Source organism: Ranitomeya variabilis, chromosome 1 (assembly GCF_051348905.1).
Source record: "Ranitomeya variabilis isolate aRanVar5 chromosome 1, aRanVar5.hap1, whole genome shotgun sequence".
Lineage (NCBI taxonomy): Eukaryota > Metazoa > Chordata > Amphibia > Anura > Dendrobatidae > Ranitomeya > Ranitomeya variabilis.
Genome location: NC_135232.1, coordinates 86,682,175 through 87,835,607, shown reverse-complemented (window position 1 = coordinate 87,835,607; position 1,153,433 = coordinate 86,682,175). Strand labels below are relative to the sequence as shown.

The window sequence follows — 1,153,433 nt, the reverse complement described above, 5'->3', positions numbered from 1 at the left end:
CTGCATCCACCACATTCACCCAGTGTGCCGTGATGGACACATAACGTCCCTGGCCATGCCTACTGGTCCATGCATCTGTAGTCAGGTGCACCTTTGTACTCACAGATTGCCTGAGTGCATGGACGATGCGCTGTTTAACATGCTGGTGCAGGGCTGGGATGGCTTTTCTGGAAAAAAAGTGTCGACTGGGTAGCTCGTATCGTGGTTCAGCGTACTCCATCAGGGCTTTGAAAGCTTCGCTTTCAACTAACCGGTAGAGCATCATCTCTAACGAGATTAGTCTAGCTATGTGGGCGTTAAAACCCTGTGTACGCGGATGCGAGGATAAGTACTTCCTTTTTCTAACCAGAGTCTCATGTAGGGTGAGCTGGACTGGAGAGCTGGAGATCGTGGAACTTTCGGGTGTGCCGGTGGACATGGCAGACTGAGAGACGGTTGGAGACGGTATTGTTTCCGCCGGTGCCCTAGATGCATTATTTCCTCCTACAAAACTGGTGATTCCCTGACCCTGACTGCTTTTGGCTGGCAAAGAAACCTGCACAGATACTGCCGGTGGTGCGGAAAATGGTGGCCTTACAGTGACGGAAGGGATGTTGCGTTGCTGACTAGCTTCATTGGCCGAGGGTGCTACAACCTTAAGGGACGTTTGGTAGTTAGTCCAGGCTTGAAAATGCATGGTGGTTAAGTGTCTATGCATGCAACTAGTATTGAGACTTTTCAGATTCTGACCTCTGCTTAAGCTAGTTGAACATTTTTGACAGATGACTTTGCGCTGATCAATTGGATGTTGTTTAAAAAAATGCCAGACTGCACTGTTCCTAGCATCGGATCGGATTTCAGACTGAGCTTTAACCGGATGGCCACGCTGTCCTCCAACAGGTTTTGGCTTTGACACGCGTTTTGGCCCAGATACGGGACCGGCAGATGGAACCTGTTGCGATGTTGATGCCTGCTGCGGCCCCTCCTCCACCTCCGCTTCTGAACTACTGCCGCCTGCACCCTGTTCCCCCAATGGCTGCCAATCGGGGTCAACAACTGGGTCATCTATTACCTCCTCTTCGAGCTCGTGTGCAACTTCGTCTGTGTCACCGTGTCGGTCGGTGGTATAGCGTTCGTGGCGGGGCAACATAGTCTCATCAGGGTCTGATTGTGGATCAGTACCCTGAGAGGGCAATGTTGTGGTCTGAGTCAAAGGAGCAGCATAGTACTCTGGCTGTGGCTGTGCATCAGTGCACTCCATGTCAGAATCTACTTGTAATGGGCATGGCCTGTTAAGTGTTTCACTTTCTAAGCCAGGGACGGTATGTGTAAAGAGCTCCATGGAGTAACCCGTTGTGTCGCCTGCTGCATCCTTCTCTCTTGTTGTTGTTTTTGCTGAAGAGGACAAGGAAGCGACTTGTCCCTGACCGTGAACATCCACAAGCGACGCACTGTTTTTACATTTACCAGTTTCAGAAGAGGAGGCAAAAGAGCTAGAGGCTGAGTCTGCAAGGTAAGCCAAAACTTGCTGTTGCTGCTCCGGCTTTAAAAGCGGTTTTCCTACTCCCAGAAAAGAGAGCGTTCAAGGCCTTGTGTAGCCAGACAACGAACCTGGCTCCACAGCTCCAGACTTAGGTGGAATATTTTTATCCCCACGACCACCTGATGCTCCACTACCACTACCATCATTACCAGCTGACAATGAACGCCCACGGCCACGACCTCTTGCACAAGACTTCCTCATGGTTTTAAAAACTTAACCAAAGTAACTTTATTTGTTGCTGTCAAACAACTTACACGGTGAGCTATAACTTCAGTATGATTTCAATATCCCTTTACAGGTAGGTGAGACCACAAGGAAAATCAGGCCCAATGTTACACACTCTGTTTTCTGTGGCACCAAATCACAGAGATGCCACACACGCAGGACTGTCACTCAAGCACAAATGTCAATATTAATCTCCCACCTATTTTATTTTATTTATTTTTTTCAGGGAGACTTTATAAACCAAATAAGATAAAATGATTTTTTTCAGGGACAATTTAGAAACCAAACAATAAAAAAAAAGGCTTTCTATGGCCCACTGAGTGAGAGATGGCACACACAGGAGTCAGGAGTGGCACACAAGCCCTGAGGCCAATATTTTTCTCCCACTGATTGATGTAGTGATTTTTTTTCAGGTAGATTTTAGAACCCAAATCAAGCAAAAAAATTAATAGGCTTTCTGTGGCCCACTGAGTGAGAGATGGCACACACAGGAGTCAGGAGTGGCACACAAGCCCTGAGGCCAATATTTTTCTCCCACTGATTGATGTAGTGATTTTTTTTCAGGTAGATTTTAGAACCCAAATCAAGCAAAAAAATTAATAGGCTTTCTATGGCCCACTGAGTGAGAGATGGCACACACAGGAGTCAGGAGTGGCACACAAGCCCTGAGGCCAATATTTTTCTCCCACTGATTGATGTAGTGATTTTTTTTCAGGTAGATTTTAGAACCCAAATCAAGCAAAAAAATTAATAGGCTTTCTATGGCCCACTGAGTGAGAGATGGCACACACAGGAGTCAGGAGTGGCACACAAGCCCTGAGGCCAATATTTTTCTCCCACTGATTGATGTAGTGATTTTTTTTCAGGTAGATTTTAGAACCCAAATCAAGCAAAAAAATTAATAGGCTTTCTATGGCCCACTGAGTGAGAGATGGCACACACAGGAGTCAGGAGTGGCACACAAGCCCTGAGGCCAATATTTTTCTCCCACTGATTGATGTAGTGATTTTTTTTCAGGTAGATTTTAGAACCCAAATCAAGCAAAAAAATTAATAGCCTTTCTATGGCCCACTGAGTGAGAGATGGCACACACAGGAGTCAGGAGTGGCACACCAGCCCTGAGGCCAATATTTTTCTCCCACTGATTGATGTAGTGATTTTTTTTCAGGTAGATTTTAGAACCCAAATCAAGCAAAAAAATTAATAGGCTTTCTATGGCCCACAATTTGAGAGAGAGAGATGGGACACCCAGGAGTCAAGACTGGCACACAAGCAGAAAGGGCAATATTAATCTCCCACTGTTTTAATTTTTTTTTTTTTTTCAGGGAGACTTTAGAAACCAAATAAGATAAAATGATTTTTTCAGGGACAATTTAGAAACCAAATAATTAAAAAAAAAAGGCTTTCTATGGCCCACTGAGTGAGAGATGGCACACACAGGAGTCAGGAGTGGCACACAAGCCCTGAGGCCAATATTTTTCTCCCACTGATTGATGTAGTGATTTTTTTTCAGGTAGATTTTAGAACCCAAATCAAGCAAAAAAATTAATAGGCTTTCTATGGCCCAATGAGTGAGAGATGGCACACACAGGGATGGCACTCTAGCAGAAATGCCAATCTTAATCTCCCACAAAAAAAACAAAACAACAGGGACTGTCCTACAATTACTATCTCCCTGCAGTAATCTCAGCCAGGTATGGCAGGCAGCAATAAGGAGTGGACTGATGCACAAATTAAATAAAAAGTGTGGACAAACAAAAAAGATAGCTGTGCAGAAAGGAAGGAACAAGAGGATTTGTGCTTTGAAAAAAGCAGTTGGTTTGCACAGTGGCGTACACACAGCAATACAGCTATCACGGAGCCTTCTAGGGCAGCCCAATGAGCTACAGCGCTGAGGAAAAAAAAAAAAAAAATAGCTTCCACTGTTCCTGCACACCGAAGGTGGTGTTGGACAGTGGAAATCGCTACAGCACAAGCGGTTTGGTGGTTAGTGGACCCTGCCTAACGCTATCCCTGCTTCTGACGAAGCGGCAGCAACCTCTCCCTAAGCTCAGATCAGCAGCAGTGAGATGGCGGTCGGCGGGAACGCCCCTTTATAGCCCCTGTGACGCCGCAGACAGCAAGCCAATCACTGCAATGCCCTTCTCTAAGATGGTGAGGACCAGGACCTATGTCATCACGCTGCCCACACTCTGCGTTCACCTTCATTGGCTGAGAAATGGCGCTTTTCGCGTCATTGAAACGCGACTTTGGCGCGAAAGTCGCGTACCGCATGGCCGACCCCGCACAGGGGTCGGATCGGGTTTCATGAAACCCGACTTTGCCAAAAGTCGGCGACTTTTGAAAATGAACGACCCGTTTCGCTCAACCCTAGTATTGACATAAATTGGGTAAAGACCTCCAAACATGCTATAGAGTAAGGTGATATACCTGCAGCTACCACTAGGTGGCGCTCAATGCAAAAGGATTTTTCTGGCTAGTTATTGAAGCAATAATATAGTCACATGCAGTGCCTCTAGTGGTGGCAGATAGTATTACGTGCTTTAAATGGATTTTTTTCCTTTAATCTAATTTTTTTGTAATTTACATACTATGAGCTCCAGGTGGACCCTCTCAGATCACATCTCTGCGACATCTCGGATGAGCAGGTAAAACTACCGTGATTCTAATAATTATTACTACATAATGTAGAATAGTAGTAGTAAATAGTGTTCATTAAATATTTCTCGCTCTTTTGTGTATAAAGTGTGGATTGTTAAAAGATTGAATAACCCAAAGTAATCTGGGAGGTGAGTGGTGAATATTGACCAATGGTCAGGTATCATGGGACCCACACCAATTACAAGAACAAGGGCACCATGTTCCTTATGTGATGGGAGCACTGGTGCTACAAAAGTAATTAGAATAGGAGGCGGATGTGCAGTACCCTGCCTCGGCCACTAGCAGAAGATGGCCAGCTCCGCCATGTGAGTACTTGCCGCAGACACCGGTAACAGCCGATCGGCAGGGTGCCAGGTGTCAGACCCTGGCTGATCAGATATTGATGACCTATCCTAAAGATGGGACATGAATCAGAAAATACTGGACAAGCCCTTTAAGTGTGCCATAAAATAGATATTTTAGGAAGGTCTATGAGCTATGACATCACCTCACTAATCTTTTTCTCGGTTATCTCTTCCTATATTTCTCCTCAGAATCTGGTCCTTTCTATCATCTGTTCCCAAATACTTCATGCACTCAGCTGGGCTCTGCATGTGGACATATACAGACACATGGCGTGTGACACGTATAACCTTATTTATTATAAACGACGGCCGGACCATACACGACAAGCACTTGTGAGCGCGGCCCTCACTCCTCCTGTTGGAATTGTATTGTGTTACTCTCTAATATCTGATATTCAGGGTCGGACTGGGGTGTCTGGGGCCCACAGGGGGAATGGACTCTAGGCAGAGCCGGGACCAGGGGTAGGAACCTGCCTAGGGCACTACCTCCTGCCTACCCGAGGGGGCGCCGGCAAGGAGGTGATTGATGTCAGTCACTGACACCGCTCACCCCTCTCTCTGTATTGTGCCCCGTCCATCGCTCCCTTCGTGCTCTCAATTGCATTTACATCTTAGCAGACGCAAATGCAATTGCTGTGTGCGTCGCCCAGGACGAGCTCAGAAGCTGTCATCTCCCCTGCTCCACCGAGATCTCCAGCGAGACGCAGGCTATTCATTCAATGTCATTGTGCCGTCCAACCTCCACTGCTGCACAGAGGAGACGGTGGACAGGAGCCAGCATTAGGGCATAAAATGAGTGAAGGGGCTGTACTCATGGGGGAATAAAATGAGTAGTGGGGCTGTGCTGTTGGGAGAGAGTAAAATAAGTGAAGGGGCTGTGCTGATGGGGGATAAAGTGAGGTGACTGGCTGTGCTGATGGGAAAAAAAATGAGTGATGGTGCGGTACTGATGGGGGGAATAAAATGAGTGGAGGGCTGTGCTGATGTATAATAAGCCCCATATATTACTCCATACAGTGTTATGGGCACCACATCGTTCTCCATACAGTATTATGGGCCTCATGTATTACTCCATACAGTATAATGGGCCCCAAATATTGCTCCATACAGTATAGTTGGCAGCATATAGTGCTCCGTACATTACAGTATATTGGCCCCATATAATGCTCCATACAGAATATTGGGCCCCATATATTGATTCATACAGTATAATGGGCCCCATATAATGCTCCACACAGTATATTGGGCCCCATATATTGCTGCATACAGTATAATGGCCCCATATATTACTCCATACCGTATAATGGGCCCCACATAGTGATCCATACAGTATAATGGACCCTATATAGTGCTCTATACAGTATAATGGGCCTCATATATTACTCCATACAGAATAATGGGTACCACATAGTCCTCCATACAGTATTGTTGGGCCCCATATATGGCTTCATACAGTATAATGGACACCATATATTACCCCATACAGTATAATGGGCCCCATATAATGCTCCATACAGTATAGTGGGCCACATATATTGTTCCATACAGAATAATGGCCCCATATGTTGCTCCATACAGTATAATGGGCCCCTTATATTGCCCTATAAAGTATAATGGGTGCCATATATTGCTACATACAGGATATATTGTCCCCCATATATTTCTCCATACAGTATAATGGACCCCATATAATGCTCCATACAGTAAAAAAACACTACCTCTGCTGTTCCCCACCGTGGGTGGTTCCAGCACAGCACCTAGCTCTCCCGACTCACAGATCCCACAGTGTACCAGTGTCTCCGGCGAGTGACCACCCCTCATTTGTCCAGGGCCCTTGCACTTGCCTGGGTGCGTCGGGTGGTGACACTGGCCCTGATTGTAGTGGCGGATGAGGTAATGAACTCTGCCTGAGCTTTTAAAGGTCTTGTGCCCTTAAAAACTTTTTGTTTTCTTCTCTTCACTCTTGGGCCCACCAGGCATTTCACTGGCACCTTGCCAGGCCAGTCTTACCCTGCTGGTATTGTTTGTACAAGTGTATTATAATTTGTAAATTGTGGCAGAATATGTTACCACTATATAAATAAAATAATTATTCTAAGGCCGGAGACACACTGGTGCGAGATACGGCCGAGTCTCGCAGGTTAAAAGCAAGCTGTGGCACCTGCACTCCGGAGCGGAGCGTGCAGCTGCATAGCAACACATGGAGCCGCACGCTCCGCTCCGGAGTGCCGGAGCCACAGCTTGCTTTTAACCTGCGAGACTCGGCCGTATCTCGCAGCAGTGTGTCTCCGGCCTAATTATTAGTATGCAAAGCCACGCCCTATTCACTAGAGCAGTTATCACACAAGTGAACTGCCTCTCCCATAGGCGTGAATTGAGCATTAACAATAAAAAGATCCACTGGATCAGAAAGACCCTGAAAATTACCTATAAAGACGCCAATGGAGACCAATAATATATGAAGTACAAAATATGTATTTTATTATCTCACATATATGGCAGGACAAAGACAAAATCTAGAACAAATGATAATAACAAAGTCATTTAAAACCATGGGAGGTGGAGGGACACAGCACATACAATGTACATAGTAAGTTCTGGACATGAATAATTATGATAAGTAAATTTTAACCATGATTGGATCATAAATAGACACCATCATAAAAAAGGGAGATGTTCACAAATAGTAAACCAAAGTATTAGCAGGTATATAGAATGGTGATTAATGCCCTAAAATATAACAATCAAATGGGCATCACAGAAAGTTCTTGTGTTATGCAACTGATATAAGGCCAAAGAATATAATGTGCAAAAATGAAAAATGATGTGCAGTCAAATAGGGTAATGGATCCACCAATAAGGATGCGGTCCATAATGATGTCCAAAAGAGAAATTAATACAGACCGAAAATCTCCATGTCCTGGAGCGTGCTGGGTGACTTCCACCTCTCCCCCAACGTGCGTTTTTGCAACCGATTCCTCAGGCCCTGATTCTCCTTTCTAAAATGTCATAAAGTATTCCAATAGTTTGGTAAGCTACAATACAACATAGAGTATAGGACAATATCTGTACGTACTGTCCGGTATCTTTACTCATCACCCACACACAACCATGGGATTCTCCCGGCTGTACCGTCTATACCACCCCAGCTTCTGTGTTCTGTCTATAAGAAGCACTAGAAACACAGCACAGGTATAAAAGGGGCAATTCTGTTACCTTTATTATCCTACTCACCTGGATTATAGGTTCAAGAACGTTTAAAAAACTCCTTCACAGACGCACTCATTAGAGTTAGTGTAAATAGATATGCAGGTCCCAGTTCATCGCCCGTGCCAGTAATCTGTGACCGCCGGATGGGACCACGAGAACTCCTCTTGGTATGTGCTGACTTATACTCTGTAATGTCTGATATTGTCTGGACATGTCGCCTCTGAATCGTAAAGTGTTGTGGAATATTCTGACGCTATAGAAATAAAAATTATTGTTATTATACATCTTTCCTGCCAAAAAAAAATCAGTGAAGGGCTTTTTACACAGGGCGATGACCTGAAGAATGATCATTTGTACAAACTATTATTGCACAGTGTACAATTAGACTCCAATGAAAAAAAAAATATATTGTTGGTTAGCAGAACAGTCATCTAATCAGGGCATGTGCTCCCTATAAGGATGTAAATCTTTTGGCATCAGAAAAAAAGGGCCCCAGCTTCTGAGCGCCGGAATATCTTACCACTGGACCCAGAATTCTACCTTACAAGTGAAATTTGCATCAGAACTAATCGCTATGTCTTCTCCAGAGGAAGGAATGGACTTCTTAAAAAGATCAGGAATAACATCTTCGCGAACTCTCCTTCCCATCTCCACCGGACCTTGGTTCCTCTTGAGGCTCCGGGATTACAACACTTGCTACATTTATATGGGTACATTACATTCCTGGAGTACATCTACTATCGTATCCGAAACAACGGACTTTAATATTTACCTTAATTTAAATATCCAAGAGGTTTCCTAGTCCACTTTCCCTCCAATTAGTCTTAGGGTCACCTATAGGTGTTCCCAGACACGACAAGCTCTCATATATTTCAAACACTACATTAATATGTAATTTTGTAGGCTTTGTATTCATTTTTATGATTATTAATGATTTTATTTCTAGGTGCTGAAATACTAAGTAAGACTTAGTGTATGTGTGCTTGTCTCTCCCCTTTTTTTTTATAGGGGTTTCTTTTTATTTCTTGTCCCTTTTCCTTTTTGCCCAAGTTTACTTGTCCCTTTCCTTCCCACTATTTTATCTTCCTTTCCCACTGCCCCTTATCCTATATCACTATCCTTTAAAATTTTATAAAACCAATACAAATTATTGGAAAAAGAGAAAAAACGACCCAAAGCTCTAAATCCCGTCCATGCACTTTAGATAGCTGTCCGCTGATTTTAGTTTGGCTAATTGTATGGCTGATAACGATAACTTATGCAACTCTCCCATACACAGGAGTGCTTGCTCTGCCGAGCACTCCTGTTTTCTCCATGGGAGAGTCACTGCCAGATATCTCTGGCAGTGGCTTATCTTGCAGAGTATAAAAAGATCAGTAGTCAGAAATCGGACATGCCAGTTCCTTCTGTCCCCCAACATTATCTGTCAGGGAACACTTAGGTGGCCCCCCTAAACATTAGACTGGCAGGATTGGATGACATTAGTGGGGTCCTTAAAAGGAAACTAGTCTCTGTCAGCAGCAGAAATCATGGTGATATAAATGTCTGCCAGAGCCTTACTCCTGAATAGTATTTCAGATCATTTATTGATTAATGAAGGATTGAACATAGATTGTTCAGATTTTTTAATCTGACGGATAATCTGACCCATTTAATATATTTGTAGTAGGAAGAGAGCAAATGTGGTCAATAAAATATACCTTATGTGCCCAAGGATTTCACACTTCGCCTGTTAAAGTGAACCTGTCACCAGAAAAAAACGCTATTCATCCGCAGGTTATTAGCGTTACTAACGCTATGTGCGGGCGCCGGCAGGTTAGTAATGCTATTAACCCCATATCTGCATGTTAACAGCGTTTTTTTCTGGTGACAGGTTCCCTTTAAATGGACCTGTTTATTTAGTATAACTGTATGTCATGCCTCCACAATGGCCAATTTGGGTGTTTTTAGCCTGGGCATTATATCACAGTGCCACCTAGTCTGCCCTAGTGACCCTGTACAGGTGAGTGACACCAATATATGTGCTGTACAATGACGCAAATAATTATTTTAGTGAGATTATCCTATAATCACATACTAAATTGGAACAATGTTACATCATTCTTAAAATTTTTATTTAATCCTCTATTATCATGATGTACAATAACAAATTGTATTGTGGTACCGTGTTAAAAATATAAATAATAAAATAATATAAATAATAAAAATCTTAATCCTCAAAATTCTGTTTTATTCCCAATGGTTAAAGTTACATATATAGGCAGAGTTGTTGCTGGTCTTTCACTCACCCAGGGAAAAGATTCCTTTTTCTGCTTTATCCCTGAACAAACAGACTTGGGTTGTTGCGCCCCTTACACCCAGCCCCCGGTGAGGACTCGCCATCAGAGCCTCCAACTATGCCCCTTTAATTCCTTTTTCAAATTCCTGTTATTTAGGTGTTTGATGGTTATATGCTGTATGTTTGGTGTTTAGCTCAGATGTTTTCTTACAGAAAGCAAATCAGCAGGTCACAAGATGAAAGCCTGATAACACCGGGAACACAGAAGTCAGTGATCGACTGCTCTAGGAAACCAATCTGTATCTAATCGGTGAATGTAGCTGTGAGCTGTTCACTGATAAGAGAAGGCAGATATTACTGACACCTGCCTAGTAATGCATAACACGGCAGTGACGCCATATAACTACTCATCCTTCAATTGTTGTGTGACTTTGTAATGACTGTCACCATTCTGTAAGCTTTTGATAGAAAAGGAGCTTTTTTTTAGAAGCAAAATCGGCAAAAGGAGCAATTTCTCAGGTGTCTTCACCACGAAGGGCTCTTACCTGGCAATATTAGGCTACTTTCACACACGACAATATTTTGCTTCCGCATTTGTAAATCAAAGTGGTTGTGCAGACCTTATAGAGCCCCCACCACTTAGGTTGTGCCTCATCCTGGTCTCTATTCTTCCCCACAGCTCGTTATATGAATCAATTAAATGTAAATTTTTTAAACATCAAGTTGACTTATAATGAGATACCAAAAGTCTGGGTTGCGGCATTTTTCCATCAACCAATATATAACTTGTAGCACACTATGCAACGTGTGGTTGCCCCAAAATTTATGTGGGACTCACTTCAAGGGAACTGAGGGTCAGAATTCGGAGCATGTGAGGGACAATGGTGTGGCCAGGACAATGCAGGACATTGCTGAGTTAAAAACAATCCCTCGCCACTTTAAGATTCATCATGATTTTAACCCCAAAACTTTTAAGGTACGGAGTATCGAGATAGTCCATAGTGTCATAAGGGGAGATGAAACCTACAATTTCCTGCTCAATGTGAAGCCAGTTGCATTGTTTCTCTTGGTACTTTGACTCCCTCTGGTCTAAATAAAAAACTAAATTTTTCAATATGTTGTAGTTGGTTCTCATTGGCATTTAGTTACTTTATACGCCAAGGTTTTCTGTACATGTGGTAATCTGCATTGCAGCCCGTATTATTTGCTGTTCTGATGTGATCGTTGTGCTTTTCGCGCCTCGTGCCTCCATTGACTTCTCGACATTTTAGTGCTGCCTGAGCATATCCAGGAGCCATGGTTATGCTTCCTCGCTCGTAGACATGTGCATTGACCCCTTGATGGCTGGAAGTGTTTGGTTGGTGTGCGCAACGTTTAGCGCATGTGCCGACGGACAGATGCCATTGGCTGACCTCTGGTCATGTTACCGGGGTCATTGGGATCATAAGATCCTGCAGTGCACTGTTTTTATCCACTTTCCCTTCGAAAAAGCTACTATAGAAAAGGCAAAATGCGCTTTGAGGACTTCGTACAGGTTTAATTGAGACTTTTATCTGCACAATGGGTAAGAATTGTCAGTCTTCATTGTGATTCATTTTTGACCATTGGTGGATACTTTTATGAGGAGTTAAGAACCATACTGTCTATTAAATTCCCCCCCCCCCAGTGTATATCCACCCCATTGATGCAGTGTTTGTCTCTTGTTTTCCTATTACCTTATTACCTATCTCTCTCTCTTTATATTGTGTTTTAACCTTTTAATTATGATGTATATAGAAAACATTTTAGCTCCATAAACTCCGGTGTTTTCTCCTTGTTTTTCTCATATTTTTAGTAGCAGCTCTTCCAATTTTCAAGGTTTACTTTGGTCAGTTATGGCCTGATTTGCTAGAATTTATTATGTATCAAAAACCAGAACAATGTTGTAGAGTCTTAGGCTACTTTCACACTAGCGTCGTACTCGGCCCGTCGTAGTACGTCGGGCCGACGTACCGACGCTAGCGTTGTATGCGCCGCACAACGGGGGCAGCGGATGCATTTTTCCAGTGCATCCGCCGCCCCATTGTGAGGTGCAGGGAGGTGGGGGCGGTCGGAAATGGCGGTCCGTCGGCAGCAAAAAACGTTACATGTAACATTTTTTGCAGCCGCCGGTCCGCCACAACACGGCGCAACCGTCGCACGACGGTTGCGACGTGTGGCAATGGGTCGCAAATGCGTCGCTAATGTTAGTCAATGGGGAAAAAACGCATCCTGCAAGCACTTTTGCAGGATGCGTTTTTTCGCCAAAACGACGCATTGCGACGTATTGCAAAAAAACGCTAGTGTGAAAGTAGCCTTAGTAAAAGAAAAAGCAAAACGAAAAAGAAACCCCTTAAAAAAATAGTATTTATTAGTATACGTAAAAAACACAAACAAATTCCTCCTTAGCAATTAAAAAGGGGAGCATAAGTGGGTCTGGTACAGGTTAACCCAGGAGAAAATACAAACTGAGATAAAAAAGAAAATTTGCTCCTAGGATTTGGCACTGGTTAATAGCAACTAGAATTTATTATGTAGCTGGTATATTTATTTTCAGCTAATTATATGTGTCGGACTGCTGTTACCAGTCACTGCTTTGGAAATGGTGCCAGGTAAGATTGTTTGTTTTTTACTAATTAAATCTCAAAATGTTTGAATAAAAAAACGCAAATTTCAGGAAATTGGGCATGAACTTGATTCGATCTGCTCATCTCTACTATGAACAACTTTAGGCTTTCAAAGTCGTGAAGCTGCTGAAAGAAGTGACCATTTTTCTGGTGATATCTACTAGAAAGCCACTACTATTTTATATATAGAAAGTAAAAAAAATAACGCAGGTGGTGAATCCGCTGCCAAAAATGTCAGAAATTAAGCTTCCAGAACAAAAAAAAAAATGCTGGTGTTTTCCTGAAGCATTTTCCTACTGCAAAACCAATGCGATATGCCTGTGCCTAAACGACGCCGCGTTCGTTACCCTCATTGTCATGCAGCCAAAGCCGCTGGGTAGCTCTAACCCTACTGCTCGGTGTGTGACTGTATCCTAAATGTGTGCATAGAAAAAAAGAAGGGAATCATCATCTTTACACTTTACCTTTAGACTTCCACGTGAGACTTTACGTTGGTTTGTTCCTTATTACCATAGTTGGGGAGTATATTATAGGTGACATCACATCAGACCATAGTGTGATCTCACTTGCATTCTCTGTAATGCTTAACCTTTAAGACAAACATTTAAAGAACATTGTAAAAGTTATTAAGCAGGTACGGCGTGATTACACAACATAGATTGCTGTCTCTGACATGTATGTGTAAAGTACACACTATGCAAACATTGCCAAACAATGAGAGTCGCAGTCTGGTCTGTTTCTTTGCCTTTATAAAGTGTATATCTAAGTATGGAGACTGAAAGGCCATGATTCCACATAACGTATACATTGCTATTTTTCCTTTGCATTTTTTTTGGTTTGCTTTGAAGAAAATCAGTCGCATTTAACCATCCAAAGTGGAAGCGATTTCAAGAAAACTCACATCCACTGTGCATTTAAAGACTTTGTTGAACTGTGTATTTTTCCCCCAGAAGGTTGAAAAAATATATGTAAAAAATGTAATTAAATTGAAAATGACCTGTTATTTAAATCAGGTTTTTGAGTTAAATATTTATGTAAAAAATATTTTGGCGAGATGTTTCTTTTTCATACTACAACTTTTATAAAATGAAAAAAAAATCAACTTGTAAATTTCACACTAGCTACTGGGTTTTTTTTTAAACTGATACTTCTGATCCTTCATGAAGAGTTTTCAGCAGGCTCATTATCATCCTAGGCAGATTTACAATGCAATGACTGACAACGCCTCTATATACGGCTGATAGTATAGGATTAATCACAATAGGCGATGTCACTGTGGAATTTGCTCCCTCTCCTTTTCTAATTACCTTTTCACAAGCTCATTAGATGCTGCATTGTAAAAGACCATGTTAGCGTCTGTTCATGGCAGCTAATGTACTTGTGGATTTCTTGATGCAACAAGAAAAAGGCCCAATGGCTGGGGTGAAAATTGCAGAATTTCTCAATTTTTATTTTAATAAAAAAATTGATATAAAAGATTTTAATTTAATACAAAAACCTGATTTAAACGATAGGTCGTTTTCTATTGAAAATTTCCCTGCAGAATCTTAGTTTATCTGCACTTAAAAATGTATAAAAATATTCTAAATCAAATCTGCACCATTAAAAAGGGTTAAATTGGGAGGGAAACATGCAAACATAAAATTGAAGGTTGGCTGTGGAGGTGAAGGTGTAGCGTCAAGTTAGGATCCATCCTGAAAGGATTAAAATGTAATACATTCCATTAAGTTCATTTGTTAGTTTCTAGAACTGTTTCAAGATTTGTTATAGCTCATAGGTTTCCTAAATTTAGTCCTTGTGATGGGATCTGGTGTCAAACATTAGAAACCAACACTTCATCGATTTTAGGAAATATCAGAACACTTCTTTTATTTTGGTGCATGAGTGTTGGATTTCCACCTAGTTTTTGGATACCTCAACATACCATATGTATCCAATGTACAATGTATCATCTCACCAGGTAACCATTATTTTGTATATAATGTCTGTGGCTACCTTTTAGGATCGAATCAAAGGCCCATTTCTTGCTAACGATTGTGTTGTTTTGGGTGTGAAGGTTGACTCCCATACTAACGAACGGTCCTAGAATTGGTAACACACATATTTCAGAGTAATGCTTTTAAGGTACCGTCACACTAAGCGACGCTGCAGCGATACAGACAACGATGCCGATCGCTGCAGCGTCGCTGTTTGGTCGCTGGAGAGCTGTCACACAGGCCGCTCTCCAGCGACCAACGATGCCGAGGTCCCTGGGTAACCAGGGTAAACATCGGGTTGCTAAGCGCAGGGCCGCACTTAGTAACCCGATGTTTACCCTGGTTACCAGTGTAAAATGTAAAAAAACAAACACTACATACTCACCTTCGCGTCCCCCGGCGTCCGCTTCCTGCACTGACTGAGTGCCGGCCCTAACAGCAGAGCGGTGAAGTCACCGCTGTGCTGTGCTTTCACTTTATGGCCAGCGCTCAGTCAGTGCAGGAAGCGGACGGCGAGGGACGTGACGGACATCAGAAGGTGAGTATGTACTGTTTGTTTTTTTACATTTTACACTGGTAACCAGGGTAAACATCATGTTACTAAGCACGGCCCTGCGCTTAGTAACCCGATATTTACCCTGGTTACCATTGTAAAACATCGCTGGCATCGTTGCTTTTGCTGTCAAACACAACGATACACGGCGATCTGACGACCAAATAAAGTTCTGAACTTTAATCAACGACCAGCGATATCACAGCAGGATCCTGATCGCTGCTGCGTGTCAAACACAACGATATCGCTATCCAGGATGCTGCAACGTCACGGATCGCTAGCGATATCGTTTAGTGTGACGGTACCTTTACACAGAGATTGCTCTTGCTTGTTTTCTGGATGCCAATTGTATCTAGAGCGGTTGTCACTGACTACTATTTGGACATCTTGCATTAATGGATGGCTGCTAAGCGAACTGATAGGTGAATAAGTAGATAGACTGCACCGACTGGAAGGACCAGTTTTTTATGCTGATGTCACAGATCTCTTATCTTGTCCCTTCCATGGCATTGTATGAATTCCTGACATCCCCTAACTCGAGGAATGTAGACATGTTTTAAACAGAATGTTTCCCTTTGTCATCTCATCACAGAAACTTTGTTGCTCTTCTGGTTCTTTAGAAATGTTTAGAAGAGCCCTGAGCTCTACCCACAAAAACAGACATTATAGAACCAAGTGATGGCTTTATGTCTGTGATCTGTAATTGTGTATATGATGTATATAAAAAACAGATACAAATTGCATTGCTTGACATGGTCACACTGCTAACCACCAGTTATTATGACTTAAGTCTGGTCAGTATAATCAGTCGAAACCAGAATGATGCCATGATTATGTCCCGTTCCAATCAATATCAGCTGAACATGCAATAAATACATCTGTACGGGTATTCCGAGCTCTGCTTCCTTCACCTTGGTCTGCTGCCCTGTTGTGGTCCACGTAGTGTTTTGTTGGATGCCTAGTGTGGCTCTGTGACCTCATCCCCATGATCCTATTTGAGGCCCATTAGGACACCCACTTGCTTCTTAGTACTGAGATTTAAGACTTTAGTTTGGTGTGCTCCACCTTCTGTGCACACCATGCCTTAAGCTGCTTCATTTGCTGCTAACTTCCACTTTATCCGTCCTTCTGTGCCATGTCCTCACTTCCTATGTGCCATCTCGCCAGCTGCACCAATGCTTGGGGTCCATGTATCAATACAGACCTAGGGCTCAGTACATCCACTTCACAAGGTGAGTCACACACTGACTCTCGGCAAGGTTAACCTTATGTCAATGAGTTTTTTGTATATTAAATTCTGTTGCACCCCAATATGGTGCACAGTTATACAGTATAGAAGTAACTATAGAATACAGTGCCAAATTTTCAGCAGCATACATATAATGCTTCCATGTACTATCCACAAAACATGTCACTGCCCTTGCCTTAATAAAAGTCTTATATAGTATTGCTGCTACCTTATATTGCCAAAAATGTAAAAAATTTGAAGTAACCGTGCTTTACAATATACCATTCTTTACTGAAATAATACCAAACATGACCAATCTCCTGTCATAACGTTATCTAATCATGGTATACCATGTCTAAGAAACAAAGTGTACTATAACAATTAAGAATTGCCGTTCTCACAAGTCTTGGGTACCAGGACATTTAATGACATTACTTTTGGCAGTGGTAGCTCATGTCCTCTACACGACCACACAGGTTACATAACACTTCAGCCGGTCATGCAGCCCCGATCCCTAAGATCTTCATGCTGTATCAGTCTTTCCATCACATCTGATGGAAAATGTGAGGAAGCCAACAGTCCAGAAGTCAACACTTCCTTTAGATATGGGACATCTTTGATACTGAACAGGTTTCATCCTTGCACAAAATTGCTTCTGTCCACCTGCTTTGCTGAGATTAACAAAACAGACCCATTCATTATTCAGAGCCTTGTTCTACATACTTATACAATGAATGACTGGAACATACACTGTGTAGAGAAATTGCCACCTGGGTTACAAACATTGTATCAGTAGCATAGCTTGGTACATGTGAGATTGCCCTAGAGGCAAAATTGTTAGGGGTGCAAAAATTCAAAAGAAGACAAAAGTAAGGTGCAGTGGTGTCGCTTGCTCTGAAGGTATTGCACATGCTCACTACTTCTCCAAATAAGTGCTACTTTGAACAGTTGGGTCCTGCGGCAGAGCAGAAATACGTAGGCTCCCCCACGCTCCATCCTGTAGGATGCAAGTGTGACGCTCCAGGGTCCTGGTAGTCACAGTGGCATTACTTTCCTCACGGGGAGAGGGATGTCACACTTGGAAGCAAGGGAAGATCTCTTCTATCAGGTAAACAAAAACATGCAACATGTTCACACTCCAGGCCAGAAGGGGGGAGCTCTGAACCTGGTTTTCGGGGGAACGTCCCTTGATATATATTCTGGCTGAGGCGAAGTGAGTAGTCTGTCAGGAGGACAGAGAAGAGAGCAGTCAGACAGTGAGTGTCGCAATGACTGAAGGGGCCGTACAGCCAGAGTTGCTTGCAGCTCCTGAGGAAAGAGAATTGAGAAGGAAAGAAGAGATTGTAGAGAGCGTGCAGGTGAGCAAAGTACAGGAAAGTGACATCTGGCAGAGCGCAGATTCCGGTAGCTGGAAGACAGAGGTTGTGTCAGACTCCAGAAGGCACAGCAGAAACCGTCAGGGCAGCTGGATTACATATCACCTGTCCACCCTAATACCCCGGAGACACAGTGGCACATAGAGCCCGGATCGTGATAGAGACCCTATAAAGAGGCTCGAGCCACCTGTCATACAGATTTGTGTCCCACCTTTATGGAGGACAGACAGAACTGTGAGGACCTAGATAGAAGCCACAGACAGCAAGGGACTACATCAAAGCGCTGGTAGGAAGACTTTCATCTCCATCTGGTAAAGGGGACTCCAAACTTGCTTCCAAGCTGGCCGGACCCTGCCTGTACCTGTGATCTGGTACCCTGGACTGTGGATACCTGAAGTCTCCAGTAAACCAGGTAAAGAGACTGTAAGCCTGTGTCCTCCGTTCTTTACTGCACCACTCACCATTTTCACCTACATACCATGAGCCCAGGGGACTTACTTAACCTGTGGACCCCTTTAAGCAGCGTCGGTCCCCACTGAATACCACAGATGGCGTCACGAACACAAACTATTCAAAACTCCTTTATGGACATTCCCTTTAACATGGGTGCCCAGGGCCACGGACCGGGTCGCCGCCACATGACATCCCCCTGTGAGTACCGGACCCCACGGCCCTGGCGGGTGACTCACATATGGCCAACAAGACATTCGCATCCCAGAGCTGGAAGGTCACTCTTGTCAACTTTTTAGCTCAGATTAGAGGAGTATAAACTTTATTTCTACTTTTGGGTTGCATGAAGGTGGCATTATTCCTTTTAAAGGGAGCTCTCAGGGGGCATCATTACTTTCTAAGATGACACTAAGTAGGCATTAATACTTTCTAATGCGTTCTATTAGGGGGCATTATTTATTTTAAGGGCCCATTTTTACTGAGTTAGGGAGCGCAACTGTGGCGCCCCAGGGTCCTGGTTGTCACAGTAGCATTGCTTTCCTCATGGGGAGAGTGATGTTGCGCTTGAAGGCAAGAAGGGATAACTGTAACCAGGTACCATAAGCATGCAACACATCCACACTCCAGGCCACCAGGGGGAGCTTTTGATCCTATTTACTAGGTGACTCCCCATATAAAAGGCAGTTTTGGAGGGAAAGTCAGTCAGTTCCAGGAAGGTCCTGTCAGTTCGTAATAGAGGGAAAGAGAGAACAATTCTTGCCAGGAAACAGACTGGATCAGTCTGAGGCAGACGAAGGTTTACGGAGCTGTGTAGCCGCAGTGCAGCAGTTCCCAGAGAGAGACATTCAGAAAGCCGAATACATTGCAGAGAACGTGCAGGAGAGCAAAGCACAGGAGAGGATACCAGGGGGAGACCTGCCCTGAGCAGGCTGCCTCCTTCTGAGGCGCAGAAAGCAGTAGCCAGAACACCAAGGATCGTAAGGCCCTCCACGACTTACATCAGAGACTGGCAGGACAGCTGAACTCCACGTTACCTGTCCGCCTTAGTATCCAGGAGGCACAGTGACACCCTTAGAGGCTGGGGCGTGCTAGAGTCCCTATAAACCTCAAGTCACCAGTCATACAGGTCATGTCCTATCCTATATGGGGGACAGAGAGAACAATAGAACACCTGTGAGGACCTTACTTGAAGCCCTAGGGAGTAAGGAACTACAACACCACGGCGCTAGAGGAAGGCTTTGATTTCCACCTGGGTTAGGGGACTCTTAACTTGCCTCCAAGTCAGCCAGATCCTGCCTGCCCTGTGATCTGGTGCCCTGGACTGTGGCTGCCCGAAGACTTCAGTAAACAAGGTAAAAAGACTGCAAACCTGTGTCCTCGTTCTTTACTGCGCCATTTACCATCTTCCATCTACACACCGGGAGCCCTGGGGATACACTTCACCTGTGGGAAGGTATACCATCTAGCTGCCATAACATCACCCCAGAGGACCCCTTAAGCAGCGTCGGTCCCCACTGACCGAATACCACAGGTGGAATCACGAACATAAACTTTATTCCCTTTAAAGACCTTTCCCTTTTACATGGGCGCCCAGGGCCACGGACCGGGTCGCCACAGTGACATCCCCCTGTGAAACTCAGGACCCGGTACCGAGTACCCCATGGCCCTGGCGGCCGACTCACAAATGCCTGCATTTCCCTGAGTACTGGCAACTTACGCAACACCACTGAATATTATGAGAATTGTATAAGGCAGTATTAGCTTGATACAATATCCCAATGTTCTGCAGTCATTAAAATAAAAGGTGGCTACTTTGAAGAACCTAGAATATAAGACATATTTTCAGTTGTTTCACACTTTTTTGTTAAGTGTATAATTCCACATGTTAATTCATAGTTTTGATGCCTTCAGTGTGAATGTACAATTTTCATAGTCATGAAATTACAGAAAAATCTTTAAATGAGAAGGTGTGTATAACCTTTTGAGGTCTGTACTGTATGTTCTGTATAGCAGAACAATTTAGGTCCCTTTAGTTCTAATGCGCTTTGATCCTGAGCATGTTAAAGTAATTCGAGAAGCATCTATCGGTTTATCAATATTTGACTACTTAGGTTTAGCACGGTGATGGCATTCTCTTATGACTTGGAAGGGTCTCTAATTACAGTCTTGTATGTAAACTGTTAAGTGTGAATGAAGCTGACTGGTTAATCATTAGTGTCCCCAGTTGACATAGTGATATAGTACAGTATTGTTTGCTCCGCTCGCATCACAAGCCTCAGGTTCAGTTTGTCTTGCAAATAATCTCCAGTGTTTAGTCCATGTTGGCGGCTCTGGTATCACATGTAATCTGCCGTCTGAGTTCCCACTTTGTTGGTCCCTTTTCCATTAGACAAAAATTGTTGAAAATCAATGATTCCAAACTAAACAACAGCTCGTTGGATGAAAACTTACAAACAAACAATCATTTGAGCTGACCGATCACAGGAAGTCATCATGTGAAATTAAGTCGTCTATGTTAGATTTGGATGTTGGATGATAGGTCATTTGTTTACAGACAGATTGTTAATACTTGAACAATCTTTCTTTGAAAGAATATTGTCAGAAAAATGGTTTGTTTTTCACTAATCATGTATGCCTCGGTATAACAACTATTACGGGCAAAATAGGCAATATAGGCTAAAATGTGCATGGCTGTGTGTAACACTGGTGAGTGTGGACCCACTGCGCCACACACTGGGCTTACTCTGGAGGGGCATGGCTAAGCAACTAACTTGTTTTCGCTAGAGCCTCTGGTGATGAGGATAGGCTTGGTCACAGGTAGTCGCCAGGTGTCACTCCAGAACTGCAGCACTTGACCCATGGGTCAAAGCAGTTACGCGAAGTACAGGAGGGTGAGACAGTAGCATAGTCAGACAGTCCGAGGTCGGGGCAGGCAGCACGGGTTCACTATACAAAGCCGGAGTCAGGAATGAAGAGATCATAATAGACAAGCCAGGTCGATAACAAAGGAGACTAAACAGAGGTACACCTTGGAAGGAAGCTAGAGACATATTCAAATAGAAACAAAGATGATGCAAAGGTGAGTAGGAAGGAGCTGCCTAATATATCCCTTGCCTGGCAGGGGATTGGCTGGGGAAGTCAAACCCTGCAGGACAGAGCAGGGTTAAATTCCTTCAGGATCTGGCCATGCCTCCCTATAGCCAGGTAATGAGAGCAGGGATATGCAGCAGAGTTTGTAAGTGCTGCATGAGGACTCAGCACAGAGGGCTGACAAAGGGAGGAGCACAGCTGCTAACACACTGAGTAGAGTAGCCCTGAATAGGCGTGACAGCCTCCGGTATGACACTGTGTTGGCATTACGACTGTTCATTAAACAGTTCTACTAGCAACATATTTTACATTCTTTTTCAATTGAACGTTTTTCTCATAACGTATCCTACCCATAATTTTCATGGATAATCTTGTACCCACATGTCTTTGTTTTTAGTGAACCATCTGTATGCAAAAAAAAAGTGTATGAGTTCAAGAAAATCACGGGCAGCATACAGATGACATCAGTCTGCCATCTGTGCGCTGACCATGATTAACACTGTAACGACCAGAAGAAGCTTTGTAATTTATTTGTTCATACATGAAAGTCACAGATTTGAAACCCTGATGGCAAAAATTGGCACATGGACCAAACACTGATGAAATCAGTCAAAATGCTGATGACACTCAGGCCATTTTGTTGTATACACAAAAAAACACTTTGAATGAGCCTAAATGTGTATAAGGACCTTAAATGGGTTGTCCACTGCTAGGACAACCCCTTCTCGATCTGAATGTTTGCCCCTGTGAAAATAAAAACATGTTACACTCACCTCCTGTGTCGGCACTCGCGGTCCTGGGGCTCACATGAGGTTGTCATGACATCTGAGTCCTGCACTCAATCAGTACTGTTGCTACAGTCCGCACCTTCAGACATATTAGTAATCAAGAGGAATGAAGCGGTCAGCCGCAGCTCCCACTTCCTGTTGATTTCTTTTACATTTCCATAACGTTTTTATTTTTCTGTTGATAGGGCTGAGTGAGAGACTATTTTTTTTCTTGGTGACCTTACATTTTATCAATACCTGTTATATGTACATACAAACATTTGATTGCTTATTACATTTTTTTAGGGAGGTGATGTGACCAAAAAAAATGAAATTCTGGTGTTTTGATTTTTATTTCTTTATGGAATTCACTGATCAGGGTGATTTATTTAATATCTGAATAGATGGAACTTTTACGAACACTGCAATGCCAAATATGTTTTTTTACTTTTTTTCTTTATTTTTAATGGGGAAAAAAGATGTCTTGAATGTTTATATTTTTAAACTTTTTTTTATATTTATAAAAAACTTGTTTTCTTTATTTTTTCCCCATTATTTTTTGTCTGTTTAAGGTACTTAAACCTGTGATGGTTTGATCACAGTATGGGTAAGTTCACACAGGGCATTTTTGCTGCATTTATTTGCTGCTTTTTTATGCTAATTTTCAGCTGCTTTTTACAGTACCAGCAAAGCCTATCAGATTTCAGAAATCTCATGCACATAAATAGTTTTTTTGTGTCATTAGTATTTTGTGCTTTGCTGCGTTTTTTGGACACATAGCATGTCACTTCTTTCAGCGTTTTTCAGCATTTTCCACCCATTGACTTGAATGGATGGTGAAAAAACGCTGCAAATACGCAGGTTGACTTTTCTTGCAGCGTATTTGCTGCAGAAAAGTCAAGGACAGCCTGATGTGACCTCACACTAGGCTCTGCTACCTCTAGATGGCAGGCTGCATGATGCATTCATGCAGCCTGTCATCCAGCAGGGCGGACCCGAACCCCATTCATTTGAATGGGGGGTCCGACAATACAGTGTTTGACACACTGTCATATGCAAGAAAGCGCGGCAAACACCGCTTCTGATCGGCGGGGAAATGAGTCAGAAGACAGCGGGAGCACTCAGCTGTGATCAGAGGTATAAACTTCACCTCCGGTCACTGGTGTCAGCTGATGGAACTACTGAACCCATCATCTGACACCTACAGCCGCTAATTACAGTGAGAGCAGGACTGAGACTATCGCAGAGCAGGTGCATTTATATGGAGACTTGATTACACACAGGTGGATTATATTTATCATCATTAGGCATTTAGGACAACATTAGATCATTCAGAGATCCACAATGAACTTCTGGAGTGAGTTTGCTGCACTGAAAGTAAAGGGGCCGAATAATATTGCACACCCCACTTTTCAGTTTTTGAATTTCCACAAAAATTTAAAATAACCAATAAATTTTGTTCAACTTCACAATTGTGTTCCACTTGTTGTTGATTCTTCACCAAAAATTTACATTTAGTATCTTTATGTTTGAAGCGTGATATGTGGGAAAAGGTTGAAAAGTTCCAGGGAGCCGAATACTTTCGCAAGGCACTGTATACCAAGTACCGTATATATACCAAGAAAGGGCCCAGGATAAGGGACATATACCATAATGGAGCCCAGGATAAGCGAGACATACCAGAGTGGGGGATATATGATATATATCAGGATGAGTCCCAGGATAGCGGACATATCCAAGGATGGGGATATATATACCAGGATGAGTCCAGGATGAGGGACATATGTACCAGGATAAGGGACATATACCATGATGGGGGATATATACCAGGATGGGGCCCAGGATAAGGTACACATATACCAAGATAGGGGATTTATATATCAGAATGGGGCATAGGATAAAGGACATATACCAGGATGGGACCCAGCATAATGGACATATATACCAGGATGGGGTAAGGATGAGGGACATATACTGTATATCAGGATTGGGGGGGTCCCAGTCCAAATCTTGCAATATACTTCCAGCTCACCAATCGGTTGAAGAGGTTGTCCCTTCAGCAGTGCAAGGACATATGTTGTGTTGGCAAGAAATTGAAACAATTGGAGGAAATTTTTCCAACTGCAGATCTGAAGGAGCTAAATAAAAACAACGGTTTATTGTTTTGTTCAAAATCCAAAGTTTCAAAATACAAAAAAGTAAAAAACCATCACATTCCTGGGCATGAGTGCAGTATTACGTGTTTCAAACTATCCTGTTCTTACTGAGATGTAGAAGGTAAGGGAGAGGTGGGTGTTGGGAGCTGATCACGCTGCAATTGTGCAAGGATCCATTGCAGTGAAAATAGCCTCTGGCGGGGGCCGTACCTGCTGTTGATTGCAGCTTGAAGAACTTGAAGAAAGAGGTAGTTTTTCAGCCCAACAGACCAGGTGAAATCAATTAGCTTTTATTGAAAAAAGTTAAAACATGGTTAAAAAAAAAGAAACCTCATGGCTTGATGCATTTCTGGCGTATTGGGACTCCCTTGATAATAGGATATCACATTGAGGTAATCAAAATTAAACATATTACTATTGCGCATATTAGTAATTATGATAACCATCAGGTGTGTTTGCGTCAAAAGAAACTGCGGTTTCTGGTCCAATTATAGACTGATATCTCTTGTTAATATAGACCTTAAAATATTAGCTAAAGTCCTATCCCAAAGATTGAATTCAGGCTTAGGTGCATTAATCCATAAAGACCAAGTAGGCTTCGTCCCGCGTCGACAAGCCTCAGATAACATGCGGAGGGTCTCCCACCTACTACACCTCTGCAAACACCGCAATATATCAAGTATGTTACTGTCATTAGACATTAAAAAAGCCTTCGTCTCTGTATCGTGGCCTTATCTGTTTGCGGTGCTGCGAAGATGGAAGTTTCACGACCACTTTCTCTCCTGGATCCACGCTCTCTACAGTTCACCTTCTGCCTACGTGCGCTATAACGGCTTTTCTTCTACACTTTTCCCAATCAACAGAGGTACCCGACAAGGTTGCCCTCTCTCACCCCTACTATTTCTCCTGGCGCTCGAACCACTAGCCATCCAGCTACACCCCAACTCCAATATACAGGGGGTAGAGGTAGCGGCGGTCCCACACAAACTATTCATGTTTGCAGACGACATCCTGCTCCTTCTATCGTCCCCTCAGAAATCTCTGCCGGCCCTTCTCCAAACCTTACAAGACTTTGGAGCAATATCCGGTCTGCGAATAAACACCGCCAAATCTTACGCTATGAATGTATCCCTCCCACAATCAACTATAACAAATCTCCAAAACGATTTTCCTTTCCAGTGGGTTACTAAACACTTGGACTATTTAGGAGTGAAACTGACGGCTAATCTAGACTCCCTCTACATGGCCAACTATCCTCCCATGTTTCGAAAACTTCACCTTTTACTACAGTCTTGGGAGAAATTGCACCTCTCATGGTTAGGCCGTGTGCGTGCCCTAAAGATCCCCTCGCACTTCCTTAAAATGGATCAAAGATCAATAGACGCCTTTGTTTGGAGGGGAGGCCTCCCCAGAGTTAACAAAGCCACTCTCTACCGACACCGCCTAAAAGGAGGTTTGGGAGTTCCCAACCTTTCTAAATACTACCGCGCAGCCCAATTAGGCCAACTGACCCTATATCATGCCTACATTGAACCCCCATTATGGCTATCTCTAGAAGCCGCCGAGCTACAACCCGATACCCTAGATACAATATTATGGATTCTCCCAACCCAACGCAAACATATTTCAAACCCCATAATAAAACATTCTCTCGCAATCTGGGATTCTCACAAGTACTCCTCACAATTAATCTCACCTTTTTTGCCCCTCGCCCTAATTTGGGGCAACACTCTATTTCCCCCAGGTATGGGTCCCCTTAGATACTTCCATAAGTGGGTTGAAGCGGGGATAACTAAAGTCCACAATCTCTTTAATGTTGACGGGATTATCCCATTCCCAGCCCTTAGAGAAAAATACGGTTTCCCCCCGGAGAGATTTTTTCGATATTTGCAACTTAAGAACTTTGTCAGCTCTTTACTGAAAAATTCTATTCCTCCATACTCCTTTGCCCCATTTGAACAAAGATGCCGTCAAAACCCTCATGCCTCAGGTACTATATCACTCCTCTACTCACAAATCAACTCCCCCTCACATAGGAATTGTCTAAAATACATTTCTCGCTGGGAGTCCGATATTGGGTCTACTCTGACTGACTCTGAATGGTCCCAAATCTGGTCCTCCTCAACTGGAGGAATCCTAAATACCTTTATGCTAGAAACTAATTATAAAGTGTTAACCCGTTGGTACCTGACCCCAGCGAGAGTTGCTAAGGCAGTGGCCAACTATTCCCCGAACTGCTTCAGAGGATGTAACTTCACTGGAGACATGTTTCATATCTGGTGGCTATGCCCAACTGTTAGGAGACTATGGATTAGAATTTACCACTTAGTTTTTTCTGTCACAAATGTAAACCTCAGAAAGAATCCTTGGGAGGCCCTACTTAACAAACGCATCCCCAACATTCCCAAACGCACCCAGGCTCTTATATCTTTTATATTTTTAGCAACTAAGCAAACAATAGCTTTGGCCTGGAAGAAAACAACTATAGATTTCTCCGCAGTCAAATCTCGCCTCTCCTGGTACATGATAAATGAAAAACTGTCGGCTATTCTCATGGACAAAGTTGGTAAATTTGAAAGAGAATGGCTTCCCTGGGCGGAATATACTAATCACACTCCCTTTGCGGTACCTACACTTCACCTAACTAACCCTGAACTATCTGATTCAGATTGACTCTTTGCAATTAGCGTATACAATGCTATTTCACCCTCGGGCCCCCCTTCCCCCTCCCCCTTTTTTCCTTTTTTCTTTTTTCTCCCCTTTTTGCCTTACTCCGTCTCCCCCCTATCCCCTATAGTTGTTAGATCAAAGTACTGCGCGCTATTCATTTATATGTTTTTGTACACATATTGTATTTACAGTTTGTAACGATACCTTTGTTATCGCATCATATGTAAAATTGAAAATATTTCAATAAAAATTTATTGTTGAAAAAAAAAAAAGAAATTGCGGTTTCCAGTGCAGTTAACCCCGTTAATGCTGTATGTGTGGGCGTGCATGCATATAACAGCAAATAGCAACATTTCCATTATGCTGAAGAGGAAAAAAGACCTAAGTACAGAAAAACAAGGCAAAAATTCCACTTGTTAATGCTGATTTAGCTAAAAACAGCAAGTGGTGCCTGCATGCTTAATTCTGACAATTTGAAAGCCTTTTGGAGGGTGGAATTAGGCTGAAAAATAAAATGAAAGGTATGCAATGTCACACCCGAACCACTTTCAGACCCACTGGCGTAATCAGCGTTGCCACTAGGAATTTCAGGGCCCCATACTGGCAAAATTTTTGGTTCTTCCTTGAGACTCTGCCTAGGCTCCACCCCAGGTCCACCTCCACCCTGCGAACTTTCCACAGTCCCACCGCCCACTCTTGGAAAAACTCCACTTTTGCACCACATCCTCACCTATCACACATTAACAATTCCCATTAAACACCAGATCACACACATAGCCAGCAGCTTTTGTTTTAGCCCAAAGACTTTTTAAGCCACCACCACAACATGGTAGTCTCTTTTGGCATGGTCCTACTCTAACCTATTAAACATTTCTTAAAATACTCAATACTCTTTTAGGTATATTTTTATTTATTTTTTGTTAAAGAAATGAGTCACATACATTTTTTAAAATGACCATTAATACCATATATTATGGACACATACTGCCACACTGTGACCAGACCACATATTACAACCACATAGTGACCGAATAATACCACATACAAGGGACAGATATCGCCACACCATGACCAGACCACATATTACCAGCACATAATGACCAAATAATACCACATACAAGGGACAAATATTGTCACACTATGCCCATACCACATATTACCACCACATACAGTAGTTACCGAATAATACCACATACAAGGGAAAAATACCACTACATAGTGACCGAATAATACCACATACAAGGGAAAAATACCACTACATAGTGACCGAATAATACCACATACAAGGGAAAAATACCACTACATAGTGACCGAATAATACCACATACAAGGGACAAATACCATCATACCATGACCAGATGACATATTACCACCACAGTGACCGAATACTACAATACTAATCATTAATAAATAAAACAGAATACAATACACAGGAGGTCTGTATATAGTATCAGTGTACAGGTAATACAGGTATCACCAGTGACATTATACATAGTAGCTCTGTATATATTGTCAGTGTACAGGAGCTCTGTACATAGTATACAGGTAGCACACTGACTCACCAGTGATGTCTTTAGCTGAAGTCCTTTATCTTTTTATTTTTCATCCAGCGCAGACCACCATTACTCTTTCAGCGAGGACTCGTCTCTGCATAAAATAACACACAGTTATCTAGAGCACCGCTTCCAGAGCACATTATCCACTTTTTCCCTTTCTTCTACACTACACAGCTGAATACAGATGTGCACCCACCATTAATACATAATTAGTTATTATGCCACCAACCATTCCAAATATAAATTGCAATTCACCACTCTGCCCCTACTAACTATACATTGCCACTTTTCCCACCTAATAAATATATAAACTATCATCTATAATATTTCCCCAATTCAATACAAATAACTGCATCCTCTACACTTCCTACTAAGTACCTCCCCCGATTAATTATATTTATATGCCCCTTCTGCCCCAATTCGTTATGTCATGTCTTCTCTCTCTCCTACCCCCACCCTCTATTCATTATTAACAGCTCTCCCCCACATTCAATGCATTATTTTCCACCACCCTCATTTTATCACTATTTGCTGCCCCACCCCCAATTCATCATCATTTGTTGTCCCCCTCTCAATTCATCATTTAATATCCCATCCCGAAATCTCAATACATCATCATTTACTCCCCCACCCTCAAAATTCCTCATTATTTGCTCTCCCCAAGTCATCATTTGCTTTCCCACCCCCATTTTCAATTCAATTGCTGTCCCCCGCCCCCACCCTCAGTTCGTCATCTGCAGGAACACTCGGTCAAGTCAATATTTCCAGTGTACGAGGGTGTCAAAAGAGATAGTTTTCCTTTGTCTAGATGCTTTTTACAGCCAGAGACACTGATCTTCATGTCCCTTATTCATTAGGGTCGATGCTCATGTGCTAATCATGCTCCATTGCGGTGATGGTTGCCCCGTCCCACCCCACTTCATCATTTGCAGTCCCCCTTCCCTTCCCTCACTTCATCATTTGCAGTCCTCCCACACTTCATCATTTGCAGTCCCCCTCCCACCTCACTTCATCATATGCAATCCCCCCTCACCCACTTACATCATTTACAGTCCCTCTCCACTGCTCACTTCATCATTTGCAGTCCCCCTCCCCCGCTTCATCATCTATTAACCAAGTATAAGTATATAAGGGGACAATACAAATATCTCTCCGAGGATCTGTTTATACCAAGGAATGTGATGGTCACAAGGGGGCATTCTCTGCGTCTGGAGGAGAGAAGGTTTTTCCACCAACATAGAGGAGGATTCTTTACTGTTAGGGCAGTGAGAATCTGGAATTCCTTGCCTGAGGACGTGGTGATGGCAAACTCAGTCGAGGGGTTCAAGAGAGGCCTGGATATCTCCCTGGAGTGTAACAATATTGTATCTTGGATTGGATTGGATAAATCACCTTTATGGATGGCGGAAAATGTTTTGCTGCTCCTGAATAACCTTGTTCTCGATAATATTGGCTGTGTTCTTATATTCCTTTCATAAGTTTTCCAGTTCTATAACCTATGTAGCAAATTAAACAAGCTCGACCTTCAATACAGTAGACTATATGATCCGATTCACATTTTATGAATGACAATGTAATATTTCTTCTGTCCTGAAAAAAATAATTTTTTCTGTTTACAGCATAATTACACACAATGCATCTGTTCCCAGAGCATTCGTAAAACCCTTCTATAGATAACCAAGAAGAGGCAGATCGAGGTTGGCGCGATAGTCTGGGAGACAGCATGTTGCCTATAATGCAACCCCTTTTGGCTACACATCTGCAGCCCCCTTTATTGATAGTTCGTAAAGTATTGTCTTGTTCACAATAGGGAAATATTTTTGGAATGATTTGCTTTCCTCATATCGGGGGTTGTAAGATGTTGAAAATGTAGCGCTGGAGTCCTGGATTCAAATCCCACCAAGGAAAGCATCTGCAAGGAGTTTGTATGTTCTCCCCGTGTTTGTGTGGGTTTCCTCCGGGTTCTCCGGTTTCCTCCCACAATCCAAAGACATACTGATAGGGAATTTAGATTGTGAGCTCCAATGGGGACAGGGATGAAAATGTGTGCATAGCGCTGCAGAATATGATATCGCTGTATAAGCAAAGCATAATAAATAAATACATTTTGTAGTCTCTATCCAATAATCTTTGGCTGAAATTGCATTGGTTGGTATTCAAGGACCTAGTGATTTTGGGAAAATGAATTGAATCGAATCCCCTCTTGATACAGTAGCACGTCGTCCACACATATTCCTTATCAAATTATGTGTGAAAAAAAGGATTTTTAGAAGACAAATAATATATCTAGGGATGGGGGGGAAAATTTAACCCATTGGGGCACCTAGTGTTTGCAAAACAAATTCTGACTGAAACATAAAAAAAAACTTATGGTGCAATAAATTATCCAATGGGGATAAAATAAACTATTTAAATTAACTTTTTTCAATTAAAAACTATTTGATATTACCTGGATAGTTGTTCTGAAAAAACTACCTCTCCTATCTACTATCCTGTTCTTAATCATCGTGCAGCAATAGTGCAGCTGCAACAAGATAGTTCAAAACACGTAATACTGCACTCATTTCCGAAAATGTGTTAGTTTTTTGTATTGTATTTTGAAACTTTGAATGTTAAAACAATAAACAGTTGTTTTAATTACCTTCTTCAGATCTGCTGCTGAAAAAACTTCCTCCATTTGTCTAGTTATTCCACTGACTACAACTTGTGAGGCATTGAGGAGAATCATATATGAAGTCAGCACTGTAATTATAACCAGAGCTGTGGCTACAACACAAAATAAAAGTGGGAGTGGACCTGTTCAAGCGATGTGACAAGTCAGATTTAGGAAAATTTGGCATGGGCTTTTATTTTTGGTGAGACCTATAGGAAAGTAGTGGGACAGATCTCTCCCTCCACTCCGGGTCTTGGAAGTGGCCCATGTCCATGACTCCCATTTAACTTTCAGGTAAGGCCTCTTTCACACTTCAGAAATCCATCGAGTTTTGAAAAAACAGGATCCTGCAAATGTTTCTGCAGGATCCTGTTTTTTCCCATAGACTTGTATTAGCGACGGATTGTGACGGATGGCCATCCTTTCCATCCGTCATGCACTGGATCCGTCGGAAAATAGAGGTCCGTCGTGCGGAGAAAACTTTCAGAGGAACGTTTTTTCTGCACGTTGGAAAATCGCTCAGCGACGCTTTCCATCGTTGGCTGTAATGGAAGCCTATGTGTTCTGCCCTTCCTAATGAAGGACAGGGGTTCGTCCAAGCATTAAAGTTTCACTGCTATAGTTTTGGTTTTGCTGTGTTATAGCACCACCCAGTGGTGGATAAATTTATTACCTGTGTTTTTCTTAGTAATCATTAGAGTGTTGCATTCTGGGTTGCACCAAAGCATCATGGGATAGGGGAATCCCCCATTTTTCTCTCTGTGTATTTTCCTGTACACTCGTGTTAATCTGCTGTGTTGGAACTACTTAACTTACTTGCCACCCTGGTTAGTTTATCCGGTAAGATTGCTATCCCTGTTCTTGCAATATAGTGTTCTATAGAATGTGATTGCTGTATAGCAACTAGTACCTGGGAAATCTATTATCTGTCAGTTACTGTATGTAGTTGCATGTAGAAGTTGCATCATCCTGTATGCTTTCCCTGCTAGTTATAAGTATCAGTTGTGCTGTTATTTGCCCAATACTTACCCAAATCATTTGTATTCTTATAGTTTTACCGCATTTCAATACCTGTTACCAATAAACAAGTTAGACTACAGAGAACAGTCTGCTTATTTTGGAAGACAGAAGTGGTTTATGCTGTATGTTGGATCACACACCGTATCAACGTGTATGAAGACAGAACAGTAAAACGGAGGCTAAATACCAGCGGAGGCCAGGAAGGAGGCTAGACGCCAGTGATAGCAAATACCACTTACGCAGCCACTTGTACCACACCGCACTGCCTGCAGATACCGCAGCGGCCGCTGTCACGATATGGTATGAAAAATCATAAGTTTAGTTCTCTTGTCAGCCCAGGATGTGGGCTAAGAAACCCCCCCTTCTCTTTTACTTCAGAGTTGAGCTGCCTTTCCACTGTGCATGGGGGAAGAGAGTTTTATTGACGAAAGGCATTTACGACCGGCATTTCCTGTAGTAGACAGTGCTCAGCTTTAACTGTTAGAGAAGATTCTAGAACACATGGAAGTTCTTTGTTCCATTTTTGTAAGATATTAGGCGAACGATTTAAAATACGAACACCAAAATATATCGTCATAATCACACTCGGAGGATCTACGCATCACTCTAACTACGGGCTTCTAACTCCATCTAAAAAAGAAGTAGTGATTGCTCTGTACATAATAGGACATATTTGATCTCATTAGAAAGCCCACGGTAATCTGAGATGAATGCTGGGTATGATATGATGCTGACATGTCCTGTAGCGAAGATACCAGCATTAGATATCTTTAGGGGACATTTAGTGACACTGAAGAAAGAGGCGGGCGATCTCAACACAGCCCTTTCTGTGAGGTCACAGGCTGTAGGTTATAAAGTTGCTGGCAGGCCTCCAGGGGGGAGTTGTGAGTTTTTACCTGAAGCGACCAGACTGCGAGTGCAAATGCACTGGGATAGATGGAAAGCTCTCCTAGCCTGTTGCCTGCAAATGCAATGATCTGAGAATATGTGAGTGTTACCTTTTCTTCATTTAATCCTTTTATTTTTATAATTACCTGGTACATATTTGCAATTGTCTCATTTGTAACATCTTTGTAAAATATTTTGATAAACACTGCATAAACTTTATGGGTATATTATTTCATGCCAGTTATTTCTCCATGCTCTAAAAACGTACCCTGTCTCTTGAAGGGAAAGTACGCTACTGTTTTGGGGTTTGCTTCGTACCCGTTTAATCGAGGCTGGTGGCAGTGATACCGTGTACTGTGCAGGCCTTTGGGTTTCACTGTAGTGACTGCGGCTTGATAATTATTGGTCCTGCCTGAGTGGGAGTAGTTATCGCGTCCTTGCAGCGCGCCCAATAGCCAGTACATAGCAGGCAGCCTTTCTGGCGACTAATTACCCTAGGTGCAGTACCTAATCTGACCTGACGGTAAGGGGGGCGCCAGAGAGCTGCAAGGTTCAAGTGGAACTGTAAGCGGGATACACAAATCCCTGCAGTTCATGGTATATTGAAGAGCAGTGGGATACCTAAAATAAGCCCCTGCTGTAACCTAAGAGGTCAATAGCATTGTGTGTGTTCTTTTCATCACATTGTGGCAGTGGAGGGATAACTAGGATAAGCCCCTCTGCACATGTGATAGCCGTCTGCTGGTCTAAAGTTACCCCGATCCGTGACATATTGTGGGCAGCGGCTAAGGGATCTTGACAGTCGCGGTGTGAATCGTGACATATTGGTGGCAAGGCGGTGGGATATTAGAGCATTAGTGATTTGGTTTGAGCAATCATTCCTCTCACTAAAAACTTGCAGAAAGTTCTTGCGAGAACTCTGCGCAAATAAGTTTGGAGAACGAACTCAGTGTTTATTAGTCTTGAGACAATTGTGTGTACTGGTGATTATCCCCTCCCTTTTTCTTCGTTTTTCTATCCTATCTTTTATTTGGCAACCATGGCAACGAAAGGAGAAGCCTGGTACAACCAGCAGAAGAAAGACACTCTTGCTGGGATATGCACGTATCATGGCCTGAACCCCCAGAGCATGACCAAGACTCAAATGGTCGCTGAACTGGTGCAATGGGAAGCCGCTCTAGACCACTCACAGAGCCCAGAGGCCGCAGATGCCAGCACCAGCGAACGTGGTGCTGCAGCAGAGGTCCAACCACTGAATACGGGCCTTACTGGCAACCAGGGGGGCGCAGACCTCCGCCTGCAGCTGGCTCTGCAACAATGCTCCGCAGATGACCTAGAGAGACGTCTGCAGCTGATCCAGCAATACCAGGAGCAAGCCGAGCGAGAGGCCCAGCGAGAGGCAGAGAGAGCCGAGCGAGAGGCCCAGCGAGCCGAGCGAGAGGCCCAGGCCCAGCGAGCCGAGCGCCAAGCCCAGCGAGAACATGAACTGGAGATGCTCCGGCAGGGGGGGACGCCTTCCACTGCCCAGAGCCGTGAGCCCAGCAGCGCTCAGACACCAAAGCCCCGGCCCGACCACTTTCCTGTTATGGAAAAGGATGGGGACTTGGACACTTTTCTGCGGGCCTTTGAGAAAGCCTGCAGGCAGTACCAGCTGCCTACACCAGAATGGGCACGATACCTGACACCAGGGCTGAGAGGCAAAGCTCTGGAGGCGTTTGCTGCCCTCCCTCATGAACAAGATGGTGACTATGAGGCCATCAAGCAGGCTCTCATAGCTAAGTACCAGCTTACACCCGAGGTGTACCGTAAAAAGTTTCGGACCCTCCAACGTGGCCCACACGACAGTTACAGTGATGTGGTGCATGGACTGGGGACACACTTTGACCAGTGGACCCAAGGACTGTCAGTGACCACCTTTGCACAGCTGCGAGACCTGATGATCAAAGACCAGTTCTTCCATCTTTGCCCAACTGAGGTGCGACAGTTCGTGATGGACAGAGAACCCAAAGACGTGACGAAAGCAGCGCAGATTGCCGATGCCTATGAGGCCAACCGTAGATCGGAAGTGCGGAAGCCAGTCACCTCCAGCTGGAGAGGGGGTAAGCCTGCATCCAACGCCAGTACCCCTGCCAGCCAACATACCAGAGGTCCTGTCCCCGCGGCCAACAGCAGCAGACCTACCACCGAACTTCGCCAGTGTTACCACTGCAGGCAGACTGGACACCTCAGTCACCGATGTCCAGCCAAGCAGAAGAACCCCTCATCCCAGGCCCCAGGGCCTAATGCAGCAGTTCTTTTGGTGGGTGGTGTGGCTGGGAGGGGGTGTGATAACGTACAGCCTGTCATTGTGGGAGGTCGTGTTGCTACAGGCCTCAAGGACACCGGGGCTGAACGAACCCTCATCCGACCCGAACTGGCAGCCCCTGAAGAAATCATTCCGGGGAAAACCCTAACTGTCACTGGGATTGGGGGCATCAGCTGTCCCTTGCCAATGGCCCGGGTTTTTATTAATTGGGGTGCCGGGAGCGGGGTGAAGGAAGTGGGGCTGTCTGATAATTTGCCCACTGATGTTTTGTTGGGGACTGATTTGGGGAGGTTGGTTGCCTACTTCGTGGATGACCCTCCTCCCCAATCTACTAATGAGTGTAAAGTTAACCCTGGTGATGATGATGATGATGATGGGAAATCGCATGTGTTACCTGACCATGCTTTATCTTGTAATGATGCATCTGTTAACCATTTTTGCGCTAGGATTGATGGGGGAAATGTTGTACCTGTGCCAACTGTATCTGATAATGATGTTTCTGTGAAAGTTGATGTGTCCATAGGTACAGGAGTGCTCAGCCACGTCGCTCTGCGGAGTGAGACGGCTGAGGAACCCCTAGCAGGGGCAAGTGTCGGTGCTACAAGAAATGGGGAGATACATGGGAACCGTGAGGAAGGTGATGCCATGCAATTGACCAGTACCACTGAGGAAGGTAACTGGCCCATAAGTAGCAATGCTCCTGAGGTAATGGGGGTGGATGGGGAGGTAGAGCCCATAGCAGCGTCGGCTGATGGGTCTGTAGAAACCCCCGGGGAGACAGCCTACGTAGCTGCTGTCACCCGCAGAGTGCCCGGAACGCAGATAACTGTTTGCCTCCCGGACCCTCAGTCATCAGTGTGACTGAACCAGAGGTGGACCCAGAGCAGGTCCAAGAGGGTTCCCGTGGGGAAGGGACCCTGACATCGCTTTTGGCTTCCCCTAGCCAGGAGTTTCAGGCCGCTCTGCACACAGATGCGAGCCTAGAGAGTTTGAGACAACTCGCCGGGATGTCATTCTCCGAGACTGATAAGGAGAAGGTGTTCTGGGAAGGAGGAAGGTTGTACCGGGAGACAGTACCCGGAGAATCACAAAAGGAGTGGTTGAGGGAAAGACAGCTGGTCGTCCCACAGCAATTCCGGGGTGAGTTGTTGCGGATTGCCCATGAGATCCCGCTAGCTGGACACTTGGGGATCAGCAAAACTAAGGCCCGGCTGTCTCAACACTTCTATTGGCCTAAGATGGGGACAGATGTGTCAAACTACTGCCGCTCCTGTGTCACCTGTCAAAGAGTGGGGAAGGCGGGGCCTGCTCTTAAGGCTCCCCTGATCCCTTTGCCAGTGATAGAGGAGCCTTTCCAGAGGATTGCGGTGGACATTGTGGGCCCGCTGGCCGTCCCCAGCAGCTCTGGAAAGCAATATATTCTTACTGTGGTAGACTACGCTACCCGGTACCCAGAGGCAGTAGCTCTGTCGTCAACTAGGGCAGATAAGGTGGCGGATGCCCTGTTGGCCATCTTTTCACGGGTAGGATTTCCCAGGGAAATGCTTACTGATCGAGGGACCCAATTTATGTCTCACCTAATGGAGGCTCTCTGTAAGAAAATGCAGGTGAAGCACCTGGTATCGAGTGCGTATCACCCACAGACCAATGGCTTGTGTGAACGCTTCAATGGTACCCTCAAACAGATGCTACGCATGCTGGTTGAGACGCAAGGGCGCGACTGGGAGCGGTACCTCCCACACCTGCTATTCGCTTACAGAGAGGTTCCACAGGCCTCGACGGGGTTTTCCCCCTTCGAGCTCCTGTACGGCAGGCGAGTCCGGGGACCCCTTGGGTTGGTAAGAGAATCCTGGGAAGAGGAGCCGAACCCTTCTGAAGTGTCCATAGTGGAGTATGTCCTGCGCTTCCGTGACAAGATGCAGACCTTGACGCAGTTGGTGCATGACAACATGACGCAGGCTCAGGCTGATCAGAAGCACTGGTACGACCAGAACGCCCGGGAGCGGACCTACCACGTGGGTCAAAAGGTGTGGGTGCTGGTTCCTGTACCAACGGATAAGCTTCAGGCAGCCTGGGAGGGCCCGTACGTCGTCCACCAACAGCTCAACCCGGTCACCTACGTGGTCACGCTTGACCACGCTCGGGGTAGGCGAAAGGCCTTTCACGTCAACATGATGAAGGCTCATCACGAACGTGAACCTTTCGTCCTACCGGTCTGCAGCGCACCCAAAGACGGGGAGGAAGACACCCTCCTGGACATGCTGGCCCAAGCCAAGGCCCGTGGGTCCATTGAGGACGTGGAGGTAAGCGCCTCGCTAGATGAACCACAGCGGTTGCAGTTGCAAACCACACTGGAACCCTTCCGGGTCGTGTTCTCCAACCGGCCTGGAAGGACTGAGTTAGCCATCCACGAGGTGGACACCGGGAATCACGCCCCACTACGGCGAACACCCTATCGAATCTCTGACCAGGTGCAGCAGATTATGCGCCAGGAGATCGATGAGATGTTGCAGCTGGGGGTGATTCGACGGTCAAAGAGAGCGTGGGCCTCACCTGTAGTTCTCGTGCCAAAGAAGGACCGGACCACCCGGTTCTGCGTGGACTACAGGGGGCTCAACGCCATTACAGCCTGTGACGCGCACCCAATGCCGCGCATCGAGGAGCTGCTTGAGAAGTTAGCTGGCGCAGAATACCTGACAATAATGGATCTGAGTCGCGGATACTGGCAGATTCCCCTGAGCCCCGAGGCACAGGAGAAGTCCGCCTTTATCACACCCTTTGGACTGTACGAGTCCACGGTCATGCCCTTCGGCATGAAGAATGCCCCTGCCACTTTCCAGCGGATGGTCAATCTCCTGCTTCAGGGACTGGAGAAGTACGCTGTGGCATACTTAGATGTCATTGCCATCTTCAGTCCCTCCTGGGATGAACACCTGCAGCATCTCGAGGAGGTGCTCGGGCGAATTCACCGAGCAGGACTGACTATCAAGCCGGGAAAGTGCCAGATGGGCATGAGGGAGGTTCACTACCTGGGGCACCGGGTAGGTGGAAACACCCTAAAGCCAGAGCCTGACAAAGTGGGCGTGATCGTGAACTGGCCCACTCCCAGGAACAAGAAACAGGTGATGTCCTTCCTGGGCACTGCAGGGTACTATAGGCGCTTCGTGCAGCACTATAGTAGCCTGGCAAAACCTTTGACGGACCTCACCAGGAAGAAGCTACCCCACATCGTCAACTGGACAGATGGCTGTGAGGGGGCCTTCCAGGCGTTGAAGACAGCACTGTGCAACGCCCCTGTGTTGAAAGCAGTTGACAGCAGTCGACCGTTCTTGGTACAGACCGACGCCAGCGAGTTTGGCCTTGGTGCTGTGCTCAGCCAGGTTCACTCGGAGGACCAAGAGCACCCCGTGTTGTACCTGAGCCGGAAACTTTTGCCGAGGGAAGTGGCCTACTCCACCATTGAGAAGGAGTGCCTGGCCATAGTCTGGGCCCTGCAGCGCTTGCAGCCCTACTTGTACGGTCGCACCTTCACGGTGGTGACCGACCACAACCCTCTGCGCTGGCTAAGCACCATGTGTGGAACCAATGGCAGGTTGCTACGCTGGAGCCTTGCCCTTCAGCAATTTGACTTCACCATTAAACACAAAGCGGGCAAAGAGCATGGGAATGCAGATGGACTCTCCCGCCAGGGTGAACCCACGGAGGTGCGCATGGAGGCATACCGAGAGGTTCTGCCGCCGTAGCGCACGCCAAAAGGGGGAGGTGTCACGATATGGTATGAAAAATCATAAGTTTAGTTCTCTTGTCAGCCCAGGATGTGGGCTAAGAAACCCCCCCTTCTCTTTTACTTCAGAGTTGAGCTGCCTTTCCACTGTGCATGGGGGAAGAGAGTTTTATTGACGAAAGGCATTTACGACCGGCATTTCCTGTAGTAGACAGTGCTCAGCTTTAACTGTTAGAGAAGATTCTAGAACACATGGAAGTTCTTTGTTCCATTTTTGTAAGATATTAGGCGAACGATTTAAAATACGAACACCAAAATATATCGTCATAATCACACTCGGATGATCTACGCATCACTCTAACCACGGGCTTCTAACTCCATCTAAAAAAGAAGTAGTGATTGCTCTGTACATAATAGGACATATTTGATCTCATTAGAAAGCCCACGGTAATCTGAGATGAATGCTGGGTATGATATGATGCTGACATGTCCTGTAGCGAAGATACCAGCATTAGATATCTTTAGGGGACATTTAGTGACACTGAAGAAAGAAGCGGGCGATCTTAACACAGCCCTTTCTGTGAGGTCACAGGCTGTAGGTTATAAAGTTGCTGGCAGGCCTCCAGGGGGGAGTTGTGAGTTTTTACCTGAAGCGACCAGACTGCGAGTGCAAATGCACTGGGATAGATGGAAAGCTCTCCTAGCCTGTTGCCTGCAAATGCAATGATCTGAGAATATGTGAGTGTTACCTTTTCTTCATTTAATCCTTTTATTTTTATAATTACCTGGTACATATTTGCAATTGTCTCATTTGTAACATCTTTGTAAAATATTTTGATAAACACTGCATAAACTTTATGGGTATATTATTTCATGCCAGTTATTTCTCCATGCTCTAAAAACGTACCCTGTCTCTTGAAGGGAAAGTACGCTACTGTTTTGGGGTTTGCTTCGTACCCGTTTAATCGAGGCTGGTGGCAGTGATACCGTGTACTGTGCAGGCCTTTGGGTTTCACTGTAGCGACTGCGGCTTGATAATTATTGGTCCTGCCTGAGTGGGAGTAGTTATCGCGTCGCTGCAGCGCGCCCAATAGCCAGTACATAGCAGGCAGCCTTTCTGGCGACTAATTACCCTAGGTGCAGTACCTAATCTGACCTGACGGTAAGGGGGGCGCCAGAGAGCTGCAAGGTTCAAGTGGAACTGTAAGCGGGATACACAAATCCCTGCAGTTCATGGTATATTGAAGAGCAGTGGGATACCTAAAATAAGCCCCTGCTGTAACCTAAGAGGTCAATAGCATTGTGTGTGTTCTTTTCATCACATTGTGGCAGTGGAGGGATAACTAGGATAAGCCCCTCTGCACATGTGATAGCCGTCTGCTGGTCTAAAGTTACCCCGATCCGTGACATATTGTGGGCAGCGGCTAAGGGATCTTGACAGTCGCGGTGTGAATCGTGACAGCCGCCATACAGTCACAAGTACCGAGAGTGCAGCCCACCAAGCACCACACGTCTCAGTCCACGCTGAAGTCACCCCTACCCGCTCTGAGATGTCCTACAGCCTGCAAACGGACATAAAATGTCTGCAAGTCAAACATCTTCACTCAGGATGAGGTCCCAAACAAGCCGCTCTAGCAAGTCTTCCTCGAAAAGGTCTGTCACCCTCGCCCGAGCGGAAGCTGAGGCGGCGAAAGTAAGATCCTCCTTCGCCGCACAAGAGATGCAGTTAAAGTTAAGACAAGCAGACCAAGAAGTAGAAAGCGCTCGCCTGCAAGCAGAAAGAGCCCGCCAAGAAGCAGAAAGAGCCCGCCTGCAAGCAGAGCAAGAAGCAGAAAGAGCCCACCTGCAAGCAGAGCAAGAAACAGAAAGAGCCCGCCTGCAAGCGACCTTAGAAAGGCTTTCCGCTGAAAAAGAAGCAGCAGCCGCAATAGCCAAAGCTGAGTTCTTAGAAGCCGTGGAGTTTCCTGAATCTGAGCGTGACAGTGACGTACGTGGACCAGACCTTGATCGTCAGGACTCTGCTCAACGCGTCTCAGAATATGTCCGCCAACATCCCAAAATAGAAGACAACTCTGATCCGTTACACCAACCAGCCTATACAGATTACCAGAGATCCTTCCTCCAAACACCGTACTGGAAGCAGGAAGGTATACTGCGAAACGACATTGACCACCACTACCGTCTTACGGAACAGAAGGTATGGCCTCCGCCCAGACTGACAGGGACACCCTTCGCCACTGAACGGGCTTATACAGACTTTCCTAAGCCAGAAGCTCCTACCAGGTATGAGGATGCACCACATACACTGCATGACAACAGCACACCAGCTCACGTTGGCACTGACTCAGCCACTATGAACTTTGCAAGGTTCTTTACCCACCGGGAGCTGGTGACCAAGGGACTTGTAAAGTTCACTGATCGAGCTGAAAGCTACAGAGCATGGCGAGCCTCTTTCCAGAATGTCACTAGAGACTTGCATCTTTCCAGTAGTGAAGAGTTAGATCTACTGGTTAAGTGGCTTGGGAGCGAGTCAGCTGAACACGCCAAAAGAATCAGGAACATTAACATAAAGTACCCACACACAGGACTTCGTATGGTGTGGGAGGGACTCGAAGAATGTTATGGGTCAATAGAAGCTATAGAAAATGCTTTGTGTAAAAGAATTGATGATTTCCCCAAGATAGCAAATAAGGGTTATCAAAAGCTCAGGGAACTGAGCGACTTGTTAATGGAGGTACATGCTGCTCAGGCAGAAGGTGATCTACCAGGGTTGGCATTCCTGGACACTGCCAGAGGTGTCAACCCGATTGTCCAAAAGCTCCCTTACAACTTACAAGAAAAGTGGGTCAGTCACGGGTCCCGTTACAAACAGGCTCATAAGGTACCATTTCCTCCTTTCAGGGTGTTTGTAGACTTTGTTGCTCAGCAGGCTAAAGTTAGAAATGACCCTAGTTTCGATTTCACTATGTCATGTACCACTGCCTCTGGTGTAAAACCCAGTAAAACACCAGTGGCAGTCCACAAAACTAATGTTACCTCCACAGGTTTTCCTTACAGGGCAAGTAAGTCTTCTCCAGAAGAGGACAAACCGCAGGATCTCAGCAAACACTGCCCCCTACACAAGAAACCTCATCCTCTGCTAAAATGTAGAGCCTTCAGGGAGAAGTCTCTAGAAGACCGTAAGAGTTTCCTAAAGGAAAACAAGATATGCTTCAGATGCTGCACGACAACCTCACACTTCGCCAAGAACTGTGAAACCAGTGTGAAATGCACAGAATGTAGTAGTGTGGAGCACAACACGGCCTTGCATCCTGGACCACCTTCAGGGGTATCATCGCGAGTAGAAGAGTCTGCCGAAAAACAGATGGACACTGACATGGACACCCCAGTGGTCACCTCTCAGTGCACAGAGATCTGCAAGGAACTCGTAGCAGGAAGATCCTGCTCAAAGATCTGTCTTGTCAGAGTATTCCCAGCGAGCCAAAGGGATAAGGCAATCAAGGTATATGCAATCTTGGACGATCAGAGCAACAGGTCTCTAGCTAAGTCCTTTCTCTTCGACACCTTCAACATTGCTGGTCCCGGCTCTCCGTACTCCTTGAAGACATGTGCAGGTACTGTCGAGACGGCGGGGAGGAGAGCAACTGGATTCAAAGTAGAGTCTATGGACGGTCAAACCTGCTTATCCTTGCCATCAATACTGGAGTGCAACCAGATTCCCGACAAAAGGTCTGAGATACCTACACCAGAGGTAGCAGCTTATCACACCCACTTGAGATGTATAGCTCACCTGATACCAGAGCTTGACCAAGGAGCTCCTATCGTCTTACTTCTCGGAAGAGACATACTACGGGTCCACAAGGCTAGAGGACAGATAAACGGCCCACAAAACGCCCCATACGCTCAGAGACTTGACCTAGGATGGGTCATTGTGGGAGATGTCTGTTTGGGTGGAGCACACAGGCCGACATCAGTCAACAGCATGCTCACCAATACCCTCGAGAATGGACGCCCGTCTCTCTTCCAGCCATGCGAGAGCAGTTTCCTGATTAAAGAATTGCCACACCACACCCCTCCACCTTGTCCATTAGCTGATCCTTCCTGTGAAGACCATGCATGCGACAGTGAGCAAAATCATATAGGGTGCACAGTTTTCCACAGGACAAGAGAAGACAACCAGGTAGCAACGTCCATAGAGGACAGACTGTTCTTGGACATCATGGAGCGAGAGATAGTAAGAGACGAATCAAAGAGTTGGGTCGCACCTTTACCATTCAAACCACGGAGGCAACGCTTACCCAACAACAGAGAACTTGTCTACAGTCGATTTGTCTCCCTTACACGCAAACTGCAGAAGGCACCAGAAACAAAACAACACTTCTTTACCTTCATGGAGAAAATATTCCAGAGTGGCCACGCGGAAATTGCACCTGTACTTCAAGATTCCGAGGAATGTTGGTACTTACCTATTTTCGGCGTGTATCATCCGAAGAAACCAGGTCAGATAAGAGTGGTATTTGACTCAAGTGCCAGATACGAAGGTGTTTCTTTAAATGACGTCTTCCTGTCCTGTCCAGACCTCAACAACAGACTTCTGGGAGTACTTCTTCGTTTCCGCAAAGATGCAGTAACATTTATGGCCGACATAAAACAGATGTTTCACTGCTTCCTTGTTAAAGAAGAACACAGAAACTACTTGAGATTCTTCTGGTACCGTGATAATGACCCCTACAAGGACATCGTGGAATATCGTATGAAGGTACACATCTTCGGTAACAGCCCTTCCTCTGCTGTCACTATCTATGGCCTTAGACATTCAGCCAGAGAGGGTGAAGCGAAGTATGGATCGGATGTAAGATCTTTTGTGGAAAAGGATTTCTATGTAGATGATTGCCTGAAATCCACACCCACAGAGGAGTCGGCAGTCAGTCTCCTGAAAAGGGCACAAGAAATGCTCGCTTCATCCAATTTGAGGTTGCACAAAATTGCTTCCAACAGCCAGAAACTAATGGCAGCCTTTCCCTCTCAAGATTACTCAACCGATTTAAAAGACTTGGATTTAAGCACGGACTCCCTTCCCATGCAGCGGAGCCTGGGTTTACTCTGGGATTTGAAAAAGGATGCATTCACCTTCCAGATCAGCGAAGAAGAGAAACCCTTCACGCGTAGAGGCGTCCTGTCCATTGTGAACAGCTTGTACGATCCTCTGGGATTTGTAACCCCTGTGACTATCCAAGGTAAAATGATGTTGAGAGACTTCACCCGAGAGACGTCCGATTGGGATGATCCGCTTCCCAGCGAAAAAAGAGACTTGTGGGTAAGATGGAAGAACTCTTTAAAAGCCTTGTCAAGTCTCTACGTGGCACGACCATATGCTTCTGTGCCATCAACAGAAATCAAGATCCAAAGGCTTTGTATCTTCTGCGATGCTTCAACCAAAGCAATTGCGGCAGTGGCATATTTGAAAACAACTGACATCAATGAACAATGCCACGTAAGGCTTGTTATGAGCCGGACAAAACTGGCCCCACTCCGTGAACACACAGTACCCAGACTGGAACTCTGTGCAGCTGTGCTAGCAGTAGAGTTAGCTGAGCTTATCTCGACAGAAATGGACCTGGAAATCAAAGAAGTCGAGTTCTACACTGACAGCAAGGTAGTGCTGGGGTACATTTGCAATGAAACTCATCGCTTCTATGTCTATGTCAGCAATAGGGTGCTAAGGATCAGGAGACCCACCGAACCTAAACAGTGGCACTATGTGTCCACAAACCACAATCCTGCGGACCACACAACCAGATCCGTTGAAGCAAGTCACCTTAAGGACCTTTACAGACGGCAATGGAGACAAGTCCAAAGTCTCTCCAATACCTTTTGGGACAGATGGAGGAAGCAGTACCTCTCCACCTTACAACCAAGGAAGAAGTGGCAGACCGACAGACCAAACATCAAAACCGGTGATGTCGTTCTCATGAAAGACAGCCAGTCTCACCGTAATGAGTGGCCACTAGGCCTCATCACTAAAGTATTCCCAAGCAAAGATGGGAAGGTCCGTAAGGTCGAGGTCAAAGTAGGCAAGTCCGGGGAAAGTAAACTATTCCTCAGACCGGTGGCGGAACTTGTCTTACTGTTTTCGCCAAAGGAACCTGTAGGTGGCATCGGTTGATGCCAAGCGGGGAGTGTTCTGCCCTTCCTAATGAAGGACAGGGGTTCGTCCAAGCATTAAAGTTTCACTGCTATAGTTTTGGTTTTGCTGTGTTATAGCACCACCCAGTGGTGGATAAATTTATTACCTGTGTTTTTCTTTGTAATCATTAGAGTGTTGCATTCTGGATTGCACCAAAGCATCATGGGATAGGGGAATCCCCCATTTTTCTCTCTGTGTATTTTCCTGTACACTCGTGTTAATTTGCTGTGTTGGAACTACTTCACTTACTTGCCACCCTGGTTAGTTTATCCGGTAAGATTGCTATCCCTGTTCTTGCAATATAGTGTTCTATAGAATGTGATTGCTGTATAGCAACTAGTACCTGGGAAATCTATTATCTGTCAGTTACTGTATGTAGTTGCATGTAGAAGTTGCATCATCCTGTATGCTTTCCCTGCTAGTTATAAGGTTATAAGTATCAGTTGTGCTGTTATTTGCCCAATACTTACCCAAATCATTTGTATTCTTATAGTTTTACCGCATTTCAATACCTGTTACCAATAAACAAGTTAGACTACAGAGAACAGTCTGCTTATTTTGGAAGACAGAAGTGGTTTATGCTGTATGTTGGATCACACACCGTATCAACGTGTATGAAGACAGAACAGTAAAACGGAGGCTAAATACCAGCGGAGGCCAGGAAGGAGGCTAGACGCCAGTGATAGCAAATACCACTTACGCAGCCACTTGTACCACACCGCACTGCCTGCAGATACCGCAGCGGCCGCTGTCACGATATGGTATGAAAAATCATAAGTTTAGTTCTCTTGTCAGCCCAGGATGTGGGCTAAGAAACCCCCCCTTCTCTTTTACTTCAGAGTTGAGCTGCCTTTCCACTGTGCATGGGGGAAGAGAGTTTTATTGACGAAAGGCATTTACGACCGGCATTTCCTGTAGTAGACAGTGCTCAGCTTTAACTGTTAGAGAAGATTCTAGAACACATGGAAGTTCTTTGTTCCATTTTTGTAAGATATTAGGCGAACGATTTAAAATACGAACACCAAAATATATCGTCATAATCACACTCGGATGATCTACGCATCACTCTAACCACGGGCTTCTAACTCCATCTAAAAAAGAAGTAGTGATTGCTCTGTACATAATAGGACATATTTGATCTCATTAGAAAGCCCACGGTAATCTGAGATGAATGCTGGGTATGATATGATGCTGACATGTCCTGTAGCGAAGATACCAGCATTAGATATCTTTAGGGGACATTTAGTGACACTGAAGAAAGAAGCGGGCGATCTTAACACAGCCCTTTCTGTGAGGTCACAGGCTGTAGGTTATAAAGTTGCTGGCAGGCCTCCAGGGGGGAGTTGTGAGTTTTTACCTGAAGCGACCAGACTGCGAGTGCAAATGCACTGGGATAGATGGAAAGCTCTCCTAGCCTGTTGCCTGCAAATGCAATGATCTGAGAATATGTGAGTGTTACCTTTTCTTCATTTAATCCTTTTATTTTTATAATTACCTGGTACATATTTGCAATTGTCTCATTTGTAACATCTTTGTAAAATATTTTGATAAACACTGCATAAACTTTATGGGTATATTATTTCATGCCAGTTATTTCTCCATGCTCTAAAAACGTACCCTGTCTCTTGAAGGGAAAGTACGCTACTGTTTTGGGGTTTGCTTCGTACCCGTTTAATCGAGGCTGGTGGCAGTGATACCGTGTACTGTGCAGGCCTTTGGGTTTCACTGTAGCGACTGCGGCTTGATAATTATTGGTCCTGCCTGAGTGGGAGTAGTTATCGCGTCGCTGCAGCGCGCCCAATAGCCAGTACATAGCAGGCAGCCTTTCTGGCGACTAATTACCCTAGGTGCAGTACCTAATCTGACCTGACGGTAAGGGGGGCGCCAGAGAGCTGCAAGGTTCAAGTGGAACTGTAAGCGGGATACACAAATCCCTGCAGTTCATGGTATATTGAAGAGCAGTGGGATACCTAAAATAAGCCCCTGCTGTAACCTAAGAGGTCAATAGCATTGTGTGTGTTCTTTTCATCACATTGTGGCAGTGGAGGGATAACTAGGATAAGCCCCTCTGCACATGTGATAGCCGTCTGCTGGTCTAAAGTTACCCCGATCCGTGACATATTGTGGGCAGCGGCTAAGGGATCTTGACAGTCGCGGTGTGAATCGTGACATATTGGTGGCAAGGCGGTGGGATATTAGAGCATTAGTGATTTGGTTTGAGCAATCATTCCTCTCACTAAAAACTTGCAGAAAGTTCTTGCGAGAACTCTGCGCAAATAAGTTTGGAGAACGAACTCAGTGTTTATTAGTCTTGAGACAATTGTGTGTACTGGTGATTATCCCCTCCCTTTTTCTTCGTTTTTCTATCCTATCTTTTATTTGGCAACCATGGCAACGAAAGGAGAAGCCTGGTACAACCAGCAGAAGAAAGACACTCTTGCTGGGATATGCACGTATCATGGCCTGAACCCCCAGAGCATGACCAAGACTCAAATGGTCGCTGAACTGGTGCAATGGGAAGCCGCTCTAGACCACTCACAGAGCCCAGAGGCCGCAGATGCCAGCACCAGCGAACGTGGTGCTGCAGCAGAGGTCCAACCACTGAATACGGGCCTTACTGGCAACCAGGGGGGCGCAGACCTCCGCCTGCAGCTGGCTCTGCAACAATGCTCCGCAGATGACCTAGAGAGACGTCTGCAGCTGATCCAGCAATACCAGGAGCAAGCCGAGCGAGAGGCCCAGCGAGAGGCAGAGAGAGCCGAGCGAGAGGCCCAGCGAGCCGAGCGAGAGGCCCAGGCCCAGCGAGCCGAGCGCCAAGCCCAGCGAGAACATGAACTGGAGATGCTCCGGCAGGGGGGGACGCCTTCCACTGCCCAGAGCCGTGAGCCCAGCAGCGCTCAGACACCAAAGCCCCGGCCCGACCACTTTCCTGTTATGGAAAAGGATGGGGACTTGGACACTTTTCTGCGGGCCTTTGAGAAAGCCTGCAGGCAGTACCAGCTGCCTACACCAGAATGGGCACGATACCTGACACCAGGGCTGAGAGGCAAAGCTCTGGAGGCGTTTGCTGCCCTCCCTCAAGAACAAGATGGTGACTATGAGGCCATCAAGCAGGCTCTCATAGCTAAGTACCAGCTTACACCCGAGGTGTACCGTAAAAAGTTTCGGACCCTCCAACGTGGCCCACACGACAGTTACAGTGATGTGGTGCATGGACTGGGGACCCACTTTGACCAGTGGACCCAAGGACTGTCAGTGACCACCTTTGCACAGCTGCGAGACCTGATGATCAAAGACCAGTTCTTCCATCTTTGCCCAACTGAGGTGCGACAGTTCGTGATGGACAGAGAACCCAAAGACGTGACGAAAGCAGCGCAGATTGCCGATGCCTATGAGGCCAACCGTAGATCGGAAGTGCGGAAGCCAGTCACCTCCAGCTGGAGAGGGGGTAAGCCTGCATCCAACGCCAGTACCCCTGCCAGCCAACATACCAGAGGTCCTGTCCCCGCGGCCAACAGCAGCAGACCTACCCCCAGGCCCCAGGGCCTAATGCAGCAGTTCTTTTGGTGGGTGGTGTGGCTGGGAGGGGGTGTGATAACGTACAGCCTGTCATTGTGGGAGGTCGTGTTGCTACAGGCCTCAAGGACACCGGGGCTGAACGAACCCTCATCCGACCCGAACTGGCGGCCCCTGAAGAAATCATTCCGGGGAAAACCCTAACTGTCACTGGGATTGGGGGCATCAGCTGTCCCTTGCCAATGGCCCGGGTTTTTATTAATTGGGGTGCCGGGAGCGGGGTGAAGGAAGTGGGGCTGTCTGATAATTTGCCCACTGATGTTTTGTTGGGGACTGATTTGGGGAGGTTGGTTGCCTACTTCGTGGATGACCCTCCTCCCCAATCTACTAATGAGGGTAAAGTTAACCCTGGTGATGATGATGATGATGATGGGAAATTGCATGTGTTACCTGACCATGCCTTATCTTGTAATGATGCATCTGTTAACCATTTTTGCCCTAGGATTGATGGGGGAAATGTTGTACCTGTGCCAACTGTATCTGATAATGATGTTTCTGTGAAAGTTGATGTGTCCATAGGTACAGGAGTGCTCAGCCACGTCGCTCTGCGGAGTGAGACGGCTGAGGAACCCCTAGCAGGGGCAAGTGTCGGTGCTACAAGAAATGGGGAGATACATGGGAACCGTGAGGAAGGTGATGCCATGCAATTGACCAGTACCACCGAGGAAGGTAACTGGCCCATAAGTAGCAATGCTCCTGAGGTAATGGGGGTGGATGGGGAGGTAGAGCCCATAGCAGCGTCGGCTGATGGGTCTGTAGAAACCCCCGGGGAGACAGCCTACATAGCTGCTGTCACCCGCAGTCAGAGTGCCCGGAACGCAGATAACTGTTTGCCTCCCGGACCCTCCTCAGTCATCAGTGTGACTGAACCAGAGGTGGACCCAGAGCAGGTCCAAGAGGGTTCCCGTGGGGAAGGGACCCTGACATCGCTTTTGGCTTCCCCTAGCCAGGAGTTTCAGGCCGCTCTGCACACAGATGCGAGCCTAGAGAGTTTGAGACAACTCGCCGGGACGTCATTCTCCGAGACTGATAAGGAGAAGGTGTTCTGGGAAGGAGGAAGGTTGTACCGGGAGACAGTACCCGGAGAATCACAAAAGGAGTGGTTGAGGGAAAGACAGCTGGTCGTCCCACAGCAATTCCGGGGTGAGTTGTTGCGGATTGCCCATGAGATCCCGCTAGCTGGACACTTGGGGATCGGCAAAACTAAGGCCCGGCTGTCTCAACACTTCTATTGGCCTAAGATGGGGACAGATGTGTCAAACTACTGCCGCTCCTGTGTCACCTGTCAAAGAGTGGGGAAGGCGGGGCCTGCTCTTAAGGCTCCCCTGATCCCTTTGCCAGTGATAGAGGAGCCTTTCCAGAGGATTGCGGTGGACATTGTGGGCCCGCTGGCCGTCCCCAGCAGCTCTGGAAAGCAATATATTCTTACTGTGGTAGACTACGCTACCCGGTACCCAGAGGCAGTAGCTCTGTCGTCAACTAGGGCAGATAAGGTGGCGGATGCCCTGTTGGCCATCTTTTCACGGGTAGGATTTCCCAGGGAAATGCTTACTGATCGAGGGACCCAATTTATGTCTCACCTAATGGAGGCTCTCTGTAAGAAAATGCAGGTGAAGCACCTGGTATCGAGTGCGTATCACCCACAGGCCAATGGCTTGTGTGAACGCTTCAATGGTACCCTCAAACAGATGCTACGCATGCTGGTTGAGACGCAAGGGCGCGACTGGGAGCGGTACCTCCCACACCTGCTATTCGCTTACAGAGAGGTTCCGCAGGCCTCGACGGGGTTCTCCCCCTTCGAGCTCCTGTACGGCAGGCGAGTCCGGGGACCCCTTGGGTTGGTAAGAGAATCCTGGGAAGAGGAGCCGAACCCTTCTGAAGTGTCCATAGTGGAGTATGTCCTGCGCTTCCGTGACAAGATGCAGACCTTGACGCAGTTGGTGCATGACAACATGACGCAGGCTCAGGCTGATCAGAAGCACTGGTACGACCAGAACGCCCGGGAGCGGACCTACCACGTGGGTCAAAAGGTGTGGGTGCTGGTTCCTGTACCAACGGATAAGCTTCAGGCAGCCTGGGAGGGCCCGTACGTCGTCCACCAACAGCTCAACCCGGTCACCTACGTGGTCACGCTTGACCACGCTCGGGGTAGGCGAAAGGCCTTTCACGTCAACATGATGAAGGCTCATCACGAACGTGAACCTTTCGTCCTACCGGTCTGCAGCGCACCCGAAGACGGGAAGGAAGACACCCTCCTGGACATGCTGGCCCAAGCCAAGGCCCGTGGGTCCATTGAGGACGTGGAGGTAAGCGCCTCGCTAGATGAACCACAGCGGTTGCAGTTGCAAACCACACTGGAACCCTTCCGGGTCGTGTTCTCCAACCGGCCTGGAAGGACTGAGTTAGCCATCCACGAGGTGGACACCGGGAATCACGCCCCACTACGGCGAACACCCTATCGAATCTCTGACCAGGTGCAGCAGATTATGCGCCAGGAGATCGATGAGATGTTGCAGCTGGGGGTGATTCGACGGTCAAAGAGCGCGTGGGCCTCACCTGTAGTTCTCGTGCCAAAGAAGGACCGGACCACCCGGTTCTGCGTGGACTACAGGGGGCTCAACGCCATTACAGCCTCTGACGCGCACCCAATGCCGTGCATCGAGGAGCTGCTTGAGAAGTTAGCTGGCGCAGAATACCTGACAATAATGGATCTGAGTCGCGGATACTGGCAGATTCCCCTGAGCCCCGAGGCACAGGAGAAGTCCGCCTTTATCACACCCTTTGGACTGTACGAGTCCACGGTCATGCCCTTCGGCATGAAGAATGCCCCTGCCACTTTCCAGCGGATGGTCAATCTCCTGCTTCAGGGACTGGAGAAGTACGCTGTGGCATACTTAGATGACATTGCCATCTTCAGTCCCTCCTGGGATGAACACCTGCAGCATCTCGAGGAGGTGCTCGGGCGAATTCACCGAGCAGGACTGACTATCAAGCCGGGAAAGTGCCAGATGGGCATGAGGGAGGTTCACTACCTGGGGCACCGGGTAGGTGGAAACACCCTAAAGCCAGAGCCTGACAAAGTGGGCGTGATCGTGAACTGGCCCACTCCCAGGAACAAGAAACAGGTGATGTCCTTCCTGGGCACTGCAGGGTACTATAGGCGCTTCGTGCAGCACTATAGTAGCCTGGCAAAACCTTTGACGGACCTCACCAGGAAGAAGCTACCCCACATCGTCAACTGGACAGATGGCTGTGAGGGGGCCTTCCAGGCGTTGAAGACAGCACTGTGCAACGCCCCTGTGTTGAAAGCAGTCGACAGCAGTCGACCGTTCTTGGTACAGACCGACGCCAGTGAGTTTGGCCTTGGTGCTGTTCTCAGCCAGGTTGACTCGGAGGACCAAGAGCACCCCGTGTTGTACCTGAGCCGGAAACTTTTGCCGAGGGAAGTGGCCTACTCCACCATTGAGAAGGAGTGCCTGGCCATAGTCTGGGCCCTGCAGCGCTTGCAACCCTACTTGTACGGTCGCACCTTCACGGTGGTGACCGACCACAACCCTCTGCGCTGGCTAAGCACCATGTGTGGAACCAATGGCAGGTTGCTACGCTGGAGCCTTGCCCTTCAGCAATTTGACTTCACCATTAAACACAAAGCGGGCAAAGAGCATGGGAATGCAGATGGACTCTCCCGCCAGGGTGAACCCACGGAGGTGCGCATGGAGGCATACCGAGAGGTTCTGCCGCCGTAGCGCACGCCAAAAGGGGGAGGTGTCACGATATGGTATGAAAAATCATAAGTTTAGTTCTCTTGTCAGCCCAGGATGTGGGCTAAGAAACCCCCCCTTCTCTTTTACTTCAGAGTTGAGCTGCCTTTCCACTGTGCATGGGGGAAGAGAGTTTTATTGACGAAAGGCATTTACGACCGGCATTTCCTGTAGTAGACAGTGCTCAGCTTTAACTGTTAGAGAAGATTCTAGAACACATGGAAGTTCTTTGTTCCATTTTTGTAAGATATTAGGCGAACGATTTAAAATACGAACACCAAAATATATCATCATAATCACACTCGGAGGATCTACGCATCACTCTAACTACGGGCTTCTAACTCCATCTAAAAAAGAAGTAGTGATTGCTCTGTACATAATAGGACATATTTGATCTCATTAGAAAGCCCACGGTAATATGAGATGAATGCTGGGTATGATATGATGCTGACATGTCCTGTAGCGAAGATACCAGCATTAGATATCTTTAGGGGACATTTAGTGACACTGAAGAAAGAGGCGGGCGATCTCAACACAGCCCTTTCTGTGAGGTCACAGGCTGTAGGTTATAAAGTTGCTGGCAGGCCTCCAGGGGGGAGTTGTGAGTTTTTACCTGAAGCGACCAGACTGCGAGTGCAAATGCACTGGGATAGATGGAAAGCTCTCCTAGCCTGTTGCCTGCAAATGCAATGATCTGAGAATATGTGAGTGTTACCTTTTCTTCATTTAATCATTTTATTTTTATAATTACCTGGTACATATTTGCAATTGTCTCATTTGTAACATCTTTGTAAAATATTTTGATAAACACTGCATAAACTTTATGGGTATATTATTTCATGCCAGTTATTTCTCCATGCTCTAAAAACGTACCCTGTCTCTTGAAGGGAAAGTACGCTACTGTTTTGGGGTTTGCTTCGTACCCGTTTAATCGAGGCTGGTGGCAGTGATACCGTGTACTGTGCAGGCCTTTGGGTTTCACTGTAGCGACTGCGGCTTGATAATTATTGGTCCTGCCTGAGTGGGAGTAGTTATCGCATCGCTGCAGCGCGCCCAATAGCCAGTACATAGCAGGCAGCCTTTCTGGCGACTAATTACCCTAGGTGCAGTACCTAATCTGACCTGACGGTAAGGGGGGCGCCAGAGAGCTACAAGGTTCAAGTGGAACTGTAAGCGGGATACACAAATCCCTGCAGTTCATGGTATATTGAAGAGCAGTGGGATACCTAAAGTAAGCCCCTGCTGTAACCTAAGAGGTCAATAGCATTGTGTGTGTTCTTTTCATCACATTGTGGCAGTGGAGGGATAACTAGGATAAGCCCCTCTGCACATGCGATAGCCGTCTGCTGGTCTAAAGTTACCCCGATCCGTGACATATTGTGGGCAGCGGCTAAGAGATCTTGACAGTCGCGATGTGAATCGTGACAGCCGCCATACAGTCACAAGTACCGAGAGTGCAGCCCACCAAGCACCACACGTCTCAGTCCACGCTGAAGTCACCCCTACCCGCTCTGAGATGTCCTACAGCCTGCAAACGGACATAAAATGTCTGCAAGTCAAACATCTTCACTCAGGATGAGGTCCCAAACAAGCCGCTCTAGCAAGTCTTCCTCGAAAAGGTCTGTCACCCTCGCCCGAGCGGAAGCTGAGGCGGCGAAAGTAAGATCCTCCTTCGCCGCACAAGAGATGCAGTTAAAGTTAAGACAAGCAGACCAAGAAGTAGAAAGCGCTCGCCTGCAAGCAGAAAGAGCCCGCCAAGAAGCAGAAAGAGCCCGCCTGCAAGCAGAGCAAGAAGCAGAAAGAGCCCACCTGCAAGCAGAGCAAGAAGCAGAAAGAGCCCGCCTGCAAGCGACCTTAGAAAGGCTTTCCGCTGAAAAAGAAGCAGCAGCCGCAATAGCCAAAGCTGAGTTCTTAGAAGCCGTGGAGTTTCCTGAATCTGAGCGTGACAGTGACGTACGTGGACCAGACCTTGATTGTCAGGACTCTGCTCAACGCGTCTCAGAATATGTCCGCCAACATCCCAAAATAGAAGACAACTCTGATCCGTTACACCAACCAGCCTATACAGATTACCAGAGATCCTTCCTCCAAACACCGTACTGGAAGCAGGAAGGTATACTGCGAAACGACATTAACCACCACTACCGTCTTACGGAACAGAAGGTATGGCCTCCGCCCAGACTGACAGGGACACCCTTCGCCACTGAACGGGCTTATACAGACTTTCCTAAGCCAGAAGCTCCTACCAGGTATGAGGATGCACCACATACACTGCATGACAACAGCACACCAGCTCACGTTGGCACTGACTCAGCCACTATGAACTTTGCAAGGTTCTTTACCCACCGGGAGCTGGTGACCAAGGGACTTGTAAAGTTCACTGATCGAGCTGAAAGCTACAGAGCATGGCGAGCCTCTTTCCAGAATGTCACTAGAGACTTGCATCTTTCCAGTAGTGAAGAGTTAGATCTACTGGTTAAGTGGCTTGGGAGCGAGTCAGCTGAACACGCCAAAAGAATCAGGAACATTAACATAAAGTACCCATACACAGGACTTCGTATGGTGTGGGAGAGACTCGAAGAATGTTATGGGTCAATAGAAGCTATAGAAAATGCTTTGTGTAAAAGAATTGATGATTTCCCCAAGATAGCAAATAAGGGTTATCAAAAGCTCAGGGAACTGAGCGACTTGTTAATGGAGGTACATGCTGCTCAGGCAGAAGGTGATCTACCAGGGTTGGCATTCCTGGACACTGCCAGAGGTGTCAACCCGATTGTCCAAAAGCTCCCTTACAACTTACAAGAAAAGTGGGTCAGTCACGGGTCCCGTTACAAACAGGCTCATAAGGTACCATTTCCTCCTTTCAGGGTGTTTGTAGACTTTGTTGCTCAGCAGGCTAAAGTTAGAAATGACCCTAGTTTCGATTTCACTATGTCATGTACCACTGCCTCTGGTGTAAAACCCAGTAAAACACCAGTGGCAGTCCACAAAACTAATGTTACCTCCACAGGTTTTCCTTACAGGGCAAGTAAGTCTTCTCCAGAAGAGGACAAACCGCAGGATCTCAGCAAACACTGCCCCCTACACAAGAAACCTCATCCTCTGCTAAAATGTAGAGCCTTCAGGGAGAAGTCTCTAGAAGACCGTAAGAGTTTCCTAAAGGAAAACAAGATATGCTTCAGATGCTGCACGACAACCTCACACTTCGCCAAGAACTGTGAAACCAGTGTGAAATGCACAGAATGTAGTAGTGTGGAGCACAACACGGCCTTGCATCCTGGACCACCTTCAGGGGTATCATCGCGAGTAGAAGAGTCTGCCGAAAAACAGATGGACACTGACATGGACACCCCAGTGGTCACCTCTCAGTGCACAGAGATCTGCAAGGAACTCGTAGCAGGAAGATCCTGCTCAAAGATCTGTCTTGTCAGAGTATTCCCAGCGAGCCAACGGGATAAGGCAATCAAGGTATATGCAATCTTGGACGATCAGAGCAACAGGTCTCTAGCTAAGTCCTTTCTCTTCGACACCTTCAACATTGCTGGTCCCGGCTCTCCGTACTCCTTGAAGACATGTGCAGGTACTGTCGAGACGGCGGGGAGGAGAGCAACTGGATTCAAAGTAGAGTCTATGGACGGTCAAACCTGCTTATCCTTGCCATCAATACTGGAGTGCAACCAGATTCCCGACAAAAGGTCTGAGATACCTACACCAGAGGTAGCAGCTTATCACACCCACTTGAGATGTATAGCTCACCTGATACCAGAGCTTGACCAAGGAGCTCCTATCGTCTTACTTCTCGGAAGAGACATACTACGGGTCCACAAGGCTAGAGGACAGATAAACGGCCCACAAAACGCCCCATACGCTCAGAGACTTGACCTAGGATGGGTCATTGTGGGAGATGTCTGTTTGGGTGGAGCACACAGGCCGACATCAGTCAACAGCATGCTCACCAATACCCTCGAGAATGGACGCCCGTCTCTCTTCCAGCCATGCGAGAGCAGTTTCCTGATTAAAGAATTGCCACACCACACCCCTCCACCTTGTCCATTAGCTGATCCTTCCTGTGAAGACCATGCATGCGACGGTGAGCAAAATCATATAGGGTGCACAGTTTTCCACAGGACAAGAGAAGACAACCAGGTAGCAACGTCCATAGAGGACAGACTGTTCTTGGACATCATGGAGCGAGAGATAGTAAGAGACGAATCAAAGAGTTGGGTCGCACCTTTACCATTCAAACCACGGAGGCAACGCTTACCCAACAACAGAGAACTTGTCTACAGTCGATTTGTCTCCCTTACACGCAAACTGCAGAAGGCACCAGAAACAAAACAACACTTCTTTACCTTCATGGAGAAAATATTCCAGAGTGGCCACGCGGAAATTGCACCTGTACTTCAAGATTCCGAGGAATGTTGGTACTTACCTATTTTCGGCGTGTATCATCCGAAGAAACCAGGTCAGATAAGAGTGGTATTTGACTCAAGTGCCAGATACGAAGGTGTTTCTTTAAATGACGTCTTCCTGTCCTGTCCAGACCTCAACAACAGACTTCTGGGAGTACTTCTTCGTTTCCGCAAAGATGCAGTAACATTTATGGCCGACATACAACAGATGTTTCACTGCTTCCTTGTTAAAGAAGAACACAGAAACTACTTGAGATTCTTCTGGTACCGTGATAATGACCCCTACAAGGACATCGTGGAATATCGTATGAAGGTACACATCTTCGGTAACAGCCCTTCCCCTGCTGTCACTATCTATGGCCTTAGACATTCAGCCAGAGAGGGTGAAGCGAAGTATGGATCGGATGTAAGATCTTTTGTGGAAAAGGATTTCTATGTAGATGATTGCCTGAAATCCACACCCACAGAGGAGTCGGCAGTCAGTCTCCTGAAAAGGGCACAAGAAATGCTCGCTTCATCCAATTTGAGGTTGCACAAAATTGCTTCCAACAGCCAGAAACTAATGGCAGCCTTTCCCTCTCAAGATTACTCAACCGATTTAAAAGACTTGGATTTAAGCACGGACTCCCTTCCCATGCAGCGGAGCCTGGGTTTACTCTGGGATTTGAAAAAGGATGCATTCACCTTCCAGATCAGCGAAGAAGAGAAACCCTTCACGCGTAGAGGCGTCCTGTCCATTGTGAACAGCTTGTACGATCCTCTGGGATTTGTAACCCCTGTGACTATCCAAGGTAAAATGATGTTGAGAGACTTCACCCGAGAGACGTCCGATTGGGATGATCCGCTTCCCAGCAAAAAAAGGGACTTGTGGGTAAGATGGAAGAACTCTTTAAAAGCCTTGTCAAGTCTCTACGTGGCACGACCATATGCTTCTGTGCCATCAACAGAAATCAAGATGCAAAGGCTTTGTATCTTCTGCGATGCTTCAACCAAAGCAATTGCGGCAGTGGCATATTTGAAAACAACTGACATCAATGAACAATGCCACGTAAGGCTTGTTATGAGCCGGACAAAACTGGCCCCACTCCGTGAACACACAGTACCCAGACTGGAACTCTGTGCAGCTGTGCTAGCAGTAGAGTTAGCTGACCTTATCTCGACAGAAATGGACCTGGAAATCAAAGAAGTCAAGTTCTACACTGACAGCAAGGTAGTGCTGGGGTACATTTGCAATGAAACTCGTCGCTTCTATGTCTATGTCAGCAATAGGGTGCTAAGGATCAGGAGACCCACCGAACCTAAACAGTGGCACTATGTGTCCACAAACCACAATCCTGCGGACCACACAACCAGATCCGTTGAAGCAAGTCACCTTAAGGACCTTTACAGACGGCAATGGAGACAAGTCCAAAGTCTCTCCAATACCTTTTGGGACAGATGGAGGAAGCAGTACCTCTCCACCTTACAACCAAGGAAGAAGTGGCAGACCGACAGACCAAACATCAAAACCGGTGATGTCGTTCTCATGAAAGACAGCCAGTCTCACCGTAATGAGTGGCCACTAGGCCTCATCACTAAAGTATTCCCAAGCAAAGATGGGAAGGTCCGTAAGGTCGAGGTCAAAGTAGGCAAGTCCGGGGAAAGTAAACTATTCCTCAGACCGGTGGCGGAACTTGTCTTACTGTTTTCGCCAAAGGAACCTGTAGGTGGCATCGGTTGATGCCAAGCGGGGAGTGTTCTGCCCTTCCTAATGAAGGACAGGGGTTCGTCCAAGCATTAAAGTTTCACTGCTATAGTTTTGGTTTTGCTGTGTTATAGCACCACCCAGTGGTGGATAAATTTATTACCTGTGTTTTTCTTAGTAATCATTAGAGTGTTGCATTCTGGATTGCACCAAAGCATCATGGGATAGGGGAATCCCCCATTTTTCTCTCTGTGTATTTTCCTGTACACTCGTGTTAATCTGCTGTGTTGGAACTACTTCACTTACTTGCCACCCTGGTTAGTTTATCCGGTAAGATTGCTATCCCTGTTCTTGCAATATAGTGTTCTATAGAATGTGATTGCTGTATAGCAACTAGTACCTGGGAAATCTATTATCTGTCAGTTACTGTATGTAGTTGCATGTAGAAGTTGCATCATCCTGTATGCTTTCCCTGCTAGTTATAAGGTTATAAGTATCAGTTGTGCTGTTATTTGCCCAATACTTACCCAAATCATTTGTATTCTTATAGTTTTACCGCATTTCAATACCTGTTACCAATAAACAAGTTAGACTACAGAGAACAGTCTGCTTATTTTGGAAGAAAGAAGTGGTTTATGCTGTATGTTGGATCACACACCGTATCAACGTGTATGAAGACAGAACACTATGGATGCAGGATCCGTCTGTCATGTCGGACACTGTTCAGACCAGGTCGTCTGACAGACAGCTGTAATTCCGCGTTTGACCACTGTTTGCTCATTGGCGTCGGCTAGTTTTCGTCTGGCTTCTCCGGGGTTAATTTATCTGATCCTCGGATTGGAAGCTGGGCCATGCCCATTTCCTTTAAATGGTTCTCCTGATCTTTGGGCGTCGCCGATTATAGCTTCTGTCTTATCCGTAGTTATCTCGGTCCGGAGTGGAGAGCTGGTTGTTGGAGAATCGTTGCTGGTGGTGTATTTTCCTTTTGTCTTATTTACTCCTACCTATATTTGTATTTATTTTGCCCTGCACCTTTATAGTGTATTCCTGATTGACTGCGGCGTGGTGTATATTTTCCTTTATCCTTGTTTGTTATAATTGTGGGTATTGGTCTATTGCATTCACTGGGTGGTGGGCGGTAGTGGTCAGTCTAGGGCTGAATCAGGAATCAGGGTGAGGGTGGAGACCTGAACATGCACACCTTCAGTGTAAACTTCAGGTAGAGGGTCAGACAGGGTTACCCTAGTCTGAGGGAAATTGCAGGGGCCCGGGTTATTAGCTCTCGCCCTCCTTGTATCCCCTTGACATTATAATCAGCCTAACAAAAAAAAAAAGAAAAAGGGGGTTCCTTTTTTTTTTCTTCTCTGTGTTTTGTCATGGATCCCATGACTTCCATAACCCGCCAGTTGGAGGCGCTGTCCCTACAGGTCACTGAGTTGAGGGGAGCAGTGCAGCAACAAGGACTAGCAGTATCTAATATACAGGCTGGAGCGACAGGAGGAGTTAATGAGCCCAAGTTTCCTTTGCCTGAATAATTTGCTGGGGAACGCAGTAAATTTGTTTCTTTTCGTGAAGCTTGCAAACTGTATTTCCGTATGCGCCCGATCTCCTCTGGTAATGAGGCTCAACGTGTGGGCCTGGTGTTGTCATTATTAAGTGGGGATCCCCAAGCATGGGCATTTTCGTTGCCATCTGGTTCTGCTGCATTTAACTCAGTGGAGGGTTTCTTTTCTGCTCTAGGACACATTTACGACGATCCAGACAGAATGGCTCTAGCAGAATCTAAGTTACGCACTATTTGCCAGGGGGAGCGCTGTTGTGAATTTGGTTTCTGGGCTCCCCCGGTGGTTTCTGGTGGTACTGCACTTGTGTGCTTCATCTCCTCTGTTCACCTGTTTTCCATCTGGATGTGGGAGTTTTCTATTTAGCCTTGCTCCTCAGTCATTTCTATGCCGGCCAACAATGTTACCAGAAGCCTTTCTGTTGCATGTTCCTGCTCCTAGACAACTATCAGCTAAGTTGGACTTGTTGTCCTAAGTTTGTTTTGCATTTTTGTTCCAGTTCTCTGTGATTGAATATTTCTGAGGCTGGAAGCTCTTGTGAGCTGAAATTGCCACTCTGGTGTCATGAGTTGATATTAGAGTCTTAAAGTAATTTCAGGATGGTATTTTGAAAGGGTTTTCAGCTGACCGTGAAGTTCCCTTTTCTGTCTTCCTACTATCTAGTAAGCGGACCTCAATTTGCTAAACCTATCTTCATGCTTCGTATGTCAATTTCCTCTAAAATCACCGCCAATATATGTGGGGGCTACTGTCTGCCTTTTGGGGAAAATTTCTCTAGAGGTAAGCCAGGTCTGTATTTTCCTCTGCTAGGGTCAGTCAGTTCTCCGGCTGGCGCTGGGCGTCTAGGGATAAAACGTAGGCACGCTACCCGGCCACTGTTAGTTGTGCGGTAGGTTTAGCTCATGGTCAGCTCGAGTTCCCATCTTCCAAGAGCTAGTCATTTTGTATGCTTTATTACGTTCTCTTGCCATTGAGAACCATGACAGAGCGCGTTGCAGAGGATTACTGTTCTGAATTTCGCCACTGGGCGGTTGACACTCAGTGGAATGAGCCAGCATTGTGGAGTCACTTTATTCATGGAGTCTCTAATAGGGTTAAAAAAGCCCTCCTGATGTACGAGACTCCTGCTTCACTAGATTCCGCTATGAGTCTTGTTGTCCGCATTGATCGCCGTTTGCGTCAGGGGAATCATGAGACGCCACCTGTGGGTGAAGGTTTAGGTTCACGTGAGGTTGCTGCAGGTGAGCCCACGGAATCTATGCAAATCGCAGGGGTGTCACATGTTAAGAATCGTACCCCTGTACTCAGGAAGCAGGGAGCCTCTTTTTTCTGCTGTAAAACTGGTCATTTTATTAATATCTGTTCTCTGCTGTTAAAGAAAAACGCAACAGCGGAAAACTTCTGAGCTCAGAGGGAGTGGAGGAGTCCAATCTGAGCTTATGTATATCCTCCATGATGATTTCTCAGTGCATGCTCCCTGCCAAAGTTGTTGTCGCTGGCAGAGAGATACCAATCACTATTTTTGTGGATAGTGGTTCCACCACAAATCTCATTGATGAGGAGTTTGCGCGCACTGCTGGTTTTAAGATTGAAAAACTGCCTCATCCTATTCGAGTGGTCACCATCAATTCTGCTCCTCTTCCACAGGGGGAGATTACTGAGTTCGTGGCTGAGGTTAAACTCCACATTGGGGTTCTTCATTTCGAGCAGGTCACATGTAAGGTGCTCAAGATTCTTCCGGCACAATTGGTTCTGGGTTTTCCATGGTTGTCTACACACAACCCAGTGATTGACTGGAAAACTCAGGACATAATCCAGTGGAGTGATTTCTGTCAGGAGAATTGCCTGGCCACATGTGTGTCCGCTGTGACTTCAAGCGTTCCTGAGTCACTTCAAGATTATGCGGATGTGTTCTCTGAGAAGGGTTGTTCAGAGTTGCCGCCACACCGCTCCTATGACTGTTCTATCAGGTTTAAACCAGGGGCCAAGTTGCCTAAAGCAAGGATGTTCAACATCTCCGGTCCGGAGAGACAGGCGCTCAAGGATTACATTTCTGAAAGTTTGAGCAAAGGGCACATCAGGCCGTCATCCTCGCCGGTGGCAGCAGGGTTCTTCTTCGTGAAGAAAGATGGCGGATTACGCCCGTGTTTGGATTTCAGGGAGTTGAACCAGATTACGGTTCGTGATCCATACCCTATGCTACTGATACCTGACTTGTTCAACCAGGTGGCAGGTGCTAAGTGGTTTACCAAGCTTGACCTCAGGGGGGCGTACAACCTCATAAGAGTCCGTCAAGGTGATGAGTGGAAGACGGCTTTTAATACCCCTGAGGGTCATTTTGAAAATTTGGTGATGCCTTTTGGGTTAACTAACGCACCTGCAGTGTTCCAACATTTCATCAATGATGTGTTCTCGCATGTTTTGGGGAAATTCGTTATCGTGTACCTAGATGACATCCTCATATATTTTTGTGACCGTGATGCTCATTTAGATCATGTCAGGCAGGTGTTACAGCTTCTCAGAGAGAATAAGCTGTATGCTAAACTTGAGAAATGTGTATTTTTTGCTCAAGAGTTGCCGTTCTTGGGTTATATTGTGTCTGCTTTTGGTTTTAAAATGGACGCCGCTAAGGTGCAAGCGGTGCTGCATTGGGAACGTCCTGATAACCTGAAAGCACTTCAGCGGTTCCTTGGGTTTTCTAACTACTATAGGAAATTTATCAAGGATTTTTCTATCATTGCTAAACCGCTAACTGACATGACTAAAAAGGGTACCAATTTCTCCATTTGGCCTGAGGCGGCTGTTCGCGCATTTGAATTTCTCAAGAACAGTTTTGTTTCAGCCCCCATTCTTGTGCAGCCAGACGTATCTAAACCCTTTGTCGTGGAAGTCGATGCGTCTGAGGTTGGTGTGGGGGCGGTACTATCTCAAGGCTCATCCTTGAGTGGTTTGCGTCCGTGCGCCTATTTCTCCAAAAAACTCGTCCGCTGAACGTAACTACGATATCGGCAACAGGGAGTTGTTGGCTATTAAGTTGGCCTTTGAGGAATGGCGACACTTCTTGGAGGGGTCGGTACATCAGGTCACTGTTATTACCGACCATAAGAATCTGCTGTATTTGGAGTCTGCCAAGCGTCTGTCTCCCAGGCAGGCTCGCTGGGCATTGTTTTTCATGCGGTTCAACTTTGTTGTCACTTACAGACCAGGGTCTAAAAACACTAAGGCGGATGCTCTGTCCAGGTGTTTTCCGGGGGAAGAACCTCGGGAAGACCCAGTACCCATTCTCCAAAAGGGTGTTGTGGTTTCAGCCCTCACTACCGAGGTTGAGGCTGAGATTGCCGAGGCTCAGGAGGAGGTACCATCTGAACTTCCCATCAACAAATCTTTTGTACCGCTTCATCTCCGCCTAAAGGTGTTGGCGGAGCATCATGATACTGTCCTGGCTGGCCACCCAGGGGTTAGAGGTACTTTGGAGTTGGTGTCACGTCGGTTTTGGTGGCCCAAAATCTGACAGGACGTGGTCTCATATGTGTCAGCTTGCACCACGTGCGCTAGGGCGAAGACGCCCCGCTCCCATCCTGTTGGCACACTACTTCCTCTGGAGGTACCTAGTAAGCCATGGACGGAAATCTCCATGGATTTCATCACTGATTTGCCCTCATCAGCTGGGAACACGGTCATTTTGGTGATTGTGGATCGGTTTTCAAAAATGTCGCACTTTGTGTCTTTGCCTTCTTTACCTAACGCTAAGACTCTTGCTCAGGTGTTTGTGCAGGAGGTGGTCAGGCTTCATGGAGTTCCGTCTGACATCGTGTCAGATAGGGGTACTCAGTTTGTAGCAAAATTTTGGAAAGCATTTTGCTCACGGCTGGGGATCAAGTTGTCTCATTCATCTGCGTTTCATCCCCAGTCAAAAGGTCAGACCGAGCGTATGCACCAAAATTTGGAGCAGTACTTGCGCTGCTTTGTCTCTGATAACCAGGAGGAGTGGTCTACCTTTCTTCCTTTGGCTGAGTTTGCCATCAATAATCACCGCCAGGAGTCGTCTGGGGAGTCTCCGTTTTTTTGTGTTTACGGGCTACATCCTCAGTTTTGTACGTTGAGTCAGAGAGGCTCTTCCGGCGTTCCGGAGGAGGATCAGTTAGGAGCACAACTGTCATCAGTCTGGAGGAGAGTGAAACAGCGCCTGTTGAGTGTGGGTGCTAGGTACAAACGTGTGGCTGACAGTCGGCGTGTGCCAGGTCCGGACCTGAGTGTGGATGACTGGGTGTGGTTATCCACAAAAAACATAAGACTCAATATACCATCCCTTAAATTGGGTCCACGGTTTATTGGTCCATTTAGGGTCACCGCCGTCATTAACTCAGTAGCGTACCGACTGGAGCTCCCTACGGTGTATAAAATACACAACGTGTTCCACAGGTCTCTTCTTAAGAAGGTGGTGGGTTCTGTGGACGCGGCGCCCATGCCACCTCCAGTCTTGGTGGATGGTAACCTAGAATTTGAAGTCTCCAGGGTGGTTGACTCTCGTGTGGTGCACCGCACTTTACAATATTTGGTACACTGGCGTGGTTATGGGCCTGAGGAGAGGTCCTGGGTACCAGCCTCGGACATTCATGCGGATCGGCTGGTCAGGTGTTTTCATCGTCGCCATCCGGACAAGCCGGGTCCTATAAGCCGTGAGGGCCCTGGGGTCCCTCGTAGAAGGTGGGGTACTGTCATGTCGGACACTGTTCAGACCAGGTCGTCTGACAGACAGCGGTAATTCCGCGTTTGACCACTGTTTGCTCATTGGCATAGGCTAGTTTTCGTCTGGCTTCTCCGGGGTTAATTTATCTGATCCTCGGATTGGAAGCTGGGCCATGCCCATTTCCTTTAAATGGTTCTCCTGATCTTTGGGCGTCGCCGATTATAGCTTCTGTCTTATCCGTAGTTATCTCGGTCCGGAGTGGAGAGCTGGTTGTTGGAGAATCGTTGCTGGTGGTGTATTTTCCTTTTGTCTTATTTACTCCTACCTATATTTGTATTTATTTTGCCCTGCACCATTATAGTGTATTCCTGATTGACTGCGGCATGGTGTATATTTTCCTTTATCCTTGTTTGTTATAATTGTGGGTATTGGTCTATTGCATTCACTGGGTGGTGGGCGGTGGTGTTCAGTCTAGGGCTGAATCAGGAATCAGGGTGAGGGTGGAGGCCTGAACATGCACACCTTCAGTGTAAACTTCAGGTAGAGGGTCAGACAGGATTACCCTAGTCTGAGGGAAATTGCAGGGGCCCGGGTTATTAGCTCTTGCCCTCCTTGTATCCCCGTGACACCGTCACTGACTGTGAAACACTGGAATCCAGCAACATATCCTGTTTTCTCATTCTGAGCATGCCCGGAAACATTTTCAAAGTCAGGGAATAATATCTCTCTCTCTCTCTCTCTCTCTCTCTCTATATATATATATATGGTGGTGCAGTCATCAATGGCAACAGACGATACAGTTTGGATTTATTTTGTAAGTTGGAAAATAAAGACATTTAAGTTGAACTTTCTTGGGACACATTACCGCATGGACGTGAAAGCCGCTGTCTTACAAACGCCACATACAGTTGAAACCAGAAGTTTACATGCACTATATAACAAGACACATCTGCATGTTTTTCTCAATATCTGACCTGAAATCAGAATAAACCTTTCCCATTTTTAGGTCAATTAGGATTACTATAATTATTAATATTTGCCAAATGTCAGAATACTGAGAGAGAATGTTTTAAGACATGTTTATTACTTACTGAAAAGTCAAAAGTTTACATTCATGTTGATTCAGTATTGCCACAAAATCTTTTCTCATGATACCATCTATTTTGTGAAGTTCACCAGTCCCTCCTGCAGCAAAACAACCCCACAACACGATGCAGCCACTCCCGTGTTTCACAGTTTGGATGGTGTTCTTATGCTTCCAAGCTTCTCCCTTTTTCCTCCAAACGTAATGATGGTCATTATGCTCAAAAAGTTCAATTTTAGTTTCATCACACCACAAGATATGTCTAGAAAAATTAAGGTCTTTGTTTCTGTGTGCATTTGAAAACATTAATCTGGCTCTTTTATCTTTTTTTTTGAGTAATGGCTTCTATCCTGGCAGAGTGGCCTTAGCCCATGTTGATAGAGTACTCATTTCACTGTGGATATTGATACAATCTTACCAGCTTCTGCTATCATCTTCACAAGGTCTCTTGCTTTTGTCCGTGCGTTGATATGCACAAAACATGTTCATCTCTGGGACACAGAACCCGTCTCCTTCCTGAGCAGTATGATGGCTGGACATTCCCATCTTGTCTGTACTTGCATATTATTGTCAGTACAGATGAACCTTCATGTATCTTGAAATTGTACCCAAGGATGAGCCAGGCTTGTGCAAGTCCACAGTTCTCTTCATGATATCCAGGTTGATTTCTTGAGACTTTCCCAAGATGCTACACAAAGAAGCAGTGTGTTTCAGGTGCTCATTAAAATACATCCCCTGGTGTGTCTCTATCAGAAGCTTCCAAACACATGACATCATCATATGAGTAGTGTTGAGCGATACCGTCCGATACTTGAAAGTATCGGTATCGGAAAGTATCGGCCGATACCGGCAAAGTATCGGATCTAATCCGATACCGATACCCGATACCAATACAAGTCAATGGGACTCAAGTATTGGACGGTATCCCTGATGGTTCCCAGGGTCTGAAGGAGAGGAAACTCTCCTTCAGGCCCTGGGATCCATATTAATGTGTAAAATAAAGAATTAAAATAAAAAATATTGCTATACTCACCTCTCCGACGCAGCCTGGACCTTACCGAGGGAACCGGGAGCCTTCTTTGCTTAAAATGCGCGCTTTTACTTCCTTCCGTGACGTCACGGCTTGTGATTGGTCGCGTGCCGCCCATGTGGCCGCGACGCGACCAATCACAGCAAGCCGTGACGTAATTTTCAGGTCCTCAATGCCTAATTCTAAGCATTCAGGAATTTAAAATTACGTTCCGGCTTGTGATTGGTCGCGTGCCGCCCATGTGACCGCGACGCGACCAATCACAGCAAGCCGTGACGTAATTTCAGGTCCTGATGCCTATTTCTGCATTGAGGACCTGAAATTACGTCACGGCTTGCTGTGATTGGTCGCGTCGCGGTCACATGGGCGGCACGCAACCAATCACAAGCCGTGACGTAATTTTAAAAATGCGCGCGTCTCCTGCCTCCCGTGACGTCACGGCTTGTGATTGGTCGCGTCGCCCATGTGACCGCGACGCGACCAATCACAAGCCGGAACGTAATTTTAAATTCCTGAATGCCTAGAATTAGGCATTGAGGACCTGAAAATTACGTCACGGCTTGCTGTGATTGGTCGTGTCGCGGCCACATGGGCGGCACGCGACCAATCACAAGCCGTGACGTCACGGAAGGAAGTAAAAGCGCGCATTTTAAGCAAAGAAGGCTGCCGGTTCCCTCGGTGAGGTCCAGGCTGCGTCGGAGAGGTGAGTATAGCAATATTTTTTATTTTAATTCTTAATTTTACACATTAATGTTGTTTCGATACCGATACCCGATACCACAAAAGTATCGGATCTCGGTATCGGAATTCCGATACCCGCAAGTATCGGCCGATACCCGATACTTGCGGTATCGGAATGCTCAACACTACATATGAGCAGTCCAGAATTATTTAGAGGCATAGTAATCTTAAATATTGAGAAAAACATGCATATGTGTCTTGTTATATAGTGCATGTATACTTCTGGTTTCAACTGTACATATTTAGAAAGATTTAAGGAATAACATTTTTGTTGCAAGTGCTTCTTTAAAAAGGGGTTGTCCATTAGTTAAAAAAAATAGTACAACACATAAAACTCCTTTAAACTCCCTCTGAAGAATTGTTTCTACATAAATATTGCATCGTTACACTTTTTCAGTTGTATCAACAAGTGTACTCAGCTAATCTTTTCTGTATGGTGATAAAGCTAAAATCACGCACTTATGAATACTTATGACTAAGGCTAGGGTCCAAAGACCATATTTTCTCTCATCCAAGAAAATTGGTCCGATTATGCTAATCACACCTTGATCACAGTTTGAGTGTGATCATAGCGTGATCCGATTTTCTCAAATAAGGAGAAGATGGAAAAAAAATGTCACAATGGAAGTATCAGTGTCAGTATGGAATAACAGGAGACACTGAACCTCAATTCTTATGCTAGGTGGGGGTGCCCGTGATTAGATGTTTTATCGATAGGGGATAATTCTTCAGCCTTCATGAAGGGTTGGCTGTAATGAAGATGCAGTATGGACTCACAGCAGGATATGGGTGATTTATTTGATAGCTGCATAAATACTGAACATGACCTTGTGCATATAGCCTAAGGGTACTGTCACACAGTCACACTTTGATCGCTACGACGGTACGATCCGTGACGTTCCAGCGATATCCATACGATATCGCTGTGTCTGACACGCAGCAGCGATCAGGGATCCTGCTGAGAATCGTACGTCGTAGCAGATCGTTTGGAACTTTCTTTCATCGCTGGATCTCCCGCTGACATCGCTGGATCGTTGTGTGTGACAGCGATCCAGCGATGTGTTCGCTTGTAACCAGGGTAAACATCGGGTAACTAAGCGCAGGGCCGCGCTTAGTAACCCGATGTTTACCGTGGTTACCAGCGTAAAAGTAAAAAAAAACAAACAGTACATACTCACATTCCGGTGTCTGTCCTCCTGCGTCTCAGCTTCTCTGCACTGTGAGCGCCTGCCAGCCGGAAAGCGAGCACAGCGGTGACGTCTGACGTCACCGCTCTGCTTTCCGGCTATGGCGCTTACACAGTGGAGAGAAGCAGAACGCCGGGGGACAGACACCGGAATGTGAGTATGTACTGTTTGTTTTTTTTACGTTTACGCTGGTAACCACGGTAAACATCGGGTTACTAAGCGCGGCCCTGCGCTTAGTAACCCGATGTTTACCCTGGTTACCCGAGGACTTCGGCATCGCTCCAGCGCCGTGATTGCAACGTGTGACCGCAGTCTACGACGCTGGAGCGATAATCATACGATCGCTGCGACGTCACGGATCGTGCCGTCGTAGCGTCCAAAGTGTGACTGTGTGACAGTACCCTTAGAGCTCATTAGAAAATGAAGGGGTTAATCCTATCCTAACAATCACATGGGCTCGTTTTTATTGACATTCCATTAGGGTGAATACATGTGCCCTGACGTAGCTGTATCTTATAATGTGACTATGAAGCTCATCAGCGTTTCTCCGCATATTGTGTAACAGCGAGTATCGGTGCTGGAGGAGTGTAATGTGTTTCTTGCATTGCTGTCATGTGTTTGGCCAGTGTTGTCACCTGGGAGTTTTCCACAGTCACACCTCTCTAAGTAAGCCGTCAGATTACAGATAACATATTCAGGATCTGGGAGTATTACTATTCATGGTGTAGTAGAATGTTGCCTCCGGTCATTTAAATCATCATGATGCAATCATTCCTTATACTGTTACTGCACAGGACATGATCATGGGATTCTATGAGAAATCCAGTGATATTCATTCTTTCTGTCAGAGGTACTGTATACAGGAAAAAAATCCTTTTTATATATACTTGTGATGGATGGCAATAAAGAAGTTGTGATGACACAGAATTTAATCTTAATTATCCAGACATCTATTTTCAGTTGGTCAAGAACCATAGACTGTTGTCATATGAGCGTTAAAAGTTGATTCTTGATCATTTTGAATGACTGCTGTTTGCCTCTTATATCAGCTCCTTTGCAAAACAGGGATGCAGCATTGAACAATCGATGTTTGAAAATATGTGGACTGACCATTGTGTGGGCCCTCTGGCTTGTTGACTTGCAAAACAGAGGAGGAAAAACTATGCAAATTGTTTAAATAGTGATACTCAAACATTGAAAGTTAACCTCATCCCATTTTCCCCCTGACCTGTGGATGATGACCTGAAACACAGATGTGGGTATAAAAAAGGATTTCTATTGTTCTGCAAGGAGAGCTAGAGATTCTTTTCAAAACCACAGTCGAGAACACTTTACAAGACAGCAGCCAGGACATTGTGGTTCCATCACGAGGGACACAGATTTGAAAATCTACTAGATTCCAGCTCAGGGTACCACGGCCCCAGCTGAAAGAATGCAGATCTGCTCCATTGACTGTCACTGAATACATGGATATGCATGGGGAAGCCAAGATTTGGACCAACTGGTCACCTGAGCCCCATGAATATGTTTGAGGAAGCCAGATTTGGAACCCACTGAACACCTGACTCCATGGAGATGTTGTGAGAAGCCAGGTTGTGAGCCATGACTGTCAGCTTCATAAGCTTGTCATTACCTCCTCTCTGTGCGTGTCACAGGTGGGTGTAGCCAGTCCTGGAAGCCCAAAGTTGCAGCTGCTCTAATCCTGGCAAGTCAGTGGAAGGGTGATACTCTGTAATTTGCACCATCTTTGGTATTTTGGTGGGTCTGCTCTATGTGTTATTGTCTGTTTTATGGTTCAATAAAATATTGCCACACTGTTTTACCCTCACCCTGTGTAGTCTGAGTTTTATTATGCCCACAGTAAAAAAGATCAGGCATACGGTGCGATGAGCCCTGGTCCATGTGGTCTCAGGCCAGCAGACGATAGCACCCACTGACCCCCCGTGTCTCCACTGTTACACCTGGTCCAGTCCCTGTACCTTTGCGGGGTCCCCGTCGGGACTCCCACTCTGTGCTAGCTCCACGCTGTCCTGGTGTGGTCTATGCGTCCCCTTCCTCCTCTGCTTCCTCGCGCATGGCCAGCAGGTTCTCAGGAAGAGTGCTTAGATCACGTGCACGCTCGCTCCCAGTCTCTTTAAGAGACAGCACGCATTTTTCAAAAAGGTACTTCTGACCAATGGCGTGTTTTGGATCTCTATTTCTAGCGCCTCCACCATAGGGAGGGCGCCGGAGCAACAAATATCCATTGTTGCTCATTTCCGGTTCCTGTTAGCATGTGCTTCTGCTTCTGAAGTTCTCTGCCACTGCTCTGCTTACATTGTCTGTCTCCATAGATCATCAGCTACCTATTACCCGGCTATCCTGGACGACGTCCGTTCTGTCTAAGCCAGTTTCGTCTCATCCCAACAATCTGCCATCCTCTACTCCGGACGACGCCAGTACCTGCTTCTACCCAAACACCTTTAACCATCTGGTTAGCTCTACGACACCTGTTAACCCGGCTAGTCCGCCTGTCCCGGTGGGGCAGCTGCCCCGAGTTTGGGGTCTAACTGGAGGTAGCACCCGTGTCCCTCAGGCATTCCATTCCGACCCTGTTCGAGGGGTATTACCATGGATGTCTGGGGCTCACGTAGTCATGCCCCCTTCGGAGCCCCCCGGACTGTGGTCCAGAGGTTCCACGTTAAACTTTAATAAAAATGAATGTGAACTTCACCACCTGTGCCTCTGTTTCCATTCGTTACATCCACATTTGGTGGCAGCAGTGGGATACTACACAGCCCATCGGATCCAGGGTCGCTGCAAGGGACTGTTGGTTTTAGACACTGTCCAAGGGTTCCACAACCAGAGAGGTATAAAGACAGACCCAGCAGACCATAGGGGAAGCATACACAACAGGTTTCGGATGCCACTATGCCCAACCCCACCAGCTCTGCCTTGGGAATATGACCAGAGTGGATTTATAACCACAAGAAACGGCAACTACGGGAACTGTGCCAGCTTTGACGGATTGAATACCAGGCCACCGACACTCGATTGGATTTAAACTAGGAACCATAGGGTGTGGAGGACGCCATGTATGGATGGTTCTCATCAATTATTTGTGGAGTTTATTTGCAAACAAGACCTGGAAAAGTATCTGAGGAAACTGGATGATACCAAGTTTTGTTCTTATGAAAGTGAGACCTCTTGCATTCATGTTTGTGCTGAAAGACATGCTGATGGACTGTCCCCAATAAGTGGAGAAGGATGATTGGAATCTTATCAGGTCTGGCTAATTAAGATGGAGAGCAATATGACGACACACCACTTAATTATCCAAATGTCTATTTTCACTTGGTCAAGAACCATAGACTGTTTTCATATCAGTCTTAAAAGTTGATTCTTGATCATTTTGAATGGCTGCTGTTTGCCTAGCATATCAGCTCCTACAGCTTATTGTCTTCTATCTTTGCAAAACAGGGATGCTGCATTGAACAATTGGTGTTTGAAAATATGTGGATTGACCATGGTGTGGGACCCTGTGGCTTGTTGATTGCAAAGCAGAGGAGGAAAAACTATGCAAATTGATTAAATACTCAAACAATGAGCGTTAAACATCCCACCTCCTCCCCTGACCTGTGGATGATGACCTGAAACACAGTTGTGGGTGTAGAAAAGGATTTCTATTGTTCTGCAAGGAGAACCAGAGACTCTTTACAAAACCACAGCCAGGAACACTCTACAGGACAGCAGCCAGGTCATCATGGCTCCAAAACAAGGGACACAGATTTGACATTCTACAGGATACCATCTTAGGGGATCATGGTCCCAGCTGAAAGAATACAGATCTGCTCCATTGGCCAATACTGAACCCATGGAGACGTTTGGAGAAGCCAGGCTGTGACCCTCTGGTCACCTGGCCACGTACCTCAATGGACTATCAGCTTCGTAAGCTTGTCATTACCTCCTCTTGGTGGGTGTCACAGGTAGGGATAGTTGACCTCAAAAGCCCGATGTCACAGTTGCTCTAATCCCAGCGAGTCAGTAGAATGGTGAAACTCTGTAATTTGCACCATCTTGTCTATTTGCTGGGACTGTACTATGTTATTGTCTGATTTGTGGTTCAATAAAGTATTGCTACACTGTTTTACCCTCACTCTGTGTTGTGTGAGTAGCATTCTTCCCATGGAAAAAGGACAGCAGGCATTCAGTGGGATGAGCCCTGGTCCATGTGGTCTTGAGCCAGTGGACTCTGGACGGCCACCCCACTTCCTTGTGGCGGGGGGAGTGATCCTTCCACTACGCCATGTCCATGAGTCGGAGGTTGGCGTCCATGGCGCTGCAGGTAACACATGCGTCAAATATGCTACTTCTTCATGACTCACCTATGAGTGGGAGATGGGGGTTGAACATCGAATATTGCCACGCTCAGGCACGATATGCGGGAAGGGGGAGTGTCTCTCTGTTGGTTCGGCCCCAACAGGTGAACCCCTTAGTGACAGCGTCAGTAGGTGTATTGACATATTTAATTATGCACACCCCCAGGATAGCATATGATCACTTAACATGGCTCTATAGCAATAGAAGCATACTGTGTGAAGAATATACAGCTATGGCAAAAATTAAGAGACCACTGCAAAATTTTCAGTTTGTCTGATTTTTCTCTTCATAGGTATATTTTTGAGTAAAATGTAAATTTTTTAATTCTATAAACTACTGACACAACATGAAGTTCCAAACAATACATTTTGCATTTATTTTCTGAAAATGAGAAATGGTCAGAATGACAAAAAAATGCATTGCTTGCAGACCTCAAATAATGCAAAAAAAAAAAAAACAAGTTCATAATCATTTAGAAGCAACAATACTAATGTTTTAACTCAGGAAGAGTTGAGAAATCAATATTTTGTGGAATAACCATGATTTTTAGTCACAGCTTTCATGCGTCTTGGTATGCTTTCCACCAATCTTTCACACTGCTTTTGGGTGACCTTATGCCACTCCTGGTACAAAAATGTAAGCAGTTCTTCTTTGTTTGATGGCTTGTGAATATCCATCTTCTTGTTGATTACATTCCAGATGTTTTCAATGGGATTCAGGTCTGGAGATTGGGCTGGCCATGACAGGGATTTGATGTGGTGGTCCTTCATCCACACCTTGATTGACCTAGCTGTGTGGCATGGCGCATTGTCCTGCTGGAAAACCCAGTCCTCAGAGTTGGGGAACATTGCCTGAGCAGAAGGAATCAACTGTTTTTCCAGGATAACCTTGTATGCGGCTTGATTCATACGTCCTTCGCTAAGATTAACCTGCCCAATTCCAGCCTTGCTGAAGCATCCCCAGATCAACACCTGGTCGTCTAATGGTTACACGAAGACCTGGAGAGGTATACAAGCCACAGTGTCTTGCACCCACTGTGAAATTTGGTGGAGGATCGGTGATTATCTGGGGATGCTTCAGCAAGGCTGAAATTGGGCAGGTTGTTCTTTGCGAAGGACGCATACAAGGTTATCCTGGTATTCCTTCTGCTCAGGCAATGTTCCCCAACTCTGAGGACTGTTTTTTTCCAGCAGGACAATGTGCAATACCTAGGTCAATCAAGGTGTGGGTGAAGAACCACCACATCAAATCCCTGTGATGGCTAGCCTAATCTCCAGACCTGAACCCCATTGAAAACCTCTGGAATGTAGTCAAAAGGAAGATGGATAGTCACAAGCCATCAAACAAAGATGAACTGCTTACATTTTTGTACCAGGAGTGGCATAAAGTCTCCCAAAAGCAGTGTGAAAGACTGCCAAGACGCATGAAAGCTGTGAATAAAAATCATGGTTATTCCACAAAATATTGATTTCTGAACTCTTCCTGAGTTAAAACGTTAGTATTGTTGTTTCTAAATGATTATGAACTTTTTTTTTTGCATTATTTGAGGTCTGCAAGCAGTGCATTTTTTTGTTATTTTGACCATTTCTCATTTTCAGAAAAAAATAAAAAATGAATCGTTTGGAACTTCGGAGACATGTTGTCAGTAGATTATAGAATAAAAGAACAATTTACATTTTACTCAAAAATATACCTATAAAGAGAAAAATCAGACAAACTGAAAATTTTGCAGTGGTCTCTTAATTTTTGCCAGAGCTGTATACACACTCCTACCCGATAATGCGATCGCACTTGTGGCCCCCTGGGATTAGCTACGTCAAGGCACAATAGAACAACTTTAGAAATAACTATATGCAGACAATCATGCGTGCATTTGGCAAACCCTAATGAGCTGGTCCTTGATAGACCCCCCAACCTCTGATAGGTTGGAGGCTACTTAAATAATGATGATGATCCCCTTACAGACACACCCCCAAGGAAGAAGCATCAGTAAAATGAGCGTCGGGGTGAGGGGAAACAGTGTGCGGTCACTAACCACGTCAGCTGTGATTGTTTCCACAGGTCACATAAACTTCTCTAAGTTTGTTAAAACACTGCCAGGAAAAGCACTGCCAGGATACATAGTTTCACTTGTCCTATTGAATGTGTATTTCTGCAGTAGATGTCGCATTGTGATACTATCTGAACGAAAATATTATGTTGGGGGAATTTTTTCCTGCAATAACTGTCTGTTTTTTTGCACTCAATTTGTACCCCATGTTATACCAGTAATTAATTTGCCTGGGCAACTGATCATATTGAAGTGCCAATGGTTCCAGAGGTTATTAAGGACACAATGAGACCTAGCTAAAGAAATTAATTTTGTTTACCCCAAATTTTGAGGGCTTTAGTATATTATCCTCATGGGGTTCCCCTGGCACTTGGAGGTGACTATTTCCTCATGCGGATATTGGGAGTCTGGAGTCTAACTATTTAGTTATGCGCATTTCTGACTTAAAGACTTACGGTACCTTGCGGTTACTTTACACTCTTGAATTTATGAGTCACAATGTGGATGACTTAAAGGCACAAAGGGTATTTACTGCAGCTGTTTTCCTTCTGTTTGGCTTGAGTCACCTTCCTAACTTTGAATGTATGGTTTTAAACTGTTATAAATAAAGAGTTGATGTTGACATGGTTTTATACAAACACATCTTGATCCTTATGTGACCCATGTGTCGTTTGATCTGTATGTTATCTATGATTTGGAGCGTTGCCCTCTCCTTAGTTGAGTGAATGGGCTTGGGTAGTATGCTTACTAAAAATTATTACCAGTATTACAGAAGGATACAGCACTCTTGAATTTGCTAAGATATCCTGGGGTGAGATCACGGAACCGTCAACGGTTTTGTTGCATATAGTCAACAGGGTCAGAAAAATACGTGTTGAGAGAAAAAAAGAAGACCATTAACTACCAAAAATTTGAAGAGATTCAAAAGCGAGCAACCAGTGGCCCATTATCCTTCAGAGCTGTCATATTTTAGAACTGCAGCATCCCGGGTGGCCCAGAAGTACAAGGTGTCCAGTGCTCAGAGACATGGCCGAGATAAGGGAGAGTGAAACCCAACCACCACTGAACAAGGCACAGAAGAGAAATGTCAAGACTGGGCCAAGAAATATCTGAAGACAGATTGATCAAAGGTTTTATGGACTGACGAGACAAGAGTGAATCTTGTCATTGATGAGAGAGTGACTCTCAGATGGATGAATCAGTAACGGGCACAGACCTCCAGCACACACCAGCAAGTTGGAGGTGGGGTACTGCTATGGGCTGGCATTATTAATAAGTTGCTAGCTGGACTTTTGAAGATGGACTCAAAATCAACTTTCAAAAATACTGCGACTTTTTAGAAAACCCTTTCTTCAAGCAGTGGTAAAGGAAAAAGTTTGCACCTTTCAAGAAAACCATAGTTGTTATGCAGGACAATGCTCAATTGTTGCATCGACGTCTCCACTGCTCGGCCGCCAGTAAGGGCCTTAAAGGAGAAAGAATAATGACATGGCCCCTTCCTCACCTGACCTAAACCCTATTGACAACTTGTGGACCATGCTTAAGCGTGAGATTTACGTTGAAGGAAAACAGTCCCCTCTCTGAGCAGTGTCTGGAGGCTGTGGTTGGTGCTGTCCAAAAAATTGATTGTTAACAGATTATGAAACTGACAGACTCCATGGATGGAGTTTATGATGGTTACTGAAAAGAAGGGCGGTCATAGTGGTCGCTTAAATGTCAGAAATGTATTTTTGGACATTTTGAGCTGCTTGGTTATTATTCTCATCTGCAATAATTCAACTTCAGCAAGGAGTTTGTATGTTCTCCGCATGTTGGTGTGGGTTTTCTCCGGTGCACCTCATTCCAAAGACATACTGAAAAGGAATTTATATTGTTAGCCCTAATGGGGATAGCTATGATAATGTATGAAAAGTGCTGAGGAATATGATGACACTTTATAAGAAAAGCATAATAATATTTGTCGAGCCGTGTAGATAGGCCAATAAATGAGTGATCCATGTATACCTCCTAACCTTTGAAGAACAGAAAGAGGTACAAAGTATGCCAGACACCTGGCCACACCATTTCTTTCTACCTGGCAGGAGAAGATGTGAAAAGGGCTGTGGCAGTGAGATAAAATCAGCAGACACCTGAAACTGCAGAGTGTAGACCCAATTCAGGGGCTAGCCACTGTATCCAGGATGGTTTTGAATACACTGTGTTCCAAATTATTATGCACAAAGAGTTTAGGAGTGATAAGGTTAGAATTTTTTTGTTTGTCATTTAAACTCATTGATGGCGATGTGTGTCAGGGCTCTTTATATCACTGAAAGCAATTGCAGATACCTGTGCAAATTAGTTTGGCAGGGGTGTCCAAATAAAGGCAAGACTACTTAAGAAGGCTGTTCCACATTATTAAGCAGCCTACATTTTTTGCCAAAATGGGAAAGAAAAAGGATGTGTTGGCGGCTGAGAAGCAACAAATTGTGGAGAAATTAGGTCAAGGCATGACTACAATCAACATTGCCAAGACTCTTCATCATGATCATCACACAATCAAGAAGTATGTAGCCGATTCCCAGCACACACGTGTGCGTGCTGATAAGGAAAAATTGAAGACTCTTTCCAACAGGCAATTGTGTAAGGTTAAAAGAGCAGCTGCAAAAATGCCTTGTCATAGCAGCAGACAAGTTTTTGAAGCTGCTGGTGCCTCAAACGTCCCCAGAACAGGGTCCTTCAGAGGTTTGCAGCTGTGCGTAAGCCATCCTGTCGACCACCTCTATCCACTGCACACAAGCAGAAACGGCTCCAGTGGGCCAAATGATACATGAAGACTGACTTCCAAACTGTTTTGTTCACCGATGAGTGCCGTGCAACGCTCAATGGTCCAGATGGATGGAGTGGAGGATGGCTGGTTGATGGACACCCCATGAAAACACGGCTAAGGCGCCAACAAGGAGGAGGTGGCGTAATGTTTTGGGCTGGAATCATGGGGAGAGAGATTGTTGGCCCCTTTATGATCCCTGAAGGGGTAAAGATGAACTCCATAATCTATGTGGAGTTTCTAAAACAACACTTCCCGCCATGGTTCAAGAGGAAGAACCGTGCTTTCCGCAGCAAGATCATTTTCATGCATGATAATGCACCGTCTCATGCTGCAAAAAACACATCTGCATCTCTGGCGGCTATGGGCATAAAAGAGGACAAACTTATGGTGTGGCCACCATCTTCCCCTGACCTCAACCCCATTGAGAACCTCTGGAGCATCATCAAAAGGAGTGTCTATGATGGCGGGAGGCAGTTCACATCTAAGCAACAGCTCTGGGAGGGTATTCTGTCCACATGCAAAACAATTGAAGCAGAAACCATCCAAAAACTGACAAATTCAATGGACGATAGAGTTCAGAAGCTTCTTTATAACAAGGGGTCCTATGTGCAAATGTAACATCACCTAGAATAAAGTTTTCACATGAAAACTGTTTGATTTCATTTTGTAATAAGCTGATAATGCTTATAACTTCACAATTGACCATTTTTTTGTTCAAAATAAAAAAAAAAGGTTGAAAACTCTGCTGTGCATAATAATTTGGAACATGCATTTTGAGTGTTTATTTTTTTTAAAAATATACTGTTTTCATAGGCAGTTTGTTCCAAAACATTGCAATTATACTAGAATAGTAGATGACTGGAAAATAACAATGACTGCAATTCAGATAGGTAATTTAGAGAAAATATGAGGAAATATTATTTGCATAATAACTTGGAACACAGTGTAAAGATAAGCCGATCAATTCACAGGTCTCTGGTGCATCGTCCGGGTCAGTGCTACCTGGCGTCTGGACTTTAAACCATGGGCAGACATACCGCCTGTTCAGCCTGTGCAACCGCACAGGGGCCCAGAGCGGGAGGGGGCCCCCGAATGGCATACAAAGCAATGAATGTGAATGACAGCCGGCGGTAGTATTACTGCTAACAGGAGAAGCAGGGGGGCCCGCTCTGTTGCACGCATGTGATATGACAGTTAAACGGGCCCCCTCCTCACCTGCTAGCATATATTATGCTGCTGTCACTGCTGCAGTCTGCAGTGAGGAGAGGGTTACTGGACCAGGAAAAGAGGAGGGAGGGGGAGGGCCTCTCAGTCACAGTGAGTTACTGAAACTTGCTCAGGACCTGTGATGAGGTCACAGGAGGGGAGGAGTCAGGATTCACATGATCCATCAGGGGCCTCCGTATATTGCAGGACTCTGCTATGCGTGCTGTCATGGTGCTAGACAGTAAGCTTATGTGTGGCGTCAGTTGTTTACAGTATGGATGTAGCAGGGCCGTGTGTGTATGAGCTGTACAGAGCAGAGCCATGTGTGTGTGTATGAGGTGTATGGAGCGGAGCCGTGAGTGTATGAGCTGTACGGAGCAGAGCCATGTGTGGTTATGAGGTGTACGGAGCGGAGCCGTGTGTGTATGAAGTGTACGGAGTGGAGCCGTGTGTGTGTATGAGGTGTACGGAGCGGAGCCGTGTGTGTATGAGGTGTACGGAGCGGAGCCGTGTGTGTGTATGAGGTGTACGGAGTGGAGCCGTGTGTGTGTATGAGGTGTATGGAGCGGAGCCGTGTGTGTGTATGAGGTGTACGGAGCAGAGCCGTGTGTGTGAGGTGTGCGGAGCCGTGTGTATGAGGTGTACGGGGCAGAGCAGTGTGTGTGTGTGTGTATGAGATGTGCGGAGCCGTGTGTGTGTGTATGAGGTGTACAGAGCGGAGCCGTGTGTGTGTATGAGGTATACGGAGTGGAGCCGTGTATGCAAGGTGTACGGAGCAGAGCCGCGTGTGTAGGAGTAACTATGTGTGGCCATTATACTGTACACAGTATCATGTCGGCCATCATACAGTAGGTAGCATCATGTGTGGCCATTATACAGTATGGAGCAACATGTGTGGCCATTATACAGTATGGAGCATTGTGGGGCCATTATACAGTATGGAGCACTGTGTGGCAATTTTACAGTATGGAGCATCATGTGGGGCTATTATACAGTATGGAGCACTGTGTGGCCATTATACAGTATGAAGCATCATGTGTGGCCATTATAGAGTATGGAGCATCATGTGTGGCCATTATACAGTATGGAGCACTGTGTGGCCATTATATAGTATGGAGCATCATGTGTGGCCATTATAGAGTATGGAGCACTGTGTGGCCACTATAGAGTATGGAGCATCATGTGTGGCCATTATACAGTATGGAGCATCAGGTGTGGCCATTATACAGTATGGAGCACTGTGGGGCCATTATACAGTATGGAGCACTGTGTGGCCATTATAGAGTATGGAGCATCATGTGGGGCTATTATACAGTATGGAGCACTGTGTGGCCATTATACAGTATGGAGCATCATGTGTGGCCATTATAGAGTATGGAGCACTGTGTGGCCATTATAGAGTATGGAGCATCATGTATGGCCATTATACAGTATGGAGCATCATGTGTGGCCATTATACAGTATGGAGCATCATGTGTGGCCATTATACAGTATGGAGCATCATGTGTGGCCATTATAATGTATGGAGCATCATTTGGGGCTTATACAGTATGGAGCACTGTGTGGCCATTATACAGTATGGAGCATCATGTGTGGCCATTATAGAGTATGGAGCACTGTGTGGCCACTATAGAGTATGGAGCATCATGTGTGGCCATTATACAGTATGGAGCATCAGGTGTGGCCATTATACAGTATGGAGCACTGTGGGGCCATTATACAGTATGGAGCACTGTGTGGCCTGTCATGATCTCCATGGCCAGAGAACTAGCATAAGCCTCTATAGGAACAAGCTCTTGGAAGATGTAACTATACTGACCATGAACTAAACCTACCGCATCATCTAGAAGTAGCCAGGTAGCATGTCCTACTTTTTATCCCTATATGCCCAGCGCCGGCCGGAGAACTAAATAATGCTAGCAGAGGGAAATATAAGACCTGACTCACCTCTAGAGAAATGCCCAAAAAAAGGAGACAGAAGCCCCCCACATATATTGGCGGTGATATGAGATGAAACAACAAACGCAGCAGGAAAATAGTTTTAGCAAATTTGAGGTCCGCTTTCTAGATAGCAGAAGACAGAAAGCATACTTTCATGGTCAGTAGAAAACCCTAACAAAACACATCCAGAAATTACTTTAGGACTCTGGCATTAACTCATAATACCAGAGTGGCAATTCCTGATCAACAAGAGCTTTCCAGACACAGTAACGAAACTGCAGCTGTGAACTGGAACCAAAATACAAAAACAAAACATGGACGAATGTCCAACTTATCTAGTAGATGTCTGGGAGCAGGAACAAGCACAGAGAGGCTTCTGATAACATTGTTGACCGGCAAGCATCTAACAGAGAAACCAGGTTATATAGCGACACCCAGATCTAATCAGAACAGGCGAACAGGGAAGATGATGTCACAAGTTCAACTCCACCAGTAGCCACCGGGGGAGCCCAGAATCCAAATTCACAACAGTACCCCCCCCTCAAGGAGGGGGCACCGAACCCTCACCAGAACCACCAGGGCGATCAGGATGGGCCCTATGAAAGGCACGAACCAGATCAGAGGCATGAACATCAGATGCAGTGACCCAAGAATTATCCTCCTGGCCATATCCCTTCCACTTGACCAGATACTGGAGTCTCCGTCTGGAAACACGGGAGTCTAGGATTTTTTCCACAACGTACTCCAACTCACCCTCAACCAACACCGGAGCAGGAGGCTCAACGGAAGGCACAACCGGTGCCTCATACCTGCGCAATAACGACCGATGAAAAACGTTATGAATAGAAAAGGATGCAGGGAGGTCCAAACGGAAGGAAACAGGGTTAAGAATCTCCAATATTTTATACGGACCGATGAACCGAGGCTTAAACTTAGGAGATGAGACCCTCATAGGGACAAAACGAGAAGACAACCACACCAAATCTCCAACACAAAGCCGAGGACCAACACGACGGTGACGGTTGGCAAAAAGCTGAGTCTTCTCCTGGGACAACTTTAAATTGTCCATCACCTGCCCCCAGATATGATGCAATCTCTCCACCACCGCATCCACTCCAGGACAATCCGAGGATTCCATCTGACCGGAGGAAAATCGAGGATGGAACCCCGAATTACAGAAAAACGGGGAAACCAAGGTGGCAGAGCTGGCCCGATTATTGAGGGCGAACTCCGCCAATGGCAAAAAAGCAACCCAATCATCCTGGTCAGCAGACACAAAACACCTCAGATATGTCTCCAGGGTCTGATTAGTCCGCTCGGTCTGGCCATTAGTCTGAGGGTGAAAAGCAGACGAAAAAGACAAATCTATGCCCATCCTAGCACAAAATGCCCGCCAAAATCTAGACACAAATTGGGTTCCTCTGTCAGAAACGATATTCTCAGGAATACCATGCAAACGAACAACATTTTGAAAAAACAGGGGCACCAACTCGGAAGAAGAAGGCAATTTGGGCAGGGGAACCAAATGAACCATCTTAGAAAAACGGTCACACACCACCCAGATGACAGACATCTTCTGAGAAACAGGCAGATCTGAAATAAAATCCATCGAGATGTGTGTCCAAGGCCTCTTAGGAATAGGCAAGGGCAACAATAATCCACTAGCCCGAGAACAACAAGGCTTGGCCCGAGCACAAACGTCACAAGACTGCACAAAGCCTCGCACATCTCGTGACAGGGAAGGCCACCAGAAGGATCTTGCCACCAAATCCCTGGTACCAAAAATTCCAGGATGACCTGCCAACGCAGAAGAATGCACCTCAGAGATGACTTTACTGGTCCAATCATCAGGAACAAACAGCCTATCAGGCGGACAACGATCCGGTCTATCCGCCTGAAACTCCTGCAAGGCCCGCCGCAGGTCTGGAGAAACGGCTGACAAGATAACTCCCTCCTTAAGAATACCTGTGGGGTCAGAGTTGCCAGGTGAATCAGGCTCAAAACTCCTAGAAAGGGCATCCGCCTTAACATTCTTAGAACCTGGTAGGTACGATACCACAAAATTAAACCGAGAAAAAAATAATGACCAGCGCGCCTGTCTAGGATTCAGGCGCCTGGCGGTCTCAAGATAAATCAAATTTTTGTGGTCAGTCAATACCACCACCTGATGTCTGGCCCCCTCGAGCCAATGGCGCCACTCCTCAAACGCCCACTTCATGGCCAAAAGCTCCCGATTCCCAACATCATAATTCCGCTCAGCGGGCGAAAATTTACGGGAAAAGAAGGCACAAGGCCTCATCACGGCGCAGTCAGAACTTTTCTGCGACAACACTGCCCCAGCTCCGATCTCAGAAGCGTCGACCTCAACCTGAAAAGGAAGAGTCACATCAGGCTGACGCAACACAGGGGCAGAAGAAAAACAGCGCTTAAGCTCCTGAAAGGCCTCCACAGCATCAGGGGACCAATTAGCAACATCAGCACCCTGTCTAGTCAAATCGGTCAATGGCTTAACGACATCCGAAAAACCAGAAATAAATCGACGATAAAAGTTGGCAAAGCCCAAAAATTTCTGAAGACTTTTAAGAGAAGAGGGCTGCGTCCAATCACAAATAGCTTGAACCTTGACAGGATCCATCTCAATGGAAGAGGGAGAAAAAATATATCCCAAAAAGGAAATTCTCTGAACCCCAAAAACGCACTTAGAACCCTTGACACACAGAGAATTAGACCGCAAAACCTGAAAAACCCTCTTAACTTGCCGGACATGAGAGTCCCAGTCATCCGAAAAAATCAGAATATCATCCAGATACACTATCATAAATTTATCCAAAAAATCGCGGAAAATATCATGCATAAAGGACTGGAAGACTGAAGGGGCATTAGAAAGACCAAAAGGCATCACCAAATACTCAAAGTGGCCCTCGGGCGTATTAAATGCGGTTTTCCACTCATCCCCCTGCCTGATCCGCACCAAATTATACGCCCCACGGAGATCAATCTTAGAGAACCACTTGGCCCCCTTTATGCGAGCAAACAAATCAGTCAGCAACGGCAATGGGTATTGATATTTAACCGTGATTTTATTCAAAAGCCGATAATCAATACATGGTCTCAAAGAGCCGTCTTTTTTTGACACAAAGAAAAAACCGGCTCCTAAGGGAGATGACGATGGACGAATATGTCCCTTTTCCAAGGACTCCTTTATATATTCTCGCATAGCAGTATGTTCAGGCACAGACAGATTAAATAAACGACCCTTTGGGTATTTACTACCCGGAATTAAATCTATAGCACAATCGCACTCACGGTGCGGAGGTAGTGAACCAAGCTTGGGTTCTTCAAAGACGTCACGATAGTCAGACAGGAACTCAGGGATTTCAGAGGGGATAGATGATGAAATGGACACCAAAGGTACGTCCCCATGAGTCCCCTTACATCCCCAGCTCAACACGGACATAGCTCTCCAGTCAAGGACTGGGTTGTGAGACTGCAGCCATGGCAATCCCAGCACCAAATCCTCATGTAGATTATACAGCACTAGAAAACGAATAGTCTCCTGGTGATCCGGATTAATACACATAGTCACTTGTGTCCAGTATTGTGGTTTATTATTAGCCAATGGGGTGGAGTCAATCCCCTTCAGAGGAATAAGAGTTTCCAAAGGCTCTAAATCATACCCACAACGATTGGCAAAGGACCAATCCATAAGACTCAAAGCGGCGCCAGAGTCGATATAGGCGTCAGTAGTAATAGATGACAAAGAGCAAATCAGGGTCACAGACAAAATAAATTTAGACTGTAAAGTGCCAATGGAAACAGATTTATCAAGCTTTTTAGTACGTTTAGAGCATGCTGATATAACATGAGTAGAATCCCCACAATAGAAACACAACCCATTTTTCCGTCTAAAATTCTGCCGCTCGCTTCTGGACAGAATTCTATCACACTGCATGCTTTCTGGCGTCTTCTCAGTGGACACCGCCAGATGGTGCACTGGTTTGCGCTCCCGCAGACGCCTATCGATCTGAATGGCCATTGTCATGGACTCATTCAGACCCGCAGGCACAGGGAACCCCACCATAACATCCTTAATGGCATCAGAGAGACCCTCTCTGAAAGTAGCCGCCAAGGCACACTCATTCCACTGAGTAAGCACAGACCATTTACGGAATCTTTGGCAGTAAATTTCAGCTTCATCTTGCCCCTGCGATAGGGACATCAAAGTTTTTTCTGCCTGAAGTTCCAAATGAGGTTCCTCATACAGCAAGCCCAAGGCCAAAAAAAACGCATCCACATTGCGCAACGCAGGATCCCCTGGTGCCAATGCAAAAGCCCAGTCTTGAGGGTCGCCGCGGAGCAAGGAAATCACAATCCCAACCTGCTGTGCAGGGTCTCCAGCAGAACGAGATTTCAGGGACAAAAATAGCTTACAATTATTTCTAAAATTCTGAAAGCTAGATCTATTCCCTGAGAAGAATTCCGGCAAAGGAATTCTCGGCTCAGATACCGGAGCATGAATAATAAAATCTTGCAAATTTTGTACTTTCGTGGTGAGATTATTCAAACCTGCAGTTACACTCTGAAGATCCATTATTAACAGGTGAACACAAAGCCATTCAAAGATTATAAGGAGAGAGAAAAAAAAGAAAGACTGCAGCATAGACAGACTGGCAAGTGATCCAATTAAGAGCACAGAAAAAAAAAAAAAAAAAAACTCTCAGCAGACTTCTTATTTCTCTCCTTTCTCAGCCAAGGATTTTAACCCTTTATTGGCCGGTCAAACTGTCATGATCTCCATGGCCAGAGAACTAGCATAAGCCTCTATAGGAACAAGCTCTTGGAAGATGTAACTATACTGACCATGAACTAAACCTACCGCATCATCTAGAAGTAGCCAGGTAGCATGTCCTACTTTTTATCCCTATATGCCCAGCGCCGGCCGGAGAACTAAATAATGCTAGCAGAGGGAAATATAAGACCTGACTCACCTCTAGAGAAATGCCCAAAAAAAGGAGACAGAAGCCCCCCACATATATTGGCGGTGATATGAGATGAAACAACAAACGCAGCAGGAAAATAGTTTTAGCAAATTTGAGGTCCGCTTTCTAGATAGCAGAAGACAGAAAGCATACTTTCATGGTCAGTAGAAAACCCTAACAAAACACATCCAGAAATTACTTTAGGACTCTGGCATTAACTCATAATACCAGAGTGGCAATTCCTGATCAACAAGAGCTTTCCAGACACAGTAACGAAACTGCAGCTGTGAACTGGAACCAAAATACAAAAACAAAACATGGACGAATGTCCAACTTATCTAGTAGATGTCTGGGAGCAGGAACAAGCACAGAGAGGCTTCTGATAACATTGTTGACCGGCAAGCATCTAACAGAGAAACCAGGTTATATAGCGACACCCAGATCTAATCAGAACAGGCGAACAGGGAAGATGATGTCACAAGTTCAACTCCACCAGTAGCCACCGGGGGAGCCCAGAATCCAAATTCACAACAGTGGCCATTATAGAGTATGGAGCATCATGTGGGGCTATTATACAGTATGGAGCACTGTGTGGCCATTATACAGTATGGAGCATCATGTGTGGCCATTATAGAGTATGGAGCACTGTGTGGCCATTATAGAGTATGGAGCATCATGTATGGCCATTATACAGTATGGAGCATCATGTGTGGCCATTATAGAGTATGGAGCATCATGTGTGGCCATTATACAGTATGGAGCACTGTGTGGCCATTATATAGTATGGAGCATCATGTGTGGCCATTATAGAGTATGGAGCACTGTGTGGCCACTATAGAGTATGGAGCATCATGTGTGGCCATTATACAGTATGGAGCATCAGGTGTGGCCATTATACAGTATGGAGCACTGTGGGGCCATTATACAGTATGGAGCACTGTGTGGCCATTATAGAGTATGGAGCATCATGTGGGGCTATTATACAGTATGGAGCACTGTGTGGCCATTATACAGTATGGAGCATCATGTGTGGCCATTATAGAGTATGGAGCACTGTGTGGCCATTATAGAGTATGGAGCATCATGTATGGCCATTATACAGTATGGAGCATCATGTGTGGCCATTATACAGTATGGAGCATCATGTGTGGCCATTATACAGTATGGAGCATCATGTGTGGCCATTATAATGTATGGAGCATCATTTGGGGCTTATACAGTATGGAGCACTGTGTGGCCATTATACAGTATGGAGCATCATGTGTGGCCATTATACAGTATAGAGCATCATGTGTGGTCGTTATACAGTATGGAGCATCATGTGTGGCCCTTATACAGTATGGAGCATCATGTGTGGCCATTATACAGTATGGAGCATCATGTGTGGCCATTATACAGTATGGAGCATCATGTGGGGATATTATACAGTATGGAGCATTGTGTGGCCATTATAGAGTATGGAGCATCATGTGTGGCCATTATACAGTATGGAGCATTATGTGTGGCCATTATACAGTATGGAGCACTGTGTGGCCATTATACAGTATGGAGCATCATGTGTGGCCATTATACAGTATGGAGCATCATGTGGGGCTATTATACAGTATGGAGCACTGTGTGGCCATTATAGAGTATAGAGCATCATGTGTGGCCATTATACAGTATGGAGCACTGTGTGGCCATTATACAGTATGGAGCATCATGTGTGGCCATTATACAGTATGGAGCATCATGTGTGGCCGTTATACAGTATGGAGCATCATGTGTGGCCATTATATAGTATGGAGCACTGTGTGGCCATTATACAGTATGGATCATCATGTGTGGCCATTATACAGTATGGAGCATCATGTGTGGCCATTATACAGTATGGAGCATCATGTGTGGCTATTATACAGTATGGAGCACTGTGTGGCCATTATAGAGTATAGAGCATCATGTGTGGCCATTATACAGTATGGAGCACTGTGTGGCCATTATACAGTATGGAGCATCATGTGTGGCCATTATACAGTATGGAGCATTATGTGGGGCCATTATACAGTATGGAGCATCATCTGTGGCCATTATACAGTATGGAGCACTGTGTGGCCAATTTTTTTGTTTATAATTATTGTTTATGAAACAGTGTGATCAGCAGTGCTAAATGGCTGTGGTTGGGGCATGGATATGGGTGTGACTAGTTGTGAAATGGGTGTGGTCAGAGGCATGGCTTAAAATTTGCTGTGGCGCACGCAGCACGCCGCAAACTTTATCCCTTCTTCCCCTCTTCAAAAGTTGGGAGGTATGGTTTAACTGCGCCCCTACTTGTATATGTTTGAGGAAAAGGTGTGTATAAATGGGTGTGGCTTAAAAAATGGGTGTGGTTTTCCTACACACAAACAGGGAACCTGTTGTTAAAAATCTGAATCCCACCCCTGCCTATATGTTTACATAACTTTGTTGTGCTATGGAGGAAAGGGGGGGGGGGGGCGGGAAGATTTCTTGCACAGGGGCCCTCTGCAGTCTCTGTCCGCCACTGGGTTAAACCCCTGAATATCTTACCCTGCTCTGCTGTTTATTAGCCTGGGCTGACGTGACATCATCTATGCGTTCTGTTCATCTCTAGTTGGGACCTATGGATTTATTTTTTGTTCATTCATTCTCAGTTGTAGCCACCGGAATGTTCTCATCTTTATGCAAGCTTCGCTATATAACATCTGGCTTTTTGTTGTCTGTAAGGTCGTGTTCACATATAGCATAAATACTGTGGGTTTTTTCTGCAGGTGTCTGCACCAAACTACGCAATAAAAATCTTTGATTATTGCATCTTTGCTGCATTTTCCCCCTTATTTGATGTATTTTTGGTGCAGATGTGAAGCCATGTTTTGAATGTGTTTTTTTATAGCACAGAAAAGTTTTGACTGCACTTTTTACAGTTTTTTTCAGGTTTCACATAGAAGCCTCTTGCAGCGTCTTTAGGGTATGTGCCCATGTTGCAGATTTTGCTGCGGATTTTTCCGCAGCGGATTTGGAAAATCCGCAGTGCAAAACCACTGCGGTTTTCACTGCGGATTTTCACGCAGTTTCTTCTGCGGATTCCTCTGCGGGTTTTCAACTGCACTTTCCTATTGGTGCAGGTTGAAAACCGCTGCGGAATCCGCAGAAAGAAGTGCAACTTCTTTTTTTCCGCAGCGTTTCCGCGCGGAATTTTCCGCAGCATGTGCACAGCGTTTTTTTTTCCCCATAGGTTTACATGGTACTGTAAACTTTGGGAAAACTGCTGCGGATCCGCAGCGTCAAATCCGCTGCGGATCTGCAGCAAAATCCGCAGCGTGTGCACATACCCTAAGACGCTCAGTGTGCGCCAGAGGTGTCAAACTGCATTCCTCGAGGGCCGCCAACAGGTCATGTTTTCAGGATTTCCTTGTATTGCACAGGTGATAATTTAATCACCTGCACAGAATGATTCCAGCACCTTGTGGAATGCTAAGGAAATCCTGAAAACATGACCTGTTGGCGGCCCTCGAGGAATGCAGTTTGACACCTCTGGTGTGCGCAGTTTTCATGAAATTACATCCACTTTGCTTGGACAGTTAAAGGCTGCAGAATTTTTCCATGCATGCACTTGACCTACTTTTAAGGGACAGGTCTGCTCAGGTCAGGGGCATACAGCGTCCAAGCAGACTGCAATGCCGCCAACCAGGGTCGTCTCCAGGTTTTCATGGGCCCTGATGAAAGAATCTCAGTGGGCCCCATTAACACATTCCACAATTCTTGATGCACAGATATGGTAGAGAAATATAGGTGTAGTGCAATAACAAACATTTCACTTACTTCTAAGGGTATGTCTCCACGGTACGGATGGGCGGCGTTATCGCCGCATTCTCGGCGCTAAGCCCCGCCTCCTTAATGGGACGCGATCATGCCGGATGTGTTAACTCTTCACATCCGGGATGATCGCTCTCTCCCATAGGGCCCTGTGATATGCCTTGCGGGGACGCTGCGTCCCCGCAAGGTGTACGGGCATGCTGCGATCTGAAAAGACGCGCAGCATGTCCGGAGTCGCAGGGCCGCCGCGTGCGGGTTTCCACGCATAGTGGAGACGGGATTTCATAAAATCCCCTCCACTATGCAGGGACATCTGGACGCTGCTTGTTTGATGCTGCAGCGCTGCGCAGCGTCAAACAAGCAGCGTTTCCTGAACGTGGAAACATACCCTTACAGTGGCGTATCCAGGGGGGGGCAGCCAGGGCATGTGCCCCGGGCACAGCCGACAGGGGGGTGCCAGCGGGCCGCCTGATGGTGCGGCGGTCCAAGGAGGCTCCTCGTCGGCGGCATTCTGCTGCCACCACACTGGGATAGTCCCGTTCTCTGAGCCGGCTGTCAAATTGACAGCCGGCTCAGAGAGTGCTGCGCGTCAAATCCCAAGTGTCAGCGGCGTAACTACCGCGGTCGCCGCTGCAACGGGGCCCAGAGTGCGTAGGGGCCCGCCCAGTCCAGCAGAGACTGGGCGGACCCATAAGCACTCTGAGCTACAAAATGGGCCGATGGCCCTTTAAATCTTCTGTACAGGCCCTGGTGCGGGTGCACTCTCTCAGTGCGTGCGCGATCACGGGTGGGACTGCACTTGTTCTGCAGCACAGCCCCTCCACCGCAGAGAGCCGCACACCACAGCTATTGCTGCCGCTGCTCTGTGCGCACAGGACCTGTGATGAGGTCACAGGAGGGGAGGAGTCAGGAGTCACATGATCAAGGGCCTCCGTGTAGTGCAGGACTCTGCTGGTTGTCATGGTGCTGGATGAGGGTAAGTTTTTGTGTGGGGTCAGGAGTGGTTTGTGTGGATGTAGCAGAGCCATGTGTGTACAAGGTGTACAGAGCGGAAGCCATGTGTGCAAGGTGTATGGAGTGGAGCTGGGTGTGTACAAGGTGTATGGAGCAGAGCCGTGTGTGTATGAGGTGTACAGAGCGGAGCCATGTGTGTACAAGGTGTACAGAGCAGAACTGGGTGTGTAGGAGGTGTATGGAGTGGAGCCGTGTGTGCGAGGTGTACAGAGCGGAGCCGCGTGTGTGCGAGGTGTACAGAGCGGAGCCGTAGGTGTACGGAGCGGAGCCGTGTGTGTATGGTGTACGGAGCAGAGCTGGGTGTGTACGAGGTGTACGGAGTGGAGCCGTGTGTACAAGGTGTATGGAGTGGAGCCACGTGTGTACGAGGTGTACGGAGCGGAGCCGTGTGCAAGGTGTACGGAGCTCAGCCGCGTGTGTAGGAGTAACTAAACTAGGTGTGGCCATTATACTGTATGCAATGTGTGTGTGTGTGTTTGTGTGTGTGTGTGTGTTTGTGTGTGCATGCGTAGAGCTGCGGGCGAATGTGCAGAGACGTAAATGGTTTTGTGTGTGTGTGTACGGGGAGGAGAGGCGAGGGCAATGATGAGGCTGACGGGGAGAGCGCAATAATTGGGATGGAGGGGGAGGAGGAAATAATGGATGTGGTGGAATGGGCAATGATGGGGTGGCGGGAGGAAATGATGGAGGTGGTGGAATGGGCAATGATGGGGGTGGGGGGTGGCAAGGATGGAGGTGGAAATTGGAATGGGCAATGATGGTGGTGAGGGGAGAATGCAATGATGGTGGGGAGGAGGAAATCATGGAGGTGGTGGAAAGGGCAATAATGAGGGGGGGAAGAAATGATGGAGGTGGTAGCATGGACAAGGATGGTGGCGGTGGAAAGCACACTGATGATATTGGAGGGGGAGAAAATGATGGAGGTGGTGGAATGGGCAAGTATGGTGATGACGGCGGAAATTACAATGATGATGGTGGGGGAAGAGAAAATGATGGATATGGTGGAAAAGGCAAAGGAGGAAATGATGGAGGTGGAATGGGAAATTATGGGGTGGTGGGGGAGAAAGCAATGATAGTGGTGGTGGAGAAGGCAAAGATGGAGGTGGTGAAGAGAGCAATGATGGGGTGGGGTAGAGGAAAATAATGGGCATATATGAGAAAACAGTACAGGAGAATGGGGGGCATATCTGAGGAAACAGTATGGGGGATGGGTGCAGATAGTATGAGGAGAGAACGGGAGAATGTATGTGGACACAGTATGAGTAGTGATGTGAAAAATGTATGTGGACAGAGTACGGGGAGTGAGGGTGATGGGATGTGTGCAGACACAGTATGGGGAGTCAGGTGAGCAGGCAGTATAGAAAGTGAGGGGGTAAATATATGAGGAGACAGTATGGTGAACAGGAGGGATGTGAGAGGAGACAGTATGAGGAGGGAGGAGAATAGTGTGAGGAGACTTTATGGGGGAGAAAAGTGAGTGGGCACAGAATAGAAACTGAGTAGTGGGGGCGTAGCATGGGGGGACAGTGTAAGAGCACAGCCAGGATGGGACAGTATACCAAGGAGGGGGAGTGTGATGAGAGAGTACAGTATAAATACTGGGCCCTATAAGGGGGCACAGTGTGAGAGGACAGTGTGAAGAGGCGGCCGGTATGGAAAGGAGAGTTCAGTGTGAAGAGCATGTACCTTAAGAGGGACAGTGTGGGGGTCATATTTTGTGCAGACAATATAGTGAGGGGCAATTTTTTATTCAGGAGCATTATAATGACACTTGTATCTTTAAGGGCATCATGTGGAGATTTTCTGCAAAAGAGCGGAGAAGATGGAAGTCTGCAGAGACGGTTGTGGATGAGAAAACTTGTCATGGGGTCTGGACAAGATGAAGAAAAGGAGAATGACTCCAGAGGCAACGTCATCTATAAGGTACCTGGATGTAAATGTTATTTGTGATACTAATTCTCATGTTTTTATTTATGTTAGGAGAATTAAAGGGGATGTCCAGGTTTGTAATGAGTCTGCAGTCATTCTTTGTGACTGCAGACTTCAGACTTCTCACAGTGCGCCCTGCACACTGTCAGGATTCTCTCGTGCTGGCGATTTACATACATGCGATCACGTGCTGACTAGACATGTGTGGCCTCAGTCAATGAAAATGAACTAGAGTCTAGTCGGAATGTGGTCAGAGGTATACAAATCACATGCTTGTGCTGACATGACTGTCCACCGGCAAGGGAGAATCCTAAAAGTGTGCAGTGCATGAGTTGTGAGAATTCAGAAGCTGCGATGTCAGGATTCAGCTCTGCAGGTTCCAGTAGTCATCACATGGACACTTCACTCATATGCGATTTTCATACTTATGGTCCTGTGACAACGAGCTTCTCTTCCTGCTTCTCAGTTTTTCACTGAATATTGAGAGCATTAGGGAGAGCGGCTCGTGGGGGGGGGCAAAATGTAATCTTGCCCCGGGTGCCAGAAACCCTAGATAAGCCTCTGACATCTTACATTACATGAGAGATATCTATTGTAAATTCTACGATACCATACGAATAGTATAATACATCGCATAGTCCTCCATATACAGTGGGTACGGAAAGTATTCAGTATTCTTGACGTTTGGTGGAGCAGCTTAGTTTTAATTTTTTTGCAAAACAACGTATCAACCAAATACCCTGTTGTTTTCATCTTTTTATTAGCACTTGCTTATTACTGTGATTTTTTTTTACAACAGAGTGTTTTTGTTCTTACTGTGCTCTTTTGTGTCTTCAAGTTTCTTCCTGTGTGAACATGTTCCTACAGACTTGTTCATTGTGCAAGTAGCCCATGTGTTTCGGTTTCCATAGTATAATACATCGCATAGTCCTCCATATACGGTGGGTACGGAAAGTATTCAGACCCCTTTACATTTTTCACTCTTTGTTTCATTGCAGCCATTTGGTAAATTAAAAAAAGTTCTTTTTTTTTCTCATTCATGTACACTCTGCTCCCCATCCTGACTGAAAAAAACAGAAATGTAGAAATTTTTGCACATTTATTAAAAAAGAAAAACTGAAATATCATGTGGTCATAAGTATTCAGACCCATTGCTCAGACACTCATATTTAAGGCTACTTTCACACTAGTCCGTCAGTACGGGCCGGCCCGACGTACCGTGTGTTAATTTAGCACAACGGGGGCAGCGGATGCAGTTTTACAACGCATCTGCTGCCCCATTGTAATGTCCGGGGAGGAAATTGGCGGACACGACGCACAAAAAAAATTACATGGAACGTGGTTTTTTTGCCGACAGTCCGCCAAAACACGACGTAACCGTCGCAATGCATCGCTAATGCAAGTGTATGGAGAAAAAAACGTATCCTGCGGGCAAAATTGCAGGATGCGTTTTTTCTCCAAAACAACGCATTGCGATGGACAGCAAGCGACGCTAGTGTGAAAGTAGCCTAAGTCACATGCTGTCCATTTCTTTGTGATCCTCCTTGATATAGTTCTACTTCTTCACTGGAGTCCAGCTGTGTTTAATTAAACTGATAGGACTTGATTTGGAAAGGCACACACCTGTCTATATAAGACCTCACAGCTCACAGTGCATGTCAGACCAAATGAGAATCATGAGGTCAAAGCAACTGGCCAAGGAGATCACAAACAGAATTGTGGCAAGCACAGACCTGGCCATGGTTACAACAGAATTTCTGCAGTACTCAAGATTCCTAAGAGTACAATGGCCTCCATAATACTTAAATGGAAGAAGTTTGGGACCACCAGAAGTCTTCCTAGACCGTCCAGCGAAACTGAGCAATCGTGGGAGAAGAGCCTTGGTGAGAGAGGTAAAGAAGAACCCCAAGATCACTGTGGCTGAGCTCCAGAGATGCAGTAGGGAGATGGGACAAAGTTCCACAAAGTCAACTATCACCGCAGCCCTCCACCAGTCGGGCCTTTATGGCAGAGTGGCCGGATGGAAGCTTCTCCTCAGTGCAATATAAGACTGTATAATTCACCGCCAATAGATCCCCTGCAGGTACTAAGATACCAATACTATATGATTCTCCCTTAAGGGTTATCCTAGGGTGTTTATAGATTAGCTTACAGGTACTATGAAATTAATACTAAGTAATCCTCATCCATATATTTATTTTGGATTGTTGCATTTCGACACATGTCATTATGTTATAATGTTCTACTGTACTGTATTACATGATACTAATATATGTATCCTTTTTTACAGAGTCGTTTATATTGAGCCTTCCTCAACTCGCATAGGATTCCTAGAGACTCCATCTGGGTTCCTCTCACTGCACGTCTCTCTACCGTTTTCATCTTTCCTGTATTAATATGTCTCACCACCTAAAGCCAGAGCCTATAAATCTGACCTACACCTATAATATGGCCGCTGGAACGCAAGCGCTTAGATCTTGGACTATCCATTTCCCTCAGCAGCGTCACAACCGCATTGACTACCCCCGCCCCCAGTTTGGTCACGTGCAGGGCTTGTAAGTCCCACCCTTTAGGCATTTATACGCACCATTTCACTTCCTGGCCAGCTGACGAGCGGTGGATGCCGCGTCACTGCCAGACACGCCGGCACATCTCCTATTGTAAGTGTAATAATACTGCCCATGGCATCACTTAGGACCAGGGTTTTGTTTACTGCAGCTGCTACGTTCCCTTGTAGGCCGCTCACCTATATTGGATATTCCAACGTGGACATTATGTATTGCTACAGCAGTTACTGGTAATACCATCACTTATTTCGTGATTACATCTGCACCATAGCTTATATATATCGGCACTTATACTGCTCTTACCTTCCACCAACATAGCTATTGTGCCGCTGATGCTTCATTGCGTTAATGAAAGCGCTCTTTTTTCCTGACGTTATTGGTAGGTTCTTTTTACAGTATCTTCTACTCGGACACGTTTTTTCTTGTAGCTACACTTCTATATCTCCAAGCACAATAGTTCCTCTATAGGCTCTTGTATGCGGCTTATACCATGTACTGTATTTTCTGAAATTTCCTGAGCAATATACATACTCTCCCTGCTAGAATGTTCTGAGATTTATTCAAAGGCCATTGTTTATTACTTTGTATATACCTTGTTTTTTTTTTATCCTTTATGTTTATATTATTCTTTTTTGTACACTGTTTGATGTTGGATGACCAACTGTTTATTTGTATATACACATTCTTTTTCATGTAGTTACTGAAGAAGGCCATATATTGAGGCCGAAACGTTTCATTTGATGACTACAATAAATTGAAAAATTACATATAAGTTGAGTGCCTTAGTCTATCTCTCTCCTCAGTGCAAGACATATGAAAGCCCGCATAGAGTTTGCTAAAAAACACATGAAGGACTCCCAGACTATGAGAAATAAGATTCTCTGGTCTGATAAGATGAAGATAGACCTTTTTGGTGATAATTCTAAGCTATATGTGTGGAGAAAACCAGGCACTGCTCATCACCTGCCCACTGCAATCCCAACAGTGAAACATGGTGGTGGCAGCATCATGCTATGGGGGTGTTTTTCAGCTGCTGGGACAGGACGACTGGTTGTCATTGAAGGAAACATGAATGCGGCCAAGTACAGAGATATCCTGGATGAAAACCTCTTCCAGAGTGCTTTGGACCTCAGACTTGGCCGAGGGTTCACCTTCCAATAAGACAATGACCCTAAGCACCCAGCTAAAATAACAAAAGGAGTGGCTTCAGAACCACTCTGTGACCATTCTTGACTGGCCCAGCCAGAGCCCTGACCTAAAGAGACCTGAAAATGGCTGTCCACCAATGTTCACCATCCAACCTGACGGAACTGGAGAGGATCTGCAAGGAGGAATGGCAGAGGATCCGCAAATCCAGGTGTAAAAAACTTTAGGCATCATTCCCAAGAAGAATTATGGCTGTGCTAGCTTACATGGGTGGTGCTTTTACTCAATATTGAGCAAAGGGTCTGAATACTTATGACCATGCGATATTTCAGTTTTTCTTTTTTAGTAAATTTGCAAAACTTTCTACATTTCTGGGGGTTTTTTCAGTCGAGATGGGGTGCAGAGTGTACATTAATGAGAAAAAAATGAACTTTTTTTTAATTTACTAAATGGCTGCAATGAAACAAAGAGTGACAAATTTAAAGGGGCCTGAATACTTTCCGTACCCACTGTAGTGCAATGCACAGTCCAAAGTCCTCCATATAGTATAATGTGCAGCCCATAGTCCTCCATATGTAATTCAAAGCCCAAAGTCGTCCATATAGTATAATGCATCCCCCATAGTCATCCATATTGCTTCATATAGTATAATGCACCTCCATATATAATGCACAACTTATAGTCCTCCATTTTAGTATAATACACAGCCAATATCCTTCATATAATATAATGTACAGCCCATAGTCCTTCATATAGCATAATGCACCTCCATATATAATGCACAGCCAATAGTTATCCATGTAATATAATGCACAGTCCATAGTCCTTCATATAGTATAATGCACATACCATAGTCATCCATGTAGTATAATGCAACGCCCATAGTCATCCATGTAGTATGATGCACAGCGCATATTCATCCATGTAGTATAAATCACCTTCATATATAATGGACAGTCCATAGTCTTTCATATAGTATAATACACAGCACATAGTCATCCATAACGTATAATGCACAACCCATAGTCATACATGTAGTATAAAGCATAGCCCAAATTCATATATGTAGTATGGTGCTGAGCTCATAGTCATCCATGTAGTTTAATTCACAACAAAGTGTCATACATGTAGTATAATGCACAGCCCATAGTCATCTATGTAGTATGATGCAGAGCCCGTTGTCATATATGTAGTATAATGCACAGCCCATAATCATCCATACAGTATAATTAACAGCCCATAGTCATCTATGCAGCAGTATAACCATCGTGAACTCACTGATTTAAAAAAAACCAACAAATACTTCCCATCTGCTCCCCCACCGGTGTTTTCTTCTGAAGTCTGTAGCTGACTTCAACGTCCAAGCGACAGGGGCTCATGATGTCACTGTCATGCAGTCCTGGTCACATGCACACTGACGTCAGCTGCTGGCCTGATTGTCCGGCAGTGTGTATGGCCACGCATGGACCCGATGGGTCTGTGTGCTGTAATACGCTTCAGATGAATGTGCTCCTGAGGACGCACATCCAGCTGAAGTATTTGCTGGCATCAGCGGGCCCCTCACTTGCCAGGCCTGGGTGGTCACAGCAGCAACCGCTGCGACCATGGTGAGTGGTCGCCCCGAGTTGAGTTACACTTGCCAGGGTGCACCGGGTGGTGACGCCGACCCTGCCACCAACATCCAACTGTCACTTAGGGAAGAGTCAGACAGTCGTGTAGCTTGGACAAGGATTGCAACACAATGCTCGGACTGGCCGTTCCTACCCGAGTGTGACAGCATGAATTTCTATGTAGCTGTTATGCTTGGGTCAGAAGAGTAGACCGCCAGTCCGAGCACTGCCTTGCGATCCTCGTTTTGAGTTAGGCTACTTTCACACTAGCGTCGGACGACGCACGACAAATTGCGTCGTTGCGACGTACCGACGCTAGCAGTGAATGCGCCGCACAACGGGGGCAGCGGATGCTGTTTTTCAACACATCCGCTGCCCCATTGTGAGGTGAGGGGAGGCGGGGGCGGAGTTCCGGCCGCGCATGCGCGGTCGGAAAAGACGGGAATGACGCACCAAAAAACGTTACAAGCAACGTTTTTTGGTGGCGACGGTCTGACGCAACACGACGCAACCGTCGCATGACGGTTGCGACGTGTGGCAATGCATCGCACTGCGTCGCTAATACAAGTCAATGGAGAAAAAACGCATCCTGCAAGCACTTTTGCAGGATGCGTTTTTTCTGCAAAACGACGAATAGCGACGTGCAGTGCACGACGCTAGTGTGAAAGTAGCCTCATATAACCATCTAACTAATTCCCTTAGGCTCGGTCCACGCTGTGTCTGTGACCACTGTCAGGGCATATATGCTCACAGTAAGGAGGTATGTGCCTGCCAGTGGGCACAGTCAAGATGGATGCCCGAGGCCTCTGTCTACCGTAAGAACACAATGTAGAGAGACATATTTTGCATGATATACGCTTCTTTGCAGTGGCCCTCTGTACAGGAAGGTGCAATCTGCTGAATCTCCTATACAGTTAAATAAATGGCATGGTCTCAAAATCAACACCCAAACCTGCCGCCAGTTTTGAGAAGACATTTTCTTTAAGCAGTGGTAAAGGAAAAAAGTCTGCACCTTTCAGGAAAACCATAATTGTTATGCAGGACAATGCTCAATTGCTGCATTGACGTCTCCACTGCTCGGCCGCCAGTAAGGGCCTTAATGGTGAAAGAATAATGACATGGCCCCTTCCTCACCTGACCTAAACCCTATTGACAACTTGTGGACCATGCTTAAGCGAGAGATTAACGTTGAAGGAAAACAGTCCCCTCTCTGAGCAGTGTCTGGAGGCTGTGGTTGGTGCTGTCCAAAAAGTTGATCGTCAACAGATTATGAAACTGACAGACTCCATGGATGAAGCTTATGACGATTATATTGGTCAGTTAAATGTCAGAAATGTATTTTTGTACATTTTGAGTTGTTTGGTTATTATTGTCACCTGCAATCATTCATCATCTGCGAGGAGTGTGTATGTTCTCCCCGTGTTGCTGTGACAGCATGTATTTTTATGTAGCTGTCACGCTTGGGTCAGGAGAGCAGACGGCCGGTCCGAGCACTGCGATGCGAGCCTCGTTCCGAGGTATATAAACGTCTGACTCTTCGGCCATCTCTGTGTCTGGGCATATGCTGACAGTGAGGAGGTATGTGTCTGCCAGTGGGCACAGTCAGGATGGATGCCGAGGCCTCTGTCCACCGTCAGGACACAATGTAGAGAAACATATACCGCATGATATACGCTGCTTTTCTGTGGCCTTCTGTACAGGAAGGTGCAATCTGCTGCGTCTCCTGTACAGTTAACCAAATGATATGCAGTCCCATACCTGCTTGTGCTTGGCAGAGGCTGAAAAAAGAACATTTTTGGCCCTGTCTGGTGAAAAGATGCCTATGGCAATGTTACAGTGTACGTCAGGAGAAGCTCCAGAAATACTGTAGGCTAAGTGCACAGGTGCCGTTTGCCTTTGATTTACAGCCCTTTAGCTTTCCTGCTCCACTGGCCGGACAAGAACAGACAAAGGGCCGGATGTGGCTCATGGGCCACAATTTGCCCATTTCTGATGCCCCGAGGGTCTTTAGTGAATACGGGATCTCATTAGACAACATGAATCTGACTTCTGCCGTCACTTTTTTCCTCCGCGACTCTTCACACAATAACCTCTTATGAGTGTGACTTATTAACCCTTCGTGTCTTTTGGTTTGTACATTCCAACAGTAAAGAATGAAGCACATGCAGCGCCTGTCAGCTTCTCCTACATCTCAGGCTCTTGATGTAGCAGCCACTCCCTGTAGGCAAGTGAAATGTGAGAAGGGAGGTGTCAGCCACTGACTCATTGCCCCATCCTGTGTGCAGCCCGACAGGTCTGCTCTTTCTCTGTGTCTAGGCAGTGGGACAGGTGCTGCCAGTCCTGGGAGGTAAGGAAATGGCTCTGCCTTTATTGTGCTCTTATCTACTGCATCTATATTGTACCAGTCATGCTTAACCCTCCCAGTGCACATAGTGGTGTGACTACTGGTGCCCGGAATATTCCGCTCTTCTATTGCAACTTTGTAACAGAAAGGTACGATGAACTCTGATTTGCCAGCTATGATTTTAGTAAGATTTTTAATTGCACGGTGGCTCAGTGGTTAGTACTGTTGCTTTACAGCGCTGGGGTGCTGGGTTCAAATCCCACCAAGGACAACTTCTGCAAGGAGTTTGTATGTTCTCCTCATATTTGTCTCGGTTTCCTCCAGTTTCCTCCTACAGTCTAACGACATACTGATAGGGAATCTAGATTGTGAGTCCCAATGGGGGACAGTGATGCTGAGATATGAAAAGTGCTGTGGAATATGATGGTGCCATATAAGCAATGTATAATAAGTAATTGAACTTCTGTGGCAAAAAAAATCCATGTGTTCACTGTAGATCTTTATTTGCTGCATGGAATAAAAATGTTTCCCTATCAAACCAAGTCATGTGTATGGTCGCATGGAAGTTTTGAAAATGGCTTTGGCCCTGAAATCCACTTTAAAAACTGCTTTAAATACTTTGAGTAGACTTTCTTTTGATTTCATTGGGAGATGAGAACAATTAATGTGGGAAAAAAGTTCACTGCAGGATCTGCTTCCAAATAATAGGGAGAGTTTTGAAAATGAGTTTTGGAGAAGAATCTGCTTCAAAATGTTCTTCAAAAACTCTGTATGAACGAACCCTAAAGGCAGAGTTATATATATTGGGCCACCTGAAGATCACGATGTCACATTGCAACATCCCAGCTAGTAATTTTTCTTTTTTTTTTCTTTTCTAAATAGGGATGGTTAAGGCCACGTTCACACATCAGTATTTCGTCAGTGATCAGTGTTTTTAAGCCAAAACCGGGAAGAAAAGTATAATAGAAACCTGTCACCACTTCTGTATTTATCACCCATTCCTGGTTTTGGCAAACTTAGATTTGATTGTGTTTGTCAAAGTTTGAGACTTTCTTTCTGCCAGAAGACCCAAAGAATTTGTGTTTGAAAAATAAATACATTTAAAAAGAAAAAAGAAAAAATTATTGGCGTCTTTTTGGTTCCAAAAATGTTGAAAAAAAAAAACCTTCATGTGTTTGAAGGAGCACAATGAAAGTAAAAAATAAATATGCTTGTGACAACTTGAGTATTACTTGCAGAAGGTGTATTCTGGCTCTGCTCTCTGAATGGACAGGTGTGGTGAGCGATTCATGGCTTCTCCTCCCATCTCCTACTCCTGGTTCAGGATACACGGCGCAGAGAACATATCTTATGTGTCAGACTGGCGTCATTGTGGCATCTGGTTCGCGGTCCGTATCATTTATAGACAAGAGCTGATCTGCGTTAGTAAAATATTACTGGCTCGGCTCAGAGCTGGACGGGATTTTCTTACCAACAAGTTTGAATTTTAAATGAAGTCTGGTCTGATTTGAATAAACATTTTCCTGGATCTTTTTATTTGCCTACTTGGATACAAAATTCATTACTTGCCGGCCATCGTAAGACCAAGACCTTGTCCAATAGAAAACACATTTGTATGAACTCTTGTGTTTTTTTTTTTTGTTTTTTTTTAATTTTGTGACACTTTTCTCCCATAGCGAGTTTTTTATTTTAATTCTTAACTGTAAAGTGCTGCAGAATATGTTGTTGCTATATAAATATTTTTTTTTTTTTTTTTTTTTTACCTGTGCGGTTTTTTTTAACCCCACAATATAACTCATACTTGTATGAGAGCTTGGAATTACATAATCAAAGAATGAAAAAAAAAATGCTGGCACTAAACACAATATGTTGTGTATTGAAGAAAAAGAAATACAACAGGAAAAATAAAGAATTGCAACAATAATAATAAGTTATCATGATACCTCTGCATTTTTTTGATGCTTTGGATTTTTAGCGAAATTTCTGCACTTGCGTTTTTTTTTGTTTTTTTTTTTATTTTTAAGTGACATCTATTTGTATTTGCTATGTATTATATGTAGTTGCATTATCTTAGCAACTACCAAATCTGCGGGACTCATTATTCCCAGATATCATACCGGTATTTCAGTATACTTTTGTATCTAAATTCCCTAGTTTTGGCTCTTTATTGTTATGAGGATGTGCATTCTCACGCTGTTTGCATGCGATGTCTGGGTGTAATTGTTTCCCTACGGACGTTTTAGCACGCGTGTACAACCAGGTAATTGAACTGCATGCATGCAAAGGTCTATTTCTGTGCACTACAGCTGCACAGGGATAAAACCATGATTCATTTTAAGCCATATGCGTGCTTTTTTTTTAAATACCTTTTTTATTTTTACATGTTTTGGTTTTTTTTTAACCTCTTCTTTTTTTTTTTTTTTTTTAAATTATTATTATTATTAGTTCAAGTTTGAAATCTAAAACTAGTTTCGGAACCCTCCAGCTTGATCAGGATCTAGATTCATAAATCTTTACAGATAGTCATATGTGGATCAAATGCACTTTTGCTGTGGAAATGCAATAAAAACACGTGCGTTTTTTTGATCTGTGGAATTTTTCATTCAAGTTTATGGAGATTGGAAAAAAAAAAAAAAAAAAAAATGTGTGTGTGTGTGTGTGTGTGTGTGTGTGTGTCATTCACTTTAGTTTCTAGATCCACTTTTGGTTTAGGCTTAAGGGTAGTTTGGCGTTGTGCTAAAGGTCTGCAGTCACGGAATGTGACTGCAGACTTGTGAATCCTCGCCTCTCGTGCACTGCATGCTGTCCGGATTCTCCAATGCAGTAGGCGGGCGGTCATGTGACTGTCTGCGGTTTGCATACTACCTACTAGACTTGTTCAGCCTTGCAGTTGCATTGATCAAGGCTGTGCATGTCTAGTCAGCATGTGACCACACTTATGCAAATCGCGGTCATACAACCGATGCAGGAGAATCCACACGGCGTGCAGTGTGCGCGATATGAGGATTCCCAAGTCTGCAGACACATAGAGTGCAGACAGTCTCTTTAAAGGGAACTTGCCTCTAGTGATGAGCGAGCGTGCTAATAGTGACTTTGGCGTGATCGAATACTAAGTTCGAGTCCCCGCTGCTGCAGGTCTCACCACAGTTCAACAGCCATAACACATGAAGGGATTGCCTAACAAACAGATAATCCCTGCATGTGTTGAGGCTGTCGAACAGTGGCGGGGACTCAAACATATTATTCGAGCAAAGTCACGGGGTTAGCACTCGAGCATGCTCGGATAACACCTTAACACAGTGGAAAATAACACAACGTGATGAGGTATTGCTGAAGACTTGCTTGTTAAGCTTGCTTTACCGGCTGGCTCAAGAAAATATCTTGCTAGCAAAACTGCAAGATGGCATCTACACAAGGTGGAAGTCGTACAGCAGGGGCAGCCTTCAGCGCATACGTATGCCCCCTAAAGTCTATGGACACGTCAGTATATATTTTGAGATGCTTGTGCGTGAATTTAGCCTAATCTTTGCCAATAGTGGAAAATAAATGTTTGGTCTAGAGGAATAAACTACACATAGGCTTCACTTGTTGGTGCGGTAGACACAAATGGAAATCACAGGAGCTGAGGAACCAGCGTATAAGGAGTTGTTATGTTGGGAATTGCATCCTCCTGAGACGACTTTTCCATTACTTTAATGTCATTTGTTCTGTATCCTCCCGGGTGACGCCAGGATTATGGCTTTTTACATTACCTGGGATACTGTGTATTGTAACTTGGAGTTGTCCTTCGTGAACGCTATAACATGAGCGCAGCCCCGATATCGGCAATATTGTGTAATGTATAGATTTATTTTCCAATGTATCTCTCTATCCCAGGAAAAACAAACAAACCGATATGTGATGTCGGCTTTAGAGGGAAGTGGAATATAATCTATTGGCAATCTTATTTTTGCATTATTATTCTGCATTTACCCAATGCTTGTGCCACTGAATAGACTGAGGCCTTGGGCCAAGTTCACACATGGATATGGCGTTCAGCTTTCTCTGTAGTAACGTCTGCATGTGATACATGTGGATTAAGCAGCAGATTTAACCCTTTTCATTGCAAAGGGTGAAATCTTTGCTGAATTCGGACAAAGAATTAACATTCTGTAGAAAATATCTGCAATATGTAGCTGAGATTTGTTGAAATCTGGTGTGGAATTACACTGTGGATTATCTGCCAGCACATTTGTGAATTTAACCCTAAGGTGGCCGTACGCAATACCTGAATATTGGCAAAGCTGGCTAATCATTACATGTGTATGGGTGGTGTCCCATATTTTCTCAATAGCAGGTGCTGGAGGGAGGGGTCAGCCATGTTGAATTGTAACATGGAGATTCGTGAGGTCCCAGGAAACAGATCAAATAGGACGGAATACATCAAATGAACATGATTTATTTAATCCTATACTTTTAGGAGGTTCTAAATGGGGTTTTGTATATTTTGTTGCGGCATGTACAGAATTAGGTTAAGTTCACACAGGGCGTTTTTGCTGCATTTTTTTTTTTTTTTGCTGCGCTTTTTATGCTAATTTTCAGCTGCTTTTTACAGTACTAGCAAAGCCTATGAGATTTCAGAAATCTCATGCGCACACATTGGTTTTTTTGTGTGATCAGTATTTTGTGCTTTCCTGCGTTTTTTTTTTTGTTTGTTTTTTTTTACATAGAGCATGTCACTTCTTTCAGCGTATTTCCAATGTTTTTCCACCCATTGACAAGAGTGGATGGTGAAAAAACGCTGCAAATACGCAGGTTGACTTTTCTTGCAGCTGCAGAAAAGTCAAGGAGAGCTGGATGTGACCTCACACTCGGCTCTGCTACATCTATATGACAGGCTGCATGATGCGTCCATGCAGCCTGTCATCCAGCAGAGTGGACCCGAATCCCATTCACTTGAATGGGGGGTCCGACAATACAGTGTTTGACACACTGTCATATGCATGATAGTGCGGCAAACACGGCTTCTGATCGGCGGGGAAATCCTCCCGCCGGTCAGAGAGCCGCGGCTCCCCGCTGTCAGAAGACTGCATGAGCGCTCAGCTGTGATCGGAGGTGTAAACTTCACCTCCGGTCACTGGTGTCTACTACTGCTCCCATCATGTGACACATACAGCTGCTAATTACAGTGAGAGCAGGAGCGGCGTATGGGAGTTTTCATCTGCCGCTCCTGCGCTATAAATTATTAAAAAAAAAACCAGCCAGACAAAATTCACAGCTGGGGGCTGCAACCCCCCACTGTCAGCTTCAGTAAGGCTAGTTATCAAGAATAGAGGGGTCCTCACGCTTTTTTTTAAAATTTTAAAAAACTGCGTGGGGTCCCCCCATTTTTGACAACCAACCTTGCTAAAGCTCACAGCTGGGGGCTGGTATTCTCAGGCTGGTAAGGGACCATTGATATAGGCCCCCCCAGCCTAAAAATAGCAGCCTGCAGCCGCCCAGAAAAGGCGCATCTATTAGATGAGACAATTCTGCCGCTTTGCCCAGCTCTTCCTACTTGCCCTGTAGTGATGGCAAGTGGGGTAATGAAGGGTTAATGTCACCTTCCTATTGTAAGGTGACATTAAGCCAGCTTAGTAATGGAGAGGCGTCAATAAGACACCTATCCATTACTAATCCTATAGTAATTAAAGGGTTAAATAAACACATGCAAGCACGCAGAAAAAAGTCTTTTAATTAAATAAAACACCACTCAGTTTTACCATTTTATTGTTCTGCCATTCCAAAGCGAAGCCATTGTTCTTCTGAAATAAAAATAAAATAATTAACCAAAAGTATACTCCCTGATCCGTCGTAGTCCGATATAACGAGTGTCCCACGCAGTATCTGGGGGAGATAAAGCTTACAACCGGGAACGCTGCTAATGTGGCCGCTCCCGCCTGTAAGTACTGGGGAATGAATGAGACGCAGTGGGCGCAGGCTCAGTAACTAGCGGTGACGTCACTGAGCCTGCGCTCCCTAACAGCCTGACCTGGGGTAACCTCTGCACCGTGGGAAAATGCCGGGGAAGAGGATACCGTAGGTAATGTGTCTATTCTATTCTATCTATCTACAGGAAGTTGTTGTTTTTTTTTTCTCTGTGTGCACTCAACTTTATTGGCATGAACAAAGAGGAAAAAAACAAATGGAAAAAAAAGCAGAAAAAAACGCACATAAACCTGCATTTTTGGCGCAGCTTCTATCCTGCCAAGAGGTTTTGCTGCAGAAACAAAACGCAGCAAAAACGCCCTGTGTGAGCTTACCCTTAGTGAGTTTACAAAATGGCACAAGTTTACCACTAGGAGGAGCAAACTGAGAATTAATTTTTACACTTGCGTAAACCTGTATACAGTTTGCTCCCCCTAGTGGCAGCCTTGTCCAGAAGAAATGTAACAGATCGGTGTTACAGAATAATTACTATAGAGACAGCTCCACAATTTTATGTCTTTTAGTCAATAGTAATAATGTATTTCCCCACTAAGCTTGTATAATGAATGGTGCTTGCTGCGACTGCCATGATATTATCCCCCTGTCTTTTCTGAATGTTCTCATGATTTGGATATTGCAGATGATAAATCTTCCTGCTCCTCGGTGTGATCAGTTGTTTATTCTGTGGATATAATAAGTTATTTTATACGTGGTTCTTTTATAAGATGAGGTCTTGGCAGAATAGCCTGAGTGATCCCTATCTCCCCTGGTGTGTGTACTCGGGCTGCCTACTCTTGGGTGTTGGCCTTGTTACTCCGCACAACATGAAGTGGCTACTGTGATGTTACTAAGGTGTGAGACGTCAGACCGCAGCACATAACAATGCCGCAGTACGTTCTGTACTGAGATCCAATAATCTGACTTTAATTAATATTTACAGACGTGACAACAGTGTGAGGAGGCTCGTATGCCTGGCGTTGTGGTGATATTATCTAGAGGGCCGTTTCCATTCTGTAGATGTGCACATTGCTAATATTTCTAGTGGCATATTAACGATAGTGGCCGGTAATACCGTAAGTAATACAGACCTTGCGGGACCAGAGAAGTTTAATGTTTCATCTGTTTACCATATTTTACTTAAAGGGGTTGTCCGACATTGGGCCACTGTGTAACTGCAGACTTGAGTCATCACATAGCATACATTACGCATGCTGAGGATTCTCTGATGCCGGCGGAGTGCACGGGACGAAGTATACGATTTGCATACATGTGGTCACTTGCCGACTAGACGCAAGTGTATTGAGCAAGGCCAGGCACATCTAGTCGAAAAGTGGCCTGAAAGTATGTAAATAACATAATTGCGGTCACATAATCATCGATTTTGGGGGTGACAGGTTCCCTTTAAGAACAGTTTATTAAGGAGGTCTAATAACAACAATAACTTCAGTTTATTAAACAATCATTGCACACCTGCAAATAATTAGCATCCGGGGTGATGGTCCTGGACTTCCATGGGCTCCATTGAAATACAATACAGCACAACACAGCAAAGAAAATGCAGAATGGATTTCAACAAAGGTCTCTGGGCCCAGTTTACTTCTCCAGGTTCTACAGGTTTGGTTCACTCATCCCTAGTCCCAGAGTACGGATTCTGTTCTTAGGAGTTGTCATTCCACTGAGCTAACAATAATTCTACTCTCATTGTGGTGTGTGTGGGCCTAGAGACCCTTATTCCACTCTCATTGTGGTGTGTGTCTGGGCCTAGAGACCCTTATTCCACTCTCATTGTGGTGTGTGTGGGCCTAGAGACCCTTATTCCACTCTCATTGTGGTGTGTGTGTGGGGGCCTAGAGACCCTTATTCCACTCTCATTGTGGTGTGTGTGTGGGGGCCTAGAGACCCTTATTCCACTCTCATTGTGGTGTGTGTGTGGGGGCCTAGAGACCCTTATTCCACTCTCATTGTGGTGTGTGTGGGGGGGCCTAGATACCCTTATTCCACTCTCATTGTGGTGTGTGTGTGGGGGCCTAGAGACCCTTTTTCCACTCTCATTGTGGTGTGTGTGGGGGCCTAGAGACCCTTTTTCCACTCTCATTGTGGTGTGTGGGGGCCTAGAGACCCTTATTCCACTCTCATTGTGGTGTGTGTGTGGGGGCCTAGAGACCCTTATTCCACTCTCATTGTGGTGTGTGTGTGTGTGGGGGCCTAGATACCCTTATTCAAATCCACTCTTTCTTTCATCCTATGCCTGCCTGCACCTGCAGTATATGTGTATGATACATAACTAGGTAGGGTTCACTCTTACTCTTGGTAGTCATAAGGGGACAGGGAAGGAAATTCATGCCCCAGATTCACTGCCACTGAAGTCAATGGGAGAGAGCGGAGCTGCTATGGCACTTCCGGCTCCTCTGACAGATTCTGACAGAATCTCACCTTTCTGCGGTTCCTTCTGGGCTTCCAGGACCATCTATCTCAGCCAGCAGCACCCTGCTTTTGGTGGGCTCACGCTGAGATGATAATGTATTAGATGTGACCTGCAGTCCCATGTAACTCCACAGATAATAGAGTGATTCTTTTGTGAGCACTGATAGCAGTGATGGCTCCTCTGGATCACACTGCTGCTGGTTCTGCATGTGCTGCTGTTCTGGGCTGGTGGGAGGAGTAAGGCAGAATCAGTGAGAGATGAGAGCAGACTAGATCTATCTATTGCTGATAATGGCAGACTGCTACAAACCACAGATCTTCAGCATTTTTGCAGTTTTGCACTAGGTCAACTGTAAATCACAAGTTCATCACATATAATGTGAACATCCTCAGCTTGCACCTCAAATATCATAGGTCTGAAACTTTGTGACGCTGCAATGGGCAATTTTCCTGTGGGGATTTTTCAGGGAACCATTTGAGTGCTGTATAACCTTAAAAAAAAAAATTGGTAGCTTTCTGCCTATACATAGTGTACACAAATTGTTGCCAATCAGTGGAGTGGGCAGGGTTACACAGAGAACTGGTAGCTCTGCAGCAAAGAAAACTGATTTTATGAAAACTGCAGCAAGCAGCCCAATAAGAGATGCATCACTGGAATTAGGGTCTCCGGCCCCACATCATGCTGCTCTTAGATAGGGTAGCAAAATTTTGATTACTTTTAAAGGGTATGTCTACAGAAACTTTATTTTTTATTAAGATGCTGTATATGTGCATAACAGTGGCGTAACTGTAAATAAGTAATTTATCTCCTATTGATGATAAGCTACAGTTAGTATCCTAGTCCGGCGCTCCATTCCTAATTCTGCTGGTTATTGCTGGAAGTGGTTAGCAAGCTTGTCTTCAGATGTTCTTTGCTCACTCATCTTAAGGGTAATGATGTCACCAAGTCATGTGAATTAGACAATCTGTTAGGAGTGAACCTCAACTGCTCACGCACATTCGGCAGCAATCTCTGCTGATTCCCCTGTGCACAGGAGCGCTCGGCTGAGTTTTGAGTTTTCATTTATGCTCAACTGAGAGAGGAGAAAGTCAAAGTGCCTGTACACAACACACGGTGAAGCGGCAGGTTCGGACGACCCTCACTGTGTGTCGTGAGACCCTGAGGCTATGTTCCCACAATGAGTATTTTTGATGTTGCCGATTTCCTGCTGCATTTTTGCACCCATTACGTAAATTAGGTTACTTGCGCTTTTATTCCATTGCATATATTTTTTATGCTTCGTTTATTTTTTCTCTTATTTGTATGTCGTTGTTTACATAAAGCTACCTTGTTCTTGATACTCTGTTATTTGACAGTTGACAACTTTATTGATTGTCATGTGCCGATTTATATGTGTTTAGTGCATTTCCGCAGCATGTGTTTCTTTTTTTTTTTTTCACTGCAAATTTTCCGCCTCTAATGCAATTCTAAAGGTACCTTCACACGAAACGACATCGCTAGCGATCCGTGACGTTGCAGCGTCCTCGCTAGCGATATCGTTTCGTTTGACACGCAGCAGCGATCAGGATCCTGCTGTGATGTCGCTGGTCGCTGAATAAAGTCCAGAACTTTATTTGGTCGTCCGATCGCTGTGTATCGTTGTGTTTGAAAGCAAAAGCAACGATACCAGCGATGTTTTACACTGGTAACCAGGGTAAACATCGGGTTACCAAGCGCAGGGCCGCACTTAGTAACCCGATGTTTACCCTGGTTACCAGCGTAAAAGTAAAAAAAACAAACAGTACATGCTCACCTGCGCGTCCCCCAGCCTCTGCTTCCTGACACTGACTGAGCGCCTAAACTGAAAGTGAAAGCACAGCGGTGACGTCACCGCTGTGCTGTTAGGGCCGGAGCTCAGTCAGTGTCAGGAAGCAGAGGCTGGGGGACGCGCAGGTGAGCATGTACTGTTTGTTTTTTTTACTTTTACGCTGGTAACCAGGGTAAACATCGGGTTACTAAGCGCGGCCCTGCGCTTAGCAACCCGATGTTTACCCTGGTTACCCGGGGGCCTCGGCATCGTTGGTCGCTGGAGAGCGGTCTGTGTGACAGCTCCCCAGCGATCAAACAGCGACGCTGCAGCGATCGGCATCGTTGTCGCTATCGCTGCAGCGTCGCTTCGTGTGAAGGTACCTTAAGGGGAGAGTCTGTACATAATTTCTCTTCTGGGTATCCTGAGTTTTAACATGTTGCGGACTTGAAGATTGCATAGGAGTTTAAGGTTAGCTGCTGGCAGGGTCAACGTTGGGGGCAGGCAAACTAGACAGTTGCCTAGGACCCCCACTCCCTCAGTGGCGTGCCACTTTATCACACAGCCACTATGGGGCCCGTGAGTCAGAGGTACTCGGCTCCATCATACACACCCTCCAGCCTCCGAATTGCGCATTCAACTGTATGGGCATCACAGATGCCGTTACAGTTAAAAGCAATGATGGAGGATAGAGCATCAGGTGATGTTCCCTCTCCCATAATTCCCTCTCCGCAGCTGTGAGGTGACGTCGCTTCATCGCGCGCCACAGTGTGGAGCTGCTGAAGGATGTGCCGCAGAGACGAGAGCAGTGGGGGAATGAGAGATACGTATTTTATTTTTTTTAAATCGTTGAGTCGTGGTGGCCATAATACTGGACTATGGGACTGCATTATTCTATATGGGGTGTGCATTATACTATATGGGGGGCTGCATTATAATGTATGGAGGACTATGGGGGATGCATTATACTCTATGAAGGACTATGGGGTGCATTATATTAAGGGGGTGCATTATGCTATATGGAGGACAATGGGGTGGGCATTATACTGTATGAAGGACTATGGGGTGTGCATTATACTGTATGGAGGACTTTGTCTAAAACTGTCCCTGGCTAAGGGAAAAAAACACAGTGGGCATGAGATCTCTCTAAATTCCATCCACTTGGCTGGAACTGTAAAACATTGCGTTTTTGACACAACAAAAATATGCACCGTCACAATCTCTCCAAAACTCTTAGAGGTCAGTTGTAATCTGTGGAGGAACCAAGCAGCCAATATTCTGTTCCCCTGCAGCGCCTCCATAGGCTACATGAGCCAATACACCACCCTTCCTAATGGGCAGTCTATTTAATGTACAAATGTTTGAGGTTGTCCAGAGAGGTGATCTTTGCAGTTTATTTCTGCTCAGCCTAATATGAGGGTCCTGAGGTGGTGACCCTCCCTCTTTGTGAGTGACATTTATATTGAGGCATTTAAGAACAACTTTACTAAATGAGAACCATTCAGTGGGGGACTACAAGTATCATGATGGTAGAGATAATATAATGGTTACATTATGTAGCCTTTATACAAGCACCACAGGTTTTACCATATGTTCCTCTGCTCTATCTTATTCCATGATGTGTACAGTCAGCAATAGGTTAGAAGGGGTTTCTGGATAGTCTCCGTCTTGATGTCTGATGGTCACTGGCTGACCCATTGATCTGCTGCAGCTGATCTTGCACTATAAGTAACCAGCCCCTTGAGAAAGCCCACGCGAAACGCACGTCGGGGCTGCTTGGTCTGACTACTTCTAAGGACTGATTTGGGTGAGATCTTCTTTTCAGTGCTAGATTCATAAAATATATATATATATATATATATATATATATATATATATATATATATATATATATATATATATATATATATATATATATATATATATATATATACACACTCACTCACTCACTCACCGGCCACTTTATTAGGTACACCATGCTAGTAACGGGTTGGACCCCCTTTTGCCTTCAGAACTGCCTCAATTCTTCGTGGCATAGATTCAACAAGGTGCTGGAAGCATTCCTCAGAGATTTTGGTCCATATTGACATGATGGCATCACACAGTTGCCGCAGATTTGTCGGCTGCACATCCCAAAGATGCTCCATACAAGGCAGGATGGATCCATGCTTTCATGTTGTTTACGCCAAATTCTGACCCTACCATCCGAATGTCGCAGCAGAAATCGAGACTCATCAGACCAAGCAACGTTTTTCCAATCTTCTACTGTCCAATTTCGATGAGCTTGTACAAATTGTAGCCTCAGTTTCCTGTTCTTAGCTGAAAGGAGTGGTACCCGGTGTGGTCTTCTGCTGCTGTAGCCCATCTGCCTCAAAGTTCGACGCACTGTGCGTTCAGAGATGCTCTTAGGCCTACCTTGGTTGTAACGGGTGGCGATTTGAGTCACTGTTGCCTTTCTATCAGCTCGAACCAGTCTGCCCATTCTCCTCTGACCTCTGGCATCAACAAGGCATTTCCGCCCACAGAACTGCCGCTCACTGGATTTTTTTTCTTTTTCGGACCATTCTCTGTAAACCCTAGAGATGGTTGTGCGTGAAAATCCCAGTAGATCAGCAGTTTCTGAAATACTCAGACCAGCCCTTCTGGCACCAACAACCATGCCACGTTCAAAGGCACTCAAATCACCTTTCTTCCCCATACTGATGCTCGGTTTGAACTGCAGGAGATTGTCTTGACCATGTCTACATGCCTAAATGCACTGAGTTGCCGCCATGTGATTGGCTGATTAGAAATTAAGTGTTAACAAGAAGTTGGACAGGTGTACCTAATAAAGTGGCCAGTGAGTGTGTGTGTGTGTATATATATATATATATATATATATATATATATATATATATATATATATATATATATATTAGTATTTATGGTGTTACAGCTGTGATAGCAATACTACATTTTTTTTTTATCCTAATTAAACCCATAGTATTATATTCATCTTATTTTTCTAGTATTGTGATAGTGCTGCTATATGGATACATCTATAGTATAATATTGTATCATGGAGTGTATTATGGTCTCTGTATTCCCGGTCTGTATACATTTGTATTAGTGTCAGACTTTTGTCTTTGCTCTTCACTGCAATTACTGTTGTCCAATTTTTCAATTTTTACAGCCTTTCTTGAATTTGATTATTTATAAATAATTAATAAAATATTAATATATTTTATGTGTATTTTTGTACTCCTTGTGTTTTTTTGTGTATAGCTGATCTTACACTATAATGTGTCTTTTCAGATTAAACAGGTGAGTTTCATCTGAGCGTAAAGCTCGCTATATTTCTCGGATAAGACCCTATTTTGCGCTGATCTCTCCTACAGTTTTCCTTGGCTATGGTGTGTACAGTAACATAGTTACTACCAGTGTTACAAACTCTCAATGGAAAGTGTCAGTAAACCACAACTGCATTTCTATCATTGTTTAATGACAAGAGATCGCCGCCAGAAAATGTCCACACAGCCCAATCCTGCTCAACCCGACCAACCGGTTCTCTTCACATTTTACTGCCTCCATTGTTTTTCCTGAAAAGTTTCTTTAATTTGCAAACTTAAAGGGACTTTGTCACCTGAATTTGGAGGGAACAATTTTCAGCCATAGGGGCGGGGTTTTCGGGTGTTTGATTCACCCTTTCCTTACCCGCTGGCTGCAATATTGGATTGAAGTTCATTCTCTGTCCTCCATAGTACACGCCTGCGTAAGGCAAGATTGCCTTGTGCAGGCATGTACTACGGAGGACAGAGAATGAACTTCAATCCAATATTGCAGCCAGCATGCAGCTAGCGGGTAAGGAAAGGGTGAATCAAACACCCGAAAACCCCGCCCCTATGGCTGAAAATTGTTCCCTCCAAATTCAGGTGACAGAGTCCCTTTAAGTTAAAACAAAAAAAAAAAAAAAAATTGTCAAAGCCAAAAATCAATTAAAATCTGTATCTGATTAATTATCGAGTTTAGTAAGCACTGGGATTTTACAAATATAAGTTTGTATCACATGTTCCCTCTCTACCTCCTGTAGTTGATGTAGATTACTCAGCAGTCGCACCCGGCCCTCGGGCAGCGAAGGATCTCAAGGCTTCCTCTGTCACATACGAACACATTAGTAATACAAGTGGCCTGGTGCAGATTTTGCATTGAAGCCAAGTACTTGCAAAGTATTGATTTATGCCAGAAAACTGGCATAAAATACTTGAAAAAATTTATCACTATCATTTTCTCAACCATTTTTGAGCAGCTCTGGCAAAATAGATAAAGCTGGTGATGAGCCAAGGTACGACAGGACCCCCTCAAATTAATCAATAGTGGCGGTATTTTCTCTAGTCACCTTCCACGACGGCATATGGAGGTTGTCTCTTTGCCCTAATGGGGAACAGGAAACACAGAGGGGTTAAAAGGACCTCCCACCTCCCACTCGCCAGTGTCTTTCCTGTTCCCCTTGGGACAAGGAGAGGTTTTTTTTCATATGCTGTAGTGGCCGGTGAACTGCAGTGTTTTTATGCAGGTTTTATCTGCTTAGCCGGGCAGCTGGTGTCGCTCCGTGCCTCTCCTTTTGCTGCTCCCATCGTCCTGTACTTCAGGTGCCTCGGGACCCCCTCCAGGCCTTCCTGCGCCCCCACGAGGGTAAAGCAGGCCTGGATCCCCAGCCGGGATCCTCTCTGAGCTTCCCGGCTTCTCCCCCTCCATGCGGCTGTGCTCGGCGTTCCGGAAGTGACGTCAGCGGTCACGCGCGCGTCACTTACGGTTTTCGTATGCTCCCTGAAGCTGGTACTTCCGGGTTTTACCGGCCGGCGTTGTCGGAGCGATGGCGTCCCACACGTGGATCCTGGAGGGGGAGATTCAGCCACTGGAGGCAGGTGCTGGGAGCGCTGCTCCATAAAAGCCTGCTGAACCACCACTGAGGTAAGACTAAAAAATCTTCAGTATGGACGGTTCCTTATGCCCTGCGTCTGCAGAGCCCAGCACTGCCCCTGCTACTGTGAGTACGCAGGGACGGGATCCGGGAGGTAGTTCCCTTAGGGGGTTTAGCTCCTCACTCTTCTCTCCCTTCTATTTCAGGGAGAAAAGTCTACCCCTAAAGCTACCTATAGGAAGAAGTGCCCGGTCTGTGCTGTTAAATTCCCTCCTAACTGGGATAAAAAACTCTGTCAGCCATGCACTGACAGGATAATAAAAGCTGAGCAACCATCCCTGCTAGATGAAATACGCTCTCTTGTTAAACAGGAGGTACAATCTTCCTTGGCAGCTTTCACACCTCCACCTCCGCAACCACATTCCCCAGCTAAGAAAAGGAAGTTCCAGGTTGTTGAATCTGATTCTGATTCAGACCACTCTCAAACTTCATCTGTTGGCTGGGAAGATCCAGCATCCCCTAAGGCTGAGATCAGGAAATACCTCTTCTCCTCAGAGTATATTGAGGACCTAGTCTCTGCTGTTCGTAACACGATGGGACTTGAAGAGGAACCTGTACCACAGTCCATACAGGATCATATGTTTGGTGGGCTCAGATCGGAGAAAAAATCAGGGTTTCCCGTTCACGCTAATGTTGTTAACATGATTGAGCAGGAATGGGAGCTCCCTGAAAAACGCCTTAGCATGTCTTCAGAGATGAAACATAGATTTCCTCTAGAAGGTGATTTTGTCAAACTTGACATTCCCAAAGTTGATGTGCAGGTGGCCAGAGTTGCCAAAAGAATGGCTCGCCCCTTTGAGGACTCTTCGCAATTGAAAGATCCTATGGACAGGAAGATTGAGAGTCTCCTAAAGAAGTCTTGGGAAACTTCTACGTCTGTTCTGAAGGCTAATATCGCCTCTACCTGTGTAGCCAGGGCCCTCTCCTGCTGGCTAGAAAAATTAGAATCTCACATATCTCAAGGTACCCCTAGGGGTGAAATGTTGGATTCACTCCCTATGCTGCATAGAACTACTGGGTTTCTGGCGGACGCTTCCCTGGAATCCGTTAGGATTTCTGCCAGATCTCTAGTACTCTCCAACTCTGCCAGAAGGGCCCTCTGGCTCAAACTATGGAGTGGTGATATCACCTCTAAGGCTAAATTGTGCGCCATTCCTTTTAAAGGAGACTATGTGTTTGGTCCAGCCTTAGACGATATTCTTGACAAAGCAACTGACAAGAAGAAAGCGCTCCCGGAGCAAACAACCGAAAAAAACGTTTTTTTCGTGCCCCAATATCGCAACCCTCTCAACCGAGAGGTAAAGGCAAAACCGGCAGGTGGAGCTATGCAAAAGGGAGAGGGAAAAATATTTTTGTCCCTCAACAACAGCAGCAGCAGCAGCAGCAGTCATCCCAACAAGATAAACAATGACTCCGACCCGGTGGGGGGAAGACTCTCAAAATATGTGGATCAGTCGGAAAACATCACCAGTTCCCACTGGGTCCTCAATGTTATCAAACAGGGCCTTTTGATCGAGTTAATTTCCCCCCCCCCCTCAGGGTCTAAAAATTACTACCCTTCCAACAAGACATCACAATTTGTTAACATTGGGTCTCAGAGATCTCCTAAGGTCAAACGTGATCTCCCCGGTTCCACAGTCAGAACAGGGTCTGGGACATTATTCCCGATTATTCCTGGTACCCAAACCATCAGGGGAAGTCTGTATTATTATAAATTTAAAGGGTCTGAATCAGCATGTGAAATATCGAAGATTCAAGATGGAGTCTGTAAAATCAGCCATTTCTTTAATAAATCAACACTCCTTTATGGCAACTATAGATCTAAAGGATGCATATTTTCACATCCCTATCCACCCGAGACACAGAAAATATCTCAGGTTTGCGATACAGGGAAGTCACCAAGTGGAGCACTATCAGTTTGGAGTCCTTCCCTTCGGCATTTCATCAGCCCCGAGGGTGTTCTCCAAAGTAATGGCAGAGGCGGTGTCATTTATCCGGAAACGAGGGGTCTGTATAGTGCCCTATCTGGACGATCTGCTGATAGTAGCTCCCACCGAGACAACCCTGATATCCCATGTATCAGCTACATTAGAGATATTGAAGTCTCTGGGTTGGATTCCGAATATGAAGAAATCTCAGCTTCAACCCTCAAAAACCAGGAAGTTTTTAGGAGTGGTTCTGACTCGGCGAAACAAATGTCCTTTCTTCCAGACGATCACAGACTACCGTTAGTAGTAAAGATCAGGAAATACAAGGAGATGAGATCTCCTACACTCCGAGAGGGAATGTCGCTATTAGGCTCTATGACAGGCTGCAATCAATCGGTGGCTTGGGCTCAAGCCCACTCAAGAATTCTTCAAACCCATGTCTTAGACAATTGGGATGGTCGTCCCAGCTCACTAACCAAAAAGGTTCGCACTCCAGGTCGGGTGAAAGCATCCTTAACATGGTGGATGAGATCCAAAAATCTTCTCAGGGGTGTGAGTTGGGTTCAGCTCCCAATAACTACAATCAAAACGGATGCCAGCAAGAGAGGCTGGGGAGCCATGATAAATCATGTTCCTTTGCCTGGTCCCAAAGACCCTGATATCAGAGGGAGATCATCGAATTTCCGGGAACTCAAAGCGGTGGAAGAAGCTCTCTTAGCGGCAAATCGTCAGATTTCTGGGCAACATGTTCTGATACACTCAGACAACATGACCACGGTGGCTCATATCAAACACCAGGGCAGTACAAAATTCGCCAGCCTAAAGAAGGTCTCTGCTCGAATTTTTGCTTGGGCCGAAAATCGCTTACTGTCCCTGACGGCAACTCACCTGAAAGGTACGGCCAATATTCAGGCAGATTATCTGAGCCGGCGAGATATCCACCCGGGCGAATGGAGTCTGGATCATCAAACATTCAATCTTCTAGTAAACAGGTGGGGTCTCCCGGAAGTCGACCTCTTTGCCTCTCACCAAAATGCAAAAGTCGAAACATATTTCTCCCTGAATCCAACAGACAATCCCAGAGCAGTGGATGCTCTAGTGCAAGATTGGCATTTTCATCTGGCCTACGCATTTCCACCAATCCCGATCCTTGCAAAGGTGCTACGGAAGATACGGATAGAAGGGACCCCAACTATTCTGGTTGCTCCATTTTGGCCCAAAAGAAGTTGGTTCAACTTGATCATCCAACTACAAGTGGACGGGCCGGTAATGTTACCGATAAAAGACAATCTCCTCTCTCAGGGGCCAGTTCTCCACTCAGACCCTCAGAAATGGAATTTAGCGGCGTGGTTTCTGAAGCCCAGGTATTGAAAGCTAAAGGGTTATCAATCCCTGTCATAGCCACCTTACAAAAATCCAGGAAACCAGTAACAAACACCATTTATAATAAAATCTGGAAAAAGTTTTCATCTTTTTGTCTACCTAACCTTCCAGACCCTCTCAGGCCGGATATACCTAGGATATTAGATTTCTTGCAGAAAGGCTTGGAGATTGTACTGGGTTTCAGACCTCTGAAGGTCCAGGTTTCTGCGCTCAGTTCTATTTTTGATCAAGATCTAGCAGGCCATCGCTGGATCAAAAGGTTCATGACCTCAGCAATCAGAATAAACCCTAGGCAACAAATCATAGTTCCTCCATGGGATCTTAACATTGTACTTCACGGTCTTACAGGTCCACCCTTTGAACCTCTGTCTTCCTGCTCCCCACAAAATCTTGCTTACAAAACTGTTTTTTTGGTAGCCATAACTTCAGCCAGAAGAGTGGGTGAATTACAGGCCTTATCAATAAGAGAACCTTATTTACTGGTTAGAGAAGACTCGATAGTACTCCGTCTGGATCCTTCTTTTCTTCCAAAAGTGGTCTCTGAATTTAATCGTTCTCAAGAAATCGTTCTGCCTACCTTTTGCAATAATCCTGCAAACTCAGAGGAAAGGAAATGTAACACTCTGGATGCTCGACGTATCCTGCTTCATTACTTGGATCAAACCTGAGATTTCAGAATTGATCATAACCTTTTTGTCCATTCCTCGGGGCAAAATAGGGGGAAGAAGGTAGCCAAAAATACCATTGCTACATGGATTAAAAAAGCCATAACAGAATCCTACCTTGCTCAAAATAAACTACCTCCAGTAGGGATCAAGGCCCACTCAACCAGATCTACGTCGGTTTCCTGGGCAGAAAGAGCAGGCGCATCTCCGGAGCAGATCTGCAGGGCAGCTACGTGGTCCTCACTCCATACTTTCTCCAAACATTATAGATTGGATGTATTATCCAATAAGGATTTAGTCTTCGGCCGCAAGGTTCTTCAGGCCGTTGTCCCTCCCTAGTGCCAAATTAGTTGGTATTCCTCCATATGCCGTCGTGGAAGGTGACTAGAGAAAATAGAATTATTCTTACCATTAATTCGGTTTCTAGGAACCTTCCACGACGGCGCTAAGGCCGGAGACACACTGGTGCGAGAGACGGCCGAGTCTCGCTGGTTAAAATCAAGCTGTGGCACCTGCACTCCGGAGCGGAGCGTGCGGCTCCATAGCAATACATGGAGCTGCACGCTCAGCTCCGGAATGCAGGTGCCACAGCTTGCTTTTAACCAGCGAGACTCGGCCGTCTCTCGCACCAGTGTGTCTCCGGCCTTATTCCCACCCTCTATATATTCCTCGATTAATCCTGGGATTCAGAAGGTAAACCGGTGCTATGGTCTCAGTTGTAAGTCACTGGCGAGTGGGAGGTCCTTTTAACCTCTCTGTGTTTCCTGTTCCCCATTAGGGCAAAGAGACAACCTCCATATGCCGTCGTGGAAGGTTCCTAGAAACCGAATTAACGGTAAGAATAATTCTATTTTTTTTACACCAGAAATGTTACTCCAGTATCTGACTGGAGCAGGCCTTCCACCTAAGCGAACTCCACTGATTAGATGCATCAAATCCATTGAGTGGAGAGTCTGCCTCTTATTAAATTCGGGGCATCCTACTCCAAAGTGCTCTTTCATTAATGAATCGTGGACTGCAGAAGTATATAAACTGCTCACAATAGTACAACTGTCCATCTGTTATTTTTTTTATTTTAAATTAAAGAATATTTCACCCAAAAGGAAACCAACAAAAAAAAAAAATCATAAACCTAGATCCTTGGTTTTCAGTGGTATAGGGTGGGTTGTCAGCGACTGATGCAAGGCAATGTATCCACTTAGTGACAGAGCCAATTTGATACTTAATGACCAAGCCAATTTTTCTGACCACTGTCAGTTTGAGGTTATAGCTGTTTTTTTCGTGACATATTGTACTTCATGTTAGTGGTAAAATTTCTTCAATATAACTTGCGTTTATGTATGGAAAAAAACGGAAATTTGGCAAAAATGTAGAAAATTTTGTAATTTTCAAACTTTTGATTTTTGCACCCTTAAATCAGAGTGGTGTCACACAAAATAGTTAATAAATTAAATTTCCCACATGTCTACTTTACATCAGCACAATTTTGGAAACAATATTTTTTTTTTTTGTTAGGACGTTATAAGGGTTAAAACTTGACCAGTGAGTTCTCATTTTTTCCAAAAATTTACAAAACCTTTTTTTTCTCCCTTTTTTTTTTTTTTTTAGGGACCACCTCACATTTGAAGTGAGTTCGGGGGGTCAATATAACAAAAAATACCATTTTTTTTTCTTATTTTCACAAGGGTATCCGGAGATAATGGACCACATTTCAGGGCTCAGAAGGGGAGGGTAAAGGGGAGGGAGCACCGTTTTGACTTTTTGAATGCAAAATTGGCTCGAATCCATGGTGGCGCCATGTTGCGTTTGGAGACCCCCTGTACCTAAACAGTGGAAACCCCCAATTCTAACTCCAACCCTTAGGCTGGGGGTTTAAACTTGAGAGTGTGATGCGAGAAACTCGCTCATCAATACCTGGCACTGCCGCTGGCGTTCAGGACTGGAGCGTTCAGCTGCATAGAAATACATGCAGCCGCACACTCCGGTATTGTCGGGTATTGATGCTCGAGACTCGCATCACACTCCCAAGTGTGACCCTGACCTGACTATAGCCCTAACCACAAACCTTACCCTAACACACCCCTAACCCTAATCCAACCCTAACCATGATCCCAACCGTAACCACAACCCTAGCCCAACCCTGACCCTAACTTTAGCCAAACTCACTTTAGCCAAACTCACTTTAGCCCAACTCTAACCCTAATGGAAAAATGGAAATGAGTACATTTTTTTTATTATTATTTTTAGCTATCTAAGGGGGTGATAAAAGGGGGGGGGGGGTTGATTTAACTTTTTTATTATTTTGATACCCTATCACAGTGATCAAAATGAACCAATTGGAAAAAATTCCTATTGGTGCCGGCTGGCAGATCTAGGCGGGTGCACTGTGCATGTGCCGCCATTTTCTCCCAGAAGACGAGGCCGGCAGCTCCGGGGGGTTTTATGGACAATGGAAGTATCGGGGGGGATCACGGGACCCTATTTCTCTCTCCTCTGATGTGCAATCACTTCAGTGGAGAGAGAAATTAAATGGAAAATAAGACTTTTTTTTGGCGGTCGCAGTTATACCGTTAATAACAGCAATTGCAACACCCAGGGTTGATAAATACCGACCCGAATCATGTTCGCTGGGGTCTCGGCTACCCTGTTTGAGCATTTTTATGGTTTTCACTACTGTTTTTGCTTAAAAAAAAAAAGAAAAGAAAAAAAAACCCCAGTTTCTTCATTCTTGAATTGAGTTAAAGAAATAAAATAAAATAAATCACGTAAAATGCCAGTAAAAAGACTCCCCAAAAATGCTGGAAAAACACTCAAAAACCACTAGATGTCAAAAATAATAAAAGTGCTCTCATGAAACTCCCACTCCCAAACGACAAAGGACGCCGGAGTGCATTTAAAATGGGTAATTGTTTTTTTTTGTTTGTTTGTTTTCTGGGAGTAATATAAACTCCAATTTTTAATTTTTCCTAAAAAGTTTTGTATTTCATTTATTTAAAAAAAAAAAAAAAATGGCAAGGTTTTCTGAAGCGTCTTTCCCTTGAAACACTCAGTGAGTTTGCTCACCTCAAATAGCTGTTGGGTGAACCTACTTTTTTTTTTTTTTTTTTTTTTTTTAAGGTCTTTTTGCTGAGTTCTTGGCGTGGAAACTGAGCAGAATCTTCAAGTTTATTTGAAAGTTTTGGGCATTTTGAGGAGGATTTAGAGAGTTTCTGTTCCAAAAACTCCTAGGGGTAACCCCTCCCCCCCAAAAAAAAAACAAAAAAAAAAACTTACCCTTAGGGCTCATGTAGGCATCATGAGCATTCGGTCCAAGCACAGACTGTTAATGACCGGAGCCTAACTGCTCCATGTATGCTATGTAGTTGTTCGACGCGGGTCCGGAGTACCATGGCCTGTCCATGCATTAGCGATCTGAGATCCCAAGATGTCTACATGACCCCTTAGAGGGGTTTCACATTCTGGAGGAAAGGGAAGATAAATGATTACACCTATGAAAGTGGTGATGAAAAGCATACTCATAAACGTTTTCTATAGCTGTATAAGCTATAACATTTCTCCAACTCGCGCGCACACACTGGGACAGAAGTGTAAGCACAGGATCCCAAGAATAGAGCATTCATGTATTTTCCTAGAAAGCTCCTGTTACTACCGGTCTTTGTATTTTATCTTGACACGTTTTGCGATACTTTAGTGTTAAACTATGTAACATTACTCTGTTAGTTTCAGTTCACTTCTCCCATTGTGAGTAAGCTTGTGTGACCACAGTATACTGGGGGAAGGAATGGAAGAATGTAAACTATTTACTTGTGGGAAGATTCCATTATAAAGAATGTCAGAAATCTTCTAGATTTGGTGTGGTCACATTTTAGATGAAGAACGGACAATTTTCTTATCCTCAATGGCAGACTTGCCATATAGTCAACTGCACAGGGCCCCGGTGGGAAAAGGGGCTCTCTGCTTTGTTCAACCAAGTATTGTGTGGCTCAGTATTGTTTATATGATTGCATGTGAGCGATTGTGCCAGTGGCACCATGGCTCTCAATTAATAATGGCACGCTAATGAGAAACTTTCTGTGGAGCCAACAAGGAGGTTCCCCTATGACCTGCACCCCTCTAGCATCTCCTTTACACCTGGAAAGCATAGGATACATCTCCTTACCTGCACATTCCCAATTTCCTTCTCCTTCCTTCATCCTTCCCTGTTTATACTCTTACACTATAATTAAAAATGTTTATGGCCAAACCAAAAGGGCTGATTCCAAATATTATGATACACTGGGGTATAAATTATTGGATCACCTGTAATGTTTTACATTAATTTATTATCACACAATGTCTGAAAGAAGCCTGGCACATCTATATGACCTATTTGTACTAGTTTGCTGTGCAACTATGACAGTCCGAGTTTAATTGTACCGTAATCTAAGGTAACAAGTTCATAGACCTACCCTATTGGTCGGGGGGTTCTTGGTAATGCAGGTTGGAGAAGTTTTTGCGACCTTCTCATCAACTATCTAATTTGGAAGGTAAACACATTGAGTGACAAATCCTCTGAAGACAAGGTTGGGGAATGTGGGAATTATGATTATAGTACCCACTAGGTAAATTCCTCAGGGGCATAGCGCAGTTTTTTTATTCGTTTTCCTGACTCGCTAGTTTTCTTTTCTGATAGACTTCCCTTTTCCATCATTACAGGAAGTCCTACAAAAAAAACATGGCTGTTCCACACTAAGAATTTCAATTAGCTCTTTCAAATCTTAAGATCACAAGATAAAAAAAACTGTAAAGGGGTTCTTCTTTGAATAGGTTATCAGTATTGGAATGGTGGGGGGGCAATACCCAGCGCCCCTATGATCAGCTATTTGCTACCCCCACGTTCTGTTTTTGGGTTATGCATCTCAGTTCCTAGACACTTGAATCCTTTACCGCCGGAGTTGCAATCCACTTTTTAGTGAGGTTACTGGATGTTAAACCCACCACCAGACTGATGTTGATGATCTACTTAGTGCATAGGCCATCAATATTTTAAACCTGGGAAATCTTTTCAGTCTGGAAATTGCTGTAACGGAATCTAATTTAAGATAAACGAATTGACTTTCAGGACTCTGTCCAGTGGTCATGCCAATATTTTGCGGTTGCCGGAGAGAAGCCTCATGAACAATCGCCTTCTTTCCGTAATCTCCGCTGCCTCTTCTGATGTGTAAGCCCATCGCGATGTCCTTGTTGTGGTGTGAGGCACACGTGACACCTCACTGAGCCTACTAATCAGAAGAGGTGCTGCAGCTGCCAGCTGGTAGGCGGTGGTTCACAGGGCTTACGTTTGGCGGCCATGGAGCACTGTAGAAACCACTAGAACAGGGTATTGCGAGTCAATTCATCCCTCTTTAAATCTAATGCATAATGAGGACTTGATATATTCTGTAAGAAAAAATTTAAACCTTTTCATATTTTCACAAATAATGTGCAACATTTGACATTTTTATGGAATTCTCAGCTCCTCTATGGCAATTTATTTGAAAAGTGTGTGTAGCTTATTAAGCAGGAGGGAGTCCAAATGTGGCTAACAGTCATCATACTTTATTAAACCTAATTTATACCACTTATCGTAGAAATTTACTACACGGGCAAATGGCAGTAGAAAAATGCAATAAGAGGTGCCTCTTAATAATATGGTGCATCTTACTCCAGCACGTCCTTCATCACGACTGGCATGCAAAATGTCAGTCTTAATAAATCGATGCTGAAGATGTGTCAGTTGTATTGACTTGGCATTGGGAACTATTTGACTTTGAGGCTATGTTTGCCTCATATTTTGAGCAAATGGTCAATGGCTCCATTAAGTTTCACATCTGAAGACCTGGAAAATGGTACTTGGGCATATTCAATGGTGGGGCCGTCAACTGTAATGATGAAGACAGTCACTGTGTACTCTGTCGGACATAATTTTAATCTATAAAATGTGATGTGACCATAGCCTGACATCCATCAGAAAAGTTCTGTAGATCTTCCAGATGGATGTGCTGTGGTCGGTTGTCCAATTAACCTTAAACAATGACCTGCAACCGTAAGCCACGTGATTTTTATACCCAGTACAGAATTATTTTCTGCCTATAAATCCAAGCCGAAGTAAGCCTATATGATTTGGTTGTTTTACAGAACACAAGAACATGGCCTTCAAGGACTTAACATCAAGAGCAGTGCTGCTTTATGACGAGTGGATTAAAGATGCTGGTAGGTGACAAACCATAAATTCCACATATTACTTTGACAGGTTTATCTGAACTTGGTTAATTTCTGAAGGTGTAGAACATGATCGTAAAAGATTGCGACTTCTCAGGTCCATAAGTCTTTTTTTGAAGGAAGCCGACTAATGAGATCACCTGCTCTACAGTGAAGCTCCACTATTGTCTCTGGAGTTTACGAAATTGTACAATAAACTTAGATTATACCGTAATACCCTTGTTTATTGCGGAAAATTGCTGTTATCAGTGTGGTGTCCCTTAGTGCAGAAAATGTCTCACTTAGGAAAGTTTAGATTGGTTGTTTGGTAGCCAACACTTTCTCTAAGTAACTTTTGTTGGCAGGAGCATCCCACTATGGCATGGGCAAGTATCTTAAAAGTAAGCAATCGTCACAAAAGTAAATGTTTACAGCTTTTTGCAATTTTTATTTTTCATATCATGATTATAAACACAAATTAAAATAGTAATATTGCTATCTTCACAATGGGTGTAGTAGTAATGGGTAGTAAATGGTGGTATAAAAAAAAGACTAAATTTTAAAAGAAAGAACATTTAACACACAAACTTTATATAAACAATCCAGTATTTTTTCAAGGCAAATTCTGTAGTGTAGACCCCATGAACTTCTATAATGGAAGCCGAGATGGCTCCAGGTGATGTGAAGGCAATCGGCATTCCATAGGAACGTAGGAAGCCAAACGGCTAAGTACAGGAAGATGAAAGTCATGCCGGGCCGGCTAATGCGCTCGCAAGAAGCCAACTGCTATTTATGAATAACAGAGCGGATTAGTGATTGTAGCTTGGATCTATACCTTGCTGGCTGAGGTTCAGGAGCGATGTCAAAGCCAATGTCCTTGGAAGACTACACACTCACAAGACCTCATGCCGGACTTTGTTTCTACGGCCATTTTTAGGATGTTTTCTGATTATTTTGAATATATACTGCCCTTTCATAGGGTACCTCTGGGCAGAATCTTACAGGGACGTGTCCCCTCTTCAACTATTCCTGGCAGAACTCCTTGTTGTGTGAATGATGCATCTTACTTTGTTGTGATGTATAAGTGATTAGCGTGTAATATTGCACTAAGGCACTGCCAACCTCCTCTTCCCGCTTCACTATCTGTAGCAAGTATTGCTGCCCTGCTAAGTACGTCCCTCCAGTCGGGGAGCACAGGGCACTTTTGTGCTTGTGAAAGAATAATGTGTTAATGTGTAACAAGCGGCTAAACACCTACAATGTGTAGAATTCTCCACGCGGGGCCGATGGCGGAGGTCTAGTTTTGAGGACTGTAATGCTTGATGCATTGTGACACGGAGCACAAAACTGTTACCGTAATTCTGTTATTTAGCACAAATGATTATAATATGGTTTTACATGGGACTGCATAAAATCTATTATTGCCCGACTCTACAGTGTTCCTCGAACTATAAATGTTATTTTAATTTTAGGGCCAAAAATTGATTTCAAAATCTACCATTGCAGGGTGTGTGTATATGTGTGTGTGTTGTGAGGCTGTGGCCTCTGATACAGCTAGGGGGCGCTGTTTGTTCTCCCCATGTGCAGGCAAACGGATGAAGTCCATAAGTGTGCATGAGAGTCACAGATTCCCGGTCTGGGTTTTCCATGTGGCTGAAGGCCACAGGTTTGTGTGTGTTTAAAAACCCTGCAGTAAGGGGTATGGGTGTATCAGGTGTCTGGTCAGGTGTGCGAGGTGCACATCAGTGTCAGTCTGGTGTGTGCTGGTCTGCAGAGTGCATGGAGGCCAGCACCCAGGGCAGCTGAATAGCCTGGCACCCGCAGCATACACAGAGATGCAAGTTGTCCATGGTACTGGTCTCGGATGTGGACAGTCCTGTGCCCGGAGGTGGACAGTCCTGTGCCCGAAGGAGTCTGATGTGGACAGTCCTATGCCCGGAGGTGGATGTCCTGTGCCCAAAAGAGGACTAGCATGTGCAATGATTGCAAACAGGTGGATATGGTGCCCGGCTGCTATCTGGAGGATATGCTGAACTGTGTACGACTGTGTGAGTAAAGAGACTGTGATACAGCGATGCAGGACACCCACGAGAACTAGTCAGAGGAGGGCTGGCGTGTGTAGTGTCTGCAACATATGAGGCTGTGTGTATGGAGATGTATAGAGACTGTGAGATGGTGTGCGGTCGCCCAGGGAAACTGGACAAGAAAAGTCTGGCCTGTTTAGGGACCGCAAATCTAAAGCCATGTGATATGTATTGCTTTGAACCGGTGTAAACTGGTCACTGATAATATCCACTGAAGTTATATGCATTTATGTGAATTGGACTTAAATGCTGTGAAGAAACACATTAAGAGACTTTTGTGTATGAATTTGTGCGTGTGTGTATGTGTGTATATGTGTGTGTGTGTGTATATATATATATATATATATATATATATATATATATATATATATATATATATATATATATATATATATATATATATATATATATATATATATATATATATATATATATATATATATATACACACACACACACAGTGGGGCAAAAAAGTATTTAGTCAGTCAGCAATAGTGCAAGTTCCACCACTTAAAAAGATGAGAGGCGTCTGTAATTTACATCATAGGTAGACCTCAACTATGGGAGACAAACTGAGAAACAAAAATCCAGAAAATCACATTGTCAGTTTGGAGCGCCCCCACACCGCCGCAGGGCCGAGGGGTACCCGGAGCCGGGCCTCTAGGTCTCAGTTCTGGGGTTGTCACGGTGGCTAGACCCGGTCCGTGGCCCTGTCCGTCAGTGGGGGACGTCCGGTGCAATAAGTGGTATTAATGGTAGCAATGGAGCGGTACGGTTGTGGGGTGTAAGTCGCGGTAAATAACGAGGACACCAGGCTGCAGTCTCTTTACCTCTTTACTGGAGATCTCTGAGTCCTCAGTCCGGAACACGGTTCACCAGGCTACGCAAGTCCGGCCGGTCCAATGGCACCTCCAGAGTTCTCCTCTCAGGTGGAAATCTGTGCCTTCCTTCTAGCGCTATGTGTTGTAGTCCTTCCCTGCTGTGCTCACGGAAAGTAACCCCACAACGGTTGTGTCTGTTTCTTAAGTTCCCTCACAACTCGATTTGATGTTCCTCTGTAATCCACCCCTTCCCTGTATTCAGGTTGGAATGGCACCCGTTTGTCAGGTAGGCCTGGAGTTCTTCCGGGACCCTAGAGTCGCCCCTCTCCCGCAATTGCCCCCCAAGACTTCATAGGTGATATGTGGTAGACAGCCCGCCTGAGACCGACTGTCCTGCCGCTGTTTGGAGTATGGCTTGAAGCTGTATTCTAATCCACTCCCTCGGCGTTCCGGCCACCGGTATTGCGCCTCAGCAGGGTGCTGCCTCTTTCAGCACAACCCCTGCTGGTATTCTCCTTCTGCTTGATCTCGTTTCTCACTCAGCACAATCTATCTCGCTTCTAGTCCTTTCTTGAGTCCCGCCGCTTCCAGGAGCCTGCGCGGACCCGTTACGTTCTTTCAATGCCAAGCCTCTGCCAGGATCCCACCCCTGGCAGAGACCCTACAGTCTCTCCCTTCACAACACCCCCTGCCACAGGGTGTTGCTCCGTTCAATCCCGTCAGCGTTCTCGTCTAACTTCCTGCCTGACCCCCAGTTTACCCACTATGGTGGGGAGTGGCCTAATGAATAGCACCCTTAGCTCCCCCCGGAGGCCCAGCTGTGAAACATATTGGTGTCTGTGATACCTGATTGGAGGAACTCCTTTGGTGCCATCGAACGTACCATGGCTCCCCTTAGCGGCGAAGCCACAGCACTGCAACGACCAGAACTCTGGGGCGCTGCATGTTTTTTTATCATTTTATTTGCATATTATGGTGGAAAATAAGTATTTGGTCAGAAACAAAATTTCATCTCAATACTTTGTAATATATCCTTTGTTGGCAATGACAGAGGTCAAACGTTTTCTGTAAGTCTTCACAAGGTTGCCACACACTGTTGTTGGTATGTTGGCCCATTCCTCCATGCAGATCTCCTCTAGAGCAGTGATGTTTTTGGCTTTTCGCTTGGCAACACGGACTTTCAACTCCCTCCAAAGGTTTTCTATAGGGTTGAGATCTGGAGACTGGCTAGGCCACTCCAGGACCTTGAAATGCTTCTTACGAAGCCACTCCTTCGTTGCCCTGGCGGTGTGCTTTGGATCATTGTCATGTTGAAAGACCCAGCCACGTTTCACCTTCAATGCCCTTGCTGATAGAAGGAGGTTTGCACTCAAAATCTCACGATACATGGCCCCATTCATTCTTTCATGTACCCGGATCAGTCGTCCTGGCCCCTTTGCAGAGAAACAGCCCCAAAGCATGATGTTTCCACCACCATGCTTTACAGTAGGTATGGTGTTTGATGAATGCAACTCAGTATTCTTTTTCCTCCAAACACGACAAGTTGTGTTTCTACCAAACAGTTCCAGTTTGGTTTCATCAGACCATAGGACATTCTCCCAAAACTCCTCTGGATCATCCAAATGCTCTCTAGCAAACTTCAGACGGGCCCGGACATGTACTGGCTTAAGCAGTGGGACACGTCTGGCACTGCAGGATCTGAGTCCATGGTGGCGTAGTGTGTTACTTATGGTAGGCCTTGTTACATTGGTCCCAGCTCTCTGCAGTCCCCCCGCGTGGTTCTGGGATTTTTGCTCACCGTTCTTGTGATCATTCTGACCCCACGGGGTGGGATTTTGCGTGGAGCCCCAGATCGAGGGAGATTATCAGTGGTCTTGAATGTCTTCCATTTTCTAATTATTGCTCCCACTGTTGATTTCTTCACTCCAAGCTGGTTGGCTATTGCAGATTCAGTCTTCCCAGCCTGGTGCAGGGCTACAATTTTGTTTCTGGTGTCCTTTGACAGCTCTTTGGTCTTCACCATAGTGGAGTTTGGAGTCAGACTGTTTGAGGGTGTGCACAGGTGTCTTTTTATACTGATAACAAGTTTAAACAGGTGCCATTACTACAGGTAATGAGTGGAGGAAAGAGGAGACTCTTAAAGAAGAAGTTACAGGTCTGTGAGAGCCAGAAATCTTGATTGTTTGTTTCTGACCAAATACTTATTTTCCACCATAATATGCAAATAAAATGATAAAAAAACAAACAATGTGATTTTCCGGATTTTTTTTTCTCAGTTTGTCTCCCATAGTTGAGGTCTACCTACGATGTAAATTACAGACGCCTCTCATCTGTTTAAGTGGTGGAACTTGCACTATTGCTGACTGACTAAATACTTTTTTGCCCCACTGTGTGTGTGTGTATGTATATGTGTATGTATGTATGTATATATATATATATATATATATGTGTATGTGTATGTGTATGTGTATATATAGGTCCTTCTCAAAAAATTAGCATATAGTGTTAAATTTCATTATTTACCATAATGTAATGATTACAATTAAACTTTCATATATTATAGATTCATTATCCACCAACTGAAATTTGTCAGGTCTTTTATTGTTTTAATACTGATGATTTTGGCATACAACTCCTGATAACCCAAAAAAACTGTCTCAATAAATTAGCATATTTCACCCGTCCAATCAAATAAAAGTGTTTTTTAATAACAAACAAAAAAACCATCAAATAATAATGTTCAGTTATGCACTCAATACTTGGTCGGGAATCCTTTGGCAGAAATGACTGCTTCAATGCGGCGTGGCATGGAGGCAATCGGCCTGTGACACTGCTGAGATGTTATGGAGGCCCAGGATGCTTCAATAGCGGCCTTAAGCTCATCCAGAGTGTTGGGTCTTGCGTCTCTCAACTTTCTCTTCACAATATCCCACAGATTCTCTATGGGGTTCAGGTCAGGAGAGTTGGCAGGCCAATTGAGCACAGTAATACCATGGTCAGTAAACCATTTACCAGTGGTTTTGGCACTGTGAGCAGGTGCCAGGTCGTGCTGAAAAATGAAATCTTCATCTCCATAAAGCATTTCAGCCGATGGAAGCATGAAGTGCTCCAAAATCTCCTGATAGCTAGCTGCATTGACCCTGCCCTTGATGAAACACAGTGGACCAACACCAGCAGCTGACATGGCACCCCACACCATCACTGACTGTGGGTACTTGACACTGGACTTCAGGCATTTTGGCATTTCCTTCTCCCCAGTCTTCCTCCAGACTCTGGCACCTTGATTTCCGAATGACATGCAAAATTTGCTTTCATCAGAAAAAAGTACTTGGGACCACTTAGCAACAGTCCAGTGCTGCTTCTCTGTAGCCCAGGTCAGGCGCTTCTGCCGCTGTTTATGGTTCAAAAGTGGCTTTACCTGGGGAATGCGGCACCTGTAGCCCATTTCCTGCACACGCCTTTCCACACCAGACTCAGTCCACTGCTTCCTCAGGTTCCCCAAGGTCTGGAATCGGTCCTTCTCCACAATCTTCCTCAGGGTCCGGTCACCTCTTCTCGTTGTACAGCGTTTTCTGCCACATTGTTTCCTTCCAACAGACTTACCATTGAGGTGCCTTGATACAGCACTCTGGGAACAGCCTATTTGTTGAGAAATTTCTTTCTGGGTCTTACCCTCTTGCTTGAGGGTGTCAATGATGGCCTTCTTGACATCTGTCAGGTCGCTAGTCTTACCCATGATGGGGGTTTTGAGTAATGAACCAGGCAGGGAGTTTTTAAAAGCCTCAGGTATCTTTTGCATGTGTTTAGAGTTAATTAGTTGATTCAGAAGATTAGGGTAATAGGTCATTTAGAGAACCTTTTCTTGATATGCTAATTTATTGAGACAGGTTTTTTGGGTTATCAGGAGTTGTAGGCCAAAATCATCAGTATTAAAACAATAAAAGACCTGACAAATTTCAGTTGGTGGATAATGAATCTATAATATATGAAAGTTTAATTGTAATCATTACATTATGGTAAATAATGAAATTTAACACTATATGCTAATTTTTTGAGAAGGACCTGTATATACATACATACATACATACATACATACATACATACATACATACACACACACACACACACACACACACACACACACACACACACACACACACACACACACACACACACACACACACACACACACACACACACACACGCAAACACACACACTGTGAAGCTGCAGTAGCATCGTACGCAGTGAAGAAGCAGTGACCCACAAATTATATACATAATATCACACACACGTAATATCACACACACACGTAATATCGCACGCACGTAATAACACACACGCGCACGCACGTAATATCACACGCACGTAATAACACACGCACACGCACACGCACGTAATATCACACACGCACGTAATATCACACACACACACACACACACACACACACACACACACACACACACACACACACACACACACACACACGTAATATCACACATACACACGTAATATCACACACACATGCATCGCCCCCAGACACAGGGCAGCGGGGTACTCGGTACCGGGTTGCTCTGTCTCGGTTCTGGGGATGTCACGGTGGCCCGACCCGGTCCATGGCCCTGCTAAGGGGCGCCCAATTAAAAGGTGGTAGTTGTGAGTTTGTCAAGTGTTTGTGATGCCACCTGTGGTATTCGGTCAGGGTGACCAACGCTGCTTAGGGGTCCACTGGGGTGATGTTATGGCAGCTAGATGGAATACTTCACCTGTGGGAAGGTATGTCCCCAGGGCTTCCCAGTAAGGTAGATGATGATGGTGTAGGTCACAGTAAATAACGAGGACACAGGGTTGCAGTCTCTTTACCTTTTACTGTAGACTTCAGCGTCCACAATCCAGAGCACTGCTAACAGGGCTGGCTGAATCTGGCCGGTCCGAAGGCACATCCAGAGTTCCCTTTGCAGGTGGAAATCAGTAGCCTTCCTACTTGCGCCTGTGTGTTGTAGTACTTCCCTGCTGAGCACCACGGGATAGTCCTCACAACTGTCGTGTATGTTTCTGTTCTTTCTCTCCGTCCCCCAGATGATATGGATAGGACGCACCCGTATGACGGGGTAGGCCTGGAGTTATTTTATAGGGACCCTAGAGACGCCCCTCTCCCACAATTGACTCCGTTGTCTTCATAGGTGTAAAGGTGAGACAGCCAACCTAGAGTTAACTGCCCTGCCGTTATCTGAAGTAATGCGTAGAGTCTATTACTCCCTCGGTGTTCCGGCCACCGGCTACGCGCCTCAGAAGGATGTTGCCACGATCTTAAGGCACGACTCCTTCCGGTTTTATCTCCTTTCTTGTTTCTCACTTCTCCACAATATACTTCGCTGCTTAGGATGCTGCCGCAATCAGGTGCAGGCGCAGCTCCGTAACGCTCTATCCTGTGCTAGGCCGCTGTCAGGATCCCACCCCTGACAGGTCCTCCCTGGGTCTCCGAGCCCAGTCAGCTTCTTACTAACTTCCTATCCAACTACCAGTTTTTTACCAGAGTGTGAGGAGTGGCCTAATAGATAGGACCCTTTGCTCCCCCTGGTGGCCGGAGTGTGAAGTGTAGTGTGTGACTGTGATACCTGGTCAGGTGAACTCCTTTAGTACAATCAGACGTACCATCACTCCCCCTGGTGGAAGAGCAACAATACTGCACGACCAGGACTCTGGGGCGCTACACACACACACACACACACACACACACACACACACACACACACACACACACACACACACACACACACACACACACACACACACACACACACACTATCACACACACATATAATATCACACACACACAATATCACACACAATATCACACACACATATAATATCACACACACACATATCACACACACACATATCACACACATTTTTTTTCTGTGATGGTTTCAAATCCTACAATCCTTTCTTATAACCCTTAAATTAAATTATCTGACTGTTAAATTTGCACTTCCAGTAAAGTGCATCCCAAACGGATGAAGACTGTAAAATGACAAAGCCAGATTGTACTCGCTCTCTGCTGCTGTTCCTGTCTGTGTTTATGGCTGCTGTGGTGATATCACGTTGACAGCAGACATCACCGCTGCAGCCGATCGCTGAGCTCAGTGGCTCTCCTGATGTAGACTGCTTGAACGGATGAGCTCAATGATTAGCTGCAGCAGTTGAAGTGCGTTGTCAACGTGCCAAAACAAACAGGAGCAGCGGCAGAGAGACTGCGCTGTAAAACAGGGCAGGATTAGTACCTCCAGTCTTTATTTTACCAGCTTCTAAGCATTTAGGATCCACCTTATTAGAAGTGGAAAACCCCCTTTTAAAGATTTGTGCTAAGTTTGGAAGTAAAACTTCCCGATCGCTCGGAGTCTGACTCTTCGCACCACCACCAATTTAAAACATGGGGCCCTGGAGAGCTTCACCTTCATTCTCTGAGGCTGTGGGAGAACGCCGAATGGCTATGCAACAAATCCTTTGTCTTTTTTAAGCACTTAAGCTTCTATAGTGATGTCTGCCGGTAGCCAGATTTTACCTGTTTAAGCCGTATCTTTCCTTTCACCCAAAACCTGTAGAAAAACTTGATCTTACTGCCCTCACAAGTTAAACTACTTTTGATGCACAAAGCATCTTGTATATTCAGAAACTAGCCATCTACGCTTGTTGAGTGGGTAGTTCTTTATCAGTATTTCTGCCAGCAGTATAGATGCTGGAACTTCCTTTGCCCTTACTTCCTGTCAAGCATTGCACTTGCCATTTTCCAATGGATTGTCTGCCTCTGTTGTGTTTGTTTGTAGTTTGTCTCTGCTCCTGCTCTCCTGTCTGCCAAAGATTCGCTCCTGGATGATTTTGAACTTTGTTGCAAAATAAAATGGCTCTTCAGTGATTTATGTATTATTATGGGATTATTCAGGGCAGAATTTTCAGCCTGAAAACTATGATGTTGATATTTACTGTAAATCAGACAGCTCTTGCAATATGCAAAAGTAAATCTCCTAAACCAGGTCTGTTCAATCTATTTTAAGTGTAAAAACATAAAGGTTGCTTTTTTTTTTTTCTAATGCTAAAATAAATTAACATTTCTTTCTTGGTCCTTTTGTCTTGATAGATCCACGAGTGCAGGATTGGCCCCTTATGTCCTCTCCGATTACCCAAACGCTCATCATTGGGGCATACATATATTTTGTCACATCATGTGGGCCCAGGCTGATGGAGAATAGAAAACCGTTTGACCTAAAGGGCATAATGGCAGCATATAACGCATTTATGGTCTTGTTCTCTGTATACATGTGCTATGAAGTAAGTGCTCAGTAAATGTATTTAATCATTGTGTGTTGGTAAATAATCTGATTAGTAGCTCCATACTAGAAGTTCTGTGCATGTGTGTCATGATCTTCGTTCATAACCTGGTGTGTTATTACGGGTTCCCATAGAGTTCAGCCATGGGTACTTTTGTTTAGGACTCTATTCTTGCCCTTAAATCTGCAGCTAAAGCCAATCATGATTGTAAACTGAACTGCCAACACAGTACATCGCCCATCTGTACATCTGGCTTCTTACCGTCTCCTTTCTTCTATTTCCTATGTTACATCGATCTTTGCGTTCAGCATTCTCACCCAAAGCAAAATACCTGCAAATATATTTGACATTTCATGTAAAACTAAACAGTGACGGATTGTAAATGTATTCTGCAAAAGCGTTATATGACACTGTAGATATTATTTTAGGTCTATAGTCCATTTCCCATTACTTATACGGTTCTTTATTTCCTATAAAATGGACACCCTTACATCTGCTCATAACCTTGTAATCTAATATTCCTAGTTCAGCATATGCCTTTTAGACATAATTATGTTGGAAACCCAATGTCTGTTTTTTTTTGGGATTAAAGTGTTATTTTTACCATCTGCTAGTTACATCTCAATCTCAAGGTCCATGGTCTGCGGAGGTCCATGGTCTGCGGAGGTCCATGGTCTGCGGAGGTCCATGGTCTGCGGAGGTCCATGGTCTGCGGAGGTCCATGGTCTGCGGAGGTCCATGGTCTGCGGAGGTCCATGGTCTGCGGAGGTCCATGGTCTGCGGAGGTCCATGGTCTGCGCATCCTATGGTTTCAACCAGACCTCCCTGTCTGACACTGCATCACCCTCGCAGATTGAAAACGTTGTTGGAAATGTGGCTTCTAGATAACCCTGTTTCTAACTGAAGTATTACCAGCATTTACCCTGGATATGTCATAAATGTCTGATGACTTGTGTATCATACCTCATTAGAAGCCCTCCATGAAAGGATCGGCCACGTTTTTCTGGTCATTGCTCTGGCTAGCTTAGCCTTGTATGGCCTAAGATTATATATCATAGGCCATACAGGGTATGTTAGCTAGAGCAATTATCAGAACTATATACATCATACAGGGATGTGATGCCCACTGTCATTTCTATATACTGAAATAGAAGCGATGAAAAGGGATTTATGTCATAACACAACCATTTAAAGGAGTGTTCCCAGAATCAAAACTATGGCCTATCTATAAGATCAGTGATTATTATCTGATTGCTGTAGGCCCCAACAGAGACCCTCACTCATCACAAGAACGAGGGAGTGGCAGCTTACATATCGCTCAACTGTCTATTCAAACTGATAACTTGAAACCCCTTCCTAATGTTTTTGTGATTGGCGCGGATCTCTGAGGTGGATCTCTAATGATCAGACACCTATCGCCTGTCCTGTGCATAGGAGGTAAGTTTTGATTCAGAGAATAGCCCTTCATACATAGAATGTCATGTGCCCTTGGTACAACTCTTGGTATAACTCTGCCGTTTGTTCTTTTGCTTAGTTCCTCATGTCAGGCTGGGCTACAGGTTACTCCTTTCAATGTGACATTGTGGATTATTCTAGGTCACCGCGGGCATTAAGGGTGAGTAATTTGCATTTATGATAACGGTGCTGTACAGTGATTCAGGTGTTTTACTGTGAGGCACATAGGACGGCAGTCAATCATTGTTAGGAAAAGCCCCGATTAGAGTTAAACAAATATAATATCCCTGATAGTATACATGATCTGCAGATTATCGCATCTCTGCTATGTTTTTCTTGTAGCAATGCCTAACACAGAAAAGATTATGCCCACTGTAACCTTTTTTGAACAAAAGGTTTTTCTATTTACACCCATGTCTGAGTGTAAAGTTTGGTCATGTAGGAAGAATAAGCAGCAATTTTTTTTTATTCCTTTTAGACTTTCTCTGAATTTGCGAAACTTATTTTCCATAGAAAGACCGGGGCCGGCCCGAACGTATAGGCGAACTAGGCGGCTGCCTAGGGCGCCGACCCTAAGGGGGCGCCAGAGAAAAAATAGAAAAAATTATAAAAAATCTTTTCAAAAGGTGTATGGAGCGGAGCTGAATGTGTATGAGGTGTTTGGAGCGGAGCCATGTGTGTATGAGGTGTACGGAGCGGAGTTGTGTGTGTATGAGGTGTATGGAGCGGAGATAAATGTGTACGAGGTGTACGGAGCGGAGCCACGTGTGTACGAGGTGTATGGAGCAGAGCGCGTGTGTACGGAGCGCAGCCGCGTGTGTAGGAGTATCATGTGTGGCCAATATACAGTATGGAGCATCATGTGTGGCCATTATACAGTATGGAGCACTGTGGCCATATTTTTTTGTTTATAATTATTCTTTATGAAACAGTGTGATCAGCAGTGCTAAATGGGTGTGGCTTGGACGTGGATATGGGTGTGGCTAGTTATGAATGGGTGTGGTCAGAGGCGTGGCCTAAAATTTGCCTAAACTTTGTCCCTCTTTCCCATCTTCAAAAGTTGGGAGGTATGTTAAAAGTAGTAGGGGCACAACAAAATAGTTTCGCCTAGGGCGCCGTAATCTCTCGGGCCGGCCCTGAGAAAGACCAGCAGAAAAAATGGACCCAGAGCTCAGCTAAGCATTTCTACCCCTTTTTGTTTTAGTGATTGCTCAAAACTGTTGTATTTTACTATGACATGTCAAAAGTTTGTGACTTGGTACCTTTTTAAAGCATACCTGTTGTTTCAAAATTAGGTTTCATGTGGGTATGTATGAGGAATAAAACTATTTCTGATGTGTATCCTACATTTTTCACTAGTTTCCCCTATGCAGCTTCTGTCTCCAATTTTCAATTCTCTCTAAAATACTGAGTAGATTCTGACGCCTTCCATAGATGATACACACAGACATAGATTCCTCCTGTTTTTTCTCTGTGTACCATACAGACAGAAGCAGCGTCAAACATTGAAGACATCATACAGAACTAGTGAGCAGTGTTGCTGTGGCTCCAGCACTAATGTGAAATTTGCTGGAAGATGCAGAATGATGTGCCAGTTCTATCTGTGCTGAGTGCTCCTCACTCACTGCTCCTTTCCCCTCCCTAGAGTATAATAGAAGGTGTAACCTGACGCCTCACCACGCTGGCAATCCAGTTTGCTTTGTCAAAGATGGAGTTGAGCTGTTTTTTGAGAGTGGATGATGAGTTTGGTAGGCAGAGGGAGGACAAGAAGTGGCTTATAATGAAGAATGAAGCTGTTTTCTCTGAGATTTATTACAAAGTTTCTTATATTTGCTTGTACTAATGATTTATGCAAAGTTTGTACAGTTGAGCTATGCAAATGGAGCCTGTATGACAACACCTGAAACCACAATGCCTCCGTCTATGAGATAGAGTGCTGCTTCTAGATGATACTTGCTTTTTAAGTATTTTCCAGAATGGCTGATTTTAAAGCGAACCTGTCAGCAGAATTGTGCACAGTAACCTACAGTGTCAGGTTGGCGCCGTTATATTGGTTAAAATGATACCTGGTTGATGAAATTCGTCTTGCGATTGTTGTTTAATCTGTATTTTCAGTTTTGAGTTAATGATATGCCTGTGCTCCAGGGCGGCCTGTGGAGGGTCCTCATGTGTTGCTCTGATTAGGTATTCATCAATATGGCTTCTGACATGTCATTGATCCCTCAGTGACCTGCCACCTAGTTTACATAATAAGTATTTATATTTATCTTGGGGAAGAAAAAAATCTTCTGCAGGCAGATATAAGGTGGATACGGAAAGTATTCAGACCTCTTTACATTTTTCAGTCTTTGTTTCATTGCAGCCATTTGGTAAATTCAAAAAAGTTCATTTTTTTCACATTAATGTACACTCTGCACCCCATCTTGGCTAAAAACTAAAAAAAAAATGTAGAAATTTTTGCAAATTTTATAAAAAAATAAAAACTGAAATATCACATGGTCATACGTATTCAGAGCCTTTGATCAGACACTCCTATTTAAGTCACATGCTGTCCATTTCCTTGTGATCCTCCTTGAGGCCGGTTTCACATGTCAGTGGCTCCAGTACGTGAGGTGACAGTTTTCTCACGTACCGGAGCCACTGACACACGTAGACACATTAAAATCAATGCATCTGTGCAGATGTCATTGATTTTTTGCAGACCGTGTCTCCGTGTGCCAAACACGGGACATGTCCGTGTTCGTGGGAGCACACGTATTACACGGACCCATTAAAGTCAATGGGTCTGTGTAAAACACATACCGCACACGGACGTTCTCCGTGTGCCGTGCAGGAGACAGCGCTCCAGTAAGCGCTGTCCCCCCCCCCCCAAATGGTGTGATTCATATCTTCTGTGCAGCAGCGTTTGCTGTAAAGATATGAATAATCCATTTTTTTTGTGGTATTTCGTGTTTAAAATAAAGCTCCATGTCCCCGCCCCCCCCCCCCTGCTGTTCTGAAAATACGCACCCGGCTCCCTCGTTGGCTGTCGCTGCTTCCTGTCCTGGCCGCACATTCTACTGTATGCGGTCACGTGGGGCCGCCGATTAGTCATGAATATGCGGCTCCACCTCCCATAGGGGTGGAGCCTCATATTCATTACTGTAAATACCGGAATTATCTGGACGTGTGGGACAGGCCTGAGATGGTTCTACTCCTTCATTGGAGTCCAGCTGTGTTTAATTAAACTGACAGGACTTGATTTGGAAAGGCACACACCTGTCTATATCAGACCTCACAGCTCACAGTGCATGTCAGACCAAATGAGAATCATGAGGTCAAAGGAACTGGCCAAGGAGCTCAGAGACAGAATTGTGGCAAGGCACAGATCCGGCCAAGGTTACAACAGAATTTCTGCAGTACTCAAGGTTCCTAAGAGCACAGTGGCCTCCATAATCCTTAAATGGAAGAAGTTTGGGAAAACCAAAAGTCTTCCTAGACTTGGCCGTCCAGCCAAAGTGAGCAATTGCGGGAGAAGAGCCTTGGTGAGGGAGGTAAAGAAGAACCCCAAGATGACTGTGGCTGAGCTCGAGAGATGCAGTAGGGAGATGGAAGAAAGTTCCATAGTCAACTATCACTGCAGCCCTCCACCAGTCAGTCCTTTATGGCAGAGTAGCCCAACGGAAGTCTCTCCTCAGTGCAAGCCTGCATAGTTTGCTAAAAAACACATGAAGGACTCCCAGACTATAAGAAATAAGATTCTCTGATCTGATGAGACGAAAATAGACCTTTTTGGTGACAATTCTAAGCGTATGTGTTGAGAAAACCGGGCACTGCTCATCACCTGCCAGATACAATCCCAACAGTGAAACATGGTGGTAGCAGCATGATGCTATGGGGGTGTTTTTTCAGCTGCAGGGACAGAAAGACTGGTTGTCATTGAAGGAAACATGAATATGGCCAAGTACAGAGATATTCTGAATGAAAACCTCTTCCAGAGTGCTCTGGACCTCAGACTTGGCCAAAGGTTCACCTTCCAACAAGACAATAGCCCTAAGCACACAGCTAAAATAACAAAGGAGTGGCTTCAGGAAAACTCTGACCATTCTTGACTGGCCCAGCCAGAGACCTGACCTAAACCCAATTGAGTATCTCTGGAGAGACCTGAAAATGGCTGTTCACCAATGTTCACCATCCAACCTGATGGAACTGGAGAGGATCTGCAAGGAAGAATGGCAGAGGATCCCCAAATCCAGGTGTGAAAAACTTGTTGCATTATTCCCTAGAAGACTCCTGGCTGTACTAGCTCAAAAGGTGCTTCTACTCAATACTGAGCAAAGGGTCTGAATACTTATGACCATGTGATGTTTCAGTTTTTTTCTTTTTTAATAAATTTGCAAAAATTATAGACTCTTCATGTCTTTTTTTTTTTTTTTTTCAATAATGTTTTTATTAAACTTTTTTAACAATACAAATATAAAAGTAGACAAAAAAGGGGGGGGGGGGGGTCAAGGAAAAACTGAAACAAGATATAACTTGCACATTCTCATATCAGTCAATGCTACGTCACATCTCGAGCAATACGGTGTGAGTAAATAAAATAATTTGCATAAACATAACAAATAAGCAAAATGACTAATTTTGAAAGGTCTGTTCTTGGGGGGGAGGTGAGGGGGGGGCGGAGAACATCTGGGGAAAAAGGGAGTGGGGGGAGGGGTGGAGGGGGAAGGGGGGAGAGCACACGGCTTCCACCTCTACATCCTCAGGTTTGCATGCCCCAATCCGCGAATCATCCTCACAAAGGCGGACGACCTGCTATTGTCTGTTCCAAGAACCAAGTAGTCATCTCAAAACAATCTCTGATTCCTTGCTTAGTGTGAGCCGGAAGAATCGCTATAAATGGTTCCCATGTGTCAAAGAATGTCTGAGTCCGTCTCTCTTTCTGAAGGGAAGCGTCTATCCAGTCCATTCTAAACAGAAAAGCAAGTTTCTCTAGGAAAAGTCGCAATGTGGGCACTTTAGGCGCCAACCAGTTTTGTAGAATTGTTTTACGAGCTGCAGCTGAGATAATAAAAAGGAATTTTTTACCATGGTATGGTACATGGACATCATTATCTGTAATATGACCAAAGAGAGCCCAGGCTGGAGTAAGTGTGATGTTATATAAAGTGTGCGTCAACACAAAGGTATGTATACGCTGCCAGAACAATTGAATTTGTGGACAAGCCCAGAAGCAATGATAGTGGTCCGCTTCAGGTTCCCCACATCTAGAACAGGCCGGGCTCGCCAGATTCCCCATCAGATAACTACGTTTTGGTGAAACATAGGTCTTGTGTAGGATCTGTAATGCCATTTCCCAATAAGAGACAGAAGGTATATATTTAAGTGCTTTCTGTAATGCCCGCAAGAGAAGAGATGGCGTAAAGGAGACATCATCCACCTGCCATTTTGTAATTCCCACCCCTACGGTATCATATTGTAGCAAAGGACGAAGGAATGTATAGTACTCCGAGACCAGGCCCCTATTCTGAGTGCATGTATTCAACTTGTTCAGTAATTTGTCCTGCCAGTCATCGTCATTGAAAGTGTGTATGACACTATGTGCGTAGCTTTGCAGCTGCATGTAGTGGAAAGGGTGTGCGCGTATATAATCAAACAAAGTGCATGCCTGAGCAAATGAAATTACGGTCCTTGTCTGTATGTCAACTATGTCTCCAATGGACCGTAAACCCTCCCTCTGCCATCTAGAGAAGATGGGGTGTGCCTTTCCATCATGGAAATTAGGATTATTGGAAAATGATTGTGCAAGTGAAACACCACTGGATAAATGCAGCCTCCTACGCACCATCACCCACGTCCTCCACATTGACATGAATAAGGGGTTATTTTTATGGTCTGATGTTAGTGAGGGATAAGGGGAATGTAACAAGTTTACCAGGGACCCACTACCTATCAGAGGTGATTCTACGGCATTGGAAGAATAAGTGGATGTACCGTTCAGCCAGTCCTTAAGGATCCGCATATTGGCTGCCAAATTATATAATTTAACATCTGGGAAATTGATTCCCCCATTAGTCTTAGGCTGTTGGAGGATGTACAGTCCAATTCTAGGTCTCTTTCCCTGCCATATGAAATTGCGGAATAGTCGATTGATGTTGCGTTCATCTACAGGTCTTAGATAGAACGGCAAGACATTAAACAGGTATAGCAGCCGCGGGAAGGAGATCATTTTTATTAGGTTTGCCCGACCTATTCTTCATGTCTTAGTCAATGGGCAAACTTACAAAATCAGCAAGGGATCAAATAATTATTTTCTTCACTGTATGCTTAAAAACCAAGGGAACTTTTTATCCATTTTTTTGAAAAAGGAAAAAAAAAACCCACAGCAGACGCTAGTCTATGCATAAGAAGCGGTGCCAGTATTGATGGGGCATTGAGCTGCACACAGACCCAGTTATGCCTGCAGTTTGTGGCCATCGCCGGTCTGAACATGGCAATGTTCTGCCTTTTATAATATATTCAGATGTGGCAAATTTTTTTAAAGAAATATTTGCAACTGAAAATTGTTCCTTCTACTTGAACGGGGTTATTTCTTCTGCTGCGGCATGGATTTCTGCTAGTCGTATTCAGCAGCAGAAATTTTGGATCTGACCATGTCAGTAGGCTGGATAAGACATTGTATGATTAGTATATGTAGCTGCTTCTGAATACCCATTGCTGTCCATTGTCTCCTCTCCGCCCATGTCATTAAATAAGCTCTTTGTATCACCGGCTTCTTACAGCTTCTTCACTGTGGAAAGAACAATGCTGCCTGCGGCATTAGATGTAACCAAGGGCGAATGGTTCGTTTAAAGGAGAAGTTCTAAATTCTAACCAGTCTTCCGATTTCTTCTCCTGCAGATGGCCTGGACGTGCTGGCTGTTCTACTTCTCAAAGTTTATAGAGTTGCTTGACACTGTGAGTATATTCAGATAAGACTACTCATCGACTTGTATTTTTAGCTATTTTTCTCAGATTCCCAAATTTAGTTATTTTAGTAAACTAGATAACAAAGTTTGACAAACATTGGCAATTTTCTGCTTTGGTGCTGCTGGTCCGTTTATTTAGAAAATGTCAAGAGAAGGTGAAACCCTAAGGGTAAGTTCACACTAGGCATTTTTTTTTTCTGCAGCAAAATCTGATGTCTTGGTATGAAAGAATCTGCTGGGAAAAAAAGCATGTATTCCCCATATATGCATACAAGCAGTGGTGAGTAGTAGGGGATGTGGGAGTGCTAAGCTGCTGGCGGTATGGAATAAAAGCTATCCAGGGTATAATGACATGGTAGCGGTTTTATTCTCAACATGTTTCGAGGTATCTGTAACTACTTCATCAGGAGAAAGTACACTAAACCAGTGTGGTGTCTCCTGATAAAGTTATAGATACTTCGAAACGCGATGATGATAAAACCGCTACCATTTCATTATACCGCGGGTTCTCTGGATATTTTTATGCAGACCAGCAGCACAGCACACCCACATCTCCTACTCTGTGTCTGATTATCTAGATACCTCCGTATCCGTCACAAGACAGGACAATGTATCCACTGGATGGTAATAATTTCCAATCGGAGATCTTGAAATCTGAGAAATTGATGCAATAAGTAATCATTTATTTAAATATTGAAACATTAAAAATATATCCTTCACATATGGAACCGGAATACCATGATATTAATCTATAATGGATTTATTAATGAAAACAATTTAAATATTTATCTTTCAGATCTTTTTTGTTTTACGTAAGAAGAACAGTCAAATCACTTTCCTCCATGTGTTTCACCACTCCATCATGCCATGGACTTGGTGGTTTGGGGTGAAGTTCGCGGCTGGTGAGTTGATCCATTTTACCGTACACCGTTCATGGGCAGGTTTGGTTCAGTTTATGGAAATTCTAAGAACCTTTTTTTCTAATGTCATTTACAAAATGCTCGCAGATAATTAAAATATATACAATGACATAACGATAAGATTGCAGCTATAGTCCCTCAGTCCTGCATTTCTTGTACCATACTCGTATGTATGGAAACGGAGACCGCTGTGATCAGTGAAAAATTCCATTTTTGCTGTTTCCCCAATATTCCTGGCACCGCAATTTTCAGGCAAAGACGAAGTTTTGCATGATTATCAAATCTTCCTACATGGTCTCTAATCTCCATGTCTGTTATCAATTATGTCTAATCATCCAATGTTCTGGAAAATTGTCAAACGATGTCCTACAGGTCATCACCTAGGAGTAGTATAGAAGCGTTTTAAAGTTTTTATATAAACTATAAAGATTTTCCTATACCTTACAGTGTTATTTTTTTTGCTGGTACACAGTCTGCAAAATAAAATAACACAGATATGTGAATAGCTCCATAGGCTATACAGGGTTTATGGTCTATCTGTGAAAACCATCGACTGTCACGTATTGCTCCATCCAACGTCAGTATTTCTATGCCAAACCCAGTAGTGTCTTCAAAACCCAGAACATGTGTCAATTTTTCAATTCCTAGTTTTTATCTGTATGTTCCACTCCTGGTTTTGGCGTACAAACTCTGATGAAAAATCATTGACTTCTAAATGAGCCGGAACAAAACTTTTATCCTTCTTGCAAAGTTACTGTGATTGGTGTGACAGGCCATCACCGTGATCATATAATCGGCACTGGACCACACATGGCATTGCAATCTGGTACAACAGAATGTAGTGGTGATTTTTGTTCACATTAATGATATTTATACTTAAAGGGGTATTCCCAACTCCAGGGTCATGTCCCAATATGTAGCAGGTGTAATAGTAATAATAATAATAATAATAATAATCACAAATACCTCCAATTAGAAATATAGTATAGTTATTTGGATAAGCTATGTTACCCCCATTGCAGTAGCTTAGATATCCTTGGTTACGACCACTAACAACTGTCACTATAAGTGTGGTCGTAATCATGGATACCTAAGCTACTGCAATCTTAGTATTACACCTGCAATATATTGCTTAATCAGAAGAACTATACTACATTTATAATTGAAGATGTTGGCGCAACTGTCCCTAGCAGAAACTTTTTAAAATGGTCTTTGGAGCAAAAATCAACAGAAGCCATAACCTTAATGTGATAAAGAAAAAAGAAGAAAAAGAAGGCCACGTAAAAAGAATGCACACCCAAAAGGGTATAGACTAAGTAGTCAAAAAATACACAAGTTTATTGAAAACAGAGACCGATGCACACAATAAAAACATATTAAAATCTGATAACCACACCCCTGGTCCCAGGATAAGTATTAAATAATAGATGGTACAAATATGCAGACAATGCACAAGAGGATAATAAGCAATATGCCACACAATAATGGTTATGGTATAACACTATATGACCTTAAAACCAATATGAGCATGGTGTGATATAGCTAAGAGAGTAGAAAACCCAGGTGAAAAAGTATTTTATATAGAATACCAAAGGACACAGGGTCTGGGCGTCCCCAGACCAACCCATAGGAGGCCCCAGTCAAAAAGTACAGCAACACCAATAAGGCATAATGCAGACAGTAAAATAAAATAAAACACAACTATTAGAGATATATATATATATATATATATATATATATATATATATATATATATATATATATATATATATATATATATATATATATATATATATATATATATATATATATATATATATATATATGGGGTCACCTAAATAGGAAAATCCTATAGCCTTGATTATGAGATAATACTCATAAGAATAGGGTAATGTGCCATAATGGTAAAAGGAACACAAAAGGGTAAGGAGTAGTGTTGAGCGATACCGTCCGATACTTGAAAGTATCGGTATCGGAAAGTATCGGCCGATACCGGCAAAGTATCGGATCCAATCCGATACCGATACCCGATACCAATACAAGTCAATGGGACTCAAGTATCGGACGGTATTCCTGATGGTTCCCAGGGTCTGAAGGAGAGGAAACTCTCCTTCAGGCCCTGGGAACCATATTAATGTGTAAAAGAAAGAATTAAAATAAAAAATATTGCTATACTCACCTCTCCGAGGGAACCGGCAGCGTTGTTTGCTTAAAATTCGCGCTTTTCTTTCCTTACGTGAAGTCCCGGCTTTGTGATTGGTTGCGTCGCAGTCACATGGGCGACGCAACCAATCACAGCAAGCCGTGACGTAATTTCAGGCCCTTAAGGATTTTAAAATTACGTCCCGGCTTTGTGATTGGTTGCGTCGCAGTCACATGGGCGACGCAACCAATCACAAGCCGTGACGTCACGGGAGGCTGGACACGCGCGCATTTTAAAATGCGCGCTTGTCCAGCCTCCCGGCTTGTGATTGGTTGACCGCCACGCAACCAATCACAAGCCAGGACGTCACGGGAGGCTGGACACGCGCGCATTTTAAAATGCGCGCGTGTCCAGCCTCCCGTGACGTCACGGCTTGTGATTGGTTGCGTCGCCCATGTGACTGCGACGCAACCAATCACAAGCCGGGACTTCACGTAAAGGAAAGAAAAGCGCGAATTTTAAACAAAGAACGCTGCCGCTTCCCTCGGTAAGGTGCAGGCTGCGTCGGAGAGGTGAGTATAGCAATATTTTTTATTTTAATTCTCTCTTTTACACATTTTTACATTAATGTTTCGATACCGATACCCGATACCACAAAAGTATCGGATCTCGGTATCGGAATTCCGATACCCGCAAGTATCGGCCGATACCCGATACTTGCGGTATCGGAATGCTCAACACTAGTAAGGAGTAGATCACCCAGCCAAGAAGTCCAGTCAATAGTGTGGGCCGTCAGCTGTCAAGGCACAAGGGCAAATGATCCCGGGATCCGAGAGGTGTGGGGGAGAGCCCCACGCGTATCGCTGCTGAACGCAGCTTCGTCAGGGGAAGCTTTTTTTTTTTTTAAATTCGAAAAAATGATGTTTTTCGCCATTTTGCTTTCATTTCTTACAAGTGTGAACTTTACTTCTCCTTTCTTTGAACCTATAAACCATGTCCCCAGACTTTGCCAATTACTTAGCTGATGATAATCTGCTATTTCACACACTAGGTAGGATGACTTTATATAGCTTTGTAGTCCCCGCATGTAATTTCGTTCCCTGTCTGTTCCTGTTTAGGTGGTTTGGGCACATTCCATGCGCTGGTGAACTGTGTAGTGCATGTGATCATGTACAGCTACTATGGCCTCTCCGCATTGGGACCTGCCTATCAGAAGTTCCTGTGGTGGAAGAAGTACATGACCTCGATACAACTGGTACGTTCTGCCCTTCACACAGTTTGATGACATATTGTGATAGATGAAAGGCATTTGGCGAGCATGCTTACGCATTTCAATGCTGGTGGTTGTTCATCGCTGCTATAGCTGCAACTACTTTAGTCGGCTGACAATTGTCCTTGTGGGGTAATGTAAATACGTTCTTTGAGTGATGATTGGAATAATGAAAACCACTTAATTTTACTAGTTAGTAGGATTTTGAGGGCAAACCTTCTTATTGAAGAGACCCAAGTATGGAGACTACGTTTCAAGACTTTTCTACATTGGGAAAAAATATGCAAAATATATTATGCCAGCAAGATCCATGAGTAGACAACTGTTTCAGGGTTTGTGCCCCTCATCAGGACAAAGACATGGCCGACTTGAGTGAGATGCGTTGGCTTCAGCTTAGGGAGGAGTACCTGCTCACTTTAAAGAGACCTAACTGTGATTTTATTAACTTTTCTTATCAACAGGCAATGTGGTAATAACCATAACTCGCATTTCACATCCCATATCATCATATTAATCAGGTGGACTCTTAAAGAAGGTGCACCAAATCGCATTATGAGGCAAACGTCTGTGGTGTATCTTCAGCTTTGTGTGCTCCACAAACCAAAATTGACAACTGCTATGGCCCTGCCCCTTCTTATACTAAGCCCTACCGCTTTTTAGACGTGTTGAGGTCGGCGGAAAAGGTGCAAAATATTGCAACTCATTGCTTGTACAAAATGTGACGTTTACCGCTTGAAATGAGGCACATTTATGAAGGGCCTTATTACTTAAAGGGAACTTGTCACATGAAAAAATGCTACCAACCTGCAGATACGGGGTTAATGGCGTCCTGAACCTGTCTGGCGCCCGCACTTAGAGCCCCGCTGCCAGGAGGAAATGAACTATGCAGTATTCGGGTTTCAGTGGCGCCAGTGAGGCTTCAGTCACTGCTCCGTATATAGAATGGCTGTAACCACACTTCCGGCACTGACTGACAGCAGCTCAGCATTAAGGCCGGCTGTCAGTCAGTGCCAGGTGGTTACAGCTGCCGCTGTATATACACAGACTGGTGACTGAAGCCGCACCGATACTTCGACAACTGAATCGGGAACGCTGCCGAGAGGAATAAAGTTAATTTCCTCCCAGCAGCAGGGCTCTAAGTGCGGGCAGCGGGTAAGTTCAGAACGCTATTAGCCTGCCGATTAACCCCATATCTGCAGGTTAATGGCGTTTTTGCAAGTGACTGGTCCCCTTTTAAATCTGAAACAATGATGCTGATACATGGTATTAATTTTTCCTCCTTGTTTTTGTCTCCCCTAAGATCCAGTTTCTCATGGTCACCTTCCATATTGGACAGTTCTTCTTCATGAAAGATTGTCCGTATCAGTTCCCGGTCTTCTTATACATCATCTGGCTGTATGGAGTCATCTTCTTGGTCCTGTTCCTCAATTTCTGGTTTCATGCCTATATTAAGGGTCAAAGGCTTCCGAAAGCCCATCAGAATGGGAAAGCCCATCAGAATGGGAAAGCCCATCAGAATGGATATGTGAAAGACAAGCACCATTGACCACACAAGAAGCTCCCCAGCTGTACCAGGCCGTGGTACTGTGAATTACTTGACAATCAAGCATACACTGGCTACCAATAAAAACAATATTTTTGCACTTATTTTTTTTTTCAACAAGACGTCAGACCTGTATTTTTACTGTAATTTATTTAGGATTGTATGCTGATGACAAATGTACATATATTTATCTGTTAGTCGCCCATGAAACTGAATACTTGACCTTTTGTACACACGGATAGATATGAGAAGTATTTTTTTACTTTGAGAAATCCCAATGAACTACAAACCAAAGCGATGCAAATGTCTGAGGCATCCGCCTTGAATGAATGACCATGAATGATTGTCCCAATTCTGAGACATGACACAGGCTGTAATAAATGCATCAAATGCTGCAAGTCAGCACCAAATATTCACTTTTGTATGAATTGTGCCAAAATAAAAAAAAAAAAGTATAAATCTGCCTGGAATCTTGTGTAATGTCAGATATTATTGTGGGTGTAAAACAATAGAATATGGAAATATCCAAATGTCACAATCTATCACACCTTATCAATGCATACAATGGTTCAGAATAAAGCATGGTGAGATCAACACATCCAAAAAGGAATACATGTGCAGGGACATCAAAATATTATAAGACGGTGTTCACACATTGCGTTTTTTTAATCTGCAGGCAAAACCTTCTCTTTGCCAGTAGAAGCTGCTTAATAGAGCAGGTTTTGCTGGGTTTGCTGTTGAAGTGGCTCTAATTGGACTACATTGTCCAAGCCCTTCCTAACTGACGTGTATATACATTTTTAAATCATTTTAATCGTAATATCTGATTTTGCCTTTTCATTTTGCTTAATAAAAAAAAAAATACTCTATCTGTGTGCACATATATTCTGCCCTGCTACCCTTTCTTGTTTACATGACTAATTTTGCAGGGTTGATCTAGCACCCTTTTAGCACTATTTGCTGTGCCCACTATTTCTACTGTATTTATTGAGATTTCTGAAATCTCATAGCTTTCATTGGTTACTGTAATTTAGATTTAAAAAAAAAAGCAGCATAAACACAACGTGTGACCATAGCCTTATACCACAAACTGTATTAAATTCTATTAAAAGAATTTAAAAGAAGAAAAAAAAAGTTCTTGATTTAATAGGCAAAAAGAACATATACAAAACATGTGGGTGAGCCAAAACCAGACCCAATGGTTCGAAGCCACAAATAATCTAAATGTTCAGATCCGGTATATGAACTTTAACCCCTTCATGATCCAGCCTATTTTGACATTAATGACCTGGCCATTTTTTGCAATTCTGACCAGTGTTCCTTTATGAGGTAATAACTCGAACGCTCCATAACTCAAGAACACTTCAGATCCTAGCGATTCTGAGATTGTTTTTTTTCATGACATATTGAGCTTCATGTTAGTGGTAAATTTAGGTAGATAATTTTTGCGTTTATTTGTGAAAAAAAAAAAACGGAAATTTGGCAAAAATTTTGCAATTTTCTTTTTATTCTGTTAAACCAGAGTTATGTGACACAAAATAGTTACCGTAATAAATAACATTTCCCACATGTCTACTTTACATCAGCACAATTTTGGAAACAACATTTTTTTTTTTTTGCTAGGAAGTTATAAGGGTTAAAATTTGACCAGCTATTTCTCATTTTTACAACAAAATTTACAAAACCATTTTTCTTTAGGGACCACCTCACATATGAAGTCAGTTTGAGGGGTCTATATGGCTGAAAATACCCAAAAGTGACACCATTCTAAAAACTGCACCCCTCAAGGTGCTCAAAACCACATTTAAGAGGTTTATTAACCCTTCAGGTGTTTCACAGCAGCAGAAGCAATATGGAAGGAAAAAATTAACATTTAACTTCAAAGTCACAAAAATGAACTTTTAGCAACAATTTTTTTATTTTCGCAAGGGTAAAAGGAGAAACTGTACCCTGAAAGTTGTTGTACGATTTGTCCTGAGTACGCCGATACCCCATATGTAGGGGGGGAATTACTGTTTGGGCGCACGGCAGGGCTCGGAAGGGAAGGAGCGCCATTTGACTTTTTGAATGAAAAATTAGCTCCAATCGTTAGCGGTCACCATGTCGTGTTTGGAGAGCCCCTGTGTGCCTAAACATTGGAGTCCCCCACAAGTGACCCCATTTTGGAAACTAGACCCCCCAAGGAACTTATCTAGATGTGTGTTGAGCACTTTGAACCCCCAAGTGCTTCACAGAAGTTTAGAACGCAGAGCTGTGAAAAAAAAAATAAAAAATTTCTTTCCTCAAAAATTATTTTTTAGCCCCCATTTTTTTATTTTTCCAAGGGTAACAGGAGAAAATAAACCCACACAATTGTTGTATAATTTTTCCTGAGTACGCTGATACCCCATATGTTTGGGTAAACCACTGTTTGGGGGCACGTCGGGGCTCAGAAGGGGGGGAGCACCATTTGACTTTTTGAATGCAAGATTGGCTGGAATCAATGGTGGCGCCATGTCGTGATTGGAGACCCCCTGATGTGCCTAAACCCCTCAATTCTAACTCCAACACTAACCCCAACACACCCCTAATCCCAACTCTAACCATAACCGTAATCACAACCCTAACCCCAACACACCCCTAAACCTAATCCCAACCCTAACCCTAATCCCAACACTAACCATAACCCTAACCACAAGCCTAACCCTAACCTCAACACACCCCTAAACCTAATCTTAACCTTAATTCCAATTCTAACCCTAATTCCAACCCTATCTCTAGTTCCAACCCTAACCCTAAGGCTATCTGCGTTGCGGATTCATGTGCGGATTTTTCCGCACCGTTTTTGAAAAAACGCACTGCGTTTTACTTGCGGATTTACCGCAGACTTCCAGTGTCCTTTGTGCGGATTTCACCTGTGGATTCCTATTGAACAGGTGTAAAACGCTGCGGATTCCACACAAAGAATTGACATGCTGAGGAAAATACAGTGCAGCATTTCCGCACAGTATTTTCCACACCATGGGCACTGCGGATTTGGTTTTCCATAGGTTTACATGGTACTGTAAACGTGATGGAAAACTGCCACAAGTCTGCAGCGGCCAATCCGCACCGTGTGCACATAGCCTAATTCTAACCCTAACCCTAATTGCAACCCTATCCCTAATTCTAACCTTAACCCTAATTGCAACCCTAGCCCTAAGGCTAGGTTCCCATTGCGTTAATGGGTGAGCGCTAACGGACAGCGTTGCACGGCGAAATTAACGCCGTGCACCGCATCCATTAGCGCTCCCATTGCCCGCAATGTTAAAGCGCATTGCTAGCCTGTGTCATTTTCGGCACGTGCTAGCAATGTGCCGGTCTTTTGTAGCACGCCTCGGACGCTGCTTGCAGCGTCCGCGGCGCGCCCGAGGTCCGTTCCCCGCTCTTGCAGATCGGGGATCTGCGCTAGCGGGGACGTTTAACGCGACCACTTAAAAGACATTGCGTTAGCGCAATCCGCTAGGGCTTAGCGCTTAACGGATTGCTCTAATGCAATCTGAACCTAGCCTAACTCTAACCCTAGGCCTAACCCTAGTTCAAAAATAAAAGTAAATATATTTTCTTTATTTTATTAGTGTCCCTACCTATGGGGGTGATAAAGGGGGGGTTCATTTACTATTTTCTTTTTATTTTGATCACTGTGAGGCCGGCGTCACACTGGCGAGTTTTACGGACGTAAGAGCGCAGAAACTACGTCCGTAAAACTCGCATTACATACGGCACAATTATTCTCAATGGGGCTGCTCCTATTAGCCGTATATTACGGTTCAGTATTATACGGCTTTCTACGGCCGTACAAAATCGCAGCATGCTGCGTTTGTCAGCGTATTGCGCTAATAATACGCCAATGAAAGTCTATGGGGGCGAGAAAAATACGGATTCCACACGGACCTGCAGTGTGACTTGCGAGAAATACGCAGCGGTGTTAGTGAAAAGTCGGTAATTCAATTGCCGGCTTTTTCCTTCTCCTTCACAAACCCGACATGATATGAGACATGGTTTACATACAGTAAACCATCTCATATCCCCATTTTTTTTGCATATTCCACACTACTAATGTTAGTAGTGTGTATGTGCAAAATTTGGGCACTGTAGCTGCTAAAATAAAGGGTTAAATGGCGGAAAAAATTGGCGTGGGCTCCCGCGCAATTTTCTCCGCCAGAGTGGTAAAGCCAGTGACTGAGGGCAGATATTAATAGCCAGGAGAGGGTCCATGGTTATTGGCCCCCCCGTGGCTACAAACATCTGCCCCCAGCCACCCCAGAAAAGGCACATCTGGAAGATGCGCCTATTCTGGCACTTGGCCACTCTCTTCCCACTCCCTGTAGCGGTGGGATATGGGGTAATGAAGGGTTAATGCCACCTTGCTATTGGAAGGTGACATTAAGCCAGATTAATAATGGAGAGGCGTCAATTATGACACCTATCCATTATTAATCCAATTGTAGGAAAGGGTTAAAAACACACACACACACATGATTAAAAAGGATTTTAATGAAATAAACACAGCGGTTGTTGTAATAATTTATTGTTCTCGCAATCCATTTGCAAACCCTCGCTTGGCAAAATAATAAACGCACAATATACATACCTTCTGATGTCAGATCACGTCACATGATGTAATCCATCTGAAGGGGTTAACTAATATTACAGGCAGGAGCCCTGCTAAATGCAGCTGTGCTCCGTGCCTGTAATCCCCCGGCGAATGAATGAAATGTAGGTCAATGACCTACATTTCCTTCAGTCGCGGTGATGCGCCCCCTGGTGGATGTCCTCATATGACCTGGAGCGTGGGAAAAAGTTCCCAGGCTGCAGTTCATGAGAACATCCACCAGAGGGCGCCTCACCGCGACTCATGTAAGTATAGATCACTCTGCTTTCCTTTCAGCACCCGGGGATTACAGGCACGAGCGAGTGGTTTATCGCAGCTGTGCCTGTAATATTAGTTAACCCCTTCAGATGGATTACTTCGTGGGACGTGATCTGACATCAGAAGGTATGTATCTTGTGTGTTTATTGTTTTGCCAAGCGAGGGCCTGGAAATGGATTGCGAGAACAATAAATTATTACAACAACCGCTGTTTATTTCATTAAAATCCTTTTTAATCATGTGTGTGTGTTTTTTTTTAACCCTTTCCAACAATTGGATTAATAATGGATAGGTGTCATAATTGACGCCTCTCCATTATTAATCTGGCTTAATGTCACCTTCCAATAGCAAGGTGGCATTAACCCTTCATTACCCCATATCCCACCGCTACAGGGAGTGGGAAGAGAGTGGCCAAGTGCCAGAATAGGCGCATCTTCCAGATGTGCCTTTTCTGGGGTGGCTGGGGGCAGATGTTTGTAGCCACGGGGGGGGGCCAATAACCGTGGACCCTCTCCTGGCTATTAATATCTGCCCTCAGTCACTGGCTTTACCATTCTGGCGGAGAAAATTGCGCGGGAGCCCACGCCAATTTTTTCCGCCATTTAACCCTTTATTTCAGCAGCTACAGCGCTGAAATTTTGCACATACACACTACTAACATTAGTAGTGTGGAATATGCAAAAAAAAGGGGATATGAGATGGTTTACTGTATGTAAACCATGTCTCATATCATGTCGGGTTTGTGCAGGAGAAATGAAAAGCCGGCAATTGAATTACCGGCTGTTCACATATCTCGCGCTGAATGAAATCTAAATACAGAATATATATATATGTGTCTCAATGACATATATATATATATATATATATATATATATATATATATATATATATATATATATATATATATATATATATATATATATGTTTTAATGAACATTTGAGCACATAAATCCATTAGATGTCGGTTTTGCAAGCCTGCGCGAAAATCTCGCAGTACGGATGCCATACGGATTACATACGGAGGATGCCATGCGCAAAATACGCTGACACACCCTGACTACGGATCACTATTTTGGGAACATTTCTCCGTATTACGGCCGTAGTACGGACGTACAATACGTGGCGTATTGTCTTACGCCAAGTGTGACGCCGGCCTGATAGGTTTTATCACAGTGATTAAAATGTACCTGGAATGAATCTGCCGGCCGGCAGATTCGGCCGGCACACTGCGCATGCGCTCGCCATTTTGGAAGATGGCGGCGCCCATCGCTGAAGACGGACGGACACCGGGAGGGACACCGGGACTTGGTAAGTATAGGGGGGTGGGATTGGACAGTAGGGGGGGGCGGAGGGGAGGCCGGGGGCAGGCGAAGGGGAGAGGAGGGCAGCGGAGCACAGAACGGAGAGGAGGAAAGACTGACAGCGGTGGCAGATCGCCGCTGTCAGTCAGTGGAGGGGGCAGATCGCGGTCTCCAGCCATGGCCGATGATATTACAGCACCAAGTTTCATAGGTGAAATATTACAAATTTGCTCTGATTGGCTGTTAAAAGTGAAACAGCCAATCAGAGCGATTGTAGCCATGTGGGGGCAAAGCCACCCCCCCTGGGCTGAAGTACCAGTCCCCCTGTCCCTGCAGATCGGGTGAAATGGGAGTTAACCCTTTCACCCGATCTGCAGGGACGCGATCCCTCCATGACGCCACATAGGCGTCACAGGTCAGATTGGCACCGACTTTCATGACGCCTACAAGGCGTCACAGGTCGGGAAGGGGTTAAACCCTCCTCTCCCCTCTCCTAGCTGCTCTCATGCTGTACCAAAAACCAGGGTCGGATCCTGGTATATGCAGACCCTTGGGCGACACACTACCAGTGGGTATCTTTGATTTTTATTTTTTTCCTCCTTGCCTTCCAAAAGCTATAATTTGTAAAACAAAAAAAAAGTCTTTGCGGTCCATACAACTTTCTCATCTATTTATTCTTTCTAGGACGAATAGTGAATAATATAAATAATTTTTGTTTCTATATTTTGACTTTATTTATTGTAGCAATTTTTTGTCATGGGCCTTCAATTTTTATTTTTTTTTTGGAGGGGGATAAAACTTTACTTTTGTACAAAGTTAAGATATGCAATTTGTATAAAGAATATGGTTGATGCATTAAAAAAAACCTACGTAAGATTTGTTCTGAAAAAATGTTCAAAAGTGCAGACTTCTATTTCACCTTTTAAATCTCCAGCAATGTCCAAGTTCAGCTCTTATCTGTCATCTAAGAGCGCCATAAGTCCAATTATGTCTGAATCCAATTTTGTACTTTTTTTGGGGGGTAAATATTGTAGGCCCAGACCCCAACAGAGGAAAACAGAAAATACTTTTTCTCGGTTGACTCATAGTGACAAAGGAATCATGGATTAATATGCTGCCACCTGGAGGCAGTCACTACAAATACATCTTTACAAAAAAAAAAAACGGAGTCCTCCCCAACAAGCTTCATCTGGGCAGCTGTTCAGTTTAGCTTTGGGTCTTTCGGAGGTAGTCATGAGTGTCAGACCTGTTTTGGCCTTGGTTATGAACTAGCCTTTATATATTTTTTATTTCTCTATCCCCATGATGGCACCACGGAGAGAGGGGTCCGCCCCCAGGGACAGGAAACCTACAGATGAAAAAGGGCGTACCTCTCTCCCACATCAGTTGGTTTCCTTTTCCTGACGGGGAACCTACAGCGACGTACCTGAAGGATTCTTCGTGGGATTCCAGGGAGCTGGCCGGTCGGTTCCTGACAGGGGGCGCCCTGTCACGGCTGTGCCCAGCCGGTTTTCTCCCCCCTTTTATCCGACCCTGATGCACCACCACGGGGGTCGGCGGGCCCTACGGGTGAGTGTTGCAGGGGAAGGCAGCGAAGAGGTTCGAGCCTGCCTTCCCCAAAAAAGAAAAAAAAAAAAAAAAAAGGGGGAGGAAAGAGGCAGGTGACGGCGGTCACCGATATAGCCTCTGCACCGCTAAAAGGTGCGTGGGGGTAGCGGCGGCTACGCTACCACTATCAGGCAAAGCGCCGCAGGCACCGCTGAACCGCCGCCCAAACCGGAAGTACGGGCCAGGCGGAACGCTAAATCGCGCGCACAGGCGTCCCCATTAATATCTTCCCTATAGGACGCCGGTGCCGCGAACCGGAAGTGACGCGCGCGCATGCGCAGGTGACCACTTTTCCCGGCGGCAAGTTTAAAAACAGCGTCCTCGATAGAGGAAACGTGGCAAATCCTCTCTACTTTGAGAAACACCACTATGAGCGATAAAGAGCAACAAGAGGCACAGGAGTGTGCACAATCTTCACCTGAGGAAGTACTACGTCCGCGCTCACAACATCAGCGCAAGGGGAACGCTTCATCCCAGCAGCGCAGCAGCAGTGGACGCTCAGGGTCACAACGCAGCCGAGTCTCTGGGGGAAATACACGGCCGGTGACGAACCCAGCGGATATAGTCCCGAGGCCAGAGACGGTACCTCTTAAACCGTAAGGGGTGAGTGATCTGCGTGAAAGTAATATTGTAATATGAGATTACTTTTTTATTTTTCCCTAGGGAAGAAAATGTACAGGCAAATCAAAGCACAAAGTGTGTGCGATATGTTCAGAAGAATTACCTCCCTCGTGGGAAAAAAAGCTATGCGGGTCCTGCATAGAAAAAACCATCCAGGAGGAATCTCCGGCATTCGCGTCAGACCTGAAAACCCTAATAAAAAATCAAGTAGAAAGTGCCCTCAAAGGCATTAAGATTCCGAGGAAAAAACATAGATCAGGTCATAAGTCTCCCGAGTCCAGTATAGACAAATCAGAAAGCGAGACATCTGACTCTGGTGATTCATCAACATCCGACACTTCCTCACTATCTTCGGAGGGAGGGCGCAGTTGCTTCCCCATCGAAGAGACAGACGCATTGGTAAAGGCCATCAGAACAACGATGGGTCTGGTAGACGAACGCCCTAAAAGAACAGCACAGGACATAATGTTCAGCGGATTAGAACAAAAGAAAAGAAGAGTATTTCCAATAAATGAAAAAATCCATTCTTTAATCAAAAAAGAATGGAAGAAACCGGACAAAAAAGTTCTCTTGGTCCCCAAGAGAAAATATCCGTTCGATGACCCAGCCTGCTCATCCTGGGGCAAGGCACCCAAACTGGACGTGGCTATAGCAAAAGCCTCTAAAAAGTTCGCTCTGCCCTTCGAGGACATGGGTACTCTGAAGGATCCAATGGATAAGAAGGCGGACACCTTCTTGAAAAACTCCTGGGAAGCGGCAGGAGGAGGCCTAAAGCCAGCCATCGCAGCCACCTGCACGGCGCGTGCTCTAATGGTGTGGCTTGAGCATCTGGATTCGCAACTAAAAGAGAAAGTCCCACGAGAAACAATACAAAAGTCAGTGTCCATGATGAAAGGGGCAGCAGCTTTTTTGGCGGACGCTTCGGTGGACTCAGCAAGATTGTCAGCCAGGTCGGCATCCTTCTCAAACGCCGCAAGACGCGCCCTGTGGCTAAAATGCTGGCCGGGGGACCTGCAAACAAAGACCAAGCTTTGCTCAATACCTTGCGAAGGCGAGTTCCTGTTCGGATCAACGTTGGACGACATCCTTGACAAAGCGGGAGATAAAAAGAAATCTTTTCCCGGGTTCCCCAACCAGTCATATAGGCGCTCCTTTCGGAACAGAAAGTTCATGCGCAGAAGACCTCCAAAAGGAAATAAAGACGGATGGGAAGACAGAAGAAACAAAAACAGGGGCTTCTTGTTCAACAAACCCCCCCCTCCAGATAATAAAAAATCCCAATGAAGGTACTTCCCGGGTCGGGGGGAGACTGGCAGAGTTCCTTCCAGCCTGGGAAAAAATCTCAAACAGCCCTTGGATCCTGGGTATTATACGAGAAGGCCTCAAATTCAAATTTCGCGTCCCTCCCGGCAACTCCTTCATGGTAACGCCTCAAAAACAGTCACTCGAACAGTCAGCTCTCCAGAAGGAGATCCTGACCCTAATCCAGAAAGATGTATTGCAAGAAGTTCCATACCAGGAAAGGGGCACGGGGTTCTATTCTCCCCTCTTTCTCCGGAAAAAACCGGATGGATCGTACAGAACGATCATAAATCTCAAAAAACTAAACAGTTTCCTGGAGATACAACATTTCAAAATGGAAACAATAAAATCTTGCGTGAGAATACTCTTTCCTCGGTGTTTCATGACTGTTTTAGATTTACGAGACGCGTACTACCATGTGCCCATACACAGAGATTACCAAAAATATCTCAGACTGGCAGTGAATATCCAGGGGGAGATCAAACACTTCCAGTTCCGAGCACTCCCCTTCGGGATAGCTATCGCCCCTCGAGTATTCACGAAAGTAATGTCAGAGGTAATGGCCCACATACGGGAACAGAACATCCTAATAGTTCCCTATCTAGACGACCTACTAGTGGTAGGGAACTCATTTCAACACTGCGAACAACAGTTGAATCTGGTCATTGCTTCTCTGTCGAATCTGGGGTGGCTACTAAACATACCCAAGTCCAAAATGGTGCCATCTCGGGTACAGGAATACCTGGGGATAGTCCTAGACTCAAACACGCAGATATGTTATCTTCCCCAGGAGAAAATACAAAAAATGACACAAGCCGTATCACAGCTGACGGCATCCCCAGTGACCACCCCGAGGAGAGCAATGTCACTCCTGGGTTCTATGACGGCCTGTATGCCGGCAGTTCAATGGGCACAACTACATTCCCGGGATCTACAATGGGAGACCTTAAATTTAGGCATATCTCTGCACGGAAATTTAGACGGGCGGTTAACTATTTCTCCAAATACAATACTCTCCCTAGCGTGGTGGGCAGACCCAGGGAATCTAGCCAAAGGGGTTCCTTGGGAGCTACCGACGGAAAAGATTCTAACAACAGACGCAAGTCCCTGGGGCTGGGGAGCACATATAGGCGATCAAGTGGCACAGGGAAGTTGGAACAAAAGTCAGGAGTCAGACTCTTCCAACATGAAAGAGCTGCTAGCGGTAAAACTGGCCCTAACACACTTCCTATATCTCCTGCACGGTCACCACGTAAAAGTGTTTTCGGACAACCAAGTTGTTGTGGCATATCTAAACCACCAAGGGGGCACCAGGTGTCGAGCTCTGATGGAGGTAACCCAATCTATCTTCCACATAGCGGAACACAGTCTAAAGTCCTTGACAGCTCTCCACTTAAAAGGCTCCGAAAACCAAACTGCAGACTTCCTGAGCAGAACATGCTTAAAACAGGGAGAGTGGGAACTAAACCAATCGGTCTTCGATCAGATCGTGAGTCTCTGGGGCCTACCAGTAATAGACCTATTCGCGAACAGCCAAAACCGCAAGGTAGAAACATTCTGCTCAATCGATCCCCGGGGGAACCCTGTAGCTCTAGACGCTTTGACAATTCCTTGGAACTATCACCTTGCCTACGCGTTCCCTCCAATGTCACTCATCCCCTTAGTGTTGAGGAAAATTCGGGAGGAGAGGTCTACAGTGATACTAATAGCGCCATTCTGGCCCCGCAGAATATGGTTTTCTTGGCTAAGAAAAATGTCCATATCAAGTCCATGGGTTCTACCAGACACTCCGAAACTTCTGTCCCAGGGCCCAGTGTTTCACCCCAACGTGAAAAATCTACACATGACAGCGTGGCTTTTGAAAGGAGGTTACTAAGAGACAAAGGGTTCTCTCCCAACTTAGTGTCCACCCTGTTACAAAGTAGAAAACCCGTAACCACTAGAATATACGGGAAAGTGTGGAAAAAATTCATATCGGTATCAGGGGCAGACCCATCCGGGGAAATTCCTATTGGGAAAGTCCTTGAATTTTTACAGAAAGGCCTGGAAAGAGGCTTGGCTACAAGTACTTTAAAGGTGCAGGTAGCAGCCTTAGCAGCTCTGTATAATTACGATTTGGCCAGAAATCGTTGGGTCATGCGTTTTATTAAAGCCTCATCTAGGTCTAGACCCATTCCCCTCCACAACTCTCCCCCATGGGACCTAAACCTCGTACTAAACGCTCTAACCAAACCTCCCTTTGAGCCCCTAACAGAAGTCTCTTTAAAAATTCTGTCTCTGAAAACCACACTCCTAGTGGCTCTAACCTCAGCCCGCCGTGTCAGCGATATACAGGCGTTATCTTCATGCCCGCCCTTTACCCAGATACTTGATGACAGAGTCATCCTAAAAACCGACCCAGCTTATCTCCCTAAAATAGCGTCACAGTTTCACAGAACGCAGGAAATTTCGTTACCCTCCTTTTGTCCCAAACCAAAAAATGAGGGGGAGAAAACACTGCATACCCTAGACGTAAGAAGGTGTCTAGTTAGGTATCTATCAGCCACTAGGGAGTGCAGAAAGGATAGGGCTCTGTTTGTCTGCTTCCAGGGTCCACGCAAAGGACAAAAAGCGTCGAAAGCAACATTAGCAAGATGGATAAGAGATGTCATCGCCCTATCCTACTCATCCTGTGGGACAGCCATCCCAGAGAACATAAAGGCTCATTCAACCAGAGCAGTGGCATCATCCTGGGCAGAGAGAGCTGGCGCATCAATACAGCAGATATGTAGAGCGGCCACTTGGTCTTCCCAATCTACATTTTTCAAGCATTACCGCTTAGACTTGACCTCCTCTGATCCTACCTTTGGGCGAAGGGTTCTAGAGGCAGTGGTCCCTCCCTAATAGCTCTATCTATTCAAATCTCTCCGTGGTGCCATCATGGGGATAGAGAAAATGGTAGTTACCTGCCGATAACGGTATTTCTCTGATCCCATGATGGCACCCGTATATTCCCTCCCTTTTTTTTTCACACACAGGTGTGCACATTATAAAGTATTGGTCATTAGCTTAGTCACGGTGCCTCTGTTAAGTTTAATAGGTTAAGTTTAAATTGTGTAAATATTGAGTTGCAGCTGAAGTTCTGTATAAGGCTCTGTAATCCAACTGATGTGGGAGAGAGGTACGCCCTTTTTCATCTGTAGGTTTCCTGTCCCTGGGGGCGGACCCCTCTCTCCGTGGTGCCATCATGGGATCAGAGAAATACCGTTATCGGCAGGTAACTACCATTTTTATTTTCCAGGAGCCCTGATTTCATGGTTAGTTTATTCCTCCATTAATGAAATCAGTATTTGAATTGATATGCAAATGAGGCTGAAGAGCTGAAGCCTCTGTCATTCCAGCTCTATTCTCCACCGAGCTCAACATCCTCGTGCTTGATTGACAACCTCTATGCTGTGTGACTTCAGGCAAAGGAGCTGTCAGTCAAGCAGGAGGAGGCAACATTGGGTAGAGAATAGAGCTGGAGTGACAGAGGCTTCAGATCTACATCATAGTCCTTAAACCTCATTTGCATATCTATTTCAAACACTGATTTTTCGGAAACTAAGGTATAGACTACACGTGTAAAGGTATTGCTGGACTTTTGAAAGATCTCCATGCACATATAAATAGTTTGGGGTGTGAAATCTTGCTGACAGATTCCTTTAAAGGCTCACTCTGCAAGAGCAGTAGAAGTCTCTTGACCTGAGAGGTCTTCAGATTTTCCCAGGAGGGATGTGGTCACAGCCTCACAGAAGCTGACTGCTGATTTACACAGCCCAAACTAAAGGCACCATGAGTTTGTGTGATGCAGTTATTTTAGGTAGGTATGTTTTACTTTTAAAATCCACAGAAAACATGCATTTTATAAGCTTGCCGGGAACCATAAAGCTCAGGTTACTATTCCAAAAGGCAGGTCCTTAGTGGCTTTTCCCTACCCTGTTCCACTTAAGTGCCAGGTTACTCCTTATATATGTGTAGAAGGAGAGGCCTGTCAGAGAAATGTGGACTGGGAGAAGTCACTGGGGGGCAGCGTGGCAACAACTTCCTTCATCCTCCTATGATGACTTTGATAGTTGATGCACTTTAACCCCTTAACCCCCAAGGGTGGTTTGCACGTTAATGACCGGGCCAATTTTTACAATTCTGACCACTGTCCCTTTATGAGGTTATAACTCTGGAACGCTTCAACGGATCCCACTGATTCTGACATTTTCTCGTGACATATTGTACCTCATGATAGTGGTAACATTTCTTTCATATTACGTGCGTTTATTTGTGAAAAAAAAACGGAAATTTGGCGAAAATTTCGCAATTTTCGCTAATTTCACAATTTTTTACAACGCATCCGCTGCTCCCCCAAGGAACTTATCTAGATGTGTTGTGAGAACTTTGAACCCCCAAGTGTTTCAATAAAGTTTATAACACAAAGCCGTGAAAATAAAAAAAAAAATTTTTTCACAAAAATAATTTTTTAGCCCCGGTTTTGTATTTTCCCAAGGGTAACAGGAGAAATTGGACCCCAAAAGTTGTCCAATTTGTCCTGAGTACGCTGATACCCCATATGTTTGAGTAAACCCCCGTTTGGGCGCACGGGAGAACTCGGAAGGGAAGGAACACTGTTTTACTTTTTCAATGCAGAATTGGCTGGAATTGAGATCGGACGCCATGTCGCGTTTGGAGAGCCCCTGATGTGCCTAAACAGTGGAAACCCCCCCCAATTCTAACTAAAACCCTGACCCAACCATAACCCTAACCACACCCCTAACCCTAATCCCAACCGTAAATGTTATCCAAACCCTAACTTTATCCCCATCCCTAACTTTAGCCCCAACCGTAACCCTAAGCCCCAACCGAAACTTAAGCCCCAACCCTAACCCCAACCCTAACTGTAGCCCTAACCCTAACTTTAACCCTAACTTTAGCCCCAACCCTAACCCTAACCCCAACCCTACAGTTGTGGCCAAAAGTATTGACACCCCTGCAATTCTGTCAAATAATACTCAGTTTCTTCCTGAAAATGATTGCAAACACAAGTTCTTTGGTATTATTATCTTCATTTAATTTTATACATTATCAAAATGGGTCCAATTAAATGACCACCTCTTAACTAGTATAAAGAACACCTATTTACCAGGAACATAACTGGCAAAGCATGAAGGCTGAGACAAAAGTAAAATATTATGTATTTTTATTAATATCCATAGATTAAAAAACATAGATAGACAAAACAAGGGAATTTCTTGAAAAAATGACCGATGGCAGCAAAAAGTAAGAATTAAGAAAAAATGGGATATATTATGTTAATTACTATAAATAAATGCATACAGTTGATATAACTTACAAATGTCCCTAAGCCCTTTTTACAGTAACCTGCATAATGCAAACAGTCAAATAAGGGCAAGCATAGTAAGGATAGAAGTGATATGCAGCAAAATATGAAACTAGAGAAACCTGCATCATGTTCTATAGGCAAATGCTGCTATGTATATAGGCATATGAAGTAAAGTGCATAGTGCTGTGCAAATATAAATGCCACTCGGACATCAGCAGCAGAACACCTATAAAGGTTTACCTCCGTAACAAAAAATCCCCATGAAATTAATTCTATTACTTACAGTGCATAACCACCGGAGACCCTGACAGCGCCGTTTCGCCACACAGGCTTCCTCAAATGGGGGCGTGTATGTGCGCTACATTATGTCGTGTTTTAAATACTCCCAGCGCGCGTGTAGTCACAGCTGATATGAATGTCAGTATCGCCGGCATCTTATTGCGCATGCGCAGTTTCACGGGTTTTCCTCCCATGTAAATAGTGACTTCCCGTACCGCACGCTTGGAACGCAGGCGTGAGACGCACTCCATCCAATAGAGGGCGGAATAAGAAGTCACGGAGTAAGTGTGATTTAGTTGTTGCCAACACCTGTTAGGTGCAACAGGTAAGTTACAGGTGCTGTTAATTACACAAATTAGAGAAGCATCATATGATTTTTCGAATTTTTTATGTTTGTGTGGAATTATATCCAATTTGGCTTTAGGACAATTCTTTTTGTGTTTTTTTCATTTAAGACAAATTAAATGAACATAATAATACCAAAGAATTTGTGTTTGCAATCATTTTCAGGAAGAAACTGAGTATTATCTGACAGAATTGCAGGGGTGTCAATACTTTTCGGCACAACTGTAACTGTAGCCCTAACCCTAACTTTAGCCCCAACCCTAACTTTAGCCCCAACCCTAACCGTAACTTTAGCCCCAACCCTAACCGTAACTTTAGCCCCAACCCTATCCCTAATGGGAAAATGGAAATAAATTCATTTTTTTAAATTTTATTATTTTTCCCTAACTAAGGGGGTGATGAAGGGGGGTTTGATTTACTTTTATAGTGGGTTTTGTAGCGGATTTTTGATTGACACTAAAAGACGCTTTTTATTGCAAAAAATAGTTTTTGCGTCTCCACATTTTGAAGCTAGAATTTTTCCATATTTTGGTCCACAGAGTCATGTGAGGTCTTGTTTTTTTGCGGGACGAGTTGACGTTTTTATTGGTACCATTTTTGGGCACATGACATTTTTTGATCGCTTTTTATTCTGATTTTTGTGAGGTAGAATGAACAAAAACCAGCTATTCGTGAATTTCTTTTCTATTGGGGGGGGCGCTTATACCGTTCCACGTTTGGTAAAATTGATAAAGCAGTTTTATTCTTTGGGTCAGAGCGATTACAGCGATACCTCATTTATATCATTTTTTTATGTTTTGGCGCTTTTATACGATAAAAACTATTTTATCGCTTTATTCTGAGGACTGTATCTTTTTTATTTTTTTCGCTGATGATGCTGTGTGGCAGCTCGTTTTATGCGGGAGAAGATGACGTTTTCAGCGGTACCATGTTTATTTATATCCGTCTTTTTGATCGTGTGTCATTCCACTTTTTGTTTGGAGGTATGATAATAAAGCGTCGTTTTTTGCCTCGTTTTTTTTTTTACAGTGTTCACTGAAGGGGTTAACTAGTGGGACATTTTTATAGGTCGGGTCGTTACAGACGCGGCAAAGCTAAATATGTGTACTTTTATTGTTTTTTTATTTATATAAAGAAATGTATTTATTGGAAGATTTTTTTTTTCTTTATTTAGGAATTATTATTTTTTTTTTGTACTTTGCCTTGGGGGGGGGGAGGGCATCACATTATATTGACAGATCGCTGATCGGACAGTTTGCAGTGCACTGCGTCAGATCAGCGATCTGACAGGCAATGCAGGGACGCTTGCTTGCAAGCCATCTCCATTCAGGACCCGTAAGGCCCCCCCATGGCCATTTTGTATCCGGGCCTGCAGGGAGGAGGTAGGAGACACCTCCCTGCGCGATGCTTCCTTGTGCCGCCGGAATGCTGCGATCATCTTTGATCGCAGTGTACCGGGGGTTAATGTGCCAGGAGCGGTCCGTGACCGCTCCTGGCACATAGTGCCGGATGTCAGCTGCAATAATCAGCTGACACCCGGCAGCGATCGGCCGTGCTCCCCCTGTGTACTATCCCTTCACTAGGAATTAAGTCCCAGGTCACCTCGACGGGAGTACTATCCCGTCACAAGGAATTAAATCCCAGGTCACCTCTACGGGATAGTACGTCATATGGGATAAAGGGGTTAAACAGACTTCAATATAAATTAGCCCTGTGTGATCACCATTCACACTAGTCAGGATCTGGTGTAAATGGTGACAATTAGTGATGAGTGAACGTGATCGGTGATACTTGGAAATTACTGGAGTACCTGGGAGCTTGGATGTGACTGGCACTCAACGAGCATTAGTTGGCGTTTGTATCTGAAGCTCGAATCCCTGCCCTGATTGGCACCTGTTAACACAGCTAATAAGCATGCAGAAATTGCCTGCCAGTCACTGCAATACTGTAGCCATCTTGGTAGTGGCATTACTGTGATTGGATGGCTGCATTTATCTCAACAGAGGTTATAAAAGAACAGGCACCGCCATGCTCGACTCACTGACGCCACTGCACAGCTCGGGATAGTTTTAATTGAAGGGACAGATCAGTTATTCAAACGTGTGCCCAGTTTAATCAGCGTCCTCTATTGTTGCTACTGGAGCTGATGCTGAACCCCTCTAAGGGCTAATCATGTGCTTTGCTGTTTTTATCAGATACATTCTGCATTTAGCCTAGGGTCAGTTGCAGGAGCAGAGAGAGTGGTGGAATACAGCCTCTAGGCAGGGATTAGGGCTTTTGCAGTTTGTTGCTAAATATATAGCTGCTGCACGTGACCACATTATTTATTTTTCCATAGAGTTTAACATGGTTAGTGTTACATTACGGTGGTATATAAAACTCAAAAAAGAAAGTTCAAAAATATTTTCTGGATTCATTTAGTCATCCATACAGTTTAACATGTACTGTGCAAAATTACGGTGGTTTAAAATTTTTTAAACTACTTGGCCTGCTACCGTTCACCAAATTTTTTGGTTCATTAAAAAAAAATTGTGTTTCAATTAATATTATAAAACATGGTTTACAGATACCTAGCAATTTGAAAATGTGTAAGATGTGCAGTAAGGGACGGGGAAGTGGAAGTGCTGATGATGCTGCACACAGACGCCAAGGATGTGGGGCAGGTGCGACTACACCTGTTGCTTGAGAACAAGAAACACGCCCATCCACACCACATAGTTTCCTGTCCCACTTTGCAGGGAGGCACGGGGCACCATTTCTCAAGCTACTCCAGTGCAAACAGGTGGTCTGGTGCATAGCAAGTAATGATTCCAGCATGTTTTCCAGTACCACCCAGTCTTCCACACGGACCAGTCTCACCAGCCAACAGTCTGGTTCACTTAATCTTCACCCTGATCCTCCTTCCTCCCACCATGATGAGTCCCAGGAGATCAGTGATCCCACACCAGGACAGTGTGAGGAGCTCTTTACAACATAATTTCTGGATTATGTCCTCTCGCCTGTTCTCCTGTGCTAGGTGCTTCACAATCCAATGTGTATGGCATTGGCTCAGATGCCTCCCACCTTGTAACTCTCCTTGCACATCCTGGACATCATTATCGGGCACTTGCAAAAAACTTGTCTCAGCATAGCGTTCAACTGTCACTACCCCATGACTTGGAAAGAAGAAAAGTCAGCTACAGCTGCCACCCTTCTGGCAGTCCTGCAGTAGCACATGCTGGTGTGCGACATCATCCCATTCTGGAACTCTACGCTGCAAATGCTGGCAAGACTTTGTTAGCAGCACCAACACCCGTTGGTATTCCAGGCAGGTTCCACACAAAACAACTGAAGAGTGGAAAATGATGTCTGACATTTGTACGGTTCTCCAAGACTTTGAGGACTGAACAAAGATGATGAGCAGCGATGACTATGCTGCTTCTGTGCCTACTTAAAAAAGTTGCTGATCACAATTAAAGGTGAAGCTTTGCATAAGTATCAGGTGGAGATGGAGGAAGACATGCGACAGGGAAACACTACTCAGTCCAGCCTCATCTCATCTGCTCAGCGTGGATTGAGTAACAATGAGGAGGTGGAGGCTGAGGTGGAGGAGAAGGAGGAGGAACAGGAGCTGGTTGCTGGCGCAACAGTGGCTAGTACCCACACAAACTTTGTCCCAACTCTCGTATATGGATGGGCTCAGGAGAGGAATGAGTAGAAAGAGGAGGAGGGGGATGAGGAGAAAAAGATGGAGGAGGAGATGGAGAGTAGTCATCATGGTAGAGACAGGGAAGTGTTGGCTGTAGAGAGCTTGGCCAACTTTATGTACCGCTACCTTTTCTGTGATCCTCGCATTACATTCATCTTGGCCAAAAAAGAGTACTGGTTGTTCACCCTGCTAGACCCAAGCTGCAAGGAGTACCTTGCATCTCACGCTGATAAAAATGAACAAAGCCTGCATTAGCCCCGAATTTTCCACACCACCATATGACTGCAGCACATAAAGTGTTTTTAATCATCAATTACACTTTTAAAATATTTGAATGAGGCCCGTCAGTTGTTGCCTTCAAGGTTGTATGGATGACTACATGGCCCTCCTTATAACTTTTTCCTAGCTTTGCACTGTGTGTAAAGCCTTTATGAGTGCAGAAGTTCCACAACTACACTTTGTTAATTTTTTATGAGGCACTCCAGTTGGTGCCTCCCAGGGTGAATACATGACCCTGCTTATAATTTTTTTCTGGCTTTGCACTGTGTTCAGATATTTTATGAGTGTAGGAATACTACAACTAAACTTTGTTCACAATATTTGAATGAGACACTACAGTTGGTCCCTTCAATTGTGTATGGATTACCCTGCTTGTAATTTTTGATAGGCCTTGCACTTTATGAGTACCACTACATGTAATCTGAACAGAATGTGTATGAGGCCCTTCGTTAAGCCTAACACAGGGTGTATCTGAGTCCCTCTTCCATCAAATTTTTGGCAGTTCTTGCTTACTTCATAAATTATACTAAATTTCCACTTTTTTAATAAAGATTTCAATTATGGTTTACTTAAATTATTTGTTTCAATAATTTTTAAATTTTGCCTTATATGCAAGTCATTACACAGGAAAGAATATTTCTTACCATTTTTTTCCTTGTAAACTTCAATTTCTCGTCTAAGTGGAGAAAAAGTGTGAAACCATTGTTCTCAACTGCGATCTGGGAGTCAGAGATGCTCACAGGGGTCTTCCCCATGCTGTTCTCCTTCCAGTGAGCACTTTTTCCATCCATTTAAACATTTTCACTGCCCTCCCAGACTTCCTTGAGCGGCCTGCGTGAAAAATGCTTGGTTTTCCCATTGACTACCATTATACTCGTTACTCGAAATGATAATCTGAGCATTCGGAATTGCACCCAAGCATTTTAGTGCTCTCGCATCCATAGTGACGATCTCTTTGCTGATATGCAACAAAAATTAATAATTACATGTTTGTTATGTTGAATAATGTGCCCCACAAATGTCATTTGTAGAGTGCTCTGGATTTGTAAGTGAATTATGAAACCTTTGAATAAACTGATTTACTTGAACCCCACATTGCCCTGGTGCAATCATGAAGCTCACTTGTTGTCTTCTTTCTATTCTTAGGTCTCATGAGACATCTAGTGGTCACTGTCTATTACTACACCTTAATTTCCTTTAAAATGTTCTCTTTATGTTCTGTTTCTTTAATTTTTAAGCACCGACGTGCGGTAGATTTTCCGCCACAGTATTGCATGTTGATAACTCACAAAAATTTTACAGAATCTCATCCACACAGACAAAAAAGAAATAGAAAGTAAATTGACCTGCTATGCAGATATCAATGAAGAGATAATAATAATAATAATAATAATAATAATAATAAAAAATTTTATTTATATAGCGCCAACATATTCCGCAGCGCTTTACAACTTATAGAGGGGACTTGTACAGACAATAGACATTACAGCATAACAGAAATCACAGTTCAAAACAGATACCAGTAGGAATGAGGGCCCTGCTCGCAAGCTTACAAACTATGAGGAAAAGGGGAGACACGAGAGGTGGATGGTAACAATTGCTTTAGTTATTTGGACCAGCCATAGTGTAAGGCTCGGGTGTTCATGTAAAGCTGCATGAACCAGTTAACAGCCTAAGTATGTAGCAGTACAGTTAGGTTAATGCGTTGAGGCGGTAGGCCAATCTGAACAAATGAGTTTTTAGGGCACGCTTAAAACTGTGGGGATTGGGGATTAATCGTATTAACCTGGGTAGTGCATTCCAAAGAATCGGCGCAGCACGTGTAAAGTCTTGGAGACGGGAGTGGGAGGTTCTGATTATTGAGGATGCTAACCTGAGGTCATTAGCGGAGCGGAGGGCACGGGTAGGGTGGTAGACTGAGACCAGAGAGGAGATGTAGGGTGGTGCTGAGCCATGGAGTGCTTTGTGGATGAGGGTAGTAGTTTTGTACTGGATTCTGGAGTGGATGGGTAGCCAGTGTAATGACTGGCACAAGGTAGAGGCATCGGTGTAACGGTTGGTGAGGAATATGATCCTGGCAGCAGCATTCAGGACAGATTGGAGTAATTGAAATCTGCATAAAATTTGTCGCATTTCTGCCAGTAAAGGCAACACAAGGCTCTATAGCTGTTTGATAGAAATGGAAAAGTGTGTTTATTTCATGTTTGTTTTTATTGCGTTTTTTACACTGTGTTTTGTCTCTTGTTGGTGTGTCGTGTTTAAAATAAAGCTGCTTTGTTTTTGATACTTCCTGGTATTTGGATTTGGCAAAACTTTATTGATACAGTCATGTGCTTGTTACATGTGCTTTTTTTGTTAAAGTGGAAGAGCACTATAAACGCATTTGTGGTTTTTACCTGCAGATTTTTGACATTTAACCACTTTCTGACATCAGAAGTACTATCCCATCGAGGTGACCTGGGCCCATATGACCATCGATGAGATAGTACGTCTTATGCGATCAGCCACGCTCTCGGGGGGAGCGCAGCTGATTGCGGCCGGGTATCAGCTGACTATCACAGCTGACACCCGGCACTATGCGCCAGGAGTGGTCACGGACCGCTCCCGGCACTTTAACCACCGGAACACTGCGATCAAACATGATCGCAGCGTTCCGGTGACATAGGGAAGCATCGCGCAGGGAGGGGGCTGACTGTGTGCTTCCCTGAGACCCTCAGAACAACGCAAAGTGATCGCGTTGTTCCGAGGGTCTCCTCCGTTCTCCTCCCTGCAGGCTCCAGAGCCAAGATGGCTGCGGGGTCCTTCCGGGTCCAGCAGGGATGTGGCTTGTCAGTGCCTGCTAAGAGAAGGCGCCGGCAAGCCTCCTGCAAGCCTCCTGCAGTGCCTGTCAGATTGATGATCTGACACAGTGCTCTGCAAAGTGTCAGATCACCGATCTGAGTTTACAGTGATGTCCCACCCTGGGACAATGTAAAAAAGTTTAAAAAAAAATATATTATACTGCGCAAAATTATATATTTTTTAAATTCCTAAATAAAGAAAAAAAATATTGTTCCAATAAATACATTTCTTTATGCAAAAAAAAAATAATAATAAAAGTGCACATATTTAGTATCGCCGCGTCCGTAGCGACCTGACCTATACAACTGTCCCACTAGTTAACCCCTTCTGTGAACACAGTAGAAAAAAAAAAAAAAAAAAACGAGGGAAAAAACAATTCTTTATCTTCATACCGCTGAACAAAAAAAGGAATAACACGCGATTAAAAATACGGATATAAAACATCATCTTGTCCTGCAAAAAAACGAGCAACCACACAGCATCATCAGCGAAAAAATAAAAAAGTTATAGCCCTCAGAATAAAGCGATGCAAAAATAATTATTTTTTATATAAAATAGTTTTTATTGCATAAAAGTGCCAAAACATAAAAAAAGATATAAATGAGGTATCGCTGTAATCATACTAACCCGAAGAATGAAACGGCTTTATCAATTTTACCACACGCAGAATGGTATAAACGCCCCACCCAAAAGAAATTCATGAATTTCTATTTTTGGGTCATTCTGCCTCCCAAAAATCGTAATAAAAAGTGATTAAAAAGTAATGTGCCCGAAAATGGTACTAATAAAAACATCAACTCGTCCCACAAAAAACAAGACCTCACATGACTCTGTGGGCCAAAACATGGAAAAATTATAGCTCTCAAAATGTGGTGATGCAAAAACTATTTTTTGCACTAAAAAGCGTCTTTTAGTGTGTGACAGCTGCCAAACATAAAAACCCGCTATAAAAAGTAAATCAACCCCCCTTTATCACCCCCTTAGTTAGGGAAAAATAATTAAAAAAAATTTAATTTATTTCCATTTTCCCATTAGGGTTAGGGTTGGGGCTAAAGTTAGGGTTAGAGTTGGGGCTAAAGTTAGGGTTAGGGCTAAAGTTAGGGTTAGGGTTGGGGCTAGAGTTGGGGTTTCGGTTTGGATTACGTTTACGGTTGGGGTTAGGGTTGGGATTAGGGTTAGGGGTATGTCAGGGTTAGGGGTGTGGTTAGGGTTATGGTTAGGGTTGGGATTAGGGTTAGGGGTGTGGTTAGGGTTATGGTTCGGATTAGGGTTAGGGGTGTGTTGGGATTAGGCGTGTGGGGTTAGGGGTGTGGTTAGGGTTAGGGTTGGAGTTAGAATTGTGGGGTTTCCACTGTTTAGGCACATCAGGGGCTCTCCAAACGCGACATGGCGTCCGATCCCAATTCCAGCCAATTCTGCGTTGAAAAAGCAAAACAGTGCTCCTTCCATTCCGAGCTCTGCCGTGCGCCCAGTGGTTTACCCCCATATAAGGGGTATCAGTATACTCAGGACAAATTGGACAACTTTTCCAGTCCAATTTCTTCTGTTGCCCTTGGGAAAATAAAAATTTTGGGGCTAAAAAAAATCATTTTTGTGGAAAAAAAAAATATTTTTTATTTTCACGGCTCTGCGTTATCAACTTTAGTGAAACACTTGGGGGGTTCAAAGTTCTCACAACACATCTAAATTTAAATTGGTAATTGATAAATTTCTTGGTGTGTCTAGTCTCCAAAATGTGGTCACTTGGGGGGGGGTTTCTACTGTTTAGGTACATCAGGGGCTCTGCAAACGCAACGTGATCATTTCATCAAAATCTGCATTCCAAAACAGCGCTCCTTCCCTTCCGAGCTCTGCCATGCGCCCAAACAGTGGATTACCCGCACATATGGGATATCAGCGTACTTAGTACAAAATGCACAACAAATCTTAGGGTCTAATTTCTCCTGTTACCCTTGGGAAAATAAAAAATTGGGGGGAAAAAGATCATTTTTGTGAAAAAAATATGATTTTTTATTTTTACTGCTCTACATTAAAAACTTCTGTGAAGCACTTGGGGGTTCAAAGCGCTCACCACACATCTAGATAAGTTCCTTAGGGGGTCTACTTTCAAAAATGGTGTCTCTTGTGAGGGGTTTCCACAGTTTAAGCACATCAGGGGCTCTCCAAACGCGACATGGTTTCAGATATCAATTCCAGCCAATTTTGCATTGAAAAGTCAAACGGCGCTTTTTATTTTTTGGCTCTACATTATAAACTTCTGTGAAGCACTTGAAGCACTTGGGGGTTCAAAGTGTTCATCGCACATCTAGATAAGTTCCTTAGGGGGTCTACTTTAACTCCGCATGTGCTTTCCCAGACCGCTGCCCGCAGTCTAGCACCATATGTAAGATTGCACTCACTATGGGGTAGGGGAATACTTGCTTGGCACGGGATTCAAGCACACGGGCACGGTTTTGCACACAAAAACAGTTCATATGGTTTATTTAAGGAGCTGTTCATCCTTTTAAGATCTACATTGACCACAAGAATCTGGCATACATCCACTCTGCTCAGAGACTTAATCCTCGGCAAGCTAGGTGGTCGCTGTTCTTTGCCCGATTTGATTTTGAGCTATATTTCCGTCCGGGCAATAAGAACTTCAAAGCTGACGCTTTATCTAGATCCTTTCTGACAGCCGATGTTGAGGAGGAGCCTTCACATATCGTGGATCCAAGCAAGGTCTTCTTGGTTGCTCCCGTTACCTGGACTTCATTACCTCCAGGTAAAACTTTTGTTCAAGAGCACAACAGAAAACAAGTCTTACGTTGGGGTCATGCTTCCAAGCTGGCCGGCCATATTGGTTTCAAGAAGACCCTTTCTCTGGTGTTGCGGTACTATTGGTGGCCTTCCCTTCCTCAAGACACCCGAAGTTTCGCCGCATTCTGTCCGTCCTGTGCAATAAAGTTCCTAGGCATTTACCCTTGGGCCTTTTGCATCCACTTCCGGTCCCCTCGGCTCCTTGGCGACACCTTGCAATGGACTTTATCACTGATTTGCCTCAGTCTTCTGGTCATACAGTTATCTTTGTAGTCGCGGATCGATTTTCCAAGAGGGCTCATTTTGTACCTCTTCCTGGATTACCTTCTGCTCCCGAATTGGCAAGAATTTTCATCGCTCATATTTTTCGGATTCACGGCTTTCCTCAACATACAGTATAGTTTCGGACAGAGGAGTTCAATTCACCTCTCGCTTCTGGCGTGCATTATGCAAACTAATGGACGTGACTTTAGACTTCTCCTCTGCCTACCATCTGCAAACTAATGGTCAAGCGGAGTGCACAAATCAAATCCTGGTCACCTATCTGCATCTTTTCTCTAACGTTCACCAAAACGACTGGTCCAGCCTACTTCCTTGGGCCGAGATTTCATACAACAACTTCACTAGTAAATTTTCTTCCAAGTCGCCTTTCTTTGTCATCTATGGGCAACATCCTGGTGTTCCTCTGCCAGTACCCCCTGCCTCGGGTGTGCAGGCGGCCGATCTTCTGTCTGAGGAGTTCTCCAGGGGCTGGCAGGAGACCAAAACTGCACTCGAACAAGCTAGAGACCGAACTAAAAGACATGCCGACAAGAGGCGCCTGGATTCTCTGTCTTTCAAGCCTGGTGATAAAGTATGGTTATCTTCCAGGTTCACCCGTCTTAAGATTCCTTCCTATAAATTAGGTCCACGGTATATCGGTCCATTTGAGGTCTTAGCTCGTATTAATGATGTTGCCTACAAGTTAAGGTTACCCTCCTCACTTCACATTCCAAACTCATTCCACGTTTCTCTGCTTAAACCAGTCATACTCAACCGCTTTCACCCAACCACTGGACAGTCGCCTTTACCCGTTTCCGCTCAGAATGTCTTTGAAGTTAGGTCCATTCTAGCTATGTAAAAATCTCGAGGGAGGACCCTCTTTTTAATTGATTGGAAAGGCTTTGGTCCTGAGGAGAGATCGTGGGAGCCTCGTGAGAACATCCAGGTTCCTCGAATTTTAGCTAGCTTTCTTTCTAATCTAACCTTTACATACTCACCTGTCCCGGCGCGCTGCTGCTGCCGCTTCTCCTGGGTCTTCTTCCGGCGTGAGTGTTCGGCTCTGCGCATCCCCGGAGTGTCCACGCGCCGCCCGGTCTCCTCTCTTCCTGCTTCTTCGCTGGATTCTGGTTCCCGGCGGCTGCGCGTGCTCACTTCACCTTCCTGCTCTGACTACGCACATGCACTCCCACTGGCTGGTCGCCGCTCGTGATCCCAGAGGTTACCTGACCCGGAAGTTCTTCGCTATTCGCCCCTCTTGTTTTGAAGAAGCCGAAAGGCGAAACGGCGCTCGTCGGGCACAGGAGGTGACCTGCCTTCCCAGTTCATCGTTACCCATCTCCAATCACCATCAGGTAAACACCAGTTCTGGCTCTGCTTCTAAAGGTACCATCACACTAAGCGACGCTGCAGCGATACAGACAACGATGCCGATCGCTGCAGCGTCGCTGTTTGGTCGCTAGAGAGCTGTCACACAGACCGCTCTCCAGCGACCAACGATGCCGAGGTCCCTGGGTAACCAGGGTAAACATCGGGTTGCTAAGCGCAGGGCCACGCTTAGTAACCCAATGTTTACCCTGGTTACCAGTGTAAAATGTAAAAAAAAAAACAGTACATACTCACCTTCGCGTCCCCCGGCGTCCGCTTCCTGCACTGACTGAGTGCCGGCCCTAACAGCAGAGCGGTGACGTCACCGCTGTGCTGTGCTTTCACTTTACGGCCAGCGCTCAGTCAGTGCAGGAAGCGGACGGCGGGGGGACGCGAAGGTGAGTATGTACTGTTTGTTTTTTTACATTTTACACTGGTAACCAGGGTAAACATCGGGTTACTAAGCGCGGCCCTGCGCTTAGTAACCCGATATTTACCCTGGTTAACATTGTAAAACATCGCTGGTATCGTTGCTTTTGCTGTCAAACACAACGATACACGGCGATCTGACGACCAAATAAAGTTCTGAACTTTAATCAACGACCAGCGATATCACAGCAGGATTCTGATCGCTGCTGCGTGTCAAACACAACGATATCGCTATCCAGGACGCTGCAACGTCACGGATCGCTAGCGATATCGTTTAGTGTGACAGTACCTTAATCCTTCTCCTCTTGTTCCCTCTCCGCTGGTTGTCTCCCTAAGGAAATTTACCCTCCTTCATGCCTCACACTGCCATCTAGTGGCCAACCTCCCCCACAGTTTATTGCTGCTACGTTTTTATGCACAGTAGTAATTATCAGTAGTAAATATCATTTTTACCTCCATACTACTTCAATAAAACCTATTAGCACTACAGCCAGAGCCATTTTCTATCTCCTGGTGTGAGGGTACCGTTTAATACACTTATCTATTATTAATTACTTATCTTTGTGTTATACCCTTTAATTAGATATTAGTTTGTTATGTGGTATCTGTAAAGAGACGTGTTCCACGCCCATCCACATAGACAACCTCGTCTTTTCTATAGGGATATTATTTACAGCATAGTAACACTTTATATGCATATTTAATATGTAAAATATATTGCTACTGGGAACCGTGGGTCACCACTTGTTTTATACTTGGAGGTCCAATTGTTTACATCACCCTATGTTTTTAAGAATTGTAATTTTAACTATTTGTCAATAAAGATCTTTTTACCGTCACTTACTAACATGTCACTTCATACCTCAATAGGTAAATTAAATTCAGCTCGCCCTATATCAGGTAGCCTCTCCCTCTGCTCCATGCCTGATTGTCATTTGCCTTCATTTGACCCAGGTCTCCTCTTTGCTCTGCGTCTTCATCATAGTTAGTCTGCCTTGTGTCTCCACCATTGTCAGTCTGTCCTGTGTCTCTGCCATAGCTAGTCTGCCCTGTGTCTCCGCCATAGCCTGTCTGCCCCGTGTCTCCGCCATAGCCTGTCTGCCCTGTGTCTCCGCCATAGCCAGACTACCCTGTGCCTACGCCATAGTCTGCCAGTCCTGTATTCCCACCGTACCCAGCGTGCTCTTTGTCCTCTCTTTACCCTGCTTATCCAGCCTCTTTCCCACTCCTACTTTCTGTCCCCGAGTATCAGCTTCCGCGGCAATAGTCTCCCTCGGGCCTGCCCCTAACGCTCCCTGTATTGGGGGTGGTCCACCTGGTCAGCTCACCCTTGGGAGATTCGTTGTCTCGGTACTGTGGGTTCACTCTAGGAGTTCCTGAAGATCTGACACCAATAGACCGTTTATTCTGGAAGTGGATGTGTCCTCTATTGGAGCCGGAGCGGTACTTTTACAGAGGTCTAACTCGGGTCGTTTAGCCTCTTGTGGGTTTTTCTCCAAGGCATTTTCTTCTTCTGAGCGTAATTATTCCATTGGGGACAAGGAACTATTGGCCATTAAATTAGCTTTGGAGGAGTGGCGGTACCTTCTTGAAGGGGCCGTTCCCCCTATCATCATTTTTACGGATCACAAAAATCTGGCCTACATTCAGTTCGCCCAAAGGCTGAATCCTCGGCAAGCCAGATGGTTCTTGTTCTTCGGACATTTTGATTTCGAGTTGCATTTCCGACCTGGTAATAAAAACATGAGGGCTGACGCTCTATCAAGGTCTTTTCAACCACTGGATGAGGTGGAGCCTCCCATCTTCATTCCATGACATCCTCTTCTGGTCTGTCTGCCCTGTTGAGGGCAGAGCAAAGTACTGCAGTGCGCAGGCGCCGGGCCTCTCTGACCTGTCCCGGCACCTGCGCACTGCAGTACTTTGCTCTGCCCTCAACAGGGCAGACAAAGTACACCTGCGCTGCAGCCACGAAGACCAGAAGAGGACGTCATGGAATGAAGATGGGAGGCTCCGGACCGGACCTGAGACACCCATCGGCCCCGGACCGCAGCGGGACCACCCCTGGGTGAGTATAATCTAACTTCTTTTTCTCCTCTTTCAAGTAACATCGGGGGCTTATCTACAGCATTACAGAATGCTGTAGATAAGCCCCTGATGACGGTGAGCTTACCTCACCATCGATTTTGGGGGTGACAGGTTCCCTTTAAGATTATTGTACGTTTTTATTATGTATACCCCTCCTCTCATGTAAATCGCCGGGCGCCGCTCCGTCTTCCACGTCCTTTGGCTGTGACTGTTCAGGTCAGAGGGCGCGATGACGTGTTTAGTGTGCACCCTCTGCCTGAACAGTCAGAGAGAGCCGGAAGATGAAGCGGCGCCCGGCGGTGGAACGAGGACAGGTGAACATTGCAAGTGCCGGGGGCCTGAGCGACGATAGGTATGTGATTTTTTTTTTAATCACAGCAACAGCATATGGGGCATAATCTATGGAGCATCTTATGTGGCCATCAACCATTATGCAGCATTATATGGGGCGTAATCTATGGAGCATCTTATGGGGCCATCAACCTTTGTGCAGCATTGTATGGGTCAAATATGTTTATGGAGCATCTTATGGGGCCATTATTAACCTTTGTGCAGCATTATATGGGGCCCATCATGAACTGTATGGAGCATTATATGGGGTGTATTTTGTATGGAGCATCTTATGGGGCCCATCATAAACTGTATGGAGCATTATATGGGGCTCCTTATTCAGTATGGATATTCAAAAACACTTAACCTACTGATGTCTCAATTAATTTTACTTTTATTGGTATCTATATTTATTTTTGAAATTTACCAGTAGCTGCTGCATTTCCTACCCTAGGCTTATACTCGAGTCATTAAGTTTTCCCAGTTTTTTTGTGGCAAAATTAGGGGTCTCGGCTTATACTCGGGTCAGCTTATACTTGAGTATAGATGGTATGTAGGTCCCACTAAATTAAATAAAGAGCTATGTGGAGTCCAATATATCAAATGAAAGCCTATGTTTGGCCCATTATATTAAATAGAGGCCTATGTTGGAACATTAAATTCAATTAAATGGAAGGCTATATGGGTCCCATTTTATTAAATGGATGGATATTTGGTGCCCATTATATTAAATAGAAGGTTTTTTTGGTCACAATATGTTATTTCAGTCTATGTGGGACCCATTATATTAATTGGAGAGTTATGCGGGTCCCATTATATTAAATAAAAAGCTATGTTGCCCTATATATTAAATAGAGGGCTATATTGGCTCAGTTAAATTAAATGGAAGGCTATGTAGTGCCCCCCTTTATTAAATGAAAGGCTATGTGGGGCACATTTTATTAAATAGAGGGCTATGAGGTCCCAATATATTAAATGGAAGGCTATGTAGCACCAATTATATTCAATTGAAGACTATTGTGGCTCCCTTATAATAATTATAATAATTGGAAGGCAATGTGTAGCCTGTCAAATTAAATAGAAGGCTATGTAGTGCCCAATATATTAAATTGAAGGCTATGTTTGGCCCATTATATTAATTAGAGGGTTATGTTGTTCATATTAAATTAAATGGACGGTTATGTGGGGCCCAGTAAATTAATTGAATAGCTATGTGGGGCCAAATATATCAAATGAAAAGCTATGTGGGGCTCATTATATTATATGGAAGGCTATGTGGTGCCCATTTTATTAAATGGATGGCTATGTGGGGTCCAACATATTAAATGAAGAGCTATGTGATGCAAAATATGGTAAATTAAAAGCTATGTCAGACCCAGTATATAAAGTGGAAGGCTATATGGTGCGCATGTTATTAAATGAACAGTTACGTGGGACCCATTATATTAAATAAAAGGCTATTTTGACCTCATTATATTAATTAGGAAGCTATGTGAGGCCGAAAATATTAAATGCACGGCTATGTATGGTCTATTATATTATTATTTATTTATTTATATAGCACCATTAATTCCATGGTGCTGTACATGAGAAAGGGGTTTACATACAGGGTTATAAATATCGTTTACAGTAAACAAGTTTACAGTGACAAACTGGTACAGAGGGGAGAGGACCCTGTCCTTGCGGACTTGCATTCTATTGGATAGTGGGGAAGAGACAGGAGGTCGGAGGTGCAGCAGCTCTGGCGGTGGTGAGGCGGCTGCTCTGGCGATGGCGGGGCGGCAGAATGGTTATTGCAGGCTGTAGGCTTTCTTGTAGAGATGGGTTTTCAGGTTCCGTCTGAAGAATCCGAGGGTGGTGGATAGTCAGACGTGTTGAGACATGGAATTCCAGAGGATGGGGGATATTCGGGAGAAATCTTGGAGGCGGTTGTGTGAGGAACGAATAAGTGTGGAGGAGAGTAGGAGGACTTGGGAGGATCGGAGATTACGTGAGGGAAGGTATTGGGAGTAGGGTTGAGCGAAACGGGTCGGCCATTTTCAGAAGTCACCGACTTTTGGCAAAGTCGGGTTTCATGAAACCCGACCCGACCCCTGTGTGGGGTCGGCCATGAGGTCGGCGATCTTCTGAATCTGGTATCGGAATTCCGATACCGAATTCTGATATGTTTGCGATATCGGGAATCGGTATAGGAATCCATATTTAAGTGTAAAATAAAGAATCAAAATAAAAAATATTGATATACTCACCCTCGGACGCGCCCTGGTACTAACCGGCAGCCTTCCTTCCTAAGAATGAGCGCGTGAATGACCTGCGGTGATGTCGCGGCTTGTGATTGGTCGCATGAGCGGTCACATGGGCGGTCACGCAACCAATCACAAGCCGTGACGTCATCTAAGGTCCTTCACTCGCTCATTCTTAGGAAGGAAGGCTGCCGGTTAGTACCAGGGCGCGTCCGAGGGTGAGTATATCAATATTTTTTATTTTGATTCTTTATTTTACACATTAATATGGATCCCAGGGCCTGAAGGAGAGTTTCCTCTCCTTCAGACCCTGGGAACCATAGTATCCCATTGCACTGCAGTGGGTTTCGTGTTTCGGCCGACCCCGACCCCGACTTTTTTATAGGATCGGCTGATTTCACTCGACCCGACTTTTGAGAAAGTCGGGTTTCGTGAAACCCGACCCGATCCTATAAAAATAAAAGTCGCTCAACCCTAATTGGGAGATTAGTTCAGAGATATAGGGAGGGGACAGGTGGTGGATGGCTTTGTAGATCAATGTTAGTAGTTTGAACTGGATTCGTTGGGGAATTGGGAGCCAGTGGAGGGATTTGCAAAGGGGAGAAGCAGGGGAGTAGTGAGGAGAGAAGTGGATTAGCTGGGCAGCAGAGTTGAGGACAGACTGGAGTGGCGCAAGAGAGTTAGCGGGGAGGCACAGAAGAGGGTGTTGCAGTAGTCGAGGCGGGAGATGATAAGGGCATGCACAAGAGCCTTAGTAGATTGTGGGGTGAGGAAGGGACGAATTCTGGCAATATTTTTGAGTTGGAAGCGACAGGAGGTGGCCAGTGTTTGAACGTGCGGTTTGAAGGACAAGGCAGAGTCGAGAGTTACCCCGAGGCAGTGGATTTCAGGTGCGGGAGAGAACGTGATGCTGTTTACCATAATAGATAGATCAGGTAGGGGGGATATGCGAGATGAGGGAAAGATGATGAGTTCGGTTTTGTCTACATTGAGTTTTAGGAAGCGAGAGGTGAAGAAGGAGGATATGGCTGACAGACACTCCGGGATTCTGGACAGAAGAGAGGCGACACCTGAGCCAGAAAGGTAGATGTGAGTGTCGTCCGCATACAGGTGGTACTGGAAGCCATGGGACTTTATGAGTTGCCCTAGGCCAAGGGTATAGATGGAAAAAAGTAGGGGCCCTAGGACAGAGCCTTGAGGGACTCCAACAGAGAGAGGGCGGGATGAGGAGGTAGTGTGGGAGTGGGAAACGCTAAATGTGCGGTCGGAAATGTATGAGGCAATCCAGGACAGGGCAAGGTCTTTGATGCCAAGGGAAGAAAGAATCTGTAGCAGTAGGCAGTGATCGACTGTGTCAAAAGCAGAGCAAAGGTCAAGAAGGAGGAGGATGGAGAACTGTCTGTTAGCTTTGGCTGTGAGTAAGTCATTAGTAATTTTTGTAAGGGCAGTTTCGGTGGAGTGGTGGGGGCGGAAGCCAGATTGGAGGTTGTCAAGGAGTTAGATGAGAAGTGGGAGGAAATTTGAGCATGGTCATGCTGCTCAAGGAGTTTTGAAGCAAACGGGAGCAGTGATATGGGGCGGTAGCTGGGCAAAGCAGTTTGGTCGAGGTTAGTTTTTTTGAGGATGGGTGTGATGATGGCATGCTTGAAGGCAGAGGGGAAGATACCAGAAGATAGCGATAGGTTGAAGAGATGGGTTAGGGCTGGAATGAGCATGTTAGTGAGGTTGGGGGGCAAGTGGGAGGGGATGGGGTCAAGTGCACAGGTGGTGAAGCTCTCCTTCAGTGATGTTGGAGAGGGAGGTTATTAGGGAAGGGCAGACGTCTGGTATATGGAGTGGTTGGGGCGGTGGAACAGTTAGGGTTTGCCTTGTTTGGTCGATCTTGTTTATTATTATTATTATTATTATTATTATATTAAATGGAGAGCCATGTGGGGCTCGTTATGTTAAACTGAAGGCTATGTAAGTCCCAGTATATTAAATGGAAGGCTATGTGTGCTATGGAGGCACACAAACGGGAAGCGGTGTGCTCCGGTGGTACCCCAATGGTAAAGGGTGTGCTCCGGTGACACCCCAATGGTAAAGGGTGTGCTCCGGTGGCACCCCAACGGTAAAAGGTGTCCTCCAGTGGCAGACCAAAGGCCAACGGTGTGCTCCGGTGGCAGGCCAATGGCAAAGGGTGTGCTTCAGAGGCAGACCAATGGAAATCGATCTGCTTCGATGGCAGGCCAACGGCAATGGGTGTGCTCCTATGGCAGACCAACGGGAAACAGTAAGCTCCGGTGGCAAGTCAACGGCAAAGGGTGTGCTCCGGTGGCAGACCAACGGGAAACGGTGAGCTTTGGTGGCAAGCCAACGGCAATGGGTGTGCTCCGGTGGCAGACCAATGGGAAATGGTGAGCTCCGGTGGCAAGCCAACGGTGTGCTCCGGTGGCACATCAATGGCAAAAAGTCAAAGACTGCACCCCGTGGCTAAATAGCTAAAGGTCACATATTGGGCCCCTCTAGTAGGCCTACAGCAAATGGTGTGCTCTGGTGGCACGTCAACTTCAAAGGGTGTGCTCTGGTTGCGCGCCAGTGGTAAAGGGTATGTACCGGTGGCATGCCAACAAAGGGGGCACTCTGGAGGCACCCAAACTGTAAAGGGTCTTGAAATTGCCACATGTGAAGACATACTCGCACAGTATCTCTTGTTACAGGGATTAAAATAGTGACAGTGCATCAAGATGTGGACAGTGAGAGGCAGAAGATGGTTGAAGGACAGAAAACAGCAAAACAAGTAGCAGCAAGAAATCAATCCAAGAAGTGCCGCAGCAGACATGTAAGTGATTGTGATTCTTTAAATGGTGAGGTATGGTCAGATGAAGAGGAATGCAGTAAGTTAGGAAATATGATTAACATGTTAATAAAGTGTCTGATCTGGTCCTTGTGATCAGGGTTTAGGATGTAAATGGCTGTTTAATGTCACCCCTACAGGTAAAGGCAGCAGATGAGACAATCAAACTGTGAAACTTGGAGTTACCATATTGGAGGAGAAATTAATGAAGGAAGTAAAATGGGAAGGAAAAAAATGGGGTTGGATGTACGTCTAGTCAGAGGGAGTTTTGTTCCATTTTGGGGAACAGGGAAAGTACTGAAAGATCCAGCACCTGTCCTATTCGACAGGATGGTCTTATAGTGCCTCAATAGGGAAAGAACTGACTTAGTTTCGCCATCAATCATTTGAGTGTGCAGTACTGTACTGATTAACGGTTAGGCTCGGGAGCTCAGAAGGAAAGGAGCGTCAGATTTTACTGTTATGATTTGCAGGTGCCATGACCCACTGGGAGAGCCCATGAGGTGTCAAAACAGCAGAACCCCACATAAGTGACCCCATTTTACGAATTACACCTCTCAATGAATTCATCTAGGGGTGCAGTGATCATATTGACACCATGGGTGTGTCACAGAATTTGATACCATTGCCATGCGGAGAGACTCGGGAGGAATGTAGCGCTATTTGTCTATTCAAGTGAATAGGTCTGTGCACATGTCAGCGTGTTTCCGTGTGTCCGTGGGCAAAACACACTGACATGTCCGTTTTTTAATGTCAGCACGTGCCACTAAACATCCAGCACACGTGCATATGCATAACACACATGGATGTCATCCATGTGACACGCATCGGCGCCGGGGAAGAAGCGTTACAGTAAGCGCTGTTCCCCGGCGCCGGGTGCTGAACACGACTCTCATCATTCTCCCCTGCTCTGCCAATCGCCATGTGAGGTCTTGTTTTTTGCGGGACGAGTTGAAGTTTTTATTGGTACCATTTTCAGGCACATGACATTTTTTGTTCGCTTTTTATTCCGATTTTTGGGAGATAGATTGAACAAAAACTAGCAAATCATGAATTTATTTTGGGGGGTGGGGCGTTTACACCATTTCACATGTGATAAAATTGATAAAGCAGTTTTATTCTTCAGGTTACTACGATTACAGCAATACCTCATTTACTGTATATACTTTTTTATGTTTTGGCACTTTTATACAATAAAAACTATTTTATATAAAAAATAATTATTTTTGCATCGCTTTATTCTGAAGGCTATAACTTTTTTATTTTTCCAGTGATGGAGCTGTATGGTGCCTTGTTTTTGCGGGACAACATGACATTTTCAGCGGTACCATGTTTATTTATATCTGTCTTTTTGATTGCGTGTTATTCCACTTTTTGTTCGGCGGTATGATGATAAAGCATTGCTTTTTTATGGTGTTCACTAAAGGGGTTAACTAGTGGGACAGTTTTATAGGGTGGATCGTTACGGACGCGGGGATACCAAATATGTGTACTTTTATTGTTTAGATTTTTTTTCACTCAAATATTTATTTATTTATAGAATAAATATTTATTTTTTATTATTATTCTTTAGTATTTTTAAAAATATTTTTACAATTATTTAAAAAAAAATGTAATTCATTCTTACTTTTACACTTTGTCTCACTATGGGACAATAATTTTTTGCATGCTGATCGCTTCTATAGCATGCAGATCTGCATGCTATAGAAGCTGTCAGCGCTGCAGTTTCTTTACACAAACCTGAGAGACTTCCCGACATGCACTGCACATGACAGGAAGTCTCTCAGCTCTGGAGGCCCAGCTGTCGTCATAACGACATCGGGTCTCCATAGCAGCGATCGGGACCCCGTGGCATGCCGCGGTGTCTCCGATCCAAAGGCAGAGGGGCTGTCAGCCCCTGTGCTGGCTCTGGAATGCTGCGATAGTGTTCGATTGCAGTATTCCAGGGCTTAAAGTGCCAGGAGTGGTACGTGACCCCCGTGACTCCCCGTGTGCGTGGCCGATCGGTAATGACGTACTATTCCATCAATAGGAATTAAGTTCCAGGTCACATGGACGGAATAGTATGTCTGATGTCAGAGAGGGGTTAAGGGAATGAGCCACATACATTGTTTTTTTAAATGACCATTAATACCACATACAAGGAACAAATACTGTCACACCATGACCAGACCATATATCACCACCACATAGTTACCGAATAATGCCACATACAAGGAACAAATTCTGTCACACCATGACCAGATCATATATTATCACCATATAGTTATGATGCCACACACAAGGGACAAATATGGCCCCACTGTGATCAGACCACATATTACCACCACATAGTGACCAAATGCTACCACTTACAAGGGAGAAATACAGCCACACCATTAGCAGGTCACATATTACCACCACATAGAGACTGAATACTAAAATACTGATCATTAATAAAAAAAAAGTGCCATTACACACAGGAGCTCTGTATTTCCTGTCAGTGTACGGGTAATACAGTGATTACCAGTGACATTATACACAGGAGCTCTGTACATATTGTAAAGTCTACAGGTAATACAGGGATCACCAGTGAGAATATACACAAGACCTTTGTACATAGTATACAGTGTATAGTGTTAGAGTACAGGTAACACACTGACTCACCAGTAGAGATGAGCCACCTCCCTAGTGTCCGGGTTCGGTTCGTCGAACAGGGACGTGTTCGACGAACACCGTCGAACCCCATTGAAACCAATGGCAGGCAAACACAAACACATACAAACACATGGAAAACGCATAGAAAACACCTTAAAAGGTGTCCAAAAGCTGACAAACTGCTCAGAAGACACAACAAACACATGGAAAAGTCACAACTACATATAGTCATGCGAAAAGAAAAGAGATGGAGGAGTAAAAGGAGGAGGAGATATAGGCATGTCATGCCCTTCTAAAATCAAGAAAGGCTGGAGTAAAAATCTAAACTCACTCTACGAACACCCAGACAAAAAAAAGAAAAAAAGAAATATCTTTAGGTAGAATGGCGGCGGGTTCATTCAGTACACTTTCCGTAGAAGACGTAGTGGTACCCCCCGTTGGGAGTTGTGCCAAAAAATGAACCCAATACATTCAGACTAATCCACCATATGTCATATCCAAGGGGCAGGTCAGTAAACGACGCGGAGCCAAGTACAGTACTATGTACTGTACCTCCTTTGACGAGGCAATCAGGTAGGTCAAGAAGTTGGTAAGGGGCACACTAATGGCCAAAACAGACATTGAGGGGGCGTTCCGGTTACTACCTGTGCCTCCGAATAGTGTCCTCCCATTGGGCTGCTTCTGTGAAGGAGCATACTACATAGATCGCTGTTTGCCATGGGGTGCTCCATATCCTGCTCACTATTTGAGGCGTTTATTTGCTTCCTCGAATGTGTCATCATGGACGTTTGTAAGGCGGCACATATTATCCATTACCTCAACGACTTCTTATGCCTGGGCCCAAAAGATTCGCCACAGTGTGAAAACACGCGGTAGTCCACCTGTGAGAAGGAGAGAGCTGGAGGGAGAGTGGACACCCCAGAGTCGAGGGCTTAGATTGAGAAAGAAAGAAGGTGGTGTAGCTTGCTTCATGGGTGGGGTACTCTGCTGAGTATCAGAAATTGCTACTAGGCCCAAAAGGATTTCCTGGGCCAGATGCCGTTACAAAATAGTAGTTAGGTAAACAGGCGGTGTAGCTTGCTTCATGGGTGGGGTCCGCTGCTGAGTAGCACCAAATTCTACTAGGCCCAAAAGGATTTCCAGGGCTTGATGCAGTTACAAAATAGTAATTAGGTAAACAGGCGGTGTAGCTTGCTTCATGGGTGGGGTACGCTGCTGAGTAGCACCAAATACTACTAGGCCCAAAAGGATTTCCTGGGCCAGATACTGTTAAAAATAGTACTTAGGTAAACAGGCGGTGTAGCTTGCTTCATGGGTGGGGTACGCTTCTGAATAGCACTAAATTCTACTAGGCCCCAAAGGATTTCCCGGGCTAGATGCCGTTACAAAATAGTAGTTAGGTAAACAGGCAGTGTAGCTTGCTTCATGGGTGGGTGGCTGGGCTACTCTGCTGACCAACAGACACTGAAGCTTTGGAGCAAACCTCTGAATCCCAGGCCATATTATGAGTAAACAACTCTGCAGACGACCCCACCCACCTGGAATTGACGATGGCAACGTCATGTAAAACTCAGCAAGGCGACTAAATAAAAGAGTCTCCATTTTTTCAAAAAATTTGGCCACAGACACCACTTAAGTGGCATAAATTTCGCCAGAGTTTTTTTTAAAACGGTTGGTGAGGTGTTTTTCAAAAATCATCAAGCTTTTAGTCTCCCCGAGATGACACAGGGGTAGAAAAGTCCTTGCGGATCCAGGATTTGTTCATCTTGATGAACGTTAGTCTGTCTACATTGTCACTGGACAGCCGTGTGCGCTTATCTGTCAGCACACCACCAGCAGCGCTGAACACACGTTCAGAGAGAACGCTGGCTGCGGGGCACGACAAGATCTCCAAGGTGTGAGTGGTGAGCTCAGGCCATTTTTCAAGATTGGAAGCCCAAAATGAGCAAGGGTCCAGTTCCACAGTCATGGCATCAATGTTAACTTGGAGATACTCTTGTACCTTCCTCTCTAGGTGTTGGCTGTGCGTCAGACTTCTTGTCTCCTGTGGCCTTGCAAAGGATGGTCTAAAAAAATCTTGAAACGATTGAAAAAAATTTCTGCTACTACCAGATACGATGTTACTGTTACGGTTAGAGTGATGACTCGATAGTCCCACGGTTGGCACGTTAGATCTCAAAGATTGACTACGTGCACCACTGGTGTTTTGTGGAAAAGCAGATGTTAGATTCTGTAACAGTCTCTGCTGATACTCCTGCATGCGTGAATCCCTTTCTATGGCAGGAATTATTTCGCCAAATTTGCTTTTGTACCGGGGATCTAAGAGTGTGGCAACCCAGTAGTCAGCATTACTTCGGATTCTGACAATCCGTGGGTCATGTTGCAGGTAGTGCAGCAAGAAGGCACTCATGTGTCTTGCACATCCAGGAGGACCAAGTCCTTGTTGTCTTGGTGGTCGCGAGGTGAGAATCATGCTTCCTTCATCTGCCCTCTCCCCCCAACCTCCCACAACAGAAATTTGATCAAGGTCTCCCTCATCTGATGAGTCTTCCATGCCCAGCGCCAGTTCGTCCTCCACTTCTTCCTCGCCTCCTACATCTTCCTCAACAGTTTGGCTGCTATAATGCGCCCTCGGTAATCCCTCTCCCCCAGCCTCCAATGCCAGCCGCCTTGGTGCTGCCAACCTTCTTGACCTTGGAGATATGATCCCTTCCGCATATGACTCCTCCTGTTCCTCCTCCTCCTCTTGTTCCACCACCTGACTCCGAACACTGTGTAAGGTGTGCTCCAGCATGTAAATCACCGGAATGGTCATGCTGATAATGGCATCGTCAGCACTAAACATCTTCGTTGCTATTTCAAAACTGTTCAGAAGGGTGCATAGGTCCCTGATCTGAGACCACTCCTGCAGCGTGATTTGCCCCACCTCTTGAGCTCGTTGGCCCAGGCTATACGTCATAACGTATTGCACCAGGGCTCGTCGGGCAGTGCAGACACTGCTCCTAGGCCCAAAATTATTAACTGGATCAGATTCAGTAAAAATTGAGATACACAGGCGGTATAGTTTGTTTCACAGGTGGGCTACTCTGCTGACATGCAGACACTGCTCCTAGGCCCAAAACTATTAACTGGATTAGATGCAGTGAAAATAGAGATACACAGGCAGTGTAGTTAGCTTCACAGGCGGGCTACTCTGCTGACGTGCAGACACTGCTACTAAGACTAAGCCCAAAACCCCAAAACGATTTACTGGGTTAGATGCAGTAAAAATTGAGATACATAGGTGGTGTAGCTAGCTTCACAGGCGGGCTACTCAGATGACTATCAGACAATGCTACTAGCCCAAAAGGATTGGCTGAGCTAGATTACACCAAATGCTGTGACTAACACTTGCACAGCACTGGCTCAGACCTGCCTGGCAAACAGTGGTATGAACTGCTGTAACCTACCCTGAACTACTCCCTAAACCTATCTCTCTGACAATTCGCTCCAAAAAAACACTCTTAGTCTGTATAGCACCCACAGCAGCAGCGGTGCCGTCTAACACTAAGCTGCAGCAGTGAGGAAATGGTGGCGATGCGGCAAATGGCTGGTTCTTATAGGGTAAGGACTAGGGTTGAGCGACTTTCATTTTTTAAAGATCGAGTCGGGTTTTGTGAAACCCGACTTTGTCCAGAGTCGAGTCGAGTGCAGTCGGCCGATTATCGCTAAAAGTTGGGGATCGACCGAAACACGAAACCCAATGCAAGTCAATGGGGAAGCATAGTCGGCAGTGAGTGGAGGCCAGGAAAACACCTACAGTGCCCATTTTAATGCCAAAAACATCCATTCTTGTTTCTGAAGCTTGTCAATCTTAATTAACTTTATAATAATAGTTGTTCAATGGAACTTGGGGGTCATTTGGCAAAAGTTGTGGGGGGTAGGGCTGGTTCAAGGTTTTAGTGGGCCCAGGAATCGTGGACTACGTCACGGCGGTTGAGCAGGGAGAGGTAAGTATTTCAACGTTGCAAGTGCTGCGATCCTAAGCAAGCAGTGGGGCACACTCGTTCGCATTGGCACTGGCACAGGGCCCCTCAAAGTACAGCGGTGTGTTTGCACGGCGGGGGCGCCTCCCACCAGCAGCGACACTTTTGTGTACTCTGAGGGGCCCTGTGCCAGTGACGTCGCCAACGAGTATGCCCCCCCCACCTGATGAAGGAACCTGCACTTTCATCTGCACCTTCCTCTTTGTCCCTGTGTAAGGTGGTATAACATGCGGGAAGGGGAACCTTACTTTCAGCAGGGTCAGATTCTGGCTGTGTAGAGTGCAAGGGGAATGTAGTGGTCTAGGTCAATGTACCAGCAGACTCATCTAGCAGTGGCTGGGCAATGGGCAGGATGAGGAGGAAACAGATATAGGGCCAAAGAATAAAGTAGGCTAAATGCAGTTCAAAATTGGTAACAGGACTAAACAGGCGGCATTGCTTTGTTCAGTGGAGTAGCAAACCCAGGAGCAGCAGACACTGTTTTAAGGGCCCAAACACACTAATAGGCCAAATGCAGTTTAATATCTGATACTTTAGGCCAAAAGCCTAAAGACTGAAGCTCAGCTTTATTCAGTTGAGGGCAAACACCGTTAGTAGGCCCTAACCACCAATTTTTAAAAACACAGCACTTAATGAGAGCCAGAAGGTTGAAGCTCAGCTTTATTCAGTTGAGGAAAAACACCAGGCAGGGGCAGACACCGTTAGTAGGCCGTAACCAAAGTTGAAGGCCAAATGCAGTTTAATATCTGATACTATAGGCCGAAAGCCAGAAGGTGGAAGCTCAGCTTTATTCAGTTGAGGTCAACACCAGGGAGCAGCAAACAGAGGTATTATGCCCCAACCAGCACTTAAAAAAAAAAAAAAAAAAATTAGAGCCAGAAGGTTGAAGCTCAGCTTTATTCAGTTGAGGACAAACACCAGGGAGGGGCAGACACCGTTAGTAGGCCGTAACCAAAGTTGAAGGCCAAATGCAGTTTAATATCTGATACTATAGGCCGAAAGCCAGAAGGTGGAAGCTCAGCTTTATTCAGTTAAGGTCAACACCAGGGAGCAGCAAACAGAGGTATTATGCCCCAACCAGCACTTAAAAAAAAAAAAAAAAAAAAATTAGAGCCAGAAGGTTGAAGCTCAGCTTTATTCAGTTGAGGACAAACACCAGGCAGGGGCAGACACCGTTAGTAGGCCGTAACCAAAGTTGAAGGCCAAATGCAGTTTAATTTCTGATACTATAGGCCAAAAGCCAGAAGGTGGAAGCTCCGATTTAGACAGTGGAGGACAATTTGAATTAGGGACTGCAGACAGACTTAGTAGGCTGTCCCCTGTGGACCATGCATCCACCACATTAACCCATTGCGCCGTAATGGACACGTAATCTTCCGTGGCCATGCCTACAGGTCCATGCGTCTGTTGTCAGGTGCACCTTTGTACTCACAGATTGCCAGAGTGCATGGACAATGCGGTCTTTTACATGCAGGTGGAGGGTTGGGATGGCTTTTCTCGCAAAAGAAGTGTCGACTGGTTAGCTTGTAGCATGGTACAGCGTAGTCCATCATGGCCTTATTAATAGTAAATAAAATATATAACTAGGCTCTATGAACTTTTAAATAGGTTCCAGGGGTACACGGGCAGCATTGGTGTGGTCAGTGGAGGAGTACTGCAAGTAGGGGCCGCAGACAGGCTAACAAAGGCCTAAAATAACAAACAATAGTCAGGCATGGCAGTTTTAAATCGGTTACATGGATACACAGGCAGGCACTCCAGGCAGCATTGGTGTGGTCAGTGGAGGAGTATTGCAAGTAGGGGCCGCAGACAGGCTAACAAAGGCCTAAAATAACAAACAATAGGCAGGCATGGCAGTTTTAAATCAGTTACATGGATACACAGGCAGGCACTCCAGGCAGCATTGTGGTCAGTGGAGGAGTATTGCAAGTAGGGGCCGCAGACAGGCTATCAAAGGCCTAAAATAACAAACAATAGTCAGGCATGGCAGTTTTAAATCGGTTACATGGATACACAGGCAGGCACTCCAGGCAGCATTGTGGTCAGTGGAGGGGTATTGCAAGTAGGGGCCGCAGACAGGCTAACAAAGGCCTAAAATAACAAACAATAGGCAGTCATGGCAGTTTTAAATCGGTTACATGGATACACAGGCAGGCACTCCAGGCAGCATTGTGGTCAGTGGAGGAGTATTGCAAGTAGGGGCCGCAGACAGGCTATCAAAGGCCTAAAATAACAAACAATAGGCAGGCATGGCAGTTTTAAATCGGTTACATGGATACACAGGCAGGCACTCCAGGCAGCATTGTGGTCAGTGGAGGAGTATTGCAAGTAGGGGCCGCAGACAGGCTAACAAAGGCCTAAAATAACAAACAATAGTCAGGCATGGCAGTTTTAAATCGGTTACATGGATACACAGGCAGGCACTCCAGGCAGCATTGTGGTCAGTGGAGGAGTATTGCAAGTAGGGGCCGCAGACAGGCTAACAAAGGCCTAAAATAACAAACAATAGGCAGGCATGGCAGTTTTAAATCGGTTACATGGATACACAGGCAGGCACTCCAGGCAGCATTGTGGTCAGTGGAGGAGTATTGCAAGTAGGGGCCGCAGACAGGCTAACAAAGGCCTAAAATAACAAACAATAGTCAGGCATGGCAGTTTTAAATCGGTTATGCAGCACCCCAGAGTCCTGGTCGTTGCAGTACTGTGGCTCCGCCGCTAACGGGAGCTATGGTACGTCTGATGGCACTGAAGGAGTTCATCTGACCAGGTATCACAGACACCAATACATTTCACAGCCGGGCCTCCAGGGGGAGCTAAGGGTTCTATTCATTAGGCCACTCCTCACATACTGGTAAAACTGGGGGTCAGGCAGGAAGTTAGACAGAAGCTGACTGGGTTGGAACCAGGCAACATCCTGTGGCAGAGGGTGTTGTGGGAGAAGATTCGGTAGGGTCCCTGTCAGAGGTGGGATCCTGACAGAGGCTTGGCAACTTGAGCGAACGTAACGGGACCGTGCCTGCTCAGTATAGCGGCGGTACCCAAGGAGGGATTGGAAGCGAGATAGATTGTGCTGAGTGAGAAACGAGATCAAAGCAACAAGGAGAATACCAGTAGGAGTCGTGCTGTAAGACCGAGGCAACATCCTACTGAGGCGCACAACCGGCGGCCGGAACGCCGAGGGAGTATTACAATATTCAGCTTCAAGCAATACTCTAAACCAACGGCAGGACAGTCAGTCTAAGGCGGGCTGCCTCACCTGAATCACCTATGCAGTCTTGGGGGGCAACTTGTGGAGAGGGGCGACTCTAGGGTCCCGGAAGAGCTCCGAGCCTACCCGTCATACGGGTGCCGTCCCAACCGTAACATCAGGGAGGGACGGAAGATTAGCAGAAGATCATCTAATCGAGTTGTGAGGGAACTTAAGAAACGGACACAACAGTTGTGGGGACTTTCCGTAAGCACAGCAGGGAAGGACCGCAACACATAGCGCTAGAAGGAAGGCACAGATTTCCACCTGTTAAGAGAACTCTGGAGGTGCCATTGGACCGGCCGGACTTGCGAAGCCTGGTTATCCGGACTCCGGACTGAGGACCCAGAGATCTTCAGTAAAGAGGTAAAGAGACTGCAACTTGGTGTCCTCGTTATTTACTGCACCGCACCACCACATCCACCTATCCACACCTATTACTGTACGCCCCTCAGCAGGGTCACGGACCGGGTCTAGCCACCGTGACAACCCCAGAGCAGAGACTCAGAGGCCCGGTACCGGGTACCCCTCGGCCCTGCGGCAGTGGGGGCGCTACAGTTACATGGATACACAGGCAGGCAGCATTGTGGTCAGTGGAGGAGTATTGCAAGTAGGGGCCACAGACAGGCTAACAAAGGCCTAAAATAACAAACAATAGGCAGGCATGGCAGTTTTAAATCGGTTACATGGATACACAGGCAGGCAGCATTGTGGTCAGTGGAGGAGTATTGCAAGTAGGGGCCGCAGACAGGCTAACAAAGGCCTAAAATAACAAACAATAGGCAGGCATGGCAGTTTTAAATCGGTTACATGGATACACAGGCAGGCAGCATTGTGGTCAGTGGAGGAGTATTGCAAGTAGGGGCCGCAGACAGGCTATCAAAGGCCTAAAATAACAAACAATAGTCAGGCATGGCAGTTTTAAATCGGTTACATGGATACACAGGCAGGCAGCATTGTGGTCAGTGGAGGAGTATTGCAAGTAGGGGCCGCAGACAGGCTAACAAAGGCCTAAAATAACAAACAATAGGCAGGCATGGCAGTTTTAAATCGGTTACATGGATATACAGGCAGGCACTCCAGGCAGCATTGTGGTCAGTGGAGGAGTATTGCAAGTAGGGGCCGCAGACAGGCTAACAAAGGCCTAAAATAACAAACAATAGTCAGGCATGGCAGTTTTAAATCGGTTATGCAGCGCCCCAGAGTCCTGGTCGTTGCAGTACTGTGGCTCCGCCCGGAGTATGATACCCCTAATTGCCACTTGCCGCCAGAAGTTCCCGCCAAAACCGCCGCCATTACAGCGCTAAGGAGAGCGCACGTACATGAGTGGGTCTCTAGTGTATATGATACTGAACTGTTTATTATCATTTTTAATTTTTAAATTTTATTTAGGGATATCATACTCTTATAAATCTGTTTAGTTTATTCTTTTACATATGTTTTATAATTTTTGTAACATTATGGTTTCTTCCTTTTCAGATTTAGTCCAGTGGTTCTCTCACTTGCTGGATACCTTGATCTCTAAAAGGTTTGTGGGACTCTGGTTCTCCTTTCTTCTGTTATTCCCTCCTTCTTTTCCTGCCACACACACATATCTGTATTGGGAGTCATTTCTTGCCCCATTTCTGCTCTCTCCCTTTGTTTTTTGCGCAAGCGCAATATCGTATATTCATATATGCTGGCATTTGTTTTTTCACAACGTAATACTAATGGCAACTCTGCCACTAGCCCTTATGTTGCCCCACTTCCGTCCTTTCCTTCCCATTGCGCAAGCGCGATATCTAGCATTTGCGCATGCGCAGTTACCTATCAGTACTTTTCCCTTCTTCCGGTCGCTCTGATTACTGACGCCATAAATAGGCGCCACGTCAGCCTCATTACACACCACGCACCTCGCCGGCTGTATCCGGGTTGCCCTGTTCCATTCTGTTCCTATTTTTCAGGTATGTTTTGTGTTTTTTCTGTACTTACCTTATTAGACTTCTCTTTCCTCATGCACTTATGGCTATATATTCTATTTTTACAGCACCATTTCCTATGTCGACATACAGGTAAACATGGACTCTATTTCCTTCTGTTTCTTCCACTGGACTCACTCTGACCTCCTAGGAGTATGTTCTCTTTGTCCTGCAGTAGTATATGATTTTTTAATATGCTATTTTGCAATATACAATTGTTATGTTTGGTTTTTCCTATTTTCCTGTTTTTCTCTTCAGTTATAGAAGAGACAAATAACTATGTCCTAGAGGAGGATATCCCCTGGGATGATTATGAGGATTACTATTATTCTTTATTATTTTGCATGTATCCTTGAATGACAACACATGCATGTTTTTATTTACTTCTGTTTTGTATTTACTTCTGATTTGGTATCTCGACCGTGTGACTAATACACAAAATGTGATATGTATTTAATTCTGTTTATTGTAATATGTTTATAGATAAAATTGCCGTGTAAAAGGCCGTTACAGGCCGAAACGTTGGCATTTTGTATGTCTGGTCGAAGATCTCCCCCCTTTCTTTCTTGAAGAACTCTAATAAAGATTTATGCTGCATATTTTGCCCTCAGATTGATCTATTTATAGTACGTTTTTTTTCTGAGGACAGTTTTAAATCAAGACGACATTGATCCCCTTGATCTATTAATGTCACACCTATTACTGTACGCCCCTCAGCAGGGTCAAGGACCGGGTCTAGCCACCGTGACAACCCCAGAGCAGAGACTCAGAGGCCCGGTACCGGGTACCCCTCGGCCCTGCGGCAGTGGGGGCGCTAAAACTTGGCGTCACGAACAGGATCTACTTAAGCCTGAAGAATCGGGTCATGTGTGCCTTGGAACTGTGAGTTATCGTGCTTGGACTGTGCTTTATTACAAAGACTGTGTGTTGCCACTTGCCGCCAGAAGTTCGCGCCAAAACCGCCGCCATTACAGCGCTAAGGAGAGCGCAGGAGAAGAAGATGGGCGTGGAAGTGGGCGTGAACAAGCTGGAGAGCGCGAAAGACAATGGCCGCCCAGTCTAAATATCTCGGCCCCTTGAGGACGTGTCCGTCAGCAGCCGAGATCCGCCTCCTGATCCTCAATGGTGGGCAGAGACAGAGAAAACGAAACCGCCCACGAAGGAGAGAGCGGGAAAAGGACCAGGAAGAAGGAGTCAGCGACATGGAGGACGCCATGGCGAGCCACCCGGAGTCGGAGCGTGGGGTCGGAGCCGAGGACTCCCCCAGCTACCCGGAGAGGCACCGCAGCCAGACCTCCGCAGCTGACGCTGACCTCCTGCAGATCGGAGCGGACGAGCTGACCCACCAACTCCTGCAGACACAGTTGAGCACTGAGGTCGGGTGGAAGAAGACCATCATCGGGAGCCTCGCCAGAAGTCGGTCGGCAGCCTCATCTGGTCCGGAGCGAGAAAGAAGTTCCAGCGCTCCGAAGCCAGAAAGCAAGGCCCTGCCGGAAGGCGAGATGCTGCAAGCAGAGATGACAACGTCGCAGCACGAGGCCCTGCAACCAGTGTTCTAGACCCCAGCGGAGGCAGAGCAGACCGGCACCGGAGGAACCGCATCTGAAGCAGGTATGAAGGACGACCCTGCCCTGACGACCGACACCCCTCCAGCGACTGCTAGTGCCACAGCTGCTGACTCCGTTCCAGTGACTGATCTTGCAGCAGCCGCTACCTCTGCTGCAGCAAATGCCCATACTCAAGCTGCGCAGACCTCCATAGCTGCGCATGATTTAACCGTACATGAAAGACGGATTAACGGCGTGTGTCCAGCACTGGGTGTAGCCCTGGACCTCACTTTTCCCAGGCCAGGAAGGGTTAAGTGCCAGGTGCAGCCCTGGAAGCCGTCCAACTAAACCTCGGAAACCTGAAACTGTACATAGTTAACTGTTTGTTTCCCTGCTTTTTGCTACTAATACCCGACCTGGGTTATTCTTAAAGGGATCCCTTAGTTTACCCGGGATCCCTATTGCTTTTATTTTTGTTTTTATTTTCCTTTTGCTCCTTGTTTACCCAAGTTTACAAAGAACTGCTGGATCATGAACAATGCATGATACAAACTCCTTGTATATAGTTTGCACCTCCTTAAAGGTGCTCCCTACTGGGTTATCAAAGACATTTTGTGAAGATACCGCACTGGAGCCTTTGCTGAGTATGGACTGGTAGCTTGAGAAGATGTGCTACCTCATAAAGACTTGGTCCCTTCTTAAAGGGGACATCCACTTGTTGCATTTAAAGAATGGTATTGCTTTAAGACTGAGAGATAGCAATAATGTCTTAAAAGAGAAAGTGATGATGATGCTTACTCGAAAGAGAGTAATAATGTAGGCATGAAGAAGTTAAATGTAGAAAACTGGTCTATTGTGAAAGTGTTTAATAATGTGTTACAAATAGAGGACAGGAAGTGAACCCGTAGGGGTTAGTGGTGAGTCCTCCTAGGAGCCATATAGAGATGGCTCAGTGCTCTTAAACTGAAAGTATGTTATGTTCTATACTATGTATAGTAGTTGAAAAGACAGAAGGCTCGGGCTGAAAGGAGCGGTCCTGTAAGAAAGGAGAGGCAGTAGGTCTGGTGCCGTTAGGACAGGCGGTCCTGCAGATATAACGAAGGAGAATGTAGCACAGTTGCTCAAGCCTTATAATGTGTTATAAGAAGGTCTTTAGTGGATTCAGAGTGTACGTCCTTAAAGGCGATGTTAGATTATTGTTAAAGAATTTGCACTAAGTAGAATACCCGGTTGGGTAACAGGAGTTGTTTATAGCCTGTAATTGATAATATTTAACCATGTTTGTAACGTTCAAGTGTCCTCACCTCCCATAAAGGGAAGCTCTGTTCAAGTATACTTATTGTTATTGCACTCAACAAAATTGTATGTCTTTTTGCTAACCTGTATTGTTGTTTTCTTCCCAGTCCCGGAGTACTGGATTTAACCGGGGGGGAGTGCAGTGCCCCAGAGTCCTGGTCGTTGCAGTACTGTGGCTCCGCCGCTAAGGGGAGCTATGGTACGTCTGATGGCACTGAAGGAGTTCATCTGACCAGGTATCACAGACACCAATACATTTCACAGCCGGGCCTCCAGGGGGAGCTAAGGGTTCTATTCATTAGGCCACTCCTCACATACTGGTAAAACTGGGGGTCAGGCAGGAAGTTAGACAGAAGCTGACTGGGTTGGAACCAGGCAACATCCTGTGGCAGAGGGTGTTGTGGGAGAAGATTCGGTAGGGTCCCTGTCAGGGGTGGGATCCTGACAGAGGCTTGGCAACTTGAGCGAACGTAACGGGACCGTGCCTGCTCAGTATAGCGGCGGTACCCAAGGAGGGATTGGAAGCGAGATAGATTGTGCTGAGTGAGAAACGAGATCAAAGCAAAAAGGAGAATACCAGTAGGAGTCGTGCTGTAAGACCGAGGCAACATCCTACTGAGGCGCACAACCGGCGGCCGGAACGCCGAAGGAGTATTACAATATTCAGCTTCAAGCAATACTCTAAACCAACAGCAGGACAGTCAGTCTAAGGCGGGCTGTCTCACCTGAATCACCTATGCAGTCTTGGGGGGCAACTTGTGGAGAGGGGCGACTCTAGGGTCCCGGAAGAGCTCCGAACCTACCCGTCATACGGGTGCCGTCCCAACCGTAACATCAGGGAGGGACGGAAGATTAGCAGAAGATCATCTAATCGAGTTGTGAGGGAACTTAAGAAACGGACACAACAGTTGTGGGGACTTTCCGTAAGCACAGCAGGGAAGGACCGCAACACATAGCGCTAGAAGGAAGGCACAGATTTCCACCTGTTAAGAGAACTCTGGAGGTGCCATTGGACCGGCCGGACTTGCGAAGCCTGGTTATCCGGACTCCGGACTGAGGACCCAGAGATCTTCAGTAAAGAGGTAAAGAGACTGCAACCTGGTGTCCTCGTTATTTACTGCACCGCACCACCACATCCACCTATCCACACCTATTACTGTACGCCCCTCAGCAGGGTCACGGACCGGGTCTAGCCACCGTGACAACCCCAGAGCAGAGACTCAGAGGCCCGGTACCGGGTACCCCTCGGCCCTGCGGCAGTGGGGGCGCTACAGTTACATGGATACACAGGCAGGCAGCATTGTGGTCAGTGGAGGAGTATTGCAAGTAGGGGCCACAGACAGGCTAACAAAGGCCTAAAATAACAAACAATAGGCAGGCATGGCAGTTTTAAATCGGTTACATGGATACACAGGCAGGCAGCATTGTGGTCAGTGGAGGAGTATTGCAAGTAGGGGCCGCAGACAGGCTAACAAAGGCCTAAAATAACAAACAATAGGCAGGCATGGCAGTTTTAAATCGGTTACATGGATACACAGGCAGGCACTCCAGGCACCATTGTGGTAAGTGGAGGAGTATTGCAAGTAGGGGCCGCAGACAGGCTAACAAAGGCCTAAAATAACAAATAGGCAGGCATGGCAGTTTTAAATCGGTTACATGGATACACAGGCAGGCACTCCAGGCAGCATTGTGGTCAGTGGAGGAGTATTGCAAGTAGGGGCCGCAGACAGGCTATCAAAGGCCTAAAATAACAAACAATAGGCAGGCATGGCAGTTTTAAATCGGTTACATGGATACACAGGCAGGCACTCCAGGCAGCATTGTGGTCAGTGGAGGAGTATTGCAAGTAGGGGCCGCAGACAGGCTAACAAAGGCCTAAAATAACAAACAATAGGCAGGCATGGCAGTTTTAAATCAGTTACATGGATACACAGGCAGGCACTCCAGGCAGCATTGTGGTCAGTGGAGGAGTATTGCAAGTAGGGGCCGCAGACAGGCTAACAAAGGCCTAAAATAACAAACAATAGGCAGGCATGGCAGTTTTAAATCGGTTACATGGATACACAGGCAGGCACTCCAGGAAGCATTGTGGTCAGTGGAGGAGTATTGCAAGTAGGGGCCGCAGACAGGCTAACAAAGGCCTAAAATAACAAACAATAGTCAGGCATGGCAGTTTTAAATCGGTTACATGGATACACAGGCAGGCACTCCAGGCAGCATTGTGGTCAGTGGAGGAGTATTGCAAGTAGGGGCTGCAGACAGGCTATCAAAGGCCTAAAATAACAAACAATAGTCAGGCATGGCAGTTTTAAATCGGTTACATGGATACACAGGCAGGCACTCCAGGCAGCATTGTGGTCAGTGGAGGAGTATTGCAAGTAGGGGCCGCAGACAGGCTAACAAAGGCCTAAAATAACAAACAATAGGCAGGCATGGCAGTTTTAAATCGGTTACATGGATACACAGGCAGGCACTCCAGGCAGCATTGTGGTCAGTGGAGGAGTATTGCAAGTAGGGGCCGCAGACAGGCTATCAAAGGCCTAAAATAACAAACAATAGTCAGGCATGGCAGTTTTAAATCGGTTACATGGATACACAGGCAGGCACTCCAGGCAGCATTGTGGTCAGTGGAGGAGTATTGCAAGTAGGGGCTGCAGACAGGCTATCAAAGGCCTAAAATAACAAACAATAGGCAGGCATGGCAGTTTTAAATCGGTTACATGGATACACAGGCAGGCACTCCAGGCAGCATTGTGGTCAGTGGAGGAGTATTGCAAGTAGGGGCCGCAGACAGGCTAACAAAGGCCTAAAATAACAAACAATAGGCAGGCATGGCAGTTTTAAATCAGTTACATGGATACACAGGCAGGCACTCCAGGCAGCATTGTGGTCAGTGGAGGAGTATTGCAAGTAGGGGCCGCAGACAGGCTAACAAAGGCCTAAAATAACAAACAATAGGCAGGCATGGCAGTTTTAAATCGGTTACATGGATACACAGGCAGGCACTCCAGGAAGCATTGTGGTCAGTGGAGGAGTATTGCAAGTAGGGGCCGCAGACAGGCTAACAAAGGCCTAAAATAACAAACAATAGTCAGGCATGGCAGTTTTAAATCGGTTACATGGATACACAGGCAGGCACTCCAGGCAGCATTGTGGTCAGTGGAGGAGTATTGCAAATAGGGGCCGCAGACAGGCTATCAAAGGCCTAAAATAACAAACAATAGGCAGGCATGGCAGTTTTAAATCGGTTACATGGATACACAGGCAGGCAGCATTGTGGTCAGTGGAGGAGTATTGCAAGTAGGGGCCGCAGACAGGCTAACAAAGGCCTAAAATAACAAACAATAGGCAGGCATGGCAGTTTTAAATCGGTTACATGGATACACAGGCAGGCAGCATTGTGGTCAGTGGAGGAGTATTGCAAGTAGGGGCCGCAGACAGGCTATCAAAGGCCTAAAATAACAAACAATAGTCAGGCATGGCAGTTTTAAATCGGTTACATGGATACACAGGCAGGCAGCATTGTGGTCAGTGGAGGAGTATTGCAAGTAGGGGCCGCAGACAGGCTAACAAAGGCCTAAAATAACAAACAATAGGCAGGCATGGCAGTTTTAAATCGGTTACATGGATACACAGGCAGGCAGCATTGTGGTCAGTGGAGGAGTATTGCAAGTAGGGGCCGCAGACAGGCTAACAAAGGCCTAAAATAACAAACAATAGGCAGGCATGGCAGTTTTAAATCGGTTACATGGATACACAGGCAGGCAGCATTGTGGTCAGTGGAGGAGTATTGCAAGAAGTGTCTGACACAGTTAGTACTCCCAAAAAATAAATAGATGTTAATGTCTCGCAAAACAACTATAAATAAAAAAAAGGGTGGCATGCTTAGGTACAGGGGTGGGCTCATCTGCAGAGTTTATGACAAAGTAATTTGGCAGTAAATTAGTATTTACTGGTGTCAATATAGGACACTGACCCAGACTACTTTAACTAGCATCATAGATGTCAACAAATTGGTATTGTTTGTCAGTGCCAGGCATTGAATGATGTCAGCGCATAGAATAAACATTGGTGGAGCTGTGCGAGATAATTTTGCACGTGGTAGAGCACAGTTTGAGCTGGGGGGGGAACTCTCTTGTGGCCGGCGGCACCGCCCCAGGGCCCTTCATGTTACAACGGTGTGTCTGACGTTGGGTGCGCACCACCACCGCCAGAGACACTACATTGTACTATGAGGGACCCAGTGGCAGTGCCGTCGACCAAAAGCGAGCACACCCACCTCTTCTGACAAACAAAAGTGTCGAGAGTGAGACAACGGCCCCGTGGGGGGAGTTTTCCCGCTGGGGGATGTGTAAACATGTCGTATGCTGGTCAAACAGCTGCTGCAAATTAAGAGATTTGAACACTCAGTAAGATCAGTCCACAAGCAAGACCTTTTTATAGGAAAGCTAGGTGTCAGCCGGGAAAGGTGGGGCAAAATAATTTGAAATCCAGGAGTGGTTCATTTTAATGAAGGTGAGATCATCCACATTTTGGGTAGCCAGACGAGTCCTTTTTTCGGTTAATATTGAACCAGCAGCACTGAATACTCTTTCTGATAGCACACTAGCTGCTCGGCAAGCAAGCTCCTGCAATGCATATTCTGCCAATTCAGGCCAGATGTCTAATTTGGATGCCCAGTAATCAAATGGGAATGACGGTTGAGGGAGAACATCAATAAGGGCTGAAAAATAGTTAGTAACCATACTGGACAAATGTTGTCTCCTGTCACTTTGAATAGATGCTGCAGTACCTGTCCTGTCTGCGGTCATTGCGAAATCATTCCACAACCTGGTCAGAAAACCCCTCTGTCCAACGCCACTTCTGATCTGTGCACCTCTAACACCTCTGCCCTGTAGCCCCCTGCAGCTTGTGTGAGAACCATCACCGGCGCTGTGTGCTGGGAATGCCTGAATCAAACGGTCTACAAGAGTAGCTTGTTTGGTTGCTAATATTTGTTCGAGGTTCTCATGTGGCATAATATTTTGCAATTTGCCTTTATAGCGAGGGTCAAGGATGCAGGCCAACCAGTAATCGTCATCGCTCATCATTTTAATAATGCGCGTGTCCTTTTTGAGGATACGTAAGGCATAATCCGCCATGTGGGCCAAAGTTCCAGTTGTCAAATCTGCGGTTGTGCTGGGTTGAGGGGCAGTTACAGGCAAATCTACGTCACTTGTCTCCCTTAAAAAAACAGAACCCGGCCTTGCAACGCCACTAATTTCTGTTGGCCCAGGAGAAGCTTCCTCATTAAAAAAGTACTCATCCCCATCATCCTCCTCGTCCTCCTCCTCCTCTTCGCCCGCTACCGCGTCCTCTACACGGCCCTGACCAGACAATGGCTGACTGTCATCAAGGCTTTCCTCTTCCTCGGCTGCAGACGCCTGCTCCTTTATGTGCGTCAAACTTTGCATCAGCAGACGCATTAGGGGGATGCTCATGCTTATTATGGTGTTGTCTGCACTAACCAGCCGTGTGCATTCCTCAAAACACTAAAGGACTTGACACAGGTCTTGTAGCTTCGACCACTGCACACCTGACAACTCCATGTCTGCCATCCAACTGCCTGCCCGTGTATCCTACCACAAATACATAACAGCACGCCTCTGTTTGCACACTCTCTGAAGCATGTGCAGTGTGGAGTTCCACCTCGTTGCAACGTCGATGATTAGGCGATGCTGAGGAAGGTTCAAAGAACGCTGATAGTTCTGCATACGGCTGGAGTGTACAGGCGAATGGCGGATATGCGAGCAAAGTCTGCGCACTTTGAGGAGCAGGTCGGGTAACCCCGGATAACTTTTCAGGAAGCACTGCACCACCAGGTTTAAAGGGCACCTGTCACCCCGTTTTTTGAAGATGAGCTAAAAATAGCGTTAAATAGGGGCAGAGCTGGGCGTTACATTAGTGTCTTTTGTGTGCCTTTATAACCTACCTAAGCTGCCGAAATACCTTTGTAAAGTCGCCTTTTTCTGCTGTCACTCACGCTGGTCTGGTCATATGGGTGTGGTGACAGCGCTGTTTCTCCCCCAGAATCCTGCTCATCATTACGTTGGTGGCATAGTGGTGTGCGCATGTCCAAAGCGAAGATCCACTGCCCAGGAGATTCAAAACAGCGCGGTCTTCGCTATTCGCAGTTTACCGGTGGGCGCGGCCATCATTCCTGTGCCGCGCGTGCGCAGATGGAGCGCTCTGCTGCCCGGGGCTTCAGGAAAATGGCCGCCGCGATCTCCATCTGCGCACGCGTGGAATCCCGCGGCCATTTTCCTGAAGCCCCGGGCAGCAGAGCGCTCCATCTGCGCACGCGCGGCCACAGGAAAGGTGGTCGCGCCCACCGGTAAACGGTGAATAGCGAAGACCGCGCTGTTTTGAATCTCCTGGGCAGTGGATCTTCGCTTTGGACATGCGCACACCACTACGCCACCAACGTAATGATGAGCAGGATTCTGGGGGAGAAACAGCGCTGTCACCACACCCATATGACCAGACCAGCGTGAGTGACAGCAGAAAACGGCGACTTTACAAAGGTATTTCAGCAGCTTAGGTAGGTTATAAAGGCACACAAAGACACTAATGTAACGCCCATCTCTGCCCCTATTTAATGGTATTTTTAGCTCATCTTCAAAAAACGGGGTGACAGGTTCCTTTAAGGTGTGAGCCAGGCAAGGAATGTGTTTCAGTTGGGAAAGGGCTATGGCAGCCATGAAATTCCTTCCGTTATCACTCACTACCTTGCCTGCCTCAAGATGTACAGTGCCCAGCCACGACTGAGTTTCTTTCTGCAAGAACTCGGACAGAACTTCCGCGGTGTGTCTGTTGTCGCCCAAACACTTCATTGCCAATACAGCCTGCTGACGCTTGCCACTAGCTGTCCCATAATGGCACACCTGGTGTGCAACAGTGGCAGCTGCGGATGGAGTGGATGTGCGACTGCGGTCTGTGGATGAGCTCTCGCTTCTGCAGGAGGACGAGGAAGAGGAGGAGGGGGGGCGAACGCCTACAGCCAACTCTTTCCTTGACCGTGGGCTAGGCAGAAGTGTCCCAATATTGCTGTCCCCTGTGGACCCTGCATCTACCACATTCACCCAGTGTGCCGTGATGGACACGTAACGTCCCTGGCCATGCCTACTGGTCCATGCATCTGTTGTCAGGTGCACCTTTGTAGTCACAGACTGCCTGAGTGCATGGACGATGCGGTCTTTAACATGCTGTTGGAGGGCTGGGATGGCTTTTCTAGAAAAGAAGTGCCGACTGGGTAGCTCGTAGCGTGGTACAGCGTAGTCCATCAGCGCTTTGAAAGCTTCGCTTTCAACTAACCGGTAGGGCATCATCTCTAATGAGATTAGTCTAGCAATGTGGGTGTTCAAACCCTGTGTACGCGGATGCGAGGATGAGTACTTCCTTTTCCTAACAAGAGTCTCATGTAGGGTGAGCTGGACTGGAGAGCTGGAGATCGTGGAACTAGCAGTGGTGCCGGTGGACATGGGTGAGTGAGAGAGTGTTGGAGATGGTATTCTTGCCGGTGCCCTACATGCAGTGTTTCCTACTACTAACCTGGTGATTCCCTGACTGCTTTGGCTTGGCGACGAAAGCTGCACAGATACTGCAGGTGGCGCGGGAAATGGTGGGCTTACAGTGACGGAAGGGATGTAGCGTTGCTGACTAGCTTCATTGGCCGAGGGTGCTGCAACCTTTAGGGACGTTTGGTAGTTAGTCCAGGCTTGCAAATGCATGGTGGATAAATGTCTATGCATGCAACTTGTATTTAGACTTTTAAGATTCTGACCTCTGCTTAAGGTAGTTGAACATTTTTGACAGATGACTTTGCGCTGATCATTTGGATGTTGTTTAAAAAAATGCCAGACTGCACTCTTTCTACTATCGGATACCTTTTCAGGCATTGCAGACTGAGCTACTTTAACCGGATGGCCACGCTGTCCTCCAACTGGATTTGTTTTTGCCACGCGTTTTTGGCCAGATACGGGCCCGGTAGATGGAACCTGTTGTGATGTTGATGCCTGCTGCGGCTCCTCCTCCTCCGCTTCAGAACTACTGCCGCCTGCACCCTGTTCCCCCATGGCTGCCAATCGGGGTCCACAACTGGGTCATCTATGACCTCCTCTTCTATGTCGTGTGCAATTTCGTCTGTGTCACCGTGTAAGCCGGTGGTATAGCGTTCGTGACGGCGCACCATAGTCTCTGCTGGGTTTGATTCTGCCTCAGTACACTGCGAGGGCAATGTTCTGGTCTGAGTCAAAGGAACAGCACAGTAATCTGGCTGTGGCTGTGCATCTGTGCATTCCATGTCCGATTCAACTTCTAATGGGCATGGCCTGTTAACTGTTTCACTGTCTAACCCAGGAACGGTATGTGTAAAGAGCTCCATGGAGTAACCTGTTGTGTCGACTGATGCATCCTTAACTGTTGTTTTTAGTGAAGGACACAAGGAAGCGACTTGTTCCTGACCGGGAGCATCCACTGACGATGCACTGCTCTGACATTTGGCACTTTCCGAGGAGGAGGCGAAAGAGTTAGAGGCAGAGTCAGCAATGAAAGCCAATACTTGTTCCTCCTGCTCCGGCTTCAAAAGTGGTTTTCCTACTCCCAGAAAAGAGAGCGTTCGAGGCCTTGTGTAGCCAGACAACGAACCTGGCTCAACAACTCGAGACTTAGGTGCTGTACTGCTTTTACCACGACCACCTGATGCTCCACCACCACTACCATCATTACCAGCTGACAATGACCGCCCACGGCCACGACCTCTTCCACTAGACTTCCTCATTGTTTGCAAAACGTAACCAAAGTAACGCTATTTGTTACTGTAAAACAACTTATCAGGTGAACTCAAACTTCTGTAGGATTTATATATACCTTTATAGGTGCCTGACACTGAAAGGAAAATCAGGCCCCATGTTACACACTAGGTTTTCTGTGCCCCAATAATTTGAGACAGATGGCACACACAGGACCAGAACTCAAGCAGAAATGCCAATCTTAATCTCCCACTATTTTTTTTTTCTGTGAGAATTTACCCTAAAAAAAAAAAAAAGGCCCAGTATTACACAGTGGTTTTCGGTGGCACACAATGAGAGACAGATGCCACACACAGCAATGGCACGGAGGCAGACTTGCCAATATTTATCTCCCACTAATTTTTTTTTTGGAAAAGGGAGAATTTAGCAAAAAAAAAAAAATGGCCAAGTATTACACAGTGTTTTCGGTGGCACACAATGAGAGACAGATACCACACACAGCAATGGCACAGAGGCAGACTTGCCAATATTTATCTCCCACTAATTTTTTTTTTTGAAAAGGGAGAATTTAGCCAAAAAAAAAAAAGGCCAAGTATTACACAGTGTTTTCGGTGGCACACAATGAGAGACAGATGCCACACACAGCAATGGCACGGAGGCAGACTTGCCAATATTTATCTCCCACTAATTTTTTTTTTGGAAAAGGGAGAATGTACCCCAAAAAAAAAAAAAAATGGCCAAGTATTACACAGTGTTTTCGGTGCCACACAATGAGAGACAGATGCCACACACAGCAATGGCACGGAGGCAGACTTGCCAATATTTATCTCCCACTAATTTTTTTTTTGGAAAAGGGAGAATGTACCCAAAAAAAAAAAAAAAAATGGCCAAGTATTACACAGTGTTTTCGGTGCCACACAATGAGAGACAGATGCCACACACAGCAATGGCACGGAGGCAGACTTGCCAATATTTATCTCCCACTAATTTTTTTTTGGGAAAAGGGAGAATTTAGCAAAGAAAAAAAAATGGCCAAGTATTACACAGTGTTTTCGGTGGCACACAATGAGAGACAGATGCCACACACAGCAATGGCACGGAGGCAGACTTGCCAATATTTATCTCCCACTAATTTTTTTTTTGGAAAAGGGAGAATTTAGCAAAAAAAAAAAAATGGCCAAGTATTACACAGTGTTTTCAGTGGCACACAATGAGAGACAGATGCCACACACAGCAATGGCACGGAGGCAGACTTGCCAATATTTATCTCCCACTAATTTTTTTTTTGGAAAAGGGAGAATGTACCCCCCCCAAAAAAAAATGGCCAAGTATTACACAGTGTTTTCGGTGCCACACAATGAGAGACAGATGCCACACACAGCAATGGCACGGAGGCAGACTTCCCAATATTTATCTCCCACTAATTTTTTTTGGGGAAAAGGGAGAATTTAGCAAAAACAAAAAATGGCCAAGTATTACACAGTGTTTTCGGTGGCACACAATGAGAGACAGATGCCACACACAGCAATGGCACGGAGGCAGACTTGCCAATATTTATCTCCCACTAATTTTTTTTGGGGAAAAGGGAGAATGTGCCCAAAAAAAAAAAAAAATGGCCAAGTATTACACAGTGTTTTCGGTGCCACACAATGAGAGACAGATGCCACACACAGCAATGGCACGGAGGCAGACTTGCCAATATTTATCTCCCTGCAGTTATCTCAGAAAAGTATGGCAGGCAGCTATAAAAAGGACTGCTGCACACAAAAGTGTGGACAAACACACAAGATAGCTGTGCAGAAAGGAAGGAAAAACAGGATTTGTGCTTTGAAAAAAGCAGTTGGTTTGCACAGCGGCATACACACAGGCACAGCAACGCAGCTATCAGGGTCAGGGAGCCTTCTAGTGCAGCCCAATAAGCTACAGCGCTGAGGAAAACAAAAAAGGTAGCTTCCACTGTCCCTGCAATCAAAAGGTGGTGTTGGACAGTGGAAATCGCTACAGCACAAGCAGTTTGTAGCTTTATGTACCCTGCCTATCACTATCCCTGCTTCCGAAGAAGCTGCAGCAACCTCTCCCTACGCTCAGATCAGCAGCAGTAAGATGGCGGTCGGCGGGAACGCCCCTTTATAGCCCCTGTGACGCCGCAGAAAGCAAGCCAATCACTGCAATGCCCTTCTCTAAGATGGTGGGGACTGAGATCTATGTCATCACGCTGCCCACACTCTGCGTCCACCTTCATTGGCTGAGAAATGGCGCTTTTAGCGTCATTGAAACGCGACTTTGGCGCGAAAGTCGCGTACCGCATGGCAGACCCTACACAGGGATCGGCTCGGTTTCATGAGACGCCGACTTTGCCAAAAGTCGGCGACTTATGAAAATGAACGATCCGTTTCGCTCAACCCTAGTAAGGACATGTGACATACACAGCCAATGACACATGCCCTTGCTTGTGTGCATCACATGCACATTGCTGTGTGTGTGTGCACTGCTGATAGGCTGAGAGACTGCACCACCCCTCTGTAAATGCGGGAAAGAAAAAAAAATGGAGATCGGCATTATTTCAGCACAGATCTATCCCCCCCCGCCCACTATACACTGAAACAGTCTATTAACAATGATAAACAGTTTTAATGTGCAAATCAAGCTAGGCTTTTGGTGAACGAACAGTTATCGAACAGAAACTCGAACAGCCGAATTTTAAGTAAATTGTTTGGGTTCGTCGAACGACTCGAACACCTTCCAAAACAGCTCGAATTTGAAATTGGCGAACAGTTCGACTCGAACACTGCTCATCTCTACTCACCAGTGACGTCTCTAGCTGAATTCCTTCATCTTTGCTTTTTTTTTTCATGCAGAGCAGACCGCCATCACTTCTTCTAGCCAGTACTCGACTCTGCATAAAATAACACATATTTACCTAGAGGACCCCTTCCAGAGCACATTCCCCACTTTTTCCCTTTCTTCTCCACTTACACAGCTGAATACGGACGAGCACCCACCGTTAATATATAATTGGTTATGTAATCCACCATTCGAAATATAAATTGTAATCCACCACTGTGCCCCTACTAACTATACATAGCCACTTTCCCCATCTAATATATAAATTAATTAGTGTAACAACTCTGCTGGCATCACGGCATGGCCTCTCATCTCTCACACTATCTTACCCACTGCTCCAGGTCATATTGTGGTTTCTGTTTCTTGCCAGCTCTGTTGTGAATTAGACTTTTTGGCTCCCTCTTGTGGTTACTAGTGATATGACTCTGGGATTTTCTTCCCTCAGTTTGCACCCAGCTGGGTCGTTAGTTCAGGGGTGTTGCTATATAAACCTCCTGGAACCTTAGTCCAGTGCCTGGCATCGTTGTAATCAGACACATTCTGTTTGCTCCTATCTGCATACAGATCTGCGCTCGGATTGCTTTACGAGGAACCCAATCTTGAAATTCAGGCAGAAAAAGCCTTGCTGGCTATTTTTCAGGGTCAGGATGAAGCTGAAGTGTATTGCCAGAAATTTCGGAAATGGTCCGTGCTTACTCAGTGGAATGAGTGTGCTCTGGCCGCAAATTTCAGAAATGGCCTTTCTGAAGCCATTAAGAATGTGATGGTGGGTTTCCCCATTCCTACAAGTCTGAATGATTCTATGGCGCTGGCTATTCAAATTGACCGGCGTTTGCGGGAGCGCAAAACTGCTAATCCTCTGGTGGTGTTGTCTGAACAAACACCTGATTTAATGCAATGTGATAGAATTCAGACTAGAAATGAACGGAAAAATCATAGACGTCAGAATGGGTTGTGTTTTTACTGTGGTGATTCTACACATGTTATATCAGCATGCTCTAAACGCCTAACAAGGGTTGTTAGTCCTGTCGCCATTAGTAATTTGCAACCTAAATTTATTTTGTCTGTGACTTTAATTTGCTCTTTGTCTTCTTACCCTGTTATGGCGTTTGTGGATTCAGGTGCTGCCCTGAGTCTTATGGATCTGTCATTTGCCAAGCGCTGTGGTTTTGTTCTTGAACCGTTAGTAAATCCTATTCCTCTTAGAGGTATTGATGCTACGCCATTGGCGGAAAATAAACCGCAGTTTTGGATGCAGGTGACCATGTGCATGACTCCTGAACATCGGGAGGTGATTCGTTTTCTTGTTCTGCATAAAATGCATGATTTGGTCGTTTTGGGTCTGCCATGGTTACAGACCCACAATCCAGTCTTGGATTGGAAGGCAATGTCTGTGTCAAGTTGGGGCTGTCGGGGAATTCATGCTGATTCCCCGCCGGTGTCTATTGCTTCCTCTATTCCTTCGGAAGTTCCTGAGTATTTGTCTGATTATCAGGATGTATTCAGCGAGTCCAGATCCAGTGCTCTGCCTCCTCATAGGGACTGTGACTGCGCCATAGATTTGATTCCAGGTAGTAAATTTCCTAAGGGAAGATTATTTAATCTGTCTGTACCTGAGCATGCCGCAATGCGTTCGTATATCAAGGAGTCTCTGGAGAAGGGGCATATCCGTCCATCCTCTTCCCCTCTTGGTGCGGGATTCTTTTTTGTGGCCAAGAAGGACGGATCTTTGAGACCTTGTATTGACTATCGGCTTCTTAATAAAATCACTGTTATGACCCCAATGGCAGAGGGTCTCAGGAATAATTGCTAAATCTGCAAACACAGAAAACCAGCTCATAGGGCAGTGGTAACTGGGCTGACCATATATCTAATCCTAGCACCACAAATACCAGCAGCCGGGGAACGTTCCTACGTTGATCCTAGACGTCTCGCGCCAGCCGGAGAACTACCTAACCCTAGAAGGGAAAAGAAAGACCTTTCTTGCCTCCAGAGAAAATACCCCAAAAGTTGGATAGAAGCCCCCAACAAATAATAACGGTGAGGTAAGAGGAAAAGACAAACATAAGAATGAGCTAGGTATTTAGCAAAGAGAGGCCCACTAGCTAATAGCAGAATATAGAAAGATAACTTATATGGACAGCAAAAATCCTATCAAAAATATCCACACTGGAAATTCAAGAACCCCCGAACCGTCTAACGGCCCGGGGGGAGAACACCAGCCCCCTAGAGCTTCCAGCAAGGTCAGGAATCACATTTAGTACAAGCTGGACAAAAATGAGAGCAAGCAAATAACCCAAAAAACAAAGAAGCAGGACTTAGCTTAATTTTGCACGAACCAGGACCAGCAGATAGGAGCAAACAGAATGTGTCTGATTACAACGATGCCAGGCACTGGACTAAGGTTCCAGGAGGTTTATATAGCAACACCCCTGAACTAACGACCCAGCTGGGTGCAAACTGAGGGAAGAAAATCCCAGAGTCATATCACTAGTAACCACAAGAGGGAGCCAAAAAGTCTAATTCACAACACAGCTCCATATTCTGTGCCTCTGCTCTCTGGCTGTCTGCATAGGGGGCGGCGCCTGAACTCTCTGGTTCTTATGGGAATCAGGTGCACCTGTCTAATCTGTTTGTGACCAATTACCAATAGGCCTCCAGTATTTAGTGCAGCTCCACCCAGTGGACTGGGCCTGTGCAAAGTGTTAGCTTAGTTTGTGTTTAGCTTCTGAGTTTGCCAGGCCTTGCTCTGTGTTATTCCCTCTCTAGAGGCTTTTCTCAGTGTCCTTGCCTTGATCTTGTTGTCCGCCCTCCAGGAGGCAGTATATCCTGGTCCCTGTGTCTTTGTTCTTGTTCCTTGTCTTGTTCCATTACATTGTCTGAACTTAGTCCCATCTCTGTCTCCTTGTCTGTGGCTTCCTTTCATGCTGTGTCTTTCCTTGTGTTCTCAGTCTGCTTATGCTCCGCACTCTTGCGGCTCTGCCTGCTCTGAACTCTTGTGACTTTGCCTGGGCTCCGCTCTCTTGCAGCTTTGCCTCTGCTCCGCACTCTTACGGTTCTGTTCCGTCCTACTCTGTTGCTGCAGAGACCTCTTGCTGCAGCTCCTTTCCGCATTCCTTGCGGTTCCGCTCTGCTTAGCTTCTGTTGCTGCTCCATCTCCTGCTGCTCTACCATTCTTATCCGCAGCCTTGTAGTCTCTTCCACAGCCTCTTCCTGTGTGAACAGGTCCCAACCTGTTCCTTCACACTCCATTCTTTCCTGCTTGTTTCCGTAACTGCATCTTCTGTGTGAACAGGTCCCTACCTGTTCCTTCATACACAACACCTTCATACACCATTCCTGTCAGCTCTGTGTCTCTGCCATTCCTGCCAGCCCTGTGTTCTCTGCCGTTCCTGCCAGCCCTGTGTTCTCTACCGTGCCTGCCAGCCCTGTGTCTTTGCTGTACCTGCGAGCCCTGTGTCTCTGCGAGCTCTGTGTCTCATCCGTACTCATCTGCTAATCCTGCATGATGCCTGCACCAATCCTGGTGTTCCTGTTTCCCAAGTGGGATCAGCAGCCACAGCCAGACACCACCCTGGATTAGCACCTGGCAGCTGCCTGCCGCACAAGCCTGACCTCACCATCAGAGGCTCCAGTGAAGACCAAGGCAGCTGTCATAGTCATGCCCCTTCCAGGGTAGTCTGGTTTGTGGCACAGTGGGGCCACAACCCCCCGAGCTCTCGCCCACCAGTCAGGGAGTGAGCATGACAATTAGCACCTGTACTCTTTCCCCTTTCTTTTCATTACCAGCCACTGCATCTTCAAAGCCCCCACTATGTGCCTCCCGCTCTAACCCTAACCCAGATTCATAATAGTTACATGCCCCTTCCGTCCCAATTCAATGTCATGTCTCCCACCCTCTATTTATTATCAGCTGCTCTCCCCCACATTCAATACATCATTTCCTCCCCACCCTCAAAATTCATCATCATTTGCTTACCCCAGTCATCATTTGCTCTCCCCACTCCAACATTCAATTCATCATTTGTGCTTCCCACACCCCTTCAATTCAAATGTTGTCCTCCGTCCCTCACACTCAATTCTTCACTTGCAGTCCTCCTTACCCCCACTTCATCATTTGCAGTCCCCCTACCCCCACTTTAATGTGCCGTCCCCCTTACATTGGCAATCCCGTATCCCCTCACTTAAATTTACAGTCCCCTTTACTTCATCATTTGCAGTCCCCCGTCCCCTCCCCACTTCATCATTTTCAGTCCCCCTCCCCACACTTTAATTTGCAGTCCTCCATACTTCATTATTTGCAGCCTCCTATCCCCCTCTCCATCATTTGCAGCTTCCCCTCAGACACACTTCATCATGTGCAGTCCCCCGCTTCATTTGCAGTCTCCCTCAGACCCACTTCATCATGTGCAGTCCCCCCACTTCATCATGTGCAGTTCCCCTCCCCCCACTTCATCATGTGCAGTCCCCCTCACCCCTCCACTTTATCATGTGCAGGCCTCCTCACCTCCCCACTTCATCATGTGCAGTCCCCCTCACCCCCCCACTTTTTCATGTGCAGTCCCCACCACCCCACTTCATCATGTGCAGTCCCTCTCACCTCCAATTTCATCATGTGCTGTCCCCCTCACCCTGCATTTCATCATGTGCAGTCCCCCTCACCCCTACTTCATCATGTGCAGTCCTCCTCACCCCCACTGCACATTTGCAGTCCCCCTCAACCCCACTTCATCATGTGAAGTTCCCATCACCCCACTTCATCATGTGCAGTCCCCCCCTCAACCCCCCACTTTATCATGTGCAGTCCCCCTCACCCCTCTACTTCATCATGTGCAGTCCCCCTTACCACCCCACTTCATCATGTGCAATCCCCTCACTTCATCATGTGCAGTCCCCATCCCCCACTTCATCATGTGCAGTCCCCTCAACCTTCCCCTTCATCATGTGCAGTCCCCCCACTTCATCATGTGCAGTCCACCTCACCACCCCACTTCATCATGTGCAGTCCCCCTCACCTCCCACTTCATCTTTTGCAGTCCCCATCCCCCACTTCATCATGTGCAGTCCCCCTTCCCAATTTCATCATGTGCAGTTTCCTCCCCACTCCCCCCACTTCATCATTTACAGTCCCCCTCTTTCTCCCTTTACCCATTTAACTCATTTTATAAAGAAAACAAAAATGTTTTTTATACTTACCTCATAGACATTCCCCTGCAGGCGTTTCTCTGCTTCCAGTCCCCCTCACCCCTACTTCATCATGTGCAGTCCCCCTCACCCCCACTGCACATTTGTAGTCCCCCTCACCCCCTCTTCATCATGTGCAGTCCCCCTCACCCCACTTCATCATGTGCAGTCCCCCTCAACCCCCCACTTCATCATGTGCAATCCCCTCACCCCCCACTTCATCATGTGCAGTCCCCATCCCCCACGTCATCATGTGCAGTCCCCCCACTTCATCATGTGCAGACCAATCTCACCCTCCACTTCATCATGTGCAGTCCCCCTCACCACCCCACTTCATCATGTGCAGTCCCCCTCTTCATCATGTGCAGTCCCCCTCACCTCCCACTTCATCTTTTGCAGTCCCCATCCCCCACTTCATCACGTGCAGTCCCCCTTCCCAACTTCATCATGTGCAGTTTCCTCCCCACTCCCCCCACTTCATCATTTACAGTCCACCTCTTTCTCCCCTTACACATTTAATTCATTTTATAAAGAAAACAAAAATGTTTTTTATATTTACCTCATAGACATTCCCCTGCAGGCGTTTCTCTGCTTCCAGCGTCATGACCGGAAGTACAGAGAAGACAGAGGGAGTGGGAGCTGCACACCTGTCAAGGTTAGACGGTCATGCACAGCTCCGATAAAACCCCCAGGCCCCAGTGCCAACGTGTGCTTCGCAGCGCACAGCACTTTAGTACACGATGGGGCCCGGTGAGCAGAAGCACAAGAGTGGGGCTTCGGACCTGCGGGCCCCCCTCTGTACTGCTGCTCACCGGGTCCCATACAGCAGTAAAGGCAGTAATGCCCTGATGGCGGCCCTGGGTGGAGGCAGAGATGGGGTGGAGCCTGGGCGAAGTCTCAAGGGGGCCTGAAAATTTTGCCAGTATGGGGCCCTTAAATTCCTAGTGGCAGCCCTGTGGACCGCACATGGATGATATTAGTGTTGCATCTGTTTACTGCTCACATGGTTGTGTGAATTAGGCCTAAAAAAGTGTCCAGTTTCCTCAGTGTCACTTTTTTTCTTCTGCAAAAAAGAATGTTACAGTTGGGAAGTTTTATGCAATTACAAGGTATTGTGTAATATACAATATAATGCTTTAAGTCAGCACTTCTCAAAAGTAGGCAGGAAACAAATAATTGAGAAATATATGCTGACATGGCAGGGAAGTTATGACATGTACAAACTTAAAGAAGGCATCTTCTTTTTTCTGCCAAATCAGTCGCTTTATCAAAATACACTTTATTTTAAACCGGTTTGTTTTTAGCCCCTACTACTTAGAACTAATTCAGATGTCTATGAATCATGTACATGTTATCCATTTTTTTTATCAATAGATTAAGTGTCCATTATAGTCTATGTAGCAGTTAATATTTCCGTATTTTTTTGCAGACTGTGTGTCCCCAGAAAGACCATGTTTGTTTTGGATCCAAGTTATAGATCAAAATCATCAATAAAAGTTTAGGGGTCCATGAAAATCATTGACAACAGACAGATGACATCTGGATGCTGTCCATTTTTTTACACTGCAATGGGTAGCAGAAGCTTTACAATTTTCTTTTTTTTTTGCATACAAGAAAATCATTTATTGTAAGAATGTATACACTGATCAGACAGAGATGAAAATCGAATCCAGTGCACTGCTGAAAATCCTTCCCTTTTTTCACTTTCAAGAAAAAAATGGATGCCTGTATATTCCTACCAAATTGGGCAAATTCCAAAACGTTTATGCAACTGCTTACCAATAAGCTTATCAAGGGGGAAGGCAGGTGGGGCATGTGCCCTGGGTGCAACCAGCAGGGGGCGCAGTCAGGCTGTTTGATGCTGCAGTCCAAGGTGCCTCCCCGGTTGCTGCATTTTGCCGCCCCCCCCCAGACAGGAAGTTGACGGTTCTATGAGCCTGCTTATAAGCTTACAGCCGGCTCAGAGAAGGTGCAGCACGCCGACTCCCAGGGATCAATTGAAGCCCTGTATTCCTATACTGATGGTGGTTCTTGTTATGTATTCCTGTACTAATGAGGGTTTTGTTGATGCTGTGTTCCTGTACTGATGGGTGTTATACCAAGGGCATTTCTATAATGCTGGTAATTCTAATGATGAATTTCTGTACTGCTAATGGTTCTGGTGATGTACTTTGGACTGTTGAGGGTTGTGATGCTGTGTTTCTGTACTGTTGGGGGATCTAGTGATGTATTTCTATACTGCTGGTGGTTCTGGTGATGGTTTCTTGTGCTATTATTGCTTCTGATCCTGTACAAATGTAACAATCCATAACTTATAAGATTACATGATACGTGGCTATATTAATAGTGCTGTGTCATCTGACAAGTTAAGGGTAACTATTAGTGCTGAGCGAGTGTACTCGTTGCTCGGGTTTTCCCAAGCACACTCGGGTGACCTCCGAGTATTTATGACTGCTCGGAGATTTAGTTTTCATCACAGCAGCTGAATCATTTACAGCTATTAGCCAGGCTGAGTGCATGTGGGGGTTGCCTGGTTGCTAGGGAATCCCCACATGTAATCAAGCTGGCTAATAGCTGTAAATCATTCAGCTGAGGTGACGAAAACTCAATCTCTGAACACTAGCAAGTACTTAGAGGACATCCGAGCGTGCTCAGGAAAACCCGAGCAACGAGTATATTCGCTCATCACTAGTTACTATGTTTTTATTTACATTAGAAGCATTAAAAGGCGTTGTACAAGTTTGTGATCAGTCTGTAGTAATTCTATATGACTGCAGACTTCTAAAATCACAAAGCGCGCCTTGCACGCTGTTAGGATTCTCTGGTGCCGGTAGTGAGAGTGGTAAGTCACGAAATCACAAGTATGCAATTTGCGTGCCTGCGGTTACTTGCCGACTAGACATGAGTGGCCTCAGTCAATGAAACTGTTATACTGAATTATATATTGGGAACAATTGCTTCCATGTTAAACACGTCATTATTTTTTTTACACTGAAACCAATCCCCACCCATCTTTATAATTAGGCAAACTTAGGTTGGTTGGAGCCCTGTATTCAGAGACCCCAAACTGGGCAAGGAAAAAAATGTGAGTTAAACCAAAAAATATGTTTCAGTTCCCACTATTTGGTTTAATGGGAATAATGTTCTCAATGCAGCGAGAGGAAAATTTTGTCTGGTGAAGGGGTTGTCCACTAATAGACAAATCCTTATTAATGGGTCTTTGGTGGAGAAAAAAATAAAAAAATTGATACTCTCCTTCCAGACCTGCCCTGCTCCTCTGTAGTCAGCACTGTGTCCCCTGGTGGTATTAACATCCGGCGGGTGAGGCAATTGAGCACTATAGCCATGGATTTGGCACTTTCTGGTGTAAAGTATAATAAATTAGTCAGGCCGTGTGTGGACCTCCACCTTTTTCCAACCTCCATTCACTTTTTACAAATGTGTAATGAAAGGAGAAAGAAAAAAAATGCAAATTATGGCATATCACACCCCATAATTTGTAAATTTTCTTTACGTCTAGCGGCAATGATAAATGTCTGACTTGGATCAGACAATCTATGAACACTGCAGCTGATCAGCAGATGCCCCCACCGGATGTTCAGCCCAGCAGTGGGGAGCTTTGTACGGAGAAACGGCTCCAGTCTGGGAGATATCAATTTTATTTTAAATTATTAGCACTTCCCTGAGGCGAATAATAAAGGAGTTGTATGGACAACCCCTTTAACCAGATTGGCAGATTGGCCGTATAAAGGGGAATCAGGTAAGGTAAAGCTTTTTATCTGACGTATTAAGAATATTGGACCTATTTAAAATTTATGTTGCGAGATGGCCGTTAGACAGGTCCTTGAGGGGAGATATGTATCATCCTGGTTGGTAGCTTCGGTGATGTGAGCTCGGAAAGCATGTTCCAGCACATATAGTGCAGAAAGAGTTATTAGGCCATTCCAGGGCCGGGTTTTATGAGCAGTCAAAAGAGATGGGTGGGAATAACTGCTCACATATCCCCACCAAAGGGGCATGGTTTGGCAGATTAAATGGAGTATCTCATTTAGGGTCTGTGACTAGAGGTGTGGAGGCCTCCTGTGTGTTTGCTAAAGACACTGACCTGAGTGGGCGACCTACAGTACTAATGGACTGTTGATTTTCTATTTGTTTTCACTTTGTGCCAGAGAAGGCTGTCCTTTGTTTTGCTTGTGTTTAAGCAGGTATATGAAATTTTAATATACCTCACTAGACATTTTTATGAAAACTGCTTCCTATGCCTACCTCAACCGCAGCTGAGTGAGTGCAAAATTATACAACATATATAATCACCTTTACCATCTTTGATTTTCTCAATGTTGCTAAATGTAGTTTCACTAATAAGTTGAGAAAGCTGATGAGCGGAGGAGGACTGAGGACAAACTGACGTTCATGACTTGTCTGATTGCTTTCCAGATTACTATCAGATAACCTGAGGAACAATGGTAGAAGGTGTCCAACCACGACTGTGCTGCGTTAAGGCCCCGTCACACTTAAGGTACCGTCACACATAGCGACGCTGCAGTGATACAGACAATGCCGATCGCTGCAGCGTCGCTGTTTGGTCGCTGGAGAGCTGTCACACAGACCGCTCTCCAGCGACCAACGATGCCGAAGTCCCCTTAGTAAGGGCCGCGCTTAGTAAACCGATGTTTACCCTGGTTACCAGTGTAAAATGTAAAAAAAACAAACAGTACATACTCACCTTCGCGTCCCCCGGCGTCCGCTTCCATGCAGTGTGTGAAACGATATCGCTAGCCAGGACGCTGCAACGTCACGGATCGCTAGCGATATCGTTTAGTGTGACGGTACCTTTAGCGACGCTGCAGCGATACAGACAACTATGCCGATCGCTGCAGCGTCGCTGTGTGGTCGCTGGAGAGCTGTCACACAGACAGCTCTCCAGCGACCAACGATGCCGAGGTCCCCGGGTAACCAGGGTAAACATCGGGTTGCTAAGCGCAGGGCCGCGCTTAGGGTGGTTTCACACTTGCGTTTTTGTCTGCAGCGTTTTTTGCACAAAAAACGCATGCGTTTTTTTTTCCTATATTTAACATTGAAAACGCATGCGTTTTTTTGCACATGCGTTTGTTCGCGTTTTCAAACGCATGCGTTTTTTGTCTGCATGCGTTCATTTTCAAAAATGCTACCTGTAGTATTTTCTTGCGCGTTTTTTTGCCGCGAAAAAACGCATGCGTTTTTTCGCGGCAAAAAAATACATTGCTGTCTATGTAAACGCATGCGTTTTTAAGCACATGCGTTTGTTTGCGCTAAAAACGCATGCGTTTTTATAGAAAAAACACAGAAAACACACTAAAAAGCCACCCACCACCATCAAGGTGATAACGGGATCCAAACCCTAACCCTAACTCTACCCCTAACCTCACCCCTAGCCATTTAATAAACATTTTCTGACAGTCATATTGCCATGTATTTAAGTGCCACGTATCACGTATTTCAGTGCCACTTATGCCACGTGCCACGTATTTAAGTGCCACTTAAGCCACGTGCCACGTATTTAAGTGCCACGTATTTAAGTGCCACGTGCCACGTATTTAAGTGCCACGTGCCACGTATTTCAGTGCCACGTGCCACGTATTTAAGTGCCACGTGCCACGTATTTCAGTGCCACGTGCCACGTATTTAAGTGCCACGTGCCACGTATTTCAGTGCCACTTATGCCACGTGCCACGTATTTAAGTGCCACGTGCCACGTATTTAAGTGCCACGTGCCACGTATTTCAGTGCCACTTATGCCACGTGCCACGTATTTAAGTGCCACGTGCCACGTATTTAAGTGCCACGTGCCACGTATTTCAGTGCCACTTATGCCACGTGCCACGTATTTAAGTGCCACGTGCCACGTATTTCAGTGCCACTTATGCCACGTGCCACGTATTTAAGTGCCACGTATTTCATTGCCACGTATTAAAATTACTATAACTACGTGGTTATACATGGCACTGAAATATCGTGGCACGTAAATACGTGGCACTTAAATGCGTGGCCACAGATTAGGGTTAGGGGTAGGGTTAGGGGTAGGGTTAGGGGTAGGGTTAGGGTTAGGGTTTTTTGTTTTTTTCTTGTTTTCTTGTGTTTTTCTATAAAAACGCATGCGTCTAAAAAACGCATGCGTTTTACCGCGTTTACATGCGTTTTTTCACACATGCGTTTTTTTAAAAAACGCATGCAGATAAAAACGCAAGTGTGAAAGTAGCCTAAGTAACCCGATGTTTACCCTGGTTACCAGTGTAAAATGTAAAAAAACAAACAGTACATACTCACCTTCGCGTCCCTCGCCGTCTGCTTCCCTGCACTGACTGAGCGCCGGCCCTAACAGCAGAGCGGTGACGTCACCGCTGTGCTTTCACTTTACGGCCGGCAGTCAGTCAGTGCGGGAAGCAGACGGCAAGGGACCTGATGGGCACCGGAATGTGAGTATGTAGTGTTTCTTTTTTTTTACATTTACGATGGTAACCAGGGTAAACATTGGGTTACTAAGCGCGGCCCTGCGCTTAGTAACCCGATGTTTACCCTGGTTACCAGTGAAGACATCGCTGAATCCGTGTCACACACACCGATTCAGCGATGTCAGCGGGACCTCAACGATCAAAAAAAGGTCCAGGCCATTCCGACACGACCAGCGATCTCACAGCAGGGGCCTGGTCGCTGCTACGTGTCAAACATAGCGAGATCGCTACTGAGGTCGCTGTTGCGTCACAAAACTTGTGACTCAGCAGCGATCTCGCTAGCGACCTCGCTTAGTGTGACGGGGGCTTTAAACTATATGACCTTGACAATAACTCAAGGTTTTATATATGTATGTAACTTCAAAGTTTCTCACAATAGAAATGTAACAATTGCATACTATACTGATTAAATCCAAAATTCCTTACCGAAAAGTAGTGCGGATTTTGTAAAAATGTTCTGGTATTTATTGAGATTTTCAGAGAATTAGAAAACTTGAGCCCCGAGCATAAAAATAAGACAGTTTTTAATATACACTTGTCAACTTTAAAATTTCAACAAAAAGAAGGATGTCACGGAATTATGGAAATCACAGTATGGATAATTATATGCAAATGATAACAAATAAAAACCTTTTTTTTTATTCAGCATCGAGTTTAATTTGCCACAGGCAAAAATTCCAGTACATACGTTGGCTGCTATCAATGAAGTATTATAGGTTAATAATGGTGATTAATGGTTGTCTGAGAGACGTTCTGCCATGCGGAATGCACTTGGACACACACATCATCACTATCTGCGGCTGGCAGCTCCCTTTGCAATCGCTGAACAACGACATCTCAGATGAGAGATAAGTCAGGAAATGCTGCAAAGCCATGGTAGCATGTTTAGGCCACACAAGCTACTTACAGTAGCACATAGGACTGGTTTGACGTTCACTCATGAAGACCTCTAAATGGTATTGCCTACGTGGTATCCAGATTAATCTCTGGCTGCTATTGTGTCCAAGACAAAAGCTGGACTCATCGCTTAAAAGGATAGACCTCCATTCCAGCCGCTAGACTCCAGCTGGAGACTACATGACAATGCAATGAAGAGACCTTCGCGAGGGAACATCACACTGGTCCTTCTCCTGGGATTATGGTGTGTGGTGGCATAATGAACAGTTGCTGGACCCCTCTTGTCTTCATTCCAGGTGCATTAACAGCTCGGCCTTACAGTGATTTGGCCATGGAACCAGTGGTATAGCTATTTCTCCAATGTGTCAATATCACAATGCCAGGCCGCATGTTGCTTGTGCTTCTGTCTTTATGGTCAGAGATTCCTGTTATACATGTCCTCCGCTGTGCTCTACATAATAAAAAATTCTCACTTTCTTGGAATCCCATGACGTGCCGGGAACTTATCAGTGTCCCTGCTATAGTGAGGCCATGCGACACCTATGCCTGGCATGCCAACACCATCTGCCAGCCTTTGGTGTGTATTGCAGTGCAGGAAGCCAGAGCATCTTTTTGCACAGACCTGGTCGCGGCCACACCCTTTGCAATCGTTACGCCCCTGTCTACCTCCATTCAACATGTAGCTGTCACTGATGAGTACTGCAGAATAGCTCCTATTCTCCTGTGTGAATCTGTCTACCGCCAGAGATGATAATGGCTGCATATATGCCCCCGTTCCTACTATACATGTCCCCCATCCTGGTAAACCTGTACCCCGTCCTAGTATAAGTGCCTCGCATCCTGGTTTACATGACTCCATCCTGGTAAACCTGTCCCCCATCCTAGTATAAGTGCCTCGCATCCTGGTTTACATGACTCCATCCTGGTATATCTGTCCCCCATCCTGGTAGACCTGTCCCCCATCCTAGTATAAGTGCCTCACATCGTGGTTTACATGACTCCATCCTGGTATATATGTCCCCCATTTTGCTATACATGTCCCCCATCCTTCTCACATTCTTCCAATCCCATGGTGTATGGTGTCTTCCTCTGTCGCCGGAGCAAAGGCCGGCAGCTGACATTGGCATGCCTGCTATAGTGAGGCATGACATCACTGCCATGCAACGCCAATGCTTTGCATGCCGATGTCAGGTGCCAGCCTATAATTGGCCAGTGGCGTGTATTGCAGAACAGGAAGTGGGAGCATCTCTGTGCCGCAATACCCTTCAGCTGAATGTGTGTCCTCGGACACGCATCAAACTCTGAAGTAGGCGTTGGGGTCGGCAGGCACCTCTCCTGCATAGGTCCAGTCACGGTTACACCCTGGTCACTCCATTCAATGTGTAGCTGCCACTAATGGATACTGCAGAATAGTTCTTATTCTCCTGTGTAAATCTGGCTGACACCAGAGCTGATAAAGGCTGAATGGTGGTCATTCTGGGTGTCGGACTATAGATAGATCATCAATATGTTGTCACTTGACAACTCTTTAAAGTCGTCCACTCCCGCCAGCTGATACAAGACCAGCTGACCATTTGATGTCTATTGAGACATCAGAGTCTTCTGAAACATGTTTAAATGCCTATTCCATTGCATATTGGGAGATAAGACCAGAAGTGTCTAGTAGAGATGAACGGATCGATTTGCGGGACTCTGTTCCAGTGTTCAGGTCAGCGGTACCTGGCAGATAGATGGAAGTCCTGTGAATTTCCTTTGACATCCCCGTAGCTATTGATTAGCCAGGACCTACACAGATGATGTAGCACCAGCCCTGAATAATCAAATGCTGCACTGGGTATGCCAGGAGATGAGATTTTTGGGCCTTCTGTCTACCTGCCAGGTACCACTGGCCTGGACTGAAGTGTCACAAAATCAATCTGCTCATCTTTAGTGTCTAGCAGCAGGGCTGTGGAGTTGGTAAGCCAAACCTCAGACTCCTCAATTTCCATGACCCTGACTCCACCAAAATGGGCTCAAACTCCGCAGCCCTGCCAGGGTTGTGGAGTCGGTAAGCCAAACCTCTAACTCCTCAATTTCCATGACACCGACTCAGACTCCACCAAAATGGGCTCCAACTCCTTGACTCCGACTCCACAGCCCTGTCTATGTAGCTCCGGTGCCTGTACCCCCGCGGGGATTACGTTGGGATCCCAGCTCTTGGTCCACTCCTCGCTGTCCATCCTCGGTCCCTGGCTCCCCTCCTGGTGCTTTCTGGTGCACAGCCAGCAGGTCTCCGGGTATGGCTCTGAGGGAGTGCGTGCTCCCGGTCTCTTAACGAGAGAGCACACATTTTTCAAATATGCTCTGAACCAATGATTGAATTGTGAGTACTATCTCTGGTGCCTCTGCAATGGAGGAGGCGCCGGAGCAACAAGTGTTTCCTATTGCTAGCTTCTGGTTCCCTGTATTGTTGTCTCTGTGCTCTGTCTGTTTACCGTCAGTGTCCGGCCAGTATCCTTCTAAGGGCTCCTTCTCACTTGCGAGAAATACGTCTGAGTCTCGCAGGTTAAAACCCTGCTCTGGCGCCGGCACTCCAGAGTGGAGCGTGCAGCTCCATGTATTGCTGTGCGGCTGCACGCTCCGCTCTGTAGCTCCGCTCTTCTCAGACTATGCTACCCAGGATGACATCTGTACTGCCAGTGCCAGTTCCACCGTGCTCAGCCGCTTGCCGCCGGTCAAGTTCATCACTACCTGTTATCTCGGCCAGTCCACCTGCTCCATTGGGCTAGCTGCCACACGTCCGGGGTCTAAGTGGAGGTAGCACCTGCGTCCTTTGGATATTCCAATCTGACCGTGCTCGAGGGGTCTTACTATGGGTGTCTGGGGCTCGCATAATCACTCCCCCTTCGGAGCCCCCCCAGGCCATGGTCCCACTAAAATAGCAATAAACAAATGTACTGCAACATCCGTGCCTCCGCTTCCATTTGTTACAGTCTAGCATTGGTTTTCCTTATTGACTAAACTTAAATACTCAGTCATAGTGATCATGGTGGAGTCGGAAGAGATATGTGTTGGCAGGACAAGACTCATGTCTATAGCCACCTTAGCATCCAGAAAGCCATTTTCCAAACTACTAAAAAAATGCAGCATACGTAAAGGCTTTTATAGCCTAAGCTAAGCCTCACTGAAAAGAAGTCATGTAAGAGATATTTTAAAATAGTAATGCAGATAGGACACAAATCCAGATAAATGTCATTTTCCAAAACTTTGGTTAGCATTGACTTAGAAAATCAAATCATTAAAATATAAACTCAATCTTAAATAAAAAAAAAACTGCAGGGGCAACAGTTTATATTCTGAGACCCCTTTGTGGTTAAGTTGTTCTGCTGTTAAAAGCTATTCTTATTCTTGGCCATTGTGCAAATTCTAAAGACCAGGATTGCTCCTCGGGGTCAGGCTTTTCTTGACTAACCGTGAGATCAGAATGCCATGGAGATCTGTGGCCTTCAGTATAGGAAGGCAAGAGGAATATAGAATGAATGTGATGTAGTGACAAGACAAAGATAAAGAATAGTGATGAGCGAGTGTACTTGTTGCTCGGGTTTTCCCGAGCTCGCTCGGGTGTCCTCCGTGTATTTATAACTGCTCGGAGATTTTGTTTTCATCGCCTCAGCTGAATGATTTACAGCTATTAGCCAGCCTGAGTACATGTGGGGGTTGCCTGGTTGCTAGGGAATCCCCACATGTATGCAAGCTGGCTAGTAGCTGTAAATCATTCAGCTGCGGCGATAAAAACTAAATCTCCGAGCCGTCATAAATACTCGGGAGATCACCACAGCGTGCTCCGGAAAACCCGAGCAACAAGTACACTCGCTCATCACTAATAAATAACAATGCATATGAAATAAGTTGTGACATTGCAAGTTGCATAAAAATTGGGCCACAATAACCAAAAGTGCAGTAGCATTAAAGAGCAGCTGTCATTTGCCATGTATATGCCATGCCAATTTTTTTAGCAAAACAACTTCAAGGGAACAAAAGCATTTAGACGAGGTAAAATATTGACATATTTATGGCAAGAGACAGATCCCGACAATAATTGGATGCCCTAAATCATCCTAGTTCTGCATCAGGTACAAGCCCCCCACACAGTCCCTGTCCCCCAGTTCTCCATTACCCACAGTTACAAGCCCCCTGCACACAGCCCCTGCCCCCCATTCTGCATTACCCACAGGTACAAGCCCCCTGCACACAGCCCCTGCCCCTCATTCTGCATTACCCACAGGTACAAGCCCCCTGCCCACAGCCCCTGCCCCCCATTCTGCATTACCCACAGGTACAAGCCCCCTGCACACAGCTCCTGACCCCCATTCTGCATTACCCACAGGTACAAGCCCCCTGCACACAGCTCCTGCCCCCCATTCTGCATTACCCACAGGTACAAGCCGCCTGCACACAGCCCCTGCCCCCCATTCTGCATTAGGCTAGGTTCACATTGCGTCAAGTACATGGCTTTAAACGGATCCGTTAAACGCATGTACAGAAAAGGATCCAATTTGTCGAAAAATCGGCATCACGTTAACGCTTGCGTTAACGCAGGTGACCGCGTTTTTCTCATTTGGATGTCCGTTCGCGAAGTATCCGTTTGTCTGCGTTTGTCACTGTCAATAAAGTTTATTTACTTTTTTTTTTCTCCTTTTGTCATCGTCGGGGTGTGGGTGCAGACTCATTCTCCATTTGAAAGCATTGAGTGAACTTCTGCTAGCATGAAGTTTTGTATCTGAGCTCGTTCGATTTCGCTTGATGCGGTTGCGACTTCGGCAGAGAAAGCGTAGTTCGCAAAGGAGATATTGGATCCACGAAGTGAATTTCTTGCGGAATACATATGGTGCCTTTCACACCCTGTATCTTCAGCTTCGGGATCACCCCTCCAAATTCCAACGCTATCTACGGATGTCCATTGAGACCTTTGATGTTCTGCTCTCACATGTGAAGGATGAGATACATCATCATCGCAGCACTTTCCGTGAAAGCATCTGTGCGGAGGAACGTTTAGTAGTGACTGTGAGGTAATTATAAATTTTTTTATCATTCTATTGACAAACACTAGATGTAGGTATCGTGGGGCATAATGTTCATTTAAGCAATAGTATATGCTATTGTATGTAGCCTTTTAGTTGTCCTTTAAAATCCTAAACTTTTTTTTTTTCTTTTTCAATGCCGACAGATATCTGGCTACCGGAGAATCTTTTGCGTCACTGCATTACCAATTTAGACTTGGAAAGTCAACAATTTGCCAACTGGTTCGGGAAACTTGTGATGCCATTTGGAGCAACTTGCAACCACTTGTGCTACCAACCCCGACATCAGAAATGTGGCTAGCGATTTCCCAACAGTTCGAGGATGTGGCTAATTTCCCCAATTGTATTGGTGCCGTGGACTGCAAGCACATTCGTATTCAGAAACCAGCGCATAGTGGATCCCTCTACTATAACTATAAGAAATACTTTTCTATTATATTGATGGCTATTGCGGATGCAAGATATCGTTTTGTAGCTTTGGATATTGGTGCGTATGGCCGGACAAACGATTCCAGAGTCTTCAGAGACTCCAACATGGGGAGATGTTTGTACAGCAACAATTTTAACATACCCTCATCACGACCTCTACCGGGGACCGAAGACCCAAGTTTGCCCTTTGTTTTAGTTGGTGATGAGGCGTTCCAACTTGGACAAAATCTCCTCAAGCCGTACTCAAGCCGTAGTCTGAACTCCACCAGGCGCATTTTTAATTATCGCTTGAGTCGGGCAAGACGTTATGTGGAGTGTGCCTTTGGTATTTTGACATTAAAATGGCGAATTTTACTAACTTGCATGCAACTGCAACCAGAAAATGTGGACCGTGTTGTGAAGGCATGCATCTGTCTGCATAATTTTATTGCCAGACATGAACCCCAGGTGGTTGACCCCGATGAATGTGAGTCGAATTGAATCTACTGCTGTTCGGTCTACAGCTCAAATAATGAGGATTCGTGACCAATTTGCACAGTACTTCACACATGAAGGGCATGTTCCATGGCAAGACAGACACGTGTGAAAATTATTTAAAGTCTGAAGTTGTGTCCTGATGTTTTGTTTAAAGTGTTAGGGGTTTTTCTTGTTTGTTTTATTTCCCACAACCTTATGTCTTGTAAAAAGTTACATTCATGTTGTTATGTTGTGCTAAAAGTTAGATTCATACAAGAATCGTAAATTTTAAACAGTTTACTAAATTTTCCGAATTTGCATGAAAGAACTGTTGCTAGACATGTTTAACATATGATATCCCATAGGGATGTAAAAAACACACACGAATTTGGGTGCAAAAAAAATAATTAACCAACAAAACGTGAAACGCAGTAATTGCACCTGGCTGGGGACAGTGAGCTGTACTATAGACTCTGGTATTGCGCGGGCGTATTGTCTGCCCAACTGTATGATGGACTGCTACTTTGTCTCTGATGTTCCATGCTCGTTTCACAACGGGCTCTATATTGAGGGTTGTAGGCCGGCATGTCTATGCTTCTTGTTCTCGATGGAGCGGGTTCCTGGGGGCCCACAAATTCCTCAAGAAGGTCATTCAGTCTTTGCCTAAACAAAAGGTTTCTGTGTGCCGGGATATTTTGTGCTACAGGCACATAGGACAAAAAAAGTAGCTTCCACTCATTTGCAGAATATACAGACTCGCGGGATTGCAAGTCGGTAATTTCCCGCCTCAGGTCTTTGAGTTCACTACGACACATGTCCTCAACCCGTTGGAGTCCATCGACAATAATGGCATCAGCTTCATCTTTTTGTGATGCTCGCTTGCGTCCACGCTGCGATTGCAACCGGGCACTCACACCTGAAGCTACAGTGCTTCTCTCCCCAGATCGTGGCTCGCTGATGCCAGACACATCTTCAGCGCCCGTCTGCTGGCTTGGTTCTAGTGGAGATGGCTCCAGTTCCTCTGCCTGTCTAGGCGCGGCGGTACTGCATATCGTGCTGTAACCCACAAAAAAAAAAAAATTATTTTGCTTGAATTAAAACATTTTGTCTCGCACACAGACCTATTTGTACTTACGAGGGCTGAGACACAGTTTTTTGCAGAAAGAGCAATTGCTCGTAATGCACATACGGGGTCACCCGTTTGGCACCTGATCCGCTTGGTGGATTTTGACTGTTCCGGTAGTCACGGACAAAGCGGTGCCTTATGATTTCCAATGGGTATGGACCGCATCTGCTTTAAATTTAAAAAAAAAAAATTTAAAAAATATATAAATAGTAGATAGATAGTTCTTATATTGATAGTTTAAAAATTGTGTATAGTTAGTTAAGATAGTTAATATATAGATAGTAGATAGATAGTTGATAGATAGTAGTTATTAGATAGATGATAGAGAAATAGTTTAAGAAATAGTGTATAGATAGTTGAGAGTTGAGACATAGATAGTAGACAATTTAACATCACCAATATTTACCAATTTTTTTCTTTGAGGTTGACGACTTCTCCATGTATCGGGGATCGAAGTGAGAGATAATTTGATCCCACAACTTGCGGTTCTTCACGATGTCATGGTGGGAGCTGTCGCTTTGGTCCCATATTGAGGGGTTGGCTTCCACAAGGTTGATCAGTGTCTCGTTGTGAATGGTCAACGGCTCTTCGTCAACCACAATCCTTTTCTTTTTTTTGGCTCGCTGACTTGGACTATGTAAACACAAAACGTTACCGTATTTTTCGGACTATAGGACGCACCGGACTATAAGGCGCACCCAGGTTTTAGAGGTGGAAAATAGGGAAAAAAATATTTGAAGCAAAAAAAAGTGGTAAAATATTTAATAACATAAATAACATCTATTATATGTGGTGTTATTATATATAATAGTATGTTATTATGTTGGAAGCTGCGGGACCAGTGTGGTGTCTGTGAAGTACGATATGAAGACGCTGGAGGGTGAGTATAAGGGCTCATTTCCACATGCGAGGAACACGTCCGTATCTCGCATGTGGAAACCAAGCTCTGGCGCCGACACTTTGGAGCGGAGCTGTGCAGCCCCATGTGTTCCTATGCGGCCGCACGCTCCGCTCTGGAGTGCCGGCTCCACAGCTTGGTTTCCACATGTGAGATACGGACGTGTGCCTCGCATGTGGAAATGAGCCCTAAGAATGGGTGCACAGGGCTTATAGTGAAAGCACCACTCCAGCACTGCAAAATAACACTGGAGTGCTGCTTTAAAATCCCATGGGAGAACTATAACTCCCAGCATGTCCTGCAGATCCTATGACATGCTGGGAGTTGTAGTTCACCAAAGGAGTGGCAGAGTGCTTTATTGTGTTTTGTAAAGACTGACCTCTTAATTGTAACAGCCAGCCACACTGTGCTGAGGTAAAAGCTGGAGCATCCCATGGCTGCACACACAGAGCCCTCCCTGTTGTTGTTGCCTCTCCACAGCGCAGGACATAAGAGGAAGCTGCAGATTCTAGGTGGGAGTCTGAGGGACCTGTGATGATGTCAGTAGAGGGAGGGCTCTGAGCTGCCATGTGATGCTCCAGCCCGCCCACTCCTGACATCATCACAGGTCCTATTTGTGCACACAGACAGCTCAGCGTCCAGCACAGGCAGGTAGGCAGCGATCTCCTGGCCCCTGCTGCTGCCTCCTCCTCCCCAGGACACACAGATTCTCCCCGGAATCAGTGCTGGGAAAACTGTGTGTCCCTGCTTAAGTGCAGTATTCATTTGCTGCTCCCGGCTCACCGCTCAGCTGATCGGTGGGCGGGGAGCAGCTAATAAATATTCACTGCACTTAATCAGCGGGGCCATGTGGTTTCCCAGCACTGATTCCGGGCAGCGGGGACAATCCTGAAGTGGGATAACAGTGCGATCCCACTCGCTGCTGCCCCCCTCCCCACATGCTATATCCGTACTATAAGACGCACCCACACTTTCCTCCCAAATTTGGAGGAAAAAAAGTGTGTCTTATAGTCCGAAAAATACGGTATGTTGAAAGGTTCAATTTCACTTTATTGGTAGTTTGATAGATACATAGATAGATAGATACATAGATAGATAGGTAAAAAGATAGAATCGATACATAGTAAGGCCATGTGCACACGTTCAGTATTTTTCGCGGTTTTTTTGCGTTTTTTTGCGTTTTTTTGCTATAAAAACGTGATAAAAACGCGAAAAAAACGCTAACATATGCCTCCCATTATTTTCAGTGTATTCCGCATTTTTTGTGCAAATGTAGCCTTTTTTTCCGCGAAAAAATCGCATCGCGGAAAAAAAAGCAACATGTTCATTAAAATGCGGAATTGCAGGGGATTCCGCACACCTAGGAGTCCATTGATCTGCTTACTTCCCGCACGGGGCTGTGCCCACCATGCGGGAAGTAAGCAGATTATGTGCGGTTGGTACCCAGGGTGGAGGAGAGGAGACTCTCCTCCACGCACTGGGCACCATATAATTGGTAAAAAAAAAAGAATTAAAATAAAAAATAGTCCTATACTCACCTTCGATGTCTTCCCGCCTCTCCACTGCACGCTGTCGCTTCGGTTCCTGTAGCTGGTGTGCGGTGAAGGACCTGCGATGACGTCGCCGTCTTGTGATTGGTCGAGACCAGTCATGTGACCGCTCACGTGACCGCGACGTCATGGAAGGTCCTGCGCGCACACACCATCTATACGGAACGGACGCCGGTGAGGAGATCAGCTGTCTGCGGGTGAGTATAAGCATTTTTCTTATTTTTTTTTTTATTTTTAAACATTCTATCTTTTACTATAGATGCTGCAAAAGCAGCATCTATAGTAAAAAGTTGGTCACACTTGTCAAACGCTATGTTTGACAAGTGTGACCAATCTGTCAGTCAGTTTTCCAAGCGATGCTACAGATCGCTTAGAAAACTTTAGCATTCTGCAAGCTAATTATGCTTGCAAAATGCTAAAAAAACGCGAAAAAACGGAAAAAGAACACAAAAAAAAATGCGGATTTCTTGCAGAAAATTTCCGGTTTTCTTCAGGAAATTTCTGCAAGAAATCCGGACGGGTGCACATACCCTTAGGGTATGTTTCCACGTTCAGGAAACGCTGCGTTTTTGACGCTGCGTTTTTCCGCAGCGTCAAAAACGCGGCGTCCAGATGTTACAGCATAGTGGATGGGATTTCATGAAATCCAGACTCCACTATGCGTTAAAAAATGCATGCTTTTTTTTCCGCGAAAACGCATGCGTGGTGCGTTTTTTCTAAACGCAGCATGTTGCTACTATGAGCAAAACACGCAGGTACACCGCAGGTGACCTGCCAGTGACCTCAGGTGCAGTTTTGGTCAGGATTTTACCTGCATAAAATCCTGACCAAAGCCTGAAGCAAAACTGAACGTGGAAACATACCCTTACATAGATAGATAGATACATAGATAGATAGATACATAGATAGATGGATAGATAGATAGATAGATTGATAGATAGATACATAGATAGATAGATAGATAGAGCGAAAGATAGAGAGCGAGATAGATAGTGGACAGTTTATAGATATAGCAGATAGAAAGTGAATAGATAGATAGATTGTTGATAAATATTGGATAGAAAATTTCTAGTTTTATATTTACCACTGGCAGTTGTGGCGACGACAGACGGCGAGGAACCTTCTTTCTCTTGTGTCCTCCGTGTGCCACAACCTATTGTGTATGTAAATGGAAATAAATAAAATTACATTTCTTGGATCAATAAATTTATGCTTGCAAAACTAAAAATGTCTGCCATGTACCTTTGTGGGTTTTGCCTGTTTTTTTTTGGGGGGGGGCCTAGCAGCCTCGGGCTCCGAAGACTCCTATTTGCAAAAAAAAAAACATGATTATACACGTGCTTAGCTCAATACACTGGAGTTTCACAGAACTTTTAGTGGTTTTTTAAAGTGCAAGCCTACCGACTGAGAAGAAAAAACCGCAGACACGCTGCTGCTGCTGCTGCTTCCCTCACTATCCGACATCTGCAACAAAGCAATACATTTTTAGTACACACACATCCGGACAATACAGACTCCCATGATGTATACAGATATATATATATATATATATATATATATATATACAATTGTACTTACATTTCCTGTGATCTCTTGCAATACACTTTCTCTCTCACGTGCAGCAGGCCTCAGGAAAAATGTGTGCTAGGGACATTAATGGCCGAAATCATGTTTCCAGTCACATGACCACATGCACCACCCTCAAACGCTATTAAAACGTATGGTTCTATTTGGAAATTTTTCAAGATTTGCGTCTGGCTGCGTTTGCCATAGCCATCAATGGCAGAATTAATGCTTCAGTTAGTATTGCGTTAGCTTGGCCGGACCCAAAAACGCTGCAAGCCGCGTTCCAATGTCCGTCAGAAAAAAACGTTATGGGACAAACGCATGCCAATTTTGGCATGGGTCACGATGCGTCAGACAATGCAAGTCTATGGCCGCGTTAGTATGTGAGTTATATTACGTTTTCAGTACTTAAAAACGTGTCCGTTAGACGGACTCGACTAGCGCAATGTGAACCTAGCCTTACCCACAGGTACAAGCCCCCTGCACACAGCTCCTGCCCCCCATTCTGCATTACCCACAGGTACAAGCCCCTGCACACAGCTCCTGCCCCCCATTCTGCATTACCCACAGGTACAAGCCCCCTGCACACAGCTCCTGCCCCCCATTCTGCATTACCCACAGGTACAAGCCCCCTGCACACAGCTCCTGCCCCCCATTCTGCATTACCCACAGCTACAAGCCCCCTGCACACAGCTCCTGCCCCCCATTCTGCATTACCCACAGATACAAGCTCCCTGCACACAGCTCCTGCCCCCCATTCTGCACTACCCACAGGTACAAGCCCCCTGCACACAGCTCCTGCCCCCCATTCTGCATTACCCACAGCTACAAGCCCCCTGCACACAGCTCCTGCCCCCCATTCTGCATTACCCACAGCTACAAGCTCCCTGCACACAGCTCCTGCCCCCCATTCTGCACTACCCACAGGTACAAGCCCCCTGCACACAGCTCCTGCCCCCCATTCTGCATTACCCACAGCTACAAGCCCCCTGCACACAGCTCCTGCCCCCCATTCTGCATTACCCACAGCTACAAGCCCCCTGCACACAGCTCCTGCCCCCCATTCTGCATTACCCACAGCTACAAGCCCCCTGCACACAGCTCCTGCCCCCCATTCTGCATTACCCACAGGTACAAGCCCCCTGCACACAGCTCCTGCCCCCCATTCTGCATTACCCACAGGTACAAGCCCCCTGCACACAGCTCCTGCCCCCCATTCTGCATTACCCACAGGTACAAGCCCCCTGCACACAGCTCCTGCCCCCCATTCTGCATTACCCACAGCTACAAGCCCCCTGCACACAGCTCCTGCCCCCCATTCTGCATTACCCACAGATACAAGCTCCCTGCACACAGCTCCTGCCCCCCATTCTGCATTACCCACAGGTACAAGCCCCCTGCACACAGCCCCTGCCCCCCATTCTGCATTACCCACAGGTACAAGCCCCCTGCACACAGCTCCTGCCCCCCATTCTGCATTACCCACAGCTACAAGCCCCCTGCACACAGCTCCTGCCCCCCATTCTGCATTACCCACAGCTACAAGCCCCCTGCACACAGCTCCTGCCCCCCATTCTGCATTACCCACAGATACAAGCTCCCTGCACACAGCTCCTGCCCCCCATTCTGCATTACCCACAGGTACAAGCCCCCTGCACACAGCTCCTGCCCCCCATTCTGCATTACCCACAGATACAAGCTCCCTGCACACAGCTCCTGCCCCCCATTCTGCATTACCCACAGATACAAGCTCCCTGCACACAGCTCCTGCCCCCCATTCTGCATTACCCACAGATACAAGCTCCCTGCACACAGCTCCTGCCCCCCATTCTGCATTACCCACAGCTACAAGCTCCCTGCACACAGCTCCTGCCCCCCATTCTGCATTACCCACAGCTACAAGCCCCCTGCACACAGCCCCTGCCCCCCATTCTGCATTACCCACAGCTACAAGCTCCCTGCACACAGCTCCTGCCCCCCATTCTGCATTACCCACAGGTACAAACTTCCAGCACAGTTTCATATTCTTCACAGGTATAAGCCTCCCCCCAGTCCCCAATCATCCGCAGGTCCAGGCCCCCCGCATTCAGCCTCCTCCTCCTCCGTATTGTGACTGCCGCATCCCTCCCCAGAGACGTCACGTGGTGTCACCACAGCCAATAGGCGGCCTAAAGTCCTACAGGTACAAGATTCAAACTTCTCTCGTCTCCTGGAAACACAGCAGCACCGGGGAGACGCGGCCGGGCCGCACCGGGGACATGGAGCACCGCATCATAGGCCCGGGCCCGTACAGAGCGACCAAGCTGGTGAGAGCTGCGTCATCCCCGGGCACTGCCTGGTGTGAGGGAAGGAGCCCACTCGGGAGGCTGCATGGGAATGTCCGCTGTCCTCTGTATAGTGCGCATTCCTATACACCGTCCTGACGACTGTACACAGAGCTGTGGTGACGTCACAGTGTGTGTATGTATATATATATATATATATATATATATATATATATATATATATATATATATATATATAGGAACGCGTTGTCCTCCTGTGGTCAGCAGCAGATGAGGGGGGCGCAGGAGCAGATGAGGGGGACGCAGGAGCAGATGAGGGGGACGCAGGAGCAGATGAGGGGGACGCTGGAGCAGATGAGGGGGACGCTGGAGCAGATGAGGGGGACGCAGGAGCAGATGAGGGGGACGCTGGAGCAGATGAGGGGGACGCTGGAGCAGATGTGGGGGACGCTGAAGCAGATGTGGAGGGCGCTGGAGCAGATGTGGAGGGCGCTGGAGCAGATGTGGGGGACGCTGAAGCAGATGTGGGGGACGCTGGAGCAGATGTGGGGGACGCTGGAGCAGATGTGGGCACAGGAGCAGATGGGGGGGACGCTGGAGCAGATGGGACGCTGGAGCAGATGTGGGGGACGCTGGAGCAGATGAGGGGGACACAGGAGCAAATGGAGGGCGCAGGAGCAGTTGAGGGGGATGCTGGAGCAGTTGAGGGGGGCGCTGGAGCAGTTGAGGGGGGCGCTGGAGCAGTTGAGGGGGGCGCTGGAGCAGATGAGGGGGACGCTGGAGCAGATGGGGTCGCAGGAGCTGATGGGACACTGGAGCAGATGAGGGGGACGCTGGAGCAGATGGGGTCGCAGGAGCTGATGGGACACTGGAGCAGATGAGGGGGACGCTGGAGCAGATGGGGGGCGCAGGAGCAGATATGTGGGGGTGCAGGTGCAGATGAGGGGGGCAGCACTCTTCTTGTGATATTTACACAATGTTTCATATTCCATAGTGTCAGGTCTGCGCTGGCTGCGGAGCCTCAGGTTGTGGCACTGTGTAGTAGGGTTGAGCGACCTTTGCGTTTTTTAGAATCGAGTTGGGTTTCGTGAAACCCGACCTTCTCGAAAGTCGGATCGCGTGAAATCGGACGATTCTAGTCAAAAGTCGGGTTTCGGATCGGAACACGAAACCCAATGCAAGTCAATGGGAATTATATTTTTCTCCCTCACTCCCTCTCTCTCTCTCTCTCTCCCCCTCTCTCCCCCTCTCCGTGCAAAGCATATGTTGTGTTTCACTGCGGAAATCGCTGCATCCCAAACGGTAATATGGCTCTATGACGCCGCAGAAACCAAGCCGGAACCTATGTCATCACGCTGCCCACACTCCTTCATTGGCTGAAAAAATGGCACGAAACGCGACTTTGGCGCCAAGATCGCGTACCGCATGGCCGACCCCACACAGGGATCGGGTCGGGTTTCATGAGAGGCCGACTTTACCAAAAGTCGGCGACTTATGAAAATGACCGATCCGTTTCGCTCAACCCTACTGTGTAGTATGAACGTGACACTTAGGCCCAGATTCGTCATTTGCAATTTCTTGAGGTCAATTTACTACTTTTTTAAAATGTATTTATTCTTGTCTTGTGGTGTTTAAATTCTAAAGGTGGTCTCACACATTACTAATGTCGACGGTCGGATGGCTTTTATGCTACTTTTGATCAAAAACAATATTACTAAGAACTCTGTTATTTGAATGCACTTTTGCTTATTTAGTTACAGCAGAGTTTTTGCTAATTTTTTCTGTTGTAGGTTTTGTATGCTTTATGGCCAATGTGAACATGCGTTTATGTGCTGCATGTATACCAACTGAAACCGAGCTCAATTTTTTATTTATTTATTTTTTTTTTTTACACATTACTAATGGTGCAATAAATGGACGATTAAAACAATACAATAGTTTCCTAGGGGAATGTGACAAGAAGTAATGTATCGTCATCTGGAAGAAGTGGGTAGATGCATGAATGATCACCCTTCCATTATATTATCTATAATGTGGATGCCTCATTTTTGTAGTGTTTGCTGAGGCTCCAGCGTATGTCTGTCTGATGTGTATGGCCACTGGTTTTTATTATTGGGATGTGCGCCCTTCCTGTGATGCCAGAGATAGGAGTCTTGTGATTTCTTCACTCAAGGGTTGTAAAACTGTTGTATAAATGGAGAGAGTCAATGAACATGACATGGTCAGATCCTTTAGTTTAGGCCGGTTTCACACGTCAGTGGCTCCGGTACGTGAGGTGACAGTTTCCTCCCGTACCGGAGACACTGACACACGTAGACCCATAAAAATCAATGCATCTGTTCAGATGTCATTGATTTTTTGCGGACCGTGTCTCCGTGTGCCAAACACGGAGACATGTCAGTGTTCGTGGGAGCGCACGTTTTACACGGACCCAATAGAGTCAATGGGTCCGTGTAAAACACGGACCTCACACGGACATTCTCCGTCTGGGGTCCGTGTGCGTGCCGGAGACAGCGCTACAGTAAGCGCTGTCCCCCCCACATGGTGCTGAAGCCGCGATTCATATCTTCCCTGTAGCAGCGTTTGCTATAGAGAAAATATGAAGAATAGTGTTAAAAATAAAGATCCATGTGTCCGCCGCCCCCCCACCCCCTGTGCGCCCCCCCGCTGGTCAGAAAATACTCACCCGCTCCCTCGCTCCTTCCTGGTCTGGCCGCGCCTCCTACTGTATGCGGTCACGTGGGGCCGATCATTTACAATCATGAATAGTCGGCTCCGCCCCTATGGGAGGTGGAGCCACATATTCATGACTGTAAATGATCGGGCCCACGTGACCGCATGCAGGAGAAGCCGCGGCCAGACCAGGAAGGAGCGACAGCCGACGGGGGACCCGGGTAAGTATTTTCTGACCAGCGGGGGGGCGCACAGGGGGTGGGGGGGCGGCGGACACATAGATCTTTATTTTAAACACTATTCTTCATATTTTCTCTACAGCAAACGTTGCTGCAGGGATGATATGAATCGCAGCTTCAGCACCATGCAGAGTGGGTACCACACGCTCCGTGTGGTACCCACTCGCCATACGGGCGGCACACGTGTGCCGCACGTATGGCCTCCGTGAGTTCCCAGGCACACGGACACGGATAACTCCGGTACCGATTTATTCCGGTACCGGAATTATCTGGACGTGTGGGACAGCCCTTATACTGCAAGGTGGTCACTGTGAGGTGCACTCATTTCCTGTGTGTGTGTGTGTGTGTGTGGGGGGGGGGGGGGGATGGGGGAAAAAAATAAATATATATATTATATTATGCACTCGTCACAATCTTTCACTCAGTTTTGCAGCTGAAAGAACTGTTTCACACTCACGTTCATTCCCAAAAAAGCACTTATTGAGCGGGCACCATCTGCATAAGAAGTATATTTATGGGGATCTCCACCTGCATACTATTGTATAAGTGAAACCAAACAAAGCAAAAATGTATGCATACAAACTGGGATCACCACAGCAATTAAGATCTGGTTGGTGTTCCCTCAATAAAGATACTTTTTGGATAAATTCTTAATTGCTGTGGTGATCCCAGTTTGTATGCATACATTTTTGCTTTGTTTGGTTACACTCACGTTCATTGCTGCAAGCATGGCAAAAAAAATGTTGGGAAGCAACTCTTTGCAACTGCGTTTTCTGGTCATGTTGTGGTTGTTCTGTCTGGTCGTGCCTCGATGGTCAGCTCATTTATGCAGTCATGTATCTGCTCTCTCTACTTTTGACAGTTCCAACTTGACAGGTTCCCTTTTAGGAAATCTGTCAGAAAGTTTTTATGTAATTTGAGAGCAACATAATGTAGGGACACAGACCCTGATTCCCAGTAATGTTACTTGGCTGCTTGTTGCAGTTTCCATAAAATCAGTGTTTTAGCAGCAGGAGATTATCCCTAGAGGACTAGTTGTCTAGTGCCATTTAGTCCTCCTCCTCTGTGTAACCCCCCCATCACTGATTGGCAGCTTAATTTCAGTGGCCACAGTATGTTGTCAATTTTTCCAAAGCTGTGTGAAAGTTGCAAATCTTTTGCCCCCCAAAATTACAACTTTTCATAGCGTTTTACTCCATAATTTTGCCGTAACTGCTCTGATGAATCTCGGCTGTTGTGTTTACATCCAGCGCTGCTGGAGCTGAAAACGGCTGCTCAGTGGGGGTGCCATGTGTCGGCCCTCTGATCGAATATTAGTGACCTGTTCGAAGGATGGATCATCAATATCTTAAAGGGGTTATCTCATGTTATTAAATGGACAAATTGTATGCAATTTACCTCTTATTAATAATCCTCTCCAATTCCACAACGTTATAGTCTAGTGCTTATTTCCTAGGCAAGGAGCTCGTGATTACAAGCTATATAGCTTGCAAGCAACGCTCTGAAGCTGGCCGGATTGCTGGGCACCTTCAGTCATCTGAGACCACATAGTTCGGGCCAGGAGCACAACAATCATCTGATGGCCGTTCTTCCGTGTAGATGACATGTTCCTGGGGTGGAGGACACTTCTCTGGACCAGTTGTGGTTTGGCGATTTCCTGTCACTAATCATACCCTGGTGTCTCCGCAGATTCTTGGCTGTGAATCCTCCACTTCTGCTATTACAAGTTCCTGCACGTTTCTAGTGTTTCATGTATTGTGTAGAGGAATGTGTTTTATGCCTCTTAAATGTACAGGCTGATTGACCCTCTTATGTGTTGCATTGGAAAAATACCCAAAATAGTCCATGAGCCAAGAACCAAATTTGACGATATCGGTACCAAGCGGAGTGACTAATTCTCTTTGGTATTTTTAGGTAGATGCATGTCTGTAGTTTATTTTTTGATATGATAGCCCTTACATATACGTAGCTTATTAACCCCTTCAGCCCTAGGCCTATTTGTACCCAAGTGCCTAAGCCAATCTGACCTGTGCCACTTCATGGGCTAATAACTTTGGAACGCTTTCACCTATCCAAGCCATTCTGAGATTGTTTTCTCGTGACATATTGTACTTCACGTCAGTGCTAAATGGGAGTCAATATATTTTACCTTTCTATATAAAAAAATGCTAAATATTCGGAAATTTTGGAAAAATCGGCAATTTTTTAACTTTGAAATTCTCTGCTTTTTACAAAAATACTGATACCCCCCATAATAGTTATTAATTTACACTCCCCACATGTTTACTTCATATTGGCATCATTTTGAAAATGAAACCTTATTGTTTTACGACGTAATAGGGCTTATAGTTTTATGCGCAATTTTTCACATTTACAGCAAAACCCACTTTTCAAAGGACCAAGTCACTTCTGAAGTCACTTTAAGGGGCTTACATAACAGAAACCACCCATAAATTACCCCATTTTGCAAACTACACCCCTCAAGCTGTTCAAAACTCATTTTTAAAAACTGTTAACCCTTTAGGTGTTCCACAGGAATTTTAGCATGAGCCAAGAACCAAATATGACGATATCGGTACCACCCGGAGTGACTAGATGTAGTATTTGTAACAAAATTTAATCCAAGTTATGTAAATACACACTGAACATGTCATGTGCATATATATATATATATATATATATATATATATATATATATATATATATATATAATATATATATATATATGTTACTCCATAATATCTTCAACATCGGACTCTGAATCTGACTGTTGTTCTACTGGCTCGTCTTCAGTACCCTTGTTCTGGCATGTCTGTAATCTGCACATGTCTGTGCACTTCAGGCCATTGCTGAGGCAAGTACACTGAGGAAGTTCACATGACCGCACACACTTGCAGGACAGTAGCTGTATAATAGCTTCTGGTGCTGGTGCCCCTTGCATCCACTTGACAACAAGCTTTCCGTCGTTATCTATCATCCAACCGCAGTCTGTTGGGTTTGCAACCCATGGCTGGCTCTGCAGACTTCTCCTCCAGATCGCAGCCTGGTAGTTTGCACGCAGTGCATGCATGAAAAGGCAGTCCTGGCAAGGAGGGAGTTGACTTGACTCTACCACTCCACGTCTGGCACAGAACAGCTGATAACGGAGCCTGTTTACCTCAGTTGTTTGGGTAGTTGGCAGGTACATGTGGCAGGTGATTTCCTGTAACTTCTCAAAAAGTTCGGTAGACACTTCCCATGAACGACCAACTTCCTGAAAGGCATCCTGGTATGTCTTGTTCATCTTCAACTGCTTGAGTGTCGTCATCTTCCCACGGCCAGCGAATGCACTGACGGTGTCACAGCCTGTAAATGCATGCATACCAATCAATGAATCACATACGCTGCCTCCCAATGTTCGGCTCAGAGTGGTGATATCCAGGAATCTTGTCCGGTTCTGTGTACCGCATTTCTGGAACAGGTGGGATGGGATTTTGTGGCACATGCCCAGACACAGGACCATGACATCAGTATCCTCCGAAGTGATGATGACCGACTTGTAACCAGATTCTGCTGCATGAAGAGCATGGAGAAGGAGGCGTGTGTCTGCTTCTTCTTGATTTGACTTAAGGTCAGCAGCCTCTTCCCACTGTTCTTTGGTGATCTTAAAGCAGAGCTGCTCACATGTGACATACAGCTCCTTCTCCTCAAGCTTCTCCCTGTGGTGTTTCGCCTTCCATTCTTCTACCAGAAACTTTATGAGACTTGCCTTGTTGGAGGAACTACTTAGAAGCTTTTTCCACTGCTGGATGTTGTGCCCATGTTGAATGTTCTTGAAATGGATCCCTGTGCCTTCATATCTGTTGACTCTTTCTGTATCTTTGATGGATGTCTCCTTGTAGACGTCAAAGACAATATCAATGCGCTTGCTCTTAGCACCCTCATGGATAGCGCGACTCATTGCTGTGCCTGCTAGCTGGCCAAATGTTGCATTGTTTCCCTTCAGTTTCTGAACCAGGCTCATCCCATCAATGATGGTTGCAGAGGGCTCGGGGATCACTTCTGCAGGACGAGCATTCCTCTCCAACTCCCTTGCGAGGGCAGCCTTGTTGGTCTTGCGGATAGACCCATCACCATTGGCAAGTGCCCATGGCAATGGACCCAGGGGATGAGTCAAGACATCACTCATTTGTAGCTTTCTGTTCTCAGCTACAAGTATCATCTGGCCAAATAGGTTTCTGTCAGCCTTCAAAATTACCTCCTTGCCAAGACCTTGTCTGCGTGTCTTCATTTGGATGTTAGAGAACGTTTTAAGTTTGTTCTTCGTCATCTTGTCATGAAACAATGTAGTTGGCTTATCGGTACCCAAACGCTCATCCTTGAATGTTTGATATGCATCCTCTCCTATACTGTATGCCCCTTGAAGGTCTTTGGCTACATCTGGTGGTGCTACAGTCGCTGTTGACAAACTGATAAGTTCACCATTATGCTCTTTGTTGAAGGGGTTCACCCAACCTGTCTCCAGCAGTTGAACGAAAGATTGGACATCGGCTTCATCTCTTCTAATCCTAGACACCTGTAGGTCTGAATGGCTGAAGTCAGTATATTGTTGGCCTACCAGGGCCCTCAGCTGCCTCAAGTACATACTGCGGTACTCTGATGTCAGGTAGAACCTGGAAACAGCTCCAACTTTGAGGCTGAAGCCTTTTGTGCCCCCTGGTGTCTGGGTGTCTTTGTTGATTGTCTCTTCAATGGTCTGGTCCACAGGAATTCGTCCAAAAGGATTCTTGCTACCGATCTGGACCGAAAAGCCACCTTGCATGAAGTATTCATGGACCTCTGGGTGTTCTATGGGCAGCCGAGACATTGTGGCATAGTAATAGGTTAGGTATCGGGCATAGTTGACCTTGTCATAGGCAAAACACCATGGTATCATCTGTCGGATTGCTCCTAGGTGAAGCATCCAGTTGCCTTCTCTTGAAGCTCGAACCAGGGCCAGCATGGTCTCGACCATGTCCAAGTATGACATCCAGAATGCTGAGAGTTGTTCATTTCTGAGGGTCTCAAGATAAACTTGAAAGAGCTTCAGGGTAAGTGTGCAAGATTCATTATCCAAGAGCTTTTCGAAGGATCCCTGCGACACACTGATGCGAAAGTTTGTGATGTTCTTCAGTGTTTCATCCAGATGGTGAAGGTCCCTTGCATGGTTTTCTTCTAGCCATGGAAGGAAGTTTTTCCATGCAAGCCTCATAAGTGCTTCATAGACCAGCTTGTGTAGTCTCACTGCTCTGTTGTACCTCCGGCCGTCCATCACTCCAGACACTGATCCTTCAGCGATTACACCGGATTCAACACACAGATCTCTAAGGCCTGCATCCTGAAATCTGTTCCCTATGATAGAGAGGAGATTACAGATTGTGTGGAAGACACCCATTCTAATTATAATGTTCTTGAACTTCTCCTGTTTCCAGATAACCTCGGCAGCTTTGGCATAGAGTGCTTGATCAAACACACACACAATTCTGTTAAGCTTCAGGGTCTGCATGATGGCATGTGTTTGCTCCAAGACTTCATTCACAGTGGACATGGCTGTTGCAGGAGCATTGATAGTGGGCAGGTAGCTTACAGTGTCCTGGGCCACTACAATGTCGCTGCGGATTTTTATGTTGAACCCAGTCCAACTGCTGGTGGTCTGATCCTCATGGTCTGACATTCTAGCCAGAAGCCAGATATGGTTTTTGGTTTTTGAATCCTGGACCTCCTTGGTAGTGTTAACATTCGAAGTCTCAATCCTGGGTGGCTCTCCCCGCTGCCCAACATTGTATATCGGTAGCATTAATTCTGTCAGAGTTATGCTTCTTTTCTTCGACTTGGTTACATCTGGCAGGACTTTCTTTGTCACAGAGCATGCAACATTGGACTGAACAGCAATGCCATTGACTCTATGAGATGTACCTGCTCCACTTAGTGTCTCCTCAAGTCTGTCAATGTTATCCCAGGCCAGGGTTGTGAACACACCTGGGTAGATACTTGCTGGCATTGGGATGTCATCCTTTGAACATTCCAACTTCTGGATACAAAGGGCTGTATCGATCTCCTCAGCCATTGAATATGACACACAGTGGCCAAGACGATTCAGAGTTCGAATCAGTTCTGTATTGCCGGTCAAAGACTTAACTGCAAAGGATAGCAGTACGTGCTTTGGTGGCTTTGTCTTTCCATTGGTAACAGCAAAAACCAAGTCACTGCCGAAGGATGTGGCAAGACGTTGAGCTCTTTCACAGGTAGTTTGGCACTCACAATCTCCTGTAAGCAGGGTTTGCAGGAATTGAGTGACTAATGCAGGAACGACATTCTGATCTGTATTGGGAGGCCATGGCTGACTCACATCTTGCTTCTTGATCTCATTCCTTAGCTGCATTGCTGCTTTGGTTACGATATCTCCAGAGTTAGCAGCTCTTGCTTCTTGCAGATCTTTTGTCATGCTGTGTACTTGCCGGACAAGGTCGTCCATTGATAGGCTACATGGATAGACTAGAAGCTTACCTTTCTCATCTGAGAGAAAGCGGAGTGATTCCCCAATCTCTGTTTCAAGTTTTCGTCGAACATGTTTCTTTGTCGATGGTTTCAGTTGGATGATACCACGGGATATCATTAATCTCTCAAGCCTAGATGTGAGGTTTATCATAGGCAGTACTTCTGGGTTTGGGAACAATTTAGTCCTTATATACAAGAAGAGTTCTTCAAGGGCCTCTTTCTCTGCCTCTTCGTAGCGTACTTCCTCGCTTTCGACCTGATTTTCAGCTGCACTAGACCTACAGGCCACTTGGGAATCATCTTTTGTGAATAGTTTGTAGCACGACTTGTGGTAGTGCCCCTCTGCAGCAACAAGGTCTCTGCTAAGTAAACCAAGTATTCTCTGTGTGCCTTTCCTTATCGCTGCTCTGCGGATCGTCTCATCTGCTCGTAGCTCAACACACTGGACAATTGGCTCCCTTGTTTGTTTTCCTTTTAGGTACTTGCTTGACTTCTCACAGAAGATACATACTTTGGCATACACCCTGCTATCACTGGGGGCACCCCTCGGTAGCTTCCTCATGGAGATTTTGCTTGCTGTTTCGACATTGACACCCTTGCCAAGGATAGAATCCAGTGACTTCTTCATTGTAAAGATACTACGACATTTACGGTGATATTGTATGTGTGGTATTTCTCCTTCTTCAAGGCCCTTAGCTGCTACCAGGACTGATTCATGCTGCCTGATCTCTGCAGCCCTAAGCAATGTTTTCCAGGAGTCCAAATCCTTAAGGGACGCCAGATCATCGCTGTCATCATTAGAGCAGTGTATGATACAGTCGATCCGTGATTTCTTCCTTGCTGGTACTTCCATCATGCCGTTAGATAGTCAGTAAACACCTGCAAACACAAAGAAAAACATTAAAATTTTATTTACCGTATTTCCTGGCGTATAAGACGACTTTTTAGCCATGAAAAACATGGCTCCAAGAGGGCGGTTGTCTTATACGCCGAATACAGCCGCCGGGGGGAAAGGCCGCCGCGCAGGGAAGGAGGAGGCAGGGGCCCACCTTCATGAGGCGCTCGTTCTTAGAGCTGGGAGCGCTGGTGCTAGGTGACTGTTCCCCCTCTCTCCACAAGTTCCTTACCAGCAGCAGCACACAGTACAGGACTACAGGACCTGTGGTGATGTCACGGCCATGTGATCAGTCACAAGCCTGGGAGGTGTCAGCCTCTACAGAGGGAGATAGGAGCTCTGCAGAGAAGACCGGAGAGTCCTGTTCAGCACAGAACGTGTATGTGTCAGTGTGTGTGCGTGTGTTGGGGCACCTCAGGGTGTCTTCAAATGTGACATAGCCCCCTAGATTTCTTCCAGTAAAATTTGCACTCCAAAAGTCATTTGGCGCTCCTTCCCTTCCGAGGCCTGCCGTTCCCCAATACTGCAGTGTACGACAACATATCGGGTGTTGTTGTGTTCGGGAGAGATTGGTGAACAAATAGTGGGGTGCATTTTTTGCTGGTACACCTCTTAAAAATAAAAAAATGAGCCTAAAATGACACCTTCATGTAAAAAATGCACTTTTTCCATTTTCTCAACCAAGTGTTTCCAACTACTGTGAAACACTGGTTGGGTCAAAGTGGTCACTATACCCCCTAAAAGATTCCTTGGGGGTGTAGTTTCCAAAATAGGGTCACTTTTTGGGGTTTCCACTGTGGGGGTACCTCAGGCAGCCTTCAAATGTGACATGGCCCCCTAGATTTCTTCCAGTGAATCCGCCACCCAAAAACCACATAGCGCTCCTTCCGTGTTGAGCTGTGCTGTGTGCCCATACTTTAGTTTACGAGTACATGTGGGGTGTTTCTATAAACTGCAGAATTAGGGTAACCAAGTTTGGGTTTGCCGTTAACCCTTGCTAGGTTGCAGGTAAAATTGGATTACAATGTAATATCTGGAAAAAAAATGAAATTTTGAAATTTCGCCTTCATTCTGCTAAAATTCCTGTGGAACACCTAAAGGGTTAACAGTTTTTAAAAATGAGTTTTGAACAGCTTGAGGGGTGTAGTTTGCAAAATGGGGTAATTTATGGGTGGTTTCTGTTATGTAAGCCCCTTAAAGTGACTTCAGAAGTGACTTGGTCCTTTGAAAAGTGGGTTTTGCTGTAAATGTGAAAAATTGCGCATAAAACTATAAGCCCTATTACGTCGTAAAACAATAAGGTTTCATTTTCAAAATGATGCCAATATGAAGTAAACATGTGGGGAGTGTAAATTAATAACTATTATGGGGGGTATCAGTATTTTTGTAAAAAGCAGAGAATTTCAAAGTTAAAAAATTGCCGATTTTTCCAAAATTTCCGAATATTTAGCATTTTTTTATATAGAAAGGTAAAATATATTGACTCCCATTTAGCACTGACGTGAAGTACAATATGTCACGAGAAAACAATCTCAGAATGGCTTGGATAGGTGAAAGCGTTCCAAAGTTATTAGCCCATGAAGTGGCACAGGTCAGATTGGCTTAGGCACTTGGGTACAAATAGGCCTAGGGCTGAAGGGGTTAATAAGCTACGTATATGTAAGGGCTATCATATCAAAAAATAAACTACAGACATGCATCTACCTAAAAATACCAAAGAAAATTAGTCACTCCGGGTGGTACCGATATCTGGCCCGGCTCATGGACTAAAAAAACATTTTATCATGAGGATTTTGCTTAAATGTCGGATAATGCCACAGAAGTACCGCAGCCTAAGCTCACATAGGCATCCTGCTCTAACAAGAGCCAAGTCTGTAGGGATATGAATCCTCTGGCTGTAAACACCACTGACCCCATTCACTGACAGCAAAGGGAGATCTTAGAAAAAGTGAGACTTTTTAATTTCTGCAATGATTAATCAATAATGACCAATATGTCTTTATACTAATGTGATGAAACACAGAATAGCCCCCCTACATATACAAAAATGCAGCTGGTGCAGTGTGTATTGTATAGCTGACATCCTGCTGTATCAGCCGTGATCAGTGTAGCATCAATCATGGCCCTTTAACCCCCTTGAATAGTGACAATGACATCTAGATGGGTTGACAGGTGGAGGAGGCTACGTCTTTAAAGACTGGGGTCCCGATGGTTGTCATGGTAACATGAGGCCACAGTGTGTACCGGCTTGTTAGAATGTTAGTGAAAATAATATAATTATTAATTCCGTATTGGGGTAACTCCTAGGAAGCACCTGAAAAGTTTATTTTTTTTTATTTATTTTTTTTAACAATATCATCTTTGGGTGATATCAAATATATATAAACCCTCAGTCACTACAAAACTAAATAGGTCCTTTTATGAAAAAAAAAAAAAAAAAAAAATTACCATAAATTTTATGCAAAAGAGAAAAGAATTACCACAAAACTTTTAACACCTTAATATCTAATCAAAATAAAGGAACTGTCTGGTTTAAAAATAGTTGGAATGTTGCAAAATGTTTTAAAAAATTTGTGACGTTTACAATATTTTTTTTTTAAATAAACACAAAACATCGACCTAAATTTTCTGCTAGGATAAACTAATATGTGTCATGAAAAATCTAACTCCGAATCACTGGGACATATTGAAACATTAGAGTTATTGCTACATAAAGTGACGTGTCAGATTTTGAATAATTGGGCTGGGTAAAAGGGCTTGTCCTGTCCAAAGTGACTGCAGACTTGTGATTCCTCCCAGCGCACACAATGCACGCTGTGAGGATTCGCCAGCACCAGGAATGGTGGTCACGTTACCGCATGTATGCAATATGCATATTCCTGGCCAGAACCCGAATAGACATTTTCGGTCGCGCTAAGCACAAGCGCATTGTGTGAGGCCGGGAACAGTCTAGTCGGGTTCTGGTTGGGAGTATGCATATCGCATACTTTCGGTAACGTGACCGCCGACATCGTCAAATCCTCACAGCTCACATTAAAGGTTGTCGTGGAGGGGTCTTCCTCACCTTTTCACAGTAAGGCTAAGTGCACACGTTGCGGATTCATGTGCGGATTTTTCCGCACCGTTTTTGCAAAATCCTCAATGCGTTTTACCTGCGTATTTACCACGGATTTCCTGCGGATTCCACCTGCGGATTCCTATTGAGGAGCAGATGTAAACTGCTGTGGAATCCGCACAAATAATTGACATGCTGCGGAAAATAAACCGCAGCGTTTCCGCGTGGTATTTTCCGCACCATGGGCACTGCGGATTTTGTTTTCCATAGGTTTACATGGTACTGTACAACGCATGGAAAACAGCTGCAGATCCGCAGCAAAATCCGCAACGTGTGCACATAGCCTATAGGTGTGTGATTCCTGGTCGTGCATCTGTTGGGGCCCACATTGATTCTGAATGTATGGGTCCTAAAGTCCCTTTGTGTGATTGCAGTGGCAGGGCGCATGCATGGCCGACACTATAGGTAGATTATGTTTATTTTTTTTAATCAGTATTATCAGATGCTTCCTTTAATTTCTTAAACTCTTGAACGACTTTTAAGCTCGATTTTGGACAAAAGAAAATTCCTTTGGAAAGGAAAAAACAAAATTAAAAAACTCCAACCTCCTTTCTGCCACGATTGTGTTTTTATACAATAGTGTTGTAAAATGAATGGTAAACTTTTTTTCTCTTTCCATTTACCACTAGGAAAATGTAGATTAGTCTGACATATAATTGATGAGTTCATCTTCCTTATCTTTACAGCGCACCCACTATATAAACCATAGTGACCCTTGCCTCTAACAATGTGTGCTCCATGACCTTCTGACGTCTGTGTATACATGGCTCCACAAGCATTGTATACATTGAGTCTTCTTTGTGTATGCCAGTTTACATACTGATCCAGCAAACTATTTTTTATTATAAGCTGGCGACTACCTTCTAAGGACAGGCTCTCCAAATGAAGCAGTCATTTCCCAGAGTAACGTGTCCGTGTATAGTAGATCGCTGTATGCAAATAGTCTCTTCAGAGAGAAAAAGAAAGAGGACAGGAACTCTAGTGCCACCTATTGGAAGTAGTAATCTTTGAAAGTCAATACTGACTGTTTAAAGGGCATTGTCACATGAATTCGAATAAGATGCCAGACCAGAAACTCCATTGGCAGACACTTGTTTCAGGATATTGGCCCCTCAGCAGTGCAAAGCATGAGAACTGGTTTGACTGAGTGAGAGGCCTTTAAAGGGACACTGTCACCTGAATTTGGAGGGAACAATCTTTATCCATAGGGGCGGGGTTTTCGGGTGTTTGATTCACAGTTTCCTTACCCGCTGGCTGCATGCTGGCTGCAATATTGGATTGAAGTTCATTCTCTGTCCTCCATAGTACACGCCTGCGTAAAGGTACCTTCACACGAAACGACTTTGTAACAATATCGCTAGCGATCCGTGACGTTGCAGCGTCCTCGCTAGCGATATCGTTTAGTTTGACACGCAGCAGCGATCAGGATCCTGCTGTGATGTCGCTGGTCGCTGAATAAAGTCCAGAACTTTATTTGGTCGTCCGATCGCCGTGTATTGTTGTGTTTGAAAGCAAAAGCAACGATACCAGCGATGTTTTACACTGGTAACCAGGGTAAACATCGGGTTACCAAGCGCAGGGCCGCGCTTAGTAACCCGATGTTTACCCTGGTTACCAGCATAAAAGTAAAAAAAACAAACAGTACATACTCACCTGCGCGTCCCCCAGCGTCTGCTTCCTGACACTTACTGAGCGCCGGCCCTAAAGTGAAAGTGAAAGCACAGCGGTGACGTCACCGCTGTGCTGTTAGGGCCGGAGCTCAGTCAGTGTCAGGAAGCAGACGCTGGGGGACGCGCAGGTGAGTATGTACTGTTTGTTATTTTTACTTTTACGTTGGTAACCAGGGTAAACATCGGGTTACTAAGCGCGGCCCTGCGCTTAGCAACCCGATGTTTACCCTGGTTACCCGGGGACCTTGGCATCGTTGGTCGCTGGATAGCGGTCTGTGTGACAGCTCCCCAGCGATCAAACAGCGACGCTGCAGCGATCGGCATCGTTGTCGCTATCGCTGCAGCGTCGCTTCGTGTGAAGGTACCTTAAGGCAAGATTGGTGCTCCCTCCCTTCCAAGCCCCGACGTGCGCCCAAACAGTGGTTTACCCCCACATATGGGGTACCAGCGTACTCAGGACAAACTGGGCAACAACTATTGGGGTCCAATTTCTCCTGTTACCCTTGCAAAAATAAAAAATTACTTGCTAAAACATAATTTTTGAGGAAAGAACAATTATTTTTTATTTTCACGGCTCTGCGTTATAAACTTCTGTGAAGCACTTGGGGGTTCAAAGTGCTCACCATACATCTAGATAAGTTCCTTGGGGGGTCTAGTTTCCAAAATGGGGTCACTTGTGGGGTGTTTCTACTGTTTAGGCACATCAGGGGCTCTGCAAATGCAACGTGACGCCCGCAGACCATTCCATCAAAGTCTGCATTTCAAATGTCACTACTTCCCTTCCGAGCCCTGACGTGCGCCCAAACAGTGGTTTACCCCCACATATGGGGTATCAGCGTACTCACAACAAACTGGGCAACAAATATTGGGGTCCAATTACTCCTGTTACCCTTGTGAAAATAAAAAATTGCTTGCTAAAACATCTTTTTTGAGGAAAGAAAAATGATTTTTTATTTTCACGGCTCTGCGTTGTAAACTTCTGTGAAGCACTTGGGGGTTGAACGTCCTCACCACACATCTAGATAAGTTCCTTGGGGGGTCTAGTTTCCAAAATGGGGTCACTTGTGGGGGAGCTCCAATGTTTAGGCACACAGGGGCTCTCCAAACGCGACATGGTGTCCGCTAATGAGTGGAGCTAATTTTCCATTCAAAAAGCCAAATAGCGTGCCTTCCCTTCCGAGCCCTGCCGTGCGCCCAAACAGTGGTTTACCCCCACATTTGGGGTATCATCGTACTCAGGACAAACTGGACAACATTTGGGGTCCAATTTCTCCTATTACCCTTGGGAAAATAAAAAAATTCCGGGCTAAAAATCATTTTTGAGGAAAGAAAAATTATTTTTTATTTTCACGGCTCTGCGTTATAAACTTCTGTGAAGCACCTGGGGGTTTTAAGTGCTCACTGCATCTAGATAAGTTCTTTGGGGGGTCTAGTTTCCAAAATGGGGTCACTTGTAGGGGAGGTCCAATGTTTAGGCACACAGGGGCTCTCCAAACGCGACATGGTGTCCGCTAACGATTGGAGCTAATTTTCCATTCAAAAAGTCAAATGGCACGCCTTCCCTTCCGAGCCTTGCTGTGCACCCAAACAGTGGTTTACCCCCACATATGAGGTATCGGCGTACTCAGGAGAAATTGCCCAACAAATTTTAGGATCTATTTTATCCTGTTGCCCATGTGAAAATGAAAAAATTTAGGCTAAAATAATTTTTTTGTGAAAAAAAAGGACTTTTTCATTTTTACGGATCAATTTGTGAAGCACCTGGGGGTTTAAAGTGCTCACTATGCTTCTAGATAAGTTCCTTGGGGGGTCTAGTTTCCAAAATGGGGTCACTTGTGGGGGAGCTCTAATGTTTAGGCACACGGGGGCTCTCCAAACGCGACATGGTGTCCGCTGTCATGATCTCTGCAGGCAGAGATCATAGCAAGCCTATAGAGGGACAAGCTCTCGGAAGATGGAACTATACTGACCATGAACTAAGCCTGCCGCGCAACTAGAAATAGCCAGGTAGCATTTCCTATTTATCGCTAGATGCCCAGCTCTGGCCTAAGACCTAAATAGCTAGCAGAGGGAAATATAAGACCTGGCTCACCTCTAGAGAAATATTCCAAAGAAGACAGTAGCCCCCCACATATAATGACGGTGAGTTCAGATGAAACAACAAACGCAGCAGGAAAATAGTCTTAGCAAATTTGAGGTCCGCTTACTAGATAGCAGAAGACAGATAGTATACTTTCATGGTCAGCAGAAAAACACTAACAAAACACCATCCAGAGATTACCTTAAACTCTGGCATTAACTCATAACGCCAGAGTAGCAATCCCTGATCAACGAGAGCTTTCCAGACACAGTAACAAAACTTCAGCTGTGAACTGGAACAAATAGGCAAAACAAAACATGGACAAAAGTCCAACTTATCTAGTAGTTGTCTAGAAGCAGGAACAAGCACTGAGAGGCATCAGATAACATTGTTGACCGGCAAGAAACCACCAGAGAAATGAGCTTAAATAGCGACACCCACTACTGATGGAACCAGGTGAAACAGGAAAGAGGATGACAAGTCCAATTCCACAAGCGGCCACCGGGGGAGCCCAGAATCCAAATTCACAACAGTACCCCCCCCTCAAGGAGGGGGCACCGAACCCTCACCAGATCCACCAGGGCGACCAGGATGAGCCCTATGGAAGGCACGAACAAGATGAGAAGCATGAACATCAGATGCATTGACCCAAGAATTATCCTCCTGGCCGTAACCCTTCCAGTTGACCAGATACTGGAGTTTCCGTCTGGAAACACGAGAGTCCAAAATTTTCTCCACAACGTACTCCAACTCACCCTCAACCAACACCGGAGCAGGAGGCTCAACTGAAGGTACAACAGGTACCTCATACCTGCGCAATAACGACCGATGAAAAACGTTATGAATGGAAAAGGACGCAGGGAGGTCCAAACGGAAAGAAACAGGATTAAGAATCTCCAATATTCTATAAGGGCCGATGAACCGAGGTTTAAACTTAGGAGAAGAGACCCTCATAGGGACAAAACGAGAAGACAACCACACTAAATCTCCAACACAAAGCCGAGAACCAACACGACGATGACGGTTGGCAAAACGCTGAGTCTTCTCCTGGGACAACTTCAAATTGTCCATAACCTGCCCCCAGATGTGATGCAATCTCTCCACCACCGCATCCACTCCAGGACAATCCGAGGATTCCACCTGACCGGAGGAAAATCGAGGGTGAAACCCCGAATTACAGAAAAACGGGGACACCAAGGTGGAAGAACTGGCCCGATTATTGAGGGCGAACTCTGCCAATGGCAAAAAAGCAACCCAATCATCCTGGTCAGCAGAGACAAAACACCTCAGATATGTCTCAAGGGTCTGATTAGTCCGCTCGGTCTGGCCATTAGTCTGAGGGTGAAAAGCAGATGAAAAAGACAAATCTATGCCCATCCTAGCACAGAATGCCCGCCAAAATCTAGACACAAATTGGGTACCTCTGTCAGAAACAATATTCTCAGGAATACCGTGCAATCGGACAACATTCTGAAAAAACAGAGGAACCAACTCAGAAGAAGAAGGCAACTTGGGCAGAGGAACCAAATGGACCATTTTAGAGAAACGGTCACAGACCACCCAGATGACAGACATCTTCTGGGAAACAGGCAGATCTGAAATAAAATCCATCGAGATGTGTGTCCAAGGCCTCTTAGGAATAGGTAAGGGCAACAGCAGTCCGCTAGCCCGAGAACTACAAGACTTGGCCCGAGCACAAACGTCACATGACTGCACAAAGACTCGCACATCTCGTGACAGGGAAGGCCACCAGAAGGATCTTGCCACCAAATCCCTGGTACCAAAAATTCCGGGATGACCTGCCAATGCAGAAGAATGTACCTCAGAGATGACTCTGCTGGTCCAATCATCCGGAACAAACAGTCTATCAGGCGGACAACGATCCGGTCTATCCGCCTGAAACTCTTGCAAGGACCGCCGCAGATCAGGAGAAACGGCCGACAAAATTACTCCCTCCCTAAGGATACCTGTGGGTTCAGAATTACCAGGAGAGTCCGGGTCAAAACTCCTAGAAAGGGCATCTGCCTTAACATTCTTAGAACCCGGTAGGTATGACACCACAAAATTAAAGCGAGAAAAAAATAAAGACCAGCGCGCCTGTCTAGGATTCAGGCGTCTGGCAGTCTCAAGATAAATCAAATTTTTGTGGTCAGTCAATACCACCACCTGATGCCTAGCCCCCTCGAGCCAATGGCGCCACTCCTCAAACGCCCACTTCATGGCCAAAAGCTCCCGATTCCCAACATCATAATTCCGCTCAGCGGGCGAAAATTTGCGAGAAAAGAAGGCACAAGGCCTAATGACGGAGCAGTCGGAACCTTTCTGCGACAACACTGCCCCAGCTCCGATCTCCGAAGCGTCAACCTCAACCTGAAAAGGCAGATTCACATCAGGCTGACGCAACACAGGGGCAGAGGCAAAACGGCGCTTAAGCTCCTGAAAGGCCTCTACAGCATGAGGGGACCAATTAGCAACATCAGCGCCTTGTCTGGTCAAATCAGTCAGTGGTTTAACGACATCCGAAAAACCAGCAATAAATCGGCGGTAAAAGTTGGCAAAGCCCAAAAATCTCTGAAGACCCTTAAGAGAGGAGGGCTGAGTCCAGTCACAAATAGCTTGCACCTTGACGGGATCCATCTCAATGGAAGAGGGAGAAAAAATATACCCCAAAAAGGAAATTTTCTGGACCCCAAAAACGCACTTAGACCCCTTCACACATAAAGAATTAGACCGCAGAACCTGAAAAACTCTCCTGACCTGCTGGACATGAGAGTCCCAGTCATCAGAAAAAATCAGAATATCATCCAGATATATGATCATAAATTTATCCAGAAAATCGCGGAAAATATCATGCATAAAAGACTGGAAAACTGAAGGAGCATTAGAAAGACCAAAAGGCATGACCAAATACTCAAAGTGGCCCTCGGGCGTATTAAATGCGGTCTTCCACTCATCCCCCTGCCTGATCCGCACCAAATTATACGCCCCACGAAGATCAATTTTAGAGAACCACTTAGCACCCTCTATACGAGCAAACAAATCAGTAAGCAATGGCAATGGGTATTGATACTTAACAGTGATCTTATTCAGAAGCCGATAATCAATACATGGTCTCAAAGAGCCGTCTTTTTTTGAGACAAAGAAAACTGTCATGATCTCTGCAGGCAGAGATCATAGCAAGCCTATAGAGGGACAAGCTCTCGGAAGATGGAACTATACTGACCATGAACTAAGCCTGCCGCGCAACTAGAAATAGCCAGGTAGCATTTCCTATTTATCGCTAGATGCCCAGCTCTGGCCTAAGACCTAAATAGCTAGCAGAGGGAAATATAAGACCTGGCTCACCTCTAGAGAAATATTCCAAAGAAGACAGTAGCCCCCCACATATAATGACGGTGAGTTCAGATGAAACAACAAACGCAGCAGGAAAATAGTCTTAGCAAATTTGAGGTCCGCTTACTAGATAGCAGAAGACAGATAGTATACTTTCATGGTCAGCAGAAAAACACTAACAAAACACCATCCAGAGATTACCTTAAACTCTGGCATTAACTCATAACGCCAGAGTAGCAATCCCTGATCAACGAGAGCTTTCCAGACACAGTAACAAAACTTCAGCTGTGAACTGGAACAAATAGGCAAAACAAAACATGGACAAAAGTCCAACTTATCTAGTAGTTGTCTAGAAGCAGGAACAAGCACTGAGAGGCATCAGATAACATTGTTGACCGGCAAGAAACCACCAGAGAAATGAGCTTAAATAGCGACACCCACTACTGATGGAACCAGGTGAAACAGGAAAGAGGATGACAAGTCCAATTCCACAAGCGGCCACCGGGGGAGCCCAGAATCCAAATTCACAACAGTCCGCTAAAGATTGGAGCCAATTTTTCATTCAAAAAGTCAAATGGCGCTCCTTCCCTTCCGAGCCCTGCCGTGCGCCCAAACAGTGGTTTACCCCCACATATGAGGTATCGGCGTACTCAGGACAAATTGGACAACAACGTTGGTGGTCCAGTTTCTCCTTTTACCCTTGGGAAAATAAAAAAATTGTTGCTAAAAGATCATTTTTGTTACTAAAAAGTTAAATGTTCATTTTTTACTTCCATGTTGCTTCTGCTGCTGTGAAACACCTGAAGGGTTAATAAACTTCTTGAATGTGGTTTTGAGCACCTTGAGGGGTGCAGTTTTTAGAATGGTGTCACTTTTGGGTATTTTCAGCCATATAGAACCCTCAAACTGACTTCAAATGTGAGGTGGTCCCTAAAAAAAATGGTTTTGTAAATTTTGTTGTAAAAATGAGAAATCACTGGCCAAATTTTAACCCTTATAACTTCCTAGCAAAAAAAAAAAATTTGTTTCCAAAATTGTGCTGATGTAAAGTAGACATGTGGGAAATGTTATTTATTAACTATTGTGTGTCACATAACTCTCTGGTTTAACAGAATAAAAATTCAAAATGTGAAAATTTTGAAAATTTCGCCAAATTTCCGTTTTTTTCACAAATAAACTCAGAAATTATCGACCTAAATTTACCACTAACATGAAGCCCAATATGTCACGAAAAAACAATCTCAGAATCGCTAGGATCCGTTGAAGTGTTCCTGAGTTATTACTTCATAAAGGGACACTGGTCAGAATTGCAAAAAACGGCCAGGTCAGGCTGGGTCATGAAGGGGTTAATGTGAGGTCTAAGAGGTAAAGTATCTCCTTTGTGGAAAGTGCCATGTTGGCATAGGGAGACTTTCCAGTATATGCTAAGTAATGCCCTCCTGGGAATATAAATATGGAAACTTGTATTTGCTGCTATAGTGGTAATTTGCAATGAGCAATGAGCGGTCTGTAATCGTATCCACCACTTTCTGACTGCACACGTGCTGTACAATATCTTAATGCTGACTGAGTACAGAGCATTGGTTGATGAGCTTGCATGAACTGGCCAAATTATGTGCTAAGTGTCTCATTTTTTCCTAGTATTCAGAAGCAGTATTGCTATATATATTTCACATTGACATGCCCTAGCACGATAGAGTGCAACTTTTTTTGTATATTTTATATGGAAGTGGCTGCTCCTAGTATGCACCTATTCAGACTAGCTTGGATGTGCCATTCAGTCTTTTGTTAATTATATTTAAGAGTATAGAGCGCTGACTGTTCACAGCCCTGGTGCCATCCAGATAACTGTAAGCAAGCAGCTGCAGGGAGAATAAAACTTTTTTTTATCCTACTGGTGAAATTCCAGTTAGGCTGATGCACATGTTTAAAACAGTATTATTATTATTTATTATTATAGCGCCATTTACTGTTTGGGGAGAACTTTGTTGGCAATGTACTTTATTATCTGTATTATTAATTTTACATTTGCATATTGTAATATACTGAACATGTGAATGTGGCTTTTACTAGTACACTTGCATACACAGTGGATATAACAAGTCTACACATCCCTGTTAAAATACTAAGCTTTTTTCATGTAAAAATTGGCCAATTCTGAGCACATCCCCAATTATACGGTAAGTGGATGTTTACAGTTTGGTTTTATTATTTTATTTTTCCCTCCCAAAATAATTTTTTGTTTATCAGTGGTATTATACAGATTTTGGGTGACATTAAAGGCAAAAAAAATTCTGAAACTATTTTTCTTGGTGTGATTTTTATTTTATTTTTTTGCATGTCAAAAACCTGTAATTTCAACAGGGGTGTGTAGACTTTTTTACATCCACATCATGCCTAGCATGTACAATAGGTGTAATGGTGATCATGCTCATCCTGGGGTGCATGTACTTTAGCAGAACACATGAAAACCTTTTCTTACAGTCAGCTGTATCTCTTCATGAATGCTTTTTTGCTTTTGCTTTGATCCTGTCCCATTGTTTTTACAAAAAATACACAAACTTAGTGCAGAATGTGAGTTTGTCTCTTCACTCACCAGACACCTCCACTGTTTATATTCAGAGACTGCGAGGTTGTGTTGGAGGTCAGAGACCCCTGTGATGTGGTCATCTGCTGGGCATGACCTATGGTGAACCTCTGGATGAGGTCATAAGCCTGAAAGTTATTCAGGCGGGAAATTTGATCTTGGTGGTTCCATCAGATTGAACGGTGGATTAGTGGAAGTTTGGTCTGGCACCATGTGCAGATGTCTGGTATGTGGTGTGGATGTTGGTGCAGGGGTCACTTTCACAGTTGGGACGTTAATGAATAATTGACCAATGGGTGCGGGTGAGAGAGCAATGTATTCCTGAAACCAGGCTGTGGAGAAATCTTTAGCATTCATGGCTCAATTTCACAGTGAGAAATTTCATGTTTCCTTTTCTTTTAAAGGGAACCTATCACCCCGTTTTTTCGGTATGAGATAAAAATACTGCTAAATAGGGCCTGAGCTGAGCATTACAATAGTGTAGTTTGTGGACCCCGATTCCCCACCCATGCTGCCGAAATACGTTACCAAAGTAGTCGTTTTCGCCTGTCAATCAGGCTGGTCTGGTCAAAAGGGCGTGTTGTCTTCCCCCAGATTTGGCGTAGTTTTCCGTTGGTGGCGTAGTGGTGTGCGCATGCCCAAGGTCCAGAATCCTCTGCCAGGGGATTTAAAAGAGCGCGCTGTTCGTTATTTCATTGGTGATCGGTGGGCGCGGCCATCTTCCTTTGGCCGCGCGTGCGCAGAAGCGGCGCTCTGCTGGCCGCGGCTTCAGGAAAATGGCCGCCGCGATATCCATCTGCGCACGCGCGGCATCCCGCGACCATTTTCCTGAAGCCGCGGCCAGCAGAGCGCCGCGGCCAGCAGAGCGCCGCTTCTGCGCACGCGCGGCCAAAGGAAGATGGCCGCGCCCACCGATCACCAATGAAATAACGAACAGTGCGCTCTTTTAAATCCCCTGGCAGAGGATTCTGGACCTTGGGCATGCGCACACCACTACGCCACCAACGGAAAACTACGCAAAATCTGGGGGAAGACAACACGCCCTTTTGACCAGACCAGCCTGATTGACAGGCGAAAACGACTACTTTGGTAACGTATTTCGGCAGCATAGGTGGGGAATCGGGGTCCACAAACTACACTATTGTAATGCACAGCTCAGGCCCTATTTAACAGTATTTTTATCTCATACCGAAAAAACGGGGTGACAGGTTCCCTTTAATGGTGTAAGCTTGAGAAAACTAAAACAGCCCCAGGAAATGAATTATTAGTTACCGTATTTACTTTTGAGGTCCAGGTATTGTAAACTTGGTCCTATTCTGTAAAGGGTGACTAAGATATTGATGACCCATGCTTAGGAGGATATACAACAAACGGGCAAAAGTATTGAATTAATCAATCACTGAATTTAGGTTTTTCATTCAGTCCCATTGCCCCCGGTGAATAACAGCACGTCTCTCGCCGTGCCGTCTGCCTTTACTAACATGTGTGAGAGAATGGGGCGTTCTAAGGGCCTCACTGATAACAGCGTGGTCCTGTAATAGGACGCCACCTATGTAATAACTCGATTTATGAATTGTCCTATCAAGTAACTGTAGAAAAAGGCAGGGACCTCCCATCCAAAACTCATATATTGATCCGTTGCTGCGAAGTAAAAATGTATGTAACTGAACATGCAGTTCTAAAGGGAACCTGTCAACAGGATTGTGCTCGGTAACCTACAGATACTGTCAGATAGGTGCTACTGCTCAGGCACCGCTTCCGCCATTTTAGTAGTCAAAAAAAGATGGCACCTGCGCAGTAGCATCTATCGTGTTCCAATAGATGGTACTGCGCAGGCGTTAGTGGTGATATCATGATGGAGCCTCATTTTTTTTTTCTCTACCAAAATAGCAGCAGTATCTGAGCAGTTTCATCTATCGCATTCCGATTGATGCTACGCCATCGCTGGTGCCATTTTCATGTAGCCTATTTTTTTTTTCTCTAGCAAGATTTTCTACAGCTGACATGTGCGCGCAATGTGCGTGAGCGGAATCGCGATCTGCCCGCGCCCACTAACTAGTTAAATGCCGTCAAGCGCTGACAGCAGCATTTAACTAGCGCTCCCGGCCGCGCGGCCGGAGGTACTCGCACCGCTGACCCCCGTCACATGATCGGGGGTCAGCGGTGCATTGCCATAACAACCAGAGGTCTCCTTGAGACCTCTATGGTTGTTGATGGCCGATTGCTTTGAGCGCCACCCTGTGGTCGGCGTTCAAAGTACACCTGAATTTCTGCTACATAGAGGTGATCTGTACTTCACCTCTATGTAGCGGGCGATCAAAAGAATGTATCTACACCAAAATGGTATCATTAAAAACGCCAGCTTGGCACGCAAAAAATAAGCCCTCACCTGACCCCAGATCACGAAAATTGGAGACGCTACGGGTATCGGAAAATCGCGCAATTTGTTTTTTTTTAGCAAACTTTGGAATTTTTTTTCACCACTTAAATAAAAATAACCTAGACATGTTAGGTGTCTATGAACTCGTAATGACCTGGAGAATCATAATGGCAGGTTAGTTTTAGCATTTGGTGAACCTAGCAAAAAAGCCAAACAAAAAACAAGTGTGGGATTGCACTTTTTTGCAATTTCATCACACTTGGAATTTTTTTCCTGTTTTCTGTTACACGGCATGGTAAAACCAATGGTATCGTTCAAAAGTACATCTCGTCCTGCAAAAAATAAGCCCTCACATGGCCATATTGACGGAAAAATAAAAAAGTTATGGCTCTGGGAAGGAGGGGAGCGAAAAACGAAAAAACGGAAAAAGCTCCGGGGGTGAAATGGTTAAACAACCACAAGATGGATTTCTTCAGCCCAGGTATCATTTTAATCAGTATCAGGTCCGCAACCTGCTGACAGGTTCACTTTAAAGCGAAACTGTTACCAGGTTTAACCTACAGGTGCTTCTCAAAAAATTAGAATATCATCAAAAAGTAAATTTATAACAGTTCAAGTCATTACAAACAGAGTGATCTATTTCAAGTTTTATTTCTGTTAATGTTGATGATTATGGCTTACAGCCAATGAAAACTCAAGTCATTAACTCAGTAAATTAGAATAAATAACAAACAACACCTGCAAAGGCTACCTAAGCATTTGAAAAGGTTGCTTAATCTGTTTCAGTAGGCTCCATAATCATGGGGAAGACTGCTGACTTGACAGATGTCCAGAAAGCAGTCATTGACACACTGCACAAGGAGCGAAAGCGACAAAAGGTCATTGCTAAAGAAGCTGGCTGTTCAGAGTGCTGTATCCAAGCATATTAATGGAAAGTTGAGTGGAAGAAAAAAGTGTGGTAGAAAAAGGTGCACAAGCAACCGGGATAACCGCAGCCTTGAAAGGATTGTTAAGAAAAGGCCATTCAAAAATTTGGGGGAGATTCACAGGGCATGGACTGCTGCTGGAGTCATTGCTTCAAGAGCCACCACACACAGACGTATCCAGGACATGGGCTACAAGTGTCGCATTCCTTCTGTCAAGCCACTCATGACCAATGCCAGAAGCGTCTTACCTGGGCCAAGGGGAAAAAGAACTGGACTGTTGCTCAGTGGTCCAAGGTGTTTTCAGATGAAAGTTAATTTTCCATTTCATTTGGAAATCAAGGTCCCAGAGTCTGGAAGAAGAGTGGAGAGACACAATCCAAGCTGCTTGACGTCTAGTGTGAAGTTTCTACAATCAGTGATGGTTTGGGGAGCCATGTCATCTGCTAGTGTAGGTCCACTGTGTTTTATCAAGACCAAAGTTAGCGCAACTGTCTACCAGGAAATTTTAGAGCACTTTATGCTTCTCTCTGCCGACAAGCTTTTTGGAGATGGGAATCTCATTCTTGGCGCCTGTCCACACTGCCAAAAGTACCAATACCTGATTTAAAAACAACAGTATCACTGTGCTTGATTGGCCAGCAAACTCTCCTGACCTTAACCCCATAGAGAATCTATGGCATATTGTCAAGAGGAAGATGAGACACCAGACCCAACAATGCAGACGAGCAGAAGGCTGCTATCAAAGCAACCTGGGCTTCCATAACACCTCAGCAGTACCACAGGCTGATCGCCTCCATGCCACGCCGCATTGATGCAGTAATTGATGCCAAAGGAGACCGACCAAGTATTGAGTGCATTTACTGAACATATATTTCAGTAGGCCAACATTTCGGATTTTAAATTTTTTTTTTTAAATCTGGTGTTATAAAGTATTCTAATTTACTGAGATAATGACTTTTGGGTTTTCATTGGCTGTACAACTTTTTTTTATTACTTGATGAGATATCCACATAGAAAAGAAGTTATAATATATAGCATTATACCAATATTTCTTATCCTGTTACGTTTCTATTCTTCTTTTGTTCTTTCAGTGGAATGAAACAATTGAACTTTTCCGCTCGGGAATGACCCAGAAGAAGCATCGCGTGCACTTTAAAACTTATGATCGGTGTTTCACTGCGACTGAAGCTGTGGATTGGTTGCATGAACTACTCCAGTGTAACCAAAATTTTGGTCCAGAAGTAACTCGAGGTCAGACAATCCAGCTATTAAAGAAGTTCTTGAAGAACCATGTAATTGAGGATGTGAAGGGAAGATGGGGTAAAGAAGACTTTGAGGATAGTAACAGCCTGTACAGGTAAACTCTGTGACTGTAAATGATGATCTGCACGGCTGGGTCTTTGTTGTTCAGATTACCTGTTTACCCCCTTCCTCTCCTTAATTTCCAACCAAAGCCACTAATGAGAAGGAACAAAAACGTGGAACCATAAAACATAGAATTAGTCCTAAAATGCTAATTATCATCTGATTTTAAAATGTTTGGACTGCCTCACATCACTTGACATATCCGCTTGTACTGTACAAAAATATTATTAAATGGGTGTGTTTGTATTTACATAGGTTTTCCTCACCATATTCTATCTCAAATTGGTATCCATTTTATATACATTTGGCACATATCTGTTTTTTATTTATTTTTTTTTTTTATGGGGTGCAAAAATAGGCTGCGCCTTTTTGAGCCTCTTAAAAGGAATCTGTCACCCCAATTTTCGCCTATAAGATGCGGCCACCGCCATCAGGGGCTTATCTACAGAATTCTGTAATGCTGTAGATAAGCCCCCGATGTAACCTTCAAGATAAGAAAAACAGGTTATATTATACTCACCCGGGGGCGGTCCTGGTTCGGTCAGGTCCGATGGGCGTCGCGTTGCAGGTCCGGCACCTCCCATCTTCATACGCTGATGTCCTCTTCTTTGCTTCCTGCCGCGGCTCCTGCGCAGGCGTACTTTATCTGCCCTGTTGAGGGCAGAGCAAAGTAGTGCAGTGCGCAGGCGTCGGGCCTCTCTGACCTTTCAAACAAGCAAACAAGAGGACGTCATTGTATGAAGATGGGAGGTGCCAGACCCGGATCACGACGCCCATCGGACCGGACCAAACCGGGACCACCCCTGGGTGAGTATAATCTAACTTGTTTTTCTTATCTTTCAGGTTACATTGGGGGCTTATCTACAGCATTACAGAATGCTGTAGATAAGTCCCTGATGGCGGTGGCCGCATCTTATAGGCAAAAATTGGGGTGACACATTCCCTTTAACAAAATATGGATGAAAATCATTTCTGTTTTTCTATAGCATTACTGTCTGTAGGAGACAGATGCATAATCGCAGTACCCCTGCGTTGCTTCCATGCTGTGACAGCAAACCTGCCTCTGCTTGCAGCCTTCGAGAGAGAGTTTGGTACAGCAGCTCAGCCGTGCTCCTGGCCTGATCTGTTAATCCCCATTCATGAGTGCACTGAATCCCGGTAAAGCAAGAAGCTGGAGGCAGGTAGTGGGGTGCTCCTGAAGGGTCATCTTGACACAACACCTGGATGGACAAATGTCTTTTTTTCGGCCTTGCTAACTATGTTACTATGTTGCGTTTTTAACTTGCTATTTGGGGAAGACTCCTTTATCCCCTGCCTTGAGAATGGGGCCCTGCAGAGTCCTGTCTTGAACAGAGTGATTCATAAATGCTCAATGAGACTTCCAGAAATAGTTGAGAACTGTACTCTACTCTACTTTTGTGACAGTCCCTTTAGACAATTAAAGGCATGGACGCTGAACATGCGCCCCTCCGCTCCTTGCCACACAGGTCAGCAGTCTGATTTTGAGCGATCTACAAATTGGCCCTAATGGCATTATTTGTGATTTTGAGATGATCCCTTTAAAGGGAGTCTGTCACCCCAAAATTCGAGTATGAGCTGCAGCCACCGGCATCAGGGGCTTATCTACAGCATTCTGTAAGGGTATGTGCACACGTCCGGATTTCTTGCAGAAATTTCCTGAAGAAAACCGGAAATTTTCTGCAAGAAATCCGCATTTTTTTTTTTTGCGTTTTTTTTCCGTTTTTTTCGCGTTTTTTTTTAGCATTCTGCAAGCGTAATTAGCTTGCAGAATGCTAAAGTTTTCCAAGCGATCTGTAGCATCGCTTGGAAAACTGACTGACAGGTTGGTCACACTTGTCAAACATAGTGTTTGACAAGTGTGACCAACTTTTTACTATAGATGCAGCCTATGCAGCATCTATAGTAAAAGATAGAATGTTTAAAAATAATTAAAAAAAAAATTATTATACTCACCTGCAGACCTCAGCGGCGTCCGTTCCGTATAGATGATGTGTGCGGGCAGGACCTTCCATGACGTCGCGGTCACGTGAGCGGTCACATGACCGGTCTCGACCAATCACAGGACAGTGACGTCATCGCAGGTCCTTCACCGCACACCAGCTACAGGAACCGAAGCGGCAGCATGCACCTGAGAGGCGGGAAGACATCGAGGGTGAGTATATCACTATTTTTTATTTTAATTCTTTTTTTTTTACCACTTATATGGTGCCCAGTCCGTGGAGGAGAGTCTCCTCTCCTCCACCCTGGGTACCAACCGCACATGATCTGCTTACTTCCCGCATGGTGTGCACAGCCCCGTGCGGGAAGTAAGCAGATCAATGGACTCCTAGGTGTGCGGAATCCCCGCAATTCCGCATTTTTAATGAACATGTTGCTTTTTTTTCCGCGATGCGATTTTTTCGCGGAAAAAATCGCAACATTTGCACAAAAAATGCGGAATACACTGTAAATAATAGGAGGCATAGGTTAGCGGTTTTTTTCGCTTTTATCACGTTTTTATAGCGAAAAAAACGCGAAAAATCCTGAACGTGTGCACATGACCTAATGCTGTAGATAAGCCCCCGATGTATCCTGAAAGATAAGAAAAACAGGTTATGTTAAACTCACCCATGGGTGGTCTTGGTTCAGGTCCGATGGGAGACGCCGGACCCCGACACCCATCGCCATGTGATGATGTCCTCTTCTTTTCTTCCTGCACAGGCGTACTTTATCTGACCTGTTGAGGGCAGAGCAAAGTACTGCAGGTGCATTGAGGATCTGCCATAAATATTTGTGATAAGAACCTCTAAAATGAGAACTGGTGTAGTGTTACAGTGGTTTTCTGAGACAATGCACATGTGATAATGTCCCTGACACCCGACTGTCCTCCAATCCATGGCCCCAGCAGAAATTGGATGAGATCACTGGAGGTGCTTGTACCACAGCCATGAGAGTTAGAACCATTGAATGGGTTGGCAGCTTTATCTTTTATTTTAACAAAAGTACTGAGGAAATGACTTTGTGTCGTTTCCTAATATAGAAGTATTGCAGGTTCTCCTCCTAATCTTATTAGTACCACATCCTGACTCACTGTACAGATCCTATGTACACAATATGGCCGCCGATGGAGAAGGAACATGTGACCAGACCTGTCCATCAGCCTCCTGCAGCGCCCCAGAGTCCTGGTCGTTGCAGTACTGATGCTCCGCCGCTAAGGGGGTATTGGTACGTCTGATGGCACTGAAGGAGTTCACCTGACCAGGTATCACAGACACCAATACACTTCACAGTCTGGCCTCCAGGGGGAGCTAAGGGTGCTGTGTATTAGGCCACTTCTCACAATCTGGTAAAACTGGGGGTTAGATAGGAAGTTAGTCAGAAGCTGACTGGGTTGGAACCAGGCAACATCCTGTGGCAGAGGGTGTTGCAGGGGAAGATTCAGGGGGGTCCCTGTCAGGGGTGGGATCCTGACAGAGGCCTAGCGAACAGAAAGAACGTTACGGGACCGCGCCTGCACTTCATTGCGGCGGTACCCCAAGAAAGGACAAGAAGCGAGTTTTATTGTGAAGAGTGAGAAACGAGATCAACGCAACAAGGAGAAACACCAGTAGGAGTCGTGCTGTAAGACGAGGCAACATCCTACTGAGGCGCGTAGCCGGTGGCCGGAACGCCGAGGAAGTATTGAGCTCCAAGTGTCATGATCTCTGCAGGCAGAGATCATAGCAAGCCTATAGAGGGACAAGCTCTCGGAAGATGGAACTATACTGACCATGAACTAAGCCTGCCGCGCAACTAGAAATAGCCAGGTAGCATTTCCTATTTATAGCTAGATGCCCAGCTCTGGCCTAAGACCTAAATAGCTAGCAGAGGGAAATATAAGACCTGGCTCACCTCTAGAGAAATATTCCAAAGAAGACAGTAGCCCCCCACATATAATGACGGTGAGTTCAGATGAAACAACAAACGCAGCAGGAAAATAGTCTTAGCAAATTTGAGGTCCGCTTACTAGATAGCAGAAGACAGATAGTATACTTTCATGGTCAGCAGAAAAACACTAACAAAACACCATCCAGAGATTACCTTAAACTCTGGCATTAACTCATAACGCCAGAGTAGCAATCCCTGATCAACGAGAGCTTTCCAGACACAGTAACAAAACTTCAGCTGTGAACTGGAACAAATAGGCAAAACAAAACATGGACAAAAGTCCAACTTATCTAGTAGTAGTCTAGAAGCAGGAACAAGCACTGAGAGGCATCAGATAACATTGTTGACCGGCAAGAAACCACCAGAGAAATGAGCTTAAATAGCGACACCCACTACTGATGGAACCAGGTGAAACAGGAAAGAGGATGACAAGTCCAATTCCACAAGCGGCCACCGGGGGAGCCCAGAATCCAAATTCACAACAGTACCCCCCCCTCAAGGAGGGGGCACCGAACCCTCACCAGATCCACCAGGGCGACCAGGATGAGCCCTATGGAAGGCACGAACAAGATCAGAAGCATGAACATCAGATGCATTGACCCAAGAATTATCCTCCTGGCCGTAACCCTTCCAGTTGACCAGATACTGGAGTCTCCGTCTGGAAACACGAGAGTCCAAAATTTTCTCCACAACGTACTCCAACTCACCCTCAACCAACACCGGAGCAGGAGGCTCAACTGAAGGTACCACAGGTACCTCATACCTGCGCAATAACGACCGATGAAAAACGTTATGAATGGAAAAGGACGCAGGGAGGTCCAAACGGAAAGAAACAGGATTAAGAATCTCCAATATTCTATAAGGGCCGATGAACCGAGGTTTAAACTTAGGAGAAGAGACCCTCATAGGGACAAAACGAGAAGACAACCACACCAAATCTCCAACACAAAGCCGAGAACCAACACGACGATGACGGTTGGCAAAACGCTGAGTCTTCTCCTGGGACAACTTCAAATTGTCCATAACCTGCCCCCAGATGTGATGCAATCTCTCCACCACCGCATCCACTCCAGGACAATCCGAGGATTCCACCTGACCGGAGGAAAATCGAGGGTGAAACCCCGAATTACAGAAAAACGGGGACACCAAGGTGGAAGAGCTGGCCCGATTATTGAGGGCGAACTCTGCCAATGGCAAAAAAGCAACCCAATCATCCTGGTCAGCAGAGACAAAACACCTCAGATATGTCTCCAGGGTCTGATTAGTCCGCTCGGTCTGGCCATTAGTCTGAGGGTGAAAAGCAGATGAAAAAGACAAATCTATGCCCATCCTAGCACAGAATGCCCGCCAAAATCTAGACACAAATTGGGTACCTCTGTCAGAAACAATATTCTCAGGAATACCGTGCAATCGTACAACATTCTGAAAAAACAGAGGAACCAACTCAGAAGAAGAAGGCAACTTGGGCAGAGGAACCAAATGGACCATTTTAGAGAAACGGTCACAGACCACCCAGATGACAGACATCTTCTGGGAAACAGGCAGATCTGAAATAAAATCCATCGAGATGTGTGTCCAAGGCCTCTTAGGAATAGGCAAGGGCAACAGCAGTCCGCTAGCCCGAGAACTACAAGACTTGGCCCGAGCACAAACGTCACATGACTGCACAAAGACTCGCACATCTCGTGACAGGGAAGGCCACCAGAAGGATCTTGCCACCAAATCCCTGGTACCAAAAATTCCGGGATGACCTGCCAATGCAGAAGAATGTACCTCAGAGATGACTCTGCTGGTCCAATCATCCGGAACAAACAGTCTATCAGGCGGACAACGATCCGGTCTATCCGCCTGAAACTCTTGCAAGGACCGCCGCAGATCAGGAGAAACGGCCGACAAAATTACTCCCTCCCTAAGGATACCTGTGGGTTCAGAATTACCAGGAGAGTCCGGGTCAAAACTCCTAGAAAGGGCATCTGCCTTAACATTCTTAGAACCCGGTAGGTATGACACCACAAAATTAAAGCGAGAAAAAAATAAAGACCAGCGCGCCTGTCTAGGATTCAGGCGTCTGGCAGTCTCAAGATAAATCAAATTTTTCTGGTCAGTCAATACCACCACCTGATGCCTAGCCCCCTCGAGCCAATGGCGCCACTCCTCAAACGCCCACTTCATGGCCAAAAGCTCCCGATTCCCAACATCATAATTCCGCTCTGCGGGCGAAAATTTGCGAGAAAAGAAGGCACAAGGCCTAATGACGGAGCAGTCGGAACCTTTCTGCGACAACACTGCCCCAGCTCCGATCTCCGAAGCGTCAACCTCAACCTGAAAAGGCAGATTCACATCAGGCTGACGCAACACAGGGGCAGAGGCAAAACGGCGCTTAAGCTCCTGAAAGGCCTCTACAGCATGAGGGGACCAATTAGCAACATCAGCGCCTTGTCTGGTCAAATCAGTCAGTGGTTTAACGACATCCGAAAAACCAGCAATAAATCGGCGGTAAAAGTTGGCAAAGCCCAAAAATCTCTGAAGACCCTTAAGAGAGGAGGGCTGAGTCCAGTCACAAATAGCTTGCACCTTGACGGGATCCATCTCAATGGAAGAGGGAGAAAAAATATACCCCAAAAAGGAAATTTTCTGGACCCCAAAAACGCACTTAGACCCCTTCACACATAAAGAATTAGACCGCAGAACCTGAAAAACTCTCCTGACCTGCTGGACATGAGAGTCCCAGTCATCAGAAAAAATCAGAATATCATCCAGATATATTATCATAAATTTATCCAGAAAATCGCGGAAAATATCATGCATAAAAGACTGGAAAACTGAAGGGGCATTAGAAAGACCAAAAGGCATGACCAAATACTCAAAGTGGCCCTCGGGCGTATTAAATGCGGTCTTCCACTCATCCCCCTGCCTGATCCGCACCAAATTATACGCCCCACGAAGATCAATTTTAGAGAACCACTTAGCACCCTCTATACGAGCAAACAAATCAGTAAGCAATGGCAATGGGTATTGATACTTAACAGTGATCTTATTCAGAAGCCGATAATCAATACATGGTCTCAAAGAGCCGTCTTTTTTTGAGACAAAGAAAAACCCAGCTCCCAAGGGAGAAGAAGATGGACGAATATGTCCCTTTTCCAAAGACTCCTTTATATATTCCCGCATAGCAGCATGTTCCGGCACAGACAGATTAAACAAACGACCCTTGGGATATTTACAACCCGGTATCAAATCTATGGCACAATCGCACTCACGGTGCGGAGGTAACGACCCAAGCTTGGGTTCGTCAAAGACGTCTTGATAATCAGAGAGGAACTCAGGGACTTCAGAGGGAATGGACGACGAAATAGAAACCAAAGGTAAGTCCCCATGAATACCCTTACATCCCCAGCTCAACACAGACATTGCTCTCCAGTCCAAGACTGGGTTGTGAGACTGCAACCATGGCAATCCCAGTACCAAATCGTCATGTAAATTATACAGCACCAGGAAACGAATAATCTCCTGGTGATCCGGATTGATACGCATGGTTACTTGTGTCCAGTATTGTGGTTTATTATTAGCCAATGGGGTGGAGTCAATCCCCTTCAGAGGAATAAGAGTCTCCAAAGGCTCTAAATCAAAACCACAACGATTGGCAAAGGACCAATCCATAAGACTCAGAGCGGCGCCAGAGTCAACATAGGCGTCCGTGGCAATGGATGACAAAGAGCAAATCAGGGTTACAGACAAAATAAACTTAGACTGAATGGTGCCAATGGAAACAGCCTTATCAAGCTTCTTTGTACGCCTAGAGCATGCTGATATAACATGAGTAGAATCCCCACAATAGAAACACAATCCATTCTTCCGTCTAAAATTCTGTCGCTCGCTCCTGGACAGAATTCTATCACACTGCATACTTTCTGGCGTCTTTTCCATAGACACCGCCAGATGGTGCACCGGTTTGCGCTCCCGCAGACGCCTATCAATCTGAATAGCCATTGTCATGGACTCATTCAGACCTGCAGGCACAGGGAACCCCACCATAACATCCTTAACGGCATCAGAGAGACCTTCTCTGAAAGTTGCCGCCAAGGCGCACTCATTCCACTGAGTAAGCACAGACCATTTACGGAATTTTTGGCAGAAAACTTCAGCTTCGTCTTGCCCCTGAGATAGTGCCATCAAAGTTTTTTCTGCCTGAAGTTCCAAATGAGGTTCCTCATAAAGCAAGCCCAAGGCCAGAAAAAACGCATCCACATCGCGTAACGCAGGATCCCCTGCTGGCAATGAGAAGGCCCAATCTTGAGGGTCACCCCTGAGCAAGGAAATCACAATCCTAACCTGCTGAGCAGGGTCTCCAGCTAAACGAGACTTCAGGGACAAATAAAGCTTACAATTATTTCGGAAATTCTGGAAGCTAGCTCTATGCCCTGTGAAGAACTCCGGCAAAGGAATTCTCGGCTCAGATACCGGAGCATGTACCACAAAATCTTGTAAATTTTGTACTTTCGTGATGAGATTATTCAAACCCGCAGTTACACTCTGGAGATCCATTATTGTCAGGTGCACACAGAGCCATACAGAGATTAGGAGGAGAGAGAGAAAAAAGACTGCAGCAAGGCAGACTGGAGGAAAAAAAAAAAAAAAAAAAATTCCAGCAGACTTCTTATAACTCTCCTTTCTCAACCTGGGTCTTTAACACTTTATTGGCCGGTCAAACTGTCATGATCTCTGCAGGCAGAGATCATAGCAAGCCTATAGAGGGACAAGCTCTCGGAAGATGGAACTATACTGACCATGAACTAAGCCTGCCGCGCAACTAGAAATAGCCAGGTAGCATTTCCTATTTATAGCTAGATGCCCAGCTCTGGCCTAAGACCTAAATAGCTAGCAGAGGGAAATATAAGACCTGGCTCACCTCTAGAGAAATATTCCAAAGAAGACAGTAGCCCCCCACATATAATGACGGTGAGTTCAGATGAAACAACAAACGCAGCAGGAAAATAGTCTTAGCAAATTTGAGGTCCGCTTACTAGATAGCAGAAGACAGATAGTATACTTTCATGGTCAGCAGAAAAACACTAACAAAACACCATCCAGAGATTACCTTAAACTCTGGCATTAACTCATAACGCCAGAGTAGCAATCCCTGATCAACGAGAGCTTTCCAGACACAGTAACAAAACTTCAGCTGTGAACTGGAACAAATAGGCAAAACAAAACATGGACAAAAGTCCAACTTATCTAGTAGTAGTCTAGAAGCAGGAACAAGCACTGAGAGGCATCAGATAACATTGTTGACCGGCAAGAAACCACCAGAGAAATGAGCTTAAATAGCGACACCCACTACTGATGGAACCAGGTGAAACAGGAAAGAGGATGACAAGTCCAATTCCACAAGCGGCCACCGGGGGAGCCCAGAATCCAAATTCACAACATCCAAGCCTTACTTCAAACCTACGGCAGGACAGTCAGTTATAGGCGGGCTGTCTCACCCAAAATCACCTAAGCAGACATAGGGGGCAACAGTTGGAGAGGGGCGACTCTAGGGTCCCGGAAGACCTCCAGGCCTACCCATCATACGGGTGCGTCCTAGCCATATCATCTGGGGGACGAAGAAGAACATCAGAATCAGTTGTGAGGGAACTTCAGAAACAGACACAACAGTTGTGAGGACTATCCCGTGGTGCTAAGCAGGGAAGGACTACAACACACAAGCGCTAGAAGGTAGGCACAGATTTCCACCTGCAAAGGGAACTCTGGAGGTGCCATCGGACCGGCCGGTCTCAGCCAGCCCGGTTAACCGTATTCCGGATTGTGGATCCTGAAGCCTTCAGTAAAGAGGTAAAGAGACTGCAACCTGGTGTCCTCGTTATTCATCGCGACCTGCACCACACCACAACATCGTCACTCTCCACTTTCACTGGATGCCCCTCAGCAGGGTCACGGACCGGGTCTAGCCACCGTGACAACCCCAGAGACAGAGAGGCCCGGTACCGGGTACCCCTCGGCCCTGCGGCAGTGGGGGCTTTCCACTCCTCCAATAGAAGAATGGAGGAGGCTGATGGACAGGTCTGGTCACATGATCCTCTGTTAGCTACCATGTTGAGGACAGGAGAACTGTATGTGACGAAAACTGCACTAACAAGAGCAGGAGGAGAACCGGTAATAATCTATTAGAAATTGCCACAAAATCATGTCCCCAATCACATTTGCTGAGATAAAGTGGCCAAACCCTTTAATTATACATTCTATTATAACCTCGGTAAGCCTTTATTTCAAGAGTGGGCACTGGTTAGGCCTCTCCGGGGGGCGGTTTAATTGAATATCTCTTTGATATTGTACACTCGTTTTATGTATTAGTTTGACAGTCGCTTTGACATCACAATTGTTTAACTTTATTGTTCATCTCTTGATTGTTTGTTTCTTTTTTATAATTTAAATTTAACTCCAGGTTTCCGCCAACATCCCCTCTTAAACCATATCCCAAAAGACCTCAGCTAAGAGCGGACCCTCTCCCATTCCCTCGCTGGTCTGATGAAGAGTCTGTGATGTCACACACTTATATTCCTGTGAAACCTCTTGTAATGGTTTGTATTATTTTTTTTTACCATGGTATTGTTTTTTGCGTCAGCCATATGTGAATAATTGTGGTACAGCAGCAAATTTCGCTACTATTGATAGTCAGTGCATTACAGGGACAGACTAATACTTGGGCAGCCACAGCTGGGGGAATCTATCAGTCAGGGTATTCGGGTGCTCTGGAGTGGGGAATGCCTTTTGACCTCCGATTATATAATTAATTCTATGATGGGAATAATCAATTATAAAGGCATCTCCCTTCCCGTAGTCCCTTAAGGGGCAAACATTTTGTGCCCTCCTCATGTCTCTGCACCATGTTATGTGTTTTTTAATTTTCAGAATGTTTTGTAAGATGCCGCCTGCTGCACTTCCGTCTGCACGGCTGATGCCCTATTATGCTGATTTATTCATTCCTCAGTGAGATAAGGGAAAATGTTAATCAAAGGCATTTCCTCTCCTTCCACGTATCAGCACTTCAGTTTTCAAGCACAAGACAAATTGCTCTTGTATGAAGTTGATTTTGTGGCTTACATACTCCTCCTGGATGCCGCAGCAATCGTAGAAACGCAGCCATGTCAATCATTAGGGCAGGTTCACATGACTGTATTTTCAATCTGAGTGCTGTCCGTTAAAACAAAAACAAACGGACAGCACTTGGAGAAATGTTATTCAATGGGACAGTGCAGATAAGCGGCTTTTTTTTTTTTTTTTCTTTAACGGACTGATTCTGGGCAGGGGCAAAAAAATTGCAGCATGCAATAGTTTCTTCATGCGTTGCATGAGACTTACCCATTCAAGTCTGTGTGCACGAAAAAAAACCCAGAGCCAGTATGTCACTCTCCACAAGGAGAAGCGTTATCCCTTAGACCTCAGTCCAGAGCTTCTCAAGTAGCCAAATCATATCTCATGCTTTGCACTAATGAGGGGCAATACCCCCGAAACACAGTCTGCAAATTGAGATTCTGATTTGGCTTTTATCCCAAGTCCCATTTCAAGGCCCGTTAAAGGATCGATAGTGACTTGTAGGATCGCTGCTTCGATCAGGTGGCTCTATAGCGTTCAAGTCCTCTACCTCTCTGATGAGATAATTTGCACAAAAAATATAAGGGTCAACCATATCTTATTCCTGTGGTACATGTGGTTTGCTTCCTGAAGAAGAAGTGATTGTAACTTTGAAACGCGTAGAATAAACCACAATCTTTTTCCTTAATCTACATCTGGATTGACGTCTTGATATACATATCCACAGAAATTCCTTTGATATAAAATTTATTGATTTTAAAATAAACTTTGTTCGGTGGAAGACCCCTTTAAGATGATGACTCCAGGTACTAGAAGGAGTAAGGCGTCTCTCGTACAATGAAATATTACACGTATTAAACAGGTCTACAGTAAGTGACAGAAGTCTAATTCTCTTCGGATAGGTCACGAACATTGGAAAAATTGTTCCAGTTTTTTTAGTATAAGGGGCAAAGCATGTCATATGTTTTTTATTTTAGCGTCACAACACAGTGCTTTAACACCTTCATGACATGTACCGTACATCTACGGCGCATGTTGGGTCACCCCCTTTTGATGTGGGCTCCGGCGCTGAGAAATTTTATAGCAAATTGTAATATTTATTTTCTTCTGTTACCCCCTCTCAAAATAAAAAAGTTTTGGCCAAAAGCAACATTTCAGTGGAAAAAATGGTATTTTGTTTCAGTGGTTTAAAATGCTCATTAGTCACCTAGATTATTTTCTCAAAAGGTGTAGTTTCCATGGGGTCACTTGTCGGGGACTTACACTGTTTAGGAACCTCAGGGCTCTGCAAACACGTGTGCTCAAACAGTAGTTTTCCCATCACATTAGGGTATCGGTGTATTTAAGGAGAAATTGCTCAACTAATTTTGGGGTCCATTTTTCCAGGTTTCAAGCCCTTTGAGGGGTGCGGTTTCTAAAATGGTGTCACTTAGGCCCTCAGAGCCACTTCAAATGTAGTCCCTAAAAAAAAATTGTTTTTGTAAATTTTGTCAGAAAAGCAACCAATTGCCGATCAATTTTGAACCCTTCTAACTGCCTAACAAAAAACATTGTTTCTTAAAAGGATGCTGATGTAAAGTAAACATGTGGTAAATGATAGTTAATAAATATCGTGTGATATAACTATCTGGTTTAAAGGCATGAAAATTAAGACATTTTTCAAGTTTTCATCAAATTACTGATATTTTCACAAATGACTGCAACAAATGTTTACCTAAATTTACCACTAACATAAAGTACAATGTGTCACGAAAAAAAGTCTCAGAATCACTGGGATCTGTTGGGGTTCCAGAGTTATTACCACAAAGTGACGCTTGCCAAATTGTCAAATTTTTTTGTAAATTATAATTTAAGTATACCAAAATGTATTTATTTTTATAAAAAAAAATTGGAACTTTCAGTGTAATTTATGAAGGAAGCAAGAAGTGACAAAAATTAAGGACTCAGATACACTCTGTATTAGTCATGAAGGAGGGCCTCATACACATTCTGTTCAAATTGTCATGTATTGGTACTCCTAGACTCAGAAAGGCTATGCACACAGTCTGCCAAAAATTACAAGCCGGGTCATCCATATACATCCATTCAATGCACCAACTGTAGAACCTCATTCAAACATTGTTAACAAAGGGTAGTTGTGGTGCTCCTACACTCATAAGAGCTCTGCACACAGTGCAAAGCCTGACAAAAGTTAAAAGCGGGGTCATACACCCTTCAAGGCACCAACTGTGATGACTCATAAAAAAAAGTATAGTTGTGGCATTACTGCACTCATAAATACTTTGCATGCAATGCAGAAAAGTTGATAAGGAGGGTAATACAGTCATCCATCTACCCTTGAAGGCAACAATTGGAGGGCCTAATTCAAATATTGAAGATTAAAAACACTTTATGTGCTGCTGTCATCTGGTGGTGTGGAAAAGTGGGGGCTAATCCAGGCTTTATTCATTTTTGAGTGAGACACGGAAAACCCACTCAGACAAGATGCTAGTGGCAGCACCACACCTCCAAAGCATAGAGGGACCGCTCATGCCAGGTGTCCAGCTTTGAGACCCAGTAGTTGAAGGTCGAAGATGAATGAGGGAGTACACTGGTTTGGTGAGCCAGGTATTGTTCGATCATCTTAGAAAACTTTACCCGCCTTGTCAAAAATACCTGGTCATCAGGGCATGGACGCTGGGAGGGTGTCATGAAATTGGCCCATGCCATTGTCAGTGTACCCTTGCCTCTGATGTGTGTGTTCCTCGCTTCTCCCTCTTGGTTGGACCAGAGGAAGCTTGCCCCCTTCCGCTAGCATCGTCTGATCGGAATTTTTTCAACATATTTTCCACAATGGCCTTCTGGTATAGCGCCATTTTAGTAGACCTTTCCTCCTCAGGAAGGAGATTTGCAAAGTTCTCCTTGTAGTTTGGGTCTAGCAGCGTGAGCAACCAATACTTTTTTTTTTTTTATATGCTACATATAATGCGAGTGTTACAGGAAAGGCAGCAGTACATAAAGTCTGCCATATGTGCCAAGATCCCTACAGCCAACACTTCCCTGTCTCCACCATGACGATGACTCTCCTCCTCGTCTGCCTCAGCCTCCTCATCGTTGTTACCCAATCCACTCTGAAGAAATGAGATGAGGATTGGTAAACGCCTAGCATAGGGGAAGAGGGGAGTGGTGTCACCAATCATGGACCCTGACATTTGGCCCACCAAGTCTGTAAATGACATGTGCCTGATAATGCTGGTGGTGGTTAGGCTCTTAGTGGTCAGGCCCCTGCTGATGTTGGTGCAGCGCCCCAGAGTCCTGGTCGTTGCAGTACTGTGGCTCCGCCGCTAAGGGGGGCTATGGTACGTCTGATGGCACTGAAGGAGTTCATCTGACCAGGTATCACATACACCAATACATTTCACAGTCGGGCCTCCAGGGGGAGCTAAGGGTGCTATTTATTAGGCCACTCCTCACCACTGTGGGTAAAACTGGGGGTCAGGCAGGAAGTTAGTGGAGAAAGCTGACTGGGTTGGAACCAGGCAACACCTTGTGGCAGAGGGTGTTGTGGGGAAGATTCGGTAGGGTCCCTGTCAGGTTTGGGACCCTGACAGAGGCCTGGCTACAAGAAGGAACGTCACGGGACCGTGCCTGCTCAGCATAGCGGCGGTGCCCTAAGAAAGAAATAGAAGCGAGATATATTGTGCTGAGTGAGAAACGAGATCAAAGCAAGAAGGAGAATACCAGTAGGAGTCGTGCTGTAAGACCGAGGCAACATCCTACTGAGGCGCACAACCGGCGGCCGGAACGCCGAGGAAGTATTACTATATTCAGCTTCAGGCAATACTTCAAACCAACGGCAGGACAGTCAGTCAAAGGCGGGCTGTCTCACCTAAATCACCTATGCAGTCTTGGGGGGCAACTTGTGGAGAGGGGCGACTCTAGGGTCCCGGAAGAGCTCCGAGCCTACCCGTCATACGGGTGCCGTTCTAACCGTAACATCAGGGAGGGACGGAGGATTAGCAGAACATCATCTAATCGAGTTGTGAGGGAACTTAAGAAACAGACACAACAGTTGTGGGGACTTTCCGTAAGCACAGCAGGGGAGGACCACAACACATAGCGCTAGCAGGTAGGCACAGATTTCCACCTGCAAAGAGAACTCTGGAGGTGCCATTGGACCGGCCGGACTCGTGCAGCCTGGTGGACCGGATTCCGGACTGAGGACCCAGAGACCTTCAGTAAAGAGGTAAAGAGACTGCAACCTGGTGTCCTCGTTATTTACTGCACCGCACCACCACTATCTACATCTATCATTGTGCGCCCCTCAGCAGGGTCACGGACCGGGTCTAGCCACCGTGACAACCCCAGAGCAGAGACTCAGGGGCCCGGTACCGGGTACCCCTCGGCCCTGCGGCAGTGGGGGCGCTACATTGGCATTGCACAGGTTGCAAATGACCATTATTTTTGTCTTAGAACTTAAAAAAAAAAAAAAACTCCCAGACTGGGGAACACCTAACTCTTTGACGGAGAAATCCAGGAGTGTCTTTGGGGAACAGTTGACAGTCTTCTCCCTCCGGTCACCCCACTGCGTCTTGCAGCCTGCTTCGAGCTACCGATCCCTCCCCCTCAGAGCTGCTGGCTTTGCTCTGCATGCCAGCTTCCCAGGTTGGGTTGGTGATTTCGTCATCCACCACCTCTTCTTCCATCGCTGCACTCTGGTCCTCCTGACTTGGTGGCTTAACAACAAGCTGACTTATCAGCAACTGTATCTCATCATCTTCCTCCCTTAACAAAATTTGTCGTTCCCACCGTCCTCTTATGGCTGTTTCTGCTCTAAGTTTTGTGCATCACTAAACAGCATCTCCTCCTGTCCCTGTTGGAACACTCAGGGTGAGAGGCCACAATCAAGAAGTGATGTTGTAAAGAGCTTCTCAGACTATTCTACTATGGGATCACTGGTTCACTGGTCTCCTGGGACTCAACATAGTGTGAGGAAGGATGATCAGGGTGAGAATTAAATGATCCAAGCTGTTGGTTATTGAGACTGGACTGTGTGGAAAACTGGATGGTGCTGGCAAGCATTCTGCTATCCTACTACTACTAGGACAATCCCTTCTTAAACTAAATGTTCGGCTACGATAAAATAATTGTCTATGCTTTCCTCCCGTGCTGGCGCTGTTCCCACGGTGTCGGCACTCGCTCTCCCGGGGCTGTTATGCGGTGGAATGACATGTGATGTTGCAGCCTATTCAGTGCTGGCATCACTGTCTCTGTCTTTGGACAAACTGAACATGAAGAGAAAGTCAGGGATCAGTTGCAGCCCGGACTTCCTCTTCCTGTTTAGTTTGTCCGAAGGCTGAGACAGTGACGTCAGCGCTGATTGGCTGGTGGGTATCAGATGTCATTCCACCGCAATCACATCCCCGGCAGCGCGAGTGCCAACAACGCTGGAACGGAGCTGGCATGGGAGGCGAGTATAGGCTTTATTATTTTATCGGGGCTGAACATTTAGTTGTACGGGTTGTCCTATAGTGCACAACCCCTTTTAGCGGCTGTGTCCGGTTCTCCAGTCTTCCTTGCATAAAACATGGTGCGTTTGAAAGAAAAACAATTAAAATAACCCTTGCTTGAGGGAGTTGCTTCATTTGGAGGGGTCGGGCAGTGCAATCACCGCCTGAGGTATTTGTATCAATCGTATTGGGATGGTCACTTTTGCTCCTTTTGAACATCTAAAACAGGAATTCAACTTGAGTAATTTGTAATTTTTCAGATTTCTACAATTTGACGCATGCAGTAAGAGCACAGGAAACTTTTTCTGATCTCTCCATCTCAGTCAATGGGATACTAGACTGTTCTGTCCTCACTAAATGAGGCAGGCTCATTGTAGCTATCCAGTCAGCTAAACCGCTATACCGGGGTCCAATAAGGAGACTGTGGTTGAGTCTGTGCTTTATTAAACGTAGTGGTATATTGATGCGGTGAAACTGTGAACAATGATATACATGGAATCAGTACATGGTATAGAACGATACATACTACACATGATAAACATTATGCATTACATTTAGAAGGCTAGTAACTGAACTAGGAGTGCAACTGGTTAAGCTAGGCTAATATAGAGCAGAAATATCTAGAGAAAAAACATAAAGACATACCGGCAATGCAATCGCAAGGGGAATGAAGTGTAAGCGTCTTCCCTGGAAGGCAAACTAGAGGAAGTGAATGAAAACTGGAGGGAAATGTGGGCTGAGCTACCATAATGCATTGCAAAGGAGGATCAGACATAAAAAACACATAGCAGAAAAATAGAACAGTCAACATATCTCTGACCGCTAGAGGGAGCCAAAGCACTACAGATGAATAAAGGCATGAATATATCAATACTGTATACTGAGAAACTGCGATTATGCAAACAAATAATTGGAGGCAACAAATTAGATGGCGGAGACAGAACACTCCCCGTCTGACATCAACGGATGTCACTACTCCTTTCTTCCGAAGGCAACAATAGGACCAGTTCAGATACCGGTCTGGAAAATGTCTTAGGTTCATTCCCTTTGGTCATCCTTAGTTCAACTTTGCGGACATTGCCATCCTTGCTGGGGAACGTTGCGGTAACTAGACCAAGTGGCCACTGGTTCCGGTGAATTTGACAGTCCTTCACAAGAACAAGGTCACCTACGTTCAGATTAGGTTTAGTAGATTGCCACTTCGTACGTGGCTGCAGAGTAGACAAATATTGTTTGCGCCACCTGTCCCAGAAAGTATTTGCAAGACTTTGTACCTGTCTCCATTGGCGCTTGTAGAGGTCCTTAGCGTCGAATCCTCCTGGAGGGGCACTGGACAGTCCCGTTTTCTGGGTAAGTAGAGTAGCTGGAGTCAATAACAAGGGCTCCTCAGGGTCGTTAGGAACTGGAACCAGGGGTCTTGCGTTAATTATAGCTGCAGCTTCTGCCATGAAGGTGATGAGGCTTTCATGGGTGAGCCTCGCTGCCCCTTCTTGAAGAAGAGTGGAGTCAAGAATTCTCCGTACTAGACCAATCATTCGCTCCCAAGATCCTCCCATATGTGAAGAATGAGGTGGGTTGAATGACCATGTGCAACTTTGGTCACTGAGGAACCTCTCAAGAGTCTTATAGTCTAGATTTGAAGGTATTCCCAATTCCTTTGCTGCACCGACGAAGTTGGTACCTCTGTCTGAGCGTATGTGCTTGATAGGACCACGGATGGCAATAAAGCGTCTTAAGGCATTGATGAAGCTTGACGTGTCGAGGGACTCAATGACCTCTATGTGGACGGCTCTGATTGACATGCAAGTGAACATGACTGCCCAACGTTTACTATTGGCTTGGCCGCCTCTAGTACGACGTGTAACAACTGACCAAGGCCCGAACACATCGAGACCAACGCTGGTAAAGGGAGGGTCTGGGCTGAGTCTATCTGCTGGTAGGTCAGCCATCTTTTGAGTTTGAGTCGAACCACGAAGCTTACGGCAGGTAATACATTTGTAGATGACACTACTGATGAGTCTCTTTGCACCAACGATCCACACACCGGCAGACCTGATGGCTCCTTCAGTAAATAGTCTTCCTTGGTGCTTGACCAGATTGTGGTAATGTTGTACGATTAGGTAGGCAACATGACATTTTCCGGGAAGTATAAGAGGGAATTTCTCCACAAACCCCATCTCAGCTTCTTTGAGTCGGCCTCCTACTCTCAGTAGGCCACTGTTGTCGATGAATGGGTCGAGTTTTCTCAATACGCTGCTCACTGGTATTGGAGCTTTGTTGATAAGACATTGGATTTCTGCAAAGTAGGATTCTCTTTGAACAGTGAGGATGATGTGATTTCTAGAGAACTCTAAGTCGGAGGTAACATAGGTATTTTTACAAAGATGCCAACCTTTACATTTTTCTGTGCCACAAGTTCTGGTGGTCTTGAATGAGCGAGCTATATGAGTCAGGCAGGTAATAGCTCGAGTAAGTGACTTCCAACTTAAGAATCTGTCGAACCTGCAAGATCCAAGCTGGATGACAGAGGTCATTGTATGAAGTGTAGACACCTGAGGGCGGATTTCAACATCTGAGTCCTCTCCTACTAGTTCAAAGGTGTCTGGAAAACATTCCTCAATGTGCAATAATTTTGGTCCTGACAGCCACGTTGTGCTTCCTAGTCGACTTGTGTCAACTGCTCTAGTTGCATGATCTGCAGGATTCTGGTCTGTGGGTATGTAATGCCACTGCTTTGGATGAACTGATCTCCTGATTCGTAGCACTCTGTTATTGACATAAACGTAGAATCGCCTGGTTTCGTTGTGGATATATCCCAGGACTACTTTGCTGTCCGAGTAGAACTTGGCCTGTGTCAGGTCGATATCCATTTCGGATGTGATGAACTCTGCTAACTCAATGGCTAGGACTGCGGCACAAAGCTCTAACCTGGGTATAGTGTGCTCTGGTTGTGGTGCGAGTTTGGCCTTTCCCATAATGAAACCAATGTGGCACTGACATTTGGAATCTACAGTTCTCAGGTAGGCAACAGCGGCAATCGCTTTGACAGAAGCATCTGCAAATACGTACAGTCTTTGGCTTTGTATTTCAGTAGATGGCACAGGGGCGTATGGTCTTGGCACATTCAGGTTGGAGAGTGCCGCTAACGAGTTCTTCCACTCTTCCCACTGGATCCTCTTATCAGGTGGCAGAGGTGCATCCCAGTCAGATGTTTCCCTAGTTAAGTCTCTTAGTAGGGCCTTGCCTTGTATAGTAACAGGAGCTGCGAAACCCAAGGGATCGTACAGACTGTTGATGGTAGACAGGACGCCTCTACGTGTGAAAGGCCTTTCTTCCTGGTTGACCTGAAAGGTGAAAGTGTCTGACTGTAGATTCCAGAGAAGCCCAAGGCTGCGTTGCATTGGTGCGGGGTCTGACCCCAGGTCCAGGTCTCTGAGACCATTACATAGGTCCTGAGAAGGGAACGCTTCCATGAGTTCTTGGCTGTTTGAGGCTATTTTATGAAGCCTAAGGTTCGAGCAGGCAAGCATGTCCTGGGCTCTCCTGAGAAGACTGATGGCAGTCTCAATTGAAGGCATTGCTTTGAGACAGTCGTCGACATAAAAGTCCTTTTCTATGAATCTTCTGACATCTTCTCCGTATTCTGCTTCTCCTTCCTGAGCTGACCTTTTGAGTCCGTAAATGGCGACGGCAGGGGAAGGACTGTTGCCGAAGATGTGCACTCTCATGCGGTACTCTGTGACTTCTTTAGTAGGATCATTGTCTCTGTACCAGAAGAATCTTAGGAAGTTCCTGTCTCTCTCTCTCACAAGGAAACAATGGAACATTTGCTGGATGTCAACGATGAAGGCAATGGAATCCTTACGGAAGCGCATAAGTACTCCCAGCAGTTTGTTATTGAGGTCTGGTCCTGTTAGTAGAACGTCATTTAGGGAGACATCATTAAATTTGGCACTGGAATCGAACACGACTCTAATCTGGCCTGGTTTCTTAGGGTGGTATACTCCGAACATGGGTAGGAACCAGCATTCTTCAGAGTCTTTGAGAGTGGGAGCTAGTTCTGCGTGACAGTTTTCAAAAATCTTTGACATGAAGGAGAAAAAGTGATCTTTCATCTCTGGTTTCTTTTGCAGATTACGTTTGAGAGAGGAGAAACGTTGTAATGCCTGATTTTTGTTGTTCGGTAGACGTGGTCTGTGGGTTTTGAAGGGAAGAGGTGCGACCCAGCTGTTGGTCTCATCTTTAACGAGTCCCTTGTCCATTACCTCTAAGAACAACTTGTCCTCTACCGACATTGCCACTTGGTTGTCCTGTTTAGTTCTCTGGAAGACTGTGCACCCTAACTGATCCTCATAGCTTCCCGACACTATACTGCTGTCGTGAGTAAAGTCTATTAAATGATTGGGCAGTTGGATGCTGTGTGGCAGTTCCCTGACATGGAACTCATTGTTACAAGGTTGAAACAGAGATGGTCGTCCTTTCTCCAATGTATTTGTCAGCATGCTTGTCACAGAAGATGGGGCGTGCATGTGTCCCAAGCATACGTTGCCAATTATGACCCATCCTAGGTCTAGCTTTTGGGCATAGGGAGCATTGTGGAGTCCATTGATATGACGTCTCACTTTATGAACCTGCAGGATATCTCTCCCCAACAGCAGAATTATCTGGGCCTGATGGTCGAGTTCTGGTATAAGGTGTGCTATTTGCTTTAAGTGAGCGTGATGGATTGCTACATCTGGCGTAGGGATTTCAGATCTGTTGTCTGGGATCTGGTTACATTCGATGATCGTAGGTAGTGGTAGGCAGAATTGTCCGTCTAATGACTCGATTTGGTAGTCTGTAGCTTTCCTGCCTGCTGTTGTCACAGTACCTGCACATGTCTTTAATGAGTAGGGAGTGCTTGGCCCTTTGATGTTGAATAGGTCAAAGAAAGTTGATCTAGCCAAGGATCGATTACTTTGATCATCCAAGATAGCATACAGTCTTACAGCCTGGTCTCTATGGCCTTTTGGGTATACTCTGACAAGGCATATTTTTGAACAGGACCTACTGTCTATTGTCCCTTTGCAGACCTCGGTACATTGTGAAGTGATCTCTGGCGTAGCTGTATCAGTGTTCCTTTCCTCCCCGCCATGCTCACTGTCAGCTGGCGTGTTTTGTGCACTCCATGGAGCTGGGCCTGGGTGTAGAGCAGTGTTATGGTCTGTGGTGCCACATTCTGTGCATTTTACACTGACCTTGCAGTCCTTGGCGAGATGAGTTGTGGACGAGCAGCACTTGTAGCAGATACCGTTCTCTTTCAGGAAGCTTCTGCGGTCTGGCATAGATTTTCCTCTGAAGGCTCTGCATTTCAGGAGAGGATGAGGCTTCTGATGAAGTGGGCACTGCTTGTCAGGGTCCTGCACCTTTGTCTCTGATTGGGAGCAGCCAGCAGACCTGTAATTAGAACCTGGAGAAGAAACATAAGTCTTGTGTACTGCCACAGATGTTCTGCGTGGATTTGCAGGTGGTGACGGTGTGGCATATGGCATTGCAAAGTCAAAGCTGGGATCGTTTCTAATTCTCGCTTGTTGGTGTATAAAGTCTACAGAAACGGAGAAGGGGGGAAATGGAACACTGTGTTTGTATTTGTACGTGGAACCATGTGTGAGCCACCTCTCCTGTAGATTGTAGGGCAACTTCTGGACTATAGGGTTAACACCTCTGGCTGTGTCGAGAAATGCAAGTCCCTGTAGGTCGTCCTCGTATTTGGCAACTTGGACTTCCTTTAGTAGGTCGCTTAGCTCTCTAAGTTTCTGGAGACCTTTGTTAGAAATTTTAGGAAAGTCATCGATTCTTTTGAACAAGGCTCTTTCTATTACTTCTGCTGAGCCGTAACACTCATCCAGCCTCTTCCAGATCTCTTTGAGGCCGGTCTCAGGGCGGTTTATATTAATGTCTCTGATCCTTACTGCGTGTTTGACTGACTCTCCTCCCAGGTATTTGACTAACAGGTCTATCTCTTCCCTGTGTTGTAGCCCCAAGTCTCTAATGACATTTTGGAAGGAAGCTTTCCAAGCTCTGTAACCTTCAGCTTGGTCAGTGAATTTCATGAGTCCCTTGGCAACCAGTTCACGTCGTGTGAAGAACTTGGCAAATTCTGTTGTGAACCGGTTGTCGGTGGAGTACACTGGTGATGGATCGCCCTGATAGTGATGTGAGGTGCGTTCATACCTGTTAGTGTCCTCAGGGTGGCGCCAGCCGGTGTCGTATTGCTTCGGTCTGACGTACGGTGTGTCAGAAGGGTGATCCACGTTGGTTACCTGGTGAGGGGCAAGGTAGTCATTAGCAGAGTCGTTTTGTCTCACGTTTTCGAGTTTGTTTCTGTCCTGGAGCTGAGCCTCGTGGTGACTCTCGCTCACTTCGCTGGAGACGTCGTATTCTCGTTCTGGTGCTGGTTCAGGGTTATAGTTTGGATCAGGAAGTTCATTAACATACTGAGATGTACGTTGTGGTGTGTCTTGTAGTGGAAACTCCAGACTTGACGTACTGCTTTGGCTATGCAGCTTGGGGCTTTGCGCGGCTTCTAGCGATTCCGCTTCAGCGAGGGCTGCGGCAGCTTCCCTTTTTGCTGCTAGGCTTTCTAAGGCGGCATCCACACGTGCCTTTTCTAACTGCATCCTTCTCTCTTGATCGGCTCTCTCATGATCTATGCGTGCTCTCTCTAAGCGTGACCTTCTCTCTTCATCATCTAGGCGTGCTTTTTCTAATTTAAGTTGCATCTCTTGGTCAGCAAAGCTCGCTCGTATTTTGGCGGCTTCAGCATTTGCGCGGGCAATGGCAACCGCGCTGGTGATGGATGTTGTCTTTGAGGAAACGGAAGTAACAGATCTTGTTCTATGCGATTTGTGAGACATGGTGTCTTGGGAAAGTGCTTGGCTGTGCAGAGATTGCTGTAGCTGTATTTAGTCTCTGAGTAGCCGGTGACTTGAATCCCACTAGTTGGATGGCTGCCGTTTCACTGTTCTGTCCTCACTAAATGAGGCAGGCTCATTGTAGCTATCCAGTCAGCTAAACCGCTATACCGGGGTCCAATAAGGAGACTGTGGTTGAGTCTGTGCTTTATTAAACGTAGTGGTATATTGATGCGGTGAAACTGTGAACAATGATATACATGGAATCAGTACATGGTATAGAACGATACATACTACACATGATAAACATTATGCATTACATTTAGAAGGCTAGTAACTGAACTAGGAGTGCAACTGGTTAAGCTAGGCTAATATAGAGCAGAAATATCTAGAGAAAAAACATAAAGACATACCGGCAATGCAATCGCAAGGGGAATGAAGTGTAAGCGTCTTCCCTGGAAGGCAAACTAGAGGAAGTGAATGAAAACTGGAGGGAAATGTGGGCTGAGCTACCATAATGCATTGCAAAGGAGGATCAGACATAAAAAACACATAGCAGAAAAATAGAACAGTCAACATATCTCTGACCGCTAGAGGGAGCCAAAGCACTACAGATGAATAAAGGCATGAATATATCAATACTGTATACTGAGAAACTGCGATTATGCAAACAAATAATTGGAGGCAACAAATTAGATGGCGGAGACAGAACATAGACTATATGGTGAGGGGTAAAACTAGGAAGGTATTATTTCCTTGATGTATAATTTTCTGCTACTAAGAGTCCTGGGAGACCTTATGACCGCAGTCCAAAATTGGTGGGAAAGAGATGTGGGACATATATCCATGGAAGAATGGGAGGACATCTTGTACTCAATGTGGTGGATATCGATTAACACAGCCTAGAGGAGGTCACAATTGTTCTTGATTCATAGTATATAAAACCCATAAAACCGCATATTAGATGGGTTTAAAGGGAACCTGTCACCCCGTTTTTTCTGTATGAGATAAAAATACTGTTAAATAGGGCCTGAGCTGTGCATTACAATAGTGTATTTTGTGGACCCCGATTCCCCACCTATGCTGCCGAAATACGTTACCAAAGTAGCCGTTTTCGCCTGTCAATCAGGCTGGTCTGGTCAGATGGGCGTGGTGTCTTCCCCCAGATCTTGCTTATTTTTCCGTTGGTGGCGTAGTGGTTTGCGCATGCCCAAGTCCAGAATCTACTGCACAGGGGAGGGAAAAGAGCGCGATCTGCGCTATTCCCCTGGTGATCGGTGGGGGTGGCCATCTTCCTGTGGCCACGCGTGCGCAGATAAAGCGCTCTGCTGCTCGGGGCTTCAGGAAAATGGCCGCGGGATGCCGCGCATGCGCAGATGAAGATCGCGGCGGCCATTTTCCTGAAGCAGAGTTCGCATCGCAGAATAGCGCAGATCGCGCTCTTTTCCCTCCCCTGTGCAGTAGATTCTGGACTTGGCATGCGCAAACCACTACGCCACCAACAGAAAAATAAGCAAGATCTGGGGGAAGACACCACGCCCATCTGACCAGACCAGCCTGATTGACAGGCGAAAACGGCTACTTTGGTAACGTATTTCGGCAGCATAGGTGGGGAATCGGGGTCCACAAAATACACTATTGTAATGCACAGCTCAGGCCCTATTTAACAGTATTTTTATCTCATACGGAAAAAACGGGGTGACAGGTTCCCTTTAAAAGCTGATTATTGCTGTGGGGAAGTGGGTTCATATCTGATTCACATGTTTTGGTCATGTTTGCAATTGGGGGAGCTATGGGAAAATGTCGGCAGACTAATTTGTGAGGTCTTTAACATTCCAATTTCCATTAATGCTAAGTCCTGGGTCTAGTATAGTACATTGTTAGATCTTCTCCAGTGTAGTTAGCCATAGCTAAAATATTCTACCATGTAATGAAGACTATTGCTAAACACTGGCTAAAAAGTAGCCCTCCCTTGATTGATGAACTAGTTGGGGGATTAAAGGAGTTGTCCACTACTAGGACACCTGTGGAGACATAGGGGAGGTTAGTGATTGCTCTCGTTGACGGCCTGAGGTCTCATGGACCAGGGATTCTCCCACTGAATGCCGCTCTTCATCCCCGTGGGCATAATACTCGGACAACACAGGGTAAGGATAAAGTAGAGTGGCAATACTTTATTGAACCACCAAACAGACAATGATATATACAACAGTCCCCGCAAAATACCCAAGATGGTGAAAAATTAGAGGCTCACCCTTCTGCTGATTCGCCGGGATTAGAGCAGCTGCGACTCCGGGGTTTCCAGGGCCGACTGCCCCCTCCTGTGGCACCATGCTTTTGGCCGGCAACCACAGAGAAGAGGTAACAACAACTTTAGGAAGCTGACAGTCCAGTGAGGTGCATGGCCAGGTGAGCAGAGGGTCACTACCTGGCTTCTCTGAACGTCTCCATTTAGCTACAGTAGGTGTCCAGTGGGTCTCAATCCTGGCTTCTTCAAATGTATCCATGGATTCAGTGCTGGTCAGTGGAGCAGAACAATATATATCCCTTTTTATATCCACATCGCTCAGTTATTAACTCTTAGGCCGGCGTCACACTAGCGAGTTTTACGAACGTATGAGCGCAGAAAATACGTCCAGAAAATACGCATTGCACACGGCCCAATGATTCTCTGTGGGCCAGCTCCTATCTGCCGTATATTACGCATCCGTAATATACGGTATGTTACGGGCGTAGAAAATCGCAGCATGCTGCGTTTGTCAGCGTATTGCGCAAAAAATCCACCAATGAAAGTCTATGAGGGTGAGAAAATTACGGATTACACATGGACCATGCGTGTGACTTGCCAGAAATACGCACCGGTGTTCTATAGAAAAACCGGTAATTCAGTGCGGTGTACAGTAAAATCACACTGACAGAATAGAATAGGTAGAATAAATGTGTACACATAGAATAGGTATATACACTAGATTCTAACGCATCCGGTATTGTAGAATATGTATGCGTAGTGTATAGCACAGCCCACGTAGTATATTGCACAGCCACGCTGCCCACGTAGTATATTGCGCAGTCCACATAGTATATTGCGCAGCCCACGTAGTATATTGTGCAGCCCACGTATATAGCAATGTGGGTATGATATCCCTGTTAAAAAAAAAAAAAAAAAAGAATTAAAATAAAAAATAGTTATATACTCACCTTCCGTTGGCGCCTGGATCCAGGAAGCGGTTACCGACGCTTGGAATCCACCGAAGCTCCGCCGAGCCACTCGCGCCGGACGCCATCTTCCATTCCCAGGATGCATTACGAAATTACTACCCAGAAGACTTAGCGGTCTCGCGAGACTGCTAACTCTTCTGGGTAATTTCGCAATGCATCACCGGGAATGGAAGATGGCGGCCGGGACGAGCGGCTCGGCGGACTACGGAGTGTGAGTATAGCAGGTTTTTTGTTTTTATTATTTTTAACATTACATTTTTTTACTATTGATGCCGCATAGGCAGCCTCAATAGTAAAAAAAATTGGGGACACACAGGGTTAATAGCAGCGGTTACGGAGTGCGTTACCTGCGGCATAACGCGGTCGGTTACCGCCGGCATTAACCCTGTGTGAGCGGTAACCGGAGGGGAGTATGCGGGCGCCGGGCAGTGAGTGCCAGGAGTAAGGAGCGGCCATTTTCTTCCGGACTGTGCGCATCTCTGATTGGTCGTGGGCGTTTTGCCACGACCAATCAGCTACTTGGATTCCATGACAGAATGACAGAGGCCGCGACCAATGAATATCCGTGACAGACAGAAGGACAGACAGAAAGATGGAAGTACCCCTTAGACAATTATATAGTAGATTTAATTCAGCACTAGATAGCAGAAAAGCCGGTTATTTAATTGCTGGCTTTTCCTATCTCCTTCACAAACCCTACAGGATATGAGACATGGTTTACATACAGTAAACCATCTCATATCCCTTCTTTTATTACATATTCCTCTTTACTAATGTAAGAAGTGTCTCTGTGTAAAATTTGGGGGCTCTAGCTATTACATTAAAGGGTTAAACGGAAAAATTGGCGTGGCTCCCGCGCAATTTTCTCCGCCAGAGTGGGAAAGCCAGTGACTGAGGGCAGATATTAATAGCCTAGAGAGGGACCATGGTTATAGGACCCCCCCTGGCTAAAAACATCTGCCCCCAGCCACCCCAGAAAAGGCACATCTGTAAGATGCGCCTATTCTGGCACTTAGCCTCTCTCTTCCCACTCCCGTGTAGAGGTGGGATATGGGGTAATGAAGGGTTAATGTCACCTTGCTATTGTAAGGTGACATTAAGCCTGATAATAATGGAGAGGCGTCAATTATGACACCTATCTATTATTAATCCAATAGTACAAAATGGTTAATAAAACACACATTATTAAAAAGTATTTTAATGAAAGACACATGGTGTTTTAATATTTTATTATACTGTACTCTTAATCCACCTGAATACCCTTGTCAGCTGAAATAAAGTTAAAAAAACCAAACCGTATTCCATACCTTCCGTCGTTCAATCTTGTCCCACGCTGTAAATCCATCTGAAGGGGTTAAATCATTTTACACCCAGGAGCTGTGCTAATGCAGCTGTGCCCCTGCCAGTAAAACTTCATGAATGAATGGAATGCAGGGGAATGTACTGTTGTTACCTCGAGTCGCGGTGATGCGCCCTCTGCTGGATGAACTCTTATGAACTCGAGCCTGGGAACTTTTCAGAATATTTTCTCTCGCTATCTAGCACTGAATTAAATATATATATATAAAAATAAAAATATATAAGTATATATTTAAAAAAAATATATATATACAGTGCCTACAAGTAGTATTCAACCCCCTGCAGGTTTAATAAGATGCAAATAAGTTAGAGCCTTCAAACTTCAAACAAGAGCAGGATTTATTAACAGATGCATAAATCTTACAAACCAAAAAGTTTTGTTGCTCAGTTAAATTTTTATAAATTTTAAACATAAAAGTGTGGGTCAATTATTTTTCAACCTCTAGGTTTAATATTTTGTGGAATAACCTTTGTTTGCAATTACAGCTAATAATCGTCTTTTATAAGACCTGATCAGGCCGGCACAGGTCTCTGGAGTTATCTTGGCCCACTCCTCCATGCAGATCTTCTCCAAGTTATCTAGGTTCTTTGGGTGTCTCATGTGGACTTTAATCTTGAGCTCCTTCCACAAGTTTTCAATTGGGTTAAGGTCAGGAGACTGACTAGGCCACTGCAACACATTGATTTTTTGCCTCTTGAACCAGGCCTTGGTTTTCTTGGCTGTGTGCTTTGGGTCGTTGTCTTGTTGGAAGATGAAATGACGACCCATCTTAAGATCCTTGATGGAGGAGCGGAGGTTCTTGGCCAAAATCTCCAGGTAGGCCGTGCTGTCCATCTTCCCATGGATGCGGACCAGATGGCCAGGCCCCTTGGCTGAGAAACAGCCCCACAGCATGATGCTGCCACCACCATGCTTGACTGTAGGGATGGTATTCTTGGGGTCGTATGCAGTGCCATCCAGTCTCCAAACGTCACGTGTGTGGTTGGCACCAAAGTTCTCGATCTTGGTCTCATCAGACCAGAGAACCTTGAACCAGTCAGTCTCAGAGTCCTCCAAGTGATCATGAGCAAACTGTAGACGAGCCTTGACATGACGCTTTGAAAGTAAAGGTACCTTACGGGCTCGTCTGGAACGGAGACCATTGTGGTGGAGTACGTTACTTATGGTAATGACTGAAACCAATGTCCCCACTGCCATGAGATCTTCCCGGAGCTCCTTCCTTGTTGTCCTTGGGTTAGCCTTGACTCTTCGGACAAGCCTGACCTCGGCACGGGAGGAAACTTTCAAAGGCTGTCCAGGCCGTGGAAGGCTAACAGTAGTTCCATAAGCCTTCCACTTCCGGATGATGCTCCCAACAGTGGAGACAGGTAGGCCCAACTCCTTGGAAAGGGTTTTGTACCCCTTGCCAGCCTTGTGACCCTCCACGATCTTGTCTCTGATGGCCTTGGAATGCTCCTTTGTCTTTCCCATGTTGACCATGTTTGAGTGCTGTTCACAAGTTTGGGGAGGGTCTTAAATAGTCAGAAAAGGCTGGAAAAAGAGATAATTAATCCAAACATGTGAAGCTCATTGTTCTTTGTGCCTGAACTACTTCTTAATACTTTAGGGGAACCAAACAGAATTCTGGTGGGTTGAGGGGTTGAATAATAAATGACCCTCTGAAAAAACTTTTCCCAATTAAAAAAAAAAATAAACAAAGAAATAACATTCTTTTTTGCTGCAGTGCATTTCACACTTCCAGGCTGATCTACAGTCCAAATGTCACAATGCCAAGTTAATTCCAAGTGTGTAAACCTGCTAAATCTGCAGGGGCTTGAATACTACTTGTAGGCACTGTGTATGTGTGTATATATATATATATATATATATATATATATATATATATATATATATATATATATATTCACGCTGTATATATGTTTTTAAGAATATTTGAGCCGATGGATCCATGATATGTCCATTTTGCAAGCCTGCGAGAAAAAAAATCGCCATACGGATGACACACGGATAAATTTGTGCGTAAAAATCGCATCCTCGCATTGAATACGGAACAGTGTTTTGGGACAATTGCTGCGTATTACGGCCGTAAAAAAACAGACCGTATTTTCATACGCCTAGTGTGACGCCGTTTGAGTATTTAATCAATCTGCATAGTTCATTCTTCTTTGTTTTGCAGATCAACAAACTAGCTTGACTTATACAATAGCTAATCAACATATTAACCCCTTCATGACCCAGCCTATTTTGACCTTAATGACCTGGCCGTTTTTTGCAATTCTGACCAGTGTCCCTTTATGAGGTAATAACTCAGGAACACTTCAACGGATCCTAGCGATTCTGAGATTGTTTTTTCGTGACATATTGGGCTTCATGTTAGTTGTAAATTTAGGTCGATAATTTCTGAGTTTATTTGTGAAAAAAACGGAAATTTGGCGAAAATTTTGAAAATTTCTCAATTTTCACATTTTGAATTTTTATTCTGTTAAACCAGAGAATTATGTGACACAAAATAGTTAATAAATAACATTTCCCACATGTCTACTTTACATCAGCACAATTTTGGAAACAAATTTTTTTTTGCTACGAAGTTATAAGGGTTAAAATTTGACCAGTGATTTCTCATTTTTACAACAAAATTTACAAAACCATTTTTTTTAGGGACCACCTCACATTTGAAGTCAGTTTGAGGGTTCTATATGGCTGAAAATACCCAAAAGTGACACCATTCTAAAAACTGCACCCCTCAAGGTGCTCAAAACCACATTCAAGAAGTTTATTAACCCTTCAGGTGTTTCACAGCAGCAGAAGCAACATGGAAGAAAAAATGAAAATTTAACTTTTTAGTCACCAAAATGATCTTTTAGCAACAATTTTTTTATTTTCCCAAGGGTAAAAGGAGAAACTGGACAACGAACATTGCTGTACAATTTGTCCTGAGTACGCTGATACCTCATATGTGGGGGTAAACCACTGTTTGGGCGCACGGCAGGGCTCGGAAGGGAAGGAGCGCCATTTGACTTTTTGAATGAAAAATTGGCTCCAATCTTTAGCGGACACCATGTCGCGTTTGGAGAGCCCCCGTGTGCCTAAACATTGGAGCTCCCCCACAAGTGACCCCATTTTGGAAACTAGACCCCCCAAGGAACTTATCTAGAAGCATAGTGAGCACTTTAATCCCCCAGGTGCTTCACAAATTGATCCGTAAAAATGAAAAAGTACTTTTTTTCCACACAAAATTTCTTTTAGCCTCAATTTTTTCATTTTCACATGGGCAACAGGATAAAATGGATCCTAAAATTTGTTGGGCAATTTCTCCTGAATACGCCGATACCTCATGTGGGGGTAAACCACTGTTTGGGTGCACGGCAAGGCTCGGAAGGGAAGGCGCGCCATTTGACTTTTTGAATGGAAAATTAGCTCCAATCGTTAGCGGACACCATGTCGCGTTTGGAGAGCCCCCGTGTGCCTAAACATTGGAGCTCCCCTACAAGTGAACCCATTTTGAAAACTAGACCGCCCAAGGAACTTATCTAGATGCATAGTGAGCACTTTAAACCCCCAGGTGCTTCACATAAGTTTTTACCGCAGAGCCGTGAAAATAAAAAATAATTTTTCTTTCCTCAAAAATGATTTTTAGTCCGGAATTTTTTATTTTCCCAAGGGTAACAGGAGAAATTGGACCCCAAATGTTGTTGTCCAGTTTGTCCTGAGTACGATGATACCCCATATGTTGGGGTAAACCACTGTTTGGGCGCACGGCAGGGCTCGGAAGGGAAGGCACGCCATTTGGCTTTTTGAATGGAAAATTAGCTCCAATCATTAGCGGACACCATGTCGCGTTTGGAGAGCCCTTGTGTGCCTAAACATTGGAGCTCCCCCACAAGTGACCCCATTTTGGAAACTAGACCTCCCAAGGAACTAATCTAGATGTGTGATGAGCACTTTGAACCCCCAAGTGCTTCACAGAAGTTTATAAGAGCCATGAAAATAAAAAATAATTTTTCTTTTCTCAAAAATGATTTTTTTAGCCAACAATTATTTATTTTCCCAAGGGTAACAGGAGAAATTGGACCCCAAAAGTTGTTGTCCAGTTTCTCCTGAGTACACTGATACCCCATATGTGGGGGAAAACCACTGTTTGGGCACATGCCGGGGCTCGGAAGGGAAGTAGTGACGTTTTGGAATGCAGATTTGATGGAATGGTCTGCGGGCATCCTGTTACGTTTGCAGAACCCCTGATGTGTCTAAACAGTAGAAACCCCCCACAAGTGACCCCATTGTGGAAACTAGACCCCCCAAGGAACTTATCTAGATGTGTAGTGAGCACTTAGAACACCCAAGTGCTTCATAGAAGTTTACAATGCAGAGCCGTGAAAATAAAAAATAATTTTTCATTCCTCTAAAATTATGTTTTAGCAAGCATTTTTTTATTTTCGCAAGGGTAACAGGAGAAATTGGACCCCAATAATTGTTGCCCAGTTTGTCCTGAGTATGCTGGTACACTATATGTGGGGGTAAACCACTGTTTGGGCGCACGTCGGGGCTCGGAAGGGAGGGAGCACCATTTGACTTTTTGAAGGCAAGATTGGCTGGAATCAATGGTGGCGCCATGTTGCGTTTGGAGACCCCTGATGTGCCTAAACAGTGGAAACCCCTCAATTCTAACTCCAACACTAACCCCAACACACCCCTAACCCTAATCCCAACTTTAGCCATAACCCTAATCACAACCCTAACCCCAACACACCCCTAACCACAACCCTAATCCCAACCCTAACCCTAATCCCAACCACAACTTTAACCCCAACACACCCCTAACCATAACCCTAACCACAAGCCTATTCTTAACCCTATTTCCAACCCTAGCCTTAATTCCAACCCTAAGGCTATGAGCCCACGTTGCGGATTCGTGTGAGATTTTTCCACACCATTTTTGAAAAATCCGCAGGTAAAAGGCACTGCGTTTTACCTGCGGATTTACCGCGGATTTCCAGTGTTTTTTATGTGGATTTCACCTGCGGATTCCTATTGAGGAGCAGGTGTAAAACGCTGCGAAATCCGCACAAAGAATTGACATGCTGCGGAAAATACAACGCAGCATTTCCGCGCGATATTTTCCGCACCATGGGCACAGCGGATTTGGTTTTCCATAGGTTTACATGGTACTGTAAACCTGATGGAACACTGCTACGAATCCGCAGCGGCCAATCCGCTGCGGATCCGCAGCCAAATCCGCACCGTGTGCACATAGCCTAATTCTAACGCTAACCCTAGTTCTAACCCTACCCCTAACCCTAGTTCTAACCCTAGTGGAAAAAAAAATATTTTCTTTATTTTATTATTGTCCCTACCTATGGGGGTGATAAAAGGGGGGTTAATTTACTATTTTTTTTATTTTGATCACTGTGATAGGTTTTATCACAGTGATCAAAATGTACATGGAACGAATCTGCCGGCCGGCAGATTCGGAGGGCGCACTGCGCATGCGCCCGCCATTTTGGAAGATGGCGGCGCCCAGGGAGAAGACGGACGGACTCCGGGAGGATCGGTAAGTATGAGGGGGTGATGGGGGGGTGGATCGGAGCACAGGGGGGGTGGATCGGAGCACAGGTGGGGTGGATCGGAGCACGGGGGGAGCGGACAGGAGGACGGGGGAGCGGACAGGCGGACGGAGGGGAGTACGGGACAGAACGGAGGACTGGGGAGGAGATCGGTGGCGTGGGGGGGGGGGCAGATCTGGATTTCCAGCCATGGCCGATGATATTGCAGCATCGGCCATGGCTGGATTGCAATATTTCACCATTTTCATAGGTGAAATATTGCAAATTGCTCTGATTGGCTGTTGCACTTTCAACAGCCAATCGGAGCGATCGTAGCCACGTGGGGGCAAAGCCACCCCCCTGGGCTAAAGTACAACTCCCCCTGTCCCAGCAGATCGGGTGAAATTCGAGTTAACCCTTTCACCCGATCTGCAGGGACGCGATCATTCCATGACGCCACATAGGCGTCATGGGTCGTATTGGCACCGACTTTCATGACGCCTACGTGGCGTCATGGGTCGGGAAGGGGTTAAAAAACCTGTTCAATTAACCTGCATTCCTAACCTCCTAGATAACAACACAATATGCTGCAACAAACGTAGTCTCGAGTCAACCTTAAAGGGAACCTGTCACCCCCAAAATCGATAGTGCGGTAAGCCCACCGTCATCAGGGGCTTATCTACAGCATTCTGTAATGCAGTAGATAAGCCCCCAATGTAACCTGAGAGGTTAGAATGTACTCACCCAGGGGCGGTCCCGCTGCTGGTCCGATCCGATGGGTGTCTCAGGTGTCTCTGCGGCTCCGACGCAGGCGTACTTTATCTGCCCTGTTGAGGGCAGAGCAAAGTACTGCAGTGCGTAGGCGCCAAGCCTCTCTGACCTTTCTGGGGCCTGCGCACTGCAGTACTTTGCTCTGCCCTCAGCAGGGCAGACAAAGTATGCCTGCGCCAGAGCCGCGGCGTGAAGACCAGGAGAGGACGTCATGGAATGAAGATAGGAGGTTCCGAAACGGACCAGCGACGCCCATCGTTCCGGGACATTACAGAATGCTGTAGATAAGCCCCTGATGACGGTGGGCTTACTTCACCATCGATATTGTGGGTGACCGGTTCCTTTTAAAGGCTCATACTAACAATAGTCTGTGTTTCTTGACCAACCAAAGAAAAGCACACAAATTCAAAAGTCAACATAAAAATAAGTATGCCTCCTGGCCTATTGAAAATAGACATCTGGATTATTAAGATTAAAAGGAATCTGTCACCTCCTCTTACCGCTATAAGCTGCGGCCACCGCCATTAGGGGCTTATCTACAGCATTCTGTAATGCTGTAAAGCCCCTGATGTAACCTGAAAGATAAGAAAAAGAAGTTAGATTATGCTCACACAGGGGGAGGTCCGGGTCCGATGGGCGTCGCAGGTCCAGTGCCTTCCATCTTCATACGATGTTGTCATCCTCCTTGCTTCTATCGCGGCTCCTGCGCAGGCGTAATTCTCTGCCCTTTTGAGGGAAGAGCAAAGTACTGCAGTGCGCAGGTGCCAGGAAAGGTCAGAGAGGCCCGGTGCAAGGAAGAGGACGTCATTGCATGAAAATGGGAGGCGCCGGACCCGGACTTGCGACTCCCATCGGACCCAAACTGGGACCGCCCCTGGGTGAGTACAATCTAACTTGTTTTTCTTATCTTTCAGGTTACATTGGGGGCTTATCTACAGCATTACAGAATGCTGTAGATAAGCCCCTAATGGCAATGGCCGCAGCTTATAGCGGCAAAATGAGGTGACAGATTCTCTTTAAATGCTGTCGTTACTACACCCCTTTTTGATCTAAATATTTAAAATAAAGAAGCCTGTGCTCGCCTACCATGCCTGTCCCAGGGTTGTCGTATGACATGTGGTGCCCGACGCCCATCAGTGCTGGCATCACTGGCCCCATCTTCGGACGTTTTGAACATGAAGAGAAAGTAGGAGATCAGCTGCAGCCCTGAATTCCTCTTCATGCCCAAATTGTCCGAAGAGGGAGACAGAGACGCCAGCGATGATTGTGCGCCGGGCACCTCGTGTCCTACAACCACACGAGAGCCCCAGGACCTCGAGTGCCGACACCGCTGGGACTGAGCCGGCACTGGAAGTGAGTGTAGGCTTTTTTTATTTTCATTGGGGCCAAACATTTAGATCAAGAAGGGGTTGTCCTAGTAGTAGACAACCCCCTTTAAACAATACAGTCCTAATGGAGGAAAAGGTATATATCAAAAGGAGAGCTGTTGGCAAATTTGGTTATCGATGGGGAGACTAGGTAAAATGCCTGGCAGTAGTGTCTGAACTATTGGGGTAATTTTCAATTTATTAGTGCTAGGTTGAATAATTCTTTAAAGAAGTTGTCCACTACTTGGACAACTCCTTGTCATACCCCATGCTTAGCACTTAAACTTAGCATTTAAATTTAAAAAAATTGTACTCCCTTCTCAGCGCTGTTTCTGCGGTGTCAGCACTCTCTCTTTTCCGGGGCTTCTATGCGGTTTGTTGTGACATGTGACCCTGGGCTGCAGCTGATCTCTGACTTCCTCTTCAATTTGTCAGAAGGCGGGGACAGTGACTACAGTATTGATTGGTCGGCAGCAGTCACGTGTCACAAGAACCGCACGATAGCCCCGGGAATGCGAGTGCTGACACCGAGGGAACAGCGCAGGAGGGAATTATAGGCTTTTTTTTATTTTATCGTTGCCAAACGGAGATATGAGAACCCCTGTAATTACTCTATAAGATTTTGTGTATGTATTTGAGCTCGAAGAGCCTGAGTGAGTCAATTAATTTCCACCTCAGTATACCAAGGGAAGAAAGGGTGGGGGGGAGTTATTGGGATTTGAAAGTTACTCCTATGAAAAGTTTATTTGCATGCTTGTTTGAAGATGTTTTTTGCTTTTAAAGGGAACCTGTCGCCCTGTTTTTTTAAAGATGAGATAAAAATAGCATTAAATAGGGGCAGAGCTGGGCGTTACACTAGTGTCTTTTTTGTGCCTTTATTCCCCAGCTATGCTGCCGAAATACCTTTGTAAAGTCGCCGTTTTGGGCTGTCACTCACGCTGGTCTGGTCAAATGGGCGTGGTGACATCGCTGTTTCTTCCCCCAGATCTTGCTTATCTGTCCGTTGGTGGCGTAGTGGTTTGCGCATGTCCAACTGCCGAATCCACTGCGCAGCTGAGGGAAAAGAGCGCGATCTGCGCTATTCTCCTGGTGATCGGTGGGGGCGGCCATCTTCCTGAGGCCGCGCGTGCGCAGATGGAGTGCTCTGCTGCCCGGGGCTTCAGGAAAATGGCCGCGGGATGCCGCGCATGCGCAGATGGAGATCGCGCCGGCCATTTTCCTGAAGCCGAGATGCGAACTCGGCTTCAGCGTGAGTGACAGCCCAAAACGGCGACTTTACAAAGGTATTTCGGCAGCATAGCTGGGGAATAAAGGCACAAAAAAGACACTAATGTAAAGCTGAGCTCTGCCCCTATTTAACGCTATTTTTATCTCCTCTTTAAAAAACGGGGTGACAGGTTCCCTTTAAAGGCATATTCGGTATCTACAACCCCTGGTAAATATTATGGAATCACCGGCCTTGGAGGATATTCATTCAGTTGTTTAATTTTGTAGAAAAAAAAAGCAGATCACAGACATGGCACAAAACTAAAGTAATTTCAAATGGCAGCTTTCTGGCTTTAAGAAACACTAAAAGAAATCAAGAACAAAAAATTTGGTAACCAGTAATGGTTACTTTTTTAACCAAGCATAGGGAAAAAATTATGGTATCACTCAAGTCTGAGGAAAAAATTATGGAATCACCCTGTAAATTTTCATATCCAACAATTACACCTGCATCAAATTAGATCTGCTCGTTAGTCTGCATCGAAAAAGGAGTGATCACACCTTGGAGAGCTGTTGCACCAGGTGGACTGACATGAATCATGGCTCCAACATGAGATATGTCAATTGAAACAAAGGAGAGGATTATCAAACTCTTAAAAGAGGGTAAATCATCACGCAATGTTGCAAAAGATGTTGGTGGTTCACAGTCAGCTGTGTCTAAAATCTGGACCAAATACAAACAACGTGGGAAGGTTGTTAAAGCATCAAGACCAGAAACTTAAAGCAATATGTCTCCAAAACAGGAAATGCACAACAAAACAAATGAAGAATGAATGGGTGGAAACTGGAGTCAACGTCTGTGACCGATCTGTAAGAAACCGCCTAAAGGAAATGGGATTTACATACAGAAAAGCTAAACGAAACCATCATTAACACCTAAACAGAAAAAAACAAGGTTACAATGGGCTAAGGAAAAGCAATCGTGGACTGTGGATGTCTGGATGAAAGTCATATTCAGTGATGAATCACGAATCTGCATTGGGCAAGGTGATGATGCTGGAACTTTTGTTTGGTGCCGTTCCAATGAGATTTATAAAGATGACTGCCTGAAGAGAACATGGAAATTTCCACAGTCATTGATGATATGGGACTGCATGTCAGGTAAAGGCACTGGGGAGATGGCTGTCATTACATCTTCAATAAATGCACAAGTTTATGTTGATATTTTGGACACTTTTCTTATCCCATCAATTGAAAGGATGTTTGGGGATGATGAAATCATTTTTCAAGATGATAATGCATCCTGCATAGAGCAAAAACTGTGCAAATATTCCTTGAAAAAAGACACATAAGGTCAATGTCATGGCCTGCAAATAGTCCAGATCTCAATCCAATTGAAAATCTTTGGTGGAAGTTGAAGAAAATGGTCCATGACAAGGCTCCAACCGGCAAAGCTGATCTGGCAACAGCAATCAGAGAAAGTTGGAGCCAGATTGATGAAGAGTATTGTTTGACACTCATTAAGTCCATGCCTCAGAAACTGCAAACCGTTATAAAAACCAGAGGTGGTGCAACAAAATACTAGTGATGTTTTGGAGCGTTTTTCTTTTTTGTCTGTTTGTTTTCCATGATTCCATAATTTTTTTCTTCAGAATTGAGTGATTCCATAATTTTCTCCCTATGCTTGGTTAAAAAAAGTAACCATTACTGACTACCACATTTTTTGTTCTTGATTTCTTTTAGTGTTTCTTAAAGGCAGAAAGTTGCCATTTGAAATGACTTTAGTTTTGTGCCATGTCTGTGATCTGCTTTTTCTCTACAAAATTAAACAATTGAATGAACATCCTCCAAGGCCGGTGATTCCATAATTTTTCCGAGGGATTGTATACCTGTTTTACTGTTCTAAAGCTTATTACTGATGTCTCAATAAGTAAACTTTTCTTGATTAAAAAAGGGAGGTAACATCAGAAAATGAATATTTGTTTAAATCAGGTTTTTGTTATGTATATTTAAATATATATATATTTTTAAAATAATGTAATATGGGGGAAAAAAAACAAAAAATGATGGCAAACAGCTGGTAATCCTGTAATATTCACATTGGGGCTTTTTTAAGGCTATGTTCACTCTCAAAGCAAAAAAACTAAGCTGGACTATAATCTAGTGTAGGTGCAAAGTGTAAGAGCTCATTCACACTGTGGCCATTTTATAGACGAAACCCTCTTTAAAAAAAAAAAAAAAAAAAGGGAGCATACACCCTGCAGTAAGTACCGTATATACTCGAGTATAAGCCGACCCGAGTATAAGCCGACCCCCCTAATTTTGCCACAAAAAACTGGGAAAACTTATTGACTCGAGTATAAGCCTAGGGTGGAAAATACAGCAGCTACCGGTGAATTTCAAAAATAAAAATAGATGCTCCATACCGTTCATTATTGCCCCAAAGGAGGTTCCATATAAAGCTGTGCTATATATAATGCTCCATACCGTTGATTATTGCCCCATAGATGATCCATATATAGCTGTGCCATATAGAATGCTCTGCACCGTTCATTATGGCCCCATAGATGCTCCTTATAAAGCTGTGCCATATAGAATGCTCTGCACCGTTCATTATGGCCCCATAGATGCCCCATATAGAATGCTCTGCACCGTTCATTATTGCCCCATAGATGCTCCTTATAAAGCTGTGCCATATATGCTCTATAGCGTTCATTGTGCCCCCATAGATGCTCCTTATAAAGCTGTGCCATATATGCTCTATAGCGTTCATTATGGCCCCGTAGATGCTCCTTATAAAGCTGTGCCATATATAATGCTCTGCACCGTTCATTATGGCCCCATAGATGTGCCATATAAAGCTGTGCCATATATAATGCTCTGCACCGTTCATTATGGCCCCATAGATGCTCCTTATAAAGCTGTGCCATATATAACGCTGCTGCTGCTTCAATAAAAAAAAAAAAAAACACATACTCACCTCTCTTGCTTGCAGCTGCTCAGCATACCGTCTCAGCGTCTCTCCGCACTGACTGTCCAGGCAGAGGGCGGCGCGCACACTAGTACGTCATCGCGCCCTCTGACCTGAACAGTCAGAGCAAGAGGACGGGAAGACAGAGCGGCGCCCGGCGGGTGGAACGTGGACAGGTGACTATAAAATACTCACCTAGTCCCGGCGCTCCCCCTGCCTGTCACACTGTCTTCGGTTGCCGCAGCCTCTTCCTCTGTCAGCGGTCACTGGCACCGCTCATTAGAGACATGAATATGCGGCTCCACCCCTATGGGAGTGGAGTCCATATTCATAACTTTAATGAGCGGTCCCACGTGACCGCTGAACAGGGGAATAGCTGCGGCACCCGAAGACAGTGTGACAGGCAGGGGGAGTGCCAGGAGCGCCGGGACTAGGTGAGTATGCGACAATCCTCTCTCCCCCTCACCCGCCGACCCCACCGCCGACCGTGACTCGAGTATAAGCCGTGAGGGGCACTTACAGCCCAGAAATTTGGGCTGAAAATCTCGGCTTATACTCGAGTATATACGGTAAATCAGTAACACTATTTTGAGCAAAATAGCATAAAGCCATCCCACCACGACAAGGTGTACCCTGCTCCGATGTCTCCAGTTTTATGCCTTCCTATGGTCAGAGCAGTGGGAAAGATAGTCCCATCTAAATTGGCTGAAATGAGTATAAGCTTTTACATTTTTTTTTCTTCTAGAAAATGAAACGCCTTCTATAATGGCTACATATAAAGCATCTTATGAACTAATCAGCCACCTTACAGTACATGGTGGGGGAATGGGGAAAGAATACTATAAATTACCCCATTCCTAAATATTGGCAATAATTGGAACAATTTTTTTTCTTTTCCCCAGAATTCTGAGATGTGGTATAAACGGCACAGTATAGCCATAGGAGAGGTGCCAGCCTGTCGGCTGCTATATCGTAAAGAGTTAACCGCAGAAAACATTGAAGAAATATGGAAATCTAGGACACTATTACGGTAAGTCAGTCGGGCAAAATCACTATGTCAGGGGCAGCATGGTGGCTCAGTGGTTAGCACTTCAGCCTTGCAGCATTGGGGTCCTGGGTTGAAATCCCATCAAGGACAACATCTGCAAGGGGTTTGTATGTTACCTGTGTGTTTGCATGGGTTTCCTCCAGGTTCTCTGTTTTCCTCCCACACTCCGAAGATCTACTGATAGGTAATCTAGATTGTGGGGACAGTGATGACAATGTCTGTAAAGCGCTATGGAATATGATGGCACTATATATATTATAGTAACATGCTAACATTATAGTGCCTACCTACCTTAGGTAGCTGACTGGGGTTCAAATCCTGGCTCTGCTCTGTTTTAAATAATAGTGGTCCTTGGGCAAGACTACTAACACCATTATCTACTATAGTGTCTACTACTATAAACAAGAGAGTTATAGCGGCTCGAACGTCACCCGAATTAACAAGGTCCGTGTCAGATGTTGAGGAACCAGGACAATCTGATGATAAATGGGCTACTGGAACAAACCATACATGGACAAGGCAAGAGAACCTGGATCTGATGAAATGCTACTATAACAGCAGACCAAATGATAGAGGATATATGAAGCATATGAGGAAACTCTGGATGGATGCAAGACTTGCATGTCCACTGACAGCTAGTCACCCAAAGTGTCAATGTCATAAAGAGAAAGCTATTATCACAATTTGAGATGAATTAAGTGCACTGCAGATCTACTTCACATGAAGACCAGGAAGAACAACATGTGCAACCCCCTGAAAATCCTGATCCAATCCTGCAACTAGAGAACACTGCAGCTGATCTGAAACAGAAGATCTTAGATAAAATAAATACCATCAATACCAGAGAACGACTGCCAAGGTTCAGCAAAGAAACATCACTGACATTGGAAGTCAACTCAAGACAACTAGCACAAGTGACCATTTAATGCGGCATATACCAAGGTGACAAACTGTCCTCATTGCTGTTCTACATAGGCTTGAACCCCCTCAGTCAGATAATTACAGAGTCTGGCTATGGATACAAGTTCCTACAAGTTCAAGAGTGAAAGCACCATCAGCCACCTCCTCTACATGGATGACATCAAGCTGTATGCGAAAAATGAACGAGACATCCATTCACTGATCTACAGTGAAAATATCGAGATGTCCTTCGGACTTGAGAAGTGTGGTCGTTTGGTAATAGAGAGGCAAGGTAGTCAAGACTGATGGCATGGAATTACCAGCAGGGCACATAGCGGATGTACAGACATGCTACAAGTACCTCGGCGTCCCACAGGGATACAGTAACCATGATGAAGAGGCAAGGAAAGCGGCAACATCCAAATACCATCAGAGGGTAAGGCAGATCCTAAAGAGCCAGCTCAATGGGAAGAATAAAATCTGCGCCATCAATACATATACCCTGTCAGTTATCAGATCTCCTGCTGGCATATTGTGCTGGCCAAAAGAAGAGATGGAAGCAGCAGATGGGAAGACACGAAAGCTCCTTGTAGCGCCCCCACTGCCGCAGGGCCAAGGGGTACCCGGTACCGGGCCTCTGAGTCTCTGCTCTGGGGTTGTCACGGTGGCTAGGCCCGGTCCGTGACCCTGCTGAGGGGCGTACAGTAATAGATGTAGATAGTGGTGATATTGCGGTGCAGTGTAGGTCGTAGTAAATAACGAGGACACCAGGTTGCAGTCTCTTTACCTCTTTACTGAAGGTTTAAGAATCCTAAGTCCAGAGCGCTGTCAACAGGGCTGTTCGAGACCGGCCGGTCCAAAGGCACATCAGGAGTTCTCTTTACAGGTGGGAATCAGTGTCTACCCTCTAGCGCTGTGTGTTGTAGTCCTTCCCTGCTGAGCTCCCGGGATAGTCCTCACAACTGAGTCTGTCTGTCTCTGATGTTCGTTCTCTCCGTCCCCCAGATGATATGGTAGGACGCACCCGTATGACGGGGTAGGCCTGGAGTTCTTCCGGGACCCTAGAGTCGCCCCTCTCCCACAGCTGCCTCCGTTGTCTGCTTAGGTGATTTGTGTGAGACAGCCAACCTATAATTGGCTGTCCGGCCATGGTTTGCAGTAGTACTTAGAGTCTCTTACTTGCTCGGCGTTCCGGCCACCGACTGTTTGCGCCTCAGAAGGATGTTGCCTCGGTCTAACAGCACGACTCCTTCTGGTCCTAATGCCTCTTTTCTGTATTCCCGTTGTTCACTGGTTAGTTCTGCTCTTAGGAGTCTGCCAGGATCCCATCCCTGACAGGTCCTCTCACTCGCTCTTCCCAGTTACTTCTCTCTCTGTCTTCCTGTCCAACCCCCAGTTTTACCAGAGTGTGAGGAGTGGCCTACTAGATAGAACCACCCCCCCTGGTGGCCGGAGTGTGAAGTGTAGTGTGAGTGTTACCTGGTCCGAGAAACTCCTTTAGTGCAATCAGACGTAACATCACTCCCCTTAGTGGCAGAGCGACATTACTGCAACGACCAGGACTCTGGGGCGCTGCACTCCCCCCCGGTTAAATCCAGTACTCCCGGACTGGGAAAACAAGAACAACAATACATGTTAACAGAAAACACACAAAATTTTGAAATAGCATAAACAATTAAACATAACAGTGCTTCCCTTTGTGGGAGGTGAGGACTCTTGAACGTTGCGAAAGTTAGGTCATGCACAGTTTATGACTCTCAGTTCAGTGGTTAAAACAGCGGGGACCCCGGGTAAACAAAGGGGTCCCTCTTTTGAAAGTTTTTGAGCAATTCACCGTCCATTACTCTATTGTCCATTCTAAAACCTGTAACAAAAGATATGCACACAAACATTTTTAATTAAATAGCAGCCCTTATTAATACCTCCAAGTTTTGTAGCGGAGGGGAGTTTGGTTCTGAGTGCTGCGTGTGGACCTTCGCAGCGCAGGGGTTGCTATTGGCCTAACAGGGCCCGCTATGCTTGCTACCGCTGGTGTAGTGCACTGTCTTCTAGCTACACTTCTAGTGAGTCTGGGTAGCACTGGCAGGTTGGGGCTCTCAGAGCTGCTGCTATCAACAGTGGGTACAGCAGATTCACCGATAGCAGAGGGAGGATTTGCCGGGTCAACGGCTGGCATGGCATCTTCGGGTAAGGCTTGTTGAGGTTGCGGGGCCGGATTGTCTGGTACCACCATTGTTTCTGGTGGGTCCGGCTGTTGAAACATTAGAACAGGTACCACGATGGCCTGATTTATCTGAGTCCAGGACTGGGGAAAGTCACCAAGGACGGTATGGATCATCTTCTCCTTTTCCACCGGCGGGGAGATTCCTGGGGCCGTGTCCCTCTCTCTCAACTTATCGGGGCAGACCTTAAGGTGATCCCTAGATACCGCTGTCGAGGTCTCCCCTCTGTCCTTGCTGATGAGACAGACCTTCGTGTTGTCGAAATCGGATGGCAGGATGGTATACGGTTCCGCTTCCCATTGGTCATCGAGCTTGTGTAGTCTCCTCTTTCGTTTAAGTACTTGCTCACCAGGTGACAGGGGAATCGCAGGAGCGTGCTGGTTGTAGTCCCTTTCTTGTTTTTGCCTAGCCTGGGCGAGACTTCTTTCCACGCACTCCTGTACTTTGCGGTACCTTCGCTGCCTTTCTGCATCCCAATCTGCATCCGGTGAGGTATCTTCGGGGACTAGGACCCCCATGTCCAGATCAACGGGTAACTGGCTAGGCCTTCCCCTCATTAGGTACGCTGGAGTACAGTTGGTGGAATTTACTGGGATGTGATTGTAGATATCCACCAAATCAGGCAACTTCGTCGGCCACAGGTTCCGTTCCTCTACGGGCAAGGTCTTCAATAAGTCGATCACCACCTGGTTCATCTTTTCGCACATCCCATTGGTTTGAGGATGGTACGGCGTGGTTTGGATCTTCTTACACCCGTACAGTTGGCAGAACTCTTGGAACACTTCTGCTTCGAATGCTGGTCCCTGATTGGTCAGTACCTTCTCCGGGTAGCCATGGGGCCTACAAAAGTACTGCTGGAAGGCCTTGGCGGCAGTCCTGGCCGTTAGATACTTGACAGGTACAACCACCAAAAAACTGGAGTAGTGATCTACGATGGTAAGAGCGTAGATATAGCCGGACCGGCTAGGTGTCAACTTCACATGATCCAGCGCGACCAGTTCGAGTGGCCGTTTGGTGATGATAGGCTGCAGGGGAGCCCGTTGGCTGCCACGGTCCTTCCTGCGTAGGCTATATGGGCCGCACTCCCGACACCACTTCTCAATGGCTCTCTTCATGCCAATCCAATAGAACCTCCCTCGGAGTAGCCTCTCTAGCTTCCTCCATCCGAAGTGTCCGGCTCCATCGTGGTAGGCTCCCAGGACCATGGGCGCATCTCGCCTTGGCACCACTATCTGCCACACCAATTCATGAGTACGTGGGTCGATGCTCCTCCTGCACAGCTTGTCATCATGAATAAACAGTTTGCTTCTCCCCTTCCACAGCTGTTGGGTTTCCTGTGGATCATCTGGGCCGGGATGCAACCCTGCCTGCGTCAAGAGCTCTTTCACCCGACGGACCGCAGGGTCACCATCCTGGGTCTCCGCCCACCCATGATGGGGCAGGGGATTCAGCGTGGCATCCGGTTGGTTCCTGTGCCTGTTCTTCACATGATGAGAGTTCTGAGTGGCTTTGGGGCGATGGAACGCAGGCAGCTCCACCTCTTCAAGTGCCTCTGGGTCTTCTCCCGTTTCTTGCAAATTGGGCATTCGGGACAAGGCATCGGCATTGGCATTCTTGTGTCCTGCCCGGTACTTGATGGTGAAATCGTAGTTGGACAGCCGGGCCATCCACCGCTGTTCCAAGGCCCCGAGTTTGGCAGTATCCAGATGCGTTAGCGGATTGTTATCCGTGAAGACAGTGAATTTCGCGGAGGCCAGGTAGTGTTTGAACCTCTCTGTCACTGCCCAGACGATGGCAAGGAATTCCAGTTTAAAGGAACTGTAGTTGTCAGGGTTCCTTTCCGTGGGACGGAGTTTCCTGCTGGCGTAAGCGATCACCCTTTCTTTGCCTTTCTGGACCTGGGACAGCACGGCTCCTAATCCCACATTGCTGGCATCTGTGTACAGCACAAACGGTTGGTCGTATTCGGGGTAAGCCAGTACCTCTTCTCCCGTCAGTGCCGACTTCAAACAAGTGAAGGATCCCTCCAGCTCCTCGTTCCAATCAAAGGGGGTGTTCTTCCCTTTGGTCTTCTTTGGTTGGCCTACCACCAGGTTTTGCAAGGGTGCGGCCTTCTTGGTGAAGTCCTTAATGAACCTCCGGTAATAGCCTACCAGCCCGAGGAACTGCCGGACTTCGTGGAGGTCACTGGGCTTTGGCCAGTCCTTGATCACTGTGACCTTGTCGGGGTCTGGGGCCACTCCTTCAGCGGTCACCACATGGCCCAAGTACTGCACTTTAGGTTTCAGCAGATGACACTTGGACGGTTTCACCTTTAAGCCAAAGTTGGACAGGGCTTCAAACACCTCGGCCAGGTGCTTCAGATGGTCTTCGTAGGTCTTAGAGAAGACAATGACATCATCCAAATACAGCAGCACGGTTTCGAAGTTCATGTGCCCCAGGCAGCACTCCATCATCCTCTGGAACGTTCCGGGAGCATTGCACAATCCGAAGGGCATGTAGTTGAACTCACAGAGACCCATTGGCGTCGTGAAGGCCGTCTTCTCTTTGTCCGCCTCCGCTACAGGAACCTGCCAGTACCCACTGGTGAGATCTAAGGTAGAGAAGTAGTTAGCAGATTTTAAGGCAGCCAGAGACTCCTCTATCCTGGGCAGTGGGTATGCGTCCTTATGTGTAATGCGATTCAACTGCCTGTAATCAACACACATCCTCATTGTACCATCTTTCTTTTTAACAAGGACTAACGGAGCTGCCCAGGGGCTACAGCTGTCTCTCACCACCCCAGCCTCCTTCATTTCCCGCAACATGTCCTTGGCACACTGGTAATGAGCTGGGGGTACAGGGCGATATCTCTCTTTTATGGGTCGGTGATCTCCCGTGGGGATATGATGTTGGATCCCTTTCACCTGCCCAAAATCTAAGGGGTGTTTGCTGAATACCTGCTCGTACTCGTGTACCACCCGGTAGGCCCCCTGTTTTTGATGGGATGGGGTAGAGTCAGTGCCCACATGCAATTCCCGACACCAGTATTTCGAGTGCTCTGCAGAACCGTTGTCCTCCGCCACGTTTGACGGGACCAAGGGTTCAGGTGTCTGTATCACACTATTATTAACAGTGAACAATTTGGCAAGCGTAGCATACTTGGTGAGGTGAACCTCTTCCTCCCCACAATTGAGGACACGTATGGGCACTCTCCCCTGGCGAACGTCGACCACCCCCCGGGCTGTCAGAATAGTAGGCCTATTGTCTGAATATACGGGTTCTACCAAGGCCTGGTAGTCCTTTCCCCTGAGGCCTATGGCTGCCCGACACCATATTAACATTTCACTCCTGGGGGGTATCGCGATGGGGTTTGAATCACTCACAGTGACACGACCAATCTCACCACCAGTCAGCTCTACCTGCTGTCTCTGCATCAGAGCTCTGATTTCCTTCTGTAGGGCACGTTGCTCACTGTGGCCAGCAGTTTCTGCCACCTGTTGCAACAAAACAATAACTTCTGCAAGACAATTTTCTATAACATTAGTACCAAGAGTCATCATGGGATTACATTCTCGACGATCAATATCAACAATCACAATCCCTTGGGCTTTCAATTCCACCCGCCCCACCTTGATGGTGACCTCCTTATACCCCACTTGTGGCAACGGCTGACCATTACTGGCTATTATGGTGAAATCATCGTCAGGGCCACGAGTAATATCGGTGTCCTCCCAATACCGTTTATAAAGCACGTAAGGTATAGTCGTCACCTGAGAACCGGTGTCCAGCAAAGCGTTCAAGGGGATTCCATCAACCACTACAGGGAGAACTGGTTGTCCTCCAATATAATTGGTTCTCCAATGCTGCGGGCCTGACCGTCCTACTCCTGGGGGTTGGCCCTTTGCCCCAGGGGTTGCTCGTTTAAAGGACAGTACCTTGCAAGGTGGCCCACCTGGTGATAGCGGCGGCAGATGGGTCGTCCGTCCGGATGGAAGCGATCGCTGTCCCGGCCTCTGGTCGGTGGGGTCCTCTTCTGTCGCATCCAGGGGACATCTTCTGGTCTGGAGGCTAGCTGGATCTTTTCCTTGGGGGCCTCCTGTAGGGACTGCACCGTCCGGGCTAGGGCAGCAACGCTCTTGGTCAGCTCCTGCATCTGAAGACGGAGTCCTGCAGGGGAGTCGTCCTCGAAGCTCTAGGCGTCGGCCTCCGCGGCAACTGGGGTATCCGATGCCACCTCCTGGTGGTATGTGAGAGCGGGGCGCCTGGGTGGTATTGCGCGGCTGGGCTGTCGCTCCTGCAATGCCTGGATAGCTCTATCTTTGAATTGCGCAAAAGTCAAGTCTGGATTTTGCATGGCCAGGAAGTGCAATTGGCCCCGCTGGTGACTGCACAGGAGCCCCTCAATGAACCGCTCCTTCAGGAGTTTATCCTCATCCTGCATGCTGCCGGGGTCACTCTGCTTAATGGCCCGCATCGCCTCCTGGAGATTAAGGGCATAGTCCCGTAAGCTATCCTGCGGTCTCTGTTTGCATCCATAGAAAGTCAGTTTAATTTCTGTAGCAGTGCGAGTATCGAAGGTGGCTTTAAGCTTTGCAAAAATCTGCTGTGCAGTTCCCTTATCCTCGGCGGGCCAGGACTTCAATTCTCTCAGAGCCGCCCCAAAGAGTTGGCCGGTTATCATATGAACCTTCTGAGGCTCTGTCAGGGGATAGAACTCGAGCAGGCTGCAGAGCCCTTCCTTAAAGTCAGTGAATGTATGCGACTCCCCAGAGTATCGTGGGAGCCAGGCCGCTCCGGGCAGGTACGGCATAGAGAAGGGCATTATGGCTTTTGTGTTAGCGGCAGCGTCTGACTGGCTGAGGGGAACAGCGGGTTCGGCGGCAACCGGTGGTTGTATTAGGGCCGCGGAGGTGCCCGCCCGGAGGTGCCCCTGCGTCCCCGGCTGCGGCCTCTTCCTCCGCTCCTCCCGACTCGGACATGGCTGGCCCTTCCTCCACTAACCTGCTGGAGATCGGAGTTCCTCTTCCGGGATCGGCACGTTACCGCGCTTTCTCGTTCCGCGCTTCTTTTTGGCCGGTCCCTCCCACGAAGCTGAGGCTCCTCCCTCCGCACACTGCGATGGCGAATCGTCGCGGGAACTCCTGGCGGCAATTGTCAACGCACAGTCTTTGCAATAAGTTACAGTCAAAGCACAATAAATCACAGTTCCAAGGCACACATGACCCGATTCCTCAGGCTTAAGTAAATCCTGTTCGTGACGCCAAGTTGTAGCGCCCCCACTGCCGCAGGGCCAAGGGGTACCCGGTACCGGGCCTCTGAGTCTCTGCTCTGGGGTTGTCACGGTGGCTAGGCCCGGTCCGTGACCCTGCTGAGGGGCGTACAGTAATAGATGTAGATAGTGGTGATATTGCGGTGCAGTGTAGGTCGTAGTAAATAACGAGGACACCAGGTTGCAGTCTCTTTACCTCTTTACTGAAGGTTTAAGAATCCTCAGTCCAGAGCGCTGTCAACAGGGCTGTTCGAGACCGGCCGGTCCAAAGGCACATCAGGAGTTCTCTTTACAGGTGGGAATCAGTGTCTACCCTCTAGCGCTGTGTGTTGTAGTCCTTCCCTGCTGAGCTCCCGGGATAGTCCTCACAACTGAGTCTGTCTGTCTCTGATGTTCGTTCTCTCCGTCCCCCAGATGATATGGTAGGACGCACCCGTATGACGGGGTAGGCCTGGAGTTCTTCCGGGACCCTAGAGTCGCCCCTCTCCCACAGCTGCCTCCGTTGTCTGCTTAGGTGATTTGTGTGAGACAGCCAACCTATAATTGGCTGTCCGGCCGTGGTTTGCAGTAGTACTTAGAGTCTCTTACTTGCTCGGCGTTCCGGCCACCGACTGTTTGCGCCTCAGAAGGATGTTGCCTCGGTCTAACAGCACGACTCCTTCTGGTCCTAATGCCTCTTTTCTGTATTCCCGTTGTTCACTGGTTAGTTCTGCTCTTAGGAGTCTGCCAGGATCCCATCCCTGACAGGTCCTCTCACTCGCTCTTCCCAGTTACTTCTCTCTCTGTCTTCCTGTCCAACCCCCAGTTTTACCAGAGTGTGAGGAGTGGCCTACTAGATAGAACCACCCCCCCTGGTGGCCGGAGTGTGAAGTGTAGTGTGAGTGTTACCTGGTCAGAGAAACTCCTTTAGTGCAATCAGACGTAACATCACTCCCCTTAGTGGCAGAGCGACATTACTGCAACGACCAGGACTCTGGGGCGCTGCATCCTCACAATGCATGGAGGTCTCCACCCTAAGTCTAACACCCAAAGATTGTATACCAACAGAAAGGAGGGTGGTCGAGGCTTGATAAGCATCCAAGCTTCAAGGATAGTGCAAAACTCATCCTGCAATTACAAAAAAAAAAGACACCGCGGAGAAAGGTGAATGGAATGTGTTATTTTAATTTTATTTTTTGAATGCAGAGGCAGAATGGAGAAAACGTATGTAAGGAGGGGGGACATATGTACCAGGATGAGCCCAGGATGTACAGTATACCTGGAAGGGGCCCAGGATGAGGGACATATATACCTTGAAGGGGCCCAGGTTGGGGGACACATGTACTTGGAAAGGGCCTAGGGTGGGGAACACGTGTACCTGGAAAGGACCCAGGATGGGGTGGGGGGGACATGTATACCAGGAAAGGGCCCAGCAAGGGTGAGATGTATACATGGAAGGGGCCCATGATGGGGGGGGGCATGTGCACTTGAAAAGGGCCCTGAATTGGGGACATTACTACATAATGAAGGGGGGTCAAACACGTATGTTTTTATAGAAGGGCCAATACATCTGACCAACATGCAAAGTGGCCCTAGTGCAAAATTTGGATTCTAGTTATGCAACTGGTGGGACAGCTACCCAGACACTTGATGTTGAAATGTGTCATTGAGGCATCAAGTGCACAATTTGTACCTTTTATTGCGAGTAAGGCTGCTTTCACACTAGCGTCGGTACGGGCCCGTTGCAGTGCGTCGGGCCGACGTACCGACGCATGCTGTGAAATAAATGCCCGACGTGGGCAGCGGAAGCAGTCTTACGATGCTTCCGCTGCCCCATTGCAAGGTCTGGGGAGGAGGGGGCGGAGTTTCGGCTGCACATGCGCTGTCGAAAATGGCGGAGTCGACGCACAAAAAAACGTTACATGGAACTTTTTTTGTGCCGGTGGCCTGCCAAAACCCGACGCAACCGTCGCACGACAGATGCGAGTGTGGCAATGCGTCGCAATGCGTCAGTAATGTAAGTCTGTGGGGAAAAAACGCATCCTGCAGACAACTTTGCAGGATGCGTTTTTTCTCCTGAACGACGCATTGAAACGTATTGCAAACAACGCTAGTGTGAATGTAGCCTAAATCACATTATGTCTAAGTACTTGAATGGTTAAGCATACCCAGCACACTGAATTATCAATGGATGGCCACCTTTCTTTACATGGCTATGAATTGGCATATATCCACAGGTGGCATCGTCTAGGCAGGATTACAGTAGGTTGCAACTATATAGAGGAATTAGAGCGCAAAAAATAAAAGCATCACTTTTCGTGAAAAAAATGCGTAGACTAATTTAAAGTTCGTTTTTATCACCCTCTGATTTTGGAGATCTGCCCCCATTTTTTTTTTTTTTTTTTATTAGTATATAGACATTATATGCGGCACTAATCAACACAAATCCTATGAAGTACTTGCCATCAGGATACTCATTGTCAGAGGATGAACTATTGTGTTTAGATCTGGTTCGCTCAGTGTTTTTAAAGGACATGTGGTCATCAGAAAATTATATCAGGTTTTTATGCTTACTTATTTTATTTATAACTTTTTTTGTCTGTAATCATATGAAAAAAATACAATTTTCACACTGGTGACTAGGTCTAATGTTAGACTTCTTAATCCTTTTAAGCTGCCACCTGAACATAGACCTTTCCTGAAAAAATATTTGTATAGCTGTCCACAATCCCTTATAATGAATGCTGGATCCTATGTTATCTATTTTGTGTGGAGGAGTTAAGGCCCCGTCTCACATAGCGATTTACCAACGATCACGACCAGCGATACGACCTGGCCGTGATCGTTGGTAAATCGTTGTGTGGTCGCTGGGGAGCTGTCACACAGACAGCTCTCTCCAGCGACCAACGATCAGGGGAACGACTTCGGCATCGTTGAAACTGTCTTCAACGATGCCGAAGTCCCCCTGCAGCACCCGGGTAACCAGGGTAAACATCGGGTTACTAAGCGCAGGGCTGCGCTTAGTAACCCGATGTTTACCCTGGTTACCAAAAAAACCAAACAGTACATACTCGCCTTTCGGTGTCCGTCAGGTCCCTTGCCATCTGCTTCCTGCTCTGACTGAGCCGCCGTACAGTGAGAGCAGAGCGCAGCGGTGACGTCACTGCTGTGCTGCGCTGTCACTGTACGGCGGCACTCAGAGCAGGAAGCGGACGGCAAGGGACCTGACGGACATCAGATGGTGAGTATGTAGTGTTTGTTTTTTTTTACATTTACGCTGGTAACCAGGGTGTAAACATCGGGTTACTAAGCGCGGCCCTGCGCTTAGTAACCCGATGTTTACCCTGGTTACCAGTGAAGACATCGCTGGATCGGTGTCACACACACCGATTCAGCGATATCAGCGGGACCTCAACGACCAAAAAACGGTCCAGGCCATTCCGACACGACCAGCGATCTCACAGCAGGGGCCTGATTGCTGGTACGTGTCACACATAGCGAGATCGCTACTGAGGTCGCTGTTGCGTCACAAAACTAGTGACTCAGCAGCGATCTCGCTAGCGATCTCGCTATGTGAGACGGGGCCTTTACTTTTCACTGTTATCTTTTCTGTGATGATAACGAGATTGCTGAAAAAGTCTTCCGTACAGAACCAGTATTACTCTAGTAGAAGGCCTAATGGCCTGTGTGAATAATGCTGGTTTTCTGTTGTTTTTTTTTCATGTAGATAGTGGTATGAAGAATTTTATTTATTTTGTACGGTTTTCTTCATTTTCACATAAAAACCTGGCTTATACACTGGGCCACTTTCTGATGACACTTTCCCTTTAAAGGGAAGGTACCACGTTTGTAGATCATTAATAAATCAATGTAATGTAGCATAACATGCTGTTATAACCAAGTTTTGATTGCATTTTAAACATATTTTGTGTGTTATAGGAGTTTAAAGAAGGCACTGGAGGCTGACCTCTTGCTTTGACAGTAGCAGCATGACACTTTCAGTGTCATAATATGGCACCCCATGGTCATAGGAGATAACAGACAGACACTGACCCTATCTATTGTAATAGAACTGTCACTGCTGTGAACTGGGCACAATTCACAGCAGTAGGAGTGTTCTGCTGCTATATTCATGGAGCCATAGGATCTGCTAACATAAGCAGTACTGCTTCCAGCAGTACAGATCCTAGATTGACTGTACCATTAGCATTGCCAGAGCAGGAGCTGTCAGCTGCTTGGCAGGAGCTGTGATTATTCCTTAGGATAAGATAAGAAGGAGCTGCTGGTCTGCAGTGAATGGTCAGACGTGGAGGGGGGTGGGAGATACATGTAATCTGGGTGAGAGAGACATATGAAGACTGATGGGAGAGAGAGTGAGACAGTAACTACCGATGATAGCAGATCACAGGGCAGTCACCCACAAAATGGCGTTGCCCTGTGATACTACTCTTCAGTCTGCCCAGGGATACTAGAACACCCAAAAGGGGAGGGTGATGTCAGCAGTTACTGCCTCAATTTTCCAGCTAACAGTAAAGCTGGTAAGTCTTTACTATAGCTGCTTGAGGTCTAAAACGGAAAATGCTACCCCTAATGGTAAATATATATATTTGTAAAAATATATATAATTTTTTTCATATAGAAATGTTTGCAATCATTGCATTAATACATTTTAATTACTATTTTAAGGTTAATTTCACAAAAAAGCAAACTACAAGAAAACTGGTGGCACCTTCCCCTTAAGCTGTCCAACGTGTATTTGTTTTTCATTTAGATCAGTCTCTTAATTTCAGTAAATCAAGCCTTCATGTCAGTGCTTTATGGGTTCAGATTTGCTTTTCCTTGTCTTACAGTTTACAAAAGATTTTTGGACTTGATTCTCTGGATGAAGTGATGGACATTAAGCAAACAAATGGGAAGCACGTAATGCAGAACGTGTACAATGTCAACAAGCAGGGGATCGTGGTGATGGATGACCGATCAAGTGAGTTGCTTCCCATTCCCCCTCCTTCCTCCGAGGCTCCACTGATCAGCGGTACATTAATGTACATCAGTGTCATTATGTGCATCAATGTATATGGGAAAACCAATGTGGCTGTGGTTGTATATTTGTGTAAGGCTGAGCTGCAGTACTGTGCCTGGGTACACTGTACAGGGGTCACATCCCAGCCTCTACGTTCTGCTCGGTAACACCGCTATGGGTCAGCCATCAATTAAAGGGGTTGTCATGTCACAACCTATTGATGACCCATCCATAGATGGGTGGATGATTTGGCGCAACCTGATATTGATGACCTATCAGTTGTTATAACCTCTGGCCACGGTCGAAAATAAACACCATGAACAGGATTGCAATTCACAGCTCCATTAATTTTGTAGTGGCGGCTGCCAGTTACTTCAGCGCAGCGGTTACACTCCTTTTCATGACAATAGAAGAATATCTGCAGTAGCCAGCAGCAACACAAGTAATGGAGCCTCACACTGCAGCTTTGTGTAGTGTCTTTACTTCTGGCTGCCACCAGACCTTATAATAGCTTGTCAGTAAAGGTGTCGGCCGCAACCAATCTTGTATTGACGATCTGTCCTATATCTTGTGACCATTTAATTGTCCTTGATAATCCGTAACTGGAAACATGCAATATTCACATAAAGGGAAGATGTGATCAGAAAGTAGAATATTGTTAACATCATCACATTTTTGAAAATGTGTATTGAAAAAAAGTTAGAAGTCTTTGTAATTTTTAGCTGTTTTTAGACTCACACTTCATCTCCTGTTAGAAAGCGTTTACAGAGAGACTGCTTATTGTTAAATGCAAAATTACATTGATGGGTAACACCTCGATACATAGCTGATAACACCGGATCCACCAATCACATAGCTGATGTCACAGGTGACCCTGCGCACTTTTACAAAGGCTCATTTGATGCTCGCTCAGGACCCTCATTCCCAATTAATGATCAGACACATTTTCAGGGTTTTTCTTACATGTGGTTTGAAGAGCTGTAAAAAAAAAAAAATTTTCTTCGGATTTTTGCATCTTTTTTTTTTCTTTCATGGAGACATGGGGCTTTATTTTTCTGTCATTTTACTTTATCCTACTCTATTATCAGTGCAAAAATAAATCTGAAATACTTTTGTGTTTTTCACCTTTTTGATTTTCTAAACTTGATTTTCCCTGTAACTGGGGATGGTATTTTAGCCCCAGTTAAAGTGGAAATGCAGCTCACTGGCTACATAGCCGAGCTGTCTGGGTCTACTAGAACCCAGCCAGAACTGTTCCTTTCCAAAACCAAGAGACCACACAACTGCTGGGTCAGAAGCAGAACAGAAAACACCACTAGCACTTCCTATATGATGTATGTAACGTTCTTGTGAAACGCCGTGCATACAGTAATCAAGAAGGCGGAGATGGAGATAAACCTTCTCTGTGCTTGACAGCAGACTGCGCAATCGTGTGTAGCTACTCTACAATGCAATGAGGTTTTAGAACATCACTGTAGAGTAGAACACGACCCCCTCGGATGTTTATAGTCTATGGGTGGCCCAGAAGCATTTGAATACAAAAGGTAAGGTCTGAATCTGTTCATTATAACTAATGTACTTGTGGATTTCAAGAAACAGGACGTTAAAGTCTAAAAAAGCCTCAGTGGCCAGTGTTAAAATAGAAACAGGATTTTTAATTTTTATTTAGCTGATACAGATTTGGGAAAAAAAAAACATTGCCAAAATTTGTTTAACCTACTAACTCCATCATGGAGCATTTCAGGGCCTTTGGCACGGGCTCATGATCAGAGCCCACTCCACACAGGGTAGATGCCAGCTGTAATATATAGTCGGCCTCTGCCTCTTTCCTCTTTCAGCAGCAAACCGTTGGGAAAAAAACGCAACAAAACCCCAAAAAATCAATTGTGGAATTGCCTTTTTTTTTTTTTTTTTTTTTTTTTGCAATTTCACTAAATTCTCGAATTGGCCCTTGGAAGAAAGTGAGGGAAGAATGATGGTGTAAAAATGAAAAACTGACCACTCCTTAAGAGGTTAAAAAATGTTATTTAAAAAATATAACACAAACCTGATGTAATCAATGGGTTTTTTTGAGGACGCTTTCCCTTTTAAAACCTATCCCACTGATTTTGTGTTTTTACAGAGGAGCTTCCCCATTGGCTGCTGTCGGCAATGAAATGCCTGGCGAAGTGTAAGTCTGCATGCTACCTTTGTCCTTCTTTAGGGGCGAGGTGTGATTTGGCCATACATTTATGCTTTAATAGTTGTAGTTTCCTTCCACTAAGATTCTAGAAACCACATGTGTGATCTGTCCCCCCCCTTGATTAGATTGTTAAAGGAATAGTCTGAAATTCGAAAAAAAGGGATTGCATTTTCCAAAAATGACACCTCTCTTGTACATGGATTGCCTTGAAGCTAGGGCCACCTTACACACTTACACATTAGATTAAAATCGCCTGGACCTGCAATCTGACGATGGGTATGGGGGTCGCCTACTGAGGATTTTCTGATTGTGTGGTGTAAGGTATATGGGCACCTGTAGCTCCATTTGCTTGACCAGGGATGACTTCCAGTAGCCAACGCTGCCCATGAAGAAGAGTGGCGCGGTTTCTGGTAGGGGGAGCAAACTCTCTCTTTCTGTTCTGTTCTGAGAGGCCGTTCTGTATATTTTTTCATACTATTGACTCCTTTCCTATTTGTTTAGGGCCAAATTGCTCGGAAATGAAGCAGCCAATGTATTTGGGCTTCGAGAGAGATGTATTTAGGACCATCGCTGACTACTACAGCTCTCTACAGGAACCACTTCTGACATTTCCGCTGTTTGATGTTTTTGTGAACATACTTGGTAAGCCAGTACATGAGTCTGATTTACTGAAATAACGAACTCATCCTTGCTTTTTTTTTTTTAATCTCTGTACGCTTCCATTATTAAATTACTGTAGCTTTCTGTGAGAAGACAGGACATGGAAGCGTTGCATCACGACATGTCTTTTATTTAGGACTTGTCTTGGGGGATTTATATTAACCATTGCTTCTGGTAGGTATCATTTAGGTTCTGAAAATTTATCATGGTCCCTTTAGTATACATTGATGTATTGCCATTTATGGGCATCTCTGGTCTTGATCCGGTGCCTCCTCTCTTATGATCGCTGTCCTCCTCCATGTTTCATGTGCATGACCTAATCCAGACCGTGTCTACCCATCGCGCTCTTGACCGGGCGCACTTCTGTCTGCCCTGTCGAGGAAAGAGCAAAGCACTGCAGTGCGCATGCGCCTACTTTACTTATGGTCATCGGCGCTCTTTGGCCTTTCCCCTCATATGCTCCCTACAGTAGAGTGCCGGATCAAGACCAAAGAAACTCTGATTTTTGGCGTTACAGTAAGTCTCCATGACCGCATTGCACCTAACAGAGAAGGGAAAGGGCTCTCATAACAATGTTTCTGTACTGCAGTCTCTGCCATTGGGCCTGTAACAACACAGCATAGAAATGACTTCTTTGGGCTGGAATACCCCTTTAATGGTTTATCACCACTGGATAGGGTGTGACACTTATATCTATGTCCGGTGCAGTAACCCCCACCGATTGCCAGACTTTCTTGCTCTGTGCCCCATCATTCCCTGCACTCAGATATGTGTCATAGATGTAATGGTGTGGCAAGATGAATATTCAACCAGTTACTCCATTCAACTCTGCGGTAAAGGGAACACTGGGGAGACAATTCTCATCTCATGCTTTTGGCAACAGATGTAACCTGTTATCACCCAACCAAGAGACATCTGGAGACCCCCTCCTTCTGTCAGCGACTTAGATGGCGCAGTTGAATCCCCAGCGGTTGCAGTGTTTGGCTATAGTGAGCACGTGGTTTGAGCTCCTGTACTTGGATCTCTGTGATGTATACATACATCAGTGCCCGGCAATTGCATGTTACTTATGACCTATATGTGCTTCATGGTGCACTGAAGGGTTATAGGGGTTGTTCAAGTTTAGGAAAACTGTAATTGGGTGAAACAATCACGTGGTAGATGATGGCACGTCTTCTCTGTAGCCAAGTCAGCAGGGAGAATCGGAGTGGCAGGGCCGGAATGGCAGGGGGATTTAACTTTTAACTAAAATATAGACAGACCGATCTCTCTCTAAGGCATTTATGTCGGGCATACTAAATACTCCTTTTTAGATGTATTTTTGGAGCAGATTCTTCCAACAGTGCATAAACGTGCTGCAGATTTTAAAATCCACGATGCCGGCCATTTGTGCGGAAATCCACGTGGAACAGCTACATCTACACTGTGTGAGCACTCTGATTGTAAGGGAATTTATGTGTGAAATCGCAACGCGAATGCGACAAGCTGCAGTGTGCATCTTTTCAGACTGAGATCTATTGTCTAGGGAAAGTGTTTTTTCTCTAATTAAATGATTGTTACCAAAAGTAGTAATATCACCCCGGCCAACTACAGCACTCCATCTTTTCCCAGTCATTCATTCTGATTCATGCTGTCTCAGGTCTTCTGCAAAAGCGGCCCATAGCTATTGAAGCTCTTCAGGTTTGCTGTCTGCTTCTACCACCGGAAAATCGTAGGAAACTGCAACTGCTAATGAGGATGATGGCGAGGATAAGCCTTAACGGAGAAATGCCACCTCTGTGTGACACTGCTGGGAACCGAGCGCTGGTATGTTATTAGTCTGGATAATGGAAGCTCCTTGACTGCTGTGCTCAGCACTATAGGAGTCTCTTAGAGGAGGCGCTGCATCTGCTAACAAAGGACTTCCATGTTTCGGCTTTCTTTTTTTTTCCTATGCCAGAGGTTGAATATGTATGTGTAAAAGATTTTTTGTTTAAAGAAAAAAAAACACTGTGTTGTAGAAGTCTGGGTACTGATACTGTGGATCCCCACTTAGTTTCCTGAGAAACACAAAGGTTCGTTACACATCCACCGCTGTGGATTTGTGGAAGAGGTGTCGCACATTTCAGTTTCTGAATGGCAATGAGTGTAATCTGTGCAGCGTACACTGACATACTGCTGAGTGCTAAACTGAAGTCTCACTTGCAGCGCTGATATTATAACTGGCAGAAGATTTTTCACATTTGAGTTTACTACTTGGAAACATAGCCTAAAAAATGGCAGCACTTCAACAAATTAACTTTTTAAACACCCAGAAACAAAGTTTCAGCCCAAATCACTAGGGCCTTTCTCGGTATTGAGAATGAGCACCATGTGCAGAAACCTCTGCACTTACAGCTATCATGGAGGTTATTAATGGTGGTTATGCCTTACTGAATGCGCTTGGGCCTACACATAGTCAAAATCCGGAGACAAGTTCTGAGACATGTTAAGGCCACACAGACTTAACATGACAATGCCAGACTGCATGTTGCTTATGTTACTGGGAGCAGTCACCTCCTGGGCCTTTTTAATGAAAATGGCCATACCATTGAATGGAGCACAGATCGAGCATGCGTACCTCTACTCAATTCTTAATGGGAGTGCTGGGGACAAGCTGAGCCAGTGCTCTGCTATCTCTGACGGTCCCATTGAGAAATATTTATTTATTTTTTTGGATCACCATTGATTCCATGAGGAGGTTGGAGGATCAGCAATATAGGACGATGGCTGGATGTAGAGGTCGGGTCGAGGGATAGTTTCTTCGGGAAAGGGGTAATTGTGGCATGCTTGAAAGCAGAAGGTAAGTTACCAGAAGTTAACATTAGGTTGAAGAGATGGGTTAGGGCCAGGAGAAGCATGGTGGTGAGGTTGGAGAGCAGGTTGGATGGGGTCAAGTGATGTGGGATTTGGAGAGAATATAAGTAAGCTCTCCTTCAGTGATGGTGGGGGAGGATGGTTATGGGGTAGGGCTGTTGACTGTTATATGTAGGGATTGCTATCTCTGGAGAAGGCTTAATCCGAGTGTTGTGAAGATGATTGTAGTTTGAGAATATATAATTCCAGAGAGGTCTAACTTCTTGACAGCTCCATCAAATATGTAATATTGATATAGCCGTACCGAACGCCTCCAGCATGCATCTGAAGCAGCTGGGTGTGTTCTGTGTAATTTGTCAGGCATCCTATACCAATGAGTCAATATCTTTAAAGTTCAGGGGAAGTACCTGCAGCTTCGGCGCTGTTGTCCGTTCTTCCATCAGGGGTAGACAATGTCCTCTCTCTCCTTCACTGCAAAGAGGGAGAACATCAAAGCGCCACCTTAGAAAGTAATATCCCCCTTTAAAAATATTTAAAATTTATGCGCCCTTCCTTCTTAGTCTTAAAAATAAAGAAAAAAATATATATTTGCTATCATAGTATCTGTAACAGGCCGATCAAGAGGTAAAATTATTTAACATCTACTATATAATTGTCTAAGGGGTACTTCCGTCTGTCTGTCCCGGAAATCCCGCGCCGCTGATTGGTCGCGGCCGCCACACAGTGACCAATTAGTGACCTGCACAGTCCGGCCGAGAAATAGTCCATCCCTACTTCCGTCCAGTCGGTGCCCGGCGGCCGCTCCATACTCTCCTCCAGTCAGCGCTGACACAGGGTTAATGGCAGTGTTAACGGACCGCGTTATGCCGCGGGTAACGCACTCCGTTAACGCTGCTATTAGCCCTGTGTGACAAACTTTTTACTATTGATGCTGCGTATGCAGCATCAATAGTAAAAAGATCTAATGTTAAAAATAATTAAAAAACAAAAAACCTGCTATTCTCACGTACCGCCGATGCGCGCGGCTGCCGCCAGCTTCGGTTCCCAGAGATGCATTGCGAAATTACCCAGAAGACTTGGCGGTATCGCGAGACCACTAAGTCATCTGGGTAATTTCGCAATGCATCTCTGGGAACGGAAGCTGGCGGCAGCAACGCGCGCATAGGGACAGCTTTTCTGGACAACGGCGGGTGAGTATATAACTTTTTAATTTTAATTATTTTTTTTTAACAGGGATATGGTGCCCACACTGCTATATACTACGTGGGCTGTGTTATATACTATATGGCCTGTGTTATATACTGCGTGGCCTGTGTTATATACTGCGTGGGCTGTGCTATATACTGCGTGGGCTGTGCTATATATTACGTGGGCTGTGTTATATACTGCGTGAGCTGTGTTATATACTATATGGCCTGTGTTATATACTGCGTGGCCTGTGTTATATACTGCGTGAGCTGTGCTATATATTACGTGGACTGTTATATACTGCGTGGCCTGTGTTATATATTACATGGACTGTGTTATATACTGCGTGGCTGCTATATACTATGTGCCCTGTGTTATATACTGCGTGGGCTGTACTATAAATTACTTGGGCTGTGTTATATATTACGTGGGCTGTGTTATATACTGCGTGGCTGCTATATACTACGTGGGCTGTGTTATATACTGCATGGGCTGTGTTATATACTGCGTGGGCTGTGTGATATACTGGGTGGGCTGTGTTATATACTGCGTGGGCTGTTATATACTGCGTGGGCTGTACTATAAATTACTTGGGCTGTGTTATATATTACGTGGGCTGTGTTATATACTGCGTGGCTGCTATATACTACGTGGGCTGTGTTATATACTGCGTGGGCTGTGTGATATACTGCGTGGGCTGTGTGATATACTGCGTGGGCTGTGTGATATACTGCATGGGCTGTGTGATATACTGTGTGGGCTGTGTTATATACTGCGTGGGCTGTACTATAAATTACTTGGGCTGTGTTATATATTACGTGGGCTGTTATATACTGCGTGGCTGCTATATACTGCGTGGGCTGTGTTATATACTGCGTGGGCTGTGTGATATACTGCGTGGGCTGTGTGATATACTGCGTGGGCTGTGTGATATACTGCGTGGGCTGTGTGATATACTGCGTGGGCTGTGTGATATACTGCGTGGGCTGTGTGATATACTGCGTGGGCTGTGTTATATACTGTGTGGGCTGTGTTATATACTGCGTGGGCTGTACTATAAATTACTTGGGCTGTGTTATATATTACGTGGGCTGTGTTATATACTGCGTGGCTGCTATATACTGCGTGGGCTGTGTTATATACTGCGTGGGCTGTGTGATATACTGCGTGGGCTGTGTTATATACTGCGTGGGCTGTGTTATATACTGCGTGGGCTGTGTGATATACTGTGTGGGCTGTGTTATATACTGCGTGGGCTGTACTATAAATTACTTGGGCTGTGTTATATATTACGTGGGCTGTTATATACTGCGTGGCTGCTATATACTGCGTGGGCTGTGTTATATACTGCGTGGGCTGTGTTATATACTGTGTGGGCTGTGTTATATACTGCGTGTCTGCTATATACTACATGGCTCCTATATACTATGTGGCTGCTATATACATACATACGCTAGAATACCCGATGCGTTAGAATCCGGCCACCATCTAGTGTTGTATAAATGCCATAAAGCACAAAAAAAAATTTTTTATATAATTTAGTCAAAACGTTAAATACTCCCCAAAGTGGAAGGAATGGAAACGCCCATTCACCATGCAATGAATAAGCTCTTGTGTAGCTCCATCAGCAGAAAAAAGAAATTGTTACAGATCTCAGAAAATGGTGACACAAAACACAACTCTTGTTTTTCTATTTTATTTTTGTTTTATAAATTCCTGAAAACATTTTTCATTACTGAGAAACAAAAGAAAGTACAAGTTTGATTTCATAGTAATCATACTGACCTGAAGAATCATGTAGCCAGGTAATTTTTACCACACAAATGAACGATATAAGACTAAACCCAAGAAACAAGGAATTATGGATATTTTTGTCCGTTCACCTTACTTGGAATATTTTTGCCATTTTCTAGTATATACATGGCAAAATGGATTATGTGATTCAAAACTACAACTGATTCAACAACAACAACAAAAATTATATGTTTATGAGGACAAAAAAACAAAAATGTTATGGCTATTAGAAGAAAGGATGGGAAAAAATGAACACAAAGGAATGAGAAAATGGTCCTGTCTTAGAGGTCTTATATGAAAAATGGAGTCCTAATCTAATGTATCATATATACATGTGGAATGATCTCAGTATGAGTCGCAGCGCGTTCTGGTGTCATCTTATGTGGATTTGTCACCCATCAGGTCATATTGGATGACTTTCTTTGGTAAATTTACCTTTGCTTTATATCTCCGTGTCATTGCTGTCAGATGGTGCAGACCTTTTCTCGCTCTGTCCTTCGCTCTAAAGAGGAGGTGGACCTGGGTGAACTTCTATCCACAAAGCTGGTAACCTTCATGATGGACAATTGCCAGGAGATTCTGACTGTACCGACATCTTATAAAAACTCTGTGGAAGATTACGTGGCACACCAAAGACGAGTCCAGGTACAAACTTTAATATGTTTTTGTTTTTACCATCCAGCCTTCCTTCCCCTGTACTTGATAGCATTTGCACTTTTGATCATGGTTTTCTCTCATATGGTTTCAGATAAAGTATCCAGGGGCAAACATCGACAGTACGCTTCATCCAGCTTTCATTAAGCCACGGGGTATAACACGTGAGTATGAATATCAGAAGATGAGCCAACCTCAGGATCCTGTGAAGAGTGCACTGGAGGACATCATAAATGACAAGTCTATGTCCTCCAAGGAAAAGAAGAAGAAGCTAAAACAGGTTCATATATTCTCCCTCATGTCACAGGTGTTGGAGTTGTCTTGGGGGCAAGTTGGTTTCCTCAGCTACTTAAGCGTTGTCCAATACTAGATAAAATATATTTTTTATTTTTTAAGGCATGGGTTGGCTAAAAATGATAAACAAAGGCATACTCGTCTTACAACGCCGCCACAGATCCAGCGCAGCCCATTCTGAAGATCAGTTCCTGAAGCTGTGTCTACACATTCAAAAGTCACATCTCTTCTGCAGCCTGAAATTGTCTGTAGCGGACAGGGGACACGAAGAGCGTGTCATCAGAGAAGCATCCAACGATACGCTCTTATAGTCAGCAATTACAGGCTGCAGTAGTACTGTGATTTCCAGTTGAGGCATATGTAGCGCCCCCTCCACCGCCGCAGGGCCGAGGGGGTACCCGGTACCGGGCCTCTGAGTCTCTGCTTCTGGGGTTGTCACGGCGGCTAGGCCCCGGTCCGTGACCCTGCCGTGGGGCGCACAGTAGAATGCAAGGTGTGGGTGTTGGTAGTAATGATAGCGATGTAGCGGTGCAGTTGTGGGGTGCAGGTCGCAGTAAATAACAAGGACACCAGGTTGCAGTCTCTTTACCTCTTTACTGGAGATCTCTGAGTCCTCAGTCCGGAACACGGTTCACCAGGCTACGCAAGTCCAGCCGGTCCAATGGCACCTCCAGAGTCCTCCTCTCAGGTGGAAATCTGTGCCTTCCTTCTAGCGCTATGTGTTGTAGTCCTTCCCTGCTGTGCTCACGGAAAGTGACCCCACAACGGTTGTGTCTGTTTCTTAAGTTCCCTCACAACTCGATTTGATGTTCCTCTGTAATCCACCCCTCCCTGTATTCAGGTTGGAATGGCACCCGTTTGTCAGGTAGGCCTGGAGTTCTTCCGGGACCCTAGAGACGCCCCTCTCCCGCAATTGCCCCCCAAGACTTCATAGGTGATATGTGGTAGACAGCCCGCCTGAGACCGACTGTCCTGCCGCTGTTTGGAGTATGGCTTGAAGCTGTATTCTAATCCACTCCCTCGGCGTTCCGGCCACCGGTATTGCGCCTCAGCAGGGTGCTGCCTCTTTCAACAAAACCCCTGCTGGTATTCTCCTTCTGCTTGATCTCGTTTCTCACTCAGCACAATCTGCCTCGCTTCTAGTCCTTTCTTGGGCACCGCCGCTAAGCTGAGCAGGCACGGTCCCGTTACGTTCTCTCAATGCCAAGCCTCTGCCAGGATCCCACCCCTGGCAGAGACCCTACAGTCTCTCCCTTCACAACACCCTCTGCCACAGGGTGTTGCTCTGTTCAATCCCGTCAGCGTTCTCTCTCTAACTTCCTGCCTGACCCCCAGTTTACCCACTATGGTGGGGAGTGGCCTAATGAATAGCACCCTTAGCTCCCCCCGGAGGCCCTGCTGTGAAACATATTGGTGTCTGTGATACCTGATTGGAGGAACTCCTTCAGTGCCATCGAACGTACCATGGCTCCCCTTAGTGGCAGAGCCACAGTACTGCAACGACCAGGACTCTGGGGCGCTGCACATACACCGCTTTTGGAGCCTGTGTTGACCTTCAGAGGGGCCTTCACCTAGATCTGTCCGTGTAGTGGACATCCCCTTTAAATTAGTGGCTATTTTATTTGTATTTTTTTATGTTTATTTTTTTATATTTATCTTTTATTTCTCATGTCACAATCTGTTTAAAAAAAAAAAAGAAATGTGAAATCTTCCAGATTTTCATACTTGTCCCTAAGTATAATAGACTTGTACTTCCTGTTCTATACAAGAAGCTACATGAAAATTGGCAACAATAGTCTGCTAGTGACTTCCTAATAAGGCTGTAATCTGGTAAATCGTTGTAAAAGTAAAAGGGGGAGGTGAGCTGTGACATCACCTAAATGGTGTATTCTGTGTTATCTACTGTATATAGAGGAGCTATGTCGTTATGATCATAAAGAAACCGATGAAAGGTCGTCTGTACAGAACAGGAAATCTGAGTAATATTAGGCTTAGTGGGCGAGTTTGAAAATTGCAAGATTTCTGTGTGGTTTTTATCTTGTGTATAAAGAATGTATAGATACTAATATGCAAAAATTGAAAAAAAATATGTATTTTCTCTTTTACTGCAGCACCCAGCACAATTGTCATGTTTTATAATTTGACCTTTGGGTTGTATATGATTGTTTAGTCATGTTAGATTGGAGAATATGATTTTAACCTCGACTGTTTTAAAAGAGAAAAAAAGAAAAAACCTGCCAGAATGCCGTAAAGTAATACTCTATCTACTCTCCCTGACACACAGCAACGTTTACTGAAAAGCAAAAGCATTCCGGCTCTCAGAAGCTGAGGACTCAGAAAAAAAAATGGTTTTACGTTTTTTTTTGGAGTTTTTTTGTAAGCGATTTTATTTTGCAAAAGAAGTGAAACCTGAAAAAATATAAAACACGTGAATTAAGTATCGCTATAACCGCATCAACCCACAGAATAACATGTTATACTCTAATCCTGATACAAAAGTACTATGTATTGTCTGTAGAATAATTCTAACATGTAATTTATATTGTGTTATTTTGTTTGATACATTGATGGACACATTTAAAAAAAGGAATGGCTTTCAAAAAAATGACAAGATAAATTTGATTTGGTGTATGTAAAATATAATATATATATTTTTTATTTTTTTTTAATTTCATATTTGAGATGTGTGTATGGACACACACACGTATTTGATATCTTCTGATTTTGCACGTTTTTCCACCTACAGAAAATGTAGATATCTGTAATTTTTGTAGTGGGTACACTTCAACTATGAGAGACAGAATCTATAACAAAAACAAAAAACAAGAAAATCACATTGTATGACTTTTAAATGATGAAGTTACATTTTATTGCATGAAATAAGTATTTGATCACCTACCAACCAGCAAGAATTCTGCTCTGACATGTAAATTTTTCTTTAAGAAGCCCTCCTACTCTGCACTCATTATGACACGCCAACCTCTCCACTATGGCCAAGACTAAAGAGCTGTTTAAGGACACCAGTGCCAAAATTGTAGACCTGCACAAGGCTGGGATGGGCTACAGGACAATAGGCAAGCAGCTTGGTGAGAAGGCAACAACTTTTGGCACAATTATTAGAAAATGAAATTAACACAAGATGACTGTCAATCTTCCTCGGTCTGGGGCTCCATGCAAGATCTCGGATCATGGCGTAAGGATGATTCTAAGCAAGGTCCGGAATCAGCCAAGAACTACATGGGAGGACCTGGTCAATGACCTTAACAGAGTTGGGATCACACTCTCAAACAATACCGTGCCAGCACGTTTGAAGTTCGCCTATGACCATCTGGATGATCCAGAGGAGGCATGGGGAGAAGGACATGTTGTCAGATGAGATCAAAATAGAACTTTTTGGTATCCACTCCATTTGCTGTGGTTGGAGGAAAAAGGATGAGTACAACCCCAAGAACACTGTCCTCACCGTGGTGGGGGAAACATCATAGTTTGGGGATGCTTTTCTGCAAAGGAGGTTGGACGACTGCACCGTATTGAAGGAAGGATGGATGGGGTTATGTATTGTAAGGTTACTTACCTCAGCAAGAGCTTTGAAGATGAGTCGTGGCTGGGTCTTGCAGCATGACAATGACCCGAAATACACAGCCAGGGCAATTAAGTATAGGCCCCGTGGGAAGCATTTCAAGGTCCTGGAGTGGCCTAGTCAGTCTCCAGACCTGAAGCAAATAGAAAATGTTTGTAGGGAGGTGAAACTCAATGTTGCCGAGCCACAGCTCTGAAACCTGAAAGATCTTAAGAAGATCTGTCTGGAGCAGTGGGCCAAAATCCCTGCTGCAGTTTGTGTATGCAAAGTTGGTCAAGAACTACAGGAGACATATGACCTCTGTAATTGCAAACAAAGGTTTCTGTACCAAATATTAAGTTCTGTTTTTCTATTGTATCAAACACTTATTTCATGCAATAAAATGCAAATTAATTATGTAAAAATCATATAATGTGATTTTCTGTTTTTTTATTTTTATATTCTCACAGGTAAAGTGTACCTACAATAAAAATGACAGACCTTTTCATTCTTTGTAGGTGGGAAAACGTACAAAATTGGCAGTGTATCAAATAATTTTTTTTTTCTTTTTCTCTTTCTTTCTTATATTTTGACAATGCTACTCGCTTGGGAGCTGAATTAGGTATCACAGGAACAGTTTCTATTTAAAAGTTAGGCTGGTTTACTTCACTCCTTACAAACCGCATCACAGCAAATGTAAATACAGCCCTTGTCCAGCACGAAGTGAAACATAAAGTAAAAAGCCCATACAATAGTGCGGGTTCTTCTGCTTGAGTAAGACTCCAGTTTCGTAGTTCTTTAGCAAAAGCACAGAATCCTGGAGATCTGCACACCTCCACCCACAAACATCTGTGAGACAAACAGGTCCCATTTTACAATGTGATTCACACCCAGGAGTGGAGATATGGTGACCTGCTTTCCCGCCCAACTCTTCCGGCTGCTCACATTAAACCCGGTCCCTGTCCTGACCGATTAGTAGTGATGAGTGAATATACTCGTTGCTCGGTTTTCCCGAGCACGCTCGGGTGATCTCCGAGTATTTATGACTGCTCGGAGATTTAGTTTTCATCACCGCAGCTGAATGATTTACAGCTACTAGCCAGCTTGAATACATGTGGGGATTCCCTAGCAGCCAGGCACCCCCCCCCCCATGTACTTAGGCTGGCTAGCAGCTGTAAATCATTCAGCTGAGGCGATGAAAACTAAATCTCTGAAGACTAACAAATACTCGGAGACCACCCAAGCGTGCTCGGGAAAACCCGAGCAACGAGTATACTCGCTTATCACTACCAATTAACCACTCTTTGTGTACTAGAGCATTACTCCAGGTTTACAGCACAGAGGACATCCACCTTTTGTGATGCATATCTCTCATCCACTATGTGGCCAGCAGCCAGCTTAACCCCTTAATCCCATTTGACGTACTATCCTGTCGAGGTGACCTGGGACTTAATTCCTAGGGACGGGATAGTATGTCATGGGCGATCAGCCGCGCTCACGGGGGGGAGCACGGCTGATCGCCGCTGGGTGTCAGCTGATTATTACAGCTGACATCCGGCACTATGTGCCAGGAGTGGTGACGGACCGCTCCAGGCACATTAACCCCCGGAAGACTGCGATCAAACATGATCGCAGCGTTCCGGCGGCACAGGGAAGCATCGCGCAGGTAGGGGGGCTCCCTGTGTGCTTCCCTGAGACCCTAGGAGTAACGCGATGTGATCGCGTTGCTCCGAGGGTCTCCTGCCTCTTCCTCACTGCAAGCCCCGGATCCAAAATGGCCGCGAGGCTCCTTTCATGTCCTGCAGGGAGTTGGCTTGCAAGCGCCTGCTCAGAGCAGGCGCATGCAAGCCTGCAGCACTGCCTGTCAGATCGCTGATCTGACACAGTGCTGTGCAAAGTGTCAGATCAGCGATCTGACACTATAACATGATATCCCCCCCTGGGGCAATGTGAAAAAGCGTTTTTTGCCTCTTTTTTTTTATCATATCGCCGAACAAAAAGTGGAATAACACGCGATCAAAAAGACGGATATAAATAACCATGGTACCACTGAAAATGTCATCTTGGCCCACAAAAAAACCATGCAGCATCATCAGCGAAAAAATAAAATAGTTATAGTCCTCAGAATAAAGTGATGCAAAAATAATTATTTTTTAAAATAGTAGTATAAAATAGTTTTTATTGTATAAAAGCGCCAAAACATAAAAAAATGATACAAATGAGGTACCGCTGTAATCGTACTGACCAAAGAATAAAACTGCTTTATCAATTTTACCAAACGTGGAACGGTATAAACGCCTCCCCCCCCAAAAAAAATAAAAAAAAGAAATTCATGAATAGCTGGCTTTTGGTCATTCTGCCTCACAAAAATCGAAATAAAAAGTGATAAAAAAAAGTCACGTGACCAATAAAAACGTCAACTCCTCCCGCAAAAAACACCTCACATGACTCTGTGGAACAAAATATGGAAAAATTATAGCTCTCAAAATGTGGAGACGCAAAAAATATTTTTTGCAATAGAAAGCGTCTTTTAGTGTGTGACAGCTGCCAATTATAAAAATCTGCTAAAAAACCCCACTATATATATATATATATATATATATATATATATATATATATATATATATAGATATGTGTGTGTGTATATATATATATATATATATATATATATATATATATATATATATATATATATATATATATAGTAAATCAAACCCCCATTAGGGTTGGGGCTACAGTTGGGGTTGGGGCTACAGTTAGGGTTACGGTTGGGGCTAAAGTTAGGGTTAGGGTTTGGATTACATTTATGGTTGAGATTAGGGTTAGGGGAGTGTCAGGGTTAGGGGTGTGGTTAGGGTTGGGATTAGGATTAGGGGTGTGTAGGGGTTAGGGGTGTGGTTGGGATTAGGGGTGTGGTTGGGATTAGGGTTAGGGGCGTGTTCAGGGTTATTGTTAGGGTTGGGATTAGGGTTAGGGGTGTATTTGGGTTAGGTTTTCAGTTAGAATTGGGGGTTTCCACTGTTTAGGCACATCAGGGGCTCTCCAAACGCGACATGGCGTCCGATCTTAATTCCAGCCAATTCTGCGTTGAAAAAGTAAAACAGTGCTCCTTCCCTTCCGAGCTCTCCCGTGCGCCCAAACAGGGGTTTACTCCAACATATGGGGTATCATTGTACTCAGGACAAATTGGACAACAACTTTTGGGGTCCAATTTCTCTTGTTACCCTTGGGAGCATAAAAATTTTGGGGGCTAATAAAACCATTTTTGTGGGGAAAAAATGATTTTTTATTTTCACGGGTCTGTTATAAACGGTAGTGAAACACTTGGGGGTTCATAGTTCTCACAACACATCTAGATAAGTTCCTTGGGGGTCTACTTTCCAATATGGGGTCACTTCTGGGGGTTTCTACAATTTAGGTACATCAGGGGCTCTGCAAATACAGCGTGACGCCTGCAGACCAATCCATCTAAGTCTGCATTCCAAACGGCGCTCCTTCCCTTCCGAGCTCTGCCATGCGCCCAAACGGTGGTTCCTCCCACATATGGGGAATCGGCGTACTCAGGACAAATTGGACAACAGCTATTGGGATCCAGTTTCTCCTGTTACCCTTGGGAAAATACAAAACTGGGGGCTAAAACATAATTTTTGTGGAAAAAAAAAAATAATTTTTATTTTCATGGCTCTACGTGATAAACTGTAGTGAAACACTTGGGGGTTCAAAGCTCTCACCTCACATCTAGATAAGTTCCTTAGTGGGTCTACTTTCCAAAATGGTGTCACTTGTGGGGGTTTCTACTGTTTAGGCACATCAGGGTCTCTCCAAACGCAACATGGCGTCCCATGTCAATTCCAGTCAATTTTGCATTGAAAAGTCAACCGGCGCTCCTTCCCTTCCGAGCTCTGCCATGCGCCCAAACAGTGGTTTACCCCCACATATTGGGTATCGGCGTACTCAGGACAAATTGCACAACAACCTTTGAGGGTCCAACTTCTTCTGTTACCCTTGGTAAAATAAAACAAATTGGAGCGGAATTAAATTTTTTGTGGAAAAAAAGTTAAATGTTCATATTTTTGTAAAAGCATTCCAAAAATTCTTGTGAAACACCTGAAGGGTTAATAAACCTCTTGAGTGTGGTTTTGAGCACCTTGAGGGGTTGCAGTTTTTAGAATGGTGTCACACTTGGGTATTTTCTATCATACAGACCCCTCAAAGTGACTTCAAATGTGATGTGGTCCCTAAAAAAAAAAATGCTGTTGTAAAAATGAGAAATTGCTGGGTCAACTTTTAACCCATAGAACTCCCTAACAAAAAAAAATTTTAGTTCCAAAATTGTGCTGATGTAAAGTAGGCATCTGGGAAATGTTACTTATGAAGTATTTTGTGTGACATATCTCTGTAGTTTAAGGGCATAAAAATCCAGTGTTGGAAAATTGCGATTTTTCAAAATTTTCACCAAATTTCCATTGTTTTCACAAATAAATGCAGGTAATATCAAAGAATTTTTACCACTGTCATGAAGTACAATATGTCACGAGAAAACAGTTGTCAGAATCACCAGGATCCGTTGAAACGTTCCAGAGTTATAACCTCATAAAGGGACAGTGGTCAGAATTGTAAAAATTGGCCCTGTCATTAACGTGCAAACCACCCTTGTATTTGTTATTACATGTTGCTTTTGTTTTTCTCAGTTCCAGAGAGCCCACTTTCAAGTCTACAAGGAGCGTTTCCCCACGCCAGAGAGTGAAGCCGCAATATTCCCAGAGAAAACAGGCCTAATACCTCAGCTCTCATTTTTCACTTTAAAGCGGCCTTTCCAGTCATTTCAGAGGACACGAAGCTTTCGCATGTAGGAGAAAGCTCTGACTCCACCATGAATCTACGTGACGGTTTACAACACATGATAATGATATTTACGTGCAGCGAGACACGAGATCAGATGACCACTTATCAGTATTCTATCCATTCAATAGGTCAGATGTTAACAAAAACTTGCATTTTTTTTTATGATGCAGACATTTCAAGACTTTTCCCTTTTGAATTGTGGATTTTAATTACGACTACTGAAAATCTAAAATTGTATTATTCTCGGGGAATGTTTTAAAAAACAAAAAAAAAACCTTTTTTTATCGTGTAAATACTTGAATCTCTAATACACTGGATGAATGTAAAATAATGTAGCACTGTATATACATTAAAATATTTTTGTCTTTAAAAACTTTTTAGTGTCATGAGTAAACATTTTATGAAATGATTTTTTTAAATCATTTTTAAAATTTGACTGAAAAAATAGAACGCTAAGCTCTACCAATTGATTAATATTAGCTAAACTTCTTCGCGATCGCACAGCACATTTCTTTTAATGTTATAATTAGGAACGTCTGGTAATTTCGGAAAATTCTTTTTTTTTCTTTTCCTTTCCTAATTCAAGACTAGCATATTATTCACAAAGCAAAAAAGAGAGCTGCATCCAATCCACGTGGGGAAAATGAAAAGCTCTTTATTCTGCCAGCATACAACGTTTCGACCAGCTGTGCTCTGAACAGTTCGGCAGTGAGCGGTGATCGCAGCCTGTAGTGTAGTACTATTTACAGGTTGCAATCACCGAGCCCCGGCATCTTCTGTCATCACATGCACTGAGCAGTGTGTTCGATGATGGGAAAAATTAAGCCCACACCATACGCTGTGGGCTACAACAAAATGGCTGCGATCTCCTCCCATAGCTGTGACTTGGCCAGCCCAGGAGGTGTGCCCAGGTCACAGCTAAGAGACAGGAGGAGCAACCTTAATGCAAGAGATGCGGTCGGTGTCCAACCGCAGTCCCTTATGCCCATGGCTGCCATAAGTGAGATGTGCAAGTGTCGTGCTCAGACACTTACACCATCACCAATGCAAAAGTTAAGAAATAAAAAAAATTAAAGTATTTCATTTTATTTTGTAATAAAAATAATTGATTATATAATCAATAATTATTAATACAAAAATTTAAATCACGGCACTTTCCCTTTAAGGCAAAAACAACAGTTTTTTGGAGAAAATGTTTGGAGATCAACATTGTAAAATTCTGTGAAGCACCAGGGCAATAATGGTGCTCACCACACATCTAGATAAATTCCTTGAGGGGTCTAGTTTCCAAAATGGGGTCACTTGTGGGGGTTTTCCACTGTTTAGGCACATTAGGGGCTCTTCAAATACGACATGACCTCCGCAAACAATTCTATCAGTCTGCTTTCCAAAATGCCATTTCTTTCTTTTTGTGTCGTGCCGTGCGCCCAAGCTGTAGTTTTCCCCCACATATGGGGTATCAGTATACTCAGGACAAATTGCACAACAAAATTCAAAATTTTGGACTAAAAAACATCGGCAGACCATTCCATCAAAGTCTGCGTTCCAAAACTTCACTCCTTTCTGAGCCCTGTTGTGCACCCGAACAGTAGTTTTCCAGCAGACATGGGGTATCTGCATACTCAGGAGAAATTGCACAATAAGTTTTGGAGTCTGTTTTCTTGTTACCCTTGTGAAAATAAAAAATGGGGACTAAAAGGATATTTTCGTGAGGATTTAATTTTTTGTTTTCACAGCTCTCTAAACTTCTGTGAAGCACCTGGGGGTCAAGGTGCTCAGCACAGATCTTGCTAAGTTTCCTGAGGGGGTCTAGTGTCCAAGCTGGAGTCAATTTTATGGGGTTGACACTGTTTAGGCACATCAGGAGCTCTTCAAACACAACATAGTGTCCACTAATTATTCCAGTAAATTTTGCATTCAAAAAGTCAAATGGCGCCCATTCCCTCCTTAGTCCTGCCGTGTGCCAAAACAGTGGTTTTCCCTCATATATGGGGTATCGACGTGCTCAGGAGAAACTGCACAACAAATTTTCGTGTCCATTATTTCCTGTTACCTTTGCAAAAATAAATATATTTAGGTCTAAAGTAAAATTTTGTGGAAAAAAAGTTAACCCCTTAACGACCAGAGGTATTTTTGGTTTTGCATTTTAATTTTTTGCTCCCCTTCTTCCCAGATCCATAACTTTTTTTATTTTTTGGTCAAAATGTCCACGTGAGGGCTTGTTTTTTGGCAGGACTAGTTGTACTTTTGAACGACAACATTGTTTTTACCATGTCATGTACTAGAAAATGGGAAAAAAATTCCAAGTGCCGTGAAATTGCAAAAAAGTGCAATCCCACACTTGTTTTTGTTTGGCTTTTTTACTAGGTTCACTAAATGCTAAATCTGACCTGCCATTATGATTCTTCAGCTCATTACGAGTTCATAAACACCAAAAATGTCTAGGTTCTTTTTTATCTAAGTGTTGAAAAAAAATCCAAACTTTCTTAAAAAAAAAAGTTTTTCAGATACCCATAGCGTCTCAATTTTTGGGTTGGGTGAGGACTTATTTTTTTGTGTGCCGAGCTGACGTTTTTAATGATACTATTTTGGTGCAGATACGATATTTTGATCGCCCGTTATTGCATTTAAATGCAATGTTGCGACCAAAAAAAGTAATTCTGGCGTTTTTACTTTTTCTCGCTACGCCGTTTAGCGACCAGGTTAATCCTTTTTTCTCTAGTCACCTTCCACGACGGCATACGGAAGTTGCCTCTTTGCCCTGATGGGGGACAGAAAACACAGGTTAAAAGGCCCTCCCACCTGCCAGTGTCTTTCCTGTTCCCCATGGGGCAGGGAGAGGTTCCGTATACTGTGGTGGCCGGCAACTGCAGTACCTTGTGTGTCAGGCTTTGCCTGTATAGCCGGGCAGCGGGTGGTCCCTCCTCGCCTCCTCCGAAGCTGCTCCCGTCGTCCCCTGTGTGGTGACCTCGGGACCCCTCCAGGCCTTCCCGCGCCACCAAGAGGGCAAAGCAGGCTATGGAAGTCACTTCATGCCCTGCGTCTGCAGAGCCCAGCGCTGCCCCTGCTACAGTGAGTGCAGGGAAAGGGTCCGGGAGGTAGTTGATTTTTAGGGAGTCCCCTTTCCTGACACCTCTCTCCCTCTTATTTTAGGGAGACCAGTCTACCCCCAAAGCAGCCAATTATCTCTATTGGATAAAAAGCTCTGCCAGTCATGCACTGACAGAGTAATCAGAGCGGAGCAACCATGCCTTTTGGAGGAAATTCGCTCACTGGTCAAAAAAGAGGTTCAATCTTCTCTGGCAGCTTTTACTCCTCCGCCCCCACCTCCGCCACCACCTTCTCCAGGGAAGAAGAAGAAATTACAGGTCAAGGACTGAGTCTGAGTCAGACCTGTCCTATACTTCGTCTTCCAGTAGATGGGAGGAACCCGTATCACCCAGAGCTGAAACCAGAAAGTACCTCTTCTTCTCTGACTATTTTGAGGAGCTGGTGTCCGCAGTACGTAGCACCATGGGACTAGAAGAGGAATCAGAGCCTCAGTCCATTCAGGATCAAATGTTTGGTGGGCTAAAAACGGAGAAAAGGTTGGGGTTCCCTGTGCATGCTAACATTCTTAATATGATTGCTCAGGAATGGGAGCTACCGGAAAAGCGCCTCAGCACCCCCTCGGAAATGAAACAGATTTCTCCAGGAAGGTGATTTTGTCAAATGGGACACTCCCAAAGTTGATGTCCAGGTGGCTAGATTTGCGAAAAAAACTGCGCTCCCATTTGAAGATTCTTCGCAGTTGAAGGATCCTATGGACAGAAAAATAGAGAGTCTCCTAAAGAAATCTTGGGAGACATCTACATCTGCCTTAAAGGCTAATATCGCCTCCACCTGTGTAGCTAGAGTCCTCTCCTCCCACTGGCTAGAAAAATTAGAATCACTGCTTATCCTTCTTAGGGCTACCGTGTTCCTAGCGGACGCCTCCATGGAAACTATTAGAGTTGCCGCCAGGTCACTGGTACAATCCAACTCCACATCTTGAGCCAGAGAGCTCTCCTTGCGGAGTGGTGACATCACCTCCAAAGCCAAGTTGTGTGCCATACCCTTTAAAGGAGAGTATGTCTTTGGACCAGCTCTAGATGGCATTCTAGATAAGGCCACTGACAAGAAAAAAGCACCCCCCTGAACAAAAACCTCCTTAAAACATATTTTTCGTGCCCCACTGTCTCAAACTTCCCAGGCGAGAGGGAAGGGCAAGACCGGGAGATGGAGCTACGCAAAGGATAGGGGGAAAAATATCCTCATCCCACAGCAGCAGCAGTCACAACAGGAGAGAAGCAATGACTCCGACCCGGTGGGGGGAGACTCTCAAGGTACGTACATCAGTGGGAAAACATCACCAGTTCCCACTGGGTCCTCAATGTTATCAAGGAGGGCCTATTGATAGAGTTCATATTCTGTCCTCCACAGGGTCTGAAGATCCCTTCCCTTCCAACTCCAAAAGATCATACAACACTACTAATAGGTCTCAGGGACCTTATAAAATCAAACGTGATCTCCCCTGTTCCAGAATCGGAATGGGGTCTGGGCCATTACTCTCGGTTGTTTATGGAATTCAAACCATCAGGCGAGGCCCATCTAATATATAAAGCTGAATGTGTGTGTATGTATGTGTATGTCCGGGATTGGCATCTGCACCGTCGCAGCTACAGCCACAAAATTTTGCACAGTCACACGTCTGGACCCCGAGAGCGTCAGGCTATGTTGTGAGGCAAAATTTTAACCCAGCGCGTTCCAATTCACCAAACAATTTTGCCCCTATCTACATAATGGGGAAAAAGTGAAAGGAAAAGTGTTGGAGGCAAATTAACAGCTGCCAGATGTGAACAAAGGGGACTTAAAGAGTGAGAGCGATGGCGCCAAAGAGTATATACCATACAGTTGCTAAGGTGTGGCCCCAACATGGGATACTCACCACACACTGGGATATGAACACACACACAAAATGCGCCACACACTACCACGTGCTTGAACACATATATCACCCTCAGCACACATTTCACCACACATACACCAACCTCGCCACATAAAAGTCGAAACACAAAAGTCGCCGCTCAAAACTCGCCACATGCAAAACTAGGCTCGCGTAAAACTCGCCACACGTGCAAAACTCAACTCATGGAAAACTCGCCACACGCAAAACTTGCACACGTGGAAAAATTGCCACATGCACAAAAGTAGCCTCACACAAAACTTGCACACGCGGAAAAATTGCCACATGCACAAAAGTTGCAACACATGCAAAAGTTGCCTCGCACAAAACTTGCCCATACTCAAAATGCACCACACATAAAACTTGCCACGCGCAAAACTCGCCATGCGCAAAACTTGCTGCACACAACTTGCTACACCCGTCACATGCAACTCGACACAAAAAAAGTTGCTACACGCCACACAAAACTCATCTCACAAAAGTCGCTACATGCATGTCGCGACACGCAACTCAACACACAACTTGACACATGAAACTCGCCCTAAAACACACACAAGTCTGGTATTATCCTTCAAAAATAAAAATCTGATTAATAAGCAGACAAACTACAAGAGCAACAAATGTACTATATAGGAAATACGGCAGCTGTCAGTCACATGACCTGTCTATTATGTGTATGTGTGAGCTAATATATACTGCCAGGGGGGTGGGCTTCCTGTTGGCTGTGGATTTATCAGGCTGCCAGTTGAGCTTACAAATACTGAGGTAAAAATACTGAGCAAATAACGTGTGAACGAGGTCTAATACAGGGGAGATGACACACACATATATACTATATACAGGGGAGATGACACACAGGTATATTCTATATACAGGAGGAGATGACAGATATATACTATATACAGGGGAGATGACACACAGGTATATACAGGAGGAGATGACACACTGGTATATACTATATACAGGGGAGATGACATACAGGTACATACTATACACAGGGGAGATGACACACGTATATACTATATACAGGAGGAGATGACACAGATATATACTATATGCAGGAGCAGATGACACACAGGTATATACTATATACAGGAGGAGATGACACACAGGTATATACTATATACAGGAGGAGATGACATACAGGTACATACTATATACAGGAGGAGATGACAGGTATATACTATATACAGGAGCAGATGACACACAGGTATATACTATATACAGGAGGAGATGACTTACAGGTATATACTATATGCAGGAGAAGATGACACCTTTATATACTATATACAGGAGGAGATGACATACAGGTATATACTATATAAAAGAGGAGATGACACATAGGTATATAGAGGAGGAGATGACATAAAGGAGGTATATACTATATACCGGGGAAATGACATACAGGTATATACTATATACAGGAGATGGCATACAGGTATATACTATATACAGGAGGAGATGACATACAGGTATATACTATATAAAAGAGGAGATGACACATAGGTATATAAAGGAGGAGATGACATAAAGGAGGTATATACTATATACAGGGGAGATGACATACAGGTATATACTATATACAGGAGATGGCATACAGGTATATACTATATATAGGAGGAGATGACATACAGGTATATAGTATATACAGAAGAGATGACATACAGGTATACACTATATACAGGTGGAGATGACACATAGGTATATACAGGAGGAGATGACATACAGCAGGTATAAGTGCAGCGCCCCAGAGTCCTGGTTGCAGCAGTAATGTTATTCTTCCACCAGGAGGAGTGAAATTACACCTGATGGCACTAAAGGAGTTCATCTTTCCAGGTATCACGGCATCACAACACACTTCACACTCCAATCCACCAGGGGGAGCCATGCTCCTATCTAGTAGGGCACTCCTCACAGAAGGGTAAAACTGGTGGTTTGGATAGAAAGTGAGAGAGAAGCTGGCTGGGCTTCGCCCAGGCAACACCTGTCAGGCAGACGGGGAAAGGAGGAACATCTGAACTGCAGACAGAGGGTCCCTGTCAGGGGTGGGATCCTGGCAGAGGCCTAGCACGAGATAGAAAGCTACGGAGCTGCGCCTGCCCCACGTGCGGCAGTATCCTAAGAAAGGACACGAAGAGAGGTGTATTGTAGAGAGTGAGAAACGAAGTCATAGCACAAGGAGAAATCACCGGGAGGAGTTCTGCCCCGAGACAGGCAGCCTCCTTCTGAGGCGCGTAACCGGTGGCCGGAACACCGAGGGAGTAATTGACTACGTATTACTTCAGAGACCGGCAGGACAGTCAATTCCAAGTTGGCTGCCCGACCTTAATACCTAAGAAGACACGGTGGCAAATTGTGGGGGTCGGGGCATCTCTAGGGTCCCTACAAACAAGCCCCAGGCTATCCCAGTCATACGGGTTGTCCTATCCATTCCATCTGGGGGACAGGGAGGAAGAAATAACAACATCTAGAACATCTACAAGAGTTGTGAGGACCTTACCGAGAAGCTCAGCAGGGAGGTACTACAACACACAGTCGCTAGTAGGAAGGCTACTGATTTCCACCTGGACAAAGGGACTCTGGAATTGCCTTCAGACCGACCGGACTCTGCCTGCCCTGTCATCTGGCGCTCCGGGCTGAGGATACCATCTGAAGTCTTCAGTAAACAAGGTAAAAGACTGCAAACCTGTCTCCTCGTTCTTTATTGCACCTTGCCCATATATAAACACTCTTACTGGACACCCCTGAGGGCCACGAACCGGGTCAGCCACCGTGACGTCCCCCGAACCACAGGACCCGATACCGAGTACCCCATTGCCCTACACTGGGGGCGATCCATTTTGGCGTCATGAACAGGATTTACTTAAGCCTGAAAAATCAGGTCATGTGCGCCTAAGAACTGTGCCAGAACTGTATGTGAACTGCGCTTTGCTTAAAGACTGTGTGTTGCAAATTGCCGCCAAAATCCGCCATTGCCGCGTGGGTGGAGCCAGCCGAAAAGAGCGTGAAGCAAGAAGACGGGTGCCGTGCTGCCGCCTGGGAAAGCCAGAAGTGGAGACGCCGTGCAGCAGAGCCACCAGAAGAGACGCTGCAAAGTGCCGATTCCGGAGAGGAGCCCCGACTTCCACCAGGCTAGCAGAGGGGAGGAACGGCCATGTCCGATCCGGGAAGGGAAGTAGGGGCGGTCGCAGCCGCAGACCTGGAAGCGCCTCCGGGCCCCGCGATGGGTGCAGCCGCAGGCCTTGTACCGCTGCCGGGTTCCGCAGAGCTTGCCGCTTCCATCAGCCAGCCGGGCACCGCCATGGCTACAGCGGCCATAATGCCCTTCTCCATGCCATACATACCTGGAGCAGCCTGGCTCCCATGATACTCTGGAGAATCGCATACATTAACTGACTTTAAGGAAGGGATCTGCAGCCTGCTTGAGTTTTATCCCTTGACAGAGCCTCAGAAAGTCCACATGGTAACAGGCCAACTGTTTGGGGCGGCTCTGAGAGAAGTGAAGTCCTGGCCCGCTGCGGATAAGAGAACTGCGCAGCAGGTCTTTGCAAAGCTTAAAACCACCTTTGACACCCGCACCGCTACAGAAATTAAATTGACGTTCTATGGGTGCAAGCAGAGGCCGCAGTGTTGTGAAATTGGATTCTGGGCTCCCCCGGTGGCCACTTGTGGAATTGAACTTGTGTGCATCATCCCCTCTGTTCACCTGCTCCTATCAGGATGTGGGAGTCGCTATATAACCTTGCTCCTCGGTCAGTTTCTTGCCGGTCAACAATGTAATCAGAAGCCTTCTGTGCTTGTTCCTGCTACTAGACAACTCCCAGCTAAGTTGGACTTTTGTCCTTGTGTGTTTTTGCATTTTGTTCCTGTTCACAGCTGCTGTTTCGTTACTGTGTCTGGAAAGCTCTTGTGATCGGAAATTGCCACTCTGGTGTTATGAGTTAATGCTAGAGTCTTAAAGGAATTTCTGGATGGTGTTTTGATAGGGTTTTCTGCTGACCATGAAAGTGTCCTTTCTGTCTTCCTGCTATCTAGAAAGCGGACCTCGATTTTGCTAAACCTATTTTCATACTACGTTTGTCATTTCATCTAAAATCACCGCCAATATATGTGGGGGCCTCTGTCTGCCTTTTGGGAAAATTTCTCTAGAGGTGAGCCAGGACTGTCTTTTCCTCTGCTAGGATTAGGTAGTTCTCCGGCTGGCGCTGGGCATCTAGGGTTAAAAAACGTAGGCATGCTACCCGGCCACTTCTAGTTGTGCGGCAGGTTTAGTTCATGGTCAGTATAGTTTCCATCTTCCAAGAGCTAGTTCTCATATATGCTGGGCTATGTTCTCTCGCCATTGAGAATCATGACAGTTTGACCGGCCCAAAAAAGGGTTAATTACTGGCTGAGAAAGGAGAGAAAAAAGAAGTCTGCTACAATTTTTTTTTTTTTTTTTCCTCTAGTTCTGAGTGTGCTCTTAATTGAATCACTTGCTAGTCTGCCTATACTGCAGCCTTCCTCTCTTTCTCTCCTTCTAATCCTTGAATGGCTCTGTGTTCACCTGTTTGAAATGGATCTTCAGAGTGTAGCTACAGGTTTGAATAATCTCGCCACAAAGGTACAAAATTTGCAAGATTTTGTTGTTCATGCACCTATGTCTGAGCCTAGAATTCCTTTGCCTGAATTCTTCTCGGGGAATAGATCTCACTTTCAAAATTTTAAAAATAATTGCAAATTGTTTTTGTCCCTGAAGTCTCGCTCTGCCGGAGACCCTGCACAGCAGGTCAGGATTGTAATTTCCTTGCTCCGGGGCGACCCTCAAGACTGGGCTTTTGCATTGGCACCAGGGGATCCTGCGTTGCTCAATGTGGATGCGTTTTTTCTGGCCTTGGGGTTGCTTTATGAGGAACCTCATTTAGAGCTTCAGGCGGAAAAGGCCTTGATGTCCTTGTCTCAGGGGCAAGATGAAGCTGAAATATACTGCCAAAAATTCCGCAAATGGTCTGTGCTTACTCAGTGGAATGAGTGCGCCCTGGCGGCGATTTTCAGAGAAGGTCTCTCTGATGCCATTAAGGATGTTATGGTGGGGTTCCCTGTGCCTGCGAGTCTGAATGAGTCCATGACGATGGCTATTCAGATCGATAGGCGTCTGCGGGAGCGCAAACCTGTGCACCATTTGGCGGTGTCTACTGAGAAAACGCCAGAAAATATGCAATGTGATAGAATTCTGTCCAGAAGCGAGCGGCAGAATTTTAGATGAAAAAATGGGTTGTGCTTCTATTGTGGTGATTCAACTCATGTTATATCAGCATGCTTTAAGCGTACTAAGAAGCCTGACAAGTCTGTTTCAATTAGCACTTTACAGTCTAAGTTTATTCTATCTGTGACCCTGATTTGTTCTTTGTCATCTATTACCGCGGACGCCTATGTCGACTCTGGCGCTGCTTTGAGTCTTATGGATTGGTCCTTTGCCAAACGCTGTGGGTATGATTTGGAGCCACTGGAGGCTCCGATACCTCTGAAAGGGATTGACTCCACCCCATTGGCTAGTAATAAACCACAATACTGGACACAAGTGACTATGCGTGTTAATCCGGATCACCAGGAGGTTATTCGCTTTCTGGTGCTGTATAATCTACATGATGTTTTGGTGCTGGGATTGCCATGGCTGCAATCTCATAACCCAGTCCTCGACTGGAGAGCTATGTCTGTGTTAAGCTGGGGATGTAAAGGAACTCATGGGGACGTACCTTTGGTTTCCATTTCATCATCTATTCCCTCTGAGATTCCTGAATTCTTGTCTGACTTTCGTGACGTTTTTGAAGAACCCAAGGTTGGTTCACTACCTCCGCACCGGGAGTGCGATTGTGCCATAGACTTGATTCCGGGTAGTAAATACCCTAAGGGTCGTTTATTTAATCTGTCTGTGCCTGAACACGCTGCTATGCGAGAATATATAAAGGAGTCCTTGGAAAAGGGACATATTCGTCCTTCGTCATCTCCCTTAGGAGCCGGTTTTTTCTTTGTGTCTAAGAAAGACGGCTCTTTGAGGCCGTGTATTGATTATCGACTTTTGAATAAAATCACGGTTAAATATCAATATCCGTTACCACTGCTTACTGATTTGTTTGCTCGTATAAAGGGGGCCAAGTGGTTCTCTAAGATTGATCTCCGTGGGGCGTATAATTTGGTGCGAATCAAGCAGGGGGATGAGTGGAAAACCGCATTTAATACGCCCGAGGGCCATTTTGAGTATTTGGTGATGCCTTTTGGTCTTTCAAATGCCCCTTCAGTCTTCCAGTCCTTTATGCATGACATTTTCCGCGATTATTTGGATAAATTTATGATTGTGTATCTGGATGATATTCTGATTTTTTCGGATGACTGGGACTCTCATGTCCAGCAGGTCAGGAGGGTTTTTCAGGTTTTGCGGTCTAATTCCTTGTGTGTGAAGGGTTCTAAGTGTGTTTTTGGGGTTCAAAAGATTTCTTTCTTGGGATACATTTTTTCCCCCTCTTCCATCGAGATGGATCCTGTCAAGGTTCAGGCTATTGGTGATTGGACGCAACCCTCTTCTCTTAAGAGTCTTCAGAAATTTTTGGGCTTTGCTAACTTTTATCGTCGATTTATTGCTGGTTTTTCTGATGTTGTAAAACCATTGACTGATTTGACTAAGAAGGGTGCTGATGTTGCTGATTGGTCCCCTGATGCTGTGGAGGCCTTTCGGGAGCTCAAGCGCCGCTTTTCTTCCGCCCCAGTGTTGCGTCAGCCTGATGTTGCTCTTCCTTTTCAGGTTGAGGTCGACGCTTCTGAAATCGGAGCTGGGGCGGTGTTGTCGCAGAGAAGTTCCGACTGCTCCGTGATGAGACCTTGTGCTTTTTTTTCCCGTAAATTTTCGCCCGCCGAGCGGAATTATGATATTGGGAATCGGGAGCTTTTGGCCATGAAGTGGGCTTTTGAGGAGTGGCGTCACTGGCTTGAGGGGGCCAGACATCAGGTGGTGGTATTGACTGACCACAAAAATTTAATTTACCTTGAGTCTGCCAGGCGCCTGAATCCTAGACAGGCGCGCTGGTCGTTGTTTTTCTCTCGGTTTAATTTTGTGGTGTCGTACCTACCGGGTTCTAAGAATGTTAAGGCGGATGCCCTTTCTAGGAGTTTTGAGCCTGACTCCCCTGGTAATTCTGAGCCCACAGGTATCCTTAAAGATGGAGTGATATTGTCTGCCGTTTCTCCAGACCTGCGGCGGGCCTTGCAGGAGTTTCAGGCGGATAGACCTGATCGTTGCCCACCTGGTAGACTGTTTGTTCCTGATGATTGGACCAGTAGAGTCATCTCTGAGGTTCATTCTTCTGCGTTGGCAGGTCATCCTGGAATCTTTGGTACCAGGGATTTGGTGGCAAGGTCCTTCTGGTGGCCTTCCCTGTCACGAGATGTGCGAGGCTTTGTGCAGTCTTGTGACGTTTGTGCTCGGGCCAAGCCTTGTTGTTCTCGGGCTAGTGGATTGTTGTTGCCCTTGCCTATCCCGAAGAGGCCTTGGACGCACATCTCGATGGATTTTATTTCGGATCTGCCTGTTTCTCAGAAGATGTCTGTCATCTGGGTGGTGTGTGACCGTTTCTCTAAGATGGTCCATCTGGTTCCCTTGCCTAAGTTGCCTTCTTCTTCCGAGTTGGTTCCTCTGTTTTTTCAAAATGTTGTTCGTTTGCATGGTATTCCTGAGAATATCGTTTCTGACAGAGGGACCCAATTCGTGTCTAGATTTTGGCGGGCATTCTGTGCTAGGATGGGCATAGATTTGTCTTTTTCGTCTGCTTTCCATCCTCAGACTAATGGCCAGACCGAGCGGACTAATCAGACCTTGGAGACATATTTGAGGTGTTTTGTGTCTGCGGATCAGGATGATTGGGTTGCTTTTTTGCCTTTGGCGGAGTTCGCCCTCAATAATCGGGCCAGCTCTGCCACCTTGGTGTCCCCGTTTTTCTGTAATTTGGGGTTTCATCCTCGATTTTCCTCCGGTCAAGTGGAATCTTCGGATTGTCCTGGAGTGGATGCTGTGGTGGAGAGGTTGCATCAGATTTGGGGGCAGGTGGTGGACAATTTGAAGTTGTCCCAGGAGAAGACTCAGCTTTTTGCCAACCGCCGTCGTCGTGTTGGTCCTCGGCTTTGTGTTGGGGACTTGGTGTGGTTGTCTTCTCGTTTTGTCCCTATGAGGGTTTCTTCTCCTAAGTTTAAGCCTCGGTTCATCGGCCCGTACAAGATATTGGAGATTCTTAACCCTGTGTCCTTCCGTTTGGACCTCCCTGCATCCTTTTCGATTCATAATGTTTTTCATCGGTCATTGTTGCGCAGGTATGAGGTACCGGTTGTGCCTTCCGTTGAGCCTCCTGCTCCGGTGTTGGTTGAGGGTGAGTTGGAGTACGTTGTGGAAAAGATCTTAGACTCTCGTGTTTCCAGACGGAGACTCCAGTATCTGGTCAAATGGAAGGGATACGGTCAGGAGGATAATTCTTGGGTCACTGCCTCTGATGTTCATGCCTCCGATCTTGTCCGTGCCTTTCATAGGGCTCATCCTGATCGCCCTGGTGGTTCTGGTGAGGGTTCGGTGCCCCCTCCTTGAGGGGGGGGTACTGTTGTGAAATTGGATTCTGGGCTCCCCCGGTGGCCACTTGTGGAATTGAACTTGTGTGCATCATCCCCTCTGTTCACCTGCTCCTATCAGGATGTGGGAGTCGCTATATAACCTTGCTCCTCGGTCAGTTTCTTGCCGGTCAACAATGTAATCAGAAGCCTTCTGTGCTTGTTCCTGCTACTAGACAACTCCCAGCTAAGTTGGACTTTTGTCCTTGTGTGTTTTTGCATTTTGTTCCTGTTCACAGCTGCTGTTTCGTTACTGTGTCTGGAAAGCTCTTGTGATCGGAAATTGCCACTCTGGTGTTATGAGTTAATGCTAGAGTCTTAAAGGAATTTCTGGATGGTGTTTTGATAGGGTTTTCTGCTGACCATGAAAGTGTCCTTTCTGTCTTCCTGCTATCTAGAAAGCGGACCTCGATTTTGCTAAACCTATTTTCATACTACGTTTGTCATTTCATCTAAAATCACCGCCAATATATGTGGGGGCCTCTGTCTGCCTTTTGGGAAAATTTCTCTAGAGGTGAGCCAGGACTGTCTTTTCCTCTGCTAGGATTAGGTAGTTCTCCGGCTGGCGCTGGGCATCTAGGGTTAAAAAACGTAGGCATGCTACCCGGCCACTTCTAGTTGTGCGGCAGGTTTAGTTCATGGTCAGTATAGTTTCCATCTTCCAAGAGCTAGTTCTCATATATGCTGGGCTATGTTCTCTCGCCATTGAGAATCATGACACCGCAGGATAGCTTACGGGACTATGCCCTTAATCTCCAGGAGGCACTGCGGGCAATCAAGCAGGATGATCCAAACAGCATGCAAAATGAGGATAAACTCTTAAAGGAGCGGTTCATCGAGGATCTCCTGTGCAGTCACCAAAGGGCCCAACTGCACCTCTTGGCCATGCAGAATCCTGACCTGACCATTGCGCAATTTAATGACAAGGCCATCCAAGTGCTACAGGAGCGACAGCCCAGCCGTGCAGTACTTCCCAGGCATCAAGCCCTCACGTTCCACCAGGAGGTGGCGCCAGATGCTCAAGTTTCTGCCGAGGCTGATGCCCAGATCCTGGAAGACGATTCCCCTGCAGGACTACGCCTCCAGATGCAGGAGCTGACCAAGAGCGTTGCTGCCCTAGCTCGGACCGTGCAGTCCCTACAGGAGGCCCCCAAGGAGAAGATCAAGCTAGCTTCCAGACCGGAGGATGTTCCCTGGTGACGACAGAGGAGGATTCCGCCATCCAGAGGCAGAGACGACGATCGCTTTCATCAGGACGGACGACCCATCTGCCGCCGCTGCAACCAGGTGGGCCACATTGCAAGGTACTGTCATTTAAACGAGCAACCCCTGGGGCAGAGGGCCAACCCCCAGGAGTAGGACGACCAGGCCCGCAAAACTGGAGAGCCAAGTACATTGGAGGACGACCTGTTCTCCCCATTGTGATCGATGGTATTCCCATGAACGCTCTGCTGGACACCGGTTCTCAGGTGACAACTTTTGCCTTACATCCTTTAGAAATGTTATTGGGAGGACACGGACATTACTGGTGGCCCTGATGATGATTTCACCATAATAGCCAGTAATGGTCAGCCATTGCCACAAGTGGGATACAAAGAGGTCACCATTAAAGTGGGGCGGGTAGAATTGAAGGCCCAAGGAATTGTAATTGTTGATATTGACCGACGTGAATATAACCCCATGATGACCATTGGTACTCAGGAGTGAAATGTTAATATGGTGTCGGGCAGCAATAGGCCTCAGAGGTAAAGACTACCAGGCCCTGGTAGAACCTGTGTATTCAGATAGTAGGCCCACCCTCCTGACAGCCAGAGGGGTGGTTGAAATCCGCAAGGGGAGGGTGCCAGTACATGTCCTTAACTGTGGAGAGGAAGAGGTCCACCTAACCAAATATGCCACACTTGCCAAATTGTTTACTGTTGATAATAATGTGATACAGGCACCAGAACCCTTGGTCCCGTCCAACCAGGCGGAGGACAATGGCTCTGCAGGGCAAACGGAAGATTGGTGTCAGAAATTACATGTGGGCACTGACTCTACCCCATAACACCAGAAACAAGGGGCTTACAGAGTGGTTCATGAGTATGAGCGGGAATTCAGCAAGCACCCCCTAGATTTTGGGCAGGTAAAAGGGATTCAGAAGTAGAAAGAACAGCGCTCCACCCGGGTGTTATTATCCAAACAAGAGAATCTTTATTCCAGCCATGGTAAAATAGCGACGTTTCGACCGGACATCCGGCCTTTTTCAAGCAAGCGCCGAACTGAAGAAGTGACCAATCCAAACTCTCCATATAATAGCATATGGCTAGAATCACCAATCCACTTTGTTCATTCAGCGAGACGTACTTACATCATCATTGGTTGCCACAACTCCGTCATTCCAGCCGGTCATTCGGTCTCAAAGCAGGTCGCAGTGAGCGTGTATCAGGTCACTTCTTCAGTTCGGCGCCATCAATTCTGATTAGTCAGGATAATACAGGAAATTCACCGTGGAGCTGAATCTATTGGCTAGTGATTACCATGGAGATGACGATACATCATGGAACCACATGGTTAACATGGGATAAACATTGCACTTTTTTACATCTACTGATTGATTATTGTATTGGTATATACGGCGGTAGTTTACTTATATGTAATTTGTATATGCACATATATCTGATGTCTATTTTTGTTTTCTTAAATATTGAACATTTTAATAGTGGGCTGACACTGGATAGTGATTGACTCCCTGCGTGGAGTGCACACTATTTAAGACAGCCCATGTCACTATTTTGTATGCTTGAAAAAGGCCGGATGTCCGGTCGAAACGTCGCTATTTTACCATGGCTGGAATAAAGATTCTCTTGTTTGGATAATAACACCCAGGTGGAGCGCTGTTCTTTCTACTTCTGGACATACGGTTTCCCAGGAGGGTTCCCTGGATTTGGAACGAGCGCCCCCAGATAGTGAGTGCTGTTAGTCAACTTGTATATTATTTATAGGTAAAAGGGATTCAACATCATATCCCCACGGGAGATCATCCACCCATTAAAGAGAGATACCGTCCTGTACCCCCAGCGCATTATCAGTGTGCCAAAGACATGTTGCGAGAGATGAAGGAGGCTGGGGTAGTGAGAGACAGTTGTAGCCCCTGGGCAGCTCCATTAGTCCTCGTCAGGAAGAAGGATAGCACGATGAGGATGTGTGTTGATTATAGGCAGATTGTTATGGACTGGTAATTTAGGAGCGACATGCGACTAGCTCTGGGCAGGTGGTAACTATACAGACCGCAGTTCCTGATCTTAACACAACACTAGCAGTAGCCGTGGAATGTTCCTGTCACTCCCTGGACATCTCGTCACAGCCGGAGAACTAGTTACCCCTAAAGGTAGAAACAGGAAAGGTATCTTGCCTCAGAGAAAATCCCCAAAGGATAGGACAGCCCCCCACAAATATTGGCTGTGAGAGGAGAAGGAAATGACATACGTAGTATGAAACAAGATTTAGCAAAGGAGGCCAATTCTAGCTAGATAGACAGTAAGGAAAGAAACACTGTGCGGTCAGTAATAAAAACTAGAAAAAGTCCACCGCAGAGATATGCAAAAATCTCCACACCTGACTAAAGGTGTGGAGGGCAAAAACTGCAGCCCAGAGCTTCCAGCTTAGCTGAATAGATCCATACTGATAAGCTGGACAAATGAGCAAAACATAGAATGTGCTGAACAATAAAGTCCACAACAAGTGGACAGCAAAAGGACAAAAGGACTTATCTTTGCAGAACTGGACAGAGTGTCAGAGAAATCCAAAAGAGCAGTGGCTCCAAGCAGGAACAATTGACAACTGGCATTGATTGAGGAATAAGGCCAGACTAAAATAGCCGAGCCAGAAAGACGATCAGTGGGAGAAGCTGCTGATGCTAAATCCAAGAAGCAGCTATACCACTCAAAACCACAGGAGGGAGCTCAAGAGCAGAATTCACAAAAGTGCTACTTACAACCACCGGAGGGAGCCCAAGAGCGGAATTCACAACAGCATTACACATAAAGATGCATAACCACTGCCCAGAATAGAAGAGTCCTTGGCTGCTTTAAAATCTGCTAACTACTTCTCTACCTTGGATCTCACCAGTGGGTACTGGCAGGTTCCCGTAGCAGAGGCGGACAAGGAAAAGACGGCCTTCACACCGATGGGTCTCTGTGAATTCAACTACATGCCATTCGGACTGTGCAACGCCCCAGGAACGTTCCAGAGGATGGTGGAGTGCTGTCTTGGACACAAGAACTTTGAAACCGTGTTGCTATATCTGGACGATGTCATTGTCTTCTCCAAGACTTATGAGGACCATCTGAAGCACCTGGCCGAGGTGTTCAAAGCCCTGTCCAACTTTGGCCTAAAGGTAAAACTGTCCAAATGCCATCTGTTAAAGCCCAAAGTGCAGTACCTGGGCCATGTAGTGAGTGCTGAAGGGGTGGCCCCAGACCCTGACAAGGTCACTGTGATCAGAGACTGGCCGAAGCCCAGCAACCTCCATGAAGTCCGGCAGTTCCTCGGGTTGGTAGGCTACTACAGGAGGTTTATCAAAGACTTCAAGAAAGCCACGCCATTGCAAGACCTGTTGGTGGGCCAATCCAAGAAAACCAAGGGTAAGAATACCCCATTTGACTGGAACAACGGACTGGAGGGATCCTTCACTTGTTTGAAGTTGGCGCTGACGGGAGAAGAGGTACTGGCCTACCCTGAATATGACCAACCGTTTGTGCTGTATACGGATGCCAGCAACATGAAACTGGGAGCCGTGTTGTCCCAGGTCCAGAAAGGCAAAAAGAGAGTAATTGCTTATGCCAGCAGGAAACTTCGTCCCACTGAAAGGAACCCTGACAACTACAGTTCCTTTAAGCTGGAGTTCCTCGCCATCGTTTGGGCAGTGATGGAGAGGTTCAAGCACTACCTGGCCTCAGCAAAATTCACCATCTTCACGGACAACAATCCACTGACACACTTGGACACAGCAAAACTTGGTGCCTTAGAGCAGCGGTGGATGGCCCGGTTGTCCAATTATGACTTCACCATCAAGTACCGGGCAGAGCACAAGAATGCGAATGCCGATGCATTGTCCAGGATGCCCAACTTGCCAGAAACGGGAGAAGACTCGGAAGCACTCGAAGAAATAGAGTTGCCAGCTTTCCATCGCCCCAAGGCTACTCAGTATTCCCATCATGTGGGGAACAGGTGCAAGAACAAGCAGGATGCCACGCTGAATCCCCTGCCCCACCACGGATGGGCAGAGACCCAGGACAGTGACCCCACGGTCCGTCGGGTGAAAGAGCTCCTGACGCAGGCAGGTTCGCACCCTGGCCCGGATGATCCACAAGAGATGCAAGAACTGTGGAAGGGGAGAGGTAAACTGTTTATTTACGATGGTAAGCTATGCCGAAGAAGCATTGACCCACGCACTCATGAGTTGGTATGGCAGATAGTAGTCCCAAGACAAGATGCGCCAATGGTTCTGGAAGCGTACCACGATGGAGCAGGACACTTCGGATGGAGGAAGTTGGAGAGTCTACTCCGTGAAAGGTTCTACTGGATTGGCATGAAGAAAGCCATCAAAAAGTGGTGCCGAGATTGTGGCCCATGTAGCCTACGCAGGAAGGACCGTGACAGCCAAAGGGCTCCCCTGCAGCCTATCATCACCAAACGGCCGCTTGAACTGGTCGCGCTAGATCATGTAAGGCTAACACCCAGCCAGTCAGGCTATGTCTAAGCTCTAACCATCGTGGACCACTACTCTAGATTTCTGGTAGTTGTCCCTGTCAAAGATCTGATGGCCAGGACAGCAGCCAAAGCCTTCCAGCAGTACTTCTGTAGACCACACGGGTACCCAGAGAAGGTACTGACTGATCAAGGACCAGCATTTGAAGTGGAGGTGTTCCAGGCATTCTGCAATTTATACGGGTGTAAGAAGATCAGAACGACACCGTATCACCCACAAACCAACGGGATGTGCGAAAAGATGAACCAAGTGGTAATCGACTTACTGAAGACCTTTCCTGTGGCGGAACGGAACTTATGGCCAACAAAGTTGCCTGACTTGGTAGAGATGTACAACCACACCCCAGTGAATAACATGAACTGCACTCCAGCATACCTGATGCGAGGAAGATCCAGCAAGTTACCTGTTGATCTAGACATGGGGGTCCTAACCCCAGAAGATACCTCGCCAGATGCAGATTGGGATACAGAAAGGCAGCAAAGGTACCGCAAGGTACAGAAATGCGTGGAAAGAAGTCTTGCCCAAGCCAGACAAAAACAAGAAAGGGACTACAACCAGCATGCTCCTGCAATTCCCTTGTCTCCAGGTGAACATATACTCAAACGGAAGAGGAGACTACACAAACTTGACGACCAATGGGAAGCGGAACCATATACCATCCTGCCATCCGACTTTGACAATACGAAGGTCTGTCTCATCAGCAAAGATGGAGGAGAAACTTCGACAGCAATATCCAGAGACCACCTCAAAATATGCCCTGATAAGTTGAGAGATACACTACACTGGGGGCGATCCATATGCATTCCCACCGATTTCCAATTCTGGCAAAAGTTCTACGAAAAATTCGAGAAGACAGGACCTCAACTATCTTGGTAGCCCCGTTATGGCCCAAAAAGGAGTTGGTTCAACTTGATCATCCAACTACAAGCACACAGCCTGATTCTATTACCAATAAAAGACGACCTCCTCTCCCAGGGGCCCATTCTTCACTCAGATCCTCAGAGGTGGAATTTAGCGGCGTGGTTACTGAAGCCCAGGTACTGAAAGCCAAGGGGTAGTGTTGAGCATTCCGATACCGCAAGTATCGGGTATCGGCCGATACTTGCAGTATCGGAATTCCGATACCGAGATCCGAGATCCTTCAGGCCCTGGGATCCATATCCATGTAAAAAATAAAGAATTAAAATAAAAAATAGGGATATACTCACCCTCTGACGCGCCCTGGTAGTAACCGGCAGCCTGCTTTGCTTAAAATGAGCGCGTTCAGCACCTTCCATGACGTCACGGCTTCTGATTGGTTGCGTGCCGCTCATGTGACCGCCACGCGACCAATCACAAGCCGCGACATCATACTCAGGCCCTAAACTCCTCATTCTAGGAATTTAGGACCTGAGAATGACGTCGCGGCTAGTGATTGGTCGCGTGGCGGTCACATGAGCGGCACGCGACCAATCAGAAGCCGTGACGTCATGGAAGGTGCTGAACGCGCTCATTTTAAGCAAAGCAGGCTGCCGGTTAACAGCGGTAAGGTGCAGGGGCCTCCAGACGGGTGAGTATATCAATATTTTTTATTTTAATTCTTTATTTTACACATTAATATGGATCCCAGGGCCTGAAGGAGAGTTTCCTCTCCTTCAGACCCTGGGAACCATCAGGATACCTTCCGATACTTGGTGTCCCATTGACTTGTATTGGTATCGGGTATCGGTATCGGCGATATCCGATACTTTTCGGGTATCGGCCGATACTATCCGATACCGATACTTTCAAGTATCGGACGGTATCGCTCAACACTACCAAGGGGTTGTCAATTGCTACCCTGCAGAGATCCAGGAAGCCAGTAACCAACGTCATCTACAACAAAGTCTGGAAGAAATTTTCATCCTTCTGCCTACCTGACCTACTGGATCCGCTTAGCCTGAATATATCGCGAATTCTGGATTTTTTACAAAAAGACTTAGAGATCGGCCTTAGACCTAGCACCTTGACGGTCCAGGTCTCTGCTCTCAGCTCTGTTTTTGACCAGGATCTAGCAGGTCATCGCTGGATCAAGAGATTCATGACATCAGCCGTCAGGATGAACCCTAAGAGACAGGTTGTAGTTCCCCCATGGGATCTTAACTTAGTACTCCAGGGTGTCACAGGTCTACCCTTTGAACCCTTGTCTTCCTGTTCTCCTCAAAACCTCGCATACAAGACGGTTTTCTTGGCGGCCTTAACTACAGCTAGGAGAGTAGGAGAATTGCAAGCCTTATCAATACGAATGCCCTATCTATTAATTAGAGATGACTCCATACTCCTTCGTCTTGATCCATCTTTCCTTCCAAAGGTAGTCTCTGAATTCCACCGTTCCCAAGAGATCATTCTACTATCTTCTACCCATATAATACTAGCAAAATTTCCGATAGTATTAACTTTATTGGGACAATCCTGCAAAACAACATCCAAAGGTGCTCATTTTAACAGGGTTGACACCTAAAGGGAATCTGTCAGTAGTTTTAGCTCCCCCTATCTGAGAGCAGCGTAATGTAGGGGCAGAGACCCAGACTCCAGCGATGTGTCGCTTACTGACCTGCTTACTGCAATTTTGATAAAATTTCTGTTTTATCTGCTACAGATCTAGAAGTTCTTTTCAATGCTGAGCTCTATATAATGTCGCCGACACCACTGATTGGTGGCTTTCTACCTATGCACAGTGTACAACGCTGCCATTCAGTGGTGGGGACGGGGTTGTGCAAGGAAGGAATACATGGCTGCAGGTTTATTAGTCCTCTAGTGATAATATCCTGGTTACAAAACAGTGATTTTAAAAATAAAAAATCAGCCCAGTAAGTGACACATCACTAGAATCAGGATCTCTGCTCCTACATCAATCTGCTCTCAGATTAGATGCCAAAAACATGATGACATATTTTCCCTTTAAATATCCTAAATTTTGCATAGTACCCCTTAAAATATCATCAGACAGCCATTGTATACTCAGCATTGTCTTACATTACTTAGACCAAACGCGTTCTTGTAGAATTGATCAGAAACTGTTTGTCCACCTCTCAGGACAAAATAAAGGGAAAAAGGTGGCTAAGAGCACCATCTCTAATTGGATTAAAAGAGCTATAACGTAAGCATATCTCGCTCAAAATAAGTCGCCCCCAGTGGGGGTCAAGGCCCACTCAACCAGGTCCACATCGGTTTCCTGGGCAGAAAAAGCAGGCGCATCTGCAGAGCAGATCTACAGGGCAGTAACGTGGTCCTCACTTCATACTTTTTCCAAGCATTATAGACTGAACGTATTGTCCAATAGGGACCTAATCTTCAGCCGTAAAGTACTTCAGGCCGTTGTTCCTCCCTAGTGCCAAATTAGTTGGTAATTCTCCGTGTGCCGTCGTGGAAGGTGACTAGAGAAAATATAACTAGACTTACCAGTAATTCGGTTTCAAGGAACCTTCCACGATTACGCTAATTCCCCCCCCCCCCCCCCCTATACTTCTGGATAAAATCTGGGATTCAGAAGGTAAACCGATGCTATGGTCTGTTATAAGTCACTGGCAAGTGGGAGGCGGGAGGGCCTTTTAACCTGTCTGTGTTTCCTGTCCCCCATCAGGGCAAAGAAGCAACCTTCATATGCCGTCGTGGAAGGTTCCTATAAACCGAATTACCGGTAAGTCTAATTCTATTTTTTTTATTGATCGGGCGCTTCTGAACGCGGTGATACCAGATGTGTGTGTGTCTTTGTTGCTTTTTTTTTTTTATTATTGTTTTATTTTGAATGGAGCGAAACGGAGGTGATTTGAACTTTTTTATATTTTTAAAAACATTTTTTTTTACTTTTGGCATGCTTCAATAGTCTCCATAGGAGACTGGAAGCTGCCACAACCCTATCGGCTCAGCTACATAGAGGCGATGGTCGGATTGCCTCTATGTAGTAGAATTACTTGCCGTGAGCACCGACCACTGGGTGGTGCTCACAGCAAGCCAGCACTGACAACCATAGAGGTCCCCAGGAGACCTCCGGTTGTCATGCCAGCACACCAGTGACCCATGATCACATGACAGGGGTCAACGGTGGGCGGATTTCCCACTCGATGGCCGGAAGCGAGAGTTAAATGCTGCTGTCAGCATTTGCCAAAACAGCTGACATGTACCGAGAAAGATGTGGAAAGATGTCCTGTAGTGATAATGTCACTTGGTTACCTTGACAGTGTGGAGCCAGAAGAACGCAGCGTTTGATTGCTCGTACTCCGGCGCTTTGAAGAAACACTTCTACTTCATTTTAAATGTGCTTATTCCTTCTGGCATGGCATTGCCCATGTTGGAAATCCCTGTGCTCACACCTGTGCTCGGTTAGCCACTCCTTTACTCTTTATAATCAGGGCTCTGATACAAATCCTTGACAGAGCTAGCCTTGTTGCTGCATGGCTAACGGTGGGAGAGGAGTTCATATGAGGAGAGTTGAAGGAGTTATTAGTGACTGTTGTTTGGTTTGTATATGTGGTAATTCCCTATCCTTCTCTATTTTGGTTTATTCCCCTACCTTCACACACCGATGCATTCCTCTGTTATATGTGAGTGAGTATTTTGTATGCCTGGCGTTTTCTGTTAACCCTTGTTTGTGTTGCCTTATTTGTCAGGTTGATGTGCTACGCTGCACAGTAGCGCCCCTCTTCCCTGGATGGGGAGGAGAACAGATGGAGGGCTGACTCAGGAGATAAGGAAAGGGCGGAGGCCCCGGCATCTTCACCTTCAGAAGTATCGCGGGGAGTAGGGGAGCTAGGGTGCCACCTAGTGTTAGGGACAGGGAATGAGCCCGTGGCCCTGTGTCACCCGACAGCTGTGTTGTGACAGATAATCTCCTGCGGACACAGCACTGATTAAATTGAAACAGCAAAATACAGCCAAGTAAGTGACACATTGATGAAATCATCATCTTTGGCCCTACATAATTCTGCTCTTGAATTACACTGTAAAAAACTGTTGACAGATTCCGTTAACGCCTGTTAAATAATTTGACACATTGTAGAAGTTTAGTGTTCTCTTCATCAAGACTGGCATACAAAATTCCAGTCTTGATTAATTGGGTCCTATGTATTTTTTGAACAATATCTCAACAAATTATCTTACTTTACTAATGTGCGTATAAATGTTTTCTTTGCTCCAAACTCTATAGTGTTACTGAGAAACCCTCAATATTCGATTATGATCCTTTAGCGTTGGTGTTATTTTGCTGTAATACTAGTATATTACCAGTAGAGGGCAGCATGGTCAATCTTATGGGGCCGTATAACTTGTACTTTAATCTACAGCTGCTGACATTTAGAAGACATAAGGATAGGTATGTAATAATTCTAGCTGAGATGGTACAATAAAGAACGGGGAAGACAAAGGAACGCGGGGTACTCTGGCAATTCAGAATATAATGTAGATCTTGCTGTGCAGTGATGGGAATATTTATGCTCAGAGGGGATTTAATACATCAGAAAACTAAAAAAAAAAAAAAAATTACGTACACACAGCGCATTTCCTCCAGCCAAACAATACAAGCCTTTTACTGAGACTTGATGTGGTTTAACTATGTGTGTGGCATGTTTTTACAAAGAAACCATAGGCCACCATATCTCAGCATAGCCCCTCTTCACCGTGAGCCAATACCGATATAATACTAGCAAAATTTCTTTATTGGGACAATCCTGCAAAACAACATCCAAAGGTGCTCATTTTAACAGGGTTGACACCTAAAGGGAATCTGTCAGTAGTTTTAGCTCCCCCTATCTGAGAGCAGCGTAATGTAGGGGCAGAGACCCAGACTCCAGCGATGTGTCACTGTACTGACCTGCTTACTGCAATTTTGATAAAATTTCTGTTTTATCTGCTACATATCTAGAAGTTCTTTTCAATGCTGAGCTCTATATAATGCCGCCGACACCACTGATTGGTGGCTTTCTACCTATGCACAGTGTACAACGCTGCCATTTAGTGGTGGGGACGGGGTTGTGCAAGGAAGGAATACATGGCTGCAGGTTTATTAGTCCTCTAGTGATAATATCCTGGTTACAAAACAGTGATTTTAAAAATAAAAAATCAGCCCAGTAAGTGACACATCACTAGAATCAGGATCTCTGCTCCTACATCAATCTGCTCTCAGATTAGATGCCAAAAACATGATGACATATTTTCCCTTTAAATATCCTAAATTTTGCATAGTACCCCTTAAAATATCATCAGACGGCCATTGTATACTCAGCATTTTTACTGACTTACTGTTTGCATACTGTCATGGTTTATCCCACTTTACAAATCTATAATACTGTATAATGCTGGATGCGTCATTCTGTGCGAAGCCGGTATAGACTGTGCCCGCACAGTGTGGCTGGAGTCAGAAGAACACATCCAGCGTTGAGGAGGAGGACGAGGCTGGAGGAGGAGGGTGGCTTTGAAGATCGAGATATGCGTAGGCGCTGACTGCATACCACAATCTCTGGCGAGGCTGGAGGAGGAGTTGGCACCTGCGCATAGCGTAATCTCCGGCGCCATTTTATTAAAGACAAATTTGCACACAGTGTCTTCAAGAAAATAGTGCTGGATAGAGCGGTATGTGCAAGTGCTGACTCCGGTAGTATTTTATTTAAATATTTAATGAAGACAAGGCGCTGAAAGGTGATTAGGTGTATTTTTTGTTTGTATCTACATGTGCTTCCCACAAAATTAGAATATCATCAAAAATTTAATTTATTTTAGTTCTTCAATACAAAAAGTGAATCTCATATATTAGATAGAGTAATTACAAACAGAGTGATCTATTTCAAGTGTTTATTTCTGTTAATGTTGATGATTATGGCTTACAGCCAATGAAAACCCAAAAGTCATTATCTCAGTAAATTAGAATACTTTATAACACCAGCCTGAAAAATTATTTTAATATCTGAAATGTTGGCCTACTGAAATGTATATTCAGTAAATGCACTTGGAGCGCCCCCACGGTCGCAGGGCCGAGGGGTACTCGGCACCGGGCTTCTCTGTCTCAGTTCTGGGGTTGTCACGGTGGCTAGACCCGGTCCGTGACCCTGCTAAGGGGTGTCCAGTGAAAGTTGTAAGTGGTGGTGCGCGGTGCAGGTCGCGATGAATAACGAGGACACAGGGTTGCAGTCTCTTTACCTCTTTACTGAAGGCTTCAGGATCCTCAATCCAGAGCACTGTTAACCGGGCTGGCTGAGTCCGGCCGGTCCGATGGCACATCCAGAGTTCCCTTTGCAGGTGGAAATCGGTGCCTACCAACTAGCGCTTGTGTGTTGTAGTCCTTCCCTGCTGAGCACCACGGGATAGTCCTCACAACTGTAGTGTCTGTTTCTGATGTTCCCTCACAACTGATTCTGATGTTCTTCTTCGTCCCCCAGATGATATGGCTAGGACGCACCCGTATGACGGGTAGGCCTGGAGTTCTTCCGGGACCCTAGTGACGCCCCTCTCCCACAGTTGCCCCCTATGTCTGCTTAGGTGATTTAGGTGAGACAGCCAACCTATAATTAACTGTCCTGCCGTTGGTTTGAAGTAAGGCTTGGAGCCAGTACTTCCTCGGCGTTTCCGGCCACCGGCTACGTGCCTCAGTAGGATGTTGCCTCGATCTTATGGCACGACTCCTACTGGTGTTTTCTCCTTGTTGCTATGATCTCGTTTCTCACTCTTCACAATAAACCTCGCTTCTTGTCCTTTCTTGGGGTACCGCCGCAATGAAGTGCAGGTGCGGTCCCGTAACGTTCTTTCCTGTTCGCTAGGCCCCTGTCAGGATCCCACCCCTGACAGAGACCCCCCTGAATCTTCCCCTGCAACACCCTCTGCCACAGGATGTTGCCTGGTTCCAACCCAGTCAGCTTCTCTCTAACTTCCTATCCAACCCCCAGTTTTACCAAATTGTGAGGAGTGGCCTAATACATAGCGCCCTTAGCTCCCCCTGGAGGCCAGACTGTGAAGTGTATTGGTGTCTGTGATACCTGGTCAGGTGAACTCCTTCAGTGCCATCAGACGTACCATCACACCCCTTAGTGGCGGAGCGATGTTACTGCAACGACCAGGACTCTGGGGCACTGCACACTCAGTACTTGGTCAGTCTCCTTTTGCATCAATTACTGCATCAATGTTGTGTGGCATGGAGGTGATCAGCCTGTGGTACTGCTGAGGTGTTATGGAAGCCCAGGTTGCTTTGATAGCAGCCTTCAGCTCGTCTGCATTGTTGAGTCTGGTGTCTCATCTTCCTCTTGACAATACCCCATAGATTCTCTATGGGGTTAAGGTCAGGCGAGTTTGCTGGCCAATTAAGCACAGTGATACTGTTGTTTTTAAACCAGGTATTGGTACTTTTGGCAGTGTGGACAGGTGCCAAGTCCTGCTGGAGAATGACATTTCCATCTGCAAAAAGCTTGTTGGCAGAGGAAAGCATGAAGTGCTCTAAAATTTCCTGGTAGGCGGCTGCACTGACTTTGGTCTTGATAAAACACAGCGGACTTACACCAGCAGATGACATGGCTCCCCAAACCATCACTGATTGTGGAAACTTCACACTGGACCTCAAGCAGCTTGGATTGTGGCCTCTCCACTCTTCCTCCAATCTCTGGGACCTTGATTTCCAAATGAAATGCAACATTTGCTTTCATCTGAAAACAACACCTTGGACCACCAAGCAACAGTCCAGTTCTTTTTCTCCTTGGCCCAGGTAAGATGCCTCCAGCAGCAGTCCACTTCTTGTCAATCTCCCCCAAATTTTTGAATGGCCTTAACAATCCTTTCAAGGCTGCGGTTATCCCGGTTGCTTGTGCACCTTTTTCTGCCACACTTTTTCCTTCCACTCAGCTTTCCATTAATATACTTGGATACAGTACTCTGTGAACAGCCAGCTTCTTTAGCAATGACCTATTACCCTCCTTGTGGAGTGTGTCAATGACTGCCTTCTGAACATCTGTTAATTCTGCAGTCTTGCCCATGATTGTGGAGCCTTCTGAAACAGGCTAAGGGACATTTTTAAATGCACGGGAAGCCTTTGCAGGTGTTTTTTGCTAATTATTCTAATTTACTGAGATAATGACTTTTGGGTTTTCATTATCTGAGGCCTTAATCAACATTAACAGAAATAAACCCTTGAAATAGATCACTCTGTTTGTAATTACTCTAATATGAGTTTCACTTTTTGTATTAAAGAATTTAAATATATTAACTTTTTGATGATATTCAGCTCAGGCATGATTGGGGAGCATATAATAGGATGGGGGACCAGGATGGGTGAGCATATTTTATGATGGTCACAACAGAAAATGAAGAGCCGGCACAGCTGCTGAACTTCGGGATAAAAAGGCCATAAATACACACCCCAAAGGATACGGGTGCCGTTATCAAAAAAGCATCAAAAGAAGTCATAAGTCCATGTGAAGAGAGCGGACAGGCACTCGCCGTTCCATACAAAATAATCCTTTATTGTGGAAACATAAAAACCACAGCAGGCGGGTACAACAGTGGAACTCATGTGAGACCATGATCGTTTCGCACTACAGAGCGCTTCTACAGGACCTGCCGAATGCAGCAGGGAAATAATTAACCCTGCCAGCTTCAATGCAGAGGGAGTGTCAGTCAGGGCCGCTGTATATACTCAGAGTGCTGACCCAACCCGCAGCGCCTCCGCCTCCATGACTGAAACTGAATGCTGGTGGGAAGAATAAAGTTAATTTTCTGCCCGCTGCATTCAGCTACGTGCTGGCGCCGGACAGCATAATAACGCTGGCAAGCTGCAGCTTAACCCCATATCTGCAGGTTATTAGCGTTATTTCTGGTGACAGGTTTCCTTTAATCTTGTAGTGCAAAACATCAATAAAATGGCGCCGGAGTCAGCGTGTGCATACCACGATCTCAGGCTCCATTTTTTTTTTTTAAGTGTCTGCAATAAAATGGTGAGGTATAGTGCAGTATGCGCACTCGCTGACTCCGGAGCCGTTTTATTGAAGTAATGTACTACAACGTCAACATAGCAGTGCGCATGCACCGCCCATCGCCATTATCCCTATGCGTGTACTGTGATCTCCGGCACAATTTTATTGAAGACACAGTGTATGTGAAATCACAGACAGTGTCTTAAAAAAAAAAAATGGTGCCAGAAATGTAAAGATAAAATTGCTCGCCACCCGGACATAGAACGGGTTCAATAGCTAGTTTATATGTAAGCCAATTCTAGCTAAAAATGATATAAGCCAGTTTGGCTGTGTGTGTGTCAGCCAAACCAGATCTCACGCTTTGCACTGACGAGGAGCAGTACGCTGAAACACAGTGTCTGCACATTGAGATTCTGGTTTTTATCCTAAGTCATGTGACTCGTTAAAGGGTCGTCATTGACTTTTAGCATTGCTACTTCCAATAGATGGAGCTAGATTTCTAGTCCTCTTCCTCTCTGAAGAGACCATTTGCAGACGTAAGAGCGAAAACAACGTCCAACGTCTTACAGTGACAGCTCTAGAAATCGTTACTAAACTGTCCAGAAATACAACCCCAAATATCTAGGGCTCCTGAGCAAGATGCGGAGGAGGAATATGGCTCGTAATCTGCACCATCCCTGATCGCTACCATTGCACTGACCCAACACAAAGAATTGTGATTATGCCTGACTCTGACTTCACAACAGAGTTGAAAGGTAAAGTATGAGTATATACAGTATACAAGATCCCCAGCTGATACTGACTGGACAACACTGAGGACTCTACACTATATTGTACGATGCTTTTGCAATTTTCACCAGAACAAAATATGTTGTACATGTAATAATGGACATTAAAATACCCCCAATTGACATAATGATAGTGGCCCAACACTAATGCAACGTTAATGTTCCCGAATGAATCGGCTCAGCAGTATATGGGTTAGAACAACGTTTTATTGGTTATAGGGTGTATTCATATGTTGAAGTTCATATGTGTTTTTTTTTTTTGCAAAATTACTATAGAACCATAAAGCCTGAATGCATCCGAATAGGGTCAGCATTCATTTACATAGCCTGAATTATTGCTGTATTACTATCTACAAGACATCATTCTTCCTTCTATTAGTTTTTTTACGTTTTGCTGTTTTTGCAATTGTTTTATTTATTTTACTTTTAATGTGTTTTATATTTTCACTTCTCATTGGTAAATGAATTGCATCATCTCAGTACTTGGTGCTATTATTCGATCCTTGCTTCTAGGTAGAGGGAAGTGCGTAGAGCTATGTGCATGTATAGTTTCAATCAAACATATTAAACCCTCCCCCCCATTGTAAACTTACTTTATTAACTAAATTTCAAAACTTTTTGCAGTTAAATAATGGCTTAGGGAACAATTGACATAGTTGAACACTAGTGATGAGCGAGTGTACTCGTTGCATGGGTTTTCCCGAGCACACTCGGGTGATCTCCGAGTATTTGTAACTGCTAGGAGATTTAGTTTTTGATTCCTCAGCTGCATGATTTGCAGCTGATAGACAGCTTGAATACATGTGGGTATTCCCTAGCAACCAGGCAACCCCCACATGTACTCTGGCTGGCTAGCAGCTGTAAATCATGTAGCTGTGTCAACAAAAACTAAATCTCCGAGCAGTAACAAATACTCAGAGACCACCCGAGCAACGAGTACACTCGCTCATCACTAAAGAATACAACTATTATAGCAAGTGGTCTCTCCAAATTCAGCACAAAATGCCACTTTTACTGACTTGCAGTCTCCCAATTATTCAATCCTTCATAAGTGTATTTAGTACTTAGTAGAGCACCCTTGGTCTTATGACCTGCTGCAAAAATGATGCTTAGCCAGATACCAGATTCAATCAACACTCCAGAGGAGTCAAACACTATTCCTCATAGGCAATGGCCTCCAGTTCACTAATATTTTGGAGTTTTCAAGAGACTTGTCCAATAGGACCTTTTACCAGTATGAACATGTTAAACTGGTCGTATCGTGCAATAGTGCCTGAAGAGCAGTTTCTATTTTTTAATATAAAAAAAATAATACAAAATCCGGCACTCAATAAGTCATGAAGAACTCTTTATATTTTCAATTTTTATTATCCCACGTAGTTAATTATAACGTTTCGGTCTTTATGACCTTCATCAGACAAGGAGAAGAAAGTTTTTACATTTTACTAATACACCGAAAATACAGTGGGGATTGGCTAATTTTGATTTCAACTGTCTGTATAATCCACGACAAGCGCACCATAATCTCGGAGCCTGAATATTATAGTCCGCTCACCCACAGTCCTGTGAAAAACGTTGTATACGGAATTGTCAAATGCTAGATCAAAATGTAGCAGTGCTGAACTGACCAGAGAGAGTTATTGCCGTTTGGCACAAACAAGTCCTATCACGGAAGTCTGAATGTGAATATCCTAGTTCTCCTTATCATGTTCCAAAACACTTCCCAAAACGATAATATGCAAACTGCACTGCACTGCAGCATATATTGTAGAGGACATGGTGGGCTTCAGCTGGAGTCACCTGCTGCACAACAAAGTGCGATCTATATAAATACCAAATGTCAGCATCTGAGATTGACTCGTGACATTTGGTATTTGCCTGTAGCGTCCGGTGATGTCTTGTCTGTTGCTCTCTTTTAGGCTGATGGGATCTGCCTGGTGCACAAAAATCTGAAGTTTAATTGTAACCTTGTACTTTTTTTTTAAAGGAAACATCAGCAAAAAACAAATAGCATTTACCTCCAATCTGGTGAAAATCTGGTCCAATCAGATGCATTCTAGTTACACCAATATAATCTTGACAAATTATAAGGGCTGGTAATAGTAGAGGTCTTTGGGTAAGAATGTAAGGTGAGTGGTCTATAAAAATGGCATATTTTATTCACATTTTACAATTAACATTTAATTTTAATTTTTTTATGTGATTATCAGTTTTAAAACCGTCAAAGTTTAGTAGTTTTGACAATGGCCATTAGAGCAGTCACAATAGGCTGGTAGCACCTGGACACTGCTTTGTACATAGGAGCAAGGATTCAAAGAGGATCTTTGGGAATGGAAAAAATAAAATACTAAAGGAAATGTCATTATGGATAAATTCCTAAATATTATAATTAGCAAATCATGTTCTGTCTAACGAGGTCATCGCTACAGAATTAAAATGGCCACCATCTTGTTACACTGGATGAAACTTGTCCTATGTCAGGTGTCTGTGAGCATGTGCAATAGAAAGCTCCATCCCCCTTCATCTGGAAGAAGATATGCTCCCAGTGGATATTCAGATATGATACTGGAGGCAGCAAGAATGCTGAGGTAAGAGGCTGCTCTCTTTGCTATCACTCTGTCTATCTGATCTGATACAGGAGATGTGAGATACCCTCTTTGCTGAGGTAAGAAGAAGATGCTCACACTGCTGTTCTCCCTGTTTATCTGATCTTATCTGGAAGATATCAGGAGTGCTTAGGTAAGAAGAAGATGCTCACAGTGCTGTCCACACTTCCTATCTGATCTAATATGGGAGATATCAGGAGTGCTGAGGTAAGAAGAAGCTGCTCACACTGCTGCCCACGCTTGCTATCTAATCTAATACTGTAGATACCAGGAGTGCTGAGGTAAGAAGAAGCTGCTCACACTGCTGCCCACGCTTGCTATCTAATCTAATACTGTAGATACCAGGGGTGCTGAGGTAAGAAGAAGCTGCTCACACTGCTGCCCACGCTTGCTATCTGATCTAATATGGGAGATATCAGGAGTGCTGAGGTAAGAAGAAGCTGCTCACACTGCTGTCCACCCTGTCTATATGATCTAGTATTGGAGATACCAGTGGTGCTGAGGTAAGAAGAAGCTGCTCACACTGCTGTCCACCCTGTCTATATGATCTAGTATTGGAGATACCAGTGGTGCTGAGGTAAGAAGAAGCTGCTCACACTGCTGCCCAGGCTTGCTATTTAATCTAATACTGGAGATACCAGGATGCTGAGGTAAGAAGAGGCTGCTCACACTGCTGCCCACCCTGTCCATCTGATCTAATAATGGAGGTACCAGAGGGACTGGGGAAAGAAGAGGCTGTCCTATATCATTCTAGGACAGTTTGTTGTTACCGGTCATTGTAATCCTGCCACTGATGCTATTAAGGCTCCTTAAAAGTCTTAAATAACTCTAGTGGCCACTGAGAAAATTGTAATATGTATTTTTGTTATTTTATCCAGATTGATTGCTTTTGCTTTAAGAAGTCAAGAGAAATTAAATTAATGGGTTAATTATTCCTAATTATATGTAAATATACAATTGCAAAATATTTTTATGAGATGAATATTTTGCTGTTTGGTGCCTGAAGCACATGCTAAATTATCATATTTTCTAGGATGTAGGATACTAAATTAAAATAATCATACGGTACTTGAATGTTCAGCCAAGTAGACTAAGAAACAGAAAACTCCTGGCATGGTCTATGTCTTGATTGTAAAATTTATGTTAAATATCCTTGGTGCCAAGTAGTAAAGGAAATGCATCAAGGAAATCTTGGCTATAGCTAATATCTTTGTCTGAGGGAGCAGTTACTGGGCTCGCCAACCTTACCCAAGATGGATAGACTCAACTACTGTTAATTAGAGGTGAGCGAACCTTTCAAGGTTTGGTTTGGTTCATTTCGCCGAACGTCCCAATGTACGAACGTATCTGAAACCCACTAGATTCAATGAGAGGCCAGGCCAAACCAAACGTATATGCAACACTTTAATGGGTGATAAAAAGCTTCCCAAACATAAAATTAGAGGAAGACACCATGAAAAGTCGCATCAATTTTTACAGAGTAGAAACAGTATAATAGGCCTCTGACACACTCCATCACAGGCAACACACCAGATGGAGACTCAACTCGGATGGTCTACACGTTCAGGGAAGAGTTGGATGCGCTTTTCCATCAGGACACCACCAGCAGCATTGAAGACACATTCTGAGAGAATGCTGGCTGCAAGGAATAACAAAACCTCCAAGGCTTGACAGGCGAGCTCAGGCCACTCTTCCATTTTTGAAGATTAAAATGCAGAAGGGTCAAAATTCCCCCTGATGGCATTTATAATAAGCTCAAGATACTCTTGCACCATACTCTCCAGTCATTCCCAACATGTAAGACTTGTACTCTGCTCTGCTGGTGCATGGGCTCGTCTAAAAAAGTGTGAAATGACTCATAGAAATTGCTTATGCCACTTACACTGCTGCTGCTTATGTTTTTGCGATGACGCCTGGACACTCCCGGGGTTGGAAATCTAGAACTGAGATGCACACTGTGTGCCTCACTGCTGTCTTGGGGAAAACCACTCTTAAGATTGTCTACAAGTGTGTTTCAATACTCCAGCATGCCCACGTCCCTTTCCGGGGGGCAAGCATCTGGCAAAATTTACTCTTAGAGCGGAAGAGAAGCTGCTTTGCCAAAGACATATCAGCGGAAGCTGCATAATCATTGGTAGAAGTGGTTTGTGACCACACTGAGCTGTCAGATTGTTGTCAGGCAGAATAGGGAGGTAATTAGCAACTACATGCAAGTAAGTTCTTAGCCTCAGAGGAAAAAATAAGCAAAGTGCCAGGCAACCCCTTTGAACATATTTATGCAGTCTGGCACAAGAGCATGCTGAGCTGTCTGTGTTTTGACAGCTCAGCCATCCACTCTGAGACAGGGAGGTGCTGAGCTACCATCAGGTGTTCCCTGCTCCTAATGATTACTCAGCTACTTAACTGGGCTGGCAGTCCCAGATAGCTGTCAGTTGTAGCTTCAGATTAGTGTGGTTTGTTTCTCTGTACCTTGTGCTTTTTTTGTAGATCTATTGCTAGTCGTTGGACCTTGTTCTGACCATCCATTTGCCTTGCCCCTTTGCTCTGATCCACTATCTTCCTGGTATTCTGACCTTAGACTGTTACCTGACCACGCCTTTTCCCTATGTTTATGATGTACTCCCCGGCTCTTGACTTGACCTAGGACTCTTTGATTACCATGACTCATGGCTTGTCTTTGGGAAGTGACTAAACGTCACAATTGGTAATTGGAAACGCGTCATATTGTGCATACAAAGTAGAGATCGATAGCTCAAAACATGTCACTGAATCATTGCTTTTATATGCTTGAAACTTGGGAAGTTGAGAAGTTTAATTCAAAGGACAGGAGATTGTTGGATATGTTGTATAATGCTCTTATTACTGGACACCGCTCAGTGTTTTCCTTGCACCAGGGAAAAAACTCCAGCCATATGGTAATCAAGCACATAGGGAACAAAGGTGACCTGGCACTTTAATATTTGCTCCGCATAAGAGAGAGAGAGAGATCTGTAAAGCACTGTAAATTTAAAGGAACACTAATCCTAGAAATAAATGTTTAAATAAAACAAGAAATAGTTATCCTCACAGTTTTTTCTACTGTAGCAATTTTTTGATCATGACCTAGAAACAGAAATCCTGCAATGAACACGGTGGTTAGTCACCGCTGATTCCATCTTTTTCAGGCTCAGCAATATTTTGTCCTGCTGCCATCATCCACATTACACTACAGGGAGGCTTATGCTGCAACCAGTTGTCTCACAGCCACACTCAGGGCAATGAGGAGGAGGAGGACATGGCTGATCTCCTGAAAAACACATAAAATTTTTTATATGTTTATTTGTCTGTTAAAGGGAATCCGTCACCGGGTTTTTGCTACATCATCTGAGAACAGCATTTTGTAGGAAGAGACCCTGATTCCAGCGATGTATCAGTTCGTTTTCTGGTTGCAGCAGTTGTGATAAAATCAGAGTTTTTACATCTAGCATGAGGCAGAGCTCAAAAGCTGCCCCCGCCCACACCACAGCTTTTGTGTATATTGTATCTTGACAGTGAGCCGCTTATCAGAGGAGGAGGCATGGTTGGATGAGGGCTCACGTGCACTGTGTTCCAGGCAGTGATAATCCCCTAGTGATAAAACATTCATTGTATAGAAACAACAACACACAGCCTAATATGTGACATGTTGCAGACATTGATTTCTCAGCACCCACCTCGTGCTGTCCTCAGATTGCATAGCAAAAACCTGTTGACAGATTCTTATTAATAATGCTATACTATTAAATCAGGCGGGCTGCCCAGCACTGTGTAAGTGCACAGCAAAAAGACAGACGCTTGCATTCCCCCAGCCAATATCGCAAGGCTTCATTTGGATTTGATGTCTTTTTCAGTGGATTGCTTTTAATTTTATTGTAGGATCTCACAAGACAGTAAGGACACTTGATGTGGACTGTGAGCTTGACCAAAATATCAATTAATGCTATATATATATATATATATATATATATATATATATATATATATATATATATATATATTTATTTTTTCACCTTCTTGGGATAAACACAATCCCTTCAGTGTTGGTTTAGGCAATTGTGGAGTGACAATGACTGCCTTCTGGACATCTGTCAAGTTAGCAGTCTTCCCCATGATTGTGGAGCCTACTGAAACAGACTAAGGGACCCTTTTAAATGCAACATGAACAGAAAAACACTTGAAATAGATCACTCAGTTTGTAATGACCCTATATAATATATGACTTTCACTTTTTGTATTGAAGAACTGAAATAAATTAACTTATTGCTGATATTCTAATTTTGTGAGAAGCACCTGTATCTTTCTCTCTGTTTCCTTAAATGTAATGCTTTGGTGTACATGTGAGAGCAGGTTGCGAGATACAGTAACAGACAGGATGGAAGGCAAGGGTTAACGTTAATTTTACTTAAACAGGGGAATACTGCACGCAGGGAGGAGAAAGGAGAGACAGGGGTATGGCAGATGATGTGAGCACAATAGGTGTGCAGAGGAAGTTAACTAGGGCAATAAGTATAGTAACTGTTCATTAAGGGTTAACTTATCAGTCTGATGGCTTCCGGATTGAAGAGTATTAGGTTAAAACGGTGGTGCCAGCGCTCCTAGCACATGATGAATCCGGTGTCATCCTGTAGTCGGTGATGATCCAGTTCCTGGTGGCAACGGTGAGTCCTCAACGGCTTGTGCGGGGTCCTGGGTCCAGGATTCGGGTTGCAGAGTGAAGTGCAGTCTCTAACACTGCTGGAGCTTGACGAAGCTCAACAGAAGTGTGCGGGTGAGAAAGAGAACAGTTCTCTGTGAGTCACCCGGTCTTTCTTAGGTGGCACATGCGGCATTTAGCGTTGGGTACCTTAAGCTGCGGGAGCCACCGGACTAAAAGCAGTTCTCTGGTCACAGTCTCTGTAAGTGGCAGCAGGGATACTATAGTGCGGACCTGTGCTGTCACGTTGCTCAGAGGACAGAGCACCAAACTTCCCCTGCTGCGTGCTTGCGCCAAGTCTGCCTGTTTTTAGCCTAGCCACGCCCTCTGCTGTCAAGTGCAAAGGTCGGTCCGGATTTGTAAGCTTTCCCCTAGACAACAAAGGTGACAGACCCGACAGTTCGGGCGCAAGAGAGGTACCCCTGGTCCGGTCCTTCTTATACGGACAGCTTTTAAGTGTGAAAGCTACATAGAATATTTAGGACAGATTTTCATCCTGTGAATGTAAACTATGAAGCTTCCTTTTATTTAACTGTAAGCAATAATTTTGAAAACCATGAAGAACTACTACACAAAAGGAATGTACACAAGAAAAGTCTATAACTGGCAACTGGCATATCAAATCCCCAGTATAACTTAAACAGGTTGTCCACTACTTGGACAACTCCTTCTCAAGCAGCCCCCAGTAAAATAACAACACTAAGGCCGGGGACACACTTAACGTATAAAAAAACGGTCCGTTTTTCACGGCCGAGAATCGCACAAATGTTTCAAAAACAGTGATCCGTGTGCAGTGCGAGGATGCGATTTCCTCGCATCAAATGATCCGTGTGACATCCGTATGGCATCCGTATGCCGAGATTTTCTCGCAAGCTTGCAAAACCGACATCTAATGGATTTATGTGCTCAAATGTTCGGGAAAACATATATACAGTATATACACTCACTGGCCACTTTATTAGGTACACCTGTCCAACTTCTTGTTAACACTTAATTTCTAATCAGCCAATCACATGGCGGCAACTCAGTGCATTTAGGCATGTAGACATGGTCAAGACAATCTCCTGCAGTTCAAACCGAGCATCAGTATGGGGAAGAAAGGTGATTTGAGTGCCTTTGAACGTGGCATGGTTGTTGGTGCCAGAAGGGCTGGTCTGAGTATTTCAGAAACTGCTGATCTACTGGGATTTTCACGCACAACCATCTCTAGGGTTTACAGAGAATGGTCCGAAAAAGAAAAAAAATCCAGTGAGCGGCAGTTCTGTGGGCGGAAATGCCTTGTTGATGCCAGAGGTCAGAGGAGAATGGGCAGACTGGTTCGAGCTGATAGAAAGGCAACAGTGACTCAAATCGCCACCCGTTACAACCAAGGTAGGCCTAAGAGCATCTCTGAACGCACAGTGCGTAGAACTTTGAGGCAGATGGGCTACAGCAGCAGAAGACCACACCGGGTACCACTCCTTTCAGCTAAGAACAGGAAACTGAGGCTACAATTTGTACAAGCTCATCGAAATTGGACAGTAGAAGATTGGAAAAACGTTGCTTGGTCTGATGAGTCTCGATTTCTGCTGCGACATTCGGATGGTAGGGTCAGAATTTGGCGTAAACAACATGAAAGCATGGATCCATCCTGCCTTGTATGGAGCATCTTTGGGATGTGCAGCCGACAAATCTGCGGCAACTGTGTGATGCCATCATGTCAATATGGACCAAAATCTCTGAGGAATGCTTCCAGCACCTTGTTGAATCTATGCCACGAAGAATTGAGGCAGTTCTGAAGGCAAAAGGGGTCCAACCCGTTACTAGCATGGTGTACCTAATAAAGTGGCCGGTGAGTGTATATACAGTGGGGCAAAAAAGTATTTAGTCAGCCAGCAATAGTGCAAGTTCCACCACTTAAAAAGATGAGAGGCGTCTGTAATTTACATCATAGGTAGACCTCAACTATGGGAGACAAACTGAGAAAAAAAAATCCAGAAAATCACATTGTCTGTTTTTTTATCATTTTATTTGCATATTATGGTGGAAAATAAGTATTTGGTCAGAAACAAACAATCAAGATTTCTGGCTCTCACAGACCTGTAACTTCTTCTTTAAGAGTCTCCTCTTTCCTCCACTCATTACCTGTAGTAATGGCACCTGTTTAAACTTGTTATCAGTATAAAAAGACACCTGTGCACACCCTCAAACAGTCTGACTCCAAACTCCACTATGGTGAAGACCAAAGAGCTGTCAAAGGACACCAGAAACAAAATTGTAGCCCTGCACCAGGCTGGGAAGACTGAATCTGCAATAGCCAACCAGCTTGGAGTGAAGAAATCAACAGTGGGAGCAATAATTAGAAAATGGAAGACATTCAAGACCACTGATAATCTCCCTCGATCTGGGGCTCCACGCAAAATCCCACCCCGTGGGGTCAGAATGATCACAAGAACGGTGAGCAAAAATCCCAGAACCACGCGGGGGGACCTAGTGAATGAACTGCAGAGAGCTGGGACCAATGTAACAAGGCCTACCATAAGTAACACACTACGCCACCATGGACTCAGATCCTGCAGTGCCAGACGTGTCCCACTGCTTAAGCCAGTACATGTCCGGGCCCGTCTGAAGTTTGCTAGAGAGCATTTGGATGATCCAGAGGAGTTTTGGGAGAATGTCCTATGGTCTGATGAAACCAAACTGGAACTGTTTGGTAGAAACACAACTTGTCGTGTTTGGAGGAAAAAGAATACTGAGTTGCATCCATCCAACACCATACCTACTGTAAAGCATGGTGGTGGAAACATCATGCTTTGGGGCTGTTTCTCTGCAAAGGGGCCAGGACGACTGATCCGGGTACATAAAAGAATGAATGGGGCCATGTATCGTGAGATTTTGAGTGCAAACCTCCTTCCATCAGCAAGGGCATTGAAGATGAAACGTGGCTGGGTCTTTCAACATGACAATGATCCAAAGCACACCGCCAGGGCAATGAAGGAGTGGCTTCGTAAGAAGCATTTCAAGGTCCTGGAGTGGCCTAGCCAGTCTCCAGATCTCAACCCTATAGAAAACCTTTGGAGGGAGTTGAAAGTCCGTGTTGCCAAGCGAAAAGCCAAAAACATCACTGCTCTAGAGGAGATCTGCATGGTGGAATGGGCCAACATACCAACAACAGTGTGTGGCAACCTTGTGAAGACTTACAGAAAACGTTTGACCTCTGTCATTGCCAACAAAGGATATATTACAAAGTATTGAGCTGAAATTTTGTTTCTGACCAAATACTTATTTTCCACCATAATATGCAAATAAAATGATAAAAAAACAGACAATGTGATTTTCTGGATTTTTTTTTCACAGTTTGTCTCCCATAGTTGAGGTCTACCTATGATGTAAATTACAGACGCCTCTCATCTTTTTAAGTGGTGGAACTTGCACTATTGCTGACTGACTAAATACTTTTTTGCCCCACTGTATATATATGTCATTGAGACACATATATATATATATTCTGTATTTATATTTCATTCAGCGCGATATCTGTGAAAAGCTGGTAATTCAATTGCCGGCTTTTAATTTCTCCTGCCTAAACCCGACAGGATATGAGACATGGTTTACATACAGTAAACCATCTCATACCCCCTTTTTTTTGCATATTCCACACTACTAATGTTAGTAGTGTGTATGTGCAAAATTTCAGCGCTGTAGCTGCTAAAATAAAGGGTTAAATGGCGGGAAAAATTGGCGTGGGCTCCCGCGCAATTTTCTCCGCCAGAATGGTAAAGCCAGTGACTGACGGCAGATATTAATAGCCATGAGAGGGTCCATGGTTATTGGCCCCCCCGTGGCTAAATATATCTGCCCCCAGCCACCCCAGAAAAGGCACATCTGGAAGATGCGCCTATTCTGGCACTTGGCCACTCTCTTCCCACTCCCTGTAGCGGTGGGATATGGGGTAATGAAGGGTTAATGTCACCTTGCTATTGTAAGGTGACATTAAGCCAGATTAATAATGGAGAGGCGTCAATTATGTCACCTATTCATTATTAATCCAATTGTCTGAAAGGGTTAAAAAACACACACACATTATTAAAAATTATTTTAATGAAATAAACACAGCGGTTGTTTCAGTATTTTATTCCTCTCTCAATCCATCAGCAACACCCTCGCTTGGAAAAATAATAAACGCACAAGATACATACCCTCAGCTGAACCGTCACATCCCACGAGGTAATCCATGATCTGAAGGGGTTAATTATTTTACAGGCAGGAGCCCTGCAAATGCAGCTGTGCTCCGTGCCTGTAATCCCCGGCGAATGAATGAAATGTAGGTCATTGACCTACATTTCCTACAGTCGCGGTGATGCGCCCCCTGGTGGATGTCCTCATATGACCTGGAGCGTGGGAAAAAGTTCCCAGGCTGCAGTTCATGAGAACATCCAGCAGGGGCGCATCACCGTGACTCAATGTAAGTACAGATCCAGCTTTCCTTTCAGCACCCGGGGATTACAGGCACGAGCGAGTGGTTTATCGCAGCTCGTGCCTGTAATATTAGTTAACCCCTTCAGATGGATTACCTCGTTGGACGTGATAGGACATCAGAAGGTATGTATCTTGTGCGTTTATTATTTTTCCAAGCGAGGGTGTTGCTGATGGATTGAGAGAACAATAAATTATTAAAACAACCGCTGTGTTTATTTCATTAAAATACTTTTAAATCGTGTGTGTGTATTTTTTAACCCTTTCATACAATTGGATTAATAATGGATATGTGACATAATTGACGCCTCTCCATTATTAATCTGGCTTAATGTCACCTTACAATAGCAAGGTGGCATTAACCCTTCATTACCCCATATCCCACCGCTACAGGGAGTGGGAAGAGAGTGGCCAAGTGCCAGAATAGGCGCATCTTCCAGATGTGCCTTTTCTGGGGTGGCTGGGGGCAGATGTTTTTAGCCACGGGGGGCCAATAACCATGGACCCTCTCCTGGCTATTAATATCTGCCCTCAGTCACTGGCTTTACCACTCTGGCGGAGAAAATTGCGCGGGAGCCCACGCCAATTTTTTCCGCCATTTAACCCTTTATTTTAGCAGCTACAGCGCTGAAATTTTGCACATACACACTACTAACATTAGTAGTGTGGAATATGCAAAAAAATGGGGATATGAGATGGTTTACTGTATGTAATCATGTCTCATATCCTGTCGGGTTTGTGAAGGAGAAATGCAAAGCCGGCAATTGAATTACCGGCTTTTCTATAGAACACCGCTGCGTATTTCTCGCAATGCACACGCATGGTCCGTGTGTAATCCGATTTTTTCTCGCACCCATAGACTTGCATTGGCGAGTCTCGGCCGAGATACGCTGACAATCGCAGCCTGATGCGAGTTCCCTCGGATCCGAAATACAGTGGAGAAAATATCGGATGATGGGAGCTGCACCATAGATTAACATTGGGCCGAGTGCTATGCGATTTTTTATCGCATAGCACTCGTCCGTATTACGGTCTAGTGTGACCCCGGCCTAATACTCGCTTCTGGTGCTGTCCCAGAAATGTCAGCACTGACTGTCCCAGGGATTATTTCATGCAATCCCTGCTCCCAATTAGAGCTGGCTTCACTCTCTCCGCCTATAGATGAATCGGACATCAAGAGGAAGTCAGAGCTGTGGCTGGCCACTCATTTCCACTTGACGTTGATTCATCCGTATGTGAAGAGCATGAAGCCAGCACTTGTTGGGCGCTGGGATCGCGTGACATAACAATATCCTGGAAAGCCTGTGCGAACACTGGAACAGTGCTGGAAAAAAGAGAATAAGTGTTGTTATTTTCTTGGAGGCAAGCACGTTGCTTGAAAAGGGGTTTTCCGATTAGTGGACCCCAGCTCTGTGGAATGCACTTCCCCAGATGATCAGACTGATACCTAGCCCCGACCTATTCAAGCGCGCTTTAAAAACCCATCTCTTCAAACAAGCCTACCACATCAACTACACAGTAGCTAACTTTACCCTGTTCCCTCCTTCCAAATATTACTCTGAATCTGCACCCTACTATTCATCTGTCTCCACACCCTCCATGCACACGATAACTGCACTTGATACTTGACTATTGCACTTAACCCCTTTCTGCCAGCTGATGGAATAGTACGTCAGCTGGCAGATCCCCTGCTTTAAGGTGGGCTCCGGCGGTGAGCCCACTTTAAAGCCGCGACATGTCAGCTGTTTTGTACAGCTGACATGTGCGCGCAATGAGCGCGAGTGGAATCGCGATCCGCCCGCGCCCATTAACTAGTTAAATGCCGCCGTCAAGCGCTGACAGCGGCATTTAACTAGCGCGCGCGGCCGGAACTGCTCGCACTGCTGACCCCCGTCACATGATCGGGGGTCAGCGGTGCATTGCCATAACAACCAGAGGTCTCCTTGAGACCTCTATGGTTGTTGATGGCTGATTGCTTTGAGCGCCACCCTGTGGTCGGCGCTCAAAGTACACCTGCCTTTCTGCTACATAGAGGTGATCTGTATTTCACCTCTATGTAGCAGAGCCGATCGAGTTGTGCATGCTTCTAGCCTCCTATGGAGGCTATTGAAGCATGCCAAAATTAAGAAAAAAAAGTGTTTAAAAATATAAAAAATATATAAAAGTTCAAATAACCCCCCTTTCGCCCCAATCAAAATAAAACAATAAAAAAATCAAACCTACACATATTTGGTATTGCCGTGTTCAGAATCGCCCGATCTATCAATAAAAACAAAGGATTAACCTGACCGCTAAATGGCGTAGCGAGAAAAAAAATCAAAACGCCAAAATTACGTTTTTTTTGGTCACCGCGACATTGCATTAAAATGCAATAACGGGCGATCAAAAAAACGTATCTGCACCAAAATAGTATCAATAAAAACGCCAGCTTGGCACGCAAAAAATAAGCCCTCACCCGACCCCAGATCATGAAAATTGGAGACGCTACGGGTATCGGAAAATCGCGCAATTTTTTTTATATTTTTTTTTAAGCAAACTTTGGAATTTTTTTTCACCACTTAGATAAAAAATAACCTATACATGTTAGGTGTCTATGAACTCGTAATGACCTGGAGAATCATAATCGCAGGTTAGTTTTAGCATTTGGTGAACCTAGCAAAAAAGCCAAACAAAAGTGTGAGATTGCACTTTTTTTGCAATTTCATCACACTTGGAATTTTTTTCCCGTTTTCTGTTACACGGCATGGTAAAACCAATGTTATTTTTCAAAAGTACATCTTGTCCCGCAAAAAATAAGCCCTCACATGGCCATATTGATGGAAAAATAAAAAAGTTATGGCTCTGGGAAGGAGGGGAGCGAAAAACGAAAAAACGGAAAAAGCTCCGGGGGTGAAGGGGTTAAACACAAGGGCTGATGACCGGATCATGCAGCTTTGTATGAAAATCCCTATGTATTATAATTGCCAGACCTGAAATAACAAGCACTTTTCACCTATTGTGTCCCCCCATTTCCTTGTAGATTGTAAGCTTGCGAGCAGGGACCTCACTCCTAATGTCACTGTTTAAACTGTCTTAACCTGTATTGAATTTATTGTTTGTACATGTCCCCGCTAATTGTAAAGTGCTGTGGAATATGTTGGCGCTATATAAATACAAATTATTATTATTATTGTTAGTGGACAACCACTTTTATGATAAATAGGGATGAACTAACCCAAACTGTAAACTTTGGGGTTCGTATCGGATACCTTGTGTTCGGTACCGAACCCTGAACATGGACTTCTTGTTCTATGTCCGTGTTACTGTTCGAGTTTGGTAGCCTAATAAAGCTTGTTGAAAGGCTGCAGGGCATGCTAAGTAATAGCATGGCTGTGATTGGCCGATGCACTATGTGACCCAGCCTGACAGTGTAAAATAAAGAAATAATTTTAAAAAACGATGTGCGGTCCCCCCTTGTTTTATAAGCAGCCAAGGGAAAGCAGACAGTTGTGAGCTGGTCTTATTATGCTGGGAAGGGACCAATATCCATGGATCTTACCAGCCTATTAGTTTCAGCCCCTTTTTAACATAATAAGACCAACTCACAGCAGTCTGCTTTCCCTTGGCTGGTTATTAAAAATAGGGGGTACTCCATGTCATCTTTTTCACTTATTTATGAACAAATACAGTAAAATGCACACGCAAGACACTGCTCCGCTCCTCCACTTGGACCTCCGCCTCCTGGTTCAAGATTATTATTATTTTTTTATTCTGTTATTTTAAGTCATTTTCCAATGAACACTTGTTTGCAAAGCAATTGTTCTACTTTTACCCCATTTTGCTTCTTTTTGCAACCCCTAGCCCTTACTACAACCATTTTACAGCACCAAAGTTCAGGACCCTATTGACAGATATGGCGTTTGAGTCCGGAGTCAAGTTCGGGTACCAGAACTGAACTTTGCATTCAAATTCGTTCAAACCCCAAATTCCACGGGTCCATTCATCCCTAATATTTTCATTTAAAACTGGACACAACACATTTATATTTACTTACATTTCAAAGCTAAACAGACATAATAAGAAGGTTGGTTTATTCCTACAATGATTTCGGTCTCGAAGATGATAAGGACAAAATTCTTAATTTAGTTTACTTTCAAGTCAAGAGACTCTTTATACTTCTCTCCAAAGGGCCTAAAATGCTATAAAACGGAGACAAACATTTAAACAATAAATTTGTTATGTAACTGATCAATGAGAAGTCAAGTGACAATAGATAATGTGTCTGGCTTGAAGTTGACACAGAGAATTGATTGCTGATCACAATGAGGCTACGTTCACACGATCCGGATTTTGATCCGGATCCGTAGCGGATTTTCAGCTGCGGATCCGGATCAGTTTTCCATGTTGGTTACAGTACAATGTAACCCAATGGAAAACCAAAACCGCTGTGCTAACGATCCGTTTTTCCGCTGGAAAATCCGCGCGGATTTTCCAGCGGAAAAAAGAAGTAGCATGTCAATTCTTTCAGCGGATTCCGCACCGGTTTTCCAGCAGCTCCAATAGGAAACTGCTATTGGAAACCCGCAGTGGAAAACGCTGAAGAAAAAGGATCAGAAAACGCAGCTCAAATTCACTGCGGAATTTAGCTGCCGTTTTCCAAAAACGGGCAGGAAAAAAAAAGGATGTAAATCCTGATCGTGTGAACGTAGCCTTAAGAAAAATCCATTCTACTTCTGCAGCCAGACAATCTATTACTAATTCTGCCCACCATGCGGCTTTCAAGTATTGAGTGGTGCAACGCTCTCGACAAATCATTATGTGGCTTTATCAATGTCTCTGATGTGGGAATCGGCATTGTCAATCTCACACATGACACGTGGCACATCAGCACAAAACACTTGTTTAACTTTATCAAAAACAAAGAAATGAGCTGGAGCATAAGCTGGTATATGTGCAATGTGTAGGAGATCATTCACACTGTGGCCATTTCACAGAAAAAACGCAAGAAAAAAAGCACCGTAAATGGAAAAATTGAGATGTTCCATATTACTAGTAGCTGTAAGGTACTATAATTACACATGGCTCCCAAAAGTCCATTGAAATCCACTCTCCTAAAGCCAAATTGCTCACTCCTTCTGAGCCCCTTGGTGTTCTCAAACAGTTACGTGGTCATTTATGGCATTGCCGCAGAGGGGAGAACCCAGTTAAAAGGATGACCCATCAGTTCTATAGGTCATCAATATAGAATCAGTTGGAACCCGACCTACCAATTAGCGGAAAACTGTTCCAGTATTGGCAGAACTAAGTGAGGTACAGATGGAGCACAGTAACACCGTATTAACGTAGTGGCTGCAGACTCCTGTTGAAGTGAATGTACTGCAGTACTCGGCAGCAGCCATTAACCTCTTGCTGACATGGTAAGTTATATGTCGGCTCCCTACCTTTTGATGCAGGCTCGCATGCGGAGCCTGCATCTTTTCAAGCAGATGATGGCCGATTTAATCTCTGCCCTGCCTGCAGTTGTTAACTTGTTAAATGCTGCTGTCAATCTCTGACAACAGCATTTAACACGCACCGGCAGGGTTGCATGTCATTCCACCCACCCATTGGTGCTCTCATAAAGTGACCATGGGGCTCTAATGGTTGCTATTTCTGCCAGAGGTCTGCTGTAGACCCTTCAATAAAAATAAAGCAATTAAAAAAAAACAAAAAAACTCACATATTTAGTATCGATGCATTCATAACAGTCCAATCTATCAAAATATAAAATACATTAATCTGATCAGTTAAGTATGTAACAAGAAAAATATCAAAATGCCAGAATGATTTTTTTCTGGCCAACGCAACATTGCAATAAAATGCTATAAGAGGCAATCAAAACATCATAACTGCCCCAAAATGGTATCAGTAAAAATGTCACCTCAGAGCGCAAAAAATAAGCCCTCGCAGCCCCATATCCTGAGAATTTAAAATGTTACGAGTCTTGGGAAATTGTGACAAAAGCAAAATGTATTTTTTTTGTTTTGTTTTGTTTTTTTTACAAATTTCTACAACTTAAAAAAAAAACCACCTCTATATGTTTGGTATCGGCATAAGTGTACTGACATGGGGAAAGATGGCAAATAAAAAAAATTGTGGAAATTCACTTTTTTGTAATTTCAACGCACTTAGAATATTTCCCACTTTTCAGTGCATAATGAATTTTTCCCACAAAAAACAAACCCTCACATGGTTATATTGATTGAAAAATATGAAAGTTATGGCTCTCTTGGAAGAAGGGGAGGAAAAAAACAAAAAACTAAAAAATGTAAAATAGAAAGGGGCTAAACAATGCACAGTGCTATTGTACACCGCACATACATCTTAGTTCTGGCTGTTGCCGTCAGTTTACAGCTGATCTTATATTGAGATAAGACATCAATTATTAAGACATCAATTATTAATTCCTGGACCACCTGTTTAGCAGTGTATGGATTGCGTGTCTCCAGAAGCATAAGAAGGTCGCTTTGTTTTGGTCACTTTACTGGGCTGCTTGGTGCAGTTTGGGTATAATTATAATTTTCACTGTTGTAGCTGTAGCAGAGCTCAGAATGCTGAGCTCTCTATAACCCCGCTCACCCCACTGATTGGCAGCTTCCTGTGTACACTGTACATTGTCAGCAAGCTGCTTATCAGTGGTGGGGGTGGGGTTACACAGATTAGCTGAACTGCTGACACATGATACCTTGTCCTGCAGTGATAATCTCCTGATGATAACACAGTGATTGTATTGAAACTACAGCATACTGCCACTTAAGTGACACATCACTGTAATCAGTATCTCTGCTCCTACATCGTTCTACTCTCAAATTAAATAGCAAAAACCTGCTGACATATTCCCTTTAACATTTGGAATTAATTAAATTGATTGGTAAATGCCATAACGAAAAGAAAAATCAAAATGCCAGAATAGTTTTTTTTTTTGGACACTTCACCAATGTAGATAAAGCATCATATGAATACAAAATTAGTATACATGAAAACCTTAGCTCATCACTGAAGAAAACAGCCCTCACTCAGTTCCATCCACAGGAAAATTAAAATGTTATGTGTCTCGGAAAATTGTGGTGGAAAGAAATTTTTTTAAACAATATTCAGATTTTTTTTCCATCACTTAGATTGAAAAAAAATCAAATCAAGTTTGGTATCGGCATATTCGGACTCATCTAGATAACCATGTTTCCAGGTCATTCATAGAGCGCAAAGAACACCGTAAAAGCAAGACCCAAAAAATAATTGCAGATTTTTATTTTGTTTTTACCAAGTCATTTCGATTTTTTTCCTTGTTTCTCTGTACATTATATGGTAAATTAAATGGTGCCATTCAAAACTGCAATAAAAAACTAACCCTTGTATGTCTGTTGACAGAAAAATAAAAAGTTATGGTTTGTTTTTGAAACGCATGCTGAGAAGTGTGTGACAGCTGCCAATCATCAAAATCAACTAGAAAACCCACTATTAATAGAATTAGCTAGGGTTAGGGTTAGGATCCCTAGAGTTAGGGTTAGGGGTAGCTTTTTATTAGAAGAATGTCCTGGTCACCAGGTCACTGATAAGCCACCCCCCACCATCAAGGTGATAAAGGGATCCAAACCCTAACCATAACCCTAGGGATCCAAACCCTAACCCTAGGGATCCAAACCCTAACCCTAACCCTAGGGATCCAAACCCTAACCCAAGGGATCCTAGGGATTGGCTATTATGTTGACCTGGAGACCAGGACATTCTTCTAATAAAAAGCTTTGTTCAATGTGGACACCCCAAGATATACGGTATTGCTATAGAGTACTAAAAATATAAACTCGGAGAGTATTCACTGTCATATTGTTAGGGTTAGGTGTAGGGTTAGGGTTAGGTGTAGGGTTAAGGTTAGGGTTTGGATCCCTAGGGTTAGGGTTACGATCCCTTTTTCACCCTGATGGTGGGGGGTGGCTTATCAGGGTGTATTCTTGTTTTTTTCTATAAAAACGCAAGCAAACGCATGTACGCAAAAACGCATGCGTTTCCATAGACATCAATGTATTTTTTGACGCAAATCAAACGCAAGGAATGACAGGAATGACTCTGACCGTTAGAAACAGCTGCTATTAACCCCTTTCTGTCATTGGACGTACTATTCCGTCCATGTGGGGTGGGCCCTACTTCCCAAGGACGGAATGGTACGTCCAGCACGATCGGCCGCGCTCACGGGGGGAGCGCGGCCGATCGCGGCCAGGTGTCAGCTGACTATCGCAGCTGACATCCGGCACTATGTGCCAGGAGCAGTCACGGACCGCCCCAGGCACATTAACCCCCGGCACACCGCGATCAAACATGATCGCGGTGTACCGGCGGTATAGGGAAGCATCGCGCAGGGAGGGGGCTCCCTGCGTGCTTCCCTGATACCCCCGGAGCAACGCGATGTGATCGCGTTGCTCCGAGGGTCTCCTACCTCCTTCCTCGCTGCAGGTCCCGGATCCAAGATGGCCGCGGCATCCGGGTCCTGCAGGGAGGGAGGTGGCTTACCGAGTGCCTGCTCAGAGCAGGCGCTTGGTAAGCCTTCAGTGCTCTAAGTGAGATCGGTGATATGACACAGTGCTGTGCACACTGTCAAATCACCGATCTGTGATGTCCACCCCTGGGACAAAGTAAAAAAGTTAAAAAAAAAATGTCCACATGTGTAAAAAAAAATAAAAAAAAATCCCTAAATAAATAAATAATAAAAAAAAATTATTCCCATAAATACATTTCTTTATCTAAATAAAAAAAAAAATCAAACAATAAAAGTACACATATTTAGTATCGCCGCGTCCGTAACGACCCCACCTATAAAACTACATAACTAGTTAACCCCTTCAGTGAACACCGTAAAAAAAAAAAAAAAAAAACGAGGCACAAAACAACGCTTTATTCTCATACCGCCAATCAAAAAGTGGAATAACACGCGATCAAAAAGACGGATATAAATAACCATGGTACTGCTGAAAACATCATCTTGTCCCGCAAAAAACGAGCTGCCATACACCATCATCAGCGAAAAAATAAAAAAGTTATAGTCCTCAGAATAAAGCGATGCCAAAATAATTATTTTTTCTATAAAATAGCTTTTATCGTATAAAAGCGCCAAAACATAAAAAAATGATGTAAATGAGATATTGCTGTAATCGTACTGACCCGAAGAATAAAACTGCTTTATCAATTTTACCAAACGCGGAACGGTATAAACGCCTCCCCCAAAAGAAATTAATGAATAGCTGGTTTTTGGTCATTCTGCCTCACAAAAATCGGAATAAAATGCGATCAAAAAATCTCCCGTCCCCGAACATGTTACCAATAAAAACGTCAACTCGTCCCGCAAAAAACAAGACCTCACATGACTCTGTGGACTCAAATATGGAAAAATTATAGCTCTCAAAATGTGGTAACGCAAAAAATATTTTTTGCAATAAAAAGCGTCTTTCAGTGTGTGACGGCTGCCAATCATAAAAATCCGCTAAATAACCCGCTATAAAAGTAAATCAAACCCCCCTTCATCACCCGCTTAGGCTACATTCACATTTGCGTTGTGCGCCGCAGCGTCGGCGACGCAACGCACAACGCAGGAACAACGCATGCACAACGCTGCGTTTTGCGACGCATGCGTCCTTTTTTTGCTTGATTTTGGACGCACAAAAAATGCAACTTGCTGCGTCCTCTGCGCCATGAAGCGTGCGCCGCAGTGACGCATGCGTCGCAAAACGCAAGTGCAACGCATGTCCATGCGCCCCCATGTTAAATATAGGGGCGCATGACGCATGCGGCGACCGACGCTGCGGCGCAGAAGGCTAATGTGAACGCAGCCTTAGTTAGGGAAAAATTAAAAAATGTATTTATTTCCATTTTCCCATTAGGGTTAGGGCTAGGGTTAGAGCTAGGGTTAGGGCTAGGGTTAGGGCTACATTTAGGGTTGGGGCTAAAGTTAGGGTTAGGGTTGGGGCTAAAGTTAGGGTTAGGGTTTGGATTACATTTACGGTTGGGAATAGGGTTGGGATTAGAGTTAGGGGTGTGTCTGGGTTAGAGGTGTGGTTAGGGTTACCGTTGGGATTCGGGTTAGGGGTGTGTGTGGATTAGGGTTTCAGTTATAATTGGGGGGTTTCCACTGTTTAGGCACATCAGGGGCTCTCCAAACGTGACATGGCGTCCCATTTCAATTCCAGCCAATTCTGCGTTGAAAAAGTAAAACAGTGCTCCTTCCCTTCCAAGCTCTCCCGTGCGCCCAAACAGGGGTTTACCCCAACATATGGGGTATCAGCGTACTCGGAACACATTGGAGAACAACTTTTGGGGTCCAATTTCTCCTGTTACCCTTGGGAAAATACAAAACTAGGGGCTAAAAAATAATTTTTGCGGAAAAAAAAAATTTTTTTATTTGCATGGCTCTGCGTTATAAACTGTAGTGAAACACTAGGGGGTTCAAAGCTCTCACAACACATCTAGATGAGTTCCTTAGGGGGTCTACTTTCCAAAATGGTGTCACTTGTGGGGGGTTTCTACTGTTTAGGTACATTAGGGGCTCTGCAAACGCAATGTGACGCCTGCAGACCATTCCATCTAAGTCTGCATTCCAAATGGCGCTCCTTCCCTTCCGAGCCCTCCCATGCGCCCAAACGGTGGTTCCCCCCCACATATGGGGTATCAGCGTACTCAAGACAAATTGGACAACAACTTTTGGGGTCCAATTTCTCCTGTTACCATTGGGAAAATACAAAACTGGGGGCTAAAAAATAATTTTTTGGGGAAATGTTTTAATTTTTTTATTTTCACGGCTCTGCATTATAAACTGTAGTGAAACACTTGGGGGTTCAAAGTTCTCACAACACAACTAGATAAGTTCCTTGGGGGGTCTAGTTTCCAATATTGGGTCACTTGTGGGGGGTTTCTACTGTTTAGGTACATTAGGGGCTCTGCAAACGCAATGTGACGCCTGCAGACCAATCCATCTAAGTCTGCATTGCAAATGATGCTCCTTCCCTTCCGAGCTCTGCCATGCGCTCAAACGGTGGTTCCCCCCAGATATCAGGTATCAACGTACTAAGGACAAATTGGACAACAATATATAGGGTCTAATTTCTCCTGTTACCCTTGGAAAAATACAAAACTGGGGGCTAAAAAATAATTTTTGTGGAAAAAAAAATATTTTTTATTTGCACGGCTCTGCGTTATAAACTGTAGTGAAACACTTGGGGGTTCAAATCTCTCACAACACATCTAGATAAGTTCCTTAGGGGGTCTACTTTCCAAAATGGTGTCACTTGTGGGGGGGTTTCAATGTTTAGGCACATCAGTGGCTCTCCAAACGCAACATGGCGTCCCATCTCAATTCCTGTCAATTTTGCAGTGAAAAGTCAAACGGCGCTCCTTCCCTTCCGAGCTCTCCCATGCGCCCAAACAGTGGTTTACCCCCACATATGGGGTATCAGCGTACTCAGGACAAATTGCACAACAACTTTTGTGGTCCAATTTCTTCTCTTACCCTTGGGAAAATAAAAAATTGGGGGCGAAAAGATCATTTTTGTGAAAAAATATGATTTTTTATTTTTACGGTCCTGCATTATAAACTTCTGTGAAGCACTTGGTGGGTCAAAGTGCTCACCACACATCTAGATAAGTTCCTTAGGGGGTCTACTTTCCAAAATGGTGTCACTTGTGGGGGGTTTCAATGTTTAGGCACATCAGTGGCTCTCCAAACGCAACATGGCGTCCCATCTCAATTCCTGTCAATTTTGCAGTGAAAAGTCAAACGGCACTCCTTCCCTTCCGAGCTCTCCCATGCGCCCAAACAGTGGTTTACCCCCACATATGGGGTATCAGCGTACTTAGGACAAATTGCACAACAACTTTTGTGGTCCAATTTCTTCTCTTACCCTTGGGAAAATAAAAAATTGGGGGCGAAAAGATCATTTTTGTGAAAAAATATGATTTTTTATTTTTACAGTTCTGCATTATAAACTTCTGTGAAGCACTTGGTGGGTCAAAGTGCTCACCACACCTCTAGATAAGTTCCTTAGGGGGTCTACTTTCCAAAATGGTGTCACTTGTGGGGGGTTTCAATGTTTAGGCACATCAGGGGCTCCCCAAACGCAACATGGCGTCCCATCTCAATTCCAGTCAATTTTGCATTGAAAAGTCAAATGGCGCTCCTTCGCTTCCGAGCTCTGTCATGCGCCCAAACAGTGGTTTACCCCCACATATGGGGTATCGGCGTACTCAGGACAAATTGTATAACATCTTTTGGGGTCCATTTTCTCCTGTTACCCTTGGTAAAATAAAACAAATTGGAGCTGAAGTAAATTTTGTGTGAAAAAAGTTAAATGTTCATTTTTATTTAAACATTCCAAAAATTCCTGTGAAACACCTGAAGGGTTAATAAACTTTTTGAATGTGGTTTTGAGCACCTAGAGGGGTGCAGTTTTTAGAATGGTGTCACACTTGGGAGATGTGGTCCCTAAAAAAAAATGGTGTTGTAAAAATGAGAAATTGCTGGTCAACTTTTAACCCTTATAACTCCCTAACAAAAAAAATTTTGGTTCCAAAATGATGCTGATGTAAAGTAGACATGTGGGAAATGTTACTTATTAAGTATTTTGTGTGACATATCACTGTGATTTAATTGCATAAAAATTCAAATTTGGAAAATTGCAAAATTTTCACCAAATTTCCATTTTTTTCACAAATAAACGCAGGTAATATCAAAGAAATTTTACCACTATCATGAAGTACAATATGTCACGAGAAAACAGTGTCAGAATCACCAGGATCCGTTGAAGCGTTCCAGAGTTATAACCTCATAAAGGGACAGTGGTCAGAATTGTAAAAATTGGCCCGGTCCATAACGTGCAAACCACCCTTGGGAGTGAAGGGGTTAATAAACAAATTTTTTCCTGGTTTGAACCTGCTTGTGCACAGCACAGCTTACTCAGAAACTAAATTAACCCCTTCAGAAAAAACCTTGTAACATCATGAATCCATATAACATAAATTAATTTTTATATTAATCCATATTGGTCTGTGTTCTCATGAGACCCCCCTTGTATTTTGCAAGGGGAGGGCTTCCAATCTCTAGCTGCTACAGGATGGAAATGGCAAATATGGCTGTCTTGCCAGTACCTGACTGAGCTTGAGCACTCACATCATACCCTTTAATGCAGGGGATAATGGCCCTTCGCTGAATGGCAGAAGGTTTTTCAAAACCATAAGCATAGATTGCTCTGAGAAGAGATTCTTTTAGGTTCATGTCATCAAAGTTGTCAACAATTTCATTCCAGTTGCTCTCAATGACACCATCAGGGTCCATTCCTTCAGGGCCGCCATGGTCTCTGGAATAATCCGCAGATTAGGAAGCAGGAAACCAGAACAGGAAAGGACTATCTGAGGGGGGTGCCCGCCATTTGTATATCCGGAACTACATTTCTATCACCATAATTTTAACCCCAACCAATCATAGTTTTAGTAGCCGACATTAAAAGTATAAGTAATGGCACAAGATAATTCCAGTTTTTCCTTTTATGCTCTTTACACTAAAGTGTGTGCACAGTAGCAGTGCTGACTTCAGCAGTAGATTTTCTGTGTATCCCAAAATACAAGGGATCTTATCTCTCTTATTCCCAGAAGACAGAAACACCCAGTGCTGTCGATAAAAAGATTAGCGAGACTGGATGATTAATCAACTATATCTGATATAAACAGTCTATGGAGCCACATGGGGAATTTATCCAGAGAGACCAAGACTGCGTGTGACACTGGAAGGAGAAAACAAGTCGTGTCCACATTACCCAGTAATTCTGCCGAGTCCATAGTTTTCATTAGAAGATCGGAGACGGGAGCTTATTTTGCTCTGCTAGTAATTTACTCAATGCATTTGATTTTGTTAAAACTGTAGATATTTTTCCAAGACATTACTTTATTACAAGACCGCTGCATATTATGCAAAGTGAAGAACCTAATATATGTGCATATTATATTAATTTTATCTAAATAATGAGCAATGGCGCTTATACAGCATAAGCACATACACTATATGTATTGGGACACCTCCATATTACACACACTGGGGTTTCATGACATTCTAAATCCAAAGATATTAAAGGGACCTCTTAGCAGATTTTGCCACTATAAGACGTGGCCACTGCCTTTCAGGGCTGATATACAGCATTCTATAATGCTGTAGATAAGCCCCTGATCTAACCTGCAAGTGAAGAAAAATAAGTTATATTATACTCACCCAGGGGGGCGATCTGGTCCAATGGGTGTTGCAGGTCCGGGTCTGGCGCCTCCCATCTTCTTGCGACGCCACCTTCCTGCTTCTTCATCACTCCCCAGCATCGGTTAAATGTTTTGAATAACTGTTTGGGGTTGTAGGATAGGAAAGATACGAGGGTTGTGAAGTAGGCCTGTTTAGCAGAGGGGAGAGCAGATGTAAAAGCGAGTGTTGCCTGTTTCAATGCAGTGCAGTGGTCTTGCGAATGTGTTTTATTCCAATGCCGCTCTGCAACCCTGGACACTTGCCGGAGCTTTTAGGTAGTGTTATTGTGCCAGGGTTGTCTAATGATACGTCGCACTCTGCCATGAACGAGAGGGGCAACCGTGTCAATAGCTGATGCGAGAGTGGCATTGTAGAAAGCAGTGGCACTGTCTGTGTCGTGGAGTGAGGATATGGATGCCAGTGGTAGGATAGAGTCAGAGAGTGTGTGGGTGTCTAGGTGGGCAAGGTTTCTGCGGGGGTGCGCATGTTGCTGGACATGGGTGACCGGTGAGGAGGACAGGGATGAAAAGGTGAGCAGATGATTAGCTTCGGAGGCAATAATGGCATATGCCTCCTCAACTGAGTACACCCTTTGTGACTGGGATGAGCGAGACATTGTGTGTGTGCATGTGTAAAAAGAAAAAGCTAAACTTTATCACAGTGTGTGAGTGTATGTGCGAGTGTTTGGTGAAACTTTCTACTTTCTATTGCAGGAGGGGGTTGTCAGGCATGGGGGGCTGGAGGGGGCTGTCAGTGCGGGGGGGCAGGAGGGGGCTGAGGAGATGCAGGAGTCGGCTGCAGCAGCAAGGGGGTGATCACAGGGGCAGGGGGTGAACACTGGGGAGGGGAGGGGGTGATCACTGGTGCGGGGAGGGGGTGATCACTGGTGCTGGGAAAGGGTGATTACTGGTGTGGGGGGTGAACAGCAGGGCAGGGAGGGGGTGATCACTGGTGCGGGGAGGGGGTGATCACTGATGCGGGAAGGTGGTGATCACTGGGGCGGGGAGGGATATTTGGGATATCCAAATGACTATACTTATGTGGTAGTAGGGAGCTTGCCACCCCTCAATATAGATTGTTGCACTGTCACTTTATATATATAATTGTCTAAGGGGTACTTCCGTCTTTCTGTCTGCAACTTCCATAACGGAAATCCTGCGTCGCTGATTGGTCTCGCCAGCTGCCTGTCATGCGCCCAATCAGTGACGGGCACAGTCCGATTAGTCCCTCCCTACTCCCCTGCAGTCAGTGCCCGACGCCCGCATACTCCCCTCCAGTCACCGCTCACACAGGGTTAATGCCAGCGGTAATGGACCGTGTTATGCCGCGGGTAACGCACTCCGTTAATGCTGCTATTAACCCTGTGTGTCCCCAACTTTTTACTATTGATGCTGCGTATGCAGCATCAATAGTAAAAAGATGTAATGTTAAAAATAATAATAAAAAAAAACTGCTATGCTCACCTCCCGTAGTCCGCCCAGGCGCGCACGGCTGTCGCCAGCTCCCGTTCCCTGAGATGCATTGCGAAATTACCCAGAAGACTTAGCGGTCTCACGAGACCGCTAAGTCATCTGGGTAATTTTGCATTGCATCCTGGGAACGGAAGATGGCGGCAGCCGCTCGCGCATCGCCAGAGCTTCGCTGGATCCCGGTGGGTGAGTATATAACTTTTTTATTTTAATTATTTTTTTTAACAGGGATATGGTGCCCACACTGCTATATACTACGTGGGCTGTGTTTATATATTGCGTGGCCAGTGTTATATACTATGTCGCCTGTGTTATATACTACGTGGCTGCTATATACTGCGTGGGCTGTGTTATATAGTATGTGGGCTGTGTTATATACTGCGTGGGCTGTATTATATAGTACGTGGGCTGTGCTATATATTGCATGGCCAGTGTTATATACTGCGTAGTCAGTGTTATATACTACGTTGCCTGTGTTATATACTGAGTGGCTGCTATATACTGCGTGGACTGTGTTATATACTGTAGTACGTGGGCTGTGTTATATACTGCGTGGCCACTGTTATATATTGCGTAGCCTGTATTAACTCATCGGGTATTCTACAATATGTATGTATGTATATAGCAGCCACATAGTATATAGCACAGGCCACGTAGTATTTGTCTACTATATACTACATGGCTCCTATATACTACGTAGCCTGTGTTATATACTATGTGGTGACTATATACATACATACATACATACATACATATTCTAGAATACCCGATGCGTTAGAATCGGGCCACCATCTAGTATACATATAATTTTATATAGTGGTTATTTTGGCTCTGGGATTATCCTTTCCCAATTCTTATGTCTGTGATGTGACACCATTTTTTACTGGTACACCTATAGCCGTATTCAAACAGCTCTGTTTTGACAACTTTTGTGATATATGTGATTGATTGTTTGTTATTATTTATTCTTTGTTATTAAAATTATATCTTTCTAATTATTACGCAATTCTTGGTGGTTGATACGCTTCAGTTTCTTGTACTTCAACAGTCTCTAGTACAGCCTGGGAAAGTCATAGTACTTTGTGGCATTGCTGCACCTCTTTCATCATAAAAACTCCCAACATAATTTCTCAATTGTCAGAAATGTAGCAGTTTCCGCCGCACTCCTACGCCACTACATTCACCACAGCTCAGTCCAGTCCTTGATTATAGTACTCCAGTAGCAGAAGCTGTACTTAAAAGTGTTGTCTTACGAGAGACTTTTATAGTATATCTATGGGATGCCGCTTGTGGGACCCACCTCTATGCCCAGAATGGGGGTCCAACCTTTCCTCAGCAACCAACGAACAGTGAATGGAAAGGTGAAAAGATGTCTTCTTCCATGCACCACTTTGTGGTCCATGCCGTAGTGGTGCGACTCCTCACTGAGTTGCCAGATTATTCAAAGTAAAAGAAGATCCAACGCACCAGACGTTCTCCTCCATGGGATCTCGCTATTGGCTACAGAAGGTAAAGCGTACAAGCGACATTTCAGCCACTTAGGGACTTTTTGAGGCCAAATAACACGCACACCTCTTATTATATTTGGCTTGAAAAAAGCTCTATGTGGCCGAAACGCAGCTTGTACTTTTTACCTTTTATATGCGGTAACCTTTGGAGCAGAACATCCGGTGCCTTGGTCCTTCTTTTATTTTTAGTAAACGGACAGGTAACAATTTCTGACACTCATTATTATAGGACTTCCCAGAATCGGGTAACTATCACCCCAAAAGTGCACTTTCACCCTCTTTTGGAGGTATTCAAAGGAAGTGACTGGGTATAGGCCTTGAAAAGTTCCTATTTTACCATCTTGGTATGCATTTATTGTGATCTTGGAATTCGCTTTACTATTAGAGGGGAATACTTCCGTGCATACATAGTCTGATAGAATGAGAACAGTATTTCAGTCCCATACAAAATGGGCCTAAATCATCGGGGCTCACTGGAAGGTCCAATATTATATATATACATATATATATATATATATATATATATATATATATAATTTTTTTTAAATGTGCATGACATTGAATCTGCTTCAGCAGCTTGACATCAGGCTCCTGAGCGCGTTTCTTGCATAAAAAGAATGGATACCAATACCGCATAAAACAAGTGCACCAAGAGAGCAAAAGCAGATGGTGTAAATTAGAGGAGCATTTCCCTTCATTGTTGTTGATTTAAAAATTCACATCTTGCATAGCTGACAACCGCCGTGTAATGAAATTTACATCAGGACGACAACTGCTCCAGCTAAAACACTGAACCAGTCATTAGAATTTTCATGAGCGCCATATGTCTGTGGCTTGTAGTTACTTTTATTTGCATATGAGTCATAGCTAAAGTAGGACATAAAACTGTTCCAAAAAAACAATGATATGATTCTTCTTTATAGCAATGTTTGACAACACTGTCTGCTCCACGAAGTTAGAGATTACGGTATATTCCTCGCAATGTGCCACCAAAGTGTGTAAAAGGAGCTTCCGTGCTGCAATGTTTATTTCTGCTGAAAAATGGGTAATATGACAGATTATGGAGAAAAATGTGAGCCAAAAAATTGGGAATATTCCCTCACACACAAGGCTATGATATATGCAATGACATAGACATATTAAAAAATGCATACTGCACTATATACAATGCCAAAGGACTTTCTTTTTGCATATACTTGGTCACTGGTGGTTGGCAGGGCTTCACCCTTCACTGGGGGTTGAAGCCCTGCCAAAAAAAAAAAGACTAAAAAGCCCAGATCTAATGTGTATTGAGGTTTCCCATCTCTCCCTTCATATTCTGGAAAAGAAACATCGTGCCTGTTGGATTTATTTTTTTTAAAGATATTTTAGATATTTTCCAGTGGCTCCCTCCCAGTAGAAAAAAAGGTTGATCTCCTGAGATGAGAGTGCATAAACACTGCAAAATTAATGTTCTATTGGCATACACAAGTTCAGAATATGTTGCACCTTTACATGTATTAATTCTTTCCCTCTCCATGGGGTATACAAAGTATATAAAGTGAGCAGGTGTATGGAGTGGGTTCTAAAGCTGAACCCGCTTCACACAGAGCAGGTGTCAGATAGCTTCACTCGCTCATGTTCAACCACTCAAAGGAATCTTTCAGCAGGTTTTTGCTATGTAATCTGAGGACAGCATGAGGTAGTGGTTATAACACAGCCTGACATGTGACACATCTAAGTGGTGTTCACTTACACTAAAGGTTTTATCACCTGGTGATTATCATTGCCTGGACTACAGCAGCATGTGGTTGGTAGTCAAACTCCGCCCCTCCTAAGCAGCTCACTGTCTCTAGCTAAGTACACTGAGAGGCGGAGTTAGCTTTCTCAGCTCTGCTGTATTGCTAAATTTAAAAGCTCTGACACAATAAAGAAAATGATACATTGTTGGAATCAGGGTCTCTTTGCCAACATAATGCTGCTCTCAGATGAAGTAGCAAAAACCTGGTGACTGATTCCCTTTAACTAATCTGACAGTGACATTTAAGTGGTCCAATCCTGGTGGGGCTTTGTAATTGTGGGCAGCTAATGCATTGCCATTACAGCCGGAGCCTGTTGAAGGGCCACATAACTGACATATTGGAGTTTGTGAGTTTTACTATATAGTATATATAGTGCATAGTAAAAATGATCAAGTCCTCTAGGGGGACTAAAAATAAAAATGTTTAAAGAAACAAAAAATACAGTATATATAAAAGTTTGAATCACCCCCCTTTTTTCCAATACAAAAATAAAGAAGCAAAAAATAAGTATATTCAATATGAAATATCAAAATCTAAAATTATTTCATCTATTAGGTATATGTCGTAAAAAAAAGAATTATTCCAGAATTGCAGTTTTTCGGTTACTGCAGCTCCCACCAAAAATATAATTCAAAGCAAACAAAATGTTATATCAACAGAAAAATGCTACCATATAGAAACTGCTCCTCGGTACAGAAAATTGAAGCTTTACATGTCTATTGATTAAAAAAAAAATTTTAACTCTTGAAAATGGCGACATAAACCAAATATTTTTCATTTTTAACAAAAATTAGATTTTTTTAAATGATGCTAAAGTAAAAATAATGATAATAATAAAAAAACAAACCTATGTAAACTTGGTAATGCTGTAATTGCACTGACCTGGGGAATCATGTTACCTGTTCATTTTTACTGCAAAATGAATGTTGTAAAAACAAAACAAAAAAGATAATTGGCAGTATTGGATATTTTTTCACCACAAGTGGATTTTTTTTTTAAGTACATTAGATGATAAAATGAATAGTGCCATTTAAAACATTTACAACTCATCCAGCCAAAAACTGGCCCTCAGATGATGATAAAAAAGATACTGCTCTTAGAGGATGAGTAAGAAAATACAGTAATTTTCTGCATCCTTAAGGGACTGTTTCTTGGGATTTTTTATTGCCTGTTAACTGGCTTAAAGGTATGATATCCCCTTCCCCCTGTGTTCCAGGAATCTTAGAGTAGTTGTCCTGTAATAACATATTGATGATCTTTCGAAACTACGTGCCGATGAGCTGTTGTTTGTGTTGGCGGCTCCTGGGTGTAAACACGGAACAGAGCTACAAATCGTAGCTCTATTCTTTGTGTATAACTGTGACCGTAAGTTTTGGGTGGCATAAATCTTGGTTTTCATAAAATTTGCTGCTACAGTGTTTTTACAGCAGAAAATAAATTTGCAAGGAACACACGGTTTGGACTGCAGAGGACTGAGGTAAAGATGTTTTCTGTCATGAAGCCTCCTTCAGACTGATTTTGACTAGGGTTGAGCGAAACGGGTCGGCAATTTTCAGAAGTCGCCGACTTTTGGCAAAGTCGGGTTTCATGAAACCCGACCCGACCCCTGTGTGGGGTCGGCCATGAAGTCGGCGATCTTCTGAATCTGGAATCGGAATTCCGATACCGATTCCCGATATGTTTAAGATATCGGGAATTGGTATCGGAATTCAGATTTAAGTGTAAAATAAAGAATTAAAATAAAAAATATCGCTATACTTACCCTCTGACGGGCCCTGGTACTAACCGGGAACCTTCCTTCCTTAGACGTCGCGGCTTGTGATTGGTCGCGCGACCGCCCATGTGACCGCTCGCGCGGCCAATCACAAGCCGCGACGTCACCGCAAGGTCCTGGAAGGCTGATTCTAAGGAAGGAAGGTTCCCGGTTAGTACCAGGGACCGTCAGAGGGTAAGTATAGCGATATTTTTTATTTTAATTCTTTATTTTACACTTAAATATGGATCCTAGGGCCTGAAGGAGAGTTTCCGCTCCTTCAGACCCTGGGAACCATTGGAAACCCAATGCACTGCATTGGGTTTCGAGTTTCGGCCGACCCCGACTTTTTTATAGGATCGGCCGATTTCACTCGACCCGACTTTTGAAAAAGTCGGGTTTCGTGAAACCCGACCCGATCCTATAAAAGTAAAGGTCGCTCAACCCTAATTTTGACATCTTGAAGAATGATTGTTGCACTACCATGAGTCCTGTGTCATGCCAGCAGTAAAGCCTCCTGAGACCATTCGTGTGCGAGGGCTTTTCATCCAAGGGAGTGGGCTCTCACAATTTTGCCTAAGAACACTGCCATGAATAAAGAATGCTAGCTAACCACCCTCCAAGGACAACTTCTCCCAACGAACCACGTACAATATGGTGATGAACAATACTTTTCCTAGCATGATGGAGACCATGTCACAAAGCAAAAGTAATAATTAAATGGCTCGGCTAACAAAACATTGAAATCTTGGGTCCACGGACAGGAAACTCCCCAGATCTCAATGTCATTGAAAACCTGTGTTCAATCCTCAAAAAGCGGATGGACAAACAAATATACTGATTAGTTAAGAATGGATTGTCATCAGTCAGGATTTGGCCCAGAAGCTGATATCCATCTGCCAGGGTGAAGTGCAGAAGTCTTAAAATACAGTATATAATGGTCAACATCGTAAATGTTGAGGTTTTGAATAAACCTGATATATTTGTCAATGAAAGCGTAAAAACGTATGAAATGCTAATAATTGCACTTCTTTTTAAAGATCTAAAAATAGTGAAGCAGCAAACTTTGTAAAATCCAAAATTTGTGTCAGCCTCAAAACTTTTGCCCACAACTGTATTAGACTCTGCCGTGTACTGCAGAACATCTCCAGTCAATAGAACAACTGCAGTACTTAGTAATAACTGCTACAGATGGACTGGAGATGCACTTCACAGCTCCAGTCCATGTGCTTACATCCACTGTAAGAGCTAACCAATGGGGGTGCCGGCAGTCCTTCGGCTAGGTCATCAATATCTTATGACAGGACAACACCTTTAAGAACAAGTTATATCTACAGACTGCAGTCTTTTTATCCTGATATAGCAGATGAGTCACTTTCTTACCAATTACATAAATGAGAATACTGTTCTCAACAAGGTCAAGACTTCAGGAAACTGCTGCCATACACTGAACAGTGCCCAGAACATCAATCAGGTACAGTTTATTAGACAAGTTAAACTGGGGGTCATTAAAGAGAGCGGACACTGTCAAGCAACCTGATGTGCTATTGTGTTAAGTTGAGATGTCACATAGCGAAGTGGTTTTTGCGGTATGCTGAAGGAAGGTTTCGTAGAAATCTCGGCCCTGTTCAACTAGCAAAGTGGCTTTCTCAGCTTACTATTTTTGACAGTTTTTTCTTAGTTTTTCAACCCACATAGTATTGCCCTACAGTGCAGAAATCATATTGCTAAATGCAGCCAACAAATGCAGCCAACATGATGCGATCAAATAGAGCCCAAATAATTAGCAGACTCCAAGAAATAGACCCTTAAATGTGTATTCTCAAGTTTGGAAGTCATTCCCTATTCACAGCACTGTGTATACAGATTCGGAAGCAAAAATGTAGGAAAAGTAATCAGATTGGCAGAAGGCCCAAACATGTCGCTTTCACTTTATTGCTAGCAGTGCAGTAGACGTCTAATTCTGAGCCAAGGGAAAGTAAATTCCAGGACAGGACAGAGCGTCCTTCACTGCAGGCAGACTGTGGAGGGGATATTTAGCATGTCCTAAAACACAATGGGGAATTCAAGCAGGCCTATAGTATGTGTGACAGCCGTGTTCTTTTTTGTGTAACCTGATTGTGCACATATGGTTAACTTATATTTAACGACTCTTCTGGAGAATTCAACAGGCTGCAGAGGCTCCAAAAAGAGGAGACTTCCCGGATTCCTTCTCTTTGATGCCACCAAAATGTTTCTTTTCTCTGACCCTATTATGCATTGTCGATGATCGACCACTGGCATCCAATTGTATTTTATCAGAAGGCACTGTATGTCGTGTGGCTTCAAAATGGAAAGTGGCTAAATTACTACATTAAGAATTCTCAAAATTTTCGTAAGTTTGGAAAATATAGGTTAAGGGTTGGAAGTGGGATCATGGTCTCATTGTTTTTAAAAATAATGAATGTCACAGAAATGGGACCCTTGCCTCTTAGGGGCATAGCTATACGAAGTTCAGTGGTGGAAGATATATCTTGGCCTGGTGGTCTCTACTTTCCTATTCATGATGTGACCATGACTAAAATCGCACACAGCATCTGTAGCATGCTGATGTTGAACTATCTGCACCAATGAAGCCTAAACGTATTTATCCTAGGAGCTGAATATATTCTATTTTCTTTATGTTGCAGCCCTATATCCTCCCCTACAATTATTGATTCTAGGAGAGTATATATCCCCATGATAAATGTGACCTCTGATTTCTGTGTTTTTCCATCACAATCTGGAGGACAAGCAGTGGTGTAACTCAAAGCTCTTGGGCCTCAATGCAAAATCCCCAATAGGGCCTCCAACTATCATGGGTCTTCATTAATATTTCTCAGATGGGCCAAATAGATCTATTTAACCCCTTAGGCTCCAAAGTCCTGGTGAAAATGCAACTCCTGCATCCCCTATAGTTACTCACTTGCGGACAAGTATTGTCGATTTATTAATATGCTGTTTCATACAGTGGCGGCCATTTTTCTCAATCCGAGCAGATGTAAATTTACAAAAAAAATCTACAGTTTGGCTATATATTAAGAGGTGTAACCTGACACCTTACTGTGCTTGTGATCCATTCCATCATAAGCAAGGTAAATGTGAGATCTTTTTTCAGAGTGGATGCTGATTTTAGGAGGCGGGGGAAGAGAAAAAATGGCTCATGAGTGGAGAAAAAAAACCCAGAATTCTCTGTTAAGATTTCTTACAAAGTTTTGCTTATACTCACTTGTACTGTTGATTTATGCAGTTTGTTGAAGAGTCTGTAACCTTTTATGTAGTTTAACAATGTGGCCCTCAGATCAGAATAGATTGTACCTCCGTGCTGTAATGACTTACACGCCATGTTAGCTTTGCTAAACTCTCTTCAGCCTTTAAAGCCATTAAATAAACTTCACCACAAAGCTCACATTTAATAAAACGCCTTGCAGTATGTCCCTTGTCACATTGCATTCTGAAAATGAGAAAATTGCACTTTTCCGTGGAACTAAATATCAAGTCTTACATTTATTAAGTTAAAAATCCCTTTGAGTTTATCTTGTTTCTAATTTTATCAGCATTGTGGAAAGGCTGCAAAAGACCTCGAGCATCATGTCTGCTTAAAAATAGCTACTTGATGAATCAATCTTCAATAGTGAGTCATGTAAGAAAAATACTGGGGATTTGATGTTGTGTGGTTATCTTACTACAGCTGCCATGGTTGGATCTTATATTTACAGTATGTGGTCCCTCTTCTTAGTGAGATATCCATTTTAGTTGTGAAAGAAATGCTAATGTACTAATCAGACGCAGCTGAAATGGGTAATAAAGGATGCTAAGATACGAGATTACAGTTGTTACCAATAAAACTTTACACAGAGGAAGAAAGAGAAGGGAGGAGCTGTGCTAGAAAAGCATTGGTGCCCCTGCACAAGTCCCCTTCCTCCTCCCAGCAGAGATGCCAGCGTGTTCACTTGCCCGCCCACGCTCCCTCAGCATCAGTTTCCTCCTTCCTGGGAGTGTGCTTAGGGTGCGTGCTCTCTTCCTTTTAAAGAGGCAGCGTGTGCTTCTGAAAACATTCCCAGGCAATAGCTGGGAGATGTCTGATATTTAAAGCACCCTCCCCTATTGGGAGATGCCTTAGCAACTTTAGTACTCAGTTTGATTCCTGCTACTGCCTAGTTATAAGGTCCCAATACCTGTGCTTGCCGAACCTGATCCTGTTCGTTCTGCCTGCCCTGTCTGAACCTGACTTTTCCATCCTACCTGCACTTCATCCTGTCTGCCCTTTCTGAAATTAATCCTATCCACCCTGTTCTAACTCATTCCTGAGCCTATCCTGCCCTTTCAAGTCCAGAACCTGATCCATCTTGTTCACACCTGTACCGCTATCCTAACCAGTCCAGTCTGAACCTGCACTTGTGATCCTGTACCAAAGCTTGTCCTGTGTTCCTGAACTTATCTTGTCCATTTCCGATCCAGTACCTGTCCCGTTTACAAGCCATGCAGTCTTAATCCAGAATCTGTTTTGTGTGCCAATCACACATCAACCTGTTAAACATTTCCAGGCAATCCTGGAAACCCCCTCTCCCTCCTCCCTACCACTACTGCTATGTTGAGGACAGTCTTGTCCTGAGAAGTGTATTGTACCTGTACAACCTGTCCGGATGCCGGTAGCACGACCTTCCCTGTCGGGTTTACCATCCACCTACTGGTCATATGCTGACATATTCAACAAGAAGGAAGCAGAGACGCTACCTCCACATAGGCCGTACAACTTCCCCACAGACCGGCTTCTGGGATCCTCCACGAGGCTGTATCTACCCCCCTGTCCCAGGACAAGACCCTAGCCATGTCAAAGTATATTAACTGGAACTGTCCTATCAGTTAAAAATATCATTTTATTCAGTGTCAGCTATGTATTCCCTAAATACTTATGTAACCCCCTGACTCCCCATGTGTCACCCATAAAAACCTTTTATATTTCTCCCACGATGTATGCTAAGAGGGTCCGTCCAGTCCGATAGGCGTGGCTTCGGTTCACTCACTCCACCCCTCTCCTTGGCTGCTGCACGCAGTCCTTAACGTGGATGATGCAGATCGCTGTGAGATATCACGCCTGTGCAGTCAAATGGTTTCTTGCGCGTGCGCACTTCTGCTTTTTGTCTTTGCCCACAGTTGGGCAAAGCATACTGAGCACATCAAAAACCTTGCAACAGTCTCCGAAAAATCCACCAGATGCCTTCTCAAACAACAGCCACAAACCACCATCTCCTAACCATGCAGCATAAGCTTGCTTTGGCAATGAGAGCTGACCAGGGCCCAGATTATATAGGAGATGGGAGTGGCTAATAATGAACAGCAGGGAGCCTTAATGCAGGAAAGCTTACAAGAGCTCTCAACTGAGCAGATTACCCCTACACTGCTAAAACAAAACCTGCACTGTTTAATATGGAGGTGATGTGCTTCTAAACAGTGCAGGAGTAGGAGAAATCAGACTCTGCGGTCTTCTGGCTCCACTCTGTTGCGATAAACCCGTGACACATAGGCAGAGTTCTCCTACAACAACCACGTAAGTATTTTTTATTGTCTTTGGGTATTAGCCAGGAATCACTCTTCTTGTTGTCAGTCGCTTCTGACGTACTAGCAGCCAATCCTTTCACAAAGGATTTCTCGAAGAAATGGAAAGACACCAAGGCCACTTTAAAGAAATCGTCTGAGTGTATGAAGAGGCATGCTGAGAAGAGACACTTATATCCATCTTGTTATCATCTAGTGGATAAGGTGTGGCTATCTTTTAAGTACATACATCTCAATATTCCATCCTACCAGTTGGATCCTCGCTTCATCAAGCAAATTAATGCCACATCCTATTAGTTGAAGCTTCAGCCTCTCTGCGAGTACTTAATTACCTCCCCATGTCCCTCCTGAAGCCGGTCATCTTGATTACCTTCTTCTAGGATCCTGGAGTTAAATCTGCTCCCATCAGTTTCCAGGATGTCTTTGAGGTGAAGAATATACTAGCCTTGTTGGTGTGTCACGCTCACGCCCTGACTGGTGGGCGTGAGCCAGGGGGTTGGGACCTACTGTGCCACAAACCAGACTACCCTGGAAGGGGCATGACTAGGACAGATGCTTTGGTTTTCACTGGAGCCTCTGATGGTGAGGTCAGACTTGTGCAGCAGGCAGCTGTCAGATGCCACTCCAGGGCGGTGTCTGGCTGTGGCTGCTGATCCCACTTGGGAAACAGGAACACTAGGACAGGTGCAGGCAACAGGCATAACTGGCAGATGAGCTCAGCAGAAACTCGGATGAGTAGGCAAGCAGGCACGGCTGAGACACAGGGCAGGCAGGCACGGCTGAGACACAGGGCAGGAGTATGGATTATGTAGGGTCCTGTTCACACAGCAGGTGCTGGTACTGATAGAAAGGAATGGTGTATGGAGAAACAGGTAGAGACCTGTTCACACAGCAAATACAGGTACTGGTACAGGCAGGAAGAAATGGAGTATGAATAAACAGGTTTGGACCTGTTCACACAGGAGGAGAACTGCAAGACTGCGGATAAAAGCTGTAGAGCAGCAAGAGGTTCTGCAGCAGCAGAACCAGAACGAAGCAGAACTGCAGGAGTATGGAGCACAGGCAGAGCCGCAAGAATACAGAGCAGGCAGAGAGACAAGGGAACAGAGCAAGCTGAGATGCAAGGGTGCGGAGCACAAGCAGGGTTGCAAGAGTACGGAGCACAGGCAAAGTCACAAGAGTACTGAGCAAGCAGGCCCGCAATAGTGCAGAGCATAAGCAGAGCTGCAAGAGTATGGAGCACAAGCAGAGTCACAAGAGTACTGAGCAGGCAGAGCCACAAGAGTGCAGAGCATAAGCAGAGCTGCCAGAGTATGGGGCGCATGCAGACAGGGAGGACACAGCAGGGAAAGAAGCCACAGACAAAGAGACAGGGAGACAGAGGTAGGACAGAGTTTAGACAAGGTAATGGTACAAGACAAGGTACAGGAACAAAGACACAGGGACCAGGATATTCTGCCTCCTGGAGGGCGGACAGACAAGTACAAGGCAAAGCTAGGAGTGAAGACTCCAGAGAAGGCGAAACACAGAGCAAGACCTGGCAGCTCAGTAGCAAGACACTAACTGAGTTAACACATTGCACAGGCCAGTTCCACAGGGTGGAGCTTCCCTAAATACTAGAGGCCTCTTGGTAATTGGTTAGGAGGAACAAATTAGACAGGTGCACCCTGATTCCTTAAGAACCAGAGAGTTCTGGCGCCTATGCACACAGCCAGGAAGCATGCAGAGAGCAGGCAGAAAGCAAGAGGAACAGAACATGGAGCCGGCAGCAGACAGAAATCACAACATGACCTGGAGAAGTGAGTAAGATGGTGTGTGAGGAATGTGAGGCCATGCAGTGATGCCGGCAGGGTTGTTACATGGTGAGAGAAAAAACATTTTTGTTAGTTGACTGGAAGGGATTTGGTCCTGAAGAAAGGTCTTGAAAGCCCAAAGAAAATATTTATGCTCCAATTCTTCTACAAAAATTCATAGTGGGCTTGTAGAAGAGGAGGCATAAGGAGGGGCTTTTGTTAGAATAGCATCGGTGCCCCTGCACAAGTCCCCTTCCTCCCAGCAGGCAACGTAGGCATGTTCACTTACCCACCTGCACTTCCTTGGCGTCTGTTTCCTCTTAGGACCTGCGCACGGCACACAGGCCTTCTGGGAGCATGCTTAGGACACACTCTCACCACCTTTTTAAGGTGGAAGACATCTGATATTTTAAGGCACCATCCCCTATTGGGAGATGCCTTACAAACTTTAGTAATCAGTGTGTTTCCTGCTACCTAGTTGTAAAGTCCCAATACTTATGCTCCCCCAACCTGATCCTGTCCATCCTGCCTGCACCTCATCTTGTCTGCCCTGTCTGAACATGATCCTGTCTGCCCTGCTGTAACCTGCTCCTGAGCCTGTTCTGCCTCTACCAAGTCCAGAACCTGATCCATCTTGCTCGCATCTATACCGCCACCTTCACCACTCGAATCTGAACCTGCACCTGTGATCCTGTGCCTGAGTCCGTTCTGTGTTCCTGAACTTATCTTGTCCGTTTCCGATCCAGTCCTGGTCAGAAATCCATTCTGTCTACCAGCTGTACATCCACTGTTAATCAGTTCCTGGCCAGTCCTTCTTCTCTACCCCTTTGGTGGTCAGCTTCCGCGGCTCTGGAGTAGCACCTGGCATCTACCTGGGTTCATGTCTAACCACACCCTCAGGGGCTCTAGTGAAGAACATGCATTTCATGCATTTTGAGGAAGGGACTTTACCTAGAATCTCTATTACGGAGCTATTAGGGGTGTTCTCCCATGATTATCATATAGGGCGGTTTTGGGTGGTTTCACCTCCCTGTTGAGCGGCGTTTGTTGTGCGCTCCAGAGCCTGGAAGTGACGAGATCCAAGTCACATGTGTGCTTCAAGCGCAGGAAGCCACGCCACTAATCGGACCCTGTAACCAGAAATCACATTCTTCCGGTCATGTAAGCGTTCCAAATAGGGGAAGCCACGTTATGTATGTGGTCTGGAAATGATGTCAGACTGACATGACTGGTTAGTCCCTGCTTTTGAGTCACCTGGCACTGCAGGAACTACCAATTTTTGGTCTATAAACCCCTTTTACCCTTACAGTTCATTTACTACCCTGATGAATCCTTTTTACAGAGGAAGAAACATGTTTGGATGCTTACATTTTCATCTTGCGGTATTACTAGGGCAGTATTACCCTTGGGTACTGCCCTTCTCAGGGCAGGAGCAATACATGTGGCATGACAGGGTATGATAGAGTCTTCTGTACAGGTCCGTTATACCGGACCCCTGCTGTTTTTCTAGCACAATTTTTCCACAACCATGTGCGACAAAGCTGGAGATAAGCTCCTCCTTTCCCCTCCCCTCAACACAGAATTTTAGAAAAAACTGCCATTTCTTATCTCAGTAATGTAACAATCTGTCTTCACTGAATACAGATTTTACCCAACCATTGAGAACTTTGAAAATTAATGATTAGTCCTGGAGGAGAAAGAAGCAGATTTCTCTGATAACGTAGGTTCCTTATTATGACGATTACTATTGATTTATGAAATAAAAATTAAAACAACGGTTACCCTTTAAGCATTCTCTATCATTGATCTTTTTTTCTTTCTTTAGAGACCACAACTTTAATGTTCCCATGTATTAAAGTGCTTCAGTATTGTTAACATATAATTCTGTATATGATATGTTTACTAAAATCACAATACCTCACTACTCATAGTGGCATACATAGAACCTTGAATTATCATTTTTTGCAGTTACTTTTTTTGTCAAAATCTGACTAACATCTTGGTTAAATTCAATTTGTAGTGAGAAGATGAAATACAGAAACCTAAAGAAACATTGGTGAGTTTTGATTAACCTTAAAAATAAAATTGTTCAGTATCTAATTCAGTTCTCATGCTAGAAAGCAAAATAAATAAAAAGACATTACTCCAAAAAATGTCTTGCCTTGTTTTCTTTTTCCTTTTTTTGTCAGTGATAATGTCCAAGTAATACCACACCCGTATACAGTAATTCTAGTATTGATGACTCTGAGAACCACACGGCCAATGTCATATCAGCCATTATGTCCATATTAGATGGAGATGCCTGAAGAAGGGAGTCTTGTATGTACTGATGCAAATAGCTTCTTTATAGTGGAAGAGTACGTAGACTCTAGTGCCACCTATTGGAGGTAATAACTCTGAGGAGCAAAAATCCCAAAACAAGTGTCTGCAAATGTAGCTTCAAGGTTTGGATTGTGCTGAAAAACTCAACTTATACACGAGTATATACAGGTAGGATAGCAAGCCAAACCTGAAGCTACATTTGCAGACACTTGTTTTGGGATTTTTGCTCCTGTGCTGGCAGTGAATTTTCACTTCTCTTATAATGCGCAGTTACAGCCGCAGCCTTCCTGCACACATCCTACTTACCTTCCTTGTGCGCCCTCGCTGCATCTGGGGCCGGCACCAGCAGCTCTTCCGACTGAGCGATCACGTGTAGGGTTGAGCGACTTTCATTTTTTTAAGATCGAGTCGGGTTTTGTGAAACCCGACTTTGTCCAGAGTCGAGTCGAGTGCAGTCGGCCGATTATCGCTAAAAGTCGGGGATCGACCGAAACACGAAACCCAATGCAAGTCAATGGGGAAGCATAGTCGGCAGTGAGTGGAGGCCAGGAAAACACCTACAGTGCCCATTTTAATGCCAAAAACATCCATTCTTGTTTCTGAAGCTTGTCAATCTTAATTAACTTTATAATAATAGTTGTTCAATGGAACTTGGGGGTCATTTGGCAAATTTGTGGGGGGTAGGGCTGGTTCAAGGTTTTAGTGGGCCCAGGAATCGTGGACTACGTCACGGCGGTGAAGCAGGGAGAGGAAAGTATTTCAACGTTGCAAGTGCTGTGATCCTGAGCAAGCAGGGGGGCACACTTGTTCGCATTGGCACTGGCACAGGGCCCCTCAAAGTACAGCGGTGTGTTTGCACGGCGGGGGCGCCTCCCACCAGCAGCGACACTTTTGCGTACTCTGAGGGGCCCTGTGCCAGTGACGTCGCCAACGAGTATGCCCCCCCCACCTGATGAAGGAACCTGCACTTTCATCTGCACCTTCCTCTTTGTCCCTGTGTAAGGTGGTATAACATGCGGGAAGGGGAACCTTACTTTCAGCAGGGTCAGATTCTGGCTGTGTAGAGTGCAAGGGGAATGTAGTGGTCTAGGTCAATGTACCAGCAGACTCATCTAGCAGTGGCTGGGCAATGGGCAGGATGAGGAGGAAACAGATATAGGGCCAAAGAATAAAGTAGGCTAAATGCAGTTCAAAATTGGTAACAGGACTAAACAGGCGGCATTGCTTTGTTGAGTGGAGTAGCAAACCCAGGAGCAGCAGACACTGTTTTAAGGGCCCAAACACACTAATAGGCCAAATGCAGTTTAATATCTGATACTTTAGGCCAAAAGCCTAAGACTGAAGCTCAGCTTTATTCAGTTGAGGGCAAACACCAGGGTGGGGCAGACACCGTTAGTAGGCCGTAACCAAAGTTGAAGGCCAAATGCAGTTTAATATCTGATACTTTAGGCCAAAAGCCTAAGACTGAAGCACAGCTTTATTCAGTTGAGGGCAAACACCAGGGAGGGGCAGACACCGTTAGTAGGCCCTAACCACCAATTTTTAAAATAACAGCACTTAATGAGAGCCAGAAGGTTGAGGCTCAGCTTTATTCAGTTGAGGAAAAACACCAGGCAGGGGCAGACACCGTTAGTAGGCCGTAACCAAAGTTGAAGGCCAAATGCAGTTTAATATCTGATACTATAGGCCCAAAGCCAGAAGGTTGAAGCTCAGCTTTATTCAGTTGAGGAAAAACACCAGGGAGGGGCAGACACCGTTAGTAGGCCCTAACCACCAATTTTTAAAATAACAGCACTTAATGAGAGCCAGAAGGTTGAAGCTCAGCTTTATTCAGTTGAGGAAAAACACCAGGCAGGGGCAGACACCGTTAGTAGGCCGTAACCAAAGTTGAAGGCCAAATGCAGTTTAATTTCTGATACTATAGGCCCAAAGCCAGAAGGTGGAAGCTCCGATTTAGACAGTGGAGGACAATTTGAATTAGGGACTGCAGACAGACTTAGTAAGTAGGCTGTCCCCTGTGGACCATACATCCAACACATTAACCCATTGCGCCGTAATGGACACGTAATCTTCCGTGGCCATGCCTACAGGTCCATGCGTCTGTTGTCAGGTGCACCTTTGTACTCACAGATTGCCAGAGTGCATGGACAATGCGGTCTTTTACATGCTGGTGGAGGGTTGGGATGGCTTTTCTCGCAAAAGAAGTGTCGACTGGTTAGCTTGTAGCATGGTACAGCGTAGTCCATCATGGCCTTATTAATAGTAAATAAAATATATAACTAGGCTCTATGAACTTTTAAATAGGTTCCAGGGGTACACGGGCAGCATTGGTGTGGTCAGTGGAGGAGTATTGCAAGTAGGGGCCGCAGACAGGCTCACAAAGGCCTAAAATAACAAACAGTAGGCAGTCATGGCAGTTTGAAATCGGTTACATGGATACACAGGCAGGCACTCCAGGCAGCATTGTGGTCAGTGGAGGAGTATTGCAAGTAGGGGCCGTAGACAGGCTCACAAAGGCCTAAAATAACAAACAGTAGGCAGTCATGGCAGTTTGAAATCGGTTACATGGATACACAGGCAGGCACTCCAGGCAGCATTGTGGTCACTGGTCAGTGGAGGAGTATTGCAAGAAGTGTGTGACACAGTTAGTACTCCCAAAAAATAAATAGATGTTAATGTCTCGCAAAACAACTATAAATAAAAAAAGGGTGGCATTCTTAGGTACAGGGGTGGGCTCATCTGCAGAGTTTATGACACAGTAATTTGGCAGTAAATTAGTATGTACTGGTGTCAATATAGGACACTGACCCAGACTACTTTAACTAGCATCATAGATGTCAAGAAATTGTTATTGTTTGTCAGTGCCAGGCATTGAATGATGTCAGCGCATAGACTAAACATTGTTGGAGCTGTGCGAGATAATTTTGCACGTGGTAGAGCACAGTTTGAGCTGGGGGGGGGGGGGACTCTCTTGTGGCCGGCGGTACCGTCCCAGGGCCCCTCATGTTACAACGGTGTGTATGACGTTTGGGTGTGCACCACCACCGCCAGAGACACTACATTGTACTATGAGGGACCCAGTGGCAGTGCCGTCGACCAAAAGCGAGCACACCCACCTCTTCTGACAAACAGCACTGTAACTAACGGGTGCTTGCGCCAAGTGTCGAGAGTGAGACAACGGCCCCGTGGGGGGAGTTTTCCCATTGGGGGATGTGTAAACATGTCGTATGCTGGTCATACAGCTGCTGCAAATTAAGAGATTTGAACACTCAGTAAGACCAGTCCACAAGCAACACCTTTTTATAGGAAAGCTAGGTGTCAGCCGGGAAAGGTGGGGCAAAATCATTCGAAATCCAGGAGTGGTTCTTTTTAATGAAGGTGAGATCATCCACATTTTGGGTAGCCAGACGAGTCCTTTTTTTCGGTTAATATTGAACCAGCAGCACTGAATACTCTTTCTGATAGCACACTAGCTGCTGGGCAAGCAAGCTCCTGCAACGCATATTCTGCCAATTCAGGCCAGGTGTCTAATTTTGATGCCCAGTAATCAAATGGGAATGACGGTTGAGGGAGAACATCGATAAGGGCTGAAAAATAGTTAGTAACCATACTGGACAAATGTTGTCTCCTGTCACTTTGAATAGATGCTGCAGTACCTGTCCTGTCTGCGGTCATTGCGAAATCACTCCACAACCTGGTCAGAAAACTCCTCTGTCCAACGCCACCTGATCTGTGCACCTCTAACACCTCTGCCATGTAGCCCCCTGCAGCTTGTGTGAGAACCATCACCGGCGTTGTGTGCTGGGAATGCCTGAATCAAACGGTCTACAAGAGTAGCTTGTTTGGTTGCTAAGATTTGTTCGAGGTTCTCATGTGGCATAATATTTTGCAATTTGCCTTTATAGCGAGGGTCAAGGATGCAGGCCAACCAGTAATCGTCATCGCTCATCATTTTAGTAATGCGTGGGTCCTTTTTGAGGATACGTAAGGCATAATCCGCCATGTGGGCCAAAGTTCCTGTTGGCAAATCTGCGGTTGTGCTGGTTTGAGGGGCAGTTACAGGCAAATCTACGTCACTTGTCTCCCTTAAAAAAACAGAACCCGGCCTTGCAACGCCACTAATTTCTGTTGGCCCAGGAGAAGCTTCCTCATTAAAAAAGTACTCATCCCCATCATCCTCCTCGTCCTCCTCCTCCTCTTCGCCCGCTACCGCGTCCTCTACACGGCCCTGACCAGACAATGGCTGACTGTCATCAAGGCTTTCCTCTGCCTCGGCTGCAGACGCCTGCTCCTTTATGTGCGTCAAACTTTGCATCAGCAGACGCATTAGGGGGATGCTCATGCTTATTATGGCGTTGTCTGCACTAGCCAGCCGTGTGCATTCCTCAAAACACTGAAGGACTTGACACAGGTCTTGTAGCTTCGACCACTGCACACCTGACAACTCCATGTCTGCCATCCAACTGCCTGCCCGTGTATGTGTATCCTCCCACAAAAACATAACAGCACGCCTCTGTTCGCACAGTCTCTGAAGCATATGCAGTGTGGAGTTCCACCTTGTTGAAATGTCGATGATTAGGCGATGCTGGGGAAGGTTCAAAGACCGCTGATAGTTCTGCATACGGCTGGAGTGTACGGGCGAACGGCGGATATGCGAGCAAAGTCTGCGCACTTTGAGGAGCAGGTCGGGTAACCCCGGGTAACTTTTCAGGAAGCACTGCACCACCAGGTTTAAGGTGTGAGCCAGGCAAGGAATGTGTTTCAGTTGGGAAAGGGCTATGGCAGCCATGAAATTCCTTCCGTTATCACTCACAACCTTGCCTGCCTCAAGATGTACAGTGCCCAGCCATGACTGAGTTTCATTCTGCAAGAACTAGGACAGAACTTCCGCGGTGTGTCTGTTGTCGCCCAAACACTTCATTGCCAATACAGCCTGCTGACGCTTGCCACTAGCTGTCCCATAATGGCACACCTGGTGTGCAACAGTGGCAGCTGCGGATGGAGTGGATGTGCGACTGTGGTGTGTGGACGAGCTCTCGCTTCTGCATGAGGAGGAGGAAGAGGAGGAGGGGGGGCGAACGCCTACAGCCAACTCTTTCCTTGACCGTGGACTAGGCAAAACTGTCCCAATATTGCTGTCCCCTGTGGACCCTGCATCCACCACATTCACCCAGTGTGCCGTGATGGACACGTAACGTCCCTGGCCATGCCTACTGGTCCAGGCATCTGTTGTCAGGTGCACCTTTGTAGTCACAGACTGCCTGAGTGCATGGACGATGCGGTCTTTAACATGCTGTTGGAGGGCTGGGATGGCTTTTCTAGAAAAGAAGTGCCGACTGGGTAGTTCGTAGTGTGGCACAGCGTAGTCCATCAGCGCTTTGAAAGCTTCGCTTTCAACTAACCGGTAGGGCATCATCTCTAATGAGATTAGTCTAGCAATGTGGGCGTTCAAACCCTGTGTACGCGGATGCGAGGATGAGTACTTCCTTTTCCTAACAAGAGTCTCATGTAGGGTGAGCTGGACTGGAGAGCTGGAGATCGTGGAACTAGCGGTGGTGCCGGTGGACATGGGTGACTGAGAGAGGGTTGGAGATGGTATTCTTGCCGGTGCCCTACATGCAGTGTTTCCTACTACTAACCTGGTGATTCCCTGACTGCTTTGGCCTGGCGACGAAAGCTGCACAGATACTGCAGGTGGTGTGGGAAATGGTCGGCTTACAGGGAGGGAAGGGATGTAGCGTTGCTGACTAGCTTCATTGGCCGAGGGTGCTGCAACCTTTAGGGACGTTTGGTAGTTAGTCCAGGCTTGCAAATGCATGGTGGATAAATGTCTATGCATGCAACTTGTATTTAGACTTTTAAGATTCTGACCTCTGCTTAAGGTTGTTGAACATTTTTGACAGATGACTTTGCGCTGATCATTTGGATGTTGTTTTAAAAAATGCCAGACTGCACTCTTTCTACTATCGGATACCTTTTCAGGCATTGCAGACTGAGCTTCTTTAACCGGATGGCCACGCTGTCCTCCAACTGGTTTTGGTTTTGCCACGCGTTTTTGGCCAGATACGGGCCCGGTAGATGGAACCTGTTGTGATGTTGATGCCTGCTGCGGCTCCTCCTCCTCCGCTTCAGAACTACTGCCGCCTGCACCCTGTTCCCCCAATGGCTGCCAATCGGGGTCCACAACTGGGTCATCTATGACCTCCTCTTCTATGTTGTGTGCGATTTCGTCTGTGTCACCGTGTAAGCCGGTGGTATAGCGTCCGTGACGGGGCACCATAGTCTCCGCTGGGTTTGATTCTGCCTCAGTACACTGCGAGGGCAATGTTCTGGTCTGAGTCAAAGGAACAGCATAGTAATCTGGCTGTGGCTGTGCATCTGTGCACTCCATGTCCGATTCAACTTCTAATGGACATGGCCTGTTAACTGTTTCACTGTCTAACCCAGGAACGGTATGTGTAAAGAGCTCCATGGAGTAACCCGTTGTGTCTCCTGACGCATCCTTCTCTCTTGTTCTGGGTGAAGAAGACAAGGAAGCGACTTGTCCCTGACCGGGAGCATCCACTGACGATGCACTGCTCTGACATTTGCCACTTTCCGAGGAGGAGGCGAAAGAGCTAGAGGCAGAGTCAGCAATGAAAGCCAATACTTGTTCCTGCTGCTCCGGCTTCAAAACTGGTTTTCCTACTCCCAGAAAAGAGAGCGTTCGAGGCCTTGTGTAGCCAGACAACGAACCTGGCTCAACAACTCGAGACTTAGGTGCTGTACTGCTTTTACCACGACCACCTGATGCTCCACCACCACTACCATCATTACCAGCTGACAATGACCGCCCACGGCCACGACCTCTTCCACTAGACTTCCTCATTGCTTGCAAAACGTAACCAAAGTAACACTATTTGTTACTGTAAAACAACTTATAAGGTGAACTCAAACTTCTGTAGGATTTATATATACCTTTATAGGTGCCTGACACTGAAAGGAAAATCAGGCCCAATGTTACACACTAGGTTTTCTGTGGCCCAATAATTTGAGACAGATGGCACACACAGGCCCAGCACTCAAGCAGAAATGCCAATCTTAATCTCCCACTATTTTTTTTTTTCTGGGAGAATTTACCCTAAAAAAAAAAAAAAAAAAAGGCCCAGTATTACACAGTGTTTTCAGTGGCACACAATGAGAGAGAGATGCCACACACAGCAATGGCACGGAGGCAGACTTGACAATATTTATCTCCCACTAATTTTTTTTGGGGAAAAGGGAGAATGTACCCCCCCCAAAAAAAAATGGCCAAGTATTACACAGTGTTTTCAGTGGCACACAATGAGAGAGATGCCACACACAGCAATGGCACGGAGGCAGACTTGACAGTATTTATCTCCCACTAATTTTTTTTTTGGAAAAGGGAGAATTTAGAAAAAAAAAAAAAAAGGCCAAGTATTACACAGTGTTTTCGGTGCCACACAATGAGAGAGAGATGCCACACACAGCAATGGCACGGAGGCAGACTTGACAATATTTATCTCCCAATAATTTTTTTTTTTTTGAAAATGGAGAATGTACCCCCCCCAAAAAAAAATGGCCAAGTATTACACAGTGTTTTCAGTGGCACACAATGAGAGAGAGATGCCACACACAGCAATGACACGGAGGCAGACTTGACAATATTTATCTCCCACTAATTTTTTTTTGGAAAAGGGAGAATTTAGAAAAAAAAAAAAAAAAGGCCAAGTATTACACAGTGTTTTCGGTGCCACACAATGAGAGAGAGATGCCACACACAGCAATGGCACGGAGGCAGACTTGACAATATTTATCTCCCACTAATTTTTTTTTTGGAAAAGGGAGAATTTAGAAAAAAAAAATAAAAAAGGCCAAGTATTACACAGTGTTTTCGGTGCCACACAATGAGAGAGAGATGCCACACACAGCAATGGCACAGAGGCAGACTTGCCAATATTTATCTCCCAATAATTTTTTTTTTTTTGAAAAGGGAGAATGTACCCCCCCCAAAAAAAATGGCCAAGTATTACACAGTGTTTTCAGTGGCACACAATGAGAGAGAGATGCCACACACAGCAATGGCACGGAAGCAGACTTGACAATATTTATCTCCCACTAATTTTTTTTTTGGAAAAGGGAGAATTTAGAAAAAAAAAAAAAAGGCCAAGTATTACACAGTGTTTTCGGTGCCACACAATGAGAGAGAGATGCCACACACAGCAATGGCACGGAGGCAGACTTGCCAATATTTATCTCCCACTAATTTTTTTTTTTTTGAAAAGGGAGAATGTACCCCCCCCAAAAAAAATGGCCAAGTATTACACAGTGTTTTCAGTGGCACACAATGAGAGAGAGATGCCACACACAGCAATGGCACGGAGGCAGACTTGACAATATTTATCTCCCACTAATTTTTTTTTTGGAAAAGGGAGAATTTAGAAAAAAAAAAAAAAAAGGCCAAGTATTACACAGTGTTTTCGGTGCCACACAATGAGAGAGAGATGCCACACACAGCAATGGCACGGAGGCAGACTTGCCAATATTTATCTCCCAATAATTTTTTTTTTTTTGAATAGGGAGAATGTACCCCCTAAAAAAAAAATGGCCAAGTATTACACAGTGTTTTCAGTGGCACACAATGAGAGAGAGATGCCACACACAGCAATGGCACGGAGGCAGACTTGACAATATTTATCTCCCACTAATTTTTTGGGGGGAAAAGGGAGAATGTACCCAAAAAAAAAAAAAATGGCCAAGTATTACACAGTGTTTTCAGTGGCACACAATGAGAGAGATGCCACACACAGCAATGGCACGGAAGCAGACTTGACAATATTTATCTCCCACTAATTTTTTTTTTGGAAAAGGGAGAATTTAGAAAAAAAAAAAAAAAAGGCCAAGTATTACACAGAGTTTTCGGTGCCACACAATGAGAGAGAGATGCCACACACAGCAATGGCACAGAGGCAGACTTGACAATATTTATCTCCCACTAATTTTTTTTTTGGAAAAGGGAGAATTTAGAAAAAAAAAAAAAAAAAGGCCAAGTATTACACAGTGTTTTCAGTGCCACACAATGAGAGAGATGCCACACACAGCAATGGCACGGAGGCAGACTTGCCAATATTTATCTCCCAATAATTTTTTTTTTTTTGAAAAGGGAGAATGTACCCCCCCAAAAAAAAATGGACAAGTATTACACAGTGTTTTCAGTGGCACACAATGAGAGAGAGATGCCACACACAGCAATGGCACGGAGGCAGACTTGACAATATTTATCTCCCACTAATTTTTTTTTTGGAAAAGGGAGAATTTAGAAAAAAAAAAAAAAAGGCCAAGTATTACACAGTGTTTTCGGTGCCACACAATGAGAGAGAGATGCCACACACAGCAATGGCACGGAGGCAGACTTGCCAATATTTATCTCCCTGCAGTTATCTCAGAAAAGTATGGCAGGCAGCTGTAAAAAGGACTGCTGCACACAAAAGTGTGGACAAACACACAAGATAGCTGTGCAGAAAGGAAGGAAAAACAGGATTTGTGCTTTGAAAAAAGCAGTTGGTTTACACAGCGGCGTACACACAAAGCAACGCAGCTATCAGGGAGCCTTCTAGGGCAGCCCAATGAGCTACAGCGCTGAGGAAAAAAAAATGTAGCTTCCACTGTCCTGCAAACAAAAGGTGGTATTGGACAGTGGAAATCGCTACAGCACAAGCGGTTTGTAGCTTTATGTACCCTGCCTATCACTATCCCTGCTTCCGAAGAAGCTGCAGCAACCTCTCCCTACGCTCAGATCAGCAGCAGTAAGATGGCGGTCGGCGGGAACGCCCCTTTATAGCCCCTGTGACGCCGCAGAAAGCAAGCCAATCACTGCAATGCCCTTCTCTAAGATGGTGGGGACTGAGATCTATGTCATCACGCTGCCCACCCTCTGCGTCCACCTTCATTGGCTGAGAAATGGCGCTTTTAGTGTCATTGAAATGCGACTTTGGCGCGAAAGTCGCGAACCGCATGGCCGACCCCACACAGGGATCGGCTCGGTTTCATGAGACGCCGACTTTGCCAAAAGTCGGCGACTTATGAAAATGAACGATCCGTTTCGCTCAACCCTAATCACGTGTCTCCGCTCTCTAAGGTAATGAATATCCATCTCTCTCCACACCCATAGGCTAGGAGTGAGTATTCATTACCTTAGTGAGGGGGACATGTGATCGCTTGGCCGGAAGAGCTTCTGGCGCTGGAACGAGATGCAGCGAGGGCACGCAGGGAAGGTAAGTATGATGTGTTTTTTTTTATAGGAACCATGCATACAAGAACAGGGATGGGGAGCCATGCATATAAGGATAGGGGATAAGGAGCCATGCATACAAGGACGGGGATAAGGTTGCCATGCATACAGGGATGGGGAGCCATGCATACAAGGACAGGGATGGGGAGCCATACATACAAGGACAGGGATGAGAGGACAATGCATACTCAGCTTATACTGGAGTCAATATGTGTTCCCAGTTTTTCGTGGCAAAATTAGGTGCCTCGGCTTATACTCGTGTCGACTTATACACCAGTATATACGGTATATCATTTGGCAAAGCTTGGTCGATATTGACGTTTAGGATTACTACTTCCAATAGGTGTAGTAATCCTTGAGTTTCTGGCTGCTTCTGCTCTGAAGAGACTATTTACGTATTTAAATTCCCACCTTTGTCAATTCGCACTGTCCACATGGAGGATTTTTAACATTGGATTCTCTGCATCTACTGAGAGTCATTTCAATATTTAGATTGATCATGTCCTTTGTTAAATGTCTGTTCCCACAGACTGATTAAATTCAATCTTCCCTCTAAAGCAGGCCATACACATGAGAGAGCTCTCCCAACGTCCCCATACACATTAATTCTCCGATAGGCCAAGGCCAAGAGTTAATGTGTTTTTGACTAGCAAAGGTGAAAAAGCCACTGCCACATTTTGCTGTCAGCTACTTATTTAGCGGAATTTTCAATTGCCATTACTTATCTGTATTAATAAAAATAGAAAACTTGCAATTTGTACCCTGGCTACTGGGGCTATTTAGGCTCATACTTTCTGTTCTTTCTGGAGTTTTCAGAATTCTCGTTATCATCAGAGGGAGGATTTCAATGACAGTTAACACCACTATACACAGCTGATATTGTAGAAGTGGTGGAGCTGATAGTTTGCTCCCTGAAACTCCAAAGGGGTAAAGGTATTTTATGTTTATATATGTTATAAAAGGATGACACCCACTGGGGCTGCAGTTAGCTTAGACAGGTTTAAGTTTAATATCTGGCCCAGTTTGGGAGAGGGAACTGCGAGTTATTGCCAAGTTCAGGAAGTGACAAGACAGTGTGTGGAGAGCAGTGTGTGAAGTAGTAGGCTTAAGTCAGAGGCTGCTAGGGACAGTGTGGGTCTAACACTCAGCAGTGGATTGCTGAAAATTCCCTGTGATTCCATCTAATGGCCTGTGGGTACCTTGAGATGGACATTGGGTGCTTGGGATGCACTCAGCCTGTGAAGCTACAGGGAAAGATGGACTCAGACTACATGGGGCGGAAGGTATTGCAATCTGAATATACTGCTAGTGGTGGAGATCCCCTAGGACTAGAGAAGCCAGTGAGAGGGACATTCTACCTATACCGAGAACCAGGACTGAAATAGTATCTGTTATATATGTTCTTTGAGTAGTGCTATCTCTAACATTCCCGGCGGTATTTAGCACTGAGTTCTTGTGCGGTGCTTCGCTCTATTCATATTTGCACTTTTTTCATGCACAGAGCCTTAGTCCTTCAGGACAGTCTTTGTGATTGATTTCAGTGGGTGGTTACTGCCCATATATAACATTTTACCTTTTCAGGGAGTATTTAATTCCATGATCCGGGCTCACCCATTAAAACTACCATCTGTCAACCTGTTCATTTGACTTGCCCTTGTCATGTAATGATTTAGGTGTATTTCTCCTTATCATAACAAATTGTATAGTCCTCTAGAACATACTCTGTGTATGATTTGAGTGGGTAATCTTGCCCATAAATAATATTTTTACATCTCTAGAGAGTATTTGACCTTATGACTCTGGTTCACCTAGTGCAACTATTATTTGTTAATCTTCTCACTGGATGTGTTTCTGTTATGTAACATTTTAGGCGCTAACTAGCAGCTAGAGTTGATCCGTATATAATGTAAAGTCTATTTTCATTCATGCTGCGAGTTGTGCCACATTAATATATTCATGTGTGATTAGCATAGTTGTGGTATTCCTTCAGGAGGACTGTTTATATTCAGATTTATGACAGCTATATTATTGTTTGAATATACCAATATATCATCGCGCATTTACTTGTATATTGCTTCCTATCACAACCATGTCCAGGGGGGTGTTTCCTTATTTGGAACCCATGATGGTTTTTAAGTGATTTTAATAGTGTGGTGTTCTTTGGTTGACAAAATAAAAATGTATACAATTTTGTACTATTTCTAGTAGTGGTCCCTATTATGTAGCCTGACGCTTTTTGTCTTTTTCGTACTTTATTGAATGTCATGCTTTGGGTTGAACCCCTTTTGGTGTTGCTATTATGCTTTGATGGTGCCCTCCACTCTCCCTTTGTTCATTAAAATCCCTCCTCTGGCACTGGCACTCCGGAACGGAGCGTGCAGCCGCACAGCAACACATGGAGCTGCACACTCCGCTCCCAAGTGCCGGCGCCAGAGGAGGGATTTCATCTGTGAGACTCGACCATATCTCGCGTATGTGTGATCCCGGCCTAATAGTTAGTGTAGGTCTGCAACTGTTCAGTCCACAACTCCTGAGAAACCAACAGTCCTTTTTAAGGATAATTCGGGGGTCCAGAGATTACAGCGCTATGTAGGATGGGGAGTCTATGTGAACATATCCACATAAGTGCAAGGCCTGCAGGCACTGTATGTGAGTACATTGCTCTCACTGCATACATATAAAGGTTCCATTGCTGTCTGCTGCTGCTTATGTAATATATACCTAGCTGCAGTTTTCTGTGGCTTTTTTTCCCTTCACCTTATACCTGCTCTTTTTATTCTAAAGCAATCCATAGCCCCCTTACTTCAACATTTATTTGCTTGGTCACTCTGCCTACTACAGCCAGGTTATTGTAATTGAAGAACGTGCAAATCTACCATTTTTTTTTGTCCCAGGCACCAGATGTGAGTGCGCCAAAAATCTTCTTTTTTTTTGTGTCATAGCCAACTTGTTGAGACAATTTAGTTGTGCCCCAAAAAATCAAGGACACATTTAGATCAGTCTCTTATCTGAGGCTGATGGCTGGTTTATTTGTGGTGGAAAAATCATAGCTTCCCAGGCATGTTACAGGTTATATATACTAGATTCCTTGATAGGGCGTTGATTCAGGGAACTAGTCTGATTGCCGTATGAGTCGGGAAGGAATTTTTTCCCCCAATGTGGAGCTTACTCTTTGCCACATGAATTTTTTTTGCCTTTCTCTGGATCAACATGTTAGGGCATGTTAGGTTAGGCTATGGGTTGAACTAGATGGACTTAAAGTCTTCTTTCAACCTTAATAACTATGTTACTATGCAGCGTCGGACTGGGGTGTCTGGGGCCCACCAGAGGAATGGACTCTAGGGGCCCACCCTACAGCTATATGCAAATATCTGTCATTATAGTGGAGCATCGGCTGTAAAACACCGGCGGCTGCTGCACATCTACCGTGTGCCCCAATAACTGGGATGTATAATTACGGTAGTTTACATTAATGTGGTTCTTGGTAAAACAAGTTATCACTGATCCATGGGCTCCACAGGATAGGTGATCGCTTAGATCCGACCATTAGAAACTGGGGAAGTTTTATCCCTGACAGGACACTTTTATCACTATTTTAAAATGCAGCGGCAGGTGGGATTTCTGACCGCAGCTCCATTCATTCTCTTTGGGGCTTCCAGAAAAAAACAAGTGCAGCCACTGAGGGAATGAATGGATCAGTGATCTAGTCGGACATGCCACTCCAGTCAAATGGGGATAAAAAGTTCCACATTTTGCTGAGTGGGTCCAAGCAGTCAGACCCCCACCAATCAATACGTTATCACTTATCCTGTGGAGAGGTGATTTCTTTTTTCCACAGGAAACCCCCTGTAAGTGCATCTCCGCCGCTGTGTACAAAGCATTAAAACTCTAATGGAAATAAAGAATCTTCTCCTAATTAATATCAGAGAGAACAAATGACCGCCATACACAACACAATCCACTATACCAAGACCAATATTACCACATACAGGAAGAAATACCACCACACCATGACCAGACTACATAGTGACCGAATAATACTACATACAAGGGACAAATACCACCGCACCATGTCAAGACCACATATTACCACCACTTGGTGACCAAATAGCACATACAAGGGACAAATACCACAACACCATTTCCAGACCACATATTACCACCACATAGTGACTGAATACTCCAATACTGATCAGAAATTAAAAAAAACAAAAAAAAACACAATACTATCACCATAAGGCTGCTGTCACACTAGCAGTATTTAGTCAGTATTTTACATCAGTATTTGTAAGCCAAAACCAGGAGTGGAACAATCAGAGGCAAAGTATAATAGAAACATATGCACCACTTCTGTATTTATCACCCACTCCTGGGTTTGGCTTACAAATACTGATGTAAAATACTGACCAAATACTGAATGTGTGACGGCAGCCTAAGTGACATTATACACAGGAGATCTGTACTTAGTATGCAGTGTCTGTGTAGAGGTAATACAGAGATCACTGGTGCTATTATACACAGGAGCTCTGTATATAATGTATAGGTAATACAGTGATCACTGGTGACATTATACACAGGAGCTCTGTATATAGTATACAGTGTATAGTGTCAGTGTATAGGTAACACTGACTCACCAGTGACGTCTCTAGGTGAAGTCCTTCATCTTTCATCCAGCACAGACCGCCATCATTTCTTCCAGCCAGGACTCATTTCTGCAGGAAATAACACAGTTATCTCGAGCTCCGCTTGCAGAACACATTACTTAATTTTTCACAACTTCTACATTACACCACATGAAGAAAAAAAGGCGACATAGTGTCACTCTACACAGTAACAGGATCGCCCCCCCCAATTAAAACAGTATACTCAAAAAATAAAATAAATACATCACTGCAGTAATAATATCCCTTAATTAGCCCCTATGGTAATAATATTCCCCACCCTGGCCCCGTGTGTCTCATTCCTGGCTCCAGCCATATGTTCTCGCATCCTGCTCTCATGAGTATCCATTCTACCCCATATGATCTCCCCATCCTGCCCCATCTGTCTCCATCGTATCCATCCTGCCCCATGATCCAATCCTGCCCCATGTCTTTCATTCTGCCCCGTGTCTCCAATCATGCCCTGTATCTACATTCTGCCCATGCCTCCAGTCCTGCCCCCAGTGTGTCCAGCAATCTACCCCAGTGTGTCCAGCATATTACCCCCAGTATGTCCAGCATATTGTCCCAGTGTCCAGCAATCTGCCCCAGTGTGTCCAGCAATCTGCCCCAGTGTGTCCAGCAATCTGCCCCAGTATGTCAAGCATATTGCCCCAGTGTGTCCAGCATATTACCCCCAGTGTGTCCAACAATCTGCCCCCAGTGTGTCCAGCGTTCTGCCCCCAGTGTGTCCAGCGTTCTGCCCCCAGTGTGTCCAGCGTTCTGCCCCCAGTGTGTCCAGCTTTCTGCCCCCAGTGTGTCCAGCGTTCTGCCCCCAGTGTGTCCAGCATTCTGCCCCCAGTGTGTCCAGCGTTCTGCCCCCAGTGTGTCCAGCGTTCTGCCCCCAGTGTGTCCAGCGTTCTGCCCCCAGTGTGTCTCCAGCATTCTGCCCCAGTGTGTCTCCAGCATTCTGCCCCAGTGTGTGTCCAGCAATCTGCCCCCAGTGTGTGTCCAGCATTCTGCCCCAGTGTGTCTCCAGCATTCTGCCCCAGTGTGTCTCCAGCATTCTGCCCCAGTGTGTCTCCAGCATTCTGCCCCAGTGTGTGTCCAGCAATCTGCCCCCAGTGTGTGTCCAGCAATCTGCCCCAATGTGTCTCCAGCATTCTGCCCCAGTGTGTCTCCAGCATTCTGCCCCAGTGTGTCTCCAGCATTCTGCCCCAGTGTGTCTCCAGCATTCTGCCCCAGTGTGTGTCCAGCAATCTGCCCCCAGTGTGTGTCCAGCATTCTGCCCCAGTGTCTCCAGCATTCTGCCCCAGTGTGTCTCCAGCATTCTGCCCCAGTGTGTGTCCAGCAATCTGCCCCCAGTGTGTGTCCAGCATTCTGCCCCAGTGTGTCTCCAGCAATCTGCCCCAGTGTGTCTCCAGCATTCTGCCCCAGTGTGTCTCCAGCATTCTGCCCCAGTGTGTCTCCAGCAATCTGCCCCCAGTGTGTGTCCAGCATTCTGCCCCAGTGTGTCTCCAGCATTCTGCCCCAGTGTGTCTCCAGCATTCTGCCCCAGTGTGTGTCCAGCAATCTGCCCCCAGTGTGTGTCCAGCATTCTGCCCCAGTGTGTCTCCAGCAATCTGCCCCAGTGTGTCTCCAGCATTCTGCCCCAATGTGTCTCCAGCATTCTGCCCCAGTGTGTCTCCAGCATTCTGCCCCAGTGTGTCTCCAGCAATCTGCCTCAGTGTGTCTCCAGCATTCTGCCCCAGTGTGTGTCCAGCAATCTGCCCCAGTGTGTGTCCAGCAATCTGCCCCAGTGTGTCTCCAGCATTCTGCCCCAGTGTGTGTCCAGCATTCTGCCCCAGTTTGTCTCCAGCATTCTGCCCCAGTGTGTCTCCAGCATTCTGCCCCAGTGTGTCTCCAGCATTCTGCCCCAGTGTGTGTCCAGCAATCTGCCCCCAGTGTGTGTCCAGCATTCTGCCCCCCCAGTGTCCCCCACTGCTCCGGGGGCCCCCCCGGCCACCCCCCACCCACCCTCCTTGAAGACGATACTCACCCTGCTGCCTGCTCCAGCGATGGTCTCGGCGTCTGCTCTGCACTGCATCTTCTTCCTGCTTGTGCTTGTGCGGTCATGTGATACTGATTAAAGTCATGAATATGCGCATATTCATGACCTTAATGAAGCGGTACCACGTGACCGCACAAGCAGGAAGAAGATGCAGTGCAGAGCAGACGCCGAGACCATCGCTGGAGCAGGGTGAGTATCGTCTTCAAGGAGGGTGGGTGGGGGGCGGCCGTGGGGGCCCCTGGAGCAGTGGGGGCCCTGCCAGCAGGTGTCAGTGCCTGGGCCCACCGGAGGATCCTCCGGTTCTCCGGTGGGCCAGTCCGAGCCTGTTAACATATATACACGTATTTCAGTGCCACGTATTTCAGTGCCACGTATTTCAGGTTAGGGTTAGGGGTAGGGTTAGGGTTTTTTGTTTTTTTCTTGTTTTCTTGTGTTTTTCTATAAAAACGCATGCGTCTAAAAAACGCATGCGTTTTACCGCGTTTACATGCGTTTTTTCACACATGCGTTTTTTTTAAAACGCATGCAGATAAAAACGCAAGTGTGAAACCAGCCTTACCCTTTATTTTACAAGCTACAGCGCCCAAATTTTGCACATACACACCACTAACAGTAGTGTGGAATATGCAAAAAAAAAAAGGGATATGAGATGGTTTACTGTATGTAATCATGTCTCATATCATGTCGGGTTTGGGAAGGAGAAATGAAAAGCCGGCAATTGAAATACCGGCTTTTCTGCTTGCTAGCGCTGTATGAAATATTAATATATGTGTGTCTCAATGACATATATATATATATATATATATATATATATATATATATATATATATATATATATATATATATATATATATATATATCTTACTGTATATATGTTTTTACGAACATTTGAGCCCATGGATCCATTGACTGTCGGTTTTGCAAGCCTGCGAAAAAAACTAGCAGTATGGATGCCATACGGATTACATACGGAGGATGCCATGCGCAAAATACGCTGACACACCCTGCCTACAGATGACATACGGATCACTGTTTTGGGAACATTTCTGCGTATTAAGGCCGTAAAAAACGGACAGTATTTTCATATGCTGAGTGAGTGTGACGCCGGCCTCATGCACACACATGTCGGTGCCACATGTTTAATGCGGCTGTCAGAGATTGACAGTGGTATGGCATTTAACATGCGCCATACATGTAAGGCGGATGTTGTGAAGGGGTCAAATATCTGAGGGCGTCTTCCCCACTGTGTCACCTAATTTCATGAGGGCCCCCTTCCCCACTGTGTCACCTAATTTTCTGTGTGCCCCTTTCTCCACAGCGTCACCTAATTTCCTGAGGGCCCCCGGGCCCTTCCCCACTGTTTCATCTAATTTCCTGAGGGCCCCCTTCCCCAGAGGTGAAATGGTGGGAGAGGTGATCCACAGTAAATTAGGAGACAGTGGGGAAGGGGGAGGGGACCACAGGAAATTAGAAATTTTCTATGGGGGACCCCCACCTTGTTGTGTCACCTTCAGATTGCAGGGGGGCCTCCCATAACTGACTCAGTGTCTCAAACTATGCTGGAGGCTGCCTGCAGGCATATTTTACTTACACCTTACTGACTGGCTGCGATCATCATCCCTCACAGCTCCAGGCAGCCTCTCCAATCACAGTATTGCAGACAGTGCGCGCCTGTGTGCCTGTGCTGCTTGGGCAGGAGGACAGACGACCAATCACAGCACAGCTCATTGAGGTGTGCTGTGACCTGACCTGTGAGGTCACACAAAGAAAACTAATGCTGATTGGCTGCTCCTGCCTGCATCTGTCAGCCAATCAGCATTAGAAATTTACACCCTTAGTCCAGACTCCAGTCAGACCACAGAGTTTTACTGATGAAGAGGCGGAGTCGAGGGCGGGCAAAGGAACAATAAACAGGTCGGTGATGATGAACAGTGCAGACTGCAGACTCAGTGCAGACAGTGCGTGCAGGTGCGTGTGTCCCTCCCTGTCTTCTCCTCTCTGACTCTGAGTCACACAGTCAGCTGTTTCCTCGGACTGTGCTGTGTCTGGCTGAAGTCAGTGAGGTGACGGTCGGCACTCGCACTGCGCACGGGCCACTCTAGACTGAGCCTCTGAGCACAGACTTGGCAGCAGGCCAGAGCGAGATGAGAGAGTGATCATTTCAGTTTCAGATGTGAAGGAGCGAGCAGCTGCCGCGCGGCTGCTTGCACAGCGCTGCACTTCACATTCTCTTCAGTACAGCATGTGCGCTGGCCGCCGGCTATACAATAATAAACTGTGCACCACCGCATGCAGGGCAGGGACAAATGAAGGAGGCAGGGGCTGGGGGCGGGGCCCACCGGAGGATTCACCGGTGTCCCGGTGCCCCAGTCCGAGCCTGTTACTATGTTACTATAAGTTTCATAGTTCTCTCTGCTATCCTTGTTGTACTCATTTTTAATTTTTTGCCAAATTTCACATACAAGATAAAAAAAAGTATACAGTCTGTTATCTGTGGCTGCGGTCTGGTGTATCTGTGGTGGAAAAATGATAGCTTCGCAGACATACGTATCAGGGTTCTGTGTGCTAGCCTTGTTCTCCTTTTTTTTTTTATTTAAAAAATTCACCAGCAAAAAAAAAATATTTTATACAGTCTGTTATGTCAGACTGAGGCCTGGTGTATCTGTGTTGGAAAAATCGTAGCTTTGCAGGCATAAGTTGCATAGTTCTGTCTGCTAGCCTTGTTCCACTCTTTTTTTAAATTCTCCAAAAACAAACAAAAAAATGTATGCAGTCTGTTATGTCAGGCTGAGGCCTGGCGTATCTGTGGTGGAAAAATTGTCATTTCGCAGGCATACGCAGCATAGTTCTGTGTGCTAGCCTTCTTCTACTTTTCTTTGTTCAAAAATTCACCAAACAAAAATAAATGTTATACAGTCTGCTATGTCAGGCTGAGGCCTGGTGTATCTGTGTTAGAAAAATCGTAGCTTCACAGGCATAAGTTGCATAGTTCGGTCTGCTAGCGTTGTTCCACTCTTTTTTTTTTTTTTTCTAATTCTCCAAAAACCAAAAAAATGTATACAGTCTGTTGTGTCTGGCTGAGGCCTGGTGTATCTGTGTTGGAAAAATTGTGGCTTCGCAGGCATACGTAGCATAGTTCTGTCTGCTAGCCTTGTTGTACTCATTTTAAATTTTTTGCCAAATTTGACAAACAAGAGAAAAAAAAATTATGCAGTCTGGTATCTGTGGCTGCAGCCTGGTGTATCTGTGGTGGAAAAATCATAGTTTTGCAGGAATACGTTGTTAGGGCTGGCGGAACGCACCGAGTAAATATAGAGATGTTATTTTGTGCGTTCGCAGCCCGGGGTCCACCGTGCAGGAAAAGAACCTGCTGCTGGCAAATGGCGGCACTATATGGTGGTAGAAGCGATCTCTGTTGCTTCACAGAGTCGCTATAAAGAAAGGACTATGTCCTGTTAAACTCCACAGGAATACACAGTAACTTCTGAGCAGATAGCAGCTTGTGGTCACGCAGTCAAGGAGGCAAACATACAATCTCCTCACCGGAGGAGCCGGTATTCTAGGTGGCTTATTTCAGCCGGGGCCCTGAATCCACACAAGTGTGACCACATTGGCGCAAAACTCATAACATGCATTGATACTAGCGCATGGCCATGCGGCCATGCGAACCTTATATAGCTGCAGCAAGTACAAGACCTTCCTAGAAAGACCAATGAGAGGCTGCCACAGAGCCTGAGCACCTTCAGGACCTTCCTGGAGAACCAATGGGCTTTGCTGCAGTATCCAAGCATGTGACCCTCGATCTCCAATGAGAGATCTTACCCTGGGCATGCTCAGAAGGAGAAAAGCAGGACTTAGTCCCAAAAGCATCTGCTCGCCACTGCCCAGCACTGGCTTCAATGGCAGAAGCTGGAAAAGCAGCAGTAACCCTTTGCACAGAGTCAGACTGAGCGAGACGCTGGGACCGACGTCTCCCCTGAGCAGGCTCCACTGCAGCAGGAGAAGAATGGGAGACTGCAGCGGAGATGGCCCGAGATTCCCCCTGTGCAGAGGCGGGAACTCGACCCCTAACATTGCCCCCCCCTAGGGCCCCCCTCCTTGGACCTCGCCACGCTCGAAGGCAGCAATGAGCTGCGGAGCCTGAATGTGCTCAGCAGGCTCCCAGGACCTGTCCTCTGGACCATAACCCTTCCAGTCCACCAAATAAAATTTTTTGCCACGTACCACCTTGCACCCCCAAATAGCGTTCACCTCGTAATCGTCCGTAGATGAACCCGATGTCCCGGCAGATGACTCGGAAAACCGAGACATGTATACGGGTTTCAAGAGGGACACATGAAAGGTGTCGGTGATACCCAGGCGTGGTGGAAGGGCTAAACAGTAGACCACAGGGTTAACCTGTTCGAGGACCTTGAAAGGGCCCAAGTAGTGAGGTGCAAACTTAGTGGACTCAACTCGCAGCCTGATGTTACAGGCGGAGAGCCACACCAAGTCACCAGGAGCAAAGGTCGGAGCGGGGCGCCGATGTGTATCGGTGGAGGACCTCATTCTCTCCTTGGAGGCCCGAATGGCATCCTGAGTGCGGTCCCAAATATCCCGTGCCTCCACAGCCCAGTCTGCCACCCTGGAGTCAGCGGAAGACACGGGCATAGGCACAGGTACCAGTGGATGCTGACCATAGTTAAGGAGGAATGGGGTTTGTCCAGTGGAGTCGGCTACGGCATTGTTCAGCGCAAACTCCGCCCATGGTAGCAGGGAAGCCCAGTCATCCTGCCTGGCTGAGACAAAATTTCGCAGATATGTGACCAAGGTCTGGTTGTCCCTCTCTACCAACCCATTCGTCTCGGGATGATATGCGGAAGAAAGATTCAACTCAATGCTGAGAAGACGACAAAGCTCTCTCCAGAACCGAGACGCAAACTGGGGACCCCAGTCACTGACAATTTTGTCCGGCATACCGTGTAGGCGGAAGATGTATTTTATGAACAACGCTGCCAAGGCCCGTGCAGAAGGTAGCCGTGGAAGCAGCACCAAATGCACCATTTTAGAAAAATGATCGGTGATAACCCAAATGATGATACAGCCACGAGATGTGGGCAAACCCACCACAAAGTCCATCCCGACCATCTCCCAGGGCCTGTCTGCCACTGGCAAGGGATAGAGTAACCCAGCTGGCCGTTGTCGAGGAGACTTATTTTTGGCGCAGGAGACACACGCCCGAATATAATCTCCGATGTCACGGACCATATGTGGCCACCAGTACGTCCTCGCCAGCAGCTCAGATGTCCTCTTTGTCCCAAAGTGTCCACCTACCCTGGACGAATGAGCCCAAGAGAGAACCTCCGGTCGCAAATTAATGGGTACAATGGGATACATTTGTGTTGAGCTTTTGAAATAGTTCAGTAGTCCATTTAAAATGGGCAAGACAAGGGGCAAGGGACAGGAAAGTGGATGTGATGCTGATGGTGCATGCAGAGGACGAGGTCGTGGCCAAGCTGAAAGTGGGCCACAACAGAGACCCACTTCTTCTCGCTCGACCTTCCTGTCCCAGTTTCTAGGGGATCGCAGCACACCACTATTGAAGCCAGAGCAGTGTGAAATGGTTACGGATAGTGCTTCCAGTCACTTAGCCACCACCGCCACCATGTTTTCCACATGGTCAAGTCTGAGTAGCCGTGAGTGTGGACCGGATATTCCTCACCCTGATCTTTCTCCCACCATGCTGAGTGTCCTGAGACAACTGATCCCACAATTGGACACTCCAAAGAGATGTTCAGTTTTCCCTTTCAAGATTCCGCACTTTCGGCCGGTCAACTTGAAGTAGGGCCAGATGAGATCGCATGTAGTGATGCCCAAAGCTTTGACCAGCCACAGTCACACGAAGGCGATAATGGGAAAGTGTCACAAGAGGTGGACGATGATGAGACACAATTGCCAGAAAGTCAGGCGGGGGAGCATGGTGCAGATGTGGAAGACGAGGTGGTGGATGACATAGTGACTGACCCAACCTGGCAGGAGGACATGCAGAGCGAGGACAGCAGCACACATGGGGAAGGAGGCATATCACCCCAAGAGGCAGGAAGAAGCAGTGTGGTGGCCACAGACAGAAGGCGTGCATCCGTTCCCCGTAACACCAACATGAGGGAAGTTGCCATTCCAACTGTTAGATCTTCCCAAGTCTGGTTATTTTGTAAAGACTCTGTCGATAACCCCAAACAGGCCATTTGCAGCATCTGCCATGCCAGCATCAGCAGGGGTAGCAAAACTACCAGCCTGTCCACCATCAGCATGATCAGGCACATGGCAGCAAAGCACCCGACTTGGTAGGCCGAACCCCAGGCTCCAGGAACACTGTTTGCAGGTGACACCACTGCTTCTTCCACTGTTTTGTGTAGAAGCCAATCCCCAGTCCACCGTGCATGTGAAGATGCCTCTAGCCCTGCAGCTGTTGTTGCCCACAGTCAAGCAGCACCATCATCAAGCCTGTCCACATCCTTGTACCAGCACAGCCTTCAGTTGTCTATACCCCAGTCATTGGAACACAAGCAGAAATTCACCAGCCAGCGCCCCACAGGCCACAGTACTAAATTCTAACATTTCTTTTCTACTTGCACTCAAAATGTTGTCTTTTAGGCTTGTTGAGATGGAAGCTTTCCGCAACCTGATGGTGGTGGCTGTCCCAAGGTACTCGGTCCCCAGTCGCCACTATTTCTCCCTGTGTGCTGTACCAGCATTACACCAGCATGTGTCCCACAACATTACCTGTGCCCTCAACAATGCTGTTACTGGGAAAGTCCACCTAACCACGGAGACGTGGACAAGTGCTTGTGGGCAGGGACGGTACATCTCACTGACGGCACACTGGGTTAACATAGTGGAAGCCGGGACCCAGTCGGACCTTGGGATGGAACACATCCCCCCCACGCCGAGGATTGCAGGCCCTACATCAATCAGGGTTGCCCCCACAGTCCACAGCTCCTGCACCTCCTCCTCAGGTTCCATCTCTGTAATCAACACATTGATCAGAAGCTGAAAGCACTGCAGCACTGCCTCAGCCAAGTGGCAACAGGCTGTGCTGAAGCTAATCTGCATAGGTGACATACTGCACAATGCAGAAGAGTTGTGGACAGCGCTGAAAGAGCAGTCAGATATTTGTATGACACAGCTGAACCTACAGCCAGGCATGGTCATGTGTGAAATGGCCAGAACCTGGTGGCGGCTCTGAGGCAAGGTGAGCTCACACACGTACCTTGTCTGGCCCATGTGCTATACCTCGTTGTTCAACATTTTTTGGAAAGCTACCCGGAGCTGCCGGATCTGCTAGTGAAAGTACGCCGTCTGTCTGCCCATTTTAGAAAGTCAGCTACAGCTTTAGCCGCCCTTGCCGTGCATCGGCAGTGTTTGCATCTGCCGGCTCACCGACTGGTGTATCATGTGGCCAGGCTTTGGAACTCTAAGCTGCATATGTTGGAAAGGATTTGTGAGCAGAATAGGGCAGTTGTTGACTACCAACATCAACAAGGCCGTCGATATTTAGTTCAGACTCCACACATAAGACCTCAGGAGTGGACATGGATGTCAGACATATGTACCATCCTACAAAACTTTCAGAACTGCACCAAGATGAGGCCATAGTTAGCATCACCATCCCGCTTCTCAGCATTCTGAAAACCCCTCTGCTCACAATTAAAGAGGATGCATTGCAGGCAGAGCACAAGGACATAGACCAAGGAACCATACAGGGGATTACACTCAGCCCAGCCTCATGTCTTCCCAATGTGTATTGGTAGGCAATGAGGAGGAGGAGGAAGAAAAGGAGCTACTTTCATGAACTATAGACGGTACTACAAGCACAGCTGTCATACCGTCTGTTCAGCGGGGATGGTCTGAGGACAGGGATGAGGAGGAGGAGGACAGCATGGGCAGTTGTCCTTTTGGTGAGGACACGGAAGTCTTGCCTGTTAGCAGTCTGGCACGCATGGTTGACTTTATGTTGCGCTGCATTTCACGTGACCCTCACATTATAAATTTTTTTGGTGACACTCATTACTGGTTGATGACACTTCTAGACCCACACTACAAGGAAAACTTTCAATCTCTTCTGCCAGAGACAGAGATTTGTACTAAAATGTTGCAGTACCAGACGGCCCTTGTAGCGGAATTACTTAGAAAATTCCCATGTGAGAACGATGGCAGCAGACATCAGAGTTTGTTGTACAAAGAAAGGTGTCCAAGCGAGTGAGACAGAAGTACAATCCAGCTCAGGCAGGGGAACAATGGCAAAGTTCTGGGACAGTTTTATCAGACCCTCCCATTGTGCTGGCACAGAGGCAAGGGATGCTGTCACAAGAAGTGCAATGTTTGGGAAGATGCTGAGGGAGTACCTTGCAGATCGTACAAATGTCCTCCTTGATTCCTCTGTACCTTTTAATTATTGGATATCCAAGCTGGACACGGGGCATAAACTGGCTCTCTATGCCTTGAAGGTCCTGGCCTGCCCTGCTGCTAGTGTTCTGTCAGAGCGGGTTTTTAGTGCCGCTGGTGGAATTATAACAGATAAGCGCATCCGCCTGTCAACTGAAAATGCTGACAGGCTGACTCTTATAAAAATGAACAAGGGCTGGATTGGGCAATATTTCTGTACACCACCAAGTGAAAACAGCGAAACATAACCTCTAATACAGTGTCTGTTTTGTGGAGGTGTATTGTCATGCACCTTTCCCCAACCACACATGGCTATCAGCTCCCTGATTTTGTCTGGTGTTATCCTCCTCCTTATCCTCATCATCCACAACCAGTACAACACCAGGGTGAACATATTCCGTGATGCAAAAGTCAATCAATTTTGTGCAAGGGTGTTTTTCTGATGCCCGTTACTAATTAGAAACAAAAATAAACTCCCCCAGGGGGAACTGTCATCCAAGTGAGATGCACATATATATTTCCCATTTATTCTTATATATTCCAGTTTTAATATCTTTGCCCTCTGAGGAAGCGGCAACACACGAACGCAAAACGCGCGTTGGGGTACGGGACCAGGACCCAGACAGGACATTTTTGATAGACATGGGTAATTAGTTTGTTTACCTTTTTATTCTAGTTCACATGTTTTGGTCTACATATATATGGTGCATGGCGGCGTTACTAGTCTAGTTTGTGTAACTATGTGATTATGCCACTTGTTCTATGTACAATATACCAGACTTACCATTATTCATGTTTAGGTACTAGGCACTTTGTGTTAAGATTGGATTCACCAGTGTTCTGTTCTGTACACCTGGATCGTTGGTTGCATCTATGGATACAGTCACTATATTAATTTTCTGTGAATTATCATTTGCTATACATTATGTGTATGTTTTAGGTGGAAATTAATAATTTTCAATAAATGTTATTTTTTACTACTTTTTGGCTAATTTTGACTCATGTTTCTCCGGTATAAATAATTTATAATTGAGTCGCCGTATGTAATTTATTAACTGACATCTATTTCTATAGACATCAGAGTTTGTTGTACAAAGAAAGGAGTCCAAGCGAGAGAGACAGAAGTACAATCCAGCTCAGGCAGGGGAACAATGACAAAGTTCTGGGACAGTTTTATCAGACCCTCCCATTGTGCTGGCACAGAGACAAGGGATGCTGTCACAAGAAGTGCAATGTTTGGGAAGATGCTGAGGGAGTACCTTGCAGATCGTACAAATGTCCTCCTTGATTCCTCTGTACCTTTTAATTATTGGGTATCCAAGCTGGACACGGGGCATGAACTGGCTCTCTATGCCTTGAAGGTCCTGGCCTGCCCTGCTGCTAGTGTTCTGTCAGAGCGGGTTTTTAGTGCCGCTGGTGGAATTATAACAGATAAGCGCATCCGCCTGTCAACTGAAAATGCTGACAGGCTGACTCTTATAAAAATGAACAAGGGCTGGATTGGGCAAGATTTCTGTACACCACCAAGTGAAAACAGCGAAACATAACCTCTAATACAGTGTCTTTTTTGTGGAGGTGAATTGTCATGCACCTCTCTCCAACCACACATGGCTATCAGCTCCCTAATTTTGTCTGGTGTTTTTCCCATTTATTCTTATATATTCCAGTTTTAATATCTTTGCACCATCCTTTTATGATCCAGTGTATACCTCTACAATATGAAAATATTGAAACACTATTATATATATATATATATATATATATATATATATATATATATATATATATATATATATTTTATATCCCTGTCTCTGAGCTGTTGCTAGGGACAAACATCTCGTTGGACACAATCTGGCATCATATATACGAACCTGTGTTCTCTCCTCCTATTTGTTATTTACTTTCATTGGTGGACTTGGATCACCCCCAAGGGCAGTGGGGTACTCGGTACCGGGTCCTTCGGATCTCAAGGGGGATGTCACGGTGGCTGACCCGGTCCGTGGCCCTGGGACGTCCGTATTAAAGAGAAAGGTCTTTAAAGGGATATGTTCGTGACGCCACCTGTGGTATTCGGTCAGAATGACCGACGCTGCTTTAAGGGGTCCGCTGGGGTGATTGTTGTGAAATTGGATTCTGGGCTCCCCCGGTGGCCACTTGTGGAATTTAACTTGTGTGCATCATCCCCTCTGTTCACCTGCTCCTATCAGGATGTGGGAGTCGCTATATAACCTTGTTCCTATGTCAGTTTCATGCCGGTCAACAATGTAATCAGTAGCCTTTCTGTGCATGTTCCTGCTACTAGACAACTCCCAGCTAAGTTGGACTTTTGTCCTTGTGTGTTTTTGCATTTTGTTCCTGTTCACAGCTGCTGTTTCGTTACTGTGTCTGGAAAGCTCTTGTGAGCGGAAATTTCCACTCTGGTGTTATGAGTTAATGCTAGAGTCTTAAAGTAATTTCTGGATGGTGTTTTGATAGGGTTTTCTGCTGACCATGAAAGTGCCCTTTCTGTCTTCATGCTATCTAGTAAGCGGACCTCGATTTTGCTAAACCTATTTTCATACTACGTTTGTCATTTCATCTAAAATCACCGCCAATATATGTGGGGGCCTCTGTCTGCCTTTTGGGAAAATTTCTCTAGAGGTGAGCCAGGACTGTCTTTTCCTCTGCTAGGATTAGGTAGTTCTCCGGCTGGCGCTGGGCATCTAGGGATAAAAAAACGTAGGCATGCTACCCGGCCACTTCTAGTTGTGCGGCAGGTTTAGTTCATGGTCAGTATAGTTTCCATCTTCCAAGAGCTAGTTCTCATATATGCTGGGCTATGTTCTCTCGCCATTGAGAATCATGACAGTTTGACCGGCCCACAAAAGGGTTAAATTACTGGCTGAGAAAGGAGAGAAAAAAGAAGTCTGCTACAATTTTTTTTTTTTTTTTCCCTCTAGTTCTGAGTGTGCTCTTAATTGAATCACTTGCTAGTCTGCCTATACTGCAGCCTTCCTCTCTTCCTCTCCTTCTAATCCTTGAATGGCTCTGTGTTCACCTGTTTCAAATGGATCTTCAGAGTGTAGCTACAGGTTTGAATAATCTCGCCACAAAGGTACAAAATTTGCAAGATTTTGTTGTTCATACACCTATGTCTGAGCCTAGAATTCCTTTGCCTGAATTCTTCTCGGGGAATAGATCTCACTTTCAAAATTTTAAAAATAATTGCAAATTGTTTTTGTCCCTGAAGTCTCGCTCTGCCGGAGACCCTGCACAGCAGGTCAGGATTGTAATTTCCTTGCTCCGGGGCGACCCTCAAGACTGGGCTTTTGCATTGGCACCAGGGGATCCTGCGTTGCTCAATGTGGATGCGTTTTTTCTGGCCTTGGGGTTGCTTTATGAGGAACCTCATTTAGAGCTTCAGGCGGAAAAGGCCTTGATGTCCTTGTCTCAGGGGCAAGATGAAGCTGAAATATACTGCCAAAAATTCCGCAAATGGTCTGTGCTTACTCAGTGGAATGAGTGCGCCCTGGCGGCGATTTTCAGAGAAGGTCTCTCTGATGCCATTAAGGATGTTAGTGTGGGGTTCCCTGTGCCTGCGAGTCTGAATGAGTCCATGACGATGGCTATTCAGATCGATAGGCGTCTGCGGGAGCGCAAACCTGTGCACCATTTGGCGGTGTCTACTGAGAAAACGCCAGAAAATATGCAATGTGATAGAATTCTGTCCAGAAGCGAGCGGCAGAATTTTAGACGAAAAAATGGGTTGTGCTTCTATTGTGGTGATTCAACTCATGTTATATCAGCATGCTTTAAGCGTACTAAGAAGCCTGACAAGTCTGTTTCAATTAGCACTTTACAGTCTAAGTTTATTCTATCTGTGACCCTGATTTGTTCTTTGTCATCTATTACCGCGGACGCCTATGTCGACTCTGGCGCTGCTTTGAGTCTTATGGATTGGTCCTTTGCCAAACGCTGTGGGTATGATTTGGAGCCATTGGAGGCTCCGATACCTCTGAAAGGGATTGACTCCACCCCATTGGCTAGTAATAAACCACAATACTGGACACAAGTGACTATGCGTGTTAATCCGGATCACCAGGAGGTTATTCGCTTTCTGGTGCTGTATAATCTACATGATGTTTTGGTGCTGGGATTGCCATGGCTGCAATCTCATAACCCAGTCCTCGACTGGAGAGCTATGTCTGTGTTAAGCTGGGGATGTAAAGGAACTCATGGGGACGTACCTTTGGTTTCCATTTCATCATCTATTCCCTCTGAGATTCCTGAATTCTTGTCTGACTTTCGTGACGTTTTTGAAGAACCCAAGGTTGGTTCACTACCTCCGCACCGGGAGTGCGATTGTGCCATAGACTTGATCCCGGGTAGTAAATACCCTAAGGGTCGTTTATTTAATCTGTCTGTGCCTGAACACGCTGCTATGCGAGAATATATAAAGGAGTCCTTGGAAAAGGGACATATTCGTCCTTCGTCATCTCCCTTAGGAGCCGGTTTTTTCTTTGTGTCTAAGAAAGACGGCTCTTTGAGGCCGTGTATTGATTATCGACTTTTGAATAAAATCACGGTTAAATATCAATATCCGTTACCACTGCTTACTGATTTGTTTGCTCGTATAAAGGGGGCCAAGTGGTTCTCTAAGATTGATCTCCGTGGGGCGTATAATTTGGTGCGAATCAAGCAGGGGGATGAGTGGAAAACCGCATTTAATACGCCCGAGGGCCATTTTGAGTATTTGGTGATGCCTTTTGGTCTTTCAAATGCCCCTTCAGTCTTCCAGTCCTTTATGCATGACATTTTCCGCGATTATTTGGATAAATTTATGATTGTGTATCTGGATGATATTCTGATTTTTTCGGATGACTGGGACTCTCATGTCCAGCAGGTCAGGAGGGTTTTTCAGGTTTTGCGGTCTAATTCCTTGTGTGTGAAGGGTTCTAAGTGTGTTTTTGGGGTTCAGAAGATTTCCTTCTTGGGATACATTTTTTCCCCCTCTTCCATCGAGATGGATCCTGTCAAGGTTCAGGCTATTGGTGATTGGACGCAACCCTCTTCTCTTAAGAGTCTTCAGAAATTTTTGGGCTTTGCTAACTTTTATCGTCGATTTATTGCTGGTTTTTCTGATGTTGTAAAACCATTGACTGATTTGACTAAGAAGGGTGCTGATGTTGCTGATTGGTCCCCTGATGCTGTGGAGGCCTTTCGGGAGCTCAAGCGCCGCTTTTCTTCCGCCCCAGTGTTGCGTCAGCCTGATGTTGCTCTTCCTTTTCAGGTTGAGGTCGACGCTTCTGAAATCGGAGCTGGGGCGGTGTTGTCGCAGAGAAGTTCCGACTGCTCCGTGATGAGACCTTGTGCTTTTTTTTCCCGTAAATTTTCGCCCGCCGAGCGGAATTATGATATTGGGAATCGGGAGCTTTTGGCCATGAAGTGGGCTTTTGAGGAGTGGCGTCACTGGCTTGAGGGGGCCAGACATCAGGTGGTGGTATTGACTGACCACAAAAATTTAATTTACCTTGAGTCTGCCAGGCGCCTGAATCCTAGACAAGCGCGCTGGTCGTTGTTTTTCTCTCGGTTTAATTTTGTGGTGTCTTACCTACCGGGTTCTAAGAATGTTAAGGCGGATGCCCTTTCTAGGAGTTTTGAGCCTGACTCCCCTGGTAATTCTGAGCCCACAGGTATCCTTAAAGATGGAGTGATATTGTCTGCCGTTTCTCCAGACCTGCGGCGGGCCTTGCAGGAGTTTCAGGCGGATAGACCTGATCGTTGCCCACCTGGTAGACTGTTTGTTCCTGATGATTGGACCAGTAGAGTCATCTCTGAGGTTCATTCTTCTGCGTTGGCAGGTCATCCTGGAATCTTTGGTACCAGGGATTTGGTGGCAAGGTCCTTCTGGTGGCCTTCCCTGTCACGAGATGTGCGAGGCTTTGTGCAGTCTTGTGACGTTTGTGCTCGGGCCAAGCCTTGTTGTTCTCGGGCTAGTGGATTGTTGTTACCCTTGCCTATCCCGAAGAGGCCTTGGACGCACATCTCGATGGATTTTATTTCGGATCTGCCTGTTTCTCAGAAGATGTCTGTCATCTGGGTGGTGTGTGACCGTTTCTCTAAGATGGTCCATCTGGTTCCCTTGCCTAAGTTGCCTTCTTCTTCCGAGTTGGTTCCTCTGTTTTTTCAAAATGTTGTTCGTTTGCATGGTATTCCGGAGAATATCGTTTCTGACAGAGGGACCCAATTCGTGTCTAGATTTTGGCGGGCATTCTGTGCTAGGGTGGGCATAGATTTGTCTTTTTCGTCTGCTTTCCATCCTCAGACTAATGGCCAGACCGAGCGGACTAATCAGACCTTGGAGACATATTTGAGGTGTTTTGTGTCTGCGGATCAGGATGATTGGGTTGCTTTTTTGCCTTTGGCGGAGTTCGCCCTCAATAATCGGGCCAGCTCTGCCACCTTGGTGTCCCCGTTTTTCTGTAATTCGGGGTTTCATCCTCGATTTTCCTCCGGTCAAGTGGAATCTTCGGATTGTCCTGGAGTGGATGCTGTGGTGGAGAGGTTGCATCAGATTTGGGGGCAGGTGGTGGACAATTTGAAGTTGTCCCAGGAGAAGACTCAGCTTTTTGCCCACCGCCGTCGTCGTGTTGGTCCTCGGCTTTGTGTTGGGGACTTGGTGTGGTTGTCTTCTCGTTTTGTCCCTATGAGGGTTTCTTCTCCTAAGTTTAAGCCTCGGTTCATCGGCCCGTACAAGATATTGGAGATTCTTAACCCTGTGTCCTTCCGTTTGGACCTCCCTGCATCCTTTTCGATTCATAATGTTTTTCATCGGTCATTGTTGCGCAGGTATGAGGTACCAGCTGTGCCTTCCGTTGAGCCTCCTGCTCCGGTGTTGGTTGAGGGTGAGTTGGAGTATGTTGTGGAAAAGATCTTGGACTCTCGTGTTTCCAGACGGAAACTCCAGTATCTGGTCAAATGGAAGGGATACGGTCAGGAGGATAATTCTTGGGTCACTGCCTCTGATGTTCATGCCTCCGATCTTGTCCGTGCCTTTCATAGGGCTCATCCTGATCGCCCTGGTGGTTCTGGTGAGGGTTCGGTGCCCCCTCCTTGAGGGGGGGGTACTGTTGTGAAATTGGATTCTGGGCTCCCCCGGTGGCCACTTGTGGAATTTAACTTGTGTGCATCATCCCCTCTGTTCACCTGCTCCTATCAGGATGTGGGAGTCGCTATATAACCTTGCTCCTCTGTCAGTTTCATGCCGGTCAACAATGTAATCAGTAGCCTTTCTGTGCATGTTCCTGCTACTAGACAACTCCCAGCTAAGTTGGACTTTTGTCCTTGTGTGTTTTTGCATTTTGTTCCTGTTCACAGCTGCTGTTTCGTTACTGTGTCTGGAAAGCTCTTGTGAGCGGAAATTTCCACTCTGGTGTTATGAGTTAATGCTAGAGTCTTAAAGTAATTTCTGGATGGTGTTTTGATAGGGTTTTCTGCTGACCATGAAAGTGCCCTTTCTGTCTTCATGCTATCTAGTAAGCGGACCTCGATTTTGCTAAACCTATTTTCATACTACGTTTGTCATTTCATCTAAAATCACCGCCAATATATGTGGGGGCCTCTGTCTGCCTTTTGGGAAAATTTCTCTAGAGGTGAGCCAGGACTGTCTTTTCCTCTGCTAGGATTAGGTAGTTCTCCGGCTGGCGCTGGGCATCTAGGGATAAAAAAACGTAGGCATGCTACCCGGCCACTTCTAGTTGTGCGGCAGGTTTAGTTCATGGTCAGTATAGTTTCCATCTTCCAAGAGCTAGTTCTCATATATGCTGGGCTATGTTCTCTCGCCATTGAGAATCATGACAGGTGATGTTATGGCAGCTAGATGGTATACCTTCCCACAGGTGAAGTATGTCCCGAGGGCTTCCCAGTGTGGATGGTGGATGGTGTGAGGTGCAGTGAAGAACGAGGACACAAGGTTGCAGTCTCTTTACCTTTACTGAAGGCTTCAGCATCCACAGTCCAGAGCACCAGATCACAGGGCAGGCAGAGTCCGGCCAGTTTGGAGGCAAATCCAGAGTCCCCTTATCCAGGTGGAAATCAGTAGCCTTCCTTTAGAACCTTGGTGTGGTAGTACCTTATTGCTAAGCCTCTCATAAGGTCCTCACAGATGTTGTAGATGTTATCTCTCTCTGTCCCCTAGATGGATAGGACAAACCCGTACGACCAGTTGCTTGAGGCTTTTTACAGGGACTTTATCATGCCCCGGCCTCTCGTGGGTGCCACCTTGCCTCCTGGGTATAGGGCGGATCAGTAACTTGCAATTAGCTGTCCTGCTGGTCTCTGGAGTAAGGCATAAAGGACTGTTGCTCCCTCGGTGTTCCGGCTACCGGGATCCTGCGCCTCAGAAGGAGGCAGCCTGTGCAGGGCAGAACTCCTTCTGGTTTCCACTCCTTTTGCTATGACTTCTTCACCCTCTCTACAATACAGTTCTCTGTTCGTGTCCTTTCTTAGGAACTACCGCACGTGGGGCAGGCGCAGCTCCGTGACCTTCTGTCTGGGCCTCTGACAGGCTCCCACCCCTGTCAGGGACCAACTGCCTGAGTGAAGCTCAGCCAGCAACTGCCTCACTTCCTCTCCAGGCCACCAGTTTTACCTAAGTGTGAATAGTGCCATAATAAATAGGAGCATAGCTCCCCTGTTATGGTTCTGGTGGTTAGGAACACATGAACTGACCAAATAAGTAAACCAAAAATAAGGACAAGCTCTGGGAATGTGGGAACTTTACTGACCGCAATCCTAATCCTATCAGCACACACTATAGGCAGCCGTGGAGCGTACCTAACTCGGCCTAGATGCCTCTTCACAGCCTGAGAAACTAGCTACCCCTAGAGAGAAACAAAGCCTCACTTGCCTCAGAGAAATTTTCCCCAAAGTGAGAGCAGCCCCCCAACAAATAATAACGATGGGATAAGGGGAAAACACAAACATAGAAATGAAAACAGGTTTTAGCAAACGAGGCCCGCTAATAACTAAATAGTCAGAGGATAGCAAGGAATCTGTGCGGTCAGTATAAAATACTACCAAAATTATCCACGCAGAGAATACAAAAAGACCCCGACACCGACTCACGATGTGAGGGGCGCAACTCCGCACCCCAGAGCTTCCAGCTAGCAATCAAATAGCATATAAGCAAGCTGGACTGAACTCATCATATACTGAGAAACATTTTCAGAAAGCAATGAGCAAAAATGGACTAGCATGAACTTAGCTTCTCCACGAGGAGACAGGTCACAAGGGAAGTCCCAGAGAGATCTGAACCAGTACTGAATACAACGACAGCAGGCAACAAGTAAAGGTCCAGATGGAGTTAAATAGGCAGCAAGCCCAGCAGGAAACGAGGCCGCTGGGGTCCAGCTACAGACCAGCCGTAACACTCAAAGCCACCAGAGGGAGCCATGAACAGAACTCACAAAGTACCACTCATGACCACAGGAGGGAGCCCGAGAACGGAATTCACAACAGTACCCCCCCCTTGAGGAGGGGTCACCGAACCCTCACCAGAGCCCCCAGGCCGATCAGGACGAGCCAAATGAAAGGCACCAACCAAATCGGCAGCATGGACATCAGAGGCAACAACCCAGGAATTATCCTCCTGACCATAGCCCTTCCATTTAACCAAGTACTGAAGCTTCCGTCTCGAAATACGAGAATCCAAGATCTTCTCCACCACATACTCCAATTCTCCCTCGACCAGCACCGGAGCAGGAGGATCAACAGAAGGAACCACAGGCACCACATACCTCCGCAACAATGACCTATGGAACACATTATGAATGGTAAAAGATGCTGGGAGGTCCAAACGAAATGATACCGGATTGAGGATTTCTGAAATCTTATAAGGACTGATGAAACGAGGTTTGAACTTAGGATAGGAAACCTTCATAGGAACATAACGAGATGACAACCATACCAAATCCCCCACATGAAGTCGGGGACCCACACAGCGACGGTGATTAGCAAAGCGCTGAGCCCTCTCCTGTGACAACGTCAAATTGTCCACTACGTGGTTCCAAATCTGCTGCAACCTATCCACCACAGAATCCATCCCAGGACAGTCAGAAGGCTCAACCTGACCTGAGGAAAAACGAGGATGAAAACCAGAATTACAAAAAAAAGGTGAAACCAAAGTAGCAGAACTAGCCCGATTATTGAGGGCGAACTCAGCCAATGGCAAAAAAGTCACCCAATCATCCTGATCAGCAGAAACAAAACATCTCAGATAAGTTTCCAAGGTCTGATTAGTTCGTTCGGTTTGGCCATTCGTCTGAGGATGGAAGGCCGAAGAAAAAGACAAATCAATGCCCATCTTAGCACAAAAGGACCGCCAAAATCTGGACACAAACTGGGACCCTCTGTCAGACTCAATGTTCTCCGGAATACCATGTAAACGAACCACATTCTGAAAAAACAGCGGAACAAAATCAGAGGAGGAAGGTAACTTCTGCAAGGGCACCAAATGGACCATTTTAGAAAAATGATCACAAACCACCCAGATGACAGACATCCTCTGAGAGACTGGAAGATCCGAAATAAAATCCATGGAAATATGTGTCCAAGGCCTCTTTGGGACAGGCAAAGGCAAAAGCAGACCACTGGCACGAGAACAGCAAGGCTTGGCCCGAGCACAAATCCCACAGGACTGCACAAAGGAACGCACATCCCGCGACAAAGAAGGCCACCAAAAGGACCTAGCCACCAAATCCCTGGTACCAAAAATCCCAGGATGACCCGCTAACACCGAAGAATGAACCTCGGAAATAACTCTACTGGTCCATCTATCCGGGACAAACAGTCTCTCCGGTGGACAACGGTCAGGTCTATCGGCCTGAAATTCCTGCAGCACCCGCCGCAAATCAGGGGAGATGGCAGACAAGATCACCCCCTCTCTGAGGATACCAGCCGGTTCAGAAACTCCCGGAGAGTCAGGCACAAAACTCCTAGAAAGGGCATCAGCCTTCACATTCTTTGAGCCCGGAAGGTACGAAACCACGAAATCAAAACGGGAGAAAAACAACGACCATCGAGCTTGTCTAGGATTTAACCGCTTGGCAGACTCGAGATAAATCAAATTCTTGTGATCCGTCAAGACCACCACGCGATGCTTGGCTCCCTCAAGCCAATGTCGCCACTCCTCGAATGCCCACTTCATTGCCAACAACTCCCAATTACCAACATCATAATTCCGCTCGGCAGGCGAAAACTTTCTAGAAAAGAAAGCACATGGTCTCATCACCGAGCCATCAGAGCTTCTCTGAGACAAGACAGCCCCTGCTCCAATCTCAGAAGCATCAACCTCGACCTGAAAGGGAAGAGAGACATCAGGCTGACACAAGACAGGAGCCGAAGAAAACCGACGTTTCAGCTCCTGAAAGGCCTCAACGGCCGCAGAAGACCAATTCGTCACATCAGCACCCTTTCTAGTCAAATCCGTCAAAGGCTTAACCACACTAGAAAAATTAGTGATGAAGCGACGGTAAAAATTTGCAAAGCCCAAGAACTTTTGAAGACTCTTCACCGATGTAGGTTGAGTCCAGTCATAAATGGCCTGGACTTTAACTGGATCCATCTCGATAGTAGAAGGGGAAAAAATAAAGCCCAAAAAGGAAACCTTCTGGACTCCAAAGAGACATTTAGAGCCCTTCACAAACAAGGCATTGGCACGCAGGACCTAAAACACCATCCTGACCTGCTTCTCATGAGACTCCCAATCATCAGAAAAGACCAAAATATCATCCAGGTACACAATCATAAATCTATCCAGATACTCTCGGAAGATGTCGTGCATGAAGGACTGAAACACGGAAGGGGCATTAGAAAGCCCAAAAGGCATCACCAAGTACTCAAAATGACCTTCGGGCGTATTAAATGCTGTTTTCCATTCATCGCCCTGCTTTATACGTACAAGATTATAAGCTCCTCGAAGATCTATCTTGGTGAACCAACTAGCCCCCCTAATCCGAGCAAACAGATCAGACAGCAGAGGCAAAGGGTACTGAAATTTGACCGTGATTTTATTTAGAAAGCGATAATCTATACAGGGTCTTAGAGAACCATCCTTCTTGGCCACAAAAAAGAACCCTGCACCCAAAGGTGATGAGGACGGACGAATATGCCCTTTCTCCAAAGACTCCTTTATATAAGTCCGCATAGCGGTATGTTCTGGTACAGACAAATTAAAAAGTCGACCCTTAGGGAACTTACTACCAGGAATCAAATTTATAGCACAATCACAATCCCTATGAGGAGGTAGGGCACTGGATTTGGGCTCATCAAATACATCCTGGTAATCCGACAAAAATTCAGGGACTTCAGAAGGAGTAGAAGAAGCAATTGACACCAAAGGAACATCGCCATGTACCCCTTGACAACCCCAACTTGACAAAGACATTGCTTTCCAATCCAGGACTGGATTATGAGTCTGCAACCATGGTAGACCCAACACGACAACATCATGCAAATTATGTAACACCAGAAAGCGAATAACCTCCTGATGTGCAGGAGTCATGCACATAGTCACTTGAGTCCAGTACTGAGGCTTATTCTTGGCCAATGGCGTAGCATCAATTCCCTTTAGTGGAATAGGGAATTGCAATGGCTCCAAGATAAAACCACAGCGCCTGGCAAATGACAAATCCATCAAATTCAGGGCAGCGCCTGAATCCACAAAAGCCATAACAGAGTAGGATGACAGAGAGCAAATCAAAGTAACAGACAAAATGAATTTAGGCTGTACAGTACCAATGGTGACAGACTTAGCGAACCTCTTTGTGCGCTTAGAACAATCAGAGATAACATGAGTGGAGTCACCACAGTAAAAGCACAACCCATTCTGACGTCTGTGATTTTGCCGTTCAATTCTGGTCAGAACCCTGTCACATTGCATAGACTCAGGCTTCTGTTCAGAAAACACCGCCAGATGGTGCACAGGTTTGCGCTCCCGCAAACGCCGATCAATCTGAATGGCCAAAGACATTGACTCATTCAGACCCGCAGGCGTGGGGAACCCCACCATAACATCCTTAAGGGCTTCAGAAAGACCCTTTCTGAAAATCGCTGCCAGGGCACACTCATTCCATTGAGTGAGCACAGACCACTTCCTAAACTTCTGACAGTAAACCTCTGCTTCATCCTGACCCTGAGAGAGAGCCAGCAAAATCTTTTCTGCCTGGTCTACTAGATTAGGTTCCTCATAAAGCAATCCAAGCGCCAGAAAAAACGCATCCACATTTAGCAATGCAGGATCTCCTGGCGCCAGGGAGAATGCCCAATCTTGAGGGTCACCACGTAACAAAGAAATAATAATTTTAACTTGCTGAGCAGGGTCACCAGAGGAACGAGGTCTCAGAGAAAGAAACAATTTGCAATTATTTTTGAAATTCAAAAACCTAGATCTATCTCCAGAGAACAGCTCAGGAATTGGTATTTTAGGTTCAGACATAGGACTGTGAACTACATAATCCTGAATGCTTTGTATCCTTGTAGAAAGCTGATCCACACAAGAAGACAGACCTTGAATGTCCATATCTGCAGCTGAGTCCTGAACCACCCAGAGATTAAGGGGAGGAGAGAGGCTAAACACACTGCAGAGGGAAAAAAAAACCTCAGAGCTTCTCTTATCCCTCTTTTGCGATGCATTAACACTTTACGGGCCTGCTGTACTGTTATGGTTCTGGGGGTTAGGAACACATGAACTGACCAAATAAGTAAACCAAAAATAAGGACAAGCTCTGGGAATGTGGGAACTTTACTGACCGCAATCCTAATCCTATCAACACACACTATAGGCAGCCGTGGAGCGTACCTAACTCGGCCTAGACGCCTCTTCACAGCCTGAGAAACTAGCTACCCCTAGAGAGAAACAAAGCCTCACTTGCCTCAGAGAAATTTTCCCCAAGGTGAGAGCAGCCCCCCAACAAATAATAACGATAAGATAAGGGGAAAACACAAACATAGAAATGAAAACAGGTTTTAGCAAATGAGGCCCGCTAATAACTAAATAGTCAGAGGATAGCAAGGAATCTGTGCGGTCAGTATAAAATACTACCAAAATTATCCACGCAGAGAATACAAAAAGACCCCCACACCGACTCACGATGTGAGGGGCGCAACTCCGCACCCCAGAGCTTCCAGCTAGCAATCAAATAGCATATAAGCAAGCTGAACTGAACTCATCATATACTGAGAAACATTTTCAGAAAGCAATGAGCAAAAATGGACTAGCATGAACTTAGCTTCTCCACGAGGAGACAGGTAACAAGGGAAGTCCCAGAGAGATCTGAACCAGTACTGAATACGACAGCAGGCAACAAGTAAAGGTCCAGATGGAGTTAAATAGGCAGCAAGCCCAGCAGGAAACGAGGCAGCTGGGGTCCAGCTACAGACCAGCCGTAACACTCAAAGCCACCAGAGGGAGCCATGAACAGAACTCACAAAGTACCACTCATGACCACAGGAGGGAGCCCGAGAACGGAATTCTCAACACTCCCCCTCCTGGACTGGAGTATGAAATGTGTTGTATGTTTTTGGTACCTGGTAAAGAGATCTCCTTTATTGCCTCCAAAGGTAACATCACTCTCCCCTAGAGGAGAATGATATTACTGCAATGACCAGGACCCTGGGGCGCTGCAGACTCACATTCTTTTTTTTTTTTTACTTCAGTATGATTTATCTTTATGTCTCCGCATTTTCCACCACTAGATCACCAGGCTTAATGTCTTCTGTGCCGCTACAGGCAGTCCAATTTTTGACAAAGGTGTCTATGATGCCCATAGTATATTTTTTTTAAATGTATCACCCTTGGGGAAATGTTTGTCAGCCTACGCACTGCGTGTATGGGCATTACAAGTCTAGGAGACATACTCCTTTACATTGTGCCTAATTTTTAATGAGGCCTTCAGCAATGTCTCCCCATTCTCCACCACTAGATCACCAGGCTTAACGTCTTCTGTGCCGCTACAAGCAGTCCAATTTTTGGCAATGGTGTCTATGATGCCCATAGTATATTTTTAAAAAATGTATCCCCCTTGGGGAAATGTTTGTCAGCCCATGCACTGCGTGTATGGGCATTACAAGTCTAGGAGTCACACTCCTTTTCATTGTGCCTATTTTTTCATGAGGCCTTCAGCAATGTCTCCTCATTCTCCACCACTTGATCATCACGCTTAACGTGTTCTGTGCTGCTACAGGCAGTCCAATTTTTGCCTAGCCTGTCTATGATGTCCATAAAAGATTTTTTGAAAAGGTACCCCCCTTGGGGAAATGTTTCTCTGACGATGCACTTCGTGTATGGGCGTTACAAGCCTAGTAGACCAGCTCCCTATCATTGGGCCTAGTTTTTAATTGTGCTAGTTGGGCAGGGGAGTCTATGTGCTCATGTCCACATAACTGCAAGGCTTGCAGGCACTGTATGTGAGTCTATACAGTTGTGGCCAAAAGTATTGACACCCCTGCAATTCTGTCAGATAATACTCAGTTTCTTCCTGAAAATGATTGCAAACACAAATTCTTTAATATTATTATCTTCATTTAATTTGTCTTAAATGAAAAAACACAAAAAGAATTGTCCTAAAGCCAAATTGGATATAATTCCACACTAAACATAAAAAAGTGGGTGGACAAAAGTATTGGCACTGTTCGAAAAATCATGTGATGCTTCTCTAATTTGTGTAATTAACAGCACCTGTAACTTACCTGTGGCACCTAATAGGTGTTTGCAATAACTAAATCACACTTGCAGCCAGTTGACATGGATTAAAGTTGACTCAACCTCTGTCCTGTGTCCTTGTGTGTACCACATTGAGCATGGAGAAAAGAAAGAAGACCAAAGAACTGTCTGAGGACTTGAGAAACCAAATTGTGAGGAAGCATGAGCAATCTCAAGGCTACAAGTCCATCTCCAAAGACCTGAATGTTCCTGTGTCTACCGTGCGCAGTGTCATCAAGAAGTTTAAAGCCCATGGCACTGCGGCTAACCTGCCTAAATGTGGACGGAAAAGAAAAATTGACAAGAGATTTCAACGCAAGATTGTGCGGATGTTGGATAAAGAACCTCGACTAACATCCACACAAGTTCAAGCTGCCCTGCAGTCCGAGGGTGCAACAGTGTCAACCCGTACTATCCGTCGGCGTCTGAATGAAAAGGGACTGTATTGTAGGAGACCCAGGAAGACCCCACTTCTTGCCCTGAGACATAAAAATGCCAGGCTGGAGTATGCCAAAACTTACCTGAAAAAGCCTAAAACGTTTTGGAAGAATGTTCTCTGATCAGAGACAAAATAGAGCTTTTTGGGCAAAGGCATCAATATAGAGGTTCCCTGATGTTTTGGGGTTGCTTTGCTGCCTCTGGCACTAGACTGCTTGACCGTGTGCATGGCATTATGAAGTCAGAAGACTACCAACAAATTTTGCAGCATAATGTAGGGCCCAGTGTGAGAAAGCTGGGTCTCCCTCAGAGGTCATGGGTCATCCAGCAGGACAATGACCCAAAACACACTTCAAAAAGCACCAGAAAATGGTTTGAGAGAAAGCACTGGAGACTTCTAAGGTGTCCAGCAATGAGTCGAGACCTGAATCCCGTAGAACACCTGTGGAGAGATGTAAAAATGGCAGTTTGGAGAAGGCACCCTTCAAATATCAGGTACCTGGAGCAGTTTGCCAAAGAAGAATGGTCTAAAATTCCAGTAGAGCATTGTAAGAAACTCATTGATGGTTACCGGAAGCGCTTAGTCACAGTTATTTTGGTTAAAGGTTGTGCAACCAAGTATTAGGCTGAGGGTGCCAATACTTTTGTCTGGCCCATTTTTGGAGTTTTGTGTGAAATGATCAATGTTTTGCATTTTGCTTCATTCTCTTTTGCGTTTTTTCATTTAAGACAAATTAAATGAAGATAATAATACCAAAGATACCAAAGAATTTGAGATTGCAATCATTTTCAGGAAGAAACTGAGTATTATCTGACAGAATTGCAGGGGTGTCAATACGTTTGGCCACAACTGTAGATCTCCCTGCATACATTAAAAGGCTCCATTACTGTCTGCTGCTGTGTGTTTTATATATACCTAGCTGCAGTTATCCGTGGCAATTATTTTTATTTTTAAGATTATACCTGCTCATTCCATAGCCCCCTTTTTTGACATTTATTTGCTTGGTCACGCTGTAGACTACAGCCAGGTCATTGCAATACAAGAGCGTGAAAATATAATTTTTTACCTATTTTTTTGGGGGGGGCCCAGGCATGACATGTGAGTGGGCCTAGCAATCTGTCCTTTTTTTAGGGGGTACTATCTAATATTTTGTAGTGTCTTATAAAATTTTTGGACACCATTTTGCTGCCCCAAAAAACTTTAGCTGGCCCCAAAAAAGTTAGCTACAGTTGTTATATTTTTCACTGTGTTGTACGCCACACACATCGCATATCATTGCGCTAAATATCTTAAAATTTTAGTACTCCAATTTTATTTTTGGGTGTCATAGCCAACTTTTTGACAAAATTTTGGTGTGCCAAAAAAAGGCCACATTTTGATCAGTCTGTTATCTCTGGCTGACACCTGGTGTATCAGTGGTGTCAAAATCCGTGCTTCTTCTGTTTGCAGGCATACGTTGCATTGTTCTGTCTGCTAGCCTTGGTGTACTCAGTATTTATTGTTTTACAAAAAAAAAAAATTTAAAGAAAATTTATACAGTCTGTTATGTCCGGCTGAGGCCTGGTGTATCTGTGGTGGAAAAATCGTAGATTCGTAGGCATAAGTTGCATAGTTCTGTTTACTAGCCTTGTTCAACTCATTTTTACTTTTTTTCAAAAAATCTGAAAAAAGCAAAAAATATTTATACAGTCTGTTATGTCACGGTGAGGCCTGGTGTATCTGTTGTGGAAAAATCGTAGCTTCGCAGGCATAAGTTGCATAGTTCTGTCTGCTAGCCTTGTTCTACTCTTTTTTTAAAAAATTCACCAAAAACCACCCAAAAAAGTCCTCGACTTCAACCAACACCGCCCGGTTCATCTTGATGCGCATTTGCTGTGTGATCTTGAACAGGTTCTGCAGAAGAGCATTCGCCTCGTCCTAATTTCTCCAGCTGTAAAAGAGCAGCCAATTATTCATATCTCGGGGGGCTGATCAGGACGGGACCCCTCTGCTCTCGCAACTAATCAGCAAACTGTGGATTATATTCAGCAGATTTGTCTTTTTACATGATTTATTTCCGGAGGTACAATTCTTCCTTCGAACTGTAGCAGTTCGGTATAGAAATTCAGCCCCCAGTCACGTAGCTCTTTCTGAACGCTCTTGCAGCGCCCCAGAGTCCTGGTCGTTGCAGTAATATTATTCTTCCACCAGGGGGAGTGATATTACGTCTGAAGGCAATAAAGGAGATCACTTTACCAGGTATCACAAACAACACAATGCACTTCACACTCCCGTCCACCAGGGGGAGCTATGCTCCTATCTATTAGGGCACTCCTCACAATTAGGTAAAACTGGTGGTTTGGATAGAAAGTTAGACAGACGCTGACTGGGCTTCACCCAGGCAGCACCCTGTGAGAAAGACGCTGACTGGGCTTCACCCAGGCAGCACCCTGTCAGGCAGCCAGAGGGGAAGAAGGAACATCTACAAGCTGCAGACACAGAGAGGTCCCTGACAGGGGTGGGATCCTGTCAGAGGCCAAGACAGAGGGCCACGGAGCTGCACCTGTCCCATGTGTGGCAGCATCCTAAGGAAGGACACGAAAGAGAATTGTATTGTAGCTGGTGAGAAACGAAGTCATAGCACAAGGAGAGGAATCCAGAGGGAGTTCTGCTCTGTAAAAGGCTGCCTCCTTCTGAGGCGCAGGATCCAGTAGCCAGAATACCGAGGTAGCAATCGTCTCCAAGCCTTGCTTCAGAGACTGGCAGGACAGTTAATTCCACGTTGGCTGCCCAACCATATACCCAGGAGACACGGTGGCAACTTGTGGGGGCTGAGGCATTGTAGGGTCCCTGTAAAAAGCCTCAGGCCACCAGTCATACAGGTTTGTCCTATTCATACCATCTGGGGGACAGAGAGAAAGAGAAATAACATCTAGAACACCAACATCAGTTGTGAGGAACTTACCTAGAAGCTCAGCAGGGAGGTACTACAACACACAGGTGCTAGAGGAAGGCTACTGATTTCCACCTGGACAAGGGGACTCTGGATTTGCCTTCGGACTGGCCGGACTCTGCCTACCCTGTGGTCTGACCCCCGGACTGCGGATGCTGAAGCCTTCAGTAAAGGTAAAGAGACTGCAACCTTGTGTCCTCGTTATTCACTGCACCTTACATCATCCGCCATCCCCCATCTATACTCTGGGAAGCCCTGGGGATACACCTCACCTGTGGGAAGGTATACCATCTAGCTGCCATCACATCACCCCAGCGGACCCCTAAGCAGTGTCGGTCACCCTGACCGAATACCACAGGTGGCGTCACAAACATTATCCCATAAAAACTCTTCCTTTCATTGGACTCCCCTCAAAGGGCCACGGACCGGGTCGGGCCACCATGACATTCCCCAAACCAAAGGAGCTGGTACCGAGTACCCCATTGCCCTTACGTGGGGGTGTTCCACTCTCATCCTTGTGTATGTGGTGGTTCATGAACTTCCCAACTTGCCGCTCCCTCTGTTCTGGTGGTAAGCGGGTGTGAACGGCCAGGTCTTTCATGACATTGAAGTCGTTTCTCATTCTGTCGGTCAGACCTGTTAGGTTACAGAACTCTGGCACCAGTACGATGGCTCTGTCTGTGGCTCCCAGCTTGAGCCTCTTGATGTTCACAATTAGCGGCTGGATCATGTCTTTCACTTGTTCATTATATTGGTTCTTATAGCAGTCCACAAATCTGATCTCGCTTCCATCTGCCTTCTTGAAGGTGGGCGCTGTAGTCATGTTCCAGGCCATCTCGTCTATATGGTAGGTTTTAGTGTTGGACTTGGTGAGGATGATTAATCCGATCAGCTCCTTGCAGCAGGCGTCCTGAAACCTCTGAGGGCCACACGAGGAGAAGAGGCTGCTAATGATGTCGTGCACAGTCTCATTCCTAAGGACTTTATGGCTTACATCATTGTTCATCATGATGCTGGACTCGTACTGGAGGATGGAGGTGAAAAACCCCGGGCAGATGGCGAGTCGGTGGTCTCTGACTTCGGTGGCATCGCTCGGGTTGTAATAGTTGCGTCCTATCTGCTTCATACCCATTATCTTCAGGAGTCTTCGGAAAATGATATTATAGAAATGGAAGCAGGTGAGTGAGATCGGTGGAGGCTTGTTGGTTAGGGTGATCCGCACTTTCTCTCCATTTCGAGTTTGGCTGAACACCTCGGTGACCTTATTCAGTCTTTTTGGTAAAAACAACACGGTTCCATCAAACGTCTGCGCCTTCCCGATGATTTCTTCATGCTGATACAGGAGGCCATACCGCAAATGCTTGGACTCCATGGCGGGGTTGAAGTCAACATGATACTGGTACAGGACCCACTGTGGTTGGGACACCAGCTTGATGTGGTCACAAGAGCAATCTTGGTTCCTTTTCCAGAGGTGCCAGCTTTCGATTTTTGGACGTGTTCGATAGTCTGCTGGGTGTTCACCCCGACGTCATGGAAGTCATGCCTACAGCCGCCCCGATCCCCAATAGACACTTCTGCAAGTCCAACTGACACCTGCAGAACCTCGGGCGATGGTCTCTCTGCTGCCGCTGCCAGGGTCCTCTCTGGCACCCTCTTCTGACAAGCACAGGCTCAGGCGCTGGCTGCTAAGATCTGACTGCTGGCTGGGGTCCTTGGGGCTGCTATACCTGTCCAGATGGTCTTTGTGGGGCGTGCTCCTGCACACGAGGTTGGCCGTGGGCCCGGGATCTTGCTCATCAGCTCATCTTTTATATCGTACACAAACCACGCACTAGTGTGTATTGTGCCTAATTTTTCATGTGGCCTTCATCAATATTTCCTCATTCTCCACCACTAGGTCACCATGGTGAGCATGTTGTATGCTGCTACAGCCATTAGATTTTTGGGCAAGGATGTCTATAATACCCAGAAATAATTTTTTAAAACTGTAACCCCCATGGGGAAATGTTTGTCAGCCCATTCACTTCTTGTATGGGCATTACAAGTCTAGGAGACACGTGTTCCGTGCTGTTACAGACAGTCAATTTTTGGCAAGGGTGTCTGTGATCCCAATTAAATATTTTTTAAAAATGCATCCCCCATGGGGAAATGTTTGTGTATGGGCATTACAAGTCTAGGAGACACACTCCTTTAAATTGGGCCGAGTTTTTAGTGAGGCCTTCCTCAACCTCTCATCATTTTCCACCACTAGATCACCAGGATTCCCGTGTTCCATGCTGTTACAGACATTCAATTTTTTGGCAAGGGTGTTTGTGATCCCCATTAAATATTTTTTAAAAATGTTTCACCCATGGGGAAATGTTTGTCAGCCCTTACACTTAGTGTATGGGCATTACAAGTCTAGGAGACCCGCTCCTTTATATTGGGCCTAGTTTTTAATGAGGCCTTCCTCCACCTCTCATCATTTTCCACCACCAGTTCACCAGGGTTCACGTGTTCCGTGCTGCTACAGACAGTCAATTTTTTGGCAAGGGTGTCTATGATCCCCATTAAATAATTTTTCAAAATGTACCCCCCCATGGGGAAATGTTTGTCAGCCCATACACTTAGTGCATGGGCATTACGAGTCTAGGAGACCCGCTCCTTTGTAATAGGACAGGTTTTTTTTTATGAGGCCCTCCTCCATGATTCTTTCAAGGAGGATAGGGGTGCATGCAAACTTGGGTCAAGGTGGCCCTTGCATTCAATGCATAAGGAAACAGTATGGCAGGACCAACTGAAGAATATAAAGTGGGTTTTCCTGTGGCCATCCAGTACCTGGGTTCAAAGGCTTATTGGGGTGCATATGACTTGGTAGCAGGGCAGGCCTTGCAGTTAATACATAAGAAAACAGTATGGCAGGACCAACTGAAGTATGTGAAGTGGTTTTCCTGTGGCCATCCAGAACCTGGGTTCAAAGGATTATTGGGGTGCATATGACTTGATAGCAGGGCAGGCCTTGTATTCAATGCAACATTTTTTCAAGAAGCTCTCCTGTACCTCTCGTGAAAGTGGTATTGGGGTACGTTGTAATTCTTTTCAGCCCAGCCACTCAATGCATAGGCAATAACAGCATAGGAGACACATTGTTTAATAATGGCCCTTTAAGAATATTAATGCAGCCTGATGCCCCTCTAAAAATAGGCTTTGTGACTTTTAGAGTCCCTCCTTCATAAATGAAACAAGATGTCTCTGCTTATGTGTCACACAACACATGGCCAGCTAGGCTTGTTAAATGTTACAAAGACATTTCCCAGTGAATGTATTTGTATTGGTTGAAAGCAATGTTAAAGTTGAAAAACGCATCATAAATGCTGCGTGTGAACATAGCCCAAGTGGTGGAGGAACATTTTGGTCTGGGGTTAATTATTTTGCCTTATATACAAGTCATTACCCTGGAAAGGATGTACCTTAACATATTTCCCAGCAAAATCCATTTTGGTTTTGTTTTTGTATGTTTTTTGGTGCACCTGTAAAAATGGAGTGAAACTCTGACAACATTGTTTACAACTGTGACCTTGGAGTAAGAAATGCTTCCAGGGGCAAGCCCCATGATGTTCCCGTGTCATTTGAGCAGTGTTTGCATCATTTTCAGATGTTTTTAGACCTTAAAAGGACCCCAGGAGGGGATCACGGTTAAAAGTACTCGGGTTTCCCATAGACTTACATTGGGCTCGTTGCTCAGGCCGAGTACCCAAGTATTCCAATTTGCTCGACCCGAGCAACGAGCACCCGAGCATTTTAGTGCTCGCTCATCACTACTACTGTACATACAGATGCTCCTCCATTAGGGTTCATTAGGTCTTGATGCAGAAGCATAACATATAAGGTATCTGCCGCCAAGTTTTTGCTGACAAATGTGAAAGCAAGATAATGTTAGGTCTGAGACCCTGATTCCAGTGCCTTACTGAGCTGCTTGCTGTAGTTTTGACAAAATCACTGTTTTACCTGCTGCAGCTTTGCTAGTCCACTAAATGATGAGATTAGCATAACCATCACTGGCACCTTTGATTGATAGCTTTTTATGTGCACTGTGTATAAGCAGAAAGCTGCCAAGCAATGTTGGTGGGCAGGGAAAACCAGAGCTCTGGAATATGGTGGACTACATAGCTTCAGGTTTACTAGTAGTCTATGTTTGGTCTTGTGCTGCAGTATATTTTCCATCTCATTGCAATCTGAAATACAATATTGACCTTCTAAATAGAACTTGTAAAGTAAATTAAAGAAATGTGTTTGCTTCTGATTCTACAAAAAGCTGCACTTAAGAGTAAATGACATCGTATATTGTATTCTTATCACTAAGAAATGAAACGTAGAAAAGCCTCAATTCAAACTTTGCACTGTAGTGTAGCTCAGATAGCAAAACACTGCACCGCAGCCATATACTGTATGTATAAATATGGTTCTAACTATGGTGGTGTACCCTAATAGTGAGTTTAGAGGTAACTCAGCAGATGACATGGTGTTACTGGAAATAGATCTCTATACAAGACCAATACAGATATTTAAAAAATGTTGAAGAAATCACTTGTAAAATGTAAAACTTCTTTTTTTGAGTATCCATGAAAAGAATTCTGGTGGTTTCACAGACACATCTCTGATGCGTTTCCGGTGTTAGATTACGCCTTTAGTCATAGAGGTATCATAGTGCCGTGTCAGAATCTATTTAAAACCATTGTCAACCAATCAGAATACACAAAACACAATTCATTATTATACATAGAAATTGATATCAAAATATTCATTAGTTATCTATACATCGATTAATATAATAGCATTGTGTCATTGTGAAAATTTAAGCCATTTGGCTGTTTAGTATCCACTTTAAGGGCTCATACTCATTTATGAGAAAAACGGACGAGTGCAATCCGATAAAAAATCGGATTGCACTCTGACCAATGTTATTCAATGAGTTACATCTCATGTGTGATTTTTTTCACATCTGAAATCGGACTGAGAAATCGCATGTTGTGATTTGCTGCGTATCTCGGACGAGACTCGCCAATGCAAGTCAATGGATGCGAGAAAAAACACACAGCTCTCGCACCATGCGAGTGCTGTCCTTTTTTTATGCACCGGTGTCCTTTGAAAAGCCGGTAATTCATGTACGGTGTACAGTAAAATCACACTGACAGGTTAGAATAGAATACCGTATACCGTATTTTTCAGACTATAAGACGCACCGGACTATAAGGCGCACCCAGGTTTTAGAGGTGGAAAATAGGGAAAAAAATATTTGAAGCAAAAAAATGTGGTAAAATATTTAATAACATACTATTATATGTGGTGTTATTATATATAATAGTATGTTATTATGTTGGAAGCTGCGGGACCAGTGTGGTGTCTGTGAAGTACTATATGAAGATGCTGGAGGGTGAGTATAAGAATGGGGGCACAGGACTTAAGAAAGCACCACTCCAGCACTGCAAAATAACACTGGAGTGCTGCTTTAAAATCCCATGGGAGAACTATAACTCCCAGCATGTTCTGCAGATCTTATGACATGCTGGGAGTTATAGTTCACTAAAGGAGTGGCAGAGTGCTTTATTGTGTTTTGGAAAGACTAACCTCTTAATTGTGGCAGCCAGCCTGTAGTGAGGTAAAAGTATCCCATGACTGCACACACAGAGCTCTCCCTCTTGTTGCCTTTCCACAGCACAGGTAATGGAAGCCTGCAGATTCTAGTGTTGGAGTCTGAAGGACCTGTGATGATGTCAAGAAGAGGGAGGGCTCTGTGCTGCCATGTGATGCTCCAGCCTGCCCACTTCTGACATCATCACAGGTCCTCCTTGTGTACACTGCACAGCACTCAGCTCCAGCCCAGGAAGGTACGCAGGGATCTCCTCTCCCCCGGACCCTGCTGCTGCTGCCTCCTCCTCCCCCGGACACACAGATCTCCCCAGCTGCTGCAGGAATCAGCGCTGAAGAATCCATGTGTGTCGCTGCTTAAGTGCAGTATTCATTTGCTGCTCCGGCTCACGGCTCAGCTGATAGGTGGGCGGGGAGTAGCTAATGAATATTCACTGCACTTAATCATCAGGACCACATGGTTTCCCCAGCACTGATTCCTGGCAGTGGGGACATTTTTCTGCCTCCTGAAGTGGGATAACAGTGCGATCCCACTCCCTGCTGCCCCCCTCCCTACATGCTACATCCCTACCATAAGACGCACCCACACTTTCCTCCCAAATTTGGAGGAAAAAAAGTGCGTCTTATGGTCAGAAAAATACGGTAGATAGAATAGAAATATACACATAGTATACAATATATATGTATTTATACTGAAAGATAGAAGAAAAGCTGGTAATTCATCTGCCGGCTTCTGTAAAATCCCTGCAGGAGCCGACAGGATAGAATAGATGGATTACATACAGTAAATACATATAGAATAGGTAGATATTTAGATGTCAGTGACAAATATAATTAGTACAGTGTGTGTTCAAATTACCGGACATGTATTTAATTAATAAACGATTATTTATTGGAAAAAATGACGTGTTCCCAATACCCCTTTGAAGAAGGGCCTCCTGAAAACAATGTTCCCATTATTAGGAAGTGGGTTTCCCATAGTGTTAGTGTTTGCCTATGCAGTGAATGCAAGGGCTGCCAAAAATTTGGAGGCACTACAATGCCCCTTGGAAGAGAAGTGGAGGAGGGCCTCAAAAGAAAAAAAGTTCTCATTTGAAAAGAGCGGGTCTCCTATACTTGTAATGCCCATGCACTAAGTGTATGGGCTGACAAACATTTCACCCTGGGGGGTATACATGAACATACTGCATAACATTTTTTTTCATAAACACCCTTTAAAAAAATTATGCGAGTGTTGCATCACAGACAACGATCACCCTGGTGATATGGGGGTGGAGGTTGAGGATGAGGAGAAGGAGGAGGACAACAGCAAATAGCCAAAATAAGGAACAGTACACCCATGTGTGCGTGTGAAGAGGTGCATGGAAATAGACCTCCCTAAAAAGACACCGGATTTGAGTTTATGTTACGCTGCTATCATTTGGTGGTGTTAAGAAGTCTGGCCCAATCTAGCCCTTGATCATTTTTATAAAAATCAGCCTGTCAGCATTTTGTGGATGTGCTTATCAGTTATAATTCTACAAGCGGCACTAAAAACCCGCTCTGATAAAATGCTAGCTGCAGGGCAGGCCATGACCTCCAAGGCGTAAAGAGCCAGTTAATGCCACGTGTCCAGCTTGGATACCCAATAATTATAAGGCACAGAGGAATCACGGAGGACGTTGGTACAGTCATCAAGGTACTCACTCAGCATCTCCCCAAACTTTGCACTTCTTGTGAGAGTACCCCGCGCCTCAGGGCCTGTGCAATGGGAGGGTCTGAGAAAACTCTCTCAGAACTTTGACAGTGTTCCCCTGCCTCTGCTGGATTGGAGTTGTGTCTCTCTTTCCTATACTCCTTGGTTGTCCAACAAAGTGTGACCTCTGCCGCCAGCGTTTTCAGATGGGAATTTTTTTAATAATTCCGCAACAAGGGCCTTCTGGTACTTACCATTTTAGTAGACCTGTCCATCCCGGGAATAAGAGATAGAAAGTTCTCCTTGTAGTGTGGATCTAGAAGTGTCACCAACCAGTAATGACTGTCACCCAAAATTTTGATAACGCAAGGGTCATGGTCAAGGCAGTGTAACATAAACTCAGCCATACGTGCCAGACTGCTAGCAGGCAAGACTTCCGTGTCCTCACCAATAGGACGACTGACCATGCTCTCCTCCTCCTCCTCCCTGTCCTCAGGACATCCAAGCTGAACAGACGGTATGATAGTTGTGCAGGTAGTACCATCTATAGCGCATGAATCTAGGTCCTGTTCTTCCTCCTCCTCCTACTTTTCCTCATTGTCACCCAATCCACATTGGGATGAGATGAGGCTGGGCTGTGTGTAATCACCCTGTATGGTTCCATGCTCCGTCTCATGTTCCACCTGCAATGCATCCTCTTTGATTGTGAGCAGAGAGCATTTCAGAACACAGAGTAGCAGGATGGTGATGCTAATTATGGCATCATCGCCGCTCACCATCTTGGTGGAGTCCTCAAAATTTTGGAGGATGGTACATATGTCTGACATCCATGTCCACTCCTGAGGTCTTATGTGTGGAGTCTGAACAGAATACAGATGGCCTTGTCGATGCAGGTAGTCAAAAACTGCCCTCTTCTGCTCACAAATCCTTCCCAACATCTGCAGTGTAGAGTTCCAACTTGTGGAAACATCGCACACCAGTCGGTGAACCAGAAGCTGCAAACGCCGCTGAAGCATGGCAAGGGTGACAGAAGCAGTAGCTGACTTTCTAAAATGGGCACACATTGTACTTTGACAAGCAGATCCGGCAGCTCCGGGTAGGTTTTGAGAAACTGCAGAACCACGAGGTTAAGCTCACTTTGCCTCAGAGCCGCCACCAGGTTCCGGCCATTGTCACACACGACCATGCCTGGCTGTAGGTTTAGCACTGTCAGCTCCTGCCATTGTCACACACGACCATGCCTGGCTGTAGGTTTAGCAGTGTCAGCTACAGATCTGCCTGCTCTTTCTGAGCTGTCCACAACTTTTCAGCATTGTGCGGTTTGTCACCTAAGCATATTAGCTTCAGCACAGCTTGTTGCCGCTTGACTGAGGCAGTGCTGCAGTGCTTACAGCTTGTGACTGATGTGGTCATTTCGGAGATGGAGGCTGAGGAGGAGGAGGAGATGGATGAGTAGATTGCGGACCTAGGGTCCACAATACTCAGCATCGGGAGGACGTGTTCCATCCTAAGGTCCGACTGGGTCCCGGCTTCCACTATGTTAACCCCTTCCCGACTTATGACGCATACGCTGCATCATGAAAGTCGGTGCCAATCCGACCGGTGACATAGCATATGCATCATGGTGGGATCGCGTTCCTGCAGGTCGGGTGAAGTGGCTAACTTAAATTTCACCTGACCTGCAGGAACAGGGGGACTTGTACTTTAGCCCAGGGGAGTGGTTTTGCCCCCCTTGGCTACGATCGCCCACTTCACCACCCCCCCAAATCTGATTGAAGCTAGCGTCCATGTGACGCTAGCTCTCCATTCAGATGCGGAGGGGCAGAGTAAACGATGGCTGCCTCACTGTCCAGCTTCATGCCGTCCATGGATGCTGAACAGCGAGGTCCCTGCATGCTGCCCTGCCACATACTCACCGTGATCGCCACCGTCGTGGCCACCACTGCCGCCATCACTGCCACCACCAGGTACTCCCCTCTGCTGCCCTCCACTCCCCCCGCTGTCCGAATCCATGCCCCTCAACCTCTGCTCCCTCCCCCCTGCCCCAGTGATCACCCCCTGATCACCCCCCTGCTATTGCTGCAGCCGGCTCCATCTCCTCCATCTGCTGCATCTCCTCAGCCCCCCTGTGCTTGACAGCCCCCTCCTGCCCCGGTGATCACCCCCTGCCCAACTGATCTCCCCCTGCCCCGCTGATCCCCCCTGCCCCTCTGATCTCACCTCTGCCCTGCTGATCTTACCCCTGCCCCGCTGATCTCCCTCCTGCCCTGTATATCGCCCCCTGCTCCGCTGATCTCCCCCTGCCCCGCAGATCTACCCACTGCCCCGCTGATCTCCCCCCTGCCCCACAGATCTCCCTCCACCCTGCAGATCTCCCCCCTGCCACAGTGATCACCCCCCTGCCCCAGTTTTCCCATTAGGGTTAGAGTTGGGCTAAAGTGAGTTGGGCTAAAGTTAGGGTTAGGGTTGGGGATAAAATTAGGGTTAGGGTTGGGGCTAAAGTTAGGGTTGGGATTAGGGGTAGGGATAGGGGTATGGTTGGGATTAGGGGTAGGGTTAGGGTCGTGATTATGGGTAGGGTTAGGATTAGGGTTAGGATTAGGGGTATGGTTAGGATTAGGGGAAGGGTTAGGGTTGGGATTAGGGGTAGGGTAAGGGTTAGGGTTGGGATTAGGGGTAAGGTTAGATTAGGGTTGGGATTAGGGGTAGAGTTAGGATTAGGGGTAGGGTTAGGGTTGGGATTAGGGGTAGGGTAAGGGTTGGGGTTAGGGTTTGGATTAAGGGTAGGGTTAGGATTAGGGTTTGGATTAGGGGTAGGGTTACGGTTAGGATTAGAGGTAGGGTTAGGGTTGGGATTAGGGTTAGGGCTAGGATTAGGGATAGAGTAAGGATTAGAGGTAGGGTTGGGATTAAGGTTAGGAGTAGGGTTGGGATTAGGGTTAGGGGTGTATTGGAGTTAGGGTTGGAGTTAGAATTGGGGGGTTTCCACTGTTTAGGCACATCAGGGGCTCTCCAAACATGACATGACGCCAGCAGACCATTCCATCAAAGTCTGCATTCCAAAATGTCACTACTTCTCTTTCGGGCCCCGACGTGTGCCCAAACAGTGATTCCCCCCACATATGGGGTATCTGTGTACTCAGGACAAATGGGACAACGTTTGGGGTCCAATTTCTTCTGTTACCCTTGTAAAATAAAAAATTGCAGGCTAAAAAAATCATTTTTGAGGAAAAAAAAGATTTTTTTATTTTCACCGCTCTGCGTTATAAACTTCTGTGAAGCACTTGGGGGTAAAAAGTGCTCACCACACATCTAGATAAGTTCCTTTGGGGGTCTAGTTTCCAAAATGGGGTCACTTGTGTTGGATTTCTACTGTTTAGGCACATCAGGGGCTCTGCAAACGTAACATGACGCCCGCAGACCATGCCATCAAAGTCTGCATTTCAAAACGTCACTAGTTCTCTTCCGAGCTCTGCCGTGCGGCCAAACAATGGTTCCCCCCCACATATGGGGAACCAACGTACTCAGGACAAACTGGACAACAACTTCTGGGGTCCAATTTCTCCTGTTACCCTTGTGAAAATAAAAAATTGTGGGCTAAGAAATAATTTTTGAGGAAAAAAAATGATTTTTTATTTACATGGCTCTGCATTTAAACTTCTGTGAAACACTTGGGAGATCAAAGTGCTCACCACTAGTGTTGAGCGATACCATCCGATACTTGAAAGTATCGGTATCGGATAGTATCGGCCGATACCCGAAAAGTATCGGATATCGCCGATACCGATACCCGATACCAATACAAGTCAATGGGACACCAAGTATCGGAAGGTATCCTGATGGTTCCCAGGGTCTGAAGGAGAGGAAACTCCCCTTCAGGCCCTGGGATCCATATTAATGTGTAAAATAAAGAATAAAAATAAAAAATATTGATATACTCACCCTCTGACGCGCCCTGGTTGTAACCGCCAGCCTCCGTTCATAAGAATGAGCGCTTGAAACTCCTTAGATGACGTCGCGGCCTGTGATTGGCCGCGGAGCGGTCACGTGACCGCAACGCGACCAATCACAAGCCGTGACGTCATCTAAGGTCTTTCAAGCACTTAAAAGTCCTTAGATGACGTCGCGGCCTGTGATTGGTCACGGAGCGGTCACGTGACCGCAACGCGACCAATCACAGGCCGCGACGTCATATAAGGACTTTCAAGCGCTCATTCTTATGAACGGAGGTTGGCGGTTACATCGGTAAGGTCCAGGCTGCGTCGGAGAGGTGAGTATATCAATATTTTTTATTTTTATTCTTTATTTTACACATTAATATCGATCCCGATACCGATTCCCGATATCACAAAAGTATCGGATCTCGGTATCGGAATTCCGATACAGCAAATATCGGCCGATACCCGATACTTGCGGTATCGGAATGCTCAACACTACTCACCACACATCTAGAATAGTTCCTTGGGAGGTCTAGTTTCCAAAATGGGGTCACTTGTGGGGTAGCTCCAATGTTTAGGCACACAGGGGCTCTCCAAATGCAACATGGTGTCCTCTATCGATTGAAGCTAATTTTCCATTCAAAAAGTCAAATGGCGCTCCTTCTCTTTTGAGCCTTGCCGTGCACCCAAACAGTGGTTTACCCCCATATATGAGGTATTGATGTACTCAGGAGAAATTGCCCAACAAACTTTAGGATCCATTTTATGATGTTGCCCATGTGAAAATGAAAAAATTGAGGCTAATAAAAAAAATTTTGTGAAAAAAGTACTTTTTCATAACTACAGATCAATTTGTGAAGCACCTTGGGGTTCAAAGTGCTCACTATGCATCTAGATAAGTTCCTTGGGGGATATAGATTCCAAAATGGGGTCACTTGTGGGGGAGCTCCAATGTTTAGGCACACAGGGGCTCTCCAAACGCGACATGGTGTCAGCTAACAATTGGAGCTAATTTTCCATTCAAAAAGTGAAATTGCGCTCCTTCCCTTCCGAGCCCTGCCGTGCTCCCAAACAGTGGTTTAACCCCCACATATGAGGTTTTAGCATACTCAGGATAAATTGGACAACAAATTTTGGGGTCCACTTTCTCCTTTTACCCTAGGGAAAATAAAAAAATTGTTGCTAAAAGATCATGTTTGTGACTAAAAAGTTAAATGTTCATTTTTTCCTACCATGTTGCTTCTGCTGCTGTGAAAAACCTGAAGGGTTAATAAACTTCTTGAATGTGGTTTTGAGCACCTTAAGGGGTGCAGTTTTTAGAATGGTGTCACTTTTGGGTATTTTCAGCCATATAGACCCCTCAAACTGACTTCAAATGTGAGGTGGTCCCTAAAAAAATGGTTTTGTAAATTTTGTTGTAAAAATGAGAAATCACTGGTCAACTTTTAACCCTTACAACTTCCTAACAAAAAAAAATATCTCTCCAAAATTATGCTGATGTAAAGCAGCATGTGGGAAATGTTATTTATTAACTATTGCGTGTCACATAACTCTCTGGTGGAAAATTGCTACATTTTTGCCAAACTTCTAATTTTTTCACAAATAAACTCAAAAATGTTTGACCTAAATTTACCACTAACATGAAGCCCAATATGTCACGAAAAAGCAATCTTAGAATTGCTAGGATCCATTGAATCGTTCCTGAGTTATTACCTCATAAAGGAACACTGGTCAGAATTGCAAAAAATGGCCAGGTCATTAAGGTTGATCTCCCCGAGGTCATTCATCCTTATGTTTATAGTCCTTTCACTAGGCACTGCTCCTAATAGCCAGTTTCCTACTCCACACTGATGAGGGGAAAATACCCCGAAACAGCTGTCTGTGGATGGATACCATGTTTTGGCATAGGTGGTTTTCCTTTCTTGGATGCTGCCCTTCCCGTGGTTGTTCCTTCCCGGTGAAAGACCTGGCTATTGATTGCTTGCATTGAGAAACATGTGAAGGGGTCTCCGCGGCTTTTCTACATGCATTAAGGTCAAAATAGGCTGGGTCATGAAGGGGATAATCCAGTGTGCCGTCAGTAAGATGTACCATCCCTGCCCACAAGGACTTGTCCACATGTTCGTGGTTAGGAGGACTTTCCCAGCAACTGCATTGTTGAGGGCACAGCTAATGTTGTGGGACATGTGCTTGTGTAATGCAGGGATGGCACATCCGTAGAAATAGTGGTGGCTGGGGACCAAGTATCGAGGGATGGCTGCCGCCATCAAGTTGCAGAAAGCTTCCATTTCGACGAGCCTAAAAGGCAACATTTCGAGAGCAAGCAGTCACGAAATGTGGGAATTTAGTAATATGGCCTGTGGGGTGTTGACTGCGTATTTGCCCTTGCGTTCCAAGAACTGGGGTATGGATAAGTGAATGCTGCACTGGGACAAGGATGTGGATGTACTTGCTGATGCTGCTAGTTGAGTGTCTGCAGCGACAGGTGCAGGGCAGGAGGCATCTTCGCATACACCATGGACAGGGGCTTGGCTTTCATGCACAACAGCAGAAGAAGCAGTGGTGTCATCTGCAGACACTGTTCCTGGAGCCTGGGGTTCAGCCCAGAAAGTTGGGTGCTTTGCTGCCATGTGCCTGATCATGCTGGTGGTGGTCAGGCTGGTAGTTTTGATACCCCTGCTGATACGGGCATGGCAGGTGGTGCAAATAGCCTTTTTGGGGTTATCGGCAAAGTCTTTAAAAAACAACCAGACTCGGGAAGACCTAACAGTTGGACTGGCAATTTCCATCATGTTGGTGTTACGGGGAACGGTCTGTCTGCGACCACCACACTGCTTCTTCCTGCCTGTTTGGGTGCTATGCCTCTCTCCCCCTATGTGCTGCTGTCCTCGCTCTGCATGTCTTCCTGCCAGGTTGGGTCAGTTACTATATCATCCACCACCTCGTCTTCCACTTCCGCACCGTGGTCCTCCTCGTGACTTTCTGACAGTTATGTCTCATCATCGTCCACCTCTTGTGACACTTTCCCACCGTCACCTTCGTGTGACCATGGCTGCTCAATTTTTTTGGGCATCACTACATGCAATCTCGCCCCGCTTCAAGTAGACCAGGTGAGAGGCCCGAATCTATAAATGGTAATGTGAACAGCTCTTTGGAGTGTCCAAGTGTAGAATCAGTTATCTCCGGGCACTCAGCATGGTAGGAGGTAGGAGAATCAGGGTGAGGAATATGCGGTCCAGACTCACGGCTACTGAGACTTGACCATGTGGAAGACAGGGTGGTGGTTGTGGCAAAGTGATTGGAAGCATTATCCGCTATCCAATCAACAACCTTTTGACACTGCTCTGGGTTCAATAGTGGTGTGCTGCAGTCCCTAGTAACTGGGACAGGAATGTCAGGTGAGAAAATGTGAATATTTGTTGTGGCACAATTTCAGCTTGCCCATGGCCTCGGCCTCTGCATGCACCATCACCATCACGTCCAGTTCCCCGTCTCTTGCCACATGCCTTGCCCATTTTAAATGGAGGACAATATTTTCCATGTTCATTACAAATGGCTGAATTTGGCGCAAACTTGTATGTGATCTGTGTGACGGACAAACCACAGTTTTAAATAGCTAGCCTGTAAGTAACTATTTTTAACAGCAAACTGGTGTCAATACTTCGCTAACACACTGGAACAAAATTTAAATGGCGGCCAGAAATGGCAACATTTTGAACGCACTTATATGTGATCCGTGTGATGTACAAACCACAGTTTTAAATAGCTGGCCTGTAGGTAATTATTTTTAACAGGAAACTGGTGTCAATAACTTCGCTAATACACTGCAACAAAATTTTAAATGGAGGCCAGAAATGGCAGAATTTTGAGCTCACTTATATGTGATCTGTATGATGGACAAACCACAGTTTTAACCCCTTATTGACATCAGGCATAAGAGTACATCAATGTCGGTATCCCTCCCTTTGCTGTGGGCTCTGGCGGTAAGCCCACATCTTAACGGGGACTTGTCAGCTGTTTTGAACAGCTGATATGTGCCCGCAATAGCTGTGGGTGGAATCGCTCATCACTAGCATTGATTCTTTCTCCTTTAAAGGTGATTCCATGCTGCACTGACAGTTCCTCTTTTATGTACAAGAATGTCAAAACTTCCCTTGGAGCATGTTTCTTGTGTTTTGGCCATCCCTGTATGACGATAGTGTTAAGGACTGTATTTGTTTCAGCTTGTCTTTTGACACTGTCAGGTATTCACACATATTGCAGCTCTCCATGTCTTTTTCTTCATCAGTTTTGATGGGTAAGTAATGTCTGCAATCAGTCTACCCAGCAGATGTAAAAATCATGAATAAAAACAGTAGAAAACACTGGCGCTGCACTACTCCGGCAATAGGACAACAAGGGAGAGGGAAAGAAAGGGAAGTAGTAGCTGCTGGTGAGGTGACAAAGTCTGTGCTATACCCTGTCTAAATAAGTATAAAATTTAAAAATAACACACCTGCGCTCTAGTTGATGACAAAGGTACAATAAGAAAGCTGTACAAAAGAGACCTAGCAATAACACACCTGCATGCGCGGTAATGTGTATGTAATCGGCAGATTATGTCCGTTATATAGATATTACTGCTTAAGGCATGAACTGCCTATAAAACAGTGCCTGTAGGTGCATATACACTTACTAGTATTGATGATGTAGATGGCTGTAGAGATCGGAGAATGTCCAAAAAATGCTTCTTGCTAAGCGCACTGTACTGCACCGTGCGGCTGGGGAGGGGAATTGTCCGCGCCTGCTATCCCCAGATGGATGGCTCACCGCTGGGTGTCCGGATGAGCAAATACCGCCAACTCCTAGCGTGCCCCGGCCGGAAGCAACACCGGAGCCGTAGTGGTGTGTGCGGGGGGCGTGGCTAAAAAAAAGTGACGTCACAGCATGGGCGGGCGCGTGTCAGGGGAACCAATCCAACGCGTTTCGAAGGAGGTACTCCTTCTTCGTCAGGGCACCCTGACACGCCCCCCGCACACACCGCTACGGCTCCGGCGTTGCTTCCGGCTGGGGCACGCTAGGAGTTGGCGGTATTTGCTCATCCGGACACCCAGCGGTGAGCCATCCATCTGGGGATAGCAGGCGTGGACAATTCCCCTCCCCAGCCGCACGGTGCAGTACAGTGCGCTTAGCAAGAAGCATTTTTTGGACATTCTCCGATCTCTACAGCCATCTACATCATCAATACTAGTAAGTGTATATGCACCTACAGGCACTGTTTTATAGGCAGTTCATGCCTTAAGCAGCAATATCTATATAACGGACATAATCTGCCGATTACATACACATTACCGCGCATGCAGGTGTGTTATTGCTAGGTCTCTTTTGTACAGCTTTCTTATTGTACCTTTGTCATCAACTAGAGCGCAGGTGTGTTATTTTTAAATTTTTAGATGTAAAAATCATATTTCTGAGGTAGTAAAAGCATCCGTTTCAGTATTTTAGGGGTATTCAGTATAGGTGTCTTTGTAATGATCTCCAAAGGTTTGTGCTCAGAATGGACCATACTTTGTTGACCATAGATGTACTGGTGAAATTATCCTGCTTACAAATGCAGTTGGCTGCGGCTCCAGAACTAATTTCTGAGGCATCGCATTTACTACCATTTCTTGACCTGAATCCAAATAATTCATGTTTGCTGTGTCTGCAATTGTCTTTTTCATTAACTGGAAATTTCTTTCCTGGATTTCTGTCTATTCCCAGAGAACATCTTTCTGAGTTAGCTGTTTCAGTGCTTGGCCAAATTTGTAAATTTACCAAAATCCTTGTATTCCACTTAGATCTATAGGGGTAGGCATGTCTTGGATTTTCCGCCAATCTTTTCAGGTTTCATGTTCAGACCCCTCCAGGTTTGAAGATGTCCAATAAATGGAACCTCTGTCGTTCTCGGTTGGAATCTTTCCAAGTTATTTGATTTACTCTACATCTGTTGAAAAATTGTGTCATCTTCTGATCAAGTCTTTTTATTGCAGATTCCTATTCTTCCTCTACTCCCATGATTAGTATTGTTTTTCACCTCAAAAAGTCGTTTGAAGACTTGGATCAATTTCTGTTGGAGTAGGACTTAATCCCACCGGCATACTTAGCCATTTATAGCATCCAAATGGAGAAGAAAGTGATGTCAAGAAACTTGATTCATCATCCAATTTCATGTGTCAACATCACATACAGAAAATATTTTAGCTGTTGACAAATCTAGTAGTATGTCTTCTATTGTAGGTACTGGATATTGATTTCTTTTCAGAGGCTTGTTCAATTGCCCATTAGTCGATTGGTGCGTAAAAATGGATCACATACTGTAATCTGCTTATCTATACAGTATGTAATTAGTTTTTCGCGGATACATTACAATTATTTAGGTAGAAAACTGCATTTGACCTTTATTTTTCATTACATTGTTCATGTAAAAATGGATGCCATACAGATGGACAAAATGAACATACGGATGACAAATGTAACGTAAAAATTGACACAATTATGGCATACAGATTGCATACAGATGACAACATGGAAGAAAAACTGTCAATTTTGTCTGGGGATAACACTGTTGATCTTGTATATGTTCGTGTGACTCTAGCTTTACTATGTGATCAATTTTGAGACACATTTATCACCTTTCCTTTAGATTTGTGATAAATGGCTTTCGTTGGAATACTGCTTTAAGGTAACAGATCTGCTAAGATCATAAAAATCATTAGTGTATGACTGTGTGTAACAAATCCAAAAACATGGCTAATATACTGAGGTTATTCACAAAAATTGTTGCATATTTAATAAAATAGTGATACTCTTTTCTAAAAGTATCACGTCTAGGGTGGATTATGGTGCCTACTGTTGGAACAACATGTAACTGTAAAATTGCATTTGTATAGTTCTCCTGGACCCATTTGTTTGCAAAACCCTTTTACCCAGGCCAATGGCAGTTGCAAAAAAATTGTCATTCGGGTATATGTTTGCCGATCGGCAGTCATTTAATAGCCAGTGTAGACAGTTCGAACACTGTTCTGACATTCACAGTAACAGGTTGTTTTGTGTGCATAGACTGTCATTGTTCTCTGCAAAATATGTCTGTTTACAAAGGATGTGTTGTGCTACCAAGAACATTAATTTTATAAGATAGCAAAAATTCATTTCACCTGACGAACAATCGATTTGCTAGTTCTACTGGCGATTGTAAGCTTGATTACACTGGCTGATTATTGAAATGCTTGTTTCCATATAATTATACAGTGTAAATGGCCCTTAGTCACACTTTAAAATATCACTTGTTACCATGTTACTTTGAGCATATAAGTTAAAGTGAACCTGACAGCACTTGTAAGCCCTCTGTCACAGCATACTAAAATGCTGTATATATGTCCCCAATATTCTCTGCACAGCAGAAAAAAGACCTGTTATAATACTCACCTACAGAGCGATGATGATCCAGTGTGTGTCTCTGGCCTCGATCCAGTGACTTGTCTCTTCTTGCGATCACCGTCTGCCTCCTTGCTTTGTGTGGATGACGTGTCCTATGTCATCCACACAGTGTCCTCCATCACTCTCCTGCGTAAGCTCACTTCAGTCTGCCCCAGGCAGAGCAAAGTACTGTAATGTGCATGCGCAGAGAATGTTCAAAGAGCGCCGGCGCATGCGCACTCCAAAACTTTGCTCTGTCCTTGATTAGCGACGCCCATCGAATCGGATCTCCCTGTAGGTGAGTATAATAAAAGTTATTTATTATGTTTTGCCGAGCACATTGGGGAATTGTATACAGCATTTTAGAATGCGGTATACGATGGCTTACAAGTGCTGGCCCTACTTTATAAGGGGAAAACCCTGTGACAGGTTCCCTTTAAACTATATGTGACTGATAGCAAATTGCACAATGTCTTTTTTTATCATAATCTACATTATAGAAAATTTATAGAAAGTTTCTCCAAATAGGTGTTTTCCTTTAAGCCTCAGTCCCAACTCAGGTGTCAGGTGACCCAGGACCAGGAGCTTACTCTTGGGCACCCTAGCTTGCCCTATTCCATGGGAAGGTGAAGATGGTGGGGCCTCCACCCTTGCCTTATCTCCTGAATCAGAGCTCCGTCTGTTCCCTTCCCCCACCCAGGGAAGAAGGGAGCTGCCGTGCACCGCAGTACACCAACCCGACGAACAAGGCAACGCCAACAAAGGGTAACTGAAAATACCAGGCATACAAATATTCACTCTCATATAACAGAGGAATGCAGCGGGAAGTGGAGGATGGGGAAAAAACAAAATAAGAGGAGGGAAGGGAATTATCACAGTTACAAGCCACGCAACAGTCACAGAAAACCGCACCAAACTCCTACTCATATAACCACCAAACAACTCTCCACCAAGCCATGCAGCATTAGCTAGCTCTGACGATGTGCTTCAACCAGGACCCAGATTATATAGGGGATCGGGCTGGCTAACCAAGCTCATCTGAGAGCTCAGTCTCCCAGAGCTCCAACATGGCTGATTAACCTGTCAAAAATAATAAAAACCATTGAAAAAGAAGGTGAATTGCTTCTTTTCAGCACAGGAGTAGGAACAATCAGACGCTGCAGTCTACTGGCTCCTCTCTGTTGCGGTAATCCCATGACAGCCTCATTTAGACATCCATTTTTTGCATACGAGTGCTATTCATAATTTTCACAGGTATTACTTGTACCTGTGATAGTTTTGGGGGTCATTCACATGTTTGATCTTCTTGGACCGAGTGGTCTGAGGAAAATATTGGAGGGTCGGATAAAAATCGGTAATACTTATCAATGGGTTTGTGAAAAAAATCCCCTTCCCCTTCATCAGTTTGTCGTCAGTGTGTCGTCAGTGTGTCATCTGTGTGTCGTCAGTGTGTCATCAGGTTTTCATCAGTGTGTTGTCAGTGTGTTGTCAGTGTGTCGTCAGTGTGTCATCTATGTGTCGTCAGTGTGTCATCTGTGTGTCATCAGTGTGTCATCTATGTGTCGTCAGTGTGTCATCTGTGTGTCATCAGTGTGTCGTCAGTGTGTCATCTGTGTGTCGTCAGTGTGTCATCAGGATTTCATCAGTGTGTCATCTGTGTGTTGTCAGTGTGTCATCAGGGTTTCATCAGTGTGTCATCTGTATGTCATCTCTGTGCTGTTAGTGTGTCATCAGTGTGTCATCTGTGTGTCATCATTGTGTCATCGGTGTGTCATCTGTGTGACATCACTGTGTCGACTGTGTGTCATCAGTGCATCATCTGTGTGTCATCTATGTGTCGTCAGTGTGTCATCAGGGTTTCATCAGTGTGTCATCTGTGTGTCATCGGTGTGTCATCTGTGTGACATCACTGTCGACTGTGTGTCATCAGTGTGTCATCAGTGCATCATCTGTGTGTCATCTATGTGTCGTTAGTGTGCCATCAGTGTGTCATCATTGTGTCATCTGTGTGTCATCGGTGTGTCATCTGTGTGTCATCAGTGCGTCATCTGTGTGTCATCTGTGTATCGTCAATGTGTTGTCAGTGTGTTATCAGTGTGCCATCAGTGTATCATCTGTGTCATCAATATGTTGTCTGTGTGTCGTCTGTGTGTCATCAGTGTGTCATCTGTGTGTCATCAATATGTCGTCTGTGTGTCATCTGTGTGTCGTCAATGTGTTGTCAGTGTGTCATCTGTGTGTCGTCAGTGTGCCATCAGTGTATCATCTGTGTGTCATCTCTGTGTCATCAATATGTCGTCTGTGTGTCGTCTGTGTGTCATCAGTGTGTCATCTGTGTGTTATCAATATGTCGTCTGTGTGTCATCAGTGTGTCATCTGTGTGTTATCAATATGTCGTCTGTGTGTCGACTGTGTGTCATCAGTGTGTCAAATGTGTGTCATCAATATGTTGTCTGTGTGTCGTCTGTGTGTCATCAGTGTGTCATCTGTGTGTCATCAATATGTTGTCTGTGTGTCGTCTGTGTGTCATCAGTGTGTCATCTGTGTGTCATCAATATGTCTGTGTGTCGTCTGTGTGTCATCTGTGTGTCATCAATATGTCTGTGTGTCATCTGTGTGTCATCTGTGTGTCATCTGTGTGTCGTCAATGTGTCGTCAGTGTGTCATCTGTGTCTTCAGTATATCAGCAGTGTCTCATCTGTGTATCCATTTTTTTACCATCAATGTTCTTCCAGTGTCGATAAAAAAATTAATTCATAGATTCTCCTATACTTTGCAATATTAAACATGGGCAGCACACAGACGGCACAGGAACGGCACACGGACGCCATCTTTGTGTTGTACGTTTGCTGTGCCTCTTTTTCAAGATCCCATAGACTTGTATTGGCCCTTGTCATCCTTACTGCCAGAAAAAAAAACAGACATGTGCATAGCAGCATAGATTACAATGGGTGCATGTGAAATCTGAAAAAACGCATCCTGGAAATATGAACAATTGAAGGAAGCCTTAGGGCTTGATCACTTGTTATGTTTTTGCCATATTTATCTCACTTTTTCACCCCATGTGTTTTTCCTGAGAAAAAAAAACGCATTGTTTTACCGAATCAGCAAAGTGAATAATCTTTCTGAAATCTCATGCACACGCTGCTTATTTTTTCCTGGCGGATTTGTCGATTCTTTCAGCGTTTTTGTAGAGTTTTTCACCTATTCTAATGAATGGGAAAAAATCTGTATGCAATGCATATGCAAAAATAAAGCGATTTCACGCGGTGTTTGTTTTTTTTCTTTTGCCAAGAGATAGGTTTTTCTTGCAGAAATGTCTGGTGCACATCCCATTAATGTCCTTTAGTCCCTCCGGGCGAAGAGTTTGCACTCCTGTGACGGGTGGGGGGAACGTGCGCCTTGAGGTGAGCATACATCTATCACCTGTCCTTCCTCCGTCTAGTAAACAATGGAGCTGTGAGCGGCTACCTGGCAGTAAGAGGTTGCAGGCTGCGATAAGCAGATTAAGGACGTGTAGGATCTGTGCTGTTCTGGCGCTGCCCTTTCAGTCCTTCGCAGCCAGTTTTACTAGTTGCACTTGGCTGTCTGATTGGAGGAGCCTTGAGCCGGGTTTCGTAAATTAGAACTCGGCTTGTAGGAGCATGAACACTACAGCGAGCTGTCCCCCGGGCCTGTCATTGCCTCTCTGCATGCATGTGTAGTTCCTAATAATCCAGCTAGCCTTGGATTCCCCCTTGTTCGCCTGCCACTTGCATCTTAAAGACTCTCTGTGAGTATTTTCAACATTTTTTAACTGTTCGACATCTGGATATTGTGTGCTGTCTATGTGATCTTGATAGAACCCGTATGGGATACTATTACCTTCGGTTAGTACTGATTATTGACCATTTTTTATGCATTTTCCCACTTTTGGTTTTTGCTATGTTGTGTTATTGGTGTGTGCATATGTTACTTGTCATAGCCCTTATATCCAAGTACAGGCCGTGCACTAACTTTGCATAAAGTCCTAGAGTTCTGTTCACCCCAGACGGGGCGTTATGTATAATGTTGGATTATGGATGGAGCCGCTATATGGAAACGATGGGGAATATATATCAATGCGTTTACGCTGAGAGCTACATTTTCACACTTTGGCAAATTTTCTATGAATGTCTAAAAAAAAAAAAAAAAAAAAAGAAGCACGGCCATCTAGCCGCACACTGTATATATAAACATATACATTACCGCAGGTGATGATCTATACCTGTGCAGCCTCTTATCTGCTCCATTGCACTTTATCAGCACACATGGTTCAGTAAAACTCCTTATTGACACTGAATACCAGTAAGTAAATATGTCCAATGCGCGTCCACAGATGTAGCAAAGCTCAATGTCTTATTTTACTATTTATTCCCAATGTGAAACCACTTGTAACACAATGGGGCAGATTTATCAATAGTGTCACCTGTGCTAAAATGAATTAATTTGATCGATTTCTGCAACAGTTGGCAAAATTCTCTCATTCAGCATTGACCAATATGGCTCTATTAGGGTCAGATTGGCCCCTGTGTCAGTCATGCCCACACAAGACAGAGGTTTAAATGGAATCTGACACCAGGTTTTAACCACGTAATCTGAGAGTAGCATGATGTAGGGGCAGATACCTTGATTTTAGCTATATGTCACTTACCGGGCTGCTGCCTGTGGGTCTAATAAAATCATTGTTTTATAAGCAGGAGATTATCACTAGAGGACTAGTAACCCTGCTGCCATGTAGTCATCGATATTCATGAACTCAATATAAACCTGTCCCCCACCACTGAATGGCAACTTTCTGCCTATGCACAGTGTACACAGAAAGCAGCCAGTCAGTGTTGTGGGTGGGGTTATACAGAGCTCAGCATTCAGAGAAACTACAAACTTTAAACTACAGCAAGCAGCCTAGATAGGATAGCAAAACCTAATGAAAGATTCCCTTTAATAACCAGTCCTAAAAGATAACTGTGCTGTTTAAAGGAGTGGTCTAGAACTAAAAGTTATTTTAATCCTAATCCTACTTACTGTCATAATATAATCTGTTTTCTAATATACTTTAGTTAAAAAGTCCTTACCTTTCCCTCACTACTCTAATTGCTTTTTTTAATAACTTCATTTATGATGACGTTTCATTTGACATCACTGCGGGGATGGCGCTGTTCTCTGTTTTTCCTGCACGCCGGGTATTTTTCTTACAATACGCACTGACAATGCGCTCTCTTTCCAGCTCCTTGTGATCAGAGCTGGCGAGTGCACTGTCACTGTGCATAATGAACAGTGATAAGAAACTAATGAGCATATGTCTCAATTGACAGACCACACATGCTTAGTACAGCAGGGATTAGCCTGCCCCTGGAATGGGCATCACTGATGACACTTTGTTTCAGAGAAGGGGCAGAGGCTGCGGCAGTCACCGTAATCTCTGCCCCCTGATCCCCTATTTTAACTATTCGAGCATGCAATGGTATTCTCAAATGAAGTGTCATGAAAGTGGAAATAGTAAAAAAAAAGTAAAGCAGTTAGGCTACGTTCACATTCACATTGTTGGGCGCAGCGTCGTCGACGCATACCGATGCATGTGTCATGCGCCTCTATCTTTAACATGGGGGGCGCATGGACATGCGCCGGTATGCGTTGTAATGTGTTTTTCGACGCATGCGTCATATTGACGCACACGGTGGGCGCAGAGGACGCTACTTGTAGCGTTTTCCCTGCACCGAAATTCCTGTTCCATACTATCTTATGACAACGCATGCGTCGCAAAACGCTGCGTTGTGTACATGCGTTGTTGGTTGCGTCGCCGACGCTGCGCCCAACAACGCAAATGTGAACGTTACCTTACAGTTAGAGGGGAAAGGGTAGGAATTTTTGCATTAAAGTATATTAGAAAACATATTAGATTATGACATTAAATATACAGGCATTTAATATTATAAATAATAAATTGTAATTCTTGACTACCCCTTTAATTATTAAAACAAAGACTCCTGAAACTCTTTCTAGTGTGCATTTCAGGGTTTTGAAACAGTTATTGAAGCCAAATCCAGAGTGGATTCCCGAAAACAAGTGTCAGTCTTCAAGTTATGATCTATTTCTGGGGTTTGGTTTTCAAAAACATTATCAAAAGACCTAAATGTGGAAACGTATAGCAGGAAATTTTGACAAAAATGCAGCTTGCCCTATTACTGATGGTACTATGACACAGTTATTGGTTACTTTTCTATTTTCTTTTGATACTGCATTATTTACTGTCTGTACATTGCACCTTTCATCTTTACATAATACTAGTAGTGTCCATTCATGCTTATCTCGGTTATCCAGTACATTTCCATGGCTATTTTGATTATCATGCCTGTTATGTGGGTTGTATCCCCGTGCCAATTTTTGGCCTAGGAAACAAGTTCTGCCGCAGTGGTGGAATTTTAAATGTTTATTTGTTTTCTTTAGGGTTTTATGTTTGTTTTTAATCAAATATTTACATTGTTCAAATTAGGAAGTGAAACTGATCTTTTGTGCGAGTCTTTGCTCTGTTTTTTAAATATTTTTTTCCATGTTCAGTTTTTCAAAAACTTGTTGGAAAAAAATAGTTGAAAAAGTAGTGAAATGTAAAGTAGATTTTCCACTGAAATGAATAGTAAAAGTATGCAAAACATATTTGAAGTGTTTTTTTTTTTATTATTTTTGCAGCGGATCTGCTTTAAAATCCTCCTAAAAAAATCTTAGTGTGGATATACCCGAAGAATACAACATATTTTTGCTCATGTCCTGTCCTAGTTCAAATAGCGTTTAACTCCTGCACCCATCCAGAATATAGTGCAGGGACCTGTATACAGATGCAGTCACGTCGGAAATGTTCTAATATAGCTTCCTGAAAATACAACATTTTCTGTGAATCCGGCCTTACATGGTCTAGTTGATCACCGCCATAGAGTCACACAAATTTGCTATGTGCATTTACTCCAGTTCTGAACCTAGTTGTGTTCCGCAGCACAGTGAGAAGTCATTGTGATATCTGGACGATATGTAAAAAGGAACAGTAAGCAGTTGGTATGCTCCAATGTAGCACTGTAGTCTCCGCTATTGTTCCCACAGATCATCGTTGTAAAATTTTGGTTTGTTAAGGTGGTAAAAGTGTTGAATACATTTTCATTTTCTATATGTAAAGTAGTAGTACAATAGTTATGGACTGTGAAACATGGATAACTAATTAACTGTATACCTGCAATAAAAGTAGACATTTGCATACCAAGAGCTACAAACACAATTTTGGACAACATAATGTGTACCTGCGCTTTCATGCAGAATAACTTTCATATGTCACCAATATATTATTTGTATTTTGCTTTTTAAAAAAAATAATAAAAAAAAATAAAAAGATTTCCCCTTTGCAGGCTCCAGTCACTAGAAGCCTCAGCAGTGTCTCTTTGCTCACTCTGCTTCTTTCTCCCTACGGCTTCATCCCCTTCTTATTTCCTAGACGTCTATATGCGGCAAGTGTAATTCAATCAAGCACTGAAGACTGCAGATTTCAGGACTCTCTGAGAGTAACTGATTAGTGCAGAATATGTGACTGATAAGTGAGGAAAGAGACATTTTTTCTAAGATATTCAGTTGATATAAAAAGTCTACATGCCCCTGTTAAAATACCAGGTTTGTATACTTAAAAATCATGCTATGAAGAATCATTTCAAAGCTGTTTCCACTTCTAATGTCACCTATAACCAGTGTCGGTGCCTTTTTGTGTCTCCTGATTAATGATCTGGGTATAGAAATAATGACAGGGCTGGCATCAGCACCCGGGCAAGTGCCGGGGCCCTGAGAAAGTGAGGGGTCACTCGCATTCAGGGATACCTGCACTCTATGGGGCCCGTGAGTTGGGGGAGCCCGGGGCAAGCACCCATGAGTGGGCCCCCAGCTTGCTCAGGGCCCCGACACTTTCAATACTTACCTCTCTCTGTTCCCCCGCAGCTCCAATGTCTTCTGAATTTTCAGACTCTGTAACATCTTAGGGCAGAGGGCGCAATGACGCCACTACTGTGCGCCCTCTGCTCTGAGCAGTCACAGTGCAGAGAGCCGGAAGACGGCGACAATGAGGAGTATTTGGGTTTTTTTATGCATGAAGCAATATATTGGGCCCATACTGTATGGAGTATTATATGAGGTTCATTCTGTATGGAGCAATATATGAGGCATATCCTGTATGGAGCAGTTTATGGGGCCCATTCTGTATGGAGCATTATATGGGGCCCATTCTATATATGGGGTCCATTCTGTATGGAGCAATATATAGGGCCCATTCTGTATGGTGCATTATATGGGGCCCCATTCTGTATGGAACAATTTACGGGGCCCATTATACTGTATGGAGCATTATTTGGGGCTCATTCTGTATGCAACATTATATGGGGACCATTATACTGTACTGAGCATTATATGGGGTTCATTCTGTATGGAGCTTTATATGGGGCCCATTATTCTGTATGGAGTATTTTATGAGGCCTATCATTCTTTATTGGACATTATATGAGGCCCATTAATCTTTATAGAGCATTATATGGGGTCCATTATTCTGTATGGAGTATTTTATGAGGCCTATTATTCTTTATTGGGCATTATATGAGGCCCATTAATCTTTATAGAGCATTATATGGGGTCCATTATTCTGTATGGAGCATTAAATGAGGCACATTATACTGAATGGAGCATCATATGGGGTCCATTATTCTCTATGGAGTCTGGGGCCCACAAAAACCTGGAGTCGGTCCTGCATGCTGATCTACCTGATGGTGAATAACTAGTCTACCACACAAATCAATTTAAAAATAAATGGAAACCTATTCAGACATAAAAGTAAAATTAAAATAATGTGCTTGCATAAATATGAACGATCTTAAACTAATACTTTGTTCAAGTACCCTTTGAAGTTATGATAGCATTTAGTGTTTTTGGGTACAAGTTTATCAGCATGGGACATCTACAAATGGCAATCTTTACCTACTCGTCCTTGCAGCAATGCTCCAAATCTGTCAGACTGAGAAGGCATTTCCTGAGTACAGTGCACCCTTCAGGTCAATGCACAGAGTTTCAAATAGAGTCCAGTTTGGGCTCTGTCTGAGTTATTCAAAAGCTTTGATCTTCTTCTGGTGAAGCCATTCTTTGCTGATTTGGAGGTATGCTTAGGATTATTGTCATGCCGAAAGTTGAAATTCCTCTTTATCTTTATCTTTTTAGCAGAGGCCTGAAGGTTTTGATGCAAAATTAGACCTTTGAAGCACGTCAACGAGTTGGCCTCTTTGAGCTCCCGTCCTTAGAATCCGGTGACGTCACCTAGGTCACGCCCCCTCCAAACTCCGCCACTGCTCGCCTCGCCTCTTACGGAGCTGCTGAATAAAATTCCAGACGTAATAAATGAAAGATGGTGGTTTATTCTACGCGTTTCGAAGTATTCAATTACATCTTCATCAGGAAATTACCACATGTATACAGAGAACAGAAAAACGTTTTTTTTTATGTTCTCTGTATACACACGGTAATTTCTTATTGATTAAATTACATTTTTGTGTCAGTGGTGGAATTTTTTAATGGCAATGCAATATGGAAAAAAACCATATCACAGTTTGCATTCAAAATAAAACAAATAAATATTTCAATTTTCCAGCTGTGTACTAATGCTTTTTTTAACTTAAAACTTCCTGTATCAGCTAATTTGCATGTACATTAGCCACATTGAAAAGACTCTGACTATATCTTTTCCATTGGGTTATCTAATGAGCGTGTGCGAAGGTCATTGTGATGGGGAGAAGGGTGAGGAGCAACGTCAGCTGTGATGTCGCCTATGTGAATGTTGGATCCTGTGTTATCACCTGTGTATAGTAGAGACGCTATCCTTCATTACAATACTGCATTTGATGACGAGGAAACTACTGTGAACTCTTCCGCTAAGGACAGGAAATAGGAGTCGGAAAATCCCCAGTGGCCAGTGTGAGAGTTGCAAGATTAGAATTTGTGTTAAAAATGATATGTAAAACAAAAACCTGACTTACACATTGTGTCATTTTACATTCCCTTTAAGAGCTAAAATAGGGGTTGCAAAAGATTAGGCACGGTAGGTTGGTGTCTGAGGGCAGTCCTGGGGGAAAGAACAGCCACCCATGAACATAAAAAATCACAGGTGTAGAAATAGGGGGTGCAAAAGTAGCAAATAAATCCCAGCCCTTGTACATGCAGAGTCCCGAATCCTCTTCTGCCTAATAGTGAGACACCAGTATTGTAACCCGTATGTGTTCATATATAATTTTTACGTAATGATATATTAAGTGGTCACTGTTGTTTTAAGAAATCTATAGTAAGAGAAAATATATGGAACTTTGTATTATATCTTATCAGGGAAAATACTCCTTTCTGCACTTTTAACACACTACTTCAACCTCCTACTCCTCCTTCTGAACTTATCATTCGCGATAAAGAATGGCTAAAATCCATCTTAGTCAATACAAGATGGACTGCCAGCTCACTGAGGTGTCAGATTACAGCTTTTTATTCAAAGTTCTAAAAATGCGAGGAAGAGTATGGAGCAGAGTAAGAGAGAGACACTGACTCACACAGATCAGCTGTTGCTTTTTAGTAACTGTTTTATCTCATCACAGTGCTGGATTCACAGCAATACTGCTCAGTACTACTCTATTATCGTCAATTCTCTATTTCCGAACATGTGCTACATAGAGTCAAGAGAATAGGGATCACTTATGCCATTATGTGCTATAAATGGGAGACATCAAAGCAGCTAGTCTCCACCCAGTAGCTCAGAGACAACTAAAATTAGAAAAAAACTTAGCAGTGGGGACAACTGATGAAACATGCAGGGTACAAGCCAATGGCCAGAAATAGTGTTAATACTCATATACACACATTACAGCCTATTCTGAGATTGACTTAACTGTGAAAGTGAGAGGAGGACACCCAGGAGGAAACAAGGGGAAGGTTGAAGAGGGTGCTAGATGTTTTAACCCCTTCACGACCTATGACTTATAGGTACGTCACAGGTCATGTCCCAGCATTTGATGCAGGCTCAAGCACTGAGCCTGCATCTTTTCAGGCACATAACAGCTGATAAAGGCCCACCCAGCGCCAGTTCCCAAAAAAATAGAGATGCTAGGGGCCTCTGAAAATTGCTCCATTTTTTTTTTTTTTCTTACAAACTTTGGATTTTTTTTCAATACTTAAATAAAACAGAACCTATACATGTTTGGTATCAACAAACTCATAATGATCTGGAGAATCATAATGACAGGTCAGTTTTAGCATTTAGTGAACATGGTAAATAAAAACCCAAAAAACTTTTGTGGAATTGCACTGTTATTGCAATTTCAACGCACTTGGAGTTTTTTCCAGTTCTCCAGTAAACTATTTGATAAAATCAATGGTGTCATTCAAAAGTACAACTCATCCCACAAAAACCAAGCCCACAAATGGCCATATTGATGAAAAAATAAAAAAGTTATGGCTTTGGAAATTAAGGGAAGCAAGAAATGAAAACGCAAAAACGGAAAATGCCAAGGTTGTGAAGAGGTTAAACAATGCATCACAGTGTTTTACTTTATCTTGTAGAAAAGAAAACCTTTTTAAAGCGCCAACCCATATTTAACAAGTTATATCTATGATCTTATTAAGGTAAACCGGCAAACTGTGACACCAGTCACTACTCACGGACAAGCCGTGAGGCAGGGTAGTGAAACCCTTCAAGGTTGATACCAAGAGAGCACATAGTAAAATAAAGGGGAAAGATGAAGTCGTAGTCAGGTCACAGTCTAAGTTCAAAATACAAGGAAGATAGCGGATCAGAGCAAAAGGGCTAGGCAAATGAACGGTAAGAACAAGGTCCATGGTCAGGCAACAATAGATCAACAAACAGAGCACATGAATACAAAGTAAAAATGCACCACCGAGCAAATGCTATGACTAGCAGAGATCTGGGACTGACAGCTTAGCTACTGAAGTAGCTGAGTTATCCCTTAGAACAGGGAACACCTGAAGAAAGCTCAGCACCTCCAAGTCTCAGACTGGATAGCTGAGTTGTCTATTGAAATACCGACAGCTCAACATGCCCCTGCACTATATTGGACATACTGAGCAGAGGAATCATGACACAAACTATTTGTAATAACAAGAAACTTTTCAATTTACGTGTTATTAAAAAGTCTCTCCATTTTTTAGAAGCTTGTGGCATAGGTTACAAGCCACTGCTGCAGTACAAAAGTGGTGGCTAAATATGCAGTGCTTACAAACTTTTTCTAATGGAGCTTGTAAGCACTGCTCTGAAGCTGGCTGGATCACTGATGTGCACTGATAGTGCTCATTTCCACAAGCATTCAGTGCTGCTACATTCCTGCAATGCTGTCAAGACAAAGCTGTCTAATATAGCAGCATTAGAGAGTGCACAGTTGACACATCTGCTCAATGATTTCGCTAGTGCAAAGCTGGAATCAGGGAGGCTGAAGAGTAGTATTTAGCTTCGAAATATCTTATAGCAACCCCTTTAAAGAGAATGTACAATCCAAAAATGATTTATTGTATAAATCATGTAATTATGTTAAACTTTTTTTAAGTTTTATTTTATAATGTGTCTTTAAAATGTGCCTTAAAATCTTGCAGTTATCTCTCTGGCCATTAAGCATCATTGTAGACTGACATTTCCTGTTCTGTACAGATCACGTCTCATTGGTTCTCTCATTATTATCAAATACAGGAAAACAATAAAAGATAACACCTATGAATAGTTTACAGAAGATTACACTATTCTCAAAAGGTGATGGTCACAGCTCACCTCCTCCCTCCCTCCAAAGCTAACAGAACACTCTGCCCATAAAAATCATTTACCATTTCTATTCTATCTTATCTATGACTCATGTGGCTGCTGTATAAGATATCTTTGCAGGTAATCCGTCAGTAGGATCAATCCTCCTATATCCCATATATGGACATGGAGGACATATAAAGTTTAATAAAATGATACCTTGTTTTCTGTTATCCAATATTTTATTCCAGAGAAATACATTTTTTCCTTAACCCCTTAATCCCATTGGACATACTATCCCGTCAAGGTGACCTGGGACTTAATTCCCAGTGACCGGATAGTACGTCCAGTGCGATCAGCCGCGCTGACTATCGCAGCTGACATCCGGCACTATGTGCCAGGAGCAGTCACGGACCGCCCCCCGGCACATTAACCCCCGACACACTGCGATCAAACATGATCTCACTGTTCCGGCGGTATAGGGATGCATCGTGCAGGGAGGGGGGCTCCCTGCGGGCTTCCCTGAGACCCTCGGAGCAACGCGATGTGATCACGTTTCTCCGAGGCTCTCTTACCTCCTCCTCGGATCCAAAATGGCCACGGGGCTGCATCCGGGTCCTGCAGGGAGGTGGCTTACCAGCGCCTGCTCAGAGCAAGCGCTGGTAAGCCTCCCTGCTGTGCCTGTGTGATCGCTGATCTGACACAGTGCACAGCAAAGTGTCAGATCAGCGATCTGTCAATATACGGTGATCCCCCTTCCCCCGGGGCAAAGTAAAATATTTAAAAAATGTTTTCACATGTTTAAAAAAATAATAAAAAAAAAAAAATTCCTAAATAAATTGAAAAAAATATATATATTGTTCCAATAAATACATTCCATTATCTAAATAAAAAAAAACAATAAAAGTACACATATTTAGAATCGCCGCATCTGTAATGACCCGACCTATAAAACTGTCCCACCAGTTAATCCCTTCAGTGAACACCGTAAAAAAATTAAAAAAAATGAGGCAAAAAACAACCCTTTATTATCTTACCGCCGAACAAAAAATGGAATAGCACGCGATCAAAATGACAGATATAACCATGGTACCGATGAAAACGTCATCTTGTCCCGCAAAAAACGAGCCACCATACAGCGACATCAGTGTAAAAATAAAAAAGTTATAGTCCTCAGAATAAAGCAATGCAAAAATAATTCTTTTTTCTATAAAATAGTTTTTATCGTATAAAAGCACCAAAACATAAAAAAATAATCTAAATGAGGTATCGCTGTAATCGTACTGACCCGAAGAATAAAACTGCTTTATCCATTTTACCAAATGCGGAACGGTATAAACGCCCCCCCCTGAAAGAAATTCATGAAAATAGCTGTTTTTTTTGTCATACTGCATCACAAAAATCGGATTAAAAAGCGATCAAAAAATGTCACATGCCCGAAAATGTTACCAATAAAAACGTCAACTTGTCCCGCAAAAAACAAGACCTCATATGACTCTGTGGACCAAAATATGAAAAATTATAGCTCTCAAAATGCCAATCATTGCCAAGCTGCCAATCATAAAAATCCTCTAAAAAACCCGCTATAAAAATAAATCAACCCCCCCTTCATCACCCCTTAGTTAGGGAAAAATAAAAAAATTAAAAAAATGTATTTATTTCCATTTTCTCATTAGGGCTAGGGCTCGGGTTAGGGTTAGGGTTAAGGTTAGGGCTAGGGTTAGGGTTAAGGCTAGGGTTAGGGCTAGGGTTAGGGTAAAGGTTAGGGCTAGGGTTAGGGTTGGGGCTAGGGTTAGGGTTTGGATTACATTTACGGTTGGGATTAGGGTTTGGGGTGTGTCAGGTTTAGGGGTGTGGTTAGGGTTGGGGTTAGGGGTGTGGTTGGGATTAGGGGTGTGTTTGGGTTAGGGTTTCAGTTAGAATTGGGGGTTTCCATTGTTTAGGCACATCAGGGGCTCTCCAAATGCGACATGACGTCCGATCTCAATTCCAGCCAATTCTGCGTTGAAAAAGTAAAACAGTGCTCCTTCCTTTCCGAGCTCTCCCGTGCGCCCAAACAGGGGTTTACCCCAACATATGGGGTATCAGCATACTCAGGACAAATTGGACAACTTCTGGGGTCCAATTTCTCTTGTTACCCTTGGGAAAATAAAAATTTGGGGGGGCTAACAAACCATTTTTGTAGGAAAAAAATGATTTTTTATTTTCACAGCTCTGCGTTATAAACTGTAGTGAAATACTTGGGGGTTCAAAGTTCTTACAACACATATAGATAAGTTTCTTGGGGGTCTAGGTTCCAATATGGGGTCACTTGTGGTGGGTTTCAATTGTATAGGTACATCAGGGGGTCTGCAAATACAAGGAGATGCCTGCAGACCAATCCATCTAAGTCTGCATTCCAAATGGCACTCCTTCCCTTCCGAGCACTGCCATGCGCCCACACGGTGGTTCCCCACCACATATGGGGTATCAGCATACTCAGGACAAATTGGACAACAACTTTTGAGGTCCAATTTCTCTTGATACCCTTGGGAAAATAAAAATTTTGGGGTCTAAAAAACCATTTTTGTAGGAAAAAAAATATTTTTTATTTCCACGGCTCTGCGTTATAAACTGTAGTGAAATACTTGGGGGTTCAAAGTTCTTACAACACATATAGATAAGTTTCTTGGGGGTCTAGGTTCCAATATGGGGTCACTTGTGGGGGGTTTCTACTGTTTAGGTACATCAGGGGCTCTGCAAATGCAACGTGACGCCTGCAGACCAATCCATGTAAGTCTGCATTCCAATTGGCACTCCTTCCCTTCTGAGCTCTGCCATGCACCCAAACAGTGGTTCTCCCCACATATGGGGTATCAGCATACTCAGGACAAATTGGACAACAACTTTTGGGGTCCAATTTCTCTTGATACCCTTGGGAAAATACAAATTTTTGGGGCTAAAAAAACATTTGTTTATGGCAGATGTCAGTAAGGGGTTAAACAAAAGGAGTTAGGGCCCTGCTGTGTCTTTTACCATCTATAATGAACAATTAGAGACGATGAAAAAGACATGGAAGTGCATGGAAGGTGGAGGGGCACATTGTAGAAGGGACCAAATTCTGTAAAAATTTAGGAAAAAAGAACAGAAACAACTTAGTGAAGTGATAGGCTACATCGATGTGTTTTAGAGCATGCTTAAAACTGTGGAAATGGGAATTAACAGGATTGTATGGGGTAGCGGATTCAAGAGAACAGGTGCAGCACTAAAGAAGTCTTGGGGATTTTCAGATTACAGAAGATGATAATTTTAGATTACTCTAGGACAGAGAGTGCAGGTATGGTGATAAACAGAGATGAAAGAGGTAAATTGTATCAAGGGGCTTGAGACACTTATGGCACACTTTTACTTTTGGAATGACTATTGTTAAATCATTGCATATTCGAGTTTTACATGAACTGCACTTGTTATTGAAGGTTACTGATTGCAGTCTATCTATAGTCTTATTGGTATTGTGTTTTACTCTTTTGCCATCATCTCATTGTGTTTACTAAAATAAACAGTTTTCTGCTTGTATTGTTAAGAGATTATTCACGCTACTTATTTTTACAAGGGCTCGTTTTTATATGTCTATTCCATCGTGCTTCATAGATTTTTAATGATCACATTTAATTTAGATAAAATATAATAATATTTTATTTGCTTTACTTGACATGATGATTAACGCCTTGGTACACAGGTCCACAAAGCACTTGAGAAAGTTAATGATTAGAATGGCATCGAATTAGAAGGTCATGGTGTATGGATTAAAAAGGTTGGACTTAATTGACCAATGTCTTTTTTCGATGTATATAGCTAAAAAAAATGGTCTGCTTTTAAATTTGCTTGTATATCCAAGTAGACCAAGTGAGCAACTAATGGCTTACAGACCATATGTGGTCTGCAATGTCATTTGATCTGGCCATTGGGCAGATTCTTGGTGGGCCACAGTGCTTTGACGCCGCGGTTCATGTAATGCAGGTATATCATCTTCAGCAATGGGTCTTTCTTCTATCTTGGATGCAATAATGACTAGAGATTTGCCTTGAGACCATGTGGGCAAAGCCATGAAGAGTCCTTCACAATGGATCATCACACTGGTCCTATTCCCAGGATTACAGAGTGGGGTGGCATAATGTAAGGTAGCTAGACTCCTCTAGTCTTTATTCCAGGAACACTAAGGCTGGGAGCAGACAAGCATTGATTTTCTCATATGAGAGAATCGGGTCGATTATTTTAATATCATTTAGCTCAAACTCTGATCAGAGAGAATCGCAGAACAGGTGTGGAGAAGATGAAGAAGTTAATTTCTCCATCTTCTCCATTGTCTATGTTCTCATCAATTTGACAGCACTCGGATGACAATCAAGTGCGGTCTGATGTTTAAAACGCACCGATAGACTTGAATGGGTGCGCGTGCTCTGATTTGAGGAGCCACTCCCCCATGAGAAAAAAATTGCAGCTCTGCACTGCCCCATAGCATAACATAGCCAAGTGCTATATGATAAAACATTGGATAGCGCTCGTCTGATGAAGTGTGAGCCACCCTAACAGCTCGCTGTTACATTAACTTGTTCATGGAACTGTAGCGCCCCCACGGCCGCAGGGTCGAGGGGTACCCGGTGCCGGGCCTCTGAGTCTCGGTCCTGGGGTTGTCACGGTGGCTAGACCTGGTCCGTGACCCTGCTGAGGGGCGCCCAATGAAAGGTGTGGGTGGTGATGATGTAGTGGTGCGGTGCAGGTCGCAGTAAATAACGAGGACACCAGGTTGCAGTCTCTTTACCTCTTTACTGAAGGCCTCAGGATTCTCAGTCCGGAATACGGTTAACCGGGCTGTGGGAGTCCGGCCAGTCCGATGGCACCTCCAGAGTTCCCTTTGCAGGTGGAAATCTGTGCCTACCTTCTAGCGCTTGTGTGTTGTGGTCCTCCCCTGCTGTGCTTACGGGATAGTCCCCACAACTGTTGTGTCTGTTTCTGAAGTTCCCTCACAACTCGATTATGATGTTCTGCTTCGTCCCCCAGATGATATGGCTAGGACGCACCCATATGACGGGTAGGCTGGGAGCTCTTCCGGGACCCTAGTGTCGCCCCTCTCCAGTTGTTGCCCCCTATGTCTTCTTAGGTGATTTGAGTGAGACAGCCCGCCTATAACTGACTGTCCTGCCGTAGGTTTGAAGTAAGGCCTGGAGCTCAATACTTCCTCGGCGTTCCGGCCACCGGCTACGCGCCTCAGTAGGATGTTGCCTCGTCTTACAGTACGACTCCTACTGGTGTTTCTCCTTGTTGCGTTGATCTCGTTTCTCACTCAGCACAATAAACCTCACTTCTTGTCCTTTCTTGGGGTACCGCCGCGATGAAGTGCAGGCGCGGTCCCGTAACGTTCTCTCTGTTCGCTAGGCCTCTGTCAGGATCCCACCCCTGACAGGGACCCCCCTGAATCTTCCCCTGCAACACCCTCTGCCACAGGATGTTGCCTGGTTCCAACCCAGTCAGCTTCTCACTAACTTCCTCTCTAACCCCCAGTTTTACCAGATTGTGAGGAGTGGCCTAATACATAGCACCCTTAGCTCCCCCTGGAGGCCAGACTTTGAAGTGTATTGGTGTCTGTGATACCTGGTCAGGTGAACTCCTTCAGTGCCATCAGACGTACCATAGCCCCCCTTAGCGGCGGAGCATCAGTACTGCAACGACCAGGACTCTGGGGCGCTGCAGAACCAATAGTTGAGTTCAAGTCAGGAGACCTAAATCATGGTCCATATTTGAACTGTGATATTCAAATACCTGAATTCTTTTAATTTTTTTTCATAGTGAATTCACTCCTGGATTTGAGTAAAAAATTTTTTTTGCAAATTTCAGGGTTTTTGATACCACTCTAGGAACCTATTAAAAAAACCCTTTATCATTTATTTGACTTATAATCCAAATTTTTGTTATGCCCCACGCTGACAATATTTAAGGTTCCTCTAACTGGACTCTGGTGTTTGTTTGATTATAGTGGCTTAACATCATGTTACTACGTCATCCAAAAACTCCAAGGTGAATATCCTATCACTGTGGTCCACAGGTCCGGATTTAACAGTCTTGTGATATTATGACACCATGTCATTACATACTGTAGTTACTTTCCTTCACAATGGACCAAGGAGAATTGTAATTATTTTGAATAATTTTGAAATGTTAAAGTGATTATCCACATTCCATAAACATCCTTTTGTTAGTATCGTCTGATCATATTAAGTAGTCCCTCGCGATAAAACATTGATTATTTCCTTGACAGTCATTGTAAGTTGAAACTAATGTAACTAGAGACCATAGCTCTGTGAAAAAACTAGAATTATTTTACAGAATCACCAAAATGTCAATCCAAAATATCACAACATGAATATTACAGAAAATAATACAGGTACGTTACACATACCAAAGATATAACAGAGCTGCACTGTTAGGGTATGTGCACACGTTGCGGATTTTGCTGCGGATCTGCAGTGGATTTGCAGCAGTTTTCCCTGAGTTTACAGTACAATGTAAACCTATGGAAAACAAAATCCGCAGTGTACATGCTGTGGAAAAAACCGTGCGGATACGTAGCGTTGTTTATTCTGCAGCATTTCAATTCTTTGTGCAGATTCCGCAGCGGTTTACAGCTGTTCCATAATAGGAATCCACAGGTATAAAACGTGGAATCCGCAAAAAAATCGCGGTAAATCCACGGTAATTCCTTAGGTAATCAGCAGTACGGTTTACCTGCAGATTTACCAAAATCAGTCCGGAAAAATCAGCAACACTTTCCGCAACGTGTGCACATGGCCTTAGGGCTGGCGGAACGCACCAAATAATATAAAGGAGGCTATAAGGTGGGTTAGCAGCCCGGGGTCCACCGTGCAGAGATGTTACCTGCTGCTCGGTAATGGCGGACAGTATATATAGTGGTATAACAAGAACACACGGGTTAACGTCACCCGTTATGTATGGAGACGGACCCTGTTGTGTCACAGAGCCGCAATACCGCAGAGTGAATTCTAGTGTTCGGTCACAGGACTTTGCCCCAAGGACACGGGGTTAGAGTCCCTCTAGACCCACTAGCGCTCGGTGCCGCACCTGTGGTGCCAGAAGAGGCTAAATAAGATTTAGTGCACTGAGTGCGCGCAGCGCCACTCTGGCGAACGCCACTAACCACCCTAACTAGGTAGGAAAGTGCACTAGCTGCGCATGGTGTCATACTGGCAAATGCTACTTATTTGATGCTGTAGAAATGTGCACAGTGCTGGATGGCACTAACTGGCACTAGTCAGCTCCAATCACCCACACTCAGACAACAATGCTAGGGAAGGGGTTCAATTAGGAGCTTTCATCAGAACATACATGCTTCCATACACACCACGATTTGAGGTTATACTAGCACATGGCCGAGCAGCCATGCAAACCATTTATAGTTGCAGCCTTCCGGGACCTTGCCATTGGTGCAATCAGAGCCACTTGAGGACCTGGGCATATGATTTCCGACCTCCAATGAGAAGTCATCCCACGGGCATGCTCAGTAGGCAAAAAGCAGTCCCAGGAGCGTCTGCTCTCCCCTGACTAATGCTGGTTACAATAGCTGGACCTGGGACAGCAGCAGTAACCAGAAGCGCAGCATCAGCTTGAGCAAGACGCTGAGGTCAACATCTCTGCTGAGCAGGCTCCTCTGCGGCTGAGAAAGAATGGGAGACAGCAGAGGACTTGTTCGATATTCCCCCTGTGCAGCGGCGGGAAATCAACACCTAACATGTGGTGTCCAAAGGAGCAGTTCAGAGGGCAAATACAAAACATGTAGCACTGAATCATACTGTAGAAAGGCACCACTAGAAGACATATTGAATGTGCTTTCAATCACAGTGCCCAGGAATGACCATTGTAACTTCATGGATCATTATAGGTCTTGCTGTTGGGATCCATTGCAATCGGTTTGGAAACCACACAATTTCACTACCGCATGATAAATAAGTCATTATGTTCTTCACAGACAAATTGCAATGTATGAATAAGACAGGTCCTCCAAGCCAAATAATTTTGTTTCTAGCTACCTAAAGCTCTTGTTAATAAATGAAGGTTGTGTCTAATGTAAGAAAGCAGGAGGTAAAGTTCTGGTTGGCAGATATGTGCTGCGGAGGTGATTGGCCTCAGTAAAGTCTGTACCAGTAATGCTAGGTGTTCTCTGGATTTTGGATTTAGGAGCAACCAAAAGAGTCTGAGTGAAAAGGGTAGTTTCTATAATCCAGACTGGGGCTTGCAGGCCTAATAACAGCAGCTGGGTTAGCTCAGCGGTGTGGAATTGTGATGGAGCCGAGCAGAGCTTTGTTTGTCTGATGAACACCCTTCTTGGGCCGCTCCCAGCCTGGAATAAAGAGATTTGTGAGGTTGCTACATTTACCTTGTTTCACTGTGCCTGAAGGAAGGAATGTTTATTATTCACTTTTCCTGGGGAAAGACTGATTTCAAACTGTAAAGTTTATGATGTACAATAAACTTAATTCTGTTTTGATGTAAAAACTCTGTGTTGTTGCGCATCCAAATGGCTACCTGTTGCGCATCCACATGGCTACCACGGAGCTAAAACCCTTCTATACCAAGGACAATGCTGCCTTTGGAAAATTCAGAAACTCTGTATTTTAGAGGCCCAAATCTTGTTATTCTTTTGAGCCAGCTATGAAATATGGAGCACTACATCTTATTCCACCTATTATCAGCAAACACCATTAATGCTGTTAGGAGATGTGAGATAGAGAACACAAAAGCCTTGTGACTCCTGTTAGCTCTGGATTTGATTAAAACACTTTGAAAGCTTTGCTTCTGCTTGTTCTCAATACACATAAATTGGATTTAGTGAGTGGCTCACAAACACATCAGCCATACAGGACGCTGCTGCTGCTCCTTCTTGTACAGAATATTCTTCTCTTACGTGGGTGGTTTGTTCTCATAAAGGCAAAGGCATATAATATTTCTGAAAAGTCCTGACTGTGACTTTACACAATCTATTGACCACAAACACTGCTGTAGCTGAGATATCGGACAGGAGACCCAATATTGTAAAAGGTAAAGATTTTTCTTGTGAAAATACCTTATCGAAGTCACTGTTTGCGAATATCCTGATCATCATATATTAATCTTATTAGCATATAATAATAATAATAATAATAATAGAAAACAGCATCCCAGGCCCTGTTTTCTTGCCTGGCTTTTTGATGGTTTTGCATTTTACTTCTGCTTCGATTTCTCAAGCAATCAGGCAGGCAGAGCAGCAATGTAAGACATGGAGACATAAAAAGTACAGATGAATAGTATTGTTAGACACAGCTATCCCCTGTTTAATGTGCCTGTGTTGATCCAGAATGCAAGTGCCGATGCTGAAGCACGGTCAGGACTAGTGACTAGGCGTACTTGACAAAGTCCAATGATGGTTTGAAGCCCAACACGACAAGTCATTTTTTTTAAGTAAATGGAACCTGTTAGGTCTGAAGACTAGCCCATAGCACTGCTAAAGTAGTATGCATACTGATTTCATTAGCCTCATAAAATCTTTTATGTGTTTTATAAACTCTGTTATCTTTTAAAAATGTACTTTTATTGTCCATCTAGTCATATGCTAATGAAGCAAGACTAGTCTCGCAGGGCATCGCTTCCCCAGACTTGGATCCTGTAATCACACCTCCTTAGCCATGATTGACAGCATCCAAACAATCCATGTCTTGGTAGAGCCACTGTAAAAATTTCTCGCAAATTTAAGGTGTCAGCTATCCTACTAAATACAGGGTTGTAAAGAGGCTGACAGAAGCCTGGATGGAGAAAAAAGTGCATGTTACTATATTGAATGAATACAGAATCCACACCGACCTAGACTGTCAAATCAAGAAGCTGAAAACAAACTCTTCAAAAGTTGATCAAAACTCCTCAATGTTTTCAGAAAGCAAAAAACGTAATCGGAAAATTCCACAAAATGAAGCGTATTTTTTTTGCTTGAAAAATTCTTTGCTTTTGAATGCTTCAAAAAACTCTTTATGCTTATACCCTTATGTGGGCATGGAGTTTTCTAGTGGAAACCGCTTTAGGAAATATCTACTTTTTGGGGAATATTTGCTTCCCCAGACTTGGATCCTGTAATCACACCTCCTTAGCCATGGGGAATATTTGCTGAAGCTCTTGGTTTCCTGAAGTGTGTCCTGAAGCAGTTTGAAGAGTTTTTCATCAGTTTTTGAAGATTTTTTTTTTCATTAAGTGTTTTTTGCATTCTTTTGATTGAACAGTGCTTGGTTTAGAGCAGTATTTCCCAAACTCCAGTCCTCCCGGCTCCCAACAGGTCATGTTTTCAGGATTTCCATAGTGCTGCACAAGTGAGAGAACTCCTAATACTTCCATCACCTGTGCAATACTAAGGAAATCCTGAAAACATGACCTGTTGGGGTCCGTGAGGACTGGAGTTTGGGAAACACTGGTTTAGAGCATATTCAATCAGAGGTAAATTCAATGAAGTGACATGTACTTTCTTTTTTTCTCACCAGGCATTTTTCAAAATCTAAAATAAAAAAAAATGTCAAAAGATTGAACAAATCAACATCAAAGTGGTTTGACAATAGAAATAAATAGGTATCATTTTTAAAGCGTTTTTAAAGCAATTTTTCAGACTTTTTTTTAGTGTACCTGCTTCAATACCCGCAAAAATCTCTGTGTTCAAATCCTTTTATTACATTAAAAAAACATGGGAAATTGATCATACTAATATCAACGATATGTAGATATTATATGTACGCACAACTAATGGCGCTGCTGGACTGTTATCAGTAGGAGATATCAACGAAATTGGGGTTGCCAATATCAAATTGGGCAAGAAGAGACAGTGATACAATTCACGTTTCCTAAAAGAAAAATACAACATCATGCACTAAATAGCTTACTAGTGAGAAGGTATCAAGTACATGGTATCAAGTATATAGGATGAGACACGCAATGCTGTTTCTACCAACCCCTCTACATGTTACAAGAAATAGACAGGGAGTAGTGATGAGCAAGTGTACTCATAGTCATAAATATTCGGAGGTCACCCGAGCGTGCTCGGGAAAACCCAAGCAATGAGTACACTCGCTCATCACTAGCAGGGAGTAGAGAAGGGACATGAACTAACTAGCCATTTTCAGCTCCTTTAGTGATGGTAAGTACCAAGGTTCCTCAGGGGAAAAAATTGGAGCCATGTAGCATGGTGTAATAAAAAGACATAATAGTCCAGCTCATATGACGCCTGAGGAACTTGGCTTTATTAGAGGCCAGTGAGAGACAGATGACAAACAGCAGAGGCCCCATTTTGTTTGATTTTTAGGGTGAAGGGCTCCTTCTTTGGTAAGCAGGGGATTGAACAAAAGGTCATTATACGGCTAGTTGGCCCATGTACATTTTCACTTCCTTCCCATTTGTTGTAACATGTAAAAGGTTGGTAGACCACTGCATTATGTGTCATTCGATGCAGTTGATACCTGACCTCTATAAGGATATTAAGTCTGGGGTGCTTGAATTTTGCATTTTTGGATATCGTAATTGTACTATTGTCTCCAAGACCAGGGCAATATTGCAGAAACCCAATGATAGCGATATGTCCATCTGATCTCTGCCCCAAAACACTGATATTTGTGTATATATCTACAGATTTTGAATATTGGTGTGTTCAGTGTCCAGTGTTGGACCTGTTTTAAGTGATTGTATAATAAATGTTGGATTTTAGATGTTTTTTTCATATTGTGTTTATTCAGCTGTGAACCCGTTTTCTTAACACATATTTTATTTCGATATACAGTTTTGCTCAAAAGTTCAAAAGTTTACATACCCCGGCAGAATTTTTGCTTTCTTGACCTTTTTTCAAAGAATATGAATGATAACACCAAAACTTTTTCTACACTCATGGTTAGTGGTTGGTTGAAGCTATTTATTGTCAAACTACTGTGTTTTCTCTTTATAAATAATAATGACAACCCAAAACATCCAAATGATCCTGATCAAAAGTCCACATACCCCATTTCTTAATACCGTGTATTGCCCCCTCTAACATCAATGACAGCTTGAAGTCTTTTGAGGTAGTTGTGGATGAGGTTCTTTATTTTCTCAGATGGTAAAGCTACCCACTCTTCTTGGCAAAAAGCTTCCAGTTCCTGTAAATTCCTAGGCTGTCTATCATGAACTGCGCGCTTGAGATCTCTCAAGAGTGGCTCAATGATATTGAGGTCAGGAGACTGAGATGGTCACTCCAGAACCTTCACTTTGTTCTGCTGTGGCCAATGACAGATCAACTTGGCCTTGTGTTTTGGATCGTTGACATGTTGGAACATCCAAGTACGTCCCATGCACAGCTTCTAAGCTGATGAGTGCAAATCTGCCTCCAGTATTTGCTGATAATGTCCTGCATTCATATTTCCTTCAACTTTGACCTAGTTTCCTGTACCTTTGTAGCTCAAATATCCCCAAAACATCAGCAATCCACCTTCGTGCTTTGTAGTAGGAATGGTATTCCTTTCATCATATGCCTTGTTGATAGTGTTGAGCGATACCTTCCGATACTTGAAAGTATCGGTATCGGATAGTATCGGCCGATATCCGAAAAATATCGGATATCGCCGATACCGATACCCGATACCAATACAAGTCAATGGGACACAAGTATCGGAAGCTATCCTGGATGGTTCTCAGGGTCTGAAGGAGAGGAAACTCTCCTTCAGGCCCTGGGATCCATATTCATGTAAAAAATAAAGAATAAAAAGAAAAAATATGGATATACTCACCCCTCCGGCGGACCCTGGACCTAGCGGTGTTAACCGGCAGCCTCCGTTCCTAAGAATGAGCGAGTAAAGGACCTTCGATGACGTCGCGGCTTGTGATTGGTCGCGTGACCGCTCATGTGACCGCTCACGCGACCAATCACAAGACCGCGACGTCATCGCAGGTCCTTCACTCGCTCATTCTTAGGAACGGAGACTGCCGGTTGCAGCGGTTACAACCAGGGCGCGTCAGAGGGTGAGTATATCCCTATTTTTCATTTTTATTCTTTATTTTACACATGAATATGCATTCAGATCCCGATTCCCGATATCGCAAAAATATCGGAACTCGGTATCGGAATTCCGATACCGCAAATATCGGCCGATACCCGATACTTGCGGTATCGGAATGCTCAACACTACTTGTTGACCTCTCTCCAAATGTAATGTTTATGGTTGTAGCCAAAAAGTTCAATTTTGGTCTCATCACTCCAAATTACCTTGTTCTAAACATTTTGAGGCTTGTCTCTGTGCTGTTTTGCGTATTGTAGGTGAGATATTTTGTGTCATTTGCGCAGTAATGGCTTTCTTCTGGCAACTCAACCATGCAGCCCATTTTTCTAAAAGTGCCTCCTTATTGTGCATCTTGAAACTTCACCTTATACTATATATGTGACACAGAGCACATTATATTTTGTGATCTACCCGAGGAGTTGCCACATGGGATAGGTGATCTTGATTTGCTCTAAAATGTTGGCACACTTTTAACAATTAATATGTCCCAAAGTGTCTGCAGCATTCCAGTAAGGCTTAGCACTTATTCATTTTCATAAATAATACAAATGGTAGCAGTAATTCTATTAGTATTCATTAATCTACACAAAATAAATTGCTTCCTGCATGATGTGAATAATACGCTATATCCTCAATATTTCCCATTTTGAAAATTTAATAATCTACAAGCAGAGGATTAGTATTAGAAATATATTAGAATAATATGTATCCTTCATATAAATGTTTCATGAGATTTAGGACACAAGTGCAGTGAAAGTATTTTCTAAGCCATCTGTTTTCCCAGCGCTGTGTTACATATTCTTTCTGACAACTGTGTGGTTTCTTACTCATAGGCAATTAAAGATTTGTGTTATTTTGTAGGTGTTTACTATGTTACATTTATAGTGTTGTGTCTGGAAATGTAGACTTGCAGTCCGGAGGATACTGCCAAGAAAGCTAAATATGTGTGTACTAGTAAGAATAGGAAACACTGAAGAAGTGTACAGTATATATTCCGAAGTTATGCAGGGGTGGTCCAAAATCCAAAGTAATTTTCTTCCTAAATCCCTATCTAGTTAGTGACATAATCTACACTATTTTCTAATATACTTGAATTAAAAATCCTCTATCCTTCCCTAACTACATTATGTAACTGCTTTTCTATTTTTTTTCCACTTCCTTTTTGATGACACCTCATTTGAGAATCCCACTGCATGCTGGGATACTCAAAGTGTCATCAGTAGACAGCGGCTATGATAATTATCACAGCCTCTGCCCCCTCCCAGAAACTAAACATCATCAGTGACATCATTACAGAGACTGGTCTAGTTCCTGCGCGATGTGCACAATGACAGTGCACTTTCTGTTGTCGGCTCAGATCTAGCATTAATCTAGCATTAATGAGCTGGCAGCAGAGTGTGTTATCAGAATACCTGGTGTGCAGAGATCAGCGTTGCCTCCACAAGTGAGGTAGCTGGTCTCTGCACGTTGGGTATTCTGACAAAACACTCCTGTTTCCAGCTATTTACAGCTAATCTGAGCCAAGAACAGAGAGCGCACTGTCATTGTGCACATCAATAGGCAGGAACTATCCCAGCCCTTGAATCAAGCATCACTGATGATGCTTTGTTTCTGGGAGGGGGTAGGGGCTGTGGCAGTGACTGCATCCTCTGCCCCCTGATGATGCTTTGTTTGAGAATACCAGCATGCACTGGGATTAAAAAAACTCCCAATAGTTAAATAGTGAAGGACATGGACTTTTTAATTCACGTATATTAGAAAATAGCTTAAATTATTGCACTAAATAGATAGAGATTTAGAATGAATATTACTTTGGACTCTGGACTACCCCTTTAAAGGGAATCTGTCCGTATGATCAGCACTCCTAAGTAATCTATATGAGCATGAAGGACATAGGGAGCTGAATAAAATAACACCTTGATGTAATGACACCGATGGTGTCACTGGTGCAGCCTAGGGGGCGCTATCAGAGGGCACGGGAACGAATGCAGGGAGTGGGGGAACAAGGCACGCAGTGCGCAAGGACCTGAGACTAAGCAGTGAGCAAAAAACCTGGAGCAAAGCAGTCACGTGATAACAGGGGGCAGAGTCACCACACGTGCAGCCAGAGAAGGCAGCTGGGAGCGCGGAGTACAGGGCACAGAACGCAAACGTAGTCAAAGGAGAGCCGAGGGTCAAAAACAACACAAGAGAGTGGTACCTAGGGATAAGACAGAGAGTAAACCGAGATGAGCCAAGGGATCAGATAACCAGGAAGGACAGGGCAGTACAATGCAGGATACAGAGGCAAAAGTCAGGGGACAAACCGGGTCATATACAGCAAAAGCTCACATGCACAGAGGCACAATAATTACGAACGAGTAACCTGGGTCGGCAACCAGAAACGTATACGGAAGTATCACCGACACCAAACCCAGGAACTACCAACATTAAATAGCCGTCCCAGAACCAAAGAGAGGCGGACTAGAATTAACCCTGACCTGACCAGGATGGAGGCGGAACCATCCTGTCAGAGTCATGACACTTGATTTCTGCGATCCCATGTCTTATTCCTGAAAAATCCATGTTTTTCATACATGTGAATGAGCTCTTAAGGTCCATGGTCGGGACATAAATCTCCCAGAGAATCTGCTTCCAGAGGTTATTTTAGATAGTATCACTGCACAAAAAGGTCATAAATAGTATTTATCTATTGTCTATTTTACATCAGTATTAGTGATGAGCAAGTGTACTCGTTGCTCGGGTTTTCCCGAGCATGCTCTAGTGGTCTCCGAGTATTTGTAACTGCTCGGAGATTTAGTTTTTGTTGATGCAGCTGCATGATTTACGGCTGCTAGACAGCCTGAGTACATGTGGGGGTTGACTGGTTGCTAGGGAATCCCCACATGTATTCAAGCTGTCTATCAGCTGTAAATCATGCAGCTGAGGCAACGAAAACTAAATCTCTGAGCACCTACAAATACTCGGAGACCACCCAAGCATACTCGGGAAAACCCAAGCAACGAGTACACGCGTTCATCACTAATCAGCATCTATTTTCAGACGTCATTTTTTTGTTAGAATGGTTAAAAGTTAAAAATGTGACATTTTTTCAAGGAAATTTACAAAGCTTATTTTTTTAGGGTTCGATTATTTTTTAAAATAATCTCTTTCACTGCCAATGTCAGCGTATATAGCACCGCACTCGGATGATCTCTGAGTGATGTGCGTTGTGTCACTTGCACCCACAGACTTATATGGGAGCAAGTGAGCCGAGACTCGGCCGAGTCACAGTGCCAATTGCAGCATGCTGCGATTGTTCTCGCATGCTGATTCGACATGAGAAAATAATCACAAATGTGAGCTGCCTCATAGAGCAACACTGGGCCGAGTGCTATGGGATGTTTTATCACATAGCACCAGGGCTGCCACTAGGAATTTCGGGGTCCCATACTGGCAAAATTTTGGCCGAGCTCTACTCTACTCTATCCTATTAATCATTTGTTTAAATATACAATACAATTTAGGTATATTTGTACTTATTTGTCAATTTTTAAAATGACCAATAATATCACATACAGGGGTCAAATACCACCGCACCATGACCAGACACCATATTACCACCACATAGTGACCAAATAATAGCACATACAAGAGATAAATACAACCACACCATGTCCAGACCACATATTACCATCACATGATGACCAATAATACCTCATACAAGGAACAAATACCACCACACCATGACCAGACCACAAATTACCACCACATAGTGACCAAATAATAGCACATAGAAGGAACAAATACCGCCACACCATGGCCGGACAACATATTACCACCACGTATTGACTGAATACTAAAATACTGATCAGTAATAAAAAAAACACAATACTAATATCACCATAAGTGACATTACACACAGGAGATCTGTACTTAGCATGCAGTGTCTGTGTAGATGTAATACAGTGATCACTGGTTACATTATACACAGGAGCTCTGTATATAGTGTATAGTGTACAGGTAATACAATGATCAGTAGTGACATTATACACCAGAGATCTGTACTTACTATGCAGTGACTGTGTACAGGTCATACAGTGATCAATAGTGACATTATACACAGGAGCTCTGTATATAGTATGTAGTGTAAAGTAATACAGTGATCACTATTGACATTGTACACAGGACCGCTGTATATAGTATACAGTGTATAGTATCAGTGTACAGGTAACACACTGACTCACCAGTGACGTCTCTAGGGCTTTAATCTTCACTTTTCATCTTCATCTAGCACAGACTGCCGTCACTTCTTCCAGCCAGGGTTCGTCTCTGCAGGAAATAACACAGTTATCTAGAGCACCGGTTGCAGAACGCATTATTTATTTTTTTCCCAAATTCTAAACTACACCAGATGAAGAAAAAAAGGTGACAGTGTTGCTCTGCACAGTAACAAGACCACCTCCCCATTTGAAACACTATCCTCAAAAAATAAAATAAATACCTTACTGCAGTAATAATATCCCCCATCCTGGCCCCCGTGTGTCTCATTCCTGGCTCCAGCCATATGTTCTCCCATGCTGCCTCCATGTGATGTCCCATCCTGCCCCATCTGACCTCCCCATCTGTCCCATGATCCTGACCCATCTGTCCCATGATCCTGCCCCATCTGTCTGATGATCTTGCCCCATGAGCCTGCCCCATCTGTCTCCATCTTATCCATCCTGCCCCATGATTCTGCACCATCTGTCTCCATCCTGCCCCATGATTCTGCATCATGTGTCTCCATCCTGCCCCATGATCCTGCCCCATCTGTCTCCATCCCTTCCCATCTGTCTTCATCCTGCCCCATGATCCTGCACCATCTGTCTCCATCCTGCCCCATATTCCTGCACCATGTGTCTCCATCCTGCCGCATGATCCTGCCCCATCTGTCTCCATCCTTTCCCATATCCTGCCCAATTTGTCTCCATCGTATCCAACCTGCCCCATGATTATGCACCATCTGTCTCCATCCTGCCCCATGATCCTGCACCATCTGTCTCCATCCAGCCCCATTTTCCTGCACCATGTGTCTCCATCCTGCCTCATGATCCTGCCCCATCTGTCTCCATCCTGCCCCATCATGCTGCACTATCTCTCTCCATCTTGTCCCATATTCCTGCCCCATCTATCTCCGTCCTGCCCCATGTCTCCATTCTGCCCTGTGTCTCCATTCTGCTCTGTGTCTCCATCCTGCCCCATGTCTCCATCCCGCCCCATGTCTCCATTCTGCCTGAGTGTCTCCACTCAGCCCCAGTGTCTCCCATCCTGCCCCTGTGTCTCCATCCTGCCCCTGTGTCTCCATCCTGCCCCCATGTCTCCATTCTGCCTGAGTGTCTCCACTCTGCCCCAGTGTCTCCCATCCTGCCCCTGTGTCTCCATCCTGCCCCTGTGTCTCCATTCTGCCTTTTGTCTCCATTCTGTCTCGTCTCTCCCATCCTGCCTCTGTGTCTCAATTCTGCCCTGTGTCTCCCACTCTGCCCCCGTATCTCCATTCTGCCCCATGTCTCCATTCTGCTCCGTGTCTCCATTCTGCTCCTGTGACTCCATTCTGCCTCCGTGTCTTCATTCCACCCCCATGTCTCCAACCCTGCCCCGTGTCTCCCATCCTGCCCCATGTCTCCATTCTGCCCCGTGTCTCCAATCCTGCCCCCGTGTCTCCATTCTGCCCCCATGTCTCCAATCCTGCCCCTTTTCTCCATTCTGCCCCGTGTCTCCATTCTGCTCCCGTGACTCCATTCTGCCCCGTGTCTCCCATCCTGCCCCCTAGTCTCCATTCTGCCTCTGTGTCTCCATTCTGCCCCATCATGTTGCACCATCTCTCTCCATCTTGCCCCATATTCCTGCCCCATCTGTCTCCATCCTGCCCCATGTCTCCATTCTGCTCTGTGTCTCCATTCTGCTATGTGTCTCCATCCTGCTCCATGTCTCCATCCCGCCCATGTCTCCATTCTGCCCCGTCTCTCCCATCCTGCCTCTGTGTCTCCCATCCTGCCCCTGTGTCTCCATCCTGCCCCTGTGTCTCCCATCCTATCCCCATGTCTCCATTCTGCCCTGTGTCTCCCATCCTGCCCCATGTCTCCATTCTGCCCTGTGTCTCCATTCTGCCCTTTGTGTCCATTCTGCCCCGTCTCTCCCATCCTGCCTCTGTGTCTCCATTCTGCCCCGTGTCTCCATTCTGCCCCCATGTTTCCATTCTGCCCCATGTCTCCATTCTGCGCCGTGTCTCCATTCTGCTCCCGTGACTCCATTCTGCCCCGTGTCTCCCATCCTTCCCCATTGCCTCCATTCTGCCTCCGTGTCTCCATTCTGCTCCCGTGTCTCCAATCCTGCCCCTATGTCTTCCATCCTGTCCCGTGTCTCCAATCCTGCCCCTTGTCTCCATTCTGCCCATGTGTCTCCAATCCTGCCCCCGTGTCTCCAATCCTGCCCCTTGTCTCTATTCTGACCCTTGTCTCCATCCTGCCCCCGTGTCTCCAATCCTGCCCCTTGTCTCTATTCTGCCCCTTGTCTCCATCCTGCCCCCATGTCTCCAGTCCTGCCCCATGTCTCCATTCTGCCCCGTGTCTCCATTCTTCCACGTGTCTCCATTCTGTCCCTGTCTCCATTCTTCCCAGTGTTTCCCATTCTGCCTCCGTGTCTCCATTCTGCCTCCGTGTCTCCATTCTGCCCCCATGTCTCCAACCCTGCCCCCATGTCTCCAATCCTGCCCCTTGTCTCCATTCTGCCCCTTGTCTCCATCCTGCCCCGTGTCTCCCATCCTGCTCCCATGTCTCCATTCTGGCCCATGGGAGAATATTGCTTTCAATATAAAAAAAACTTTCTTATTATCTGGCCACACTCCTGCGGTGATGATGATCCCTCCAGGCATGTCAAGCACGCACTCACCGGCGAATGACAATGATGACATACGCTGGCGATGTGCGCGCTGGCGTCAGCTGCCAGCCTCCGATTGGCTGGCAGCTTTAACTATTGCTGTGCGAGTCCGGGCCTGCATGGCAACCGATGGCAGCCCTTCCTATCACTCAGCTGTATTGTACGGTAGTGTGACTCCGGCCTTACTCTGCTTCTCTACCATGAAAAGCAGGTACCAGAAGCTAGCAAGTTTTTCCTTTATTCTAGAGCCTAAAAGCTTTGCAGGATGTTTAAGAAGGTCCAAGTCCCTGACAAAATTATTTTATTTGAGCTGTGAAAAAATCAGTGGGAACCTAATGACACCAGAATCATCCACCAAAAGTCACACATGGGGTGAAAGTATGGTGTAAGAAAAAGCCTATGGAGTCAGTGTTTGTGAAAAAAATGTACGTGATGGATTTATTTTCGATATTTTTACTGTCCAGCTATCAAAAATATATAAAAATCACCTCTTACTTTTCAAACAATTTTACCCTTGCAGATCTGTATAATCCATGCAGTTTGTATTGTGAAATTTGGTACCCTATCCCTATAAATGTCTTAGGCTACGTTCACATTTGCGGTGTGCGCCGCAGCGTCGGGCGCCGCAGCGTCGCCGCCTGCGTCATGCGCCCCTATATTTAACATGGGGGCGCATGGACATGCGTCGCACTTGCGTTTTGCGCCGCATGCGTCCCTGCGGCGCCCGCGTCTGGGCGCAGAGGACGCAGCAAGTTGCATTTTTGCTGGGTCAAAAATCAATGAAAAAAAGGACGCATGCGGCGCAAAACGCAGCGTTGTGCATGCGTTTTGCTGCGTTTTTGTTTGCGTTGTGCGTTGCGGCGCCGACGCTGCGGCGCACAACACAAATGTGAACGTAGCCTTAGTTCATAGCAGCTTCCGTTGCGGTGTTGTCCATATGCCCTAATAGACAATTTCTTAACCTATTCCATAATACAGAATTGAGGATGCAGCTCTGAGGGAAGATGGATGCAACTCAAAGAGAAGCGAATCGACAAGGCAACATTATAGATTTGGCATATAAATTTGTTTATTGGAGCAGATGACACCGGGTTTTATATCGCTGCGCTGGTGTAATATTGTGATGATTAATGTGATCTATTTTCAATGATGAATTTTGTTAATTTATGTTTTGGGGGAAACATTGTAAACCATCACTCAGTACACAGATCTCCGGGGCCGATAACGACATAATGGAACCTTCTGTGTATGTAATGTGTCTCCAAATATTATGTTTTGGAAGATTTCACATCTTGTGCAATACTGCATAGAGCCTCCTTTATCTGCTCCAAGAAAACTCATAATAAAAGCAAATGGTATTGAAAAGACCACAAGGTCCCAACAAAAGTCCCATTATAATGTGCACGTAATATGGCAATAATTGATATGGAATATTTTGTGCCTTGTCTCTATGACATTTTCTGTTTTGTCTAATGGAACATTACTTGTTATACAGAGGGGCAGTGTATTTTTTTTTTTTTGGGGGGGGGATAAGCGATGCTGTTAATACTGGTGTAGCAAAGCTCAGCTATCATTGAAGCACAACGTGCTATAGAGCATGTTTTTTTTAAAATTATTCTCCGTATGCCTCCAACTAAAATTATTAATCCTTTTAGTGAGGTAGAACAGTGGGTAGAAAAAAAAAACACAAGGTCATAAACTCTGCAATGCTACATCTGTAAATGCAAGTAGTGAGTTTCTTGAAGGATTCATGCATAGAGATTTGTCCTTCCAAATCTTTCCTCTTGGCTCGAAATATCTTGAGATGTATAGGTCAAAATGACAAGCTACAAAAAATAAATAAACAAAAAAAAATTGGGCTGGTTTGTTGAGCTTTGAGTTTATTCTCTAAAGTTGGTTATCTAATATAAAGTATCTGGGAATATCTGAAGTCAAGGGCAAAGGTCAGAAAGGACACATATGTATTACATTTCAGGAAAAGCAAATAACATTAGTAAACAAATTTGATAATTAATAACTACAGATTTTAGAAAGTATTTTCCATATGTAGTGTATACTATATGGACAAAAGACTCAGTGGTTAGCACTATTGCTTTCCAGCGCTGGGGTCCTGGGTTCTATTCCATGCAGGCTCCGGTGATGAGCCCGCATGTTTTCCGGAACTTGACAGCTGATTCGATCAGCTGACGTGTGCCCCTAACAGCCGCGAATGGAATTGCGATCCACCCGTGACTGATAGCATGTTAAATATCACTGTCAATCTCCCACAGCGACATTTAACATGGTCGCGCTGGAAGCACGGCACTAATTCAGCCCGTCGGCGCCCCTTTCACATGGGCTGGCATGACAAACCGGGGTCTACAGGAGACCCCTGCAGTTGTCTTTGCCGCTCTGCTATGAGCGTCGCCCAGTGGCCAGCATTCATAGCAGCTGAAACCCTTCTATGGGTAGCACAGGCGATTGGATGATCGTAGCTTCAAGTCTCCTAAGGAGACTATTGATGCAAGTATAAAGTAAAAAATAAATGTTTCTAAAAATATAAAGCAAATATAAAAGTTTGAATCACCCCTCATTTTCATCATTCAAAATAAAACAATAACAAAAAAATTTAAATGCACATATTGCTGTGTTCAGAAATGCCCAGTTTACTGGCATAGCAAGAAAAAAAAATCAAAACTCCAGAATTAAATATTTTTGGTCCCCGCAACATTGCAATAAAATGCAATAACAGATGATCAAAAAACATATCTATCCCCAATGCTATCAATAAAAACGGCAGCTTGGCAAGCAAAAAATGAGCCCTCACGCAGTCTCAGATCCTCAAAAATGGAGACGCTATGGGTATCAGTAAATTTTACATTTCCTTTTTTTTTTTTTTTACAAACTTTGTTTTTTGTTTTTCACCACTTAAGTAAAAAATCATAATGGCGGGTTAGTTTTAGCATTTAGTGAACATGGTAAAAAAAAAAAAAAAAAAGTTTGTGGAATTCCACTTTTTTTGCAATTTTATCACATGAATGTTTTCCCCATTCTCCAGTACACGATATGGTAAAACCAATGATGTCATTCAAAAGTACAAATCGTCCTGCAAAAAAACAAGCCCTCACATGGCCATATTGAATAGAAAATAACAAAAAGTTATAGCTCTGGGAAGAAGAGGAGCAAAAAATTAAAAAAGGAAAAACAGAAAATTCCAAGATCTTGAAGGGGTTAAAGTATATTTTCTCTTCGTTCATAAAAGTCCAAACTATCAGCTATGTTGAGTTTGGGTCAGAAGAGCAATGACTGGTCTGTGCATTGTGGTCCACGAAACATTGATGTGTGAAATTGGCCTAGCAAGTAAGAATGATAAAGTTTTGGGATTTTATGAAAACATTGTAAACCTAGATGTGAATTCACTGTATCTGCAAATGTGCTACCCAAGGCCATTACACAAAGCCATTAAACTAACTGGTCTCAATACTGTAATGGAAAGCTACATTGTTCCAGTGTAACCCAGCGGGCTGCCACTTTTACGCCTCACGTTATATTTTGTTTCTGGTCTCTGATGAGACTATATTTAGTACTTGGCTGCTTTGGGCATCCACATAATGACCCTGCTCACAGTTGTTGGGGGTTGAAAGGAGCAATTAAGCTTCATTTTACATTCACCTACTACTTGGTCCTTTATCTTAACAAGCAGAATGATCTATACTTTAATTACAATGTCTCAGGTTTAATTGGCAATCTCTCAGTGGGGCCTCCAAATCTGCATAATGCATTATAGCTTACGATGAATTTACAGAAATGTAAGTGGCTCTGGCGGAGAATGTAATATATGTGTATAGTGATGGTGACTTTGAGCTGCTCGGTGAAGTGTCTGTACTGAATGCATTAAGGATCATTGCAGAGTATAATTCTGAAACAAGAAAAATACTTGAAGTTCTCCAGCAGCGACTATGAGGGTCAAGTTAGATGGGGCGACACTGGTGCAATTGTGAGGTGTCGAAAAAACGTGATGACTTGGAACCACTGCATTTTAAGAAAAATCAGGGTTATATGGTTGCATGATTTTGCCAGAAAACAGGAGTTTTTCCTGTAATATCGAGCATACAGCCTATTGAAATGCCCACTCTTTTTTGAATGAAAGATAATTTCTGGCAAAATTATGTGTCCATCTAACAATATCTATAACCCCTTCACTTCACAGCCTATTTTTCTTTTTTCGCTTCCATTTTTCCCCCCCTTCTTCCCAGAGCCATAACTCTTTTGTTTTTCTTTCCACGTAGACATACGAGAGCTTGTTTTTTTTGCAGGATGAGTAGTACTTTTGAATGACCTAATTCATTTTACCAGATAGTGTACTCAAAATTAAGAAAAGAATTCCAAGTGCAGTGAAATTGGGAAAAAAAAAACACAATTCGGACATTGTTTTTTGGGAATTGTTTTTACTGTGTACTTTTTGTGGTAAAAATGATCATTCAATATCATTGTCCAGTTTTTTAATATTTTAGTGGTGATAAAAAAAATCTGAGGTTTGCAAAAAATTTTTTTGGGTAGGCAAGAGATGTCCAGGAGACCACAGACTGGCAGGTGGGATGCTGGAAACTGCTGGCAGGTGGTAGACATCCAGGAGACCACAGACAAGCAGGTGGGAGACATCCAGGAGACCACAAGCAAGCAGGCAGGATGATGGAAACCATTGTTAGGCGGAAGACATCAGGAGACCGCAGGCAGGTGAGAGGCTGGAAACCGCTGGCAGGCAGGAAACATACAGGACACCACATGCAGGCAAAACTTTGGTGACCACATTGAAGTATCTTTACTGATTGCTGTAGAAGGTTCTATTGAAAGGAAGTGTTAAACATTTCCAGAAGGATTACTGAAAATCACTACAGTTTTGCAAAATTTACATGTATCCTTTAATAATTTTGATGTTAACAAGAACAGGAGAATTAATTTCTTTCGGACTCCCCGATTTTGAAAATACCTAATTGTTAGAAGGGTTCCTTGACAATAAACAGATCACAAGGTTCCCCCCCCCTCCTTTTGGGACCCCCATACACTCAAATGTAATCTCTATAAAAACCTGGCAGTAGGTAGGTGTTTCTTCTTCTCTTCAGCGCCAACTCAGTGGAAATGAAACAATACACCGTGCCTATTCATATCATTGATTTTGATCATCTGTGCACCTTCTGATCTACATGAGACTTACAGAAAATCCTGTGCTTGCTGTAGAAACAAACTATTTCTAAAGTATGAAGCCTATGTTCAGCTGCAGAAATGTTTGCAATAAATCAGATACTTCTGAATTCACCCCGAAGGTCTTATAGTGTGCAGCACTTTATTGGGCTGATGACTTCAGTTGACATAAGGGCTGTGACAATGTCCTTATGTGCCGAACAAGAACTGTTTTGTTTATAGTTTGTTTACGCTGGATTAAATCCATGTTCCAGTATAACTGTAAGCAATCAAGATTCCAGCAGTGGAGATGCTCAATGGTCCTTTCTGTTTGCACTACATATTTATCCTGTTTTATAGAGCTTAGCAGCACAAACCTACGACAGTCTGGCATTTCATTCTTTTGTGGCACATGGCATCTTTCCCAATACCTTTTGGTTCTAGCATCGACAGGCTTTTGTTACTGAAGCCTTTTAAAAGAGAATGTGTAATCAGAACTTGACCTATTGTGTTAAATTAATTTTTATTTTTTTGGCAAAGTTTTATTCTATATCATAATCTATATTAAAAATAAAAACTGTCAATTTTGCAATTTTTACACTGTTCACCGTGACTTTTTTTAGACTCAAACTTCCTATTCTTTCAGGAAATCTACATGTACATTATCAACAGTAAACTGACTCTGACCCTATCTTTGTATTGAATCATCTAATGATCGTGCTCAAAGGACATTGTGTTATTAGCTGTGTTTAGAGGTATTACCTGTAATTGTAATCTTTCCTCTGATGATAAGGAGACTGCTGTAAACTCTTTCTGAAAAGTCAGGAAATATAAGTCTAAAACAGCCCCCGTGGCCAGTGTGAAAATTGAAGATTAATAACTTTATTCTTTTAATACTTATTGTTACATTGAAAAAAAACATTTCCCAAAATTATTAAATAAATGTAACACAAAAACATGATATACGCAATTGTATATTTTCTAATAACACATTCCCTTTTAGTGAAAACTGTACTGTATGTCTTTTCAGATTTGAGGAGTTATCAAGGGATATTAAAGGGGTTGTCCGGTCACGAGATATTGATTTGATGACCTATTTCAAGGACATCGCCAAGGATTTTAAAAAATGCATGTCACATAAAAATTAGATTTTAAAATAAGTAATTTCCTGATACATTTAAGACAATAATGTGAGCACACACCTGTTTGATGGATCATTGTGTGTTCGACTATTCCTTAATTTTTAGCCATAGGTTCTCTGAATGTTTTTTGAACAGGGTGCCATCTGGTTACGTATGTTAGTTTTTTCTGCTGGATTTTTACATAATCTGACAAAGAAAGATTTGTCAATATAGAGGGGAGAATTTATCATGTTAGTTTTGTTTGTGAATCCGTTGCTGACATTTGCACTTAAAGTATCAAATTTGGTGCATTACCAAAGCTGTTTTCATTCCTTCTTGGAGGGAAAATTTAAGCTTTTTTGTGGCTTTTTAAAAGTTGTGTAATATTTCATAAACCTGTCTTAAACCTTATTTGCCTTGCTAACCATGCCCATTTGTTCACACATTTCTGGTGAAAATAGTGGTGTAAAAAAGCAAAACAAATGTAAAATTTTTTGCGCAAAGATGGAGGGGACAAGATTTGTGATTGCTTGATACTAAAATGCTAAGGCTAGGTTCACATTGCGTTAGGGCAATCCGTTTAGCGCTAGCGCTAGCGGATTGCGCTAACGCAATGTTTATTTAGGGGCCGCGTTCAGGGGTCGCGTTAACGTCCCCGCTCTCGCAGATCCCCGATCTGCGAGAGCGGGGAACGGACCTCGGGCGCGCCGCGGACGCTGCAAGCAGCGTCCGAGGCGCGTCACAGAAGAACGGCACATCACTAGCGCGAGCCGAAAAAGGCACGCGCTAGTGATGCGCTGCAGGCGAAATTTACATTGCTGTCAATGGGTGCGCTAACGGACCCGTTGCACGGCGTTAATTGCGACATTTTCGCCGTGCAACGCTGTTTGTTAGCGATCACCCACTAACGCAATGTGAACCTAGCCTAATGCAAAAACCTTAATGAATTCCCCCACAGAGTATCCTGTGTACAGCAAGGAGTTCGTAAAGAGCCAAAAACCTTCGCGATCCTCAGATCTAATGTTTACTGATTTCTGCTCATTTATTTTTTTATTCATATTTTTTTCAAAGTATTTTCATTCAGACCTCATTGAGTTTTCTTCTTTGCTAAAAAACAAACCAATTTTCATCAGACTTTGGATCAGATTTTCAGCAGTGTGTCATCATTGTGTCGGGTTTTACCATCAGTTTCATCATTTTTTTTGTGTTCCAGAAGGTTTTGAAGCTTTTCCTATGAAATAAACGTAAAAATCATAAAGCACACGTATGGCATCTGAGCGTTGTTCGATATTTTCATGAACTCATAAATTTGCACTGGCGAGCTTCATCCGTGACTCGAGTCAAAATCAGACACGTCACTCGGTCTGCAAAAAAACAAGAACATGTGATCAGCCCCATAATAGTAACAAAAGATTCATTAAATATATTGCATTTCATTTTATTAAATATAGACACCAAACAAGGACAAATATTTTAAAAAATAATTGACAAGACATGATAAAAAAAGGAAAAACAAATAATAAAACCAAGGGGGGACAGGTCAGAATACACAGCACTACCAGTAATTATAATATGCAGGTGCCAGAAATTTAAATTTGAATCTTTTGTTATTATTATTTTTTCAAGTAGTCTTTTCTGTTTTGAATATTACAGATAGAACTTGTGCCTGAAAAACTGTTGCAGGAATCAGGAATGTCCTATTAGTGTAGAATCCCAGATCTGCCGTACAATGACTATGTTAGTGGTGGATGCAAAAAAACAATCAGTATTTTCTGTTCCGCTGCATTTGTATCTGTTTTTACTCTTAGAGTAAATGAGATTAGATTTCAGTTCGCTATCGATGGAGATGAATAATGTTGGTAAAGCCAGGGCAATACCTTCTCTCATCAACAAAGTTGCATCTAAATTGCTTTGTAATTGAATACAAATTTCCATCATTAAATGCATGCATTTATTGAAAACAGATGGAAAATGGACTAGTATAATAAGTAGGAAATGTAATTTATCCACAGATGATGAATAGCTTCTGGACGAACCAAGTATATATAAATCTATGTATGGAGCGCCCCCACTGCCGCAGGGCCGAGGGGTACCCGGTACCGGGCCTCTGAGTCTCTGTTCTGGGATTGTCACGGTGGCTAGACCCGGTCCGTGGCCCTGCTGAGGTGCGTCCAGTGAAAGGTGGTGTTGTTGTGGTGCGGTGCAGGTCGCAGTAAATAACGAGGTTATTTACCAGGTTGCAGTCTCTTTACCTCTTTACTGAAGGTTTCAGGATGCTCAATCCAGAGCACTGTTAACAGGGCTGTCTGAGACCGGCCGGTCCAAAGGCACATCAGGAGTTCCCCTTGCAGGTGGGAATCAGTGTCTACCTTCTAGCGCCTGTGTGTTGTAGTCCTTCCCTGCTGAGCACCCGGGATAGTCCTCACAACTGATTCTGTCTGTCTCTGATATTCATTCTCTCCGTCCCCCCAGATGATATGGATAGGACGCACCCGTATGATGGGGTAGGCCTGGAGTTCTTCCGGGACCCTAGAGTCGCCCCTCTCCCACAGCTGCCTCCGTTGTCTGCTTAGGTGTTTAAGTGAGACAGCCAACCTGTAATTGACTGTCCGGCCGTGGTTTGAAGTAATGCTTGTAGTCTCTTACTTGCTCGGCGTTCCGGCCACCGACTGTTTGCGCCTCAGAAGGATGTTGCCTCGATCTTACAGCACGACTCCTTCTGGTCTTATCGCCTCTCTACTGTATTCCCGTTGCTCACTTGTTTGTTCTGCTCTTAGGAGTCTGCCAGGATCCCATCCCTGACAGGTCCTCTCTCTAGCTCTTCCCAGTTACTTCTCTCTGTCTTCCTGTCCAACCCCCAGTTTTACCAGAGTGTGAGGAGTGGCCTACTAGATAGAACCACTCCCCCTGGTGGCCGGAGTGTGAAGTGTAGTGTGAGTGTTACCTGGTCAGGTGAACTCCTTTAGTGCAGTCAGACGTAACATCACTCCCCTTAGTGGCAGAGCGACATTACTGCAACGACCAGGACTCTGGGGCGCTGCACTCCCCCCCGGTTAAATCCAGTACTCCCGGACTGGGAAAACAAGAACAACAATACATGTTAACAAGAAACACACAACAATTTGAAATATCATAAACAATTAAACATAACAGTGCTTCCCTTTATGGGAGGTGAGGACTTCTTGAACGTTGTGAAAGTTAGGTCATGCACAGTTTATGACTCTCAGTTCAGTGGTTGAAACAGCGGGGACCCCGGGTAAACAAAGGGGTCCCCTTTTAGAAGTTTTTGGAGCAATTCACTGTCCATTACTCCGTTGTCCATTTTTAAAACCTACAACAGAAGATATGCACACAAACATTTTCAACTAAATAGCAGCCCTCATTAATACCTCCAAGTTTTGTAGCGGAGGGGAGATTGATTCTGGGTGCTGCGTGTGGACCTTCGCAGCGCAGGAGTCGCTATTGACCTAACAGGGCCCGCTATGCTTGCTACCGCTGGTGTAGTGCACTGTCTTCTGGCTACACTTCTAGTGAGTCTGGGTAGCACTGGCAAGCTGGAGCTCTCAGGGCTGCTGCTGCTAGCAACAGTGGGTACGGCAGGCTTGCCGATAGCAGAGGGAGGATCCGCCAGTTCAACGGTCGGCATGGCATCTTCAGATAGGGCTTGTTGAGGTTGCGGGGCTGGATGATCTGGTACCACCATTGTTTCTGGTGGGTTCGGCTGGTGGAACGTTAGAACAGGTACCACGATGGCCTGATTTATCTGAGTCCAGGACTGGGGAAAGTCACCAAGGACAGTGTGGATCATCTTCTCCTTTTCCACATGCGGGGAGATTCCTGGAGCCGTTTCCGTCTCTCTCAACTTATCAGGGCAGACCTTAAGGTGATCCCTGGATATCGCTGTCGAGGTCTCCCCTCCGTCCTTGCTGATGAGACAGACCTTTGTGTTGTCGAAATCGGATGGCAGGATGGTATACGGTTCCGCTTCCCATTGGTCATCGAGCTTGTGTAGTCTCCTCTTTCGTTTGAGTACTTGCTCACCAGGTGACAGGGGAATCGCAGGAGCGTGCTGGTTGTAGTCCCTTTCTTGTTTTTGCCTAGCCTGGGCGAGACTTCTTTCCACGCACTCCTATACTTTGCGGGACCTTCGCTGCCTTTCTGCATCCCAATCTGCATCCGGCGAGGTATCTTCGGGGACTAGGACCCCCATATCCAGATCAACGGGTAACTGGCTAGACCTTCCTCGCATCAGGTACGCTGGAGTGCAGTTGGTGGAATTTACTGGGATGTGATTGTATATATCCACCAAGTCAGGCAACTTTGTCGGCCACAGGTTCCGTTTCTCTACGGGCAAGGTCTTCAATAAGTCGATCACCACTTGGTTCATCTTTTCGCACATCCCATTGGTTTGAGGATGGTACGGTGTGGTTCTGATCTTCTTACACCCGTACAGTTGGCAGAACTCTTGGAACACTTCTGCTTCGAATGCTGGTCCCTGATCGGTCAGTACCTTCTCCGGGTAGCCATGGGGCCTACAAAAGTACTGCTGGAAGGCCTTGGCGGCAGTCCTGGCCGTTAGATCCTTGACAGGTACAACCACCAAAAATCTGGAGTAGTGATCTACGATGGTAAGAGCGTAGATATAGCCTGACTGGCTAGGTGTCAGCTTCACATGATCCAGCGCAACCAGTTCGAGCGGCCGTTTGGTGATGATAGGCCGCAGGGGAGCCCGTTGGCTACCACGGTCCTTCCTGCGTAGGCTACATGGACCGCACTCCCGACACCACTTCTCAATGGCTCTCTTCATGCCAATCCAATAGAACCTCCCTCGGAGTAGCCTCTCTAGCTTCCTCCATCTGAAGTGTTCGGCTCCATCGTGGTAGGCTCCCAGAACCATGGGCGCATCTCACCTTTGCATCACTATCTGCCACACCAATTCATGAGTACGTGGGTCGATGCTCCTCCGGCACAGCTTGCCATCATGGATAAACAGTTTGCTTCTCCCCTTCCACAGCTGTTGGGTCTCCTGTGGATCATCTGGGCCGGGATGCAACCCTGCCTGCGTCAAGAGCTCTTTCACCCGACGGACCGCGGGGTCACCATCCTGGGTTTCCACCCACCCGTGATGGGGCAGGGGATTCAGCGTGGCATCCGGTTGGTTCTTGTGCCTGTTCCTCACATGATGGGAGTTCTTAGTGGCTTTAGGGCGATGGAATGCAGGCAGCTCCACCTCTTCAAGTGCCTCCGGGTCTTCCCCTGTTTCTGGCAAATTGGGCATTCGAGACAAGGCATCGGCATTTGCATTCTTGTGTCCTGCCCGGTACTTGATGGTGAAGTCGTAGTTGGACAGCCGGGCCATCCACCGCTGTTCCAAGGCCCCGAGCTTGGCGGTATCCAGATGCGTAAGCGGATTGTTATCCATGAAGACGGTGAATTTCGCTGAGGCCAGGTAGTGTTTGAACCTCTCTGTCACTGCCCAGACGACGGCAAGGAATTCCAGCTTAAAGGAAATGTAGTTGTCAGGGTTCCTTTCCGTGGGACGGAGTTTCCTGCTGGCGTAAGCGATCACCCTCTCTTTGCCTTTCTGGACCTGGGACAGCACGGCTCCCAATCCCACATTGCTGGCATCCGTGTACAGCACAAATGGTTGGTCATATTCGGGGTAGGCCAGTACCTCTTCTCCCATCAGTGCCGACTTCAAACAAGTGAAGGATCCTTCCAGCCCCTCGTTCCAGTCAAATGGGGCGTTCTTCCCCTTGGTCTTTTTTGATTGGCCCACCAACAGGTCTTGCAAGGGTGCGGCCTTCTTGGTGAAGTCCTTGATGAACCTTCGGTAATAGCCTACCAGCCCGAGGAACTGCCGGACTTCGTGGAGGTTGCTGGGCTTCGGCCAGTCTTGGATCACCGTGACCTTGTCGGGGTCTGGGGCTACTCCTTCAGCGCTCACCACATGGCCCAGGTACTGCACTTTGGGTTTCAGCAGATGACATTTGGACGGTTTCACCTTTAAGCCAAAGTTGGACAGGGCTTCAAACACCTCAGCCAGGTGCTTCAGATGGTCTTTGTAGGTCTTAGAGAAGACAATGACATCATCCAAATACAGCAGTACGGTTTCAAAGTTCTTGTGCCCCAGACAGCACTCCATCATCCTCTGGAACGTCCCCGGGGCATTGCACAATCCGAAGGGCATATAGTTGAATTCGCAGAGACCCATCGGCGTCGTGAAGGCCGTCTTCTCTTTGTCCGCCTCCGCCACGGGAACCTGCCAGTACCCACTGGTGAGATCTAAGGTAGAGAAGTAGTTAGCAGATTTTAAGACAGCCAGGGACTCCTCTATTCTGGGCAGGGGGTATGCATCCTTATGTGTAATGCGATTCAACTGCCTGTAATCAACGCACATCCTCATGGTGCCATCTTTCTTTTTAACAAGGACTAATGGAGCTGCCCAGGGGCTACAACTGTCTCTCACCACCCCAGCCTCCTTCATTTCTCACAACATGTCCTTGGCACACTGGTAATGAGCTGGGGGTACAGGGCGATATCTCTCTTTTATGGGTCGGTGATCTCCCGTGGGGATATGATGTTGGATCCCTTTCACCTGTCCGAAATCTGAGGGGTGTTTGCTGAATACCTGCTCGTACTCGTGAACCACCCTGTAGGCCCCCTGTTTTTGATGGGATGGGGTGGAGTCAGTGCCCACATGCAATTCCCGACACCAATCTTTCGAGTGCCCTGCAGAACCATTGTCCTCCACCATGTTTGACGGGACCAAGGGTTCAGGTGTCTGTATCACACTATTATTAACAGCGAACAGCTTGGCGAGCGTGGCATACTTGGTGAGGTGAACCTCTTCCTCCCCACAATTGAGGACACATACGGGCACCCTCCCCTGGCGGACGTCGACCACCCCCCTGGCTGTCAGGAGAGTAGGCCTATTGTCTGAATACACTGGTTCTACCAGGGCCTGGTAGTCCTTACCCCTGAGGCCTATGGCTGCCCGACACCATATTAACATCTCACTCCTGGGGGGTATCGCGATAGGGTTTGAATCACTCACAGTGACACGACCAATTTCACCACCAGTCAGCTCTACCTGCTGTCTCTGCATCAGAGCTCTGATTTCTTTTTGCAGGGCTCGTTGTTCACTGTAGCCAGCGGTTTCTGCTACCTGTTGTAACAAGACAATAACTTCTGCAAGACAATTTTCTATAACATTGGTACCGATAGTCATCATGGGATTACATTCACGGCGGTCAATATCAACAATTACAATCCCTTGGGCCTTCTATTCCACCCGCCCCACCTTGAGGGTGACCTCTTTATACCCCACTTGTGGCAACGGCTGACCATTACTGGCTATGATGGTGAAATCGTCATCGGGGCCACGAGTAATATCAGTGTCTTCCCAATACCGTTTATAAAGCATGTAAGGCATAGTTGTCACCTGAGAACCGGTGTCCAGCAGAGCGTTCATGGGGATACCGTCGATCACAACAGGAAGAACTGGTCACCCTCCAACGTACTTGGCTCTCCAATGCTGTGGGCCTGATCGTCCTACTCCTGGGGGTTGGCCCTTTGCCCCAGGGGTTGCTCGTTTAAAGGACAGTACCTTGCAAGGTGGCCCACCTGGTGACAGCGGCGGCAGATGGGTCGTCCGTCCTGATGGAAGCGATCGCTGTCCCGGCCTCTGGTCAGTGGAGTCCTCCTCTGTCGCATTCAGGGGACATCTTCTGGTCTCGAGGCAAGCTTGATCTTTTCCTTGGGGGCCTCCTGTAGGGACTGCACCGTCCGGGCGAGGGCAGCAACGCTCTTGGTCAGCTCCTGCATTTGGAGGCGGAGTCCTGCAGGGGAGTCGTCCTCTAGGCTCTGGGCGTCGGTCTCGGCGGCGACTGGGGCATCCGACGCCACCTCCTGGTGGTATGTGAGAGCGGGACGCCTGGGTGGTATTGCGCGGCTGGGTTGTCGCTCCTGCAGCGCCTGGATAGCTTTATCCTTGAATTGCGCAAAAGTCAAGTCTGGATTCTGCATGGCCAGGAAGTGTAATTGGCCCCTTTGGTGACTGCACAGGAGCCCCTCAATGAACCGCTCTTTCAGGAGTTTATCCTCATCTTGCATGCTGCCGGGGTCACTCTGCTTAATGGCCCGCAGCGCCTCCTGGAGATTAAGGGCACAGTCCCGTAAGCTATCCTGCGGTCTCTGTTTGCATCCATAGAAAGTCAATTAATTTCTGTAGCAGTGCGGGTATCGAAGGTGGCTTTAAGCTTTGCAAAAACCTGCTGTGCCGTTCCCTTATCCGCGGCGGGCCAGGACTTCACTTCTTTCAGAGCCGCCCCAAAGAGTTGGCCGATTATCATATGAACCTTCTGAGGCTCTGTCAGGGGATAGAACTCGAGCAGGCTGCAGATCCCTTCTTTAAAGTCAGTGAATGTATGCGACTCCCCGGAGCATCGCGGGAGCCAGGCCACTCCGGGCAGGTACGGCATAGAGAAGGGCATTATGGCCTTTGTGGTAGCAGCAGTGTCCGACTGGCTGATGGGGGCAGCGGGTTCCGCGACAACCGGTGGTGGTATTAGGGCCGCGGCTACGTCCGCTGCGGGGACCGGAGGTGCCCCTGTGTCCACGGCTGCGACCGTCGCCTCCACTCCTCCCGACTCAGACATGGCTGTCCCTTCCTCCCACTAACCTGCTGGGGATCGGAGTTCCTCTTCCGGAGTTGGCACTTTACCGCGCTTTCTCGTTCCGCCCACGAAGCTAAGGATCCTCCCTCCGTGCGCGGCAATGGCGAATTGTGGCGGGAACTTTCAGCGGCAAGCGCAATGCACAGTCTTTGCAATAAAGCACAGTCCCGAGTATAATAAATCACAGTTCCAAGGCACACATGACCTGATTCTTCAGGCTTAATTAGATCCTGTTCGTGACGCCAAGTTGGAGCGCCCCCACTGCCGCAGGGCCGAGGGGTACCCGGTACCGGGCCTCTGAGTCTCTGTTCTGGGATTGTCACGGTGGCTAGACCCGGTCCGTGGCCCTGCTGAGGGGCGTCCAGTGAAAGGTGGTGTTGTTGTGGTGCGGTGCAGGTCGCAGTAAATAACGAGGACACCAGGTTGCAGTCTCTTTACCTCTTTACTGAAGGTTTCAGGATGCTCAATCCGGAGCACTGTTAACAGGGCTGTCTGAGACCGGCCGGTCCAAAGGCACATCAGGAGTTCCCCTTGCAGGTGGGAATCAGTGTCTACCTTCTAGCGCCTGTGTGTTGTAGTCCTTCCCTGCTGAGCATCCGGGATAGTCCTCACAACTGATTCTGTCTGTCTCTGATATTCATTCTCTCCGTCCCCCCAGATGATATGGATAGGACGCACCCGTATGACGGGGTAGGCCTGGAGTTCTTCCAGGACCCTAGAGTCGCCCCTCTCCCACAGCTGCCTCCGTTGTCTGCTTAGGTGTTTAAGTGAGACAGCCAACCTGTAATTGACTGTCCGGCCATGGTTTGAAGTAATGCTTGTAGTCTCTTACTTGCTCGGCGTTCCGGCCACCGACTGTTTGCGCCTCAGAAGGATGTTGCCTCGATCTTACAGCACAACTCCTTCTGGTCCTATCGCCTCTCTACTGTATTCCCGTTGCTCACTTGTTTGTTCTGCTCTTAGGAGTCTGCCAGGATCCCATCCCTGACAGGTCCTCTCTCTAGCTCTTCCCAGTTACTTCTCTCTGTCTTCCTGTCCAACCCCCAGTTTTACCAGAGTGTGAGGAGTGGCCTACTAGATAGAACCACTCCCCCTGGTGGCCGGAGTGTGAAGTGTAGTGTGAGTGTTACCTGGTCAGGTGAACTCCTTTAGTGCAGTCAGACATAACATCACTCCCCTTAGTGGCAGAGCGACATTACTGCAACGACCAGGACTCTGGGGCGCTGCATGTACTCATACAGATGTAGCCGACTTGAGTTTGATATTTAGTGTAATTCAGGAGTGGGTCATATATACCCTTAAAACATCAATTTTATTAGATATTATGTAGCGCCCCCACTGTCGCAGGGCCGAGGGGTACCCGGTACTGGGCCTACGAGTCTCTGCTTCTGGGGGTTGTCACGGCGGCTAGACCCCGGTCCGTGACCCTGCCGTGGGGCGCACAGTGAATGATAGGTGTAGATGTTGGTGGTGCAGTTGTGGGGTGCAGGTCACGGTAAATAACGAGGACACCAGGTTGCAGTCTCTTTACCTCTTTACTGGAGATCTCTGAGTCCTCAGTCCAGAACACGGTTCACCAGGCTGCGCAAGTCCGGCCGGTCCAATGGCACCTCCAGAGTTCACTTCACAGGTGGAAATCGGTGCCTTCCTTCTTAGCGCTATGTGTTGTAGTCCTTCCCTGCTGTGCTTACGGAAAGTACCCCACAACTGTTGTGTCTGTTTCTTAAGTTCCCTCACAACTCGATTAAATGATGTTCTTCTAATCGTCCGTCCCTTCCTGATGTTACAGTTAGAACGGCACCCGTTTGTCGGGTAGGCCTGGAGTTCTTCCGGGACCCTAGAGACGCCCCTCTCCCGCAATTGCCTCCCAAGACTTCATAGGTGATGTGTTAGACAGCCCGCCTTAGACTGACTGTCCTGCCGCTGTTTAGAGTATTGCTTGAAGCTGAATGTTATAATACTCCCTCGGCGTTCCGGCCACCGGTAGTGCGCCTCAGTAGGGTGTTGCTCCGGTCTTACAGCACGACCCCTACTGGAATTCTCCTATTGCTTGATCTCGTTTCTCACTCAGCACAATCTATCTCGCTTCTAGTCCTTTCTTGGGCCCCGCCGCTTCCCGGAGCTGGCGCGGACCCGTTACGTTCTTTCCAATGCCAAGCCTCTGTCAGGATCCCACCCCTGACAGAGACCCTACTGTCTCTTCCTCCACAACACCCTCTGCCACTAGGTGTTGCTTCGTCCAATCCAGTCAGCTTTCTGATCTAACTTCCTGCCTGACCCCCAGTTTACCCACTATGGTGGGGAGTGGCCTAATGAATAGCACCCTTAGCTCCCCCCGGAGGCCCTGCTGTGAAATGTATTGGTGTCTGTGATACCTGTTCAGATGAACTCCTTCAGTGCCATCGGACGCACCATGGCTCCCCATAGTGGCGGAGCCACAGTACTGCAACGACCAGGACTCTGGGGCGCTGCAATTATATATAAGGACAGCATGGTGGCTCAGTGGTTAGCACTGCAGCCTTGCAGCGCTGGGGTCCTGGGTTCAAATCCCACCAAGGATAACATCTGCAAGGAGTTTGTATGTTCTCCCCATGTTAGCGTGGGTTTCCTCTGGGTTCTCCGGTTTCCTACCACACTCCAAAGACATACTGATAGGGAATGTAGATTGTGACGGATGATCATGTGTGCAAAAACTGTAAAGCACTGCAGAATATGTTAGTGCTATATAAAAAATAAGGATTATTATTATTAAATATATAAATAATATTACATATGATTTACTATGTTTGATGACCTTTGATAGACTATATTTTGTATTTTATGATTCAGGGGTGGGATTAAAATTTTTAACAGGTTCCCTGTTTTTGTTAAGAAACCATGCCCCTTTCAAAGCAACGCCCATTTTTACGCCATACCCATTTCATGCACCCTTTTCTCAACCACAAAATACAAGTAACAGGAGCTAAAAGTAAAAGCGCTTTCCCCTTCTTGCCCTGCACGTACCTTCATTTACAGTCTCATTTCCTCCTGACTAGTGCACATTGTCCCAGTCACTGTAAGTCACTTCCTACTATGGTGAAAAGGCATTAAAGAATTTTGTACAAGTTTTTAAAAATAGTACTAAAGGTATCTGCTCAAATTGGAAAGGACAAGCACCCGTCCATCTGCCACCTCAACTGTCTGGTGCACCTAATCTCTGCCGTCAGCAGCCACAGGAAAATATATGTGAAATATTACCACATATTACCACCAGAAAGTGACCAAATAATACCACATACAAGCAACAAATACTGCCACACCGTGACCAGACCACATATTACTACCACATAGTAACTGAATAATACCACATAAAGGTACCGTCACACATAGCGACGCTGCAGCGATAGCGACAACGATGCCGATCGCTGCAGCGTCGCTGTTTGGTCGCTGGAGAGCTGTCACACAGAACGCTCTCCAGCGACCAACGATGCCGAGGTCCCCGGGTAACCAGGGTAAACATCGGGTTGCTAAGCGCAGGGCCGCGCTTAGTAACCCGATGTTTACCCTGGTTACCAGTGTAAAAAGTAAAAAAAACAAACAGTACATACTCACCTGCGCGTCCCCCGCCGTCCGCTTCCTGCATTGACTGAGCTCCGGCCCTAACAGCAGAGCGGTGACGTCACCGCTGTGCTTTTACTTTCACTTTAGGGCCGGCGCTCAGTCAGTGCAGGAAGCGGACGCCGGGGGACGTGTGACAGACATCAGAAGGTGAGTATGTACTGTTTGTTATTTTACATTTACACTGGTAACCAGGGTAAACATCGGGTTACTAAGCGCGGCTCTGCGCTTAGTAACCCGATATTTACCCTGGTTACCAGTGTAAAATATCGCTGGTATCGTTGCATTTGCTGTCAAACACAACGATACACGGCGATCGGACGACCAAATAAAGTTCTGAACTTTATTCAACGACCAGCGACATCACAGCAGGATCCTGATCGCTGCTGCGTGTCAAACTAAACGATATCGCTAGCCAGGACGCTGCAACATCACGGATCGCTAGCGATATCGTTTAGTGTGAAGGTACCTTAAAAGGATCAAATATCGCCACACCATGACCAGACCACATGCTACCACCCCATTGTGACTGAATAATACACATACAAGGGGAAAACACCTCCAAACCATGATCGCCTGTATATTACCACAACATGGTGACTAAATAATAATAACACATTTAAGGAACAAACACCCCCACACCATGACCAGACCACATATTACCACCACATAGTGACCTACCAATACCACATACAAGGAATAAATACCACCACACTATGACCAGACCACATTTTACCACTACATAGTGACCGAACACTAAAATGCTGAGTATTATTAAAGTAAACACAATACTAATAACACTAATATCATCACCAGTGACATTATACTCAGCAGTTTTCTATATAGTGTATAGTGTACAGGGAATACAGGAATCACCAGTGACATTACACATAGGAACTCTGCATATAGTGTAAGTGTACAGATAATACATTGATCACCAGTGCCATTAAAGACAGGAGCTCTGTGTATAGCATTAATGTGCAGGTAATACAGTGATCACCAGTGACATTATACACAGGAGCTCTGTATATAGTGTACAATATAGTGTATAGTGTTAGTGTACAGGTGATACAGTAATCACCAGTGACATTATACATAGGAGCTCTGTGTATAGTGCCAGTGTACAGGTAATACATTGATCACCAATGACATTATACACAGGAGCTCTGTATATAGTGACAGTGTACAGGTAATACAGGGATCACCAGTGACATTACACACAGGAGCTCTGTATATAGTGTCAGTGTACAGGTAAAACAGTGATCATCAGATACTTTATACACAGTAGCTCTGTATATACTATATAGTGTATAATGTGAGTGTACAGGTTACACATTTACTCACCAGTGATGTCTCTAATTGAATTAATTCATCCTCACTTTTCCTGTTCATCTAGCGCAGACCGCTTTCACATCTTCCAGCCTGCTAAACATAACAGTCATCTATAACTGATCGCTTCTAGAGCATTGTTCACTTTTCCCCCCAACTTCGACACTTTACCAGATGAAGAAAATAAGTGACATAGTGCCCTGGCAAAGTAACAGGACATCCCTTTTGTTTCCCCATTGAAAATAGTAACCTTAAATGTAAAATATATTACAGGATGAATAATGTGCCCTAATCTAGACTAATTAAGTCCCCCCTTACCACAATAAGGCAATAATCTATGTTCCTCACTCTTGCCCCATACAGTAATTATGTCCCCTATCCTGGACCCTTCCTGTAATTATGTCCCCTATACTACACCCCTTCCTGTAATTATGTCCCTCACCCTGGGACCTTTCCTGTAGCAGTGTCTACCATCCTGATCCCCTTCCTGTAATAATTGCTGCCATCCTGGGCCACATGTTATGTCCTCCATTTTAGGCCAAAATAATGTTCCATCCTGCACCCCATATAAGGCTGGTTTCACATTTGCGTTTTTTGCCGCTGCGTTTTAGCGCAAAAAAATGCATGCGTTTTTTTTCCTATATTTAACATTAAAAACGCATGCTTTTTTTGTATGCGTTTTGCCTCGTTTGACGACGCATGCGTCGTTTCTATGCTTGCGTTTTGTTGCAGAAATGCAACATGTAGTAATTGCTGTCTATGTAAACGCATGCGTTTTTAAGCACATGCGTTTGGTTGCGTTTTAAACGCATGCGTTTCAATAGAAAAAAACAAGAATACACACTGATAAGCCACCCCCCACCATCAAGGTGATAAACGGATCCAAACCCTAACCCTAACCCTAGTGATCCTAACCCTAACCCTAGTGATCCTAACCCTAGCCCTAACCCTAGCCCTAACCCTTGGGATCCTAACCCTAAACTGTTGTCTGAAGCATTGACTTTTCTTGTAGGACGAATATTTACCTCTAATATTATCTCCTACAGTTTAATTTCTGTTATCTTTGCAAAAAAGTAATGCATGGTTACTAGTGTTGAGCGATACCTTCCGATATTCGAAAGTATCGGTATCGGATTGGATCGGCCGATACCGGCAAAATATCGGATCTCGATAAAGAATTAAAATAAAAAATATGGATATACTCACCCCTCCGGCGGCCCCAGGACCTTAGCGATGTAACCGGCAGCCTCCGTTCCTAAGAATGCAGAGTGAAGGACCTTCGATGACGTCGCTGCTTGTGATTGGTCGCGTGACCGCTCATGTGACCGCTCATGCGACCAATCACAAGCCGCGACGTCATCGCAGGTCCTAAACTCACTGCATTCTTAGGAATGGAGGCTGCCGGTTACATCGCTAAGGTCCAGGGTCCGCCGGAGGGGTGAGTATATCCATATTTTTTATTTTAATTCTTTATTTTTTACATGAATATGGATCCCAGGGCCTGAAGGAGAGTCTCCTCTCCTCCAGACCCTGGGAACCATACACTGGGAACTTCCGATTCCGATATCACAAAAATATCGGAACTCGGTATCGGAATTCCAATACAGCAAATATCGGCCGATACCCGATACTTGCGGTATCGGAATGCTCAACACTAATGGTCACTGAACAATTATGTCTTCTGATATGTTGATTACACACATTGTCCATGCCAGCCTGTTTGTTGTCATTCCAAACAGAGGAGACGGGGCTGTGGAAATAGATTGCATAATTGAAAATGCAGGTTGGCCTCATTCACACCCTCCCTCTCTGACCTCTGGATGCTGGTTGAAGGCCATTTATGAACTATATAGACTTTTTCTTCTGGTCTGGGTGACTCTACAGGATATCAGCTTAGGGAACTATGGCCGCAGTTAGAAGAACACAGAACTGCTTCATTGACCATCACTGAAACCCCAGAGACCCAGATTGGGGCAATTGGGTCACCTGGCCACATACCACATTGCTCTCAGTTAGCTTCCTAAGCTTGTCGTTACCTCCTCTCTGTGGGGACCTGACAAAAGCAGGGAGCCACTGATTGGGGTATTCGGCACTGGAAGCATCTTTAATCTTGGTGAGTCAGTGGAAGAGTGAAACTCTGTAATTTTCACAATTTTGGGTATTTGCTGGACTGTTCTGTATGCTATTGTGTTTTGGTGGTTCAATAAATTTTACCCTCACTCTATGTTGTCTGAGTAGTATTCTGCCCATGGGGAGAGAGCAGGTATTTAGTGGTATGAGCCCTGGTCCATGCAGTCTTTCTAAAGACAGCTGGGCCAGTGGACGAGATCACCCATTGACCCCCGTGTCTCCACACTCATCATAGGCCCCATATATCTCGAATCTGTAATGTATTAAACTAAAAAAAAGATTCTTCTTACTTGTCCATGGTTCAGCAGCATTCTCTTACAGCTTTATTTGTGTTGCGGAGATGTCGGCGCATGGCTGTGATGTCATACACTGGCGATATGCACGCTGACGTCAGCTGTTGAGCTGATGGTTATTTTAACTATTGCTGTGTGAGACGGGTACCTGCATTGTAATATGTCAACTGAATGTGCGTCCGATGAAGCATACTCAGTTGAAACTGCCTGGATGGCCTCCGGAACCAGATCAGGGCCCTGCTTTCTGTCTGTTCAGGGAACTAGTACTACAAACCGCTAGGAACTGACTAAATTCTACCCATGGTATAATTCAACTGACCAGTCTATGTAATGCAGTATATATCTAATAATATTCTTATGTAGCAGCAATTTTTTTTACACCTGTCTACATTTTTTGTACAGTACTGTATGTACAGTATGCTGTACATACAGCTCTGGCAAAAATTAAGAGACCACTGCAAAATGTTCAATTTGTCTGATTTTTCTCTTTATAAGTATATTTTTGAGTAAAATGTAAATTGTTCTTTTAGTCTATAAACTTCTGATAACATGTCTTTGAATTTCCAAGTAATACATTTTGATTTTTTTCTGACAAGGAAAAATGGTCAAAATAAAAAAACCCAGTGCTTTCTTTCAGACCTCAAATAATGCAAAGAAAACAAGTTAATAATCATTTAGAAAGAACAATACTAATGTTTTAACTCAGGAAGATTTCAGAAATCAATATTTTTTGGAATAACCATGATTTTTAATCACAGCTTTCATGCATCTTGGCATGGTTTCCACCAGTCTTTTACACTGCTTCTGGCACAAAAATTTCAGCAGTTCTTCTTTATTTGATAGCTTGTGACTATCCATCATCCTCTTGATTACATCCCAGAGGTTTTCAATGGGGTTCAGGTATGGAGATGGGGCTGCCCACGACAGGGGTTTGTTGTGATTGTCTCTTAATTTTTGCGAGAGCTGTATAATACAGGTTGATCTTAGTTTCATCAACGTTAATTGGCTGGCTTCTTTAGATATTTTTTGGCAAGTCTAATCTGGCCTTTCGTTTTTTAAGGCTGATTAATGGTGTGCCCCTTGTGGTGAACCCTCTGAGGATATAGCTGAGGTGGTAGCAGGGGGCCCGTTAATAGCGAACAAACGAAGCACTAGATTGGGTGACAAACTAGTGAGAAACCGCATTGAGAAAGAGGATAAAAACTGGTTAGAAAAAATTGCGGTCCCCAAGGGCAACCATAGATGCGGCCATTGTTCCTTCTGTGAATTCCACATCACTAGTCGGGTTTTATGTATAGGGGCAATTGAATATCCAGTAATGGATTTCATTACCTGTAAAACAGATCACGTCGTATATGTTCTTTTCTGCCCATGCAGATTCCACTATGTAGGCAAAACTATACGTCCATTGTATGTGCGCTTCCGGGAACATTATAGGTCGATCACAATGGGTAAAGGCATTCTGAGATTAATCACCCATGTAAGAGAGGTGCACGGGGGGAATCCAGGAGTCCTCTCATTCGCAAGAATTGAGAGGGTCCGCCTACCTGTGCGGGGTGGGGACTGGAATAAGCTCCTCCTTAGATGCGAGACGAGATGGATAATGCGCACTAACGCAATGGGACCGACGGGATTTAATGACAAGTTGGACATGTCGGTATTCTTGTGAAGTAACTAAGGAGAGTTTTGGTGTACCACCATTTTATATTGGTAGTTAAAAAGTGCTCTCCTTGTCATGGGTTTACTGGTAAGATGGAGGGTTCTGAATGGGGAAAGAGAAATAACAACTATTGTCTCAAATATTTGTGCTTTTGAAATTGTTTGAATCATCTGGATGCTCTTTTCATATGTTTTAATGTGTTTTTAAATGTTTCTTGAATTCGGTATCTCATGGCCAGAGCCGGGAATGGGAGGAGCATACCGCTGCTGGGGCATATGTTCCTATCACCCGACATCCTCCTACATACAGACCCGTGGAAGCTCAGAGAGAGCGCGAAACGGCTGCCGTCCGTACACTGCTCAAAAAAGCTCCTTGTTCATTCTCCCGGCCATGATGTTTTAAATGGACATTTAATAAAGACAAGTCAAGTTCCAGTTCGGTGAGTGCCTTCCTCTTCTTTCTTTGTTTTGCAACAAACCCTCTGTGTTTGCTTCCACGAAAACTTCTCTTTAGGGTAGACTTATATACTGAAACCCATACTTCCTGGGAACTGTTCTTCACTTGTGTGAATGTTGTAAAGGGGTCTTTCTTCACCATGGAGAGGATTCTGCGATTATCCCTCACTGTCGTCTTCCGTGGAAGTCCAGGCCTTTTTGAGTTCCCAAACTCACGAGTGTGTTTTTTTTTTACAGAAAGTAACAAACTGTTGACTTGGCCACTCTTAACATTTCTGCTATATCTCTGATTAATTTCTTTTTTTTAGCCTAATGATAGTATGTTTCTCTTCCAATGAGAACTCCTTTGACAGCATGTTGTGGGTTCACAGCAACAGCTTCCAAATGCAAATAACACACCTGAAATCAGCAGCAGATCTTTCATCTGCTTAATTGATGATGGATTACCAAAGCGAATAACCCATGCATCCCATTACAGAGCTTTTGAGATAATTGTCCAATTTCTTTTAGTCCCTTTAAAAAGAGGCAGATACATATTAAAGAGCTTTTATTCTTAAATCCGTACTTTAATTAGTATGTGAATACCCTCAAATTAAAGCTAAGAATATGCATTTTGATTGTATAACTGTATCTAAAACATGTGTAAATAGCTAAAATAGTTACATAGTTATTAAGGTTGAAGGAAGACTTTAAGTCCATCTAGTTCAACCCATAGCCTAACCTAACATGCCCTAACATGTTGATCCAGAGGAAGGCAAAAAAACTCCATGTGGCAAAGAGTAAGCTCCACATTGGGGAAAAAAATTCCTTCCCGACTCCACATACGGCAATCAGACTAATTCCCTGGATCAACGCCCTATCAAGGAATCTAGTGTATATACCCTGTAACATTATACTTTTCCAGAAAGGTATCCAGTTGTAATGAGCTGGCCGGCTGTGACTGTTCTGTTATCATTGACATAGAAGAATCTGTGACAGACACTGCCCCCGTGTGGCCAGAAGTTATACCTATGCCGAATGTGATTACAGAGAAACAAACTGTATTGGCTAGACTCCCCCCTGTTATGTCATGTGACCAGGAAGGAGGGAGAGAAGGAGAGCCCGGGAAACTTTTCTGTGCAGAGAGAAGTCTGTGTATGCTGGTGCCCTCCTGTAGATGCGACATAGGAGATTGCCTGGACGATTCCCCTCTCTTGGAAGCTGACATCCAGATTGTTCCCAGCTCCCACACTGCGGAGCACTCAGCGGTGACATCTTCACAGATCCTGGAGCCCATGAACTGTAAGCGGGTCCTCTGTTGAGAGGCCGAACACCCCACCTTTACCTGCTGAACCCCCAAGGATTACAGTCTGGACCTGAGAGACAGAGTTTTGTTTACTCCCTGTTGTTTTCCTCTTTGGCTGGAGCGTCTCCCTGCAGTGACAGACAGGCCTGCAACGTGGGAAGATAACCTCCTGGAGTAAAGGAACTGGTAACGTGTGGATAGGGACAGTGAGGGATAGTTTGTTATTACACGTTAATTCTGTGAATAGGCATTTTTTGTATTGTCTACAATTGTGTTCCGCTGTGTTAAGAAAATGTTTAACAGTAAAGATACGTTTGTTAAGATGGAATCTGAGTGTGGAAGTTTTGCTGGGCCAGATCATGGATATGCATGGGCGGCCTTGCCCTCGTCCACTTCATCTGGCATAGTCAGCAGGATCTGTGCCCAGCAGGATTCCCACCCAGGCCCAGTATACAGTCAGAAACCGCCGCCGGTGTCCATTGTAAACCAGGTCAGGAAATTTGGAGGGCGAAACTACCCCGTACCAGAGTGGGCAGAACAAGTGCGGATACTGGGAGAAATGTATAATATTGACCCTAAGACCTTGGCAGAAATGGCGGTACTGACGCTAGAGGGGGAGGCATGGACGACAGTCAGACTGGAGACGGTCAGGGGGCAGCGTGTGTTGGAGAATTTGGTGTGGGTGCTGGAAAAGACCTATGGACCTACTATGTACCAGGGAACACTGCGGTACCTGTTCTTCAGACGGACACAGCTTGAATGGGAGGACATTCCCCAATATGCAAATGCCCTTCAGGTACTCCTTGAACAAGTCTGTGCAAGAGGGGAACAACTGGCTACTATAGCTCCTCGTGACCTGGTACTGAGAGACCAATTCGTTATAGGGCTGAGAGACCAGTATCTTAACCGTACGCTACAGGACTTGATTCGGATGACGCCGACTCTCACCTTCGCTGAAGTCAAGCAGGAAGCCATAGAACGTTCTAGGGGACCCGTCATGGATGTGGGGACTCAAAGCGCTGCATGCAGATCCATATTAAACAGTAACCAGCCCAACAGAGACACCGAGGAGCTGAAAAAGATGGTAGCAGATTTACAGCAACAGGTGTCACAGTTAACACTAGAACGACAGAGAGACCAGCGGATACGACCTAGCCGTCCCGCGGGACCGTGTTGGTCATGTGGTGACCCTCGCCACAGGGCGAATCGTTGTCCTCAACGAACAAACCATCAGTTACCACGACGAACAGAATATCAGCTACATCCACAAGCAGAGCCACCACGCCAGGTCTCACCACAATGGCCGCCGTTAAACTAGACACCCCTGCAGCTGAGGTTCGAGCAGCAGGGGGGGACAGAGAATGGGGTGTAGAAAAACAGAACCAGCAACGGAGTACTCTTGCCTTGAGTAGTCCTATACTTGAAGTTATTCTGGAGGGAGTTGCGGTGCAAGGATTGATGGACACTGGGTCGCAAGTGACCACGATCTCTGAACAGTTTTATGAAAAGTACCTCAAACCAAGAACTGCTTGTGATCCAGATACCACCATTAAGATAATTGCGGCTAATAACCTACCCATTCCAGTAACCGGAGTCGCCTGGATGGATACGAAGGCCTGTGGACAAGACCTAGGGAAACGAGGAATCGTCATTGTCAAGGAAGGCTTCGGCTCCGATACCCCAGTAATAATCGGAATGAATATCTTGAAAGACCTGGATCTTATGCTGTTGACAAGAAAAGGGCCCAAGTACTGGCAGAAAGTTACCAAACATAAACCGACTCGTCTGGCGTTCCAGCGCGTAATCCGGACCGTTGGACTTCAACAGATGGCAAAGGAACAACTACCCCTAGCAGCCATTAAAGTGCCCCGCTGTACTCGGATTACTTTGCCCGCTGAAAAAGAGACAGTCATTTCCCTGCCTCTTAACACCAACCGACAACTTGAAGGAGTTGAAGTGTTAATCGAGCCGAGGGCTCCAAGTGGGGGTAAGCTAAACCCGCTGGTCGCCCGCACCCTAGCCGTCGTGAGGAATGGAAGAGTCCCTGTCAGGCTAAACAACACCGCAGACGTAGGTGTAGCTCTCGAGGCTGGCACGCAACTTGCCAGAGTATATGCTCTACCCACAGAAGTGAACCCCATGGGACCCTTACAATTCACCCCGTCTACAGAAGATGGCCGGACGGTAACTGTCTCAGCCATGAATGCTCAAGCAGATGATGAAGACATTGGGCGAAAACTACTGGAAAAAGTGCAACTGGACCCTTCCCAGTACACCAAACAGGAAGTGTCTCAAGTGGAGAAACTACTGCGAGAACACCAAGACTCCTTTGCAAAGCATGACACCGACTTCGGGTACACCGCTAGTATCCAACACGAGATTCCCACGGGCGATGCTGCTCCTATTCGCGAGAGGTACCGACAAATACCACCTCAACAATACCAGGAGGTGAAGAGCCTCTTAGAATCTATGCTACACGCCGGAGTGGTGCGGGAAAGCCAGAGCCCATGGGCTGCACCCGTGGTGATAGTCAAAAAGAAAGATGGATCCCTGAGATTTTGCGTAGACTACCGTCGGCTGAACGCTTGCACGATCCGGGACTCCTATCCACTCCTCCGGATCGAAGAGTCACTGACCGCCCTGAAAAAGGCCAAATATTTTTCGTCTCTAGACTTGGCCAGTGGATATTGGCAGGTCCCCATGAGTGAGAAGGACAGAGAAAAGACCGCCTTCATCCTTCCCATGGGCCTGTACGAGTTTGACCGGATGCCATTCGGCTTGAGTAACACACCAGGGACCTTTCAGAGACTGATGGAACGCTGTCTGGGAGATTTCAACTTCGAATTCACGCTGATATACCTTGATGACATCGTGGTATACTCCGCCACCTTCGAGGATCATCTTAACAAGCTTGGCAAAGTGTTCCAGCGCTTGAAGAAACACGGCCTGAAGTTGAAGCCCAGCAAGTGCCGTCTATTCCAGCAGGAGATCGATTACCTGGGGCACCGGATCTCGGCCGAAGGTGTCCAACCCTCTCCAGAGAAGATAGCAGCTGTCCAAGAGTGGCCACATCCAACTACCATCAAAGAAGTCCAGGCTTTCCTGGGGCTAGCGGGCTATTACCGCCGATTTGTCAAGGACTTTGCCCGGCTTGCGGAACCACTGCATGAGACCCTCCGAGGAACCGCGAACAGTCCCAGAGGACGACGCATCAGCTGGGGGCCCAACCAAGAAAAATCCTTCCGGGCGCTTCAAGCTGCTCTGACGTCACCCCCTATTCTGGCATTTGCAGACTACACCTTGCCGTTCCAGTTATACACCGACGCCAGCCTTCAAGGTCTCAGGGCGGTTTTCTCCCAAGTCCAAGATAACAAGGAACGCGTAATAGCCTATGCCAGTAGATCCCTCCGTGACACCGAAAAGAACCCCGTCAACTACAGCTCTTTCCGCCTGGAACTCCTGGCCCTGACCTGGGCTATGACAGAGAAGTTTGCTGGCTACCTGACAGGGACGGAGGTGCTGGTCGTGACAGACAACAATCCTCTTGCTCACCTAGAAAATGCCAAACTAGGGGCAATGGAACAGCGCTGGATGGCAAGGCTCTCTAGATTCCAATACAAAATTAAATACAGAGCGGGGAAGGAGAATCAGAATGCTGACAGCCTTTCCAGAGTGACCTCATCCCCGCCGGTAGGGGACCGGGATGAAGAGTTGGAGGGAGATGAACTGCCCGACTTTGCCCGGCTAGCTAAACAAATAGAAGATAGCCGCCAGTATGCTGTAGGTGGAATCGAAGCCGTAGTGGGGTCCCCCCTGTCCCAACAAGAATGGGCCAAGCTTCAAGATCGAGACCCTGAACATGTCTTACTGAAACAGTATGTGAAGACACAAGAGAAACCACCCTCCGAAGTAAGAGCCCGACTATCAACCAGGGCCTCTGCCCTACTTGCCCAATGGGATCGGCTGATCGTGAAGGATGGAGTCTTGTATCGCAGGGTCCTTTTATCCCATATGCTGGAAGAATGTTTGCAGATTGTCGTCCCGGTGCAGCTAGCCCATGAGATGGTGGCTGAAGCCCACAGAAGGAACGGCCACTTCGGCATAGACAAGACCCTCCGGTGGACCCAGCAATTCATTTTTTGCCCAGGACTTCGTAAGCTGGTTGAAAACGTCTGCCTAAGCTGTCGTACATGTGAACTCCACAAGTCTACTGAGCAGCGTGCACCCGTCCAGACTATTAGCACATCCAGGCCCCTCGAGTTGTTGATGGTGGACTATCTGTTGATCAGAACGGCGAATAGTGGCTACCAGTACTGTCTGGTGATGGTGGACCACTTCACGAAATTCGCCGTCGCTGTTGCTACCAAAGATCAGACTGCCGAATCAGCTGCACAGGCCATCTGTCAACACTTCGTTCGGGTCTACGGGTGTCCGGAGCGGCTGCACTCGGATCAGGGGGCGTGTTTCAAAGGGCGAGTCATTGAAGAACTTCAGCAGATGTATGGAATCAAGAAGTCCAGGACCACCCCGTATCATCCACAAGGGAATGGCGCGTGTGAATGTTTCAACCGGACTCTCTTACAACTGATCCGAACCTTAGCAGAAGACAAAAAGCCCGACTGGCCTCGATTCCTCCCAGAACTGCTGTGGGCCTATAACAATCAAGTCCATTCTGTCACCGGATACACGCCTTACACCCTCCTTTTTGGCTGCCCAGGCAAAGGCATCCATGAGCTACACCTGTCTAACCCTGATGAAGACACCTGTGGTACCTATCCTTCCTGGCTACAAGCACACCGTCAAAGGATGGAAACTGTCTACCGGCTGGTGGAACAGCAGATCCAGGACCAGGTCCACACTGATCCACTTCCAGTACAAGAAGACCTACTGAGTGTGGGTCAACTAGTCCTAGTTCGTGTAAAGAAACCACAAGGAAAACTCCGGCCCAAGTGGGAGACCGAAGTCTATCGAATCATTGGACACCCGTACCCTGGTGGCCCCGTCTACCAAGTACAAGGCGAAGACAGCAGCAGCCTCCGCACCCTGCACCGTAACATGTTGCGCCCCTGTCGTTCTCAGCCTGACTTCCCTCCTATAATGCCTAGAGAGACAGATGTCACTAATACTGTGGGAGACACCGATACCGGGGATGTAGAGGTGGAAGACATCCCTACCCCTGCTCGCCTGACTGACACGTCTGCACCCCTTACCTCCTCGACTGACTTACCGACTGGGGCGGAGAGTGGAGTGACTGATCGGGGAGAGAGACTAGCACCCGTTAGGCGGACAGCGAGGACCACCGCAGGAGTGCCCCCGGGACAGTCCTACAGAGACCAATATGTGTGGCCCTTTTCACAGCCGGGTCCTACAACCTCCACAGCCATCGCCGCCCTGGAGTCAGTCGTTGACAGGGACTGCCAACCTTCAAGTGGGGGGGCATGTAATGAGCTGGCCGGCTGTGACTGTTCTGTTATCATTGACATAGAAGAATCTGTGACAGACACTGCCCCCGTGTGGCCAGAAGTTATACCTATGCCGAATGTGATTACAGAGAAACAAACTGTATTGGCTAGACTCCCCCCTGTTATGTCATGTGACCAGGAAGGAGGGAGAGAAGAAGGAGAGCCCGGGAAACTTTTCTGTGCAGAGAGAAGTCTGTGTATGCTGGTGCCCTCCTGTAGATGCGACATAGGAGATTGCCTGGACGATTCCCCTCTCTTGGAAGCTGACATCCAGATTGTTCCCAGCTCCCACACTGCGGAGCACTCAGCGGTGACATCTTCACAGATCCTGGAGCCCATGAACTGTAAGCGGGTCCTCTGTTGAGAGGCCGAACACCCCACCTTTACCTGCTGAACCCCCAAGGGTTACAGTCTAGACCTGAGAGACAGAGTTTTGTTTACTCCCTGTTGTTTTCCTCTTTGGCTGGAGCGTCTCCCTGCAGTGACAGACAGGCCTGCAACGTGGGAAGATAACCTCCTGGAGTAAAGGAACTGGTAACGTGTGGATAGGGACAGTGAGGGATAGTTTGTTATTACACGTTAATTCTGTGAATAGGCATTTTTTGTATTGTCTACAATTGTGTTCCGCTGTGTTAAGAAAATGTTTAACAGTAAAGATACGTTTGTTAAGATGGAATCTGAGTGTGGAAGTTTTGCTGGGCCAGATCATGGATATGCATGGGCGGCCTTGCCCTCGTCCACTTCACAGTCCCCTCTTAAATTTAAGTAATGAATCACTCAATACAACATCATACGGCAAAGAGTTCCATAGTCTCACTGCTCTTACAGTAAAGAATCCGCGTCTGTTATTATGCTTAAACCTTCTTTCCTCCAGACGTAGAGGATGCCCCCTTGTCCCTGTCTCAGGTCTGTTTAATAAGATCATCAGAAAGGTCTTTGTATTGTCCCCTCATATATTTATACATTAAAATAAGATCACCCCTTAGTCTTCGTTTTTCCAAACTAAATAGCCCCAAGTGTAATAACTAGGGTTGAGCGACCTTTACTTTTATAGGATCGGGTCGGGTTTCACGAAACCTGACTTTTTCAAAAGTCGGGTCGAGTGAAATCGGCCGATCCTATAAAAAAGTCGGGGTCGGGGTCGGCCGAAACTCGAAACCCAATGCAGTGCATTGGGTTTCCAATGGTTCCCAGGGTCTGAAGGAGCGGAAACTCTCCTTCAGGCCCTGGGATCCATATGTAAGTGTAAAATAAAGAATTAAAATAAAAAATATCGCTATACTTACCCACTGATGGGCCCTGGTACTAACCGGGAACCTTCCTTCCTTAAAATCAGCCTTCCAGGACCTCGCGGTGACGTCACGGTGACGTCGCGGCTTGTGATTGGTCGCGCGGCCACCCATGTGACCGCACGCGCGACCAATCACAAGCCGCGACGTCACCGTGACGTCACCGCGAGGTCCTGGAAGGCTGATTCTAAGGAAGGAAGGTTCCCGGTTAGTACCAGGGCCCGTCAGATGGTAAGTATAGCGATATTTTTTATTTTAATTCTTTATTTTACACTTAAATCTGAATTCCGATACCAATTCCCGATATCTTAAACATATCGGGAATCGGTATCGGAATTCCGATTCCAGATTCAGAAGATCGCCGACTTCATGGCCGACCCCACACAGGGGTCGGGTCGGGTTTCATGAAACCCGACTTTGCCAAAAGTCGGCGACTTCTGAAAATTGCCGACCCGTTTCGCTCAACCCTAGTAATAACCTATCTTGGTATTGCAGACCCCCCAGTCCTCTAATAACCTTGGTCGCTCTTCTCTGCACCCGCTCTAGTTCAGCTATATCTTTCTTATACACCGGAGACCAGAACTGTGCACAGTATTCTAAGTGTGGTCGAACTAGTGACTTGTATAGAAGTAAAATTATGTTCTCCTCATGAGCATCTATGCCTCTTTTAATGCATCCCATTATTTTATTTGCCTTTGTAGCAGCTGCCTGACACTGGCCACTGAATATGAGTTTGTCATCCACCCATACACCCGGGGTCTTTTTCATTGACGGTTTTGCCCAGAGTTTTAGAATTAAGCACATAGTTATACATCTTATTACTTCTACCCAAGTGCATGACCTTACATTTATCCCCATTAAAGCTCATTTGCCATTGATTAGCCCAAGCTTCTAGTTTACATAAATCATCCTGTAATATAAAATTGTCCTCCCCTGTATTGATTACCCTGCAGAGTTTAGTGTCATCTGCAAATATTGAAATTCTACTCTGAATGCCCCCCACAAGGTCATTAATAAATATGTTAAAAAGAAGAGGGCCCAATACTGACCCCTGTGGTACCCCACTGCTAACCGCGACCCAGTCCGAGTGTGCTCCATTAATAACCACTTTTTGTTTTCTATCCCTGAGCCAGCTCTCAACCCACTTACACATATTTTCCCCTATCCCCATTATTCTCATTTTATGTATCAACCTTTTGTGTGACATCATATCAAAAGCTTTTGAAAAGTCCATATACACTACATCTACTGGGTTCCCTTGGTCCAGTCCGGAACTTACCTCTTTATAGAAGCTGATCAAATTAGTCTGACATGAATGGTCCCTAGTAAACCCATGCTGATACTGGGTCATGAGGTTATTCCTCTTCAGATACTCCAGTATAGCATCCCTTAGAATGCCCTCCAGGATTTCACCCACAGTAGAGGTTAAGCTTACTGGCCTATAATTACTGAGTTCAGTTTTTGTCCCCTTTTTGAATATTGGCACCACATTTGCTATACGCCAGTCCTGTGGTACAGACCCTGTTATTATGGACTCTTTAAAGGTTAAAAATAATAGTCTATCAATGACTGTGCTTATTTCCTGCAGTACTCGGGGGTGTATCCCATCCGGGCACGGAGATTTGTCAATTTTTCTGATTTTTAGATGCCGCCGTACTTCCTGCTGGGTTAAGCAGGTGACACTTAAACGGGGAATTTTTTTTATCACTGATCATATTGTCCGCCATGGGATTTTCTTTTGTAAATACTGAGGAAAAAAAGTCATTTAGCATATTGGCTTTTTCCTCATTCTCATCCACCATTTCACCCAGACTATTTTTAAGGGGGCCAACACTATTATTTTTTAATTTCTTACTATTTATGTAGTTAAAGAATATTTTGGGGTTATTTTTGCTCTCTCTAGCAATAAGTATCTCTGTCTCAATCTTTGCTGCCTTGAATTCCTTTTTACAGAATTTATTTAATTTTTTGTATTTAATGCCTCCTCACTACCTACTTCCTTTAATTCTCTAAATGCTTTCTTTTTGTCGCCTATTGCACCCCTTACAGCTTTATTTAGCCATATTGGTTTCCTCCTATTTCTAGTATGTTTATTCCCATACGGTATATACTGTGCACAGGTCCTATCCAGGATACTAATAAACGTCTCCCATTTTCTTTGTGTATTTTTATGTCTCAGGATATCGTCCCAGTTAATTGCACCAATCATCTTTCATCCGTTGGAAATTTGCCCTCCTGAAGTTTAGTGTCCTTGTCACCCCTCTACTACACATCTTATTAAAGGATACATGAAAACTTATTATTTTGTGATCACTATTCCCCATATGACTCCCAACCTTTATATTTGCTATGCGGTCTGGCCTGTTGGTTAATATTAGGTCTAGCAGTGCCCCCCTTCTTGTTGGGTCCTGAACCAGTTGTGAAAGGTAATTGTCTCTCATAGTTGTCAAAAACCGATTACCTTTGCTGGAACTGCAGGTTTCTGTTCCCCAATCTATTTCAGAGTAGTTGATGTCCCCCATAATAATGACTTCTCCTTGAGTCACAGCTTCATCTATTTGCTTTACGAGGATATTCTCCATTGATTCCATTATTTTTGGAGATTTATAACAAACCCCTATCAGTAATTTATTATTTTTCCCCCTCCCCTTATCTCCACCCACAGGGACTCTACATTTTCATTTATTTCACCTATATTATCACGCCGGATGGGTTTTAAGGACGATTTTACATATAGACACACCCACCCCCTCGCTTATCTGTACAGTCATTTCTGAACAGGCTATAACCCTGCAAGTTAACAGCCCAGCCATGGCTCTCATCCAGCCATGTTTCAGATATCCCCACCATGTCATAATTATGCTCCAAAAACATTAATTCTAATTCGTCCATTTTGTTGGCGAGGCTTCTGGTATTAGTATACATGCACTTTATGTATCTCTCTGTACCTCTATTCTTTCTTAAATTATTAACTGTGATACTGTCCAAATATTTCTGGCCATATGGACATAATTGTATGTGTGTATATATATATATATATATATATATATATATATATATATATATATATGTATATATATTGTGGTATAGCGACCCCTGTGGCAGCTAGGGGGCACTGTGTGTGCTCCTTGAGATAGGCATGTATATGGTGTGCAAGGACCTGTGGTGATGTCACGCTCACCTGACTAGCCATGTGACAGGTACCTGGGTGTGGTTACACCTATGTAAAGGAGGCGTGTGGAGCACATGGAGGAATGTGAGTCAGTGTCTGTCAGGACACTGCAAAGTGGCCTGTGTGCTGGACGGTTCCAGGTGGGAACAGACGTCCTGGAAGCACACAGTGACCATTCCAGGCTGGAGAGCCTGCGTGCTGGACATAGCACGGACGGTTGGTGTTGGAGGCTCATGCGAGTGGATCCTGGAAGCACCTGGAGACCGTAGACCTGGGAGGTCTGTGTTGAAGACCTGGGACTGACCTGAAGTCAGTGTGAGAGTGAGAAACGTCTGACGGATACCTCTGTGGAGAAGAGGGATCCGGAAACCTGTGCGGCACCAACAGGTAACGAATGGAGATTCGTGTGACACTGACAGGGGTCAGAATGAGAGACATTGTGTATGGGCACCTCGGAGGCCAAGGGGTGTCCAGGAACCCGTAAAGGTTGCCAACGGGTAACGGTCTGAAAATCGTGTATAACGCTGACTGGGATTAGAGATGAACTGTCGTAAAGTTGAATATGTCCAGATACTGTTCAAGCTGTTACTAAGTTCCCCAGGCCGTGGTTTACATTATGTGAAATAAACCGGAAAGACTGTATTTTTGATAGAAAACCGTGCCCGAGTGCTTTAATCCTGCTGCCAAGCGAGTGTCCCCCAAGACACGTAGTAGGCGCTATGCTACAATTGGTGCTCGAAGCGGGCAAAACGGTTCCCTAAAAAGCACATGGGCGGTGCTGGCTAAGCCAGAGGAGTCGAACGGTCTGACAACTGTGTGATACTGGTCGGGATCAGTGAGCAAAATGTATTTGAACAGTATTGCCTGTAACTCGGCGGGGTTACGAAGGTGACAAGCGTCTGGCTGAAACTCGGCGGGGTTACGAAGGGGACAAGCAGCGTCCTGTGGATTGGCAGGTCCACGAAGTCGGCGGTAGAGCCTTGTGGAGCGTAGCTGCAGTTGCGGCAAGAGGTTCCACAGCAGGCGGAGCTCAGTGGCTTGTGGTTGGCAGCACCTGGAGGTGCCGGTTGTGTGTGACTGCAGCTGGAGCTGCGACAGTGCCAGCAGGAGCTGGTGAAGTGTTGAAAAAAAAAACAAAAACAAAACAAAACACATTTTTTTTTCCCTTGCAGTCTCTTAAAGGGCCGGTGTGACCCAAAGAGACGTGTTTTTTTTCTCTGTACTGTGTGAGCTGTACTGTTGGGTGTACCCCAGGGAAGGGGTGGTGTCCCTAAAGGGTAGCATCCCCAAAAATAGGGCGGAAAACCCAAACAGGGAGGGTTGCAAAAAAGGGGCGGAGTCCCAAAAGGGGGTGGTATCCCAAAAGGGAGTAATTGCCCAAAAAGGGGTGGTAACCCTAAAGGGGGTGGAATCCCAAAAGGGAGCGGTAACCCGGGGAATGCCAGTGTCCAAAAAAGGGGCGGAGCTTCCTGAAGTTAAAGGGGTGGCGCAGACTGGTGGTCCCCAGGGAAAATTGTATTATGCGGGTCCATGTTATACTGTGGATTGCTCAGCTAATGGTTTATCACGACAGTGCTCCTTTTTGTTGGATGGAGAATGTGTGATAGGACTGATAGTCCCAGGGAGTAAAGCGACTTTGCTGAGAACCCCTTCTGAATACACTGTGTCACCTGGGTTAGGGACAAGAGTGAATGACACAGATGGGGACGTTAAAGGACATTTGGCAGCCTGCCTGTACATTGACATGACAGAGGAGACCACGTATCATGATGTAAGAGTAGTCCCGGACTTACTGTACACTATGGTAATAGGGCGAGATTTGGAAACCCAGTGGGACTGGTGGATGAAAGGGAAAGTGTCTGTGGAATTAATGTGTATGAAAGTTAATGCAGAGAATACACCCCCTATAGTTGACAGTCCTAAGTTAGGCGTGACCGAGGAAAATGGTGGACGGTCCCAACTTACGGACATAACATCACCTGATGTGTGCCACAATATGACTGTTAGTGATGTGGTAGATAAAACGTGTGGAGCTGACACCCGGAAAGAGTGTGACTTGGGCGTTCACCATACTGTGGGGTATGACACAGACTATGCGGGTGACTGTGACTCTGATGAAGTAAGGGAGTACAGTAAAGAAGAGCCCCACCAGAAAGAAAAGTCCTCTTGTCGCCGGAGACGTAAAGGATGCAAAGAAGTGGTACCAGTTGCACCTTGTGAAGAAGTGGAGGAGGCCACCAAAGGAGTTGGCCCTGAAGTAGATTGCACCTCGCGTGATGAAAGCTCAGCCAATCCAGAGGATGGGGGGAGCGAGCTAAGCATGGTCCAAGAGGCTGTGGATACCCGTTTGAAGCAAGAGGAGCTTCGGAGACAGGCCGCTGAGTGCCGTGTGAGTGCCTTAGAGAAAGAGGTGGCGGAGCTCAGAGGTCGCCTGAATGAAAGCCAGTCAATGTATAAAGCAGCCTGGGAGAAGGTGGAGCGGCAGGTGTCTATCCTGGCCAAACGTCTGGAAGCTGGTGATGTTCAGAGGAAGTTGGCTCTGAAAGCTGAACAAGATGGGTGTCTAATGGCAGCTGAAGAGAAGGAGAGGTCCTTGTTCAAATGTATAATAGACGTACCTGAAGACCTGAGAGAGGCCTGTGCCAGGGAGTCTATGCATGAAGGTTTCAAGAAGGCTGTGGGGGCGTGTAAGGTGAACTGGACCCCAGGAACAAGTCAGTTAGTGATACTGTCCACAACTGACGTCACAGCTAAGAGGGTAGCTACCCTGAGTGACATGCACCTGAGATATGTGCGTACAAAATGGATGGCCCAATTGCGGAATGAAGAAGCTGCTAGACAATTAGAGCATGTGAGGAAAGCTCGGAGTCTTCGAGAAGATATAATACAGGTGCCCGTTTCTAGGGTGAAGAAAGTCATTGGAAGGAATGGTCAAGCCATGCAAGAGATGGTGGATAAGTCTGGAGTGGTAAGGATGAGAATACCTGGTGTCCATGAAGACCAAATACCACGAGAAAAGGGTATGGTTCCCTTCTTCGTTGTCGGAACCTTGGAGAGTCTTAGCAAAATACGGACTCTGCTGGAGTATCGCTTGGTATATCTGAAGGAAATGGAGCAGTTAAGTGTTGAAGGACGGCGCCTTACAGGACTGCTGCGCCCAGTTGATGGAAGATGGCGGCCACTTTCGACCCGAAATGTAGACAAACAAAGGGGTGGAAGTACCCAGCCTGAAGGAAGAGTTAGAGGCAGTGACTCCTCAGTTAGTTCAGGGCTGAGTGACTTACGTGGGAGACCCAGTAGCGGACGTATGTGTGCAAGTGGATTGCGACGCCAGATGGACTATGTTGCCCAAAGCCAACTGAGACGGTCCTCTCGACTGGTAGGACAAGGTGACTTGCGTACCCGGTCTCGAGATCCTGGGTGTGTGACAAGTGTTCAACCCTACGGGTTTGAACAGAGGGGGGGAATATGTGGTATAGCGACCCCTGTGGCAGCTAGGGGGCACTGTGTGTGCTCCTTGAGATAGGCATGTATATGGTGTGCAAGGACCTGTGGTGATGTCACGCTCACCTGACTAGCCATGTGACAGGTACCTGGGTGTGGTTACACCTATGTAAAGGAGGTGTGTGGAGCACATGGAGGAATGTGAGTGAGTGTCTGTCAGGACACTGCAAAGTGGCCTGTGTGCTGGACGGTTCCAGGTGGGGACAGACGTCCTGGAAGCACACAGTGACCATTCCAGGCTGGAGAGCCTGCGTGCTGGACATAGCACGGACGGTTGGTGTTGGAGGCTCATGCGAGTGGATCCTGGAAGCACCTGGAGACCGTAGACCTGGGAGGTCTGTGTTGAAGACCTGGGACTGACCTGAAGTCAGTGTGAGAGTGAGAAACGTCTGACGGATACCTCTGTGGAGAAGAGGGATCCGGAAACCTGTGCGGCACCAACAGGTAACGAATGGAGATTCGTGTGACACTGACAGGGGTCAGAATGAGAGACATTGTGTATGGGCACCTCGGAGGCCAAGGGGTGTCCAGGAACCTGTAAAGGTTGCCAACGGGTAACGGTCTGAAAATCGTGTATAACGCTGACTGGGATTAGAGATGAACTGTCGTAAAGTTGAATATGTCCAGATACTGTTCAAGCTGTTACTAAGTTCCCCAGGCCGTGGTTTACATTATGTGAAATAAACCGGAAAGACTGTATTTTTGATAGAAAACCGTGCCCGAGTGCTTTAATCCTGCTGCCAAGCGGGTGTCCCCCAAGACACGTAGTAGGCGCTATGCTACAATATATATATATAATATATATATATTATAATATAATATATAATATAATAATTATATATATAATATATACAGTGGTGTTCAAAAGTCCTGCATAGGCAAAGGATAAAGTGATTGATGGATTTTTCAAGTTTTAAACGTTTTCTGTCGAATATCTTCGATGCTAATATGACATATTATATATGGTTTTGTTCAGAATACAATTTTGCATTCTCTCCCTGTAATATTTTTAGTTTTTGAAGCAGTTTTGCCTGAAATTATTGCAACAATATGGGAATTGAAAGCAGAACTAAATATTGTACAGCTTCAGATCCAAAATTAGCCAATCACAGATGAGGTTCTTGTGACCAATCATAACCTGGATATGGCAGCCAATCACATTGCATTACATTGCATCACATCTGCTGCTTTGTTTGTTTGTTTTATCTGTTGGTCTATTTAGTGAATCATACTGTAGAGTTTTATGATGGGAGCCTTCAGATTTTTGTCAGCGGAGGATCATGTGCGAGTTGTGGTGCTACATGAAGAGGGTTATACTGGCCCCCAGATCGCAAGGAAGGTTGGCTGTAATCAGAGTACAGTCGTAAGAATTTTGCAGAAACATAAGCAGCTTGGAATTACCCAGGACAGGCCCAGATCTGGTCGGCCCAGAAAGTCAGCTAAAAGGGAGGATAGAGTACTGATAAGAACATCCCTTGCCAATCGAAAGCTCACCTCTCCTCAGCTTCTGCGAGAATGGCAAGAAAAGTGCAATATTGAGGTAGCAACATCAACTGTTAGGAAGAGATGTTTGGAAGCAGGATTGAGAGGGTGCAAGGCCCGAAAGAAGCCATTGATGACAGCCATACAAAGACAAGGGCGAAAACTGTGGGCATTGAAATATTTAAAATGGAGGAAGGAGGAGTGGGAAAAAGTGCTATTTAGTGATGAAAGCACTTTTTGCATTTTAGGAAATGATGACAAGTCTTATGTGAGAAGGTTCCCACATGAAGAGAACAAGCCAGAGTGTTTGAGCTTCTCTGTGAAACATCCGATGAAAGTAATGGTCTGGGGCTGTATGACAGCCAATGGTGTTGGAAGGCTTCATATTGTGGAGGGTATGGTTAATGCAAAAAAATACATAGACATCCTTAATAAGAAAATGCTGCCTTCTGCTTAACACTCTGAATTGAATAAAAAATAATAAATCTTAAAAAGTAAAATTTAAGTCTGTGTTACCTTGCATTGGAAGTTAATGAACTTAGAAACCTGTTCACCATTCTACACACTGTACTGGTGTAGGTATGGTTATGCTGTAAAAAAAAAATATCAAAAATGCGCATACCATAACAATTTGTACACTTGGGACATTCAAAAATGAGTATGGCATACAATGAGGGATTGCAAAAACATATATGTTCCACCAGTTTCACTGTGGAGATGCAGAGGTATGAAACATATAGTTTTCTTCACGCCTATGCAGGACTTTTGAACACCACTGTATGTGTATATATATATATATATATATATATATATATATATATATATATATATATATATATATATATATATATATATATATATACACAATGCCTACAAGTAGTATTCAACCCCCTGCAGATTTAGCAGGTTTACACATTTGGAATTAACTTGGCATTGTGACATTTGGACTGTAGATCAGCCTGGAAGTGTGAAATACACTGCAGCAAAAAAGAATGTTATTTCTTTGTTTATTTTTTTTTAAATTGTGAAAAGTTTTTTCAGAGGGTCATTTATTATTCAACCCCTCAACACACCAGAATTCTGTTTGGTTCCCCTAAAGTATTAAGAAGTAGTTCAGGCACAAAGAACAATGAGCTTCACATGTTTGGATTAATTATCTCTTTTTCCAGCCTTTTCTGACTATTTAAGACCCTCCCCAAACTTGTGAACAGCACTCATACATGGTCAACATGGGAAAGCCAAAGGAGCATTCCAAGGCCATCAGAGACAAGATCGTGGAGGGTCACAAGGCTGGCAAGGGGTACAAAACCCTTTCCAAGGAGTTGGGCCTACCTGTCTCTACTGTTGGGAGCATCATCCGGAAGTGGAAGGCTTATGGAACTACTTTTAGCCTTCCACGGCCTGGACAGCCTTTGAAAGTTTCCTCCCGTGCTGAGGCCAGGCTTGTCCGAAGAGTCAAGGCTAACCCAAGGACAACAAGGAAGGAGCTCCGGGAAGATCTCATGGCAGTGGGGACATTGGTTTCAGTCAATACCATAAGTAACGTACTCCACCGCAATGGTCTCCGTTCCAGACGAGCCCGTAAGGTACCTTTACTTTCAAAGCGTCATGTCAAGGCTCGTCTACAGTTTGCTCATGATCACTTGGAGGACTCTGAGACTGACTGGTTCAAGGTTCTCTGGTCTGATGAGACCAAGATCGAGATCTTTGGTGCCAACCACACACGTGACGTTTGGAGACTGGATGGCACTGCATACGACCCCAAGAATACCATCCCTACAGTCAAGCATGGTGGTGGCAGCATCATGCTGTGGGGCTGTTTCTCAGCCAAGGGGCCTGGCCATCTGGTCCGCATCCATGGGAAGATGGATAGCACGGCCTACCTGGAGATTTTGGCCAAGAACCTCCGCTCCTCCATCAAGGATCTTAAGATGGGTCGTCATTTCATCTTCCAACAAGACAACGACCCAAAGCACACAGCCAAGAAAACCAAGGCCTGGTTCAAGAGGCAAAAAATCAAGGTGTTGCAGTGGCCTAGTCAGTCTCCTGACCTTAACCCAATTGAAAACTTGTGGAAGGAGCTCAAGATTAAAGTCCACATGAGACACCCAAAGAACCTAGATAACTTGGAGAAGATCTGCATGGAGGAGTGGGCCAAGATAACTCCAGAGACCTGTGCCGGCCTGATCAGGTCTTATAAAAGACGATTATTAGCTGTAATTGCAAACAAAGGTTATTCCACAAAATATTAAACCTAGGGGTTGAATAATAATTGACCCACACTTTTATGTTTAAAATTTATAAAAATTTAACTGAGCAACAAAACTTTTTGGTTTGTAAGATTTATGCATCTGTTAATAAATGCTGCTCTTGTTAGAAGTTTGAAGGCTCTAACTTATTTGCATCTTATTAAACCTGCTAAATCTGCAGGGGGTTGAATACTACTTGTAGGCACTGTGTATATATATATATATATATATATATATATATATATATATATATATATATATATATATATATATATATATATACACAGTATTGTGCAAAATTTTATGAACAGAAGTGAAACCTGAATCAAATCAGTATTTGGTGTGACCGCTCTTTACATACAAAAGAGCATCAAATTATTAATTCTCTGCACTTTTTAGAGCACCACAGCAGGGAGGTTGTTCCAAACATCTTGGAAAACTAACCACAGATCTATTAAGGATGTATGCTTGTGCAAATTCTTCTGTCTTTTGATATAATAAATATACATTATATTTACCTGTTGCTAATAGTTAAAGCATAGACGGTTTGGATAATAAACATTAATTATGGAACCTGTCAAGGTTTGGTCAGTCAAGACCATCAGTTCTTGAAGATGATATGTTGTAGGCAAAAAAGGGAGCAAGCATTAGGATCGAAGTTATTTTGGCAAGGCTACATTCAGAACATGTTCCTGGTTTACAATAGTTAGTACCAACCAAATGTGGTCCAAAGAAGGATAACCAGGAAACTGTTGACAGTGTCACGTGCATCCAAAGATCATTGGTGTGCTAAGGAAGCATACAGCTAGCATGTTTGAACCTAATCTCACAGAAGAGTTAGTAGCTTAAATATCTGGAAAATGTTAATGTTTGGCAGTCGCTGACAGACCCATGGACAATGAATGATGTTGTACATGCTGGATCTCTGAACTCTGCTCCATTCAGACAGGACTCTGCAGAATCCCATTCTCAAGATCAGAGGTTGTGTTATAGGTCAGACCTCTGATAACAAATATGTTTCACCTATCTTTATTGTAATATGTGATAACTAAAAGAATTGGGTTAAACATATCAAGACACTAGAAGTATGTAAATCTTAGTAGCCACCTATGTAAAACATGTACCATCCTATTGCTTGGTTTCCTGTGTTCCAGTGACCTGTGGGAAAATCAGGGATTTTGCTTTATTGTACAATACTCAGATTATAAGGTGTAAAATGGAGCAAGACTGCATTAAATGTTGATAGGGGAATAGGAAATTGGAGACAGTTTATTATATTTTCGGCTGGGGTTAATGTAACGTATACTGAAAATGGAAATAAAATGGAAGCAGATCTATTTGTACGCACAATTTACAGCAAAGTTAACAAATGATACACTTAATAACGTATTTTGTCAGGAAGGAAAATGCAATAGTTTAGCTGAAGTAATTGTGAACGACGTCTCCAAAACGATAATGATGTCTTTTCATTGCTGCAGTTACTGTCACGGAGGCCGATTTGCTGCGAGATTCACTTCTGTAGGATGCAAATCATCCCATTATAATTTCAAATATGTCAAGTCATCAGATAAACAACATGTACACATAGCAATTACCTTAGAGGAGAACCACACAACAAAAAAAAGAATCATAAAAGTTAAGTTGAGATGAAAGTGGCGATTGTCAAAAGAAGTGATGTTATTCCAAGTACATTTCTTGGCCATTTCACTTTGTAACGAATAATGTTATTCGTTTTCCTTGTTGTTTTGAATTGTTGTATATTGAACTTTAAGGCCTGATAAACAGATTTTATTAATAGGTGAAGTTTTTATGCATTTTTTTTGTATCTTGAATAAAAATATCCGACTGCTGTGTGCCCACAGCGACTATACAGGCCTTGAATCTCATTGATTACAGACTACAAACAAACCGTATGTGTATTAGGAGGCACACAAAAAAAATTAGTGGTGCCGGCAGGGTCAGGGTACATACAGGCATACACGAAGTCACAAAAGGATATACCTCTCACTTTTTAATGACAGAGAGAAGAACATCTGTTGCTGCGTGTACACCTGAAAAAAAATCTTTGTATCCTAACACCTTCTTACTTCAGAACTGCAAAAACTCTTACTGTTGCTCAGATTCATTCACATCTTGACCATGTACAATCATTACTAATTAGTCTTCCTCTCACTAAACGTTCTCCAATCTATCCTTAATGCGCCAGCCAGGCTCATATTTCTCTGCAGCCGCTACACCAATGCCTCCATGCTGTGCCAGTCATTGTACTGGTTGCCCATCCTCTTCAGAATATCATATAAACCTATCACACTCATCCACAAAGCTCCCCACAGTTCTGAACTTCTCTATATGTACTTCCTAATTATTGTGTACCACCATACCTGATCTGCCCATTCTTTGAATGATTTAAGATTAACATCTACCCTCATCTCCAAAACTTTTTTCATGCTGCACCAGTTCTCTGGAATACATTACCCCAGAGAATCCAAATTATTCCTCATGACAACAGTTGTAAGACTGCAGGAAAAGCATTTCTCTTGTCACATCACCTCATCAAATTGTTTTCGGTTTGATGGTAGTCTGATCCAAAATATGGATCATAATGCATGCTGTGAATTTTTTACACACTGTCCATCGATTCGTGTGTAATAACGTTCATGTGAACTAGTACATTATCTTTAATTTTTTGGTGTGCTGACTGTATGCTACCTTTTTGCATTCAGACAGCACACAGATGTTTAATATGTACATCTGAACGAGACCTAAAATTTGCTATAAAAGTTGGCTGTATGATACAATGTCAGCACTTTTAACTTTTTTGTGGCACACCCATCTTCTCAAAGTTTGTAAGCTCTTGTGAGAAGGTTCCTCAAGCTGTCACAGGTTTACCGCGAAAGAGAGGAGAAAAAAGACCACAGAGTCTGATTTCTCCTACCCCTGCACTGATTAGAAGCACTTAACCTTCATATTAAAAGGTGTAAGCTTCTTTTAGCAGTGCAGGGGTTAATCTGCTCAGTTGAGAGCTCCTGGAAGCTTTCTTACATTAAGACTCAGCTGTTCACTGTTAGCCAGTCCCATCTCCTATATAATCCGGGTCCTGGCTAGCACTCATTGTCAGAGTAGCTTATGCTGCATTGCTGAAGGTTGTTGGTTGTTATTATTGGCAAATGCGTTGGGTGGATTTATCTGTGATTGTTGCTAGGTATTGAGTGAGTCATAATTCCCTTTCTTCTGCTACTTTGGCTTAACCTCCTTGTGCATTCCTCTATTGTAAATGTGGGTATATTTGTATGTTTAGTATTTTCTGTTATTTTTTGTATTAGCTTGTTAGTCTGGTTGGTGTATTACGGTACACTATTACTCCCCTCTTTTCTGGGTAGGGGAAGGGTACAAACTAAGGGGGATTCAGGAGTTAAAGCAAGGTACGTGGCCCTGGCGTCCTCACCATCAGAAGTAATCTGGGGAACAGAGCGAGCTAGGGGCCCCTAGCAGTAGGAACAGGGACGATGCCCCTCGTCCCGGGACACACAACAACACATCAAGTCTGAAGTGTTGAGGTATGTGTTAAGTTGGGTTCACACGAGAGTATTTCATGATCCATATAAAGACTGCCATGTCTGGAATGACTGCAGGTCTCCCAACCTGAGCATATGGCCTCATAGACACATAAAATGCTGTCAGTTTTGGTCAGAAAACCCGCGATCAGCCTTGGCATTGCAGTTTACATACAGACCTCGCTCATGTGTACTAGGACTTACTCTGTAATTTCTGATATTATTTAAGCACGTAAACTCTGAATGGTAAAAAGGTTAATTTCTAGGATACAAAGAATATAACATACACACATAATTTAATTTCAGTAGTCCCTTTTCCCCTCTGCGGCCATGTCATTGTTGGCTCTGTTCACATATAATTGTGTGCGCTGTGACATGCACAGCTCTAGGGAACACCTTCAGCAAACAGTAGGGAGAGTAGAGCTGGCTCGGATGACGTTGAGGCTGTTTACTAAGAACGTCACATCCCCTTAGGTAGGAGAAGAAGTGTTCTGGTAGCTGAATGTTATTAATTACTTAGCTTATATCTTGCTGGCATCTTCACTGCTATACTTCTTTCAGTTTTGCATGTGCGTCATGCGTTAAGTAAATATACATGAGACTGATCTACATGTAACAAGTAGCAGTGCAACATATGGTGATGAATGTGTAGTATTGCCTATGAGCAAAATGCAGAAGCACGCTAACCATGGTAAAGCTTATACCAGTTTGTGTCCACCATCGAGAGTGAAAGCACAGCTACAATGATGTCCAGCAAACTTTTATTGTTTGGTTGTTTGTGCATATTTGTGTTTCATCAGAAACTTTGTTAAACCATGCCTGAGGAAGGAACCTAAGAAGTCTCGAAAGCTTGCTTTGTAACATAATTTATTTTAGTTTTTTTAGCCATTAAAAGGTATCATAACTAGTGTTGAGCGATACCGTCCGATACTTGAAAGTATCGGTATCGGAAAGTATCGGCCGATACCGGCAAAGTATCGGATCCAATCCGATACCGATACCCGATACCAATACAAGTCAATGGGACTCAAGTATCGGACGGTATTCCTGATGGTTCCCAGGGTCTGAAGGAGAGGAAACTCTCCTTCAGACCCTGGGATCCATATAAATGTGTAAAATAAAGAATTAAAATAAAAAATATTGCTATACTCACCTGTCCGACGCAGCCTGGACCTCAGCGAGGGAACCGGCAGCGTTGTTTGTTTAAAATTCGCGCTTTTACTTGGTTACGTGAAGTCCCGGCTTGTGATTGGTCAGGGCGGCCATGTTGCCGGGACGCGGACCAATCACAGCAAGCCGTGACGAAATTACGTCACGGCTTGCTGTGATTGGTCCGCGTCCCGGCAACATGGCCGCCATTAACCAATCACAAGCCGTGACGTCACGGGAGGCTGGACATGCGCGTATTTTAAAAAGCGCGCGTGTCCAGCCTCCAGTGACGTCCCGGCTTATGATTGGTCACGGCGCCATGTTGCCGGGACGCGGACCAATCACAGCAAGCCGTGACTAAATTACGTCACGGCTTGCTGTGATTGGTCCGCGTCCCGGCAACATGGCCGCCCTGACCAATCACAAGCCGGGACTTCACGTAACCAAGTAAAAGCGCGAAATTTAAACAAACAACGCTGCCGGTTCCCTCGCTGAGGTCCAGGCTGCGTCGGAGAGGTGAGTATAGCAATATTTTTTATTTTAATTCTCTCTTTTACACATTATTACATTAATGTTGTTGCGATACCCGATACCCGATACCACAAAAGTATCGGATCTCGGTATCGGAAATTCCGATACAGCAAATATCGGCCGATACCCGATACTTGCAGTATCGGAATGCTCAACACTAATCATAACTATGAGATTATCTTGTTTTTCACACAGCGAACATTACAGTATAATTGAAATTATAGAGTACCGTATATACTCGAGAATAAGCAGACCCGAGTATAAGCCAAGGCACTTAATTTTGCCATGGGAAACTGGGTAACCTTATTGGTATAAGCCGGTTACGCATTGTCTCCTCATTCCTGTCCTGCTCTGTTTGGTTCCCCCATCCTGTCCTGCTCTATGTGGCTCCCCCAGTCCCCTCATTGTATGAGTGGCTCCCCATCATATGGGTGGCTCCCCCGTCCTCCCCCGAAATATGCGTGGCTCCCTCATCATATGCGTTTGCTCTTCCGATCCCCTTGTTGTATGCAAGCTCCCCCGTTCACCCTCGTAGTATGTATGGCTCCCCTGTTCTTCCCCATCATACTGACCCTCCTCGGTCCGTTGCTGCATGTCCCTGCATCTCCGTTGTCCCGGCCGGCGCGGCACTGGCAGCTCTCCTGTGCTGTGCGGTCATATGGTACCACTCATTAAGGCATGGGAGTGGAGATGCATACATATTCATTACCTTAATGAGCAGTACCACGTGACCACTCAACACAGGAAGAGCTGCTGTGCCAGGACAACGGGCATGCAGGAACGTTCAGCGATGGACCAAGGAGGGCCAGTATGATGTCACAGCCGCCGACACCTGCCGCTGCTCTGACGCTTCCCTCCCCCTCCCCTGCTAACTTTCTGGGACAATGACTCATGTATAAGCCGAGAGGGGCATTTTCAGAACAAAAAAAGTGCTTAAAATCTCGGCTTATAAACGAGTATACACTACCGTTCAAAAGTTTAGGGTCACACAGACAATTTTGTGTTTTCCATGGAAAGTCATACTTTTATTAATCAAATGAGTTGCCAAATGAATTGAAAATCTAGTCCAGACATTGACACGGTTCGAAAAAAAGATTTTTATTTGAAATAATAATTTTCTCCTTCAAACTTTGCTTTTGTCAAAGAATGCTCCTACCTACTTTTTACTGACTTACTAAAGCACTTTTTTTGGTTTTGTAACCTCATTGAGCTTTTAACTTCATAGCTAGGTGTATGCAATCATGAGAAAAGCTACTCAAAGTGCCCACTTGCAAGTTGTTCTCCTGTTTGAATCTCCTCTGAAGAGTGGCATCATGGGCTCCTCAAAACAACTGTCAAATGATCTGAAAACAAAGATTATTCAACATACTGTAGTTGTTCAGGGGAAGGATACAAAAAGCTGTCTCAGAGGTTTAACCTGTCAATTTCCACTGTGGAACATAGTAAGGAAATGGAAGCACACAGGTACAGTTCTTGTTAAGGTCAGAAGTGGCAGGCCAAGAAAAACATCAGAAAGGCAGAGAAGAAGAATGGTGAGATCAGTCAAGGACAATCCTCAGGCCACCTCCAGAGATCTCCAGCATCAACTTGCTGCAAATGGTGTCACTGTGCATCGGTCACAAACCAAAAAAAGTGCTTTAGTAAGTCAGTAAAAAGTAGGTAGGAGTATTTAAAACAAGAAAATGATAAGGGTGCCCATACTTATGCACCTGTCAAATTTTGTTTGAATGCAGATTGCACATTTTCTGTTAGTACAATAAACCTCATTTCAAGGCAGAAACATTACTGTGTCCAACAGTTATTAGATATATGAAACTGAAATAGCTGCTGCAAAATGAACCATTTTTATAAAACATTAAGCTTAAGATTAATAGGGGTGCCCAAACTTTTTCATATGACTGTAGTTGCAGCAACTTCAGGACCTTCCTAGAGGACCAATGGGAGTTGCTACGGGACCTGAGCCTGTGACCCCCAACCTCCAATGAGAAGTCTTCCTTCGGGCATGCTCCGAAGGGGAAAAGCAGGACTTAGTCCCAGAGACGTCTGCTCGCCGCTGACAAGTACTGTCTACAATAGCTGAGCCTGGAAGAGCAGCAGCAACCAAGCGCAGAGTATCTGCCTGAGGCAGACGCTGGGACCGACGTCTCCGCGGAGAAGAAGGGGAGACCGCAGCGGAGGTGGTTCGAGATTCCCCCTGTGCAGTGGCAGGAACTCGACACCTAACACACAGCTCCGTAAACCCTCTTCTGCCTCAGACTGATCCAGTCTGTTTCCTGGCAAGAACTGAACTTGTTCTCCAAAACTACCTTACATATGGGGAGTCACCTAGTAAATAAGATCAAAAGCTCCCCCTGGTGACCTGGAGTGTGAATGTGTTGCATTCTTGTGTTTACCTGGTTACAGTTATACCTTCTTGCCTCCAAACGTAACATCACTCTCCCCATAAGGAAAGCAATGCTGCTGTGATGACCAGAACCCTGGGGCGCCACACATGCAGGAGGTAACATCAGGAGATCAAGGCTGTATCGTTACATCTCATCCACTGAGAAATCCTATGGTGAGGGTGTGTTCTTTATTTCTTTGAGTGTTTCTGCCTACTTATGATTGGTCAGCATTATACAGTGAGAAAAAGTACAAGCTCCAGTGAAAACAATCACCTGAAACAAAAAATATATTTTAAAATGGATCAGTCACAATATTTCACAATACTGGCTGTATTATTATATAGAGCTCCTAGACTTGATGCACCCGGTGTACTAACTTTAAAAATCTGTAATCTCAGAATGGCTGTTTAATCGCCTACTGAAGTTTTCCCATTTAATATTACAATTATCATTGTTAGTTTCCTAATGTGAAATTTGATGGCAGATCTCATGTCTGAAGACCATGGCCACCTCTGGGGACAAATTTATGTTATTGTTTAGTATCATAGAAAATGAAAAAATTAGGAAACTGCAAAAGGACGTTAAGAAAACATTTCTACCATTTTGTGTCTGCAGGTAAGCTATGCAGAGTTGTATTTCACTGTATTAACTACCTTTCATAGTTTGATGCTGTTGTTATTTTCTTTTGCATCCTCGATCTTCTAAATGTGTGCTAGAATGATGTAGAATATCTTGCAGGAACAGATCATGCATGTTTTATTTGCTCTTAATACGGAAACACATTCGTCTAGATTGCAGCTGCCGACAAGTGAAAGAAAAAAATGTCAGCAAAGCTGTTTTTTTCTTTTTAAAAGAAGTGGAGCAATAAAAAAAAATGGTTGCACAGGTGGAGATAACTTTTAAGCAAATGATTCTTGGATAGTTTGAGGAAATTGTCAAATCTTTTATCATATGGATTTTTAGGTGTGCCCAGTATGTGGAGGATACCTTTCTACAATTGTATTCTGCAGTATTCTTGTGATAGACATGGTAAGAACAAAGCAAAATGTAATACGTGTAACATCACAATTCTTGATTCTTACATGATTGGCGGTCTACAGGCTGTCTGGAGCCTTAATAAAATGTGGTACTTGAGTTTTGCACAAAATTTTGTGGCATATTTATTAAGACTCATAATTAGGGTTGAGCGAAACGGGTCGTTCATTTTCAAAAGTCGCCGACTTTTGGCTAAGTCGGCGTCTCATGAAACCCGATCCGACCCCTGTGCTTGTCGGCCATGCGGTACGCGACTTTCGCGCCAAAGTCGCGTTTCAATGACGCTAAAAGCGCCATTTCTCAGCCAATGAAGGTGAACGCAGAGTGTGGGCAGCGTGATGACATAGGTCCTGGTCCCCACCATCTTAGAGAAGGGCATTGCAGTGATTGGCTTGCTGTCTGCGGCGTCACAGGGGCTATAAAGGGGCGTTCCCGCTGACCGCCATCTCACTGCTGCTGATCTGAGCTTAGGGAGAGGTTGCTGCCGCTTCGTCAGAAGCAGGGATAGCGTTAGGCAGGGTCCACTAACCACCAAACCGCTTGTGCTGTAGCGATTTCCACTGTCCAACACCACCTTCGGTGTGCAGGGACAGTGGAAGCTACTTTTTTTTTTGTTTCTCTCAGCGCTGTAGCTCATTGGGCTGCCCTAGAAGGCTCCGTGATAGCTGTATTGCTGTGTGTACGCCACTGTGGAAACCAACTGCTTTTTTCAAAGCACATATCCTCTTGTTCCTTCCTTTCTGCACAGCTATCTTTTTTGTTTGTCCACACTTTTTATTTAATTTGTGCATCAGTCCACTCCTATTGCTGCCTGCCATACCTGGCTGAGATTACTGCAGGGAGATAGTAATTGTAGGACAGTCCCTGTTTTTTTTTTTTTTTTTTTGTGGGAGATTAAGATTTGCATTTCTGCTACAGTGCCATCCGTGTGTGTGCCATCCCTGTGTGCGCCATCTCTCACTCAGTGGGCCATAGAAAGCCTATTTATTTTTTTGCTTGATTTGGGTTCTAAAATCTACCTGAAAAAAAAATCACTACATCCATCAGTGGGAGATTAATACTGTCCTCAGGGCTTGTGTGCCACTCCTGATCCTGACTCCTGTGCGCGCCATCTCTCACTCAGTGGGCCATAGAAAGCCTATTTATTTTTTTGCTTGATTTGGGTTCTAAAATCTACCTGAAAAAAAAAAACACTACATCCATCAGTGGGAGATTAATACTGTCCTCAGGGCTTGTGTGCCACTCCTGATCCTGACTCCTGTGCGCGCCATCTCTCACTCAGTGGGCCATAGAAAGCCTATTTATTTTTTTGCTTGATTTGGGTTCTAAAATCTAACTGAAAAAAAAATCACTACATCCATCAGTGGGAGATTAATACTGTCCTCAGGGCTTGTGTGCCACTCCTGATCCTGACTCCTGTGCGCGCCATCTCTCACTCAGTGGGCCATAGAAAGCCTATTTATTTTTTTGCTTGATTTGGGTTCTAAAATCTACCTGAAAAAAAAAACACTACATCCATCAGTGGGAGATTAATACTGTCCTCAGGGCTTGTGTGCCACTCCTGATCCTGACTCCTGTGCGCGCCATCTCTCACTCAGTGGGCCATAGAAAGCCTATTTATTTTTTTGCTTGATTTGGGTTCTAAAATCTACCTGAAAAAAAAACACTACATCAATCAGTGGGAGATTAATATTGTCCTCAGGGCTTGTGTGCCACTCCTGATCCTGACTCCTGTGCGCGCCATCTCTCACTCAGTGGGCCATAGAAAGCCTATTTATTTTTTTGCTTGATTTGGGTTCTAAAATCTACCTGAAAAAAAAAACACTACATCCATCAGTGGGAGATTAATGCTGTCCTCAGGGCTTGTGTGCCACTCCTGATCCTGACTCCTGTGCGCGCCATCTCTCACTCAGTGGGCCATAGAAAGCCTATTTATTTTTTTGCTTGATTTGGGTTCTAAAATCTACCTGAAAAAAAACACTACATCCATCAGTGGGAGATTAATATTGTCCTCAGGGCTTGTGTGCCACTCCTGATCCTGACTCCTGTGAGCGCCATCTCTCACTCTGTGGGCCATAGAAAGCCTATTTATTTTTTTGCTTGATTTGGGTTCTAAAATCTACCTGAAAAAAAAACACTACATCAATCAGTGGGAGATTAATATTGTCCTCAGGGCTTGTGTGCCACTCCTGATCCTGACTCCTGTGCGCGCCATCTCTCACTCAGTGGGCCATAGAAAGCCTATTTATTTTTTTGCTTGATTTGGGTTCTAAAATCTACCTGAAAAAAAAAACACTACATCCATCAGTGGGAGATTAATGCTGTCCTCAGGGCTTGTGTGCCACTCCTGATCCTGACTCCTGTGCGCGCCATCTCTCACTCAGTGGGCCATAGAAAGCCTATTTATTTTTTTGCTTGATTTGGGTTCTAAAATCTACCTGAAAAAAAACACTACATCCATCAGTGGGAGATTAATATTGTCCTCAGGGCTTGTGTGCCACTCCTGATCCTGACTCCTGTGAGCGCCATCTCTCACTCTGTGGGCCATAGAAAGCCTATTTATTTTTTTGCTTGATTTGGGTTCTAAAATCTGCCTGAAAAAAAAAACACTACATCCATCAGTGGGAGATTAATACTGTCCTCAGGGCTTGTGTGACACTCCTGATCCTGACTCCTGTGAGCGCCATCTCTCACTCAGTGGGCCATAGAAAGCCTATTTATTTTTTTGCTTGATTTGGGTTCTAAAATCTACCTGAAAAAAAAACTACATCCATCAGTGGGAGATTAATGCTGTCCTCAGGGCTTGTGTGCCACTCCTGATCCTGACTCCTGTGAGCGCCATCTCTTACTCAGTGGGCCATAGAAAGCCTATTTATTTTTTTGCTTGATTTGGGTTCTAAAATCTACCTGAAAAAAAAAAACACTACATCCATCAGTGGGAGATTAATACTGTCCTCAGGGCTTGTGTGACACTCCTGACTCCTGTGCGCGCCATCTCTCACTCAGTGGGCCATAGAAAGCCTATTTATTTTTTTGCTTGATTTGGGTTCTAAAATCTACCTGAAAAAAAAAACACTACATCCATCAGTGGGAGATTAATACTGTCCTCAGGGCTTGTGTGCCACTCCTGATCCTGACTCCTGTGCGCGCCATCTCTCACTCAGTGGGCCATAGAAAGCCTATTTATTTTTTTGCTTGATTTGGGTTCTAAAATCTACCTGAAAAAAAAAAACACTACATCCATCAGTGGGAGATTAATACTGTCCTCAGGGCTTGTGTGCCACTCCTGATCCTGACTCCTGTGCGCGCCATCTCTCACTCAGTGGGCCATAGAAAGCCTATTTATTTTTTTGCTTGATTTGGGTTCTAAAATCTACCTGAAAAAAAAAACACTACATCCATCAGTGGGAGATTAATACTGTCCTCAGGGCTTGTGTGCCACTCCTGATCCTGACTCCTGTGCGCGCCATCTCTCACTCAGTGGGCCATAGAAAGCCTATTTATTTTTTTGCTTGATTTGGGTTCTAAAATCTACCTGAAAAAAAAAACACTACATCCATCAGTGGGAGATTAATATTGTCCTCAGGGCTTGTTTGCCACTCCTGATCCTGACTCCTGTGAGCGCCATCTCTCACTCTGTGGGCCATAGAAAGCCTATTTATTTTTTTGCTTGATTTGGGTTCTAAAATCTACCTGAAAAAAAAAAACACTACATCCATCAGTGGGAGATTAATACTGTCCTCAGGGCTTGTGTGCCACTCCTTATCCTGACTCCTGTGTGTGCCATCTCTCACTCAGTGGGCACTGGGCCATAGAAAGCTTTTTTTTTTTTTATTATTATTATTTGGTTTCTAAAGTCTCCCTGAGGAAAAAAAAAAAAATAGGTGGGAGATTAATATTGACATTTGTGCTTGAGTGACAGTCCTGCGTGTGTGGCATACCTGTGATTTTGTGCCACAGAAAACAGAGTGTGTAACATTGTGCCTGATTTTCCTTGTGGTCTCACCAACCTGTTAAGGGATATTGAAATCATACTGAAGTTATAGCTTACCGTGTAAGTTGTTTGACAGCAACAAATAAAGTTACTTTGGTTAAGTTTTTAAAACAATGAGGAAGTCTGGTGCAAGAGGTCGTGGCCGTGGGCGTTCATTGTCAGCTGGTAATGATGGTAGTGGTAGTGGAGCATCAGGTGGTCGTGGGGATAAAAATATTCCACGTAAGTCTGGAGCTGTGGAGCCAGTTTCGTCATCTGGCTACACAAGGCCTCGAACGCTCTCTTTTCTGGGAGTAGGAAAACCGCTTTTAAAGGCGGAGCAGCAACAGCAAGTTTTGGCTTACATTGCAGACTCAGCCTCTAGCTCTTTTGCCTCCTCTTCTGAAACTGGTAAATGTAAAAGCAGCGCGTCGCTTGTGGATGTCCACGGTCAGGGACAAGTCGCTTCCTTGTCCTCTTCAGCAAAAACTACAACAAGAGAGAAGGATGCAGCAGGCGACACAACGGGTTACTCCATGGAGCTCTTTACACATACCGTCCCTGGCTTACAAAGTGAAACACTTAACAGGCCATGCCCATTACAAGTTGATTCTGACATGGAGTGCACTGATGCACAGCCACAGCCAGAGTACTATGCTGCTCCTTTGACTCAGACCACCACATTGCCCTCTCAGGGTACTGATCCACAATCAGATCCTGATGAGACTATGTTGCCCCGCCACGAACGCTATAACACCGACCGACACAGTGACACAGACGAAGTTGCACACGAGCTCGAAGAGGAGTTAATAGATGACCCAGTGTATTGACCCCGATTGGCAGCCATTGGGGGAACAGGGTGCAGGCGGCAGTAGTTCAGAAGCGGAGGTGGAGGAGGGGCCACAGCAGGCATCAACATCGCAACAGGTTCCATCTGCCGGGCCCGTATCTGGCCCAAAACGCGTGTCAAAGCCAAAACCTGTTGGAGGACAGCGTGGCCATCCGGTTAAAGCTCAGTCTGCAATCCCTGAAAAGGGATCCGATGCTAGGAAGAGTGCAGTCTGGCATTTTTTTAAACAACATCCAATTGATCAGCGCAAAGTCATCTGTCAAAAATGTTCAACTAGCTTAAGCAGAGGTCAGAATCTGAAATGTCTCAATACTAGTTGCATGCATAGACACTTAACCACCATGCATTTTCAAGCCTGGACTAACTACCAAACGTCCCTTAAGGTTGTAGCACCCTCGGCCAATGAAGCTAGTCAGCAACGCAACATCCCTTCTGTCACTGTAAGGCCACCATTTTCCGCACCACCGGCAGTATCTGTGCAGGTTTCTTTGCCAGCCAAAAGCACTCAGGGTCAGGGAATCACCAGTTTTGTAGGAGGAAATATTGCATCTAGGTCACCGGTGGAAACAATACCATCTCCAACCATCTCGCAGTCTGCCATGTCCACCGGCACACCCGCAAGTTCCACGATCTCCATCTCTCCAGTTCAGCTCACACTACATGAGACTCTGGTTAGAAAAAGGAAGTACTTGTCCTCGCATCCGCGTACACAGGGTTTTAACGCCCACATAGCTAGACTAATATCGTTAGAGATGATGCCCTACCGGTTAGTTGAAAGCGAAGCTTTCAAAGCCCTGATGGAGTACGCTGAACCACGATACGAGCTACCCAGTCGACACTTTTTTTCCAGAAAAGCCATCCCGGCCCTGCACCAGCATGTTAAACAGCGCATCGTCCATGCACTCAGGCAATCTGTGAGTACAAAGGTGCACCTGACTACAGATGCATGGACCAGTAGGCATGGCCAGGGACGTTATGTGTCCATCATGGCACACTGGGTGAATGTGGTGGATGCAGGGTCCTCAGGGGACATCAATTTCGGGACAGTTGTGCCTAGCCCACGGTCTAGGAAACAGTTGGCTGTAGGCGTTCGCACCACCTCCTCCTCCTCCTCCTCCTGCAGAAGCTACAGCTCTTCCACAGACCACAGTCGGCCAACCACTCCATCGGCAGATGACACTGTTGCACACCAGTTGTCCCATTATGGGCCAGCTACTGCCAAGCGTCAGCAGGCTGTATTGGCTATGAAGTGTTTGGGCGACAACAGACACACCGCGGAAGTTCTGTCCGAGTTCTTGCAACAAGAAACGCAGTCGTGGCTGGGCACAGTAGATCTTGAGGCAGGCAAGGTAGTGAGTGATAACGGAAGGAATTTCATGGCTGCCATCTCCCTTTCCCAACTGAAACACATTCCTTGCCTGGCTCACACCTTAAACCTGGTGGTGCAGTGCTTATTGAAAACTTATCCTGGGTTCTCCGACCTGCTCCTCAAAGTGCGTGGACTTTGATCACATATCCGACGTTCGCCTGTACACTCCAGCCGTATGCAGACCTATCAGCGGTCTTTGAACCTTCCCCAGCATCGCCTAATCATAGACGTTGCAACAAGGTGGAACTCAACACTGCACATGCTTCAGAGACTGTGCCAACAGAGGCGGGCTGTTATGTTTTTGTGGGAGGATACACATACACGGGCAGGCAGTAGGATGGCAGACATGGAGTTGTCTGGTGTGCAGTGGTCCAAGATACAAGACATGTGTCAAGTCCTTCAGTGTTTTGAGGAATGCACACGGCTGGTTAGTGCAGACAACGCCGTAATAAGCATGAGCATCCCCCTAATGCGTCTGCTGATGCAAAGTTTGACGCACATAAAGGAGCAGGCGTCTGCACCAGAGGAAGAGGAAAGCCTTGATGACAGTCAGCCATTGTCTGGTCAGGGCAGTGTACAGGACGAGGTAGCGGGCGAAGAGGAGGTGGAGGACGAGGAGGATGATGGGGATGAGTATATTTTTAATGCGGAAGCTTTCCCGGGGGCACTGGAAATTGGTTGCGTGGCAAGGCCGGGTTCTGGTTTTTTGAGGGACACAAGTGACGTAGATTTGCCTGAAACTGCCCCTCAACCAATCACAACCGTAGATTTGACAACTGGAACTTTGGCCCACATGGCGGATTATGCCTTACGTATCCTAAAAAGGGACACACGCATAACGAAAATGATGAACGATGACGATTACTGGTTGGCCTGCCTCCTTGATCCACGCTATAAAGGCAAATTGCAAAATATTATGCCACATGAGAACTTGGAACTAATATTAGCAACCAAACAATGAACTCTTGTTGACCGTTTGCTTCAGGCATTCCCAGCACACAGCGCACGTGATCGTTATCACACGAGCTCCAGGGGGCAGCAGATTAGTAGTGTTAGGGGTGCACACATCAGAAGTGGCATTGGACAAAGGGGTTTTCTGACCAGGTTGTGGAGTGATTTTGCTATGACCGCAGACAGGACAGGTACTGCTGCATCAATTGAAAGTGACAGGAGACAACATTTGTCCAGTATGGCTACTAACTATTTTTCATCCCTTATCGATGTTCTCCCTCAACCGTCATTCCCATTTGATTACTGGGCCTCAAAATTAGACACCTGGCCAGAATTGGCAGAATATGCATTTCAGGAGCTTGCTTGCCCGGCAGCAAGTGTCCTATCAGAAAGAGTATTCAGTGCTGCAGGTTCAATATTAACCGAAAAAAGGACTCGTCTGGCTACCCAAAATGTTGACGATCTAACATTCATTAAAATGAACCACAACTGGATTTCAAAATCTTTTGCACCACCTTGCCCGGCCGACACCTAGCTTTCCTATGAAAAGCTCTTGCCTGTGGACTACTGTGAATTACTTTTCTAATGTCTAATTTTCTGCAGCTGATTGTCCGGCATATGACATGTTTACACCTCCCTAAATGGCCAAACTCCCCACACGGGGCCGTGGTATCGCGACATGGCGCAAGCACCCGTGAGACAGCTGTTTGCCTGAAGAGGTGGGTGTGCTCGCTTTTGGTCGACGGCATTGGTACTGGGTCCCTCATAGTACAATAAAGTGTCTCTGGCGGTGGTGGTGCGCACCCAACGTCAGACACACTGTTGTAACATGAGGGGCCCTGGGCCTGTACCGCCGGCCACAAGAGAGTTCACCCACCCCCAGGTCAAACATTGCTCTACCACTTCCACAGTTATCTCTCACACTTCCACCAATGTTTAGTCTATGCGCTGACATCCTTCCATACCTGCCACTGACAATACCATTGTGTTGACATGTATGATGGTACATAACATAGTCAGGGGCAGTGTCCTCTATTTACCACAGTAAATACTTTGCGCTAAATTAGTAGGTCTGAAACAACGCAGAGGATCCCACCCCTGAACCTAATGATTGCACCCTTTAGTGTCTTTGTTTTAATGCGAGACATTCACATTTATTTGTTGTTTTTTGACTACTAACTGGCAGACACTCATTACAATCGGCCTCCGTTGACCACACCACTGCTGCCCGTGTACCCCTGGAACCTATTTTACAGTGCCTACAGCCAGCCCATTTTATTATGTTAGGCCTTCGAAGCCTGTCTGCGGTCCTTCCTTCCACTAGGCCTCCACTGACCAGACCACTGCTGCCCGTGTACCCCTGGAACCTATTTTACAGTGCCTACAGCCAGCCCATTTTATTATGTTAGGCCTTCGAAGCCTGTCTGCGGTCCCTCCTTCCACTAGGCCTCCACTGACCAGACCACTGCTGCCCGTGTACCCCTGGAACCAATTATAAAGTGCCTACAGCCAGCCCATTTTATTATGTTAGGCCTTCGAAGCCTGTCTGCGGTCCCTCCTTCCACTAGGCCTCCACTGACCAGACCACTGCTGCCCGTGTACCCCTGGAACCAATTATAAAGTGCCTACAGCCAGCCCATTTTATTATGTTAGGCCTTCGAAGCCTGTCTGCGGTCCCTCCTTCCACTAGGCCTCCACTGACCAGACCACTGCTGCCCGTGTACCCCTGGAACCAATTATAAAGTGCCTACAGCCAGCCCATTTTATTATGTTAGGCCTTCGAAGCCTGTCTGCGGTCCCTCCTTCCACTAGGCCTCCACTGACCAGACCACTGCTGCCCGTGTACCCCTGGAACCAATTATAAAGTGCCTACAGCCAGCCCATTTTATTATGTTAGGCCTTCGAAGCCTGTCTGCGGTCCCTCCTTCCACTAGGCCTCCACTGACCAGACCACTGCTGCCCGTGTACCCCTGGAACTAATTATAAAGTGCCTACAGCCAGCCCATTTTATTATGTTAGGCCTTCGAAGCCTGTCTGCGGTCCCTCCTTCCACTAGGCCTCCACTGACCAGACCACTGCTGCCCGTGTACCCCTGGAACCAATTATAAAGTGCCTACAGCCAGCCCATTTTATTATGTTAGGCCTTCGAAGCCTGTCTGCGGTCCTTCCTTCCACTAGGCCTCCACTGACCAGACCACTGCTGCCCGTGTACCCCTGGAACCAATTATAAAGTGCCTACAGCCAGCCCATTTTATTATATTAGGCCTTCGAAGCCTGTCTGCGGTCCCTCCTTCCACTAGGCCTCCACTGACCAGACCACTGCTGCCCGTGTACCCTGGAACCAATTATAAAGTGCCTACAGCCAGCCCATTTTATTATGTTAGGCCTTCGAAGCCTGTCTGCGGTCCCTCCTTCCACTAGGCCTCCACTGACCAGACCACTGCTGCCCGTGTACCCCTGGAACCAATTATAAAGTGCCTACAGCCAGCCCATTTTATTATGTTAGGCCTTCGAAGCCTGTCTGCGGTCCTTCCTTCCACTAGGCCTCCACTGACCAGACCACTGCTGCCCGTGTACCCCTGGAACCAATTATAAAGTGCCTACAGCCAGCCCATTTTATTATGTTAGGCCTTCGAAGCCTGTCTGCGGTCCCTCCTTCCACTAGGCCTCCACTGACCAGACCACTGCTGCCCGTGTACCCCTGGAACCAATTATAAAGTGCCTACAGCCAGCCCATTTTATTATGTTAGGCCTTCGAAGCCTGTCTGCGGTCCCTCCTTCCACTAGGCCTCCACTGACCAGACCACTGCTGCCCGTGTACCCCTGGAACCAATTATAAAGTGCCTACAGCCAGCCCATTTTATTATGTTAGGCCTTCGAAGCCTGTCTGCGGTCCCTCCTTCCACTAGGCCTCCACTGACCAGACCACTGCTGCCCGTGTACCCCTGGAACCAATTATAAAGTGCCTACAGCCAGCCCATTTTATTATGTTAGGCCTTCAAAGCCTGTCTGCGGTCCTTCCTTCCACTAGGCCTCCACTGACCAGACCACTGCTGCCCGTGTACCCCTGGAACCAATTATAAAGTGCCTACAGCCAGCCCATTTTATTATGTTAGGCCTTCGAAGCCTGTCTGCGGTCCCTCCTTCCACTAGGCCTCCACTGACCAGACCACTGCTGCCCGTGTACCCCTGGAACCAATTATAAAGTGCCTACAGCCAGCCCATTTTATTATGTTAGGCCTTCGAAGCCTGTCTGCGGTCCTTCCTTCCACTAGGCCTCCACTGACCAGACCACTGCTGCCCGTGTACCCCTGGAACCAATTATAAAGTGCCTACAGCCAGCCCATTTTATTATGTTAGGCCTTCGAAGCCTGTCTGCGGTCCTTCCTTCCACTAGGCCTCCACTGACCAGACCACTGCTGCCCGTGTACCCCTGGAACCAATTATAAAGTGCCTACAGCCAGCCCATTTTATTATGTTAGGCCTTCGAAGCCTGTCTGCGGTCCCTCCTTCCACTAGGCCTCCACTGACCAGACCACTGCTGCCCGTGTACCCCTGGAACCAATTATAAAGTGCCTACAGCCAGCCCATTTTATTATGTTAGGCCTTCGAAGCCTGTCTGCGGTCCCTCCTTCCACTAGGCCTCCACTGACCAGACCACTGCTGCCCGTGTACCCCTGGAACCAATTATAAAGTGCCCACAGCCAGCCCATTTTATTATGTTAGGCCTTCGAAGCCTGTCTGCGGTCCCTCCTTCCACTAGGCCTCCACTGACCAGACCACTGCTGCCCGTGTACCCCTGGAACCAATTATAAAGTGCCCACAGCCAGCCCATTTTATTATGTTAGGCCTTCGAAGCCTGTCTGCGGTCCCTCCTTCCACTAGGCCTCCACTGACCAGACCACTGCTGCCCGTGTACCCCTGGAACCAATTATAAAGTGCCTACAGCCAGCCCATTTTATTATGTTAGGCCTTCGAAGCCTGTCTGCGGTCCCTCCTTCCACTAGGCCTCCACTGACCAGACCACTGCTGCCCGTGTACCCCTGGAACCAATTATAAAGTGCCTACAGCCAGCCCATTTTATTATGTTAGGCCTTCGAAGCCTGTCTGCGGTCCTTCCTTCCACTAGGCCTCCACTGACCAGACCACTGCTGCCCGTGTACCCCTGGAACCAATTATAAAGTGCCTACAGCCAGCCCATTTTATTATGTTAGGCCTTCGAAGCCTGTCTGCGGTCCCTCCTTCCACTAGGCCTCCACTGACCAGACCACTGCTGCCCGTGTACCCCTGGAACCAATTATAAAGTGCCTACAGCCAGCCCATTTTATTATGTTAGGCCTTCGAAGCCTGTCTGCGGTCCCTCCTTCCACTAGGCCTCCACTGACCAGACCACTGCTGCCCGTGTACCCCTGGAACCAATTATAAAGTGCCTACAGCCAGCCCATTTTATTATGTTAGGCCTTCGAAGCCTGTCTGCGGTCCCTCCTTCCACTAGGCCTCCACTGACCAGACCACTGCTGCCCGTGTACCCCTGGAACCAATTATAAAGTGCCTACAGCCAGCCCATTTTATTATGTTAGGCCTTCGAAGCCTGTCTGCGGTCCCTCCTTCCACTAGGCCTCCACTGACCAGACCACTGCTGCCCGTGTACCCCTGGAACCAATTATAAAGTGCCTACAGCCAGCCCATTTTATTATGTTAGGCCTTCGAAGCCTGTCTGCGGTCCTTCCTTCCACTAGGCCTCCACTGACCAGACCACTGCTGCCCGTGTACCCCTGGAACCAATTATAAAGTGCCTACAGCCAGCCCATTTTATTATGTTAGGCCTTCGAAGCCTGTCTGCGGTCCTTCCTTCCACTAGGCCTCCACTGACCAGACCACTGCTGCCCGTGTACCCCTGGAACCAATTATAAAGTGCCTACAGCCAGCCCATTTTATTATGTTAGGTGTCATGATCTCCATGGCCAGAGAACTAGCATAAGCCTCAATAGGAACAAGCTCTTGGAAGATGTAACTATACTGACCATGAACTAAACCTACCGCATCATCTAGAAGTAGCCAGGTAGCATGTCCTACTTTTTATCCCTATATGCCCAGCGCCGGCCGGAGAACTAAATAATGCTAGCAGAGGGAAATATAAGACCTGACTCACCTCTAGAGAAATGCCCAAAAAGGAGACAGAAGCCCCCCACATATATTGGCGGTGATATGAGATGAAACAACAAACGCAGCAGGAAAATAGTTTTAGCAAATTTGAGGTCCGCTTTCTAGATAGCAGAAGACAGAAAGCATACTTTCATGGTCAGTAGAAAACCCTAACAAAACACATCCAGAAATTACTTTAGGACTCTGGCATTAACTCATAATACCAGAGTGGCAATTCCTGATCAACAAGAGCTTTCCAGACACAGTAACGAAACTGCAGCTGTGAACTGGAACCAAAATACAAAAACAAAACATGGACGAATGTCCAACTTATCTAGTAGATGTCTGGGAGCAGGAACAAGCACAGAGAGGCTTCTGATAACATTGTTGACCGGCAAGCATCTAACAGAGAAGCCAGGTTATATAGCGACACCCAGATCTAATCAGAACAGGTGAACAGGGAAGATGATGTCACAAGTTCAATTCCACCAGTAGCCACCGGGGGAGCCCAGAATCCAAATTCACAACAGTACCCCCCCCTCAAGGAGGGGGCACCGAACCCTCACCAGAACCACCAGGGCGATCAGGATGGGCCCTATGAAAGGCACGAACCAGATCAGAGGCATGAACATCAGATGCAGTGACCCAAGAATTATCCTCCTGGCCGTATCCCTTCCACTTGACCAGATACTGGAGTCTCCGTCTGGAAACACGGGAGTCTAGGATTTTTTCCACAACGTACTCCAACTCACCCTCAACCAACACCGGAGCAGGAGGCTCAACGGAAGGCACAACCGGTGCCTCATACCTGCGCAATAACGACCGATGAAAAACGTTATGAATAGAAAAGGATGCAGGGAGGTCCAAACGGAAGGAAACAGGGTTAAGAATCTCCAATATTTTATACGGACCGATGAACCGAGGCTTAAACTTAGGAGATGAGACCCTCATAGGGACAAAACGAGAAGACAACCACACCAAATCTCCAACACAAAGCCGAGGACCAACACGACGGTGACGGTTGGCAAAAAGCTGAGTCTTCTCCTGGGACAACTTTAAATTGTCCATCACCTGCCCCCAGATATGATGCAATCTCTCCACCACCGCATCCACTCCAGGACAATCCGAGGATTCCATCTGACCGGAGGAAAATCGAGGGTGGAACCCCGAATTACAGAAAAACGGGGACACCAAAGTGGCAGAGCTGGCCCGATTATTGAGGGCGAACTCCGCCAATGGCAAAAAAGCAACCCAATCATCCTGGTCAGCAGACACAAAACACCTCAGATATGTCTCCAGGGTCTGATTAGTCCGCTCGGTCTGGCCATTAGTCTGAGGGTGAAAAGCAGACGAAAAAGACAAATCTATGCCCATCCTAGCACAGAATGCCCGCCAAAATCTAGACACAAATTGGGTTCCTCTGTCAGAAACGATATTCTCAGGAATACCATGCAAACGAACAACATTTTGAAAAAACAGGGGCACCAACTCGGAAGAAGAAGGCAATTTGGGCAGGGGAACCAAATGGACCATCTTAGAAAAACGGTCACACACCACCCAGATGACAGACATCTTCTGAGAAACAGGCAGATCTGAAATAAAATCCATCGAGATGTGTGTCCAAGGCCTCTTAGGAATAGGCAAGGGCAACAATAATCCACTAGCCCGAGAACAACAAGGCTTGGCCCGAGCACAAACGTCACAAGACTGCACAAAGCCTCGCACATCTCGTGACAGGGAAGGCCACCAGAAGGATCTTGCCACCAAATCCCTGGTACCAAAAATTCCAGGATGACCTGCCAATGCAGAAGAATGTACCTCAGAGATGACTCTACTGGTCCAATCATCAGGAACAAACAACCTATCAGGCGGACAACGATCCGGTCTATCCGCCTGAAACTCCTGCAAGGCCCGCCGCAGGTCTGGAGAAACGGCTGACAAGATAACTCCCTCCTTAAGAATACCTGTGGGGTCAGAGTTGCCGGGTGAATCAGGCTCAAAACTCCTAGAAAGGGCATCCGCCTTAACATTCTTAGAACCCGGTAGGTACGATACCACAAAATTAAACCGAGAGAAAAATAATGACCAGCGCGCCTGTCTAGGATTCAGGCGCCTGGCGGTCTCAAGATAGATCAAATTTTTGTGGTCAGTCAATACCACCACCTGATGTCTGGCCCCCTCGAGCCAATGGCGCCACTCCTCAAACGCCCACTTCATGGCCAAAAGCTCCCGATTCCCAACATCATAATTCCGCTCAGCGGGCGAAAATTTACGGGAAAAGAAGGCACAAGGCCTCATCACGGCGCAGTCAGAACTTTTCTGCGACAACACTGCCCCAGCCCCGATCTCAGAAGCGTCGACCTCAACCTGAAAAGGAAGAGTCACATCAGGCTGACGCAACACAGGGGCAGAAGAAAAACGGCGCTTAAGCTCCTGAAAGGCCTCCACAGCATCAGGGGACCAATTAGCAACATCAGCACCCTGTCTAGTCAAATCGGTCAATGGCTTAACGACATCCGAAAAACCAGAAATAAATCGACGATAAAAGTTGGCAAAGCCCAAAAATTTCTGAAGACTTTTAAGAGAAGAGGGCTGCGTCCAATCACAAATAGCTTGAACCTTGACAGGATCCATCTCAATGGAAGAGGGAGAAAAAATATATCCCAAAAAGGAAATTCTCTGAACCCCAAAAACGCACTTAGAACCCTTGACACACAGAGAATTAGACCGCAAAACCTGAAAAACCCTCTTAACTTGCCGGACATGAGAGTCCCAATAATCCGAAAAAATCAGAATATCATCCAGATACACTATCATAAATTTATCCAAAAAATCGCGGAAAATATCATGCATAAAGGACTGGAAGACTGAAGGGGCATTAGAAAGACCAAAAGGCATCACCAAATACTCAAAGTGGCCCTCGGGCGTATTAAATGCGGTTTTCCACTCATCCCCCTGCCTGATCCGCACCAAATTATACGCCCCACGGAGATCAATCTTAGAGAACCACTTGGCCCCCTTTATGCGAGCAAACAAATCAGTCAGCAACGGCAATGGGTATTGATATTTAACCGTGATTTTATTCAAAAGCCGATAATCAATACATGGTCTCAAAGAGCCGTCTTTTTTTGACACAAAGAAAAAACCGGCTCCTAAGGGAGATGACGATGGACGAATATGTCCCTTTTCCAAGGACTCCTTTATATATTCTCGCATAGCAGTATGTTCAGGCACAGACAGATTAAATAAACGACCCTTTGGGTATTTACTACCCGGAATTAAATCTATAGCACAATCGCACTCACGGTGCGGAGGTAGTGAACCCAGCTTGGGTTCTTCAAAGACGTCACGATAATCAGACAGGAACTCAGGGATTTCAGAGGGAATAGATGATGAAATGGACACCAAAGGTACGTCCCCATGAGTCCCCTTACATCCCCAGCTCAACACAGACATAGCTCTCCAGTCAAGGACTGGGTTGTGAGACTGCAGCCATGGCAATCCCAGCACCAAATCATCATGTAGATTATACAGCACCAGAAAACGAATAGTCTCCTGGTGATCCGGATTAATACACATAGTCACTTGTGTCCAGTATTGTGGTTTATTATTAGCCAATGGGGTGGAGTCAATCCCCTTCAGAGGAATAAGAGTCTCCAAAGGCTCTAAATCATACCCACAACGATTGGCAAAGGACCAATCCATAAGACTCAAAGCGGCGCCAGAGTCGATATAGGCGTCCGTAGTAATAGATGACAAAGAGCAAATCAGGGTCACAGACAAAATAAATTTAGACTGTAAAGTGCCAATGGGAATGGATTTATCAAGCTTTTTAGTACGCTTAAAGCATGCTGATATAACATGAGTAGAATCCCCACAATAGAAACACAACCCATTTTTCCGTCTAAAATTCTGCCGCTCGCTTCTGGACAGAATTCTATCACACTGCATGTTTTCTGGCGTCTTCTCAGTGGACACCGCCAGATGGTGCACTGGTTTGCGCTCCCGCAGACGCCTATCGATCTGAATGGCCATTGTCATGGACTCATTCAGACTTGCAGGCACAGGGAACCCCACCATAACATCCTTAATGGCATCAGAAAGACCCTCTCTGAAAGTAGCCGCCAAGGCACACTCATTCCACTGAGTAAGCACAGACCATTTACGGAATTTTTGGCAGTAAATTTCAGCTTCATCTTGCCCCTGCGATAGGGACATCAAAGTTTTTTCTGCCTGAAGTTCCAAATGAGGTTCCTCATACAGCAAGCCCAAGGCCAGAAAAAACGCATCCACATTGCGCAACGCAGGATCCCCTGGTGCCAATGCAAAAGCCCAATCTTGAGGGTCGCCGCGGAGCAAGGAAATCACAATCCCAACCTGCTGTGCAGGGTCTCCAGCAGAACGAGATTTCAGGGACAAAAATAACTTACAATTATTTCTAAAATTCTGAAAGCTAGATCTATTCCCTGAGAAGAATTCCGGCAAAGGAATTCTCGGCTCTGATACCGGAGCATGAACAACAAAATCTTGCAAACTTTGTACTTTCGTGGCGAGATTATTCAAACCTGCAGTTACACTCTGTAGATCCATTATAGACAGGTGAACATAGAGCCATTCAAAGATTAGAAGGAGAGAGAAAAAAAAGAAAGTCTGCAGCATAGACAGACTGGCAAGTGATCCAATTAAGAGCACACTAACTACTAGAGAAAAAAAAAAAAAAAATTTTCAGCAGACTTCTTATTTCTCTCCTTTCTCAGCCAAGGATTTTAACCCTTTAGTGGGCCGGTCAAACTGTCATGATCTCCATGGCCAGAGAACTAGCATAAGCCTCAATAGGAACAAGCTCTTGGAAGATGTAACTATACTGACCATGAACTAAACCTACCGCATCATCTAGAAGTAGCCAGGTAGCATGTCCTACTTTTTATCCCTATATGCCCAGCGCCGGCCGGAGAACTAAATAATGCTAGCAGAGGGAAATATAAGACCTGACTCACCTCTAGAGAAATGCCCAAAAAGGAGACAGAAGCCCCCCACATATATTGGCGGTGATATGAGATGAAACAACAAACGCAGCAGGAAAATAGTTTTAGCAAATTTGAGGTCCGCTTTCTAGATAGCAGAAGACAGAAAGCATACTTTCATGGTCAGTAGAAAACCCTAACAAAACACATCCAGAAATTACTTTAGGACTCTGGCATTAACTCATAATACCAGAGTGGCAATTCCTGATCAACAAGAGCTTTCCAGACACAGTAACGAAACTGCAGCTGTGAACTGGAACCAAAATACAAAAACAAAACATGGACGAATGTCCAACTTATCTAGTAGATGTCTGGGAGCAGGAACAAGCACAGAGAGGCTTCTGATAACATTGTTGACCGGCAAGCATCTAACAGAGAAGCCAGGTTATATAGCGACACCCAGATCTAATCAGAACAGGTGAACAGGGAAGATGATGTCACAAGTTCAATTCCACCAGTAGCCACCGGGGGAGCCCAGAATCCAAATTCACAACAGTTAGGCCTTCGAAGCCTGTCTGCGGTCCCTCCTTCCACTAGGCCTCCACTGACCAGACCACTGCTGCCCGTGTACCCCTGGAACCAATTATAAAGTGCCTACAGCCAGCCCATTTTATTATGTTAGGCCTTCGAAGCCTGTCTGCGGTCCCTCCTTCCACTAGGCCTCCACTGACCAGACCACTGCTGCCCGTGTACCCCTGGAACCAATTATAAAGTGCCTACAGCCAGCCCATTTTATTATGTTAGGCCTTCGAAGCCTGTCTGCGGTCCTTCCTTCCACTAGGCCTCCACTGACCAGACCACTGCTGCCCGTGTACCCCTGGAACCAATTATAAAGTGCCTACAGCCAGCCCATTTTATTATGTTAGGCCTTCGAAGCCTGTCTGCGGTCCCTCCTTCCACTAGGCCTCCACTGACCAGACCACTGCTGCCCGTGTACCCCTGGAACCAATTATAAAGTGCCTACAGCCAGCCCATTTTATTATGTTAGGCCTTCGAAGCCTGTCTGCGGTCCCTCCTTCCACTAGGCCTCCACTGACCAGACCACTGCTGCCCGTGTACCCCTGGAACCAATTATAAAGTGCCTACAGCCAGCCCATTTTATTATGTTAGGCCTTCGAAGCCTGTCTGCGGTCCCTCCTTCCACTAGGCCTCCACTGACCAGACCACTGCTGCCCGTGTACCCCTGGAACCAATTATAAAGTGCCTACATACAGCCCATTTTATTATGTTAGGCCTTCGAAGCCTGTCTGCGGTCCTTCCTTCCACTAGGCCTCCACTGACCAGACCACTGCTGCCCGTGTACCCCTGGAACCAATTATAAAGTGCCTACAGCCAGCCCATTTTATTATGTTAGGCCTTCGAAGCCTGTCTGCGGTCCCTCCTTCCACTAGGCCTCCACTGACCAGACCACTGCTGCCCGTGTACCCCTGGAACCAATTATAAAGTGCCTACAGCCAGCCCATTTTATTATGTTAGGCCTTCGAAGCCTGTCTGCGGTCCCTCCTTCCACTAGGCCTCCACTGACCAGACCACTGCTGCCCGTGTACCCCTGGAACCAATTATAAAGTGCCTACAGCCAGCCCATTTTATTATGTTAAGCCTTCGAAGCCTGTCTGCGGTCCCTCCTTCTACTAGGCCTCCACTGACCAGACCACTGCTGCCCGTGTACCCCTGGAACCAATTATAAAGTGCCTACAGCCAGCCCATTTTATTATGTTAGGCCTTCGAAGCCTGTCTGCGGTCCCTCCTTCCACCAGGCCTCCACTGACCAGACCACTGCTGCCCGTGTACCCCTGGAACCAATTATAAAGTGCCTACAGCCAGCCCATTTTATTATGTTAGGCCTTCGAAGCCTGTCTGCGGTCCTTCCTTCCAGTAGGCCTCCACTGACCAGACCACTGCTGCCCGTGTACCCCTGGAACCTATTTTAAAGTGCCTACAGCCAGCCCATTTTATTGTGTTAGGCCTCCGAAGCCTGTCTGCGGTCCCTCCTTCCACTAGGCCTCCATTGACCAGACCACTGCTGCCCGTGTACCCCTGGAACCTATTTTAAAGTGCCTACAGCCAGCCCATTTTATTGTGTTAGGCCTCCGAAGCCTGTCTGCGGTCCCTCCTTCCACTAGGCCTCCACTGACCAGATCACTGCTGCCCGTGTACCCCTGGAACCAATTATCAAGTTTATAAGCGTGTCCCGAGGAACACTCCGGTATAAAACATCAGAAAATATAAAAATAAGTATTTTGCTTATAATAAAGAAAATACTGGAGAGATATCAAATGCATACATTTTAACATTAAAAACAAAAACACATACAACCAAAAACTGGTACAGTACCAAAATTGGCCACCAGCTACAAAAACTTTCTCCTGCAAGTAGTTAACTGAAAGGTTTTTTTCCATTGAAAACACAGATATGGCATCCACCGAGTGTTGTCCTGTCGCGTCTTCTTTATATTATTGCAAAGAAGCTGCAACTGAATAAAGCTGTGCTTCAACCTTCTGGCTTTCGGCCTATAGTATCAGATATTAAACTGCATTTGGCCTTCAACTTTGGTTACTGCCTACTAACGGTGTCTGCCCCTCCCTGGTGTTGCCCTCAACTGAATAAAGCTGAGCTTCAACATTCTGGCTCTCATTAAGTGTTTTTTAAAAAACAAAATGGTGGTTAGGGCCTACTAACGGTGTCTGCCCCTCCCTGGTGTTGCCCTCAACTGAATAAAGCTGAGCTTCAACCTTCTGGCTCTCATTTAGTGCTGTGTTTTTATAAATTGGTGGTTAGGGCCTACTAACGGTGTCTGCCCCTCCCTGGTGTTGCCCTCAACTGAATAAAGCTGTGCTTCAACCTTCTGGCTTTCGGCCTATAGTATCAGATATTAAACTGCATTTGGCCTTCAACTTTGTTTACGGCCTACTAACGGTGTCTGCCCCTCCCTGGTGTTGCCCTCAACTGAATAAACCTGAGCTTCAACCTTCTGGCTCTCATTAAGTGTTTTTTAAAAAACAAAATGGTGGTTAGGGCCTACTAACGGTGTCTGCCCCTCCCTGGTGTTGCCCTCAACTGAATAAAGCTGAGCTTCAACCTTCTGGCTCTCATTAAGTGCTGTGTTTTTAAAAATTGGTGGTTAGGGCCTACTAACGGTGTCTGCCCCTCCCTGGTGTTGCCCTCAACTGAATAAAGCTGAGCTTCAACCTTCTGGCTCTCATTAAGTGCTGTGTTTTTAAAAATTGGTGGTTAGGGCCTACTAACGATGTCTGCCCCTCCCTGGTGTTGCCCTCAACTGAATACAGCTGAGCTTCAACCTTCTGGCTCTCATTAAGTGCTGTGTTTTTAAAAATTGGTGGTTAGGGCCTACTAACGGTGTCTGCCCCTCCCTGGTGTTGCCCTCAACTGAATAAAGCTGAGCTTCAACCTTCTGGCTCTCATTAAGTGCTGTGTTTTTAAAAATTGGTGGTTAGGGCCTACTAACGGTGTCTGCCCCTCCCTGGTGTTGCCCTCAACTGAATAAAGCTGAGCTTCAACCTTCTGGCTCTCATTAAGTGCTGTGTTTTTAAAAATTGGTGGTTAGGGCCTACTAACGGTGTCTGCCCCTCCCTGGTGTTGCCCTCAACTGAATAAAGCTGTGCTTCAACCTTGTGGCTTTCGGCCTATAGTATCAGATATTAAACTGCATTTGGCCTTCAACTTTGGTTACGGCCTACTAATGGTGTCTGCCCCTCCCTGGTGTTGTCCTCAACTGAATACAGCTGAGCTTCAACCTTCTGGCTCTCATTAAGTGCTGTGTTTTTAAAAATTGGTGGTTAGGGCCTACTAACGGTGTCTGCCCCTCCCTGGTGTTGCCCTCAACTGAATACAGCTGAGCTTCAACCTTCTTGCTCTCATTAAGTGCTGTGTTTTTAAAAATTGGTGGTTAGGGCCTACTAACGGTGTCTGCCCCTCCCTGGTGTTGCCCTCAACTGAATAAAGCTGTGCTTCAACCTTCTGGCTTTCGGCCTATAGTATCAGATATTAAACTGCATTTGGCCTTCAACTTTGGTTACGGCCTACTAACGGTGTCTGCCCCTCCCTGGTGTTGCCCTCAACTGAATAAAGCTGTGCTTCAACCTTGTGGCTTTCGGCCTATAGTATCAGATATTAAACTGCATTTGGCCTTCAACTTTGGTTACGGCCTACTAACGGTGTCTGCCCCTCCCTGGTGTTGCCCTCAACTGAATAAAGCTGTGCTTCAACCTTGTGGCTTTCGGCCTATAGTATCAGATATTAAACTGCATTTGGCCTTCAACTTTGGTTACGGCCTACTAACGGTGTCTGCCCCTCCCTGGTGTTGCCCTCAACTGAATAAAGCTGTGCTTCAACCTTGTGGCTTTCGGCCTATAGTATCAGATATTAAACTGCATTTGGCCTTCAACTTTGGTTATGGCCTACTAACGGTGTCTGCCCCTCCCTGGTGTTGCCCTCAACTGAATAAAGCTGAGCTTCAACCTTCTGGCTCTCATTTAGTGCTGTGTTTTTAAAAATTGGTGGTTAGGGCCTACTAACGGTGTCTGCCCCTCCCTGGTGTTGCCCTCAACTGAATAAAGCTGTGCTTCAACCTTCTGGCTTTCGGCCTATAGTATCAGATATTAAACTGCATTTGGCCTTCAACTTTGGTTACGGCCTACTAACGGTGTCTGCCCCTCCCTGGTGTTGCCCTCAACTGAATAAAGCTGAGCTTCAACCTTCTGGCTCTCATTAAGTGTTTTTTTAAAAAACAAAATGGTGGTTAGGGCCTACTAACGGTGTCTGCCCCTCCCTGGTGTTGCCCTCAACTGAATAAAGCTGAGCTTCAACCTTCTGGCTCTCATTAAGTGTTCTTTAAAAAACAAAATGGTGGTTAGGGCCTACTAACGGTGTCTGCCCCTCCCTGGTGTTGCCCTCAACTGAATAAAGCTGTGCTTCAACCTTCTGGCTTTCGGCCTATAGTATCAGATATTAAACTGCATTTGGCCTTCAACTTTGGTTACGGCCTACTAACGGTGTCTGCCCCTCCCTGGTGTTGCCCTCAACTGAATAAAGCTGAGCTTCAACCTTCTGGCTCTCATTAAGTGTTTTTTAAAAAACAAAATGGTGGTTAGGGCCTACTAACGGTGTCTGCCCCTCCCTGGTGTTGCCCTCAACTGAATAAAGCTGAGCTTCAACCTTCTGGCTCTCATTAAATGTTTTTTAAAAAACAAAATGGTGGTTAGGGCCTACTAACGGTGTCTGCCCCTCCCTGTTCTTGCCCTCAACTGAATAAAGCTGAGCTTCAACCTTCTGGCTCTCATTAAGTGCTGTGTTTTTAAAAATTGGTGGTTAGGGCCTACTAACGGTGTCTGCCCCTCCCTGGTGTTGCCCTCAACTGAATACAGCTGAGCTTCAACCTTCTTGCTCTCATTAAGTGCTGTGTTTTTAAAAATTGGTGGTTAGGGCCTACTAACGGTGTCTGCCCCTCCCTGGTGTTGCCCTCAACTGAATACAGCTGAGCTTCAACCTTCTTGCTCTCATTAAGTGCTGTGTTTTTAAAAATTGGTGGTTAGGGCCTACTAACGGTGTCTGCCCCTGCCTGGTGTTGTCCTCCACTGAACAAAGCTGAGTTTCCACCTTCTGGCTCTTTTTTTTTTTTTTTTAATTGCTGGATGGGGCCTAATAGCTCTGTTTGCTCCTCCCTGGTGTTTGTCCTCAACTAAAAAAAGCTGAGCTTCAACCTTTTGGCTTTCGGCCTATAGTATCAGATATTAAACTGCATTTGGCCTATTAGTGTGTTTGGGCCCTTAAAACAGTGTCTGCTGCTCCTGGGTTTGCTACTCCACTCAACAAAGCAATGCCGCCTGTTTAGTCCTGTTACCAATTTTGAACTGCATTTAGCCTACTTTATTCTTTGGCCCTATATCTGTTTCCTCCTCATCCTGCCCACTGCCCAGCCACTGCTACATGAGTCTGCTGGTACATTGACCTAGACCACTACATTCCCCTTGCACTCTACACAGCCAGAATCTGACCCTGCTGAAAGTCAGGTTCCCCTTCCCGCATGTTATACCACCTTACACAGGGACAAAGAGGAAGGTGCAGATGAAAGTGCAGGTTCCTTCATCAGGTGGGGGGGGCATACTCGTTGGCGACGTCACTGGCACATGGCCCCTCAGAGTACGCAAAAGTGTCGCTGCTGGTGGGAGGCGCCCCTGCCGTGCAAACACACCACTGTACTTTGAGGGGCCCTGTGCCAGTGCCAATGCCAATGAGTGGGCCCCCCTGCTTGCTTAGGATCACAGCACTTGCAAACTTGACATACTTACCTCTCACTGCTCAACCGCCGTGACGTAGTCCATGTTTCCTGTGCCCACTAAAACCTTGAACCAGCCCTACCCCCCACAACTTTTGCCAAATCACCCCCAATTTCCAGTGCCCAACTATTATTATAAAGTTAATTTAGATTGACAAGCTTCAGAAAACAAGAATGGATGTTTTTGGCATTAAAATGGGCACTGTAGGTGTTTTCCTGGCCTCCACTCACTGCCGGCTATGCTTCCTGTTGTGATTTTGCTTTTTGCTCCCTCTAGTGGTCATTAGTGATTTGACTCTGGAGCGTCTGTCTTTTCCTATATCCTCACCTGGGCCGTTAGTTCAGGGGCGTTGCTATATAAGCTCCCTGGACCTTCAGTTCAATGCCTGGCATCGTTGAAATCAGAGCTAATCTGTTGTGCTCTTGTCCTCTGATCCTGGTTCCTGTTTTTCAAGCTAAGTCTGCTTCTTTGCTTTTTGCTTTTGTTTTGTTTGGTATTTTTGTCCAGCTTGTTCCTATCTGTATCCTGACCTTTGCTGGAAACTCTAGGGGGCTGGTGTTCTCCCCCCGGACCGTTAGACGGTTCGGGGGTTCTTGAATCTCCAGCGTGGATTTTTATAGGGTTTTTGTTGACCAGATAAGTTATCTTGCTATATTCTGCTATTAGTAAGCTGGCCTCTCTTTGCTGAACCTGGTTCATTTCTGTGTTTGTCATTTCCTCTTACCTCACCGTTATTATTTGTGGGGGGCTTGTATCTTGCTTTGGGGTCCCTTTCTCTGGAGGCAAGAGAGGTCTTTGTTTTCTTCTCCTAGGGGTAGTTAGATTCTCCGGCTGGCGCGAGTCATCTAGCGATCACCGTAGGCATGATCCCCGGCTACTTCTAGTGTTGGCGTTAGGAGTAGCTATTTGGTCAACCCAGTTACCACAGCCCTATGAGCTGGATTTTTGTATCTTGCAGACTTACACGTTCCTCTGAGACCCTGTCCACTGGGGTCATAACAGTATGCCAGGCCACTATTAAATGTTTAATGCATTGCAGAAGTGGGATTATAAGAAAGAAAATTTTGAGTTTTTTTTTTCCCTCTCTCATTTTTTTTTTTCTTTTCCCCTTTACCTCAGAGTGGCTTAAGCTTGCTGCAGACATGAATGTCCAGACCTTGATTACAAGTGTGGACCAGCTTGCCGCTCGTGTGCAGGGTATACAAGATTATGTTACCAGAAATCCTAGGTCTGAACCCAAGATTCCGATTCCTGAACTGTTTTCAGGAGACCGATTTAAGTTTAGGAATTTCAGGAATAATTGTAAATTATTTTTGTCCCTGAAACCTTGTTCGTCTGGAGACTCTGCTCAACAAGTAAAAATTGTTATTTCATTCTTACGGGGTGACCCTCAGGATTGGGCTTTTTCGTTGGCGCCAGGAGATCCGGCATTGGCTGATATTGATGCGTTTTTTCTGGCGCTCAGTTTACTTTATGAGGAACCCAATCTTGAGATTCAGGCAGAGAAAGCCTTGCTGGCTATGTCTCAGGGCCAGGACGAGGCTGAGGTGTATTGCCAAAAATTTCGGAAATGGTCCGTGCTGACACATTGGAACGAGTGTGCACTGGCCGCTAATTTTAGAAATGGCCTTTCTGAGGCCATTAAGAATGTTATGGTGGGTTTTCCCATTCCCACAGGTCTGAATGATACCATGTCCCTGGCTATTCAAATTGACCGGCGGTTGCGGGAGCGCAAAACCGCAAATTCCCTCATGTTGTTGTCTGAACGGACACCTGATTTGATGCAATGTGATAGAATCCTGACTAGAAATGAGAGGAAAATTCATAGACGCCGGAATGGCTTGTGCTACTACTGTGGTGATTCTACACATGTTATCTCAGCATGCTCTAAACGTATATCTAAGGTTGTTAGTCCTGTCACCGTTGGTAATTTGCATCCTAAGTTTATTCTGTCTGTAACTTTGATAAGATCACTGTCAAATTTCAGTATCCTTTGCCGCTGTTGTCTGACTTGTTTGCCCGGATTAAAGGTGCCAAGTGGTTTACCAAGATAGACCTTCGTGGTGCGTACAACCTTGTGCGCATTAAGCAAGGGGATGAATGGAAAACCGCATTCAATACGCCCGAAGGTCATTTTGAGTACTTGGTGATGCCTTTTGGGCTCTCTAATGCCCCTTCAGTTTTTCAGTCCTTTATGCATGACATTTTCCGGAACTATCTGGATAAATTTCTGATCGTTTATCTGGATGATATTCTGTTTTTTTCTGATAATTGGGACTCGCATGTGGAGCAGGTCAGGATGGTCTTTAAAATTTTGCGTGAAAATTCTTTGTTTGTCAAGGGCTCAAAGTGTCTTTTTGGTGTACAGAAGGTTCCCTTTTTGGGGTTCATTTTTTCCCCTTCTGCTGTGGAGATGGACCCAGTCAAGGTCCGAGCTATTCTTGATTGGACTCAGCCCTCGTCAGTTAAGAGTCTTCAGAAGTTCTTGGGTTTCGCTAACTTCTACCGTCGTTTTATCGCTAACTTTTCTAGCATTGTGAAACCTTTGACGGATATGACCAAGAAGGGCTCCGATGTGGTTAATTGGGCTCCTGCTGCCGTGGAGGCTTTCCAGGAGTTGAAACGTCGGTTTACTTCGGCGCCTGTTTTGTGCCAGCCTGATGTCTCGCTTCCCTTTCAAGTTGAGGTGGATGCTTCAGAGATTGGAGCAGGGGCCGTTTTGTCGCAGAGAGGCCCTGGTTGCTCTGTTATGAGACCTTGCGCCTTTTTCTCTAGGAAGTTTTCGCCTGCGGAGCGAAATTATGATGTGGGCAATCGGGAGTTGTTGGCCATGAAATGGGCATTTGAGGAGTGGCGTCATTGGCTCGAGGGTGCTAAGCATCGTGTGGTGGTCTTGACTGATCACAAAAATCTGATGTATCTCGAGTCTGCTAAACGCCTGAATCCTAGACAGGCCCGCTGGTCATTGTTTTTCTCCCGTTTTGACTTTGTTGTCTCGTATTTACCAGGTTCAAAGAATGTGAAGGCCGATGCTCTTTCCAGGAGCTTTGTGCCTGATGCTCCTGGAGTCGCTGAACCTGTTGGTATTCTTAAGGATGGTATTATCTTGTCAGCTATTTCTCCTGATCTGCGACGTGTGTTGCAGAGATTTCAGGCTGATAGGCCTGATTCTTGTCCACCTGACAGACTGTTTGTGCCTGATAAGTGGACCAGCAGAGTCATTTCCGAGGTTCATTCCTCGGTGTTGGCAGGTCACCCAGGAATTTTTGGCACCAGAGATCTGGTGGCCAGATCCTTTTGGTGGCCTTCCTTGTCTAGGGATGTGCGGTCATTTGTACAGTCCTGTGGGACTTGTGCTCGAGCTAAGCCTTGCTGTTCTCGTGCCAGCGGGTTGCTCTTGCCCTTGCCTGTCCCTAAGAGACCTTGGACACATATCTCCATGGATTTCATTTCTGATCTTCCGGTGTCTCAGGGCATGTCTGTTATCTGGGTGATATGTGATCGCTTCTCCAAGATGGTCCATTTGGTTCCTTTGCCTAAACTGCCTTCCTCTTCCGATCTGGTTCCTGTGTTTTTCCAGAACGTGGTTCGTTTGCACGGCATCCCTGAGAATATTGTGTCAGACAGAGGATCCCAGTTCGTTTCCAGATTCTGGCGATCCTTTTGTAGTAGGATGGGCATTGACTTGTCGTTTTCGTCTGCTTTCCATCCTCAGACTAATGGACAGACGGAGCGAACTAATCAGACTTTGGAGGCTTATTTGAGGTGTTTTGTCTCTGCTGATCAGGACGATTGGGTGACCTTCTTGCCGTTAGCTGAGTTTGCCCTTAATAATCGGGCTAGTTCCGCCACCTTGGTTTCGCCGTTTTTCTGCAACTCTGGTTTCCACCCTCGTTTTTCTTCGGGTCATGTGGAACCTTCTGACTGCCCTGGGGTGGATTCTGTGGTGGATAGGTTGCAGCGGATCTGGAATCTTGTGGTGGACAACTTGAAGTTGTCACAGGAGAGGGCTCAGCGCTTTGCCAACCGCCGCCGCGGTGTGGGTCCCCGACTACGTGTTGGGGATTTGGTGTGGCTTTCTTCCCGCTTTGTTCCTATGAAGGTTTCCTCTCCCAAATTTAAACCTCGTTTTATTGGTCCTTACAAGATATTGGAAATTCTTAATCCTGTATCCTTTCGCCTGGATCTTCCTGTGTCGTTTGCTATCCACAACGTGTTTCATAGGTCCTTGTTGCGGCGGTACGTTGTGCCTGTGGTTCCTTCTGCTGAGCCTCCTGCTCCAGTGTTGGTTGAGGGCGAGTTGGAGTACGTGGTGGAGAAGATCTTGGATTCTCGTCTCTCCAGGCGGAGGCTTCAGTACCTGGTCAAGTGGAAGGGCTATGGTCAGGAAGATAATTCCTGGGTGGTCGCCTCTGATGTTCATGCGGCCGATTTAGTTCGTGCCTTTCACGCCGCTCATCCTGATCGCCCTGGTGGTCGTGGTGAGGGTTCGGTGACCCCTCACTAAGGGGGGGGTACTGTTGTGATTTTGCTTTTTGCTCCCTCTAGTGGTCATTAGTGATTTGACTCTGGAGCGTCTGTCTTTTCCTATATCCTCACCTGGGCCGTTAGTTCAGGGGCGTTGCTATATAAGCTCCCTGGACCTTCAGTTCAATGCCTGGCATCGTTGAAATCAGAGCTAATCTGTTGTGCTCTTGTCCTCTGATCCTGGTTCCTGTTTTTCAAGCTAAGTCTGCTTCTTTGCTTTTTGCTTTTGTTTTGTTTGGTATTTTTGTCCAGCTTGTTCCTATCTGTATCCTGACCTTTGCTGGAAGCTCTAGGGGGCTGGTGTTCTCCCCCCGGACCGTTAGACGGTTCGGGGGTTCTTGAATCTCCAGCGTGGATTTTTATAGGGTTTTTGTTGACCAGATAAGTTATCTTGCTATATTCTGCTATTAGTAAGCTGGCCTCTCTTTGCTGAACCTGGTTCATTTCTGTGTTTGTCATTTCCTCTTACCTCACCGTTATTATTTGTGGGGGGCTTGTATCTTGCTTTGGGGTCCCTTTCTCTGGAGGCAAGAGAGGTCTTTGTTTTCTTCTCCTAGGGGTAGTTAGATTCTCCGGCTGGCGCGAGTCATCTAGCGATCACCGTAGGCATGATCCCCGGCTACTTCTAGTGTTGGCGTTAGGAGTAGCTATTTGGTCAACCCAGTTACCACAGCCCTATGAGCTGGATTTTTGTATCTTGCAGACTTACACGTTCCTCTGAGACCCTGTCCACTGGGGTCATAACAGCTTCCCCATTGACTTGCATTGGGTTTCGTGTTTCGGTCGATCCCCGACTTTTAGCGATAATCGGCCGACTTCACTCGACTCGATCTTAAAAAAATGAAAGTCGCTCAACCCTACTCATAATGAAATATTGGCTGTTCCAGGTCTTTAATGGACAGCTCCTTCATCCTGTTATTCCAGAAGCGAGAATTTTGTCTGACTTCTGACATGATTGCCATCTGTTAGTTTGCTAACATACAAATTTTATAATTACATGAACAGGCAGATGAGCTACTAGTCCAAGTCAGCAGTTCCACACTGACCCACTCATATCCACCCTGAGCAGATGGTGGAGTCGAATTTGAGTTACGGACAACACACAAATCGAGGTTTTTAATTATCACCATGTCCCATTTCTTATAGAAAGCAGCCTAAAGCCTGACATGATTGTCCTAAAGTACCGAGAAATGTAGTTGTGCGTAATTACATATTAAATGAGTGGAATATATATACAGTATATATATATATATATATATATATATATATATATATATATATATACTAGCTATTGAACCCGTTCTGCGCCCGAGTGGCGAGCATTTATATTGGTATATGGTCTCCATCCTGGTATGTGCTGCTCCCATCTTGCTTCCCCATCCTGTCATGTGCTGCTCCATCCTGCATCCCCATCCTGTCATGTGCTGCTCCATCCTGCGCCCCCATCCTGTCATGTGCTGCTCCATCCAGTGCGCCCATCCTGTCATGTGCTGCTCCATCCAGCGCGCCCATCCTGTCATGTGCTGCTCCACCCTGCGCTCCCTTCCTGTCATGTGCTGCTCCAACCTGCGTCCCCATCCTATCATGTGCTGCTCCATTCTGTGTCCCCATCCTGTCATGTGCTCCCATCCTGCGCCCCCGTCTTGTCATGTGCTGCTCCCATCCTGCACCCCCATCCTGTCATGTGCTGCTCCCAACCTACACCCCACCCTGTCATGTGTGCGCCCCCATTCTGTCATGTGCTGCTCCCATCCTGTGCCCCCATCCTGTCAAGTGCTGCTCCCATCCTGCACCCCCATTCTGTCATGTGCTGCTCCCATCCTGCGCAACCATTCTGTCATGTACTGCTCCCATCCTGCCCCATCCTGTCATGTAGTGCTCCCATCGTGCGCAACCATTATGTCATGTGCTGTTCCCATCCTGCAACCCCATTTTTTCATGTGGTGCTCCCATCCTGCGCAACCATTCTGTCATGTGCTGCTCCCCTCCTGTGCCCCCATTCTGTTGTAATGTGCTGCACCCATTCTGCCGGTTCCTGTTTCCATTCTGCCATATGTTGCTCCCATCTTTCTCTTTCCGGCTCTACTACCCGAGTGCGGCTGTGCTGAGTGCGGCTGTGCTGAGTGCGGCTGTGCTGAGTGCGGCTGTGCTGAGTGTTACTGTGCTGAGTGCGGCTGTGCTCAGTGCGGCTGTGCTGAGTGCGGCTGTGCTGAGTGCGGCTGTGCTGAGTGCGACTGTGCTGAGTGCGGCTATACTGCCTGAGTGCGGCTATACTGCCTGAGTGCGGCTATACTGAGTGCAGTCGTACTGCCTGAGTGCAGCTGTAATGCTTGAGTGTGGCTATACTGAGTGCGGCTGTAGTGCCCAAGTGCAGATATCCTGCCTGAGTGTGGCTATCCTGCCTGAGTGCGGCTATACTGCCTGAGCGCGGCTATACTGAGTGCAGTTGAACTGCCTGAGTGTGGCTGTACTGCCTGAGCGTGGCTGTACTGCTTAAGTGCGGCTATACTGAGCGCGCCTTTACTGCCTGAGTGTGGCTATACTGAGCACGCCTGTACTGCCTGAGTGCAGCTATACTGAGCGCGGCTGTACTGCCTTAGTGCGGCTATACTGAGCATGACTGTACTGCCTGAGTGCGGCTGTACTGAGCGCGGCTGTACTGCCTGAGTGTGGCTATACTGAGCACCGCTGTACTGCCTGAGTGCGGCTATGCTGAGTGCGGCTGTACTGCCTGAGTGCGGCTGAGTGTGGCTGTACTGCCTGAGGGCAGCTATACTGAGCGTGGCTGTACTGCATGAGTGCAGCTATACTGAGCGCGGCTGTACTGCATGAGTGCGGCTATACTGAGCGCGGCTGTACTGCATGAGTGCGGCTGAGTGTGGCTGTACTGCCTGAGTGTGGCTATACTGAGCTCGGCCGTACTGCATGAGTGCGGCTATACTGAGCGTGGCTGTACTGCATGAGTGCGGCTATACTGAGCGCGGCTGTAGTGCATGAGTGCGGCTATACTGAGCGCGGCTGTACTGCATGAGTGCGGCTATACTGAGCGCGGCTGTACTGCCTGAGTGTGGCTACACTGAGCTCGGCCGTACTGCCTGAGTGCGGCTATACTGAGCGTGGCTGTACTGCCTGAGTGCGGCTGTACTGCCTGAGTGCGGCTATACTGAGCGTTGCTGTACTGCATGAGTTCGACTATACTGAGTGTGGCTGTACTGTCTGAGCGCGGCTATACTGAGCGTGGCTGTACAGCGTGAGTGCGGCTGAGTGTAGCTGTAATGCGTGAGTGCAGCTGAGTGTGGCTGTACTGTGTGAGTGCGGCTGAGTGTGGCTGTACTGTGCGAGTGTGGCTGAGTGTGGCTCTACTGCGTGAGTGCGGCTGAGTGTGGCTCTACTGCGTGAGTGCGGCTGAGTGTGGCTGTACTGCGCGAGTGCAGCTGAGTGTGGCTGTACTGTGCGAGTGTGGCTGTACTGTGTGAGTGCGGCTGAGTGTGGCTGTACTGCGTGAGTGCGGCTGAGTGTGGCTGTACTGCATGAGTTTGGCTGAGTGTGGCTGTACTGTGTAAGTGTGGCTGAGTACGTGGCTCTACTGCGTGAGTGTGGCTGTACTGTGTGAGTGTGGGTGTGGCTGTACTGTGTGAGTGCAGCTGTACTGCATGTGGCTGTACTGTGTGAGTGCAGCTGAGTGTGGCTGCACTGTGTGAGTGTGGCTGTACTGTGTGAGTGCGGCTGAGTATGGCTGTACTGCGTGAGTGTGGCTAAATGTGGCTGTACTGCGTGAGTTTGGCTGTACTGTGTGAGTGTGGCTGAGTACATGGCTCTACTGCGTGAGTGTGGCTCTACTGTGTGAGTGTGGCTGTACTGTGTGAGTGTGGCTGTACTGCGTGAGTGTGGCTGTACTGCGTGAGTGCGGCTGAGTGTGGATGTACTGCGTGAGTGCGGCTGAGTGTGGCTCTACTATGTGAGTGCGGCTGAGTGTGGCTCTACTGTGCGAGTGTGGCTGTACTGTGTGAGGGCGGCTAAGTGTGGCTGTACTGCGTGTGGCTGTACTGTGTGAGTGCGGCTGAGTGTGGCTGTACTGTGTGAGTGCGGCTGAGTGTGGCTGTACTGCGTGCATGCAGGTGAGTGTGGCTGTACTGTGTGAGTGCAGCTGAGTGTGGCTGTACTGCGTGAGTGCGGCTTAGTGTGGCTGTACTGTGTGAGTGTGGCTGTACTGTGTGAGTGCGGCTGAGTGTGGCTGTACTGTATGAGTGTGGCTGTACTGTGTGAGTGTGGCTGAGTGTGGCTGTACTGTGTGAGTGTGGCTGTACTGTGTGAGTGTGGCTGTACTGTGTGAGTGCGGCTGTACTGTGTGAGTGTGGCTGAGTGTGGCTGTACTGTGTGAGTGTGGCTGTACTGTGTGAGTGTGGCTGTACTGTGTGAGTGTGGCTGTACTGTGTGAGTGCGGCTGAGTGTGGATGTACTGCGTGAGTGCGGCTGAGTGTGGCTCTACTGTGTGAGTGCGGCTGAGTGTGGCTCTACTGTGCGAGTGTGGCTGTACTGTGTGACGGCGGCTGAGTGTGGCTGTACTGTGTGAGTGCGGCTGAGTGTGGCTGTACTGCGTGAGTGTGGCTGAGTGTGGCTCTACTGCTTGAGTGTGGCTGAGTGTGGCTCTACTGTGCGAGTGTGGCTCTACTGTGCGAGTGTGGCTCTACTGTGCAAGTGTGGCTCTACTGTGTGAGTGTGGCTGTACTGTGTGAGTGTGGCTGTACTGTGTGAGTGTGGCTGTACTGTGTGAGTGAAGCTGAGTGTGGCTGTACTGCGTGTGGCTGTACTGTGTGAGTGTGGCTGTACTGCTTGTGGCTGTACTGTGTGAGTGTGGCTGTACTGTGTGAGTGTGGCTGTACTGTGTGAGTGAAGCTGAGTGTGGCTGTACTGAGTGTGGCTGTACTGTGTGAGTGTGGCTGTACTGCTTGTGGCTGTACTGTGTGAGTGTGGCTGTACTGTGTGAGTGTGGCTGTACTGTGTGAGTGCGACTGAGTGTGGCTGTACTGCGTGAGTGCGGGTGAGTGTGGCTGTACTGCGTGAGTGTGGCTGTACTGTGTGAGTGTGGCTTTACTGTGTGATTGCAGTGAGTGTGGCTGTACTGTGTGAGTGCGGCTGAGTGTGGCTGTACTGTGTGAGTGTGGCTGTACTGTGTGAGTGTGGCTGTACTGTGTGAGTGTGGCTGTACTGTGTGAGTGCAGCTGAGTGGCTGCACTGTGTGAGTGCGGCTGAGTGTGGCTGTACTGTGTGAGTGCGGCTGAGTGTGGCTGTACTGTGTGAGTGCGGGCGAGTGTGGCTGTACTGCGTGAGTGTGGCTGTACTGTGTGAGTGCGGGCGAGTGTGGCTGTACTGTGTGAGTGCGGCTGAGTGTGGCTGTACTGTGTGAGTGCGGCTGAGTGTGGCTGTACTGTGTGAATGTGGATGTACTGTGTGAGTGTGGCTGTACTGTGTGAGTGTGGCTGTACTGTGTGAGTGTGGCTGTACTGCGTGAGTGTGGCTGTACTTACTGCCTGAGTGCGGCGCTGGCTATAATGGATACAGGACCCCAGCAGCCAGCACTGCGAGGGCTGACTCCGCCCACTCACATCACTGGTCACATGCTGTTGACATCATCAAAGGTCCTGGAGCTCCTCTGGGCTCTGCATCTACCCTGACCGGAGCTGCAGAGCAAGGAGCCCCCATGGCCTCTATATTATGGGGCATACGGGGGTGTGTGGAGCCCCCATGGATGGTATATTGGGGGGGATAAGTAAGTTCGGATGCGTCACTCTGGTCCAGACTGCGCAGGCACGGTGCGTCGCGCTTGCGCTGTCTATAAAGGCTTCGGACAGAGTGACGCTCCCACCGTTATATTATAGATATACATATGCAAATATACAGTGGCATGTAAAAGTTCTGTACCCCAGATCAAAATTACTGCTATTGTGAACAGTTAGGCAAGTTGAAGATGAAATGATCTCTCGAAGGGCTAAAGTTAAAGATGATACATTTCCTTTATATTTTAGGCAAAAAAAATAATCTTTTACATTTTAAACTACAAAAAGGAAAATAAATGGGCTGATGCAAAAGTGTTGGCACCCTGCATGGTTAGTACCTAGTAGCATCCCCTTTTGAAGGTGACACAGCTTGTAATAACTTTTTTCAGTAAGCCAAGAGTTTTTCAATTCTTTTTTGAGGATTTTCATCCATTCTTCCTTGGAAAATTCTTCCAGTTCTGTGAGATTCCTGGGTCGTCTTGCATGCACTGCTATTTTGATGTCTAGCCACAGATTTTCACTGATGTCCAGATTAGGGAACTGTGAGGGCCATTTAAAAACTTAAAGCTTGCGCCTTTTGAGGTAATCTATAGTGGATTTTGACGTGTGTTTAGGATCATTATTAGTGATGAGCGAGTATGCTTGTTACTCGAGTTTCTCCGAGCATGCTCGCGTTGTCTCCAAGTAGCTCAGAGATTTAGTTTATGTCGATGCAGCTGCATGATTTGTGGCTGCTAGACAGCCTGAATACATGTGGGGATTGCCTGTTTGTTAGGGAATTGTTTGTTAGGGAAGATTTTTGCAGATTTGTCATAAATTTCCATCAAAATTCAAGCCTGAATTTGCAGTTAGTAGAGGTAATCCTAACAAATAACAATGTACAATGCATGATAGTTACAATCAGCAGAATTTTTATGTAGCTTTGTACCTTCATAGGAGCTCAGGGCCAGGGATAAGGGTAGCTTACTGATCTTTCGAGTTATAACTACTAAGACTTTAGAATGGGACTCTGCAGAGGTAAGTGGAGATGCGTATGCTCGATCTTCTCTCTATTCATTGTTTGTGGCACTGCTCAGCCATAGGTCAAGGCGAACAGAGATGTTGCATGGTGCCCCAGATCAATGTCGATTGACAGTGATTTTGTATTTCTTCAATTTTCTTACTATTTCACCAACAGTTGTCTCCTTCTCACCCAGCATCTTGAGTATGGTTTTGTAGCCGATTCCCGTTTTGTGCAGGTCTATGATCTTGTCACTGAAATCCTTGCAAACTTCTTTTGGTCTTACCCATGTTGTAGAAGTTTGACTGATAATTGAGTCTGTGGACAGGAGTCTTTTATAAAGGTGACTATGTAAGACAGCTGTCTTTAATGCAGGTAACGAGTTGATTAGGAACATCTAACTGGTCTGTAGGAGCCAGAACTCTTAATGGTTGGTAGGGGATCAAATACTTATTTCTCACTGCAAAATGCAAATAAATTTATATAATTTATACAATGTGATTTTCTGGATTTTATTTTTTATATTTTATCTCTCAATGTTAAAATTAACCTACCGTTAAAATTATAGACTGTTCATGTGTCATGTCGGACGCTGTTCAGACCAGGTCGTTCGGCAGACAGCGGTAATTCCGCTTTTGACCACTATGTGCTCATTGGCGTCGGCTAGATTTTATCTAGCTGGTCCGGGGTTAATTTACCTGATGCTCGGATTGGAAGCTGGGCCATGCCCTTTGCCTTTAAATAGTTCTCCTGAACATTGGGCGTCGCCGATTATAGCTTCTGTCTTGTGCGTTGTTATCTCGGTCTGGAGTGGTGAGCTAGTTGTTGGAGTATCGTTGCTGGTGGTGTATTTCCCTTTGTCTTATTTACTCCTTCCTATATTTGTATTTATTTTGCCCTGCGCATTTATAGTGTTTTCCTGAGTGACTGCGGCGTCGTGTATATTTTCCGTTATCCTTGTCTGTTCTAACTGTGGGTATTGGTGTATGATCTTTTCACTGGGAGGTGTGCGGTGGTTTCAGCCTAGGGTTGAAACAGGAGACAGGGCGAGGGTCGAGGCCTAGACATGCACACCATCAGTGTAAACTCTAGGTAGAGGGTCAGTCAGGATTTCCCTAGTCTGAGGGAAATTGCAGGGGCCCGGGTTATTAGCTCTTGCCCACCTAGTCTCCCCATGACATTATAATCGGCCTTTAAAAAAAAAAAAAAAAGGGGGGTTTCCTTTTTTTCGTTTTGTCATGGATCCCATGACTTCCATAACCCGCCAGTTGAGGGCGCTGTTCCTTCAGGTCACTGAGTTGAGGGGGGCAGTGCAGCAACAGGGAGTAGCAGTATCTAATGTGCAAGCTGGAGCGACAGGTAGAGTTGCTGAGCCTAAGTTTCCTTTGCCTGAAAAATTTGCTGGGGAACGCAGTAAATTTGTTTCTTTTCATGAAGCTTGCAAACTATATTTCCATATGCGCCCGATCTCCTCAGGTAATGAGGCTCAGCATGTGGTCCTGGTGTTGTCATTGTTAAGCGGGGATCCCCAGGCATGGGCGTTTTCTTTGTCATCTGATTCTGCTGCATTTGACTCTGTGGAGAGTTTTTTTTCCTTTCTTGGAAATATTTACGATGAGCCTGACAGAATGGCTCTAGCAGAATCTAAGATACGCACTATTCGCCAGGGGGAGCGAGTAGCAGAGAATTACTGTTCTGAATTTCGTTGCTGGGCAATGGATACACAGTGGAATGATCCGGCGCTGCGGAGTCAACTTATTCATGGGGTTTCTGGAAGGGTTGAAAAAGCCCTTCTGATGTACGAGACTCCTACTTCTCTAGATTCCGCTATGAGTCTGGTTCTCCGCATTGATCGCCGTTTGCGTCAGGGGGAGCATGAGACACCGCCTATGGGAGAGGGTTTAGGTTCATGTGAGGTTGCTGTAGGTGAGCCCACGGAGCCTATGCAAATCGCAGGGGTGTCACATGTGAAGCATCGAGCCCCTGAGCTCAGGAAGCAGGGAGCCTGTTTTTACTGCGGTAAAGGTACCGTCACACTAAACGATATCGCTAGCGATCCGTGACGTTGCAGCGTCCTCGCTAGCGATATCGTTTAGTTTGACACGCAGCAGCGATCAGGATCCTGCTGTGATGTCGCTGGTCGCTGAATAAAGTCCAGAACTTTATTTGGTCGTCCGATCGCTGTGTATCGTTGTGTTTGACACCAAAAGCAACGATACCAGCGATGTTTTACACTGGTAACCAGGGTAAACATCGGGTTACCAAGCGCAGGGCCGCGCTTAGTAACCCGATGTTTACCCTGGTTACCAGCGTAAAAGTAAAAAAAACAAACAGTACATACTCACCCAGCGTCATACCTCCCCCAGCGTCTGCTTCCTGACACTGACTGAGCGCCGGCCCTAAAGTGAAAGTGAAAGCCGCTGTGCTGTTAGGGCCGGAGCTCAGTCAGTGTCAGGAAGCAGAAGCTGGGGGACGCTGGGTGAGTATGTACTGTTTGTTTTTTTTACTTTTACGCTGGTAACCAGGGTAAACATCGGGTTACTAAGCGCGGCCCTGCGCTTAGTAACCCGATGTTTACCCTGGTTACCCGGGGACCTCGGCATCGTTGGTCGCTGGAGAGCGGTCTGTGTGACAGCTCTCCAGCGACCACACAGCGACGCTGCAGCGATCGGCATCGCTGTCGCTATCGCTGCAGCGTCGCTTAGTGTGACGGTACCCTAAGAATGGTCATTTTATTAACATCTGTCCTCTACTGTCTAAGAAAAATGCAACGGCGGAAAAACTTCTAAGCTCAGAGGGTGTGGAGGAGACCAATCTGAGCTTATGTATATCCTCCATGGTGGTTTCTCAATGCATGCTCCCTGCTAAGGTTATAATCGCTGGTAGTGAGCTGCCAATTACTGTGTTTGTGGATAGTGGTTCAGCCACAAATCTCATTGATGAGGAGTTTGCGCGCACAGCAGGTTTTAGGATTGAAAAACTGCCTCATCCTATCCACGTGGTCACCATCAATGCTGCTCCTCTCTCACAGGGGGAGATTACTGAATTTGTGGCTGAGGTGGAACTCCACATTGGGGTTCTACATTCCGAGCAGGTTACATGTAAGGTGCTCAGGAATCTTCCTGCTCAGGTGGTTTTGGGTTTTCCATGGTTGTCTATGCACAACCCAGTAATTGACTGGAAAACTCAGGACATAATTCAGTGGAGCGAATTCTGGCAGGAGAATTGCCTGGCCACATGTGTATCTGCTGTGACTTCAAGCGTTCCCGAGTCACTTCTGGATTTTGTGGATGTGTTCTTTGAGAAGGGTTGTTCAGAGTTGCTGCCACATCACCCCTATGACTGTACTATCAGATTTAAACCAGGGGCCAAATTGCATAAAGCAAGGATGTTTAACATCTCCGGTCCAGAGAGACAAGCATTAAAGGATTACATTGCTGAAAGTTTGAGCAAAGGGCACATCAGGCCTTCATCCTCGCCTGTGGCAGCAGGGTTCTTCTTCGTGAAGAAGAAAGATGGCGGATTACGCCAGTGTTTGGATTTCAGGGAATTGAACCAGATTACGGTTCGTGATCCATACCCTATGCCACTAATACCAGATTTGTTCAACCAGAACCAGGTGGCAGGTGCTAAGTGGTTTACCAAGCTTGACCTCAGGGGGGCGTACAACCTCTTAAGGGTCCGTCAAGGTGATGAGTGGAAGACGGCTTTTAATACCCCTGAGGGTCATTTTGAAAATTTGGTAATGCCATTTGGGTTGACTAACGCACCTGCAGTGTTCCAACATTTCATTAATGATGTGTTTTCGCATGTTTTGGGGAAATTCGTTATCGTGTACCTAGATGACATTCTCATATATTCTTGCGACCGTGATACTCATATAGATCATGTCAGGCAGGTGTTACAGCTTCTCAGAGAGAATAAGCTGTATGCTAAACTTGAGAAATGTGTTTTTTCTGTTCAAGAGTTGCCTTTCTTGGGTTATATTTAGTGTTGAGCATTCCGATACCGCAAGTATCGGGTATCGGCCGATACTTGCGGGTATCGGAATTCCGATACCGAGATCCGATACTTTTGTGATATCGGGAATCGGTATCGGGATTAATATCAATGTGTAAAAGAAAGAATTAAAATAAAAAATAGGGATATACTCACCTCTCCGACGCAGCCTGCACCTTACCGAGGGAACCGGCAGCCTTCTTTGCTTAAAATGCGCGCGTTTACTGCCTTCCGTGACGTCACGGCTTCTGATTGGTCGCGTGCCACCCATGTGACCGTGACGCGATGAATCACAACAAGCCGTGATGTAATTTTCAGGTCCTGATGCCTAATTCTAGGCATTCAGGATTTGAAAATTACATCACGGCTTGTGATTGGTCGCGTGCCGCCCATGTGACCGCGACGCGACCAATCACAACAAGCCGTGACTTAATTTTCAGGTCCTGAATGCCTAATTCTAGGCATTCAGGATTTGAAAATTATGTTACGGCTTGTGATTGGTCGCGTGCCGCCCATGTGACCGCGACGCGACCAATCACAAGCCGTGACGTAATTTTCAAATCCTGAATGCCTAGAATTAGGCATTCAGGACCTGAAAATTACGTCACGGCTTGTTGTGATTGGTCACGTCGCGGTCACATGGACGGCACGCGACCAATCAGAAGCCGTGACGTCACGGAAGGCAGTAAACGCGCGCATTTTAAGCAAAGAAGGCTGCCGGTTCCCTCGGTAAGGTGCAGGCTGCGTCGGAGAGGTGAGTATATCAATATTTTTTATTTTAATTCTTTATTTTACACATTAATATGGATCCCAGGGCCTGAAGGAGAGTTTCCTCTCCTTCAGACCCTGGGAACCATCAGGGATACTGTCCGATACTTGAGTCCCATTGACTTGTATTGGTATCGGTATCAGATTAGATCCGATACTTTGCCGGTATCGGCCGATACTTTCCGATACCGATACTTTCAAGTATCGGACGGTATCGCTCAACACTAGTTATATTGTCTGCTTCTGGTTTAAAAATGGACGCCGCTAAGGTGCAAGCGGTGCTGCATTGGGAACGGCCTGATAACCTGAAAGCATTTCAGCGGTTCCTTGGGTTTTCTAACTACTATAGGAAATTTATAAAGGATTTTTCCCTCATTGCTAAACCGCTAACTGACATGACTAAAAAGGGTACCAATTTCTCCGTTTGGCCTGAGGCTGCTGTGCGCACATTTGAATTTCTTAAGAACAGTTTTGTTTCAGCCCCCATTCTTGTGCAGCCAGACGTATCGAAACCTTTTGTTGTGGAAGTCGATGCGTCTGAGTTTGATGTGGGGGCAGTACTATCACAAGGCTCATCTTTGAGTGATTTGCGTCCATGCGCCTATTTCTCCAAGAAACTGTCATCCGCCGAATGTAACTACGATATCGGCAACAGGGAGTTGTTGGCAATCAAGTTGGCCTTTGAGGAATGGCGACACTTCTTGGAGGGGTCGGTACATCAGGTTACTGTTATTACCGATCATAAGAATCTGCTGTATTTGGAGTCCGCCAAGCATCTGTCCCCCAGGCAGGCTCGCTGGGCATTGTTTTTCACGCGGTTCAATTTTGTTGTCACTTACAGACCGGGGTCTAAAAACACTAAGGCGGATGCTCTGTCCAGGTGTTTTCCGGGGGGTGAACCTTGGGAAGATCCAGTACCCATCCTCCAAAAGGGTGTTGTGGTTTCGGCTCTCCCTACCGAGGTTGAGGCTGAGATTGCCGAGGCTCAGGAGGAGGTACCATCTGAGCTTCCCATCAACAAATCTTTTGTACCGCTTCTTCTCCACTTAAAGGTTTTGGTGGAACATCATCGTGCTGTCCTGGCTGGCCACTCAGGGGTTAGAGGTACCTTGGAGTTGGTGTCACTTTTGTTTTGGTGGCCCAAGATCCGACAGGACGTGGTCTCATACGTGTCAGCTTGTACCACGTGCGCTAGGGCTAAGACGCCACGCTCCCGTCCTGTTGGCACACTCCTTCCTCTTGAGGTACCTAGTAAGCCATGGACGGAAATCTACATGGATTTCATCACTGATTTGCCCTCCTCAGCTGGGAACACGGTCATCTTGGTGATTGTTGATCGGTTCTCAAAAATGTTGCACTTTGTGTCTTTGCCTTCGTTGCCTAACGCTAAGACTCTGGCTCAGGTATTTGTGCAGGAGGTGGTCAGACTTCATGGGGTTCCGTCTGACATCATGTCTGATAGGGGTACTCAGTTTGTGGCAAAATTTTGGAAAGCATTTTGCTCACGGCTGGGGATCAAGTTGTCTCATTCTTCGGCGTTTCATCCTCAGTCAAATGGTCAGACTGAGCGTATGAACCAAAATTTGGAACAGTACTTACGCTGCTTTGTCTCTGATAACCAGGAGGAGTGGTCTACGTTCCTTCCTTTGGCTGAGTTTGCCATCAATAATCACCGCCAGGAGTCATCTGGGGAGTCTCTGTTTTTCTGTGTTTACGGGCTACATCCTCAATTTTGTACTTTGAGTCAGAGGGGCTCTTCCGGCGTTCCGGAGGAGGACCAGTTAGGAGCACAATTGTCACCAGTCTGGAGGAGAGTTAAGCAGCGCCTGTTGAGTGTGGGTGCTAGGTACAAACGTGTGGCTGACAGTAGGCGTGTGCCAGGTCCGGACCTGAGTGTGGATGACTGGGTGTGGTTATCCACAAAAAACATAAGACTCAAAATACCATCCCTTAAATTGGGTCCACGGTTTATTGGTCCATTTAGGGTCACCGCCGTCATTAACCCAGTAGCGTACCGATTGGAGCTTCCTATGTTGTATAAGATACACAACGTGTTCCACAGGTCTCTTTTAAAGAAGGTGGTGGGTTCTGTGGACGCGGCGCCTATACCACCTCCAGTCTTGGTGGATGGTAATTTGGAATTTGAAGTCTCCAAGGTGGTTGACTCTCGTGTAGTGTGCCGCACTTTACAGTACTTGGTACACTGGCATGGTTATGGGCCTGAGGAGAGGTCCTGGGTACCAGCCTTGGACATTCATGCGGATCGGCTGGTCAGGTTTTTTCACCGTCGCCATCCGGACAAGCCGGGTCCTATAAGCCGTGAGGGCCCTGGGGTCCCTCGTAGAAGGCGGGGTACTGTCATGTCGGACGCTGTTCAGACCAGGTCATTCGACAGACAGCGGTAATTCCGCTTTTGACCACTATGTGCTCATTGGCGTCGGCTAGATTTTATCTAGCTGGTCCGGGGTTAATTTACCTGATGCTCGGATTGGAAGCTGGGCCATGCCCATTGCCTTTAAATAGTTCTCCTGAACATTGGGCGTCGCCGATTATAGCTTCTGTCTTGTGCGTTGTTATCTCGGTCTGGAGTGGTGAGCTAGTTGTTGGAGTATCGTTGCTGGTGGTGTATTTCCCTTTGTCTTATTTACTCCTTCCTATATTTGTATTTATTTTGCCCTGCGCATTTATAGTGGATTCCTGAGTGACTGTGGCGTGGTGTATATTTTCCGTTATCCTTGTCTGTTCTAACTGTGGGTATTGGTGTATGATCTTTTCACTGGGTGGTGGGCGGTGGTTTCAGCCTAGGGTTGAAACAGGAGACAGGGCGAGGGTCGAGGCCTAAACATGCACACCATCAGTGTAAACTCTAGGTACAGGGTCAGTCAGGATTTCCCTAGTCTGAGGGAAATTGCAGGGGCCCGGGTTATTAGCTCTTGCCCACCTAGTCTCCCCGTGACATCATGTCTTCGTCAGTGGGCAAACTTACAAAATGAGCAAGGGATTAAATACTTATTTCCCCCACTGTACATTTTTTTTCTAATTTGTTTATTATGATGATATTTTGAGGTTTGTGAAAAAAAACCAAAAACAAATGTATACTAAGATTCTAGATGCTGCTTAATTAACTGTAGGGTATCCCAACTAATGTAAAACGTTTAGAATTCCATTTACTCATGTCTAATTGTTAGATTTAGAATTCATTTTATTTATATTTATACTTTTATAGGCATTTTAAAGTTAAAAATTTTACAAAAGCCCTAATCACTACTTTTATTTGTATTCTCAGTTTTCCGCTTTACTATCCAAATCCTTAATTTTCTTGGGTCTCTTGAGAAATGCATAGCCATATCATTTAGTTATACCGCTGCTAAAGGTCAGTACCTGACACAAGGTCACATAACTACTGTAAAAGTCTACAGATGGAATCTCTTATTGATCATCATGATAAATGGTGGTCATTCTCCATAATAGATGGATAGTGTGATTGGTAAATTATGAATCGGCCTCAAAATGGAATACTAAACTGCTGTATAAGAATTGCAATCATAAACTAATAAAGCAACTGAGCGAAATATTGTATATTTTAGATCAGATAACCAGATTAATTTGTTTTATGTGATAGACTCATGCCAGCTATATTTTTGGACAGGAAAAAAACCTGGTCATCAGTTTTTCCATGGAACATCAACCCTAGCAGCAGAGTTTCACCTTTCAAGGTGATTATTCTCCTCCCCTTGTGGTGCCAAATGTGTGGGGCCAGATAGATCTGGAATAAGGAAGGAGTAGAATCATCACATCATAATGATAAGGCCATGACAGCTCTGTTATACTGCTTTAGCCCTTGATATGAAAAAGATTATAACCCTATTATACATATAGAAAAGACATTGAATGGAAGACTCCCAAACTGCTAACTTTTGGGTGGTGATATTCAAGACTATTACAGCAAAAATATTTGCCCTCTGGGAGTTATTGTAAAAAATCTGACAAATGTGAATTATTCTACTAATCTATGACATTTATCATTTGAGCCATAGTACCCTTATATATGGTCCAATAATCTGCCAAAAGTTTGTTTCTGATCATTGGTTCATGTAAACATGGAATCAGTCAACGAACAAGAATACTTGCTTGCCATTTGATCAAGGGTGTAACGATGGAGATAACAGGGGTGCGAATGAGAGGGATTGGAGGGAAAGAGAGCTACCACAGACCCCAAGGCAGGTACCACCTTATACTGTATACATATTTTCATGAAGCACATACACAACACTTTGATGGAGCTTTTATCTCCCTGCTTCGTTACCAGCTTTGGGAAGTCACATGCTACTGCGGCCTATAAGAACTCAGAAGTGTGCAGTGGAAGTCAGGCAACGAGATGATGTCTCATGATGCTACCAGTGCCTGGCTGCAGGGAGAAGGAGGATTTTGAAACTCATCGTGGGAATGGGGTGGGATGCATTTGACTTTTTTTCACACTCCTCAACATTGAAATTGCTACACCAAGAAGGAAACGTAATGGAGCTATGGAAATCACTGGATGGATAAAGAAGTTAATGATATGTAAATTTTGAAAAAATGCAGACATGTTTTTCAACCATCTCGATTTATTCAGCGTAGAGTATGAGCACCATGAGCAGAAATACCCACACTCACACACCTTGGCTGCTATTAATGAGGTTGTTAATGGTTGTCTGAGGAATGTTCTGCCACGTTGCCTGCACTTTGACACACGAGTCATCAAAATCCTCTGCTGACAGCTCCCTTTGCAATTACCAACCAATGACGAGAGGATCTTGATGAGAGACAAGTCTAGAGATGCTAACGGCCATGGCGGCATGCTTAGGCCAAGCAAGCTGCTCATAGTAGCATGTGTAAAATGCAGCCTGGCATTTTCATGCTGCAAAATGGCTTCTTGGACACTTTGAAGAAATCTCTGGTTCTATGACCGAATCAATATAAATCCAAGCTGTTAATGTACCTGGAATGAAGATTACCTGGAATGAAGATTAGAGGGATTTAGCTCCTGTACATTGGGCCACCCCACATCTTAATCCTGGAGGGAGGACTGGTGATGATCATAATTTCAGTTGTTTCACACTTTTTTGTGAAGTATATATAATACAATTCCACATGTGTTATTTCATAGTTTTTATGCCTTCAGTGTGAATGTACAATTTTCATAGTCATGAAAATTCATAAAAATCATTAAATGAGAAGGTGTATCCAAACTTTTGGTCTGTACTGTAGGTCTTGGATGTTTTGGGATTTCACAATGAACCTAGCTGCTACTACTCTCTTGCTGCTCTTGTCCCCTCGTGCTTGTGTGACTTCCGGCCCCGAGGCCCTGGACTGCTGGGCTCCTCTTAAATTTGTTCCTGCAACAACCTTACTGTTCTTCATCCCACTTTCTAATTGACTAAACCCAGAAAGTGTCTCAACTATCACTACTCTGGCCCCTCCTAACCTGGAAATCCCCTATTTCTTAACCAGTTCTTATCCTAACCTTATCTGATCTCCTAATCTACAGTGCCCCTACTGTACTAAACCGTATATTACCCATTACTATTACTAAACCTTACTCTTATACTGTTATCTCCCGATCTCTATCCCTAGTCCATAAAGATACATAACTTACACATTACACAAACATCATAATATCATATATCATCTTATTACTCAATTAAACATTACCATGTAATAGACCATTTTACACATAAATGTATCTGCTTTATCAGGAAGGGATGTGAAGGGATGCTGGGCATAACTCAACCCCCAACACACCCCTTATAATAGCCTCTTAAATCACCATATTTTTGCACTTTTTTCCTCCAAAATTTTGGAGGAAAGTGAGGGATATGTCTTATAGTCCGGAAGTACATTATCTTATAGTCTGGCTGTGGCTATGGATGGGAGGGGGGGACGGCAGCAGTGGAGCACCAAGTCATAGGAGGCAGAAGCAGCTGGCTCAGCTAACACGTTTGCCCACTGCTAAAAAAAATTAATATTCACTACTCCCCACACCCACCTTTATGCACTGAAGTCAGCGCCGAGAGGTGGGAGGGACCATGGGCATGTGGAACAGTGAATATTCATCTTCTTTAATAGCAGGCACACTGTTAGCCACAGCTGCTGGCTTCCTGCAGCTGCTTGGCAATCACGTGTGTCCGCTATTAAAAAAGATGAAAATCCACTGCTCTCCATGCCCATGGGAGTGGAGAACAGTGAATATTCTGGCAGCTGATTTCAGCATGTGAGGATGCATGGCAGTGACTTCATGCCCTGTTACATGCTGAAATCAACTGATGGCATTAGCACAGGATGCAGTGCTGATGGGGGCCATGGATACCAGGATGGGGATATGGTGGCCATGGATACGAGGATGGGGATATGGGGGCCATGGATACCAGGATGGTGATATGGGGCCATGGATACCAGGATGAGGACATGGTGGCCATGGATACCTGGATGGGGATGTGGTGGCCATGGATACCGGGATGGGGATATGGTTGCCATGGATACCAGGATAAGGATATGGTGGCCATGGATACCAGGATGAGAATATGGGGGCCATGGATACCAGGATGGCATTATGGAGGCCATGGATACCAAAATGGGGACAAGGTGGCCATATATACCAAGATGAGGATCATATATACCAGGATGGGGGATATTAGGAGAGAAATGGGGCACAATAACCCTATAACAGTGTCAGCAGCAGATCCCCCCATAACAGTACGTTATGACCATATTTTTTCCTTTCCTTTTTTGCATTTTTTTCCTCCTCTAAAACCTACGTGCATCTTACAGTCTTAAAAATAGGGTATATCACATCACCACTCTCAGTATCTATCATAGTGCAGAGAAAGACAACAATGTGGGCTAGTCCAGAGATGTGTACTCTTCAGCACTGGGTCCTGCTTTTGTTTTAAAGGCAATAATTGTAAGAGATTGGTGTGGAGACCACATAGCCAACATCATAAAAAGGCCTCTTACTCCTGGTTTTACCCCCTTGGGAACGACCTGTTGTGAATTCTGTTCTTGGGCTCCCTCCGGTGGTTATAAGTGGTAGTGCTGCTGTCTCTGGATCACAGCATTCATCAGGTGTGTCCACTTTTTGCAATTCTGACTGGGCTATTTAGTCTTGCTCTACCCTTTAGTCAGTGCCAGTTGTCCATTGTTCCTGGAGGATTCACATCCCTGCCTGGTCTCTCCTGCTTTGCTGTTCATTTCAACAAAGATAAGTTCTGGCCTTGATTTTTGCTGTCCACATGCTGTGGGCCTTATTGTTCAGTTCTTTTCCATGTTTTTGTCTTGTCCAGCTTGGTCTGTATAAGGATTTGTGTTAGCCAAGCTGGTATCTCTGGAGATGCAGATATACCCTCCATATCTTTAGTTAGATGTGGAGATTTAGTATTTTCTGTGGTGGATATTTTCTAGTGTTTTAATACTGACCTCATAGTACTCTGTCCTATCCTTTCTATTTAGCTAGAAGTGGCCTCCTTTGCTAAATTCTGATTTCAGTCTGTGTATGTTTTTTCCCTCTCCTCTCACAGTCAATATTTGTGGGGGCTGTCTATCTTTTGGGAATTTTCTCTGAGGCAAGATAGTTTTCCCTTTTCTATCTCTAGGGGTAATTAGTCCTCCGGCTGTGTCGAGATGTCTAGGGAGTGAAAGGTACATTCCACGGCTACTTCTAGTTGCGGTGTTAAGTTCAGGGTCTGCGGTCAGTACAGGTACCACCTTCTCCAGAGTAGGTCTCATGCTGCTCTTAGGCCACCAGATCATAACAGTACAACTGGCCAACAATGATTTAACCGCATCTCAGAAGAAGGGAAGGAAAGTGCTGAGCCATTTTTTTTTCTGTAGTCTGTTGTGTTTTTTTTTTTTTTTCCCTCTTTACCTCTGGGTGGCTCAGGAGTTTGGCGCTGGCATGGATGTTCAGGGATTGGCTTCTCGTGTGGATCAACTTGCTGCTAGAGTACAGGGTATTTCCGATTATATCGTTCAGACTCCGGTTTTAGAGCCTAGAATTCCAACTCCTGATTTGTTTTTTGGGGACAGGTCTAAATTTTTGAGCTTTTAAAATAACTGTAAACTGTTTTTTGCTCTGAAACCCCGTTCCTCTGGTGATCCCATCCAGCAGGTTAAAATTGTTATATCTCTGCTGCGTGGTGACCCCCAGGATTGGGCATTTGCCCTGGAACCTGGGAATCTGGCTTTGCTTAATGTAGACACCTTTTTCCAGGCGCTTGGGTTATTGTATGATGAACCTAATTCAGTGGATCATGCTGAGAAGACCTTGTTGGCCCTGTGTCAGGGTCAAGAAGCGGCAGAATCATATTGCCAGAAATTTAGAAAATGGTCTGTGCTGACTAAATGGAATGAGGATGCCTTGGCGGCAATTTTCAGAAAGGGTCTTTCTGAATCCGTTAAAGATGTTATGGTGGGGTTCCCCACGCCTGCTGGTCTGAGTGATTCTATGTCTCTGGCCATTCAGATTGATCGGCGCTTGCGCGAGCGCAGAGTTGTGCACACTATGGCATTGTCTTCCGAGCGGAGTCCTGAGCCTATGCAGTGTGATAGGATTGTGTCTAGAGCTGAACGACAAGGATTCAGACGTCAGAATAGGTTGTGTTTTTACTGCGGCGATTCTGCTCATGTTATTTCTGATTGCCCTAAGCGTACCAAGAGAATCGCTAGTTCTGTTACCATCAGTACTGTACAACCTAAATTTCTGTTATCTGTGACCCTGATCTGCTCATTATCGTCATTTTCTGTCATGGCATCTCCCTTGACTTGGTCTTCTCCCGACTTTGCTCAGTGGATGATTTCACAAACACCCCTCTCCCGCTCTCTGACCACAACCTTCTTTCATTCTCTATCAAGAACTGCCATCCCGCTCAGGTCACCCCCACTTTCCACACTTATAGAAACATACAGGCCATTAACACCCAGAAACTTATGAAGAACTTGCAGTCCTCATTGGCCCCAATCTCCTCCATCTCATGTCCTAATTCTGCTCTGAACCATTACAATGAAACCCTGAAAAGTGCCCTGGATGAAGCTGCTCCTCCTATACATAGAGCAACTCGACACAGATGGCGACAACCGTGGCACACGCTGCAAACACGCTTCCTGCAGCGATGCTCCAGGTGCGCCGAACGTCTGTGGAGAAAATCTAATCTACCCGAAGATTTCATCCATTATAAGTTCATGCTAAAAACATACAACTCTGCCCTTCACCTCTCCAAACAAACCTATTTCAACACCCTCATCACCTCACTGTCCAATAACCCTAAACGTCTCTTCGATACTTTCCAGTCCCTACTTAACCCAAGAGAGCAGGCCCCAACCACAGATCTCCGCGCTGACGATCTGGCCAATTACTTCAAAGAAAAAATTGACCACATTCGACAGGAAATCATCTCCCAATCTCTTCATACCAGGCACTGTCCTCCCTCCCCCACTGCATCTAGTTCACTCTCTGACTTTGAACCAGTTACTGAAGAAGAAGTAAGCAGGCTCCTTGCATCTTCTCGCCCGACCACTTGCACCAGTGACCCCATTCCGTCACATCTCCTCCAGTCCCTTTCCCCGGCTGTCACCTCTCACATAACAAAAATATTCAACCTTTCCCTCACTTACGGTATTTTTCCCTCCTCATTTAAGCATGCCATCATACATCCATTACTTAAAAAACCCTCCCTCGACCAAAACTGTGCCGCTAATTATAGACCTGTTTCTAATCTTTCCTTCATCTCTAAACTCCTGGAACGCCTGGTCCACTCCCGTCTTACCCGCTATCTCTCAGATAACTCTCTTCTCGACCCTCTTCAATCTGGCTTCCGCTCTTTACACTCTACTGAAACTGCCCTCAATAAAGTCTCTAATGACCTACTAACAGCTAAATCTAATGGTCACTACTCCATGCTAATTCTATTGGATCTTTCCGCAGCATTCGACACTGTGGATCATCAGCTCCTCCTCACTATGCTCCGCTCCATCGGCATCAAGGACACCGTTCTCTCTTGGTTCTCCTCCTATCTCTCTGACCGATCCTTCACTGTATGTTTTGCTGGTTCCTCCTCCTCTCACCTTCCCCTTACTGTTGGGGTTCCTCAAGGATCAGTCCTAGGCCCCCTCCTCTTCTTTTTGTATACTGCCCCTATTGGACAAACAATCAGTAGATTTGGGTTCCAGTACCATCTCTATGCTGATGACACCCAATTATACACCTCTTCTCCTGCTTTCACTCCGACCTTCTTAGAAAACACCAGTGATTGTCTCTAACCGCTGTCTCTAACATCATGTCCTCCCTCTATCTGAAACTGAACCTGTCCAAAACTGAACTCCTCGTGTTCTCTCCCTCTACTAACCTACCTTTGCCTGACATTGCCATCTCCGTGTGCAGTTCAATCATTACTCCAAAGCAACATGCCCGCTGCCTTGGGGTCATCCTTGATTCCGAGCTTTCATTCACCCCCCACATCCGATCACTGGCTCGCTCTTCTTATCTGCATCTCAAAAACATTTCTAGAATTCGCCCTTTTTTTACTTTCGACTCTGCAAAAACTCTTACTGTTTCTCTTATTCATTCCCGTCTGGACTATTGTAACTCTCTACTAATCGGCCTCCCTCTTACCAAACTCTCCCCGCTCCAATCTGTCCTGAATGCTGCTGCCAGGATCATATTCCTCACCAACCGTTACACCGATGCCTCTACCTTGTGCCAGTCATTACACTGGCTACCCATCCACTCCAGAATCCAGTACAAAACTACTACCCTCATCCACAAAGCACTCCATGGCTCAGCACCACCCTACATCTCCTCTCTGGTCTCAGTCTACCAACTTACCCGTGCCCTCCGCTCCGCTAATGACCTCAGGTTAGCATCCTCAATAATCAGAACCTCCCACTCCCGTCTCCAAGACTTTACACGTGCTGCGCCGATTCTTTGGAATGCACTACCTAGGTTAATACGATTAATCTCCAATCCCCACAGTTTTAAGCGTGCCCTAAAAACGCATTTGTTCAGACTGGCCTACAGCCTCAACGCATTAACCTAACTATCCCTGTGTGGCCTATTTAAAATAGAAAAAAACAAACACATAATCAGGTTCCTTGCATCGTGTTCTCATACACTTTATGCAGTTAATAGCCCTCTGTGTCTGTACTGCTACATACTTAGGCTGTTAACTGGTTCATGCAGCTTTACGTGAACACCCGAGCCTTACACTATGGCTGGTCCAAATAACTAAAGCAATTGTTACCATCCACCTCTCGTGTCTCCCCTTTTCCTCATAGTTTGTAAGCTTGCGAGCAGGGCCCTCATTCCTCCTGGTATCTATTTTGAACTGTGATTTCTGTTATGCTGTAATGTCTATTGTCTGTACAAGTCCCCTCTATAATTTGTAAAGCGCTGCGGAATATGTTGGCGCTATATAAATAAAAATTATTATTATTATTATTATGGCATTTGTGGATTCAGGCACCGCTCTAAATTTAATGGACTTAGAATTTGCCAGACGTTGTGGTTTCCCCTTGCAGCCTTTGCAGAGTCCTATTCCTTTGAGGGGCATTGATGCTACACCGTTGGCTAAAAATAAACCTCAGTTTTGGACACAGCTGACCATGTGCATGGCTCCAGCCCATCAGGAAGATTGTCGTTTTCTGGTGTTGCATAATTTGCATGATGCTATTGTGCTGGGTTTCCCATGGTTACAGGTGCATAATCCGGTATTAGATTGGAAATCTATGTCTGTGACTAGTTGGGGTTGTCAGGGGGTTCATGGTGACGTTCCTTTGATGTCAATTGCCTGCTCCCCCTCTTCTGAAATTCCTGAGTTTTTGTCAGATTTCCAGGATGTATTCAGTGAGCCCAAGTCCAGTTCCCTTCCACCGCATAGGGACTGTGATTGTGCTATTGTCTTGATTCCAGGCTGTAAGTTCCCTAAGGGCCGACTTTTCAATCTGTCTGTGCCAGAACATACCGCCATGCAGAGCTATGTTAAGGAGTCTTTGGAGAAGGGGCATATTCGGCCATCTTCTTCACCATTGGGAGCAGGTTTTTTTTTGGTGCCAAGAAGGATGGCTCCTTGAGACCCTGTATTGATTATTGCCTCTTGAATAAGATCACGGTCAAATTCCAATACCCTTTGCCTTTGCTTTCTGATCTGTTTGCTAGGATTAAGGGGGCTAGTTGGTTTACTAAGATTGACCTTCGAGGGGCATATAATCTTGTTCGTATTAAGCAGGGTGACGAATGGAAAACTGCGTTTAATACGCCCGAAGGCCATTTTGAATACCTTGTGATGCCATTCGGACTCTCTAATGCTCCATCTGTGTTTCAGTCCTTCATGCATGATATATTTCGGAATTATCTTGATAAATTCATGATTGTATATTTGGATGATATTTTGATTTTTTTCAGATGATTGGGAGTCTCATGTGAAACAAGTCAGGATGGTATTTCAGATCCTTCATGATAATGCCTTGTTTGTGAAGGGGTCTAAGTGCCTCTTTGGAGTACAGAAGATTTCTTTTTTGGGCTTCATTTTTTCTCCCTCATCTATAGAAATGAATCCGGTTAAGGTTCAGGCCATTCATGATTGGATCCAGCCCACATCCGTGAAGAGCCTTCAGAAATTTTTGGGCTTTGCTAATTTTTATCGCCGTTTCATTGCCAACTTCTCCAGCGTGGTTAAACCCCTGACCGATTTGACGAAGAAAGGCGCTGATGTGACGAATTGGTCCTCTGCGGCTGTTTCTGCCTTTCAGGAGCTTAAACATCGATTTACTTCTGCCCCTGTGTTGCGTCAGCCGGATGTTTCTCTTCCTTTTCAGGTTGAGGTTGACGCTTCTGAGATTGGGGCAGGGGCCGTTTTGTCTCAGAGGAATTCTGATGGTTCCTTGATGAAACCGTGTGCCTTCTTTTCTCGAAAGTTTTCGCCTGCGGAACGCAATTATGATGTCGGCAATCGTGAGTTGTTGGCTATGAAGTGGGCATTTGAGGAGTGGCGACATTGGCTTGAGGGGGCCAAGCACCGTATTGTGGTCTTGACCGATCATAAGAATCTGATTTACCTCGAGTCTGCCAAACGGCTGAATCCTAGACAGGCCCGATGGTCCCTGTTTTTCTCCCGTTTTGATTTTGTGGTCTCGTATCTTCCGGGTTCTAAGAATGTTAAGGCTGATGCCCTCTCTAGGAGCTTTTTGCCTGATTCTCCTGGGGTCCTTGAGCCGGTCGGCATTCTGAAGGAAGGGGTGATTCTTTCTGCCATCTCCCCTGATTTACAACGGGTTCTTCAGGAATTTCAGGCTGATAAACCTGACCGCTGTCCAGTGGGGAAACTGTTTGTTCCTGACAGATGGACTAGTAAAGTGATTTCTGAGGTTCATTGTTCTGTGTTGGCTGGTCATCCTGGGATTTTTGGTACCAGAGATTTGGTTGGTAGGTCCTTTTGGTGGCCTTCTTTGTCACGGGATGTGCGTTCTTTTGTGCAGTCCTGTGGGACTTGTGCGCGGGCCAAGCCTTGCTGTTCCCTTTTGCTTTTGCCTTTGCCGGTCCCTGAGAGGCCTTGGACGCATATTTCTATGGATTTTATTTTGGATCTTCCGGTTTCCCAGAGGATGTCGGTTATCTGGGTGGTTTGTGACTGGTTTTCTAAGATGGTTCATTTGGTACCTTTGCCTAAATTGCCTTCCTCTTCTGATTTGGTCCGTTGTTTTTTCAGCATGTGGTTCGTTTGCATGGCATTCCGGAGAATATTGTGTCCGATAGAGGTTCCCAGTTTGTTTCTAGGTTTTGGCGGGCCTTTTGTGCTAGGCTGGGCATTGATTTGTCTTTTTCTTCCGCATTTCATCCGCAGACAAATGGCCAGACCGAGCGAACTAATCAGACTTGGAAACTTATTTGAGATGCTTTGTGTCTGCTGATCAGGATGATTGGGTGGCTTTCTTGCCATTGGCCGAGTTTGCCCTTAATAATCGGGCTAGTTCTGCTACCTTGGTTTCACCCTTCTTTTGTAACTCTGGTTTTCATCCTTGTTTTTCTTCAGGGCAGGTTGAGCCTTCTGATTGTCCTGGGGTGGACTCTGTGGTTGACAGGTTGCAGCAAATTTGGGCTCATGTTGTTGACAATTTGGTGTTGTCTCAGGAGGGGGCTCAGCGTTTTGCTAACCTTTGTCGGTGTGTTGGTTCCCAGCTTCGGGTTGGGGATTTGGTCTAGTTGTCTTCCCGTCATGTTCCTATGAAGGTTTCTTCCCCTAAGTTTAAGCCTCGGTTTATTGGCCCTTATAGGATTTCTGAGATTATCAATCCAGTGTCTTTTCGTTTGGCCCTTCCAGCCTCTTTTTCCATCCATAATGTTTTTCATAGATCTTTGTTGCGGAAATATGTGGTGCCCGTGGTTCCCTCTGTGGATCCTCCTGCCCCGGTGTTGATTGATGGGGAGTTGGAGTTTGTGGTTGAGAAGATTTTGGATTCTCGTTTTTCGAGGCGGAAGCTTCAGTATCTTGTCAAATGGAAGGGTTATGGCCAGGAGGATAATTCTTGGGTTGTTGCCTCCGATGTTCATGCTGAGGATTTGGTTCGTGCCTTTCATTTGGCTCGTCCGGATCGGCCTGGGGGCTCTGGTGAGGGTTCGGTGACCCCTCCTCAAGGGGGGGGGTACTGTTGTGAATTCTGTTCTTGGGCTCCCTCCGGTGGTTATAAGTGGTAGTGCTGCTGTCTCTGGATCGCAGCATTCATCAGGTGTGTCCACTTTTTGCAATTCTGATGGGCTATTTAGTCTTGCTCTACCCTTTAGTCAGTGCCAGTTGTCCATTGTTCCTGGAGGATTCACATCCCTGCCTGGTCTCTCCTGCTTTGCTGTTCATTTCAACAAAGATAAGTTCTGGCCTTGATTTTTGCTGTCCACATGCTGTGGGCCTTATTGTTCAGTTCTTTTCCATGTTTTTGTCTTGTCCAGCTTGGTCTGTATAAGGATTTGTTTAGCCAAGCTGGTATCTCTGGAGATGCAGATATACCCTCCATATCTTTAGTTAGATGTGGAGATTTAGTATTTTCTGTGGTGGATATTTTCTAGTGTTTTAATACTGACCTCATAGTACTCTGTCCTATCCTTTCTATTTAGCTAGAAGTGGCCTCCTTTGCTAAATTCTGATTTCAGTCTGTGTATGTTTTTTCCCTCTCCTCTCACAGTCAATATTTGTGGGGGCTGTCTATCTTTTGGGAATTTTCTCTGAGGCAAGATAGTTTTCCCTTTTCTATCTCTAGGGGTAATTAGTCCTCCGGCTGTGTCGAGATGTCTAGGGAGTGAAAGGTACATTCCACGGCTACTTCTAGTTGCGGTGTTAAGTTCAGGGTCTGCGGTCAGTACAGGTACCACCTTCTCCAGAGTACGTCTCATGCTGCTCTTAGGCCACCAGATCATAACAACGACCATAAAAAGTAGCACTAAATAAAAAGGCACATATCTCTGAACCATATGCAGATTTAAAACAAAACAAACAAAACAACAATTGCAGAGTTGATAAAATATGAGCAAAAAATGACATTTGACATGGTGACAGGTCCTATTTAAGTGTTATGGCGGGCATAGAAATAATGATTCTTACATATGTTAGTGGTTACTTTATGTTCGGTTAATAAAACTGCAAGAAGTTTCAGTCTGCAATCTTCATTCCTTCATTTTCAGACCCCCTGATATGCAGTTTGCAGCCTGATCCAAGTTTTAGATTTTTCTCTTATGGGAGTGTCCCTCTCTGTAATATAGGCTGAATGGGAGGTCTGTGCATATCCAGGGTTCTATTGTCTTCTCTTGCTTTCATACATCAGCACTACTCCAATGCTGAACTTTCCATTTCTTATGTTTCCTCCTTGTCTCTAGCCTATTTTTTGTGCCCTGCAAGATGCTATCTTCCCTCTCCAATGCAACCACTACCAGCTTCCCTCATCTATCTCTAACACAGAGATAAGGGAGGAGGAGAGGAGAGAGCTATCAGGAGCAGGAGCGCTGTGAGATTTTAAACATTTCAACAGAAAAATTGTAGACCTTTTTTATTTCATTTAGAAAGATGCTTTCATTTACATTTAAGAAGCAAATTAAATATATCGACAGTACAGAAAGGAAATCTGTAGTATGGTCACCCCTGGGAAGGGTGAAGAATATAAAGAAAAAGGTATGATATTTAAAGAAAAATCTTTTCTACATCACATCAAATTAGTAGAGCCAAGTTACAGAAATGCAAAGATAAAATTAATTAAAGCCTTTCACCCTATAAGCTAGTAGTCTGCAAACCAATTCCTGTTAACTAGGACATCAGGCAGTAAAGTTATAATTTTAACAAATTTATAGAAAACCTTCAAATGGGAATATTTTGCTCTCTTAGAAATAGCTTCAGAAATACAGCCCCTGTTAGTGTCCCACTATGTATAATAAATAACTCTGTTCCCTAATATTAATATGCATGATACTTATTACAATAGACTGCATGCTGTGCCTTACAAAATGAGATTTTCCCAGGGAGTTTCTCATTTTCTTTCTCCTTTTGATTTCCGACATTTCGTTCTTGTCAGTTCGCCATTAAGCTGTGGATGCCTTGGGTGGTGAGACTTTGTCATATTGCTTGGTCGTTATAAATCACTATTAATTGGCTGGTTTCATTGTTTAAGCCTATGTCTCATAAATAATATCCATAGTGCAGTCATTTGCCTGCTGAGCTATTCTTGCACACAGACTTCTGTAGGTGAAGGTTGAAGCAGTTTTTAATCTTAGATGAGATACAATATGCAGTATCGAGAAATTTCTTGAGCGTTGACTCCAAAATAAATATAGAAGCTTAAAAGGGAAAAGGATGACCATACTTTATTTTCCAACTTTAAAGGGGTTGTCCAGTAAATAGACAACCACATCTTATATACTATATTCCCCCTTGTAAAATAACAATATGCTGTACTCCGCTTCCGTACCAGCAATATTGATGCCGGGTCTCCCGAGGGTCAGTGTTTTAGAGTGCAAATTATGAAAATAATTTATAACCCTGATGTCATTTTAATTGTACTGACCCGAAGAGCAAAGTCATCAAATCACGTTTATCGCATGGTGAAAAGCGTAAAAGGGTGCAAATAAATAAAGACAATTCACGAATTGCTTTTTTATTTGTTCATTTTGTTCTTTGCTATTTGTTCATTGGAATGAAAATCAAATAAAAAATGTTATACACCCCCAAAATGACACGAATAAAATCTTCACCTCATCCCTCAAAAACCAGAAAAATAGAGGTTGTCAATATTTCTAATAGCTCTAAGGTCCTGGAAAAGCAACATGGCTCCCAAAAAACAATCCAATAAAATCCAAGCTTGGGAAGCTGAATGGCCCTTCTTCTGAGCCCCGCAGCATGCCCAAACCCCACATAATGCCAACATATAAGCACTGATGGGAGAACACACAGGAAGTTGGTGGGGATCTGACACCAATACACCCACATATTAGCTGAAAACTACTCCGTCAGGGCCGGACCTAATAGATGTACTGGCAGAACACAGTAGCCCCACACATTGCTTAGTAGCTTCATTTGCTGTTGAAGTGAATGTATTGCAGTACTCAGGCAGTGGCCACCAAGCATTGTATGGTTTCTGCATAGCCCATACATCGCTTAGGCTTGGTGCACACTGCTTCCATGCACCTAGCCTTCAATATACTTATGGAAACTTTTCGAGATGTTTTCTGTAACATCACCATGGCCAACCATTCTCCAAATGCGAGGCCAAAAGTTTCAATTTTCAACCTCTACCTGGCCGCCATGGTTTATTTAACTATTTAGGAAACTGCAGCAGATTGCTCTTTTTTATACAGGAGGACGCTGCAAAGAGATGTATCCCATTACATGGAATAACTTCTCATTAAAGTGGGTGCCTATCGTGAACAGATGCTTTGGGATTCATCCTGACATTGCCCATTGAAAGGTACATACCTCCTGCTGAGCATATGCACGCAATTGTGTCCACAAGCACAATTTCAACCTAGCCTTAGTTCAGGCCACAGTCAGAGCTGCTTCGCCTGATCGTGAGAGTGTTAGACCTTCATCAATCTTATATTGAGATGAGTCGTAATTTGTAAGTTTCTGGACATGTGGCCACTAAAATGGCATATTTGCAATTTTCAATCTGCAACATGAATTGCATAATAATTTCCGGAAAACGCCTGTGGGGTCAAAATAGTCAGTACACCCCATGATTATTTACTTGAGTGTAATTTACAAAATGGGGTAACTTTTTCCTGATTTCTGCCATTTTAAAAGCTTAGGGGCTCTGCAAATAATGCCAACAAAGTAGTCCACAAAACTCTGCTCCCTGAAAGTCAAATGGCGCTGGCTCTCTTCTGAGCCCTGCCATATGCCCAAACAGAAGTGTATGACCACATATACGATATAGCTGCATTTGGAAGAAATTGCTTTATTAGTGTTTAGGTCCATTTCCTACTATTATTCTTAGTGAAAATGAAAAGTTTGGGGCCACAGCAACATTTTTGTGTAAAAAAAAAAATGCAATTTTTCATTTTCCCATCCCACTGTTATAAAAATAGTCAAAACTTAGTAGATAAGTCAAAATGTAAGCAAAAAAAGTAATCACAGAGCTCCATTGAAGGAAAGTTTAAAAAGTTACAAATTTCAAAAAATGGTGACACAAACTACATTTTTTGTAACAAAGGTCACCTAGAGTCATGCGCAGATAGTGCCAGATTATACTAGTGTCGGGGTATAGTCTTAGGGTGAATTTTCTAACTATATGTTCTCTGATAGGCTGGAGCATTTGGGTTTTAAAACCAAATGTATGAGGTATGATATCTCAGAAAGGGGCGAGCTTCCTTTATTACAGTACATAGTGTAGTGTGCTTCACTGCTGGTAATTAAGGAATGATGTAGTGCAAGATGGGATGTATTGAAGGGCCTGAGATGAGATATATACTGTAGAATTGGGCTGTAAACAGGGGGCTGAAAGGAGAGATATACTCCTGGAGAGGGCTTTCTGCACATTGACTTAGATTAAATAAACTGTGTTTGTTGATTGCTGCTGAAAAATCAATTATGTAAAATTGTAAATGCTGCTCTGTTGATGCATGTGTCAGAAGATAACCTTCTGCCATATGCATCAGCATTTGTAGTTTCTCATCACTGATCTGTCAGCAGCAGGCAACAACCACTGCCTAGAAGCTAAAATCAGAATTGCAGGAGAGTTTTAGAGAAACTAGCTATCAATTATATAAAGCCAAACTGGTAGTTATACTCATATAGGTAACAGAAGATATAAAAGGGTCAGGCAAGGTATTGCACAGGAGCAGGCAGTGCACAGAAGGTGAATTCTACACTTAGATAAGCTTAATGGTAACTCAGATGCAAGCAAGTGCTGTTGGGAAATGTAGTTTTAGGAGATAACAATATTACTACCCATTTAGCTTTGTGAAGCTGAATGCACAGAGGGACAGTTAGAGGTGAAAAAGGTCACAGTGTTACGGATCTGCAACACAGGACTAAGGTAGAAGGGGGAAAACTGACCCTGCACTATGACTAGGCTGAAACCCTATGATGGAGTGGGCGGCCCATTCCTTGCAAATAGACCCACCGACGATCCTAGGTTAATCTCAAGCCTCAAGCGAAGACCTATAGTTAAGGGGAAAGGGTTCCCTAAAAGAACTAAGGACTGGGTACAAAAGCGGGTCACCGCCTAGTAAAAAACACAGAGAAGGCTGCAGAAACCAATAGAAAACAGAAACTAAGGCTAGCTGAACCAGAGGTACCAGCACTGCACAAATAACACACACAGAACACAAAGCAAAGCACCAAGCTAGAGCTCAAGCAGATTAACACTGTTGTCCAGCAAAGAATGGGAGGCAGGCAGGGGTGGATTAAGGGTAGCCAGGGCCCCGGGCTGTTCAGACACTGTGGGCCCCCCCCCGGTCATGTGACGGGGGTCATGTGACGGGGGTCATGTTATACCCGAACCAGATTATTCCAGAAAAAAGGCCGGGCCCTACTCTACTGTAACCTATTAAATATCTGTTAAAATCTACAATACAATTTAGGTTTATTTTGACCAATAATATCACATACAAGGAACAAATACCACCGCGCCATGACCAGACCACAAATTACAACCACAGTGATCGAATAATATCACATACAAGGAACAAATACCACTGCACCATGTCAAGACCACATATTACCACCACTTGGTGACCAAATAGCACATTCAAGGGACAAATACCACAACACCATTTCCAGACCACATATTACCACCACATAGTGACTGAATACTACAATACTGATCAGTAATTAAAAAAAAACAAAAAAAAACAATACTATCACCATAAGTGCCAGTATTCACAGGAGATCTGTACTTAGTATGCAGTGTCTGTGTAGAGGTAATACAGAGATCACTGGTGACATTATACACAGGAGCTCTGTATATAATGTATAGGTAATACAGTGATCACTGGTGACATTGTACACAGGACCTCTGTATATAGTATACAGTGTATAGTGTCAGTGTATAGGTAACACTGACTCACCAGTGACGTCTCTAGGTGAAGTCCTTCATCTTTCATCCAGCAGACCGCCATCATTTCTTCCAGCCAGGACTCGTTTCTGCAGGAAATAACACAGTTATCTCGAGCTCTGCTTGCAGAACACATTACTTAATTTTTCACAACTTCTACATTACACCACATGGAGAAAAAAAAGGCGATATAGTGTCACTCTGCACAGTAACAGGACCGCCCCTTCCATTTAAAACAGTATACTCAAAAAATAAAATAAATACATCACTGCAGTAATAATATCCCTTAATTAGCCCCTATGGTAATAATATTCCCCACTCTGGCCCCGTGTGTCTCATTCCTGGCTCCAGCCATATGTTCTCCCATCCTGCACTCATGACATGAGTATCCATTCTACACCATATGATCTCCCCATCCTGCCTCATCTGTCTCCATCGTATCCATCCTGCCCCATGATCCAATCCTGCCCCATGTCTTTCATTCTGCCCCGTGTCTCCAATCATGCCCCGTGTCTACATTCTGCCCATGCCTCCAGTCCTGCCCCCAGTGTGTCCAGCAATCTGCCCCAGTGTGTCCAGCATATTACCCCCAGTGTGTCCAGCATATTACCCCCAGTGTGTACAGCAATCTGCCCCAGTATGTCCAGCATATTGCCCCAGTGTCCAGCAGTCTGCCCCAGTGTGTCCAGCATTGCCGCCAGACAGTGTCTCCAGCAATCTGCCCCAGTGTCTGACTCCAGCATATTGCCCCAGTGTGTCCAGCATTGCCCCCAGACAGTGTGTCCAGCAATCTGCCCCAGTGTGTCCAGCAATCTGCCCCAGTGTGTCCAGCATATTACCACCAGTGTGTCCAGCAATCTGCCCCAGTATGTCCAGCATTGCCCCAGTGTGTCCAGCATATTACCACCAGTGTGTCCAGCATATTACCACCAGTGTGTCCAGCAATCTGCCCCAGTATGTCCAATTGTCCAGCATTGCCCAAAGTGTGTCCAGCATTGCCCAAAGTGTGTCCAGCATTGCCCACAGTGTCTCCAGCATTGCCCCAGTGTCTCCAGCATTGCCCCAGTGTATCCAGCATTGCCCCAGACAGTGTGTTCAACAATCTGCCCCAGTATGTCCAGTATATTGCCCCAGAGTATCCAGCATTGCCCCCAGTGTGTCCAGCAATCTGCCCCAGTGTCTCCAGCATATTACCCCCAGTGTGTCCAGCAATCTGCCCCAGTATGTCCAGCATTGCCGTCAGTGTGTCCAGCAATCTGCCCCAGTGTCTCCAGCATTGCCCCAGTGTCTCCAGCATTGCCCCAGTGTCTCCAGCAATCTGCCCCAGTGTGTCCTCCAGCATTGCCCCAGTGTATCCTCCAGCATTGCCCCAGTGTCTCCAGCATTGCCCCAAGTGTGTCCAGCAATCTGCCCCAGTGTCTCCAGCATTGCCCCAGTGTCTCCAGCAATCTGCCCCAGTGTGTCCTCCAGCATTGCCCCAGTATGTCCAGCAATCTGCCCCAGTGTCTCCAGCATTGCCCCAGTGTCTCCAGCAATCTGTCCCACTCTCTCCAGAATTGCCCCCAGTGTGTCCAGCAATCTGCCCCAGTGTCTCCAGCATTGCCCCAGTGTCTCCAGCATTGCCCTAGTGTGTCCTCCAGCATTGCCCCCAGTGTGTCCACCGTTAGCTTATCAAAAAACAAAACAAAAAAAAACAAACAGAGTCTCCTCACCTGACCAGCGCTCCAGGCGGCGATGTTGTGAAATTGGATTCTGGGCTCCCCCGGTGGCCACTTGTGGAATTGAACTTGTGTGCATCATCCCCTCTGTTCACCTGATCCTATCAGGATGTGGGAGTCGCTATATAACCTTGCTCCTCTGTCAGTTTCTTGCCGGTCAACAATGTAATCAGAAGCCTTCTGTGCTTGTTCCTGCTACTAGACAACTCCCAGCTAAGTTGGACTTTTGTCCTTGTGTGTTTTTGCATTTTGTTCCTGTTCACAGCTGCTGTTTCGTTACTGTGTCTGGAAAGCTCTTGTGATCGGAAATTGCCACTCTGGTGTTATGAGTTAATGCTAGAGTCTTAAAGGAATTTCTGGATGGTGTTTTGATAGGGTTTTCTGCTGACCATGAAAGTGTCCTTTCTGTCTTCCTGCTATCTAGAAAGCGGACCTCGATTTTGCTAAACCTATTTTCATACTACGTTTGTCATTTCATCTAAAATCACCGCCAATATATGTGGGGGCCTCTGTCTGCCTTTTGGGAAAATTTCTCTAGAGGTGAGCCAGGACTGTCTTTTCCTCTGCTAGGATTAGGTAGTTCTCCGGCTGGCGCTGGGCATCTAGGGTTAAAAAACGTAGGCATGCTACCCGGCCACTTCTAGTTGTGCGGCAGGTTTAGTTCATGGTCAGTATAGTTTCCATCTTCCAAGAGCTAGTTCTCATATATGCTGGGCTATGTTCTCTCGCCATTGAGAATCATGACAGTTTGACCGGCCCAAAAAAGGGTTAAATTACTGGCTGAGAAAGGAGAGAAAAAAGAAGTCTGCTACAATTTTTTTTTTTTTTTTTCCTCTAGTTCTGAGTGTGCTCTTAATTGAATCACTTGCTAGTCTGCCTATACTGCAGCCTTCCTCTCTTTCTCTCCTTCTAATCCTTGAATGGCTCTGTGTTCACCTGTTTCAAATGGATCTTCAGAGTGTAGCTACAGGTTTGAATAATCTCGCCACAAAGGTACAAAATTTGCAAGATTTTGTTGTTCATGCACCTATGTCTGAGCCTAGAATTCCTTTGCCTGAATTCTTCTCGGGGAATAGATCTCACTTTCAAAATTTTAAAAATAATTGCAAATTGTTTTTGTCCCTGAAGTCTCGCTCTGCCGGAGACCCTGCACAGCAGGTCAGGATTGTAATTTCCTTGCTCCGGGGCGACCCTCAAGACTGGGCTTTTGCATTGGCACCAGGGGATCCTGCGTTGCTCAATGTGGATGCGTTTTTTCTGGCCTTGGGGTTGCTTTATGAGGAACCTCATTTAGAGCTTCAGGCGGAAAAGGCCTTGATGTCCTTGTCTCAGGGGCAAGATGAAGCTGAAATATACTGCCAAAAATTCCGCAAATGGTCTGTGCTTACTCAGTGGAATGAGTGCGCCCTGGCGGCGATTTTCAGAGAAGGTCTCTCTGATGCCATTAAGGATGTTATGGTGGGGTTCCCTGTGCCTGCGAGTCTGAATGAGTCCATGACGATGGCTATTCAGATCGATAGGCGTCTGCGGGAGCGCAAACCTGTGCACCATTTGGCGGTGTCTACTGAGAAAACGCCAGAAAATATGCAATGTGATAGAATTCTGTCCAGAAGCGAGCGGCAGAATTTTAGACGAAAAAATGGGTTGTGCTTCTATTGTGGTGATTCAACTCATGTTATATCAGCATGCTTTAAGCGTACTAAGAAGCCTGACAAGTCTGTTTCAATTAGCACTTTACAGTCTAAGTTTATTCTATCTGTGACCCTGATTTGTTCTTTGTCATCTATTACCGCGGACGCCTATGTCGACTCTGGCGCTGCTTTGAGTCTTATGGATTGGTCCTTTGCCAAACGCTGTGGGTATGATTTGGAGCCACTGGAGGCTCCGATACCTCTGAAAGGGATTGACTCCACCCCATTGGCTAGTAATAAACCACAATACTGGACACAAGTGACTATGCGTGTTAATCCGGATCACCAGGAGGTTATTCGCTTTCTGGTGCTGTATAATCTACATGATGTTTTGGTGCTGGGATTGCCATGGCTGCAATCTCATAACCCAGTCCTCGACTGGAGAGCTATGTCTGTGTTAAGCTGGGGATGTAAAGGAACTCATGGGGACGTACCTTTGGTTTCCATTTCATCATCTATTCCCTCTGAGATTCCTGAATTCTTGTCTGACTTTCGTGACGTTTTTGAAGAACCCAAGGTTGGTTCACTACCTCCGCACCGGGAGTGCGATTGTGCCATAGACTTGATTCCGGGTAGTAAATACCCTAAGGGTCGTTTATTTAATCTGTCTGTGCCTGAACACGCTGCTATGCGAGAATATATAAAGGAGTCCTTGGAAAAGGGACATATTCGTCCTTCGTCATCTCCCTTAGGAGCCGGTTTTTTCTTTGTGTCTAAGAAAGACGGCTCTTTGAGGCCGTGTATTGATTATCGACTTTTGAATAAAATCACGGTTAAATATCAATATCCGTTACCACTGCTTACTGATTTGTTTGCTCGTATAAAGGGGGCCAAGTGGTTCTCTAAGATTGATCTCCGTGGGGCGTATAATTTGGTGCGAATCAAGCAGGGGGATGAGTGGAAAACCGCATTTAATACGCCCGAGGGCCATTTTGAGTATTTGGTGATGCCTTTTGGTCTTTCAAATGCCCCTTCAGTCTTCCAGTCCTTTATGCATGACATTTTCCGAGATTATTTGGATAAATTTATGATTGTGTATCTGGATGATATTCTGATTTTTTCGGATGACTGGGACTCTCATGTCCAGCAGGTCAGGAGGGTTTTTCAGGTTTTGCGGTCTAATTCCTTGTGTGTGAAGGGTTCTAAGTGTGTTTTTGGGGTTCAAAAGATTTCTTTCTTGGGATACATTTTTTCCCCCTCTTCCATCGAGATGGATCCTGTCAAGGTTCAGGCTATTGGTGATTGGACGCAACCCTCTTCTCTTAAGAGTCTTCAGAAATTTTTGGGCTTTGCTAACTTTTATCGTCGATTTATTGCTGGTTTTTCTGATGTTGTAAAACCATTGACTGATTTGACTAAGAAGGGTGCTGATGTTGCTGATTGGTCCCCTGATGCTGTGGAGGCCTTTCGGGAGCTCAAGCGCCGCTTTTCTTCCGCCCCAGTGTTGCGTCAGCCTGATGTTGCTCTTCCTTTTCAGGTTGAGGTCGACGCTTCTGAAATCGGAGCTGGGGCGGTGTTGTCGCAGAGAAGTTCCGACTGCTCCGTGATGAGACCTTGTGCTTTTTTTTCCCGTAAATTTTCGCCCGCCGAGCGGAATTATGATATTGGGAATCGGGAGCTTTTGGCCATGAAGTGGGCTTTTGAGGAGTGGCGTCACTGGCTTGAGGGGGCCAGACATCAGGTGGTGGTATTGACTGACCACAAAAATTTAATTTACCTTGAGTCTGCCAGGCGCCTGAATCCTAGACAGGCGCGCTGGTCGTTGTTTTTCTCTCGGTTTAATTTTGTGGTGTCGTACCTACCGGGTTCTAAGAATGTTAAGGCGGATGCCCTTTCTAGGAGTTTTGAGCCTGACTCCCCTGGTAATTCTGAGCCCACAGGTATCCTTAAAGATGGAGTGATATTGTCTGCCGTTTCTCCAGACCTGCGGCGGGCCTTGCAGGAGTTTCAGGCGGATAGACCTGATCGTTGCCCACCTGGTAGACTGTTTGTTCCTGATGATTGGACCAGTAGAGTCATCTCTGAGGTTCATTCTTCTGCGTTGGCAGGTCATCCTGGAATCTTTGGTACCAGGGATTTGGTGGCAAGGTCCTTCTGGTGGCCTTCCCTGTCACGAGATGTGCGAGGCTTTGTGCAGTCTTGTGACGTTTGTGCTCGGGCCAAGCCTTGTTGTTCTCGGGCTAGTGGATTGTTGTTGCCCTTGCCTATCCCGAAGAGGCCTTGGACGCACATCTCGATGGATTTTATTTCGGATCTGCCTGTTTCTCAGAAGATGTCTGTCATCTGGGTGGTGTGTGACCGTTTCTCTAAGATGGTCCATCTGGTTCCCTTGCCTAAGTTGCCTTCTTCTTCCGAGTTGGTTCCTCTGTTTTTTCAAAATGTTGTTCGTTTGCATGGTATTCCTGAGAATATCGTTTCTGACAGAGGGACCCAATTCGTGTCTAGATTTTGGCGGGCATTCTGTGCTAGGATGGGCATAGATTTGTCTTTTTCGTCTGCTTTCCATCCTCAGACTAATGGCCAGACCGAGCGGACTAATCAGACCTTGGAGACATATTTGAGGTGTTTTGTGTCTGCGGATCAGGATGATTGGGTTGCTTTTTTGCCTTTGGCGGAGTTCGCCCTCAATAATCGGGCCAGCTCTGCCACCTTGGTGTCCCCGTTTTTCTGTAATTTGGGGTTTCATCCTCGATTTTCCTCCGGTCAAGTGGAATCTTCGGATTGTCCTGGAGTGGATGCTGTGGTGGAGAGGTTGCATCAGATTTGGGGGCAGGTGGTGGACAATTTGAAGTTGTCCCAGGAGAAGACTCAGCTTTTTGCCAACCGCCGTCGTCGTGTTGGTCCTCGGCTTTGTGTTGGGGACTTGGTGTGGTTGTCTTCTCGTTTTGTCCCTATGAGGGTTTCTTCTCCTAAGTTTAAGCCTCGGTTCATCGGCCCGTACAAGATATTGGAGATTCTTAACCCTGTGTCCTTCCGTTTGGACCTCCCTGCATCCTTTTCGATTCATAATGTTTTTCATCGGTCATTGTTGCGCAGGTATGAGGTACCGGTTGTGCCTTCCGTTGAGCCTCCTGCTCCGGTGTTGGTTGAGGGTGAGTTGGAGTACGTTGTGGAAAAGATCTTAGACTCTCGTGTTTCCAGACGGAGACTCCAGTATCTGGTCAAATGGAAGGGATACGGTCAGGAGGATAATTCTTGGGTCACTGCCTCTGATGTTCATGCCTCCGATCTTGTCCGTGCCTTTCATAGGGCTCATCCTGATCGCCCTGGTGGTTCTGGTGAGGGTTCGGTGCCCCCTCCTTGAGGGGGGGGTACTGTTGTGAAATTGGATTCTGGGCTCCCCCGGTGGCCACTTGTGGAATTGAACTTGTGTGCATCATCCCCTCTGTTCACCTGATCCTATCAGGATGTGGGAGTCGCTATATAACCTTGCTCCTCTGTCAGTTTCTTGCCGGTCAACAATGTAATCAGAAGCCTTCTGTGCTTGTTCCTGCTACTAGACAACTCCCAGCTAAGTTGGACTTTTGTCCTTGTGTGTTTTTGCATTTTGTTCCTGTTCACAGCTGCTGTTTCGTTACTGTGTCTGGAAAGCTCTTGTGATCGGAAATTGCCACTCTGGTGTTATGAGTTAATGCTAGAGTCTTAAAGGAATTTCTGGATGGTGTTTTGATAGGGTTTTCTGCTGACCATGAAAGTGTCCTTTCTGTCTTCCTGCTATCTAGAAAGCGGACCTCGATTTTGCTAAACCTATTTTCATACTACGTTTGTCATTTCATCTAAAATCACCGCCAATATATGTGGGGGCCTCTGTCTGCCTTTTGGGAAAATTTCTCTAGAGGTGAGCCAGGACTGTCTTTTCCTCTGCTAGGATTAGGTAGTTCTCCGGCTGGCGCTGGGCATCTAGGGTTAAAAAACGTAGGCATGCTACCCGGCCACTTCTAGTTGTGCGGCAGGTTTAGTTCATGGTCAGTATAGTTTCCATCTTCCAAGAGCTAGTTCTCATATATGCTGGGCTATGTTCTCTCGCCATTGAGAATCATGACACGGCGAGCTCCCTCCAGCAGCGCACACTCGCCGGCGACTGACAATGATGTCAGACGCCGGCGACGTGTGTGCTGTGGCCGACTTCAGCTGCCAGCCTCCAATTGGCTGGCGGCTGTTGTTAACTATTGATGTGCGGGCGCGTGCCCGCACATCAATAGGAAACCACCGCAGCCCCGGAAGGGGCCCGGTGAGCAGATGAGAAGGGGCCCGATGCGGGCCCCCTCTCTCTGCCCACCGGGTCTGGGGGCACATAAATGCCAGCGGGCATTCACAGTCACACTCCGGCGGATTATCAGAGGGTCAATCTGTGCGGTAGCCCAGGGCCCCCCCACACCACTGGGCCCTGGGCTACTGCCCACATTGACCCTCTGATAATCTGCCCCTGGAGGCAGGTGCTGGTTAATAAAGAGTGATACAAACACCTGACCCAAGACAAACCAGCACCAGGGGAAAAAGACCAGCAGCCAGAACTCCACGAGAAAATGCCAGATAGTAACAAACTAAACAGATTCTAACACACAGAGGTAGAAGGAAAAAAATTGATGTTGGGCTTAGTCTGTATATTAATACTGTATATTAAAAATAAGTTTGCATTTACTGTGCTTTGTGAATGTGATTGTGGGAAAAGTAAGCAAATGAACAATTTAAAAAAATGCTGTACGATGGTGAATACAATCTTCAATATTACTGTATTCTTATTCCAACTATAGAAACGGTGGTAATTTCCACAGTTCAATTAAATAAAAATGCATTTTTCTGTGTCCCCCTCCACAAAAGGTGTAAATGTATGTCTACATACAGTCATATGAAAAAGTTTGGGCACCCCTATTAATCTTAAGCTTAATGTTTTATAAAAATTGTTTTTTTGCAACAGCTATTTCAGTTTCATATATCTAATAACTGTTCGACACAGTAATGTTTCTGCCTTGAAATGAGGTTTATTGTACTAACAGAAAATGTGCAATCTGCATTCAAACAAAATTTGACAGGTGCATAAGTATGGGCACCCTTATCATTTTCTTGTTTTAAATACTCCTACCTACTTTTTACTGACTTACTAAAGCACTTTTTTTGGTTTTGTAACCTCATTGAGCTTTGAACTTCATAGCTAGGTGTATGCAATCATGAGAAAAGCTACTTAAAGTGGCCACTTGCAAGTTGTTCTCCTGTTTGAATCTCCTCCGAAGAGTGGCATCATGGGCTCCTCAAAACAACTGTCAAATGATCTGAAAACAAAGATTATTCAACATAGTTGTTCAGGGGAAGGATACAAAAAGCTGTCTCAGAGATTTAACCTGTCAATTTCCACTGTGAGGAACATAGTAAGGAAATGGAAGAACACAGGTACAGTTCTTGTTAAGGCCAGAAGTGGCAGGCCAAGAAAAACATCAGAAAGGCAGAGAAGAAGAATGGTGAGATCAGTCAAGGACAATCCTCAGACCATCTCCAGAGAGCTGCAGCATCAACTTGCTGCAGATGGTGTCACTGTGCATCGGTCAACTATACAACGCACGTTGCACAAGGAGAAGCTGTATGGGAGAGTGATGCGAAAGAAGACGTTTCTGCAAGCACGCCAAAAACAGAGTCGGCTGAGGTATGCAAAAGCACATTTGGAGAAGCCAATTTCTTTTTGGAAGAAGGTCCTGTGGACTGATGAAACCAAGATTGAGTTGTTTGGTAATACAAAAAGGCGTTATGCATGGCGGCAAAAAAACACAGTGCGTTGTATAGTTGACTGATGCACATTGACACCATCTGCAGCAAGTTGATGCTGCAGCTCTCTGGAGATGGTCTGAGGATTGTCCTTGACTGATCTCACCATTCTTCTTCTCTGCCTTTCTGATGTTTTTCTTGGCCTGCCACTTCTGGCCTTAACAAGAACTGTACCTGTGTTCTTCCATTTCCTTACTATGTTCCTCACAGTGGAAATTGACAGGTTAAATCTCTGAGACAGCTTTTTGCATCCTTCCCCTGAACAACTATGTTGAATAATCTTTGTTTTCAGATCATTTGACAGTTGTTTTGAGGAGCCCATGATGACACTCTTCAGAGGAAATTCAAACAGGAGAACAACTTGCAAGTGGCCACTTTAAGTAGCTTTTCTCATGACTGCATACACCTGGCTATGAAGTTCAAGGCTCAAAGAGGTTACAAAACCAAAAAAAGTGCTTTAGTAAGTCAGTAAAAAGTAGGTAGGAGTATTTAAAACAGAAAATGATAAGGGTGCCCATACTTATGCACCTGTCAAATTTTGTTTGAATGCAGATTGCATATTTTCTGTTAGTACAATAAGCCTCATTTCAAGGCAGAAACATTACTGTGTCCAACAGTTATTAGATATATGAAACTGAAATAGCTGTTGCAAAAAAAACAATTTTTATAAAACATTAAGCTTAAGATTAATAGGGGTGCCCAAACTTTTTCATATGACTGTATGTCTATATATTGTTCACATTTCATACTTCCAGAGGTAACATGGAAGGCATATCAAGAAATCTAAGTGTCATAGTAGCACATGAGCCCTGATTCATTATTTGAATTTTTTAAGCCAATTTCCCTTTTTGTGTTTTGATATTAGTTATTGTTTTTGGTGCCAAAGTCATTAAAATGGCACACGCGATTTATGAATTTGGCACAAAGTAAAACAAAAGGCTTTGTTCCTCTGTTGAACTGTTTTGATGACTCTTGGAACTAAAAGTAAAAGCAAATTGAGCCAAAAGTTTGGCGTATTCAAAAATACACCTTGGGGAGGACTGAATTGAAGTTATGCCAAATTTCGTGACTTCTTAAAAAGTTGTAATTGATGAATCAGGCTGGAATTGCTAGAGTCTGTCCACAACACAGAAAACAAACGAAAAAAAAAACAAGTGAGCACAATATAAAATAGAATTAAAAAAATAATGAATTGGGTGCAAACAAAGAAAAAGATACAAAACACTCCAAACTAGACAAAAAAATAGGCTCAAAGACAAACGATGAACAGGGCCTTAGTTTTTTAGGAGGTGAGTAATTTCTTCTTTGAAGTAAACATGCGCGCTTGGTAGATCTGTGCTTGCATGCTTATAAGGGAACTCTTTTGGCTTAATATTATGGACACTTTAAGTAAGACAGTCTGCTCATTCCACTTGCAGTGCAGTTCAAGTTTAATTTGACATTTAAGGGTGGGTGTACAATGGTATCAGCCTTGTTGTTGCTCTAACACCCCTTAAGAGAGTGTTCCAGGCACAATTTGGTCTTATCACATATTTTAGTGAGTTGTAAAAGCCTAAGCAAGAAATTACCCAAACATTTTGGAGAATTAATAAGAGCATGGAGCATTATGTTCATACATGCCAGGTTTTCCCTGAACATTCAAGAGGTTCTCCCACAAAGGTGAACCCACCAGAGGAGATTGTGAATCTCACATGAATCTTAGAATGCAGCACTGCTAGATGGAGCCCAAAGGTACATTTGGGGGAGGTGTGAATGTGGTATGGAGTGGGCACAAAAAAGGCATGATGAATAAAGGGAAACACCACAACCAACATTCTTCCTGAGAGAGGCGAATACATCAATATAAGCTGGCATGTAGGGTTAGTCCATGAATTCATGGAATTAACTAATCACCGTTTCTTAATTTTTTAGTTGTGTGATTGTGAATACTCTGGATTAAATATGTCAGGCATCTGGGTTCAAACCATTGAGTCTGTGCTTTGTGGTCTCTGGGTGTTTAGTTTCTGTTCTCCTTGCTTCAGTCTTTTTAGGGTAAAAGGTGTTTTCATTTGCTCATTTATCTGCCCTATCACCTTTTGGGTGCGGCTTTACATGCTTTCCCCCTGCTGGTATTTCCTGCTGGTGATAATCTCATTTGGATGACCAGTCATTCTGCTGTAGTTTAAGCCAGGCAGTGGAAGACCAGCTAGGGTTTATTTATCTCTCTGCTGTTTGTGTTCTTTTCCCTTCACCTATCTTCTGTTTCTTTTTAGGAAGTAGGCAGCATATTCTATAACAGTATGTACTTAATCATTTATTTTGTACTCCGTTGTTTGTTTTACTCACTCTGGGATCTCTTTCTATTCCAGCATACTTTCCCTTCTGAGGGTAATTTGCAATCTGCTCTGTCGTCCGCTTTTTAAGGAGGAACGTGAAGCACTCAACGGCCTTTCAGGCAGTATAAGTCTACCTTGCCATAGTGTAGGCTGTGGTTAGGGCTATCTCAGCTCACGCAGGAACCACTAAGAACTGTAGGGTCAGGATCTCTAATCTGTGCAGGAAACGGCAGGGTCAGTTGCAGTTTTCAGTGTGTTACCTATTTTCCTGAGTGAGTTGCTAGACTATCATAACAAATGGACAGCCCATTTATTCCTTTAATCTTTGCCTGTCCTAATAAAGCGTAAATGGTAAATGGTCAATTTTAACCCTGAGTTTAAATTTTCTGTGCCCTTAAAATCAGGATTATGATGCATTACAAAGCGCAAGTGTCACAGAAGTAAGTGATCTCTACAATATATGGACATCAACAACCAATAAACTGTAACTTATGAGAATGTTTTAATTTTTTTGCATTATTTTTATTTGTAATAACAAGTGTAAATTCACATTTATGGAGTTATTTCCAGTGTTATCTAATTGTGACCTCAGTTTTTGGTTCATGGTTTGATCTATTGCATTGGATGAATCAGTGCACCATTTATGTGGTGCATTTACCATGAATGACAAGTTAGATGTAGACAAGGAAGAGAGCAGCATAGTAGTCCAATCATGCTGTAAATGATCTACAGACTATTGTTCCTTCAGCACAGCCGCTCTTGAATGATGCATGGATGTAATTTTTCTGCAAGAAAACCCTGTTCCAATTATTGCATCTGATTTAAAGGCAGAAAATGTTTCTGGTTTCTTGCTTGTTAAATGTAAAAGTTATTGTAAGACATATATCCACATGCTGAGCTCATGGCACTTCCAACCAATATTCCTTGCTCAAATCATCAGGAAGCCTCATAGTACAGAAGCGTGATAAATGGCTGTTCAATGCAATACAGCGGAAATAAATGTAATAGTCAATAGGTCTGCCACGGTTGGCTGTTTCGGGGCTTTGCTTCCAGCATAGAGCTCTAGATAAAGTTCTACTCATACAACCTTATTAATCTGATAAAATAAAAAATAAAAATCCTGTTTGCATTTTGATCGGGAACTTAAATAATCATCAGTTCCCCTTCATTTTAAAGGTAATCTGTCAGTCCGATTTCACTAATGAAACTAGTCTCATGGCTGTATAGAACAACAATAAAAATGACTTCTTTATTGTAGAAATCTGATGTACAAGGGCTGAGAAATCAAGCCAGTGTGGTAGATCGACTCACTCAGCAGTACAAGGAGGTAGACATGAGAACACTGTCTCTTTAAGAACTTCTTTTGGTTTATTATATTATATGTGGCATAAACCAAGCTGAAGCAAGACAAACACGAACCTCTGGGCAAAATAGGAAAACAAAACAAAATGGTAGTGCAGCGCCCCAGAGTCCTGGTCGTTGCAGTACTGTGGCTCCGCCACTATGGGGAGCTATGGTGCGTCCGATGGCACTGAAGGAGTTCATCTGATCAGGTATCACAGACACCAATACATTTCACAGCCGGGCCTCCGGGGGGAGCTAAGGGTGCTATTCATTAGGCCACTCCCCACCATAGTGGGTAAACTGGGGGTCAGGCAGGAAGTTAGATCAGAAAGCTGACTGGGTTGGAACCAGGCAACACCTTGTGGCAGAGGGTGTTGTAGGGGAAGATACAGTAGGGTCTCTGTCAGGGGTGGGATCCTGACAGAGGCTTGGCAACGAGAACGAACGTAACGGGACCGTGCCTGCTCCGGGTAGCGGCGGTGCCCAAGAAAGGATTAGAAGAGAGATAGATTGTGCTGAGTGAGAAACGGGATCACGCAAAGGAGAAATACCAGTAGGAGTCGTGCTGTAAGATCGAAGCAACATCCTACTGAGGCGCACTACCGGTGGCCGGAACGCCGAGGGAGTAGAATAACATTCAGCTTCAAGCAATACTCCAAACAGCGGCAGGACAGTCAGTCTCAGGCGGGCTGTCTAACTCAAATCACCTATGAAGTCTTGGGAGGCAATTGTGGGAGAGGGGCGTCTCTAGGGTCCCGGAAGAACTCCAGGCCTACCCGTCAAACGGGTGCCGTCCCTACCCGAACCTCAGGGAGGGACGGAGGATTAGCAGAACATCATCTAGTCGAGTTGTGAGGGAACTTAAGAAACAGACACAACAGTTGTGGGGTAGGTCACAAGCCGCAACGTCATTCTCAGGTCCTAAATTCCTAGAATGAGGAGTTTAGGGCCTGAGAATGACGTCACGGCTTGTGATTGGTCGCGTGGTGGTCACATGAGCGGCACGCGACCAATCAGAAGCCGTGACGTCATGGAAGGCCCTAAACACGCTCATTTTAAGCAAAGAAGGCTGCCGGTTACCAGCGGTGATGTCCAGGGGCCTCCGGAGAGGTGAGTATATCAATATTTTTTATTTTAATTCTTTATTTTACACAGTAATATGGATCCGATACCGATTCCCGATACCACAAAAGTATCGGATCTCGGTATCGGAATTCCGATACCGCAAGTATCGGCCGATACCCGATACTTGCGGTATCGGAATGCTCAACACTAGTGGTGAGTTCTCCTTCCATGGAAGTTTTCAAACAGAGACTGGACAGACATCTGTCTGGGATGATTTAGTGAATCCTGCTTTGAGCAGGGGGTTGGACCAGATGACCCAGGAGGTCCCTTTCAACTCTACCATTCTATGATTCTATGATTCATGTAAAGCTGAATGAACCAGCTAACAAGCCTAAATATGTAACAGTACAGAAACAGAAGGCTATTAACTGCATAAAGTGTATGAGAACATGATGCGAGGAACCTGATTATGTTTTAAGTTTTTTGAATGGGCAACACAGGGATAGTTAGGTTAATGCGTTGAGGCGGTAGGCCTGTCTGAACAATTGCGTTTTTAGGGCACACTTAAAACTGTGGGGATTGGGGATTAGTTGTATTAACCTGGGTAGTGCATTCCAAAGAATTGGTGAAGCACGTGAAAAGTCTTGGAGACAGGAGTGGGAGGTTCTGATTATTGAGGATGTTAACCTCAGATCATTAGCTGAACGGAGAGCATGGGTAGGGTGGTAGACTGAGACCAGGAAGGAGATGTAGGGTGGAGCTGAGCCATGGAGTGCTTTGTGGATGAGGGTAATAGTTTTATACTGGATTCTCGAGTGGATGGGTGACCAGTGTAATGACTGGCACAAGGTAGAGGCATCGGTGTAACTGTTGGTGAGTAAAATGATCCTGGCTGCAGTATTCAGAACAGATTGGAGCGGGGAGAGTTTGGTAAGAGGGAGGCCGATAAGTAGAGAGTTACAATAGTCCAGACGAGAATGAATGTGTGAAACTGTAAGAGTTTTTGCAGAGTCGAAAGTAAGAAAAGGGTGAATTCTAGAAATGTTTTTGAGTTGCAGATAAGAAGAGCGAGCCAGTGATCGGATGTGGGGTGTGAATGAAAGCTCCGAATCAAGTATGACTGCAAGGCAGCAGGCATGTTGCTTGGGAGTATTGGTGGAACCACACACGGAGATGGCAATGTCAGGCAAAGGTAGGTTAGTAGAGGGAGAAAACGCGAGGAGTTCAGTTTTTGAAAGGTTCAGTTTAAGATAGAGGGAGGACATGATGTTAGAGACAGCGGTAAGACAATCACTGGTGTTTTCTAAAAAGGCAGGCGTGATATCAGGAGAAGAAGTGTATAATTGGGTGTCATCAGCATAGAGATGGTACTGGAAACCAAATCTACTGATTGTTTGTCCAATAGGGGCAGTATACAAAGAGAAGAGGAGGGGACCTAGGACTGATCCTTGAGGAAGCCCAACAGTAAGGGGAAGGTGAGAGGAGGAGGAACCAGCAAAAGATACAGTGTAGTAGCGGTCAGAGAGATAGGAGGAAAACCAGGAGAGAACGGTGTCCTTGAGGCCGATGGAGTGGAGCATAGTGAGGAGGAGCTGATGATCCACAGTATCGAATGCTGCGGATAGATCCAAGAGAATTAGCATGGAGTAGTGACCATTAGATTTAGCTGTTAGTAAATCATTAGAGACTTTATTGAGGGCAGTTTCAGTAGAGTGTAAAGAGCGGAAACCAGATTGTAGAGGGTCAAGAAGAGAGTTAACTGAGAGATAGAGGATAAGACGGGAGTGGACCAGGCATTCCAGGAGTTTAGAGATGAAGGGAAGATTAGAGACAGGTCTACAAATAGCGGCACAGTTTTGATCGAGGGATGTTTTTTAAGTAATGGATGTATGATGGCATGCTTAAATGAGGAGGGAAAAATACTGGAAGAGAGAGGAAGGTTGAACATTTTTGTTAGGTGAGAGGTGACAACCATGGAAAGGGACTGGATGAGATATGATGGAATGGGGTCAATGATGCAAGTGGTCGGGCGAGAAGGTGCAAGGAGCCTGATTACTTCTCCTTCTGTAACTGGTTCAAAGTCAGAGAGTGAACTAGATGCAATGGGGGAGGGAGGACAGTGCATAGTATGAAGGGATTGGGAGATAATTTCCTGTCGGATGTGGTCAATTTCTTCTTTGAAGTAATTGGCCAGATCGTCAGTGTGGAGATCCATGGTCGAGGCCTGCACTCTTGTTTTGAGAAGGGAATGAAAAGTGTCAAAGAGAAGTTTAGGGTTATTGGACAGTGAGGTGATGAGGGTGGTAAATAGGTTCGTTTGGAGAGGTGAAGGGCAGAGTTGAATGTTTTAAGTATGAACTTATAATGGATGAAATATTCAGATAGATTAGATTTTCGGCGCACTTGGAGCACCACTGCAGGAAACGTGTTTGCAGCGTGTGCCACGGTTGTCGCCGTTTATGCAGAGTTGTTCTATGTATAGGAGGTGCAATTTCATCCAGGGCACTTTGTTTTGTTTTTTTACGCACTCAATGACGCATGGCTGCGCATAATTGAGGCCTCAAAAAATGCAACATGTTGCGTTCGCTGGACACCGCGAAACGACACGTGCATACGCATCCGCATGTCCCTGTGTACACCATGTTAAAGATATATACGCATGACGCATGCGGATCTATGAGAATCAAACGCTGCGCACAGATACGTAAATGTGAACCCAGCCTTATAGAATGTTAATTATTGGGAATATAAAATAATTACCCCAAGTAATAATGGTTATGTATTCTACCTCTGCAAAGAAAGCGCTAAATGTAACAATTTAGCATTGTATTTCATCACTCATTGTATTGTTTTATTGCTAGAGATGAGCGGATCAGTCAAAATTCAAATTTGCTGTGCTCAGGGATTTTCCTGGAAAATGTAAGTTACAGAGAAGTTATTCTCATTGAATTGAATGTCCCTTTTTATGTTCTAGGGTCTCTTCGAACCCCACTGCACAATAAACTTAAGACCTAAAAATAAAAAAAATACTTCGATGCACCTCACTGCTCACTTCTTTGGCCGCTCTGCTTCACACCAACACCCCATCCAGTCTTTGTCGCATTTTGTATCACTCCTGTGAGCTCTGAAATCCCCGAGCCTCATCACACTAGTCCAAGACTTCCAGCTGCTGAGGCCTACGACAGTTCTGCACATGTAAAGTCACAATGTCCTGATTTGACAATGTGTGCCGTAATGGTAAGCCTACGTCTGCCTCATCAGAGATGGAAGTCCCAGCCTAACGTGAGAGGCCAGTGATTCCAGCATCTCGATTTCATACAAAGAGGACCGGACAACTGAGAGTGAGGAGAAGAGCGTCCGGTGAGGTAAGCGGTAAGGTGAAAGTAAGTATTTTTTTATTCTTTAACCTTTTAAATCCCCTTTATAGTTCAGCAAAATGGCAGATGTTCAAAATCTGCTTGGATACAAGTTGCAAAAAATCCACATTTTGGCAAATGTAAATTTTTGTAACTCAATTCTATTGGAATATATACTCTCATCTCTAGTTATTACTATTTTATTTTATCAGTTTTCATTTATTCGTTTGTTTCATAGTGGGAAGCCGGTCTTTAAATATAAGATTGTAAATTCCACATTGAACTTTTGATGATAATAGCAACTCAGAATAAGTGACCTTACCACAGTTATATAAATTTTCTGTGGGTTGCGAATTTTTATATCTATTAAAAAAAACATTGATAATTTGTAATCTTCCAACGAGCCGTGCAGTTTTGATGGTAACAGATAGCATTTTATTGCAGACCTATATACTGTAAATCTTTTATTCTCTGGTGCCATGTGCCTTTCACAAATAAACCTGTGGCAAACTGGAAGCTGCAATGTTTAATCAGCATTGAGCCTTACACAATTCTAATAAGAAGAAAAGTCAATGTTGACATAGATGTACATTAACCCCTTAACCCCCAAGGGTGGTTTGAACGTTAATGACAGGGCCAATTTTTATAATTCTGACCACTGTCCCTGTATGAGGTTATAACTCTGGAACGCTTCAACGGATCCTGATGATTCTGACACAGTTTTCTTGTGACATATTGTATTTCATGATAGTAGTAAAATTTCTTTGATACAAATTGCGTTTATTTGTGAAAAAATGAAAATTTGGTGAAAATTTAGCAATTTTCCAAATTTGAATTTTTATGCCCTTAAATCACAGAGATATCTCACACAAAATACTTAATAAGTAACATTTCCCACATGTCTACTTTACATGAGCAGAATTTTGGACCCAAATTTTTTTTTTTAGGGAGTTATAAGGGTCAAATTTGACCAGCAATTTCTCATTTTTACAACACCATTTTTATTTAGGGACCACATCATATTTGAAGTCACTTTGAGGGGTCTATATGATAGAAAATACCCAAGTGTGACACAATTCTAAAAACTGCACATCTCAAGATGCTCAAAATCACATTCAAGAAGTTTATTAACCCTTCAGGTGTTTCACAGGAATTTTTGGAATGTTTAAAAAAAATGAACATTTAACTTTTTTTCACAAAAAATTTAATTCAGCTCCAATTTGTTTTATTTTACCAAGGGTAACAGGAGAAAATGGACCCCAAAAGTTGTTGTAAAATTTGTTCTGAGTACGCTCATACCCCATATGTGGGGGTAAACCACTGTTTGGGCGCATGGCAGAGCTCGGAAGGGAAGGAGCGTCGTATGACTTTTCAATTCAAAATTTACAGAATTGAGATAGGACACCATGTCGCGTTTGGAGAGCCCCTGATGTACCTAAACATTGAAACCCCCCACAAGTTACACCATTTTGGAAAGAAACCCCCTAAGGAACTTATCTAGAAGTGCTGTGAAAACTTTGAACCTCCAAGTGTTTCACTACAGTTTATAACGCACGAGCCGTGAAAATAAAAATTCTCTTTTTTTCCACAAAAATTATTTTTTAGCCCCCAGTTTTGTATTTTTTCAAGGGTAACAGGAGAAATTGGACCCCAAAAGTTGTTGTCCAATTTGTCATGAGTACGCTGATACCCCATATGTGGGGGGGAACCACCGTTTGGGTGCATGGCAGAGCTCAGAAGGGAAGGAGCTCTGTTTGCAATGCAGACTTAGATGGAATGGTCTGCAGGCGTCACATTGCGTTTGCAGAGCCCCTGATGTAACTAAACAGTAGAAACCCCCCACAAGTGACCCCATATTGGAAACTAGACCCCCCCAGGGAACTTGTCCAGATGTGCTGTGAGAACTTTGAACCGCCAACTGTTTCACTACAGTTTATAACGTGGAGCCATGAAAATAAAAAATCATTTTTTTTACACACAAATTATTTTTTAGCCCCCAGTTTTGTATTTTCCCAAGGGTAACAGGAGAAATTGGACATCAAACGTTGTCCAATTTGTCCTGAGTGTGCTGATACCACATATGTTTGGGTAAACCCCTGCTTGGGAGAGCTGGGAAGGGAAGGAGCACTGTTTAACTTTTTCAACGCAGAATTGGCTGGAATTGAGATCAGACGCCATGTCGTGTTTGGAGAGCCCCTGATGTGCCTAAACAGTGGAATCGCCCCAATTCTAACTGAAACCCTAACCCAAACACACCCCTAACCCTAATCCCAACTATAACCCTAATCACACCCCTAACCCTAATCTCAACCGTAAATGTTATCCAAACCCTAATTTTAGCCCCAACCTTAACCCTAACTCTAGCCCCAACCCTATCTTTAGCCCCAACCCTAACCCCAACCCTAACTGTAGCCCTAAACCTAACTTTAGCCCCAACCCTAACTTTAGCCCCAACCCTAACCCTAACTTTAGCCCAAACCCTAACCCTAACTTTAGCCCAAACCCTAACCCTAACTTTAGCCCTAACCCTGACCCTAACCCTAACTTTAGCCCCAACCCTACCCTAACCCTAACCCTAATGGGAAAATGGAAATGAATACATATTTTTAAATTTTATTATTTTTCCCTAACTTAGGGGGTGATGAAGGGGGGTTCGATTTACTTTTATAGTGTTTTTTTTAGCGGATTTTTATGATTGGCTGCCGTCACACACTAAAAGATGCTTTTTATTGCAAAAAATAGTTTTTGCGTCTCCACATTTTGAGAGCTATGATTTTTCCATATTTTGGTCCGCAGAGTCATATGAGGTCTTGTTTTTTGCGGGACGAGTTGATGTTTTAACTGGTACCATTTTCGGGCACGTGACATTTTCTAATCGCTTTTTATTCCAATTTTTGTGAGGTGGAATGAACAAAAACCAGCTATTCATGAATTTATTTTGGGGGGGCGCTTATACTGTTCCACGTTTAGTAAAATTGATAAAGCAGTTTTATTCTTCGGGCTAAGAACGATTACAGCGTAATTTATATTTTTTTATGTTTTGGCGCTTTAGTACGATAAAAACTATTTTATATAAAAAATAATTATTTTTGCATTGCTTTATTCTGAGGACTATAACTTTTTTATTCTTTTGTTGATGATGCTGTATGGCAGCTCGTTTTTTGCAGGACAAGATGACGTTTTCAGCGGTACCATGGTTATTTATATCCGGTTACACATTGTGCACGACATCTGAGAATGTGGCTATATAACTATCAGTATTGGCAGGGGGGCCATACGTTGAGAAAGAGGGACGTTACCCTCGAAACGCATCGGGATTGGCCCCTGCTTGTGTCCGTCTCACGGACAGGTGATGTCACCGCTAAGTCACGCCCCTTACTCGCTGCGCTACTGTTCTGCAGTGCCATCGGCCGAGGCACCTGCCGACTACCTCAGCGGCGAGCGGTTTGGGGATTTTAGCACTACGGGAGGACGCTCACTTATAGATTTGTGCAGTACCAACACCACGGTCCTTCCAGCAATACGTAGGACGTCTTTGCAGCAGCCGACCTCCTTATTCAGGGGACATGCCAACTTCTATCTGCAAGGTAGGGTATTGGAAGTTATTCACTCCACAGTCATAGTTTCTTTTTCTAGTGTGGCACCCTCATTTAATTATCAGCAATATCCATAGCCCCTTCCCATCCTAACAATACCAGCCCCCAGCTGTCTGCTTTAGCTAGGTTGGTTGTCACAATAATAATTTAAAAAAAATGCATGGGAACCCTCTATTCTTGATAACCAGCCACGATAAGGCTGACAGCTGAGGGCTGCAGCCTGCACCTGTCAGATTTGCCTGCACTGGTTATCAAAAATAGAAGAAATCCCACATAATTTTTTCTTAAATTGATTTATTTATAGCACATGTGCCGGCTGATGTATACTATCATCAGTCAATGCCTGTGATCTGACAGCATGGGAAGCGCAGCCCTCTGAACCGCAATAATGATCTTATCACTTATCAGAGCCCGTGTTTGTAGCACTGACACACAGATGACAAGGTGGTAAACAATGGCTGTTCGGGCCCCCCCATTCATCTGAATGGGGTCTGTGTTCAGGTTTGAGTTCGGGTACTGTTTTGGTCCAAACCCAAACTTTTTTAAATGATGGCATAACCCGTCAGACCCAAACATCCCCGGATTCGCCCATCAGTAGTGAAGAAGGCTACATATCTTATACTGCTTTGAGTTTGTGTTATGAAATCTGGAGACAGATCCGCTTTAAATAATATGATTTGTGCAGCCTTGAAATGTTATTTGGCCATGGAACTCCGTGTCGGATTTTAATTTTCTGAGAATTTACAGTACTGGGTGGACATTATCCCATATATCTACAATCCGTTAGTACACACAATATATATTCAACACACAGATTGCATTTGTTTGTTTTTTCACTTTTTGGTTTGGTATAAAATTGTAAATCGTGTTTGCAAGTCATACATTTTATTGTCAGGCACTGAAGCACTTTATCAGTGAAGTTATACATACTATGCAGAGGAGAGATGAGATCTGATGCTTGGCAGCACACCAGAGAGAATTTATTACACATTTTCTCTTTGAAATGAGCTTTTTTTTTTTCTCGCTCTGTAGACGCATCAATGAAAGACCCCGTAGGCTAAACTACAGCAACCGCCGGACCATCTTGTACATCGCTCTCAACTCATTTGCCAGGGAAAGCTGCCAGCTTGGAAGGCCAGCTCTTCAATGCTTAACAGGCAGAAGAGCAAAAAAATCTCCAGTGAACCTGAAGTTCTGTTACACTGGGAGCTGTCTATTGACCAAAGTTGGTCATGGCTTCATGAAAGACATGATGCGAGGTGATGAATGCAGAGGTTAAATACAAAGCTTTTTTTCTATTTTTCACCTAAGTCTTTAAAGTGTACACAGGATTGGATGATGTATATTTCATGGGGTCTGGCATTTTAGAGCAGTAATGTTAAATGTTTGGCTTGGTTTGTGCTTTGTGGATTGGATAAACAGACTTCATATAGATAAGGGATGTCAAACTCAAATACACAGTGGACAAAATTAAAAATTTGGACAAAGTTGCAGGTCAAATTTGATATTTATTCAGAAAATGTCTACAATTGAGGAAGTGTTTCCTTCTCATCAAATATATATGAACCTTTTCAGATGGAAACAAACTTAAGTTTTGCTTAAACATTAAATATGGAACAATCAAAGCTTAAAGGGAATCTGTCACAAGGTTTTTGCTGCCCCATCTAAAGGCAGCATGATACAGGGGCAGGGACCCTGATACCAGCTATGTATCACTCACTGCTTGAAGTAATTTTGAGAAAATTGGAGTCAAGATGGTGTTAACAGGTATGCTGATGAAACCGAGCAGACACTGATGAGACAGTGGTACTTAACCCCTTCATGACCGGAGCTTTTTTCGTTTTTGTTTTTTTGCTCCCCTCCTTCCCAGAGCCCAAACTTTTTATTTTTCAGTCAATATGGTCATGTGATGGCTTATTTTTTGTAGGATGAGTTGTACTTTTGAACAACACCATTGGTTTTAGCATGTCATGTACTCGAAAATAGGAGAAAACTTCCAAGTGAGGTGAAATTGCAAAAAAAGTGCAATCCCACACTTGTTTTTTTTTTTTTTTTGCTAGGTTCACTAAATGCTATTACTGACCTGCCATTATGATTCTCCGGGGCATTACAAGTTCATAGACACCAAACATGTCTAGGTTCTTTTTTATCTAAGTGGTTTAAAAAAATTCCAAAGTTTGCTAAAAAAAAAATTGCGCAATTTTCCGAGACCCGTAGCATCTCCATTTTTCATAATCTGGGGTTGGGTGAGGACTTATTTTTTGTGTGCCAAGATGCCATTTTTAATTATACCATTTTTGTGCAGATATGATCTTTTGATCTCCCATTATTGCATTTTAATGTAATGTCGCGGCGACCAAAAAAACATAATTCTGGCATTTTGATTTTTTTTTCTCACTACGCCGTTCAGCGATCAGGTTAATCTTTTTGTTAATTGATAAATCGGGCGATTCTTAACACGCCGATACCAAATATGTGTATGTTTGATTGTATTTTTATTGTTTTATTTTGAATGGGGCGAAAAAGAGGTGATTTAAACTTTTATATTTTTTTATTTTTTTCATATTTTTAATCACATTTCTTTTTTACTTTTGACATGTTTCAATAGCCTCCATGGGAGACTAGAAGCTGCCACAACTCGATTGGCTCTGCTACATAGAGGCAATGCTGAGATCGCCTCTACACTCACTGGCCACTTTATTAGGTACACCTGTCCAACTTCTTGTTAACACTTAATTTCTAATCAGCCAATCACATGGCGGCAACTCAGTGCATTTAGGCATGTAGACATGGTCAAGACAATCTCCTGCAGTTCAAACCGAGCATCAGTATGGGGAAGAAAGGTGATTTGAGTGCCTTTGAACGTGGCATGGTTGTTGGTGCCAGAAGGGCTGGTCTGAGTATTTCAGAAACTGCTGATCTACTGGGATTTTCACGCACAACCATCTCTAGGGTTTACTGAGAGTGGTCCGAAAAAGAAAAAAAATCCAGTGAGCCGCAGTTCTGTGGGCGGAAATGCCTTGTTGATGCCAGAGGTCAGAGGAGAATGGGCAGACTGGTTCGAGCTGATAGAAAGGCAACAGTGACTCAAATCGCCACCCGTTACAACCAAGGTAGGCCTAAGAGCATCTCTGAACGCACAGTGCGTCGAACTTTGAGGCAGATGGGCTACAGCAGCAGAAGACCACACCGGGTACCACTCCTTTCAGCTAAGAACAGGAAACTGAGGCTACAATTTGTACAAGCTCATCGAAATTGGACAGTAGAAGATTGGAAAAACGTTGCTTGGTCTGATGAGTCTCGATTTCTGCTGCGACATTCGGATGGTAGGGTCAGAATTTGGCGTAAACAACATGAAAGCATGGATCCATCCTGCCTTGTATGGAGCATCTTTGGGATGTGCAGCCGACAAATCTGCAGCAACTGTGTGATGCCATCATGTCAATATGGACCAAAATCTCTGAGGAATGCTTCCAGCACCTTGTTGAATCTATGCCACGAAGAATTGAGGCAGTTCTGAAGGCAAAAGGGGGTCCAACCCGTTACTAGCATGGTGTACCTAATAAAGTGGCCGGTGAGTGTATGTAGTAGAATTACAGCATTGCTATGAGCACCGCCCACAGGAGACCTCTGGTTGTCATGCTGATGCACCACTGACCCCCGAACACGTGACAGGGGTCAGCAGTGCGCGTATTTCAAGCCTGATGGCCGAAAGCATGCATTAATGCATTTAACCAGTTAATAGGCGCAGGCGGATCACGATTCCGCCCGCACCCATTGCGGGCACATGTCAGCTGCTGAAAACAGCTGACATGTCGTAGCTTGGAGGTGGGCTCACCGCCGGAGCCCAGCTCAAAGCGGCGCTTCTGATGTCGGACGTACTATCCCGTATCCCGTCCGACATCAGAAAGGGGTTAAACCAACAACTATTTATTCAATTAACACAATCACATAGGGTGCCCTTAGCACAATATCAGGGGATAGTGCAAAAGATGAAAATGAAACAAGTTTTGTTACAAGAAGAATACAGTAATTCAGATGAACAGAATATTGATTCAATGCTATTTACACTCTATTGTTCTATTATTACCATTAAGTAACTATTATTATCAGTGATGTCTTAGGCCTAATACCCCCATCCTAAAGGGTGTCACTGTCACCACTGGGCCCGTCACCATCGTCACTCGCTAGGCAACAGAAAATGTCACACAGGCACTAATGGGAGTCGACGATACTACCCGCTAGGCCTCAAGTCCCAGATTGGTAAGTTACTCAGTACCCTTGCCACACTGGCTCCCTTCATTCCTTGAAGCACAGCCTCGGTCCTCACTTTGTACTGTATATCTACACTGGAAGTGACAGCTCACATGAATGTTTCTCCTCTGCGGCCTAGTCATCGCTCTCTCTTCTTTGAATCTGCTCACTCGGCTCAGCTCTCTCAGCTCTGGTCTCTCCCAGCTTCTTTAGGCCAGAGTCACACTACCGTATAATATGGATGAGTGCTATGCGATAAAAAAAATCGCATAGCACTCGGACCAGTATGGCTCTATGGGGCAGCTCATATCGCTGAATTTTTTCTCGGCCGTTTTCAGTGGGCAAGTGAAATCGCAGCATGCTGCGATCGTCACCGACACTCGGCCGAGTCTCAGCTCACTCGCACGCATATAAGCCTATGGGTGCAAGTGAGACAATGCACATCACTCGGATATCATCAGAGTGATGTGCGTTATACGCTGACCCCGGCAATGGAGGAGATGGAGAAATTCATTTCTCCACCACCTCCACAGCTGTGCTCTGATCCGCTCTGTGCGAGAGGCTCGGAGCACAGACGCATGACACTCCGTTCCTGCTCGCAGCAGAGCTGGAGCTGAGGGTCATTAGCATATCGCATCCGATGCAATATGCTAGTGTGACTCCAGCCTTACTCTGATCTGTTCTGTCAGCTCCATTACTCAAATATGGTCTCTCAGCTCCTTTACTCAGACCTGGTCTCTCGACTTTTTTACCCAGATTTGTTAATTTGGCTCCTTTACTCAGATCCGGTTTCTCAGCTCCTGAACTTGGACCTGGTCTCTATTTTTTACTCAGATTTGGTCTCTCCTTTACTTGGATCTGGTTTCTCAGCTTCTTTACTCGGATCTGGTCTCTCGACTCCTTTACTCAGATTTGGTCTCTCATGATGGCAGCTATAAGCCAGCACACTGTATTGCACGTCAATCCTGCTACAAGTTCGGGTGCAAACTCCTTTGCTTCACTGGCCTCCTGGGCCTGTTATAATTACTAACTACACCACAGCTATCACATGACCTGGTATGTCCTCCAATCCCTTCCCCGAGGGAACATGTACTTCTCCCTTGAGTTCCTACTAATGCAATTCTTTCTGCTTTCACTTTTTCATCTTTGACCAACAGATGGCAGTGTGCGCTTGTATTCACTTTGTTAGGCATTATCTGCGTGCGTCTTCCTATTTGTCTACCTCTTTACAATGGTAGGGAGTGAACAAAAAGGTAAGATCTCAATACAAAGTGAATGGATATACTGTAAATGTACAAAAAACAAAGCAAAATGGAGAATACCTGGAAACCCCACTAGAAATGCCCCCTCTCTATCAGGTCAGTAAAACTTAGCTTATATTATTCTACATTAAAATGCATTGTTCTACATTGAAACACTTATTTTATGGGGTAATTAACTAAAATGACAAACCTATTTTGTCATAAATAGATTAGATGATTCGATATGTGTATAGTCTATACACATCAAGATTATTTAGAAAGTTGCACAACTTTGTATATAAGAATCAAGTAAACAATAAAAAAAATTCTGTGCCAAAGTAGGCTTTATAGTCAATATCCTTCACTTAACAACTTTCTATTTAATAGGTCTGTGTTTTATTCCAAAAAAATTCTATGCAGATTAATTTCTTAATATTTCTTTATATTAGTCATGGTCCTGTGTTCCTGATCCAGGTCTCCGGATCACCTGCATAGACTTAGAATTCAGTAATAAAGAGGGAGCTTACTGCATATGATTTCTACATTGAACTCAATAAGAAAATCGTATACAGTAAGCTCCTCTAAGTGGCGTCTGCCAGCAGCTGGAACATTTCATTCTATGTCTACACAATGGGATTTAGATATATTAAGGAGTGAATCAGCAGAGAATGTGGGATAGAAAAATGACTTGGTGTTTAAAGGGAAATGTACTTTTATCCTGTTCTGGGGCCTAAATTATGACAGATTATTTATTATATTATTATTAGCGTGTGATGCTTTAAATGAAAACAGAACTTTAAATCTTCATAGAAAAAGCTTGATCACAAAAAGCAAACTCCATTGTCTTCTTTAGTTCACCTCATCAGAAAATGACTATTGATCTATTATTGTCCGACAGTTGAGGTTGATCGTGATCTCATGCTCTTAATATTTCAGCACTGGTTCTCCGAAAACCTTCAGGGCTCTCCCCTGTCACACAGCTCAAGTATCAAGAATCATTGTCAAAATAGAAATATTTGGAGTTTTACGTGGTTAAGGTAGGGCTATGGATTATAATAATAGCAGCTGGTTGGGTGCAGATAGATATGTTATGAAATGAGACCGAAATATGCTCAACACCCCACCCCGGTATTGTCTACCAAAATGTTTATTCTTTTCTGGTATACTTGATTGTTTTCATAGTATAAAGTGGAATAGCTACAAAAGTTCTTCAAAACTTTTAAACTGTGTTCAACTTGTTAAAATTTGACTAGTGGAAAATTTCAAAATAAAATTCAACATAAATGCAATTTGTAGAAAAAAATGTGCAAAGCAAAATTCATAAAGCTTTTGTAATTATTTATTGCCAATGCTTTATGTGTATATATTTTAATTATAATATTCGGATTTAAGGGTAACATTTCTCCTTGTGGAGAGTGACATGCCTGGCATGCAAGTGTAAGGAGGCTTATAAGCCAGACATGTCACAAAGAGAAACATTACCGCTCAGCCCCCAACACCCTGAAACACTGTGTCTGCAAGTTGAGATTCTGGTCTGGCTTTTATCATACGTCATGTGGCTTGTTAAAGGGTCATTATTGACTTTTAGGATTGCTACTTCCTATAGGTGGCGATAGAGTTCAAGTCCTCTTTCTCTTTGAAGAGGCAATTTGCATATAATAATATTTTCTATTTTGCAAACTGGTTTATAGATTTTATAAGTGCACAGTCATTTTATGAAAGAAAATTCTCCAACCTACTGGATGCTACAAAACTTCATCACCAATATATCAGGACATAACAGGAAGTGTGTTTTACTGACAGTGGCAGCTAGCGAGGACTACACATGCTCTAGGTTTACAGAATCCAAAAATGACAGTGCCATATTGCCTCACCTCTCAGTTCACATGTAAGCTTGATCAACTGACTGGATAGAGTATACACATTTATGAACATCCTCTAATCCTGTCTTCTCAGTGCCAACGGACTACATCTTCCTGCTTAGGTGATATAATAAGCTATGCAATCTTGTGACATATTCTTTCTACATTACATCTCTATTATGTAAAGGAGTGGAGATGCTGCCAACACCCCGTTGAAGAGCTTGAGGTTATATATTTAATTTGTATGTTTTAATGTAAAATAAAAAAATAATATTGTGGTACCATGTCAGCCAGAAAAATCTAAGCAAATACTTTTATGCCCAAAAATGATAAAAGTATTCTATGAGTGATATCTTTATTGGCTAACAAAAAATATACATACTTTCATCAGGTAGGTTTATATATAAATTACTAAGACAAAAGCACAACATTAGCACAGGCTGAAAGGGCGACATTACTCCTTGGCTGAGCAATGCGATTGGCAGCTGGCCCGTGTAATAGCAGTGCGTGTTGCAAGTTACAGCTGACACCGGCAATTGTCGCCTCAATTGTCTTCAGTGGTTGTCACCTTACTTGCCTCTGGAGGTTGTCGTCTTGTCTCTGGTGGTTGTCGTCTTGTCTCTGGCGGTTGTCTATTGCAGTTGTCCTCTTGTCTATAGCGGTTGTCATCTTGTCTCTGGAGGTTGTCATCTTGTCTCTGGCAGTTGTTGTCTTGTCTCTGGTGGTTGTCGTCTTGTCTCTGGTGGTTGTCATTTTGCTTGTCTCTGGTGGTTGCCGTCTTGTCTCTGGTGGTTGTCGTCTTGCCTCTAACAGTTGTCATCTTGTCTCTGGTGATTGTCATCTTACTTGCCTCTGGCGGTTGTCGTCTTGTCTCTGGTGGTTAACATCTTGCTTATCTCTGGCAGTTATCGTTTTGTCTCTGGTGGTTGTCATCTTACTTGCCTCTGGCGGTTGTCATCTTGTCTCTGGTGGTTGTCATCTTGCTTGTCTCAGGTGGTTGTGATCTTACCTGCCTCTGGCGGTTGTCATCTTATACATGATCCAAATATGTATAATTACATATCAGCAGCCCAATTAGCTATATTCGTGAACTGGCGAACAAACTAATTCTAAGTGAGACAAGAAAAGAAGTATAAAAAAAAATAGTGTCGAAATTATACAGGCTCTTGTCACTATATGATGTAAGGGACCACATATTATGCAATAGATGATTTAGACAAGGTTTGCAGTAAAGACATTAATACAAAAGAAAGGACAATTTTTATTTTTCACAAATGTTTGCAATTAAGACACTTGTTGCAAGTTACAGCTGACACCGGCAATTGTCGCCTCAATTGTCTTCAGTGGTTGTCACCTTACTTGCCTCTGGAGGTTGTCGTCTTGTCTCTGGTGGTTGTCGTCTTGTCTCTGGAGGTTGTCGTCTTGTCTCTGGTGGTTGTCGTCTTGTCTCTGGTGGTTGTCTATTGCAGTTGTCCTCTTGTCTATAGCGGTTGTTATCTTGTCTCTGGAGGTTGTCATCTTGTCTCTGGCAGTTGTTGTCTTGTCTCTGGTGGTTGTCGTCTTGTCTCTGGTGGTTGTCATTTTGCTTGTCTCTGGTGGTTGCCGTCTTGTCTCTGGTGGTTGTCGTCTTGCCTCTAACAGTTGTCATCTTGTCTCTGGTGGTTGTCATCTTGCTTGTCTCAGGTGGTTGTGATCTTACTTGCCTCTGGCGGTTGTCATCTTATACATGATCCAAATATGTATAATTACATATCAGCAGCCCAATTAGCTATATTCGTGAACTGGCGAATAAACTAATTCTAAGTGAGACAAGAAAAAAAAATAGTGTCAAAATTATACAGGCTCTTGTCACTATGGGATGTAAGGGACCACAGATTATGCAATAGATGATTTAGACAAGGTTTGCAGTAAAGACATTAATACAAAAGAAAGGACAATTTTTATTTTTCACAAATGTTTGCAATTAAGACACTAAGTGATTTTTTTTTTATAAAGCTATGGTACCTAACCCAGAATACTATTAGATAAGATTTCACAATTTTTCCAAAAGGGGATGTTAAAAAGTTTAGAGGAACTTAAACAGGATGTAGGGAGAAAAACACATGTCCATTTAGATATTTATAGATAATGAATGCAACTTTAGCAACACTAGATGAGGGCACACTGATGGGGAAGGATGTATATATATATATATATATATTGTTGCGGGCACATGTCAGCTGTGTATATCAGCTGTCATGTGCCCGGAAAGGTGTGGGCTCAGCATTGGAGCCCACACCAAACAGGGGGTGTCCGACATTGACGTACTATTACGCCCGATGTCGGAAAGGGGTGAATATTGAGCACACTGGTAGCTGCAGCTGTCGGCTTCCTGCAGTGGCTGGGCTGCTAAATGGAATGAATATTCACTTCTCTCCACTCCTATGGGCGTGGAGAAAAGTGAATATTCATTCTCTTTAATAGCGGGCACACGTGATCGCTCGGCCGCTGCAGGAAGTCTGCAGCTGCTACTACTGTAACTGCTATTAAAGATCAATGAGTATTCACTGCTCTCCATTCCCATGGAAGTGGGTTTTTCCCAGACAGCTATTTGCCCACTAAAGACCTAGGGCAGAAGGAACTTTATATCTGGTTCAGCAGTAATCGGTCTTTGTTATGCAATAGTTGTGGTTGATCTTTTAGAATGATCCTCTAGATGAGAATAACACATTAGAATCCTATAATATGGTGTGTTAAAAACAAATATAAAAAGTATATAAATTTGAAGAAATTAGATATGAAAAACATTCTCAGAATAAAAAAAAGTGCAGCCTGGAAGCATATTATACAGTTGATGTGGTTGTGTTGTGGAAAAAAAATCCACAGGCAAGAGATAGATTTCTGCTGTCATATTGATAACCCTCAGAGTCTTTTTCTCTTTGTTTATTCTATGATTACGAGATTGATGATAGAGGCTGGCATGGTGATGTGTGTTTGGAGATATACTGATCGATGGATTAATAAAGGAACTTGAGTGATATTTCAGAGAAGAAAACCCAGATATGAAAAAATAGGTCAGGTGTCATGTATTTCCCCACCTTCACATAAGCAAAGCATGATGTATGTTGACGTTTTCACACTTTGTTAATTCTGTCCTTACTGAAAGTTATACCATCCTGACATGTCAATCGTCTCTAGTTATCTTCAATATAAAAAACAGGCAAGAAATCAAGCAATATACTGCAAACATATCTGCTACTGGTGTTAACAGGTACAAAGAGGTAGCGACTCAGAGGATGCAAACTCAGTGGTTATGAAATAACAGCTTATTATTTATTAAATATTTAAACAATAAGGCAAGTCGCTACTTGGAGAACCCCTTTTGAAATAAAGTAGTCCCCCTTCTACTATATAATTGTCTAAGGGTCACTTCCGTCTTTCTCTGTCTGTCCTTCTGTCTGTCTGTCACGGATATTCATTGGTCACGGCCTCTGTCTCTCATGGAATCCAAGTCGCTGATTGGTCTCGCCAGCTGCCTGTCATGGCTGCTGCGACCAATCAGCGACGGCCACAGTCCGATTAGTCCCTCCCTACTCCCCTGCAGTCAGTGCCCGGCGCCCGCTCCATACTCCCCGCAGTCACCGCTCACACAGGGTTAATGCCAGCGGTAACAGGCCGCGTTATGCCACGGGTAACTCACTCCATTACCGCCACTATTAACCCTGTGTGACCAAGTTTTTACTATTGATGCTGCCTATGCAGTGTCAATAGTAAAAAGATCTAATGTTAAAAATAATTTAAAAAAAATAAAAAATCATTATATACTCACCTTCCGCCGCCTTTCCCGCTCCTCGCCACGCTCCGGTGACCGCTCCATGCAAGCGGCAGGTTCCGGTGCTAAGGATGGTATGTGACAAGGACATGCCGTGACGTCACGGTCATGTGACCGCGACGTCATCACAGGGCCTGCGTGAGAAGGACCTGCCTTGACGTCACGGTCATGTGATTGCGACGTCATCACACCCTGGGACCGGAAGCTGCCGCATGCACCGCGCACAGGCGACAGAACTACAAGGGGCCCTCGGATCGGAAGGTGAGTATGTTTATTTTTTATTTTTTAACCTGTGACATACGTGGCTGGGCAATATACTACGTCACTGGGCAATATACTACGTCACTGTGCAATATACTACGTGGCTCTGTGCTGTATACTACGTCACTGGGCAATATACTACGTCACTGGGCAATATACTACGTGGCTGGGCAATATACTACGTGGCTGGGGAATATACTACGTCACTGGGCAATGTACTACGTAGCTGGGCAATATACTAAATGGCTGGCAATATACTACGTGGCTGGGCAATATACTACGTGGGCTGTGCAATATACTACGTGGACATGCATATTCTAGAATACCTGATGCGTTAGAATCGGGCCACCATCTAGTATAGAATAAAATCACAGGTACTCACCGCCTGCATCGGTGCCATTCCAGCGATTTCTAATCAGCATTCCCTGTTGGGCAGCTGCGCTCTCACTACTTTAATCATCCATCATTCATCCAAGGGGAGTGGTTGCAGAGCAGCCAAATATCGGACATTAATTAGCTGCAGGACTCGCATAGCTTAACAATGTCACACAAGCCCTGGGAGACCCAGCGCTGACATGGCTGGAATGGTACCAATGTGAAAGGTGAGTATATGTTATTTTTATTTCCCAGAGGGGAGTACTTGTTTTAAAAAAGGGGTTGTCCAGGTAGTGAACAACCCCTTTCACACGGTGCACATAGATTACTTGCATTTACTTGACATATGCTGATCACTGAGGATTTCCCTTTTATTTAGTGAATAAAATAAATTATAAAATAATAACTTGAGTATAAAAATTCTGTAAATGTGATTGGAAAAAAAAATTACATTTAGGTAAAAAACCTGTTTGTATATGTACAATAAATAATACCAAAGAGAGTATTTACAGTAAGAACTATCAATTACAATTTACAATATTCTATATGATATAAAAAAAAACCCTGCATATTAAAACATGCTGCAGGGTCAAACTGATCGAGCATGGAGAAGGGAATAATGATACCAATGCCCCAGTTAAAGTATAGTTTTCTCATTGTCCATAATGTGACCATAAATTGGTGACAAAGCATTGAGGCAAGAAAAAGATAAAAATACTGACAAAGTGGCCAAAAATTGGAAATATAATATTTAAGAATCTCATACACAGAAAGAAGAGAAAAAAATAGAAGTAGTTTCCCCACTGCTGCCTAGGAAGGAAATAAGGCAAAAGCTGCTGTTACAGATAGGATAGTGGTCTGTGGGTCTGCGATGTAATAGCATGTCACTTCTGATATGGAGCGAGTTGCATCATTTCATACAACTGTACAAACAAACCAATTATACGTTTAGTCACTAAAATACCGAGACATTAGAGATCAATGAGATTTATCAACTTTAGGTTTAAGGACTCAGTGTGGATCGCGATCCACTTTGTCCTTTATAAAACAGTCGCACAACCTTAAGCTTTCCCTAAAGGTGACCAAAGTTTGTGATGATCACAAGAATTCTGATTGTTTTGAAATTCTTAAAGGGAATATCTTATCAGACTCGTGCCGCCCAATCCACAGGCAGCAAGCATCAGTCACCAGGTAAGTAGAGATGAGCAGATCACTTCACACAACCCCGTTCCATGGTTCAGGTCAATGCTCTTTGGCTGTGGACAAGAACTGCATGAATTTCCTGAGTTTCTTTTATGGCTGGACCAATTCTTTTATACGAGAATGCAGAAGCTGTTGATAAACTTTAAAAATTAAACCCCTAGTAGTTTTGACTGAGGTTATTAAATCTAAGATATAAACCTTTTGTATAATTAGATCAAGTAAAGTGAATTGGGTCTGAAACTAATGCCGTAATTATAAATATTAGAAAAAGAGATTTGGTGGTAAATTAATTCCTGTTAAAATGTGTCAAAGCTTTTAAACACCCCCTTTTTACATCAAATGGTATAAAGTTTTTATTCCCCTCTCTTCTCACCCTCCTAATTCTGGCAATTTAATAAATTCCGCTAGTTGAGGATTCTGTCATATTAGGCTAAATTTGAAATAATCAGTAATTCTCAGTAGTTGTTTGTCCCTGTCCCAGACTTTATACTTTAATGATAAGGTTGGATTATCATACAAGTCAAGTGTTTGCTTCCAATGCATATGCAGCTCTGGCAAAAATTAATTAAGAGACCACTGCAAAATGTTCAGTTTGTCTGATTTTTCTCTTTATAGGTATATTTTTGAGTAAAATGTAAATTGTTCTATTATTCTATAGACTTCTGACAACATGTCTCTGAATTTCCAAGCAATAAATTTTGTATTTTTTTTCTGAAAAGGAGAAATGGTCAAAATAAAAAAAAAACCCCAGTGCTTTCAGACCTTAAATAATGCAAAGAAAACAAGTTCATAATCATTTAGAAACAAAAATACCAATGTTTTAACTCAGGAAGAGTTCAGAAATCAATATTTTGTGGAATAACCATGATTTTTAATCACAGCTGTCATGCGTCTTGGCATGCTTTCTACCAGTCTTTCACACTGCTTCTGGCACAAAAATGTAAGCAGTTCTTCTTTGTTTGATGGCCTGTGACCATCCATCATCTTTTTGATTACATTCCAGAGGTTTTCAGTGGGGTTCAGGTCTGGAGATTGGGCTGCCCATGACAGGGTTTTCATGTGGTGGTCTCTTAATTTTTGCCAGAGCTGTAAGCTTGAGGTCCATTTTTTGTCTTGTAAAACAAGACGTCCTGTTTTGTACATGCTCTCTCTCCTTTCCCAACCAAGAAACTGTTGCATCTGGGATGCTATGAAATAGATCCATGGGTCCGGTATTGCCAATCCCCCTTCCACTTTATCTCTCTGGAGTATTGTTAATTTAATTCTTTTTTGTCCCTTGCGCCATATTGGTGCCTGAACATGTGAAATAGGTATAAAACACTAGTGCTCAAAAATGGGGATTAGACTGGCTGGATGCTGCTGATAGTTGAGATGGATCTGTGAAGGAGCACTTCTCTGCCCTGCTAAGGGCAGAGCAAAGTATTGTAGTGCACACTTTTGAGCCTTTCCCCACTCATGCCCACTACAATGCTTTGCTTTGCCCTCAAGAAGGCAGAGAAGTGCGCCTGCTCATTAGCACGATGCCGAGGACACTGTGGGGAGAACGTGGAACGCATCATTCATGCAAAGCAAGAAGAGAGGAGGTGCCGGATCAAGACTAGCAATGCCCATTTGACCGGACTGCCTCATAGGCGAGTGTAATAAAAGCTATTTTTTGTTTTATGGAGAACGCATTGGGGACATATAGACAGCATTCCAGAATGCCGTCACATAGGGCTTACAGGTGCTGGCCCTACTTTATATGGGAAAACCTGGTGACAGGTTCCCTTCAAGTCCTCCAACTTGCATTGTTAAGGACATCCAGGACAGAGCTGCAGTCATTAATGGCTGAGTATCAATCTCTGAGGGTTGGATCTTTCTCCTCTTTGAGTATATTTGGGCACATTGATGTTTGTCCTCTGAGGGGTTCTGTCAGACACCCTAACCTACCTGGCAGGGCAAATGTCCCTCTGAGTATGCGAAGGAGTCCTACTGTCACGGAGTGACTGACCCAGTGTGACACAACCAAATGGTTGGTCGATCACAAAACAACACAACAAACAGGGGAACACCAGGGACACAATAACAACGGTGGGCCCTGACAATAGGGAATGGGGAAATGCACACCTCCTGCACTCCCCTGAGGCTGTACCCTAATCTCCCTAACATCCCTATATGGGTCCTTTCACCCCGTCACCGAGCAGGATACCTAGTCCCTCACTTGCCCTGCTCTTATCCCTAAGTAGGGAACTGGCAGGTGAGAGCACTGGTCCCACCACTGCACTAATCCAACAAAAGGTAAGAACAGACAGACACCAAAAGAGACAGGCTAAACAAAACATGCTACACTTAGCTCCTTCTGCTGCAAAGCACTGAATAGCAGAGATAAGACACCAGGAAAGCAAACTCAGCAAAAGCACAACTGCACCCAGTGAGTTCACTGTAGAATGTTTTCTAACACCGGCAGTCAACTGATGCATCAGGTGACCTCTTGAAGGACAGTGGGAGTGGTCACCACCCACATCAGCTGACCCAGCAGCAATGCAATTACACCAGCTGGCCACTGAGGAAAAACTGCATTAACCCCCTGATGAAGGAAACTCTTTCCAAAGCGCGCGTTGGGGTGAGCGCACCATAGAGACCAGGTTGACCTTAAAGGTATAGACCCCCTAATTTGTATTTTCACCTGCTTTTGTCACATTGCACTTTGCTCCTATATGGAGACCACCATTTGTCTTTTTCTTTTCTAATGTGACACTCTTTGTACTTTATCTCAGCACAATTATAGGAATTTTTTCAGTTTTTCTATTTTTTTATATACATTTTTTATACATATTATGGGACCACAATCAAATTGTTGGTCTGGTAGGAGGTACCTTATAAGGGTCCAGTGGGTCATTTTGGTCTAATTATACATCGTAATTTCTATTGGTCTATTGGTCTATTTGCTTGTTTGATTTTAATTTTTGTATATACTGTATTTAATATGTTCTATGTTGTGTGCACATTTTAATTTATTATCTCTACTGCTATATGTATTAATAAAGGCATTTTTTATTAGTATTACCTTGTCTGGTATTTTATGGTCATCCATAGTGTTTTGTTTTTTTTATTAACCCCCGATGGCCTGAAAGGTAAAAAAAAGTTTTAATCTAGAGGCCAGATCTGCCACAGATCCAAAAATGGATCGTGACACCTACATTTCCATTGCAAACCCCTCCAGTTTGGTTGCAGCCACCTCTGCCGCCCTTTCTCTGGCTGGAATGCGGTGTGGAGGCGCCATCTTGGATGCCTCGCTGTCACGGTCTATTTCCTTCTGACTCTTGCTGCAGGTCATCTCCAGGTCCAAATTTCACCGGCGACTGCTCCCACAGTTCCAGGCCGCTTCCTACAGAGCAGGAACTAAATAGTGGGTAAAATACATGATGGATTGTGGTATTATACCAGGAGACTGAGCGGAAGAGTAGCTCCGTGCATCTGCTTTACAAGGCTGTCATGCCCCTGAACAACCCTTTTTAAGGAAAACAGTTAAATGGTATGCCAATATTAGGGCCGGTGCACACAAGCATATTTTAGGTGAGAGTGCGATCCGACAAATCAGATATCACGCTGACCAATGTTAGTCTATGGGGAAATGCACATCTGAGTTTTTCCTTGGATAGAGGGTGTACAAGGAAAAAATCGCTGCATGCCAAATTGTGGTCCAATATTCAGATTGCACTCGGCCATGCAATTCAATTAGTGCATTGAAAACATGGTACTACACTTAGATGTCATCTGATTGCAGCCCAATTTCCATGGACTGACAGAATGAAGAAAAAGGAGACATTTTTTCTCCATTTTCTCCTCATCTGGAATGATTGGATCACATTATGATAATACTATGCTGACAGTGATCACAGTTTGATCAGACTGTTATTTACAAAATTGGCCCGATTCTCTTGGACGAGGGAATATACGCCCATCTGCACCTGCCTTTTTATTACCAACAATTTAAGATAACATTTCCAGTTACAAGTTTATTAAACTGGTTGTCTGCTTTTTACAATCCCTTTAACTGTTAGAAACAATATGATTACAGACTGGTCCATCCAGCTATTCGCTTTAGGCTACGTCCCCAAGAGTAGCTTTTAATGAGTTTTTGACCCTGCAGAATTTGTGCGCCTATAATTTAAAATAGGTTACTTGTAGTTTATCATTGTGTTTTATTAACATGCGTTTTTATGGCGTTTTAATGCTGTGTTTTGGGTTTTTTTTCATAAAGGAGGAATTCAGCGAGGAAGCTTGAAAATATTTTTAAATCTGAGCTTTTAATTAAGCCATATAGAAAGCTCCATTGAAGAACCAGTAGACTATTAGACAGTACAAAAAATGAGGTCACAGACCTACACATTTCGACAGAGTGCCTTAATCATGGTCTTGAGACTATTCATAGCAATTTTTATCTTTTTAAAAATGTAGACTAAAGGGTACGTTCACACAATTTTTTGAGGAGTTTTGGAGGAGAAACTGAGTGGAACCTCTCCAAGTCCTACTTAAAAACTCCAAACTCTTCAAAAACGTTTTCTCCAAAAATTCGGGAAACTATTCAGTGTGAACATAGTATAAGGCCGGAGCTACACAAGCGTATGTTCTCTAGTGCGAGAGAATCAGGGTCAATTTCAGATGTCAGAGTTTCAGCCAAGAGTCAGTGCTCTGTGCTCCGATCCTCTCGCATGAGTGAATCGCAGGACAGATGCGGAGGAGACGGAGAAAGTAATTTCTCCATCTCCTCCATTGCTGGCATCCACGATAATCGCACTGCACTCGGATTGCATCCGATTGCAGTCCGATGTTTCACGTCCACTCATAGACTTATGTGGGCAAGTGCGATCCGATTCACAGATACACTAGCACCATACACCACCCCATAGAATAACATTGGGCCGAGCGCTATCAGATAAAACATCGCATGACACTCGACCGTGTTATACGCTCGTGTGAGTGAACCCTAACAGTGCACTCCTTATCAAAAGGGAATATGGTTAGGCAAACCTATGGACCTTCAATGGACTTTCGGCTGTTTGCCTATGCTAGGCATGAACCCTGTCTAAATTCTGGCATTCTCTTTTTAGGGATTGGGGCTTACAAAGGGTTAAATGGTGGAGATCAGAGGAACCCCTGTGTAGAAGTGCTGCCATTGTTATTAGGCTGCCGTCACACTAGCAGTATTTGGTCAGTATTTTACATCAGTATTTGTAAGGCCGGGTTCACACTCAGCGTAGGGAAATACAGTCCGTATTTTACATGCATAATACGCAGAAATGTTCCCAAAATAGTGATCCGTATGTCATCCGTAGGCAGGGTGTGGCAGCGTATTTTGCTCATGTAAACCTCCGTATGTAATCCATATGGCATCCGTACAGCGAGATTTTCTCACCGGCTTGCAAAACGGACATACAATGGATCCATGGGCTCAAATTTTCGTGAAAACATATATACAGTCTATATATATATATTTATATGTCAGTGAGACACATATATATATATATATATATATATATATATATATATATATATATATATGTATATTTCATACAGCGCTAGATAGCAGAAAAGCCGGTAATTCAATTGCCGGCTTTTGCTATCTTCTTCCCAAACCCGACAGGATATGAGACATAGTTTACATACAGAAAACCTTTTTATATCCCTTTTTTTTGCATATTCCTCACTACTAATGTTAGTAGTGTGTATGTGCAAAATTTGGGGGCTCTAGCTGTTAAAATAAAGGGTTAAATCGCTGAAAAAACTGGCGTGGGCTCCCGTGCAATTTTCTCCGCCAGAGTGGGAGAGCCAGTGACTGAGGGCAGATATTAATAGCCTAGAGAGGGACCATGGTTATTGGCCCCCCCTGGCTACAAACATCTGCCCCCAGCCACCCCAGAAAAGGCACATCTGGAAGATGCGCCTATTCTGGCACTTGGCCACTCTCTTCCCACTCCCGTGTAGCGGTGGGATATGGGGTAATGAAGGGTTAATGTCGCCTTGCTATTGTAAGGTGACATTAAGCCAGATTAATAATGGAGAGGCGTCAATTATGACACCTATCCATTATTAATCCAATTGTCTGAAAGGGTTAATAAAACACACACACATTATTAAAAATTATTTTAATGAAATAAACACACAGGTTGTTTTAATATTTTATTGCTCTCTCAATCCACCTGAAGACCATCGCTTGGCAAAATAATAAACCCACAATATACATACCCTCTGAAGAACTGTCAGGTCCCATGAAGTAAATCCATCTGAAGGGGTTAAATCAATTTACAGGCAGGAGCTGCGCTTAAGCACTCGCTCGTACCTGTAAACCCCGGGTGCTGAAAGGAAAGCTGGGTGATCTGTACTTACATTGAGTCGCGGTGAGGCGCCCTCTGCAGGATGAACTCACATGAACTCGAGCGTGGGAACTTTTCTAAGGCTGCAGTTCATGAGAACATCCACCAGAGGGCGACTCACCGCGACTCAATGTAAGTACAGATCACCCAGCTTTCCTTTCAGCACCGGGGGTTTACAGGTACGAGCGAGTGCTTTAGCGCAGCTCCTGCCTGTAAATTGATTTAACCCCTTCAGATGGATTTACTTTGTGGGACCTGACAGTTCATCAGAGGGTATGTATATTGTGGGTTTATTATTTTGCCAAGCGATGGTCTTCAGGTGGATTGAGAGAGCAATAAAATATTAAAACAACCTGTGTGTTTATTTCATTAAAATAATTTTTAATAATGTGTGTGTGTTTTATTAACCCTTTCAGACAATTGGATTAATAATGGATAGGTGTCATAATTGACGCCTCTCCATTATTAATCTGGCTTAATGTTGCCTTACAATAGCAAGGTGGCATTAACCCTTCATTACCCCATATCCCACCGCTACACGGGAGTGGGAAGAGAGTGGCCAAGTGCCAGAATAGGCGCATCTTCCAGATGTGCCTTTTCTGGGGTGGCTGGGGGCAGATGTTTGTAGCCAGGGGAGCCAATAACCATGGACCCACTCTAGGCTATTAATATCTGCCATCAGTCAGTGGCTTTACCACACTGGTGGAGAAAATTGCGCGGGAGCCCACGCCAATTTTTTCCGCCATTTAACCCTTTATTTTAGCAGCTACAGCGCCCAAATTTTGCACATACACACTACTAACATTAGTAGTGTGGAATATGAAAAAACAAAAGGGATATGAGATGGTTTACTGTATGTAAACCATGTCTCATATCCTGTCGGGTTTGTGAAGGAGAAATGAGAAGCCGGCAATTGAATTACCGGCTTTTCACATATATCGCGCTGAACTGAATATAAATACAGAATATATACACTCACTGGCCACTTTATTAGGTACACCTGTCCAACTTCTTGTTAACACTTAATTTCTAATCAGCCAATCACATGGCGGCAACTCAGTGCATTTAGGCATGTAGACATGGTCAAGACAATCTCCTGCAGTTCAAACCGAGCATCAGTATGGGGAAGAAAGGTGATTTGAGTGCCTTTGAACGTGGCATGGTTGTTGGTGCCAGAAGGGCTGGTCTGAGTATTTCAGAAACAGCTGATCTACTGGGATTTTCATGCACAACCATCTCTAGGGTTTACAGAGAATGGTCCGAAAAAGAAAAAAAATCCAGTGAGCGGCAGTTCTGTGGGCGGAAATGCCTTGTTGATGCCAGAGGTCAGAGGAGAATGGGCAGACTGGTTCGAGCTGATAGAAAGGCAACAGTGACTCAAATCGCCACCCGTTACAACCAAGGTAGGCCTAAGAGCATCTCTGAACGCACAGTGCGTCGAACTTTGAGGCAGATGGGCTACAGCAGCAGAAGACCACACCGGGTACCACTCCTTTCAGCTAAGAACAGGAAACTGAGGCTACAATTTGTACAAGCTCATCGAAATTGGACAGTAGAAGATTGGAAAAACGTTGCTTGGTCTGATGAGTCTCGATTTCTGCTGCGACATTCGGATGGTAGGGTCAGAATTTGGCGTAAACAACATGAAAGCATGGATCCATCCTGCCTTGTATGGAGCATCTTTGGGATGTGCAGCCGACAAATCTGCGGCAACTGTGTGATGCCATCATGTCAATATGGACCAAAATCTCTGAGGAATGCTTCCAGCACCTTGTTGAATCTATGCCACGAAGAATTGAGGCAGTTCTGAAGGCAAAAGGGGGTCCAACCCGTTACTAGCATGCTGTACCTAATAAAGTGGCCGGTGAGTGTATATATATATGTGTGTCTCAATGACATATATATATATATATATATATATATATATATATATATATATATATATACATACTGTAGATATGTTTTAAGGAACATTTGAGCACATAAATCCATTAGATGTCGGTTTTGCAAGCCTGCGAGAAAATCTCGGCAAACGGATGCCATACGGATGTCACACGGATCATTTGATGCGAGGAAATCGCATCCTCGCACTGCACACGGATCACTGTTTTGGAAACATTTGTGCGATTCTCGTCCGTGAAAAACGGACCTTTTTTTATACGTTGTGTGTGTCCCCGGCCTTAGAGGAAAAGTATAATAGAAACATATGCACCACTTCTGCATTTATCACCCACTCCTGGTTTTGGCTTGTAAATACTGATGTAAAATACTGACCAAATACTGCTAATGTGACGGCAGCCTCACTCCTCCTGTAAGGTCACATTCCCACGTTCAGTATTCAGTCAGTTTTTTACCTCAGTATTTGTAAGCCAAAACCAACAGTGGAAAAATCAGAGGAAAAATATAATAGAAACACATCACCACTTCTGTATTTTTAACCCATTCCTGATTTTGGCTTACAAATACTGAGGTAAAATACTGACTGAATTCTCAATGTGTGCACGTGACCTTACACTTTGATCTTAGGTCTGTCAAAAAAAAAAAATAGAAAACAACAACAGCAACAAATTCTTGAAAGAGATACTTCAATGTAACTTTCACATTGACCATGCAGTTAGTCCTGTCAGTGACATGTTATAAAGCAGAATGAGCTGAGCAGATTGATATATTTTTATGGGAAAAGATTCAGAAAATCTTGTACTTTATGCATTGATATCTCTGCTCTGTCTGGGCTTAGGACAAGGAGTGGTCCTAATTAGTGATTGACAGCCTTCCTGTGTAAACGCATATGGATAAATGGCAGTCAGCCACCAATTAGCTCCACGTGACTGCTGAGCCCAGAAATATGAATTACTAAACTGTAAGTTCTGCAAAACTTTTATCAATCTGCTCAGCTTCTTCTGATCTATATTGTGGTAACGATAGCATTCACAGAAATAGGCCACTTTCACACATTCAGCATTTGGTCAGTATTTTACCTCCGTTTTTGTAAGTCAAAACCAGGAGTGAAACAATCAGAGGTAAAGTATAATAGAAACTTCACCACTTCTGTATTTATCACCCACTCCTGGTTTTGGCTTACAAATTCTGATGTAAAATACTGACCAAATTCTGAACCTGTGAACGTGGCCTAACAGTAGCTGTCTGCTATCTTTTATAATTAGTATTAAGATTTTGCTGTTGTACTTTGCACTTTTGTTGTAATAGTAGAAGCCTACTTGCTTATTAGCAATATTTATTTTCTACCGCAGTAGTGTTCCCCAGACCTCCAGAGCCAACAGCAGGTCATTCTGTTTTCAGGATTTCCTTAGTATTGCCCAGGTGATAACTGCATCACCTGCACAGGCCATCAATCCATCACCAGGGCAATACTAAGGAAATCCCGAAAGCATGATCTGTTGGTGGCTCTTGAGGACCAGAGTTAGGGAACACTGTTCTACTGTATACTTATTTGTTGTTTTTTTTTTCTACTACTACAACTAGCATTATTATTTGCTTCCTATGCTGTTGCTATATCTTTTTTTGTTATTAGTAGTTTTGCAATTTTCGATTTGTATCATGATTATTAGTGTTTAAGGGTTGTCCAGTACTTGGACAAACCCTTCCTAAGTACGATATTCTCCAGTAATAATATATACTAACCTTCCGCACCGGCACCGTTCTAGGGGTGTCCTCACCAGGTCTCGCGTGATATTGTTATTCCACGTGTGCGCTGTAGACAATCAGCGATAGTGCTCTCATTCTTATTTTTTCCCTTGTAATCCATAGTAAGTTCCCTAGTAGGCTTTTTTCAGAGTCCTCATGACTTTTTAGCTTGCTGATTATCCAGTGATTATGCAAGAATCACAAAATCAGTCATTTGCAAACAGGGAGAAAACACAGGCACTGACAATATTGGCAGGAATTACTTCTGGCAGGATCCAATGTGACAGAGAAGATCCTTTTCATTTACAGCTGAGAGGTCAACTAAACCAATTTAGTTTCACTTATTCTCCTCCACATAATAACCTTTATTTTAGAGGAAATGAACTCAGCAGTAGGCACAACCGCTCAGCTTAGATCCCAGCCCCTCAAACCATTTAATTGCAGAAATAGTTCCATGTAAGTATAACGCACATCATATGCAAGGATTATCCTGGGACCTCATCAATGGACCATGGGACAGAAATCTCCATAGTTGATCCTTCGAAGAGGTAAATGTTGTGTATCTCTGACTTGGAGGTTGTAGGTGTTTGTCTGCTTTTTATGCTTGTATTACATTTATGGAAGATTTCTCATTGAACCTGCTCACAACTGTTCATTTTCAAATACTGTAAATGCCAATGCTATTAATTTATTGATGCCTGGATATACATAAACTGCATGTACAATCCTTTTTAGCTGATTATAATGGTGGAGCAGAATTGATAGATGTTGTATATTAAGTGTGGTCTTGGCTTGTCAAATATATGTAAATTTCTGTAAAAATATGCAATATGGCTAATACATTTATACTGAACAAGCCTGTGTAGGTTATTGTGGTGGCCACTTTAAATGATATGGACGTTTTCACGGCTATTTTTTTTAATCTAAAGGGATTTTATAGGCTTCAGAGCAGAGACAGACTGCCGTATTTCTTGTGCGAGAATTGCATCGCACTGCATGGACTGGCCTGGCACCTCTCCTGACCTGAGCAAGACAGCGTGATGGATTACTATGCAGCTGTGAAGCTCAGGTCAGGAGAGCCACAGCCAGTACGAGGGTTACGATGCGATTCTCCCACGAGAAATACGGCAGTCTGTCTCTGCCCTTAGCTAAATTTCTGCAGTGCCTCCAAATGATTGCAGATTATTGACTCCTAACAGTGTGCTTCCTGCATGCTGCAATGATTCCCCTCAATTGCCCAATCGATATATTTGCAGTTTCTATTGACAGACATGGATAAGAATCTATATAACCTATAAAAAGTTTTCCATGGCCAAAACGGAATTTAACCTCTTAGGCCCATCATACATACCAACAAGTGCTCAAAAGAAAACAAAATATGGGTCCATGTACTAATTATACTATACAGTGGAAAAGTAAACCCTGTAATATAAAATATATATATCAAGGATCCCAAGAAAACAAAAAAGTTGTTTGGTTTTTTTTAGTGAAAAAGTATAAATTTTATTAAACATACATCATATAAGAATATGACAAAAATTCCAAAAGGAGGGTATATATAGGTAGAATGCAGCTCAAAGGTCGCTGGCACCATACAGTTGACAATATTGGTGCCAACAATAAGAGAAATGAACGTGTCTCAGTGGGTACAGTAGCACACAGTATCCAAGACGATAGACAATTATGATAATGTCCAATTAGTAACTTGCCATTATGTAATTAGATATATGTTTAAATCTACACCGTTAGCTGGGTTGAGAGAGCTGAAAACCAATTGACATACCGCTATGAAGGATAGCTCAAAATCTCAAAATATAACAGGTACCTGGTAGTCAATAGTGATTGGTGCTCTCTTGTTACTAGTAGTCACTCAATATTACCCAGCAACAGCGGTTATTTAGGACTGGCAGTTAGTTTAATCTAAAGTCTTAGAGTAAAGGCAGCGGGCCATATTACCTTACCTTGAGAAATAGTGTTCCTTGTGTGCCGCTGTGTCTGTGAGACACGTTATGCCTCGACGCGCGTTTCACCACCCACGGCTTCGTCAGGAGGCGTCAATGGATAAGAATCTAGTTGGCATGTCACCACCAGTATGTAAATCACATGTGCCCACAAACTTTGGCAATTGAGGGGAATCATGACAATGTGTCTAATGCAGGGGTGGGGAATCTTTTTACTGCCAGGAACTATTGGGATATTTAGAACTTAATTTGAGGGCCTTATTATTATTATTATTTATTTATATAGCACCATTATTTCCATGGTGCTGTACATGAGAAAGGGGTTACAAACAGAGTTACAGATATCATTTAGAGTAAACAAATTTACAATGACCGACTGTTACAGAGGGGAGAAGACCCTGTCCTTGCGGACTTACATTCTATGGCATTACAAAATTATCAACTTAAAAATTATCCTGCAACATTTAATTAACTTACGCTAATGTGACAGCTAGAACTGCTTCACCTTGGTGAGGCACGTGATGTTAGGTGGCATGGACGATATTGTTACTCATAACTACTTCTTCAGGTTTGCTTCATTCAGGAATGTAGTCAACACTTTGTGATGATAAGTTTTGAAAAGAACTGCTCACAGCAGTAGTTCCAAACACAAATGCATATTTAAGTCTATGTCTACTCAAAGTGGTAAATTTGTCACTGCTTAATGTAATGTTTATATAACTCAAGCAGTACAAAGTCTGCTGTATACATCACATAGTAGATACCGAGACTGCTGTTTCACATAGGAAACACTGACACTGTTTCTGTTGTATATACATCACTTAGGATACTCTGAGACTGTTGTATACATATCACATTGGATATACTGAGACTGTCGTGTATACTACAGATGATCCACTGATAATGCTGTAAACATCACGCAGGATACACTGAGACTGTTTTATATACATCACATAGGATAGACTGAAACTCTACTGCTTGCATCATATAAGATACACTGAGAATCTGCTGTACACATCACATATGATCCATTGAGACCGTTGTCTGCATCACATAGGCTACAATGAGACTTCTCCGTGCATCACATATGAAACACTGAGGGCAGTATGGTGGCTCAGTGGTTAGCACTGCAGCCTTGCAGCACAGAGGTCCTGAGTTCAAATACCACCAAGGACAAACATATTCACAGAGTTGTATGTTCTCCCCATGTTTGCATGGGTTTTCTCTGTTTTTTTATTTCCTCCCACAATCCAAATACATACTGATACTCTTACACTGATACTGATATATACTGTATACATCACATTGGATGCACTAACATCCTGCTGTTTATACATCACATAGAAGACAATGAAACTGTCATATACATCACATAGAATACACTAATACTGCTGTATATGCGGCACCCCAGGGTCCTGGTCGTCGTAGTGGTATTGCTTTCCTCTCGGGGAAAGTGATGCTATGTTTGGAGGCAAAGAAGGATAACTGCATCCAGGTATCACAAACATGCAACACATTTCACACTGCAGGCCACCAGGGGGAGCTCTTGCTCCTATTTATTAGGTCACACCCCACATAGGTAAAACTGGTCGCCTGTAGGGAAAGTTAGTTAGTTAGTTGCTGGCTGAGCTCCACTCAGTTAGTTGGTCCTTGGCAGGGGTGGGATCCTGTCAGAGAGCGAAGGAGAAGGACACGGAGCTGTGCATGCCCTCAGAGCTGCAGCTCCTAGAAAGAGACATCGAAGGCAGAATTGTATTGCAGCGAGCGTGCAAGGAAGTCGTAGCAAAGGAGTGGATACCAGAAGGGGACCAGCCCAACACAGGCTGTCTCCTTCTGAGGCACAGAATCCTGGTAGCTGGAACACCGAGGGAGTAACGACCTTTATGCCTTGCTCCAGAGACAGCTAATTTCACGTTACCTGTCCGCCCTACACCCAGGAGGCACGGTGGCACCCATTAGAGGCTGGGGCATGATAGAATCCCTATAAACCGCCTCAAGCCACCAGTCATACAGGTTTGTCCAATCCTATATGGGGGACAGAGAGAGAGACATTACATCTGTGAGGACCTTATGTGAAGCCTTAGGCAGTAAGGAACTACAACACTGCAGCGCAAGGGAAGGCTACTGATTTTGACCTGGACAAGAGACTCTGGACTTGCCTCCAAACCGGCCGGACTCTGCCTGCCCTGTGATCTGGTGCCCTGGACTGTGGATGCTGAAGTCTTCAGTAAAGGTAAAGAGACTGCAACCTTGTGTCCTCGTTCTTCTCTGCGCCTCTCACCATACCACCATCTACACACCGGGAAGCCCTGGGGACATACTTCACCTGTGGGAAGGTATACCATCTAGCTGCCATAACATCACGCCAGAAGACCCCTTAAAGCAGCGTCAGTCACCCTGACCGAATACCACAGGTGGCGTCACAAACACAAATTTTATCCCTTTAAAGACCATTCCCTTTTACACGAACGTCCCAGGGCCACGGACTAGGTCAGCCACTGTGACATCCCCCTGTGAACCGCAGGACCCGGTACCGAGTACCCCACAGCCCCATGGGGGCGATCCATATATATTGCATAGGATACAGAGACCACTGTATACATTATATAGGATAAACTGAGACTCTTCTGCACACATCACATAGGAGACACTGAGACACTTGTGCATACCACATATGAAACACCAAGACTGCTGTAAACATCACACAGGATAAACTGAGACTTTGTTTCATCCATCACATAGGAGACACTGCAACTACTGCATACATCACATAGGAGATGTGTGACTGCTGCATAAATTACATTGGCCAGAGCGCACTAACTCCAAAAAAAAGGAATGTTCTGATGCTGCGCCACAGCATTCAACAGTGAATGTTGAGTTCATGCTGTACAGAAAATGAAAGGGCAGGCACCAGAAGAAATGGGGCCATTGGCCCATAGGAAAAATCGGACATCACTCACATGGTCCGAGTGCTGTGCAATTTTTTTTTTTCTTCCCTCGCACCCTTAGGCTTGCATTGGCGGGTCTCGGTGACAATCGCAGCATGCTGCGATTTTACATGCACACCAAATACGGCTGAGAAAATAAATGCTGATGTAAGCTGCCCCGTAGATTAACACTGGGTCGAGTGCTATGTGATGTTTTCTCGGCTGTATTCTACGGTAGTGTGACTACGGACTAATAATAATTGTGGTACAGGCTCTAACACGAGTTGAGAGTGTAACACCATTAGGCTGCAAGTTCCTGATTGATGAGTCGTTCTGATCATTGGTTGTGCTGGCTGTCTACGCTCCCTGAAGCTTGGTGCCCTCTGTATCATAGTTGCCCACCTCGAGTAACAGATTTTGAATGCTCCTAGTTTTCGTCTTAATAAACTTTGCACTGTCTTATTTATCCATAATGGTTTCTTTTTATGCCTGGAAATTTTATTGACAGAGGGTATAAGTTTTCTACAGGATTCTAGTAGCATCCTTTAACATGCCCCAATGTGTGTTCAGTATCCCCAGTTACCATGACACTCTCCCAGTCTACTCGATTTAGCGCTACCATTAATTTGTTGAAATCAGCTTAACTAAAGTTCCAGGTTATTGCATTTCCCCTTTTGAGTGTTTCATTGAAAATTACATTGAAACTTACCATACTATGGTCACTGCATCCCAAATGCTCACTGACCTGTAGATCTGAAATTGTATCTGGTCTATTTGACAGAAGCAGGTCCAGCAGATTACCTCCCCTGGTTGGTTCATCTAACAACGCAGTGCGGAGTTCCTGCGGATTTACCAAAATCAGTGTGGAAAAATCCGCAGAGTAATCCACAACGTGTGCACATACCCTAAAGCTACATTGAGACCGACATGTTTTTGATCAGCATGATCAGACAGATCCGTTTCTGGACTGACTGATTTTTAGTTTTTTAGTTTTTGCACTTTCGCTTTTTTTCTCACCTTTTTCTAAGAGCTGTAACTTATTTTAATTTTTACATCTAAATTGCCATATGAGGATTTTTTTCCTTGCAGAACAAGTTGTAGTTATGAATTAAATAATTCAGTTTACCATATAATTTAATGAAAAATGGGAAAAAAAATTCAAGTGGGATAAAAGTGTGAAAAATCTGCAATTCCACCACTTTTTTTTTCAGGTTTTGTCTTTACAGTAGTCATTGTCCAGTACAATTGACTGGACAACATGATTCTCAAGGTCAGCATAATAACTGTGACCCAAAACAAATTTATACATATTTTTCATATTTGATGTAGCAACATGTAAGAATTATTTTTCCATGCCGAGCGAACACATTTATTGATACAATTTTGGGGTACATGGGACATATTGATCACTTCTTATTGCATTTTTTCGATGCATGGATTGGTGGTGATTGAAAAAAAAACACAAATCCAGCACTTCTTTTTTTTTTGATGTTCAACATACGGTATGTTTTTAGTAGTTTTATATATTGATGGACTGGAATTTTATGGGCACTGTGATACCAAATATGTTTATTATTATTTTTTTATTTTTAAATTTTAAAACCAGGAAAGAATGATTTTTTTTTTTTACTTTTAATTTTTTTTTTAGTCCTCCAAGGGGACTTTAACCTGTGATCATTTGATCACTTATACTATATACTTGCATTATATGCTAGAATACGTGTTATCATTTGTAGCTCAGCCTATAGGTGAACTTCAGAGAAGTACCAAATTGGCATTAATGGAGACCTTCCTCAGGCCTCCGGCTACCGTGGTAACTATACTCATTGCTCAGGTTTTCCCGAGCACTTTCGGGTGGTCTCCGAGTATTTGTGACTGCTCGGAGATTTTGTTTTCCTTGCCGCAGCTGCATGATTTGCGGCTACTAGACAGATTGATTACATGTGGGGGTTCCCTAGCAACCAGGCAACCCCCACATGCGCTCAGGCTGTCCAGCAGCCATAAATCATGCAGCTGAGCCAATAAAAACTAAATCTCCGAGCAGTCACAAATACTCGGAGACTACCCGAGTGTGCTCGGGAAAACCTGAGCAACGAGTATACTCGCTCATCACTAGTGGTAACCCATTGGTGCCCCACTATCACATTGCAGGTGGGGTGGTGGGTGTTGGACACGGCAATTGTGCTACTTAAATGCCGCTGTCAGTGATTGACAGTGGCGTTTAAATAGATGAACAGCAGCGATCGTGGCGAGCGCCGATTGCTGCTGTTACTGATGGAGGTCGTCTATATTTTTAAGCTGCCATCTGCCCCGTATGAAGCAGGCACAGACCCTAAGCCCTCTCCATACACATGCACCCTGACTGGGACGTACATGTATGGCAGGGTTCTCGAAGGGGTTAAATGGCAGATAACTCCTGCAGCTGACCGTGATGTGAACCAGTGCACTGAGCTGCACATGTGCCCAGTCAGGTTTACTCATTTTCAACTAGTTGACTTCACCGGCCAGATAATTGCCAAAGTCTTGAATTTACTGTGACATTCACCAATGACGCCAAGTCCTAATGTATCATATTGCATTTATTTTTAAATTTATCATCTCGTGTGATTTGCATGTAGGTCTTCATTTGTACATCTTATGTTCCAAGGAAAGAAAAATATAAAAATTTCTTAATTATATTTTCTACAGTTCAAACTGATGACACACTACGTGTCCATCAGAAGAAAGAGACATTCTTAGAAATAACTGAGGACATTTTTAAATTATAAATTGAAGCCTACACATACAGCTACTCGCTCCACAGCTATACTCAAAGCTGCTTCACTCTTGCATTAACAAATCTCTATAATCTAGGGATTTTAGGAAACTGCAAAATGTGGAATTAATGTGGGAGTCATGAGACCTATTAAGCATTCTGGAAGATTTGCAGAATAAAAGCCCAATTAGCTTAGCGGTCCTTGGAGGAGAGTTAGATCCAGAATTCCTCAATAAAGCTGAGAATGAATACACAATGAGTGTGTGTGTATAATATATATATATATATATATATATATATATATAATCACACACGTGTATATATACTATATGTTGCCACATTTATTTTTTCATATATTTACAGTAGGTACAGAAAGTATTCAGACCCCTTTAAATTTTTCACTCTTTGTTTCATGGCAGCCATATGGTAAGTTCAACAAAGTTAATTTTTTTCTCATTAATGTGCACTCTGCACCTCATCTTGACTGAAAAAAAACAGAAATGTAGAAATTTTTTTCAAATTTAATAAAAAAGAAAAACTGAAATCACATGGTATTCAGACCCTTTGCTCAGACACTCATATTTAAGTCACATGCTGTCCATTTCCTTGTGATCCTCCTTGAGATGGTTCTACTCCTTCATGTGAGTCCAGCTGTGTTTAATTAAACTGTTAAGATTTGATTTGGAAAGGCGCACACCTGTCTATTTATACCTCACAGTGTATATCAGACCAAATGAGAATCATGAGGTCAAAGGAATTGGCCAAGGGACTCACAGACAGAATTGTGGCAAGGCACAGATCTGACCAAGACTACAACAGAATTTCTGCAGTACTCAAGGTTCCTAAGAGCCTAGTGACCTCTGTAATCCTTAAATGGAAGAAGTTTGGGACCACCAGAAGTCTTCCTAGACCTGACGGTCCAGCCAAACTGAGCAATCGTGGGACAAGAGCCTTGGTGAGAGAGGTAAAGAAGAACCCCAAGATCACTTTTTTTGCTGAGCTCCAGAGATCAAAATATTCCAGGTTCAAATCCACCAATGGGGACTAACTGAAAATGTAGAGAGCATAAGACATATTTGGAAAAATAACAGCATAAATGTTTAGACCACCACTTTTCCCTAAACACAATGAAATGTAAAAAATTAAAGAAATTAACATACTGTATATACTCGAGTATAAACATGCTTATACTCGCATCATTGTCCCAGAAGACGGAGAGGGAGGGGGAGCAGGGGATCACGGGAGGCATGAGCCTGGTGGCTGTGGCTTACTCCTGTGCCTGCTGCTAAAGATAAATGAATACTCACTGCAATGGCAGTGAATATTCATTTCTCTTATAGCATGTATAGTGTCAGCCACAGCCGCCAGCTTCCTGCAGCTTCCAGGCTATCACGGGTGCATGTTACTTAAGAGTTATGAATATTCACCTCTCTCTACTCCCATAGGCATGGAGTGGAGTGAATATTCATTACCTTAATGAGAGGGGACATGTGATCGTTCAGCCGCTGGAGCTGTGGGCACCGGAACAAGATGCAGTGTGGGCGCGCAGGGAAGGTAAGTAGGATTTTTTTTTAATGCTTTTCTCATGGGGGCCATGCATACAAGGATAGAGATGAGGAGCCATGCCTACCAGGACAGGAATACCATGCAGACAAGGATGGGGATGAGGAGCCATGCATACAAGGATGGGGATAAGGAGCCATGCAGACAAGGACAGGGACGGAGAGCCATGCAGACACGAATGGGGACGAGGAACTATGCATACAAGGATGGGGATAAGGAGCCATGCATGGATAGGGATGAAGGGACAATGCATACCTGGCTTGAGTCAATAAGTTTCCCAAGTTTTTCATGCCAAAATTTGGTGCCTAGGCTTATACTTGGGTTGGCTTATACACAAGTATATACGGTATTTGGAATTTCCATGTGCCTAATTGTTTGAATTAGTAAATTGTAAAAATATTTATCCCATAAAATGAACGTTGAAGTGAAATAAAAATCCAGATGCCAGAATTTCAGTTTTTGAGACGTCATAATCCGTCATAATAAAATAATAATTAAGGGAATTTAATTCCCTTAATACATGGAATGAAAATATCATATAGACCCTAAAATAAAAGTTCCAGATCTCAAAAACATGGCTACACGAGCAAAATACGTTTTTTTTACAAAGTGTATAACATTTTAAACCACTAAAAAATAACCTTATACATTTGGTTTTGCATTAATCATAGTGACCTAAAGCATCCTATTGCTCAGTCATTTGTACCACACAGTTATTTTTTTTTTATTTTTTTTTTCAGTACATTAAACGATAAAATAAATGGTGTCATTCTAAACTAAAACTCATCCCAGAGAAAACAAGCCCTCATATGGCTATAGCAATGGAAAAATACAAATTATATGTCTTGGAAGTATTGTAAGAAAAAAAATAGTTTTGAAAGATTAGGCATTTAATAATTGAATATTTATTTTTCAAGAACATATTAAGAGAAATTGCTGCTCAGAATTAAGATACTGGGTCTTCAAGTCTTGCAAAGATCATAGTGTCTTCACCTTGTTCATGCTCTTTAAGATTGTTCATTAAAAATTAATGAATTATTAATCATATAAGTCATATACATAATTAAATATGATTTACATTTCTTGTGTGTGAAATATATATGTAAATGTTTGCAGGTTAATGGAAGTTTAATTTACATGAAACATAATTATAATTAGTCACCGAGGTGAATCAGGTTCATGATTTGAAGTGGATAGATCTCTATTGATTAACTGATGTAATTAAGATTGGATGAAAGTCTCGAGAGGGGAATATTAATCAAACTGCAGATTACTATTGATAAATTATACCATATGTACACTTGTATGGGATAATTTGTGAATTGGAAGAGAACATTGGGGTAGAAAGCAGGTTTCAGGTTAGCTCTCCACCTTGGTAAGAAAAATTTTGGCATTTTATCTGATCCTATTGCCTCTATAGGCTGGTAAATGTTTACATGTTCACATGCACTTAGGTACTTTGTAGCCTTCTATTTTCGGGTTATTTGATTGTTTATGCCTATTTATTGAATGCATATCAGCACTTTAGAACTATAATAGGCTGGCAAATGTTTACATGCACTTAGGCACTTTGTAGCCTTTTTTCTTTGGGGTCATTTGATTATCCATGCTTATTTATTTGATGCATACCAGAACTTTAGAAGTATAATACAGCAATGGTCATTGTATACTTGGCCCAGAGAATTTAGAGGAGATATCTTTAGGATTTTGCAGTGATCAATTTCATGTGTACCATGTGTGGTTTCTGAATTATACCTGTTTCTTTGACAAGAGGCATCTTCATCATTTTTTTTTAATTAATGTTGAATTTTGTATCATAAATTATTATGATTATTATTATTATTATTTATTTATATAGCACCATTAATTCCATGGTGCTGTACATGAGAAAGGGGTTACATCAAAATACAAATATCACTTACAGTAAACAAACTAACAATGAAAGACTAGTACAGAGGGAAGAGAACTTAGATTCTACAGGATTATGGGGAAGGAGACAGTAGGTCAAGGGTCGCAGTAGCTCCGATGGTGTTGAAGTGGCCGTGTGGTCATTACAGGCTGTAAGCTTCTTTGAAGAGGTGGGTTTTCAGGTTTCTTTTGAAGGATCCAAATGTGGTGGACAACCGGACGTGTTGGGGCACAGAATTCCAGAGGATGGGGGATATTCGGGAGAAGTCTTGGAGGCAATTGGGTGATGAGTGAATAAGCGTGGAGGAGAGGAGGAGGTCTTGGGAGGACCAGAGATTTATGTGAGGGAAGATATTGAGATATTAGTTTGGAAACATACGGAGGAGAAAGGTTATGGATGGCTTTGTAGGTCAGTGTTTCTTGTGATGTGCCTACAAATATCAGTAATTAAAAAAATACATTCTACTTGGCTGCTGTGAGAAAGGTGGCGCACAGATTTTTACTAGTTTTTGCACTCAGTCTTACATTGACCTGTGACTTACGAATCACCCAGCAAAGTGGTCAGCATGGCTATAGTCTTATTTTGTCCAGAACAAATATAAATGATTGGTGATCCATACAATCAGTCAGACTGGTAAGAAGCCGACACAAAGGCCAACAGCAATGCCGGACCCCTGATCAGATACATATGACCTATCCCACCGAACCCCATTACGATCCACACCATGTACATACACACTACTTTTTATAAAGTTTTCATCCTTATACATTCCTTGTCTGTCCAGTATCTTGGATGGTTTCATGGTCATACATGGTATAGTGGAATGTGATGTTTTATGTTGAATTGATTTGGACTAGTATGTATACAAATGTATGTATATGTATGTTTTTTTTATGCAGTACTTTATTATAGTTAATGGGGGGCCATTTGATTACCAGGGTTTCCTGATCAGTAATATGATGCAGCCGTCATCTGTTATTAAAAGGTTACTCTCAAGTTGTTAAATTGTTTTAGATAGTTAGACAGTATGATTCTAAGAAAGTTTGTAATTGAATTGCTTGTTTTATCTGCTTTCATTATCCTGCTGAGAGCTTTTATTTCACATAGTGTACAGCTTCTTTTTAATTGGCATGGCCACCAGAGCCTGGCCAAATTTGCACTATACGTAGCCTATCGCCGAGGAGTTAATTCCTACAATTCCAGTCAGCGGTCTCTGGCCCATTGACTTCTATACTTCATTTAGCTGCTCACCTTCTCCCCCTCTGTGTAAGCCTTGACTGAGATGTTCTTATCAGTCCTGCATAATTTCAATTCAACTCCCACCATTGGTAGTTTCCAGAGCAGTTCTATTAGTCATGACTCTCAATTTCCTCAGCCATGTACTTGTTTCAAGTGCACTGTGATCTCTATATGCAAATATAGTGATAACAGTGTAGACTTCAGAACAATTACAGTAGCAGAAGGAAACTTACCGTAACTGTCACTCAAGGAGGACAATTAATTAAATGAACGGTTGATTACTAATAGGTTGCCAGCCATTTTTCTAGTGAGGTCACTTTGACATTATTAAAGGCTGTGCTTGCATTAAAGAAATTGAAAGGGCTTAGATGCAGTTCTAGGAGATGTCAGAATGTTACATCTTTTCAGGACAATTAGAGTACCTGTGATTAGCAATGAATTTGCCACAAATCAAATGTTTGTGAAAAAAATTGCTCAACCTTGCAAATTTGAGGTTAACAAGATTTGATCATCTCTAGTTTTGATTGTACACTACGGTAAGCTCAGAGCTGGAAACCGTGAGTAATTGATACTGAAAGTATGTTGTAAAATTGTATAACTGGTACTGGAAAAGGAATATCACTTTTCTTTATACAAAGAATAACATTTACGGTATTTGCCATAATTGTAACATTACTTTAAGGCAAAAAAATGGTTATTGACAATTTCGTATTGATGCAACAGCAGGTAATAGATTGAAAAAGATACACTTCTGACTTTCTGTTCAAATAAATCTGATTTTATTCCATCCCCTTACTCTGATATTAATAAATGCAAAAATAAAAAATCCATATCTCTACAGAGAAGGCGATGCTACCAATGTTTCCAGCCTATTAACAAGGATGTTATGTTGTCCCTAAGCCACATGGTAGAGCTATGACTGCATAACTCTTTGATTTATTCCTCTCATTTACAAAGTGTTTTCTAGACTGAACGGGAAGCTGAGACACATAATTGTACTGATTTTCTCATTTTGTTAGTGAATAGAACCTTGTCTTGCCACTTGTTTGAATTAAAATCTATTGATTGAGTAAGTACAGCAGTCCAAACAGATCAATGCTTGACATTCAGCCTTTTTGGGAAGTTTAAGCTAGATTTACTGTGGAAGGTTAACACATGGGAATGAATAATAGCCAGAAATAACTGATTTAGTTTTTATTGAGTAACACAACAACTGAGAACCATGCTGCTCTTACATAAAAAGCTTGTCCAGTGAAAATAAGTTATCATCCATACTATGGATTCCATCGGGTAGGCAATAACTTGTGGCTCAGTTGGAAGGGAGGTCTATCTGCTTGCACCTGCACTTCTCGGCAGAATGGGGAAAATTCCCTTTAGAATGGAGCAGCAATGCACATATAAATCCTATGCTCCATTCATTCCCTCAGGGGCTTTTGAGGACTCAGCTTTTACCTACAGCCCCACAGAGAATGAATGATGCTGCGGTTGGGCGTCTGACCTGCCATGGCATCTTATAATAGGGATGAAATTTACCCGATCTGCCAGTCCGTACATGTCGGACAGACACCAATCAGAAAGCTATTACCTATCAACCAGATTAGTGATAACATACTTTTAACAAACAACCTTTTTAATATACATGTTATGAATTTGCAGTGACTGACTAGACAAATTTGAATTTCTATACCAAATATCAACGGACTGATTCAGCAAAAGACCATTTCCGCGTATGGTTTATGTGTTTTTCCTCCTTTATTTTATTCTCTCACAATGCCTTTTTACTGAAGTAAGCTTTGCTAATCAAATGGAATTTTTATAGCTACAAATATTTTTGTACACTGCTGAATCAAAACTCTTCTCCTCCCCCTTTTTACTTCATTGTATGTTTGAGGTTTCTGGCCTGGAGGATTCCTTGCCCTAAATTATAGGCAATTATGGCATTTCTTTCAGTTCATTGGTAAGCTGATGTACCCTTTTTTTCTTGTTTCCAGACATCTTAGTTTTTACAAAATGACCAGACATTTATCATGTAAATTTTTATTATGGGAAAACATCTTTAATCATCCTTATGGTAAAGTTTTCTTTCTGCCCTTCGTGGACTACTTTTGTGTCTACAAACACTGATGGGCAGCGCGTACATGGTCTAATACAGTGTTTTTCAACTCCAGTCCTCAAGAACCCACAACAGGTCATGTTTTCAGGATTTCCTTAGTATTACATAGGCAATGGAATTAATGCTTGAGCAGGTGATGAAATTATCACCTGTGCAATACTAAGGAAATCCTGAAAACATGACCTGTTGTGGGGTCTTGAGGACTGGAGTTGAGAAACACTGGTCTAATAAGTAACGAGCATTTATTCCAAAATGTTGTTTCAGGTAGATTAGTCTTTAGTAGTGTTGAGCGATACCGTCCGATACTTGAAAGTATCGGTATCGGAAAGTATCGGCCGATACCGGCAAAGTATCGGATCCAATCCGATACCGATACCCGATACCAATACAAGTCAATGGGACTCAAGTATCGGACGGTATCCCTGATGGTTCCCAGGGTCTGAAGGAGAGGAAACTCTCCTTCAGACCCTGGGATCCATATAAATGTGTAAAATAAAGAATTAAAATAAAAAATATTGCTATACTCACCTGTCCGACGCAGCCTGGACCTCAGCGAGGGAACCGGCAGCGTTGTTTGTTTAAAATTCGCGCTTTTACTTGGTTACGTGAAGTCCCGGCTTGTGATTGGTCAGGGCGGCCATGTTGCCGGGACGCGGACCAATCACAGCAAGCCGTGACGAAATTACGTCACGGCTTGCTGTGATTGGTCCGCGTCCCGGCAACATGGCCGCCATTAACCAATCACAAGCCGTGACGTCACGGGAGGCTGGACATGCGCGTATTTTAAAAAGCGCGCGTGTCCAGCCTCCAGTGACGTCCCGGCTTATGATTGGTCACGGCGCCATGTTGCCGGGACGCGGACCAATCACAGCAAGCCGTGACGAAATTACGTCACGGCTTGCTGTGATTGGTCCGCGTCCCGGCAACATGGCCGCCATTAACCAATCACAAGCCGTGATGTCACGGGAGGCTGGACATGCGCGTATTTTAAAAAGCGCGCGTGTCCAGCCTCCCGTGACGTCACGGCTTGTGATTGGTTAATGGCGGCCATGTTGCCGGGACGCGGACCAATCACAGCAAGCCGTGACGTAATTTCGTCACGGCTTGCTGTGATTGGTCCGCGTCCCGGCAACATGGCGCCGTGACCAATCATAAGCCGGGACGTCACTGAAGGCTGGACACGCGCGCTTTTTAAAATACGCGCATGTCCAGCCTCCCGTGACGTCACGGCTTGTGATTGGTTAATGGCGGCCATGTTGCCGGGACGCGGACCAATCACAGCAAGCCGTGACGTAATTTCGTCACGGCTTGCTGTGATTGGTCCGCGTCCCGGCAACATGGCCGCCCTGACCAATCACAAGCCGGGACTTCACGTAACCAAGTAAAAGCGCGAAATTTAAACAAACAACGCTGCCGGTTCCCTCGCTGAGGTCCAGGCTGCGTCGGAGAGGTGAGTATAGCAATATTTTTTATTTTAATTCTCTCTTTTACACATTATTACATTAATGTTGTTGCGATACCCGATACCCGATACCACAAAAGTATCGGATCTCGGTATCGGAAATTCCGATACAGCAAGTATCGGCCGATACCCGATACTTGCAGTATCGGAATGCTCAACACTAGTCTTTAGGAGTTCAACATTCCAGTAATGGCTCTTCTTGGTAACTTAATGTGAAGCTAAGGAACTGGAGAAGGGAAGAGGATCTTGGACTTTCCGGCTGTATAATGTGGGAACACGCAGATTATTACAACACTCCTGAGACAAGAATGAGCTGCTCCTTTCATGGATCCATAACAACCTATATGACATTTACTGTATAAAGGTCTATGCAGTAATGATGAATCATGGAGCTCTAGAACTTGGGATGGGCTTTCCGCCATGTACTTCAGCCACAAGGAAGTTCAAAACATCAATAAGATATTATTTTTTTTGTATCATCCCTGTTATTTCTCTACCTTTCTTTGGTCTTCTGCTGATCTGTGTCCAATATTTCACTGGTGCACAGTGATCACAAACCACATGGAGCCTTTGAGTGATGGATTGCAAACTTTACATCTCTGGTAACCATCTCTTGCTAAGGTCAGGCTATATCAAGTTGGATTTATAACTCTGTTGGAAGCAGAAAATTGTTATAGGGATATATTTTTCAGTATTCAGTAGATAAGATTATTAAATTATACAAAATATCAAGTCAATTTTAGAAAAGGTTAATGTAAAAGAGAAAAGAATTATTACACATTTTATGGAAGCATTAATTACATTGTTCACCATTGTCCATTTAAAAAAATGAAAGAAAACGCAGTAATAAAAATTTACTGGATGTAATGTAACCACTGAGGAATTTTTGACCTATTGAGTTGTCAGGATTTGGGAATATTATTTTACTGTTGTACAAAATATACGGACAAACTAAAAAGAAAAGTTGTGCCTCAATTTTGTTTGAAAAAAAAAAAACAACACAATTTCAATTTTCTTTGCTAATACTTAACTGGAGTCTAAGGCTACGTTCACATTTGCGTTGTGCGCCGCAGCGTCGGCGCCGCAGCGCACAACGCAAACAAAAACGCGGCAAAACGCACGCTAAAACGCTGCGTTTTGCGCCGCATGCGTCGTTTTTGGCCGCAAGTTGGACGCAAAAAAAATGCAACTTGATGCGTTTCTTGCGTCCAACGCTTGCGGCCATGCGGCGCTAAACGCAGCACAACGCATGTCCATGCGCCCCCATGTTAAATATAGGGGCGCATGACGCATGCAGCGCCGCTGCGGCGCCCGACGCTGCGGCGCTGACCGCAAATGTGAACGTAGCCTTAGTGGGCATTTCTGGCACATGTGATGGCAAGAATAGCACAATACAGTTTCTCCTTTTTGTACTCGATAGTGGCTACATCAGCACCATGGACCTGTGCATCCGCCGTCTTACAGGACAAGTATGTGCAGATTCACAGTTAATGGTCTGGCAGATTTCCTGTACATGTGCAGTATCCAAATTTTGTGAAAAAAGTGGCAGAAGAATTAGTCTTCAATAGTCAATCATGTGGTCACATTGTGCTCAGTGCTGGACCCCTAATATTCCATTCATTATGTAGGCAATGTCATGGAGCCCTGGGTGAGAAGAACCAGTAATGGAGCGCACAAAGGAGATGGGTGAAGGATCAGTTAAGGCACAACACATTGGCTAGGTAACTTTTTTAACCCTTTAGTGACAGAGCCAATTTGGTACTTAATGACCGAGCCAATTTTTACAATTTGGACCACTGTCACTTTATGAGACTATAACTCTGGAACGCTTTAATGGTTCCTCTGATTCTGAGAATGTTTTTTCATGAAATATTGTGCTTCATGTTAGTGGTAACAATTCTTCGATATTACTTGCGATTATTTATGAAAAAATGGAAATATGGCAAAAAAAATTTAAAATTTTGCAGTTTTCAAACTTTTAATTTTTATGCCCTTAAATCAGAGAGCTATGTCACACAAAATAGTTAATAAGTAACATTTCCCACATGTCTACTTTACATGAGCATAATCTTAGAGCCCCACTGCTGGGAGGAAATTAACATTATTCCTCCCTGCAGCGTTCAGATTTAGTCACTGCTCAATGAATAGAGAGCGGCGGCTATAAACGTACCCAGTGACTAACAACCATCCCTAATACTGAGCTGTTGTAGGGTCAATTCCAGAGGCGTGGTCGCTGTTCACTATATACAGAGTGATGACTGAAACCGCCCCGACATTGCCATTGAGACTTATACCCAAATTCTTCCAGGAAGAATAAAGCTAATTTCCTCTCGGCAGGGGAGTCTAAGTGCTGGCACCAGGCAGGTTCAGAACATTACTAACCTGCAAATTGATCCCATATCTGCAGGGTAAAGGCATTTTTTCATGTGACAGGTTCCCTTTAAAGCGCATATATAGCACTCTGAGATCTGTAGGACTGTTTTTATCACTGTACTGCAAACATGGCCTTAGTAATGTCAAAGTAACCTCAACATATATGGTTATAGGTAAACGAATCATAGCTGTTCTTCACTGCAGTGCTGTCACAACCTATCTGTAATGTTTAGACAGTTTTTTTTTAGTTTTTTTCTCTTTATTGCTATTTCCAAGTTGTGATGTCCTTTCATTATTCAGATTGACAATAACGTGGCAGCTGCATTCCCTGCCTCTGCTTTTATACATGCTGTGATAGTAGCTGATTGTTTTTACTATCTCCTGTGTTGTGATTGCTACAAAACATTATTGGGAAGACTGCCTTTTCTGGCTGATGTAATCATCAATTTTGTGCAAAATGGCAGTGGGTATTTTTTTATTGATTTGTACAAATCGAACTGCACATTGTTTGAATATGAGATGTTTAGTAAATTTCTTAAAATTTTACATGACTTCTATTTGCATTGTTTTATTTCACTCATCTCCTAATATAACTAATTGACCACTCTTTAACCCCTTAATCCGATATGACATACTATCCCGTCAAGGTGACCTGGGACTTAATTCCCAGGGACGGGATAGTACGTCATAGCGATCGGCCACACTCACAGGGGGAAGCGCGGCCGGGTGTCAGCTGACATCAGTCACGGACCACCCCCAGCACATTAACCCCTGGCACACAGCGTTCCGGGGGTATAGGGAAGCATCGTGCAGGGAGAGGGCTCCCAGCAGGCTTCCCTGAGACTCTCGGTACAAGGCGATGTGCTCACCTTGTACCGAGCGTCTCCTCCCTGCAGGCCCCGGATCCAAAATGGCCACGGGGCTACTTCCGGGTCCTGCAGGGAGGTGGCTTGCCAAGCGCCTGCTCAGAGCAGGCGCTGGTAAGCCAGGAGCAGTGCACGTCAGATCGCTGATCTGATATAGTGCATTGCAAAGTGTCAGATCAGCAATCTGACCTTATAACATGATGCCTCCCCTGGGGCAATGTTATAAAGTAAAAAAAAAAAATATTTAGATGTGTAAAAAAAAATAAATTCCTAAATAAAGAAAAAAAAATATATTGCTCCCATAAATACATTCCTTTATCTAAATAAAAAAAACCAAAATAATAAAAGTACACATATTTAGTATCGCCACGTCCGTAACAACCCGATCTATAAAACTGTCCCACTAGTTAACCCCTTCAGTGAACACTGTATAAAAAAAAAAAAAAAGAGGCAAAAAACAACGCTTTATTATCACACCGCCAAACAAAAAGTGGAATAGCACGCGATCAAAAACACAGATATAAATAACCATAGTACCGCTGAAAACGTCATCTTGTCCTGCAAAAAACGAGCCACCATACAGCATCATCAGCTAAAAAATAAAAAAGTTATAGTCCTCAGAATAAAGCGATGCAAAAATAATTATTTTTTCTATAAAATAGTTTTTATCGTATAAAAGCGCCAAAACATAACAAAATATAACTGAGGTATCACTGTAATCGTACTGACCTGAAGAATAAAACTGCTTTATCCATTTTACCAAACGTGGAACGGTATAAACGCCCCCCCCAAAAGAAATTCATGAATAGCTGGTTTTTGGTCATACTGCCTCACAAAAATCGGAATAAAAAGCGATCAAACAATGTCACATGCCCAAAAATGTTTCCAATAAAAATGGCAACTCGTCCCGCAAAAAACAAGAACTCACATGACTCTGTGGACCAAAATATGGAAAAATTATAGCTCTCAAAATGTGGTAACGCAAAAAAATATTTTTTGCAATAAAAAGCGTCTTTTAGTGTGTGACAGCTGCCAATCATAAAAATCCGCTAAAAAACCCGCTATAAAAGTAAATCAACCCCCCCTTCATCACCCCCTTAGATAGGGAAAAATAAAAAAAATTTAAAAAATGTATTTATTTCTATTTTCCCATTAGGGCTAGGGTTAGGGTTAGGGTTGGGGTTAGGGTTAGGGCTAGGGTTAGAGTTGGGACTAGGGTTAGGGTTAGGGTTGGGGTTAGGGTTTGGATTACATTTACGGTTGGGATTAGGGTTAGGGGTGTGTCAGCATTAGGGGTGTGGTTAGGGTTATGGTTGGGATTAGGGTTAGGGGTGTGTTGGAGTTAGGGGTGTGGTTAGGGTTGGAGTTAGGGGTGTGGTTGGGATTAGGGGTGTGTTTGGGTTAGGGTTTTCCACTGTTTATGCACATCAGGGCTCTCCAAATTCCACATGGCGTCCAATCTCAATTCCAGCCAATTCTGTGTTGAAAAAGTAAAACAGTGCTCCTTCTCTTCGGAGCTCTCCCGTGCGCCCAAACAGGGGTTTACCCCAACATATGGGGTATCAGCGTAGTACAAATTGGACAACAACTTCTGAGGTCCAATTTCTCTTGTTACCCTTGGGAAAATAAAAATTTGGGAGGGCTAAAAAAACATTTTTGTGGGAAAAAATTATTTTTTATTTTCACGGCTCTGCGTTATAAACTGTAGTGAAATACTTGGGGGTTCAAAGTTCTCACCACGCATCCAGATAAGTTCCTTAGGGGGTCTACTTTCCAAAATGGTGTCACTTCTGGGGGGTTTCAATGTTTAGGCACATCAGGGGCTCTCCAAACGCAACATGGTGTCCCATTTCAATTCCAGCCAATTTTGCATTGAAAAGTCAAACGGCGCTCCTTCCCTTCCGAGCTCTGCCATGCAACCAAACAGTGGTTTACCCCCACATATGGGGTATCAGCGTACTCAGGACAAATTCTACAACATCTTTTGGGGTACAATTTCTTCTGGTAACATTGGGAAAAAAAATTGGGGGCGAAAAGTTCATTTTTGTAAAAAAATATGATTTTTTATTTTTACGGCTCTACATTATAAATGTCTGTGAAGCACTTGGTGGGTCAAAGTGCTCACCACACATCTAGATAAGTTCCTTAGGGGGTCTACTTTCCAAAATGGTGTCACTTGTGGGGGGTTTCAATGTTTAGGCACATAAGTGACTCTCCAAACGCAACATGGCGCCCCATCTCAATTCCAGCCAATTTTGCATTGAAAAGTCAAATGGCCCTCCTTCCTTTCTGAGCTCTGCCATGCGCCCAAACAGTGGTTTACCCCCACATATGGGGTATCAGGGTACTCAGGACAAATTGTACAACAACCTTTGCGGTCCATTTGCTCCTGTTACTCTTGGTAAAATAAAACAAATTGGAGCTGAAGTAAATTTTTTGTGAAAAAAAGTGAAATGTTCATTTTTTTTTTTTAAACATTCCAAAAATTCCTGTGAAACACCTGAAGGGTTAATAAACTTCTTGAATGTGGTTTTGAGCACCTTGAGGGGTGCAGTTTTTAGAATGGTGTCACACTTGGTTATTTTCTATCATATAGACCCCTCAAAATGACTTCAAATGTGATGTGGTCCCTAAAAAAAAATGGTGTTGTAAAAATAAGAAATTGCTGGTCAACTTTTAACCCTTATAACTCCCTAACAAAAAAAATTTTTGTTTCCAAAATTGTGCTGATGTAAAGTTGACATGTGGGAAATGTTAATTATTAAGTATTTTGTGTGGCATTATCTCTGTGATTTAAGGGCATAAAAATTCAAAGTTGGAAAATTGCAACATTTTCAAAATTTTTGCCAAATTTCTGTTTTTGGAAGATGTTCGCTTTTTGGTGTTGCATAATTTGCATGATGTGGTCGTGTTGGGTTTGCCATGGCTACAGGTCCATAATCCAGTATTGGATTGGAAATCAATGTCTGTGTCCAGTTGGGGTTATCAAGGGGTACATGGTGACGTTCCGTTGTTGTCAATTACTCCTTCTGAAGTCCCTGAGTTTTTGTCGGATTACCGAGATGTATTCGATGAGCCCAAATCCAGTGCCCTACCACCTCATAGGGATTGTGATTGTGCTATTAATTTGATTTCTGGTAGTAAATTTCCTAAGGGACGGCTTTTCAATTTATCTGTGCCGGAACACACCGCAATGCGGAGTTATATAAAGGAGTCCTTGGAGAAAGGGCATATTCGCCCATCATCGTCACCGTTGGGAGCAGGGTTCTTTTTTGTGGCCAAGAAGGATGGTTCTCTGAGACCTTGTATAGATTACTGCCTTCTTAATAAAATCACGGTCAAATTTCAGTACCCTTTGCCTCTACTGTCTGATTTGTTTGCTCGGATTAAGGGGGCTAGTTGGTTCACCAAGATAGATCTTCGAGGGGCGTATAATCTTGTGCGTATTAAACAGGGCGATGAATGGAAAACAGCATTTAATACGCCCGAGGGCCATTTTGAGTACCTGGTGATGCCATTCGGGCTTTCTAATGCTCCATCTGTGTTACAGTCCTTTATGCATGATATCTTCCGAAAGTATTTGGATGGATTCATTATTGTATATTTGGATGATATTTTGGTCATTTCGGATGATTGGGAGTCTCATGTGAAGCAGGTCAGAATGGTGTTCCAGGTTCTTCGTGCTAATTCTTTGTTTGTGAAGGGGTCTAAATGTCTCTTTGGAGTTCAGAAGGTTTCCTTTTTGGGTTTCATTTTTTCCCCTTCTACTATCGAGATGGATCCTGTTAAAGTTCAGACCATTTATGATTGGACTCAGCCTACATCTGTGAAGAGCCTTCAGAAATTCTTGGGCTTTGCTAATTTTTACCGTCGCTTCATCGCTAATTTTTCTAGTGTTGTTAAACCGTTGACTGATTTGACCAAGAAAGGTGCTGATGTGGTGAATTGGTCCTCTGCGGCCGTCGAGGCTTTTCGGGAGTTGAAACGTCGTTTCTCTTCGGCCCCTGTGTTGTGTCAGCCAGATGTTTTGCTCCCTTTTCTGGTCGAGGTTGATGCTTCTGAGATTGGAGCAGGGGCTGTTTTGTCTCAAAGATCTTCTGATGGCTCTGTGATGAAGCCATGTGCTTTCTTTTCTAGAAAGTTTTCGCCTGCTGAGCGTAATTATGATGTTGGCAATCGGGAGTTGTTGGCTATGAAGTGGGCGTTCGAGGAGTGGCGACATTGGCTTGAGGGAGCCAAGCATCGCGTAGTGGTCTTAACGGATCACAAGAATCTGACTTATCTCGAGTCTGCTAAGCGGTTGAATCCTAGACAGGCTCGATGGTCGCTGTTTTTCTCCCGTTTCAATTTTGTGGTTTCATACCTTCCGGGTTCTAAGAATGTGAAGGCCGATGCCCTTTCAAGGAGTTTTGTGCCTGATTCCCCGGGAGTTCCTGAGCCGGCTGGTATTCTCAAAGAGAGGGTAATTCTGTCTGCCATCTCACCTGATTTGCGGCGGGCGCTGCAGGAGTTTCAGGCTGATAGACCTGACCGTTGTCCAGCAGAGAAACTGTTTGTCCCTGATAGATGGACTAGTAGAGTTATCTCTGAGGTTCATTTTTCGGTGTTGGCTGGTCATCCTGGGATTTTTGGTACCAGAGATTTGGTGGCTAGGTCCTTTTGGTGGCCTTCCTTGTCACGGGATGTGCGTTCTTTTGTGCAGTCTTGTGGGACTTGTGCTCGGGCCAAGCCCTGCTGTTCTCGTGCCAGTCGGTTACTTTTGCCCTTGCCAGTCCCGAAAAGGCCTTGGACGCATGTTTCCATGGATTTTATTTCAGATCTCCCTGTCTCTCAAAGGATGTCGGTCATCTGGGTGGTTTGTGATCGCTTCTCTAAGATGGTCCATTTGGTACCCTTGCCTAAATTGCCTTCCTCCTCTGATTTGGTTCCACTATTTTTCCAGCATGTGGTTCGTTTGCATGGCATTCCGTAGAACATCGTGTCGGACAGAGGTTCCCAGTTTGTTTCAAGGTTTTGGCGATCCTTTTGTGCTAAGATGGGCATTGATTTGTCTTTCTCTTCGGCTTTCCATCCTCAGACAAATGGCCAAACCGAACGAACTAATCAGACTTTGGAGACCTATCTGAGATGCTTTGTTTCTGCTGATCAGGATGATTGGGTGACCTTCTTGCCATTGGCTGAGTTCGCCCTTAATAATCGGGCCAGTTCGGCTACTTTGGTTTCGCCTTTTTTTTGTAATTCTGGTTTTCATCCTCGTTTTTCTTCAGGGCAGGTTGAGCCTTCGGACTGTCCTGGTGTGGATTCTGTGGTGGACAGGTTGCAGCAAATTTGGATTCATGTAGTGGACAATTTGACATTGTCCCAGGAGAAGGCTCAACGTTTTGCCAACCACCGTCGCTGTGTTGGTCCACGACTTCGTGTTGGGGATTTGGTTTGGTTGTCTTCTTGTCATGTCCCTATCAAGGTTTCTTCTCCTAAGTTTAAGCCTCGTTTCATTGGTCCTTATAAGATTTCTGAAATTCTCAATCCTGTGTTGTTTCGTTTGACCCTTCCAGCTTCTTTTGCCATCCATAATGTGTTCCATAGGTCGTTGTTGTGGAGATATGTGGCGCCTATGGTTCCCTCCGTTGACCCTCCTGCTCCGGTGTTGGTCGAGGGGGAGTTGGAGTATGTGGTGGAGAAGATTTTGGATTCTCGTATTTCGAGATGGAAACTTCAGTACCTGGTCAAATGGAAGGGCTATGGTCAGGAGGATAATTCCTGGGTTTTTGCCTCCGATGTCCATGCGGCCGAGTTGGTTCGTGCCTTTCATTTGGCTCGTCCTGATCGGCCTGGGGGCTCTGGTGAGGGTTCGGTGACCCCTCCACAAGGGGGGGTACTGTTGTGAATTCCGTTCTCGAACTCCCTCCTGTGGTCATGAATGATACTTCGGCGAGTTCTGTCTGTGGACTCCCTCTGGTGGCTGTGAGTGGAACTGCTGGTTCTGAGGTTGCTTCCTCAGCTGCCCTCGTTTGCGGCTAGGCTGGCTTCTCTATTTAACTCCACTCAGATCGTTACTCCATGCCAGCTGTCAATGTATCAGTACTGGTTCAGATCTCTCTCGGATCTTTCTTGTTCATTTGTTGTTCATTGTGTACTGAATATATTTCTTAGTACTTGCTAAGTTCTAGTCCAGCTTGCTAACATGATTGTTGTGAACTCTATTTTTTGGGCTCCCTCTAGTGGTCACAAGCGGTACTGTGTAGTGTTGTCTTTCTGCAGGTTGGCTTCATCACCTGGTTCGTTATCCTTGGTTGGTTTCCTATTTAGCTCACCTGGATACTCAGTTCCTTGCCTGCTATCAATGTATTCAGTGCTCTTCAGATTCCTGGTGACTACCTTGCTCCCAGTCTCTCCAAGACAAGCTAAGTTTTTGTTTGTTCAGTTTCTGATTATCAGCGTTCATCATGTTTTTTGTCCAGCTTGTTAAAATGTGATTTCTTACTTGCTGGTTGCTCTAGGGGACTGAGTTTCTCCCCTCACACCGTTAGTTGGTGTGGGGGTTCTTGAAATCTCAGTGTGGATATTTTGTAAGGGTTTTTTACTGACTGCATAGACCCCTTTTCTATTTTCTGCTATCTAGAATTAGTGGGCCTCTTTTGCTGAATCTGCTTTCACCCCTGTGTATGTGCCTTCCTCTTACCTCACCGTTATTATCTGTTGGGGGCTTCTATATCTTTTGGGCATTATTTCTCTGGAGGCAAGAGAGGTCTTTCTTTCTCTCTAGGGGTAGTTAGTTCCTCAGGCTGGCTCGAGACGTCTAGGATTTTAGACACATTCACCAGCTGCCTCTAATGTGGTTGGATAGGTTCAGTTTTGCGGTCAGTCCAGTTTTCCACCTCCCTAGAGCTTGTCCTATGTTTAGTCACCTTGCTGGAGTAATTTGTGATTCTCAACCACTAAGGATCATAACAGTATAGCAGGCCAAAAAGTGTTTTTTGCATCGCAGAAGTGGGATTAAAAGAAGACCTGAGTACACTTTTTTTTTTTTTTTGTGCTGCAGTCTGTCTAGGTTCTTTCATCCCCTTGAACTCTGAGTGGTTTTGAGCTCAGCTGCAGACATGGATGTTCAGACTCTGACTTCTAGCGTGGATCATCTTGTGCACGGGTGCAAAGTATTCAGGATTTTGTTATTCATAGCCCTATGTCAGAACCAAAGATACCCATTCCTGAGTTGTTTTCTGGAGATAGATCTAGGTTTCAGAATTTTAAGAATAATTGTAAGTTATTTCTATCTCTGAGACCTCGTTCCTCTAGTGATTCCGCTCAGCAAGTAAAAATTGTTATCTCCTTGTTGCGTGGCGACCTGCAGGATTGGGCTTTCTCTCTGGTGCCAGGAGATCCTGCATTGCTTAATGTGGATGCGTTTTTTCTGGCTCTTGGATTGCTTTATGAGGAGCCTAATCTTGAGAATCAGGCAGAAAAAGCGTTGCTGGCCCTCTCTCAAGGGCAGGATGAAGCAGAGGTGTATTGTCAGAAATTTCGGAAATGGTCAGTGCTTACTCAATGGAATGAGTGTGCCCTGGCTGCAAATTTCAGAGAAGGTCTTTCTGAAGCCATTAAGGATGTTATGGTGGGGTTCCCCACCCCTACAAGTCTGAGTGATTCTATGGCTTTAGCCATTCAGGTTGATCGGCGTTTGCGGGAGCGCAAATCTGCTCATCCTTTGGCGGTATTTTCTGAACAGGGACCTGAGTCTATGCAATGTGATCGAACCCTGACCAGAATTGAGCGACAAAGTCATAGACGTCAAAATGGGTTGTGCTTTTACTGTGGTGATTCTGCTGATGTTATCTCAGCATGCTCTAAACGCTTAAAAAAGGTTGCTAAACCTGTCACCATTGGTACTATACAGCCTAAATGTATTTTGTCTGTTACTTTGATTTGTTCTTTGTCGTCCTACTCGGTTATGGCCTTTGTGGATTCGGGTGCTGCCCTGAATCTGATGGATTTGTCATTTGCCAGGCGCTTTGGTTTTGTCCTGGAGCCTTTGGAATTTCCTATTCCTCTGAGGGGAATTGATGCTACGCCATTGGCTGAGAATAAACCTCAGTATTGGACGCAAATGACCATGTGCATGACTCCCGTTCATCAGGAGGTGATTCGCTTTCTTGTTCTGCATAATTTACATGATGTTGTCGTTTTGGGTCTGCCATGGCTGCAGGCTCATAATCCAGTTTTAGATTGGAAAGCTATGTCTGTGTCTAGTTGGGGTTGTCAGGGAATTCATGGCGATACTCCGTTGGTGTCTATTGCTTCTTCCACTCCTTCTGTGGTCCCTGAGTTTTTGTCTGACTACCAGGATGTATTTGATGAGCCCAGGTCCAGTGTCCTGCCCCCTCATAGGGATTGTGACTGTGCTATAAATTTAATTCCTGGTAGTAAATTCCCTAAGGGACGACTTTTTAATTTGTCTATACCAGAGCATGCCGCGATGCGGAGTTATATAAAGGAGTCTTTGGAGAAGGGACATATTCGCCCATCCTCTTCCCCTCTTGGTGCAGGATTCTTTTATGTGGCCAAGAAGGACGGTTCTTTGAGACCGTGTATAGATTATCGCCTTCTGAATAAAATCACAGTCAAATTTCAGTATCCTTTGCCACTATTGTCTGATTTGTTTGCTCGGATTAAGGGTGCCAGTTGGTTTACCAAGATAGGTCTCCGTGGTGCGTATAATCTTGTGCGCATTAAGCAGGGAGATGAATGGAAAACAGCATTTAATACGCCCGAAGGCCATTTTGAGTACTTGGCGATGCCTTTTGGACTCTCTAATGCTCCTTCTGTGTTCCAGTCCTTCATGCATGACATTTTCCGAGAATATCTGGATAAATTTATGATTGTGTATCTGGATGACATTTTGGTTTTTTCTGATGATTGGGAGTCCCATGTGAAGCAGGTCAGGATGGTGTTTCAGGTCCTGCGTGCTAATGCTTTATTTGTGAAGGGCTCAAAATGCCTCTTCGGAGTACAGAAGGTCTCCTTTTTGGGTTTTATTTTTTCTCCTTCTACTGTGGAGATGGACCCAGTAAAGGTCCAGGCTATTCATGACTGGACTCAGCCCACGTCTGTTAAGTCTTCAGAAGTTCTTGGGTTTTGCTAATTTTTACCGCCGTTTCATCGCTAATTTTTCTGGTGTGGTTAAACCTTTGACGGATTTGACCAAGAAGGGCTCTGATGTGACTAATTGGTCTCCTGCGGCCGTGGAGGCCTTTCGGGAGCTTAAGCACCGGTTTTCTTCAGCTCCAGTCTTATGTCAGCCAGATGTCTCTCTCCCCTTCCAGGTCGAGGTTGATGCTTCCGAGATTGGAGCAGGGGCTGTTTTGTCGCAGAGAAGCTCTGAGGGCTCTGTGATGAAGCCGTGTGCTTTCTTTTCAAGAAAGTTTTCGCCTGCCGAGCGAAATTATGATGTTGGTAATCGGGAGTTGTTGGCTATGAAGTGGGCATTTGAGGAGTGGCGACATTGGCTCGAAGGAGCTAAACATCGTGTGGTGGTCCTGACTGATCACAAAAATCTGATTTACCTTGAATCTGCCAAGCGCCTGAATCCTAGACAGGCTCGTTGGTCGTTGTTTTTCTCCCGTTTCAACTTCGTGGTCTCATACCTGCCTGATTCGAAGAACGTGAAAGCTGATGCACTTTCTAGGAGTTTTGTGCCTGACTCTCCGGGAGTTTCTGAGCCGGCTGGTATTCTCAGAGAGGGAGTGATTTTGTCTGCCATTTCTCCAGATTTGCGACGAGTGCTGCAGAAATTTCAGGCGGATAGACCTGACCGTTGTCCACCAGAGAGACTGTTCGTCCCGGATAGATGGACCAGCAGAGTTATTTCCGAGGTTCATTCTTCGGTGTTGGCAGGTCATCCTGGGATTTTTGGTACCAGAGATTTGGTGGCTAGGTCCTTCTGGTGGCCTTCCTTGTCGCGGGATGTGCGTTCCTTTGTGCAGCCTTGTGGGATTTGTGCTGGGGCTAAGCCTTGCTGTTCTCGTGCCAGCGGTTTGCTTTTGCCTTTGCCTGTCCCGAAAAGACCTTGGACGCACATTTCCATGGATTTTATTTCGGATCTGTCAGTATCTCAGAAAATGTCTGTCATCTGGGTGGTGTGTGATCATTTTTCCAAGATGGTCCATTTGGTGCCCTTGCCTAAGCTGCCTTCCTCCTCCGATTTGGTTCCTCTATTTTTTCAGAATGTGGTTCGCTTGCACAGCATTCCTGAAAATATTGTGTCTGATAGAGGATCCCAGTTTGTGTCCAGGTTTTGGCGAACTTTTTGTGCTAAGATGGGCATTGATTTGTCTTTTTCCTCAGACTAATAGCCAAACCAAGCGAACTAATCAGACGTTGGAGACTTATTTGAGATGTTTTGTTTCTGCTGATCAGGATGATTGGGTGACTTTTTTGCCATTGGCCGAGTTTGCCTTTAATAATTGGGCTAGTTCTGCTACCTTGGTTTCGCCTTTTTTCTGCAATTTTGGTTTCCATCCTCGTTTTTCCTCGGGTCAGGTTGAGTCTTCTGACTGTCCTGGGGTGGATTCTGTGGTGGATAGGTTGCAGCAGATTTGGAGCCATGTGGTGGACAATCTGAAATTGTCACAGGAGAGGGCTCAGCACTTTGCCAACCGCCGCCGCGGTGTGGGTCCCCGACTTCGTGTTGGGGATTTGGTGTGGCTGTCTTCTCGGTATGTTCCTATGAAGGTTTCATCTCCTAAGTTTAAGCCTCGCTTCATCGGTCCTTATAAAATCTTGGAAATCCTTAACCCGGTGTCTTTTCGTTTGGATCTCCCGGCATCGTTTGCCATCCATAATGTGTTCCATAGGTCTTTGTTGCGGAGGTATGTGGTACCTGTGGTTCCTTCTGTTGAGCCTCCTGCTCCGGTGCTGGTCGAGGGCAAATTGGAGTACGTGGTGGAGAAGATTTTGGATTCTCGTATCTCTAGACGGAGACTTCAGTATCTGGTTAAGTGGAAGGGCTATGGTCAGGAGGATAATTCCTGGGTTGTCGCCTCTGATGTTCATGCGGCCGATTTGATTCGTGCCTTCCACGCAGCTCGTCCTGATCGCCCTGGGGGTCTTGATGAGGGTTCGGTGACCCCTCCTCAAGGGGGGGGTACTGTTGTGAACTCTATTTTTGGGCTCCCTCTAGTGGTCACAAGGGGTACTGTGTAGTGTTGTCTTTCTGCAGGTTGGCTTCATCACCTGGTTCGTTATCCTTGGTTGGTTTCCTATTTAGCTCACCTGGATACTCAGTTCCTTGCCTGCTATCAATGTGTTCAGTGCTCTTCAGATTCCTGGTGACTACCTTGCTCCCAGTCTCTCCAAGACAAGCTAAGTTTTTGTTTGTTCAGTTTCTGATTATCAGCGTTCATCATGTTTTTTGTCCAGCTTGTTAAAATGTGATTTCTTACTTGCTGGTTGCTCTAGGGGACTGAGTTTCTCCCCTCACACCGTTAGTTGGTGTGGGGGTTCTTGAAATCTCAGTGTGGATATTTTGTAAGGGTTTTTTACTGACCGAATAGACCCCTTTTCTATTTTCTGCTATCTAGAATTAGTGGGCCTCTTTTGCTGAATCTGCTTTCACCCCTGTGTATGTGCCTTCCTCTTACCTCACCGTTATTATCTGCTGGGGGCTTCTATATCTTTTGGGGAATATTTCTCTGGAGGCAAGAGAGGTCTTTCTTTCTCTCTAGGGGTAGTTAGTTCCTCAGGCTGGCTCGAGACGTCTAGGATTTTAGACACGTTCACCGGCTGCCTCTAGTGTGGTTGGATAGGTTCAGTTTTGCGGTCAGTCCAGTTTTCCACCTCCCTAGAGCTTGTCCTATGTTTAGTCACCTTGCTGGAGTAATTTGTGATTCTCAACCACTAAGGATCATAACACATGATATTGCCTTGCTAGCCGGAAGCTCTGGGTTGCAGAGTGGCACCTCCACACCGTGAGTCGGTGCGGGGGTCTTTTTGCTCACTCTGCATGGCTTTTTGTAGTTTTTTGTGCTGACCGCATAGATCCCTTTCCTATCCTCAGTCTATCTAGTAAGTCTGGCCTCCTTTGCTGAAACCTGTTTCATCCCTGTGTTTGTGACTTTCCTCTTAACTCACAGTTAATATATGTGGGGGGCTGCCTTTACCTTTGGGGAATTTCTCTGAGGCAAGGTAAGGCTTATTTTTCTATCTTTAGGGGTAGTTAGCTCTTAGGCTGCGAAGAGGCGTCTAGGGAGAGTTAGGTACGCTCCACAGCTATTTCTAGTGTGTGTGTTATAGGATTAGGATTTGCGGTCAGCAGGGTTCCCACTTCCCAGAGCTTGTCCTGTCTTCTAGTTTAACCATCAGGTCATTCCAGGTGCACCTAACCACCAGGTCCATAACAGTACCCTGTTTGTGTTAAAATATCTATATTGGTGTGCTTTCCTGACAAAGGGGACAGTTCACTGCCAAAATGCATTTGTGTGAATTTGCTTCTGGCATCCCTCACTAGGTGAGTGAACCCGAACTTAAAATAAAAGTTTGCGGTTCATACAGTTAATATCCGGTGCTAAACGCTGAACACTGACTTCTGCCGGAAGACCGTTGCAATGTTCAGAGTTCTGGGGAAAGTCAATATTTAGCATTTAGCACCACTTCTCAGTGGGGTTTGGGTTCTGGTTCAGTCTTATATAAAGAATAATGTTCAGATCAGGTACCAGAACCCAAACTTTCACGGGTCCGTTCATCCCTATCCCTCACCATCCCCTCGTTTTTATCTCCACTCGATTTTGGAGAGGGCGAAGCAACAGCTCGTTGGTTTCCTTAAAGGTCTACGTGGATATTATGTTCCCAGCGAATGTTCATATAGTGAGATTTTGTCTTTGTTTCACCCTATATTGATATCAATACTGTTTCCCTATTAGGAGACCTCTTTTTTTTTTTCTTGCCGTTCTCTACCCTTTAGTAAATTTTCACACATCCCCGGCATACCCTTTAAGCTATGAGCATTTTTTTCAAGCACTTGCTTTTTCAGTTTATTAATGAGCAGCTCCACTGTGTCCAAAGAGGACAGTCACTCTTGACACTTCGATGTCAGTGGGAATGTGAACGGCCATTTAGAATACAAACTACATTGTGCAGAGAGAGCATCTGTGTCCATAGATAAAAATTCCCATTGTGTTGGATTTCCACACAAGTCTTTCAAAACTTGATCTATGTATTTTTTTCCATCATACAATAAGTTGTCTTTTTCCAGGAAACAGTTCTTTGATAATAGGTAATGTTTTTATGGCAATTTTTTTACTCTGCTAAAAATTTTATTTTATATAACACATAGTCCATATATAAATCAACAATAATTTATTTCACTTTATACAATATCTCATTAATCATTTTCATTATATTTTTGAAAAATAAAATATTTATAACTGCGCATTGTTGCTTTTTAAATCAGAACTTATGAATAAAACCTTAAACACTATTCTTTGAGCAGACTCTCAACAACTCAATAGCACAAATATAAGAGACATACTGTATAAGATCACTGAAGGATCAGATTACAGTTGTCTATTGAAGTGAATGAATAGGAGATAGGGGATGAAGAGGGGAGCAGAGAGAGAAGAAAGACGGCATAGACACTGAGAGTGCTTCTTTTTACTTAGAATTGAGAGTCCTCAGTGGTTGATACCTTATAATGGCTAACTGAAAAGATGGTAACAAATTGCAAGCTTTCGAGACTACTCAGGTCCCTTCATCAGGCATAGACTAATACAAATTCTGAAAAAACATATTTATGCACAATACAGCCCAGAAATAATGCCATAGATAAGACAGGTGACGTGAGTCAGAACTACCATTATGTGAGAGTAATAAATAGTTATGTCTAGGGTTGAGCGACTTTTGCTTTTTTAGGATCGAGTCGGGTCTCGTGAAACCCGACTGTCTCGAAAGTCGGATTGTGTGAAATCGGCCGATTATTGCGAAAAGTCGGGGGCCAACCGAAACACGAAACCCAATGCAGGTCATTGGGTTTGTTTTTTTTTCCTCTCTCTCTCTCTCTCTCTCTCTCTCCTCCGTCCCTGCAAAGTTTGTGTTTCACTGTGCAAATCGCTATGTCCCAAACGTTAAGATGGCGGTTTTACCCCCTGTGGCGCCGCACAAAGCAAGCCGGAACCTATGTCATCACGATGCCCACACTCCTTCATTGGCTGAAAAAATGGCGGGGAAAGCGTCATATGAAACGCGACTTTGGCGCGAAGATCGCCGACCGCATGGCCGATCCCACAGTGGGATCGAATCAGGTTTCATGAAACCCGACTTTGCTGAAAGTCGGCGACTTTTGAAAATATCCGATCCGTTTCGCTCAACCCTAGTTATGTCCATAAATATTGGAACAGTTCATAAATAAGGAAGTCTTACTGTTTTATGGTCCTCTGAATGGGTCTAGTTATATCTTGTGATGCCCCCACAGGGTCTGAGGAGCAAATTCCTTAATTGATGTAAAAAGACATAAATCCATGCTACACATTCATTCCTGCACAGTGTGTCAAAGGTTGTCATCAGTTTATATTCCCAAACTTTTCTGTCTCTCTGAGATTTGAAGTTACCTTTTAATACAAGTAATTTCATGTCTATAATGCTGTGATCAGGGAGACAAAAATGTATTGCCACAGGTAGATCCATTCTTTTTTCTCTTATTGTGTGGTGATGAGAGTTCATCCTTTTTCTAAGTTTTTGCCCTGTCTTTCCCCACATACAGACCCCCAGTTGGACATTTAGTACAAAAAATTAAATACACCACATTAGATCTGATGCAGCTAAAAGTACCTGGGATCTTGTAGTCCTGATGTGAGTTGAGGATCTTTATCTTGTCCGTAGTCATTATAAATAGACAGGTTTTACATTTTTTCTAGTTGCAAGGAAAGGTTCCTGCAGCTGTTTGAGAGGACAGGGAGTTTCTGACAATGATACTTCTTAGATTTGGTGGCTGCCTAAAACACAGTAGTTGGGGGTCTGGAAAAATGGATTGTAAGTGAACTTTTTTTGTAGTAAAGGTTGTAATTTCCGTGCAGCTCCCCTTAGCACCTCCAGATTTGGATTGTAGGTGACTACTAGAGGCACCCAGTTGTCTTTTTCCTTAGCTTTTTAATGTAGCAGGTGATTCCTTGATATTCTAGTTGCTCTGATAATTTGGTTTTGAATTGTTCTTGCATGGTAGCCCTGATTCAAAAAGGTTTTTCTGAGGCGACCAAGGTGTTCATCCCTATCCATGGGGTTGGAACATATACAACTGTATCTCATGGCTTGGCTGTAGACAATAGAGTTTTTTATGTGTTTTGGATGGAAACTGTCCCATTTAAGGTATGTTGGGCGGTCGATTGGCTTCTGATACAGGGATGTCTCTATTTCATTTTTCTGTGGCTTGATAATGGTGTCCAAAAAGTTTATTTGAGTGCTGAAGTGATTGAGTGTTAAGTTGATTGTGGGATGAAATTGATTAAACTGTCCGTCCAGATGATTAAAATATCATCAATGTAGTGGTAGTAGGCCAGAGGCCTCATGGGACATGAGGACAAAAGGTCACTTTCAAGCTTGGCCATGAAAAGATTTGCATACTGTGGAGCCATCTTACTTCCCATTGCTGTGCCAGTCTTCTGTAGATATATCTTGTCAAATTCAAAGTAATAGTGGTTGAGGATGAATTTTATAAGTTTCACCACAGAATCCGCATCAGTCCCTGTGTTTTCCAGGAAGAATTTGCAGGCATTTAATTCATCCTGGTGTGGGATATTAGAGTACAAAGTTTCCACATCCATGGTGGCCAGGATGGTTCCTTCTGGTAGAGGACCTATTGCTGCTAGTTTATTCAATACGTCAGTTGTGTCCTGAATGTAGCTGGGTGTATCCTTTACCCGTGGTTTAAGAATACCCTCTACTAGGGTTGAGCGACTTTTCATTTTTTGAGATCGAGTCGGGTTTCACGAAACCCGACTTTCTCAAAAGTCGGGTCGAGTGAAATCGGCCGATCTTATTGAAAAGTCGGGGTCGGGGATCGGCCAAAACACGAAACCCAATGCAATTCAATGGGGAAGCATACTTTTTTAATATTTGCTTCAGCGCGATAATGTTGAAAAGCTGGTAATTCAATTGCCGGCTTTTCATTTCTCCTGCCTAAACCCGACATGATATGAGACATGGTTTACATACAGTAAACCATGTCATATCCCCCTTTTTTTTGCATATTCCACACTATTAATGTTAGTAGTGTGTATGTGCAAAATTTCGGCGCTGTAGCTATTACATTTAAGGGTTAAATCGCGGAAAAAATTGGCGTGGGCTCCCGTGCAATTTTCTTTGCCAGAGTGGTAAAGCCAGTGACTGAGGGCAGATATTAATAGCCAGGAGAGGGTCCATGGTTATTGGCCCCCCGTGGCTAAAAACATCTGCCCCCAGCCACCCCAGAAAAGGCACATCTGGAAGATGCGCCTATTCTGGCACTTGGCCACTCTCTTCCCACTCCCGTGTAGCGGTGGGATATGGGGTAATGAAGGGTTAATGCCACCTTGCTATTGTAAGGTGACATTAAGCCAGATTAATAATGGAGAGGCGTCAATTCTGACACCTATCCATTATTAATCCAATTGTATGAAGGGGTTAAAAAAAACACACACACACACACACACACACGATAAAAAAGTATTTTAATGAAATAAACACACAGGTTGTTTTAATATTTTATTGCTCTCTCAATCCACCTGAAGACCCTCGCTTGGAAAAATAATAAACCAACAATATACATACCCACTGATGAACTGTCACGTCCCACGAGGTAAATCCATCTGAAGGGGTTAAAATAGTTTACAGGCAGGAGCTCTGCTATAATGCAGCTGTGCTCATGCCTGTAAACCCCGGCGAATGAAGGAAATGTAGGTCAATGACCTATAGTTACCTTCAGTCGCGGTGATGCGCCCCCTGGTGGATGTCCTCATATGACCTGGAGCATGGGAAAAAGTTCCCAGGCTGCAGTTCATGAGGACATCCAGCAGAGGGCGCATCACCGTGACTGAAGGTAACTACAGGTCATTGACCTACATTTCCTTCATTCGCCGGGGTTTACAGGCACGAGCACAGCTGCATTATAGCAGAGCTCCTGCCTGTAAACTATTTTAGCACCTTCAGATGGATTTACCTCGTGGGACGTGACAGTTCATCAGAGGGTATGTATATTGTTGGTTTATTATTTTTCCAAGCGAGGGTCTTCAGGTGGATTGAGAGAGCAATAAAATATTAAAATAACCTGTGTGTTTATTTAATTAAAATACTTTTTAATCCTGTGTGTGTGTTTTAACCCTTTCATACAGTTGGATTAATAATGGATACGTGTCAGAATTGACGCCTCTCCATTATTAATCTGGCTTAATGTCACCTTACAATAGCAAGGTGGCATTAACCCTTCATTACCCCATATCCCACCGCTACACGGGAGTGGGAAGAGAGTGGCCAAGTGCCAGAATAGGCGCATCTTCCAGATGTGCCTTTTCTGGGGTGGCTGGGGGCAGATGTTTTTAGCCACGGGGGGGCCAATAACCATGGACCCTCTCCTGGCTATTAATATCTGCCCTCAGTCACTGGCTTTACCACTCTGGTGGAGAAAATTGCGCGGGAGCCCACGCCAATTTTTTCCGCGATTTAACCCTTAAATTTAATAAATACAGCGCCAAAATTTTGTGCATACACACTACTAACATTAGTAGTGTGGAATATGCAAAAAAGGGGGATATGACATGGTTTACTGTATGTAAACCATGTCTCATATCATGTCGGGTTTAGGCAGGAGAAATGAAAAGCCGGCAATTGAATTACTGGCTTTTCAACATTATCGCGCTGAAGTAAATATAAATATATATATATGTGTCTCTATGACATATATATATATATATATATATATATATATATATATATATATATATATATATATATATAAAAAACGAAACCCGACTTTGGATTACAGATCGTGTACCGCCGTCCCGATCCCAGAGTGGGATCGGGTCGGGTTTCACAAAACCCGACTTTGCTAAAAGTCGGCGACTTTTGAAAAGTGCCGATCTGTTTCGCTCAACCCTACCCTCTACCCATCCAGATACCAGCTCAATAAGGGTGCCCACACATGAAATAATTGGTCTTCCTGGATTTCCAGATTTGTGGATTTTGGGAAGCATGTAGAATGTCCCTATTCTTGGACTTTCTGGTATCAGGTCATCGGCTCTTGTGGATTCGTCAGGCAGACAAGATACCAACTTGTTTAGTTCCTTGTAATAGTCCTGTGTGGGATCCAACTCCAATTTTTTGTAGTAGCATGTGTCCATAAGTTGTCTGTTTGCTTCCTTCATATAGTCTGATGTGTTCATCATGACTATTGCACCACCCTTGTCAGCAGGTTTAATGATGATTTCTTTGTTGGTTTTCAAAGATTGTATGGCCTTTCTCTCCCGGATACCGATGGTGGATGCTTGTCATTAGTTAGTATCCATGATGGTGGATTTTATCCAATGTCTGAAGGAGTCTATATATTTATCCAAATGAGGGTTGCGTCCTGGTGGAGGTGTACAGACTGACCTCTTCTTGGTTGTTAGGATCCCTTTTCCTTCAGTCCGAGTGTTTTCTGAATCTTCTGTATCATCAAAATATTCCCTCACTCGTAGGATAGATATATATCTCTTCTTTTTATTAGCATTTGCTTTATCCCACATCAGTGGAGGATTCCCAGCTTAGTTCTGCTGTTTTATAACCTCCATGCTGTTGCTACTTTTTAACATTTGCTACATAGACGTAAGAGAGCAGGAATCTCCACCCACTAGCTCAGAGACAACTAAACAAAAAGGCCTGCAAAGGGGTTAACTAATGAAAAATGTAGACTACAAGTGATCAATGGTCAGAACTAGTTAATCTGTGATCTTATTATTATGAAGCAAATGAGCCACTTCTTCTGCTATGTTTGTCGCACCAGAACTGATAGACCTTATAATAAGCTGACTTGTTGACTCTGATATTTTGTCTGGACATCAACCTCTTGGCTTTTAAATGGATGATCGGACTTAATTGTGTATTCTATCAACTATCATGGCTTTCATATGATGCTGTCTGGCAATTTTCTTGGCCGAGAGACAGCTATTGATGAGCTGGATGATGCTGTTTCTCTTCTCTTGGAAAATCTTATTCATGGCTGCTCCTCGATTCGATCTAGTAACCTTTCACTTGGGAATTGTTAAGCTTGGTGATTGTGAGATAATCAACTGCTAGCCAGCAAGAGCAGTGTGTTGGTCATGCTTGGCACTAACCATCGCACTACCGCACACCCTTGAGGGCTGGGTATACTTTTCACTCACCTCCCGGTCCTGGCAGGGGGGAATTTTAGCAGAGCCCTTCCCAGGCAGAGAGCAGCATGGTGGCTGGTGACCGGACACACAAACATTAGACAGGGCAAACACACTAGAACCAAAAATTGCTGTGCAATTGCATAAACTAAGGTGAACAATGATAAACCAAGCACAGGCACCAAAGCATGAACCTCCTCAGAAGCACTGAAACACTGATCTTAACCACCCACCAGAGCTGAAATAATCAGTAACTAAAGAAGGAAACGGCAGGTTTAAATCTGCCTCCCAGCGGTCACCTGACCTTGCTGGGGCAACACCCAATCTCCACCCCCAGACCACAGAGACACTGGAGGAGGGTAGAGAAGACTGGAGGGAAACTCCCACCATCTGACTGCCCCAAAATTCCACCCCCTTGGCAGCAGCTAATACCAGGGTTCCCACACAGCGTAATTGCTGGAAGTAGTGGCGTTACGCCTCTCAGCGATGCTAGGAGTCTATCTCCTAGAAAGTGACATCCAGGACAAGCGAGCACTCCCGCAAGCTCCACTGCTGGAGGTTACACACCCGCCCCTCATGGCCAGTGAAGGACGACGGGTGACCCGCCGGAGAAAAGTAGCCTGCCCAGAAGTGCAAGGGTCTCGCTTAGGTACGATGCTACCATTCCTGACAGCAATCAACCTATTAATACACTGAGCTGTTAGGGAATGAGAGAACAGGTTGTAATTTACAGAATACAGGAAGAAAAAGATGTGTCCTCCACCAAGAGCAAAACGGTGACATAAAAATAATCTGCATAACTAGTCACATGCAAAATAGTTGAAAGCCAACTTTATGTATGAAATGGCCAAGACAATTGTCTGTAAAATGATGGTCATCTCATGTTTCAAGCAGTAGTGGATGGTGAGATATGGAGCCTGAAAGTCAAAAGTTAAAAAGTTAAACTCTTCAGTGTAACTTGGGATCCTCCAGAGCCGAGAGCTGTGTGTGATGCCATTGTTGCTAATAGAGAGCCAGCTTAGATAATTAAAATGGTGAGAAAAAAAGTATTTTTAGTAAGTTACACAACTTTTAATTTGTTCCATAAATGAATAATTTGCATAAAATTGTAGGACTCCTTACTCTGCTTCCTCTAATTGACCATTGACATAATTAAGAATACTGATACCGAAAATATTTTTCATCTCATCTGAAAGGGTTTAAGTTACTATACGTCTGTGATATTACTCATTTATACAAAAAAACTTGAAATTTAAAATAATTTTCAATGCATGACTTTTCTTCATATTAATGACAACTATCAGAGTATGATATATTTTAATAAATTAATGCAATCCTTATATTTGTTCTAAAACACCTTGATCACTTCACTGCACTATCCACTGGTCTGTCTGCCCATTGTCTGCTATTAGTTTTGTTCCTTATCTATCCAATTTACTTTTATAGCTTGCCAGATCCTGATAAAAATGTAAGTCACATTCCGCTGCCTGCAAAACTGCGCAATTTAGAAATGATTGACATGAAGCCCCGTCCAATTTGACGATTTATTCTCATGAACTTCAACAAGTTAAATTTGGCTTAAACAATGCATTTTATTTCCAAATTGTTAGAGCTATAAAAAAAAGCCTATTCCCTTCTCACAAGGAGCGTTGTTACTGGTGTCTGCAATCTGCTTACTGTAAGGTTGCACACAGGACCTGCACACATACTTTTTATTTGGGTCCTTTGCACATTGCAATTCATGGCAAAAATCACAAGAAAACTTAATTGTACATACAATCTTTTCATTACTTTCTTTAAAAGAAACTTTCTCCCCAAATCCTTTTTGCGAGGTGGCTCACTACTCGGTTTCCTACTGCATTCAATAAAAATATTTATTGTAATTTACAGATTTATTAAAACATTTATTTTTAGAGAGGTTGTTAAAATGGTGGACCCAACACTGGCTATGCTTTACAATGATGAAGTAAGAAGTACTACTTAATCCTCTGGGGCTTCATCATAGCCTCTTCAGTGCTCCCTGCTAGACTTTGTTTTCAGTGCTACAATGGTAATGTCTCATTTACAAAAGATGAGCAATGTGAGAGAACCCTTATTTTAAAGCATAATCAGCATTGGCCCCATTTTTGTTTAAAGCTAAACAATTCCTTGAATATTTTTTATGTATTTTGAAACTATTTTTCTGAAAAGTAATGATGAAATATCTTTTCACAACAGTCACTGAAAAAAATACAATAGGCTGACATTTCCTGTTTTCTAAGGAGCATACGAAAAGCGAAAAAGTGGAGCGCACTCACCGGTGTTGAACTGTCAAACTTTTATTCGGACATAACGTGATACAGCAGGGAGGGGTGTGAATACGGACGTCGGCCGTTTTGTGCACGAGGCACTTCAACAGGTCCTGATGACAAAAGGAAGTAAGGAGGGCCTTTTTACCTATGCAGTCTTTTGGCTCCTCCCACTTCTTAAAACGTCATAGTGGATAAATAACCGCTCATCAGAATATAAGTGAAATAACACACAAAATAAAAAAATTAAAAACATTGTACATATCACCAAAACATGATCAAATAATTTGGATAACATAAATTATCAATATGACCTTTTATAGAAAGACTGACATGTCGATCTTCTCGTTAAGCCCTATTGGTCCTAATGCGCCTGCGCGCAATATCCACCTCGCTTCTCTCCTCAACAGAAGACGATGCAAGTCTCCTCCTTGTTGCGGTAAGGAGACTTTCTCTAACCCAGCAAATCGCAATACTTAGATATTACGTTCATGATGTTGCCTTCCATGATTGATTAGTCGGGGCACCCCCTTCCCTGTGCGTATAGAATTAAAATGTTCCCTTAGTCGCACGAACAGGGGACGGATCGTTTTGCCGATGTAGAAGAACCCACATGGGCAAAAGATCACGTATACAATGTATGTGGTCCTGCACGAGATGAAGTCACGTACTACATGATGGATTGAACCAACTTTTACCGTGTTACCTGTAAGATGATACATACAAAAATTACACTGGCCGCACTTAAAATTGCCTTTTGGGACACCGGCTCCCAACCAACTCACCTGATTTGACACAAAACGATTGCGTACCAAGCAATCTCTAATGTTTTTGCTACGGCGACAATCAAACAAGGGACCTTTTTCTACCATCTCTTTTAAATCAGTATCTTGTCTCAAAATCTGCCAATTTTTTCTAATTGCTGACCTGATTTGCATATCCATTGGTCCAAATTTGAAACAAAACACAAATTTCTTATCTTTCACTTCCCTTTTAGCTTTTTTAGTTGATATATTCCCCACATGTGACTCAGCCTTTTTCAACGCTGCATCAAGAATCAGTCGAGGATAACCTCGCTTTTCAAATCTACCATATAATTCCTGAGACTGTTGTCTAAAGCCAGTGACGCTACTATTAATCCTTCTAACTCTTAACAATTGGCTGTAGGGTAAAGCATGTTTTGTGTAAAGGGGGTGGGCACTATCAAAATGTAGTAAGGAGTTAGAGGAAGATGGCTTACGATAGACCTCTGTATGAATACCTTCTAATCCCACCCTCAATTTGACATCTAAGAAAACCAATTCTGCACCTCCAAACTGAGAAGTGAACTTCATGTTCATGGTGTTGGATAGCTCTAGGTGCTCCACAAATTGTGTGAAAGTCTCCCGGTTGCCATCCCACACCATGAACATGTTGTCCACGAATCTTATGTAAAATTTAATGTGTTTTAAATAGGGGTTATTAGAAGAGTAAATTAACTTATCTTCAAACAATGCCAAAAACAAATTAGCCAGGGTACAAGCGACCGGAGTACCCATGGCAGTACCCTCTGTCTGCCTGTACCATGTATTGTCAAACTTAAATCCATTGTTTTTTAAAATGAATGACAATCCCTCACAAATATAGGCTATTGTGTCTGCATCAGTTGGCGTGCTCCTCAAAACCTCTCTAAAGGTACCGTCACACTTAGCGACGCTGCAGCGATATAGACAACGAGCCGATCGCTGCAGCGTCGCTGTTTAGGTCGCTGTAGAGACGTCAAACACAGCAGCTCCAGAACGATGCAGGAGCGATCCTGTGACGTAACGGTGACTCACTTATCGTTCTCACAGGTCGTTAGCTCCATGTAAAACATTGCTGGCATCGTTGCTTTTGCTGTCAAACAAGACGATACACGCCGACCTGATGACCAAATAAAGTTCTGGACTTCTAGCTCCGACCAGCGATATCACAGCGGGATCCAGATCGCTGCTGCGTGTCAAACACAACGAGATCGCTATCCAGGACACTGCAACGTCACGGATCGTTGTCGTTCTCGTAAAGTTGCTGAGTGTGAAGGTACCTTAATTGCTTCAATCCCCAAATCCTGTGGAATCCTGTTATACAGGCTTTCAATGTCTATAGAGGTAAGACAAAAGCCTTCCTGCCAGATGAAGCCTTTTATGGCCTTTAGGAAATCCTTAGTATCTTTAACAAATGATGGCACATCTCATAAAAGCGGACGTAGTAACCAATCAAGATAAGAGGACAAGGGTTCTGTTATAGAGCCTACCCCGGACACAATAGGGTGCCCTGGTGGCTCAGTTAGGGATTTATGTATTTTCGGTATGTGATACCAATGAGGCTTCTGGAAATAATTTTTCTTCTTGCTTATTAGATAGAATCCCTCTTTCTACATAGTGTCTTAGAAAAGAGCATAATACGTTCTTAAATTTAACTGTAGGATCCTCTTTCAATACTATATATGTATCACTATCCGACAACTGCCTTAGAGCTTCTTTCACATAATATTCCCTCGAAAGTAGAACTGTGTTGCCCCCTTTATCAGTGGCTCGTACTATGGTATCTGACCATCCCTGTATTTCTTTCAAAGCATGGGATTCCGCTGATTTCAAATTACTAAAAGACTTTCTATATAACAAGGCTTCTACGTCTTTAATTACTTGTGCCTCAAAGATATCTACAGGATTGCCAGGAGAAACTGGTGGCATGTAGGTAGACTTCACCCCTCTCATGAAAGGTGCAGAAGGTACATCTCTATTACTAGTTACAACTGTGGGAGAACCTGTGAGACTTAGAAGTAACCGTGCATCATCCTGTACGTTGCCTAGGGGATCCTCCGTTATCATAAAACCTAAAGGGCCCACTTTGCAAGGTACCTCAGCTGGATATATGACTGAAGAAGTTTGTTTTGGCAAATCAGATCGTTTTGATGATGCAAATGATTTGAATAAATGAATCTTTCTCACAGCTTTATAGAGATCAATCTTAAATATATATTTATTGGGCAGCACGGTGGCTCAGTGGTTAGCACAGCAGCCTTGCAGCGCTGGAGTCCAGGGTTCAAACCCCACCAAGGACAACATCTGCAAAGAGTTTGTATGTTCTCTCCGTGTTTGCGTGGGTTTCCTCCGGGTACTCTGGCTTCCTCCCACATTCCAAAGACATACTGATAGGGAATTTAGATTGTGAGCCTCAACGGGGACAGTGCTGATAATGTGTGCAACCTGTAAAGCGCTGCGGAATATGTCAGTGCTATATAAAAATAAAGATTATTATTATTAGATTATCTACATCGGCAAAACGATCCATCCCCCTGTTCGTGCGAGTAAGGGAACATTTTATTTCTATACCCACAGGGAAGGTGGTGCCCCGACTAATCAATCATGGAAGGCAACATCATGAAGGTAATATCCAAGTATTGCGATTTGCTGGGTTAGAGAAAGTCTCCTTACCGCAACAAGAAGGAGACTTGCATTGTCTTCTGTTGAGGAGAGAAGCGAGGTGGATATTGCGCCCAGGCGCATTAGGACCAATAGGGCTTAACGAGAAGATCGACATGTCAGTCTTTCTATAAAAGGTCATATTGATAATTTATGTTATCCAAATTATTTGATCATGTTTTGGTGATATGTACAATGTTTTTAATTTTTTTATTTTGTGTGTTATTTCACTTATATTCCGATGAGCGGTTATTTATCCGCTATGACGTTTTAAGAAGTGACAGGAGCCAAAAGACTGCATAGGTAAAAAGGCCCTCCTTACTTCCTTTTGTCATCAGGGCCTGTTGAAGTGCCTCATGCACGAAACGGCCGTCGTCCGTATTCACACCCCTCCCTGCTGTATCACGTTATGTCCGAATAAAAGTTTGACAGTTCAACACCGGTGAGTGCGCTCCACTTTTTCGCTTTTCGTATGCTCCTTTGATGATTTGTCTCTTGGATGCAGCACCCGGTTTGTCTTTCTAAAAGGGGTGTTAATGCGGCTAAACAGCAAAGAAAGGTTTGGAGGCATTAGGGTCTTTTTTCTTGATTTCCTGTTTTCTGTAGCTTGTTTTTCAACTTTTCAGTGTAGACTTGGAGACAGTTCACAGAGTCATCTCATTAGAGGGATATAATCTCAAAATATAGCTTTATTGTACTGCTGGATATGTAGATTATTAATTGATATTTGTTGTACATATTAAAGAACAACTAAATAATTTTGATATAGTATAGCCTGAATTCAGTACTGCTGATCTGTTGGGGTCGGTGCTTTGAGACCTCACCAATTTCTCTAGTCAAGGGGAAGAAGCATTTTGTTTATCCTCAAGCACAGGTAAAGTATTCTATGGCACTCTTAGACTTTTTATCAAGCCCATTTACTGATTCAATAGTGGATATACAGAGAGCTTCTGTTGCTTGATTTGAGTGATCTATTGGAGTCTCCGAACCCTCCAAAAGAGCAACACTACTGAACATGAGCTGTAACATACAAAACAATAATTATGAGATTAGCTATTCTTAAAAAATCAGATTATAGGAAATTAAAAACAAAAAAATGATATTGATTTATATTTTTCTGAGATATGAAAATGAATGAGCTTCATAACTTGAAAAATCCAACTTTGCAAACTTGCCACCAGAACCAGGGTCAAGATCATGACTCAGCCCTTGTATTCCAGGGAGTTACTCTGTTCAGGAGCAATGTTCCCTTGGGACTGCTGGGACTGGTTGTTGTGGAAACTAGACATGTCAGTCTGGGCTTGTATACTCTCCTAATTCTAGAATAATGAGTCACCTTTATTGGCAAAACTGCAACAAAGTCTTAAAAACATTCTTAAATATTAATTTAAAATGTAGATGTCTTAATTTGGCTGTGGTCTGAGTTTCCTTGGTGTAAGTAAAACATGTAAAAAAATATTAAATAAAAATATTACAAGTTAAAATAACTGATCACTGAATTTGCCAAGTTGTATCCAAGTATTTCTATTCAGAATTGTAGTGTTTCTATAGTTAGAAGTAACCTTTCAGTAAGGTCGCAGTGCCTTATCAGAGGGCAACATAACAAGGAAAGAAGGGGAAAGTAAGTTTAATAAGAGATTGTAGCCAGTGTAATTTGCTATGTACACTGTGCCTGAACCATGTGTGGTACATAAGGCGTGCAAGAATAAATAAGTACACCCTTTTTGAATCATATAGTTTCACATATCAGGTCATCATAAAAAATCCAGTCCATAGAGGTTCTTAAAACTAGGCAAATGCAACTTGAGTTGGACAACAATGCATGACAAATTACACCATGTCCTTTTTTATATGTATATGTTGTCAAAAATATCTATATGGCTCCATTCCCCTTTGGTGGCCAAAGCGGTGGCCCCCATCAGGCTGGTATATATTGGTACAATGTCTTGTTTACTATATAGGCAAGAACAGTAGACAATAGTCAGAAATTTCTCATTCAATGAGTCACTGCCTTTTTTTTTAGGAATCCATGGGCAACATATATCACTGTATACCTATAGTGTCGTGTGGTAGACCACTGCATTCCCCCAACATAAACCTCAGATGAAAGATTAGAATGCAGTGAGCACAGAGATTTAGCAAAATGGGTAAAAAAAATCCTTATACTTGCCTTGCCAGTCACCTCTACAGCCCCTCCGTTTCTCACCGCCATCCAACCGGTTATCACTACATCTTCTGTTTTCCTGCTGTTCGGTCTGGAATCCCCGGGATTTCTGGATTTCCTGATACTGGTCAGGAGTGTTCTGTGGATCCGCATGGAAAGTCATGGCACAAGTCGTGATGATGTCATGATCCTGCGACCTTCTGCACACTTGCACAGAAACTGTTTTGGCCTTATTAAAGTCAGAAGTCCCAGCTCAGTGTGAGAGGCCTGGGGATTCCAATTGGAGCTGCAGGGAAACAGGATATGCAGCGAAGACCGAAGAGGAACAATGAAGAGCAGAGGGGTCGGAGAGGTGAGAGATAAAAGGAGCCATATGTTTTGTGCCAATAAAAAGCATCAAGTGGCATTTGCTTCATATTCATGAACTTTTGAAGCCAACATACAGGGGGAAAATAAGTAATTCACACACTGCAGATTTTGCAAGTGTTCCCACCTACAAAGAATGGAGAGGTCTGTAATTTTTATCGTAGGTACATTTCACCTGTGAGAGGCAGATTCTAAAAATAAAAAAAACAGAAAATCACATTGTATGACTTTTAAATAATTAAATAGCATTTTATTGCATTAAATAAGTATTTGACCAGCTACCAACCAGCAAGAATTTTGTCTCTCACAGACCTGTTAGTTTTACTTTTAGAAGCCCTCCTACTCTACACTCATTACCTGTATTAATTGCACTTAAAGACACCTGTCCACACACTCATTTACACTCCAACCTCTCCACCATGACCAAAACCAAAGGGCTGTCTAAGAACACCAGGGACAAATTTATAAACCTCCACAAGGCTGGGATGGGCCAGAGAACAATAGGCAAGCAGCTTGGTGAGAGGGCAAAAACTGTTGGCACAATTATTAGAAAATGGGTGAAACACAAAATGACTGCCAATCTTCCTTGGCCTGGGGCTCCATGCATGGTCTCGCCTCATGGGGTAAGTATAATTCTGAGCAAGGTCAAGATACAGCCCAGAACTACACAGGAGGACATGGTCAATGACCTGAAGAGAGCTGGGACCACAGTCTCAAACATTACTATTAGGAATACACTACATGTATTAAAATCCTGCAGAACACGCAAGGTCTCCCTGCTCACACCAGCACATGTTCAGGCCCGTTTGAAGTTCACCAATGACCATCTAGATGATCCAGAGGAGGCATGGGAGAAAGTCATGTGGTCAGATGAGATCAAAATAGAACTTTTTGGTATCAACTGCACTCGCCGTGTTTGAAGGAAGAAGAAGGATGAGTACAACCCCAAGAATACCATCCCAATCATGAAGCATGATGGTGGAAACATCATATTATGGTGATGCTTTTCTGTAAAGGGGACAGGATAACTGCATTGTATTAAAGGGAGGATGGATGGGGTCATGTATTGCTAGATTTTGGTTAAGGTAACCTCCTTACCTCAGTAAGAATATTGAAGATGGCAATGACCCAAAACACATAGCAACTAAGGAGTGGCAGTCAAAGATTTGTCTCTTATACTATTCTTAATAAACACATAGAAACAAATATTACATTTCTCTTTTCTCTCTGCATGCTGTTTGCTTTTAAAGTCAATAATAAAACATTGTAAAACAAGCCTGTAAGCACCTCCCCCTAGTGGAAACTCAGAATTCTATTATTTCGCTATATGTATACAGTTAGGTCCATATATATTTGGACAGAGACAACATTTTTCTCATTTTGGTTATAGACATTACCACAATTTAATTTTAAACAAAACAATTCAGATGCAGTTGAAGTTCAGACTTTTAGCTTTCATTTGAGGGTATCCATATTAAAATTGGATGAAGAGTTTAGGAGTTTCAGCTCCTTAACCTGTGCCACCCTGTTTTTTAAAGGGACCAAAAGTAATTGGACAATTGACTCCAAGGCTATTTCATGGACAGGTGTGAGCAATCCCTTCATTATGTCATTCTCAACTAAGCAGATAAAAGGCCTGGAGTTGATTTGAGGTGTGGTGCTTGCATTTGGAAGGTTTTCCTATGAAGTAAACATGCGGTCAAAAGTGCTCTCCATGAAGGTGAAACAAGCCATTCTTAAGCTGTGAAAACAGAGAAAAAACCCATCCGAGAAATTGCTACAATATTAGGAGTGGCAAAATGTACAGTTTGGTACATCCTGAGAAGGAAAGAAAGCACTGGTGATCTCATCAATGCAAAAAGACCTGGGCGCCCACGGAAGACAACAGTGGTGGGTGATCGCAGAATAATCTCCATGGTGAAGAGAAACCCCTTCACAACAGCCAACCAAGTGACCAACACTCTCCCGGAGGTCGGCGTATCAATATCCAAATCTATCATAAAGAGAAGACTGCATGAAAGTAAATACAGAGGGTTCACTGCACGGTGCAAGCCACTCATAAGTGTCAAGAATAAAAAGGCTAGACTGGACTTTGCTAAAAAAACATCTAAAAAAGCCAGCACAGTTCAGGAAGAACATTCTTTGGACAGATGAAACCAAGATCAACCTCTACCAGAATGATGGAAAGAGAAAAGTATGGCGAAGGCGTGGTACAGCTCATGATCCAAAGCATACCACATCATCTGTAAAACACGGCGGAGGCAGTGTGATGGCTTGGGCATGCATGGCTGCCAGTGGCACTGGGTCACTAGTGTTTATTGATGATGTGACACAGGACAGAAGCAGCCGAATGAATTCTGAGGTATTCAGAGCCATACTGTGTGCTCAGATCCAGCCAAATGCAGCAAAACTGATTGGTCGTCGTTTCATACTACAGATGGACAATGACCTAAAACATGAAGCCAAAGCAACCCAGGAGTCTATTAAAGCAAAGAAGTGGAATATTCTTGAATGGCCAAGTCAGTCACCTGATCTCAACCCAATTGAGCATGCATTTTACTTGTTAAAGACTAAACTTCAGACAGAAAGGCCCACAGACAAACAGCAACTGAAAACCACTGCAGTGAAGGCCTGGCAGAGCATCAAAAAGGAGGAAACACAGCGTCTGGTGATGTCCATGAGTTCAAGACTTCAGGCAGTCATTGCCAACAAAGGGTTTTCAACCAAGTACTAGAAATGAACATTTTATTTAAAATTATTGAATCTGTCCAATTACTTTTGGTCCCTTTAAAAACAGGGTGGCACATGTTAAGGAGCTGAAACTCCTAAACCCTTCATCCAATTTTAATGTGGATACCCTCAAATGAAAGCTGAAAGTCTGAACTTCAACTGCATCTGAATTGTTTTGTTTAAAATTAATTGTGGTAATGTCTATAACCAAAATGAGAAAAATGTTGTCTCTGTCCAAATATATATGGACCTAACTGTATACAGGACGTCATATAGCTAGATATATTAATAGCTTTTCTGACATGTTTTGCCACTGCTAAAATAATTAAATAATATATCCTTACCTTTTTACTCCCCACCATTCCAGCGATGTGTTCCCAATCCTGCTCTTCAGTTTACTGTGTTTTCAGAGGTGGTATCCCATATACTCTAATTGAAGGCTGCTGACAATCATTGGCCTCAGAGATAGAGCAGGAGATGACTGAGGCCAGTGATTGGCTACAGTGGTCATATAGGGCATGTAGGACATCACTACTGCAACCAAGGTAAAGAGACACCAGCAGGAGGAATAGGGGGTGCAAATGGAACAACAAATAGTAGAAGGATAAGAATATACTGTATTATTTAGATAAGATACTTAAATATCCTGGTCACATTTCGGCCTTTTACGCTGGAGTTTGATGACCGCAAAAGACAAAATAATTCACCAGGGCATCCATTTATGGCAAACCACTTTTATATAGCAATAAAAAGAACATGGCCCTCTGAGGCAAGCCTGAGAATATATTTTGCAAAATTCTAAAAATCATTGCCTCTCTTGCATGTCAGATTTAGTCAGATCTATAGGGAGCATTCTGAAGATCAGAAAAGCTATTTGCTTCCTGCAAGAACATTATTCTGTCAACGCGGGAGCATAAGTGTTTCAGCATTTATATCTTCTCTTAGAATAACCTCCGTACTGAATATTTAACTCATACCAGCAAGTCGTCTTCATGTGTAACCAAAGGCAAACACTGGTGCTTGCTTTATATTGAAAGGTGTCAGTCTAGGATACTAGCAAGACTGCTGAGCCGTGGAATAATACTGTGAGCTTTATAAGATATCTAGTCTGTAGATAACTTTTGTATACCTGGCATAGTGTGTTCATGTGTGATATTTATGTCATTGCAGAGTTTAGTGTCCAGAGTCCCCACAGGTAACCCACAGGCTGCAGAAAAAATATGGAAAATTGACCTGCAGGTTTTTGCTACTCCATCTGAGAGCTGAGATGATGAGCGAACCTTTCAATGTTCAGTTCGGATTTGCCGAATGGACAACCATTCGCTGACCAGTTCGCTGAACGTACCCGAACGCCAGTGGATTCAATGGGAGGCAAACTCAAATGCATAGACAACACCTTACGACGTGACAAAAAGCTTCCCGAACAGCTAAAATTAGGGGCACACACCATGAAAAGTGGCATAAATTGACCCACAGTAGAAATTTGCAAATGGCACAGCATCAGTCAGCCATGAGCCATGCATGAGACAGGGTCTAGATTTATAGGTGTAGCCTTCTTAGCTGGGAGACCTCACATGTCATGTAACAATTTTTTTTTTTATTATTCCAGCCACACTCAGATGGCGCAAACATCAGGGTCATATACTACTATTGATAGAAAAATGTAAGAATAGAAACACAAGTAATTAACTGAAAGTAAGTGCAGGCCTGCCTGTCTGGGAGCCCTACTTAACCCACCAGATGGAGACCCAACTTGGAGTCTCCACATTTCAATAAATAATTGTCACACAGCACTAAAGTGGCATCAATTTCCACAGAGTATAAACGGTATAATAGGGCTTTGACACACCTTCTACGGCAGGCAACCCACAAGGTGGAAACCCAACTTGGAGTCTTCACATTTAAAAAAAATGTTTGTAACATCAGCAGCCGTAGCAACAGCAGGCACAGAAGACACTACAAAGATGGCACAGACTGCAATAACACGAGATTAATATATGAAACTAAAAACGACACTATCGTGTAGTCTGTCCAATCTGTGGCTGGGGTGATAAAGTCATTGGAGAACCATGACTTGTTCATTTTGATTAAAGTTAGGCAGTCTACACTTTCAGGGGACAGCCAGATGTGCTTACCTATCTGGAAACCACCAGAACTCTGGCTGCCTGACATAAAAAATCTCCAAGGTGTGACAGGCGAGCTCAGGCCACTCTTCCATTTTTGAAGACCAAAATGTAAAGGGTCCAAACCCCCCCTTATGGCATTGATATTGAGCTGCAGATATTCCTGCACCATCCTCTCCAGTCGTTCACAACCTGTCAGACTTGTCCTTTGTTCTGCTGGTGCACTGGCTGGTCTAAAAAAGGTGTTAAACGACTCACAGAAATTGCCATTTACACGGCTGCTAATGTTTTGGCAATGACGTCTCGATGCTTCTTGGATTGGACGTCTACAACTGGGATTCACACTGTGTACCTCACTGCTGTCTTGGGGAAAACCACTCTTAAGATTGACTACAAGTGTATTTCGAAACTACAGCATGCACACATCCCTTTATAGGGTGGAAAGCATCTGGCTAAATTTACTCTTGTACCATAGATCTAATAGAGTGGCAACCCAGTAGCCAGCACTATTTATAACACTAACAATATGGGCATAGTGTTGAAGATAGTGCAGCAAGAAGGCGCTCATGTGTTGGGTGCTTCCATGAGGTTCAAGTGTTGGTGTTGGAGTAACAACACTCAAGGTTGCTTCTGTTAGAATCTGTTTTGTTTTTGACCGTCCACAATCTTGTTGTGGTTTTCTGGCTGCTGGTCTTTTTCCCATGGTGCTGGGTTGTCTTAGGTCAGGTGATTGTATCACCCTTTATTACCCAGCACCTGCCTCCCAGTCCTTGCTGGACAACAGTGTTAATCCGCTAGAGTTCTGGCTAGGTGCTTTGATAGCTTTCTGTGTTTGATATTGTGCAGTTTTGGGACCTCTGGTTCTGCTATCCTTAGTTTCTGTTTTCAGTTGGTTTCTGCAGCCTTCTCTGTGTTTACTATTAGGAGATGACCTGTTATTATACCCAGTCCTTAGATCTTTTAGAGACCCCTCCCCCCTATCTATAGGTCTCCGCTGAGATTAACCTAGGATCGTCAGTGGGTCTATTCGCAAGGAATGGGTCGCCCACTCCATCGTAGAGTATCATCCTAGTCTCAGTGCAGTGTCAGTTTCCCCCCTTCTTCCTTGAAGGTCCGTAACAGCTTCCTCCGTTCCCTCCCACTAACCACGGACAGAGAGTGTATCGCTATCCTCTTCATCTCTTGACCGTTGCGTATCCATCACCTCATCCTCAATTTGTTCCTTGGCATTAGAGTCATTAGAGGACTATGTGGCAGCGGGTTTACTAGTCATCTAATGACAACTTGTTTAAAGTTTGATTTTTATCAAAACTACAGCAAGCCAAGCAGTCCAGTAGTTGTCACATTGCTGGAATCACAATTTCTGACTCTGCATTATGCTGCTCTCAGATGGCAAAAAGCTGGTGATAGATTGCCACTTATGCTGATTTCATTTTTCACAATTTTCATGTACCGTTACTTATGCAAATGTTGCCTCTGATTCTTCACAAAGGTTCTTATACATATTAGATGAAAGTTGCCAAATGGACCAGTCAACAATTTGATGTGTTTGGGGGCCTCCTGACTATACCTTGCAGACGATGTTGAGGGAGACGAGGTTTGGGCAGTTATAACTTCAATACCTGCCTTTTTTTCCTTTTCAGGGGTGATAACTCTCTTTCTGAGGTTTCAGGTAGTTTCTTTCAGGTAGTTTTAGTGGTAGTTTCTTTCCTCTTTTGCTGGGAAAATACATGTACACTCAGCCAAGCTCCCATTTGTTTGATAAAGTTTTCTCACAAAACTACACTGTTTTCACAATTATTAGGCAAGTGGGTATTTTGACCTTATCATTTTTTATGCAGATTTTAAGCAGATTTTCCAACTCTAAGCGGTAAAAACTTGACTATTTATTGGATGAAACAGATCAGCTGATGTGTATTTGTTTATTTTCTTAGGTAGCACCCACCTCATTACCCAGCCTTTATCAAGGTGTGCAGAATTACTAGGCAGCTTGTTTTCCCAAGACAAAATAGGCCAAAAGATTTAACTCATTTTCTGGATTATAAGAACCATTTTTTTCCTTCAAATGGGGAAGGAAAATGAGGATGTGTCTACTAATATGAATGTAGTTACATAGCCATCCTATGTGCTGCCAATACACCACCCATGCTACATCTATATTGGGTAGCTGACTGAGACTAGCCTGTAATCGTCAAAAGTTGCTATATTTTGCACAACTTATAAGTTTGTGCACAGGTTAACAAATTGACCCTTATATGTGTGGCACCCCAGGAGTGCAGTTGCCACAGTGGCATTTCCTCCCTCACAGGGAGTAATATCATGCCTGGAAGCAAGGAGGGGTCCCCTTACCAGGTGTCAGTAGTACAGAAGTAGAGCAGAATCTGGAGAGTGGAGCTGTAATTAAACTCGCCCCAGAACTGAGCGCTAGGAACTGGATACCGGAGTCCATGGTTGCGTGGTGCAGGTCTCTTGACCCAATCTAATACTTGGCGGCACAGCAGCATACCAGAGCCTGGAGCCGACACACAGGAGCGGCAACTGTGATAGGCTCGAGCTGCCTGCCATGCAGGCAACGTTTAGTTTTTTTTAAAAAGAGAGAGAGACCGTTAGCAGCAGGAGGGTGAGCTGTAAGGCAGCAAGGAAAAACCAGTACCCCATTCTGTACTATCAACCATCAAGTAGACGAAAAGAAAACTACATCCCTTGTGTCATTCAGTGATCTCTTGCGCCCTAAGGCTACTTTCACACTAGCGTCGGTACGGGGCCGTCGCCATGTGTCGGCCCAATGTATCGACGCATGCTGTAAAATAAAAGCAAAATGGGGGCAGCGGATGCAGTTTTTCAACGCATCCGCTGCCCCATTGTAATGTCCGGGGAGAAGGGGCGGAGTTCCGGCCGCGCATGCGCGGTAGGAAATGGCGGACACGACGCACAAAAAACGTTACATGGAACGCTTTTTTGTGCTGTCGGTCCACCAAAACACGATGGATCCGTCGAACGACGGATGCGACGTGTGGCCATACGTCGCAATGCATCGCTAATGTAAGTCTATGGGGAAAAAAACGCATCCTGCAGACAACTTTGCAGGATGAGTTTTTTCTCCTAAACGATGCATTGCGATGTAGGCAAAACAACGCTAATGTGAAAGTAGCCTTAGTCCTGCACCACAAGGTACATGAAGCCTGACATATACGGGACCAGTATCCCTGGGGCCCCGCTCCACCTGTGAGGAGCAGAACCATCCCAGTTACGTGACTATCAGCCCCAGAGGTCTCCTTTAGCAGTGTCGGCCATTCGTTGCCGAACACCAAAGGTGGCGTCACGTTAAATCCCGTATACATATTCCCCGTTTTACGGCACAGCCAGGACCACGGAGTCAGGTCACAGCCCTGTATTTTCACCAAAGAACTTTCCAACCCAGTTCCGAGTACCCCATGGCACTGGTGGGCATGTTATATGTACAGTTTTTTTCAATATTTTTGGGGTTTCTCTTCCTATCACTATGGCTAAGCTGTAAGCTGTGACATTCCTCTACTATCCAGATTGAAGCTAAAATGGGTGCTACATTTCCTGCTTATGCTTTTATGCAGGCTATGATACTCCCTCCAGGTTAGCTGTGTTACACCATTAATAGTACGGCTACAAACCTAATCTTCTGCAATGTGTAAAATGGTGGCAGCCTTTTTAGGTGATTTGTATGGAGCTAACCGCATAAAGTTTACATTTTCTGGTTCCAGCAAATTACTTGCAATTCTGTACAAATTCAATTTGAATTTATTTTCTCATCTCTTTTATATACCAACAGAAGTTATTTTTATTGTAAAGATATTTTTTCTGGTTTTCTTTTTTTTTTTTCTTCACATGGTTATAAGGACAGATATCCTGATTGAGCTGCTGTTCAATCTAAGAACAGTATTTCCAGCAGCCAACTGGACATGAGAAATCTAAGACAAAAATGGCTTACTGGCTTATACAGTGAAGTGTTATGAACATGTCCTGTCTAATAAGCTGACAGGAAAGCAGGAGATGAGCCGTCCTTTGAAAGGAATAAATTGGCTCGGATACAAATATGTAAATTTATATTTTTCAAAAATATTTAATCACATCTAGAATTGCATACTTATTTATAATTACAATTCATTAATCATCATTTTGTTTTATTTATTTTTTTTAGTTATTGAAGTTTTACAGACTTTTCTATATTACACAAAATTTGACTTTACTTCAAGTATTTGAAAGACGTCAAGAGATTAGTTGATTCCCACAGGAACAAGATAAGGCATAGAAAAAATAACAACGAAATGAAACAATCTATAATACTGGAACAGAGAGCCACAACCAATGGATTTTATGTTTCAGCCAAGCATTCTGTCCTTAGAACAGTATTACAGAATATAAACGTAGCAAAGATTGAACAAGTCAATAAGTCATGTCCCAAACACCCACAATTGCCATATTTAAAGGGAATCTATTATCAAAACTTAACCTATTATTTAATTAAGTTTTTTTGTAATTTGTTTGAAACATTTGGCAATTTTTTACATTATGATTTTTATTAAAATACAAAATTAATAATGTTGTTTTAGACTCCTATTTCCTGACCTTTCAGGGAGAGGTTTCAGCAGTCTCATTATCATTGCAGGCAGGGTTACAATGACAAGTACCATCTCTATACATAGCTGAAAACATTGGAACCCCTACTCAAAATAGGTGATTTCACATCCAACCCTATTCCCCTTCCTTCACAATAATCTTTGTACAGGTTCGTTAAATGCATCAATACAAACAATAGGGTCTGAGTTTGTTCACTGTGGCTATGCACAAGTAGATTTCCTTAAAAGACTGGATGTTAAAGTAAAAATTGCAAGATTTTTTTAATTTTTAATGCAGATTGTAATATAGAAAAAAAAGCATTGCCCCCAAAAACAAAAACACCCAAAATATTTAATATAGAATGCTGATTTAAGCAATAGGTTGTTTGCTGATGAAAGCTATCCGTTAACCACTTCCCGACATATGACGTACAGTTACATAATAATTTGGGTCCCTGGCTTTAATGAGGGCTATCAAGCCGAGCTTGCATATTTCCCAGCAGATGATGGATGAATTATTCAGCCATTTTCTGTCAATAAAAGCTGCAGGTGTCAATCTTTCACAGCAGCACTTAACATGCGCCATCAGGGGGCGCATCATTCCACATGTCCATGTGATGGCAGGACATCGATGGGTTGTCGTGACAGTGTGGGGGGGGTCTGTTGAAGACCCCTGTGCTTGTCATGATGATTCTCCTGTGAGATCATGATTTTTGCTTTATCTGAAGCACTGCTATGTATAGTACAAGTGATGAGATGATCGTAGGGTCAAATACAGTAAAAAGTTTTTAAAAAATATGAAGAAATACAAAATTCAAATCACACCCATTTGCCCCAATAAAAATAAATCAATTAAAAAAATAAGCTATGTGTAATAATGTGAAGTGACAAGTAGAAAAAAATATTGCATGTATGAAGAAAGAGAGGTGCAAAAAGCCATGGAAAGTCATGACACAAGCTCAAATCTATAAGTAATTAGAAAGCAATCCGGCCATTTAGTGAAAAATAATATCAGCTGGTTTAACTGATGGCCAATAAAAAGTTGTCTCATCACCAAGGTGACAACAAGAAACATGTCATGATGGGTAAAACCAATGAACTGTCTCAAGACCTTTGCAACTCTATTGTTGCAACACATACTGGTGGCACTGGTTACAGAAACATTTCTAAACTACTAAAGGTTCCAGTGAGCACTGTTGTGGCCATAATCCGAAAGTTGAAAGAACATAATTTCACTAAAAATCGGCCACCACTACGTGTTCACCACAAGATTTCAAACAGAGGAGTGAAAGAAACTTTCAGCAAAGTTGACCAAGAGCAAAGGACCAACCGTGGAGAGCTACAGAAAGACCTGAAATCAGCAAGTAAAATTGTTAAGAAAATTATAAGTAGTGCACTTAACCACCATGGTGTATGCATGCTCGGCATGCAGGACTCCATTGCTGAACCAAAAACACGTTCAAGCGCGTTTAAAGTTTGCTCAACAATATTTAGAGATTCCTGTGAAGTAGTGGGAGATTATAGTCTGTTCAGATTAGACCAAAATTGAACTCTTTGGATGCCATAATACACACCATGTTTGAAGACCAAAAGGCCCTGCATATCACCCCCAAAACAACATAGCAACAGTGAAGTTTGGAGGTGAGAACATCATGACGTGGGCTGTATTTCAGCAAATGGCACTGGCAAACTTCATATAATTAAAGGAAGAATGAATGAACAGGACAAATGTGCTGAGATATTTTTGATAAAAATCTGCTGTCATCTACCAGAATGATGAAGATGAAACGAGGGTGGACATTTTAGCAAGACAATGATCCCAAACAAATAGCTAGAATGACCCAGCCAATCCTGAATCCAACAGAAAATCTATGGAAGGAACTAAAGCTCAGAGTTCATAGGAGCCCATGGAATCTTCAGGATTTGAAGAATGTTTGTGTGGTAGACTGGCCAAAATCACACCTCAGCAATGCATATGATATGACTATTTTGTCCATACAGGAGGTATCTTGAAGCTGTCATCTCCAACAAAGGCTTTTGTACAAAGTATCAATTAAATTTCAGTAAGCGTGTTCACTACTTTTTCCCTGTTTCATTTCCCATTATTGCACATAACCTAATTTATGAACATCTATGGTTTGATTTCTTTGCTTGTATGGATTGGATGGGTGAGAATTTCATGTTAGTAGCACCTTTAGAAATATATTTTCTTAGAAAATTGGTGATATGTTCAATACTTATTCCTCCTGCTGTAAATAGTATTTCTATGTTCGTAAAAGTCCGATCTTTCGAAATATAAAATAGATTAATCTGATTGCTAGATGGCGTAATGAGAAAGAAATAAAAATGCCATAATTATGCTTTCTGAGCTGCCAGAACATTGCAATAAAATGTAATAAGAGGTAATCAAAATATCGTATCTACCCCTAAGTAGTATGCATAGAAACATCAGCCCAGGTTGCAAAGAATAAGTCCTCACTGTTAGGGCTGGCGGAACGCACCAAATAGATATAAAGATAATAATAAGGTGTGTTCGCAGCCTGGGATCCACCGTGCAGAGATGTTAACTGCTGCTCGGTAATGCTGGGCACTATATGGCGGTATAACACCTGAGCACACTCGGGTTAATAGACACCCGGTGTGAACCGCAGCAGAGTCTGTTGCTTCACAGAACCACTGTAAAGTAAGATATGAGGTCCGCACCCTGCTAACTGTCACAGGGCACAGCACTAGCTGAGAATATTTAGCGCACTGAGTGCATGCAGTGACGCACTAGTGAATGCCACTAACCAAGGCTAACTAATAAATTTAGCGCACAGAGTGCGTTCGCGTCTCAGACTCCAACCACCCAGACACAGTCACAACACGTGGGTAGGGGATTATTATGAGCTTTCACCAGAGACATTCACACTTGCACTTGTCTTCCACTCGTCCCCCTCACGGATGCGTATCAGATTATAGGCGCCCCACAGATCCAGCTTAGAAAAATACCCTCGCTCCCCCACAAGCTATTGAAGAGTTCCCAAGTTAGAGGCAGAAGGTATTTATTCTTAATGGTTATAGCATTAAGACCCCTGTAATAATAATAATAATTTTTATTTATATAGCGCCAACTTATAGAGGGGACTTGTACAGACAATAGACATTACAGCATAACAGAAATCACAGTTCAAAATAGATACCAGGAGGAATGAGGGCCCTGCTCGCAAGCTTACAAACTATGAGGAAAAGGGGAGACACGAGAGGTGGATGGTAACAATTGCTTTAGTTATTTGGACCAGCCATAGTGTAAGGCTCGGGTGTTCATGTAAAGCTGCATGAACCAGTTAACAGCCTAAGTATGTAACAGTACAGACACAGAGGGCTATTAACTGCATAAAGTGTATGAGAACACGATGCAAGGAACCTGATTATGTGTTTTTTTTTTTTTTCTATTTTTAATAGGCCACACAGGGATAGTTAGGTTAATGCGTTGAGGCGGTAGGCCAGTCTGAACAAATGCGTTTTTAGGGCACGCTTAAAACTGTGGGGATTGGGGATTAATCGTATTAACCTAGGTAGTGCATTCCAAAGAATCGGTGCAGCACGTGTAAAGTCTTGGAGACGGGAGTGGGAGGGTCTGATTAATGAGGATGCTAACCTGAGGTCATTAGCGGAGCGGAGGGCACGGGTAGGGTGGTAGACTGAGACCAGAGAGGAGATGTAGGGTGGTGCTGAGCCATGGAGTGCTTTGTGGATGAGGGTAGTAGTTTTGTACTGGATTCTGGAGTGGATGGGTAGCCAGTGTAATGACTGGCACAAGGTAGAGGCATCGGTGTAACGGTTGGTGAGGAATATGATCCTGGCAGCAGCATTCAGGACAGATTGGAGCGGGGAGAGTTTGGTAAGAGGGAGGCCGATTAGTAGAGAGTTACAATAGTCCAGACGGGAATGAATAAGAGAAACAGTAAGAGTTTTTGCAGAGTCGAAAGTAAGAAAAGGGCGAATTCTAGAAATGTTTTTGAGATGCAGATAAGAAGAGCGAGCCTGTAGTCAATGTATGGACGTAACTCCCCGTTCTTCTTCTGCACAAAGAAGAACCCAGCCCCTGCAGGTGACACTGACTTCCTAATGAACCCTCTTGCCAGATTCTCCTTGATGTACTGAGACATTGCCTCCATCTCCGGGAGAGATAAGGGATAGACTCGACCCCGGGGAGGCTCAGCACCATACAAGTGATGAATAGGACACTCCTAGGGGCAGTGAGGCAGAAAGGTCTCCGCAGCTCTCTTGGAGAATACGTCTGCATATGACCAATAGTGTTTGGGGAGAGAGGAAAGATCTGCGGGCACTGAAGTAGAAGCCACCTGAACGCCCTCCCTCTGACATCTACCCTCACAAGACTCACTCCATCCCAATATTCTCCCAGAGGACCACTCTATATGAAGAGAATGGTGACGTAACCAAGGTACCCCTAATAAAACCTCATCAATACCCTCAGGTATGACTAATAGGGAGATTATCTCCTAATGGGCTGGAGACATGGTGAGAGTGAGTGGGATGGTCTGGTGTGTGACCTGTGAGGGCAATGTTGACCCATTTACCACACAGATGGTGACTGGCTTGGTGAGCATCACCAGAGGTATTGTGTGCTGTTGGGGGAAGGCTGAAAATTGCCCTCTGCCCCGAAATCCACATAAACCTCTACTGCGTGAGTGGATGGGCCTATTGTAAGTGTCCCTTTAAAGGACAATTTGGAGGAAAACGCCGCTGTGTCTAGTGAGCCTCCTTCTATAGCTACAAGACGTGGATGATTTCCCGACCGCTGGAGACATCTGGTGGCAAAATGTCCTGAATGCCGACAGACATGGCAAACCAGGGGTACACGAGCGTACCAAGACTTAGATCCCACTCGTGACACTTCCATGGCCTCCCGAGGCTCTGACACCTGGACCGGAGATTCCAGAAGCTTGGCAAAGTTAGGAGCCAACCGAAACCTCTGCCGACACTGAGCTCGCTCCAACCTTCACTCGGAAAAATGAAGGGTGATGTGAGTGGAGATTGATATTAGCTCCTCCAGTGTGACCGGAATCTCCCTAGTGGCCAGAGCGTCATTAACATGGTCAGCCAGCCCCCTCCAAAAAATAGGGATGAGGACTTTAGCATCTGAGCTGGAGTGGCCTAATAAAGTCTGGAAGTGGACAGTGAAGTGACTGACCATGGATGAGCCCTGTGTTAATGCCAGCAGTTGGAGCACTGTAATCATGGGTGACTCGCGGTTCCAAGAAGACCTGTTTCAGAGTGCCCAGAAACCACGGAGCACTCTGCACCACATGATCGTCACGCTCCCACAGCGGCGTAGCCCATTCCAATGTCCTGTCCGACAAGAGGGAAATAATAAATCCCATTTTAGCCCACTATTGCAGCCAGCAGCTCAAGGTGTATCGCACACTGGTTCAAGAATCTCCTACATGACTTGCTATCACCTGAGTACTTATCAGGCAGCAGGGGGCGGGATAAGGTCAGAACAGGGGTGGCAGCAGACATACGGGCTGCAGCCTCACTAGCTGCCTGAACAGCTACTGCAGTAACATCCACAGCTGAGGTTGTATGCTCGAGAGCCGCCAACCTGCCCTCCAGCTCCTGGATGTACCGCTGTAGACACTGCTCGTCTGCCTTTACTAGCCAGACCCTGGCGCTAGTATAATGTTAGGGCTGGCGGAACGCAGTAAATAAATATAAATATAATAATAAGGTGCATTCGCAGCCCGGGGTCCACCGTGCAGAGATGTTAACTGCTGCTCGGTAATGGCGGGCACTATATGGCGGTATAACACATGAGCACACGCGGGTTAATAGACACCCGGTGTGAACCGTAGCAGAGTCTGTTGCTTCACAGAACCTCTGTAAAGTAAGATATGAGGTCCATACCCTGTTAACTGTCACAGGGCACAGCACTAACTGAGAATATTTAGCGCACTGACTGCACGCAGTGTCGCACTGGTGAACGCCACTAACTAAGACTAACTATCAAATTTAGTGCACAGAGTGCGCACAGCGTCACACAGGCGAACACCACTACCAGACGCTATCAATCGGGTTTTGTGCAATGCGAGTGAACGGCGTCGCGCTAGCAAAGCCACTACTAGGCGCTGTCTCAGACTCCAATCACCCAGACACAGTCACAACACGCGGGTAGGAGATCATTGGGAGCTTTCACTAGAGACATTCACACTTGCACACACACCACAATATTAGCCAAAGATAGACTCTGGGACTGATGTCTCTGCTGAGCAGGATCCTCTGCGGCTTGGGAAGAATGGGAGACTGCAGAGAACATGACTTGAGTTTACCCCTGTGCAGTGGTGGGAACTCAATGCCTAACGCTCATGCAGCCCTATACCCCAAAAACTGAAAACATTACAGTGACACAAGCAACATTTTTTTCTCAAATTACCGAATTTTCACCACTTAACTTTACATGTCTAGTGTCTGTGTAATGGTACTGACCTGGAGAATTATATTGCCGGTTCACTTTTACCATATAGTGAACATGGTAAAAAAAAAAAAAAAAATCAATTGTGGAATTTCAATTTTATTTGCAATTTCAACGCACTTGGATTTTTGTCCCCTCTTTCCAGTGCATCGCATGATAAAATGAATTGTGTCATTGAAAAGTTCAACTTGTCTCACAAAAAAACAAGACCTTATATAATTATGTGGATAAAAAAATAAAAAATTACGGCTATATCAAGGAGGGGAGGAAAAATCGAAAATTAAATCAGGAAAATAGCCTGGAGGTGAAGGGGTTATGTAAAGCAGGACCTGGTGACACAAATGTACTACAGCAGGTTTATTAGTCCTCTAATGATTATCTCCTTTTGATAATGATTTTAACAAAACTACAGAAAGCAGCCCAGTAGGCGACAAATTCCCTTTGGGTCAAATTATTTTGTGGAATGAACCTTCTGATCACGCTACCACTGAGTACCTTACAGTAGATCCCCTAGTAAGATCCTCTAGGCAGCCAATCAGAAAACCCACCAAACAATCTGTCCTAATAGAATGACCATTGTCTATGCACCATATGTTGACCCTGTATTAGCCATAGCAGAGCTTTCATTACATGGGTTACAATTTTTTTTAAAGTGGAAACCATGAAATTGTGCATTTCCCAGGAATAATCTCCAGCCCCTTGCAGCATCTGTTGGTTATAATAGCTCCTTATTTGCAGAAGACGATATTCAGTTAGAGCCATCCTTTAAAATATGCAAAAAGCCTCATCAGATAGGACAAACCGGAAATGAGGTACTTATTATTATATAGATGCTTTTATTCCTTTTATTTTTGCTTTTAAAGATGCTAAACTATGTTTTTTTTATCTACGCTAGTATTTTCTCTCACAATTCAAGCACATTGACTGATCTGTCTGTGACTCAGTGACTATCCCTGGTAATTCTCATCATTAAAATCTCAGCAAACTCTGCTCTTCCTCCACTCTGCAAATAAAAGTTGTCAATACAGGGACAACCTTAGTGGTAAACTGCAGTTACAAGGAATGAATGTGCATGATTATTTCACAGTCTGTTTCTTTGCAAAGCTACTTGAATAATATTAACTATTGTAATCCACATATGTTAAAGTTTAGAGCTAGATAATTAAATAGGGATTGTCCACTTGTGAGGACATTAATCATTTTTGTACTTGGGTTTCATTAAAAATTTTTTTGTAAAATCTGTGTTGTACTGTCTATTGCTGTCTCATTACAAACATATTTAACTCCACAGTTGTCCTCTCATAGTGCTGCCAGCTCTGCTGCAGAGCAGTTCATGATTACAACTAGCACAGTACAGCAGAGTTGAATCTTGTCTCATTACAAGAACAGCAAGCACATTTGCAGCTGTCTTCTCATAGTGCTGTCAGCTCTGTTGTACTGGCCCTCACCCCTACACTGGCTGTGTATCAGATGGAAACTAAAGCCTTATGAGAGGACTGCAGCTGCAAATGTGTTTGTTGTGTTTGTAATGAGACAGGATTCAGCTTTGCTGTACTATGCTGGTTATAATTAGGAACATTGACATTAACATAATTAGGTGAGTGGACAATTGTAGATACACATTTTTTTTATAATGAAACACAGTTCACTTCTGTTGTACTGTATTAGTTGTGATCTCACTGAAGAGCTGTGTGTGATTATGAGATGAGACTGTCAGCCATTACATGTCTCACACTGGTAACTCCCCCTTTCATTTAAAATAAGTTCTGGAGGCAGATTTTCAGGGAGATCTGTTTTCGGTCTATTGATTTACATATAAGAAAAATATGGACATCTCTGGAATAAGACATCACATTGCAGATGTCAACTTTCTATGATCTACACGCCCATGTAGACGGCTTAGAGTTGATCTTACAGAAAGAATTCCTTTAACTGAGAATCCATCAGTGAGCTTTTTTGTCATTCCTATGGGAGAGTTTGTTACTCTTTCATATATTCTTTTTCTGAGCTTTTTTCAGGTGACTTATGACAACAGACCATATCAAAGTTAAATAAAAGTCAAACGCAACATTTTTAACCCTAGATTGCATACCTGGGGCCTCACAGGCCTGCCAGGTTACTTGTTTTCTATTTTCTGTAAAAGTCCTTTAGTTAGAATTTTGAAAATCTAGGTAATCCTCAGGTATATAGTTGTTAGTAATTTCCAGTTATTCATATATTTTTATGCTCCAGACATTTCGGTATAACAACCTTTTTTGGGACTACCCCATATTCACGCACCTGGGGCCTTTTAGGCCTGAACTAGGTTTACATGTGATACTCAGGCTTTTTGTCTGTATTGTTGCTGGGGAAGAACTTTTATGACTCTGCTACTGCTGGGAAGAGTGTGGATTCTGCATGACAACATGGTCATGTGATCTTGTCCATCAATAGATTTGAGGGTATTCGGAGATGCCTTCGTTTTGATGAAAAGAGAACTCGCCCTGTGAGGTTGGCAACCGATAAATAAGCACCTATTAGCTATATCTGGAATCTTTTTATCAAGAGCTGTACAAAGCTTTACCATTCCAGTGATAATGTGACAGTGGACGAGCAACTTCTTGCCTTTAGGGGACGTTGCAAATTAATTCAGTATATGCCCAGTAAGCCAGCTAAGTACGGCATAAAAATTTTCTGGATGTGCGATTCAGCAAGCTATTATGGGATGAATGGTCTGATTTACTGTGGCAAAGAAGCTGATGCTCCAGTCCAGAAAGACCTATGTTCCAACATAGTAAAAACAGTTGCTCGACCAATTTTCAATTCAGGAATAAATATTACAATGGATAATTACTTTACCAATTTTGAAATGGCCAACTTTTTGCTTCAAAAGCAACTTACACTTGTTGGTACTATGAGGCCAAACCGCCACAAAATTCCTCCAATCATGAAGCACAATGCACAGCGAACAGTCTGCGAGAGTGTATTCGGTTTCTGCAATCAAGCAACAATGGTGTCTTATAAAGCCATGAAAGAAAAATCCGTGATATTACTGAGTACAATGCATCATGATGGAAGTATTGACACCAATGACAGGAAACAAAAACCTGAAATCATACTGCATTATAATAAGACAAAAGGAGGTGTAGATAAGATGGACGAAATGATTGGAGAGTATTCGTGCAAAAGGCAGACTAAACGTTGGCCTGTTGCCGTTTTTTCCAATATCCTTGATGTGTCAGCCCTCAATAGCTACATTGTTTATTGTCAAACTAACCCAGAATTCCATGCCAACAGGAAAGACAAGAGATGTCTATTTTTGACAGAACTTTGTTATGAACTTTTGATGCCTACTATGATGGAGAGAAGCAGCATGATATGCTTATCAAGGCAAATTACGGAGGCAATGATCCGATGTGGAATACGCTTTCTGGAACATCCAGAGCAAAGAGAAAAAAAAAGAAAGCGCTGCTATATTTGTCCAGCAAAGAAGGAAAGAAAATCGGAGCGTTTCTGTTCTACTTGCGGACAAAATGTATGCAAGGAACATTCAGCCGAAAAAATAATATGCGAGAATTGTCGGGGGAATATGTAAAATTACAAATAAATATTCCTGCACCAAGTTTGCTACAACCAAAAAATGTTTTCATAAAAAAAATTGCATATAGAATGCCTATATTTGGCGTGCCCATTTACTTACTTTTTTGTTGTTTTATGCACATAATTATGTTTTCAAATATACACATCTTAGGCTGTGTTCCCAGTAGCGCTGGGGTTCGCCAGAAGGGGATCCATAATGGATCTGACCTCCTGGTAACTCCGGGATTCCGCCAGCCTTAGCTGGGGTCACCAGGAGGTCAGATCCATTATGGATCCCCTCCTGGCGGACCCCAGCGCTAGTTGGAATGCATCCTTACCTTGCAATTGTAAACTAAATTTTGAAAAGTATTTTTATTTGAGTTATTCCGTGTTATTTGCACACAGGCCTAAAAGGCCTCAGGTGCGTGAATATGGGGTGTGTCACAAAAAAAGATTGTTATACCGAAATGCCTATAACATAAAAATATATGAACAACTGGAAATTACTAACAACTATATACCTGAGGAATACCTAGAGTTTCAAAATTCTAACTAAAGTAATTTTACAGAAAATAGAAAACAAGTAACCTGGCAGGCCTGCGAGGCCCCAGGTATGCGTCTGCGGCACGCCCCCACACCGCCGCAGGGCCGAGGGGTACCCGGAACCGGGCCTCTAGGTCTCAGTCCTGGGGTTGTCACGGTGGCTAGACCCGGTCCGTGGCCCTGTCCGTCAGTGGGGGACGTCCGGTGAAATAAGTGGTGCTAATGGTGGTGTAGCGGTGCAGTTGTGGGGTGCAGGTCGCGGTAAATAACGAGGACACCAGGTTGCAGTCTCTTTACCTCTTTACTGGAGATCTCTGAGTCCTCAGTCCAGAATACGGTTCACCAGGCTGCGCAAGTCCGGCCGGTCCAATGGCACCTCCAGAGTCCTCCTCTCAGGTGGAAATCTGTGCCTTCCTTCTAGCGCTATGTGTTGTAGTCCTTCCCTGCTGTGCTCACGGAAAGTGACCCCACAATGGTTGTGTCTGTTTCTTAAGTTCCCTCACAACTCGGTTTGATGTTCCTCTGTAATCCACCCCTCCCTGTATTCAGGTTGGAATGGCACCCGTTTGTCAGGTAGGCCTGGAGTTCTTCCGGGACCCTAGAGACGCCCCTCTCCCGCAATTGCCCCCCAAGACTTCATAGGTGATATGTGGTAGACAGCCCGCCTGAGACCGACTGTCCTGCCGCTGTTTGGAGTATGGCTTGAAGCTGAATTCTAATCCACTCCCTCGGCGTTCCGGCCACCGGTATTGCGCCTCAGCAGGGTGCTGCCTCTTTCAACAAAACCCCTGCTGGTATTCTCCTTCTGCTTGATCTCGTTTCTCACTCAGCACAATCTGCCTCGCTTCTAGTCCTTTCTTGGGCACCGCCGCTAAGCTGAGCAGGCACGGTCCCGTTACGTTCTCTCAATGCCAAGCCTCTGCCAGGATCCCACCCCTGGCAGAGACCCTACAGTCTCTCCCTTCACAACACCCTCTGCCACAAGGTGTTGCTCCGTTCAATCCCGTCAGCGTTCTCTCTCTAACTTCCTGCCTGACCCCCAGTTTACCCACTATGGTGGGGAGTGGCCTAATGAAGAGCACCCTTAGCTCCCCCCGGAGGCCCTGCTGTGAAACATATTGGTGTCTGTGATACCTGATTGGAAGAACTCCTTCAGTGCCATCGAACGTACCATGGCTCCCCTTAGTGGCGGAGCCACAGTACTGCAACGACCAGGACTCTGGGGCGCTGCACTCCCCCCTGGTTAAACACAGTACTCCGGGACTGGGAAGAAAAACAACAATACAGATTAGCAAAAAGACATACAATTTTGTTGAGTGCAAAACAATAAGCATACTTGAACAGGCTTCCCTTTATGGGAGGTGAGGACACTTTTAACGTTACAAACATAGTCAACTTTATAAATTACAGGCTATACATAACTCCTGTTACCCAACCGGGTATTCTACTTAGTGCAAATACTGGAACAATAAATTAACATTGCCTTTAAGAAACTTACACTCTTAGTCTATCAAAGGCCTTCCTATAATCACATTACAGGGCAAGGTAACTCCACATTCTCCTTCTTTGAACCTGCAGGACCGCCTGTCCCTATGGCACCAGACCTACTGCCTCTCCTTTCTTTTACAGGACCGCCCCGTTCAGCCAGGGCCTACTGCCTTTCGCTACTATACATAGTATAGACATAACATTCCTTTCGTTTAAAGAACTCTGAGCCAGCTCTACTCGGCTCCTTTAAGGACTCACTCTCTAACCCCTACGGGTTCGCTTTCTGTCCTTAGTAACAAAGTAACTTTCTATGGGGACGCAGGGTTTACCTTCTATCCTCACCTTCATCATTACTTCTTTACTTTCAACTATGCAGATCTCTACTTCTACCCCTGCGGGCTCTCTGCATCTTTTCCTTTTACAAAACATTATTTTTAGATTTCACAATTCAAACAAATTCAACACATATAACTTTTCATGTAAAACAGTTACATTCTTTTCAAAGCATCATCATATTACCGTTCTAAAACAGTATCGCTTTCAAGTTCAATTCCACGCATCCCCTTTAAGAGGGGACCAAGCCTTTCTGAGGTAGCTCGTCTTCTCAGCCTACCAGTCCACGCAAAGGCTCCGGAATGGCATCTTCGCAAAGTGTCTTTTAACTAAAACCAGTAGGAAGCACCTTTAATAAGGTGCAAACTATTTACAAGAAAGTTTGGATCATGCACTGTTCATGATTCAGCAGTTTTTATAACATTGTGGAACAAAAAGCAAAAATGAAAGTGAAAGCAAAAAATAAAAAGCAATAGGGATCCCGGGTAAACAAAGGGATCCCTTTAAGAGTTAACCCAGGACGGGTTTTAGCAGCAAAACAGCAAGGAAATAAACAGTTAACTATTTACAGTTTCAGGTTTCCGAGGTTTAGTTGGACGGCTTCCAGGGCTGCACCTGGCACTTAACCCTTCTTGGCCTGGGCAAAGTGAGGTCCAGGGTTACACCCAGTGCTGGACAAACGCCGTTAATCCGTCCTTCATGTATGGTTAAATCATGCGCAGCGATGGAGGTCTGCGCAGCTTGAGTATGGGCATTTGCTGCAGCAGAGGTAGCGGCCGCTGCAAGATCAGTCACTGGAACGGAGTCAGCAGCTGTGGCACTAGTAGTCACTGGAGGGGTGTCGGTCGTCAGGACAGGGTCGTCTTTCATACCTGCTTCAGATGCGGTCCCTCCGGTGCCGGTCTGCTCTGCCTCCGCTGGGGTCTGGAACGCTGGTTGCAGGGCCTTGTGCTGCGACATTGTCATCTCTGCTTGCAGCATACCCCTTTCCGGCAGGGCCTTGCTTTCCAGCTTCGGAGCGCTGGGACTTCTTCCCTGCTCCGGACCAGACGAGGCTGCCGACAGATGTCCGGTGAGGCTCCTGATGATGGCCTTCTTCCACCCGGCCTCAGTGCTCAGCTGCGTCCGCCGGGGTCGGTCGCTGAGCTCGTCCACTCCGGCCTGTAGGAATTCAGCATCAGCGGTGGAGGCCTGGTTGCGGTGCCCCTCCGGGTGGCTGGGGGAGTCCTCTGCTCCGACCCCACGCTCCGGCTCCGGGCGGCTCGCCATGGCGTCCTCCATGTCGCTCGCTCCTTCTTCCTGGTCCTTTTCCCGCTCTCTTCTTCGTGGGCGGTTTCGTTTTCGTTGTCTCTGCCCACCATTAAGGATCAGGAGGCGGATCTCGGCTGCTGACGGACACGTCCTCAAGGGGCCGAGATATTTAGACTGGGCGGCCATTGTCTTTCGCGCTCTTCAGCTTGTTCACGCCCACTTCCACGCCCTTCTTCTTCTCCTGCGCTCTCCTCAGCGCTGTAATGGCGGCGGTTTTGGCGGGAACTTTTGGCGGTAAATGGCGCAGCACAGTCTTTGCAATAAAGTACAGTCCAAGCACAATAAATCACAGTTCCAAGGCACACATGACCTGATTCTTCAGGCTTAAGTAGATCCTGTTCGTGACGCCAAGTTTGCGGCACGCCCCCACACCGCCGCAGGGCCGAGGGGTACCCGGAACCGGGCCTCTAGGTCTCAGTCCTGGGGTTGTCACGGTGGCTAGACCCGGTCCGTGGCCCTGTCCGTCAGTGGGGGACGTCCGGTGAAATAAGTGGTGCTAATGGTGGTGTAGCGGTGCAGTTGTGGGGTGCAGGTCGCGGTAAATAACGAGGACACCAGGTTGCAGTCTCTTTACCTCTTTACTGGAGATCTCTGAGTCCTCAGTCCAGAATACGGTTCACCAGGCTGCGCAAGTCCGGCCGGTCCAATGGCACCTCCAGAGTCCTCCTCTCAGGTGGAAATCTGTGCCTTCCTTCTAGCGCTATGTGTTGTAGTCCTTCCCTGCTGTGCTCACGGAAAGTGACCCCACAACGGTTGTGTCTGTTTCTTAAGTTCCCTCACAACTCGGTTTGATGTTCCTCTGTAATCCACCCCTCCCTGTATTCAGGTTGGAATGGCACCCGTTTGTCAGGTAGGCCTGGAGTTCTTCCGGGACCCTAGAGACGCCCCTCTCCCGCAATTGCCCCCCAAGACTTCATAGGTGATATGTGGTAGACAGCCCGCCTGAGACCGACTGTCCTGCCGCTGTTTGGAGTATGGCTTGAAGCTGAATTCTAATCCACTCCCTCGGCGTTCCGGCCACCGGTATTGCGCCTCAGCAGGGTGCTGCCTCTTTCAACAAAACCCCTGCTGGTATTCTCCTTCTGCTTGATCTCGTTTCTCACTCAGCACAATCTGCCTCGCTTCTAGTCCTTTCTTGGGCACCGCCGCTAAGCTGAGCAGGCACGGTCCCGTTACGTTCTCTCAATGCCAAGCCTCTGCCAGGATCCCACCCCTGGCAGAGACCCTACAGTCTCTCCCTTCACAACACCCTCTGCCACAAGGTGTTGCTCCGTTCAATCCCGTCAGCGTTCTCTCTCTAACTTCCTGCCTGACCCCCAGTTTACCCACTATGGTGGGGAGTGGCCTAATGAATAGCACCCTTAGCTCCCCCCGGAGGCCCTGCTGTGAAACATATTGGTGTCTGTGATACCTGATTGGAAGAACTCCTTCAGTGCCATCGAACGTACCATGGCTCCCCTTAGTGGCGGAGCCACAGTACTGCAACGACCAGGACTCTGGGGCGCTGCACGTCCGCCAGCCTTAGCTGGGGTCACCAGGAGGTCAGATCCATTACGGAATCCCGTCCTGGCGGACGCCTGCGCTAGTGGGACTGCATCCTTACTTTGCAATAAACTTTGAAAAGTGTTTTTATTTGAGTTATTCCATGATAATTGAAAACAGGCCTAAAAGGCCCCAGGTGCGTGAATGTGTAGATTTCTATGGGTTTGCGTTCTAGAGTTAATGAAACATAGGCTTGGTATGTGACATTCAATTTCACTTGCAATACAGAATGGATCGCTAAGTGCCATTCTTCTAATCTGACGATTTGTCCACACAGAGGTTTGCTTCTGTACACCTCTTGCTGTCATTCTAATTAGTAATTTTCTCCCAACTATTGGGACATGCAACTTTAAACACCCATTGTGATCTGCCAGGCTGATAAAACAAGGTCTCTTAGTTCATGGATTCTGTCCCTCCCATTTTGCAAGTGGCTATAACTGGCACGTTGACGAAGAAGAGGCATTGCACAATCATCTCACAAGACTTGACCTGATTTTTGAAGGCCCCGTCTCACATAGCGAGATCGCTAGCGAGATCGCTGCTGAGTCACTAGTTTTGTGACGCAACAGCGACCTCCATAGCGATCTCGCTATGTGTGACACGTACCAGCGATCAGGCCCCTGCTGCGAGATCGCTGGTCGTGTCGGAATGGCCTGGACCTTTTTTTGGTCGTTGAGGCCCCGCTGACATCGCTGAATCGGTGTGTGTGACACCGATCCAGCGATGTCTTCACTGGTAACCAGGGTAAACATCGGGTTACTAAGCGCAGGGCCGCGCTTAGTAACCCGATGTTTACCCTGGTTACCAGCGTAAATGTAAAAAAAAACAAACAGTACATACTCGCCTTTCGGTGTCCAGGTCCCTTGCCGTCTGCTTCCTGCTCTGACTGAGCAGCCGTACAGCGAGAGCGCAGCGGTGACGTCACCGCTGCGCTCTGCTCTCAGTGTACGGCGGCTCAGTCAGAGCAGGAAGCAGACGGCAAGGGACCTGGACACCGAAAGGCGAGTATGTACTGTTTGTTTTTTTTGGTAACCAGGGTAAACATCGGGTTACTAAGCGCGGCCCTGCGCTTAGTAACCCGATGTTTACCCTGGTTACCCGGGTGCTGCAGGGGGACTTCGGCATCGTTGAAGACAGTTTCAACGATGCCGAAGTCGTTCCCCTGATCGTTGGTCGCTGGGGAGAGCGGTCTGTGTGACAGCTCCCCAGCGACCACACAACGACTTACCAACGATCACGGCCAGGTCATATCGCTGGTCGTGATCGTTGGTAAATCGCTATGTGAGACGGGGCCTTGAGTCTTTAATGTGTATTTTTTAAAAAGCGCATTCATTCTGTCTTTTATGCTACTCCGACATGTCGTGGATTAGTATTAGGTGCTTGAAAGTTTGTTTTTTGGGGGCAGATCTTACCAGCATCTGTGTCTTCCTCGCTTTGCAGAACCTTACTGTAAATAGAGCTATTTTTTGGGTGCTAGTTTTATTTTTTATTGGTATTTGAGAAGAAGCAACCATAAATTTTATATAAATACACACTATAGTCCTATGGTTTCCATATCATGGACTCAATGACAATCCATGTGCTATTTGTGAGGCACGATAAGTATGCTTGAAAGGAATATTTTTTGTCTTTTTCTGTCAGTCCCATAGACAATTAATAGAGAATATTTATCATGTGCCACTCCACTCCATTCAAAGCTGGTTTTGTAGAGCTCTGATATTGTGTCTTTAGACCACATTCTGTGGATTGCTGAATATACCAGCAGTCAGACCCCCAGTAATCAATAAGTTATTTCCTATTCTGTAGAATTAAAGTGATAGCTAAAAAGATAACAAAATTTGTATCTCCTAGAGGTTAAAAAAGGCTAAGGCTACTTTCACACTTGTGTCGTTTGGCCTCCGTCGCAATGCGTCGTTTTGGGAAAAAAATGCTTCCTGCAAATGTGCCCGCAGGATGCGTTTTTTCCCATAGACTTGTATTGCCAACAGATTGCGACATATGGCCATACGTCGCATCCGTCATGCACTGGATGCGTCGTGTTTTGGCGGACCGTCGTCACGAAAAAACGTTCAAGGGAACTCCGCCCCCTCCTCCCCGGGACTTTAGAATGGGCAGCGGATGCGTTGAAAAACTGCATCAGGTGCCCACGTTGTGCCAAATTTTCACAATGTCCGTCGGTACGTCGCGCCGACGCTTAGCGACGGCCGCGTACCGACGCAAGTGTGGAAAAAGCCTACGCTGCAAAACTACAGTATGCTGATGGATGGGTAGAACCATGTTAAGTAAAGTTAGAATTGAAGTTAAGGAAAAAGATTTGCAAGACCCTAGTTCAGCATCTACATTGGTAGTCTGTAGCCACCACATCAGAGGCCCACAAATCTCCTTCTAATTCCTTGCACTTCTCCTGATTAATATGCATGGTGTACGGTCATTGTTTTATACACATGATATCACGCTTAGCCTACTAATCAGAAGTTGGGGGCATGCCGGCAATTAGGTGGAGACCTGCAGAGCTCTCATTCAGTGTTCACGGACTAGCAATGTGATCACTGAACCAGAGTCTTGAACTTTTTTTCACTGAACTCTAATCAATAATTAGCCCATTGTTTATAAGTCTGACACTCAAACAACGATAATCATGTTGTTACATTTCAATATTTCTATATCTAGCTCAATGTTTCATTCCCAATAAGTGATTGAACTTTTCTGCTAATTAACGTTTTTATGTAATTGAACCCAATGAAAGCGTTGCCTTTGTCAGAAGCAATCTACCTCACTGTCAATCATTCACTTTAATTTTATGCCTCCAATGTTGTCTCCAGCTGCTCTGACTTGACATTCTGTCATTATTGGGAAAAAAAAATTGGGAGGATTCTTATTTTTTTCCTCTGCTGTAAACTCAATTACCTTTTAACTGATTTCAGAGTTGCAGTTAAATGACCCATAAAGCTCGAGAATGGAAATGAGTGCAAACATCTCATTCTGTAATGGTTAGAATAGCACTCTTCCGGGCAGGGGGGAGCTTCAAAAATAGCCTGTGACTAATATCCCCATGGCCACATCAGTGTGCAGCATTCATTCCTGTAGAGACTGAGTTCTTTGAGGTTTGGCTGCTGTGGAGTTCACCAGCTCCGTCAACTGACAGCTTATGATTACTCTCTTATTACATCGATGTACATGGCTTCCTTTAAAACAAAATAGATCCTAGTGGAAATAAAGTATAAAAATAGCTACACAAATTCTTTCCAATATATTGGTTAATGGAATATAGAAGACGTTTTACATTGCTACTAAACGAGACACATTTTAATTGTGTATCCAGAAGGGAATTGTTTTTTGCTTAATTATTGCTGAGGTTAGGAACATATTTAAAGGAATAGTCCACATTTACAATGACCTGGCTGCTTTCTTTTAAAAACAGTGCATGTCCACATGTTTTGTGTGGTGTGTTAGGTCAGCTACATACAAACAACTGAATGCAAAGAAGCTGAGCTGCATCAGACACATACAATAGCTTTATTCTGGACCAGAGGAGTAGCTAGGGTTTTGGTTCAGGGGGAACGAAGCTTCTGAGTGGGCACCTAACCAGGTAACCTTGATTACAACTCAGTGAGGCCCCCTAATAGTGGAGGAGAACCTCAGCAGATGACCACGCTATTACTGAAGATAATCTCTATACAAAGACCAACATGGATATTACTGCCATATGGTTAGTGGTCGATACCAGTCCTACAGAACATATAAGAGATCACAGCACAGTTACAGATAATGACTTACCGCTCACGTCTTGTCAGGACTCTGAACATTTTTTATTACCTTTTGTGCATTACTGCCCTTTTCCAAGATGGCGTCTTTGGTCTCATGTGCACTGTGTCTTCCTGCTTTAAAACTCCACCCCAGCCTTCAGCCTGTGCTAGAGTATTCTGCCTTGCATCCAGCTCCTGACCTCTGGTGACTCCCTGGCTATATACCTGCTCCTGTGAACCTGTGGGGTTATCCTGCTACCCTGCTCTGAGTTCCTGCTGCATACACCAGTTCCAGTAATCCTCCTTCATCTGCTGCTCGTGTTTACTTCCATCTGCATTGGCTGGACATGTAAGCTGTTGCTGCTCTGCAAGAACCTGAGACTATTACCCAGGCCTCATCGTCCAGGGGATGAGTGGAAGACAGCATTCAGATGCTGGTATGGACACTTTGAATCTCTTGTGATGCCCTTCAGGATTTGTAACGCCCCTGCAACGTTTCAACACCTTGCTAATGACATTTTCAGAGATTTGTTGGACCAGTTTGTAGTGATCTATTTGGACGATATACTAATCTTTTCTGACTCTCTACAGGAACATGAAGAACATGTCAAAACTGTTTTAAGATGTCTGAAAGAGAACCATCTGTATATTAAGCCGGAGAAATGCGAGTTCCATCGTTCTGAGATACAGTTCTTAGGTTATATCATCTCTCCCCAGGGGCTGAACATGGAATCTGGTAAGATTCAGGCTATCCTTGACTGGCCGGTACCCAAGAATGTTAACGAGGTCCAACGTTTTATTGGTTTTGCAAATTTCTACAGACGCTTCATTCGAAATTTTTCTGACATTGTCCGTCCCATTACTTCTTTGACAAAGAAGGAAAAGCCCTTTAAGTGGTCATCACAGGCTCAAGAAGCTTTTGATCGGCTTAAGATCTGTTTTACATCAGCACCGCTGTTGATACACCCAGATCCAACACTTTCTTTCATTGTGGAGGTGGACGCTTCTGATAATGCTTTGGGGGCTATTCTCTCCGAAAGAACTGGAAAGAAGGGTCTGCTACATCCTTGTGCTTTCTTTTCCCGTAGACTAACCTCAGCAGAGAAGAGTTACAATGTGGGAGACAAGGAATTGCTGGCTATTATTGCGGCTTTCAAAGAATGGAGGCATCATCTGCAAGGAGCTGCACAACAGATCATAGTGCTAACTGACCATCGCAATTTAGAGTTCCTTAGATCCTCTAGATGTCTTTCTCCTCGTCAGGCTCGTTGGAACTTATTTTTAAATCAATTTAACTTTGTTATCTCGTACCGTCCAGGTTCTCGTAATGGGAAGGCTGATGCTTTATCCCGAATCCATGCTGCGGATTCCGTACCTGGAGCCCCATCCAAGACCATTCTATCTGATGCCAATTTCATCAGAGTTATCCACGATCAAGACTTGTGGAAGGAGTGCAGGGAGGCCTATGACGGTGATGTATTTCTGGCCAACCCTCCTGTGGATATTAATCTTGTCTTTAACGGTGGCATATGGTTCAGAGATCGACGTATCTACATCCCTGAGGTCGTCCGTCTGCAGATCCTCAAGTTGGTACATGACTCCAAGTTGGCTGGTCACAGGGGGGTACAGAAGACACAAGAGTTCCTGACCCAATTCTTCTGGTGGCCAACTTGCCTGAAGGATACCAAGGACTATGTTCTCTCTTGCGAGGTATGTGCTCGTTACAAGACTCCTCATGTGGCACCTACGGGTCTTCTACAACCATTACCTGTTCCGTCCCGCCCTTGGGGGTCTATATCAATGGACTTTATTGTGGAGCTGCCTACATCGGGGGGCATGAATACAATCATGGTGGTAGTTGATCGCCTGACTAAAGCTGCTCATTTTGTTCTGTGCACCGGCCTCCTCTCAGCTAAAGATACAGTGAACTTGATTATACAGAATGTCTTTCGGTTGCATGGGGTTCCGGATGAGATCATCTCTGACCGTGGAGTACAGTTCACTTCAAGATTCTGGAAGGGGTTTTGCTCTGCACTCAATATTAATTGTTAAACACAGACTACCCAGAATGATCCACAGAATTAATTAGATCTAAAGAATATTCTTAATAAAAATATGTGACCGTGGTCAGGGTGTACTGTGAGGTATTACCAGTGGGAACCACTGTAATAGAGAAATGAACACCAAACCACCAAGGATAGGAGACCACCAGAAAATAAATGAGCTTGGGAATAAATTAGAAAATATGCCTTTATTCATAAGATTGGCAACAATTACATAATATTTGTATATTGTATTTTTAAAATAACAATTAAAAACATATATAGTTTTTATTTGCAAGGTCCAGGAAATGTATACTCTTAATTGCACAACTCCCAGTATGGTAACTCCTTTTTAGACTATGCTATCATAGGGTACACAAGGTTAAAAAAGTGATATAACACCCAAAAAAAATAAATGAACTAAATAATGTGCAAATAGCGGTTTAAATTTATAGTGCTGTGCAAAAATTGCAAAAAAAGTGCTTCAAAATACTGTGCAAATAGTGCAAAAGGGTGCTTGTTAGCAAGGGATAAAAACAGCCCAATGATATAAAGTGCACACGTGTATCTGACTGTGATCAGACCAAACAGTCCATAACCATATGTAGATAGTAGATAGCACAGCACTATATGAAAGAAAATATATTGTTATATATACCTGGGGGGTAAGAGAGACCTGGACCTGCGTGCGCCCGACGCGCGTTTCGGATTTATGTCCTTCGTCAGGGGGAAACGCGCGTCGGGCGCACGCAGGTCCAGGTCTCTCTTACCCCCCAGGTATATATAACAATATATTTTCTTTCATATAGTGCTGTGCTATCTACTATCTACATATGGTTATGGACTGTTTGGTCTGATCACAGTCAGATACACGTGTGCACTTTATATCATTGGGCTGTTTTTATCCCTTGCTAACAAGCACCCTTTTGCACTATTTGCACAGTATTTTGAAGCACTTTTTTTGCAATTTTTGCACAGCATTATAAATTTAAACCGCTATTTGCACATTATTTAGTTCATTTATTTTTTTGGGTGTTATATCACTTTTTTAACCTTGTGTACCCTATGATAGCATAGTCTAAAAAGGAGTTACCATACTGGGAGTTGTGCAATTAACAGTATACATTTCCTGGACCTTGCAAATAAAAACTATATATGTTTTTAATTGTTATTTTAAAAATACAATATACAAATTTTATGTAATTGTTGCCAATCTTATGAATAAACTCAATATTAATGTCTGTCTCTCTTCCGCTTACCATCCCCAGACAAATGGTCAGACTGAGCGTACCAACCAGACGTTGGAACAATATCTAAGATGCTATGTCAGCCATCTCCAGGATGATTGGTTGGAGTTGCTGCCGTTAGCCGAATTTTCATATAACAATTCTCAGAGCGCCTCCACTAAATTTACACCTTTCTTTGCCAATCAGGGTTCTCATCCGTGTATCTTACTTAGTCTCCAATTAATTCTCCGGTTCCGGCAGTGGAGGAAAGGCTGACTGCGGTGAGGCAAAATCTGGAGGTTCTGAAGGAATCCCTGACCACAGCTCAAGAACGTTATAAGAGATCGGCTGAGATTCCGTAAACCTGCACCCATGTTCAAGGTAGGAGATTCCGTGTGGTAAGCAACTAAGAATCTGAAGTTAAACGTTCCTTCACAAAAACTTGGACAGAAATTCATTGGCCCTTTCAAGATAACGGTATTGTGAGCTCTGTGGCCTGCCGGCTGAAGCTGCCTAGGACTATGAAGGTACACCCAGTTTTTCGTGTATCTTTACTAAAGCCTGTATCTCCTAATATCTTCCAGGGAAGTGTTGTGCCACCTCCGCAGCCTGTGGTGATTGATGGGCAAGAACAATTTGAGGTGGAGGAAATTGTTGATTCCAGGATTCGCAGGAATTGGCTCCAATATCTGATATGATGGCAGGGATATTCCCCTGAGGAAGACTCTTGGGAACCTGTGGAAAACATCAATGCCCAACAGAAGATTTCTCATTTTCATCAGAGATTCCCTGAGAAACCAGGTCCAGGATCGTCCTGAGGCCACTTCTAAGGAGGGAGTAATGTCAGGACTCTGAACATTTTTTACTACCTTTTGTGCATTACTGCCCTTTTCCAAGATGGCGTCTTTGGTCTCATGTGCACTGTGTCTTCCTGCTATAAAACTCCACCCCACCCTTCAGTCTGTGCTAGAGTATTCTGCCTTGCATCCAGCTCCTGACCTCTGGTGACTCCCTGGCTATATACCTGCTCCTGTGAACCTGTGGGGTGATCCTGCTACTCTGCTCTGAGTTCCTGCTGCATACACCAGTTCCATTAATCCTCCTTCATCTGCTGCTCGTGTTTACTTCCATCTGCATTTGCTGGACATGTAAGCTGTTGCTGCTCTGCAAGAACCTGAGACTATTACCCAGGCCTCCCTGGTTGAGCTAAGATATTATTTGAACTGCCTTATAAGCATATCTATCTGTGTTTTGGACTAAGCAAGGACTTATTCGTGTCAAGTATCCTCAAGAATAATTGTGCTTTATAGACTTTCTGCGTGATTGCATTTTCCTCTGAAGTTTCCTATAGACTGCTAAGCTGCATTTAATATTTACACCAAGTGTTGTGGACTTGAGATTCTCTCTGCACCTGTTTGAATCACCGTGTGATAATATAGACTTTACCACTTATAAAACTGTGTCCTGTAGTTGTCTTGTTCCATGCAAAGAGTCTCCTGAGTTATCCCCTATAATTATTAAACGTCTTTTCTGATGGAATCTTTCACTTTTCAGTCTTTTCCATCTGGCCCAGACCGACACAACAACTTCTTCCAGCCACGACTCGTCTGCAGAGAACACAACAAAGATACGTTTCACTTCTCATATTCCAGCCATCACCATCTATTCCCAACCTGCACAAACTCCTCATCCTGCTGATACTGCTGCCGTATGTGTCCCTATTACTGCACCTGATACCCCAATACTGACATGCTGCTGCCGTGTCTGTCCATATTACTGCACCTGATACCCCAATACTGAGCCGCTGCTGCCGTATGTGTTCATCACCTGATACCCCAATACTGAGCCGCTGCTGCCATATGTGTCCCTATTACTGCACCTGATACCCCAATACTGAGCCGCTGCTGCCGTGTGTGTCCCTATTACTGCACCTGCTGTGCGGTTCTCTATACCCTCTAAATTCTAAAGCAACTCTCTATAATATAGTAATGCTGGGTGAAATTGCTCTAGAAACAGTGCCCACATTTTGCCCCGTAGAAAGTAATATTGCCCTGTGTGCCCCTTTGATAGTCACAGTAACCCGAGTTCCCCTATAACAATAAGTGCCAACTTTGCATTTAATAATGTCCCGAGTCTCCCTTCGTACAGCCCCCTATACACAGTAAAATGCCCCCTAACTGTATAGTACCACACACACAGTATACTGACCCCTTAGTAGCCTCCAAACTGTTTGATGGCTCCAACACTGTATGATGGCCCCTTCACTGTAATCCCCACACTGTATGATGGCCCCATAGATAACCTCCTTATAGTATAATGCACCAGATAGTCCTCAATATAGTACAAGGCAGCACCCCATAGGCAGACCCTGTAGTATAAGACAGTACCCCTGTAGGCAGACCCTGTAGTATAAGGCAGTACCCCTATAGGCAGACCCTGTAGTATAAGACAGTACCCCATAGGCAGACCCTGTAGTATTATGCAGCACCCCCATAGGCAGACTCTGTAGCATAAGGCAGCACCCCCCCATAGGCAGACCCTGTAGTATAAGGCAGCACCCCCCACAGGCAGATCCTGTAGTATAAGGCAGCACCCCCCATAGGCTGATCCTGTATAATAAGGCAGCACCCCCCATAGGCAGATCCTGTAGTATAAGGCAGCACACCCCCCATAGGCAGATCCTGTAGTATAAGGCAGCAGCCCCATAGGCATATCCTGTACTATAAGGCAGCGCCCATAAAAAACACAATAAATAAATACTCCTCTCTTCCTCCTTGTTCCAGCAGTGCTCCGTGCTCCTGCTCATCTCCTGACAGTGGGCACAGGGCAGTGATGTCATCGCGCCTGCTGTCAGTGTCGGCGTCTGCGATGTCAGACGCTGATGGGGATGATGGGGGAAGGAGCACAGCGCTCCTTCCCTCATCAATGCGGTGAGCTGTATCGGCTAGATGCCGATACAGCTCACCTTGCGATGACAGGCGGGGGCCCAACTGCTGGCACCGGGCCCCCCTGCCTGCTCAGGGGCCCCATAGCGGCAGAGCAGGGAGATCGATTCTCCCTGCTCTGCCGCAGAATGTAACTGTATCGGTGCACTGCACGCGCCGATGCAGTTACAGTAGCATAGCTCTGAGTGGGCCCCTCGGTGCGTGGGGCCCTGGGCTACTGCCCCATCTGCCCCCCCGGTAGCTACGCTACTGTCCTGGACAATTCTGAGTCAAGAGAAATTCAATGAAGATAATAATAGTCTTTAAAAGCAAATAGTTTTCACTACATTCCGTAAAAAAGAAACAACCATATATAAAATTGGCTACATATAAGTAGTTAAAGCCTAATGCTATTTTTACATACCCAACATTCCTCAATTTAAGTCAGGAGAACTACGACCAGTCCAGACTTTGTGAATGACAGACGTGTGAAATCAGCCTTAGACTTGATCTACATGGTGACATTATGACAGCAATGCTCTGAAAATTTGAGGTGTTCAACTCTATGGAAAAACAAAATATTAAAGTGGATAGCCCCCTTAATGTGCATTATTCTCACAGGTAGATGCACAGTTTTAACTGCATGGTTCTTCTTCACTGCCCAACCGTTTTATGAGGTTGGCAAAATCTGTTCTGTGTTATAGTGCCAAACAGGGGCGGACACAGAGAGAAGAAGGTCGAGCTTAAATTTGAATTCACTGGTTTCACTGAATTATTCCCAAAAGATCTCATTACTGCAAAGCCTCTAACTGACATGAAAATAGGTGTATAACACCCAGAGGTCTCCTATGATTGTTTTGAACAAAACCTTATTAATGTACTTTACAAGTGACCTAAATCTATCTGGATAGGGAAAAACAGATAGCAACTGTTGACAATCAACAGTCTATTTAATAACACACTGTGGTATGACATTAGGCTTTTTAATGAGAACCATACAATGGAAAACATGTATCAGACACTGGCTGTGTGATCTTGGCCAGGTATTTTGGAATATGAAACATTGCAAAGTTGTTAGAGAACAACATAATTTAAAAGCTGCCCATTCCCCTGGAGTAACAGGTCTCTCTGCATAAGGAGACATCTACCAATCCAGGGCACTGGTTGAATCCATCGGAGATCTACCTGTCTGACTAGTCTCCTATATGGTTTGGTTTCTGGCCACCTTTAAAGTATACTGTTCTCTGAAATGCCACAGAGTTTTAAGGTCTAGCATACCTGAGATCATATAGCCAGTGTCTGATACATGCTGCCATGTCAGCTGTCAGGTTCTTTTTAAATTGTATAACCAGTGCAATAATTATCCCTTTTATGGGCAGATACTTGCCTTGTTGGTTTTTATAACAGGTGGTGCAAATTGAAGAATTTGGGGCTTTATCCCTGTGTTTTGTTTGCTAAATGAAGAAGTAAAAGGTTTTTCATAAAGCATCCACAAATTATCCGTTATTAATATTTTGGCTGCAAAAACATGTGCTCAGAACTTTTGAAAGTGAAGACGTTATGACTTATCAACCATTAGTGAAAATTAGTGAAAATTATCCTTTTTTGGATCCTAAACGGTTTTGTCATTTTTAAAATGAGTAAGCAACTACATAGGGTTTTTAATCAAGCCTTTAAAATATTATCCCCTTTTAAGGAGAAGGAACAGGCTAGCTGTTTTCAAAGTGAAGAAGCAACGATTTGTTGGCAACAAATCTTTAACAAATCAGCCATATTTTGTCAGCTGTTTGTGTTCCCTCAACAGAGTTTGACATCAGCAGTACAGTCTATCACTAAGGCTGCCATCACACTAGCAGTATTTGGTCAGTATTTTACATCAGTATTTGTAAGCCAAAACCAGGAGTGGAACAATTAGAGGAATAATAATAATAGAAACATTTGCACCACTTCTGCATTTATCACCCACTCCTGGTTTTGGCTTACAAATACTGATGTAAAATACTGACCAAATACTGATAGTGTGACGGCAGCCTAACAGAGAGTGCCTCAAGGAGATTTGTGTCTGGTGTAGCTGTGTAGTCGAGAGTTAGCACAAGGCAGACAAGGAGATATATGTCAGTATAAGACTAACAATGGAAGGCACAGGAGCAGCAATATGGTTTAGCAATATACTCAGTGAGCAGGCAGTGAGAAGATGTGTGGCTGGCATGGATGGGCAGTGGTAGCAGCCGCAGTATAGAAAATTAGGTTGAGCAGGCAAGTAGATGTTACGCAGTGTAGGGCTAGCAACAGCAACCCTGTAGAAGTATTACTACGGTATAGATGACATGATGTGTAGGGAGCAGACACCCGGCTGAGCGCTCGCCTGTGGCACTAGCGGCAGCAGTAAGGTACATTCAGGCAAGCAGATTTTATGGCCAATTTAATCACTGACATCTGCTGACAGTGAATGAAAGTCGACACTGATCCCTGTCTGTTTTACTTTGGGAAATGTATGGCTTTCCATGCTTATAGTGGATAACCTGGCTTTCTTGGGTGTGACAAAGCATGGGTTGTGCTGAACACCCTCTCTCACGTTACACTGGAGGCTGGATATTAAAAATTGCCAGTAGCAGACTCATCATATGGACAATTCTCCACTGCCATGTTGCCATACATCGGTCTCTCCTGATGAACCTGTTTTCAAGGGGAAACGTGTTGAGAGCTTTGAAGTAATCTGTTCGGTGTATCATGGCCTTTAGTCGCTTGGATGCTATACCAAGAATGGGCAGATAAGTGAAACTATATTTATTGGATTCATCTAGGATTGAATTTTTATCTGCCAGTATTTAAAATATAATGACTATGGTGGTCTCCTAGCATGGCCATAGGAAATATTTTTCCATGCAGGAATATCTTTTTCTTTATGTGTGAGATCCAGTTACTTTGTGCATTGGCACATAACAACATGTGATTTTCTCTGAATTTGTATGCTTTGGATTTGTCCTGTATCATGGTGGTCCACTGTGTGATTTTCATCAATCCTTGGAAATAAGAGTATTTGTCATCCATTTGTGGTATAAGCAGCCTAAATATTTAATTACGTTTGATCGGTATGCGTTGTTTCATATGGATGTATATTTCCAAATAATCACATGTTGGTTTGGTGCTAAGTAACATCTAGATATTGGAACTTTTACATTCCTTCCCTGATCTTAGGGTGCTACAATATACGGGGGTATTTATTCTTTGCATCAAGTGTGAATGAACTGCATGTGTGGGAACTATCTCCCTTTACTATATAATGATTTTTTCCATTTTTGTACCATTGTATTTACATATTGGATACAGGCCATCTGGCCCTCTTTTTCTAACTATACGTCTGTTTAGGGTCAGATAGGAGTAAAGGGATAGCCGTCGTACGAGCGGGGGTGCCATCTCTCGTCATCTTAGGATGCCAACCTCCGCATCTAGGTAGGATTTCAGGCAGGTGCAAAGACAGGGTCATATCACTCCTTTCGGCACTTCGGCTGTGTAAGAATGTTATGTGTTATGCACTATTATAGAACAATATAGTCTATTACTCAGTATGTATATATTGTATATTCCCCAGGTAGTACCCAGGACCGCAGGGTTATTGTGTGAGGTTAAGTGTTCGCAGGGGCTACACTCTGCACATTTCTACCATAGCAGAGATTGTTTTATTAGACACAACAGTATCCTAGAAGTATTTCTTTAATCCCGAGGCCATCTTTCTATCATTAATATAGATTCCCTTGGGTGGTAGATAGCCCTGTATATTTTGTATTATCATTTATTTGCTACACTTTTTTGTGTTTTTGTTGCGCACACTGTGTCACCTTCAATTGGTAGATAATTAGGTTTTTTCTGTTTTATCAACGCAATAAAAGTTATATTTTAGAGAGGGTTTTCTAGCAGTAAGCAGTTATTTCTTACCCTTTAAATACATTGCATATTTGTAAAACAGTAGCAAACTGGACCAGTTCTTGCCATTAGTCCAATCTGCTGACCCAGAAGTTCATGGTATTGGGGCTCATGATAGCTGATGAAGCTGATGCATTTCAGTCTGTGTATCCTTTTGCTGACGCATGTCAGGTTATCAAAATGGCAGATGAAAAAAACTAGTTTGCGTGAGATACTCTGGCTGTTGCTGCTTCATCAACTTGTTGTAGGCCTTACAGTGGCACAAGTGGAAGAGTGTTGGATCTGAGGGGATCGCTGAAGGATTTGCTGGTCATTCGTGATGCTAACAGGTGTCTCATTGTAGAAAACTTTGCAGAGGCGGTAACACAGCTCATCCTAGTAAGATATTTTAGGCTTCCTTCTGGAAGTCTGAAATAAAGTCCCCCATTTTGCTTTCGTAGAGAGGGTCTAAAAGCATGTCTATGCAATAGTCATCACTTTGCTTGATGTTTCTATACACCTGTCATTCCACAAACATGCCAGCATACAGCTTGCCATGCTGCCCAAGATGACCAGGGGACATGTTGGCTTATTTTCAATATCTACTATGATAGTTGGTTGTCGTGACCAATGTCTCTCATCATTCTTTTCACTCTAAATGTCATCTTTGACATCTGGCTTTACCAACTCCATATTTCCCTCCATAAATATTTTCTGTTGCTCATCCCCCTTCTCCTCCAAATCATGTTGCATGTAAAATGGACCTTGAGGGCTCCCAACAGATACAGGTTGGCTATTAACAGATGAAAGTTGCTGTTCTTCCTCCATGCACTCTGCATTATGGGGAGTGTTTAATCCAGGAATGAGGAGACAATATTGTTGATTCCCCTCTTGTTTCTGCAGACAAATTTAGTATTCTCTTTGAATTGTTTCAGCATGCAACACACATCCCTCATCAGTAGTCAACGGCAGATCTCAAAGTAACCAAACACTCTAGTTTGGCGTTTGCTTGATATAGTACACTGTTCATACAGCTGTTCCAACAAATGCAGCATTCAATTCCAGAAGGCTGCAACATTGTAAATTAGACACTGCTCAAGCAGACCATTCTGCTTTTGCAAAGTCAAGAGAGAATGCTTTATCTCGTAAGAATGGTTGAAATGAGCTAGCACTTTCCTGGCCATAGCCACCACCCTTCCCAAGTGGTTATGTTTGTGAAATAAATTTTGCACTATTAAATTTAAGACAAGGGCCATGCAAGTTGTGGGAGTTACTTTGCGCCAACTGTGAGTCATTCTGGCCATTGTTGCTCGCAATAATTCTCACCCCCTGTTCACGGGAAGCCAGCCAGCGTGTAAGATGCCTGTTGATGCACAACAGCAACTAGTCCTCTTTATGGCTTTTGCCTCCCCCCAGCTTTGATGGCATAAAACTTTATCTTTCATGAGCGAAATGAGTGAAGTCAGTGTGTTGAATCAACATTGTATCCCATTGTGGTAGGGTAGTAGGTTATGTCTGATGTGTATGATCCAGAAGATGTGTGGGAGGAGACAGATAATCACTTCCTAGAATCGGATGTAGCTCCCAGTCACAGAGGCTTTACCACTTGTTCTGGTTGCAGTGGTGAATCGCTGGTGCTACAAACATTCACCCAGTGGGTTGTGAAAATCATGTATTGCACATAGTTGTAGCTCAAGGTATCTATAATGCAGTGCACTTTGGGACTCAAAGACTAGTTAAGAGTATCTTCCAGTGAGGCTGAGTGCATGCCATAATTTCTCGAAAGCCAGCCTACTTCACAAGGTGGTACGGTAGCGACTGCACCACTAGCAACTTGACAAGGTGAGAATTTAGTTGGCAAATTAGCGATGACTAGTAGCATATGCCTGTTTCCACAGAATGTGCCACAACACCTGCTCCAGAGCTTACGAAAATTTTACATCTGCTCCTCTGATAATATCACCCTCTCGGCATCCATGTCTAATTCCCAATTCATTGTCCACCTCAGAATAATCATAATTGTTCTGGAATTGAAAATTGACTTTGTGTGGGAAATAGCATGAGATCCTCACATCCTCACAAGATTCCTACCTTGCCCTGGCTTAGAGCACTACTACCACTTCCAGTGTTTCTACCACCATGGCTCTCAGAGTCAGTAACACTGCTTGGCATTAAAGTTGGGTCCTCAATCTTCTCAATCTTCTCCATCCTCATGTCTTCTAAATAAAGAGGCTGACGGTTCATCTCTTGCAATAAATCATATGGAAGGAGTTGTTCTGGTGTACAGTTCTGCTGTAGGATCTTTCTTAGTCACCAGTGGTGCTGAGTGTTATGGGACTAAGGGACAGAACAGAAACAAGGTGTCAATGACTGAATGTTAATTCTGCTCAGTACAAAATTGAGTGTTCCTGCAATTAGGAGGTGGACTGTGCAGAACACTGACTCCAGCTGATGGTGGGAATGTCAGAGGCGACATCATGCTGCTGTGTCTGAGATAAGTTTTGTGACATATAATTCATTATGCCCTCTGCTTCTTCTCCACTAATATGAGAGAGGAATAAGCAAAAGAAGGACAGTTGTGTCCTGTATTTCATACTTCTGTTTGTGGTTGCTGACTGAAGGGCTCCAGGAGCTGCTGCAATCATATTTATCACCATGGTATGGGTAGATTTTTCTCTCATGGTACCATGTCTGTTGCCTATGCCACATTTTGGTTTAGCACGCATTTTTAACACAAGTATAACATTTAAAGGTTATCCACTAACTCGACCCAGTTACTAGTTTTGCCATAAATGCTTAAATATCCCAATATACTATTCTGCTAACATTCATAATGTTCTATTCCTTTTGGCTTTGCTTCTTGTGTGTCACATCCGTGTCCAAACATGCCACTGTAACCCCTGCCCTGGTGGTGGTGCCATACTAACACTACGGTGTTTAGGCTTCAGATTGCTAAAACTAGTGTCCCCTTTGTTATCCACTTGTGTTTTGTTGCAGTCAACTGGTAGGTAATTAGCACTCTGCTAGGTGCCATGGCTGGGGCTCCCATCTGTATAACTCCAGCAGACTGATTCTAGGTGTCAGTTATTAATTTGTGGGTTAAAGATAGTACTAGGCTCTTTGACCTTACTCTGACCTTGGCTCTTGTGATTGTGATCTGTGTTGTTTTTTCTGTCTTCTAACTCCGGCTTGAACTCTGACTACCCACTTGCCCCCTGATTTTGTCCTTGATGTGACTTCTCTGCTTTGACCTTGCTTGACAACCCTTCCTGCCTTCGGTTCATATTTCTGGATGGCAACCCTTTTCCATGGAATCAATCCAATGGACCCTATTGTAAGTCTAGATTCCTTTATAGGAAACTGCCAGATGGAAAGGCTTGTGCCAAGTCCGTCCGAGGTAGCTTTTTTGAGCCTGTGATTTCAGACAGGTGTAACGCCAGCGCTGCCAAAAGCTCTGTTGTCATAATAATCACTTCCTCTTCAGAATCTTCTGCTCCCATCTTTCTACAATTCCCATCATTCCGTTTGCTAGGCTGCAAGCCAGCAGTGAGAAAACACCTTTAACTTCACCTAAACCCATCCCATTCCTCTCGCAAAGTTACAAACAGGCATAGCTTGTATAGGGCATGGAAGAGAAGTAATTTGCAAAGTACAGAAGGGAAAGGAAAATATAGCAACTGCATGTAGTGTGATCTTGGGATATATGATTTATAAATTGTACTTTTAAAACAGATATTCCAAAATGTAAATCTGTCCATTATAGAAAAGAAAAAAAATGCATCTCCCGTTCTTTCTAAGAAAAAGAGAGGGACAAGAAAAATAATTAATTTAGCTTCCCATGAGCGAGCATTTTATTCACTTATTCAGGTGCATGTGCATGTGAACAGAACCCTATACAGGCCTTTATTGTGCAAACATATACTAACCAGTCGCCCCCTCCAATAATTGGTAGGCTGAGAGTGGCTGTCTGTTTAGTATTTTGCACCTGTTTTTCCAACATCTTTGCTACATGGGCTGGCTGCATCCTGTAGTGCACCTGTTCAGAGACCTGGGCAAGTAAGTGATGCTGCCCTTTTTCAGCTATATTTGAATTTTTGGAGGATTTTTAGTCCTCTTTTGTGGCTTTCCTACTAGTTCAGTTATTCGGGTGGCCTCTATGGGTATAAAATTGGGCTATTATAGCAAAGAAATGTGCAACAAAAATATATTTTTTAACAACTTCCACAGTTTGTGAGGTGCACAATTTGTTTTAAATTTTGGGATTATTGAGATTTATATACCATATAAAAAAAAATCATGGCTTCACTGCTTATGAAACTCAAGCTTAGGCTTCAGGATTCTTCTTAATCGTACAAATTAGGACACAGGGTATTAAATTGTCCTCCTAACTGGCAATTGCAGTGTATGAAGATTTTATAAAATGCTGTTGAGGTGCTGTGCTGTTCCTGCAGTATATCACAGATCAATTCATTCACAGTCACGCTAACTTTTCAGGTACGGCACCTCCCTATGTCAATGAACTCACAGTCACGCTAACTACGCAGGTAAAGCACCTCCCTATCTCAAAGAATTAATAGTGACAGTAACTATTCAGGTAAAGCACCTCCCTATCTCAAAGAATTAATAGTGACAGTAACTATTCAGGTAAAGCACCTCCCTATCTCAAACAATTAATAGTGACACTAACTATTCAGGTACAGCACCTCCCTATTTCAATGAATTCCCAGTCACGCTAACTACGTAGGTACAGCACCTCCCTATCTCAAAGAATTAATAGTGACACTAACTATTCAGGTACAGCACCCCCCTATCACAACGAATTCATATTCACACTAAGTATTCAGTTACAGCACCTTCCGATCTCACTTGAATCTTTGGATACCAGCAGAATTACTAGAGGAACATTTGCCCCTGATAGGCTAGTTACAGGCCATTATGGGAAAGCCCGTCTGGCCACATCTGACCCCATTAGCCGGCTTTATGCCTCTTCAGCAGTGTGTGAAATAACGCTGGGCATTTTTTTGAGGGTGGGTGGGGGAGGAGATCCACACAAATCGAACTGCAATCTGTTTGAACTTGCGAAAACATTCAAATTTCAGGAATTTGATTCGCCAAAGTTATATCCAACCCTTGGTGCCATATATCCTGTGAATACTATGGTTACTAGCCCAAAGTAAGCAGTCAGGTTATATCACGAGCAGACATATCTGCACAGGGGCCCAAGAGGTAAGGGGGCCCACTTTCAAAGCAGGTGGAACTGTGCACTGTGATGAGCTATTAGACTACAAAGGGCCAATGTACCGTTCTTGCACAGGGACCCTTTTTTGTGTATATCCGCCCCTGAGTTGTGTGCATCCATGCATACATTTTCAATGGTTAAAATTGTAATTTAATGGCTACTAATTAATTTTGCCAAGAATTATTAGTTGCCCAAGAGACAGCTGAAAGCAAAGGAGTAGAAAGTTGAATAGACCATAACTAAATACTTAATGTAACATTTTATGACATACAAATGAAAAGATTACTTTGAATAATAGTTCAATTCTAATCTTTTTATTCTTATCCTGAAATGACTAAGCAATACTATTCAGCATGAAAACACCTCTGGAAAATGTTTGCTTATAGGGTTCTTTCAAGCATATGTGACTATAAAAGGCAGATGTTCTTGTGTCTCTGCTCTGATTGATGTGGGACTTATCTGTGCACTTGTAATAACTTGGCCATTGTTTGTACGTAATTGCTGCAGAAATCGTTACACATTTCTTTATCTATAAAGGTCACGTAGGAAATGCAGCAAAAGTGTTATTTTGAACAGCAGTAAATAGGCGGCTTCACAAAAAAGTAAAGGCCTGCTCTATAAATACTATACAGAGCGCAAAGCACAGTTTATTAAGTCATTCAAAATGTCAAGGTTAAATGCTGCTTTCCCAACAAAGATTTTTTTTATTAATACGAGCTTTTCTTTCTCTAAATGAGGCCATTGACGCTATACAATGCAATGTCATATAAAGACATATTCGGACAACTGATTTTTTATGAGCGAAAAATGGTCCTAGTACCATCAGTGTTTTCATCTGATTTTCATCATTGTTTTTGATCCGAGTTTCATCAATATTCGGTCAGTGTGTCAGATTTTGCCATCATTGTTTTATGGCCGGGGTCACATGTGCGAGAAACTCGCACGAGTCTCAATACCTGGCACTGCCGCCGGCACTCGGACCGGAGCGTTCAGCTGCCGAGAAATACATGCAGCCGCACACTCCAGTCCCGAGTGCTGGCGGCAGTGCCGGGTATTGAGACGCAAGACTCGTGTGAGTTTCTCGCACGTGTGACCCCTGCCTATCGGTGATTTCAGCAAATCACTTGCAAAGCTTCTCCTATTCATTACAATGTTAATTGCAGACAGCACAAGGGTGCCATTCTGTGTGATGGTGGCATTTTAAAAAAGATGATAGACTTGTTTTAGTAATTTTGATCCGTAATGCGGATCAAATATAGACATGGCTCCATGATTTTTTTGCCGGCACTCTGTTTGCAAAAACCAGACATGTGAACAGCTTTATAGATTATTCTAAAAACCACAAAATGAATGCATATGTGATTCACGGACATCTGGATGAGGCTTAAAGGGGTTGTCCAAGTTTTTCTCGAAAGTCTGCAGTCACTTTATATGATTGCAGAGTTGTGAATCCTCAATGCGCATGCCCACGGTGAGACTGGGTAGCCGTGTCAGGCATGAGGCCCATCAGAGAACATCATTATTGGGGTCTACCATCCATTCACTATAGAAATAAGAAAGGTTGAAGTCTGCAGCAAAAAGAAAGTCAGCGATGTGTACATTAAGATAAATAGCGTGAAACTAAATATCAGAGATTTCTTTCAATTTTCTTATGACTGTATGGACTACATTGGATTTGATGGACTTCGTTGGATCTAATTGATTAGTGATTTTTTTTTTTTTTTCAGTTTAGTATTTTTGTTCTGTGTAACATTTTTAATTTCCGCATTAGTAATAGACATATCTGACACCTTTAACTTATTCTCACTGATGTTTAGTGTCAGTCAGCATTGTATTTTTCTTCAAAAGTTGACAATCTCCCCTCACTATTAATTCACTGCCCAATGCACCAAGGGAATTGGGAAGGAGTTTATTACCCCTCAGAAATAGACCATCCAATGTGATAGTTTGTGCCAGGGAAAAAAATATTTTTAGATTATGAAGTAACTAGCATCTAAGGACCGTCCTATCCCAATAGAATCAGTTTGTTGATGTTGGTTTTGTGTTGGCTGGTTATGAAAATGTGCAGACTCCCCCCAAAAATGAGTGAGTAAATAAATAAATAAATAAATGAAAATCATAACCAGGGGCTCAGGAAGGTAAAAATGCTTGATTCTTCATATATGAATTGTTAGAAAACAAAAATAACATGGGTTCCACTCAGCTATATGTATAATTACCTAAGGGGTACTTCCGTCTGTTTCTAACTTCCGTTTGTCTGTAATGGAAATCCTGGGTCGCTGATTGATCACCGCCGGCCGGCGGTGAGCAATCAGCGATATTGGGGCGGGATTGAACACCGCTTCACTTTTTACTATTGATGCTGCCTATGAATAATAATAATTAAAAAAAAAACAAAAAACATTATATTCTCACCTTCCGAAGTCCGCCGCAGCCTTTTCCGCTCCTCGCGCTCTGGTCCCATGAATGCATTGCAGCAATGCCGCGAGATCACGTGGTGGTCTCTCGAGACCGCTACATGATCACGGGTTATTGCCACTAGGCATTACTGGGAACGGAGCGTCGCGAGGAGCATCGCTAAAGGCCTTGGCTGGATCCGGGGGCCGACGGAAGGTGAGTATATAACTATTTTTTATTTAATTGTTTTTTAACAGGGATATGGTGCCCACATTGCTATATACTATGTGGCCTCTGTTATATACTGCGTGGGCTGTTATATACTGCGTGGGCTGTGTTATATACTACGTGGGCTGTGTTATATACTACGTGGGCTGTGCTATATACTACGTGCCTGTGCTACATACTACGTGGGCTTTGCAATATACTACGTGGCTTTGTTATATACTGTGTGGGCTGTGTTATATACTGTGTTGGCTGTGTTATATACTATGTGGCTGTGCAATATACTATGCGGCTATGCTATATACTATGTGGGCTATGTTATATACTACGTGGCTTTGCAATATACTACGTGGCTATGCTATATACTACGTGGCCTGTGTTATATACAGGTCCTTCTCAAAAAATTAGCATATAGTGTTAAATTTCATTATTTACCATAATGTAATGATTACAATTAAACTTTCATATATTATAGATTCATTATCCACCAACTGAAATTTTTCAGGTCTTTTATTGTTTTAATACTGATGATTTTGGCATACAACTCCTGATAACCCAAAAAACCTGTCTCAATAAATTAGCATATTTCACCCGTCCAATCAAATAAAAGTGTTTTTTAATAACAAACAAAAAAACAATCAAATAATAATGTTCAGTTATGCACTCAATACTTGGTCGGGAATCCTTTGGCAGAAATGACTGCTTCAATGCGGCGTGGCATGGAGGCAATCAGCCTGTGACACTGCTGAGATGTTATGGAGGCCCAGGATGCTTCAATAGCGGCCTTATGCTCATCCAGAGTGTTGGGTCTTGTGTCTCTCAACTTTCTCTTCACAATATCCCACAGATTCTCTATGGGGTTCAGGTCAGGAGAGTTGGCAGGCCAATTGAGCACAGTAATACCATGGTCAGTAAACCATTTACCAGTGGTTTTGGCACTGTGAGCAGGTGCCAGGTCGTGCTGAAAAATGAAATCTTCATCTCCATAAAGCATTTCAGCCGATGGAAGCATGAAGTGCTCCAAAATCTCCTGATAGCTAGCTGCATTGACCCTGCCCTTGATGAAACACAGTGGACCAACACCAGCAGCTGACATGGCACCCCACACCATCACTGACTGTGGGTACTTGACACTGGACTTCAGGCATTTTGGCATTTCCTTCTCCCCAGTCTTCCTCCAGACTCTGGCACCTTGATTTCCGAATGACATGCAAAATTTGCTTTCATCAGAAAAAAGTACTTGGGACCACTTAGCAACAGTCCAGTGCTGCTTCTCTGTAGCCCATTTCCTGCACACACCTGTGCACGGTGGCTCTGGATGTTTCCACACCAGACTCAGTCCACTGCTTCCTCAGGTTCCCCAAGGTCTGGAATCGGTCCTTCTCCACAATCTTCCTCAGGGTCCGGTCACCTCTTCTCGTTGTACAGCGTTTTCTGCCACATTTTTTCCTTCCAACAGACTTACCATTGAGGTGCCTTGATACAGCACTCTGGGAACAGCCTATTTGTTGAGAAATTTCTTTCTGGGTCTTACTCTCTTGCTTGAGGGTGTCAATGATGGCCTTCTTGACATCTGTCAGGTCGCTAGTCTTACCCATGATGGGGGTTTTGAGTAATGAACCAGGCAGGGAGTTTTTAAAAGCCTCAGGTATCTTTTGCATGTGTTTAGAGTTAATTAGTTGATTCAGAAGATTAGGGTAATAGGTCGTTTAGAGAACCTTTTCTTGATATGCTAATTTATTGGGACAGGTTTTTTGGGTTATCAGGAGTTGTATGCCAAAATCATCAGTATTAAAACAATAAAAGACCTGACAAATTTCAGTTGGTGGATAATGAATCTATAATATATGAAAGTTTAATTGTAATCATTACATTATGGTAAATAATGAAATTTAACACTATATGCTAATTTTTTGAGAAGGACCTGTACTACGTGGCTGTGGATTCTAGAATACCCGATGCGTTAGAATCAGGCCACCATCTAGTTTTATATAACCAACCGAGGTAATAAGGACAACAACAAACTCATACTTTAAATGGATATTGCTCCATTCACACCCTAAACACAAAAGCTAGCAGTCACCCTACAAGTGAACTGTCACATTGAATGGTCCAATTCTGTGGGTGAGGCCAGGGTCCCACTAGTGTTGTTAATATTGGTCTGATTTTGTTCCTGAAAAGTCATACAAGTGTCATTCAAGTGGCATGCAATTTTTATGCAAGCACAATCCAATTTTTAGCACCTAGCATCTGAATAATAGAGTGATATATATGATCAGTGCTTTGTGTGTGTAGCTTACTGTAAATGTATTTTATTACTAAATAAATTAATTTCCCCAAAAAAATTAAGTGGCATCCCCCAAAATTCTATTAACCAGCGGAAGGAAAGCGGACAGCTGAGGGCAGCTGTTTATAGCCTGGGAAGGACGTAATACCCAGGGGGCTTCCCAGGCTATTAATATCAGCTCACAATTGTATACTTAACCTTTCCTGGTTATTAAAGTGGGAGACCCCCCCAAAAAATGATGAAGGGTACCCCTATAATTAATAATCAGCAAAGACTAGGCAGATGGCTGTGGGCTGATTTTAATAGCCTAGGAAGGGGCCATGATATTGACACCTCTCCCTCACTTAAACCATCAGCTCTTAGCCACCCCAGAAAAGGAACATCCATAAGATGTGACAATTCTGGCGCTTAGCCTTGCTCTTCCCATTTGTCTTGGTGCAGTGGCAAATGGGGTGATAGCATTAGGGTTGTTGTCACCTTTGTATTGTTAGGTAACATCAAGCCCAAGGGTTAGTAATGGAGAGGCATCTATAAGACGCCCCCATTCCTAACCCCATAGTCAAATTGTAAAAAAAGTAACACCCAGAATAAAGTTCTTTATTTGAGATAATGACACAGACTCTTTTATTGAATCTAAATTTACCAAAATCACTTATACTCACCTCAACGCCCAATCCACTGAAGTCAATGTCCTCTGTAAAAGAATTAAAATAATAAACAACCATATTCCTCACTTGTCCACCAAGAATATAATAATCTAATTTTCCGGCGACATGTCTAACTCTGCTACATTTAGATGGCAGGCTGTATTGTTGCATCATGTGACTATACAGCCTGCCATCCAGCAGAGACACTGCCTTGCTGTGAACTCCTTTCACCCCACTGATGTCACCGTGAGTGTGAAAAAGTTCATGCTCATGTATTCATGAGTTCATGTATGTGGTAATTTCCTGATGAAGTCATTTGGACTTTGAAACGCGTAGATTAAACCACTATTTTCCATTTTTTATCATGTCTGGACCTGCATTTTTTAGCAGCACGGATTATATCCACAGAACTCCTTTTAATTTATCAATAAGCTTACATTCACACGTTCAGTATTCGGTCAGTATTTTACATCATTATTTGTAGCCAAAACCAGGAGTGGGTGAAAAATGCAGAAGTGGTGACGTGTTTCTATTATACTTTTCCTCTGATTATTCCACTCTTGATTTTGGCTTACAAATACTGAGGTAAAAAGCTGACCAAATACTGAACATGTGAATGTGGCTTATGAAGAATGAAATAAAACTCTTAGGCTATGTGCACACGTTGCGGATTTTGCTGCGGATCCGCAGCAGATCTGCAGCTGCGGGTCCGCAGCAAATTTCCATTTGTTTACAGTACAATGTAAACCTATGGAAACCGCAATCCGCAGTGCCCATGCTGCGGAAAAAAACATGCGGAAGCGCTGCGGGTTACATTTCGCAGCATGTCAATTCTTTGTGCGGATTCCGCTGCGGTTTACACCTGCTCCACAATAGGAATCCGCAGGTGTAAAACCGCAGTGGAATCCGCATAAAAACCGCAGTAAATCCGCAGGTAAAACACAGTGCCTTTTACCTGCGGATTTCTAAAATCCGCTGCGGAAAAATCCGCAGAGGTCAATTCTACGTGTGCACCTACCCTTATATTGCAGCACTAAAAAGGTTCGGAGAGCAGCACAGTCATGGATGTTAGTGCTGAAAGTTTACTTCACTCCTCAAAACAGAACCACATACACCCAACAAGAAATATAGGATCATTAACAAATGTAATCTCCAGAATATCTTTCAAAAATGTATTAATACATATCAGAAAAGGACAACGCACAAACAAAATCTATGTATAACTTAAAAGTTCCATCTAATAGATTGGGTCCACAATTCCCTACTGACCCAGTAATGCAGCAGAGCCACCAGTATAGTAATAAAATACTTTGTCAGTAAACAAACTATTACAGATAAGCACAATGGCAATAAACAGGGTTCTCTAAGGGACCCAGTTTGTATCTAAATTTTGGAGGACTTTTTTTGTTCTCACCTAGAAGTGCATCTATCTTTTCCTCAGCGTTTCATCATCAATCAATTGGTCATACCAAACATATGAACCAAAGCCTTGAGACATACCTTAGGTGTTTTGTTTCTGAAAATCAGGAGGATTGGTCATCATACCTACCCTTGGTTGAGTTTACTCCTAACAGTCGCCAAGTCCATTCGCAAGTCACCATTCCTTTGTGAATGCAGGTTTCACCCTCATTTCTGTAACTCAGTAGGGAGGAAGCTTCGGGGTTCCTGGGAAGGAATGTTTTTCTTCGTCACTCTCTTCCGTGTGGCATGATGTACAGAACAACTTGTAGGTGACGGGAGATATTTGCAAATGTATTGCTGATAAAAAGGTATGCCAGGTCCAGACCTGTGTGTGAATTACTTTGTGTGGTTGTCCACCACGAACATTAAGTTGAAGGTTCCTTCCTGGAAACTTGGCCCCAGGTTCATTGGTCCATATAAGATAACTATCATTATAAAGCCAGTGGCGTTTCATTTTGAGTTGCTTCTGGCACTTAAAATCCACAATGTTTTTAACCCCTTCATGACCCAGCCTATTTTGGCCTTAATGACCTTGCCGTTTTTTGCAATTCTGACCAGTGTCCCTTTATGAGGTAATAACTCGGGAACGCTTCAACGGATCCTAGCGATTCTGAGATTGTTTTTTCGTGACATATTGGGCTTCATGTTAGTGGTAAATTTAGGTCGATAATTTCTGCGTTTATTTGTGAAAAAAAATCGAAATTTGGCGAAAATTTTTAAAATTTTGCAATTTTCACATTTTGAATTTTTATTCTGTTAAACCAGAGAGTTATGTGACACAAAATAGTTAATAAATAACATTTCCCACATGTCTACTTTACATCAGCACAATTTTGGAAACAACATTTTTTTTTGCTAGGAAGTTATAAGGGTTAAAATTTGACCAGTGATTTCTCATTTTTACAACAAAATTTACAAAACCATTTTTTTTTTAGGGACCACCTCACATTTGAAGTCAATTTGAGGGTTCTATATGGCTGAAAATACCCAAAAGTGACACCATTCTAAAAACTGCACCCCTCAAGGTGCTCAAAACCACATTCAAGAAGTTTATTAACCCTTCAGGTGTTTCACAGCAGCAGAAGCAACATGGAAGGAAAAAATGAACATTTAACTTTTTAGTCACAAAAATGATCTTTTAGCAACAATTTTTTTATTTTCCCAAGGGAAAAAGAGAAACTGGACCCCAAAAGTTATTGTACAATTTGTTCTGAGTACGCTGATACCTCATATGTGGGGGTAAACCACTGTTTGGGCGCACGGCAGAACTCGGAAGGGAAGGAGCGCCATTTGACTTTTTGAATGAAAAATTGGCTCCAATCTTTAGCGGACACCATGTCGCGTTTGGAGAGCCCCCGTGTGCCTAAACATTGGAGCTCCCCCACAAGTGACCCCATTTTGGAAACTAGACGCCCCAAGGAACTTATCTAGATGCATAGTGAGCACTTTAAACCCCCAGGTGCTTCACAAATTGATCCGTAAAAATGAAAAAGTACTTTTTTTTCACAAAAAAATTATTTTAGCCTCAATTTTTTAATTTTCACATGGGCAACAGGATAAAATGGATCCTAAAATTTGTTGGGCAATTTCTCCTGAGTACGCCGATACCTCATATGTGGGGGTAAACCACTGTTTGGGCGCATGGCATGGCTCGGAAGGGAAGGCGCGCCATTTGACTTTTTGAATGGAAAATTAGCTCCAATCGTTAGCGGACACCATGTCGCGTTTGGAGAGCCCCTGTGTGCCTAAACATTGGAGCTCCCCCACAAGTGACCCCATTTTGGAAACTAGACCCCCCAAGGAACTTATCTAGATGCATAGTGAGCACTTATAACCCCCAGGTGCTTCACAGAAGTTTATAACGCAGAGCCGTGAAAATAAAAAATAATTTTTCTTTCCTCAAAAATGATTTTTAGCCCAGAATTTTTTATTTTCCCAAGGGTAACAGGAGAAATTGGACCCAAATGTTGTTGTCCAGTTTGTCCTGAGTACGATGATACCCCATATGTGGGGGTAAACCACTGTTTGGGTGCACAGCAGGGCTTGGAAGGGAAGGCACGCCATTAGGCTTTTTGAATGGAAAATTAGCTCCAATCATTAGCGGACACCATGTCGCGTTTGGAGAGCCCCTGCGTGCCTAAACATTGGAGCTTCCCCATAAGTGACCCCATTTTGGAAACTAGACCTCCCAAGGAACTAATCTAGATGTGTGGTGAGCACTTTGAACCCCCAAGTGCTTCACAGAAGTTTATAACGCAGAGCCATGAAAATAAAAAAAATTTCTTTTCTCAAAAAAATTTTTTTAGCCCTGAATTTTTTATTTTCCCAAGGGTAACTGTTTGGGCACACGTCGGGGCTCGGAAGGGAAAGAGCACCATTTTACTTTTTCAACGCAAGATTGGCTGGAATCAATGGTGGCGCCGTGACGCGTTTGGAGACCCCCTGATGTGCCTAAAAAGTGGAAACCCCTCAATTCTAACTCCAACACTAACCCCAAAACACCCCTAACTCTAATCCCAACCCTAACCCTAGTCTTACCTCTAATTCCAACCCTAACCCTAAGGCTATGTGCTCACGTTGCGGATTTGTGTGGATTTTTCCGCAGTTTTTGAAAAATCTGCAGGTAAAACGCACTGCGCTTTACCTGCGGATTTACCGCGGATTTCCAGTGTTTTTTGTGTGGATTTCACTTGCGGATTCTCATTATGGAGCAGGTGTAAAACGCTGCGGAATTGCACAAAGAATTGACATGCTGCGGAAAATACAACGCAGAGTTTCCGCGCTGTATTTTCCGCACCATGGGCACAGCGGATTTGGTTTTCCATAGGTTTACGTGGTACTGTAAACGTGATGGAAAACTGATACGAATCCGCAGCGACCAATCCGCTGCGGATCCGCAGCCAAATCCGCACCGTGTGCACATAGCCTAATTCTATCCCTAATTCCAACCCTAACCCTAATTGCAACCCTAATTCTAACCCTAATTCTAACCCTAATTCTAACCCTAAGTGCAACCCTAGCCCTAAGTGCAACCCTAGCCCTAAGTGCAACCCTAAGTGCAACCCTAACCCTAAGTGCAACCCTAGCCCTAAGTGCAACCCTAAGTGCAACCCTAACCCTAAGTGCAACCCTAACCCTAAGTGCAACCCTAACCCTAAGTGCAACCCTAAGTGCAACCCTAAGTGCAACCCTAGCCCTAAGTGCAACCCTAAGTGCAACCCTAGCCCTAAGTGCAACCCTAAGTGCAACCCTAGCCCTAAGTGCAACCCTAAGTGCAACTCTAGCCCTAAGTGCAACCCTAAGTGCAACTCTAGCCCTAAGTGCAACCCTAAGTGCAACGCTACCCCTAACCCTACCCCTACCCCTAACCCTAACCCTAATGGAAAAACAAAAATAATTATATTTTCTGTATTTTATTATTGTCCCTACCTATGGGGGTGATAAAGGGGGGGATTTATTTACTATTTTTTTTATTTTGATCGCTGTGATAGAACTTAGATAGATAGATTCGCACTGCGCATGCGCCCGCCATTTTCCAAGAAATCGGAGGACCTGGGGAGCGGACAGGAGGAGCCGACAGGAGGGAGGAGAGGAGCGGAACGGAGATCGGGGCAAAAAGGACGACTGGGGAGGCGATCGGTGGGGTGGGGTGGGGTGGGGGCAGATGCTATTGCAGCATCGGCCATGGCTGGATTGTAATATTTCACCATTTTCATAGGTGAAATATTACAAATCGCTCTGATTGGCAGTTTCACTTTCAACAGCCAATCAGAGCGATCGTAGCCACGGGGGGGTGAAGCCACCCCCCCTGGGCTGAAGTACCACTCCCCCTGTCTCTGCAGATCGGGTAAAATGGGAGTTAACCCTTTCACCCGATCTGCAGGGACGCGATCATTCTGTGACACAGCATATGCGTCACAGGTCGGATTGGCACCGACTTTCATGACGCATACGCTGTGTCACAGGTCGGGAAGGGGTTAATAGGTCAATCATTGCTCAAAAAAATATATGACGTCGTCTGAACCAGCCTCCTATCATTGTAAATAGCAATTTAGAATTTCAGGTTGCTAGAATTGTTGATTCTCATCTTGAGCATCACTCTCTCCAGTACCTGGTGCACTGGAAAGTTATGGTCTGGAAGAGAGAACCTGGGTACCCGCATCTTACGTTAATGTCAGTAGATTATTTCATGCTTTCCATATAGCACATCAAGATAAACCTTGTCCTGAGGGTTCTGAGGCCCTTCGTAGAAGGGAGGGTACTGTCATGAATGTTCATACGAAAAAAGAAAAAAATGCGTCACTCACCCTTTTGTTGCAGTGCGTTCGTGTGCTTTATTGGATAAAACTATAGCCGGTTACAAACATCCAAGCTTGGACATCAGGTAGACGAGAGGGTGCAGAGATGGAGCGTGGACAACGGCCGTTTCGCACTTGTGTGCTTCAACCACCGGAGGGAGCCCAAGAGCAGAATTCACAACAGTACCCCCCCTTGAGGAGGGGTCACCGAACCCTCACCAGAGCCCCCAGGCCGATCAGGACGAGCCAAATGAAAGGCACAAACATAATCGTCAGCATGAACATCGGACGCAACAACCCAAGAATTATCCTCTTGGCCATAACCCTTCCATTTGACAAGATACTGAAGCTTCCGCGTCGAAAAACGAGAATCCAAAATCTTCTCAACCACATACTCCAACTCCCCCTCAACCAACACCGGGGCAGGAAGATCAACAGAGGGAACAACAGGCACCACATATTTCCGCAACAAAGATCTATGAAAAACATTATGTATGGAAAAAGAGGCCGGAAGTGCCAAATGAAAAGACACCGGATTGATAATCTCAGAAAACCTATAAGGACCAATAAACCGAGGCTTGAACTTAGGGGAAGAAACCTTCATAGGAACATGACGGGAAGACAACCAGACCAAATCCCCGACCCGAAGCCAGGAACCAACACACCGACGACGGTTAGCAAAGCGCTGAGCCTCCTCCTGAGACAATACCAAATTGTCCACAACATGAGCCCAAATCTGCTGCAACCTGTCAACCACAGAGTCCACCCCAGGACAATCAGAAGGCTCAACCTGCCCTGAAGAAAAACGAGGATGAAAACCAGAATTACAAAAGAAGGGTGAAACCAAGGTAGCAGAACTAGCCCGGTTATTAAGGACAAACTCAGCTAATGGCAAGAAAGCCACCCAATCATCCTGATCAGCAGACACAAAGCATCTCAAATAAGTTTCCAAAGTCTGATTAGTTCGCTCGGTTTGGCCATTTGTCTGAGGATGAAACGCAGAAGAAAAAGACAAATCAATGCCCAGCCTAGCGCAAAAGGCTCGCCAAAACCTAGAAACGAACTGAGAACCTCTGTCGACACAATATTCTCCGGAATGCCATGCAAACGAACCACATGCTGAAAAAACAACGGAACCAAATCAGAAGAGGAAGGCAATTTAGGTAAAGGCACCAAATGAACCATCTTAGAAAACCAGTCACAAACCACCCAGATAACTGACATTCTCTGGGAAACCGGAAGATCTGAAATAAAATCCATAGAAATATGCGTCCAAGGCCTCTCAGGGACCGGCAAAGGCAAAAGCAACCCACTAGCGCGGGAACAGCAAGGTTTGGCCCGCGCACAAGTCCCACAGGACTGCACAAAAGAACGCACATCCCGTGACAAAGAAGGCCACCAAAAGGACCTACCAACCAAATCTCTGGTACCACAAATCCCAGGATGGCCGCCAACACAGAACAATGAACCTCAGAAATCACTTTACTAGTCCATCTGTCAGGAACAAACAGTTTCCCCACTGGACAGCGGTCAGGTTTATCAGCCTGAAACTTCTGAAGAGCCCGTCGTAAATCAGGGGAGATGGCAGAAAGAATCACCCCTTCCTTCAGAATGCCGACCGGCTCCAGGACCCCTGGAGAATCAGGCAAAAAGCTCCTAGAGAGGGCATCCGCCTTAACATTCTGAGAGCCCGGGAGGTACGAGACCACGAAATCAAAACGGGAGAAAAACAGGGAACATCGGGCCCGTCTAGGATTCAGCCGTTTAGCAGACTCGAGGTAAATCAGATTCTTATGATCAGTCAAGACCACAATACGGTGCTTGGCCCCCTCAAGCCAATGTCGCCACTCCTCAAATGCCCACTTCATAGCCAACAGCTCACGATTGCCGACATCATAATTGCGTTCCGCAAGCGAAAACTTTCGAGAAAAGAAGGCACACGGTTTCATCAGGGAACCATCAGAATTCCTCTGAGACAAGACGGCCCCTGCCCCAATCTCAGAAGCGTCAACCTCAACCTGAAATGGAAGAGAAAAATCCGGCTGACGCAACACAGGGGCAGAAGTAAATCGGCGTTTAAGCTCCTGAAAGGCAGAAACAGCCGCAGAGGACCAACTCGTAACATCAGCGCCCTTCTTCGTCAAATCGGTCAGGGGTTTAACCACACTGGAGAAGTTGGCAATGAAACGGCGATAAAAATTAGCAAAGCCCAAAAATTCACAGAAGTGGGCTGGATCCAATCATGAATGGCCTGAACCTTAACCGGATCCATTTCTATAGATGAGGGAGAAAAAATGAAGCCCAAAAAAGAAACCTTCTGTACTCCAAAGAGGCACTTAGACCCCTTCACAAACAAAGCATTCTCACGAAGGATCTGAAATACCATCCTGACTTGTTTCACATGAGACTCCCAATCATCTGAAAAAATCAAAATATCATCCAAATATACAATCATGAATTTATCAAGATAATTCCGAAATATATCATGCATGAAGGACTGAAACACAGATGGAGCATTAGAGAGCCCGAATGGCATCACAAGGTATTCAAAATGGCCTTCGGGCGTATTAAACGCAGTTTTCCATTCGTCACCCTGCTTAATACGAACAAGATTATATGCCCCACGAAGGTCAATCTTAGTATACCAACTAGCCCCCTTAATCCTAGCAAACAAATCAGAAAGCAAAGGCAAAGGGTTTTGGAATTTGACCGTGATCTTATTCAAGAGGCGATAATAAATACAGGGTCTCAAAGAGCCATCCTTCTTGGCAACAAAAAAAAAATCTGCTCCCAATGGTGAAGAAGATGGCCGAATATACCCCTTCTCCAAAGACTCCTTAACATAACTCCGCATAGCGGCATGTTCAGGCACAGACAGGTTAAAAAGTCGGCCCTTAGGGAACTTACAACCTGGAATCAAGTCGATAGCACAATCACAGTCCCTATGCGGTGGAAGGGAACTGGACTTGGGCTCATCAAATATATCCTGGAAATCTGACAAAAACTCAGGAATTTCAGAAGAGGGGGAGGAGGAAATTGACATCAAAGGAACGTCACCATGAACCCCCTGACAACCCCAACTAGTCACAGACATAGATTTCCAATCTAATACCGGATTAAGCACCTGTAACCATGGGAAACCCAGCACAATAGCATCATGCAAATTATGTAACACCAGAAAACGACAATTTTCCTGGCGCCATACACATGGTCAGCTGTGTCCAAAACTGAGGTTTATTTTTTGCCAGCGGTGTAGCATCAATGCCCCTCAAAGGAACAGGACTCTGCAAAGGCTGCAAGGGGAACCCACAATGTCTGGCAAATTCTAAGTCCATTAAGTTTAAAGCGGCGCCTGAATCCACAAATGCCATGACTGAAAATGACTAGAACGAGCGAATCAGGGTCACAGATAACAGAAATTTAGGTTGTACAGTACTGATGGTAACAGAACTAGCGATTCTCTTAGTACACTTAGGGCAATCAGAAATAACATGAGCAGAATCGCCGCAGTAAAAACACAACCTATTCTGACGTCTGAATCCTTGTCGTTCAGCTCTAGACACAATCCTATCACACTGCATGGGCTCAGGACTCCGCTCGGAAGACAACGCCACAGTGTGCACAACTCTGCGCTCGCGCAAGCATCGGTCAATCTGAATGGCCAGAGACATAGAATCACTCAGACCAGCAGGCGTAGGGAACCCCACCATAACATCTTTAACGGATTCAGACCCTTTCTGAAAATTGCAGCCAAGGCATCCTCATTCCATTTAGTCAGTACAGACCATTTTCTAAATTTCTGGCAATACAATTCTGCCGCTTCTTGACCCTGAGACAGGGCCAACAAGGTCTTCTCAGCATGATCCACTGAATTAGGTTCATCATACAATAACCCTAGTGCTTGAAAAAATGTGCCTACATTAAGCAAAGCAGGATTTCCAGCTTCCAGGGAGAACGCCCAATCCTGAGGGTCACCGCGCAGCAGAGAAATGACTATTTTAACCTGCTGGATGGGATCACCAGAGGAACGGGGTTTCAGAGCAAAAAACAGTTTACAGTTATTTTTAAAGCTCAAAAATTTGGACCTGTCCCCAAAAAACAAATCAGGAGTTGGAATTCTAGGCTCTAAAACCGGAGTCTGAACGATATAATCGGAAATACCCTGTACTCTAGCAGCAAGTTGATCCCCACGAGAAGCCAATCTCTGAACATCCATGCCAGCGCCGAACTCCTGTGCCACCCAGAGGCAAAGAGGGAAGAAAAGGCACAACAGACTACAGAAAATAAAATAGCTCAGCACTTTCCTTCCCTTCTTCTGAGAGGCAATTAACTCATTGTTGGCCAGTTGTACTGTTATGATCTGGTGGCCTAGGAGCAGCATGAGACGTACTCTGGAGAAGGTGGTACCTGTACTGACCGCAGACCCTGAACTTAACACCACAACTAGCAGTAGCCGTGGAATGTACCTAACACTCCCTAGACATCTCGACACAGCCAGAGGACTATTCCTAAAGATAGAAAAGGGAAAACTATCTTGCCTCAGAGAAAATCCCCAAAGGATAGACAGCCCCCCACAAATATTGACTGTGAGAGGAGAGGGAAATAACATACGCAGACTGAAAACAGGATTTAGCAAAGGAGGCCACTCTAGCTAAATAGAAAGGATAGGACAGAGTACTATGCGGTCAGTATTAAAACACTAGAAAATATCCACCACAGAAAATACAAAAATCTCCACATCTAACTAAAGACATGGGGGGTATATCTGCATCTCCAGAGATACCAGCTTGGCTGAGCAAATCCTTATACAGACCAAGCTGGACAAGACAAAACATGGGAAAGCACTGAATGATCAGGCCCACAGCATGTGGACTGCAAAAAACAAAGCCAGAACTTATCTTTGATGAAATGAACAGCAAAGCAAGAGAGACCAGGCAGGGAAGTGAATCCTCCAGGAAACAATGGGCAACTGGCACTGACTAAAGGGTAAAGCAAGACTAAATAGCCCAGTCAGAATTGCAATAAGTGGACACACCTGCTGAATTCTGCGATCCAAAGACAGCAGCGCTACCACTTATAACCACCGGAGGGAGCCCAAGAGCAGAATTCACAACAGAATACCTCTTACTTCCCCTTTCCTTAGTTCCTTTGTGTTGCTTTTCTACCTCATTACTGTGCTCCCATCTTCCCTTTCTATTTTATTTTGTGTGCCTGTCATGTGCATTGATTTACCCCTGTCTGTCCAGCCAGAGTTGCCCCTTTTATTTCTGCGTCTTTCCTCCCTGGGGGATAGGATGGGATCTGCTTACAATTTTGTAGAATCACAGAGAGGAACGAGAATCGGGCATTTCTGCCTTCAGGCATTACCCTGGGATTATGGATAGACTAGGGCTTCACTAGATTAGGGGCAGAATAGGGTCCCTCTTCTCTGGCATCCCTACAGTCACAGCATGACAGGTGTACCTAGCCTCCAAACTATTCCCAGCCTAGTGCCACAACACAGAGGGCAGCCTGATTCCAGACTGGTGTATCTATCCTTGAAATTACTCTCCAGCTAGCACCACTACACAGAGGCAGACTGAATCCAGGGAGGTGGACCTATCCTCCAAATTCTTCTCCTACTAGAACCACAACAGAGGGTGGGTTAACTACAGGAAGGTGTACCTATCCCGCAAATTATTCCTCAGCTAGAGCCACAACAGAGGGTGGGCTGACTCCAGGGAAGTATATCTATCCTCCAAATTATTCATCACCTATCGCCATTTCTATGTGGTTAATCAGTATCTGTTTAGTGTTGCTGATAATAGGGATATAGCAGTGCTAATCAGACATCAATCAAGACCATGGTGTAGGAGCTGGCAGGGGATAATGTGGAGAATCAGTGAAATAGCGGGAATTGGAACACTCTCGGTGCACTTACAGCCTCAAAGCCTGTTTTCATGGCAATGAGAAATCCATTTGTGGCCGAGAAAGTTTTTTTCTAACTTGACTTTTACTGCCCTGTCCAGGTTTGTAATTTGTCATTAGCTCTAAAACTTGACAGGTTCCTGCTAATATATTAATTTCTTCTTGATTATATAGGGACAACATATTCCACAGCACAGTACAGAAGTCAGCTGAGTATAATATTAGGTTGGTAGGTTCTACCAGTGAAAATAACCTTTTACTTCACTGAATTTTTAATTTCACATCTACAACTTTTTCTTTTGAAGTATACAAGTTGTTTTATTTCTTTTTAAGTTTAGATTTCTGCCATGGCTCCATTCATCTTTATCACATGCTGCACTTTCCTTGGATTAAAAGAACAAAATTGAAATTCAGTTTCAGCTGTGACTGCACATAGATTTCAAGACCAGGGAGAGAATATATTATTATTATCATCATCATCATCATCATCAAGAGAGACTGAGATCAGAAGCTATAAGAACTATACTAGAAAATGTATTTTTAATATGAAAAGCATTCTGATTCCTGTTAGGCTTAGACATGTGTATGAAAAATGGTTTGAAAAATGGACGATTTTCATCTAAATGGTCTTCTGTATTCCATCAATATATATGTTTTTTTTTCTTTTTTTGTTTTTTTACATCCGTGTGGCATTAGTTTTTTACACTAGCATTTAAAAGAATTTACTAGATTAAATATAGCAGTGTCCCATCTCAATAAGTGCAATGTATCCATAAAAATCGGATGCTATGCTGATGATCCCTATGGGATTTCTTTTTCTTGTGCACTTATAGACTTGAATAGATGAGTCGCATTTGAATTATGGCAGATGTTAGTCCTTGCCTTGGATTTTGCAGATATGTTTCCATTTGAAAAAACATCTGAACAACTCTACTCAATAACATTGGTCCATGTGCTGTTCGTGTACTATCCAATTTTAACATAGACATCAAACTTATGTCTATTATGCTTGCATTAAGGAGTCCTATGAGCTATGTATGACCTTGTGCTGATTTCTTTTTAAGAAATGCTAAATTAATCAAGTTGCTAAATAGTTTTATTGAAAATGCCCTGCCATTTTGTTGATGTAGACTGTGTGTGTGGCCCCTGTAGACAAGCCAATAATCTCCATCTTGTTCCTGCCTATTGGCCATGTAAACATGCCGGCAATCATCTGATGAACATGCCCAACTCTTATTCATCGAGTGATTTGATTTTCATGCTCGCATATAAATCATTGCTATCGCCAGCACATTGCCACAACTTAGCAGATGATGTGTTGCCGATAATATGTACTGTAAGTGGGGAATAATGATAGTTTTGGTAGTCATTTTGTCCCCATTTTTGCTCCTCAGCCTTTGTAGGCTGGTCAATATATGATCGCTGAACAACGTGAATATAGTCTATTGGCGTTCAATACTGTCCCATGTAAATGGACCTTCAATCTTTTACCTACCTAGCTGGTCTGCCTGCAGTATTGGACACAAATCTCTCAGAGCTTCACTCCCAGCTTTGACTGCTCTCTTTGCTCTTCACTTTCCTTCTTCCATAGATTTCATTACGGCTGTGGTGGAGTTGTGATCAGAGGTTAGAAAATAAGAAAGCATCTTCATTTTCAGGAAGAGCAGAGAAAATAAGCTGCATTTAAGAAGGATAGCGTATAAAGGAGAAATCAATCCAGGAATTAAGCAGGGTTCCCAACTGTCTGTAATTTCCAGGACAATTCAGGCTAACAAAGGTAAAGAAAAAATATCACATCAACTCACCCTGTCCAGGTATCATTCAATCTAATAAGGGTGAGGTGCACGTATAGAGATATAGAGACCATGGGCCGGCTCCACGGTGAAAATGAGCAGGTAGAAAGCAAAAAAACATCCAGCAACAGCAATGGAAAGAAATACTATATAAAAACATATAATGAGAGGACCTCTTTAACCATAAGAGCTTACACTTTACAGGAGAGAGAGACTTACCCAGTTACTCTGGAGATGGAAAGTGACTCTGCCACACAAACTGTGCTTCTCGGGGAGCTGCTGATCTGTGATGGCCCAGGTCCTGACCACCACTGTTCAAAGTATGATACTTTGTAAGTACAGATGAGCGAACCCGAACTGTGCAGATCAGGGAGTAGAGAGAGAGAGAATTTCCAGCTCCAATATTTGGGTCCCCACTGATTTTCTATGGGGTTCATGTTCAGGTTCAATTCCGGGTACAGTTCTGGTACCCAAACAGACTAAAGTTTAGAAGAACCTGAAATTCTAAAGGGTCTGCTCATCCCTATTCGTAAAATGACATAGGAAATATGGGGAAGCTCGGGGGGGGGGGGGGTGGAGGCAACATAAAATGACATTAGCCCTCTCTCTAATTTATCAGCAGTGTGGAAAATTATGACGGGCAAATTTTTTTTGCAAATTTGACGCACTCATCCACAATCATCCGCATGTGCATTATTGTGCAATATTTGACGCCTCAAAAAATGCAACATGTTGTGTTCGCCGACCATCGCCGCGCACCACGAAACGATGTATGTGTATGCATCCGCATGCGAACGCATGCAAACTCATATCCCTATGTACACCATGTTAAAGATATGTACGCACGACGCATGCGGATCATATACTGCGCACAGAAACGCAAATGTGAACCTACAAGACTGGGCCTCTACCCTACAAGATTATTCATATGGTCAGCTTCTCTGATGATTGACCTTCCTGCAGTTTGAATTTGGAACTTGTATTGATATGGATTTTTTTGCAGGTATTATTTCCTTTCTGAAAAGTGTTCAGATGGACGAGTATCCTGTACATTTGTGGATGTTTGAATTAATAATCAAAATATAATTTTTACATTTTTTAAAATTTCAATGAATTATTTAAACACCCCACTGATCTTTTCCAAACATATCAAGCTGGTAATCAAAGGGGGATTAGAGTGATCTGGAACAGATAGTGGTGACCTAACTTTCTAAGCAGATGGCCGGACCTACAGGCAATCATTGGAACACAACATTATGCTGTTAAGTTCCAGAGATTTACTGGATATATTTGAAAATCCACCCAACTAAATTCACTTTTACTGCACAAATAAAGGAATACAATAAATGTCTATGAATAATTATGTCACCCATATTAGTGATTATGGCTCTGGGTAGGTTTTTTCTTTAGTTTTGCAAAGACAGAATTACCTATGATGGTAATTGGGAATATAAGCATGCAGATTGCGAGTGCTCTGGGTCGTACTGAATGACATTTTGTTGGATGTATGCTTTAAATTGTCAGAAACATTGCTTATGATCAGGTTTTGACAACAGATCTGGACCAAATTTTCTAATGAAATATTAACTCTCGGAATACATATTTATACATTTACCCTCTCTGAAAGTAAAGACTTACAAATTGACCTTGACAGTCATCAGTATGTGACAGGAAAACAGATTATGGTATGTGAAAACTCTCTGGAGTAATCTGTTTCAAGAGCCTGCCTGTCAGGCATGAATATACATTAGTGGGGATCAGGTGAAGGAGATTATGTGAAGAAAATGTGCAAAGCAACTGGCTGACTATGTGTTTTCCGAATTGTCAATGTATTCTCTTTAAGCATGATGTGGCTGTGTGCATTATTTGCCATGCAGGTGTTTTGGGGAAATCTGAGAGCAATTGAAACTGATATGAAATGCAAGAAAAAAAATGTAAATTTAATGATATGAAATAATTTTTGTTGTGAAAACCAGTAATACATGGGTCGGCAGGCAAAGGCATAAACTAAACTGTGGGCAGATGTACATGACAGATGTTACATAAGCAGTAAATCCTGGTGGGTTATTAGTTATGCTCATCTCATTCTGTAGGTATTGGTAGTTATTTGATTTTGCAAAATTTCTAGTTATAGAAATGTGTAATTGCTAAATATCTGCCAAGCAGACAGTGAAACAAATCCATTTGTTCTGAATACCTTCTGTCTGATATAATCTTTGGCCTGATACTGTCTTATTTCCACAGAATAGGTAATTAATGTACACTCATGGACAAAATTGTTGATACCGTTTTGTTAAAGTAAGAAAACCCCATAATGTTCACTGAAATAACTTGAAACTGACAAACATAATTTTCAATTTAAATTGACAGAATATTAGCTAATGAAAATCAGACATTGCTTTTGAATCGTGGTTCAACAGAAAATTAAAAAAAAATAATAATGAAATTGGCCTGGACAAAAATAATGGTACCTCTAGAAAAGAATAAAAATAATTTGACTATAGATGTGTCCTTTAATTAGCATCTGAGATGTCTACAAACTTGTAATCAGTCAGTTTGCCTAATTGAATAGTGAATAGTAGCCATTGTGCTGTTTGTTTAGCTTCAAGTTATTTCAGTAAGCATTGGGATTTTTTAATGCAATCCAAAGATGACCAGTAATCCAGCACTTCGGTATATACAAGCTTTTATTTTATATGTTAAAACATATCTGAAATGTCAGACAAAAAGTTGCTATGGTTGGTGCTTTCCGAAGTAACACTTTTTAGTAGTAACTGTTATAACTGGGGGGCCTTTGGCACTCTTGCTTTAAGTCTGAGGGTTTTGCTAATGAAACAACTTCTTTAAAGAGTAACTAAACTTTTGACTTATGTTATATACTTTACACCCTTTAAGTGTCTGTAAATCCTACCACCTCCATCAATCACACAAAAGACCTCTGGGAAGTGAGCAGCTCTGAAGGTAGGAGCACACAGCTCCTGGCTAAGGAGCACACACAAGAGAGGCTGTTCCCCAGCAAGCAGGAACCCAGGAGGATGGAGATTAGAGTCCTCCTGAATATTATGAATCCAAACCTTTAATGACAAATATTTCTATTGCATTTTGGGTCATAATAGTTTCTAGGGGAAAGAAAGTTGATGCCAGCATTCCTAGTGATATTGAGTAGTAGAGTAGATAAGCGATTTGGTTTGATTTGAATTGAATTCCAGTCAAAACTGAGGAAATTTGCAAATGCAGGAGAATTCAAAGAAATTGCAATTAGATTTGTGCAAATAACAAAAAACGATGTCCAACTCCATTTTGCACATTGCAGAAGATTGTTTTAGCCACAGTATGCTCATATAACTCCAAGATTTGCTGCATAGGCTTCCACATAATGCCTGCATCACATGGCATAACGAAGTCAATCAGGATTGACTATCGCAGCCAATACAAAAGCTGAGGCAGGGAAGTCAGCAGATATTTTAGGTTTTACAGTCTAGAAAGAGGACCTCAGAGCACACAGCTCGGCATTAGATATAGGTAGAAAAAGCCATCACTGCCATACTCTGGTGCGTCCGTGCCTCAAATGAATCGGGGAGAGGATGCCGCTGGACCGTGGCCGGTAAGGAGAAACATTTCTTTTTTGTAAAACCATTCTATGGGGGCAGCATGAAGAGACATGGGGGCAGTATGGAGAGACATGGGAGCAGTATGGAGAGACACGGGGCAAAATGGAGAGACATGGGGGAAAAATGGAGACACAGGGGCAGAATGGAGAGACATGGGGGCAGAATGGAGAGACATATGGGGCAGAAAGGAAAGACATGAGGACGCTATGGAGAAATATGGGCCTGGAATGGGAGAACATATGGGGGCCAGGAATGGGAGTACATATGGGGCCAGGAATGAGACACGTGGAGTCCATAATGAAGTATGTATGTGAGCAGGTTGTGGGACATTATTACTGTAGGGGCTAAATAAGGGATATTATTACTGCTGTGATGTATTTTATTTTCGACGATACTGTTTTCAGTGTGGGGGGTCCTGTTACTGTGCGGGGTGACACTGTCACTTTTTTCTTCATGTGGCTTAGTGTAGAAGTTAAGGAATAATTATTTTCTAAATTATTTATTTAGAGTATTGGCGCCTTCTGTTGAATACTCCCATCAGCTGCCAAGTGCTTTCACTGTTGTTAGCGGGAGCAGGTGTAGACTGATCTGAGTAGTAGACTCATCAGCCGTCGCCCATGACCGGAGTTAAACTTTATAACTCCAATTACAGCTGTGGGCTCACGCTGTCATTTGACAGCATGGGAACTACGGCTGTCTTACTGGCAGTAATGAGTTTACCGCCAATCAGAAGTCGTGTTTGATGTGCATGCATGTGCATGACAGCGTGACAAACACCCTTTGTTCGAGGGTCCGATCCCGAACAGTAACACGGACTTCCTGGTGAAGTCTGTGTTCGGTGTCTGTGCCTGATCAGTAGGTGTTCGGTACGGATGCCAAACCTTACTGTTCGGGTTCGGCCATCTCTACTCGTATGTCTATGTAGACAGATAAATAAAAAAGGTATGGCTCTGGGAAGAAGGCGAGGAAAAAACAAAACCGCAAAAATGAAAATTGGCCACATTTTTAATGGGTTAAAAAATATGTTTTATCTTAACTGGTGAGTTCTTTCCTGTTCTTACTATATTTATTAGTGTTTTACATAGATAAAGCACGGTGGCTCGGAGGGCAGTACGGTGGCTCAGTGGTTAGCATTGCAGCACTGGGGTCCTGGATTCAAATCCCACCAAGGACAACATCTGCAAGGAATTTGTACGTTCTCCCTGTGTTTGCGTGGGTTTCCTCCGGGTTCTCTGGTTTCCTTGAAAAACTACAAAGACATACTGATAGGGAATTTAGATTGTGAGCCCCATTGGGGACAGTGATGATAATGTCTGTAAAGCGCTGGGGAATATGATAGCACTATAAAAGCAATGCATAATAATAAATAAATAAAAAGATAAACATACACATCTAGCTTTTGCAAACTTGTTTCACTATTCCAATTTGAGAATCGTACGTGCCACTACTACATACCACTGCCACATGTTGCTTGTTTGGCATGTTCCTACTTATTTTATCAATTTTATCAAAGCGATGGGAAGATTTTTAATGCTGTCACATTTTGCTTTCTGGGAGTGTATCTACTAATGCCTCATTTTTAGCAACAACCTTTTTGTTAAAGGGGGAAAGGGAAAGAGTGTATAATAAAAGAAAAAAATATGTTTAACTTTCTGCAGACCTATTTCAACTTGTTCAATCTGACAATCACACGACACAACATAATGCAGACTTTTGCCGCATTTTACATTCCAGGTGTGTACCTGCCTGGCATTTTTTTAAGTACTTTTTGGGTAGTGAAATTTAATTTTGCTAGCAAAAAATAGATAAAAAAATAAACTAAATCCACATACATAACTGTGCAGGACGGTTTTAGCCCACCTGATTAAGTACTCAAATTTGAGGCGTGTGCATGCCACACCAATGATATGGACGGGTTTCAGAGAAAACATGATAAAAAAGCCGGCCAGGTACTGTATGGAGAAACCTAAATAGTCTGAGGTGGTCCAAAGTAGTTTCTCCCCACACCACTCCAGTTGATTGACAGTGTCTCCCATGTACACATATCCAAAAGTCATCCAGAAACTATGGGGGGATATCTTATTAGTCTGATCAGTCCTCAATTGGCTATGTAGTTACATGGGAGAAACCTGTCAATTAACGGGAATGGGACGAGGAGAAACTGGTCGGGGACTGCATCCCACTAGTTGCTTCTCTTCCTACAGACCCAGGCTTGCTTTTCAAACTATGTTTTCTTTAAAACCCTGCATGAATGTAATGACAGGTTCCCCTTAAAATCATTTTCTCACGATGGTTCTTTGAGAAGACAACCATTCAATAGACTCCACACCTTACAATAGTTTTTCTATTCCGATCCTAGTCTTACTAGTCACTGGCTAAATAATTCCTAAGCAAATTGCAATGAGTCATAATGAGCCTGCTGTCACTGAAACAACTGAAGCTTACTGACAGCATGTATGTAGCCATGACATGTGAGGGACGGAATACGGCACTGCGCCTGTGAAAAGTGTTCACCCATTTCATCTTTACTTGTTTTACTATGTAACAGCCTTGACAGTTACAACATGAGAATGGATTTAATTAGACATTGATGGAAAGAAAAGACTCCATATCAGCAGAGTAAAAATAATCTACAGTACTTTCACTGCAATTCCTAACCACAAACAGATTGAACGTACCGGCTGTGTACAGTATCCACAAAGAAAAATGTAATTTTCCCCATTTTTTGTCCACGTGAAAAAAAAAACTGAGACACATCTTGCTTTGGTCCAATGAATTTGAATAATGGATCCAACACAGCGATGAAAAATTGCCCTTTTTTTCAGCCCTGGAAAATCACTGATGCGTGGATAAGGCATTACGTTTTTTGTTAATATGTATGATAGGAAAAATTACTTTCTTGGTCAATTTAAAAGTACGGTCCGGCATTACTGGTACAGTCCATCTGATTTAGGCTGTATTCAGACAAGTGATGTAAAACTTGTCTGTGTTTCAACAGTAAAAAATGGCTGATTCTCCATACAAATTGAATCAGTTTTGTTTGTTTTTCTCAGACCCATTGACTTTGCATAATGGAGACCTGTCCAAGTATCAGACCAAAGTATAACACACTGAGATTGTTTTTCTGTACAAACCTAAAGTCCATAAAGAAATTCTCATAGCTTGACTATTGCTTTTAATGGGATACTGTTCAGTTAAGGCCCCATATACAGTTTGGAGAAAAGGAATTTAGTCAGCCACCAATTGTGCAAGTTCTCCCACTTAAAAAGATGAAATTACCTCTAGACATAAGAAGCTTGCCGGAACCAGGCAGTGCGCAACCCAATGGGGGGCAAATGTGTGAATGCGCATTCCAGGGGGCCTGGCCATTGCTCATCCAAGTTTTAATACAAATCTGATGTAGAACAGCTCCACATCGGTCACAGATTATGTCTAAGGAGATATTATACTTATGAACATTATATTCTAGATCCAACGCTGATCCTACAACTTGTTTCTTGTTTCCAGTTTTCACAGAGCAGCACACAGACTCCAAAACGTTCCATGAACTGTGTCTACTGTAGCACTGTTCTACAAATGATCGATATGTAAGAGATTTGTGGCAAATCTGCTTCACTTGTTATTTCCTTACAAAGTCAATAAGTTCTTGAGCTGTTTAAGAAAAGTTTTCTTTGCAACCCAATTTCATTGCTTATCACAAATACAGCATTGTGCAATAACTAGAACACAACCTATTGTGTGGTAGTGCAGTGGTGTACTAATACTTTGCTACTTGAGATCCTGAGCAACTTGCTGTTATTAAAGGGGATATGCCATCCAGTGCACATCTTGCCACGTGTATGCAATCCTTGATCAGCCAGTCGAGGGTGCATCCTGCTGTGCGAGATGTGAGCACGTTGTGCATTTGGAAGCCCAGATTCTGAATCTAAATGAGCAGCTGGCAACACTGAGATCCATAGACAATATGGAGAGGAGTCTTCTGCTCACTGAGCAGACGCTCAATGGGATAGATGTGGGGGAGGATGGTAGGATGGAGCTGCAGGACAGTGGAGCAGCAAGCTGGGTGACAGAAGGCCGGGTAGAGGGAAGAGTGCCAGGGAGGCTAGTCCTGATCTGGCACACCCCAATAAGTTTGCTAAGTTGGCAGATGCGGGGAGTGCCAGTACAGAGTAGCACTGCTGCAGCCACGCAAGTCCTCTAAAAGCCGGAGGAGTGTCTGCTCCAGTAAGGTAAGGGGGAATAGGAGAGCAGGGTAGGCCAGACAGGTGCTGGTAGTGGGGGACTCAATTATTTGGGAAACAGGGCAATCTGTCACAAAGACAGGGATCGTCGAACGGTGTGCTGCCTACCTGGCGCTCGAGTCCGACACATCACTGATCGGGTGTACAGATTACTGGGAGGGCTGGTGAGGACCCAGCGGTCATGGTGCACATTGGCACAAATGACAAAGTTAGAGGTAGGTGGAAGGTCCTAAAAACGATTTCAGGGAATTAGGCTGCAAGCTGAAAGCAAGGACCTCCAACATGGTATTCTCTGAAATACTGCCTGTACCATATGTCACGCCAGAGAGGCAACGGGAGATTAGGGAGATAAAGAAGTGACTCAGAAATTGGTGTAGAAAGGAGGCGTTTGGGTTCCTGCAGAACTGGGCCGACTTCTCAGTTGGCTACAGGTTCTACGCTAGGGACGGGCTGCACCTCAGTGGGGAAGGTGCAGCTGTGCTGGGGGAGAAAATGGCTAGAAGGTTGGAGGAGTGTTTAAACTAGGAATTGGGGGGAGGGTATTCAATTTATAGGAGGGGAAGATAGTGCAGATAGAGACCTGGGCACAAATAAGGAAGTAGGGGGCGGCGGTGGCATGGGGGGGTGGGGATAGAACAGCTAATATTTTAAAGAAGAGTAGAGGTAAAGAGAGATACATAAAGTGCATGTATACTAATGCCAGTAGCCTCGCCAACAAAATGGAGGAATTAGAATTAATTTTGTTGAAACATAATTATGACATGTATTAATGGCTGGATGAGAGCCATATCTGGGCTGTTAATTTACAGGGCTATAGTCTGTTCAGAAAAGACCATACAAACAAGCGAGGGGGAGTTGTGTGTTTATATGTAAAATCATCCCATCCTGTGTGATAATATAGGTTAATCTAAAGATAAGGTATCGTCGCTGTTGGTGGAGATAAGGGGAAAAATAATAAGTTACTGACAGGGGTTTGTTATGTCTCCAAAAATAATGGAAGCAACGGAGAATATCCTCCTTTAGCAAATATATGAAGCAGCGACAGAAGGAGAAGTCATTATTATGGGGGACTTCTGAAATACATTGGGGAACAGAAACCTGCAGTTCCAGCAAAGGTAATAGGTTTTTGACAACTATGAGAGACAATTACCGTATATACTCGAGTATAAGCCGACCCCCCTAATTTTGCCACAAAAAACTGGGAAAACTTAATGACTCGAGTATATACCTAGGGTGGAAAATGCAGCAGCTACTGGTAAATTTCAAAAATAAAAATAGATACCAATAAAAGTAAAATTAATTGAGACATCAGTAGTTTAAGTGTTTTTCAATATCAATATTGAATCAGCAGCCCCATAAGATGCTCCATACAAAATACGCCCCATATAATGCTCCATACAAATTATGATGGGCTCCATAAGATGTTCCATATTAAAATATGCCCCATATAATGCTCCACAAATGTGGATTATGGCCCCATAAGATGCTCCATACAGATAATTGCCCCGTATAATGCTGCACATGGCCCCATACAGATATTTGCCCCATATAATGCTGCACATGGCCCCATACAGATATTTGCCCCATATAATGCTGCACATGGCCCCATAAGATGCTCCATACAGATAATTGCCCCGTATAATGCTGCACATGGCCCCATACAGATATTTGCCCCATATAATGCTGCTCATGGCCCCATACAGGTATTTGCCCCATATAATGCTGCACATGGCCCCATAAGATGCTCCATACAGATAATTGCCCCATATAATGCTGCACATTGCCCCATACAGATAATTGCCCCATATAATGCTGCACATGGCCCCATAAGATGCTTCATACAGATAATTGCCCCAATATAACGCTGCACATGGCCCCATAAGATGCTCCATACAGATGCCCCATATGCTGTTGCTGCGATTAAAAAAATAAAAAATCACATACTCACCTCTCAGGCCCCCCCGACACTTGCGATATTCACCTGCTCCCCGTTCCACCGCCGACCGCTGCTGTGTCTTCCCCGTCCTCCGCACTGACCTTCAGGCAGAGGGCAGCGCAGACTAATTGCGTCATCGCACCCTCTGACCAGAGCGTCACTGCAGAGGAGGCGGAATACGCAGCGGCGCCGATGGTGGAATGGGGAGCAGGTGAATATCGCACTCTGCCTTATACTCACCTGCTCCTGGCGCGATCCCTGCATGTCTGTTCCCTGGTGCCGGCAGCTTCTTCCTGTAGTGAGTGGTCACATGGTACCGCTCATTACAGTAATGAATATGCAGCTCCACCCCTATGGGAGTGGAGTTGGGTCCATATTCATTACTGTAATGAGCGGTACCATGTGACCACTCACTACAGGAACAAGCTGCCGGAGCCGGGGTACCAGGGACGTGCAGGGACCGCGCCAGGAGCAGGTGAGTATTATTACACAGCTCCGCTCCCCCTCCCGTCCCGTGTGTATGACTCGAGTACAAGCAGAGAGGGTTACTTTCAGCCCAAAAAAGTGGGCTGAAAATCTCAGCTTATACTCGAGTATATACGGTACCTCTCACAACTGGTTCAGGACCCAACAAGAAGGGGGGCACGGCTAGACCTAATAGTAACCAACAGGCCAGACCGCATAGCAAATATAAGGGTTGGGGTCACTTGGGTAATAGTGATCACAAAATAATAAGTTTTCATGTATCCTTTAATAAGATGTGTAGTAGAGGGGTGACAAGGACACTAAACTTCAGGAAGGCAAATTTCGAATGTTTGAGAGATGATCTTAGTGCAATAAACTGGGATGATATCCTGAGACATAAAAGTACACAAAAAAAATGGGAGACGTTTTTTAGCATCCTGAATAGGACCTGTGCACAGTATATATCGTATGAGGATAAACATACTAGAAAAAGGAGGAAACCACTATGGCTGAACAGAGCTGGTTGCCCCCTTAAAAATAGTCTGGGTGAAATGGTGGATGAGGATGAGGAAAAAGCAAATATGCAAAATTACTTTTTTTCAACAGTTTTTATACAAGAAAGTCCCATGACAGACAACATGATCAGTGATAACAAAAATTCTCCATTAAATGTCACCTGCTTAACCCAGCAGGAAGTACGGCGGCGTCTAAAAATCACTAAAGTAGACAAATCCCCAGGCCCGGATGGGATACACCCCCGAGTACTGCAGGAATTAAGTATAGTTATTGATTGATAAGTTAATCATTAACCCCTTCATGACCCAGGGTATTTTACTTTTTCCGTTTTTCGCTCCCCTCCTTCCCAGAGCCATAACTTTTTTATTTTTCTGTCAATATGGCCATGTGAGGGCTTATTTTTTGCAGGATGAGCTGTACTTTTGAACGGCATCATTGGTTTTAGCATGTCATGTACTAGAAAACGGACAAAAAATTCCAAGTGCGGTGAAATTGCAAAAAAAGTGCAACCCAACACTTGTTTTTTACTTGGCTTTTTTTCTAGGTTCACTAAATGCTAAAACTGACCTACCATTTTGATTCTCCAGGTCATTATGAGTTCATAGACAACAAACATGTCTAGGTTATTTTTTATCTAAGTGGTGAAAAAAACTCCAAACTTCGCTAAAAAAAAATTGCTTCATTTTCAGATACCCGTAGCTAGGGTTGAGCGACTTTCATTTTTTTAAGATCGAGTAGGGTTTTGGGAAACCCGATTTTGTCCAGAGTCGAGTCGAGTGCAGTCGGCCGATTATCGCTAAAAGTCGGGGATCGACCGAAACACGAAACCCAATGCAAGTCAATGGGGAAGCATAGTCGGCAGTGAGTGGAGGCCAGGAAAACACCTACAGTGCCCATTTTAATGCCAAAAACATCCATTCTTGTTTCTGAAGCTTGCCAATCTTAATTAACTGTATAATAATAGTTGGGCATAAGGAATTGGGGGAAAGTTGTGGGGGGAGTAGGGCTGGCTCAAGTTTTTCGTGGGCCCAGGAAATGCGGACTACGTCACGGCGGTGTTGCAGGGAAAGGTAAGTATTTAAAAGTTGCAAGTGCTGTGATCCTGAGCAAGCAGGGGGGGCCCACTCGTTCGCATTGCCACTGGCACAGGGCCCCTCAAAGTACGGCGGTGTGTTTGCATGGCGGGGGCGCCTCCCACCAGCAGCGACACTTTTGCGTACTCTGAGGGGCCCTGTGCCAGTGACGTCGCCAACGAGTATGCCCCCCCACCTGATGAAGGAACCTGCACTTTCATCTGCACCTTCCTCTTTGTCCCTGTGTAAGGTGGTATAACATGCGGGAAGGGGAACCTTACTTTCAGCAGGGTCAGATTCTGGCTGTGTAGAGTACAAGGGGAATGTAGTGGTCTAGGTCAATGTACCAGCAGACTCATTTAGCAGTGGCTGGGCAATGGGCAGGATGAGGAGGAAACAGATATAGGGCCAAAGAATAAAGTAGGCTACATGCAGTTCAAAATTGGTAACAGGACTAAACAGGCGGCATTGCTTTGTTCAGTGGAGTAGCAAACCCAAGAGCAGCAGACACTGTTTCAAGGGCCTAACCACACTAGTAGGCCAAATGCAGTTTAATATCTGATAGTATAGGGCGAAAGCCAGAATGTGGAAGCTCAGCTTTGTTCAGTTGAGGACAACACCAGGGAGGGGCAGACACCTTTAGTAGGCCGGAAAAGCCTATTGCATTTTTTAAAATGGTAATTTGGAGCAGAAGGTTGAAGCTCAGCTTTATTTAGTTGAGGGCAACACCAGGGAGGGGCAGAAGCCGTTAGTAGGCCCTAACCACCATTTTTTTTTTTTTTAAAACCACTTAATGAGAGCCGGAAGGTTGAAGCTCAGCTTTATTTAGTTGAGGACAACACCAGGGAGGGGCAGAAGCCGTTAGTAGGCCCTAACCACCATTTTTTTTTTAAAACCACATAATGAGAGCCGGAAGGTTGAAGCTCAGCTTTATTTAGTTGAGGACAACACCAGGGAGGGGCAGAAGCCGTTAGTAGGCCCTAACCACCATTTTTTTTTTAAAACCACTTAATGAGAGCCGGAAGGTTGAAGCTCAGCTTTATTTAGTTGAGGACAACACCAGGGAGGGGCAGAAGCCGTTAGTAGGCCCTAACCACCATTTTTTTTTTTTTTAAAACCACATAATGAGAGCCGGAAGGTTGAAGCTCAGCTTTATTTAGTTGAGGACAACACCAGGGAGGGGCAGAAGCCGTTAGTAGGCCCTAACCACCATTTTTTTTTTAAAACCACTTAATGAGAGCCGGAAGGTTGAAGCTCAGCTTTATTTAGTTGAGGACAACACCAGGGAGGGGCAGAAGCCGTTAGTAGGCCCTAACCACCATTTTTTTTTTTTAAACCACATAATGAGAGCCGGAAGGTTGAAGCTCAGCTTTATTTAGTTGAGGACAACACCAGGGAGGGGCAGAAGCCGTTAGTAGGCCCTAACCACCAATTTTTTTTTTTTTAAAACCACTTAATGAGAGCCGGAAGGTTGAAGCTCAGCTTTATTTAGTTGAGGACAACACCAGGGAGGGGCAGAAGCCGTTAGTAGGCCCTAACCACCATTTTTTTTTAAAAACCACTTAATGAGAGCCGGAAGGTTGAAGCTCAGCTTTATTTAGTTGAGGACAACACCAGGGAGGGGCAGAAGCCGTTAGTAGGCCCTAACCACCATTTTTTTTTTAAAACCACTTAATGAGAGCCGGAAGGTTGAAGCTCAGCTTTATTTAGTTGAGGACAACACCAGGGAGGGGCAGAAGCCGTTAGTAGGCCCTAACCACCATTTTTTTTTTTTAAACCACATAATGAGAGCCGGAAGGTTGAAGCTCAGCTTTATTTAGTTGAGGACAACACCAGGGAGGGGCAGAAGCCGTTAGTAGGCCCTAACCACCAATTTTTTTTTTTTAAAAACCACTTAATGAGAGCCGGAAGGTTGAAGCTCAGCTTTATTTAGTTGAGGACAACACCAGGGAGGGGCAGAAGCCGTTAGTAGGCCCTAACCAAAGTTGAAGGCCAAATGCAGTTTAATTTCTGATACTATAGGCCGAAAGCCAGAAGGTGGAAGTTCCGATTTAGACAGTGGAGGACAATTTGAATTAGGGACTGCAGACAGACTTAGTAGGCTGTCCCCTGTGGACCATGCATCCACCACATTAACCCATTGCGCCGTAATGGACACGTAATCTTCCGTGGCCATGCCTACAGGTCCATGCGTCTGTTGTCAGGTGCACCTTTGTACTCACAGATTGCCAGAGTGCATGGACAATGCGGTCTTCTACATGCTGGTGGAGGGTTGGGATGGCTTTTCTCGCAAAAGAAGTGTCGACTGGTTAGCTTGTAGCGTGGTACAGCGTAGTCCATCATGGCCTTATTAATAGTAAATAAAATATATAACTAGGCTCTATGAACTTTTAAATAGGTTCCAGGGGTACACGGGCAGCATTGGTGTGGTCAGTGGAGGAGTATTGCAAGTAGGGGCTGCAGACAGGCTATCAAAGGCCTAAAATAACAAACAGTAGGCAGTCATGGCAGTTTTACATCGGTTACATGGATACACAGGCAGGCACTCCAGGCAGCATTGTGCTCAGTGGAGGAGTATTGCAAGTAGGGGCCGCAGACAGGCTATCAAAGGCCTAAAATAACAAACAGTAGGCAGTCATGGCAGTTTTACATCGGTTACATGGATACACAGGCAGGCACTCCAGGCAGCATTGTGGTCAGTGGAGGAGTATTGCAAGTAGGGGCCGCAGACAGGCTATCAAAGGCCTAAAATAACAAACAGTAGGCAGTCATGGCAGTTTTACATCGGTTACATGGATACACAGGCAGCTAGGTGGTGAGTGGAGGAGTATTTAAAGTAAGGACCGCAGACAGGCTATCAAAGGCCTAACATAACAAACAATAGGCTCATGGCAGTTTTACAGCGGTTACATGGATACACGGGCAGGCAGCTTGGTGGTGAGTGGAGGAGTATTTAAAGTATGGACCGCAGACAGGCTTCGAAGGCCTAACACAATAAAATGGGCTGGCTGTAGGCACTTTAAAATTGGTTCCAGGGGTACACGGGCAGCAGTGGTCTGGTCAGTGGAGGACTAGTGGAAGTATGGACCGCAGACAGGCTTCGAAGGCCTAACACAATAAAATGGGCTGGCTGTAGGCACTTTAAAATTGGTTCCAGGGGTACACGGGCAGCAGTGGTCTGGTCAGTGGAGGCCTAGTGGAAGTATGGACCGCAGACAGGCTTCGAAGGCCTAACACAATAAAATGGGCTGGCTGTAGGCACTTTAAAATTGGTTCCAGGGGTACACGGGCAGCAGTGGTCTGGTCAGTGGAGGCCTAGTGGAAGTATGGACCGCAGACAGGCTTCGAAGGCCTAACACAATAAAATGGGCTGGCTGTAGGCACTTTAAAATTGGTTCCAGGGGTACACGGGCAGCAGTGGTCTGGTCAGTGGAGGCCTAGTGGAAGGAGGGACCGCAGACAGGCTTCGAAGGCCTAACACAATAAAATGGGCTGGCTGTAGGCACTTTAAAATTGGTTCCAGGGGTACACGGGCAGCAGTGGTCTGGTCAGTGGAGGCCTAGTGGAAGGAGGGACCGCAGACAGGCTTCGAAGGCCTAACACAATAAAATGGGCTGGCTGTAGGCACTTTAAAATTGGTTCCAGGGGTACACGGGCAGCAGTGGTCTGGTCAGTGGAGGCCTAGTGGAAGTATGGACCGCAGACAGGCTTCGAAGGCCTAACACAATAAAATGGGCTGGCTGTAGGCACTTTAAAATTGGTTCCAGGGGTACACGGGCAGCAGTGGTCTGGTCAGTGGAGGACTAGTGGAAGGAGGGAGCGCAGAAAGGCTTCAAAGGCCTAAAATAACAAACAATAGGCTCATGGCAGTTTTACAGCGGTTACATGGATACACGGGCAGGCAGCTTGGTGGTCAGTGGAGGAGTAGGGACCGCAGACAGGCTATCAAAGGCCTAAAATAACAAACAATAGGCTCATGGCAGTTTTACAGCGGTTACATGGATACACGGGCAGGCAGCTTGGTGCTGAGTGGAGGAGTAGTGCAAGGAGTGTCTGTCCCAGTACTCCCAAAATATAAATAGATGTTAATGTCTCGCAAAACAACCAAAACAAAAAAAAAGATGGCATACTTAGGTACAGGGGTGGGCTCATCTGCTGTGTTTCTGACATAGTAATTTGGCAGTAACTATTTAATGGTGCCAATATAGGACACAGACACAGACTACTTTAAGTTGCATCATAGATGTCTACAAATTTGTATTGTCAGTGCCAGACATTGAATGATGTCAGCGAATAGACTAAAGATTGGTGGAGCTGTGCGACATAATTTTGCACGTAGTACAGCCCAGTTTGAGCTGGGGTAGGGGGGAACTCTCTTGAGGCCGGCGGGACCGCCCCAGGGCCACTCATGTTACAACGGTGTGTCTGACGTTGGGTGCGCACCACCACCGCCAGAGACACTACATTGTACTATGAGGGACCCAGTAGCAATGCCGTCAACCAAAAGCGAGCACACCCACCTCTTCAGACAAACAGCAGTCTCACGGGTGCTTGCGCCAAGTCGCGATACCACGGCCCCGTGTGGGGAGTTTGGCCATTTAGGGAGGTGTAAACATGTCGTATGCTGTACAATCTGCAGCAGCAAATTAGACATTAGAAAAGTAATTCACAGGCAAGAGCTTTTCATAGGAAAGCTAGGTGTCGGCCGGGCAAGGTGGGGCAAAAGATTTTGAAATCCAGTTGTGGTTCATTTTAATGAATGTTAGATCGTCAACATTTTGGGTAGCCAGACGAGTCCTTTTTTCGGTTAATATTGACCCTGCAGCACTGAATACTCTTTCTGATAGGACACTTGCTGCCGGGCAAGCAAGCTCCTGCAATGCATATTCTGCCAATTCTGGCCAGGTGTCTAATTTGGAGGCCCAGTAATCAAATGGGAATGACGGTTGAGGGAGAACATCGATAAGGGATGAAAAATAGTTAGTAACCATACTGGACAAATGTTGTCTCCTGTCACTTTCAATTGATGCAGCAGTACCTGTCCTGTCTGCGGTCATAGCAAAATCACTCCACAACCTGGTCAGAAAACCCCTCTGTCCAACGCCACTTCTGATGTGTGCACCCCTAACACTCCTAGTCTGCTGCCCCCTGGAGCTCGTGTGAGAACGATCACGTGCGCTGTGTGCTGGGAATGCCTGAAGCAAACGGTCAACAAGAGTTGATTGTTTGGTTGCTAATATTAGTTCCAAGTTCTCATGTGGCATAACATTTTGCAATTTGCCTTTATAGCGTGGATCAAGGAGGCAGGCCAACCAGTAATCGTCATCGTTCATCATTTTCGTAATGCGTGTGTCCCTTTGTAGGATACGTAAGGCATAATCCGCCATGTGGGCCAAAGTTCCACTTGTCAAATCTCCGGTTGTGATTGGTTGAGGGGCAGTTGCAGGCAAATCTACGTCACTTGTGTCCCTCAAAAAACCAGAACCCGGCCGTGACACGCAACCAATTTCCTGTGCCCCCGTGAAAGTTTCCGCATTAAAAATATACTCATCCCCATCATCCTCCTCGTCCTCCACCTCCTCTTCGCCCGCTACCTCGTCCTGTACACTGCCCTGACCAGACAATGGCTGACTGTCATCAAGGCTTCCCTCTTCCTCTGGTGCAGACGCCTGCTCCTTTATGTGCGTCAAACTTTGCATCAGCAGACGCATTAGGGGGATGCTCATGCTTATTACGGCGTTGTCTGCACTAACCAGCCGTGTGCATTCCTCAAAACACTGAAGGACTTGACACATGTCTTGTATCTTCGACCACTGCACACCTGACAACTCCATGTCTGCCATCCTACTGCCTGCCCGTGTATCCTCCCACAAATAAATAACAGCACGCCTCTGTTCGCACAGTCTCTGAAGCATGTGCAGTGTTGAGTTCCACCTTGTTGCAACGTCTATGATTAGGCGATGCTGGGGAAGGTTCAAAGACCGCTGATAGGTCTGCATACGGCTGGCGTGTACAGGCGAACGTCGGATATGTGAGCAAAGTGCACGCACTTTGAGGAGCAGGTCGGAGAACCCAGGATAAGTTTTCAATAAGCACTGCACCACCAGGTTTAAGGTGTGAGCCAGGCAAGGAATGTGTTTCAGTTGGGAAAGGGAGATGGCAGCCATGAAATTCCTTCCGTTATCACTCACTACCTTGCCTGCCTCAAGATCTACTGTGCCCAGCCACGACTGCGTTTCTTGTTGCAAGAACTCGGACAGAACTTCCGCGGTGTGTCTGTTGTCGCCCAAACACTTCATAGCCAATACAGCCTGCTGACGCTTGGCAGTAGCTGGCCCATAATGGGACAACTGGTGTGCAACAGTGTCATCTGCCGATGGAGTGGTTGGCCGACTGCGTTCTGTGGAAGAGCTGTAGCTTCTGCAGGAGGACGAGGAGGAGGAGGAGGGGGTGCGAACGCCTACAGCCAACTGTTTCCTAGACCGTGGGCTAGGCACAACTGTCCCTAAATTGATGTCGCCTGTGGACCCTGCATCCACCACATTCACCCAGTGTGCCGTGATGGACACATAACGTCCCTGGCCATGCCTACTGGTCCATGCATCTGTAGTCAGGTGCACCTTTGTACTCACAGATTGCCTGAGTGCATGGACGATGCGCTGTTTAACATGCTGGTGCAGGGCTGGGATGGCTTTTCTGGAAAAAAAGTGTCGACTGGGTAGCTCGTATCGTGGTTCAGCGTACTCCATCAGGGCTTTGAAAGCTTCGCTTTCAACTAACCGGTAGGGCATCATCTCTAACGAGATTAGTCTAGCTATGTGGGCGTTAAAACCCTGTGTACGCGGATGCGAGGATAAGTACTTCCTTTTTCTAACCAGAGTCTCATGTAGGGTGAGCTGGACTGGAGAGCTGTAGATCGTGGAACTTTCGGGTGTGCCGGTGGACATGGCAGACTGAGAGACGGTTGGAGACGGTATTGTTTCCGCCGGTGCCCTACATGCAATATTTCCTCCTACAAAACTGGTGATTCCCTGACCCTGACTGCTTTTGGCTGGCAAAGAAACCTGCACAGATACTGCCGGTGGTGCGGAAAATGGTGGCCTTACAGTGACGGAAGGGATGTTGCGTTGCTGACTAGCTTCATTGGCCGAGGGTGCTACAACCTTGAGGGACGTTTGGTAGTTAGTCCAGGCTTGAGAATGCATGGTGGTTAAGTGTCTATGCATGCAACTAGTATTTAGACTTTTCAGATTCTGACCTCTGCTTAAGCTAGTTGAACATTTTTGACAGATGACTTTGCGCTGATCAGTTGGATGTTGTTTAAAAAAATGCCAGACTGCACTCTTCCTAGACTCTGATCCCTTTTCAGGGATTGCAGACTGAGCTTTAACCGGATGGCAACGCTGTGCTCCAACAGGTTTTGGCTTTGACACGCGTTTTGGTCCAGATACGGGCCCGGCAGATGGAACCTGTTGCGATGTTGATGCCTGCTGCGGCCCCTCCTCCACCTCCGCTTCTGAACTACTGCCGCCTGCACCCTGTTCCCCCAATGGCTGCCAATCGGGGTCAATAACTGGGTCATCTATTACCTCCTCTTCGAGCTCGTGTGCAACTTCGTCTGTGTCACTGTGTCGGTCGGTGGTATAGCGTTCGTGGCGGGGCAACATAGTCTCATCAGGGTCTGATTGTGGATCTGTACCCTGAGAGGGCAATGTGGTGGTCTGAGTCAAAGGAGCAGCATAGTACTCTGGCTGTGGCTGTGCATCAGTGCACTCCATGTCAGAATATACTTGTAATGGGCATGGCCTGTTAAATGTTTCACTTTCTAAGCCAGGGACGGTATGTGTAAAGAGCTCCATGGAGTGACCCGTTGTGTCGCCTGCTGCATCCTTCTCTCTTGTTGTAGTTTTTGCTGAGGAGGACAAGGAAGCGACTTGTCCCTGACCGTGAACATCCACAAGCGACGCGCTGCTTTTACATTTACCAGTTTCGGAAGAGGAGGCAAAAGAGCTAGAGGCTGAGTCTGCAATGTAAGCCAAAACTTGCTGTTGCTGCTCCGCCTTTAAAAGCGGTTTTCCTACTCCCAGAAAAGAGAGCGTTCGAGGCCTTGTGTAGCCTGACGACGAAACTGGCTCCACAGCTCCAGACTTAGGTGGAATATTTTTATCCCCACGACCACCTGATGCTCCACTACCACTACCATCATTACCAGCTGACAATGAACGCCCACGACGACCTCTTGCACCAGACTTCCTCATTGTTTTAAAATCTTAACCAAAGTAACTTTATTTGTTGCTATCAAACAACTTACACGGTGAGCTATAACTTCAGTATGATTTCAATATCCCTTAACAGGTTGGTGAGACCACAAGGAAAATCAGGCACAATGTTACACACTCTGTTTTCTGTGGCACAAAATCACAGAGATGACACACACGCAGGACTGTCACTCAAGCACTAATGTCAATATTAATCTCCCACCTAATTTATTTATTTTTTTTTCTCAGGGAGACTTTAGAAACCAAATAATATTAAAAAAAAAAAAAAAAGGCTTTCTATGGCCCACAATTAGAGAGAGAGAGGTGGCACAACCAGGAGTCAAGACTGGCACACAAGCTGAAAGGGCAATATTACTCTCCCACTGTTTTTTTAGGTTTTTTTTTTTTTTTCAGGGAGAATTAGAAACCAAATAATATTAAAAAAAAAAAAAATAGGCTTTCTATGGCCCACTGAATGAAAGGGAGAGAGGTGGCACACCCAGGAGTCAAGACTGGCACACAAGCTGAAAGGGCAATATTACTCTCCCACTGTTTTTTTAGGTTTTTTTTTTTTTTTCAGGGAGAATTAGAAACCAAATAATATTAAAAAAAAAAAAAATAGGCTTTCTATGGCCCACTGAATGAAAGGGAGAGAGGTGGCACACCCAGGAGTCAAGACTGGCACACAAGCTGAAAGGGCAATATTACTCTCCCACTGTTTTTTTAGGTTTTTTTTTTTTTTTCAGGGAGAATTAGAAACCAAATAATATTAAAAAAAAAAAAAAAAAAAAAAAAAATAGGCTTGCTATAGCCCACTGAATGAGAGATAGCACACACAGCAGTGGCACACAAGCCCTTACTGAGGCCAATATTTTTCTCCCACTGATTGATGTAGTGTTTTTGTGTTGAGGTAGAATTTAGAACACAAATCACGGAAAAAATAAATAGGCTTTCTATGGCCCACTGAATGAAAGGGAGAGAGGTGGCACACCCAGGAGTCAAGACTGGCACACAAGCTGAAAGGGCAATATTACTCTCCCACTGTTTTTTTATGTATTTTTTGTTTTTTCAGGGAGACTTTAGAAACCCAATAATATTTAAAAAAAAAAATAAATAGGCTTTCTATGGCCCACTGAATGAGAGGGAGAGAGGTGGCACACCCAGGAGTCAAGACTGGCACACAAGCTGAAAGGGCAATATTACTCTCCCACTGTTTTTTTAGGTTTTTTTTTTTTTTCAGGGAGACTTTTGAAACCAAATAATATTAAAAAAAAAAAAAAAAAAAAAATATAGGCTTGCTATAGCCCACTGAATGATAGCGCACACACAGCAGTGGCACACAAGCCCTGACTGAGGCCAATATTTTTCTCCCACTGATTGATGTAGTGTTTCTGTGTTGAGGTAGATTTTAGAACACAAATCACGGAAAAAATAAATAGGCTTTCTATGGCCCACTCAGTGAGAGATGGCACACACAGGGATGGCACTGTAGCAGAAATGCCAATCTTAATCTCCCACAAAAAAAAAACAAAAAAAAAAAAAAACTGTCCTACAATTACTATCTCCCTGCAGTAATGTAAGCCAGGTATGGCAGGCAGCAATAGGAGTGGACTGATGCACAAATTAAATAAAAAGTGTGGACAAACAAAAAAGATAGCTGTGCAGAAAGGAAGGAACAAGAGGATATGTGCTTTGAAAAAAGCAGTTGGTTTCCACAGTGGCGTACACACAGCAATACAGCTATCACGGAGCCTTCTAGGGCAGCCCAATGAGCTACAGCGCTGAGGGGAAAAAAAAAAAAAAATAGATTCCACTGTTCCTGCACACCGAAGGTGGTGTTGGACAGTGGAAATCGCTGCAGCACAAGCGGTTTGGTGGTTAGTGGACCCTGCCTAACGCTCTCCCTGCTTCTGACGAAGCGGCAGCAACCTGTCCCTAAGCTCAGATCAGCAGCAGTAAGATGGCGGTCGGCGGGAACGCCCCTTTATAGCCCCTGTGACGCCGCAGACAGCAAGCCAATCACTGCAATGCCCTTCTCTAAGATGGTGGGGACCAGGATCTATGTCATCACGCTGCCCACACTCTGCGTTCACCTTCATTGGCTGAGAAATGGCGCTTTTCGCGTCATTGAAACGCGACTTTGGCGCGAAAGTCGCGTACCGCATGGCCGACAAGCACAGGGGTCGGATCGGGTTTCATGAGACGCCGACTTAGCCAAAAGTCGGCGACTTTTGAAAATGATCGACCCGTTTCGCTCAACCCTACCCGTAGCGTCTCCATCTTTCGTGATCTGGGGTCGGGTGAGGGCTTATTTTTACTTGCTGAGCTGATGTTTTTAATGATACCATTTTGGTGCAGATATGTTCTTTTGATCGCCCGTTATTGCATTTTAATGCAATGTCGAGGCAACCAAAAAAACTTAATTCTGACGTTTCGAATTTTTTTCTCGCTACGCCGTTTAGCAATCAGTTTAATCCTTTTTTTTATTGAGAAATCGGGCGATTCTGAATGCGGCGATACCAAATATGTGTATGTTTGATTTTTTTATTGTTTTATTTTGAATGGGGCGAAAGTGGAGTGATTTAAACTTTTTTATATTTTTTTCATATTTTTTTAAAACATTTTTTTACTTTTGCCATGCTTCATTAGCGTCCATGGGAGGCTAGAAGCTGGCACAACTCGATTGCCTCTGCTACATAAGAGCGAAGCTTAGATCCCTCCTATGTAGTAGAATTACAGACTTGCTATCCAGCATCAACAACCATCGTGGTCTCAAGGAGACCTCTGGTTGTTGTGCCGATGCATCGCTGACCCCCAATCACGTGACGGGGGTCAGCGATGCGCGAATTTCCGGCCGGATGGCCGTAAGCGCTAGTTAAATGCCGCTGTCAGCATTTGACAACGGCATTAAACTAGTTAATAGCGGCGGGTGAATCACAATTCCACCCGCTGCTACTGTTGGCACATGTCAGCTGTTCAAAACAGCTGACATGTCCCGGCTTCGATGCGGGCTCATCGCTGGAGCCTGCATCAATGCAGTGGATCTGACCTTCGACATACTATCCCTTCCGAGGTCAGAAAGGGGTTAAATATTCCATAATAACAGGGTCTGTACCACAGGACTGGCATATAGCAAATGTGGTGCCAATATTCAAAAAGGGGACAAAAACTGAGCTAAGAAATTATAGGCCAGTAAGCTAAACCTCTACTGTGGGTAAAATCCTGGAGGGTATTCTAAGAGATGCTATGCTGGAGTATCTGAAGAGGAATAACCTCATGACCCAATATCAGCATGGGTTTACGAAGGACCGTTCCAGTCAGACTAATCTGAACAATTTCTATGAAGAGGTAAATTCTGGACTGGACCAAGGACATGCAGTGAACATAGTGTATATGGACTTTTCAAAAGCTTTTGATACGGTGCCACAAAAAAGGTTGATACATAAAATGAGAACAATGGGGATAGGGGAAAATATGTGTAGGTAGGTTAAGAGCTGACTCAGGGACAGGAAAAAAAGGGTGGTTATTAATGGAGCACACTCGGACTGGGTCGCGGTTAGCAGTGGGGTACCACAGGGGTCAGTATTGGGCCCTCTTCTTTTTAACATATTTATTAATGACCTTGTAGGGGGCATACAGAGTAGAATTTCAGTATTTTCAGATGACATTAAACTCTGCAGAATAATCAATACAGAGGAGGCCAATTTTATATTACAGGAGGGTTTATGTAAACTAGAAGCTTGGGCTGATAAATGGCAAATGAGCCTTAATGGGGATAAATGTAAGGTCATGCACTTGGGTAGAAGTAATAAGATGTATAATTATGTGCTTAATTTTAAAACAATGGGCAAAACCTTCAATGAAAAAGATCTGGGTGTATGTGTGGATGACAAACTCACATTTATTGGCCAGTGTCAGGTAGCTGCTGCAAAGGCATATAAAATAATGGGATGCATTAAAAGAGGCATAGATGCTCATGTGTTGTGAATTGTATTTCTTGGCTCCCTCTTGTGTTCTCTAGCGGTATTACACTTGGATTGTCTTTCTCCAGGTTTTTACCCATCTGGGTCGTTTGGCCTGGGTGTTCCTATTTAGACTTCCTGGAAACTCAGTATGGTGCCTGGAATCGATGTAACCAGTCTAAGTCCTTTGGCTCCTGTCTCCTGCTTTTTGCAAAATAAGCTAAGTCCTGCTTCCTTATTTTTGTTTATTTGCATTCTGATATTTTGTTCCAGCTAGTAATAAGTTGATTCTGATTTTTGCTGGAAGCTCAAGGGGGCTGATATTCTCCCCCCGCACCGTTAGTCGGTGCGGGGGGTTCTTGGATATTCAGCGTGGATATTTTTGGTAGGGTTTTTGCTGACCGAATAAGTTCTCTTTCTATTTTCTGCTATTAATTAGTGGGCCTCACTTTGCTAAATCTAGTTCATACTTACGTTTGTCTTTTCTTCTTACCTCACCGTTATTATTTGTTGGGGGCTTGTATCTTACCTTTCGGGTTCCCTTCTCTGGAGGCAAGTGAGGTCTTATTTTCTCTGAAAGGGTTAGTTAGTTCTCTGGCTGGTGCGAGACATCTAGAATCAACGTAGGTATGTTCCCTGGCTACTGTTAGTTGTGTGCTAGGATCAGATATTCGGTCAGCCTAGTTACCACCTCCCTTGGAGCTAGATTTTGTGTTTCGGACTTAGTTTGTACATTTGAGATCCTCTACCACTAGGATCACAACAGTATTCCAGGCCTTTAATGCATTGCTGAAGCGGGATTAAAAGAAAAGAAGTTCTGAGTTTTTTTTTTTTTTTCTTCTTCCCCTTTTTCTCTGAGTGGCTTGAAGCTCTGCTGCAGACATGAATGTTCAGACTCTGATTACTAGTGTGGATCAGCTTGCTGCAAGAGTGCAGGGCATTCAGGATTTCATTACTAGCAGTCCTATGTCAGAGCCTAAGATACCTATTCCTGAACTTTTCTCTGGTGATCGATTTAAATTTAGGAATTTCAGGAATAATTGTAAATTGTTTCTATCTTTGAGACCGCGTTCGTCTGGAGACTCAGCTCAGCAAGTTAAAATTGTTATCTCTTTCTTGCGCGGCGACCCTCAGGATTGGGCTTTTGCATTGGCGCCAGGAGATCCGGCATTGGCAAACATTGATGCGTTTTTTCTGGTGCTCGGTTTACTTTATGAGGAGCCCAATCTTGAAATTCAGGCAGAGAAAGCGTTGCTGGCTATCTCTCAGGGCCAGGATGAGGCTGAAGTGTATTGCCAAAAATTTCGGAAATGGTCCGTGCTCACTCAGTGGAATGAGTGTGCTCTGGCCGCAATTTTCAGAAATGGCCTTTCTGAAGCCATTAAGAATGTGATGGTGGGTTTTACTATTCCTACAAGTCTGAGTGATTGTATGGCTTTGGCCATTCAGATAGATCGGCGTTTGCGGGAGCGCAAGTCTGCTAATCCTCTGGCAGTGCTGTCTGAACAGGCTCCTGACTCAATGTTATATGATAGAATTCAGACTAGAGCTGAACGAAGAAATCATAGACGTCAGAATGGGTTATGTTTTTACTGTGGTGATTCTACACATGTTATCTCGGCATGCTCTAAACGCCTAACAAAGATGATTAGTCCTGTCACCATTGGTAATTTAAATCCTAAGTTTATTTTGTCTGTGACTCTAATTTGCTCATTGTCTTCCTACCCTGCTATGGCGCTTGTGGATTCAGGTGCTGCCCTGAGTCTTATGGACTTATCATTTGCCAAGCGCTGTGGTTTTGTCCTGGAGCCTTTAAAAAATTCCATTCCTCTTAGAGGAATTGATGCTACGCCATTGGCGGAGAATAAACCGCAGTATTGGACACAAGTGACCATGTGCATGACTCCTGAACATCGGGAGGTGATTCGTTTTCTTGTTCATTGAAGGCAATGTCTGTGTCTAGTTGGGGTTGTCAGGGAATTCATTGCGATTCCCCGTCGGTGTCTATTGCTTCTTCTACTCCTTCTGAAGTTCCGGAGTATTTGTTGGACTATCAGGATGTATTTAGTGAGTCCAGGTCCAGTGCCCTTCCTCCGCATAGGGACTGTGACTGCGCTATAGATTTGATTCCTGGTAGTAAATTTCCTAAGGGACGTTTATTTAATTTATCTGTACCTGAACATGCTGCAATGCGTTCTTATATAAAGGAGTCTTTAGAGAAGGGACATATTCGTCCATCCTCTTCCCCTCTTGGTGCGGGATATTTTTTTGTAGCCAAAAAGGATGGGTCTTTGAGACCTTGTATAGACTATCGACTTCTGAATAAAATCACGGTCAAATTTCAGTATCCTTTGCCACTGTTGTCAGACTTGTTTGCTCGGATTAAGGGTGCTAAGTGGTTCACCAAGATAGATCTTCGTGGTGCGTACAACCTTGTGCGCATTAAGCAGGGAGATGAATGGAAAACTGCGTTCAATACGCCCGAAGGTCATTTTGAGTACTTGGTGATGCCTTTTGGGCTCTCTAATGCCCCTTCTGTGTTTCAGTCTTTTATGCATGACATCTTCCGGAATTATCTAGATAAATTTATGATTGTTTATCTGGATGATATTCTGGTTTTTTCTGATGATTGGGATTCTCATGTAAAGCAAAGTCAGGATGGTGTTTCAGGTTTTGCGTGATAATGCTTTGTTCGTGAAGGGCTCAAAGTGTCTCTTTGGAGTGCAGAAGGTTTCCTTTCTGGGTTTCATTTTCTCCCCTTCTACAGTGGAGATGGACCCAGTCAAGGTCCAAGCTATTCATGATTGGACCCAACCCACGTCCGTTAAGAGTCTTCAGAAATTCTTGGGTTTTGCTAATTTCTACCGTCGTTTTATTGCTAATTTCTCTAGCGTTGTGAAACCTTTGACGGATATGACCAAGAAAGGTTCTGATGTGACTAATTGGGCTCCGGCAGCCGTAGAGGCTTTCCGGGAGCTGAAGCGCCGGTTTACTTCGGCGTCTGTTTTGTGCCAGCCTGATGTTTCACTTCCCTTTCAGGTTGAAGTAGACGCTTCTGAGATCGGTGCAGGGGCTGTTTTGTCGCAGAAAGGCTCTGGTTGTTCTGTGATGAGACCTTGTGCTTTTTTTTCTAGGAAGTTTTCGCCTGCGGAGCGGAACTATGATGTGGGTAATCGGGAGTTGTTGGCCATGAAGTGGGCATTTGAGGAGTGGCGTCATTGGCTCGAGGGAGCTAGGCATCGTGTGGTGGTCTTGACTGATCACAAGAATTTGATGTATCTCGAGTCTGCTAAGCGCCTGAATCCTAGACAGGCTCGTTGGTCGTTGTTTTTCCTCCCGTTTTGACTTTGTGGTTTCATACCTGCTTGGTTCGAAGAATGTGAAGGCAGATGCTCTTTCTAGGAGTTTTGTGCCTGACTCTCCGGGAGTCTCAGAGCCAGCTGGTATTCTTAAAGAGGGAGTAATTTTGTCGGCCATTTCTCCTGATTTGCGACGTGTGTTGCAGAGATTTCAGGCTGGTAGACCTGACTCTTGCCCACCTGACAGACTGTTTGTTCCTGATAAATGGACCAGCAGAGCTATCTCTGAGGTTCATTCCTCGGTGTTGGCAGGGCATCCTGGGATTTTTGGTACCAGAGATTTGGTAGCTAGGTCCTTTTGGTGGCCTTCCTTGTCGCGGGATGTGCGTTCTTTTGTGCAGTCCTGTGGGATTTGTGCTCGGGCTAAGCCTTGCTGTTCTCATGCCAGTGGGTTGCTTTTGCCCTTGCCGGTCCCGAAGAGGCCCTGGACACACATTTCCATGGATTTCATTTCAGATCTTCCGGTTTCTCAAGGTATGTCTGTCATCTGGGTGGTGTGTGATCACTTTTCCAAGATGGTCCATTTGGTGCCCTTGCCTAAGTTGCCTTCCTCTTCCGATCTGGTTCCTTTATTCTTTCAGAATGTGGTTCGTTTGCATGGCATTCCTGAGAATATCGTGTCTGACAGAGGATCCCAGTTTGTGTCCAGGTTCTGGCGATCTTTTTGTGCTAAGATGGGCATTGATTTATCATTCTCATCTGCCTTTCATCCTCAGACTAATGGCCAAACGGAGCGAACTAATCAGACGCTGGAGGCTTACTTGAGATGTTTTGTTTCTGCGGATCAGGATGATTGGGTGACCTTTTTGCCATTGGCTGTGTTTGCCCTCAATAATCGGGCTAGTTCCGCTACTTTGGTTTCGCCATTTTTCTGCAATTCTGGTTTTCATCCTCGTTTCTCCTCGGGGCATGTTGAATCTTCTGACTGTCCTGGGGTGGATTCCGTGGTGGATAGATTGCAGCGGATTTGGAGTCATGTGGTGGACAACTTGAAATTGTCACAGGAGAAGGCTCAGCGTTTTGCCAACCGCCGCCGCGGTGTGGGTCCCCGACTTCGTGTTGGGGATTTGGTTTGGTTGTCTTCTCGGTATGTCCCTCTTAAGGTTTCCTCTCCTAAGTTTAAGCCTCACTTTATTGGTCCGTATAGACTTTTGGAAATCCTTAATCCAGTTTCTTTTCGTTTGGATCTTCCGGTGTCATTTGCCATTCACAATGTGTTCCATAGGTCTTTGTTGCGGCGGTATGTTGTGCCTGTGGTTCCTGCGGTTGACCCTCCTGCTCCGGTCTTGGTTGAGGGCGAGTTGGAGTACGTGGTGGAGAAGATCTTAGATTCTCGTCTCTCTAGACGGAGGCTTCAGTATCTGGTCAAATGGAAGGGCTATGGTCAGGAGGATAATTCCTGGGTGGTCGCCTCTGATGTTCATGCGGCCGATTTGGTTCGTGCTTTTCACGCGGCTCATCCTGATCGTCCTGGTGGTCGTGGTGAGGGTTCGGTGTCCCCTCCTTAAAGGGGGGGTACTGTTGTGAATTGTATTTCTTGGCTCCCTCTTGTGTTCTCTAGCAGTATTACACTTGGATTGTCTTTCTCCAGGTTTTTACCCACCTGGGTCGTTTGGCCTGGGTGTTCCTATTTAGACTTCCTGGAAACTCAGTATGGTGCCTGGAATCGATGTAACCAGTCTAAGTCCTTTGGCTCCTGTCTCCTGCTTTTTGCAAAATAAGCTAAGTCCTGCTTCCTTATTTTTGTTTATTCACATTCTGATATTTTGTTCCAGCTAGTAATAAGTTGATTCTGATTTTTGCTGGAAGCTCAAGGGGGCTGATATTCTCCCCCCGCACCGTTAGTCGGTGCGGGGGTTTCTTGGATATTCAGCGTGGATATTTTGGTAGGGTTTTTGCTGACCGAATAAGTTCTCTTTCTATTTTCTGCTATTAATTAGTGGGCCTCACTTTGCTAAATCTAGTTCATACTTACATTTGTCTTTTCTTCTAACCTCACCGTTATTATTTGTTGGGGGCTTGTATTTTACCTTTGGGGTTCCCTTCTCTGGAGGCAAGTGAGGTCTTATTTTCTCTGAAAGGGTTAGTTAGTTCTCCGGCTGGTGCGAGACGTCTAGAATCAACGTAGGTACGTTCCCTGGCTACTGTTAGTTGTGTGCTAGGATCAGATATTCGGTCAGCCTAGTTACCACCTCCCTTGGAGCTAGATTTTGTGTTTCGGACTTAGTTTGTACATTGGAGATCCTCTACCACTAGGATCACAACACTCATGAGGAGAACATAATTTTACCTCTATACAAGTCACTAGTTCGACCACTCTTAGAATACTGTGTACAGTTCTGGTCTCCGGTGTATAAGAAAGACATAGCTGAACTAGAGCGGGTGCAGAGAAGAGCGACCAAGGTTATTAGAGGACTGGGGGGTCTGCAATACCAAGATAGGTTATTACACTTGGGGCTATTTAGTTTGGAAAAATGAAGGCTAAAGGGTGATCTTATTACAATGTATAAATATATGAGGGGACAGTACAAAGTCCTTTCTGATGATATTTTTACCTTTAGACCTGAGACGGGGTCAAGGGGGCATCCACTATGTCTGGAGGAAAGAAGGTTTAAGCATAATAACAGATGCGGGTTCTTTACTGTAAGAGCAGTGAGACTATGGAACTCTCTGCCGTATGATGTTGCAATGAGTGATTCATTACTAAAATTTAAGAAGGGACTGGATGCCTTTCTTGAAAAGTATAATGTTACAGGTTATATATACTAGATTCCTTGATAGGGCGTTGATCCAGGGAACTAGTCTGATTGCCATATGTGGAGTCGGGAAGGAATTTTCTTTCCCCAATGTGGAGCTTAGTGTTTGCCGCATGGGTTTTTTTTTTGCCTTACTCTGAATCAACATGTAAGGCTATGGGTTGAACTAGATGGACTTAAAGTCTTTCTTCAACCTTAAATACTATGTTACTATTTTTCTTAAAAAAAAAAAAAACAGCAGAAAATTCTGAAACACTACTCACCTCTTCTTTCCTCTGCCAATCTAGCATATGACCTCTGCAGCCAATCAATAGCTTCAGCTCTCATTTTCCCTTCTACCACTATATTGGCGCTACAGTGAGAGTTTATTCTAGCTGCAGTCACTAGTGATGTTCAAACCCCTTTTGAAAAGAGAGAAAAAGAGAATGATTGCAACTCAATGTGTTCTTCAATGCGAGTTCAGCAGTAGAACACGATGGATGCAATTTTGTCCTTTTTCTGTCCGTATGCTCTCTGATTGCTCTCCTTACTCTTTAAATGCATAAAATTATGCTATTTGACTGGCCCCATCTTTTATACTGACTATGGTAGTCCCTCCTTATTGGCGCTCTAGACCATCACTTGTGAAATGCTGCAGAGTTTAATGAGGAAGAGCGCCACTTGTCATCATTGGCCTTCTCTGGATCTCTTCACCAGTGTGTGAAATGGAGTTGGGAATTTTTATTTTTGGCCAATCAGATTCAAATTTGCAGGGACCTGCGAATTTCAGAAAATTTAACTCGAATTTGATTCACCACAGATCAATCTGATCATCTCTATTGGCCAGGTGATTACTGATTGTAAACGTAAAAGTCTATGAGAATCCCCTCTTTCTCTTTTGCCGCAATTGCAGCTTTTTTATTTTTTCAAAATTGGGCAACCCAGATAAAGAGTTCATCACTGACTATAATACTGGTGGATTCTCCTTGGCATGGGCTACTGGTCGATGGCAGTCTGACCACAGCACAGACAAATTTCTTGTTCTTACTAGTCGCTAAGCCTGGTACTGCTCTTCTTCCTTCCCAAGTCAGAGGCAAGCTAGACTTACCTATACTGTACATTAAAAAAGGTAGACTGTTGTATAACAGTGAGTGTCCTTTTTGGCATCTATTGGGCTTACAAGAGTCTATTGACCCTTTCAAGCCATTATGGTTGATTCATGAACATAGACCAACTTTTTTTATAATATTACATTTTGTTCCAACTCTAAGAACTATTCTGAGTAACAAATATACAAGACCGGCGTAACAGGCTATAGTATACCCCGAGTCCAAATTATACCCTGAGTTAAAGAGGTCTAGGCTAGATTATACCCAGGGTATATTATGGCCTTGGTCAATTTATACTCTGGGGTATAAATTGTCCTAGGCCATTTCATACTCCCTCATGCCAAATTATATTCCCCCCTTGATAACAGCAGCTTTGAGTAATATACACAAGAATTACTTAATTTTTCAACACCATATTGGAGGTTCAGGTTTGTCAGGTAAGTTATGTGAGAAAATAATTCTGGTTCTAAACACTTAATCTTTTATTGCTTGAACCAGAAAAACTTTAATCAGTAAAATATTAGACTTCCACAAAGATATAATGAGGTAACAAGTTCTACCGCACTTCTAAGTAGTTCCACATTAAAAGCAGCTGTGTGTCTGTGTGTTCACTTTTCAAACAATCAGATAGGGTGAGAAAACCAGTGAAGTGATAAGATCAAGTTATAATTGCATTCTATGGTAAAAGCACTTAACTTACTGGACAACAGTGTAATCTCAGATGTAATGACTGTTGTCCGTTACCAGTCACATTGTATTGTAAAATCAATCTTCATCATGTGATTAACAGCACAAATACCTTCCCACTGCTTGTAAGTCAGCTTTAAGTTATTAGAAAATGGCATCTAAAATCTAATGTACAAGGGCTCATAAAATAGAGGGGTATATTGTTGCCTGGATGGGTATGGTTTGCCTAGACTATTTTATACCCCAGGGTATAGTTTGGCCTAGTACAGTTTATACTCTGTATACTCTGGCCAGCTACATCGGGAACATCTGGAGGAGGGTAATTTTTCTTTAATTTCATTGTCTATACGTATTCCTGTATAAATCTGTCCCTTGAATGTTTTTGGACCATGCAGAGATGACTTTTGATGCCACTGTTTAGCTCACTTGGGAAGGGAATAAAATTAGCTCTGTTACTCCGCAGGACAGTGGATTCCCTGATGAGTCATGTATAACGCATGTGAACACATATACATTTGTTCATGACACTTCAAGAGCTTAGGGGGGGAAATTGCTAAGCTGAAGACTTAGTCATGGCTCTAGAAATCTATGAGCAAGTGAGTTTATAATAGATCCCTGTCAAATTAGAAAATAACCACATCATTTCCCACACATTACAACAAGCAGATTTTCTGTGAGACTTTGAAGAGCAAAACTACTGAGAACAAGAACAAGTACTTGGCAACTTCATACTTTATGTAGAAAGGAATTATGATTTCAATAATGATAATATTTCACATTCATCTTTAGTCTGGAAATTTTCAAGCTTTTTTAAGAGGGGGTTGAATAAAAAGTTGCTGTTTTTGTTTAACAAACGGCATTACTTTCACTTATTGAAGGTGTCTGGCATCGTAGCTCAACTACAATGGTATGTCAGGCACTTAGGGTACCTTCACACTGGTCGATTCTGCTACGATTACGACGCATTTGCGTCATATTCGACATCGCAGTACGAGCTCGTAGCCAGCGGTCACACTCTACGATGTTAACGCTTTTTCTGACGTAGTTGCGATGTGAACGTCACGCGTCGCAATCGTACGCTACCCTTCACACCGCCATAGTCCTACGACTCCGAGCGTGACGTATTACCAGCATGGGCGTGCTAAAACGTCACGCCCAATCAGGAGACAGGTATGCGGAAGCCCAACCCACGTAGTCGCATTACGAGCTCGTATGACCGCCGTCACATACTACGATTTCGACCGCCACAGCGGGACATTTACGACGAAAGAAAGTTCTGCTCTTTCTTTCACATCGTACGATGCTGGGCTGCGTCGCAAATCGTAACGCCATGTCACACTTTGCAACCTCGGAACGAGGACGGATAAACGTCACAAATCGAACACTCGTTCAGACTTTGATTGCACAGTGTGAAGGGGCCCTTACTGTACTTGGCTGTCCTTGGAGACGGGTTGCCTTTCTTCACAATGCTACTGCCCTGTCGGTACCTGGATGAACATGCTGCATTGTCATATAAGGCTATCGTATAAATTGAACTTTGGCTGCTGAATATTGAACCTGACTTCTCAAATCACAATCTTGACTAAATAGTACTATTCTTTTAGGTTTCATGTTCATTATTATCAATTTTTTCATTATTTTAAAGCACCATTCAGTTCTAGGGCTTAGATACAGTGACAAGCAAAAGTGTAACAATTAGTGATGAGCGAGCACTAAAATGCTCGGGTGCTCGTTGCTCGGGTGGAGCAGATTGGAATACTCGGGTACGCGACCCGAGCAACGAGCCCAATGTAAGTCTATGGGAGACCCGAGTATTTTTACCGTGATCCCCCCGGGGGTCCTTTTAAGGTCTAAAAACATCTGAAAATGATGGAAACACTGCTCAAATGACACAGGAACATCATAGGGATCGCCTCTAGAATCATTCATAAAGTGAATGATTTATTTATTTATTTATTTATTCATCATTCATAAAGTGCACAGCTTTAATCATTTTTTCCGAGATTCATGCAATTTTTCCCAGTTCAACAAAAAACACACTAAAACAAAACCAAAACGGATTTTGCTGGGAAATATGTCAAGGTACATCCTTTTGCAGGTTAATGACTTGCCTGTAAGGCCAAATTATTAACCCCAGACCGAAATGTTCCTCCCCCACTTAGGCTTAGTTCAGATGCAGCTGTTGTGAAATTGGATTTTGGGCTCCCCCGGTGGCCACTGGTGGAATTGAACTGGTGTGCATCATCCCCTCTGTTCACCTGTTTCCATCAGGATGTGGGAGTCGCTATTTAACCTTGCTCCTCTGTCACTTCCATGCCGGTCAACATTGTAATCAGAAGCCTTTCTGTGCATGTTCCTGCTGCTAGACAACTCCCAGCTAAGTTGGACTTTAGTCCTCGTTTGTTTTTGCATTTTGTTCCAGTTCACAGCTGTAGTTTCGTTTCTGTGTCTGGAAAGCTCTTGTGATCTGAAATTGCCACTCTGATGTTATGAGTTAATACTAGAGTCTTAAAGTAATTTCAGGATGGTATTTTGATAGGGTTTTCAGCTGACCATGAAAGTGCCCTTTCTGTCTTCCTGCTATCTAGTAAGCGGACCTCAATTTTGCTAAACCTATTTTCATACTACGTTTGTCATTTCATCTAAAATCACCGCCAATATATGTGGGGGCCTCTGTCTGCCTATCGGGGAAATTTCTCTAGAGGTGAGCCAGGACTATATTTTCCTCTGCCAGGATTAGTTAGTCCTCCGGCCGGCGCTGGGCGTCTAGGGATAAAAAACGTAGGCAACGCTACCCGGCTACTGTTAGTTGTGCGGCAGGTTTAGTTCATGGTCAGTTTAGTTTCCATCCTTCCAAGAGCTAGTACTTATGTTTGCTGGGCTATGTTCTCTTGCCATTGAGAACCATAACATGCAGCGTTTTTGAAGCGTTTTTCAACTTTAACATTGCTTTCAACCACTACAAATGCATTCACTGTGAAATGTCATTGTAACATTTAACACCCCTAGCTGGCCATGTGATGTGTGACACATAAGCAGACCCATCTTGTTTCATGTACGAAGGAGGGACTCTTAAAGTCACAGAGCCTCTTTTTACTGGTGCATCAGGCGGCATTAATCTTCTTAAAGGGCCATTATTAAACAGTGGGTCTCCTAAGCTGTTGTAGCCTGTGCTGTGAGTGGATGGGCTGCCAAGAATTACAACGCACCACAATACCCCTTTCATAAGATGTCCAGGGGGGACTCCTGAAAAAGTGTTGCATTGAATTCAAGGCCTGCCCTGTTACCAATTCATATGCACCCCATTACGCCTTTGAACCCACATACTGGATGTGCCCATGAAAATCCACTTCACAATATGCATTTTGTACTCCCGCACTCCTTTGTTTTACACATTGGCAGCAAGGCCAGCCCTGCTGCATAGTCAGTCATATGCACCCCATTACGCCTTGGAACCCACATACGGGATGGACCCATGAAAATCCACTTCACAATATGCATTTTGTACTCCCGTACTCCTTTGTTTTACACATCGGCAGCAAGGTCAGCCCTGCTGCATAGTCATATGCACTCCATTACGCCTTGGAACCCACATACTGGATGGGCCCATGAAAATCCACTTCACAATATGCATTTTGTACATCCAGAAGTCGCCAATGATGGACATAAAAGGTCTAAGTTAATGTAACCAAGTGATTATTAATGGGGCTTTAGTGCAAGATTTCCAACATATTAAAGTACCGTATTTTCCGGCGTATAAGACGACTTTTTAACCCCCGAAAATCTTCTTAAAAGTCGGGGGTCGTCTTATACGCCGGGAATCGACTTGTACGCCGGTGTATATGGTGGGTGGGGAGGGGGAGTGATCCTGATGACGAGGGGGCGTCTCACAGGAAAGTGAGTAATCCCCATTACCTTATCCTAGCGGTGCAGCGTGGGGGTGTCAGTGCTGGGAGCGGCGGCAGCTGCTGTGTTCTGGTGCGGCGGCTCCTCTTCTGTGTGGGGCCTCTGTGCTGTGAGGTGGCGGCGGCAGCGGCGTATCTTTATCCAGTTGGGGCTCCTCCGGCATCTCCTTAGCCCTGGAGGCCCCGCCGCAACTCCATCGGTGCAATGTGGTGGCCTCCGGGAAAATGGCCGCTGCTCAGATTCAGATCTCGTGTCCCGAGATTTCGGGACGAGATCTGAATCTGAGCAGCGGCCATTTTCCCGGAGGCCACCGCATCGCACCTATTGAGCTGCCTCCGGGAAAATGGCCGCTGCATTGCACCGATGGAGTTGCGGCGGGGCCTCCAGGGCTAAGGAGATGCCGGAGGAGCCCCAACTGGATAAAGATATGCCGCCGCCACCGCCACCGCACAGCACAGAGGCCCCACACAGAAGAGGAGCCGCCGCACCAGAGCACAGCAGCCGCCGCACCAGAGCACAGCAGCCGCCGCCGCCGCCACTCCCAGCACTGAGACCCCCACGCTGCACCGCTACGATAAGGTAATGGGGGATACTCACTTTCCTGTGAGACGCCCCCTCGTCATCAGGATCACTCCCCCCCCCCCCAAAAGGCACATATTCACCGGCCCTATAAGACGACATAGGGTGTATAAGAAGACCCCCGACTTTTAAGAAGATTTTATATTTTAACTGGTAAAGTTGGGGGGTCGTCTTATACGCCCAGTCGTCTTATACGCCGGAAAATACGGTAAATGGCATTTCCACACCAAAAAAATTACACCTCCATGCAAAGTGTTCATTTTCTTCACAGAAACACTTGAAGATCATTAGTTTTTTTTCCGACTGTTATTGTATCAGACAAAGAAAATAATGTTGCTTCCCTGAAATCGTCTTCTGATGGAAAAGAAAAGCATTCATTGAACTGTTAAACTGTAGGCCAAGATCGTACATTGCAAGATAGTGGCCGTTAAACAAGGCATAGTTCCAAAAGATTTTTTTCAAATGTCAGAAAAGTGCGTTCTTCCCCTACCAAATCCATTTCTCAATGTTCAAATAAAAAATCACATATAAAATCACACAGAGTTATGGAGAACTGACTGCAAGGAAAAAAAGGAAAGGATCTGTATCTCTTCCACCAAAACTTGCTAAAAATTCAGAGTTGTGGCTGATAAAAATATCACCAATTGGTCCAAAAGTGAGTGAAACAGAATACTTTAAATCCTTGCAAGACTATAAAGTTTAGTAATGTGACACAAAATGATGTTTGTTGTAAGTTAAGATTTTGATAATACCCAACAATGCAGTCTGAATGACGTGATTGGAGACAGGAGACTGTTATTTAAAAAAAAATTGTGTACCATGAAGCCTCAAGCTGCCAAACCCTTCTAAAATGGTAATGAAATCCTGACAATATGTTGAGAGCAGGACGCACTACATTGAAGGACGATCAACTTTTTGTATCCTTAAATGGTCTTTGCAGAATTATTAACAGGAGAATTTTTCAATTTTATTAGCCAAGTTTTTAACACTAAGGTTCACATACGGTTTTAACCCCTTAGTGACAGTGCCAATTTGGTACTTAATGACCGAGCCAATTTTTACAATTCTGACCACTGTCTCTTTATGAGGTTATAACTCGGGAACACTTCAACGGATCCCGCTGATTCTGAGATTGTTTTTTCGTGACTTTTTTTACTTCATGTTAGTGGTAACATTTCTTCTATATTACTTGCGTTTATTTATTAAAAAATGGAAATATGGCGAAAATTTTGAAAATTTTGCAATTTTCAAACTTTAAATTTTTATGCCCTTACATCAGAGGGATATGTCACACAAAATGGTCAATAAATAACATTTCCCATATGTCTACTTTACATTAGCACAATTTTGGAAACAACATTTTTTTTATTAGGGAGTTATAAGGGTTAAAATTTGACCAGCAATTTCTTATTTTTACAACAAAATTTACAAAACCAATTTTTTATGGACCATCTCTCTTTTGAAGTTATTTTCAGGGGGCTATATGGCAGAAAATACCCAAAAGTGACACCATTCTAAAAACTACACCCCTCAAGGTGCGCAAAACCACATTCAAGAACTTTATTAACCCTTCAGTTGCTTCACAGGAACTGAAGCAATGTGGAAAGAAAAAATGAACATTTAATTTTTTTCACAAACATTTTACTTCAGAACCAATTTTTTTATTTTCACAAGTGTAAAAAGAGAAAATGAACCATAAAATATGCCGATACCCCATACGCGGGGGGAACCACTGTTTGGGTGCACAGCAGAGCTCAGAAGGGAAGGAGCGCCATTTGACTTTTTCAACACAGAATTCCCTGGAATTGAGATCGGACACCATGTCGCGTTTGGAGAGCCGCTGACAGGGGCGTAACGACCGCGGTCGCAGCGGTCGCCATTGCGACCGGGCCCCGCAGGTCAGGGGCCCCGGGCCGGCAGGTCAGGGCAGGGCCGGGCTGGACATCGGGCACTTCTGGCAAATGCCAGAAGAGCCGATGCCAGTAGTGGGCCGCTGCACTGTTCCTCCCCGCCGCCGCCGCCGCCGCCGCCGCATTTAACTATACCGGCGTCTATGACACCGGTATAGTTCAATGCAATGATGGAGGAGAGCGTCACCTGACGCTCCCTCTCCCATCATTCCCCGCTCTGCCTCTGACAGTACACTGCGGGTGCGCGATGACGTCATATCATCGCGCACCTGCAGTGTCCTGGGCAGACTGCAGCCACCAGGAGCAGCGCGGGCAAAAGGAAAGGTGAGGAGAGTTTTTTTTTTTCTTTTTCACCGGACTGTGGGGCCATTATCGGGGGGGGGGGGGGAGGAGATGAGATGCGGGCTGTGCTCTATATACCCCTGTGCTGGCTGTGCTCTATATACCCCTGTGCTGGCTGTGCTGCATATACCCCTGTGCGGGCTCTGCTGTATATATCCCTGTGCGGGCTGTGCTGTATATATCCCTGTGCGGGCTGTGCTGTATATATCCCTGTGCTGGCTGTGCTCTATATACCCCTGTGCTGGCTGTGCTCTATATACCCCTGTGCGGGCTGTGCTGTATATACCCCTGTGCGGGCTGTGCTCTATATACCCCTGTGCTGGCTCTGCTGTATATACCACTGTGCGGGCTGTGCTGTATATACCCCTGTGCCGGCTGTGCTGTATATACCCCTGTGCTGGCTGTGCTGTATATACCCCTGTGCGGGCTCTGCTGTATATACCCCTGTGCGGGCTGTGCTCTATATACCCCTGTGCGGGCTCTGCTCTATATACCCCTGTGCTGGCTGTGCTGTATATACCCCTGTGCGGGCTCTGCTGTATATACCCCTGTGCGGGCTCTGCTGTATATACCCCTGTGCGGGCTGTGCTGTATATACCCCTGTGCGGGCTGTGCTCTATATACCCCTGTGCGGGCTGTGCTGGATATACCACTGTGCGGGCTGTGCTGTATATACCACTGTGCGGGCTCTGCTGTATATACCCCTGTGCGGGCTGTGCTGGATATACCACTGTGCGGGCTGTGCTGGCACCCAACACCATGTTGCAGTGCAGGAGATTCCTGCAACAGTCCGAGGCGTATCTAGGGGAAGGGGGTGGGGGGGCGTCACGGAGGTAGGGGGGGGGGCCCCATTTGGAAGTTCGCACCGGGGCCCATAACTTTGTAGTTACGCCACTGGCCGCTGATGTGCCTAAACAGTGGAAACCCCCCACAAGTGACACCATTTTGGAAACTAGAGCCCCTAAGGAACTTATCTAGGTGTGTGGTCAACACTTTGAACCCCCAAGTGCTTCACACAAGTTTATAATGTAGAGCCGAAAAAAATAAAAATCATATTTTTTTCACAAAAATGATCTTTTCGCCCCCAATTTTTTATTTTCCCAAGGGTAGCAAGAAAAATTGGACCCCAAAAGTTGTTGTGCAATTTGTTCTGAGAATGTCGATACCCCGTATGTGGGGGTGAACCATTGTTTGGGTGCACAGTAGAGCTCAGAAGGGAAGGAACGCCGTTTGACTTTTTCAACACAGAATTCCCTGGAATTGAGATCGGACACCATGTCGTGTTTGGAGAGCCGCTGATGTGCCTAAACAGTGGAAACCCCCCACAAGTGACACCATTTTGGAAACTAGACCCCCTAAGGAACTTATCTAGTTGTGTGGTGAACACTTTGAACCCCCAAGTGCTTCACCCAAGTTTATAACGTAGAGCCAAAAAAATAAAAATCATATTTTTTCACAAAAATGATCTTTTCACCCCCAATTTTTTATTTTCCCAAGGGTATCAAGAGAAATTGGACCCAAAAAGTTGTTGTGCAATTTGTCCTGAGTATGTCGATACCCCATATGTGGGGGTAAACCTCTGTTTGGACGCACTGCGGAGCTCGGAAGGGAAGGAGCGCCTTTTGACTTTTTAATCTCTTAATTGCGAAAGCGGACGCCATTTTGGGTTTGTAGATGTGCCTAACAGCAGAAACACCCCACAACTGACCCCATTTTGAAAACTATACCCCTCAAAGATTTTAATCAGTGGTATATTGAGCAATTTGAATCCACATGTACGACACAGAGTTTGATAACATTAGGTCGTCATATTGGAAAAAATCATTTTTTTTCACGAAAATCTTGTTTTAGACCTGAATTTCTCACTTTTTTCAGAAATAACACCAAAAGTGGACCCTACAATTCGTTACCCACTTTATTATGAGTGCAGCAATATCCCATATGTAGTCAAAAAGTTCTGTTTGGACAAATGGCAGGGCTTGGACAGAAAGGGGCACAATGTGACAAATTTGGCTTTATTTGAAATAGATTGTTATACTGGCAGAGCCTGTATGGTTCAAGAGCAACAGAAATCCCCCATAAATGTCTTTTTTATAAATTGTACCCTCTAATCTATTTATCTAGGGAGGTAATGAGTAGTTTGATGCCACCATTTTTTATGCAGTTGATGCAACACAAGCTTGAAAATTTACAATTTGCATTTTTTTCACTGTCTCTTTTATGATTCTTTTTTGTAAGTTCCAAGGAACACACCTCAAATTTTATTTCACTAGTTTTTAAGTGTTCAGAAATATATCCTATATGGCACCAATCTGAGTACTGGTGACAAAGCAGTGTGTATAATAGATGGCACACCATTTGGGCTTTAGGGTGAAATTGAAGATCCAGGACCCATTCAAAGCTTCTAGAGACGTTGAGCAAACAAGAAAATCCTTCCAGGAATTATTACTCACAGAGGAAGGCATGCTCCTAAAACACATTGGCTGATTATAAAATTGGTCTTGCTAACAAAACCGTTGTCCCACATTTGCGTATATTGTAGCAGGAAGAATAAACTGTACTGGAATGAAGGGCAAAATGTGGAGGAAAATGCAGCCAACTATGTGGCAAAGCGGAGCTTGTTCCAAAGATAAAAGAACACCATCAGGGCTAGAATGGCAGACACTTTCAGAGACTGGTTGTACAACGTCCTTTTAGCTCCATCAATCCCTATATGAGAGACGAATGTGCCAATAGACGTGGTACACCATAGCAAGCTCCCACCCGCCAAGGTCAGAACCGCTATATGCACAAAACAACCAGTTCTCTATAGAAAGTATTGTCTGGTACCAGAGGTTCGGCAAGAACCATAAAGTAAAGCCCATACTGTATAAGTACGGAACTTCCTAATTTTTTAGAAATCCTACAATAAAATGATCATGCCCGTATCATTAACATAAATATAAGTAATATAAATGGAAGCCAAAGTTTTGTGTAGCAAGACAGTCGTAAAAACAGTCAAAGTTAGATAAATGGTCAAAAATGTTTGTGAGTAATCAAGTCCTAGAATTCATTTTCAGATGATCTCACTTTTCAAGATCATTTCTGGGGTCCACATTCTAACGCTTATTGACTTGGGTACATGGACGAGAATTTGTTGGAATAGTAGTTTGGTATGGGATTGATCAAGTCCTAGAATTTTCAGATGACCTGACTTTGCAAGAACATTTGTAGGGTCCACACTCTAGAGCGTACAGACGTGGGTACGTGGACGAGAATTTGTTGGGATAGTAGTTTGGTATGGGATTGATCAAGTTCTGGAATTGTGAAATGGGGTAAAATGGGATCTACTAATTAAAATATTCTTTATCAATTGTTCCAAATTGCTCTACTGGGGCCACTGAGCAGAAAATAAAAATTATTGAAAAAACAAACAAACTAATAATTGTAGGTGGTGTGGTAGGTCTCAAAACAGGGGGAGATACAAAGGCCTGGTTGGGATGGGCATGTGGGGCAATAGAATCGGGAATCACTCCGTCTGCCATGCTTTCTGCAAACTCTGCATCTTTTTTGAGGATACCTTTGGGTGAGAGTGACAAGGACAGGGTGAGGAAAATGGCATTCTGCAAGTCTCCGGGAATCCTCAGAGTCAAAGGCTTCCCCCGGTGCCATTGACTCAAATATGAGGCTCTCTACAATTTTTTCCTGAAAGTGCAGGAACGTAAGTGGTCCTTGGGACTTTTTATACAGGACAAAGCTGTTATATGTGGCAGTTTGAATAAGGTAGATTGCCACCTTTTTGTACCAGGCCCTGGTCTTCCTCTTGACCAGGTATGGTTGCAGAACCTGGTCTGACAAGTCTACGCCACCCATATATTTGTTATAGTCTGTGACGCAGACTTGTTTTTCCTTGTCCCTGGTGGCACCCCTCTCTCTGACTGTCACAGTGGTGTCCGCATGCAGTGTGGAAAGCATGTAGACGTCCTTCCTGTCTTTCCACTTCACTGCAAGAAGTTGGTCACTTGCGAGTGAGAATGAAGCCCCCCTCTCCAAACGTCTGGACACCAACTGTGACGGAAACCCCATTCTGTTTTTCCTGACTGTCCCACAGGCCCCTGTATTTGCAGCATGGAGGGATTTATATAGGGGGATGCTCGTGTAGTAGTTGTCAGTGTACACGTGGTACCCTTGATGGAGAAAGGGCGTCATTAGCTTCCAGACAATTTTGCCTGGGATACCAATTGTCTGGGGGCAGTTTGGGGGGTTTATTTGGTGGTCCCTACCTTCATAAATTAGGAAGGTGGACGTGTACCCTAATGAGCTCTCGCAAGTTTTGTATAATTTTATGCCGTATTTGGCTCTCTTGGAGGGAATAAATTGGCGGAATGACAGACGGCCCTTGAAGCTCATCAAGGACTCGTCGACTGCCGCATTTTGCTCTGGGGTATAGGAATTTAGAAATGAAGTTTTTAGGAGGGAAATTAGGGGTCTCAATTTATTTAGCCAATCGTAGTTGGGGTCAGTTCTTGGGGGGCTTGGGAATTGTCACTGAAGTGAAGGAATCTCATCAGGGCTTCGTAACGGACACGGGACATGATGGCTGCAAATACAGGGGTGCTGTGGACAGCTTTTGTTGCCCAGTAAGAGCGGAGTGTGGGTTTTTTACTAAACCCATATTCAGGGTGAGGCCTAAGAATTTTTTTATTTTTTTATTTCGGGGACATTTGTGGGGATCCAGGAACGGGAATGAAAGGCAGTGGGTTTTTGGGAAATATATTGCCGGGCATATAGGTTTGTTTGGTGGACGATTAATTGCAGGACTTCGAGGCTAATGAAAATTTGAAAAAAATCAATGGGGGTAAAATTGGTGACATCTACTCTTATTGCAGGGACTGCAGAAAAACTGGGAATTTGAGGGGAAAATGAGGTGTCTTTATACCACAGCGGTGGGGGGACTGCGGTACTTGGTCCTGCCTCTGAAGCTTCAGCAGTGACGACCGACTCCGCTACCATCGGGCTGGGGGATCCTGTGGAAGAAGAGTCGTCATCACTGTCTGAAAGCTGCTCAGCTTCAGAGGCAGATTCTGTTTCACTGCTGGAGCAAAGCAGGCTGTAAGCTTGCTCCGCGCTGAAATTTATTTCCTCTGCTAACCCTAATATGTGTAACCCTAACCCTAACCCTAATATGCATAACCCTAACCCTAACAAATAAAAAAAAAAATTATTAGAAAAATTTTTTTTAAAAAAAGTTTTTTGTTTTTTTTAATAATGTTTTGCTGATGATGCAGGGATTACAGAGAACAGGGGTGGGTAAATGGGATGCTGCCAGATGCAGAAATTATGTCTTATCACTCTGACAGGGCAGCGCTTGAACTGTAGTCTCTCTCTCTTCTCTCCCAGAACAACTACAACGAGAGAAGAGAGAGGTACAGCCCAAGTGCTGCCATATTTATCAAATATTAGGGGTTTTGATCACTGTGATAGGACATATTACAGTAATCAAAACCCAGCAGCCAATTAGAAATTTCTCACTGGTTGCCAGGTGTCTGCTGGCAGATCTTGGCGGAAGCACTGCGCATGCGCCCGCCATTTTCTTCCAGCCGAGAAGAAGAAGGGGGGCCGGGAGCTGTGAGCCGGGGACCTGTTGTGAAATTGGATTCTGGGCTCCCCCGGTGGCCACTTGTGGAATTGAACTTGTGTGCATCATCCCTCTGTTCACCTGCTCCTATCAGGATGTGGGAGTCGCTATATAACCTTGCTCCTCTGTCAGTTTCTTGCCGGTCAACAATGTAATCAGAAGCCTTCTGTGCTTGTTCCTGCTACTAGACAACTCCCAGCTAAGTTGGACTTTTGTCCTTGTGTGTTTTTGCATTTTGTTCCTGTTCACAGCTGCTGTTTCGTTACTGTGTCTGGAAAGCTCTTGTGATCGGAAATTGCCACTCTGGTGTTATGAGTTAATGCTAGAGTCTTAAAGGAATTTCTGGATGGTGTTTTGATAGGGTTTTTTTTGCTGACCATGAAAGTGTCCTTTCTGTCTTCCTGCTATCTAGAAAGCGGACCTCGATTTTGCTAAACCTATTTTCATACTACGTTTGTCATTTCATCTAAAATCACCGCCAATATATGTGGGGGCCTCTGTCTGCCTTTTGGGAAAATTTCTCTAGAGGTGAGCCAGGACTGTCTTTTCCTCTGCTAGGATTAGGTAGTTCTCCGGCTGGCGCTGGGCATCTAGGGTTAAAAAACGTAGGCATGCTACCCGGCCACTTCTAGTTGTGCGGCAGGTTTAGTTCATGGTCAGTATAGTTTCCATCTTCCAAGAGCTAGTTCTCATATATGCTGGGCTATGTTCTCTCGCCATTGAGAATCATGACAGTTTGACCGGCCCAAAAAAGGGTTAAATTACTGGCTGAGAAAGGAGAGAAAAAAGAAGTCTGCTACAATTTTTTTTTTTTTTTCCTCTAGTTCTGAGTGTGCTCTTAATTGAATCACTTGCTAGTCTGCCTATACTGCAGCCTTCCTCTCTTTCTCTCCTTCTAATCCTTGAATGGCTCTGTGTTCACCTGTTTCAAATGGATCTTCAGAGTGTAGCTACAGGTTTGAATAATCTCGCCACAAAGGTACAAAATTTGCAAGATTTTGTTGTTCATGCACCTATGTCTGAGCCTAGAATTCCTTTGCCTGAATTCTTCTCGGGGAATAGATCTCACTTTCAAAATTTTAAAAATAATTGCAAATTGTTTTTGTCCCTGAAGTCTCGCTCTGCCGGAGACCCTGCACAGCAGGTCAGGATTGTAATTTCCTTGCTCCGGGGCGACCCTCAAGACTGGGCTTTTGCATTGGCACCAGGGGATCCTGCGTTGCTCAATGTGGATGCGTTTTTTCTGGCCTTGGGGTTGCTTTATGAGGAACCTCATTTAGAGCTTCAGGCGGAAAAGGCCTTGATGTCCTTGTCTCAGGGGCAAGATGAAGCTGAAATATACTGCCAAAAATTCCGCAAATGGTCTGTGCTTACTCAGTGGAATGAGTGCGCCCTGGCGGCGATTTTCAGAGAAGGTCTCTCTGATGTCATTAAGGATGTTATGGTGGGGTTCCCTGTGCCTGCGAGTCTGAATGAGTCCATGACGATGGCTATTCAGATCGATAGGCGTCTGCGGGAGCGCAAACCTGTGCACCATTTGGCGGTGTCTACTGAGAAAACGCCAGAAAATATGCAATGTGATAGAATTCTGTCCAGAAGCGAGCGGCAGAATTTTAGACGAAAAAATGGGTTGTGCTTCTATTGTGGTGATTCAACTCATGTTATATCAGCATGCTTTAAGCGTACTAAGAAGCCTGACAAGTCTGTTTCAATTAGCACTTTACAGTCTAAGTTTATTCTATCTGTGACCCTGATTTGTTCTTTGTCATCTATTACCGCGGACGCCTATGTCGACTCTGGCGCTGCTTTGAGTCTTATGGATTGGTCCTTTGCCAAACGCTGTGGGTATGATTTGGAGCCACTGGAGGCTCCGATACCTCTGAAAGGGATTGACTCCACCCCATTGGCTAGTAATAAACCACAATACTGGACACAAGTGACTATGCGTGTTAATCCGGATCACCAGGAGGTTATTCGCTTTCTGGTGCTGTATAATCTACATGATGTTTTGGTGCTGGGATTGCCATGGCTGCAATCTCATAACCCAGTCCTCGACTGGAGAGCTATGTCTGTGTTAAGCTGGGGATGTAAAGGAACTCATGGGGACGTACCTTTGGTTTCCATTTCATCATCTATTCCCTCTGAGATTCCTGAATTCTTGTCTGACTTTCGTGACGTTTTTGAAGAACCCAAGGTTGGTTCACTACCTCCGCACCGGGAGTGCGATTGTGCCATAGACTTGATTCCGGGTAGTAAATACCCTAAGGGTCGTTTATTTAATCTGTCTGTGCCTGAACACGCTGCTATGCGAGAATATATAAAGGAGTCCTTGGAAAAGGGACATATTCGTCCTTCGTCATCTCCCTTAGGAGCCGGTTTTTTCTTTGTGTCTAAGAAAGACGGCTCTTTGAGGCCGTGTATTGATTATCGACTTTTGAATAAAATCACGGTTAAATATCAATATCCGTTACCACTGCTTACTGATTTGTTTGCTCGTATAAAGGGGGCCAAGTGGTTCTCTAAGATTGATCTCCGTGGGGCGTATAATTTGGTGCGAATCAAGCAGGGGGATGAGTGGAAAACCGCATTTAATACGCCCGAGGGCCATTTTGAGTATTTGGTGATGCCTTTTGGTCTTTCAAATGCCCCTTCAGTCTTCCAGTCCTTTATGCATGACATTTTCCGCGATTATTTGGATAAATTTATGATTGTTTATCTGGATGATATTCTGATTTTTTCGGATGACTGGGACTCTCATGTCCAGCAGGTCAGGAGGGTTTTTCAGGTTTTGCGGTCTAATTCCTTGTGTGTGAAGGGTTCTAAGTGTGTTTTTGGGGTTCAAAAGATTTCTTTCTTGGGATACATTTTTTCCCCCTCTTCCATCGAGATGGATCCTGTCAAGGTTCAGGCTATTGGTGATTGGACGCAACCCTCTTCTCTTAAGAGTCTTCAGAAATTTTTGGGCTTTGCTAACTTTTATCGTCGATTTATTGCTGGTTTTTCTGATGTTGTAAAACCATTGACTGATTTGACTAAGAAGGGTGCTGATGTTGCTGATTGGTCCCCTGATGCTGTGGAGGCCTTTCGGGAGCTCAAGCGCCGCTTTTCTTCCGCCCCAGTGTTGCGTCAGCCTGATGTTGCTCTTCCTTTTCAGGTTGAGGTCGACGCTTCTGAAATCGGAGCTGGGGCGGTGTTGTCGCAGAGAAGATCCGACTGCTCCGTGATGAGACCTTGTGCTTTTTTTTCCCGTAAATTTTCGCCCGCCGAGCGGAATTATGATATTGGGAATCGGGAGCTTTTGGCCATGAAGTGGGCTTTTGAGGAGTGGCGTCACTGGCTTGAGGGGGCCAGACATCAGGTGGTGGTATTGACTGACCACAAAAATTTAATTTACCTTGAGCCTGCCAGGCGCCTGAATCCTAGACAGGCGCGCTGGTCGTTGTTTTTCTCTCGGTTTAATTTTGTGGTGTCGTACCTACCGGGTTCTAAGAATGTTAAGGCGGATGCCCTTTCTAGGAGTTTTGAGCCTGACTCCCCTGGTAATTCTGAGCCCACAGGTATCCTTAAAGATGGAGTGATATTGTCTGCCGTTTCTCCAGACCTGCGGCGGGCCTTGCAGGAGTTTCAGGCGGATAGACCTGATCGTTGCCCACCTGGTAGACTGTTTGTTCCTGATGATTGGACCAGTAGAGTCATCTCTGAGGTTCATTCTTCTGCGTTGGCAGGTCATCCTGGAATCTTTGGTACCAGGGATTTGGTGGCAAGGTCCTTCTGGTGGCCTTCCCTGTCACGAGATGTGCGAGGCTTTGTGCAGTCTTGTGACGTTTGTGCTCGGGCCAAGCCTTGTTGTTCTCGGGCTAGTGGATTGTTGTTGCCCTTGCCTATCCCGAAGAGGCCTTGGACGCACATCTCGATGGATTTTATTTCGGATCTGCCTGTTTCTCAGAAGATGTCTGTCATCTGGGTGGTGTGTGACCGTTTCTCTAAGATGGTCCATCTGGTTCCCTTGCCTAAGTTGCCTTCTTCTTCCGAGTTGGTTCCTCTGTTTTTTCAAAATGTTGTTCGTTTGCATGGTATTCCTGAGAATATCGTTTCTGACAGAGGGACCCAATTCGTGTCTAGATTTTGGCGGGCATTCTGTGCTAGGATGGGCATAGATTTGTCTTTTTCGTCTGCTTTCCATCCTCAGACTAATGGCCAGACCGAGCGGACTAATCAGACCTTGGAGACATATTTGAGGTGTTTTGTGTCTGCGGATCAGGATGATTGGGTTGCTTTTTTGCCTTTGGCGGAGTTCGCCCTCAATAATCGGGCCAGCTCTGCCACCTTGGTGTCCCCGTTTTTCTGTAATTTGGGGTTTCATCCTCGATTTTCCTCCGGTCAAGTGGAATCTTCGGATTGTCCTGGAGTGGATGCTGTGGTGGAGAGGTTGCATCAGATTTGGGGGCAGGTGGTGGACAATTTGAAGTTGTCCCAGGAGAAGACTCAGCTTTTTGCCAACCGCCGTCGTCGTGTTGGTCCTCGGCTTTGTGTTGGGGACTTGGTGTGGTTGTCTTCTCGTTTTGTCCCTATGAGGGTTTCTTCTCCTAAGTTTAAGCCTCGGTTCATCGGCCCGTACAAGATATTGGAGATTCTTAACCCTGTGTCCTTCCGTTTGGACCTCCCTGCATCCTTTTCGATTCATAATGTTTTTCATCGGTCATTGTTGCGCAGGTATGAGGTACCGGTTGTGCCTTCCGTTGAGCCTCCTGCTCCGGTGTTGGTTGAGGGTGAGTTGGAGTACGTTGTGGAAAAGATCTTAGACTCTCGTGTTTCCAGACGGAGACTCCAGTATCTGGTCAAATGGAAGGGATACGGTCAGGAGGATAATTCTTGGGTCACTGCCTCTGATGTTCATGCCTCCGATCTTGTCCGTGCCTTTCATAGGGCTCATCCTGATCGCCCTGGTGGTTCTGGTGAGGGTTCGGTGCCCCCTCCTTGAGGGGGGGGTACTGTTGTGAAATTGGATTCTGGGCTCCCCCGGTGGCCACTTGTGGAATTGAACTTGTGTGCATCATCCCTCTGTTCACCTGCTCCTATCAGGATGTGGGAGTCGCTATATAACCTTGCTCCTCTGTCAGTTTCTTGCCGGTCAACAATGTAATCAGAAGCCTTCTGTGCTTGTTCCTGCTACTAGACAACTCCCAGCTAAGTTGGACTTTTGTCCTTGTGTGTTTTTGCATTTTGTTCCTGTTCACAGCTGCTGTTTCGTTACTGTGTCTGGAAAGCTCTTGTGATCGGAAATTGCCACTCTGGTGTTATGAGTTAATGCTAGAGTCTTAAAGGAATTTCTGGATGGTGTTTTGATAGGGTTTTTTTTGCTGACCATGAAAGTGTCCTTTCTGTCTTCCTGCTATCTAGAAAGCGGACCTCGATTTTGCTAAACCTATTTTCATACTACGTTTGTCATTTCATCTAAAATCACCGCCAATATATGTGGGGGCCTCTGTCTGCCTTTTGGGAAAATTTCTCTAGAGGTGAGCCAGGACTGTCTTTTCCTCTGCTAGGATTAGGTAGTTCTCCGGCTGGCGCTGGGCATCTAGGGTTAAAAAACGTAGGCACGCTACCCGGCCACTTCTAGTTGTGCGGCAGGTTTAGTTCATGGTCAGTATAGTTTCCATCTTCCAAGAGCTAGTTCTCATATATGCTGGGCTATGTTCTCTCGCCATTGAGAATCATGACAGGGACCGTGGACTGGGGGACAGCATCTGCGGGAGCTTATTAGGTACTGTGGGGGGCTCGGCTGACCTTACTTCTCTCCCCTCTGATGTGCGATCACATCAGAGGGGAGAGAAAATGCAAAGCAAACTTTTTTTTTTATATATATATATATATATATATATATATATATATATATATATATATATATATATGTTATATGGGGCGAACGCAACCCCGGGGGTCTGTAAAGACCCCCGGGATTGCGATCGCCCCTGGGGTCAGTAAAAACCGACCCCAATCAACTCCGAAACCCTGGGGAAGCTAGATTTTGGCGGGCGCTTCTGCACATGCGCCCGCCATTTTCTTACTGCCGGAGGAGACGGAGGAGGACCGGGGACCGGGGGACAGCTTTTTCGGTACATAAGGTACTGTGGGGGGCTCGGGGGACCCTATTTCTCTCCCCTCTAATGTGCGATCACATCAGAGGGGAGAGAAAATAAACGCAAAACCGGATTTTTTTTTGCGATCGCCGGTAAACGGTTAATTACCGGCGATCGCAAAAGCGGGGTCGGTAAAAACCGACCCACATCATGTTCTCTGGGGTCTCGGCTACCCCCGGCAGCCGAGACCCCAGAGAAAATCGGACTCTGGGGGGCGCTATTCACTTTTTCCGCAGCGCCATTAATTAACGGCGCTGTGGTTTAAGTACCCTTAATGACCGCCGTTAAAAGGCGTATCGGCAGTCATTAAGGGGTTAAAGAAGGCTAATACTTGCAATACAACGCAATTTTATTGCAAAGTACAAAATTAAAGGAATAGTATGAGTGAATAGTATGAGTGCGTACACTTTTGTATATGTTAACATGCAAAGGTTTAGTACATATACATTTAATGATTAAGTATATATAAAGATTAACTACATACAGCATATTACATCATCACCAAGAGGCTTTTAAACATCATCCGTCTGGAATATCAGAGAAGCAACACCAAGACAGAGAACCACTATGAGATTCACTACACTGCATGGGAGTCCCCAAAAATGCAGGTATGAGCACACTGTACATGTACAGGGACCCCAGTGTTTGCATCTGTCTTAGTCATGTTTCTCTGGTCTTATATAGTGATTAACACTATGTAGTAACTCTAGTTTCACCCAGCCCTTCAAGTGGCCAGCTTTCAAGGTCGGATGAAACTGAGATATCATGGAGTCATCAGATGAGGGGCCATAAACCACTAGAATGTAAAAGCCACATGGATTTAGATAAAATCACCACAGGCAGCATTTCAGTAAACCTTAATGTTTTCCAATGACAAACAACAAAGATATAGGAGCTTAGAACTGATTGTAAAGTTATTAAACTAAAATTTCTCAAGATTGTGTCACTATGAGCATTGTCTGTCACATCTGTAAATGTTTTACAAGAAATACAGCTATGTAATTGTCTGAATGCATTTGGTATATTTCAATCTGGATTCAAAATCGCCATTTGTATATTCACCATTTGTATATTTGATGCAGCCAAAGTTATGGCTCTCAAGGAGAGAAACTGATATAGTGGATAAAGAAATATTTGTAATCAACTCCTGAGCCAAACTAACAGCATTGATTTATCACATTTATATGAAGTGTATTGTGTCCAATGTGAGCAACCAGGCAACATAAAAAGGGGCTTTTCAAGTGAGCTCTTCAAGGTACACAAATGTTATGTCTTTGCCAACAAGGATGTGGTTTCACCAATGGGGGGTACCTTTTCTAAAAATATACTATTGCCATCACAGCCCCCTTGCCCAAAATTCAGTGGCCTATAACAGTACAGAACTTGTTCACCCAGGTCATGTAGTCTGAGATAAGGAAGAGACATTGCAAGAAACCGAGTTAAGAAGTAGGCCCAATGTAGGGGTGTGGGTCTCTGTGACTTGTAATGGAGTGCATGAGCTGACAAACAATTCCCCAATGGGGGGTCATTATTTAATAAATAAAATAGTGACATCACAGCCCCCTTGCCCAAAATTCACCGGCCTATAACAGTACAGAGCACGTTCACCCTGGTCATCTAGTGGCAGGTAAGGAAGATACATTGCAGGAAACAGAGTTAAGAAGTAGGCTCAATGTAGGGATGTGGTCTCTGAGACTTGTAATGGAGTGCATGGCCTGACAAGCATTTGCCCATGAGGGGTACATTTTAAAAAAATATTTCGTGAGGATCATAAACACCCTTGCCAAAAAATTGACTGTCTGTAGCAGCACGGAACACGTGAACCCTGGTGATCTAGTGGTGGAAAATGATGAGAGATAGAGGAAGGCCTCATTAAAAACTAGGCCCAATTAAAAGGATTGTGTCTCCTAGACTTGTAATGCTCATACGCGCAGTGCATGGGTTGACTAACAATTCCCCAAGGGGGGTACATTTTTTAAAAACGTACTATGGGCATCATAGACACCCTTGCCAAAAATTGACTGCCTGTAGCGGCACAGAAGACGCTAAGCCTGGTGATCTAGTTGTGGAGAATGATGAGACATAAAGTTAAATCATAATGAAATCAAACAAATAAAAAAAAATGTGAATCACCGATGTAAGTAAATAACAAAAGGGGGGGCCAAGACAGGTTCATAGATTTGAAGCCAGAATGTGTCCAACGAGATATGTTTGTCCCCGGAAACAGCTCACAGACAGGGCAATATATAAAAATATATAATATAAAAGTCTTTGAATAATTTTTTATTGTAGAGGTATACACTACCTCATTAGAGGGCTCTCCAGAGATAGGGAAAATGGAATATATAAGAATAAATGGGAATAATAGACATACATCTCTTTTTTATGACATTTTCCCCTGTGGGAGTAACATTTTGTTTTGGTTTCCAATTAGTTGCGGCATCATATTTACACTCTTGCAAAAAAAAAAAAATTATGACTTTGGCATCACGGAATCCGTTCACCCTGGTGTTCTACTGGTTGTGGATGATGAGGATGAGGATAAGGAGGAGGATAACAACAAACAGACCAAATCTGGAAGCGTATACCCATGTGTGGTTGTGAAGAGGTGCATGAGAATACACCTCCCCAAAAGAGAGAATGTATTTAAGATTATGTTTTGCTGTTTTCACTTGGTGGTGTACAGAAGTCTTTCCCAATCCAGACCTTGTTCATTTTTATAAGAGTCAGCCTGTCATCATTTTCAGTTGACAGGCGGATGCGCTTATCTGGTATAATTCCACCAGCGGCACTAAAAACCCGCTCTGGCAGAACGCTAGCAGCAGGGCAGGCCAGGATCTCCAAATCGTAGAGAGCCAGTTCATGCCACGTGTCCAGCTTGGATACCCAATAATTAAAAGGCACAGAGGAATCCCGGAGGACGTTTGTACGATATACAAGGAACTCCCTCAGCATATTCCCAAACATTGCACTTCTTGTGACAGCACCCCTTGCCTCTGTGCCGGCACGATGGGAGGGTCTGAGAAAACTGTCCCAGAACTTTGCTATTGTTCCCCTGCCTGAGCTGGATTGTACTTCTGTCTCTCTCGCTTGGACTCCTTGGCTGTACAACAAACTCTGATGTCTGCTGCCAGCGTTCTCACATGGGAATTTTCTAAGTAATTCCGCTACAAGGGCCCTCTAGTACTGCAACATTTTAGTACACCTCTCTTGCCTCTGACAGAAGAGATTGAAAGTTCTCCTTGTAGCATGGGTCTAGAAGTGTCACCAGCAGTAATGATTGTCACCCCAAATTTTTATAATGCGAGGGTCACGTGAAATGCAGCGCAATATTAAGTCAGACATGCTTGCCAGACTGCAAACAGGAAAGACCTCCGTGTCCTCACCGACAGGATGACTGACCGTGCTGTCCTCCCCCTTATTCTCCTCCTCCCTGTCCTCAGGCCTTCCCCGTTGAACAGATGGTAGGACAGCTGTGCTTGTAGTACCATCTATAGCGAATGAAAGTAGCTCCTGTTCTTTCTCCTCCTCCTCCTCCTCCTCATTGCCTACCAATCCATGTTGAGAAGACATGAGGCTGGGCTGAGTGTAATCCCCCTGTATGGTTCCTTGCTCCATGTCCTCGTGCTCTGCCTGCAATGCATCCTCTTTAATTGTGAGCAGAGAGGTTTTCAGAATGCTGAGAAGTGGGATGGTGACGCTAATTATGGCATCATCGCCGCTCACCACCTTGGTGCAGTCCTCAAAGTTTTGGAGGATGGTACATATGTCTGACTTCCATGTCCACTCCTGAGGTCTTATATGTGGAGTCTGAACTGAATATCGACGGCCTTGTTGATGTTGGTAGCCAACAACTGCCCTCTTCTGCTCACAAGTCCTTTCCAACATATGCAGCGTAGAGTTCCAGCACACGGGGACATCACACAACAGTCGGTGAGCTGGAAGCTGAAACCGCTGCTGAAGCATGGCAAGGGCAGCTGAAGCTGTAGCTGACTTTCTGAAATGGGCAGACAGACAGCGTTCTTTCACTAGCAGATTCGGCAGCTCCGGGTAGCTTTTCAGAAAACGTTGAACCACGAGGTTAAGCACATGGGCCAAGCAAGGTACGTGTGTAAGCTCACCTTGCCTCAGAGCTGCCACCAGGTTATGGCCATTGTCACACACGACAATGCCTGGCTGTAGGTTTAGCAGTGTCATCCAAATATCTGACTGCTCTTTCAGCGCTGTCCACAACTCTTCTGCATTGTGCTGTTGGCTGAGGCAGTGCTGCAGTGCTTCCAGCTTCTGACTGATCTGTTGATTTCAGAGATGGAGGATGAAGAGGAGGAGGAGGTGGTGCAGGAGCTGTAGATTCTTTGGGCAACCCTGATTGACGTAGGGCCCGCAATCCTCAGCGTGGGGAGGATGTGTTCCATCCCAAGGTCCGACTGGGTCCCGGCTTCCACTATGTTAACCCAGTGTGCCGTCAGTGAGATGTACCATCCCTGCCCACAAGCACTTGTCCACGTGTCAATAGGTGGACTTTCCCAGTAACAGCATTCTTGAGGGCACGGGTAATGTTGTGGGACATATGCTGGTGTACGGCACATCGGGAGAAATAGTGACGACTGGGGAGCGAGTACCTAGGGACGGCCGCCTCCATTAGGTTTGCGGAAAGCTTCCGTCTCAATGAGCCTAAAAGGCAACATTTCTAGCGCAAGCAGAAGAGAAATGTTAGAATTTAGGACTGTGGCCTGTGGGGCGTTGGCTGGGTATTCCCGCTTGCGTTCCAAAGACTGAGGTATAGACAGCTGAAGGCTGTGCTGGTACAAGGACGTGGATGGGCTTGATGACGGTGCTGCTTGACTGTGGGGAACAAAAGGTGCAGGGCTAGAGGCATCTTCACATGCACGGTGGACGGGGGATTGGCTTCTACGCAAAACAGTGGAAGAAACTGTGGTGTCACCTGCAGACAGGGTTTCTGGAGCCTGGGGTTCGGCCCACAAAGTCAGGTGCTTTGCTGCCATGAGCCTAATCATGCTGGTGGTGGACAGGGTGGTTTTTTTGCTACCCCTGCTGATGTGGGCATGGCAGATGCTGCAAATGGCCTGTTTGGGGTTATCGGCAGAGTCTTTGAAAAATAACCAGACTCGGGAAGATCTAACAGTTGGATTGCAACTACTCTCATGTTGGTGTTATGGGGAACGGATGCATGCCTTCTGTCTGTGGTCACCACACTGCTTCTTCCTGCCTGTTGTGGGGATATGCCTCCTTCTCCATATATGCTGCTGTCCTTGCTCTGCATGTCCTCTTGCCAGGTTGGGTCAGTCACTATGTCATCCACCACCTTGTCTTCCACATCTGCACCCTGCTCCTCCTCCTGACTTTCTGGCAATTGTGTCTCATCATCGTCCACCTCTTGTGACACTTTCCCACCATCACCTCCGTGTGACCGGGGCTGGTCAAAGCTTTGGGCATCTCTACATGCGATCTCATCTGTCCCCACTTCAAGTTGACCGGCTGAGAGTCTGGAATCTTGAAATGGAAAACGGAACAGCTCTTCAGAGTGTCCAAGTGTGGGATCAGTTGTCTCAGGGCACTTGGCATGGTGGGAGGAAGTAGGATCAGGGTGAGGAATATCTGGTCCACACTCACGGCTACTCAGACTTGACCGTGTGGAGACATGGTGGTAGTGGTGGTGGCGGCTAAGTGACTGGAAGCATTATCCGCTATCCAACCAACAACCGTTTCACACTGCTCAGGCTTCAATAGTGGTGTGCTGCGGTCCCCTAGAAACTGGGACAGGAATGTTGAGCGAGAAGATGTGGGTCTTTGTTGTGGCCCACTTTCACCTTGGCCAAGGCCTCGTTCTCTGCATGCACCATCAGCATAACGTCCACTTCCCCGTCCCTTGCCCCTTGCCTTGACCATTTTAAATGGACTACTGCACTATTTCAAAAGCTCAACACAAATGTATTTAATTGGAGCTAAATTATATCTGATCAGTATGCCTGCAGTGCTACGATTTTTCAAACACAAACACCAGGCCTCAGCCTGACATAACAGACTGTATTACATTTTTTGGGGATTTTTGGTTAATTTAAACCCCCCCAAAAAAGAGTGGCACAAGGCAAGCACACAGAACTATGCTACGTATACCTTCTGAAATATGATTTTTCTAAACCAGATACAACAGAACTCAGCCTGACATAACAGACTGTATTAGTGTGTTTTTTTTGTGTGAATTTAACCCCAAAAAATTTGACCAAGGCTAGCACACAGAACTATGCTATGTATGCCTGTGGAAATACGGTTTTTCAAAAACAGATACACCAGGACTCAGCCTGACATAACAGACTGTATTAACTTTTTTTTAGGGTTTTGTAGAATTTTTAAAATAAAAAAAAAAGAACAAGGCTAGCAGACAGAACTATGAAACTTATGCCTGTCAAGCTACGATTTTTCCACCACAGATACAACAGGCCTCAGTCTGACATAACAGACAGAATTTTTTTGTGTGGTTTTGTAGAATTTAAAAAAAAAAAAAAAAAAACAAACCAAGGATAGCAGACAGAAGTATGCTATGTATGCCTGTTGAAATACGATTTTTCAAAACCAGATACGACAGAACTCAGACTGTATTAATTTCTTTTTGGCTTTTGGATGAATAAAAAAAAAAAAAACAGTGGCACAAGGCTAGCACACACAACTATGCTACGTATGGCTGAAAAACTATGATTTTTAAACAGATACACCAGGACTCAGTCTAACATAACAGACTGTATAATTTTTTTTGGGGGGTGAATTTTTGGAAAAAAGAAAAAAAAAAAGAAAACTGCAGCTAGGTATATAGTAAATAAGCAGCAGCAGGCAGTTATGGAGCTTTGGGAGGGATGCAGTGGGAGCTATGTATGCACTGATGTGGATATGCTGTCCCCTGCCTACCTAGTGCTGTAATATCGGGACCCACGAATTAGCCCTAAAAAGGACTGTTGGTTTCTCAGGAGTTGTGGAATTAAAGGGAACCTGTCACCACGTTTTTGGAAGATGGGATAAAAATAGCGTTAAATAGGGGCAGAGGTGGGCGTTACATTAGTGTGTGTGTTATGCGTTTATTACCCACCTAAGTTGCCGAAATAACTTTGCAAAGTCTCCGTTTTCGCCTGTCAATCAGGCTGGTCAGGTCGCATGGGCGTGGTGTCTTCACCCAGATTTGGCGTAGTTTTCCGTTGGTGGCGTAGTGGTGTGCGCATGCCCAAGGTCCCGAATCCTCTTCCAGGGGATTTAAAATAGCGCGGTGTTCGTTATTGCATTGGTGATCGGTGGGCGCGGCCATCTTCCTTTGGCCGCGCGTGCGCAGAAGCGGCGCTCTGCTGGCCGCGGCTTCAGGAAAATGGCCGCCGCGATGCCGCGCGTGCGCAGATGGATATCGCGGCGGCCATTTTCCTGAAGCCGCGGCCAGCAGAGCGCCGCTTCTGCGCACGCGCGGCCAAAGGAAGATGGCCGCGCCCACCGATCACCAATGCAATAACGAACACCGCGCTATTTTAAATCCCCTGGAAGATGATTCGGGACCTTGGGCATGCGCACACCACTACGCCACCAACGGAAAACTACGCAAAATCTGGGGGAAGACAACGCCCATGCGACCTGACCAGCCTGATTGACAGGCGAAAACGGAGACTTTGCAAAGTTATTTCGGCAACTTAGGTGGGTAATAAACGCATAACACACACACTAATGTAACGCCCACCTCTGCCCCTATTTAACGCTATTTTTATCCCATCTTCCAAAAACGTGGTGACAGGTTCCCTTTAACAGTTGCAGACCTACACTAACTATTAAAAGCACAATTCTGACCCTATTTCGGCAGGAGCTCTCCCTACACTAGCTAACTCTGGAGCTGAATGCAGTGAGCAGGGCGGCACCAGATCTCTTATACTCGTGATGATGTTGTGCAGCCAAGCCAATCGCTGCACGACCACAACAAAGATGGCTGCGACGTTTCATGGCCTGGCAGATAATTCCTGCAGCGGGATTGGATCTCTAAAGTCTGCCAAAAATTCTGGATGGAGACCTCACTTCCCGCCGAGTAATCCCAGAAATGCTCGCTGCTCGCCGAGTAGACCGAGCATAGTGATACTCAGGCAAGTAATGTGTAGTGGCGAGCACGTTCGCTCATTACTAGTAAAAATGTTTGGAAAGCGACTTTCAGAAAAAAGGGGAATACAAATCTTGGAAATAATTATGTATGGAGCAAAGAGGGAAAAGATCAGAGATGGTGGTCTTGAGTTGATCCGAGGTTACATGTGAGAGAAAACAGGGAGATCAGGGCAGTCTTTTATGCCATATTTTTTATTTTGACGTGACTTAGTCGGGCCAGCCATAGTCATAGGCAGAAGGGAAAAGCAATGAAGAAGCAAAGGATGATGTATAGAAAAATAAATGGGCCCTTGGAGTGAAAGATCTTGCAACTTGGTGCAAGAATATTATATAGGATGGCACAGAGAAGGATGTTACTGTAGTCTAGGCAGGATATGATGAGAGCTGACAAAAAATGTGACAGTAAGAGATGGCAAGGGCTTACATTTGCAGTTCAAGAAACTGAAAAATCATACGTTATCCTGAGATAGCGGACGTGTAAGACTGGTGAAAGTGGGGACCCATTATCTGCTTCATAGTTCTTATTGAGTACAATAGAAAAAGGTGATGAATTCAGCTTGAATTCTCAACAATAATCATCATCCCTAAGAGATGTATATTCAGCACTATACACTGAGTATTCTATTTAGATACAGAATAGTTCTAGACAAAATGTTTATACAAAAAAAAAACTAGCAAATGATATCATCACATAAACAACATATTTAAATACAGACATTGCTAGACGCTACTTTTGTCAAATTGGTGCATCATAGATGCCTATCGCATGTGGGAGGACTGAAAGAGTAATGGCCCCTTTAGTTGGTCCAAACTGGAACAATAAAAGACTCCTGATTGGCTATATGTAAACTGTCTGACAAACATACTGTGTTCACATAATGATCATTAATATGATCGATCTTTACCCACAGAATATCATGTTATTAGCAGCATATCACCTTTTTACAAGTGTCAATGAGCTGCTGAAAATGATAACTTTTAAACCTGCTTAAAAAAACATCATCGTAGGGAACTAGTGCTTCTAAGAATGTTCGTTCCTCAATTATTGGCTTGTCTAAGTGGTCCATAATTGTGGAATGTATGAAACAGTAGATGCTTCGGTTTCATAAAGTGAAGGTATATAAGGAATAACAAAATACTCAGAAAGTGATTATAGAGGACTTTCATCAAATTTTTCATGTACTGCCCCTCCCTCTAAGGGGCCTGATCTGAAAGGTGTTATTAGTCATCTGTGCTTTCTAATCATGCTGGAGGTTAGACCAGGAGAGCAGGAGATAAGGGCTGTGTCATTACATCTCACACATTGAGAAACCTATTCTAAGCTATGTTAGGGACCTGTTCCTTCCTTTGAGTGCTGCTACTTGCTTTTCATTGGTCAGCACAGTAAAGGAAGGAGAAGAACACACCCCAGTGAAGACTGTCTGATAACACCCACTTTGAGTATAAATAAGTTAACTCATTAGGTGCCAAATTGTTTGATTGCAAACATCTCCACATCAGAGAGGCGAAAAAAAAAACAACAACAAAAAAAAATTGATTCTGCTCTGCAGTCAGTATTACATCAGTAACAGTGAAATGTCCTTTTGAAATCCAAGAACATTTAACATTTTTTTAACTTCATGGTTATTCAGGAATTTGCTATCTGGAATGATGAGAGCAGTTGAAAAGAAAATGGATGAACAATTACTAAATTGATGACAAAGAGGGAGAGATCGGTTTGACAGGTAAGAGTAGGAACAGAAGCTGGTGAAAATAAAATCTAGGTTGTAGCCCTTCTTGTAAGCGACTGTGGAGGACAATTGGCAAAGGTCAAAACAAGTGATTGAAGTTTGAAGGCAACTGAATGGCAGGAGTCAAAATGAATGCTGAATTTACCGTAGCCATAATTATGATGGTGATATCCTTTGAAAAGGAAAGTAGGAGCCAGTTAGTAAATAAAGATGATAAAAGAGTAGATACAGAGTGTTCTTCAAAAGAAGGTAGGATGATGAGTGAGGGCAGAGGTGGAATTGGGTGGAAGGAGCAATTCACTGATGTGAGCTCTGGCTATTCAGCTGTGATTGTTGTCACTACGGGAAATTTGACTGAATTGAAAACTGATATAAGAGTGAATCAGGGAAGGCAGTGCTGGAGGTTGTTAACCGTGTTTCAGATTCACCAAGAAAGCATTGGTTATGAGAAATAAATGAAAAGAAAAGACTTTATGATTTATACTTTACCATTTGTTTCCCTACTGGAATGGAAAGTGTATAAGAATTGCCATTATGCTAAGATTAAATACTAACAGTAGCTACCCTCGCTGTGTTCGTCTATCTCTGACATTTTAATAATGTAGTTTCAGTGAAGCCTTTTCTGTTTTTCATGTGTATAGCCTTATATCCAAGATTGAAAAAAAAAATCTAAATAATATATAAGACCTTTACATTCAATTGATTTCTAGATGTTTGAGAACATATCTGAAACAGCACTGAGATCAGCATGAATAGTTTAACAGAAAAACAGAAAATATCAGAGGCAAATGTTTTTCCATAATCATTGTTATTCCCACAAATGTTAATATATGTACTGTATATATTTATTAAATGTAAAAAATACTCACCCATGCTCTATGTATTATGTGATGTATAATTTATTATCCAGTGTTTGGCTTGGGGTTGAGCTGCCTCACTGGAAGTTATTATACAATACTTGTGAGTAGCCGATTGAAATCAGGGCAGATGTTGACCTGAGAGTGTCTTGGATTCTTCATGGCGCTAGAACCATCAGTCTTAGAACCAGGTTAAGATGATCTCTCGCATGGAGCATTAGCCTCCTGGAATTATCCATAAGTAGATTGGCAGAATGTGCCCATTTCATTAAAATTATTCATTATTATTCAGGCCTTGCAAGAAAAGTTTTACACCCCATTATGAAATCATATTCAATGTAGACTATTGATCCAAACCAAGAAAAATTGTGGCCTAGGGTGTACATAGGGACACACCATCTGGCTGCTGTGACTTCTCTTTGGTGGGTCTAATCCCCTTTTGCCACAAGGTGGAGAGAACATGTGCAGAACCCCTCTATACTGCGTAACTATATTGTGGACAAATAGAGGGTGGAAGGGTCATTAAAAACTGTGACACCAAAACAAAAATGGGGGCCTATTTCTGGTCCAAATCAATAAGTCTGTAGTCACTCTGTGTGAATGCAGATTTATGAATCCCCCAGCGCATCCACTTGTATTGAGTGAGTCTGCGCCGTGTCTAGTGGTGCGGCCGACCAGTGGGTGTGGCCGACTAGAGGCCTTGGTCTCGCTCCATCCAATGTTTGGAAGTGAGGCCATTCCCACTGACAGGGAGTATGTATAATGCATACCTATCCTCTGGTCCTCGGTCAGAAACTGGCAAATCCCCACAGCACACAGTGCTTGCGCTGGGGGGGATTTATAATTCTGCAGGTGTAAGGAGGTGGACCATCACTGTGCCCTTACACTCACAGTAGCCCCCACACTCTTTAATGGTCCCCACACTGTATAATAGCCCCCACAGTTTATGACAGCCCCCACAGTAGCTGTATATAGGCCCTACACTGTATGATAGCCCCAAGAATCGCCATCAAACTGTATAATGACTCTCACATTAGCTCCCACACTGTACAATGGCTCTCGCTTAAGCCTCTATGCCGTATAATGGCCCTCGCATTAGTTCCCACACTGTATAATGGCCACTAAATTAGCTTCAATGCTGCGCAATTGCCCCCACATTAACTCCCATGCTTTACAGTTGCCCGTGCTTTAGCTACCATGATGTATAATGGCCCCTGCATTAGCTCTTTCAGCTTGGATTCTGGTCTGTCTGTCCCTTTCTATGGGCTGCAGCTTCCACAGCCCTAATATACATGAGAAAAAGCTAAATAAAAGAAAATAGAAACAGCCAGTAGGTGTATAGAGGTCAGCATATGGGTATAGCTCCCTGAATATTGCCAGGTAACCCTAAAAAGGAATACTCTTGTATGGACAAGATCCCAAAGAGGGGAACAGACAGAAAGAGAGAATCGGAAGAAAGAGGGGAAGGTAGAATATTACACATGTAGAGAAGAAAGTGCGCCTCCTGGTTCGTCTTCTCCTGTCTTTCTCCCGTCTCTCTCTTGAGGGTCATGTTGTCTAGACTGAGACATTCAGAGGTCTACACCTATATGGGATTCTCTATATGCACCTCCTGGCTGTTTCTCGCACGCCGAGCCCGCATCTTGTCTGAGAGCCATCACGTGCCTCTAACAGCTGTGAGTGTAGCGGATACATATACTTGGTATCGCTGCGTTTGTAAAATCCAATGTATCAAAAAATATAAAATAAATCACTTCAATCTGTAAACAGTGTAATGAGGGAAAATTCACGCCAGAATTGTGGTTTCTCGGCTACTGCAACAACAGAAAATAATGTAATAACATGATAAAAATATTGTCCCTACCCCAAAATGAGATCACTAAAACCTTTGCCCCAGACCACAAAAAAACAAGCTGTAAGAAATACCGTAACTAATTTAAGCTCATTTAACTACAACTGCAAACCCTTTAAGATGTTAATCCTCAGAATATATTAGACTATTTTATTCTTTTCTGTCAACTCAACTTTTGTGGATGCAAAAAATTAAATCATCTGTGTTTGCCTGTTTCACGGCTGCAAATTCTTTGTTCTCATTAATCATGTGCCTTGGCAGTAAAAAAAAAGAAGGGTTCCAGTCAACAGTGAGCTCTGAGATATATCTAGCCTTATTGGAAAATAATTTGAATCAGTCATTGTGATTTATGAATACAAAGTCATAGTGCCATATAATCCAGGGCTGCTGTGACCTTTTGTCCAATAAAAGCCGATCAATGTACTCATGTCATGATGCTCAATTCCCAATGCACCAGTTACAGCCAAAACTACTGATACAAATGGCAGACATGTTCTTTATAAAGATGTTATTTGTAGTGCCGGCATGCTGCCCCTCTCCCCCCGGCAAGGATGCCGACTCACTTATCCCCAATCTCCACACTCCCTCCTCCTTCTACTGCTGTTGCCTGGGGTCTGCGCATGGCTCACAGATCCCCAAGCACTGTGCATAGGGCGTGCGGTCCCGCACTTCTTAAAGGGACAGCGTGTTGTCCTACAGTGTGCCCAGCCAATGGCTGGGAGACATTATTACTTAAGGCACCTCCACCTGACAGTAGGTGCTGTGCAACATTGTTAGTTTGTTTCTAAAACACGCTTACTAGTTCTCAGGTCCCAGTGCTCGTATGCCTGCTTGTCTATCAGCTGTGCCTGCCTGCCTATCAGCTGTGCCCGGTTGCCTATCTGCCATGCCCGCTGCCTGTCAGCCATGTCTGTCTATTAATCAAGCCCACCTGCCTGTCTACTAGCCGTACTCACCTGTCTGTCTATCAGTCATGCCTGCCTGCATGTTTATCAGCCGTGCCAGCCTGCACCTGTCTGCCATGATACCAGTCTTGACTGCCAGTACCTACCTGCCTGCCTGTATGTCTGTTGTGCCAGTCACTATACCACCCATGCGAACGACAAGGAATGGTAGACTTGCCAAATTCTGGTGTACTTTCCAAGTTTACCATTCTTGGCCGTTCGTGCCTCCTTTCCCTAGGGGGTCAGCTGCCATCCGACCAAGGTCAGTCCCGGAGTAGCACCTGGTTCCACCTTCATGGTGCCTCCTTGGATAGTGGTATCGTCAATCGCTGTGCACCCGAGGTTGGACTTGGTGAGACACTTAGTCACGCCCCACCAGACTCTCTTGGGATCATGGCACAGTGGTTCCACAACCCAATTCGTTACATTGGTTACATATATTTTATAGAAGTTATTTGTTTTCGCAAAAAATGATCACGAAATTACATAATTAGCAGGGATTGTCCCATCAAGCCCTTATGCCCCTTAGTACATATGGAGATCTCATAGGCAGGTTGATGAGCCAGAGCAAAGCACCTCTAAGAAAGAATAGCTCCTGATCAGGAGGGTGCAGCCATTAATGTAACTTGACTTTCATAGTAGCAAGAGGGCAGGGAAAATGTACCCTATGGCTGCCTAAAGATTACCCTGATAAGAGCTGATTTCTAAGGATTTGAAAGCTGGATTCATGCCATCATCTAAATGACAGGGCTCCTACTGTACTTTTTAATATCTTCTCCAAACTGTACACCCATGCTGATTAAACCTTTCTTGCCCAGGCTTTGAGAAGAACAACCATGGTTCTGTCTTACAATTTATTACATCAATATACCACTTGCAAGTGACCAGCACATGCTATCATAAACATCACTAAGGATGCAACAAGGAATTTCCCTACACTAATATCCCCGTTCTGTGCTTGCATCAGCAACATCGCCAATGATGAAATCTGGTGACTCTCTACACTAATGTCCCTCTTCCTGTGCTTACATCAGAAACATCGCCAAGCATATATTCTGGGGACTCCCTATATCAAAATTCTACAGATTTGCTGCAGATTTGACCCTTTGTACAATGGATGAAATTTCACTCTCATTGTTGGTACTATAACATCTGATGTGATTTGTTTTAAAATACATGCAATGTCATGTCTCTATGATCCCATAGGAAAATGCTTGCCTAATATTAAAATGAGTCCAATACTAGTTGATATTATTAAATTTGAGTATTTTCTAGCCATTTTGACACTTTTTACAGTAACTACATCAGCCTAATCAAGCCTAAGAGATCTATTAATAATAAATAGTTTGTATAATGACATCTGCTTTACCAGTTTAAAATATCATTAAAAAGGGTTTTTTTTTCATTGGAAAACAATGCTTATAGAAAAGTTTAGGCAATGGCAAAAACAGATGGGTTGATTCTGCGCTGCCGTAGGAAGAAGAATGACGGATGCCAATCTAAATAGAAAGTTGTTTGTTCGTCAACGCGTTTTGAAGCATATAGCTTCTTCATAGTGATAACCTCAATGGGTGTCCTGATGAAGAAGCTATATGCTTCGAAAAGTGTTGAATAAAAAAAAAATTCTGGACAACACCTTTCCTTTTAATTTAATGAAATAAAAATCGACTTTTATTCATATACAGCATATGGATACTTTTTCCCTTTTTTTGGTCTAAATTTCTTTGATGGTCAACAGACTTGGATCCTGGCTACACTGTTGAGCAGCAAACATACATTCATCACACAGTGAGGTTTATTTCCTAAATTATACTTTTCTTTTGAATAAACCACTTTCTATTTAGATTGGCAACCGTCATTCTTCTTCCTACTGCAGAGAAGAATTAACCCATCTGTTTTTTCCATTGCTTAGACTTTAATTCCTCATGGGTCTGCAGCAGCCTCAAGCGTTTTTAGTGGTTGTGTATACACAACCCAAATCAGGTGAACACAATTTTGTTTTTTTTCTTCATATCTGTTTTCCAGATAAGACCCTATTTATTCATCTTCTCCTTCTAGTCTTTCTATAGAGAAAGTTGACTCTTGTATAACACCAGGTATCCAAGTCCGAGACACATGCATAGGAGTTCAGACATTATTTATTATGTATTCCTCCTTTTCTCCTCGGTGAAAGATAACCTGTGCAGTCAATTTGGTGACTGTGGTGTTTGCAGATAGTACAGATTTATCTCGTCGAGCAGCATGCTGAGCGTTTGAGCCCATGCCCATGATTACATATTAAATTCTCTGCTTTTCCTTTGAGCGATTTTTATGCTATTGCTAAAGTCTCAACCTCCAAATCCATGCTCTTGTGTGTCAGCTTATGTCATCCAGGACTTTAGAGATATTCTTTGTATTTCAGGGAGTCATAGTCTTCCTTTTATTGCATAAGTCCAAGGTGACCTTATGGAAATCACTTTGTATATCAATGAGATAAATGAGTGTCGTATTGCTTATACTGTATTGCTTGTACTGTATATGACATTGCGAAATGTCCTTGAGGGCTATACAACAATAAATAGAGAAGAAAAGCCCCTAGGATTTCCTAAAATTAAGTTCTTCCAAAGAAGTTTTGACATTTAGTCAGCGAAGGGTCAAGCACACAAACTTGTAAACATTTATATAGCATTGTCTGCTTTCATTCATTGATTGGGGTGAAGTTCATTCCCCTCCTGCCCTTCCAACAATATCCATCTTGTTCATAATCCCTAAGGTCGTTTTAAAGGTTAATACTAGTTTGCTAAATAATCAGAGAAGAATTCACTTTGAAGGAAGGAGATAATGAAAAAGAATCTTTTCAGGCCACAGTCCACGAATGCCGTCTTTATTTAGAAACCAGGAGGGAAATCTTGCCAGCGTGAAGTTCTTGTTCCCTGAGAAGCTTCAATAGATTGAAGTCAATAATTATTATATTTATCACGTGGATATCATTTAAGCCATGGAGACAAATTGCAGTCTTTTAGATTCTATGACACAATGATGGACTTTTATATGTATAATCTAGGAAGGTAGTAGGGCTCCGTGGTGGTTTTGGACACATAAATGTCATTTTTGCTTTACTGGAGTAGGTAAATATGACGTCTAAAGCAATAAAGATGTTTTCTGGTTCCTTCAATTTCATGACTTATTTGTCACAAGTTATAATTACATTGAATGTTACAATTCCAACAGAAAACCAGATATGCTTTAGAAGAGAAATTCCTCATAAGTTTTAAAAATTGGGGAAAATTGATAGACAGTACCAGTCTTGGCTCAGAAACTGTAGGCATGATTAAGATGATGGCAAGAGATGAACCTATATCTTGAAGAAAGAATTGGTTCTGTAATGGCTGCATGATGTCAAATGGACCATCCCCAAGTCTTCTTCATATCTGCAGAAAGTCAAATTTGCAATAGAGTTGGGAATGGGAAATTGGCTTGTACTGGGCAGAGGAAGAGTTTGCAGAGGGTGAGGAAAAGCTCCATTAAAGATGTGTTTAAAGGGAAGTTTTCAGTAGGATTGTTCCTCCTAAGCCATCTATATGGACATGTACAGGGTGGGCCATTTATATTGATACACCTAAATAAAATGGGAATGGTTGGTGATATCAACTTCCTGTTTGTGGCACATTAGTATATGGGAGGGGGAAATCTTTTCAAGATGGGTGGTGACCATGGTGGCCATTTTGAAGTCAGCCATTTTGGATCCAACTCTATTTTTTCCAATGGGAAGAGGGTCACGTGATGAATTAAACTTATTTTTTTGGTTTTAACATAACTTTATTCTTTCATGAGTTGTTTACAAGTTTATGACCACTTATAAAATGTGTTCAAAGTGCTGCCCATTGTGTTGGATTGTCAATGCAACCTTCTTCTCCCACTCTTGACACACTGATAGTAACACCGCAGAAGAAATGCTAGCACAGGCTTTCAGTATCCATTGTTTCAGATGCTGGGGTCATCTGAAGGCAATTGCCTATGCTGTGAAGATAGGAGATGTGAAGCATCTGAAACAACGGATACTGGAAGCCTGTGCTAGCATTTCTTCTGTGGTGTTGCTATCAGTGTGTCAAGAGTGGGAGAAGAGGGTTGCATTGACTTTGAACACATTTTATAAGTAGTCATAAACTTGTAAATAACTCATGAAATAATAAAGTTATGTTAAAACCAAGCACACCATTGTTTTTCTTGAGAAATTGTCAATAAGTTTGATGTGTCACATGACCCTCTTCGCATTGGAAAAAATAAAGTTGGTTCCAAAATGGCCAACTTCAAAATGGCCACCATGGTCACCACCCATCTTGAAAAGTTTTTCCCCTCCCATATACTAATGTGCAACAAAAAGAAACTTGATATCACCAACCAGTCCCATTTTATTTAGTTGTCTCCATATAAATGGCCCACCCTGTAGATCATATGAAGCTGAAAAAAATAATACATTGATATCTGCGATCTGATATCTTATGCTCAAGAAATTCACATTTTTCTTATTATGTAAATGGAGTGTTATGATCTATGAAACAGACACAGGTCACCCTGATAATTTGCCACCTGAGATTATTTTAAATAAAAGGTGGCATTACCAGAGTGAGACATGTAGATCAGGAGAGCAGACTGTTAGTCATTACAATATTCTCAGGAAGATCTATGTCCACCCATAAATCTTAACAGTTCATTTACATTTGAAGAATAAAAATTAATACTCCTTTTAAAGCTTTTTTTTGCCTCCATCTGGCTGGTATGACACATGACTCATGGTAGCGCTCATCTTTTCTTCTCCAGACAATCATTCTTCCAGATGAACCAAACAGTCTGAAGGAGACATCATCAAAGAAAATATCTTTATCCCACTCATCTGCAGTCCAATCTCAGAATGATGAAGCCCCGTTCAGACTGGTTGAGACATCTGGAAGAATGATTGTCCAGAGAAGAAAGGTGAGGACATCCATGAGTCCTGATTCATGCTAATAGTAAAGCTTCTGGAGAGCATTCATGATGGGGGTTGCTTTTAATCCATGGGGTGGACTCCCTCACATTTAAATATCCTCCAAGAGCAACTTCTCCCATTGATTCAGGTGCCATGTGGTGATGAACAATGCTCTTTCCTGTATGATTGAGACCAGATCACAAGACAAAACTGGTGAGAACAAAGTGGCTTGGTGAGCAAAACATGAACATTTTGGACCCATGGTCCAAACTTTTGACTAAAAGATTTACAAATAATGAATCAGCAAACTTTGCCAAAACCACACTGTGTCAGTCTCAAAACGTTTGGCCACATTGGTATATTATGAGCTATCGGCTTTTTATAGGTGAACCTCTATGTAATGACCCACAAAAAATTCAAGTTTGTTTTTTTTCAAGCCTTTTTCATAGCAATAATGCATTGAATTTAGCACACACAAAGATAAACACTGAATATAAATACTTTAATGTGAATATTAATAGTATGTAATATCATTCAGCTTGCATTATCCGAACAGTTTACAAAAAATGGACCTTTATTATTTCAAAGCTGACATTTATTACCATGTTTAAAACAAAGACTATTGATCAGAGAAGCGTTTAACCGACACCAAAACATTATGAGAAATCAAAGTGTGCCATTTAAATAAAAAGCCGAGCTTTCACCCTTTGCTTAATGCGGAACCCTTTGGCCCTAGGATTGATTCTGCATTCATTGGTTTTAATATATGTTCACTTTTCTTTTAATGTTTCTGATCATGGATGCTTAAATCTCTTGGACCAATTTGTTAGAACTCAGAGGAGATTCAAAATTAGTAAATGTTATTGAATGAAGGCATTATTTCAGGAGCATTGGAAGAAAAGGGAATGTCAAGAGCGACATGTAGCATGCTGGCATAATAATGAGATGAGATCTGCAGAATAAATATGAAATACAGTAATGTTGGGGCCTCTTGCTTGATGTGATGATGGTTAGCTCTGTCTCCGCAGAGGTGTATATGAATAAAGGTTTTGCATATTGTTAGGAATCCCTTTTGTGCTATGATGGTGGGCTTTTTTTTATCACCTTTCAGCTATGTAAGCATTGGGTTACACAGAGGTCTGAACATAAAAATAACAAATACAAGGTTCTTGCCCATTACTGCTCCACCTCTTCCTCTCTGTTATTGCATCTGGTCTTTGTTGATATGATTGCATTGTTAATGTAGTATTGACATTAGGTGCCTATTCTAGCCAAGAACTGTGGTGATGCCGTTAAATGGAGAATGACCAGATGGTCATTTTCTTCAGTAAGTTTCTGTAATGGTGTTTTCATGTACCCAGTGTTGGTAGTTTTCAGTACAGTGTTTGGCTCAAACAAATCTATTACATCACCAATAGTGCATAGTTGTTTGGTAAATGGTCACTGTTATTTTATTATTGTTATTCTTATTAGTATTATTTCTTTTTAGAGCACCATTGATTCCATGGTGCTGTACATGAGAGGGAGTTACGTACAAATAAAAGTTACAATGAATATACATAGAATGACAGACTGGTAGAGAAAGGAGAGGGCCCTTCCCCTTCCCTTACGGGCTTACATTCTGTAGAAATTAAATTTTGCATAAATAAAAGATACAAGGGAATATAAGAAACTTTATAGTATATCTTATCAAAGAAGATCGCTCTTTTTTCCACTTATAAGACACTTCTTTTCCTTCCTCTCCTCCCCTGTACTCATCACGCACTTTGGGAAAAGCTCAAGTAGGTCTTAGGCAAAGCAAATCAAAGCAACTTTATGGAACAGTGGTCCCAATACTTCAAAAATTAGATCAACGCTATAATTACCCCCTCTCCAAAAATACTACACAGACATTGTGCCTCCAAAATAATAGTGTTCCAAGGGAAATTGTTAATGGCTCCTCTGTGCTACCTAGAAAATAAAAAATATCCTTTATGCTCTTTAGAAGGTTATAATGCTGCAAGTTCCCCATTCAGGTAATAATGACCCGTTATTGTCCTGGGTTGTCCCACTAACATAGAGGGGCAGTCTGCTCTATGGGACTGCACACTTGTGAATCGTGACAACATGCACAATGCACGCTGTGAGCATTCTCCGGTATCAGCACCAGAAACGGCAGTCACGTGATCTCAAGTATGCGATATGCATACTCCCTGCCAGAATCCAACTAGACTGTTTCCCGCATGCTTAAAACAAGTGTATTTCATGAGTTTCTGCCCATCTAGTCGCTCAGGCTGGGAGTATGCATATCGCATACTTACGATCACGTGACCACCGTTCCTGATGCTGACACCGGAGAATCCTCACAGAGCACAGTGTGCACAATTGTGAGGATTCACAAGTCTGCAATCCTGATGGCAGACTTGTCATGTTAGGCCGGACAACCCCGTTAAAGTAAAAAATCTCCCGAAAAAGGTAACAATTCCCAAAGTGTCACGTAATAAAATAAATTCACCAAGTGACCCCTTAAAAATAACAATACTCCAAATGCCCCCATAAAAAGTAATAATGATCACATTTAAATAAATAAGGCTTCACAGTATTATGATGTAGCTTCAACTAGTTCACTAAGCCAGCAATCCAGTGCCACATCTCAAGGGCTCACTAGCATTCACTGTGTACTTGCCTGCAGTAAAGTCGTACGATCTACATATTAGACTACAGCAGCAAATCACTGGTTCTACACTATACATTGCCGAGGCTAGCAATTGGCGTGTTAGAATTGATGGTGTTAGAAAAGTGGGTGTCATACTCATAGATTTGATTCTTTCAGTTTATGTTCTGTGGTCGCTTCCCTTTCTGCCAAGCCACAGGAGATACACCTTTTCTTTGGGTATTTGGTTCCTGCTTTTCTGGCTGCAGTCTGCTTAGGTGGACAGATGAAAACACCTGTTTTAAGCTATCACCTTTTTGTTGCAGCTTTATATTCTGTCCCCCTGCTGGCATTTCCTGCTGATGATAGATTCATTTAGATGTTCTCGCATTATATTGACGTTTGGAGCCAGTCTGTGAGAGTCCAGCAAAGGGTTTTTGCATTTCTGTTTCTTTGCTATACTTTGCACATATCTTCTGGTTATCCTTGGGAAGTGGGCAGGAAATTTGTTAACAGTACTTGTTTTATTCTTTACTTGCTATTTTGTTATTTACTTTACTCACTCTGGGATCTTTCCTTTGTTCAGTACACTTCTCTTCTTGTAGGTATTTCACACTCAGCTCTGCCCTACAGTTCTTTAGGAGAGACGTGAAGCAACTCGTCTGCTTTTAGACAGTTTAGGCTAGAGCTGCCATCTCCTAGTCTGAGGTTAGGTCTGTCTCCGCACCTGCAAACACTACCAGTGACTGTAGAGTCAGGATATCTAGTCTGTACAGTAATCAGCAAGGTCAGTTGCAGTTTTTAGTGTCTAACCTATTTTTCTGAGTGAGTTGCTCCACAGGCATAGCTATACTAGGAGCTGTTAGGAGCATTCAGGGTGAGCCGCTGTTGAGTGGGGGCACCATTGCGTTATCTTAGAGTGATAAACTCCGTTGTCAAGGAGGGACAGACCAGGGTCAGAATTGGGCTTTTACCAGTCTGAACAGGGATCTGTTCAGGTATTTGTCCCCCTTGTTTGTATGCTACCCGTGTGCTTGTGCAGTCATAACAGTGGGTATTTTGACAGGTAAATATATTGACTATTATTATTTTACAACATTTTCCTATAATGTCAAATTAACCCCATTAATTATTCAGACCAGGACTGGCAGTTACAGAGTTACTTCATTTCAATTTCCATAATTCCTTGTTATTGAGAAGGATAGATTTATTTTTGATTGACCTTTTCTATGTTTGTTTCATCATGATTGGATTCACATGATTATTCGTGATAAGGTCCCCAATTTTTCTCCATCATTAAAAGGCCAAAATAATTGAGCCACGTAACTTCAACATGCCGCCAAACCTTGACTCTATGTTGCCCTTTTCTGCATGTAAACATTATAAATTTCCATGGTAACTGGATATAAAAGAGGCTGACCTTTAAACGTTCAAGTATATAGCATTTAATATATTCATTTCAGCTAGCAGTGCTTTGGTGATCTTCAAGTCATCACACTTGTAAACTAAGACAATCCAAATGAGGTTTCACTTACAAAATAATGCTGTGCATTTATTTATGTTCAGGCCCATTTCCGAGTAGCATTGGATAAAAATTGTTTAGTAATGGGTCAACTTTCCTTCTTTGCAATACATTCCAATATCACCCATGCTAAGACACAAAAATAGAGTATTATATATGAAAAAGAATGGATTTTTGTCTATGACTAATAGTCCTTCTATACATTTTTTTTTTCATATTAGATTTTTTACAAAGTCTATAAAAAGAAACCATAGGAATAAAAGTCACTCAAAAACAATCAGTGGAGTAAATATCAAGCTGAAGGCTAGGGTTAGGATGGTCACCTTCAGCTGCAGATCAATACAGTACAAATGTAGATTATTTCTGGCCGTTCTCCTGGTGAAGATTGAGGATCCAATACAAACAATCGAAGACTAAAAAATATAATGTATAAGTTACCAAAAAGTCGTTTCTAGGAGCTTGAATATGTCAGATAAAAGATGGGGGATACCAGACCAGTAATTGAAAGGAAGTAGCTACCAAAGGATTTTTAAGACTGAGAGGTACCTTCATGGGTGATTAATGTTCCACCATATGCTGTTCAGAATGATCAAAATAGCTCACTATAGCTGAAAAAGTGGTGGGTTGAATCTTATCAAGAGAACTATATGCTAATAGTTATTGCCTAGAGATATGTAAAGATTTAGTGATAGATTTGGTAGATTCGTAGATTTGCAAAAAGTCAATATAAGAGAAACTACGGGAAATGTGATAATCAACATGGAGCCAAATTATGCTGCCATTACTATAACCAAAATGAGGGAATGAAACTTATTGCTCTCAATTGTGAATGATTAACATGCAACCATTTGAAAATGTAGGGTGTAAATTAATGCTCAGGAAGAATTGAATATTTCCGTTACCTTTGTGTGAGATCGGCCATCATTTATGATGCTACTTTCACACTTCTCTGTCATGAATCCCAATGGCTAGGGATAGCAAGGGACAAGCAAAGTAATACAAAATATCGGACGAGCTCTAGGGTGATGGAACCTGGGCTGACCGCTGCCCTACGCCTGACAAACGCAACTAGAGATAGCCAGGGAGCGTGCCTACGTTGGTTCTAGACGCCACGCACCAGCCTAAGAGCTAACTAGTACTGCAGAGAAAATAAAGACCTCACTTGCCTCCAGAGGAATGAACCCCAAAAGGTACAGTTGCCCCCCACATGTATTGACGGTGAAATGAGAGGAAGGCACACACATAGAGATGATATATATAGGTTCAGCAAATTGAGGCCCGCTGTAAACTAGAAAGCAGAACGATACAAAAGGGGTCTGAGCGGTCAGCAAAAAACCCTAATCAAAAAAACCATCCTGAGATTACAAGAACCCATGTGCCAACTCATGGCACATGGGGAGAACCTCAGTCCACTAGAGCTACCAGCTAGCATAGAGACATAATAAGCAAGCTGGACAAAAAACCAAACAACTGAAAATCAGCACTTAGCTTATCCTGAAAGATCTGGGAGCAGGTAGGCAGGAACCAAACAGAGCACATCTGAATACATTGATAGCCGGCAAGGGAATGACAGAAAGGCCAGGTAAAATAGGAAACACCCAGCCTCTGATGGACAGGTGGAAACCAAAGGCCGCAACCCACCAAAGTCACCCAGTACCAGCAGTAACCACCAGAGGGAGCCCACAAACAGAATCCACAACAGTACCCCCCCTTGAGGAGGGGTCACCGAACCCTCACGAGAACCCCCAGGGCGATCAGGGTGAGCTCTATGGAAGGCGTGGACCAAATCAGTCGCATGAACATCGGAGGCGACCACCCAGGAATTATCCTCCTGACCATAACCCTTCCACTTAACCAAATACTGGAGTTTGCGTCTGGAAACACGAGAATCCAAGATCTTTTCAACAACATACTCCAATTCTCCCTCCACCAGCACCGGAGCAGGAGGCTCAACCGAAGGAACAACGGGCACCTCATACCTCCGCAACAACGACCGATGGAACACATTATGAATAGCAAACGATGCTGGGAGATCCAAACGAAAAGAAACAGGGTTAAGAATCTCCAAGATCCTATAAGGACCGATGAACCGAGGCTTGAACTTAGGAGAAGAGACCTTCATAGGGACAAAACGAGAAGACAACCACACCAAATCCCCAACAAGAAGTCGGGGACCCACGCGGCGACGGCGATTAGCGAACTGCTGAGTCTTCTCCTGAGAGAACTTAAAATTGTCCACCACCTGATTCCAAATCTGATGTAGCCTGTCCACCACCACGTCCACTCCAGGACAATCCGAAGGCTCCACCTGACCAGAGGAAAAACGAGGATGAAACCCCGAATTACAAAAAAAAGGAGAGACCAACGTGGCAGAACTAGCCCGATTATTAAGAGCAAATTCGGCCAGTGGCAAAAAAGCAACCCAGTCATCTTGATCAGCAGAAACAAAACACCTCAAATACGTTTCCAAGGTCTGATTAGTTTGCTCCGTCTGGCCATTCGTCTGAGGATGGAATGCAGACGAGAAAGACAAATCAATGCCCATCTTGGCACAAAACGTCCGCCAAAATCTAGACACAAACTGGGATCCCCTGTCAGAAACGATATTCTCCGGAATCCCATGCAAACGAACCACGTTCTGAAAAAATAAAGGGACCAACTCAGAGGAGGAAGGCAACTTAGGCAAGGGCACCAAATGAACCATCTTAGAAAAGCGGTCACACACAACCCAGATAACGGACATTTTCTGTGAAACCGGGAGATCAGAAATAAAATCCATGGAAATGTGCGTCCAAGGCCTCTTCGGGATGGGCAAGGATAACAACAACCCACTGGCCCGAGAACAGCAAGGCTTAGCTCGAGCACACACTTCACAAGACTGCACAAAGGTACGCACATCCCTAGACAAGGAAGGCCACCAAAAAGACCTGGCCACCAAGTCTCTAGTACCAAATATTCCAGGATGACCAGCCAACACAGAAGAATGGACCTCGGAGATGACTCTACTGGTCCAATCATCCGGAACAAACAGTCTTTCTGGTGGACAACGATCCGGTTTATCCACCTGAAACTCCTGCAATGCACTTCGCAAGTCTGGGGATACGGCGGACAATATTACCCCATCCCTAAGGATACCAGTAGGCCCAGAGTCTCCAGGAGAGTCAGGCACAAAACTCCTGGAAAGAGCATCTGCCTTCACATTCTTTGAACCTGGCAGGTATGAAACCACGAAATTGAAACGAGAAAAAAACAACGACCAACGAGCCTGTCTAGGATTCAAACGCCTGGCAGACTCAAGGTAAATGAGATTCTTGTGATCAGTCAAGACCACCACACTATGTTTAGCACCCTCAAGCCAATGACGCCACTCCTCAAATGCCCACTTCATGGCCAAAAGCTCCCGATTACCCACATCATAATTGCGCTCGGCGGGCGAGAATTTTCTAGAGAAGAATGCACATGGCTTCATCACCGAGCCATTAGAAGCATCAACCTCAACCTGAAAAGGAAGTGAAACATCTGGTTGACACAACACCGGAGCAGAAGAAAACCGGCGCTTAAGTTCCTGAAAGGCCTCCACGGCCGCAGGAGACCAATCAGCAACATCAGTACCCTTTTTAGTCAAATCAGTCAAAGGTTTAACAATACTGGAAAAATTAGCAATGAACCGACGATAAAAATTAGCAAACCCCAAGAACTTCTGAAGGCTCTTAACAGATGTAGGTTGTGTCCAGTCACAAATCGCCTGAACCTTGACGGGATCCATCTCAATAGTAGAGGGAGAAAAAATGTACCCCAAAAAAGAAATCTTCTGGACTCCGAAGAGACACTTTGAGCCCTTCACAAACAGAGAATTGGCCCGCAAAACCTGAAACACCTTCCTGACCTGTAGAACATGAGACTCCCAGTCATCAGAAAACACCAAAATATCATCCAAATACACAATCATAAACTTATCCAGATATTCACGGAAAATATTGTGCATAAAGGACTGAAAGACTGACGGAGCATTGGAGAGTCCAAAAGGCATTACCAAATACTCAAAATGGCCCTCAGGCGTATTAAATGCGGTTTTCCACTCATCACCCTGTTTTATCCGCACCAGATTATACGCACCGCGAAGATCTATCTTAGTGAACCACCTAGCCCCCTTAATGCGAGCAAACAAATCAGTCAATAATGGCAATGGATACTGATATTTGACTGTAATCTTATTCAGAAGGCGATAATCTATACAAGGCCTCAGGGAACCATCTTTTTTTGCCACGAAAAAAAAACCTGCTCCCAGAGGGGACGAAGATGGACGAATATGTCCCTTTTCCAAGGACTCCTTAATATAATTCCGCATAGCAGTATGCTCTGGCAGTGACAGATTAAATAAACGACCCTTAGGGAACTTACTGCCAGGAATCAATTCTATAGCACAGTCACAATCTCTATGAGGAGGGAGCGAATTGAGCTTAGGCTCCTCAAAAACATCCCTATAGTCAGACAAAAACGCAGGGATCTCAGAAGGAGTAGATGAAGCGATTGAAATCGGAGGTGCATCATCATGAACCCCCTGACATCCCCAGCTTAACACAGACATTGTTTTCCAGTCCAGGATAGGATTATGAGTTTGTAACCATGGCAGACCAAGCACTAGTACATCATGTAAATTATACAGTACAAGGAAGCGAATCACCTCCTGATGAACGGGAGTCATGCGCATGGTCACTTGTGTCCAATACTGCGGTTTATTCATAGCCAATGGTGTAGAGTCAATCCCCTTCAGAGGAATAGGAACTTCCAGAGGTTCCAGACTAAAACCGCAGCGTTTAGCAAATGACCAATCCATAAGACTCAGGGCAGCGCCCGAATCCACATAGGCATCAACGGAAATGGAAGACAGTGAAAAAATCAGAGTCACAGACAAAATGAACTTATGCTGCAGAGTACCAATGGCAAAAGATTTATCAACCCTTTTTGTGCGTTTAGAGCATGCTGATATAACATGAGCTGAATCACCACAATAAAAACACAATCCATTTTTCCGCCTATAATTTTGCCGTTCACTTCTGGACTGAATTCTATCACATTGCATAGTCTCAGGTGCCTGTTCAGAAGACACCGCCAACTGGTGCACGGGTTTGCGCTCCCGTAAACGCCGATCAATCTGAATGGCCATAGCCATAGACTCATTCAGACCTGTAGGCGTAGGGAACCCCACCATAATATCCTTAATGGCCTCAGAAAGACCATTTCTGAAGGTTGCAGCCAGGGCGCACTCATTCCACTGAGTAAGCACCGACCATTTCCGAAATTTTTGACAATATATTTCCGCTTCATCATGCCCCTGAGAGAGGGCTAATAAAGCCTTTTCAGCCTGAATCTCCAGGTTAGGTTCCTCATAGAGCAATCCCAATGCCAGAAAAAACGCATCCACACTGAGCAATGCAGGATCCCCTGGTGCCAATGCAAATGCCCAATTCTGAGGGTCGCCCCGCAGGAAAGATATTACAATCTTGACCTGTTGAGCAGGGTCTCCAGAGGAGCGAGATTTTAAAGAAAGAAACAATTTACAATTGTTCCTGAAATTCAGGAAGGTAGATCTATCTCCAGAAAAGAACTCTGGAATAGGAATTCTAGGTTCAGACATGGGAGTGTGAACAACAAAATCCTGTATGTTTTGAACTTTTGCCGCGAGATTACTCAGGCTGGAAGCCAAACTCTGGACATCCATGTTAAACAGCTAATATCAGAGCCATTCAAGGGTTAAGAGGAGGTAAGAAGCAGCTAGACAGCAATTAAGGGCTAGGCAGCAAAACTCTGAAGGGAAAAAAAAAAAAAATTTCCCTTAAACACTTCTTTTTCTCCTGCTTCAGCCCAAACAATTAACACTTTGTGGGCCGGCTATACTGTCATGAATCCCAATGGCTAGGGATAGCAAGGGACAAGCAAAGTAATACAAAATATCGGACGAGCTCTAGGGTGATGGAACCTGGGCTGACCGCTGCCCTACGCCTGACAAACGCAACTAGAGATAGCCAGGGAGCGTGCCTACGTTGGTTCTAGACGCCACGCACCAGCCTAAGAGCTAACTAGTACTGCAGAGAAAATAAAGACCTCACTTGCCTCCAGAGGAATGAACCCCAAAAGGTACAGTTGCCCCCCACATGTATTGACGGTGAAATGAGAGGAAGGCACACACATAGAGATGATATATATAGGTTCAGCAAATTGAGGCCCGCTGTAAACTAGAAAGCAGAACGATACAAAAGGGGTCTGAGCGGTCAGCAAAAAACCCTAATCAAAAAAACCATCCTGAGATTACAAGAACCCATGTGCCAACTCATGGCACATGGGGAGAACCTCAGTCCACTAGAGCTACCAGCTAGCATAGAGACATAATAAGCAAGCTGGACAAAAAACCAAACAACTGAAAATCAGCACTTAGCTTATCCTGAAAGATCTGGGAGCAGGTAGGCAGGAACCAAACAGAGCACATCTGAATACATTGATAGCCGGCAAGGGAATGACAGAAAGGCCAGGTAAAATAGGAAATACCCAGCCTCTGATGGACAGGTGGAAACCAAAGGCCGCAACCCACCAAAGTCACCCAGTACCAGCAGTAACCACCAGAGGGAGCCCACAAACAGAATCCACAACACTTCTCTAACTCTCCACTGTAGCATGTTAAAACACCCACCTAATAAGAAAAAAGAATATGTAAGAAAACTGGTCATTCTGCCTGGTCACATTGTGGTCATTCCCATTTGTATGCTAAGACCCTTTTCCCCTTATATCTCTTGCTATACTTTCACTCCCCTGGCTGTCTTTTTTGTCATATCGTCAGCTGATGATTTCAACTCCAGCAGGTTGATCAGAATGTGTTCAAAGTAAGAACAAATATTGTGCCAATTTCCATTACCCAACTAATGCCACACAGGTTGGTCCTCCTTTGATGCTAGATCACTGGCTCTATATCAGTACTATTGATCCAGAGAAATTATTTGCATATCTTGGAACAGGAAATATGAAAATTGCTGCTTTGAATACACAAAGTATCTTTTGTTTGGTCTATTGAATATGCGTGCCAAAGATTATGATAGATAGCATTAAAAGGTCCAGAAAATGCCTTTGCAAATTGGCAGGAATATGGTAGTGGAAAAACTAATGTCAAGATCTACCCCAAGCATAAAGTGGGCATTCCCAGTGAAAAATATCATGTCCACAAGGCATTTGCACTACAGATGTATTATTCATCCTGAATTCAATGGACAGTCATAATTGTCTGCTAGGATGAGATATAATGGAGCTGTAGGATTGATCATGGTTTCAACATCTCACACTCCTTTCACCCCACATCTATCATACAGTGTGCCAAGGCTGCTGTAATCACAGGACTTTATTAGTTAGCAAGCTTCATCTGTGCACACACAAATTATGTGCAATTGCAAATTTAGGTAAGTTATTCAAGTTGTAAAGTTATCTCATCAGAAAGGGCAGATCTTAAAACATCAAGGGCCAAAGCTTCAAAGTACATGTCTCCCTCCCCACTATTCCCGGTATGGAAAAGAGAATCTATACATATATAATTATTGTTAACCCTGAAACACACAATAAAAGGACCAAGATCACCAAAAAACACTTCTATACAAGCCAAAATAGTACTTCTACATATTGTAGACTATTATTACCACTACAGAGTGAATACATAATAGTATGTACTGTCCATTAACTCTACATAAAACACTCTGCACAAAAAAAACACTGTTACTAAATAAAACATACAAACAAAAAACCCATGATATTAAAAAGTCCATTATTGCTATTGTACAGTGACCTTATAGTAGAAGATACCAGTCCTGTCAACCATATAGTATAAGTGATTACTGTTCAACTAAGTACAATATCATGATTTATAGTGATGTTGCTTCCGATTGGAGTCGTTTATTTTTCTTGTCTTTTCCACCTATTCCAGGGTGACTTGACAACATTTTCAGCCACAACATGACTACAGAGATTATAAAGTAATAAGGACCCTTTGAATCATATAATGTTACAAATCCTACTTTCTGGCAATAAATAGCCTTGAGAGCTCCCTTAACCCCTTTCCGATATCGGGCGTAATAGTAAGTTGATGTCAGACTCCCCCTGTTTGGTGCAGGCTCTGGCGCTGAGACTGCACCTTTCCAGGCACATGACCACTTTGCAGACTTCTTCCTGGGCCTTCAGATTCTAGGACCCAGTGACAACCCTCCCCTGGCTTTAGCTGACACACCTGGACCAAGGTGTTGTGGTTGATATTTCTATTTCCAGTTGACTGATGCGGCTTGGAGCTATTGCAGTCAGCTATCTTCCTCCTTGTTGTTACTTGGTGATGTCAGTGTTTCTCTCTGAGTCTACTCAAGCTAAATGTTCCCTCTTGGTTGTGTATCCTATTTGTCTTTAGTGGTAGTGGGGATTGACTAGCGTTGATCCTGTCCTTCCTGGTGCAGGGCTTATCAACAGGGTCAGGCAGGGATTAGGTATCCTGCTTGGCGATGGGTATAGAACCTATATAGGGGCAATAGGGCAAACAGAGTGACATTAGATCTGTCCTCTCCCCCCTTCCCTAGTATTTGGTTCCCTTTCCCTTATCCCTTTGTGTTACACTTAGCCTTTCCTACACATTGCTTGACAGATTCGGGTGGAATCGCAATCCACCTGTGGCTGTTAACTAGTTAACCCTAAAACGCATACCTGGGGCCTCGCAGGCCTGCCAGGTTACTTGTTTTCTATTTTCTGTAAAAGTACTTTAGTTAGAATTTTGAAAATCTAGGTAATCCTCAGGTATATAGTTGTTAGTAATTTCCAGTTATTCATATATTTTTATGTTACAGACATTTCGGTATGACAACCTTTTTTTGGGACTACCCCATATTCACGCACCTGGGGCCTTTTAGGCCTGTACTAGGTTTACATGTGATACACAGATTTGCTTATCAAGGCAAATTACGGAGGCAATGATCCGATGTGGAATACGCTTTCTGGAACATCCAGAGCAAAGAGAAAAAAAAAGAAAGCGCTGCTATATTTGTCCAGCAAAGAAGGAAAGAAAATCGAAGCGTTTCTGTTCTACTTGCGGACAAAATGTATGCAAGGAACATTCAGCCGAAAAAATAATATGCGAGAATTGTCGGGGGAATATGTAAAGTTACAAATAAATATTCCTGCACCAAGTTTGCTACAACCAAAAAATGTTTTCATAAAAAAATTGCATATAGAATGCCTATATTTGGCGTGCCCGTTTACTTACTTTTTTGTTGTTTTATGCACATAATTATGTTTTGAAATATACACATCTTAGGCTGTGTTCCCAGTAGCGCTGGGGTTCACCAGAAGGGGATCCATAATGGATCTGACCTCCTGGTAACTCCAGGATTCCGCCAGCCTTAGCTGGGGTCACCAGGAGGTCAGATCCATTACAGATCCCCTCCTGGTGAACCCCAGCGCTAGTTGGAATGCATCCTTACCTTTCAATTGTAAAATAAATTTTGAAAAGTATTTTTATTTGAGTTATTCCATGATAATTGTAAACAGGCCTAAAAGGCCCCAGGTGCGTGAATGTGTAGATTTCTATGGGTATGCGTTCTAGGGTTAAATGCCACTGTCAATTTCTGACAGCGAAAGGCTATTAACTCACGCTTACTGGAAGCACGTTGCTAATCCCGCCCATCGGTGACCCTGTCACATGATTACGGGTCACCAATGGGTCGGCATGACAACCAGAGGTCTGAAACAGACCTCTATGATTGTTATTGCTGGATTGCTATGAGCGCCGCCCTGTGGTTGGCACTCATAGCAAGTGAGCATTTCTGCTACAAACAGGCGATCTGATCATCTCATGTGTAGCAGAGGTGATTGAAGTACTGCAGCTTCTCCTATAGAGACTATTAAATCATGCAAAAAGTTAAAAAAGTGATTTTTTTAAATTTACAAAAAATTAAAAAAATGTAAGTTCAAATCACCCCCCATTCGCCTCATTCAAAATAAAATAATAATAAAAATCTAATACACATATTTGGTATCACTGCGTTCAGAATCGACCAATCAAAATATTGTATCTACACCAAAATGGTATCAATAAAAATGTCGGAAGATGGAGCCATTTTTTTATTTTTTCTTTACCAAATTTTGGATTTTTTTTTCACCACTTAAATAAAAAGAACCCTCATTTCTGTCTATCGGCCTAGCCGACCGCTGCGCTCTGCAAATGACTTTCGACTAACCTCTGCACTAATCCGTACCTCCCACTCCCGACTCCAAGACTTCTCCCGTGCTGCGCCAATCCTCTGGAATGCTCTTCCCCAAGATATTAGGACCATCCACAACTTGCATAGTTTTAGGCGCTCGCTCAAAACACATTTGTTCAGAGCGGCCTACCACGTTGACAAATCAAAGTCATTTTATGTGTGTGTGTGTGTGTGTGTGTGTGTGTGTGTGTGTGTAGCCCATTCACTATCCCCATCTATCCCCCACCCCCTGAAGATGGCTGGACCATCACTGTAAATACATCATTGTAAACAGAAACCTGTACTTTGTATCTCCCCCACCTCATTGTAGATTGTAAGCTCTCACGAGCAGGGGCGGCCTATTGTGCTTTATTATTGTATTGTTAACGTTGTTACTTATGACTAGTGTTGAGCATTCCGATACCACAAGTATCGGGTATCGGCCGATATTTGCTGTATCGGAATTCCGATACCGAGTTCCGATATTTTTGTGATATCGGAATCGGAAGTTCCCAGTGTATGGTTCCCAGGGTCTGGAGGAGAGGAGACTCTCCTTCAGGCCCTGAGATCCATATTCATGTAAAAAATAAAGAATTAAAATAAAAAATATGGATATACTCACCCCTCCGGCGGCCCCTGGACCTTACCGATGTAACCGGGAGCCTCCGTTCCTAAGAATGAGGAGCTTAGGACCTGCAATGACGTCGCGGCTTGTGATTGGTCGCGTGAACGGTCACATGAGCGGTCACGCGACCAAACACAAGCCGCGACGTCATCGAAGGTCCTAAACTCCTCATTCTTAGGAACGGAGGCTGCCGGTTAACACCGCTAGGTCCAGGGGCCGCCGGAGGGGTGAGTATATCCATATTTTTTATTTGAATTCTTTATTTTTTACATGAATATGGATCCCAGGGCCTGAAGGAGAGTTTCCTCTCCTTCAGACCCTGGGAACCATCCAGGATAGCTTCCGATACTTGTGTCCCATTGACTTGTATTTGTATCGGTATCGGCGATATCCGATATTTTTTGGATATCGGCCGATACTATCCGATACCGATACTTTCAAGTATCGGAAGGTATCGCTCAACACTACTTATGACTGTTGTGTTTGAAACTGTTAAACTGTAAAGCGCTGCGGAATATGTTGACGCTATATAAATAAAGATTATTATTATTATTATTATTATATGTTTGGTGTCTATGAACTTGTAATGACCTGAGAATCATATTGGCAGGTCAGTTTTAACATTTAGTGAACATGGTAAAAACAAAAAACAACTGTGGAATTGCACTTTTTTTTGCAATTTCACTGCACTTGGAATTTATTTCCTGTTTTCCAGTACATGATATGTTAAAACCAATGGTGTCGTTCAAAAGTGCAACTTGTCTCGCAGAAAACAAGCCCTCATATGGCCATTTTCACCAGCATGGAGAGCAGTGAATATTCATTCTCTTTAATCGAGGGCACACGTGATCTCACAGCCTCTGTAGGAACCTGGCGGCTGAGGCTAAAACCGTTCCCGCTATTAAAGAGAATGATAGCTCTCCACTCCCATGGGTATGGAGAGCACTGATTAGTCATTCTGTTAAATAGTGGGCACACGTGATCGCCCGGTGTCAGACTCAGTGGCTAACGAAGTGCTCGCTATTAAGGAAAATAAATATTCACTGCTCCAGATGTCCATAGTCACTCCCATCTCTCAGCGCTGACTTCAGTGCATAGAGGTGCGTGGGACTATGGGTGTGGGGAGCAGTAAATATTCATTTTTTTTAACAGCAGGCACAGTGTTAGCCACAGCAGCTGGCTCCTGCCTCCTGTGACCCGATCCTCCATCCGCTGCTGCTCCTCTCCCATCCACAGCCGCAGGGGACAAATATATAAGGTACATCGGGACTATAAGATGCATCCCCCACTTGGCTCCAGAATTTTCGAGGAAAAAAGTGCATCTTATAGTCCAAAAAATACTGTAATTAGACTCTGTTCCCCAATCTATTACTCCAATGTATTTGAAATTGTAAAGCCATACAGCGGCATAAATATGCCATTGGCCATAATGTAAAAAAACCCTGAAACTATTTAGCAAAGCACAATCTGCTGCACTTTCCTAGGCATTAAAACGGTATATGAATACGCACTAGCATGACACAAAACGCTTACTGTATTTGCACCTGTCTAATAAATAGGGGTCGATGACTACTTTACAAAACAAAGCTTGACTTTAAAAAATTATGAACATTTTGTCAGTAACTGGACAAGTTGCCTCTCTTGTGTGGTACTAGCCCCTTTGTTGATGATTTCTTTTTATATGTAAACCCTGATTTTATATATTTTTCCAATTTTTCTATTTTACATTTTGTTCATCATCATAAAACAGTATTGAGCTGATCATGGTGCACTAGTTGCGACCTTACTGCCATCACATCTTAAACAATTGTATTTCAAAATGACAGCATACTTTGAATCACTTGGTTTATGTCTGCCAATATTTTTCTTCTGTGTTCTCTTTCATGCTACTCAAGAAAACAAGACATCCCCGGGGTGCTACGCTGCAGCTTTATACTTCTCTTATATATTACATGTTTGAGGAGGGAGAGAATAAAGTTATAATAATCTATTTTATCTATCCAAACAGACCTTGAAGTGTCATTGAACAAAGTGATTGTGCATTGCAGTTGCAAGAAATGAAGTCGCCTAATACTATGTACTAGAAACAAAAAGGCGTAGAATGGTTATGACACTGGTATTGTCGATGTTTTTGGTGGGATAACCCCGTATTAGTTTTACCCCGACTAACTTGCCTGATAACTCCGCTTATTACCCCTTAAAATGAAAATGATGACACCATAAATTTTGGATAATTATGGCCACAGCAGTCTTTATTTAAACAAGCATACAATGATAAAAAACACAAGATAATATAGCACACTGGGAGGGGTCCTTGAAGCTCCCAAAATCTGGTGATTACCAAACCTAAAAACGTGAACATAAGATAGACCATAATTTACTCCCAGATGTTACCCCACTGGCTCGAGAGCATCATAACCACAAGGGTTCCATTATTCACTTAAACTTCCCGTATTCACTTAAACTTCCCGGGGATCCTACAATCCTTTGCCGTAAATGCCCCCAGAAGTTCACCAGATCCAGAACCATATTGAATTCCAAATAGAGGAATCCATATCCCAATGGATCACCCAGACCAATTTATAATCAATTCAAGGACTCTCCCAACCGCCAAACAGCCACCATGACCCAAGGATTGCCCATAAAGTCCACACCGAAAACATACCAAATGACCATGAAGGGCAGGCGGGACTATTCTTGACCCCTGTGAGCGGGAACTGAGGGGCCCCTCCCCTAACTTGGCCATATAAATGACACCAGGACAGTACCACCCTACTAAATTGATGCCCCATCCCCTCCAACCCATTGTCATGCTGACCTCCTAAGCTCTAAAATGATGACAAGGGGCCATCCCCTATGTCTAGACTAAAGGAAAAAAGGTTTAATCATCATCATAATGGAGCGCCCCCACACCGCCGCAGGGCCGAGGGGTACCCGGAGCCGGGCCTCTGGGATCTCAGTCCTGGGGTTGTCACGGTGGCTAGACCCGGTCCGTGGCCCTGTCTGTCAGTGGGGGACGTCCGGTGCAATAAGTGGTGTTGTAACGGTGCAGTTGTGGGGTGCAGGTCGCGATAAATAATGAGGACACCAGGTTGCAGTCTCTTTACCTCTTTACTGAAGATCTCTGGGTCCTCAATCCAGAATACGGCTCACCAGGCTGCGCAAGTCCGGCCGGTCCAATGACACTTCCAGAGTTCTCTTCACAGGAGGAAATCTGTGCCTTCCCCCTAGCGCTATGTGTTGTAGTCCTTCCCTGCTGTGCTTACGGAAAGTACCCCACAACTGTTGTGTCTGTTTCTGATGTTCCCTCACAACTCGACTAGATGATGTTCTGCTAATCCTCCGTCCCTCCCTGAGGTTCGGGTAGGAACGGCACCCGTTTGACGGGTAGGCCTGGAGTTCTTCCGGGACCCTAGAGACGCCCCTCTCCCACAATTGCCTCCCAAGACTTCATAGGTGATTTGAGTTAGACAGCCCGCCTGAGACTGACTGTCCTGCCGCTGTTTGGAGTATTGCTTGAAGCTGAATGTTGTTCTACTCCCTCGGCGTTCCGGCCACCGGTATTGCGCCTCAGTAGGATGTTGCTTCGGTCTTACAGCACGACTCCTACTGGTATTTCTCCTTTGCGTGATCCCGTTTCTCACTCAGCACAATCTATCTCTCTTCTAATCCTTTCTTGGGCACCGCCGCTACCCGGAGCAGGCACGGTCCCGTTACGTTCGTTCTCGTTGCCAAGCCTCTGTCAGGATCCCCCCCCTGACAGAGACCCTACTGTATCTTCCCCTACAACACCCTCTGCCACAAGGTGTTGCCTGGTTCCAACCCAGTCAGCTTTCTGATCTAACTTCCTGCCTGACCCCCAGTTTACCCACTATGGTGGGGAGTGGCCTAATGAATAGCACCCTTAGCTCCCCCCGGAGGCCCGGCTGTGAAATGTATTGGTGTCTGTGATACCTGATCAGATGAACTCCTTCAGTGCCATCGGACGCACCATAGCTCCCCATAGTGGCGGAGCCACAGTACTGCAACGACCAGGACTCTGGGGCGCTGCACTCCCCCCTGGTTAAACACAGTACTCCAGGACTGGGAAGAAAACAACAATACAAGTTAGCAAAAAGACATACAATTTTGTTGAGTGCAATAACAATAAGCATATTTGAACAGAGCTTCCCTTTATGGGAGGTGAGGACACTTGAACGTTACAAACATGGTTAACATTATAAATTACAGGTTATAAATAACTCCTGTTACCCAACCGGGTATTCTACTAAGTGCAAAATTGTTGAACAATACTTTAACATTGCCTTTAAGGACATACACTCTGTATCCACCAAAGACCTTCCTATAATCACATTATAAGGTAAATTAACTTTTTTCATTCTCCTTCTTTGAATCTGCAGGGCCGCCTGTCCTATCGGCACCAGACCTACTGCCTCTCCTTTCTGTTACAGGACCGCCCCGTTCAGCCAGGGCCTACTGCCTTTTCAACTACTATACACAGTATAGAACATAACATTACTTTCAGTTTAAGAGCACTGAGCCATCTCTACATGACTCCTATGAGGACTCAGGGTTTACCTTCTATCCTAACTATCTATCAACATTATCAAGCATTTCCTTCTGAACATTAAGCCTTCTCATTATCTTTCTTTCTATCATGCATGCTGAACTCCACGTCTATCCCTACGGGTCCACTGCATCCTTCTTCTACCTTTCACCTTTTTACTTCTCAGAGCACATCATCAGTATTTCTTCACATTTAACTAATTAAACACATACAACTTTCTCGTACAACATTATCATCACTTTTCTCTCCTCAACATTATTGCTACTTGTCTTAAGCAATATTTCTATCGAAATGCGGCAAATGAACATCCCCTTTAAGAGAGGACCAAGTCTCTGTGAGGTAGCGTATTTTCTCAAGCTACCAGTCCATACTCAGCAAAGGCTCCGGTGTGGTATCTTCGCAAAGAGTCTCTTTCTAAGTAAAACCAGTAGGAAGCGCCTTTAATAAGGTGCGAACTATTTACAAGAAAAAGTTTGTATCATGCACGGTCCATGATTACTGCAGTTCTTTCAATCTTGTGCAAACTTGAAGAAAAGTAAACAAATCAACAAGGATCCTGGGTCAACAAAGGGATCCATAAGGAATTAACCCTCGACGGGTTTAGCAACAAACAGTAAAACAACAAGCAGTCAGAGAACTATTTACATATTAGTAAAGCAATTATGCTTATTCATCCTTCGGTAGCCCCCACTGAGGCTTTACCTGGCAGGTGGCCCTCTGCGGCCCAGGCAGGTCGGTCTCCAAGTTCACTCCCGCGGCCAGGTGCACCCCGTGGGTTCGGGTCTCCTGCACGACCAGGTCGTGCGCTACAATGAGGGTCTGTGTGGGCCGATGAATAATGCTGGCAGCAGCAGCAGCGGCAGCGGCGGCTTCAGCGGCAAGCTCCTCCCCCTCGGTGCGGGATACTGCCAGAACGGCGGTGCAGCGCTGCATGTCCCGAGCCCACCATCCGCTCCCCTTTAGGTGCCGACGGTAGGTGACTACATCCCCCGGCTTCAGGAAGGACTTGGCGCCGTCTCCACTCAGGCAGGGCTCCACTTCCTCCCGGGTGATGCGGACTCTTAGGGCAGTCCCGATCTCCTGCACAAAGCCCTTTCCCGTCTGGGGCAGGTATACAACCACCACGCCCCACTTCGGCAAGGAGCCCTCCAGCAGCTCACCTCGCGCCTCCCGCTCCACTTCACGCTGGAACTCTGCGATTAGATGGTTCTGATATTCCCCCCAGGGGAAGGGCCCGAGGTCATGCCCCCCCGGTGCATTGGTGCTAGACGGTGGGGACATCGGGGCGCCACCGGTCGCAGCAGTGACCGGGTCGTGTGCAGAAGTGAGGTGGCCATCCCGGGGATCGCGGCACTGGGAACCTCCACTTGCGGTAGCCCCTCCTGGGGAAGGCGTATGAGTCGGGGACCGTCCAGGCCCGGGATGCTCCAGCGGCAGCTCCCAAGGATCCAAATCCTCCAGCGGAGGCATGTCAGAATAATCCGCTGGTGACGGGGGTCGATGCGGAGCCATCCTTTTCTGTAGGCCTGTCCTGGTCTCCAGTTCCACCTCATCTGAGTCATAGTTTCGTTTCTTCGGTCTTCGCCCGCCATAGAAGATTAAGAGGCGGATCTCTCCTGTCGACGGGCCCGCCCTTAGGATGCAGCAATATTTAGACTGGGCGGCCATTATTGTTCGCGCTCTCCAGCTTGCCTACGCCTACTCCACGCCCTTCTTCTTCTCCTGCGCTTTCCTCAGCGCTGCAATGGCGGCGGATTTTGGCGGTAAATGGCGCAGCACAGTCTTTGCAATAAAGTACAGTCCAAGTACAACAAATCACAGTTCCAAGGCACACATGACCTGATTCTTCAGGCTTAAGTAGATCCTGTTCGTGACGCCAAGTTGGAGCGCCCCCACACCGCCGCAGGGCCGAGGGGTACCCGGAGCCGGGCCTCTGTGATCTCAGTCCTGGGGTTGTCACGGTGGCTAGACCCGGTCCGTGGCCCTGTCTGTCAGTGGGGGACGTCCGGTGCAATAAGTGGTGTTGTAACGGTGCAGTTGTGGGGTGCAGGTCGCGATAAATAATGAGGACACCAGGTTGCAGTCTCTTTACCTCTTTACTGAAGATCTCTGGGTCCTCAATCCAGAATACGGCTCACCAGGCTGCGCAAGTCCGGCCGGTCCAATGACACTTCCAGAGTTCTCTTCACAGGAGGAAATCTGTGCCTTCCCCCTAGCGCTATGTGTTGTAGTCCTTCCCTGCTGTGCTTACGGAAAGTACCCCACAACTGTTGTGTCTGTTTCTGATGTTCCCTCACAACTCGACTAGATGATGTTCTGCTAATCCTCTGTCCCTCCCTGAGGTTCGGGTAGGAACGGCACCCGTTTGACGGGTAGGCCTGGAGTTCTTCCGGGACCCTAGAGACGCCCCTCTCCCACAATTGCCTCCCAAGACTTCATAGGTGATTTGAGTTAGACAGCCCGCCTGAGACTGACTGTCCTGCCGCTGTTTGGAGTATTGCTTGAAGCTGAATGTTGTTCTACTCCCTCGGCGTTCCGGCCACCGGTATTGCGCCTCAGTAGGATGTTGCTTCGGTCTTACAGCACGACTCCTACTGGTATTTCTCCTTTGCGTGATCCCGTTTCTCACTCAGCACAATCTATCTCTCTTCTAATCCTTTCTTGGGCACCGCCGCTACCCGGAGCAGGCACGGTCCCGTTACGTTCGTTCTCGTTGCCAAGCCTCTGTCAGGATCCCACCCCTGACAGAGACCCTACTGTATCTTCCCCTACAACACCCTCTGCCACAAGGTGTTGCCTGGTTCCAACCCAGTCAGCTTTCTGATCTAACTTCCTGCCTGACCCCCAGTTTACCCACTATGGTGGGGAGTGGCCTAATGAATAGCACCCTTAGCTCCCCCCGGAGGCCCGGCTGTGAAATGTATTGGTGTCTGTGATACCTGATCAGATGAACTCCTTCAGTGCCATCGGACGCACCATAGCTCCCCATAGTGGCGGAGCCACAGTACTGCAACGACCAGGACTCTGGGGCACTGCAATAACACATGGCAGTCAGACTGTGCAACTCTCTGCCACATGAACTTACATTGGTGGACTCACTAAACAAGTTCAGGAAGGGCCTGGATGACTTTCTTGATACAATATATATAATATTACAGTACAGTATATGGTTTCCAGATTCTTGAGAGGTAACTTTGATCCAGGGAACAAGTCTGCAATAATTGAGAGGGACATATTTTTGTCCCCTCTATTATTAACATCTGGGATCTTTGTCTTCTGGATCAACAATAGGTAATTGGTTGAATCGAATGGACTTGTATCCTCTTGTATCTTTCAATGTTAAAAACCCCTTTCTGACCTTGGACGGGATAGTACATCTGAGGTCAGATCCCCTGCTTTGATGTGGGCTCCGGTGGTGAGCCCACATCAAAGCCGCGACATGTCAGCTGTTTTGAACAGCTGACGTGTGCGCAATAGCGGCGAGCAGAATCGTGATCCACCCGCCGCTATTAACTAGTTAAATGCTGCTGTCAAACGCTGACAGAGGCATTTAACTCTACTGCTTCCAGCCGCGAGGCAGGAAATGCGCGCATCGCCGACCCCTGTCACATGATCGGGGGTCAGCGATGCGTCAGGAATTACCTTTTGAAATTGATTTTTTTTTCAGTCTATGTGATACACAATTCTTTTTCACTCAAGGAGAATGTAACAGTTTCTTCAATGAAAATGATTAATTTTTGTAAATTAGTAGATAGTGTCTTGTCCGGCATCTGGAATAATTGGCATCCACTGGTGCAAGCTGAAATAAACCCCAAAAATATCAAGTGTATTACAAAATGCACCCATTCATGAGACATCAGATTTTGAGGGCGGTGAAAAAGAAGCATCTTCCCTTCTTGGCAACTGTGCTTGGGAATAACATCACTAGTGCTTTATTGGTGCAAAGACTTGTCCGGCCACAGTCTACGAGTCTGCAGTCACTCCATGTGAATCCTTACATTGGGCGCACTGCGAGTATTATCTGGTGACGGCTCTGGGAGTGCAAGGCACGTGACCACAAGTATGTGATTTGCATATATGTTGTCACGTACCGAATAAAATGGCGCGGCCTTGCTCAATGCAAGTGTATTGGGAGAGGCCGAACACAGTCTAGTTGGAATGTGGCCAGAAATATGCAAATCTCATACTTGAGGTCACATGTCCGTCTGCTCCCAGCGCCAGCACCAGATAATACTCACAGTGGACAGTGCACACGATGTGAGGATTCACAAGTTTGAAGTCACATAGAGTGACTGCAGACTTATAGACTAAGGCCGGACAACTCCTGTAATGTGTTTCAATATATGTCTTAAAAAATCTTCAGTAACATGTACACAGCTCTCCAATAATTTAATCTTTTACTTTATTGCCTTCTGATAGACCACATGCAACTGTCATAAATTCAAGCAGAGCCTGGGAGTTGTACTCACACAAACACGCTCCCATTGTTTTGCACCACGCCACTTTCACGGTTCTCAGGCCGTCCTTGTATGGATCATTGATTCGAATAATTACACTCAATTCTTTATTTTTCTTTCCAACAATGAAAATAAAATTGTTGTTGGGTGATAATGTATTAGTAGGTCGTGTTTGGACTACAAACACAAAAGCATTCATGTAATGCACTGACCCATGCCGTAAAGCTGTAAATTCGGTCACTCTGAACTTGACTCACTGAAGATAAGGCATTTTATTATATACTTTTTCTTAATTCCCACAATGGTCACACACAGCTCCTATGTACCATACAATAAAATATACACATGCTGTAGTCACCGCCTGTAAAGGGAAAAGGGGCAAAAAGCCAGCTCACCGACAGCCACCACAGGTGCACTGAACTCCGTCCTGACAAGAAGTCATAGATACGAAGAAAAGGGAAGTTGGGTTCCAGCTGCTTAAAATTTCCGGCTTTATTAATCCATTTTAAAATAACAATGGTGGGTGCTCCTAAAATCGCAATCGTGATTTTAGGATTGGTTGGTGCATACCTTAAATGTCCATGCTGTCTCAAGGAATGTAGCTTTGATAAAGATCATCATTACTATCAAAACGCAATGCTCGTTTCCCCTTGTTCACACATCATGAGGAGCACCCACCATTGTTATTTTAAAATGGATCAATAAAGCCTGAAATTTTAAGGGTATGTTTCCATGGTCAGTAAACGCTGCGTACAGCTACAGCGTCAAACCCGCAGCGTCCAGATGTTACAGCATAGTGGAGGGGATTTCAATAAATCCCATCTCCACTATGCGTTAAAAGACGCCCGCGGCTCCCTGCATAAACAGACATGCGGCGCGTCTTTCCAGACCGCAGCATGTCTATTTATGTTGCGAAGACGCTCAGTCTCCACAACATAAATTTGTCATAGACTATCATTAGATGCAGTAAAACCGCATCATCTTTATAGTCACATGCGAGAAAGCTGGACCGCGAAACGCGCATCAGGGGCACCTGGGAGGCCATGGGAGACATCCCTATTCATGGGTAAGCGCTGATTTAGCTGCAGTAGTTCTGGACCTATGGGTGATATAGGACCTATGGATTGTACGATAGATTTTTGATAGGCTGAGTCCTTGAACTCTGCATGATGTGATTGTAATCATGCTGATACCATGAGGTACAACATTTTGTCTCCGACTTCCTCCCTAGTTTATCACTAGTTTTTTCCTTTTTACCTCCTGTGTGTTTGGGTCTGTATTGTAATACGTATATTGATGTATTTGTATGTACTATTTAATTGAATAAAAATAATGTTTTATAATAATTGGTGGGACATTTAGTTTACTCCATTTTTTTGTATACAGTATATTGCACTCGGGAGTAGTCTCTTTCAGTTACTTTTCTCTGGTGATTATGATGGGAGAGTGATACTTGTTCACTCTCGGCCACAGCGTTACATTGTGCTTAATGACTTTTCCATTGAACATGCGTAGTAAGTGCAGAAACGCAGCTAACTATGCATATGTACTAATTTAAATAATGTATTACACTGTTTCAGCCAGAAGTTCGCGTACACTGCAGTTCTCGCGATGAGATCAGCTGACCGCGATGACTGCCGGACAAGTGACTGCTGGGGTTATCTCCGGTCACTACCAAAGTTCTCACGGTCAGCTGATCATGAGTGTCACGCCGTTCTGTCTGTATCTGGTTTTCGGCATGAAAATGCATGTCTTTGCTTTAACCCTTTGCTCCTTTCCCCCTAATTGAGCTGGGATACTGTTGGCTGTTACCTGTATGGAGCCTTCTCAGTTCCCTGCTTTGCTGCGTAGCCGTACATGGGTGGTTAGGTCTTTGCTCTGCTGCATGACCATCCGCTTGTGTGGTCCCTGGTTGCCGCTGTGGAAGCTGTCCGCGGGTTGCGAGGTCATTTGCCGCATGACTTTCCATGTATGTCAGTGCATGCAGTCACAGCCAGGTGGCCTAAGCCACAGTTCCTGCACTGTAATGGTGTCTGTTTGTGCTAAGGGCATGCGTGGACACACCTCCCCTGCTTTTATCAGGGTTAGTGTGCGTACTTGAAATGCTGTCCCCAGCTAATTGCTGAGGGGCAGCTCCTATATAAAGTTTCCCTACCCTATGGGCGGGGCCTGAGCTACTCAGAAAGCTCCTGAACTTTGCTATGTGTGTTTGTGTTCCTGCACCTCTCCTGCCTATGTTTTGGTACCAAAGTCCTTGCCTTGATTCCTGTTTTGTCCTGTTCTGGCACCTATCCTGGATGGTATATCCAGGCCCGAATCCATGATCCTGTACCTGAACCTGTCTTTACTGTGTCTGCTGTGATTATATTCCTGGAATCCCTTTGCATCTGGAGCCTTGCACCCAGTGACTTTAAGTCTCTTGTAACCGGTGTTTCTGCTGAGCATCTACTACTCTGTGCTCTGACTACCATGCGGTGCTAGCTCCTGGCAGGTCCAGTAGTCCTGCGTTTCTAGCACCATTCCACTTGAGTTCCTTCCTACGTCCGATGCCCGGAGCCTGATGACCGCAGTCTGGAACCTGATGACCGCTGCCTGAAGCTTGGAGCCTGATGATTGGTGGAGCCTGTAGGTCGTGTCGTATGTCCAGAACCGAACGACTCCTGTCTGATGTCTGCCGGTGACAATGGGTCCAGATGTCCTGATGTCCTGTCTGTACCCTGATGTCTTGCCTGCATCCTGATGACCTTGTGTAAAGGTACCTTCACACGAAACGACTTTGTAACGATATCGCTAGCGATCCGTGACGTTGCAGCGTCCTCGCTAGCGATATCGTTTAGTTTGACACGCAGCAGCGATCAGGATCCTGCTGTGATGTCGCTGGTCGCTGAATAAAGTCCAGAACTTTATTTGGTCGTCCGATCGCCGTGTATCGTTGTGTTTGAAAGCAAAAGCAACGATGTCAGCGATGTTTTACACTGGTAACCAGGGTAAACATCGGGTTACCAAGCGCAGGGCCGCGCTTAGTAACCCGATGTTTACCCTGGTTACCAGCGTAAAAGTAAAAAAAACAAACAGTACATACTCACCTGCGCGTCCCCCAGCGTCTGCTTCCTGACATTTACTGAGCGCCGGCCCTAAAGTGAAAGTGAAAGCACAGCGGTGACGTCACCGCTGTGCTGTTAGGGCCGGAGCTCAGTCAGTGTCAGGAAGCAGACGCTGGGGGACGCGCAGGTGAGTATGTACTGTTTGTTTTTTTTACAGACAGAGACGGGTTTCTTTAGTGCAAATAGTGTATTTGTAACACAGCAAAAACACACAAACAATATACTGATAATGAAACAAGTCCCTTAACCATATACAGCAAAACAGAAGAGTTCTTAGGCCAAAGTCCTTGGCAAGGTGAGTGAGACGGGTGACGTGCAGATCCAAACACAGCTGGTGCAGAAAGAGTCAAATCCGGGTATGAAGTAAACACAGGGAATTCCAGAAACAAGTCCTCAGGTTAATCCCAGGTGTGGGATGAACACGGGAAAGTCCTGAAACAAGTTCTCAAGTTTATCTCAGTTGTGGCATAAACACGGGTAAGTCCAGAAACAAGTTCACATAAAGAATTATACTGGTGTAATTTCCAGTAGCTCCCACCGGGGGGAGTAAATAAGGATTAAGTAGCAAACACAGTCTAAGTCCAGCAGCAAGCTCCAAACACAGTTCCCAAACAGAGTTCTTACCCGGAGAAGAGAACCAAGGGTTAAGTTCCCAAGCCAACAGACTGAGAGCGTAACTTACTTAGGCAGAGAATGTCCAGAGCCATGGGTAGAAGCACAACAGACAAGCAGCTGAGCTGATGGAGAAACCAAGCAGAATACTCCAGCAGAGAGGCTGACACCTGACCCGGGTTTTAAACAAATAAACAGGAAGTAGGGCAGACAAAAACAGCAAACTCCATCTTAACAAAGGGCAAAATCATTCACAAGGTAACTTGGAAAACCCGGAATACTGACACCTTGTGTACCCTGATGTCCTGATGTAACTGATGCCCTGGGCTGCCATGCCAGTGTCCCAGCCGATGACCTGGACTGCCACGTCATTGTCCGAGATGTCTATCCGGTATTCCTGATGTCCTGATGCCCTGCCTGTATCCTGATGTCCTTCTTGTGTCCCGATGTCCTGATGTTCTGTCTGTACCCTGACGTCCTGATAACCTCATGTACCCTGATGTCCTGCCTGTGTCCCACCTATGTGTGCCTCGGTAATCCGTTGGTACCTTGGGGTCCACTGGGTGGTACCCTTCTGGAGGTGTGGAATCGGGAGCCTGGCATAGTCATGTTTGGCTTATGTACTGTGTGACTTTACTTTAGTAAACTTTTCTTTCTCTATACTTGAAGTTGTGCGGTGTAATCAAGTCCTATGTGTCTCTTTCTTTTTCCACATGCTCAGCTGCCACAGAACCCCAGTCTCTGCCCTCCACTAGTTCGGGTAGGCCCGGGTCCCCCTCTGCGGTATAAAGAGTTCGTATTGCATCCCCGGGGATGCGTGCCCCTTGCCTTCTGAGGTCAATCGGCTTGGGGGCGTCTATGGGATGGGCCACATCAGCGGCTGCAGTTGACTGTGACAATGAGAACTGCTGTGCAGGTGACCGCCGGAGACCGAGTTATCTATGGTGGTCATCTACAAGCTCTGCTGTGTCTGGATGTCAGGCTGGATGGTGGCATAATGGCACTGTTAAGCCAAAGGCATCCAGATGTAGCAGAGCTGGACTCGTCGTGGGACATTTGGTAATTGGACTACGTCGGACAGGGAGTATTTGTTTTGGTTTATTTTGTTTTTTTGCAGGAGATCGAGGACATTGTAGATTACAAATGCAATAAGTATGGTCAGGGGTGGGATTCAAATTTTTAACAACAGGTCCTCTAAGTCGCGGCGGCCGGAATTTTGGCCACGCCCATTTTCAATAACCCCGCCCATACTAATAAGCCACGCCCAGTGGCACGATTCATATTTTTGGAAGCAGTTTGTCTCCCTTAATGACAAGAATACGTTGTGACATACGGTATTAAAGTCATTCAAAGAAACAAACGACTAAAGCAAATGTACTGCACAGGACAATTGTCCGTGTACAAGGTGCTTTAGCTGATCAGTCCACAACATCCTTAGTTAAATTACTAAAGTAGAAGTATGAAACAGTAAACTATGTAGTACTCACTTGAAAGCAAAAACAGTATTCAAGGATTCTAACCAAAGAAAAGTTTAATACTGTAATATAATATAAAAAAGTTTAATTTTCTTTTATAAAAGTATTTAAAAGTTTTATAATAAACAGTATACAATATAAACCTTACAACAAGGTAAATCGAACTTTACAGCCCACGGATCGCAATATTAACAATATTAACAAAAACAATGCCCTCTAAAGGGAACCTGCCACTCACTATAAGTCCTCTAATCTAGGTTATAGTACTCAATGGAGAATCCAGGGAGGTATCCCTTTGACTCAACTGAAGTGCTATCAGAATTACAGCAATGACCATATAGCTGTTGAATGATCATCATGCTGAATTTTGGGGGCTTTTCACACTCTCTGGTCTGTGGCAGTATGGTGTTTCTTCCGTAACCAGGATTTGACATATTTAAGCGGCTCCCAATCCGTCACAGGTTTCCCAAGTATCTTCACAGTCATCAGATGCGATATATTAGATACAGTGAGTGCGCTTCTCTCATGTGTAGCTATATTGTTCATAATACTGAACCCTCTTTCTGCCTCTGCACTACTAACAGCGATGACTCAAACTATTTTTTTGGCCTGCTGAATGGAAGGCGGCATAGAGCGATTTGAAAGATATCGGTTATCAACAAAGTCACGGAAATCGTTTATTGGAATCTGATATTTGACTAGCTGACTTAATTGTTCCAATTTGTGTTCCCCTTCTCGCCACGGTGACAATGTAACATCAGCTGGCCACGATTCAGGCTCAAGCAAAGAGAATAGGGACAGTAAATGTTTGTAGTGGTCCGCATTGTGTTCACGTGTGTCACTGTCCATTAGTCGACTATTTGCAGTGGAAAACAAGCGGCTTTGCATATTGTCTATGACACACTGAATTAAGAGCGCTCTTGGAAGGGCAGTATTTTTCTCACTGGATTCAAAAGGAATACTTTTAAATGGCTCGGTTTGGATAATAGTACCAGCCTGTACCTCATACTTTCCGGGACAATCTTTTAAGTTTTGAAGTGCCCTAATGCACCTGCAGAGAAGTCGGTCAGCTTTCACTACAGATACCTCCTTTTCTTGTAAAGCAAGTGATAAAAGTGCTAGTTCATCTAGAATATCAATCATTAAAGCTAGATCTTTTAAAAAAGAAATGTTAGCCATCTTTTTTGCCATTCCGATGAGAGACTTAGAGCTGGAAAAATGCTGGTACAAAGCTGGATATGCTCTCCTGTTATGACCCCAGTGGACAGGGTCTCAGAGGAACGTGTAAGTCTGCAAGATACAAAAATCCAGCTCATAGGGCTGTGGTAACTGGGTTGACCAAATAGCTACTCCTAACGCCAACACTAGAAGTAGCCGGGGATCATGCCTACGGTGATCGCTAGATGACTCGCGCCAGCCGGAGAATCTAACTACCCCTAGGAGAAGAAAACAAAGACCTCTCTTGCCTCCAGAGAAAGGGACCCCAAAGCAAGATACAAGCCCCCCACAAATAATAACGGTGAGGTAAGAGGAAATGACAAACACAGAAATGAACCAGGTTCAGCAAAGAGAGGCCAGCTTACTAATAGCAGAATATAGCAAGATAACTTATCTGGTCAACAAAAACCCTATAAAAATCCACGCTGGAGATTCAAGAACCCCCGAACCGTCTAACGGTCCGGGGGGAGAACACCAGCCCCCTAGAGCTTCCAGCAAAGGTCAGGATACAGATAGGAACAAGCTGGACAAAAATACCAAACAAAACAAAAGCAAAAAGCAAAGAAGCAGACTTAGCTTGAAAAACAGGAACCAGGATCAGAGGACAAGAGCACAACAGATTAGCTCTGATTTCAACGATGCCAGGCATTGAACTGAAGGTCCAGGGAGCTTATATAGCAACGCCCCTGAACTAACGGCCCAGGTGAGGATATAGGAAAAGACAGACGCTCCAGAGTCAAATCACTAATGACCACTAGAGGGAGCAAAAAGCAAAATCACAACAGTACCCCCCCCTTAGTGAGGGGTCACCGAACCCTCACCACGACCACCAGGGCGATCAGGATGAGCGGCATGAAAGGCACGAACTAAATCGGCCGCATGAACATCAGAGGCGACCACCCAGGAATTATCTTCCTGACCATAGCCCTTCCACTTGACCAGGTACTGAAGCCTCCGCCTGGAGAGACGAGAATCCAAGATCTTCTCCACCACGTACTCCAACTCGCCCTCAACCAACACCGGAGCAGGAGGCTCAGCAGAAGGAACCACAGGCACAACGTACCGCCGCAACAAGGACCTATGAAACACGTTGTGGATAGCAAACGACACAGGTAGATCCAGGCGAAAGGATACAGGATTAAGAATTTCCAATATCTTGTAAGGACCAATAAAACGAGGTTTAAATTTGGGAGAGGAAACCTTCATAGGAACAAAGCGGGAAGAAAGCCACACCAAATCCCCAACACGTAGTCGGGGACCCACACCGCGGCGGCGGTTGGCAAAGCGCTGAGCCCTCTCCTGTGACAACTTCAAGTTGTCCACCACAAGATTCCAGATCCGCTGCAACCTATCCACCACAGAATCCACCCCAGGGCAGTCAGAAGGTTCCACATGACCCGAAGAAAAACGAGGGTGGAAACCAGAGTTGCAGAAAAACGGCGAAACCAAGGTGGCGGAACTAGCCCGATTATTAAGGGCAAACTCAGCTAACGGCAAGAAGGTCACCCAATCGTCCTGATCAGCAGAGACAAAACACCTCAAATAAGCCTCCAAAGTCTGATTAGTTCGCTCCGTCTGTCCATTAGTCTGAGGATGGAAAGCAGACGAAAACGACAAGTCAATGCCCATCCTACTACAAAAGGATCGCCAGAATCTGGAAACGAACTGGGATCCTCTGTCTGACACAATATTCTCAGGGATGCCGTGCAAACGAACCACGTTCTGGAAAAACACAGGAACCAGATCGGAAGAGGAAGGCAGTTTAGGCAAAGGAACCAAATGGACCATCTTGGAGAAGCGATCACATATCACCCAGATAACAGACATGCCCTGAGACACCGGAAGATCAGAAATGAAATCCATGGAGATATGTGTCCAAGGTCTCTTAGGGACAGGCAAGGGCAAGAGCAACCCGCTGGCACGAGAACAGCAAGGCTTAGCTCGAGCACAAGTCCCACAGGACTGTACAAATGACCGCACATCCCTAGACAAGGAAGGCCACCAAAAGGATCTGGCCACCAGATCTCTGGTGCCAAAAATTCCTGGGTGACCTGCCAACACCGAGGAATGAACCTCGGAAATGACTCTGCTGGTCCACTTATCAGGCACAAACAGTCTGTCAGGTGGACAAGAATCAGGCCTATCAGCCTGAAATCTCTGCAACACACGTCGCAGATCAGGAGAAATAGCTGACAAGATAATACCATCCTTAAGAATACCAACAGGTTCAGCGACTCCAGGAGCATCAGGCACAAAGCTCCTGGAAAGAGCATCGGCCTTCACATTCTTTGAACCTGGTAAATACGAGACAACAAAGTCAAAACGGGAGAAAAACAATGACCAGCGGGCCTGTCTAGGATTCAGGCGTTTAGCAGACTCGAGATACATCAGATTTTTGTGATCAGTCAAGACCACCACACGATGCTTAGCACCCTCGAGCCAATGACGCCACTCCTCAAATGCCCATTTCATGGCCAACAACTCCCGATTGCCCACATCATAATTTCGCTCCGCAGGCGAAAACTTCCTAGAGAAAAAGGCGCAAGGTCTCATAACAGAGCAACCAGGGCCTCTCTGCGACAAAACGGCCCCTGCTCCAATCTCTGAAGCATCCACCTCAACTTGAAAGGGAAGCGAGACATCAGGCTGGCACAAAACAGGCGCCGAAGTAAACCGACGTTTCAACTCCTGGAAAGCCTCCACGGCAGCAGGAGCCCAATTAACCACATCGGAGCCCTTCTTGGTCATATCCGTCAAAGGTTTCACAATGCTAGAAAAGTTAGCGATAAAACGACGGTAGAAGTTAGCGAAACCCAAGAACTTCTGAAGACTCTTAACTGACGAGGGCTGAGTCCAATCAAGAATAGCTCGGACCTTGACTGGGTCCATCTCCACAGCAGAAGGGGAAAAAATGAACCCCAAAAAGGGAACCTTCTGTACACCAAAAAGACACTTTGAGCCCTTGACAAACAAAGAATTTTCACGCAAAATTTTAAAGACCATCCTGACCTGCTCCACATGCGAGTCCCAATTATCAGAAAAAAACAGAATATCATCCAGATAAACGATCAGAAATTTATCCAGATAGTTCCGGAAAATGTCATGCATAAAGGACTGAAAAACTGAAGGGGCATTAGAGAGCCCAAAAGGCATCACCAAGTACTCAAAATGACCTTCGGGCGTATTGAATGCGGTTTTCCATTCATCCCCTTGCTTAATGCGCACAAGGTTGTATGCACCACGAAGGTCTATCTTGGTAAACCACTTGGCACCTTTAATCCGGGCAAACAAGTCAGACAACAGCGGCAAAGGATACTGAAATTTGACAGTGATCTTATTTAAAAGCCGATAGTCAATACAAGGCCTCAAAGATCCGTCCTTTTTAGCCACAAAAAATAATCCCGCACCAAGAGGGGAAGAAGACGGACGGATGTGTCCTTTCTCCAGAGACTCCTTGATATATGAACGCATAGCGGTATGTTCAGGTATCGACAGATTAAACAGTCTTCCCTTAGGAAATTTACTGCCTGGAATCAAATCTATTGCACAGTCACATTCCCTATGAGGAGGCAATGCACTGGACCTGGACTCGCTAAAGACATCCTGATAATCAGACAAATACTCCGGAACTTCCGAAGGCGTAGAAGAAGCAATAGACACAGGCAGGGAATCCTCATGAATACCACGACAGCCCCAACTAGACACTGACATAGCCTTCCAGTCAAGGACTGGATTATATGTCTGTAACCATGGCAGCCCCAAAACAACCAAATCATGCATTTTATGTAGAACGAGAAAACGTATCACCTCGCGGTGTTCAGGAGTCATGCACATGGTAACCTGTGTCCAATACTGCGGCTTATTTTCTGCCTGAATCTCAAGATTGGGTTCCTCATAAAGTAAACCGAGCGCCAGAAAAAACGCATCAATATCAGCCAATGCCGGATCTCCTGGCGCCAACGAAAAAGCCCAATCCTGAGGGTCACCCCGTAAGAATGAAATAACAATTTTTACTTGTTGAGCAGAGTCTCCAGACGAACAAGGTTTCAGGGACAAAAATAATTTACAATTATTCCTGAAATTCCTAAACTTAAATCGGTCTCCTGAAAACAGTTCAGGAATCGGAATCTTGGGTTCAGACCTAGGATTTCTGGTAACATAATCTTGTATACCCTGCACACGAGCGGCAAGCTGGTCCACACTTGTAATCAAGGTCTGGACATTCATGTCTGCAGCAAGCTTAAGCCACTCTGAGGTAAAGGGGAAAAGAAAAAAAAAAATGAGAGAGGGAAAAAAAAACCTCAAAATTTTCTTTCTTATAATCCCACTTCTGCAATGCATTAAACATTTAATACTGGCCTGGCATACTGTTATGACCCCAGTGGACAGGGTCTCAGAGGAACGTGTAAGTCTGCAAGATACAAAAATCCAGCTCATAGGGCTGTGGTAACTGGGTTGACCAAATAGCTACTCCTAACGCCAACACTAGAAGTAGCCGGGGATCATGCCTACGGTGATCGCTAGATGACTCGCGCCAGCCGGAGAATCTAACTACCCCTAGGAGAAGAAAACAAAGACCTCTCTTGCCTCCAGAGAAAGGGACCCCAAAGCAAGATACAAGCCCCCCACAAATAATAACGGTGAGGTAAGAGGAAATGACAAACACAGAAATGAACCAGGTTCAGCAAAGAGAGGCCAGCTTACTAATAGCAGAATATAGCAAGATAACTTATCTGGTCAACAAAAACCCTATAAAAATCCACGCTGGAGATTCAAGAACCCCCGAACCGTCTAACGGTCCGGGGGGAGAACACCAGCCCCCTAGAGCTTCCAGCAAAGGTTAGGATACAGATAGGAACAAGCTGGACAAAAATACCAAACAAAACAAAAGCAAAAAGCAAAGAAGCAGACTTAGCTTGAAAAACAGGAACCAGGATCAGAGGACAAGAGCACAACAGATTAGCTCTGATTTCAACGATGCCAGGCATTGAACTGAAGGTCCAGGGAGCTTATATAGCAACGCCCCTGAACTAACGGCCCAGGTGAGGATATAGGAAAAGACAGACGCTCCAGAGTCAAATCACTAATGACCACTAGAGGGAGCAAAAAGCAAAATCACAACACTCTCCACACTGCTTTGGCAGCACGGACACTACATGCCACCCACCGAGGTCCTAGAATTCGACCTATCTTAATAATCTCCAATTCTAAATCTGCTGCAATATTGTGGAGCTGAGAATATTGTTTGTTAGAAACATGGTAGATGCTGTAGATTTTTTCCAGAAACATTTTAAAGTGATTAACTTGAGAAACTGTTTTAACAGCATCATCAAGTGCAAGCTGTATTCTGTGGCTTAAGCAGTGCCATATGACTACATTTGGGAATGCTTTTTGAATTTTGGAAGCCACACCAGACTTACTCCCCAACATGGCACTAGCCCCATCAGAGCAAAATCCAATTAAATTTTCTTGCATATACTGCTGGTCAAAGCCATTCTCCTTCAAGCAGGCAAACAGGGCATTGGTTATTGAGTCAGCACTAGTACATTCAAGCTCCTTTATATCTACAAAGATGTTAACAGGCTCTGGAGCATCGGGAAGCTCACAACGGATGTAGATCACAAGCACACTTTTCTGTGACACAGTTGACGATTCATCAGTTACAATGGAAAATTTAGACCTGAAACTAATTATTTTCGAAAACAAAGACTTCCTCATTTCGGAGGATATATGCTGGATTATTGTTATAGCAGTCTTCCTAGAATGAAGGCCTACTCCAAGGTCCACACCAATGGTTTGCAACAGTTCAACGTGCCCTTGTATGTCAGACATAGGCCGATTATGCAGCGCTAGGCTATAAACAACATGAAAAACATTTACAGTGGAAGCCAATGCCTTCTCATGGACCCGGTCAAGTGCCTTTACTAGTGCATCATTTTTAGCGGCATTAACAATTTCCTCTGCTTTATTATGAGCTTTGGACATTGCATGTTCTCTAATTTTTTTGCGAAAAGAGGATTGCTGTTTTTTTTTCAGGGTTCCACATGGCTTCACTGAAAAAGTCTTCCACTCCTCAGAAAGATGACATGATTTGGCCCTTTCAGCTCCTAATGAGCTTCCAACTTTACTGCACACAGTACACCCCAGTTTTCCATCCTTTAGTTTGACCCATGGATGCAAGTTTGTGAAGTAGTCAATTTGTTTTTGTGACCAACATGGAACACTAAGCGGCTGGGTCTCTAATGAAGCATCAGAAACTGAACTCTGACCATCCACGATGCTGCTATCATGTATAGCTGAAGCAGTGTCATCATCAGAATGATCACATAGAACGTCAGCAACACCATGTACATCACTGCTAATCTCACTTATGACATCCGATTCAGCTACTACATTTCCCATGTTCCTTCTAACATTATCATCTTGTACATCACTGTCCAGTTCATGTAAAGCGTTGGCACCACATGAATCAGTGTTCTGGCCAATGTTAACATTGGTACCATGAACAATATTGCCACAAGTTTCAGATGCTTTATTGGCATTTGAAGTACTAGCACCAATGTTCACTTCCTCAATTCTTCCCTTCTTGTTTCCAGTGTGGAAAAAAGACAAAAGTGTAGATTGTCTCTTCATTTTGTGTGTAAATGATTCAAAAGGTTTGGTCAAACCTTGAGGCGTCTTCTATAAAGTCAATGTGGCGTCCACTGTGTTTGGAGCCAGTAGCTTTACAGTTGGTCACTAAAAATAAACAACATTCTGGGATGTATCAAGACAACTATTGAATCTAGATCAGGGGAGGTGATTATCCCGCTATGCTTTGCCCTGGTCAGACCTCACCTGTATACTGTGTACAGTTCTGGGAGCCTCAATTTAAGAAATACATCAATATACTGGAGCAAGTCCAGAGAAGAGCAACCAAGATGGTAGAAGGTCTGCAAACCACGTCCTATGAGGAGCGGCTACAAGAACTAGGAATGTTTAGTTTGTAAAAGAGAATGAGAGGAGACTTAATAGCGGTCTACAGATATCTGACAGGTAGTCACAGTGCAGAGGGATCAGTCCTATTCTCATTAGCACAAGGAAGTACAAGAAGCAATAGGATGACACTAACAGGAAGGAGATACAGATTAGACATTAGGAGACACTTTCTGACAGTGGGGCTAGTTAGAGAGTGGAACAGGCTGCCATGAGAGGTGGTGAGCTCTCCATCAATGGGAGTCATCAAGCGGAAGCTGGATAAACATATAGTTGGGATGATTTAGGGCAGGCGCTCACGGACGATTTTGCTGCGATTATACGGTGCGTATAATCGCAGCAAAGCAGCTGTCAAACCTGCCCTGCGAGCAGGTCTGAGAGTGCTGGAGCGCATACCTGCGCTCCTGTTACAGAGCCCGCCCCGACCGCAGGTGTCCTAAACGGGACTCAGAGAGGCAGCGCGATGCTGCCTCTTTGAGTCCCGTTCAGGACACTTGCGGTCGACTCCGGGCTTTGAACAGGAGCGCAGGTATGCGCTCCCTCCAGCACTCTCAGACCCGCTCGCAGGGCAGGTTTGACAGCCGCTTTGCTGCGATTATACGCACCGTATAATCGCAGCAAAATCGTCCGTGTGCGCCTGCCCTTAGGTAAACCTGCATTCGCAGGGGGTTGGACCCGATGGCCCTTGAGGTCCCTTCCAACTCTACAATTTTATAATTCTAAGAATGCTAGCACCAAAGAACAGGGCGCTGATACTGTATATGGGAGAGGGGTGTTATACGGGTTGTGTACTACAGCTCTGCATTTCTCTATACATTATTCAAGGACCAAACAAACCTTGAGGAGTCTTCCATGATGTCAACGTGGCATCCACTGTGTTTCTAGCCAGCAGCTTCAGCTGGTAGCTAAAAATAAGAGAGAAAGTGTTAGGGGCACTGTGATGTCTATATGAACACGATCGTGTCATATACACATCAGCTTCTCCCTCCTATATAGTCCATGACTGGCTGCCACATCCAACAGGGCCCAGGGAAGGCTAGAGGGCTGCAGGGCAAAGGAGGAGGCTAGTGGGGACTGGGTGCTGCAGGGCCCAGGAGGGAGGCTACAGAGTCCAGCGGGAGGCTAGTGGGACTGGGGGCTGCAGGGCCCAGGGGGAGGCTACAGAGTCCAGCGGGAGGCTAGTGGGACTGGGGGCTGCAGGGCCCAGGGGGAGGCTAGTGGGGACTTGGGGCTGCAGGGCCCAGGGGGAGGCTAGAGGGCTGCAGGGCCCAGGGGGAGGCTGGTGGGGACTTGGGGCTGCAGGGCCCAGGGGGAGGCTACAGGGCTGCAGGGCCCAGGGGGAGGCTAGTGGGGACTTGGGGCTGCAGGGCCCAGGGGGAGGCTAGAGGGCTGCAGGGCCCAGGGGGAGGCTGGTGGGGACTTGGGGCTGCAGGGCCCAGGGGGAGGCTACAGGGCTGCAGGGCCCAGGGGGAGGCTAGTGGGGACTTGGGGCTGCAGGGCCCAGGGGGAGGCTAGAGGGCTGCAGGGCCCAGGGGGAGGCTGGTGGGGACTTGGGGCTGCAGGGCCCAGGGGGAGGCTACAGGGCGCCCCCCCCCTCTATAATACTATCTACAAGGCACAAATACCGCCACACCATGACCAGATGACATATTACCACCACAGTGATCGAATAATATCAAATACAAGGAACAAATACCAAAACATCATGACCAGACCACATATTACCACCACATAGTGACTGAATACTATAGTACTGATCAATAATAAAAAAAAACCCACAATACTATCACCATAAGTGCCATTATACACAGGAGATCTGTACTTAGTATGCAGTGTCTGTGTACAGGTAATCCAGTGATCACCAGTGACATTATACACAGGAGCTCTGTATATAGTGTATGGGTAATACAGTGATCACCAGTGACATTATACACAGGACCTCTGTATATAGTATACAGTGTATAGTGTCAGTGTATAGGTAACACACTGACTCACCAGTGACGTCTCTAGGTGAAGTCCTTCATCTTTCATCCCGCACAGACCGCCATCACTTCATCCAGCCAGGACTCGTCTCTGCAGGAAATAACACAGTTATCTCGAGTTCCACTTGCAGAACACATTACTTAATTTTCCCAACTTTTACATTACACCACACGAAGAAGGCGACATAGTGTCACTGTACACAGTAATAGGACCACCCCTCCATTTAAAACAGTGTACTCAAAAAATAAAATAAATACATCACTGCAGTAATAATATCCCTTAATTAGCCCCCTATGGTAATAATATTCGCCATCCTAGCCCCTGTGTGTCTCATTCCTGGCGTCAGCCATATGTTCTCCCATCCTGCCCTAATGAGTATCCATCCTGCCCCATATGATCTTCCCATCCTGCCCCATCTGTCTCCATCGTATCCATCCTGCCCCATGATCCTGCCCCATCTGTCTCCAATCCTGCCTCCAGTGTCTCCAGTCATGCCGCCATGTCTGTCATCCTGCCCCCTGTGTCTCCAATCATGCCCCGTTTCTCCATTCTGCCCCTGTGTCCAGCAATCTGCCCCTGTGTCCAGCTTTCTACCCCCGTGTCCAGCTTTCTGCCCCCCTGTGTCCAGCTTTCTGCCCCCCTGTGTCCAGCTTTCTGCCCCCCAGTGTCCAGCTTTCTGCCCCCCAGTGTCCAGCTTTCTGCCCCCCAGTGTCCAGCTTTCTGCCCCAGTGTCCAGCGTTCTGCCCCAGCGTCCATCGTTCTGCCCCAGCGTCCAGCTTTATGACCCCCTGTGTCCAGCTTTCTGACCCCCTGTTTCCAGCTTTCTGCCCCCCTGTGTCCAGCTTTCTGCCCCAGTGTCCAGCTTTCTGCCCCCGTGTCCAGCTTTCTGCCCCAGCGTCCAGCTTTCAGCCCCGGCGTCCAGCGTTCTGCCCCAGTGTCCATCGTTCTGCCCCAGCGTCCAGCTTTCTGACCCCCTGTGTCCAGCTTTCTGACCCCCTGTTTCCAGCTTTCTGCCCCCCTGTGTCCAGCTTTCTGCCCCAGTGTCCAGCTTTCTGCCCCCGTGTCCAGCTTTCTGCCCCAGCGTCCATCGTTCTGCCCCAGCGTCCATCGTTCTGCCCCAGCGTCCAGCTTTCTGACCCCAGTGTCCAGCTTTCTGCCCCTGTGTCCAGCTTTCTGCCCCCCTGTGTCCAGCTTTCTGCCCCAGTGTCCAGCTTTCTGCCCCCGTGTCCAGCTTTCTGCCCCAGCGTCCAGCTTTCAGCCCCAGCGTCCAGCGTTCTGCCCCAGCATCCATCGTTCTGCCCCAGCGTCCAGCTTTCTGACCCCCTGTGTCCAGCTTTCTGACCCCCTGTTTCCAGCTTTCTGCCCCCCTGTGTCCAGCTTTCTGCCCTGGGCCCCCCCGATCGCCGCTCTCAATAAAAAAAAAAAAAAAAGTTCTGCTTACCTGACCGCGATCCTGCTCTCTCTGGTTATCGGTGGGGGCGGCCATCTTCCTGAGGCCGCGCGTGCGCAGGTGGAGTGCTCTGCTGACCGGGGCTTCAGGAAAATGGCCGCGGGATGCCGCGCATGCGCAGATGGAGATCGCGGCGGCCATTTTTCTGAAGCCGAGATGCGAACAGGTAAATTCTGCGCCGCCGGCGACCCGCCCCCCGTATTGTGCCGCCCCCCGCATTGTGCCGCCCGGGGCGGCCCGCCCACCCCGCCCCCCCCCTTCCTACGCCACTGCCAGTGGTAACCATTTTGAAAATTTCTATCTGCCAGCGTTCCGGTAATTGAAAATGGCATTTTCAATTACCGGAACGCTGGCAGGTAGAAATTTTAGTAAACGGCTGCCCCGTACCGGGTCGTACCGGCTGAATCCCACCCCTGAGTATGGTTAATTAAGAATATTAAATTACTTTATTCTTGCTGTGTCTTTATTGACCATATAACTATAGAATTAGTAATGGATAGGTGTCTTATAGACGCCTGTCCATTACTAATCCATGGGCTTGATGTCACCGGACAATACAAAGGTGACATCAACCCCACAAATTTTACCCCACCTGACACATCTACAGGGAAAATGGGAAGAGCCGGGTAAAGTGCCACAATTGGAGCATCTTTGGATGTGCCAATTGTGGGGCAGCTGCTTGCTGCAATTTTTAGGCTGGTGAGGGCCAAAATCCATGGGCTTTGCCAGCCTGAGAATACTAGGCCGCAGCTGTCTTCTTTTTCCTTGGCTGGTTAATAAAAATAGGGGGACCCTACACTGTTTTTTTTGGAGGGGATCCAACTATTCTTGCTAACCATCCAAAGTAAGCAGACTGCTGCAGCCTGGTATTATCAGGCTGGTAAGGTTCATGGATATTGGATCCTTACCAGCCTAAAATACCAGTCCCACTAGTCGGCTTTACCCTGGCTAGTTAACATATATAGGATGACCCCACGCTATATTTTTTCAATTATTATTTATTTATTTATTAAAAAGGAAGGGACCTTTCTCTGTGCTTTCCTCCACTTTCTGTGTCATGTATGTCCGACTGTGTCACAAGATTCACTGTTATGTAAATTAGTACACATGCATAGTAAGGTGCATTACCGTTCTTAATACGCATGTGACTAGGAAGATAATGCGGTATGGGTAATTTACGCAGCGGAGACGGAGCGTCTCCACTACATAAATTGACATGTTGCGGTCTGGAAAGACACGCCACACGTCTATCTCTGCGGCTGAGCCGTGGGCATTGGTGCACACATAGTGGGCATGGGATTTCATGAAATCCTACACACTATGCTGTAACAGCTGGACGCTGCAGGTTGGATGATGCAGATGTACGCAGCATCCAACCTGCAGCATTTACTGACCGTGGAAACATATCACAATATACCTACAAACAGGAAATCACTTTTTTTTCCTTCCCAGAAGCCAACTTTCAATTCGCTTTATTTCAAGTGACAAAAAACACTCATGCAATGAAAAAATGCATCAAAAACGCAGGTGACCTGCCAGTGACCTGAGATACAGATTTGGTACAGATTTTACCTGCATCAAATCCTGAGCAAATATTGAGCCATTCCTGACCGTGGAAACATACCCTAAGGAGCTGGAACCCAACTTCCCTTTTCTTTGCAATCACCGCCTACCTGAACTTTCAATATAGTTTGGATTTGCATTCTGAAATATTCCAAACATGAATAGTACTACTATACACAGACAGGAGTAAGATGTTTTCTTACTCCATGAGTAAAAGGTTTAAATAGTCATGAACATAGATAGTAATATGCCTAGTGGAATTAGCTACCATATAATGGAAGTCAATGTCAGACCCTTTAAACGGAATCTGGCATCAAGTTTTTGCTACCCTATCAGAGCAACATGATGTAGGGATAGAAATCCTGATTTCGGCGACATATCACTTAGCTACTTGCTATCATTTTGATAAAATCACTGTTTTCTCTGCAGCAGATCCAGCAGTTCTCTGAATGCTGAGCTCTGTATAACCCCGCCCACACCACTGATTCGCAGCTTTCTGCCCTGATACAAAGAAAGCTGCCAATCAGTGGAGGGAGCAGGGCTATACAGAGCTCACAAATACTGTATGATCACTACATGGCAGCAATTTTACTAGTCCTCTAGTTAAATTTTACTTTACCAATACTACACTGAGCATTCTAGTAAGTGATATATCGCTGGAATAAGGGTCTCTGTCTCTATATTATGCTGCTCTCAGATTAAACAGCAAAGACCTGGTGACATATTCCCTTTAACTAGCCTAAGAATAGTATTCTAGCCCCTCATCATTGCAGAGTAGGATTTGACTTGGGTGCCCTTGCTGCAATTTTGGTGGAAAACTGTCTCTCCTTAAAGTCATAGAAAATCATTTAAACAATTGTCGATAAACCATTGCATAAACCAACATTTTGTGACACATGATTTTTTAAAAAATATATATATTTGCAATGTTTTTTTTCAATGTTCTGAACTTTAAAAAAAGAAAAAAAATTGTAATCTTGCAATTTTCACATTGGCCACTGGATCTTTTTGTATACTCGTACTTCCTATCTTTCCTGAAAGCGTTTACAGCAAGACGTGACCTTTGCACATGCTCATTAGACACTTCAATACAAAAGATAGGGTCAGACTACTGTATCTAATGTACAGGCTTTATTTCCGGAAATAAAAGGAAGTAGGAGTCTAAAAAAGGCCTAGCGTTCAGGGTAAAAAATTGCAAGATTTTAATTTTTATTTATAAAGAATTTTCATTGCTTATTTAAATATTATTTTTCATTAAAAAAAAAAGACTACATGTGAAAATAAGAAATTTTGTAATATATATTATTAGCGAAATCGTCTTCTTTCTACTCCTGAACTGATCATTTATTTTCAAAATTATAAATTCATTGGTAAAATCTGTCTTCAGTGAATACAGATTTTCCTATTTACCGATATAGGAGATGGCAGTTGGTGCCTTTAAGATTCCATGAAGAACTGTGACTGTTACTTCGGGAGAACTTGCAGCAGGTCGGTGTCTGCTTCCAGTAAAACACTGGAGCCATTCGGCAGGTCATAAACTCCTGGAGACCGACCGGAGCAGCGCTGATAACAGATGAAGACGGCAGCGGGTAAGTTTAAGACTAGGGCCAGGAAATTTAGATTACCTCTCCAGTGCTAACATTTAAAAAAAATGCTGCTGCGGTGATTTCAAATCTATTTAGAGTCATCATACGTGGCTGAAATCATACAGCCGGTGCCCGATATGTGCTGCCTGTTGGGCCATGTATCACCTATGATGTTTCTTTCCAATTATTAAGATTGCAAAGTGCTTGTGCAATTTACTTTTTATTCAAAAATCCTTTCCATTCTCAAGAAGAATTTTTAATTCTATTGCATACAGCTCGTTGCCAAGTCAACCGGCCACCTTAAAGCTTCAAAGTGGCTGGTTTCTTATGCAAGTAGCACACACCTCTTGCAGGCTCTATGCATTTATTGTTGGATCCGACTAGTTTCTCTCCCCCATGTCACAGCAAAGCTAAGTAAGAGCGCACAATTCAGACCAGCGGTGAGACTGGCAAATAATTGTTCTCTACTAATAGGCATTATCTTTTCTTTTTGCCTTGCCAAAATGGACCTCACTTACCAATACCACCTCTGCTCTCCATAGTAACCAATCACAGAACACCTTTTATTTTTAGAGTGCTGTTATTGAAACCAAAGCTACACTCTCATTGGTTGCGAAAACAGGCTGGGCCTATAGCAACCAATCACCGTGCAGCTTTTATTTTTCTAGAACAGTTAAAAAAAATGAAAGCTGCATTTTCATTGGCTACTTGCACCGACAAAGACAGTCTACCATTGTTAGATTGCTTTCTTAACTGGGGCCACATGTGTCTTGTGTTTTGCAGAGCAATACATTTTTGTCACTAGGAGGCAGAAGATTTTTACAGAATATAACATCTTGCAAAATATTTTTTGAGGTGTCTCAAAAGATAATGATATCACATCCTTTAGGTGAATTGCCTATAATGGCTGCTTCCATTTCACACATTGTAGGAGATTGCATCAACTAGAGAGAGATCACTTTGCCTTCGGTCAGGTTTTGCCATAATACCTTGCAGTTATCAAATTGCATGTGCACTGCAAATCAGGAGGGATATCATAGTCTGTATAAAAGCAGAGGCAGGGAATGCAGCACCCATATTGTGGCGAATCTGGATAGTGAAAGCTTACAACTGAGCCATAAGGGAAGAGAAAGCCACAGCACAGGAGTGAACAAAAATTATGGCGAGAGGAAAAATGAATAGTGTCATGTACGGAATGTTTTTTTGAGCAATTGAAGGTTGTAGTACTTTTAATTAGTGGGGAATTGACTTGCTGCAAATCAAATTTTGGGTTACAATTCAGCCAATTTGGGGAACTGAATTTCAAAAGATTGGCTCGTCCCGAACTATCGGGAATTTAAGTACATTTACAATAGTAATATATTTTTTATTTCATTTATTATTTTTTTTCCTGCTTTTTTTGGGAATATGAAGTTGTTCTCTGAACCTTCTGGTACAGATTGGTGAGTTATTTTTTATTGTTGCCAAAATTGAACATTTTATTCCGCAGCTTTAGAGATAAAAATAAATCTATTAGCTGAGAGCTGACAAAAGCTCAATTTCTGATTACTGCAGCAGCTGCTTCCGAAAGGATGGCTATACTAAGCAAAGCTGTCAATGACAGATACCAGGGGCACAATGACATGGAGTATGGGTCTGTCATATTTATTGCAAAGCAAGTGTCATCAACACTCCTGGATTTTACTATACAGTCCATGAAATCTGTTACAAGATAATCAAAAATTGGCACAAGTGAAAATTATGAACATTGTCAAAAACTTATTATATTGATTAAATCTCAATAAAGTACTGGATAATGTTACGTTATATGAATTAAAATTACTCATAAAATAATCCTTTTTTACTCGTTGGCAACATTATTGCCATTTTAATTTTCTTACCTACCAGCACTTTTTTGAGTCAATACCTAATAATATTGTACAGATGAAATTCATAGTTAAAAAATGAATCTGTCAGCAGATTTTACAACATAAAATGCACAAACTATTATAAAGATTTCTTAAGACCTGATAAAGCAGGTATACTTGCTTTGAAAACCCATGTCAGAATAGCTGTAAAATCCTGGGCATTTTATGAGTCCAGCTAAAGAGTAAGAGAGCCCATGAGTCCAAGTGTATTCAGTCTCCATCATCCACCCACCTGACCGGCAGCTGCAGCTTGCACTGATCGGTGTGAGATTTCAGCAGTAGCAGCAAGACAGATACTGAGGAACTGTCAATCGGCTAGGTGGATGGAAACTGAGTTTAGATTTAATAAAGGGGACTATACATCCATAATATTTTGGATATTTAAATCTGATCTGTTTGGAAGTCTTCATACAATTTAATAGAGATAAAGCTACATTTACAAGTCATCTAGTGTTATATTTATTAGGCATTTGATGTGGATTCAATATATTAACATATAAATTGTATAGGATACATTTTCTTTGGTCCATGCAACAGGATTTATCTGATTATTTTGAAATACCCCATAAATTAATTCAAAGCACATACCGTATATACTTGAGTATAAGCCGACCTGAATTAAAGCCGAGGCACCTAATTTTGCCACGAACAACTGAGAAAACTTGTTGACTCAAGTATAAGCCGGGTATGTATTGTCCCCTCATCCCTATCCTGGTATTCACGGCCTCCTCATCCCCATCCTCCTATGCATGGCCCCCTTCATTCTCATCCTGGTATGCACGGACTCCTCATCCCTATCGTCGTATGCATGGCCCCCTCATCCCCATCCTGGTATGCATGGTCTCCTCATCCTTATCCTCCTATTCATAGCATCCTCATCCCCATCCTGGAATGGACAGACTCCTCATCCCTATCCTGGTATGCATGGCCCCCTCAGACCCATTCTGGTAAGCTTGACCCTCTCATCCCCATCCTCGTATGCATGGCCTCCTCATCCCCATCCTGGCATGCACAGCTTCCTCACCCCGATCCTGGTATGCACAGACTCCTCATCCCTATCCTGGTATGCAAGTGTGGCGCCCTAGGGTCCTGAAGGGAGCAGACCAACCTAGAGGGTCAGAAGGTCTGAAGGGGCCATGTAGTCTGAAGTACTACAGCTCCTGGAAGGAGACATACAGAAAGCCGAACATTGTTCAGTGAGAGTGTAGGAGAGCGAAGCACAGGAGAGTAACATCAGGGGAGACCAGCTAACAACTGGTGTTTTCCCCTCAAGCTTTAAACATGCCTCCATCACACTTATCCTCAAAAAGCCTTCTCTTGACCCATCCTCTGTATCTAGCTATCGCTCTATATCACTTTTCCCCTATGCCTCCAAACTACTGGAACAACACGTCTACCTTGAACTGTCCTCCCATCTCTCTTCTTGTTCCCTCTTTGACCGCTTACAATCAGGCTTCTGGTCACACCATTCCACTGAAACTTCCCTAACTAAGGTCACCAATGACCTCCTAACCACCAAGAGCAAGTGACACTACTCTGTCCTCCTCCTCCTCGACCTGTCGGCTGCCTTTGACACAGTGGACCATTCCCTATTATTACAGACCGTCTCATCCCTTGGCATCACAGACTTGGCCCTATCCTGGATCTCATCATATCTAACAGACCGGACATTCAGCGTCTCCCACTCACACACCACCTCCTCACCTCGCCCCCTATCTGTCGGAGTCCCACAAGGTTCAGTCCTAGGGCCCCTACTCTTCTCCATTTACACCTTTGGCCTGGGACAGCTCATAGAATCTCATGGCTTTCAGTATCACCTCTATGCTGATGACACACAGATCTACATCTCTGGACCAGATATCACCTCCCTACTAAACAGAATCCCTCAATGTCTATCCACTATTTCATCCTTCTTCTCTGCTAGATTTCTGAAACTTAACATGAACAAAACAGAATTCACCATTTTTCCTCCATCTCACGCTAACCCCCCCAAGGAACCAATCCATTACAGTAAATGGCTGCCCACTCTCCCCAGTCCCACAAGCTCGCTGCCTCGGGGTAATCCTTGACGCTGATCTCTCCTTCAAACCACATATCCAAGCCCTTTCCACTTCCTGCCGACTTCAACTCAAAAATATTTCACGAATCCGTACATTCCTCAACCATGAATCTGCAAAAACCCTAGTCTATGCACTCATCATCTCTCGCCTTGACTACTGCAACCTCCTGCTCTGTGGCCTTCCCTCTAACACTCTCGCACCCCTCCAATCTATTCTAAACTCTGCTGCCTGACTAATCCACCTGTATCCCCGCTATTCTCTGGCCTCTCCCATCTGTCAATCCCTTCACTGGCTCCCCATTGCCCAGAGACTCCAGTACAAAACCCTAACCATGACGTACAAAGCCATCCACAACCTGTCTCCTCCTTACATCTGTGACCTCGTCTCCCGGTACTTTCCTACACGCAACCTCCGATCCTCACAAGATCTCCTTCTCTACTCCCCTCTTATCTCTTCCCACAATCGTATACAAGATTTCTCTCGCATATCACCCCTACTCTGGAACCCTCTACCACAACACATCAGACTCTCGCCTACCATCGAAACCTTCAAAAAGAGCCTGAAGACCCACCTATTCCGACAAGCCTACAACCTGCAGTAACCACCGATCGACCAAACTGCTTCATGACCAGCTCTATCCTCGCCTACTGTATTCTCACCCATCCCTTCTAGATTGTGAGCCTTCGCGGGCAGGGTCCTCTCTCCTCCTGTACCAGTTATGACTTGTATTGTTTAAGATTATTGTACTTGTTTTTATTATGTATACCCCTCCTTACATGTAAAGCGCCATAGAATAAATGGCGCTATAACAATAAATAATAATAATAATAATAATAATAATGATAATAATACTGAGAGGGAATGCAGATTGTGAGTCCCAATGGGGACAGCGATGATGATGTTTGCAAAGCGCTGTGGAATTAATGGTCCTATATAAGTGAAAATAAAAATAAATTAAGGAATATATTGATCTGAATGGGAAGTGTAATCCTTTATTTCCCTTGTGATGATACTGCAGGGAAATAGAGCACTTGCTGAGTTTCACCGCAGTTTACGTGTGATCTTTGCAGCCATATACATTTGGTGTTTTTATTCTTCAGTTCAGATCTTATATTTTGACCTAAAATAGTAATGTTTGCCGTAGAATTTGCAATGTGTTTTTTTTGGGGCAGCTTTAAAAATTGACACTTAAAGTGGGCAGAAGTATCAGAGTGAATGCACTAAATGTATTACATGGAAAAGGAAAGTTCCTTTTAAAAACATATATGCAATGTACTAAAAAAATAGTGTAAGATTGGCACATAAAAAGCTAGTGTTAATACTCTTCTGCTTCTATTTAGCCTTATTATCTGGGGACTCGTCTTCTAATAAAAATACATTTTCTGAACTCGTCTAAGCGGCATTGGATGTGTCTGGCAGGTGCTTCTCTCATCCTTCCTCTCCAGAAATAACCTCCACGATCTGTCTTTTTAACAGGTTTTATAATTGAACTTGTGTTCATAATTGTCAAGGTTTTTTTATTTAACTCCTTGGGCACTTTTTTTTAATCATTTTTGCGCCTTTGTTTTTTTCTCCCTTATTCCATAGCCATGTGAGAGGTTATTTTTGTTTTGCGGGCCGAGTTGTATTTTTGAATGACACTATCCATTTTATCATGTGATATACTGTAAAGTATAAAAACATTCTTAAAGGGAACCTGTCACCCCCAAAATCGAAGGTGAGCTAAGCCCACCAGCATCAGGGGCTTATCTACAGCATTCTGTAATGCTTTAGATAAGCCCCCGATGTAACCTGATAGAGGAGAAAAAAGAGGTCCCACTGCGGTCCCGTCCGATGGGCGTCGCGATCCAGTCCGGGCCTCCCATCTTCTTACGATCACATCCTCTTCTTGTCTTCCTGCTGCGGCTCCGGCGCCGGCATACTTAGTCTGCCCTGTTGAGGACAGAGCAAAGTACCGCAGTGCGCAGGCGCCGGGAAAGGTCAGAGAGGCCCAGCGCACTGCAGTACTTTGCTCTTCCCTCAGCAGGGTAGATAAGTACGCCTGCGCCGGAGCCGCAGCAGGAAGACAAGAAGAGGATGTGATCGTAAGAAGATAGGAGGCCCCGGACCGGACCGCGACGTCCATCGTACCAGGACTGCCCCTGGGTGAGTATAACCTAACCTCCTTTTCTCATCTTTCAGGATACATTACAGAATGCTGTAGATAAGCCCCTGATACTGGTGGGCTTAGCTCACCTTCGATTTTGGGGGTGACAGGTTCCCTTTAAGTGTGATGAAATAACAACAAAAAAAGCCCAATTCCACAATTGTTTTTTGGGTTTTTCATTTACAGCGTTCATTTTATGGTAAAAAAAACCTGACAATATGATTCTCCAGGTCAGTATAATTACAGAGATACCAAACATGTATAATTTTTGTTTTATTTAAGCGGTAAAGGAAAATTTAGTAATTTGTAAAGATAAATAAAAATCATTTCTGACTGTGATGCCATTTTCTGAGACCGTAATGTTTTTAATTTTTAGCATATGGAGCTGTGTAAGGACTTTGTTTTTGCAATCTGAACAGATTATTTTCTTTATATCATTACTCGTAGATACATTGTTTTGATCTTTTTTTTTTACATTTTTTGTGTTGTTGCAGGGGCCGAAAATTGCAATTCTGGCATTTTCATTTTTTTTTCTTGTCATGTCAATCAGATTAATTTATTTTAGATTTTGATAGATTGGACTTTTAAAATGTTGCAATACTAAATATGTGTATTTTATTTATTTCTTAATTTCTAATTGGTGTGAAGGGGGAGTGATTTGAACTTTTATTTTTTCATACTTTTTTTTTTTTTTTACATTTCACTGTATCTGTAAGACTCCTTAGGAGACTTGAACCTGATGTCATCCAATTGCTTCTACTATATACAGCAATACCTATATTCACAGAGAGAAAAGATATCAGAGTATCCACATCAATTTGACAATCACCGAAAAAATACTCCAATGTACTATGCTAAAATGTAACCTTAATATTTGAAAAATAAAAAATCAAATGACGTGAATAACATACAAACTGCCACCAAAGTGTCAAAGGACACTTATAGAAGACAAATCGGGAGGTGCTTATCCCTATAATGTTCTATAGTTACCCTGCCTGATTGCGGAGGTTGGCACCCTAGATCCTGGCACCCTCGCCGGCTCACCCTGCTGGCCCTATTTGTAGAGCAGGGGAAAAAAGATGGCAGAAGAAAATATATAGATGAGTATAGTTTACAATGTACCCTTAAAAATTATTCTTGACATTTAGGCAAAGGGTGAGTATATTCAATGTACTTGTAGGGCAACCAGAAGAAATTTTAGGCCAGCAGTAAAACAGTAGACATCAGAAAACAGATGTCCTTGTGTATTTTGACATAAAGCACAGTTGATATTCTTTTATATCAGAACCAAAATGCTATGTAATGTGTAATTTCCTCTCCGCTAATTATTGGGTCAATATCTGAGCAATAAAAAGGATAGTGCAAAGTGCCGTAGCGGTAGTTCTGTAACAATAGATATACAGTAATTGTAGTCCTCCTTAGTCATATAAAGTGCTCAGTTTGCCATCCACAAATATTGTGCTATTGCCACCATAGAGAAATACACGATAATAGAACAACTTGGTGCTAAAGGTTTCAGCAAATATCAGCAATTAGTATAAGGTGCTTAGTGCCTTGTAAACATCTGATGAGATGCCCCCCGTTGAAGATGTTTGCACAATCATGGGACAATACAACAAGAATAAAGTTCAACATCTGCCAACAAAAGTAATGAAAAAACAGTCTGTACATAGTACATTGGTACAGCAGTGCTGTATATAGCAAAAGTTACAGTCTCCTATGAACGCCAGCCATGGGAGTACCCAGGAGTACCACTGTGTCAGGCACAAGGGTCTTCAGCAGACCCCGGCTTTCATGGCAACATCACATCATGGAAGTGCCAATGAGCAAATAGAATGGTGCGCACCCCCCTTTGCCAGTGCTGTGAACATCATTGTCACAGATTGGCTGTTAGAGGCATATAATGGTTCATTATAATAGCCATCATGGGCTGGCAAAGATGTGGGCTCACAAGCCAAAGTCAAGGAGCTAGCATATGACATACCCTGTAACTAGTGGTATGGCTTTACAGGTTGTATGGGTCGTAAAGCAATACAAACAAATACATATTGGAAGTAATCCAATGAGTTTAACTATGATAGCAAGCTTTATAGCAACATGCAAATTAGGCTTGAAGTATATTGGTGGGTGCTGGGCGGGATTAGTGCCATCTGAGTGCATTGACACACCTCCAATGCACTTTCAGGCAAATTTGCATGTGGCATCAAAGCTTTATTTTTCAGTACAGTTATTTATTTTATTATTTTCTAGAACCTATACAGCTATACCAGTAGCTTTATTATTAAAATTGTTCTGACAGGTTTCCTTGACAAGAACACTAGAAAATGCACACAATATTAAAGGGAACCTGTCACCGGAATTTGGCGGGACCGGTTTTCAGTCATATGGGCGGGAAAGGAAAGGGTGAATCAAACACCCGAAAACCCCACCCATATGACCGAAAACTGGTCCCGCCAAATTCCGGTGACAGATTCCCTTTAAAAAAAAATCATAGAAATTTTTCTTTTAGTCTCTTTCCTTAATTTGATCACACTTTGTCCCATCATAGAATTACAACTAAAAAGCATAGAAAGAAATTCTTGCTGTGTATCTAAGAAACACATCTATATCCTTCTCCTCACTGTCCCATGTGTGGCTGTAAGACAACTGACTGCAGCAGACGTATCCCTACGGGGCAATAGGACAAAAGATTGTTATGACCTTCTGCCCTTGGTTCATTCTGCTACCAGCTGAAGTTGGAGATGATCAGCATGAGATTAACCCTGTGATTTACATAGGATTTATACAAGACTTTTCATTTCATTTCTAGACTTTTAGTTTCATGCGTTTGGTCATTTTAACTTTTCTTCACCAACAGATGTTTTTGTTGATATTATCTAGTAATGCAAAATCACTAATATGCCTTTTTTTATTCCCCACCAGTGCTTATATGGCTGCTGTCTGAATGTCTACCTGAAGCAATTTCTGAACCATAAACATCATGAATAAACAAAGCAGTCCATTGTATGCTGGGGGAAAAAGCGTAAGTAGTAATGTTTCCATGTTCTCAAAGATGAGATACAAGAGAGTGAATTATGATATAGGCAACAGTTGAATAAAATGACATAACATGCGTCTGCTTACATGTGATGGTTAGAACTGCTTCTTCTTCCTTTTAGCAGTTCAGATTTTCCTTGCTCTGTTTTTGCAAGGGTTAACGGTCCTGTTTGTCTCCTGGAGCTCTCTGTCCTGAGTTGTCTCAGCTGTTCTGAGTTTATCACTTCTCCTCTAAGCTTCAATTGTTGGTATGATAGCTTGCAACTACCTTGTTTGGAGCTGAAGGAGTGAGCTGAGAAAGGAGCAGAGGTTTGGAGTTGTTTTATTATTATTATTATTTATTATTATAGCACCATTTATTCCATGGCGCTTTACATGTGAGGAGGGGTATACATAATAAAAACAAGTACAATAATCTTAAACAATACAAGTCACAACTGGTACAGGAGGAGAGAGGACCCTGCCCACGGGGGCTCACAGTCTACTCAGCAGTCGCACCTGGCCCTCACGCACGAAGGATCTCAAGAAGATATTTGCATGTACTTGGCTTGTGTGTGAGTCTCCCAATCTCTACGGTGTCTCTATGGTGTTTCGCCGGATATCAGTTGGGGTGTCAGGTGTCAAACTCTCACCAATCTATTATTGATGATCTATCCTAAAGATAGGTCATCAATATAAAAGTAGTGAACAACCCAATAACAAAAGATTGCTTTACCTCTAATTTGCTCTTGATTAGAAACATTTATCCAGTTTTTTAAATATTCACAACTGAAAGGCTAAAGTGAAATCAGAGGATAACGATCATTACCACCTTATGAACGGAAAGAGTCAATGCTTTTCTCCTGTACAAATTCTCAAGTTATTATTTCTGCTGACTATACCATTATCAATATCTTATCTAATTAATTACTTTAGTATACAGATACAAGCAGCTCAGTCTGTTTACCTTGGGTGTGTGACAGAATATACAAATTAGATAAGCTCCCACTATTCTTTCTTTGTGATCCATTGACATGGACTCCATAAATGTTACCAGCAAAGATAATAAAAATACTAACCTCCACAATAAAGAAAGGTTTTAAATCTCTCTCTCTCTCTCTTTCGCTCTGTATAAATATATATTTATTGTGGCAGACTGACTCCCTTGGCTGCTCAAAGAGGTAGACACAGGAACTGGTTTATTAAAGCCGTACTGCATAAACCAGTCCAAAATTAGGTAAACAAACACTGCCCTACTGGCATAATGGGAAAATCAAAACGGCTTACAGTACAATCTCTGCGGATGTGGTGATCCATCCGCTCAGGAAAAATAAAAACAATGTTCAGCTCTCTTTAACATGCGCACAGCTCTGGAGATCTCATCTCCAGACACACCAAACACCGAAAGAGTCCAAAAGCTCCTCCTCCTCCTTTACCTTCTGGATCACACCTTGGGGGTGGAGATATGGTAACAGCTTCCTAACTATTCTTCAGCTGACCATAAAAACCAAGCCCTTAACCCTTTTACCCCCCAAGTCTTTTTGCACCTTCCTGACCAGGCCATCTATTACAATTCTAACCAGTGTCACTTTATGGAACGCTTCAATGCATCCCACTGATTCTGAGATTGTTTTTTCATGACATATTGTAATTTCATGATAGTTGTAAAATTTATTCTATGTGATGTGCGTTTATTTGTGAAAGAAACAGAAATTTGGTTTTTCAAACTCTTAATTTTGTGCCCTTAAATCAGAGAGTTATGCCACACAAAATAGTTAATAAATAACATTTCCCACATGTCTACTTTACATCAGCACAATTTTTGAAATATAATTTTTTTGTCAGGAATTTATAAAAGTTGACCAGCAATTTCTCACTTTTTCAATTAAATTTACAAAACCATTTTTTTAAGGGACCACTTTACATTTGAAGTGATTTTGAGGGGTCTATATGACAGGAAATACCCAAAAGCACACCATTATAAAAACTACACCCATGAAGGTGCTCAAAACCACATTCAAGAAGTTGATTAAGCCTTCAGGTGCTTCACAGGAATTTTGGAATGTGGAAGGAAAAAGTGAACATTTAATTCTTTTCACAAAAATTTCATTTTAGACCCCAATTTTTTTTTTCATTTTCACAAGGGTAACACGAAAAATTGGACACCAAAAATTGTTGTGCAATTTCTCCTGAGCATACCAGTTCCCCATATGTTTGGGAAAACCACTGTTTCGGTGCGTGGCAGGGCTCGAAGGGAAGGAGCTCCATTTGTTTTTTGAAGACAAAATTTGCTAGAATAATTAGCAAACACCATGTCACATTTGGAGAGCCTCTGATCTGGTGTGCCTAAATAGTGTTAGACTCCCACAAGTCACACCAGTTTGGAAACTAGACCACTCAAGGAAATTTTCTAGCTGTTTGGTGAGCACTTTTATCCACAAGGTGCTTCTCAGAAATTTATAAAATTGAGCTGTGAACAAAAACAAATCAAAATTTTCCAACAAAAATGTTTTCTAGCTCCAAATTTTGCATTTTCATAAGGGTAACAGTAGAAATTGCACCATAGAATTTATTCTCAGTACACTGATGCCCAATATGTGGAGGAAATCTTGTGTTTGAGTGCACAGCATGGCTGGGAAGGGAAGGAGCACAAGACACATTCTAGATAGACCCCTCAGGGAACTTATCTAGATGAGAAGTGAAAATTAAAAAATTACATTTTTCTCACAAAAATGTTTTTTTTATACAAAAATGTTCATTTTCATAAGGGTAACAGGAGAAATTGCACCATATAATTTGTTGTGCAATTTCTCCTGAGTACGATGAAACACCATATGTGGGGGAAAACTACTGCTAGGGCACACGGCTGGGCTCAGAAAGGAAGGAGTGATGTTTTGGAACGCAGACTTTGATGTAATTGTGTGTTGGTGTCATGTCGTGTTTGGAGAGCCACTGGTGTGCCTAAATAGTGGGAATCCCCCACAAGTGACCACATTTTGGAAACTAGACCCCCTCAAGGAATTTATTTAGATATGTGGTTGTGGCACCCTAGGAGTTCGGGTACCACAGTGGTGCTGCCTTACTCTCGGGGAGGGTTGTGCCATGCCTGGAGACAAGTGGGATCCCTTTGGCAGGTAAACTACACACACAACACATTCTGAATCCAGGCCAGAAGGGGGAGCTCAAAACCCAGTTTTAGGGGAACTTCCCTCAATAAAGATCTTGGTCTGGAGGAGTCAGTTCAGTTCAGTCTGTGTGAGACAAGAGACAGGAAAGGAGCACAGAGGAATGATTAGGAGCTCAAAGAGGCGGCGATTGGGCCTCCTGTGAACCAGAGAGCAGAAACCGGGCATTGGAAGCCCGATATTGTGGATAACTGCAAGGTCCACAGTAGAACCGGAGGGCATAGGACTATACATTAATTGCCCTTACTAAACCTGAGGTACAGCAACAGTTAGAGCCTTGTGTCACCGTGTCAGAGACCCCAAGAGAACAGCTCAAGTTGCCTACAGTGCAGGACAGGAGAGAGAAAGGGGTACCTTGCCAGCAAGCTACAGGTAGCAAGGGACCAGAAAACCAGCTCATAGTGGAACGCTCCCAACCTGACCTGACAAGGGGATGTCTACTTGTTTTCAGGCTGCCTGGACTCCTTCTTGCACCTTCAGTAAACCAGATAAAGACTGCAACCCTGTGTCCTCTGTTATTTACCGGCAACCCACCATCCTTGCCATACACCTTGGGAGCCCTGGGGACCCCGCTTAACCTGTGGGAAGCGCCACCATCTTGCTGCAACAGCATCACCCCAGAGGACCCCTTTAAGCAGCGTCGTCCCCTCTGACGGAGAACCACAGGTGGCGTCACGAATAGACTTTATTCCAAAATACCCCTTAAAGACCTTTCCCCCTTAATTGAGTGTCCAGGGCCATGGACCGGGTCGCAGCCACCGTGACATCCCCTTTAAGCGCGACCGGACCCGGTGCCGAGTACCCCAGGCCCTGGTGGGTGACTCATGGTGAGCACCTTGAACCCCCAGGTTCTTCACAGAATTTTACAATGTTGAGCTGTGAAAATGAAAAAAGTTTTCTCACAAATCTGTTGTTTATCCTCACATTTATTCTTATTTTCACAAGGATAGCAGGTAAAATTGACACTAAAATTTGTTTTGCAATTTCTCCAGACTACAACAATATCCAATATGTGGTACTTTTGAAGCACAGTGCAAAGCTTAGAAGGGAAGAAGCGCCATATTGGAGTTCAGATTTTCCTGAATAGTCTGAGGGTGCCATCTCACATTGGCAGACACCCTGAGGTGCCAGAACAGCAGAACCCCCCATATATGGCCTAATGTTACAAACTACAATCCCCAGTGAATTCATATTACACCACCTGTGTCACATTGACACCACCTCTGCTTCACAGATTTTTATACTATTGGGCATTGAAGAAAGAATAATTAATTACATTTTTACCACTAAAATGTTGTTTTAGCCCCAAAGTTTTCATTTTTCTAAGGGGTAATAGAAAAAAAGTGGACCTTTGTTTGTTGTAAACATTTTTCCTGAGTGTGCCAATACACTACATGGAAACAAGAAACACTTTTCAGGCACAGTGCAAAGCTTAGAAGGGAAGGAGTGCCATATTATAGTGCAGATTTTACTGTCATGTTTTGTGGGTGCCATGACTCTGAGGTGCCAGAATAGCATTATTCCTCATACGTGATGCAATTTTACAAAATAAACCTCTTGATGAGTTAATCTAAGGGGGCAGTGATCATACTAACATCACAGGTGTGTCACAGAATTTTATAACATTGGACTGTGAAGTAAAAATAATTACATTTTTCCCCAAAAAAAATGGTTTCGCCCCAGATTTTACATTTTTACAAGGAGAAATGGGTAAAAAATGGCACTAAAATTTGTCCCACAATTTCTACTGAATGTTGAAATAACCCACATGTGACTGTAGAGTGCTGCTTAGCCATACGAAGAGACTTGGGAGGGATGAAGCGCTATTATCCTCTTGGAGTTCAGATTTTTGTAGAATAGTTTGCGGACTCCATATGCAGAGCCCCTAAGTGCTAGAAGAGCAAAATCTCCCCCTCAAGTGACCCCATTTTGGAAATTATACCCCTTTGGGAATTTATCTATTGGTGTAGTGACTATTTTGACTCCATGGGTGTTTTCCAGAAACAAGCAACAGTGGACGTTACTGAGTAGATTAAGTTAGGCAGGCTACAGAAATGCCAAACAGGTGGATGTTAAATGTGGATTAAGGACACTGTGGGGCTCAGAAGGGAGGGGCATTTAGATTTGGGAGCGCGGATTTCGCTGGATTTCTTTTGTGGTAACGGGAGCTATAGCACTTTTCTAGAGCCTTTGTGCTACCAGTTAAATGGAAAACCCCTATATTTCCATTAACAGATGACAGACCCGAGTGGGGACTTTTTTTGTGGACTGAGTTGAAGCTTTTATTGGGAACATTTTACATAACGTTTGAGATCACATTTATCCGGCGCTCTACGCTGAGCACTTACTTTGGGGCTTCCATCTAAATCGCTGAGTGATGTGATTCAGATGAAACCCCTGAGGAACCCATTCCCTATAATGAGGCAGCAGAGTAACTCTGGACTCCGTTTGGTCTCTGTTCAGCGGTTTCCTTCTTTTCAGAAGTGCATAAAACTGTGGCAGACTGTGCTTTTTTGCAGGCATAAAAAGGCAGCCTCCATCTGCCTCATTATAGGAATATTTTATACATATTTTAGAGAATTACACGGAAACCCCGGGGTAAGCATCCAGCACAGAGCACAGGATAAATGTTAGCTGAGCCTTACTGCGATCTTTTCGGAGGCAGAAAATCAACAGCATGTGTAGAGTTGGTTTTATTTTTTATGCCAATTCCTTGTGTGCTATAAGTGATAAGACGACTTTATTCTTTGGTTCGATGCGATTGCAGCGATACCAGAATCAGCTAGGGTATGTGCACATGTGGTGCAGAAATTTCTGCATCTATTGGCAGGAAAAATGCAGGGGCAAAATAGTGGATTTTTGCCTAATTTGTGCTTTTTCCCACACTCATTACTATGGGTGAAATGTGCAGCAACAACACTGACGGAATTGACATCCGCAGATTTAAATCTGCACCAAATCTGCAAGTCACAAGCTTACGTGTGCATGAAACTTCAGGATTCTCATTCACTTTGTGGGCATCAGGAAGCCCTTCAGGTTTTGTGACAAATCTGCACTGAAAAAATGCAACGTGTGCACACAGCCTTACTGTACTGTGTTACATACAGGCTGTAAAAGCCAAACAGTCCACATTAAAAAAAAAACCTATTGTAAAAAAGATATGTCGGAAACACATTTTTATTTATAGTATGCAAATTGTCTCATCAGAGAGGAAGAGGACGAGAACTATAGTGCCACCTGTCAGAAACACTTCACATTTAGTCATGAACTTGCAGCTCTCTGGCACCCCCCACCCTGCTGGCCAGAGGATAAGAAATAGGGCGCAGCTAATTTATGTCGAGTATTGCGGCACGTGAGGTGATGAGATGTATATATACCACCGGTTCCTGGTGGGAACATATATATACCCCGTTCCAGTCACCACCAAGTCCCCAACACTACATAAATATGAAGACTATGCTGCCACCACTCATACGTGGATCAGACACCCGTTTGGTAATGTGAATTTGTGCAGAGTATGTGGTGGATCGCTCATAGAGCAAGAAGAACATAGCTAGAAAATGTAGAAGTTTACTCCAGAAAAAATTGGCAGTGTTACAAAGGAAACAAATGATATTACAAAAGACAAAATTCAAGTATGTAAAAGCAGTTATGAAATCAAAGGGATGAAAATCCAAAACTTACTAAATCTTTGGCATTATTGTTTCACCTGCGATTTTACCATTGTTTAGAGTCCAAACAAGGTATGTCTGAGATTTGCTGGTGGGTAGAAATTAATTTCCCAGGTTTGTGATGGCCCTAAATGCCACAAAACGCTGCCATGTGCAGCACCTCAGGTTACCGGTAGCTGCAGTGATGTTGCTTTTCCTTCGGGGAAGGTGATGTCATACTCAGAGGCAAAGGAGTTCTCTTCACCAGGTAAGGCACTTACATGCAACACATTCTAAATCCAGGCCAGGAGGGGGAGCTCAAGACCCGGATTCAGGGGAGCTTCCCTATGTTTTATGTTTCCTGACCTGGAGGAGGAGTTAATTCAGTTGGAGGGAAACAGAGAAGGAGAAGGACGTCTGGAGCAGACGTGAGAGGCCTGGCAGCCACGAGGGAGCTGCAGCCTCTGGGAAGGAGTAACCTGTTGGGTTGCATGTGGAGCAGCTGGAAGGGAAGGAGCACAGGAAAGAGGCAGAGCTCAGAGGGGAACTGTGGCAGTACACCCTCGGAGCTAAAGGGCAGTAATCCGGGAACCGGGAGCCTGAGGCTTTCTTGGACTCTAGGACATGGAGCAGAACCGGAGGGCACTGCACTATACATCACCTGCCCGCACCACGCCTGAGACACAGCAACACCTGAGGAGCCTGGGGCGTCTATGAGTCCCTGTAAAAAGGCTCAAGCTGACCATCATGCAGGTACCTGTCCCAGGACAGGGGGAAACTGGAGGACCTTGTAGGAAGCTTAAAACAGCAGGGCCTTCACTTAGAAAGGCGCAAGTAGGAAAGGCTCATTGACCTCTACTGGGAAAAGAGAACTCTCACTTGCCTCTGAGTCGGCCGGACCACCATCACCCGTTCCTGGTACCCTGGACTGTGGCCTGTCACCCACAAGTAAACCAGGGAAAGACTTATCACTTGTCTCCTCCATTTATTCACCAGCTACACCATCTACACCACACACCATAGGACCCCTGGGGACCCCGCTTCACCTGTGGGAAGTGTAACATCTGGGCTGCTGCAACAAACCCCAGGGGATCCCTTTAATGCAGCGTCGGTCCCAATACTGACCGAACTCCACAGGTGGCATCATGACAAACGTTGAACATTTAACCCCCTTTAACATTGATGCCCAGGGCCACGGACTGGGTCGCAGCCACTGTGACATCCCCCCTTTGCGACCGGACCCGGTGTAACAGGCCAGATTATACCCCCAGGCCAGACTATACCCGGGGTTAAAGTGGCCTAGGCTAGATTATACCCCGGGTATACTTTGGCCTAGGCCAAACTATACCCCGGGGTATAAAATAGCCTAGGCCAAAGTATACCCCTCCAGGCCAGATTATACCCCCCAGGGTAAGCTGAGGGAAAGCTGCTCATTCTTCTAGGTCACAGCTCCCCCTCCCATCGGGCACTGCTCCTTTTCAAGCTCCTCCACCTCTGGTGACGCCAGGGATCTCCCTTTCTAAGCCCCACCCCCTCCCTATAGTCACATGTGACATGAAATCTTCAGCCCTGCTCGTGCCAGCTCGTTGTCTTGGCGCCTTGGATATGCTTGGAAAAGGGCTTTGTATACCTAGGGGGCACTGACGAGCACTGAGGGGTGGGTGGGGAACCCCTTTACTGGTTGCTATGGGATATAGCATGATCACTCTATCCTAGCAACACCTTGGATACGCTTGGAAAAGGGGTTTATCTATCTTGGGGGCACCATTGCAGCACTGCGGGTGGGTGGGGAAACCTTTTACTGGTTGCTATGGGATTTTACATGATCACTCTATCCTAGCAACGCCTTGAATACGCTTGAAAAAGGGGTTTATCTACCTTGGGGGCACTCTCGCAGCACTTAAGGATAGGTGGTTAACCCCTTAGGTGGTTGCTATGGGATTTTACATGACCACTTTATCCTAGCAACGGCTTGTATACGCTTGGAAAAGGGGTTTATCTACCTTGGGGGCACCCTTGCAGCACTGTGGGGAAGCCGGGGAACCCTTTTACTGGTTGCTATGGGATTTTACATGACCAATTTATCCTAGCAACGCCTTGTATACGCTTGGAAAAGGGGTTAATCTACCTTGGGGGCACCCTCACAGCACTGCGGGGTGGGTGGGGAACCCTTTTACTGGTTGCTATGGGATTTTACATGGCCATTCTATCCTAGCAACGCCTTGGATACGCTTAAAAAATGGGTTTATCTACCATGGGGGCACCCTCGCAGCACTGCGGGGAAGCCGGGGAACCCTTTTACTGAGGAAGGAAACAGCACAAAAATTCAAAAGCTGACTTAGGCCATAGTATACCCCCGGGGGATAAACTTTATACCAGGGGGTATAAAATAGTTTTTATAGTATTTCTCTAGGCCATAATGTTATCACTTCACTGTTTTTCTCACCCTATTGCTTATTTGTTGAAAAGTGTGCAGATCTGAACTGACAGTAGATGGCGCTGTCCTGTCAGTGCATAGTTAATGATAACTTGTTTTGTATGTTCTCTATGACACCTCTCTGCTCTCTATGACACCAAATCTTTTCCAATTTTGACAACCATGGAAGATCAATTGTATGACCAGCTTTTGAGATTCTACACTGCAACAGAACAAAGGTACCCTCAGTATACCTACGATCTACCTCCTGAGAAACGTGCAAATGCCAAGTCCCAGTTTAGACAAACAGCAAAGCCATATCGAGCCCAAGGAGGAATTGTTTATCATAGGGAAAAGGAGGTTCTTACTAAAAGTCGACTGCCAAATATCCTGAAGGCCTGTCATGACAACCCAATATCTGGGGGCCATTTTGGCAGAGATAAAACTTTAGCCAAAATCTCTGACCGGTTTTACTGGAAGGGAATGAAAAATGACGTTCACCAGTATGTGAAAGCCTGTCAAAAATGTTTTGTTATAAATCCCAAAATCACAAAGGAAGCTCCACCACTCAACAGTATATCAGTGCCTGGAAAAGTATGGAGCTTAGTTGGGATTGATATGATTGGCCCTCTTCAGGAAACATCAAATGGCAACAAATATATAGTTGCTGCCACTGATCATTTCTCCAAATGGACTGAAGCAACAGCTGTCCCAGATAAGAGTGCCAAGTCAGTGGCAAATTTTTTGTACTCCGTTATCTGTCGCCTTGGCTGTATGGAGACTCTGATTAGCGACCAGGGACGAGAGTTTGTAAACTCGATCATTGACAACCTGATGGAACATTTTCAAACAGATCACCGTATTTCATCTGCATACCACCCACAAACAAATGGCCAGCGGGAACGTGATAATCGGACACTTAAAGAAGCTCTTAGTAAGCTTGTCAATGACCAAGGAAACAACTGGGATCAATTCATCCCTGGTGTTCTGTTTGCCTATCACACATCTGTGCATGCTTCAACCAAGGTTACTCCATTTGAGGTCATGTATGGACGGAAGGCCAAGCTTCCCATGGACCTTAATCCCTCAAAAGATGATACGGTGGATCCCATGCCCATTTCAGATCATGCCACCCCTGATGTGCTAAATACACTGTCAAGCATTCTTAAAAAGCTGCACTCAGACGTCAGTACCAACATCCACTCTGCTCAAGAACACCAGAAGTGTGCCTTTGATCGCCGACACAAAAGCAACAAAGAAATCACTGCTGGTACCATAGTTTATATCAAGAATCAGCGCCGTATTCAACGCATAGGTTCAAAGATGGAACCACGCTGGATTGGACCTTATTTAGTTGTGGAATCCTTGACCAAGGGACGAGTAAAACTTAAGAACAACAAAACTGGCAAGATATTAAGCAACACATACCACACCAGCAACCTAAAGATTTACCAGGATAAAGAGGCTTCTCCACCATCCGATGATGATTATTCCAGTGACTCTGCCACACAGAAAAATAAGCAAACTAAGGCTTTCAACCTACTACCAAGTTCAAGAAGGAAGTATCTTAGCACCACTCTTGGCCTTACGTTTAGTAAGGTTGTATACTGTGGATGCAGACGAGACCTTGAACAACCACGGCGTACATATAAAACCAAAGGTGATGGAAACTGCTTCTTCCGGGCCATCAGCTACATCTTGACAGGAACAGAGGACAACCATTCCCTTCTCAGAGATAAAGTCATCCACCATATGAAAACTGACTTGACAAAAAAACTACAGGACTACTTGAACCAAAATGTGAATGAATATGTGAACATCTCTGGAATCTCTCGTGATGGAGTCTGGGCAACTGATGCAGAGATCATGACCACGGCGAATCTGTTGAGTTGCGACATAATAATCTACACAAACGTCGGTGACTCCATGGATTGGTTGACATATCCTGCAAGCTTCAATCTGCAGTCAACAACTGAACATGCACTGTATCTTGAAAATAAGCACGATCATTTCAATGTTGTTATCAGTGTTTAGCTTTAAACGTTAATTTGGTAGCAAGGACATGCTAGACTAAATGTCATAATACACAGAATGACTGTTGGGCGATTTGTTGCCCCAGATAATTGCATTGCATGATAAGTGACTTATAGCTAATGAGAAATTATTGCCCCCCCTCCCACCGCTAGGTGGTGCTGGCTCTGCTTCTACAAGCTCCAACGGCACTAGCCAGGTGCCGCTCTCCTCTATGGCGCCTGGCTGTGACGTCGGCGCATGGAGAGGCAGCGCCACCTAGCGGCAGGAGGGGGACCCCGTCTACCAGGAGACGGGCAGCGGCGGTTAGCGAGGGGGGGTAATCGGGCAGCCCCCCTAAGGTAACTATAAAATGGGGGGGTATTTGTAATGCATATGCATTACAAATACCCCCCTTTACAACTACTTTTGCCATGGGCAAAAGTTTTGTATAGTGGGAGGTACTCTTTAAGAATTGTCAGTTTGGTTTCTCAATAAAATGTTGAAGCATTAAGTAATTCTTGTGTATATCACTCAATGCAAATGATTTCATTGGGGTATAATATGAGCTGAGAGGTATAAATTGGGCTAGGCAACTTTAACCCCAGATTAGTTACATAATCTGGCCTGGAGGGGTATAGTTTGGCCTAGGCTATTTTACACCCCGGGGTATAGTTTGGCCTAGGCCAGTTTATGCCCGGGTATACTCTGGCATAGACCAAATTATACCCGGGGTTAATCTGGGACAGGGTTACTTTGGCCTGTTACACCGAGGAACCCTTTTACTGGTTGCTATGGGATTTTACATGACCACTTTATCCTAGCAATGCCTTGTATATGCTTGGAAAAGGGGTTTATCTACCTTGGGGGCACCCTGCTTGCTATAGGGTTTTACATGGTGTAAGTACCTTAGATTGATCATTTGAAATCGCTTAGCAACCAGGAAAAGAGTTCCCCAGCCTCCATGCAATGCTGCGACAGTGCCCCCAAGGTAGATAAGCCCCTTTTCCAAGCGTATCCAAGGCGTTGCTAGGATAAAGTGGCCATGTAAAATCCCATAGCAACCAGTAAAAGGGATCCCCACCCACCCCGCAGTGCTGTGAGGGTGCCCCCAAGGTAGATTAACCCCTTTTCCAAGCGTATACAAGGCGTTGCTAGGATAAATTGGTCATGTAAAATCCCATAGCAACCAGTAAAAGGGTTCCCCGGCTTCCCCGCAGTGCTGTGAGGGTGCCCCCCAAGGTAGATAAACCCCTTTTCCAACCGTATCCAGGGCGTTGCTAGGATAAAGTGGCCATGTAAAATCCCATAGCAACCAGTAAAAGGCTATAGTCTGGCCTGAGGGTATAGTGTGGCCTGTTATAGTTTGGCCTAGGCTGTTTTACATCCTTAGGTATAGTTTGGCCTAGGCCAAAATATACCCAGGGTTAAATGTAGCCTAGGCCACTTTAACCCTGGGGGGTATAATGTGGCCTGGAGGGGTATAGTTTGGCCTAGGCTATTTTACACCCCGGGGTATAGTTTGGCCTAGGCCATTTTATGCCTGGGTATAGTTTGGCCTAGGCCAGTTTATACCCCGGGGTATACTCTGGCCTAGGCCAAATTATACCCGGGGTTAATCTGGGACGGGGTTACTTTGGCCTGTTACACCGGTACCGAGTACTCCACTGCCCTGTGGGCGCATAACATGCGTAACCCCAAGTGTCCAAATCCTGGAAATCTAATTTTCATGTTTCTGGGATTAATCTGTCTTATTGAATTTGGCTCTGAGTGTTTTGCTCAGAAGACATAGGTTTTTGGAGGGAAACGCATTCAGCTCTGCTAGCAGGCAATAAAACTCGCATTCTACACTGACCATTTGCCTGAAGGGAGGAGGAGTGGAAATTCACAGAGGGGGAGAGGGGCTGCATGAAGCATTTGGTTCTACAGAAACCAATGATGGGAGGAGTAGTAGGCCAGCTCTGCTTGTGTATCCAGAACAATGGAAAATAATTCATATTTTCCTGACACCACCTATAGGAAGTAGCAATCCTAAAAGTCAATATCGACCTTCTAACAAGCCTTGTCACACTAGAGTCGATATTGACTTTTAGGATTGCTACTTCTTACAGGTGGCACTAGAGTTTTAGTCCTCTTCATCGGTGAAGAGGTAATTTGCATATTCCCAGAGGAGCATTGCGGTTTAAAAGTCTCCTCACGTCGGCATGTCAGGCTTGACGTGTCGCTCTCTGTAAGAAGGAATGTTAACCCTTATTTAAAGTAGAATGGATAAAACTGTGACAATAGGTCGACATTTTAGCTAGAAGTTATTTTTGATCATTTGAAACAGTTCCCCAGCAGTTACTTCAAGTCATGTAAATATTCCTCACCTTCTGGCAGCAATAGTTTTTATACTTGCATCGATGAATAAAAGCCAGGCATGCTGTGAAGCAATCTGTACCCAAGTTTGCTCTTGATTCTGGTTTCCTTGTGTCAATAGGTGAGAAGTAGGAGGTGAAATTCACAGTAGGACATTAGAAAGGTCATTTTCCATGCTGAGAGATCTGCCTTCCTAATTTCAGCTTGGTACGGTTATACGGAAATAAATGTTTTTTTACCATCCATTCTGCAGCTGTGAGAATTACTGGTCCATTTCCAGTGAGATATACAGAGATTATATACCTACAGCTGGGCTCATTCTATACCTGAGGATGACAAATAGAGCTGGAGTAAGACTGGAGGGTAATGCATAGACCTGGAACAAATGTGATGTCGAACGGTTAAATGCTCATAGGGATCACTCATTTTCTTTAGGTAAGCCAATTGCTTTATTTCCCGATATATCTGCACACCTGCACAACAGATTTTTCTGCCTTGCCGTTTTACTTTACACTCTGGAAATGCTTTTTAGCTACAGGATTAATGCAGCAGAAAAGCAGTTAGTTAACTGACAATCACTAATGCTGGCAGGGCCATGGTTAGCCACCCAAGGAAAATGTTGTTCTCTGTGCCAGTTCTTTGATATCACCGATTGAAATCCTTTTATTTTGATGTGTAGTTGGAATTACAGGATTACGTTTGGAATAAAGACCCTTCTATGGAAAGGAAAAAAATTATTAGATTTCCAAATATGAACAATGAACAATATTTAAGGGGCTTAAGAAATGCTTAATCGCACTTAAGGTTATGCATTGAGCTGGACTACTGTTTTGTTATAAGGTTTGCCATAGAAAACAGCCTCTTGTTATCATTTAGTCATAGCTGGAGCCACATCTCTTACACCTATATGAGCTTGTTGGCCATGCCTTTCCAAAACCATTGGCTATTCCAGCATCTTCTGGGAAGGCTTCCGATGCTTTGCATCTAAATTACTACAGTTAATCCTAAGCTAGTCACAATAATAGAACAGGTGAATGGGGCAGTTCTAGCAGATCAGAAATTTTAGAAACTGACTAATAGTGCCAAGTTTATAAGGATTGCCCACTAGCTTTTTTGATGGCTTATCCTTAGAATAGGCCATAAATATTTGATCAGTGGGGGTGCGACACCCAGCACCCTGCCGATAAACTGTTACCGTCATCAGCGGCCAGAAGTTCTCGGATGCTGCCAGAACACAACAGCTTCGTTATTGGACAGAGAACATAACAGCTCCACTATTATGGGCAAAAAAAACCCCAAACTTACATCTACAGAAAGGGAGGAACAGAACTAAGCAACAGCACATGTGAAAAAGACTTGGGTATACTAATAGATCACAGACTGCACATGAATCAACAGTGTGATTCAGCAGTAAAAAAGGCAAGTACAGTTCTGGGATGTATTTAGGGAAGCATAGAGTCTAGATCACTTGAAGTAATTATACCCTCTACTACTCCTTGGTCAGGCCTCATCTGGAATACTGTGTAGAGGTCCGTCTGGCCACCACATTTTAAAAACGACTTTGAAAAACTGGAGCAATTTCAGAGAAGAGCTAAAAGGATGGTGAGCGGATTGAAAACTATGTCCTACAGGGAACGGTTAAAGGATCTGGGAAGGTATAGCTTGGTGGTGAGTTCTCCTTCAATAGAAGTCTTCAAACAGAGGCTGGACAGACTTCAGTCTGAATTGGTTTAGTGAATCCTGCTTTGAGCAGGGGGTTGGACACAATGACCCTGGAAGTCCCTTCCTACTCTAACATTCTATAATTCTATGATTAATATAGTTACTTCGGCAGAGTACTGCAGCTCGACCTCCTATTAAAATTAATAGGAAGTGGATCTGTAGTACTTGGCTGGGGCCACTATAGCTTTGGAATATAGCTAAGGAATTTTTTTCCACTTATTCGTAGAAGCCCTGAGCCTGAGAATAATGCTATTGTAAGAGGAAGTGATGATACCATCTGGTATCTGGATGGTATGGCATTCATGAGAAAAGACTGCCATCTGCAGGCTGGACAACATCAAGAGGAACCAAATGGCACCAGCAGAGTTGGAGGGGGAGCCAGTTCTTGGGCGGGTCCTGGCCAGGTGACATGCATGATAGAGCTCCAGGATATTAAAGCCCTGAATGCCTAACAACAGGAGGATTTGGTGCCAAGGAGAAGAGTTGGGCAGACGTGGACCAAAGATACCTCTAAGGCCAAAGTGACAGACCGCAGCGAGAAGCGTACGTCACCAAGGTGCCAGTCATCATTAGACAAGGTCGAGTCCAAATCCGGTGAGACTACGCTGGTCAAGACCCAGATTTCAGGCTGTGTTGTCAAGACCAGAACTCTCGCCGTACGCCCGTCAAATCCCAGATGCCAGACGACACCCGTCGGTACCCAGTTCTTTCAGCTCCAGGCCTAGAAGACACCCACAAGCACCAATTCATGAGTGTGACGATCCGTACAAAAACAAAAGTGGACCATCTGGACCGTGACGACGATCCCCTCACAGACGAGCTAGCCAGATGGACTGCCCCCTATACAGGGAGCGTTAGGGGCAGGCCCGTGAGGGATTATCACCACGGAAGCTGGAGGACCTAGATGGAAAAAGCACGAGAAAACAGACTGGCGGGAGCAGAAGGGGTCACAAGATAGGTGGATACTGCAGCACTGCAGGAACAGTGGAAATGGCGAGAGCACTGCGGAGAACAAGGGACTAACCAGGTACGCAGAGACACAGGGAATGACGGGAACACGCCAAAACACAGGAACAGACGAGGAACCGTAGAGACACAAGGACCGACAGGGATACGGCAGAGACACAGGAACTGGCGTGGTACCGCAGAGACACAGGGACAGACGGGAACACCACTGGGACGCTGGAACTGGTGGGATACTGTGGAGAAAGAAGAGACCCAATAGTCAGAGAGCATAGAATACATGGGGACCACGGGCGGCCAAGAGCACATAAGAGCACAAATGAGCATCAGGCACAGGGGGGCGGCAGGAAGCGGTATACATACCGGCACGAAGAACACTTCTGGGTAACAGTCCTCCAGGGGAATAGAGAGGACGAGAAGGAGCGCCCAGCAGGAGGATCAGAAGTGAGCACGCGCAGTGTTGATTCTGGCGTGTGCGCGCGCCCGACGAACATCAGAGGCCAGGAGCAAGCGCAGAGAGGAAGACGCCACAGGAGAGGAGGCGTGCCAGAACGCCGAAGACAGGTGAGTATGAGTGGGCGGAGCTGGCGCAGCGGCGGTGGCATAACAACAAGGAGACAACAATCAAGGGAGCATGCCTGTGGTTACAGAGGGAAGGCATGATTGAGCAGGACCGTCACGTCCATCTACAACACACGGTACTGGGGTTAGCATGGGTTAGGACAAAAAGTGGGGATTGGGCTGGTTGGTGCAGAGCAAGCTCAACGTTCTCTAATAGACTTTGTCACAAGGACAAAGCGGGAAAACCCATTAGCACCCCATCCCAGAGCCAGGATTTCAGAAAGGACTAAGATGGTAGCTCCCATTAATGGGCCTACCACCCTTGTATGGAGAACATTAGCATAATAGAACTAGAGGCTTTACCTGTTATTATAATTGTATTGTTTTATGATCCATTGTTGATTTTCATTCTTTTCTATCATTAATTGTCTCTTAACTACTGTGAACTCCCATTACATTTGAAAGAATTAAACCATTCATTGACTGTTTCTGCCTCATGCCTCACGTAAGTTGCATTCGGTCCCATGCTTCACAGTACAACACATGGGAAAATGTGCTTGATGTAGCATGACATTTAGGGCATTAGACCAGATAATCCAGGTGGTATTTAACTAGCTAAAGAGTGGTAATAGTAAGATCTATGAAGGACAAAAAACTGCATGAGACGGTCTTTGTAGTTAGAGATTCTATAGTCTTATAGAGAAGTGTTGAATAAAATACGGTAATCATCTTGACTGTGGGAGGCACAGTTGTTTTATTTTTAACACTAAAATAAAATGTTTTTTTACCTTTTTTTTAAGCTTAATATACTTTTGGGCAGACTTTAAAATAATCACTCTGCCAAAGAAATGCTGAACAAATATAATTACAAATATTTTTTGAGGTAAAACTCCATATTGACAAAAATTGGAAGTAAGAACATTCTTGACAGTATATCAGGCAGAAGGAAATATATGATAAATCACCTATATATCACATGAAATCTAATCGTGAAGGGTCAGGACGATAGAGCCATCACTGTCAGTGTTGAGTGGTGACCAAAGAATATGTCTGTCTCATGGTTATCCTTCAAGCAGATTTAAAGACTCTGCAATTTCAGTCTCATCTTGAAGTCCTTTTCATGTCTCAATCTCATGAAAATGTCAATGCACATAAATTGTGCCTTGAGGGTTTCATCGCTCGGTCTGTCATCTGAAATATTCCCTTGTATACAGAGCCTAATATTGGATTTAAATAGAAAAATTTAAATCTTAGCAAACCAAATAAGTCCAGGCAATATCAGATGACACCGAAAGGGATTTTCAAGCAATAACTGCAAAGCTTATTTTTCGACACGTCACTGAGATTTATTGTGTGTGTGGACTAAACACTGCAAGCAATTTCACTGTCCTTGATTTTCTACATTTCCATCCCATTCTCATTATATACCTCTCCGGATGTTTGTTTAAAAACTTTGAATAAACTATGGCATGTGGTAGAGAGGAACATGGAATAAAAATAACATGAAAACACATTATAATTTAAGACAGAAAATGTATGAAAAAGATATGAATAAAAGGTCTTGAAGCTTTTGAGAATACATTGACAGGTCAAGGACATGTTAAAGGTTACTGATTTATGTGCATGGAAGAAGTGTGCCTAGACTAGAGCCTGACATGCAATAATATTACTCTGAAGGTTGAAGCACATACAATATTTTGGAAGAATATAATCTTACAGACCATCAATAAAAGCATCTTCATCAGTTCAAGACCTGTCCACTTTCCCGAGTCCCCGACAAGACACATTTACAGGTTTATCTACACATGCGGTATAAAAAGCTGTACATTTTTTGTCGTTCGGAGTCTCTGATGGTGAAGTCAGGATTGTGTGGCAGGTAGCTGCCAGGTACCACTCCAGGGCAGTGTCTGGCACAGTAGCACCTGATCAGCTTCGGACTGTGCGGTTTCTGTATAGCAGACAGGACAGGCACTGGTACAGGTTCAGACTGTGCAGCTTCTGTATAGCAGACAGTTTAGGAATGCGAGCAGGATACAGGTTAAACAAATCAGGGTCTGGATCAGACAAGGCTGACAAGGGGACCTAACAACAGGCAAGTAAATATTAACTAACTAGTACAATTGTTGCTCAGGCATTTCCCAACAGGTGGAGGTGCCTTAAGTAGTATGTGTCTCCCAACTATTGGCTGGGGACATTTTAGGAGAGTGCATGCTGTTTCTGTAAGAGACAGGAAGTGCATGTGCCCTCAGCATGCTGCCAGGGGATCTGCCAGATGTGCGCAGACCCTGGAGAGTGGAAGCGGAGAAGGAGATCCAGACAGGTGGCTGGGGTGATAAGTAAGTTGGCATCCTTGCCGGGAAAAGGGAGTGGAGGCGCATGAGGATGCCAGCCCTACAAAAAGAAATCTATAATTTACCTTTTTTTTCACAATTTGTATGACAATAAAGGACCAATAAAATACATAAAAAATATATATGTATATACAGATATACAGTCATATGAAAAAGTTTGGGCACCCCTATTAATCTTAAGCTTAATGTTTTATAAAAATTGTTTTTTTTGCAACAGCTATTTCAGTTTCATATATCTAATAACTGTTGGACACAGTAATGTTTCTGCCTTGAAATGAGGTTTATTGTACTAACAGAAAATGTGCAATCTGCATTCAAACAAAATTTGACAAGTGCATAAGTATGGGCACCCTTATCATTTTCTTGCCTTAAATACTCCTACCTACTTTTTACTGACTTACTAAAGCACTTTTTTTGGTTTTGTAACCTCATTGAGCTTTGAACTTCATAGCCAGGTGTATGCAATCATGAGAAAAGCTACTTAAAGTGGCCACTTGCAAGTTGTTCTCCTGTTTGAATCTCCTCTGAAGAGTGGCATCATGGGCTCCTCAAAACAACTGTCAAATGATCTGAAAACAAAGATTTTTCAACATAGTTGTTCAGGGGAAGGATACAAAAAGCTGTCTCAGAGATTTAACCTGTCAATTTCCACTGTGAGGAACATAGTAAGGAAATGGAAGAACACAGGTACAGTTCTTGTTAAGGCCAGAAGTGGCAGGCCAAGAAAAACATCAGAAAGGCAGAGAAGAAGAATGGTGAGATCAGTCAAGGACAATCCTCAGACCACCTCCAGAGAGCTGCAGCATCAACTTTCTGCAGATGGTGTCACTGTGCATCGGTCAACTATACAATGCACTTTGCACAAGGAGAAGCTGTGTGGGAGAGTGATGCGAAAGAAGCCGTTTGTGCAAGCACGTCACAAACAGAGTCGGCTGAGGTATGCAAAAGCACATTTGGAGAAGCCAATTTCTTTTTGGAAGAAGGTCCTGTGGACTGATGAAACCAAGATTGAGTTGTTTGGTCATACAAAAAGGTGTTATGCATGGCGGCAAAAAAACACAGTGAGTTGTATAGTTGACAGAAAATGATAAGGGTGCCTATACTTATGCACCTGTCAAATTTTGTTTGAATGCAGATTGCACATTTTCTGTTAGTACAATAAACCTCATTTCAAGGCAGAAACATTACTGTGTCCAACAGTTATTAGATATATGAAACTGAAATAGCTGTTGCAAAAAAAATAATTTTTATAAAACATTAAGCTTAAGATTAATAGGGGTGCCCAAACTTTTTCATATGACTGTATACATATATATGTATATATATATATATATATATATATATATATATATATATATATATATATATATATATATATATATATATATATATATATATATATATACTAGATGGTGGCCCGATTCTAATGCATCGGGTATTCTAGAATATGTATGTATATAGCAGCCACATAGTATATAGCACAGGCCAGATAGTATATAGGAGCCATGTAGTATATAGCAGACAAATAGTACGTGGCCTTTGCTATATAGTATCTGGCTGCTATATACATACATACATATTGTAGAATACCCGATGCGTTAATATAGGCCACGCAATATATAACACAGCCCAAACAGTATATAACACAGGCCACGCAGTATATAGCAGCCACGTAGTATATAACACAGGCGACGTAGTAGATAACACAGGCCACGCAATATATAGCACAGCCCACGCAGTACAAAACACAGGCCACATAGTATGTAACACTGGCCACGTAGTATATAGCAGTCATGTAGTACTGTATATAGTACTGCCCACGTAGTGTAGTATATAGCAGCCATGTAGTATATAGTACTGGCCACGTAGTATATAGCAGCCATGTAGTACTGTATATAGTACTGTCCACGTAGTATAAGCAGCCATGTAGTATATAGTACTGCCCATGTAGTATATAGCAGCCATGTAGTACTGTATATAGTACTGTCCATGTAGTATATAGCAGCCATGTAGTATATAGTACTGCCCACGTAGTATATAGCAGCCATGTAGTACTGTATACAGTACAGTCCACGTAGTATATAGCAGCCATGTAGTATATAATACTGCCCACGTAGTATACAGCAGCCATGTAGTATATAACGCAGCCCACACAGTATTTAGCAGTGTGGGCACCATATCCCTGTTAAAAAATTCCGTTCCCAGTAATGCTTTGCAGCAATAACATGTGATGATGTAGCGGTCTCACGAGACCGCTACGTCATGTCTGGTCATTGCTGCAATGCATTTTTTGGACCGGAGCATCGCGAGGATCGGGAAAGGCTGGCGTGGACGGCGGAAGGTGAGAATATAATGTTTGTTTTTTTATTATTATTTTTAACATTATACGTTTTTACTATTGATGCTGCATATAGGCAGCATCAATAGTAAAACGTTGGGCACACTTACACGGTTAATGGCAGCGTTAACGGACTGTGTTACACCGCGTTATGTGGGCACTGACTGGAGGGGAGTATGAAGAGGGCAGTGACTGGAAGGAAGTACGGAGGGGCCAATTCGCAGCCGGACTGTGCCTGTCGCTGATTGGTCGCGGCCCGACCCAGGATTTCCGTTACAAACAGACGGAAGTACCCCTTAGACAATTATATATATAGATCCTTATGACATCATATTCATACAGTCATACGATCTCACCATTGGACATGATCCCACAACCACATCATCCAAGCTGTAAGTCGAAAACTCACACAGAGACACTTGTTTTGTATTAGAAAGTCTTGAAAATAGATAAAAAGACCAGTATTCATCAAGAGTCATTTTTTTCACGCCGGTCTTTATGGAGAGGGGGAAAAGTTAGCATGCACAGCACCTGAATCATTAAGCACACGCCTCTGAATGAATCAGGTGATTCACAAAGTTGGTGTGTGGCTCCATTTACGCCTTGCCACAAATGATACTCCAGTCAAGTACTGCAGTAAGATTTGTGGTGTAAGGAACACTATGAATTTGACTAGCAGGGTTCGCCGCATCCTGTTCTTCCCTAGCTGTGCCTATGTTATTTGAGCATTGTGAAAATGGCATGAAATGTCCAACATTTTTTGTGTAGCCTCGCATTTCCTGTAGATTTTGCAACTTTTAAAAGCTAAAACTGGAGTAAAAGCTTTAATTAATCCGAGCCATAATATAGATGCATAAATTATTTCAATATTAATTCAATATTTCAAATTATTTCAAATGCAATAGTATTGATTTATACTCCCCAGGGTGAATATCAGAGCTTGGAAGTGCATGTAATGTCCATGACTTAGAGGCCATAGAGTTTAGTTCACTTCACCTTGTTATAACTGCCGAATCCTACTATCAATTATACCATACGATGTTGGTATGGAATCTCTTGAGCCCTCATACTGGCACATGATGACTCACACTGTCACGTTTGCCTCTCTAAAACACATTGATCTCCTGAATCTCTAATGTGCTGAGCATTTCTGCTAAATTGTTATCTAAGAAGCAGAAAAAAAATAATGTTGATGTTGAAAAAATAACGTGCTCAGCCATAATTGAACATTCTTGATTGGTAGAAATCATTCAGTAAATTAGATTCTAGCCTTTCTTTTTTGCACTCTTATATACTGTACATGGTGGGTCCATTCAATTGTAACTGGGGACATTCTATAGAATTCTACAATGTCAAACCCATTAAGAAAAGATATCCTATACGTTTGTAGCTACACTTTGTAACCTTAAAAAACACATAAAGATAAACTTAGAAAATTGGGAAAAAAACTAACTTGCATTTTACTGCCAGCCAAAAAGGATGCCATCTTTTTAGCCTATTATTAGGTAAATGTTTCCTACAATTATTACAATAGCCATAAACAGCTCTCTGGCTATTCAGCTCTAACCCAAAAATAGAAATTGATATTTCCAAATACAGCTTGGCAAAAATTAAGCGACCACCACATCAACCCCCTGTCATGGGCAGCCCAATCTCCAGACCTGAACCCCATTGAAAACCTCTGGAATTTTTAACAAGAGGATTATGGATAGTCACAAGCCATCCAACAAAGAACTGCTTACATTTTTGCGCCAGAAGCAGTGTGAAAGACTGGTGGAAAGCATGCCAAGACACATGAAAGCTGTGATTAAAAATCATGGTTATTCCACAAAATATTGATTTCTGAACTCTAACTGAGTTAAAACATTAGTATTCTTGTTTCTAAATGACTATGAACTTGTTTTTTTGCATTATTTGAGGTCTGAAAGCACTGTTTGCTTGTTTTTAATTTTGACCATTTCTCTTTGTCAGAAAAAAAATACAAAATGCATTGCTTTGAAATTCGGAGACATGTTGTCAGAAGTTTATAGACTAAAAGAACAATTTACATTTTACTCAAAAATATACATATAAAGAGAAAAATCAGACAAACTGAAAATTTTGCAGTGGTCTCTTAATTTTTGCCAGAGCTGTGTGTGTGACAATTTTCAAGTTTTGGTTATCTGAAACGACACCTTTGAATTTCCTGTCTTAAAATATATGTGTCAGTAAATATGCAAAAACAAATTGTAGAATATGTTAATTTTTAGTAATGGGATTCTAGAAATACTATTTTTAATAAAACAAAGGAACAGATTTTATTGAAGATAATGGTGGCAATTCCTACTGGTAGGTGACACTTGAAGAACAGTAAATACAATGAAAATATGCAAGAAAATGAAGAAAAATAACTTATAAAATGTATTACACTAAAGAAGGAATTAAAATAATAAAAATTTTAGTAAGACTTTTTCATGCCATTTGACATATTGTATAGCCAAAATCCATGTCATGGTGATTCACAACAGATAAAAGTGTACAATAATAAAAGTAAAATAATAGTGCAACAACTCAGAAGTGCAGCATGTATAAATATATAAATGGCATAATTAAGAACAGAAAGGATAAAATGTATCCAGTGATTTATCAATGGATGATGGATTGTGTAGATGGTTCTAGAGAAGTATGATAAGCTCGATGTAACATAAGAATAATAAGTCATGACTTTCGTTGACTTTCCCTTGAGTGTCTTCAGGTCTACTGGCTGCCTCAAGGGTTCACTCAGACTTCAGTTTTTCACTTACTAGTTTTGTCCGTGTTTTTCATACTGTTACATTCTATGAGGTTGATCACATACCTTTGCATTTTTTATAATTCTTTATTTAATGAGTTTTCAAGTACAACAGTAAATAAAAAAGTAATGAAACAGTGATATAATTACAAGAAAAATATTAAAGTCAAGGCGAATCCTTTATCTTTAGCTCCAGTTATGACTTTCTACTTTATGAATTATGACTTTATGAAATCTACTCTGGAGTATTGCTTTCCTCATTGGCTCTAACTGCTGGCCATACATTAACTCATTCTATAGTTAGCAGTAAAATTGTATCAGAGCCTATCTTGGGATCTATGACCTGGAGAAAACCATATTCCTTAGAGGGAACTTGTCATTATACATGCAATCCGATCTGGATAGTATGCTATAGAGAAGGAGAAAGCGGTCAGAATTATATATATATTTCTTGGAAAACAGCATTGTATTCATTGAAATCACTGATGTTTGTATTCTTTTGAGTCCAGTGAGTGGTCCTACAAAGTGATTGACAGAAATCTCTGCATGCACAGTCATACAGGAAGACAGTGAATCATTGAATAAGACCACCAACTGGACTCATGCCTACAAACACCGATTATTTAAATTATTAAAAGGGAAGATCTACTGAAACTTTTCCCAAAAATCTATTTCAATCTGATCAGCTCCTCCTGCTCTATAACATCATGCCTACAGATCAGACAACATTTTCAAAATGACAGGTTCCCTTTTAAAAAAGGGTGAAGAAAATCTTTGGCCTGTGGCCACAGGTTCAAAAGGCTACCTCTGACAGACTTGGCAGATCCAAAGGAACCCCAAACTCTACCCCTTTAACCCTTGTACAGGGATCTGGTCTTACTGTAACAAGGCGGCCTAGGGTGGTAGTTCCCGCCTAGTCAACTAAGCCACAGTCACTGTACACCCCGGCACCTTGTACAGAAATAGAAAGGACAGACGCAATCCCAGGCACAGGTGCAGTCCGCAGGGAAACAGTTTAATAAAGGAGATTAATAAAGTGCAACAACAACTTCCTGCTCTCTCCCTAATGATGTCAACGGCCATACCCACAGCAGCCATGGCGACCAAAAGAGGATGAAGTCCATATGCCAGAATCTGGAAGCTTAAAGTCCCTTTGGTGGGGCACCTACGTAGTCCTGGTGCCTGTTTTGCTGCCCAAAGGTCCGTGGCAGCATTATTTTCCCCTCCTGGGGATTGGTCAGCTCCCCAGCACATATATAAATTCCAGGACTATTGACTGTCAGTGGGAACTGATTCTCATGGGTTTAAATAGTGAGTAGCCCCAACCAGTGCTGGCAGCAAGAAGAAACACAACCTAACAGAATATAACCCCATAGCTTTTGGAATGGTCAGAGCCTCAAGTCCAAGGAATAAAACAGGACTACTGAATAGTCATTCTATATCGGTCCATGATCGAAGCTGGAGTAGAGTGGGCAGTCATGGATGTCACACTTTCATTCTCCAGGATACCATGTGCTATTCCCATTATGGCAAAGAATGTCCATTCCGTGCTTTCCTTAGAAATACAGGCGTCCAACCCTGGTCATTATAACAATTCTGAAAGAAATTATTCCTTTTAAGCCAAGAAATCATTACAACATTGGCCCATGCTTAATCCAGCTACGTCCAAAACAAACTCAAGATGACATCATAAATAATAATTAAAAAAATGACTTTAGTGCTTTATTGTTAATTATAGGTCCTCAAAGTCTTCAAGTAGCTAAAAGTGAAATCAATTATAATTTTACCTCTTCTTTCCTGCTGTGATTTGGCTCATACAGGTCCTTCTCAAAAAATTAGCATATAGTGTTAAATTTCATTATTTACCATAATGTAATGATTACAATTAAACTTTCATATATTATAGATTCATTATCCACCAACTGAAATTTGTCAGGTCTTTTATTGTTTTAATACTGATGATTTTGGCCTACAACTCCTGATAACCCAAAAAACCTGTCTCAATAAATTAGCATATTTCAACCGTCCAATCAAATAAAAGTGTTTTTTAATAACAAACAAAAAACCATCAAATAATAATGTTCATTTATGCACTCAATACTTGGTCGGGAATCCTTTGGCAGAAATGACTGCTTCAATGCGGCGTGGCATGGAGGCAATCAGCCTGTGACACTGCTGAGATGTTATGGAGGCCCAGGATGCTTCAATAGCGGCCTTAAGCTCATCCAGAGTGTTGGGTCTTGCGTCTCTCAACTTTCTCTTCACAATATCCCACAGATTCTCTATGGGGTTCAGGTCAGGAGAGTTGGCAGGCCAATTGAGCACAGTAATACCATGGTCAGTAAACCATTTACCAGTGGTTTTGGCACTGTGAGCAGGTGCCAGGAAGCATGAAGTGCTCCAAAATCTCCTGATAGCTAGCTGCATTGACCCTGCCCTTGATGAAACACAGTGGACCAACACCAGCAGCTGACATGGCACCCCACACCATCACTGACTGGGTACTTGACACTGGACTTCAGGCATTTTGGCATTTCCTTCTCCCCAGTCTTCCTCCAGACTCTGGCACCTTGATTTCCGAATGACATGCAAAATTTGCTTTCATCAGAAAAAAGTACTTGGGACCACTTAGCAACAGTCCAGTGCTGCTTCTCTGTAGCCCAGGTCAGGCGCTTCTGCCGCTGTTTATGGTTCAAAAGTGGCTTTACTTGGGGAATGCGGCACCTGTAGCCCATTTCCTGCACACGCCTGTGCACAGTGGCTCTGGATGTTTCCACACCAGACTCAGTCCACTGCTTCCTCAGGTTCCCCAAGGTCTGGAATCGGTCCTTCTCCACAATCTTCCTCAGGGTCCGGTCACCTCTTCTCGTTGTACAGCGTTTTCTGCCACATTGTTTCCTTCCAACAGACTTACCATTGAGGTGCCTTGATACAGCACTCTGGGAACAGCCTATTTGTTGAGAAATTTCTTTCTGGGTCTTACCCTCTTGCTTGAGGGTGTCAATGATGGCCTTCTTGACATCTGTCAGGTCGCTAGTCTTACCCATGATGGGGGTTTTGAGTAATGAACCAGGCAGGGAGTTTTTAAAAGCCTCAGGTATCTTTTGCATGTGTTTAGAGTTAATTAGTTGATTCAGAAGATTAGGGTAATAGGTCGTTTAGAGAACCTTTTCTTGATATGCTAATTTATTGAGACAGGTTTTTTGGGTTATCAGGAGTTGTAGGCCAAAATCATCAGTATTAAAACAATAAAAGACCTGACAAATTTCAGTTGGTGGATAATGAATCTATAATATATGAAAGTTTAATTGTAATCATTACATTATGGTAAATAATGAAATTTAACACTATATGCTAATTTTTTGAGAAGGACCTGTATTTCCTTACAAAATTAATTAATAATCCAATTGCCAACATCCTGCAGTCTTTATTCTTCAGGTTCACATTTTAATAAGTTTATACCACTTTTAACATCCTTATTCTTCATTTATTTTATTTGGACACTTTTATTCTGCCATTCCAACTCATTTTCAGAGCGGTCTACTTCTTTATGCTCGTGCCTCTGCCAGAAATGTAATTGACCCTGTCAGCTTCAATTACAGACTAGCTGCTCTAAAAATTTAGCTACATCTGTCCAGTGCTAATTTAATGTTTTTGAGACTTCCTTGTCAGGTCATGCATAAAATCTTCCAGTCACCAAACATCATGTTTTTGAAACCACTAGGCTAATTGTTGTGAAAGTATATGAAGAATTAATCTGAGATATTACAGTTTACATGCATACTTCATGTTCTAATTAGAATCTAGATATAAATAGCAAATGTGGAAAGTACAAATTATTCCAGAAATTCCTTAAACCTTTATGTGATATCCGCTCTAAAAAAAATATACCAGAAAAAGTGATCACTAGGCCTGATGGATGATCAGGCCCCGTGAGCATTTCTGCTACATACAGCCTATCTGATCATCGCCTGTATGTAGGAGAAGCGATCAATGTACTGCAGCTTCTAATCTCCCATGGAGACAATTGAAGCATGCAAAAACGTAAAAAAAATGTTTTTAAAAGTATTAAAAAAATAAAAAAAATAAAAGTTCATATCACTACCCTTTCACCCCATTCAAAATAAAACAATAAAAAAAATGAAACATACACATATTTGGTATCGCCACGTTCAGAATTGCCTAATCTATCAATGTAAAAATAAAATTAACCCGATTGCTAAATGGCATAGCGAGAGAAAAATTCAAAATGTCAGAATTACATTCGTTTTGATCGCCGCTACATTGTAATAAAATGCAATAATGAGTGATCAAAAGATCACATCTACACCAAAAATGGTATCAATAAAAACATCAGCTAAGCGCTCAAAAAATAAGCCATCACCCAGCCCCAGATCACAAAAAATGGAGATGCTACAAGTCTCGGAATATGGCATGGGTTTTTTTTTTTTTATTACAAATTTTAGACGTTTGGTGTCTATGAACTCGTAATGACCTGGAGAATCATAATGGTAGGTCAGTTTTAGTATTTAGTGAACATAGGGAAAAAAGAACAACTCTGGAAATGCACGTTTTTTGCAATTTTAGTACACGATATCTTATAACCAATGGTGTTCAAAAGTACATCTTGTTCCGCAAAAATATATTGCTAATATATTGCTAATCAAATAAATTCAATGATGTGTCTATTAGGAAACCCAATTACATGAAAAGTATCATAATGAACATCTATATTTAAGAAGTTACAAAAAGAAATAAAAGGAACTGATCAAAACAACACATAACATGATAAACTTTGCAAAGAAATGCAATATTATGCAACAGAGAACATGCAAATTATGGTTCCTAGATTGATGGAATGAAAAAATTGGTTCCTTTGATATCAGTTCAGATTTTGTACCCCTAAGACCACATTCACACGTTCAATATTTGGTCAGTAATTTGCACCAGTATTTGTAAGTCAAAACCAGGAGTGGGTGATAAATGCAGAAGTGGTGCATATGTTTCTATCACACTTTTCCTCTGATTGTTCCACTCCTGAGTTTTAGCCTACAAATACTGATATAAATTACTGACCAAATACTGAATGTGTGACGGTGACCTAAAACTGGAATTCAAAATGATAGTCTGTATCCTTCCTAGATATCTTTCTTAGATTCACATGATTTTTATTATCTACAGTGGCATGTAAAAGTTTGGGCACCCCTTGACAAAATTACTGTTTTTATAAACACTTAAGTAAGTTGAAATGATCTCTAAAAGGCCTAAAGTTAAAGATGACACTTTTCATTTGTATTTTAGGTAAAAATATACAGTTGGGGAAATAAGTATTTGATCCCTTGCTGAAGTTTTCCCACTGACAAAGACATGAACAGTCTATAATTTTAAGGGTAGGCTAATTTTAACACTGAAAGACAGAATATTAAAACATCTGACTGCTGTGCTTGCCAACAAGGGTTTTGCCACAAGTATTAACCCCTTCATGACCCAGCCTATTTTGGCCTTAATGACCTTGCCGTTTTTTGCAATTCTGACCAGTGTCCCTTTATGAGGTAATAACTCAGGAACGCTTCAACGGATCCTAGCGATTCTGAGATTGTTTTTTCGTGACATATTGGGCTTCATGTTAGTGGTAAATTTAGGTCGATAATTTCTGAGTTTATTTGTGAAAAAAACGGAAATTTGGCGAAAATTTTGAAAATTTCGCAATTTTCACATTTTGAATTTTTATTCTGTTAAACCAGAGAGGTATGTGACACAAAACAGTTAATAAATAACATTTCTCACATGTCTACTTTACATCAGCACAATTTTGGAAACAAATTTTTTTTTTGCTAGGAAGTTATAAGGGTTAAAATTTGACCAGTGATTTCTCATTTTTACAACAAAATTTACAAAACCATTTTTTTTAGGGACCACCTCACATTTGAAGTCAGTTTGAGGGTTCTATATGGCTGAAAATACCCCAAAGTGACACCATTCTAAAAACTGCACCCCTCAAGGTGCTCAAAACCACATTCAAGAAGTTTATTAACCCTTCAGGTGTTTCACAGCAGCAGAAGCAACATGGAAGGAAAAAATGAACATTTAACTTTTTAGTCACAAAAATGATCTTTTAGCAACAATTTTTTTATTTTCCCAAGGGTAAAAGGAAAAACTGGACCACGAACGATGTTGTCCAATTTGTCCTGAGTACGCTGATACCTCATATGTGGGGGTAAACCACTGTTTGGGCATACGGCAGGGCTTGGAAGGAAAGGAGCGCCATTTGACTTTTTGAATGAAAAATTGGCTCCAATCTTTAGCGGACACCATGTCGCGTTTGGAGAGCCCCCGTGTGCCTAAACATTGGAGCTCCCCCACAAGTGACCCCATTTTGGAAACTAGACCCCCCAAGGAACTTATCTAGAAGCATAGTGAGCACTTTAAACCCCCAGGTGCTTCACAAATTGATCCGTAAAAATGAAACAGTACTTTTTTTTCACAAAAAAATTATTTTAGCCTCAATTTTTTCATTTTCACATGGGCAACAGGATAAAATGGATCCTAAAATTTGTTGGGCAATTTCTGCTGAGTATGTTGATACCTCATATGTGGGGGTAAACCACTGTTTGGGTGCACGGCAAGGCTCGGAAGGGAAGGAGCGCCATTTGACTTTTTGAATGAAAAATGATCTCCATCGCTAGCAGAGACCATGTCACGTTTGGAGAGCCCCCGTGTGCCTAAACATTGGAGCGCTCCCACAAGTGACCCCATTTTGGAAAGTAGACCCCCCAAGGAACTTATCTAGAAGCATAGTGAGCACTTTAAACTCTCAGGTGCTTCACAAATTGATCCGTAAAAATGAAAAAGTACTTTTTTTTCACACAAAATTTCTTTTAGCCTCAATTTTTTCATTTTCACATGGGCAACAGGATAAAATGGATCCTAAAATTTGTTGGGCAATTTCTGCTGAGTATGTTGATACCTCATATGTGGGGGTAAACCACTGTTTGGGTGCACGGCAAGGCTCGGAAGGGGAGGCGTGCCATTTGACTTTTTGAATGGAAAATTAGCTCCAATCGTTAGCGAACACCATGTCGCGTTTGGAGAGCCCCTGTGTGCCTAAACATTGGAGCTCCCCTACATGTGACCCCATTTTGGAAACTAGACCCCCCAAGGAACTTATCTAGATGCATAGTGAGCACTTATAACCCCCAGATGCTTCACAGAAGTTTATAACGCAGAGCCGTGAAAATAAAAAATAATTTTTCTTTCCTCAAAAATGATTTTTAGCCCAGGATTTTTTAATTTTCCAAGGGTAATAGGAGAAATTGGACCCCAAATGTTGTTGTCCAGTTTGTCCTGAGTACGATGATACCCCATGTGTGGGGGTAAACCACTGTTTGGGCACACGGCAGGGCTCGGAAGGGAAGGCACGCCATTTGGCTTTTTGAATGGAAAATTAGCTCCAATCATTAGCGGACACCATGTCACGTTTGGAGAGCCCCTGTGTGCCTAAACATTGGAGCTCCCTAACAAGTGACCCCATTTTGGAAACTAGACCTCCCAAGGAACTAATCTAGATGTGTGGTGAGCACTTTGAACCCCCAAGTGCTTCGCAGAAGTTTATAACGCAGAGCCGTGAAAATAATAAATGTGTTTCCTTTCCTCAAAAATATTTTTTAGCCCAGAATTTTTTATTTTTGCAAGGGTAACAGGAGAAATTGGACCCCAAAAGTTGTTGTCCAGTTTCTCCTGAGTATGCTGATACCCCATATGTGGGGGTAAACCACTGTTTGGGCACATGCCGGGGCTCGGAAGGGAAGTAGTGACGTTTTGGAATGCAGACTTTGATGGAATGCTCTGCGGGCGTCACGTTGCATTTGCAGAGCCCCTGATGTGCCTAAACAGTAGGAACTCCCCACAAGTGACTCCATTTTGGAAACTAGACCCCCCAAGGAACTTATCTAGATGTGTGGTGAGCACTTTGAACCCCCAAGTGCTTCGCAGAAGTTTATAACGCAGAGCCGTGAAAATAATAAATGTGTTTCCTTTCCTCAAAAATATTTTTTAGCCCAGAATTTTTTATTTTTGCAAGGGTAACAGGAGAAATTGGACCCCAAAAGTTGTTGTCCAGTTTCTCCTGAGTACGCTGATACCCCATATGTGGGGGTAAACCACTGTTTGGGCACATGCCGGGGCTCGGAAGGGAAGTAGTGACGTTTTGGAATGCAGACTTTGATGGAATGGTCTGCTGGCGTCACGTTGCATTTGCAGAGCCCCTGATGTGCCTAAACAGTAGAAACACCCCACAAGTGACCCCATTTTGGAAACTAGACCCCCCAAGGAACTTATCTAGATGTGTGATGAGCACATTCAACCCCCAAGTGCTTCGCAGAAGTTTACAACGCAGAGCCGTGAAAATAAAAAATCATTTTTCTTTCCTCAAAAAAGATGTTTTAGCAAGCAATTTTTTATTTTCACAAGGGTAACAGGAGAAATTGGGCCCCAATGTTTGTTGCCCAGTTTGTTGTGAGTACAGTGATACCCCATATGTGGGGGTAAACCACTGTTTGGGCGCACGTCAGGGCTCGGAAGGGAAGTAGTGACATTTGAAATGCAGACTTTGATGGAATGGTCTGCGGGCGTCACGTTGCATTTGCAGAGCCCCTGATGTGCCTAAACAGTAGAAACACCCCACAAGTGACCCCATTTTGGAAACTAGACCCCCCAAGGAACTTATCTAGATGTGTGATGAGCACGTTCAACCCCCAAGTGCTTCACAGAAGTTTACAACGCAGAGCCGTGAAAATAAAAAATCATTCTTCTTTTCTCAAAAATTATGTCTTAGCAAGTAATTTTTTATTTTTGCAAGGGTAACAGGAGAAATTGGACCCCAACAGTTGTTGCCCAGTTTGTCCTGAGTACGCTGGTACCCCAAATGTGGGGGTAAACCACTGTTTGGGCACACGTCGGGGCTTGGAAGGGAGGGAGCACCATTTGACTTTTTGAATGCAAGATTGGCTGGAATCAATGGTGGCGCCATGTTGCGTTTGGAGACCCCTGATGTGCCTAAACAGTGGAAACCCCTCATTTCTAACTTCAACACTAACCCCAACACACCCCTAACCCTAATCCCAACTGTAGCCATAACCCTAATCCCAACCCTAACCCCAACACACCCCTAACCACAACCCTAACCCCAACACACCCGTAACCCTAATTCCAACCCTAGCCCTAATTCCAACCCTAACCCTAAGGGTATGTGCCCACGTAGCGGATTCGTGTGAGATTTTTCCGCACGACTTTTGAAAAATCTGCAAGTAAAAGGCACTGCGTTTTACCTGCGGATTTACAGCAGATTTCCAGTGTTTTTTTGTGCGGATTTCACCTGTGGATTCCTATTGAGGAACAGGTGTAAAACGCTGCGGAATCCGCACAAAGAATTGACATGCTGTGGAAAATACAACGCAGCGTTTCTGCACGGAATTTTCCGCATTATGGGCACAGCGGATTTGGTTTTCCATAGGTGTACACGGTACTGTAAACCTGATGGAAAACTGCTACGAATTCGCAGCGGCCAATCCGCTGCGGATCCGCGGCCAATCCGCGGCGGATCCGCGGCCGATCCGCGGCGGATCCGCGGCCGATCCGCTGCGGATCCGCTGCGGATCCGCGGCCGATCCGCTGCGGATCCGCGGCCGATCCGCTGCGGATCCGCGGCCGATCCGCTGCGGATCCGCGGCCGATCCGCTGCGGATCCGCTGCCAAATCCGCACATGCCATAACCCTAACCCTACCCGTAACCCTAACCCTAGATCTAACCCTAACCCTAGTTCTAACCCTAACCCTAGTGGAAAAAAAAAATAAAAAAAATATTTTCTTTATTTTATTATTATCCCTATCTATGGGGGTGATAAAGGGGGGGGTTTATTTATTATTTTTTTTATTTTGATCGCTGTGGTAGAAACTACCACAGCGATCAAAATGTACCTGTAAGGAATCTGCCGGCCGGCGGGCGTACTGAGCATGCGCCCGCCATTTTGGAAGATGGCGGCGCCCAGCGAGGAGACGGCCGGACACCGGGAGGATCGGTAAGTATGAAGGGGTGGTGGGGGGGTGGATCTGAGCACAGGGGGGGTGATCAGAGGACGGGGGGAGCGGACAGCAAGACGGGGGAGCGGGCAGGAGCACGGGGCAGCGGAGCACAGGACGGAGGGGACCGGACCACGCACCGGAGCACTGGGGGGGCGATCGGTGGGGTGGGGGGTGGTCACTTCAGGTTTTCCAGCCATGGCCGATGATATTGCAGCATCGGCCATGGCTGGATTGTAATATTTCACCTGTTTTTTAGGTGAAATATTACAAATCGCTCTGATTGGCAGTTTCACTTTCAACAGCCAATCAGAGCGATCGTAGCCACGGGGGGGTGAAGCCACCCCCCCTGGGCTGAAGCACCACTCCCCCTGTCTCTGCAGATCGGGTAAAATGGGAGTTAACCCCTTCACCCGATCTGCAGGGACGCGATCATTCCATGACGCCACATAGGCGTCATGGGTCGGATTGGCACAGGTTTTCATGACGCCTATGTGGCGTCATGGGTCGGGAAGGGGTTAATTCTTGTTTGCCAGAGGAAACAAATACTTATTTCTCACGCAAAATGCAAATAAATTTATATAATTTATACCATGTGATTTTCTGGATTTTATTTTTGATGTTCTATCTCTCAATGTTAAAATTAACCTACCCTTAAAATAGTAGACTATTCATGTCTTTGTCAGTGGACAAACTTACAAAATCAGCAAGGGATCAAATACTTATTTCCCCCGCTGTGTATATATTCATCTTTTACATTTAAAAAATTACAAAAAGGAAAGTATGCCAATGCTAAAGTTCGGGCACCCTGCATGGTTAGTATCTAGTAGCATCCCCTTTTGCAAGTATCACAGCTTGTAAATGCTTTTTCTAGCCAGACAAGAGTTTTTCAGTTCTCGTTTGAGGGATTTTCATCCATTCTTTCTTGGAAAGTATTTCCAGTTCTGTGATATTTCTGGGTCATCTTGCATGCACTGCTATTTTGAGGTCTAACCACAGATTTTCAATGATGTTCAGATCAGGGGACAGTGTGGAGCATTGTAAAGACTTCAGCTTGCATCTTTTGAGGTCATCTATTGTGGATTTTGACGTGTATTTAGGATCATTATCCATTTGTAGAAGCAATCCATTTTTCGCCCCAAAGCATGATTGATCCACCCCCATGCGTAACGGTTGGCGATATTTTCTTTTCCTGAAATGTAGTGCCTTTTTTCGTTACACATATCTTTGATCATTGTGGCCAAAGAGTTCTATTTTAACCTCATTGGTCCTTATGACTTGTTTCCAAAATGCATTAGGCTTGTTTAGATGTTCTTTTGTATATTTCTGAAGATTAATTTTATGGTGAGGATGCAGGAGAGGTTTTCTTCTGATGACTCTTCCATGAAGGTCATATTTGTGCAGGTGTCTGTGAACAGTAGAACAACATACCACAACTCCAGAGTCTGCTAAATCTTTCTGAAGGTCTATTACAGTCAAGCGGGGAGTTCTGATCTGCCTCTCTAGCAATCCTCCAATAAGCTGCCACTGAAATGTTGCTTAGTCTTTCAGACCTAATATTGACCTCCACTGTTCATGCTAACTACCATTTCTTAATTACATTTCTAACTCAGGAAATGGCAGCTTGAAAAAGCTTTGTTATCTTCTTATAGCCTTTTCCTGCTTTGTTGGCCTCCACTATTTTCATTTTCGGAGTGCTAGGCAGTTGCTTAGAAGAACCCATGGCTGCCGCTTTTTTGGCGCAAGTTTAGAGGAGGCTGGGTTTTTATAAAGCTGGGAAATTTGCATCACCATGCCTTTCTTAATTGTGATAGTGAACAAGTCATAGCCCTAACAGGCTAATTAAGGCCTGAAACCTTGATCAAAGTTATCTGAGCACATACATCTCCATTTGCACCTTCACTTGTACAGAAAGAATCAGCGTAGGTTATTTGACACTTCTTTACAAATTGCCATTGGCAAATGGACCCTAACTAAAGATTCTACAATGTGACTAAAAATTAACTTTTATTTAACAATTTAATATAACTGAGTGCATCTATAAAATAACAAGGTTTGTATTGGTCACTATATGAGTTCCTATTGGTCTTGAAGGGGGCTCACTCTAACCATCATTTTGTAAGACCATTAATGAATTAATTCTAAACTACTGTCTGGAACGTCAGATTTTTGATTACATATACCTAATTCATTTGATTCCACTATGTGGTATTGTGTTAGTAGATATTATTCTCATTTCTTGAGAAATAGCAAGTTGTTGTAGCGGTCATGACAAGCAATAAGTGATGGTTCGCGGTCGCACAATGCAAGAGACATTAGAATGAGTCTATAGACTTGAGAGCTACAGTAGCATTATATAGAAAAAATATGATAGAGGGGAAAATAGATATTAGACTAGTAATTAGTGTTGAGCGATACCGTCCGATACTTGAAAGTATCGGTATCGGAAAGTATCGGCCGATACCGGCAAAGTATCGGATCCAATCCGATACCGATACCCGATACCAATACCAGTCAATGGGACTCAAGTATCGGACGGTATTCCTGATGGTTCTCAGGGTCTGAAGGAGAGGAAACTCTCCCTCAGGCCCTGGGAACCATATTAATGTGTAAAATAAAGAATTAAAATAAAAAATATTGCTATACTCACCTCTCCGACGCAGCCTGAACCTGTTGTGAATTTACCTTTTGGCTCCCTCTAGTGGCTACTAGTGATTTTACTCTGGGTATGTCATTCATCCCTTGTATGCTCACCTGGGTCGTTAGGTCAGGGGTGTTGCTATATAAGCTCCCTGGACCTTCAGTTCAATGCCTGGCAACGTTGATATCAGAGCTAATCTGTAGTGCTCTGGTCTTCTGATCCTGGTTCCTGCTTGATTAAGCTAAGTCTGCTTTCTTGCTTTTTGCTATTTGTTTTTGTTTGCATTTTTGTCCAGCTTGTATATAGTCTGTTTCCTGACCTTGCTGGAAGCTCTAGGGTGGCTGGTGTTCTCCCCCCGGGCCGTTAGACGGTTCGGGGGTTCTTGAATCTCCAGCGTGGATTTTGATAGGGTTTTTGTTGACCATATAAGTTATCTTACTACATTCTGCTATTAGTAAAGTGGGCCTCTCTTTGCTAAAATCTAGTTCATCTCTGTGTTTGTCATTTCCTCTTACCTCACCGTTATTATTTGTGGGGGGCTACTATCCTACTTTTGGGGTCTATTCTCTGGAGGCAAGAGAGGTCTTTGTTTTCCTCTTCTAGGGGTAGTTAGTCCTCCGGCTGGCGCGAGACATCTAGCGACCAACGTAGGCATGTTCCCCGGCTACTGCTAGTGTTGGCGTTAGGAGTAGATATATGGTCAACCCAGTTACCACTGCCCTATGAGCTGGATTTTTGTACGTCGCAGACTTACTTGTTTCTCTGAGACCCTCGCCATTGGGGTCATAACAGTTTGCCAGGCCAGAATTAAATGTTAAATGCATTGCAGAAGCGGGATTATAAGAAAGAAAGTTCTGAGGTTTTTTTTCTCTCTCTCATTTTTTTTTCTTTTCCCCTTTACCTCTGAGTGGCTTGTGTTTGCTGCAGACATGAATGTCCAGACCTTGATTACAAGTGTGGACCAGTTTGCTGCTCGTGTGCAGGGCATACAAGATTATGTTATCAGAAGTCCTATGTCAGAACCTAAGATACCGATTCCTGAACCGTTTTCCGGAGACCGATTTAAATTTAGAAATTTCAGGAATAATTGTAAATTGTTTTTGTCCCTGAAACCCTGTTCATCTGGAGACTCCGCTCAGCAAGTAAAAATTGTTATTTCTTTTTTACGGGGCGACCCTCAGGATTGGGCCTTCTCGCTGGCGCCAGGAGATCCGGCATTGGCTGACATTGATGCGTTTTTTCTGGCGCTCGGTTTGCTTTATGAGGAACCCAATCTTGAGATTCAGGCAGAAAAGGCCTTGCTGGCTATGTCTCAGGGCCAGGACGAGGCTGAAGTGTATTGCCAAAAATTTCGGAAATGGTCCGTGCTGACCCAGTGGAACGAGTGTGCATTGGCTGCTAATTTTAGAAATGGCCTTTCTGAAGCCATTAAGAATGTGATGGTGGGTTTTCCCATTCCCACAGGTCTGAATGATTCTATGGCCCTGGCTATTCAAATCGACCGGCGGTTGCGGGAGCGCAAAACCGCTAATTCCCTCATGGTGTTGTCTGAACAGACACCTGATTTAATGCAATGTGATAGAATCCTGACTAGAAATGAGCGGAAAATTCATAGACGCCAGAATGGCTTGTGTTACTACTGTGGTGATTCTACACATGTTATCTCAGCATGCTCTAAACATCTTACTAAGGTTGTTAGTCCGGTCGCCATTGGTAATTTGCAACCTAAATTTATTCTATCTGTAACTTTGATTTGCTCACTGTCATCGTATCCTGTCATGGCGTTTGTGGACTCGGGTGCTGCTCTGAGCCTTATGGATCTGTCATTTGCCAAGCGCTGCGGATTTGTTCTTGAGCCATTGGAAAATCCTATCCCTCTTAGGGGTATTGATTCTACGCCATTGGCAAAAAATAAACCGCAGTTTTGGACACAGGTTACCATGTGCATGACTCCCGAACATCGGGAGGTAATACGTTTTCTTGTTCTGCATAAAATGCATGATTTGGTTGTTTTGGGTTTGCCATGGTTACAGACCCATAATCCAGTCTTGGACTGGAAGGCTATGTCAGTGTCAAGTTGGGGCTGCCATGGAATTCATGGAGATTCCCTGCCCTTGTCTATTGCTTCTTCTACGCCTTCGGAAGTTCCGGCGTATTTGTCTGATTATCAGGATGTCTTCAGCGAGTCTAAGTCCAGTGCACTGCCTCCTCATAGGGAATGTGACTGTGCAATAGATTTGATTCCTGGCAGTAAGTTTCCTAAGGGGAGACTGTTTAATCTGTCGGTACCTGAACATACCGCGATGCGTTCATATATCAAGGAATCTCTTGAGAAGGGGCTTATCCGTCCTTCTTCTTCCCCTCTTGGTGCGGGATTCTTTTTTGTGGCCAAAAAGGACGGATCTTTGAGGCCTTGTATTGACTATCGGCTTTTAAATAAGATCACTGTTAAATTTCAGTATCCTTTGCCGCTGTTGTCAGATTTGTTTGCCCGGATTAAAGGTGCCAAGTGGTTCACCAAGATAGACCTTCGTGGTGCGTACAACCTTGTGCGCATTAGGCAGGGCGATGAATGGAAAACCGCATTCAATACGCCCGAAGGTCATTTTGAGTACTTGGTGATGCCATTCGGTCTCTCTAATGCACCTTCAGTTTTTCAGTCCTTCATGCATGACATTTTCCGGAAGTATCTGGATAAATTTTTGATTGTTTATCTGGATGATATTCTGTTTTTTTCTGATGATTGGGACTCGCATGTGGAGCAGGTCAGGATGGTTTTTGAGATTCTGCGTGAAAATTCTTTGTTTGTAAAAGGCTCAAAGTGTCTCTTTGGTGTACAGAAGGTTCCCTTTTTGGGGTTCATTTTTTCCCCTTCTGCTGTGGAGATGGATCCAGTCAAGGTCCGAGCTATTCATGATTGGACTCAACCCTCGTCAGTTAAGAGTCTTCAGAAGTTCTTGGGTTTTGCTAACTTCTACCGTCGTTTTATCGCAAATTTCTCTAGCGTTGTTAAACCGCTGACGGATATGACCAAGAAAGGCTCTGATGTAGCTAACTGGGCTCCTGCTGCCGTGGAGGCTTTCCAGGAGTTAAAACGCCGGTTTACTTCGGCGCCTGTTTTGTGCCAGCCTGACATCTCACTTCCTTTTCAGGTTGAGGTGGATGCTTCGGAGATTGGGGCAGGGGCCGTTTTGTCACAGAGAGGCCCTGGTTGCTCTACTATGAGACCTTGTGCCTTTTTCTCTAGGAAGTTTTCGCCGGCAGAGCGAAATTATGATGTGGGCAATCGGGAGTTGTTGGCCATGAAGTGGGCATTTGAGGAGTGGCGTCATTGGCTCGAGGGTGCTAAGCATCGTGTGGTGGTCTTGACTGATCACAAAAATCTGATGTATCTCGAGTCTGCTAAACGCCTGAATCCTAGACAGGCCCGCTGGTCATTGTTTTTCTCCCGTTTTGACTTTGTGGTCTCGTATTTACCAGGGTCTAAGAATGTGAAGGCCGACGCTCTGTCTAGGAGCTTTGTGCCTGATGCTCCTGGAGTCGCTGAACCTGTGGGTATTCTTAAGGAAGGAGTTATCGTGTCTGCTATTTCTCCAGATCTGCGACGTGTGTTGCAGAGATTTCAGGCTGGTAGGCCTGACTCTTGTCCACCTGACAGATTGTTTGTGCCTGCTAGATGGACCAGCAGAGTCATTTCCGAGGTTCATTCCTCGGTGTTGGCAGGGCACCCGGAAATTTTTGGCACCAGAGATCTGGTGGCCAGGTCCTTTTGGTGGCCTTCCTTGTCAAGGGATGTGCGGTCATTTGTACAGTCCTGTGGTACTTGTGCTCGAGCTAAGCCTTGCTGCTCTCGTGCCAGCGGGTTGCTCTTGCCCTTGCCTGTCCCGAAGAGACCTTGGACACACATCTCTATGGATTTCATTTCTGATCTTCCGGTGTCTCAGGGCATTTCTGTCATCTGGGTGATATGTGATCGTTTCTCCAAGATGGTCCATTTGGTTCCTTTGCCTAAGCTGCCCTCTTCTTCTGATCTGGTTCCTGTGTTCTTCCAGAACGTGGTTCGTTTGCACGGCATTCCTGAGAATATTGTGTCGGACAGAGGATCCCAGTTTGTTTCCAGGTTCTGGCGATCCTTTTGTGGTAGGATGGGCATTGAGTTGTCGTTTTCATCCGCTTTCCATCCCCAGACTAACGGACAAACCGAGCGAACTAATCAGACTCTGGAGGCTTATTTGAGGTGTTTTGTCTCTTCTGATCAGGATGATTGGGTGACCTTCTTGCCGTTGGCTGAATTTGCCCTTAATAATCGGGCTAGTTCCGCCACCTTGGTTTCGCCATTTTTCTGCAACTCTGGTTTCCATCCTCGTTTTTCCTCGGGACATGTGGAGCCTTCTGACTGTCCTGGGGTGGATTCCGTGGTGGATAGGTTGCAGCGGATCTGGGGGCATGTGGTGGACAACTTGAATTTGTCACAGGAGAAGGCTCAGCGTTTTGCCAACCGCCGCCGCGGTGTGGGTCCCCGACTTCGCGTTGGGGATTTGGTATGGCTGTCTTCTCGATTTGTTCCTATGAAGGTCTCCTCTCCCAAATTTAAGCCTCGCTTCATTGGTCCTTACAAGATATTGGAAATCATTAATCCTGTATCCTTTCGCCTGGATCTTCCGGTGTCGTTTGCCATCCACAACGTATTTCATAGGTCCTTGTTGCGGCGGTACGTTGTGCCTGTGGTTCCTTCTGCTGAGCCTCCTGCTCCGGTGTTGGTTGAGGGCGAGTTGGAGTACGTGGTGGAGAAGATCTTAGATTCTCGTCTCTCCAGGCGGAGGCTTCAGTACCTGGTCAAGTGGAAGGGCTATGGTCAGGAGGATAATTCCTGGGTGGTCGCCTCTGATGTGCATGCGGCCGATTTAGTTCATGCCTTTCACGCCGCTCATCCTGATCGCCCTGGTGGTCTTGGTGAGGGTTCGGTGACCCCTCACTAAGGGGGGGGTACTGTTGTGAATTTACCTTTTGGCTCCCTCTAGTGGCTACTAGTGATTTTACTCTGGGTATGTCATTCATCCCTTGTATGCTCACCTGGGTCGTTAGGTCAGGGGTGTTGCTATATAAGCTCCCTGGACCTTCAGTTCAATGCCTGGCAACGTTGATATCAGAGCTAATCTGTAGTGCTCTGGTCTTCTGATCCTGGTTCCTGCTTGATTAAGCTAAGTCTGCTTTCTTGCTTTTTGCTATTTGTTTTTGTTTGCATTTTTGTCCAGCTTGTATATAATCTGTTTCCTGACCTTGCTGGAAGCTCTAGGGTGGCTGGTGTTCTCCCCCCGGGCCGTTAGACGGTTCGGGGGTTCTTGAATCTCCAGCGTGGATTTTGATAGGGTTTTTGTTGACCATATAAGTTATCTTACTACATTCTGCTATTAGTAAAGTGGGCCTCTCTTTGCTAAAATCTAGTTCATCTCTGTGTTTGTCATTTCCTCTTACCTCACCGTTATTATTTGTGGGGGGCTACTATCCTACTTTTGGGGTCTATTCTCTGGAGGCAAGAGAGGTCTTTGTTTTCCTCTTCTAGGGGTAGTTAGTCCTCCGGCTGGCGCGAGACATCTAGTGACCAACGTAGGCATGTTCCCCGGCTACTGCTAGTGTTGGCGTTAGGAGTAGATATATGGTCAACCCAGTTACCACTGCCCTATGAGCTGGATTTTTGTACGTCGCAGACTTACTTGTTTCTCTGAAACCCTCGCCATTGGGGTCATAACAGAACCTCAGCGAGGGAACCGGCAGCGTTGTTTGCTTAAAATTTGCGCTTTTCTTTCCTTACGTGAAGTCCCGGCTTGTGATTGGTCGCGTGCCGCCCATGTGACCGCAACGCAACCAATCACAGCAAGCCGTGACGTAATTTCAGGTCATTCAGTATTTTAAAATTACGCTCCGGCTTTGTGATTGGTTGTGTCGCAGTCACATGGGCGACGCAACCAATCACAGCAAGCCGTGACGTAATTTCAGGTCCTTAAGGATTTTAAAATTACGTCCCGGCTTTGTGATTGGTTGCGTCGCAGTCACATGGGCGACGCAACCAATCACAAGCCGTGACGTCACGGGAGGCTGGACACGCGCGCATTTTAAAATGCGCGCGTGTCCAGCCTCCCGTGACGTCCCGGCTTGTGATTGGTTGCGTCGCTGTCAACCAATCACAAGCCGGGAGGCTGGACACGCGCGCATTTTTGAGTTCCACCAAGATATAATGGTGCCCTCTGGCAGACTTGACCAGGGGTCACACTAGATCCACGGCTATGCAATCAAATTGAACCTCAATGATGGACAATAGCACTGAAACCCTACAAAAGTGTGCCACTAGTGAGGTCAGTGGGGCATAACCTACAGTAATTTACAATTTTTCTGTGACAAACGGACCAATAGAAAATTTGGAGGATCCGTTCCTGGGTTTTTTCTACGTCCAGAAGAGCACCTAACACATGTGTATGGACCATGTCTACACCTTGCGTTTGTATGGCCTTGGCACCAGTAACTGCTTAATTAACTCCCCTCTCAGCTTAGTGACCAGGTGAAGTAACTCCCCATTTACAGCAAAGTATGGGTCAGCACCCAGCTCTTGAGCAACAGCATTAAGTACTGTCACATTATCAAACGCCCCTTTAAGAGTTAAATCTCTGAGTTGGGCGGTTCTAAAATTTCCCCCAAACACCTCAAGCTCAGGGATGTTGGCCACCAGGGATGCTACCTCATCCTCATTGCCAACAAGAATGCAATTAAGAAAACTGAAAACTGCGGCCTGCGACAGGGTTTCTTTGGGAGGGACCTGGCTTTTGTCCGGGCAACCAGGCGTACTCGCTTTTCCCCATAAGGCTCAAAATAATGCAAAGTCACACCATATTATAATAGGGTACAATAGGTCCTTGACTACAGCCACCTCATGGGACTCAGTGCCACAGTTTGTGCCTATGAACACTCGGGCCACAGGGTAGTCCTTAGCATCCCCATGGATACAGCGGATGCCCACCATCTTCTCAGGAATCAGCCAATGAGGTATTGTGGCCCTTACTAGGGTTGCCAAACTACCTGAGTCCAACAGGTCATTCATTTACACTCTGTTCACTGACACAGGGCACCCCTGCGGCCCCTTGTCTTGGTTGAGAGACAGCACTGCAGGCAGGGTATGCAAAATACGAGCAGCGCCATCCTATGCTGCAGTTGATTGTCTCTGTGGTCATAGGGCAATGGGCAGCTATGTGACCCAGGGTGTGGCATCTCCAACAAATTACATTATTAGATGGGGCCTTTGGCAATAATTCAGGCATCCCCGGGCTCTTAGATGCTCCCCGGATGTGGCCCTATTTCCTCTCTTTTTGGGTGTCCGCCACCCATTTTGGAATCCTAATATGTAAATACTAAGATACTTTGCTTCCCCAAGGAACTCTTGACCGCTTGGTACCTTTCTACCAGACCCACCAGTTCATCAGCATTCCGGGGATCTCCCTGAGCAACCCAGGATTGCACCAGCCTCGGAGGGGAATGTATGAACCCGTTCACGATGACCCTCTCCACCATGTGTGCTGGGGAGCAAGATTCAGGTTGTAAACATTTTTGAATCAGGTGTAGGAGGTCAAATATTTGGGACAATAGGCCCAGTGGTGCACCCTGGCAGTCAGAGTGTCACGGGGAGACTAGGTTAGCGAGAGCTAATATCCCAGGCCCCTGCAATTTCCCTCAGACTAGGGAAATACTGACTGACCCTCTACCTGGAGTTTACACTGATGGTGTGCATGTCCAGGCCCCGAACCTCACCCTGTCTCCTGTTTCAACCCTAGGCTGAAACATCCGCCCACCACCCAGTGAAGAGGTAATACACCAATACCCACAGTTAGCACAGACAAGGATAAAGGAAAATATACACCACGCCGCAGTCACTCAGGAATACACTATAAATGTGCAGGGCAAAATAAATACAAATATAGGAAGAAGTAAATAAGACTAAGGAAAATACACCACCAGCAATGAATCTCCAACAACCAGCTCTCCACTCCAGACCGAGATAACAACGCACAAGACAGAAGCTATAATCGGCAATGCCCAATGATCAGGAGAACTATTTAAAGGCAATGGGCATGGCCCAGCTTCCAATCCGAGGATCAGGTAAATTAACCCCGGAACAGCTAGATAAAATCTAGCCGACGCCAATGAGCAAATAGTGGTCAAAAGCGGAATTACCGCTGTCTGTCGAACAACCTGGTCTGAACAGTGTCCGACATGACAGTACCCCGCCTTCTACGAGGGACCCCAGGGCCCTCACGGCTTATAGGACCCGGTTTCTCTGGATGGCGACGATGAAAAAACCTGACCAGCTGATCCGCATGAATATCCGAGGCTGGTACTCAGGACCTCTCCTCAAGCCCATAACAACGCCAGTGTACCAAGTACTGTAAAGTGCGACGCACTACATGAGAGTCAACCACCTTGGAGACGTCAAACTCCAAATTACCATCCACCAAGACTGGAGGTGGCATAGGCGCCGCATCCACAGAACCCACCACCTTCTTTAGAAGAGACCTGTGGAACACGTTGTGTATCTTATACACTGTAGGGAGCTCCAATCGGTATGCTACTGGGTTAATGACGGCGGTGACCCTAAATGGACCAATAAACCGTGGACCCAATTTAAGGGACGGTATTTTGAGTCTTATGTTTTTTGTGGATAACCACACCCAGTCATCCACACTCAGGTCCGGACCTGGCACACGCCTACTGTCAGCCAAACGTTTGTACCTAGCACCCACACTCAACAGGCGCTGTTTAACTCTCCTCCAGACTGATGACAATTGTGCTCCTAACTGATCCTCCTCCGGAACGCCGGAAGAGCCCCTCTGACTCAAGGTACAAAATTGAGGATGTAGCCCGTAAACACAAAAAAACAGAGACTCCCCAGACGACTCCTGGCGGTGATTATTGATGGCAAACTCAGCCAAAGGAAGAAAGGTAGACCACTCCTCCTGGTTATCAGAGACAAAGCAGCGTAGGTACTGTTCCAAATTTTGGTTCATAGTTCATACGCTCAGTCTGACCATTTGACTGAGGATGGAACGCCGAAGAATGAGACAACTTGATCCCCAGCCGTGAGCAAAATGCTTTCCAAAATTTTGCCACAAACTGAGACCCCCTATCAGACACGATGTCAGACGGAACCCCATGAAGTCTGACCACCTCCTGCACAAATACCTGAGACAGAGTCTTAGCATTAGGCAACGAAGGCAAAGACACAAAGTGCGACATTTTAGAAAACCGATCAACAATCATCAAGATGACTGTGATCCCAGCTGATGAGGGCAAATCAGTGATGAAATCCATGGAGATTTCCGTCCATGGCTTACTAGGTACTTCAAGAGGAAGTAGTGTGCCAACAGGACGGGAGCGGGGCGTCTTAGCCCTAGCACACGTGGTACAAGCTGACACGTATGAGACCACATCCTGTCAGATCTTGGGCCACCAAAACCGACGTGACACCAACTCCAAGGTACCTCTAACCCCTGGGTGGCCAGCCAGGACAGCATCATGATGCTCCGCCAAAACCTTTAAGCGGAGATGAAGCGGTACAAAAGATTTGTTGATGGGAAGCTCAGATGGTACCTCCTCCTGAGTCTCCGCAATCTCAGCCTCAACCTCGGTAGTGGGAGTCGAAACCACAACACCCTTTTGGAGGATGGGTACTGGATCTTCCTGAGGTTCACCCCCTGGAAAACACCTGGACAGAGCATCCGCCTTAGTGTTTTTAGACCCCGGTCTGTAAGTGACAACAAAATTGAACGCGTGAAAAACAATGCCCAGCGAGCCTGCCTGGGGGACAGATGCTTGGCTGACTCCAAATACAGCAGATTCTTATGATCGGTAATAACAGTAACCTGATGTACCGACCCCTCCAAGAAGTGTCACCATTCCTCAAAGGCCAACTTGATTGCCAACAACTCCCTGTTGCCGATATCGTAGTTACGTTCGGCGGACGACAGTTTCTTGGAGAAATAGGCGCACAGACGCAAACCACTCAAACATGAGCCTTGAGATAGTACCACCCCCACACCAACCTCAGGCGCATCGACTTCCACAAAAAAAGGGTTTTGATATGTCTGGATGCACAAGAATGGGGGCTGAAACAAAACTGTTCTTAAGAAATTCAAATGCGCGCACAGCAGCCTCAGGCCAAACGGAGAAATTAGTACCCTTTTTAGTCATGTCAGTTAGCGGTTTAGCAATGATGGAAAAATCCTTGATAAATTTCCTATAGTAGTTAGAAAACCCAAGGAACCGCTGAAGTGCTTTCAGGTTATCAGGACGTTCCCAATGCAGCACCGCTTGCACCTTAGCGGCGTCCATTTTAAAACCAGAAGCAGACACAATATAACCCAACAAAGGCAACTCTTGAACAGAAAATACACATTTCTCAAGTTTAGCATACAGCTTATTCTCTCTGAGAAGCTGTAACACCTGCCTGACATGATTTAAATGAGCATCACGGTCGCAAGAATATATGAGGATGTCATCTAGGTACACGATAATGAATTTCCCCAAAACATGCGAGAACACATCATTGATGAAATGTTGGAACACTGCAGGTGCGTTAGTCAACCCAAAAGGCATCACCAAATTTTCAAAATGACCCTCAGGGGTATTAAAAGCCGTCTTCAACTCATCACCCTGATGGACTCTTATGAGGTTGTACGCCCCCCTGAGGTCAAGCTTGGTAAACCACTTAGCACCCGCCACCTGGTTGAACAAATCTGGTATCAGTGGCAACGGGTATGGATCACGAACCGTAATCTGGTTCAACTCCCTGAAATCCAAACACGGGCGTAATCCGCCATCTTTCTTCTTCACGAAGAAGAACCCTGCTGCCACCGGCGAGGATGACGGCCTGATGTGCCCTTTGCTCAAGATTTCAGCAATATAATCTTTTAACGCTTGTCTCTCCGGACCGGAGATGTTAAACATCCTTGCTTTAGGCAACTTGGCCCCTGGTTTAAACCTGATAGAACAGTCATATGCACAATGTGGCGGCAACTCTGAACAATCCTTTTCAGGGAAGACATCCACAAAATCCAGAAGTGACTCCGGAATGCTTGAAGTAACTGCAGCCACACATGTGGCCAGCTAATTCTCCTGGCAGAACTCGCTCCACTGAATTATGTCCCGAGTTTTCCAGTCAATTACCAGGTTGTGCATGGACAACCAAGGAAAACCCAAAACCACCTGAGCAGGAAGATTCCTGAGCACCTTACATGTAACCCGCTCGGAATGTAGAACCTCAATGTGGAGTTTCACATCAGCCACAAATTCAGTAATCTCCCCCTGAAAGAGAGGAGCAGCATTGATGGTGACCACGCGGATAGGATGAGACAGTTTTTCAATCCTAAAACCTGCTGTGCGTGCAAACTCCTCATCAATGAGATTTGTGGCTGAACCACTATCCACAAAAACAGTAATTGGCAGCTCACTGCCAGCGATAAAAACCTTAGCAGGGAGCATGCATTGAGAAACCACCATGGAGGATATACATAAGCTCAGATTGGTCTCCTCCACACCCTCTGAGCTTAGAAGTTTTCCGCCGTTGCGTTTTTCTTAGACAGCAGAGGAGAGATGTTAATAAAATGACCAGTTTTACCACAGTAAAAACAGGCTCCCTGCTTCCTGAGCTCATGGGCTCGATGCTTCACATGTGACACCCCTGCGATTTGCATAGGCTTCGTGGGCTCACCTGCAGCAACCTCACGTGAATCTAAACCCTCTCCCATAGGCGGTGTCTCATGCTCCCCCTGACGCAAACGGCGATCAATGCGGACAACCAGACTCATAGCGGAATCTAGAGAAGCAGGAGTCTCGTACATCAGAAGGGCTTTTTTAACCCTTCCAGAAACCCCATGAATAAATTGACTCCCCAATGCTGGATCATTCCATTGTGTATCGATCGCCCAGCAGCGAAATTCAGAACAGTAATCCTCTGCAACTCGCTCCCCCTGGCGAATAGTGCGTATCTTAGATTCTGCTAGAGCCATTCTGTCAGGTTCATCGTAGATTTTTCCAAGAGAGGAAAAAAAACTCTCCACAGAGTCAAATGCAGCAGAGTCTGATGGCAAAGAAAACGTCCATGCTTGGGAATCCCCGCTTCACAATGACAACACCAGGCCCACACGCTGAGCCTCATTACCCGAGGAGATCGGGCGCATACGGAAATATAGTTTGCAAGCTTCATGAAAAGAAACAAATTTACTGCGTTCCTCAGCAAATTTTTCATTCAAAGGGAATTTAGGCTCAGCAACTCTTTCTGTCGCTCCAGCTTGCACATTAGATACTGCTAGTCCCTGTTGCTGAACTGCCCCCCTCAACTCAGTGACCTGTAGGGACAGCGCCTCCAACTGGCAGGTTATGGAAGTCATGGGATCCATGACAAAAGAAAAAAAAAAAAAGAAATCCCTTTTTTTTTCTTTTTTTCTTTTTGTTGTTGGGCCGATTATAATGTCACGGGGAGACTAGGTGAGCGAGAGCTAATAACCCGGGCCCCTGCAATTTCCCTCAGACTAGGGAAATACTGATTGACCCTCTACCTGGAGTTTACACTGATGGTGTGCATGTCCAGGCCCCGATCCTCACCCTGTCTCCTGTTTCAACCCTAGGCTGAAACCTCTGCCCACCACCCAGTGAAGAGGTAATACACCAATACCCACAGTTAGCACAGACAAGGATAAAGGAAAATATACACCTCGCCGCAGTCACTCAGGAATACACTATAAATGTGCAGGGCAAAATTAATACAAATATAGGAAGAAGTAAATAAGACTAAGGAAAATACACCACCAGCAACGAATCTCCAACAACCAGCTCTCCTACCTTAGGTTCTTCAGAGCGTGCTCCAGAGTAATTACTCACGTGGTGTTGCAGATCGGCTACTTCCAAAGTTAACCCTTGCAAGCGTTGAGCAAGTTCTTGGATGCTGCACATATTGAAGGAATCCAGGAAAAAAAAAATTTATATGTGTGGCTGGACAAACTGTTACGGAACTGCAATAATAGAACAACACGGCACTCGTAGTAGTGTATAGAGTAGGTGCTCAAGTATGGTATCCAGCCCAACAAATCCAAATCCGAAAAAACTTGGCACTCTAGATGAATAATTATCATATGCAAAAGGTTTATTGATGTGCATCCATAAAGGCAAGTCGAACATTTTCGGTCCACATCCAGACCTTCATCAGAACAAATATAAGAGATCTGGTGCAGGGAGAAACGATAATCCTGTCTCTATAAATTCCAATACTGGTAGGGTAGCCTGGATGCATCAAGAAGTCCTGTCCACGTAGGCGCACGTGTAATGCAACCGGAGTCGCTGGCTGGGTAAATGGCACAATATCAAACACAGAAAGCTATCAAAGCACCTAGCCAGAACTCTAGCGGATTAACACTGTTGTCCAGCAAGGACTGGGAGGCAGGTGCTGGGTAATAAAGGGTGATACAATCACCTGACCTAAGACAACCCAGCACCAGGGGAAAAAGATCAGCAGCCAGAAAACCACAACAAGATGGCGGATGGTCAAAAACAAAACAGATTCTAGCAACCGTAAGAAGAGGTTTGCAAAAGATGACATTGAGGCATTCCTGACTGTTTTCAAAAGGGTGGCAGAACAGGAAAAATTGCCCTCGGAGCAGTGGGTGGAGGTTCTGGTGCCATATTTAACAGGTGAACCGCAGAAGGCCTCTTATGACCTGCCCTTGCAGGACAGAAAAAGTCAGTTAAAGACTGAGATATTAAAAAAGAAAAAAAAAAAAAAAAAAGAAAGAAAAAAACACAAGGCGCCCCCAATGTGTCACACTGTATATGAATAAATACAGACTTTGTAGGGAATGTGCTCACCTATTGAAGTTGTGAAAATAGGTCACAACTCCCATGCAGGCGTAACCGTAGCAGCAGGTCTCCACAGAAATCCAAAAGGATGTTGAGGGTAGTAGTCTTAGGCAAAATAAAGACCGCGCTCACGGGATATATTTTAGGTAGTTTATTAGAGCCTACGCGTTTCAAGAGCGTTCTTGCTCTCTTCCTCAGGGCATGTCAAACATGACATGCCCTGAGGAAGAGAGCAAGAACGCTCTTGAAACGCGTAGGCTCTAATAAAGTACCTAAAATATATCCCGTGAGCGCGGTCTTTATTTTGCCTAAGACAAAGACTGAGATATTGGCACACATAGGAGTAACTCTGTGTCATGTCGGACGCTGTTCAGACCAGGTCGTCCGACAGACAGCGGTAATTCCGCTTTTGACCACTATTTGCTCATTGGCGTCTGCTAGATCTTATCTAGCTGTTCCGGGGTTAATTTACCTGATCCTCGGATGGAAGCTGGGCCATTCCCATTGCCTTTAAATAGTTCTCCTGATCATTGGGCGTCGCCAATTATAGCTTCTGTCTTGTGCGTTGTTATCTCGGTCTGGAGTGGAGAGCTGGTTGTTGGAGATTCGTTGCTGGTGGTGTATTTTCCTCTGTCTTATTTACTCCTTGCTATATTTGTATTTATTTTGCCCTGCACATTTATAGTGTATTCCTGAGTGACTGCGGCATGGTGTATATTTTCCTTTATCCTTGTCTGTGCTAACTGTGGGTATTGGAATATTACCTCTTCACTGGGTGGAGGGCAGAGGTATCAGCCTAGGGTTAAAATAGGAGACAGGGTGATGTTCGAGGCCTGGACATGCACACCATCAGTGTAAACTCCAGGTAGAGGGTCAGTCAGGATTTCCCTAGTCTGAGGGAAATTGCAGGGGCCCGGGTTATTAGCTCTCGCTCACCTAGTCTCCCTGTGACAGTTTGCTCTTAATAATCATACGTCTTCCTCAGCTGGGTGTTCTCCTTTTTTTTGCTGGACAGGGAGGCATCCATCTTTCGGTCCATTTTCAAAGATTGGGGCAGCGGTGCCTGAGGAGGAGAGTTTTTCTGGAAATTTGGACAGAGTTTGGACCAATGTATGCCATAATCTGAAAGAGGCAAATAGGAGGTCAAAGAAATATTTTGACAAGAAAAGAAGGGAGGCGTTGTTTGCATTTGGGGACATGGTCTGTTTGTCCTCTAGGAATCTGCGTTTGAATATCCCTTCTAAAAAACTGGGGCCTAAGTTTGTAGGACCCTTCAAAGTGGTCCAGGTTGTCAACTCACCAGCGGTGAGATTAGACATCCCCTCGTCCCGGAGAAATTATTCAGTTTTTCATGTATCTTTACTGAAGAAAGTTAACACACCAGATAAGGAGGCGATGCTGACTATTCCTCTAGTTGATGAGGACGGAGAGTTTGAGATTTCATGCATTTTAGATTCCAGGTGGCACAGAGGAAGGTTACAGTATCTCATGTCCTGCAAGGGTTTTGATCCCGAGGATAATTCCTGGGTGAAAGCTGAGGATGTCTCGGCCTCAAGGCTGATTAAGGCTTTTCACAGGAGATTTCCGAATAAGGTTCGGCCAATAGGATCTGGAGGATCCTCGTAAAAGGGGAGGTACTGTTAGAATCTGATTTGTTTTTGACCATCCGCCATCTTGTTGTGGTTTTCTGGCTGCTGGTCTTTTTCCCCTGGTGCTGGGTTGTCTTAGGTCAGGTGATTGTATCACCCTTTATCACCCAGCACCTGCCTCCCAGTCCTTGCTGGACAACAGTGTTAATCTGCTAAAGTTCTGGCTAGGTGCTTTGATAGCTTTCTGTGTTTGATATTGTGCAGTTCTGGGACGCCCAGTTCTGCTATCCTTAGTTTCTGTTTTCTGTTGGTTTCTGCAGCCTTCTCTGTATTTTCTATTAGGAGGTGACCTTTTTTTATACCCAGTCCTTAGATCTTTTAGGGACCACCTTCCCCCTGTCTATAGGCCTTCGCTTGAGATTAACCTAGGATTGTCGGTGGGTCTATTCACAAGGAATGGGTCACCCACTCCATCGTAGGGTATCAGCCTAATCTCAGTGCAGGGTCAGTTTTCCCCCTTCTATCCTAGTTCTGTGTTGCAGTTCCATAACAATGGTCTTCTGTGCATGTGAGTCATCAACTGGATATGGGTTTGGGGCATGTCATGCCGGAGGGGACGCGGCTTAGCATAGTCACGGCGACGTGCTGCGTTCCAGGTGGTAATGGAACATGGACCCACTAGACCACAGAGGGGACCTGGGCCTACCCAGACTAGGGAAGGGCAGCGACCAGGGTCTGTGGCAGCTGAGCATGTGGGCAAAGTGGTGACATGCAGGATTAAATGACACTGCACAACTTCAGATATGAAAAAACATAAAGGTTACTAAGACAAAGTCATCACACAGAACACAAGATTTAACAATGTAGCCTCCCGATTCCGCACATCAAGGAAGGGTGCAAATACAGGTCAGCAGATGTCAGATGATGCCAAGAGGTCATGACGGGTTGATGCAGTCCAGGGTCATCTGGCATGGGCATATCAGGAGAACCTCTCTCTGGCCTCAGGCGTAGCGCAGGTACAGCATGAGAACATCAGACATCGCCCTCGGACAGACATCATCACAGGATGGACCCAGGGAACAGACAGAGAACATCGACATGGCAGCTCAGGACTTTGGCTGGTCAGATCCAGGACACACAGGCAGAGCTGTCACCGAGGAACATGAGTAGACTGGAGACTCCCCAGAAACACAGAGGAGGAACCTGTCCAGGAACATGAGTTTAACTGAGTCTGAAACACCGGCTGGACTACAAGGACCACGGACTGGATATCTGGACACAGGCTGGACATCTAGGACAAAGGCAGGACATCTGGACTCCGGACAACAGACACGGCTCCAGGCAGGGAATGTCAGGACACAGGCAGGATATCAGAAACACCGACAGAACATCAGGGAAGACTCCAGGCATCAGACGTCATCAGGGTCCAGGCACCAGGCAGCAATCATCAGACTCCAGGCACCAGGCAGCGGTCATCAGACTCCAGGCACCAGGCAGTGGTCGTCAGACTCCAGGCACCAGGCAGCGGTCGTCAGACACCAGGCAGCAGTCGTCAGATTCCAGGCACCAGGCAGCGGTCATCAGACTCCAGGCACCAGGCAGCGGTCATCAGGCTCCAGGCAGCAGTCATTAGGCTACAGGCACCAGGCAGCAGTCGTCAGTCTTCAGGCACCAGGCAGCGGTTGTCAGGCTACAGGCACCAAGCATCGGTCGTCAGGCTCCAGGCACCAGGCAGCGGTGGTAAGGCCCCAGGCACCAGGCAGCGGACGCCAGGCTCCAGGCAGCGGACGCCAGGCTCCAGGCACCAGTGGAGTATAGCTATGAGCAATCCCTTTTAATCAAGTAAAATATAACTTTTATTTATAAAATATTAAAATTTCCTACTGACCAACATGACAGTGGCACAAAAATAAAACCAAATAAAGTGCTCGTGCATACCAGTGCTCAATTTAAAAATTGGTTTGGTCTCACCAATAGATGTTTTCCAATAACAGGTTCACCATAGACAGGAGCAGGATATATGATCTGGTATACTTGCTTGGGAGGGCATTTTCTATTATTTGCTGTCGTGCCCCTGCATTGCTCCTGTCCTTACAAGGACAGTCCCCAAGTTTGTGTTGTTATGGGATGCCCACCATCACTCAATGAATGTATTTTCCCTATGCGTTTCGGAAGGGGATTCCTCAGGGAAATCAAAAAATAATTTCTCCAATGTAAACTATACAAATTTGGACCCTGCAGTTGCATGAATTCCCTTATCCATATGTGACCAGTTGTATCACAGGCCTTATTTAAGTGAATGGCATCATTCAACTGGTCACTTATTGTATGATTTTTAGATTCCCATGAGGACTGTCCTTGTAAAAACGGGAGCAATGCAGTCGTACAACAGGGAATAATAGAAAATCCCCTCCCAAGCAAGAGCTGATTTCAATCCATGCACCAGGCAGCGGACCTCAGGCTCCGGAGAACGGACACGACCTAGAAATGAACTCAAGCGGTATGGTGCAAGCACCACAGCATCGGACCGGAGCTGGACACTGCCCCTAATAAAAGTGGGGAAGGTGTGGCCGCGTGCACCCTAAGCACAGATAGAAACCAGTACAGCATAGCCAGCACAGGAACTGAGGCTTAGAGCACCTGGCAGCGGCTGCAAGCCTGGACACACGTGGAAAGTCATGCACCAGCTGCAGAGGACCTCGCAACCCACAGATAGCTTACACAGCGGCAGCAAGGGACCGCACACGCGGATGGTCATGCAGGGAAGCACAAATTCTACAACACATATACGGCTACACAGCAGAGCAGGGAACTAAGCAGCATCCATACAGGTAACAGGCATTAGTATCTCAGCTAATTAGGGGAAAGGAGCAAAGGGTAAGAGCACAGACATGCAGAGTAACGCTAGGGAAACAAGGCACTGCCCTGCCACGGATCACCTCAGCTAGGAGTTTCATCTGTTGCCTGTGTTGCTGCTGCATCTACTGCTGCTGTTGCCTCTGCTGCTGTTGATGCTGCTGCCATATCTGTTGCTGTTGGAGATTAGCCTGCACCAGTTGCTTTATCAACTCCTCCATGTTGTCAACTTTCACCCAGTATCTCTGGTGTAGTCACACTGCCTCTTGGGATTTGTGCCCGTGCTTCTAGCACTAATTGTAGGGTTTTGTACTCACTCTGCTGCAGCTATGGTAGCATCGGAAGCAGTTGTCATAAAAAATGTCCAATCAGGTTTATTAAACTTCATAAATCTGCTAAAAGCAAAACAAAAGTGAAAACAAATAGAAAATCAACAGTCCATTAGTACTGCGGGTCTGCCCGCTCTGGTCAGTGTCTTTAGCAAACACACTGGAGGCCTCCACACCTCTAGTCACAGACAATGAATGAGACACTTGATCTCCATTTTATCTGCCAATCCACGCCCCTGGAGTAGGGATATGCGAGCAGGAATTCCCACCCACCTCTTTTGACTGCTTGTAAAGCCCGGCCCTGGATTGGCTATCAACCTCGATGATGCATATCTCCCCTCAAGGACCTGTCTGGCGGCCATCTTACAAAAAAATTATATATATATACACATATATATAAAGTTTAGATTTTATATATATATATATATATATATATATATATATATATATATATATATATTGTGGTGTAGTGACCAATGTTACAGCCAGGGGGTGCTGTGTGTGCGTTGCAAGATGCACTTGGAGGCATAATTGTGACGAGACAAAGTCCGGCAGTGTTGTGAATGGCCGGTATGTGTGTCGCAGAGGCCGTTTGTTCCTGTGCAAGGTCCCGGACGGTCAGTGTTGGAGACTCCTGGGAGTGGAGTCATCCTGGAAGCACCTGGAGACCGTAGAACTGGGCGGTCTGTGTTGAGAACCTGGAGAGGTAACCCCGGACAAGGGGATTATAGTGTACGGCAGAGAAGCCCACCGGCTACATGAACTGTCTGATGTCTTTAATGTTTCGTGGCTGTATTGAAATGGACTGTACCCTATATGGTTTATGTGGAGTTTAAATAAACCATATGGACAGATTTGTGTGAGGAACCGTGCCTGTCTATGATGATTCTGCTGCCAAGCGAGTGTCCCCAAGACCCGTAGCCGGTGAAACGCGACAATTGGTGGAGAATGCGGGATAATGGACGCTGAGTGTCGTGTGAGTGCCTTAGAGAAAGAGGTGGCGGAGCTCAGAGGTTGCCTGAAAGAAAGCCAGTCAATGTATAAAGCAGCCTGGGAGAAGGTGGAGCGGCAGGTGTCTATCCTGGCCTAACATCTGGAAGCTGGTGATGTTCAGAGGAAGTTGGCTCTGAAAGCTGAACAAGATGGGTGTCTAATGACAGCTGAAGAGAATGAGAGTTCCTTGTTCAAATGCATGATAGACGTACCTGAAGACCTGAGAGAGGCCTGTGCCAGGGAGTCTATGCATGAAGAGTTCAAGAAGGCTCTGGGGGCATGTAAGGTGAATTGGTTCCCAGAAACTTATCAGTTAGTGATGCTGTCCACAACTGATGTCACAGCTAAGAGAGTAGCTACCCTGAGTGACATGCACCTGAGATATGTGCGTACAAAATGCATGGCCCAATTGCGGAATGAAGAAGCTGCTAGACGACTAAAGCATGTAAGGAAAGCTCGGAGTCTTCGAGAAGATGTAATACAGGTACCCGTCTCTAGGGTGAAGAAAGTCATTGGAAGGAATGGTCAAGCCATGCAAGAGATGGTGGATAAGTCTGGAGTGGTAAGGTTGAGAATACCTGGTGTCCATGAAGACCAAATACCCCGAGAAAAGGGTATGGTTCCCTTCTTCGTTGTAGGAACAGTGGAGAGTCTTATCAAAATACGGACTCTGCTGGAGTATCGCATGGTATATCTGAAGGAAATGGAGCAGTTAAGGGTTGAAGGACCGCGCCTTACAGGACTGCTGCGCCCATTTGATGGAAGATGGCGGCCACTTTCGACCCGAAATGTGGACAAACAAAGGGGTGGAAGTACCCAGCCTGAAGGAAGAGTTAGAGGCAGTGACTCCTCAGTTAGCTCAGGGCTGAATGACTTACGTGGGAGACCCGGTAGCGGATGTGTTGACAAAGAGTCAGTCCAGACAGGTTGTATGGGTGCAAGGGGATTGCGACGCCAGATTGACCATGTTGCCCAAATCCGACTGAGACTGTCCTCTCGACTGGTAGGGCAAGATGACTTGCGTACCCGGTCTCGAGATCAGAGGTTTGAACAGAGGGGGGATTATGTGGTGTAGTGACCAATGTTACAGCCAGGGGGCACTGTGTGTGCACTGCAAGATGCACTTGGAGGCATAATTGTGATGAGACAAAGTCCGGCAGTGTTGTGAATGGCCGGTATGTGTGTCGCAGAGGAGGACACTCTGCGCTGTCAGTCTAAAGATATGTTGTGTTCTGGGACCTGTAGTCCCACAAGTAATTGTGTATTTCTAATGGGAGATTGGCAGGGCTAGTTATGAGAGATGGGAGGGTCAAACTAGCCACACACACCCACACTCCCACCCAGGGGAGTGGTTAAGGGTAGATAATGTGACCAGGGGGTGGGTCACATGGTCTTGTGAGGTTCCTGTGTATGGAGCCGTTTGTTCCTGTGCAAGGTCCCGGACGGTCAGTGTTGGAGACTCCTGGGAGTGGAGTCGTCCTGGAAGCACCTGGAGACTGTAGACCTGGGCGGTCTGTGTTGAGGACCTGGAGAGGTAACCCCGGACAAGGGGATTATAATTTACGGCAGAGAAGCCCATCTGCTACATGAACTGTCTGATGTCTTTAATGTTTCGTGGCTGTATTGAAATGGACTGTACCCTATATGGTTTATGCGGAGTTTAAATAAACCATACGGACAGATTTGTGTGAGGAACCGTGCCTGTCTATGATGATTCTGCTGCCAAGTGAGTGTCCCCAAGACCCGTAGAGGGGAAACACTACAATATACACATATGTGTATATATATATATATATATATATATATATATATATATATATATATATATATATAGAGTTTAGATTATGGGCCCCAATGGGGACGGTGATTATATCCGTAAGGCACTGTGTAAATTAATGGCGCTATATAAGTCAGAAATATTTCTGTATATACACTATATGTCTATATAAATATCAATATATATATATATATATATATATATATGTATATATATATATATATACACAGTGGGGAAAAAAAGTATTTAGTCAGCCACCAATTGTGCAAGTTCTCCCACTTAAAAAGATGAGAGAGGTCTGTAATCAACATCATAGGTAGACCACAACTATGAGAGTCAAATTGAGAAAACAACTCCCCTCATCTCTGCCGAGGACTTTGCCACCTGCTTAAAAAATAAGATCGACCAAACAAGGCAAACCTTTACTGCTCCACAACCCCAACAACTCCATATACCAGACCTCTGCCCTTCCCTAATAACCTCCCTCTCCAACATCATTGAAGGAGAGCTTACGCACCTCCTTTCCAAATCACACCTCACCACCTGTGCACTTGACCCCATCCCTTCCCACCTGCTCCCCAACCTCACTAACATGCTCATTCCAGCCCTAACCCATCTCTTCAACCTATCGCTATCTTTTGTTACCTTCCCTTCTGCCTTCAAACATGCCACCATCACACCCATCCTCAAAAAAAATAGCCCTGGCCCAACTGCTATGCCCAGCTATCGCCCCATATCACTGCTCCCGGTTGCTTCCAAACTCCTTGAGCAGCATGTCCATGCTCAGCTTTCTTACCACCTGTCATCTAACTCTCACCTTGACAACCTCTAATCGGGCTTCTGCCCCCACCACTCCACCGAAACTGCCCTGACCAAAATTACTAATGACTTACTCACAGCCAAAGCTAACAGACAGTTCTCCATCCTCCTCCTTCTCGACCTGTCCTCTGCCTTCGACACAGTCGACCACTGCCTACTGCTACCGATTCTTTCTTCCCTTGCCCTGTCCTGGATTGCCTCATACCTTTCCGACCACACATTTAGCGTTTCCCACTCCCACACTACCTCATGATCCCGCCCTCTCTCTGCTGGATTCCCTCAAGGCTCTGTCCTGGGGCCCCTATTATGACAACTCATAAAATCCCATGGCTTCCAGTACCACCTGTATGTGGATGATACTTTGATCTACCTCTCTGGCCCAGATGTCACCTCTCTGCTGTCCAGAATCCCAGAGTGTTTATCAGCCATATCCTCCTTCTTCACCTCTCGCTTCCTAAAACTCAATGTAGACAAAACCAAACTCATCATCTTCCTTCCATCTTGCATATCTCCCCTATCTGACCTATCTATTATGGTAAATGGCATCATGCTCTCTCCCACACCTGAAATCCACTGCCTCAGAGTAACTCTCGACTCTGCCCTGTCCTTCAAACCGCACGTCCAAACTCTTGCCACCTCCTGTCACCTCCAACTCAAAAATAATATTTCCAGAATCCGTCCCTTCCTCAGCCCTCAATCTACTAAAACTCTTGTGCATGCCCTCATCATCTCCCGCCTTGATTACTGCAACACTCTCCTCTGCGGCCTCCCCGCTAACTCTCTTACACCACTCCAGTCTGTCCTCAACTCTGCTGCCCGACTAATCCACCTCACTTCTCGCTACTCCCCTGTTTCTCCCCTCTGCAAATCCCTCCACTGGCTCCAAATTCCCCAACAAATCCAATTCAAACTACTAACACTGACCTACAAAGCCATCCATAACCTGTCCCCTCCCTAGATCTCTGAACTAATCTCCCAATATCTTCCCTCATGTAATCTTTGATCCTCCCAAGACCTCCTACTCTCCTCCACACTTATTTGTTTCTCACACAACCGCCTCCAAGATTTCTCCCGAATATCCCCCATCCTCTGAAATTCCACGCCTCAACACGTCCGATTATCCACCACCCTCGGATCCTTCAGACGGAACCTGAAAACCCATCTCTTCAGGAAAGCTTGCAGTGCGCAATATCCATTCTGCCACCTCACCACTACCAGAGCTGCTGCACCCCGACCTTCTGTCTTTTCCCCATTATCCCATAGAATGTAAGTCCGCAAGGACAGGGTCCTCTCCCCTCTGTATCAGTCTGTCACTGTAAATGATATCTATAACTTTGTATAATTTGTTTATTGTAAACGATATTTATAACTTTGTATGTAACCCCTTCTCATGTACAGCACCAGGCTCCTCTGTCCTCCACTCATTACCTGTAGTAATGGCACCTGTTTTAACTTATCAGTATAAAAGACACCTGTCCACAACCTCAAACAGTCACACTCCAAATTCCACTGTGGTGAAGACCAAAGAGCTGTTGAAGGACACCAGCAACAAAATTGTAGCCCTGCAACAGGCTGGCTGGGAAGACTGAATCTGCAATAGGCAAGCAGCTTGGTGTGATGAAATCAACTATGAGAGCAATAACATAATGGAAGACATACAAGACCACTGATAATCTCCCTCGATCTGGGGCTCCACGCAAGATCTCACCCCATAGGGTCAAAATGATCACAATAGCGGTGAGTAAACCTAACCCTGATGGGAAAATGGAAATACATTTTTTTATTTTATTATTTATCCCTAACTAAGGGGGTCATGAAGGGGGGTTTGATTTACTCTTTATAGCGGGGTTTTTAGCGGATTTTTGTGATTGGCAGCTGTCACACACTAAAAGATGCTTTTTATTGCAAAAAATAGTTTTTGCATCTTCACATTTTGAGAGCTATAATTTTTCCATTATTTGGTCCACAGAGTCAAGTGAGGACTTGTTTTTTGCGGGACGAGTTGATGTTGTTATTGGTACCACTTTCGGGCACGTGACATTTTTTGATCACTTTTTATTCCCATTTTTGTGAGGCAGAATGACCAAAAACCTGCTATTCAAAAATTTCTTTTGGGGGGAGCTGTTGTGAATTAGACTTTTTGGCTCCCTCTTGTGGTCACTAGTGATATGACACTTTGATATTCCTTCCCTTGCTTGGTACCCACCTGGCCTCGTTAGTCCAGGGGTGTCGCTATTTGAACTTCCTGGATTTTCAGTCTGGTGCCTGGCATCGTTGTAATCAGATCCTTCTGTTTGCTCCTTTCTGCTGGTCCTGGTTCTTTGCAAAATTAAGCTAAGTCCTGCTTTCTTGTTTTTGGTTATTTACTGTGCTCTTATTTTTGTCCAGCTTGTACTAAATGTGATTTCTGATACTGCTGGAAGCTCTAGGGGGCGGATGTTCTCCCCCCGTGCCGTTAGACGGTTCGGGGGTTCTTGAATATTCCGCGTGGAGTTTTTGTGAGGCTTTTTGCTGACCATATAAGTCATCTTCCTATATTCTGCTATTAGTTAGTGGGCCTCTCTTTGCTAAAAACCTAGTTCATTTCTTGCGTTTGTCTTTTCTTCTTACCTCACTGTTATTATTTGTTGGGGGCTTGTATCCAACTTTTTGGGGTATTTCCTCTGGAGGCAAGAAAGGTCTTTCTTTTCCCTGCTAGGGTTAGTTAGTTCTCCGGCTGGCGCGAGACGTCTAGAATCAACGTAGGTACGTTCCCCGGCTGCTGTTATTTGTGTGCTAGGTTCAGGTATATGGTCAGCCCAGTTACCACTGCCCTATGAGCTGAGTTTTATGTTTGCAGACTTCGCTATTGTCTCTGAGACCCCCTGCCATTGGGGTCATAACAGTATGCCAGGCCATAAGTGAATATTTAATGCATTGCAGAAGTGGGATTATAAGAAAGGAAATTCTGAGGTTTTTTTTTTTTCTTTCTTTCCTCCCCTTTATCTCAGAGTGGCTGGAGCCTTGCTGCAGACATGAATGTCCAGACCTTGATTACTAGTGTGGATCAGCTTGCTGCTCGTGTGCAGAGTATTCAAGATTTTGTTACTAGCAGTCCTATGTCAGAACCTAAAATACCTATTCCGGAATTGTTCTCTGGAGACCGATTTAAATTTAGAAATTTCAGGAATAATTGTAAATTGTTTCTATCTCTGAGACCTCGTTCGTCTGGAGACTCAGCTCAGCAAGTAAAAATTGTTATCTCTTTCTTACGGGGCGACCCTCAGGATTGGGCCTTCTCGTTAGCGTCAGGCGATCCGGCTTTGGCAGATGTTGATGCGTTTTTTCTGGCGCTTGGGTTGCTGTACGAGGAGCCCAATCTTGAAATTCAGGCAGAAAAAGCTTTGCTGGCTATCTCTCAGGGCCAGGATGAAGCAGAAGTTTATTGCCAAAAATTTCGGAAATGGTCCGTGCTTACTCAGTGGAATGAGTGTGCTCTGGCGGCAAATTTCAGAAATGGCCTTTCTGAAGCCATTAAGAATGTGATGGTGGGTTTCTCCGTTCCTACAAGTCTGAATGATTCCATGGCGTTGGCTATTCAACTTGACTGGCGTTTACGGGAGCGCAAAGCCGCTAATCCTCTGGTGGTGTTGTCTGAACAGACACCTGAGTTAATGCAATGTGATAGAGTTCAGACTAGAATTGAACGGAAAAATCATAGACGTCAGAATGGGTTGTGTTTCTACTGTGGTGATTCTACACATGTTATATCAGCATGCTCTAAACGCTTAACAAAGGTGGTTAGTCCGGTCGCCATTGGTAATTTGCAACCTAAATTTATTTTGTCTGTGACTTTAATTTGCTCATTGTCTTCCTACCCTGTTATGGCGTTTGTGGATTCAGGTGCTGCCCTGAGTCTTATGGATCTGTCGTTTGCCAAGCGCTGTGGTTTTGTTCTGGAGCCTTTGGTTATTATTATTCCTCTGAGAGGTATTGATGATACGCCATTGGCGGAAAATAAGCCGCAGTTTTGGACACAGGTGACCATGTGCATGTCTCCTGAACATCGAGAGGTGATTCGTTTTCTTGTTTTGCATAAAATGCATGATTTAGTCGTTTTGGGTCTGCCATGGTTACAAACTCACAATCCAGTTTTGGATTGGAAGGCTATGTCTGTGTCAAGTTGGGGCTGTCAGGGAATTCATTGCGATTCCCCGCCGGTGTCTATTGCTTCCTCTACTCCTTCGGATGTTCCTGAGTATTTGTCTGATTATCAGGATGTATTCAGCGAGTCCAGGTCCAGTGCTCTTCCTCCTCATAGGGACTGTGACTGCGCTATAGATTTGATTCCAGGTAGTAAGTTTCCTAAGGGAAGATTATTTAATCTGTCTGTACCTGAGCATACCGCAATGCGTTCGTATATTAAGGAGTCTCTGGAGAAGGGACATATTCGTCCATCCTCTTCCCCTCTTGGTGCGGGATTTTTCTTTGTGGCCAAGAAGGACGGATCTTTGAGACCTTGTATAGACTATCGACTTCTGAATAAAATCACTGTTAAATTTCAGTATCCTTTGCCTCTGTTGTCGGACTTGTTTGCCCGGATTAAGGGTGCCAAGTGGTTCACCAAGATAGACCTTTGTGGTGCGTACAACCTTGTGCGCATTAAGCAGGGAGATGAATGGAAAACTGCATTTAATACACCCGAAGGTCATTTTGAGTACTTGGTGATGCCTTTTGGGCTCTCTAATGCTCCTTCAGTGTTTCAGTCCTTTATGCATGACATCTTCCGGAAGTATCTGGATAAATTTATGATTGTTTATCTGGATGATATTCTGTTTTTTTCTGATGATTGGGACTCCCATGTAAGGCAGGTCAGGATGGTGTTTCAGGTTTTGCGTGAGAATGCTTTGTTTATTAAGTGCTCAAAGTGTCTCTTTGGTGTGCAGAAGGTTCCCTTTTTGGGTTTTATCTTCTCCCCTTCTGCTGTGGAGATGGACCCAGTCAAGGTCCGAGCTGTCATGTTCCCAATGGCAGGGAATCTGAACAACAGAACACAAGCAAAAAAACAGGACGAGCTCTAGGGTGATGGAACCTGAGCTGACCGCGATCCTGAACCTCAACTCACAACTAGCAGCAGCCGGGGAGCGTACCTGGGGGGACTCTAGACGCCTCGCGCCAGCCGGAGATCTAGCTTCCCCTATCAGAAGAATAACAGACCTCGCTTGCCTCCAGAGAAATGTACCCACAGAAATAGCAGCCCCCCACATATAATGACGGTGAAATGAGAGGAAGGCACAAACGTAGTTATGAAAATAGATTCAGCAAAAATGAGGCCCGCTAAAAGCTAGATAGCAGAGGATACAAAAGGTGAACTGCGCGGTCAGCTTAAAACCCTTCAAAATACCATCCTGAAATTACTTGAACTCATGTGCCAACTCATGGTACATGAGTGGTAATTTCAGCCCACTAGAGCAACCAGCCACAGAGAATTACATATCTGCAAGCTGGACTAAAAAACATGAAAACAAACATGAAACAGGGAAATCCAGACTTAGCTTGTCTTGAAGGCTTTAGGAGCAGGTAGCAAAGGTAACAGAGACACACTGATACATTGATAGCCGGCAAGGGAATGACAGGAAAGCCAGGTTAAATAGGAAACACCCAGCCACTGATGGACAGGTGGAAACCAGAGACCGCAACCCACCAAAGTCACCCAGTACCAGTTGTAACCACCAGAGGGAGCCCAAAAACAGAGTCCACAACACCGAGCTATTCATGATTGGACTCAGCCCACGTCGGTTAAGAGTCTTCAGAAGTTCTTGGGTTTTACTAACTTCTACCGTCGTTTTATCGCTAATTTTTCTAGCGTTGTCAAACCTTTGACGGATATGACCAAGAAAGGTTCTGATGTTGCTAACTGGGCTCCTGCAGCCGTGGAGGCTTTTCAGGAGCTGAAGCGCCGGTTTACTTCGGCGCCTGTTTTGTGTCAGCCTGATGTCTCGCTTCCCTTTCAGGTTGAAGTGGATGCTTCTGAGATCGGTGCAGGGGCCGTTTTGTCGCAGAGAAGCCCTGGTTGCTCAGTAATGAGACCATGTGCTTTTTTTTCTAGGAAATTTTCGCCTGCTGAGCGGAATTATGATGTTGGCAATCGGGAGTTGTTGGCCATGAAGTGGGCATTTGAGGAGTGGCGTCATTGGCTCGAGGGTGCTAAGCATCGTGTGGTGGTTTTGACTGATCACAAAAATCTGATGTATCTCGAGTCTGCTAAACGCCTGAATCCTAAACAGGCCCGTTGGTCATTGTTTTTCTCCTGTTTTGACTTCGTGGTCTCGTACCTGCCTGGTTCAAAGAATGTTAAGGCTGATGCTCTTTCTAGGAGCTTTGTGCCTGACTTTCCTGGAGCCTCAGAGCCAGTTGGTATTCTTAAAGAGGGAGTAATCTTGTCGGCCATTTCTCCGGATTTGCGACGTGTGTTGCAGAGATTTCAGGCTGGTAGACCTGACTCTTGTCCACCTGACAGACTGTTTGTTCCTGATAAATGGACCAGTAGAGTCATTTCCGAGGTTCACTCCTCGGTGTTGTCAGGGCATCCGGGAATTTTTGGCACCAGAGATTTGGTGGCTAGGTCCTTTTGGTGGCCTTCTTTGTCACGGGATGTGCGGTCATTTGTGCAGTCCTGTGGGACTTGTGCTCGGGCTAAGCCTTGCTGTTCTCGTGCCAGCGGGTTGCTTTTGCCCTTGCCTGTCCCGAAGAGGCCTTGGACACACATTTCCATGGATTTCATTTCGGATCTTCCAGTGTCTCGGGGCATGTCTGTCATCTGGGTGGTATGTGATCGCTTTTCCAAGATGGTCCATTTGGTGCCCTTGCCCAAGCTGCCTTCCTCTTCTGATCTGGTTCCGTTATTCTTTCAGAATGTGGTTCGTTTGCACGGCATTCCTGAGAATATCGTGTCTGACAGAGAATCCCAGTTTGTTTCCAGGTTCTGGCGATCCTTTTGTGCTAAGATGGGCATTGATTTGTCGTTTTCATCTGCCTTTCATCCTCAGACTAATGGCCAAACTGAGCAAACAAATCAGACTCTAGAGGCTTATTTGAGATGTTTTGTTTCTGCAGATCAGGATGATTGGGTGACCTTCTTGCCATTGGCTGAGTTTGCCCTTAATAATCGGGCTAGTTCCGCTACCTTGGTTTCGCCATTTTTCTGCAACTCTGGTTTCCATCCTCGTTTTTCCTCGGGACATGTGGAGCCGTCTGACTGTCCTGGGGTGGATTCTGTGGGGGATAGGTTGCAGCGGATTTGGGATCATGTGGTGGATAACTTGAAGTTGTCACAGGAGAAGGCTCAGCGTTTTGCCAACCGCCGCCGTGGTGTGGGTCCCCGACTTCGCGTTGGGGATTTGGTGTGGCTGTCTTCTCGGTTTGTTCCTATGAAGGTCTCCTCTCCTAAATTTAAGCCTCGCTTCATCGGTCCTTATAAGATTTTGGAAATTCTTAATCCAGTGTCCTTTCGCTTGGAACTTCCTGTGTCGTTTGCCATTCACAACGTGTTCCATAGGTCTTTGTTGCGGCGGTACGTTGTGCCTGTGGTTCCTTCTGTTGAGCCTCCTGCTCCGGTGTTGGTTGGGGGCGAGTTGGAGTACGTGGTGGAAAAGATCTTGGATTCTCGTCTCTCCAGGCGGAGGCTTCAGTATCTGGTCAAGTGGAAGGGCTATGGTCAGGAGGATAATTCCTGGGTGGTCGCCTCTGATGTGCATGCGGCCGATTTGGTTCGTGCCTTTCACGCTGCTCATCCTGATCGCCCTGGTGGTCTTGGTGAGGGTTCGGTGACCCCTCCTTAAGGGGGGGGTACTGTTGTGAATTAGACTTTTTGGCTCCCTCTTGTGGTCACTAGTGATATGACACTTTGATATTCCTTCCCTTGCTTGGTACCCACCTGGCCTCGTTAGTCCAGGGGTGTCGCTATTTGAACTTCCTGGATTTTCAGTCTGGTGCCTGGCATCGTTGTAATCAGATCCTTCTGTTTGCTCCTTTCTGCTGGTCCTGGTTCTTTGCAAAATTAAGCTAAGTCCTGCTTTCTTGTTTTTGGTTATTTACTGTGCTCTTATTTTTGTCCAGCTTGTACTAAATGTGATTTCTGATACTGCTGGAAGCTCTAGGGGGCGGATGTTCTCCCCCCGTGCCGTTAGACGGTTCGGGGGTTCTTGAATATTCCGCGTGGAGTTTTTGTGAGGGTTTTTGCTGACCATATAAGTCATCTTCCTATATTCTGCTATTAGTTAGTGGGCCTCTCTTTGCTAAAAACCTAGTTCATTTCTTGCGTTTGTCTTTTCTTCTTACCTCACCGTTATTATTTGTTGGGGGCTTGTATCCAACTTTTTGGGGTATTTCCTCTGGAGGCAAGAAAGGTCTTTCTTTTCCCTGCTAGGGTTAGTTAGTTCTCCGGCTGGCGCGAGATGTCTAGAATCAACGTAGGTACGTTCCCCGGCTGCTGTTATTTGTGTGCTAGGTTCAGGTATATGGTCAGCCCAGTTACCACTGCCCTATGAGCTGGGTTTTATGTTTGCAGACTTCGCTATTGTCTCTGAGACCCCCTGCCATTGGGGTCATAACAGGGAGCGTTTATACCGTTCCACGTTTGGTAAAATTGATAAAGCAGTTTTATTCTTCTGGATAGTACGATTACAGCGATACCTCATTTATATCTTTTTTTATGTTTTGGTGCTTTTATACGATAAAAACTATTTTATAGAAAAAATAATATTTTTGCATCGCTTTATACTGAGGACTATAACTTTTTTATTTTTTGCTGATGATGCTGTATGGTGGGTCGTTTTTTGCGGGACAAGATGATATTTTCAGCGGTACCATGGTTATTTATATCCGTATTTTTGATTGTGTGTTATTCCACTTTTTGTTCGGCAGTATGATAATAAAGCGTTGTTTTTTGCCTCTTTTTTTTACGGTGATCACTGAAGGGGTTAACTAGTGGGACAGTTTTATAGGTTGGGTCGTTACAGACGCGGCGATACTAAATATGTGTACTTTTATTAGTTTTTTTTTTAGATAAAGAAATGTATATATGGGAACAATATATATATATTTTTTTCTTTATTTAGGAATTTTTTTTTTTAAATATGTGAATATTTTTTTTTTTACTTTATAACTTTGCCCCAGGGGGGCATCATGTTATAGTGTCAGATCGCTGATCTGACACTTTGCAATGCACTGTGTCAGATCAGCGATCTGCCAGGCACTGCAGGGACCCTTGTATGCGCTTGCTCTGAGCAGGTGCTTGCAAGCCACCTCCCTGCAGGACCCGGAAGCAGCCCCGCGGCCATATTGGATCTGGGGCCTGCAGGGAGGAGGAAGTAGGAGACCCTCGGAGCAACGCGATCACATCGCGTTGCTCCGAGGATCTCAGATAAGCACGCAGGGAGCCCCCTCCCTGTGCGATGCTTCGCTATGCCGCCGGAACACTGTGATCATGTGAGCGCGGCCGATCGCATATGATGTACTATCCCGTCACTGGGAATTAAGTCCCAGGGCACCTCGATAGTACGTCATATGGGATTAAGGGGTTAAGTGGGAGAACTTGCACAATTGGTGGCTGACTGATTACTTTTTTCCCCCTGTATATATATATATATATATATATATACATATATATATATATATATGTATATACATATATATACAGTATATATTTATACTGTATATCGGTGTATATATGTATAAATATATATATGTACTGTATATATATATATATATATATCTATATATATATTGCTTTTTCTGGTTCTGATGTTAGCATTTCATTAACTATAGATTAGGGAATTCTTAGAGGAAGCTATTAAAACTGCAGGTACCATGTTATTAAAAATGTATTTGATTGACAGCTTAAGTTCATGGAAATGATCAGCAGAGTGAAATATAAAACAGTGTTGTAAGGTAAAGAAATAGCAGAACACCAGGCAAGCCTGGCTGTATAGTGACAGCTCGATTCCTTTTATTTCCTGTAGGTATCAAAGTAATGTAGTGTAACTGCATTGCTATGGCATTTACTATTTTCTACTGCCATGCTGGATATGTCAAACAGAAATGTGAGATATGCTTCTTTTTTTACCAATGTTTTGCTCTTGTTTCCATAATTCATATTATACTGCAGGGCTGATACATGTGTAACCACTAAAATACAATTGGGCTTATCTGTGTCGGCAATTTTCATTGTGATGAAGTCTCTATGAGTCTACATATTCCATCTGTAGTACGCAAAGGAAAGATATATTTTTATTTTAATAACAACCTCTTAGTGCTTTTGTAGCACCCCCCCCCAAAAAACAAAAAAAAATTATATTCACTGCAAAATAAATGTGCCATCAATAGTAATATTGAAAACCCTCTTAATGACCAGAAAATACACGTAGAAGACTTTGAGTTCTCCTAGGAGTGTATTGAACGCCTTTTGAGCTCTTTAATGAAAATTCAGCCTTATAATTGTTCAACTGACCTCAATCTGTTTGGCTAGGAGAAAACAGATGGAAACCAGAGGTAACTAATAGCAATGTTTAGGTGTTATGAAAAGGTCTAATATAGGATGATTACAGCAAGGATGATTGCAATAAAACTGGAATCGGGAAATATTTCATTAGGACGTAAGATAAATATTATGGCTTGCAAGTCTCACACTGCAGGAAACACACTTTATGTGATACACAAGTCTTGGTGTCAGAATTTTGTTTCAATAGCAAAATTAGGACATATGTGTATTACAATGGCCTTCATCTCCTTGTCATGCATGCTAATGGCCTCATTGAATAACATTGGTCTGAGTGCAATCCAATGTTTTGATGGATCTTAAGGTACCGTCACACTCAGCAACTTTGCAAAGAGAACGACAACAATCCGTGACGTTGCAGCGTCCTGGATAGTAGTCTCGTTGTGTTTGACACGCAGCAGCGATCTGGATCCCGCTGTGCCATCGCTGGTCGGAGCTAGAAGTCCAGAACTTTATTTCGTCACCAGGTCGGCGTGTATCGTCATGTTTGACATCAAAAGCAACGACGCTAACAATGGATGTAATGGAGCTAACAACCAGCGAGAACGAGAAGTGAGTCGCCGTTACGTCACTGGATCGCTCCTGCATCGTTCTGGAGTTGCTGTGTTTGACGTCTCTACAGCGACCTAAACAGCGACGCTCCAGCGCTCTAGTTTAGGTTGGCTCGTTGTCTATATCACCGCAGCGTCGCTGAGTGTGACGGTACCTTTACTCAGACCGAAACTACAGTCGTCTGCAGGACCCCTAAACGTGAGTAACTACATCTTTTACTAGATCTTACTATTTTATAGTATTGTAAGCGGTTTTAAAGAGGTTGTTTACCATTAGGACAAACCCTTCTTGATCTAAGTGTTTGGACCTGATAAAATAAATAAAACTTATATTCACCTCCTGTGCCGGCGCTGCTCCAGCGGTGTTGCTATTGTTGTTCCTGAGGCTCTCGTGCAGTTGTTATGACTCATGAACCCAGCGCCCATTCAGCACTGGCCTCACATTCTCCGCCTTCATACAAATTGAACCTGAAGAAGTCAAAGATCAGCTGAAGCCCAGATTTCCGTTTCATGTTCAGATCATACAAAGGCGGGGACAGTGACGCACTGATTGGGCGCTGTACTCACATGTCATAACAAATGCATCACAGCCCCAAGACCACGAGTGCCGACACCGCTGGAACAGAGCTGACACGGGTGAGTATAGGCTTTATTATTTTAACAGGGCCAACATTTAGTTCAAGAAGGGGGTTGTCCTAGTACTGGACAAGCCCTTTAAGCAGATAAACATTTCAAGTGCCCTGTGTAGACAAATCTCACACAATATTCATTTTAGGTTTGTCTTGATTTGCTGGCAAATGATAATTGAATCCTGATACAGTATTTCTCATAGTTCTTAAAGTAGTTTCAATCTTGACTTCCACACTGTTATCTAAATAAATCTATTTGCGTTGAGTGCACAATATGTATTTCAGTATTATATCTTCCCTACAGAAGTGTATACACAATATATACATGGTGACACACAACCTGTAATAGGTTCTCTATGTACATTTATCCTCTGTAGTTTGCTATATAATCTAATCCTAGAAAACGACATTAAAAAGTCTCATCACATGGAACTTGGTGTGAAATACGTTTTTATATTATTGAAAGGTGATTCCAGTAATTAAGTAGGCCTCCCATAATTCTGTCAGGAGTTTTTATATGATATGATATAGTTGATAATAAAAATGGTTACCTCTCATAATAATGCTAAAAGTCACGAAGAATACAATTTTCAAAAGGTCAGCATGCAGACATTTCAATGAAATGCGCTTTCTATGATTTTATTAGAAATTCATTTCAATAAAATGTCTGTTTATTTTATTTTACTTTAATCCCCCTAAGGGATCCCGTCTAGTATGGGGCAATTTTTTGGCATCTTTCGCAGCCATTGTTATTTGCATTGTAATACTGAAAGTGGAGTACAGAATGCTGCAGCTGATCAGTGGTTGCTAATTGGCTGCAGTGGTCCTGTAAATGATGAATAGCAGCTGATTAAAAAAAATAGGGATTGTATACGGACTGCACACGGATGACAAGTAAGAAAAAAATTGTCCTACTTTTCTGGTTGAAAATCGGTCTGATTGCTTTATACCAGGGGTGGGGAACCTCAGGCCCCAAGGCCATTTACGGCCCCCGGTGACCTTTTTTCAGGCCCCCGAGCAGATTCTCAGGGACCTCATTCTTGGGCAGGGAGATGTATTTTGATTGCTTCCAGTTCATTAATTTCTTCTTGCTCTGTGAGCACACACATGCAGTGTACTGAACAATGAAGGGCATGCTATGAAAGATTATGTCCTGAAACCAGTGCCAGAGTCAGGATGTACTTTGTGGGCAGAGTTTGTACGGCCCCCGAAGGATGGTATAAAAAGCCAAATGGCCCTTGGCAGAAAAAAGATTCCCCACCCCTGCATTATACTATGGTGTGATAATTTGTCAGGGAATGGGAATGAGTTACTCTTTTTATAGTGATTTCCTGTTTCTATATATTTTCACAATTACAATTTTCACTGGTGAGTGGTGACTGAGTCTTGATGATTTTATAAAGATGTGTATACTGACGCCAGAGTAAGCGCTCATCTCACCATAAAAAGCACAATTACGAAGAATGGTAAGACCACTTCTGTGCTCTTAAAAATGCAGGGTGGGCCATTTATATGGATACACCTAAATAAAATGGGAATGGTTGGTGATATCAACTTCCTGTTCGTGGCACATTAGTATTTGGGAGGGGGATCAAGATGGGTGGTGACCATGGAGGCCATTTTAAGGTCGGCCATTTTGGATCCAACTTTTTTTTCCAATGGGAAGAGGGTCATGTGACACATCAAACTTATTGAGAATTTCATAAGAAAAACAATGGTGTGCTTGGTTTGAAAGTAACTTTATTATTTCATGAGTTATTTATAAGTTTATGACCACTTATAAAATGTGTTCAAAGTGCTGCCTATTGTGTTGTATTGTCAATGCAACCCTCTTCTCCCACTCTTGACGCACTGATAGCAACACCACAGAAGTAATGCTAGCACAGGCTTCCAGTATCTATTGTTTCAGATGCTGCACATTTCGTATCCTCACAGCATAGACAATTGCCAATTGTGTAAACTGAGGGTACTGTTCCAATTTTTGCTTTTCCCATTCTGCAAATTCAGTGCGCCGATCTGGGTCATCCTCGTTGAGATGCTGCAAATGGATTTTGTAAGGGTGCCATTTGTGAGTAGCTAATGTCTGCAGAAGGGATGTTCGACTGATGCCACTCTCCAGTGACATGGGGCGAGTGCTACGCTGTGAGCTCTTGCTGAATGAAGCTAGGACAGCCACTAATGTTTCTTCATTAGTGACCATTTTCTTGCATCCACATTTTGGCAAATCCAACACTGAACCTGTTTCACAAAATTTGGCAAGAAGTTTGCTAACTGTAGCATGGGAGATGGGTGGTATCGTAGGGTGTCTTGCATTGAAATCTACTGCAATGTACTGCATTCACCAGACATCAACACAATTTTTATCCGCTCCTCACTTGTTAACCTCTGTGACATGTCAATGGCTGTAAACAAAGAGAAACTTGTAAATAACTCATGAAAGAATGCAGTTATGTTAAAACCAAGCAATCCATTGTTTTTTTGTGTGAAATTCTCAATAAGTTTGATGTGTAACATGACTCTCTTCCCATGGAAAAAAATAAAGTTGGATCCAAAATGGATGACTTCAAAAGGGCCACCATCGTCACCACCCATCTTAAAAGTTTTCCCCCTCCCATATACTAATGTGCCACAAACAGGAAGTTGATATCACCAACCATTCCCATTTTATTGGGTCTATTCATATAAATGGCCCACCCTGTAATTTTTAACACTTAAACACTTATATTACAATGCTGAAGATGTTGGTAGAATAAAACAGGAAACCAAGAAAAATAAAAGAGAAGAAGAGGTGGTCAACAGGTGCGTAAGTATGAGTTTTTCAACAGAATATTAGGCTGAAGTTGGGGAGCCTCACCTTCAGGGTTGTGCTACAGTGGGCATAATTCCAGACTGACAGTCTGCTCTCTTGATCTACATGTCTCACACTGGTAATGCCCTCTATCATGTAAAATGAGCTCTGGGGGAGATTTTCAGGGAGATCTATGTCCGGCCTATAGATCTGAACAGCTCATTTATTTCAATTTTGGAAAAGTTAAGAAAAAAGTAGATTTCTATGGAAAAAGGCATCAAATCAGAGGGATCATTGTATCATTTTATTCAACTTTCTAAGACCTACATGCCTATATAGATAAATTAGGATAGTTGATCTTATTTACAGTGAGATTCCCTCTAAATAAAGGAACATGTGAGCATTTTGAGACAATTTGAATAAAGAACTTTTCTTCTAATTTCACCACATCATTGCGGTATTTACTGAATATTTGCATCCAGTTACATATCCAAATTGCATTGGAGTGGAATTTAATCATTCCTGCACAGCAAAGTATTTTAATGCTAGAGGCAGATACAAAATCCACCTTTGTGATCTGCACATGTCATAGAGTATGGTAGAAGAATTGTCAAAGATCAATACAATTTTATTTGACTAATTATGTGTAAAAATCATAGCAAATGCTCCTATTTTTCTTTAGCATTGGGGCAAATATTTCTGACTACCAAATTTCAAAGATTTTTTACCAATAAGAGTGGATTCAGTTGTTTGTGCATGGTCATATTCTCTTATCTTTAGTGATGAGCGAGTATACTCGTTGCTCGGGTGACCTCCGAGTATTTGTTATTGCTCAGAGATATAGTTTTAATCGCCTCAGTTGCATGATTTACGGCTTACAGATACGCTGAATACATGTGAGGAATGCCTGTTTGTTAGGGAATTCTCACATGTATTCAGCTTATCTGGAAGCCGTAAATCATGCAACTGGAGCGATGAAAACTATATCTCGGAGCAATAACAAATACTCGGAGGTCACCCGAGAGTGCTCGGGAAAACCCGAGCAACGAGTATACTCGCTCATCACTACTTGTCTTCTTACCTGAACTCGATAGCCTTATAGATATACACTCACCGGCCACTTTATTAGGTACACCTGTCCAACTTCTTGTTAACACTTAATTTCTAATCAGCCAATCACATGGCGGCAACTCAGTGCATTTAGGCATGTAGACATGGTCAAGACAATCTCCTGCAGTTCAAACCGAGCATCAGTATGGGGAAGAAAGGTGATTTGAGTGCCTTTGAACGTGGCATGGTTGTTGGTGCCAGAAGGGCTGGTCTGAGTATTTCAGAAACTGCTGATCTACTGGGATTTTCACGCACAACCATCTCTAGGGTTTACAGAGAATGGTCCGAAAAAGAAAAAAAATCCAGTGAGCGGCAGTTCTGTGGGCGGAAATGCCTTGTTGATGCCAGAGGTCAGAGGAGAATGGGCAGACTGGTTCGAGCTGATAGAAAGGCAACAGTGACTCAAATCGCCACCCGTTACAACCAAGGTAGGCCTAAGAGCATCTCTGAACGCACAGTGCGTCGAACTTTGAGGCAGATGGGCTACAGCAGCAGAAGACCACACCGGGTACCACTCCTTTCAGCTAAGAACAGGAAACTGAGGCTACAATTTGTACAAGCTCATCGAAATTGGACAGTAGAAGATTGGAAAAACGTTGCTTGGTCTGATGAGTCTCGATTTCTGCTGCGACATTCGGATGGTAGGGTCAGAATTTGGCATAAACAACATGAAAGCATGGATCCATCCTGCCTTGTATGGAGCATCTTTGGGATGTGCAGCCGACAAATCTGCTGCAACTGTGTGATGCCATCATGTCAATATGGACCAAAATCTCTGAGGAATGCTTCCAGCACCTTGTTGAATCTATGCCACGAAGAATTGGGGCAGTTCTGAAGGCAAAAGGGGGTCCAACCCGTTACTAGCATGGTGTACCTAATAAAGTGGCCGGTGAGTGTATATGAGTAAGTAGAGATAGGATCAGGAGACCGGCAGCCAGTGCATGCATTGTGTCCTGTACTCCGACTGCAATACATGGATGTGCAGTCCTAGTTGTGGCAGGTGCTCAAGCCCTACAAACTAACCACTACTAGTGATGACCGAGCACTAAAATGCTCGGGTGCTCATTGCTTGAGTCGAGCAAATTGAAATACTCGGTTACTCGGACAGAACAGCGAGCCCAATGTAAGTCTATGGGAGACCTGAGCATTTTTACCGCGATCCTCTCAGGGGTCCTTTTAAGGTCTAGAAACATCTGAAAATGATGGAAACACTGCTCAAACGACACGGGAACATCATAAGGATCGCCCCTGGAAGCATTTCTGACTCCTAGGTCACAGCTGTAAACAACGTTGTCAGAGTTTCACGACATTTTTACAGGCGCACCAAAAACATACAAAAACAAAACCAAAATGGATTTTGTTGAGAAATATGTTAAGGTACATCCTTTCCAGGGTAATGACTTGAATATAAGGCAAAACAATTAACCCCAGACCAAAATTTTCCTCCTCCACTTGGGCTATGTTCACACGCAGCATTTTTGATGCGTTTTTCAACTTTAACATTGCTTTCAACCAATACAAAGGCACTCACTGGGAAATGTTTTTGTAACATTTAACAACCCTAGCTGGCAATGTGGTGTGGGACACATAAGCAGACACATCTTGTTTCATTTATGAAGGAGGGACTCTTAAAGTCACAAAGCCTATTTTTAGAGGGGCATAAGGCGGCATTAATATTATTAAAGGGCCATTGTTTGTCTCCTATGCTGTTATTGCCTATGCAGTGAGTGGCTGGGCTGCCAAGAATAACAACGCACCCCAATACCCCTTTCACGAGAGGTACAGGAGGGCTTCCTGAAAAAATGTTGCATTGACTGCAAGGCCTGCCCTGCTACCAAATCATATGCACCCCACTAAGCATTTGAACCCAGGTATTGGATGGCCACAGAAAAATCCACTTCACATTCTTCATTTTGCACTCCCAAACTGTTTTCTTATGCATTGACTGCAAGGCCTGCCCCACTACCAAGTCATATGCACCACAATAAGCCTTTGAACCCAGGTACTGGATGGCCACAGGAAAACCCTCTTCACATTCTTCAGTTGATCCTGCCATACTGTTTCCTTATGCATTGAATGCAAGGGCCGCCTCGTAATGCCCATACACTAAGTATATGGGCGACAAACATTTTCTTCTGGGGGGTACACATCAACATACTGTGTAAATATTTTTATTATGGGTATCATAAACACCCTTGCAAACAACTAGACTGGCTGTAGCAACATGGAACACGTTAACCCTAGTGATCTAGTGGCGGTGGATGATGAGACTTGGAGGAAGGCCTCATTAAAAAATAGGCCCAATTGGCTGGAATTGAGATTGGACGCCATGTCGCGTTTGGAGAGCCCCTGATGTGCCTAAACAGTGGAAACCCCCCACAATTGACCCCATTTTGGAAACTAGACCCTTTAAGGAATTTATCTAGATGTGTGATGAGCACTTTGAACCCCAAAGTGCTTTACAGAAGTTTATAACGCAGAGCCGTGAAAATAAAAAATCCTTTTTTTTCCTCAAAAATGATTTTTTTAGCTCGCAATTTTTTATTTTACCAAGAGTAACAGGAGAAATTGGACCCCACAATTTGTTTTCCAGTTTGTCCTGAGTACGGTGATACCCCATATGTGGGGGGAGACCACTGTTTGGGCACACATCGGGGCTCGGAAGGGAAGTAGTGACGTTTTAAAATGCAGACTTTGATGGAATGGTCTGCGGGCGTCATGTTGCATTTGCAGAGCTCCTGATGTACCTAAACAGTAGAAATCCGCCACAAGTGACCCCATTTTGGAAATTGGACCCCCCAAGGAACTTATCTAGATGTGTGGTGAGCACTTTGCATTATAAAGTTCTGTGAACCACTTTGGCATTCAGAGCCATGAAAATAAAAAAAACATATTTTTTTCCACAAAAATTATCTTTTCACCCCCAGATTTTTACTTTCACAAAGGTAACAAGATAAATTGGACACCAAAATTTATCGTACAATTTATCCTGAGTACACTGATACCTCATGTGAGGGGGGACCACTGTTTGGGCGCATGGCAGAGCTCGGAAGTGAAGGCGTGCCGTTTTGGAATGCAGACTTTGATAGAATGGTCTGCGGAAATTTTGTTGCGTTTGCAGAGCCCCCGATGTACCTAAACAGTAGAAACCCCCCATAAGTGACCCCATTTGGGAAACTAGACCCCCAAAGGAACTTATCTAGATGTGTTTTGAGCACTTTGAATGCCCAAGTGCTTCACAGAAGTTTATAATGCAGAGTCATGAAAATACATATATTTTTTTTCCACAAAACCGATTTTTTTATCCCCCAATTTTTTATTTTCCCAAGGGTAACAGAAGAAATTGGACCCCAAAATGTGTTGTCCAATTTGTTCTGAGTACACTGATACCCCATATGTGAGGGAAACCACTTTTTGGGCACACATCGGGGCTCGGAAAGGAAGTAGTGACATTTTAAAATGCAAACTTTGATGGAATGGTCTGTGGGTGTCATGTAGCATTTTCAGAGCCCCTGATGTACCTAAACAGTAGAAACAAGTGACCCTATTTTGGAAACTAGACCCCCCAAGGAACTTATCTAGATATGTGTTGAGCATTTTGAATGCCCAAGTGCTTCACAGAAGTTTGACGCAGAGCCATGAAAATAAAAAATCATTTTTTCCCCACAAAAACGATTTTTTAGCCCCCAATTTTTTTTATTTGCGCAAGGGTAACAGGAGAAACTGAACCCCAAAAGTTGTTGTCCAATCAGTCATGAGTATGCTGATACCCCATATTTGGGGATAAACCACTGTTTGGACGCATGGCAGAGCTCAGAAGGGAGGGAGCACCAATTGACTTTTTGAACGCAAAATTGGCTGTCGTGTTTGGAGACCCCCTAATGTACCTAAACAGTGGAAACCCCACAATTCTGACTCCAACCATAACCCCAACACACCCCTAACACTAATCCCAACCCGTATCCATAACCCTAATGAAAACCCTAACCCCAAAACACCCCTAACCCTAATCCCAACCCTAACCGTAACGGTTATGGTTAGTGTTGGGATTAGGGTTAGGGGTGTTTTTGGCGTTAGAGTTGTGATTAGGGTTATGGCATAACTTTAATCACAACCCTAACGCCAAAACACCCCTAACCCTAATCCCTATTCTAACCCTAATCCCAACCTTAACCCTAATCCCAACTCTAACCCTAACCTTAGCGCCAACTCTAACCCTAACTTTTCCACCAACCCTAACCCTAGCCCTAACTCTTACTTTAGCCCTAACCCTAACTTTAGCCCCAACCCTTACCCTAACTTTAGCCTCAACCCTAACCCTAACTTTAGCTCCAACCCTAACCCTAACTTTAGCACCACCCCTAACCCTAACTTTAGCTCCAACCCTAACCCTAACCCTAATTGGAAAATAGAAATACATACTTTTTTATTTTATCATTTTTTCCTAACTAAGGGGGTGATAAAGGGGAGTTATTTACTTTTTATTTTTATTTTGATCACTGTCATACGATCTCACAGTGACCAAAATAAAACAAGAGGAAGAATCTTCCTCTGTCGGCCGGCATGCGCCCGCCATTTTCTTCCCGGAGGAAGATGCCAGCGGCCAGGAGGGGACACAGGAGGACCCAGGGACACCGGTAAGCATGATAGGGTCCCCAAATCCCCCAATTTCTGTCCTCTGATATGCAATCATATCAGAGGACAGAGAATGACACGCCGCCTTTTTTTGTGTTCGCCGGTAAACGGTTAATTACCGACGATCGCAAAACAGGGGTCGGTAAAATCCGACTCCGATCATGCTCTTTGGGGTCTCGGCTACCCCCGGCAGCCGAGACACCAAAGACTTGCTGGGTGCCGGCCGGCAGGCGCACTGCGCATGCGCCCACCATTTTTTCCCCGGAAAAAGATGGCGGCACCCATCGGGAGCCGCGAGGAGCATCGGGGGAGACGGATGAGTATCGGGGGGCTATTGGGGACCCCATTTCTCTGTCCTCTGATGTGCGATCACATTGGAGGACAGAGAAATTAAATGGGAAATCGCGGTTTTTGGGTTTTTTATAGGCCTGAGGTAAACGGTTAATTACTGGCGGTCGCAACCCGGGGGTCAGTAAAAACCCCCCGAAACATGTTCTCTGGGGTCTCAGCTACCCCCGGAAACCGAGACTTCAGATAATATCTGACTCTGGAGGGCACTATTCACTTTTTCCACAGCGCCGTTAATTAACGGCGCTGTGGTTTAAATACCCTTAACTGCCGCCGTTAAAAGGCGTATCGGCGGTCATTAAGGGGTTAAATAAAACCAGTGTTTTATCAGTAGGGGATTATCTGTACAGGACTAGATGTCTTGTGCCTCCTAGCCTAACCAGGCCCACACCACAGACTAGCAGCTTTCTGATGTACAGTATACACAATAGGATGTCAATCAGTGGTGTGGACGGGGTTATATAAGGCTCAGCATTGCGAGCACTGCTAGATCTGCTGCAGAGAAAACAGTGATTGTATCAAAATGACTGACAGTATGCAGACCAGCAAATGACATATTGCTGGAATCAGGATCTCAGACCCTTACTGCTCCCAGACTACATAGCAAAACCCTAGTGACAGATTTGCTTTAATGGAAACAAACTTTATTTTCTGTACTTTGATAAATCTGCCAATTGCTGCCACAGAGGTATCTTGGAAAGTTTCTTACAGGACTTTATCCTAAGCTATAGATAGTTTGGTAGGCATAAACTATCGGACGAATCACCTTTGATTTGTCTATGAATTTCAGAGAACAGTAAAAATGTATTCTAAAATTCTACACTCTTAAATCTTAAAAAAAATCATAAAAACCTTATGATCTTAATGTATATCCCGATTAGGGTTTATTCAACATCACATACTAAACTGTAACTAACAAAGCACATGGTCCAATATCTCTGTGTTAGTAGCTTCACATTGAAAGACATGTCAAATTCTGGTTTCAATAAATAATTGATTTGACTGGTGGACTGAATAGACGTGAGCCCACCACAGAAGCTCGGACTCGCTATGAAATGCAAAGATCCAAAACAAGATTTTCCATTTCAGTCTGCAGAAATCAAGTTTACTTGCAGAATAATTATTGATCAAGATTATTTTTATTATACCTCTATATGCCATCTATATTGATGGGTTCTAAGGGATCGAAGGTTGTCTTCATCTTTTTCATGTAAAATATTGAAAAAATATTTCCTGCACAATTCTTTGAATTTCTCATAGGAGAAATGAAACATAATAGATTTATTGTCTTTTAGAAGTATATTTTTAGAACCAAAAGTACTGTATAGAAAAGAGAGCAAGAAATGAAAGGCTGCCTGTATCTTCCAGAGGGGGATTGTAAGTGGCTCTGATGTATTTGACAAGAACCATACACCTTGCTGTCATCTAGTCCTTATTCTGACATTGCCAAAGTGGTTCACCAATATAGCACGGACTACCGTCCAGACAGCGAGCTCATGTCTGACCTTTAAAATGTTATATTCTTCTTCCGAGTAAAGATGTTATAGCTAGGTTTATGTCCTTGGAGTGAGGCGGGATCAGATGAGCATCAGTGTGCGGGCTGCCTTGATCCTTGTCGTAAAGCTCATGAGGGAGAAGATAAAGGGAAAAGAAGTACAACACAATGGGGAGTATTGTAAAAATATTGCTGCAAAAGAAAAAATAGGATAATAATCAAAAAATAAGTTGCATTTAATCGGTTGTTGAAGTTTTTTACGGAGTTTCTTGGAAACAAAAAAATATATCTTTGGACCGTGTTAGTCAGGGTGGGCAATTAATTTTCCCAAGGGGCCACATAACTCACTGGGACTGTTGCGGAAGTGAATACGGACACATTGTGACCCAAGAGTACTGCGACAGCAAAAAGCAAGTCACTAAACGTCCAACCAATTTTGATTTTTGAGACTTGCTTGATGCAGTACAATTGAGGTCGCTAAACTGCCTCATTCTCTTTTATCGCGCTATGACGTAGAAGCAAAACCTCAGGAACTTTAGTCTGATGTTGCAGCCAAAGTCGGCCTATAACGCCATTCTAAAACTGTTATTATATCTCAGGCATACAACACCCAATCTATACTGACCAATCTCTTATAGGGATGTAAGAAGAAGGACCGGACCAGCGGTACCTGTTTTGCGCCGGGTACTGAACTGTCGGGGCTGTCTCCTCTGCTGTTCGGGGGAAACCTTAGAGAACCGGACCAACCTTTGCACTTAGCAGCAGAGGGCGTGGCTACTTCTCTGAGGCAACAGTGAGGTTGGGAACAGGCAGACTTTGCGGGAAGAGACAGTGTGCAGCAGACGGGTGAGTGCTCCTTCCCTCGAGCACCAGCACGACGCAGGCCCGCGTTGGAGCATCCCCATTGCTGGCAGCAGAACTTGTGAGAAAAGACGTGCAGTGCTCCTGCTGATCGTGTCTAAGCAGGAAGCTGAGCACTCTGGGCCCATGAGTACTGCGCAGTTGCCGCTTGAGAGAGACCGAGAGTGGAGCTGCTATTAGCGCTCTGCTTCCCCAGTATACTTTTGACGTACCACGTTGGGCTCAGACCGTGCAGTGGCTTCAATCCTTCCAGCCATACTGATGCATAGACTAGAGGCTCAGCGGAAGGTATCGGAGACCAACCGCTGCCACCAGAAAATGGACCACCGTTATTTCCAGGACCTACGTGGACAAGCGTTGCGTCAGCCATTGTTGGCGCCATCATCGCTTCACAACACCCACGGCCTGAGGATCAGCGGATAGGATAAGTTAACCCCACAAGAACTGTCTCTACTGTCTTCACTGTTCTTTAACTCTACCTGCAATTTTACCATTAAACTGTTTTATTCCCTGTTTAACCCTTTACCTCCCTGCTTGGAGTATCCCACTGTTGATTAAAACCCAGCTAACCCTTGCTCTGTCTCCTGCCTGTCACTGCATCCTGCAGCATGCCTCACAGGGAAACTGTCATCAGATTTATTTCAATATTTTTACATAACTATAGAACTCTTTAGAATTCAGATTTTTCTCATGTGTAATGAGAAACCTGTCAGTTATAGACACCAGGAAAGGGACCCGCCTTGGACTAGTCATCTGAGACAGATTAGTCTCTGGAGGACTTATCGAAATTAGGTTATTCTGAAATGTCGCAGTGTCTCAGAGTTAAATGTATGGTACTAGGGTTGAGCGAAACGGATCGGTCATTTTCATAAGTCGCCGACTCTTGGCAAAGTCGGCGTCTCGTGAAACCCGACCCGATCCCTGTGTGGGGTCGGCCATGCGGTACGCGATCTTGGCGCCAAAGTCGCATTTCGTATGACGCGTTTAGCGCCATTTTTTCAGCCAATGAAGGAGTGTGGGCAGAGTGATGACATAGGGGTTAGGGGCGTGCACGGCTATCATCATTTTATCGCTTGTGCGCAGTAGGGATTTGCAATGTGTAACACGAGATTTTCTGTGCTGGGACGGAGGGGAGAGAGAGAGAGAGAGAGAGGAAAAAATAAATAAAATATTCCCCATTGACGTGCATAGGGTTTCGTGTTCCGGACGATCCTCGACTTTTCGCAGTAATTGGCCGATTTCGCCCGACTCGACTTTTCAAAAAGTCGGGTTTCGCGAAACATGACTCGACCCTAAAAAAGTCAAAGTCGCTCAACCCTATATGGTACTTGTCTGTAATCATAATTTAACAGAAAAAAAGGGAGTTTTTATACGAACACATATATAGAAAAAAGAAAATTACCAAATGAGTAAATATAAAAATGTAAATTTTATTGTAACAATGATAAAAAACACATAACATGTTTAAATACACAGATGACAGGAAAAACCCTAGTGAACCACATCCAGGTCACAGGCAGAAAAGAAAAAGTAAAAAACACATCAGGGTGTTATCACAGGTCAGCATAAGTATCAGCGCTAAAAAGCATGGTATGACTGTGTTATATAGTTTAGAAGTCCATGTGGACATACATCCCCCATGCATAAGGCTAGTTACTGTGCCCACCTAATTCAAGACTGCTTACCCATGATGAAATAGTTAATCTGCCTGGGGCTCCGAATACCCCCTGACGCGCGTTTCGCGTTTCCTTTTTCAAAGAGGGAATGAAAGGGCTTAGCAGAGCGTGGCGCTTTTATAATGAGGTTAATAGACCTGCTCTGAAAGTACACAGCCGCGCTGTGACTCAGATGGCAGGAAGTCATCAATACACAGCTGTTCCTAACCTTTCAGACCTGCGCAGTTACAAACATTCCTCCGTAGTAAAGTGTGCAGCGTGACTACATTACAGGGAAGTCCCAGCTCCCCGGCATTCATCGAGAGCGCATGTCAGGGGGAATTCCCCCGTTGACGTCACAGACATGCGCTCTCGGATCATAGAAGCCGGAGGTACATGGGCATCCCAGCAGTCACGGAGCACACGCACAGGCCGACGAGAGGACCCCTATGTGAGGATCGAATAGCGCACAGCAAGTGGTATATATATAATAAATGTATATAGCCATATGGCCACAGCGCACTGTATTAGTTGGAATACAAATATAAGGAGTGGGAGCGAGAATCTCAGGATACAACGGGTCACTACTAATTTAAAATAAATAGGCACAAACAACATATAAATATATATAATAATAATAATAGTGCCCATAAATGTGAAACCGTGCACAATGCATTATATAATGAACAAAAATTAATGAATAATAGTGCCAATATAACACCATACATAAATATACTATGCAATAAAAAATTACATCTAAATAAAGTAATGAATTGTGAACAAATTGTGAAATTAAATAATAAATTATGAAAGGGTGCCAGTTTTCAATCTTCCCTCTGTTTTTCACAGTGAGGAGACTTGAAGTGATCAGTCTTGATATAGTAAGCCGTCATCCCGATCCAAGCTCTCACATTCCTCATGTACTGCCAGGTCATAAACCTCATAAGCACCGAGCTCAAGAAAAGCCATTAAGTCTAGGGATGTAAAAAGTGACAAACATAAATAAACAGAAAAAATGCAAAGTTTAAAATGTAATTACAGATTAAATCAATTCTACGACAAAAGAGGACGTGGGGAACAAGGCTACTTATAAAAAAGGAACAAAACTGATTGTTTCGTTTAATCCTACAGGAGACATGGAATCCAATGTCACAATCCACTTGCATTCAGCCTGTGCAAGTGTTCGTTTTATGTTGCCTCCCCTATTACCACTATGAACTTGATCGATCCCAATGACCCTAAGGCCAGTAGGATCGCATGCATGGAACTTATAAAAGTGTCTGGGGATGGTTTTGAGGGCACTGACGTCCTCAGCCTTGCGTGCGTTAACTATATCCCTTACGTGCTCTCTCACACGTACACGCAACTGGCGTGACGTCAGTCCCACATAAATTTTGGAGCAAGGACATGTGGCCAGATATACAACACAAGTGCTGGTACAGCGGATATGATGCCGGATCTGAAATTTCCTGTCTCCACACGACGACGAAAAATGAGTGCCCCTAATGAGGTTCTTTTCCCTACAAGCCAAACAATCGCCGCACGGATAGCACCCCCATAATGGACCTCTGTTTGTTGGATTAAGAGGATTGCTGATTTTTGCCACATAATGGCTTTTAACCAATAGATCTTTTATACTTTTACCCCGTTTAGCCGTGAAGCTGGGTCTCTGGGGGATACTAGAGGCGAGAACGGGGTCAGTGAGAAGGACCGGCCAATGCTTGTTTACGATGTCCTGCATACGTCTCCATTGGCAATTATACGTAGAAATGAATCTGACATTGTTCTCAGACCCATTTCTCTTTTCCTTTTTATACAACAACTCACGTCTCTCAGTTCTCTTGGCTCTAGTGTACCCCTGTTTTATGCAGCGGTTGCTATAGCCGCGGGCCCTGAATCTATCTTTTAGATCATCCGATTGAGCCTCAAATTTTTGTTCAGTGGAGCAGATCCGCTTCATCCTGAGGAACTGTCCAACTGGGATGGCTTTGATGGTGTGAATGGTATGCGATGAGGATGCATGCAACAGGGAGTTAACTGAAGTAGCCTTCCTGAATACATCCGTATGCAGCATCCCCATCTCATCAACCTCCAAATAAATATCCAAAAAATCAATTTTCTTTTGATGTGCCTTGTATGTCAATCGAATATTATGAGGATTGCTATTAAGCTGACCCACAAATTCAGTGATCCCCTTTTCGCTACCCTGCCATATAAAAAAGATATCATCAATATACCTATGCCAACACTGCACCCGGTCCACGGCAGAGGCCCCATCCTGGTGGAATATGGATCTCTCCCATAGACCGAGAAACAGGTTGGCATAGGCGGGGGCGCACGCCGCCCCCATGGCAGTACCACGTTTTTGAAGATAGCATCTGTCTTTAAAGAGAAACACATTGTGGGTCAGTACAAACCTCAGCAAGGTCACAACAAAGTCACAAATCTGGCCATCCCAGTTGCCATTCCCCAGGAAGAAACGGACCGCCTCAATTCCGTCGTCGTGTGAAATACAGGTGTACAATGATTCAACATCCGCTGTTACCAGCCACATGTCCTGCTCCAACACCATCCCCTCTACCTTTGTTAACATATCAGTGGTGTCCCGAATGTACGAGGGCAATGTTTCAACCATAGATTTTAAATAAAAGTCGATGTACCTACAAATTGGGTCACAAAGACCATCAATCCCAGAGACTATTGGTCTTCCTGGAGGACTTGTCATATCTTTGTGTACCTTGGGTAATAGGTACAGTGTGGGTGTTTTTGGAAACTCCACCATCAACTCATCACACACTTTTTTTGTAATGGTTCCCTGATCCAGTGCGTTCCGTAAGATCCTATCCAATTCATATTTGAAAGTATCTGTGGGGTTATGAGGCAGCCGGATGTAGGTATCCCTACAATTCAACTGCCTCAATGCCTCTTTTTCGTATTTTACTGTCGGCCAAATAACAACATTCCCTCCCTTGTCTGCTGCTTTTATGACAATGTCATCAAGGTTACTGAGTTCATACAATGCTTGTCGCTGAGACTTCGTGACATTGTCATGTGTTATAAATTCAGGGAGCTTTTTGAAATCTTCCGTTACCAACCTAGTAAAAATCTCTACCTGAGGGCACAAAGACAAGGGAGGGAAAGTGGTCGACCTAGGCAGGATAGATCTAGGGAACGTACCTTCTGGGTCAGGTTCCTGTTCTTTTAACAAGTCCTCCAGGACTGCCAAAGTCTCCCGATCAATCTTGGATGTTAGTCCAAATTCCTCATAATCTCTTTTGTTGTGCAACCTTTTCAATATAAGTTTCCGAGAGAAAAGATTCACATCCTTCACCGCTGAAAAATAATTGAATGAATTATTAGGCACAAATGTCAAACCTAAGGACAGCACTTCTTTCTGAGCCTCAGACAATTTATGATGGGATAAATTGATTACCTCCAGTGTTCCAGGCTTCTTTTTCTTATCATCATTTTGTTGTAAGGGAGATATTTTCCGTTTTGTCGAGGACTTGCCCTTTCCTTGTTCCAATTGCCTATACCTGGATCTAGTTTGTCTAAAGTGACTGGAACCAGCCACCTGTGAAGTATCACTATCAGGCTCTTCCCCCGATGTTACTGATGAGCAAGACTCATTACGAGCTCTGGATGTGGGGCATCCACCCCTTCTGTTGTTTTTTCTCCATTTATAAACCTGATTAGTCTGAAAATCAAGTACATCTCTTTGGAATTTTTTCGTTTTTGTGGTTTTAATGTCCTCTTCCCATTTAAGAAAATCTTTTTCCAGATCCTCATTCACCTTTTTAATGGCTTCACTCGTTAGATCTTTTTTTAATGATGTCTGGATACTATCAATTTCTTTTTCCAGCTCACTAAGTGTAAGTTCATTGAGCTTGATAAGTAGCTCCATAAAACCCCTGGAACAGTTACTGGCCAGCTCCTCCCATCCACTTTTAAACCATGGTAGTTCAGTCTCAAAGGAAGGGAACACCTGCACACGCAAGCCTCTAGGTATTAACCCCTTAGAGACATACTTCTCCAAGAATCCCTTGTTCCACCACGTCCTCATCCGCCTGTGCAGAAGTGATTTTAATTTTTGAATTGAATCATGATTTTCTCTGTAGTTACAACTTAAAATCAAGCTAGGGTCATCCTTAAATACTTCATTAATTTGGCTGAGCCATGAAGAATCTCTGGCTCTGAAATCCATCTGTCTGGAATCAACTGCTGTGAAAAACACAGAATAAATTAGTAATAAGATCAAACCAACAGAAAAAACATGGGCCCCACACCATTTGTGTGTAAATATAAGCGGTTGATCGTCCTTACCCATGTATATAAATGGAAATTAATAACGTATACTCCAAATAACTTAATTTAACAGAAAAAAAGGGAGTTTTTATACGAACACATATATAGAAAAAAGAAAATTACCAAATGAGTAAATATAAAAATGTAAATTTTATTGTAACAATGATAAAAAACACATAACATGTTTAAATACACAGATGACAGGAAAAACCCTAGTGAACCACATCCAGGTCACAGGCAGAAAAGAAAAAGTAAAAAACACATCAGGGTGTTATCACAGGTCAGCATAAGTATCAGCGCTAAAAAGCATGGTATGACTGTGTTATATAGTTTAGAAGTCCATGTGGACATACATCCCCCATGCATAAGGCTAGTTACTGTGCCCACCTAATTCAAGACTGCTTACCCATGATGAAATAGTTAATCTGCCTGGGGCTCCGAATACCCCCTGACGCGCGTTTCGCGTTTCCTTTTTCAAAGAGGGAATGAAAGGGCTTAGCAGAGCGTGGAGATCGGGAGACTTTGGCAGTCCTGGAGGACTTGTTAAAAGAACAGGAACCTGACCCAGAAGGTACGTTCCCTAGATCTATCCTGCCTAGGTCGACCACTTTCCCTCCCTTGTCTTTGTGCCCTCAGGTAGAGATTTTTACTAGGTTGGTAACGGAAGATTTCAAAAAGCTCCCTGAATTTATAACACATGACAATGTCACGAAGTCTCAGCGACAAGCATTGTATGAACTCAGTAACCTTGATGACATTGTCATAAAAGCAGCAGACAAGGGAGGGAATGTTGTTATTTGGCCGACAGTAAAATACGAAAAAGAGGCATTGAGGCAGTTGAATTGTAGGGATACCTACATCCGGCTGCCTCATAACCCCACAGATACTTTCAAATATGAATTGGATAGGATCTTACGGAACGCACTGGATCAGGGAACCATTACAAAAAAAGTGTGTGATGGGTTGATGGTGGAGTTTCCAAAAACACCCACACTGTACCTATTACCCAAGGTACACAAAGATATGACAAGTCCTCCAGGAAGACCAATAGTCTCTGGGATTGATGGTCTTTGTGACCCAATTTGTAGGTACATCGACTTTTATTTAAAATCTATGGTTGAAACATTGCCCTCGTACATTCGGGACACCACTGATATGTTAACAAAGGTAGAGGGGATGGTGTTGGAGCAGGACATGTGGCTGGTAACAGCGGATGTTGAATCATTGTACACCTGTATTTCACACGACGACGGAATTGAGGCGGTCCGTTTCTTCCTGGGGAATGGCAACTGGGATGGCCAGATTTGTGACTTTGTTGTGACCTTGCTGAGGTTTGTACTGACCCACAATGTGTTTCTCTTTAAAGACAGATGCTATCTTCAAAAACGTGGTACTGCCATGGGGGCGGCGTGCGCCCCCGCCTATGCCAACCTGTTTCTCGGTCTATGGGAGAGATCCATATTCCACCAGGATGGGGCCTCTGCCGTGGACCGGGTGCAGTGTTGGCATAGGTATATTGATGATATCTTTTTTATATGGCAGGGTAGCGAAAAGGGGATCACTGAATTTGTGGGTCAGCTTAATAGCAATCCTCATAATATTCGATTGACATACAAGGCACATCAAAAGAAAATTGATTTTTTGGATATTTATTTGGAGGTTGATGAGATGGGGATGCTGCATACGGATGTATTCAGGAAGGCTACTTCAGTTAACTCCCTGTTGCATGCATCCTCATCGCATACCATTCACACCATCAAAGCCATCCCAGTTGGACAGTTCCTCAGGATGAAGCGGATCTGCTCCACTGAACAAAAATTTGAGGCTCAATCGGATGATCTAAAAGATAGATTCAGGGCCCGCGGCTATAGCAACCGCTGCATAAAACAGGGGTACACTAGAGCCAAGAGAACTGAGAGACGTGAGTTGTTGTATAAAAAGGAAAAGAGAAATGGGTCTGAGAACAATGTCAGATTCATTTCTACGTATAATTGCCAATGGAGACGTATGCAGGACATCGTAAACAAGCATTGGCCGGTCCTTCTCACTGACCCCGTTCTCGCCTCTAGTATCCCCCAGAGACCCAGCTTCACGGCTAAACGGGGTAAAAGTATAAAAGATCTATTGGTTAAAAGCCATTATGTGGCAAAAATCAGCAATCCTCTTAATCCAACAAACAGAGGTCCATTATGGGGGTGCTATCCGTGCGGCGATTGTTTGGCTTGTAGGGAAAAGAACCTCATTAGGGGCACTCATTTTTCGTCGTCGTGTGGAGACAGGAAATTTCAGATCCGGCATCATATCCGCTGTACCAGCACTTGTGTTGTATATCTGGCCACATGTCCTTGCTCCAAAATTTATGTGGGACTGACGTCACGCCAGTTGCGTGTACGTGTGAGAGAGCACGTAAGGGATATAGTTAACGCACGCAAGGCTGAGGACGTCAGTGCCCTCAAAACCATCCCCAGACACTTTTATAAGTTCCATGCATGCGATCCTACTGGCCTTAGGGTCATTGGGATCGATCAAGTTCATAGTGGTAATAGGGGAGGCAACATAAAACGAACACTTGCACAGGCTGAATGCAAGTGGATTGTGACATTGGATTCCATGTCTCCTGTAGGATTAAACGAAACAATCAGTTTTGTTCCTTTTTTATAAGTAGCCTTGTTCCCCACGTCCTCTTTTGTCGTAGAATTGATTTAATCTGTAATTACATTTTAAACTTTGCATTTTTTCTGTTTATTTATGTTTGTCACTTTTTACATCCCTAGACTTAATGGCTTTTCTTGAGCTCGGTGCTTATGAGGTTTATGACCTGGCAGTACATGAGGAATGTGAGAGCTTGGATCGGGATGACGGCTTACTATATCAAGACTGATCACTTCAAGTCTCCTCACTGTGAAAAACAGAGGGAAGATTGAAAACTGGCACCCTTTCATAATTTATTATTTAATTTCACAATTTGTTCACAATTCATTACTTTATTTAGATGTAATTTTTTATTGCATAGTATATTTATGTATGGTGTTATATTGGCACTATTATTCATTAATTTTTGTTCATTATATAATGCATTGTGCACGGTTTCACATTTATGGGCACTATTATTATTATTATATATATTTATATGTTGTTTGTGCCTATTTATTTTAAATTAGTAGTGACCCATTGTATCCTGAGATTCTCGCTCCCACTCCTTATATTTGTATTCCAACTAATACAGTGCGCTGTGGCCATATGGCTATATACATTTATTATATATATACCACTTGCTGTGCGCTATTCGATCCTCACATAGGGGTCCTCTCGTCGGCCTGTGCGTGTGCTCCGTGACTGCTGGGATGCCCATGTACCTCCGGCTTCTATGATCCGAGAGCGCATGTCTGTGACGTCAACGGGGGAATTCCCCCTGACATGCGCTCTCGATGAATGCCGGGGAGCTGGGACTTCCCTGTAATGTAGTCACGCTGCACACTTTACTACGGAGGAATGTTTGTAACTGCGCAGGTCTGAAAGGTTAGGAACAGCTGTGTATTGATGACTTCCTGCCATCTGAGTCACAGCGCGGCTGTGTACTTTCAGAGCAGGTCTATTAACCTCATTATAAAAGCGCCACGCTCTGCTAAGCCCTTTCATTCCCTCTTTGAAAAAGGAAACGCGAAACGCGCGTCAGGGGGTATTCGGAGCCCCAGGCAGATTAACTATTTCATCATGGGTAAGCAGTCTTGAATTAGGTGGGCACAGTAACTAGCCTTATGCATGGGGGATGTATGTCCACATGGACTTCTAAACTATATAACACAGTCATACCATGCTTTTTAGCGCTGATACTTATGCTGACCTGTGATAACACCCTGATGTGTTTTTTACTTTTTCTTTTCTGCCTGTGACCTGGATGTGGTTCACTAGGGTTTTTCCTGTCATCTGTGTATTTAAACATGTTATGTGTTTTTTATCATTGTTACAATAAAATTTACATTTTTATATTTACTCATTTGGTAATTTTCTTTTTTCTATATATGTGTTCGTATAAAAACTCCCTTTTTTTCTGTTAAATTAAGTTATTTGGAGTATACGTTATTAATTTCCATTTATATACATGGGTAAGGACGATCAACCGCTTATATTTACACACAAATGGTGTGGGGCCCATGTTTTTTCTGTTGGTTTGATCTTATTGTCTGTAATCATGCAGCTAGTATCTGTATCATGCTGCGCAATCTACAGTTTCCTTTTGCATTTTTAATTGTTTTTAATTGTAAATTTTAATAAAAGTACCGTAAATTCTAATTAATGTAAATTACAAAATGGGAAGAAATATAGAAATCTCATCATTCTAAAGAGTTATTTACTTATGTAAAAGCCTTAATAACTGGCTGGTTATATTATTGAACCAGTTTTTAATATGCCTGAATTGTGAATGAATTTTTGTGCCAAATCAATTAGGAAATGCAATGCTACATCAGTTGCTACTTGGCAGGTCTTGAATGTAGACAGGTAAATTATTGATACGGTAAGCACACATTCTGAAATGACCTATGCGCTATCTCCGCTCACAATGACAAAAGCCTCAAGGGATTCTTTCTGTTGTTTTAATAATCATTTTAACACCGACGTTCAGGAAAGATTGCCTGTACTCTGAACTGTGTGTAAAGAATTCACCCAGCCAAGCAGAGCATCCGAGCAGTGAATTTAGAATGCTGATTAGTACATTCAACGATTTTCAAGTACTTGTACTTTTTTTTTTTTTAGACTTTTACATTTTCTTTATTTATAGCCTTTCAGCTTTTAAAAGTTATTATTGCATTGAATCTGTCATAAAGGTAGAAGTAATTACTATTTCCCTACCTGGAGATCACAACTACCAATGTGGTAACAATATAGGAAGGCACTATTCTATACAGTTCAGATGGTTGAATTTTCATAAGGCTTTGTTCACACATCCGCATTGTACGTACATATCTTGAATACGTTTGATGCATTTTACAACTCGTCTTGGCTGTCTCGTTTTTATACCCTTTCTATACAAGTGTAAAATATGTCTAAAGCCCTTAATTGGAACCACATTGTAGACCTTCATTTTTGCCATAATTTGTGGGAATTCTGGTGTGTTTGACTTAGTAAATCTCTAGTAGTGTCTGCATATGACTTGAAAAATATAATCTAGCAGATATGATATCTTGGTTAAATAAAAACATAGGCTGGGGATGGTGCCATCTCTAAGTGTTTAGTTCCACACCCATGAGACCTCTACAGTTGAAATGGATACGGTCCAATAATTGGGAAAAAACTGGGAATACATATACGTATTAATCAATCCTTGCCCTTCGTCTCTCTGCCTACACTAATAAGGCTAGAGAGCATCTTGAATTTATAGCATTGCCTAAGAGGTGAGATTCATAGAAACCATATAACAAATATGCGGCCATTGCTACTGTCCCAATTAGATGTATTGGATAAATAGCGGACTGCATTTTATCTCTTCCTCCTACTATTATTACATTAGGTTTACGTCAGTGCCATTATTAATGTTTTTCTTTCCCATTATAGAAACAGAAAAACAAAAATGATAGCAGTTTCTGTTATGACATGATGGGAACACGATGGATGCAATTGACTAAAAGGGAATCAATGATTTCCGTCGTGATGTTTGTAATATTACCAGAAAAAAAGGAGCGTGCTGCTTAATTTATAGTTTTTTTTTTTTTAGTAGAGGCTTCTAACAAAGCCTTTGGCACATGGTATGGAAGCACATGAAAAATAATAGAACGTGGAGAAACAAACAGCTGCACAAAGAGCAAAAAAAATAAGCACGTAAAACAAGTGCATTTAAATGATCATATTTATGGGGGGAGAAAGTAAATTTATTGTAAGAAGACAGATGGTAATGTCGTAGATGGAAGATATGTGTCACCGAGGTGGCTGACCTCGGTGATGTAGCTCATGTGGAAATACACAAAAAATGCATGTTTTTACCTGTGGATTTTCTACATCCAATTCTATGGAGAAAATCTGCTCATAAAACTCAACATACCTGCAAAAGAAACTGATAAGTTGTGAATTTAAAAAATGCACAACAGGTCAGTTTATGCTGTGTTAGCTAAAAAAAATTGCACTCAGTAGCATGAGATTTCTATGAATACCATCCATTTTGCTACTTTGCAGAAACTGTAAGATGCTACATTTTTCGGTCTGCCAAAAAGTGCAGAGTTAAAAAGTCACCAAAGTCTCAGAATATAAATGTAACTACCTGACACTCCTCCATCTGTTAATTATAGGGAATTTTGCATGATAAGTAAAGCTTGTTAGCCCAGGGATGGAGGAAACAATCTTTTACATGAATACAACTGCGGTACTGTGGGCTTGCTGCAATGCTGAGAGTAGGCAGAGTACAGTTAACCGGACAAACTGCTGGACCGTGAGAGAGGGGCAGGCGGAGATGTTACGGTGGATTGAGAAAGTTGTGGTGTGCTCGTTCTCTGAGATCTGTCAAAAACAGCAGGCATGTCCTCTTCCGTTACAGCTGATGGCTGGCTCTTAGTCAGCATGACTGGAGCGGGTAAAGAACCCGATGTTCTGTGGTTGGAGACCTGCGTCTCAAATTATTGCATTTTTTACCTCTACTCAGTTTTTTTTGTGCAACATTGGCAGACTACATGAATTGGCTCAACCTTTGTAGGATCAAAAAAGACCCAGGCTAGGCAACCTCTGCCACCCCTGCGATTTGCAGACCTGCAGACGCTGCTGGTGACAGCCACGGTTGTGGCTGAGGATGCATTGCTCATCGTGGCTGCATCACTGTGTGTCTGCAACATACAGCGCAATGTAACTTCCTCGTCTTTCTCTCCAGATGAGCTGTGTGCCTCTGTGTTCACGTCAACTGAGATCTACCACCTCAACATCATCCTCTGTGTTATCACATTTGTTACCGCCACGGCCCGGTCCTCCTCTGCTCGCCTGTTCCATCTGCTCCAGCATGTGCTGCTCATCGCTGGTCTCACCGCGCTTCTCCTGCACTTCCGATCTCGTGGTCAGCGGCGAGATCCCAACACCTGCGCATGCTCCCTGGGCAGCATGGTACACAGCCACGCGCATCTTATGGAGCCAATGTGCCCTGACCAGGAAGCTCCATCCAACCTATAGGGGTAAGGGATTCGGTATATTAGGCTGCTTCCCTTCTGTGGAGGTGCCCGATTATTACATGAGTTCCGTGCTAGTAACTTGGGCCCCGTACTCTTATCTGTGCGCTGCACTGTCTCTGCACTATCTTTACCTGACTTTTCTCTTGTTCAGTCCACAGTGCCTGCCACTGTCGCCTGCCTCAGTGTGATTCCCCGGTAGTCCTTGAACTCGGTTCCTATCCTTTTGGCTCCATGTCCTTGGTTCCTTGTTCCCATCCTCTTTCTCACCACTACCCCTAGTCCTAGTCCTAGTCTACGTCTCCCAGTCTCTTCTCGGATCCATTTCTGCTACCCCACCATACCCTTGCTTCCCTACAAGCCACCTCTCTTGGTACTGGCTGCCGTGGTGTTAGAGTCCCCTGGGCTTGCCCCTGACAGTATAGGGGTCAGTCCCACTAGGTTCTACTCACCCAGGGGAGGGTCAGTTCCATGGTCCAGAGGGTCCAGTCTAGGTAGCTCGCCTCACTGAGGCTTTACTACATTCCTCACCCTTGGAGTCTCCCTCCTCCTCTTCCTGCCCTGACAGTCAGGGACAGTCACAGAAGAGAGAATTGTTTGAGTGTGGATGAGGCCTATATGACAAAGAAGATATGTTCCAAACAATTTTAAAATTAGATCTCCCCTACTGTATGATGTTAGTAACACAAGAATTTTGGGGGGCTGTGGATTAGCCCTCTATAACAGACTGGATGCTACAAGCAATTTGAAAGTGAGATGTCCCCTACTGTACGATGTTAATAATAACAGAAGAATTTTAGGTGTGGGTGATGCCTGTATAACCTAGAAGATATGTTCAAAACAATTTCAAATTCAAATTTAGCCTGCTGTATCACGTTTGAAAACCCCCAAAAATGTTGTTTTTTTTATTTGAAACAGCTCTGCACAGACAATAAATTCCCTGCCACAAAGTGACAACATGGGATATGGCGTTCTGTATCACGTTTAGCAATAGAAAAAATTAACATATATTTTTTAATGTGCATGATATATGCACACTGTGGAATTTCACTGCCACTAAATAGCAAGGTGAGATATGGCAAGGTGAGTCACGGTAGCAAATGCCCCCCAAAAATATTTCTTCATGCTCGATAGCTCAAATCACAGAATAATGTTACCACAGCTCTAAATGTCACGGTGGGATATGGCATGCTGTTTCACATTTAGTTAGTGAAAAGATAAGATTTAGAGCGCTATACTCGTGCATGGAGCACAATAGAAGTAGTGCACAACACACTTGTATGTCATGTGCCCTGCTGTCTTTGCCTATGGACCTCAGTAATGTAAAAAAAAATTGCTGTAAGGTCAATTTCACAGCCACACAGGACACTACCTAGCTAAACTATCTGAGTAAGAAACCACCGCTGTTATGATCTGGTGACCTTGGAGCCGCATGAAAACTTTCTCTGGAGTCGGTGGAACCTGTACTGACCGCAAATCCTGAACTAACACCGCAACTAGAAGTAGCCGTGGGGTATGCCTAACAAACCCTAGACACCTCGACACAGCCGGAGGACTAAATACCCCTATAGATGGAAATAGGAATGCTATCTTGCCTCAGAGCAGACCCCCAAAGAATAGGCAGCCCCCCACGAATAATGACTGTGAGTAGGAGAAGAATAGACACACGCAGGTAGAAAACAGCATTTAGCAAAAGAGGCCACTCTAGCTAAATAGGAAAGAATAGGACAGATTACTAGGCGGTCAGTATTAAAACCCTTCCAAAAATATCCACAACAGATAATACAAAAAGTTCCACAATCTAACTAAAGACATGGAATGTATATCTGCCACTCCAGAGAATCCAACAAGACTGAGAAAATACTGACACAATCTAAGCTGGACAAGAAAACACAAAGAATAGCACTGAATTGTGAAGCACACAGCATGTGTGCCACAGGAAAAAAAAAACAGACACTTATCTTTGCTGATTTGGCAGAAAGGCAGCAGGAATCAGGCAGAGGTCCTACACCTCCCAACAACAATTGACAACTGGCAAGGACTAATGAATCCTGCACACCTAAATACCCCAGTCAGAACTGCAATCAGCAGACACACCTGACCAGGACTGCAACCCAGGGACAACTGCATTACCACCTACTACCACCGGAGGGAACCCAAAAGCAGAATTCACAACAGTACTCTCCCCTTGAGGAGGGGTCACCGAACCCTCACCAGCGCCCCCAGGCCGATCAGGATGAGCCAGATGAAAGGCTCAGACCAGATCAGCAGCATGGACATCAGAAGCAAAAACCCAAGAATTATCCTTCTGGCCATAACCCTTCCATTTGACAAGGTACTGAAGCCTCCGCCTCAAAAAACGAGAATCCAAAATCTTCTCAACCACATACTCCAACTCCCCATCAACCAAAACAGGGGCCGGAGGATCAACAGAGGGAACAACGGGCACCACATATTTCCGCAATAAAGATCTATGGAAGACATTATGGATAGCAAAAGAGGCCGGAAGCGCCAATCGAAAAGACACCGGATTAATAATCTCAGAAATCCTATAAGGACCAATAAACCGAGGCTTAAACTTAGGGGAAGAGACCTTCATAGGAACATGACGGGAAGACAACCAAACCAAATCCCCAACCCGAAGCCGGGAACAAACACACCGACGACGGTTAGCAAAACGTTGAGCCTCCTCCTGAGACAACACCAAATTGTCCACCACATGAGCCCAAATCTGCTGCAACCTGTCAACCACAGAATCCACACCAGGACAGTCAGAAGGCTCAACCTGCCCAGGAGAAAAACAAGGATGAAAACCAAAATTACAAAAAAAAGGCGAAACCAAAGTAGCCGAACTAGCCCGATTATTAAGGGCAAACTCGGCCAATGGCAAAAAGGCCACCCAATCATCCTGATCGGCAGACACAAAGCATCTCCAGGACAGTCAGAAGGCTCAACCTGCCCAGGAGAAAAACGAGGATGAAAACCAAAATTACAAAAAAAAGGCGAAACCAAAGTAGCCGAACTAGCCCGATTATTAAGGGCAAACTCGGCCAATGGCAAAAAGGCCACCCAATCATCCTGATCGGCAGACACAAAGCATCTCAAATAAGTCTCCAAAGTCTGATTAGTTCGCTCGGTCTGGCCATTTGTCTGAGGATGAAATGCAGAAGAAAATGACAAATCAATGCCCAGCCTAGCACAAAAGGCCCGCCAAAACCTAGAAACAAACTGGGAACCTCTGTCGGACACAATATTCTCTGGAATACCATGCAAACGAACCACATGCTGAAAAAACAACGGAACCAACTCTGAAGAGGAAGGCAATTTAGGCAAAGGCACCAAATGAACCATCTTAGAAAACCGGTCACAAACAACCCAGATAACCGACATCCTCTGGGAAACCAGAAGATCAGAAATAAAATCCATAGAAATATGCGTCCAGGGCCTCTCAGGGACCGGCAATGGCAAAAGTAACCCACTAGCACGGGAACAACAAGGCTTGGCCCGTGCACAAGTCCCACAGGACTGCACAAAAGAACGCACATCACGTGACAACGAAGGCCACCAAAAGGACCTACCAACCAAATCTCTGGTACCAAAAATACCAGGATGACCAGCCAACACAGAACAGTGAACCTCAGAAATCACTTTACTAGTCCACCTGTCAGGAACAAACAATTTCCCCACAGGACAGCGATCAGGTCTATCAGCCTGAAATTCCTGAAGAATCCGGCATAAATCAGGGGAAATGGCAGAAAGGACCACCCCTTCTTTCAGAATGCCGACCGGTTCAAGGACCTCAGGAGAATCAGGCAAAAAACTCCTAGAAAGGTCATCGGCCTTAATATTCTTAGAACCCGGAAGATACGAAACCACAAAATCAAAATGGGAAAAAAACAAGGACCATCGAGCCTGTCTAGGACTCAGCCGTTTGGCAGACTCGAGGTAAATCAAATTCTTATGATCGGTCAGGACCACAATACGGTGCTTAGCTCCCTCAAGCCAATGTCGCCACTCCTCAAACGCCCACTTCATAGCCAACAACTCCCGATTGCCGACATCATAATTGCGTTCAGCAGGCGAAAACTTGTGGGAGAAGAAGGCACACGGTTTCATCAAAGAACCAACAGAATCCCTCTGAGACAAAACGGCCCCTGCCCCAATCTCAGAAGCATCAATCTCAACCTGAAACGGAAGAGAAACATCTGGTTGGCGCAACACCGGAGCAGAAGTAAATCGGCGTTTAAGCTCCTGAAAGGCAGAGACAGCCGCAGAGGACCAATTCCCACATCAGCGCCTTTTTTTGTCAAATCAGTCAAGGGTTTAACCACGCTGGAGAAGTTAGCAATGAACCGGCGATAAAAATTTGCAAAACCCAAAAATTTCTGAAGGCTCTTCACGGATGTGGGTTGAATCCAATCATGAATGGCCTGAACCTTAACCGGATCCATCTCCATAGATGAGGGAGAAAAAATAAAGCCCAAAAAAGAAACCTTCTGCACCCCAAAGAGACACTTAGACCCCTTCACAAACAAAGCATTGTCACAAAGGATCTGAAATACCATCCTGACCTGTTCCACATGAGACTTCCAATCATCGGAAAAAATCAAAATATCGTCCAAATATACAATCAAAAATTTATCAATATAAGTCCGGAAGATATCATGCATGAAGGATTGAAAAACAGATGGAGCGTTAGTGAGCCCGAATGGCATCACAAGGTATTCAAAATGGCCTTCGGGCGTATTAAACGCAGTTTTCCATTCATCACCCTGCTTAATACGAACAAGATTATATGCCCCCCGAAGGTCAATCTTCGTAAACTAACTAGCCCCCTTAATCCTAGCAAACAAATCGGAAAGCAAAGGTAAAGGGTATTGAAACTTGATCGTGATCTTATTCAAGAGGCGATAATCAATACAAGGTCTCAAGGAGCCATCCTTCTTAGCAACAAAAAAAAAACCTGCTCCCAGCGGTGAAGAAGATGGCCGAATATGCCCTTTCTCCAAAGACTCCTTAACATAACTCCGCATGGCGGTATGTTCAGGCACAGACAGGTTGAAAAGTCGGCCTTTAGGAAACTTACTGCCTGAAATCAAGTCAATCGCACATTCACAGTCCCTGTGCGGTGGAAGGGAACTGGACTTGGGCTCATCGAATACATCCTGAAAATCAGACAAAAACTCTGGAATTTCAGAAGAGGAAGAAGAGGAGATTGACATCAAAGGAACATCATTATGAACCCCCTGACAACCCCAACTAGTCACAGACATAGATTTCCAATCCAACACAGGATTATATACCTGCAACCAAGGGAAACCCAGCACGATAACATCATGCAAATTATGCAACACCAGAAATCGACAATCTTCCTGATGGGCTGGCGCCATGTGCATGGTCACCTGTGTCCAAAACTGGGGCTTATTTTTAGCCAAAGGTGTAGCATCAATCCCCCTTAAAGGAATAGGGTTCTGCAAAGGCTGCAAGGGAAAACCACAACGCCTGGCAAACTCAAAATCCATTAAGTTCAAGGCGGCGCCTGAATCCACAAACGCCATGACAGAAAATGATGACAATGAGCAGATCAAGGACACCGATAACAGGAATTTAGGTTGTACAGTACTGATAGTAAATTAACTAGCGATCCTTTTTGTCCGCTTAGGGCAGACTGAAATGACATGAGAAGCATCGCCACAATAATAACACAACCTATTCTGATGTCTGAATCCTTGTCGTTCCGTTCTAGACAAAATCCTATCACACTGCATTGGCTCAGGACTTTGCTCTAAGGGCGACGCCACAGCGCGCACAGTTTGACGCTCCCGCAAGCGCCGATCAATCTGAATGGCCAGAGACATAGAATCACTCAGACCGGAAGGCGTGGGAAACCCCACCATAACATCTTTAACGGATTCAGAAAGACCCTTTCTGAAAATTGCCGCCAAAGCGTCATCATTCCATTTAGTCAACACAGACCATTTTCTAAATTTCTGACAATACAATTCTGCCGCCTCTTGACCCTGAGAAAGGGCCAACAAGGTTTTCTCCGCTTGATCCACAGAATTAGGTTCATCATATAATAATCCTAAAGCTTGAAAAAAGGAATCTACATTAAGCAAGGCCGGATTCCCAGATTCCAGGGAAAATGCCCAATCCTGTGGATCGCCACGCAGCAGGGAGATGACAATTTTAACCTGCTGAATGGAATCACCGGAGGATCGCGGTCTCAGAGCAAAAAACAGTTTACAATTGTTTTTAAAACCCGAAAATTTGGACCTATCACCAAAAAACAAATCAGGAGTAGGAATCTTCGGCTCTAAAGCAGGAGTCTGAACAATATAATCAGAAATACCCTGTACCCTAGCAGCAAGCTGGTCTACATGAGAAGCTAATTCCTGAACATCCATGCTGGCACAAGACTCCTCAGCCACCCATAAATAAAGAGGGAAGAAAAGACAGAACAGACTGCAGAAAAAAAATGGCTCAACACCTTTCTTCCCTTCTTCTGAGATGCATTTAACTCATTATGGGCCAGTTGTACTGTTATGATCTGGTGACCTTGGAGCTGCATGAAAACTTTCTCTGGAGTCGGTGGAACCTGTACTGACCGCAAATCCTGAACTAACACCGCAACTAGAAGTAGCCGTGGGGTGTGCCTAACAAACCCTAGACACCTCGACTGTTATGATCTGGTGGCCCAGGAGTAGCATTGGACGTACTCTGGAGAAGGTGGTATCTGTACTGACCGCAGACCCTGAACTTAACACCGCAACTAGAAGTAGCTGTTGGATGTACCTACTGATCCTAGAAACCTCGACACAGCCGGAGGACTCTATACTCTAACTCTATAGATAGAAAAGGGAAAACTATCTCGCCTCAGAGAAAATTCCCAAAGGATAGGCAGCCCCCCACAAATATTGACTGTGAGAGGAGAGGAAAAAACATACACAGGCTGAAAACAGGATTTAGCAAAGGAGGCCAATCTAGCTAAATAGGAAAGATAGGACAGAGAACTATGCGGTCAGTATTAAAATACTAGGAAATATCCACCACAGAAAATACAAAAAAACTCCACATCTAACTAAAGATATGGAGGGTATATCTGCCTCTCCAGAGATTCCAGCTTGACTGCATAAATCCTTACACAGATTCAGCTGGACAAGAAAAAACATGAAATGCACTGAACAATGAGGCCCACAACCTGTGGGCTGCAAAAGAAGCAGAACTTATCTTGGTGAAAAGACCAGGAAGCAGGAGAAACCATGAAGGGATGTGAATCCTCCAGAATACAATGGACAACTGGCACTGACTAAAGGGTGAGGCCAGACTAAATAGCCCAGTCCAGAGTGGAAACACCTGATAACTGCTGTGAAGGACAGACAGCAGCGCTACCACTTACAACCACCGGAGGGAGCCCAAGAACAGAATTCACAACACTCGACACAGCCGGAGGACTAAATACCCCTATAGATGGAAATAGGAATGCTATCTTCCCTCAGAGCAGACCCCCAAAGGATAGGCAGCCCCCCACGAATAATGACTGTGAGTAGGAGAAGAATAGACACACGCAGGTAGAAAACAGGATTTAGCAAAAGAGGCCACTCTAGCTAAATAGGAAAATATAGGACAGATTACTAGGCGGTCAGTATTAAAACCCTTCCAAAAATATCTACAACAGATAATACAAAAAGTTCCACAATCTAACTAAAGATATGGAATGTATATCTGCCACTCCAGAGAATCCAACAAGACTGAGAAAATACTGACACAATCTAAGCTGGACAAGAAAACACAAAGAATAGCACTGAATTGTGAAGCACACAGCATGTGTGCCACAGGAAAAAAAAAAACAGACACTTATCTTTGCTGATTTGGCAGAAAGGCAGGAGGAACCAGGCAGAGGTCCTACACCTCCCAACAACAATTGACAACTGGCAAGGACTAATGAATCCTGCACACCTAAATACCCCAGTCAGAACTGCAATCAGCAGACACACCTGACCAGGACTGCAACCCAGGGACAACTGCATTACCACCTACTACCACCGGAGGGAACCCAAAAGCAGAATTCACAACACACCGCCTACCTAACTACCTAAAATCTAGTTGCTAACACTGCCAGCATAAGGAGCAGACTCTCTGCGCTGTTGCAGTGTTAAAATGGCACTAAAACAAGATGTTTGCTCTTTATGTGGAGAGGGACATGTGATTTCAGCAGCCAACGTCTTAAGCCATTGTGTCAGGCATTGTAGATGTTTCCGGTGCCCTGATTGGCAAGCCTCAATGTGCACACATAAAGTTAGGAAAAAAATTACTGTTTACAGGCACGCCACGCCTCTGAGCTCTGCAAACCCCCTACCCTCATCAAACACATGCCCCAAGCTCCTGATGCTCCACCATTATCGTTGCAAAAGTGCTGAAAAATACTTTTGTAGCAACACAAATATTTTCCTGCAATTTTTACCAAATGTTACAGATTTTATAAAATTTTGCTTGTGTTTCCGATCACGAATCAGAACGTGCCATATTTGTGCCGAATTTATGTCTGGCAATCATTTTCCAAACAAATTAGCTCATCACTAGTGATGACTAGTGCAGGGAAAAATATGTTTTGTTTCTACATAGAGCTTAGAAGGATTCAGCTAATCAGTTTTTAATGACATTGTCATAGACCTAATATGAAAGAGAATAATTATCTGGGTAGAAAGGCAAAATGAGCAATTGTAAGTACACAGTGCTATATAATATGATGATTGCAATATATTAAGAGGATAAATAATTTGATAGTACTTCTTTAATTTGCCAGTGCCTCTTCTGTGTTCTCACCGGTAAAGAAAGGTTTTGAGATTGGAGGAGTTATGGTGTTAGTAACTGATATGTCAAATACTGTATTCATAAAGCGGTATCATGGCTCCTTAGAACAATTCCTCAACACTGCAAAGAGTTTTTGTACCACCCTTGCTCAAGGGAATTTCTGGATACTCTGGCTTGCCACACTTCAAGAAAAATTGCAATATGTTTATTTGATTTCAGGCTTACATTAATAGGTAGTAAAGAAATATGAAATGTTACTAATGTATTCTTTCATAAATTATACTGTACATATGTATGCACCTAAAGTGGGGGAAATAAGTATTTGATATCCTGCAAATTTTGCACGTTTTCCCACCTACAAAGAATGGAGAGGTCTGTAATTTTTATCGTAGGTACACTTCAACTTTAAAAAGCAAAAAACATTGTGTGATTTTTACATAATCAATTTGCATTTTATTGCATGAAATAAGTATTTGATGCAATAGAAAAACAACTTTATATATGAACAGAAACTTTTGTTTGCAATTACAGAGGTGAGAAGTTTCCTGTAGTTCTTGACCAAGTTTGCACACACAGCAGCAGGGATTTTGGCCCACTCCTCCATTGAGATCTTCAAGATATTGGTGCTGTCGCTGGGCAACAATAAGTTTCAGCTCCATCCAAAGATTTTCTATTGGGTTCAGATCAGACTGGCTAGGCCACAGCTGGACCTTGAAATGCTTCTTACAGAGATACTCCTATAGTTGCTGCTGTACAGTAGTGTGCAAAACTTTCAAGCATGTATGGAGAAAATTCTGTAAAGTAAGAATGGTTTTTACAAAATAGAAGTGTCAATAGTTTATTATGATCAATTGACAAAATACAAAAGTGAATGAACAAAAGAGAAATCTCAATCAAATCAATATTTGGTGTGACCGGCCTTTGCTTTCATAACAGCATCAATTCTTCTAGGGTCACTGGCACAGTCAGGTATTTTGCAGGATTATAGTCATACAGTAAGTATGAGTAACCTATTATACTAAACAGGTGATAATGATCTTCAACATTATAAGTAGGTTGTAATGCAGTCATTAACTGAAACAAACAGCTGTGCAGGAGGCTTAGAGCTGGGTAAGCAACAACCAAACTCTGCTACAAAGGTGAGGTTATGGAAGGCAGTTTCATGTCACAGGTCACACACCATTGCAAGCAGTGCCAGACAGGGATGCCTATGGCAGAAAACACAAAAAAATTGTAGAGGTTTCAACGTGGTTTACTCTACACGTTTCAGGGTTCAAGTGACCCCTTCATCAGGACATACCACAAATATTGGTACAATATTTCTGGTAACAAATATTGGTTCAGTATTTGTGGTATGTCCTGATGAAGGGGTCACCTGAACCCTGAAACGCGTAGAATAAACCATGTTGAAACCTCTACAATTTTTGGAATTCTTCTTGCTGCAGCACGGGGATGATCCTTTTTTCCTACCTAAGTGTGTGTTTCAATCAGAAACCTGCACTGACCTGTTGATCTGCAGCAGCCGCCATTAATATATGTCCTTCCTTCACTCTCACCAGGTGAGTAGTTCTCTTGGTGGGCAACTTTGTGTAACCTTTGATATTTAACTTATTTTTTTTTTATATATAACTTTTGATATTTGCTCTTTTGTGTCTCCCTCTTTTCTCTGACTATAGCGGAAAACAGGCAGAAATGACTCTTGGAGAACCCACTGCATCTATATGTAAATCACTGTTATGTATTACTGTATATCTGTTAGAGCAGAGTGTCGACTGTAAAATACAGGAGTCCTGTGTAGTTACTGTGACCACACAGTAACTGTGATATACAATTATGGTGGCTTGCATTAAAAAGTAATACCTAAAAATAATTCTTTATTGATGAAAGCTAATAAAAACCTTTTAGACAAATAACCATAAACCCACAAACTGAAAAAAATGACAATAACTTCTAATATACCCTATCACTCCCTAGTATGCCCTTCCTGACAGCGGAGGTTGGCACCCTACCTTGTTCGCAAAATGGCACCCCCACTCACCGGCGGCTCACCCTAGATCCACTCTATTGAACCCTACAAAAATTGACCACAATACAGTCCATAAGTGAGATAAACCGGTTCAAACAAAAGCGTGCCGCGCAGAAAAAGAGAGTAGAGTGATCCAATAGAGAGATATTAACTCAAATTACAGAAGCAGATCCAATTTGTCTTGCCTCTTAAACAAGGAGCCAATAATACCTAAATATACATGCATGACTAAAAATGGAAATCCAGATAAGTGGCTAACGACTAGGGTGAAAAAATGATGAAAACTTGGGAAGGCTTAATCTGGCTGGCCCTTGCAACACCCTAATGTCACTGTCCCTGCCTGACAGCGGAGGTTGACACCCTACAAATCAACGCCAGTGGTGCCCCCGCTCCCGTCGGCTGACCCTTGATCACCCTACACACTTACCCTATCACCTCTCAAATAATAAAGGCGGTAGGGGAACCACGTGTGTGTGAAAGAGGGGGGGGGAAGAGTGCAAAGGACAGTGTCACAGATAGATATATATAAAAAAGGCCAAAAAGAGGAGAATGACCTAACTGTATAGTCAATAGGGGTATTTCACATCATTTGGGTAAATACATGATAAATACATGTGCCAGTCAAATTATGGATTGCTCTACTGAAATAGTCAGAGAGGATAAGTATAAGCTATATGAGGTTCAAGTCCATTCGGGACGTATACTCAAGAGAGGCACCTCCCCATAAGGATGAGTTTTTGAGAGGCCACTATCCACTTTGTAGTGGTTTCTTTAGTGCGCAAGCGCGATTTGGAGCGCCACTCTGTATATCACTGCCCTCTGCGGTAGTGCGCATGCGCAGTCTTGGACGCGATTATGGTAGCGCTATACTTTTTGCATCACCGCTCCCTGGTATAGTCGAGGTGGGCGGCTCTGGATGCAGTACGACGCTTGGCGCATGCGCTATCTGACTAACATTACCGCAAGGCATTAAGTATTATTTTAAGTGCGAATACGTGGGGTGGTATACTGAGTTGGGGACTGCGCATGCTCGCACAGTATCACTCACGGGAAGTGAGCGCCAATAGGAGGAGGAGCAGTTGGACCTCTAGTGCCTTCACTTTCCGTGACATGCGCCGTTCCGGAGTGAGGACAAGTAGATAGGGTATTTGCCTATCTGATGCTCCCCCTCGCACTCCTTCTCATATAACACGTGGGCCGGATTAACCAGCCCCGGGTGTTTTTAAACCCCAGTTTTTTGCTGGACTGCACACCTGCAACCAGGATGTCATGACTGCCATATGCTGCATCTTGAGACATCGGCTTTTCCATTAGCCTCCTGACGAACTGTCATCATGGAAGGGAAACGCGTTGAGGCGTCTGTTGATCATATGGATTCCAGATAAGATCATGTTGTTTAAATGTGGCATTCCATACATGTTGGGTATTGTGCAATAGGGGAGAACTGCTGAGGCGTCAGTTTACACAATCTATATGGGGACTGCTAGATACTTTTATCTTAATGATGTTTAGTGTGATGTACCCCCCCTAGTGGTTAAAAAAATTAGGCTTAACATCTATCATTATTGCCTTTTGAGGTATTTGTGTATCACTTTTTGACCCCAGATAACAGTACGTAGTTTTATAAAGAATTGTGCAATAATATCAAACTAGTGCCGTCTATAAAAACCCACTTTGGTTTTGTCAGCCAGGGTATTGTCCCATGGTTTGACTTTCAAAGGGTTGCTCCTTGTCCTTTTTTTTTTTTCTCTCTCTGACTATATCAGTAGAGCAATCCATAATTTGACTGGCACATGTATTTATCATGTATTTACCCAAATTATGTGAAATACCCTTATTGACTATACAGTTAGGTCATTCTCCTCTTTTTGGCCTTTTTTATATATATCTATCTGTGACACTGTCCTTTGCACTCTTCCCCCCCCCCTTCTTTCACCTTTCTTTCCCCTACCGCCTTTATTATTTGAGAGGTGATAGGGTAAGTGTGTAGGGTGATCAAGGGTCAGCCGACGGGAGCGGGGGCACCACTGGCGTTGATTTGTAGGGTGTCAACCTCCACTGTCAGGCAGGGACAGTGACATTAGGGTGTTGCAAGGGCCAGCCAGATTAGGCCTTCCCAAGTTTTCATCATTTTTTCACCCTAGCCGTTAGCCACTTATCTGGATTTCCATTTTTAGTCATGCATGTATATTTAGGTATTATTGGCTCCTTGTTTAAGAGGCAAAACAAATTGGATCTGCTTCTGTAATTGTAATATCTCTCTATTGGATCACTCTCTACTCTCTTTTTCTGCGCGGCACGCTTTTGTTTGAACCGGTTTATCTCACTTATGGACTGTATTGTGGTCAATTTTTGTAGGGTTCAATAGAGTAGATCTAGGGTGAGCCGCCGGTGAGTGGGGGCACCATTTTGCAAACAAGGTAGGGTGCCAACCTCCGCTGTCAGGAAGGGCATACTAGGGAGTGATAGGGTATATTAGGAGTTATTGTCATTTTTTTTAGTTTGTGGGTTTGTGGTTATTTGTCTAAAAGGTTTTTATTAGCTTTCATCAATAAAAAAATATTTTTAGGTACTAGTTATTGTTAATAAAGTGTTAGATTACTATACCAATTTATCGTTTTAAAAAAATTCCTTGCATTAAAAAGGTTTTTCATTGAAAATAAATGAATATCTAACAACTTTATTCTGAGTCTGCAAGAAAAGTCGAACGCAGTGCATGGCAGCCATATAGGAAAAGAATGGAATGGTGATCAAACATGCTGCTCCATTCTAACAGGGATAACACTTCGGTGTTCCGTTGATCAAAGAGGGTCCCAGCAGTAAGACCCCTCTAATCAGTAAGATATTACTTTACAGTGGATAGGTGGAAATATGTTTTCACCAAAGAAACCCTTAAGTTCATCTCTGCCACAGTGTAAAAATATTTCACAGGACAGGGAGAAGTTAAACTTTTGATCATTGAATCTGTAAAAGAAATAAGAAATCTTCTCTTTACTGGTGGCAAAGAGAACAAGTGATCTCCATACTCAACCATACACAGACTACACCATGACTATACCACCAAATAGTGACCGAACACAGGTATTAAATACAGTGACCACCGGTGATATTATTCACAGGAGCTCTGTATATAGTGTATAGCGTAAAATATATATGTTAGAGATGAGTGGACCTTTTGAAACTCATATTTGACGACTTCATTGAATTTTCAACCAAAATTCGATTTGCAGCTAGTAAGAGTGCTTAGAAATTGGAAATTGTTTGGAAAATACAATTACGGGAGGGGAGAGAGGGAGAACTCCAATGACAATAAGAGCTTACGATATAAAGGTGAGAGAGAACCCATGCATCAGTATAAAATGATGTTAGCCTGCTCTCTGATGATTCATCATTGTTTTTGTGATCGAAGATATGATCGAAGTGTGTTTTTTTTGTTTTCTTTTTGTTTTGTTTTTTTAAATCCTCAACCAGTAAAAAATGGCAAAAGAGTTGAATTAATTTCTTGAAGACTTTGGCCGTGATTAATCAAAGATTTTCTGGCATGAAAAGCTTTTAAAGTCATGAAATGTTTGCGTAAAGTGAGGCTTCAACATTTTTGGCTTTCTGTATTTTTGCGTAATTTTTACACTGCTCTGACAAAGACGACAGAGCTGTGTCGGAACCAGGGCTGTGGAGTCGGTAAGCCAACTCTCCACCTCCGACTCCTCAATTTCCATGACACCCACTCCGACTCCGACTTCAACTGCACCAAAATGGGCTCGGACTCCAACTCCACGACTCTGACTCCACAGCCCTGATAGGGCTGTGAAGTCGGTAAGCCAAACCTCCGACTCCTCAATTTCCATGACTCTGACTCTGACTCCACGAAAATGGGATCCGACTCCACGACTCCGACTCCACAGCCCTGGTCGGTCGGAACGTAGATGTAACATGGCATGGTGTCATCCTCTCATCAAATTTCATGATGAGCAGTGGTGTTTCTTATACCACAAATCCTACTCCAGTTCTAGAATGGAGTAAGCTTTGTGGCGAGGTGCATGAAGCCCTTCGCCACTTTGGCATGTGCCTCTTACTGAATCCAGTGCCTCACACTCTACCCCACCCCCTCATCAAGACAAGCATGGAAAATACTAGGACTATTGTGCCCTCATGACCACCTATTTTTTAAAAAACTAGTTGTCACTTTAAACGCTCACTGCTATTAAATCACTTACATGTTGCTGCCAATTTCTGACAGCAGCATATAAATTACGAAATCCCGGTGAGTTTTCTTTTCCTGTGCCCATTGCTCCTCTTCCTGCTCCCAATATGATCATGGGATGTTGATCGGTTGTTGTTAGTTAGGGGCATCCTGATGTGAAGTCTAGCTGCTTTCTGGGCTTCATAGTACAAATAATCATCTTCTATCTTCTGAAATACAAATAATCAAACAATCTCCATGTTCTTATCGCATAGTACAAGCTATCAAAGAATCGCAAAGTGAAGATTTGTAAAGTTTTTAATACATTGTAAAAAATAAAAAAAACATCATTTTTTTCACACCTATTTCCCCATCCAAAAACAAAGAAATAAAAAAGTAAAGCAAAAGAAAAAAAGATATAGGTATTAACTTTTTTTAGAGTTCTGAATATTTTATGTCACTAAAATATAAAAAATACATGTAAGGTATCTTCATAAGCGCACTGTCCTGGAGATTCATTTTGCTATGTAACTTTTACGGAACAAACAAAATTTCAAAAACCATGACACAATTGCTGTTTTTTTACCATTTCACCTTACTTGGAATTTTATTTTATACTTAGTACATCAAATGGCTATGTCAATAAAAAAAAAACTATGCCTCTTGGAAGAATTAGAGAGGGAAAAAACAGAATACAGACAATTGGCTGTTCGATTAAGGGGGCTAGCTATTTCTTTTGATGAAAATAGGTAATCTAGAGGAAACCACAGATATTGTGATATCACGTTGCATTGTACCTGTCGGCTATGTTGACTTGTAACACTTCCACAGCTTTTTGCACGTTTCAAGTTGTGTCCTATGCACTGTATTGTTTGGTGTTTGGTTTTGGCTTAGCGAAAACCAAAACTGCTCAGTAGATAATTGTCCCATTCACACCAGTACCCCAGATACTTATAGCCTACAGTAAAACATCAGTTCAGTCATAGGCTGTTGAGCGGAGCCCTGATTTACAATTTTATTTCTTGACTTGCTGATTATAGCTTTAGAAAGAGTCGCAGTGTAAATATTCCCTCTTCGGTCTGATTGTCAGTGTCTCAGACTGCGCTCAGTGCTCAGAATGGGGGCAATTTTCAGACTCTATTCAACAGATTGTCTTTCTGTTTCCCACTTGACAGTTGGCGTACGTGGAAAGAAAAGTCTCTGAAAACAAGAAATCAATAATCGCTCATTCAATGTCTTTAAATGTGAAAGCATTCAATGCTTCTGCAGGAAAAACTGGCGTGCTCTGCTCGCAATATTAATTATCTCCTCGCTCCTGCAATGGTTGCTGTAATTTTGCTGTGAAGGTAGTACTAGCAACCATTAGAGATAAAAAAATACACAATGCATTGGTAATGAGTGCTCAAATTTTAGCTACTTTCTTGTCTTTGAACCAATTGCAACCTGCCAGTTTTACCATGGTGACATGAAAATGGGAAATGCCATGAAAGCCTGAGCTCAGATGACTATTAATTGTGGGCATGGCTGGGTCTGTTTGCACATATCCGTACAGCCGACAAGTGCAGAAACTGTTGTGCTGTTACAAACATGACCTGTTTGTGCTGGAAAGTACATGCTGCATTTTTTTACTACGCTGACGTAATTGCTCATGTGCACTTGCACATTGACTATCATGGGCTAGTTTGCTGTCTGAGTGCAGTCCGTTGTCAACACCACATTTACCTAAATTTGTTTGTCTAAACCTGTCCAAACACTTATTCAAGGCCTCCCATGCAGCTGCTATAAGGTCTTTTAAGAGAGATGAGGACAGCCATAGATGGTTTTGGTCCATCTCCTTCTTCGTCTATGTGCAGATGACTTTTTCAGCCAGATTCCGACCAGAATTATAATGTAAAACTGGCACAAAGCGCAGCAAAAAGTTCATAGCATTAGCAAAACAACATTTTCATCTTATGGCACTTCTTTTAACTGCTTCAGGGTTTGGAAATCCTAAAGTAGTTAAAAGATGTGACATGCTCATTCTTGTGGTTTCCGCTTGGAAGCCAACCACTCTTCATACTTCACAGTATAGAGTAAAAGAGGCCTACAGCAGAGCCACTAAAAGAATGATGGCAAAAACTCCACCAAAGCCGCTTAAGAAAAATATGCATTTTCTTGAAATTGCATTGCATGAGAAAACTTGACCGTTGCACCAGCGACTGAGGCGCATTGTGTGCATAAAGCCTAAAGAAGTTCTCATGATCATGCATCCTGCTGGCCAGAGTGACGTGCTCCTGAACACTGACCATTCCGAATGGCAGCATGATTACTCTACTTGCCAAAACTGTGCCCATTCCTTTGCTACAAGCACATGCAGCTTTGCCCAGGAGGAGAACAGTGGGACTGAAGTTGGTGATCTGAATAGTGAGAGCATAGCTTACTGTTAGGGTTGGCGGATTGCACAAAATAGATTTAATGAGGAAGTGCAATCGCAACCTGGGGTCTACCGTGCAGAGATGTAAAACTGCAGCTAATGTGAACAATGGTGGAGAATGCTGTGAGCGATTGCTTGCTCACACTGAGTTAAAATCACTCAGTGAGCAGCGCACAAAGTAGTGCCACTCACACACCGTAGCGAATCTGATGTTCTGCAATAGAGTCATGTCAGTCACACACAGCAACGAAGCAGATGCTCAGCAATAGAGCCGTGTCACTCACACATGGCAACGAAAGATTTGACTCTAGACACGATCCCTGTTAACTTCACAGAGGATCGAAGCCCACCAATGGAGCAGGCAGCAACAGTGGTCAGACAGTAACAGCACTCAAACAACTCCTCTCCAGAGGTGCTGGAATTCTAGTGGCTATACGACAGCACTGAATCCATACGAACAAACTCCTCTCCGGAGGTGGCAGAATTCTAAACACTATCAGCCGACCCTGAGCACATGCTGACACTGACCACACAGTTGCAAATTACACTCACACATGAGATTAGGTTGACACTAGTGCACCGGTGTGCGCCTCTGAAAACCTTTTATACGTGCAGCTCAAGTCGAATTGGACAGGACCTTGCCCATGGATCAATCCAGAGCTGACACATCACTAGAGCAGCTGACGACCGACTGAAGAGCCAGCAGTAACCAGACGAATAGCATGTGCCTGCGCAAGATGCTGGGACCAACGTCTATGCTCAGCAGCACCCGCAGAGGTCAAAGCAGAATGGAGACTGCAGATGCAGGCAAGGCTTGGGATTGACCCTGTGCAGAAGGAGAACATAATCTTTAAAGGAAAGGGCTTGAAGATGTGCAGTCGTGCAGTGATGGCCGATAACGTAGGCAATGAGTTGTAAACTATAGAATTAAAATTCTGTCAGTTCATGAGAACACAGATCTGATATTGAGGACCTAGACATGACCTCGATATTATAGCAGTGGAAAACTTTTTGTAGTTCAAATCAAGCTGTCTAATTAAAGAGGAGGACATCTCCCTTTCTGAAATCAGCTCCTGCAATCACGAAATGATTTAGGGTAAAATGTCAACACTAACGCTGAAAGCAATGGATGTGCAATATATGATGATGAAAATGGTGAACATCTTGCAATGATCTCCATATGATAACCATTTTTAGGGTATGCCATTGTGCTTCTAAACTGTCTCACGGTTTATCTATAGTGCAGTCTGCAATGGTATGTGTGTGTATACAAAGTCATTGGCAAAGTACTGGAGTGGAGATACGTTTCACTGAGGCTATTAGCTTCAGTGATTTGAAGCCCAGAAATTTGCTCTAGCACACTGTGATGAGAAGGGTTATTCGGCCATTTTTTTGTGGACAACCATAGAGTGGGTGGGAGGTTGTCCACCTTATCTCCACCCCAAGGTGTGGGCTGAGGTTTAAATAGTCTGCCTCCTGAGGTATTCAGTGTCCAGTGGTTCTGGAGTTGGCAGATTCAGAGAAGTGGTTTTGTTTATGTGAACTATACTGAAACTGTCTGTGAGTTCCTAAGCGGGTGGATCCCCGCAGCTGCACAGACTGTGCATTTTTTTCGTTTGTTTTACCTGTTTTGCCCAAAGGGCAACTTTACGTTGGTTTATGCCATATGTATAATAAAACATCTGAAGATTTAAAGAGACATTGTACCTGTGTCTACCTCCATGTGCAGCCGAGTGAGCCGATCTACCACTATAATACATATATATATATATATATATATATATATACCTCAACATCTCTTGTAGTCATGCTCCCTTCCCCAACTCTTTCATTACACATTCAACATCTGGACCCATGCAGGGCTGCTGAATTGAACTTTTCACTTTGGTGTTATAAGGGTATGTGCACATTATAGTACATATTTTTGAGGTTGATCTCTGAAAAAGGAGGAAAAAGGATCAGTTCACCCTTGAGAATGTGTATAGGTGATGAGGAAGTGCGTGATCACGCTGCCACTTGGGGTTCAGTAAAGTGCAAATGAAAATGTTTCGGCTTACAAAATGCGTTTCGAACATACACTTGTTTTTAGTGGATGTTCTCCCCATGCCAACATACACACTTGTGCACAACATGTGTCCAGTGCCTCTTGATTTCTTAATTGAACTACATTAAAGTATATGTTTTTAATAGTTATTGGATTGGAAGCTGGATCTTTTTCATTTGCTGATTTTTGAAAAACTGCTACCTAAATGCTCAAAAGAATGAGCACATGCATAATTATTAAAACGACTTGCTGTTCATATGCTCAGATTCTTTTAGCCACTTCAGATTTCCAAAAACATCAAGTGGTTAAAAAAAAGTAACCTGACAACTCTGGTGTTTTCCTTTCTGTGGACGCATTATACTTTATTATAGATGTCAAAGGAAAGGCTCAAGACACCTCCTGGGCATCTTTTTGAGCATTTTGTAAGTGTTTTTGCTTGAAAAAACGTCAGTGGTTTCTTCATTGTTGAATGGAGTTAAATAAACACTGTCATCTGGAAAACACTAAAAAAAAGCTGGTGGTCAAAACCATTGATAAAGTGCTCAGGAAACAAATAAACAAAAGCTAAAAAAAATACCCTTCATTAAAAAAAAATCCCTCTAGTTTCCTAAAGCCTCTTCCTCTTGAGAAACTCTTAAGGTTTGGGTGCCAGGAAGAAAAAAAAACCTTCGCATGCACATACCATAAGTTGAGGTCAGCACCATCGGAAAACGTTTGGGTGCTGCAGTAACGCTATGGACGCTAAAGTGCAGCCTCTGCTGACAATAGCTATAAATTTGAATAATGGGTAAATGCTAATTCCTATCCCTCTGTGTTACACAATATCCAGAGGCTTATCAAAATTGGTTATATATTTCATTATTTGTTTTCTCTTGTTCCGAGGGGTCATATTCACATGATTGCTAAAGAAGGATAACAGTAAAAACAAGAATACATTACCACTTCACAGATCTTTATTTTGCACTAAATACGTTAAGAATTGTAATTTTCAGTCAATGGCACATTGAGTCCAGAGGTCATTATATCTGCAGGTAAAATCCCCCCCCATAACCATTAATAAGATAATTAACGCTGGATTTTTTGTGCGGAGTTCAGCTATAGTGTCAACATGTTTAAAAATTCTTTGAGTGTGACAGTGTGGAAGCAACAGGGCCGTGGTCCATTGTAATGAATCTGTATGAAATACTAGATCAAAGAGCACTAGATGTGGATGGTCTTTAATACATTCCTATGTCTATATGTACGTCATCTATATCATTCCCATATATCTCAGCGTGGGGGTTCTGTATCAAAGAATAACTACAAAGTCAAACGTAAGTATTTGAACTGGATGTATGCTTGCTAATGTAGAAAAAAATGTTATATTTAAAAAGAAGAAAAAAATTATGCATTGACTAAATATAATGTAGCATTTCAAGAAAAGGGCTATTCATTGGTAAGCTCTATTTTCGGAAAAGCTTCATAACAAAATCTGTTATGTGACAAGACTGGAGCACGCTTGGTCAAGTTCAGACTGTATTTAACAATGATGATTACAACCCAAATTATAAGGGTTAACTGTTTGTGGAAACCTGGCAGCTCCTTTATAGGGCATCCACAGACAGACTTTGCTCATGCTATTCTGTTTAGCAAGTCCCTAGTATACCCTGGCCTTCACCATTTAACCCTTAATAAAGGAATCTGAAAATCTGAAAAGACAACAGCGTACCCTGGCTGCAGCCACAAAGTTCTTACTGGCCGGTGGAGTGAACTGGCAGAAGCAGGTCGACTAACCAGGTCAAAACCAAAGAGGGCACAAGACGAAAACAGGAAGGGAGGATGAGATCAGGAAAATGGTGGAATAAGTCAGTCTAGACTACACAATGAAAATCAATCAAATCAATTAAGCAAGGTTAGATTGCACTTAACATAGTTGAAGCAAACTAGTATAGACTTATAACTGGCAACTCCCAACAGTACTCTGGCAATTTAAGTATTTCAGTAGAGTGTTTTACCCCCCAAAGTCAAAAGCATGGAGTCAATTATTTTGAACTAGATGGTAGCCCGATTATAACGCATCGGGTATTCTAGAATATGTATGTAGTTTATTTCTGAAGATTTTAGAATAATACATTGAATACACAGGATTCGGCCGGCCGCGACCAACTAGCGAAGCGTGGTTCAAATCCCACGCCAATTCGCGGCCGGACTGTGCCAGTCGCTGATTGTTCGCGGCCGGCCATGTAGTATATAACAGCCCACGTAGTAAATAGCACAGCCACGTAGTATATTGCACAGCCACATAGTATATTGCACAGCCACGTAGTATATAGCACAGCCCACGGAATATACAGCACAGCCCACGGAGTATATAGCACAGCCACGTAATATATAGCACAGCCCACAGAGTGTACAACAGCCCACATAGCATATAACACAGCTCAGGTAGTATATAACAGCCCACGCACGCAGTATATAACACAGCCCACGTAGTGTATAACGCAGCCCACGTAGTGTATAACACAGCCCACGTAGTGTATAACACAGGCCACATAGTGTATAACACAGCCCATGTAGTATATTGCACAGCCCATGTAGTATATAGCACAGCCCATGCAGTATATTGCACAGCCCACGTAGTACATTGCACAGCCCATGTAGTATATTGCACAGCCCACATAGTATATAGCACAGCCCACGTAGTATATTACACAGCCCACGTAGTATATTGCACAGCCACATAGTATATTGCACAGCCCACGTAGTATATTGCACAGCCAATGCAGTACATTGCACAGCCCACGTTGTACATTGCACAGCCCACGTAGTATATTGCACAGCCCACGTATTATATTGCACAGCCCACGTAGTATATTGCACAGCCCACGTAGTATATTGCACAGCCCACGTATTATATTGCACAGCCTACGTAGTATATTGCACAGCCCATGCAGTATATAGCATTGTGGGCATCATATCCCTGTTAAAAAAAAGAATTAAAATAAAAAATATTTATATACTCACCTTCCGTTGGCCCCGGATCCAGGCGAAGCGGTTACAGACGCTCCTCGGGCACTCCGGTCCCAAGAGTGCATTGCGGTCTCGTGAAATGATGATGTAGTGGTCTCGCGAGACCACTACGTCATCATCTTGCGAGACCACAATGCATGGAGCGGTCACCGGAGCGTCGTGAGGAGCGGGAAAGGCCGGTTCTGGATCCGAGGTGCCAACGGATGGTGAGTATATAACGATTTTTTATTTTTTAAATTATTTTTAACATTAGATCTTTTAACTATTGATGCCGCATAGGCAGCATCAATAGTAAAAAATTGGTAACACAGGGTTAATAGCAGCGGTAACGGAGTGCGTTACCTGCGGCATTACGCGGTCCGTTACCACTGCCATTAATCCTGTGTGAGCGCTGACTGGAGGAGATTATGGAGCGGGCACTGACTGCAGGGAGGAAGGAGTGGCCATTTTGCTGCCGGACTGTGCCCGTTGCTGATTGGTCGTGGCCGTTTTGCCGTGACCAATCAGCGACTTGGATTTCCATGACAGACAGAGGCCGCGACCAATGAATATCTGTGACAGAAAGACAGACAGACAGAAAGACGGAAGTGATCCTTAGACAATTATATAGTTATAAACTACGTGGCTGTGTTATATGCTATGTGGGCTGTTATATACTCCGTGGGCTGTGCTATAGACTACGTGGCTGTGCTATATACTCCATGGGCTGTGTTATATACTACGTGGGCTGTTATATACTACATGGCCGGCAGCGAACAATCAGCGACAGGCGCAGTCCGGCCATGAATTGGCGTGGGATTTGAACCACGCTTCGCTAATTGGTCGCGGCCGGCCGAATCCTGTGTATTCAATGAATTATTCTAAAATCTTTATAAATAAACTACATACATATTCTAGAATACCCGATGCTACAGGACAGGGCACTTACACATTCTACCTGAGCTCAGCTCTATCTCTGGCTGAACAGTGTCTACTGTTATGATCTGGTGGCCTAAGAGCAGCATGAGACGTATTCTGGAGAAGGTGGTACCTGTACTGACCGCAGACCCTGAACTTAACACAACAACTAGAAGTAGCCGTGGGATGTACCTGACACTCCCTAGACACCTCGACACAGCCGGAGGACTAATTACCCCTAGAGATAGAAAAGGGAAAACTATCTTGCCTCAGAGAAATTTCCCAAAAGATAGGCAGCCCCCCCACAAATATTGACTGTGAGAGGAGAGGGAAAAACATACACAGACGGAAATGAGAATTTAGCAAAGGAGGCCACTTCTAGCTAAACAGAAAGGATAGGACAGAGTACTATGCGGTCAGTATTAAAACACTAGAAAATATCCACCACAGAAAATACAAAATCTCCACAGCTAACTAAAGATATGGAGGGTATATCTGGATCTCCAGAGATACCAGCTTGGCTAAACAAATCCTTATACAGACCAAGCTGGACAAGACAAAAACATGGAAAGGAACTGAACAATAAGTCCACAGCATGTGGACAGCAAAATCAAGGCCAGAACTTAGCTTTTGTTGAAATGAACTGTGAATCCTCCAGGAACCATGGACAACTGGCACTGACTAAAGGGTGAAGCAAGATTAAATAGCCCAGTCAAAATTACAAGAAGTGAACACACCTGATAACTGCTGTGATTCAGAGACAGCAGAGCTACCACTTACAACCACCGGAGGGAACCCAAGAGCAGAATTCACAACAGTACCCCCCCCCTTGAGGAGGGGTCACCGAACCCTCACCAGAGCCCCCAGGCCGATCCGGATGAGCCAAATGAAAGGCACGAACCAAATCAGCATGAACATCGGAGGCAACAACCCAAGAATTATCCTCCTGGCCATAACCCTTCCATTTGACAAGATACTGAAGCTTCCGACTCGAAAAACGAGAATCCAAAATCTTCTCAACCACATACTCCAACTCTCCATCAATCAACACCGGGGCAGGAGGATCAACAGAGGGAACAACGGGCACCACATATTTCCACAACAAAGATCTATGAAAAACATTATGAATGGAAAAAGAGGCTGGAAGGGCCAAACGAAAAGACACTGGATTGATAATCTGAGAAATCCTATAAGGGCCAATAAACCGAGGCTTAAACTTAGGGGAGGAAACCTTCATAGGGACATGACGGGAAGACAACCAGACCAAATCCCCAACCCGAAGCCGGGAACCAACACACCGACGATGGTTAGCAAAACGCTGAGCCCCCTCCTGAGACAACACCAAATTGTCAACAACATGAGCCCAAATTTGCTGCAACCTGTCAGCCACAGAGTCCACCCCAGGACAATCAGAAGGCTCAACCTGCCCCGAAGAAAAACGAGGATGAAAGCCAGAGTTACAAAAGAAGGGCGAAACCAATGTAGCAGAACTAGCCCGATTATTAAGGGCAAACTCGGCCAATGGCAAGAAAGCCACCCAATCATCCTGATCAGCAGACACAAAGCATCTCAAATAAGTTTCCAAAGTCTGATTAGTTCGCTCGGTTTGACCATTTGTCTGAGGATGAAATGCGGAAGAAAAAGACAAATCAATGCCCAGCTTAGTACAAAAGGCACGCCAAAACCTAGAGACAAACTGGGAACCTCTGTCGGACACAATATTCTCCGGAATACCATGCAACCGAACCACATGCTGAAAAAACAAAGGAACCAAATCAGAAGAGGAAGGCAACTTAGGCAAAGGTACCAAATGAACCATCTTAGAAAACCGGTCACAAACCACCCAGATAACTGACATCCTCTGGGAAACCGGAAGATCCAAAATAAAAGCCATAGAAATATGCGCCCAAGGCCTCTCAGGGACCGGCAAAGGCAAAAGCAACCCACTAGCGCGGGAACAGCAAGGCTTGGCCCGTGCACAAGTCCCACAGGACTGCACAAAAGAACGCACATCCCGTGACAAAGAAGGCCACCAAAAGGACCTACCAACCAAATCTCTGGTACCAAAAATCCCAGGATGACCAGCTAACACAGAACAATGAACCTCCGAAATCACTTTACTAGTCCATCTGTCGGGAACAAACAATTTCCCCACTGGACAGCGGTCAGGTTTATCAGCCTGAAATTCCTGAAGAACCCGACGTAAATCAGGGGAGATAGCAGAAAGAATCACCCCTTCCTTCAGAATACCGAACGGCTCAAGGACCCAAGGAGAATCCGGCAAAAAGCTCCTAGAGAGGGCATCAGCCTTAACATTCTTAGAACCCGGAAGATATGAGACCACAAAATCAAAATGGGAGAAAAACAGGGACCATCGGGCCTGTCTAGGATTCAGCCGTTTGGCAGACTCGAGATAAATCAGATTCTTATGATCGGTCAAGACCACAATACGGTGCTTGGCCCCCTCAAGCCAATGTCGCCACTCCTCAAATGCCCACTTCATAGCCAACAACTCACAATTGCCGACATCAAAATTGCATTCCGCAGGCGAAAACTTTCGAGAAAAGAAGGCACACGGTTTCATCAAGGAACCATCAGAATTCCTCTGAGACAAACCAGCCCCTGCCCCAATCTCAGAAGCGTCAACCTCAACCTGAAAAGGAAGAGAAACATCCAGCTGACGCAACACAGGGGCAGAAGTAAATCGGCGTTTAAGCTCCTGAAAGGCAGAAACAGCCGCGGAGGGCCATTTCGTCACATCAGCGCCTTTCTTCGTCAAATCGGTCAGGGGTTTAACCACACTGGAGAAGTTGGCAATGAAACGGCGATAAAAATTAGCAAAGCCCAAAAATTTCTGAAGGCTCTTCATGGATGTGGGCTGGATCCAATCATGAATGGCCTGAACCTTAACCGGATCCATTTCTATAGATGAGGGAGAAAAAATGAAGCCCAAAAAAGAAATCTTCTGTACTCCAAAAAGGCACTTAGACCCCTTCACAAACAAGGCATTATCACGAAGGATCTGAAATACCATCCTGACTTGTTTCACATGAGACTCCCAATCATCTGAAAAAATCAAAATATCATCCAGATATACAATCATGAATTTATCAAGATAATTCTGAAATATATCATGCATGAAAGACTGAAACACAGATGGAGCATTAGAGAGTCCGAATGGCATCAAAAGGTATTCAAAATGGCCTTCGGGCGTATTAAACGCAGTTTTCCATTCGTCACCCTGCTTAATACGAACAAGATTATATGCCCATCGAAGGTCAATCTTAGTAAACCAACTAGCCCCCTTAATCCTAGCAAACAGATCAGAAAGCAAAGGCAAAGGGTATTGGAATTTGACCGTGATCTTATTCAAGAGGTGATAATCAATACAGGGTCTCAAGGAGCCATCTTTCTTGGCAACAAAAAAAAAACCTGCTCCCAATGGTGAAGAAGATGGCTGAATATGCCCCTTCTCCAAGGACTCCTTAACATAGCTCCGCATGGCGGTATGTTCTGGCACAGACAGGTTGAAAAGTTGGCCCTTAGGGAACTTACAGCCTGGAATCAATTCAATAGCACAATCACAGTCCCTATGCGGTGGAAGGGAACTGGACTTGGGCTCATTGAATACATTCTGGAAATCTGACAAAAACTCAGGAATTTCAAAAGAGGGGGAGGAGGCAATTGACATCAGAAGAACGTCACCATGAACCCCCTGACAACCCCAACTAGTCACAGACATAGATTTCTAATCTAATACTGGATTATGCACCTGTAACCATGGGAAACCCATCACAATAGCATCATGCAAATTATGCAACACCAGAAAACGACAATCTTCCTGATGGGCTGGCGCCATGCACATGGTCAACTGTGTCCAAAACTGAGGTTTATTTTTAGCCAACGGTGTAGCATCAATGCCCCTTAAAGGAATAGGACTCTGCAAAGGCTGCAAGGGGAAACCACAATGTCTGGCAAATTCTAAGTCCATTAAATTTAGAGCGGCACCTGAATCCACAAATGCCATGACAGAAAATGACGATAATGAGCAGATCAGGGTCACAGACAACAGAAATTTAGGTTGTACAGTACTGATGGTAACAGAGCTAGCGACTCTCTTGGTACGCTTAGGGCAATCAGAAATAACATGAGCAGAATCGCCGCAGTAAAAACACAACCTATTCTGACGTCTGAATCCTTGTCGTTCAGCTCTAGACACAATCCTATCACACTGCATAGGCTCAGGACTCCGCTCAGAAGACAAAGCCATAGTGTGCACAACTCTGCGCTCGCGCAAGCGCCGATCAATCTGCATGGCCAGAGACATAGAATCACTCAGACCAGCAGGCGTGGGGAACCATAACCATAACCAGAACCATAACATCTTTAATGGATTCAGAAAGACCCTTTCTGAAGATTGCCGCTAAAGCATCCTCATTCCATTTAGTTAGTACAGACCATTTTCTAAACTTCTGGCAATATGATTCTGCCGCTTCTTGACCCTGAGACAGGGCCAACAAGGTCTTCTCAGCATGATCCACTGAATTAGGTTCGTCATACAATAACCCAAGTGCCTGAAAAAAGGTGTCTACATTAAACAACGCCGGATTCCCAGGTTCCAGGGCAAATGCCCAATCCTGGGGGTCACCACGCAGCAGAGATATAACAATTTTAACCTGCTGGATGGGATCACCAGAGGAACGGGGTTTCAGAGCAAAAAACAGTTTACAGTTATTTTTAAAGGTCAGAAATTTGGACCTATCCCCAAAAAACAAATCAGGAGTTGGAATTCTAGGCTCTAAAATTGGAGTCTGAACGATATAATCGGAAATATCCTGTACTCTAGCAGCAAGTTGATCCACACGAGAAGCCAATCCCTGAACATCCATATCAGCGCTGAACTCCTGAGCCACCCAGAGGTAAAGAGGGAAGGAAAAAAAAAACACAACAGACTACAGAAAAAAAAATGGCTCAGCACTTTCCTTTCCTTCTTCTGAGATGCGGTTAACTCATTGTTGGCCAGTTGTACTGTTATGATCTGGTGGCCTAAGAGCAGCATGAGACGTACTCTGGAGAAGGTGGTACCTGTACTGACCGCAGACCCTGAACTTAACACAACAACTAGAAGTAGCCGTGGGATGTACCTGACACTCCCTAGACACCTCGACACAGCCGGAGGACTAATTACCCCTAGAGATAGAAAAGGGAAAACTATCTTGCCTCAGAGAAATTTCCCAAAAGATAGGCAGCCCCCCACAAATATTGACTGTGAGAGGAGAGGGAAAAAACATACACAGACAGAAATGAGAATTTAGCAAAGGAGGCCACTTCTAGCTAAACAGAAAGGATAGGACAGAGTACTATGCGGTCAGTATTAAAACACTAGAAAATATCCACCACAGAAAATACAAAATCTCCACAGCTAACTAAAGATATGGAGGGTATATCTGCATCTCCAGAGATACCAGCTTGGCTAAACAAATCCTTATACAGACCAAGCTGGACAAGACAAAAACATGGAAAGGAACTGAACAATAAGTCCACAGCATGTGGACAGCAAAATCAAGGCCAGAACTTAGCTTTTGTTGAAATGAACTGCAAAGCAGAAGAGACCAGGCAGGCATGTGTATCCTCCAGGAACCATGGACAACTGGCACTGACTAAAGGGTGAAGCAAGATTAAATAGCCCAGTCAAAATTACAAGAAGTGAACACACCTGATAACTGCTGTGATTCAGAGACAGCAGCGGTACCACTTACAACCACCGGAGGGAACCCAAGAGCAGAATTCACAACAGTCTACCCTGCCCAGTGCTCTTGAACACAAGGTTTCCTCCATCACCAGTTCCGCTCGCGGAATTCATACAATGGCACCTGGTGATGGGAAAAGATTTAGTTAGAATAGTACCAGGTAGGGATGTGAAACCAATCTAAAATATTAATATGTTGGCAATTTTGTGTTTTATTAAAAATAAACAGATTTTTAGATCCTTTGTGTTCAATCGACTTACATATTTACTATAAAACTTAATTTATCCAGAATCGGGTGGTCTAACATTAACAAAAATAACTAATGAACCATGAAACTTCTGGAAAATTCATGGCTACAGAGCAAAAGCTTCATATGAGTCCTAGTGTACCGCCATTCAAAAATCCAATAAAGTTGGGGTGGGGTAATTTATCCTAATGATTGTGCATGAATCTAACAGCATACTTCCCAACGCTTTTGCTGTGATAGTCCTACTGGAACCAGACCATTAAAGATGCAGGGCTTGGTAAATTATACCAAAATATGGCATTTTTTTGAACACTTGGTGTCTCGCTGTCGGGTGACCCGGAACCAGGGGATCCTTCCCTGTCTCTGACATTACAGGCCCTACCCAGGAAAGAGGGGCTCTACTGTGCCCCGCAGTACACCAACCCAACAAACAAGGCTACACAAATGAGGGTAAACTGAAAACACCAGGCATCCAAAATATTCACTCGCATATACAGGGACATGGTCTGTTCATACCACAGCTCCTGGGCTGGGGAGGAAGCAAAAGTGATTAGCCAGACATTACAGCAAGGGATCACAGCTGATTCTTTTTGTGAGGTAAACATTTCACTGCCTGTTTTTAAAAAATGTTTTGCCTCAAAGAAAGAATTATTTGGGATTTGGTGCCATTATGTCAGTATACTCTTTTGCTTCCCCCCCCCCCCGCTCCAGTCAAGGAGATGTGGTATGATTGAACCATGTTCCTGTAAGGTCAGACACGGCCATTACACAGTACTCAGCAGGGGCTCATTTATAAGATTTCCTCAGCACAGGAACATTTTATTTAAGGGCATGTGCACACGTCAGGATTTCTTGCAGAAATTTTCCTGACAAAAACCGGACATTTCGGCCAGAAATCCACATGCGTTTTTTTCGCGTTTTTGATGCGTTTTTGACACGTTTTTGACGCGTTTTTTCCCAAATGCATAGAATTGCGGGAAAAACGCAGAAAATCCGCAAAAATAATGAACATGCTCTTTTTTTACCACGATGCGTTTTTTTTGCGGAAAAAAATGCATCCATGTGCACAAAACATGCAGAATGCATTCTAAATGATAGAATGCATAATGTATGCATTTTTAATGAGTTTTTATAGCGTTTTTAGCGTGAAAAAAGGCGGAAAAACCTGAACATGTGCATATAGCCTAAAGGGAACCTGTCAGCAGGATTGTGCACAGTAACCTACACACAGTGTCAGATCGGCGCTGTTATACTGAATAAAATAATATCTTGGTTGATGAAATCTGTCTTGTGGTTGTGCAATCTTTATTTTCAGTTTTGTGTAAATGATATGCTCGTGCCCTAAGGCGGGGCTCATGTATGTGGTGCTCTGATTAGGTATTCATACTGCAGACTGCTGACAGGTCACTGATTCCTCACTGACCTGCCCCCTAGTTTACATAATGAATACCATCACATACTGATTAAAAAAAAAACAAAAACACTTCGGCAGGCAGGTGCCGGCATAATCGCATATGTACTTATTCCCTTTTGCAGATTTACTTGAGCGAGGTAAAAAAAAAAAAGTCATGGTGAAAATGGCACCCGCCGCGCCTGCGTAGTAGCAGCTTTTGGCTTGTATAAAGATTAGATAGCTGCTGTTGCGCAGGCACCAGCGCCACCATCTTGCTGGAGAAGAAAAAAAATGTCTTCCACCAAGATGGCACCGCCCTAGCATGCGCAAAGCAGCTGTCGGTGATCTCCTATAGCTGCTACTGCGCAGGCGAGTATTTTCCATTGTTTGAACAGGCAATTAATAAACACCCAGTTTAGGCTAGCCTTCTGGTCTCCTTCTACATCAGGACTCTTCACCTACTTCATCCACCTGCGGATGGCTCTCACCCTTGTACGTACCCTTCACAATACAACTTGCTCATAACTCTCTACCCCCTCAACTCTCTCCATGCTGTGGCACTTCACTTTTTGAATGGCTTCCCAGTCTCAACCCACTCGGAAGTACACATTGCAAAATGGACTTTCATCACATCAGCTGAAGCTGATTGTTACTTTACTGATTCCTCGTTAGACTTGTTCCAATACTGCTCTGGTCCCCTACCAGTCTTGGTGCTTCCTGATTAGTCCGGATGTAAATGTGATCACTGCAGCCAGTCATTAATTTTTTGACTATGTTACTTTGAGTTGCCTCTACGTGATTGGCGGGTGTACAGATGCATCTAGCAATATGGCCCCTGCAAGAAATGTTCAGCCTTGAATTAATAGTAGAATATTGTCCTTGGTACTGACATGTAAATGCCTCATTAAGCTGTTGATGTTATTGCACTCCTTCATTTGTAACGTGGCCTCATCTGGTACGAGATAGTTTATCAATAATATACATTATTTTTGCGGCTCATGTATAACAAGACCTTTTACAGATTATCCAGTGTCATGGTATCCACAGATGTTTTGTCTGCAGATTAAATTGAATTATCTGCTTTACTCTATTATATATTATACTGTAAAAGGGATATGTTAGAGAATAATCAAATGTGGTTTCTACACAGCATCCTGCATATGGTGGATTAGCCATGTATGATTATTACTGGAAAATAATCAGAAACGGATAAGAAATTGTACAATTATATGGCCAGATGGACTGGAGTTTAATGTCACGTTGACATTTTTAAAGGGGTTGCATGAGCATACTACCTTATATATTTTGTATTTTTTAAAAGAAATAGTGCCATTCTTTTTCATTGGCTGTGTTTTAGTATTACATCTCTGACCCATCTAAATGAACATGACTAGTCGGCTATTATCCTAAGAAAGCAAATGCAATGACTAAAAAAAAGTGTGACATTATCAAATGCCTGATTACATAGCTATTCTCACCTACAAAGATTTTTTTTTCTGTAGTGGAGATGTCAATGCCTCAATTATGCATAATGCCTCAAGATATGAAGAAGCCCCCTCTCGTTTTTTTCATTAACAAATTAGTTCCTAATAGTACAAAATGGTCAAATGGCAGCAGAGGGTGTGCGATAACAAAGTAGAGCTTCATCTAATACCTGGTGCCAGCACAAAAGGATGTAAGCCCAAAAGCAGTAATAGATGCCAGCCCAACTTCCCCCAGTGCACATACTAAGTACTGTAAGTCAAATTCTGCCAAGTCTCTATGATGTCCCCTTTAATGGGAATCTGTCAGTAGGATCAACCCTCCTAAGCCGTCTATATGAGCATGTAGGTCGTGGAAAATTGTGTCACATATTATCTAGAGATCTGCGATCCGATGACTTGTTTCAGAGAAATCGTGTTTTTCTTATATGTAAATGGCTGTTTATTGGTCTGACACTCATGCTTTTTTTTGTTAAAAAGGTTGTCCAACTGCAAATTAGAAAAAAAAACAACTTCTCAAAGCTGTAAAGCAATAAAATAATAAGTACCACTCAAGCAAGTCATTTCTGCACCCAATCCAATACTTGCTATACCTCCTGTTCAATCCAGACAGATATGTGACCACTGCAGGCAATCACTGGCTGTTGTAGCGATATGCTGCCACTAGTTTGGCCAGTGATTGGCTGCAGTGATCAGTTGTGTAATCGGATGGGGCAGGGAGTACAGAGACTGGCAGGGTTGGAAAGTGAGTGTTGGGGATTCTGTAAAGTGAATATTACCTATATATACTGTATACATATATATATACACACACACAGTGTGTGTATATATATATATATATATATATATATATATATATATCCATGCAGGTGCAAATTGAGTATGAATATAGGGTTCATAAGCATTGTCAATGTGGAGTTAGATGTTATTGCTCTATTATAAACCAAGGACGAGAGGGAAATGTAGGTGTTTATTCAGCAGATATTAAGCTTTATTTAGGAATACAATGTTTCATTGATGAGGATACTTGTTAATTCTTAATAAAATGAATTATAAATGAAGCTCCTGAGGAGCACTCTTTTCACTTTGACTTCACAGCCACTAGCTGTATGAGGATAAATGCAAATTCATCACATTCATTTTTTCTAAGAGATCATTCATGACATCATGGAGAAACAATGTGTCATTGACCTTTGGGGAATTGACTGACTGTAAAATATTTTCAGGAATATGAATATTTAATGCATTTTGGCTAATCAACAAATATAGGTGCAGCATTAATAGATCAATAGGCAGCTTGTTCTGATCCTTGGTGTGTAACCAATTAAATGCAGCTGTCAATTTATGTGTCACGATACCAGTATGGCATCTACTCAGGCACTCATCACCTCTCCCAGCAACACAACCTCAGGTGCCTATGTGAGATAAGCGGATCATTAGAAATTCAAATTTGCTGACTTCGCCAAATTTTCTATAAAAATTCAGTTTAAGGTGAATACATTTGCACAATTCACAATACTGGAAAGTTTATAACTGCCCAGAAAATACACGTGGGGAAGAGAAGAGAGAAAAAGGACACCGCTGACCATAAGAGCTTACACTCAACAGGAGAGAAAGGACTCCGTTAAGGCCGGCGTTACACTAGCGAGTTTTACGGACGTATGAGTGCCGAAAATACGTCCGTAAAAAACGCATTACACACAGCCCAATTATTCTCTATGGGGCTGCTCCTATCAGCCGTATATTACGCATCGGTAATATACGGTCTTGTACGGCCGTAGAAAATCGCAGCATGCTGCGTTTGTCACCGTATTGCGCAAAAAAATCGCCAATGAAAGTCTATGGGGGCGAGAAAAATACGGATTCCACACGGACCAGCAGTGTGACTTGCGAGAAATACGCAGCGGTGTTAGTGAAAAGCCGGTAATTCAATTACCGGCTTTTCATTTCTCCTTCCCAAACCCGACAGGATATGAGACATGGTTTACATACAGTAAACCATCTCATATCCCCTTTTTTTTTGCATATTCCACACTACTAATGTTAGTAGTGTGTATGTGCAAAATTTGGGTGCTGTAGCTGCTAAAATAAAGGGTTAAATGGCAGAAAAAATTGGCGTGGGCTCCCGCGCAATTTTCTCTGCCAGAGTGGTAAAGCCAGTGACTGAGGGCAGATATTAATAGCCTAGAGAGGGTCCATGGTTATTGGCCCCCCCTGGCTACAAACATCTGCCCCCAGCCACCCCAGAAAAGGCACATCTGGAAGATGCGCCTATTCTGGCACTTGGCCACTCTCTTCCCACTCCCGTGTAGCGGTGGGATATGGGGTAATGAAGGGTTAATGTCACCTTGCTATTGTAAGGTGACATTAAGCCAGATTAATAATGGAGAGGCGTCAATTATGACACCTATCCATTATTAATCCAATTGTATGAAAAGGTTAAAAACCACACACACACATTATTAAAAATTATTTTAATGAAATAAACACACAGGTTGTTTTAATATTTTATTGCTCTCTCAATCCACCTGAAAACCCTCGCTTGGCAAAATAATAAACCAACAATATACATACCTTCTGATGAACTGTCACGTCCCACGAAGTAAATCCATCTGAAGGGGTTAAATCAATTTACAGGCAGGAGCTGTGCTAAAGCACTCGCTCGTACCTGTAAACCCCGGGTGCTGAAAGGAAAGCTGGGTGATCTGTACTTACATTGAGTTGCGGTGAGGCGCCCTCTGCTGGATGTTCTCATGAACTGCAGCCTTGGAAAAGTTCCCACGCTCGAGTTCATGTGAGTTCATCCTGCAGAGGGCGCCTCACCGCGACTCAATGTAAGTACAGATCACCCAGCTTTCCTTTCAGCACCCGGGGTTTACAGGCACGAGTGAGTGCTTTAGTACAGCTCCTGCCTGTAAATTGATTTAACCCCTTCAGATGGATTTACTTCGTGGGACGTGACAGTTCATCAGAAGGTATGTATAGCGAGGGTCTTCAGGTGGATTGAGAGAGCAATAAAATATTAAAACAACCTGTGTGTTTATTTCATTAAAATAATTTTTAATAATGTGTGTGTGTGGTTTTTAACCCTTTCATACAATTGGATTAATAATGGATAGGTATGGGAAGAGAGTGGCCAAGTGCCAGAATAGGCGCATCTTCCAGATGTGCCTTTTCTGGGGTGGCTGGGGGCAGATGTTTGTAGCCAGGGGGGGCCAATAACCATGGACCCTCTCTAGGCTATTAATATCTGCCCTCAGTCACTGGCTTTACCACTCTGGCAGAGAAAATTGCGCGGGAGCCCACGCCAATTTTTTCCGCCATTTAACCCTTTATTTTAGCAGCTACAGCACCCAAATTTTGCACATACACACTACTAACATTAGTAGTGTGGAATATGCAAAAAAAAAGGGATATGAGATGGTTTACTGTATGTAAACCATGTCTCATATCCTGTCGGGTTTGTGAAGGAGAAATGAGAGGCCGGCAATTGAATTACCGGCTTTTCACATATATCGCGCTGAATTAAATATAAATACAGAATATATATATGTGTCTCAATGACAAATATATATATATATACTGTACATATTTTTTAACGAACATTTGAGCACATAAATCCATTAGATGTCGGTTTTGCAAGCCTGCGAGAAAATATCGCAGTACGGATGCCATACGGATTACATACGGAGGATGCCATGCGCAAAATACGCTGACACACCCTGCCAACGGATGACATACGGACCACTATTTTGGGGACTTTTCTGCGTATTACGGCCGTAAAAAACGGACCGTATTTACATACGCTGAGTGTGACGCCGGCCTTAACCATAAGAGCTTATACTCTACAGAAGAGAGAGATTTACCAAGTGATTCTGGAGATGCCGTTCAAGCTATACTCCACTGGGAACCACTGATCTGTGATGGCTCAGGTATTGCCCACTATTGTACAATGTATGACAATCCGTAAAATGTCATCGCTGCTGGGAATTATGAGGAATTCCGTGCGCTAATGCAAAATGATGTTTGCCTTCTCTGGTGCTTCAGCAGTATTGGAAATAGTTCTGGGACATTATTTGTTTTGTGAACTACTAATCTAGTCTCAATATCTTATCTCAATACTCAAATTAGAGTGAAACCACGAATTCCAGAAAATTTGAATCAAACTGGACCCTCCAAGGATCGATTGCTATCTTGGTGTTATTGTGAAGCCCACACTCTAAAAAGAAGTTAGACTTCAAGACAAGGACACGAGGTGTGTTCATAAAAAGAGGGCACTCTTTATTTGACAATACACTTGGTTACACAAAGCAACAGGCAGTACAGTTTAATACTTTTTATCTCATACAGAGGTGTGTTCTTATTGGTTTCGGGCAAGGGCGATTTACATGTGGATGGTATGTAATGCAGGTATCTGGATGCAATGAAGAGAGATCACGAGTAGGGTTGAGCGAAATGGATCGGTCAATTTCATAAGTCGCAGACTTTCGGCAAAGTCGGGTTTCGTGAAACCCGAGCCGATCCCAGTGTGGGATCGGCCATGTGGTCAGCGATCTTCGCGCCAAAGTCGCGTTTCGTATGACACTTTAACCGCCATTTTTTCAGCCAATGAAGGAGTGTGGGCAGCGTGATGACATAGGTCTCGTCTTGCTTTCTGCGGAGTCACAAGGGGTGGGGGTATAAATGTCATCTTACCGTTTTGGATGTAGCGATTTACACAGTCCGAGGAGAGAGAGAGAGAGAGAGAGAGAGAGAGAGAAAAAAAATATCCCCATTGACTTGCATTGGGTTTCGTGTTTCGGTCGGCCCTCCGACTTTTCACAATAATTGGCCGATTTCACACGATCCGACTTTTGAGAAAGTCGGGTTTCATGAAACCCGACTCGATCCTAAAAAAGTTAAAGTCACTCAACCCTAATCACGAGGTGGGAAACAGTCAATGATTGATATAATTCTATTTATATACAACAGTAACTTTAAACAATTCATGTTAGTAAGTATGCAAATGAGCAGGAGAAAGAATAACTAATTTTTGAATATTCAAGAAAGTCTTTCACAATTCAATGTTAATGTTCTTTCCACAAAAGGTGATGTGCCCAGTCATGGGTGTCACCATGTAAGTTCTTTCTGAAGCTCTGGGCCTAGCAGGGGACACCAGGTTTTGCGCTAGGCCGCAAGTCTCTTTCTGATGTAGCCTATCAAAGCTCACTGAGCTTCCCATTCTGTAATCATAATTCCACCCAACGCCATTATCTTAGATAATAGCTGGAAGTGACGGCTCTGTTTCTTCACCATTGCCAGCGTGCCTCGCCTGTTGCAGTCTCCTCATGGATCTTCTCTGCTTGACTTATTGGTGGAAGTCTCTTATGTTCGGCACGAAGAGAACTAAGCCTCCGCTCTTAACAAGCAACATCAGGCCTTGGAGGCATGACCAGCGCAGGACGCAGATTCTGCCTCTGACCAGCATAGGTGGTAATTGGGGGGTCTCCTGCAGGGAATCTAGACCTTGTCAGGCGGTGACCGGCATCTGGGTGGCGTAGATTTCCCGCTGAGGCCTGTCACGCTGGTCTTAGCGGTGTCTCTGGAGCACGTCTGCTCCGCTCTTTTCCTTGGCACCAAATTTCCCTGTGGTTTAGCAAGCAGTTCTTTTATATCAGCGAAGTCTGTCCTGTGGGTCACCTGATCCAGTTCAGCACACAACACTGCTCCCTCTGAAAATCTTCCAACACAATTTGGGTCAGCTTGATTTCAGCTGGCCAGCAGATGGAAGTCTCTTCTCATTAATGGCACATCCTGTAAGAGTCCTCCAGAGATATCACTGCTTCTTATTACAGGTAAACAAGCTGAGCAAATAAAATAATCCTCCAACTTCCCAATACAGGGACACACTGGTAGATATGTTAAGCTGTTAACCCTGCTGCCAAACAGCAGTCTGTGATCCGTTAAAGAGGGCCTCTCTGAGAGCAACTTCCCTCTATTGTGTCCTCAGCTGGGCAAGACCCTTCCTTACAGAGCCTCCCACATCTGGCCATCGGTTAGTACTGCAGCCCACAGGGAAATTGACACTTGTTAACACAAGAAACCATATTTCCCACATTTACATTAAACTTGTTGATACATTCAGGGGAGAAACATGACAGTTGGTTCACCTTCTTACACATGGCACCTATTGGAAAAACTGGGTGACTATTCAATACATGCCTTAGTACTGCAGAGCAGGAGCAGTTCTTTGCAATAGTTCTTCATGCTAGCTAATACACTGGAAGCATGCGACTTCCCTTTATGACATGAACATACCTAATAGGATATATGGACAATCATTGACCTAATAGTATAACTCCTTAAACTCGACAGTCTACACTTTTTATGATAAATTATTATTATTTATTATTATAGCACCATTTATTCCATGGCGCTTTACATGTGAGGAGGGGTATACATAACAACAAGTACAGTAATCTTAAACAATAGAAGTCATGAGTCATGACTGGTACAGGAGGAGAGAGAACACTGCCCGCGAGGGCTCACAGTCTACATGGGATTGTTGAGGATACAATAGGCAAGAGCAGAGCTGGTCGTGCAGCTGTTTGGTGGATCGGTGGTTACTGCAGGTTGTAGGCTTGTCAGAAGAGGTAAGTAAATCACACTTATAAATTAACCCCTTAACGACCGCCGATACGCCTTTTAACGGCGGCCGCTAAGGGTACTTAAACCACAGCGCCGTTAATTAACGGCGCTGTGGAAAAAGTGAATAGCGCCCCCCAGAGTCGGATTTTCTCTGGGGTCTCGGTTGCCGAGGGTAGCCGAGACCCCAGAGAACATGATTCGGGGGGGTTTTACCGACCCCCGAGTTGCGATCGCCGGTAATTAACCGTTTACCGGCGGTCGCAACAAAAAAAACAAAAACGCGATTTGCCGTTTAATTTCTCTGTCCTCCGATGTGATCGCACATCGGAGGACAGAGAAATGTGGTCCCCGATGGCCCCCAATAGCCCCCCAATACTTACCTACCTCCCCCGGTGCTCCTCGTGTCTCCCCATGGGCGCCGCCATCTTTTTTCCGGGAAAAAATGGCGGGCGCACGCGCAGTGCGCCCGCCGCCCGGCACCCGGATGTTCTTTGGGGTCTCGGCTGCCGGGGGTAGCCGAGACCCCAAAGAACATGATCGGGGTCGATTTGCACCGACCCCTGCTTTGCGATCGCCGGTAATTAACAGTTTACCGGCGACCGCAAAAAAAAAAAAAAAAAAAAGCGATCAGTTATTTCTCTGTCCTCTGATGTGATCGCACATCAGAGGACAGAGAAATAGGGGGATTCGGGGACCCTAACATACTCACCCGGGGTCCCTGGGTCCTCTTCTGTCTTCTCCTGCCAGCCGGCTTTTTCATCATGGCGGGCGCATGCGCAGTGCGCCCGCCATCTGCTGCCGGCAGGAGAAGACAAGTTGGGGCTAAAATTAGGGTTAGGGTTAGGGTTAGGGTTAGAGTTAGGGTTAGGGTTAGGGTTGGGGCTAAATTTAGGGTTAGGGCTAGGGTTAGGGTTAGGCTACTTTCACACTAGCATTTTTTGGCTTCCGTCGCAATGCGTCGTTGGAGAAAAAACGCATCCTGCAAAAGTGCTTGCAGGATGCGTTTTTTCTCCATTGGCTTGCATTAGCGACGCATTGCGACGGATTGCCACATGTCGCATCCGTCGTGCGACGGATGCGTCGTGCTTCGGCGGACCGTCGACACAAAAAAAACTACATGTAACTTTTTTGTGCGACGTGTCCCACATATTTCAGTGCCACGTGCCACGTATTTAAGTGACACGTGCCACGTATCAAAGTGCCACGTGCCACATATTTCAGTGCCACGTATCAAAGTGCCACGTGCCACGTATCAAAGTGCCACGTGCCACGTATCAAAGTGCCACGTGCCACGTATCAAAGTGCCACGTGCCACATATTTCAGTGCCACGTGCCACGTATCAAAGTGCCACGTGCCACGTATCAAAGTGCCACGTGCCACATCTTTCAGTGCCACGTGCCACGTATTTAAGTGACACGTGCCACGTATCAAAGTGCCACGTGCCACATATTTCAGTGCCACGTATCAAAGTGCCACGTGCCACGTGCCACGTATCAAAGTGCCACGTGCCACGTATCAAAGTGCCACGTGCCACGTATTTCAGTGCCACGTATTTAAGTGACACGTATCATGTATAAGTGCCACGTGTCACGTATTTAATTGCCACATATTTAAGTGCCACGTATCAAGATTTTCCATGGAGAACAGACACATCCAGAGATATGTCTGCTCTCCACGGCTGCAGCAACACACTGACAGGAGCCATAGTTCCTGTCGGTGTGTCACTGCGCATGCGCGAGCGAGTTTACCGGCGGTCATTGACCCCGGCACTCTCGCTTAACGGCAGTGCTGCGTGGGAAAGTTCAACGCAGCTGTACTGCTGTTAACCGAGACGCCGGAGTCATTGAACTCCGGAACAGTACGCGATACACTGCTAGGAGCTTCGCTCCTGGCAGTGTATCGCCGGAGAGCAGCCGATCGGCGTGGGACACTCGTTTTATGGATTCTGCAGACAGGGAGTATGAATTTGGTTTATTATTTTTGGATTTTTTCCTGGAGGATCGAGGGCTTCGCCTACAAGTGTGCTGTTGGTGAGTATATACTCTGTGTTATATGTTGTATGTACTGTACTGTGTGTCATGTTTGTGTATTGTGTGTAGGTGTTTGGTGTAACTTTACCATTGTGCTAAGTCGCCGGACACAGGGACAACTCTCCCATCCTAATACCGGATGGGAGTAGTAGTCCCATACGGCGACTTAGCACAATGGTGGCACTAGCGTCGCATGGGGACACACACACGCACACACACGCACACACACACACACAGAAGGACTCCATGCTGCTTCACTGGGGGGCGGGGGCTTCCCTCTTCCTGTCCGACGTCACGTCCGGTCCTGGGTGTCAACCCCTCCGTACAAAGACGCCGACACCCAGGACAAAGGCGCTGTGTGTGGAAGGTAATATGGGGCCCTAGGGGGATACGCAGACACGCCGCTGCGTAAAGAATTGACATGTCAATTCTTTTTACGCCGGCGTGTTTGCAGACAAAAGCGCCGCGTTTTTTTGCGGTGTGTCTGAACGGCAAAGTGAATTTCTCATTCACTTTGCCGGCAGACGAAAATGACATTGCGCATTTTTGAAAAGCGCCCGCAAAATAGCGCTCAAAAATGCGCTATGTCTGAAAGTAGCCTAAGGCTTCTTTCACACTTGCGTCGGTACGGGGCGGTCGCAATGCGTCGGCCCGATGTACCGACGCACGTTGTGAAAATTGTGCACAACGTGGGCAGCGGATGCAGTTTTTCAACGCATCCGCTGCCCAGTCTATGTCCTGGGGAGGAGGGGGCAGAGTTACGGCCACGCATCCGCGGAAATGGCGGACACGACGTACAAAAAAAAGGTTACATTGAACTTTTTTTGTGACGACGGGGGCTAAAGTTATGGTTAGGGTTGGGGCTAAAGTTAGGGTTGGGGCTAAAGTTAGGGTTAGAGTTGGGATTAGGGTTAGGGTTTGGATTAGGGTTGGGATTAGTGTTACGTTTGGGATTAGGGTTGGGATTAGGGTTAGGATTAGGGTTAGGGGTGTGTTGGATTTAGGGTTTTGATTAGGGTTATGGTTAGGGTTGAGATTAGGGCTGTTTTGGGGTTAGGGTTGTGATTATCGTTAGGGTTGTGATTAGGATTATGGATCGGGTTGAGATTAGGGTTAGGGCTGTGTTGGGGTTAGGGTTGGAGTTAGAATTGGGGGGTTTCCACTGTTTAGGTACATCAGGGGGTCTCCAAACACGACAGCCAATTTTGCGCTAAAAAAGTCAAATGGTACTCCCTCCCTTCTGAGCTCTGCCGTGCGCCCAAACAGTGGTTTACCCCCACATATGGGGCATCAGCGTACTCGGGATAAATTGGACAACAACTTTTGGGGTCCAATTTCTCCTGTTACCCTTGTGAAAATAAAAACTTGGGGGCTAAAAATCTTTTTTGTTGGAAAAAAATATATTTTTTTATTTTCACTACTCTGCATTATAAATTTCTGTGAAGCACTTGAGCTTTCAAAGTTCTCACCACATATCTAGATAAGTTCCTTAGGGGGTCTAGTTTCCAAAATTTGGTCACTTGTGGGGGTTTCTACTGTTTAGGTACATTAGGGGTCTGCAAACGCAACATAACGCCCGCAGACAATTCTATCAAAGTCTGCATTGCAAAATGGCGCTCCTTCCCTTCCGAGCTCTGCCGTGCGCCCAAACAGTGGTTTACCCCCACATATGGGGTACCAGCATACTCAGGACAAATTGGACAACAACTTTTGGGGTCCAATTTCTCTTGTTACCCTTGTGAAAATAAAAATTTTGGGGCTAAAAAAATCTTTTTTGTGGGAAAAAAAATATTTTTTATTTTCACTACTCTGCATTATAAACTTCTGTGAAGCACTTGGGCATTCAAAGTTCTCACCACATATCTAGATAAGTTCCTTGGGGGGTCTATTTTCCAAAATGGGGTCACTTGTTGGGGGTTTCTACTGTTTAGGTACATTAGGGGTCTGCAAAGGCAACATAACGCCCGCAGACAATTCTATCAAAGTCTGCATTCCAAAATGGCACTCCTTCCCTTCCGAGCTCTGCCATGCGCCCAAACAGTGGTTTACCCCCACATATGGGGTACCAGCATACTCAGGACAAATTGGACAACAACTTTTGGGGTCCAATTTCTCTTGTTACCCTTGTGAAAATAAAAACTTGGGGGCTAAAAAATCTTTATTGTTAAAAAATATATATTTTTTATTTTCACGACTCTGCATTATAAACTTCTGTGATGCACTTGGGCATTCAAAGTTCTCACTACACATCTAGATAAGTTCCATGGGGGGTCTAGTTTCCAAAATGGGGTCACTTTTGGGGGGTTTCTGCTGTTTAGGCACATCAGGGGCTCTCCAAACGCGACATGGCGTCCGATCTCAATTCCAGTCAATTTTGCATTGAAAAGTCAAATGGCGCTCCTTTGCTTCCGAGCTCAGCCATGCGCCCAAACAGTGGTTTACCCCCACATATGGGGTGTCGGCGTACTCAAGACAAATTGTACAACAGCTTCTGGGGTCCATTTTCTCCTGTTACCCTTGGTAAAATAAAAATTTGGAGGCAAAAAGATCATTTTTGTAGAAAAAATGCGATTTTTTTATTTTCACGGCTCTACGTTATAAACTTCTGTGAAGCACCTGGGGGTTTAAAGTGCTCACCACACATCTAGATAAGTTCCTTAAGGGGTCTAGTTTCCAAAATGGTGTCATATGTGGGGGGTCTCTACTGTTTAGGCACATCAGCGGCTCTCCAAACGTGACATGGCGTCCGATCTCAATTCCAGCCAATTCTACATTGAAAAAGTAAAACGACACTCCTTCTCTTCCAAGCTCTGCGGTGCGCCCAAACAGTGGTTTACCCCCATATATGGGGTATCGACGTACTCAGGAGAAATTGCATAACAACTTTTGTGGTCTAATTTCTCCTGTTACCCTTGTGAAAATAAAAATTTGGGGGCAAAAAGATCATTTTTGTAGAAAAAATGAGATTTTTTATTTTCACGGCTCTACGTTATAAACTTCTGTGAAGCACTTGGGGGTTCAAAGTGCTCACCACACATCTAGATAAGTTCCTTGGGGGGTCTAGTTTCCAAAATGGTATCACTTGTGGGGGGTTTCCACTGTTTAGGCACATCAGGGACTCTCCAAACGCGACATGGCATCCGATCTCAATTCCAGCCAATTCTGCATTGAAAAAGTCAAACGGTGCTCCTTCACTTCCAAGCTCTGCGGTGCGCCCAAACAGTGGTTTACCTCCACATATGGGGTATCGACGTACTCAGGAGAAATTGCACAACAACTTTTGTGGTCTAATTTCTCCTGTTACCCTTGTGAAAATAAAAATTTTGGGGCAAAAAGATCATTTTTGTAGAAAAAATTAGATTTTTTATTTTCACGGCTCTACGTTATAAACTTCTGTGAAGCACTTGGGGGTTCAAAGTGCTCACCACACATCTAGATAAGTTCCTTGGGGGGTCTAGTTTCCAAAATGGTGTCACTTGTGGGGGGTTTCCACTGTTTAGGCACATCAGGGACTCTCCAAACGCGACATGGCATCCGATCTCAATTCCAGCCAATTCTGCATTGAAAAAGTCAAACGGTGCTCCTTCACTTCCAAGCTCTGCGGTGCGCCCAAACAGTGGTTTACCTCCACATATGGGGTATCGACGTACTCAGGAGAAATTGCACAACAACTTTTGTGGTCTAATTTCTCCTGTTACCCTTGTGAAAATAAGAATTTGTGGGCGAAAAATCATTTTTGTGAAAACAAATGCGATTTTTTATTTTCACGGCTCTACGTTATAAACTTCTGTGAAGCACTTGGGGGTTCAAAGTGCTCACCACACATCTAGATAAGTACCTTGGGGGGTCTAGTTTCCAAAATGGTGTCACTTGTGGGGGGTTTCCACTGTTTAGGCACATTAGGGGCTCTCCAAACGCGACATGGCGTCCGATCTCAATTCCAGCCAATTCTGCATTGAAACAGTCAAACGGTGCTCCTTCACTTCCAAGCTCTGCGGTGCGCCCAAACAGTGGTTTACCTCCACATATGGGGTATCGGCGTACTCAGGAAAAATTGCACAACAAAATTTGTGGTTAAATTTCTGTTTTTACACTTGTGAAAATTAAAAAAAATGGTTCTGAAGTAAAATGTTTGCAAAAAAAAGTAAAATGTTAATTTTTTTCTTCCACATTGTTTTAGTTCCTGTGAAGTACGTAAAGGGTTAATAAACTTCTTGAATGTGGTTTTGAGCAGCTTGAGGGGTGCAGTTTTTAGAATGGTGTCACACTTGGTTATTTTCTATCATATAGACCCCTCAAAATCACTTCAAAGGTGATGTGGTCCCTAAAAAAAACATGGTGTTGTAAAAATGAGAAATTGCTGGTCAACTTTTAACCCTTATAACTCCCTAACAAAAAAAAAAATTGTTTCCAAAATTGTGCTGATGTAAAGTAGACATGTGAGAAATGTTATTTATTAACTATTTTTTGTGACATATCTCTCTGATTTAAGGGCATAAAAATACAAAGTTTGAAAATTGCAAAATTTTAAAAATTTTCGCCATATTTCCATTTTTTTCATAAATAATCGCAAGTAATATCGAAGAAATGTTACCACTAACTTGAAGTACAACATGTCACGAAAAAACAATCTCAGAATCAGCGGGATCCGATAAAGCGTTCCAGAGTTATAACCTCATAAAGTGACACTGGTCAGAATTGTAAAAATTGGCTCGGTCATTAAGTACCAAATTGGCTCTGTCACTAAGGGGTTAAAGTAAAAAAATCTACAGAATTTCTAAAAAAAACACTAACAAGCATTCTTTTAATTCTTTTAGATAATACTTTTCTCTCAACCCAGTTATTACTGTGAAGCCAACACTTAGCGTTTGTCAACATTCACTCTGAGTTCATGAGTCCAAGCTGTTAAAATCCTAAAGGCAGCCCACAGTCTAGGACTCCAAGAATTAGAGGGTTGTACCCCTAGTTCTCAGTGAGTATTCAGTAACCTTACCTATTCCCCATATCTGTCACCAATACAAATGAGTGAATCCTTTGAAATCCAAATTAGCAAATTTTTTTTAATTAATTCCTAGCTAATCGGAAATATTTCATTTTCTTTGAAAATACATGTTCTATAGAAATCTTTGATATCTTCTAGGACCATATCCAGTTAATTCAAGCTCTTTAAAATAGAACTGTTGCTTGCTAAAAAAAAATGTAGTTAATTATCTTATAAAAATCATTTTTCTCCCCTAGTTTTAACACTTTTTACAGTTTTGCACTGCATTACTCCATTGTAGAGGTAATCTCATTTCTTTCTGGAGTGCAGTATGTCAAATCTCTGCATGCTGTCCAACTGGGTGTTTCTTCAGAGTCTTCTCTGGGGTCATGTACTTTCAACCCTCCCTCCAAGACACTGCTAATAACAGCTCTGCAGCATTTGAGACTGATAGATTGATAAATCAGCTGCCGAGCTGTGATTGGCAGCATCTGAAAGTGAGTGGTAAAAGTGCATGCCTTCAATGAGTAAACACGGAAGAAATGTCAAATTGAACTGCAAGCAAAAATTTCACATATTGGACTCCAAATGCTATCCATGCGAACATTTCTGCAATGGAGCTAATCAGCGAAAACTGGAAAAAAAGTGTTAGCATAAAGGGAGCTCATGGGTTTTCACAAGATATTTCACTCCTTTTTTTAACAAGTGAGAAATAGAGATGAGCGAATATGTTCAGCTCCCTCTTTATTCGGCAAGCTGTAGCGCTTACCGAAGAAGCTGCAGAGGGTACCCGGATGCCTGGAGTACTCCGATAATCAGGTGTCTGGGGTCGCAGCTACATGTGTCACGGCTGCGTGACAGTCACAACACACAGGCTCTCCATGCACATGCAGCTGTGGCGCCAGACACCTGATTATCGGAGCACTCCAGGCATCCGGGTTCCCGCTGCAGCTTATTCGGTAAGTGCTATAGCTTGCCGAATAAGGAGGGAACCGAACATATTTGCTCATCTCTAGTGACAAGGTACTTTTTAACACAAACACTGCCTTTGAGATGTCACAGTGACTTGGACATGCATGGCCATGGGTTAAAAGATGGTATATATTCTTCAGTGTTGTGCTATTACATACTATCTCTACTCTCTTCAGTGTTTTATGGTTTTCCTTCACTACCTTTATAGCTAAGCTGTGAGATGTGACATCTTTTCATTATCCAGGTTCACTACAAAAATGCTGCAGTATTCCCTACTCCTTCTTTTATACAGGAACCTGGTATCCCTACTGATTGGCTATGCTGAACCATTTTATGTGATATTTGCAAGGCACTTGGGAAAACCTATCACCTGAAGCCATGTGAGCACTCTGTTGTTGATGCTAAAAATTTTCCTAAAAATTTTACATGAGCATATTGATTAAAATTTAATTCCTCTCTACTTACCAGATTAAGTGGACCTTAAATATAACTGCAGAGTGCGGTGTATGGTCCTATAGACTTACTATTGAGCCTGTGCACCTCCCTAATTGTGCAGCTTATGCAGACGCTTCATGCTTCATATATGCCTTTCCAGCAAATTGTGGGGGTGTCAGGACCTGGATTTCCACCAATCAGCAACACTTTGCAGCCCCTATAACATGTTGATACATTTTACAAATGATAATTACCCTGTAATTTATGTTTTCATTGCAAAACAATATCTTTACTAGAGATGAGCAGATTTGTTTGGAAAAATGTTTGCCAACCTCAAATTCGGCACAAACATTGCACATTCAGATTCGTGCTTGGAGTCCAGAGCATTTTTCCAAAGTCGACAAAATTTGGCCAAAGATCGGTAAATAATCGAGTTTCCACTAAAGGCTTTTTTAGACGTCAGTGTTTCCAGTAGCCGCACGGGCCACAAAACGTCCCTCCCACTGGCACATGGAGGACATCATATCGGCGCTTGGGAATCAGCCGTATTGTTCCTGATGTTCCCCGGTGTCGGGTGCTAAAGACTGCTCACATCACTGTCTCCTGCTCGAGCTACAATCAGCACTGGCAGGGGACAAATGTTCAGTTTTATTCCACTGTTAACAGCGAGAGATGGGAATATTCATCAGCTGTTGCCTGCAAATAAATATCTTTACCAAAAATACAGGGCAACCCCGTCATTTTTTAAACTAGTCAGGCAAAACTGACAGCTACATGCTGCAACCCTCAGCTGTCAGCATAAGCAAGGCTGGTTATCAAAAATAGAGGAGTCCACACACTGTATTTTATACTTATTTAAGTAAACATTTAAAAAACGGCGTGTGATCCCTCCCATTTTTGACAACCAGCCAAGCTAAAGCTGACAGCTGGGGGCTGGTCTTCCTAGGCTGGCAAGGGGCCATGGATATTGCTCCCCCAGCCTAAAAATAGTAGCCCGCAGCCACCCCAGATAAGGCGCATCTATTAACTGAGCCAATTCTGGTGCTTTGCCCTGCTCTTCCCACATGCCTTGGTGTGGTGGCAAGTGGGATTCATATTTGTGAAGTTGATGTCCCCTTTGTATTGTCCGGTAACATCAAGCCCATGAATTAGTACTGGGCAGGCATCTAGAAGATGCCTATCCATTAATAGCCCTATAGGTATATTGTAAATAAATACTCACCCATAATAAAGTCCTTATATTGAAAGAATGTCACAGACTGCTTTAATGAATCTAACTCTGCTACAAATAGATGGCAGGCTGCATTGTTGAATGAAGCAACTGTACAGCATGCCATCCAGCAGAGTTACTGAGCTGTGCATGCTTGCTCAGCTCAGTGTCTCACGGTGAACTTCTATGACCTGACTGACATCACCGCAAGAGTAAGAAAATTCTCATTCTCCCGATGCTGTGAGAAAGGTCCTGGGACTTCACAGCTAATGAACTCAGTTCTACTCCCTGACATCAGCGCGAGCGCCATTAAAACTATTCCCACGGCGTTCATGCTGATGTCAGTGAGTTGAACTGATTTCAATGGCTGTGAACTCCCAAGACCTTTCTTACGGCACCTCGAGTGTGAGGATTTACTCATGCATGCGGTGACATCAGTCAGGTCATTGGAATTCACCACGAGACACTGAGCTCAGTGTCTCGGCTGGATGGCAGGCTGTATAGTTGCATCATGCAACAATGCAGCCTCCTATCTAGATGTAGCAGAGCTAGACCCATCGTGGGATAAATGGACTATCTTGTGAGGTGAGGGATGTTGTTGTTTATTATTTTACTTCTGTTACAGGAAACATTCTGTGGAATGTGCGATGAGGTGAGTATGGATTAATTTAGAATCAATGAAAGGACTTTATTTTGGATGTCTTTTTTCTTATAAAATATCACTGTGGGGCTAGTAATGGGGGCATCTTATAGAAACCTCTCCATAGCTAACATCTGAGCCTGATGTCACCTGACAAAACAAAGGTGACATCAACCGCCCCAACTATCACCTCATTTGCCACCGCACCAGGGCAAGTGGGAAGAACAGGGCAAAGTGCCAGAATTGGCTCATGAAATAGATGTGCCTTTTCTGCAACAGCTGTGGACTGCCATTTTTAGGCTGGAGGGGGCAATATCCATGGCCCATTAAAAGCCTGAAAATAACAGCCTCCAGCTGTCAGCTTTACCTTAGCTGGATGTCAAAAATGGGGGGAGGACACCAGACATTTTTTTTAAATATTTAAGTAAAAAATACAGCCTGGTGACCCTTCTATTCTTGATAACCAGCCTTGCTAAAGCTGACAGCTGAGGATTGCAGCCCACAGCTATCAGTCTTTCTGGCTGGTTATCAAAAACAACAGGGGAATCCACGTCAATTTGTTTTTAATTATTCATTTATCGTGCAGTTGACGGCTCTCAAATTCGCCCATCAGCCACTACCTACTCTAGCTGTTAACAGTTGAATACATCTGTCAACATTCTCCCTCCACTATTGTTGATCGCAGCACAAGCAAGAGGCAGTGATGTGAGCTGTCTCAGCACCCTGAGCCGAGGAGCAGTATCACTGATTCCTAGGCGCTGGTACGCAGATCACAGTTGACACACGTATGCTACAAGTATTAAACAAACGGACAGACGGACACTGATATCTCCTGTACTCTTTTTTTCAGTACCAGGAATATCATGACGTGTGAAAGAGCACTAATGCTTTTGTTAGTACTTTGGCTAGGATAGTGGTGCTGCATGATGAATAGGGGGACGTGTTTCATGGGAGGGGGTAGTTAGAGGTCAAAGTAGCAGCAAACTATATTTTTTAATGTAATGTAAACTCAAACTGGTAAGGGACCATGGATGTTGTGCCCCCCAGCCTAAAAACCAGAAATGACGCATTTATTAGATGCACCAATTCTGGCACTTTTCCCAGCTCTTCCCACCTTAAAAGGTTCACTGATCTCTAATCTTTACATTGTTACAAAGACTTTAAGTCCCCTGATGATCTTTGCATCAAAATATGAATCTGTGGAATAAAAGCCTCCATAATTGCAATTATTTGACCAAAAGGTACTAAGCTCAGAAACATGAGCTACCATGCCATTATTATGTATATTATAATAAGTTGATGGACCTTAACGATTTGTGAAAATAATGAGATTTATAAAATGCACTTTATAGTCTGCAGCTTTTGAAAGCATTGCTGCTAAGAATGAGAATTTATCTTCACACTCTATTATGCCAAGAGAATAAAAAAAACATATTTTGATGGAGAGGACAATGGCTATTTTACTGCTAAACAGCTCCCTTGTTTCACAGCAAACACCCTCCTGGCAATAAGCAACAGTACCTATCCAATATATAAAGTCTATAGGAGATACAGAAACAGTGCACTTCAATATCTACAAGTCTGGCAGTCTGGTGTTTGCGTTCATGGCAAATGGTTGCCTACAGTTACAGCTTATCAGTTACAAAGCTTCTTACTTTTTTCATATACAGTAGATATTACATTTGTAAAACACTAATAAAGTGTATAACATATATGTTGGTTTGACTTTTTACCATGCCGAATAGCAGTGATGGACACAGACAGAAAAGGGGTCTTGGGCAAGAACAATATACAGGCCCTTTGCAATCAAATAGCTCATCATAATACAAAATTCCAACTGCTTTGGAGATAGAAGTGGGCCCCCTTACCTCTTGGACCCTATGCAGCTGAAAAGGCTGTTCCAATGGTGTGTCTGCCCCTGCCCAATAACCTAGATAGCCAATCTGCCACTGACTCCTAGAAAGATCAATTTAAAGTGACAATGGACATAAAGTGGGTGAAATAAGTATTTAACACATTTCTACTTCCTGATTATGGCCCCAACAGTGCACACTGGAACTTTCAGTAGTTGAGAAATTCTTCTGTAAGCAATGCGATCAGTAAGGTTTGCAACAATAAGGTTGCAAAGGTCTTGAGACAGCTCATTTGTTTTACCCATCAAGAGATTATTTTGTGTGGCACCTTCGTAATGAGACACCTTTTTATAAGCCATCAGTTGAACCAGCTGATATTATTTTTCTCTAAGGGGCAGAATTGCTTTCTAATTGCTGATAGATTTCAGCTGCTCTCATGACTTTCCATGGATTTTTGCACCTCTTTCAATACTGTTCAATATTTTTTTCTTTGTGTAATTTCTCATTATTACGCATAACTTAATATACGGTTTGATTTCTTTGCATGTGTGGATTGAATGGGTTGTTACTGACATCTGGTGAGAATTTCATTTCAATAGCACTTTCAGAAATATATTTCCTTAGAAAATTGGTGACGTGTTCAATACTTATCTCATATACTGTATCGACAGGTTTCCACAGACAAAACAATACTTTACATCTCTTTTTCAGATTCAGTGGTGATCCCTGAAGGTGGACACCTGCTTATTAAGTACATATAGTTTACCTGTGTTACATGTGAATTATTGCATATAGTTGACATAAAATGTCATCAGACCCTCCTCTACAACTATGAAATAGAATAGAAATAATACCACAAAATTGCACATGTAAATTTATTCTTGTACCAGTTCTCAGTAATGATTGGAGCACAAATTTATTTATTTTATTTATTTATTTTTTTGCATCTTTGGCGTTAATAGGTTATTTTTGCTGGTGTATTCTTTCATTTCGGTAGCTCCGTTATTTGCTCATGCAAAATAAATGAATACACTTTGTAGCAGCAGCTATTACCATGTTCTGTTCTTTTCTCTCCCTTTCGTCCTATATTTTAGCCTTGTACGTGTGAATGCCAGGTGCTTACCCCCTGTTGATGACATGTCCCAGATTCTCCACAGAAACTTTACATTCTACTATGTGCTTTTCTTCTTGTTCTATTCTATAAAAATTGTCTTTCTTCTATTTAAAGGGGTTTTCAAGGCATGGGGGAAAACATTTTATATGTATGTTTTAATTCAGTTTGTGATAATAATTTTGGAATTATCTATTATAATTCAATACTGCAGCAGGGTCATTGTCAAAGGGGGAAAACCTCTGACTGAGCGCTCAAAGCTTTGCCTGCACATCATTTTCTGAAGGAAAATAAAAATTATTGAATTCCACTCTTATTGCTTCAAGCCTTTATGATTATATAATACATACATAGGGTGTCACTGTCTCAAGATATCAGCAACATGCAGTGTAGTATAATATATTTTTTTTATTTATTGGCCTAACATAGGTCAACCAGGGTCTTCTCCACCATTCTCTCGATTGGGAGGAACCCCACTCACAGAAGGGCTGTGTTTGTTCTGCCACCATTTTGTTTTGTTTTCCTGTTTTGCCCAGAGGGCTGTATTTTCTTTACCACACCTTGGTTTATGCTGCCTACAATAAACCAATGGAAGTTCTTAAAGCCACAGTGTACCCGTGTCTACCTCTGTGTGCAGCCGAGTGAGCTGATCTACCACACTGACTTTTTTTGGTGAAATAAGTCAAGTTGATCGGCACATATAGACCATGTTTGTCTAAAAAATTAAAAAAATAATAATTCTCTGATACTCTGTTGGGTGATATTTATGCTGTAGGACTCTATGTATTTTTGATTTGACTTGGAGCTTGTCAAAGTGTTTTGTAGCACGTCATGATAAACACAAAAGTCACCGCTCAAAACTCGCCATGCTCAAAATTCGCCACATGCAAAACTAGGCTCACGCAAAACTAGCCACACGTGCAAAACTCACCTCATGGAAAACTCGCCACATGCAAAACTTGCACATGTGGAAAACTCGCCACATGCAAAACTTGCACACGCAGAAAAATTGCCACATGCACAAAAGTTGCAACACATGCAAAAGTTGCCTCACACAAAACTTGCACATACTCGAAACGCACCACACATAAAACTTGCCACGCGCAAAACTCGCCATGCGCAAAACCTGCTGCACACAACTTGCAACACCAACCTGTCACATGCAACTCGACACACAAAAAGTTGCTACACGCATGTGGCCACACAAAACTCATCTCACAAAAGTCACTACATGTATGTCGCCACACGCAACTCAACACACACAACTTGACACATGAAACTCGCCCTAAAACACACACAAGTCTGGTATTATCCTTCAAAAATAAAAATCTGATTAATAAGCAGACAAACTACAAGAGCAACAAATGTATCATATAGGAAATACGGCAGCTGTCAGTCACATGACCTGTCTATTATGTGTATTTGTGAGCTAATACATACTGCCAGGGGGAAGGGCTTCCTATTGGCTGGGGATTTATCAGGCTGCCAATTTAGCTTAAAAATACTGAGGTAAAAATACTGACCAAATAACGTGTGAACGAGGTCTAATACAGGAGGAAATGACACACAGGTACATACTATATACAGGGGAGATGACATACAGGTATATACTATATACAGGAGGAAATGACACATAGGTATATACAATATACAGGAGGAGATGACATACAGCAGGTATATCCTATTTACAGGGGAGATGACATACAGGTATATACTATATACAGGGGAGATGACATACAGGTATATACTATATACAGGAGATGACATACAGGTGTATACTATATATAAGGGAGATGACAAACATGTATATACTGAGGGGAAAATGAGAGGTGTGAGGTGAAAATGAGAGGTGTGAGGTGAAAATGAAAAGGTGTGAGTGGAAAATGAGAGGAGTGAGGGAAAATAGTGGAGTGATCGGAAAGTGACAGATGTGAGGTCGAAATGACAAGTGTTAGGGGAGAATGAGGAGTGAGGGGAGAATGAGAGGAGTGAGGGGGAAAATAAGAGGAGTGAGGGGGAAAATGAGAGGTGTGAGGGAGAAAATGAGAGATGTGAGGGGAAAATGAAAGATGTGAGGGGGAAAATGAGAGGCGTGATGGGAAAATAAGAGAAGTGAGGTGCTATAACTAACCACAGATATTTACTATGCCCAGGCAACGCTGGGCTCTTCAGCTAGTCTCATTATAAAAGGGAATGCGTGAACAGTCATTGTTCATATACCTAAATTAATGGTTGAATAAGAATACAATGAAATAAATGTAATGAATCATTTTGTTTTCCTTAACAGTGTTTTACATTTGATTTTCAAAAGGATTTACGTGGGCATATCATTTTCATTCCTGTTTAGGAAAAAAAGACAACTCTCCACATAAAGGCTACATCCTGTAAATAGTCATTTTGTCTCTTTTGCGCTCCTCTTATTACTCACTTCTTGTGGGAAATGGTAGGATCTGTTCCCACTAGTGTTGATTCACAGTGATCAGGAATGGCATTTATTCCTAGTAGTGGTGTCTCAATACAAGAAGGGTTGACCTCTATTCCCAGAAGTGGTGTCTTAGTGTGATAAGGGATAGCATCTATTCACAGTTGTGGTGTCTTGGCATGAGAAGGAATGGCATCTATTCCCAGTAGTGGAATCTCAATGCAAGAAGGGATGGCATCTATATCCAGTAGGGATGCCTCTAATGCAAGAAAGTGTGGTACCTATTCTTGCCAGGTAGGGACAGACATATTGTAACGTGGCGAGGGGCAGAAGCTGTGGGTGAGATCCTCATCTTCCGCACCCTGGCTAGTAAGCAAGAGTCATAAGCTCCAACCCACGGTATGGTGGTCTTCTCTCCATAGCAGCTTTCTTGCTACTGACAACTCCAAACTACCACGCAAGGCATTTTGTCTTCTTCAAACTTTCCTTTCCCTTTCTATTGGACTGTAAATAGCCATTATATTCTTGTACAAAGGCCCTCTTCTGTCTGTCCACTAGTGTACCTAGGATTTGTCTTCCAACAAGCCCATGAAATGGTTGAAGAACTATTAAAAACTGACAAAAGGCACCTTAAGATGAGCAAGAAAAATTATGTGAATTTTTGCCCATTCTAGAAAAAGCTCTCTTAAGGCTACTTGTGATATAGATCTAAATGTTTTTTTTCCTCGACACTTCATGTCACAGGAAGATTTGCAGGCTGAATTTGGTGCCTGGAGTAGATTAAAAAAATGACTCATTCTGGGTCAGACAGGGACACATTGTGGAGCATAGCAGTCTCCAGACTGGTTATAAGATCAGTGTCGCTAACCCAGAGAGAAAAACTACAAGAATGACTGACAAACTATAAAATTAATACGACTGGATTTTTTTAATATAATTCTTAAAACAGCTTTTTTCCAAAGTACTTCACATTAAATGCTATCCCATCCTTGTGAAGTATTAATCAGTAGAGGTTCATTCTCATCTTTATGATTTTGTACCAGTTTCTTTTGAGTTTATTTGAACAGGAGGTGATAGCAAGAAAGATAAAGACGCAGCAAAACATTTATTAATAACATGCTAGTTTGGAACAAGTATTCTACAAATACTCTTTAAAAGAAACATGTATTCAGAAAAATGACCAACTGTTTAAAGCAGGTTTCTTTGTTAAATGAGTAAAAAAGCTATCTATAATGTATTTTTCAGCTTTTATTAATCTTTATTAATTATTAATAATCTATATTAATGGTGAATTCTGTTATCTTCTGTACATAGATGTGTTATCAGACATTGTAACCCTGTCTGTGATAATAAGACTGCTGAAAAGTCATTCGTACAAAACAGGAAGTTTCAGTCTAATATTAGGTCTGGCGGCCAGTAGGGATGAGAGTAGGGTTGATTTGGGTATAAGAACTTGACCCTGAACCCAATAGAAGTCAATGGGAACCTGAACTTTGATGCTTTAAAATGTAAAATGACCATATTAAGGGTTTGGGGGCTGCAAAAAAAAGCAAAATGGGGGTAAGAGGAAGACATATGTCCTGCAAGCAAATGTGGAAAGGGAAATGACTTAAAATAATAATCTGGAACCAGGAAAGGAAGGAAGGTGTGAGGACTACAGTGCCTTGCGAAAGTATTCGGCTCCCTGGAACTTTTCAACAAGTGGAACACAATTGTGAAGTTGGACAAAATTTATTGGTTATTTTAAATTTTTGTGGAAATTCAAAAACTGAAAAGTGGTGCGTGCAATATTATTTGGCCCCTTTAACTTAATACTTTGTTGTGCCACCTTTTGCTGCGATTACAGCTGCAAGTCGCTTGGGGTATGTCTCTATCAGTTTTGTACATCGAGAGACTGAAATTCTTGCCTATTCTTCCTTGGCAAACAGCTCAAGCTCAGTGAGGCTTGATGGAGATCGTTTGTGAACAGCAGTTTTCAGCTCTTTCCACAGATTCTCTATTGGATTGAGGTCTCAAGTTTGACTTGGTCATTCTAATACCTGGATACGTTTATTTGTGAACCATTCCATTGTAGATTTTGCTTTATGTTTGGGATCACTGTCTTGTTGGAAGACAAATCTCCGTCCCAGTCTCAGGTCTTTTGCAGACTAAAACAGGTTTTCTTCAAAAATGGTCCTGTATTTGGCACCATCCATCTTCCCATCAATTTTAGCCATCTTCCCTGTCCCTGCTGAAAAAAGCAGGTCCAAACCATGATGCTGCCACCACCATGTTTGACAGTGGGGATGGTGTGTTCAGGATGATGAGCTGTGTTGCGATTTTGGTTTCATCTGACCAGAGCACCTTCTTCCACATGTTTGGTGTGTCTCCCAGGTGGCTTGTTGCAAACTTTAAACGACAATTTTTATGGATATCTTTGAGAAATGGCTTTCTTCTTGCCACTCTTCCATAAAGGCCAGATTTGTGCAGTGTACGACTGATTGTTGTCCTATGGACAGACTGTCCCACCTCAGCTGTAGATCTCTGCAGTTCATTCAGAGTGATCATGGGCCTCTTGGCTGCATCTCAGTCTTCTCCTTGTTTGAGATGAAAGTTTAGAGGGACGGCTGGGTCTTGGTAGATTTGCAGTGGAATGATACTCCTTCCATTTCAATATGATCGCTTGCACAGTGCTCCTTGGGATGTTTAAAGTTTTGGAAATCATTTTGTATCCAAATCCGGCTTTAAACTTCTCCACAACAGTACCACGGCCCTGCCTATTGTGTTCCTTGGTCTTCAATGATGCTCTCTGTGCTTCAAACAGAACCCTGAGACTATCACAGAGCAGGTGCATTTATACATACAAAGAACACATAGAAATTATTATGAGCAAACTAATAATGACAGATAGGTATGGATAGGGGAGAGGACCGTACCCTTGCGGCCTTACATTCTACAGGATATTGGGGAAGGAGACAGTAGGCTCGTGGGTTGCAGCAACTCTGGTTTTGGTGAGGTGGCTGCTCTGGTAGTGGTGAGGTGGCAGCAGGGTCATTGCAGGCTATCAGTTGTCCTGAAAAGATTGGTTTTCAAGATCTGATTGAAAGTTCTGAATGTAGGGGATAATCGGGCATGTTGCGTCACAGAATTCCAGAGGATGGGGTACTCTGAAGAAGTCTTGCAAGTGATTGGATGAGGAATGTACGATTGTGGATGAGAAGGTCTTAGGAGGACTAGAGATTATCTTCTGGGAGATATGGGGAGATTAGTTCAGATATATATGTGGGAGACATATTATGGACGGCGAGTCTCCGCAAGAGAAATTTGACCCGTATAATGTATTGGATGTGGTGAATCCACACAGTTCAATCAACACATGCAGATTCACGTGTTCAATAGCCGGAAGGGCTTTAATTTTTTTTTTTTAAATTGCTTAATTTTCTGATACCCGCAGCGTCTCCATTTTTCGTGATCTCGGGTTATTTTTTGCGTACAGAGCTATCGTTTTTAATGATACCACTTTTGTGCAGATACGTTCTTTTGATCGCCCATAATTTCATTTTAATGCAATGTCACTGTGACCAAAAAAACGTAATTCTGGCTTTTCTAATTTTTTTCTCGCTACGCCGTTTAACAATCAGTTTAACCTTTTTTATTGATAGATTGGGCGATTCTGAATGCGGCGATACCAAATATGTGTAGGTTTGATTTTTTTATTGTTTTATTTTGAATGGGGCGAAAGGGGGGGTGATTTAAACGTTTATATTTTTTTATTTTGTTCATATTTTTTTAAACACATTTTTTTACTTTCACCATGCTTCAATAGCCTCCATGGGAGGCTAGAAGCTGGCATAGCCTGATCAGCTCTGCTACATAGAAGCATCAGATCACTCCTATGTAGCTGAATTACAGGCTTGCTATGAGCGCTGACCACAGGATGGTGCTCACAGCAAGCCGGCATCAACAACAATAGAGGCCTCCTGAAGACCTCTGGTTGTTATGCCAATGCATCGCTGACCCCCGATCATGTGACGGGGGTCGGCGATGCGCTCATTTCCGGCCCGATGGCCGGAAGCGGTAGTTAAATGCTGGTGTCAGCATTTGACAGTGGCATTTAACTCGTTAATAGCAGCGGGTGGATCACGATTCCACCTGCCGCTATTGCGTGCACATGTCAGCTGTTCAAAACAGCTGACATGTTGCGGCTTTGATGTGGGCTTAGCGCCGGAGCACACATCAAAGGGGGAGACACGACTTGCGCAGTACTAGTACGTCATGTCGTGTTGTTAACCTGAGCACCACCTGCATAACCATGCATCTGAATGTAAAGCAGCAGCTACAGTGTTGTACACACCTGAAAAACCAGGAGAGATCTGAGCCTTCTTCTGCTCCCTCTTCCACTGCAGTTTTGGCCTCTTCCTCCCGCTCACAAGTGATATATGATTTTCCAGGGGAATAATCCTGCACGAACATGTTATGTAGAAAATCAGGTATGCACTTTGCAATGTCATCAGTGTCAAGGTCCAAATAACCACCGATACGTGGACCAGTAAACACGGGCAGGGTGGCCAGTCATTCCTACATGGTGCGGAGAGTGGGTTCCTGTACCAAAAGCAGCCAGGTACACAACTGTCCAGCCAGAGGATAGTTTTAAAGGATGGGGAGAAGGAGGAACCATGTTCACAGCAGGGTGGCACTCAGAACAGCTCATGGGCTTCTCTGGAGCATGACTGGGGGGACGGAGGATACAGACAATACAATGGACAAAGGCGACACACCTCCCACCGAGGACAGCTTGTTATTACCTCTGGGAAGCCTGGCACACATGAGACAATACATGCTGCTGTGCCTGGGCAATGACTGCTGAGTTTTCCAGATTGTTACCAGTGCTGATTAGTGAGTTTCCACCCTGTTGTATCCATACTACAAAGACAACATACAGTACCATCCTTAGTTCAGTTACTAAAGCGGGATCGAAAAATGTGGGAATACAAGCGCAAGCTGGTAGACACACTAGTGACAACGTTCCCACTTGACTTGACGGGGGATCAGTGGAAAAAGAAGGCAGAGGAGGAAGTCACCAATGCAGCTGGGGCACTGGCACCTTTTTGGAAAGGAGAGTTAGAATGGGCGAAATGTGGAAAAGCTTTTTTAGCATGCCACAACATCCAGCACCACCATCTGATATGGTCCGTATTAGCAGGAGGCAGCATTTCAACAACATTGTGGAAGAGTATGAGTTCACTCGTCTCCACATACTGAATTATTATTTGTTATTATTTATTTATAAAGCACCATTGATTCCATGGTGCTATACATGAGAAGGGGTTACATACAAGTTACAGATATCACTTACAGTAAACAAACTAACAATGACGGACTGATACAGAGGGGCGAGAACCCTGCCCTTGCAGCCTGAATGATGGCCCCATTTAGCTTCTGGGACTCCAAATTAGGCACATGGCCTGAGCTTGTTTTCAACGCCTTGGAGTTGCTGGCCTGCCCTGCAGCAAGTATGCTGTCAGGACATGCGTTTAGCATGTACCTTTTGACCTAATAGAGAATTACACCAGCTGATATCACACATTGTTATGCTACTGAAGAAACCGCAGGTAAAGAAGGATGCAGGGACAAAAAGGAGCCAGAAAGCAAGTAACGTTTTTAACTTTCCTTTAACTTCCAACCCAACATAGATAACAACAGTTTTCCACGCAGGGAACTTAAGTACAAGATCACAATTTCACAGTAAATCCTATCTACTATATAGACGCCCTGAACTATACCCGCGGAACGCGACAGCGCCTCACTAGTGACCCCCAAACGAGAAAAATCAACAAAGTTCACTTATCAGCGCTGTTTCAGCGATGCAGTCCTGATGGTGAAGCTCCGTCAGCGACGTAGTCCTGATGGCGGGGGAAGGAGGTGTCCTCCGTCGACGGGCCCAGGTGTAAATTCGAGACCAGAATGTCTGTTGCGGTGCTGCGTCACCCCCTGCAGGCGGACGTTGATCCGGGGTAACAGTTTCCAAGTCCAAAGAGGAGTCTTTTCGAGGAGAATTAGCGGAGTAATCCGTATCAGTGACAGCTGAGACAAACCCAGGAGGGACCGGAGCACTTTCTGGCAAGATACTCCCGGGGAGCGCGGTAATACTGTCCCTGAGATGATCAGCGCTACCCCTCTGCTTTGGGGGTCGCTGACGACGAATGCGCCGCTTTCTGGGGGCTCTGGTAATTGCCCGCAGCGTCTGCTGCACGTTCTCCCCCTGTTTCCAGCAAGTCTCCCTGCGGCCTGCACACACACGACAACTGCGCTGCAGTTCCCTCTCCTCAGAGTTCTCCCGCGCTTCTCTGCCCCTGCTTTCGCGCGCTTTCCCTTTTATCCTCCCCTCTCCCTGCGTCACTCTGTCTCCTGTCCCCTCCGCCTGGCTTCTCCTCCGCCCTTCAAATCCATCCCCCGGAACCCCGACTCCCGGCAACAATGGTTCCACCCGTCTGTACGGCTCGCCAGGTCCCCGTCCCCTACATTCCCCCACCCTGTATGCTCGCCAGTCCCTGGGCGAGGCCTTCGAACTGACAGGTCGCCCACCTGACGGATTGTTCCACACTTGGGTCTGTCTAGCGTGTAAGTCAGGACTGTAGCGAGTTGGGGGTCTACCTGCAGTAGAACGTTCAGAACGTCGTAGCTCGGGTCCTTGTGTAGGGGGTGTCGGGGGAATGCAGTCAACGGAGGGACGACTGATCAGGGGTAGTGTAGTAGTTGAGATAGGGGGAGTATTTTGACGCCGTTCTTCTTCTTCATCATCCTCTCCATCCCACCAATGGTTGTTGGGGGACTCAGTCGTAGGTGGCTCTTCCCTGATTGCGGATTCCGGGGTGTCCGAGTCAACAGAGCGACACAAACGGAGCATGTTGCGATGGAGAATGCGAGTACCTGTACTTCCGGGGACCTCAGACCGCACTTCATATATAGGTCCATGCGGGTCTATACGGCGAAGCACCCGATAGGGTGTTTTTTCCCAACGATAGTCTAACTTGTTTTGTGGTCTTTGCTCTCGAACGAGTACTCGATCACCTGGCCGGAATTCTGGGGGTTTTGCTGTAGGGGTGCTCCGATGCTCCACTTCCCGAATTCGAGTGTGCACCATCCGGTGTAAGGTCTGCAGCCGATGTCGATGATCACGCACCCACGAAGCCATCCCTGTTCGGGGGCCTTCTTCCTCCGAAGACAGTTCCAGATCTGTCATGCCTTTCCCTGGGCGCCCAAAGACCACTTCATACGGGGTGCGTCCTGTGACTTGATGAACTCTATTGTTGTAGACCCACACTAGGTCAGACACATACTCCGGCCAGCGGGTCTTCTGATCTTGTTCTAGCGCACGCAACATTTGAAGCAAAGTCCGGTTAAACCGCTCACAAGCCCCATTTCCCTGGGGGTGATACGGTGTGGTGCGTGACTTATCAATGCCGTAGAGGCGATGCAGCTCATCCATGACTTTGCCCAAGAAACAGGCTCCTTGATCCGAATGTATTCGCCTCGGACAGCCGTAAACTTGGATAAAGTTCTTACAGACAGCGCTTGCCGCAGACTCAGCTGTCTGATCGCGGGTAGGGGTGACTACTGTGAACTTTGAAAAATGATCCACCATAACGAGGCAGTGTTCGTAGCCTTGATGCGCTGCTCCAATAGTGATGTAGTCTATCATCAATACTTCAAAAGGGGCAGACGTCGTGATGCTCTGCACAGGCGCCCTTTCCTCCGGTGACTTGGTTAACTCACATTGTCGACATTGCCTACAGGCAGTTTGTACTTCCGCGAGCAGCCGAGGATGATAGAACCGAGTTTGCAGCCACTTAAACGTCCTCTTCACTCCGAAGTGTGCCCCGGACTCATGAGCTTCTTTAGCAACTGCGGCCACCACGGGCCCTGGTAAGATCATCTGCCACGTCGGCCCGGAATCTGCCTGAGTCATGGTTAAGTGGCATAAGAGCCCTTCCTGAAGAGTTAGGCGCTCCCATTGCCGCAGAAGAAGGTTCAGGTCTGACGGGAGGGTTTGTCCAGGAGTTCTCACGGGCAATAGACCATTCGTTACCCACTGTCGCAATGGAGCTAGTTCCTGGTCTTCTTGTTGCAGCCGTATCCATTCGTCCCGACTCTGAACCAACAGTCCTGTAGCCATTCCGTTCCCGGTCTGCTCCCGGCTCACAGCCGTCCGAGCAGTGCCCCCGATGGCGTAGGGGATTTCTTCTCCCTCCAGCTTTTCGTCTCGGTTAGTTCTTGGGGTGATCCTCCGAAGACGAGATAATGCGTCAGCATGAACATTCTCCGCTCCTCGCTTGTAGAGGATACGGTATCTGTACTTGGCCATCCGGGCTACCCATCGCTGTTCCAGGGCACCCAATTTCGCATTTTCCAGATGTGCCAATGGGTTGTTATCCGTGCGTACCAGCACCTCAGAACCGGCCAGGTACTCAGCGAACCGCTCCGTCATAGCCCACACCACGGCTAGCAACTCCACCTTGAAAGAACTGTAATTGTCCTGGTTCAACTCAGAGTCATGAAGAGACCGACTCGCATAGGCGATCACTCTCTCCCGCCCATCCTGAACCTGAGACAACACAGCCCCCAATCCCTGAGAGCTGCCATCGGTGTGCAGGATGAACAGTTGCGAAAAGTCCGCATAAGCCAACACAGGCGGCTCCATGAGAGCTGTCTTCAAGTCCTGGAACGCTGCCTCTTGTGGCTCCTGCCATTGTATCTTCTTCCCCCGTTCCTTGGGGGAGCTTCCTTTCAGCAAGACTTGTAGATTGTAAGAGCGGCGAGCAAAGTTCTTCACAAAGCGCCGGTAGTACCCAGCGAGGCCCAAGAACGTCCGTACATCCTTGGCGGTCTCCGGTGTGGGCCACTCCTGGATTACGGCAATCTTCTCCTGTGATGGCCGAACTCCTTCGGCGGACACCACATGCCCCAGGTACTCGATCTGTTCCCGGAACAAGTGGCATTTCTGGGGCTTCACCTTAAGCCCGTATTTCAGTAACCGGTCCAGCACCTGCTCTAGTCGGCACAGATGTTCCTCGAATGTTGGGGCATAGATGATGATGTCATCCAGATAAATGAGAGTGGCCTCGAAGTTCAAATCCCCCAGACACCGCTCCATTAATCGTTGAAAGGTGCCGGGAGCGTTGGCCAGTCCAAACGGCATTCGATTGAACTCGAATAATCCCATGGGCAGGATAAACGCTGTCTTGGGACGATCTGCTTCTCACATCGGGACCTGCCAGTATCCGCTGGCTAGGTCTAAGGTGGAAAAATATTTGCCCCGACCCAGCACGGAGAGAGATTCCTCAATACGGGGAAGTGGATAAGAGTCTCGGACGGTGCACGCATTTAGCTTACGGTAGTCCACAAAGAACCGTAGCGTGCCGTCCTTTTTCCGCACCAGCACGATCGGGGCAGCCCACGGGCTCTGACTCTCGCGGATCACTCCTTTTTGCAGCATCTGGCCTAACAACGTCTTTACTTCTTGGTACATCTGCGGGGGAATCTGTCTGTACCGCTCCCTGATGGGCACTGTATCCCCGGTAGGAATTCCATGTTCGATGGCCGTGGTACAGCCAAAATCATCTTCATGTTGCGCGAACACTTCAGCATAGTGTCCAAGGAGTCGCTGCACTCGCGAGACCTGTGATGGATCCAGGCCCGGTAATCCTGTCCGCATGTGCTCCAGAATAGTTTGTCCCTTTCGGAACGCTTTTGGCTCAGGATCCTGCGTAGACCGGACACTGACCATCCAGGGATCAGGGGAATCCACCTTTAACTGCAAAGTATCTGGAGGAGGCATCACTTCTAAAGGTCGTAACACTTTGGCCATCTCACTTCGGACCCGTAGCACGACATCGTGTTCGTCCATATTCACACATCACACTGGTACGGCCCCATTTTTAACAGTAGCCAGAGATCGGGCCACCAGCAGTCCTGTGGGCAAAGGGGATGTAAAGGTGGGCTCAATCTGCACTTGTACTCCTTCTAGAGGGATGCGAGCTCGTATGGGCAGGGATATAACAGTCTGTCCTGGGGGGAACGTCACCTTTGCTGTCGGGGAAGTAATTACTCTCCCTAGTATGTCTCCCTCCTGACAGGTCTCTTGTACCCGGACTTCCCTCACTAACTGTCTGAACACGGAACCCTGAGGTGTACTGGTCCCCCACTGATTGAGTGTCCCTTGTGTAGTCTCCCCTAACAGAAAACTGCCAAAATCTTTCAATACGTTCATCCCCAAGGTCACGGTATGTTGTGGGCTGGGATCTCCCCGTGTTAACACAACCCCCCGGCGGCCCAGGTCTTTCCCACATAAAGATATTTGCATCCAGGTGACCCCTTCCACTGGGATGGGCAGCTGATTGGCGGCTTGTAACCGAATTACGGGGCCCCATTGGGGTCTGACTGACAAAGGAAAGTGTTTTCTAAAATAAGCCTCGGGCATAGTCGTGACTTGGGACCCGGTGTCCACCAGACAACGTACAGCCCGCCCTTCAAACTCTGCCCAAACCAGGGGGCAGCTGGCAACCAAATTTCCGGGACTTTCACCACCCATCCGCGGGGACTCTGACTCCGAGCGTCGTCCCCTTAGCTCGGAGCCCTCTAGTTTAACGCCCGACGAGACGAGGCCCACCCTCTCCGGGGGCACTCCCGTGCGAAATGTCTGGCCTCCCCGCAACCATAGCAAACACCGGGGACCGGATAATATCCTGGACGGGCGCCACGAGCTGGACTCCCAGACCCTTGCCCCCGGGGTAACTCCCTTGGGCTTCGCGCATTCTTTTTAACTTCAGCCAGTTCGTCTCTGATTTGTTTGAGCTCCTGCCGCATCTCCTGAACCCACGACGGCTCACCCCCTCCTGCGGCGGCAGTCTGGATAACCCGAGTCTCTCCTGTCGGGACCGTCACCCCCCTCTCTTGCTCCCGGGTGCGGGCCTCATTGCCTATGTCGGAAAAAGTCAGGCGCGGGTCGACCCGCACTCGTTCACGTAGAGCCTGTTTGGTCAACTCATCTCTCAGTCCCGTCACCAGCTGGTCGCGCAGGGTCACATCAACATGTCCCATCCCCATCCCATCTTTCCGCACGATTGCAATGTTTAGCTCTTGCAGAGCATTCATGTACTGAGTGACAGTCTCGCCCTCTTTTTGTCGCCGTCTAAACAACCGGGCCCGCAGCTCTCCCACGTCGGTGGGATCCCCGTGCGTCCCCTCTAACACATTTAACACCCGGGTAAAAGTATTCCGCTCTGTGGGGGGTCTCAACATCACTGAATCCCGGGCCTCTCCGTCTAAGGCCATAATGGCCACCTCTGCTTCCAGGGCCGGGGTCATAGGATGCATTCTCAGCAGCCCCCGCATCCTTTCAGTCCAGCTCCACAACAACATGTTGCTCCCATTAAACTTGGGCAGATTATTTAACATGGCCCCCAATGAGAGAGACGCTCTCGGCCCAGCCCCATCCTCCATATCTTCTGGCTCCCTCTTTGGATCCTGCATCCTGCCGACTACGCCAAATGAAGAAACCGCAGGTAAAGAAGGATGCAGGGACAAAAAGGAGCCAGAAAGCAAGTAACGTTTTTAACTTTCCTTTAACTTCCAACCCAACAAAGATAACAACAGTTTTCCACGCAGGGAACTTAAGTACAAGATCACAATTTCACAGTAAATCCTATCTACTATATAGACGCCCTGAACTATACCCGCGGAACGCGACAGCGCCTCACTAGTGACCCCCAAACGAGAAAAATCAACAAAGTTCACTTATCAGCGCTGTTTCAGCGATGCAGTCCTGATGGTGAAGCTCCGTCAGCGACGTAGTCCTGATGGCGGGGGAAGGAGGTGTCCTCCGTCGACGGGCCCAGGTGTAAATTCGAGACCAGAATGTCTGTTGCGGTGCTGCGTCACCCCCTGCAGGCGGACGTTGATCCGGGGTAACAGTTTCCAAGTCCAAAGAGGAGTCTTTTCGAGGAGAATTAGCGGAGTAATCCGTATCAGTGACAGCTGAGACAAACCCAGGAGGGACCGGAGCACTTTCTGGCAAGATACTCCCGGGGAGCGCGGTAATACTGTCCCTGAGATGATCAGCGCTACCCCTCTGCTTTGGGGGTCGCTGACGACGAATGCGCCGCTTTCTGGGGGCTCTGGTAATTGCCCGCAGCGTCTGCTGCACGTTCTCCCCCTGTTTCCAGCAAGTCTCCCTGCGGCCTGCACACACACGACAACTGCGCTGCAGTTCCCTCTCCTCAGAGTTCTCCCGCGCTTCTCTGCCCCTGCTTTCGCGCGCTTTCCCTTTTATCCTCCCCTCTCCCTGCGTCACTCTGTCTCCTGTCCCCTCCGCCTGGCTTCTCCTCCGCCCTTCAAATCCGTTCCCCGGAACCCCGACTCCCGGCAACAATGGTTCCACCCATCTGTACGGCTCGCCAGGTCCCCGTCCCCTACACTACAACGCAGTTTGTTCATTCTATTTGCCATTCCTAATTTTTGAGGGGCCTCCCAAAATTGAAATAAAAAATAATTAGAAAAAAAATTTAGCAAGAGGCTTTTTGGCAGAGTGCACACACAGAATCTAACACTGTTCCTCACCCAAGCTTCATCCTGTCCCTACGCTAATCAGAGCAGAATGGCAGCACCACCCATGATCCGGCGGTTATATAGACCAGGTCACATGGTGCGCCAGCCAATCACAGCCATGCCAGTACTTGGCTATGATGGCTCCGGAAGTGCCCTCACCCTAAAAGCTTGTTGGTTGGCTGCACTGTAGCCTTTCAACAAACCTTATTTGGCATCCGAATACAACAATACAAGAGACTTCCAGAAAAAAGTCTCTGTTCAGCACAGGATATTAGGTGTCCTAACATTTGAGGAGAAATGCAATAGGAAGGGACAAAAAAAGAACTTGACTTGGCCTCTGAAATTTTTTTCAAACAATTGAAAAAAAATATTATATATTTTTTTTATAATTGTGAATTGTATTGGAAAAAGTTTGGAAGATGAGGCCCTCTCCCACAACTAACGAGTACACATGTATAGTACAGTGAAACTGCTACTGGTCAATAAATCAGTTAATTTTGCCTCTCATTTCCACTACATGCAGTGTAAAAAGGGTGGTTTTTAGACACAGATATGGTTTAAGAGTAAAAACCATGGCTTAAAAGCATATTACTCACACAGACACGGATGCAGATGAGAAAAATTTGTTTATACGCACACTACTCCTACAGACATAGGTGCAGAGTGCAACACTTTGTTTTTATACACAATACTCCCACAGACACAGGTGCAGGGTAAAAAAGAATTGCTTTTAGGTACACTACTCCCATAAACACGGGTGCAGAGGACACAGAGCCTTTTTGGCAGCGTGCTAACACTGTCCCTCACTCCAGCTGGGTCCTGTCCATAAGCTAATCAGAGCAGAATAGCGGCAGCACTCGTGAACCAGCATTTATCCAGGTCATGGTCACGTGGTGTGCTTGCAATTCACACCTTGACATGGCTGCGATGGCTGTGGAAGTGACTACAACCTTAAAGCTTGTTGATTGGCAGCAATGCAGCCTTTAAACAAACTTTATTCGACACCGAACCCAAACATTAAACTAAACTTCCCTTAAAAAGTCTGTGTTTGGAGTTTGGTATCAGACACCAGTGGACAGTGTTAAATTTGCAATATTTATTTTTTCATATTTTATTAATACAGTCATATGTAAAGTTTAAATAAATGGACATATATTCAAAATTATTTAAGTACATTTAAGAAAAAAATATGTATACAATAGGTCATTTTCTGTCTATACTATCCCTTTACTAATGCTCAATTCTATATTTTTATTGCTACAGTGCACAAACATCTGAATTAGTACCATGATGATAAATCCACATTTGAACAAAAGCCAAGTCTGGATAAATGGCCTGCATTGGCAAAATGCTAGCAAAACTTGCACAAAAATTTTGTAACTTTTGTTATTTTCTGCCCAGTTTAACCCAGTTCTGAGAAAAAGGGCAGAGCTTGAGCGAGAAGGGGACATGATGCTTTAGCTTGCCTAATTCATGAAGAGCTCTGATGTTGTCACAGGTGTGTCAGATGCAACAGTCGTTCTGCATCTGGCTGCAGAAGATCTCTGCATTTGGCATTGCAGACGCCTTCCTAATCCTTCTGATGTTTGGATCCAGTGGCAACCTCCCTCTGGCTCTAATTGATACACCTGGACCTGGGTGTTTATAGACTCTGTCTGTTTCAGGGAGCCGCTGGTGATATTCACATTTTACCTTGTGAAGGCTTGGAGCTATAGCAGTCGGCTTACCTCCTCTCTGTTGCTCAAGCTAAGTTTCTTCCCCTTTGTTTGTATTTCTTCTTGTCTTTAGTGTACAGTTGGGACTGACCACTGCTCTCCCTCCTTCCCTATTTAGGGCCTAGTTCTAGGGATATACAGGGCTTAGGTTTCCTGCTCGGCGATTGGTGTGGAACCTATATAGGGATGGCAGGGTAGGCAGGGTTCTACTAGATCTGCCTAGGGGTCTCCACTCCCCCTTTCCCTAATGTTTAGGCTGCCTTCCCCTCACCCCCACGTGTTGCACTTCATCTTAACACACTGTGCATGACAGATGAGATGTTCCTTACCCTAGAAATCTTTATGCCAGAAAGATTTGTGACAGGGTGTATGCCACTTGTCAGACGATCCTGATTCATGAAGAGGGGTACGTCTGCCTTCACCATGCTCATGAAAATCATCGGTTTTGATGAATTGGGGTGTCAGTGTGAATATATCAAAAGGCTATGTGCACATAGAGTCTTTTTACTCAGTTTTTGCAACAAAAACTTCAAAGGAGTTTTGCATTTTTAAGAAGGATTTAAAGAATTTCTGTTCAGTTTCCATTCAGTTTTCCATGCTACAAAAACTTCTCAAAAAATTCATTGTGCATATACCATCAGGCTATGTTCCCACAATGTGCTTTTGGTGAGTTTTTGATACTGCAGAATTGATACCGCAGAATGTCTGTACCTATTGTTTAAATTAGGTTATGGTTTTTCATTGGATTTTTGTGCACGTTTTTCAACATGCGTTTTTATCACTTTTTTTAATGCTGAGGGTTTTGTCTCTTGTTGATATGCACACAGTGTCTGCCAATTGAGATCTGTTTTTGGCTTTTATTCTAAGTCTTGTGACTAGGCTCGTTAAAGAGTCGACATTGAGTTTTAGTATTGCTACTTTCTATAGGTGGCACTAGAGTTTTAGTCCTCTTCCTCTCTGAACTGACAATCTGTATATTTCCCAGAGGAGCATTGAGGCTTTATGTCTCCTCATCTCGGTATGCTTAACCCCTTCCTGACCTGTGACGCCACATAGGCATCATGAAAGTTGGTGCCAATCCGACCTGTGACACCTATGTGGCGTCATGGCAGGATCGCATCCCTGCAGATCGGGTGAAAGGGTTAACTGAAATTTCACCCGACCTGCAGGGACAGGAGGAGTGGTACTTGAGTCCAGGGGGGTGGCTTTGCCCCCCGTGGCTACGATCGCTCTGATTGGCTGTTGAAAGTGATGTTTTACTTTCACTTTCAATCAGAACAATCGTAATATTTCACCAATGAAAATTGGTTAAATATTACAATCCAGCCATGGCCGATGCTGCAATATCATCGGTCATGGCTGGAGACCACGATCTGCCCCCGCCACTGCCACCGATCTCCTCCCCTCCTTCCTCCGTTCTGTCCTCTGATCCCCTCCATCCTCCTGTCCACTCCCCCGTGCTCCAATCCCACCCCCATGCTCCGATCCCACCCCCTCATACTTACCGACCTCCGGTGTCCCTCCCGGTGTCCATCCATCTTCTGCATGGGCGCTGCCATCTTCCAAAATGGCGGGTGCATGCGTAGTGCGCCCGACGAATCTGCCGGCCGGCAGATTCGTTCATTCGCTTTGATAACTGTGATAGATCATATCACAGTGATCAAAATAAAAAAATAGTAAATAAACCCCCCCTTTATCACCCCCATAGGTAGGGAACAGAATAAAATAAAGAAAATATATTTATTTTTATTTTTCCACTAGGGTTAGGGTTAGAACTAGGGTTAGGGTTAGAACTAGGGTTAGTGTTGTGAACTCTATTTCTGGGCTCCCTCTTGTGGTCACAAGTGGTACTGTGTGAGTGCTGTCTTTCTGCAGGTTTGTGACTGGCATCAGCTGTCTCGTTATCTGTGGGCTGGTTTTCTATTTAAGCTCACTTGGACTCTCAGTCTATGCCTGCTGTCAATGTATTCAGTGCTATTCTGATTCCTTCTGACTACCTTGCTCCCAGTCTCTTCAAGAGAAGCTAAGTTTCCGTTTTGTTCATTTTTTGATCATCAGTGTTCTATATGTTTCTTGTCTAGCTTGCTAATATGTGATTTCCCAGCTTGCTGGTAGCTCTGGGGGCTGAGTTTCTCCCCCCACACCGTTAGTTGGTGTGGGGGTTCTTGAATTCTCAGCGTGGATATTTTGGTAGGGTTTTTTACTGACCGCACAGTTTGCTATCTGTCTTCTGCTATCTAGTATTAGCGGGCCTCATTTGCTGAATCTGTTTTCATTCCTACGTGTGTCTTTTCTCCTTACCTCACCGTTATTATTTGTTGGGGGCTTCCTATATCTTTGGGGTTATTTCTCTTGAGGCAAGTGAGGTCTTGCTTTCTCTTTAGGGGTAGTCAGTTTCTCAGGCTGCGTCGAGACGTCCAGGATTTTAGGCACGTTCACCGGCTACCTTTAGTGTGTTTGGATAGGATCAGGTTTTGCGGTCAGTCCAGTTACCACCTCCCTAGAGCTCGTGTCTATGTTTAGTTACTTAGCTAGTATTTCCTGTGATCCCCAGCCACTGGGATCATAACAGTACAGCAGGCCTAGACTGAGAGTCCAAGTGAGCTTAAATAGAAAACCAGCCCACAGATAACGAGACAGCTGATGCCAGTCACAAACCTGCAGAAAGACAGCACTCACACAGTACCACTTGTGACCACAAGAGGGAGCCCAGAAATAGAGTTCACAACAGTAGGAGTTTTGTGCCTGACTCTTCGGGAGTTTCAGAGCTGGCTGGTATCCTCAAAGAGGGAGTGATTTTGTCTGCCATTTCCCCAGATTTGCGACGAGTGCTGCAGAAATTTCAGGCTGATAGACCTGACCGTTGCCCACCAGAGAGACTGTTTGTCCCAGATAGATGGACCAGCAGAGTTATTTCCGAGGTTCATTCTTCTGTGTTGGCAGGTCATCCTGGGATTTTTGGTACCAGAGATTTGGTGGCTAGGTCCTTCTGGTGGCCTTCCTTGTCGCGGGATGTGCGTTCCTTTGTGCAGTCCTGTGGGATTTGTGCTCGGGCTAAGCCTTGCTGTTCTTGTGCCAGCGGTTTGCTTTTGCCTTTGCCTGTCCCGAAGAGGCCTTGGACGCACATTTCCATGGATTTTATTTCAGATCTTCCAGTATCTCAGAGAATGTCTGTCATCTGGGTGGTGTGTGATCGTTTTTCCAAAATGGTCCATTTGGTGCCCTTGCCTAAGTTGCCTTCCTCCTCCGATTTGGTTCCTTTATTTTTTCAGAATGTGGTTCGCTTGCACGGCATCCCTGAAAATATTGTGTCTGACAGAGGATCCCAGTTTGTGTCCAGATTTTGGCGGATTTTTTGTGCTAAGATGGGCATTGATTTGTCTTTTTCGTCGGCCTTCCATCCTCAGACGAATGGCCAAACCGAGCGAACTAATCAGACGTTGGAAACTTATTTAAGATGTTTTGTTTCTGCTGATCAGGATGATTGGGTGACTTTTTTGCCATTGGCCGAGTTTGCCCTTAATAATCGGGCTAGTTCTGCTACTTTGGTTTCGCCTTTTTTCTGCAATTCTGGTTTTCATCCTCGTTTTTCCTCGGGTCAGGTTGAGCCTTCTGACTGTCCGGGGGTGGATTCTGTGGTGGATAGGTTGCAGCAGATTTGGAACCATGTGGTGGACAATTTGAAGTTGTCACAGGAGAAGGCTCAGCGCTTTGCAAACCGCCGTCGCGGTGTTGGTCCCCGACTTCGTGTTGGGGATTTGGTATGGCTGTCTTCTCGGTATGTTCCTATGAAGGTTTCCTCTCCTAAATTCAAGCCTCGCTTCATCGGTCCTTATAAGATTTTGGAAATCCTTAACCCGGTGTCTTTTCGTTTGGACCTCCCAGCATCGTTTGCCATTCATAATGTGTTCCATAGGTCTTTGTTGCGGAGATATGTGGTGCCTGTGGTTCCTTCTGTTGAGCCTCCTGCTCCGGTGCTGGTTGAGGGCGAATTGGAGTACGTGGTGGAGAAGATCTTGGATTCTCGTATTTCCAGACGGAGGCTTCAGTATTTAGTTAAGTGGAAGGGCTATGGTCAGGAGGATAATTCCTGGGTTGTCGCCTCTGATGTCCATGCGGCCGATTTGGTTCGTGCCTTCCATGCGGCTCATCCTGATTGCCCTGGGGGTCTTGATGAGGGTTCGGTGACCCCTCCTCAAGGGGGGGGTACTGTTGTGAACTCTATTTCTGGGCTCCCTCTTGTGGTCACAAATGGTACTGTGTGAGTGCTGTCTTTCTGCAGGTTTGTGACTGGCATCAGCTGTCTCGTTATCTGTGGGCTGGTTTTCTATTTAAGCTCACTTGGACTCTCAGTCTATGCCTGCTGTCAATGTATTCAGTGCTATTCTGATTCCTTCTGACTACCTTGCTCCCAGTCTCTTCAAGAGAAGCTAAGTTTCCGTTTTGTTCATTTTTTGATCATCAGTGTTCTATATGTTTCTTGTCCAGCTTGCTAATATGTGATTTCCCAGCTTGCTGGTAGCTCTGGGGGCTGAGTTTCTCCCCCCACACCGTTAGTTGGTGTGGGGGTTCTTGAATTCTCAGCGTGGATATTTTGGTAGGGTTTTTTACTGACCGCACAGTTCGCTATCTGTCTTCTGCTATCTAGTATTAGCGGGCCTCATTTGCTGAATCTGTTTTCATTCCTATGTGTGTCTTTTCTCCTTACCTCACCGTTATTATTTGTTGGGGGCTTCCTATATCTTTGGGGTTATTTCTCTTGAGGCAAGTGAGATCTTGCTTTCTCTTTAGGGGTAGTCAGTTTCTCAGGCTGCATCGAGACGTCCAGGATTTTAGGCACGTTCACCGGCTACCTTTAGTGTGTTTGGATAGGATCAGGTTTTGCGGTCAGTCCAGTTACCACCTCCCTAGAGCTCGTGTCTATGTTTAGTTACTTAGCTAGTATTTCCTGTGATCCCCAGCCACTGGGATCATAACAGGTTAGGGTTAGAACTAGGGTTAGAGTTGCAATTTGGGTTAAGGTTGCAATTAGGGTTAGGGTTACGGTTAGAATTAGGGTTAGGGATAGAATTGGGCCATGTGCACATGGTGCGGATTTGGCTGCAGATCCGCAGCGGATTGGCCGCTGCAGATTCGTAGCAGTTTTCCATCACATTTACAGTACCATGAAAACCTATGGAAAACCAAATCCGCTGTGCCCATGATGCGGAAAATACCGCTCGGTATTTTCCGCAGCATGTCAATTCTTTGTGCAGATTCCGCAGTTTTTTACACCTGTTCCTGTATAGGAATCCGCTGGTGAAATCCGCACAAAAAACACTGGAAATCCACAGTAAATCTGCAGGTAAAACGCAGTGCATTTACCCTTTTGAAAATAAAAAGTTGTGGGCTGAAAAATCATTTTTGAGCAAAGAAAAATTATTTTTTATTTTCACGGTCTGCGTTATATACTTCTGTGAAGCACTTGGGGGTTCAAAGTGTCCACCACACATCTAGATAAGTTCCTTGGGGGGTCTAGTTTCCAAAATGGGGTCACTTGTGGGGGTGTTTCTACTGTTTAGGCACATCAGGGGCTCTGCAAACGAAACGTGACGCCCGCAGACCATTTCATCAAAGTCTGCATTTCAAAACGTCACTACTTTCCTTCCGAGCCCTGGCGTGTGCCCAAACAGTGGTTTACCCCCACATCAGCGTACTCAGAACGAACTGGACAACAACTTTTGGGGTCCAATTTCTCCTGTTACCCTTGTGAAAATAAAAAATTGTGAGCTATAAAATAATTTTTGAGGAAAGATAAATGATTTTTTTATTTGCACGGCTCTGCGTTATAGACTTCTGTGAAGCACTTTGGGGTTCAAAGTGCTCACCACACATCTAGATAAGTTCCCTGGGGGGTCTAGTTTCCAAAATGGGGTCACTTGTGGGGGAGCTCCAATGTTTAGGCACACACGGGCTCTCCAAACGAGACATGGTGTCCTCTAAAGATTGGAGCCAACTTTTCATTCAAAAAGTCAAATGGCGCTCTTTCCCTTCCGAGCCCTGCCGTGTGCCTAAACAGTGGTTTACCCCCACATATGAGGTATCAGTGTACTCAGAAGACATTGCACAACAAATTTTAGGATCCATTTTATCTTGTTGCTGATGTGAAAATGAAAAAATTGAGGCTAAAAGATCATTTTTGTGACTAAAAAGTTAAATGTTCATTTTTTTCTTCCATGTTGCTTCCGCTGCTGTGAAACACCTGAAGAGTTAATATTAGTGTTGAGCGATACCGTCCGATACTTGAAAGTATCGGTATCGGAAAGTATCGGCCGATACCGGCAAAGTATCGGATCTAATCCGATACCGATACCCGATACCAATACAAGTCAATGGGACACCAAGTATCGGACGGTATCCTGTATGGTTCCCAGGGTCTGAAGGAAAGGAAACTCTCCTTCAGGCCCTGGGATCCATATCAATGTGTAAAAGAAAGAAATAAAATAAAAAATAGGGATATACTCACCTCTCCGACGCAGCCTGGACTTTACCGCCGTAACCGGGAGCTGTTGTACCTAAGAATGCGCGCTTGAAGGGCCTTAGATGACGTCACGGCGCTCTGATTGGTCCGTAGCGGTCGCGTGACCGCTACGCGACCAATCACAAAGCAGTGACATCACCTAAGGTCTTTCAAGCGCTTGAAATACCTTAGAAGACGTCCGCAGCTTCTGATTGGTCGCGTAGCGGTCGCGTGACCGCTACGCGACCAATCACAAAGCAGTGACGTCTTCTAAGGTATTTCAAGCGCTTGAAAGACCTTAGGTGATGTCACTGCTTTGTGATTGGTCGCGTAGCGGTCACGCGACCGCTACGGACCAATCAGAGCGCCGTGACGTCATCTAAGGCCCTTCAAGCGCGCATTTTTAGGTACAACGGCTCCCGGTTACGGCGGTAAAGTCCAGGCTGCGTCGGAGAGGTGAGTATATCCCTATTTTTTATTTTAATTCTTTCTTTTACACATTGATATTAATCCCGATACCGATTCCCGATACCACAAAAGTATCGGATCTCGGTATCGGAATTCCGATACCCGCAAGTATCGGCCGATACCCGATACTTGCGGTATCGGAATGCTCAACACTAGTTAATATACTTCTTGAATGTGGTTTTGGGCACCTTGAGGGGTGCAGTTTTTAGAATGGTGTCATTTTGGGTATTTTTAGCCATATAGACCCCTCAAAATGACTTCAAATGTGAGGTGTTCCCTAAATAAATGGTTTTGTAAATTTAGCTGTAAAAATGAGACATTGCTGGTCAAATTTTAACCCTTATAACTTCCTAGCAAAAAATGTTTTTTGTAAAGTAGACAGGTGGGTAATGTTATTTATTAACTATTTTGTGTCACATAACTCTCTGGTTTAACAGAATAAAAATTCAAAATTTGAAAATTGTGAAATTTTCAAAATTTTCACCAAATTTCCATTTTTTTTCACAAATAAATGCAAAAATTATCAACCTAAATTTACCAATACCATGATGCCCAATACGTCATGAAAAAACAGTCTCAGAATCGCTACGATCCGTTGAAGCGTTCCTGAGTTATTACATCATAAAAGGGACACTAGTCAGAATTGCAAAAAATGGCCAGGTCATTAAGGTCAAAATAGGCTGTGTCATGAAGGGGTTAATATTACACCTTGAAACATTTTTATTGATATTCTTAGGTGCGGACTACATTTACTTACCATTCGTTTCCACCACGGAAACGCACTAAAATTGCATATGTATTTTTTACCTGCTGATGTTCTGCATCTAATGTAAGTCTTTAGGAAAAATCTGCACATAACTGTCACGGCTCCTGGGTAATACTGCTATGGGAAACGCCACATACAGCAGCAAGGGAGCTGAGCAAAGTGCCGGGTTACTAACCAGGTACAAACAGGACCTGAACCATGTGACAGAGTGGGAGGTGATTGGAGGTGGAGCCAGATGCCAGGAAACAGAGAAAGGATAAACACAAGAGAGTAGTCGAACAAGCTAAGATCGGAGCCAGGAGATCACGAACTACCAAAGGGGTGAGACAGGGGATCATCATAAGTGAAGCCAGAGGTCAGAAATACAGAAGAACAAACAAACAGAGTAACGCACACAGAGAACAAGAAACACAATTGCAAACCGGGCACACAGTCCAGGGGTCAGGCACACAAACTAGAACAGAAAGTATAGCTGACAGCGAATCCTAGTCTGGAGTGAGTTCAAATACCCCTCCCACATCGAAAGGAAGGCCAGGAAATTAACCCTGAGAGAACAGGACATTAACCATGTCCTAACCATAACAATAACTCAGTGTACCCACAAAAGAAATTGACATGTTGCAGATTTGAAACATACACTGCAGATCAATTTAAATTGAGTAAAAAAAAACACAGGGGGCAGTACATTTCTATAAATCCCATCCACTTTGCTGGATCTACAAGACACAGCAATAATATGAAGGGTTAAAACACGCACCAAAACATTATTGTGGGAACATAGCCTTAAGGTTCACCTTGCACATTTACTGCTGTTTAAAATCGTCTGTTGTTCAAACAAAAGATATTCTAGGACATTCTCCTTCTCAATAATTTCGTAAACCGGAATCATCTTCTCTAGCTGCTTTTGGTCTTTTCCAGAGCATTTTCTGGGCGTTTTTCAGGTGTTCTCCTATGATTTTTTAGATTTTTTAACTCTCTTAAGCAATGAAGAAAATACTAGCATTTTTATGGTGAAAACACCACTAAAAAACTGTGTCAAACTGCCCGTCTGGTGTCTTTCAGCCATCTTTTTAGCTGTCCCTTTGACTTGTAAGTATTGAGCGTTTTCCAAATTGAAAGCACCTTAAGAATGGACATGTCACTTTTAAATGCTTGCCGTTTTTGAAAGCATGAAATGGTTACAAGAAACTCCAAAAGTCTGAACATATGAACAACAAGTTCGTTTTAAATAATGTGACAAATTCACTGGTAAAGTGCTGCGCTTAATGGCTTCAGTGATGTAAATAAAACACAGAGATTTTCCTCCATCACATTAAATGCTGCAAGGAATTCACAGCTAATTTGTTTAAAGGGCTGTTTTTTTGTGGACAACCATAGAGTGGGTGCGAGGCTGTCCACCTTATCTCAACCCAGGGAGTGGTCTGAGGCTTTAATAGCTGGCCTCCAGAGACAGTCATTGTTCAGCATGTGAGGAGAGCGGAACTCCAGAAAAGTGGTGATCCTAGAGGTAAACTGAACAAGGACGCATTATGAACACATCCTAAGGCAGGTATAGGGAACCTCAGGCCCACAGGTCATTTATGGCCCTCAATTACCCTTTATCTGGCTCATGGGCAGATTCCTGGGGACCACAATACTTGGGCTGCAAGCTGTATCTAGATGACCGCCAGCACATTAATTCTTCTTGCTCTGTGAGCACTCGCACACAGTGTTCACTACTAAGCGTTGAGGCACAAGCAATGAAAGATTACGTCCTGACACCAGTGCCATTGTGTACTTTGTGGGCAGAATTAGTGTACAATTTGGATGGCCCATGAAGGATGGTATAAATATCCAAATGGCCCTTGGCAGAAAAAAGATTCCCCACCCTTTCCCTAAGGCACTGAGCAACTGGCATAAAGGCATAAAAAAGAGTAGTTTGTCTAATATATGCAGCAGGGAATTACAGTGATATCATGGGGCCCATAGAAAAAGTACTACTTGGGATGAACCTTTACTCGGTGCAGTCACGGTGCATAGGTGCAGTCACGGAAAGGGACATGTAAAGGGTAATTCAGCCCCTACTGAAAATCACTTGTGTTTTCACCAACTACTATATACCCCTTTCATACCTCCATAGAGTATGATGCCACTTAAAAAGCCCCTTCATACACAGTATGTTAGCTTCCTACACCAAACATAATGCCCTCATAGCTACTTCACACAGTATGATACCTTTTTAATGGACTCCATACAGTTTTATGCTTTCATAATAGCTGATACTCATTATGAGGCCCCCCAAGTGGCCCCTCCACATGTGACATCCGCACAGTGACCCTTCACAGTATGATGTCCACTTAGCTCTCTAACATAATTATGATGCATTTAAAGTGACCTCCAATAAATGATGTCCCCACAGTTCCCCCTAATACAGCATGATGTCCCCACAGCCTCCAACACAGTCTAATGCCCTAACAGCATGATGCCTACAGTTCCCTTCAAAGTATGGTGCCCTACAGCTCCTCAGAGTATGATCCCTGCAAAGCTCCCCATTCGGTATGATGCTCCCACAGCCTCTCTCACAATATGATGTCCTCATACCTTCCACACACAGCTCGATCCCCCCCACAGCCTCCCACACAATATAATGGCCCCCACAACCCTACCATAGTATGTCTACAGATAGTATGATCCTCCTCTGTCTCCTCACACTCAAAATGGTGGCCCCAACAGTCTTCACTTAAAGTATGATGGCCACCAAAGCTCGTACACAAAGTGTAATGACCTCCTCAATCCCCCACACAGTATAATGCTCCAACAGTTCCTCACATAGTATGATACCCCATCTGTTCCCCGACACAGTGCAATGGCCTCACAGCCGAATACACATAGTATGATGCCCACACAGCTCTCCACACACACAATTTGATGATACCCCAAAACAGTATGATGACCTCACAGTATAATGGCCCACAACTACTCACCTAGCTCCATTTTATCAATATGCTGCTCCAGTCTGCGCATTTGTGGATTGAGGCTTCATGCAGCAGGTGCGATCTAATGATGTAATCATTAGGAATGGGCCAACCGAACTGTAAAGTTCAGGGTCCATGCCAAACACTTAGTGTTCGTGAACGGACCCCGAACATGGACTTCTCCAGGAAGCCCATGTTTTTGTTCGGGTTTGGTGGCCTGAACATCGTCATCTGTGTGTCAGTGATAGAAATACTGGCTCTGATCGGTGGTAAGCTCATTAAATCAGATCAGAGTGCTGTGGTTCCCAAGCTGTCAGACAGATTAAATCAGCTCTGACCGGCGTTAAAAAGGTTACCGCTGATTACAGGCATCGGCTGATGAGAGTACTACTCTCATGAGCATATTCTTGCTCTCGTTGATGGCAGGGACAGCAGGCGATCCTGAGGAGAGTATTCTTCAGCTGGCGCCAGTTCAGTAAAATAAATAAAAAAATGGCATGGGTTCCCATCTATTTTTGATAACCAGCGCAGGTAAAGCTGGTTAATATAATGTGCCTTTTCTGGAGCTGCTGAGGGCTGCTGTTTTTAGGCTGGAGAGTGCTAATATCCATGATCCCTTCCCAATCTGAGAATACCAGCTGTCAGCTTTATCTTGGCTGGCTATCAAAAATAGAGAGGTCCCCAAGCCATATTTTTTAGTCATTTAGATAAAAAACCGGAGTGGGGTCCCCCACATTTTTGACAACCAGCCAAGTTAAAGCAGACAACTGGGTGCTGGTATTCTCAGATTGGGAAGGAGCCATGGATATTGGCCCTCCCCAGCCTAAAAAAGCATTTCGGAGCCACCCCAGAAAAGGCACATCTTTTGTGTGCCCCAATTCTGGCACTTTGCCCAGCTCCTCTCACTTAACCTGTGGTGGCAAGTAGGGCAATAATTCTGGGGTTGATGTCAGCTAGTTTATGGCTGCTATTCCTATTAGGTATATACTCACCCTCGGACGCGCCCTGCTTCTTTCCGGCAGCCTTCCTTCCTAAGAATGAGCGCGTGAAGGACCTTAGATGACGTCGCGGCTTGTCCATGTGACCGCTCGCGACCAATCACAAGCCGCGACGTCACCGCAGGTCATTCACGCGCTCATTCTTAGGAAGGAAGCCTGCCGGTTAGTACCAGGGCGCGTCCGAAGGTGAGTATATCAATATTTTTTATTTTAATTCTTTATTTAACACTTAAATATGGATTCCGATACCGATTCCTGATATCGCAAACATATCAGAACTTGGTATCGGAATTCCGATACCAGATTCAGAAGATCGCCGACCTCATGGCCGACCCCACACAGGGGTCGGGTCGGGTTTCATGAAACCCGACTTTGCCAAAAGTCGGCGACTTCTGAAAATGGCCGACCCGTTTCGCTCATCCCTAGTCATGAACATTCTTCCATATCATCCCCTTACAAAACAGCCAAGCTGTCTGAGCCACAAGTCGCTCAGCAGTCACTTCTGCTTTTTGAGGACTCCGCTGGCTATGGTTCCGTGACCCATCCACCTGGTCCTGCCCCACAAGGGAAAGACACTGAGTGCACTGATGCTCAACAACTTGTTATGTCAGAGGAGGAGTACATGGGAGGGCCAGTGCACATGGTCAGCGGACCACTGCAGGACATCTCAGGAGATGAGGAAACACAGATACCATACTGGTGCTTCTTTTTGCAGTGTGCCGACTAGGAAGGAGGGCATGGGTGTGGAGTAGTTTGAAGATAATGAGGGGTGGATGAGGTCCTAGGCCCCCACAGAGTGAAAACCTGTGGTTTGATTACATCAACCCCACAAATATTATCCCACTTATCAGAACACCAGGGCAAATGGGAAGAGTCAGGCAAAGTGCCAGAATTGGCGCATCTATATGCACCTTTTCTGGGGAAGCAGTGGGCTGCTATTTTGAGGCTTGGAAGGGCTAATATCCAAGGCTCCTTCCCAGTCTGAGAGTACCAGACCCCAGCTGTCTGCTTTAGCTTGGCTGGTTGTCAATATTTATTTAAATATTTTAAAATAATCGCATTGGACCCCGATAATTTTGATAACCAGCCAAGATAATGCTGACCGCTGAGGGCTGCAGCCCGCAGTTGTCAGTTTTTTCTGCACTGATTAGCAAAATTAGAGGGGACCCCCACACCAATTTTTTATTACTTATTTATTGCACAGGCGTCGGCTGATGAATACTTTCTTGCTGCTATTAACGAGACTGGGAGTATGATGATGAGAGTAGTACTCTCATCAGATGATGCCTGTGACCGGCATTAACCTTTTTACCTCCAGTCACAGCTGCTGCTCACACACTGTCTTATGTCTGACAGCATGGGAACCACAGCATTCTGACCAGTGATAACTTGAAAGATTATCGCCGATCAGAGCCAGAGTTTCTCGCCCTGTCACATAGATGACATCATGGGAAATAATGGATGTTCGGGCCCCCAATTAATTTGAATGGGATTCGATTTCGGGTACCGTTCTGGTACCCGAACTGAATTTTTTTAACATCCATGAGTTCAACCATCACTAGTAATTATTCCTACTGCATTAATCCTCAGTCAAATAGGCTGAAAGGAGGAACAGTGAGTTAACGGCTCCCAGGTTCACCATTGTATTCAGCTTGTGCCTACATCCTGAGGGTGCAGATACTGTTGAAATTGAAAAGTCAAACAGGAATTTTTCCATTTAGCACAAGCTTCCCACACCCCCGACTCGGCAACTCCATGGCGGCCACATGGTCTGCCACTTTAGTGGTATTAGAGATACATCGCTAATTTGCTGAAAAATCGTGCCTATTTTTATGGTGTCTAAATATAGTACAGTACAAATAAGTCTGCATCACTTTGTTAGGCAATGAAAGCAAAATCACTACCAAGGAATCCACAATTACTCATTCTTCTGCTGTATGCTGCACTTTGATCCTCCTTTCTTTTTCTATAGGCCTTGTTATGTCATGTATAAACGATATCCCTCCGAGACCTTAACAATGTTAGCTACAGATGAGATCTTAATTTGGCATTGGTAAATTGATTGCAGCGAGCTAGAGAATATTTACATGCAAATTAGAAAATATACCACCAATATAACATGTAGGGAAGGCCAAAATTTACTCTCATAAACATATATATTAAAAAAAATGTACACACCTCTCACAGATAATTATTTTAAACTTAATTCTTCTGAGAGAAATATCATCTTGAATCACTGTAAATTCTGTCAGAGGTATATTACTTCACATCACAACCTGCATCACCGATTCTGTTGACTGTTAGTTTTTTTTTTTCTTTTTACTTTTTCAACAAAATTCAACACTTTTCCAAAAAATTACTTTTTGGTAGCATACCTAACATTTCTTATTTGTAAGTCCTTTAAAAATCGCACGGTATTACTGTTGTGTGTACGAATGTAAAATTTAACTAGTAAAAAATATGCAACAACATTTTGGCAACATGCACACTTTGTGAGGTAGACAGTCACAGTTAAATGTCTGGATTTTATGGAATTTTTTTGGTAATTAAAAAAACAATTATTAGGCCCTCCCCCTTCACAAAAACTATTGGACAAGGCATGCAAAAACGCAAGAACAACATGTGCGATAGATTTCAGATTTTTTTTTCTGTACAAACTGTTGTGCTGTCTTGCTGCTGCTTCCTAGTGCATTAAGAATGAACAAAAACATGTAATTTGCAATTAAAATGCAGCAATACAGATAACAGCTACACCAAATGATCAGTTGAACTGATCCTGACACTTCTGCTGTCCATCTCCCATTATTTCCAATCCTCACCTTATCAATTGTATCTTTATATTATTCACTAAATATCATACTCATCTACTTCACTGTTTCAGTTATACAAGTTATACATTATTCTCTGGAATATTTGTCCAAAGCTTTATGGCTTTCTCTTCTTATATCTATTGCTGGGCTGTGAGCTCTGACGTCCTCTAACTATCCTAAAATCACCCTAAAATTGCTGTTGCATTCAATGCCTAGACTTTTCTATAGGTTAAGATAGTCCTTCCTGATTGATTATACTATACCATATAATGTGAAAGCTGCAAGGGATTATTGGGAAATCCACACACACACGCCTGAGGTCACAACCGTATTCTGTGACTAGGCTGGAGTCACACACAACGTATAAAAAAATCGGTCCGTTTTACACGGCCGAGATACGCAGAAATGTTCATGAACAGTGATCCGTATGTCATCCGTATTCAATGGGAGGATGCGATTTTTTTCTCCAAAAAGTATCCGCATGGCATCCGTATGGCGAGATTTTCTTGCTGGCTTGCAAAATGGACATATAATGGATTTATGGGCTCAAATATTTGTGAAAACATATATATATATATATATATATATATATATATATGTTAGTTTTTCTCACACTCATAGACTTTCATTGGCGAGTCTCGGTCGATATAAGGTACAAATCGCAGCATGCTGTGATTTCTCTCGAATGTATAAAATGGCCGAGAAAACAATGATGATGGGAGCTGCCCCATAGATTAGTCCGATTTTTTATCGCATAGCACTCGTCCGTATTACACTCTAGTGTGACTCCAGCCTAATAAAATCTTCTGCAATGTGGAGGGAATCTTTTTTGGCTATTCCCTTGATTGTATCACAGATTGTTCAAATGCATTGGGCCCCTTGAATTTCATAAAATTTAACATCAATTTGATTCGACTCACATTGATTCGATCATCTCTAGACAATACATGATTCAGTCTATTGTAATGGCTAGATGACTGGGTTAAATCATTTCTAAAATGACAGATATTGTGGGTCTTTTGGTATCCAGTGGTTGGTCACAACCAAACATTGTTCATAGAAGGACCACAGGTAAAACTGAGATGGTCTTTGGTGCTCAAGGCTCATTGATTCACGTAGGAAGGGAATGACACAGAAGACAAATAGCTGAAAAATGTAATTCTGGTTATGATAGAAAGGTGTCAGAACACACTGTGCGTTGCATGAGCATGAAAGTGCCCATGCTAACCACTTTTTACCAGCAAATGAATATGATTGTGAAGCAACGGCAGAAGATGTCTTGGTCTGCTGAATAACATATTATTCATAGTATCTTATATATCAGATGGATGGATAAGTGCGTGTGAGTTGCTTTGTTAGTAAAGATGTGGAAGCAGGATGTGCTATTGGAAAAAGACAAGTTGTCAGACGCAGTGTGATGCTCTGGGCAATGTTCTGCTGGGAAACCTTGTGACCTGATATTCCTGTGGATTTGACATACTTGACGTACCTAACATATTTGCACACCTAGTGCTTTCCTTCATGATAGCATCGTTTCATTATGGCAGTGCCTTCTGTCAGCAGAATAGTGCCCCTTGCTACACTGCAGAACTGTTCAAAAATGGCTTGGGCAACATGATATGATAACCTGTGATGATGGGAATAACTCTTTAAGTTCTATGGTATTGTACAAGGAAATACAAATAATTCAGTAACATGCTTATGCTTCATAAAAATTGTTATGTTGTTGGGTTTTTTTTATCGAATAAATAATTGCCAAATTATTAGACATCTTGGAAAATTGACTGCTGGATTTAAAAAAACCTTAAGAGCCCCCCATTCTCTTTATGTAATTATCATTGGGCCGGTAGCTGTCCTGCCTAACTCTCCCATACGCAGGAGCCTTTCCTCTGTGGTCTCTAAGGCCTCTTTCACACTTCCGTCGGTACGGGTCTGTCGCAATGCGTCGGGCCGACGTACCGACAGACGTTGTGAAAGTTTTGCACGACATGGGCAGCGGATGCAGTTTTTCGACACATCCACTGCCCATTCTGCAGTCCGGGGAGGAGGGGGCGGAGTGCCGGCCAAGCACGCGCGGTCGAAAATGGCGGACGCGACGTACAAAAAAACGTTACATTGAACTTTTTTTGTGACGACGGTCTGCCAAAACAAGTCCGCTAATACAAGTCTATGGGCAAAAAACGCATCCTGTGGGTACATTTGCAGGATCCGTTTTTTGCCCAAAACGACGGATTGCAAAAAAACGGAAGTGTGAAAGAGGCCTAAGGCCACAATGTGAACATGCTCTAACACATTGCACATATACCAATTTTTGCTCCTGCTCATTTCTTTGTTTTTTTTGTAGTTTCTTATACTTTGTACAAACAGGTCTCTGCCCCCTCCCTTTCCCCTACCCCGCTTTTTGAGTTAGGCATTAAATCTACAGTATATACTCGTGTATAAGCCAAGTTTTTCAGCACATTTTTTGTGTGCTGAAAACGCCCCCCTCGGCTCATACATGAGTCATTGTCCAGAAAGCCAGTGGGGGAGGGGGGGCGTCGGAGCAGCGACAGGAGCCGTCGGCTGTGGCTCTAACTGTGCAGCTGCTAAAGAGAAGTGAATATTCATTTCTCTTATAGCGCACAGTGACAGCTGCAGCCGCCGGTTTCCAGAAGACATCATACTCACCCTCCTTCACGCCGTTGCAGCATCTCGATGGTATCGGTGCCCGCAGCTCTTCCTTTGCTGAGTGATCACGTGGCATCGTTCCTTAAGGTAATGAATATGCATGACTCTCCACTCCCATTACCTTAATGAGCAGTGCCACGTGATCGCTCAGCACAGGAAGAGCTGCAGGCGCTGGGACCAATGAGATGCTGCGACGACGTGGAGGGATGAGTATGATGGGGTTTTTTTTTGGAATAGGAAGCAGGCAGCATACCGGGACGAGGGGGAGCCACGCATACAATGATGGGATGGGGGGAGAAATGCATACGACAGGACCGGGGAAGCCATGCATGCAACGATGAGGGGGGAGCCATGCATACCAGGACAGGATGGGGGTGAGCCATGCATACCAGGACAGGACCGGGAGAAAGCACGCATACCAGGACAGGACGGGGAGAAAGCACGCATACCAGGACAGGACGGGGAGAAAGCACGCATACCAGGACAGGACGGGGAGAAAGCATGCATACCAGGACAGGACGGGAGAAAGCACACATACCAGGACAGGACGGGAGAAAGCATGCATACAGGACTGGACGGGGGAGCCACGCATAGCAGGACAGCGACAGGGGGAGCCACACATAGCAGGACAGGGATGAGGGGACAATGCATAGCCGGCTTATACCCGAGTCAATAAGCTTACCCAGTTTTCAGTGGCAAAGTTAGGTGCCTCAGCTTATACTCGGGTCGGCTTATACTCGAGTATATATGGTATATAGCTTCCTATGGGCAGGTGTCTGAACAGTCGGGACCCTGTTTTGTTCGGGATTCCGCGCGTGCGCAGATGGAGATCACGGCGGCCATTTTCCTGAAGCCCCGGGCAGCAGAGCGCTCCATCTGCGCACGCGTGGCCACAGGAAAGATGGCCGCGCCCACCGGTAAACGGCTGAATAGCGCAGATCGCGCTGTTTTTCATCACCTGGGCAGTGGATTAGCCTTTTGGACATGCGCACACCACTACGCCACCAACGTAATGATGAGCAGGATTCTGGGGGAGAAACAGCGCTGTCACCACGCCCATAGGACCAGACCAGCGTGAGTGACAGCAGAAAACGGCGACTTTACAAAGGTATTTCGGCAGCATAGGTGGGTAATAAAGGCACACAAAGACACTAATGTAACGCCCAGCTCTGCCCCTATTTAACGCTATTTTTAGCTCATCTTCAAAAAACGGGGTGACAGGTTCCCTTTAAGGTTTCTCCTTGTGTAGAGTGATATGCCAAACCTGGCATGCCAATGTAAGGAGGCTTCCAAGCCTTGCAATGCTCCTCTGGGGAATTAAATATGCAAATTGCCTCTTCATAGAGGAAGAGGACTAGAATCTAGTGTCACCTTTTGGAAGCAGAAATCCTTAAGGTCAATATTGATCCTAGCCACATGAATTTGGATAAAAGCCAAACCAGAATCTCAATAATTTGCAGACACAGTGTTTCGGGGTGCCTGCAAATTGAGATTCTGGTTTGGCTTTTATTTGAAGTCATGTGACAAGGCTCGTTAAAGGGTTGATAATGACTTTAGGATCGCTACTTCCAACAGGTGGCACTAGATTCTAGTCCTCTTCCTCTATGAAGAGGCAATTTGCATACGTAATTTTTTTGAAGCTGGAGAAACTTGTAAAGACTATTGTGATCCATTTAGAGTTCACAGTGAATGCAGCTGATGTATTTATATCAGTATTACAGCCTGGAGACATAGATCACATACATTTTTTATGATTTCTTATAGTTTTACAATGTGTCCATAAAAAAAGTTGACTGTGATTTTTTTATGTAAACTATCCAGAAAAAAGTAAAAATCCAGTTGGCAACTTTGCAAGCAACCAGTCCAGAAATCATGGTCCATGTAAGCTGGGCTTAATTATATCATCATTACAGTCTAAGCTATTTCTAGAGTCGTTGGCTCAGTTGGCTCCATAAACTGATTTTTTTTAGAATTTCAGACCAAGGTTCATAAAAAAAGCAGCTTAAGTCTGAAACCGTTGTATTGGTTTTAGTAATAATTCAGAAAGCAGATGAAGTCTGTTCCATTGATTCCTACTCTGGATACACGGCATATTGTCACAGCACATCTGATGCTCTGCCTTCGCTCTGTTTGATTTGCGCTGTTTTTTGAAGTATTCTCTTATTATTAACAATCCAGCTTCCTTTCCCCCTCTGGACCCATATGTAATCTCTCTGCAGGGACTGTACAAGGTCCGCCTACAGAAATGCTTCACTCCATGTTGCCCGCTCTTTTTATCTCCTTTTATTTCTTTGAACCAATTTGCCTGGCAGCGAAATGACAGACTAGGGGAAAAGATTACTCAAGGTTCCAAGTTAGTATAAAACAAATTGATACATTCCATCTTTAATTATATCCTGGAAAGTAACTTTATTACTATTACATTAAGAAGTTTTACGAGCTTTGATGTGTGCTGTACCAAATAATAATGGTAAATTAAATCACTGTCATTATTAAGCCGCTGATTCACTCTTCAGTGGTGATTAAAAAGGAAAACATTGTGTATATGTAGGCAGAGGGACCGGGCTGGGGGCGCCTTTCTTGCTCCGGGTCTGGAACTATCGGAGCTGTCTCCTTGTTGTCCAGGGGAAAGCTTAAGCAACTGGACAGACCTTTGCACCCAGCAGCAGGGGGATTCGTTAGCTTAAAAAGAGCGGAGCATGCGAAAAAGAGAGCAGACTTGGCAGGAAGGGACAGATCTCAGCAGACAGGCATGAGCACTCCGGCCCTGGAGTAGCGGTGCAACACAGGCCCGCGCAGGAGTTCCCCTCTGCTTCCAGCAGAACTTGTGAGCAAAGATGTGCAGTGCGCCCGCTTATCGTGACTAACCAAGAAGCTGAGCGCTCCGGGCCCATCAGTACAGTGCGGGTGCCGCTTGAGAGAGAGACTGAGAATGGAACTGCTCGCAGCGCTCTGCTTCTCCCAGTATACTTTTGCCGGACCAAGTGGGCTCAGACCGTGCAGTGGCTTCCATCCTTACAGCCACACTGATACATTATTATTATTATTATTATTTATTTATTTATATAGCACCATTAATTCCATGGTGCTGTACATGTGAAAAGGGCTATAGATATCGTTAACAGTAAACAAATTTACAATGACAGACTGGTACAGAGGGGAGAGGACCCTGTCCTTGCAAACTTACATTCTTCAGGATAATGGAGAAGAGACAGGAGGTCGGTGTGCTGCAGCACTGGTGGTGGTGAGGCGGCAGCTCTGGTGGTGGTGAGGCGGCAACTCGGGTGGTTGGTGAGGCGGCAGCTCTGGTGGTGGTGCCATGGCAGCTCGGGTAGTTGGCAGGGCGGCAGCAGCTCGGGTGGTTGGTGAGGCGGCAGCTCGGGTGGTTGGTGAGGTGGCAGCTTGGGTGGTTGGTTAGGTGGTAGAATGGTTATTGCAGGCTGTAGGCTTTCCTGAAGAGATGGGTTTTCAGGTTCTGTCTGAAGGATCCGGGTGGTGGATAATCGGACGTGTTGAGACGTGGAATTTCAGAGGATGGGGGATATTCAGGAGAAATCTTGGAGGCGGTTGTGTGAGAAACGAATAAGTGTGGAGGAGAGTAGGAGGTCTTGGGAGGATCGAAGATTTCGTGAGGGAAGATAGTGGGAGATTGGTTCAGAGATATAGGGAGGGGACAGGTTGTGGATGGCTTTGTAGATCAGTGTTAGTAGTTTGAACTGGATTTGTTGGGGAATTGGGAGCCAGTGGAGGGATTTGCAGAGGGGTGAAGCAGGGGAGTAGCGAGGAGAGAGGTGGATTAGCTGAGCAGCAGAGTTGAGGACAGACTGGAGTGATGCAAGGGAGTTAGCAGGGAGGCCACAGAGGAGGGTGTTGCAGTAATTGAGGCGGGAGATGATGAGGGCATGCACAACAGTTTTAGTAGATTGTAGGCAATATTTTTGAGTTGGAGGTGACAGGAGGTGGCAAGAGTTTGGACGTGTGGTTTGAAGGACAGGGCTGACTCGAGAGTTAACCCAAGGCAGCAGATTTCAGACATGGACTAAGGGCTCAGTGGAAGGTACCGGAGAACCAACCGCTGCTGCCAGAAGACGAAACACCCTTACATCCAGGACCTCTCTGGACAAGTGTCACGTCAGCCGTTGTTGTAGCCATCACCACTTTACAACACCCACGGCCTGAGGATCAGCGGATAGCATATGTTAACCCCACAAGAACTGTCATTGTTGTTCTTTAACCCTGCCCACAATTTCACTGTTACATTCCTTGTTTTACCCTTTATCTCCCTGCTTGGAGAATCCCACGGTTGATTAAAACCCAGTTAACCCTTGCTCTGTTTCCTGCCTGTCACTGCATCTCCCACTACCTGCTCATATATACACCAGATAGGAGATACAGAATCAGTTTCTCCCATCAATAGCAAAACAGGTGATAAATGTACGAGGTTCGACCACTGGGATCCCCCCACCACTGTGCTCCTGTATCCACTTTGTGAATGGAGCGGTAGGGCGCATGTGATACTTCTTCCCATATAACAGAAAAGTGATTAAGTATAAGCACTAGCAATTCATGCTTACTGGGGATATGGGATCCCCGCGGTCGGCTTGTCATTATTAAAATGCATAAATAGTAAGTAAACTTTTTTCTTTTATTAAGTTATATTCCAGGCTTTGCAACATTTATAATTTTTGTAATATACTTAATTACCTTATTTTTCCTCTTTCTCTCTCAAACACTATACTGAGGTGCTAATTCAAGGTTAACTTTATACTCCTTTTAGGTGCTTTTAACTGCTTCTCAGTAAAGATCCATATTAAACATGAGCGAATTGATTCACGGCACTCTAGTCCAGCATCCAAGTCGGTGGTATCTGGCAGCTAAACCTTCCGGCGTCCCCGACATGGCTTTTGATTGATCAGGGCTGGTGCGACATCATCTGTGCAATCTGAAACACAGATGATGCTGTATCAGCCCTGGCAAAACAAAAGCTGTGCTAGGCATGCCAGAATATAAGATTTATGGGCCTCCCATCTAAAGTTCCCATATACAGACTGTTTAAGTATAATGTACAAGCCTTGCTGAGAAGCAGTTGAAAATAACTTCTGAAGGAGCATGAAATTGGCATTGAAGCTGTGCTGCAGATAGTTGATTGGGAGAGAAGGAGGCAAAATTTGGTAATGGAGCATGTTAAAAAATTATATATTAGGATAATATAATTATGCTTCTATAATGGCTCGACTCCGGGGCACGATCTGATGACCTCTGGCTATATGGTCGGTTTTCCTCTCTGTTAGACCACAGATTGTGTTGTTTCTGTCCAACTGCTGTTAATGCTCTCGTCTTTCTTTTTGCTTTGCTGTTCTGCTTCTATACAGGTGTTTTCACTTCCTTGTTTGGTTTGTCCTGTCACATCTTGGGAGAACCTATGTATACTCTCCTGGCACATGTAGCCTTTGCTGGCTATATTCCAAATTAGATGGATGTTTGGAGTCCCAGCTCCCCAGTCAAGGATTTGCTTGCTGAGGGTTTTCTCTGTTGCTTTTAATGCCGTTTATTTGCATGTTTCTGTTTTGTTAGATTTAGGGTCTGGGGGTTTCTATATATACCGAAGGTCCTTTAGGGTTCCTTTCTTTTTCTTCCATCTTTCTTGCATGACTGTGTGAATACATCCTTAGTCCTGTGTCTCATCCTTTCTGTGTTCACTACTTCCTGATGTTGTTTTAGGTTACACTCTGTTTAGTTGAGGGTGCAGTTAAAGATCCTCAGTGTTAGCTGACATTGAGTGGGTACAACTGTCTGTTTAGCTTTTGCTGGTTATTGAATATAGGGGGGACCCCAAGTCAATTTTTGGGCGGGTCTCTCCTATAATAACCAGTAAAGGCCAAGCTAAGCTGTGAGACTAGACTGAGAATCTTTATGGCTATTGGCACGTTCCCAGAATATTAACATCAGTCACCAGCCGTCGACTTTCCCTCAGCTGGTTATTAAAAATTGGGGCCCATGTATTTTTTCAATTTATTTAAATTAGAAATAAATAAATGAAGAAAATCATTGCGGACCCCCCTATTTTTAATAGCCTATCAAAAATAGGTCCATCCAACCATCCATTACACACTTTTTTGTTAAGGTAAATGACTTAAAGTAACAGAGAGAAAGAATGAAATAAACAAAAATAAAACAAATACAACCATGACACAGTGGTCAAAGTGGAGGTGGACATGGTGGTGTACATGGAAGAAGGGGAGAGGGCCCAAATTTCTTAACTTTTTATGTTTGTTTAAAAAAATAACACAGCCAACCAAAAATTACCAAAAATAAAACAAATTGAACCATGACACATAGGTTCAAGTGGAGGAGAGGGTGGAGGTGGACATGGTGGTGTACTCTACACAATGAAACAAAATGCAGTGTAACAACTAGAGCATAAAGAAAGTGCAGCACTCAACAATTCGATAAAAACAATTAATAGTCCTTTATTCCATAGTTTGGGACATGGACACAGTGTGCAGGATTGCAAAGGAATGCAGGGAGAGAAAGTGTCCTGTCACTTTCTCTCTCCGCATTCCTCTGCAATCCTGTACACCATGTCCATGTCCCAAAGTAAGGAATAAAGGACTATTAAATTTTTTCAGAGTTGGTGATTGCTGCACTTTCTTTATGCTCAAGTTGTACATTAAAAGTCTTTTTTTTGCTGAGAACTTGTCATTCTTAGATACAGAACTCAGTTATAACACTTGGTCACATCATAAACTCAAATACCGTACATTTCCTGATGCCGCTACATCTTACCTATTCTATTGAAATACAGTGTAACCATGGCTGGGTGCAGCTGGTATAATTATTTAGCCAGCTAAAGGTATGGTAATGTCCTTTGTAATCCACCCCTTGTTCATTTTTAGTAATGTTATCTTTCCCACTTTGTCGGAGGACTGACGGATGCGCCTGTCCGTGATGATAGCATGTGCGGTGCTAAAGACACTCTCTGACATGACACTTGATGCAGGGCAGGCCACCGCCTCAAAGGTATACAGGGCAAGCTCTGGCCATGTATCCAATTTAGACACACAATAGTTAAATGGGGCAAACCCGTTGGTTTGCACATGGATGTGTGGACACGTTCTCTTCCATCATGTTTGTAAACTCTGCGTCCTGCTGATATGGGCAGTAATGCTTGGTGATGCTGTGTGCTGTGGCGTGCTCATGAAATTTTGCCACATTGCGGCCATGCTAACCCTGTCTTTCTACATGGCAGCCATGCCAGAGCTATTGGGTGACTTCCTCCTCCACCTCTGCTTTGTTGTTCCACTGAACCACCACTGTCAGGTGGAAAAGCCATTAGTACTTTCTGTACAAACGCATTTTTAGATAGCACTCCACTGACCGTAGCAATGATGGGATGTTGTTCTTGTTGGCGGGATCCAGCAGGGCGGTCACCCAGTAATCGGCACTGGTGAAAATACGGGCAACTTGGCTGTCATTGTGCAGGCACTGCAGCATCTATTGGTTCATGTGTTTAAAGGCCCCGTCTCACATAGCGAGATCGCTAGCGAGATCGCTGCTGAGTCACAAGTTTTGTGACGCAACAGCGACCTCAGTAGCGATCTCGCTATGTGTGACATGTACCAGCGACCAGGCCCCTGCTGCGAGATCGCTGGTCGTGTCGGAATGACCTGGGCCATTTTTTGGTCGTTGAGGTCCCGCTGACATCACTGAATCGGTGTGTGTGACACCGATCCAGCGATGTCTTCACTGGTAACCAGGGTAAACATCGGGTTACTAAGTGCAGGGCCGCGCTTAGTAACCCGCTGTTTACCCTGGTTACCAGCGTAAATGTAAAAAAAAACAAACAGTACATACTCACCATCTGATGTCCGTCAGGTCCCTTGCCGTCTGCTTCCTGCTCTGACTGACTGCCGGCCGTACAGTGAGAGCACAGCACAGCAATGACGTCACTGCTGTGCTGTGCTCTCACTGTACGGCGGCACTCAGTCAGAGCAGGAAGCAGACGGCAAGGGACCTGACGGACATCAGATGGTGAGTATGTACTGTTTGGTTTTTTGGTAACCAGGGTAAACATCGGGTTACTAAGCGCGGCCCTGCGCTTAGTAACCCGATGTTTACCCTGGTTACCCGGGTGCTGCAGGGGGACTTCGGCATCGTTGAAGACAGTTTCAACGATGCCGAAGTCGTTCCCCTGATCGTTGGTCGCTGGAGAGCGGTCTGTGTGACAGCTCCCCAGCGACCACACAACGACTTACCAACGATCACGGCCAGGTCGTATCGCTGGTCATGATCGTTGGTAAATCGCTATGTGAGACGGGGCCTTTAGGCTGCCAAGAAGCAACAACTATCTCCCCCCATCCAGGCTCCAGTATTGCAAGTGAGCTGCATTGAGAGCCATCATGCTGTGAACACGGCTGTTGTTCCTCCTCCTCCTCGTCCTCCTCATTCTCCAATACTGTTCCCTGGTTGTACACTTGTGTTGATGACAGGCCTGATAACGTTGCAAATGATCCCTGTTCCTCTATTTCCTATTCCTGCTCTCCCACTTCCATCATTGCCTGTAGTGTTTTTTTCCAGCAGACAAACAAATGGTATTGTATTGATATTGATGTTGTATTGGTATTGATGATGAAGTAATCATTGCTGGCCATGTTGCTGGAATATTCAAAGCAGCGCAACATGGCACACACGTTCCGTATGCAGGCCCAATCATTGGTATTGAAGTGTGGTTGTGTAAGGAGGAGAGACGGCCTTGGCGTGCCTTGTCCAAGATGAGTCCAGAACCACCGGTGCTGTCACCCGAGTTGCAGGGGGGAGAGTTTAGTTCCCTGGACAGACCTTTGAACTTTAGGCCAGGGTGTGTGGGAACGACTTCAGTGTGGGCGGGAAGCTGTAGTGTGTAGGGACTGAGTGTGAGCCAACCTGCGCTGCACGGTCAGGACAAAGTAGGCCCAAGCCAGAATGGCCTATGGAAGCTTACCAGAGACTTCAGGTGAGACACTTCCAGGGATCGCTGTCCGTGTTGACTCTCATAGTGCCACTGACCGTGAGTGGTTCCTACGTACAGCCAGACCACAGAGGGCACACTCCCAGATGGGACGAATAGGTCGCAGACAGAGTGCGGCTGCCTGACATATCCACTCTCACATACTCCCGTGCTGTGTCAGCGCTTAAAAGAAAGGACTGTTCCTCCTTCAGCGGATCTCCCCCTTTGACCCAGGACCTGCGATCGGACATCCTAGGACCACCGATAACACCGGAATCCAAGGCCCCTTTCATACCAAGATGACACCGGATTCTTCAAGCGTTCAGGCCAGAACGCCACCATTAACATGAGCAGGTGAGCATAGATATGCCGTGTGTGATCACCATCGTCACTTCAATTTGTGTGTAATAGATTATGTACACAGAAGAGAAAATGGAGGTTATACAAGGCAGTTCTCTACTCACCAGGTCAGGTGTCCTAACTAATGAGTTTTTTGACACCTGACCTGTTCAGTAGAGTTCTGCACTGTATGTCCGCCATTTTCTCTTTTGACTGCAACACTAGTCACAGACAAAGTAGAAAGAATAGATTATGGAGATAATACAAGTATACATTTTTTGGCCCACCTCATATCTCTATACTATAGACACACAAAACTACAGTCTTTTTTTTATAACTACCTGAGATATGATGTTGCCAAAAAATAAAGTGTGTGGCGAAGTTTCTTATTTGGCGCACGGTGTGTGTTGCCGGCGGCGAAAGACACAATAAACCAAACATAATTGGGGCAAAAAAACTTTCTATTTATTTTTTAACAACCAAAATATTTATTTAACTGCGCCGGCTTGGGGTAGAGTGATGTAAACGGGGGGTGTGAAGCACTGAGGCCTGGCTAACCGTGGATGACGCAGAGGTGGCAGGAGAAGGGGCAATGAAACTAGTAGGGTCTGGAAGTTCGGGGATGGGGCTTGACACATGAGAGGCTTGAGACGCACTGGAAGGGTGAGACAAACCTGACATTACAGACACATTGGGAGGTGAAGGGGGAGGAATACTAAGAGTCCTCTGTTTTTTGTTTTTTTTGGGGGGGGGTTTGCCGGGTTCTGAGAGCTCATATGGCGTGGCGTAGTAGTGGGTGACCTGTCAGGGTCTGGCTGCAGCCATGCCAGAGTCCATAGTGCTCGTAGAGTGTGCAGCCATGCCAGAGTCCATAGTGCTCGTAGAGCGTGCAGCCATGCCAGAGTCCATAGTGCTCGTAGAGCGTATGGCCATGCCAGAGTCCATAGTGCTCGTAGAGTGTGCAGCCATGCCAGAGTCCATAGTGCTCATAGTGTAAGGCCATGCCAGAGTCCATAGTGCTCATAGAACTTGCAGCCATGCCAGAGTCCATAGCGCTTGTAGAGCGTAAGGCCATGCCAGGGTCCTGCTGCATCGTGGTGGTGGCGGTACGCAAGGCCATGCCAGGGTCCTGCTGCATCGTGGTGGTGGCGGTATGGAAGGCCATGCCAGAGTCCTGCTGCATCGTGGTGGTGGCGGTACGCAAGGCCATGCCAGGGTCCTGCTGCATCGTGGTGGTGGCAGTACGGAAGGCCATGCCAGGGTCCTGCTGCATTGTGGTGGTGGTGGTACGGAAGGCCATGCCAGGGTCTTGCTGTATCGTGGTGCCAGTGGAGGAGGTCCAAGCAGGAGCAGCGGTTTTCATGGTGGTGGCGGTGGGATGTCCAACTGCACTCGGCATGGTGGTGGTGCTGTAGTGGTGTCCGGCAGTGCTAGGAATTGAGGTGTCCGTGCACCGGTATGCAGCAGAGGTCGGCATTGAGGTCAATCGTGACAGTGAAGGCACAGGTGTATATGCTGACACTGTCTGCTGGAAATACAGACTCTGCTGCATAGCCTGCACGTAAGCAGCATTGCAGGCCTGCATGACACTCAGCTGGAGATCAGGAGTAAGGTGTTCCGACATGCCCTGCTCAATTTGGTTAAAAAAATGATGTCCTGGCCTCTGGAGGTCAGCTTTCACTTGGTCAAGGCTTTTGGTGACCTCCTGGATACGTGCATTCAAGAGGTTATGTGAAATATCCATTCGGTCGCTCAAAGCTTTGATTGCGTCGTGTAAAACCGAGCTCAAGTGCAAAAACTCGGGCATGAGTGACCTGTCCGATGCCCTCTGCCGCTGCTGGGAGGAGCCCAAAAAAAAGGGGCAGTGGAAGAGGACTGCGAAAGGGGAAGACCTGATGGACCAGCTCCCTGGTCTCCAGTTAGTGTGGAAGGCCCACTTGCTGCAGCGCTGCTGGATGGCTGGGACTGGTCCGTGGCTGTCAGATGAAGGACCGCTCCAGAACCTGGGCCAACAGTTGTGCTCCATGTGCTGTGAAAAAAGGAAAAAGAAAATACCAAAAATTAACCAGACGCAAAATCCTGTGGAATAGAAATATACAGATTATGGCAATACAATACAACCTAATGCAAGGGAAAAATACTTACGTTCTCTGGGCAAGGACCAGTCTTAAAAATGCCAGAACGCGATGGTATTTGTATTTTCTGATCCTTGCTCCTGAACCACTGGGAACACGGCTCTCTTGACGCAGGTCCTTGTTGAAGCGGTCCTTCATCGAACGCCAATCTGTTTTGACTTTGGCCACTGGTAAAAAAAAAAAATGGTCAGAAAATGGACTTTTGGCCATACTCACACAACTGTGTGTGATGAGAGAAACTCCTGAGCGTTTCTTTCATCACACACAGTTGTGTGAGCACGGCCAAGGTTTCTGCTGCTTCACACTGCAGTGAAATACTTACCAAATGCATTTCTGACCCGAGTCAGGGCGTTGTCCCAGCCATCCCACATCTTTGGCCACCTCATTCCATAGGCGCCGGATCGTGACGTTGTTTGAGTGCAGTGGATCCCGGGTGTCCCACAACGGGACTCACTCCTGGACCATGGAGATGAGGAGGTCATTTTCAATTAGGTCATCCTCCCGTTGTGGAACCTAAAAATTAAATAAAGTCATTAAAGTTTAGTGAATTAACATAAGGTAAAAAAAGAAAAAAGATGCTGAGAAATGGCATGAATAGGAAAGTCAACATACAAAAGGATTCCAGAAGAAAAAAGTTAAGAAATAGGAATGGAAAGAAAAGAAGATTCAAGAATATTAGACTGAGGATATGCAGCGCCCCAGAGTCCTGGTCGTTGCAGTACTGTGGCTCCGCCACTATGGGGAGCTACGGTGCGTCCGATGGCACTGAAGGAGTTCATCTGATCAGGTAGCACAGACACCAATACATTTCACAGCTGGGCCTCCGGGGGGAGCTAAGGGTGCTATTCATTAGGCCACTCCCCACCATAGTGGGTAAACTGGGGGTCAGGCAGGAAGTTAGATCAGAAAGCTGACTGGATTGGACGAAGCAACACCTGGTGGCAGAGGGTGTTGTGGAGGAAGAGACAGTAGGGTCTCTGTCAGGGGTGGGATCCTGACAGAGGCTTGGCATTGGAAAGAACGTAACGGGTCCGCGCCAGCTCCGGGAAGCGGCGGGGCCCAAGAAAGGACTAAGAAGCGAGATAGATTGTGCTGAGTGAGAAACGAGATCAAGCGATAGGAGAATACCAGTAGGGGTCATGCTGTAAGACCGGAGCAACACCCTACTGAGGCGCACTACCGGTGGCCGGAATGCCGAGGGAGTATCATAACATTCAGCTTCAAGCAATACTCTAAACAGTGGCAGGACAGTCAGTCTAAGGCGGGCTGTCTCACACAAATCACCTATGAAGTCTTGGGGGGCACCTTGTGGAGAGGGGCGACTCTAGCATCCCGGAAGAGCTCCGAGCCTACCCGTCAAACGGGTGCCGTCCCAACCAGAACAACAGGGAGGGACGGAGGATTAGAAGAACATCATTTAATCGAGTTGTGAGGGAACTTAAGAAACAGACACAACGGTTGTGGGGACTTTCCGTAAGCACAGCAGGGGAGGACCGCAACACATAGCGCTAGAAGGAAGGCACCGATTTCCACCTGTGAAGTGAGCTCTGGAGGTGCCATCGGACCGGCCGGACTTGCGCAGCCTGGTGAACCGTATTCCGGACTGAGGACCCAGAGATCTTCAGTAAAGAGGTAAAGAGACTGCAACCTGGTGTCCTCGTTATTTACTGCACCGCATCACCACTAACATCATCCACACCTGTTATAGAACTGTGCGCCCCACGGCAGGGTCACGGACCGGGGCCTAGCCACCGTGACAACCCCAGAGCAGAGACTCCGAGGCCCGGTACCGGGTACCCCTCGGCCCTGCGGCGGTGGGGGCGCTACAACTTGGCGTCACGAACAGGATCTACTTAAGCCTGAGGAATCGGGTCATGTGTGCCTTAGAACTGTGATTTGTTGTGCTTGGACTGTACTTTATTGCAAAGACTGTGCTGCGCCATTTACCGCCAAAATCTGCCGCCATTGCAGCGCTGAAGAGAGTGCAGGAAGAGAGGAGGGGCGTGAAGTAGGCGTAGACAAGCTGGAGAGCGCGAACAGCAATGGCCGCCCAGTCTAAGTATTTCTGTGTCCTGAGGACGTGCCCGTCAACAGCCGAGGTCCGCCTCCTGATCCTGTTTGGAGGGTGGAGACCATGGAGACGGGGCCGCCCACGAAAGAGACCGCGGGAAGAGGACATTGGAGAGAAGGCAAAGATGGCGACACCAAGAACCCCGCGTGGGACTGACCCGACCCGGCCTGAGGCTGCGCAACCCGACACAGCCCCAGAAGCACCAACGCTGCGGGGTCTGACCCCTACGGGGCCACCGGTGGGCCGACCCCCTTTGCCGCTGTCTGAGGAGCGTGTGGCTGCAGCCGAGGCCCGACAGCTAGCCCGCCGGCTGGAGGCTGATGCCCGCGTGCTTACTCGGCTAGGCCAGCCCACGGAGATCCGTCTGTCCCCAGTGTCCCCTGTTCCCTCCCGCCTGGCCGCGGCTGGAGGTACGCTACAGACGCCGGACCTGAAAATCTTGTCGGACGCCGAACATCTACGGCGTCTGATGGCGGCATGGCGGAGCCGGCCCCAGCCTGCAGCGCCGATTGACTTGGTCAGAGCTCCGGAGATCCCGCTGTCCCACTGGGGTGTAGTGGTCTCCTTCAACCCCCGATATGGACGTGGGGTTATCCAGGAAATCGGGGAGCCGCTACAAATCCACGTGGATCGGGAGGAGGTGGAGCCCTGCAGCGGAAGATTTCCCCGCGACCTGGAGCCAGGTGATGCGGTGACTTACACCAGATGGAGGAGGGCGACGGGAGAGGCTGGCTGGATGGCGCGAGGCGTGCAGCGATGCATTGCCCTCCAGGCTGCTGCCGGAACAAGATGATTCCGTGGGGATAGCAGCAGAGCCCGGCCCCGCGGAACCTCGAGAAGCCCGGCCTCGCCGTGCCCCGGAGGAACGTGTGCACCTGCTAGCGAGAAGGGCCTCCCGGCGAGGGATTTTATCGCTGCTGGGACCGGAACCGCTTCCTGGCTCACCAGTGCGATCCGTTGGCCTGGTGAGGCCAGATCGGAGACCACCACAGTAAGATTTTACTGTACCTTCTTACTTGTAAATAGTTACTGTTTTATTGCTTTTATGTTGCTGCTAAAACCCGTTCAGGGTAAACTTTTAAAGGGATCCTTTTGTTGACCCGGGATCCCTATTGTTTTTGGTTATTTTCTATTTTCTTTCTACGTTCTTCAAAAACTGTGAAATCATGAACAGTGCATGATCCGAACTTCTTGTATATAGTTTGCACCTTATTAAAGGCGCTCCCTACTGGTTTTACCTAAAGAAGGACTCTTTGCGAAGATACCGCACTGGAACCTTTGCTGAGTATGGACTGGTAGCTTGAGAAGATACGCTACCTCACAGAGACTTGGTCCCCTCTTAAAGGGGATGTTCATTTGCCGCACTTCGATAGTAATATTGCTTAAAACAAGTAGCAATAATGTTGATGAGAGAAAAGTGATGATAATGTTTGTACGAGAAAGTCATATGTGTTCAACGGGTTAATTGTGAAGAAATGTTAATGATGTTATCTGAGAAGAAAAAGGTGAAAGATAGAAGAAGGATGCAGTGGACCCGTAGGGATAGATGTGGTGTCCAGCATGCAAGAAAGAAAGATAATGAGAAGGCTTAATGTTCAGAAGAAAATGCTTGATAATGTTGATAGATAGTTAGGATAGAAGGTAAACCCTGAGTCCTCATAGGAGTCATGTAGAGATGGCTCAGTGCTCTTGAACTGAAAGTAATGTTATGTTCTATACTGTGTATAGTAGTTGAAAAGGCAGTAGGCCCTGGCTGAACGGGGCGGTCCTGTAACAGAAAGGAGAGGCAGTAGGTCTGGTGCCGATAGGACAGGCGGTCCTGCAGATTTAAAGAAGGAGAATGAAAAAGTTAAAATACCTTATAATGTGATTATAGGAAGGTCTTTAGTGGATTAAGAGTGTATGTCCTTAAAGGCAAAGTTAAATTATTGTTCAACAATTTTTGCACTTAGTAGAATACCCGGTTGGGTAAGAAAAGTTAATTATAGCATGTTGCTATGATATTTTACCATGTTTGTAACGTTCAAGTGTCCTCACCTCCCATAAAGGGAAGCTCTGTTCAAATATGCTTATTGTTATTGCACTCAACAAAATTGTATGTCTTTTTGCTAACTTGTATTGTTGTTTTCTTCCCAGTCCCGGAGTACTGTGTTTAACCAGGGGGGAGTGCAGCGCCCCAGAGTCCTGGTCGTTGCAGTACTGTGGCTCCGCCACTATGGGGAGCTACGGTGCGTCCGATGGCACTGAAGGAGTTCATCTGATCAGGTATCACAGACACCAATACATTTCACAGCTGGGCCTCCGGGGGGAGCTAAGGGTGCTATTCATTAGGCCACTCCCCACCATAGTGGGTAAACTGGGGGTCAGGCAGGAAGTTAGATCAGAAAGCTGACTGGATTGGACGAAGCAACACCTGGTGGCAGAGGGTGTTGTGGAGGAAGAGACAGTAGGGTCTCTGTCAGGGGTGGGATCCTGACAGAGGCTTGGCATTGGAAAGAACGTAACGGGTCCGCGCCAGCTCCGGGAAGCGGCGGGGCCCAAGAAAGGACTAAGAAGCGAGATAGATTGTGCTGAGTGAGAAACGAGATCAAGCGATAGGAGAATACCAGTAGGGGTCGTGCTGTAAGACCGGAGCAACACCCTACTGAGGCGCACTACCGGTGGCCGGAACGCCGAGGGAGTATCATAACATTCAGCTTCAAGCAATACTCTAAACAGCGGCAGGACAGTCAGTCTAAGGCGGGCTGTCTCACACAAATCACCTATGAAGTCTTGGGGGGCACCTTGTGGAGAGGGGCGACTCTAGGGTCCCGGAAGAGCTCCGAGCCTACCCGTCAAATGGGTGCCGTCCCAACCAGAACAACAGGGAGGGACGGAGGATTAGAAGAACATCATTTAATCGAGTTGTGAGGGAACTTAAGAAACAGACACAACGGTTGTGGGGACTTTCCGTAAGCACAGCAGGGGAGGACCGCAACACATAGCGCTAGAAGGAAGGCACCGATTTCCACCTGTGAAGTGAGCTCTGGAGGTGCCATCGGACCGGCCGGACTTGCGCAGCCTGGTGAACCGTATTCCAGACTGAGGACCCAGAGATCTTCAGTAAAGAGGTAAAGAGACTGCAACCTGGTGTCCTCGTTATTTACTGCACCGCATCACCACTAACATCATCCACACCTGTTATAGAACTGTGCGCCCCACGGCAGGGTCACGGACCGGGGCCTAGCCGCCGTGACAACCCCAGAGCAGAGACTCCGAGGCCCGGTACCGGGTACCCCTCGGCCCTGCGGCGGTGGGGTCGCTACAGATACAGTAAACAGTCAGCCTTGTATACGTACCCGCTGCCGTCTTTCCACCCGACCTTGAGTCCGCTGCTCCTGCCCAGCTTGTGCCGCAGTTGAAGAAGAGCTCTAAAAAAATGAAAAATTCAAATTGTCACATGTGTAGATGTGACAGTGAATACTTACCAATCTGAGGAGGCAAGTACTCACCTCACTGACATGTTCTACTTCAGAAGGCCCAGGACGTTGCTCCTCATCAGAAGAAGAAGACATTCTGATGCATGCAGAAAGAAAGAAATGCAAGAAATTAGGACATGTAGAGACAGAAAATAGAAAATAAAGGCATTGGCTAGGATATACTCACATTGTTCAGAGTCTTGTTTTCCTCCAAGATGTAGCCTGTCTGTGTCTCGTCTGCTTCAGAGTCTGCTGAATAGTGACCTGCAAATGTCCACTCCCTCCCTTTATCACCTTGTATGTGGGGGGTGGCTTATCAGTGTCTAGACATGTTTTTCTCTATTGAAACACATGCGTTCATGAACGCAAGCAAACGCATGTGCTTGTAAACGCATGCGTTCATATAGACAGCAATGCGTTTTTTTGCCGCAATCCTTGCTCAATCGACCGCATGCGTTTCCGGGTGGCAAATTGACGCCTCTAAAAATTACTACATGTTGCATTTCCGCGCCAAGTCGCAAACGACGAAACGACGCACGCGGCAAAACGCGAAAAATTAAAAACGCATGCGTCCCTAATGTTAAATATAGGAATACACAACGCATGCGGATATATGCGGTAGAAACGCTGCGGACACAACCGCAAATGTGAAACCAGCCTAAGACGCCCCTCTTACTAAACCTATAGTCAGATTGCAATAAAGACACAGTAAGAATAAAGTTCTTTATTTGAAATAAAACTCCCCTCCCTCTTTTACCCATTTATTAAAAATTGAAAATAATAAAACACCATATTCCTCACCTGTCAAACAAGAAGATAATCCATATGTGTCCCACGGCGATCAGGATGGTTTGGCGAACTGTCACATCAGTGATGCGACTCCTCTCAATGCCGACCGGAACACACTGACCAGAACATGATAACTGAGAAGCACTAACCCGTGGATGTTCTGATTCCGCTGAACATTTTACAAAAGCTTGGGTTGGGTCTCTACTAAGGAATGAAAAGTGTAAAGCCAGAGAAGCAAAGAAGCAACACAAAGACACCAAAGGGAAAAGAAAGGCTACACCAAAAACAGCTAGTAACAAACATAGAAATAACCACCAGTAAGCCTGGATATATCCACCTGCCCAGACCCAAATTGGCTATTTAGGTAATGCCAGCTATAGTTTGTCTTAAGGTAACGTCACACTAAACGATATCGCTAGCGATCCGTGACGTTGCAGCATCCTGGCTAGCGATATCGTTGAGTTTGACAGGCAGCAGCGATCAGGATCCTGCTGTGATATCGCTGGTCGTTGATTAAAGTTCAGAACTTTATTTGGTCGTCAGATCGGCGTGTATCGTCGTGTTTGACAGCAAAAGCAACGATGCCAGCAATGTTTTACAATGGTAACCAGGGTAAATATCGGGTTACTAAGCGCAGGGCCGCGCTTAGTAACCCGATGTTTACCCTGGTTACCAGTGTAAAATGTAAAAAAACAAACAGTACATACTCACCCTCTGATGTCTGTCACACGTCCCTCGCCGTCCGCTTCCCGCACTGACTGTGAGCTCCGGCCGGCCGCAAAGTGAAAGCACAGCACAGCGGTGACGTCACAGCTCTGCTGTTAGGGCCGGCGCTCAGTCAGTGCAGGAAGCGGACGCCGGGGGACGCGAAGGTGAGTATGTACTGTTTGTTTTTTTACATTTTACACTGGTAACCAGGGTAAACATCAGGTTACTAAGCGCGGCCCTGCGCTTAGCAACCCGATGTTTACCCTGGTTACCCGGGGACCTCGGCATCGTTGGTCGCTGGAGAGCTGTCTGTGTGACAGCTCTCCAGCAACCAAACAGCGACGCTGCAGCGATCGGCATCGTTGTCTGTATCGCTGCAGCGTCGTTAAGTGTGAAGGTACCTTAAGTCAGCATATATTGGAGTAGAGAAGATATGACTGGTTCTCCCACAGCATGTGACTAAAAGAGATTAACAACCTTAGCCCCACTAAACTCTAATCTGCCCAGGAGCTTCAAGTCCTTGAGTCAACATTCGAGGCTCCCTGCGCTGATCATAGCCCTCAATGAGGTATGCATTCCACATGACGCCGACATGACATTCGGTGATACTTGCAAAAACCTCCTTGTGGCAATTACCCTGTGAGTAATGTCCCCGTGGTTAAGACCATAAAAATGTGCATACTGGGTGTAGAAAATATACAAAGGTCCACTTCTCTGATACCATACAGTGGAATTTAAAAAAGAAAAAAAGGGGAAAAACAATTGTTTTCTCATACACAAAAGGGACATCTGAATGAGATCTAATAGGGAAAAATCAGAAATCACCTTTTGATTTTTAATATACATTTAGTTAAATTTTATATTTCTTGCATCAAATAGTAAAAAAATACTGAATGATTTATGGCTAACGGGTTAATCGTACCTAGCCATTTACATAAAGAGATAAATGCCAGGATTGAAATATCTTTCCTATCACAGAGAATAAACACTATTGTTCCTTATAATGAGGATTTCTTTGAGATTGTTCTTTACTCAGCATGCATGTGGTGTAATACTTAGTGATTAATACTTTGATCAGTGCTTTTAGAATGAATTATGTAAAACATCATTATTAATAGCTGTACTCTTAGCTTAGGGTCAGGGTGTTGGACCCCATTATGACATACAGGTCCTTCTCAAAAAATTAGCATATAGTGTTAAATTTCATTATTTACCATAATGTAATGATTACAATTAAACTTTCATATATTATAGATTCATTATCCACCAACTGAAATTTGTCAGGTCTTTTATTGTTTTAATACTGATGATTTTGGCATACAACTCCTGATAACCCAAAAAACCTGTCTCAATAAATTAGCATATCAAGAAAAGGTCCTCTAAACGACCTATTACCCTAATCTTCTGAATCAACTAATTAACTCTAAACACATGCAAAAGATACCTGAGGCTTTTAAAAACTCCCTGCCTGGTTCATTACTCAAAACCCCCATCATGGGTAAGACTAGCGACCTGACAGATGTCAAGAAGGCCATCATTGACACCCTCAAGCAAGAGGGTAAGACCCAAAAAGAAATTTCTCAACAAATAGGCTGTTCCCAGAGTGCTGTATCAAGGCACCTCAATGGTAAGTCTGTTGGAAGGAAACAATGTGGCAGAAAACGCTGTACAACGAGAAGAGGTGACCGGACCCTGAGGAAGATTGTGGAGAAGGACCGATTCCAGACCTTGGGGAACCTGAGGAAGCAGTGGACTGAGTCTGGTGTGGAAACATCCAGAGCCACCGTGCACAGGCGTGTGCAGGAAATGGGCTACAGGTGCCGCATTCCCCAGGTAAAGCCACTTTTTTTCTACAGAGAAGCAGCACTGGACTGTTGCTAAGTGGTCCCAAGTACTTTTTTCTGATGAAAGCAAATTTTGCATGTCATTCGGAAATCAAGGTGCCAGAGTCTGGAGGAAGACTGGGGAGAAGGAAATGCCAAAATGCCTGAAGTCCAGTGTCAAGTACCCACAGTCAGTGATGGTGTGGGGTGCCATGTCAGCTGCTGGTGTTGGTCCACTGTGCCAACCATCCATCGGCTGAAATGCTTTATGGAGATGAAGATTTCATTTTTCAGCACGACCTGGCACCTGCTCACAGTGCCAAAACCACTGGTAAATGGTTTACTGACCATGGTATTACTGTGCTCAATTGGCCTGCCAACTCTCCTGACCTGAACCCCATAGAGAATCTGTGGGATATTGTGAAGAGAAAGTTGAGAGACGCAAGACCCAACACTCTGGATGAGCTTAAGGCCGCTATTGAAGCATCCTGGGCCTCCATAACATCTCAGCAGTGTCACAGGCTGATTGCCTCCATGCCACGCCGCATTGAAGCAGTCATTTCTGCCAAAGGATTCCCGACCAAGTATTGAGTGCATAACTGAACATTATTATTTGATGGTTTTTTTGTTTGTTATTAAAAAACACTTTTATTTGATTGGACGGGTGAAATATGCTAATTTATTGAGACAGGTTTTTTGGGTTATCAGGAGTTGTATGCCAAAATCATCAGTATTAAAACAATAAAAGACCTGTCAAATTTCAGTTGGTGGATAATGAATCTATAATATATGAAAGTTTAATTGTAATCATTACATTAGGGTAAATAATGAAATTTAACACTATATGCTAATTTTTTGAGAAGGACCTGTATAATATTAGGGGCGCTATTATGGTCAATATAGTCAATGTAATAGTCTGCAAATTCTGTCCTAAAAATGATATGAAACATGAATTGAAAAAAAATGATGAGTATTAGAAATGGCCAGTAAAAAGCATATAGAAAATTCCAGTAATTACAGATCAAAAAGTCTTGTGACTAACTTTGTGCTTTATCTACATTGCAACTACTTAACATACATTTTCATTGCATGATTATCATGAATCAGAGATCCTGAAAACATTCAATTCATGATTATCATGCAGTCTAAACAGACTATGTAGCAGAAATGCTCACTTGCTATGAGCGCCGACCTCTGTTCAGTACCATTGCAATCCGGCAATGACAACCACAGGGGTCTGCTGCAGATCCTGGGTTGTTATGCCAACCCATCGGCTACCCGCAGTCATGTGACATGGGCGCCGATGGGCGGGATTAGTGACGCGCTTCCGGTGCGATCACATTAAATGCCGTTGTCAGAGATTGACAGTGGCATTTAATAGGTTAGCAGCCTCGGCTGGATTGCGATTCCACCTGCGGCTGTTAGTGGCACATGTCAGCTGTTCAAAACAGCTGACATGTGCCAGGAAAAATGTGAGCTCAGCGCCGGAGCCCACATCAGGGAGAGATATGACATGCCCAGTACATGTAAGACGCATGTCGTGAAGGGGTTAAAGAAGTTAGGATAGGTCATCAATGCCTGATCGCTCGGGGTCTGACACCCAGCACCCCCTCTGATCAGCTGTGCTCGGTCGGCGATAGCAGTCACTGGTTGGAACCACTCAGTTGCGGAGCTGCTCCGTCTGATAGAGGCCTCGACAGGATACTATACATCCGCCTCCTATTGAATTAAATAGGAGGCGGTTGTGTAGTACCCTGCCGCAGCCACTATCAAAAGATGGAGCAGCTTCGCAATTGAGCAGCTCTGGCTGGCGGCAACCACTGCCGACACTGACAACAGCTGATCTGCAGAGGTAACGGATGTTTGACTCCGACCGATCAGACACTGATGACCTATCTCTAAGGATAGGACATAAATGAAAAAGTAATGGACAACCTCTTTAACTTTACTGTTCCTTCCACGTAAAGAACTAGGCCGAATCCAATTTGCATGTAGAGGACAGAGTCTACCTGCTGCTAAAAGCTATCTTATAAGTGTGGCCATGATAAACATTTTAACATTTTAATGGGCAGCACTATGACCAATGTTATTCAATGGAATAGTGCAGAAAAGCGATTTTTTTTTTCCAATGATCTAATCTGCATATGAAGAAAATCACAGCATTCACTAGTTTCTTCCATGTGTCGGGTGAGAATCGCCCATTCTAGTCCATGGATGCGCAAAAAATAAATTGATTCCATACGTGTAGAATCCGATTTTTGTGGATACTTTGCAATTGTTTAACATTGGAAATGGTCTTGTAAATTATTACTAATTGTTGCTGTATAAAACTGCACACAGACTGGACATGGGGTGCACACAGATAGCAAATGAGAAAATAATCGTCCGAGATTTCTGGATGAAATTGACAATTTTTAATACGCTCGTGTGAACTTGGATTAAGGGCTTGTGCACCCGATCATAATAAATCGGACAAATTACATCTGTCGTTTTGTCAGATAGCACTCGTCCCCATGTTATTCTATGGGGTTGTGCACGTACCATTTTTTCTGATTCGATGAGAGGGAAAAAATCATAACAGCATGCATGAGTTGCCACCAAAAACCAGAATGCACTCAGCCATTCAAGTCTGTGGGTTCGTTGAAAACATCGGACTGCACTCAGATGACATCCAAGTCTGGTCCAATTTTCACGGACTGACAAAATGCAGGAGATGGAGAATTTATTTATTTTTTTAAATCTCCACATTTGAGAAAATGGGATCCGCTTTTGTCAGATGAGAGAAAACGGTTTGTGTGACCCTAGCGTTATGCTGATGGTCACAAAGTGCCCGCTCTCAGCTCCATTTCACAAAATTTTGATCAGATGAGTCAATTTCTGGTACTTTGCAATAAAGAATTATTGCCCTTTGTAAAATGGCGTTGTTCCAACTGTAATATTACTGACAGTGTAAAGGTTGTTATACGTTAGCGATATTGATCCTTTATTACACCAGCTGTGTGCAAACCTAGGAGCTAATCATTACAACAGCTCACTAGAGGGTAAGCAAAGTGCTTGGGTTTATCAACGTCTGTGTTTATTCAATAGGCAAGTAGCAAAGCATTGGGAAAATGCGCTGCATCGGTCATTTTTAATGGCTTCAAGCAAATAATTGGATGCAGAGGGAGTTAATCTAGCCACTATCTTAGTTAAAAAAACAACCCACCTTCCTCTATCCGGAGCCAAGTGACCTTTAAGTGTCTCCTTCAATGACATTATTCAAGCAATTTACAATAAGCGCACCCTGCCTGTATGTAACTAAAGAACGACTTCCCGGGCTAATGAATGCAATTCATCACCCAGGTACAGCTTAGCACAACGTTAATGCCATGACAGGTAAACAAGTCAGTCACTCGGACAAACCAAATTATCTAAAGTGCAGAGAAAACATTACTCTAAAGTGGCTGAGAAACCTCATTTATAGTCAATGAATAGCACAGGACTGAGAGTGAATCCTTCTGTCACTTGTAATGCAAGATTTCTGCAGTAATTCAAATGTACTGTGGCTTGTGAAAGTATTCACACCCTAGACTTTATTACAGCCTGTGTTTTAAATAGTTTTTGTAATCCGATTTGTATGGACAAAATAGTCTAAGTTGGTGACGACAGAAAAATATAGGCATAAATTAAATTTATTAAGTCAAATAGCTAAAAATTGTTATGTGTATATGTATTCACCCCTTTTTGCAGTGAAGCTCCTAAAAAATTTTGATGCAAGCAATTACCTTCATAAGTCAGAAATTTAGTGAGGAAAGCCACAGAAGCTGCAAACCCATTAAGCAAGAGGCACCACTAACCAAAAAAAACACCATGAAAAGCAAGGAGATCTCCAAACAAGTCAGGGACAAAGTTGTTGTGAAGTACAAGTCAGGGTTGGGTTATAAAAAAATATTGCAGACTCTGGTAATCCCCCCCGGAGCACCATCAAATCCATTGTCATCAAATGGAAAGAACATGGTACCACAACAAACCTGCCAAGAGAGGGCCGCCCACCAAAACTCAAAGCCCGGGCAAGGAGGCAGCACCGAGATGAAAAGTAACCATGAAGGAGCTGCAGAGTTCCCAAGAAGAGACTGGAGAATCTGTCCATATGACCACAATAAGCCCTACACTCAATAGAGGTGGTCTTTACGGAAGAGTGGGCAGAAAATAGTCTTTACCTATACACAAAAATTGTAAGGCTCATTTTGAGTTTGCCAAAAGACATTTGGGAAACTCCCCAAATGTATGGAGGAAGTTGCTGTGGTCAGATGAGACTAAAATTTAACTTTTTGGCCCTCAAGGTAAATGATATGTCTAGCACCAAACAAACTCAGCTCATCACCCTAAGAACACCATTCCCACAGTGAAACAAGGTGGTGGCAGCATCATGCTGTGGAGATGTTTTTTGGCAGTAGGGATGGGGAAAATGGTCCAAGTCAAGAGGAATACGGATGGTGCAAAATACAGGGATATTCTTGAGCAAAACCTGTTTTAGTCTGTCAGTGATTTGAGATTATGATGGAGGTTCACCTTCCAACATGACAATCTTCCCTTCATCTCTAAAATCCTCGAACGCCTGGTCCACTCCCGTCTTACCCGCTATCTCTCAGATAACTCTCTTCTCGACCCTCTTCAATCTGGCTTCCGCTCTTTACATTCTACTGAAACTGCCCTCGCTAAAGTCTCTAATGACCTACTAACAGCTAAATCTAATGGTCACTACTCCATGCTAATTCTCTTGGATCTCTCCACAGCATTCAATACAGTGGATCATCAGCTCCTCCTCACTATGCTCCGCTCCATTGGCCTCAAGGACACCGTTCTCTCTTGGTTCTCCTCCTATCTCTCTGACCGATCCTTCACTGAATGTTTTGCTGGTTCCTCCTCCTCTCACCTTCCCCTTACTGTTGGGGTCCCTCAAGGATCAGTCCTAGGCTCCCTCCTCTTCTCTTTGTACACTGCCCCTATCGGACAAACAATCAGTAGATTTGGTTTCCAGTACCATCTCTATGCTGACGACACCCAATTATACACCTCTTCTGCTGTTATTACGCCGACCTTTTTAGAAAACACCAGTGATTGTCTTACCGCTGTCTCTAACATCATGTCCTCCCTCTATCTGAAACTGAACCTGTCAAAAACTGAACTCCTCGTGTTCTCTCCCTCTACTAACCTACCTTTGCCTGACAATTGCCATCTCCATGTGCGGTTCCACCATTACTCCAAAGTAACATGCCTGCTGCCTTGGGGTCATCCTTGATTCCGAGCTTTCATTCACCCCCCACATCCGATCACTGGCTCGCTCTTCTTATCTGCATCTCAAAAACATTTCTAGAATTTGCCCTTTTCTTACTTTCGACTCTGCAAAAACTCTTACTGTCTCACTTATTCATTCTCGTCTGGACTATTGTAACTCTCTACTAATCGGCCTTCCTCTTACCAAACTCTCCCCGCTCCAATCTGTCCTGAATGCTGCTGCCAGGATCATATTCCTCACCAACCGTTACACCGATGCCTCTACCTTGTGCCAGTCATTACACTGGCTACCAATCCACTCCAGAATCCAGTACAAAACTACTACCCTCATCCACAAAGCACTCCATGGCTCAGCACCACCCTACATCTCCTCTCTGGTCTCAGTCTACCACCCTACCCGTGCCCTCCGCTCCGCTAATGACCTCAGGTTAGCATCCTCAATAATCAGAACCTCCCATTCCCGTCTCCAAGACTTTACACGTGCTGCGCCGATTCTTTGGAATGCACTACCTAGGTTAATACGATTAATCCCCAATCCCCACAGTTTTAAGCGTGCCCTAAAAACTCATTTGTTCAGATTGGCCTACTGCCTCAATGCATTAACCTAACTATCCCTGTGTGGCCTATCATTAAAAAAAAACAAAAAAAAAACATAATCAGGTTCCTCGTATCATGTTCTCATACACTTTATGCAGTTAATAGCCCTCTGTGTCTGTACTGCTACATACTTAGGCTGTTAACTGGTTCATGCAGCTTTACATGAACACCCGAGCCTTACACTATGGCTGGTCCAAATAATTAAAGCAATTGTTACCATCCACCTCTCGTGTCTCCCCTTTTCCTCATAGTTTGTAAGCTTGCGAGCAGGGCCCTCATTCCTCCTGGTATCTGTTTTGAACTGTGATTTCTGTTATGCTGTAATGTCTATTGTCTGTACAAGTCCCCTCTATAAGTTGTAAAGCGCTGCGGAATATGTTGGCGCTATATAAATAAAAATTATTATTATTATTAATGACCTAAAGCACACTGCTAAAGCATTACTTGAGTGGTTTAAGGGGAAACATGTAAATGTTTTGGAGTAGCCTAGTCACAGCCCAGACCTTAATCCAATTCAGAACTTGTGGTCAGACTTGAAGATTGCTGTTCACCAGAGGAAACCATCTAACTTGACGGTGCTGAAGCATTTTTGCCTTGAGGACTGTGCAAAAATCCCATTGGCAAGATGCGGAAAGCTCATAAAGAATTATCCCAAGCTATAATTGCTGCAAAATGATGCTCTATAAAGTACTGACTTTAGGAGGGTGCACATGCCAATATTTAGTTATTTGATCCCATATATTTAATTTATGCCTACATTTTTCTCACTTTATGTCCCTAACTTAGACTACAGTATTTAGTGCTGATGCATCACACACAAATCAGATTATACAAATATTTAAACACAGGTTTTAATGTAAAAGAATAGACACCGCGCTTAAGGGGGGGAAATTAAAACTCTAAGGCAGATGTCCGAGATATGTGGGAACAAATGCTGGAGTAACCTAGGGGAAAAAAGGGGGATAATAGTACATATATACCTGAATGAGGAGGGGAAAAGAGAACAGATGATGCTATAGTAGGCCCACGTGGTATAGATGGTACGTATCTATAACAAAATATTATATATATATATATATATATATATATATATATATATACACTGTATATATATATATATATATATATATATATATATATATATATATATATATATATATATATATATATATATATAGCAAAAAAATCAATGAAGAGCAGATAAAATGAGAGGTTCTTATGAGATAGATGCTAACCTATAGTGATGAATCTAACGGATAAAATACATGTGGCTGTAAAATAGGTGGTATACGTCTGATGGGTAAGAAAGTATGTTTGCACACTGTCGTCCGGAGTCCTGCAGTATACACAAATATAAAGCTGAAAATAGGGTCAGTAGGTATAGACATGGACTGATCCAAGACTACGACCGTATATCTGCGGCAGCGTCAATAAAGAACACACATAGTGATTGTGCATGAAGGTGACTGATGCATACACGCAAAACTCACCAAGATCAGAAGGAGCGCTGACAGCGGAGAGCCGACGAGTGAGCCGCAATAGAGGCGAGGTAGGCATCTGTGTGCTGTAGAGGAAGGTGCGCTACGCAGAGCCAGAGGAGGCCCCGGCCGGTGGCGTCTCTGGATGCGTGCAGCGAGGGAAAAAAATGGCCGACAAGGGTAACCAGGGTGTGACGTCACAAGGAGCTACGGAGCAATGCTGGGGCCAAAAAAAGCTACCAACGCTTTTCAAAGGAACGGCGTCCTTCTTCATCAGGGTTGCATGTCCCCTGTTGCTCCGAGCTATTTATGCCAGTACCCTGTCAATCACTGTCAGAATAGCCCGCCCATCTGCATCAGAGTATGGAGAGCTATTGAAAGATATTAATGAGCACAGACGAAAGTGTGATAATGTGAATAGATGAGTCACTTGGTCAAAAAAAGGAAGGAAAAAAAGGGGGAATAAATAAAACCCCGAAAGAGTGAGAGACAATAGAAATAATGAGAAATGCTGTAAACTCATGGTCATACCGCTATTTGTAAATGCTAATGCCTATAGCTGATAGAGAATGTTTAGATGCCTACATAAGTATATGAGCTGATGAAAACATACTTTAATAAATAATAATATATTAAAAGATCCCATAGGAAGATGTAATTAAAACAGATATGCGAAACATAAAATAGGAAAACTTAATGGTGAATGCGGGCGAAAAGTATATGAATAAAAACGTGAGGGTTTACAATCCAAGCCCACGTGGGTACTTAGGCAGCTAAGGGCTGTGAGACTGGAACATATCCACCCAGGACCATAGGTAAAAAAATAATAAAATATACAAATTAGCCACGAAAAATTAAAAGGTGTATGCATGCCCACACATAAAATAGTTCTAATGATCCATAGGGTCCCAAAGGGACCAGGGGAAATGGGGAATGAAGGGGAGGTTTTAATGTAACAAAATAGGTAAAAAGTCAAGGGGGTGAATCCTTTCACAAGCCACTATATTCCAGAAGATTGTATTTTTTGTTATTCTTACTTTTAGTATTTTATCTTGGTTTTTATGTCAAAGCTATTTATTGTGCATTCAGCTGGAGAAGGACCAGCATTGATTATATATATACTGTATAGTTATTAAGGTTGAAGGAAGACTTTAAGTCCATCTAGTTCAACCCATAGCCTAACCTAACATGCCCTAACATGTTGATCCAGAGGAAGGCAAAAAAAACCCATGTGGCAAAGAGTGAGCTCAACATTGGGGAAAAAAATTCCTTCCCGACTCCACATACGGCAATCAGACTAGTTCCCTGGATCAACGTCCTATCAAGGAATCTAGTGTATATACCCTGTAACATTATACTTTTCAAGAAAGGCATCCAGTCCCCTCTTAAATTTAAGTAATGAATCACTCATAACAACATCATACGGCAGAGAGTTCCATAGTCTCACTGCTCTTACAGTAAAGAATCCGCGTCTGTTATTATGCTTAAACCTTCTTTCCTCCAGACGTAGAGGATGCCCCCTTGTCCCTGTCTCAGGTCTATAATTAAAAAGATCATCAGAAAGGTCTTTGTACTGTCCCCTCATATATTTATACATTAAAATAAGATCACCCTTTAGTCTTCGTTTTTCCAAACTAAACAGCCCCAAGTGTAATAACCTATCTTGGTATTGCAGACCCCCCAGTCCTCTAATAACCTTGGTCGCTCTTCTCTGCACCCGCTCTAGTTCAGCTATGTCTTTCTTATACACCGGAGACCAGAACTGTGCACAGTATTCTAAGTGTGGTCGAACTAGTGACTTGTATAGAGGTAAAATTATGTTCTCCTCATGAGCATCTATGCCTCTTTTAATACATCCCACTATTTTATTTGCCTTTGTAGCAGCTGCCTGACACTGGCCACTGAATATGAGTTTGTCATCCACCCATACACCCAGGTCTTTTTCATTGACGGTTTTGCCCAGAGTTTTAGAATTAAGCACATAGTTATACATCTTATTACTTCTACCCAAGTGCATGACCTTACATTTATCCCCATTAAAGCTCATTTGCCATTTATCAGCCCAAGCTTCTAGTTTACATAAATCATCCTGTAATATAAAATTGTCCTCCCCTGTATTGATTACCCTGCAGAGTTTAGTGTCATCTGCAAATATTGAAATTCTACTCTGAATGCCCCCTACAAGGTCATTAATAAATATGTTAAAAAGAAGAGGGCCCAATACTGACCCCTGTAGTACCCCACTGCTAACCGTGAACCAGTCCGAGTGTGCTCCATTAATAACCACCCTTTGTTTCCTGTCCCTGAGCCAGCTCTCAACCCACTTAAACATATTTTCCCCTATCCCCATTATTCTCATTTTTTGTATCAACCTTTTGTGTGGCACCGTATCAAAAGCTTTTGAAAAGTCCATATACACTACATCTACTGGGTTCCCTTGGTCCAGTCCGGAACTTACCTCTTCATAGAAGCTGATCAAATTAGTCTGACATGAACAGTCCCTAGTAAACCCGTGCTGATACTGGGTCATGAGGTTATTCCTCTTCAGATACTCCAGTATAGCATCCCTTAGAATGCCCTCCAGGATTTTACCCACAGTAGAGGTTAAGCTTACAGGCCTATAATTACCGAGTTCAGTTTTTGTCCCCTTTTTGAATATTGGCACCACATTTGCTATACTCCAGTCCTGTGGTACAGACCCTGTTATTATGGACTCTTTAACCCCTTTCTTCCATTGGACGTACTATTCCGTCCATGTGGGGTGGGCCCTAATTCCCAAGGAAGGAATAGTACGTCCAGCACGTCCAGCCTATCGCAGCTGACATCCGGCACTATGTGCCAGGAGCGGTCACGGACCGCCCCCGGCACATTAACCCCCGGCACACCTCGATCAAACATGATCGTGGTGTGCCAGCGGTACAGGGAAGCATCGCGCAGGGAGGGGGCTCCCTGCGGGCTTCCCTGAGACCCTCGGAGCAATGCGATGTGATAGCGTTGCTGCGAGGGTCTCTTACCTCCTATCCCTGCAGGCCCCGGATCCAAAATGGCCGCGGGGCTGCATCCAGGTCCTGCAGGGATTACTTCCGGGTGCAGACCAGGCTCTGGTAAGCCTGCCGCACTGGAACTCAGATCGGTGATCTGACAGAGTGCTGTGCAAACTGTCAGATCAGCGATCTTTGATGTCCCCCCCTGGGACAAAGTAAAAAAGTTTAAAAAAAATTCCCACATGTGTAAAAAAAAGAAAAAAAAATTCCTAAATAAAGAAAAAAATATATATATTATTCCCATAAATACATTTCTATATCTAAAAAAAAAATCAAACAATAAAAGTACACATATTTAGTATCGCCGCATCCGTAACGACCCCACCTATAAAACTATATCACTAGTTAACCCCTTCAGTGAACACCGTAAAAAAAAAAAAAACGAGGCAAAAAACAACGCTTTATTCTCATACCGCCGAACAAAAAGTGGAATAACACGCGATCAAAAAGACGGATATAAATGACCATGGTACCGCTGCAAATGTCATCTTGTCCCGCAAAAAACGAGCTGCCATATAGCATCATCAGGGAAAAAATAAAAAAGTTATAGTCCTCAGAATAAAGCGATGCCAAAATAATTATTTTTTCTATAAAATATTTTTTATCGTATAAAAGCGCCAAAACATAAAAAAAATATAAATTAGGTATCGCTGTAATCATACTGACCCGAAGAATAAAACTGCTTTATCAATTTTACCAAATGCGGAACGGTATAAACGCCTCCCCCAAAAGAAATTCATGAATAGCTGGTTTTTGGTAATTCTGCCTCACAAAAATCGGAATAAAAAGCGATCAAAAAATCTCCCGTGCCCAAACATGTTACCAATAGTGTTGAGCGATACCTTCCGATACTTGAAAGTATCGGTATCGGATAGTATTGGCCGATACCCGAAAAATATCGGATATCGCCGATACCGATACCCGATACCAATACAAGTCAATGGGACACAAGTATCGGAAGCTATCCTGGATGGTTCCCAGGGTCTGAAGGAGAGGAAACTCTCCTTCAGGCCCTGGGATCCATACTCATGTAAAAAATAAAGAATTAAAATAAAAAATATGGATATATTCACCCGTCCGGCGGCCCCTGGACCTTACCGATTGTAACCGGCAGCCTCCGTTCCTAAGAATGAGGAGTTTAGGACCCTCGATGACGTCGCGGCTTGTGATTGGTCACGTGAGCGGTCACATGAGCGGCACGCGACCAATCACAAGCCGCGACATCATCAAGGGTCCTAAACTCCTCATTCTTAGGAACGGAGGCTGCCGGTTACAATCGGTAAGGTCCAGGGGCCGCCGGACGGGTGAGTATATCCATATTTTTTATTTTAATTCTTTATTTTTTACATGAATATGGATCCCAGGGCCTGAAGGAGAGTCTCCTCTCCTCCAGACCCTGGGAACCATACACTGGGAACTTCCAATTCCGATTTCCGATACCACAAAAATATCGGAACTCGGTATCGGAATTCCGATACCGCAAGTATCGGCCGATACCCGATACTTGCGGTATCGGAATGCTCAACACTAGTTACCAATAAAAACGTCAACTCGTTCCGCAAAAAACAAGAGCTCACATCACACTGTGGACTCAAATATGGAAAAATTATAGCTCTCAAATGTGGTAACGCAAAAAATATTTTTTGCAATAAAAAGCGTCTTTCAGTGTGTGACGGCTGCCAATCATAAAAATCCGCTAAAAAACCGCTATAAAAGTAAATCAAACCCCCCTTGATCACCCGCTTAATTAGGGAAAAATTAAAAAATTTAAAAAATGTTTTTATTTCCATTTTCCCATTAGGGTTAGGGTTAGGGATAGGGTTAGGGCTAGGGTTAGGGCTAGGGCTAGGGTTAATGTTAGGGCTAGGGTTAGGGCTAGGGTTAGGGTTGGGGCTAGGGTTGGGGCTAGGGTTAAGGCTACAGTTAGGGTTGGGGCTAAAGTTAGGGTTAGGGTTTGGATTACATTTACGGTTGGGAATAGGGTTGGGATTAGGGTTAGGGGTGTGTCTGGGTTAGAGGTGTGGTTAGGGTTACCATTGGGATTAGGGTTAGGGGTGTGTTTGGATTAGGGTTTCAGTTATAATTGGGGGGTTTCCACTGTTTAGGCACATCAGGGGCTCTCCAAACGCGACATGGCGTCCGATCTCAATTTCAGCCAATTCTGCGTTGAAAAAGTAAAACAGTGCTCCTTCCCTTCCGAGCTCTCCCGTGCGCCCAAACAGGGTTTTACCCCAACATATGGGGTATCAGGGTACTCAAGACAAATTGGACAACAACTTTTGGGGTCCAATTTCTCCTGTTACCCTTGGGAAAATACAAAACTGGGTGCTAAAAAATATTTTTTCTGGGAATTTTTTTTTTTATTATTTTCACGGCTCTGCGTTATAAACTGTAGTGAAACACTTGAGGGTTCAAAACTCTCAAAACACATCTAGATGAGTTCCTTAGGGGGTCTACTTTCCAAAATGGTGTCACTTATTTTCGTTTTTTTTACTGTTTAGGTACATTAGGGGCTCTGCAAACGCAATGTGACGCTTGCAGACCATTCCATCTAAGTCTGCATTCCAAATGGCGCTCCATCCTTTCTGAGCCCTCCCATGCGCCCAAACAGTGGTTCCCCCCCATATATGGGGTATCAGCGTACTCAGGACAAATTGGACAACAACTTTTGGGGTCCAATTTCTCCTGTTACCCTCGGGAAAATACAAAACTGGGGGCTAAAAAATAATTTTTGTGGGAAAAAATGTTTGTTTTATTTTTACGTCTCTGCATTATAAACTTCTGTGAAGCACTTGGTGGGTCAAAGTGCTCACCACACGTCTAGATAAGTTCCTTAGGGGGTCTACTTTCCAAAATGGTGTCACTTGTGGGGGGGTTTCAATGTTTAGGCACATCAGTGGCTCTCCAAATGCAACATGGCGTCCCATCTCAATTCCTGTCAATTTTGCAGTGAAAAGTCAAACGGCGCTCCTTCCCTTCCGAGCTCTCCCATGCGCCCAAACAGTGGTTTACCCCCCCTATGTGGTATCAGCGTACTCAGGACAAATTGGACAACAACTTTTAGGGTCCAATTTCTTCTCTTACCCTTGGGAAAATAAAAAATTGGGGGCGAAAATATAATTTTTGTGAAAAAATGATTTTTTATTTTTACGGTTCTGCATTATAAACTTCTGTGAAGCACTTGGTGGGTTAAAGTGCTCACCACACCTCTAGATAAGTTCCTTAGGGGGTCTACTTTCCAAAATGGTGTCACTTGTGGGGGTTTCAATGTTTAGGCACACCAGGGGCTCTCCAAACGCAACATGGCGTCCCATCTCAATTCCAGTCAATTTTGCATTGAAAAGTCAAATGGCGCTCCTTCGCTTCCGAGCTCTGTCATGCACCCAAACAGTGGTTTACCCCCACATATGGGGTATTGGCGTACTCAGGACAAATTGTACAACATCTTTTGGGGTCCATTTTCTCCTGTTACCCTTGGTAAAATAAAACAAATTGGAGCTGAAGTAAATTTTGTGTGAAAAAAAGTTAAATGTTCATTTTTATTTAAACATTCCAAAAATTCCTGTGAAACACCTGAAGGGCTAATAAACTTCTTGAATGTGGTTTTGAGCACCTTGAGGGGTGCAGTTTTTAGAATGGTGTCACACTTGGGTATTTTCTATCATATAGACCCCTCAAAATGACTTCAAATGAGATGTGGTCTCTAAAAAAAATGGTGTTGTAAAAATGAGAAATTGCTGGTCAACTTTTAACCCTTATAACTCCCTAAAAAAAAAAATGTTGGTTCCAAAATTGTGCTGATATAAAGTAGACATGTGGGAAATGTTACTTATTAAGTATTTTGTGTGACATATCACTGTGATTTAATTGCATAAAAATTCACAGTTGGAAAATTGCGAAATTTTCAAAATTTTTGCCAAATTTCCATTTTTTTCACAAATAGACGCAGGTAATATCAAAGAAATTTTACCACTATAATGAAGTACAATATGTCATGAGAAAACAGTATCAGAATCACCAGGATCCGTTGAAGCGTTCCAGAGTTATAACCTCATAAAGGGACAGTGGTCAGAATTGTAAAAATTGGCCTGGTCATTAACGTGCAAACCACCCTTGGGGGTGAAGGGGTTAAAGATTAAAAATAATGGTCTATCAATGACTGTACTTAATTCCTGTAGTACTCGGGGGTGTATCCCATCCGGGCCCGGAGATTTGTCAATTTTAGTGATTTTTAGAAGCCGCCGTACTTCCTGCTGGGTTAAACAGGTGACACTTAATGGGGAATTTTTGTTATCACTGATCATATTGTCTGCCATGGGATTTTCTTGTGTAAATACTGATGAAAAAGTCATTTAGCATATTGGTTTTTTCCTCATCCTCATCCACCATTTCCCCCAGACTATTTTTAAGGGGGCCAACACTTTAATTTTTTAGTTTCTTACTATTTATGTAGTTAAAGAATATTTTGGGATTATTTTTACTCTCTCTGGCAATGAGTCTCTCTGTCTCAATCTTTGCTGCCTTTGCTTTTTACTGAATTTATTTAATTTTCTGTATTTATTTAATGCCTCATCACTACCTACTTCCTTTAATTCTCTAAATGCTTTCTTTTTGTCACTTATTGCGCCCCTTACAGCTCTATTTAGCCATATTGGTTTCCTCCTATTTCTAGTATGTTTATTCCCATACGGTATATACTGTGCACAGGTCCTATCGAGGATGCTAATAAGCGTCTCCCATTTTCTTTGTGTATTTTTATGTCTCAGGATATCGTCCCAGTTAATTGCACCAAAATCATCTCTCATCCGTTGGAAATTTGCCCTGAAGTTTAGTGTCCTTGTCACCCCTCTACTAAACATCTTATTAAAGGATACACGAAAACTTATTATTTTGTGATCACTATTCCCCAAGTGACCCCCAACTCTTATATTTGATATGCGGTCTGGCCTGTTGGTTAATATTAGGTCTAGCAGTGCCCCCCTCCTTGTTGGGTCCTGAACCAGTTGTGAAAGGTAATTGTCTCTCACAGATGTCAAAAACTGATTACCTTTGCTGGAACTGCAGGTTTCTGTTCCCAAATCTATTTCAGGGTAGTTGAAGTCCCCCATAATAATGACTTCTCCTTGAGTCGCAGCTTCATCTATTTGCTTTACGAGGATATTCTCCATTGCTTACATTATTTTTGGAGATTTATAACAAACCCCTATCAGTAATTTATTATTTTCTCCCCCTCCCCTTATCTCCACCCACAGGGACTCTACATTTTCATTAGATTCACCTATATTATCACGCCGGATGGGTTTTAAGGACAATTTTACATACAGACACACCCCACCCCCTCGCTTATCTGTATGGTCATTTCTGAAAAGGCTATAGCCCTGCAAGTTAACAGCCCAGTCATGGCTCTCATCCAGCCATGTTTCAGATATCCCCACCAACTGTTCTAACTTCACCCCCCATGCCACCGCCACCCCCAACTTCCTTATTTGTGCCCAGGTCTCTATCTGCCCTATCTTCCCCTCCTATAAATTGAATACCCTCCCTCACAATCCCTAGTTTAAACACTCCTCCAACCTTCTAGCCATTTTCTCCCCCAGCACAGCTGCACCTTCCCCATTGAGGTGCATCTCGTCCCTAGCGTAGAGCCTGTAGCCAACAGAGAAGTCGGCCCAGTTCTGCAGGAACCCAAACCCCTCCTTCCTACACCAATTCTTGAGCCACTTATTAAGCTTCCTAATCTCCCGTTGCCTCTCTGGCGTGGCACGTGGTACAGGCAGTATTTCGGAAAATACCACATTGGAGGTCCTTGCTTTCAGCTTGCAGCCTAATTCCCCGAAATCATCTTTAAGGACCTTCCACCTACCTCTAACTTTGTCATTTGCGCCAATGTGCACCATGACCGCTGGGTCCTCACCAGCCCCTCCCAGTAATCTGTCCACCCGATCAGCGATGTGTCGGACTCGAGCGCCAGGTAGGCAGCACACCGTCCGACGATCCCTGTCTTTGTGACAGATTGCCCTATCTGTTCCCCTAATAATTGAGTCCCCCACTACCAGCACCTGTCTGGCCTGTACTGCTCTCCTATTTCCCTCCTTACTGTAGCAGTCACTCCTCCGGCTTTCAGAGGACATGCCTGACTGCAGCAGTGCTACCCCTGTACTGACACCCCCCTCATCTGCCAACTTAACAAACTTATTGGGGTGTGCCAGATCAGGACTAGCCTCCCTGGCACTCTTCCCTCTACCCCGCTTTCTGAATGTCACTCAGCTAGCTACTTCACTGTCCTACAGCTCCATCCTACCATTCCCCCCTCATCTATCCCATTGAGCATCTGACAGTGAGCAGAAGACTCCTCTCCATATTGTCTATGGATCTCAGTGTTGCCAGCTGCACATTTAGATCCAGAATCTGGGCTTCCAAATGCTCAACGTGCTCACATCTCGCACAGCAGTATGCACCCTCGACCGGCTGATCAAGGACTGCATACATGTGGCAAGATGTGCACTGGATGGCATTAACAATAGTGGAGCACATTTCCTAATGGGGATTGCACCAGACAGAAACGTTAAATAAAATAAATACAAAGTATTAATAAAATACAGACAGCAATTCCTCCCTTGGAAACTCCCTGATTCCAAAGTCACTGAATCACAAGTCACACTTACCGCCGTTCACACTTATGCTCAGGTCACACTCAGCTCGTTCACACTCGCTAAGCTGAAGATTTAAAGAGTGTTTTTTTGTTTTTTTTCTCCTCAGCAACAATCCACCTTGCTGTTCAATGCTCTACCAAAAAGATTGATTTTGTTTTCATTAACACTGGGTGATGACCCATCTCCAGGTGAACTACATTTTTAGCGAATAAGTGGTTGGAGAAATAGTTCGAAAATGTTCTTCTGCTAAACCCAAAACGGAGTATAGTGCTGCTAGTGATAGAAACGTACAAAATAAGCCTAACACCTTGCCACAACTTAACACTTTATTTTGCTTGAGTTCTTAAAATCAAATATATTTAAACTCTTCATACATAATAGAATGTAATCTGACATCTGTAGTGACCTAGCAGTCAACTTAGAGGTACAAGGATTAGACACCAGGCTCCTACAACAGAGGCACAATATTCTTGGTGATCAGTGATAAGTCTTGTGTTGCAGTAGATTCAGAAGCACTATTTACAGTCCATAATTATCTACACAGTCCTCTACTCCTTGATTAAGACCTCCATTACACCTCCAGGACCTACCTGACAATGTTCCAACTAGTTTACAACATCCAGATGCCATTTACTTGTTGCTGGATTATATCACTAGCTCAACCACCATCCTTTCTACAACTTTGGACATTTGCTCCCAGTAGTTTCTCTCTCCACTGCTTTCTGTTGCCCGTTTAACTCTAGGAGCGACTCCACTGCCTCTAGTAAATCCTATAAAAGTTCTCCTGCTTTGAAAGAAACTTGATTTATACCCACAGCAGAGTTCTATGACCACTTTAAGGCCCACACTTGTTTTATACACCGCTATTCAAAGCACTTACATAGCGCTGCCACTTCCTGTCCCCTCTCTGAGCATTTGGTGCTGTGTCCATATGCTCCAGGGACCACCTAAGCACACTCCTGGGTTTTTTCTCAGCAGCTGTCCATTCCCAGTTTCAGAGCTCTGACTTTCTTGGGCCCTTTTTGTTGCCCAGCATCGCTCTATCTTTCTAGTTCTTCAACCACTGACATCAGAGTCCTTTTTAAAAGCTAGGATTGACTTAAATATTTACTCATGGGCTCCTTTCTCTTATGTGGGCCATTGTCTTAAGCTTGTATGTTATCATTATGAATGTAAAAAGCAGATGCAGAATTATCACAGATACAGACTGTAAATGAGGTATCCGATGCGTATTCATGTTCACACATTACAGGGAATCGGTTATATATCTTTTTAAATAATTTGACCAGGGAATGAGATATTGCATACTCTATGTTAAAGGGTTTTTTCTTATAGTTTGATACTCATGGCTTATCCTTTAGTTATCCTTGAGGGTACTGGTATGCTCAACAAGACATTTACCAGGCAAAATGCCATAAACTATGTATCAGCTGTCACTGGTATTGCAGCTCAGTCTCATATAAAAAGAGCAGCAATAATGAGCACTTTCACTACATAATGTGATTATTACCCCCCTTTACCTCCAAGGGTTGTTTGCACGTTATGGACCGGGCCAATTTTTATAATTCTGACCACTGTCCCTTTATGAGGTTATAACTCTGGAATGCTTCAACGGATCCTGGTGATTCTGACATTGTTTTCTTGTGACATAATGTACTTCATTATAGTGGTAACATTTTTTTGATATTACCTGCGTTTATTTGTGAAAAAATCGGAAATTTGGCAAAAATTTTGAAAATTTCGCAATTTTCCAACTTTGAATTTTTATACAATGAAATCACAGAGATATGTCACACAAAATACTTAATAAGTAACATTTCCCACATATCTACTTTACATCAGCACAATTTTGGAACCAAACTTTTTTTTGTTAGGGAGTTATAAGGGTTAAAAGTTGACCAGGAATTTCTCATTTTTTCAACACCATTTTTTTTAGAGACCACATCTCATTTGAAGTCATTTTGAGGGGTCTATATGATAGAAAATACCCAAGTGTGACACCATTCTAAAAACTGCACCCCTCTAGGTGCTCAAAACCACATTCAAGAAGTTTATTAACCCTTCAAGTGTTTCACAGGAATTTTTGGAATGTTTAAATAAAAATGAACATTTAACTTTTTTACACAAAAAATTTACTTCAGCTCCAATTTGTTCTATTTTACAAAGGGTAACAGGAGAAAATGGACCCCAAAAGTTGTTGTACAATTTGTTCTGAGTACGCCGATACCCCATATGTGGGGGTAAACCACTGTTTGGGCGCATGGCAGAGCTCGGAAGGGAAGGAGCACCATTTGACTTTTCAATGCAAAATTGACTGGAATCGAGATGGGACGCCATGTTGCGTTTGGAGAGCTACTGATGTGCCTAAACATTGAAACCCCCCACAAGTGACACCATTTTGGAAAGTAGACCCCCTAAGGAACTCATCTAGATGTGTTGTGAGAGCTTTGAACCCCCAAGTGTTTCACTACAGTTTATAACGCAGAGCCGTGAAAATAAAAATTATTTTTTTCCCCACAAAAATTATTTTTTAGCCCCCAGTTTTGTATTTTCCCAAGGGTAACAGGATAAATTGGACCCCAATAGTTGTTGTCCAATGTGTCCTGAGTACTCTGATACCCCATATGTTGGGGTAAACCCCTATTTGTGCGCACGGGAGAGCTCGGAAGGGAAAGAGCACTGTTTTACTTTTTCAACGCAGAATTGGCTGGAATTGAGATCGGACGCAATGTCGCATTTGGAGAGCCCCTGATGTGCCTAAACAGTGGAAACTTCCCAATTATAACTGAAACCCTAATCCAAACACACCCCTAACCCTAATCTCAACTGTAACCCTAACCACACCCCTAACCCTGACACACCCCTAACCCTAATCCCAACCCTATTCCGAACTGTAAATGTAATCCTAACCCTAACTTTAGCCCCAACCTTAACTTTAGCCCCAACCCTAACTTTAGCCCCAACCCTAACCCTAACTGTAGCCCTAACCCTAGCCCCAACCGTAACCCTAGCCCTAACCCTAACCCTAGCCCTAACCCTAGCCCTAGCCCTAACCCTAGCCCTAACCTTAGCCCTAACCCTAGCCCTAACCCTAATGGGAAAATGGAAATAAATACATTTTTTTAATTTTTTAATTTTTCGTAGCTAAGGGGGTGATGAAGGGGGGGTTTGATTTACTATTTATAGTGGGTTTTCTAGCAGCTTTTTAAGATTGGCAGCCGTCACACACTAAAAGATGCTTTTTATTGCAAAAAATGTTTTTTGCGTTACCACATTTTGAGTGCTATAATTTTTCCATATTTTGGTCATGTGAGGTCTTGTTTTTTGCGGGACGAGTTGATGTTTTTATTGGTAACATTTTCAGGCATGTGACATTTTTTAATTGCTTTTTATTCCGATTTTTGTGAGGCAGAATGACCAAAAACCAGCTATTCATGAATTTATTTTGAGGGGGCTCTTATACCGTTCCGCATTTGGTAAAATTAATAAAGAAGTTTTATTCTTTGGGTCAGTACGATTACAGCGATACCTCATTTATATCAATTTTTTATGTTTTGGCGCTTTTATACGATAAAAACTATTGTATTGAAAATATACTTATTTTTGCATCGCTTTATTCTGAGGACTATAACTTTTTTCTTTTTTCTTTGATGATGCTGTATGGCAACTCGTTTTTTGCGGAACAAGATGCCGTTTTCAGCAGTACCATGGTTATTTATATCCGTCTTTTTGATCACATGTTATTCCACTTTTTGTTCGGCGGTATGATAATAAAGCGTTGTTTTTTGCCTCGTTTTTTTTTTTTTTTTACGGTGTTCACTGAAGGGGTTAACTAGTGGGACAGTTTTATAGGTCGGGTCGTTACGGACGCGGCAATACTAAATATGTGTACTTTTATTGTTTTTTTTATTTTTATTTAGCTAAAGGAATGTATTTATTGGAACAATATTTTTTTATTATTATTATTTATTTAGGATTTTTTATTTTTTTTTATACATGTAATTTTTTTTTTTTTACATTTTTACTTTGCCCCAGCGGGGGACATCACAGTAAAGTGACAGATCGCCGATCTGACACTTTGCTGTGCACTGTGTCAGATCGGCGATCACACAGCACAGCAGGGAGGCTTCCCGGCGCCTGCTCTGAGCAGGCGCTGTGAAGCCACCTCCCTGCAGGACCCGGATGCAGCCCCATGGCCATTTTGGATCCGGGGACTGCAGGGATGAGACGCTTGGTACAAGTTGAGAACATCGCCTTGTACCGATCGTCTCAGGGAAGCACGCAGGGAGCCCCCTCCCTGCGCGATGCTTCCCTGTACCGCCGGAACACTGCGATCATGTTTGATCACAGTGTGCCAGGGGTTAATAATAATAATAATAATTATTATTTTTATTTATATAGTGCCAACATATTCCGCAGCGCTTTACAACTTATAGAGGGGACTTGTACAGACAATAGACATTACAGCATAACAGAAATCACAGTTCAAAACAGATACCAGGAGGAATGAGGGCCCTGCTCGCAAGCTTACAAACTATGAGGAAAAGGGGAGACACGAGAGGTGGATGGTAACAATTGCTTTAGTTATTGGGACCAGCCATAGTGTAAGGCTCGGGTGTTCATGTAAAGCTGCATGAACCAGTTAACAGCCTAAGTATGTAGCAGTACAGACACAATTAATTAATGTGCCGGGGCGGTCCGTGACTTCTCCTGGCACATAGTGCCGAATGTCAGCTGCGATAGTCAGCTGACACCCGGCCGCGATCGGCCGCGCTCCCCCCGTAAGCGCGGCCGATCGCGCTGGACGTACTATTCCATCCTTGGGAAGTAGGGCCCACCCCACATGGATGGAATAGTGCGTCCAATGACAGAAAGGGGTTAAACAATAAAGCAGACAGCACCTTCAATTAGCTGATATGTTGTAGTGTTGGGAGTCAGGCTCTCAGCAATTTCACATTGATGGCCTATATTAAAGATAGGATATCAATTTCAAAGTCCTGTAAAATAACAGAAAATGCATATTAGTCTGATTGGGTTTATACTATCTAAAAGGATTATGCAATCTCTGGACACCTAGGTTGATTGACAGCTTCTCAGTGCCCCTCTTCCCTGCTGTTAAATCTCTGCTCCCCTAGCCTGAATGATAGCTCCTCAGTGTCCCTCCTTCTTGTTGTTGCTGAACCTCTGCCCACCTAGCTGGACTGATAGCTCCTTAGTATCCCTCCTTCTTACTGCTGATGAATCTCTGCTTACTTATCCTAATTGACAGATTATCATTGCTGCTGCTACTGTTGAATTCGCTCACTGGTTAGAAGTAGTTGTGTGTTCATAGAGACTGAACAGTCAGACTCGTTAGCTCTCCCATTCTTTACCTGGACTCATAAATGTTAACTTTAATATCAAGATTACACAGCCATCTTGACATAGATTTTCAGAGTACTGGAAATACACCAACCTCATCAGGCCTCAGCAATCTTTGTAATAATATACCGTAAGTAGTTTATTTTGTGAAATCTGGTGACAGACCCACTGTCTTGGTTTGAACCCCTGAGACTGTGCTTTGTGGAGCCACAGTAGATACACCTTTTCTGTGGGTATCTAGTTTTTGTTATAATTGTTTGTCTCTTTAGAGTAACAGGTGTTTTCATTTTCCTCATTTATCTGCCCTATCACCCTTTGGGTGCAGCTCTACATACTTTTCCCCTGCCGGTATTTCCTGATGGTCATCATCTCATTTGGATACCCAGCCATACTGCTGTAGTTTAAGCAGTTTAAGTAAGTCAGTGAAAGATCAGATAGGGTTTATCTCTTTGCTGTTTATGTTCTTTTCCCTGCACATATCTTCTGTTTGTTTCTAGGAAGTATGCAGCATATTCTCTAACAGTACGTAATTAATCATTTATTTTCAAAGCAAAAAGAAAAACAGATTGCCGCACCAACCGTTAGTGAAAACACCTGTACATGTGTGTGTCAGATATTCAGCGTATATGCCACTTGCAGAACTTGGGTGCTGCCACAGAAATATAGTCCATGAAATAGCAAAAATGTAGAAAAAAGTGATTCAAGACCCGAGGAAGCGCAGCAGCGCGAAACTATCGTCGTCTTTTTATATCACGTTTCTCCCTGCTATTTTTGCATTTGGCATGTGGTACAATAAAGACTGAACATTAGCAGATGGTGAGTGATCATTTATTTTGTATTTCATGGTTTGTTTTATACACTCAGGGATCTCTTTCTATTTCAGCACACTTTCTGTTCTGTAGATAATATGCACTCTGTTCTCCCCTCCAGTTCTTTAGGAGGAACATGAGGTGCTCCACGGCCTTTCAGGCAGCATAAGTACAAGTTGCCATAATCTAGTCTCTGTTTAGCGCTATCCCAGATCAACCACTATAGACTGTGGGGACAGGATCTCTTGTCTGTTCAGGAACCAGCAGGGTCAGTTGCAGTTTTTAGTTTGTAACCTATTTTTCCCAAGTGAGTTGCTACACTATCATAAGACCCACTTTAAAGGGAACCTGTCATGTCCTTTTTTGTGTTTTTAACTGCCGTCAGTGTGTTAGTGATGCAACGTGCATCACTAACATTGTTTTCTGAAAGAAAAGCTCCCAGTATATGAGTAAAACACTTATATCATTAGCAGATTCCATCACATATGTTTGTTTCAGTCATAGGGGTGGCACTTTTTACCACTTCAGTCACAGTCAGTCATGGTCCTGTTCAAAATTATTCACACCCATCGCATTGTAATTGATTGCCGTGACTGGCCTTGGAAATTTCACTCTTGAACACTCTCCATTAACTCCCCGGTCACACTTTTCACACTAACAACACCTTTGGTGCAGTTTAAAACACAAAAAGGACATGAAAGGTTCCCTTTAAGAACAGTCATCTCTGCTAAATGGTTGAGGGCATGCAGTTATCATAAAAAAACACTCAAATTCCTGGAGTAAAAACTCATCTCTGGAGCACTGACTTGCCGCTAGGTTTGTATTGGGCTTATACTTAGGCAATATATAGCAGTCAGTCTGAACCAGGGAAGCTCTAATCTAGACTATGGGTAAGAGAGAACAACACTGAGCTGTTTCTAAGTTCTCATTAAGACCTCTGTTTTTCATGTAGTGATTTTCAGAGATAGAATACTTAGTCTATAGTGCTATTGACATCTCCGCAAAAATTCAGGGACACATATCTGTTTTTGATCTTACAGCAAAAAAATTGGTCTGATCTCTGAGTCACAGATCAAAATCAGCCATGCAAGGCTAGGGATCAGTGAATGTGAAAAATCACTGCTGGGGCATTTGAGTAAAACATATTTTCAAAAGTTGACCAGGGGCTCTAGGGAGAGACCTCAATAGTCTAAAGTGTGTTCCAGATGGTTTCTCCCAATTCTGCTTCAGTTGATTGACAAGTCTCTATCCATATTTATGCAAAAACACCGGGTAAAATAAGTATTTGATACACTGCCCATTTTGCAAGTATTCTCACCTATGGAGAAGTCTGTAATTTCTATCTTAGGTACACTTCAACTTTGAGAAACGTAATATAAAAAATACAATCCAGCAAATCACATTGTATGATTTTTAAACTATTAAATTGCATTTTATTGCATGAAATAAGTATTTGATCACCTACCAACTGCACTCATTATCTGTTTTAATTTCACCTGTTTGAACTTGCTACTTGTATAAAAGACAACTATCCACACAATCAATCAATCAATCAATCAATCAATCACACTCCAACCTCTCCAGTATGGCCAAGACCAAAGAGCTGTCTAATCACACCAGGGATTAAATTGTAGACCTGCACAAGGCTGGGATGGGCTACAGGACAGTAGACAAGTAGCTTATTGAGAAGGCAACAACTGTTGGTACAATTATTAGAAAATGGAACAAACACAAGATGACTGTCAATCATCCTGAGGCTCAATGCATGATCTCCGCCTTGTGGAATAAGAATGATTCTGAGAAAGGTCATGAATCTGCCCAGAACTACATTAAAGGACCTGGTCAGTGATCTGAATAGAGCTGGGACCACAGTCTCAAAGATTACCATTAGGAACACACTATACCATCATGGATTAAAATCCTGCAGGGTACACAAGGTTCCCCTGCTCACACCTGCATATGCCCAGGCCAGTTTGAAGTTCGCCAGTAACCATCTGGATGATCCAGAGGAGGCATTGGAGAGGTGATGTAATCAGATGAGATCAAAATAGAACCTTTTAGTATCGACTCCACTAGCCGTGTTTTGAGGAAGAAGGATGAGTACAACCCCAAGAACACCATCCCAAACGTGAAGCGTGGTAGGGGGAAACATCATACTTTGGGGGTGCTTTTCTATAAAGGTGAAAGGACGACTGCTCTATATTGAAGGGAGGATGGATGGGGTCATGTATTGTGAGATTTTTGCCAACAATCTCCTTGCCTCAGTAAGAGCATTGAAGATGGGTCGTGGCTGGGTCTTCCTATATGACAATGGCCCAAAACACACAGCCAGGGCAACAAGGGAGTGCTCTATAAGAAGCATTTCAAGGTCCTGGAGTGACCTAGCCAGTCTCCAGACCTGAACCCAATAGAGAATCTTTGTAGGGAGCTGAAACGCAATGTTACCCGGCGACAGCGCTGAAACCTGAAAGATCTGGAGAAGATCTGTATGGAGGAGTGGGCCAAAATCCCTGCTGCAGTGTGTGCAAACTTGGTCAAGAACTACAGGAAACGTCTGACCTCTGTAATTGCCAACAAAGGTTTCTGTACCAAATATTAAGTTCTGTTTTTCTATTGTGTCAAATACTTACTTCCTGCAATAACATGCAAATTAATTATGTAAAAATCATTTAATGTGATTTTCTGAATTTGTTTTAAGATTCTGTCTCTCACAGTTGAAGTGTACCTACGATAAAAATTACAGACCATTCACATCTCTTCGTATAGTCCCTGATTGACTTTTCCAATTATGTTTTCTCTGCTCGGTTTCAAAGTAAGGGCAACTGCAGATGAAAGTATGAAAAATCGTTCAAGTTTCATCCAGAACACTCAGACAATTTTTTTCTAATTTTCATCCCTGTACCATTGTACCATCCTTGTGTCCATTTTATATGTCCGTGTGTGATCCGTTTTCATACAACTACATTAAAACATGTACATGAACACAGAGTTTTCTAGGTTTATATTAGAAATCCATCCACAAAAATTGTATGCCGCTTTTATGGTCCATGTGGGATCCAATTTTTTTTTCTTGCATACATAAACTTTAATGTGTCTCATCCGATACTCAGATGAAAGTAGTGCATGCTGCGATTTTTTTTTTTCTCACGGACACTTGGACAGAGAAAAAAATAATTCATCTGAATAGTCCTATTGAATAACATGGGTAAGTGTTCTGTCCGATTAAAAAATTTGATAACACGTCTGATTTATACGCTCGTTGGCATGAACCCTTAATCATACCGGCCTGAAATTGTCCAGCTGGGCGCTGATCTATGCTGCCGATGGTTCAGGCAGCATAACCCTAATGACAGGTTATTTTTTAATTGCAAATTCAGCCTATAAAAATGCTTTCTTTTTTGTCATTGCTCAACATTTTGGCTAAAAAGTTTTCAAAGATAGAAACTTGCTTTAAATGACAGGTTGTACTGGAGTAGACACAACCACAAACTGCGATTTCTAGTCTACTGCACATTGTTTTATTACTAACTAGGCAACAAGACCATTAATTAAATTAATCTGATCCAAAAAGTCAGTCTCCTGAAATAATTAAAATTATATTTCTTAACAAAATGATTCATTGCAATAGGTCACTTGTTTTATATGAGCCCACTCTACTGTGATGTTATTCTGCAATGTAGCACTAGTGCATTGAAATGAAGCAGCTGATTATGCCAGAAAATAAGAATAATATTTAGATAATGCTTCACCCAACACAAAAATAATTAATTGAAAACTGTGCATACAGTTATATAGTATGGGTGGAAACAAAAACACATCCTTCAATATCGATGAAGGAGCCATAAAAGGGCCAATTTTCTTTACTGTTCCGAAGTGTTGATTGGCTGGATCAACATTCATAAAATGAATTTTATGGAGTAGTGTTTCTAATTAGTGATGAGCGAACGTGCTCGGATAAGGTGTTATCAGAGCATGCTCGGGTATTAACCGAGGTCTTCTGCATACTCGAAAAATATGTTTGAGTCCTCGCAGCTGCTTGTCTCGTGGGCGTGGCTGTTCAACAGCCGCAACACATGTAGAGATTGCCTGTTTATTAGACAATCCCTGCATATGTTGTGGCTGTCAAACAGCCACAAGAGATGCAGCGATGGACTTGAGCATATTATTCGAGTCACCCAGTTAGCACCCGAGGATGCTTGTTATATCTGAACACGTTAACTCTTCACAATTTCTGATCTAAGTTCCCTGCAATTAGTCTTATACTCTACTTACCAGCCGTTGTCTTCAGCTGTTCTCAACGCCGGTCCAATCCCGCACATCCATCTTGGGACCTCAACTTCGGAGTAACCTAAGTCAGAGGAAATCATCAAAAATATAAGTCTATGAGGCCTTCGTTCTGGCCTCATTCAAGCTCTCACAGTCGTACACTGAAAAGTGACCTAAGGCTCGCCCAGCAAACACTGCGATCCAACATGTCACAAACTTCCGAAGACCAATCAGAGCAGCACCTATAAAAGATGAAGACAGAGATAGGTAAGTATGAGACTAGGGTCAAGGAACTTAGATTAGCTGCACCACTCCAGTGCTGAAATAAATACAAAAAATGCTGGAGTGGTGCTTTAAATTTTAGAATTGTTTTTTAAGTGTAGGTGACATGAGTAGGTGAGTGATAGGATGTAGGGATTGAATGAATGATCTGAATGAAATACAACCCCCAGACAGCAGGCATATTGCTGGGGTGTAATGGTAGAACCACACATAGAAATGGCAATATTGGGTAAAGGTATGTTAATAGAGGGGGGAAATACAAGGAATTCAATTTTTGACACATTTAGTTTTAGATAGAGAATGTAATTTTAGAGACAGCAGAAATTCAATAATTTTATAGTAGTGCAGGAGTGATGTTAGAAGACGATGTGTATAATTGGGTGTCATCAGCATACAGAAGGTATTGACATCTGAATCTACTGAGGTTTTGTCCAATAGGGGCAGTATATAAGGAGAAGAGTAGCGGGCCTAGGACTGAGCCCTGTGGAATCCCGACAGTAAGGGGAAGAGAAACCGGCAAAAGATACAGTGGGGGAGCAATCAGAGTGGTAGGAGGAGAACCAAGGGAGAGCTGTATCCTTGAGCTGATAGAGAAGAGCTTAGTGAGGAGGAGCTTGTGATCCACAGTATCGAATGCGGCATTGAGATCCAGGAGAATCAGCAGGGAGCAGTGACCATTAGATTTAGCTGTTAGTAGATCATGAGGCTTTAGTAAGGGCAGTTCCACTAGAGTGTACGGAGTGGAAACCAGAGTGTGTGTGTATATATTTTAGATGTGAAATGAACCTAGCCATAGGACCCTACTACGGTGCTTGTTTCGTAAGACTGTAGTTTTCCCATGTCTGGATATACAATGGAGTGATTTATGGTTTTATTTCCCTAAGAGTTCAGGATGCTACAAAGCAATCTGTCAGCAGAAAATTCTAAATATTCTTGAAATTTAGTTTTTCCTTTTGGTTGTTTTGCACTCACGTTAGACTGTTTCCTTTAATGGGATTACTATAATGGAACTACTTTGCAATACTTTACAGGACATAATTTTCTCAGCAAAGACCCTACCTTTCTCTGTAATGATGTCACGGAGTTACTGCGACAGAGCAGTACCAGAAGACCACAGCGTCTGATTGCTCCTGCTTCACCGCTGAGAAGAAGCACTTCTCCAGTGTATTATTATTATTATTTATTTATATAGCACCATTAATTCCATGGTGCTGTACATGAGAAAGGGGTTACATACAGAGTTATAGATATCATTTACAGTAAACAGGTTTACAGTGACACACTGGTACAGAGGGGAGAGGACCCTGTCCTTGCGGACTTACATTCTATGTATTACATGTGTTTGTTTTCTTTAAGCAGGACAGGGGTTAATTGGCCATGTGGAAATCCCTGCTTTCAGCTGTGCTCAGTTAGCCACTCCTCTCTCCTATAACAGCTAGGCCTTCTGGCCAGATCCTTGTTTGATTTAGCCTTTCTAGATAGACCTGGAGAGTGAAGAGCTGGTGTCGAGAACGGGAGGAGTTTATTGTGTAACTGTTGCTTGGTTTGTACACTTACCTGCCTTATTTTCTTCCCCCCGTCCTTCACACCCTGGTTAATACGTCTGTTTTTTATGAGAGTATATTTGTGTGAGTGGAATTTTCTTTTTCCCTTGTATTTGCTCTCCTGTCAGTAGACTTGGTGTATTGCGGTACATGGTAGCGCCTCTCTTCCCCGGGTGGAGGAAGGGGACAGACGCTGAGCTGCAGTTAGGAGACAGGGCAGAGGCCCTGGCATCCTCACCATCTGAGGTATCCCGGGGAACAGGGCAAGTTAGGGCACCCCCTACTGATAGGGCCAGGAAAGATGACCCTGGTCCCAGTTTTCTCGCCAGTCCTATCGTGACAAATGATCCCCCGATGGCTGGGTTAAAAGATTTAGAAGCTGCAGACATGGCTTTGAACTTCTATACTTTTATTAGCTCCGTTAATTGCTAAAGATGGCCATGAACCTAAGGCTACTTTCACACTAGCGTCGTACTCGGCCCGTCGCAGTGCGTCAGCATTGTATACGCCGCACAACGGGGGCAGCGGATGCATTTTTCCAGCGCATCCGCCGCCCCATTGTGAGGTGCGGGGAGGTGCGGGGAGGTGGGGGCGGAGTTCCGGCCGCGCATGCGCGGTCGGAAATGGCGGTCCGTCGGCAGCAAAAAACGTTACATATAACGTTTTTTGCAGCCGACGGTCCGCCACAACACGGCGCAACCGTCGCACGACGTGTGGCAATGCGTCGCAAATGCATCGCTAATGTTAGTCAATGGTGAAAAAACGCATCCTGCAAGCACTTTTGCAGGATGCGTTTTTTCGCCAAAACGACGCATTGTGACGTATTGCAAAAAACGCTAGTGTGAAAGTACCCTTAGCTAACTGTCATCTAATGCTGATTCAGCCAACTGCTATTTCTCGTAACTCCTCCAACCCATATATATGTATAATCGGCTGGGTCATGCTTGTGTTCTGAAAGGGGATAAGAGAGTAAGCTGCTGTCAGACACCTCAGGTGGTGGTCTATCTCCCACGGAAACAAAAAGATTGGTCATGCTCAAATTCAACAAGGTCAACTTTTTTTCTCTGACATAACACAGAAGAAGAATAGTTAATAATTTTTAGCCCAATGAACCTGCTGGTGGTGCTCAAGTGATGTAATGATCCAAATATGGACAGTGGTACGGTTGGAGCTTTCTGAGGTATACATTTCATAGATACTTGTGACAAATGACATAAAGTGGCATCTGTCTCCCACAAACTATTAGGAGGATGTCCACTAAACAGTGTTTTTTTTTTTTTTACGATACCGGAATATGGAACAGAGTAGTCTACTATGCAGCTCCATAAATTTTTTTGTCCTCCATCTGGCAATAAAAAACTATGGACACTATCAATCTAAAACACTCAAAAAACCCTCATTATTAAAACAGGGAGGAGCATTGGACTGGGGTTTTTGGAATTCGTCTTTGAAACGTTCTTTCATGTTGGTTGCATATTAACTTCACATTGCAGAACGAATCATGCATTGTACATCATTTCTCGCTGATCACGTTACACCATCACATGTAGAGGTGGAGAAAATGGAATAACATCTGTCTGAAGACCCCTGTTTTTTTATTGTGTGCAAAATGTATTGAGTTGCATGTTTTTATCCTCCTAGAGGCTGCAGTTCCTGGTAGTCAGGGGTGACAGGGTTAACTGTAGGGCCGGCCCAGAGTTGAGGAGTATTAGGACCTGTGTGTTGGTTCCTGGCTTGAGAGTTACCTGTAGTAAGCAAGAAGATAGGAAAGGACACCCTCAGAGGAAATTTTTCCTCACTAGGTTTGTGTGTGGCACCCAAGACTAGGAAAGTGAGCAAGACTCAGCAAGAATTTTACTGTGGTGGCAGTTTCTCATAGTAGGCAAGTTGGGTCACTTAGGATGGAAAAGCCAAAGGAAGTGGTAATGATAGACAGACCTCGACATCAGCCGTGAAGGAACACGGGGTCACCCAGGCTGGGGCATATCAGTAAGTTGGTAGTGCAGGTAGGGTGCAGTGGTCACAGCAAAATACAATGACCCATGTGGTCCTGAACCAGGAAGATGGAGTTACCAGATTTGTCCTGTTGTTCCTCAGTAACGTTTCTTACTAGTGATGTGCCTCCATCCATAACCACCAAGAATGTTCCTCTGTATTGTGCATAAGAAAACAGAGAGCTTTATTTCTGCTACTCTCTGTACAGAAGTTTTATTGTCAGTAAAAAGGACTTTATTTTGCAAACTCATCTCGTTTCTTCACCGTGAATTTAAAGGGGTCTGGTGCTACACAATTGGTGCCAGAACTTATCCAGAAGGTGACCACTGTAGAACCACAACCAAAGACACACACCCAGGGACCTTTATGTAAAGTGTTTAGGGACGTGGAAATTGATGTTGGCCAAGATCCCCCTTTACACAAATACCTTTAATACTAGTATTGGTAATACAAACGAATAAGCCTGAAATGCTATTACTCATAGTAAGGGGAATTGAAGGCATCAAGTACATTTTACAAGGTTGCTCTTCAGCTGCTTGTTAATGACCCAGGATGAGGTGAGGAAATTACACATGTAAATTAGGCTCTTCGGAAATATGAAAGCAGCATATGGTGGCAGTAATTAATATGTCTATTTTAGGACAAGTTTCATCTCCCTTAGTTGCTAATAAGAACAAATTATTATAAATCCTGATTGTAGCATGCCTCATATTATAATAATATTAATAGTACAATATACAGTGTGTATGCATGTGTATATCTATATATATATATATAATTGTCTAAGGGTTTTTCTGTCTGTCTGTCTGTCCTGGAAATCCCGCGTCTCTGATTGGTCGAGGCCGCCAGGCCTCGACCAATCAGCGACGAGCACAGCATGGCGACGATGATGTCATAAAGCTTGCCTCCACCAATCAGCGATGGCACAGTCTGCCGCGAATTCGCCTCGACCAATCAGCGACGGGCACAGTATCGACGTAGATGTCATAATGGTTGCCATGGCGACGATGATGTCATAAAGGTTGCCTCAACCAATCAGCGACGGGCACAGTCTGCCGCGAATTCTGGAATCATCATTGTCCATATACTACGGGGACATGCATATTCTAGAATACCAGATGCATTAGAATCGGGCCACAGTCTAGTATATATATATATACTGTATATATATATATATATATATATAGTAAAAAGCGCTATTATGCTGAAATAGAAGAATACATTGGGCCTTACAATACAAAATTATAAAACTGATGAGGCATAAATCGTAAAGCCATCTGAAGTGAGAACGTGAGAATACTGCCAATCCAGAAAGCTAAAGATGAGCGGTTCCATTTGTTATTTGTCTGTCACAGACACACTCTCAGTGCTGGGTTACCAATAGGTATGGTAGGCACCAAACTATGAGCCTGGCGTCTTTTGAGGGCCCTGTGCAATGGATGAAAAATAATATTGATTTGGTATTAAAAGAAATTTACAATCTGCATGCTGGCCCAGCTGTCTGACATTGGAGACCAACTGGAGCTAGCGGCAATAAAATGCCTCACGCCGAGCAATCACAGCTGCCCCTCTTCAGCGCTGATTACATCAACCGGAGTGCGTTCCCCCTATTTTTGATGGCCAGCCAGACAAAACTCACAGCTGGGGGCTGCAACCCCCAGCTGTCAGCTTCAACAAGGCTAGTTATCAAGAATAGAGGGGTCCTCACACTTTTTTTTTAAATTATTTAAATAAATAATTTTAAAAAACGGCGTGGGGTCCCCCCCATTTTTGACAACCAGCCTTGCTAAAGCACACAGCTGGGGTCTGGTATTCTCAGGCTGGTAAGGGGCCATTGATATAGGCCCCCCCAGCCTAAAAATAGCAGCCCACAGCTGCCCAGAAAAGGCGCATCTGAGTCGCCCGTCAGGGCAGTGGCGTACTTGGTACCAGGTCCGATGCTTAAAGGGATGTATCACGGCAGCGGCAACCTGGTCCGTGGCCCAGGGCGCCCATGTTAAAGGGACGGTCTTTAAATGGGTTTTTGAAATAAAGAAAGTTTATGACGCCACGTGTGGTATTCGGTCAGGGGTGACCGACGCTGCTTAAAGGGGCCCTCTGGGGTGATGTTATGGCAGCCGGATGGTATAACTTCCCACAGGTGAAGTAGGTCCCCAGGGCTTCCGGTGAATAGATGGAAGATGGTGAGTGGTGCAGTAAAGAACGAAGGACACAGGTTTGCAGTCTCTTTACCTGGTTTACTGATGTTAGCAGGCAGCCGCAGTCCAGGGCACCAGATCACAGGTACAGGCAGGGTTCAGCTGGCTTGGAAGCGAGTTCAGTTTCCAGCTTTATCAGGTGGAGTTAAAAGCCTTCCTTCTAGCGTTGTGTTGTTATAGTCCCTTACTGCCTATGGCTTTGTAGCAAGGTCCTCTCAGTTATCTCTGTCCCCCTTTAGGTAGGACTCAAACCCGTATGACAGGTGACTCGAGCCTTTTTACGGGGTCTCTATCACGACCCGGGCTCTATGTGTCACTGTGTCTCCTGGGTGTTAGGGCGGACAAGTTACATGTAGTCTAACTGTCCTACCGGTATCTGCTGTGCCTCCTAGAGTATGACACAGCCTAGGTCTTCCGGTTACCGGTATCTGCGCTCTGTCAGGGATGTAGCCCATTCGCAGCTATTCTCCCCTATTGTCACTCTCCTGTGCTTCGCTCTCCGGCACGTTAGATGAAAGCTGTTCTTCCTTCTGTATCTCGCCATCTAGGAGCTACAGCACCTCAGGCTGTACGGCCCCTTCCCTCGTCCTTCTGCCTCAGACTGCTCCAGTCTGCTGTCCGGCACCAACTGTCTAAATCTTCCCCACTGCCTAGCAACTGCCTAGCAACTAACTCCTCCTCCCGACCAGAGAGAGCAGTTCCCCTGAAGTCAGGTGTAGAGCTCCCTCTTCTGGCCTGAAGTCAGAATGGTGTTGTATGTGCTAATTACCTGTTAAAAGGAATCCTCCATCACTTCCAAGCGTGACATCACTCTCCCAGTGAGGAAAGCAATGCCATTGTGACAACCAGGACCCTGGGGCGTCACACTTCTATTAGATGCACCAATTCTGGCACTTTGCCCGGCTCTTCCCAATTGCCCTGTAGTGGTGGCAAGCGGGGTAATGAGGGGTTAATGTCACCTTCCTATTGTAAGGTGACATTTAGCCTGCTTAGTAATGGAGAAGTGTCAATAAGACACCTCTCCATTACTAATCCTATAGTAGAAACAAGTCTTTTAATGAAATAAAACACCACACAGTTTTGTCACTTTTATTAGTCTGCCATTCCAAGCAAATCCCTCGATCTCCTGAAATAAAAATAATAAACCAAAATAAATACTCCCTGGTCTGACGCAGTCCAATATAACGAGTGTCTCACGCAGTAATCCTTAATCTGGGGGAGATAAGGCTTACAACTGGGAGCACTGCTAATGCGACTGCTCCCGGCTGTGAACTACTGGGGAATGAGGAGATGCTTCCGGCGCTTGCTTCAGTGACCGAGGGTGATGTCAATAAGCATGCGCTCTCCCACAGCCTAACCTGAGGTAACTTCTGGACCATGGGAAAATGCCAGGGAAGAGGTTAGCGCAGGTAATCTATCTATTCTATCAATCTATCTATTCATTCTATCTATTCTGTCAATCTATCTATACTATCAATCTATAAATTCATTATATCTATCTACAGGAAGTTGTTTTTTTCTCTGTGTGCATCAAGTTTATTGGCATGCACAAACAGAAAAATAAGCATGAAAAAACGCACCAAAAACGCACCAAAAAACGCACCTAAACCTGCAATTTTGGTGCAGCTTCTTTCCTGCCAAGAAGAACAGGTTTTGCTGCAGAAAAAAAGCAGCAAAAACGCCCTGTGTGAACTTACCCTTACACTGCTCATGGGGCATGTCACTCTGTGTGTATACATATATACATGGTGCTATACAGTGGGTACAGAAAGTATTCATACCCCTTTAAATTTTTCACTCTTTGTTTCATTGCAGCCATTTGGTAAATTCAAAAAAGTTATTATTTTTCTCATTAATGTATACTCTGCACCCCATCTTGACTGAAAAAAACAGAAATGTAGTAATTTTTGAAAATTTATTAAAAAAGAAAAAATATTACATGGTCATAAGTATTCAGACCCTTTGCTCAGTATTCAGTAGAAGCACCCTTTGAGCTAGTACAGCCATGAGTCTTCTTGGGAATGATGCAACAAGTTTCTCACACCTGGATTTGGAGATCCTCTGCCATTCTTCCTTGCAGATCCTCTCCAGTTCAGTCAGGTTGGATGGTGAACGTTGGTGGACAGCCATTTTCAGGTCTCTCCAGAGATAATCAATTGGGTTTAGGTCAAGGCTCTGGCTGAGCCAGTCAAGAATGGTCACAGAGTTGTTCTGAAGCCACTCCTTTGTTATTTTAGCTGTGTGTTTAAGGTCATTGTCTGGTTAAAAGGGGAACCTTCGCCCAAGTCTGAGGTCCAGAGCACTATGGAATAGGTTTTCTTCCAGGATATCTCTGTACTTGGCTGCATTCATGTTTCCTTCAATGACAACCAGTCATCCTGTCCCTGCAGCTGAACAACACCCCCATAGTATGAGGCTGCCACCACTATAATAATAATAATAATAATAATAATTTTATTTATATAGCGCCAACATATTCCGCAGCGCTTTACAACTTATAGAGGGGACTTATACAGACAACAGACATTACAGCATAACAGAAATCACAGTTCAAAACAGATACCAGGAGGAATGAGGGCCCTGCTGCTCGCAAGCTTACAATCTATGAGGAAAAGGGGAGACACAAGAGGTGGATGTTTCAAGACTATGTTTCACTGTTGGGATTGCATTGGGCAGGTGATGAGCAGTGCCTGGTTTTCTCCACACATACCAGAGAATTTTATTTCTCATAGTCTAGTAGTCCTTAGTTTTTTAGCAAACTCTATGCGGGCTTTCATATGTCTTGCACTGAGGAGAGGCTTCCGCCTGGCCACTCTGCCATAAAGGCCTGACTGGTGGAGGGCTGCAGTGATAGTTGACTTTGTGGAACTTTCTCCCATTTCCCCACTGCATCTTTGGAGCTCAGCCACAGTGATCTTGGGGTTCTTCTTTACATCTCTCACCAAGGCTCTTCTCCCACGATTGCTCTGTTTGGCTGGATGGCCAGGTCTAGGAAGACTTCTGGTGGTCCCAAACTTCTTCCATTTATGGATTATAGAGGCCACTGTGCTCTTAGGAACCTTGAGTACTGCAGAAATTCTGTTGTAACCTTGGCCAAATCTGTGCCTTGCCACAATTCTGTCTCTGAGCTCCTTGGCCAGTTCCTTTGACCTCATGATTCTCATTTGGTCTGACATGCACTGTGAGCTGTGAGGTCTTATATAGACAGGTGTGTGCCTTTCCAAATCAAGTCCTGTCAGTTTAATTAAAGATAGCTGGACTCCAATGAATGAGTAGAACCATCTCAAGGAGGATCACAAGGAAATGGACAGCATGTGACTTAAATATGAGTGTCTGATCAAAGGCTCTGAATACTTATGACCATGTGATATTTCAGTTTTTATTTTTTTTATTAAATTAGCAAAAAATTCTACATTTCTTTTTTTTCAGTCAAGATGGGGTGCAGAGTGTACATTAATGAGAAAAAATGAACTTTTTGAATTTACCAAATGGCTGCAATGAAACAGAGTGAAAAATTTAAAGGGGTCTGAATACTTTCTGTACCAACTGTGTATTTTCTGTGCACATTGTAACACATAGTAGGGATGACACTTCCTTTCAGGGAGGGGCAGGGGCTGTGACAGTGGCTGCAGTCTCTCCTCTCTGATGATGCATCCTTTGCCAATCTCACATGCAGTGTTGATACTCAAACGTATCATCATCAGACAGGAAATAGGAAAAAAATACAAAAGCAGTTAGATAGTGTAGTTAGGGAACGGTAAGGAATTTTACAGCAAGAAAATGAGAAAATATCTAAGGCTACGTTCACATTTGCGTTGTGCGCCGCAGCGTCGGCGCCGCAGCGCACAACGCAAACAAAAACGCAGCAAAACGCATGCACAACGCTACGTTTTGTGCCGCATGCGTCCTTTTTTAAATGGATTTTGGACGCAGCAAAAATGCAACTTGCTGCGTCCTCTGCGCCCGGACGCGGGCGCCGCAGCGACGCATGCGGCGCAAAACGCAAGTGCGACGCATGTCCATGCGCCCCCATGTTAAATATAGGGGCGCATGACGCATGCGGCGCCGCTACGGCGCCCGCCGCTAATGTGAACGTAGCCTTAGACTTATGGGACTAAAGACTCATAGATAGGGAGATAGGAGAAAAATGCTTTGCCTTCAGACCACCTCTTTTAGGTCCTGGATAACCCCTTAAATTGAAATGATAGAGGGCACATTTATTTGTAGAGTTTTGGGATACATGAATGCACAGTCTACAGATGGCCATATAGTGATCATACATATACACTGAATAATTTAACAATATATGCATACATGTACATATATCTGTGTACTTAATTTGCCAATGAAAGACTTTTTACCCTTTAATACATGGCAAACATATAGAAATTTACCAGTAAGTAAGGAGTGAAAAAGTAATTGGAAGTACAAATCAACGGTTCAAATACCTAAGTGCATAAAAGTAATCAGCTCACACCTTCTCATTTAAAGATTTTTCTGTATTTTCATGACTATGAAAATTGTAAATTCACACTGAAGGCATCAACACTATGAATTAACACATGTGGAATTATATACTTAACAAAAAAGTGTGAAACAACTGAAAATATGTCTTATATTCTAGGTTATTCAAAGTAACCACCTTTTGCTTTGATGACTGCTTTGCACACTCTTGGCATTCTCTTGATGAGCTTCAAGAGGTAGTCACCGGGAATGGTCTTCCAACAATCTTGAATGGGCTAGGAAAAACAACAGTGCGTACATTCAAAGTGGCGCTGTCAGATTCACTTATTTGCTGAAATTTGCAATCTGCAATGCGTTGTCAGACAAAGCTATCCAGTTTCCAATGGAGAAAATTGTTCCTTCATGCCCTACTGAACTGTGCACATTAATAACATGCACCCGTGCCTCGATACTGCCATCTGTGATACAATACCAGTTCATGCCAATGTTCATATACAAAACTAATAACAGGACTATTAACTATATTTAAGATAGAGTAAGGTCATGTAGATGCCTTAAAGTTGTATATAATTCATTAGGGCAGTGTAGTAAATGTAACATACCATTATTTCCTTTTTCATTTATCATCCCTTTCATGTTTCCTAGGTGTCAGAAGAAGCTCTTCATTCCAAGATGGAGGAAGATGATGGTATTCCTGAGGGAATGGAGCCATATTTAGTTCGCCGGCTTTCATGTAGAAATATACAACTACCTCCTTTGGCATTCAGACTGGCAGAGCAAGCAGAATGGGAAAAAAAGCCGGATTGTGAGAGTCCGCAGCGGCCAACTTCTCTAGCACTGAGGATTCCTCCGCTGATTGCAATCACGGCAGCTGACTCTACAAGGTAGGACATGAACTTAACATTAACTCCTGAATGTATGGATAGTTACAAGTCTTGAATTAGTTTTGCAAATCCAAACTGTGAAATTACTTTGGGAAAATGTAACGAGAGAAAATGCTTTGTGTGACGCATCGAAATAGAAGACATGGGTCTTTGCTTCAATGAAATCTGAAATGGCAAATTGTGTTATAAATAACACTCCATACATATTACAACAATGGTTTTTTTTTTTTATTTTTCATGCGACTATAGTATTTTGCACATCCTAGAACTTCCATAAATGTCTTCTTCCCTGAAATAGAATTAGGGCATGTTCCCACAAGTCAAAACAACAGCAAATTTTCCACCCATAATTTCTAGAAGGAAAATCTGCTGCATTTTACAATAACAGTAGTCTGGGTAAAAGTTTTAGAAGTCTTATAAAGCATAAATTGGCAACTACCCAGCATATGAGATTGGGATCATATCAGAGATTTTACATCCTTTGCATTTTTCATGATTTTGGCAAAGAGATAGTATAACAGGGTTGTCTATAATCTGTCCATTCTTCTCCAACCAAATGTCTAACTACTGACACTTTCCCACAAGTCATTTCCAGCATTTCCAAAATCTCCTTCTTTGCTCTCCTCTTCTTTGTTCCTTGCACAACTATCTTCAAGATATCTCATGTGTGTCCCCCATACCCTGGAACTAACAAGCTTAGCACATAACATTACACTATTACACTAATAAAGCCTTCAGATGCAATTGGAAAACTTACAGCCTGCAATTACCCTGCTGCCACCTAATTACCTCCTGATCTGTTTCCAATCCATTAAACTACGGTCTTCTTCCCCAGTACCTTGTAGAATGTAAGTCTGTAAGGGCAGGGTCCTCTCCCCCTCTGTACCAGTCTATCACCTTTACTTCATGTTTATTGCGCTTTTTTATGTAAACCCTCCTCACATATACAGCACCTTTAGAATTAATGGTGCTTTGACACCTCCTCAGGTTGCTGAGCCCAATCCAAGCAAAGCTATAGTGCCGGCTATCTTTTATTAAAAGCGTCAAAGCCCAAAAATATAATGGCGGAATCAACGCATTTTTTTTCACAATGTCCCCTTGTTTGAAGTTTTTTTTTCTCATTTTTCAATAATTTGCAAGTTAAAATGTTATTCAAAACCACGATTTATCCTTAAAAAAACAAGACTTGTATGGTTATATCAATGGGAATATAAAACAGCTGTGACTCCTTGAACAAAAGGCGAAGCACATAAACGAAAATTTACTGTGGCAGGAAGGAGTGAAAATAAATAGTATCATTTTCTCTCCAGCATTTCTGACAATGTCTCATAAAATTTGCATATATACACTATATACATATATATGTATAAACACTGTACTGTAAGAATGCTTGCAAAAATAGAAATGTTAATATTTTATTTTTATCAATTAAAATGCAAAGTGAATAAAGAAAACAGAAATCTAAATCAAATCAATATTTGTGATGACCCTTTGCTTTCAAAACATTTGTAGGATTATAGTCAGGCGTCTGAGTGACAAATTATATCATACAAGTGATAATGATAATCATTTTCATATGTAGGTTGAAGCATATTAACATTAACTGAAACAGTAACAGGTGTGCAGGAGTCTTAAAACTGGGTGAGAAACTGCCAAACTCTGCTGCAAAAGTAAGGTTGTGGAAGACTGTTTCATAGCACAGGTAAAACACCATGGTGAGACTGAGCACAGCAACAAAACTGTAGATAGTTATACTGCATCAGCAAGGTGTTGCCCAAGCAACAATTTTCAAAACAGACTCGGGTTTCAAGATGTTTTTGAAGAACCACAAAGAAATTGGCAGCTTTGAATACTGTAGATGTCATATTTGGCCAGGAAAACTCAGTGTAACACATGAGAGTCACATCATAATTACTCCCTTTGAAAGTGGAAGATGTCAATCAGTGCCATCAGCTCAGAACTGGCAGCAACCCGTGCGACTCGATTACACCCATGAACGGTTCAGAGTAGTCTGGCCAGAAGTGGTCTTCATAGAAGATTTGCTGCAAAAATGCTGTACCATTGACAAGGAAACAAGGCCAAGTGACTCAGTTATGCATGAAAACATAGGAACTAGGGTGCAGAAAAATGGGCCGATGAGTTAAAATTTGAGTTCGTTGGCTGACACTAACTAATACCTTTAGTATTGCAGAAGATATATGGCTAGTTCTCTAAGATGTTTGTTACAACTTTCTTGCCGAGCTCCTTTTAAAACTACATGTATACCTAAATGAAGTTATGCCTTTTTGAAGGCAATGAGTGGTCACACCAAATATTGTTTTGATTTGTTCATTCTCAATCTAATTTGTTAATTGATGAAAACTATTACCACTTCTAATTTAAAACATTCTTACTTTGCAGCATTTTTTTCCACACCTGTGTAAAATTTTTGGACAATACTGTAAATCTTTGCAACTATACTGAATCTGACATGCTAGATATTGTGCATGTTATCTACAGATAAAAAATAATGCATAAATCACTATAATTCGCCACCGAATAAAACAAGCAATACCGATGCACTGAGCCCGTGCTGTAAATGACTTTAATGTATTCTCATGAAAGCCTGAATATTACTGCTATTGATTTTTTAATTGCTGCTTTGTGCCACAATGGATCAGATATTCACTGTTTATGATTGCCGCAAGGGAACAGAATTTCAATTCAAAATATCGTCTCCCTTGATAGAATGTGTGCACATTTATAATACACGTCTGATAGAATCGTATCCCAACCATCAACACCGTCTGAATATATCATACAGCAAATGGTCCATTTGTGGTCTCAGTTGTGGTCAATTACAACAAATTCGATATATCTGGTTGAAGTTTAATCTTTAATGTGTCTAAAAACCAAAAGCATATCTACTGTATATAAAGTGGACATCCTTCTAGATAACAGTATTTATGAGCAACAACATTAATCCTTAAATATCTAAAGCATTTCATTTGTTTGATTAGCAGTTTGTGCTTCAGAGCCGCTTTTCTTTTTTTTAAGGCTAAATTTACATATCCAGTAATCGTCCATTAGAACGGATCCAGCAGCAATCCATCGATTAAAAAGTTGTGTAGACACAACTATTTTGTCCATCTGAAAAAATTGATTTCAACTGGATCCGTTTTTTTAAGTCTATGGAAAACGTATCAACTAATTAGTCATCCGATTTTCTCCCAAATAATTAATTTATTGTTAACTGGAGGTGAAAAAAATAAATATTTACCCTATACTACTGGACATGTGGGAACTTTCGAGTAATCATCTATTTGACTGATCCAGTAAGCAAAAAACGGATCTTCTAGATCTGTTCTGTATCAGATATTTACTCAAGCCCTAAAAGTATATAAAGAACAAGATCAAACAAATGAATCAAAAATATAACTTTTATTGAAGAACATGATCCAATATCACTTGTCTGTGGTTAGCAAAAGAATATGAACCTTTAAGTTTGGCAGATAACGTGAAGGTGAAATTAAAAGTCTGGGGTTTTCAATCAATTGGTCAACCACAAGCAATTGTCCACCCATCTGTTTTATTTGAAGAACAGGGATTTATGAAAGTTTGTTCTTCACAACATGCTTGAGGAAGTGTATTACGGTACTAACAAGGAAGATTTCTCAGGACCTCAGAAATAGAATGTTGATGCTGATCAGGCAGGAAAAAGTTACTAAACCATCTCTAAATAAATTGAATAATCGGGACCATCTGACTATGTATTGCTGGAGTTCAAAGGATTTATAGCACAAATTTTGCATAAAACAATTTGAAAACTCCTCAAACTTTTGTAACGTTTTGCATTTTTATGCTGCTTCCAGTCATCTCCGCCAAAATGGGTGGATCTGAGGTGGGATGGGGTATGATGGGGCCCACTCAATTAATTCATGATGAGATGTGGAGTAGCTTATGTCACAAATCTTTCCCCAGTCCCTGGAGGTTGAGGTCAACCAGTACCATTGTAAAATATACAAAACTGTCAGATGTTGCCAAGGCTATGGAATGTTATAGACCATGGCATCCAGGAGCTCATCATTGCGCTCAATCATTGTTACTCTGGAAATAAAATATTTCTGTGACACTCATTGGATTACAAACATAACTTAGGAAATGCTTATGTTAGAATCTACAAATTAAAAGGATCTTGTTACCTGATTCATGCTGCCCAAACCACAGGTATCATGAAACCTGGCTGCAAAAAGCTGTCTTCAGAGTTAAGGGGGAGGAGGGTACTTTGAGGAATATAATGTTTAACACAAATTCTGGTTTGTGTCACGTGTTTCTTTCCTTTTTGTTCTCTTATGTGTTCCTTATGGTTTTGCTGCTTTCAGTTTGTATCTACAATGTGCAGTGCACGTCCAATATGAGCAAGGAAATCTATTGAATGAACGGGTTGTCCAAACTTTTAATTGGTACTGTATTTCTTAGAATGTTAGAGGTGGAAGGGACTTCAAGGGTCATCATGTCCAACCCCCTGCTCCATGCAGGAGTCACTAAGCCATTTCATATGGATCTCATGTTATGTGGCTATTTCATTAACTTTACTCACTGCAAATTTTATGTAATTTTTTTTCTCGTTGGTGACATTCTTCGAATATTCTCCTATTTTGCTTAACTTGAGAACTAGAATTATTTCTTTTAGTTGACATTCGGTCAACCATCTACTCTTCGTTATCTCACAATGATGGGAGATGGTAAACATTCTGTATGTAGGAAATATACAGAATGACTAAAAATGTTATAGCTCTTGGGGTGTGTGGATGCATTAAGTATTTGTTGCAGACATTCCTGCATCATAAACGTGTCTCTTGGCAGGAAAAATGCTGCACTAAAAGTGCATTTTTGCTACATTTTTGCATGCATTTTTTATACGTTCTTTGGATGCATTTTTTAGACTCATTCGATAGAAATTGACATTTTGAAGATCTGAAAATCTGCAAGGAAAAAATAAGAACCGTGCATGAGATTTCAGGAATCTCATTCGCTTTTCTGGGATAGTAAAATATTACATTTTTAGCGGAACACAGAAAAAACACAAAAAATTCAGTGAAAACGCAATGTGTGCACATACCTTTTTGTGTCATTTTTAATGCAGCAGTCTAATGAATAAAGTGTGTAAAATGTTTTTATTAACCTTCTACTATATAGTGCTAACTCACTAATGAGGACTTGTCACTTGCAATAAATGTAATTTTCTTTTTTTATCTGGTATTAATGCTACCATTTGGCTACTTCTAGCACTGTTTTTCTTTTGTTTCTTCAACTCTGTATTCCTCAGATACAGATCCCTCTAGTCTTTTTATCTAATTGGGTATGGTCATAACCTAGCCTACGTCGACCACACCTATGTTGACCAGAATTATATACATATACATGGAAAAGGGAGCCATATGTCAAAAAGGAATAGGCACAGAAACCAGAATAAAACATTGTTTGATTCAGAACAGTGGGATTTACACCATGTAACAAAATTATATATTTATGGTAAATGACAGGTCATATTTAAAAGGAAAATTATGATGGAGGGATAGGTGTAAAATACAATGCATACAATACAACTTAAACAGGCTCTTGCATTCTTTAAAATAAAATCCTCATACAGTACCTCTTGCCATCAGCTGTTATCAATAGGGTATCCTAGCCAAAAGTGTATCATATTCTGCAGCGTTACCACAAGAGAAAAGCATCATGTTATACCCATTGAATTCAGGATGTATGATGCTGAACAAAGATGCCCTAGCCCACAGATTTACAGATGTTCTTTGTAGCTGCCCCCTACTTTGCTGAATAAAAGGATATGAAGAAAGTACACCCCTCTAATGTGTCTATATTCCTGCAGGCAGACAACCCGCTTGGGAAGTGCTTTGACATGCCCAGAACACTTAAAGAGGTTGTCCACTACTCTATCATTGATGACCTATCATTAGGATAGGTTATCAATGTCTGATCGGTCAGGGTCTGACTTTTCGGAACCCCGCCGATCAGCTGCTTTCGGTGTTGGCGGCGGCCGGAAATGCTCAATTGCGGAGCTGCTTCTGATAGTGGCTGCAGCTGGGTACTGCATGTACGCATATTATTAATTTGTATAGAAAGCAGATGTATAGTACCCTGCCGTCGCCTCAGAAGACTGAGCAGCTCCACAATTGAGCATTTCCAGCCAGCAGCTGACACTGAGAACAGCTAATTATCGGGGGTGCTGGGTGTCGGACCTTTAAAGGGTTGTCTACTACTCAGGCAACCCCTTCTTAAACCCTCCTTTAAGCCTCCTATGCATATGAATTGAAACAGATTGTGTACATTAAAGGTATGGATGACATTATCTTTAAGAGAGAAACATGACTTGGGGGTAGGTGCATGGTGAGACAGATGCCCCCTACATTATAATTTTGATATATGAATGCATTGCTTAGTGTTGGCAATTATCCTTATTATAGTGCTTTGGAACAAAGCACTATACTGTTATTCCACCGTGGTAAACTTCTTATTCTTATTATTATAGTGCTTTGGAACAAAGCACTATACTGTTATTCCACCGTGGTAAACTTCTTCTTATTCTTATTATTCAGTCCGCACGTAATGCGGCCCGAACCGCTAAACTCACAGACTCCAGTGAGGTGTCATTTCGAAGCCAGCGTTCCTGAGAGGTGTGCTAAGTATTTTTCGTGTCGATCGGATTTGTAGTTTTTGCGCAATTTGTGTTTGAAAAAAGTCTTTCAATGCGTTTCAATGGAGAAATTTTCCTATACGTTTATAATGGGCTGGTTTCTGAGGCAATTTCTAAAAATAACTGCCACCTGGCTGATTAGCTCATTGATATGCGCAGTCAGACACAGTTACTATGCCAACTCCTATGAAATCTACATCAGCTCACCAGGTCACAAGTTTTGTCAGATAATATCAGCTCTTAAAGTGACAGTACAGCACAATTCCAAACCACTATCCTTAGTCTTATGATTATTAGACTGTGGCCCGATTCTAACTCATCGGGTATTCTAGAATATGCATGTCCACGTAGTATATTGCACAGCCACGCAGTATACAGTGCAGAGCCGTGCAGTACACAGCGCAGAGCCGCGCAGTACACAGCGCAGAGCCGCGCAGTACACAGCGCAGAGCCGCGCAGTATAAAGCGCAGAGCCGCGCAGTACACAGCGCAGAGCCGCGCAGTACACAGCGCAGAGCCGTGCAGTACACAGCGCAGAGCCGCGCAGTATAAAGCGCAGAGCCGTGCAGTACACAGCGCAGAGCCGCGCAGTATAAAGCGCAGAGCCGTGCAGTACACAGCGCAGAGCCGCGCAGTACACAGCGCAGAGCCGCGCAGTACACAGCGCAGAGCCGCGCAGTATAAAGCGCAGAGCCGCGCAGTACACAGCGCAGAGCCGCGCAGTACACAGCGCAGAGCCGTGCAGTACACAGCGCAGAGCCGCGCAGTTTAAAGCGCAGAGCCGTGCAGTACACAGCGCAGAGCCGCGCAGTACACAGCGCAGAGCCGTGCAGTACACAGCGCAGAGCCGCGCAGTATAAAGCGCAGAGCCGTGCAGTACACAGCGCAGAGCCGCGCAGTACACAGCGCAGAGCCGCGCAGTACACAGCGCAGAGCCGCGCAGTATAAAGCGCAGAGCCGCGCAGTATAAAGCGCAGAGCCGCGCAGTACACAGCGCAGAGCCGCGCAGTACACAGCGCAGAGCCGTGCAGTACACAGCGCAGAGCCACGCAGTATAAAGCGCAGAGCCGTGCAGTACACAGCGCAGAGCCGCGCAGTACACAGCGCAGAGCCGTGCAGTACACAGCGCAGAGCCACGCAGTATAAAGCGCAGAGCCGTGCAGTACACAGCGCAGAGCCGCGCAGTACACAGCGCAGAGCCGTGCAGTACACAGCGCAGAGCCGCGCAGTATAAAGCGCAGAGCCGTGCAGTACACAGCGCAGAGCCGTGCAGTACACAGCGCAGAGCCGCGCAGTACACAGCGCAGAGCCATGCAGTACACAGCGCAAAGCCGCGCAGTATAAAGCGCAGAGCCGCGCAGTATAAAGCGGAGAGCCGCGCAGTACACAGCGCAGAGCCGAGCAGTACACAGCGCAGAGCCGCGCAGTAGACAGCGCAGAGCCGTGCAGTACAGAGCGCAGAGCCGCACAGTATAAAGCGCAGAGCCGCGCAGTATACCGCGCAGAGCCGTGCAGTACACAGCGCAGAGCCGTGCAGTACACAGCGCAGAGCCGCGCAGTACACAGCGCAGACCCGCGCAGTACACAGCGCAGAGCCGCGCAGTACACAGCGCAGAGCCGCGCAGTACACAGCGCAGAGCCGAGCAGTACACAGCGCAGAGCCGCGCAGTACACAGCGCAGAGCCGCGCAGTACACAGCGCAGAGCCACGCAGTATACAGCGCAGAGCTGCGCAGTATACAGCGCAGAGCCGCGCAGTACAGAGCGCAGAGCCGCACAGTATAAAGCGCAGAGCCGCGCAGTACACAGCGCAGAGCCGCGCAGTACACAGTGCAGAGCCGCGCAGTACAGAGCGCAGAGCCGCACAGTATAAAGCGCAGAGCCGCGCAGTACACAGCACAGAGCCGCGCAGTACACAGCGCAGAGCCACCCAGTATACAGCGCAGAGCCGCGCAGTACGCAGCGTAGAGCCACGCAGTATGCAGCGCAGAGCCGCGCAGTATACAGCGCTGAGCCGCGTAGTATACAGCGCAGAGCCCCGCAGTATACAGTGCAGAGCCCCGCAGTATACAGCGCAGACACGCGCAGTACACAGCACGGACACGCGCAGTACACAGCGCAGAGCCGCGCAGTACACAGCGCAGAGCCGCGTAGTATACAGCGAAGAGCCACGCAGTATATAGCGCAGAGCCGCGCAGTACAAAGCGCAGAGCTGCGCAGAGCTGCGCAGTATACAGCGCAGAGCCGCGCAGTATACAGCGCAGAACGCGCAGTACACAGTGCAGAGCCGCGCAGTACACAGCGCAGAGCCGTGCAGTACACAGCGCAGAGCCGCGCAGTACACAGCGCAGAGCCACGCAGTATACAGCGCAGAGCCGTGCAGTACACAGCGCAGAGCCACGCAGTATACCGCGCAGAGCCGCGCAGTACACAGCGCAGAGCCGCGCAGTACACAGCGCAGAGCCGCGCAGTACACAGCGCAGAGCCGCACAGTATAAAGAGCAGAGCCGCGCAGTATACCGCGCAGAGCCGCGCAGTACACAGTGCAGAGCCGCGCAGTACACAGCGCAGAGCCGTGCAGTACACAGCGCAGAGCCGCGCAGTATAAAGCGCAGAGCCGCGCAGTACACAGTGCAGAGCCGCGCAGTACACAGCGCAGAGCCGCGCAGTACACAGCACAGAGCCGCGCAGTACACAGCGCAGAGCCGCACAGTATAAAGAGCAGAGCCACGCAGTACACAGTGCAGAGCCGCACAGTACACAGCGCAGAGCCGCGCAGTACACAGCGCAGAGCGGCGCAGTGCAAAGCACAGAGCCGCGCAGTACACAGCGCAGAGCCGCGCAGTACACAGCGCAGAGCCGTGCAGTACACAGCGCAGAGCCGCGCAGTACACAGCGCAGAGCCGCGCAGTATAAAGCGCAGAGCCGTGCAGTACACAGCGCAGAGCCGCGCAGTATACCGCGCAGAGCCGCGCAGTACACAGCGCAGAGCCGCGCAGTACACAGCGCAGAGCCGGGCAGTACACAGCGCAGAGCCGCGCAGTACAGAGCGCAGAGCCGCACAGTATAAAGAGCAGAGCCGCGCAGTATACCGCGCAGAGCCGCGCAGTACACAGGGCAGAGCCGCGCAGTACACAGCGCAGAGCTGTGCAGTACACAGCAAAGAGCCGCGCAGTACACAGCGCAGAGCGGCGCAGTGGAAAGCGCAGAGCCGCGCAGTATACAGCGCAGAGCCGCGCAGTACACAGCGCAGAGCGGCGCAGTGCAAAGCGCAGAGCCGCGCAGTACACAGCGCAGAGCCGCGCAGTACACAGCGCAGAGCGGCACAGTACACAGCGCAGAGCCGCGCAGTACACAGCGCAGAGCCGCACAGTATAAAGAGCAGAGCCGCGCAGTATACCGCGCAGAGCCGCGCAGTACACAGTGCAGAGCCGCGCAGTACACAGCGCAGAGCCGCGCAGTACACAGCGCAGAGCGGCGCAGGGCAAAGCGCAGAGCCGCGCAGTACACAGCGCAGAGCCGCGCAGTACACAGCGCAGAGCCGCGCAGTACACAGCGCAGAGCCGGGCAGTACACAGCGCAGAGCCGCGCAGTACAGAGCGCAGAGCCGCACAGTATAAAGAGCAGAGCCGCGCAGTATACCGCACAGAGCCGCGCAGTACACAGTGCAGAGCCCCGCAGTATACAGCGCAGAGCCGTGCAGTACACAGTGCAGAGCCGTGCAGTACACAGCACAGAGCCGCGCAGTATACAGCGCAGACACGCGCAGTACACAGCACGGACACGCGCAGTACACAGCGCAGAGCCGTGCAGTACACAGCGCAGAGCCGCGTAGTATACAGCGAAGAGCCACACAGTATATAGCGCAGAGCCGCACAGTACAAAGCGCAGAGCCGCGCAGTATACAGCGCAGAGCCGCGCAGTATACAGCGCAGAACGCGCAGTACACAGCGCAGAGCCGCGCAGTACACAGCGCAGAGCCGTGCAGTACACAGCGCAGAGCCGCGCAGTACACAGCGCAGAGCCGCGCAGTACACAGCGCAGAGCCGCGCAGTATACAGCGCAGAGCCGCGTAGTACACAGCGCAGAGCCGCGCAGTATACAGCGCAGAGCCGCGTAGTATACAGCGCAGAGCCGCGTAGTATACAGCGCAGAGCCACGCAGTATACAGCGCAGAGCCACGCAGTATACAGCGCAGAGCCACGTAGTTATACTGCCCAGTCACGTAGTATATTGTCCAGTCACATAGTATACTGCATATCCCTGTTAAAAAAAAAAAAAAAAGAATTAAAATAAAAAAGTTACATACTCATCTCCTGGAGCGGCCGGTATCTGATGGTTGTTGCACCTCCTAGAGCGGCCGGTACACGATGCTTGTTGCACCTGGAGTGGCCACTACCCGATGCTTGTTGCGCGCTCCGGTCCCAAGAGTGCATTGCGGTCTCACGAGATGATGACGTAGCGGTGTTGTGAGACAGAAAGACGGAAGTGCCCTTAGACAATTATATAGTAGATTACCCCGCTCACCAATTCGGAACCCGAGGGGCCCGGCCCACCAAATCGGACCCCGAGGGGCCCGGCCCACCAAATCGGACCCAGAGTGACCCCGCCCACCAAATCGGACCCAGAGTGACCCCGCCCACCAAATCGGACCCAGAGTGACCCCGCCCACCAAATCGGACCCAGAGTGGCTCCGCCCACCAAATCGGACCCAGAGTGACCCCTTCCACCAAATCAGACCCAGAGTGACCCCTTCCACCAAATCAGACCCAGAGTGACCCCTTCCACCAAATCGGACCCAGAGTGACCCCGCCCACCAAATCGGACCCAGAGTGACCCCACCCACCAAATCGGACCCTGAGGTGCCCAGCCCACCAAATGAGACCCTGAGGTGCCCAGCCCACCAAATCGGACCGAGTGACCCCACCCACCAAATTGGTCCCTAAGGTGCCCCGCCCACCAAATCGGACCCAGAGTGGCTCCGCCCACCGAATCGGACCCAGAGTGGCCGCGCCCACAGAATCGGACCAAAAGTGACCCCGCCCACCGAATCAGACCTAGATTTACCCCGCCCACAAAATCAGACCCAGATTGACCCAACCCACCAAATCGGACCGCCTGAGGGGCACCCAAGTGTGAAAGTCTTGCAGGGGCAGCCCGGGCACCATTCCAAAGCACTATCTGTAGTTCCTTCAGGAAATACCCATCTAGTTATTATAGTGCTTTGGAACAAAGCACTATACTGTTATTCCACCGTGGTAAACTTCTTCTTATTCTTATTATTCAGTCCGCACGTAATGCGGCCCGAACCGCTAAACTCACAGACTCCAGTGAGGTGTCATTTCGAAGCCAGCGTTCCTGAGAGGTGTGCTAAGTATTTTTCGTGTCGATCGGATTTGTAGTTTTTGCGCAATTTGTGTTTGAAAAAAGTCTTTCAATGCGTTTCAATGGAGAAATTTTCCTATACGTTTATAATGGGCTGGTTTCTGAGGCAATTTCTAAAAATAACTGCCACCTGGCTGATTAGCTCATTGATATGCGCAGTCAGACACAGTTACTATGCCAACTCCTATGAAATCTACATCAGCTCACCAGGTCACAAGTTTTGTCAGATAATATCAGCTCTTAAAGTGACAGTACAGCACAATTCCAAACCACTATCCGTAGTCTTATGATTATTAGACTGTGGCCCGATTCTAACTCATCGGGTATTCTAGAATATGCATGTCCACGTAGTATATTGCACAGCCACGCAGTATACAGTGCAGAGCCGTGCAGTACACAGCGCAGAGCCGCGCAGTACACAGCGCAGAGCCGCGCAGTACACAGCGCAGAGCCGCGCAGTATAAAGCGCAGAGCCGCGCAGTACACAGCGCAGAGCCGCGCAGTACACAGCGCAGAGCCGCGCAGTACACAGCGCAGAGCCGCGCAGTACACAGCGCAGAGCCGCGCAGTACAGAGCGCAGAGCCGCACAGTATAAAGCGCAGAGCCGCGCAGTACACAGCGCAGAGCCGCGCAGTACACAGCGCAGAGCCGCGCAGTACACAGTGCAGAGCCGCACAGTACACAGCACAGAGCCGCGCAGTACACAGCGCAGAGCCACCCAGTATACAGCGCAGAGCCGCGCAGTACGCAGCGTAGAGCCACGCAGTATGCAGCGCAGAGCCGCGCAGTATACAGCGCTGAGCCGCGTAGTATACAGCGCAGAGCCCCGCAGTATACAGTGCAGAGCCCCGCAGTATACAGCGCAGACACGCGCAGTACACAGCACGGACACGCGCAGTACACAGCGCAGAGCCGCGCAGTACACAGCGCAGAGCCGCGTAGTATACAGCGAAGAGCCACGCAGTATATAGCGCAGAGCCGCGCAGTACAAAGCGCAGAGCTGCGCAGTATACAGCGCAGAGCCGCGCAGTATACAGCGCAGAACGCGCAGTACACAGTGCAGAGCCGCGCAGTACACAGCGCAGAGCCGTGCAGTACACAGCGCAGAGCCGCGCAGTACACAGCGCAGAGCCACGCAGTATACAGCGCAGAGCCGCGTAGTATACAGCGCAGAGCCGCGTAGTATACAGCGCAGAGCCACGCAGTATACAGCGCAGAGCCACGCAGTATACAGCGCAGAGCCACGTAGTTATACTGCCCAGTCACGTAGTATATTGTCCAGTCACATAGTATACTGCATATCCCTGTTAAAAAAAAAAAGAATTAAAATAAAAAAGTTACATACTCACCTCCTGGAGCGGCCGGTATCTGATGGTTGTTGCACCTCCTAGAGCGGCCGGTACACGATGCTTGTTGCACCTGGAGTGGCCGGTACCCGATGCTTGTTGCGCGCTCCGGTCCCAAGAGTGCATTGCGGTCTCACGAGATGATGACGTAGCGGTGTTGTGAGACAGAAAGACGGAAGTGCCCTTAGATAATTAGATAGTAGATTACCCCGCTCACCAATTCGGAACCCGAGAGGCCCGGTCCACCAAATCGGACCCAGAGTGACCCCGCCCCCTAAATCAGACCCAGAGTGACCCCGCCCACCAAATCGGACCCAGAGTGGCTCCGCCCACCAAATCGGACCCAGAGTGACCCCTTCCACCAAATCAGACCCAGAGTGACCCCTTCCACCAAATCGGACCCAGAGTGACCCCTTCCACCAAATCGGGCCCAGAGTGACCCCGCCCACCAAATCGGACCCAGAGTGACCCCACCCACCAAATCGGACCCTGAGGTGCCCAGCCCACCAAATCAGACCCTGAGGTGCCCAGCCCACCAAATCGGACCGAGTGACCCCACCCACCAAATTGGTCCCTAAGGTGCCCCGCCCACCAAATCGGACCCAGAGTGGCTCCGCCCACCGAATCGGACCCAGAGTGGCCGCGCCCACAGAATCGGACCAAAAGTGACCCCGCCCACCGAATCGGACCTAGATTTACCCCGCCCACAAAATCAGACCCAGATTGACCCAACCCACCAAATCGGACCGCCTGAGGGGCACCCAAGTGTGAAAGTCTTGCAGGGGCAGCCCGGGCACCATTCCAAAGCACTATCTGTAGTTCCTTCAGGAAATACCCATCTAGTTATTATTATTATTCAGTCCGCACGTAATGCGGCCCGAACCGCTTCACTCACAGACTCCAGTGAGGTGTCATTTCGAAGCCAGCGTTCCTGAGAGGTGTGCTAAGTATTTTTCGTGCCGATCGGATTTGTAGTTTTTGCGCAATTTGTGTTTGAAAAAAGTGTTTCAATGCATTTCAATAGAGAAATTTTCCAATACGTTTATAATGGGCCTGATTTCTGAGGCAATTTCTAAAAATAACTGCCACCTGGCTGATTAGCTCATTGATATGCGCAGTGAGACCCAGTTACTATGCCAACGCCTATGAACTCTACATCAGCTCACCATGTCACAAGTTTTGTCAGATAATATCAGCTCTTAAAGTGACAGTACAGCACAATTACAAAACACTATCCGTAGTCTTATGATTATTAGACTGTGGCCCGATTCTAACTCATCGGGTATTCTAGAATATGCATGTCCACGTAGTATATTGCACAGCCACGCAGTATACAGTGCAGAGCCGCGCAGTACACAGCGCAGAGCCGCGCAGTACACAGCGCAGAGCCGCGCAGTATAAAGCGCAGAGCCGCGCAGTACACAGTGCAGAGCCGCGCAGTACACAGCGCAGAGCCGCGCAGTACACAGCGCAGAGCCGCGCAGTATAAAGCGCAGAGCCGTGCAGTACACAGCGCAGAGCCGCGCAATATACCGCGCAGAGCCGCGCAGTACACAGCGCAGAGCCGCGCAGTACACAGCGCAGAGCCGCACAGTATAAAGAGCAGAGCCGCGCAGTATACCGCGCAGAGCCGCGCAGTACACAGCGCAGAGCCGCGCAGTACACAGCGCAGAGCCGCGCAGTACACAGCGCAGAGCCGCGCAGTACACAGCGCAGAGCGGCGCAGTGCAAAGCGCAGAGCCGCGCAGTACACAGCGCAGAGCCGCGCAGTACACAGCACAGAGCCACGCAGTACACAGCGCAGAGCCGCGCAGTATAAAGCGCAGAGCCGCGCAGTACACAGCGCAGTACACAGCACAGAGCCGCGCAGTACACAGCGCAGAGCCGCACAGTATAAAGAGCAGAGCCGCGCAGTACACAGTGCAGAGCCGCACAGTACACAGCGCAGAGCCGCGCAGTACACAGCGCAGAGCCGCGCAGTACACAGCGCAGAGCGGCGCAGTGCAAAGCGCAGAGCCGCGCAGTACACAGCGCAGAGCCACGCAGTACACAGCGCAGAGCCACGCAGTACACAGCGCAGAGCCGTGCAGTACACAGCGCAGAGCCGCGCAGTACACAGCGCAGAGCCGCGCAGTACACAGCGCAGAGCCGCGCAGTATAAAGCGCAGAGCCGTGCAGTACACAGCGCAGAGCCGCGCAGTATACCGCGCAGAGCCGCGCAGTACACAGCGCAGAGCCGCGCAGTACACAGCGCAGAGCCGGGCAGTACACAGCGCAGAGCCGCGCAGTACAGAGCGCAGAGCCGCACAGTATAAAGAGCAGAGCCGCGCAGTATACCGCGCAGAGCCGCGCAGTACACAGTGCAGAGCCGCGCAGTACACAGCGCAGAGCCGTGCAGTACACAGCGCATTGCCGCGCAGTACACAGCGCAGAGCGGCGCAGTGCAAAGCGCAGAGCCGCGCAGTATACAGCGCAGAGCCGCGCAGTACACAGCGCAGAGCGGCGCAGTGCAAAGCGCAGAGCCGCGCAGTACACAGCGCAGAGCCGCGCAGTACACAGCGCAGAGCCGCACAGTACACAGCGCAGAGCCGCGCAGTACACAGCGCAGAGCCGCGCAGTACACAGCGCAGAGCCGCACAGTATAAAGAGCAGAGCCGCGCAGTATACCGCGCAGAGCCGCGCAGTACACAGTGCAGAGCCGCGCAGTACACAGCGCAGAGCCGCGCAGTACACAGCGCAGAGCGGCACAGGGCAAAGCGCAGAGCCACGCGGTACACAGCGCAGAGCCGCGCAGTACACAGCGCAGAGCCGCGCAGTACACAGCGCAGAGCCGCGCAGTACACAGCGCAGAGCCGCGCAGTATAAAGCGCAGAGCCGTGCAGTACACAGCGCAGAGCCGCGCAGTATACCGCGCAGAGCCGCGCAGTACACAGCGCAGAGCCGCGCAGTACACAGCGCAGAGCCGGGCAGTACACAGCGCAGAGCCGCGCAGTACAGAGCGCAGAGCCGCACAGTATAAAGAGCAGAGCCGCGCAGTATACCGCACAGAGCCGCGCAGTACACAGTGCAGAGCCGTGCAGTACACAGCACAGAGCCGCGCAGTATACAGCGCAGACACGCGCAGTACACAGCACGGACACGCGCATTACACAGCGCAGAGCCGCGCAGTACACAGCGCAGAGCCGCGTAGTATACAGCGAAGAGCCACGCAGTATATAGCGCAGAGCCGCACAGTACAAAGCGCAGAGCCGCGCAGTATACAGCGCAGAGCCGCGCAGTATACAGCGCAGAACGCGCAGTATACAGCGCAGAGCCGCGTAGTATACAGCGCAGAGCCGCGTAGTATACAGCGCAGAGCCACGCAGTATACAGCGCAGAGCCACGCAGTATACAGCGCAGAGCCACGTAGTTATACTGCCCAGTCACGTAGCAAATTGTCCAGTCACATAGTATACTGCATATCCCTGTTAAAAAAAAAAAAAGAATTAAAATAAAAAAGTTACATACTCACCTCCTGGAGCGGCCGGTATCTGATGGTTGTTGCACCTCCTAGAGCGGCCGGTACACGATGCTTGTTGCACCTGGAGTGGCCGGTACCCAATGCTTGTTGCGCGCTCCGGTCCCAAGAGTGCATTGCGGTCTCACGAGATGATGACGTAGCGGTGTTGTGAGACAGAAAGACGGAAGTGCCCTTAGACAATTATATAGTAGATTACCCCGCTCACCAATTCGGAACCCGAGGGGCCCGGCCCACCAAATCGGACCCCGAGGGGCCCGGCCCACCAAATCGGACCCAGAGTGACCCCGCCCACCAAATCGGACCCAGAGTGACCCCGCCCACCAAATCGGACCCAGAGTGGCTCCGCCCACCAAATCGGACCCAGAGTGACCCCTTCCACCAAATCAGACCCAGAGTGACCCCTTCCACCAAATCAGACCCAGAGTGACCCCGTCCACCAAATCGGACCCAGAGTGACCCCGCCCACCAAATCGGACCCAGAGTGACCCCACCCACCAAATCGGACCCTGAGGTGCCCAGCCCACCAAATCAGACCCTGAGGTGCCCAGCCCACCAAATCGGACCGAGTGACCCCACCCACCAAATTGGTCCCTAAGGTGCCCCGCCCACCAAATCGGACCCAGAGTGTCTCCGCCCACCGAATCGGACCCAGAGTGGCCGCGCCCACAGAATCGGACCAAAAGTGACCCCGCCCACCGAATCGGACCTAGATTTACCCCGCCCACAAAATCAGACCCAGATTGACCCAACCCACCAAATCGGACCGCCTGAGGGGCACCCAAGTGTGAAAGTCTTGCAGGGGCAGCCCGGGCACCATTCCAAAGCACTATCTGTAGTTCCTTCAGGAAATACCCATCTAGTTATTATAGTGCTTTGGAACAAAGCACTATACTGTTATTCCACCGTGGTAAACTTCTTCTTATTCTTATTATTCAGTCCGCACGTAATGCGGCCCGAACCGCTAAACTCACAGACTCCAGTGAGGTGTCATTTCGAAGCCAGCGTTCCTGAGAGGTGTGCTAAGTATTTTTCGTGTCGATCGGATTTGTAGTTTTTGCGCAATTTGTGTTTGAAAAAAGTCTTTCAATGCGTTTCAATGGAGAAATTTTCCCATACGTTTATAATGGGCTGGTTTCTGAGGCAATTTCTAAAAATAACTGCCACCTGGCTGATTAGCTCATTGATATGCGCAGTCAGACACAGTTACTATGCCAACGCCTATGAAATCTACATCAGCTCACCAGGTCACAAGTTTTGTCAGATAATATCAGCTCTTAAAGTGACAGTACAGCACAATTCCAAACCACTATCCGTAGTCTTATGATTATTAGACTGTGGCCCGATTCTAACTCATCGGGTATTCTAGAATATGCATGTCCACGTAGTATATTGCACAGCCACGCAGTATACAGTGCAGAGCCGTGCAGTACACAGCGCAGAGCCGCGCAGTACACAGCGCAGAGCCGCGCAGTACACAGCGCAGAGCCGCGCAGTACACAGCGCAGAGCCGCGCAGTATAAAGCGCAGAGCCGTGCAGTACACAGCGCAGAGCCGCGCAGTACACAGCGCAGAGCCGTGCAGTACACAGCGCAGAGCCGAGCAGTATAAAGCGCAGAGCCGTGCAGTACACAGCGCAGAGCCGCGCAGTACACAGCGCAGAGCCGCGCAGTACACAGCGCAGAGCCGCGCAGTATAAAGCGCAGAGCCGCGCAGTACACAGCGCAGAGCCGCGCAGTACACAGCGCAGAGCCGTGCAGTACACAGCGCAGAGCCGCGCAGTTTAAAGCGCAGAGCTGTGCAGTACACAGCGCAGAGCCGCGCAGTACACAGCGCAGAGCCGTGCAGTACACAGCGCAGAGCCGCGCAGTATAAAGCGCAGAGCCGTGCAGTACACAGCGCAGAGCCGCGCAGTACACAGCGCAGAGCCGCGCAGTACACAGCGCAGAGCCGCGCAGTATAAAGCGCAGAGCCGCGCAGTATAAAGCGCAGAGCCGCGCAGTACACAGCGCAGAGCCGCGCAGTACACAGCGCAGAGCCGTGCAGTACACAGCGCAGAGCCGCGCAGTATAAAGCGCAGAGCCGTGCAGTACACAGCGCAGAGCCGCGCAGTACACAGCGCAGAGCCGTGCAGTACACAGCGCAGAGCCGCGCAGTATAAAGCGCAGAGCCGAGCAGTACACAGCGCAGAGCCGTGCAGTACACAGCGCAGAGCCGCGCAGTACACAGCGCAGAGCCATGCAGTACACAGCGCAAAGCCGCGCAGTATAAAGCGCAGAGCCGCGCAGTATAAAGCGGAGAGCCGCGCAGTACACAGCGCAGAGCCGAGCAGTACACAGCGCAGAGCCGCGCAGTAGACAGCGCAGAGCCGTGCAGTACAGAGCGCAGAGCCGCACAGTATAAAGCGCAGAGCCGCGCAGTATACCGCGCAGAGCCGTGCAGTACA

At 44.6% G+C, this 1,153,433-nt stretch overlaps 2 protein-coding genes, 3 long non-coding RNA genes and 1 pseudogene across 6 annotated transcripts; 3 read left to right on the top strand and 3 right to left on the bottom strand.

Moving 5' to 3' along the window:
* Positions 1-100,558: 100,558 nt before the first annotated feature.
* On the top strand, positions 100,559-151,642 carry ELOVL7 (ELOVL fatty acid elongase 7). 2 transcript variants are annotated; one of them, XM_077285888.1, is made up of 8 exons: positions 100,559-100,975; positions 126,222-126,296; positions 136,326-136,516; positions 138,051-138,131; positions 144,851-144,907; positions 145,715-145,820; positions 149,100-149,236; positions 150,552-151,642. In XM_077285888.1, the coding sequence occupies exons 2-8, from the start codon at positions 126,233-126,235 to the stop codon at positions 150,795-150,797; spliced, it is 882 nt and encodes a 293-aa protein (XP_077142003.1). In that variant the 5' UTR covers positions 100,559-100,975; positions 126,222-126,232; the 3' UTR covers positions 150,798-151,642. The 2 variants fall into 2 exon arrangements, with proteins under 2 accessions (XP_077142003.1, XP_077142011.1); XM_077285896.1 differs by having other exon boundaries at positions 100,969-101,121; positions 150,552-151,262.
* Positions 151,643-231,743: 80,101 nt separating this feature from the next.
* Positions 231,744-235,243, bottom strand: LOC143793738 (uncharacterized). Its single transcript, XR_013220230.1, has 3 exons — positions 235,166-235,243; positions 232,040-232,266; positions 231,744-231,801 (listed from the first exon to the last, which is right to left on the bottom strand). It is a non-coding gene; the product is annotated as an uncharacterized LOC143793738 (long non-coding RNA).
* Positions 235,244-237,782: 2,539 nt separating this feature from the next.
* On the top strand, positions 237,783-338,348 carry DEPDC1B (DEP domain containing 1B). Its single transcript, XM_077285875.1, has 11 exons — positions 237,783-237,953; positions 265,438-265,703; positions 276,084-276,219; positions 306,452-306,579; positions 319,800-319,930; positions 322,092-322,139; positions 322,653-322,793; positions 324,451-324,617; positions 329,097-329,273; positions 329,377-329,562; positions 337,827-338,348. The coding sequence occupies exons 1-11, from the start codon at positions 237,906-237,908 to the stop codon at positions 337,986-337,988; spliced, it is 1,590 nt and encodes a 529-aa protein (XP_077141990.1). The 5' UTR covers positions 237,783-237,905; the 3' UTR covers positions 337,989-338,348.
* Positions 338,349-453,652: 115,304 nt separating this feature from the next.
* LOC143793568 (piwi-like protein 1 pseudogene) lies at positions 453,653-464,057 on the bottom strand (annotated as a pseudogene).
* Positions 464,058-476,164: 12,107 nt separating this feature from the next.
* Positions 476,165-1,134,042, top strand: LOC143793737 (uncharacterized). Its single transcript, XR_013220229.1, has 3 exons — positions 476,165-477,252; positions 893,440-893,539; positions 1,133,807-1,134,042. It is a non-coding gene; the product is annotated as an uncharacterized LOC143793737 (long non-coding RNA).
* On the bottom strand, positions 646,534-662,381 carry LOC143793736 (uncharacterized). The gene is made up of 4 exons (XR_013220228.1): positions 661,878-662,381; positions 655,059-655,260; positions 654,926-654,985; positions 646,534-647,338 (listed from the first exon to the last, which is right to left on the bottom strand). It is a non-coding gene; the product is annotated as an uncharacterized LOC143793736 (long non-coding RNA).
* Positions 1,134,043-1,153,433: the final 19,391 nt, after the last annotated feature.

Excerpts from the sequence above, each read along its gene's own strand:
- DEPDC1B (XM_077285875.1), top strand. The coding sequence starts at position 237,906 with ATGGAGCACCGCATCATAGGCCCGGGCCCGTACAGAGCGACCAAGCTG. Across the intron at positions 306,580-319,799 it reads AAATCTAGGACACTATTACG|TTTACAAAAGATTTTTGGAC; the intron begins GTAAGTCAGTCG and ends CTTGTCTTACAG. Across the intron at positions 329,274-329,376 it reads CACACCAAAGACGAGTCCAG|ATAAAGTATCCAGGGGCAAA; the intron begins GTACAAACTTTA and ends ATATGGTTTCAG.
- ELOVL7 (XM_077285888.1), top strand. The coding sequence starts at position 126,233 with ATGGCCTTCAAGGACTTAACATCAAGAGCAGTGCTGCTTTATGACGAG. Across the intron at positions 138,132-144,850 it reads GGTCACCGCGGGCATTAAGG|ATGGCCTGGACGTGCTGGCT; the intron begins GTGAGTAATTTG and ends CTTCTCCTGCAG. Across the intron at positions 144,908-145,714 it reads TTATAGAGTTGCTTGACACT|ATCTTTTTTGTTTTACGTAA; the intron begins GTGAGTATATTC and ends TTTATCTTTCAG.